Source organism: Macaca thibetana, chromosome 1 (assembly GCF_024542745.1).
Source record: "Macaca thibetana thibetana isolate TM-01 chromosome 1, ASM2454274v1, whole genome shotgun sequence".
NCBI classification, from domain to species: Eukaryota; Metazoa; Chordata; class Mammalia; order Primates; family Cercopithecidae; genus Macaca; species Macaca thibetana.
In genome coordinates, this window is record NC_065578.1 from 32,431,482 (window position 1) to 33,584,914 (window position 1,153,433).

General features: G+C 44.3%; 4 protein-coding genes, 1 long non-coding RNA gene and 1 pseudogene across 8 annotated transcripts; 4 read left to right on the plus strand and 2 right to left on the minus strand.

The window, feature by feature from the left end:
• The first annotated feature begins 38,851 nt into the window (after window positions 1-38,851).
• Window positions 38,852-62,612, plus strand: ZSCAN20 (zinc finger and SCAN domain containing 20). Of its 4 annotated transcripts, none has more exons than XM_050747408.1 (8): window positions 38,852-38,948; window positions 45,319-45,845; window positions 54,599-54,785; window positions 55,251-55,327; window positions 55,658-55,742; window positions 57,157-57,834; window positions 59,295-59,723; window positions 60,323-62,612. In XM_050747408.1, exons 2-8 carry the CDS (start codon window positions 45,429-45,431, stop codon window positions 61,579-61,581), a joined length of 3,132 nt encoding a protein of 1,043 aa, XP_050603365.1. In that variant the 5' UTR covers window positions 38,852-38,948; window positions 45,319-45,428; the 3' UTR covers window positions 61,582-62,612. The 4 variants fall into 4 exon arrangements, with proteins under 4 accessions (XP_050603365.1, XP_050603285.1, XP_050603464.1 ...); XM_050747328.1 differs by having other exon boundaries at window positions 38,876-38,952; XM_050747507.1 differs by having other exon boundaries at window positions 38,876-38,952; window positions 59,298-59,723.
• Window positions 62,613-83,272: 20,660 nt separating this feature from the next.
• On the minus strand, window positions 83,273-92,896 carry LOC126942863 (proteasome subunit alpha type-3-like; annotated as a pseudogene).
• CSMD2 (CUB and Sushi multiple domains 2) lies at window positions 91,500-744,985 on the minus strand. The gene is made up of 72 exons (XM_050747220.1): window positions 744,628-744,985; window positions 668,874-669,090; window positions 611,768-611,880; window positions 512,848-513,042; window positions 494,822-495,029; window positions 414,412-414,524; window positions 400,906-400,983; window positions 395,668-395,755; window positions 394,912-395,036; window positions 385,475-385,596; window positions 365,871-365,974; window positions 361,949-362,061; window positions 345,953-346,135; window positions 317,507-317,833; window positions 313,464-313,658; window positions 301,067-301,205; window positions 299,868-300,055; window positions 299,007-299,195; window positions 298,691-298,807; window positions 290,837-291,052; window positions 288,955-289,143; window positions 283,510-283,679; window positions 275,035-275,191; window positions 273,272-273,463; window positions 267,458-267,584; window positions 243,162-243,364; window positions 238,213-238,404; window positions 232,915-233,053; window positions 227,574-227,761; window positions 217,329-217,523; window positions 216,176-216,292; window positions 214,375-214,488; window positions 207,033-207,128; window positions 205,610-205,813; window positions 205,077-205,201; window positions 203,926-204,022; window positions 202,723-202,827; window positions 198,802-198,920; window positions 198,209-198,278; window positions 195,815-195,931; window positions 192,404-192,613; window positions 187,237-187,362; window positions 186,656-186,844; window positions 183,443-183,620; window positions 181,967-182,112; window positions 167,858-167,938; window positions 167,258-167,371; window positions 164,382-164,570; window positions 161,506-161,652; window positions 158,043-158,231; window positions 153,238-153,423; window positions 152,256-152,450; window positions 150,114-150,287; window positions 148,342-148,515; window positions 138,991-139,164; window positions 137,411-137,599; window positions 129,385-129,558; window positions 125,306-125,488; window positions 120,695-120,871; window positions 119,118-119,297; window positions 118,514-118,687; window positions 115,214-115,387; window positions 114,802-114,875; window positions 111,548-111,659; window positions 110,805-110,984; window positions 104,613-104,675; window positions 102,292-102,453; window positions 100,738-100,850; window positions 98,920-99,007; window positions 97,280-97,418; window positions 96,914-97,126; window positions 91,500-94,034 (listed from the first exon to the last, which is right to left on the minus strand). Exons 1-71 carry the CDS (start codon window positions 744,812-744,814, stop codon window positions 96,967-96,969), a joined length of 10,947 nt encoding a protein of 3,648 aa, XP_050603177.1. The 5' UTR covers window positions 744,815-744,985; the 3' UTR covers window positions 91,500-94,034; window positions 96,914-96,966.
• On the plus strand, window positions 430,393-432,327 carry HMGB4 (high mobility group box 4). The gene has a single exon (XM_050747706.1). The coding sequence runs from the start codon at window positions 431,713-431,715 to the stop codon at window positions 432,286-432,288; it is 576 nt and encodes a 191-aa protein (XP_050603663.1). The 5' UTR covers window positions 430,393-431,712; the 3' UTR covers window positions 432,289-432,327.
• LOC126930580 (uncharacterized) lies at window positions 433,961-436,636 on the plus strand. Its single transcript, XR_007717639.1, has 2 exons — window positions 433,961-434,285; window positions 435,701-436,636. It is a non-coding gene; the product is annotated as an uncharacterized LOC126930580 (long non-coding RNA).
• Window positions 744,986-757,067: 12,082 nt separating the features above from the next.
• C1H1orf94 (chromosome 1 C1orf94 homolog) lies at window positions 757,068-799,434 on the plus strand. Its single transcript, XM_050747934.1, is given in 8 exon segments — window positions 757,068-757,696; window positions 758,346-758,414; window positions 777,539-778,227; window positions 781,089-781,349; window positions 782,411-782,586; window positions 788,503-788,580; window positions 792,466-792,662; window positions 798,965-799,434. Coding segments are annotated over 8 exon segments (1,806 nt in total). The 5' UTR covers window positions 757,068-757,436; the 3' UTR covers window positions 799,041-799,434.
• The last annotated feature ends 353,999 nt before the right edge of the window (window positions 799,435-1,153,433 follow it).

Genomic DNA, 1,153,433 nt, shown 5'->3' on the forward strand with positions numbered 1-1,153,433 from the left:
GCACCAAAGGGTGGGGTGTGTGTGTGTGTGTGTGTGTGTGTGTGTGGTGGTGTTGATCCTCCCCAGTTCCCCACTATGTGCACACTCCAACAGCCAACCTATTCCCCCCTGACAAAAAGATACCGCAGAATAGAAGAGCATGGTTAAGAGCATTGTCTCTGGAACCAAAGAACCAGATTTGAATCCTACTTCCACTATTCTACAATCTGTGCGATGTTAGGAAACTTGCTTAACCTCTCTGCATATCAATTTCCACATCTGTAAAATGGAAATAATAACAGTGCCCATTTTATAGACTGTTGTTAGGATGAAATGAGTTACTAACATAAACTGCTTAGAACACCCCATGGTATACGCTAGAGAAGTATTTGCTAATTAAACAAGAATAAGTGTATAAATCCAGTACAAACAACATACTTTCTATAGAGGCCACTACAGCCTTAAGTGAAGTGCCCTAGGCCCTCTCCGATGTGCTGCTCTCCAACCCCTTTCTGATTGTCATATAAATGTTGCCCAGGAGCAGGAAGACACGTGCTTGGGAACTTTGGTTTGGGCCTGGCTCTGCCACATTCCTTGCTCTGTGAACTTGGCCAAGTTATTTCACATCTCTGAGCCATAGTTTTGTTATTTGTGAAATGAGACTAAATTCCTCCCAGAGTTGTTCTGAACATTCAATCAGATAGTGTCTGGCAAGAGGTGATGAGGGCCTGAACTGGATAGAGGTCATATATCATCAAAATCACCCTCTTCTTTACCTGAGTTGTTTCTGGTAAACATCGTTGCTCTACATTAATGAGAATTACTAACATTTATGGAGCACTTACCCTGGCCTTGTGCTATGTACATCATTTTATTTAATCCTCAAAATAAACCTAAGCCTCTGAGAGATTAAGTAACATGTTCAAGAAGATCACACTGTCAGTCAGTGGCTGAGCCAGGATCCAAGCCGGGACTATCTGATTCCCAAGTCCATGCTAATAACCCACCATGCTACATGCAGGCCTCCAACTCCAGCTTGGCTCATAGGACCCAGGGAATGTGTGTTATATTTCTTTAGCACCCTTCCCCCATCCATATATACACTCTGTCCAGTCACCCACCAGCACCAGGCATAGTAGGTGCTCCATACACATTTACTGAATGAGTGAAAATAAGTCACTATGACATCCTTTTATAGTGATAAAAGTCCATTTCTTCTTGAGCTGTCCCTGGTGGGAATAAAAGCAGCTGGTGACCCTCCTTCCCACCCCCTAGCATCCTTTCTGATAAATAATAATGTGGGATGCCTCCCTCCTTTCCCCATGGGAGAGTTAGGCTTCTTGGCATCAGAGATCCACAATAGACACAGTGATGACTCATCTTCAGTGTGCATTTGGAGCAATGTCAGGACCCCTGGAGCTTTTTAGGGCTCTGTTAATATGCATCAGTAGGGTGATTTCCAAATAATGGCGTTGGATAGATGTATTTGCTGCGGGTGCCCTAACAAAATACCACAAACTGGGTGGCTTAAAACAGCCCAAGTTTAATCTCTTACAGTTTAAGAGGCCGTAAGTCTGAAATCAAGATGTCATTAGGGTTGGTTCCTTCTTGGGGCATCAGGGGGAAAATCTGTTCCATGCCTCTCTCCCAGTTTCTGGTGGCTGCCAGCAATCCTTGGCACCCCTTGGTTTGTGGATGTGTCACTCCAATCTCTGCCTCTGTTGCCACATGGCGTTCTCTCTGTGTGTCTGTATCCCAATTTGCCTCTTCTTGTAAGGACACCAGTCATGGTATTAGGGCCCACACCAATCCAGTATGATTTTGTCTTAACTTGATTACATTTGCAAAGACCCTATTTCTGGATTAGGTCACAGTCACAGGGACTGGGGGCTAGTCTCTGTGAATATCCTTTGAACATATCCTTTTGGGGGACATAACTCACAATAATATGTTTGGGGTAGAGTGGAGAGGAGATGGAAAATGAAGGGAGGGAATGAAGAGAAAGGGAAGGTTGTTCATGAGGGGCAGATCACATGAACAGAATGAACTGTGACCAAGGGTTCCTCAAGAATGGGCCAGACTTTTTCTTCTAGGCCAATTCCATTCTTTCCCAAAGAAGTCTCCAGCTCACAGACTTACAATACCAGTGCTGGAAGGGACGTTGGGGAGTCATTCATTCACTCAACAAATAATTATCAAATATTCTTTGAGGAGCTGGGCAGAGAGAAAATACGTGGTCTGAAGAAACTGTGGCCCAGAAGGTGGATGTGAATTGTCTAAGATCACACATCAAGTTAGAATACAGCCAGGAACAGAACAAGGTATGTCAAACAGGGTATGTCAAACAAGGTATGTCAAAGTCCAGACCTGAGCCCTTTTGATGACTACTAGGAAGGTTATCAGTCCCTCTGGACCTGGACTTTTGGTGCGTAGACAGATCTAAGTTTTTAAAAGATGTTTGTGTTCTGAGGTGCATGACCAACTTCCCCGAGCTTCCATAGGTTGGTCCAGTATTTGAGGGTCGTTGGAGACTTGGACAAAGTTAGAAACACACCCTCTCTAAAAGTGCAATTCTTCTCATTGGTCTAATTAGTTGCCTAATCCTTGAAACATCATCTCTGGGTGCAACAGCAAAATTGGGTGTAATGGAACTCCTTGGGGCAGAGACAACATCTTGTTCATCTTTTCTGTCCCCAGTGCTAATACAGAAACCATGGTGGAATCAGCCCTCAATAACCATTTGTTCAATGAATGAAAGAGCATTGCTCCAGTTAGTACCAAGGGCTATTTATGTCTTACTGTTTCTATATCCCATGCTCAGTGGCAGTGCTGAGTTGGTTTAAGATACCTGAATTCCACTCTCAAAGTCACAGTTGTTTTGACGTGAATATTCCATTTACTGCTACATCATTAGAAGAGATGGTATTTTGATTCCATTATTGGCTGATACAAATATTATCCTGCCTCGAGCTGTCATGATGTGAGATATCAGTCTGGAGCAGTGAGCCTGAAAACTGGGGCAGGCCAGGGTCAGAGATGGGGTCAACCCAGCAGGAGTTGTCAGATCAGAGCAGGGGTGAGAAGGAGGTCAGACTGGAGATCAAAGTCCAGGAACTAGGGCAGGTACTGTCAGTCCTGACTCTCCCAAGGACGGGGGCCTGCTAGCCAGAGCCCCTTGGGAAAGCGGCTCATAAGCAGGTCCTCTGAGCAGGCTTTCTGTTTGAAGGTCCTCAGAGGGTTCTTTGTAATTGATCTGGGTTTGAGGTCCCCCCTCACAAGGGGGATATAATCAGTCAACATTATTCCGCAGACCTTATGTTCACATAATCAGATAAACTTTAAAAACCTGGAAACAACCTTGTTTATTCTGGCCATATGGCTCTGGGCTTACTGCTGATTTTTAGATGCACAGTTTTAGGTCTGATTCTGGCTGTGCATCAGAATCACCTGTGAAATTTGTTAAAATACAGATTTTCAGGTTCCACCCCCAGAGATTCTGATTCCCTAAATCTGGGACAGGCTGCTCACATCTTGAGAGGCAGTGATACAGTGGCTGAGTGTGGACACTCGGGCCCGGCTGCTTAGGTTTTTGATGTTTTTCTCACTAGACCAGTGAACTTGAATGAATTTCTTAATGCTTCTATGCCTCAGTATCTTATCTATTAAAGGGAATAATAATAATATTCAGCTCCTTGGTTTGATGTGAAGATTAATGATTTAATACCTGCAAAGTTTTGGAATACTAAGTGCTCAATAAATAATGCTTACTATTGTTATTTTTCTTTTTTACCAGGCTCTACAAATGACTTAGAAGCACAGTCCTTCCTTCACTCATTCATTCATTTGTTCTAGAACTAAATATTGAGTACTCCTACCTGCCAGGACCCAGGCTAGATATACATAATTCTCCCCAGCTTTTTGTTTCATTTTATTTTTGGAGACAAAGTCTTGCTCTGTCACCCAGGCTGGAGTGCAGTGGTGCAATCTCAGCCCACTGCAACCTCGACTTTCCGCGCTTAGATGATCCTCCTGCCTCAGCCTCCTGAGTAGCTGGGACTACAGGTGCACACCATCATGTCTGGCTCATGTTTTGTATTTTTAGTAGAGATGGGGTTTCACCATATTGCCCAGACTGGGCTTAAGCCACCTGCCTGTCTCAGCCTCCCAAAGTGCTGGGATTACTGGGTGAGCCACTATGTCCAGCCTTTCCCCAGTTTATGGCCTACCCGGGAAGTCAGTATTGGGAAGCACTGTTTTACTCATTACCTTTAGCTCTCCAAACCCTTATTGGATTCTGAGGCTCTGGGCTTCACCTCTGGTGTCCCTTAGGCACAATGACCTTCATTTTATAATCTTGAAATAGAGCAAAGTGGAAAAAACGTAAGAATCTATTGGACTTGGTGTTGCATTTTCTAGTTGCATGGCACTGAACAAATCACATGCAAAAGACCTTCTGTCTCCTGCCTTCCCTGAATCCCTGTTCTAGAAATGGCCTTGCTCCTCTTGTATCTAGAAGGCTGGGAGAACAGTCAAATATACCTGTGCTTCCACCCCTCACCCCAGGCCACAGATGATTGGTCAAAGTGGACACCTGACCCAAACTAAACCAATCATATCCCATCTCCAGGCCCCTGAAGCCATTCTGCCTGACTCTGGTTGCTCTCTGGAAAGGAGGTGGTATAAATGCAGGAGCCGTTGGCTGCAGACATTTTCCACCATGCATAGCAGAAAATAGAGCCAGTCAGTCTTCAGTGAGAAAGAAAAGTCAATGCTTGGGTTTTTCATGATGCTAAGGTTCCAGATTGCTTCCCTAACCCGGGGCCCAGCACCATCTCCAGCTTTGGATTCTGTGACTCGTCAATTGCCCTTATAGTAGTTCTTCTTTGTGCTTAAGTCTGATGTAGGGGGCATAACTTGTTTTTACCTGATGCCTGGAAGTCAGGCTTTATCCCCAACAGCTGGTCCTCCCATGCTCAAGATGTCTGTTTCCCAAGGGCTGCTTAAGGGAGAAGTAAATTCAGGGATCCTGGTCTGGAGTCTCGAGACCAAAAAACCCTAGCCCAGCTCTGGGCCTCTGTTGCTATTTTAATAAGCTTTTGGGCCAGGGATCTTTAAGCACAGAGAGGAGGAAAGGGCCTGCCTGAGGTCTTGAATACTAGTTGGGTGTCTGGCCAGGCTTTCATGGAGGGGATTCTTATTTCTAACATTCCCTGTCCAAAGAAGAATCTTGTGAAGAGCCATAGTCTCTTCTGCTGCCTGTCATGCCCAGGGCCTGTTCTGATTCTTCATACTCACAATTCCTCAGACACTGATACCCTTTCCAAATTGAGCTGGATTTCCCATACACACCTGGAATTGGTGCTTAGGACTTATCTATCTCTCTTGTGACTGGGGGCTAAGACGTGGAGCAGGAAGGTGAAGTGCAGCTGTTTCCATCCCACTATTAGGTAAGCTTCTGGTGTTTTCCTTATTTTAGGCCTACCTCTCCTAGCATGTCACGGAGCTGATTTACGTTATCTCCTCCAGCACCTCTTTTGATCAGTTACATATCAGTTCCTCCATTTTCCAGACAAGGCTGACATTTAGCTGGTTTGCACCAGTATAGCCTCAGGTGCTTGTGAGTAGCAAAATATTTTTCTATTGATTGCTGCTCTAAGCCCTCTAAGTGCCCAACTCCAACCTTCCTTGACACTCCCAGTTCCTCCCCCAGGATCCCTCAGACCTCTGCAGCTTCTAGCAACTAAAGAGTTAATAACTGGCACAGCAGGGACCTCCAGGGTCTCTACAACTTTGTCTTGGACACTTCGCCTGCTTTCTGATCCATTCCTGTCCTGCCTTACTTGTCAGATATTTTAAATATCCTTATTTACAGATAAGGTTTAGAGAAGTTAACTTAATTCATTCTTTCACATGGTCATTCATTCATTCAGCACATTTTTGTTGAGGGGCAGCTTTCTGCCAGCCCTGAGCTAAGTGTCGAGGATACAATGCTGAACCAAAGTGTCATGGAAGAGTCCAGCTTGGTGCAGAGACAGATGAAAAATTAGGAGCTAAGTAGACAAACATATACTAACAAACTGACTAGTGCTCCAAAGAGAAAGCATGGACAGAATCATGTAGAGACTCGCTTTTAGACAAGAGACCTTTGAAGGACTTTAGAAATTAACCAGACAAACAAAGGGCAGAGCTATTCGGGCACAGAGGGCACAGCAGATATGAAGAATATGGCATTAGGTGAACTTGCCCAAGATTACCCGGCAGAGAAGGGATAGGGCTTGGTTCTGGGTCCTGGTCTTCCTGGCTCTGAAGTCTCTGTTCTTTCTGTCCTCCTGGGTTGTTTTGCCTCTGCCCATTCAGCCCCCTTTCCTCAATCCTTGGGTGTGGACCTCAGATCTGCAAATCACTACTGTACTACCTATACCATAAAAAGTTACCCTTGGCCAGATGCAGTGGCTCACGCCTGTAATCCCAGCACTTTGGGAGGTTGAGGCAGGAGGATCATCTGAGGTCAGGAGTTTGAGACCAGCCTGACCAATATGGTGAAACCCCATCTCTACTAAAACTACAAAAATTAGCTAGGCATGGTGGTGCATGCCTGTAATCCCAGCTACTTGGGAGGCTGAGGCAGGAGAATCACTTGAACCTGGGAGGCGGAGGTTGCAGTGAGCCGAGATTGCACCACTGAACTCCAGCCTAGGTGACAAAGTTAGACTCTGTCAAACAAACAAACAAACAACAATAACAAAAACTACCATTGTAATATATAGCACAGCCGTGCCTCAGCCAGAGGCCTCCTGCTACCTCAGCAGGTACATATTTCACCTAATTGAGCCATCCAATCTCCAGAGGTACAAAAGAATGTTAGAAAAGTTACACAAGGACAGCTGTCTACAAAGCTAAACGCTGGTAGGGGTGGGAGAAGGCACTTTCACTCCCCCACATAGTGCCTGCTCTGGCACCAATTCTGCCCACAGCTCCTCTGAAGGCAGTTTTATGCATGATCCTGATCCACCTTCTCCACCCCTGGGAAGAGCTGAGTAGCCCAAGTGTGGGTACCAGGCCCCAGGGCAGGCAATCTACAGGCAAGGAAGAAGCAAGAACAGATGAGCTAACCTCACAAATTTGAACCAAAGGAAGACTGCTCGCAGAGCAGAAAGTGAGGACGTGGAGCAGGAGGGAGAGAAGGCAGCAGAGGCACCAAGGAAACATGGCCTGACTTTCGGCAGACACTGCTGATTGCCTCCCAGTATCTATTATCCTCAGTGCTGACAAGTGTTTAACAATGGGCTCTTGGTGTGTGGAGGGTGTGGCAGGGGCGGAGCCCAGATCTGTAGTGTTTGCCAATTTCTGTGGTGTAAGTATTCCTATCAAGGCTGATTTCAAGTCATGACAATGAATGCAGAAATGGGGGAAAAATGCATGCCATTGCCTTTCATGAGCCTATGACAGCCAGCTCCAGGACAGAAGACACCATTGAATTTCCTCCTCCTTCTCCTTCTCCTCTTCCTCCTTCTTCTCCTCCTCCTTTTCTTTCTTTCCTCCCCTTCTTCTTCCTCCTCCTCCCCTTCTTCCTCTTTCTCTTCCTTCTTCCTTCTCATTCCTCCTCCTTCCTCCTCTTTTTTCCTCTTTCTTCCTCTTCTGTTCTCCCCCGATCTTTCTCCTTCTTCTTCCTTCTTTCTTCTTTTTCTAATGGGAAGCCTTCTTCTAGTTTCATCAGGGCATGTGGCTACTTGGCTAGAAACTACATTTCCCAGCCTCCTTATATTATGTATGGCCATGTAAGTATGATTTGAGGAATGAGCTGTGAGCAGAAATGATATGGGCAACTTCTGTGTCACATCCTTCAAAGGATCACTGGGGGCCCTACTTACTTCCTTTCCCCCTTCCTGAGGGTGGAATGCAGACATGGCATAAGAGAGGACAGACCCAGAGGGGATAGCAGGAGCAATAAGTTAGAGAGAACCTAGGTTTTTGGACAACCTCATGGGGTAGAGCTTCCTAACAACCTCTGTACCATTTCATGAGAGAGAGGTATTTGTGTGCCTTACTAAGACTCGTATTAGATTGGTGCAAAAGTAATTGCGAGTTTTGCCATTGCAAGTAATGACAAAAACTGAGATGGCTTTTGCACCAACCTATTTTGGAGCCTCTTTATTATGGCAGCTTACCCTGAACACCAGCTAGTACTTAGCTCTAGAGCTACCTGGGGTTTGATGCATTTTAGGGATATCTTCACCACAAACCCCACCTTCTCTTTTAAAGTGTTCCAAATGATTCGTTTATATTATAACCAAGGGTTATTAGTCAGCATTTGCTAATCTGTGCTACAGAAACCACCCCAAAATCTCAATGACTGACAACCACAAAGATTTTCTTCCCACTTATGTTAATAACAACTGCAGATTATTTAAACTTCTGCTGTACGCATCCTCATATTCTAGGTCTCAGACTGAAGGAGCAGCTCCTATGTCAGTCTGAAGACAGCAGGAAAAATGCAATAATTGAATCTTGCAATGGCTCTTAAAGCTTCTTTGGGACCAGTGAAGTATATACCCTCCATAGAGAGACACCGCACATCTTATTGCAGTGGGCAGGGACGGGCAATCCCTTTTCTGAAAGTCCAATGAATAGTTGGGAATAATAATACTATCTACCACAAGAGTCTAAAATGAAACTCAGGCATCCCATGTTAGGGCAGGTGCTTTTATTATTGCCATTTTACAGATGAGGAAACTGAGGCTTAGAGAGGATAAGGACCACACAGTTATATAGTTTTATACTTGCTTTTAGAACAGGATGTTTCTGAGAGGTTCACCTCAGTTTTCTGCAATGGATCCAATTGTTATTTAAAAAAAAACCAAACAACCTTGTAGAGACTAGAATACCCTCTGCCTTCTAAAGTTTATGTTTGGGAGCCAAGCTCAGGGTTCTGTAAAGACCTTACTTCAGCTCAGCATGTAGAAAGAGAGGAAAAGGCCACAGAATATGAAGTTAGGGTCATTGGGGGCCGGTTCAGGGTCTCTGCCACTGTATCCCTCTTCAAACTCAGAAAGTTGTTTAACCTCTCTGATCTAAGTGTCTATACATGGAAAGGCTCAGAGCATGCAATTAGTAAGGTCTTTCCTGGCTCTAAGATGCTAATGTCTAATTTCACCATTCCGAGCGAATTCTTTATTTTAAAACTACCTTGAAAGATAATCGTGATAAACTGCCAATTTCTGGTCATCTGCTCATTCAATTTAGCTGTTCAACCAAAAGTTGATAGTGTGCTGTCTGTGCCAGGCTCTGCTCTAGGCACTGGGGGTAGAGGAATGAGTCAGACCTGGTCTTTTGCTTCCAGGAGTTCATAGTCTGTTGGAGGAGACAGACAAGTATATGGATAATGGTAAACCTGAGATATATATCTTAATTACAAAACAGAGTGATCAGAGCTATAAAGAAGATGTACAAGATGCTGTATCAAACTAGGAGGAAGTGGCTTCCTCAGGCTGGATGTGGTGCTAACCAGTGAGGGAAGATACAGGGAGAACAGCAGGTAGAGGGATGAAGATGATGAGTTCAGGCTGGGAACTGGGGGACATAAGGGAGGAGGTGCGTGGCAGGCCAGTGGATAGCTGAGACTGAGGTTGGAGGAAGGTGTAGGTTCAGGATGTGGATTGGGGTCATTTGCAAATAGGTGGTCACTGAAGTCACAATAGCACATGAGATTGTGATTTTCCTTCTGTACATTATCCCTGGATGTTGAGCTAAGAACAGGGTCCTGAACTCCCAGTGGCCTGACCTCACAAGGTGGCCACACATACCAGTATTTCCCAGGGAGGGCCCTGAAAGGGATTGACCTAAGCTGGGTACAACAGTGTACATGTTGGCCCTGAAGGAACAAACGTGCAGCACCAATTCTGTTTTATGGCCTTGTCTGATGCTGGAACACGTAGAGAGGGCACCAGGTCATCCTCGGTGCAACAGGGACATAAATCAGGCAGCGTCCTGCTTCCTGTGGCCCCAGCCAAGGAGGACAGGACCTACCCAGCCCTAACTGGGATCAATTACAGGCCATTCCTCGGCCAACCCGAGCTTACTTCCACAGAGCTATGCAGGCCTGGCCCCAGGAGGCCCTGTGGAGAAGCAGCTCTTAGACTGTGTCTGTGACAGGATGCAGAGCTCTAACTTGGGCAGGGCAAAGGAGACAGAGTTTTTGCCTAAGTGAAAAGGGTAAAAATGATAATCAAACAACGATGTCTCCTTCCATTGATGTGATGGGCCAGGTACGTGCCAAATACTTTACATTAATTTCATTTTAAACTCAATAACCTTCTAAAGTGGGTTTTATTGCTGAAATCATTTTACAGATGAATAAACAGGCTCAGTGAGATGGAGTGATTTGCCCAAAGCTACCCATTAGGAAGTGTTGGAGCCCCCAATTCATACCCGGGTCTGTCTGCCTCCAGAGACTGAGTTTAAAAAATGACAAAGAGACAGCAGGCCTAGGCAACCTGTTTTTTGGAGTCAAATAGGTTTGGATTCAAATCCCGACTTTGCCATTTTCTAACTTTGTGATCTGAAGCAAGTCAATGTCCTTCTGAAGCCTCAGTTTTTTTCTTCTATGAAGCAGGGAGAGCAGAACCTAGCTGGCAACATTATTATAAAGATTAAGAATAATGCATATAAGATGTATATGAATGCTTGATAAATGGTAATGTTACTATCACCATCACCATCCTTATTCTTGCCTGTTATCTTTGCTTACCATGTTCAAGTAGATGGCAGAGTGCATGCAAAGCTTGCAAGCATGAGAGAGGCAGCATTTTTGGAGAGCTGAATCCAGCCTTACTTGATTATGAGAAAGAGGGGTGCACTCTTGCAAGTCCAGGGAAAGGTGGTGTATTTTAGGGATAATTGTGGATCCTATCTTGTATGGTTTGGCTGTGTCCCCACCGAAATCTCACCTTGAATTGTAATAATCCCCATGTGTCAAAGGCAGGGCCAGGTGGAGATAATGGAATCATGGGGGTGGTTTCCCCCATACTGTTCTCGTGGCAGTGAATAAGTTTCACAAGACCTGATGGCTTTATAAATGAGAGTTCCCCTGCACAAGCTGTCTTGCCTGCTGCCGTGTAAGACATGACTTTGCTCCCCATTCACCTTTCACCATGATTGTGAGGTCTCCCCAGCCACGTGGAACTGTGAGTCAATTAAACTGCTTTCCTTTATAAATATTACCTAGTCTCAGGTATGTTTTTATTAGCATCGTGAGAACAGACTAATATGCTATCTATGGAAAGCCAAGAGCAGAGACTGGAGCCTGGAGGTGGCACTGGACCCATCGTGGTTCTGGGTCCTCCGCAGGCTGGATGCACGGTTCACCTCAGATGCAGTGAGCCTGCACATCACGTGCTGCTTCAGTCCTTCCTGCTGGAACCTGCAGGAAGTTTTGGTTTCCCTAGCACTTGGGCATGCATGTGGTCCATTGTAGCTTCATTAGCTCTCTCTACATTGTAAACTTCAGTCTTAGATCCTCTCGGTAAGTGGCTCATTATTTGTTACTTTAGTTCAGAATCTACGAGAGAGAACCTAATTGGTCTAAGCTCACCATTTTATGCAGCACGAATCTGAATGAAGGAGGCATTCATACCTGAATAAAATCAGGCTTCTGTGGGGTAAAAAGAAAGTAAGGGGTGGAGGATAGTTGCTGGGAAGGCAATCACCCGTGACCACTACGTTATACAAATCATTATTGAATCACAAATGGTGATAAGCACTTGGAAGAGGTACAGGGTGCTAAAAGAGAGGGTAACAGGAGGACCTAAATTATACTGGGTGTCAGGGAGGAGGTTTCATAAGGCCTATAGATTGCCTTCCTTATAGCCAATACTCTATTACTTAGAGTACAGGTCAAGCTGCTATAACAAAAAAGTCCCCAAAGTATAATAGCTTAAATGAGATATGAGTTTATTTTATAGTCCAAAGAGGAGCAGTCCATGGCTGCAGGGCCAGCTCTGCTCCAGGGTGTCTTCTGGGGACCTGGTTGGTGAGTTGATGCTACTACCCTTAACATGAGGCTCCCACCTCTGGCTCCACAGCACAAGGATGCTCACATCCTAGTGGCAAGAACTCAGGGTGTCATGCCCAGCTGCAGGGGAGGATGGGGAAGCTAGAGTACTACTGGACATCTGTATTCTCCAGTAAAACTCTGTGGGGGATGTTGAACAAAAGGAACGGATGGAGGCTCATTGAGGGCAATCCCAAGCCTCTGCTATGGGTATCCTGCCCTTCGGGGAGGAGATGAAGAGCTCAAGGGCTTTGAAATAGTTAGATGCAGTAGGGAGGCCCAGTAAGATGAGGACAAAGGGAGCCCACTGGGCTTGGCGTTTAAGAATTTCTATGGCCTCAAAGGGCAGGAGCCAGTCTGTAGGGTTGAGGGTGAGAAGTGAAGATATGGAGCTGGAAGAATTAGACAACTCTTTTGAGTCATTTGGAAGAGCAGGGAAGGAAAGAGAGACAGAAATAGCCAAATCTAGAGCAAAAGAACAAAGGAGGGCTTTCCAAAACCATTTGGGAGAACTTTGAGAATGTTTGCAGGCAAACAGAACTATTTTAGTAGAAAACAGTTTGAAGATGTGGGAAAGAGAGGAGTCAGTACCCCATCGAGGCAGCTCTCAGAGTAGGCAGGAGGGAATCAAGCACGAAGATGGAGAGAGAGAAACATTTCTTCTGAGATGAGAGGAAGGCAGTGAGGACAGATGGGGAAGTGGTTACATTTGTGGATATGGGGTGGGGAGGTGAGTCAAACAATCTCTGCCCTATAGCTCTTTTTTTCTGAGTAAACCAGGAGGGAGGGGATTCCTGGCATAGAAGGGGCAGAGGGTTAATCAGCAATGAAGAAATCTGTGCAGCCAGGCCTAGATTCAGTCGGGTTCAGGGTCATGTGACTTTGACTCACATATCCATAGTCTATCAAAGCCAGCTCAATCTAGCTTAGAGAAAAAGTATGAAGTTTTTTGTTTTTGTTTTTTGTGTTTGAGATGGAGTTTCACTCTTGTTGCCCAGGCTGAAGTGCAGCAGCGCAATCTCAGCTCACTGCAACCTCCTCCTCCTGGATTCAAGCAATTCTCCGGCCTCATCCTCCTGAGTAGCTGGGATTACAGGCATGCACCACCATGCCCAGCTAATTTTGTATTTTTAGTAGAGACGGGATTTCTCCATGTTGGTCAGGCTGGTCTCGAACTCCTGACCTCAGGTGATCCACCTGCCTCGGCCTCCCAAAGTGTTGGGATTACAGGCGTGAGCCATCGCACCCAGCCTGGAGTATCTTAATACCAAAGCCAGGAGGGCCTCTGGGCTTCAGGAAGAACCTGGATCCAAGGAACTGGATAGCTCCATGCTCTCAGTGGGGTTCCATGGCATATGGGACAAGGAGGAAATGTGAAGAGTAGCCAAGCTTGAGATACCCCTGGGGATGCAGGAGTTCTAGAACCTTGAAAGGGAACTGAGTTTCTGCCCTGATTCAGGTGTGGGGTTGAAATACCAACATCTGAATCTAAATTACAGTATAGTTTCATTTGTAGCCATAAGTTGGGGAAGCTTGGAGGACATCTAAATTACATTTTGGGGAGCGTAACAGTAAGGATTCCAGCAGATAACAGTTGACACCCTCACACTGGGTAACCTGAGAAAAGTTTAATGAAGAGTCTTTACAAATGTGTGAGCAGGATTTAGCAAAAGCACAAGAGACAGTGCAGAACCTAGGGCCGGTGACAGCAAAACTAGACCTGAAAGTGTGAGAGGAAAGATAAGTTGCTTGAACTCAGAGAGGCCTCTGTGGAAAGGGCCACCCGGCAGGAGCTGAGATCTTCCACTGAGGGATGCAGCAGCCCATGGCAGCCTCGCAGGGGCGTCAGAGGAGTCCATATCTCACCCCTATCCTCCTCCCGCCCTCCAATCTCCTGCCAGTGCTCTCACTGACTAAGCCCAGCAGGAAGCCAGAGGATAAGAGAGTTCACTGATGTGGTTGGTTCCTAGAGTTTATGTGCTTGGCATCCAAAGCAAGGTGGAAAAAGGCAGAGAGTGGGTCTAGAGGGGCAAATGGAAGAGCCCAGGAGGCTTATTAATGGTTGTGCTTTGCACACACACCATAGATGCATTATCCTTGTCTGAATGCCTGACTGTGGCTTGTGACACTAACAGGAAAGCTAGAGGCCTCACCTTTGAGGGTAAAGAGCTCTCCAATAAAAGAAGGGTTCTGGCCTGGATTTACAAGGTAGCAGAAAAGAAAGTTTCTGAGAAAGAACTTAAACTTTGTCCATGATTAGGGCTTAGTTATGAACAAGTATGTTGGGCCAACTGGGAGAGAAGGAGGCAGCGACAGAGGGCAAATTGGAAGAAAAACTGTGAGGTAGAATCCATTCAACTGGATATGTAGTGTGGTTGACAGAATAACGGCCCCCCAAAGATGCTCACTTCCTCATCCCTGAAACCCTTGAATACATGACTTTACACAGCAAAAGGGACTTTGCAGGTATAATTAACTTAGGATTTTTTAATGGAAAGATTACCCTGGATTATCCAGGTAGGCCCAGTGTGATCACAAGGGACCTTATAAGAAGAAGGCAGCAGCCTGGGTGACAGAGCAAGACTCTGTCTAAGAAAAAAAAGAAGAAGGCAGGAGGGATAGAGTCATAGAAAGCGATATGAGAACAAAAGTAGAGACTGAACAATAATGGTGACACAATCTATCAAATCCTCTGGGATACAGCAAAAGCAGTGCTAAGAAGAAAGTTAATAGTGTTAAATGCCTACATCAAAAAGTCTGAAAGAGTACAAATAGACAATTTAAGGTCACACCCCAAGGAACTAGAGAAATAAGAACAAACCAAACCCAAACCCAGCAGAACAGAAATAACCAAATGAAATTGAAACAACAAAAACAATACAAAAGATAAATGAAACAAAAGGTGCATTCCTTGAAAAGATAGATAAAATTGATAGACCATTAGCGAGATTAACAGAGAAAAGAGAAGATCCAAATAAGTTCAATTAGAAATGAAATGGGAGCTATTACAACCAATGCCACAGAAATACAAAAGCTCATTCAAGGCTGCTATGGACATCTTTATGAGCATAAACTAGGAAACCTAGAGAAGATGGATAAATTCCTGGAAATATACAATCGTCCTAGATTAAACCTGGAAGAAATAGAAACTCTGAAAGACCAATAACAAGCAGCAAGATTGGAATGGTAATTAAAATGTTACCAACAAAAAAAAGTCGAGGACCAGATGGATTCACAGCTGAATTTTATCAGGCATTCAAAGAAGAATTGGTACCAATCCTATTGACACTCTTCCAAAAGAGAGAAAGAGGGAATCCTCCCTAAATCATTCTATGAAGCCAGTATCACCCTAATACCAAAAGCAGGAATGAATATAACAAAAGAAGAAAACTACAGACAAATATCCCTGAGGAACATAGATGCAAAAATCCTCAATAAAATGCGAGCTAACCGAATCCAATAGCATATCAAAAAGATAATCCACTACGATCAAGTGGGTTTCATACCAGGGATGCAGGGATGCTTTAACATCCACAAGTCAATAAATGTGATACACCACATAAAGAGTAAACAGAATTAAAAACAAAAATCACGTGATCATCTCAATAGATGCAAAAAAGCATTTGACAAAATCCAGCATCTCTATAATTAAAACCCTCAGCAAAATTGTCATAGAAGGGACATACCTTAAGGTAATAAAAGCCATCTGTGACAAACTCACAGCCAACATTATACAAAATGGCGAAAAGTTGAAAGTATTCCCCCTGAGAACTGGAATAAGACAACGATGCCCACTTTCACTACTTCTATTCAACACAGTACTGGAAGTCCTAGCCAGAGCAATCAGACAAGAGAAAGAAATAAAGGGAATATAAATCTGTAAAGAGGAAGTCAAACTGTCGCTGTTCACTGTTGATATGATTGTATACCTAGAAAATCCTAAAGACTCATCCAAAAAGCTCCTAGAACTGATAAGTGAATTCAGCAAAGTTTCAGGATACAAAATTAATGTACACAAATCAGTAGCACTGCTATACACCAACGGTGACCAATCTGAAAATTAAATCAAGAACTCAGCTCCTTTTACAATAACTGCAAAATAAATGAATAAATAAATAAATAAATAAAATACTTACGAATATGACTAATCAAGGAAATGAAAGACCACTACAAGGAAAACTACCAAACACTGCTGAAAGAAATCATAGACAACACAAACAAATGGAAACACATCCCATGCACATGGATAAGTAGAATCAATATTGTGAAAATGACCATATTGCCAAAAGCAATCTACAAATTCAATGCAATTCACATAAAAATATCACCATAATTCTTCACAGAATTAGAAAAAACAACCCCCAAATTCATATAGAACCATAAAAAAGCCCACATAGCCAAAGGAAGACTAAGCAAAAAGAACAAATCTGGAGACATCACATTACTAAACTTCAAACTATATTATAAGGCCATAATCACCAAAACAGCATTGTACTGGTATAAAAATAGGCACAAAGACCAATGGAACAGAATAGAGAACCCAGAAATAAAGCCAAATACCTACAGCCAACTGATCTTTGACAAAACAAAAGCATAAAGTGGAGAAAGGACACCCTGTTCAACAAACGGTGCTGGGATAATTGGCAAGCCACATGTAGAAGAATGAAGCTGGATCCTCATCTCTCACCTTATACAAAAATCAACTCGAAGTGGATCAAAGACTTAAATCTAAGACCTGAAACCATAAAAGTTCTAGAAGATAACATCGGAGAAACCTTCTAGACATTTTGGCTTAGGCAAAGACTTCAGGACCAAGAACCCAAAAGCAAATGCAACAAAAACAAAGATAAATAGATGGGACTTAATTAAACTGAAAAGCTTCTGCACAGCAAAAGAAATAATCAGCAGAGTAAATAGACAACCCACAGAGTGAGAGAAAATCTTCGCAAATATGCATCTGACAAAAGACTAATATACAGAATCTACAAGAAACTCAAACAAATCAGCAAGAAAAAAAAAAAAACAATCCCATCAAAAAGTGGGCTTAGGACATGAATAGTCAATTCTCCAAATAAGATAAACAAATGGCCAACAAACATATGAAAAAATGCTCAGCATCACTAATGATCAGGGAAATGCAAATCAAAACCACTATGTGACACCACCTTACTCCTGCAAGAATGGCCATAATCAAAAAATAAAAAAAATAGTAGATGTTGCTGTGGATGTGGTGAAAAGGGAACACTTTTACACAGCTAGTGGGAATGTAAACTAGTACAACCACTGTGGAAAACAGTGTAGAGTTGCCTTAAAGAACTAAAAGTAGATCTACCATTTGATCCAGCAATCCTGCTACTGGGTTTCTACCCAGGGGAAAAGGAGCCATTATATGAAAAAAATACTTGCACACTGTACACCTGTACAGATACACTGTACTCAGTGTGCAGTCTTTTATCCTTCATCCCGCCACCCTTTCCCCTGAGTCCCCAAAGTCCATTGTATCATTTTTATGGCTTTGTGTCCTCATAGCTTAGCTCCCACTTATGAGTGAGAACATGCAATATTTGGTTTTCCATTTCTGAGTTACTTCACTTAGAATAATGGTCTCCAATTCCATCCAGGTTACTGCGAATGCCATTAGTTCATTCCCTTTTCACTACATCCATGCCAACACCTATTATTGTTATTTTTTTTTATTATGGTCATTCTTATAGCAGTAAAGTGGTATTACATTGCGGTCTTGATTTGTATTTCCCTGCTAATTAGTGATGCTGAGCATTTTTCATCTGGGTGATAGGTGCACTAAAATCTCAGAAATCACCACTGAAGAACTTAACCAAACACCATCTGTTCCCCAGAAACTGTTGAAATAAAAACAAATAAAATATAAAAGAAAATCAAGTTTCCCAAATTTTTTTCCCCAAAAAAATTTGGATTACAGAAAAGAAAGAAAAACCATAAACAACAAAAAAATAAAAATAAAAAGTTTCTGCATAGCAAAAGAAACCATCAACAAAGAGAAGAGACAAGCCAGAGACTGGCAGAAAATATTTGCGAACTACCCATCTGATAAGGGATTAATAACCAGAATATAGGAGGAGCTCAAACAACTTTATAAGAAAAAATCTAATAATCCAGTTAAAATATGGGCAAATTGTTTGGATAGACATTTCTCAAAAGAAGACATACAAATGGCAAACAGGCATATAAGAAGTGTCCAACGTCATTGATCATCAGAGGCATGCAAATCAAAACTACAATGAGATATTTCTCAGCCCAGTTAAAATGGCTTATATTCAAGGGACAAGCAGTAACAAATGCTGATGAGGATGTGGAGATAAAGGAACCCTCATACACTGTTGGTGGGAATGTAAATTAGTACAATCACTATGGAGAAACAGTTGGAGGTTCTTCAAAAAACTAAAAATTGAGCTACCATATGACTCAGCAATCCCACTGCTGGGTCTATACCCAAAAGAAAGGAAATCAGTGTATTGAAGAGATATCTGCATTCCTATGTTTGTTGCACTGTTCATAATAGCCAAGATTTGGAAGCAACTTAAGTGTCCATCAGCAAATGATTGAATAAAGAAAATGTGGTACTTATACACAATGGAGTGCCACTCAGCCATAAAATGGAATGAGATCCAGTCATTTGCAATGACACAGATGGAACTGGAGGTCATTATGCTAAATGAAATAAGCCAGGCACAGAAAGACAAACATTGCATGTTCACACTTACTTTTGAGGTCTAAAAATCAAACAATTGAACTCATGGGGAGAGAGAATAGAAGGACAGTTACCAGAGGCTAGGGCGGTTGTGGAGGAGGTTGGGATGGTTAGTTCATACAAAAAAATAGGAGGAATGAATAAGACCTAGTATTTGATAGCACAACAGGTGACTATAGTCAATAATAGTTTAATTGTATACTTTAAAATAACTAAAAGAGTATACTTGGCCAGGCGCAGTGGTTCATGCCTGTAATTCCAGCACTTGGGGAGGTTGAGGCAGGCAGATCACTTGAGGTCAGGAGTTTGAGACTAGCCTGGCCAACGTGGTGAAACCCTGTCTCTACTAAAAATACAAAAATTAGCCAGGCATGGTGGCAGGCACCTGTAATCCCAGTTACTTGGGAGACTGAGGCAGGAGAATTGCTTGAACCCAGGAGGCAGAGGGTACAGTGAGCCGAGATTGTACCACTGCACTCCAGTCTGGGTGACAGAGGGAGACTCTGTCTCAAAAACAAACAAACAAACAAACAAACAAACAACAAAAGAGTATACTTGGATTGTTTGTAACACAATGGATAAATACTTGAAGGGATGGATACCCCATTTTACAAGTTGTGATTACATATCACATGCCTGTATCAAAATATCTCATGTACCCCATAAATATATACACCTACTATGTACTCAAAAACATTAAAATAACAAAAAAAAAAAGAAAAAAAATAGAGGACAGAATGGGGCCACAAGCTGAGGAATATGAAGCCTCTAGAAGCTGAAAAAGCCAAGGAAGTGGATTCTCCCCTCAAGCCTCCAGAAGAATGCCCATTTTGGACTTTTGACCTCCAGGGCTGGGAGAGAATACATTTATATTGCCTTTAGCCATTACATTTGTGGTAATTTGTTATAGCAGCAATAGCAAACTAATACATCCAGTTATTATTAGGTCTCTCAAACATATTAGGGACTCAGTAAATAGTAGCTGAATGAATAAAGGAGTCTGGAATGAACAACAGAACTCAGCAGAGGATCTGAGGAATGGAGGTGGGTTGTGGCTCTGGGTCCAACATCTGTATGTATCTGTAGATGTGGGGAAAAATAGCCATCTTTCTTTTTTTTTTTTTTTTGAGACGGAGTCTCGCTCTGTCGCCCAGGCCGGAGTGCAGTGGCGCGATCTCGGCTCACTGCAAGCTCCGCCTCCCGGGCTCACGCCATTCTCCTGCCTCAGCCTCCCGAGTAGCTGGGACTACAGGCGCCTGCCACCACGCCCGGCTAATTTTTGTATTTTTAGTAGAGACGGGGTTTCACCGTGTTGGCCAGGATGGTCTCCATCTCCTGACCTTGTGATCCGCCCACCTCGGCCTCCTAAAGTGCTGGGATTACAGGCGTGAGCCACCGCACCCGGCCGCCATCTTTCTAGATAATGTACCACCTCAGGACTTAAGCAATTCTGCTGTGGTTCTCCTCTAAGGGGACGCAGATCAGTTTCTCTATCCTTTTTGGAATAAAAAGGCAAGGTCCAGGATCAGGGTCCCAGGCGTTGATTTGCGAGGGGTGGCAGGCAGCAGTCGTGCAGAACTTGAAGAAACAGCCTAGAGCAAGTGGTGCCACATGAGCATCCACCACGTGGAGCACCAGAGTGAAGTCAAAGGCCAGCGTGGAGGAGGTGGTGCGAGCAGTGGCCCTGCCTGGCTGAGACAGTGCAGGAATCCCAAAGACACTGACGGGCAAAGCAACCTTGTGATGGTTCTGAGTCCTGCAGTTACCTGGTTTGTGCATGTGGCAATACTGAGCTAGCACGATGTGTGTCCAAACGCTATTGTGGCCTTGTTCGAATGAACGAGGTCTGTGGCCTCAAGATCAACCCTGTAATACAAAGGGAAGGAGCATGTTATGGATCATATTGTGTTCCCCCAAAAAAGATGTGTTGGAGTCCTGACTCCAGCACCTCAAAATGTGACCTTATTTGGAGGTAGAGTCTTTGCAGAGGCAATTACTTTAAAATGAAGTCATTACGGTGGACCCTAATCCAATATGATCAGTGTCCTTATAAAAAAGGGTCAATTTGAACCCAAAGCTAGGCCACATGGAGGGAAGACAATGTGCAGAGACACACGGAGAAGATGAACATTGACAAGCTAAGGAAAGAGGCCTGGAACAGAGCCTTTCCGCACAGCCCCCAGAAGGAACCGACCCTTCTGACGCCCTGATCTCACACTTCCAGCCTTCTGAACTGTGAGAGAATACATTTCTGTTGTTTAAGCCACCCAGGGAGTGGAACTTTGTTACAGCAGCCCTGGAAAACAAATGCAGAGCCATTCTCCCCTGTTGTGCTTCCTGGCACTGCACATCATCCTGGGGGCTCAGAAAGCTGTGAGGCCTGGCAGGTGAAGCACCAGGCACCCCATGGAGCAGCAGGAAGTGGCAGCTGTGCATGCCCTGCCCAGCAGCAGAGTGGGAGCAGCACACTGCCTGGGGTCCCTGGCAGCATGGCTTCAGGCATCTGCAGAGAGCAGCTGTGTGAAATCAGGCTCAGAAGGGTGGATAAGCTCCGCAGAGGAGTGTGGAGAGACCCTGGGGGTCAGCAATGCAGCAGTGCTACTGTGGGAATGGACTTGCTTTTAGCACAAGTGAGACCTGCCCTGGGAACCCATAAAACTTGGTAAGGGCTGGGCGTGGTGACTCAAGCCTGTAATTCCAGCACTTTGGGAGACCGAGGCGGGCGGATCATTTGAGTTCAGGAGTTCGAGACCAGCCTGGCCAACATGGTGAAACCCTGTCTCTACTAAAAAAAAAAAAACACAAAGATTAGCCAGGCCTAGTGTCAGGTACCTGTAATCCCAGCCACTTGGGAGGCTGAGGCATGAGAATCACTTGAACCCAGGAGGCGGAGGTTGCAGTGAGCCAAGATCGCGCCGCTGCACTCCAGCCTGGGAGATAGAGCGAGACTCTGTCTCAAAAACAAAAAAACAAAAACACACAAAACACAAAAAACAAAACTTGGTTTGGACACTTTCCAGGGGGCTGGAGATGATCTGATTACTGAAAATTGTTTTCACAAACTCCCACAGATTGTCCCGACCCCTCCTCCCCTCTCCTCCTCTCCTCCTCTCCTCCCTCTCCATCAGCCGCTGGAGGTAGCACCTCTCCTCCTCCTTCTCCCATATTCTGGGACGTCAGTGCTCAAAGTCACCGTGCCCTGTATATTTCTGGGAGTGCTCTCCCCCTACCCCCAGATCTCAAGCCTTTAGGGAAGTGGAAAGAAACTCTTCCCACAAGAAGGTTTTGGATCCTGTTTTAGATGAGACTGGCTGAAGTGAGGCCCAGAGGAGAGGAAGGAGGTGCCTGGGAATTGAGGTTCTGGGGGGCCAGGGAGGAAAAAGTGGTTTAGACAGAAGGAACAGTATGAGAAAAGGCACGGGGTGGAGCTGGATGCCGCATATTGAAGTTCAATGCTGTGGTAGCAAGGGATGCATGTGAGGATCTGACAGAAGATGGGCAGGAGGAAATAAGGGGCCAGATATGACTGTAGTGCCACCTGGTGCTGGAAGGAGTCAGAGCCTGGCCTGAGATGACATTCTGCTCCGGAAGAATTAACTGGAGTCACTAGTGAGTAGCTCAGGATGCCTACCAACTAATGATCCATTTCTGTAGCTGGCTTTCCAGTGTACAAACTGCTTTCGCAATTTCCCAGTGTTCTAGCTCCCTACCTCTGTATAACACACCAACCCCAAACAGCAACATCCATTTGCTCTCAGACCTGTAACCTGGGCAGGGCTTGGCAGGAGCATTTCATGTCTGTTCCATTTGGCATTTGCTGGGACAACTGGAATCACCTGAGGGCTGTCACTCACAAGTCTGGCAGTGGATGCTGGAACCTTAGCTGGGGCTGTGAGACAGAACATCTCCATGTGGCCTCTCCTTGTGGCCTGGGCTTTTTCACAACATAGTGGCTGGGTTCCCAGGGCGAGTGTCCTCAGAGTGAGAGCCAGGAGGAAGTTTTCCTAAGTTGGCCTTTGAAGTCTTCTTGTACCACCTCTGCCGCATTCCACTCATTAGCAGCTGGTCACTAAGGCCTGCTTGTGTGCAAAGGGAGAGGAATTAGACATCACCGTTTTTTAAGGGGAAAATCAAAAAATTGTGGACATGTTTTAAAAGCACCATGCCCTGTGAAGTAGGCGCTGTTATCTCTGTATTCCAGAGAGGCTGGGTGACTCACCAAGATCACACAGCCACCAAGAGGCGGATGTAGTTCTAACCACAATATACATACATGCATGCACACATGCAATGTGCCACATAATGTATACACATACATACATGTGCACACAGGTATCAAGTGCCTCCTATGCCTAGCACTTTGCATCATTTGACGCAGTCACTTGGGTATATAATAGTCGTTTTGTTTTGTTTTGTTTATTTATTTTGAGACAAGGTCTTGCTCTGTCACCCAGGCTGGAGGGCAATGATGCAATCACAGCTCCCTGCAGCCTCTATCTCCTGGGCTCAAGTGATTCTCCCACCGCAGCCTCCTGAGTAGCTGGGACTACAGGCATGCACCACCACGCCCAGCAAATTTTTGTATTTTTTTTGTAGAGATAGGATTTCACCATGTTACTCAGGCTAGTCTCAAACTCCTGGGCTCAAGCAATTTACCTGCCTTGGCCTCACAAGATGCTGGGATTATAGGCATGAGGCACCACGCCTGGCCTATAACAGTCATTTTAAACTGAGTGCTTTAAAAGTTGAACTAATTCTTCTAAATCTGTTCTCCCACAGTCTTGGCATCATCCTTGGCTTCTCTTTCCTCACATCCCACGTCCAACTCATCAGCCAATGCTGTCAGTTCCATCTTCAAAATATATCCAGAATTTAACCATGTCTTAACCCCTTAATCCCAAGTCTATCACCAGGGTTCAAGCCCACATTATCTCACACCTGATTTATTCCAACAGCTCCTCAATTATCCCTCTGCTTCTGTCCTCATGCAACCACCACTATCCCCAGCAATTCTGCTCTTATCATAGCAGCCTGAATGATTCTTTGATAGTATAAACAGGCTTCTGTCACTCCTCTGATGAAAACCCTATAATGACCCCATTTCTCATACAGAATAAAAGCCAGAGTCCTGACAACAGTCTACAGGCCCCACCCTGAGTGGCTCTGACTTTATCTGCTATCCCTCTTCTGGCTCATTCCACTTTAGCTGCCCTGGCCTCCTGGCTTCCACCTCCCACCTTAGAGCCTTTGCACTTGCTGCTTCCTCTGCCAGAGAGCTGGGTGACTCCCTCTCCATTCTTCAAGCTTCTGTTCAAATGTCACCTCATTAGAGAGGTCTTCCTGGACACATTACTTAAAATTCTAACTTGATTCCTACCCTTGTTTCTCTCCATCCACCTTCATTGCTTTATTTTTCACCATATCACTCGTGATTATATTATATATTGTTTATTAACTTAAAAAATTGTCTGTTTTCTCCCATTAAAAGTAAGCTCCACAATCTCAGGGATTTTAGATGTTTTGTTCACTGCTTATTCCCCACCTAGCACAGTGCCTGGCACATTTGTTGGGTGAAATAAAAACTACAATTGTGCTTCTGTCACCTTCTCCTTATAGTTATAAAAGCTTTGATGTGTGTGTTTTGTTGCTCTAGTGATAGAGCTTTTATTATTTCCACATGATCCTCTTTAATCACTTAATGATTTGTCTTAAATTCTACTTTGTTTTCATATTATGGTTATTATTACCAAGTTATGTCTTTTTATTGTTGGAAAGACTTCAAAGAGTTTTGTTTTGTTTTAGGTTCAGAGTCATGTTATCTGCTAAGAAAATAGGGTGGGAGAACAGAGCCTCTTAATGGCCTGGGAGAATTGTTTTGTCTTAGGAAAAAGTTCCTAACGTGGTGACTCATATGTAAAACCATCGGTCTTGTAGCATTAACTCATGGTTAGTAAAAACAGACACACACACGCACACAAACAGACACATCTACAAACAACCAATCTTCCGGAATACAAAAAACAAAATCCCATCACAGGTGGGCAGAGCTTACCAGGGAAAGAGAACAGCTGTTGCAAAAGCCTTTAGGTGGAGGTGGGCGTGGCCCTTCTGATCAGCAGAGAGAAGGCCAAGTGTGTTGGGAAACAGAGAGAGAGAGAGATGGGGGCAGTTGCATGGTTATTACTCAATAACCATGAGATGGTGGGCAAGAACCGGCTCAGGGAAGGCATTGTAGGTCAGAGAAAAAAAATTATAAATGTGATGGGAAGCCATTGAAGGGCTTAAGCAAGAGAGTGCTGTGATATGGTTTATATTTTTATTTATTTATTTATTTATTTATTTATTTATTTATTTATTTATTGAGACAGAGTCTCGCTTTGTCACCCAGGCTGGAGTGCAATGGCGCGATCTTGGCTCACTTCAACGTCTGCCTCCCGGGTTCAAGTAATTCTTGTGTCTCAGCCTCCCATGTAGCTGGGATTACAGGTGCCTGCCAGCACGCCTGGCTAAATTTTTTTTTTTTTTGTATTTTTAGTAGAGACGGGGTTTTACCATGTTGGCCAGGCTGGTCTCAAACTCCTGACCTCAAGTGATCTTCCCACCTTGGCCTCCCAAAGTGCTGGGATTACAGGCGTGAACCACTGCGCCTGGCTACAGTATGTTTTTAAAAACTCACTCGAGATTCTGTGTGGAGGATGGGTTGCAGGGGGCAAGAATGAAAGCAGAGAAATTCAAGAGACCACTGCCATCATCCAGGCAAGAGATAATGGCCCTGTGTCCTAGGAGCCTAGCCATGGAGATGGGCAGATGTGGGCAGATTCAGGATAGGTCCTGATGTGGCATCAACAACAGGGCTAGCTGCTGGGGATGAGCAAAGAGAGGAATTGGGAATAAGTTTCAGGTTTGTGGATGGAGCAACTAAGTGGATGGTGTCATACTGTGTGCTGAAACTTCCCCTGATATGGAGACACTTGGCGGGGAGCAGGTTGGGATGGACACGGCAGGGCTGGAAATCAGGAGTTTACTTTGACTAAGTTAACTTTGAATTGCTTGTTTGACCTCTAAGTGAAGATGACAAATAGGTAGTTGGGTATGAGTCTGGAGCTCAGGGAAAAGTCAGTGCTGATGACAGTGACTTGTAAGTTATTGGCAAATAGATGGTATTTAAAAGCCATGAGACTGGATGAGATCACTTAGGGAGAGAATGAAGAGACGAGAAGGGAGCCTAGTGTTCCCTGGGAATATGCTCATGTTTGGGCAAAGTTGAATGAGAAGCAGCAGATGAGGGAATTAAGGTCCAGAGGCAGGCTCTGCCAGAGACCAGACCAGGGTCTAGTGGGGCAGACAGAGGTGACAAGTGACACCACAGTGAATTGGTGGAGCTTGTAATAATTCTTGGAGATCCCTGGGAATGGGAACATGGTAGGAGACCTGATTTCCTAAAGGTGGAGAGCTGAGATGATGGCTGCTTACACGTTAAAAGGAAGTGTGGCCTGCTGGCAGAGGAAACAAAAAGACATCTGAGTCATTGCTACTGCTCTTGTTATGGGTTTGTCATCCCCATCCACCAGGAGCAGGGACTCTGCCACCTTTGCCTGAGAAGTGCCCAGCTCAGAGTAGCTATGGCCTGAATGAGTGAACAGAGTGAATGTCTAACAGACCTTGTTCACATGATCTAAAGAGGGGACTCTAAATAATAAAATCTGCAGGTCAAAAGGACAAAAGATCCTGAGAAACCAGGACCAGGTGACTCCTGAGAGTCCAACCCACTAGCCCTTTTTGGGGATGGAAGAGTGGTGTGCTTTGCCGCTCCCTTGAGTAAGAGAATATTTTGCTTCTCTTCCCAGGACTGTCAATAACCCCGTCATTCCCAGGCAGAGCATCTCAGCAAGCTCACAGGATAGAGTAGGAATCACATGGAGAGAGATACCCCAGCTGGCTTCTCCTTCCCTCTGAGATCCCACAGTGGATCCCCTGGGGACTGGGAGTGGGGACAGCATCAACATGTGAAGGGAGGTAAGGCAGGTCTGGGGGGTGGTAGGGGGTGGGGGATGAGTAGGACTAGATCAGGAAGGAGAGGAGCTTCTGCACCCACCTCAGCTGGCTTTTGGCTTTAGTTCAGCCTGGTGTTCCCTTGTTGTTCCTCCTCAATGGAGAGAAGAGAAGGTTGAAGTGGAGATGAGACAGTGAAACTATGGCCTGGCTGCTGGCTCCACTCCCTGGTTTCAGTCCTTCTCCAGGCCCAGCTGAATTAGGGTCCCATGAACACCCACATACTCTCCCAACAAATTCTGCCTGGGTAGTCTGAATTTCTATTTCTGGACAGAAGAGGAACCCCAACTCAGACAATAGAGTAATCCGGTTACTCTCGGCCTGGCCTCTTTCACTTCCCCAAAAGGGCTGATGCTGCTGCCTCCCTGCAGGTCTATATATAGGGAAATCTCTGAAAGTTCTGCCTGGCTGCCCCTGGCTGCATTCCCATTTGTTCTGCGGATGAATAAAAATATCTCCTTGTTCTACAGCTTTTGTTGAGACTTCTCTGCCTATTCTCATGACGTTTGGAATAACAGGAAATGAGGACACCCTTTCCTCAAGGCTGTCTGGGAATTACACCTGAAAACACCAAAGTCACAAAGGCCATGACAACAAAGGAATTTGCAGTCAAATCCCAACTGTCCCCTGGATGCCCAAATGAGGAAGTCATAACTAAGATTTTCTCACTTTTTGCAGAGGAAGAAACTGTCTCGAGGACTTTGGCCAGTCACTGTCCTTCCTTGGGCTACAGTTCTTCATCTGGAGAACTGGGGTCAGGGGGAACATGCACACAGAAACTGGGTGGTTAGGATTAGGAGAGAACGTAGCGGGGCACGCAGTATCTTCTCAACAGATGCTATTTTTATTAGTAAAAGGAATTCTGGTTAGCCAAAAAAGGGATTCTGGGAAATAAAACATTTCTGGTTATGTTGTTTAAAGTGCTTATCGGAGTGGGCATGGTGGCTCACATCTGTATTCCCAGCATTTTGGGAGGTCAAGTGGGTGTATCACTTGAGGTCAAGAGTTCGAGACCAGCCTGGCCTACATGTTGAACATGTTGAAACCCCATCTCTACCAAAAAAATACAAAAATTAGCCAGACCTGGTGGTGCACACCTGTAGTCCCAGCTACTCGGGAGGCTGAGGCAGGAGAATCGCTTGAACCTGGGAGGCAGAGGCTGCAGTGAGCCAAGATCTCGCCCCTGCACTCCAGCCTGGGCAACAGAGTGAGACCCTGTTTCAAAATAAAAATAAAAATAAATACATAAAAAAGTGAATGGGAGGACGACATGCACGGATCACGAGGTCAGGAGATGGAGACCATCCTGGCTAACACGGTGAAACCCCGTCTCTACTAAAAATACAAAAAAAAATTAGCCAGGCGTGGTGGCAGGCGCCTGTAGTCCCAGCTACTTGGGAGACTGAGGAAGGAGAATGGTGTGAACCCAGGAGGCGGAGCTTGCAGTGAGCTGAGATTGCGCCACTGCACTCCAGCCTGGGTGACAGAGCGAGACTCCATCTCAAAAAAAAGAAAAAAAAGTGCTTTTCAGGCTGTCTGGCACATAGGAAGGTGCCAAAAATGGTAGTTTTATGAAAAATACTTAGTGGTGGGACAAGGACTGAAGTGAACTCAGGCCCGTGAAAACCATTTGAATTGGTGGTGGAGCTGTGGATGAACAGTTTCTTCTTTTTATTTAGAATCCTAATATGGTTATGCAATGACATTGCTAAACACTTGTTATGAGTAGGGATTCTGTTTGCTGACCAGTTAACCACTCCTAGCAAGTGTGGTCACTTGGGTTTGTCACAAGTCTGTCCTCCAGGAGGATAGGAGCGCCTAAGTGGGACTGGGGAGCACTGAGTGTGTGGAAAAGGGGGTGGCGGAGACAGAGGGTCAGGAGCGTGTGTGAGGAGAAAGGAGCCGCTGAGCATGGAGGGAGGGGAGACAGGTGGATGGAGACAGAAAAAGAAAGGCCCCTCCAGAAGGTGGCCCGGACCAAAGCGAAGATGTCTGTTTTCATTTCATTCAATTTATTATTTTGTTTATTTGCAATGCTGGTTTCTCAGTTCTCTTTCTTCCCAGAACAGTTCTCTCTGGGCAGCCCTGGCCGGACCGCAGCATGAGAATTGATCTGACGTCAGCCTCCTTCTGTAAACTTCTCACGCTAGCCTCAGGTGAGGATGGTGCAAACCTAGTCCTCTGGGTGTGTGTGGGGAGCGATGGGCGAGGGGGCTATGGGTGGGTCTTCTGGGCTCTGAGGGCTTCATTTTACTTCTTAAGTTTGAGAGTGGATCTGTTTGCTGCTACTGACATCCCATCCCCACCCAGCCTGAGCATGACCCTGGGTTCTTATCCCAGCTCTGCCACCTGCCTTCTGCTTGGCCCTGGAAAATCCCCTTCTTCTGTCTGGGCCTCAGTTTTCCCATATGCAAAGGAAGGTGTTGGACTAGATGAACTCAGAGGGTTTTTATGGCTCAGGCTGTCTGTAAGTCTCAGACCCCTGAAGGGTATGACTGGGCAAAGGAGAGAAACATGAACAGGAGTCCCAAAGGATTTCCCATCAAACACTGCATACCCCGACATCCCTCACTTGGGAAATTAGGGTAAAGCAAATCAATCTCCTGGCTACCATTACAAGGAGAATGAGGCAGTCCCATTCAAGTATTTCCTTCCTTTCTGCTTGACTGCAAATTCCACTCTTCTCACTTTAAAATAAGTAAAAGCCAGGCCGGGCATGGTAGCTCACTCCTGTAATCCCAGCACTTTGGGAGGCTGAGGTAGATGGATCATCTGAGGTCAGGAGTTCGAGACCAGCCTGGCCAACATGGTGAAAACCCGTCTCTAGTAAAAACGCAAAAATTAGCCAGGCATGGTGGTACAGGCCTGTAATCCCAGCTACTCTGGAGGCTGAGGCAGAAGGATGGCTTAAGCCCAGGAGTTTGAGGCTGCAGTGAGCCATGATTGCACTACTGCATTTCAGCAGAGCAAGACCCTGTCTCAAAAATAAAATAAAATAAAACAAAAGGTACTCCTAGAGGGAAAGGAGCTACATATGCCCATCTTCTCCCATAAACTCATCAAGAATATAAGTCCCACTTCCTCCCAGAGGAGTTGTGAAGGGATGAAGACAAGCCAGAGGGTTATACTAATGGATGTCCCTTCACATGGAAGAAAACATCAGAAGTGGGTAAGAAGCATTCTCCCCTAACCACACAGTTCTAGGCATGTATCATGAACTCAGTAAGTTTCATACAGACTAGTGGGTATTTACTGTCACTTTGGCTGCCCTGTATCTGCAGACTCCGTGAAATACTCCAAAATCCTTCTCATAAGTTCATTTTCTGCTTTCATCAGCTAGAATCAGTTTCTGTTACACATAACAAAACCCTGACTGATGTAGAAATTTATACAAGAAGTGGTTGTTGACAAGAGACCCTCGGGAAAAGAGGGGGAATCTGAGAACTGGTTATTTGGGCCTGTTGGGACTGAGGGCAGTGAAAATCCAGCATCAGACAGTGGGATTCTGACATATTGAGCACACACTGGTGAAAGAATCAGGTTAAAATTTCTAGTCACCTGGAATGACGTGCCCCGTGAAAGCAAGCCTCTAAGAGGCAGAGTGGCCATCGCTGTAAAGCAATCTGAGGCCCACAAAGATTTCAAGGGCCATGAGGCAGGATGGTTGCTTCTAGTTATAGTGTACAGGCTCATATCATAACTCCTCAGCTCAAGTGTTTACCTGAAAGCTAGGGAGCTTTTATAACTGTGGCCGAAGAATCTCAAGGTTTTTTTTTTTTTTCCACCCCTGGGAGGTGATTGAATTGTGGGGGCAGACCCCTCATGAATGGTTTAGCATCATCCCCTGGGTGATGAGTGAATTCTCGCTCTAGGTTGACTGAGATCTAGTTCTTTACAAGTGTGTGGCCATAGAGGGAAACAACAGACACTGGGGCTTACCTGAGAGTTGGTGGGTTGAGTCAGGGGTTGGTGGTGGGAGGAGGGAGAGGATCAGGAAAAATAACTAATGGGTACTAGGCTTAATACCTGGGGGATGAAATAATCTGTACATCAAACCCCCCATGACACCAGTTCGCCTACATGACAAACCCGCATATGGATTCCTGAACTTAAAAGTTTTAAAAAAAAAAGCATGTGGTGGCTCTCCCTTCTCTCTCTTGCTCCCACTGTTGCCACGTGATGCTCTTGCTTTCCCTTTGCCTGTTGCCATGAATGTAGCTTCCTGAGGCCTCACCGGAAGCTGAACAGATGCTGGTGCCTGCTTCTTATACAGCCTGCAGAGCGATGAGTCAATAAATCCTCTTTATAAACTACCCAGTCTTCGGTATTCCTTTATACCAATGCAAAGAATGGCCCAATACAGGGCCCTTCCTTCCTTGCTGCAGCCTGGAAGAGCAGGAATGGAGCCTTACAGTCTTCTGAAGTTTGGGCTTTTTGGAATCTTCCATTTGGAACACTGCAAGATATCCACGAGAGCAACATTTCGATGTATTATTTTGCTTATGAGACTTCTGCTTTTCAAAAAACCCTGATTTCTTCCTACTTTCTATTAGGAGTAAGGAGAGCAAGTAGTAATGAGGGATGATGAGGTGTGAAAGTCCATTCTGACTTCTATATGTTGTTTGCAGCGATCTTATGAAGCAGACAGTAGTATCTTTATTTTACAGCTAAGGAAACTGAAGTTTAGAGAGGTGAACCACCCTGCCCAGAATAATGACAGCGTGGGTTCCTAGACCTGTGATCCCAAATCTTGTGCTCAGAAACAGGGCTTGCTTCCTTTTTTTTTTTTTTTTTGAGATGGAGTTTCACTCTTGTTGCCCAGGTTGGAGTGCAGTGACATGGTCTCTGCTCACTGCAGCCTCCGCCTCCCGGGTTCAAGTGATTCTCCTGCCTCAGCCTCCCGAGTAGCTGGGACTACAGGAGGCTGCCACCACGCCTGACTAGTTTTTGTATTTTTAGTAGAGATGGGGTTTCACTATGTTGGCCAGGCTGGTCTCAAACTCCTCACCTCAGGTTATCTGCCCGTCTCGGCCTCCCAAAGTTCTGGGATTGCAGGCGTGAGCCACCTCACCCAGCCTGCTTGCTTCCTTAAAACAGAGAAGTGAGACCTGGACCCCATCTCACCATTAGTCTGCCTCTTTTTGTTCCTGACCGTTGGAGCCTCAGCTATAAGTATCTCCTTATCCCACTCTTCCATTCAGCTCCCTAGCAGTTCTACCGTTGGTCCTCTGACGGTGGTACACTGGGGGCTGAGTATCTTTTCACTGTTTTGAGCATTGTGTATGTGTATTTTGGAGGGGGAGGACAGGGTCTGGAAAAGGGAAGGGGATAGAGTGGGATTCTGATCCTGCTTCTCTGTGGACTAGATTTGGTGCTGAGATGGACAGGCACTTGCTGTTGCCTGGTCTGCTCCTGTCCCTTCCTCTGGCCGCAGGCTGGACCATCTCCAATAGCCTAGTGACTGAAGGCTCCCAGGCTGTCTCTCGTCTCCCGCTTCTTCCTGATTTGCCTCTTGGACTCCAGCCTGCCCTTTCTCACCACATGCCTCTCAGTGATCAACTTGGTGTGGGCCTTGAAAACTGTGCCACAGAATGTGGAGGGTCTCTGTCAATCTGGTTCCACTTCTGCTCTGCCTCAGGATGCCTAATCTGGCTTTCCTGGGCTCAAGGTCCTGGGGTTGAACCTGCCTCTCACCCGGCTCCTGACAGGAGCTCTCTGGGGATTGGGGCAGCTGCATCATCTCTTTCATAGCTCCCACCATGGGAGGATTCATCTTCCTTCCGCTGATGCCTTTGGTGACCTGAGATCCCTCCAGGACCTTGCTTTCTTGGGTCCCTTCCTGGATGGGAACTTGGGTGTCTGGTTGCCTCCCAGTCTGTGATGGCTGTTGATCAGGTACAATTTCCTTCAGAGTGTGGGGGTGCTGGCTGATTTCTTCCCAGATCTGGTGCATGGCCCCTCCTCTGGGGATTGCCTGGGTCTTGGACATGTTGGACCTGTCATTCAATAGTAGGCTGAAGCTGGCCAGTCCTGGAGCCCTCCAGGGCCCTAAGCTGGGGACTCTGAATCTGGACCACACAAAGATGAAGGCAGCTGCACTGGTGGGACTGGGGTTGCAGAGATTGGATGCCCTGTGACGCTCACTGACATGGATGAGCTGCGTGCCAAGACAGTTGCCCATTTTGAGCTGAAGGAGCTGAATTTGGGGATTAATCAGACAGGGCACGTAGCCCTGGAAGGCCTGGCTTCCTGTCACAGCCTGAAGAGCTTGGGTCTTCAGAGCAATGGCCTGATTGAGTTACCACGAGGTTTCCTGGCTGCCACGCCCAGGTTTCAGAGACTGAACCTGGCTAACAACCAACTGAGGAGCGCCATGTTGTGTATGAATGAGACAGGGTTTGTGTCAGGATTGTGGGCCCTGGATCTGTCCAAGAATAGGCTGTGTACCTTGTCCCCAGTCATCTTCTCCTGTTTGTCCCACCTGCGGGAGCTGCTACTTCAGGGGAACCAACTGGTTTGCTTGAAAGGCCAGTATTCCAGGGCCTACCGAGGCTACAGACCTTGAACTTGGGCAGTAATCCACTGGTAACCCTGGGTGAGGGCTGGCTGGCTCCTCTGCCTGCATGACCACCCTAAACCTGGTAGACACTCACATGGTGCAGAACCCAACCTGGGACTTCCGGGGCCCAGAAAGTCTGCACAGCTTGAGAATATAGTTCCCCTTTGGTCATGCTGGAGTAGCATTTTCCCTGCCCACGAGGCTGACTAGCTGGAGCTCCATGCAGTTTCAGGCATGAAGCATTGGAGGTTGTCTGCTAATGTCTTTCCAGTCTTGCAGATCCTGACTTTAAAGGGCTGGGGACTGCAGCTAGAGACCCAGAATTCTCCAAGATCTTCCCTGCCCTTCATCAACTCTCCCTGCTTGGTGGTAGCTTGGAGCCCCTCTGTCCCCAGGACACCTCCAACTTCTTCCTCTGGCAGCTACCCAGGCTCAAGTCCTTGAAGGTATGGGGAAATGGGCACAGCCCTAGACCCTCCTGCATCACGGGACTGCCCAGCCTACAGGAGCTGAAGCTGTAGGCACTGCAGTCTCAAGCACGCCCCCGCCCAGTGTGGCTTGAGGAGCTGGTGGGTGAGCTGCCCAGGCTTGACATGCTGCAGCTGTCCCAAACAGGATTGGAGACACTGTCTGCTGCTGCTTTCGGGGGCCTAGGCAGTCTCCAGGTCTTAGTACTAGACAGGGAGGAAGACCTTATGCTGGATGACAGCCTCCAGGAGCACAGTCCTCGGATGCCCCAGTACATCTATATTCTGACTTCATCCTTGGCCTGCCAGTGTGCCAATGCCTGGGTGGGGCCCTGGCTTTAGCAGTCCCCCAGAACATACATACATGTAGTATCACAGCAGCTGTGCCATGCAGAAGCTGGGGACCACTCAAAGAATCTCCTTTTCCCTTTTCTCTGGAGCCACTGCCCCAAGACTTCGGGGTTGGAGCTCTTTTTGGGCAGCTCTGCCCTGCTGCTTCTGCTGGTCTCCTTGCCCTTCCTAAAGGAGGCCAGGAACTCCTGGATTATCTATCTCCAGGTCTTGATCAGGGTTTGTTTCCAGAGTCTGAGGAGTTGGAAGGGTGAAGGCAAGAGGTTCCTTTATGATGTGTTTGTGTCCCACTGCAGGCAAGACCAGGGCTGGATGGTGCAGGAGCTGCTGCCTTTTCTAGAGGGCTGCTCTCCAGCTGGCCAGGGGCTGTGCCTCTGCCTCCCTAAGCATGATTTTGAGCCAGGCAAGGATATGGCTGGCAATGCGGTAGACAGCATGGTGGGCAGCCGGGTTACACTCTGTGTGCTGAGTCACTAGGCCCTGCACACCTCCTGCTGATGCCTGGAGCTCCGCCTGGCCACCTCCTTTCTGCCGGCTACCCCGCACCTGCCCCCCCAGGGCTACTGCTGGTCTTCCTGGAGCCCATCTTATGCCACCAGCTCCCCTGCTACCATAGATTGGCCTGATTGCTCTGCCAAAGAGACTATTGTATGTGGCCCAAGGAAGATGAAAGAAAGAATGACTTCTGGGCTTGGTTAGGGAGCAGGCTGGAGCAGCCTAGAATAGGGTAGAATGGGGTGCATGTGTGTTGGAAGGTGGGGGTAAGAAAAGCAAGCCAGCTTGGCAGGGAGATAGTGAGTATGTGTGGGCTGTGAGACTGAATTCAGTTTTCAGAGAAGGTGGGGCTACTGTGTGTGCAAGGGAGGATCAAATAGGAACACAGGCCTTGGGAAGGCTCTGGAGGCTGAATGAGAAAATCTGGGAGATGGCAGGTAGCCATGTGGTTTGCAATGTAATCTCAAGATCTCCAAATCCTCAATAAATGTACTAAATCCATGAAATGCTTGGCCTGATTGATTTTTTTTTTTTTTTTTTTTGAGACACAGTTTTGCTCTTGTTGCCCAGACTGGAGGCCAATGAGGCAGAAGGTGAAAGGGTTGGATTCACAGAAACTGTAGCCCAGAGGAAATAAGGTTGGAAATTCATGGAGAGAGAGGGCAAAGAGAGAGGCCTTTGGCCAGTCCTAAGCTGTGGAATGGGGTCCAGGCCAAGTTCAACCAGATCTTCAAGGGGCCAAGGGGCCCCTTTTGCCATGTGGGTTATAGAGGTATTGGCAGCTAAGGATCAAAAAGCTGGGATGCGGCCAGGCGCGGTGGGTCACGCCTGTAATCCCAACACTTTGGGAGGCTGAGGTGGGCTAGTCAGGAGTTCAAGACTAGCCTGGCCAAGATGGTGAAAACCCATCTCTACTAAAAATACAAAAAAATTAGCCGAGCATGGTGGCACGCACCTGTAATCCCAGCTACTCCAGATGCTGAGGCAGAGGATTGCTTAAACCTGGAGGGGCGGAGGTTGCAGCGAGCTGAGATCGCACCACTGCACTCCAGCTTGGGTGACAGAGCGAGAGTCCGTCTCAGGAAAAAAAAAAAAAAAAAAAAAAAAGGCTGGGATGCTGCCCAGGAGACAATAGACTGATTGCCTGTTCCCTCAATAAAAACCTGAAAGCCTGTTCCCATCTATCTCCAGTTAAGCCTCATAGCAACACTGGGAGGAGGAGCCTACCCCCTTGTCACTCTGTACTCTGACTATGCTAGACTACCTGTAGGTCCCAGGACACCATCACACCTTTTGCCTCTGGGCCTTTGCATATGCTGTTCCTGCACTGAAAAATACCTTTTCCCTGGAGAACTCCTAAGAATTATTTAAGATGCAGTTCAGCCATCATTTTCTTCAGAAGCCTTTCCTGATCTTCCAGCCTAGGTAGCAGTTGCCTCTGCGCTCCCACAATTTCCTGCCCCTCCTTTTCTCAAAGGACTAATCACAGGTCTGAAAGCAATAGAAGCGGTCTCCAAAGCTGAGTGCACGAGATAATCATACTAGGGTTGCAAAGAAACTGTTATACCTTCTATTTCTATTTTTTTTTTTAAATCTCACTTTATTCTGAAGCTAGACTGCCTGCTTTTCTAGCCATGTGCCTTTAGCATGTTATTTAACCTCTCTATACCATAGTTTCCTTTTCTGTAATATGGGATAGTATTAGACTCTCCCTCAAAGGGTTTTGGATGTATTAAATGAGTTAATACATATAAAGCACTGAGAGCAGGACCTAATAATGCATTGCAAATGTTCAAGGAAAGTTAGCTATTACAGGCACATCATTTATAAATAAATAAATACACATATGTTGGGAGTGTGTGCTCAACTTGAAAACTTGAAAAGGCTTCACTCATAGGAGCGCTCTATTGGGAAAGTTTAGAGATCAGGCCCTGGGCTGAGAGACGAGGTTTGCTTCATCTCTGCATCCTTAGGGCCTAGTGTCTGCCCAAACCAGAGAGAATGCTGGTAGACAAATGCAGACAGAATGCTTGCAAACCAAATCCTGATGGGTGCTGAACCAGAGAGAATTTGGAACAGGTTCAGGCTCTGTTGCTTATTTCTACATGGCACTAAAGGGCACTTGGCCCCTTGGGGCCTTCCTTAGTTTTCCTTCTGGAGAATGCCAGACTTTAATTAGACAAAGGCTAAGGGAAACCACAGAATAATTCGAGGCTGGATTTAAGGCGAGGTGCGCCCTCTTGTGTCCTAATGGTGTCCTCTCCTCTCTCTGCACACTGGCCTCTCTTCTTCCTCTTAGGGCAGATGATGCTGAAGTGGACACGTCCTCACCTGACCCTGCAAAGCTGCCTCCCCAGCTTCAGATCCTGACACTCTCTCAAATATTTCCGGTTCCCTTGACACCCCACACGGTTGCACTGTCCCTCCCCATCTCAAACCCTCTTACTTCCATATATGGTCTCTTCCTCATGCAGTGTAGGACCTTTGGAGTCACATGCCCACGGGGTGACAAATCCCAGCCTTGGTTCTTATTGGCTCTGTGATCTTGAGCAGGTCACTTCATTTCTCTAAGTCTCATTCCCTCTTTGTAAAGCGGAGCAAGCAATACCAATCTCATAGGGCTACTGTGAGACTTCAACACCAAGGGGTATTTACAGGTTGTTATTATGTTTACTGAGTAAAATCACATGAGTTATTACTACAAATAAGTTGGAACATGTTTCACAGAGAAGGAATTTAAACTAGGTCATTAAAACTAAGAATTCTCCTATTTTAATACTAGCCAACATGCATTGAGCCCTTACCAGATGCTAGGTATTGTCAATTTTCCCTAAGCCACATAGCAATTGATAATACAAATAATAGCTAATGATTAAGTATTTTATTGTATTTTCTATTTTTTAAAATAGAGACGAGGTGTCACTATGCTGCCCAGGCTGGTCTCGAACTCCTGGATTCAAGCGATCTTTCCGCCTCAGCCTCCCAGAGTGCTGGGATTACAGGCACAAGCCACCGTGCCTGGACTAGCTAATGATTATTAAACACTTTCTGTGTATCAGACATGTGTCACGCTCTTTACATACCCTCTCCCATTTATTCCTCTCAACAACCCTCTCAGGAAGAGGCAAGCATTATCATTCCCATTTTACAGATGGGAAAATGGAGGCACAAAGAAGCTAAGTAATTTGCCCAAGGTTTCACAACTAGCGAGTGGTAAGACCTGCATCCTTCATTTGAAAGTAAGAACTTTCAGACACAAGCAGCTTGACTTCAGAGACTTTTACCTAAATCGTCTCATTTAACCTTCACAACACCCTGTGATGTAAATTCTCTTACATTACTTGCATTTTATAGATGAAAATTCCAAAGACAACATAGATGCAGTAGTTTGTTCAAGGCCATATAGCTGGGAAGTAGTTGAGCTGGGATTTGGATCCGTGTCTGACTACAAAGCCCACATTCTCAACACCATATTAGATCGTTCATGCCCCAAAGTATTCACAGTGGTACAGAGCAAACGCATTTATATGAGGATTATTCTGTAATAATGATTAACATTCTTCCAACACCTACAAAGTGCCAAGCTCTGTACTAACTGATTTACATAATAATAGCTAACAATCGTTGTGCATTATTAGGAGCCAGGCCCTGAGCTAATCGTTTTAGGTGTATTAGCTCATTGAAGGTTCACAAAACCCTGTGACATGGATGTCATTACTACCCTCATTTTAAGGGTGAAGAGAACGAGGTTCAGAATTCTTCCAAAGGCACACAGCTTAGCTGTAAGCTGGAAATTGAAGCTACAACTGTCCAGTTCTCTCCTGCTTATCGGGCTGGTCACCTCTAGTCACTCTCTCTTCTTATTTCTTATTCTGTCTGCTTTGATCTCTCGGGGTCTGAGGCTCTCACTTCGACTCCTCAATAGAACCCGGCCCCCTTCTGCTCGAGTGCCCTCCCATTGGGCAGTGCTGTTATTTGGGAGCCTATGGAAAAGGCCGGGATCGCAACAGGTCCCGCCCCCATGTGTCGCGCCCATTCCGACTTGTTCCAGTGCCACGGTCCGTGAGAAGATGACATATCTATTGGCTGAAGACGTCTGAAAGGCAGCAAACGGAGGGGGCCGCCCACCGGCGCTCGCGCGGTTCCTTCTGGGAATTGTGGTCTCAGACGTTCCATTCCCGGGGTGGCGCCGCTCGGACTCCGCGTCCCAGCATTCCCTGCACCAGCCCGGGAGCACTTCCGCCCTGTTGTGAAGTGGGTGTCTCGGTGGGTGAGTCCGGGTGGCGGGGCGGGGGCAGCTGAGACGCAGGCTCTGGGCTGGAGACTTAGGAGGTGGTGGTGACACAGGGGACTGGGGAAGGTGAGAGTGGAGAAAGAAGCTTATATGTGGGGGTGGAGGGTGAGGGACGGTCAGAGGATGCAGCGGCCGGAGATGGGAAGGGTCATACAGGGGTCGGGGATGAGGAGGCGACAGAGGGCCCTGGGAATGAGGAGGGCCTTAGAAAGGTCTGAAGGTAGGGGGTTGAGGGAGGTTTTGGAGGTGGGAGAGCCATAGAAAGGTCTGGAGACCACAGAGGAAAGGATAGAGGTTCTGGGGCCCTGGCAAGAAGTGAAGAGGGCCTGAGCTTGAAGCCTGACCTTAAAAATAGTGTTTCAATCTCAACCTTCCCGTCTAGAACAAGCATATCTAATTTGTTACCTCCCTAATGATTGTTACCTCTGGAACCCAGTGGATGGGACTGGCTGTTGTGTTCTGCCCCAAACCTGCACTTCTTTCCTTATGCCTTATGGAAGTCACTGGCACCATCATCCCATTTACCTACCTACCTACCTACCTACCTACCTACCTACCTACCTACCTACCTACTTACCCTCTGATTCCTCTTGCATTCTTCCACGTCCAAGGATCTTCCGGTCTTTCAATTTCTTTAATTTATTTTCAGTCGACCTCTTGTAGGGTTTTTGCAGAAGCCTTTTCAGTTTCCCAGCATGAACACACACATTGCACCTAGTGTTATCTGTTTAACTTACAAATCTGATTATGCCTTCTGCTTGAAAACCTTCATTGCCTCCCATAACCTGTAAAGTCCAAACACATTGTCCTTCATAAACTCCTTTTGCAGCCTAATCTTCATGCACCTCACACTCCAGGGCTGTCAAGATTTTCCTCATTTCCTGGGTAGGCCATTTGGTTTTCTTATAAACGCTGTTCTCTCAGCTTAGAATATTGTCTCCTTGTCCCTCACCTTCTTTGCCAAGAGAACTACTTTAACTTAAAAAAAAAAAAATTCAACTCTTACTTTGCTCAATTTCCTTAAGCAAATTAAGTCACCCCCAACCCTCAGCTTCCATAAATTCTCCTATTACCACATTTGATCATAATTATCTGTGACTTGTGTGTCTCTTCCACTAGACTGTGAACATCTCCAGGACAGGAACAGTGTCTCAGTCACCTCTATTTCCCCATTGCCCAGTCTAGAGCAGTAAACACTTGATGTAAAGCAGTAAATACTTGATGTATGTGTGAATGAAGACCATGCAGGGTAAGCTTTGCTATGCCAGCCTTGAAGACTTCTGTTTCCAGTGGATTTCCAGGGCAGGAGCTTTAGTCTTCCCCTGCCTGGCAGGGCTATCTGCTGGAAGCTGAAGCTGATTCATTGCCAATGGGAGTTTAAGCCAGGGGTGACAAATACATGGAATGTGTGCTGCCAGTGCCCCTTCCTGTGTCCCTGGCAGTCATGGCTAATTGGTTGGTTCACAGCACATATTCACAGTACTCAGAGCCCTCAGCACACTACTCTAGGCAGCCACTTCCAGTTGATTGAAGTTTCTGCTTTAAATGAAACCTATTTGCTCTCCCGAACTTAAGCCCTTATGTATGAGGTCAGGTCAGCCTGCTTTAAGCCGTAGCTTGGACTGTCAGCCAGATGGGCCTGACAGCCTTTGAGAGTTCCCAGTTTTTTCTCTTTGGAGGTCGAAGACCAGTCTTGGCCTTTCCCATGGAACTGGAGAGCATCTTCTCTTCCCTTTTCACTGAGTGGGCTCCTCATGACACATTCATACTTACTACCCTAGGAGTCAAGATGCCCCTCAGCTTCCCTGTGTTTGTAAAGAGATCTTGATTTTGATGGCAGTCAGCACTTATCCCTCATCACCTGGGAGCCTCTGTACTCTTTCTAGGTCTTTGTGGATATTGAAAGAGAGCTTTGAGATCACTTAGCTGAAGCTAAGTAGCAAAGCGACAGCCCATGCTGAATGAAGTCCACCATCATGCTTTATTTAATCTCATAGTGTATGAAATAATTTTGAGTTGCTTGCCAACATTTAAAAATCCAGAGTGCTAGCTTGTTTTGGAAAAACTAGCAGGCCTAGGAATATTCTGGGCATATGTTCCCCTGGCACTCTATAGTTGGCTGTAGTGCCCACCCAGTTCACTTCAGTCATTGACTCATTTACATTGCTAGGTCCTTATACCCATTTAAACTTGTAGCCACTGACTGTAGTTTCCTTCCCCCTTGCTCTACCCCGTCATACTAATTAAGGAACCTAGGGCAGCTGGTGAGTAGGATCAGGCTGTAAGCTGCAGCCTAACTAGGCAGCCACAGGGGCTACATGACTTGTCCAAAGTAACACAGCTGATTAGTGGCAGGAGTGGAATTAGAACCCCAGTCTGCTCACACCTGCCTTAACGTTCTTTCCACTCTCATCTTAGGAGTTTGGATGACTAGCACATATAGAGGAGGCTATAGGACGTGGTTAAGAAAAATGATTAGAGAAAAGGGATCTGGGCTTAGACCCTAACTCTGCCACTTGCTAGTTGTGTAACCTTAAGTAAATCTTCATAAACACTCAGTTTCCCTTTAGATAATTGAGGATATAGTACAGTCATACCTTAACAGATATTTATATTCTAAGGGTGAAAATCACTTTAGCCAAAAATCACAGTTAGCTTGAAAATCCTTTGGCAAGGAGCCATTTCAGAAACTAACACGCTGCCTTTCAATAAATAAACTAATCAGCACAGCCGGGCTTCTTGTTTGAACATTAGATGAGAATTGGCTTGTGTTAGGGACTGTGTAATATGAAAGACACTTTATTCACCCTCAGTGGAAAGAGAGGCACGAGGGAATCAAGACCAACCTGGTGAATAGCAAAGTCCTTGGTGCCATCACCGCATGCTTATTCTTGAACAGATAGTGAACGGAACTGTCTGCACTATTTAAATTATGCTGTTTCTCTCTTTCTTTCTTTCTTTTTTTTTTTCTTTTTCCCGAGACGGAGTCTTGCTCTGTTGCCCAGGCTGGAGTGCAGTGGCTTGATCTCAGCTCATTGCAACCTCCGCCTCCTGGGTTTAAGCAGTTCTCTTGCCTCAGCCTCCCAAGTAGCTGGGATTACAGGTGCGAGCCACCATGCTCAGCTATTTTTTATTTTTTATTTTTTTTTATTTTAAGTAGGGATGGGGTTTCACCACATTGATCAGGCTGGTCTTGAACTCCTGACCTTGTGATCCACCTGCCTCAGCCTCCCAAAGTGCTGGGATTACAGGTGTGAGCCACCACGCCCAACCCTCTTTCTTTCTTTCTGATCTTTGTAGTGGAAGTTACAGGTCAGTGAAATGCAGCTCAACACCTAATGAGACTCCAGTTGCTGCCTGGAGGATTCAGTGAGATTATGAATGTGGAACACAGCGCTGTGCCTGGCACCTTGTGGGCACTCAGTAAAGGGGTACTCTTAGAAATTGGTGGTCCTAATGAGGCTCGATATTCCTGGTCATCTGGGAACCGAGGAATGCCCTGGTCCATTTTCCCTTGTTCACTTCTGTGTGAAGTCAACCGGCTGTTGGCCGACTCCGTTGGCCTCTCTCTCCCCACAATAGCCTGCTATCCATACTTCAGTCTAACTTCCTTAGACTGGAAAAGGTTATGGTGATATATGGTCCCTGGGGCTTTCCGATTTCTATTTGAAACAAACCTTTGGGAGTTTCAAGTCTTTCCAGGAGAAAATACCTATTATCTGAGACTCTGAGCTTTGGGCCTGGTATGACTGCTAATTGCCTATTTTGTTGTGGTGTCCTCTTTATGCAGGAATGCAATTGTCTTTGCTTGCTTATTGACTGTCTCACTAGACTGTAATTTTTTTGAAGGTAGGGACTGTCAGTCCCAGCTACTGTTAGATCTGTAGCTTCCAAACAGGGTTTAGCAGGTACTCTATAAATGATTGATGAATTACTCCTTGTGTGAGAGGGTGACAGAAATATGTTTGAACTCATGCATCAGTAAGGTTGTGGTTCAAAAAGAAATTTCATGAAAGGTGAATTCTTTAGTTTAATATAAATTATGGATCATCCGTATCCCATCAGGCTTTTGATATACCAGGTTTATTATTTTAATAAATAGTAATAAAACTTTTTAATGGCCCTGCTATTTATCAGATACTGGGTTGAGCACTGTGGATACAGCAATGAGTAACATACAATACTGGTTCTAGTAATATAGTCTAATGGGGCTGTCAGATGTAGCAACTGGTAACTACAATAGTGTAGGATAATACCTATATTAGAGGTATGTACCAATTGCTTTGGGGATATAGGATTAGGGAGGCAATTCTTGGAGAGCAGGACATGAAAAGGGCATGTCAAGGAACTCCTATCAAAGGAGGTGACACTTGAGCTGGTAGTTGAAGGATGAGTAGGAAGTTGCCAGGTAGTCATGAGTGGTGCTTTAGGCCTCTTCCTAAGTATATGGAGGCCTTTAGGGCAATACTTTAATTTTTATTACCCTTGCCTTGTTTCTCTTCAGTCCGGTCAGATTGCCCAAAATGAAAAATACCACCATCTCTCCATTCGCAATTCAGTTATGTCATTCCTACTTGGAAGCAGCTAATGATCTCCTTTGAGTGGGCATTTTTTTTTGTCACCCAGACTTGTTGGGACAACACAGTGAGCTCAGTTTTTCAGATAACCCAGCATGGGTGCCATCAGAGAGGCTGTAATCTCCTTGGGGACAACATAGATACACATATCCTTCTCATACAGTGTCTCATACAGTGTAGAAAGTGGTAAGTGTCACAGAGACATGGAAATAAAAGAGAAAGGAATTCCTTTTGGCATGAGCAGGACGGTCATTTATTTTTTATCTAGTGTGCACAGAAAGGGATTAATTGTAATTCTTGCTTAATGATACACCATCATCATTAGTCGATCATTCATGACTTTATCATTTATTCAGTACTCCCTATATGTGCTGAGCACTGTGCTAGGTCTCTTGGGAAGCTAATAATCTAGTGGGTAAGAAAATTACAGTAAAGGATGATCAGGGCTATGGTAGAGAACATGTAAGATGCTATGGGAGCTTGCGGTCGAGGACTGAATCTTGTTTCAGGTTGCAGGGAAGGCCTCATGGAAAAAGTGCAATTTAAGCTGAGACCTTGCTAGCTGAAGGAAGGGAGGAACCCATTCCCAAAGGAGACCTTCCCAAAGAGGGGAAGGTTCAGAGGGCAGCTTGGTGTAAGATCTGGAAGCTGTGCTTCTGGAGCACCATGACTAGTGGACCATGGTAAAGAGATGAGTTGGAGACTTGGGTAAGGCTTGCACTTTAAAACCTGAGGGAAATGGGAGATCACTGGAGGGTGTTTAGCAGGGAGGTGGTGTAGTCAGGCTTTGATCTAGTTTGGTTGTTGTGCCAAGAATAGAGCAGAGGTTGGGGTGAGGTGAGTGGAGGCAGGGACGTGTTAGGAGACTGATGAGGTGGAAGACATGATGATTCTCTGTACTGAAGTGGTAGCATTGGAGTTGGAGATGCCAAGTGGACACAGCGTGGTGATGAATTGATTTGGATCTTAGAGAATGATAATGACCAGGTTTCTGGTGTGGAGAACTTGATGGCAGTGCCTTCACTGAAGGGGGAGCTTCAGAAGGCAGACATGATTGCAGGAGAAAATAACGAATCCAGTTTTTGACTCATTGAGTTTGAGGTGCCTAAGGGACAGTCAAGTAGAAATGTCATGAAGGAGTTTGGATTTTGGGGTCTGGAGATCTGGAAACAGGTCCTTGCTGGAGTTTTAGGAGTCACGTATAGGGATGGTGAATAATGCCAAATGGGTGGGATGACCAGGGGATAGCATGGAGTTGTTGGATTTTGCAAGGAGAACATCAAGCTTTAAGATTCGGGAAGAAAGGCCTTATGGAGGGGGTGACATTTGGAACCCAATTTGAGGGAAGGTTGGACTTTGGACATTTGTAGGAGGGAGGAAGTCTATACTGGGCCAGATCATGGAGGTGTGGGATGCCAGGCTAAGGTGTTCAGTCATGACCTAGAGGATTGAATACTGTACTGTCTTCCTCCAAAGTGGGAGGCTCAAGTGAGATATTAATTGGTATTTTGTGAGCACTCACTGTGTGTCAGACACTGGTCTAAGCTTTTTATATATATCCCTCATCTAATCAGCCCAGCAATCAAGTAAGGTAGGTGCTACTGGCTTTGGTGCGGGATTGTGGCCTCACTTCCTGCCTATGGGAAAGGGGCATCTCTTAGCACTTCTGCCCCCATGCAAAGGTGACGGAAGGTATGGGGTAAGGGGGATAATGAAGCTTCTGCATCCTTTTGCTTACACTCTATCATTTATCTTTCTACCTTAGAGCTTTGGGGAGCAGTCCCTTTTCTAGGAGCCTCTTGAAGGACTCACCATAGGTGCAGGAAGACATTGGATGAGGACAGCACAGCTGAAGTGAGGCGTCTAAGGTAGACAATGGCTGTGGCCCTGGAATCGCAAGCCCAGGCGTCTCTGCAGCCAGAGCCTGAAGAACTCCTGATTGTGAAACTGGAAGAGGACTCTTGGGGATCAGAATCCAAACTCCGGGAGAAGGACCGCGACTCTGTCTCCGGCCCAGAGGCCTCCCGCCAGCGCTTCAGGCAATTCCAATACAGGGATGCAGCTGGACCCCATGAGGCCTTCAGCCAGCTCTGGGCTCTTTGCTGTCATTGGCTGAGGCCGGAGATCCGTCTCAAAGAGCAGATCCTGGAGCTGCTGGTGCTGGAGCAGTTCCTGACTATCTTGCCTAGGGAGGTCCAGACCTGGGTGCAGTCACGCCACCCTGAGAGTGGTGAGGAGGCTGTGGCCCTGGTGGAGGATTGGCACCGAGAGACCAGGACTGCAGGACAGCCGGTGAGACATTCTCTTCCAAGGAGTGGGTCAGGCAAGGCAGTGGGGTTGTGACTAGGTTAATAATTGCCAGATTCACAATAAAAATAACAATAGTTATTGAGAACTGACACTTATTGACCACTACTGTATACCAGGCAGTGTTCTAAGTGCTTTACATGTGTTAACCCACTTAGTCCTGTCAACAATTTAATGAGATAGGTACTGTTATCCTGATTTTACCAGTGAGAAGACGGAGACAGAGAAAAGATAGGTAAGTTGCCCGGGTCTGAACAGCTGCTAGATGGTAGAGTCAGGATTAGAACTTAGGCATTCTAACTCTAAAGCTTGTATGCCTAACCACTACTCCAGACTGCCTCCCACTACCATATTCACAATATGATTAACTTGTGTTTTATACCTAACAAAACCTTTTTACATATGTGATCTCTCTGAGTGCTTATAGCAGTAATGTAGATAGACAGAAATAGTACTGTTGCCCCCATTTTATAGATTAAACTAAGAACCAAGAAGTTGGCCAGGAGTGGTGGCTCACACCTGTAATCGTAGCACTTTGGGAGGCTGAGGCAGGTGGATTGCTTGAGCTCAGGAGTTCAAGACCAGCCTGGGCAACATGGCGAAACCCTGTCTCTACAAACAGTACAGATGAAACCAAACAAAATGCCAAGTGGCCCACAAAGGTCATCAGTGAGTAGACCAGAGCCTAAAGCCAAATCCTTAGGTTCCAAGGTCATTGTTCTTTCTACCGCATATCAGATGCCTCCTCTGCAAACCATGGGAATTAAAATACCTTTGAGCCATAAGGCTCAAATGAGATATTAATTGACATTTTGTGAGCACTCACTGTGTGTCAGATACTGGTCTAAGCTTTTTATATATGTCCCTCATCAACCCAGCAGTCCAGTAAGGTAGGTGCTATTATCATTGCCATTTGTCAAATGGGTAAACACAGATGGAGAGATCAGTAACTTATCTAACTTTATATAACTGTGTGATAGAGCTGAGGTAAGGGAAATGAAAGTATGGATTTAACATTTGCAGTTTCAACAATTTGCAAGTGACCACCGAAGGCCCATGATGTAATGCATAGTTTTGCTATGACACAAATTTTGAATCCTGCTTCAAAGCTGGTATACGTAGAACAGATCCTTTGGCTGGATCCAGAACCTTCATCTAAACATGACTGTTTTTCTCCACTTGTTATAGTTAGTAATTCTTGTGATATTTTACTTACCCACATTTTGCTGGGGGAAATTACAGGTTTGGGAACATATCCCTTGCAAATGGCAGGGGTTTTCTGTACATTTAAACTGTAAAGTTCTATACAGTGTGAGATTGGGGGAGCAAAGTTTAAGAACTGTGACTTTGCTCTTTGGATTCCTTTACAAACTGATTGAAGAGATAGGGAGAGTAATATATAAAGTTACAGAACTAAGTATAAGAGAGCGTGCCTTATTTTAGTATACCACCCCACCCCCCTATATTATTTCCTTTAAAGAAACCAGCTGTTTGTCTTAAGTGGCAGTGAAGAAACAAATGGGAGTTTTAGGGCTTCAGAGTTGGAAGATAAAGAACTTGAGACCCAGAGATGAAAACTGATTTAAATCAGGGTCTTTATAATTCTTCATCTGTAAAATGAGAGGGTTGGACTAGACCAAAGGTTCACAAATTATGGCCCTGTGAGCTGACCAAAAGTTGAACTGCTTCTAAAATTGAGAAGAAAATAAGGTAATGGAATCTTCTCTATTATGTATTTTTGTTTTTACTGTGACTTTTTTTTTTTTTTTTAAACTTTCCTACTTGCTCCTGAGTGCTCACAAATTTCAAAACAAATGGACAAGTAGCAGAGGAGCTTGTTTTTTTCAGGTGCAAATGTAGCTTATGATCTTACATTGCAAGATATATAACTTAGTTACATTCTCTGCAAGTAAAATTTTTCAAGTCTTAATAACGGGATGAAATATAGTTATAATATTCGTCACAGTGAACCACCACCTGAAAAAGGTTGGTGCCTACAGGACTAAATGTCCCCTAAGATAGTTTCCTAAAAGGGATATTTCAGCTCTGCTATTTTGTGATTGTTACCTTGTTTCTTCTGTCATCATCATCTTGTTGAATCCCCCTCTCCCTCAGATGCCCGCTCCATCAGGTGCACAGGGATTTTTAAAAAACAGGCTTTATTTTTTAGAGCAGTTTTAGGCTCACAGCAAAATTGAGGAGAAGGTACAGAGAGTTCACATCCCTCCCCGACAAACCTCCCTAACTATCAACATCCCTGCACCAGAGCAATGCATTAATTACCATTGATGAACCTACATCGATACATCAGTATCATCACTCAAAGTAGCGGTTTATGTTAGGGCTCTTAATGTTACTCATTCTGTATGTTTTGACAGAATGTATAACATTAAAAACCCTATTATAAACTGTATCTACCATTATAGTGACATAGTAACATGTGTCTACCACTGTAGTGACATACAGAGTAGCTTCACTGCTGTAAAAACCCTCTGTGTTCTACCTGTTTATTCCTCCTTTCCCCCAACCCCTGGCAACACTGATCTTTTTACTGTCTCCATAGTTTTGCCTTTTAAAAAATGTTACATAGCTGGAATCATACAGTATATAGCCTTTTCAGATTGGCTTCTTTTACTTAGTAGTATACATTTAAATTTCTTCCATGTCTTTTCATGGCTTGTTAGCTCATTTCTCTTTAATGCTTGATAATATTCCATTGTGTGGATGCACCACAGTTTATTTATTTACTCACCTACTGAAGGACCTCTTGGTTCCATCTAAGTTTTGGCAGTTATGTATGAAGGTGCTGCAAATATTCATATGCAGGTTTTTGTGTGGACATAGTTTTCAGTTCATTTGGGTAAATACTAAGGGACATGATTGCTGGATCATATAGTAAGAGTATGTTTACGTTTGTAAGAAATTGCCAAACTGTAGTCCAAAGTAGCTGTACCATTTTGCATTTTTACTAGCAATGAATGGGAGTTCTTGTTGCCCCACATCCTTGCTAGCATTTGGTGTTTCGGATTTTGGCCATTCTAGTGGTAGATAGTGGTATTTTATTGTTGTTCGAATTTGCAATTCACTAATAACCTACCATGTTATACATGTTTTCATATGTTTACTTGCCATCTGTATATTTTCTTTGGTGAGGTGACCATTCAAGTCTTGCCCATTTTTAAATTGGGTTGTTTGTCTTCTTACTGTTGAGTTTTAAGAGTTCTTTGTATGTTTGGGGTAACGGTCCTTTATCAGATGTGTGTTTTGCAAATATATTCTCCCAGTCTGTGGCTTGTCTTCTCATTCTCTTGACAGTATCTTTCATAGAGCAGAATTTTTTAATTTTAATGGAGTCCAGCTTATCAATTATTTCTTTCATGGATTGTGCCTTTGATTTTGTGTCTAAAAAGTCATTGCTATACCTAACATTATCTCATTTTTCTCCTATATTTTAGGAATTTTGTAGTTTTTCATTTAACATGAAGGTCTGTGATCCATTTTGAGTTGATTTTTGTGAAGGATATAAGCTTTTTTTTTTTTCATGTGATATCCAGTTTTAGTATCATTTTTTGAAAACATTATCTTTGATTCACTGTATTTCCTTTACTCCTTTATCAAAATTCAGTCGACTGTCTTTATGTGGAACTATTTCTGGGGTCTCTATTCTGTTCCATTGAGCACTTTATTCTTTTGCCAATACCACACTGTCTTGATTACTGTAGCTTTATGGTAAATCTTGAAGTCAGGTGTGTCAGTCCTTTGGTTTTTTTTCCTTCTCCTTCAATATTGAGTTGGTTATTCCAGGTCTTTGCTTCTTCATATAAACTGCACATGGCCAGGTGCAGTGGCTCACACCTGTAATCGCAGCACTTTGAGAGGACAAAGCAGGCGAATTGCCTGAGCCCAGGAGTTTGAGAACAGCCTAGGTAACACGATGAAACCCCATTGCTATTGAAAAAAAAAAAAAAGCAAATGAACAAAAAAGACTTTACAGTTTGTTGATATCCACAAGATAAACTTCTGTGATTTTGACTGGGCGTTAAATCTGTAGATCAAATTGGGAAAAGCTGACATCTTGATGACAGTGAGCCTTTCTATCTGTGAACATGGAATATCGTTCCATTTATTTAGTTCTTCTTTGACGCCTTTCTTTTTTTCCGCATGTAAATCTTCTACATATTTTCTTAGATTTATGCCTAAATACTTCATTTTTTTTTTGGAGGAGAATGTAAATGTTATTATGCCTTTAATTTCAAATTCTACTTGTTTCATTGTTGGTATATAGGAAGGCGATTTACTTTTGCATATTTGCATATTTGTACCCTGCAACCTTGCTATAACTGCTTATTAGTTCCCAGAGGTTTTTTTTGTTGATTCTTTCAGATTTTCTACATAGACAATCATGTCATTTGTTAACAAAGACAGTCTTTTTCATTCTTCCCAATCTACGTACCTTTTGTTTCCTTTCTTATCTTGTATTAGTCTGGACTTCCAGTATGAAGGAATAGTGAGAGAGAACATCCTTGCGTTTTTCCTGGTCTTAGTGCAAAAGCATTGTGTTTCTTACCATTAAGTAGGATGTTAGCTCTAGGTTTTCTGTAGATGTCCTTTATCAAGTTGAGGAAGTTCCCCCCTATTCCTAGTTTGCCAAGTTTTTATCATGTGTATTGGATTTTGTCAAATGCTTTTTCTGCATCTGTTGATATAATATATGATCATGTGATTTTTCATTTTTTGTCTGTTGATGTGATGGGTTACATTAACTGATTTTCAAATGTTGGACCAGGCTTGCATACCTGGGATAAATCCCACTTGGTTGTAGTGTGTAATTTCTTTTTTATACATTGTTGGATTTGATTTGCTAATATTTTGTTGAGGATTTTTGCATCGTTTTTTTTATTTGTTTGTTTTTGAGATGGCATCTCGTTGGTTCTGTCGCCCAGGCTGGAGTGTAGTGGCATGATCTCAGCTCACTGCAACCTCTGCCTCCCAGGTTCAAGTGAGTCTCCTGCCTCAGCCACACGAGTAGCAGGGACTACAGGCACCCGCAACCACACCTGGCTGATTTTTGTGTTTTTAGTAGAGATGGGGTTTCACCATGTTGGCCAGGCTGGTCTCGAACTCCTGACTTTGTGATCTGCCTGCCTCGGCCTCTCAAAGTGCTGGGATTATAGGTGTGAGCCAACGCACCTGGCCGATTTTTGCATCTTTGTTCATGAGGAATATTGGTTTGTAGCTTTCTTGTCTTGTAAGTAATTTCTTTGGTTTTGGTATTAGGGTAAATGCTGGCTTTATAGAATAAATAAGGAAATATTCCCTCTGCTTCTATCTTCTGGAGGAGATAGTAGAGAATTGTTATAATTTCTTCCTTAAATGTTTGGTAGAATTCACCAGTAGACCCATCTGAGCTTGGTGCTTTCTGTTTTGAAGGTTATTAATTATTCAGTCAATTTCCTTAATAGATATGGGCCTATTCAGATTGTTTATTTTTGTGTGAGTTTTGGCAGATTGGGTGGGTAAAGGAATTGGTCTTTTTCATCCAGGTTATCAAGTGTGTGGCCACAGATATTCCTTTATTAACCTTTATGTAGTTTATAATATTCTTTTATTATACTTTCATTGTCCATGGAATCTGTAGTGATATCTCTGTTTTCATTTCTGATATTAATAGTTTGTCTTCTGTCTTCTTTTCTTTTTTATTTTTGAGACAGATTCTTGCTCTGTGACTCCGGCTGGAGTGTAGTGGTGGGACCTTGGCTCACTGCACCCTCCGCCTCCTGGGCTTAAGCAATCCTCCTGCCTCAGCCTCCCATGTAGCTGGGACTACAGGACCACACCACCAGGCCCAGCTAATTTTTGTATATTTTTTGTTGTTGTTGAGATGAGATTTCACCATGTTGCCCAAGCTGGTCTTGAACTCCTGGGTTCAAATGATCCACTGCCTTGGCCTTCCAGAGTGCTGGGATTACATGTGTGAGCCATCGTGCCTGGACTGTCTTTTTTCTTAGTCTGACTAGAGGCTTATTGATGTTATTAATCTTTTCAAAGAACTAGCTTTTGGTTTTGTTGATTTTCTGTATTGATTTCCTGTTTTAAATATCATTATTTCTGCTTTAATTTTTATTTCTTTTCTTCTGCTTACTTTGGATTTAATTTGCTCTTCTTTTTTCTAGGTCTTATGTTGGTGTACCTGTGTCCCTGGACTCTGACCTTTGCCAGTGCTTCCCAATTTTTTCCCCATCTGAGGTGGCACAGGATGCCTAGAGGGGGCTGCATTGGGTATTTCTCATCTTCCATGTGGAAGAGTAGAGGGAGCTGGAATCGCATATTTCTCTTCCGACAGTTAGGTTAGGCTTTGGTAAAACAGTTTCTGCTGAGGACAGGCATTACTAAGAAGAGCAGCGTGCCCTGGCATATTTCAAAATGGTTCCTTTTTCCTGCCATCTGCCATAAGCAAGAAGAGATTTTTCTCTGATATTAACTGTGAGGATCTGGTTGAACTCCTGGAGATAAAACTTATGAAAATGTGCCCCTGCTCAGTAATTAAGTGCCCTGGAGTTTTTACCTCTCAGAGTTGTCCGCACTGTCCTTCCAGCAGTTCATCAATTACAGTTTAGGTTTTTCTCCCCGGCACTGGTTCCCATAGACGCTTCTGCTCCACTAAGTTGTGATTCTCTGATTCCACCTGTTTGTCTCTCCAATTTTGGGGAGAGTGGTTTGTGGCCTCACTTCTCTGACAGATCTAAGAAGAGTTGTTGATTTTTCAGTTTGTTCAGCTTTTTACTTGTTACTGTAGAGTCTAGAGTGGCAAATTCTAGACTCTACATACTTCTTGGAAACCAGAAGTTTGACCTACTAATTTTTTGCCTCCTGGTTGTCACTTGAATCTACTTCTTTCTGTGTCCAAAACTACTATCCATGGAATCAGAGTCTTTGCTTAGGGATGGTAATGGTTGGAGGAACTGGGGTTGAGAGTAAAGATTGTTGTTGAATTTAGTCACACAGTTCCTCTGTAGATTATAATGATAACAAAGTGAATTTTTTTTAACATGACCATATAAGAAGATTGATTGATAAGCAGATGTTTTCTCCCTGTGAAGTCACACAGGACACTGGTGGATCTTCTTATTTGGAATGGCCCTTGATGCTCGTGGCCCATTCCTATATGTCTTCTCAATGGTAAAAGTCCTTCTCTGTGAGTGGATTTGGATTTTCAGGCCAACCAAAAAAGTTTTACAGCTAAGTTTGGCAAACTCAGTAAGTTAATGAAGATAGTTGTTGTTATTTTGGTTCAAAAAAATAAGACTCAGAGCAGTATATCTAGTCATAAGTTTTTGTATACAAAAGAGGGAAGCTAAGAATACACATTTACATTTGCTTGTATCTAGAAAGAAACTCTAAAAGAATGAAGAACATGGATTTCCTGTGATGAGAAGAGGGGAAAAGAACAGGATCGACGGGATGGAGATGGATGGGGGTGGGGCATTTTCACTGAATATACCCCTGTATGTATTTTCTGTTTTTAAACCATGTGAGTCTATTATCTATTGAAAAAAAATTGAAATACATTTTTAAAAGTTAGGTGTTTTTATAAAGTATTGAGATTGTTATATTGTTGAGGTTTTACAGCCAGGATAACACCTTGACCTCTCTACCTCTGAACTTGGAACCAGCTGAGAAATAGAGATAAGAAATTAGCTGTATGATTGATGAAGTTGACTGGGTAATGCTATTTTAGTTGATTATTCCTTTTTGTTTTAAATATCTTCTCTATATCTCTGAGTACCTTTTTCTTTTTGCCTGAAATCCAACATTGAAATGAAAATTGCCACTTCCTTTTTCCTTTTGAGTTAGAGTGCCTTGTCTTTTGCGTGTCATTCTGGTTTAAGATTAACAACACGTACTTTTATCTTATTTTAAAATTCCAGCTAATTTCTTTTTTTGAGACAAGATCTCACTCTGTTGTCCAGGCTGGAGTGCAGTGGCATGATCATAGCTTACTGTTACTTCGAACTTCTGGGCTCAAGTGATCCTTCTGCCTCAGGCTCCTGAGTAGTTGGGGGTACAGGCATGTGCCACCATACCTGGTTAATTTTATTTATTTATTTATTATAGAGGTGAGGGTCTTGCTGTGTTGCCCAGGCTGGTCTTGAACCCTTGGTGTCAAGTGATTCCCCTGCCTCAGCCTCCCAAAATGCTAGAATTACAGGCATGAGCCACTGCACCCAGTCTCCATCTATAATTCTTTGCCCTTTTAAAAATTTTTATTTTAAAAATAGCTTTGTCTTTCAGCAGAGATATTTAGAGCAATTGCATTTGGTGTTATGATTTTATCTTTTTTTCCTGTTTTTATGCTTCCCTTTGCCTTTTAATATGCAACTTGGTAACTTTTCTCTCTCTTTGATCACTTAAAAACTAAGCAACCTATTTTTGATGCTTATGGGTTATTTTTTAATGTTACACAAATTTTACATAATTTATCTCTGTGGATCAAAAATGTTTTAAACAGTGGCACTCTCATTGAAACACTTGGATAGCCACCGTGTGTTCAACAGTTCTCATTTGGTGGTATAAATGCTGATCTACCTACCGAACTCACTCTGATGGCTTTCTCATCCTACTTCAAGTCATTTTGGATCTTAAAAGAGCCTGTTAGCCTCTGGACCACAGTTATACTCAAAATACCGAAGCGGGGCTTACTGAATTGATGAGTGGGAATTTTGGCTATTTGTGTGTAGGAACTGGAATTGTATACAGAAGAGACCAGGCCCTTAAAGACAGGGGAAGAATCTCAGAGCTTCCAGCCGCAGCCAATGGATCCCTGGCCTGAGGGACAGTCTCAGAAGAAGGGGGTGAAGAATACATGCCCTGACCTTCCCAATCATCTAAATGCCAAGATGGCACCACAGCCTTTGAAAGAGAGTGGTGAGTACAAGAATCTGAGAACATTAGGGAATGAGGCCTTCTGCAGGGGAGAGGAATGGGAGGTGAGGAAGGGTGCATGGGGAAGAAGGATGTGCAAAATTCAAGGCAAGGGATAGGCTGCAGTGTGGTGGGCACACTTACTGAGAAGTAAGCAAGCGTCGTAAAGAGGCTGTGGCTGTGGGTGATGCCAGCATGTCCCGCTGTAGCTGGAGTCCTGCAGCAGGTGCAGGCTGGGACAGGAGTGGGTGGTGACCACAGGAGGTCAGGGCTGGCCTGACACGTGGCACACCACTCACAGCAGCTTAGGAGCTACACACTCTAGAAGAGAAATAAAGGGGAAGTCTGCACTGGCCATAGGGATAGCCCCAGCTTGATCCAAGTGTGACTTTTGGAAAGCCAATCTCAGAGGGAGGTGATTTTTTGGGAATCAGAGCTTGGGTTTCAGAGACTTTTTCTTTTCCTCAGCTGTCCTCACTCCCCGAGTCCCTACTCTCCCAAAGATGGGGAGCGTTGGAGATTGGGAGGTGACAGCTGAGTCCCAGGTAAGCTGCTATTCGTTCTTCCTTTCCTGTCATTGCTGCTCCTGTGCTCTTGCCCACCCAGTGTTCCTCCTCTCTCTCCATGACCTCTACTCAGCAAAAGGGCATGAGGCCCAGGGTGTTAGCCTTTGCCCTTCACCCCCAGTCTGCTGCGCCCCAAACATCCCCAAACACATGTATGTACCAAACCAAACGGCCATCCTGCTCCTTATGATACCAGCTTCACACATGGTATCCCTCTGTTCCCATCATCTTTCCTGGGGCCTGCTAGGGTTCCTAGGCTGTTGTCAAAGGTCAGTGATGTTTGGGGTCCTTGTCTTGTGCATCTCGTAGGAAGCCCTGGGCCCTGGCAAACATGCTGAGAAGGAGCTCTGTAAAGAACCCCCAGGAGACGACTGTGGGAACAGCGTGTACCTGGGTAAGGAGATGTGCCCTCTGAAGGTGATGTTGTCATGCTTCTGATACACTCAGTTCCCAAAGAGGGTTTTGCCACTCCTTTAAGAATCATGGCTCTGCAGTCTCTGGAATTTCAGACATAGGAAGAAGACTTGCCCTTTGTAGCCAGCACTCTCATGGCAGGGATGGAGGCTGCCTGGAGATGGGGTGGCAGGATGGCTTCCAAGAGCCTGCCCTCTCTGGGCATATTAACTTCCTTACCTCAGTCCATTCACCACAGACCAGGGGCCAGGCCTGGCCTGCTGTCTCAGAAATCTGATTTTTTTCAGCATTGTAAATAGGATCTCTCTCTCAGGCAGACTTCAGTGAACTAAACCCATGAGACCAATGAATTAAACCCAGAAGGAATAAATGTCACAGAGTCCAAAATACCTGAAGCCCATATAACCAGCACAGACTCCTTTCTCTGTGGGCACTCCTATGTGGCAAGTCAAATAATAGGGAGCCGTTTCCCTGTGGAGCCCGGGATCACTGTGCGGGGAGTTAGACACGTGAATAGCTGAAATAGAAGAGACTCTGATAGGCGTGACTCATGGTAAGTTTAGATACCAGAAGCTTACTGGCTACTTGCTTGACAGTGGAACCCCTTTTTACACATGGTATCTGGGGGAGATAGTGTTCAAAGGAACAGACTTTGGGAAATGCTGAATTAGATTGTCCCTATGCCTTTCGAAACCCTTTTCATCTAGTTTTCTTCAAGTATTTATTTTAATTAGAGGCTTCCTATTTTGTTAGGGCTGGGAGCTGTTGGGATAGCAGTCCTTTAAACATAGCTAACTTTTAAAATTAAGGAAATTAATTTTCTCACATTATTAGAAGTCCTGAGGAGGACATGCTCCAACCACAGTACAAATTAGCTGAGCAATGTCCTAGTGGGTCTTTGTTCTTCTTTCTGTCTGCCATCCTCAGTGTTAGCTCCATATTAAAGCTGTTTTGTTTCATGGTCAAAAGATAGATGCTGGTGGTGGCAATGGATGCCTAGCAGGACAGAGACTCACTAACACACACACACACACAGACACACACACACACACACACCCCCCTTTCCTCCAGCTGTGGAGTTCAGTCTGATTGGGCCAGTTTAGGTCATGTGCCCATCTGTGGACCAATGAGTCACTCTTATATGATGTTTCATGTTTCATAACAACAACAACAACAAACAAATGAACCAAGCAAACAGGCCACTTAACATTTCTCATATGGTGGTCGTGTTACCTCTTCTCTCTCCCTATTCCTGCAGACATTTTATTGGATCAGCATGGGAATTTCTCGTCAGCCTCTTGCAAGGAAAATATAGAAGTTTCAGGGAGATTTTGGACAAACATGCTGCTCAGCAGACTGTTTCTACTCTGTCATTTCTCTTCTTCCTTTTGTAGGAGTTCCAGTTTCAAAACCAAGTATCACCTCTGAGAAAGAGCAAGGACCAGAGTTTTGGGGTCTAAGTCTTACAAATTCTGGGAAAAGGAGCACTGCAGCTTACAGCCTGGATAATGAGCCAGCTCAGGCATTGACCTGGAGGGATTCAAGAGCCTGGGAGGAACAATACCAGTGGGATGTGGAGGACATGAAGGTGTCAGGTGTTCACTGGGGCTATGAGGAGACCAAGACTTTCCTGGCAATTTTGAGCGAGTCTCCTTTCTCTGAAAAGCTCCGGACTTGTCACCAGAATCGCCAGGTATATCGGGCCATAGCAGAGCGGCTAAGGGCAAGGGGCTTCCTGCGGACACTGGAGCAATGTCGCTACAGGGTCAAAAACCTCCTACGGAATTACCGGAAAGCCAAGAGCAGCCACCCACCAGGTACCTGCCCCTTCTATGAGGAGCTGGAGGCCCTGGTCAGGGCTCGGACAGCCATCAGAGCCACAGATGGCCCAGGAGAGGCCGTGGCACTCCCCAGGCTCGGGGATAGTGATGCAGAGATGGATGAGCAGGAGGAAGGGGGCTGGGAGCCTGAAGAAATGGCAGAAGACTGTAACGGTGCTGGCCTGGTCACTGATGAGTCTACCCAGGGGCCCAGGATTGCAGGGGCCCCAGCCCTGTTCCAGAGCCGTATTGGTAAGAACATCGGGGTTTAGTCAGATTCAGATTCCAACCCTCCTACCAGCTAGACTGCTATTCCCTGAGGTCAGGGCACAGGCTGCAAGTCTGGACTGAAGCCATTAGAGGGAAGAGCTACGTTCTTTAGGTCATCCTCAAACTCCAACTCTCTTTTCCCGTGACCAAGTCTCTTTGCAAAAGTCTTCTTAGTTATAGAAGGAAACATTTTTAAAGCCTTAAGGGGCCTCAAAGAGTGAATCTGGTATTTCCAAAAGTGTGTCACTGGTAGTATGGGATGATCATCGACGTTACATGAATGAACTTGACATTCTTGTATTTATATATTTCTCTTAATTTGTATGAGTGCATCAACCTGTGATTTCACAGATAGCAAATTTGGGTAAAGAGTGATGGCGAGTGAAATATTGAACAGATAATGGCAGAAATCATGACAGCGTAGACTTGAATAATCAATGTCTGGGAAACACCCAGTCATTGTAAAGGTGCAAACATGGAAGTCCAAGAGATGAGGCGTCTTATAGACACACAGGTAGGAGCAGAGCCCGGATCAGAGCCCGTGGCTCCTGCCTGCCGGTTTTACATGGTTGCCTTCCTGGGCTACATCACTTTCCTGCGGAGGAGCTGAGACTAGACCACCTCTTTTTCATTCCTCTGCAAAGGAGGAAAGTGTGTCCTCATTTGGCCTTTCTTGCAGGACTATTTGAAATTCATTTATGTCTCTAATCTTTAAGAATTCTCAGTTTTCATGTTTTATTAAAAGGAGAATTTATGGCCAGGTGTTCACGCCTGTAATCCCAGCACTTTGGGAGGCTGAGGTGGGCGGATCATGAGGTCAGGAAATCAAGACTATCCTGGACAACATGGTGAAACCCCTTCTCTACTAAAAAAAAATACAAAAATTAGCTGGGTGTGGTGGCGCACGTCTCTAATCCCCAGCTACTCAGGAGGCTGAGGCAGGAGAATTGCTTGAACCCAGGAGGTGGAGATTGCAGTGAGCCGAGATTGCATCACTGCACTCTACCGTGGCGACAAAGTGAGACTCCATCTCAAAAAAAAAAAAAAAAAAAAAAAAAATTTATAAAATAAATAGAGGACAGGTATTGAGTGAATATGGGGAAAATCACATGCATCCCGGTTACAGGCTTTTCCCTGAACTAATCAGCAAAGCCAGGGGCATGGGATCACCTGATATAACTGATATAATATGACTACCTAAGTCCTCACCTTCAGCCAAGACTTGAAGTGTTAATAGAATCTCTTAGAAGAGAGTGAGGGTGGGAAGCTCTGGCTGACTGTCCTAGCATGCCCCTGAGAAGCAAAGGGATATTGCCCAGGTACCTGGATAGTTTCTGACATGCCTATGTTCTAGGTATTTCAAAGGGCAGGTGACTCTATTCTCTGATGACCTAGGCACATCTCATTAAGTCTCACAGTTCTCAACTCTTCACTCCTGACAGCAGGTGTGCACTGGGGCTATGAGGAGACCAAGGCCTTCCTGGCAATTCTCAGTGAGTCCCCATTCTCGGAAAAGCTTCGCACCTGTCACCAGAACAGCCAGGTGTACCGGGCCATCGCAGAGCGGCTGTGTGCTCTGGGCTTCCTGCGGACACTGGAGCAGTGTCGCTACAGATTCAAAAACCTCCTTCGAAGCTACCGGAAAGCCAAGAGCAGCCACCCACCAGGGACGTGTCCTTTCTATGAGGAACTGGACTCACTGATGAGGGCTCGGACTGCAGTCAGGTCCATGGGGACTGTCCGGGAGGCTGCAGGTCTCCCTAGGTGTGGGCAGAGCAGTGCTGAGACTGATGCCCAGGAGGCCTGGGGTGAGGTGGCCGATGAAGATGCTGTCAAACCTCCAACCTTGTGTCCTAAAGCCCCAGACATGGGTAAGCCTGGAGTAACTGGATGTTCTCAAAATCCGTGGGCATGTGGAGAGAGTGAGGAAGCCAGGCTCATTACCTTTTGTGTCTTAACTAAAAGAGAGAATGGTATTGAATAGGAAAAAGATACCAGATTATCCAGTCTTAAGCTTTGTGTGAATCAGTCAGTCAGTCAGTCAGTCAGTCAGTCAGTCATTCTATCTTTTACTAGGTATATCTGGGCAGTTAGAGACTTTATTCAATCCAGTATGACACAGGATATATGGAATGTACTAGAAGGAGGAGGTGTTCATGATTGAGTACTAAGATAGAGGAGTTTTCCAGGGAAACAGGTTGGCTATGGCTGCTGGGCTGAGCCCCATGGCTCACTTGGTGAGGTCACCATGTCCCAGAGTCCATTCCTCAGCTCTGCAGGACAGAAACATTTGTATGTACCAAAACTTGATCAATTTCATGTTAGTCACATTTATAAGATGTGAGATATAAGATATAAGAATCAAATTCATGTTAGCCAAATTCACAGATGTACGATACAGACACACACCCACACACACATATGCTAACTAATGAGTGAAGAAAAACTGCATTTCTGTCCATTTTTTCAGGTTTTGAAATGAGGCATGAGGATGAAGACCAGATTTCAGAGCAGGACATTTTTGAGGATTTGCCTGGAGCCTTATCAAAATGTCCTACAGAAGCTGTTTGCCAGCCTCTTGACTGGGGAGAAGACAGTGAAAATGAAAATGAAGATGAAGGGCAGTGGGGAAATCCCTCACAGGAACGGTGGCAAGAAAGTTCTTCTGAAGAGGACTTAGAAAAACTTATTGACCATCAAGGCCTGTACCTTGCGGAGAAATCCTACAAGTGTGACACATGCATGAAGAGCTTCAGTCGGAGCTCCCACTTCATCGCCCACCAGCGAATCCACACAGGTGAGAAGCCCTACAAATGCCTTGAATGTGGAAAAAACTTTAGTGACCGCTCTAACCTCAATACCCATCAGAGAATCCACACTGGAGAGAAGCCCTATAAATGCCTTGAATGTGGGAAAAGCTTTAGCGATCACTCTAATCTCATCACTCACCAGAGAATCCACACGGGGGAAAAGCCCTATAAATGTGGAGAATGTTGGAAAAGCTTCAACCAGAGCTCAAACCTTCTGAAACATCAGAGAATCCACTTGGGAGGAAATCCTGACCAGTGTAGTGAGCCCAGGGGAGACTTTGCCCAAAGCCCATCTTTTAGTGCTCACTGGAGGAATTCTACAGAGGAGACGTCTCCTGAACAACCTCAAAGTATCAGTAAGGACTTGAATTCTCCTGGAGCACACAGCACAAACTCAGGGGAGAAACTTTATCAGTGTTCTGAATGTGGAAGAAGCTTCTCTAAGAGCTCTGCCCTCATTAGTCACCAAAGAATCCATACAGGAGAGAAACCATATGAATGTGCTGAATGTGGGAAAAGCTTCAGTAAGAGCTCCACCCTGGCCAACCACCAGCGCACCCACACTGGAGAGAAGCCGTATAAATGTGTGGACTGTGGGAAGTGCTTCAGTGAGCGCTCCAAGCTCATTACACACCAGAGAGTACACACAGGAGAGAAGCCCTACAAATGCCTTGAGTGTGGAAAATTCTTCCGTGACCGTTCTAACCTCATTACTCACCAGAGGATTCATACGGGAGAGAAGCCGTATAAGTGCAGAGAGTGTGGGAAATGCTTTAACCAGAGCTCCAGTCTTATTATTCACCAGAGAATCCACACAGGGGAGAAACCCTACAAGTGCACAGAGTGTGGCAAAGACTTCAACAACAGTTCCCACTTCAGTGCTCACCGGAGAACCCATGCAGGAGGGAAGGCATCGTAGGGGACAGTTTTCCTAACAACAAAAGAGGACTCAGTGTGTATATCTTATATCATAAGATGTATGCTAGAGAGAAACTTTCCAATTTTTAAGCTTGGTGTGTACCCAGGGAAGTTATCTAGGTATAAACCAGGTAATTTGGAAGTGAATTACAAATACCAAGGATCCAGATTTGAAGGCACTTTGCTTAAGTGTAATTTGTTTTTCTTCTGTAAAGACCCACACGGAATCCTCAGACTGTCCTTGTATTTGCTGTCATGTAAGAACTATGTCAGTATTTGAGCCAAACTGGCAACTTAGGAGGTTAGAGTTAAATCAGTGGTCCTGAGCAGTGATTCTAAGTTCTCACTGTGCCTTCACACTGTCCATGTGTAATCCAGCCCATCAGCAGTGGTTCTCGTACTTTCTTAGTGGGGGCATATCCTCGGGAGAATGTTGAGATTCTGGTGAGAGAGGAGTTGGCCTAGAGCAGGCCACTGTGAGCTCAGCACAGAGTAGGAAGAACAGTGACATCATTACAGAATCATTAATAGCAGCAATGGCTGGTGATTATTGAGTTGTTGCTCTTTGGCAAGCTCTGTGCCAAGAACTTTGTATACATCATCTCATTTAATCTTCACAACAGCCCCAGGAGATAACTACTAACTTTCTCCCCATTTCCTAGAGGCTTGGGAAATTAAGTAACTTGCACTGGTCACACATCTGTAAGTGGGAGAGGCAGGATTCAACAGATCTGTCTGTCTTGAGTCTGTTGTGCTCTTATTGCTATAATGAATTCCCATTCATGTTAGGTAGCTTAGGGGCCAGAATCTCAATGCACTTTGTAGACACACTTCCTGTTATAAAATTTCTACATTTTGAATTTTTTAAACAAATACGGAAATTGAGAATCCCTAAGGATTAAAGGACTTGGGATATTCAGAATTGGTGAAATGATTTGAGCAAGGATGAGCTATTATCAAAATACTTGATGCAAGTTTCCATCTTCTCAATAATATGGGTGAGAGATATAGGTGGGTTGAGATTGGGAAAAATATGTGGCCTAAGTAATTTTTCTTCCAATAAGATACTGCTTTGGCTAAGGAAATGGGATCTAAGAGTTCTCTTTTTTCTCAGCGGTCAGTCCTCTTCTTGCCACGCTTGGCTGATCATAGGTTAACCCTAACAGAAGCCTGGGGTCCCTATATTTTTGCCCGTCTGGCCTTTCCTTTTGGCAAGCAGAAGCTTTGTTCTTGGTCCCCATGCCAGGACTGAGGTGGAAGGTGCTGGTATGTATGGTCATCTACTGAGAGGGCCTTGACCACTGTTCTGCGTTCCAGGTTCTTGGCACAATTTTACCCTGAGCCATCCTGTCCCAGCCCTGCCCAGGGCTTTCTGTATGTTGGCCCTTCACACTCACCTCCCACATGGACAGGCTAAGTAAGAAAGGTTCACATAGGATGGTTTTAGCATTTGCAGCACTTTGGCCTCCAGAGTTTCTCCTTAGAAGGGTTTAAAACTGTTGACCAAGGACTTCAGTTTCCACAGGACTTTAAAGGAAAATCCCCCTCCTGCCATCCTCTTATGACACTGGGATGTGTTCATAACCTGCTTGTTTCATGGACTGGGGAAGTACCTATCAGATAGTGGATGTGAAGCAGCCTTGAAGAACGGAGCTTTTATTAACACACGAGGAAGCCGGTGGAGAGATTTGCTACTCCCACAGAGTGAGATCCCTTCTTAACCCCTTCCCCTGCTTCAGAACCTCCCTTCCCAAGAACCAGCCCCACTAGGATCACCGTCAACTCCCTCCCAGTTTACCTTTTTCTGGCCCATGTTCTCTCTGCAAGGCAGGGGTCATGGGATGAACCCTGGGTAGAAGTTAGCAGATGTCAGTAACTGCAGTAATACAGTGATATTGTCTAATAATGTGAGCTGAGAGGAAGGATCCTGAGGTGAGGGAGAGGGAAGGAGTTCCAGGGAAAGGCACTGTTGTATGGAATAGCATGGATTCAGGGTGGGGGTGTATGATGGGAGGTTGGAAACAGGGAGCTGATATTAGAGGGGTGCTGGGGCAAGGTCACTGAGTACCTCACATATAAATGGAGTGTCAACACCAGGCCTGGGGCAGTGTTCAGATGTGCATGGTTGAAATCTGACTGCTGAATGGAACTTGGATATGCTGCAATTAGGATGGCCTGTTGGGACACTGTTGTGATATTTCAGCTAAAGGCTAGGGTCTGAACTAGAGCAGTGGTGACACTAAGGAGGAGGGAATGAATGGGAGAGGTCTCAGAGGCAGATGGGAGGACATCAGAGGAAAGCTAGAATGCCTTTGGTGACAGGGTGGAGCATGTCCTTATTCAGAATTGGGAGCACAAGGAGGAGAGGCTGATAGAGCAGGAGGGCAGAAGATGAGAAGTTTAGTTTTGGATGTCTAGAACTTGAGGTGTGTAAGGGAAATCATGGTGATGCTATGCATTTGGATGTCGGCTAGAAGCTAGGGGAGAGGCTAGGACTAGAGATCTGTGTATGCAGAGTAGTTAAACTAATGAGAAAGGAAGAATTTCAGATTCAAGTATTGGGCCTAGGACAGAGCTACTTGATAGTGCTGAATGGAGAGGAAGATGGCCCTCAAAGGAGATCTAGACCACTCCCTACTCCCACCCCCCACCATCATTTTTTGGATCCTGTCTTCCTTGTAACTGACCCCTGAATTCTTCATTGTAGCCCCGAGTTTTCTGGAGCGCTCACTGTGGAAGCCAGGCTGAGCTCTGTGTGGATGTGAGGTGATAATCCTCTCCACTTGGTTACCCTTTCCCCTGGACTTGGTAGTGTGTTAGTGTCTCATGTCTTTAGGGAAGAGTTTTGATGTTTATTATCTGCCATTCTTGTCTCATGAATCTTAGTTGAGGTTCAGTCATGAAAGCAAGGCCGGTGTGGGCCAGGAGAGAAAATGGCTCAGGTGGTCCCTTCCTCCTTGTCTTACCCGACTTCCTTTGGAAGAAGCACTCTTTCGGGGGGCCGCAGTGTTCCAGGCCTGACCCTCCAGTAGGTCTGTACTGCTCACATAAACTGACATCTGGTTTTACCCACCCTGAGCTTTGCTAGTGTGAGTCTGCTCTTGGGAGTCTGTATAATGGGTGGACAGTTTCTCAGCCTTCCTGGCCACAGGTCAGACCCTGGTTATGGAAAACCAAACCAGCAAATGCTGCCCTGGGAGGGTGTTACATCATGTGAGCTACTAAAGGAAGGATTGTCTCCCCAGATGGCTGCCTCCCCTTGATTTCTTCACCCTCCACCCCAAGAAGGGCATTGGCTCCTCTGAAGTGATCAAAAGGTACTTAAAAGACCTTAGGCCTTCCATTCCCCAGACTCCCAGGAGGCAGCAGACCCAAAGGTAGGGGCAGGGAAAGGAGGGGCCAAGACTTTTTCAGATACTCGGTTTTTTCTTAGGCCTTGACCTCAGCAGCTGAACTAATGGTCATGGCTGCCTCGGCCTTATTGTCCCCTGTGGCCGCCTCCCAGAAGCAGTGTAAAGCAGCTAGGCTCCCTCCATGCTAAATAGTATAGTCAGGAGCTCTGGCTAGTCCTTCCTGCCTCATCTTGTTCTGGGGCCCCCGGTGGGGTAGCTGTCTGCTTTCGGGCTGCAGAAAAGAATTGAGTCACTTTCTGAAGGGGAGTAACACCCTTTGGGGACAGGGGTGCAGTTTTGAAGTAATGAAGGCAGTGATGTCTGGAGTGGGTGTGGGCGTTGCAGGTGAACTTGCCTCACCCAGGCTATTCTGGGTCTTTGTACTCCAGAGTTCTGTCCTGGGTTTGCTTATTCATTCACTCTGTTTCCCTTTCTTTTCCTTTCTTTCTCTCTTTTCTTCTATGTAGATGCTAATGACTTCCAGATCTGTCTCCTGCTGTGGCCTCTCCTCTTAGGAGCCCAACTGTCTGCCAACCAGCTGTGCTTGGGTGACTCCTGGGCCTCTCAAAGCCCCCGTGTCTACCATCACCCATTGTGGGGCTCTTGGCCTACCCATCCAGCACATGCATTGATGTACACACTCAGTGGCTCCCACCCAGCCTCCCCTGCACATGCCTGGAGAGACCTACCCATTCAGACTCATCCTGGACTCAGTTCTGCCAATACTTTCTTCCTTCTAAGAGCATTTCCAGTTGGGCTGGGGTTACCCAGCTGCCTGAGAGGTCTCTTTCTGAATGGAGTCAATATCTAAAGTCAAAATTAATCATTCAAAATATTCCCTTACCTCATTTTTTTCTCTTTTTTTTTTTTTTTGGAGAGATGGGGGTCTTGTGTTGCCCAGGCTGATCTTGATCCTCCCAGCTCAGCCTCCCAAAGCTCCCCTGACCTCAGTTTTGATCCCATCCTCCATTTGGGCATCCCTCAGCTCCCCCACCTGTTAATAGCAAACACCAATCTCAAGCCCCTGCCCCAGTCTGCTACAAGGGGTTAGTGCTCCATGCAGCAGGAGCTCAGGGAAGGCTTTGCAGGAGAGGAGGGATTTGAAATGGGCCTGGAGGCCTGGGATGGTAGACACTGGAGCCTTTTGCCCCACAGCTCCTGGCTATTTCTTCACACTCCCAGCATCAGTATTACTACTACCATGTCTTTAGCATCATTTTGCCCTCCCTCTGACTTTCAGCAAGCCTGCACTTACCTCCAAATAAATGCCTGTTTTGGGGGGGCAAAGGCACGTTCCTTCCTTACCTTATTGTTGCTTCCCCCACCCCATGCTGCAGCTGAGCGGGTGACCTTTCTCCTCACCTCCGTGTGCTGCATCTCTCACCTGGTCTCTGTTAGGAACCCTACAGGAACCTGCACCCCGGTAACCCCATTTTATGCTGCTTGGAGAAAGAGACAGAGAGTTTGAGAGGTCCCAGTTCTTTTCGGTGTGTGTTTGGTTCCCCCACTCCTCAAAGCTGAGAGCTTCTTTGTTTTAAGAGCCACTTGGTTAAGTCAAGAGCATTAGATGAGTAAAAAGAAGAATCCAATTAGATAATTATACCTAAACATGCTATAGTCGACTAGGGATTCACATAGACATTGATTTTCTAATCAGGGCACTGTTGGTGATTCTTTCTGTGTGTAAAGATGCTTCTGATCATGCCTGCCATTACATGATACTTACTTCTAAAGTCACTTTTTTTTTTCCCCCCACATTTTCATTGTAGAAAAATATCCCATAATTGTGCCACCTTGAGGGTGAGGGCCACAGGATGGGGGATTAGGAAAACAAGAGTCACTCTCTAAGCTGGTCCTGGAGCAGCATTACGGATGTGTCGGAGCCCAAGCAGGAGAGGAGCCACAGGCCAAGGCTGGCAGAGCTGTAATCACTAGAATCTCAAGTCACTGGGGCTCACGGAGCCCTAACTTAGTGGCAGGTGACAAATGTGGAACAGAGGAGAAAGGAGTCTTCTTCTTCCACATAGAACACACTTGGCTTCAGTGCTTTGTGGGGATTCATGGACCACAGAGAAGCTTCCACATATTTATAGGCACTGGGGAGCAGCAGGAAGTGGTGGTGAGACACTTTGCAATCCTCCACTGCAGACTTCACCCAGGGGGCCAGAGCAGGAGAGAATCCCTCTGTGGACAGCACTTGAGAGGAAAGGGCTTGTTCATGACCGTGTATGGAGGTCACCAACCCAACCCTGTTCCTGAAGTTACCAGAAACAGATGGAGAGGTAAGTCCAGCTAGGCTGGAGCACCAGCATCAGTAGTAGGGGCAGGAGCTTGTGCTAAACCTGGCTGGTGTGTCCTAGAGAAACAGGAAGCACAGGTGTCATCTCGCAGGACTTTTCTCAACCAACTGATTTCTTATGGAAATGAGACATTTGTGATTGATTTTAATTTCCTCTTGGGGACTGTGAAATTAAAATGGATGAAATTTTGTCCACCAGGAGCCTCAGGGATTTAATATCCAATTCTAAAACCTGAACAGGCCCTTTTGTTTTGCAATTTGTGGACCAATCCCTGGCTTCATTTTATTTGGCTTTGCTTTCACTTCCCCATTTTCTGTTATTTTCTTTTTCTTGTGCTGTTATGTACATCTCTTAAAGCTGGTCAAATTGTATTTTGGGATGGAATGGCCTGATAAGTTAATAAATTTATTAAACTGCCAAAAAAGGAATGTGTTTTGGATTCTTCTGGCTTCTTCCTGGTTACACCAAAAGCATGGAGGAGAAAAGGAAGGGAAGTCACCGAGACACAGGCTGTCAGGGAGATTGGGGCCAAGGTCTCAAGCCCCTTGTTCTGGGCGGATGTCTTCTTTTCATTGTTCCTTGTGGTCGTTCAGGCATGGATGGCTCTTCAGGCATGTCCACAACCCCAGGAGCCATGGCCTCTTGCTCATACCAGTGGCATCTCGGTCTGCTGGTCCCTATGCATCTACTTTGATATGTCTCTCAGGATCCCTGTGCTAGGAAGACAGAGGTGTCTGAAATCCAAATACCACAAGGATGATTATGGATGAAAAGACAGGAAAGAGTTCCCAGAGGGCTGAAACTTACCTGATTTCTCTCATATGCTTCCTGGTTCAGGAACAGAACTGATCACTTTGTACTTGAGAAAGAGGAGAGAGCTGGAGGGTCTTTATATTCTTTCCTCGCCTTCCTCCACCCATTCTCCTCCTGACAACATTCAAAAGACTGTAGCTCAAGGTTGAAGTTTCCTAATACATGATCACTCTTTTGTCCTTATTGAACAGGATATAGGCAACTTTGCCTTTTGGGACCTTAATATGGTTTGGTTGTGTCCCCACCCAAATCTCATCTTGAATTGTAGTTCCCACAATCCCCATGTGTTATGGGAGGGACCTGGTGGGAGGTACCTGAATCATGGGGGCGGTTACCCCTATGGTGATCTTGTGATAGTGAGTGAGTTCTCATGAAATCTGATGGTTTTATAAGTGATTTTTCCCCATTTCGCTCTGCACTTCTTTCTCTTGCCACTATGTGATGAAGGACATGTTTGCTGCCCCTTCTGCCATGAATGTAAGTTTCCTGAGGCCTCCCCAGCCATGTGGAACTGTGAGTCAATTAAACCTCTTTCCTTTATAAATTACCCAGTCTCAGGCAGTTCTTTATAGCAGCGTGGAAGTTGACTAATACAGCTCTGTTATCACTGAATTTTGATTGTGATTTCGTTTTGCTCACAATCCACTGAGAACCTGTTTTTTTCTTGTAGGGGTCGGATCTCAAGTATAGGTGTTACTAGTGGTTGGCATGTACTAATATTCTGCATGTCTTGGGACAAAGATGAGATCTGGGAGGAAATGAGTCATGGTCTCCCTGAGGAGCAAGCTCTGGGTCTTGCTTACATGTTTTCATGTAACTTCTTTCTAGCAGTTACTCCAGGCTGACCAGACCCACAGGGCTTACCTTCCTGGAAGACAGGACAGAGATCACAGACTCCTTATACTCCATGCTGTTGCTGTTATCTGTAGTTTGACCACAAGTGCAGTAAGGCATACAGGTCAGTTACAAATGTCAGGGTCCACTCAGGCTGGCCAGCCAATTCAGGCAGGAACAAGAACTGTTATCTGAAGGGGTCCAATGTAGGTAGCCAGAGAGCTGGCCAAGGCCAGTACAACTGAGAATGTAATACTAGGAAAAAGCCCTACCTGAGGGAGACGCCTCATGGCTGGGGCTGGCCATCTGTTGGCCCCATGTCAAGAAGCTGCTGGGGCTAGGTGCAGTGACTCCCACCTGTAATCCCAGCACTTCTGGAGGTCTGAAGTGGATGGATCACTAGAAGCCAGGAGTTGGAGACCAGCCTGGGCAAGACAGTGAGACCTCATCTCTACTAAATAAATAAATAAGAAACCTGGCTTTCTCCAGAGGATCCCACCTCCCTGCAGCCCTTTCAGATGGAGGCTGCTTATTTGCATATAGCCCAAGTTCCTCCTGGTGGGAGGCGGGTTTGCTGTTCTTTCTCCTCACTCCTTGCAGCTGCCTCCAGATCAGTAATTGACAGCCAATAGCTATAAAGAGCCTAGGGGCCAGGCATGCTGCTAAGGACCTTGGGTGGATGATATCATTTCAGCCTCAGCACAACTCAATGAAATATTGTTGTTGCTATCCCCAGTTTACCACAGAGCCACAGAGGCTCAGGTTAATAACTTGCTACTTCATATATTGTCTCAAATATATGAATGGAACCAACCATATATGAAGTTCCTACTTCATATATTGTCTCAAAATTTTTAAGAAAAGCTTGTTTGAATCTGAATTCAGTTAATGTCATACATCACAACTGGATTTAAGATGAGGTCATTTTCACTGAGGAGTTTTCCAGAATCTGTATGTTGTCAATTACGTCATTATGGTATCATTGTACTTGTTTCTCTGTCATCTGTATTTCCTGTAAACTGGTATTTAGATCCAAGGGTTTAAACAGATTCAAATTTGATTTTTTTTTTTTGGCAAGAATACTTCCTAGGTGGTGGTTGTGTACTTCCATCAGAAGGCATATAATGTCTGGTTGCCTCGCTTTTTGTGATATTAGCAGTCATTTATGATCATTGCCAGGATTTATTTTAATAAAGGTTTCAAAATGGTGATAAATTCTATTCTTCATTTACTGGCTGCAATAGTTTTATAAAGAGACTCCCCTTTTTAATATTTAGTTACCCTGATATACATTGCATACAAAAAGCAGGATGAATGCTTGCTCCTCCCTCCTTTTACTTACTGGTTATCAAAATATAGCTGGTTTCTTAATATTTTCTGTAAGTGACTAATGAGTTTTTAAAAAAATGTTATTATTTGTGTTTATTTCAATAGATTTTGGGGTCCAAGTAGTTTTTGTTACATGAATGAACTATATAGAGGTGAATTCTGAGATTTCAGTGCACCTGTGTGAGTTAGTGTACGTTGTACCTAGTGTGTTGTTTTTATCTCTAGCCCCCTCCCAGCCTCCGCTTTCTGAGTCTCTGAAGTCCATTGTATCACTCTGTATGCCTTTGCATACTCATAGCTTAGCTCCCACTTATAAGTGAGAACATATCGTTTTTGGTTTTTCCACTCCTGTGTTACTTCACTTAGAATAAAGTCCTCCAGCTCCATCCAAGTTGCTGCAAAAGACATTATTTCATTGATTTTAATGGCTGAATAGTATTTCATGGTGTATGTATACCACATTTTCTTTGTCCACTCATTAGTTGATGGACACTTAGGTTGGTTCCACATCCTTGCAATTGTGAACTGTGCTGCTCTAAACATACATGCACAAGTGTCTTTTTCATATAATGACTTATTCTCCTTTGGGTAGATACCCAGTAGTGGGACTGATGGATCAAATGGCAGATGTACTTTTAGCTCTTTAAAGAATCTCTGTACTGCTTTCCATAGAGGTACTAATTTACATTCCCATCAGCAGCATCTAAGTGTTCTCATTTCCCCACATCCATGTCAACATCTATTGTTTTTTCACTTATCCATAATGGCGATTCTCGCAGGAGTAAGGTGGTATTTCATTGTGGGTTTTCTTTTCTTTTTTTTTTTTCTTTTTTGAGACAGAGTCTAGGCTGCAGTGCAGTGGTGTGATCTCGGCTCACCGCAACCTCTGCCTCCTGAGTTCAAGCGATTCTCTTGCCTCAGTCTCCCAAGTAGCTGAGATTACAGGCACCTGCCACCATGCCTGGCTAATTTTTGTATTTTTTAGTAGAGACAGGGTTTCACCATGTTAGTCAGGCTGGTCTCAAACTCCTGACCTCAGTTGATCCACCTGCCTCGGCCTCCCAAAGTGCCGGGATCACAGGCATGAGCCACTGGGTCTGGCCTCATTGTGGTTTTAATTTGCATTTCCCTCATGAATAGTGATGTTGAGCATTTTTTCATAGGTTTGTTGACTATCCATATATTTTCTTTTGAGAAATGTCTATTCATGCCTTTTACCCACTTTTAAATAGGATTATTTGTCTTAAAAATATTATTATGAACTCATAGATTCAAACACAGTTACTATGTTTCCATCCATTGCCTTTATTATTATTATTTTATTTTTCTAGATTTAGGGGTATGAGTGCAGTCATGTTACATGGATATAGTGTGTGGTGGTAGAGTCTGGGCTTTTAGTGTATTTGTTGCTCAAATAGTGTATATTGTCAAATTCTCCTCTGTGAGTTGGGCCAGCAGTGACAGTGCCGGTTTCTCCCACATTTTTGTCAACAGTGTGCTGTCTAGCTTTTGGATTTTTGCTGATCTAATAGGTAAGGAATAATGGAGTGAAAGTGAGTACTTTTTCATATATTTCAAGATTTTTGCATGTCTTTTCTTTCATAGTCTTTGAATGTTTGCTTATGGTACTTTCAGACTTATTTTTCTCAATTTTTAAGAGTTCTTTACATATAAGGGATATTTGCATGAATGTTCCATGTATGCTTCAAAAGAAAGCATATTCTCTAATATTGGATTACAGAGTCTGACATATATTCATATTCATAAAAACTTCCTTATGATTATTTTGGTTAGGTCTTCTACAGCCTTCCTTTTGTTTTTTTGATTTGTTATGGACTGAGAGTGGTGAGTTAAAACTGCTGTTATTGGCATGCTCAGATTTCTCTTTGCACCTCCTAGTTTCTGCTTTATGACACATGCATTTTCTTATTGGGTGCATAGTTATTGATATCTGTTATATCTTCATTGTGAATTGTCTCCTTTAGTGCTGTAAAGTGTACTTCCTTGTCCTATTTCATGCCTTTGGCCCTGAATTCTAACTTACCTGGTGTGAGGATGGTGATTCCTGTTTTCTTGTTTGCATATGCCTGTTATTCCTTTGTTTTGCTTTAGATTTCAATACATGGTATTTAAGCCATTTTAAATCACTTTGTTTATGCCTCTTGTGATAGCACAGAGTCGAGTTTTATTTTGTGAGATAATCTGAACATCTTTATAATTAAACCTAATTAAAGGTGGGATTCCAAGATGGCCAAATAGGAACAGCTCCAGTCTACAGCTCCCAGCATGAGCGATGCAGTAGATGGGTGATTTCTGCATTCCCAACTGAGGTACCGGGTTCATCTAACTGGGGCTTGTCAGACAGTGGGTGCAGCCCACGAAGTGTGAGCCAAAGCAGGGCAGGGCATTGCCTCACCCAGGTAGTGCAAGGGGTCAGGGAATTCCCTTTCCTAGCCAAGGGAAACCATGACAGACGGTACCTGGAAAATCGGGACACTCCCACCCTAATACTGCCCTTTTCCAATGGTCTTAGCAAATGGCACACCAGGAGATAATATCCCGCACCTGGCTCAGAAGGTCCCACACCCACAGAGCCTCACTCACTGCTAGCACAGCAGTCTGAGATCAAACTGCAAGGTGGCAGTGAGGCTGGGGGAGTGGTGTCTGCCATTGTTGAGGCTTGAGTAGGTAAACAAAGCAGCCAGGAAGCTCGAACTGGGTGGAGCCCTCCGCAGCTCAAGGAGGCCTACCTGCCTCTGTAGACTCTACCTCTGGAGGCAGGGCATAACTGAACAAAAGGCAGCCGAAACTTCTGCAGACTTAAACGTCCCTGTCTGACAGCTTTGAAGAGGGTAGTAGTTCTCCCAGCACGGAGTTTGAGATCTGAGAACAGACAGACTGCCTCCTCAAGTGGATCCCTGACCCCCGAGTAACCTAACTGGGAGACACCTCCCAGTAGGGGCCAACTGATACCTCATACAGCCAGGTGCCCCTCTGAGATGAAGCTTCCAAAGGAAGGAGCAGGCAGCAACATTTTCTGTGCAGCAATATTTGCTGTTCTGCAGCCTCTGCTGGTGATACCCAGGCAAACAGGGTCTGGAGTGGACCTCCAGCAAACTCCAACGGACCTGCAGCTGAGGGTCCTGACTATTAGAAGGAAAACTAACAAACAGAAAGGACATCCACACCAAAACCCCATCTGTATATCACCATCATCAAAGCCCAAAGGTAGATAAAAACCACAAAGATGGGGAGAAACTAGAGCAGAAAAGCTAACAATTCTAAAAATCGGAGTGCCTCTTCTCCTCCAAAGGAACACAGCTCCTTGCCAGGAATGGAACAAAGCTGGATGGAGAATGACTTTGACGAGTTGAGAGAAGGCGGCTTCGGACAATTGGTAATAACAAACTTCTCTGAGCTAAAGGAGAATGTTCGAACCCATTGCAAAGAAGCTAAAAACCTTGAAAAAAGATTAGACGAATGACTAATTAGAATAAACAGCATAGAGAAGACCTTAAGTGACCTCATGGAGCTGAAAACCATGGCACGAGAACTACGTGACACATGCACAAGCTTCAGTAGCCGATTTGATCAAGTGGAAGAAAGGGTATCAGTGATTGAAGATCAAGTGAATGAAATGAAGTGAGAAGAGAAGTTTAGAGAAAAAAGAGTAAAAAGAAATTAACAAAGCCTCCAAGAAATATGGGACTATATGAAAAGACCAAATCTGTGTCTGATTGGTGTACCTGAAAGTGATGGGGAGAATGGAACCAAGTTGGAAATCACTCTTCAGGATATTATCCAGGAGAACTTCCCCAACCTAGCAAGGCAGGCCAACATTCAAATTCAGGAAATACAGAGAACACCACAAAGATACTCCTCGAGAAGAGCAACTCCAAGACACATAATTGTCAGATTCACCAAAGTTGAAATGAAGGAAAAAATGTTAAGGGCAGCCAGAGAGAAAGGTCAGGTTACCCACAAAGGGAAGCCCATCAGACTAACAGCAGATCTCTCGGCAGAAACTCTACAAGCCAGAAGAGAGTGGGGGCCAATATTCAACATTCTTAAAGAAAAGAATTTTCAACTCAGAATTTCATATCCAGCCAAACTAAGCTTCGTAAGTGAAGGATAAATAAAATCCTTTACAGACAAGCAAATGCTGAGAGATTTTGTCACCACCAGGCCTGCTTTACAAGAGCTCCTGAAAGAAGCATTAAACATGGAAAGGAACAACCAGTACCAGCCATTGTAAAAACATGGCAAATTGTAAAGACCATTGATGCTAGAAAGAAACTGCATCAACTAATGAGCAAAATAACAAGCTAACATCATAATGACAGGATCAAATTCACGTGTAACAATATTAACCTTAAATGTAAATGGACTAAATGCTCCAATTAAAAGACACAGACTGGCACATTGGATAAAGAGTCAAGATCCATCAGTGTGCTGCATTCAGGAGACCCATCTCACATGCAGAGACACACACAGGCTCAAAATAAAGGGATGGAGGAAAATCTACCAAGCAAGTGGAAAACAAAACAAAACAAAAAAAAGCAGGGATTGCAATCTAGTCTCTGATAAAACAGACTTTAAACCAACAAAGATCAAAAGAGACAAGGCCATTACATAACGGTAAAGGGATCAATTCAACAAGAAGAGCTAACTATCCTAAATATATATGTACCCAATATAGGAGTACCCAGATTCATAAAGCAAGTCCTTAGAGACCTACAAAGACACTTAGATTCCCACACAATAATAATGGGAGACTTTAACACCCCACTGTCAACATTAGACAGATCAATTAGAGAATGCTAACAAGGATATCCAGGAATTTAACTCAGCTCTGCACCAAGCAGACCTATCTACAGATAGGTCTGTAGATGTCTATCTGCAGAACTCTCCACCCCAAATCAACAGAATATACATTTGCTGAGACCAGCTCGGTTGGGGAGACCCTAACCCAGTGGCACTAGAGGAATTAAAGATACACACACAGGAATGTAGAGGTGTGAAGTGGGGAATCAGGGGTCTCACAGCCTTCAGAGCTGAGAGCCCCGAACAGAGATTTACCCACATATTTATTAACAGCAAACCAGTCATTAACATTGTTTCTATAGATATTAAATTAACTAAAAGTATCCCTTATGGGAAACGAAGGGATGGGCTGAATTAACTGTAGCAGGAACACACCCTTGAGACACAGTTTGCTCATGCTAATTGTTTGTGGCTTAAGAATGCCTTTAAGTGGTTTTCCACCCTGGGTGGGCCAGGTGTTCCTTGCCCTCATTCCCATAAACCCACAACCTTCCAGCTTGGGCGTTAGGGCCATTAAGAAGATGTTATAGTGCTGCAGAGATTTTGTTTATGGCCAGTTTTGGGGCCAGTTTATGGCCAGATTTTGGGAGGCTTGCTCCCAACAACATTCTTCTCAGCACCACATAGCATTTATTCCAAAACTGACCACATAGTTGGAAGTAAAGCACTCCTCAGCAAATGTAAAATAATAGAAATTATAACAAACTGTGTCTCAGACTACAGTGCAATCAAACTAGAACTCAGGATTTAGAAACTCACTCAAAACCACTCAACTACATGGAAACTGAACAACCTGCTCCTGAATGACTACTGGGTACATAACAAAATGAAGGCAGAAATAAAGATGTTCTTTGAAACCAATGAGAACAATGACACAACATACCAGAATCTCTGGGACACATTTCAAGTAGTGTGTAGAGGGAAATTTATAGCACTAAATGCCCACAAGAGAAAGCAGGTAAGATCTAAAATTGACACCCTAACATCACAATTAAAAGAACTAGAGAAGCAAAAGCAAACACATTCTAAAGTTAGCAGAAGACAAGAAATAACTAAGATCAGAGCAGAACTGAAGGAGATAGAGACACAAAAAGCCCTTCAAAAAATCAATGAATCCAGGAGCTGGTTTTTTGAAAAGATCAACAAAATTGATAGACCACTAGCAAGACTAATAAAGAAGAAAAGAGAGAAGAATCAAATAGATGCAATAAAAAATGATAAAGGGGATATCACCACTGATCCCACAGAAATACAATCTACCATCAGAGAATACCATAAACACCTCTATGTGGCCAGGTGTGGTGTCCCACACCTGTAATCCCAGCACTTTGGGAGGCTGAGGCAGGTGGATCATGAGGTCAGGAGATCAAGACCATCCTGGCTAACATGGTGAAACCCTGTCTCTGCTAATAATGCAAAAAAAAAAAAAAAAAAAAAAAAAAAAATTGCCTGGGCATGGTGGCAGGTGCCTGTAGTCCCAGCTACTCAGGAGGCTGAGGCAGGAGAATGATGTGAAGCCAGAGGCGGAGCTTGCAGTGAGCTGAGATCGTGCCACTGCACTCCAGCCTGGGCGACAGAGTGAGACTCCGTTTCGATAAAACAAACGACAACAACAAAAAACAAACACCTCTATGCAAATAAACTAGAAAATCTAGAAGAAATGGATAAATTCCTGGACACATACACCCTCCCAAGACTAAACCAGGAAGAAGTTGAATCCCTGAATAGACCAATAACAGGCTCTGAAATTGAGGCAATAATTAATAGCCTACCAACCAAAAAAAGTTCAGGACCAGATGGAGTCACAGCCGAATTCTACCAGAGGTACAAAGAGCTGGTATTATTCCTTCTGAAACTATTCCAACCAATAGAAAAAGAGGGAATCCTCCCTAACTCATTTTATGAGGCCAACATCATTCTGATATCAAAGCCTGGCAGAGACACAACAAAAAAAAAGAATTTTAGACCAATATCCCCAATGAACAGCAATGCAAAAATCCTCAATAAAATACTGGCAAACTGAATCCAGCAGCACATCAAAAAGCTTATCCACCATGATCAAGTTGGTTTCATCCCTGGAATGCAAGGTTGGTTCAACATATGCAAATCAATAAACATAATCCACCATATAAACAGAACCAATGACAAAAACCACATGATTTTCTCAACAGATGCAGAAAAGGCCTTCCACAAAATTCAACAGCTCTTCATGCTAAAAACTCAATAAACTAAGTATTGATGGGACGTATCTCAAAATCATAAGAGCTATTTATGACAAACCCACAGCCAATATCATACTGAAAGGGCAAAAACTGGAAGCATTTCTTTTGGAAACTGGCACAAGACAGGGATGCCCTCTCTCACCACTTGTATTCAGCATCGTGTTGGAAGTTCTGGCCAGTGCAGTCAGGCAGGAGAAAGAAATAAAGGGTATTCAATTAGGAAAAGAGGAGGTCAAATTGTCCCTGTTTGCAGATGATATGATTGTATATTAAGAAAACCCCATCGTCTCAGCCCCAAATCTCCTTAAGCTGATAAGCAACTTCAGCAAAGCCTCAGGATACAAAATCAATGTGCAAAAATCACAAGCCTTCCCATACACCAGTAAGAGACAGCGAGCCAAATCATGAGTGAACTCCTATTCACAATTGCTTCAAAGAGAATAAAATACCTAGGAATCCAACTTACAAGGGATGTGAAGGACCTCTTCAAGGAGAACCACAAACCACTGTTCAATGAAATAGAAGAGGACACAAACAAATGGAAGAACATTCCATGCTCATGGATAGGAAGAATCAATATCGTGAAAATGGCCATACTGCCCAAGGTTATTTATAGATTCAATGCCATCCCCATCAAGTTACCAATGACTTTCTTCACAGAATTGGAAAAAACTACTTTAAATTCCATATGGAACCAAAAAAGAGCCCGCATAGCCAAGATAATCCTAAGCCAAAAGAACAAAGCTGGAGGCATCATGCTACCTGACTTCAAACTATACTACAAGGCTACAGTAACCAAAACAGCATGGTACTGGTACCAAAACAGAGATATAGATCAATGGAACAGAACAGAGCCCTCAGAAATAATACCACACATCTACAACCATCTGATCTTTGACAAACCTGACAAAAACAAGAAATGGGGAAAGGATTCCATATTTAATAAATGGTGCTGGGAAAACTGGCTAGCCATATGTAGAAAGCTGAAACTGGATCCCTTCCTTACACCTTATACAAAAATTAATTCAAGATGGATTAAAGACTTAAATGTTAGACCTAAAACCATAAAAACCCTAGAAGAAAACCTAGGCAATACCATTCGGGACATAGACATGGGCAAAACACCAAATGACTAAAACACCAAAAGCAATGGCAACAAAAGCCAAAATAGACAAATGGGGTCTATTTAAACTAAAGAACTTCTGCACAGCAAAATAAACTACTATCAGAATGGACAGGCAACCTACAGAATGGGAGAAAAGTTTTGCAATCTACCCATCTGACAAAGGGCTAATATCCAGAATCTACAAAGAACTTAAATAAATTTACAAGAAAAAAATCAAACAACCCCAACAAAAAGTGAGCAAAGGATATGAACAGACACTTCTCAAAAGAAGACATTTATGCAGCCAACAGACACGTGAAAAATGCTAATCATCATTGGCCATCAGTGAAATGCAAATCAAAACCACAATGAGATACCATCTCACACCAGTTAGAATGGCAATCATTAAAAAGTCAGGAAACAACAGATGCTGGAGAGGATGTGGAAAAATAGGAACACTTCTACACTGTTGGTGGGGCTGTAAACTAGTTCAACCATTGTGGAAGACAGTGTGGCGATTCCTCAAGGATCTAGAACTAGAATTACCATTTGATCCAGCCATCCCATTACTGGGTATATACCCAAAGGATTATAAATCATGCTTCTATAAAGACGCATGCAAACGTTTGTTTATTGCGGCACTATTCACAATAGCAAAGACTTGGAACCAACCCAAATGTCCATCAATGATAGACTGGATTAAGAAAATGTGGCACATATACACCATGGAATACTATGCATCCATAAAAAAGGATGAGTTCACGTGCTTTGTAGGGACATGGATGAAGCTGCAAACCATCATTCTGAGCTAACTATCGCAAGGACAGAAAACCAAACACCACATGTTCTCACTCATAGTTGGGAATTGAACAATGAGAACACTTGGATACAGGGTGGGGAACATCACACACTGGGGCCTGTTGTGAGGTGGGGGGAGAGGGGAGGGATAGTATTAGGAGATATACCTAATGTAAATGACAAGTTAAAGGATGCAGCACACCAACATGACACATGTGTACATAGGTAACAAACCTGCAAGTTGTGCCCATGTACCCTAGAACTTAAAGTATAAAAAAAATTAGACCTAATTATATTTAATGATATAGTGGCTACGTTTCTTTTCAGGTCTGTCATATTATTTTTGTGTTGTATTTACTTCATGCATTTGTCATATTCACTGGTTCTTTCACAGTGTGTTTTTTTGGAGTACTTAAAATATGTGTATTAGTATTTGGCAAAATTTATATTTTTATTCTAGTAATTAGTTTTATATTAATATATTTATATAATGTCGTTAGTCCTCTTTTTTCTATTTAGGTTCTTACTGTATTATTAACTGGTTCTCAACCAATGCATCTGTTGATCAATGACTTTCAACAGAGGTGGGAGGAGTGCATCCATTTTGTTCCCCAGAAGATAGTGGGCAATGTCTGGAAGCATTTTTGGTTGTGACAATTGGGGGAGGTGTGCATCTATTGGGCAGAGAGGCCAGGGATGCTGCTAAACATCCTATAATGCACGGGACAGCCAGGCTCTACAACAGAAAAATCATCTGGCCCAAAATGTCCATAGTGCCCAGTCTGAGAAACCTTTAGATGGTCTTTGATTCGCACCTGTTATCTGTGTGGCAAGCAATGGGCTCATTTTACTTTCCCCTTTCTCTCTTCTTTCTCTTCCCATTACAAAATCATGTTATCTCCACTTTGTCAGAACCTAGGACATTTACATACTATTCTTCGGTCTTTATTTTCATCTTTATTGTAGATTTCAATATGCAGTTTTCAATTCTTAACACCAGTCCTTTTGCTGAAATTCCTCAGCTATCACTTGGTTGGTTAAAACTTGTCCTCCCAGTAGTTTCTTCAGGAAGGGCTCCAGAGGAAAATATTCCTGAATTCTTGAATATTCATTACTGTGTTCTCATTGTCTGGATGCATAAAAATCACTGCAAATGAAATTCTTGGCTTGTACTTTCTTTCCTTCAGTTTTGCTTTGTGTGTGGCTATTAAGAAATCTGTTAACAACCTAATATAATCTGGAGGCTCAGAGAATGTTTTCTTTTTCTTTAAAATCTTATGGTTTTACTGGGGTTTGTCTTGGAGCTGAGTATTGCAGGATAATTTTCCCAGGAACCTGGTGGACCTTTCAATATATATGTTAAGTTTTTCTTTTAGTTCTAAATAGTTTTGCTAGAGTATAATTTTAAATATTAATTCTGTCTAATTTGTTTAGGTTTTCTTCTTTAGGGACTCCTATTGTACATAAATTGGCTTGCTTTGCCTGTCTTTTATCTCTTTTCTTTCTCTCCTTCCTTCCTTCCTTCCTTCCCTTTCCTTCCTTCCTTCCTTCTTTCCTTCTTTCTTTCTTTCTTTCTTTCTTTCTTTCTTTCTTTCTTTCTTTCTTTCTTTCTTTCTTTCTCTTTCTTTTCTTTTCTTTCTCTCTCTTTCTTCTTTCTTTCTTTTCTTTCTTTCTCCTTCCTTCTCTTCTCTTCTCTCTTCTCTTTTTCTTTTTTTCGAAATGGGGTTTCGCTTTGTTGCCTAGGCTGGAGTGCAGTGGCACGATCTCAGCTCACTGCAACCTCCACCTCTCGAGTTCAAGCGATTCTCCTGCCTCACTCTCCCAAGTAGCTGGGACTACAGGCACGTGCCACCATGCCTGGCTAATTTTTGTATTTTTTGGTAGAATCAAGGTTTCACCATGTTGGCCGGGCTGGTCTTGAACTCCTGGCCTCAAGTGATCCGCCTGCCTGCCTTGGCCTCCCAAAGTGCCCTTTTATCACTTTCAGTCTCATATTTCTTTTACTTCTTTACATAATTTCTGTTTTCTTAGATATTTAAGTTTTCTTCCCATATGCGCTTTATTATACTTTCTTTCTGTATGTTGCCCGTTAAACACTTTGCAGTTTGCTCTTCATTTCTGAGATATGCTTGTTCTTTTATTGTAAGCTGTCATTTATTTCTTCCTGTTTTATGTCTATTTGTATCCTGAGTTTTCACGCTTCTGGTTTGTATTAAACTTTAATATTTACAATTGCTTGATTATATTTAATTAATGTTGGGATGCTTTCCTTCATTTATTTTTTAGGGGAGTATTTTAATTAGTTACAATGTTTTCTTTTCTTTGCTTTTTTTTGTCTTTTCCACTCTTAGGTATATACCCAAGTTACAATGTCTTTACTACTCATTTTCTGTTTTATTCTTATGGAAACTTTGAAGATATGTCCATGAACCTTTTTTGTCCATGAGAAAATAAATATGTAGGATTTTCCTAGACCAGCAATAATGGGTGCTTCTACTGGAGTGAGGGAATGGAGTGGTGTTAGTGTTTATTTGATTTCTTAGTTCAGGGACACTGTTCTCTTGGTATAGGTAGATCTTGTGGGGTGCAGTTTGTCTCAAAGGCATCGTAGTTTGGGCTTGCCCCTTTATCTATGCCCTTCGGCTTATGAACACTTGTTCTGTTTGGAAGTCTTTCCCCACTCTGTGGTGTCCAGCAATTGTCTACTATTTTGTCTACTAAATTGTCTACTATTTTCTTCCTTTCTTTTTTCTCCTGTATTTTTAGTAGGGACAGGGTTTTGCCATATTGGCCAGGATGGTCTTGAACTCCTGGCCTCAAGTGATCCGCCAGCCTCAGTCTCCTAAAGTGCTGGGATTACAGGCATGAGCCCAGCCTGTCTGCTGTTTTCTTATGAAGTATTTGCATGTTTGTGTGCTGGTATGAACTTGTATTCTGAACTTAGACTTAATATTTGCTCCCTTGCTCTCTTGATTCCCAATCCAACAGGAACTTGTGTTGGACAACAGTCCAATTCCTGACCGTGAATCCCTGCCAAGCTACCTGAGGTTTCAGTGGGAGGGCTGCATCCACCCTGCTGATTCCCTGTGGCCGGGAGAGAAATACCAGGCAGTGTGTCCCAGATGGAATGCCTTTATTAATACTGGGGGCCAGGCATGGTGGCTCACACCTGTAATCCCAGCACTCTGGGAGGCCAAGGCAGGTGGATCACCTGAGGTTAGGAGTTCAAGACCAGCCTGGCAAACATGGTGAAACTCTGTCTCTACTGCAAATACAACAATTTGCCAGGCATGGTGGCATGTGCCTGTAATCCCAGCTACTCTGGTGGCTGAGGCAGGAGAATTGCTTGAACTGGGAGGCGGAGGTTGCAGTGGGCTGAGATTGCACCACTGCATTCTAGCCTGGGTGACAAAGTGAGACTGTGTCTCAAAACAAACAAACAAACAAACAAAAAAAAAAACCAAAAAACAAAAGACTGGGAATGTTGGTTTAAATGAGGTTATTGAGGTGACAAGGGGGGCAGTTGGAGCCGAGGTACAGTGCAAAAGTGAAGGGTAGTGGGAATCAGAAAACTGAAGGTAGTTTGGATGAATTTTCCACCTAAAATGATGACTGCTAACAAATGCATAGTACATTTAAGAAAGGATAGGCTCCTAGCTCTTGCCAGTTCTTTCTTCTTCTTCCTCACCACTCCTCTCATGACTGTCTTGCCTGGATGACCCTCCTTGATTTGGCCTTTCTCTGCTATGGAGTTTCTACTGCCTTAAGCCCACCTGTCCTTAGACTGTGGTCCTCAGATCCTGAGCTCCTCAGACCAGGCCAAACTCCAACCCTGAGGGGAGCAGCTTCTTTGTCCCCAGGTTCTAGGTCTGAGCTGATGTGGCCTCCACTATAAATAAAAAAAAGTTTATTGTGGTAAAATATATGTAACACAAAATTGATCATCTTAACCATTGTTAAGTGGCATTAAGTACATTAACTATATTCACATAATTGTGCAATCTCCCGAACTTTTCTTTCTCCTTTTTCACAATACAAAAATTTAATGAAAATTGATTAGTGAGCGTGTATAATCCACAGGGGGCTAAATGTTACCTGGGACTGCAGAAGAAACTTAGAATAGATGCTGGAGTAAATGTTATGTATTGTCATCATCTGATTCATCTTCCTTCAAAGATTCCTTGGCATGTTTCTCTACTTCCCTTATACCTTTTGGAATAATTTCATGTCTTCCTTTAGTTAATTCACCAACCCTGCTGAGTTCTAATTTAAAAGATTTATTCTTAACTTCATCATGTACTATGTAAATATTTTTGCAACTTCTTAACAATAACATGGCAGGTCATTTCTTTTACAGGAAGCTTTTCTATTTTCTATCTTTGCAGCATGCCTATCTTTGCCAAGGGCACAATCCCAATAACCGTATGAAATATCTTGCAGAATTGTGCCCTGCCATTCACTCTGTAAGAGCCTACTGTAAAACTATAGCCAAAAGCACTGCAGAATGTATATGCATGGCAACTGTGTCTACAAGATGTTTTTGTGGAATGTTATAGCCAAAGTTAGATCTAAAGTTGGAAGCTTCTTCTCTTGTTACCAAAGAAGGAGCATCTGTCAACAAACCTGCTACCACCATTCCAACATGCCAATCAATATTAAAAAGTCTTTTGTTGGAGCCTTCTTCATAAAGTTTAGGAAGACTCCCTTTTCTACCCCAAAGACACCACCATCTTTACCTCTGAGTCCAGTGGCTGTACTACTATTTTCCACAGCCTTCATAGCATATTCAACTAAAATCTCTTCCATCAGGAGATCATGTAGAGGCTGACAAGTCATACCTGGTGTCAGTTGAGCTCTTTGTTCTAAAACAAGAAGAACGTGTAGGGCTTCCAGGCCTCCAGAAACTTTTCATCTTATAAAACTGAAACTTTATACTAATTAAACAGTAATTCCCCATCCCTTCCTCCCGCTAGTCCCTGGCAACCACCATTCTACTTTCTGTATGAATTTGATGTCTCAAGGTAGCTTGTATCAATAGAATCACACAGTATCTGTTTTGTGTGTGTGTGTGTGTGTGTGACTGGCTTATTTCACTTAGCATAATATCCTCATCCATGTTGCAGTATGGGTCAGAGTTTTCTTCTTTTTTAAGGCCGAATAATATTTCATTGTACATATGTACCACATTTTGTTCATTCATCTGTTGATGGACATTTGGGTTCCTTCTACTTTTTGGCATTTGTGAATAAATGCCGCTATTAACATATCTTTTTGTGACTCTGCTTTTAACTGTTTTGGGTATATACTCAGAAGTGGAACTGCTAGACAATATAGTAATTCTATTTTTGGTGTTTTGAGAAATCACCATACTGTTTTCCATAGTGGCTGCACCATTTTACATTCCCACCAATGGGGCACAAGGGTTCCAATTTCTCCACATCCTCACCAGCACTTATTATTATTTCTCAATAGTAGCCATTCTAATGGGTATGCGGTGACATCTCATTATGGCTTTGATTATTTCCCTAATGATTAGTAATGTTGAGCATTTTTTCATATGCTTGTTGGCCATTTGTATATTTTCTTTGGAGAAATGACTGTTCAAATCTTTCATAAGAGTTCTTTATAGATGCTCAATATTAACCCCTTATCAGATATGTGATGTGCAAATATTTTCTCCCATTCTATAGTTTGCCTTTTCACTCTGTTGATTGTATCTTTTTTAAAAAATTTTTTAAAATTATTATTATACTTTAAGTTCTAGGGTACATGTGCATAACGTGCAGGTTTGTTACATATGTATACTTGTGCCATGTTGCTGCGCTGCACCCATCAACTCGTCAGCACCCATCAACTCGTCATTTACATCAGGTATAACTCCCAATGCAATCCCTCCCCCCTCCCCCCTCCCCATGATAGGCCCCGGTGTGTGATGTTCCCCTTCCCGAGTCCAAGTGATCTCATTGTTCAGTTCCCACCTATGAGTGAGAACATGCGGTGTTTGGTTTTCTGTTCTTGCGATAGTTTGCTAAGAATGATGGTTTCCAGCTGCATCCATGTCCCTACAAAGGACACAAACTCATCCTTTTTTATGGCTGCATAGTATTCCATGGTGTATATGTGCCACATTTTCTTAATCCAGTCTGCCACTGATGGACATTTGGGTTGATTCCAAGTCTTTGCTATTGTGAATAGTGCCGCAATAAACATACGTGTGCATGTGTCTTTATAGCAGCATGATTTATAATCCTTTGGGTATATACCCAGTAATGGGATGGCTGGGTCATATGGTACATCTAGTTCTAGATCCTTGAGGAATCGCCATACTGTTTTCCATAATGGTTGAACTAGTTTACAATCCCACCAACAGTGTAAAAGTGTTCCTATTTCTCCACATCCTCTCCAGCACCTGTTGTTTCCTGACTTTTTAATGATCGCCATTCTAACTGGTGTGAGATGGTATCTCATTGTGGTTTTGATTTGCATTTCTCTGATGGCCAGTGATGATGAGCATTTTTTCATGTGTCTGTTGGCTGTATGCATGTCTTCTTTTGAGAAATGTCTGTTCATATCCTTTGCCCACTTTTTGATGGGGTTGTTTTTTTCTTGTAAATTTGTTTGAGTTCTTTGTAGGTTCTGGATATTAGCCCTTTGTCAGATGAGTAGACTGCAAAAATTTTCTCCCATTCTGTAGGTTGCCTGTTCACTCTGATGGTAGTTTCTTTTGCTGTGCAGAAGCTCTTTAGTTTAATGAGATCCCATTTGTCAATTTTGGCTTTTGCTGCCATTGCTTTTGGTGTTTTAGACATGAAGTCTTTGCCCATGCCTATGTCCTGAATGGTACTACCTAGGTTTTCCTCTAGGGTTTTTATGGTGTTAGGTCTAACATTTAAGTCTCTAATCCATCTTGAATTAATTTTCGTATAAGGAGTAAGGAAAGGATCCAGTTTCAGCTTTCTACTTATGGCTAGCCAATTTTCCCAGCACCATTTATTAAATAGGGAATCCTTTCCCCATTTCTTGTTTCTCTCAGGTTTGTCAAAGATCAGATGGCTGTAGATGTGTGGTATTATTTCTGAGGACTCTGTTCTGTTCCATTGGTCTATCTCTCTGTTTTGGTACCAGTACCATGCTGTTTTGGTTACTGTAGCCTTGTAGTATAGTTTGAAGTCAGGTAGCATGATGCCTCCAGCTTTGTTCTTTTGACATAGGATTGTCTTGGAGATGCGGGGTCTTTTTTGGTTCCATATGAACTTTAAAGCAGTTTTTTCCAATTCTGTGAAGAAACTCATTGGTAGCTTGATGGGGATGGCATTGAATCTATAAATAACCTTGGGCAGTATGGCCATTTTCACGATATTGATTCTTCCTATCCATGAGCATGGTATGTTCTTCCATTTGTTTGTGTCCTCTTTTATTTCACTGAGCAGTGGTTTGTAGTTCTCCTTGAAGAGGTCCTTTACATCCCTTGTAAGTTGGATTCCTGGGTATTTTATTCTCTTTGAAGCAATTGTGAATGGAAGTTCATTCATGATTTGGCTCTCTGTTTGTCTGTTACTGGTGTATGGGAATGCTTGTGATTTCTGCACATTAATTTTGTATCCTGAGACTTTGCTGAAGTTGCTTATCAGCTTAAGGAGATTTTGGGCTGAGACAATGGGATTTTCTAAATATACAATCATGTCATCTGCAAACAGGGACAATTTGACTTCTTCTTTTCCTAACTGAATACCCTTGATTTCTTTCTCTTGCCTAATTGCCCTAGCCAGAACTTCCAACACTATGTTGAATAGGAGTGGTGAAAGAGGGCATCCCTGTCTTGTGCCAGTTTTCAAAGGGAATTTTTCCAGTTTTTGCCCATTCAGTATGATATTGGCTGTGGGTTTGTCACAAATAGCTCTTATTATTTTGAGGTACGTTCCATCAATACCGAATTTATTGAGAGTTTTTAGCATGAAGGGCTGTTGAATTTTGTCAAAAGCCTTTTCTGCATCTATTGAGATAATCATGTGGTTCTTGTCTTTGGTTCTGTTTATATGCTGGATTATGTTTATTGATTTGCGAAAGTTGAACCAGCCTTGCATCCCAGGGATGAAGCCCACTTGATCATGGTGGATAAGCTTTTTGATGTGCTGCTGAATCTGGTTTGCCAGTATTTTATTGAGGATTTTTGCATCGATGTTCATCAGGGATATTGGTCTAAAATTCTCTTTTTTTGTTGTGTCTCTGCCAGGCTTTGGTATCAGGATGATGTTGGCCTCATAAAATGAGTTAGGGAGGATTCCCTCTTTTTCTATTGATTGGAATAGTTTCAGAAGGAATGGTACCAGCTCCTCCTTGTACCTCTGGTAGAATTCAGCTGTGAATCCATCTGGTCCTGGACTTTTTTTGGTTGGTAGGCTGTTAATTATTGCCTCAATTTCAGAGCCTGCTATTGGTCTATTCAGGGATTCAACTTCTTCCTGGTTTAGTCTTGGAAGAGTGTAAGTGTCCAGGAAATTATCCATTTCTTCTAGATTTTCTAGTTTATTTGCGTAGAGGTGTTTATAGTATTCTCTGATGGTAGTTTGTATTTCTGTGGGGTCGGTGGTGATATCCCCTTTATCATTTTTTATTGCGTCTATTTGATTCTTCTCTCTTTTATTCTTTATTAGTCTTGCTAGTGGTCTGTCAATTTTGTCGATCTTTTCAAAAAACCAACTCCTGGATTCATTGATTTTTTTGGAGGGTTTTTTGTGTCTCTATCTCCTTCAGTTCTGCTCTGATCTTAGTGATTTCTTGCCTTCTGCTAGCTTTTGAATGCGTTTGCTCTTGCTTCTCTAGTTCTTTTAATTGTGATGTTAGAGTGTCAATTTTAGATCTTTCCTGCTTTCTCTTGTGGGCATTTAGTGCTATAAATTTCCCTCTACACACTGCTTTAAATGTGTCCCAGAGATTCTGGTATGTTGTATCTTTGTTCTCATTGGTTTCAAAGAACATCTTTATTTCTGCCTTCATTTTGTTATGTACCCAGTAGTCATTCAGGAGCAGGTTGTTCAGTTTCCATGTAGTTGAGCGGTTTTGATTGAGTTTCTTAGTCCTGAGTTCTAGTTTGATTGCACTGTGGTCTGAGAGACAGTTTGTTATAATTTCTGTTCTTGTACATTTGCTGAGGAGTGCTTTACTTCCAATTATGTGGTCAATATTGGAATAAGTGCGATGTAGTGCTGAGAAGAATGTATATTCTGTTGATTTGGGGTGGAGAGTTCTATAGATGTCTATTAGGTCTGCTTGCTACAGAGATGAGTTCAATTCCTGGATATCCTTGTTAACTTTCTGTCTCATTGATCTGTCTAATGTTGACAGTGGAGTGTTGAAGTCTCCCATTATTATTGTATGGGAGTCTAAGTCTCTTTGTAAGTCACTAAGGACTTGCTTTATGAATCTGGGTGCTCCTGTATTGGGTGCATATATATTTAGGATAGTTAGCTCTTCCTGTTGAATTGATCCTTTTACCATTATGTAATGGCCTTCTTTGTCTCTTTTGATCTTTGATGGTTTAAGGTCTGTTTTATCAGAGACTAGTATTGCAACCCCTGCTTTTTTTTTTGTTCTCCATTTCCTTGGTAAATCTTCCTCCATCCCTTTATTTTGAGCCTATGTATGTCTCTGCGTGTGAGATGGGTCTCCTGAATGCAGCAGACTGATGGGTCTTGACTCTTTATCCAGTTTGCCAGTCTGTGTCTTTTAATTGGAGCATTTAGTCCATTTACATTTAAGGTTAATATTGTTATGTGTGAACTTGATCCTGCCATTATGATATTAACTGGTTATTTTGCTCGTTAGTTGATGCAGTTTCTTCCTAGCCTGAATGGTCTTTACATTTTGGCATGTTTTTGCAATGGCTGGTACTGGTTGTTCCTTTCCATGTTTAGTGCTTCCTTCAGGGTCTCTTGTAAGGCAGGCCTAGTGGTGACAAAATCTCTAAGCATTTGCTTATCTGTAAAGGATTTTATTTATCCTTCACTTATGAAACTTAGTTTGGCTGGATATGAAATTCTGGGTTTAAAATTCTTTTCTTTAAGAATGTTGAATATTGGCCCCCACTCTCTTCTGGCTTGTAGAGTTTCTGCCGAGAGATCTGCTGTTAGTCTGATGGGCTTCCCTTTGTGGGTAACCCGACCTTTCTCTCTGGCTGCCCTTAAGATTTTTTCCTTCATTTCAACTTTGGTGAATCTGGCAATTATGTGTCTTGGAGTTGCTCTTCTCGAGGAGTATCTTTGTGGCATTCTCTGTATTTCCTGTATTTGAATGTTGGCCTGCCCTACTAGGTTGGGGAAGTTCTCCTGGATGATATCCTGAAGAGTGTTTTCCAACTTGGTTCCATTTTCCCCCTCACTTTCAGGCACCCCAATCAGACGTAGATTTGGTCTTTTTACATAATCCCATACTTCTTGCAGGCTTTGTTCATTTCTTTTTCTTCTTTTTTTCTTTTGGTTTCTCTTCTTGCTTCATTTCGTTCATTTGATCCTCAATCGCTGATACTCTTTCTTCCAGTTGATCGAGTCGGTTACTGAAGCTTGTGCATTTGTCACGTATTTCTCGTGTCATGGTTTTCATCTCTTTCATTTCATTTATGACCTTCTCTGCATTCATTACTCTAGCTATCAATTCTTCCACTTTTTTTTCAAGATTTTTAGTTTCTTTGAGCTGGGTACGTAATTCCTTCTTTAGCTCTGAGAAGTTTGATGGACTGAAGCCTTCTTCTCTCATCTCGTCAAAGCCATTCTCTGTCAAGCGTTGATCTGTTGCTGGCGATGAGCTGCGCTCCTTTGCCGGGGGAGATGCGCTCTTATTTTTTGAATTTCCAGCTTTTCTGCCCTGCTTTTTCCCCATCTTTGTGGTTTTATCTGCCTCTGGTCTTTGATGATGATGGTGACGTACTGATGGGGTTTTGGTGTAGATGTCCTTCCTGTTTGATAGTTTTCCTTCTAACAGTCAGGACCCTCAGCTGTAGGTCTGTTGGAGATTGCTTGAGGTCCACTTCAGACCCTGTTTGCCTGGGTGTCAGCAGCAGAGGCTGCAGAAGATAGAATATTGCTGAACAGCGAGTGTACCTGTCTGATTCTTGCTTTGGAGGCTTCCTCTCAGGGGTGTACTCCACCCTGTGAGGTGTGGGGTATCAGACTGCCCCTACTGGGGGATGTCTCCCAGTTAGGCTACTCAGGGGTCAGGGACCCACTTGAGCAGGCAGTCTGTCCCTTCTCAGATCTCAACCTCCGTGTTGGGAGATCCACTGCTCTCTTCAAAGCTGTCAGACAGAGTCGTTTGCGTCTGCAGAGGTTTCTGCTGCTTTTGTTGTTTTTTACTGTGCCCTGTCCCCAGAGGTGGAGTCTACAGAGACAGGCAGGTTTCCTTGAGCTGCTGTGAGCTCCACCCAGTTCGAGCTTCCCAGCGGCTTTGTTTACCTACTTAAGCCTCAGCAATGGCGGGCACCCCTCCCCCAGCCTCGCTGCTGCCTTGCCGTGAGATCGCAGACTGCTGTGCTAGCAGTGAGGGAGGCTCCGTGGGCGTGGGACCCTCCCGGCCAGGTGTGGGATATAATCTCCTGGTGTGCCTGTTTGCTTAAAGCGCAGTATTGGGGTGGGAGTTACCCGATTTTCCAGGTGTTGTGTGTCTCAGTTCCCCTGGCTAGGAAAAGGGATTCCCTTTCCCCTTGCGCTTCCCAGGTGAGGCGATGCCTCGCCCTGCTTCAGCTCTCGCTGGTCAGGCTGCAGCAGCTGACCAGCACTGATTGTCCGGCACTCCCTAGTGAGATGAACCCAGTACCTCAGTTGAAAATGCAGAAATCACTGGTCTTCTGTGTCGCTCGCGCTGGGAGTTAGAGACTGGAGCTGTTCCTATTCGGCCATCTTGCTCCACCCCGATTGTATCTTTTGGTATACGGAAGTTGTGAATTTTGATGTGGTCCAATTTATCTGTTTTTTCTTTTGTTGCCTATACTTTTGATGTCATATGCAGGAGATCACTGCCAAATCTAATGTCATGAAGCTTTCCACCTATGTTTTCTTGTAAGCATTTTATAATTCTAGGTCTTATGTTTAGGTCTTTGATCCATTTTGAGTTAACTTTTGTATGTGGGGTATGCACTATCATTTTTGCTCGGAGTTTCCAACACGTAGCAGTGTTAACACAATGCAGTTAAGAAATGGACTCCCATATTTCTACCTTGGATTGTAGGCTAAAATATGTCTTTCATCCCCTTTCCCAACAAACACTTGCCCCTAGTCATGAAAGAGGCCATAAAAATGTAAGAAAACCAATGCAAAAATTTATATTTTATTTGAATTCAAAAAATTTAAAATTGCTTTCAAATTCAGGAAAGTACCATAATGCAGGACCCCAGGGGGAAGCCTCATATACAGAGACAGATAAATTAAATGTATATACTGCAGACAAGCCAAGAAGGTGTGTAGATTACATATTTACAGCACTGGATGTTTTCTGAAAACCATATTTATACATTTTATTACATTTACAAAAAAGGCTTCCACTACCGTTTACCTACAATAATGAAAAAAAATTTACACCTTTTTTTTTTCTTTTTTGGTACTGTACAAACTTTGTATAATAAAAATATATCTCTGTACAAAAGATTTTTTTTGTTTTTGTTTTACTTTTTTTTTTTCCTCACGGGATGGTGATGGGTATATGGCGTAGATGGTGGGTGAAGGGCCTCACCTGCCCTGTTCCTTTCCAAGCCTCTGGAGGTGGAGAGAAATGCCAGGGGTGTGGAGGGTGATGCCCAGCAGAGTGCTGGGTGCCCCACCAGCAGGTGCTCCTCGAGCATCTCATGGAACTTTACAAGGAGACGCAGGGGAGGGATGGGTGGGCAGGAAGAGGCGTCCGCTGGGTGGTCTGAGAGGGGCATAAGAAGGGGGAAGGGAATAGTCAAAGGAGAGGAGCGTCGGGGGGAAGGGAGTGTAAGAAATCAGGAGGGGAGCTTCCTGCATTTGTTTCCAGCCAAGGAAAGAGATGAGAGTGTGAGTGTGTCTGGATTGGCCGTCTCCCTCCAAGCCCAGGGTGCCATGTCCCAGAGGTGGTGCGGCCAGGGGTAGGCTCCTGCCTCTGTCAGCCTCCATTGTGGCTGCTGGAAACGGACGCCTCTCACTTTACTCTTAACGTCAGTCAGATCTTCTAATTGTTCCAACCTAGAATTTGCTTAAGAACCAGGTGTCGCTGTCCCTCCGCTCCTGCACATTTCTATTTGTTATTTCAATATGTGATATGACCCTCTGAGGCCAGCATGTCACACATGTACAGAGGCTTAAGCTTGTGGGGGCCTTCCTGAGGACAGAGAAAGTGGCTCTAAATGCTATACTTTGATTCCTAAACTCTTGAACTTCCCAACAATGCTTATGGAATTCATGAATGACCCAAGCATAATATAGCTGTCAAAATAAATCAAATCCACTTGCAAGGAGCTGGAGAGTGTGACTTTCAGCCACTCCGTTGTTTTGATTCAGGACCTGCCAGGCCTTTTGCTGGCTATGGTCAGCGGCTGCTGGGAGCCAAGGAGCCAGCACCAACCACAGGAGGCCTGGGGAGCTGAGTCCTTGCCCCGAGGCTGCCTACGCGGAGACAGCAGAACGCAGATAGGACACACAGGTGTCTTGTCTGGCTTTCCAGACCTGGCCACGGTGCTACCGCAGAGACTCATCGGCTCCTCCCTTCTTAGGGGCCCCTTCTAGACCGGGGTTTCTGGCAGCTGGTGTAGTGGACTTTGGGGCGGACTGATCTGGGTCTGCATTCTGACTCCACACTTCCTAACTCTGTGGCCCACATGTCTTTACCTTTCCAGGCTTCTGTTTTCTCATCTGTCAAAGGGAAATAATAAATCCTACGTTTTGGTGTTATTGTGCAGACTAGAAATACTATAGGTAAAGTGTCAGGCACAGAGAATAAATGCAGTACATGATAGCCATTGTTTTTTGGGTACCAGGGCAGGCTTGCTCCCCTGTTCTCTCAAGAACCCTGCTGCTGTCCCCAGACCTGGCATCCTCTCTGGGCCGCAGACTTGTCTTCTCTTCTCTTTCTCAGTTGACAGCCAGACTTGACCTTGGGCTCCCAGCCAGACTCTTGCCCTATCCTCCCCGGTTCTCCCTTCTTTCCCAGTGCTTCCCAGGACCCAAACGGCTTTTTAATCCACTGGGTTTAGAACTCAATAAAATTGTGTTTGAAAAAAATAAACTGATTTTCAATCTATTTCCAAAGACTTTTTTCCTGCCCTTGGGGTAATCCTTGCTGCCACTGTGCAGTTGGGGCCGTCCATCAGCAGACAGCTGGTTTCTGCACGCTGACCACACCATGGGATGTGTCCTACTCTTACAGTCACTGAGTCACCGTGTCCTCACACATGGGATGGGCGGGGGGCATATTGGTTTGAAAGCTGACCATACCTCCCCGTCTTCATCTCTTCTCTGTGTGCAGGGAACAGGGCATGAAGCATCCTTCATGAGCACTTCTATTTTTGAAGCCTTTATGGTCTCTTCCGGAGGATGTGAATGGAGGAGCGATGTGTGTGTGTGTATGTAGTCAAGCCCATACACACACACACACACACACATCCACAAGTTGCTTTGCTATTTTAAATCCATAAACTTTCTTCCTCCATCTGCAACCCCTCTTCCTTTTCTGCCTTTTCAGGACACGGCAGGAGTCCTCTCCAGGGTGACGGGCATAGATGGCGGCAGGGCGAGGGTCCGAGTCCCAGCAGTAGCAGACACAGGCAGAGAGACGAACGAAGATGGGCACTGGGCACTGTGCTCAGGGGAGCCTACTTCCTGCCCCCTGGGGAACTGGGAACAAACAGATCACACCTGGGTTTGCAAAGGAAAAAGAGGCAGTGGGAGGGGAGGGGCTGGGAGCAGAGGAAGAAAAGCAAAGCAGCAAAGCAAAGAAGGAACAAGTGGGAAAGAGATGAATCACCTCGATCTTCACTTTGATTTTAATCTTCCCAGGTTGGGGGTGGGGGTAGGTAGGGAATGCGTGCAGCACAATATGAATTTTTCTGTCTTTTTCCCTTGCAGGGCCAACTTCGCCATTAGACCTGGAGGCCTGGTGCTTGGGGGCCACCATACTTTTAGGAGCCCAGGAAAACATTCTAATTTTAGTTCCTTTCAAAATCAGATGAAAAAAAAATGACTAGGATAATAATGGATCGGTAATAAAGAATCCAGGCTGGATTATATTCATTTTTGTAGTGACACAGTTGTGAAATCTCATTTTTAATACTTGTTTTTAACGGAGGAAGGGTCGGCACACATCATCACACAGCCCTGTTCCTCTGCCCTGTTACTCGCTGGCTGCACAGGCCTCGTTGCTTCCCTAGTAGGGTGTTTATTTTAATTTCTGCTTTTCTCCTTGGCATTATTTTTAAAAAGTTACCATCTAGTCACTCATTTGAAATATGTGGGTGTCTGTTCAGGGTGGCTCTTGCTTTCTTTGTGCTCCAGCTGTGGGCAGAAGTGGTCAGAGGGGCTGTGCTGGAGACCGCTGGGCTGGGCAGTGGGTTTGGAGCCTGCTGGCAAGGGGCCAATGCTGAGGGCTGCCCAGATGTGGAGCCGACCCGGAGGTGACAGCATGGCGCACACCAGCACCTGGAACCCAGCAGAGCCCAAGTGTGGAGCAAGAGTGCGTGTGCGGAGGTCAGGGGGCATTCTTGTTTCTTTCCTACACTGTTCAATAATTCATGCAGTGAATCAGATTCGTCACTGATCATCTCCAAGCCCCGATTTACATCGTCAGAGGGGATTTTTCTTTTTCTCTTTTGCCTTCTGTTGATAAGAGTTCTGAGTAGGACAAAGTGAAGATTGGGCACACAGATGAAACTTGAGGAGTAATTTTGGCAGGCTAAAACAATCCCACTGGAATAAGGGGGAACCCTTATCTAAATGTTTGTTTTGGAGAGACGTAAAAAGATGGGGAAGAGCTCTTTCCATAAATTGTTTGTATTCAGGAGCTGCAACTGCTGCATCCCTGACTCGCTCACCATCTGGGACTCAGGCTGAGGCTGTGAAATCCTCCTGGAGTTGTGAGGTGGAAAGGGAGTAAAGCACGTCAGGGGCTGGGCAGTGATAATGACCTTCGCTGCTCTTGTAACCCCCTCGGCAGGAACCGTCCCTAACATCCCCGTTGGTGGCCTTCTCAGGCCCCCTCATACAAGCCTGTTTCCTCGCTGCACTGCCATTTGTGTGTGCTGGGAATATCCACCACGTGAGCTGCCATGCACAGGAGTGTGGAGAAGGAGCACGGCACTAGCCCTGGGTTTGGCTGGTGGCCCACTTGGTGGATTTTCCACTGCCCTCACTGGAAATCCCTACCTGGCTGGCTCTGTGACTCTTCTCCCCAGAGCCCTTTAGCCCAGGACCTGAGAGAGGGCATCTGCCTATCCCCAGAAAGCAGGATGTGTGGGAGGACAGTTCTCAGAAGGGAGAAGCTTGGACATCGTGTTGGGGCAACTCCTGAAGGGTCCCAGGTCCCAGAGGTGAGGGTGTCATCGAAGGAGGACACAGTGAGGAAGAGGCAGTGCCTTTTAGATTCATCAGTTCCTTCCCAGTGGACCTGTCAGATGCATGCCTGCGTGCGTGTGTGCGTATGTGCGTGTGTGTGTGCATGACCGTGTACACATGCAGGTCTGTCTGCCCTTCTGTCCATATCTTGGGGGGCTCCTCCCCTCTGTTGTGTTCAATGTGATGGGGAATTTTGTAAGTCAACCTGCCTAGGCTCTGGTGCTCAGTTGACGGGTCAAACACCAATCTGGATATTGCTGTGAAGGTATCTTTTTAGATATGATTAACACTGAAATCAGTAGACTTTGAGTCTCCACAATGTGTGTGGGCCTCATTCAATCAGCTGAAGGCCTTAAGAAAAAGACTGAGGTGCTCCGAGGAGGAAGGAATTCCCTCTCTGACTGCCTTCGGACTCAAGATGACAGCATCAACTCCTGCTGGAATTTCTAGCCTGCTGGCCTGCCCTGTAGATTTCCACCTTGCCAGCCAGTTCCTTAGATGAGTTTCTCTCTCTAAATATATATATATATTTATATTTATATCTCTATATAACATATACATATAACTCTATGGAGATGCATATCTATATATAGATGGATAGGTATGGATATACATTGATACAGAGATGTATAGGTATATGTATTGCATTTATAGTGTATGAAAGTATATATACACACAATATACCTATATACACACATATATGTGCATCTCTGTATAGCTCTACAGATCTCCAGGGCTTGACTTCGACCCAGAGGATGTATATATCCAGTTGGTTCTGTTTCTCTGGAGAGAAACAGACTAATACACGTCGATGTTCTGCCAAGTCCAGGGGCAGGGAGCACAGTTTCTGCAGCCAGCCAGCCTGGGATGGGATTTTGAACCCACCCCTTCTGAGCTGTGTGATCTTGCTCAAGTTAATTTCTCTGCAGCTCAGGTTTCTCATCTGTAATGGGGCTCCCAGTAGCCTCTACCTCACAGGGGGTGCAGGGATTCAATATGTTAGATCCACAAAGGGCCTGGTTCAGTGCCAGATACACAATGATGCTCAGCGCACAGCTCTCCTCTCACTGGGTGTGTCTGTGTGGCGTGTTGGGTGGAGCCCCTGGCATGCACAGGTCCCTGTCTGTGCCTGTCATGACCTGTCTTCCTCCCACACCCTTGCTCACCGGCTGCTGGAGGCGGGGCTCTCGGTGGCGGTGGTGGCAGCCAGGCCGGGTGGCTATACCGCTGTACATACTGTGCTGACTGTGAACTCCGCCTCGCTGGCCATGATGTCTGTGGGCTGGATGTTGCGGTCATACATTGGGTTCTCAAACGTGGCCCGAACATTGGTGTTCTCGTGGCCAGCATAGCCATTGAAGGGAACTTTGGGTCTTCTCCTGGCAATAAAAGAGGAAGTGACCACAGCATGAAAAGAGTGACACAGAGAGGCTTAGGGGTCTGGTGCAGTGGTGCGGTGGGGGGGGGGGGGGGCTCCAGGGAGAGAGAGAGAGCCCGCCTGATGCCCGTCCTGCCTCCTTCCTGCGTGGTACCTGTGCTTGTAGAGATAGAGCACGAAGCCCGCAATGATGAGGGCGATGAAAGGCACCAGGATTGCGGCTGCCACCGAGCTGCTGTTGGAAGCAAAGTGGCGACCGATGGACTCGGGGTCTGACTCCAGCAGCCTGAGGTCTGTAAAGTCCCAAAGCAAAAAAATCAAGTCACAGAGACACAGTTTGAGGCTCTGTCGGCCGCCCTCCCTGACTACACACTCTTGGGGAGCAGGGCTGCCACTCAGGGTGCTCCTCACTCCTGCTCAGCACGGGAGGCAGGTGTGCCCAGGGCCGCCTGCCTGCCTCCACGTGCGCACTCAGTCCTTGGGGGCAGGGTCCTGCATGCATCTACCTTGTGCCGCTCAGATGGCACCCAGAGGACCACCCGCAGAGGAGGCTGAAACCATGGCTCAACGGAAACTCTTACAAGGGTGCAGAGTAAATCTCTAAAGTTCTTTTGGCTGTAGCAGCCTTTTATCAGATGAAACCTTACAGGGACACCAAAATATAAGATAGATGAAGGCATAACTGTTCTGGTTGAAGCTGAGGCACCTCCTTCTGGAAGGCATCCTCCTTCCTCGCCCTCCCCCTGCAGACTGGGAAGGCTCAGAATAACACAAGTAGACACTGTGGCCCCCGTTAGGCACCCTGCTAACTGAGGGGCTGGAGCTCTGAGGGGACAGGATGTCTGCTGTGGAGCCAGGACAAAAACTGTGATTTTCTAAGGCATTTGCAGCGTGCCTGGTCATCTTGGAGTAGGTGAAGGGTGCTGTGTGGAAGACAGTGGTCTCAGTCCATGCAGCTCACGAGGGCAGAGCTGGGGCAATTCCGGGGGAGGGGCAGTGTGGGTGGGAGAGGTGGGGGCAGACCGTGGCTCAGTCCAGAGAAGCTTTCCGGAGCTCGGAGCCAGAGGACGTGCAGTGGACTGCCTCGGCAGGCAGGGGCCCTGGGGACGGGAGGTGTCAGTGCCTGGGGTACAGAGAGGCTCTCATGTACCCATGGCTGCCTCCTGTTTCCCCCTCCCCTGCTTCTGAGAAACCAGACCCCTCCTGCTACCAGAGTCCGAGGCTGGGCACCTGGAGGCTCTAGGCCAGGACCAGGCTCCAAGGTGTGGATGTTTGACATGAATGACAGGAAGCATGCTAGGTAAAGAGGCCACGGAAGGACCAGGGAGGGAAGTGGCCTTGACTCTCAGTTTTCTCATCTGTACAATGGGCACAAAACCAGCCTTCTAGGACTGGGCTAGGACAGAAACGACATCACAGTAAAGGCACCCTGGGAGCCCTAAGACACTCCACAATGTTGCTCTTCATTGAGGCAGGGGTGACACCTGAGGGCTGGCTGGGGGTGTGGCTGGGGGCCGTATCTAAGACCCAGTGTCCCTGGAGTTGGGGGCTCTCCCCTCCAGGTCTGAGCAGGAAACTTTGTCAGAGGTTGAGTGGGTCATGCATATGTGTTTGCTTTTGGAGAGATATTCCATAGCTTTTGTCAGAATCTCAAAAGGCGTCCCTAATCCCAAAGAGGCCAAGCACCCCCGCCTCACACTGTTCAACTTCCCCAGTCCTCTACCTGCCTGCGGCACACACGGTTTCTCTCCCACCCACCCGGGCCCACACTTCCGGGGGACAAGCACTAGTTACCCAGTCTTTGAAAGCCAAACTGCCCAAAGCCTTGGCCCTTGACGGAGCCTTGGTAGATGAAGGTGCCTCCGGAGGACTCTGACGAGACCTGTGATGGAGGGGAGCACAGAGAGCAAGTGGGAGGCTGCTGGAAGGATCTAGAACTCCTCTCTCATCGTACATGCTGCCCAGCAGGTCAGAGTCACCCACTGACCTGCTGCTCCGACACACAGGGTTTGTTCTCTGCCCACAGCCAGGCAAGGGTGGGCGTGACCGGGGAGCCCGGGGTGGGGCAGGGGCACCAACTACATGTATGAGGTAGGAGGAAGATTTTATTTTCTACTGGTCAAATCACTTAATCTGTCTGTGCCTCAGCTTCTCATATGCAAAATGAGAATAGTAACAGTACCTATGTCATAGGGTGGCTGTAAGCATGAAATGAGTTAATAAAGATGAAACACTTCAGAATGCTTAATTTATAGGCCTTAGATGCATGGTAGCTGTTATTACTGTGATGAAAAACCACCTTTTGGAGCATTAGGAACATACAGAGCCATGGTGAAAATGTCCCTTGCAGATTAAAGGTATTGGAGAGTTCGTCACAGTTCTAAGAGCTATTAATTTTTTAGGGGGCATAGCGGGGGACCTAAACTCCTGCCACTGATGCTCATGTGACAGATGCAGACCCCCAAATGTGCAGTCTGGGGCCGCAGCAGCTGAGGGCATGCTGTGAGGATGCCTGCGCTCCTGGCTACTTCCAACCTATACTCCGTGGCTAGAAGCAGCCTCTGCCTGCCCTCCCCAGCTGTCCCCCAAAACACACCTCACTGGCTATCAAAAGGCTCCATGGTTGTTTGGCGTCCTAGGCAGTAGCTCCAGCTGTTCCTGGCCCTCTGGAGCCCCATCATCATCTTCCCCTGGCCTGCACTCCTAGCTCCATGTCCCAGCTTCGACCCTCCTGGATGGTGGAGTCTATTGTTCCTGCACAGCTTTTGGGCCACGATGATTGAAGCTGGCCCATACTTGGATTACGAAGGGGACCTACAGATACCCTTGGGCCTACCAAGGAACTACCCATATGTGCCAGTCCCTGGAGAAGCCACTTGGTTCTCCTGATGTGCTTATGAAGCAAAGTCAACGCTGCCGCAGCCCTCCACCAGCTGGTCCTGTCCATGAGAATGCACTGTGACTCCCTAGCTCTCTGCTATTCTGCTCTACCATGACCTCTCGCTTCATTCTATGCTTTCTCTTCTAGCTCCAGCAATCCAAGACAGAGAAATGGAGGACGTGGCAGGGGATGCTATGCTCAACTCCACTATGTGTGACATAGGAAGGTATGGCCAGAGAAGTGTCACTGGAGACCCAGCTTCCACCTCAAGAAAGCCCTAGAATAGAATGTCTTTTCCACAAGGGAATGCAAGAAAGTCCTATCCCTCTGCCATGTCCTGGTCTCTCAAAGCTCTGCTAAATCACTGACAATCTGCATCCTCAAGTGTTAGCAGAAGTTCAAGGTAGTCATGTGAGACCCACTGCCTTCTTCCAGCTCCCACCCACCACGTCAATACCTTCAACTAGCCTGAATTCCCTCTGCCCCCGATCTTCATCCCTTGCTTTCTGTTCAAACAACAGAACTTACTCCAACTCTCTGGCTTTTAAAATCTTTTCCTTTGCCTGTTTCATTAGCAGATGAGGACCCTCTTGCTGCTCCTAGGCAGGGCCTCACAGAAAACCTCCTCCCAAGTTTCCAGATTGATCCTAGGAGTTCACACACCCTTTTGTCCTCCTCTTCCCTGTCAGTGATCTGGGAATCAGGGGAGGAGGTGAGTTTGCTGAACTTACGTGTCCATCTAAAGCCCAGTGATCATCTCTGAACTGATTCACAAAGATCTCCACCGGCCCTGTAATCTGGTACACCTGGAGTAGGAGATGAAAATCTTCTTTCTTGTAAGTTCCTGGGAAATAAAGTTCTGGGGTTACACATGAAAGATCTGGGAAAATTTCAAAACTAAAATTTGTGGGTTGGTGGGTGTAAGTTTCTGGGTGGAATTTCATGTGTAGATGTTGATATAAACATTTCCCACATACCTTTAAGCTGTAAGTGTAGTGTTGAGTGTGGGTTTGTGTAGGCTGAATGTGGTTATATGCAAGAATTATTAAGATATGCATATGTATGTTAATAATTGGATTACTGGGTTGAGGTTGTGATCCTATTGACACAGGCATGTGTGAGAATATGATTTTGTGTGTTTTAATCTGTCCACTGATGTACAGATAGTTCAATGGGTGCAACAGTTCATGAGGGCATGGCCATGGGAGCATGTGAATGTGTCTATCATGTGTGAAATGAGCAAATGTTATCCCGCAGTTGCATAGGTGTGTAGATAGGATTGTATGTGGGGTTGTGCATTAACATGTTAATTCACTCACACATTGATTTATCTATCCACGTATTCAACAAACACTGTTTTCTAAGGTACTTTTTCTGATTATAGGAAGATTGAAAATTGGGAAAATTTTAGAAAATGCCAAGATGCATGAAGAAAAAATAATTTCTCCTGATCTCACTAAGAAATAACCACGTTACTGTAAATAATTCCAGTTTTCTTTCTTATGAATGTAATGTTTTCCTTTAAAAAACTGCAGTCATATTTTAAATATATTATAATGAATGCATTTCCCTTAACACTGGCATAATATTTCATCTAGTAGATCTACTATCATTAAAATACCCATTTCTCTATTTTAGGGAAATTTTCTAGTTCCAGTTTTTACATACCACAAATGGCCTTGTAATGGGAACAGCCTTTATTTAAAAATGTTTGACTCCCTCCATATCTTCTTACGACAAAAATTGTTAGAAATGTAATTAATGGGTCCAATCATTTTCAAGCATCTTGATACAAATCGCCAAATCGTTTTCCCAGAACTGTACCATTTTAGAATTTGGCCTTCATGGCTGAAACCGACCTGCACTAAGTGTTATCATTTAAAGACACTCTTGAGTTGATAGTGTAAGTGGAAAATGATGTTTTGTGTTTACTTTTTTTTTGATGATTGCTGAGAAATATTTTTTCCTTTGTTTGTTGACTGACTGTACTTTGGCTCCTGGGAAGTCTCTGCCCCTATTTTTGGTTCAGTTTAGGGATATCAGTCTTTTCCCTTTGTTTGTAGGAGTTCTTTATATATTCAAGTTATTAATATTTGCCATTTAAACATTTCCCTTTAGTCCATGGTGCTTTATTATGTAAAGATGAATAGACATTTCCTCTTCCCTGACTACCAGACAAGTCTGAGCCTTGCATGACAGTATGATGCAATGCCATTAGGCTCATCCTTGCTAAGGGTATGTGCCCATCCATCCTCCTGGCTTCCATAGAGAGGTCTGCTCCTTACCAGCCAAGTGCAGCTCCACGCCACTGTGGTCAATCATGGTGGCATTGACCTTGCTGTTGGCAACTTGGAAGCCAGTCACTCTGAGCATGGCTGGCTGCTTCTTCCCCTGGTATTCATAGGCCCCTTTCCACAGGGAATTCTTGGCAAAAACATCACCAGGAACTAGAGGAATTGAGAAATAGAGGTGAGGAGGACTTTGTGTATGCTGCCAGAATTGGGGTGACCTGATGACTGATCCCAGCCCACTCACTGGGATTGTTTCCTTTCCCCAACGTCTAACGTGGGGAGGGTGGTAGAACGCTCTGGCCTCTTCTCCTCTTGTGTCTCAGAGTGGATGGGTGGAGGGAACTGAAATAAATATCCACTCCCATGTTCATTGCAGCATCATTCGCAATGGCCAGGATAGGGAAACAACCCAAGTGTCCGTGAATGAATGAACAAATAAAGAAAAGGGTATATATACATACACTATGGAATACTAGACAACTTTTAAAAAGAAGGAAATTCTTTCATTTGCCTCAACATGTACGAACTGGAGGACCTTACGTTAAGTGGAATAAGCCAGGCACACAAAGACAAATATCATATGATCTCACTTACATATGGAATCTAAAAAAGTTGAACTCATTGGAGTAGAAAGTAGAATGATGGTTATAGAGGCTGGGGCAGAGTGGAGGGTGATGGGGAGATGGTCAAAGGGTACAAAGGTTCCATTAGACTGGAGGTATAAGTTTTGGTGATCTACTGCATGTCATGGTGACTATAGTTAATAAGAATGGATTGTACATTTCAAAATTGCTGAAAGAGTAGACTTTTTTGTTGACATGGAGTTTTGCTCTTGTTGCCCAGGTTGGAGTGCAGTGGTGTGATCTCAGCTCACTGTAACCTCTGCCTCCTGGGTTCAAGCAATTCTCCTGCCTTAGCCTCCCAAGTAGCTGGGATTACAGGCATGCATCACCATGCCAGGCTAATTCTGTATTTTTAGTAGAGATGAGGTTTCAACATGTTGGTCAGGCTGGTCTCAAACTCCTGACCTCAGGTGATCTGCCCACCTCGGCCTCCCAAAGTGCTGGGATTACAGGTGTGAACCACCATGCCCGGCCAAGAGAGTAGATTTTAAATGTTCTCATCACAAAAAAATAACTAAGTGAGATGATAGGTATGTTAATTAGCTTATTTATTCCATAATGTATATATATATATAGAATAATATCACATTGTACCCTATAAATATATGTCTATTATTTGTCAATTAAAATTAAATTATTTAAAAAGATATAGACAGGGAACTAGAAAATGAGGGAGAGAAGAAGGAAGAAGAAAAGAGAAAAGGAGAAGTGTTTAAGAGATGGAGAAAGGGAAGAGGGGAGAAGAGAGAGAAAACTGACATGTCAGTATAGCATGGTGAATCGGAACATGGGCAAGTGAAGTCAGACAGACCCAGAGTCTAATCTTGGCTCTGTCACTTATCAGTTCTCTGATCATGTGCAAAAGGCTTAACTTTCTCCCTGTAAAGGCTATGCCTGTATTCCTATAAATGGTGGCCATCCCGTCTACCTTATCGGGGTTATTGTAGGGGTTAAATGACTAATGTTGTAAATTGTATGTTATATGATATTGCATGTGTAAAAGCGCTTAATCGGTGATAGCTACTAAAATTGTCATTCATCCTTGTAATCATTCTCTATGGCAATTATTATGATCTCTATTTTACTGAAGCTTAAGAGGCGAAGCTCACTTGTCCAAGGACACAGCTGGTCAGTGACCAAAATGGCACTCAAATTGAGTTTCTGATGGCAAATCTAGCCTCGTTTCCTGCATAATACACATGCTAATGTGATAAATAAAAGTAGAAGGTTCATAAAAGGATGTGATAGTCTCTAAGAATCTGGCATTGGCCAGGCCACATCTGCAGTCTGTGTCCAGTTCTGGATGTGATACTTGGAAAGACCCCAGACCTATCTTAAACTGTAACCATTTCCAGGAAGCTCCCCAGGCATGACCTGGGTCGATGTGTTTGTATGACCACACACTGGCCAGTCCTATGCCAGGAGGGGCTGTAGTAATTAACAGTTCCAGAGCTTCCAGTTGGAAGGCACTAGCTCTTTCTTCCAGATGAAGTTTCTGCTTCCTTCAGGCTCACTTTCTTCTGAAGTCTGCCTGGGCTGGAGAGGTGGGTAGGGAAAGCCATCCAGATCTATAGATAGTTTTCATGGCCTTCCTCTAGGCACTCAGCAACTCTCAGCAACTCGTGTTTTCTGGCTAACTCTGTGAAAAAAGTAACACCAGTTTCTTGAGCCAATGATCTGGACCATACATACTCAAGGCTTGGGTGAGCGGTGGCTCCCGGGCAGTATTGATGGGTCTCCCACTGGGCCGGACCTCTGCTGGGGAAAAAGAGTGGAAGAAAACAGGTTCAGCTTTTGGTTCATACTCTGTTGGAAAAATAATGGCCACCTGTCTGACCTTAGGTCAATGGGTTCTTTGAGATCTTGCTTTGGACTTACTATTTTTTAGACCAGGAGGTGGACTACTTTGATGGTCTGATGATGCTGTGGATCCCTCTCAGAATAAAAACATATTAAGAGTTACAAAGGAAGTCCATTTTATTAGCTGGAGTTATTAAAATAGTAGACAAGACATTAGCATATAGTGGTATATGTGATACTTTATCACTATATTAAATAATGGGATCTAGCAGCGAGTCTAGAAATGACCATAATCTTGAAGTAGTCAGGAACATGAACAATATTTCATGATATTGGTAGCAACGGGAATGTAAACAAAAATCTCTTCAATTTCTATGGGTGACAAAGTCACAGGTGCTAACACTCCTAATGGTTGTTGTCTACGTTCAGAATTAAAGGAGCTGCTACATTCCAGTAAAAAGTAAAGGAAAATAAAGGTGTACATTTTCCCATTCAAGTGCACAGACTCCCTGAATGCCCTCATTGAAAACTTTGGGGAGGCTGAGGCGGGAGAATGGCGTAAACCCGGGAGGCGGAGCTTGCAGTGAGCTGAGATCCGGCCACTGCACTCCAGCCCGGGCGACAGAGCGAGACTCTGTCTCAAAAAAAAAAGAAAAGAAGTCCTGTCCTCGACTGTGCTTTCCTTCCAGATGCCTCGCATGAAGGAGGAACTTCTACCCATCAACAGTGAGCTCTGTGAGCCCTGGTGTGGGTTGCAAAGGAGTGCATTCCTCCCTTGGAATGATGAGATTAAGACCAAGAAGCCCTCACAGGCAAAGCAAAGGCAAAAGCTCTGGGCCTGAGCCAGACAGCCAAGGTTTACGTCCCAGCAGTGTCACTTAATGACTGTATGACCTTGACTAGTAACTTTACCACTCAGAGTCTTTGCCTCCTCATTTGAAACATGGAAAAAACTAAAACATACTTCACAGGTCTGTGCTGAATAAATGAGGTTATGAACAGAAAGTCATGGTCAGTAAATATTGATGTCTTTTCTTCTTTTTGCAGAGAAACAATAGAAAATCTGCCTTGTTGCCATTAAGGGTGGGCTTCCCACTGTCTGCCCTGGCGGGGAGCACAGCTTTAGCAAACCTCCTTCAACTCTGGAGGTCAGCCTATGGCTGAGTATACAGAGTGCCGTGGAGAAAGTTTCTGCAGTGACTCAAGGCAAGTGTACTTCTGAACAGAATGCTTTGTCGTCTTAGGTTTCGTAAGAGGAAGGGAGCAAAGAAGGAGAGAGCATCTTATGTGTGAGGTACTGTGACAGGCACTTCTTCATTTACTCTGCTCTCAAAACTCTGAAGTAGAGATTATTGTCCCCATGTTACAGCAGAGAAACTTGTTGAGAGGCAGAGAAATGAAAGGGCTTGCTCAAGATCATAGAGTAACGGGTTGAATTCAGCTGCATCTAAAACATTATATATTTTTAAATAAAAGTAGCTATAATAATAGATTAAAATATTTAAGAATAAGTGTAACCAAACAAATGCAAGACTTGTACACTGAAAAATATAAAACATCTAAATAAATGGAAGGACATCACATGTTCATTGATTGGAAACCTTAATACTGTTCAGATGGCAATACTCCCCAAATTGATCTACAGATTCAATGCAATTCCTGCCAAAATTCCAGCTCTCCAGTTTGCAGAATTTGACAAGCCAATCTTAAAATCTGTGTAGAAACAAAAGGCAAAACAATAGGCAAACAATCTTAAAAAAGAACAAAGTTGGATAATTGATACTTTCCAATTTTTTTCTTTTCTTTCATTTAAAAAAATATTTTTATTTAGAGACAAAATCTTGCTCTGTTATCCAGGCTGGAGTGCAGTGGTATAATCATAGCTCACTGTAACCTCCAAATCCTGAGCTCAAGTGATCCTCCCACCTCAGCCTTCTGAAGAGCTAAGACTACAGGCATACACCACCACTCCTGGCTAATTTCTTCACTTTTATTTTTTTGTAGACATGTAGTCTCCCTAGGTTGCCCAGACTGGGACACTTGCCAATTTGAAAACTTACTATAAAACTACAGTAATCAGGGCTGGGTGGTAATGGCATAAAGACAGTCATAGAGATCAATGGAATAGAATAGAGAATCCAGATATAAACTCATACATTTATGGTCAAATGGTTTTTGACAGGAGTGTCATGGCAATTCAATAGGGAAAGAATAGTCTTGCCAACAAGTGGTGCTGGAACAACTGGATGTCCACACACAAAAGAATGAGTTTGGACTGTAACCTAATATCATAAAAAATTAATTCAAAATGGATCAAAGACATAAATGTAAGAGGTAAAACTATAAATCTCTAAGAATAAAACATAGGCATAAATCTTTGTGACTTTGGATGTGTCAAAGTTTCTTAGATACGACATCAAAAGCATATGCAACCCCCAAAATAGATAAGTTGGATTTTATCAAAATTAAAAACACTGGTGCTTCAGAGAACATCAACAAGAGAGTGAAAAGAAACCCCACGAAATGGGAAACAATTTGCAAATCATGTACCTTATAAAGGCCTTGTATTTTAGATAGAGAAAGAACTCTTTCAACTCAACAGTAAAAAGATAAATCAGTAAAAAATGGACAAAGTATTTGAATAGACATTTCTCTAAGGAAGACATACACATAAAAAAGTGATGAGTTGCCGGGCGCGGTGGCTCAAGCCTGTAATCCCAGCACTTTGGGAGGCCGAGGCGGGTGGATCACGAGGTCAGGAGATCGAGACTATCCTGGCTAACATGGTGAAACCCCGTCTCTACTAAAAATACAAAAAACTAGCCGGGCGTGGTGGCGGGCGCCTGTAGTCTCAGCTACTTGGGAGGCTGAGGCGGGAGAATGGCGTGAACCCGGGAGGCGGAGCTTGCAGTGAGCCGAGATCACGCCACTGCACTCCAGCCTGGGAGACACAGCGAGACTCCGTCTCAAAAAAAAAAAAAAAAAAAAAAAAAAAAATGATGAGCACTATTAGCCATTAAGGAAATATAAATCATTTTTGCACAATGATATAGGCAACAAAAGCAAAAGTAGACAAATGAGATTACATCAAACTGAAAAGCTTCTGCACAGCAAAAAAAAAAAAAAAAACAAAAAACAAAAGAAACAACAACAACAAAAAAACCCAAAAAAACAAAAAACAACAGAGTGAAGAGGCAACCTATGGAATAGGAGAAATTGTTTGTAAACCATACATCTGATAAGAGATTAACATTTAAGGAACATATAGAAGGAACTAAAACAACTCAATAGCAAGAAAATAAACAATCTGATTTAAAAACAGGCAAAGGATCTGAATAGACATTTCTCGAAAGAAGACATAAAATGGCCAACAGGTATATGAAAAATGCTCAACATCACTAACCATCAGGGAAATGCAAATGAAACCCACAATGAGATATCACCTCCTACCTGTTAGGACTATTATAAATAAGATTAAAGATAACAAGTGTTGGTAAGGTGGTGGAGAAAAGGAAACTCTTGCACACTGTTAGTGGGAATTTAAGTTAATACAACCATTATGGAAAACAGTATGAGGGTTCCTCAAAAAATTAAAAATAGAACTACCATATGATCCAGCAATACCATTATGGAGTATACATCCAAAGGAAACAAAATCAGTAAGTCAAAGAGATATCTGCACTCTCAGGTTTATTGCAACATAATAACCAAGATGTGGAAACAACCTGAGTGCCCATCAGTGGATGGATGGATAAAGAGAATGTGGAATATATACACAATGGAATACTATGCAGCCTCAAAAAAGAAAGAAATCCTGCCATTTGTGACAACATGGATGAACCTGGAGGACATTATGTTAAGTGAAATAAGCCAGGTACAGAAAGACAAATACTGCACAATCTCACTTATCTGTGGAATCTAAAATAATTGAACTAATTAATAGAAGTAGAGAATGGTGGATACCAGGAGCTAGGGTGGGGTGGTACTGGGGGGTTGGAATTGGAAAGCTGATGGTCAAAGGGCACAGAATTTCCGTTAGATGGGGAATAAGTTCAAGATCTCTTGTACATCATGGTGACCACAGTTAACAACAATGCACTGTGTACTTGAAAATTACTGAGAGTAGATTTTGTGTTCTTCCCACAAAAAATGGCAAGTATATGAAGTTAATGGATATGTTGATTAACATGACTTTGCCACTCCACAATGTATACGTATATCAAAACATCATGCTGTACACTCTACATATATACAACTTTTATTTGTCAATTAAAAAATAATTAATTGGATGAAAATTCAAACAATAAAAAACACCACAATGAGATACCACTTTATACCCACTGATGATAGATACACTGAAACAGGGCAGACAACTGTTGGGAAGGATGTCAAGAAACTGGACCCCGAGCCTTTGCTGGTGGGAATAACATGGTGCAGGCACTTTGGAAAACTTTGGCAGTTCCTCAAAATATTACACATAGAGTTACTGTTCTCCTAGATATGTACCCAGGAGAACTGAAAACATACTAAAACAAAAACATGTGCATGTATGTTCACAGAAGCATTATTTGTAATAGCCAAAAAGTGTGAACAACCTAAAGAGCCATCAACAGGTGAATGGATAAACAAAAAGTGATGTCCGTATGATGAAATATGATTCATGCATAAGAAGGAAAGAAATTCTGACAGATGCCACAACATGGATAAATCTTGAAAACGTTATGCTAAGGGAAATAAGCCAGACACAAAAAAACAAATACTGTATGATTCCACTAACATGAGGTACTTAGAATAGGCAAATTCACAGAGGCAGAAAGTATGACAGCAGTTTCCATGGGCTAAGAGAAGGGGGAAATGGCAATTATTGTTTAATGGGTATGCAGTTTCTGTTCAAGATAGTGAAAAAATTCTGGAAATGGATAGTGGTGATGGCTGTGCAATATCATAAACATAACTGATGCCACTGAATTGTGCACTTAAAATTTTATATTATGTATATTCTATCACAATAAAAACTTAATAAACGTACTTCAATAAATGTACTTTATATTATTACCATATGTGGAAAACAAAAGAAATTTACAAGCGATACAATGAAAATAAAACACCGTTAGTAAGTTCCAGCTCTGATACAATCTCTGACCCTGAAGGCTTCCCTCTGAGTGGCAGGATAGCAAAATAGTCATAGATCCTAAAGTTAGACCATCAGGGTATGGATCTTCAGCTCTTAACCTTTCTCAGCTGGGGACCTTGGACACATTAATTAACTTCTCTGTGCCCTAGTTTCCTCATATATTAAATAGCCTCATAGGATCTTGTGAAGATTAAATGAGTTGAAACATACAAAGCACTTAGCACAATGCCTGGTATCTGGTAAGGTCAGTGCCTATCAGAGAGTTTAATGCTATTCCAGCACTGAACTAATCCTTTATCCTTAATCCTTTCTCTCAAGACTGGACTCAGACATCACCTTCTCCAGGAAGTCCTCCCTGACTTCTCCTTTCCCCCACTTTAGTGCCCTTCCTCCTCATTCCTACAGCATTTGGCACATCTCCATGTTCCTCCAGGCACTCCAGATATAAAATCTGATAATGTGTCTGTCTTCCACATGGCAGGGTTGTGTTTTTTCCCTCCGAATCCCTCATGCTTAGTGCAGGCATGGGGCCTCATGAACTCTCAATCAATAGAGAACGAGTGAATGAAGAAGAGGGGAAGGAGGTCTGGGACATCCTCGTAACCCCAAGGGACCTACAGGCGGGTGCCGTTTTATCAAGGGTGTAATATGCGTAATGCGTCACTCCAGGTTGGTGGAAGAAAGCACTTTCCTCTGTCCGATGATGAAGTGCGATCCTGTGAGTGTTTCAGCCGAGGCAAAGGGGGCAACCCTTGGGGTGGGTTGAGTATGCACCTTTTTAGACTGCTCTCTGGTTTGCTCTTCTAGACCCAAAACCTTAGAAAATCAGAAGCAGGATCCAGCTCCTGGAAATGCGATTCCTTCCTTCTCTTTTTCCCTCTTTCAGCTCAAGCTCAGCTGGCACCTTCAGCCTCCCACCCTGGAGAGCTTCCCCGAGCAGGCACACTCACCCAGGCAGATGGGCGGCTTGCCTGTCCAGCTGCCATCCGCCTTGCAGGTGCGGTGCTCGGAGCCACCCTTGAGGGAGAAGCCCTCCTGGCAGGAGTAGATGAGCGTGTAGCCCATGGAGGGCAAGTCCAGGGCCCCGACGTTGGCATGCATTGGCGTTTCTGGCTGCCTGCAGTGGTGGGCTGGATGAGAGGAAAGACCTCATTGGACCGGAGGAGATTAGGGGCTTCAGGGGCCCTTTTGACCATTCCTCTGTTCCTAGATAGAATATCCTCTTCCTTCCCCTTCTAGTCCCTTTCATGCCAAGCATCCCCGCTCCCTAATCCTCTACCCTAACCCCAAGCTCTGTGTCTAGAGGAATGGCCAAGATGGAGATCATGTGGATATCGGCTTGGTTGACTCTGGGCATGGGGAACCTAGCCTGCAGCACCTCCTGACGGGTAAAGGGGTAAAGGGTCAAAAGCTTGATCTCTCCACCCTGAGGCCTGGCCTTGTAGTTGTTAGTTTTTGCTGCCACTGGATAGTTTTTTCTTTGCTAAGGCATAGGGACTGCCTTCCAGTATCAGAAAGGCTTTTGTGTGGAAGTCCTCTGTGAGGCCCTAACGCGTAAGGACTACAAACAGACCGATGTCGGTTCACATGGGGAGTTGTGAGCTCCCTGTCATTCAGAGGATTCAAGCATGTCCCAGATGCCCAGCTGGGGCAAGAGGAATTTTTCTGGGATGTGGGTGAAGTCTGCACTCACGGACACAGTCAGGTGGGATTCCACTCCAGGTCAGGTTTGGGAGGCAGGTCCTGGTGGTGGAGCCCTGAAGCAGGTAGCCCTTTTGACAGCGGAAGAGGACTGTGCTTCCAACCTGCGGCAAGGACACAAAGTCCCATCGGCCCCTTCCTTCCAGCAGTGCTTCCTACATCTGTCCTTTGACCACTTTCCCACGGCCCAACTCCTCCCCTGCTGTGGCCTGCAAAACTCTTTTTCTGATTCTCTGCCTCGTTAAATTTTCTTCCTCCTTTGACGCAGTTGATATGATGCCTGCTCCACAAGGCCTCATCTAATACCCCGAACAAAGTTATAATATTACACTCTGTTGTGGACACAGTGCCTGATTCAGAGTCAGAAGACCCTGGATCCGAGTTCTGGCTTCTGCATTTACTCAGGACAGGCTGTGTGGAACTCTGTAAACCTTAGTCTTCCTAAGGATAAAGTGGGGATGACCATCCTTGCCACAATCACACTGGAATGTTGTGACACTCAAATGTGATGGCGGATTTGACAGTATTTTACAAAATGTGAAGAAGAGTGTAAATTAATTATCGTGTGTGTGTCCCTTTCCTCGATGAAACTATGAATTCTTTAAGGATGGGAGACTTGTCTTTACAGATATGGCCCCCATAGAATCTGCTGAATGAACTGCCACCCTCCCTCCCCTCTCCGCTCAGTTATGTTCCCCGTCTTAACCCCCCACCAGCCCCTCGCTGTACAACTCGACACTCCCGCAACTACAGTCTCCATCTCTCCCTACCCAATCCACTTGGTGTAATGTGGCTAGATCTGTTTCCTACACTGCAACTTGGATTATACTACTTCCCAGCTCAAACGCTCATGTGTCCCTATTACCTACTGGAACATGGGCAAATGCAACGTGTAACTCTTAATTTCCACTCCCTTCTTCCATGCTGAACACTTTTTATCTTGGATTTCATCATTTGACTTAACAAATGACACCTTTATCCATGCAGTTGTGCAAATAAAAATCCTCCAGTCATCTTTGATCCCTTTGACCCCACAATCCATCCCATCAATGAGTCCTCTTGGTTCTACCTACAAAACATATCCTGAACAAGCGTTCAGGATCACTTCTCACCTCCTCTTTCCCTGAAGTCATGACAACAGTGTCCTCCTTGTCTAAGTGCTTCTATTCTCAATTGCCTGAGTCATATTTCAAATGAAGAATCAGATTGTGTCACCTTCAAATGGCATTTTAGATAAAATCCAAAATACTTATCATGGCTTCAAGGCCCTGCAGGACCTGTCCCACGCTGCTGCCTTTGCAAAAATTATGTGATAGCTGACATACACAAAGTAATATATGGAACACATATAAAGTATAATAATAAAATGGACATTTTAGATTGAATCCACATGCAACTTAAGCGCTAGAACGTTACGGACATGGTTGTAATGTCCTAGGGCCTCTTTCCCTGCTCTGTTCCTCAACACTCCTCCTTAGTAAAGGCGGTCTGGAAATTTGTGTTAATTTCCTTGCCTTGTTAAAAAACGATCCTATCACATATGTGCATACATATCTCTAAACAATTTAATACGTTTTTGCTGGTTTTAATATTTATAAAAGTCATGTCATGCCACCTTTGCCACTTGATAGTATGTTTCTAAGATGCATCCATGTCATGCAGAGCTGTAGTTCATTCATTTTCTTTGCTGTATAATAATCCATCATGTGACTATATCCACAACCTTTCCTGTTTCTTGGTAACATGTGCAAGAGTGTCTCTGGGATATGTGTGCAGAGGTGGAACTTTTGGGTCATAGAGTGTGTGAACGTTTAACTTTACACACCAGGACCAAGCTGTTTTCCATCCTAGCCTCGCTCCGGACTACATTTCCTTCTCCTCTCTCACGGGGCTGAAGACTTGCTAGCTGGCCTGTTTTCCACTCCCTTCTTCCATGCTGAACACTTTTTTGTCTTGGATTTCATCCCAGGCTGCTAAACACTTCCCTCAGCACTCCTTTGCACCAGCCTTTCGTTCAGCCAGGAATGTCATCCTGCTCTGCACAGGGCTAGCCCTTCTCATCATGGAGGCCACAGTTCAAATGTCACCCTTCCCTAACTACCCTTCCTAAAATGGCAACCCACCCCGTTCACCCCCTTCATATCACACTGTGTAGCATCTAGTGCTCTCAGAAGCTAGCTCGTTTATTTATTTACCATCTTCAGCCAGGTAGTTCCCTTCAAACAGGCCCCCGGCCTGTCCTGTTCCCGCTGTATTCCTAGCACCTAGAACAGTTCAGTGCCATAATAAGCACGTGCCGAGTGAGTACAGACCGAGTGAATAAGTCACATTACTTGACTAGATCCCAGCCTGTCATGTCCAGGTTAGTCTGATATTTTCCTGGGCAAGTCTTGGACTCCAGCTAATTGTCCTGCCTTGAACGCACCCACACTTTCCTCTTCTTCCTTTTCTCTGTTCAATGTATCCCAACCCAGACTGTCCAGGTTCTCTCCTCCCAAAGCTCATCTAAGATGTGTCCGCAGGGCCTGCGTCCTGATGGGCCAGGCATGCCGACGGGCCTGCCTCATGTGTGACACATGTTCATTGCCACTGTGCATGAGCCCAGTGTCTGTGGGTGGGGTGGGCACCCTGAGAACAGAGGTCTGTCTGTCTCACTCATTTCCGTATTTCCACAACCACCCTGCCCGGGATTGGCGGGAAGTGTTCGTGGAACTCCACGCCACTGTCCTTTCTCATCAGTTTCTCTGATGGATGGTAGGGTCCTTCTGTTTCTGCAGGGTGCTCCCATGGAGCACTGTTCAAAGAGGCAGAGGGCTTTCTTTCTGCGCTTTCCAAGCTCTTGTCCTCCCCGAGTGCTGTCCTGAGGAAGGTCCCTGGGTCCCCTTTTTTTTTTGAGATGGAGTCTCGCTCTGTCACCCAGGCTGGAGTGCAGTGGCGCGCTCTCGGCTCACTGCAAGCTCCGCCTCCCAGGTTCACGCCATTCTCCTGCCTCAGCCTCCTGAGTAGCTGGGACTACAGGCACCCACCACCACACCAGGCTAATTTTTTGTATTTTTAGTAGAGACGGGGTTTCACCATGTTAGCAAGGATGGTCTCGATCTTCTGACCTCGTGATCCGCCCGTCTCAGCCTCCCAAAGTGCTGGGATTACAGGCTTGAGCCACCGTGCCTGGCCCCTGGGTCCTCTTATGGCAGTGACAGGAAGGGATAGGATGTAGGAAGGCCCTATCTTGGCTGACCTCCTTACCTGGTAGCCCTGAGAATTGTTCTGTATCCCAAACTGTGGCACGCCAGGGTCTGCACATGTGGTCAGGGTCGGATCTGGATGGCCAAAACAAAGACACAGATCACATGGTCATGGAAGCCTTCACTGCCTCGTCTCACTCTGGGAAATAGGTGTAGAAAAGAAAATGGGGCCACATTGTGACTTCCCTGCCCACTGAGATCCCCACCTGAGCCTTGGCCCTGGCTGCCTATTTGACTCCTCGAAGCACACTAGCTCTGGCTATTTTACATCCTGCTGCAGAAGCTCAGAGGAGGAGATGTTCCCTTTTGCAGATGAGACCACTGAAGACACGGAAGGAAAGTGATCATCTCAGGCCCCAAAGAAGGTCCCTCCTCCCCAGCCAGGATGCTCTCTGCCCCAGATGACCTCTCACCTATGCAGCTGGGCTGGGTGCCACTCCACGTCCCATCTGACTGGCAAAACCTGCGTGGAGAACCCACCAGCACCAGAGGGGGATGGCAGGAGAAGGAGACAGATGACCTGTAGGAGAAGCCTCGGTCCTCTCTCCTACCACGGGGTGGGACACCAGGATCCCCGCAGAACACAGCTGAGAAGACGAAGGGAGAAAGGCAGGTCTAAGTTGCTTTCTGGAACCCAATCTTCCAGTCCCACACCCCCACCTTTGCTCTTTGCACTGTTCCCTTCCTGGTTAGGCTTGAACTCTGGGAACCGGGGCAGCCCAGGTAGCTGCTTCCGCCCGCTGCGGTGCTGCGGGTGATGGGGGCTTCCTCTCCCTTCTACATTCAAAGTGCCTGTTAATAATGATCCTAGTAATGGAGTAACATTACAGGAAGTTTATAACATGAAAGGAAAATAAACGACAATCCCACTCTCCAGAACTTTTTTCCATTTTCACGCACGTTCTTTTCTAGTCTTTGTTCAGTTGTATGTAAACTTGTGAGGAGCGGCAAAGCCAAGTCCATGTGATCCGTAAATCTTGTTTCATTCACTTACCATTATCTTGTAAACATTCTCTATGTTTATGACATCATCATCGCTTATTGGCTACACAATTAGCAACAAGTGGTTGTGCCATAATAATATCATAACCCTTACATTGGGCATTTTCTATTAGACAGTTATATATAACTCTTCTTTCACATGTATTATTTTCTTTTTTGTTTTTTCTTTTCATGTGTATTACTTTCTTAGGAGAATTCTCTAGGAGTGAACTTATTCTTTCTAAACAGTTGAACATGTTCACAGCTCTTGATGTGTAGTGTCAAATGTCCTTCCCTAAAGGGTACACATTTACAGTGCGGTGGATAGTGTACGGGTATACCCATTTCATTCAGGCCATGTTAACATCAGGGAGTGTCACTAAAAATTGACTACCAAAGGCAAAACTCACCATTATATCACTTCAAGCATCGCTTTATGCTATGATGCAAATGTGTGTGTGTGTGTGTGTGTGTGTGTGTGTTTGTATGTGTACACAGAGTCATGAGGTACATAATCACATGCAAAATAAAATGAAGCTGGACCGGGGTAGTATATGGGTATACCCATTTCATTCAGGCCATGTTAACATCAGGGAGTGTCACTAAAAATTGACTACCAAAGGCAAAGCTCACCATGATATCACTTCAAGCATCGCTTTATGCTATGATGCAAATGTGTGTGTGTGTGTGTGTGTTTGTATGTGTACATAGAGTCATGAGGTACATAACCACATGCAAAATAAAATGAAGCTGGACCTGCGGCCTCTGCCCTGAAGGTTGGGGAGTCTATGCTGACCAATTAGAAGTCAGTTTAAAAATCGACTGATGGGAAGTTACTGTATCCAGAAGGAGGCAATAGAAAGAACCAGAAACACAAATGGCTGACAAGTGAAGAACAACTGGCGTGGCCTTTCTCATAAGCAACGTGATGCCAATTAAAGTAATGAGCTATCTTTTTAAGCTCCTCAGGCTGGTAAATATTTAAAAATACTGGCACAATCCATTGTTGATGAGGGTGTATCCAGAAACATTCTCATAAACTGCTGTGGGGAATGTAAATTGGGACACTTTCTAGAAGACAGTTTGACAACATATGTCAAGAAGGGAGGCGTGACTGCCTTTGGCCCAGCATTGTCATGCCTAGGGTTTTGCTGCAGGAGTAAAGAAAGGCTTTTTTTTTTTTTTTTTTTTTTTTTTTTTTTTTGAGACAGAGTCTCACTCTGTTGCCTAGGCTGGAGTGCAGTGGTACAATTTTGGTTCACTGCAAGCTCCGCCTCCCGGCTTCACACCATTTTCCTGCCTCAGCCTTCTGAGTAGCTGGGACTACAGGTGCCCGCCACCATGCCTGGCTAATTTTTGTATTTTTAGTACAGACAGCGTTTCACCTTGTTAGCTAGGATGGTCTCGATCTCCTGACCTCGTGATTCTCCCGCCTCGGCCTCCCAAAGTGATTACAGGCGTGAGCCACTGGGCCCGGCCAAGAAAAGCAATTTTCAGGAATACATATTGCAGAACTGCTTCTAACATGATTAAGTTGGAGATAATCTAAATTCATCACCAGTACGAAAAGATTAAACAACTTGTATCTACAAGGAAATTCTTTAAAGCCATTAAAAATGATGATTCATAGATCAGTAAATACTGACAAAGAAAGGTAGAAAGGTATTGATGAAAAGGTTTTGGCGGCCTATCAATTAATACAAGTTATGAAACAGTACGTACAGCATGAGCCAATACCAGTTCTCGAAAATGTATACATATCACTATCTATGCAAAAATGCACAGTGATTCATGTGGGACACCATCAAAAGCTGAACTGTGGTTATCATTGGAAAGTGCGAGTTCAGATGACTTTTACTTTCTTTTTTGTATTTTCTAATGGGTAAAATTTTTTTCATGATGACGTCATTCATTGTTAAAAGGCACTTCAGCTATTTCTCCAGAGGAAAAGCAAGGTTGCTGAGTCCAGACTTGACCCTGGTAGTATGTGAAGGTTGGAGAGGGTAACATTACACCAAACATCTGTGTCCAGTTTTGAGCTGCTGGCTCTAATCTCTGCGGAAATTCCCAGATGGAAGCAAATTTTCAGAGGAACCCAAAACAGTATCATGAGTATGTGGATAGTTTTCTGCAGAATTAGATAAATGGCAATTAGAAAAATACATCCTACTGTTTGTCCAAAGCACGGGCATGGAGAAACCTTCCAGAGCCCATTCATGGGGTGTGACAAGAATAAGTGACCCAGAACCTGCTTACTGGGGATCTCGGTAAGGAGTAAGCCCTGGAATAGACTTGGGGCTCCTCAGGATACAACTGGGCTAGGTGGATAAAAAATAAAGCAACTCACCAGAAAAGCACAGGTTTCCCAGAAGTCTTTTCTGTGCAGGCCATTTTTCATGAAAACAGACATGTATCTAGCACTGGGTACCCCCAGATCTTTGAGTACTATTCCATACAGTTAACAACCCTTCAGGTAAAAAACCACCCCCAATATCTCCAGCTTAATTTCCTTCTGTGACTCTAGACAGTGTCTGACACCAGGGCTCAATTAAGGGATCCTCATTTTCTTCCTTTCCACTTCCTTCCCTCTTTGATAGTGTCTTTGATGAGGCTCCTCCCTGGTTTTGGGGAGGGGACTACCGATTCCGGGCCTTCCAGCCACAAAGCTCCAAGGAGGCAAGAGGAAGGAGCTATCGAATAGGATGCACCAAAGGGCCTTGTGAGCAACTTACGGAAACACTGAGGTAGCTCTCCGGTCCAGGACCCATTTCCCTCACAGGTGAGCACCGCGGGCAGGGAGAGCTGGTACCCCTCCAGGCAGGCATAAGCCACACTTGAGCCCCACATGAAGTCAGACCCCACCACCTTCCCATTGGGGATGAGCGGAGGTGGCTTGCACATGAGAGCTGGAGGGAAACCAAAGAAGGCTGAGTTCTGATGCTGTCCTGGGAAACCAGCCCGCATCACCATCATTGATATCACCGACTACCCTGCACCCACCTGGAGCCTGGGCTAAGCAGGAAGAACCAGAATGGGGCCCTCTTACTGTGGGAGTTCTGATCTTTTTGTACCTTACAATGCCCTCTCTCAAGTGTGACAACCCAGTCCTCTGTTTGCGGGACCCTCCCCTCAATGTTCATGGCCCAGGCCTTATCTTGGAACTTCTGATTCGCTCCTGGCAGATGTTCAGGGGAGAGTTTTCTCACTTTGAACATTCCCTGATAAGATGTTAGGGTTGGCCTCTCACCCCTCTCCCCTCTAGATAGATGCTCAGGGCCTACATCTCACTTTCGTATCTTTTTGACCCTCTGTCCACATCTGCAGCCCCAGACACACCTTTGCAGACAGGCTTGGTTCCATTCCATGTCCGGTCCTTGGTGCAGCTTAGCACAGATACTCTATGTGACTCCATCATATAGCCAGGGACACACTGATATGTCACAGTTTTGTTGTACCTGAAGTCATTGCCCAGTCGAAGGCCATTGGCTGGAATCCCAGGGTCACCACAGTTTATGACTAGGATAAGAGAGATACAGCATTGTTCACTCCCAGCCGGGACCCCACTTCTCCAATACCATCCCTATCACTCCCTGCACGCATCCAAGAATGGAAACTGTCAGATTAGGGATGCCCTGTCTCCTCACAGGATCCCAGTTGGACATTACCCATTGTAAATTTCTTTTTTTTTTAAGTCAGGGTCTCACTCTGTCACCCAGGCTGGAGTGCAGAGGCACAGTCATGGCTCACTGCAGCCTCGAACTCCTGGGCTCATGCAATCCTCCCACCTCAGTCTTCTGAGTAGCTGGGACTACAGGCATGAGCCACCACACCAGCTTGCCCATTTTAAATTTTGTTTGGTCAAATCCCTGGCATTAGCCCTGTTCTTGCCCATACTGTCCTTAGGCACCACTGCAACTTGGGCTATGAAGGTTCACTTTATTCAAAGTGCCCCTTCTAAGAGGAAGTATCCAGAGGGCTTAGTTCCTAAAAGAGGCTGGGGCCCAGGGAAAGGGAGTTTTCTGTTTGAAGAGCCTCAGGTATATTAATGAACCACATAAGACAATTGATTTGTCTGTTGAGGGGTACATCTTATCACCTGCTGTTGTACCTATGAGGTCTCTGTAGGCCCAACAGCACCTACAGAGGACTCGTAGGGACAACAGCCCGGAAGCAGGGTCTTATGGCCCATGAAAGGGTTATGCCTATGTCATCATATAATTGAAGGTGGGGCTTGGTGAGCTCTGGTCTCAAAACCAAAGTGAACTTGACATGGGATTTTAGATGGAGCTGAAATTACAGACTAGGGCTTTGACGGAGAATCTTGTCACATTTCCTTATCCTATCTCTTCCCTCCATCTGGATCCCACAGTGACTCACTTTTCCTGGAAAAGGTCTGGGACAACCCTTGAGAAAAGCAAGAAATGGGAGCTGTGAGGCTACACTGTGCTCAGGAACCCCTACTGGGTGGGGTCGGGTACAAGGAGAGAACGAAGCAACAAAGATGGTGGATAGCCGCATCTTTGAAGTGAAAAGAGAATCAGGTTGAGTTATGGGGTTTGATCATAAGAGAGAAAAGGGAAAGCCCAAGGAATTGGCTAGAGCCTGAGAAATGGCCAATATACATTCTCTGCCTCTGTGAGCGTCAGCCATCTCATATACAAAATGGGGATAACAGTAGCTACTTCGTGGAGTTATGGTGAAGATCAAATGACATGTGCATATGAAACAAAGTACTTCGCTCAGTGGCTGCCACACAGCATATGCTCAACAGAGGCTATTCATATGATTCTCGTTCAGGCTCACGTCCCACCATCCCAACCATCCTAAACCATCTTCCATGGATAGCCTTCTTCTCTGGCATGCAGGATCTGGGCCACTGTTGGCCATGGAGCCCGTAGGGCCTGGGCTCTCACCAAGGCACTCAGGGTCACTGCCTGTCCAGGTACCATTGACTGAGCAGTGACGGCTGAGCAGGCCTGTGGCGTAGTATCCTTCCCGACACTCATAGACGATAGAGCTGGAGAAAACCAGGCCATCACTGAACACGACTCGGGCATTACTTGGAGTCCCAGGGTTCCCACAAGAGATCACTAGGAAGACAAAAATACACGTTATTCACCAGAACAATGGAGGTTATCATCCTGGGGGACTAAGAACCACCCAGTGGAAGCCACATGCTACCTCAGGACCCCGTGGATAGAAATGCCTCTCATGCTGCTTTTGTATCGAATTATCTCACCCCTAGACAGGAAGGAGAGACCCCTATGAATCTTTCAAATTTTCTCAACAAATTCTAGTTTTTTAAAGAAAAAAGATGATCTATGCTATTATCGTCCTTAAAATTTTGAACACAATTGCTTAATATCACCAAATATCCAATCAGTGCTTGATTTTCCTCAGTTGTCTTTCTCTTTTTTTAACACTTGATTTGTTTGAATCAGGATCAAAATAGGGTCCACACATGACATTTGGTTGACACGTCTCTTAAGACTTTAAACCCAGAGACGATTATTTCTGCTTCTATAATTTATTTGTTACAGAAACCAGAACATCTTTCCTGTAGAACGTCACACTTTCTGGATTTTGCTAACTGCATCAATGAGATATAGTTTAACATATTCCTCTATCCCTTGTAGTTCCTTCCTGTAATCAACTTCCACCTTTTGGCAATGGTATTCATAGGTGGTTTTGGGCCTTTCCTATTGCGTTGGATCAGGAAGCACAGAATATCTGGGTGTTTTCTTGTTCATGATGTTGAGGCTCATCAATGATTTCAGGCATGCCTGCCTAATGTGGCATTATGAGGTTTCCATTAGTTTTTCACTTAATAGTTTTAGCAGTCATTGACCAGATTCATTATTTCATTAGGGATTGGAAAGTGGTGATATTCTATCATTCTTTCTGCATTAGCTAGAGTTCTTTAAGAAAGAAATTTTCTATCATCAAATATTTGCTTATCCTGAAATACCGTTCATATAGGAAGGCAAGATAATGCTTGATTTTTTGTGTGTGGTTTTTATTTTAAATCAAATGTCAGAATAATGAGTTGGTTTCCTAGCAAACTCCAAAGGTGACCAATGTGTTTATTTAAGAATCATTTTGAACTCATGAATCTAAAGATATTTTTTATGTTCCCATCCATTGCCATTATTATTCTTATTGATGCTCAGATTCTCCATCTTTAGCCAATAGGAGCCTCTTCCAGTTGGCTCCCGAGTCCTGTTAACATGACCTCAGTTATCTTTGGTGGAACCCTTGCTGGATTGACAAGATGTTCCGTATTTGTCTTGTATATTTCCTGCATCAGCCTGGAAATTAGTCATTTCTCCAAAGAGTCTAGTTTCTTTTAATGGAGAACGGACCACAATCCAGGCACTAAGATTACTCATTGCCACTGACCTGGTCATTGATTCTAGACTTTTAGAGTTAGAGCTGGGAAAATAACTTCTTAAACTGAAAATACACTGGGATCATGTGGAGGTAGACAGTGGAAAAACAGATAATAGAGACTGGGAAGGGTGAGTCAGGAGGATGAAGAGAAGTGGGTTAAAGGGCATGAAAATGCAGTTAGAAAGAAGAAATAAGTTCAATGCTTGATATCAGAGTAGGGAGACTGTAGTCAAAAATGTATTGTACTTGGGTGATGGATACTCTAAATGCCCTGACTTGACCACTGTGCATTATATGTATGTATATAACAAAATTTCACATGTAACCCATACATTTGAACAAATAAAACATAATTAAAAAGAGAAAATGTATTATGAGTTTATACTGATATTATCAATCCAAATTTATGATTAAAGTTTTTTCCTTAACTTTTAAATTTTTATATTTTCTTTCTGTTATTCTGAAAATCTTCTTAATGACAATAAATTACTTATAACTTGTGCTTGTTTTATCCATATATATTATGGTATTGCATATACAATAGTTTCAGGATAGTAATATCAATATTATTGTTAACAATATGATTGCCGAAAACAGTTTAAGATTCCTTTGTAGTTTTCTTTGTCCTTAGGATACACACCGCAGTCAAATTCCATTTTTTCAAGTCAGTTGAAATAATTATTGGGGTTGTTAAGTCATCAACTTGATACATAGTTAGGTTCATTTGTTTCCATAAGGATTCTAATATTTAGAGATTGCATGTTTCTAATCTTTGATTTAATTTTCTAAATATGTACAACATTTATGTGGTCCCAAAATAAAATCTACAAAATGATTCCTATACAATTAGCACAACAGATAGGACTTGGCATTCATTCATTCAACAAACATTCGTGCTGCCTAGGTGCCCAGAATACAACAATGACCAGTCTATGTCCCCTGCCCTTGAGGAGCTTATTCTATTCTAAGAAACCTATCTATCAACAGATGAATTAAGGTATGACATATTAAGTGTTATAGTTGAAAAGAAAAAGCACTAAGAAGGAAGCGGCTTATTGGGGCTGGAGATAGGAGTTTGAGTAGAACCTTTAAGGACAGGTAGGAGTTTGTCAAGTCATCAGAGCTGTGTGCATATGTGTATTCTCTCTCTCTTTCATTTAACAAACATTCACTTCTGGGTCCAAACTCATAACCACAACCATCCACTTTCTGTCTCTGAACATTCAGGTAACTGACATGGTAATTGACTCCACGCTGGGATCTCAGTGGTATGGATGTGGATGTGGGTCACATTCATATGTGAGAATATACTAAATTCTCCCTTGCATTACACTCTCCCAATGCCACAAACCTCTCTTGCTATGCCTGCAAAATTCTATAGAAACTAACTTTGCAACTAGCACTCCCAGAAAAGGCAGGATTTTGGGGACACAAGTGGGAGAGGGCTCCGACTCCATTGTTTCGTTTCCTAGGCAGGAGTCCCCTGGTGGTGACGGGTTAGAGAAAACCTGTCCAACCTGCAACCCACAGGCTGCATGTGGCCCAGGGCGGCTTTGAATACGGCCCAACACAAATTCATATACTTTCTTAAAACATTATGAGACCTTCTTGTGATTTTTTTTCAGCTCATCAGCTATTGTTGGTGTTAGTGTATTTTATGCGTAGCCCTACATAATTCTTCTTCCAGTGGGGCCCAGGGAACCAAAAGATTGGATTCCCCTGGGCTAGCGCATCTTCCCTTGCTCTGCAGGACTACTCCACAATCTCAGTTTCCAGCAGCCTGCTCTCTAACCACTGCCTCTTGTCCCCTCAGCTCCCTCCCTCTGGAATTTGTTTTCTGGTGATTATTTCGTCCTATGGCGACCTGTAATCCATTGATCCTACCACTTTCTCACTGCCTTTTACTCCACTCAAACATCTGCTCCCTCCTTACCCAGCTTAAATGCCAAGATCCATCAAAATCTCTGCCTCACATTCACCCTCTTTTCCCTTGCCGCTTCTGCCAATGTCTTAGTTGCTTGGCAAATCTCCAGCTCTGTACCCAATGCACTATCTGCTCTGTGCCCACAACTAGGTAGCAAAATGAGCTTGAACAAAAACACGGTCCCATGCTGACTGCTCTCACTTTAAATTAATGATCCTCCACCTTAAGTGAGCGCTCAGTGCTGCCCGGCCATTACACACTTTCCAATTCCATTCCACTCGTATCTTGCTAGATGATTATTTCATATCATCTCCTTCCTCTTCCAGATCTTCTCACTCAACCTTACTCTCAGCTGTTAAACCTGCTTCCTGCCTAGGAGAGTACTATGCAGGCTGTATTTTAGAAAGAGAGAGACAGAGACATTTGGGGACCAGCTGCAAGAGGAGAGAGAGATTTAAAAAATATATTTTTTTCCCCAGAAACTTGGGAATATATGGAAAAATGATAATTTATCCCACTGGCACTACCTCAGGCAACATCACTGAGGGCCTAGATTACTTTGAGAGTTTTCTAAAATTGGATTTGTATATCTTTTGGCACACTGAATATTTGTTTCATGTAGCCTCTTCTCTTAGACTGTAAGCCCCAGGAGAGCAAGATGTGTGTTTCCGTCTGTTCAGACTTGGACATGGTGCCTTCTTGCTGTGTCCTCACATGGCACAAGGGAAAGGGAGCTTTCTAAGGTATTTTCTTTTCTCAATAAGATAACTAATCCCATTCCATGACCTAACAACTTCCCAAGACCCCGCCTGCTAATACTATCACTGGGTGACCAGGTTTCAACCTATGATTTTGGGAGGTCACAAACATCCAGACCATGGCAATGTCCGTCTTGGTCACCACTGTGTCCCCAGCACATTCCACAGCACTTGGCATATAGCTGCTGAATGAAACTATATGGGAAATGAAGGATATAGTGAGTCAAATTCAGTCTTTTTTTTATTTCTTCCCTTTTGAGGTGAGGGTGGGAATATGTTTGTCTTTTGATTATACTAATGAATATGCACATGAATTTTCTGTTGCAGTCCCTATCAGCCAGGCTGAGGGTTCAAATGGGGCCATGGTTTCCTCTGTGAGGGCATAAGAGCAGGAGCAGGGGCGAGCTTTGGGACTGGGCAAAGGGGAGAAGCAGAATGGTCACATACATTACCTCCACACTCAGGCTGCGAGCCGCTCCACGAGCCGTTGGCATGACAGGTGCGCTCTGATGATCCCCGCAGCACGTGGCCAGCTTCACAGCTGAAGCGCATCACACTGCCTGGATCAAAGCTGTCCCCCAAACGGATGCCATGAGCCGGGATCCCAGGGTCACCGCAAACTCCCATGCTAGTTCCTATGGACCAGAACCACACAAACCCCATTGTTTTTCAGGGAAGCAAAGGGAGTAGAGAAGCAGGTGAGAAAGATACTGGGATGTGACTAAGAGGAAGCAGTGGGTCCCATGAATGAGGCCTAGCACAAGTACCTGCACATACTCCTGTCTCCCTGTGCCATGATGGAAGAACACAAAGATCTGAGGCCATGGGTAAGTTCCCGGGAACCACACAGGGAGGGGAAGCAAGAAGGCAGAGGAAAGGCTCTGTGGCCCATGCCAGTCTGGAATTTCAGTGATCCAAACTGGCCACAGGTCCTCCTTCTCCCCTTTCCCTCTTCCCTACAAACACCTGCTGATTCTGTAGTCCCATCTCCTCTCCCGTGACATTGTCTTAGCTTAGACGTTCAACATTCTTTTGCCTGAACTTTTGCAAGAGCCTCCCAACTAATGTCCCCTCCTTGTAAACTCTCCCTCGAATCCATCTTCTACTTTTTCCTCTAATCTTAACAATCACTAACCAGCTGACCTTTTCTTTTTTTCAAAAATTTTTTTCCTGCAGAAACATCTCTACTGGCTCCCCAGTGCCCACAGGATAAAGTCCAAACTCCTTAGCATAGCTTCATTTCTCAACTGCCTAGCTTGAATCTTGATCTTGGGCCTTTATTTATTTATTTATTACTTTTTAAAAAGTTTCCTTTTATCTTTAATTGATAAATAATCATTGTATATATTTATGGGGTATGAGGTGATGTTTTCATGCATGTATTGTATATTTCCAAGTAGCTGTAGAAGAGAATTTTAAATGTTCTCACCACAAAGAAATGATAAATATTCAAGGTGATCGATGCTGGGCCTTTCATTGAGGATTCGCTACTCACAAATTATGCAATACAGGTGAGCTCTAGAATAAACATCTCAGACCCTCTTATTTCATTTTTGCTCCACCCCTTTCCTCTTGCTACATTCCTGCATTTCTCTGGCTTCTGGTATTGTGCAAACCCACTCAAGAGACCTCTAAGGACCCAAGGGGTGAAGAAGGGTAGAGAACAGGAGACAAAGCCACAAGATCTACGGTCCCCTGCAGGACCAACACATTTCATGATACAGAAATGTGTAGGAGATGTCCTTAGACCAGACCAGGCCATGGTAAACATGAGGAAAGAGGAGAAAAGTTACAGAATAAATGACAACTGCATGAAAAGATAAAGTTACAACTGTCATGGAATCTATCTCCTCATGTAACCATGTGTGGGCATCAAATGGTAACATCTGAGTGACCACATCTAGTTTGCTGGAGCCAATAAATATTTAAGTCATGTGTATCTCACCACTTGCCATTTATGTCTCTTCCACTTCTCAGCCTTGGGATTATTCCCTTTTCTAGTCTAGACTCAGATTGTAAGACACTACATAACCACATGTTCTCCATTCTGCTTCCCACCATGGAAGGGGGATTCATTTTCAACCTTCAATGTAAACATTAATAAAAAAGAGCTCATCACATTTGGCTAGGCTTTCTTATCTTTTGAAGATTTCCATGTAATTCACGCAACAGGCAGAACTGGGTTTCCCTGGAAACAATCTTGATGGTGAGCAGCTCTGACCCACACACTGGCTAGCTGACCTCAGCTGAAGCCGGTACTATTGTAAAATAGGCACAAGATGGTTAACTGATTTGGCTGTGTGTCCCCACTCAAACCACATGTTGAATTGTAATCCCCAAGTTGGGGAAGAGACTTAGTGAAAGGTGATTGGATCATGGGGTGGATTTCCCCCTTGCTGTTCTCGCAATAGTGAGTGAGTTCTCCTGAGATCTGGTTGTTTGAAACTGTGTTGCACTTTGCTCTCTCTCTCTCCTGCCAGCCATGTGAAGATGTGCCTGCTTCCCCTTCTGCCATGATTTTAAGTTTCCTGAGACCTTCTCAGAAGCAGAAGTCTGTACAGCCTGCAGAACCATGAGCTGATTAAACCTCTTTGCAAATTACCCAGTCTCAGGTATGTCTTTTGGTAGTATGAGAACAGACTAATACAATGGTGTTCAGTCCTACGGGCTTTTTCTGACAGAATGGCCCCCACTACAGTATTGGAGGCTTCTAGTTCAGTGGTAGAAGGGAGTCTGGACAGGATATTGCACCATGGGGGCACAGCAGATAGATGGCAACTATTTGCCAAAGAGGTAAACAGAATGACAATGTAGATGTAGGTGGGAAACTTCCTGAAGTAGGTCTCAAACTCCAGGAATCTCTCCATAGCCTTGGTGGCCCAGTGGTGTATGACTCAAGGACTTAGGAGGTTTTGTTGTGCAACAGTTGGGTCCACTGCTTGCACACAATGAGACTAAAAACTCTGACCTGGAATTCATGAATGTGTATTTCATAGGACTGGCAGGACATGTCACTGCAAAAGATGACATCTGTTTCAGAAAGGGAGGAACTATCTCTAGATCTGTGGTATATACCTAATGTTACTTCCTCATCGCCTATTCTTCTCATCCCTCACGTTCTCATCCAAGAGATTTAAGGTTCACTCATTGTCCAGCCTTCGTGTAGATTGAATCCCTTCTAATTCTGTTTTCAGAGAGCTCCAGGAGGCTGGAGAGGCAATGTACATGACCCTTGTCCTCTCATGCTGTATTGCCTATCACTTCCACCAGATGTCCAAACAGAAATAAGCCAGGGTGCAGTTAATAGGCCTTCCTCTAGCCCAGCTAAATGAGTCATCATGGCTTCTATATGGTCCTGCCCAGTTCCTTAATTAGGTGACTAATGAGATTAATAGGGGTGAGAGGCCAAAGTCCTGGGTGGTCATATAGAGTGATGTGTCTGGGATTTCCTGGGCAACCAACAGCCCTTTGAAATAGTGGCTTTGGGACTCTCTTCTTTCTGGAGAGATCTACTGAATATCTCGTTAAATATTCTGGCAGTGACCTAACTTTTGGGAGGCAGGCTTATCTGGGAATGTCAAACTTCAAGAACAGTGGCACATCTTATGGGTAAGGTCCCACATCGAGGAGAAGGCTTGATCCTAGGAGGAGGTCATGATCCTTTCCTCTGAAGGGATCTGGCGTGGGAAGGGCTAGGGGTTAATTTCAATGCCAAGGTGGGCCCTCTGAGGAGCATCAACTTCACAAGCAGCTGCCCTCTTGCAGGCAACATGGAATCCCTTCCTAGGGCCAGGCAGGCCTCCCTCAAAGAAGACAAAGCTGCCAGGTGCTAATATTTTAGCTTCGTGGTTTCTGCTATTAGCAGGACAATTCACTTGCAAAATTTTGTTCTGTTATATGACATTACACATTCATTTCTGGTTTGGATACTATGGCTATAGGACCTTTGGCAGTTCTCTACATTTGCTATTTTGATAGCATCTGTCAGTGTCCTCATTAGCAGTAAAATGAACTTAATAGGAAAAGTCTGGGGACTGGTGTTTCAAGGCAGTAGGGAAGAAAACTGCATCCCACTAGGTAGCCAGGACATAGGACAAGTTGAGGGGCAGTGATAAGAAAGGGAAGGAAGCTGGGGCCTATGAGTCTGAAACAGAGAAGTAAAGAGTACAGGAGTGGGCTTGGACCTGAGTTCATCAGAAAGACTTGAACTGTCCCCAGGAACTCATAAAACCAAGTATCTGGACAGGATTCTGGCCATAGGTTGACCTAAAAAGTTGTGCCCTTCCTAGTTTTGCAATCCCTGGGCATGGTCAGAGCTGACTGAGGGGATAAAGCTGGACTCAGCCCACCAGAGGATAAAGCTCCATTGGGACTTTGTCTCGCTGTGCTCTCTACCTGTGAGGGAAGATATAAGGGTTCCGAGGTCTGATTCCCTCACATCCATTAATCACTCTCACACCTTGGGGGCTCGTCCACCTCCCATCAGTCAAGCATTCCATTGGAGCCCTTTCCTCAATGCTATGCACTATACCTGAGCAGTGAGGGAGGGAGCCAGTCCAGTGTCCATCCAGCCCACACATGCGGGTGCTATTTCCCACCAGAGTTCGCTTGCCAGTACAGCTGTACCGCACCACTGCTCCCACAGTATAGCTGTCTCCGGACATCTGGGAGTGAGGCGGGGAGCTTGGATGGCCACAGGACACCACTGCGGGGGAAGAGCAAACATCTCAGTGACTCTGCACAGGGATGGATCACCATCACACAATCCATGCTAGGTTTCTTGAAGCAGGAGGCAGGGAAGAAGAGAAACCCAAGGGTATCTGTTGAAGCAAACTTCCTGCTGACACACCCACCTGGCATTGGCAGACAATGCCCATCCACTTCAGTGGACAGTTTCCATATCTAAGAAATGAGGAGTAATACCTGTTCAGCATGTAGCAGATACACAATAACATTAGATTTTTTTTCTTTCTTGTCTCTTGTGCTTACCTCTCCCTATTTCCTCATACTCAAGATATCTCTGGGCAGGAAGGTGGTACACAGACTATACACAAGACAAAAATGGGAGCTCTGTCACCCTTGGACTGTCTTCATTGGCCCCAGATTCCAGAACAGGAGCCAATTATAGTCCTTTTCCAGCTACATCGTACAATTGCCTCATCAGTTGTCCCCAACCTGTGCCCTACAGTATGCAAGTTCCCTTTACTAAAGTACTGAAGTATAACTGTGAAAACAAGTGACAAGATTAGAACACCAGAATTAAGATGTCTAGGCGAGGGCAGGGCAATGCTTTCAACATCACTGGGGTTGGCTTTCCCATTGATTTTGTCACAAGTTGATTCTAAGATTCTCCCGTTTACTCAACACACATTTATTGAGTGCCTGTCATGTGCTAGGCACTCTGCATGTTTGTGAGAACAAAGTCTTTGCTTATATTCTCATGGAGAAGAGAGATTACAAGTAAGAAAATGAGTAGGTAATTCCAGGGGGTGCTATCAATAAAAGTAAAGCTGTGTCAGGAAAAGGGTGTTCTGGGATGAGATGAAGGTGCTATTTTTGAACAGGGTCATCAGGGAAGATCAAGTGACTTTGAGAAGCGACTTGAATGATGTGAAGAAGCCAGCCATACAAAATCTTGGAGAAGAGTATCATGGGGGATGGAACATCAGGTATAAAGGGCCAGAGGCCAGAGTGAGTTTGCCGTGTTTGAGAGACAGCAAGGAAGCCAGGGATGTTGCACTGGAATGAGCCAGGACAGAATGGAAGAAGACAAGGGTGGAGAGGTCACTACAAGCCAGATCATGGCATGAAATTTGGATTTTATTATGAGCATCTTGGGAAGCCACTGGAGTTATATAATCTGATTTACATTTTAACAAGATTATACTGGTTACTGTGTAGAGAAAGGACCAGGTGGTACAAGAAAGAGGGAGCTGTTGCAGTAGTTCAAGGAGAGATGATAATGACTTGGACTAAATCTTGGAGTCTGGTAGGAGATCCCTGTAGACATGGTACCCCGAAAGGACACAGGGCATAGCATGGAGGCAGACCACAACAGGTGACCAAGTGGTAAAACCTGGGTTTCGCCAGTGCTGACCCTGATGATGAATTTTGGTTGGTACTGGGATGATAAGAATAGGTATCTTCACTTCTCAGTGTGGTCTTGATATGGGTCAAACATTGTTCTAAATGCTTATGGTAGATTATCTGCAGACTGCTGCTACTAACAATTCCTTCCATCAAGGAGTAGAGCCTGTTTTCCCTTTCCCCTCCCCTTGAATCAGGCTGGCCTTGTGACTTGCTTTGAATAACAAAACATGGTGGAAGTGATGTTGAGCCAAGTTACATCCTAAGAGGCTTGGCAGCTTCTACCTTCATTGTTTGGAGTACCATGCCACCATGTAAGGAAGTTTGGCAGAGACTACCAAATGACAAGAATTCAAATGAGGGGAGAGACCACGTGGAGAACAATCACAATGCCCCAGCTGACAGCCAGCGCCACGATGTGAGTGAGGCCATCTCGGATCTTCTAGGTCCACCTCAGCCACAACAGCCAATAACATGTGGAGCAGAGATGAGCTGTCTCCACTAAATCCTGCCAGAATTGCCAATCATAAGCAAGAAAATGGCTGTTGCATTAAGTCACTATGATCTGTTACATAGTAAACACATAAAAGATGCTTAATACCATTTGTCATTAGAGAAATGCAAATGTAAACTACAATGAGATAGCACTTCACATCCACTAGGACGGTCATAATAAAAATGGTGAACAATAACAAGCATAGGAAAGAATATGGAGAAATTGTAATCCTCACACACTGCTGGTAGAAATGGAAAATGGTGCAACCACTTTAGAAAACAGTTAGGCAGTTCCTCAAAAAGTTAAACATAGAATTCCTACATGACTTGGCAATTTCCCTCCGAGGTATATGCCCAAGAGAATTGACAATACGTGTTCACACAAAAACTTATACACAAATGTTCAAAGCAGCATAATTCATAATAGCTATAAAATGGAAACATAATAGTCCCAAAGTGGAAATGTTCACAATAGTCCCAGTTCATCTATCAATTGTTGAACGGATACACAAGATATGGTATATTTATATCATGAAACAGTATTTGGCCAAAAGGAATAAAGTATCGATGTATGCTAAAACATGGGTGAACTTTGAAAATTTTATGTTAAGTGGAAGTAGCCAGACACAAAAGACACACGTATAATTCCATTTATATGAAATGTCCAGAATAGGTAAATTGAGACAGAAAAGTACATTAGAGGTTGCCAGGAGCTGGGGTGGGGGTGGGCAATAGGGAGTGACTTTTAAGGGCTGCTTGGGAATGATGAAAAGTGTTCTAGAATTAGACAGTGATGATGCTTGTACAACCTTGTGAATACACTAAAATCACTGAATTGTACACATGAAAAGAATGAATTTATGGTGTGTGAATTATATTTCACTAAGAAAAAGAAAGAAAAAATGCAAATGGATTAAATCTTCCACCTGAAAGAAAAGATTGTCAGATAGGATTTGAAAATCACAATTACCTGCTTTTTACATGGAGAGCAGTTAAAAATAAAATGATTTAAAAATCATGCCAATACTAAAAGAAGGAAGCCGGTTATAAGTTACAGGTACACCTAGTTTTTTTTGTTTTTTTTTTTTTTTTGAGATGGAGTCTCACTCTGTCTCCCAGGCTGGAGTGCAGTGGCGCAATCTCCGCTCACTGCAAGCTCCGTCGCCTCCCGGGTTCATGCCATTCTCCTGCCTCAGCCTCCCGAGAAGCTGGGACTACAGGCGCCCGCCACCACGTCCGGCTAATTTTTTGTATTTTTAGTAGAGACGGGGTTTCACCGTGTTCGCCAGGATGGTCTCGATCTCCTGACCCCGTGATCCGCCTGCCTCGGCCTCCCAAAGTGCTGGGATTACAGGCGTGAGCCACCGCGCCTGGCCAGGTACACCTAGTTTTATTGTGCCTTGCTTTAGTGTGCTTTACAGATGTTGTGTTTATTACAAATGAAAGGTTTTTGGTAACCCTGTGTTGAGCAAGCCTAACAGCACCATTTTTCCAATAATACATGCTCACTTCATGTCTCTGCATCACCTTTGGGTAATTCTCACCATATTTCAAAGGTTTTCATTATTGTTACATCTGTTATGGTGATCTGTGATCAGTGATCTTTGATGTCACTATTGCAATTGTTTTGGGGCGCCATGAACCATGCACACATAAAAAGGAGAACTTCATCGATAAATGTTGTGTGTGTTCTGACTGCTACACCGACTGGCCATTCGTTGTCTATCTCCCTCTCCTTGAGTGCCCCTATTCCCTGAGACCCATCAATATCAAAATGAGGCCAATTAATAGCCCTATGATGTCCTATAAGTGTTCAAATGAAATGAAGAGTTGCGTCTCTCACTTTAAATCAAAAGCTAGGAATGATTAAAAGCTTAGTGAGGAAGGCATGTCGAAAGCTGAGACAGCCCTACAGCTAAGCCTCTTGAGCCAAACCATTAGCCAAATTGTGAATGCAAAGGAAAAGTTCCTGAAGGAAATTAGAAGGGCTGCTCCTGTGAATACATGAATAAGAAAATGAAACAGCCTTATGGCTGATATGGAGAAAGTTTGAGTAAGTCTTTATTGTAGGGGGCTGTCCTGTGCATTGTAGGATGTTTAGCGTTGTCCTTGGCATCCACCTACCATAGAAGGTAGGTAGATCTGGACAGCAGATCAAACCAGCCACAACATTACCTTAGGCCAAAGCCTAATCCAGAGCAAGGCCCTAACCCTCTTCAATTCTATGAAGGCTGAGAGAGTTGAGGAATCTGCAGAAGAAAAGTGCAAAGCAAGCAGAGGCTGGCTGATGAGGTTTAAGGAAAGAGGCCATTTCTATAACATAAAAGTGCAAGGTGAAGCAGCAAGTGCTGATGTGGCAGCTATAGTTAGTTACACAGAAGATCTAGCTAAGCTAATTGATGAAGGTGGCTACACTAAACAACAGATTTTAAAGGTAGAAAAAATAGCCTTTTTTTTTTTTTTTTTTTTTTTTTTTTTGAGACAGAGTCTTGCTCTGTCACCAGGCTGGAGTGCAGTGGCACCATCTCGGCTCACTGAAACCTCCTCTGCCTCCTGGGTTCAAGCAATTTCCCTGCCTCAGCCTCCCAAGTAGCTGGGACTACAGGTGCACGCCACCATGCCTGGCTAATTTTTTTTGTATTTTAGTAGAGACAGGGTTTCACCATGTTGGCCGGGATGGTCTGAATCTCCTGATCTCATGATCTATCCGCCTCAGCCTCCCAAAGTGCTGGTGTTACAAGCATGAGCCACTGACAGCCTTCTGTTTGAAGAAGATGCCATCTAGGACTTTCATAGCTAGAGAGAAGTCAATGCCTGGCATCAAAGTTTCAAAAGACTGAATGACTCTCTTGTTAGGGATGACTGCGACTGGTGATTTTAAGTGGAAGCCAATGCTTATTTACCATTCTGAAAATCCTAGGGCCCTTAAGAATTATTCTAAATCTACTCTGCTTGTGCTCTATAAATGGAACAACAAAGCCTAGATGACAGCACATCTGTTTATAGCATGGTTTACTGAACATTTTAAGCCCCCTGTTGAGACCTACTGCTCAGAAAAAAGAGATTCCTTTCAAAATAATACTGTTCATTGACAATGCACCTGGTCACCCAAGAGCTCTGATGGAGAGCTCCTGTACAACAGAACTGGAGATGTACAGGAATTGAATGTTGTTTTCATGCCTGCTAACACAACATCCATTCTGCAGCCCATGGATCAAGAAATAATTTTGACTTTCAAGTCTTATTATGTAAGAAACACATTTCATAAGGCTATAACTTCCATGGATAGTATATTCCTCTGATGGATCTGGGCCAAGTATATTGAAAACTTTCTGGAAAGGATTAACCATTCTAGATGCCATTAAGAAGATTTGTGATTCATGGGAGGAGGTCCAAATATCAACATTAACAGGAGTTTGGAAAAAGCTGATTCCAACTCTCACACATGACTTGGAGGGGTTCAAGACTTCAGTGGAGGAGGTCACTGTAGATGTGGTAAAAGTAGCAAGAGAACTAGAATTAGAAGTGGAGCCTGAAGGTGTGACTGAATTACTGAAATCTCATGATCAAACTCAAACAGATGAGAAGTTGCTTGTTGTAGATGAGCGAAGAAAGTGGTTTCCTAAGAAGAATCAGAAAACTATTTTTGGTGAAAATGCCATGAACATTGTTGAAACAACAACAAAGGATTTAGAACTTCACATGAAGTTAGTTGATGAAGTGGCAGCAGGATTTGAGAAGACTGACTGCAATTTTGAAAGGCATTATACTGTGTAGATAAAATGCTATCAAACAGCAGCATATGCTACAGAGAAACCTTTCATGAAAGGAAGAGTCAGTCCATGTGGCAGACTTCACTGTTGTCTTATTTCAAGAAATTGCCACAGCCACACCAGCCTTCACCATCCTGATCAGTCAGCAGTCATCAACATCGAGGCAAAGTCCTCCACCAGCAAAGAGTATGACTTGCTGAGGGCTCAGATGATTGTTAGTACTTTTTAGCAATATTTTTCATTAAGGTATGCATATATTTTTGACATGATGCTATTGCACACTTACACTATACTGGAAAACTAAAAAATTTGTGTGACTCATTTTATTGTGATATTTGCTTTATTGCAGTGATCTGGGACTGAACCTGCAATATCTCCAATGTATGCCTGTATATTAATATATATAACTATTAGTTATATCAACAGCAACATTAAAAGGAGTTTGGAGTAAGCTGATTCCAACCCTCATGCATGACTTTGATGGGTTCAAGACTTCAATGGAGGAGCTCACTCCTCCCCTGAAGCAGCATCAAGAGAACTAGAATTAGAGCAGCAAGAGAAACAGAGTTAGAAGAGGAGCCTGAATATGTGACTGAATTAACTTCAGATAAAACAAGCATTGGGACAAAAAGTTAATATGGATATGGTCACTTTATTATGATAAAAGCTGCATTTTACCAGAAGAAAAAACAATTTGAGCCCACTAGGCGCTCTTAATCTCAGCTGGCACCACTGTACACACATGGTGTCCATTTCTGACCCCAAACAATTTGCTGGTCATAAATGGGATTGGATGGCCAGGCCAGAGTTCTCAAGCAAGGAAACTACAAGCAGTGAGCAGCTATACCAGGCTCCTGTTAGACCTATAGGCATGAGGGCATAAAAAATGCAGTCGCCCAGACTGGAGGGCCTACAAAATGTATATAATCTGCCAAAGGTAGGTGGACTGCTGAATGGCCTTAATTGCATATCCATTACTCCCTCTTGAGTGCATCTTCACCTCTCTGCTTCTTGGAAGATGGGGGAGAGAGAAATCTGTGTGGATTCACCTTTAGGAACCAGAGGGGAGAGCAGGAAACCAAGGGGTTGTCTTCTCATAAGGACGTGTAAGGCCAGGGACCAGATGTCAGGTGATATGGTTTGGCTGTGTCCCCACCCAAACCACATCTTGAATTATAGTTCCCATAATCTCCTCGTGTTGTGGGAGAGACCTGGTGGGAGGTAATTGAATCATGGGGGCAGTTACCTTCATGCTGTTCTCATGATAGTGAGTGAGTTCTCACAAGATCTGATGGTTTTATAAGGGGCTTTTCCCCAACTTTGCCCATTCTTTTCTCTCCTGCCACCATGTGAAGAAGGACATGTTTGCTTCTCCTTCCACCATGATTGTAAGTTTCCTGGGGCCTCCCCAGCCTGTGGAACTGTGAGTCAATTAAACCTCTTTCCTTTATAAATTACCCAGTCTTGGGCAGTTCTTTATGGCAGTGGGAGAACAGACTAATACATTAGGATTCTGAGCACCTCCCAAACCCCTTTTAAAAAACATGTCCTCATATCTTTTCCTAACAATAATTAATGTGGTCATGGTTTAGTGAGTAGCTACTATGTACCAGACACTATCCTGGCACTTTTCATAGATTTTTTTCTTTAATCCTCTAATAACCCTATGGAATAGGTACTGGCATCATTTTTATAGATGAAGAAACTGAGGTTCTGAGAGGTTAGTGAACTTTTCCCCAAACCATACTACTTGTTCAGTAGCAAAGCCAGAATTCCAGTCTAAGTTGGTCTGCCTCCAGATTCTGGGGCCTTTCTGCTTCAGTCCTTTAAAGGGAAGGGGTTCATGTGCTATCTTTCTGTAAGGGCAAGGAAGGGGTAAAGCTGGGAGATGGTGTCCCACTAGGCAGCCAGTTCTGAGAAAAGGGAACTCTGTAAGCTAAAGAGGGTGGTAACTCTAGAGAGGAAAGGGACCAGGCCTCTAGCTAGGAAAGTGAGAACACAAAAATTGGTATGGCAAGTCACCCAACAGGGGCTCAAGAAGGAATCTGAAATCCCAGGAGTAGCCAGAGTGACTGTCACCGTAAGGCAACACATACATGTGCACACACACACACACACACACACGCACATGCACAGAGGGGAGGACTGCTCTTTGACATGGGCCACCCCATCAGTCATTTTGAGCAGGTGACATCTACTTACAGAGACACTGGGGGCGGGGACGGTCCCATGTGCCATCTCCCTGGCAGCTGAGCACTGGGGTGCCCAGGACGTAGAAGCCGTGGTTGCACTGGTAAGACACAGTGGTGCCGAAGCTGAACCTGTGTGGGCCGCTGGCGTGGACCTGACGAACACTGTTTTCTTGGTGTCCAGGATCTGTACAGTTGATGACTGCAATTGAACAGAAGTCCAAACAGGCATGGATTCCCAGTATAGCAAAATATTTAGAGCAAAACTAGGCAATGAAGCAGACCCTTTCTGAAGGGTGAGCTGGTCCTGAGGCTGGTGGACTTCTCCCCTCAGCTTGGTTACCTGGTCAGAAGAGTCATCCTTCCATGTCCAGCTAGACATCACCTCCTTAGAGAACCCTTCCCACTTCTTCCCAGACTGATTACTCCCTTTCTGGTACTCCCTTGCACGAATCGCTATTGCTGACTTTACCAGCCTGTGCTGTGACTTGTTTGAACACATGAGTCCCTTGAGGGCATGAATGTCTAGTCTGCATGTGTCTGATCCTAGCACAATGTGCCTCCCACAGCAAAGCTTGTCAATTGTAAAACTGATGCATTTCAACTGACTTGAACAGGGTTGGGCTCTTTTGAAAATGGTTTTAATCACTTTTATGAGTATTTCAGGGACACATTAATATCCTGGGGGATATATTTGACTTTAAAATCTTAAAAGTGTTTCCAAAGCAGTTTAACTCAAAATCAGGATAAGATTTTAGAATAATGACAATATTATTCATAACCCATGACTATATTTTTCTTTCCAAACATCTTCAAATCCATTATCTTACCTGAGTCTCAAACTCATCATATGAAGTGGGCAGGAAGGTATTTAAAAAAAATCTTTGATAAGCCTTTAAGGATTTTTACTCTTGATGAACCTCTCTGAGGCTTCACTGCCGTCAAAAGCCTCTAAAAATGTTAGAAGCTATTTCCTAAATACTCCAAATGGAGCCAGGACATTCTCTATACTGTCTGCTTTTTGAGTCTTTGGCTTCCTCTCTGTGTATTTTCCCCCAGCCCTCACCCCCTTTATCTCAACTCTTAGGCTCTCTGCTTTTTAATCCTCTACTTTTTCATCAAGAATGGGGATCTCTTAAGTGTGGTTCCAAGGGAGCCACAGCAGCCATTTTGCGACCACATGGAAAGACCAAGATATTGCTCCCGATCTCATGGAGCGGCATAGAAATAATAGAAAGTATAGAAATATCTATACTTCTAGATTTCCTGTTTATGTGAGAAAAATAAACCTCTGTTAAAAAATAATGGGGCTTTATATGATAATGATACATTATTTGTTCAATGAAATGTACAGAAGAAGACCTGAAAGATAAAACGAACTTTTGCTTTCCTTGTATAACCCATGATGATGAAATTTTATGTGGCTCTATCTAAAGGTTGAGAAAGTCCTCATTTATGACCCTTGTCTGCTCCATCTTCCCTATCTGGGTCAGCATGATGCCAGAACAAGTTCACCGGCTTCTTTTTCTGAGCTACAGAACCACATATGGCAGAGATGGTGGGGAGTAGAGTGGGAGAGAAAGGGTGACTCACTTCTGCAGGTGGGCAGCATGTCACTCCATTGCCCGCTGGACAGGCATTGGGACCGAGCAGCCCCTTCAGCCATATACCCAGGGTTGCAAACAAACTTGACCACATCATTGAGGTTAAACTGGTTGCCCTGAGTGAGGCCGTTGACAGGGTTGCCTGGGTGTCCACAAGTAATTGCTGCAACCAAAACAGAAGATATGTAAGCCCTCCTACGATTCCACACCCCTCAAAATTTATCCACCTCTCACCTGGCATCTCTTACGCACATCAGTGAAGTTCAGCCCTAAGTCTAACTTCACTCTCTTTTGCTGTAAAACCTTTATAAACTGAAATTGTCAGGGGAACATTCTGTCCTCCTTGAAGATATGTCTGTAGCTTGGACAACCTGAGATCAATCATTCTATGACTTCCCATAGCGTGTTAGGCCTGGACTGTGGTTCTCTGTGGTCTGAGTGGTCAGTGCTATCTTATTTTCCTTGCCTCTGATGCCTTCAGCCCCCCAGATCCATTCTTAATTGCTGAGTATACTGATGGCCAACCGTCAGCTGATTTAGGCCCATCCTCATTCCTGAGGCAACCTTGTAGAACCAGAGTGAATGCTAACCAAGCCTGGTGTAGAGTTCAGTCACCCTGTTAGACCAATGGCCCAGGTAAACTGGGGAAACAGAGCTGCTGTTTGGAGAGAACCCACTACCTCCCATTCCTTCCATGGGAAGGGAGTTCAGTCAGTGCACTTTGATCTGTGCAACTTGGGAAGAATGAGCTGGTATGTTTGACTCAGCATCCCTTCTTCTTCTAGGGACCTAGTTATCTGCAGGGAGCAATGTTCTCGGCTGCTCTCAGCTGTTGAGGAGGCAGGTTATCCCCAACATTGCAGGGCTGCATGCCCCACTGCAGTGTTACCTCTGTGGGGGGATGAATCCATCTCATTCTGGGTTCATATAGCAGCCTCCATATTACTCTCGCATTAAGCTCCATTTTCCAACTTAGCCTTTATTAGTGAGCGAGGTAATATTTGGGCCTCCACCTAACACTCTGTTTTGTTTAACATTTTGCTCAGACATGAGCAGGGAAGAGAAGAGGGATGTGGTATTCGCAGGTCACCACATTTATCCCCGTATCCCTCAGATTCCCCCTTCCTCCCAGTGGTACAGTTCACTCCACTCGGCTGCACTGGCCTCTTGGAGGTTTCATGAATATACAAAGCAAGTTCCTGCCCCAGGGCCTTTGCACTTGCTGTCTTCTCTGCCTAGGACACTGTTCCTGCAGATATCCCTTAACTCCTGCCCTCCTCTTCTCAGGTCTCTCCTCAAATTAACCATGTCAGTGAGGCCTTCCCTTAGTCCCCAGTGGGCCAGCATGGCCAGTACTTCCAGGTCCCTTGCTCTGCTCAACCTCTCTCCATAGCACTGTCACCAACCAACGCACCATAGCACTTCTGTATTTGTTTATTACTTATCAACCTTCAGCTGAATGCAAACTCCTTGAGGTCAGGGACTTTGTTTTGCTTATTCCTACACCCTTGGTGTATGTACCAGTGCCTGACATTCAGCAGGAGCGTGATAAATATCTGCTGAGTGATTCAGCAAATGAGTAAGCGCATGGATTGATGGATGCTTGGGTTTCTGCTTTGATCCTTAGCCCTTAGATCCATTTTGTCCCTGCCTGGCACCCTGGTCTCCTGGGGTTGAACTCCCGTCTGAGGCTTTTGCCAGGCCTCTCGCTTTGTTCTGGGTTTTAATTTGTGGGAAGATGAGGAACCATAAGGGATGTTCTCTTTGCCCAATACTTAAATCCATGAGGATCCCACCTAAGACCCAAATGGTGATAACTGGTGATGGGGGTGTAAGATGAGGAAGCACCAGTCTTTGCTGTGGCCAGATCTGGTGTTTTCTGGGCTAGTTCTCTTTTGTAAATCTCAGTAGTAGCAACCCTGACTCCAGTGGAGGGAGCCAGGAAGAACAGGGGACAGGCTGTTAGTGGACCACATGGGTTCAAAGCAGCCTGGCATGGTGAGATGAGAATGAGCTATGAAGGCCAGCAGACCAGGATTTCCAGCTCAGCTCTGCCCCTTCCTGACTTTGGGTCTAAGGATAACTCACTTTGAGGCTTGGTTTCTATAGCTGCAAAGTAAGAATTTTGATATGTATTTCACACGGTTGCTTTGAAAATAGATTCAATTCACATAATTATTTGTAATCAAATGTCTGCTGAGTGCCTTTTATGAGCTAGGTACTCTGCTATGGAGTGGAATATACAAAGAAGAACATGAAATGTTCTCTGACCTCAGGAAGCTCATTTCACAGACTTGCAGGTGGGCAGGCAGGGAAGTGGCTGTTAAACCCAGTGGGCTGGTGCTGAGATGGAGCCCAGTGTAGAGGAGTGTCTTTTACCCTCCTTTGGGGAGAGAATGGGTCAAAGAGGGTCCCACAGGGAGTGGCATGAGGTCTGATCTGGATCTCAGGGGTGAGTAGGGCTTCTTGTGATCACATCATCACAAGAAGGTTGTGGGAGAGCAGTGATAAGCATCGCAGCATCTGTGAACCCCTGAAATTATATGCAAGGCACTGGGTGTTTGCAGCCAGCTCGGGAGAGGGTCCATTACTTTCACCAGATTTGGAAAAGGTCGTGATGCCTCTTCTCTGAAGGTAGAAATAACTCATATAAAGAGAGAGAAGAGCATTGAGGATTAAACCCTTTGGGAATACCACTTTTTGAAGGGCAGATGTTAAAGAAAAAACCTATAGGAAACCAAGGAGGGATCAAAAAAGTAGTAAAGCAAAAAGCTCTACAGGAGGCGGCACTGTCATAGAGCCAAGAGCCTCAAGAATGGTCAGAGATCCCTGATAGATCAAATAAGATAAAGATGAAAAAGTGTCCATCGGATTCATCAATAGGACCATTGGTGACTTGCAAGTGTCCTCTGCCTGGTTCAGGCTCTTACCCACTGCTTCCCCCATATTCCCAAGCCATAGGCCCTACACCAGAATAAGCAGGAGAAGAAGCTGCTGCCACCAGGTGCCATCTCTGGTGCCCCTGTATAAGTTCTTCATGTTCTCTTTAGGTCCCAGGCTTTCTGGCTGCTTGAAAGTTTTGGCTGGCACTTCTCAGATTCCTGCTCTGCAGCTCTTGGGTAGCAGAGGCTCTGAGCACTCTAGAACATGGCATAGGACCAGAGGTCCTATTGACTGGGATGGAATTTCTTTCTGGATAGAGCAGAGAAGTGGTCTTTGCTGCTAATGAGGGGAGAGGTGGAGGCAATTAGTGTAGGCAACTCTCTCAAGCAGCATGGCCATGTGATGGTTAATTTCATGTGTCAGCTTGGTTAGGCTGTGATACCTAGACATATGGCCAAATGTTAGTACACATTATTCTAGATGTTTCTGTGAAGGCATGTTTTAGAGGAGATAACATTTCAATTAGGAGGCTTTGAGTGAAATAGATTATGAGGACCTCCATAATGTGGGTGGGCCTCATCCAAGCAGTTGAAGGACTCAAGAGAAAAGGCAGCCTGCCATCCCTGGAAGAAGAGGGAATTCGGTTAGCAGCCTGCCTTCAGACTTGAACTGTGATTCTTTCCTGGGTCTCCAGCCTGCCAGCCTATGCTGGTGATTTTGGACTTTCCAGCCTCCACAACTGTGTGAGTTAATTCCTTAAAATAAGTCGCACTCTCTCTCTAGACACACCTCCTATTGGTTTTGTTTCTCTGGAGGACCCTGAACTAATACAGGCTGCCATGGGCAGAAGAATAAGGCATCATTAGGAGGAAAGTAGAGGTCCTGATGAGGCTTGAGCACTTAATAGGCTTTTGAGCACATTTCGGGACAATTCGACCTAGTTTCTTAAGGGCAGAGATGATGTATGACACATTCAGTTCATACTAATCCTCAACACCTAACACAGGGTCTGGCATGTAGTAGGTGCTAAGAAAATCGTTATTGAATATGGTCTTAGAAGCTGAGGGAAACAGAAAGGGAAGGTCCATGGTAACACAGGAGAGGATTAAGAATAGATTAAGCTTGGCTGGGCGCGGTGGCTCACGCCTGTAATCCCAGCACTTTGGGAGGCTGAGGCAGATAGATCACGAGGTCAGGAGATCGAGACTATCCTGGCTAACACGGTGAAACCCCGTCTCTACTAAAAATACAAAAAATTAGCTGGGCGTGGTAGTGGGCACCTGTAGTTCCAGCTACTCAGGAGGCTGAGACAGGAAAATGGCGTGAACCCGGGATGTGGTGGTTGCAGTGAGCCGAGATCACACCACTGCACTCCAGCCTGGGCGACAGAGCAAGACTCCATCTCAAAAAAAAAAAAAAAAAAAAAAAAAAAAAGGGAATAGACTAAGTTCACTAAGGAAGGCAGGAGGGAAGCAGATACAGAGACTGGTGGAAGGATTAGCTGTGGGCTGGGAGAGAGATTCTTCTACTGAGGTGGGAGAGAAGGGGCAAGGATGGATGTACACACACAGTAGATGTGTGGGTGGGGAAGCTGAAAGTAGGAGAATCTATTGTCTGATGGCTTCTATCATCTCTGCAGAATAGAAAGTGACATTATATGATTAGCTAACAATTGTTGGGGCTTGCAGTCACTGTCTCACTTAATCCTCACAACCCTATGAGGTAGGGACCACCATTATACCCACAGAAAACAGAATTTCAGAGGACTCAAGAGATTTGTTCAAGGGTCACAGTTTCTAAATGGCTCATCTGAGTTTTGAACCCAGCTTCTCTGGTTCCAGGCCATCTTAACTATTTAACTTAGTTATTTGCTGAGAATGTAGGTAGCGGGGATGGAATATAAGTCTTCAGAAAGGAGGCAGAATTGTGAAACAGCTGTGTGGAGAAAGGACAAGGGAGCTGACTGAGGAAATGAAGAGAACAGCTGGAAAGTTTTGAGAGTCTGGTTGACATTGGAAACCTTGACTTTATAGGTACTGGCAGCTAACACAGTGCCTAGCGCAGAATAAACACTTACAAATATTTGTTCTTTTATTCTTGCTTTCCTCCTCCAGGTAATTCCCAAACCTCTGTGCTCCAAGAGAGAATGGGGCTTAGTGCAAGAGATCCTGGATTTTGTGACGTGATGGTGGCAGCATTACTACCACCGCTATCATCATCATCATCATCATCATCATCATCATCATCATCATCATCACACGACAACAGCAGCAGCAGCAGCAGCAGCAACTGCTGCTTAACATCTGGATCAGGCACTGGTCTAACCATCTTATGTGTATTAATTTATTTAATGCTCCCAGTAGTCTTTGAGGTGCCTGCTTTTTACAGGTGACAAGACTGAGACCTAGTGAGGTACACCGACCTACCTAGCGTTACATAGCCACAGGAGAGCCGGTGGTAGAGCTGAGATGTAAACCCAGGCAATCTGGGTCCACACCTGAGTGCCTAACTACTTCACTCACTGCCTTTGAATATGGTCCAATCTAACATTCAATGTCTTTAGGCCAGGCAGACATTCTCCATCCAGACCCCGACAGTCTATTATTTATTACCTAAATCTCTCTGTATACATTGTGCACCAATTTGCTGAGGGCATCTGCATGTTCTTCTTCTGGGTGAAACTAAATATGTTTTATTTAGACACATCTGAAAGAGTGACTGAATATAGATGAATTATAGATGAATCTTTATTTTTTATTTTATTTATTTATTTATTTTTGAGATGGAGTCTTGCTCTGTCGCCCAGGCTGGAGTGCAGTAGCGCTATCTCGGCTCACTGCAAGCTCCGCCTCCTGGGTTCATGCCATTCTGCTGCCTCAGCCTCCCAAGTAGCTGGGACTACAGGTGTCTACCACCACACGCAGCTAATTTTTCTGTATTTTTTTTTTTTTAATAGAGATGGGGTTTCACCGTGTTAGCCAGGATGGTCTCAATCTCTGACCTTGTGATCTGCCCACCTTGGTCTCCCAAAGTACTGGGATTACAGGCGTAAGCCACCGCGCCCGGCCTATTTTTTATTATTTTTGGGATGGGGTCTCATTATGTTGCCCAGGCTTGTTTCAAATTCCCGGGCTCAACTGATCCTCCAACCTCAGTCTCCTGAATAGCGGGGACCACAAGCACAAGCTACCATATCCGGCTTGGGTCTTGCTTTCTGTAAACCTTAAGAAGTTATTAAGACTAATTTCATGCACTGTTTTTTAAGAAGTTCTCTTTTTTTTTTTTTTTTTTTTTTTGAGACAGAGTCTGGCTCTGTCACCCAGGCTGGAGTGCAGTGGCGCGATCTCTGCTCACTGCAAGCTCCGCCTCCCGGGTTTACGCCATTCTCCTGCCTCAGCCTCCCAAGTAGCTGGGACTACAGGCGCCCGCCACCTCGCCCGGCTAGTTTTTTGTATTTTTTAGTAGAGACGGGGTTTCACCGTGTTAGCCAGGATGGTCTCGATCTCCTGACCTCGTGATCCGCCCGTCTCGGCCTCCCAAAGTGCTGGGATTACAGGCTTGAGCCACCGCGCCCGGCCAAGTTCTCATTATTTTATGGCCCTATCCCATATATAAAAAAACCAAAAGAAGAAAAATTAAAATTAAAAACCTGCCTTACAAAAATTAAGAAGGAAAACTTGCGCTTTACATAAGGGCTCACTTTAGGGAAATTCAAAAAGTGAAGAATTTTCCAAATTACTTCCAGGGAGCTGAGCATAACAATGGTTGCCTAAATCAAAAAAATGCAGATTAACCAGAAGAACAAATAATAGAAAACCCAGGCCTGCAGCCTAACTAGAAGCCAGAGAGTGCTACAAACTTTAAATTATATGTAAGTAGAGAAATACACGCTAAGCCCAGGCAGAGTTACTTCTCATGGTTCTGTTGCAAGCTTTTGTGGAGAGCAAGACTGGATGAGAAAGAGAAGAGAGGAGCAGGTGAAGGGCTTAACACTGATCTAAAATCACCTCCAGAAGGAGAAAATCCATCTTATGTATGAATATATAGAAAACAAATCTTTGCATGTCAATGTATAACCACAGAAAAGGGACATAAAAGTGTGTGTGATTCTCCCCCATTGCTTCTGGAAGAAAAGAAAGTGACATCCTCTGAGTGATAAAGGGAATAAGAAGCAATGATGGGAAAACCTGGGGTTCTGCAAGACAAAAGAAAAACACTCGAACAAAAATGAAGGACACACAACCTCTTCCTTACCACACACAAAGCCTTATATTAAAACAAACAAACAAACAAAAGGCAAATATCCAAGAGAATCAAAACGAGATAAAGAAGTAAAAATGATCAGAGAGGAAGACTTTGTAACACTGACAGAAGAGGGTACTACTAAACCACATTAAAGCCACAAAATGAATAGAAAACATCAACCTAAATGTATAGGAAGCTACTTTAAGAAACAAATAGGAAAGAATTTAAGCATTTCATCTGATGAAAACCTCCTCACCAAAAACAAAACATGTGAAGCATAAGAAAACTGTAGCAGCATTCTAAACTGAACTAAATATTCTCAAATAAGCATCTGGAGATATTTTAAAAAACACCATGAAAATCAGAAAATCAAAAACTAACAAGCACAAATGGACAAAAGGTGGAAGAAAATAAAAGATAACTGATGGTATGCTTTAAAGAGATAGAAGAAAAAGACAAAACCATCTGGGAAATGAAGACTAAATTATAAGAGGTCCAAGAAAGAATATTCTCAAATGATAATTTAATAAGAGTTACTGAAGAAAGTCAGGCAAAAACCAAGGGAATTAAAATGAGATAAAGAGGTGAAAATAATGAGAGAGAGGCTGAGAGAGAAGATAGGCAAAGAAAATTCAACATACACATAATCAGAGCTGATGAAGAAGAAAGAAAAATAGTGGGAAACAAAGCAATACCAGTGTTTAAAACCGTAATCCAAGAAAAGTCTTTGGAAATAAAGAAAGACCTGAATCTATATATTCAAAGACCCACAGAATATCTGGGGAAATTGTCTTGGAATAATTAACTCTGAAGCATGTCCTAGTAAAAATATTAGACTTTAGGATGTAGGGAAAAATAATCAGGAACCTCAAAAAATCACCAAATAACCTGCAAGAAAAGTAGAATTAAACTAATATTATAATTCCAAAAGTCAAATACATAGAAACAGAGAGTAGAATGGTGGTTACCAGGGGTGGAGAAGTGGGGGAAATGGGAAATGGCAAAATTAAGACCAAACATGTCAGTCATATTAATATATGTGAATGAGTTTAACTAACCAACTAAAAGAAAAAGATGGTTAAGTTAGCTCATAAGGCAATTTATGCTGCATACAAGAATCACACCTAAGAGAATCAGAAGGCTAAAATAAATGGTCAAAGGTGTATCAGGCAAAAGAATTAAAGCAGGGGTTGTAAGCCTAATATCAAGCAAAGTACAATTCAAGCTAACAAATATTAAAAGTGACAAAAAAAGTCATCTTTAAAGGCTAAAAACCACAATGTGCAATGGAGATATTAGTTATGAGTATCTATGCACCAAATAACACAGCAACCATCTTTATAGGACAGAAACTACAGGAAGTGCAAGGAAAAATAGAAACACACTAATAATAGAAAACTTTAAGCACATCTCTCAGAATAAAACAGATTGAGTGGGTGAAAAGTAAGAATGTAGAGGACATAGACAACATAATCAATCAGATATATCTCATGAATATATAAATAAAACATGACATCCTAATATCCTTTCTTCTCAAGTGCACATGGGACATTCATAACAATTGACCAACTATTAAGTTAGTAAGTTTTCACAAAGAAAGCTTCAGTAAATTCTGTGAAGTAGAAATATTATATACAATGCCATAAAATTAGAAATGAATAATATAATGAAAACAAAAAGGGCCTTCCACCTAGAAACAAATCCTTCTATTAAAAATTTTCTATGTAAAAGGAGAAATCAATACCAAAATTACAGAATTTCTAATAAATAATAAACATTTATTATTAGACTCTATAGGATACAATTAAAGCAGTGATGAGAGAAAATGTCATAGTCTTAAGCACTTATAGCAATAAAACTCAATAGAAATGAAAGAATGAAACTAAATGAATTAAATTTCCACTCAAAAGCTAGAAAATGAACAAAAATGTAAAACCAAAAGAAATCACAAGGAAGGAAATAATAAAGGTGAAAACAGTGATTAATCACGCAGAGAATGGAAAACATTAAATCAACAATGATTTCAGTTTTGAAAAAAAATTAGCAATTTTATATATATATATAATTATTTTATAATTATTATATAAAATAATTATATATATATATATATATATATATATATAAAACCCTCTAGCTAATCTAATTAAGAGAGAGGGAGAAAGTCATTTTGAATCTGAGCCCCATGACTAGGGAGAGTGGATGACATACTTACGCACACAGAAAGGGGTCTTGCCCGACCAGTGATGATCCTGCTGGCAGATGCGCACAGACATGCCGATCAGGCGGAAGCCAGCATTGCACTGGTACACCACACTGCCCCGGTAGCTGTAGTTCTCCCCATTGATGTGTCCGTTGACGATGGGCTCAGGAGTCCCACAGTGTCCAGCTTTGATGAGGGATGGGGAAGAGAGTACATCAAAGAGGAGCTTATAGAAAATGGAGTGGAGCTTGGTCTGGGTGGCGAGAGACAGGGAGGGTGGGGAAAAGGACCAACTATTCGGTAACTCCTCACTTTTCCCACCTCTCCCTGAGAGTAGCAATCTAGGGGTGACTTCAGGAACCCTCGACATGACAAAAATAGTGTTGAGGACTTGACACCCCAAATCCCAAGGTTGTATCCCAAATGGCCACTCACTTCTGAGCTTCAGTTTCTGTGTCTACACAGGTGTGTGCAAAATGATCACTGTTACCTCCCTGCCTCCAGGATCATCCCCCTCTTTTTCTTACTAACCAGATACAAAAAAGCCTTCTGTAAAAAACAAACAACCCCCCTCCAAAAACCCAAACTCAAGAGCATCTTTTTTTTTTTTTCTTTTTGAGACAGGGTCTTACTCTGTCTCCTAGGCTAGAGTGCAGTGGCTCGATCTTGGCTCACTGCAACCTCCACCTCCTAGGTTCAAGGGATTCTCCTGCCTTAGCCTCCCGAGTAGCTGGGACTACAGGCATGCATCACCACACCTAGAAGTTTTTGTATTTTTAGTAGAAACGGGGTTTCACCGTGATGGCCAGGATGGTTTCAAACTCCTGGCCTCAAGTGATCCACCCGCCTTGGCCTTCCAAAGTGCTGGGATTAAAGGCATGAGCCACCATACCCAGCCCAGGCATCTTGTTTTTCACTGAGCATCTACTGCATGGAGGGCACCACTGTCTACATCAAGGCAATCAAAACCCGGCTGTGTTGAAACAACTATGTAAAAACAGATGGTTTGGCTAAATTCATATTTCCTTCCTTCTCCTTAAGTAGCACCTAGATGAGTTCTTTTTATTATACGGGATTTGGGTAGAGTATATTCCTGGCATTTCCGCCAGCTTCCTTTGGCTCTCTGTGGAAATAACCTGTGACTGCTTTCTTAATGGGCCTGGGACAGTGGCAAGACCGCACTGTTCACCCCAGGACAGACCATCCAATCTATCCTATTAGGTTTATGTGGCTGGGGCCCTCTGTTAGACTCTAGGGGTCCAAGAAAGGCGTGAGAGGAGACAGAACCATAGAACCATGGGTGGATTAGCCATGGAGGAAATGATAACTTTGTCCTTTGGAAACCAGGTTGTTTTATGTTTCTGTCATTTGCTTAGTATATATGTATAGATCTATATGTTGTGTGTAAAATTTGCTAATAGATAATATAAAAGGTATTTTAGGTGTGTTACAGGAATATGTCTACAAGTTTTCAAAAAATGGAGACTAAGGCTTTACTCATTATTCAAAGGCCAATAGGAAGGAATTGCCTTTCTAACCAGAATGAGAACCCCTCAAAGGCTTGTCTCTTTAGATCTGAAGTTCTTCTCATTCTTTTGGGTGGCCCGGGATAAGCTATTCCAGGGTTTTAGTCATGCCTAATGCCCAATAGTTGGTGTTTGCATTAAGCATTTTATGTCAGTAGGTGAAATAATACTGTTCAAAGACTGGATCCCAGCTTTGGAAAGATCTAATCTATCTCGTGGAGAAAAACTGGGCAGGATAGGCCTGGAGAGGCCACTTACCAAGGCAGCGGACTTCAGAGCCACTCCAGAGCCCATTGGCCATGCACTCACGCACCCTGGAGCCCACCAGCGTGTATCCGGAATTGCAGGAGAAGATGGCTGTTGCCCCGTAGACAGACAGTGTTCCGATGCGGTGGCCATTGGGGGGAACCGGGAGCTCTCCACAGGAGATGACTAAAAGGATCACAAGATGCTCAGTAAGCCAGCCCCAAGAGGAGGGACATGGCTGCTTCTGCTTAGCAAAAACCGTGACAAAAATAAGACCTGTTCAACCTTACTCTGCTGGAATTTCTGACCAGAATATGGGTTGTGATGCTGACTTGTTTGATGTGGCACCTCAACTGGAGGTGTCTCCAGAAGGCTGTTTAAAATGCCTGGTTCCACTGCAGGTGCCTGACTCACCAGCTTTGGAGACAAGGCCCTGGCCTGTGTAATTTTTTAATCCTCCTCAGGTGGCTGAGATTAGGTTAGGAAGAGATGGCGATTCTGTGGTATGCTCCTTAGTGCCCTGGGCAGACATTGCTAACCAATTTCCTTGCCCTTCTTTTCTGAGCCCAGCAGCAGCCTCACACTCTTTGTCAACAGAGCACTGCTGAGAGCCTCTGGCTGAGGTATGAGGTGAGGCCTAATTGCCAAGGCTGCACTGAAATGTGAGTGACTGCATTGTAGTGAGGCTGTCAAACGTTTGGGACTACTCTGCCACACATGTGGTTACATCCCACTGTGTGGTCTGCACCACAGCGTGTAAAGACAACAGTGTCTTGAATCACAGACATTGGCTTTTTTTGTTTTTTTTTGAAATGGAGTCTTGTACTGTAGTCCAGGCAGTGGCACAGTCTCGGCTCCCTGCAACATCTGCCTCCTAGGTTCAAACAATTCTTTTGCCTCAGCCTCCCAAGTAGCTGGGATTACAGGTGGGCACCACCATGCTGGCTAATTTTTTTTTTTTTTTTAGTAGAGACAGGGTTTCACCATGCCAGTCAGGCTGGTCTCAAACTCCTGACCTCAAGTGATCCACCCACTTCAGCCTCTCAAATGCTGGGATCTATGCCCAACCTGGATCACAGGCATTGGAAGATACCATTCCTCCTTCCTCCCAGTCTCAAACTCCCACTTCTCACTGACCACTTCCTTCTACCTCTTTATAATCACTTGCTTCCTCTATGACATCTGCATTGGTCACATAAATATTATGAGCATGTCCCTGTTGTAGTGCATGCTGCGGTGAGCCACTCAGAGCCCCTTTTAGGACTGAGGGACTTATTTCCCCAGCTGCTGGCAAACAACCCTTGGCTGGCAGCCCTTTTCAGATTGCTGTGGTTGAAGAGTCCACCCACCTAGGAAGGTCATGTCCCTTTCCTAGGCCAGCCTGCATCCAGTGGCTGGTCAGTGTGGCAGTATAACAGTTCCCTTGCTCCAACTTGTGACAATTCTGAGGGGTCATCCCAGCTGCAGAGCTCCCTGGGGGGTGAGCTGAGGCTTTCACGAATACTGCATCAGAGCTCAATTCTCCTTCTGCCCAGTCCTGCTTCCTTCCCTCCTTTCCTTTCCCTTCTGTAGGTGGTGTTCTCAAGAGCACCCCCTAATAAGCCTGTCTCAGAGTGTCTTCCCATAGATTCTGACCTTTGAAACTGTATTAAAGGACCGAAGAAAAACAACTGACAATGGAGAAGGCAGGCAGGTTTAGGTGACCAGTCTCCTGTGTTACCCTCATTCCTCCTATATACACTCCCATTTGAGGTCTTATCACACCACATTATCATTGCTTCTTTATGTGTCTGCCTCTCCGGTAGAGTATAAAGTCCATGTGGGCAGAAACCAAAACCTTTTATCTTCATACCTCTACAGTGTCTGGCATATAGTAAGAGCCTAATGAATATTAAAGAAATGAATTAGTGGATGCTCATCTGGAGAAAGGCAGCTTTTGATAAGATGAGAAGATGCTAAGAAATACTTCCATAAAGGAGTAAAGGAGTAAGCATTTTCCCAGCTCCTGATTCTACTAGATGAGAGTCTAAAAAGCAGTACACTGCAATCCCTGGTGATACCCCCTTTTCCCCCACCCCAGTTCACCTCATGCATGAGACAGCTTAGGTAGGAGGGACTCTGCCAAACTTGCCCACCCTCTCTTCCTGGGCTTACTTCGGCAGGTGGGCGTAGAGTCCCCGAGACTCCATTTGCCATTGGCCTGACAGCGGATGACCCTTTGGCCAGTATAGTAGTAGCCAGGGTCACAGATGAGCATCAGCTGGGCCTGGAACTGATACTGTGTCTCAAAGATAAGCCTCCATCGGCCATGCTCCACGCTGATGCTACTGACATCAGGACAGGTCACAGCTGGGGGAAATGAGGAACAAAGAGGAGGATTAATTACTTGATTAATTGTGGAAGACCTTGCAAGACCCCAGATCAAAGGACTTGGAGACCTTAATGCAATAATGAAGAATCCAGGAATCTTCAGTTCTCAGGCAGGTTTGGTAAATGAACAGAGTGGGTTGAGTGGGGGATGTGGCTAACTGGGAAGTACAGTTCTGCCAAAAAATTAAAAATTAAAAAACAGAAATAGTACTCAGTCATGGTTGATTATTGAATGTTCGAGTTACATTTGGTTAGATTTTCATTTTTCAAGAGAAGACAGAAATCTGGATTTTAATGAAAATTTCTTGATTTTAAAAGATCGTGGAGTAATTCAAAATCTGTTTAAAAGCACTGTGTAGGCCAAAAAACCAAACAAAACAAAAACCTCTGTCTTTGGACCAGACATAGCTGAGGAGGTCACCATTTTGTGATCTGGCCTAAAAGTTGTTGTTTTAGAGCTTTGGGATCAAGGGACACTCATGCAAACTTTCTGACAGGTTTTCCATCTAAAAGGGAGTGCACCAGGCCATTCCTAAGTTCCATGGTGGTTTGTGGAAACATCTTAGGGCACAATGGTCATCAATGCTGAGAGCAGTTTCAGCAACTGCCTCCTCTTCTGAAATCCCCCAGCCTCCATGCCCATGTTTTTTTTTTTTTTTTTTTTCTTTTTCCTCATTATTGTGCTTTTAGCTTGCTCCTTGTAGGAATCTTTCCAGCTGCCCATCTAGCCCTTCCTTACACCCGCCTCCATTGCCCAAGGACTCACGGATACACTGTGGGGGGACATTGTGGTTGCTCCATAGGCCTGTGTCCAGACACTCTGCAGCGGCCTCAGCGCCTGCCTGGAGGTGGTAGCCTTCACTGCAGCTGTACACGGCTTTGGTTCCCACTGTGTACTCCTTGCCAAACACCAGTCCATTCTTGGGGGCCTCAGGAAGCCCACAGGAAAGAGCTAGCAAAAGGAAAACAATGTCATGAGCATTTCTGGTTTAAGATGGTGTTCTAAAAAACTATTTTTATCCTTCCTCCCCTCTCAAGGTCCCAATAAAACTGTAGTAAAAACTAATAAAAAGGTAAAGTCTCATAATAAAAAAGAAAATGGGAGGATCATCATCAGAGGAGTGGTTTTTTGTTGTTGTTGTTTTGTTCATTTGTTTGGAAGAAAGGAATAAAGATAGAAGTGCAAAGAAGCTGTAGCTCAAAATATATGGGAGGGAGCCTCAGGGTGAAACCAGTTCTCCGCCATCTGTTCCCACAAACATGGTGTAGAGACATTCAAGTATTTACTCTCCAAACAAAAGAGAGAATTTTCTTTTCCACTGAAGGGGAACTCCCTTAGAATGAATTAGGGCTGCTATGGTGGGAGTTGGCATCCCCGAGGAAAGCTCTTTTAATTATAGGATTTATGGTCTTTTGGCCTAAAGGCTGTCCCATTGCCTACTCAGGTCTGCCACATACTCAACTTCTCATTGATAGGAGAGACTTAGTGGACCAAGATATCTGTATATAAAAACAACAAAGGTAATCCACATCTCCTATCTGAAAAAATCAACCTGGCCCTTATTTTTAAAATACAATCAAGGATCATATATATGAAGAAAATCAGCAGTGTGAACAAGACAAACCAAGATAAGGTTTAAAATAAACGTCCCCTTAGGAAACAGAGTTAATTCAGGAAACGGAAGATATATAATCTTTAAACTTTTGATCAGTAGTATCCTGATAAAGTCAAGGTGACATGTGGTACTCATAAAATAAAATCAGTGTGCTCTGAAGGAAAAAACAAAACAAAACAAAACAAAACAAAAAACAAGGAAAAGTTCTTTGAAATGAAAAATGTGATTGCCCAAATAAGCATTAAAGGATTGGAGATTAAAAGTAAATTTCTCAGAATATATTAAAAAAAGAGACCAAAAATGAGATAAAAGGACTGAAAACACAGAAGATCAATCCTCAATATAGGAGGTCCAGCATCCAACTGTTCAGAGCTCCAAAAAGAGAGATCACAAAAAGTGGAAGGGACGGAATTATCATAGATGAAAATTTCTCAGAGCTGAAGAGAGACACAAGTCTTCAGATGGAAAGGGAGCCAAAGGAATGCAAAAAGAATCACTCATAGATTCACCATCATGGAATTTTGTGTATCTAAGAAGTCCAGAGACACACAGGCATTCCTCCAAGTTCCTAGAAAGAGAGGAAAAAAAGACATAACTGTGAAGGAATGAGAATCAAACTGGCATAAGACTTCCCATCAACAACACTGAGTGTTCAAAGATAATGGAACAAAGCTTTAAACTTCTGAAGAAAATGATTTGTAAACTAGAATTTTACCTAGTCAACTGACCAAGCATGTGTGAAGGCAAAAAGATAGACACTTTCAGACGTGTAAAGTCTCAGAAAGTGTACCCCTCATGAACCCTTTCTTAAGAATTTACTTAAGGATATATATACCCCATGAAAAAGAGGGTGAAAACCAAGAAAGGACAAGATATGGGATATAAAAAATGACAGAACTAACTCACGAATACAAAGAAAAGGAATCTCAAAGGGACAACTCAGGGGAGAAATGTCTGCAGCAACATGGCCAGGGTTATTATTTTATAAGGAGTAGGGTCGACATTATGTTTATAGGAGGAATAGGAATTACTTAGGCAAGAGTAGACTGTTTGGTCTTTGAAAGAAAGTAATACTTATAAATCATCCTTGCCCTTTGATAGCTCAGGGGGTATTACAGGTGGAAAGATTGATCTACCAAAGTACCCACTACTGCCTCCATCCACTATCCCCTCTGACAACTAGTCTAGAGCTCAGAACTTTTTTGTTCAGAGCCAGAATAAGCTTGGGCAGAGTCCCATTGAGATCGCCTAACAAGATGCTTGATGCTATAACAATTTCCAGAACCAATAGGAGGCATCAGGCTGGGGCTCCATTATGAATGGGGGAGGATAGACTGTTCAGAGGGAGAGAAGTTGGAATACCAAGATGGAAGAAGGGTCTAGGCGTGGGACTCTCCAGAAGAGGAGGATCAGGAACACAGAAGGAATGAGAAATGAGAGAGTGTTTAAACATGACACTCTTAATGACTAAACAGAAAGGCTGTGAGCTCCTTCAGTGGAACTAGGTTAGCCAAGCTGTCATATCTGATCAACTACCTGCCCAGCTTCCTTGAATCCTTTGGGAAGAAATACTTGGATCTCCACTGGTGTCTTGTATGGAGAGTCAACCCAGGGAGGGCAGTGAAGGAAGTGGGCAGCAGCCACTTCTCACGGTCCCTGGCTTGGCCTTGCTCTTGTAGATAACTAAGGGGACAGAAGATAATACTCCAGCCTGAGATACTAAAAGCCTGTGTCTCATGATCTCCATGCCAAAATGCAGTCCCCCAAACCAGGTGGTAAGAGGGACATTTCCTGTGAGTAGGAGGGGAGGGGATATAATCACAAAGTATTTGAGGCTTGTGGTGGAATGAGATCTCTGAGGGAGAGAGACACGGAGTGAGAGAATGGGCTGGAGAAGGAGAGAGAAGGCATTAGGAGGCATAGAGTCTCTAAAGGAGGAGTGAAAAAATCATGGGTTGGAAGCAGCAGTAGAGAAGTGGAAGAATGCCAGGCCCTTCCTGGCGCAGAATTCTGAGGGAAGTAGGAGGTGGGTGGAGGCGGATTAACACTCCACTTGAAAGGGCCACAGTATACGTGCTCTCAGAGGACAGCCATGGTCTCCATGGAGGGAGGAAGTGAAGACAGCCAGCTGGGTAGGGACAGAGCATGTATGCTTGCTGGCCATGGAACTAGGATTCCAGAGAACGCAGTGGGAGGCTCAGAGGAAGGGCGTCAGTGGGAGGCACAGGGTGGAGACAGGAGAAGACATGCACAGTAGTATGGGGATGGGTCAGCTGAAGCCTGGGGGAGGCCTAATTTTGGGTGGTGATGTAAGGTAACAGAAATGAGAGACTTGGTAGGTTCCGACTGGTGCTCTGGAAAAAAGACTTGTCCATGTTAATGCAGTCAGAGATGCAGAGACCAAAGCCAAATGCCATTTGCCATTTGTGGACAGCCAGTTCACTGTGACCTTTGCTTAGGAGTAGATTATTAATAGCACATTGTTTTTGTTATTTGAGGAAACACAGGCACAGGCGAGAAGGTTGTGAGGATTAGAGATGAGAGATGTCATTAAAAAGCACTTCACCACTACTGGGAACCAAAGGAAAAATCAAGTAGCAATGCGATTTCCTGTTTTCATCTATGTAGTTGGCAATGTTTTCTTCTTTTTTTAAATGCAGTGCATAACATTGAGACCGTGGGAGAAAAGACAGCTCTTACATGCTGCTATACATGAGGACAAATTTTCAGAAAACAAATTTTCTGCTGCGATACAGCAGTCAGTATCGACAGCTGTCAATTGCATACACAGTGATGCAACAATCTCATTTCTGGGAATTTGCTTTAAGGAAATATGTAATATTCATAAAGATGGAATTCTAAGTTTATAGTCACAAAGAATATAGAAATCCAAATGACCAACAACAGAATGATACTTAAATGAATGACAGTTTTCTCATAATGCTGTGCAACTATTGAAAATAATGATGAGGAAGTACAATGTTAACAATAGAGGCCAGGCGCGGTGGCTCACGCCTGTAATCACCGCACTCTGGGAGGCCGAGGCAGGTGGATCACCTGAGGTCAGGAGTTTGAGACCAGCCTGATCAATATAGTGAAACCCCGTCTCTACTAAAAATACAAAAATTAGCCAGGTATGGTGGCGGGTGCTTGTAATCCCAGCTACTCGGGAGGCTGAAACAGGAGAATTGCTTGAACATGGGATGCAGAGATTGCAGTGAGCTGAGATCATGCCACTGGACTCCAGCCTGGGTGACAGAGCAAGATTCCATCTCAAAAAGTAGTATATAGTTAAATATACTTCCTCACCATGATTTTCAATGGTTGTGCAGCATTATGGGAAACAAAATCTGTAAGAGCTTTGTACATGGATGATCCTATTTTTATAATCAATACATAAAAGACAAAAGGAAATGCGCTGAAATGTTAACAGTGGTGATCTCAGGTTTATCATTCATTTTCACTTTTTTCTTTTGCATTATCTACCGTTTTTTTTTTTTCTTCTTCAGATTTTTAGTTTAAATGTATATGACTTTAAAGGAAAAAACTCATAAATCATAAAAGGTAATGCATGCAAACTGACTGACACATTTCAAGTGTTTGATCAACCACTTGCTCTAGGAACCTGAGTCCAAGCATCCCCTCTGCTGGGAACCCTCCCCAGCTGGCCAGGAGAAAGCAGATCCTCTGGGCTCCCACAACACTGATTATGCTCCTGACACAACACTTCCTTCCTCTGCCACTTTGCATTGATGTGCTCACATACGCATCTCCCCCATGGATCTCAAAATACTGAGATTGCTGTGCACTACAGATCTTCAGTAAATGCTAGTGGAAAGAATGAAATAATTATCAAAGAGGAAACCCACATTTGGAAATGACTAGTCCTGGGACAAACCCAAGATGTGAGTTGGATCTGAGCTACCTTGTGACCCGCTTTCCACCTGCTTCTCACCTTGACAGAGAGGGATGGCTTCGCTCCACAGGTGGTAGCCCTGGGGGTGCCGGGTACAGATGGCCATGCTGTGTCCCACCAGGCGGTAGCCGGCATTGCAGCCAAAGTGGATGGAGCCCCCGGGCTGGGTGCTGGTCTGGCCCAGGATGAAGCCATGGAGTGGAGCCCTGGGCAGGCTGCAGTAAGGGGCTGAACAACAAGATGAGGTTCAGGGAACTGGTACCAGCAGGAAGACAGACATGGTCTTTTATGCAGGCCCCTTTCCCTTTCTTCTTCCCCATCCCCTTGTCTTTGCCATTGCCACATCCTCTGCTACTGAGGAAGGTCTGAATGGTGGATATTGAAAAACACCCAGTCAGGTTGGTAAAGCCGAAACAAAATTTAAAAAACAAAACAAAACAAAACAAAACAAAAAAACAGCTTCATGAAGCACTGGGTCCCTTTTGCGGTCCAAAGGTAGATCTGGTTGTATGGCTAAGTTCAGGCTCTCAAATCCCTTCAGCTTCCAAACAGACTTAGAAAGTAGAGCCCAGCGGGGTTGGTTCCAGAAAGCTGCCGACTGCAGGGGTGTGGACTTTGACCTTAGTCAGGCCTGGGCCCCAGTCCCATTTCTGGTCTGACCAGTTTCTGTAACGTGGGACAAATCATTTCGGCTCTAATTTCCTCACCTGTAAATTGGGACTGGTAATACCTACCTCACAGACTTTTGGTCAGTTTAAACTGTAAATATAGACTGTGTACATAAAGCCCTCAGCACAGCATGGGGCACTCACTGTTCAATGCTCAATAAATGGTCATTGTCCTTCTTCGTGTTGTGTGGGGGAATGCGCTGAGACGGACCTGTGGCAACCCGGGACACACATTTCCCTACAGTGCTCATTTCCCCTCCACATAGGACTTCAACTTGTTTCATTCATTTATTCAACAAATAGATACCAAGTATCTATTATCTTCCAGGTGTTGGTCTAAGTGCTTGCAATACAACAATGAAGAAAACAGACCAAAATCCCAGCCTGGGCCGGGCGCAGTGGCTCACGCCAGTAATCCTTGGCCTTGGGAGGCCAAGGCCAGTGGATCACTTGAGGCCAGGAGTTCAAGACCAACCTGGCCAAAATGGTGAAACCTCATCTCTAATAACAATACAAAATTGGCCAGGAGTGGTGGTGCATGCCTGTAGTCCCAGCAACTCGGGAGGCTGAGGCAGGAGAATCGCTTGAACCCAGGAGGTGGAGGCTGCAGGGAGACGAGCTCATGCCACTGCATTCCAGCCTGGGTGACAGAGTGAGACTCCGTCTCAAAAAACAAACAAACAAACATAAAAGCAAAACAAAAAATCCCAGCCTGAAAGGACTCACATTATAAAGCCTGCCAGGGATCCTCAGGGGGAGTTCTGTGAGGCCAGCAAAGAGGGATGACCAAAGGAGCAGGCAGATAATTCTCTTTGTTTGCCCTAGGAGTCCCTGGTGGGGTCTTCCAGGCAGAGATGGATAAGGCAGGATTTGGGTGTAGGGCCCTTACAGCCTCTTTTTTGGTGATCACATCCCTCTACCAGTTAAATTGGTGTTTTAAATAGCTGCCTTCCAAGCTGGATTTGTTTCCCTACTCCTGCTTTGACCCCTGTGTCCTATGTGCGCCATATCCACATGGTTACCTCCCTCAGGAACAAGAATCTCGGTTGTAAAATATACTTAGTCACAGTGACAGACACAGGTGCAAATTACACTCATCTACTCTATCTGAATTATTAAGTACTAATTGTTGCGCCATGTAATTAATTCACTTTCTACGTGGCATATGTATTGTTATTACAACTGACTCATTATCCCCAAACATGTTAGTCTTTAGAACATCAAGGAAAGGGTAACTCCTTAATAGCGTTCAGTTCTTAATTAGCAACCGGTAGAGTGAAATGCTACCAAACTGCTGTATTTCCTGTTTGAGTGAGCAGCTGCCAGGAACTCAGCCTGAGTCACCCCTAAGAGGTACCTTAAAGTGTCTTTTTCAACATGTGGACACTGAGGCCTGAAGTGCCTTGCTTAATAATCTCACAGCTAGTGGGTGAGAGAGCTGGTCACTGACATTGGGGCACTCAGTCATTGCAGCCTCCCAGACCCTCCCTTCCTCTGTGTGCACCAGGGAAAGGAGAGGTTGGATGGACTTTGCAGAGGATGTAGGCTCTGAGACAGTCAAGACCCACCTCCTCCCAGGAGCCCTCAGCTTCCTCTGGTTGGCTCTTCCCTGAAAGCTACACCCAGGGATTCTTTAAGACTGTTCACCCGCTGAGTATGGGCTGGTCTTGCAAGTAGGAGACCCATGAGAAGAGATGGACTGTGGCAAGTGGGACTTCAGGTACTGAATTTGACATTCCTTCCAACCAAGATTTTTTTTTTTTTTTTTTGAGACAGAGTTTCACTGTTGTTGCCCAGGCTGGAGTACAGTAGCACGATCTTGGCTCACTGCAACCTCCACCGCCCAGGTTCAAGCGATTCTCCTGCCTCAGCCTCCCAAGTAGCTGAAATTACAGTTGCACGCCACCACGCCTGGCTAATTTTTGTATTTTTAGTAGAGACAGGGTTTCACTATGTTGGTCAGGCTGGTCTCAAACTCCTGACCTCAGGTGATCCTCCCATCTTGGCATCCCAAAGTGCTGAGATTACAGGTGTGAGCCACCGCACCTGGCCCCCAACCAATATTCGTTAGAAATTTGTCCATCATTTGCCTGGAATGTAGGCCAAAGGTAGCCAGGGGAAAGAGTGCTGAAAGGGAACTGGTGCATGATGGAACCCCGCATGGTCTTAAGTAATTCATTTCTGCCTCCAAGCTTGTAGAGCCCAGTCAGCAGTTCACTGAACCCACCTGCCTTCAAAGTGGCCATCAAGCAGCTTGTGAAGTTTTCTTCTAACCACAGACAGTAATTCTCATGATGTGAGATCAGATAAATTCAAATTTCTCCATCTCATTATATTCCCAGGAATATTTTTTTTGGTCCTTATAGATTGTTGCCTGGGTCAGTCTTTGGCCTTTTGATCTGACTCTGTTTATAAGATACGGCTTCCTGAGCAGAAGAAAGGCACCTGGCCTTGAAATATAGCCCATCCTTTGCTGCCTGCTTAACATCTGCCCGTCAGAGATCCATGCCTTAGGGCTTTTTAGTTTTAAGAAACTTTTATTAGCATTTCCTAACTTTCTTAAAGGGACAGGATCACTGTTAGGTACTATCAGATCATATAAAATAGTTAAACTTATCCTGAAGACACAGCCTGGCTGTATGAGAAGAAAAGAGGGAAGAGGTTCAAAGAGGGGAATGGAATAGAAAAATAGGAGGTAGGGGAATGGCAAAGACCACTTAGCTTCAGGTAAGGCAGATTTAGAGGAGGGGAATGGCTGCCCAGTCTCCACAGAGGAGCTTGCGGCTTCGATGAGGAGAGGGCCTGTGGCTTATTTGTATGTTTTTTTAACTCACCTGAATAGCGAATCTTAAAGCCCTTCCGATTGTAGGCGTGATCAGATGACCAGCGCAGGTACACAGAGTTGCTTGAGCTGGTGACAATCAGGGGAGCTGAGTAATTCCCACTGAGGGCTTTCAGCAGAGGACTCTGTCCTGATGGACCTGGGGTGAGAAGGACACAGGATTACAGACCATGGGAGTCATCACAGGGAGCCTCCAGGGAAGACCTCAGGGCTCAGAGGGTGGAGTGACTTGTTCAGAGTCAGCAAAATCATTTGTACTTGCACTCCTCTCTCTGCACCCACAGGCATTGCTCAAGGTGCTCTTTTCTCCTGAGCCCAGCTCTAAAGCAGTACTCTAGGAAGTCCCTGCCTACCTATAGGAGCTGGCAGGTAAGAAGAAATTGATTTGCATTTTGAGATTTGACCAAGGTCAACTAGCTGGTTAGTGGAAGAGCTGGTTTTCAAACTGGGAACTTTTCCACTTGGCCACCCTACTTCTCTTGTGCATATTTAAGCGCATGCCTGTAATCCCAGCACTTTGGGAAGCTGAGGCAGGTGGATCACTTGAGCCCAGGAATTTGAGACCAGCTTAGGCAACATAGCAAGACCCCATCTCTACTTTAAAAAAATACAAAAATTATCTGGTCATGGTGGTGCGTACCTGTAGTCCCAGCTACTGGGGAGGCTAAGGCACAAGAATCGTTCGAACCCAGGTGGCGGTGAGCCAAGATCGCACCACTGCACTCCAGCCTGGGTGACAGAGCAAGACTCAGTCTCAAAACAAAAACAAAAACAAAAACAAAACAAAACAAAAAAGCTCAGTGCCTGCCATATAGAAAAAAATATTTATGGAATGCATACATAGTAATAAAGCTAGAGGAAAATGTCATATCTCGGGGTCGTAAGTAACAGAGCTCCCTAATACTGCTTTTGAAAGCTCTTTGAGAAAGACCTCCCTCTTCTTTTGTTCTACCTTAAGTGCCTGAGATTGCATCCCGAGGGGGCTGGTTGAAGGGGCACAGAATATAAAGCTGGATAATCCATGACACAGGATTTATCACTCTGGAAAAGGCCCTGAGTGATGGCTCTACGATGCCACTAAGACAGCCCTTAGAAGCTTGGAAAAAGTAATGGATCATATTAAACAAAGTAGAGTCACCAGAACTGCCATGCAAACTGTGAAGGGAAAAGCTCAGAGAAGTGGCATGCTGGGCTAGGTCTGCTGTGTAAAAGCTGACCATAGTTCTCAGGAAGACCTGGCAGACACTCCATTTACGAACGCAATCAGGAGGTGAGGAGCTCCAGCCTTCCTGGAGGGGGTGAGCACCAGCATTGCTGAAAACCTGAGTAACTAATGGCTATCCTCTGTGGGTGAAAACTGATGGGAAGAGACACTGGGCTCCCTAGCAGTAATGGGGATGAGAAGGTCCTAGAATACAGAAGCCAGGTGGAATTACTTAACGGTCAGCAGCAACGTTGGCGTAATTACTAAAATGGGAAGCAAGGCTGAAATGGCAGCTGGGAGAGCCTGGCCTACGGGATCTACAAAGATGGCTCATAGAACATGATGTTCCTAAGGGCAAAGTAAATAGGAAGCCAAGAAGAGCAGCCAAAACAAGTATGACTAGATGAACAAAATAGATCGTGAGTAGATCTATGAGCAGGGTGAGAAAAGCTGCCCCCAGCGGAAAGGTGCAATCCTCTGCCCAGTTTGCAGACTTGAGCCAGGTTTCATTTCCCAAGAGGCTGGGTCCCTATGAAAAAAGACCCTCCACAATGACAGTAATTGTATATAGCAGTTGTTCCTACAGTTCTTCCCCCCAAACACCTACTACTGTGTACTCAGAAAACAGAATATTATAGACAAGGGAATGTTCAGATATATCAAAGACTTCTGGATACAGGATGTTAGTTGATGCTGATACCTGGGGGTCCAAAGCATTATCACAGCTACTCTGTCAGAGGAGGGGTATATGAAGGTTGTTTTGAGAATAAATGGAGTCCTGGACCAGGTCTGTCTCACAGTACACACTTAATAAAGTAGGAGCCTCAACTGTAGCAGCTGTGAGGTGCATATCTTTATTAGAACAGATTAACACAGCCTTGGTTACATAGAATGTAGCTATTGATCTGGCCATGTAGTCTTTTTCATACCCTTCAGAAAGGAGGATCAGAAGCAGTTTGCATTCACATGAGGTAGACAACAGTATACATTCATGGTTTCCCCCAGAGCTATGTTATTTCTCCTGCTCTCTGTCATAATAGAGTATAAAGGGATGTGGACCATCTGGACATCTTGCAGAATATAACATATTGGTTCACTCTATTGAGGACCTGATATTAATCGGATCTGAGGAGTGAGAAGGGACAATTAGTGCTTTGGCAAGATGCCTTTGCAAGATGCATGTGCTCCAGAGGGTAAGAGATAAATCCTACAAAGTTCTGCTGTGGAATTTTTAGGGTCCAGTGGTCTGAAGCATGCTGAGACATGCCCTCCAAATTAAAGGGCAAATTATTGCACGTTTTCCCTCTTAAAGCCAAAGCAGCAGCAGTTTGGTAGATCTCTGGGTTTTGGAGGAAGCACACTCTTCACTTGGGAATACTGGTATGACGCATTTATCTGTTGACATTAACAGGAACAGCTTTGAATGGGAGCTAGAGTTAAGAAAAGGTTCGGTAACAGATTCAAGTTGCAGTACAAGCAGCTCTGCTGCTTGGGCCATGCCACCCCTCAGGTCCCACGGCCTTGGGGTTGCTGTGGTTAGGGAAAGACATCCTGTGGAGCTTCTGGCAGGCCCTGATAGGAAAACTGCAGCACAGACTCCTTGGGTTCTGGAGCAAGTCCATGTCTTTTGCAGCAGAGAACTATGCAGCATGTGACCGACTTACCATCAAAAATCTCAAACTCATCATACTGCTTCTCGCTGAGGAAGTACTCCACTGTGAGGGAGATGTTATAGTCGGGCTCCACTCTCACCAGCCAAGAGCAGGTCTGGAACTGGGGATAGCTTCCAGGGTAACTCTGGCTCAGGATCACGCCTGTGGAGTCTGTCAGAAGCTCATTTGTTGGGCAGTGCACTTGGAGAAAGAAAGAGAAACACCAAGTATGTGGGGGTGGAGATGGAACTACGGCCAACACATTTGCTTTTCCCAATACAAAAGACAACCATTAGAAAATCAGCATTTGAGCACATTCAAGTCAGATCCCACATCCATCACTGTGCTGCTCCATGACATGAGGTGGCCTGAGATCCTGTGTCAATATTGCAGTCTTTCTGGGACTTGGGCTTCGCCAGTTGGTTGGAATCACTTCCTAGTTAAGTTGTGGGTTCTACTACCTGGTTTTGAGTAGGGGAGGATGGAATATACATACAGACAGCAGTAATGCTTCCCCAGATCCAAAGGAGATAATCTATAAAATAGGTTTTATTTGAACAAAGACGGTGCTGTATAGGGCAGAGGTAAGTACATGGGATTTTGAGTCAAATACACCTGGATTTATAGCCCATCTCTGCCGCTTACTACTGGTGTGGTCTTGAACAAGTTATCTCCTCTCTGTGTGATGGCTTCTCCATCTCCAACACAGAGATAACACAGAGCTTACAGGGCTGTTGTGAGCATTATATAAAACATTATATGCTGGGTGCAGAGGCTCACGCCTGTAGTCCCAGCACTTTGGGAGGCTGGGGCGGGTGGATCATGAGGTCAAGAAATCGAGACCATCCTGGCCAACATGGTGAAACCCCATCTCTACTAAAAATACAAAAATTATCTGGACGTGGTGGTGCGTGCCTATAGTCCCAGCTACTCGGGAGGCTGAGGCAGGAGAACTGCTTCCCGGGAGGCGGAGGTTGCAGTGAGCCGAGATTGTGCCACTGCACTCCAGCCTGGACAGAGCGAGACTCCATCTCAAAAACAAAAAACAAACAAACAAAAACAAACAAACAAAAAATATATATAATATGAAATAATATATGTAAAGCATGCAACATAGTGCTGCAATAAATTGTAGAGGGAATGATGATAACTGCATCTTGGACAGAAAGGTCCCAGAACTTGGCTGTGGCCTAATTAGTAGGATTAATATAGCTAAAGAAAAAAATGTCATTCTAAGGAAGACATTGAGCTTGGAACTTAGAAAAGGAGGAGCTGGAGGAGCAGGATTGGTTTTTTTGTCATCACCATGAATGGGTGGGAAGCTGCTGGTTCAGAGAGGCCCTTCTCCAGCACTGAGGAGGTGCTCTGTCCTGGAGCACAGGCAAGCATCACAGCATGAAAGCAATTTCAGGACCATCCACCGCCATTTGCTTGGGTTGCGGACACCAAAGCAAAGTTCTGAGGACTAAATTGGCTTCTTCATTACATTGTTCTTTCAGTACAAAGGTGTGCATTGACAATAGTTGTAAGTATTCCGATCACTGCACACAGAGAAATCAGTATTTTGCAGTAGATGTGCCTTTAGACAGGCTTCCTGGGTATGCTGGATTCTGGGACACTGGTAAAAGGGAGTTTCTGGAACTGCAAGGCCAAAATTTAATCCCTGGATTACAATCTCAGGTAATGCTATTTTGGGTAGAAGACTTTGCTACGGGCTGTCCACCCATCTCACCTCTGCCTTCAGAGAAGTGAGGCTTGGTAATCAGCACTGGGACTGGGCTCCTAGACAGAGTATTGCTGTGGCCCAGAATTTCACAGGACTCATCCGGGCTTCTGCCTGAGTAGCTTTGAAAGGTACTCACTGACTTTTCCCAATAGAGCTTCCTTTTTAATTTTAAGGGGAGAAGGAAAACAAATGTCTTCTAGGAGGAAACTCACTTAGCTTTGACATGCTCCTGATTTCACTAATCCGATGACCAGCACAGGGCACTGAGATGTGGTGATACTTAAGTTCTCTTAGGCCTCGTGGTCCCCTCCTGCCTCTACCGGGTCTGCTATTCCTCACTGACAGTCCATATTGCAGGTTCTTCCTACTCTTGCTTTCCCAGAAGTGAGGGAAAGGCTGACTTGTTTCCCATAGGCTACTGAATATTTGCAGGTAGCAGTAGTTCTAGAAACAGTAGTTGCACTAGTGATAATATTCACAGCAGACATGGAGCAATTACTGCATGCCAGGCATCATCCTAAACTGGTTTATGTTATTAACCCATTTAATACCCCCATGGCATAAGTACTATCATTATCCTCAGTTTATAGAAGGGAAGACTGAGGGCAGGACAATCAGGTACCTTGCCTTAAGTCAGATGCCTGATGAGTGGAGACTATTTTTTGATCTTAGTTGGGGTGACTAGCTGAAGAGAATTCATTTCTGTCAAGGCATAGTACACTGGAATAAAGACTGCTGTGGTCTCTCAGTTGCCTGGTTTGGCACACAGCGCCTTGAGTGCATCCATGCATCAGTAAAGCAGGGATGGTGTGTGAGCCTACCCTTCCCTAAGGGCCCAGGGAGGGACTTCCTCCTTCCAGTACTCAGTATGCAATTCCAAGAAATTTCCAGGAAAGGAAAAAAAAAGCAGATGGAAATAGATGTGGCCACTGTGGCCAATTCACAGGTTCAGACATCAGAAGAGGGCAGAGAACCTATCTAGAGTGATCACTCATTCATTCCTCATGCACTCATTCATTCATCAGACAACATTTACCAAGGGAACTTTCATGTTATGGGGCAGTAACTGAGCTAAGAACTGGGAATAGAAAGAGGAACAAAACAAGGGCTTTGTTTAGGAGGAACTTCTAGGCCCCATACAGATGCGGATCCATGCAATTACCTTCACATATTGGGGGTGGGCCTTCAAACTGCAGGTAGGTTCCAAGTTTGCAGGTCAGAATTTCATTCCCCACTAAGGTAAAGCCAGGGAGGCATCTGTAGCGTACGATGTCACCTGTCAAAGAAAGACCAACATGTAGACTCTCTTAAGAAGTCTGGTCAGGGCTGATGGGCACCCATTAGTACCTTGAACCCACTTCCAGGTGAGATAATCAGAGGAGGATCATGTTCTGTTCAGACTTAAATAACTAGCTCGGCTCCCATCAAATGACCCAGACAACTGCTCCCCTCTCACAGCTCAGCCTTGCCTGAGCCTCGGAATGTTTCACATTTCAGGACATTTTATACTGTCTTGCATGGATTTATTTCTCAAAAAGATGCTGACTTGAATCACAGAAGAAAACTGTTTTCCTGGCTCCCCTTTTGATTTTATTTTGGGTGCAAACTCAGTAGACAGAACCTGCTGGCACAGGGCCTACTGTTTCTCTCTCCATAGACAGGAGCAGGGAGTAATGTCCACTGGCCCAACATCTCCCACCGCCACCTTCCCTTCCTTCCCCAGTCCTGGGCTCGCAGTTCTTGCTGGCTTGGGAGGTGGTACCTATGTTAAATTCTTCATTCTCTGTGACGACTTCGGCATTGGGGAGGATGGTGGGAGGAGGGCATTTGGTGAGTGGATAAGCTGAAAAGATAAAAGCAGGCAAGTCAGGGTAAGATCATCACTCTCCAGGTATGCTGTCATTCATTTGTTCAATTCATCACTTTCTCATCCCTCATTTATTCACACACAGATATTCATGAGTACTCATCTGCAAACAGGGCAAGTTTAGCCAAGTCCTTTTTGCTTATCTTCTGTCATCCTCATTGAAATCAATAATAACAAAGGAGGGGAGATCTAAGAAGTCAGTGACATCATCACCAGCACTGAAGGGTGGGAGAGGAGCATTTTCTGAGTGCCTCGTGGATATTAGGTGTTTTATAGGCTGCCACTCAAACCCTCACAACATCTGACTGCGCCGTGAGGTGCTCTTACTCTACTCATGAGCAAGTGAGATTCAGAAAGGTGAAGTAAGTTCCTCAAGGTCACACAGGAATTAGGTGGCACAGGCAGGATTTGAATCCAGGTCTGGCGGCCCCCAAACCCTGTATTCTTCCCACCACTGAGCATCTACATGCTGTACGTGGCTTCTGCGATTACCCACTGAAGTCAGCTAACAAGCTGACCCTTCTGATCTTTGACCAGATACTTCTGGCTTCACAAATTTTCTAGACTGGAATTCATCCCTATGGGCAGAGACTGGATGATGCTAGAGGCAGGATGCTCTTTACTGAGGCAAAGTTCAGTGTGGGTTCATAATCTGGCTTTTATTACTGGCACAGAGTCAAGTGCTATACAAGTGTTAGCTGCTCTTGCTGCCGCTGCTATTGTTATTATCGTTACTATTTCCAATCACCCCAATCCGTGCTATATTAAAAAAGTGTTCTTTTTTTTTTTTTTTTTTTTGAGACGGAGTCTCGCTCTGTCACCCAGGCTGGAGTGCAGTGGCCGGATCTCGGCTCACTGCAAGCTCTGCCTCCCGGGCTCACGCCATTCTCCTGCCTCAGCCTCCCGAGTAGCTGGGACTACAGGCGGCCGCCACCTCGCCCGGCTAGTTTTTTGTATTTTTTTTTAGTAGAGACGAGGTTTCACTGTGTTAGCCAGGATGGTCTCGATCTCCTGACCTCGTGATCCGCCCATCTTGGCCTCCCAAAGTGCTAGGATTACAGGCTTGAGCCACCGCGCCCAGCCTAAAAAAGTGTTCTTTAATAATACAAATATAATCATTATCATTGAAGAAAATTTGAGTTATTCTATGGAACAGTAGGAAGAAATCAAACTCATCCATTGCCCTCTCAGAGATAGTGACTGTTAACCAATTACAGTACGTTCTTGGAGTGTTTATTCTCTGCATATATAAATATTTTTGTTTTACACAACTTGCATTATATGTTATATATTTTGCATTGATCTTTGCATACTTACTATTATATTGCAAGAATTTCCCATATAATTAAATTTCTTCAAAAATGTGATTGAAATAACTTCATAGGATTTAATCATACAGATTTACTAGAATGTATTTAACAGATACTCTGTTAACCATTTAGGTTTCCAAAAGTTTTGCAATTTAAAATAAAGCTGCAATGAAATCTTTTTTTTATAAATGCATCTTTTATGGTTTTTTTCTTTTTCTTTTTTGACTAGAAAGGATTCAAGTACATAACCCTTTTGAAAGTACAGATGTCTCCTGCTGAATGTCAGTAATCCTTTCCTGGAAATCATATGTTCTGTGTAAAGATATTAACTAGGAGTCTATATCCCATCATTTTAAGTGGGAAAAAATTATACTGTGTTGTACTTCAACCCAAAATCCAAAAAGTAATTAAGACAAAATAAAATACCTAAATATATGCAACAAACCATTATGTTAGTAGTTAAATACTTAAAACATCACGATCACCCAACAACATGGCGTGACAAAACAGTGCCTCTGTGCATTGCATACTGTACCATCAACATCCAGTGCACCGTGAAGTCTTGCAGCTTGAGACATTATAAAACTCTAGGCAGAAAGAAGGTCTAGCTATGAAAGGCTTGGTGGGAATGCATTCAGGACTGGCGCTAGGTGGTAGAGTACAGTTCACAATGAACAGCGTGGAGTGACAGCTCAGAGCCAGCAGCCTCTGAGACACACATCCCCGCCATGGAATTGGAGCCCCTTTCCAAAAGTCCGCATGAGATTCTGACATTTTACCAACTGTAGTTGGAATGCAACTTGAGATTTCCCTGCATATAGATTTATTTAAAATGGTGTATTATGTTTTGGGGGATCTAAATGTAAATGTTTTCTGTAGATGCATTCGCTGAAATGTATTGTATTGAGAGATATGTAAGCTCTCTGAAATGTGGGTGCTAAAACTAAGAGGCACTCTTGAGGTAACCAAATGGGTTTACCTTTGATTTAACATAAACCAGGGCCACATCCGCGCTTGCTGCATGCTTCCATTTTGCCCTCCAGGAAAACGGTTCCCACTGATACTGTGAACAGAGTGACAGTTCCTCCAGCACTGGGCGCCATCATTCTTCTTTTACCCAGTTCGTGTAATGATTGTCTATGGAGGGCTCACCCTGGGTCAGGCACTGTGTCCGGTGTTGAGGATACAAGAACAACCAAAACAAATACATCCCTTTCCCTCACAGAACTTAGGGCCAGCTGGGAGAGACAGTCGTCTGTTTTAATCTTTGTTAAATTGCTAAACAAAAAAGCAGCATTTATTTTATTTTAATTGGCATTTGATAACTAATTAGGCTAAGCATTTTTCACATGTTAATGGCCTATTTGCATCTCTCTTTTTAACTGTCTATTAAAAGAGTTGTGATAAACCAGTATGTTAGAAGTTTAAATACTTAAAACATCACTTCATGATCACCCAAAAATATGGCGTGACAAAACAGTACCTCTGTGCACTGCATACTGTGTCATCAACATCCAGTGCACCGTGAAACCTTGCAGCTTGAGACATTATAAAACTCTAGACAGAAAGAAGGTCTAGCTATGAAAGACCTTCTTTGTCCCTATTTTTCTTATAAATTTGAAGAACTCTGAATATTCAAGGTTGACCTTAGCTGGTTAATTATATTTTCCCAGTTTATCATTTGCTTGGTTTTATTTATGGCACTTTTGATTTGTCGAAGTATTAAGTTTTTATGTAGCCAATTATACTTTTTCTTAATAAGTTAAAAAAAATTGGTGCCTTCCATTCCCAGCGTCATAGTTATCTTCGCAAATTCTAAGGCATACTAAACTTTTCCAGGAAAAAAATGAATAAAAACAAATCTCCACTTAAATACAGCCTGGGTACTTTATATTTTGTGATAACTGTTTTGACTGGGGTCATTTTCCATTACATTTTAAAACTACTTTTTTTTTTTTTTTTTTAGCAGGGTCTTGCTCTGTCACCCAGACTGGAGTACAGTGGCACAATCACAGCTCACTGCAGCCTTGACCTCCTGAGTGTAAACTATCTTCTCACCTCTGCCTCCCAAGTAGCTGGAACTACAGGCTCATGCCACCACACCTGGCTAATTACAATTTTTTTTTTTTGATAGAGATAGGATTTCATGATATTGCCCGGGCTGGTCTCAAACTCCTGGGCTCAAGTGATCCTCCCACCTTGGCCTCCCAAAGTGCCAGGATTACAGGTGTGAGTCACTGTGCCTGGCCATAAAATTACGAATGTCTGTTTAATGGAGGAAGCTTATGGGATACTAAAAAGCAGCAAAACAAAAATTTCCCAACTCTCACTATCTAGGCATAAGTATTGTAAAGATTTTGCTGTAGGATCTTGGGTCTTTTACAGACATGCCCTCCCTGTTTCCCATCACACACACACACACACTCTCTTACCACGTTGATGGTATCCCACTGTATCTACCATGTTATTGCTACAGAACTCTGGGGCAGGGGACATCCAAGGCTGACTCCCCATTTCATTTTGTGAATACCCTCCTTCTTCCCCTGGGGGGAAGAGGGTGAGGTGCTGAGAGAGCGTAGCCAGATTCTGGTGTGTGTGAACATGTGAACTGCTGGGCAGTGGGCAGCTGCTTTATTAATGTTAGGCAGCAGTGGGCTCAGCAGCAGCCATTGTGAGCAATGGTCCCTCTCGTCTTCCTGGGAACATTATTCCTCAAGCTGCTGGGTGTGCTGGATTGGCCTTTCATTTGAAGCTTTTATTTATCTATTTTTTTTTGAAACGGAGTTTCGCTCTTGTTGCCCAGGCTGGATCCCAATGGTGTGATCTCGGCTCACAGCAACCTCCGCCTCCTGGTTTCAAGCGATTCTCCTGCTTCACCCTCCCGAGTAGCTGGGATTATAGGCATGCACCACCACGTCCGGCTAATTTTGTATTTTTAGTAGAGATGGGGTTTCTCCATGTTGGTCAGGCTGGTCTTGAACTCCTAACCTCACGTGATCCACCCACTTTGGCCTCCCAAAGTGCTGGGATTACAGGCATAAGCCACCACACTCAGCCTCATTTGAAACCTTTAAAACCAAATTAGCTTAGAAAAAAAAAACGTGAGCTCACATAGTTCATTTGAGCTTACCCAAGGACTGAGGCTCTGCTTTTGAATCTGGAGTCCATGCCCAGCTAATATTGAAATGCCTTCCTTCACCTTTGTTTCTTGCTTGTATCTCTTTTTCAGAACATCACAAGGAGTGGTGAGTGTGGTCTAGGGAGGGAGTCCATAATCACTGTATTTTCTTGTGATACCATCACCTGAGTTTTTAAAATCACCTGCTTTTTGCACTGAACAATATAAAATAAACATTTCCCTAAATCAATGAATTGTATTCTACACGAATGATTCTTTTTCTTTTCTTTTTCGAGACTGGTTCTCATTCTGTCACACAGGCTGGAGTGCAGTGGCACAATCATAGCTCTCACTGTAACCTCAAACTCTTGGGCTCAAGTGATCTTCCCACAGTAATCTCCTGAGTATCTGGGACTGTAGGCATGCACCACCACACCCAGCTAATTTTTTTTTTTTTTTTTTGGTAGAGGCAGAGTCTCACTATGTTGCCCAGGTTTGTACATGAATGATTTGTAATGACTGTATCTTTCCCTATCTCTCTCTCTCTGAGGATATATTTTAAATCTCTCTCTCTCTGAGGATATATTTTAAATTTATAATACCTAATGTCTTACTATTTTTACATTTAGATTATTTCTAATTTCCCTGTTATAACATACCAAGCAATATCTTCATGCAAATATCTTTGCGTAATTCCCAGAAGTAGGATTACCGGGTCCTAGGTTGTATTCATTGGGAACCTTTGGATGTAAATAAATCAATTCAGGCTAGAATAAGCAAAAAGCCTCTCAGAGAAGAGAACCGAAGGGTGGATTTGCAGCCAGACTTCACAAAGGTAGAGGACAAGGAACCGAAGGGCCATCAGAAACCAAGGAAATTTTCCCATGTCTCAATCATTCTCTTTCTGCACACAGGATTCTTCTACTTTTTGGTCCACATGGAAAGTAGAAGAGCAGCAATTCATTGCACTTGGATTTTTATCTTCTCTTTTCAGGAGATGGGTCCAGGCAAAAGTAGAATCTCTTGGGTCCTATTTCAAGTTCCCAAGAGAGAACATCTGACTGCCCCTGCTGCAGTCAGCTCAGGTGTCCACCTCTGGTCCAAGCTTCTGTGGTTGAGGGGCAGGTGTGTGCGTGGAGGGGTGTCACAATGTAGAAACAGCTGCCAAGTGCCCACGGGAGAGGGGCAGTTAAAGAGAACATTATGAGTGGCACAAGCACCACAACGTGATTTGAATGTGTAGCTAACCATATTGTGCTAAGGTTTTGATATGCAATTCTCAAACCACCTATCACTAAGTGGGCATCTTCCTGCAACCTTCCTAAATGGATAATCACTTAAAAAATTATCATGACATATGTGTACACTCATGCTCTTAGCAGCGTTATTCACAAAAGCTAAAAGGTAGAAGCAACCCAACTGTCCATAGAAGGATGAACAGATGAACAAAATGTGGTCTATACTAACGTTATTAATAAATATAGACCACATGTGTGGAATGCTATTCTGCCTTAAAAAGGAAGGAAATTCTGACACATGTTATAACATGGATGAACCCTGAAGATATTATGAATTCTGCATTTTTCTTTGATTGTTACTGCTGTTGTTTACATTTGCCCAATACAATCTCTGGCCATCCTTTTATCTTTAAACTGTGTCACAGTGTCTTAGTCATGTTCCTGGTATAGCAAATATAGTTGAATATTATTTACATTAATCTAAGTGTATTAGTCCATTTTCATGCTGCTGATAAAAACACACCTGAGACTGGGGAATTTACAAAAGAAAGAGGTTTATTGGACTTGCAGTTCCACGTGGCTGGGGAGGCTTCATAATCATGGTGGAAGGTGAAAGGCATGTTTCACATGGAGCCAGACAAGACAAGACAGAGCTTGTGCAGGGAAACTCCCATTGTTTAAAACCATCAGATCTTGTGAGACTTATTCACTATCACAAGAATAGCACGGGAAAGGCCCGCCCCCATAATTCAATTACCTCCCATCAGGTTCCTTCCACAACATATGGGAATTGTGGGAGTTACAATTCAAGATGAGATTTGGGTGGGGACACAGCCAAACCAGATCACTAAGAATCTTTGTTTGTTAACAGGAAATTGAACTTTAATAAATTTACATTTTTCATTATAATTGAATGATTTTATTCCACCGCTTTATCTTATTTTGTGCTTGCTGTATCTTTGTCCTTGAATAGTTTGCTTTGTTTTCTGCCTTTTATATTTGGATTATCTTTTACATGTTTTTTTCTTTTAGTGATTTAGAAGTATTCTATTTTAAATATATTAGTGACTAAAATATATACTCAAAATCTTTATTTCTGTAGTGATCAAAGTCAGCAATTGGATAATAGATATTGATTCCACTTTCACAAAAGATAAGGACATTCTCTTATCCCTTTCCACCTTCTTGCACATTTATTAATATAAAATAATTATTTTTAGTCTTTTAAGAATTATTGTATTTGCACTGCTTTGAATTCATGTTTCCATTATTATTTAGCTTTAAGTTTGTGCTTAGCTAGTATCAACACTTCCCATTTTTATCTTTTATTTTATACATCTTGTCTATTTTGAGTTATTGGTTCATCTGGAGTTCATCCGGAGTTACAGTCACCTGGAGTTACAGTCCAGCTTCAGATAGAGTGGCACTAATTGTAAAATCTTGAATCCCTGCAAATAACAATTTCCTGCATTCACACGTGAAGCCCCCAACTTTTTCTCCCCCTTCAACATCACCTCCTTCATTTTCTGTAATCTAATGTCAAAAATTAGCCTGAGAGTTGTCTGATTTCGGTTCCCTTGAGCTCACTTGCTCAGCCTGGATTCTCGTAGATTTCCCCTACTCCTCATCCTTATAAATTGAAAAAATTGCCAGCTTCTTTTTTATTTCTCTTGGTATACAGAGAGCTCCTTTATATACATAGGTTTTCTTTCATCTCAGAAAAGTTTTTTCATTTCCATTTTGTTCCTTTCTTCCTGAATGCTTGTTATCAGTGTCTTGGCTCTTTGTCCACTGGGTCTCCTTATTTCTCATCTTCTATCTTCTCTCTACCACTTTCACGCCTCTGCCCTTCTCCGTATTTGTGTTGAGATTTTCAGGTTTGTCCTCCCCATCTTTGCATTGGTTTTCTACAGTGTTGCTTCTTCTCTCTGCTGATTCTTGTGCTGATGAAAATTATGCTATTCTGTTTCTTTTCAGTCTTACTATTTTTTAGTATCTAGTTTCCCTTGGAAATAAAAGTCTTAATTTGGAGCAGCCACAAAGGTATGGGAGAAGTTGGAAGTATAGTACAAAAATCTTTTTCCATGAACCATTTGCTAGTAAGTCACGAGCATGATGCCCTATAACCCCAGAATATCTTAGTGTATTTCCTACAAACAAGCACATTCTCCCACATAACCACAAAACAACCATCAACATTGGGAAATTAACACTGACACATTACTGCCATTGAATCTTCACATCTCATTCAAGTTTCACCTGTTTTTCCGATAAATTCCTTGAAAATTTATTGATCCAGTTTCGAATCACATGTTGCATTTCATTATCATGTCTCTTTGGTCTCCTTTAGTCTGGAATGGTTCCCATGTCTTTACTTGACCTTCAGGACTTTTACACTTTTGAAGATTGCCTGTCGGGGAGTTGACACTATGTCCTTCAAGTTAGGTTTGCCTGGTGTTTCCTCCTGATTACGTTCTGCTTATGCTTCTGCGACTGGATAATCACAGAACTGATGCTAGCTTCTTCTCACTGAGTGCTCTCAGCCAGGGTATGATTTCAATTTGTCCCATTATCGATGAGGTGGGTGTGTCTTCCAGTCTTCTCCACTTTTTTTTCCCTTTGTTATTACTGTGTGTGTGTGTGTGTGTGGTGATGGGTAGTCTGAAGTTATGTAAATATCCCATTCCTTAAAATAACTTGTAATTGGCCGGGCGTGGTAGCTCATGTCTGTAATCCCAGCACTTTGGGAGGCCGAGGCAGGCAGATCACGAGGTCAGGAGATGGAGACCATCCTGGCTAACACGGTCAAACCCCGTCTCTACTAAAAATACAAAAAAATTAGCTGGGCATGGTAGCGGGCGCCTGTAGTCCCAGCTACTCAGGAGGCTGAGGCAGGAGAATGGTGTGAACCCAGGAGGCGGAGCTTGCAGTGTGCTGAGATCGCACCACTGCACTCCAGCCTGTGCAACAAAGTGAGACTCCATCTCAAAAAAAAAAAAAAAAAAAGTTGTAATTAATGTCTGTGTGGATATACATAGTATTCTGCTTGATTCAATAGGTTACCACCATTTCTTGCTATTTTAAAAGACTTTGATTCTCAAATTATTCCCAATATGGTCAGTGAGAACCCCTCCAAGCCAGCTTCTATGTCCCTTTGGCATGTCTCCATCATGCCTTGGGCATTTCCTTACTTTCTGCCATAAGATATTCCTGGTTTGTTTTCTACTTTCTCTGCCCCAGGCTTGGGATCAGCCATTTCTTCAAGAAACCCTGGACCATTTTAGCAGAAAATGTTGTTTAGGAACCAATGCCTAGATTCAGTAACAAATGAGCTAGATGTGCTCATTACTACTGAAGAATCACCGCTCTGAAGCCTTCTCAGTAGAAAGAGCTAAGAAATGTATGTGCATACGCACATGTACTCATACATGCCCCACCCACACACTCATATTTTCTTCCATTTCTCTACACATTGAAAACCATAAGCTCACACTGATACATCCAATTCAAATTTAACACCATTGGGTATATTATAATTTTTGCTCTCTATATAGTTCTAACCCTCTTCTCTGACAGTGAGACACCTGCCTTCTATTGTCCTTAAGGTATTAACTTATTTGATCAATAACCCATCTGGAACCAAGGTCTCATTTCTGCTGACCCCTCCCTCCTCACTCTACTTGGGCTCTGACTTCCTTTGCTGGGCTGATCTTTCTCTGTGTGGATGCCCGACTTCCTCTGCTTGGGCTCCAATACCCTACATAGGTGTCTGCTCATCCTGCACAGAGCTCTGACACCTTGTGCCAGCTCCATCCCTGTACAGATACCTAAACTCCAGTTGCCCGTGCCAGGCAGCCCATCAGTGTGGCTCCCCCTGACACCCCAGCCTGGGCTACAGTGGTTCACACTCCCTCTTGCCTGACAAGTATGGATGCTGTATTAGTCTGTTCTCACACTGCTAATAAAGACATACCTGAGATTGGGTAATTCATAAAGGAAAGAGGTTTAATTGACTCACAGTTCAGCATGGCTGGGGAGGCCTCAGGGAACTTACAATCATGGGAGAAGGGGAAGCAAACATGTCTTTCTTCACATGGCAGCAGGAAGGAGAAGAATGAGAGCCCAGCGAAGGGGGGAAGCCCCTTATAAAACCACCAGATCTTGTGAGAACTAACTCACTATCATGAGAACAGGATGGGGGAAACTGGCCCCCATGATTCAATTATCTCCACCTGGTCCCTCCCACGACATATGGGGATTATGGGAACTACAGTTCAAGATGAGATTTGGGTGGGGACACAACCAAACCATATTAGATATCTTTGCTTTGTCCCAACTCACAGCTTTAGGACTGAATTGTTCAAGGGGGGAAGGGAAGAGATTTAGCTTTTCTTTTATTCATCTCTTGGCCAGACCTTTCTTTTCATTTGTGTGCTGTCTGAACATTTCACCTGTTATTTGGAGTCTATGTTATCTAGATTTATACTAGAAGAAGATGCTTCCCCAAATTTATTTCTATTACTTCTAGTTCCTAAACCATGTTTTCTTCAAGGGCATTTTTCTCTGTAATTCAAATTTCATGTTCTAATTTTTAATGTTATAAAATCTTTCACAGGTCTCCTTAAGGTGTTTTTCCTTTTTCTTATTGATCCTCATATGAAAAGAAAGTTCCTTAGGGCTGTTTGCCTGGAGAAAGGCAAAAATTCTTTCCCCAACCCCACTTTCAGTGTCCACTTTTTGCAAGTCTAGCTCCTTTTTTTCTTTAGTTCTTATCTTGAATATCCACTCTTAGGTTTTCCACAATTACTTTGCATGGAATTCTCCAGGTTTTTGTTTACTATCTTATCCTTTTATGTCTTTTGTAGCATTGGTTATGATTCACAAAAATTTTGTCCTCTTAGTTGCTCATTCTCTCTCTCTCCTTGGAGCAGGAAAGCTGTCTGGGGAGCAGACATTTCACAGAGCAGGAAGCATGAACACTCAGTAACACAGGAAAGCATGCTCTGCCTCATCACAAGCACACAAGTGAAATGACATTTCATGCATCTTCCAGATTGGTAGAAATGTAAAGTCTGCTAAAACCCCGTGTTTTCAAGGATGTAGAGCAATAGGAACTCTATTTCAGTTGCTGGGAAGAGTGTAAATGGTTATAACTGCTTCTAAGATAAATTGGGCATTACCTAGTGAAACTAAATATGTGGATATTTACAATCTCACAACTCCACACAGACATGTACTGAAGAGAAACCCTTGTAGGTGTTCACAATAAGGAATAAGCAACAATGTTCATATTGCTTGAAATGAAACAACTTAAGTGTTAACAGTAGACTAAATACATGGTTATATTTTCATGCAATGAAATCATACAGCATTGAAAAATGAGTTAAGTACAGTCACATGCACCAACATGAATTTCAAAAACTCAATTTTGAGTGAGAAAAGCAGGTTGCAGAAGAACATTTATAGAATGATTGTCTTTACATAACAGAAATAACATGCAAAATTAAAGAACATATTTTTGGAGACACAGATATGGAGTAAAATAAAAAGAAAAGCAATGAATGATTAACCAAAAGTACAGGATCATGGTTAACTCTCAGGGTAGGGTAGGGGAATGTGTTGAGGAAGGAACAGAGCTTCAAAGGCTTAGGTGTTCTTTGTCTTAGGCTCAATGATGGTGTTCATTTTATTACTTTTTAAACTGCACATACGTGTTACATATACTTTTTATATGTAGGATAAATTCCACAACTTACCAAAAGTTCTATGAGGCATGGAATGTGCCTCTCTTGCTCACTCATCCCCTAGTCCAGTGCCTCTCCCACTTGAACCTGCTGATCTGGGCACAGCAGTTCCTCCTCTCTTGCCCCAGACCCTTGCCTGCTCCTGTGGTCAATGAAGCCTTGGGCTATGGTCTAAGCTGGGAACGAATGGCTGTTTTAATCCATTCAGGCTGCTATAACAAATTACCATAGACTGGGTGACTTCTAAACAACAGAAATTTAGTCATCACAGTTCTAGAGGCTGGGAAGTCCAAGTTGAAGGGACTGGCAATTTTGATGTCTGGTAAGGGCCTGCTTACTGGTTCATGGACAGCTGTCTTTATGCTGTGTCCTCATGTGGTGAAAGGGGCAAATGAGTTTCCTGTGTTTCTTTTCTTTTCTTTATTTTCATTTTATTTTTTTGAGATGGAGTTTTGTTCTTGTTGCCCAGGCTGGAGTGCAATGGCATGCTCTTGGCTCACTGCAGCCTCTGCCTCCTGGGTTCAAGCGATTCTTCTGCCTCAGCCTCTTGAGTAGCTAGGATTACAGGCATGTGCCACCACACCTGTCTAATGTTGTATGTTTAGTAGAGATGGGGTTTCTCCATGTTGGTCAGGCTGGTCTTGAACTCCTCACCTTGGGTGGTCCACCCGCCTGGGCCTCTGTGTTTCCTAGCTCTTTCCACTGAGAAGGCTTCAGAGCAGTGATTCTGTAGGTCTCTGATAAAGGCAATAATCCCATTCATGAGGGCTCTGTTGTCTGACCTAATCGCCTCCCAAAGGCCCCACCTCCTAATACCATCACCTTGGGGGTTAGGATTTCAGCATATGAATTCTGGGGGGACCTAAGCATTTACACCATAGCAAGGGCCTTATGTCTCATCTGAGAGACAGAAGGAGCACTATGCCCTTAGGCAAGCACTCTCACTGAAAGACCTTACTTAGAAGAACTTGGAAATAAGGATGGCCTGGGGCTGTGCTGAGCCTCCTTTACCTGGTTCTGGTACAGGTGAGGGCTCAGGAATAGGAACAAGAGACCTGGCCTAGCATCAAGGTAACTTCACACCAAGACTGTCAATATCTAAATATAATACAAATAATCATGACAATGATGGCTATTAGAACTATAATTTACTGATCATCTTTTGTACTCTGTGCCTAGAGCTAAGGATTTCCAAGCATTGTTTCATTTAACTCTAAGAAGTTAAGTACTTATATTATTCCTATTTTGTGCATAATAACACTGAGGCTCAGAAAGGTGAAACAACAGACAAGGTTACATAGCTTATATGTGTCAGAGCCAAGGTTTGAACCTGTCTGTGACTCTGAAGTCCATACTCTATCACTCTATAGGAAAGTCACAAGTCAAAATGACAGAGTCTTAAAGCCTGGATCTCATTAGTGGAGCGACAAGTGTGCCCAACAAGAGGGGCATGGGAACTGAGCAGATGGAGGGGGCAGAGTCTCATTCCCACATTGCACTCACCCTGGATGATAGCTCCTGGGAATGGCAGTCACAGCTGCTTAGGCTCTTTACATCCTTATTTCTTTCTGTCAGTTTCTGTTTCTTTCACTGCCTCTTTCACAGTCTTAGTGTGTTTCTGCGAGTGCATGCAGGATGTAGTAACACTGTATAGTCACACCAGAGCAGATACTGTAACAGATACTGCAGGGGCTGGGTTCTGTTTCCAGTTCTATCTACATGGTTTTGGGCAAGTACTTGAGCCTTCCTTTGCCCCATTTCTTCATTTGTAAAATGAGGGTTAGGATATTTGCCTTACTACCTCACAGAATTCTTACAGGTCACAAACTCCAAACCTGTAATTCTACAGGTGAAGAAACTGAGGTCTCAAGTGGGGAAGGGACCTGTGCAAGGTTTCACACAGCTGGCCCCAGGTGGAGCTGGGAATAAAATCCAGCTTTCCTGATTTCTGGTTAAAATATCTGCAGTGATCTGTAAATTGCAAATATGTGCATCATTCCATAGAAGGGCACAAGTCCACAGAGAACATTCTATAAGTTTCTCTAGGCAATTCCACTATAGTAAAAATGAGGAAATATCCAGATCCCTAACTTGGGACTCATAGAAGAAAACAGGCTGCCAATAAAGACATACCTACCCTGAATTGTTCATACTCTTCCTACTCGAAATCACAATGCCTTCATTTGTGCACAAAAACACAGTGCTCCTTGAGAGGTCAGCAGAGGCCCTAGATCCCTTTGGAGAGGGAGATCGTGCTAGAAAATGCTAAGGGACAAGCTGGGGCACAGGTATAGGGACGACTCAGCCAGTGAGTTGATGTGAATGAGTGGACTTGGCACCAAGGATTGGGCTTCTGTGCCTCTCTGCCCTGGCAGTGTGGAATAGGAGGAAAACTTGCATTTACAGAACCCTGCGCTGAGAGCTCTCACATAGGCTAATACATTTAATTCTCATAACTCTGAAGACACTGAGGCTCCAAGAGGTTATTCAACTCACTCAAGGTCACTTGATCTGCAAATGGTGGAGCTGGAAGTCAAGCTCAGCCTTGACTTGAAAGCCTGGCCCTTCCCACCAGGCCAGGTTTCCATACTGACCGGAGAAAGCTATGGCGAAGATTCCCCCTGTGGCTGCATCGCGGTGGAACTTGAGCAGGACCTGGTTGGATGAGCTGTGCACTGTTTTCTTGGCCATGCTCCGGGTGAAGACACCGAGCCGTGGTGCTGTTTGCTGTGGCCCATCCCTGTACATAGGAAACAAAGTCCTGGCATGTCACTAGTCACCACAGCTGCCTGTTCCACTTGGTGCCATCGGTGGCATTAGGACAGACCTGGAGTGGGAAGCTATGATTCTTTTTGTACCAAACTTCCCCACACCATGCCCTAGATACCTCTCCCAACCATTCCCAACTTGGTCTGCCAACATAGTTGATAGAATCAGTGAAGCTCACACTGATTCCTCATTCACCTGATTCTTCACCAGCCCAATGGGCTCCTGGGGGAAATTCAGGCTCCATGGAGCAAGGGTGTGGGTCTTACCACAGGTCCTCTCAGTCTGGGGCAGCACTAGGACAGGGCTGAGGAGCTGGTGTAGGAACCTGCTGCTATGCACACCGGCTCCATTTCCTTGTCTTCCAAGCAAAGAGTATACCCACAATGCCTTCTGGGGCAAAGGATTTCTTCCCTGAAACCTTATCTAACCCCTCCTATCTGTTCCTAGCCATTGCTTGGAAATCATGCTGGAACTTAACCCGGGGCAGTCTGGGAATTTTGGAAGAGAATTCCCCTAACCCCTGATGATTCCCAGAATGGCAGTAACCACCAAACGAAGGAATTTTAAAATTATGTGCTCTTCCAAAGATCCAGTGGTTTGGGAAGAAACTGTCCAGGAAACTGCACATATCAAATGCTAATTTGTATTCCCAATTTAAAATTAACCCTTGTTATATATAACTACATAACTCAGAGCTGAGCTGTCCAATTCAGCCACTGCCAGCCACACATGGCTATTTACATTTAAATTATCAAGATTAAATAACAGTTAAAAATCAGATCCTCAGTCATATCCAAATGCTCTGTAGCCAGTGGCTACCATATTGGCCAGCATACACATAGAACATTTCCATCACTGCAGAAAGTTCTGCTGAAAAGTGCTGGCTCAGCACCAGATGACCAATGGGACATCACAAAATTTCACTTCAAATCTCTTCAATTAGTCTGGGTGGCTTAGCCCAGGTACATGTAGAATGTTGGTTTGAACTCCGGAAATACTAAGAAAAGCCTGTGTACTCACACCTATTCCCATTAACACACCTGTTGGTACTTTCCCTGGCCCTGGCAGGGCTGCAGGCTGGGAGCCACTGCCCTCCCATTCCTCTCCCTTCAAGGAGCCATAATGGCCCATTGCAGCTGAGTCCCATTCCACTATGTTTATTTGAAACCCAGGAGGCTGACAGCCTTTAAAACCACTCAGCTCTTGGTTTTTCTAAACCAATAGGTAACTGACTGGCAATCCAGTGTAGAACCCCACTAATGCTCTTATCTAATTGGCTGTTGACATGGCACCTGGCCTACCAGATGGTGATGAAATCTCCAGAGGGCTCTGTCTGCAGCAGGCTGAGGTTGAGGCGGACGCCATGGCCAATGGGCACGGTGATCAGCCAGACACAGTCCTGGGAGCTGGAGTACGGGCTAGGGAACCCCGGGGAGTACACAGTGCCGTTGGAAGAAGTGATGTTCCCGCCACAAGGGACTGCCAAGAAGGGAACACAAACGTAAGTGCAGGGCCTCAGTACCCACCTAAGAATTCAGATGGCTTCATGAGGAACTAACTCCCAGCTCCTAGAACTAATCATCCTGTCAGGGAGGTCAGGTGGGATGTGGGAGGGGAGGCCAAGCTGACGATGGCCACACCTGTTTCTACCCACCAGTCCCCACACAGAACACCCTGGCTAGCTCTCAACTGTCACCGCAGGCCCCTCTGTGTGTCTGCCTCAGCCTCCCTCTTTCTCTTTCTTATGAAGAGAACTGCCAAGAAGAAAGGATGCACTGAAGCTGTCCCCTTTCCCTTCCCAGCAATGGGAGGAAGCAGATGTTAGGGTCAGAGCTGCAGTGCTTTTGCTGGGAAGAGCTAAGAAATTGGGAAAATCTTTCTTTCTTTGATCTGCTCTTTCTAGAATGGTACTAGTGGTCTAGACTTTGAGTTGAGGGTTCCTGGGGTGAGGCTAAGGTTGGGTTCAAATCATAGCCGAACCATTTATTGAGCAGATACTCTTAGATAAGTAATTCAGCCTCTCTGAGTCTCCATTTCCTCGCCTGTAAAATGGGACTAAGAATACCTCCCCCATAGGATTGTGGTGGTGATGAGGTGAAACAATGCAGGCAAAATGTTCAGCCCAGGTGCCGGAAGAGGAGGCATTTGCTATGTAGATAAGATCCTCTCTCCTTATCTTCCTGTTCCCCAAAAGCAACACCCAATTTTAGTCTCACTGATTTAGGCCTCAGGCAGGGGGATGAAGAGACTTTGACATCTTCATGGTATTCAGAGTCAGTCACCAGGGAGGAAAACAGACAGGGATGGTGGACAAAAATCCCCAAACACCATGGTCCAGAATAATGAGTGTTGTAGCTGACACGAGGCATCGAGCAGACATCTGGACGGGGCAGACCAGACTGAGAGAGAATCCCAATAGACTCCAAGCAGAGGCCAGGGGTCCTGTGAATGCACATACATCCCGAAAGTGGTGCACAGGTACACGCCATCCCTGCTACATAAGCTGAATATCTCCTGGGTGCCAGGCACTGCCTGGGAGACAGTGGGGAGCAAGGTACTCTAGTTCTGTCCCAGGCACGCACACTACTGGGACACAGCCAAACACACCAGCATCTGTAGCACAGGCTGGACCATGTCATCATTGTGAATGCCACAGGGGTGTTTGGGGAGCCCTGCATCTGGTTTTGTAAGGATTTTTTTTGTTTTTGTTTTTGTTTTTGAGATGGAGTCTCGGTCTGTCGCCCAAGCTGGGGTGCGGTGGCGCGATCTCGGCTCACTGCAAGCTCCGCCTCCCAGGTTCATGCCATTCTTCTGCCTCAGCCTCCCGAGTAGCTGGAACTACAGGCGCCCGCCACCACGCCTGGCTAATTTTTTGTATTTTTAGCAGAGACGGGGTTTCACCGTGTTAGCCAGGATAGTCTTGATCTCCTGACCTCGTGATCCACCCGCCTCAGCCTCCCAAAGTCCTGGGATTACAGGCGTGAGCCACTGCGCCTGGCCTTGGATTCTTGGTATAATTCACATTTATACTCAGACCTAAGGGATGACTAAGGCTAAGTAGGCAAGGTAAGAGAGAGGAATGCTGTATGGGAAAGGAACAACATATGCTAAGACCCAGAGGCAAGAAAACATGGCACACTGGAAAACAAAGTATTTCAGCTTAGCTGGAACATAAAATCTGTAAGAGTGGAGAATATGGGAGGTCAGCAGGGACTATGCCCTAACCTAAGGGTCATGTGTGCTATATTAAGCGGCTTAAAATTTGCCCTAAGGGACATGGGAGAAAGCAAGAGAGTATGGTGTTAGAGAAGCCAAGGAAAGAAGCCAAGGGAAGAAGGGAAGAAGAGGAGCTTCTGGCTCAAGCCAGCAGACTGAGAAAGCGCTGCTCTTTTCTCTCTCCCGTGATGCCATAAAGAGACAAACAAGGCATGAAAAGGGAAGAAAGCCCACGATGAGGCTTGTTGCACAGCACGTGATGGGCCAACAATTGTGGAATGACCCACTGGTTACGCACAGCAGAGCTCTGAAAATCTGAAAAATGAACTGAGGCTATAATAGTTTTAGAAATCACGGTTTTACATTCCAACACCAGAACGGCTCAGTTTCGCAAACAAGGTCCCTCTTTCCATCGAGAGTTAAACTGAGAGTCTGAGTCTGAGAGTGAGCCATCTGTGAAATCCTTCAGCTCTTGTGAAATATAAATGAGAAGTTCCATTTTACTGAGGAAGAACCTGAAGCTCAGAGAGGCAAAGGGGTTTGAGTTGGAGCCTGGGGTAATCTGATCCCAGACCTGGGGCACTCTTTCCTGGGTTATTGCCCTTGCTAAGGCTTCCTTTTTCAAGACAAAGTCCTGCCTCTCCTCCAGGAAAATGCTGGGCTGCCAGAATGAAGAGGGAAGGCAAATGGAACTGAAGTGTGCAGATGAGGGTGGAGGCAGCACAAGCTCTTGGTCACCTTCCATCCAGGTTCTGGGTAAGGAAGAAGACCCAAGGAAGTGCCACCTCCAGCTCCCTGATAGATCAACTCAGGTCTCTCCAGTCCCGTGTAGAAGGAGAGTATAATGGAGCAGGGAGGGGGAAGATGAAGAGGGGAGCAAGAGAGTTCTTAGAAAGAGGCTTCATCCTCTTTTCCCTTTGGGCAGGTGCCTGGATTAACTCTACCTCTCCAGCCCTCAGCATACATTGGGCTCCCACTCCCTCACGTGGAACCTTCCCTTCCCATGGGGGTCCTCCAGCCTGTCAGGGTGGATCTTCCCCAGGGCTAGGTATGTCTTCCTCTTGGCTGTGGCCTACATCTCCTCCAGGTCCTCCCTAGTGCTGGCCCGGAGCCCTGTCACCAGGACCCTCTCCGTGGAGACGCTGGACCACACCATGTGAAAACAGGATGGACCATGGTTTGCCTGGACCTCCAGCCCTGGAGATCCCATGGAGCAGGCAGGTGGAACAGGGGATTGCTCTGGACCAGTCTCTACGAGCACCTGAGGAAGAACTGCTGGGGATGAGGGAGGGACATACCTTCACACTTGGGCAGGGGGTGGTCCCAGTTCCGGTTGGTGCCATGTTGACATGTGAGGACAGGATGTCCAGTCAATTGATACCCTGGGAGGCACTCAAAGGTCACTGATTGTCCCACGTTGTAGCCAGCTCCCCTCACAATGCCATTGGCAAAGGGCTCTGGGTCTGGGCACTCTTGAAGTTCATAGGCTGGAAAAGATTGGAAGAAAAAGTTGCTTTATTCTCTCCGACCAGAAAATAGGAGTGGCAGAGAGCATAGTGGTAAAGCCTCACGACTTGGACTCAGATGGACCTTTGTCATGTATGAGTCGTTGGCTTTGGGTAAGTAATTTAACTTCTGTACGCTTCAGTTTTCCTGTGTATAGAATGATTATTTTGAGGACTACGTAGGATAACACATGCATAGCTCTTTCCACAGTACTGGCACATGGTGAAAGCTCAGTAAATAGTATCTATTATTAATAATTCCATAGGAAAAGAAGACTCAAGGAAGACATTGCTCAACTGGACCTCTATTCACTGAACACCACTGGGGGCCAGGCGCTGGCCTAACTCCTTTCATGTTGCTTATCTCATTGAACCTTCACAACCAGGATCAAGTTCCCAGACATAGGAAGCGGCGACGGGAGGAGTTGAATTGGTTCTTTCCAACTCCGAGAGATCAAAACCTCTCAGGAAGGAAGAAATCTGGTGGGAGTAAGTCAAATCTGTGGCAAGGTGAGAAGCTTTTCAGAGGGAGTAGCTGGGCTGTGGGACGTGTGACTATCATAAAGCAAGTCCCTTCAAAGAGCAGGGAAGCTGCTTCCATGAGAGTGGGTGGCCTGATTCTATAGGAGATGCCTCCGTGGAAGCAGCTGAGGTCAGTCCATCGGGGAGAGGCCAGTGAGAGATTCCTGAGCAAGGCCTTTGATGAATTGGGTCCACAGGACACAGAACAGCCTTTGTGGCAGTAATTGGGCCCACTCCACTCAGGAAATTGGCAGTGGGAGGGGAAAGAATGTTCCTACAGTGGGAATCCTCAGTGGAAGTAGTTGGGACCGGCTGGATGCTCCTTGGAAATAGATGTGTTTCTTATACGTAATAACAACGTCAATAACGCGGATCTCGAAGCTAACATTTCCTAAGCACTCACGTGATAATGGTGGCTGTGTTTCCATTCAGTACCTCAGAGGGCAGTCTCAGGGGAGGAATTGGGCAGGTTTCCCTGGGAAATCATCGAGGTAATTGGGTGTGCCAAAAACTGTGCAGCCACACGGTGGGGGCGGCTGCTCAGCCCCAGGACAGGCCTGGCCCTGCGGCACCGGGGTTTGGACCATTTGGCAATGAAAGTCTTAGCGAAAGCAGGGAGCCTTTTGCCCAGGGAGGCAACCCAATGGGATGGGTTGGGTCTTTGCAGAAAGGCTCAGGGTAACCATGTGGACCTAGAGATGGGGACGGAATGAAGGGAGTGGCTGTGTGTGAGAAGCCAGGAGCAGCCTTGATGAGAGCAGCTGGGCCTCTCCTACAGGAATCATCTCCAGTGGAAGGATCTAGGCTCTTCAAAAAGACAGAAACTTCAGTGAGAGTACCATGACACTGAGAGAAACCTCAGGGCCTGTTCCCCTGGAAGAAGAGGGCCATATAAGGCAGAAATAAACCCTAAGAGGAGGAAGCATGAACTTCCCCAAAGAAGGACTCCTCACGGGGGCAGGTGGGTTTGTTCTAAAGGGACACAAGTGGTGACAATGGGAACACACTTCCAAATAGTGCCATAATCAGGTAGACACCATTTCAACCAAAATGACATTATTTTAAGACATTAATAATGATGATGCCTAGCATTTGGGGACAGTTGTACGTCTTAGCTATTTCCCCAAGTTCTTTATAAACAGAACCCTCCTGAGAAATTGTCACGGAACACATTAAGCATGTAGGACCAGGAGGCCTGGCTAGGAGTTCTTTATGCTGCCACTAAGAACTTAATGGGAATCTTTACTCGAAGAAGAGAAAAGAAGACCCTAGCATGGGAAGTGCAGAGTGTCAATTGGAGGAATTTTGAGAAAGAGTAAAGAGTTGGACTTCTAAGGAAAGTCGAGGGGCCATAGAGAGCTGGGTCTGTCTGCCAGAAATAGCCTCAGTGAGGATAATGACTCGTTTATGAAGCTGGGTCCTTCCCCAGAGAAAAAACCTGGGGAGAGTGGTCAGAGCTTGCTTACAAGGTGCAGCTCCATATGGCAGAGGAAGGTGTAAACAGAGAGTGTGGGCTTATGGTCAGGGAGAATTATTTGGGCCTATCACAAACGATGAGGTCTCTGTGGGAGTACTTAGGCCTCTGGCCCTAGAGACAACGTAGGCCGAGAGGTTGGGATCACCCCAAATGAGAAGCCTTAATGGGGGTGTAGCCCAAGTCTGAGGGGGGCAGGTACCCCGGCGCCATGTGTGGCTCCACAGGAGTCCTTGGGACTGTGGCAGACAGGTGAACGCTGAGGGAGTAGCTGGGCCTGGGACTGAAGGCGAACATCCAGGCGAGTCCTGAAGGTCACACACTTGTGGGAGGAGGGGGCCCATTACAGGGTGGAAGCCCCGTTGGACGTTGCTGTGCCTCTCACATGTTGGGCCAACTCCTGGTGGAGGAGCTGGGTGTCTGAAGGCAACTCGCTGCCCCCTGGCCTCCCTACACAGGCAAAGTCTTCAGAGGAGGACTGGGCCTCTGGAGGCTGCAAACCTCAGCAGCAGAGACAGGCCCATCCCAGGGAGGGACACTAGCCCCGAATGTTGGCTTGTCGTCCAGGAAACCTCAGGGGGACAGAGGGGCCCCTTGTGCAGGGTGGCCATTGTGGGAGCATTTCCCAAGGTGCGGGCTGGGGAAGCAGGGGCGAGTGAGCCCAAGGCCAGGGCTCTGTGGGGGTAGTTAGGCCTCTTCTGTTGGGGGAGTCAATGGAGAATCTGAAGTGGCCACATAGGGACAATTTTTACAAGGACAAGTGGGCTCATCACACGTGGAGCACAGTGAGTGGCCGGTCCCATCACAGGGATTCAGTGGCACAACTGTGCCTGTTGTCTAGGGTTAAGGCACAGTGCACGGGGTGGGCCCAAGGCAGCTGTCCCTGGCACAATGGTGGCACCACCATTCCTTATATTTATCAGACGGGGAAGGTCTCAGGGAGAGAGCACTTGGGCCTGGCAGGTGCTCAAGTGCTGAGCTGAAATGTGTCTCCCGAAACTCATATGCTCATGACTTCACTCCTTGTGAATATGACCTTACGGGAAATAGATAGGATCTTTACCAAACTTATGGATATTAAAATGAGGTCACTAGGTTGGGCTCTGATCCAATATGACTGGTATCTTTATAGAAGGTGGGAATTTGGAGACAGAGGCACATGAAGAGCACCAAGTGAAGATGAAGCCAGAGGTCGGGGTGATACTTCTAAGAGCTGAGAATCCAAGATTGTCACGAACTACCAGAAGCCAAGGGAGGGGCCTAGACAGAGTCTCCCTCATGGCCCTCAGAAGGAACCAACTCTGCTGACACCTTGGTCTTGAACATCCAGGCCCAGAGCCACTGGACAGTAAGTTTCTGTTGTTTAAGCCACCCAGTTTGTGGTACTTTCTTATAGTAGCCCTAACAAACTAAGACACAGGGAACGCCTTGGGGAAGGCACTGCATCTGACTCTGAGAGGACATATTTGGGACCAAGTCCCTCCTGTGACATCACAGCCATCCGAAGCATCATGACCTGTTTGACAGGTACACACCTCCCAGATAATAGGAACAGACATCCTCGGGCAAGGCTGGCCTCTGTGATGAGCCTGCACACACCTTCCCTGGGTGTGGCAGCTGTACTAACACCAGTGAAGTGGCTCTGTCTGGGTGTAAGGCCCAGCTTCTCCTGAGGCTCCCTCTAGGTGACAAGCCCAGCCACACTCACCGTTCCGAGACGGACCCCGGAACCCTGAAGTCTCCTGTAGAACAGATTCAGTTGCACCTACCTCGTGGGATGCCCTTTAAGGCTTTCCCTAAATGACAAGCCCAGTCCCCGCTCAGTATTCTTCTCTGGCAAGGGAGGAGCTCCATCCACTCCACGTTATTTCCAGAATAAAGAAGTCAAGTCTCAGAAAGCTGCATATAGGATGGTACTCTTTATATAGAAAACATGCTCAAAAAATTTTATAAGATGTTACATAGTTTTCACAGGTACATGTAGCATACATGTATCCAGGCCTGGAAAGGTCACACCTAAACAACAGCTGTTTCTGGAGAATAATCCTGGGTTTGGAGGCTGCAGACAAAGAGAGCTTTGGCCTAACTTGTAAGGTTTTAATTTCTTTCTTGTATTTTTCTTTTTTAAAACAAGATAAATATGTTTGTAAATTGTTTAATTAAAAATTAACTTTAAAAAACAAAATTGCAAAACTATAATACAATCCAATTTTGGCTAAAAATATAGCTACAGCAATATATATACTGAAAAAAGGGGGGAATATATATTGAATTGTTGAAAGTGTATATCTCTGCATAGGGTAATGATGGGGTGGGATTATGGGAGGATTTTGACTTTCTGTGATGGGTATTAGGGCCTGAATATTTCTGTCCCCTCAAATTCCTATGTTGAAACCTAATCCCCCATGTGAGGGTATTTGGAGGCAGGGCCTTTGGTGGCCTACCCTCATAAATGGGATTAGTTCCTTTATAAAAGAGATCTGAGAGAGTTCTTTTGCCCCTTCCACCATGTGAGGATGCAGTGAGAAGGTACTGTCTATGAACTAGAAGGTGGGTCTTCACCAGACATGGAATCTGTTGGCACTGTGATCTTGGACTTCCCAGCCCTCAGAACTGTGATAAATAAATTTCTGTTGTTTATAAGCCATTTGGCTTATGGCATTTTGTTACAGCAGCCTGAGCTAACACAATGTGCTCACAAAATTATCTACAGTGTTTAAATATTTTTTCTTTACAAACATGAATTAGTATTGGAAAAAAAAATCTAAAAATATTTTAAAAAATTCAGTGGAAGAATCTGAGAAAGGTGTTAGAACAAATGCTTCAGTCAGTCACAATAAGGGAAGCATCCAAGTGGGATGTTGGGCTTACTCAGGACCACCATGTACAGTTGCACAGGTTGGGCACAATCTCCACATCCACAGGTGATGGATGGTCCACAACACAGGGGAACCTGAGTGTAGATGGGGCTCTTTCCAGGGAATGTCCGGGAAGGAGTGAGGCCTGTCACGGGATCCCACCTCAGGGAGGTAGAGCTGTGGTGAGTGTGGTTGGGCCTCACAGGAAAACCTGCTCCTTGTGCAAGGCTTAGAGGTGCCCTTGGGACTGTTACTAGAATCCTCCATCCTATCATAGGAAGAGCTTTGCTGAGAGTAATTGGGCTTGATGTGCAGGGAAGGACCCTGGGGAAGTAATTCAGTTCATCAAGCCCGAGGGGAAGTGACTGGCTGGACACTTGGGGATACCTGAGAAGGCACAGATGGGACACTTGCCCAGGGATAACTACAGATTGGGAGCCTCAGAGGGTGCTGCTGGGCCTGCCACTCTTGAAAAGGCTGTGGGAGAACTTAAGCTGCCAAATGGGGTTAGATGGCCGTGGGGGCCGGAGTGATCTGCCACCAAAAGGAAGCTTCCCTGGCTGGACCTGCCACTGCAACCCACCCCTTCTGGTGTTCTGTCTTCCCCATGGAAGGCTGAGAAGGTGGGTGGTTGGGGTAAGAGATGGGGATAGACAGAGAAGCAAAGGCGGTGCTCCTTGTCCTTACCCTGATACTCCAGCTTGAATCCTGGCCGGTTCTGGGAGTGGTCGCTGTGGAAATACACGGTGGTCTCGTGGGACGTGGAGAGGAGGGAGCTCGGAAGCTCGTTTCCGCTGAATCTTCCCATCATGCGGCTAGTCTCATAGGGGCCATTCCGGATTTCGATGTAGTCGTGGTTGGGCTCAGTGGAGAAGTTCAGGAACTGGATGTGAGCTCCTGGGAGCAAGACAGAGGCAGACAGTGCCCAAAGCAACACAGTCCTGCCTCAAGTGTGCTGCCTCCTGGAAGCAGCTCCTGCCGGAGCCATGAGTCCCTACTATTGATTTCCCACCCAGCCTAGGCTCTTAGAACAGGCTTTGGAAATTGCCAGTCCAGTCAAGCCTCTTGTCTTTGACAGGGCTGAACTTAAGAGTGTATTATTCATTCAAAAATAAAGGCATCAGTCATTTCAGAGCTCCACTGGAGTTCATTTTATTTTGTTGAAAACAAAGTTCAGGGTCAACACTTGTTTTAATTTTTGATTCATATGTCCAATATCAGCATAAAGATAGTTTTGCTAGAATAAACTTTCCATTTAAAAATAACACCCCCCATATTTAATCAAAAGACATGACCTTCAATACTGCTGTTTTCTAGAGCCCTTATGATAATTCAGAAACATAGGGCTTAGAAGTATACTTTGTCCCCTCTGTTCCATAAAGAAGCCAAACAAAGTTTACACTTTGGGATCTTAGTGAGTTAATCAAGACCTTCTAGCAACCTGACAGGTTAAATAAATCTAATTAAGTTCTTAATGTACATATTAATATACTGTTTCAAGAACAAAGGTGGGAACATTAATGTTTGTTTACTGATAAGATTTTTCAAAATTAGATCACTATGGAAAATGTTATTGAAGAAATATATTTACTGAGCATAGGAAAAAGCCCATACTGCATTGCTAATTGTAAAAATCAGAGGACAAAATAGTATGCTGTATACAATTCTAATTTTTGTATTATAAAACATGGAAGAATATTAATTCACTTGCTAAGAATATTTGCTGGGCATTTGCTGTACATCAGGGCTGTGCTAGGCATTGTACAGAATGAGCAAGATCAAGCAGGTCCTTGTCTTCATGAGACTTACATGCTAACGGTGGGGGACTAAGTCATTAGTGATTATCACTGCATGATGAGATTATAGATGGATTTTCATTTTGAAAATTGGCTTATCTGTACTATCTAATGAGCTCTGAATAAGCGCATGAGTGTAATTTTTTTTTGTATCTGATCATTTAAAGAACAAAATAAAGACTTGACACTTAATGTTGAAGACCTTTCATCTCCTGCCCTGTTCCATTCCCCTCCTGCCCTCCACAGAAGCAATCACATGAATTTGGAAGATATCCTTCCAGTTCATGGTTTTGAATTCTTAAATATGTATCTGGGTTTATGCGTTTTCAACATTTACATAAATATTATACTGTGCATACTTTTTTTTTTTTACATAATATTGTGTTTTTCAAGGTCTATCCATGTTAATATACAAAAAGATAGTTCATTCATTTTAACTGCATGTTAATTCCATTTTATGAATTATCCAGCCACACAGTTCACTCCCCAATTCATGAACATGCAGATTGTTCCCAAGTTGCAGATAATTTTGCGATTTTTTTTTTTTTTTTTTTGAGACGGCGTCTTGCTCTGTTGCCCAGGCTGGAGTGCAGTGGCGCCATCTCGGCTCACTACAAGCTCCGCCTCCCGGGTTCATGCCATTCTCCTGCCTCAGCCTCCCGAGTAGCTGGGACTACAGGCGTCTGCCACCAAGCGCAGCTAATTTTTAGTAGAGACGGGGTTTCACCGTGTTAGCCTGTGATGAGCATCTTTGTACACATTATCGAAGGAGCCTCTACTTTTCATTCCACCGCCCAGGCATCGTCCCCTTATACAGGAGCACTGAAGGCTGCATGCTCACCAAAGGGGTTCTTTAAGGATGGCGGAATTTCTGACTTGAGCTCCGCGGAAAGAACTGGACTGTGACCGCCATCTAGTGGAGCAGCATGTAGCTGCAGCAGCTCTTTACAAGCTGAGACCAGGTGCCAAGTTAGGGACCTCGGCAGAATCCAACATTAACTTGAAAGCAAGGGATCCGGGGCCTCTGCGACTGGACCCAGCAGTAGCTTATTCCCTGAAGCCTGAATTAGCACCCAGAACTTAGAGATGAAAATGGTGGCTGAACATAAGGACTTCCAAGGAAAGCCACCTCATTCACACTTCTGTTTGCCTTTGGATGTTGCCCTCCCCACCTTCTATCATCTTGGTTCTGTCCCAAGACTGGATGCAGAGGTATAGGGTCTCCCAGATCCTCTTAATGTCTCAAAGTCTGGAGTCTCCTAAGGCTGCCGAGGGTGTCATCGCTTCACACCCAGTTTCCTTCAGAAGATGGTAATGAACAGAAAATAACATCTTTCAGAGGGCCACCAAGCTCTCTCCTCCCCTCCAACCGGATTTAGAGAAGGCCAGTTAGACTGCTTTTTCCCAAAAGCCCCTTCTCTAATATCTAATCACACTCCAGGCTGAATAATGAAGGGTAAAATGGGAGATCTTCATTTCTGGGGCTCACAGACTGGCATTTAGGGCTGTGCGGGCATAATCCCCTTGGGACATTTCATTCCTAGAAGCAGTGCAATGGCTGGGGCAAGATGACCCATGTGAAAAGCCCATCGGTTCCATGTAAGCACAAAGCCCTCGTCCCTTCAACAGAGACATTTGGGGTTAAATGATATTCCCAGTGCATAATCCGTGGATTACCAGCAATTAAATTTTGTACCCACACTGATGTCCTCCACACCCTGACAACCTCCCATTGCCTGGCATACTCGAGCTCCAAAAACAAAACAAAAAACAAAAATAACCCCCCCCCAAAAAAAAACAACCTTCCCAATCTCTAGGCCATCTGGAATGTGCATACGAAGAAGAATGCAAACTCAATTTCACATTGATTTGGCTCAATTTAATTAGGATGATAAATCAGACATTGGAGTTAAAAGTACAACTTGGGGTCCAATCTCTGTACGACAGATTTCCTCCCCTTTTTAAAAAAAATCCCTGAGTAATTAATTTTTAATTTTTAATATCAAGTGATACAGTGTTAGGTATAACCCAAGTACTTTCTCATTCCACATTCCTGGATTTTAGTTTATGGCTCAAATAATAATAATGGCAACCCCTAAGATTTTTCTCCCCCTGTATGTTAATCTCTGCCATTCTTAATTGGTCTTCACAATTGCACAAGAGGTCAATAGATGAAAAAACAGAGAGGCAGAGTGCTAAACAGGCTTGGCCCAAGGTTGTGCTAAGAGATTTTGGCGGACAGTGGTTTTAAGCTCAGGGGTCTGGGCATGAAGCCTGTCTCCTCTGGGGGTTGGAGACTTACCAAAGCCCACGGGCAATGCTATTTTCCAGGAGCAGTCCATGTTACTGGGGTAGTTGCCTGGGAAGCCGGGGCTCAGGATCACCCCCTCCATCTCCTCCACTGTTCCCCCACACTGTGCTGTGACAATGAGATGAGACAGAGGGTCAGGACAACATCAAGGGGTGTACAGCGCCCTGCCAATGTTTGGAAGCTCCCTTCAAGCAGCAGTTTTTAAGCTTTCATGAGTCATAAAGCCCCTTGAGAATCCAAAGGAATCTTCTTAAAAGACTATGCCCATGGGCAACATTCAGTATGTACATTCAGGAAGGGAAGTGCATTCTAGGACAGCCTAAAAGTCCACAAGCCCAAGTTATGGACCCTTGACCTTGAACATGCCCTTCACAGGTCAGTTCCCTGGTGAGGATGTGCAAGAAAAGTGAAGTTCTGTGCCAAAAGAAGTCCGATCATTTCTTACCCTATCCCCCAAATCTCCCTCTCCTCACTGCCCAATCCACTCTTCCAAGACTGCAGATAAAGGATAAAAAAGGCCCAGTCCCCATTCTGTGCCCGGCACCATGCCAGGCTCTTCTCAAATATGCATTTCAGGGGGCAGGGTGACCGGCAGGGGAGGCTCACCATGAGCCCATCCTCAGAAAAGTGACTGTGATCAGCGTTTCACAGGAGCCAACCATCAGGCTGTCTGAGTGACCCAAGGGCTTAGGGACATCTGATATGCCAATCAAGGTGAGTTCAGAGTCATCTGAGGATGCAGGGCTGGGGTGCTCCTGCAGTCCGGTTAGTTGACATCAGTTCTTTTCTTTTGCATCTTATTAGGAAAAGGTTGCGTGAACAGAAAGGGGCTAGCCAGTCTTAGAGACCCAGGGAAAGGATCGTAGAACAGGGATTGGCAGGTCCAGGCAAGTGTTTTCTGGGGAGAGGGCAGCTTGGCAAACAGACCCGAAAACAGTGCAGAGTAGGCTCCAGCCTCGACTGCCTGGGTCACCATCCCACCTTCACTTCCGATGGGATCATGGGCAAGTTCAAAACCCTCCAGAACTTAGTTTCCCACAACTGTAAAATGGAACTAGTGACAGCACCTATTTAACAGGGTTGTTATGAGGCCACATCAGAAAGGACTGCCTTTTACTTGGGACAAGGCTGGCATATGTTGTAAACCCCCAAAGAACAGCAGCTGCTGTTAAATGGATGGTTTCCATGGCAAGGTCTTTGTAGTCTCTAATGGGGGAAAGTGCCTTGGGCTGACCATTCACATTTCTGGCCTGCTCCACAGATGCCCATGACCTACGCCGTGGTGAAACCACAGAGGAGAAATGCTGTCGTGCTTGAGTGTCACTCCCTTACCTCCCTGCACTTCCTACCCCAAGGTCAGCCTTGAAGGGCACCTCACAGTCGACTGGGCACCAGAGAACCTTAGGTTTCCGTTCCTGACTCTGCCACTTCCTTTTTAATCCTAAAAGACTGAGATTTCTTGTTTGCAAATTGAGGGTAATGGTACCTCCCCTGAAGGGCTGATATGAGGAAATATGAAGCTCCATGCCTAGCATATAATAGATATTAAATAAACGTGCCTTTCTTCCTTGCCTAGCTGGCCCAGAAGCTTCTGAAGGGGAGATGCTGTCTTTTCTTATGTCTACTGATCTGCTCATCACTGCTGTAGCACAGGGTAAGGGACGAAGCCAAGTCCTTGTTTCACACGTAACCCTCAGCATTTCTTTTTCTTTTTTCTTTTCTTATTTTTTTTTTGAGATGGAGTTTTGCTTTGTCACCCAGGCTGGAGTACAGTGGTACAATCTTGGCTCACTGCAAGCTCCACCTCCCGGGTTCAAGTGATTCTCCTGCCTCAGCCCCCTGAGTAGCTAAGATTACAAGTGTGTGCTACCACATCTGCCTAATTTTTGTATTTTTAGTAGAGATGGGGTTTCACCATGTTGGCCAGGCTGGTCTCGAACCCCTGACCTCAAGTGATCCATCCGACTCGGCCTCCCAAAGTGCTGGGATTACAGGCGTGAGCCACTGCGCCTGGCCACCCTCAGCATTTCTTTATTAGATTTGTCTGTCTGTCCCACAAGAAGTTATGGGGGAAGCCCAAAGTGCCTAGAAATTTCATCTGGGATCTGATTGATTAACTGGAGCCAGAACGGTCATCATCATGTTTTCAAATGGGCAGACCTCCTGTAACTTTTCATTTGGTGGGGCAGAGGATTCCAAAAGTCATGACTGTGTTAAACGGGAGTTACAGATTATAAAAACATCAGTTTAAAATGACTGACTTGGAACAAATCCAGAATATCAGACTTTCTTCTGATTTGAACTTGAACTCAATGATACACTACTGAGCTAAGATCCCTGAGAGAAAATGGGTTGGAATGAATTGTAAAGTCTGGGCTCTCTTACCAATACAGAGTGGAGGAGGGTAGTTCCATCGCCGCACGGTTCCGGGCATGCAGGAGATGTGGGCGTGGCCCTGGAGGAATCAGGAACAGGGATGGGCTAGCTGTCCCCGTGGGCACAATTGTATGTACAACCAGGGGCTGTACAGGGGTCTGGTTCAGGGGCCTCATGTTAAGGAACAAGATACACAAAGACACACAGATCCACTGTGGGATGGGAGTAAGGCAGAGGGAGAGAGAATTTGGGGAAGGACAATTATTAACAACCATTACTAAAGAATTCTCATTATTAGAGGTTTCCTTGTGAGATTCCTTTAATTACTAAATTCCCTGATGGCCTTCAAAGGGAAATTAAATTTCCCTAAAGCCGAATGAAACCCAACTTTGCAGGAACACATTGGAGGTTGGCTTGTGCCAAATTGTTAAAGTCAGCAGAGTTTATCTTTCGCATGAACAGCTCCAGGAGAGGATAATGGTACCCAGGGGACCTGGGGGCTGCTCCCTGTTCTTTGGTGACTGTAGCTCTGCTGGTACAAGGCTGGCCAACCACGTCTCAGGGGACACCTGTTTCCTGCTCTAGGGTGTCAGGGGAGGTACCTGGAGGGCATATCCCGGCTCACACTGGAAAGACACTACATCATTCACCAAGTAGCGCTCGCCAGTCTTCACCCCATTACTGGGCACAGCAGGTTCCGGACAACTGCTCAGGCCCACCGCTAGACAAGACAGAGACAGAAGGAAAGGAGAATGGACTAGCCCAGCAGGTCAGCACGGCGGTAGGCTGGGGTGATGCTGGCGGCAGGGAGAAGGGGTGCCTCTAATTTGTGCTTTCTCTCATCTTGTAGGCTAGTTCTTCCCAACTGTCTTCACCTTGCAGCACACAGAGAAAAACAGAATATTTACATGGCATGGAGGCTCAACAGACCAAAGCTCCTTGGGGAAGGTGGGTGTGATCCCAGGGGATGCTGGCTGTCCTGTCCACCCACTGAGCTCTTAGAGAGGGGGCTTAGCTAGGGAGACTTCTCTGCATGCTCTCTTCCCACATCCCTCCTGCTTCCTACTCTTAACTCCCCTCTGTCTTCCTTATCCTAAGAAGACAGATCCTGTGGACTAAGACAGAGCGGGGGAGAGGGAGAGAGAGAGAGAGAGGAGAGAGAGAGAGAGAGAGAGAAAAGAAAGTCAAGAAGGAAGGAGAGCAGGGAGGGACGTATCAGCGATGCTCAGGGGCTCAGTTAGAGTCAGTTAGAGTCAGACCAAACCCAGTCTGACCCCAGGTCTGCCAAGTGGAGGCCAAGACCTGAGGCCACATGAGCTCATGTCTGACCCTGTCCCCTGCTCTCCCTGCCTCCCCTCCTAAAATGGTCCTCATCCTGCTTTGAATCCCTCCCTGGCTGCCTCTCACACAGCAAATGGGAGTGTAGCATTTCCAGACAGGGGGCTTCCTGCCTCTTCTGTGCTTTGCAGGAGTCCATGTACAGGTGCAGGCACTTCAGATGCACTAAAAAGTTTCTGTGCCTTGCTGGACTGGACTTGGAGGGCACTTCTCCAGGGGCAAGGGCTAGAAGACTCATAAGGAGGCGGAGAGGTAGCTGTAAACTCTAAAGTGGTCTTCTTCATCAAGGAGGCAGAAAGGGGTGGATGGCGAACTATGTACCCGGGTGGCATGGCCCAGAGAGTGTGGGAGATGGCAGCCTCGGCCCTTCTGGAGGCTCCCTTGGGGGATACAGGCTCCCTGAGGAGTCCACCTGTATCCAGTGCCCACAGGCAGCTAGGGGCTCATGGAAAAGAAACAGGGAAGGATCAATCAGCCTAGACCACCAGCCACCAACCCATCTTCCCAGGCAGCAGCAGATGAGTCCTCATGCCACATTCAGAGATGAGACTCTGATAACTACATGTGCTTTTTTTCCTTCTGAGGGAAACTCACATATAACAAAATGCACAAATTGTGCATGAACGTGGTAATAATCAAGTAAACATCATAATCTTGAGTGTACCTGTGCTGAGTTTTGACAAATGCCTGTACCTTTGTAACCCAAACACCTGTCAAAACCACAGAACGTTGCTATCACTCTGGAAATTCCTTCACACTCTTCGCAGGCAATTCCTGTCCCACATGTGTTTTTAAGATGTGAGTGTGATATTTGGAAATGAAAGCTCTCTGAGCCTTGTCCAAAACTCTCAGCAGCTGAGACAAAAGACCCCAAGGACAAGCATTAAAAAAATCATCAAACTGAGTTTCAAGTGATTCATTTGTCATCTTGTCTATTTCTCCCCCTTCCTCTCCATACTCCAAGTAGAACAAAACTCACTATTTAGTGCAGTGGTTGCAACTAAGTAGACTGACTTATTGGAAAGACCTACTTACTGTCCAGTGATGGACAGAAAAGTGAATGAGAACAAAAAAGCGTGGTAGGAAGAAAAATGGAATGGGAGAAAGGTGAGGCTGAAGAGAAAAATGGAGGGAGATAGAGAAAAGTCCATTCTAACTTATCTTACGCTACACAGATTGATTTTATTTAAGCCATGCTTACAGCAAAGGAAAATTTTTTTAATCATATGTAATGTATTACTTTTGAAAGCATATTGCTCCATTTCCATTTAAATTAAATAAACATTAATTATGAATCATAGCAGTGGATGTGACTTTTCAGTACCCTTCGAAACCATTTGCCTCTACAATAGCAGTTAATTCTCTATCGTCTGTGAGCTCTTTGTAGATTATCCTACAAAATAAAGTATAACTACAGGGCCCTGGCTCCTAGGAATTCCAGTCTCCAAATACAGTGGGAAGCTCTGTTTCTCCCTCCTAGCTCTTCCCATCATGAGGGGACAACATATGAAATGTCAGCTACTGAGAAAACTGCCACTCCCCTTGGACAAATAAAATTGAGAAGAGGTGGATTTTTTCCTGGGAATGAGGCAGTAGAATGGTAAAGTGATTTAGGAAGAAAATGTGTCTTTGGAAGAAGAAAGAACAGAGAGGATTCTAGGGAACATTTAAGAACTCAAAATATTGGATAGAGAAACAAAACTGGAGAGAACAGAGAAGAAGGGGTAAAAGGAAAAAATGTGATTTAGTCAAGAAACCCAGGATATTTCACTGCACCAGGGGAGTGAAGCCTTACACATCTGCTGGGAGGAGTCTCAGAGGTCCCTGTCCTACCCTCTGCCCTGCAGGGTCTGCTTCTAGCTGTCCTGAGCTGGGTCTTTTTTATTTTTTCCAGGTGCATGCTTCAGTTCTTTCAGGTGACGAGCATCCTGGGATCTATGTAATTCTTTCCGAAGCAGGTGGATGAAGTTCATTTGTTTCACAGACCCAGGTAGGCATGTGTGTAACATATAGTTCTGACCCAATCAGGCATCTAGCACCAAGTGGGCCTTCTTTCTGCTCAGGCCCATGCTGTCACAGATGGTCAAGCCAACCATGCCTTCCTACATTTTTCTCTTCCTGTTGCAAACCTAACAACTCAGGTATCCACTTCTGCAAGGCCTAGCTTTAGCTCCTTTCCTTTGTACTTTCTTAGCACCTCAGGTTTCACTAAAATGACTGTGTCCATGTCCATCTCTCCCTCTAGATTTTGTGCTTTTGAAGGCAGGGGCCTTGTCTTATTCACCTTTGTTCTGTGGAGACCTAACACAGGGCGTGGCACATTGCAGGTGCTCAATGTTTCTTCACGACATTTGCTTCTTCACCTGCCCACAACCATTCTCTCCCTTGAACCACTTCTCTACCATCTAGAGTCATCCAAGAGAGCACCTGTAATGCTGTCATGCACCTCTCCGTATCTACCTCTCTCTAGTGGACTTTGACTGACCCATCTTAATTGTTCCCAATCCGAGCACAGTGCCTGGCATGTTGTAAATGCTCAATAAGTATACGCTGAATAAAAGTGCAAAAAATGCTGCTGCCTACCTATTCTTCCCTGTACCCAGTGGAGAAAGGGGGTGGGGCAGGCAGTCCCAGTATGCAAGCAGTTTCCCTAGAAACCTCTTTCTTTGATCCCCAGAAGGCACATCCACAAATCTTTTTCTGTGAAGAGTATTTAGTAGTGACCACTGAGGGATGCCAGAAGCCAGGATATAAGGGTTTGAGCCTGCAGTGAGAAATCTGGTAGAAGATGAGTGAGGTATCCAATGAGAGGAGGAACTTCAAAAATAATCGCATCACAGAACTAGGGGTTAGAGAGGCCAGGTTTTAGAACTGGGGGAGGAAGGCACAATATTCTTACATCCCAATTATATACTGGGACCTTGGCCAATGCAAGTCCCCTTTCCATACCTGGTGTGGATACTGAGCAGGCATACAGGTTTTCGAGTAACAGACACTTGGACGAGAACTCAGCCTTGAGGAGGTTTCAGACCTTCTCCAGGCTTTAGCATCCTCACCTAGGCTTGTGGGAAGGCTTACGTGGGATGGACAACATGCAGCTCCAATATAACCCTTGCTCAGAAGGGGCTCAGTAACTGCTAGGTCCCACCCTGAACCCTGTACCAGCCAAGACCCCGGATTCTTACTTTTGTATTCCAAGTGGAAGCCAGCTGCAGATACGCTGATATCTGAGTAGAAATGAAGGTAGAGCTGGTTGGAGGTGCTGTTCAGAAGGGCAGGCACAGTTGTTCCTAGGGCAAGGATACCAGGGGTCATTTAAGTTTGGCTCCTCCAGGCCCTTGCATTCCTTCCCATTCTTCTGGATTTTGCTACCTGCTGACATTCTGCTCCCAAGGCCCCCAGATGTCCCCAGTTATGAAACTCACTAAATGACAAATTAGCACTCCTCAGAGGGCTAGGTGTCCAATGGCTGAGGGAGGGGAAACTCTAATCTGCTTGCTGTAAAATGAGCAGCGGCAGGGCCATGTGTCCACAGGAGGGTGAGGTATGAGTTCGGTCTCCTCTTAGCCATCTTCAGGATAGCTTTGACCCGTATTATTCTCTGGGCAGTCCTGCAGGGTGGACAGTTTATCTGGAGCATGTGACTCCTCTTTATCTCCTGGCCATCTAGAGTTCTGGGCCTAAAAGATTCAGATAATTGCCCTGGCCACTGGGCACAGCTATACACCACACTCAGTCAGAATTCCATCACTAGAATGGCAAAATGGTGTTGCCACTTTGGAAAACAGTTAGGAAGTTCCTCCAAAAGTTAAACATAGAGTTCCCCCATGATCCAGCAATTCCACTCCTAGGTGTATACTCAAGAGAAGTGACAACATGTGTTCACACCAAGACTTGTGCATGAGCATTATTCATAACAGCACACAAGTGGAAACAAGCCATTGACTGATGAACGGACACACAAAATATGCTCTGTCCTTACAATGACGTGCTGAACCATACTGTGACTTGGTGAACTTTGGAGACATCATGTTAAGTGAAAGAAGCCAAACACAGAAGGCTTCCATTTATATGAAATGCCCAGAATAGGCAAATGCATAGAGATAGAAAGTAGATTGCTGGTAACTAGAGGTTAGGTGTGGGCTGGGGAGGGGAGTGCAAATGGGTACCTGGTTTGTTTTGGGGTGGTCAAAATGCTCTGGGACTAGATAGTAGTGATGGTTGTAGGACCTTTTGAATCTACTGAAAACCACTGCTGTGTCCACTTGAAAATGGTGAATTTCATGGAATATAAATTATATCTCAATAATAATAATGATAATAGCAATGTTCATGATGATGAGTTCTAGCACCACCCTCCAAACTGAAGTCCCTGGAAACCAGCTTACCTGAGAAACTCCCCAGCATGGTTACAGTGTTATCTGCACCATCAAATACTTCCAGGGAGTCCCAGTTCTGCTCTGTGACAAAACTGATGACTTGGATCTGGGAAGGCAGAGGATTGAATTGTTGGTTAGACAGCCTACGTCCCTCCCTCCTTCTCTGCTTTCCCTTTCTGCCCTTCCCATAGTTAATTCAAATTTGTTGAGCATCTACTCTGGGCCTAACACTATGCTAGTCCCTTCCAATAAAAGTAAGATGCAGCCCCAACTCCAAGGAGCTCGTTGTCCAGTGGGGAAGACAGATGTGGAAAAAAATGATTAGAAGACAGTGGGATATTTTGCAAAGTAGAGAATGGGGAAAAGAAATTCCAGGAAGTGGGAAGATAGTCTCACTGACTGTCTCCTCATCTCTGGAACATTCCTCGGGTTTCTCCACTTTCCTGCCTTGATTGCATCAGATGTCCTGCAGCAATGAGCCCATAACCCACTCCTGCCCGGATCTGTCTGCTGGAGTCCCAGTTTGCTGCCTCTCTTTTGGCCTTGCAGGCTCCTGACCCTCTTCCATGCCTTGGCACCAATGCTGGGGACTCCCTTTGCCTGGCTCTTACCCCTGGGTACCAGTTATGCCCCCAGTTCAGCTTCTACAGCTCAGGCTGTGCGAGGTTCCCTAGGTGTGTGCCTGGCAGTTCTCTGTGCTTCAGCTGTGCTGGGTGCTTTGCTCTTTCTTCTCATCAGCACTGCCTCCCTTCTAACCCTCAAAATCTTAAGAAAATCTTTAGCCATTTGAGAAACAACTTCTATGAATCCTTCCCACACTTCAGATTCCAGCTCCAGGCCCATTCCTTCTTTTAGCCTCCCCTCCTGGCCAGGGCCAAGTGATGTCCACCTCTCCTCCTTCCTGGATTACCCAACTCCCACCGCATGCCCCTGAAGCTCTTGGGGTCTGGAACCTACTGTGTTTTCTGCTTGGGGGCCACATCTCCACATTTGGACTGAGTCTCCTTAGCCACAGGGCCAGGTGCAGGGCTGATATGTCTCTTCCTGGCTTACCCTGACTCAGGCCTTGGCACCAGCCAGCATGTGCGGTCGGCCACCTGTGAGCAGTTACCTGTGAGCAGACGGCCACCTGCCCGACCGAGGCGCCTCCTTGCCCCTACCTGGATGCCAGCGCCTTCGGGGACCACGATCTTCCACACACAGTTGAGGCTGTTGAGGTATGGCTCTGGGAAGCCGGGGGACAGGATGGTGCCCCTGCGCTCCGTGAGGTTGCCTCCACACGGCACTGGGAGGAGAGGCCGTCGGGTCAGAGGCTTTGTGGCCTCCCGTGGGAGCCTCCCCAAGCAGACTCCTCCCTCAGGGCCCCCAGCCTCTGTTTGTCCTCCTCCCCATGGGAGCGTCTCCCTAATGTCCCCAGTCCTGCCTTCTCCATGGCCTCTCCCCATGCAACTCTCTTTGGGGCCCTGGGCTCCGCTCCTCTCTCCACGTGTGCCCCCTTCCCAGTACCCGGGCTGTCTTCCACACAGCCCACAGCGCCGGGGACTGGAGCTGACTGGAACACCCCACCTCAGCTATGCGGTGGGAAGCGGCCGCTGTGTGCCGTGGGCCATCGCTGGGGCTGACTGCCTCCCCTAGAGGGTAAGGACTACGTACCGCCCCCCGCACCCCCAACGCCCGGGTCCTGGTTACTCACCCACACACGTGGGTGCTGAGACGTTCCACTGGGCCAAGGCCCCAGGCACAGGGAGGCACTCAATCTCTGGCGACCCCTGCAGGGCATAGCCGGAGTTGCATTCGAAGCGGACGATGGCCCCCACCGAGAAGTCACTGCCCAGCCTCTTGCCATAGCGGGGTTCCGGCACAGAGCTGCACTGCGTGGCGCTGGTTCGGGGAACCGCTGCGGGGGACAAGGGCACTGAGGGGAGGACTCACCCCCTAGAAACTGGCCCAGGGACAGACATACAACGGGTCTGGAACAAAGACCGTCTGGATGAAACCCTGAGAGGCTCTGGAAGCTCTCCCGTAGGGAAGGACTCGAGGGCTAACTAGAAAGATGCCTGTTACACTGAAGCATAGTTGGACACACAGTGCTACAGCACAGCTCCTGGAAAGCATGGGAGGTAGAGCCGTGGACCTCCCACAGACCTTAGGCCCAGTTTTGTTCTTTGCCTTCCCAATGACGCCCCTCACTCAACAGGGTCCCACTTTCCCTAGCAAAGAGAATGGGCCTTCCTCCTCCACCTTCTCAGGGCCTTCACCCTGCCTCTGTCCTGTTTTCCCCGTGTGCCTTAAGATCCTGCCTGGGGCCCTGCCCTCCATGACCCCCGTCCTCTCTCCCTCCTGCCGCCCACAATGGCTGATGGGCCCGGGATGGCCTCCCCTGTGGCAGGATCACCCCTGCAGAGAAACACAGCTCATCCTGGGCAGAGTCGAATGAACAGGACCATGCTTAGAACCTGGGCCCTACAGAAGTGGATGTTCTCCTGGGCAAGTGGAGGTTGGGGCCTGGGGGTGAAAGCCGGGGCGCTCCAAACTGCCTTTCTGGGCCGGTAAGGAAGGGGACTAACAACGACTGGCTAGCTGGTACCAGCTACTTCCCGAAGCCTCTTTGCATCCTATCAGTGAGGCATTGCGATTGCCCTCTTCTCACAGGTGAGCAAACAGGCTCTGAGGCCTGGCGTAGCTGGAGCCCAGCTCCAAGGTGGGGAGGTGGGATTCAAATCCATGTCCACGGCACTTCAAAGCCTGTGTTTTCCCTGCACCTTTACTGTGCCTGGCAGACAAAGCCAAGCTCCAGGGGAGTCTAGGTAAGTCACCTGAGCTGGTCTCTTCAGTGCCATCTGGACCATGCCAGACAATGGGTGGGGTGGGGAAGGGGAAAAAATTAGCTTCCCTTGTCTGCTTTCCTTCCTCATTTAACACAGAACTTGTCTAAGAAATGTCTGCTGAGTAAGTGAATGTATAAAATTCAACTGAATTTCAAGGAATTGCCCTACAAACTAGTAACTGCCCCCAAACACCCTGAGACTAGAGGTCAAAGATCCCTGTTCCTTCGATCACGAGTCCCTTAAGAACCGAGATCACCTTCCTACCTCCGGCGTCCATGTCCTCCATACCTTGGTAGACAAAGTGGAAGCCTCTGGCTGGTGCGAGGCCTTTGGCACTGAACTTAATGAGAACTTGATTGGAGGTGGCCAAGGGCAATGATTCTCCTGCCGAGATAAGGGGCAAGGAGGAGAGAACAGTGAGTCCAGCAGGTGGGTCCAGAAGATAAAATCCAGGCCAGGAAGGATTTTATGCAGCAATTCCTAGCAATTCCTTCCAGTACCCCATGCAGCAATTCCTTCCACATTCCAGGCCTTCCTGAAATGAAATCTTACATTTTTTACTGCACTTTACAATTTAAAGTTTCTAGAAAGCTTTTCATCCACAGTCTTAACTTGACCTGTGGTCATGGTGAGGTTGGCATGACAGAGTTGAGTACACTCATTTAATAAAGAAAGAAAGAGAGGCCCAGAAAGATTAAATGACCTGTGCCGGAAAGCAGAAGGCTGCTAAGGATGTGTGGAGCGAGAGGGATGGAGAGAGTGGCTGTTACTAAGCCGACTGACTGGTGGTTTACTTGGAAAACTGACATCAATCTGCATTTTTAAAAATAGTATTGGCTTCTGGGAAGGAGGATGATGTGATCATCTGGGAGCAACTGGTCTTTCCCAGACACTCTCCCACCACCCTGTCGATAACCAGAGTGATGGTGTAATTTATTGCTCATACTAGAAAACTTCTAAGAGTCAAAGAAAGCGCTATCAATAGTTACGGTGGGACTGTCCCAGGCAAACCAGGATGTACTATTACCGGCCAATAACACACAAACTGGGGGGAAGCTGCATGGCCACAGGAAACCAGGGTAGGCTGACAGCCTTTGTAGCAGAGGACAAAGGTGCATCTTCTGCTTGGTGTGGTACAGATAGGCCAGGGGAGAGACAGCACCAACGAGACCTGTAGCCAATTAGTGTAGTCGCCGTCCTGGGGAAGCCCAGGGAGAACATGGGTGGAGGCAGTAGCATGGCCACTCTGCCTGCTGGCCCCCTGCAGACTTAGGGACCCCTGGGAAGGGCTGCTGACCCCAGACCCCATTCTCAGGAGGGAAACAGTGATTACAGAGAACCAGGCTATATCTCCACTACAGTGAGGGCTAGAGTTAGGACCCACAAGGGAGCTACTGGGAGGTCCACCTGTACTTCCAGGAAGCTGAAGTGATGCCACCAACATGGGAGCAGAGAGCCTTTCGCAAAACAGGCTTAGATGTACATGTGACCCAGAGGACTGAGCCTGGCTAGGAGTCATTGCCCCAGCTAACAGTTATTGCCCCAGCTAACAGTCATTGCCCCAGCTAACAGTCATTGCCCCAGCTAACAGTCATTGCCCCAGCTAACAGTTATTGCCCCAGCTAACATGTAGCTGGCAAAGCAGAAACTCATGAAGACAAAGCTTCCCTTTGTTATCACTGCCACCTCCAACTCCTCCTCCAGATGGATGTGAGCAGAGTGAAACTCAGCTTTTCTATTTGGCCTGACAGATGTGGATAAGGACCCTAGTGAGCTCTCACAGAACCCATGTCAACTTCAGCCCTGAAGGCACATGGGCCTCCATCTTCGAGAGAGAGCAAATGGTAAAATCACTGGACATAAGAAAAAATGTTAAAATTTTGAGGAAGGAGATCACTCTGAGAGGTCAAAGCAAATACTTTATTTGAACCACAATAAAGAACAGGCAAAACTCTCAGCAGATGTTCAGTCATGGTTGTCATGAGATTAAATCTAGCATTGCATCTGTGAAGTCAGAGGATGAAGGATCTGAGATCAATAGAGATGAGAATGCTAGTGCAAGCAGCTGGATTCCACAGAAACTGAACAGTGAAGTGGAGATGAAATTTTGGAAATTCTCTCAGAATCCACAGAAAAAGTATAAAGAGATTAAAATAATGAGAGAAATGACAAGTGACATGAAAGATGAAAAAAAAAATCCATATGCATATATCAGGAATTCCAGAAAGAGAAGACAGAGAAATTGAAGGAGAAAAAAAGTCACTTAAGGCAGGGTGCGGTAGCTCACATCTGTAATCCCAGCACTTTGGGAGGCCGAGGTGGACGGATCACCTGAGGTCAGGAGTTTGTGACCAGCCTGACCGACGTGGTGAAAATCCATCTCTATTAAACATATAAAAATTAGCCGGGTGTGGTGTAGCACAACTGGAGTCTCAGCTACTTGGAAGGCTGAGGCAGGAGAATCGCTTGAGCCTGGGAGGCAGAGGTTACAGTGAGCTGAGATCGCACCACTGCACTCCAGCCTGGGCGACAGAGTGAGACTCTGTCTCCCCCGCACACACACAAAAATCATTTAAGAAAGAAGACACTTTTCCTAAGATGTGAGGTTCAGACTGAAGTATTTGCCAAGTGCAAGATAGAATTAGTGAGAAGAGACTTCCACCACAACACATCCTAGTGGGCTTTTTCATTAACAACAAAAAAGAAAATCATATAGACAGAAAAGCACAGGTTATGTACAAGGACAAAGAATCACGCTGGACTCCAATTTGTCTGTAACAGTAAATGGTGGAATAATTACTGCAGTTTTGAAAGATAAAGTTTGACCCATAATTTGATTTGCAATCAAGTTGTTATTTATATCTATGTCAAAAGGAAAGCATTCTCATATATGCATGGTGACAGAAAGTACTGCAGTTATAAGCCCTACTGAAAACAAAAAAAAAAAAAAAACGAAAAAACGAAAAAACAAATCCAAAACTAAAGTAGGGAATTCAGGAACCAGCAGGGATAAATACAACCAGAAAAGTATAATGAGCTAACAAAACAAAATGAGCTAACAAAACAAAATGCAAATGCAAAAATTTGCTCTTGGGGAAGAAGTCCACAATTTAAAAAATAACCACTATAACATTAATATAAAAGTCCAAATATATCAAGAAGAACTTGAAAATTTAGAGATGGGTCAGGTATGTATGGAAAAGCGAGGAAGCAAAATAAAAACAACACAAACAAAAGCACAGAAAGAATAATACAAGATGACAGATGTCAGACCAAGTAATTCACTTGTAAAATAAATGAGTCAACTTCCTCTTAAAAGAAAAAGAGTTGGAGAAAATGAGAGAAGATATGTCGGGAAAACAGATGCAAAAATTGCTAGAAATACAAGAAGACAACAAAATATCATAATTGTAATGGGAAATACTTTCATGCAACATTCACAATCATTGATACATCAAATAGAAAAACAAAATGAAGACTGTTGAGTAGCAGTCCTTTAGCTTTTTCTCCCCCAGCACAACTCAGGGACAGGGACTTAGTGCACTCCCATCAGTACCAATGGCTCATTACAGTGTTTCTCCGAATGAGGAATAAGGGACTCTCTGAATACACTGAAATTGACACCTACAGGTTTTTTTTTTCTTTTTCTTTTGAGATGGAGTCTCGCTCTGTTGCCCAGGCTGGAGTGCAATGGCGCAATCTTGGCTCACTGCTACCTCTGCCTCCCGGGTTCAAGTGATTTTCCTGCCTCAGCCTCCCCAGTGGCTGGGATTACAGGCACCCACCACCATGCCCAGTGAATTTTTGTAGTTTTAGTAGAGATGGGGTTTCACTGTAATCCCAGCACTTTGGGAGGCTGAGGCAGGTGGATCACTTGAAGTCAGGAGTTTGATATCTACAGGTCTTATACATCTCTCTCTCTCTCTCTCTTTCTCTCACTCTCTCTTCTTCCTCCCCCAACCTTTTTTTTTTTTTTTTTTTTTGAGACGGAGTCTCGCTCTGTCACCCAGGCTGGAGTGCAGTGGCCGGATCTCAGCTCACTGCAAACTCCGCTTCCCGGGTTTATGCCATTCTCCTGCCTCAGCTTCCCGAGTAGCTGGGACTACAGGCGCCCGCCACCTCGCCTGGCTAGTTTTTTGTATTTTTTTAGTAGAGACGGGGTTTCACCGTGTTAGCCAGGATGGTCTCAATCTCCTGACCTCGTGATCCGCTCGTCTTGGCCTCTCAAAGTGCTAGGATTCTCCCCTACCTTCTCCTTCCTTCTTTCCCTTCCCTTCCCTTCCTGTTTCTATTGGTCCTATACACTTATATCTATATCCATATTTATATCTATGGGTCTTAAATGTAGACCTCTCTATCTCTCTTTACTTGATCCTTACTATACCTCTAAATCTATAGCTATACATCTATCTATCTATCTATCTATCTATCTATCTATCTATCTATCTATCATCTATCTGTTTTGAAAAGGCATCCTACTCCAGGAGTTCCTGATTTACACTCTTGGTTGGGTGTGTATGTGTGAGGTGGTGGTTACAAAAAAATCATTTGGTTGAGAATCACTGATACAATAGATTTGAATAACAAAATTGAGTAAGACTGATTTAATGGCAATTACAAATCTCATTTACTCCTAACACTATAGGAAGTAGGATTCTTTCTCTTTGCATTTTACAGAGGAGGAAACTGAAGCTCAGAGAGGTCAAGTATTGTGCCCTAAGTCATCTAGAAAGCAAACAGGAGAGCTAAGAAAAGAGTGTGATTGTACAGCCTCAGCTCATTCGTCCTGCTTCTCTACCTTACAGAGAATACACATCCTTCTTAGATATTTAGAAAACTAAAAAAAAAAAAAAAAAAGGTCCTTGGCTACTGAGAGGACCTCAATTAATCCTCAAAGAAGAAATGGTACAGGCCACATTCTCTCACTACATGGAAATAAAAATATAAATTAACACAAAAGTTTAATTCATCAAGAACAAAATCCATATTCTTAGGGGAAAAGGAAAGACATTCTTAGCCAACTCTTGGGCAAAAAGAGTAAACAACACCATGATGAGCTATTTAAAAAGTAATTATGATGAACACAGTACATAACAAAATTTACAGCATGAAGCCAAAACTATGCTTGGAGGTGAATACATCGCTGTAAACATGTTCCTTATTACGCAGAGAAGATATTGAACAGAACTCTCAATTCAAGCAGTTAGAACAAGAACAAAATAATCAGAAGAAAAATATGAGGAAGGACATGATGAAATAAAGGCAGAGATTAATCAAAAAATAACAACAAACTCTGCAGAATAATTGATAAATTGCAGCAATAAAGATTAAAAAAAAAAAAAACAAAAAACACAAAATACCTGGTACAGCCAAGGAAAAAGGGGATGATGAATGCCCGATGCAGCATAACAAAGGCAGGAATATCACCGCTAATACAAAGCAGGGTAAACATCACCGTAATACATTATATAAATTGTGGTACTAAATGTAAAGGAAATTATGAAATTGATTTTTTTACTAAAAGCTAAAATATCAACATTGATATTAGAGTAATATACCTGAATAGACCAATAACTGTGAAAAAATAAAATAAAAGAAAAGCCACTGAAAAGGAGGAGATAAAATAATGAGACAAATTTATTTGCAGATGATATTACTTCTTGCCTAGAGGAGCCAGGAGAATTAGTTGGCAGTGAAAGCAGTATTATGAAGAGTCCAATGACTTTACGAAACAAATATGCCAAAAACGCCAGTCTTTGAATATACTAGCAAAGACCAGCTAGAAAACATAACGGGGGAAAAAAGACCCATTTACAACAGCAACAAAAATCTCCATGAAATGTCTAGGAATAAAGTTAACAAAAAATGAATACTGCCTAAATAAAAATTATAGCATCGTTCCAAGGGCTACAGAAGATAAACAAATGGAGAGACATGTTGTATTCCTGGATGGGAAGAAGAGTTAATATTATAAACATGTGAGTTCACCCTAATTTAACGTGTAAGTTTTATTAAATCTCAGTCAAGATTTTGATGCAATGTTTTAAACTTGACAAAATATTTCTAAATTTAATTTGGAGGCAAAAGTAAGCAACAACAGCCAATAAAAATTCAAAAAAAAGGATGACTCTGGGGACTTATAATACCATGTGTTTAAAATTATTATATAGTAAACACTATTATAGTGTTACAATAATTAAAACTGAAAAAGGAATAAATAGACATTTAGAAGAAATGGATAAAAAGTCTAGGAACAGACACTTCATAAATATTTAGTATATGTAAATTTGGCATTTTGAAAATTCTGCTAGGACAACTGATTAACTATATTTGAAAGAATATGGTTAGATTCCCTATATCGAATAATAAATCAAAATAAATTCCAAAGGTATTAAAGCAGTGTGATGAAACTAAGAAGTGAAAGAAAACACAGAGGAATATTTATTTGACCAGCATAAAAGCAAAGGAGAAAACTATAAAAGAAAATATTGATAGATTTGATAGCATGAGAAATTTACATATTCTGACATTAAAGCACCCTGATGAAAATTATATAGTAAAAGACAAGCTGGAGAGGAGGGCTTTTCATAGCATATTATGTATATATTTATATAGGTTAAAATATGGAGCTCTGCTCAATAAATAAGAAAATAAGTGCTTATAGAAAAATCGACACAAATTCACAATAAATTCACAAATAAAAAATGCACAGGCCAATAAACACATATAAAAATTTAACCTAACTAGTAATAAAACAAGGCAAATTAGAAAATGAGATACCATTTTTCACTTTTCAAACTGATGACGCTTTTGCTTTTTTAATTACCTGGTTTTTGTAAGAATAAAACATGCCCTCTTATTGTTGGTGATCAAACTGACAAGATCTTTCTAGAGGGATATTTGATAATCTGCACAAAAAGCCTTAAAGATCTCACATATCCTTTACACTGACAATTCCACTTCTAGATATTCTAAAGTGACAGAAATGTATATAAAGATGTATGTACAATACATTGCATTACTATTCATAAGCACAAAACGTTACAATCTAAATGTTCAATAATACGGAATTCGTTACATAAATTTTAACTAACTGTATGAGAGATTACTATGTGGCACTTAAAAATCCTAGCCTAGAAGGAAAAAATGACAGAGAAAAGCTCCCAGTGAATATTTCAATAAAATATGTATATTGGTTGAATAAAATATGTAAACATCGAAGTAGATACAAAGACCGGAAGGAAATCCACTATATCTTGTCAGTGGCTCTTTCGGGGTAGTCTTTATTTTGATTCTGTATGCAATTATTTTGTTTTGTCACTGTTTTCTATGATGAAAATGCAATACATTAATAATAAGAAAAAAGTTGCATTTGAATACGAACCAACAGAAGGCTACACCACAAGGGGGCGTTGCAGACACAGCCTGGGGGAGGGCAGCTGCTGAAGGCCCCGCTAGTTGGAGCTCTCAGGAGCTGGCCGCTGCGTTGTAGACAGCACCAGAGCACCACACGCATGCAGAGCCCTAGGGTTCCACCTGCGGCCATGGGGTGCTTCTAGAACCTCCTTCCTTTAGCCGGCCGTGACGCCCCCAGCCCATAACCGTCCCCACCCTGGCCGAGCCCGGATACCTGTGTGGGAGCCCGAGAGGGAGCTGAGGAGCCGCGAGTGCTGGCTGTGGCCGTCGTGAACCTCCACCACATCGTTGAGGGCCGTGTGAAAGAAGGCGAACTGGCCAAACACCACTGTGGAGGAGACGCGGTGTGGGGACTGGGCAGGCGCGCTGGGGGCAGGAGAGGGGATCTCGGGGTCTAGGGGTCCAAGCCAGGAGGAGGGCAGCCCTGGGGAAGTTGTTGGTTCCTGGGCTGTGGCTTGCTGCACTGGTTAGTGCAGCCGCACAGTCTGGCAGTGGCCAGACACCCGGCACAGGGAGGGCACACGGAGGGCACAGGGAGGCGGGGAGCTGGGAAGGCCGGGCTGCGTTTCACAAGGGTCAAGACAACACCCGCTGCACTCAAAGGTCAGGCGGGTGGAGGCGAAACGGAACCAAGTTTGTTCCTTTCCCAGATAGCAGCTGCAGCAGCTACTGGAGGCCTCAGAGGGCTTTTGGTACCATCCCTCATTCTCCATGTGATGTCAGGACTCCACATTCAGGCGTCCCAAGGCCAGTGAGTCAGTGTCATTGAGTTGAAAACTGTATACAGAGATCTGTAGTGAGTGCTGTGAACTCCTTATTACTGGGGGGATTCAAGCACAAACTGCGTGCCCACCTATCAAGGATTCTGCTCTGGGTAGCAGATCAGATTGGACAGCCTTTCAGGACTTTTCTAACTGTGATCCTGCAGGTCTGAGGCTCCTGCCACCTCAGTGTATTGGGGAGTGTGTGTACATGTACATAAGTGTCCTGGTTCTGGGGAAGGAGTGGGTGTACTGATGGCTGGAGCTATGCGTAGAGATGAGACTGGGAATTTATAGAAGACAGAGAACATGTCTTTCTCACCTCTGCAACTCCAGGACCCAGCAGAGTGCATGGCCCCTAGTGGGTGCTTACTAAATGTTTGGTGAATGCCTCAAGCATCAGGCCTTGCTCTGTGCTTGCCCCTCCTGTCTTGGGGAATAAGGAGTTAGCTCTCTGCAGGCTGCTCCCTCCCTCCTGCTTCTCCCCTAGATGGTTGGGACGTGTTGATGTCCTTTGCCACCACACCCAACATCAATCGTGTTTAGACATGGTTGTTAGTCCTCCTACAAAGAGGAGATCCAGGAAGAAAGAAGCCAGCCTGGTCACCTGGTTGCTCTTCATCTTTCTGAATGCCTCCAGGGCTGGCGGGATTCTTGAATGTCCCCACTGTAAACAGGGTAATGAGCTTGGTTTTTTCTGCCCACATCTCTTGGAATCTGGTAGTTTCTCTGTCTTCCCAGGGCACTGGCCTGTTTTTCACTTTTTTCTTGCTTGTCCTACCTATAGCTTCCGGACTAGGCTTTGGTTCTCAGATGGGACACCAGAATGATGTGGCTCCTGGTCTCCCTCACCTGCACTTTCAAGCCCAGCTCCATCCCATTCCTTTCCTCCCTCCTGCTCCTTGGCCACTCACCCTGGGTTCCTAACAGGTCTAGATCTGCGGCACCTCCCTTAGGACTTGGGCCATACTGGGTAGCTCCCTGGGGCACCTTGCCTTCCCTCTGTCTTGGCCAGTTTCTCACCAACCCTGTCCCCTTGGTTCTGGCGGGGCTCACTTATGCCCTTCTGCCCTCTGTGTCAGGAATGTATTCTACAGCCCGGTTTAGAACGTCAACACTCAGCTGTCCTTTCTGGGAGACTGTTCTGCAGTTCCCACAATGGGGCTGCATAATTGGGAGGAGTCTGATGAATTGTCCATTCTGGAATGAGGGTGAGTAGTCAGAAAACATATGAACAACAACCCAAACCCATACCATAGTCCTTGGGCACAGTAACAAAATACAAGCAGATCTGTCCATTGGTGTAGTTCTGGGGGTAGTTGGGGGACAAGACCACTCCATCCGAACCCACATACTGTCCCCCACAGGGGGCTGAAAGAGAAAGAAATAGAGAGTCAGGTGACCTTGTGGGCCTCTTACCAGTGACCATCCTTTGTTCTGCTCCAGCCTGAGCTTCTGACCCCAGTAGGGCTGCCCTGAGGTGGGCGGCCCCTAGCTTGGAGAAGGGAAGTCCTGTGGACCCTGCCCTGCCCAAGGACATGCACCCCTGGCCTGGCATGTGGCCTGAAACTTGCCCTGGAGCTACCGAGGGCCCTCTTGGGCAGGTGTCAGTTCTTGCCCTCTACCTATTAACCCTGGCATTAGTCCCTGAAGTCACAGCCTTAGGAGCATATTAGGAACTTCCTCTGCTTACACGTGGGGCCTAGAAATGATCTGCTGCCCCTGGCTGACATCTGACCTGGAGAGTGAGTGTCAGCATGAGCAGGCAGCTGAAGCTTCCCTGGACTAACCCCATGGGGAGCGGCCAGGCCATATGACCCAGCCACCTTCTGTTCCCCTCCACCATGCCCAATTTCCACAAGGGGCGGGTCTGAGCCTGCCTCTCTTACCATGACAAAGGGGTACCCTTTGCTTTTCAATGGGTGGTCACCAAGCTTTTAAAGCCCTGCTACTCATTCCTATCCCTCTTGTCAGGACCCCCATGGTTCACCCAGACCCACCTGGAATCAGTGCACTCTGCTGGCCTTACTTCGATATAACCGATATAACTGATCTCTCAGTGATTTTCCCTAGGCCTAGGAACTAGTCCAGGGGCCACCTTTAAACTTCTCCCTGGTGTGAGCCCCCTGATGTGGCATGTCTGGAGGCCTCTGTTGAGGGCATTAGCAACTATGTGAATGGGGGTGGGGACACCATGTGATCTGAGATGACACCTTGACAGGAACTGCACACCTAGTGAATTATAAGCCACTTCTGTACACATCCACAGCAAACCCAGGTGTGCCAGGCTTGGAGGAGCCAGACTTGAGGACCATGCCCCCTTCCTTTCCCTAGCCCACAGCGCCTTCTGCCCCTGGCATGCCCTCAGTTCCTCATCCCCGGGCTGCCATCCCCGGGCTCCCACCACCTGTGCAGACTGGCCGGGGATTGTTCCACACGGGCTTCCCATCAGGCCCCAGGATGCAGCTCAGGGTCGAGGCGCCCTCAACTTCGTAGCCTGCGTGGCAGTAGTAGGTGACAGAGGAGCCCAGCTTCAGGTCGGACCCCACCCGCGTGCCGTTCTTGATGGAACCAGGATCAAAACATGACTCCCGCGGGTTTTCTGGGAAAAAGAAACACAAACACGTGCACACACACAGAGGGCTCATGAGGAGGCTATCCTTGGGCTGCAGGGCCCATGAGGAGAACCCAACTTTAATTAGCCACAGAGCGCAAAGGGATGCGCGACTGTGGCTCCTATTCTCCTCAGGTGTAGAAACGTCTCTAAATTTGGGTAGAAATTGAAGGATGGAAATCACATTGAAGAGGGCAATTTCCCCGCCTCTCCCCATATTCTTGCCTTGACCCGCAGAGGAAGGAGCCCCAGCAAAATCCCTGAGGCCCTCTCTCATCCCCTGCTCGCTCCTCCCAAAGGGAAGCATGTGTTTCTCTGACTGGTGGGAGCTGACGGTCCCTGGCCCACATCTCGGCTGCCAGCAGAGTCATTGTGGTAAAGGTCAGTGTTTAGGCACGGCCCACCCCTTTGCTCATCTTTGACCCCTCACACTCAGCAGCCTCCTAGCCTTTTGTGTTCCCCTAAGAAGCAAGGCAGACAGTCTGCTTTTGGAGATGCTCTTTCTCTTCCTCTCTCTTCTGCCCCATCTGTACCACTGGCTGGGGAGTGGAGCTGGCATCCGTTCTGCAGGCCCAGTCACACCCATCTGTTGCAGGTACTTCTGAGTGCATGGATACCAATACTTAGATTCAGGGAGGAAGTACAAAACCCACTTCCACCTCTGGGTTGGGTTACCCGACCGGCGGGATAAGTTGATGTCTCCAGTGCAGTTTTCCAGGGCTTTGTATTGGGTATTGGGTGCTTGCCAGTTTATGAAAACGACAGTATTTTTTCATGTGGCTATTGATCCTTATATGTCTTCTTCCCTATCAGTCATACAGTGACGTGAGTAACAGTCCTCTACTCTGTCCCTCTGCACCAGACAAGACAGCTCTTGACATTGCCTGTGGCTTGGGAGTACTAGTCCAGGTCCCGAATCTCTGTAGGACACTCTCCAGCATCCCTCACCATCAGCTGGAAATCCCGAGCAGCTCCTGGGAGCCCATGCTCATGCTTCTATGCATGATTGCCTTTCCTCATTTGTTCCTGTTCCTTAGAACAGATTTCCTGTTCTAAGATAACTGATGGTCAAGAGGGTTGTCACCAGGGCTGGGAAGTAATAGGACACAGCTGAGGCCAGTCAATACCAGGGATATGCAACTGAGTATCAGGTTGATTGATGAGCATTTTGGAGGATACATTATTGGGGGGCAACAGAGAGGTCTAGAGATGGGGACTCACAAAAGGGTACTGACAGTCCTTGCAGAAGGACTCAGAAATTCAAAGAGTGGAGCTGAGGAGGGAAGAACCAGAATAGAAGGGATCAGAGTTCATTCATCAGAGATGAATGGCTCAGGAGGAATTTTGCTGAGAGTGGTCCTTGTCACCTGGGTACCTTCTAGATTACCTACACAGGAGGCAGTGCTGCTTGAGGCTGTCACTCAGCTGCCAATCATCTGGTTGACTGATGGGATGGGACTCTGAGAGTCTCACTCTTGCATGGGAGCATATGAGACCATCCTGCACCTTAAGTCGTTGTCCACAGCTGAGAGTGCAGCAGCTCTGGATGCACTACTGCATTTAAACCCAAGTGGGACCCAGAACGTGGCCACTCATTGCAGGGAACTCCTCAGCGGTTTCCCCATGTGCCCCGTGATGCATTGCCTTGACCTCCTTTATCAAATCTGTCTTCTCCATATGCCTAGTGGCTCCGGCCAGAATAGAGCTGGCCACTGGCTGACCCATATGTGAGTCATAGAGATCCAGGGATCTGTCATCATGTCTTTTGTTTCTTCTATCCTTTTTATAAATTCAAAGTGGGTTAAACCTTAAAGTTCAGAAAAATTAAGTAACTTGGAATCAAAGTTCACACAGCTCATAAGAGGCAAAACTAGCTGTAGTCCCCAATAACCACTTTCCCCACCTTCATCCTTCAATAACAGAACTCTGATTTTATCCGGAACTTCAAGGCATCAGTCAAAGTCTACATCTCCCAGCCTCCTGGGCAGCTAGGTCTGGACAAAGAGATGTAAACACGAGTTAGATCATGTCTGCTGAAAACAATCCAATAGCCTCCTGTCTCACTCGGGGTAAAACCAAAATCCTAACAGGCCTTCAAGACCCTGCACATGTGGCTCCAGTAGTCCCCTCTGTGACCTCAGCTCCTGTCGTCTCTATGCTAGCTTTGCTGCAGCCACACTGGCCTCTGGTCTTTGTGGCTCCCTCTCTTACCTCTTTCAGGACTTAGCTCAATTTCGCCTTCAGTGACACTCTTTGAGCAGCTACTTAAAATTGCAGTACTCCTCTCCCCAATGCCCCCAACACTCTCCTCTGCTATATTTCTCTCCACTGCAGTTAATACTCTCATCGACTCTATATTCACCTTATTTTTTTCTGTCTTCCTCCACTAGAATATAGATTTCAGAAGGGCAGCTGTTCAGTTTTGTTCACGGCTGTATTCCAGTGTCTGTCACATGGTGGGCACTTAATAAATATCTTCAGTGGATTATTGTGGAACTTCTAAAAAGGCTGCTTAAGGGAAGTTGACTCAACTGAGGGAAATGCCTATTGGCCTTTCCTTCTTTCCATCTTTCCTCCTTCTCTCAGTCTAGAACTCAGACATGATGGCTGGAACCTCAGTTGCCATCTTGGATCTGAAATAACCTTGAAATGGGATCCATGGACTAGTATGGTAGAGTAGGGAGACATAAGGAGCCAAGGTGGAGTTCTCTTATCAATCCTGGGCTCTGTCCTCCAGATTTCTTTTATAGGAAGGCTGATCAACGTCTACTTCGTTTAAGCAACTGTGTTTTTGGGTAACTGCTGCACCAGCATTGGACCCTAGCTGGGTATGACTGGCCCAGAATTTTACAGATGTCAGAACGTCCTTTCTTTCCTTATTTGTGTGGCAAACTCCTACACTTTTAATGCCACCTTCTCTCTGGCAGAATTCTGTTTTTCTTTCCCTGGTTATAACACGTATCACACTATTTTGGTAGCTTTGGTAAGGGTATTTCTTTCTAGTAGGTTCTGAACTCCTGGAGGAGAGGGTTCATCACTTAGTCTTCTCATAACCCTGGCAACTAGCACAGAACTTGGCACCAAGGCTGGCCCTATTTGACACATAACAGAGGCTTAATAAATGGCTGCTGAATTGTTTGGCTGAATACTTTGAGGCTTGGAAAATCAACAACCACATCAATGATTCCAACTACAGACTCTATTCTATATTTACTCACACGTAAGAGAAAGATGAGCTCATCATCCCAAGCATTACCACATTAATAATAATGACAAGGATAATGATAGTGATGATAGCCCCTTACATAGGAATGTCACTTCATAATTTTCAAGGCACTTTCCAAACCGTTATCTCATTTGTGTCTCACAATACCCTCTGCAGAAGGCAGGGCCAGTTACGCTCATATTCAGTTTATAGATGAGCAATATGGCGATCAGAGAGGCTAAATGAGTCTTCCAAGCCTTTCAGCTATTTAGAGGTAGAATTAAGACCAAAATCAGGTCTTTAGTCAGCCAAACCAAAGCTCAGCTGTGATTGATAACACTCAATGACTAAAACATCATGGTGATTATAATAAATAAAACCAAAGCCCTTCAAAATGGGAAAATGAGAAGAGCCAGCTTCTCTCTGGTCCTAATAGATGAGGCTTACTTCCAAACCTTAAAACTGCAAAACTCTGAAAACAACCCAAACATTCAACCAGTAAGGAACTGGTTACAAAGGGTGGATTAGGGCCATCTACTGAAACACTAGCAGCTTTTTAAAAGAATAGCACTATTCTTTGAATACTGATATGGGAAGGAGTCCAAGATCTATTCTTGGGCTCACATACAAAAAAATCAGATTACAGATGAGTACATATGGTGCAATCTCATTCATATAGAACAGGGATCAGCAAACTACAGCCCACAGGTCGGTGGCTGCCTGGTTTTGTAAATAAAGTTTTGCTGGAACACAGCCATTTGTTTACATATTGTCTGTGGCTGCCTTTAGCATTACGAAGCAGAGCTGAGCAGTGGCAACAGAGACCATCTGGAGTAAAAATACTTACTCTCTGGCCCTTTCCAGAAAAAGTTTGCCAACTCCTGGTGCAGACTTTACATTACTTTATGTTTATAGAAAATATCCAAAATGAGATACCAAGCTGTTAATAATGGTATTGCACGGGATGATGGTATTTGGGGGCATGCTAAGTCTTTAAGAGTATATTGTATATGCTTTTATATTGTTTTATTTTTCCAACAAACATGCCTTCCTTTAAAAGGAGGCAGAATGGAAGATAGTTCTATTTTGCATTTAAGAAGAATGACCCCTAACAGCAGCAGGTGGTGGGAATAGGGGTGGTAGCCAGTGTGGCTGTAGCTTCTAGGCCTACAGTGTTACTTCCAAGGGCTTGAAAGAGAAAATACATGCTTTTTAGGACCTTCCATTAAGAATCGATTCACTTTGGTCTTTCCTGTGTTATTTCAGATTCTCTAATACACACTTCAAACTCTTCCCTCTGAAACGCCCCTGGCCCCCTCTGGCACGGAGGGCTTCTACTTAACCTTTAGGGCTCTGTCTAAATGGACTCTGCTCAGAGAAGCCTTCACTAACGACCCTTCTGATTTCTTTCTCAGAGAAGCCTGTTGTTTTCTTTCCTAACTTCTTATGCTTCTTACTTCTTGCTGTTTCCCTCACTCACCTGTAAGTTACATTAGGGTAGGGACCATGATTACTTTGCTCCCTGCTGTATTCTCAACACCAGCACAGTGCATGGCATGAAGTGGGAGTCACCAAGCATTTGTTGAATGAATGAATATGTCTCGCATGTGCGTGGATGTTTCAGCACGTTCCTACCTAGGAAAAGCCTGCCACACAAGCTGGTATATGAGAATAAAGGGCCTTCCCCCCACTGGTTCTGTTGATATCCGTGGCCTGGAGAAAGACACACACCTCCCTGTGACTCTATTTTAGTAACTGTGTCCAAAAGACAGGATCCCTGCTGTTCTCTGTTTCCTTTTAGCAAAGGGTAAAGCCACCTAGGAGGATGAATTCAGAATAGAAGTGCCTCTGATCAATGGTGTAACAGAAATCCACAGATGACATGACTGCATTCAGAATCATCTCCTAGAAAGTCTGCCCAGAGATGACTAAGACACTACAATCACCCTTCAGAAGCAACAGAGACATACATCTAAAGCCCCACCCCTCTTTGCCTTAGAACCAGGTGGGCTTCCAACATCTACCAAAGGGTCCATCAGTCTAGTTGTCACGAGGATGTGAATTCCGTGGAGGCAGAGACTTTGTTTGGTTTCCTGGTCTGTTCTAAGAAGGTCTGGCACGTGGTAGCTGCTCAATTCGTATTTACTGAATGAATAAACAAAAATGCCTGATCTGCTCTTGCCCCTTCTGCAAAAGCCTAATCCCATGATGCTGCTCAGTGGACACTTGAATTAAGCCTGGTCCCTCAGATGATCCTTTGGGATCTGAAACTGGAATATAAATTGGGAAGTGATTCGAAGCCAAGAGTGATCCAGGTACGGTGGCTCACACCTGTAATCCCAACACTTTGGGAGGCCAAGGTGGGCAGATCACTTGAGGTCGGGAGTTCGAAACTAGCCTGGCCAACATGGCGAAACCCCATCTCTACTAAAAACACAAAAACTAGCCAGGTGTGGCGATGTACACCTGTAATCCCAGCTACTCAGGAGGCTGAGGCAGGCGAATCACTTGAATCTGGGAGGTGGAGGTTGCAGTGAGCCGAGATTGCGCCACTGCACTCCAGCCTGGGTGACAGAGTGACGCTCCGTCTCAAAGAAAAAAAAAATGTCAAGAGTGAGACAGCCACACTTATCCCAGGAGAATGGAAAAGCAAGGACAATTGATCTGCAGGGAGGGGAGAATGTAGCAAGTGCTTAGAAGGAGGCAGGGAGGAGAGAGAACGATCCTGGAGTGTGGGTGATGGTCTCAGTCTGTGCCTCTGCCATCCTGATTCCAGTCCTTTGGGAGTTGATGCTTTCTGCCCTTGGGCTCTTGTATTCTAAAAATATTTTGCTTTTTTGTGTCAGAGTTGTTGTTATCTGTATTGTTAAAATATAGAAATCTTTTAGCTGAAGTGACTTAGGTTGTTAGTTGTTTTCTTATAATAATGTCTCCTTTTTGTGTCAGATTGTTTTGAGTGGGTTTCTGTTTCTTGTGTTTTTATGATAAGTTACCCCTTTGTTTGCTTAAATTGCTCTGAGTGGTTTTTTGATTTGGAACTAGATATTTCCTAAGATTCTACCTACCAAACTGTTTCTGCTTCTCACTTGGGAAGCTGGGTGTGGAGAAAGTCTCCTGGTCTCTCTGCCTTGGGTCAGAGGAAGGGTTAATCTCAGAGAGTAATTTCCACTGTGCTAAGCCCAACTAAGTCCAGCAACATCTCTCTATGTGGGGCTCTGGTAAGCCCCTTTCACCTCCCTAAGCAAGACCCCTGAAGCCACAGCTCCCAGGATGCTCAGACTCTCAGAGTTAGCAGAGCCCCAGATCTCTCTAAAAGACATGGACACTGATGCCTCCTGGATGCAGAGGCCAATTCTGCTTTTCCTGAGGACCCAGCCCTGCCTCCATGTGGAGGTCCTCAGTGGGCTGCTTCTCCATCTATGGTTCCCTCCAGACTCACAGGGTGTGGAATGTCTAAGTTCTTTGCCATGGACTGGTAAAGCATATGGGACACATACATCTATCACAAATATTCATATTATAAATATCCCACACTTATTACATGTGCAAAACATTATGCTCACACTTTATATCTTCAGAAAACAGAAAAGAATATGTACTGTGTTCCCCTGGGTTAGCCCCATTCTCCCTTCCAAACAAAGGCACAGCAAATGCAATACCAATGACATAGTAGGAAAAAGGAGGTGGGATGAAAGTGGGTGGATCAAAGTACATGTCAAGTACTTATTGGCACTGGGCACTCTGCTTGGTGCTGTGTCTATTTGCTAACCCTCACAACAACTCCTTCATTTAGTGTCACTGTCCCTTTTTTGTGGATGAGGAAGCAATGCTCAGAGAAGTTAGGCAACTTGTTTCAGGCCATACAGTTATGAAGTGATGGAGCCTGCCCTATAAAGAAAGATATTGTGCATGGGAGAATATCATCAAAGCCATGGGACCTGATAGCAAAGTAGACCCATTCCAGGAAACCAAGAATCCTGGCATAGGCAGAAGCAGACCAGAGGGTAAGGCAGGGGTCCCTGGGTTCCACCAAATGGGCTACTAGACCAGAGGCCCAGGGAGATAGTAGAGGGTGACTAATATTAGGTGGTGTGTAGTCTGGGAAGAAAAGAAGGAAGGAAGGAAGGAAGAAAGGAAGGAAGGAACTAATGAAGGATGCTTGAGGTTTTCAATAGGCACCCCCCACCCCTCAAACACACATAGTTAGCTTTATCTTGGTACTTGCACTACAGAGCCTCATAGGGTGATGCGGGATGCGTCTGTAGGCTGTGCCTCTCTTCTCCCCTCTCTCCAGTAATTGGCTGCTTGGCTGACTCAGATGGCAGCTGGGGAGGTCTTATTCCCTGGGTTATGGTTTAGATCTAAAGACTCCTCTAGATACCACCTTGGATCAACAGGCAAAAGTGGAAAGAGGATTTGAAAGTATGGCTCTCAGACCATGAATTTCCCTGGAGAAGATCTGGGGGAGAGACGGCCATAGTCAGGTAGCCATGAACAAGGTGACTGGAGAGGAAGCTGAGGGGGTTTCTACCCAGTAGCTTACTGTATCCAGGGAAGCTGAAATGAAATCATCTTATAAAAAATGAGGCTGACAGGGGTGACATTTGGGGTGAAGTTTGGAATCTCTGCCAAGAAGAACTCAGTTGGGTCAAGTCAGAGGCTTCTCTGGTAGTTGCTAAGACTTGGCTGGGGGAAACGACATCACCTGTAGTGACTCTAAGTATCATGTTTGTGCAGCTTCGTCTGGGTGTCCTCAGCCGTGTGGGTGTGGGTTCAACAAAGGGTACAGTTTTGCAAGGTGTATGCACTTGGAGGACTAGGGGGCAGGCAATTGAGGGTACTGATGAGAATATGAAGGAAGAGATGAATAATAAGAAATGGTGATGACATGGGAGTGGGGGTGGTGGTGATGGGAGCAATGGAGGTCCCAGACTGGGTCTAAGTCATGGCTTCTGTTAGAATTCCAAAGTGTCTGACTGTGCTGATACCAGTGTGTGGAAGAGGGTTTGGGCCCAGGAGGTTTACCAAATGGCAGGTGCCTGCAGGCAGAGAGGATGGCAGAATATCCATTCCCTAGGCCAGCCCCATGAAGCAAGAAGACTACAAGTAAAACATTCTCCATTTTGCGCACCAGTCTTCTAGAACTGTACCTGGCAAACAGGAGATAATCGAGAACTATGAGGAGTTCAATGAGTTGATGGATATGGAGCACTTAGGATGGTGCTGGCAGCGGGCAAACACTAAGTCTGCCATTGTTCTAATTAGTGTTATGTGAGCTTATGTGAGATATTCCCAGGGGTGGCTGGAAATATTTAATTAGGGGACACTTTAAAAGGTATCTGAGGTCCTATGTTATGCAAGTGGGGAACATGAGCCAGAAAATTTTTAATTTTAACTGGTAATGTGACCCCATTTGTATGCTCAGGCTGACGAGGCCTGGGTGAACCTGGGTTATAGTTACAATAACAAAATCTATCATTCCCAGAGCATCTGTAGAGTGTTTAGTATATATGGAGCATTATACATATATATATACACACACACACACACACATATATATTATATATATATAAAATATGCATGTATAAAATAGCTTTTAATCTTAACCTCCTGCAACATAATTATTACTAGCAACACTTTGTAGATGACGTTCCAAGAGATAATAACTTGCCCAGCTCACAAATCAAGCAAGGAAGGGAGCTGGGATTTAGATAATGGGATTTGAGATAATTAGGGAAGACTAAAAGGTCAAAAAGAGATAATAGCGTAGAAGACAGTGGAGTGCTCGAGAGCCTGGAACTCCTCTTACTACACGAATAATATTTGAACATTACAGAATGCGTGATATGTGCCAGGAACTGTACCACGGACTTTCATGCATGCACTCACTGATCTTTCCATCACTATGAAGCAGGAATTTTCCTACCATGGTTTTATAAAAGAAGAAATGCCCGAGGCTTCAAGAGGTTCAATACTTTATCCAAGGTCACGCACATGTTAAGTCGTAAACATGAACTTTCAATCCAATTAATTTGACAGTCAATGCTCTTAACCGGGCAGGGACAGCCTGTTTTTGTAAGTGAATTTTTCTTAGAATGCAGCCACGCTCATTTGTTTATGTCTGTGGCTGCTTTAGCACTACAGTAGTAGGGCTGAGTAGTTGTGATAGGTAAACCTACAATATTTACTATTTTTAAGAGAAAAATTTCTGATTCTTACTTTCGACCACACTACTGAACGTGCCTTAATTAGCACAGCTGGAAGGATGAACAAATGTGATCAGGAGGTATCAGAAAGTGACCAATCTATGACGAGGTGTCAGAGTATGGCCAAGGAGTGTCCTTGGGACACAGGTCTAAGCACCGTGACCCTAGGATTAGATGGGCTGTCCATAGGGATGTTGAAGTTACCCAGGATGGTGAAAAGCTCTGGGTGGAGAGGAAGATTGAGCCTCATATCAGAACCCTCTTTAGTGAAGTGCAGTACCCAGGAAGATATCAGCTGATGGCTATGAAGTGAGGGTATGAGGCTGAAGTAGACTTAGGAATGACCCTCATTAAAAAAGAGGAGAAGAAGAGTAGTGGTTGGAAATAGATGGGGTGCAAAAAGAATGCTGGTCCCCTTTTTTCCCACCCCTGGAGAATACAGGCGTGAAAGACTAAGCCATCTGGGGGGCCTCAGGAAAGGCAGGTTTTTTGCAGGCGGCAGCAGTGCTAGGGTTGGTGTGGGTTTGCCGTGGTCCAGCCCAGGCTCTCCTCACTATGCTACACTACTTGCCGTCTGCCATGTTGGCTGGACCTATCCTCAGTACTCTCTGGCACCAGGGCCCTTACCTGTATAGTCAATGACGAAGCCAGCATTGCTCACAGATGCATCGCTGCGGAAGGCGAGGAAGAGGCTGTTGCTGCTGCTTTCAATGCGGCCTGGGAGCTGGGAGCCATAGAAGCTTCCTATGAGAGGGCTGAGAGAGTCCCGTCCGTCGTAGATATGGAGGAAGTCATAGCCAGGTTCCAAGTTAAAGCTGGGGAACAAAAACATCCCACCCCCACCCCACTAAGGTCAAATAAAGGCTTTTGCTGGGGTCTTAGGCTCAACCAAAGCATGGGGCCTCCCGGGGAGCAAGCCCACCATCCCACTGGTACCCAACCCCTGAAGACTGGCTGGTGGGAAGGGAGAAGATGAGGCCCTGATGTCCTCAGTCAGGTGAGAAGATGGAAGAGGCAGGCTCAGGGGCAGAGGAGCCAGATTCCAGTCAGTGTCCAAAAATCTGGAGCTGAAAACCTAACGTCCTCCTTATACAGAAGGGAAAATGAGTTGCCAACTCTAGACACCAAGTTGTCAACCAAAGTAGGTCCAAAACCCAGGTCTCTTACCTGACACTAATGTCCTTATACTGTGCTGTTCTGAACCTCATTTTCTAAGAGAGAATGAACCAATTAGGGAGCCATTCTCAGGGAGGAAGGGGCCTGTTACCATGAAGGACCCTAGCTTCATGCCTTCATCCCAAGCCAGTACTCCAGCTCTCCTCAGGGTCTGCTATTGCCCCACTCCTAGGACCCACAAATGTCCTCACCCTTAGCTATTCTGACCCTGGTGTGAGGGAAAAATCCATTTTAAAAACTTAGATGAGCAAATTGAATATTTGAGTTCATGAATGTAATTTATCCCACTGGAATGGCTCAAGTGAAAATGATGGAAAATGCATATTACGAAAAAATTATGCATGGAGTTCAAAAGTTTTCTGTATCAAAATCAACTCACACTAACTTGTTAACATGTCTGCACAGGATCTAACGTGAGGCATTAAAAAGGACAAGATATCAGCTTAAAAAAAGCCTCTATCAGAGCAACATGAATTCTGCTAAAATTGAAGCAAGAAAAAACATCAAATTTATGGTGATGCTTGGGTAGAAGGACGGTGACGTCGCTGATGCTTTACAAAAGGTTTATGAGGACAATGCCCCAAAGAAATCAGCAGTTTACAAATGGATAACTTGTTTCAAGTAGGGAGGGGATGATAATGAAGATGAAGCCTGCCAAGGCGGATCTCCACATCAATTGGAGAGGAAAACAATCTTGTTTGTGTCCTAATTGAATAGGACCAATAATTAATGGCACAAATGAGAGCCAACACCATAGACATCTTGACTGGTTCAGATTACACAATTTTGACGAAAAAATTAAAGTTGACCAAATTTCTACTTGATGGGTGTCAAAACCATTGTGCCTAGGTCAGCTACAGACGAAGGCAGAGCTTTCAATGGAAATTTTAAAAATGTGGGATCAAGATCCTGAAACATTTCTCCCAAGAACAGGAGATGGAACATGGATTTACCAGTACAATCTTGAAGACAAAGCACAATCAAAGCAATGGCTACCAGGGAATGGAAGTGTCCAGTCGAAGCGAAAGTGGAGCAAAGGTCAAGGTAATTTTTTTTTTTTTTTGATGCTTCAGGCATTTTGCAGTTGATTTTCTGAAGGGCCAAAGAATGATAACATCTGCTTCTTAGGAGTTTGTTTTGAGAAAGTTAGCTAAAGCTTTAGCAGAAAAATGCTTCAGGAGAGAGTCCTTCTCCCTGACAACAATGCTCCTGATCATTTCTCTCATCAAACAAGGGTAATTTTTCAAGAGTTTCAATGGGAAATCATTAGGCATCCACTTTACAGTCCTGATTTGGCTCCTTCTTATTGCTTTTTGTTTCCTAATCTTAAAACGTCTTTAAAGGGCACCCATTTTTTCTTCGGTTAACAAAGTAAAAAAGACTACACTGACATAGTTAAATTACCAGGACCCTCAGTTCTTCAGGGATGGACAAAATTACTGGTATTGTTGTTTACAAAAGTGTCCTGAACTTGGTGGAGTTTATGTTGAGTAATAAAGTTTATATTTTTTATTTTTATCTTAAATTCAATTTTTCCACAAACTTTTTGAAGTCCTCCGTATGCTTGCGCTCTGGTGCAGCAATTCCACTCTTAAGTATATATCTAACAAAGGCAATTGATACCAATCAAGTGTGCAAAGATGAAAACAACAGAAAAGTAAATGAGCTTGCAGAGAATAGATTTCAGATGCAAATTTGCTCATGCCCAGTCACGGACTGGGATACTCAGATACAGCAAGTCCTTAGCATTGTCCACAGGCTCTCAGAAACCATGACTTTAAGTGAAATGACATAAAACAAAACCAACTGTTTGTTTCTCATCAACACACAGGCTGGGCATGGTGGCTCATGTCTGTAATCCCAGCATTTTGGGAGGCCAAGGTGGGCAGATCACTTGAGGCCAGGAGTTCGAGACCAGCCTGGCCAAAATGGCGAAACCCTGTCTCTACTAAAAATACAAAAATTAGCTGGGTGTGGTGGCATGCACCTGTAATCCCAGCTACTCGGGAGGCTGAGGCATGAGAACTGCTTGAACTCGGGAGGGAGAGGTTGTGTGAGCCAAGATTATGCCACTGTACTCCAGCCTGGGTAACAGAATGAAACTCTGTCTCAGAAACCAAACCAAACCAAACCAAACAAAACAATATAATGAAATGACATTGAAGGAAACATTTGAGGACCTGCTGTACTTTGTTTTACTTAAAGTCACAGTTTCCAAGAACCTGTTGATGACATTGAGGACTTACTGTATTCTATTTGAGATTGAGAGTAAAATGACTGCTCTACCTTTGGCTAAGATATATAGCAGGGGGAGGAGGCCATGCATCTCTAGGACAAAGGAGATAAGGCAGGCTAAGAGACAGGATGGAGGAATGGGAGGCAGGGGGCGCAGAGCCAGATGTGCACTGGCCTCCTTCCCACCTGGCACCCTGTCACACTGGTGTCAGTTGCGGGCTCACCACATCACTGCTGGGTGACATGGTCTTCTTGCCCCTGTAATTCAGCTTCTTGACATCTGCTTTTATGAAAGTCACCAGTGAAGGGTTTTGGAGGGAGTCAGTCTTGGTCACAAATGATGGCATCACCACTTCCTAACTAACTGCCTTCTTTCTGTCCCTCTCTTCCTTCCATCATCAAATTTTGAGCACCCTCAATATTCCACGCACTGTGCAAGGTGCCAAGGACATGGGGACATGTCAGACACCACTTCTGCCTTCAAAAATTGATGGTGCTGTAGGAAGTGACAGACATGTCAACAACAAAATAATGTATAAAGTCAGCCCGAGACAGAGCAGAAACACAAAGCAAGGTTCCTTGGGGAGGATGAAAAATCAAACGTTTATGGAGGAAATCAAGCCTGAACTGAGTCTTGGGAGATGAGAAGACCCTTAGAGATAGGACAAGGAGAGAACAGGAAGTTGCTGTGAAGGCAGAAACAGAGGCAAAGTCATAAGGGCATGAAAGAATCCAAGAGGCCCTGGAACTGCAAGGAGTTCCATCTGGCTGGAGCTCAGGGCTTAGGATGGGGTGGGCTTAGGATGGGGTCGGGGGGCTGACTGGAGAGTTAGGCAGAGACCAGATTGTTTGGAATGAAACTCCAAAGTTTGGGCCTTTATTTATAAGCAATAGAGGACCATGTTAGGATTTAAAAATAAAGGATCTGTTTCTTTGTTTTTGAATTGAGGTATGATTTACACCGTGTGAAATGATCAGCTCTAAGGTGTGCCACTCTATCAGTTTTGACACATGCATATCAAGATCCAGAACTGTCCCACCACCCCAGAGAGTTCCAAGTGCCCCTTCCCATTCAACCTTCCCTACCCTCAGATGCCAGCACTGATCAGAATTCTTCACCAGGGATTAGTTTTGCTGATCCTACAATTTTATACGAGTTGAATCATACATTATGTACTTTTTTATGTCTGTCTTCTTTCACTCAGCATAATATTTTTGGGACTCATCCACGTTGTTGCATGTATCAGTAGTTCATTCTTTTTTATTGCTGAGCACTGTCATTAGAGGATGTTAAAATGGAAAGTAGGGTGGTTATTTCAGCATTTTTGAGTGACACGATCACTCTGACAGCTAGCTAGGGGAGAGATTGGCATGGGAGGCAAGATGGGGCAGAGGAACCAGCTAGGCGATGAGGGCAGTAATTTAGATGGGAGATGATAGGACTCAAACCAGGACAGGAGCTGGGAGGATGGAGAAGAGGAAAATACATGAGGAGAGTGAAGGCGGTAGAGGCTGCACGCCTCGGTTGCTGCTAGTGGAAGAAGCCGTGAGAGCAGGTGTCAACGCCAGCCCCAAGGCTCAGAACAGAGCTCTTCTGGGGGAGAAAAATATGCTTGATTTTGTACATGCTCATTGGCAGTGTCTGCAGGCCGCAGACAGAGATGTCCAACAGCTGGAGAGCGAGGCTGACGCTCAGAATAAAGCCAGGGTGGGCGGCAGAATGGAGTCTTCCATTTATAAGAGGAGAGTGGAGACACAGGAATGAATGAACTTGTCCAGGAAAGGGGTGTAGGGTAAGAAGAGGAGGTCTGACAAAGCCCGGCAAAGGAAGATGGGTTAACAAGAGCTCCACGTGACGTCATAGAAGAGCTTGGAGAACTGGAAAGAGTAACTTCATGCAAACCAAGTGAAAAAGCAGCCTAAGGATGGAAAGGGTGACCAAGAGGTGGAGTGGGATAAAACATGGAAAGGCCTTTTGTTTGGAACCAGGAGTTTGTGGGTGGCTTTTATCAGAGGAGTTTCCAGTAGAACCGTGGAGGCAGAAACCAGGTTCCAGTGGGTTGAGAGTGAATGGGAGGTGAGGAAGTAGACGAAGGCAGAGCAGTTCTTTTGAAGAGCTTTCCTGTAGCAGGAATGGGAGAGCAAGTGCAGGTACTAGATGCAGAGGTGCCTGGGACCCAAGCCCGCTCGTTTACACCTCTGGGGTGGGGTGGAAGGGGCCAGGGAAGCAGACTGGGAATGCAGAGGGCAGGGCAAGGGCGTCCAACAAAGGCCTCCTTTCCGAGTCCCAGTATCTTCAGAGGTAAAGAGGAAATAATAATTGCTTCCTCACAGATTACTACAAGGATTAGATGTGATGATATGCATGAGACCACTGAGCGCGGTGCCTGGCACATAGATGTTCAATAAATGCTAGTTTCTCTCTCTCGGCTTTTTCACCTCCCATGGAGCTGAGAACTCTGCTCACACACCTGTGAATACTCACCTGGAGACCCAGGTCCCAGAGCCCCTAGCTGCTCTGAACCCTTCGTCTCCCACCCGGGGGAAAGGTACATACATGTTAAATACCAGGGCGATGACGTAGTCTGGTGAGACGGTCACTTTCCAGTCACACTCCTTCCCTGGTGGGTAGGGTTCTGGGTAATTTGGTGAGAGGATGACTCCAGATGGTCCTGTCAGGTCTCCCCCGCAGGGAGCTGAGGAGAGAAGAAGACGAGGGTGAGGCTGCCTCTTCACCCTGGGCCCATTTTCATGGGCGTTGCTAATACACTATCGAGAGAGGAGGGGCTGAAGCTGACAGGCTGAAGTTAAACCTGGCTTAGGGACTCAGGGGAAGGTGAAATGATGGAGTTCTACTTTGGAGGGGTGGGAATGTTTTGGAGATAGTGGTGGTGGTGCACAACATTTCGGAAGTACCAGATGCCACTGAACTGTTCATTGAAAAACGGGTAATTTTATGTTAGGTGCATTTCACCTCAATAAATTATTTTTTAAAATACCTGGCCCTGTTGCTTCCTAGCAACAGAGTTCCTGTGAACTTAGGGAACTCGTCTAGCCTCTCTAGCCCTTGATGTCTTTCCTGTCATAAAAAGAGACAATATGTTCTTTGTGGGGTGGTTGTAAAGATTATGGGAGATGTCTGCTAAAGCATTTGGTAGAGAGTGAATGCTTGATAGATGGAGCCGGCACTGTCTGCGCACCTATGAAGTACATGGCCTTCCTTCACTGCCTCACATCGGCTTCCAGGCGAGCTTTGTGGGTACTGACTGTGAGTTCCTGTGCACTGGATGTCAGGAGGAGTGGGAAACAGGCTCATGTTCGCCTGCCAAGCGCAGCTGGTCTCCTACGCTACCAGTGCTCCTGGCATCTGCTCGCGGCTGCAGATACTTTCCAGCTTTCCAAAAGGCCTTGTCCAAGAGTATGTGTGTACCTCAGTTGTATGGAGCTATTATTAATCCCCAATCAGTCTACATGGTCGCCCTCCCCTGAGATGACAGGTCTCTCAAGCAGGTGGGGAGGGAGAAAGTGGCCAGGTAACACAGCAACCTATTTACCTCGGGACCTTCTGGGCAGCTTCCCCAGAGCCTGGCTCAGGTCTCTTCCTCCATGGCTGGGGCTGCTGTACCGTGGCTTGAGGACTGGATAGAGTAAAAGCTGGGAAGTGTGTGAGGTCATTAGCAGGATGGCCAAGACTATAGGTGTGGTTTGGTCTGGAAACCACAGGGCACCATCAGAGGTTGTAAACACTAAGCCCATAGGAACACAGAGAGCCATTTAGGGGCTGGCTAGAAAATCCAAGATGAGTCTTTGTGGGGAGAGCAAAAGGGTATACCTGACTCCAAAGTTGGGAGCAGCCATCGGCTTGTCATAGAGCTGAGCACTGCTGCTTTGGCTGTGTCGTGGAGCCACCTCCGGCTGTGGGTTTTACTCAGGGTGAGGCTTAAAGGGCTGGGTCAATCCCTAACAGGGTCTCAAACAAATGGTAGATCTTCAGGTCAGGCCACAAGAGCCCTAATGTGGCTGAACATAAAATTGGAGTGGTTGTGAGTAGTCTGCTTTTTGTTCCATGGGAAAATATATCCCAAGAACCATCCTGAATTTCAGAAACACTCAAATAGGCATCTATTACGTATCAGACTTAACAAATCACATTTTAGATGCACCATCTCATTTATGTCTCATTAACAACTCAACGAGCAATGGATTATGCTTCCTGATTTATAAAGGAGGAAAGTGAGTCTCAGAAAGCCTAAGTAACTTGCCCAGAGTCACTCTGAGACTCAGACTCACACAGGACTGGCTCCAAAGTCTGTTGTTTTCCCCTCTTCTACTTCCATATGGTTGGTGGCAGTAACCAGAGTAGAAGAGGAGTGCTTCTCCCCACAGGCCAGCAGGGGAGAGCACAGCTGTTGCAGGAGCTTCTGAGCGAGGATGGTGCCTTAAGTTGGGTTTGCTTATGTCTCACTTGTGTCTCCACCACTGAATCCTTTGGGAGCAGAGGGCGAGATGAATAGGGCCAACCAGAGGCCAGTACAATCAGGCTAGACCCTGGAGCTTAACAAAGCAAGACTGTAATGTCCAGTCCATGGAGTGTGGCCTTGCCCAGGCCAGCCTAGAAACAGAGCCTGATACGGCCAGTGAGAGTGGAAAGTGAGTGTCGTTATCAGAAGTCCCAACTCTGGGGAAATCTTCCCAAGGGGCACAACAAGGCTTCCATTCTGGGTTCCCAGCCTCCACCTCCCTCTGCCAGCTCAGGGGCTTCTTCCCTTAAGTTTGCCACAGATGGGGTGAGTCTCTGCATTTCTGAAACTGCGCCTGTTACTCTCCCACCAACCCCCAAAGTACTGTCAGTGTCTCTGGGTTCTAGGCTGCTGTCTGAGCACAGCTCTCTTCTAGATGGCTCCATGTCATCGGGCATGTGCTTCCCACTCAGAACCCCAGCATGGGCTTCACTGGCTGCTGCCAGTTGTGCCCCAAGGCCTTGCATGGATCCCTGGGCTGCCTCACCAACAGGAAGGCTCCCACTGCTCAGGGTTAGTTGTGGGGTCCTGTTGAGCTTACTAAAACATGGTTGCCCAGATGGGAGTGGGTGCAAGCTGCAGATCCTTCTAGACAGCCAAGAAGTGGGCAGGTTGGACTGAGGGCAAGAGTTGTGGAAAGGGCATTGATTTGGAAGTCATACAATCCTGGGCTCAAATTCTGACAATGCCACTCATTGGCTGTGTGAGTTTGGGCTAACTGTCCACCCCTCTGAGCCTCTACTTCCTCATCTCGAAAGTAAAAGAATAATGATAATAATGGCTTCTAATATACACAGTGCTAACTATGAGCCACGTACAGTTCTTATTGCTTTATAGTATTTTCTTTTTTAATTCTCAAAACAATGCTAGAAGGTAAGTACTATCATTTTCTCTATTTTACTGGCAAGGAAATGAAGGCACAGGGAAGTTGAGCAATTTGTCTAAGGCCACACAGCTTGCTGTGGTGAAGCCAGACCTGAGCCAGGGAGTGGAATCCCGAGCTCTAACCTCACCACAGAGTGATTTCAGCTGCAATAATGCAGCTAAAATGTTTAGCTTGGTGCCGATCACGGGGACAGCATCCAATGAGTATTTGTTTTCTTCCTTTGCTTCCTCCCTGTAATGAAGGGTTATCAAGGCCAGCTAGACCCGCTCATGGCAGAACGCCCAGGGAGCTGGAAATTAGAAGCATGTCACTGGGATTTCCAGTTCGTTTGAGAGAAGAGGCAAAGGCATTTATTTTGTTGCCTGAGAAACATTTCCCAAAGCCGAGTGTAGAAGAACGGGTGATGAAAACTGAATTAACCTCTCCACCCTGCCCACTGCACATTTATTGCTCTCCTCAGCTTAGCACAATCCTCCTCCTCCACTTGGGACAATCTCATCTCAGGACCTGCTTTTCTGTAAAATGAGTCTAAGGAATCACAGCCTTGTAGAAGGCTGAATTTGGAAGGAGCCTCAGAGGTTCCCAGATTCTCTCCTGGGCCTCAGCGGAATTCCCTTAGCAGATGGAATCTTGGCTTAGGGAAGGGAAGTGAGTCTGAAGATTTGAAAGAAGGATTCAAAGAAGCGAAAGATGAAAAGAAGGAAGGAAGATAGAAAGGAAGGAAATTAGTATTTCTTGAGATTGGGGTTAGGCGTGTCCTCACCCGACAATGCCATAAGGGAAGTGTATTTACCCTCACAGATGAGGAAACCCAGGCTCAGAGAGTTGAAGCAATTTCCCAAGGTCATCAAAGTAGTAAATGGCAGAACTAGAAACTAAATCTGATTGTGTCTACTTCAATATCCCACACTGTTCCCTACACAGCAGAATATGTAGTGAAGAACTCAGCTGGATCTGAAACTGGGGTCTCAACCTCCTGCCCCACGCACCTATGTGGCTCCTAATTCCCACTGAGGAGCAGGATTTAGTGTCTCACCTTCAGGGCCAGGCCTCAGAGCCAGGCCTGGAATAGGCCAGTCCTCAGATGCCTGGACAGTGCACTGCTTCCCATTAAGCCTGTGGGTGCAGGCCAGGGCAGACGCTCCTGCAGGAGCTGTCTCAGGAAGTCCCTCGCACCTATCTCCAGCAGGGGAGGCGGTGTGGGAGGTAGGAAAATGAGAGGCTTTGCATTCAGACTGGCGTGGGTGTAAATCTTGGCTCTGCTATATCCTAGCTCTGTGATTTGGGACAAGATATCCAAATTTGTCTAAGTTTCAGTTTCAAGTGTAAATGAGGAAATGGTGCTAATTTCAGAGAGCTGCCGGGAAAGTTAAATGAGGTTATCTAAGTAAATGTCCAGTATGGGGCAAGTACACAGTAAGGACTCAGTGACCATGGGTTCTCTTCTCTTGTAACAGCCAGCATTGACAGGGGAGATAAACACTCATTATTTCACCTGAGCAAAATAGCCATGTGGAAGTGGGCACCTGGAGTGTTTGTTTCTATTTACCTTTCTTTCCCATCCCAGCCTCCCTTCAAGTTCCCTTCTCCTCTCAGTCTCAAGTAGTTAGAGGTAGGATTTTTCAGGCCCCACCCCTTTTAAGTGATGGGACCTTAGACAAGTCTCAGGTCCTTTATGTCTTCATCTCTCATACAGGAAAGTTTTAAGTCCGAAGAAAGAAAACCCTGTAATCCCAGCATTTGGGAGGCCAAGGTAGGAGGATCACTTGAGCCCAGGAATTCGAGACCAGCCTAGGCAACATAGTGAGACTCCATCTCAACAACAACAACAAAAATACAAAAATTTGCTGGGTGTGGTGGCGCAGGCCTGCAGGCCCAGCTACTTGGGAGGCTGAGGTGGGAGGATCACTTGAGCCCAGGAGGTCAAGGCGGCAGTGAGTTGTGACAGTGCCACTTGCACTCCAGTGAGACCTTGTCTCTAAGACCGAAAAGAACCAAAAGCCAGGTAACCAATAATTTCCTTGAGAACAGGAAAAGCAAGGTTCTTTTCTTTACATTCTGAGCCTGTGGGTGCCCTTCTATTGCTTCAGGTAATAGAAGGGTCATTTTGGAACCTGTTAGCCTTTACTACCCAAGATGACCCATTCCTCCTTCTGACCTGTACAGCCTGGGCCAGAGAGAAAGGGACAGACCTGTCTGACTTGGAAATCTCTGGGACCATTTTAGCAAGTGAGGAATTTGTAGTGCTTTGTGTGTAGAGTGTGAATGTGAGTGAGTGCGTGTGGGGACACATGCATGCAAAGCAGGGTAGATGATGGGCTTTCTGCAACTTTCATCTGTTTCAATTCTCTTGGCCCCAGGCCCAAGATGCAGCTGCAGAGCATGGAAGGTTCTGGAGCACACAACTGTGAGCCCCAAGGGCAGAGTGCACCCTGCAGCTGCTTTGTACCGATGCATGTTGGCGGGCTGGGCTGCCAGAAGAACCTGTTCTCGATCTTCACACAGCTGATCTCTGCACTTCCCTGCAGCGCGTAACCAGGGTCACACTGGAACACCGTGGAGTCGCCGGCTTCCCAACTGTCACCACTCCGGCTCCCATTCTGCGGGATCCCAGGGTCATTGCAGGACGTTGCTGTGGACACTGGGGCAAGGAAATAGAAGAGAGGGTAAGGTTGCCTGGGTGTCTGCCACTCAGGAGGCTCCCAGCTCATCACCCTCCCTGACTGCCCCATTCGTGCACTGCCACAACCAGCATCACCTCCCCACCATCAGCAGCAGCTGTGGCCACAGTGCCACTATTCTCACTCTTGTTACTATCACTGCCTCTACCACCACTTGTGATCACATTTGTCACTCTCACTGATATCACCACCACCATTCTTCCAGTACTTCACCATTACTGTCATCTGCCTGTCATGAGATGCTATGAGTTAAGCATGATTGTACTGTTATAATTATAGATCTGAATTCAGCTTAAGAATACAAGCATTGTTACACAAACAAAGCATTGCAAGTTTGTATAATGTAACTAACATGATCAGAAGGAGGAAGTGACAAGATAATCAAGTCTAAACTCCATGTGGCTCACGGTTGTAATCCTAGCACTTTGGGAAGTCAAGGCAGGAGGGTCACTTGAGGTCAGGAGCTGGAGACCAGCCTGAGCAACACAGCAAGACCCTGACTCTACAAAAAAAATAAAAAAATTAGCTGGGTGTGGTGGTGGTTGCCTGTTGTCCTAGCTACTCTGGAGGCTGAGGTGGGAGGATCCTTTAAGCCCAGGAGTTTAAGGCTGCAGTGAGCTATGATCATGTCACTGCACTCAAGTGTGGGCGACAGAGTAAGATCTCATCTCACAAACAAATGAACAAACAAACACATAAACTCCATATATTCAATTGGAAGGGTTTGCAAAGGACTTTGGGAGTTGGCCTGCCTAAATGCTGAGCAGCGCTTGTGAGGTTACAGGAAGTTACTGAAGTTAGGTCAAGATCATGCTCTCTCTTGCAATGGCAGACAACCAAGGATCCATCAGACTGAAACCATATTTGAAGAAAAGTCAGATATTTGTAGCAAGTGGGCAGAGAAGAGTTCAAAAATAGCTGAGATATATTAAAAATCCAAAATACTCAGGAATTTGGGAGATCTTCGTATCTAGTATCTAACCTAGTTTAACATAGAGCAGGTGTTTTATAAGTGAATACTGAATGAATGCTAGATGGAAAGAATACATAAATAGAAGAATGAGTGGGTGAATGAATGAACAAATGTGGCATGAGAAAACACACCAGAGGAACAGGTGCAAGAGTTAGTCCAGAAAAAGGAATCTCAAGAGTTGGAACAACCCTGGCTGCCTCCACGGCCCAGAGCTAACAGCGGGGCCTGGTCCCAGTCCCCAGCTATGTCATCCCTCATAGACTGTGCTCAGCAGACTCTAGGGCAAGGAGGTTCTTGAAACCACAAGATAAATAATACTCATTTGATTGGAATGTCAGTTTTCTCAACATTTTAAGGAAAAACTACTTTTATACCAAAACAAAAGAATTTATTCTGGATTACAAGGTAAAATTCACATTAGTTTTTAAGCAAAAATGTGAAGCCTTAAAGATATTTTGTGCTTGCTACACCCTCCAGACCTCCTGGGGATACACACCCATCCTCTTCTGCTATCAGGAGGACGTCAATGGAAAAGTTTGAGAAGCAGCAGCCTAGGGCAACTGTATACACTGATATCACTAATTATAACCTCTAGGATTGTATACGAGTCTTGAGTTACACAATCTGATACCTTCTATTCAATAACACGTAAAGAAGCATACAGCAAACTATGGCCCACAGCCATATCTGGGCCTATGCCTATTTTTGTAAATAAAGTTTTACTGGAACACAGGCACACTCATTTGTTTACATATCAACATCTGACAGCTACTGAACTTATTTATAAAGTCAAACATGCATCAATCTTTTTCCTTCCCAGTTAAAATCAGACTTAGCTTTCATCTCTAGCTTTATAGTGCACTGTACACATGTAAATAATCCCCTAGAAGAAAAATAGCTCATTGTTCTGGCCATACTTGGAAGGATTATTTATATGGGAGGGAATAGAGTACAATGATTAAGAGCTTAGGCTTAAGACTCACACACATGGGTTTTGCTATTAACTGGATGACCTTGTATGAGAAGCCTCAGAGCCCACATCTGCAACATGGAGTAATAATGGTGCCCATACTGTAAGGGTCTTGTGAAAATTATAAGAGTTGATGTAGTGGAGAGCTTAATGTGGCACCTACTCAATAGATGGCTGTGATTATGCTTCCCGCTCACCTTTTTTTTCTGTTCTCACTTTCTCTCTTTAATGCTCCTGAATTGGAGCTGCTTGGCGAAGCACCTGGGGAAAGGCTGGATCCACGTGGTACAGACAGGATGTTAGATGTTACACAGTCATGTTTACTTAATAAAGCCAAGCCTGCACTAATCGTCCCTGGCATTTCTGTACAATCCCCTGTCAAATACACACTATAAAGTTAACATGGGGTGAGCCGTTCTCTCTTCCCTAGAGTAGTCCTGGTATTTGCTAACTGATGACAGCAACAGGGAAGGTGACCTTTCCCAAACCTTGGTTATGTCCATAACACTGGGCCATGCTGTCATGACCTTCTGGAGCCCAAGCTAGGTAGCTTTGACCATGCTACTCTGCCTAAGCAATGCTAAGGGCAGCTTGCCCAAGGAAACTCTTATATTAGAGAAAACCATCCATTCATGTGTTCGTATCTTCATGTGCCCATTTGCTTACTAAGCAGTGAGTGGGCACCTATTGTATACATACACTATGAGAGAGTCGGGAGGCATGGCATGACCTTGTCTTCTAAGAGCTTTTAGTGGGATGTCAAATACGTGCCCAGCTTCAAGACGAGACAGAATGCCTGGTATTGACAATGCGCTGAATAAATAGAAGTAAAGTGCCGGGGTGCCGTGGGCTACAGCAATTTTACTCTGAATGGGGAGATTAGGAGGCAGTGGCATCTGAGATGAACCTTGAAGGATGAATAGGACTTCTATGAGCTGGGCAGTGCATGGGAAAGCAGCCTGCATACAGCATAGGAGAGCACCCAGGGACTCTGTCCCGCGTGGCTACACTGAGGACGCAGTGGAGGTCAGATAATGCAAATCTGTGAGGGAATTTGTCAGCACAATTATGGACTTTTTTTTTTTTTTTAAGCCATACCCATCAGCTTGGGCACAGTTGGAGAAAATATGTCTGGTTTTAATTATGCATAATACTCCTTTCCCCAGAGAGTGGATTGAGCCATCTCTTTAGCATTCTACCCTCCTTACTGCTAGGAGATCCTTCCATTGCTTATCCCAGCAATTTCCCAAGTTTGTTCCACGAAACGTTAGTCTCTTGAGATGGCCTTGAAAAAAGTCATCCATGATGGAATATGTTTGGAAATTGTGACCTACCAGACATCTTTTGAATTTAAGTGCATTAGTATAGCAAACGTTCTCAGAGGTCCCATATTGCAGAACATTTCCTTAGGTCTGCATCAGCCTGAGCACCTCCCCAGCATCACTTGATCATGCAAACTTCTTTTTCCTTGCAATATCAATTAGCATTCCATGGAACTCTTAGGAATAGACAGAAAATGCTAGACTGGAAGCATGCATGAGTGTTAAATGAACAAATTAATAAGTATTAAGCAACGTGATGCCGGAGACTCTCATCTGCTCCCCACGCTGCTAAATGCTCATTTTCACGGAGATGACAGACGTAGAAGAAAAGAGCTAGAAGCAGGATTTGCAACTCTGTAACAATCTCAGTGGTGCCAGGGATATACCCCAACCACCCTTAGCTGATACACCAACTGGGAAAGAGCTCGGGGGCAAAGCCGTGGCACAGGTGCCACAAGAAATCGCTCTGGAATCACCATGGAAACTCCCCCCTCCCTCCCACCACACACACGGTGGAGTAAGGAGATGGTAATGAAGACAGCTGCTGTATAATAAACACGAGCAGAAACCGAGGCAGAGTCACTTGTTCAGGGAGAGGAATGATGGAAGAGGCACTTCAGAGGAGATGAGATGATGCATTCCAGGGAGAGGCAGGACCAGTCATATAAATTATCTCATACTGGGATTTGGATGTTTGAGCATTGGCCATTTTGGGTAGCTCTTTGTCATGCTCCTCCATAACTGGCTATTGCAGTGCCTAATTAATAAAACGTAGATGACTTATGTTGGCTTCCAGTCTTTGCTGAAACCTGCACTCAACTAAGAACCCGAGCGTGCAGCATGTCCCATCAGCTCATTCATAACCGTGCCCCAAGCCACCATCTACTTGTACCTCCCACATCCCTCCTCATTCCCTGTGCTTCAGTCACATGGGGTAGCCCTCCACTTCCGGAACCCACATTCCTGCATCTACACTTGTTCATGTGTTCTTTGCACCTAAGATGCCATTTTCTCTGTTTTCCATGTAATAGGGATGCACAAGTCCTCCAAAGTCCATTTCAGTGGCACCCTTCCTTGTCATAGATGACTACTTGCTCCTTGAAACACTTTCTTTTCTTGAGTAACTTCTGCTTGTCCTTCGGGTCTGAGCTTGGACATCATCTTTTCTGGAACATCTTCCTTGATGCTCCAAGGTGACCATTATAGTCCGTATGTCTCCATCCAGATGCTTATCTATTTGCATGTAAGTGTCTATTAACCCACCTGTCTTCCCTACCAGAGTGAGCTCAGCACAGACATTTGAACAGGTGCTAACTATGTACCAGGCACATAGCAGATGCTCAATAACTATCCTTACATGGACTGAGGGGTGAAGGAAAGCGAGGGCCAGAGGGAGGTGGGTGCCATGTGTCAGGATATGTGGAGTGGGGCTGGCAGAGGGCACGCACAGACCTGAGAATTGAATGGCAAAGCCCTGCTTGCTGGTGAAGAAGTCAGTGCTGAACTGCAGGACGACCGAGTTGAAGGTGCTGTGCAGGTCCTTGGGCAGGGCTGGGCCACTCAGCTCCTTCAGCAGAACCCCGCTCTCCACAGGCCCATCCCAGATGCGCAGCACGTCGTGAACCTCCTCTGTGTCAAACACCAGGAAGTGTAGCCTGCATGGAGAGAAGAGGCAGCGGTCATCTGGGCTCAGCCCCTTCTTTCCAGGGGCTTCTGGTCAGAAGGTTGTAAACCTACGAAGCCTGGCCCTAAACCTACAAAGCCCTAAACCTACAAAGCCCTAAACCTATGAAGCCCCAGCAGGAAGGGAGAGAAGGCAGCGTCTGGCAGCATCCTTATGATTTCACCAGGCCAGCTCCTCCCAATGGGGCCTCCAGCAATGGGTGCAAGAGTGAGAAGTGTAGCTTCTGTGCATCCTTTTCTTATTATGAGCTCCATGTTGCCATTGTCAGACTGCATCCCTCTCCTCAACCTTACATAGCCCACAGACCTCTCCCTGAGCCCATATTGTTACCATTCTAGGTTGGGAGGGGAATACTGAGAAGGCAGGATCTGGCTTGGACAAAGGATATAGGTAAAATAAATAATAATTGGGGCTAGAAGGCAGGGGGAACTGTGGAGTCTCTGAGAAGCTGGCCCAGCCACGGTGCAGGTAGGGGTGACCTCATACCTCGGTTTCCCAGAGCAGAACTCTGGGGATATTAGCTATATATAGGCCTGTCTTAGATAATCTCTGCAGACCTCAGGAGGCCAGATAGGGGTCTCCCTGTGTGGGGGTCTGCAGGACACAGACAGAGCTCTCAGATCAAGGGAGCTCAAGTAGTAACCTGAATTTTTCTGGAACCAAAGATTCCAACAGCCAAAGATATCTTGGCTACAAGCCTGTGTGATTCTCTCTCTTAATCCATTTTTTATTATTGTGGAACAATTTTAGACTTACAGAAAAGTTGCAAAGATAGTGCAGTGTTCCCATAGACCCTTCACCGTGTCTTCTATTGCTAACATCTTACATTTCCATGGTGCATTTGTCACGACTAAGAAAGCAATGTTGGCACACTTACTATGAACTACACTCCAGACTTTATTTGAATTTCACCAGTTTCTCCACTGATGTCTTTTTTTGTGTTTCAGGATCCAATCCATTTATCACTATCTCTTTTTAAAAACATCTTTTTAAATTTTAAAAATAAGACATACTCGAGGCAGAGAAAAGGCAAACAATATACAGATGTACTGAATTTAAAAAAAGTCTCTCTTTCACACAGCCAACCTGTTCTCCAGAGCTATTCAATTAATAGTAGGTTTGGTACATATGCTTGCAGAGCTTTTTCAGTGAGCGCACATATACATTGTTCCCTCAAAATGAGACATATTTTATATAGTTTTCTATAACTTTCTTTCTTCATTTAATACTACATCATGGACAAAACATCACCCTCATTTTTTTTTTCCTGCAGAAACAGACATTGTTATATAACACAATTTCACATGAAATTGCAAGGAACATTCCCATATTTACGTAGCTTTCTGCATTTCTGTGGATATTTCAGTTGACTTGCCAAAGTAATTCTGGGGGGAGAAGGGCATCTATTTAAAAATTTTAAAATAAATCCTGCTAAATAATCCTCTCAAGTGATTGTTTAAATTTATATTCTCACTAATCAGTATTGATGTTACTATTCTCTCTAAACTTCACCTCATCAACATTAGATATTATAATGTTGTAAATATATTCTTTATGAAAATGCTCCCCCATCTGCTAGGCCACAGTGGAATCTTGCTGGCAGTTTTGAGTTTAGATGATTTAGTAAGGTTGGGTATCTTTGCACATATTTACTGGGCACTTGTATCTTTCAAATTCTTTATCCATCTTAATTGACGGGTGCAAACTTTTAAAATTCTACTTATATATTATGACTTTTATTTATCTTATATATTTTGATTTCTCTTTTATATGATATAGTTGTTGCTAATCTTTTCTCCTAGTGTCTGGTGACTTTTTCTCATTTAACTTTGGTTTGTGGTATCCATTTTGGTATAGAAGTGATTCATTTTATGTAATCAAATATGTTAATATTTTCCTTTAAGGATACTGGATGTCATGTTATGCTTGGGCAAACCTCTCCCCCACCCAATGACTCAAAAACAAACAAAACTTTAATCAAAACTTTAATACTTTCCTGGGACTTGTATAGTTTCTTTCTTTTTCTTTTCTTTTTTCTTTTGTTCTTTTTTTTTTTTTTTTTTGAGACAGGGTATGTCTGTTACCCAGGTTGGAGTTCAGTGGTGCAATCATAGCTCACTACAACCTTCTGAGTAGCTGAGACCACAGGCACATGCCGCCATGTTTGACTAATTTTATTTTTTGTAGGGATGGGGTTTTTCTATGTTGCTCAGGTTGCTCTTGAATGCTGGGATTCAAGCAATCCTCCTGCCTCAGCCTCCAAAAGTCCTGGGATTACAGGTGTGAGCCACTGCGCCTGGCTAGTTTCATTTTTTGAGGCTAATAAGTTCATTGTTCTTCCAAATTGACACTCAATTGTCCCAACACCTATCTAAAGTAGCCTTTTCCACACTTTGCCTACCAAAACATCTGTTTACTCCCTCCGTAGCATCTACCAGTCTATCTTTAGTGTACTTATTTGTAGACCATGCTTCTCCCTAACTAGATCATAATTTTCATGAGTGTGGAACCAGGCCTTGCTTGCCTAGGATGTGTCTGACATTTTGGATGGTGCCCATGATGCCCATGGATGATGACACGCTCATAGCTGAAGAATCCTGATTCTTCCTACTGGTTTGAAATGTCCCCTTGGTTGTGGGCTGTTTCTGGACTCTTCTCTCAATTCCAGTGGTCTCTCCTTTCCCTATACTAGAATCTACTTGTGGTACCAGGAATACAGCTACTCAGCTTACTTGGGTTTCCATATTCTCAAATTTTGATTTTTTTACCTAAAACTTACTAATTCCCCAAATTTACTCTTTTAGATGAACTTTATGGTTACCAAGTCCCAAAAAATGTGATTGAGATTTTGATTGGAATTATACACACATTGATTAATTTGGAGATAATTGATATCTTTGTGTTACTAATTTTCCCCTGACAGGAACATTGTAGATAACTTAGTTTACGTACTTTGCAAAGTTTTATGTTTTTCATCTTTGTTATGGTTTTCTTCTTTGCACACCTCTTGTTACATTTCCTCTTTGACAGTCCATAAGTTTATGGTTTTGGTTCTATTGTGAATGAGATTTAATGTTTAGTTACATTTTCTAGTTATTTATTGTCAGATATATATGTGTATATATATATATGTGTGTGTGTGTGTGTGTGTTTCTTACTTTCAGTCACTAGTTAGTACTCTTAGAAACCAAGAGAATCTCTTGGATTTCCTAGGTGGAATCTTTTATAGATATAGGAAAGGATTCCTCAAAACCCGGACCTGTGTGAGGCTAGGGCCCCACATTTGATAGAAAAGAGGGAGAAGGAGATCCCTAGGACAGAGCACAAACATGCATACTCACTGCTGTGCCAGGCTGCCCCCTGCCTTCTCTGCTTTCTCTGCAGTGATCAATGCACTGTGAAATCGGCAGCCAAGAGGAGACCAAGTGCCAGCCGTGTGGTGTGGCTGTACGTGCTCTCAGAAAAGAGGTTGCTGTGCGCCACACTCATCAGGGAAGGCAAAAGGAAATGAGACCTGAAGTTTGGGTGGCGTGAAAGGAGAGTGCTTTCTTTGGATTTAATAACATGAGATAAGATCCGGAGGCAGACAGAAGGTGAAGCTGTCCGGGAAGAAAGGCAACTCCATACTTGAGTTCAGGTGGTATCAGGATGCCATAGAGAATACAGCTGGATTGTGAGAGGGAAGAGAACGAGAGTCTCAAAATTAGCTATGGGAGTTTGGGCTTTATCGTGCTCTAGTTAGAGACTGACTCTAGAGGCCATGTGAAATCCTGAGGGTGAACAACTGAATGAATGAGTGAGTGAATCAATGAATGAATAAATGAAACCCCAGTCTGACAGGAAGCTGAGAAAAGCAAGAATATGGGGACTAAATAGACATGAAAGAAAATGTGTTTCCATAACAACCACTGTGTATAAGGCACTTTCACATTAGCCCATGGAGTCCATGCAAGCATCTTTATTTTGTAGGTAGGACTAGTCTCATCTTTAACAACGAGAATACTAAGGCTCTGAGAGGGTAGGTAACTTGCCCAAGGTCATGGGCTGGTTAGACAGTAAGCTGGAATTGCTATTATTTAATACTAATCCAGGTCAGACCTTAGTGCTTCTACTCTTTCTCCTGATTATGCTGCCCACATCTCTAGGAGGAAGAGGTTGTGGTTGAGAGCTAGGCAGGGGCTGGAGAGGCTCTATCAGTCATCAACAGTTTACATGTGAGTCATACATAAGCTGATATGAATTAAAAATGCCAGTTCATTGCATTCGGCTTAGCTGATCTGATAAACAGACAAAGTGAAAGGCTTGGCACTGATGTTGTGGAGAGGAGTGCAGAAGAGGGGAGGAGGAGGCGGGGTTCTCTGTGTGCACAAACAATACAAGTTGGCAACGGAAAGGACAGAGGCTCAAGTTCAAGCCCCTTTCGGCACTCGTTCACTTAAGCTCCTCCCATATGCGGGGTGCTGCAGTATAACAGTGAAGATGACAGACAGGGTGCCATTCCCCGGGAGCTTCTGGAGATGGGCAATAACCCCCCAGATACAAACTCACTCAAAAATTATCAGCTGTGTCCAGCACAGGGCAGGACATGGCAGAGTGCTGAGGCAGAGTATCCACTTCAGACAGAGTGGCCGGAGAAGACCTTCTAAGGAGGTGGCATTTAAGCAAGATGCCAAGCCATGTGGACAGCAGGCAGGGCGAGAGGTGGGAGGAAGCCTGTGGTGAATAAAGGACAGTATGTGCAAAGGCCCCAATGGAAAGGCCATGGAGGCTGACGCTGGGCCAGGAGAGGCAGGCAGGGTCAGGGCTGGCGGGACTCTGTGGTGGGGGGAAGATGTTCGGCGTGCACTATAGGAGCTGAGGGAAGTCACTGGTATATTTTAAGCTGAGATCTGACAGGTTCCGATTTACATTTTAAGATCACTCTTGGTGCCTGGGTAAGAAAAGATTGACAAGGGCAAGAGTGGATGCAGGGAAATTAGCTAGGGGCTGCCACAGGGGGCCAGTGACCCCTTTTATTATAAACCTCTGATGGTCGCCAGTAAAGACTTGGTTTGCCAAACCCAACAACATTTATTAAGACTCTTATTGAATACTTTTCTCATCTTATAGAAATCAGAGTCTATAAATGCTAATGAGCAGTTCTGATCAATAGAGAGAATTCCAGGCCATACCAGACATTGGGGTTTGTGTGAGCAGCTCCCCCGTAGGTGAACACTGGGTCTTCTTCTGACTTTTGATATCCTGAAAAAAGTTTTCGGCCCCCTCCCCCTTGCACTGTGCCCCCAGGTAGGAGAAACTGAAGTGGGGGAAAGAGGTGAAAAGATCTGCCTTCCTATTGATGACCTGCTTGTCTGCATGCGCGTTTCTTTGGGCCACAAACACAAAACAGGCCATTTCCAGGGAAGAGGAATGAAGCACGTTGCATGTCAAGTTCTGTGTTGAGAGCTGCAGAAATGTGCAAGGCTCCGCGTTTGTCCTGGAGGAAACTTATTGAAGGAGACACCCAAAACATAATAATATATGCCATAGGTGCTAAAGAGTGGGATAAATAAGATGCCATCAAAATAACCGGAGGAGAAAAAGAGCTAAATGTTTGTAGAAAATCTCCTATGTGCCAACTGCTTTATGTACATTGCCGAGTATCCTCATAACACCTTGCAGTTGAGAGTGAATTCTCACTATTTTGCTGTGGAAGAACTGAAGTTCCAAGGGATTAACAGAGGCAACTAGCAAGGGTCACAGCCGGTATTCAAACCATGTCTGGCACCAAAGGACTTTCTTTTACACCATCTTCTTCTTTTAATTTGAAGAGGCAAGGAAAGCTTCAAGGAGGCAGTGTCTTTGAAAGAGTTTTGAAGAAAGGAAAGTGTGGAGAAACTGAGGGAGAAGAAGATGGCAAAAGAGGGAAAAGCATATTCAGAGGCATTGAAAGTGTAACTGGCCTTCCGGGATCCAGTTTCCCTCCCATTCTTTCAATCCACCTTTTCCATCAGGACCAGGGTGATCCTTCTGAACCGCTCCTCTGACCCAGTCTCTCCTCCTTGTCTATAGGATAAAGTCAGACTTCCGAGGGGACACACCAAGTCCCTCCTGGGCTGCCCCAGTTGCCTTCTCCCGTTCTTCTCACCCTTTACTGATTTCCTTCTTATTCTCTTGCTTCAGAGCCTTCTCTCTGCCTGGAAGTTCCCCTTGCACATGCCCCCATGCCACCTGTAGTGGGTTGACTTGTGTCCCCCAAAAGGATATGCTCAAGTCCTTACCCCTGGTACCTGTGACTTTGATCTTATTTGGAAATATAATCAGATGTGATCAAGTTATGACAAGAAGGGCATACTGGATTACGGTGGGCCCTAAATCCAATGACTGATATCATGATAAGAGAAAAGAGAGGGAGATTTGGATATAGAGACATGAGGGAGACACAGGGAAGGAGATCATGTGATGGAGGCACAGATAGAAGTAATGTGTCTGCAAGACAAGGAATGCCAAGGGTTCCTGGCAACCACCAGAAGCTACGAGAGACATGAGACAGATTCTTCCCCAGCATTTCCAGAGGGACCTTGGCCCACTGAGAACATGATTTTGGACTTCTAGCCTCTAGAACTGTGAACAAAACACATTTCTGTTATCTTAAGCTATTCAGTTTGTTGCAGCAGCCCTAGTAAATTCTTCTACCCCCTGACTGATGTGTACTGGTAGGTGCCTCACATCTAGTGGGCAGCTTTTCCACAGGCTTCTCCTCATCCTCCCCATCCCTGCAGTCTGGAGAGATGCTCCCTCTACAGGCTCCTGCTCTATCAGAGTCATCTGTTGACTTCCCTGTCTTGCTGAATCCCTTAACTCTTGTGCCAGTGTCACATTCACTTCTATATCTCCGGTACCCAGCATGCGGCCTGACCTGTACTAGCCCCTTGGTGAATGTTGTCTGATTGAATTGATGAATGAAAGAATGGCTCACCAGCTTTCAGGGACCCCTGTGGTTCATCCAAACTCACCCACTGTCCTTGCCAAGCATCTGTCACTCTACAAGAGGCAACTCAAACAAATCCTATATACTAAGGAAGATACTTCCTATTTCTCTGGAAGTTTTGAGCTCTTCCTTCACCACTCACATCCAGCCCCTTGGATCTTACAGCTGTATCTTTGGTGCTCTACACTACCAAAGACATAGAATCTAGCCACACAGAACCTGGGCCAGAGCTCGCTGCTGAGTCTAAACCTGGGAGAAACTGGGATACTGCAACCACAGTCTCACACTTTTTAAATTCAGCCCTGTAGGTTCCCTGAGCCTATAGTGATACTGATAGTCATACTTTAAATCTATAAATAGTAAGTACAAGGCACTGGTGATTCAGATAGGAATATGGCATGCTTCCACCCCCTGCCTGTGGTACAATCTACAGTAAAGGTATTTACAGAGAAGGTCCCTAACTTAGGTCAGGGAGATGAGACCAGGCCTCCTGGGACAGGTAACTACTGAGCTGAGTCTGATATCTTTATAAGAGAAAAGAGAGATGAGAGATTAACAGGATGAGTCCAGATGAAGGGAGTGGGTGAGGAGGGTGAGAAGGGGACAGAATGTGGGCAGAGAAAAGAGGGTATGCAAAGATACAGATGGGATGTAGAGGTTGGCCCACCCAGGAAATGACAAGCTCTTCAGGAAGACAAAGCATGAGGTGCGGGTGGCTGAGAGCTGAAGCGGTGGCTCAGGGAATGGTGATAATGTCCAAGCTGCAGAGAAGCACGGAAGTCATAGTCCCCATTCTCCTAGTGAGAGCAGTTTCCCTGGTGCTGGGGCAGTGCTGAGGGCAGCGAGCAAGGGGTTCCACCAAAGAAGGGCTTTTGAGTTGGTCTCCTAAGTCTGGTATCTGGTTTGCCTGGGTTGCATCTTGGGCACTCATGATAATCTGCAGTCTAACTCCAGCAAGTATGCCAGCTCAGGTAGCTGGGTCTCACTGGGCCCCTGGTTCTCCCTCCCATTCTTTGGTGGGGCTGCCCTGAAGTTCTGCTTGCCCTGCGGGGGCTGGATATTGACTTCATTGCTGATTGCAGGGACATCCTGGGATGTGCAGATATTCCTGTTCAAATCTGAGATCTCCACATGCCTTTCCTCATGGTGTTTTCAGAGTTCCACCTCCCACTGCAACACCCACCCTCCCCCCCACCAACTAACAGCAGGCCCTAGCTAAGGGTGCACCCACCTGGCCCTCACTCCCTTACCTCTTCCCACCAGCCCCCTCTGAGACTCCACTGTGCTTTGTTGAGGCTAGTGTAAGGTTCATGACACTCAGCTTCAGCAACAGGAGATTTTCTACCAGAGCCTAGATCTGAGAAGTTGGGAGGACAGTAGATTCTCACTGCAGGGGCCTGTCCCTCTCAAGTGCTGTCCACAGGCAAAACTTGCTTCTGGGATTATGGTCCTCAGTTCTTTTAGTCTGAAGGAAACTTGGATACACTAGGTATTAAAAAAAAAAAAAAAAGGTTCCCACCTCCCTGCTTATAGGCAGTTTATCTCTATCCCATTGCAAATTGGAAAGGCATGCAAAAATGAGAAAAGAAAAAAAATTCATGGCACCTTGACATGTTGATTTTACTTGCCTTCTGACTGGGCCCCAGAATATGAAAGGGCTTTGGATGCTCCTAACCAACAGCCACCACCGCAGGAACACAATAAACCCTTCACTGATGTGAGTCACGATGGTGGATCTTTACATTAGGGGAAAATGGCACGTGAATGAACAGCTGCTGCAGGGGAAAGGGGGTCAGAAATCACTCCTGTCCCCACATGAGATTATCCTTGGTGACATTGGAAAGGGCAATAAGAAAATAATACTTGTTTTATCAAATGCCCCCCTCTAAGCTGCCTGAGCTGCAAACTAACAATTAAACCATGATCATAACAGCAGACAATAATAATTAAGTACCATGCTATCCAAAGAGCAAAAACTGAGAAGACAGCCCAAAGCCCAAATCCAGCATTGGTGTCTAGAGCAAAATAAAAGGCTTTTCTCTTCAGGGACCAGCTGGCATTCAAAAGAAATAAAAGATTCTTTGGTTATTTTCTAAAGTGGAAAAATAAAACTGGGCTTCAGGTCACTGAAAATGCCGCAGAATGTTCCAGGGTAATGACTGGTGTCTTGGACTTAGGCTGTGACCTTGTGCTTCCCTCTAACGTGCTGGGCGACCTCCGGCCAGCTGCCCTCTCTTCCTCATCACCCTGTAGCCAGAGGCTCTGAGACTGCCTATCACTAGACAGAGTCCAGAGTCTGCCCTGTCGGTGTCAGGGATTCTGTGAGGGGCCAATGTATCTTTGTCCTTGGAAGAAATGTTTCCATAAAGTAAAAACACTGGTTGTGGGGCCAAAGACCTGGGTTCAAATTGTAGTTCTTTTTTTTTTTTCCCTTGCTCTGTCGCCAGGTTGGAGTGCAGTGGTGCCATCTCGGCTCACTGCAATCTCCGCCTCTTGGGTTCAAGCTATTCTCCTGCCTCAGCCTCCCGAGTAGCTGGGATTACAGGTGCATGCCACCTCACCCAGCTAATTTTTGTATTTTTAGTAGAGACGGGGTTTCACCATGTTGGCCAGGATGGTCTCAATCTCCTGACCTTGTGATTCGCCTGCCTCGGCCTCCCAAAGTGTTGGGATTACAGGCGTGAGCCACTGCGCCGGCCTCAAATACTAGTTCTGAGAGAGCTAATTTGGTGACCCGGCAGAGCCTCAGTTTACCCCATGTAAAATGGCTGTAATTTCAATCTATCAAGCAGCATTGCTAAGAGTATTATCATAAATGAAATCACATATAAAGCATCTAGCACATAGTATTAAAAATCATCAAATAGTAAAATCACCTAAAATAATTCCATTTTTGTTCAATTTATTATATTTTTTACTTGACTAAGAGAGATGTGCTAAAGTTTCCTATAAGGATTGTCAATTTCTCCTCATATTTCTGACAGATTTTGCTTTATGTTTTCTCATTAGGTTACTTAGTGCAGAAAGATTCACGACTGTTAGCATTATTGTGGACCATGCATTTGATCATATGAAAGCATTCCCTGTGTCTCTTTTAATGTTACTTAACCTTGAATTTTATCTTTTTTTTTTTAAAGAAAAGCAATATCGTGATCCCTGCTTTTTACTTCCATGTGTTCTCATGCTATTCTTTTGTCCCAACCTTTTATTTTTGAAATTTTGTTGTTCTTCTGTTTAGCAGCATTCTTTTAAATTTTATCCAACCCAAGAATCTTTGCCTTGCAATATGAATGTTTCCCAGCTCATAGCTCCTTACAACTCCTGCTTTCCCTGCCACAGGTCAGTCAGTAGTTGCTCTACACGTTACCGTATTGGCTTCCTTTCCCTGTGCACCATCATCTTGGGGCCTCTCTCTGGGAGCCTGTGTTTGCTCCCTCTGCAGACCCTTTGCTCAGCATCTGAGTTTTGCACTCTGCTCAGGCACCTGACCTTAGTTCTTTGCCGATCCTTCAGAGAAGCCTCAGATGATAGCACTTTTGTGCTCTGGGCCTTATATCCGGTCACCCTCCCAGTCTCCTGCCCATCCTGAGCTCCTGTAACCTTGATCTGCTCCAGAGGCTGCCTCCACTCCCCGCATTCTCTTTTCTCTACATGAGGCCTGGAGCCTTGAATTACTTTGTGGGATAGATACCTCCAGCCCCACCCAGGACCCTGTTCCCACTGCAGAGTGGCACTGGACTGTGAAGTGTGTGAAAAATTAACCTTTATTGTGAGATTTGGGGATTATCTGTTATATCAGTTAGCCATTACTGTTGGTAATAATACGAGCTTATTTCCACCATCCTGTTTTATGCTTTTTTGTTTTGTTTTGTTTTGAGACAGAATCTCACTCTGGCACCCAGGCTGGAGTGCAGTGGCGTCATCTCAGCCCACAATAAGCTCCGCCTCCCATGTTCAAGTGATTCTCGGGCCTCAGCCTCCTGAGTAGCGGGGACTACAGGTGCGTGCCACCATGCCCGGCTAATTTTTCTATTTTTAGTAGAGATGGGGTTTAAGCTGGGTTGACCACACTGGTCTCGAACTCCTGGCCTTAAGTGATTCACCTCCCTCAGCCTCCCAAAGTGCCGGGATTACAGGCATGAGACACCATGCCTGGCTGTGTTTTATGCTTTTGTTTATTATATTTTCTTGCTTTTTTGGGTTATATTTCTTAGTTTTTAAGTTTTCTTTATTGATTTGCAAAGTACACATTTTGTTTTAAATTCTATGGGTGGTTGTCTTTAAGCATTTTCAAAAGTACTCCTAAACTTGTATTTTCCCTAATCATCAATTTAAGAAAAATAATATATTATACCATTTTACTTCTTCTTATGTAAGACAGTAAATCTTAAAAAGGTTTTACTTTTCCCTATGCCCTCCCCCAACCATCAAACCATTGACAATATAAGTAGGGACTACAGGCCCAAGTTATGCACAGTCTTTCATGGTCACCAATTCTTAGTACCAAGTAGTTTTTCTAAACATCTCAGTAGGCTAAAAATTATATGTCTGTATTAGCTTCCTATGGATGCTGTAACATATTACAACAAACTTGGTGGCTTAAAACAACAGAAATTTGGCCGGGCATGGTGGCTCATGCCTGTAATCCCAGCACTTTGGGAGGCCTGGGCAGGTGGATCACCTGAGGTCAGGAGTTCTAGACCAGCCTGACAAACATGGTGAAACCCCGTCTCTACTAAAAGTACAAAAATTAGCCGGGTGTGGTGGTGGGTGCCTTTAACCCCAGGTACTCGGGAGGTTGAGGCAGGAGAATCACTTGAACCCAGGAGGTGGAGGTTGCAGTGAGCCGAGATCACGCCACTGTACTCCAGCCTGGGCAACAGAGCGAGAATCCAAATCAATCAATCAAACTAACAAACAAAAATAAACAAAACCAGAAATTTATTCTTTCATAGTTCTGGAGGCCAGACATCTGAAATCAGTATTGCTGTGCTTCAGTCAATGTGTCAGTAGGGCCATGCCCCCTCTGGAAGCTCCAGAATAGACTCTATTCCTGCCTCTTCCAACTTCTGATGCTGTTGGCATTCCTTAGCTTATGGCTATATCACTCTAACCTCTACTGCTGTCTTTGAATCACCTTCTCCTTTACGTGTACAAAACCTCTGTCTTTCTCTTACAAAGTTGCATGTGGTTGCATCTAGGGCTCACCCAGATAATCCAGGATAGCCCCTTCATTTCAAAATCCTTAATCACAGCTGCAGAGATCCTTGATCCAAAGAAGGCAATATTTCCAGGTTCCATGCATTAGAACCTGACATCTTTGGGGGGCCACTGTTCAGCCTGCTACAATGTTTTTGTAAGTTCCTCAGGAAGCCTATGAGAGCCAATTTTATGTGGCTTTTGTGCATATCTGAGAATAATATGTCACCTTTGTAAGTGAATTATATTTCCTGGCTGAATCAACACTTCTTGGGACCAATAACACCACTGGCTTTGGACTTTGGTATTATGTTAAAGAAAAGGAGTCTTAGGAGGGTTGGATTAGTTGTAGTGGTTTTGTAAATGAATATTTTATAGAATGAGGGATGACTGTGTACTTGCTTGTGTGAGCTGGTTTTGCCAAATGCTCGTAGGGATTTTTTATGATCCATCCTGAGCTCCTATACCCTTGATCTGCTCCAGAGGTTGCCTCTGCCTCCTGCTTTCCCTTCTACCTCACCCAAGGCCTAGAGCCCTGAATTACTTTGTGGAGTAAGCACTCTCACCCCTTGCAATGATTTCATTTTTCATCACGTTGTATCTACTTTAATTTTTGCCTGGAAATTCAATGAATCCTTTCACTTCACTGAGAACATTTTAGCCCTGGTCACCCCACTCCCCACCTTTTCCCCAGGGGAGATGGTAGCCTTTTGTATTTTATTATTCCTTCTGCTCCGTTTCATTGCTGTTCTGCATTTGTGCTTCCTGGATTGGCACTCTGTCTTCCATGTTTGTCTACTTTTCATTACTTAGAGTCTAGCTTGTCTACTACTTCAATGCTTTTATTTCTTACAAGGCAAATGCTGCTGTCGTGGATTTTAGTTGTTACTGTGTGTTTAATTTCTTCGCATCCTTTGTCACCTTCATCACTGTCTGTCTATCTCAGAATCTGTCCTCCCGCATTCTATCATCTATCTTCTATTGATCATCCATATTTCTTATATTCAAATGAGATTATTATGTCTATACCCATTTACATTTTCTTGTCTATTATAGTAAAACATTTTTAGAAAAAAAATTTTGTATTTTTTCAGGGACATGTTTCTCTTTTAATGAATGGTATGTGTTAAGTGGCATCACACAAGTTTATTTTATGTATTTTTTGCTTATTTCTTTACTTATTTTTGGAAAGGGAGAGATCTATACTGGTTCAGTATGGTCAACCCACAGGGAATGTGCATTTCTTTGGTTGAACAGTTTATTCAACTAAGAGATGTTGGAATTCAGTTTTAGGATCTTAAACTGGTAGTCAAGTTGATGCATGCTGGCCAATTCAACTACTCAGTGTAGCTCGGTTGGATTATTGTATAAGGATAATTTGAAGTAGTTTGAGTTTCTTTCTCTAGAGGTATTCCACGAAAAGCTGAATGGCCAGAGAGTGCCACCATTCTCAAAGCTACATTTATACCTACCACGCTATCCACATCCCCTCCTTCAAAAAATGTTTACATTCCTTTTGGCTATTCCCTGATTTGCTGAAGCCTTAAATCTGACAAAGGAATACCCCACTGTGTGTTTGCTTCTCTGTTCAGTTCCTTTAGGAGGTCAGCTCTTGCAGTGTAAGTACATGGACCTTCTCTGTTTAAGGTTTAACTTGCTGTAGTTGCTCAGAAATAAACCCTCTGGAAGCTACTGAACCTGCGGCCATAATTCCTGGCAAGAGCTGTGAATGCAAGCTTCACTTCTGGTGCCTTCTGCCTCCTCTGGGCCAGCTGCCCACTTGCTGGCTGGAGGGAGGCAACACTGACCACAGTGGGGAATTGCTGCCCTGTGACTGATCTGAAATGACAGCAAGGGAATCCAGGTTTCGGGCACAACCAGATGTTTTTCTAGCCCAGCATCCTCCCAGGAAGACAAGTTCCACTGGGCAGGGGTCCTGGTTAATCAAAACCATGCCCCCCAATGCCTGCTGCATGGTGACCAAAATCCAAGAATGGAGTTTTCAGTTTTCCCTATATGTGAATCATTAGGAAGTATCCATAAAGTTAAAAAACAAGGACTATTAGCCAAATATGAGCTTTATGGGCATCAGGAGCAGAAATCCGAGTGTCCAGAGTGAGAAGTTCTCCACCTTCCATGGGTCCCAGACCTCTGTAGGGAAAGCACGTCAGCAGAGGACTGTCTCCTCTCCCTTCCTCCTTCCCCCTCCATGAAGCCAGTCAACAATAGCTTCAACCCTAACCACATTTGCACATACAAAATGACTCAGTTCTTTTGAATATAACCAGGATCCCTCAAACAGTGCTCCTAGGCTCCTCCCTGGCTTCCCAGCCAATTTATCCTCTGCACTGCTGCCACGGATCTTCCTGAAGTCCTCATATCCCCCCTAGACAATGAGCTCTTCCAGAAGCAGCTGTGTATATTCCTATCTTCCTCCCTTTCACATGCCTGGGAGGGCCTCACCTCCACCCTGCATGGGGAGCTCCTACGATTCTTTAAAGTGTAAAAGTGCTTCCTCTCTGTAGTCCACTCCCAACTGCCATACAGAATTATGATCTGTCCTTGCAGACACTTTTCTATTGTGTTTCGTGCATACTTCTACTATAGCAGTTATCACATTATCTTAGAATCTATAGCAGAAACTGTGGGTTGGATGATCTGTGCTTCATTTCCAAACTTCTCATTTCTCTTTACTATTGAGGTTCTAAAAGCAAAGCAAAATTGATTTCCCATTTTCCCCTGCCAGGCGTGGCAAGTTCTGACTAATGAGATATAGGACAACATCTCTAAGGATAGTGGTCCTTCCCAAATACACAAGCAAACTTTCATTAGGAGAGAGCTCCGTGCCCTTTCCTCTTCCCTCTTCTTTTAGACTGGAACACAGACATAATGTCTGGAGCTGCGGCAGCCAAGTAGGTAGCCATGAGGATGAAAATCTCGGGATGGCAGAGCAAGAAGAAAGGTTATGGCTTCCTGAGCAGCGGTACCAGGTCTGGATGGGACCTTCAGGTTCTTGTTCCAGGAGAAAAATGAACCCCCATCTGTTGAAGCCAGCTTTAGTCCGTTTTTCTATTTTCATTCCTAACTGATATAATTTCTATCTATAATACTGAGACCTTCAAGGGGAAAAGCTGTTTCTTATTTATATTTATACCCCTGTGCCTGGCAGCATGCCCAGCACTGAGTAAATGCTCCAAGTTTTTAAATTGAACTGAACGTTGTTACTGTCTTTAAAATGTTCCAACAGCTCCTTATTATGCTGAGAAATCCATTCAGAGTTCTCGTCTTGGCCTTCAGTGTGTAAAGACTCCTCTTTACCCACACAGCCTTATTTGCCCACATGCATGCAGCTCCAGCCACGTCAAGTGAGTGCCCTTTCGTGGTCAGATCCTATATTTTCCCCTATGCTCATGCTTTTGCTCTCCTACCCCTACCTGGAAAGACTGCCTCTACAGTCCCTCTCTCTCTTCTCTGTTACTGAACTCCATTGCTTGGCTTGCACTTATAGCATTTATTTTATCTTGGAAGTAGCTGTCTGTTTGACTATTTCCCCACTAGAATGTGAACTCTTGGCAGACAAGGCTTGGCCTTGGTCTGGTCTTTGTGTTTCCAACTGCACAGCATCACACAGTCTCTGGCACAGAGCAGGTATTCAATGCATATTTTGTTAGATGGAATCAGACCACAGCCTGAATGGCAGACTGGAAAGAGCAAAGACTGACGTTAGACAGAACATGTTCAAAATCCACAATCCGGGGTGATTGTGAGATCTCAAGGAAGGTCATTTATCCTTTCTGGGCCTCGATGATCTGATCTATAAAATGGGGACAGTAATAACTGATTCAGAACCTGGTGTGCTATAGGTATTTAATAAATGTTAGATAGAGGCGCAGGACCAAGAGCAAAAGGCTTTCCCTCCCTTTCTTATCCAAGTTTTATCTGAGCTGGCCCACTGATTATTAAAAACCAAACCAAACCAAAACAAAACAAAACCCTCCAGCTCAACACTAGAAGCTGAGAAGAGGTTCCACTCCTACAGGATGAAACTTCTGTGTTCTATGTACGGATGACACAGGCAAGGGTGACAGGGAGAGAGCAGCTCATGGGTCTGCCCTCCTGCTGTCAGCTGCCAGGCCTGGATGGAGTGCAATGGCCCATCCACCCCATTCTTCCATTCCACTCTTGTCACACACATCCAAGCAGGACCCATGTTCCAGCTTGGACCACACCCAAGGGTAAGCCTGACCATAGATTCCTGTAGCCAACCACTTCGCCTCTTGGGCACTCCTGGGAAGGGACCATCCTTGCCCAGCTTGCTGGAGCAAACCTGGCTACAAATCCCTCTGGTCACCCCCAGTGCTTGATCAGGGCTGAAGCAGGGTAGGGAGATGCGCCTGAAAGGCTTCTCCTGTCCGTGCCCCTGGAAATAACCTCATGGGCTAGCCTGCTGCCTAGCCCATGTCCCTTCCCATCTGGCACACCTGCTCCCACCTACAGTATAGCACCCACCACCTGAGATCCTTTAGGGGTGACTTACAGCCTGCTGTGCTTAGGAATACTCTGTTTGGGTAAAATTGACAATCCACCTAGCTCCAGGTGGGAGTTCTCATCATTTGGGAATTACATGCCAGTCATGTTCTAGGTGCTTTATATATGCTCACTCAATCCTCATAGCAACCTTAAGGAGGGTACCCTCTTTACTTATCATCTTAAAGATAAGAGAACTGAGGAACAGAGGGCTTAAAGAGCTCCCTGAGCAACATAGCAAATAAGAGTGGCAGGTAGGCTGGTACCAGAGTCCAGCTCTTAGTTATGACTTGATAGTAAATAAACAATAAAACTTATGGGACATAAAGAATCCAGCTGAATAATCAAACCAAATGGCTCAAGTGCAAAATGCAGTTGACGCAGGAAAAAACAGACAACATTGTAAAACAAAACACAAATAGTATTCTCAGAGATACAAGATGATAACATATTGATAAAAACAAAAGTAGGCTGTCAAGAGTGGTCTAGAAACGGAAAAAGTAGTTTCCTCAAAATAAAAACAAAAGCAAGATTTCCAAAATAAAAAGAGGGTAAAGAACAGGATAATTACTGTTGAGAACTGAATTAATGAAAACACAAGATCACTGGCAGAATAAAAACGGGATATAGAACTTTGAAATCACTAGAACAAAAAGCCAATTACAACAGATCAGCTAACAACAGGAAGAGTTAACAATAAAAAAAAGCAATACAGAAGCATAATGTATTTTGTTTGAAAGAAAGCATAATACATTTTATGTAAAAGAAATATAGCCCCTTGTACTCCTTTCATATTCTTCAATGCCCATGGAACATAAATAAAAGAAAAACATTCAAAAAGTAAAAAAAAGGCACAACGCAGTCAAAATAAAAATAATGAAAACCATACAAAATCTATAAACCACTTAGTAACTGAAAAAATTCTTAAATATTCTTGGATTTAAGAGAAATCTAAATGAGTTATAGACTCATTTAGAAATTAGAAATGAGCCCAGTTGAACACTCTATAGGAAAAAGACAAATTGTCCAAACAAAAAACACACAAAGAACCAGAAGCAGCAAAGACAATTAAATATCCTATTGTCCATCTAAGCGGTGAAGACTAAAAAGTATTGACAATGTCTAGTGATACTGTGTGGGGTAGCAGGCCTTCTCATAGACTTCTGGTGGACTCGTAAATTGCTACAATATCTAGAGGAAATTTTGAGGTCACGTATCAAAATTTGCCTCCTAAAAATATATCCTAAGGAAATAAAGGGACAACTGTTCGAAGATTCAGGAATAAGAATGTTGGAGTGAAAAGCTGAAAAGATTCACTTATTCAGCAGATGAATGGTTAAATAAATTATGGTGATGCATACAATATAATTCTCTGTACCCATCAAACAGGATGAGGTAGATCTATATACATTGACATGATGAGATGGTGACATATGATCAAGTGGTAAAACAAAAAACAAGTTACTGAGCCACGCATGTGGATGAACTTGGTTTAGAAACACGTGTATTACATTTGCTTTACGCACATATTGGCACACAAAATATCCAAAAGAATAAGTAGAGCAAACAGCCATTAATAGTTATTTTATGTGGGATGTGAGGAGGGGTAAGATTACAGAGTAAGACTGTAGAAACGTTTCATTTCAAGTTTATACATTTCTTTGTTTAAATTTTGAATTTTAAAAAAATGATTATCTGGCTGGGTGCAGTGGCTCACACCTATAATCCCAGCACTTTGGGAGGTCGAGGCAGGAGAATCACTTGAGGCCAGGAGTTCGAGACCAGCCTGGCCAACACGGTGAAACCCTGTCTCTACAAAAATTAGCCAGGTGTGATGTCGCTCGCCTATAATCCCAGCTGAAGCATGAGAATTGCTGGAGCCTGGGAGGTGGAGGTTGCAGTGAGCTGAGACAGTGCCACTGTATTCCACCCTGGGCGATAGAACAAGACTGTCCAACCCCCTCCCAAAAAAGAGTACCTAATTTGCATATAGAAAAATTCTATAAAGATATTTCCAATAAAAAAGACAATAACCAAATAAGGACTCAAACACAAAGGGGCTTTTTGTGTTTGTCTAATTATGAATGTGAGTTATCCTAACTTTGCTGCTGGTTATTCAAGACAGGTGTGTGTGTGTGTGTGTGTGTGTGTGTGTGTGTGTGTGTGTGTGTTGGGGGTTGAGGGAGAGGGAGGGAGAGGAGAAAGAGACAGAGGGAGGGTAGGAGAGGGAGAGAGGGAGAGGGAAAGAAGGAGGGAAGGGGAGGGAAAGGGGGAGGACTGAGTAAGCACACAAGTACTGCTGTACATGTGCACACTATGCACACTAGTTGGGATGGCAGGCTGGGGTGGGGGAATGAGGAAGGGATGGTGTCTTGCCACTCTATCTCCATCTTTCTGCAGTTCTCAATGAAACTGGGAAGACCTTACTTCACATTAGCTCCTTTGAGGTTGCTGTGGCTCCAAGAAGCCATCCAGACTAAGGACTGATATTATCTTTACCTTCTTCGGACTATTTCCCATTTTGGGATCCTCAGCATTCCCCCCATTGTGGGCAGCAAGCCACCCAGGTGCCAAGGCAAGAGACAGAGGGCACAAGCTGTTCCAGTATAATAAAATATATAAAATAAGAATAGTTATACTAGATATAGATCATAGATGTGATTATATATGAATATCATTAATCATTAGTTTGTAGCAATTACTCTTTATTCCAATATTATAATAATCCTTGCTCTTACAATCATAACCTAGGAAAAACCAGGTCATGCAGAGATAGGAGCTGAGGGGACATAGTGAGAAGTGACCAGAAGACAGGAGTGCGAGCCTTCTGTTATGCCCGGGCAGGGCCACCAGAGGGCTCCTTGGTCTAGCGGTAACGCCAGCGTCTGGGAAGATGCCCGTTGCCAAGCAGATCATGGTCTAGCGGTAGCATCAGTGTCAAGGAAAAACACCCACTAAGTACTTAGCAGATGGGAAAAGGGTGTCTCCCTTTCCCCGGGGGAGTTTGGAGAAGACTCTGCTCCACCACCTCCTGTGGAGGGCCTGACTAATGTCAGGCCCACCCCCAGTTATCCAGAGGCCTAACCGTCTCCTTGTGATGCTGTGCTTCAGTGGTCATGCTCCTAGTCTGCCTTCATGTTCCATCCTGTACACCTGGCTCTGCCTTCTATATAGCAGTAGCAAATTAGTGAAAGTACTAAAAGTCTTTGATATGCAGAAATAATTGGTGTAAGCTGTTTCTCTCTCTCTCCTTCTGTCTCTCTGCCTTGGCTGCCAGGCAGGGAAGGGCCCCCTGCCCAATGGACATGTGACCCACATGACCTTATCTATCATTGAAGATGGCTCACACTCCTTACCCTGCCCCTTTGTCATGTATCCAATAAATATTAGCGCAGCCCCACATTCGGGGCCACTACCGGTCTCCGCGTCTTGGTGGTGGTGGTCCCCCGGGGCCCAACTGCCTTTTCTTTTTTTTTTGAGACGGAGTCTCGCTCTGTCGCCCAGGCTGGAGTGCAGTGGCGCGATCTCGGCTCACTGCAAGCTCCACCTCCTGGGTTCACGCCATTCTCCTGCCTCAGCCTCCCGAGCAGCTGGGACTACAGGCACCCACCACCACGCCCGACTAATTTTTTGTATTTTTAGTAGAGACGGGGTTTCACCGTGTCAGCCAGGATGGTCTCGATCTCCTGACCTCGTGATCCGCCCGCCTTGGCCTCCCAAAGTGCTGGGATTACAGGCGTGAGCCACCGCGCCTGGCCTGCCTTTTCTTTTATCTCTTTGTCTTGTGTCTTTATTTCTACAATCTCTTGTCTCTGCATACGGGGAGAAAAACCCATCGACCCTATGGGGCTGGACCCTACACCCCATGACTTCATATTTCTTGCTGTGTTACTCTGGACAGGACGTTTCCTGTATGTGTTTTGATCTTGTCTTCCTGAGGGCTAGAAAGGGCATCTCCTGTCTCCCCTCCACCCCCACAGCCACCATTCTCATCAGTGAAAACGGTCCTCACTACTGCCCAGAAATCCATTCATCAACTTCTTGTAATTTCCTTGTGTCAGCCACACCTAGATCTGCTCTGCTCTCCTTAATTCCCAGAGGCTGTGCCTTTTAGGTAGGTTACGGCTGCTATGCCATGGATGAACACATCCTTCTCTTTAGAGGATGTGTGCCAAAGCACCTAGAAATGAAGTATGATGATGTTGACGGTGTACTTTTCAGTGGCTCAGCAAAAAGGAAAACAAAAGGATGGAAAGAGAAGAACAAAGAAAGCACATAAGCATATATGGCAAAATAGGAACGCCATTTGGGTGTAGGTAGTAGGTACGCATGTACTTGGTGTGCTGTTGTCACAAACAGTAGTTGAGAAAAGTTGGTGTGATCACTTGAATTTTCCCTGAATTTTCTCTTCTTCTCCATCTCCACTGCCACTGCCCGGCTTCCGGCCTCCTCGTCTGTCCCCAGCCACACTCTGGAGACAGCCTCCTCACTGTGCTTACAGGCCCAGCCTGTCCCACTCCGCCCATTCTCCACAAAACTGCCAGGAGCTGTCCAAACGCAGCATCACAGCCCCAAGGCCCTCTGTGCTCCCTACAGCCTCGGCCACCAGCTTCATCTCTCATGAAAGCTGCCACCCACCAAATCGCAGGTGATCATCCAGCTGCGGGAACCATTTCCAGCTCCTTGAGGCTGACCACACTGCTTCACTCTCTGCCTAGAAGCTCATTACCCTCCCACCCACCTTCCTCGTTGGCTACCTGGCAACCTCCTCTCCCTCCTTCAGGACTCAGCTCTAGGGTCACCTTTTCCAGAATGACTCCTCCCATCTCCTCCTGTCCTGCTTTTCCGTTCCCCTTCCTCCTTGTGCCACCACCTTGTTCTGGACCGACATGTGTGTCTGCTCTTTGTGAACCATGGCCACATCTCATTCATTTATATAATGCCAGCACCTGGCACAGGCACAGCCAGGTAGCAAACAAACAGATATTTGTGAATATGAGGGAATGAATGCATCAATGAATGATGCTCCGAGTGAAGAAAGTGAGAAAACCTCTTGATTTGCATACGTATATACTAAAGTGAAGTAGTCATTATGTTCTTGATCCACTCATTGTTCAATCACTAGTCACTGAAGAACTATCACAGATCCACTAGGCATAAAACTACCTTTATACTTGGGTCTTGCTTCATTCATTCTTTCATTCATCAAACACTTGACACCTGTTGAGCCAGGGGCACTGGGCTAAGAGCTGGGAGACCTGCAAAGATGAATCAGGCAGGGACCACAGCTCCAGGAGGGGAGGTAACGCATGAGCATAAATAAAGGTGAAAAGTGGTCAGTGTCATCAGGAAAATAGAGGCAACAGGCAACGGAAGTTCAGAAGAGGCAGAAAGGACTCCTAGGAGCCCTGTAAGAGAGGGGGTGAGGGATGACCTCCTGGGCGAGCTGACATTTGCACTTGACTTTTGAGGGATGGAGAATTTTAGATGTAAGCCTTTGGAGGGAGGAGGGCATTCCAGAGGAAGGGCAGAGTAGAAACAAAGGCCCTGACCTAGGCCCTGAGCTAGGCCACGTACAGGGGTCACCAATAATTTTGCCTTGTCAGAATGTCATTGAACAGAAGTGGTGGAAAATGAGGTTGGGAAGGGAGGTTGAAGTTGCTGTAGCCTCAAAGGCCAGAACAAAATGGTTAGCTTTTATTCTGTAAGTGTGGGGTGGCCACGGAAGGTTTCTAATCAGAGGGTGAACTGATCTGGTATGCTTCCAGAAGGTTATCCCAGCAGTGCTGTGCAGGATGAATGTGTATATTTAACTTGTCCCCCTAATAATGCAAAGTCCCTATGTACGCTGCTGACCTTATTTTGCTCAGAGTTTAGCTAAAAAATCTGTACATAGTAAACACTTAATACATTTCTTTAACATTAATTGAACTGTGTACATCAGTGAATATCTACATTTCTTGCAGCAACACACCCATTCAGCCAGTTCTCCTTAATTGGAAACTCTTACATGCAGGACTCTTCTCCTAGCTACACTTCTGTTCCTTTTCTTGGCTCCTCACTGTTCCAAATCCTTAGCACTTACTTCCTGGATCATTGTAACAGACTCCTGATGGTGCCTCCCCATGAACTCTCTACACTGCAAATAACCCTGGTGGACCGACCCTGCTCAAGAAACTTCCATGGCTCCCTGTTAGTTATTGGCATTTAAGATGCTCCATAACCAGGCCATACGTTAACCCTATCTATCTCCCATTCTTTATCCATGTGTTTCCCCTACTGCAGCCAGACTGTTTCCTCTCCAATTCCCGTATTCTATCCTCCTTTCATACCTCTGCTCATACTGCTACCCCAACCTGCTCTTTTCCTCCTAACTCACCTGAGCCACGGCTCAAGGCCCCGTTTTGCCAGCAGTGCAATAGTGTGAAGATTCAGAAAGACCTGGGTTCAGATGTCAGAGTTTTGATTCCCTGTGCAAACTTAGTAGTGCTATACATCCTTTTGGAATCTGAGTTTTCTCATCTACAAAATGGGAAGTACAATAATGTCTATTTGTTATTAAGGCTTATTATTATCATTATCAATAGGGCTATTGTGGGGAGTTAATAGTGCAGGCTCTGTGCTCTGTAAACGGTGATGGTTCTTTCTCCTCTGACTCCTTGAAATTCCAGTAAGGAATTCCTGGAAGGAAGTTACATTTTGATGGCATACCTATTTTGAAGGAAGTTATCTTTTGAAGAAGTACATACCGCTGCTGGTCTTTTGCTATTTACTTCCTCCACAACTCAAAAATACAAGCATTTCTGTCCTCATTTTAAAGATGAGGAAACAGCCTGAAAAAGGGAAGCAATCTGCCAGGGGCCATACAGCTAAAGCTGAGTTAGCACTTGCTAACTGTCAGAAATAACCACAGCAGCTGTTATTAAACATTCACTATGTTCCAAGTACTACACTGAGCATATTACATGCAATATCTCATTCAAGTGCTTTATCTTGAGATCCATACTCTACAGAAGAGGACAATGAGATGCAGAGAGGATAAGGAACTTTTCCAAAGTCCTGCAAATAGTACATGGAAGGGTTGGATTCAAATGGGGGTCTGCATGCCTTCAATCCATGCCCTTGGCTACGCTGCTGTAACTGTGCTATCTGGGCCAGTGAGGTGTATGGACTTGGCATGAAGCCCTGAGAGGCTGAGACTGACCTTTCCAGATTTTTTGAGGCATCCAGCATAGCAACCACCATTGATCACAAGGTTCTCCAGGTGAGGCAGGTGGGTCAGGCACTAGCTGGATGGCCTGGTGATGATGCCGATGATGCCTCCCCTGAACAACTCACGATGGTTACTTTGCCAGCCCTGACACTTACCCAATGGTGCAGCCGGCCTCTGCTTCGATGGTCCAGATGCAGTTGAGGTTGTGTTCATAGGGAGCTGGATACCCAGGTGACAGCACCTGCCCCGACACCTCTCCTTTTACTGTCCCTCCACACTCGGCTGAAAGAAATCCCAAAAGAGTGAGCTTCACAGGGTGGCCTGAGCTGCCAGCAGTCACTCAGCGGCTCCTTTTGCCTGTTTGCTCCTGAGTCCCTCTCATTCATTCCAAGTGACTGAGCACAGCATATTAAAAAGTCCCTGGATGAGACTTATATCCAGAACCTATAAAGAACCCCTACAAATCAACAACAAAAAGATGAATAACCCAATTTTAAAAAGGCAAAGGATTTGAACAAACATTTCTCCAAAGAAGATATATAAATAGCCAATACATACATGAAAACATGTTTAACATTGTTAGTAATTAGGGAAATACAAATCAAACCCACAATAAGATATCACTTCACATCCACTGGGATGTCTATGGTCAGAAAGACTATACAAGTGTAGGTGGGGATGTGGAGAAACTGGAACTCTCATCGTTACTGATGGAAATGTAAAATGGTACAGCTGCTTTCAAAAACAAGTTGGTGGTTCCTCAAAATGTTAAACATAGTCACCATATGACCTAGCAATTCTGCTCTTAGGCATATACCCAAGATAAATGAAAACATGTTCACATAAAAACTTGAACATGAATGTTCATAACAACGTTATTCATAGTTATCAAAAAGTGTAAACAACCCAAATGTCTATCAACTGATGAATGAATAAACAAAATGTGGCATAACCATGCAATGGAATAGTATTCAACCACAAAAAGGAATCAAGGCAGCCGGACACGGTGGCTCACACTTGTAATCCCAGCATTCTGGGAGGCCGAGGTAGGTGGATTACCTGCAGTTGGGAGTTTCAGACCAGCCTGACCAACATGGAGAAACCCCATCTCTACTAAAAACACAAAGAATTAGCCAGGATGGTGGCACGTGCCTGTAATCCCAGTTACTCAGGAGGCTTAGGTAGGAGAATCGCTTGAACCCGGGAGGCAGAGGTTGTGGTGAGCCGAGATCGCACCATTGCACTCCAGCCTGGGCAACAAATGCGAAACTCCGTCTCAAAATAACAACAACAACAACAACAACAACAACAACAACAAGGAATCCAGGCTTGATACCTGCTACAATATAGATGAACTCTGAAAACATTAGTTAAGTGAAGGAAGTCAGACACATTGTGCGATTCCACTTATATGAAATACCTAGAATAGGCAAATCTTGGAGACAGAAGGTACATTAGTGGTTGCCAGGGCCTGGGGGAGGGGACAACTGGGAGTGGCTGTTAATAGGCATGGGTTTTCTTTTGTGGGGGACAAAATGTTCAAAAATTAGATTGTGGTGATGGCTGTACAACCCTGTGCATATACTACTCACATGGTTAGGCTTTGTGTCCCTACCCAAATTTCGCCTTGAATTGTAATCCCCAGGAGTTGAGGGAGGAACCTGGTGGGAGGTGACTGGATCATGGGGGCAGTTTCCCCCATACTGTTCTCATGATAGTGAGTGAGCTCTCACGAGATATGATGGTTTTATAAGTGTTTGACAAGTTCCTCCTTCTCTCACTTTTCTCTCTCCTGCCGCCTTGTAAAAAAGGTGCCTGCTTCCCCTTCCACCATGATTGTATGTTTCCTGAGGCTTCCCCAGCCCTGAGGAACTGTGAGTCAGTTAAACCTCTTTCCTTTACAAATTACCTCGTCTCAGGTAGTATCTTTATAGCGGTGTGAGAACAGAGTAATATAATTACAAACAACTGAATTGTACACTGGTAAACAAAAACAGTCCCTGAATGGAGGGCTGATTGCCTATTCTGTGACCAACCTCCTCAAAGCCTCCTAGGGAGGAACATGCAAGTACTTCAACCTGCTTCTTGATAGCAACAGGACCTCTGCTAGCTGCCAGGACAGCAGAGATCAGCAGGATACTGCCCTCCTCTGGAAGAGTTTACCATCTAGCAGAGAAGACAGCCACACTGTGTGCTATGTGTCCTAATAGCAAGTGGTAGCAGAAGTGACCAATCTCCCTGAGCAAAGGACAGCAAGAGCCAGGGAGGGTGCTGGTCTCAAAAGAACCTTGAAGGAGAAGCAAGAGTTGACCAGGTCGGGTGGGTAGCAAGGGTAGGATGGGAAGGAGGGCACTGCAGAGAGACAGAGAAGAGTAACTGCAAAGTTCCTGGAAGCGAGGAAGAGCATGGCAGGCTGGAGGCCAGGGTATGAGATAGGGCGAGGTGGGAGACGGGACTGGAAAGGTGAGGAAGCATCACAGGTTGAAGGACCTTGGATACCAGGCTGTCATATATTTACTGTTCCAGGAAAGAACTGCAGTGTTTATATGCGTGAGTTAATTGACTGCGTGACACATCAGTGAACTTTGCGTGTTAGAAGAAGTCACTGTGGTGGCAGCATGAGGGGGTACAGCAGGGGTGAAACTGGGGGCAGGGAGGCAAGTGAAGAGGTCTACATTCCCCATCGGAGCAATCACTGAAGTCAGAAGCTGGGGGTTCTTCCTGGCCTTCTCCTCCTTTCTCCCCGACATCTAATCTCACTCTGAGACCCAGTTGTTAAACCTGTGTGATTATTATTCATGTTTGACTCTACTCCCCCTACATTGCTGGAATCTTGACTCAGGCCCTCACCATCTCTAGGCTGGCACTGCTGCCCACACTCTAGGCAGTGCTATCAACAGATCTTTATCAAATGCAAACAAGTGACTGCTTGCATTCACTCCCCAAATGAAGTCTAAGCTTTTCAGTAGAGCCCACTGAGCCCACCAGAGTGGCTCCCTTTGGCCTCTCTGAACTCTTTGGTCCAGCCTGATGAAGTCCACAAGCTCTATTTGGATGGAGGACCTGAATAAACATCCTTGCTATGACACCTTTTGTGGCATACCTCCCCTCCCCAGGTAGAACTGACACTGCCCTCCTTTGTGTCTCCATTACAATGTGAATAGATTTCTATTGTAGCATGTGTAACATGTTATTAAAATCATGTCTATTTCCTCCACAAGACTATGAGCTCCTTGGCAGCAGGGAGCTTGTCTTATATCTGCATATCAAGTACCTACTATACTGTTTGGCACATTATAGATGCTTAATGTTTATTGAATGAATGGATGGTTGGACAATCAAATGAATGGAAGTAGATTATTGCTTTCCATGCAAATTACTATAAGCGTCTGAATCAAGGGAGAATGAGTATAAATGAAGAGGAGGATATTCATCGCAGAGCTATTTAGGAAAAGGAATAGTTGATTAGGCAAGATGCTAGAAATAGAAGAAGGGATCAGGGTCACAGATGGAAGACTGACCCCTACCTGTTGCTAAGGACTCATCCAACATTTCATGGACCCCTTGGTTTCACACAGGACCACTAACGAAGGGTTGCAGAAGGCCCTCTACCAGACCCTCTGCTCAAGCTTTACTGTGAGCCCTCTCTCCAAGGTGCTGTTAGGGTGGGAGGTGTGAACCTGATTGAAAGATGCCAGGCTGAATGGGGCCATGGCAGGGAGTAGGGTGCTGGTGAGAGGATGGACTACAATTGTGAGGAGGAGGCTTGACTGGTCCACAAATAGAGGAAGTAGCTAGAAAGGTGGGAGGGCATTATCCATGTCCTTGGTTCAAGCTTTCTTCCATATTCCAGACAGAGAAGGACTTCCTGCTTCCTGGGAAGTGAGGGTTTGGAGGCAGCAGCACTGGGAGCATGTCATCATGGACAACTAGATACCCTACCTGGGGTCTGGCAGGTGGGCAGGAGGGGGCTGAGTGGGCCAGCATGTAGCAGATTCAACAACACTGAGAACATATAACTCTACTCTTTCTGGTCTTCTCCCTTCTTCCCAACCTAGAGCCTTGGCGGCTTTGTTTGGGCTGCAGAGTCCAGTCACTGAAGGATAAAACATTTGGATGTTTTAAGCTACCGCAGTCATTTGTGGTAGACCATGATGAAGTCGACCACAACATGACATATACAAAAATATGCACATAATCTCAAATACACAGCCTCACTTCTCTAGCAGGCTAGAGGCAGTCACAATGGGGAAGACCTCCAAGGTTCTAGTGTAATTCTAAGTTTAAATGCTCTTATACTGCTTGAGTGAATCCAATAAGTCCAGTCCAACTGGCATATTTGATATTCAAAGTAATCTTACAGTGAATCCTTTCCGCAAAGCAAATAATTATCTTGTAATGCGAGTCATCATCCCTCCTTTTCATTTTGCGTGCTCTGGCTTGCTTGTCTGTGGCATTATACTGTTGTGTGTTTATGCAAGCATCACCCTTCCTGGCCTGAGATCTACTCTTCTCTGTATTCCTAGTGCCTAGCATAGGGCCTGGCACATGAATGAGGGGAAATATAAAAAGAGAGATAGAGGGTGAAAGGGAAGATATGCTTGAAGACCAGGTCAAAGGCAAAGGGAGAAGAAGACCCTGGAGGCTCCATAAAGGCTGCTGTTTTGGTCTGTCCACTTGCAGAGGGTCCACTTAGACCCTCCGTTGTATAAGAGTGTTAAAGATCCTATGAAAATGTAGTCATCTAGGGGAAAAGAAGCATCTGTGCCCATTAACACTTCCCACCATGCCGGTTCACACTTTCACCCGTGCACGTGCTCAGTCTAGAATGTCCATCTCGCCTCCTCTCTCTCCTATTGGTGAATTCTAACCCATTCTTCCAAGTCTCAATTGAAATATCACCTCCCAGGCAAAACATTCTCATATCCTCCCAACATCTTGCACTTAACTCTTTCTACAGTGCTTCTCTTATATTATACTTACCTGTTTATGTGTCTGTTCTTCATGTTAGAGTATGGGCCCCCACAAGGGCAGTGAACAGATTTTATTCTTCATTTATTTCTCTGCCTCCACAAATACCCAGACATACATGTGCACCAGTTCTCACATGTGGGGCTTGGTAGGCATGTACATATTTTTCCAGTGGAGGTTTTGTTCTTACAAGATTAGCCAGTGCTGGCACAGACACATTGAGGTTGTGGCACATGAGAAAGGGGGTGGAGAGAGAGAAAGGTCTGATTTTGGAAAGGTAGGAGGCAGGACAAAGCAGTATGGGGGAATTCACATTAGCAGGGAGATGGGTGGTAAGAGATGAAAAGGCCAAACAGAATGACCATTTTTGCCTATTTTGCACTTCTGCCTCAGATGACTGTCTCTTGTCCTGTGACACGTGTAAAGATTCTAGAGAACCTCTGATGACATTCGGGAAGAACCACAGGTTTAAAGATGCAAGTTCATTATTGCATTCTTTATCAGTGAGAGCAATGGTTGTTCTTTATCTTACTCTTTCTTTTGACATTCCTCCAGAAAAGGGAGAATGAGTCCCATTTTACCTACAGGGAAACTGAGACCCAGAGTGGGTGGGAGACTCATCTGAGTCTTGGTGTTACAATAAGCCCTGGAACTCAGGCAAAAGCCCCATCTCTCGCTTTCTAATGGACTCTCCCACCTCGTCACTATCACCCGCGTTACAATTTTGAGGGCATGACTTGGCTGTGGTCCCACTTGCTAAATGTACGACAAAGCAAGCTACCCGCCTGAATGCACTGCTGCATGGGTGTAATGAGGTGTGAGAGTGAGGAAGTGGAGAAGGGGTGCAGGCGAGCCATGATATCTGTTAACAAGAGGATTCAGTCCAAGTAGATGGCCCCCAGGCCCTGGAGCATGGGGTCTAACTAGAATGAGACCAGGGCTAGACCTTGGTATTATGGGAGACCCAAGGGTTCCCTGCAGAGGAAGAGCCCTCCTACCAACACAGGTGGGCAGAGGCCGGTCCCAGGTCCGGCGCTCTCCACTCAGACACAGCAGCTCCTCACTACCCCGCAGGCTGTATCCAGGGTCACAGCTGAAGGACACGGAGCTCCCTGCAAAATGACCTTCATCATGAACCTTGTAGCCAAACTGCGGGGTTCCTGGGTCCTCACATTTGATGAGTTCGAAACCTGGTGAGGAGAGAAGAGGTAGAGTGAGTAAGACCTATTGTGGCAGAAACCATGCTTCCTCTCTTCCCTCGAAGCCCATGTCCTCAAGGAAGCTGTCTCAGCCACAGCCCGTGGGTTCTGATGGATTTACCAGTCAGCATTTCCTCATTTCAATGCTCAGTTGAGGGTGTATTAAGGAACATCCATTTCTCTGTTGCTAAATGTAAATGATTTCTGCTTTTAATAGTTTTCAGGCCTAAGGTCTGCATTTTCTATTTCTTTTGTTTGACCCCATAGCATTTTTGCTAGCAGGAGCGTTCTTTTCATTTTGCTCATTGAGACATTCTGATAACATGGGGTAATATGGAGAAGTCACCTTAAATGTATGTTTAAAAGCTTAGTTATGACCTGCTTAAACATATGCTGTTGAAACGGGCTGGAAAAGGAAACAGATTTATGCAGAGCTCCCACTCTATGGCGCTATACATGTGTTCTCTCTCATTTGTTATTCACAGGAGTCTTACAGGTGGGTATAATTATCTGCATTTTACAACTGAGAGCATTGATTTGGGAAGGTTAAACAAACTGTTCCAAACTTACACAATTTTCACATGATAGAAATGGAATTCAAACGTATCTCTAATCCTCTTCCACTGAACCTCCTGCTGTAACAGGCAAGGATCCTCTGCCAGGCAGCCTCGAGCCCAGGCGAGGGGAAGCCTGACTCTACTCTGTGGATTATTTTCCCCAATAGCTTTCTTTATTGAGATACAATTCACATACCATACATTCTCCCATCTAATGTGTACAATCCAATGTCTTTTAGTAGATTCACAGAGTTGTACAGCTATTGCCATAATCAGCTCTACAACATTTTTATCACCTCAAAAAGAAGTTCCATAGACATTTTCCCCTAACTCCCCCAGCTTAGGCAACTGCCCTTTACTTTCTGGCTCTATGGATTTGCCTGTTCTGGACAGTTCCTACAAAGAGACTCAAACAATATGTGGCCTTTGAGACTGGATTCTTTCACTTAGTGCAATATTTTCAAGGGCCATCCACATTGATGCACCTATCAGTACTTCACTCATTTATTTTTTTTTAAAGACAGAGTCTTGCTCTGTCACCCAGGCTACAGTGCAGTGGTGCAATCTCAGCTCACTGCAACCTCTGCCTTCTGGGTTCAAGTGATTCTCCTGCCTCAGCCTCCCGAGTAGCTGGGATTACAGGTGCCCGCCACCACGCCCAGCTAATTTTTGTAGTTTTAGTACAGAGGGGGTTTCACCATCTTGGCCAGGCTGGTCTTGAACTCCTGACCTCGTGATCCACCTGCCTTGGCCTCCCAGTGCTGGGATTACAGGCATAAGCCACTGTGCCCTGCCACTTCACTCCTTCTTATGGCCAAATGCTATTCCATTGTATGAACATATCACATTTTGTTTACCCATGCATCCACTGATGGATACACATTGGATTTTAAAACAGTCTTAAGAGCACATTCTTTGTATCTTGTGGGCAAGCAGAAGCTCAAGTAAATGAATAAAATGGGAAAGCCTGACTTCCTTGACCACACGGATGCAAGAAAGACTTACTGGAAAACTGCAGTTCAAAGCCCTTGCTGGTGTTTTCAGCATCAGTGATGAAATCAAGCCACAGACTGCTGGATGTGCTGTTCAAAGTCACCCCCATCATCTCAGAACGGCTGAATACTCCCAGCAAACGGGCGGAGTTGTTGTTGCCGTCATAAACCTGGACACAGGAGAGACCCCCAACCCAATGTCGTCAGCATGGCCTTATGTTGAACAACACCTTCTTACCCCACAACCCACACTCCTGGAGTTTAGCACTGGTAACAACTATCAGAGGCACATCGAGTTGTCAGATGCAAGGAAGATGGCAGAGGGAAGCTATCAACTGAGCAAGTTATCTCGTTTTCCCTTGATGTCAGTTCTATGCTCAGCCCATCTTTACTGTGAATCTGGTCTTTGGGAACTGGTTGCTATTCCAACCTTTCCAGTGGAGATCTGCTCTTGTTCCCTCAACCCCCATATAGCACCAGCTTATTCTTTAGCAGCCTGGGGAGGCCAGGTTTGGGTTGCCTGCTTCTCAAACCATCTGTTTCCTCAGATAGACAGGCTGAAAGCATTCATCTCTACATTGCTAAACCCGCAATCCTGTCCTTCCAATACATGAGACAGCCATCCTCTCACATGATCCCACCCCACTGTGGCAGTAGCCTGTCTTGACCACTCTGCTGGATGTCATCCCTGGGAATCAGATGGGATGGAGTTAAAATGACCAGCGTGTCATGGTGACTTTTTCTTCCCCAAGCTCAGCCTCTGCCCCTTCCCTGCTAAAATGAGGGCTCCAGCTAGGGCCTGCTGGGCTTGCCCAGGGTGGAATCGTACAGGCATCTGGCTTCCCTTGCTCCCATCTGTCCCCTGAACTTCTTAGTACCAGCAAAGACAACAATCATCAGAATAATGAACTGGCTCCCCAGGTTTCGAGGTTGCTGCTCCTTTCCAGATAATTGTACAAATAACAACAGAAGTTGTGATTGAGTGAAAGACCCCCTGGTGCTTTTGTAAATATCAAAGATGGGATCTATGAGTGGGTGATGAATATTTGTGCATGGCACACAATGTGATGCCAGCTGCCAGCAAATTGGAACAATATTTCCAGTGTACTATTTATGAAGCAAAGCTTTCTAAAAGAAGCCATCCTTCAAGCTAACAGTGTTGTATATTATAGAGATTTGTTTAGGCTCCTGGGAGCCTGAAGTCTGTTACCAGATCCTTGTGTAATTGCTGTATATCACTGATAGACTGAGTGAATTCCAGGGTTCCAACAGACATCAAGATAATACAAGTTCAAAGAGTTTAGCCTAAATTGTTACAAAAATATTTTTAACTACCAAAACATATGGAAATCAATGGACCAAGGCATTTATCATCAATGGAATAAGAATCATCAATTGCAATAAGAAATAATAATCATCAATTGCAGTAAGGAAGACAATCAGACAACATGTGTTTCTTTAATAAAAGATATACCATGACCCTTGGAGTTACCTTGCCAAAAAAATCAGACCTGATCAGATCAAGCCACTGGATCTAATTTCCAACTTATGGGCAATAAATACCGAGGACAGAGGAACATACAAAATGATACGTTGTGAGGGCATTCAGCAAAATCCAGAGTGGAAAGTTCCACTGAACAAATGATCTGATTTCCTCAACAAATAAGTTACAAGGGGGAAAAGAAAAAAGATGGAAGGAGAAACCTGTAGATTAAAAAACACATGAGACAATGACTCTAATGTGTGGACCTTATTGAATCCTGATTCAAATAAACTATAAATTTAAAAAATGTTATGACATCTATGAGATAATTGGAAATTTAAACACTCACTGGATATATGATGTTATTCAGAAACGATGGCTAATTAATAAAAAGTATGATGGGAACAGGATGTTTTCCTTAATTTCCAAGCATAATTCATCCTAATTCATCAAGAACAAAAATGTTACTTGTATCATTACAATAAAATATTAATTGCCGAAAAACTTATAAAACAGAAATGTGCAAATAACTTTCAGGACTTACAACATGTTGGTAAGTATCTTTCTAGGCTTTATTCTATGCATTTATTTCCTTGTATAAATTTATGTTTTTATAATTTTTTATAACAATAAGATCAAATTATAGATACTATAGGGCAACCTGCTCTTTCACTTAATATAATGTATATATTTTTAAAGTCATTAAATATTTTTTCCATAACAGCATTTAAATGGCAGCAGGAATTTCTATAATAAAAATTAACCCAATCTGCAATATAATTATTTACACATCAGTGTCCAAAATATGTGCTCTGGTACTTAAGCTTCACTCAGTAAATGTACGATAAATAAACCAGTATTTTCCTCTAGAATTCATGTCCTTAAATCTACCTGAAATTTATTTTGGGATATGATATACAATTCTACCTTAACTCCCTGATAGATTAGTCATTTAACCAAACTCTGTAAATATTCCACACACTACCAATTTTAAATCCATCTTTATCACATATATAATTAACATATAATTATATACATTTGGTTTTGTTTGTCAGCTTTCTATTCTATTGCATTTGCCTATTTGTTTACTCCTATGAATGATCCACAGTTTCAGTTACTGTAGCTTTACAATATATTTAAATAATTAGTAGGAAAAGTCTTCATTTGTCTTAACTTAAAAAAAATTCTCCCAGATGTACTCTTCTAAACTCAAGAAGAATTTTCCTGAATTATAAAAAGTAAAACAAAAACCTCCAAAACAAAACTTGTGTAAGTCTGATTGAGCTACATTAAACGTATGGATGGACTTGAGAAAAATGTATCTATGTGATATTGAGTCTTCCAATCCATATACATGGTGTCTAGCTCCATTTAATCAGGTTGTCTTTTATGTCTCTCACTAACATTCTGTTCTTATTCCTGGGTATTTTTATATTTTTGACTGCTATTGGGAATTGGGCCTTTGTATACATTTACTTCCTAACAGGATATTGCTTGATGGTCCAATTCATCATTATGCGCAGGTGATGGAAATGCCTCCCTGAGAAATCCAAGAGAATCTATGCACATCCATTACATCCAATAAAGTAGGTCAGCAAGATGGCTGGTTTCAAAATGAATATGCTAAGCAGAAAGCTTTCTATACACAATTACAAACAATGTAAGCATAATTTCAGAATATTCCTTCATGTCCGCTTGCACACGTGTGCTTGAGTTTCTCTGGAGCACACATCTAGCATGGAAAAACTGGTTGCAGGGATGGCACATCTTCAATTTGGTTAGATATTACTAGATTGCTCTTTGAAAAGGAATACCAATTTGCTCTTTCACCAGCAACGTCTGACAGCTTTCATTGCTTTATATCCTTGCTGATACTTGGTATTTTAGAGTATTATGATGTTTTCCAATTTGATGAGTGTAAAATGGTATCTCATTTTAATATGTAAATCCTTGATCGTCATTGAAGTTGAGCATCTTTTTATATGTTTATCAACAGTTCTTACTTCCTCTGTGAATTGGCTGCCTGTTCATACCCTCTGTGCATCCATGAGCATGAAATCTCCCGGCATTTATTTTAGTTACATCAATATCAAAATAAAATTTTATCTTCTCTCATTTAAGATTATGCACATTTTGGAGGGCTTATTTCTAGGTGTCTTATAGTTTTTGTTTCTATTATAAATGAGACTTTCCCTCCTGATTGCAAGTTTTATTTGGTTATAGAAACACCAGAAGCTTTGTTAATTTTCTTATTGATTTTGAGTTTATTAGTTGGTTCTTTTGTATTTTTGAAACAAAAGTCACAATTTTCTATATTCCCTTCTAATTTTTATAGTTCCTTTTTTTTTTCTTTTTCTGGTATAAATGTAATGGTTTGTCTCTTCAGCACAATGCTGCGTTCTATTGGTGATAGTAGAACTACTGATCTTGTTCTTGACTTTACTGAAAATTTTTAGGAAGTTTTGCCATTAAGTATAATGTTTGCTGTAGGCATTTGGTAGAAATATTTTTATTAAATTAGGAAAGTTCTACGTGTAGTTTTATGAGATATTTTTAAAAATCATGAGTGGGTGTTGAATTTAATCACATGATGTTTTGGGGTGTATTAGCAGGATAATGTCTTTTTCTTTGCTAATCTGTTTATAGGATATTAGGTTGAGCCATGAAATTGCCAATATTTTAACAGTTTTGACCTACAAAAATAGCAATTTCATATGGTTTGTCTAACAAATAACATTATGAGCTTTTCTAATTTTGACACATCTTCACATTCCTGGAATCAAACCTACTTGGTCATCTTTGTTTTTTTTTTTTTTTTTTTTTTTTTTTTTTGAGATGGAATCTTGCTCTGTCATCCAGGCTGGGGTGCAGTGGCTGCAATCTCGGCTCACTGCAAGCTCTGTCTCCCGGGGTCACGCCATTCTCCTGCCTCAGCTTCCCAAGTTGCTGAGACTATAGGCGCCCACCACCACACCCTGCTAATTTTTTTTTTTTTTTTGTATTCTCAGTAGAGACGGGGTTTCACTGTATTAGCCAGGATGGTCTCATCTTTGTTTTAATACACAGTCAAATTCAATCTGATTTATACTCAGAATTTTTAGATCTATGATCAAAAGTGAGATGCCCTAATAGTTTCTGATTTCTGTTCTTTTTAAAATTTTTATTTTAAATTATAAACTGATAAATTATAGCTGCATATATTCATGGGGTAGGAAGTAATGTTATGATTTATGAATACAATGTGGAATTAGTAAATCAAACTAACATAACCATCACCTCAATCACCTCAAATACTTATCTTTTTTTGTTGCAAGAACATTTGAAATTTACTTTTAGTGATTTTGAAATGTATGGTACATTATTATTTGCTATATTCACTGTAACGTGCAATACATCTCAAAGGAAAAAAAACACCCTTAATTCTTCTGTCTAATTGATGCTTTCTATACTTTGACCATTATCTCCCCATTCCGTCAATCCCCTGGTAACCATCATTTTACTCTTTGATACCAAAGTTTCTACTTGCCTCATTAACAAAAATGAGTTGGGAGATGGATCTTTATTTTTCTCTCTTCTGAACAGTTTATTGCAGGGATGAATTGCTTCTTGAAGTTTTGGTAAAGCTTACCTGTAAAATAGTTAAGGCCTGGGGCTTTTGAGAGAGGATATGGGGGAATTATAATTTTTTAATGATTATTGGTTTTTTCAGATTTTTTTCATATTAGTACTTTTTATCTATAAAAATTTCCATTTCATCTGAGCTTTCAGATTTCTTGGCTTAAGTTGTTTCTAAACATTTTCCTTCTTTTTTTTGAAAAAGGGTCTCACTCTGTCACCCAGACTGGAGAGCAGTGGCGTGATCCCTAAACATTTTCTTATTTCCATTATCTCTCCTATATCTTTGATTATGTCCCTTTTCAATTCCTAATATTACATATTTGTGGCTTCTTTATTCCTCGATCAGTTCTGCCAGTTTTATCTACTTTATTATTTTTCAAAAAACCAGTTGGTTTTGTTGACAATTGCTCTTGTTTTTTAGTTTTGTTTCTCTAGTCATTTCTGCCTTTATGTTTAAAGTATCTTTCTCCTACTTTCTTCTGATTTATTCTGTTACATCATCCAAGTTACCCAAATCCTTATTTATCTTTAACTTAGGTGATATATCACAGACTTACAGAGGTATATTAAAATCTTCCATGATGACTGTAACTTTATTAAATTTTTTTACATTTCCAGCAGTTTTTATTTAATTTATTTGTGCTGTGTTATTTGGCACATAAAGTTTTACTGTGGATTGATTATCCATTTTATTAATATAAAATAATCCTCTTTTTCATTTCCTTATGAGATGTGGGAGAAGTTCTCAAATTTATCTTTTAATAAACTGATTTCATTTTTCTGTGGTTTACCATCTTCCGTTCATTGCCTCCATTCCATTTTTTAATTGGGTGATCATGTTTTTCATCTCTATTTAATCTCTCCTCATCTCAGATTGCTCTGTTTTCATTATTGCCTAGTTTTGTGTCATAAATATACTATTCTCTCAAATTCTCTTAAGAATACAAATCAGGAGCTTTTAAAGTATGTTTCTGTTCTTTGTTGCCTACAGAGGGGCAATTAGCTCTGATTCCTCAGACATGTCTCCGTCTTCTGATCTACTGAATATTTACACATATCCGGTTAATTTTCTGGTTGGTACACCGTTACAGAGGGAAAATGGAAATGGGGAATGGAAACATTCAGCAGTCTCTAAGGGAGAGCAGACGAGCTAAACTCAAAGAGGTCGTAGCAGGAGCATTTCTTACCCTGGTGCTAAAGAGTGTGTGCGTGCATGTGTGTGTACGTGTGTGTGCATGTGTTTGTGTGTACATGTGTGTGTGTGTGTGTGTGCACTACCTGGGCTCCCGCATCCTCTGTTAGTCCTCCCTGAACTCTGACCTAGGTTTTATGCCCCATGTCCCTCCTGCTTTTTTACCCTGAACACTTCAGAAAGACTCTCTCTGCTTATCTACTAAGCTGCCCACCTGACCCTGAAGCCAGAACCCTGACGGTGCCGTTGAGTGTGCACACCTGCTGACTATGTCTTAGGTGCTATTCTGAGTCTAGACTCCCTTAGTGAGGAAGCATGGCACTGGCCATACTCCATGTGACCTCCAGCAACCTAGGAGCCATTTGTGCTGGCTCTATCAGGTCACTTGCACAGAACCGCTGCTTATACTCCCTTCAAAACCTGAAAATTGTAAACTATGCCTCAATGCTGGCTTTTTGTGCTAATGGCCTTCATCCAAGAAAGCCTCTGCATTGCCCAGCTCACATCGCTCCATCTGTACTTCTACAGAGAGGAGGTCCCTCTGGCACTGCTGGACTGATTGCAGCCTCTGAGACTCAAATGGATGGAGAGAAGCGAAGGTCAAGGGTGATGCCTAAAGACATGGTTATTAGAAGGGCATAAAACCCTTGTCTTGTGTTCTCTTGTTGGGAGACACACACTGTTTTTATGTGGGGTTGGAAAGCAGAGCTTAAGAAGCCAATGGGATTGTTCTATCCCATTTCAGGCACATCCAGTTCCAGCCAGTGATCTCATGAGTGCATCTTCTTGGGTTCAAAAAGGATTAGGTAAGAGTGAGAAATGCATTTCAAACACACACACACATACACACACACACAAACACACACACACACTATACACCCTAGAGGACATATGCCCCAGGGGGTTGGCCAGGAGTATCCATATACTGTATATAAAAAGGACAGCACGTTTATCACATCTGGAGATAATCTGAAAGCATGGAAATTTAATGGTTTCTCTTTGGATTTTCCAGAGTAGTGGGCTCTGGTTCAACTTTTTCTAATGTAAGGACTTCTCTGGCTACAAGGAATAAAACTATATTAGAAAAAGCTAAAAAAATTCCTTGGTCTAGGATGAAAATGAACATGCTTTGTATGAGGCTTTCCTTGTCATTCATTTTATTAAGGCAGCTCTTTAATAAATTCTCCATGCTCAACTCTTTGATTACACAGACACACACCACACATTATTGGAGGTACTCAATCCATATTCTTTGTATTTATGCAAAGAAATACAAGACATATATGATGAGTGTCTTAACAAATCCTCTCTATGACCCTCTCTGTAATCCAAGTCTTACCATTTCTTTCTCTTAGATATGTCTTGAACTCACTTTCTTTAACCCCACTGCCACACCAGGCCATCATCGTGGTACACTGAAGCTACTGCAATAGCCTGTCATTCAACCAAAACATATGCAATGCACAAGTGCACATACACACAATATACTGACACAGGTGTGCACAGACACAGATCCCCAAAACCAAATAAATACATGGGAACTGATTCACACACATGTGGAAACATATTTTAAAAAGCATCCATAGCCATAAACACATAGCTACACAAATGAACACACACATGCATATATACACATGTTCTATGAGCTCTTCATTATCCATGTTGACAGTCAGGGTTCAAAATGGAAAACTGGATCCATTGGCTGCTCCAACCTTATTATTATTTTGAGACAGGGTCTGACTCTGTCACCTAGTCTGGAGTGCAGTGGCATGATCATGGCTCACTGTAACCTCAACCTCACTGGTTCAAGTGATCCTCCCATCTCAGCCTCCCCAGTAGCTGGGACTACTGGCATGCACCACCACACCCAGCTAATTTTTGTATTTTTTGTAGAGACGGGGTTTTGCCGTGTTCCCTGAGCTGAATTATTATCTTTTATTATGCAGTCAACCCATACTCAATTACACACACATTTGATAGCAGGCAGCTTCCAAACAAACTCTAAAGCCATATTCTTAGATACCCATATACCTCTCTCTTTTGGTCCTCTCTTTCTCCTAGATGAGTGAGGACAGTATCTTGGGACTCAGGAAAGAAGGAGAAAGTTTGGATCATTCACACAGAGACAAAGGAGTGAGTATTGACAAGACTGTTGCATAGTGTAACATACATACTCTGAAACTGATCAATTTTACCTTGAGGACATCTCCTTCGGAGAGTTCGAATGCCCTGGCTTTCAGCTGAATCCCCTTCCCTGGCTGCGTCTGGATGGAGTAGATGCATTCGTGATTGTTATTGTAGTTCACAGGAAAGTTGGGGGACAGCAAAGTACCCTGAGTGCCTGTGACTGAATTCCCACACTCAGCTGGAAAGAGAATCACAATAACCATAGATTAACCCCCATCAGCTGCATCCAGAAAGCAACTCACAGCTCTGGAGAACCTGACAAAGATGACAAGTTCATTTGCCTGTCTACCTGCCAAGATGCCTGTGTGTCTGTCCAGTTGTTGGACTGTTTACAGAAATGCCTCTCAAACTTAAAAAAAAATACTTCTCTACCTATGGTGCTGCCTGGTTTGCTTCTGTCTCTTGTTCTGTCTGTCTCTCTTCTACAGAAACAGAAGCTAACCCACCGGGCACCCTTTACAATTTCACAGTTCTATAAAGCAGCCGTGCCATGTACCTATTCATATAGTAGCGTAGCAACAGAAATGACCAAGGAGGAGGTCAGGGGAAGAGGGGGGCAGTTAAGTGAGGAGAGATGAAACCTTTCAGTATCACAGAATAGAAAGTAAGAGGGGGCAAGATCACATCATAATCGCTAACCCTTATGTGCAAAACAGCATGATTGACACTTTACAAGAACCATTTCAGTCATTAGTCACAACAGCCAGTCCCATAAGTAGGCACAATTATCATTTCTGGTTTAAAGATAAGGAACCAGGTACTCAGCCACTGAGACCAAGTCTCTCTGTGGATTCACGAGGAGGAGGGGACCCTCCTAGGTCCTGGGGAAAGTTTTTAGCATAGTCTCATTGCAGCCTGTTTCATTCAACAGCTAATGAAATCACACCCTCCTCTGGAAACCTGCTTCTCCTCCTCCAGAATTAGTCATTCTTTCCCCATTGTTCTCATACCTTTATTTATAGCAGTCATCCCATTTTATTTGACTTATTTGTTAACATTTCTATGTCCTCTACTGCACTGTGGATCCTCTGGGGCTTGGTCATGTTACTGTCTCCTTAACACCCACTCAGTGCGTGGGCACGGCAGGCTCAGGGCATGCATGCAGGAATGGGATCTTTAATAATTGGAGGGCCCCTCCCTGTTCTTCCCTGTATCTGAGCACTTCCCATATTGCACCTTGACTGCTTGCTGCCTGTCTGTGTCCCCCACCTAAACTGTCAGTAACTTGAGGGCTAGGGTCATGCTGGATGAACCTATGAATTTCCAAGGCTTAGCCTGGATTGTCTGTAAAATAAATATTTACTGAATGAATGAATGAATAAATGAATGGATATGGAGTACACTGACCTCAGAAGATGTACGGTTCTAAAAATAATAATTAGGTTCCGGAAAGATGTAAATACAAGTCCAGATGGCAGGCCTGTTATTCGTGTGGACATATGGGGAATTTGGAGCATGCCTTGAATCTTTCAGGCAGCTGGTAGCAAGTCTGCTTTCTCTAAACCATCCCCAGTATCCTTTAGTCTAGGCACAGTCTGTGGCTGGAAAAGCCTTGGGGTTGACCAAAGGACCATTGCTTGGACCTTATAGTTAACCCTAATTACCCTAAGCCAGGAGCATACTAGACTGAGGCAGCATAGATGGAGCACATGGAAACCTTCAGAGCTGAACTGCTCATGGGCTTAGTTATATGTCTTGTGTTTTCTCTTGTCCCCAAGGCTGCTCCTTAGTCCTCTGAAGTTGGGGGCCATATGTCCCACCACCAAGTCCCGGCTTTTCTCAATGGACCCTCCTCCCTGCATTCTGCTCAATTCAGGACCAGCTTCAGTTTCCTAAGGCTTTATATAAGGCCTCATTTGTTTCTCTCGGAGAAGAAATCTGACTTTACAGTACTTTTAAACTTAGTCTGTTTGCAAAACTTCCAAATATGATGAATGTGCTGCGATGGCTCATAAAACTCAAGGGACAGCGGTGGACAGGCTCCCTGGGGGCAGTGGCTGCTGATAATTTACACAGACGTTTCCAGCATGTGTACATTTCTTTGATGATCTCAGATGAGGGTGGGGATTTGTGCAGGGGAGGGAGAGTTGCTTAGGGCCATGCATATGTAAACATTTATTACTCAGTCATATCACATGGGCAGCCTTCTGAAGCATCTCTCCATTTTCTCTGAGATACTACCTTTCCCTTCCATCCAGGCAGAGGCCTGTGGTGCAGTGGGATGATCGTGGACTTTGGAGTTAGACACATTGTGTAAACTCTCTGAACTTTAGTCTCTTCATCTGCCTTCATCTGGACAATAATAGCATTCTCATAAGACTGTAGAATCAATGCGTGAGATTTTATATATGAGATAGGTAAACATAGGGGAATGGTTAGCACAGAGTAGCCTCTCCACCAATGTCCCAGGTTAATCTACATGGCTTACCTGCTTCCATTTGGGGCCCTAACTGCCTGCATTCTGGGACTAGCAGAAAGCTTGAGAAGCTTATGGGAAGCGTGCGTTAGCTGCCCGAGGCTCACAGCAACCTCACGGTTCCTGATGCCTCTTGCCCTCTGCCTAATTCTCGACAGCTGGCTTCCCTTAAACATGGGCTTTGGTGTGTTTTTGGACCTCCTTCCTGGCCCTGCCTCCTGCATAAGAGCTATATGCCCCATCTCTGCCCCAGCACGAGCCCGTCCTCTTTCCCACACGCCTGACACCTTTACAAGGAGGGGCTGATAGCTTTAGATGTGGCCAGTCCTTGGCCAATCCCCAGGTCCTGACTCCCTGTCAGGCCTTTGTCCTGGGCACCAGGGAGGGGACAGGAGGGACAGAGGGATGCGGCGCTTGTTTCCGGGAGAGTTTCCAGAGTAACAGGGGAGGTGAACAGATGCACTGAGAAGCCAAACACAGGCACAAACGGAAACAAATAAATGCTCCAGAGAAACAAACAGTCACATCCGCAGGAAAGTGCTGCGGCTGATTCTGGCATCTATGACTTCTGTTGCCCCCATCAGAAGGGGTCTCGTGAAGGGCAGAGGCTATACCTTATCCATCAGCCTGGGGCTTCTGAGGCAGAGGGTTAGGTCTTCTCCATCACACCGGGATTCCCAAGGACAGGGCCATGTCTCCTGCTGCAGACTGGGGTCCCCTGCGGTCAGGACTGTCTCTTCGACATCAAATTCAGGGGCCCCTGATGTCAGGGGCTATGTCACCTCCCTCCCTGCCACCCACGTCACACTATGAATTAAAGCCCAGGGCTGTTCATCTCCTTCTCGGCTGGGAATGTTCCTGGTAGCACTATGTGGACTAAATCATCCAATTTGCATGGCGACTGGGAGCAGCCCCCGGTGGGCATTGCCGAGATGCCTCCAACCTGAGCCTCGGCAGCCGGGCTGGTAGTAATTAGAGGTGATTATAATTACTGTGCATTATTAATAACATGTGAAACAGAAGACAAATGTAATAATGAAAATATTGTGAGGTGTCATGAACAAACAGTAATTGGAATAATAAGTTAAAGAATGAGTTTATGTAATGAGATCAATGAGGCAAGAGCTTAAGGGCTGTGTGCATCTGTGGTCCTGGTTAATCCCATTCAAGAAGAATTTCCCCCAGAACCATTTAGCTGAGGATGTTTTCCCAGAGACTAAAGGAGCTGCTAGCAGCCAGACATGAACTGAACCTTCCTGGGGTGGGCGGTGGGGTTCTATGTGTTTCTGAGCGTGTGTGGCCAGATCAGGGTGGGTGGATGCCTTTGGGGATGGTTATAGGAGACGGAGTAAACTCTGGGGTTATTTAATTGCTCAGAAACAGAATTCTGCCGCGCTTTGTTTTAATGTTTCCTTTCTGAGATTGTAAAAGGTTATTGGCAGAATAACAATAATTGGTTATTGATAAATACAGATTAAAAGGTTATTGGCAAAATGATAATTATATGCCACCTCTTGGTTTATGTAAATGATGTCATCTAACGTAGAGTAAAGCCTGTGAGTTGGATGCTGTTATCTCTGTTTTATAAATGAGGAAGCTGAGGCTGAGGGGGTTTGCTGGCCTGCCTGAGATCTAAGCGTTGGTAAGTGGCAGAGCCGTGACCCCACCTTGGCCTGCATGAGTGCACAGCCTGGGCCCGGCCCATCTTGCCAGCCTGTCTAAGCTGTCCTCGGCATAGCCTGCGGGCTCCATGGACTTGTCTCAGGCACAGCTGACCTCACCAGCATTTGAGATGCTGGTCCCCGTTTCAGTCAGTGCAGTGCTGCTTTGATCTGTTTTGTATATTTTTATGGGGTTTTATATAATATTTCACTTTACGTGAGGTCCATGGCTAACAGTGAGCATGGAAAATACTCCATGAATGCAGCTAGTGTTTTATCCAGCCCTACATTATAAGGATTGAGCAAACAGGTACCCAGGAGCCTCATACATTAGGGACAGACAGCAATCACTCTGCCCCGGGGACAATACTTGCTTCCCCTACTCCCTGGGCACAGCGCTCTAAACACAGTTCTTTAAAGCTCTTGCAAGGAGGCAGGCAGGGCCCGGTTCCAACCTCCAACAGCTGCCTCTAACCTCCACATCTCCTGTTCTCCCTGCCGCTTGCTCCAGCCTGGCCTCTGAGCTGTTCCCCAAATGCTGAGCATCCTCATGGTTTGGGTCTCGGTCCTCTATTCTCTCTTCTCCCAGATATCCATCTCTGGCCAAATGTCAACTCATCAGAGAGGCCTTTTCTGACCACTATAAAAGAGCAACCCTAGCTCCAGCACTTTCTAAGCTGACTTAATTTTTCTCTGTATGCCCGAACACTGCCTGTCACATCACACATCTACATAGTCACAGCCTGTGTCCCCACCACCAGAATGTGGGCCACGAGTGGAGAATGTCTCTGTTTCGTCCACTTTTGTATCTTCAGAACCTAGCAGATGCCTGACATGTAGTGGGTCCTCTATACATGACCCCGCCCTGTTCCTTTTGTCCTCCCCTGCTGAATGGATGAAGTCTTCCTAAGGTGTCTATAAGAGTGAGCACCGCCATTGGATTAGTAAAAGCAGCTATCTACTCCACCAGATGGGGACTCCCCCTGGGCAAACGTCACACTCCCTCCTACAGGCTCACCTGGTGCCCATCCAGATTCCTCGGCAAGAGGCATCCTTAAGCCATGGGTCTGTGTGCTGAGGGTGGGGAGGTGAGAGTACTGAAGTCAACTTCATGTGAGTGCCCACTGTGGGCCTACTTTGGAAAGGTCACTTTAGTTTATACAGAACTGCCTGATGAAGCAGGGATTGCCATCCCTATTTTACAGATAAGGAGGCTGGAGCGGAAGGAGGTTAGGTCCCCTGCCCCGGGTCCCACCGCAGCTAAGTGTGGGCTAAGTCAGCCTCTTGGACTGTGTGCCATCCACCACCTCACATCAATTGACTATAATCTGTCCCACCCCATTAGTGAAGCAAAATGAAAGCACGTGACCACCTACCAACACACCTTGGCAGAGGCGAGCTCCACAGGCGCCGTCTGCCCCCCAGGCACGTGATGCGGGCGGTGCCCTCCAGACGGTACCCGGGGAAGCAGGAGAAGGTCAAGGTGTCGCCCACACCAAACTGCAAGCCCTTCCGGATGCTGTAGGCTGGGACCTCAGGCTCCTCACAGGGCTCCAAGTCATACTCTGGAAAGGCAGCAGGAGATCTGGGCTCAGAGACATTGTGGGGAGATGGGAACGCACGGGCAAAACGCCAGGGGGAAAGGGCCAGGGACAACGAAAGACAGAGAAGAGGGCATGCGCACACTGGCCCACAAAAGGTGACACTGGCCCACAAAAGAGAAGTGAGACCCCGAGGGGAGCAGAGGCAGAGAGAAGCATCGGGGAGCATAGGGAGGCAGAGAGAAGCATGGGGAAGCATAGGGAGGCAGAGAGAAGGGGGAAGCGTAGGGAGGCAGAGAGAAGCATCGGGGAGCATAGGGAGGCAGAGAGAAGCATGGGGAAGCATAGGGAGGCAGAGAGAAGCATCGGGGAGCATAGGGAGGCAGAGAGAAGCATGGGGAAGCATAGGGAGGCAGAGAGAAGCACGGGGAAGCATAGGGAGGCAGAGAGAAGCATGGGGAGGTCAGGGTGGGCGGTCTGCACCCACTCCTGTGAGCAGTGGGAAAGGGCACAGTGTTTCCTAGACAGGCTTCCCAGGAGGATTTCTGAGGATCCTCAGCACTCAGCTCTTCTCTGTGCTGTCCCTTCATCTCTGTTTTAAACCTGTGCCTTGGGGCTCACAGGCTCTCCTGCTTCCTTCTCTCTGGGCACCAAACTAGATAAATTCAACCAGCGGATTCTAGAAGGTCAGAGTACATGACCCAGCCTCAGGCAACTCCCACTGGGGAAGACACTCCAAATGCCTGACTAGAAGCCATGTCTCGGCTATGTTGGCACTTAGCAGACGGCAAGCATGACCGGTGGCATTTATGGGCCAAAGCCCTGCCTAGGGCCTCTAGTGACAGCATAGACGTGACTAGTCCCTTGTCTGCAAGGGCTTCTCCCTTCAGGATGCAGTCCTCCAGGGCTGTGTGATAAGAAGGAGGGTCTCTCTCATAAGGGTTGAGTCTCACTGGCTGGATATGTCCCATTGGCCAAGCAAACCCAGGGATGTGACAGGTGACTTCTGCATTGGAGGGCTGACAGGGGACTAAGCTGGGCCACACCCTAGTTCCTAGAAGCTGAATACCTCTTGTCCATTCCAGGAGGCATCCATGTGATACCCCTGGCCGTGGGTGAGAAAGGTGGAGGGAGGTACTCTGGGGTACTATGGGATAAGAATGGCGAAGGGCTCGGTACGAGAGGAGCCAAGGGTCCTCTTTCCTCCCTGAATGCCAAATAAAAGCGTTTTCTTTTCCAAATCCCTAAACACAGAGATAACTATCTATTACTATAAAATTAACATTGATGAAAAAGATCCCAAACGAGACTAAATCACTCCAATATGTTAATTTCAAACCCCCTTTTTTTTCATATTGCTGGGGTTGGGAATATGGAAGTGGAATCAGAAGAAAAATCTGGAATAACTAAGGTAGGAGGGGTCTTTTGTGAAGTCCTCTAGTTCATCCAGTTAGGTGGGCCATGTACAGAGCAAATCCTAAACACCTTTATAGAAGGAGAATCCTCAATGATCATGCTAACTCCTTCCAAGACCATTATAGGGAAGTTCTTACTTGGGTCCAACCCAAGCATCTTTTGCTGAAGCACTGAGGTCAATTTCCCAGGGACTGGAGAGTGGAGTAATACCCATCTGCTAGGAAAACCAGAGACTGGCAGCAGAAGGAGAGAGTGAATAGCTCCATGGTCTCTTCCCCTCAGGGACCCTCACACTCTTTACCTGAGAAAGTGATGTTGAATCCTTCATATGACATGGAGAAATCGGAAATGAAGCGGACCTGGGCAGTGAAGTTGCCATAGAGCCCAGCGCTGATGGGAGCTGGCAGCCGAGAGCCAGTCAGCTGCCTCAGGGGCTGGGTGAAGCTGCCGTTCTCAGTGATGAGGAGGTAGTCGTGGCCACTTTCCAGGTGGAAGGTGTGGAAAGTAAAGAACACACCTGCCAAGAAACCAGAAGGTCAGGTTGGTGATGGCGAGATGGCTGGAGCACCTTAGCTGCTAGACAGGATCTACACAAACATTTCCAGTTTGCAAATGTCTATCTGTGTGTATGACTACAAGCACGCATCGATAAACCATACAGGTGAATCTGAATGAAGGAACCTGAACACACAAGTGCCCAAAGATTCAGGGAGAAGAACACCTTTTTACAGTTGTCAAAATTTAAAAGAGAGATTTATGGCTCCACCTATGAGAATGCTTTAGAGACATTCATTAATTAATTCAACAAGCATTTGTGTATTTGTTGAGTCTTTACTATGGGCTAGGATCCAGGGTTAGGTGCAAGGGGATATACCAGGCATTAAACAAATAGCTGCAATACAGAGTGCTGAGTGCTGGAATGAATGTAGCTCAGCATGCCATGGGGGGCAGAACAGAAAGCAGTTGACAGCAGGAAGAGGCAGGTGGAGGATGGCTTCACCAAGGAGTAAACATTTGACATGGATCTTAAAAGGATGCATAGGAATTAACCAGGTAAGGGGAGAAAGAGTGTCGTAGGCAGGAGACCCATATATGTAAAGGGACTGTTGATTCCAGGTTTGTTGAACAGCAGCTGGGTGTGGCTAGTCCTGGAATTGAAGTTGGATAGGTAGATGGGGGCCAGACCCAAGATTTTTCTGGATGCAATGAGAAGGCTTCCTATCCAGAGTGGACCAGATCTCAGTTTTAGCAAGATGTTGGTGGCTGTAAAGAGGATGAAGTGGAGGGAGAGGAGGTAGGGAGATCAGTTATATTGGTGGCTGCTCTGCACTGGGAGAGGATGGGGCTTGGCAGAAAGAGCAAAAGCAGGAGATGGCCATGAGTCCTCAGGGGTCGGGGCAGGGTGGTCAAGACAGCAGGCATTTCATGCAAAGGGGAAATGACATGACATCTGGTGGCACATCCATCTGGAGGATGGTGATGTCTTCTGTTACCTGGGGAAGGGCAGATAGGAGGGAGGTGTGGGTTGTAGAAGTGTAATGGACTTAGCCTTTTCTGCATGCAAGCAGTGAGAGCTAGTGGGCCACTGGAAGGACAGATTTGGAAGTTCAGGATTAAGTGGGGACTACAGAGGTAGATCTGGAAGTCACCAGCAAATCGTTGATATCTGAAGCCACAAGCATGGAGAAGAGGGCTAGGAGAGAGAGGGCAGAGTGAGAATCGGAGAAGGGGTGAATGGAAGCATGGGCAGAAGTGACAGGGAATAGGAGACTGGGCAAAGGAGGAGTGATGGGGGAGATGGTCCAAGAGCAGTCAGAGAGCTGGAAAGAAGGAGGAGGGAGCTTCAGTAATGGGAAAGGTTAAGAGCATAAAATAAAATCAAAGTAATGATATTCATTAACATTTCAAGCACTAAATATTTAGTGTCGCTGTCCTAACTGCTTTTACTTGCACTATAGCCAGCTCTTGTCCCTTGGAAGGGAGATAGGAAAACTCATTTAATTCTACCAGGAACACTCTGGCATGGGTACATTATTATAATCTCCAGTTTACACCCAAGAAAATGGAAGCACAAAGAGATGAAGTCATCTGTCCAAGGTCACCCAGCTAGTATGTGGTAGAGCTGGGATGTGAACTAAGGCAATCTGACTGCAGAGGCCATGCTCCCAGCTACTCCAGGGTGCGGCCTCTCAGGCTACAGAAAGAGAGCAGGTAGTAAGAATAGCCAGGAAGGGTAAGGGATCAGGGAGTGAGGGAAGTTGTAGAGCAGTATGGTCTTAACACCCAAAGCAATTCTAGAACTTGTCCAGGTGGCAGTTGTGTTTGGTGGGGCATGTGTGTAAGTGCGTGGTCACGCACATGGGCATGCCTCATGTTGGAGCTTGAATCCAGATTTGATGTGACAGATGCACATACAAATATTTAACTTGAATGAACCATGCAGAATCAACCAAGTGAGTAGCCTATGAGACTATGTGTTGTGGATGGTGCCAGGACAGGAACATGTTAGACTAGGACCCACCTGCCACTCCAAGTGTGATCCCACTTTCTACTCAAAGTATGGTCCATGAACCAGCAGTATGGTCAGCACCAGGAGGACTTACTAGAATTGCAGAGTCTTTGGCCTCCACTGAAGACCTACTGAATCAGAATCTGCATGCTCTTTAGATCCCAAATGATTTATAGGCACTTAAAATTTGATAAATACTTCTCTAGATAATTACTGCTACATTTTTTATAAATGATGGTTGGGGCCAAGCCTCTAATGCTAAAGCATTTTAAAGGTTTTTATATCCTTGACTCCCTGTTGATAGAAGCTGGTGATCCTGGAGGATTTGGGCTTCTGTAGATGGAGATGGAGGAGACAGAACCCAACAGAAGTGATGGGACCAGAGATGCAGCTTGTAAATACCCTGTTTCCAGGCAACTGAGATGCATCAAGTCCTAAGCACCTACCAAGTGCCAGGCCTTGTGCTAAGCACTGAGAAAGATCTCCCAGTTTAGTGGAGAAGACAGACAAATCACTACTAGTGAGAATCCAGAGTGGGACACGGAGGAAAAGTGGGGAACTATGCCTCAAGGGTTGGGAAGGCTTCATGGGGGTCAAGATCCTTGATGTGAAAAGGCTTGTGGGTGCATGTGCCCACATGCATGCTATACTCCTGACACATAAACACGTCTGCAAATGAGAAAACTGCTCTCAGTCTATACAGGTTAGGAAATATATGTCCTTTCCCTCCTACCTAGGACATGGAGTTGGGTGGAGAGTGGGTGAGACCCAGTCACAGGTGGAAACAAGTTGATTAAGCACCACACTTTGCACTCTATTCTAGCATGCAAATAGACCCCTTCCAAAGGGGTACACATTTGGCTGGGATTCTAAGGATGAGCAAATATCTGAGATGAAACCTCTGGGTTTCCCAGCTGTGCTGATTGCCTGGGGCTTTTTGGGCCATTGTGTGAAAATGAAGACATTGTCCGCAGAAATACAGAGGCCCCATGTTGGAGTTTGAATCCAGATTTGATGTGACAGATGGACCTACAAACAAATACTTCACTTGAATGAACCATGCAGAATCATACCAATGACATCAACACCACATAGGAGTGGAAAGAGCAGGGCAGTGGAAAAGTCATGCACTTGGGGGTAAGACACACCTGGATCAAAAGGTCTTGGCTAAGGTTGCTTAACACCCCAAGTTCCAGGTTCTTCAACTATAATATGTAGGCGATAATATCTCTCTTACAGGTGACATTTACCCCTGAAGTGAGGCATAACTGGGAAAGCATGTGCAGAGCACGCAGCACAGTGGCTGGCACACAGTAGGGGTGCAACAGAAGGTGTTCCCTTTGCTCAACTCATCTAACTCTTGGACAGCCTCATGGGTTAAAAGGTGTCAGCTCTAGGGTTTCAGCAAGGGCACATTCTCAGGATTCCTGAATTGGCTGTTCCCTTGGACTGGGCAGGTGGCAAGTTGAATGATTTCACATTTCACAGAGTTTTGAGTTTCCTGAGCCATAGTGCTGCCTCTTAGGGAGCAATCACAGAGAGCAGCTTAATAGGTCTGTTAACCCGAGATACTCTTACAAACAGAGAACGAAGAATGCCCTCTGGAGAAGGGCCTGGGCTCAGTTCAATTCGATTCATATCACCAAATGCTTCTTGAGTTCCTTATGTGCCAGGCATACAGCCAGAAGCCAGGGAAACTGCAGGAAACAAGACAGACCGATCTCTCACAGAACTCCTCGTCTGTCAGGGAGACTGATGATGAAAATGCAAGTTCTCTATAGTGGAGCAAAGTCTGAAATCGTGGAGGTACAGAATGCTTGCTATGGGAGCCCAGGGGAGAAGAGCCCAATCCAGATGCAGAGCTGGGGAGACGGGGTCAGGGAAGGCTTATTAGAGGAAGGGGGTTCAGAAGGATGAAGGGATGGCCAGGCAAGGGCGATGGTAGAGATTCCCATTCCCCTTGCTTGGGGAGAGGAAGTGCTCCAGAGAGAAGAACATTGTAAAAATGTGCAAAGCTCTAGAGGAGAAGGGAAGCCTGGCAAGTTCTAGAAACTGAAGGAAGTTCTGTGTAGCTAGAACTTAGTTTAGAGGCTCAGAATGAGGCTGAGAAAGGTAAGGACTATGAGGCTGTGCTAGCTATTTTATTTTATTTTTTAGTTTTTGAGATGGAATTTTGCTCTTGTTGCCCAGGCTGGAGTGCAATGGCGTGATCTCGGCTCACCACAACCTCCGCCTCTTGGGTTCAAGCAATTCTCCTGCCTCAGCCTCCGGAGTAGCTGGGATTACAGGCATGTGCCATCACGCCTGGCTAATTCTTTTGGTATTTTCAGTAGAGACAGGGTTTCTCCATGTTGGTCAGGCTGGCCTCGAACTCCCAACCTCAGGTGATCCACCCGCCTTGGCCACTCAAAGTGCTGGGATTACAGGTGTGAGCCACCGTGCCTGGCCTAGCGATTTTATAATTTGGGGATCTATGCTAAGAATTCGGTGATGGCTTTAAGTGGTTCTAAGGAAGAGGTGATCTGGTCATTCATCCATGATTTCTTGTTGATTCTCTGCTGAGCACCTTTCAACATGGCTACGTATTGTTCGTCTTTGAAGACCAGCTGAAGTCTCAACTCCAGGACACCTTCCTAAGCCCTGGGTTGGGCTCGGGAAGTTTTCACACCTCTCTCTGCTCTATCACACATTGGTCATGCTATACTGAGATCTTGGTTTAGGCTGTCTACTACCACTAAAGCATAAACTTCCTGAAGGCAGGCAATGGCACAGTGGCTTGTTCAGCTGTTTTCCTAGCAATTTGCGTAGTGCAAGTATCAAATAAGCATTTGCTAAATAGTTGGTGAGCTTGATTGACTTCCAGACAAAAACACACACATAGAAACTCATAGAAAAACATACACCTTTATAATCACAGATGCCCAGACACAGAGAAAACCATAATGACAGGGGTTGTTTCTCTAGGGATTGTGACGGGCTGCTTTTCTTTCCAATGGTCTCTGCTGACCAGGCTTGGTGGAAACAGCTCTTCAGGGTGAACAAGGACACTGTCCCATCCCTCCCCTCCTTAGGAACAATGTTGTGGGAAGAAGGGGACAATCCTGGGCCTCAGCCTGACCACCCAGCTAGTCTTGCCTTGATGCAGTAAGCTCCAGGCCATCCTATCCCTGGCTAGGGCAGCCCTAGTAAAGGCCAAGTGACACACTTAAGTACATGTGGTGGGACTATAAATGACTTTTCTTTCAAATTTTCTTTGTTATACAAATAGTATATTTTAGATGTAATGTGTTTATTGCTCAAAATTAGGAAGAAGCCAAAAGATGAAAATAAGAGAAACATCTTGGGGTATATTTTTTCAGGCTGTTTTCTATGCAAACAAGGATGTCTTTTAAACTAAATATATTCTTGTGGCAAACTTATTTTTTTTACTTAACAAAGTATTGCAACCACCCCTGTAGGTCTTTAAATATTCTTTCACGTTATTCCTTTTAGCAGCTGCCTAGTATTTTATTCTATGGCCATACCCTATCTTTATTTAACATTTCTTTATTGATGGACATTTTAATAGTTCCTAATTTTTCAGTATAATACGTAAGGTTTCAGGGGAAATCTTTGCAGCTAAATCTTGATGTAGAGTTTTACTTATTTTCTTCAGATAAATTCCAGAAAGTGGAATTGCTGGGTGCAAAGGCAGGTACAGTTGTCCCTCTGTATCTGCAGGGGATTAGTTCCAGGACCACCCTTGGATACCAAAATCTGCAGATTCCTAAGTCCCTTACAATATATTTTCAAGGCTTTTGATTCACATCACCAAGTCACCCTCTGGAATGCTTGAACCATTTCACACAGTGTCAGCAGTCAATAGTATTCCAGGGTCCACATTATCCCCCAGACTGTTACAGTTTTCTTTGATGACTTCAAAAGGGAAATGCTATTTCCCTTTTAAAATTACACTTGTTTCATTATCAATGAGGTCAATGATTTTTCATTTGTATTTCCTCTGTTACGAAGTGTTACTTTATAGCTTTGCTCATTTTGCAGGTTGGTTTGGCTAGGCATATGTATCTTGAAACTTTTTAAGAACTCTGTGTGTGTCTGGTAGCTAATCCTTAGTCAATCATATGTTGCAAATATTTTTTTTTCTATGTAGTATTTGACTTTGAATTTTTATGGAGTTTTCTTTTTCTTTTTTTTTTTACCTAAATCCTTTGAAAGTTTTTTTTTTTTAATAGCAGTCTTTGCCTTTATGGATTCTACCTTTGTTGTTACTCTTTAAAGTACATGTCCACCTGAGGTTAGAGATTCACGTTCCTCTAGTGCTGGAGTTTATGTGATTAAATGCTCGAAAATGCTTGAGGTATAGATGTTTTTTTTTCTTTTGTTCCAAATGGTTCAACTCACTGTTTTAACACCATTTATTACATAATCCATCCTTTCTTCAATGGATCTGAAATGACACTTTACTCATATACTAAAGTCTCTCTCACACATACATGGGCATGTGTGTGCACACATGGAGGGATCTATTTCGGGACAACTATTCTCCACGTCTTATTTGTAGGTACACTCTTGTACTCATACCACATTGTTAACATTAATTTAGCTCATAATGACGTTTTAATATCCGGAAGGATTAATCTTCCTTTGAAATTTGTTTCTTGGCTCTTCTGCATGTTAATTCTTCTAGATCAGAGGTTCTTAATTAAAAGCGTGCATCAAAATTACTGGCAAAGTGTTCTGAAAACATAGATGCCTGGTTTCCACCGCCAACATAGAAAATCAAAACCTCTAGCCTTGGGCCTAAACATTAGTGTATTTGCCAAACTGCAAGAACCATGACTCTGGATGAACTTGGCAATAAGCTTCTGAGGCTAGAAGCCAAATCTGCCTGGTTACTGCCGATGCCCAGCCCCAGTGTCAGCCCCATGGGTGGCACTGAATACATATTTGTTGAGAAAAGAGTATTAATATGTTCATTAATATTTATTTATAACCAGCACCTTTACTTTGAACTTGGACTCCCAAAGGTCACTCATGTTAGGGGAGCTGAGGCAGCAGTGCAGGCTGGTGACCCATATGAAAGATGGCATCAGAGGAGGAGCTGAGTTATGCAAGAAGGGGATCGCTGTGTTCAATATCTGAAGGGTGAATGTGAGGAAGAGGGAGCAGGTGTATCTGATGCTCCTCCAGGATGCAATACAAGAAAAACATTTTCAGAGACACCTAATAGACTATTAGGAGAAGAAAGCATCTGTGCAAAAATGATAGTAGGTGACCATTTGTTGAATGGGTTGGTGGCCTCCCCACACCAGGCATGTTGAGGCAAAGGGTGAGCTGAGCTGGTGTGTTGCCATCTTGTGGGGAGTGATTTAGAGAAGGTTCCTGTACTGAGTGATATTGGATAGCTGGTAACCTCCAAGATCTCTTCCAGCAGGGAGATTTTAGAATCTCAACAATACTTATTGAACAAGTTCTACCATTCAAAGAGATGAAAAGACTCTGGAGGTTTTCTTGTTGGTGAGAAAAGTTCAGACGAAGCCCAGAGGTCACTATCTAGGGAGATGCCCATTGAGGTCAACTTGACCTGAGGAACTTGGGTCCCTGACCACTCACATCCCAATGCCTGCTATGGGCCGAAACACTCACCCTTGCCATGAGATGTTTCGATGATCCAGGTGCAGTTCAAGTTGTTAGGGTAGAAGTCAGGGAACCCTGGCGACAAGATGGTCCCACTGGAGCCTTGAATGAAGCCACCACAGAGAGCTATAGAAGGAGTGAAGAGGGCAGTGAAAGACCAGAGGGCCTCAGGGAGCACCCCTGTCATCCTCCTGGGACCCCATCCCCCATCTCTCGAAACCCCAACCCTCGTATGGGGTAGGGAGTCAGGGGCCTTTTGAGCACCTGTGTTTCTGTGGCAGGAGAGGAGTCTGCTACTTTAGCGCCCCCTCATGGTGTGCCTCACCTTCACAACTGGGCAGGGCCCGGCTCCACTGGAAGTTGGGCTCGCACTCCAGAGGTTCCCCGTCACTTAATGTGTAGCCTGAGTCACAGCTGAAGGTCACCAGCGCGCCCACATAGAAGTCATTCCCATGACGTTGTCCATTTACTGGGATTCCTGGATCCAGACAGTGGTCTGACTGCAGTGTTATAGCTGAAAGAGAGAGGCCACAGCTGGGACAGACAGCTCACTGTCACCACAGAGGGACCCCAGTTGACTCCAAAGAGGGGGTAGAGAGCCCTGGTTTATTAAAGGCAGAAGTTGCCAATTACTGACTCATGAAATGTGGCCATCAGTATTTGCTGAGAGTGGGGTAGGTGCTATGGTAAGGCTTTGGGATACAACAGGAGTAAGAAAATGACCTTGTCCTCATGGTGCTCACAGCCCCAGCTTTCTATATTGGTCTACAGAGAACTGAAGTGACAATGATGCTTTCAATTGAGGGGATGAATGTGGAAGATGACGAGGAAGGGCAAGTGTGGGTGTGAGATGCCATCTTGGGTTAACTTCATGGTCAGTCAAATGTTCTGACCCCAGAGTGCCCAGCGTGGCGACATCCAATCACCTGCACACAGAAGAGGCCATGAGGTCTGCACACAAGGGCCTGGTATGAAGGTCGTGAACAACTCTAAGCCCCCATGACCTGAGGGATGCTGAGAGCAACAGAGTGCCTTCTGCAGGGCCTTCTGAAGGGCACAGAGTAGCCAAGAACACCATGGGGATGGGGCCAAGCAGGGGCCTGTGGTGCAGCATAGTCCTGAGGCCTTTGACCCAACTGAGCTGACCTTGTCATCCCTTTTCCTGAGCCCACCCACTGAGACTCACTCTCATAGCGGAGCTGGAAGCCGATGTCTGAGTGACTCTTGTCGGTAGAGAAGAGGAGGTAGAGGTAGTTGCTGGTGCTGATGAGGAACTGGGGAACCTGGGTCCCATGGTAAACCCCGATCAAGGGCGCTGAGTAAGTCCGCCCATCACGTACTTCCAGGGTGTCATAGTTGACCTCGGTTTTGAATCTGCCAAATGACAGAAATGAAGCCTTCTTGAGAAATCCAACCTTATTAATTTGCAAACGACAAAAACCCTGCCTGACCCAGGGCTTCACAATAACCAGATTTTGGCAGGCTGGGATCTTTTAATATAATTTGCACACATTCACTAGCGATGCAGAAGGACCTTCTCCACTCTATTTAACATCCCTCCTCCTCCTTCCATGGTCGGAAGCTGCTCTCATCCTCTCTGTGGCCTGATCTGTGAGCTAGCTTAAGACCTAGAGGCACAATGACTAGCCTCACGGAGATCAGAACATTCTAGGCCATGGGTCAGCACACACATTCTAGGCCTCAGGGCCAGATCTGGTCTATAGCCTGGAGAGCTAAGGATGGTTTTTACATTTGTAAAGAGATGCTAAAAAAAAAAAAGGCAAAGCAGAACATGCATCAGAGATATGCAAGTAGGCAAGTGGCCCACAAAGCCTAAAATATTTACCATCTGGCTCTTCACACAAAAGTTTGCAGACTGCTATTCCAGGCCAGGAACACTTTGTCCGGAAGAAGTTTGTTTTCACATTTAGGTGGCTATGTTCTCCACCCAAGGGGCATAGCCAGGGTGGGAGCTAGAAGCGGGGCACATGAGCGGGATTTGGGGCAGAGGTCGGGGGCTGCCTTCTCACACTGGACATTTCCAGGAGAATGCTAGTCAGATGTCAGTGTCGTGCTTTAACATCTGATGGTGTCTGTTTGCCCACTCTCCCTCGTTGGGGGCTGGGGAGGGGGGCTCTAACATCCCAAATGGTACCCAAGCCTTCTCTTCACCCCTCCTGCCATAGTCATCTAAACAGCACAAACCAAGCCCAAGGGCAGAGCCAGTGAGGTCTGCCCCACCCAGGGCAGTCTGGTCCAGTGTTCTCCAACCTTGCTGACATTTCAGCATTGGTACTGGTCCTCTATCCACCCTGGATTCCCTCCCACATGGCTCTGTAAAAATCTCCCCCTTGCCCTCTCCCCCAAGGCTGTGGTCACAAGCACCTGTCGAAGGTGATTTTGATGGGGTAGCCTGGCTGGGCCTCAATCACCCAGGCACAGCTCAAGGCATCCTTGTAGAAGCCAGGCCAGCCCGGAGAGAGGATGGTGCCGCTGGGCGAAGTCAGGTGACCACCGCAGGGAGCTGGGGGGACAGAAGGAAGAGAAGCAGCTTTCCTCGGGGATAAATGAGTAAACAAACAGCAAATCTCTCTATAAAATGTGTCAGGCAACAAGTATTGTTTTTGTTTTTATGGAAAATTACATAAACTGTAAACTGTGAGTTTTGTCTACTGGGATCTTTATGGGTAGGTCCAGTTATATCATGTGGAGTGTTATTAAAGGCCAGAGGGGAGAAATGAAAAGAATCCCTTAAGCAGAGTCCCTTTGTCATTCTAGAAGGGCTGAAGTACAGCTAATATTTGGGCCACACTGTGCTTTTCCTTTGTTCCTCACTCAACTGTCAGGCCTGAGGCAGGGGCATAGATCCAGCCAACCTCCTCACATCTGGCCCTGGAAAGGGTCAGAACCCCAGGACCCTACAATTCAGATGCTCAGCTCAGGGCGCCGGTACTTCCTGCATCACTGTAAACTCCAGGAGGGCATGGGATGTGTTAATTGTGTTATACAACTGGGTATCCCCAGCATTTAGCATGGTGCTTGGCATGCAGTTCTTCCTCAATGATTACTGGTTGGATGAATAAATGAGTTAATGACAGGATGAATGAATACAGTCCAAGGCAGGGAATGCCACAGGACACTGGGAGGCCTAGGCACAGCTGCTGGCTGTCTCTGGTCTGGCAAATCCTGTTATTTATGCCTCTGCCCACGTGTCCCATCCTGGGCTTCCCCACTCTCAGCTGCCTCTTTCCTACCACCCCTGTCTCTTCCTGCAACCAGACCCTCAGCCCCTAAGGTAGTCATTAGAGCTATTCCTCTTTCAAGGGCACGTGATTGGATTTCATTGCCCACCCCTTTTGAAGTTATGCAAGGCCATGTGACTGCTGTGACCAATAAAATGAGAGCAGAAGTGCTGTACATCATGTCTCTGTGGAAACTTTACAAGCCTGTGTGCTTTCCTCTATTTCTCTGGTGGACACGTGAGACCTTGGAGGTGGGGAGGGATGTGCCTACTGCTACATCCCATTGTTACAATACAGGTTTGCATCTCAGCAGTGAGGAGGGACTCTTTCTTGGCTCCATCTCAGCACAGGCCCAGCCTCTCTGCTTGTGTGACTTGCACAGTTTCCTTTTCCTGCGTTGGTAATTGTGGAAGCAAGTGTCAAGAGGGAAGTCCCATCTATCTAGGCCCCTAAGTGACTCTAAGGAGCAGACATCCCTGATGACCCATGTTAAATATGTAGCTTCAGTGGTCTGTGTCAGATATAAGCTCCTGATTTTTAAGCTGCTGGGATGTGGAGGTTGGAAGTTAACACCATGTGGCCTAGCCCACTCAGACTAGCACACCTCCCTAAGGCTGATGATGAGGATGATGATGACATCCACTACTACTGCTTCTGTCACTGCCATCACCACTGCCATTGACTGGGGGCTGACTCCACATCAGGCACTGAGCTTACATTCGTAATCATGTTCACTCTTTGCAAAACAAAATCCCCTGTGAGGCTGGTGCTATTATTACCTCCTAGGAAAGCTGAGGCTTATGGAGGTTGAGTAACTAGCCTTGGGTTAGCAAGTTGCAGAGCTCGGATTCAGACCTAGGCAAGACAGCGTAAATCCAGAGATCTTAAGCTAAGCCGCCTCCCATGTCAAAGGAACCTCTGCTCCTTTGTACTCTCTTACTATGGAGCTATCAGATGCCAAAAATTCCCCAAACAAGACTGGGGAGGAATAAAGAGCTACACAGCACTTCTCTCTCTGCAAAGTTTTGTAGATTTCTACAGGTAATCAGTTTCATAAAGATAGTCTAATATACCCCATCTTCTTTTTTTAATGCTATAATCTTCGAGAATTATCTAAAATAGTTGTCAAGTATTCTTAATAGAAACTTATATTAGGAAGTTTAATTAACAAAGAAGATTATAATAAGGGTAGTAGTAGTCAACTCTTACTGATGACTTACTATGCTAATTGCTACATGTGTTATCTCATTTAAATGCATACATTTATGAAGTTATTATCCCTATTTTATAGAGAAGAAAACTAAGGCCAAGTAGGTTAAGAGACTAGATCAAGGACACAGAGCTAATGAAATTAGAGCTGAGATTGAATCTCAAGACTTCTGTCTCTAAATCCCCCTGTGACACATAATAGTGCTACAACCACAGCCGACAGTAATAAGCTCATGTGTACCGATAACTTACTACGTGTCAGGGCTTAATGTGGATTATTCTTGTGACAACAGCCACGCTAAATGGCACATAGTATTATTAACCTCATTTTATAGGCGGGGATTATTACCCCATTTTCAGTAAATTGAGGCTTAGAGAAACCAAATAATTACATAGAGCTATATCAAACATTGGGAGAGTAAATTGTGTATGTGTATTGTCACTTTCTGGGTAACCCGTTTTCAAAACCCATCCATCCATCTCACTGCAACTACTAATGCTTTCCTCTACTTCTCTGGTGGACAGGTGAGACCTTGGAGGTGGGGAGGGATGTGCCTATTGCTACATCCCATTGTTACAATACAGGTTTGCATCTCAGCAGTGAGAAGGGACTCTTTCTTGGCTCCATCTCAGCACAGGCCCAGCCTCTCTGGTTGTTGGACTGTGATCTCCTCATTTACTTCCTGGGGAGCTATAGATCATGCAGTCTCCATTGCCTGTCTAGGCCACTCTCTACTCAGTGCATACACATCAATGAAACCCCATCTGCAATCTCCAGAGAGGGAAATTCAATCCCTTCCTTTGGCGGTCACCACTTTGTTTTCTTTCTCTGCTGTGTTGCTTCATTGGTTTGGCTATTTAATCTCTTCCTGTGCACCTGTGATTGTCCAGTGACCTCTCTATTCATTCTGTCCTTCACTTTCTCTGTTGTTCATCTTCATATTGCAGAGTGGTAGTTGCCTGGAAGGGATTTGGAGGGGAGGATTCTTAAATGCAATGTCTCTTTCACATTTGAAAAGATGATCAACCTCACTCTTAAAAAGAAAAATACATATTAAAAGCACAGTGAGATATTATTTCTCATCCATCAGATAGGCAAAATCCAAAGTTTAATGACAAATGAGGCCGTGAGAAACCAAGGATTCTAGTACCTTGCTGGTGAATGTGCAATACGGTACAACTGCTATGCAGAGGAATTTGATAATACCCAACAAAATGCATATGCATGTACTCTCTGACCCAGCAATTCTATTTCTAGAACTCTCTCAAAGATACACTGGCAAAAATATGAAATGACATATGTGTACAAGGTTATGCAAGGTGGCACTATTTGTGATAGCAAATGCATGGAAACAGCCCAAATGTTCAGTGGTACAGATCTAACTGAATAAACTAGGGTAATCAACAAAATGGACTATTTATGCAGCTATAAAACAAGAATGAGGGATATTCTATATAATGTCATGGAGTGGTTCCCAGACTATGTTGTTAAGTGAATAAAAGCATGGTAGAGAATAATAGGCATAGTAAGATTCTCTTTATCTAAGAAAGAGGTAGAGGCATACACACATATTCACTCATTAACAATCAATGAAAGGGTAAACCGAAAACTAAAAAGATTATTCACAGAAGGATGGAGGGAACAGGGTAGAGAAGATAGGGATAGAAGCTAGGCTTTCTCAGAATATACTTTTTTATATATTTAACTTTAGAACTATAAATATTTTAAATAATTAAAATGAAAGACTAAGCAAATCAATAAACTGATAAGCAATTTCTAAAATCTCAGAAGCAGAGTAAATACATGAATGCAATACTAGGTTAGTTGGTGGCATAATCCCACATGAAGAAACTAGTAAAAGAGATTTTAAAACACAGTCATTTGATAGCCTACCTTAGTAGGATACAGAAAGAAATGAAAAAAAAAAAAACCCTTAAACTATTTTCAGTAATTATATGATTGTTGGTAGTTACTGGTATTACTACTTTGCGACTCTTAGGCATGTGCTATAAATTGGGAAATTATATTAATGGTGTTGGGGACTGGGATTTTCAGCAAGAGTGAAAGGAGATATGGATATGATATTAAAGAAGCATTGGGAGTTATACCTGATGTAAATGACGAGTTAATGGGTGCTGACGAGTTGATGGGTGCAGCACACCAACATGGCACAAGTATACATATGTAACAAACCTGCACGTTATGCACATGTACCCTAGAACTTAAAGTATAATAATAATAAATAAATTAAAAAAAAAAGAAGTTAAGTAAAAAAGAAAAAGTGTTTTTACATTGGAAATGAAATAAACCCATGATGAATTTTCTTTTAAAAAGTACTTTCTAGCTGTGTTCATTGAAAAGGCTTAGAAACAGGAACCAAGTCAATAATAAAAAGTACCCCTACTGCCCACATTTTAAATATCAGTTTCCACTAAAAGGAACCAGGGCTTCTAGGAGAAATAACTGATTCTAGGTCAGAGACAGAAAACGTCCAAGATGATGTTAGGCCAACTTCAAAAGGCTCCCACTAGCGAGTGACACAATTTGAGCATTAATTAGAACAAACTGCAGTGGATTTAAATACATAAAATATGTTTGGATTGTAATGATATTTAAAAATGTGCAACTTTGGAAGGTGTTAGGGAATCAACTCATTAATATGAAAACAGGTAAATGCAAATAATTATTTCCTTGCTTTTCCTTTACAAACTATATCTCAGAGTAACCAAATAGTTGATGAAGACAAGTTTTCTTTAAGTATAGCATTTCAGCTTATGAAAAAATAAATGATAGCATGTTACCATTTTGTAATCCCTAGGCTCTGATCATTAATTGTTCCTAAAGACCCCAACAGAGAGATACCCAAATATTATATGATTCTGTTGGAGACATTGCCTACAAGATATTCTGGCTATAAAAATGGAAGCTCAATCTGATTAAGTTTCTAGATCTTACTGCCAATTAAAGGAAACATAAAAGAGAGACAATCATGTTAAACAACCTCCCAGGGAAGCAAGTGGCAAAATTCCGAATGCAGGAGACTTCTCATTCTGAATAATTCTCATTTATCTCTGGATAAAAGACCCAACTTCTGCAACAACAACAAAAATCTCAAGGGGGTGGGGAGTAGACATCTATAGATTAGAAAAGACTTGAGACATATCAGCCAATTATAATGTATGAAGCTAACAAGGATACTGACTTAAAAATACTATCAAAGAACGTATTAGCCAATCATGAAAATTTGACTGTATTAAGTAATTGTTTTTAGTTTTTCAAAATGATAGCAATGTGGTTACGTTTTCAAGAGTTAGTTTGATCTGTTGGAAACACATTACTAAAATGTTACAGATGAAGTGTGATGCCTGAAATTTGCTGCGAAATAATCCCAGAACCAGCAGGGTGGTGGTGGGGGAATGGGTGGGGGTCTAAATGGAAACAAAATAGGCAATGAGTTTATAATTGTTGAGGTTGACTGATAGGTACATGGGGGTTCATTATACTATTCTCTCTGTTTTGGTATGGGTTTGAAGTTTTTCATTTAAACAAGGTGAAGGCAAAAACAGGGAAACACACACACACGCCTGTGTGCGTGCACATGCATACACACACATACAAAGAAAAGAAGGAAAAAGGGGGGATCCTCCCTTGAATAGGGAGAGGAGCTCAGCAATAAGACAAAAGAGGGACTCTGTGCCTGTCCCAGCACCTGGTACTCACTAGATGCTCCATATTTGTTGATGGAATGAAATACTGGTTGATAGGTAGGGATACTGGGTGTCATGGATGGAATTGTGTCCTCCCCAAATGCATAGGTTGAAACCCTAGCCACCAATGTGACTGCATTTGGAGAGAGAGCCTTTCAGGAGGTAAATAAGGTTAAATGAGGTCACGAGGATAGAGCCCTAGTCCAGTAGGACTGCTGTCCTCATTATAAGAGGACGACACCCTGGGTGCATGTGCACAGGAAACAGGCCACGTGAGAACACAGAGAGGAAATGGGCATCTGCAAGCCAAGGAGATGCTTCAGGAGAAACCAACCCTTCCAGTACCTTGATCTTGAACTTCCAGCTTTCAGAGCTGTGAGAAAATAAATTTCTGTTGTTTAAGGCAGCCAGTCTATGGCACTGTGTTACGGCAGCCCAGGCTGACTGATACACTGAGCTTCTAACAAGGGGTTGCTGTCCCCTGTGAGGGATGAGCCACTTCTCCTGACCTTGATGCTAAAGTTGTGCAAGGCAAAGAGGAATAGGGAATGGTGACAGAATAGAATACAAAGAACAAATACTCATTGAGCATTGAGCTCTATAACATGCCAGACGCTGACCTTCATGTATGCTTTCACTTTCCCTGTGTGTTAGTCTTCACAGCCACCTATAAGGCGGGCACAGACATTAGCCTCATTTCATAGCTGAGGGAACATACCTGAGGTACAAAGAGCTTAGGTGACTGGCCAGGAACACACACTAGGAAGTCGCAGGGTCAGGATTTAAACCTGGGCGGTCCAGCTCCGCAGCCTGCATTTTTAACCACTATGGGTGGACGTGGGAATGCCCACCTCAACCACTGCTTCTGTAACGGAATGTAGGCTGCTGCTAAAGGGGTTTTTACCCTTTAATGGGTAAAAACTGGACAACACTAGTTGTCCAGTGTGAGTGACCAGAAGTAGTTGGAAGTCCTTTCCTCTGACCAAAGTGACTCTGGAGTTACTCAGCCCTGCAGCTGTAAGTGTGACCTCCTACTCTCCAGCCCTGCCCCCCCACTGCCCACCTGTGCCCCTCACCACCTGTCTTCCACTGTTTTGTGGTAGAATACAAGCAGAATGAACTTGGACTCAGACCTCACTTGGAGGTTAAAAGTGATAATTCTGGAATCAGAATATCTGGATTTGAACCTCACTTAGCTGTGGTCTTAAGCAAGTTATGTAACCATTTTGAGCTACAGTTTCTTCATTTGTGAAGTGAGGATAACAATACTGCTTTCATGAGGTTGTCATGAAGATTCAGTGGGGCAGTGGATGTTGATATGGTTAGGCTGTGTGTCCCCACTCAAGTCTCACCTTGAATTGTAATTCCCATAATCCCTGCATGTCAAGGGCGGGACCAGGTGGAGGTAATCGGATCATAGGGGCAATTTCCCCCATGCTGCTCTCATGATAGCGAGTCACAGGAGATTTGATGGTTTTATAAGCATCTGGCATTTCCCCTGCTTGCACTCCCTCTGTCCTGATGCCCTGTGAAGAAGGTGCCTATTTCTCTTTTTGCTTTTCACCATGATTGTAAGTTTCCTGAGGCCTCCCCAGCAATGTGAAACTGTGAGTCAATTAAACCTCTTTCCTTTATAAATTACCCAGTCTTGGGTATTTCTTCATAGCAATGTGAGAATGGACTAATATAGATGTAAAGCAATTGGCCTGGTATTTGGCGCATAGTACGTGCTCAGTGATTACTAGCTGGGTGATTTTGGGAAAGTCAACTCACCTCATTGTTTTTCTGGATTCTCATGGATAAAGCATAATTACATCTTTCTGACAAAAGCGGCATGAAGTTTAAATGAGAGATTGCTAGAAACCCAATAACTGCCCTTACAGTTCTTCCTTAGATGCCTAAATGAGCTACCACCACCACTTAGATTTCTTTGTGGTCATGAGGAGAACTGACCTTCTTTCTTTATTACAGGACTTGCTTTTTTCCTGATTTTAAAAGTAACACATTTGGTATAGATAGAGAATAAATGTGGATGTGTTTATACCAAACTGTTAAACCATTTTCCTCTGGGGAGTGGGATTGGGAAGTGAGCATTTTTACTTTGAGCTGTATTGCACTTGTGCATCATTTGAAATTTTTACAACCACCAAGTATTCCTTTATTTATTTATTTGACAGAGTCTAGCTCTGTCGCCCAGGCTGGAGTGCAGTGGTACAGTCATAGCCCACTACAGCCTCTAATTCCCAGGCTCAAGCAATCCTCCAAGTATTTCTTTAAAAATTAAAAAACGAAAATACAGGGGCCAGGTGTGGTGGCTCAGGCCTGTAATACCCACCCTTTGGGAGGCCGAGGCTGGCAAATCATGAGGTCAGGAGTTTGAGACCAGTCTGGCCAACATAGCGAAACCCCATCTCTATTAAGAATACAAAAAATTAGCCGGGCATGGTGGCATACACCTGTAGTCCTAGCTACTCAGGAGGCTGAGGTAGGAGAATCACTTGAACGCAGGAGGTGGAGGCTGCAGTGAGCTGAGATCACGCCACTGCACTCCAGCCTGGACGACAGAGCAAGACTCCATCTCAAAATAAATAAATAAATAAATAAATAAAATAAAGAAGAAAATGCACACTCACTGTAGATAATTTATCTTTTTCTGTGTGTATTTCTTGTAAGCAGAATATTCTTAAAGCTCAGCTCTTTGTCTTTTAATAGGGAGTTTAATTACCTTTATTATCATAACTGATATGTTTGTCTTACTGCTGTCATTTTGTTTCATGCTGCCAATTTCCAACATTTCCACGTGATGTCCTGTCTTCTTTGTCTTATGCATTAGGCAATATGCTTCCTTTTAATTTTCTATGGGGATGTGGAAAGTAGAAATCCTGCTTTTCATTCTATTTGGAGATGCTTTTAAGTCTTTCATAGATGTGTTGGAAACCATATTCTCTCCAGTGATATAATTCAAGAAAAATACAGTAACAGGGTAGCCAAGAGTCTGGATTTGAATTCTGGCTCCGTCACTTACAACCTGGGAAGATCCTAGGCAGGTGACTTAACCTCTCTGTGCCCCAGGAGGGACAATAACGACATCTATTTCCTAGACTGGTGCAAGGTTGAAATGAGGCGACTCTGTCAGACACTTATCCTAGTGGGGTCTGATTATTTTTCCTTAAAAGAGTCAAGGAAGAGGTAAGTGTAGGGGAGAGAAAGGCAGGCGGGTACTCCGGTGTAGCTGCCTTCACTACCCAGAAGTCTTTCTTGGGAAATTTCTGATTTTAAACATAAGGGACTCCTATGTCCTGTGAACTCAAGATCACAGACTTGGTCACTCCAGCCCGTTCGCTTCCGTATTGTCTAAGGCTGCTGTTGCATTAGGACAGCAGAGTTAGAGCCCACACAGTCGAAAATACTTCCTATCTGGCCCTTTAAGAAAAAGTTTGCCGACCCCTGCTTTAGATCCTCCAGATAATCATCCTTCTTTCTAAATTTAGGAGAAGCCATCATCTCTCTTGTCCTATTATAGCCTCTCAAAAGCTAAGTGGCTCTTAGCATATATTAAAAGATTTTCTAAAAGACCATTAGCTTCTGCATTTAATTGTCCACAAGGTGGGGATACTTAATCAAAAACAAAACTAGAAAAAAACCAGAAAAGACAAAGATGCTGATTGCAAAGCAGAGCTCTACCAAGGCTCAGACAAAAGGAGGGAGAGGAGCCAAGAAGGGAAAGGTTCCCAGGGGCTTCTTTAGCCAGTTTGTCTAAGGTTTTAAGGCTGGGATTCAGCCACCCTAAGTGGCATCAGGCTGTCACACTCTGGCTGACGTGCTACACCCCAGATCCTCGAAAACCATGCTGGCATCAAATGCCCATCACTCTGAGAAAACTGAGCAGGCTCTCCCTGGGGTCAGGGTGTCCAATAGACTGTCCCTTACTTCTGGGGTCTACTGCCCCAACCCTACAGCCTTTCCCCCTCCAGGGACAGAATGAACAAGACCTTTTTAACTTTAAAATGAAGACCTTGCTTATGAAATAGTGAGCCACTTGAAGATACATTAACAAAGGTCAAATTATCTCACGTGTTCATACACGGTCTTGAGAGTTTCAATGCATCGCAGAGCTAAAGTCTAGGAGCACTTGATTCAGGAGGGTGGGGGGTGGAGAGGAGGATTGTGCAGTTACTAAGTCCTGAGGGTTCCTCAGAGGGGTCAACTCATTTGGGACTAAGTCCCTGCAGGTTCAGGGGCAATGGGAATCTGGCCTTCTGCCCTGAGACTGCTCACAATCTTGGTAGGGAGACAGAACCAAGGCCTGTGGAACTGGTAAATGTAATAACGGTAAGAACCAGTATCCAACAGAGTGGTCCAGTGGTGGTGGCCCATGAAAAATAATAGAAATTAGGAGAACGAAGAGATCAGGTGAGCCAGAGACAGCAGGGAAGATCTCAGAGAGATGAACCAACACAATGAAAACTAAAGAAATTATAAGTGGTCAATGAGTGCGAGGGAAAACGAGGGGGCTGGTCTGTAGGAAGGTGAAAGACCACCGACTGACAACCCTCCAGACTGGGTTCTGCATGGATGCTTTGTACAGTGACCTGTTGCCAATGAGGAACCTGAGGTCTAGGCCTAGTTACTTAACCTAAGCCTGTTAGCTCTACAGCTGGGAAGCATGGCAACTGAGTTTCGTGTTGTTTCTCTAACTCCACAGCTTCTGTTCTTTCCAAAAGTGCTGATTGCACTGGGGAAGAATGGCAGATGAGGTTGTATAGACCACACTGTGGGAAGCTTGGAAGTCAGAAAGAAATGTCTATTCATGTCACGGTTGGGGCAAGTTCCTGGGAGGATGGAAATGCACCACTTGATCCCCCAAAGTGGAGCAAATACTGATCTGATTGGTCCAATGAAGAAATAGTTAAAATCAAGTTAACGCTGATCGTCAACACTTATTGAGTGCTACCTCTCACCAGGCACTGCTCCAAGAACTGCGCATGCTCAAGACAACTCTGCAAGGGGGTTCCCATTATCGACCTGCATTTTACAGTGGGGCAACTGAGGCACAGAGAGGTCAAGTCACTTCCCCAGGGTGGCTTGGATGATATGTTGCAGGGTGGAGACAGCAGGCAGTCTGGTGAGAGTCGGGGCTCTGGAGGCATTTCATTTATATGCTTCTCATTAGGGAGACTCTAGCCTAGTTAAAAGGCCATTCATTCATTCATTCATTCATTCGGTGATTCGTCAACCAGTATTGATTGAGTATCTACCAAGTGTCAAACAACACGCCAGCTGTGGGAATATGAGGCCAAGGAAGACTCCCTAACCTCATGGAGCGTACATGACCGTGAGGGCGCAGCTTATGAGGACTTACTTTATACCAGGACTGCCTACTCCATACACATCTGATAATTATCATTATCCCTCTTTGTTTTCCAGCTGGAAAATGCAAAGGCTCAAGGGGGAAAAGTGAATTGCCAGGATCCCAGCCTGGGCCCCTCTCACTCAAATGTCCACCTGGACCCCTTGCCACCTCCAGTGTTCTCGGTGGTCCTTCGTCTCCCACCCACCCATCTATAAGCTCTGGGTAATACTCTCTCTCAGGCATACTCCCTTCTTCATTCTCCTGTCCTTCCTGTTCATGGCCATGATGCCCAGATTTGAGTTTAGGAATTGGGTAAGCCAAGAGGTCTCTTAAGTCTCTATCCTCTTTCTATTACATGAAATGTGAGGACGAAGGTTTCTGCCTCCTAAAAGGAGAGAATCACATCCTTCGTCTCCTTGGACACTGTCAGTTTCCCCAAGGGGCCCTTGGGATACTCACTATTCATCCATTATTCACAAATATTTATGAAGTACCTATTCTGTGCCAGCCACCATGGTTGGTACACAATGCTTGGCACACAAATTTGCCTGGTGCACAAATGCTTGGTACACCATGCTTGGTACATAAATTTAACCTGACTCCTGTCTCAAGAAGCTTTATCTGTATTTTAAATGTTTGTAGTTTGGTGGAACAGATGGCTGGTCTTGCAAATTGAGTCAAAAACTGTCTTGTGTGGCAAGGCAGGACTGAGGAGCTGCCATCATAAGCCGTGTGCTTGCTGCAAGCTGTGTTTCTTCTGGCTGGTTGGCACTGAGTCTCCTGGAGATTGACCACGAGGATATCAAGTCAGCATTTAACAGGGCACAAAGGCCGAGACTGGGAGACATCCCAGGGAATTGGGGAAAATTAACATGTGGAGAAGGGAAGAGTGGTAGGCACCTTGAAAGACCCGAAAACTCGCAGTACTGCCAATGCTACTTCGGGCTGCTGGAGCTCCCCTGGGCAGGAGCTGGAAACAGGGCTCTTAACGGCCGTGATATTGAGAGAGGTCTCATTTGAAAGAAGAGGTGCTTTTGATGCCTGATGTCCAGAGCTCTTTCTCTAATCTCTGTTTATAATTTAAATTCCTGTGCACAGTGTCTTCATGAAGCCGCTGCTATTCCATCATGAGGGTGAGAGAGTGGCCTCAGTCCCAGGAGAAGAGCAAGGACAAATACAGAAAGGAACCACCATGGCCTGGGCTTCTTGCTCCCCCTCCCCAGCCTCTCTGGCTGACAACAGCTGCTGCCCCCAGCCTGCAGGCACATACCTTCACACCGCAGCACAGCGCTGTTCCAGACCACACTGCCCTCCTTCAGGACACAGGTGATGGTCTCTGAGCCCTGAGTCCCAAGGAAGCCTTCATCACAGAGGAAGGAGATGGAGCTGCCCAGCTGGAGGCTGTCCCCAAACCGTTTGCCATTTACTGGAACGCCAGGATCCGGGCACTCATTGTGTCGGAAGGCTGTGTAGATGGAGTTCAAGGACAAGATCAGACACTGCTGGAGTAGAGAAGAATCCTCAAAGAAAACAAGCTTCCTTGGGATGGTAAACCCTAGAACTCCACCTCCTCCCCAAGAACTTGCCACGTTGGAGAGCTAGACATCCTAGGACCTGGCCATCAAGCAGGTGCTCATTAAACTTGATTTCCTGCCTTCCCGAACACCTAATCCCACCACTGCATTCTAATAGACATTTATAGATCAGGCAGTAAGCTAAGTGTTTCTGCTGTTAGCTCACTTACACCATATAATGATTCTATGAAGTGGATCTTGTTACCCTACTTTACAAATGAAGAAACTGAGGCTCAGTGTGGTTAATGAGCTGATCTGTCTCCTCAATGTCAAATCCATTCCACATTTCCCTAACTTCAGACAGTTATGGGATCATTTCTGCCTGAGGTGAGCCGGACTCTCAATCCTGTGATGCTAATAGACTCTAAGCATCATAAAGGAGGTGCCCTAGAATTAACCCTGTCTGAAGCTATTTCCTTTATTTCCTTGCCTGTTGACAGGGCTGCCTCTCACTCTACCCAGGCAATTGATAATGCAAAGAGTGGAGAGAGGACAGAGTCAGAACGCTGCAGATTTAATCGTGCTTTGCCTCTTATTCGTTACATGGTCCTGGACAACTTATGCAATCCTGATGAGCCTTAGTTTCCTGACTGATAATATGGAGACCATCCTTCACCTGCAGGGTCATTCTGAGATAGAAATAAAATGGGGGTTGATGTGAATATGAGAGTGGCGAGTGTTTGGTGCAGCACGTGACAGATTGTAAGTGCTAATTGAAGATGAGTTCCCTTCCTTCTTCCCTCCCTGCATGGGAAGATACTCTTTCCTGCTCGGTCTCTACCAAGCACGTTCCCTGCCTTCCTCCAGTAGCGGTGCCACAGTTCTCTCACTAAATGTCTCTGAAGCCAGGCTCTATTTGCACCCCTATTGTTCTGAGGATGGCAACTTTCCAGTGGAGACCAGGATCTAAGGCTGCATGGGTATAGGCCACTTGAAAAAAAATTTCTAGGCCTCTGAAATTCCCTAGTGATAGAAACACTTGCACATTCAGAAACAGCAGTGACCCTGGAGACTGTTGGATCTTGCTAGAGGCAAGAAACCTGCAAACCTGACCCTTCCCATTGCAGATGGAGTCTCTGATGTGGAAATGACTGTGATGATCCCATGCAGGCCTTCAGCTGAGTGCCCAATACCCTTCCATTTGAACACCTAGGTCAGCCCAGACTTGAGTCTCCCAACCTTTCTTTGTTGAAAACTATGACCATGAAGTCACCCTGACATTTAGAAATATGGTGTGGGAAAAAAAAAGTGATGCCTGGGGCCTAGAAGTCCAGGCATTTTTCTTTCAAACCCATCAGTCATACACACGTAGGCACAGATACACACATCCACATATGAACACACACGCACGTACACACATACACACATAAATGCACAAAGCAGGAATATGGAGCTATTTCCAACATCTGGGAGCAAAAGCTCTGAGTCAAGGACCCACTTCTCCCTGTGTTCCTTTCCAGACCTCAGTTTTCTGGCATGTGAAAGGGGTAGATCTTGCTTTATGGAGCTTTTGCTGTGAGGCTTCCAGTGATGACTGTTGAGTGCTCAGCACCAGGTTCAGCCCATAGTAGGCGCTCAATAAATGGCAGCTACTGTCATCGTTGTTCATCATGTTCCATGTGGAAGAAGAATTAGCCTTGTTCCCAGGAGTTCTGGGGGTGGAGGTAGGATCACTGATCCTTGTTACAGCGACACAGATGTGCCTGCTAGCTATGGAGAGAGCTGTCTGAGGCGGCAAGCTCCCTGACACTGGGCAAATTCAAGCTCAGCCTCAGTGATCATCAGTCAGGATGTAGGAGGAGATTAAAGTCCTGTGGGAGAGACTACACTAATTCCCTGACACTTGGCCATAGATGATTGTTTCACTGACTGCATCCAGATTGCCTCAGAAGCCTACCAAAAATGTAGATTCTGGGGGCCCATCCCTTTAGTGATTCTAATTCGGCAGGTCTAGGATGCGACCCAGATTCTTAAAAATCATTTCTATCAATCCATCCAACTGTCTATTTGTATAAATGCATGAAAACTATCTGATATCTGTAATAGCATCCATCAATTGTTAGCAAGGATCATTTCTGGCTAGGGGGGTTTTGGGTGGTGGTTAACATCTCTCCTTTGACCTGTCCCGTTTTTTGAATATTTACATATTGGGTATGTATCATTTTTACAATGGTAGAGAAACCTTGGAAAGAAATATGAGTAAGACCTATCCTCAGATTAGTCTGCTGCTCTCAAGATGAAGCTCAGCCCCTGGGCCACCAGCTGCCTCCTCTCCCAAGTTCCCGCTCAATTTCCACACCTGCTGCAAACCTAGAGTTCTCGGCCCTCACCATCCTGGATACGTGTGCTCCCCAGGATACCTCTTATCCCTGTTCTTCTCACTCCGCCAGGGCAAGAAAAAGCATTTACTCATTCATGGATCCCTCCATTCTGTAAACATTTGTTGATCCTTAGCACACACCAGGCCCTGTGCTGGGCCGAGGGATATAAAGATAAGGAATGCATCCTCGCCCCTTTCTAGTATGAAGCAGCATGGTCAGTGCTAGATTAGGAAGGTTAGGAAAGACAGAACTAGGCTCTTACCCTGCTTCTTCCTGCCCACAGGGGATGAAACAGGAATCCCCTGGAGGTGACATGCCCTGAGAAGGTTCATTGTGTCCTAAAGAAGAGTAGTGAGGGGAATGGAATGGGCTTTACCTGGCTGCGGATCCCAAACGGCCCACCAGGTAGCACCTAATGTCTTCATTCCAACTGGACTCCAGAGATAGGTGGAAAACAGAGGCAAGGCCTTTATGCCAAGGGTGGGAATGGGGGTTGGGAGATCAGTATGTGTTTGTGGGCATGGGGCACAGCTTGCACTGGGGACTTGCCCTTCATAAGCAGCCTCTGGGAAAGGATCTAGTTAATTGCTCAGATGGACCCACCTCCAGCCACACTTGACTGTCATCAGCCAAGTCCATTGGATTTATAGCTTCTTATGACCTGATAACCACTTCTTGCTATCTTTGGTGGCTTGCTATTTCTAGTCTCCAAGCTTCTGCACCCCCCTCAACCCCCTCTGTAACCACGAGATACAGAAATAAAAATAATCACTGCAGAGTTTAGGTTGCTTCTAGGGAAGGGGCCCAGGATTGAAACTGGAGGTGGCAACTTTCAGATGATGGCCCTGAGAGGGGCTATGAGGAAAGTCCCTAAGAGTTGTCCCCAATAAGTCTGGGAGCCCAACAGAAGTGTTGCTCCAAAGCTGTGATTCTGATTTGACTATGGGAATGGGAACTGGGCAAAGCAAAGTGAGCAGCCCTGCCAGGAACGCAGAGGTCAGCAGCAGGCGGGCATTCAGGGTTTTGGGAGAGCACCTCAGAGAGGGCATCAGGAATGAATGAGAATGATAGAGGCTTTCTTTCTCTTGGACTCTCCCTAGTTCTGGCTGGGTCTTGTAGGATGGGGAAGGTTGGGGCAAAAATAAGGTTCCAGGCTCCTTTTACATTATATATCACAACTATGGGAGATAAATGCCCTTCAGAGAGGGACTTCCAGAAAAGAGCACCCTGCCTGGTAGCCAGTGCTTTATGCCCTTTCTTGGTCATGCTGGGAGCTCCATGCCTGGGCACTGCAGCCCTGCAATGCTCTGGGAACTACCCCATCCACATCCCCTCCTCCCTCCATGGGAACACCTTCAATCATCTTCGGAGGCAGACATTCAGAGGGAGGGCCAGCTGGTGACAGAGGGAGGACTCACTGGTAAAGGTGATGTTGAAGCCCCGCTTCCCTGTGGAGTGGTCAGTTTGGAACTCGAGACGGGCCACGTGGCCACTGCTTGTGATGGAGGAGGGAAGCTGGTTTCCTGAGAAGGTGCCCAGGACGGGCGCCTCGGCGGTGGCCCCATCCTTGATGACCAGGAAATCAAACTGAGGCTCCACGTCAATGTCGTTGAAGGCCAGGTGGATGCGGCTCTCAGGCCTGGCCAGGATGAGCCAGACGCAGTGGAGGTGGTTGCCATAGTCCTCTGGGTAGTTGGGAGACAGGACAATCCCAGATGGGCTGGTGAAGTTGAAGAAGCAGGAGACTGCAAGAGAAGAGCAGTGGAGGTCACTAAGCGTCCCCAACATTCTGCCTAAGCCACTGAGGGCTGGCAGGGGGAACATCTTAGTCTAAAAAGCAATAGAAAGAAAGAGTGGCACAAGGGTTGGGCTGGACTGGCTGGGCTCTGAGCTCCAGGCGAGGAGACATGCTGGGCTCCATGCTGGACTTAGCAATGGACAGGGCCCCTTTGGCAAAAGGCAGACATGGCAGAACTGGTCTTCTCTTGGCCCCTCTCCCCTGGTCAGTACGCTCACCTAGGCAGTGTCCTCGTGCTTTGGGTCCCTTGGGTGGGACAAAGCCGTAACTCAAGCCTAGGTGTAGAGTCACAGTCCCTGACCTCTTTCAGCTGGGTTTGCAGCAGAAGGAAAGGACACTGCTTAATGACACAGCGATGCTAATTTCCCAGGCGGTAACCGAGTAGAGACAGTCCAGGACCATTTGTCTCCTTCAAACATTTTTGATGGGAAAATGATAGGTGTGCCATGGGATTCTGACAACCCCAAGATACCACACTATGCTGACGAGATGCCAGGAGCACCATCTTTCAGAGACCAAAGCTTCTGAAGAAACTGGGGAGGGAGGTGACAGTGTCCATTATGATCCCCATCCACGTCCTGTTCTCTCTCCCCTATTTCACCCTAAGGGTCCACCCTTCTAAAAACCCTTATTTTAAGCCATTTTCATGCCAACTACTAGCAGACCCTGGAATAAGAATAGGCAAAGAAAGTGCTATAAATGAGAAAACAAACAAATACTAACACAAAATTATAAAAGAAAATAATAAAATGGAAAAAAAAATTGCAATGCCTATGACACAGGAAAAAATATCAATATTGAATTAGAATCTTTATCTAAGAACATCACCAAGATGAGTAAAGAGAGTGCTTAGAGGATTCATATGAAAGAAAATAGAATTAATATGACAACACAGTCCATTTCAATAGAAAAAAATATATAATCCAGTATTGTTGAGGCTTCACGGAATTTCATACATGCATTTACTGCCAATTGCAGAGCAAAACTGATATGATCCTTTTTGAAGGGAGTACATAAGTTCTTAACCAGAGCCACAAAACTACTCAAAGACTGACTCAGTAATCTCTAGGAATTAATTCAAAAGAAAAAGAGCAACCTAGCCAAAGATGTTTACAATGACATAATTTTATTATAGAGGAAAAATGCGAACAAACTATATGTCAGCCCAATAATGTGAGGTAAATTATAGCCTTTAATGTGATGCAGTTTGAGTGCAATCATTAAAGTGATAAATATGACCCTGTAGAAAGAATGTTAAACATAATTTTAAATAACGCAGTAGATCATAAAATTATATGCATGCTTTTGATTATAGCTATTAAATATTTGTTTATATATGGATAAAGACTGGACATGAGTCCCCAAATAAAAACTGTATCAGGGTCATAGGCATTCAAAATGAAACAACATTTAATTTTGCTGATTGCAAAAATGCTGTAGGTTCATTCTAAACATCTTTTAATATATACAAGTAAGAAGAAGGTAATTCCATATATGGATAAACATTTAAGTCCATTTATAACATTTATATAGATGTTTGGTGTTAATTAAATTGATATGTAAGTGAGTAAAATATTAGACTTACTAAATGTAATGATGCTAAGATGAAAAATAATAAAATCATGTTTGCCAAAGGGGGAAAAAAACATCAAACAAAAAATTGGTGATTCCTTGTGATGAGTTTAGTCCTGATTCTCCCTGACTCTGCCCAGCTCCCCCTTTTTTTCTGCATGAAGTATTTCTTTTCCAGTCTGCAGCTGTAAAAGCCTTCGTATGCAATTCAGCAAAGTAAGCCTAGTTCCTAAGACACATTCAGTCTCATCCCTGTAATCCATGTACATTTTAAGTATAGAAAGAATTCGAGCCAAGGGGAGAGAAGGACATGAAAAAGCTTTTAGGTAACGCAAGATCTAGTTAATGGCAATTATTATTATAGATTATTGAGGGTTTACTAAGAGTAGACACCATTCTAAGCACTTTCATCAATTAATCAATGTAACTGTCACTATAACGCTATGAGGTAGGTATTGTTATTAACCCCATTTAAAGATGAAGACACTGAGGCACACAGAGGTTAAGTAATGCAGGACCAGTAAATGGTAGCGCCAAGGCCAAATCAATGAGCCTGATTCTAGAGACCAAGTTCTTACTAACTCCCCAGTGCTGTCTCTCAGTATGATAATAACACTTCCCACTGGGCCTATGTGACCGTGGAGTCTTAGAAGGTGTTCCTCGAATCTGCTGAAGATTCATCTATCAACTTGAAATATTACATTAGCACTGAATTGGGGGTCTCTAGGCTGGACATGGATGCCCCCATACAGCCATCTTATCTCCAGCTTTGTGGGAGTTCAGTTGGGAACATAATGCAAATAATGAGGGATCAAAACTGAAAGGCAAAGACCTTGAAGACAGAGGGGGCAAATCACAGGGCCTGCTGAGCAAGTCCAAGGCAGATGAAGACAAAGAAAGGTGCTACAGTTTCAGAGAGAAGATGGTCAGGGGTACTGTGAGTATGTGAGCAAATAAATTCGCTGCAGAGGAGTATTTAATTAATAAGGCCTGAGCCCCTCTCCCCCTCTCCATCACTCTATCAGTGTATTATTTTTTCTCTAGAACGTTTTTACCAGGATTGTCATGTTGCAAAGCTCCAGGGATACCATTTTGGAATTTGAGCAGCTATATATGATAGCTCTGCTTATCATTCTCTAAAATTATCTTGTTTACATGTTTAGCTGTTGATGATCAGTCCCTCCCTCTCCCCAACGCATACACAGATCTTTATTGAGAGCAGAAATCTCATCTGATTCTGCTGACTCCCTAATGGCTCCCACAATGCCTGGCACATCATAGGTGCTCAACCAATATTTGCTGAATGAATCAATGAGTACCTAATGGTTGAAACCATTCTGAAAGAAGGTGACATGAACATGTGGCCTCATAACCCCATCCCACTCCAAACCTCAACCAACAGATTGACCAAAGTCTGTACAAATATTAATAGATGGATACCTGTGTCAACTCTGGAAAACAGAGAAAAATACTGTGCTGTAATCCTTCATGTATTTATCTTAGACATAGTACAGATGTGCCCCGGAATAATTTACAGTGGAAAAGGGTATGAATGAGCCAAGCTGTTAAACAGCAGAGGCAACAGAAAGCTGCTCTTAAATATCAAAGGCTTCAAAAAAGTCCTATTTACATCCACTCAAAGACGTCTCCTATCCAACCTAGAGATGAATTTAAACAACAAACTCAAGTAGGATAAAGTTGTGGTTAACAAAAAGCATAAACAAAGATTGACAATGAGCAAATAAAGCAATATGGTGATGAATTTAAATAATTTCTGTAAACATAGTTATAAAATGAAATGCAAGTGTAACAAATATTCCTTGAAACAGAAAATATAAGACATTATTCCTGCCTAACCTCAGGGTAGAATATTCCAGATTATACTGACACAAAGAGTAAAGTTGGAGCAAGGAGATATGCTAATTTGCTTATCTTGCGAGAAATCCTGTTTTGTAGTTTCTGTAGTTAATTAGAGAAATATAGGTTGGAGCATGCTTTTAAAGATGTTAGGTGTAATTAGTAATAGAATATGAAATAGCTTATCTTCAAAATTACCAAAGGGGAAAAAGCAAAGCAGTCAGTTTAGGGAGGAAAAAAGAAATTCAAAGGAAACAACAAGGAAGCATGCGGTAGGGGGGTTGTAACATAAGATGCTTTAAAAAAGATAAAACATCATTTATGACAATAAATGTATACAGGTTAATCTCCTAGTAGCACCACATAACCCTCTCTTTGGGACAAAACACACAGCTAAGAGACAGTGACTCTGAATACTCAAAAGTAAAGGAATAGGCCAAGATAGCTCAGGCTTTACATTAGAAGAGTGTTGTAATTTATCAATACAAGTCTCAAATATTCCTATTTAATTGGTGGACTGGGCTCAGGGCATCACCGATTTTAAAAAGTTCCCCAGGTGACCCCAAATTGCAGTCAGGGTTTGAGAACTACTGGTGGAGGCAAATGTGAACAACAGAAAAGGAATTTTAATATTAATATCAGATCCTTGGATATTATATTACACCTGACTCTTGGATGATCCTTTTCTTATGCCAAGAGTTTTCTGGACAGCTACCAAGAGACATTTCTTATTATACCTGGAAGGAGACAGGGCTGATAAACTGACACTCTTAGAACAAGAATGTGGCCTTATAAAGCTGTCTTCCATCTCAAGAGAGTACTCAGACCTGTTACCACAAGGGCAGGAAGAGGAAGTGTGCATTGTTCTACAAAGATCTAATCTTTGTTGCTCTGGAAAATTATGTATGCATGTTGTATTGTAATATTTCTGTAAGAGAATAGGAAGAGCCTGCTTCTCAGTGTCTCAAATGAGGGATTTTAAAAAAAGTTGTAATTGGATCTCATCACCATCAATCACCCAGGTTAAAAGAGGGAGATCAGGTACCTTCCTCCTTCAGAGTAGTGACCAGGCTGTGCTCATGGATCTTGACCTTGACTAAACTTTTAAGTTAGAAGCTTCAGATTGTTGACAAATAATAAAGGTGGGAAACTTATTAACAAGTAGATGTGTAATTACTGTGCATAATGTTAGGTTATTTTTAACATGAGCTTGAGTAGAAAATAAAAGGGGCTTGTTGAAGACCCCTCTTTTATTGTGTTTTTCTTTTGGTGTTGTCACCAAACAAAGAGAGTTTTCAATAGTCCTGATAGAGACCTAAAATAAAAAACAAATATCATATTTAAAACATGGATAATGAGTCCATTCCGAAATAAAGATATGACAGTTATAATACTTTATTCTCAAAGCATGAAAAGAGACAAAATAAAATACACTAACCTGAAATCAAGATCAAGACAAAAAGGATCTGAAAATATTATGAGTGTGTATATTATATGAAACTGTGTAGTCTTCAAACAAGGACTGCAACCTTCTTTACAGGTGCCCATGGACTATTACAAAATTGACCTTACATTAGGCTATAAGAAAATCCCCATAAATTCTACCACAATACAAAAACTGTTGGGCCACATTTTCTGTTCACAGTACAGATAAACTAGACATCAATAAGAAAAGAACAAGGAAAAATCCATAATCACTTTAAAATTCTTAAAACTCTTTCCAAATAAGTTCCTGAGTTCAATGAGGAAACAAAGCTGTCAATACACACTTCTTATAATGATGATGATACTAGACCAAAGCTGTAGTAAGGAGAAAATTCATAGCTTTATTCATGATTAAACAATAAAGAAATAAAATAAGTGCAATTAGTGTTTATACTTAAAAAGTTACCAAAAGACTAACTAAACATGATTGAGAAGAGATAATAAACTTAGAAAAGATGAAAACAGAAAAAAAACTGGCTTCTGAAGAGATCATTACAAATTTCTGATTGGTCTGCTCAATAAGTAGAAATAGAAAAGATAAATGTACATAGAGATAGGAGGCTATAATAACACTAAGGTGATAATCCAACTATAAAAGAATACTAAACATAACATATGAAATACAGATAAGATGGAGAATTTCCTAGAGAAATTTGAATTACAAAAATTAGCATGAAGGGAAAAACATGAGGAAACTGGAAAATACTTAGTGGGTAGGTAGTTTCATGGCCAGTGCTTCAAAACTGTAAACAAACTTGTAACAGCCATGCTATTTAAATTGATTTTGATATAATACTCCCATAACAATGATATGTATGATACATACACAATCATATCCACCAACACAATGACACACCTACAGTATAAAAAATCCTTCATGCAAAGTGCTAGAAAATCAAATTCAGCCCTACAACAATGAGCCAACATGACCAATATAACAAAAACAACAAAACTGTACTGATAGGCAGAAAAATATTTTTTTAATGGAGAGACAAACTATGTTCCTGGGTGAAAAATTCATATTACTAAGATGAAAAGTGTCCTAAATCATGGTACAAATTTAACACAATTCCAGGCAAGATCTTTTTTTTTCTGGAACTTAAAACCATTGCAAGATACATCCGTTGGTAAACAGGTGAAAACAGCCAAGCTCTCCTTGAGACAGATAAGGAATAATAGCATATAAGGTGCTAGTTGGCATTCTGAGAGCTTCCTGTATCTTAACTCATTAACTCTCACAGCAACCCTCTGAGATGGGTACTATTATTAACCTACTTCACAGAGACAGACACTGAGCCCAAACGTTAAATTAACCTGCCCATAGTCATACAATCACTGTAGATAGAGCCGGGAAGATGAACCAGTCAGGCCAGTACCAGAGCCCAAGCTCTCAACCATGACACCTACTTCCTCCCAGTGGAGGAAGAGCTTGCCAACCCAGATATTAAATACTAAAACATATTATAAAGCTGTAATAATATAATTTATACCATATTGACTTCAAAAGAGAGATCAACAGAGCTGTAAAAGAAAGTCCAGAAAAGGAAATAAAAATACATGATGAAGGGGGCTTTTCAGATTAGCAGAGAGAGGGTTGATTGATCAATGCATGATGCTAGAACAAATGGCTAGCCAGTTACTGACAAGATTAGATCCACACTTCATTCCATGTACTAGAGAAGTCCTAGAAGAAAATATAAGGAATATTTGTACAATGTTGGAGGTAAGGAAAGACTTTATTATTATTACACTAAAATTAGAAATTGTAAGGGAAATGTTAAACTACAGAAATGGAAGGTTTTAGATTTCAAAAATCACCATAAACAAAAGCTGAATAATGAGAGATGAATGGAGAGAAAATATGTGCAAGTTACTACATTTAAATATTTACTATGCTTCCTTGATAAATAATTGGAATTTGATAGAAAGATGTACACTCAACTTAGAAATATTGGCCAAGGAAGTTAAGAGGCAACCAACAAAGAATAAATAAAGAGGTGAGAAATTGGCTAATAAAGAGGTGAGAAAACATATAATGTTATTAGAAAACAAAAACTTAAAACAACAGAGCTATTGAGTTGGCAAAACAAAAAAAGATGGCGTGGAACTTTTTGAGAGAAAGGAGACAAGCTGGCAGGGCAGATAGGGACCAAGCAGTCAAGAGGTAGGAGGAAACACAGGAGAGTGGTGTCATACAGACAAAGAAAGAGGGTTTCCAGAAGGAGGAAGGGCCATCTGTTTTGACAGCCTGCTGAGTGCCATGTATCATCTTGGCTGAAAATGATCCACTGGGTCTCAGCAACACGAGACTCATTGGTGAGTTTGGTGAGAGCAATTTCAGAGATGTAGTGGACTCAGAAGTCAGAATGGAGGGGGGTAACAGGGTACTGGGAGGTGAGAAATGAACATAGCAAAGGTACATGGACATCCTGCTACAGAAGTTTGGGTATGAAAGAGACTTAGAGAACCTGCAAGGAGATGAGGGTGTGAAGAAAGATGCTTTTTATTATTATTACTGAGACAGAGTCTCACTTTGTTGCCATGCTGGAGTGCAGTGGCACAACCTTGGCTCACTGTAACTTCCGCCTCCTGGGTTCAAGCGATTCTCCTGTCTCAGCCTCCTGAGTAGCTGGGACTACAGGTGTGCGCTACCACGCCCAGCTAATTTTTTTTTTTTTTTGTATTTTTAGTAGAGATGGGGTTTCACCATGTTGGCCAGGATGGTCTTGATCTTTTGACCTTGTGATCTGCCTGCCTTGGCCTCCCAAAGTGCTGGGATTACAGGCCTGAGCCACTGCGCCCAGCCAATATGTTTTTTTGTTTTTGTTTTTGTTTTTAGATGAGAGCATCCTGAGAAAATTTCAATGTTGATGGAATGCAACTTGCAGAAGGAAAGTGGCTGAAGAGTTAGCAGGAGGAAGAATATGAAGCATAAGGTTCTTGAAAAGGTGAAAGGTGAGGAAGAATTTATAGCTAAATGTATTAAACAGTGGATTGCAACCCATTATTAGCTGGTCATAAATTTCATGTTAAGAAACAAAACAAACAAAAAACAACAACAAAAAATATAGTTTGGTTTTTTGTCTCCTCCAAATCTCAGGTTGAAATGTAATCCCCAATGTTCGAGGTGGGGCCTGGTGGGACTCATGGGGGCAGATCCCTCTTGAATGGCTTAGTGCCATCCCCTTGGTTATAAATGAATTTCTGTGCTGGTAGTTCACATGAAATCTGGTTTCTTAAGAGTGTGGTGCCCCCACCCTACCTCGCTCCGCCTTTCACCATATGATATACTGACTTCCTTTTGCCTTCTACCATGAGTGTAAGCCTCCTGAGACCCTCACCAGGAGCTGAGCAGATATGGTGCCATGCCTGTACAGCCTGCAGAACCATGAGCCAAATCAAACCTCTTTTCTTTATAAATTACCTAGCCTCAAGTATTTATAGAAATACAAGAAACGGCTAACACAGAAAATTGGTACAAGGGGTGTGGGACGTTACTATAAGATACCTGATGATGTGGAAGCAGCTTTGGAACTGGGTAACAAGGATAGGTTGAAAGAGTTTGAAGGTCTCAGAAGAAGACAAGAAAATGAGGGAAAGTTTGTGATTTCTTAGAGACTGTTTAAATGGTTGTCACCAAAATGCTGATAGAAATATGGACAGTGAAGACCACGCTAACAGGTCTCAGATGGAAAGGAGAAACTTATTGGGAATTGGTGTAAAGGTCACCCTTGCTACTCTCTAGCAAATAACTTGGCTGCATTAAGTCCATATCCTAGGGCTTTTTGCAAGTTTGAACTTAAGAGTTATGACCTAGGGTATCTGATGGAAAAAATTTCTAAGCAGTGAAGCATTCAAGAATTAGCATGGCGCCAGGTGCGGTGGCTCAAGCCTGTAATCCCAGCAGTTTGGGAGGCAGAGATGGGCGGATCACGAGGTCAGGAGATTGAGACCATCCTGGCTAACCCGGTGAAACCCTGTCTCTACTAAAAAAATACAAAAAACTAGCCTGGCGAGGTGGCGGGCACCTGTAGTCCCAGCTACTTGGGAGGCTGAGGCAGGAGAATGGTGTGAACCCGGGAGGCAGAGCTTGCAGTGAGCTGAGATCCGGCCACTGCACTCCAGCCTGGGTGACAGAGCGAGACTCCGTCTCAAAAAAAAAAAAAAAAAAAAAAAAAAAAAAAAAGAATTAGCATTGTTGCTTCTAACAGCCCATGATCAGACACAGGAGCAAAGGGATGACTTAAAGTTGGAACTTATATTTGGAAGAGAAGAAAAACATAAAAATTTGGAAAATTTGCAGCCTGGCCCTGTGGTAAAGAAAGAATCTAAGCAGTCTGTAAAGCAACTACTTGCTAGAGAGATTAGCATTACTGAAAGGGAGCCACGTGCTAATGTCCATGACAATGGAAAAAAGGCCTTGAAGGCATTTCAGAAATCTTTGCAGCAGCCTCTCCCATCATAGGCCCAGAGGCCCAGGAGGAAAGAATGATTTCAGACACTAGGCCTAGGGCACCGCTGTCCTGTGCAGCCTCAGAACATCACTCCCTGCATCCTAGCTGCTCCAGCTGCAACCACAGCTCAAAGGGCTCCAGATACAGCTTGGGCTGCTGCTCTGGAGAGTGTAAGCTTCCATAAGCCTTGGCAGCTTCCATGTGGTGTTAAGCCTGTAGGTGCACAGCATGCAAGCATGAAGAAGGCTTGGCAATTTCTCCATAGATTTCAGAGGATGTATGAGAAAGTCTGGGTACCCAGGCAGATGCCTGCTGCAGGGGCTAAGCCTTAAAAGAGAACTTCTACTAGGGCAGTGTGGAGCGGCAATGTGGGGTTGGAACCCCTACAAAGAGTCCCATCAGCAAAGTACCTGGTGGAGCTATGGGAAGGGGACTGACATCCTCCAGACTCCAAAATGGTAGAGTCATGGCAAGCTTGCATCCTGAGCCTGGAAAAGCAGCAGGTATTCAAGTCCAACTCAAGGACTGCACTCTGCAAAGCTACAGAGACAGAGCTGCCCAAGGCCTTGGGAGCTCACCCCATGCACCAGAGTGCCCAGGATGTGGGATATGGGGTCCAGGATTATGTTGGATCTTTAAGATTTAATCTCTGCCCTGCTGGGTTTTAGAATTGTGTGGGGCCTGTTACCCCTTTCTTTTGGCCAATTTCTCCCTTTTGGAATGATAATGTTTGCCAAATGCCTGTACACCATTGTATCCAGGAAGTAAACAACTTGCTTTTGATCTCACCAGCTTATAGGTGGAAGGAATTCATCTTCAGATGAGACTTTAGACTTAGGACTTCTGGGTTAATGCTGGAATAAGTTAAGACTTTGGGGGACTATTGGGAAGGGATAATTGTATTTTACAAGGTGAAAAGGACATGAGATTTGGGGAGCCAGGGGCAGAATGATACGGTTTGGATATTTGTCCCCTCTGAATAGCACATTAAAATGTAATCCTCAATGTTGGACATGGGGCCTGGTGGGAGGTATTTAGATAAAGGGGTTAGATTCTTCATGAGTGGCTTAGCATCATCCAGTTGGTTATAAGTGAATCCTCGCTCTGGTAGTTCATGCAAGATCTGGTTGTTTAAAAGAATGCGGTACCTACCACCCACCCCTCCCCCATCTTGCTCCCACTCTTTCCATGTGATACACTGGCTCTCTTTTGCCTTCTGCCATAATTGTAAGCTTCCTGAGGCCCTCATCAGGAGTTGAGCAGATCTTGGTGCCATGCCTGTACAACCTGCAGAACTGTGAGCCAAATTAAACCTCTTTTCTTTATAAATTACCTAGCCTCAGGAATTTCTTTATAACAATGAAGAATGGGCTAATAAAGGAAGAGAATAGGAAATATCTGAGTCCAATGCAGGTCAAGGTAAGTACTGTTTGTGAAATGTATGTTTCAATTATGTGCAAGTGCATACAAAGTCACAAGGTAAAAATACATTTCTCACTGTTCTGTTAAAAGTTTTTAAAGGTTCCTTATCTAAAGCATAAATGGAGTTATGCTAAAAATTTAAAGGGAAATAGTTTTTTGATGGGAGAAAGGATTGATCATCTATTATAAAAGGTAGGAAGAATAGAGGAAGGGTGAGGATGGGTGTTGGTCTGTAGGCTTGGTGTCTTTAGTATTTGAAAATTGAGAGTGTTGCTTATGAGGTGGAGTAAAGTGAGGAGAAGGGGCTGTTTATAGGTTCAAGGAGGGTAGCGAATGTTTGGGGTAGTTTCCATGGAGAAATGGAGAAGAGAATGACTTGAGAAACACAGATGGATTGCCAGGCACTGTTGTAAGCCTGACTGAGATTGGTGTTTATGAATTTATAGCAGTGCCAATTTGCCTGGCTGGGCAATTTTCTCCAGCAATGCTCACCCAAGCAGAAGTGGCCCAATCGGATTGTTCTTGCTTCAGTGTATGTATCTAGATCTGTAAACTGAGGCAGCTCTACTGATGAAGCTATTGTTGAGCTGGAAACAGAGGCTTCACAAACCCAACCTTAAATTTCTTTCACCTCTTTCTGCTCAGAAGCTCCGTGTATGTAAAGTTGTGTCTCAGTCATCTTAATGTCATATCTGGCACTGGAGCTTGGTGAAAGTTATCATTTAACTGTGTTAGTTCCAAAGACACTGTGCGAGTTTCTCAAGGTCACCTGCATCAGGGCGAAGCTAGTTACTGGGTAGGGCTTATCCTTATCATAAACAAGATTAAGTTAACTGTAGGCTCCATTCTCTCTAAGGAGAGTACTGAGGATGCAGTCTAGAAACTCACACACATTCCAAAAGGAGTATGAAGGATAAATGGGCAATACTGGCTGTGCATTTCCTGAGCACATGTGTGCCCTCCTAGATTCGTATTTGATATAATCCAGTCCAAAAGCCATACATTGTGCCCAAGTTATTTATTTTTTCTTTAAAAAATATTTTAGAGATGGGGGTCTCACTATCTTAGGCTGCAGTGCAGTGGTGCAATCCTAGCTCACTGTAGTACTGAACTCCTGGGCTAAAAGTGATCCTCCCACCTCAGCTTCCCAAGTCGCTGGGACTATAGGTATGTGCCACAATGCCTGGCTAATTATTTTTATTTTTTTTAGAGATGTGTGTGTGCAGGAGGGGGAGGGGGTCTCACTATGTTGCTCATTCTGGTCTTAGACACCTGGCTTGTACTCAAGTTTTGTGTTTCTTTTTTTTCTGCCCAGTTTCTACCTCTTGGACAGGTAGAATTTGAGCATAGGTGTTCTGAGACAAATTAGAAGGGCATTCCTAAGACACTTTGGTTCTTCCATAACACCTTCTCCAGGTTTTCCACCTCTAGCTCTGACCATCCCTTGGCAGTCATTTGAAAGCTTTCCCCTCTACCTGACTTTTACCTTTTGAAACATGAACAGATCCATTTCAGGGTCATCTTCTCACTTGCTTGTCCTCTTTAGGGCACCTCATCCCCACATAACTCCTAAATGCATGCCTGCAGGAAAGACATTTCTTCTGAATGCCAGACCTGTGTATCCAGTGGTCTTTGAAATGTCTTCACCTAGCTCAAGTATTGATGGAGTGATGGAGCACCTGCTGTGTGCCTGTCACTATTCTAGGTATGGGATCAGCAGCCACCAAGATGGATAAGCAAGTCCTTTGACCCTCTGAAGTTTACATTCTAAGAGGTGATGAAAAAAAGAATGAATGGCATAGGGGTGGGTTGCTTTTAATAAGGCAGCAGGAATGGCCTGTCTGAGGAGGTGGCCTTTGAACTGTGGCCTGATGATAAGGAACCAATCATTCTAAGGGAGGTTCACCACAGGGGGAAAGAATTACAAGGGCAAAGGCCCTGGGGTGGGAATGAGCTTGGTGCATGTGAAGGACAGAAGGGAGAGCAGCATGGTAGGTAGAAGCAGGGTGACAGATGGAGTAAGGAACACAAGATGAACTGAAGAGGATGACAAAGTCTTTTAAAAATCATGAGAGTCAGTTTGGATTTTATCACAGCAACTTAAACAAAACATGTCTACAACTGAACTTTTTGTCTTCTTCCCCAAACTTGGTTCTCAGGGGCCAACGTTCCCCAAACTTGGTTCTCAAGGGAACCAAGGTTCTCTGGGACCTGGAATGTTCCCTGACATTAACAAATGACTCAGCCCTTCCATCACCCAGGTATGGGTTTGCCCTAGGCGCTCCTCTCACTCCCCACTTTTGCTTCCTTTATGCCACTGCCTCCAAAATAAATTCTAGTAACCCAAAGCCTCCTACCACACTCCAGACTTGATGCAAAACTGTCTGATGTACATCCCTCCTGGAGATCCTACTGACACCTCAAATGCATGCCCAAAATTGAACTCTTTATCTATTTTCTTAAGCCTCCTTCATTCCTTATCTCCATGAATGACAATACCCAGTTGCCTAGGCAAAATATATCAACTCCTTCTCCCTCGCTCTCATATTCAATCAGCAACTAACTTTTGTTGATTCTATCTCTTCAGTATCTCTTGTACTTGTCACATCCTCATCACATTCCTATTAAGTGGAGGCCCTCTTCCTACTGCCATAGTCTACCTCGTGTCCTATTTTAAATTTCACTCATTTTGAATCCATCCTCCATATCGGCTCCAGGGTCAATTTTGAAAATCACATTCTTTTGCTGTTACATCCTTGCTTGGGACTTCTTAAAGACTCCCTGCTGCACAGAAGATAAAGTCTAAACTCCTCATAGGGGCACAAAAGACTCTCAGTGACCTAAGGCCCTTGCCAATCTTTTTTATTTTTATTTTTCCACTCTCCCCACCCTCCCCCATTGCACCCTACACTCCAGTCAGATTAAACTACTTGCAGCTCTCCAAATGTGCAAGGCTAATCCATGTTTGTATTTGTACCCCAGTGATTTTTTCTAGAATGCTCTCTCCTCCCCCACTTATCCTTCCTAGCTGCAGTGATAGGGTCTATATGACAGGCTCATTGCACTCAGGGCCTCAGCCACTCTTGGCTATAACTACACTAGCTTGAGGGCTGTGGAATAAAATCCTGCTGCCATAGACCCTGGGTGGCCAAGCATCTTCCAAACCAAATGCTCTTTCACTCCAGCTGTGTTGGCTTTGTTTATATAACAGCAGCAATATAACGCTGCTACTAATAACTATAACAAAAATAGGAAAATAATACAAAGAATTTGCCGTATGATTGGTACAACAATGAATCAGACATATAGAGGTCTGCCCTCAGGGAGTTTATAGTCTAGTGAGGGTGCCAGGTAATCCACAAATAAAATAAGCATCACTTATTATGGTAGATCATACTAACTGTTCACAATCATTTGTTCTCTCCTTGCCCTTGCTATACATCTCTTGAGGTGGTGCTTTCTTCCCTATTCCCACTGACTTTGGGCTTAGTCTTGCAATTTACTTTAGCCCACGGAATTGTCAGTGGACATGACATAGCCATTTCCAAGCAGAGGCTTTAAAGGTACTTGGGTAGTTTGGTTCTGTTCCCTGAAGCTTTTGCCTTCTGGCATGAGAACAACATGCTCTAGGCACAACGTGGTCCTTCAGCCTGTGTTCCAGAATGAGATGTTATGTGGAGCCCAGGAGAGCCCTGCAGAGCTGCAGCTGACTTACAGCCCTCTTGAGATAAGAGTAATAAATATTTATTGTTGCAAGTCATTGAGAGTTTTGGGCTGTTGATGTCACAGCAAAAGTTGACTAACACACTTATAAAAAAGGGTATGACGGAAATAAAAACTGAAAGATTGCTCTTCTGGATAAGGTGGTTAGAGATGGTCTCTCTGGGAATGTGACAGTTAAGGAATGATGAGCTGGAGCCAGTCTTGTGAAGGACATTCCAACATGGTGAACTGTAAGTGGAAAGGCATTGAGGTAGGCAAGAGTTTTGATGGAAGAGTGGCATGGGATGAGGGGGAGAGAGGTAGGGAGGGGTTAATCATATAGAGCTTGAGCTCCTTTTTTTTTTTTTTTTTTTGAGACAGTTTCTCTCTGTCGCCCAGACTAGAGTGCAGTGGCATGATCTCTGCTCTCTGCAAGCTCCGCCTCCCGGGTTCACGCCATTCTCCTGCCTCATCCTCCCAAGTAGCTGGGACTACAGGTGCCCACCACCATGCCCGGCTAATTTTTTCTGTATTTTTAGTAAAGACGGAGTTTCACTGAGTTAGCCAGGATGGTCTTGATCTCCTGACCTCATGATCCGCCCGCCTCGGCCTCCCAAAGTGCTGGGATTACAGGCGTGAGCCACCACGCCCGACCCAGAGCTTGAGTTTCAAGTCAGTGACAAGTAAGAAAAAAAAAAAAAATAAACCACTACATATAGTCTCATAGATCTTTGACTCAGAGATCCCTCTTGGCATTCAAATCATTCACTGAGGCCCAATTCCTTTCTTGGCATGAAGTCTTTGGCATATCTGGGTGCCCACATAACATAGTGCCCAAACTAGTTTTGAGAATGAAAGGTGGCACTATGAATAATTACCTAGAACAAAAGATGTAAACTGGGATTGTCCCAAGCGAATAGCGATATATTGTCACCCTACTCATGGTAGCAACTACTCATGAAACTAGCTTTGCTTTAAATTCCTCATTCATAACGCAGTCCCCTCTGGAACTGGAATCCTAAACTGAAGCTCATTGGTAGGGGTCTGATGATTGCTAAGTTCTTGCCCTCTATGGCTGAACCCTGTTACCTGTATCCTATAGAGGTTGGCTAGGTTCTTGGTATAAATTACATGACTGTTTATCAGCATAACCTCTGGAAATTACCCACTGCCTGGAGTTACCCTGTGACGATGACTGATTCTTGCCACACCTCTGGAATAATGCAATGCCCCCACCAACCATTCCAGGTGCTTACCCTGGCCTTAAGGCCCTCTTCATTGAGATGTTTAGAGGTCTTTCCCAAGGCCAGGCTCTGCACTGGGATTTTCATGCATTCCTCAATGGCTGGCTGAGAAACTCATGTTCCCAACTCACAGGAAAGATTCTGATACCTTATGGAACAAAGCACGAAAAAGATCCCCTGCCTATGCTACTGGGAAGTAGCTGAGTCCACACTCCTGGGCCTCAGCTTTTACCTTGAAAACAGACCATAAGTTCTTTGGAAAATATATATAGCCAGACCAAGCCACCATGCCAAAGTTGGAGCAAATATGAATCCTTCTAAAAATTGGGGGTTTGCATGTATTTTTCACTTATTAGTTGTACACATTTGGGAGGGAGGAAGAGGGCAGTTACTTTATATCATTGAGTCCTTTCCCTCATGTATAAAAATGGGATTAATAACTTCTAAATTACAGCTTTGTTGTGAAGACTCAATGCAATGAAGTTTGTGAAGGCATGGAGCACAGCACCGTGCTGGGCTCAGGGAAGGTATACATTCAATTTTGGCTGAATTTGAAACAAGAGAGACATCCCCACTCTGCTGCTGATAGGTGTTTCCATGCATGTTTCTGCTTGGTGTATCTCCTAGTCTTAACCAGCCTACTAAGGCAGCAAAAGTGGTGTCTCCCCACTTCTCCCATATCACACCCTCAATCCAGCAAGACCCCAGGCCAAAAGGTTTGCTCTTTGATCATCAGTCCCTCCTCTCCTCAAGGAATGAACGGGTAAGTCCAAGTCCAGAAGATTCTGACAAAACTCTCCATTTGCAGGAGTGACTGACTGCTCGGCTGCCAACTGTGACCTGGTGAGGCACCTTCTGTGAGCAGATCTGTCAGCAGATCACTTAGAAAGGAGAGGCACTATCAGCTGCACGGGGGTACCTGGTACTGAACAGCTCTTCACTTGAGTGTTGGATATTCTGTCAGTCCTGAGTCTCATTGTGAGATTCTGAGGAACTGTGACATGTTGGGAAAACAGAGAGAAGTCCAGATGACCCAGTCTTTCCATGTCCCAAGCAAAGGCTACTCAAAAGTGCTTATCTCCTGTGAGATCCCACAGCTGCCTGCACCCAGCCCCCAGGATCCTATGAGTGATACTCATAGGGTCTTATCCTTGCTACAGGGGTAGATCCCAGCTGGTTTCTATACCCAGCTAAGGTTAGCTTCAGCTGCTCTTATTAACCTGGTCAGCCAGGCACAGTTATTAGCTAGGAAAAAAGTATCTTGGCATGATGAAATCCAAGAGCTCAAGCCTTCCCATTAGCCCAGAGGAATTCAAGAAAGGGTGTGGACCACATCTTCAACAACTCAGGGGATGTTCTCAGGACTATAGGCCCAGGTCCCTTGGTCTTTGAGGCACCCAGGGCCTGTCCTCTTCACCTGAGCCCCTGAGCTCTGTTAGAGACCTTCATCATGCATTCTAAGCCTGTTCATCAGAGCATCCTCACTCAGGGAGTCTAGAACTGCCATAGTCCATTCATGCCCCAGACCACGACCCACTGAAGACTGGAAAAGAATACATGCTGGTTGTTCTCCATGAACACAAGGAAGTACATTTGGATTTTCCTTCAGGGGAAATACAATAATCCAAGGGAGTTTACAGGTAGCCTGGGAGAGCTCCCTGCAAGACCATGGGGAGTCTGATCTGAGTCCCAGAGCAAGATGAGAGTTGATCAGGTAGCCTAGGGCCAGGAACCTTTTCTCTGAACCCACCTCCCCTGAGTCCCCCAAAAGATTGCTCTTGTACATAAGGCCTAGAGGAAGGGCCAATCAACACAAGAGGGGTAACCCAAGGCTCTCTTAGAAAGCCAAACCCTAGAAAACGTATGTAGTGCCTTCCCCAAGGACCACAGAGTCTGAGGACACCCACGTCACTGAGGGCTGATAGTAATGCACATATGTTCAAGGAAGATGACAAATTCACCAAGAGGCTCAAAGAACAGGGTTGGGGTATTGATAGAACTTCATGCTCCAGCTTTTGAGCCAGCTGCTGTGAAAACAGACACTGGTTGGGAAAACTCTGTGTTGGCCTCCATAGCTCTCTGAGTCAGGCATGGCAGAGAACAGTGGAGAACACATACACAAGCTTTGCACATTTTACAGAGAAAACAGAGCCTGTTGGCTTGATCCCAAAGGTGGAAGCTGAAGTAAGAATGACAGAGATACCCCATTCCCCTATAAGTAGAGGTCACAGCCCAGGATTAGGCTCCTAAAGCTTGGCCAGTTTTCCTAGTCCCTATTCCACACAGGTAGCTGTGGTCCTAATATACCTTGGACCAGGACTCTTAGTTGTAGGAATAAGGCCTTTGAACTGGGCCTTGGATTAAGCTGTGTTCACAGTTTGGTTTTGGACAGATTCCTGGGTTGGATTGGACTGAAATTTTGCCTGTGCTACAATCTTCCAAGAAGACTTCTGAAATTCTGCCAGTTGGAATGATTTTTTCTTCCTCTACATTCTGGTAGCACTTTGTGACCACAACTATGACTGCAATAATTCAGAGACTGCTTTAAAATAAAAGTACATGCTTATCTTACTCACTAGACTATGAGCTCTTGGAGGGCAAGAACCATGTTTGAATCATCTTCATCACTTACCCAGTGCTGAGTGTAATGGTCAGTACATAGTACCCACTCCCTTCCACATTTTGCTGCATTTAAATTAAATGAAAAACATCAAGTTGTAATGTCAGAGTACTGGACCATGCATCTCATTCCCTGATGGGATACCAACATGGAGGTCAACATCCCATGGACCCTAGGAGACTACAATCATCCTAACAACTGAGTTACGGCAGCTCAGCCTGGCCAACTTAATAGCAACAGCATATGAACACAACATATCACCACATGCATCACAACCCCATGTATCTTGGCATGACACAAGTATTAGCTAGGAAAAAAGTGTCTTGGCATGATGTAATCCAAGAGCTCAAGCCTTCCTGTTAGCCCAGAGGAATTCAAGAAAGGAACTCAAGAGAGGAATTCAAGGGATCAAACCTCACAGAAATGACACAAAACTTCCCCCAAGGAACTGGCATACAGTATGCGTTCCATACTAGTTGTTCAGAAATATGACCTAATGTCTAGATCATCTAGGAGTTTTTTAGAACTACAATTCCTAGGCCCCATTTTGGACCTACTGAATTGGAATTTTGGGGGACAAGGTCAAGAATTCTGTATTTTAAAAGGCCTATGAGTGATTCTAATGGTTAGCTGGGTTTGGGTCTACTTTAGACTAGGCAGGGCCACCAAAGACACTTCCTTCTCCTATAAAGTACCTGACTATTTAGACATAAAGGAAACAAGTGATGTGACTCACACTGGCCTGGCAGGGAAAGTGTTGACTACTTCCTTGGACATCCTGATAGGAAATGCTGGGAGCCTCCTTTGTGAGCCATCCCTTCAGTCTGCGTGATCTCACCCTGGCCAGGTACACTGAAGACCTGGATCCCGTGGGCTCGGTTCTTACAGCCAGATTCTGAGCCAAGCCCAGCTAAGCATGATGGTACATTGGGAAGGTCCATTCCCACAAACTGGTGGGGTAAGGTGTGTGTGGCTGCACAGGGCCGGTCACTGGTGGGCTTGTGAGAAGCCCAGCATACCCATAGGTTCACTCAGTTTTAGGATCTCCCTCTCCTGCTAACCCTTCTTCAATATGTATGCCCCAGCCCAGGGACTGGGCTTCTATTCTGGTTCATGGTTTCCTCTCTAGTCTCTGATGTGAGACTGAAGTCTCTTTTTGGAGACTGAAGCTGCTGACTGGGTCAGGGATATACTCAGCCGGGATAGACCCTATTCCCTTGGGTAAGGACCTGATTCAATCCAGAAGCTTCCTTCTCCCATAAAGTATCTGCCTATTTGAAAACAAAGGTAACAAGCAATGATGTGACCTACACTGGCCTGGTAGCACAAGAAGGGACTCCACCTCCTTGTACATTCTGAGAGGCAACACCAGCAGCCTCCTTTGTGACCCATTCCTTCATCCAGGGTCAGCTCTTTCAGCCCTGGACTCCCTCAACTCTGGCATACCCTTCTCAGGCTGCCCCATGGCCCTGGGATGCTTGACTAGCTATGACTAGTGCCCATTCTCCAGTACAGTAGCAGACACAGACCCTCCCCCATCCTGCTACCACCCCTGTCTTTCCACTCAAGGCGACGTCCCCTTCATATCACTGGGAGCACTCCATAGAGCGGGCACCCCCCGCTCTGCCCACCACTAGCAAAGGGAGAACACAGGTCTTCAGTGTTCAGGCTCTTGAGGGTTGGATAACAGAGGGAGGAAGCCCTGGGTCTCCCTAAGTTCCCTGCTTATTTTCTGGGGCCATCTGTAGGTCAATGAAACCTTGAAGGAAGTCTAGGGAAATGAGGAGAATGTTACATTAAGCAGAGGAAGCTCACACTGATCACCGTCCCTAGCCTGATCACAAACAGTTCCCAGGAATATTATCCCCCATGCTGAGGCTGATGCATTTAAACCTTTGCTGATCCCAACTCTGGCTCTGATCATTTGAAAAAGGCAATTTCCAAGGACTCTAGCTATTGTGATCATATTTTGTGGGCCAAGGGAAATGATGTTTGAAATTACATTTGTCCTGGAAAATCTGGGATTGTATGTTTACAGGAAACACTAGGTTTCAGCCATAGAGAGGAGGGAAAATAGAGCATGCTTCACCTGTGCATGTGGCATTGAGGTCAGGGTGGGAGGAGAAGTGAAAAAAGGACCTGCTTATTTAAGAATAAAGGTAACAAGCAATGTATGTGAAGCAATGTATGTGACCTATATGAAGAAAACCATGGAGCTGTTATATTTAGAAAAACGAAAGTAGGCGAACAAAAACATGTGTCTGGATTTGAGGGCTGTGTATTATAAAAATGCCTATTTTCTTCAAGTTAATTTATATTTTAACAGGAGTGCACATACAAAATCCCAATAGGAATTTTTTTTTACTCTGACAAAATGATTCTAAAATTAATCTTGAACAACAAACAGATGAGAATAACAATGAATATTCTGAAAGAGAAAATAATTAAGGGAGGAAGGAGTTGTTTCTAGCTCTGCCAGATATTAGAACACATTATAAAACAACAATTAAAATTATTCAATACCAGTGCTAAGATAGAAATAGAGCAGCAGAACAAAGTGGTGACTCAAGAAATAGACTTAACTACATTTGAGGATTCAGTATGTAATAAAACAATTCATTTCCCTCAAATCAAAAGGGAAATGAATTACTTAATAAATTCTGTTGGAAAACTGCATAATAGTTTGGACAATATTATACATTCATCTAAGTAAACTCCAGATAAACAAATTATATTTTAAAAAATCAAGTTACTGACAAATAACCAAAAATAAAATGAACTGTTTCTCAGATCCATGGCAGAATAACTTTGTCAGCTTTGCAAAGAAATCACAAATACTGAGAGATTTGTTTATACAGAAATGTAAGACAACTATACAGTGAAAAATAGAAAACAAAAAGGGAAAATGAGATTGGGAAAACACATATATCAAATACTACAAAGAATTTCTATAGACAGTTTAGAAAGAATGCCTTCAAATGGGAAGGAAAATACCAACACCCCAGTAGCCACATGTCAGTACCAATAGTCGCTATACAGGGATTGGAAACAGCAAATGTCCCATGTCCCTCCTAGACAGGGCTGGACCCAGGTGGGCTGAAGAAAGGCCAAGACTGAAGTCTCCATCCAGTGTCCTGCAATGGCAATCTTGGCAGTCCTCCAGACACCTCTTTTATACCTCTTACCCCAGGAGGGACATGTCTCTGGCCCATGGCTACCCAGCAGTCTGTCTCCAGACTGTGCTTCCATAAACCCACCTCCCTTCTTCACTCACATCCATTAGGCAGCAGCCAACCCCTATAGGAACTATTGCAAACCCAAGTACCCAGTCCTGCAGTGTGGGCGTGCGTGTGTACATGGGTGTTTATGTGTGCGTCAATGTATCTATGGAACGTGTCCCTTTTGCATAGGACCAAACCCTATGGCTTCTCCCAGAACCCGCTGCTGCCTCTTGGATGTCTCCTTTTCGAGCAGGGCCTCTCATCTTTCGGGCCCAACCATTCTAACAGAGATGATGTCAAGTCTATGCCCCATGAGAAGAGGGGCTGTTGCTCTTCTGTTCAGTACCGACTATGATGCCTGCCACATTGCAGGCACTCAATAAATACGTGTTAAATAAAAGAATGAACCTAATATTCACAGCACCAATGTTTTCTCATTGAAAAACTAAATTATAAGCCACAAGGGCCCGCTTCATTTACATAATGGTGTCTATCACCACATGAAGAGAGCTCCTTGAGGACATGGACTGTGCTCAATTCATCTCTGAACTCGCGGCACTAAACCTTGGGCTCTTTACAGTAGTCAACAAAGGTGTGCTACAGAATTAGATTCAACTTCTAGCTATTAGCAGCTTTTAAAAGGCCACACAAATATTTGGAATTTAGTGAAGCTAACAAAGTTTGCAAGCAATATATATGTGACCTAAATGAAGAAAACCACAAAGTTGTTATCTTTAGAAAAGTGAAAGCAGATACACATGAAAGAGAGGCATGCCATGTTTCTAGATGGAAAGATCACACATTTTATGAATCTTGTTCTTAATCTTACAGCTTTTGCTACGGCATTATGAACCGACACAATATATGGGGGGAACCATACAATAGTATGCATCAAGAGTCATAAAAATATTCATGCCCTGATCCGATAATGTCACTCCTAGAAATTTATTCTAAGGAAATAATTCAAGAGAAGAAAAAGCCATAGGCCTGAAGATGTTCATTATAGCCTTATATAAAATAATTGAATATAATTGGTTGAATAAGTCATGGTTTACTCACTTGACAGAAGAACCCATAGATTTTTAAGAATGATAACTATGAAATACATGTAGCAACATGGTAAGATTCACAACAGAATATGGGCTTTAAAACATAGAATGCAAAATGGTATGCCCACTCTGATGAAGACCACAGAACATATGTGTATAGATGGGTAAGAATAAAAAAAGACTGGTCAAATTTGAAGTCAGTTTGGTTTAACGGAGAGAGAATACGAATATTTTCTTTATTTAAACTTTTAGATTTATTTAAACCATTAAATTAGCTTAAACTTTAAAGATATGAGAACATACCAAAAGTCTACGTCAAGTATTGGCCCTTGAGCTCCAGATACGTCTAGAGATAGAGTTACAGCACATTATATAGAACATGGCACCATGAGATTGTCTTTTTAACCTGAGGAGGATCATCCCCAAAGGCCCTTCAGTTTAGAATTTGACCAGAAACAGCCATACCCTCTTATGCAGCTGACTTTGTACATAGCAGGTACTCAATAAATCAAGATGGATAAATAAATGAATGGGTAGAAGGAACGGAGAAAAAGTAAAGATTAAGAAGAGGTTCCAACCCCAGTATATTGTATGTTGGGGGTATACAATATTGACAGAGTTCCAATAAGGGTCACAAATCTATCTTTCTTGGATTTAGAACTAACTCTTGTCAACCTTTGTTACTTCATGAAGGTAACTCAGCCAGCAGTTTGCTTCTGTACTCTGGCCTAGAATTTTGCCCTAAGGCTTCCTTGGCCTTACTTTTCAGATGATCCCTAAACTTCTAGAAATCTAGCGCAATGGAGAGTGCAGGACTTGCAGCAAGAACCTGGGTGCAAATTGCTGCTCTGTCAATTAATAGCTCAAATTCCAGCCTATTATTTAGTGGTTCTATGGCCATTGTGTTAGTTACATTTCTTTGAACCTTGTTTTAATCCATAAATTGAGAGAATAAATACTCCATAACATAGTAGGGAGGACTCATATCTTCCCAATAATGTAGAACATTTAATAAAATTTGCATCCTCCTCTAACCCATGCCTTCCCATTGTCATAATGCTACAGACTTTAATCATAGCCTCACTTAAAACACAAATCCATAGGATTCTTCATATTTGGAATTTGACAAAACTAAGTTATCCTAGACTAGTGGTTCTTCATCTGTGATTTTTTCCCCCCAAGGAATATTTGGCAATGTATAGAGATATTTTTGGCTGCCACAACTGGTGTGTGGGGCGGGTGCTACTGGTATTTAGTGGGCAGAGGACAGAGATATGTTAAATATCCTATAATACACAAGACTGCTCCACACAAAAATTATTATCTGGGCCAAAATAGCAATAGTGCTAAGTTTGAGCAACTCGACCCTAGAGTAATGGTCCACGGGAGAGACCAGCTTCTTGCAGATCCCATTACCCAATTCATTCCAGCATGTGTGTGTGTGTGTGTGTGTGTGTGTGTGTGTTACCAGAACAGAAGGTGGGAGAAGTAAGAGGAAGTCAGGGTAAAGGACTGGAAGATACCAGCAGAGGGCTGTTTCCCACAGCATCTCTGTTTAGAAAATCCTACTTTCCCTTCCAACTCTCCAAAAGCCCAGCTCAAGTCTTGTATTTTCTGGGACATTTTCCCTGAGCACCCAAGGATTCAATTTTCCCTCCCTTGACCTCTCAAGATTAGATTGCTGATTTGTAACTTAAATCGTATACATCCAAGAAGTCCCTGCCTTCACATTTCACACATATACTATACACATTAAGAACTGAGCAATTAGGATTCACATCTTCTTAAGGTGGTTTACAAAATGGCAAAGGAAAGTGTGCATTCATGCATTCATGGCATATCTCTGGTGAAGGCTGTTTTGAAGCTTCTTTTGAAAGTGGCTGCTAATGGATTGATAATTGGTTCCCTGGCTTCCTTAAGAAGTGTGAAGCATTCTGCCAGCCTGTCAACAAAGCATGAAGTATTGTGCAAACCACTATCAGTTATTTGTATCTTCCTTCCCATTGTATCTCTTGTGGTGGAAGAATAACTGGACAAGATTGTATGGGAAATGCTCTCTATTCTTTTGTAAGGAAGGAGGTAAAATGGGCAAAGCTTCTGGAAGGTAAAGAATATGTGCAGCCTGGCCAAAGTTTTCCCACCATGATAGCCAGGATGAGCAAATTTCCTAGGCAGAGAATGAACAACTCTGAATCCAATGCATGGTGCTCAGCACAGGGAAGACAGGCGGTCAATAGCTTGAATGGATGGAAAGTGGTATTACTTCCCATTGATTTTGAGCATGGGTCCCTGAAGATGTGAATTAACTAAGGACCAGAGAGTAAGAGCAAAGAAGCTGGTTCCATCTTTTCTTTCAAAACGTTTTTCACTGTGAGATAAATCATCTTCTTAAAAACCTAAATTAACAAAAGACTATCTATTGAGCATCTACTACTGTGAGGGCAGCTCGAAAGCCAACAAAATGATTCTGAAGTCTCTGCTTGCTACAGAATATGTTTTGGAACATGAAGGAAGAGTGTATTTGTGTATTCTTGGCAAGGTAATTCCCTAGTAAAGAGTTGTTTTGAAGAAAATATTTCAAGAGAAGAACAATATAATACTTTGCATCTATTCAGGCAACTTCTCAAAGAAATTTGAGCCATTGAACTAATATCCCCAATCCCCTTCTAGCTCTCAATAAGGAAAGGGCAATGTTGTTTGCCAAGTATTGTATTAATATTTATTGTGACTAATGTATTGTAAAATTTAGGGCACTTATGCTGACTTTTGCCAGAGGAGCTTTTGTATGTACATTTATAAGCACTTTATAAAACACAGAGACCAACCTTATATTTTATATTTTTATAGACGTTTATAGGTATTGTCCCTTTTCTATTGATAACACTATAATATATTTGATCTAGAGTTAACAGCAGAACACCAAAGTTTAACACTGTCCCCCAACCAAAGTATGACCTGCTCTATAACGATCCACTTTCAAAGTAGCTTCCAGGTACTTATTGTGGAAAATGTGAGGACTATTCATGTCGTAGTGATCTTTTTCTATAAATATGATCATAGAGGTTTAGAATTTTTGGAGCCAGAATGGAGTGCTACCCTATTGGATAGGTCAGTACATGAAAATCCAGAGAGAAGATGCCTGGCTTTAGTCACAAAGCTGAGCTAGAACTAAGAATCTGGTCTTCAGATTTTGACACCAAAGTCATCTCAGTGCACCAGGCCTTTCTTATCACCATACTTTCTTATCAGCACTTGAACTATGAGCTCTCTGAGGGCAAAGCCCAGGACCTATAAAAGCATCAGCTTCCCTGCTGTGTACTCCATAGAGAGTGGGCAGATGGAAGTCCCTCACTTTGTTGAAATGCAAGTGTGACCTGGCTATATGCTGCAAAGGCATGGGGCCAGTTCGTTCCCTCTGGCTTCCTCCATGGAAGCCAGCATCCCTGAGATTCAAGCTGTGTCCTGTTACTCTCCAATGTCCAGACACACTTGCGTGATGGAAGTGCCTGGGGATGTCATCCTGCTCTAAACCAGAATTGTCTAGAAGAAGAAATGCCATGTCGTCTCCCCAGAGTACCTGCTTAGCTTTCATCCATAAGCCTCAGGCCCCTCATCCTTGTTTTAAACCACAGGGAGCACTGACACGTACTTGTCGAGACAGCCCTATCCTCTTTCCTTCTCAGCTGTTTGCAAGCAGTGCCCAGCTCACTGGAGGCTGCCAGCCCTGCTTGTGAACACCAAGGGCCTGCTGGGCAGCACTTCAAGGTCTTCTGCCCTTGGTAAAGGTTTTACAAGGATGTTCTAAACCTGCTCCTAAGAGCCAAAGAGCCAAGTAAACTCTTGGAGGGGTCAAGCAACAGTTCCTCAGCTGGCATTCTGCTACCTGCCTCTTTCAGCTTGAGGGACAGTGAACCTTATCCTGGTCCTAAGAGGCTGGCTGGTTTTGCTTCCCATGTCAATCCTCCCAGCTCTTTGTCGCAGAAGCTAGATCCTCCTCCATTTCTCCCTGCCTTGTTTTATCTAGATGGATTGAAGAGATTAAGCCCCCATGGCACCTGGGGCTCCCACTGTGTGTACCTTTATCTTCTCAGGCCCTGCCTCTACAGAGCCCTGCCCCGTGCACCCGTCCCTGGGCTTGGTCTCTGCAATGGACAGAGCCTTTGTGTTTGCCTGCCCTGAGCTGCTCCCTGCTCCTCCAGGTCCTTGTGGCTCCCAGCATGCTACGCGGCTAATGCTGTTGGGCTCTATATTCTAACCACAGTGGGGAGCAGAGATGGGCAGATATCATTCAATTTTTTTTTTTTTCAATAAGGGTGATTTGTTCAATGTGTATTTAAGGGTGATTTGATCTTTAAACCTCTCAAGACTTTTTACATAAATAAACTCAAAAGTCATCAAAATGCTTTGTCAGACAAAGTGATTTTTGTTTCATTTAGAAAGTATAATCACCATGGTACATCCCAACTCATCAACTCATACACCAAGCTCTCAGTCATCACAGAGACCCTGACAGTCTCCCAGGCTATTCCTCTCCCAGCCCCGAGGGATAACCGATCTCTAGTGTGCAGAACTCAAGACCCCAAGTAACACACTGAGCCGGGGGAAGGATCTGAGGATCAGGATGCCTGTCTTTCCCTGAGAGAAGCACATGGAAAGAGATGGAGAAGGTGGAGTGACAAGGGATGGGAGAAGACGTGACAGCCCAGAGAAGCTGGAAATTTTGATTTCCCAACAGAGACCATGCCTGGGCCTCCCTTGGCTATACACAGCCCCTCATCCTTGCCAATCCCGCTGCGACTGAAAATTTAAGATGTCATTTGTGCTGCAAAGTATGGTCAGGTCATCCAAGAGGAAGAAAGAAGGGCTTCTTTGTTATCTCTACAGAACAGACAACTCAACACCAACCCCTTCCCCAAAAGATCAACAGTCCAAAGATAGCTTGATCTCTTATCCCTCCCTAAATCCAATATGAGATGAAGCAATTTTAGGAAACTGTTTATATCCTGGCAAGGCCAGTTTCCCACAGCACTGAAGGTTGGTGGTGTCTACAGTCTTACAAACTTGCCAGTCCCTTCCACCTTGCTTGATTAGATGGTGCCAGTGGTGGCAATGAGGGTGAGTAGGAAATGTCTGGGTCTGAGCCTGGTGGGCTAAGCCCCAGTGGTATCTCCTTGCTCTTAAGGATCACCAAGAAGGGTAAGATGGCATTGAAGAACATCACCAAATGTCAAGAGCACTTGTTCTCAGTGCTATAGTCGACTTTGCCTGCCAGAAATGAGGACCCCACCAGCAACGTTCCGAGGAGTAGAATAAACCAACCAGAGTGCAGCTTTTGTTACAACCTGCAAGGTTCCCAGGGACGGGGCCCCTGGACTAGCTAGGAAATGGGCCCCTGCCTCTCGGTGAAGACCCTGGCGTGGCCTCCTCCCTGCTCACTTACACACGCAGCCTGGCTTCTTAGCCGACCATTGGTTATTCTTTTGGCATGTGATTGCCTTCTGTCCCACCAGCTCGAAGGCGGGCTGGCACTCAAACTTGAGTGTGTCACCGTGGCGAAACCGGGAGCCTTCCCTCCGGCCATACGCAGGTATGCCAGGGTCACCGCAACTGCCCTGCTCGATCTCTGAAAGACAGGAAGATGAGAAAACAGAGACAAAAGGTGACTTTATACCTCTCTTGGAGCTGAAGGTCCACATGACATGCTCTGCTGCTCTTCTGCCATAAGTCAGTGTTCAGAGTGACACAGGTAGGATTCAATGTTCTTATAAGGAATGAGGTTTGTGAGAAATCCTGCAATGTCCTGTTTCATTGCAGCATCCTAGGATGAATGGGCTTCCAGCTATCAAGTGCCTGAGACTCTGTGTCCACATAAAGTGTTCTAGATGCTTGGATGTTTTGACCCCTTACCTCTCCCTAAATCCAATATGAGATGAAGCAATTTTAGGGAGAAGGTGGGTCTACATTCTTCACAGGTTACCTGTCCCAGGAGCAACAAGTTCCACAGCATTAGAAGTCTTTGGAGACTTCCTCACTGAACCTGATCTTGCATCTGAACTGCTAATGTCACATGACAGATCTCAAGTACAGTCCATTTCTGAGCAGCAAAGGCAAGTGCAAGACGACACAGCAGTTGAGGCTTTGCTCCCTGTCTTTTTCTCAAACCAGAGATTAATTGAGAATAAATGTTCACTGCCTGCTGACGTGGAAGCACCTTCATGGAGATGTTTCCTTAATTCAATTTGAGATGGTAGCAGGTAAAATGAAGCAAATGACTCACTGAGTATGCTTTGAAAGTTCACTTGAGTTAACAGTGGTGAGTCAGACATGGAGTGGGTTCTCTGAGACAGCTCTGGGGGTCCTGAACCCAGTGGGCATGATGGGCTAGCTACCTCACTGGAGAGGCAGTCAGGACTCAGACGCTTCTGGAAAGGAGTATGTCCCGGCCAAGCCTCTGGAGCTTCCTCTGGAGTCACCCCCACTTCCACTCATGCTGTGCTTAATGCTGTGAGAGATGGACAAGGAGGGGGTGGTGGAAGGGAGGAGGAAGAAGAGGGAAGGAGAGAAGCTCTGTTTCTGAGGGAGGAGCTCTGTTTCCGGGGAGAAGGGCGTCCTGCAGGACAGACAGGAAGTCATGAAGCCAGTGCTAGACAGTGAGGTGAGGACTGTATGAGTCCTGCGATTTGGGAGAGAGGGGCCCAGAGTCATCAGGGGAGTTTTTTGGACACCTACCCAGGATTCTCAGGACAAAGGGACCCTGCCTGTTCTGTAGACACCATCATGGGATGTCAGGCACCGCAGTCCCTGAAGTTGGTGTGTGTGATCCTGACAGGGATGATTCTGCAAAGGCTTTCCTACCACACTGTGGGGCTTCTGTGGGCTGGTCAGAGTTGCCATCAGCTCCAGGCACTGCCTTTTATGGACGGGCTCTTGACTGTTGCATTCATGTTACTGCAAAATGAAGGCTGCCAGCTTTGTGCTGAGAGCAGGCAGGACAAGGTATTCTATGGCTGGGGTTGTATGTGTGTTAGTGTGCGTGCGTGTGTGTGTGTGTGTGTGATCATCTAAGTCGAGCAACAAGGGTCCCCTCCTTTGTGCAGGGGAGTTTGTGTGACCATGTGCCAGGTGTGAGGCATCTCAAATGTAAGTCAGCCTACTTGCCTCTCACCTCACATGTGCCCCAGCCTCACCCTCTACAAGTACGCCTGCTGAAAACATAGCTGAACCCCCTCTGAAGCTGGCTTTGCTCAGGCTCAGGGATGGGGGAGGGGATACACTGAGGCATTCCAGGAACATGGTCCCTTTGCTCCAGGTCCCAGAGCTCCAGGGCATCTGAAGGAAAGAATAAGGGGCCCCTGTGATAAGTCAATGTGGAGAAGCAAGCAGCAGAACCCACCTGCCTCCAGATGTCCCCAGATATGCTTTCTGGGATATAGCCTGGGGTGTGAGGGCTGTCACTGCAGGCATTTTGAGACCTGGTGAAAGTTACACAGCATTTGAAGCCAGAGCTGGATCCTTCCTGCTGCCAGGGGCAGAACCCAGATATAAGGTTTCCTAGCGAGGCCCTACCATTGCTGTAGGAGATATGCATGTGGGGTACGTGTGCCTGTGTTCCTGCCCACAGCAGCTAGTCTGTGACTGGCTTAAGAGAAAGGGAATACTAAGGGGGATGAAGGAATCTGCCCAGCCTTCCCATTGTGCAGGCACAGCCCTGCGCACATGCCCACATCCACCCACCCATCACTTTCTCCTACCATCATTCAATCACGGGCACCCACTTAAGCACAATGCAATGAGCACCTATTGTGTGCCAGTTGCTTTGCTAGATCCTTGACATCTGGACATGGTCTCTGCCCTCAAGAAATGAACAGACAAAGAAACAGGTATTTATGATACAGGGGATTTGTGCTGTGGATGCACATAGGAGAAGCACCTAACTCAAACCTGGAGGATCAGTCTGGAAATAGGGTGTGGAGAGTGGAAGTACTAACCTCATCTCCAAAATTTCGAGGGGCACCAAAATCTCAGTTATCATGACAAATAATATCTTAGTGCAATATTTTTTTTAGAAAATCACAATTAATGCCATAAATCCAGTTCACAATGAAGAAAAATACCAACATTTAAAATAAAGCCTGGATCCAACCCTATGCTCAGATGACTCACCTCACTGGTCTCACCATAGTCCCAGCACTGTCAGAGACTGTCTTTGATTCAAATGTAGATGTGTTTTAACATGGACATTTCACATTAATATTATTTTTTAAAACAATTTGCATTAAGTGTTATATATCTTAATTGTTGCGTTTTTTTCCCCCCATCACTTAAATTTCGTGCCCATGAGTGCCCTGCTCACCTGACCCTAGTCTCAGTCCTGGGTCAGGAAAGGCTTCTTGCAGGATGTGGTGTCCAAGCTGAGGCCCTAAGGCTGTGGTGGAACCAGGAAGGTTAAAAGGAACAGCAGGAGAGAAGGAAGGGCCTTAGATGGAGGGAAGAACCCTTGCCCAGTTCCAGAGGTAAGACTGTTTGTAGGACTGTGATATAGGAGTGACAGTAATTACCCAATAGTTATTGTCACAGCTAATGTTTAGTTATATAACTAAGTGCCTGGTCTTGGCACTTGGGTGTACCCTCACTGAGACAAGAATGCAAGAAGAGGTATAGATAGGTCTGAATGGAATCGTCAGTAGGAGATGCTGAGTTTTAAGGTACTAGTGGGACCTCCAAGTAGAAATATCTAGTAGGAAGTAGCTACATGGGTCTTAAGTTCAAGAGAGAAGTCTGATCTAGAAATTCAGCTCGTAGATTGTAAAAGAAGCCATGAGAAGGATGAAACGACCCAAGGAGAGTGAGAAGGGATGTTGGGCCAGGACAGGACAGTTAGGGACAATGTAGGGACCAGCAGAATGCTAGACTGGGAGAGTGGGGTCACAGGAGCTTAGAGAAGAATGAGTTTCAAGAAGATCAAAAGCCTTGAATTCTGCAGGCAAGTTTATATAGGATTGTAAAACAGGTTAGCAAAAAGAGGTCACATTGATACTGTCAGGATTGTGTGTACTGATGAGGCCAACACCCAACAGGAGAAGAGAAGGTGATACCACTCTATCCAGAGAAATTAGGTAGCAGCTCATGAGGCATATGGCCTGGGTGGGAGTGGTTAAAGTAGTTTAGTACAGGGGAAACTTGACCATATTGAAATGCTAGAGAAGAATAAAGGGGTGGGAGGAAAGATGTATTGAATGGTTAGCTGACGATTTGGAGGAGAAGGGGGTCCCTACAGGGGCTCCAGAGGAGAGAGGCATGGGACTGAGAGCACACATTAGAGACCACAAGGGATGCTCCTTCCCTCAAGACCGCAGTCAAGAGGGAAGAAGTGGTGGCAGTGAGTTTTCAGGTAGGATGGCAGGAGACCAAGGGAGATCCTGTGATGACACAGGCTCTATTTTCTAAGTGGAGGAGGTCACAGTCTTTGCTGAAGGTGAGGGACAAGTCATGGGAAAACAACTTGAGGAGAATGTCTGAAGCTGTCAGAGGAAGAGGAAATCATGCCTAGATGGATTAAAATGCACCTCTGGGGCCCACTGAGGGTGCAGATGACTCATTTATAGGGATACCATCAAGCGGGGCTATATGACTTGTCCCAACAGCCTTTGACCACTCGATTCCTGTAGAAGTAGAGGAAGGGGTAGGAGGATTGACTGAGTGAGGGGGGATTGGGCTTAGAGAAATGGAAGACAGTGGGGCAAAGGAGCTGAAGACGTTGTTCAAAAGAATGGCCAAAGTGTTATCCAAGGGGCTTAGGATGAAGAAGGAAAGAGGTGAAGGGACCAGGGGGCGATAGGGGAAATAGGGGTTGGGAAGGGATGATGGGCAGGAGTAGAGGGAGTGTCATGTGAAAAAGCTGAAGTATGTGGAGTTGAGATTTCAGAGGTGCTTGATGATGAGGTCCAGCTGCAGCCAGGGTGAAGTACACTGAAAGAAAGTGAGAAGGTCAAGGCCTGAGAGGCAAGGTGATGGCAAATAGGGAGGAGGAGACCAGTGACAGTGATGAGGAGGGGTAGAAAGTGTCAGAGCTGGAGACAGCATAAGGTCAAAGGGGAAGGGGTTTACACGTGGGTGGAACGGCATTGGCGAGCGAGCATACGAGCCCCTCTCAAGGTGAAGTTCATTCGGCGTGGGGAAGTGAGCTTCTAGCACTGCAGAGGGCTACAGGGTCATGGTGACCTCATGGGAACTCAGGTTAAAGGGAGCATTTGGCAAAGAGTTCCAAGGCATAGGGGGATGTGTTGCCCAGAGAACCAAGATTGGGTAGAAGGAAGAGGAAGAACAGAGCAGGGTGGGGTGAGAGTTTGGGAGCTCCTTCCAGGAAGGCAGACGGGGCTGCTGGCTGGCTTCTGTACCTTTGACGCCTCCTGTCCTGGCCTAAGCCTTCTCTCCAAGCTCAGAGTCAACTCCTGCTGGAAACACAGGGACCAAGGTCTCTGTCTTTCTGTAAAGGGCTCCCTGTGCTCTACTGGCCTGCCTGAAAGGTGTTTGATCTGACACTTCTGGTCAGGTGCTGACCAAGTCTGACGTCAGGACCCAGAATTGCAAATAGATAAATGGATTTTGACTTCAGAAAAATCACACGTGCAATTTCCTGTTATCTGGTTTAATATAATTCCGTTTTATGAACGTTGCTCCTGTCTCTCCCCTTTTGCCTACCAAAAGCAAACTGGAAAACATGAGATGATTGCTTCTAAGATGCCTCAGAAGTCCATCATGACTGAGCTCTGCCACTCAGCATATTTGCTTTCCCCTTTCTCGGCTGTTTTATCCCCATCATCTGTGATCAACCTCACTCTTCTCCCCAGGTTTTTCCATTTCTAATACCAAATTGGAATCATCTTTTATGAAAATGTCTGTACAGAATGGACTGTATCATGTGGTTCTATAAATTCACTATTTGATGTGCTCCAAGAGGGGAGGCACTGCTTGGAGGAAGATGAGGATTTGCTGCCTTTCACATGAGGCTGGGAGGCTTCACTGGCTCCTTCACTAACTCATTGTTCCCCTAGCCTGAGCTTCCTCTCCTCTTCCGTTGGCATGACTAATGCCTTGCATTAACAGACTTTGGTTTAAAATGTTACCTCCTCCAAGACATTTTCCTTGACCATACATCTTCGATCTTAGACGTTTCCCTTTTACTTTTCTTTCTTTGCACCCCATTCTTTTTATTTTTTCTTTTGAGACAGGGTCTTGCTCCGTTGCCCAGACTGGAGTGCAGTGGTGCTATCACAGCTTACCGCAGCCTCAAACTCCTGGGCTCAAGCAACCCTCCCATTTTTGGCACCCTATTTTTTCCCTTTATAGCAATGATGCCCCTTGTAACTACCCATCTGTTCATTCAACAAGTATTTTATTGGTTACTGTTCTAGACATTGGGGGTATAACAGTGAATAAAAGGATGAAAATTTGTTCTTCTGGAGCTCTGGCTGGGCATTGGGCACAAGATGATTCACCACCTAGCCTCCCTCACTCCCACCCCATAGAATGTAAGCCCCATGAAGGTAGGCATCCATTATGTATCTTTGATCACGGTGTACCTAGCACTTAGCACAGTCCCTGGAACACACAGAATACTCTGTTTAACGTATGAGCTCAGCTAACATTTTGCATGGAAACTTTGCCAAATGCCACACTAAGCACTAAAGGTACAGCGTTGCCTGCCCCACAGCCCCTGCCCCTGGAGAACTCATAGTCAGGTGGGTAATTCCAATACAAATGACAAGGACAATGGAGAGGATGTAGACCTGACCACATGACTTGGGTGACAGCAGAAGGGGTAGCTCAGGCCTCTGGCTGAGAGCACTGGACAGGTTTCTTAGAGGTTGTTCAAATCTGGGAGTCAGCCTGGATTCTGCCTTGTCCTTCTCCCTCAGCTCTCCTTAGTCCCCTCCTGTTGACTCCTCCTCCCACATACCCAGAACCCGCGTGCTCTCCACCCCGTCTCTCCCTGCCTGAGTTCAGCCCTTGCAGCTCCTCATCTGGGTGCCAGTAGCAGCCTATGGTTCCCCTGGCTCTTCCTTCTATTTCATACTCTACAAAGCAGCACAAGAAAGAAAAATCTGATGATTACTATCCCCTGCTCATTGATCCTTTCACAGCTTCCCCAAGTCCACAGACTAAAACCCTAACTCCTCAGCATGGCAGGGCCCTGGCCTACCCCTCCCACCCAGCCTGCTCTTTGGCCATTGGCGACCTTGAGATGCACACGGCACGGTACTGGGTGATCTGTACGGAGGTGGAATAGTGCAGTGGCGAGAGCTCTGGCATCACAAAGCCTAGGATCTAAATCCTGGCTCCGATACTAAGGAACAGACCTTGGGCATGTGACTTATTTTCTCTGAGCCTTAGTTTTGTCATCCGTAAAATGGAAAGGGTAATAATAACAAGGTTGTTGTGAGGATTAAATGAGCTTCTGTACACAAGATAATTGTCAAAATGTCCAGCATGCAGTGTGTAACCAGTGACTAGCCGTATTTCCTCAGTGTTATTGTCGCTGATGTTTGCAGAGCCCAAATGCCCTTCACACGGCTCTAACGTGGCACCTGCCATCCTCTCTTCCTGAAATGAACACCCTTTGCTTGTCTACCAGACAAAGAATTGTCTTTCAGCGTTGGTGCAAGTGTGTTCCCATCTGGGACCTTCTTTCGAATCGCCCAGGCAGCCTTAGGAGCTCTTTCTCTCTCGCTCCCAGCCCCCTTGGACATTTTTGTTGTTATAGCAACGGGTGCTGCAGTTTTGGGTGTGTGTTTCCCACTGTTAATTGGTAAGTTTCTTGAAGACTGAGCCAATGTTTTTTGAAATGTCTATATCCCAGCTTTTCTAGTGAAGTGCAGGGCACAGAGAGGGGATTCAATAAACTTTTGAGGAATGATGAGGGGAGGATGGAGGAGAGGATGGAAGGAAAACAGGAGGAAAGGAGAAACGGAGGACAAGACTGTAGAGTTTACAGAAGAGCTAAAAGCTCAGTGTGGTGGGAAGCTCAAGTGATGGAGAGAAGAGGCCAGAGAAATGGTTGGAGGGAGACCCTGAAGGACCTGGTTTGATGAACAATAAGTCATTTAAGCTCCATCCTGTGGGTTGTCAGCTCCTCAGAGCCAGGGTCACATCCCCTCCACTCTTTGTATCTCCAGAACCAAGCCCAGTGTCTTATGCCTACTAAGTGCTCAGACCCGTTGTTGAATCAGCACAAACCCCTAGTGAGTGACCAGGACATCTTTGGTGCGTTAGGATCACCCTGTGGGCATGCCCAGATCGCCTGGATTGCCTCATAACCACACTCCACTCTGCTTTTCTACTTCTGATGATGCGAAGGGCACCAGGAGGTGAGAGACCCCACATCTATACGTGTACCTATGGGGACTGATGTGTTCTTCCGCACACGATTTCCACAAGTGGAATGGAGGTATGGCTGGATGAAGTGGGTGACATTCTTCCCTCCCCATCTCCTTCCTCCATAACACTGTCATAGGTCTGTCACCAGCCAAAGGAGGCTGGAAACAATGGACATGGAGGTAGCCTCCAAGCTGTCTGCGTTGGCCCCAAACTGAAGCTTACCATTTGCAAAAGCTATGTATTTAGAGAGTACATCTCATTGACAAATTACTTCCTGCCAAATTTTAATGTGGTAACATCCTCTGCTGTTTGCCAGCCCAGTCTCCAGGGGCTAGAACAGGCTGGATCCCACTGGGACTTTTTGAGAAGAGGCAGCTGCTGCTTGTATCCAGCTCAACTTTGGCTCCCGGTGCCTGAAAAACTTTTAGAGGTATCATGGAAACTCAGCGAGCGTCTTAGGAACATGTTAGTGATATTTTTGGCCAAAGTTGGAATGTTTGGGCCTTCCAGTTTATGTGGAAAAGACAAGAAGTAGAGGTGTACCGAAAATAACAGACGAGAGGCTGAAAATAGCCATGTGCTTGGCATCTGACAAGAGGAAGGGCGGTATCCTAGAGGGAGTGGTCAGTGATGCTGGTCAGCTGCCCTTGGCCTCCTTTGAAGTCTGCCTCCAACACCACCTCTTCCAGGGGCTCAGCAGTGCCCACCACTGGAGTGAAGTTCTGAAGAAGGGGATTTGGCACTGCCTGCAGAGAGCAAGTCCTGGCCCTCTTCTCCCCAACTTGCTCTCAGACTTTATTTTTACTGAGGTTTTAGCTTCAATCTTATCTGCATGTCACCTTTCTAAGCCTACCTATTCCCTCTCTCAAGGATGTCTGACAAACTCCTTTTCATCCTTCAAGCAAGTCTCAGTTTCAAACATCACTTCCTCCAGGGAGACTCCCCTGATGCCCTTGAGCAAGATTCGCTGCCCCTCCTTTGTATTTCCTTGTCTTCTAACACTTGTTCTATGCTACTGAAAATGGACTATGAATTAGGTGAAGGCAGAGATTGTCTTGCTGTCCTTATAGCCTCAGTGTTCTAAACATTGTCTGCAACACATCATAGGGCCTTAGAAAATGTTGAACGAACAGATGAGCTCATTTCTAACATAAGTGCCCTGGACTGTTGGGCACCCCCTCTGCATAATCTCTACTGCCCTGCTCCTTCATGTCTGCAGGGTCCAGGTCCCAGCTTCTTCCTCCCCTGGGCCAGCCTCCCAGATTCAGCATTAAGCTGCCAGATTCCAGACTCCAGCAAGGAAGCAAGGAGACTTCCAGATTGATGCTAAAACTTGTTAGCAAGTTGTATGTAATTTTATAATGTTTCTGGTAAGTGCTAATTGCCTGTTCCTTAAATATTTCTTGTTCTACTGGGAAGCAAAGAAATTGCAACTATGAATGCATTTCCCACAGCTGGTCGCCCCCATGGAGGGAGACTGGCTCAGAGTGCTCAGATATTGACAGATCAGGAGTCCCCTCCCCCACCCCAAGACCTGGGATTGTGACAAGCAGAACTGGAGAAATTTCTGGGAAGCAAATGCCCCAAATTTCCCACCAGGCTAATACTTTCAACAAGGAAGAAAGGATGATACTGGAGTGCCACCTGCCTGCCCCTAAGGTTGTATCTCTCTGCTCAAATTGGGACAGAGTGGGTATTGATGATGATGATGCAGCCAGGTGTGCCTAAGGAATGGGTGGAAATGATGGATATGGGAGGCCTCTGCCCTTGGATGCCTTATGCCATCCTATGGGAAACCTGCATCCCAGCTACGCGCCCCCCACCCCCGCCCATTCCTGAGTCGAGATGTCTATCCTGTGTGGAACTCCCCAGGAGTTGGAATAACAGGGGGCTAAAAAGGAGGAAGAGGTAATTCTGAAGCTTCAGGCAATGACGTAGGTTGGAAGAAGAGCTGCAGGCCTTGGAAAGCAGAGAAGGGAGTAAGCTTCCAACTGAGCATTTACTAAATGCCAGGCCCTATGCTGGGTGCTTCACTATACTGAGTCCTCATGAGACCCTGGAGAGATAACCATTCATGAGCCCCTCTTCACAGATTAGGAAATTCAGGCTCATTGATGAGGAGAGACTGGCACACAGGGAGTCAAAGGAAGATCCTGATTATAAGTTGGGTTTGCCCAACCACAAATCCTACAGGACAATAGAGAATGCATGGGCTCTTGGCATCTGTGCACTAGGTCGGTGGTAAAGTGGACCAAAAGGGAATCGAGAGGGTGCTGGGGAGGGTACCTGATTGTGACTGAGTAGATCCTCATTGCAATTTAATTCTACAAGCTTTTCTGAGCATGTGTTCTGTGCCAGGCGCTGAATTAGGCCCTATACGACTGGAGAGATTTTTATCTTGAATGGATTCATAGAAACCAGAACTTGGTGGAATTATTATTATGGAGAACTTTGGATGTCATGTAGAAAATGTTATACTTTATCCTAAAATCAATGAGAACTTGTCATATTTTTTTAACTAGGAGAGAATTGTGCCAGATTTGGATTCTGGGAAGATCACTGCTCCATGTGGCAGATGGGAGCGAGAGGACTAGAGCCAGAGATGCTGGTTAGGAAGACTCTGCTGTTATTCAAGTGAGAGGGGATGAGGGAGGGACTCAACTCAGCAGTGAAAGAGAAGTGGGACGTGGAAAACTGACAGAATCTGGGAATGGAGTCAGAGGTGGGAAGAGGGAAAAGGAGGAGGCAGAGATGAGGCCTAGGGATGGGATGGATGGTGGTGCTGTTCGTGAAGATGGGGTATACAGGTGTAGGTCATGAGCATGGGGGCAGAGATGGTGAGCTTGGTTTTGGATGGTGTTACAGACTGAACTTGTGTGTTCCCCCAACTCTCCCAAATTCCTGTATTGAGGCTCTTAACCCCTAGTGTGACTGTATTTGAAGATGGGGCCTCTAAGGAAGTAACTAAGGTTAAAGAGATCATAAGGACAGGGCCCCGATCTGAGAGGATAGATGTCTTTCTAAGAAGAAACACCACAAGGCTCATGCGCTCTCTCTCTCTCTCTCTCTCTCTCTCTCTCTCTCTCTCTCTCTCTCTCTCTCTCCTGTGTATGCATGCACCAGGAAAGCCCATGCAAGGCCATGGTGAGAAGGTGGCTGTCTGCAAGCCAGGAAGAAAGCCCTCATCAAAAACCAAATTGGCCAAATCCTTAACCTTGGACTTCTAGCCCCTAGAACTGGGAGGAAACTGGGTGCTGTTCTGCCTTCTCTAGACACATGACCTCTTATTCTTAAAACAGTACAACCGTTATTTTTACCCCAGGGGACATCGTGGTATGACAGTGGTCATGTAGGAAAGATGGGCCGGCCTCCTGTTATGGGGTGAACCGTGTCCCCCAAAAAGACTTGTTGAAGTTCTGACTCTGGTACCTATACATGTGATCTTATTTGAAAACAGAGTTGTTGCAAATGTAAACCACCCAGTCTTGGCATTTTGTTGTCAGCAGACTACACAGGTGGGTAGGTTTGAGACGGCTGAGAGGGAAGCCATATCAAAATGTGTAACAGGAAGACCGAAATGCAAGTAGAGAACAGATGTGGAAGTCACCAGAGTTTGGGTTGAGGCTGAAACCATGGAAGTACACATGATCAACTGTGGAATGTTCTAGAATAAGAGGACCGAAGGCTAAGGATAGACTCTGACGGGCAGTGAGGAGCCATGGAGCAGCTGTGAAGGAGCAGCCAGAGAGGTAAAAGAAAACCAGGAGGTGGAGGTGAGAGGAACCCAGGGAGCAGGATGGACAAGGACAGGGAATCACATCGGGGTGCCGGGGGCTCAACCCACCCACCTTTTCATAGTAGAGGGGGCTCCTCACCAGGAGAGTGTGAGAACGATGGGCTTCACCCCTCAAACAAAAAGTCAAAGGTGGAAGGGGCAAAAACAAAAAACGTGGTCCACCCAATTTAGCCCCTTGAATTTTCACTGGGCCAGGTTCCAACGCACTGTGAGGCCTCCAGGCTCCTGCGAGCCTGATTCTGCCTCCTGCCACTTCTGGCTCCACGCCCTGCACTGAGGCCTTAGAGAGCCACCTCACTTCTCTGCCAGTCTGGGGAGGGAGGGCCCTAGGGAGTACTGGTGTAAGGCAGCGACCTAAACCCAGGGCCTGTCAGAGCACCTGGTGGCAGACCCAGGTGCCTGGCCTGGAGGACAGGAAATGTGGAAGATTTGGCTGGAGAGAAACTTTGGTGACATCCCCAGGGGAAGGCACTATCTCTATGCCAGACAATGTGCAAGGAACTTTGAGATCTCATTTCACTCTCTTAACAATGCTCTAAGATTGGCATTATTATTTCCATTGTACAAGTCGGGGAACTGAGGCTCAGAGAGATCACAAGACTCAAGGTTACACAGCTGGGACCACACTGAGATTTACTAGGTCTGGTGCAATTTTGGAGTCTGTGCCATTTTCTAGAATCCACTGCCTCTATGCACAGAACCTGACATAGTCCCTGTGGGTTTGCTATGTCTCTAAACACCCAGACTCCCCTTCCTAATTTGTCACGGCTCCAAGGAGAAGTCCTGTTGACACCTAGTCCGTGACCAGCATTCACATAGCATATGCTTTATACCACATCGAGGCTGCTAGCTATTATAATCACAGCACCCAGCAAAGTGTTGGTCACACAACAAAAGCTTAGCCAGTACTGGCTGAGTGAAATGGACAAATGAACTTGTGAACAAAATTCCCAACCTCTGGTGACATGGAATCCAGGTTCATGATACACGGCCTGTTGGATTGGGGCAAAGCTTTGGCTTTTATAAAGATTTTATAAAGAATTGAAATTATGTAACCTTGGGAGGCTTCTGGGGCAAGGGGAAAATCCATGGGCTTCTGAAGTCAGGGAGACATGGGCTCAAATCCCAGCTCTGCTACTTTCCACACTTCTGTGTGACCTCAGGCAGATTACTTCACCCCTCTGAATCTCAGATTCCTCATCTATAAAATAGCAGCCATTGTATCCTTGTAAGCAATGAATGAGATGAAGTAATGTCTTTCAAGCCAGTGGTTAGCTATGAATCCTGTCTTAAAACAAGGCTTACAAAGAACAAAAGAGAAGAAAAGAGAAGAAATAGAGGCAGGATGGTCAGAACCCTCCATCCTGGGCATGCCCTATCCTACCATAGAGGTCCCTGGAGGGTACCCCAGGTCTTTGCAGGGTAAAAATCTGTGAAAACCCCGAGATAATGAACACAAAGCTCTGGCACATAGCAGGGTTTCAACAAGTGTTACGTCCCTTTCTTTTCCAACAAAATCACACCAAACGCATCTAATTCCTCTTTCCCACATGAAAGCCCTTCAAATATCCGGACACAGCTCTCAAATCTCCCGAGTCCACTTCCTCCCCTGAATAAACATTCGGGGGCCATCATCATTTCTTACAGGAATTGCCTTAAATCCTCTCCTTATCTATCCAAGCTGAGGTCCCACATCTAAGCTCAATTATCTGGTGCCTGCTCAGGGCACGATAAAACACAACTAACTTCCTGGGATAAATTCCAGCAGCTAATTTTTTTAAGTCTTAAACCATGACTTGATATTTATTCCCATTTTATCTTTTCCTACTAATTTAGTCAACGACTCTACCCAACCCAGATCTTTCTGCACTCTGTTTGCTGACTGATATTGTCGTCCCTTTCAAGTTCACGCTGTTTACAGCTTATCCAAACCATTGGCAAAATATGGACAGATTAAGGGCATGGGGATGACATGGAATCGTTCCTCCCTGCTTTGGGGAACATTCACTGCTGAACATCCATAGAATTTCTGAAATGGGGGAAAACTTAGAAACTTTGCATCCATCTCCACTCCCCTTTTCAAAGTAGTGAGTGACAGGGCTTGGTCCTGAATCAAGGTCTCCTGATAGTTTTGTCTGGCCCCACAGCTGCTGATGTATAATTTTATGCACTAGAACAGCCCACTCATTGAACTACCTGTGTATTGGCTCATTAGTCACTCACTAATTGCTTTGCAATTTGCAACATTTCTTATGTTCACATTTCTTAATCTAACCATCTTCACAGGACCTCTGTGACCCAGGTTGTATTATTATCTGTATTTCACAGATGAAGAAACAGATCTTGAGAAAGGCTCCATGATCTGCCATGGAGCTAGAAAGTGACAGAACCAGGATCTGCACACAGAGTCTAAGTATTTTCTGTCTGCTGTTCTGCCTTCCCTAGACACATAGCCTCCTATTCTTAAAAAATCTCAGTATAGCTGTCATCTTTACCCCAGGAGACATCACTGTATGACAGTGTAGGATGGGCTAGCCTCCTGTGATGGGGTGAGCTGTGTTCCCCAATAAGACATGCTGAAGTTCTGACTTCTAGTACTTATAAATGCGACCTTATTTGGAAACAGAGTTGCTGCAAATGTAATCAAGTTAAGATGAGACCATACTGGAGTAGGGAGGGCCCTTAGTCTAATATGTTGGTGTCCTTATAAGAAGAGGACAGAGAGACACACAGGAAGGTATGTGATGACAAAAGCAGAGATTGGAGTGATGCAGCTACAGCCAAGGAACAGCAAGGACTCACAGCCACCACCAGAAGCTAGGAAGAAGCAGGGGAGGATTCTACCCAGAGTCGGGGCATGGCCCTGCTGAGCCTTGATGTCAGACTTCCAGGCTCCAGACTGTGAGAGAATAAATGTCCATTGTGTGAAGTCAGCCAGCCCAAGAACACGAATACACCTCCTGTGTACTTGTACCCAGTTTGGAAACAGAGTACAGGTCCTGGAGCAGGAGGAACCTATGGTACACTGGGGGTATGGTGTGTGAGCCACACTGAAGGGACACCTTCTCCCCGCTCCCTGGGCCCCTGTCTCCCTAGTAGCCACCTAGTCATTTTGAGGACTTTAGGCTCACTTTTGTGACAAAACCCTTTCCTGATCCCCTTTCAGACGTTCCTGAAAAGATGTCTGCTGCCTTCTCTGTGCTCCCACTGGCACTGTCCAGGCAGCTCTTCTGCATGCCACTTCGTTTGCTTTCCCGTCCATCTCACCACTAGAGCACAAGTCCCTTGAGGCAACGCCTAGACTTGATGGGTCTGTCCCTGTTGCGCTGGTCTAGTGTCTGGTACCTAAGAGGGGCTTAACAGTAACTTGTGGATGGCTTCTCCTTCCATCTTTGCAGGGACTGGCATTAGCTGTTACCAGCCAAAGGGGGTTTGGAAGTGTTCAGAAGGATGATGTTGAGGGTATCTTCTGGGCCCCAGGTTTTGCAGTTCCCTTAATGCCTATTCTAAGCAAGAGATAAAGACTCTTGTCTGCATCTTTCTCAGGCCACCAACAGTGGTGTTTATCTGTTCCTAGCCCTATGCACAGAGTCACTCACTCATCACATGCTACCCAAATAGGGTAGCTTGGGAAGCTACTGTCCTCTCTAAAGATTTTAAAAATAAGTGACACCTCTTAAAAGTCTCCATGAACCAGGTATGAACTGGGGATGGAACTGAGGTGTGCATCTGATGCTGCGTGCCTAGTATTTTAAGTGTTTTATCCCAGATCATCCTCAAAACAACCAGAAGGGCCTCAGAACAAAGAGAGGACTGGGGCTCAGAGAAGTGGAATAACATGCCTAAGGGGGAGGAAGCTAGTGCAGGGGAGAACCAGGATCCTAGGGCTGGGAGCGGTGGCTCACGCCTGCAATCCCAGCACTTTGGGAGGCTGAGGCAGGTGGGTCATTTGACGTTAGGACTTCGAGACCAGCTTGGCCAACATGGTGAGCCCCCGTCTCTACTAAAAATACAAAAATTAGCCGGGCATGTTGGTGTGCACCTGTAGTCCCAGCTACTCGGGAGGCTGAGGCAGGAGAATCACTTGAACCTGGGAGGCAGAGGTTGCAGTGAGCTGAGATCGTGCCACGGCACTGCAGCCTGGGCAACAGAGTGAGCTCCATCTCAAGAAAAAAAAAAAAAAGAAAAATTCTGACTCCAAATCCAGACCCCAAGTCTCTGACTCCCAGGACACAGTTCATCTGGCTTGCCAAAAGCAGTTACCTTCATAAGAAGCCTTGAATCCCAGGGAGCTGCCACTGCCATCAGTCTGGAAGAGGAGCCACATTTGATGATTGGTGCTGACAATGAGATCCGGGACCGATGTACCTGTCAGGCTGGCAGGAGAGAGATATTTAGAGGTATGCTCTCCACCATGACACCCGAATAGAATGACTGCCTGACTGATGATATCTAAAGGACTATCCAGGATCCAGGCTCACTTGGGCAAATTCTGGGCCCCACTGTGTTTCCGACATTGGAGCCCAGCAGCATGCTCTCCATGTGCTGGGAAGACTCATCCTGTCTCTCCCTCGGCCATGGGTAGAATCTCATGGGTTGAATCTCAACTTTTACTCCCTAGCCCAGACCCTTGGGTTCACAAGGGAGATATGTGTCCTTACTTGCTCAGGGGACAGGGATAGTTAGAGCTAAATCCAATCAAGGGGGTATCTACATTCTTGCAACTTTTGATCTTTTGTGTGACCTGTATTGCAGAAAAGACCTCCCCTACCCCCACCTCCTTGCTGTCTTTATGTGGGTTTCCCCTCACAGAAACCCATTTCCCCAGTTGGAACCCAAGTCATTCTTTCAATGAACCATCTCCTTCCACTCTAGGATCAGGAAAAAGGCTTAAAGTACAGTCATTATCTGAGGGCCACATTCTTTTTGAAGAAGAGGGTTTAAGCATGGGTGCGGGGGAAGGGGGATTCAATTCAGAATCCCAACCCCAAGCACCTACCCATGTAAGATACTGTGCTTATCAATTTCCTACCCATTATCTCATTTAATGGCCCCGCTGCCAGGAAGGTAGGGGTTGTCAGTCCATAGTACAGATGAGAATACGGAAGTGCAGAATGGGCAGTGGCTTCCCCAAGGTCAACCTGATACAGTGGCAGAACTAGGAGTCCCCTGTGCAGGTTGGGATTTCCAGAAGAAATCCAACCTCATCATTTTGTTGAGATCAGATAAATTACCAGCACAGATGGAGGCAGGGGGTTGTGGAGTGGGCAATTGAACTAATGAGTCCTAATCTCTGCTTCACCCAGGGTCTCAGAGCTTGGGAGGCTGTCAAGTCGGCTGCAAAGAGGTCATCACACCATGGGGGATATGGAAGTAGAGCTGGGATAGAGCACCTGGGATCCAACAGCTTGGCCTGTGTGATGTCCCTGAGCCTGGGCTCTGACAAGCTGAGTAAGGATTGTGGCCAGGCCAGTGCTGGCTCCTGACTCTGGGGTGCTGATGAGCAAGGGAAAAGGCTGGGACCCCTGCTTTTCCTCTGTTTGACCCAATTACAACACCAGGCTCTGAGTCTGCCATTCATTTGCTGTGGGACCTTGGGCAAGCAGTTGAGCCTCTCTGGGCTTTTTCACTCTATGTTAAATGAGGGGATTGTATGGTATGATCCTCAATAGCCTTTTCAAAAGCTCTGCTATTCCAAGGTTTTCTCTATGTCAAAGCACACTGGGATTGTGGAAGAAAGAGAGCTAGGATCCTAGTCTCTTGGGCACAAAGAGCTGAGGCACCATATGGGTCAGTAAACTAGGGCAGAAAATGAGAGATGGGGACGCACCAAGTGAGGGGGAAAGGTAAGTGTGATGGTGAATTGCATGTGTTAACTTGACTAGGCCACAGGGTACCCAGATACTTGGTCAAACATTATTCTGGGTGTTTCTGTGAGAATGCATTTGAATGAGATGAACATTGCAATCAACAGACTGAGTAAAGCAGATCGCCCTCTCCAAGGTGAATGGACCTCATCCAATCAGTTGAAGGGCCAAACAGAACAAAAAGACGGACCCTCCTCTGAATAAGAGAATTCCTCCTGTCCAATTGGCTTTAAACTGAGACATCAGCTTATTTCTGGTTTTGAACTTGAACTGTAACATCAGCTCTTCCTGGATCTTGAACCTACTGGCATTTGGACTGTGACTACATTATTGACTATCCTGGGTCTCTAGCTTCTTAACTCACTTGGAAGATCCTGGGATCTGTCAGTCTCCCAAAATCACATGAGACAATTCCTTACAACAAATTATCTGTCCGCCCATCTAATTGCTATTTGTTAGTCTGTCTGTCTGTCTGTCTATCTATCTATCTACCTATCTATCTACCATCTATCTATCATCTACTTATCATCTATCTGTGTATCATCTATCTATCATCTATCAATCAATCATCTATCATCTATTTTCTATCTATCATTATCATCTATCATCTATCAATCATCTACTTATCATCTATCTGTATATCATCTATCATCTATCAATCAATCGATCAATCAATCATCTATCATCTATTTTCTATCTATCTATCTATCTATCTATCTATCTATCTATCATAATCTCTCTCTCTCTCTCTCTCTATCTCCTATTGTTCTGTTTCTCTGGAGAACCCTCACTAATACAGTGAATTAGGCATGGGGCAGAATGCCCTGTGGGCTCACGTTCCATTCCTTTGTCTGGAGAAATCCCAGGTCCCAGCCATGTCACCTGATTCACTGGGTACCATTGGATAAGATGAGTCATGTAACTGCCTGTATAGCATCATCTCCAGGTAGGTGCAGGGAAGTTGCGAGAAATACCCAGAAAAGAACAGCCTCTGGTCAAGCCAGCTGTTACTAAATGGCCATTTCTCATTCAGCATTAGAACCGGAAAGAGATATCCTGGAGCTAGCCTTGTTGGGAGTGTGGCATGGGACATTGTCCTTTGCTGAAATCAAAAGAATGAACTTGAGTGCTGGTTCTGCTATCAACCTTCTCTGAAACCTTTGGGCCTCAGTCTCCCCATCTGTTAAACAAGAATAATAACACCGGGGCTTGAGTGAGATAACTGATGCAAAAGTTTCCATCCCAGTGCCTGGGAGCATGGTAGGTGTTTAATGTTGGTGACCCTCCACCTCCTTCCTGGAAAGGAGGTGGATGTGGTCAGGCCTGTTTGTCTCTGAAGCTGAGCCACATGCCCTGAACAGAAGCATTTCCTGACTTTTTTTTTTTTTTTTTTTCTGTTTTTAGACAGGATCTCACTCTGTCACCCAGGCTAGAGTGTAATGCAATGCTCTCAGCTCACTGCAGCCTCAACCACCCAGGCTTAAGCTATCCTCCTGCCTCAGCCTCCTGAGTAGCTGGGACTACAGGCGTGCACCCTCACATCCAGCTAATTTTTGTATTTTTTGTAGAGATGGGTTTTCACCATGTTGCCTAGGCTGATTTCGACCTCCTGAGCTCAAGCAATCTGTTCACCTTGGCCTCCCAAAGTGCTGGGATTACATCAGTGCACCATTACGCTTGGCCTTTTTCCTGGTTTTCAAGTCAGGCTATTGGTGGTGGGCAAAAGAGAAGCTAAATGGTCCCAAAGAGCACAGGCTCAACATAGTGGAATCTCATGACAGCTTGATATTCTCCTCTCCCTTGTCTGTAACATGTCATACTGGTCTTTTTCAGCTCAGGAAGTGTGGCCACTATGTCTATATGGTCCTGATTCTCTGAAACCATCCATTTCCCAGGGAGTTCTGAGCACACAGAAAGATTAGCAACTCATTTGCATTATCTCTGTCTGGGGTCAGGCTGCCATGGCTGGATGTGGCCTGGAGTAAAAACTGTCAGGGTGGCAGTATCAGGGTCTGCATGGAAGCAGCCAGCCAGTGGAAGGCTCCAGGTTCATCCACAAAACCTCCATCTCCCCTGCCCCCTGACAGACTGCTCATTCTGTTCACATTTCATACGAATTCAGTGAGAAGGTGCCCAGTGCTCTTTTCCCCTTGGTCAGAATAGAGAGAGGTGGAGGGATTATTGCTGAAACTACGAACACTGCAGGATACTGTCTTTGCTGTAGCATGGTCTAGGGACCAGGCAGGACTCCACAAACCCCACCTCACCAACCCCAGCCACCATTCCACCTTCCAAACAACACGCCCCACTGCACTTACATGTAGAGAACTGTCTTCTGGTCCCCATCCTGACCACCATCCCCGACCGTCAGGGTGTCATAGCCCCTCTCCAAATCAAACTCCTCAAAGGCAAGCTTGATCACCTGGGGAGGGAGCACAGGGTTAGGAGCGGGTAGGGGTTGTGAGGAAGGCTTCCAAAGCTTTGAGGGGAGGAAGGATTTTCTGTGTTATGTCCCAATGCTCAGAGTCACTGGTGACACCATCCTACACAAACTGACCATTTCTGTGCCACTTGAATGAGTGAACTATTCTCTCTAGGCCATGAGGTCTCCAGGGCCCCCTGATGTTTCTGAAGATGTTCATGGCACATCTGGCCAATTCCGATGGCTGTCACAGCAACCAGGCACATCTGGCCAACAGCGAGATGATTAGACTCTTTCTTCACGCCTTAATGCATAGAAATCCCCACTGGCTTGTTGGCAATTTTTCAGGCCACATGTGGAATCTCAGCTCTCTTGCCCCCAGGGACCTGCAGAAGTTTCTCTCATCTTCTCCTCTGCCTGCTTTTCTCCATCCTTTTCATTTGTTTATTTGTTGAATAAATGAATGTTCTCAGAAAGAGATTTCAACAAGATTCCTCCCTCTTGTTTTAATCCTGCCTTCCACAAATATTTACTAAGCACTCGCCATATGCCAGGCTGGGCAGTGGGTTTCCACAGTGAGCACGACATGGTCCCTGCCCTTGGTAAGAAGGGGAGATAGAAATGCAAACTGATAACCACAGCACTGGGGTGCGATGGATGCTACAGGGGGCTGGGGGAGCGAAGAGGAGCCTATGGCTCACCCAGCTGGAGTCAGGGGCAGGCACTACTGGACATGGGGGTGTCTGAGGAAATTCTGAAGGCTACTGATGACCCTGTCAGGCCAAAGGGGGATGCTTGGAAAGGGAGGGAGGGGGATGCTCTAGGAAGGAGTCAGGTGCACAAGGCCTGAGTTATGGCAGAGATGGAACATTCCAGAACAAATTATTCAGTGTCTGTTGCTAACAGATCTGCAAACTGAACATACCTGCTAGCTGCCTGGCTCTGGGGGATAATGTGACCGGGCCTTCAGTGCAAGGAGGTGACTTGGGAAGGTCTAGAATTTGAAAAGTTTCCCTGGAGCTTGGTTCAAAAAGTCTCATACATCTACCCTCCAAAATTAGAATTTATCCCGGGGAGGAGCAGTAGAGTTTTAAATAGTGGGTGACAGGGACACATAGGTGTTCGAGAAAATGTCAGTGTGGCAGTATATGTGGAACTGATTCAGGAGTGAGGCTGGTGGTGAAGATGGTTGCAGGCTTTTGTGGTAGTGCAGGTGAACGATGGAAGAGTAGCAGTGTGGACGGAGAAGAGGGCAGTTCCTCGTGATATTTAGGGCTTTGCGACAGGATGCATGTGGCGCTGAGGGGAGGGAAAGATCTAGGATAAGTTGCAGGTTTCTGGCTTGTGCAATTGGATGGGTGGGGGATGGTGCCATTCATAAGGACAGGACACACACAGGCACCCACTCCTGATGTCTCATCTGTATCTCTTTTTGTCTGTTTCAGTCTGGTTTCAATCTGATGATGATCTTCATTCCCCCAACAGGGAGAATGAAGTTGCTCCTTTGCTTTCTGTTCTACAACTCAAGGAGTATATAATTTCCGTGGATATTTTTTCCTAGTTGTGGCTGACACCTTCTGCAGGTTTCCTCCATCCAAACCAAACAGTCCAGCACCCACGTCCTGCCAGGGACCCTGCAAAGCGTTACTGCAAGGTGCTTTCTCAGGTATCCCAGAGGCAAATTGACACTGCCCTCATTCATAAGCCTGGGTAGTGTCTATGCAGGGCTCCTCTGAAGTGCCTGAGAGTCACAGAAAGATGCATCTCTGGATAATAGTATCTGAGCACATCAGTGGGTCTACAGATAGACACAGAACAGGAAGGAAGTGATTGCTTTTGACTGGGAGAAAGGTTAAAGGCGGCTTCCTGGAGGAAATGAAACCCAGGCTGAGTTTGGAAGATGAACTGGAATTCAACCAATGGATATGGAAGGGAAAGCAACCCAGGCAGAGGGAAGGGCAGGGGCGTGGAACAGGGTGATTTGACCAGAGAGGTCTAACTACTGTGTAGTTGTTTAAGTGCGGGGGAGGTGAAGCGTGGCGATATGAGAGAAATAGGAGGAGTCAGATTATGAGAGGCTGCTGGTAATGCTGAGAATTTTGGGCTTTGTCCTAAAGTCAACGGGGAGTTATGGAAGCATTGGCAGCAAAGGCATGACATGAGATTTTCGATCTAGGAACAGGAGCATTGAGGAAGAGTTGAAAGCCAGGAGGCCAATTTGTAGCAAGGTCTAGGTGAGGTGGGATGTGGGACTGTAGTAAGGTCTAGGTGAGGTGGGATGTGAGCCTGTAGCAAGGTCTAGGTGAGGCGGGATGTGAACCCGTAGGGAGTTCTAGGTGAGGCGGGATGTGAGCCCGTAGCAAGGTCTAGGTGAGGCGGGATGTGAGCCCGTAGCAAGGTCTAGATGAGGCGGGATGTGAGCCCGTAGCAAGGTCTAGGTGAGGCGGGATGTGGGTTCGTAGCAAGGTCTAGGTGAGGCGGGATGTGGGCCCGTAGCAAGGTCTAGGTGAGGCGGGATGTGGGCCCGTAGCAAGGTCTAGGTGAGGCGGGATGTGGGCCCCGTAGCAAGGTCTAGGTGAGGCGGGATGTGGGCCCGTAGCAAGGTCTAGGTGAGGCGGGATGTGAGCCTGTAGCAAGGTCTAGGTGAGGTGGGATGTGGACCTGTAGCAAGGTCTAGGTGAGGTTGGATGTGAGCCTATAGTAAGGTCTAGGTGAGGCGGGATGTGGGCCCGTAGCAAGGTCTAGGTGAGGCGGGATGTGGGCCCGTAGCAAGGTCTAGGTGAGGCAGGATGTGAGCCTGTAGCAAGGTCTAGGTGAGGTGGGATGTGAGCCTGTAGCAAGGTCTAGGTGAGGCGGGATGTGGGCCCGTAGCAAGGTCTAGGTGAGGCGGGATGTGAGCCCGTAGCAAGGTCTAGGTGAGGCGGGATGTGGGCCCGTAGCAAGGTCTAGGTGAGGCGGGATGTGGGCCCGTAGCAAGGTCTAGGTGAGGCGGGATGTGGGCCCGTAGCAAGGTCTAGGTGAGGCGGGATGTGAGCCTGTAGCAAGGTCTAGGTGAGGTGGGATGTGGACCTGTAGCAAGGTCTAGGTGAGGTTGGATGTGAGCCTATAGTAAGGTCTAGGTGAGGCGGGATGTGGGCCTGTAGCAAGGTCTAGGTGAGGCGGGATGTGGGCCCGTAGCAAGGTCTAGGTGAGGCGGGATGTGAGCCTGTAGCAAGGTCTAGGTGAGGTGGGATGTGGACCTGTAGCAAGGTCTAGGTGAGGTTGGATGTGAGCTTATAGTAAGGTCTAGGCGAGGTGGGATGTGGACCTGTAGCAAGATCTCAGTGAAGCAGGATGTGAGCCTGTAGCAAGGTCTAGGTGAGGCGGGACGTGGCCCTATAGCAAAGTCTAGGTGAGGCGGGATGTGGCCCTGTAGCAAGGTCTAGGTGAGGCAGGATGTGAACCTGTAGGGAGTTCCAGGTGAGATGGGATATGAGCCTGTAGCAAGGTCTAGGTGAGGCGGGATGTGGGCCTGTAGGAAGTTCTAGGTGAGGTGGGATGTGGCCCTGTAGCAAGGTCTAGGTGAGGTGGGATGTGAGCCCATAGCAAGGTCTAGGTGAGGTGGGATGTGAGCCTGTAGGAAGTTCTAGGTGAGATGGGATGTGAGCCTGTAGCAAGCAGCATTTGGAGTGAGTTAGTAAATAGGAGATGAGATTTGTTAATAGTGAGTGGGGATTACTTGCCCTTTCTGGGTTTCCTATCCAGAATGTTCCCTGTTGGCTAATGGCATCGTCACGGGATCATTTGCTCAGGCTGGGATCTCCTACCCATCTCTCACACTCCACACTCCTGCTTTACAGAACATTTCTTGGAGTCTCATTTCCTAGCATGAAACACAAGGAGGGCATCTCTGCACCTGCTGCCTGCTGACTGCCCTCCACTGCACAGCCTGTGTGGCCACTTGAGGCCCTGGGCATTCACACCAGGGCAGTCTATTCATGACCCTGACTTATGCAGGCTCTTCCTGCTCCCTGTCACTGCCCTAGCATATTTCTCCTCATCTGTGAGCCTGACTTGTCTCAGTTCTCTCTGACTAACCTTGACAAGGGGAGCAGCCCCTGCTCAGTCCCTTCCTCTCATCTGTTTTAGCACTTACCTGCTGGACTGTGATGGGTCTGTTCACTTATTCCTCCACTACACCATGAACTCCTGGAGGGCAGGGGTCAGGCCTCACTGCCTCTGTATCAGTTTCTGTCGGTGGGCCAGGCCCATGCCAGGGGCTGACAAAATGTTGACTGGGAGAACATTTTCCAAACTTTTCCCACTTCTCTAGCATGGATGGATTGCTAGGCTTTCAGACCCTTCACAGTTGTTACCTTCTAGAACAAAGGTTGGCAAACTTTTTCTGTAAAGGGCCAGATAGTAAATATTTCCCCCTTTGTGTGTCATGTGATCTGTGTCACAGATATTCAACTCTGTTGATGTAGCATGAACATAGCCATACATGATGTGTACATGAATGGGTGTGGCTGTGTTCCAATAAAACTTTATTTAAAAAAAAAAGCAAAGAGCTGTATTTGGCCTGTAGGCTGTAATTTGCTGATCCCTGGTCTAGGAGATTCTTCAAGACAATCATAGTCTTTGATCATCTTCTCTTATGAGATTTCATCACTCTAAGAGCTGGTACCTACAATGTGCTCAATTCTGTTCTGAACACTTTACACATATCGTCTCATGAGAAATGCAGTACTATTGCAGGAAGTCAGGGACCCCGAATGGAGGGATTGGCTGGAGCCGCAGCAGAGCAACATAAATTGTAAATATTTCATTTTAATATGGACATATATCAGTACCCAAATAATACTTTTATAATTTCTTATGCCTGTCTTTACTTCAATCTCTGAATGTAAATTGTGAAGATTTCATTTTAATATGGACATTTGTTAGTTCCCCAAATTAATACTTTTATAATTTCTTATGCCTGTCTTTACTTTAATCTCTTAATCCTGTTATCTTTGTAAGCTGAGAATGTATGTCACCTCAGGACCACTATTGTGTTAAATGTACAAATTGATTGTAAAACATGTGTGTTTGAACAATATGAAATCAGAGAACCTTGAAAAAGAACAGAGTAACAGCGATTTTCAGGGAACAACGGAAGACAACCATAAGGTCTGACTGTCTGCAGGGTCGGGCAGAATACAGCCATATATTTCTTCTTGCAGAGAGCCTATAAATGAACATGCAAGTAGGGAAGATATCACTAAATTCTTTTCCTAACAAAGAATATTAATAATTAAGACCCTGGGAAAGGAATGCATTCCTTGGGGGAGGTCTATAAATGACTGCTCTGGGAGTGTCTGTCTTATGCAGTTGAGAAGATAAGGACTGAAATATGACCTGGTTTCCTGCAGTACCCTCAGGCTTATTAGGGTGGGGAAAAAACCCCACCCTGGTAAATTTGAGGTCAGACCAGTTATCTGCTCTCGACCCTGTTTTCTATTGTTTAAGATGTTTATCAAGACAATACGTGCACCACTGAACATAGACCCTTATCAGTAGTTCTGAATTTGCCTTTGTCTTGTTTCCTCAGAAGCAGGTGATCTTTGTTCTCCTTTTTGCCCTTTGAAGCATGTGATCTTGTGACCTAACTCCCGGTTCTTGCACCCCCTCCCCTTTTGAAATCCTTAATAAAACTTGCAGGCTTTAAGGTTCAGGTAGGCATCATGGTCCTACTGATATGTGATGTCACCCCCGGAGGCCCAGCTGTAAAATTCCTCTCTTTGTACTCTTTCTCTTTATTTCTCAGCTGGCTGACACTTATGGAAAATAGAAAGAACCTACACTGAAATATTGGGGGCGGGTTCCCCCAATACAGCACAATAGCTACTTTGAGTACCTCCATTTCACAAATGGGACAGGCTAAGCACAGAATTTAGGCAATTTTCCTGGGGTCACACAGGTAAGTGGAAGAGCCATGACTCCCACCAGGCAGTCAGAGGCCAGGCTCTTTGTCACTCTGCTCTACCGCCTCATGGTGTTCCAACAAGGTCACAGGCCCACAAGGTAGGAAGCATGACTTAAGCCTCTGTTTTCTCTCAAACTTTCCTGGAGTTCTTTTTTCTGGGTCCCAGCAGGGGGTCAGGAAACAGTTGCTGCATATAAAACACCACAAGGCAGGTAGTGTCTTCTGCTGGAGGAAGGGCCTGGGCTCTGCAGGGACTGAGGGGCCTGGCTGCACATTCTCACCATATCAGCCCCTTCCAGCCAGCCCTGGGGCAGAGAACACTGCTCACCCAGCCACCTCCAAAAAGGGAGTGTATGATTATTAGGCCTATAATGGGAAAATATTGCTTTGAAGGCCAGAACCCAGAGCTATAAAATGATTCACATCACTGGTTAGAGCTGCCATTGATGTGAACCACATTTCAGAGTGCCGACCCTGATGCAGGAGCTAATTACACAAGAAGACTGTTCAACATACACAATGCTGCAGTTTCGGGACGAGCCTCTAGTGCACAATGTACTAGCGCTCTCTTTTTTTCTTTTCTTTTTTTCCTTCTCTGCTTTGGCTTTTGTTTAAAGACAGGCTCCTATAATGACTCATTAACTAACATGCAGATCAATCAAGCTCACAAAGCGCCTTTCGGAGGCAGGAGAAATGGCAGCACATGAAATAGGCATGATCACAGAGGCACATTTGTATACAGCTCAGACACCCAATTTAAACCCATTAGATAAATGAATAAACAAACCCATCATCTAGGACATAATTACTGAGCACCTGCCATGTGCCAAGCCCAGAGCTAGCTGCTTCCCATAAGTTATCTTGCCTGCCTGAAAATTTAGAGCAGAATCTAAATGCCGAGGACATGGTGCCGGTGGTGAGTGTTGGAGGAGTGCAAAGAGGAGAGAGACGGAGGGAGTCCATGGAGGAGGTGGGTCTGGGCCTGGCGGGATGGAGAAGGGTGTGTGTGGGCTCAGCCCAGGCTACATTGTGAGCAGTGAAGGGCCAAGGAGGGTGGGACAGGAAGAAGAGCCTGGCTGAGTCTGCAGGTGATTTTACCTGTAGCCAGAGCAGGCAGTCTGGACTTCAGGGTCAAGTTGATGGCAAGCTATAATTCAGTGTGAAGAGAGGACTAGAGGCAGAGAGACCAGGGGGAGGCTGATGCAGGGTCCAAGAGCATGAGGAGAAATTAGGGGGTGTCATAGCCACCTTGTCCTAAGAATCATGGGGGATGGAGTGGGACCCTGGAGGACACCCACTAGAGGCCCTGGAGAACATTCTCCCCTTGCCACATGCTGTCCAGGATCAGCCAAAAGACAGGACTCTGGGTGCTGCCAGCCTGTGCCCAATGCCTGTACAAGGCTGCAGAGGATCTGCCAGCTCAGGGGAGTTTTGTGGGAAGCTAGAGTCCCGGGAGATGTAGACTGAGGCTGTTTTGTTTAAGGACTGTTTTGCTACAACACTCTCCTAACTGGGCTGTCTGTCTCTGCTGCCTATCCTTCACTCTGTACTGAATACTCTTAGCACCTCCCTATCTCCTACAGCAGGGGTTGGAAAACTAGCTCTCAGACCAAATCTGTCCTATAGCCTATTTTTACATGGCCCTTCGAGTTAAGAATAATTTTTTTACCCTTTCCATGAGTGAAAAAACAACACCTACAACATAGAAGAATATGCAACAGAGACCTTACATGGACTTTAAAGCTCAAAATATTTATTGTCTAGCTCTTTACAGAAAAAGTTTGCTGACGGCTTCCCTTGAGCAATTATTTTCAAACTGGGCTCCCAGGTACCCCAGAGTTCCATAAAGGTACTCCAGGGCCAACCCGCAAGGATGGAAGAGGAGCCAGAGGAGGGAAGCCTCTACTTAAACCAAAACAGTTCCATTTTGATCTAGTTCCTATTTTGGGATGCTGTGAACAACATGGATAGTGGGTTACTTAATGTCCCTTCCTCCATTTGTTTCTCCCTAACAGAACCCTAACTGTATTGGGAGTATGGCAATGTATCTAGCCAACCTCAGAGCTAAAGGTGGCTATGTGACAGAGCTCTGGGCAATGAAACATGGGTTGAGGAGTCCTCAGACCATTTCTTCATCCTTCTCCTTGCTTTTCCTGGAATACAGATGTGAGGACAGAGAGGGAGCAGCCTTCTTGTGATCATGAGGATGAGAGCCATATAGAAAACAGCAGAGGGAAAAATATAAGGAGCATGAGACCCGGAGGGAACCACCAAGCCAGCCCTGGACTTTCTGCCTCTGGACCTTCGATATGTGGAGAAAATAAACGGTGTGTTGTTTAAGCTTCTGCAGATGAATTTTCTGCACCTCCCAGTCAATAACAACCTAATGGCTATAGGTTCTGAAGACAGGTGTTCGTCACCACAGAAGAGTTTGCCAATTCCTGAAACTGCAGGATAGAGTTCAGCATCTTGGAAACTACAGACTTTGCAAGGCCTGCCCCTGCCACTTCCTGGTTAGCTAGAGGCCCTGCCATAATGCTGTGCTCCAGCCCCTTACCTCCCATATTCCTCCTCAGAGCACTCCTTTAAGCTCCTGAGGCTGACCTTGGCCCACCCAGCCTCAGTTTACAATGTTGCTGCCAGTGTAACTATTAGTTCCATGAAAGGAAGGGAACTCACTTTTCCTGGGCACTGCTTGAACCATGATTCCTTCCAGGGCCTTGCTGAGGCCCTAGGGAAGAGCTAGAGAATTAGCTCCTGGGGTGAGGAGGAGGGGAGGCCAGTGGGAAGGCTGAAGACCTGAGCTCCCAGGAGTTCAAGAACAGAGGCCTCCAGCAGGGGCTGAGAAGGGTCAGAGGTTCTGGAACTTTGGTCACTACCTGAGGTTTCATTTTGGTGGTTCGAGAGCAGTAAGTCCTTTTACTCATTCACTGACTCATTCACTCATTGATTGACTGATTCATTTATTCACCGATTCATTCAACAGTTACACACTTGCCAAGTGCTGGGCTTTGGAGGGGCATTGGCAGGCAAGATAACATGGCCACTGCCCGAAGAGACCTCAAAGTTTCTAGAAAGCTTCACAGCAGACCCTGAGTACATAGACTACAATACAGTGTGATGAGGGCTCAAACCAGGGAAGCTTGGATGGGAGACAGGAGGGGTACAAAATCCTGGCTAGCAAGGGGGCAGGGCTTGTCTTCAGCAACAGAGAAGGTGCGTGGGGATACCGCACGGCCACAGCCAGATCTGGGGGAGGGGAAATGCCAGCACATGATGTGAAGTGGAGGCAGCTGCATAAGGGAAAGGAATGAGGCTTTGGACTTGAGGAGGTTATTAAATGGTCTCCCAGACATGAGGAGGGGCTGTGGAAGTACACGAGAAACCTCTGATCGCAGGCGTCTTGCACGGGGTCTGGCACAGAGAGGGTGTGAGTAAATGTTTGCTGAATGAATAAGTGAGTGAACAAATGGGCCAACGAGTATGTCCCTGACATTTGCACTAGCTGCTGATCACTTGCCTGGAGAATTATTTCTCAATTCTTCAGGTCTACAAAGGGAAGAGTGACAGTCATAATCCCCAAGGACTGAATAATCAAAACGCTGTTATCTTTGGCTTTGAAGTTCATGAAATGAGCTTTCCTTTCCCTCTTCTTTCCCTGCTCCCTCCCTCTCCCACCCATCCTCATTCTCTATCTCTGTCCTGTCTCGCTTTTCATTCTTTTCTAGCAAAGGTGGTTAACTTTCCTGATCAAATCAAGTGAGGTTCATGTGCAAATCGGATCACATGTTTTGTGTTCATACTGAGAAGCTGCAAAAGAAAGACAGATGTGTGTAGGTAGGGGGCATCGAGGCAGGTCTGGGTTTCAGTCCTGTCTACGTCTTTGTTTTTCCACGAGGCTGAGCTGAAGGGTCCTAACAAGAGGAGGCCCTGGAGGAAGAAGGCCTGAATCTCAAGCCCAATATGGGTGGAACCATCCCAGAGGAGCTCCTCCTCCAACAATCACTCATATGTTCAAACATCACTGAGCTGCTTCTCTGTGCCCAGCACTGTGCTAACTGTGGAAGAAATAAACAAAGTGCTATTCCTGCTTTCGGGGTGCTCAGGAGCTATGGGGGAAATAGATTCTAAATGCAAGAAAACAAAAAGTGCTGTAGGAACAGGAAGGAGCAACACGTGATGAAGTTAGGAAGGCTTCTCAGAACAGGGGTTGTTTGGACTGTGTCTCGAAGGAGGATAGGAATTTGCCTGGAGGAGAAGGGAAGGCACACTGGAACCAGATGTGCCTAGACAGATCTTAAAGGGCCAGGCATGTCTTTGAACCTGAGTTCAGTGTGGCTGAAGCTGGAGTTGCCCAAAGGCAGAGATGGGGCGGGGGGGCCACTGTGTGCTTTGCTGGGAGAAGGAGTTGCATTGTTGACAGAAGTTTAGCTGGTCAGAACCACCAGGGTGCTCTTTAAAAATAAGTTCTGGTACCTACCCTAGACTCACTGACTCAGATCTTTGGGGAAAAGAGCTTTCGAATCTGTGGTTTTAAAGTGTCTCCAAGGCATTTCTGATGAAATTTGGGAAAAATTATTGTAGGTAGATGTTAATTAATGTTAGATTAATATTTTAAGGACTGAGATAACCCAAATGTCCAAGGCAAGGTTAGCATTGTCCAAGACATCCCAGTCGAAGGGAGGGCATGGAGACTGCACATGGAGCAGACCTGCATCACTTGCTCTGAGCCTTCTTTCCTCCGTTCCTTGAATCTAGGAAGTTTCCAGGAGGATGGATTGGGGTGTCTTTATTTGTCTTACTCCCAGTTTATTGAGTACAGACATATCCTTAACTTGCCTCTCCAATAAGACTGTAAGTTCTGTTCCCACAGTGCAGAGGTGCACAGTCCATAGATGCTCAGTTAATGCTGGTGTCTTGATGTAGGTTCTTGGCCATTCCCACACCACAGCATCCCTGCTTCTCTCTTTGGGCCTTCTCATTGCCCTTGGAGGGCCCCAGTCCCTGGGACATTCCTAGCTTCTTACCATGCCCAGGTAGCAGAGGTCCTACAAGGGAGATGGAATTATAGGAAGGATCCTCCTGTGCAGGCGCCAGGGATGCATCATAATCATTCCATGACTACGAGGAGACCAAAGGGACACATGTCCCTCTTACAGTCCCACAAGCAAACCTTTCAGCCCCTTCTCACAACAGCATCTTTCTCCCCCTGCTCCTTGTAAAGGGAGCCCTGCATCCTTAATCCCATGGCCCTCTCACTCCAGAATCTCCCTTCTGTCACCATCCCTCTTCTCCTATACCTTCACTCTCTCCCTCTTTGCTTATTTTTTCCTAAGCCTGCGAACATACTCCAGTTCCAATATTTTAAACACATGCCCCAAAGTAACTCCAAACTTTCTCTCTATCCTACGTCCCTCGCAGGCTACTGCCCATCCTGGCCTCCACAGTCTCACCTCCCATCCCTTTGCTTCCCACCCCACTGCTGTCTGTTGCTGACCCTAGAGCTTCACTGCAAAGTCTTCTTCCAAGGCCAAAGCCAATGTCTCCTTCTAGCACTTTTCCAGCAAGACATTTGTCATCGTTGCCATGATCAGACATGCCCTAGTTGGAAACTCTTCCTGTGTTTGCATCCCGATTCTCCTCCCGCCTCTCAGATTGCTCCTTCTCTGTTCTTTCACTGGATTTTGCTCTTTCTCCTGTCACGATGGTATTCTCAGCTCCAATCTGAATTTTCTTATTCTCTTCAGTCTTTCCAAGAAATGTCGTCCATTCCTTAGGCTTTTATTCTCATCATGTGCTGAGATAACACCCAAACCTCTCTCTTAAGCCCAGATTTATCCAGAGTTTCCTGCCAGTATATCCAAATGACACTGAATGAACCACAGACATTCCAAATGCACTGTTTCCCTCCTGACCCCTGCAAAGCATCTTCCTCCATTTGTATTTCCTTTTTAACTCTCCCACTGGACCAAGTCAGAAAGCACCAAGTCACCATTCATCTGTTCATGGAATAAATATAGACCGAGTACCTACTATGTGCCTGGAACCATGTTGGTCACTTGGGATACAATAGTGAATAAGACCTCTCTTCCTCCCTCAGCTCCCACATCCAATCAGCTACCAAGTCCCACTCTATCTCCTAAATCTCTCTCATCTGTTTTCCCCTCCACACTACCAAAGCCTTGATGGATGCCCCCATTTTTCCTACTTGGGTAACTGCTTCATCCTCCTAACTGGTCTTGCTCCTTCCAGTATCCACCTCTAAACTTCTCCATTGCTGCTACAGTAATTTTCCAAAAACTCAGATCTTCCTGCTATTGCTTTAATGCAGGAGATAGAATGACCCTCGTCCTTCCACGCTCATTCCACTGAGGTCAAGTCCAGCACCTTTCATCTACTCTGAGACCTTGTTCCATCTAGCAGCACAGCCCAGCTATGTAAGTGCATGGGCTTTGGATCTAGAAAGACGAGGTTTAAATCCCAGTTCTGCCACTTACTGGCTCTGTACTGCAGCTGTTTCCTAACCTTTAACCTTTCCATGATTCAGTTTCTTTATCTATCGAATAGTTCCATTAAAATCGAATTCATTGTCCTATTAAGAGAATGAAATAAAATAATTCATATAGACAGCTGAGCTTAGTGCTTGTCATGGGACAAGCATACAATAAGAGCTATTATTGTTGTTAACAACAGCCTAACACTGCTAGCCTTAGCAATCTGTGTTTTGAGATAAAACCCAAACTTCTGGGCCAAGCATGTGGGCTCACCATGATCTGAATTCTGCTTACCTTTCTGTCCTTACCTGCATCCAGGCAAGTTGAATTACTTCTAAGGGGCTGTTCCAAACCTCAGTGCCTTTGCACATGTGTCCTCCCTGAGATTCTGATTTCCAAGCCTTCAAGACCCTGCTGACATGTCATTTCCTTTGTGAAAACTTCTCTTATCTCCCAGTTAGCAGCTCTTCCTTGAGTTTTCCCATAGCGCTCTGGACACGCCTCCATCAGCACTTATCTGCACTCTAGTTTTTATTTTTATTTTTATTTACAGACTTGTTCTTCACTCTTTAATGCACATTCCTCAAGGGCAGAGGCCATGTCTACAGTCAATGAATGAATGAATGCTCATCTCATAAGACATACTGTGAGCTTAGAGACTGTGCTTTTTGCTGAAGGAGACATCTGAAGGTGAGTGGATAGGCAGTCCTTGGACACGCCTGCATCTCACCTGTAGGCCAGTTCCACGAACAAGGTTAGGAACACAGCATCCATTGTCCTTGCTGTTTCCCAGAAGACAGCTTCTATTCTTCAGTCTTAGACTTTGAGTTTCCACACTTAGACCCTCCTTGTTCTCCTTGTTGCAATTTATGTTCCCTGGTTCTCTTCCTACCTGGATCAGGATAGGGTTCCCTTCAGCCTTTCTGGACTCCCTCAACACTACCTGAAGCCCACCAAGGCCCTACAGAGATATTGTGAACACCGCTCTGCACACTCTAAGGGGGTGCTCTGCAGAGGTACTATCTTTAGAAACCTAGGCTGGTGGGATCTCTTGCAAGGCATGTAGGGGAGTGACAATATGGAGGTCACCAGTCTCCACACACTGACCAAGGCTAGGCCTTCTGGGGGTGAATCTAATTGTTTCTTAGAAAATTCTCAGACGTCACTTAGACTTCCCCTGACACCTCACCTTCAGGTTCAAAAGATACTAGAGACAAGAATTGCAACAGTGCCCAAGAAAGAGCCCTCTAGTCAACAACTTAATATGATTTTATGGTATTAAGCCCTTCTGGTCTAGCCTCCACCCTCACCCCATGTGGCTGAAGTGTCCTTTCCCATTAACTAGGTACATCATGAAATAATTTAATTAAATGTGAATTTTTCTTTGTAAAATGTAATGCAGAGGAAATCTGCTTCCAGTGTTCCTAGCACTATGGCTCCAGGCACCTGGACCAAACAATTTTAAAGTGTTGGGTAAAATTTTAAAAGGACAAAAAAAAAAAAAAAAAAAAAAAAAAGTCAACTTTTTCCAAGTTAGTGTTAAGGATTGAATTATATAATATATCCCCCTGAATTCATATGTTGAATCCCCAATGTCAATATATTTGAAGATGGGGCTTTTAGGGAGGTAATTAAGGTTAAATAAGGTCATAAGGGTGGGGCTGTAATCCAATGGTAGTGGTGTCCTACTACCACCAGGAGGAGGAGCCGTTGAAGAGCACTCTCTTGGCATGTGCACAGAGGAACAGCCACGTGAGGACACAGTGAGAAGGTGGCCATCTACGAGCTAGGATGACAGCACTCACCAGAAACCGAATTTAGTTGCATGTTGATCATGGACTTCTAGCCTCCAGAATGGTGAGGAAACAAATGTCCGTGGTCTAGGCTATCTAGTTGGCAGTATTTTGTTACAGTAGTTTGAGTAGACTACACTAGCATAATAAGGAATACTCAACACAATGAATGTAGGGACCCAAAATGTGATTCAGAACATGAAGCTGGCTTTGGTCTTGAGTACCTTTTAAAAATTTCGTCGATATAGCTTCGGTTTTCAGCAACTCATAGAAAAGAGGGAACAGGAGACAAAATTCAGGGCCCAGCATGATGGCGACTGTAATATGATACTTCTGATAGAGCAGGGCTAGTTAAATGTGCACCCACAGTGTGAGGGTGAATTAGAAATGAGCCTATCTTCCTCCTCACCTGTCACTACCACCCTCTGGGTGGATCTGGAGGTTGACTGTTTATCTTAGACCTTGATGCTGAGTACACAAGAAACAATATTTCCGCTGAGAATTCATAACCATAAGTCAGTTTTCACATGGGTTTCCAGCCTTCATACTACTTGGGTGTTTTGAAACCTCCATACTGAGAATTTTGTGTGAAGAGGTTTCTGGCTGGTAATGCCCCCAGCACTAGGCAGAAGCAGATGCAAACCCTCTCTGGAAGAAATCACCTTCTACCCAGGTCTCAAAGAATTACCAGAGAGAAAATTTACCCTTCTAACCACATAATCAAACAATATAAAACAAAGAAGGAAACATGGTTCTGGGAGCAAGAGGTGAGAAACAACAGAATCAAATTTTCAAAAACTTCAGATATTGACACTAACAGACACAAAGTGTAAAATAAGCATGTTTAATTATTGAAAGAATTCAAGAATGATCTAAACATATGAGTAAGGAGCAAGAGATTACAAAACATGACAATATGACGAAGAACGTTTGAAAAAGAATCAAATAGGGCTTCATAAAGTACAAACCATATTTGAAATTAAAATAAATCTTCAGTGAATAAATCTAACAGAGGCTAGACACAGCTGAACAGAGAATTAATGAACAGAATGAGAGAGAGAAAGTATGAGAGAGGTTAAGAAACACAGATGATGGAGTGAGAAAGATGAACATATCTTGTCAGGCTTCTAGAAGACGAAAAAAGAAAATAAAAGAGGTAACATTTGAAAAGATAATGGCTAAACATTTTCCCAAGCTGATGAAAGACATAATCCATAGATTCAAAAAACTTAATTAAACAGGTTGAATACAAAAAATATCCACACCAGCCGGGTGCGGTGGCTCACGCCTGTAATCCCAGCACTTTGGGAGGCTGAGGCGGGCGGATCACGAGGTTGGGAGATTGAGATCATCCTGGCTAACACGGTGAAACCCCGTCTGTATTAAAAACACAAAAAATCAGCCGGATGCGGTGGCAGGCACCTGTAGTCCCAGCTACTCGGGAGGCTGAGGCAGGAGAATGGCGTGAACCCGGGAGGTGGAGTTTGCAGTGAGCCAACATTGCACCACTGCACTCCAGCCTGGGCGACAGAGCGTGACTCCATCTCAAAAAAAAAAAAAAAAAAAAAAAAAAAAAAAAAAAAAAAAAAAAAAAAAATCACACCTAGACACATAAGGGTGAAACTACGTAACACTAAAGAACAGTAAAAGACAGTAAGAGCAGCCAAAAGGATGTCATACAAAGCAAGGACAATAAACTGACAGTGAAACCCAGAAGACACCGGAATATTTCTATGTGCAGAGAGAATGGAACTATCAACTGATAATCAAATGTCTGATGAATACCAGCATTCTTTCAAGAATGAGGGTAAGCAGACATTTTAAGACAAAGAAAAAATTACACATTAGGTTCTATGCTCACAAACTGGGTGACAGGATCCATACCCCAACCTCAGCATCATGGAATATACCCATGTAACAAACCTGCACATGTACCCCCTGAATCTAAAATAAAAGCTGAAATTGTTTTTTAAAAGGACAAACAAGAACTAATAGAGTTTTTTATCGACAAGAAAATAAATTTTAAAGCATGTATTTGCACTGAAAGATATTCCAAAGAAAAGGACTGATGTACAAGAAGGAGTGGTAAAAAAGGAGCGGTAAATATATGAGTAAATCTAAGTGGACAGTGGCTTTATTAAACAATAACAATAATAACTTGAGAAAAGTTAAGGTAACATAATACACACACACCATAGAGTATGAATCGGAAGGAATGATTAAAGTCATAGTGTCCTAAGATCCTTGGTTTTTCAGGAACACAGAATTATTGTTTAATGCTAGGCTTTATTAAGTAGGCATATTGCTATTTCTAGAGTATTTCAGGACAAATTTCAAAGAATAAAAATGATTGTATAACTCACAAGGTCTAAATTCTTTAGTTAAAAGACAAATGGTCAGAGGGGATTTTGAAAATCCACAAAACACATATAAAGCACAAGGAAGTAGAAAAGTTAACAGTAAGAGAATAGGAAATATTTATTAGACAAAGACCAAGAGAAAACCGATGCAATGGATGGAGGGAAAAAGCCTTTGAGGTTAAAAACATTACTACAGATATAAAGAGTTACTACATAATTATTTTTGAAACAGTTCAATTTACCAGGAAGATATATAATTCTGAGTTTCAACTTTCATGCTCCAATAACACAGTCTCGAAATACATGAAGCAAAAATTGACAGAACTTTAAAGAATAATAGGCAAACCCACCATCATAATGGAAGACTTTAATATTCCTCCATCTGCCATCGATTGATCAAGAAGACAAGAAAAATCAATGAAGATATAAAAGATACAAACACAATGAACAAACTTGATGTAATGGGCATACTAGAAAACAAAAACTGCAAAATGCAGGGTTTTGTTTTTCAAGCCTACACAGAATCTATGTGAAAAATGACCATTTCTGGTCCTAAAAGCACAAATTTCAACTGATTCAAATAAAGATCAATGTTCTCTGACCACAAGATTTAGAAACAGTAGGAAAGAGACAGCTAGAAAAATCCTTTGAAAATTAAAAATACTTCTAAATAGTTCATGGTTAAAAGATGAAACAATAATGTAAATTAAAAAATATTCAGAACTAAACTATAACAGAAAATAAATAACTATAAAAATCTGTAGGTATGTAGCCAAAGTAGTCCTTAGAGGGAAATTTGTAGCCTTTGATGCTGAAATCAGATTGAAAAATAATGAACAAAGCATCAAAATTAAGATGCTAGAAAAAGAACAACAGAATAAACCCAAGTGCATTAGAAGGAAGAAAGTAATAAAGATGAGAGAAGAAACTGATAAATTAGCAAATAAATATATTAAAAGGAATAGTAACAAAACAAAAATTCATCTTCTGAAAGACTAACAAATGTTAAACTTCTGCTAATACCAATTTAAAAAATGATATATATTAGAAATGAAAAAGGAAATTGAAACACAACAATGGCAGGTATCATAACTATAATAAGAGATAGTATATATAACTTTATATCTGATAAATTTTAATATTTACTAAAATGGAGTCAAGAAAAAAAACATATGACCAAAATAATTCTTTAGTCATTACGTGTATTAAGTCTATAGTCTAAAATCTTCAAACAAAGGAGACACCAGATGCAGATAGTTTTGCTGAAAAATTTCACCAAACTTTCAAGGCAAAAGTTATGCCAATCTTCCACTAATAACCCCAAAAGATAGAAATAGAGGAAATACTCTTCAAATCATTTTCTGAAGCTAGCAACATATTGACACAAAAATTGGCAAAGGCAATATGAAAAAAAATAACAGGCCAAGCTCACTAACAAAATAGAAACAAATTACTAAACAAAATCAAATATAGGCATGTATAAAAATGACAATACTAAATGACCAAATTATGTTAATCTTAAGAATGCAAGGTTGGTTCCACATGAGAAAAGGCAATATTTGCTATACTAAGATAATCAAGGAGAAAAATTATATGATTGTATCAATAGATATAGGAAGATGCTTCATAAAATTCAATATCCATTCTTGATAAAAGCCCTTAGCAAAGTAGGATTAGAAAGTAAATTCCCCTATTCTATTATAAAAGGAGTACCTACAAATGAAAAATAAACTTCAGCAAACATCATACTTGATGGTGAAGAAATAAAAACATTCTATTAAATATCAAACAATGACCATAGGGGTCATCATCATAATAATGACTTGATGTTATACTGGGAGGTTCCAGCCAGAACAGGCAAGAAAATAAAAAAGAAAAGGTATAAGGATTGGAAAGTAAAAACAAAACCAACATTTTTTGCAGATGATGACTATCCATGTAGAAAACCCCAAAGAATCAAGATACATTTTAACAAGATAGTTGCTAATATAAAAATCAAAGTACAAAATCAATCGCATTTCTAAACACCAGCAAGAAACAGGTAGAAAGTGTAATTTTAAAGGTTTTGATTTATATTAGCAACAATAAATATAAGATATTTACGAGTGAATATATTAAGAAATGCATAAAATATGTAATGGAAAAAATTATACAAATTTATTGCAAGCCATTAAAGAAACCCTAAACAGAGATATACCATACTCATGGACTGGAAGACTCAGCATCAAAAATCTATCAGTTCTTCTCCAATTAATCTGTAGTTTTGATAAAATTAAAATAAAGATTTCAACAGGTTATTTTGTGGATCTTGGCAACACACTTGTAAAATTTATAAGAGAGAACAAAGGGTGCAGGAAAAAAAAACTAAACAGGAAATAAATATGAAAAAATGTATGTAGAAGTACAAAACTACATACAATAACTTAGATAAATCTTAGGAACATAATTTTTAGTGAGGTTGATTAAGAATACATACATGATTACATTTATATGAAGTTCAAATGTTAGCATACTAAGCAATGTATTTTTAGGGATACACACTTAAGTGCTAAGTATAAAGAAAAGCAAAGGAATAATAAACACACAATTGAGGTAATGGTTACCTCTGAGGGTGTAGGGAATGAAACAGGATTGGTGAGGAACCTGCATCACTAAGGTAACTGATTTTCTTTTCCCCTTAAGCTGGACGATGGCTGCACAGGTGTTTGTTGTATTGTTGTTCCTTATATTTTGCTTATATTTTATATTCTGCTTTTTATCCACTCGATATTAATTTTAAAAACTTAAAAGAACTGTCTGCAGAGAATCTACCACCAGTAAGTTCTGAGTTTGAAAAACCTTGTAGGCCTACTGTTCCCAACCTAGCCCTGCCCACAGAACACCACCCCGCTCCCCAAGAGCCTTACCTTGGCGGGGTTCAGTGCTGTGATGATCCACACACAGTGTGCATTGTTGTCATACTGAATGGGGAAATTGGGGGAGGTGATGATGCCCGAGGGGCCTCGAAGGTGGGCATCACACATGCGGGCTGCAGAGGAGACGAAAGACAAGCCTTTGAGTTAAGACTAGGCCCAGTTCCCCTTCTTGCCTCCCACTCCCAGCCCAGAAGACACTGCATCTGTACAGTTCCCAGCCTGGACATAACCTTCTGCTTCCTGGGTCCTTCCCCTACAGTTCTTGGGAGGCTTGAAGGGAAGCCGCAGTGCCTGGAGCACTGTGACTGCTGTTCTGTAGGCAATGATGAACTTCCAAGGCAGGCTAAGCGACCCCTCTGCATGCCCCACTTATCCCCACACCCAACTCCACTGTGATCATGCAATTCCTCTTTGTCAAGAGGGTGTGGGACAGAACCTGTCGGGTGACACAAAGCCAGGTGGATCCCAGGTACCTGTGGATACCTAAGCAGCCCACGCCTTACTCTGCTGACCTGTTTCCCAATTTGTACTCCAATTCTCCAAACCAGCTGAGTGCTGGTGTGGATCTAACGCGGCTTAACTAGGAGTATGACCTCATTTCAGGTTCTTCCTGCCCCTCAGTTCCTTCCTCCGTGACCCCCTCAGTCCTCCTGAAGAGGAATTTTAGGATATCCTTGTCAAGGCCACTCCATTAGGTCACAGAATGTCTGTGCCCAAGAGCTCTGCCAAGGACCCTGACTCGGCTCAGTGCCAGGCACCCAGAGTGATTTCAGTGCTTCCCAAATCTGTCTCCAAACTCAGCTTATCCCTGAAACCAGCTTTTGACTGGAAGCATAAAGATTCAAGGTGAATTAGAAGTACTCTACTCAAGTAGATATAAAGTGTTATCAACCACAGCTTAATCTAATTAAGCTCTTTAAAATAGCTTCTAAACTAATTAGATTAAGTAGTGATTGATAACAGTTAAGGTACTACATTGTACCTAGGTATTTGCTTTCTTTAAAAATGTGTGTTTAGTTCTAGCCACTTCATTCTTTAACGTTAGTGTTCAGCTATTTTAATAAAAGGTTCTAAGAGCCTGTTCTCATGCTGCCCACATGGCAATTTATCCTAATTGTAGACAAAGTGCCTAACAGTAAAGAAATAGTGAGCAAACTCATCAAGCCTAACTATATAAAATGAAAGTGGTGTCAAACCTGGTTTCCTCTGACGGGGCCAAATATCCTAGAGTTCCTTGCCATGTGTGGAAAGGGCCATGAAAAACCTTTCCCAGGGCGCCCTTCCTAGGAGGGTCTGGGAAGCAGGTTCTGCAGCTCCCAGACATAATGAATCTCTTCTCATTTCATGCACTCATCCCTGCGCTCAGCTCATTTATTCTAACGTTTATTGAGTGCCTATTATGGGTCAGGAAAAGTCTGGGGAGAAAAAAGTGTCTGACACAGCCCCTCCTCTCTGAAGGGCCACGGCAAGTGGAGGGAGCAGGTGGAAAAACATTCACCATCAAGCAGAGCAGGTGTTGTCAGAGGGTTATTTGCAAGGGGCTTTTGGGTCAGGTCTGTTACCTCCTCTTTGTTAGCTCATCACCTCCTGGGAGGAGATGTCTTCTCACTCTAGTCCTGCACTGAAAGGATCTGCTCCTCCCTCATCCTGAGCTCAAGAATCTGTTGAATCAAGTTTGAACAAGTCCCAGGGGAATCCCCACTCCATTTCCCCATGTATATCTGATTGCCCCTTTCGTTCTGTACTGAGAAACAGATTCCTAGATTGCACTTGATACAACTGGGCCCTATGGCAATGTGGCATGGTTAAAGCGAGATCAGGCTTTAAAATTTATGAACTTAGCCTTCTGGATATAAATTCATTTGCTGGTTGTTTAAGTCCGGATGAGTTAGAAAATCTCTCTGATTTTGTTTCTTCATCTGTAAAATGGGACAAATGATACCACCTCATTGAGATATGGTGAGGATGAAATTATACGAGATGATGGATGTGAAGGTTCAGCCCAGGGCCTGGGATGTGGTCAATATTCAACCATTGGGACCAGAGATAATCAGACTCCCAACGCCATGTCTATTCTGTTTCTCTATGCCCAGGATTTCTCTCAAGGCTAAGGATCCTTTTTCTGCCTTTCCGGAAGTTTCTTGACACATTTTTTTTTTTTTTCCCTCCACAAGTACACTTGAGACTGACAATATTACTAAACAAATTAGAATAAGATAATCAAAGCCCTGATTTCATCCCACCTTTGCAAAGAGGACCTGTGGACTCAGAACTCTAGCCCTGCAGAGAATCCTTACAAAGCTCCACCAGCACCATCTTACACCTCTTCCAGAAAGTCAGATTTTGCTGCCAAAAGCCCTCATCTTCAGACTCAATTTATCTTGTATTTGTTTCCAAGAATTAGATGGTATATTTGCAGTCTGTTGAAACATGCTGAAGGTAATGAGAGAGAACAGGCCAAAAAGGCATTTCCCACTTTAAGGGCTTAGAGGGGTTTAATTAAAATATTACAGTCTGCAGATAGCATAGAACACCTTAAACTAGGTTCAAAATGAAGCATTAGCTACTTTTTTCCTCTGCTATCTGGGCAAAGTCAGGGGTTCTGTGGACAGACAGACTGACATCATCCTGAGCAGCCAGCTCCATGGGATCCCACCAACAGATAGAAAGCTCATCACAGTGACCCAGATGGGCAGGCAAAATGGTAGGTGCTCAATGTCTTACTAAATGAATGAACATATCATTTTGTTTCTCTGCCTTTTTCCCTTAAATGTTCTTCTGGATTGCTTTCAGGAGAGACTTCTCTGAGATCTTCCATGCCTGAGCTCTGCAGCCACTCCCATTTTTCCTCTGGACATTACCATATAATAGGAACAGTATCCCGAGGGACCATAGGGAGCTACCACCTGGATCCACGGCCAATTCTGACACTGAAACAACATGGTGCTAAAGAAGGGAACTGCTCCAGGTGCAAGTGCCTCTGGTCTCATATCTTCTCTCCAAATCTGATTCTTATCCTGTTCCATGCTGCCTTCCCTTGCTTCTCCAATTGACCTTCCTCCCAGTCCTTTCCACAGTCCTCTGGAACCACCTCCCACTACCAATGCTCAGGAAAACAAATCCTACTTGTAGCTGCAACATCTTTTGGAACCTCCTGCTCCCACCACTGCCTTGACTGAAGCCCATCTTCCCCTCTTACGCTACTGCCTCCTATGCAGCCTTCTGTAGTTAAGATCTTGCTCCCACTCTCAAGTATTTCTTTCACAGTTGTTTTCCGAACCTCCAGTAGAATTCATCTTTCCCTACTGAGACCTCCACTCTGTTGACAGCAATATCTCCTCTCTACCCATCAGCTCCTTCTGTCTTTTCTTCTGTCCTTACGCAACTTTGATCCCATGGGCCACCATTAGGCTCATTTTCTTGCTTGTCCCAAGTCCCTTTCTTCTTCCTCTTTTAGTCAGTTGCTTAGAAGACATCAGTTTGGAATGAATCCCTCTACCTGCTTTCTCCATACCTGTCACCATAGAGTTGAGTTTTGCTGTGAAAAAAATCACGAGTAAGAAGATGAATGTCTATTATAAACTCATTACTCATCTCAAAAAAATCCTAGCTATTGCCCAGTGACCCTACCATTTAGCTCTATTAGCTCACTCTCTCATTCTGCTCAAAGACTTTTTCATGTGTTCTAGACATCCCTTGAACATCTTCCTCTTCCTCTTATCTCCCCTTACTCTTAGCTGATGACTTTGGCTCTCTGTTTGGAGGGAACAGAAGCCATCTAGCAGGCGGGTCCTTTGTCCTACTCTCCAAAAATGCAGTCCTATCTGCATATGTACTCAATTCCTTTTTCCCTCCTGTTTCAATGGAGAGATGCCTCTTCTTTTGGAGGCCAGTGCCTTCTTATGAGATCTGACACCCTGCTCTTCCTCCAACTCATGATCAACCACGTTTATAGCCACACCCAGGGCCCTGCTATCCTGGGAGCCAGGGAAGTCCAACTCACAGATTTTAAACCCAGTCATTCCATTCCTTCCCCCACTACCTGTGTTCCCAGCAGAATGACTTTGGTCTCAATGCACCATTGTCCTACATCATAGGCCTCTCTAGCCTTCTGGCTCCCACATTTCATCCCATCTATTGATCCTCGCCTGACCCCTCTTCCCTCACTACCCAGTCTGGACCTCAAGACCACTCACCAATACCTTCATCTTCTTCAACGCTCTCATATCTGCTTGGTGAAATGCCTGCTTTCCATCAATTCTACCACTCACCTTTTCTCTCTCTAATCCTGGGGGCTGGGGGGCTACCAGGAGAACTGTGGTATCACCACAGATTCATGGTTTGCCATCACAATAGAAACTTTAGCCCAAGTCTATCATTTCCCTTGTCTTCTTTCACCAGTTCCTTGCAGAAACAAGTTCAAACATTCAACACTTGGTTGAGTCACTAACCCCAATGTTTACTTTTCAATTGTGATTATACTTCACCTCTCTGGAGTATCTGACACTACTGATCTTTCTCTCTTTGTGAAACTCATATTCTTTGGCTTCAGTGATGCTTTTTGGCTTTTCTCCTACCTTTCTGACCGAATTTCTTCTTAGCTTTCTTCTTCTCCACTAACTTTTAAAAAGTAGTTGTTTAAATCTAGGGTACATGGGAGCTTTTTGCACATTAATTGCAACTTTTCTGTAAGTTTAAAATTATATCAAAATAAAAAGTTACCCAAAAAAAGTGGGGAGTGGAGGGGGAGTTGTTCTGCATGGTTCCATCCAATATATTGACTCCGAAGGATGTCCAGGTACAATTTTCAAGTAGAAGTAAGATTCAGCCTTTGGAGTCAGGGTTTGAAATTCAGCTCAACAGATGTAGCTTTGTGCCCTTGGGCAAGTTGGCTGCCCACTCTAAGCTTCAGCTAAACATAAAATATGGTTATTGCCACTTTACTCATAAAGAAGTTATGAAAAATGCCTAGTGCAATGCTATATACAAGTATACATAATTTAATAAATAAGAGCTTTATCATTAGCACATATAGGTAAGGGACTCAGGGACATTCTCAGGGCAGGAATAATGGGGGCATGTACTCTAGTACAATCAGTGTGTGTCATCCAGGGGAATAAGTGGAGGGGAGAAGAGAGGAGAGAGGAAAGAAGAGAAGAGATTTGAAAATAGAACTCTGGATAACAATTATGTTTAAGGAGTAAAACCAGAAAGCTGATCTAATGAAATCCACCAAGAAGACAGCCACCTGTAATTATCATGGCATTGAATTCACCCTGGCTTGTGCCATATTTCCCCTGTTTCACTCCCCTTTTACAGATGAGGATAAAGATTCATAGTGTTTCAGTGATTTTCCCTGTGCCACATGGTTAATAACAAAGTTGGAAATTTAACTTAGGTCTCTAAGTCCCAAGCTTGGTATTCTAGCCACCCAGAGGCATATATGTGTGTGTGCGTGTGTGTGTGTGTGTACATATACATATATAAAATATGTATATGAGTATATACATATATGCATATATGTATGTGTATACACACACATATATGTATGTGTATATGTACACATATGTATGTGTATATATATGAATTTAGCCACAAAGGAAAAATAATATATAATTTTCTGTTAATTATTTACTTTGTGAATCAGTAACTGTAAGAGTTTCATCTGGGCCTGGTACTCAGTCCCTAAACTCCATCAACACCAATTTGTGATCAGAAGAAATCAGAGCTGGTTGTTAATTTGGTCCTCTCACTATACCGGTGGTTTACAGTGTTCCCTGGAACCCCAGGGGTACCAGGACTCAAAGGCTACTGAAAATGGTGGTGGAGGGGAGACTAGAAATCCCCTGACCCAACTTTAATCAGAGAAGCTCCACTTGTTTCTGTTTTATTTATTAGGGTTCTGCAAAAACTTATTTTTAAATATTGGGCTCCATATGTAAAATAAGTCTGAAAAGCTCTATATCTGTGGACTCTGTCTGTATCTGGGGCTGAACAGAATTAGTTTAACAGTGTTTCACATTGCCCTCAATCTCCTTTGTGTGATGAAAATTTTCTAGGAGTCAAATCAGAAGCTTACTTCTTCTGATGGGAGGGAAAGAAAAGAAAGGCCTGTGAATGCCTGATTTCATATCTCAAAATGAGGGCACAGTCCCATATTGTTCATTCGTTTCAATCACTGATTCATTCAGGTGGTCTTCAAACATTAGCTGAGAACCTATTATTTGCCAGGCCCTGTGTTTTAGTAGAATTAATTGTGTGGGAAAATGAGTATTTCTAATCAAATCATATTTTAACTGCATTAAAGAAAAAATAATACCATTATTATGGTAAAATCCTTTTTAGAATGTGATCTTTTGGTAACCTGCTTGTTAGTGGAACTTCTTGGAATGGAAAGAGTTTTGTTTGTTTTTATTCTTAAGGTGGGGTTCACCTAAACTCTCCCAAAAATCACAGAATAGTAATTGCAATTAATTAAAAACAAAAGATTTTAAAATAAAAACCTTAAAAATTGCCAAAATAAAGAGAGCCTTAACTCTAATAATCTGTCTCAGCCCTGGGCCATCAGGGAAGCCCAGGACAGATCATCCAAGTTCAAACCCAGGAGACTCAGCAGTCTCTCTTTCTCCTTCACAATGGTCTATAGGAGGGGGGCAAAAAGAGAGAAGAAGGCAGGAACGTTAACCCATGTTGAGAATGTACCCTCCACCACTGTCAGGGCTGGTCACTTTCTAGAAAATGCCTTGCTTAAATTTCATCATCAGTAGGCGGGGAAGATTTTGTTTTCCTTGTTCACAAATGAGGGCCCTGTGGCTAAAAAAGATGAAGGAACCCGCCCAGGGCCAGCAAGCTAAAAGGTGTCAGAGTTGTGATCTAGATCAAAGTCCATGTGACTCCCAAACTGTAGGATTGCAATAGGATTAGACAAGACAGCTTCTAAAAGAGCCCGCAGCAACCAGAGGTTGAGGTTTGCTCCAGCGCTAGAGGAAGCTTATGCGGACAGCGCCCAGCAGGTTAAGCTGAACATGTGTGCACGTAAGCCTCACAGACGTACTAGCATCACTTTTTTTTTTTTTTAATACTTTATGTTCTAGGGTACATGTGCACAAAAGTGCAGGTTTGTTACATATGTATACACGTGCCATGTTGGTGTGCTGCACCCATTAACTCATCGTTTACATTAGGTATATCTCCTAAGGCTATCCCTCTCCCCTCCGCACTACTCCCACCCCACAACAGGCCCCAGTGTGTGATGTTCCCCTTCCTGTGTCCAAGTGTTCTCATTGTTCAATTCCTACCTATGAGTGAGAACATGCGGTGTTTGGTTTTCTGTTCTCGCGATACTTTGCTGAGAATGATGGTTTCCAGCTGCATCACTTCTAAACAAGGACTGCTTCATCTAGCCCTCAAAGTAACCCCACAAAGTAATGTTCTATTATCACCACTTTTTGGTAGGAAAAAAAGAGATTCAGAGAGGTGAAGAAACTGGCCCAAGGGCCCCAGCTAAAAATGATGATGGTTGGATTTGTACCATGATTTCCTCTTGTTTTACAGTAGCAGGTGATGGAATGAGATGACCATGTGAAAAAGCCCAGCTCAAGGCTTAATGACAATGCAGCAGAGAATTCAGACTTCAGTGGGTCCAAATCACTGGAGAAAACGATGAACACACTTTTTCAGCCACAAATTTCCTTCAGGCCAAAACACCAGCCCTTCTCCACCCTTGGCATGTTCATGTAAACAATCATCATCTTTTGAGAATTAAGAGAACAACCTTACTCTACTAAAAAGGTCTTGAGAAGAGACCAGATCCCACCACTGCCTAAAAGCATTGTCATCCTGCCTTCTCAAAAGCAATTCTGAAACCACAGATGGGCAGGGGTCCCTTGGTCCTCAGACTTGATAATTCTATGCCTCTCTGCACAGCTGGTGTCTGGGCTCCCTGGCATTGGAGTGGTATGCTATTTAATGAGTCATTCATTCCATCATCCACTCAACATCTGTTACTGAGTACCTACTACGTGCCACACCCCGTTTTAGGCAGTGAACAAAACAGAAGTCCTTGCCCTGTAGAGCTCATATTCTACTGGCACGAGGATATTTTTTTTTTCTTCTAGCGCTTTTCAATTCATAAAGTGTTTACACATTCACAACTCCATTAAATCTCCACATTAAACAGAAGAAGGGTAGGGTACGTACTATTAGCAACATTTAGAGGTAAGAAAGGCTTAGGGAAAATGGGTGATTTGCCCAATTGCTGAGAGTTATGACAAGAATTCTTTTTTGTTGTTTGATTTTTTAAAAACATAGTAGATATGTAGAATCCTTGAGATAATATAGCTAAAATCAGTGAAAATGCAAAGAACATTATAAACTGTGGAACATGGCTACCTCAAAGTTGAATGAGGATGTAAGGCTTATTTGAAAGATGGTATGGTGACACTCCTCTAGATTACTTATAGACTCAGTTTAACAACAGGGTATGGGTTTCAGCTCCAACTCTGTCCCTTTCTCAGTATAATAAGGAGATATTATTTTTCCTAGATCCTCTTACTCTGCATGAATTTCATCTTGATGCATATGCCAAAGAGAGGCAAAGAATCTCTTTCTTAGATCAGAAGGATCCAGAATGTAACTTTGTGGTGGGCAACATATCTTCTCTTCTAAAGGGGCACTCAAAAGAGCACCTGTTGGCTTTTAAAGACCGTCTAACAGCCTAGTGCACAGGGGCGCCCTCTGCTGGTTCCCTGGGGGATGAGGTCAGGGGCTTCTCTACCACAGAAGGAGCAGCAGCAGCCCTGCCTCAAAGCAGGAATATGCTTGGCTCTGTTATTTTAAGATTATTCGGGGGGTAGGGGCTAGGCCAGCCCAGGCTTGGCTCATTTGATACCTGGGGATGTAGTGGCAGGGCCCTGGGGAACAAAACACCCAGGTGGGGTGTTAGAAGCATGTCATTACTACACAGGTAAAAACACTCTTGCAGAAGTGACAAGTCTGTGTGTTGCAATATGGGAAAAGAAACAAGGGCATGGGATAGAGGTTTCAAGATGTGTGTGTGTTATAATAGAGGGATTCGAGGTGACTGTATAAAAGGTGACTGACTTCCTTTCCTATCTAGGTGTGGTTCAGTATCTGTTCAATGAGATAGCAAGCTGTTTCTTACGTGCCTCCTCCATTAGACTGTGAGGTGCATACAGGGCAAGCACCACGATGCTTATCTTCCCCACCTCTGTATCTCCTGATCCTAGAACAGGCCTTGATACTGAGAAAGGGCTAGATAAGTATGCTTATTGGTAAATAAATGCAGGGAGGGAGGGAGGGAAGCCAGTCTGCTTGAGAGCCTAGGCCTCAGGTGCTGGGAGCTGGGCTTCATTCTGCATGCCCAGCCAAACTCTCTGGCCAGCCTCCCTTCCCCAGGGCACCCTCACCTCGGCAGACTGGCCTGTGGTCGCTCCAGGCTGCAAACATGTCGCTCACTTTCATACAGGTGATCCGCTTGGACCCTTGCAGGTCATAGCCCTCGTTGCAGGTGAACTGGACGCTGGATCCTAACCTGGGAGACAAGTTGTGTCTGTGAGCTCCATCCCTGGGCCTGCCAAGCCCCACTCTGAGTCCTTCCTGGTTCCATAAAGAAGCCCCACTTGTTATTTTTCCTTCGGGCCCTTAATCTCTGCTCCACTGTTTTATCACTAAAAATCTCCATTGGAAGGAACATCTGCTCTTCATCTTCTTTTTTTAGACCGTTTAATGGTTTTAGGATTGAGTTAAAAGGTGACTTTGGGAGCAAAACAGAGATCCTCAGAGATAAGCACCAGTTAGGGCAGCTAAGAGTGGGTGGATGATAGCCATAAACTTTAAGGAAAATGGTCTCCTAGATTATTGCAGGTGCGAGTTGCCTGCTGGCGTATCACTGCTGAGACGGCGGCCCTTTGTACCCTGGGTGCATAGGTTTTCTGGATAACATGGGCAGTCTAACGTTCCCTCTCCCCACTAAAGCATGAGCACTGTGCCAAGGACTGAACCAGGAGGGAATGTCAAAGCCATAGCTCTTCTCCAGAAACTGTCTGTTCCTACATCAATGCCATCCTCTCCATTTCCACCTGCAGGAAGGCCAGCCCCTGTCTTCCTCCCAGCCAGGCCACCCCACCCTTCTTGCAATCAGAAAATTCCCAAATAGATCTTACCTGAAATCCGAGCCTAGTCTTTTGCCCCTTTCGGGTATGCCAGGGTCTGGACACATATTATGTCCTTGGGACACACCAACCTGAGTTACTATAAGGCAAAAACAAAAAACAAAAAACAGCACACACAGAGATGGACAGTCACAGGGAGGCACCAGTTGGGGCAATGTCTCAGGGTGGGAGGTGGAGGCAGAGACAGAATGAGGCCCTGCTTTGTTGGGGCTGTGTGGGGTGGCCAGAGTCTACTGGCCTGGGGTTTCTTGAATGTGCAAGAAAGGAAGCTGCTTTTGACAAAGTCCTTTGTGAGCAAAGTCATCATGAGTGTGTGGGCTCAGAGACAGGCCCTCCATGCCAGCCACCACCTGCTTCCCTCGTCCCACACGAGCAGCCAGAGGTGGACCGTCCACAGACCCTGGTGACCTCCCACCCACGCCTATGCTTCAGATCTGGGGTGGAGACTCTAGATGAAATGAACCCCCCACCTCAGCCCCAGATGGAGAAATGACCCAAAGAAAGTTAAATAAAAGGTGGTTGCATGATCAGAAACGGTAAAGAATGTAAGAGAAGGCTGCAGTCAAAGTTCAAAGCTGGGACTTTAGCTCAAACACAGACATTTCTTTTGAGAAGCCTCTTCTCATCAGATACTTCTCGAGCCAGAGTAAGCAGTCACCAGAGCATCCCCTACCCAATGCCACCTATCAAGGGCACCGGGCAGAGATGGTACCTGTGATGGTTCTGGTAGGTGGTGCAATGCTCTGACACTTGCCAGCGCCAGAGTCCTATTTACAAAAACCATATGCACAGTTGTCTTGGCTAGAGGAGAAGTTTGGTCAGGGCAGCAGATACACATACAGTAGGGAGGGTAGGCAACCCTTTGGCCCCTGCCTGTTCCTTTTTGTCGGGATGCTGGTACTGAAGAGGCTGGATTCCTGGCTTTGAGGATGACCAGGAGCTGGGGCCAGGCACACAGCCTGGTTGGAGGAGTTCCACTCAAAGCCTCACCAATCCCACGATCCCAACAGCAACCTCTAGATGGGTTCCAGGGCATCTGGTCAGCATTCGGCATTCTCCGACTTTGCGTATGTCCCCCCATCCCATTCAATGTCCCATAAGGTGAACAAAGCACTCCATTACTCACCCACCCACTCGCTCACATAGGTACACAACAAGCATTCATTGAGCACCTACTGTGTACAAGGCTTTATTTGAATACCATGAGAAATGTGAAAGGTAGTCAGATAAGACCACTGTCCTCAAGGAGTTTCCAGTTGAGTGAGGACATAAACCATGGAAGCAGACTGTGGGACCACAGTGGGGAGGGATGAAGGATGCACCCGCGTGTGAGGCTGCCTGGAAGAGGTGGCATCGAACGTGGGCCTTCTGAGCTAATAGGATTTAGACACATGGCAACAGAGATGACAAAGATAGACAGGCACGAGGAGTGATGTGGAAACCTGGAAAGAGAATGAGTGTTACGCAATGTGACCAGAGTAGGAGGGAGGGTGAAGAGTGACAAGGAAGAGTGGATGGTGAGGTTTCAGAGATCAGACTTTTACGGGGTTCGAGTCTGATCCTGAAAATGAGGGGGAGCTGCTGGAGAGTTCTGGTGGGGAGAAGGCGTGGTGAGACCCGCTGGCTCAAGGGTGGGCCAGTTACCTAGAGATGAGTTGGAAAGTTTTATGATCATTCAGGCTGAGGACAAGAGCCTGGAGTAAGGCTAGACATGAGACAGCAGGAATGGATGTGGCAAAGAAAAAAAATGCCTGGGACTCACAGGGGACCTAGGGCATGAGGAGAGGGAGCAGGGCATTTCCAGGTCCTGGGTACCTGTGAGGATGCAGGTAGTCTCATAGAAGTAAGGAAGGTGGGGAGCTCATTTCAGACTCACTGAGGGAGTCTACAGTTAGAGGCCTGGAGTAGACCGTGTTTAAACCTCCAGGTAGCCCAGGCTATGGCTGGCCATGGAACCTGAGGATTTGGACAGACTGCATGCTCAAGCCAGACACAGGCAACCTCTTGGTTGTGTGCAGTGAGCAGAGCCTTTTGGGTAGCTTCCCTTTGCCTGACATTCTACACGGCACGTTCAAGCCAGTTACCCCTACCCCTACTTGTCTCTTACCCCCATCCCCTTCCTTGCCAAGCCTCTACCTCCAAAGCTTTCATGTCCTGAACCATTCCCACCAGTCCAGACACCTCAGGCTGGGAAAGTAAGACGGAAGTGCCATTCCCAAAGCAGAGCAAGCTCCTGCTTCCTGGAAGCCTCGGTGTTTTGCAAGTAATGGAACGGAGATAACTAGGGGGTCCTCTAAGGCACCCAGAGGGTGGGAAGGAGGAGGAAGCCTCAGCTTCCTTATCTGCTAAGCCAGTTCCGCCTACAGCTTCACAACTATCCATCCCTACTGCAGACTTCCCAGCTAAGCATCCACCTTCTTTAGATCCTGTCTAGTCAATCCTGTGGCCCGCGAGTCACACCCATCCCAAAGTTTCTGCTGACCACTTCACGGGAACCACACAGCTCCCTCGCAGCATGTGAAGAACATATAGCAGTTCCCTGTCCCCTTCTCTTGCCCTCTCATTCAGTATTGACATCACCCAGGAAGCAGAACGAACAGAAGGCTGCCCCAGATGGGGCTGGATTCAAGAGGCGAGACCATGGCAAAGCCCACCCACCAAGCCATAAGCCCCCGACAGACAGAGCAGAACCTACCACCTCCCCTTTCCTCAGCCAGCCCCAAATGAAACCCAGGCACCATCCAGAAAGTCACAAACCCAATGGTGATGCGGCTCACACCCAGCCAGTGCCCCCTTCCAGGGAGGACTGAGCAGGTAACAGTGGTCCCACGAGGATCTTCAAGCTTCTCCAGGAAACAAGCAAACTTAAATTTCAGCGATCAGTTTACTGTCTGGATTATGGAGGCAAGAGGTGTTTCTCCCTTTCTTTTTTTTTTAATTCCAGCCTTCCCTGCCTACTCAAAACCAACTGCTTGTGTTTATAGCATTGCTTTCCCGTTGGCTACTGAGGGACAGGAACGGGGAGTAATCCTTACTCTACTCTGGGAGGGCCACTATGGTGAGGGAGAAGCTGCAACATGCTCAGGAAGGCAACGCCTTCTACCCAATGCAGGGAGTCACAGGTGGGTGGGTGCTCAGAACCAATGGCAAAGGTAAAGGTAGAGAGTTGGGTCCACTCTCCCTGTGAACTTCACGACAGCTGTCCACAGGGAATTTGGGCAGAACACAGAGGGCCAGCCACCTGCAGACACGTGGCTACCTGGGTCTGAGGCAGCTGGAGTCACACACCCATTCTTTCTGAGGAACTCTTAGAATGGAGGCTAATATCTTCTTGATAGAGATATGTATATTTATTTTTCAAAGAGCATTTGCACTCTTTCATTAGAACAGGGTTTCTCTTTATCTTCCTGAGGGAGTTTTTGGCATCTTCATTAGTCTGCTTAATGAAAACCCAGAACCCTGTCTCCAGAAAAATTCACCCCACAGCATCACGTGTACTTTTTTGGCTAGTCTGTGGGCCTCCTGAAGTCCTAGGTCAACAAGGCCCATCTTAGATCCGGCAACACTCTTGGGAGGAAGGCAGGGCAGGGTTTTGCATCCCCATTCTACAGATGTGAAAACTGAAACATTGGTATCTGGGGTAACATGCTACCTGAGGACACAATTGGGATAAACATTTGATCTCCTAAGTCAGGGCCATTTCCTTAAGTTTGCCTGTGGCTCCAGGGCAAACTGTGAAATTAAACCGTGCCTGCCTCAGTTCATTGGGTCTCCTGTGGCTACAGAAAGAAAAAGCCTGTGAGGGTCAGGGACATGGCTTGAGCCCTCTGCAGATTCCTGGCCTGACCCTGGGCTCTCCCAGCACCCTGTCCTTTCCCCTAAACCTCTAGTCAAGCACAGAAGAAGGGTCTTCCGGTGCCCTCTGCCATCCAGTCTCTCAGGGTGGGTGACTGGAGATGCCGGTTCCTAGCTGTACCCAACAGCCCGTGGCAACTGTCTCCACTCAGACAACTCGAAAGACCACAAACAATCCCCGACCCAGGCTCAGTTCAGTCGGAGCCTCTTGCCCTGATGTTCTCCCGGCCACACACATCGGCACAGAGCTCGGAAACCACCGGTGCCACTCTGCGTCCTTCTCTCCTCAATAAGTACTTCTAGCATCTCCAGGAAAGTGAGCACATGGAGGTGAGATGGAAGGGAAGGAACGGGGAGGGTGGGAGGAGCAAGTCAGGCACAGGACGAGAAGCAGGGAGAGAAGAGGGGGGAGCAGAAGGATGAGAAGAATGATGGAGCAAAAAGTGGCAAGAGGAGAAAAAGTGGAGGGAGAGAGGACCGGAGATGCAGGAGAAGGGCAAAAGGAGGGAAGGAGAAGGAAAACCAGGTCAGTCATTTGGAGGACCAAGGAAAGCTCCCTACCACTCGGCCCAGAAGGAAAGTGGAAGGTTTCTGGAAAAACCTCCCCTGCTTTCAAGCCCAGTCTTGTGGAGGTACCCAGAACCTTCCCCAGCCCTTCCTGGGCTTTAGCTCAAAAGCCCCTTAGCACAGGCCCTGATCAGGTGTTTTTGGGACCCACATTCCAGACCATTCCCCAGAACTAGAGCCCTAATAACCTTCCCAACACTGGTAGCAGGAACATGTTCTCAAAGATGTCATCCTCCCCTTGCCCAAGAAGAGAGCCCCCAGTGCTTCCCCATGGGCCCAAGGCAGGAACACTCCCCCGACCCCCGCCACTTCCCCAGTCCTCTCTCTGCCCAGCTAGGTCCAGGGGCCCTTGGAGGAGGTTGCTCGTCATTCCCCTGCCTCCATTTCCCAATCTGGCCTTGGGAGCTGGAACTGGGGCCCTGCAGCCCCCAAGATCCCAGCCCAAGGTTATTGACTCCTAAAAGAGGAGCCGAACGAGGACTGTCTTAGCAGGTGGAAGTGATTCAAAAGGAAAATAAAGAGAGAAATGTAGCAGTAATGACTCCCTGGACTGCAGTTCGAATGGGAAGTGAGGGAGAAAGAGGAAAAAGGAGGAAAATGGGAAGAGGAGGAGGAGAAGGCAAAGGACAGGCCCTAGGGCTGCTCTTTGGCCGCTGGGTCAGTGTGTCCAAGCCCAGAGCCCAGGATGGAGGAAGCAGGGTTGAAGGGAAGTCATTCCAGCATCATCTGGCTTCCCCATGGTTTAGTGCCTGGGTGTCTGACCTCGAGCAAGAGGCCCGGCAGGCGGGCTGGCGGGCGGACACTTACACACAGATGTCTTCTGGCTGCTATCTTTGCTGGGCATCAGCTTCACACCTCGAGACTTCAACTCAATTTGCTTCTTGACTAGAAAGGAGGTAAGAGGAAAAACAATGTGAGTTGTTGCCTGTGACCAGCAATAAGGGTCCCTCCAGAAGGATCCCCTCGTGTGCCTTGGAAAATTCCATGATGGGTCAAAGCCAGGAACTTCTCTGGGTTGGGACATTCCAAGGGTGGCAGTCAAGTGCAATAGGACCTCAGACATGAAGGAAAAGTTACTATCAAGGCTGGCCCCCTAGGGGAGGCAAAAAATGTGGTTTCCCACCGGGTGGGCTTTGAGGGGCTCTGCGACTCCCCCGGTAGCCTCTCACAGATGTCTGAGATTTCACTAGAACTACCGAATTCAACCTGCTCCTCAGCAAACTTTTCACGAATATTGACGTGTGCAGTCTTGCAGCCCACCTCTGCTTCTCTGCAGCTTCTTTCCTACCTCAATTCTGAGCCAGCCCTGACAGGGTATGGTAGATCAGATTATGGGCCCAGATTGTTGCTGCTCCTTGTATTCTCACCATTTGCAATATGATTTTTAGCTCCCCCCATTATAGAGGTGGAGTACATTCCCCCACTCGTTGACTCTGGGTTTGGCCTTGTGACTTGCTTTGGCCATGGGAAATTTGGAGGCCTTGATGTGTTCAAAGGCTTAAAAGCACCTGCCAGATTAGACTTGGCCTCTTGCATGTCTGCCATCATTGTGAGACAACGTAGCTGCTCCCAGGAGGATAAGAGACACATGGGGGAAGAGCGAACTAGCCAAGTCAAGCCCAGTCTACATAAGCCAACCTCTTATGGGCAGGGGAAGCTGAGTCCTGGAGGTCACTGGGAGATGGTGCCTGACTCAAGTGGGTGCCTGATGGATCAGATCTGGCTTTGACCGTGTCACTAAGTCCAGCCTAGTCCTCAGTTCATCAGAACTTTGTCAAATAGCACACAAAAGGTGCCAGAGCCAGAATTCCATAATTCCAAAGGCCATTCCTCTGTACCCATTAGCCTCCTTTGGTCTGACGACCCCCATTACCCAAGGCATTCTCTTGGCCTCTAACAGCTTCTCCTTGTCTCTGGTTATGTGCCATGGAGCAGCTGTTCAATCCCAGCTCCCCGCTGTGCCATCTTCCAGCCGGCCTCGCCTGCTGACTTAGTCCTGCTCAGATTGATACCCAGCAGTGGTGACAATAACTGTAACTGGGCACTTCCTATATGCCAGGTCCAGGGTACTTTACAAGTTCTTTACTTAAAGCGGCGTCCTTGACTCCTCTTTCTCAAACCCATGCACAATCCATCAGCAAATCCTTCCAAATATATCCCAAAGGGAACCACTTCTCACAATTTCCATTGTCTATCATCCTGATCCAAGTCTGCGATACCTTTCCCTTCATGACTATGGCCTCCCATTTTCCACCCTTGTCCCTATATAGTCTGTTGTTAGCATAAGAACCAGAGGGATCCTATTAAAATGTAAATAAAACCGTATTATATCTCTGCTCAAAACTCATCCGTGGCAACTGATCTTTTCTAGAGTAAAAGTCCTTAAGACGGCCTGCAAGACCAATTTGTTCTCCCCATGACCTCTCTGACCCTGTATTTGGCCTCGATCACTCATCTGCAGCCTCATGGGCATCCCTGATGTGCCTACAATATGCCAGGCATGCTTCTGCTTCAGCCTGCCAATTCCCCAAAAGGCTTTCCCCCAGGTATCTCTACAACTTGCTCCCCTTTTCCCTTAAGTGTTTGTGCAAACACCACTTCTTCACTGAGGCCTTCCCTGACCACTCCATTAAAATGACACCTGCAACCCCAGCTCTCCCTGTCTCCTTCCCAACTTTATCTTCCCAACTTTCTAACGTACTATACCATTTATGTAGTTATTTTTGTCACTCCACATTGCAATGTAAGCTCTACAAAGGCAGGAATTTTTATTCATGGGTGTATCCTCAATGCCTAGAATCATTTCATTTGGTCCTTATACTTTCAACAACCTTGACTGGTAGTTATTATACCTACTCGATAGATAATCAAATCAGGGTTCAGAGTAGTTTAAGTGACTTGCTATAAGTCACACAACCAGGAAGCAGCTGTGTTCTTCACTGAACTTCAGCCTCTTTTCTTGTGATCTGCACCCAAAGCAATCCCAAGGAAACTGTCAACATTCTCCAGGATCTGCTCCCAAGCTCAGGCTCTGAAAACTCAGGTATTTGCTCTGGACTAAGGTAACATGCCAATCCCCAAATCAAAGCTCACAGTAATCAGATATGCAAGGAAGGCTGCCTCCCAGTCCCCCAACTCTGGCTACATGAAAAAGTTCCCCAAGGGTTTGTTCCCTGGCAGGCAACTCACTGTCTAATCTGAATGCCTGATAAAATTCAGTTATTACCACAGAGTCATAGCCTCCCAACATGCATTCAAACTGTTATTATGAATGTGCATTACTCTCCGTGTGTATCCAGCAGGAAAATTTCCAATGAACACTAACGTGGACACATGATCAAACAGAGGGCATTAGTAGGGAAACATACATTATTCAAGCCTAGCTAATACAGTGCGGCAGGGGGATAGCCCTCTGATTCACCATCCCTGGGAGAACAGGAGCAGTTTCAGCACCGCGACAATTTGAACCTGAAACCCCTAGTGCCCCAGCATCAGGGCAGCAGTGGGTGAGGGGTCTCTATGACCCAGTGCGGCCCATTTGTGGTCAGGTCTGTGGAGATGGTTCAGGGCACCTGGTCGAGTAGGAGGTGAAGAAAGAGTCTTCGTTGTCTCCTTGTCTCTGGCTCTAGTGTCACTAGAGGATAGGGAATGAGGAAGGGGATCAGCACCACAGAGGCCATTCCCAGGGGCAAGGCTGCTTGGCTTTTCCTTGTAGGGGCTGATGTGGGGACTGTGAGATATGCATGGCCATGAGGGGAGGCGATGCTAAGAGGGAGCCTCCCCTTCCTCTCTTCTCACGGTTGCATTGAGGAAAAGTCTCCTGCTCCTTGCCTCTCTCAAGGGCCCAGAAGGAATCCTTCTGATTTCTGTGTCCACCATCTTCACTTGTTCCTCCCCAGGGAAAGACTGCCTTACCTAGTAGATCTGTGCTTAATATTCACTGGGCTGCTTCTAGTAATGGATGATGTCATTATGCATCCCAAGCTTGAGCTAACTTCTGTTCTTCCTCCTTTACTTCCTGCTACTTAGCATAGGATGGCATTTGTCGAGGTGAGAACCAAGTGAGAAGGAGCCTGAAAAGCTGCAGGGAGCTCCATAATGTACATATGAATTTGGTGATTACCACTTTGAGCTGGATTTGAGAGGTTGCATCACCAGGGTTGCCTGTAGCCACCACATGGTCGTCGGATGCACATTAGAATCCACAGATAGAGTCTTTGTCCTCATGATGTTAGCCCAGGGAAATACAGGAGTCACAGCTCTTTGGGCAAGGGTTCTGCATACCAACAACACAAACTCTACAAGATACATATTCAGGCCCAGCTGACCGGGGCCCAGGCGCTGGGGTGGTAGAACCTACAGTTGGCACATACCATATGGGAGCTGATTCACGGGTCATGTAAGTTCCTTCAGTGAGGGGTAAGCTCTAGGCAAGATCCACATCACCAGGAACATTAGCATTAAGACATCACCTCCAGATGCTGGGGTCTCAGTTTTTGAGCAATCCCAGGGAGTTATATTTAGCCATCCTGTTTTTGTAACAGTCTGCCCAGGTGGGTGGGGTGATGAGTGATCATGGAATGTGCAGCACCATGGGAAATCAGCCATGAAATAAGCTCATTGAAGAGCCAACTCAACAGACTGGGAAAGACCAGGTTGTGAAGGGTCAGAGAACAAGGGCAGGTCTCCAGAACTCCAGAGTGTACTACCAGCAGACCCAGTAAGAAAAGAAGGTCAAAACAATAAGATGAACAAAATAGAAAGAACCTAGAGAATTTCTGGGATGTACTCATTCATGATGTTTGTACATGGATTTTTTTCATGGAGCACCCACTAGCCTTGTGCCAATGATATTATACTGAACCACTTGTCTGTGAAAAGAAGATTCTGTAACTATCAACGCAATGGAGGTAAAATGGAACCTGGGGCTGGCTCCATGGTCTGGCTACAATTGAATGCACACCCCCTGATAGTATGCTTAATATTCACTGGGCTGCTTCTTGTACTGTGCACTTACCCATGTATACATGCACATTTCTCCTACAACAAGCACACTCACAAGTACATATTCATGCACATGTAAACACATGGATACAAATATTCACATACAAAAAAGAAGTCATACACGTCATACACATACACTGTGCACGGTTTTTACTGTATGTGAACAAAGTCAGGACTCCCAAGGGAAGAGCGCTGACTGTAACTGGTTGATGGAAATCTTACTAGGTACATTCATCTCCTCCGAATGATAATGACTACAGGAGACTGCCAGGCTGCTCCATTCATCCTTTATATTCTGGTTAATTACAAGACATTTTCCCGCTGTTGTAAAGGTTAGCGGGACACATGGTACACATTTAGCTAGAAGAATCTGGCAATACAAATGCCTCTCTAGTCTGCAGCATGAGTTATTGGGCTGAGCTAGTGGGAGACAAGGACCCGTTAGGGGAGGAGAGAGCAAAGGGAGGCCTAACCTGTCTCCAAGGCTCTGGGAGTCAAGAAGTGGAGGGAATCTGCATCTTCTTTTCTTCCCAATGGATTCAGACTTCTCTTTATGAGGGTGAGCCCCTCCACTAAACTTGGTCATTCCCCTTGCCCTGCCACTTGGCAGTCTTGCTCGCTGAACTATCTTTTCCTTTCCTGCCACTACTCCTTCACCAAATCCAATTTGCTCAGCCTTATACAATTTCTCCAATGTGTATCCTTCTTTCAATGTTCTAAGACACTCCCCTACCTATACTCATCCTCTTTTGCTAGAGTTTTCTTTGCAGATTCATCCCTTCTAGCCCATCTTTTAAAAAGTCACAGGGGGTGATCTTTCAAAAACTGAAATCTGACCTTGCCTTTTTCCTACTTGAAAAATTGTTGGGTGTGCATCCTTCATTCTGTCCCTCCCTTATAGCTGAGGCTGCCTCGTCATTTAGCCACCTGTCCTGCAGAAATGCTTTCATTACCCACACTCCTTTGCCAGATGAAGCCAGGGTTTGGCACACTGGTTCCTCATCTCACTCAGAGTTATCCCAAAGATGGAAAATCCAGTGCACATGCTTGAGACCTAATGCTTCAAGGTACAGACCTTCTAGCAGGTGCTGTAGCCATTACTATGATGTCAAAGGGAAGAACAGTGGTTCCTGAACAGAGATAGGGAAGCCTCAAAGTAACAAAGGATGATGTGTCTGCTGCAGGTCAATTGACTTACAAGATAAATATTGGCACCAGATTTGATCAGGATGTTGCCAACACACAAATGAAGAGGCTGGGGTGGTACCACCACTGCTGCTGTACTGGCATGCTCTGTTACTATGCAAGGCTTGGTAGAGATTAGCAAAAGTGTTAATCCAGTGGAAACCAGGAAAGGAGTGATGTTGTGTGTTGATACTATAATTACCAAACTTAAGAAGCAGCCTAAACCCGTGACAACTCCTGAAGAGATTTCTCCATTTACACAATGTCTGCAAATGGAGACAAAGAAATCAGCAACATCATTTCTGATGTAATCACAAAGGTTGGAAGGGTGTCATCACAGTAAAGGACAGAAAAACACTGAATGAATTAGACAACAGAGATTGACCAAGATTACGTCTCTCCCTACTTGAATAACATATCAAAAGTCCAGAAAGGAGAATTCTAGGATGCTTGGGATTTCCGGTAAGCAGTCAATTATATCCACCCTTAAAATTGCCAATGTCCATTGAAAGTCTTTGGTCATAATTGCTGAAGATGCTCTCAGTACGATCATTTAAAATAGGATAAAAGTTGGCATTTGGGCTACGGTAGTCAAAGCTCCAGGCTTTGGTGACATAGAAAGACCAAACAAAGCTATTGCTATGATGGTATGGTGTTTGGAAAAGAGAGCTTGACCTTAAAGCTTGAAGATGTTCAGTTTCATGACTTAGGAAAAGTTGGAGCAGTCACTGTGACCAAAGATGATGCCATGTTCTTCAAAGGAAAAGGTGACAAGACTCAAACTGAGAAAAATATGCAAGAAATAATTCAGCAGTTAGTTACTATTAGTGTCTATGAAAAAGGAAAACTAGAAGAACATCTGGCAAAATTTTGGATGCAGTAGCTGTGCTGAGGGTTGATGGGAAAAATGATGTCGAAGACAATGAAAAAAAAATAGAGTCAGATACACTGAATGCTATAGGAGTTACTGTTGAAAAAGGTATCATTTGGGTGCTTTGGCTTGGTACATTTCATCCTTAGATTCACTGCTCCAGCTAACGAAGAGTAAGTTAGTATAAAAATAATTAAAAGAACACTCAAAATTCTGGCAATAGCTGTTGCTAAGAATTCAGGTGTTGAGGGATCATCCACCGACAGCTGAGAAAATTATGCAAAGCTCCCCAGAAGCCGGTTATGCACTATGCTCAGAGATTTTCTGAAAACGGTAGAAAAAATGGCCATCAACTCAACTAAGGTTGTAAAAAGTGCTTTGTTGGATGCTGCTTCGGTGGTTTCTCGGTTAACCACACCAAAACTGAGACCACTGGAATTCCTAAGGAAGAGAAGGATCTGGCATGGTAAATAGGAAGTGGTGTTGGGAGTAGCATGTTCTAGTTCCCAGAATAGTGCTTTGCCATTATTAATAAGCCATGTGGGGTTATTCACTAACTTCGGTGAATTCAGCTGGAGACAATGATGAGAGAAAGGAGAGATGTTTAAGAAATCACTCTAGCCATTGGTTCTTGGTTTTGATACCCTATGCGGCCTAAGCAATACTGTTTTCTCTACCTGGAACATTCTTTCCTCCCCTTCTCTGCCTGGCTACCTCTTACTTGTAGGTCCCCAGGACCTCACTCAAATGTTATTGCCTCCCTATGGGTGTCTACATCTCTCAGGTAGAAGTCACTGCCCTCCTCAAGACTTCCTTCAGACCTCTGTTGAAACCCCATTGCACTGCAAAATCATGTCCTGTTCTTCTAGCTGTTGCCCCATGAGCTTGTGCATCTATATTCTGTGATGACACTGAGCCAGGCACACAGAAGTTTCCCAATAACAGTTTGATGACTGAGTGAATGAATGACTGTTATAAGAATATGTGCTTTAAATTCATTTCCTGTCAAAAGGAGTGGGTTACACTAGAAACCTGGTGAGTTCACGGTGTTCATGCATCAGTAACAGGCTTCCTCTGGACTGAACTCACAAGCTCAGTTTTGTGGACCCTGGGCTCCTGAGCCAAGTAGCAACAAGCCTGCAATTTTTGCAGAGACCATTGGAGGTGCAGAACCTGGACATTAGGCTGGAAAGTTTGGCAGATCAGCAGGCCAAGAAGAAGAGGACAAAAGAATCAGATCATGGATCACGGGATGCCTGAAGCCCTTTCATTTTGGCCTGAGATTGAAGATAAGTCACAGGCAAGAACCCAACATGTTCAATGGAAAACAGAAGCTTCAGCTTGCTATTATAAAAAGCCTCAACCATCTCAGTCAATGCAAACATTTTCAAATGAATAAGTTTATTCTGCAGATAACTGAAACTCAGTGCAGGACTTCCAGAAGGCAGAGAAGCCAATGGTTTTCACTGTGGAATATCTTCCATCTCTCAGTCAGCAGGGTTGACTTGGCAAGAGAGGCAGTGACAGGTATAGGAAAGGCAGGCTGGGATCTGACTGAAGGGAGGGGCCAAATGATGATCATTAGGTCGGAGTGGAAGGCAAAGAGCAGGTGTCTAAGGAAGAGCCAGAGGAGCCAGCTCTTTCTCACTGTGCAAGGGTTTCATCATTTAACAAGCGAGTCAAAGTGATTGATGAGTATGAGGACTGAGGGTTCCATTTCCTCAGAATCTACCAAGTGCCAGGTATTTTATACCGGGATCTTCTTTCATTTCCAATAGCCCTGTAGGGTTAATAAGAGCCCCTCTCTACAGATAAGGAGGGAGATAATGAGGGTGCTGTCCTCCCAGCAAGGGAAGCCCCTCACCAGTCGTGATTAGCAGCCATTGAGTACATTAAGAAAGGCTCTTCTCACCATCATTTCCATAGACGTGCAACATTCCTGGCCGGGAAGCAGACAGATTGATTACACAACCTCAATAGGCCCGCCCACCAGAACTGAAAAAAAAACTCTTAAGGAACTTTAAAGTCCTGTGGTTGCCAAACACTTTAGCTACAGGAACTTATCATTTTAACATACTCTTAGGTAAATACCCACTACATAAAATACTTCAAAGAGAAACTGCTCAGGTTGAAGTAGGGGTGGAAACCTGAAGTCCCACCCACTCAGCCCCTATCAAACCATGCTGGAAGACCTGTTAGTCTCCAAGGAACCCATTTTGAAAACCACTTTTTTGGTCCTATCTTCTCACGTTATACGTGGGGAGGGGAATGGTGGTCTCAGCCTCTACTTTGGTTTGAACTTTTCACATCATTATCTCTAGCCCAGACCCTTCTTCCCTGAGCTACAGACCCAAAGAATAGTCAACTGCTCGCTAGTCTCCCAATCCCTGACATCCCAACATTACCCAGAATCAATGTGTCCCAAGCAAACTTCATTCCCCATCTGTCTCTGCCCCAGACCATCTTTGTTAATATCATTTTTTTAAACCACTTAAGCTAGATTCATCCCTGACTCCTTCATCTTCTTCAACCCCATCCCCTCCCACTCCCACCAAATCTAACTAGTCATGAGTCCAGTGAGGTTTACCAGAAATAGGTTTGGTCTGTCCCTTCCTTTTCTTCTTCACTCCTGTTTAAATTCTGGCTCTTGTTACCAGTTCCCCAAGATTCTTAACCATTTTCTCAGTTTGGATTCTAGGGCAAAGATCTTCCTAAAATGAAAAGGGGATCATGTCTCCCCTCTCATTAACAACTTCTGATCACTTCTTATCTATGACTCATGGAATCAAGCCCAACTCTACTGAGGCTTTCACAGTACTGACCACTCTACTGACCATTACCACACTTCCTAGCCTCAGTGCTTGCTACCTCTCCTGCTTGCTTTTCTCTAGGTGGCAGACTTACCTCTAGGTTGGCAAACTTTTTCTGTAAAGGGCCTGGTAGTAAATATATTAGGCCTGTGAGCCACTTGTCTCAGTCATAAACTGCTCAGCTCTGCCCTAGTAGTGCTAAAGCAGCCGTAGACCAGGTGTAAATGAATGAACGTTGCTGTGTTTCAATAAACCTTTATGGACACCGAAATGTGAATTTCATGCAATTTTCATGTGCCATGAAATATTATTTTTTTCAATTTCTTTTCTTTAACTGTTAAAAAATGTAAAACCCATTCTTTGATGGAGGGCTATACAAAGGCAGGTGGAGGGCTGGATTTGGTCTGTGACCGCTGCTTTAGATGCATGGAAATAGTTGTGGTTCATTAGACGTGGTAGTTTCATGCTTTCTTGCCTTTGCTTGACCTGGAACACGTCTTCCCATGGTCTGTCTGGCATCTTTCTGAGACCCACATTTAAGTCACTGCCTCTTTTTTGGCTTTCCTTAAATCCTTCTGGCAAAACTAATTGCCCTTTTATCTCTAGCCCTGGAACTCTTAATCAGGCCTCAGTTACAGCTCTTATGCTGTACAGAAGTTATAGATTTATGTCTGTGCCTCTCTTTAACCTGTTCTCCTTAAGAGCAGAGATTGGCCTAGTAGCATTCATCTTTTTTGCTGTCACATAGTAATGTCACTCCAAAATGCTTGTTAAATTGAACACAGTTGCCTACCTCCTGATAACCAGTCTGAAGCAGAGCCCGACTAGAACTCAGGCCTTCTAATACCCTGTGGTATTAGGTAAAATTGTGTTTGGCCACAAACATCCTAAATTCTGATTGGACTGAGACAAGAAAATAATGTACTATGTTGTAGGTTATCTTTTACTTTAAGTTTACTTCTTTTTGTTTATCTGGGAAAAAATATCTGTCAATACCATTAGAAGTTGGTAATCATTAGCTCTGAAGTGCCATAAATCACTTAGGAATCTAGTGCCACAAAGCTGACTGTGGGTGAAACTGATCCAATGCCAATGATTCTTCCCCTGCCCTTCCAGGTCCATTGTTTAAACCTCTCTGCCCTGCTCTGTGCCCCAGAAAGCTGACCTCTGTGGACTGCTGGAGAGCAAGGGAACCTGGTGGTAATGCCAGCCAGGATCCCAGGGCACGGAGCAGGACAGAGCAGGGCCTCTGTTCCCTTGCTCCTGGCTTCCTGTTGGATTGGCAGATGGGAAGCACAGTGGATGGGAGGGAGAGAGGAGACAGGTCAAGCTACTGATCCCCTAATCCCCTCCTTGTGCACTGGCTACTATGGATCCCTGTGGTCTCCTCCTCCTGCACTGTGGGTGGGGAATAGCTTTTCAGGTCTGCCAAGGGGCAGCACTCTCTTCTGTGGTTCCAGCTCTCGCCATCTTCTTCCCTGGTCCCTCTGCACACCTAGTGGTGGTGTAGGTCACCTGCTGTTTAGTCCTCAGGGGCCTCACCATCTCTTGTGGGCTCCTTTAGCTCCACCCTCACCTCTCTACATGGTGCCTTCACTAAACCCTCTACCGTTAAAGCTGTGCAGTATTCCTTCTGTCTCCTGCTCGACTCCTGACTGAAATCTATTTCTGCCACTGTTTTAGGATGTATTTGCAATAATAAAGCTTAGCTTGGTCTTTACTGGCTCCAAAGTTTTTATTCCTTTAGAGTAGTAGTTGTCAACTGGAGGTGCTTATACACATAGGGACATTTGGCAATGTCTGGAGACTTTTTTGGTTGTCATGACTGTGTGTGTGTGGGAGGGGCTGCTATTGGCTGCTGGTTCCTGTGGCTCCCTCCTACTGCACTGTCTAGCATCTAATGGGCAGAGGCCAAGCATGCTGCTAAACATCCTGCTATGCACAGGACACTTCCTCACAACAAAGAATTATCCAGCTCACAATGTCAATAGTGCTGAGGCTGAGAAACATTGCTTCAGGCAGGCACCAGTGGAGTTACTAAACGATCACTGTATATCCTTGCACTATGCAGCCTCGGTCAGGAAAACACTAGAAAAAGCAGGTTTCAAGGAAGAATCATTTATTAACAGAATCACAATAATTGAGCATGCCAGACCCTAATTAACACTGCTGGGCTTCAAATCCTGGCTGCTACATACTATTAATGAGACCTCAGCCAGCTAATTACCTTATGACTCTCTTTCCTCAACTGTAAAATGGGACGAGTAGTAGGATCTCCTTCACACAGTTGCTGTTAGGGTTGAACAAAGTAATAAATGCCAAGTGCCTAAAAATCTAGCAAGTCCTCTTTATACACTGGCACACACTAACATGCAAAACTTCATTCTGGGATATGCTAAGGATGAGAGAGAGAACAGAGGAGAGGGCCTGCTTTCAAGAAATTTGCAACTAAAACAGTGCTTTTTAGATCGTGAGTTGTTCCCTGCAGCATGTAAAATTAATTTAGAGGCTGCAACTAGCATTTAAAAATATAAATGACATTTTCAGAGCACATTGTACATAGTAAATACCACTTGGTCATATTTTCCTTTTAGTTCTACAGATGTATGCTTATACTGGGTTGTGATTTTTTTTTTTTTTTTTTTACAGTGGGGTGAGATGAACAAAACAAAGTTTGAAAGCTACTGGTTAATAGGAAAGGGAAGACACCCAAAGCACCATAAGAGGAGGCCCTGTAATTCTGCAAATACTCACAGAGGTCTGTGAATGAATTAGAGCTTTACGGCTCATGGGCTGTGTGATCTTGAGCTAGTTACACGACCTCTCTGAACTCCAGCTTCCTCAGCTGGAGGAAAGAAAAAAAAAACAGAAATAAAAACAAAAGTATCACTGTACTGTGGGGAGTACTGAGTGGGGCAATGCACGTACAGTGCCTAGCACGGGGCCTGGCGTGCACAGATGCGGAATCGATGTGTGATCTGGAGACTGCCTGGCTTGGGTTCTTACTGCCCATTGCTGGCATCAAACCTTAACCTTAAAAACTGACAAATGGGCCCTCAGTAACTTGAGATATTAGAAACACCCAGCACTTACTTAATCAGATAAAATTATAACATTCATCTCCGCTTTTGTTTTTTGAACAACACAGCAGGAAGATACAGACAGCTGTTCCACTCACACAAAGACCCAGCCTCAGCAGTAGAAAAACATCTCCAAGAAAGATCTCGGCGTAAGGCTCTGTTACGCTACTGAACCAAGTTGGTTTCTTGTTTACTTTCTAGATATTTCAAATGTGTATACCCAAGGCTAAGTAAATTAAGCCGTTCCTAAAAGGTTCAGATTTTGAAGGTAACGCTTCTTCCTTCGGGGCTGCTTTCATCCCAGTTTCCAGCCAGAAAGCCTGGCCCCAGGGGCCTTGTGGAGGGAGCTCTACTCTGCCCTATGCTACCTCAAGGGTGGGCCAGCAGGCATTTGGCTTCAGAGCCCAGGGTTCACACAGGTCCTTATACTTAATAGGTGCACAATATAAGCTTGCTGTCTATTCTGTTAAAACCAATAACAATCTGAGAATGGTAATAGTTAAAGGCTTAATGAGCATGTTATGAGGCCAACCTTTGGTGTTTATCTCTATAAATGCTGCGTACTTTGAATACACTCAATGTCGAAAAGGAATGTGCTGGTCCGCTCCCATCTATCAGCTGGATTTTTGGATCTCCTCCAGTTACAGACAGCTCCTTGCTTCTGGGTTAACCCATTCCTTTTTATAGGCAGTTCTTGGGTTAGGAAATTCTTCATTACTGCAGGAGAAATCTGCTTAGCTGCGATCTCCACCTGCCATTCCTGGTCTGATCTGTTGCCACTAGACAGTTCGTCACAGATTTGAGCATCAAAGCTAGCATGCTCCCTAAAGTGATTCTGGAATATATTCGTGTTCTAGATAAAATGAAAAAGAGTAGAAATGTAGGCTGCAGAGGTCGGCAAAAGCTGGTGATTAAGAGGGTGGGCTCTGGACTCAAAAGGCAGGAGTTCGGAGGGCCTTGGGAAATTGGCTTAACCACTCTGAGCCTTAGCTTCCTTGTCCATAAAGTGAGGTGATGACCGTGTTTCCTTTGCAGGGTAATGATGAAGATAAAAGGAGATGGTGCTCGTCAAGTGCCTAGCACTGTGCCTGGCTCTTAGCAGGCACCTGGTATTCACTATTATGATTAGCCTGGCCTGTGAGGGGCAGCTCCAGCTACATAATTTGGGAAACATCCCTGTCTGGGGCAAAAGACAAGGGCAGATGCAGAAATGTAAATGTGCAGACCTCTAGTCTGCAAATAGAAACGTACAAAGAAGCCAAGGAAGCCTGAAGCCACACCCCAGTATGGGGAGGCGATGAGCCCTCCAGGTGTCATCTCCGCTGCCCGCTGAGGAAGTCGGACGGTCCTGGGACCTGCCTACCTTGGTACTGGGCACTGAATCCGCGCTGCCGGTGGTTGCCATCCGATGTGAAGTGCAGTCGCAGCCAGTTCTTGCTGCTGATAACGGGGGCTGGGAGGCTGGCTCCGGTGAACCTGTGGGAACAGGAAGCAGATGGGCTCAGGGACCAGAGCTGGGCAGTAGAGTTATATGAGCATTCAGGAGTTCCCCCACTTCCCTTGAGGGCCAGGGCCTCAGCCCAGCTCTGAAGCAGGAAGGGAAGGTGGTGTTACCCCAGGCTCCTCCAGTACCCTAGGCCTGAGCACCGTGAGATGGCTCCTCCGGGGGCTCATCACACTGCTGGCTTTCCCTCAGCTGCTGGGAGGAGGCAACTGATCCCTCAGACTACAGCACCTCCTGCTTAAACTCCCTAAGCATTCCATCCTTTTTCCTTTTTCTAGTTCTTTGCCTTTTCTGCTTGGAATATATTCACCTGTGACCCTTTCTCCTGCCCATCCATGTCCCCCAAGATGACTTTGGGAAGCCCCTTAAGTATCACATCTGCAGTAAAGCGTTCCCTGCTCTCCTTGACTTTGAAGCACAGATTTGGGTTCTTATCCGGGTTTCACCAGTGTGACCTTGGACCTCAGAAAATGCTCTGAGAATGGGAGTAATACCAGCCCTAAGAGTTTGTGGGAATAAATAAGAAATCGTATGCACAAAGAATCGAGGTCAGTCCCTGGCACATATTAGTTTAATAATTATAATTTTCCTTTGTCTTCCTCTGTGATGCCACCACATTTAATTCAAATTATAATTCAGTTATAGAAGTGTGTGGTTTCCTCAAGATAACTCCTCAGAGCGGGCAGTGTGGCCTAGTGGTGAAGAAACGAGCTCTGGAGGGATCAGCTGTGTGATCTCAGGAAAACTACAGAAACCCTCTGAGACTCAGTGACCTTATCCACAACATGGGGATCATAACGACCCCTCCCTTAAAAGACTGCAAGGATTAAATGAGAAAATACACACAAAAAAGCTCTAAGCACAGTCCCTGGCCATAACAAGCTGTCAGTGATGGCAGCTGCTGTTCCATTCTTCATCTTGATTTCCAGCATCTAACACAATACTGGACACAAAGTAGGCATGTCACAGTTCCAGCAGAAAACACGTGTCACAGTCATATAAGAAGAGTCCCAGGAGCTTGATGAATGACTTTTTTGCATAGGTCCTTATACCCTTTCTCTACACTCTTTCACATAGGTCCTTATACCCTGTGTGAAACAGTCATTCATCACACTCTTGGAACTATAAAGGTGAGGGCTGACTATGGGGGAACCACCAGGGAGGGGCAGTATCCTGGGGCTGGCAACTGGGGGACTTGTTACCACTCCCAATCCTGGAGCAGAGAGAAAATAGTTATCTCCAAACAGGGAGCTGCATGTAAGAAGACACCATATAGGACCCAGATCTTCTTTCACAATCTGGGGCTATAGCCAATTCGTGAAAAGCCCATCAAGAGGAGACAAAGAATGAATACCCATAACTCACTGTCCTCCTTCCCCTCCTCCAATCTCCTACTGATTCTCCTGTTGATCTAGCCCAACTGGAAGCCAGAGAGCAAGAGAGCATACTGATGCAGTCCCTTGGGTAAGTCTTCTCAGGCATGGAGCAAGGAGAAGGCAAGGGAGAGGATCTGGAGGTACAAATGGAAGACATACAGCATAGTGGGTCTTCATAAATATGCATTAAACAAAAGAACTAACCAAGGAGCTTCACGTACTGCAAAACTGAATTCTTACTATAATGAAAATGCTGACACACACCAAACTTCAGGAATATAACCCATACTGCTATGCTAAAAACTATTATAAAAACCAATTACTGTATTTCACCAGATCCCATTTAAAATAGTTTATTACAGACTGAGTCATTTAAGTTTTCTAAGGAGCCACAAACGTATTGTGGGTTTTTTTTTTCTCCAGGCCAAATTCAATTCTATCTCAGTGACAAAGCTTGGAGGCTATTTATATAAGGGAAGCAGAAGTAGGGAGAATTTACCTGAATAATTCAGGACCAAAAGCTCTTTATTGCAAAATGGAATGAGGGGAGGGTGCTGAGGTCTCAAGAGCAGGATGAGATTAATGATCAAGACTGTAGCAGGAAGTCAGTGAGACTTCCCTGGCCTGTGAGATCAGGAGAAGCCCTAAGAGGCATCTCCCACCTCCCATTTCTCCCACACCTTTACCCACTCCTAGAAATCCTGTTAATCGTTAATTTCCAAGGCTTAAACTCTCAGGGCCCTGTGTTGCCCATGCATCTTTACCCTGTTCTGCTCCTGCCTCCCTGGACATAAATGTTGGGCAGTTGAGAGTTTTCTTGGCATCTATCAAAGAACTGGGGGCTTACATGGCAGAATCATCACATCAGACTCTGCCATTGAGATGGTGTCGTGCCTTGCTAGAAACTCTCCAATGAAATGAACCAACTCCCAATACGTGCAACTTGGATGACTCTTAAAAGCATTATGTTGGGCCATCAGAGAGGATATACTGAGAGTATATACTGAGTGACTCATTCATATGAAACTCTGCAAAAGAGTTTAGTGAGAGAAAACAGATTAGTGGTTGTCAGAGGTGGGGGTGAGAGATAAAGGCTGGGGATTGTCTGGCTGGGAAAGAGTACAAGGGAACATTTTGGGGTGATGGTAATATCTTACGTATTGAATGAGATGTTGATTAGATGAGACGTACACGTTGGTCAAAGCTCCAAGGAACTGTACATTTAAAATAGGTAATTTACAGCCAGTCACAGTGGCTCATGCCTGTATTCCCAGGGTTTTGAGAAGCCAGGTTGGGAGGACTGCTTGAGGCTAGCAGTTAGAGGCCAGCCTGGGCAAGACAATAAGACCCCGTTTTCTTTACCTATTTATTATATTTTGGACAGCATCTCCAAAATATAAATAGGTAAATAAATTAAATGGTAATTTTATTTTATGTAAACTATATTACAATGGAGTTAGTGAAAAACAAATCAAAACAAAACTAATATTCAATGGCTCTAATCCTCAGGACAAAAGACCTTACTATAGCCTACAAGGCCTTGAAAAAGCCACTGTGCCTTTACTTTTTCTGCCTCCTCCTCTTTATCCTTTATGCTCCAGCCACAGATGTCTCCTCGCTGTTCAAAACTGGCCAGGCCTGCTCCTGCCTCAGAGTCTTTGCAGTTGACATGCCCTCTGCCTGCTACACCTGGCACTTCTCCCAGAACTCCACCTGGCTCAGCCCCTTGCTTCCTCCAAGGCTTTGAACAAATGTCACCTTCTCAGGGAAGCCTTCCTGGTCTGACGCCTGCCTGCCTTTCACCCTGAGTGTGCGTGCACGCGCGCGCGCGCGCGCACACACACACACACTGTTCTCCAGTCAAACAGAAGAGTTCATGTATTCAGGAATACACATTTTCTTGTGTGCTTCTCTGCCTTTGCCCTTGATGCTCTTTATGCCTTTTCTCACTGCACCACCTGGCTGCACAGAGAGGGAAAGAAACTTGTTCATGGTCACACAGCTATTAAGTGGCAGAGGTGGGATTTAAATCCACCCATCCCATCCAGAGCCTATGCACTCAGCCACTACATTACACTGACATGTACATGCAAGCATGAAGGAAGGCAGTGGAACAGTTTAGGCTGAATTCCATTCTGTTCCTGTTCTCCCCCTCCTGACATCCCCCAGGATCCTCTTTAATTTTGCTCCCTTTTAGAATCATAATTAAAGGAGAGAAACACAAAGAGAGATTCTCCCCTTCAAACCTTTCTGTCCACATTAACTTCACTACAGGGGGCTTGGGGAATTCCAAGTTCGCCCAGAAAATTGCTATTGCAGTGCAACATAAAATGTATTTAAGCAATTACATTCAATTTTTTTTTTTCTTTTTGGTAAATTGACTTCTGTTAAATGGGGCTTCATTAATGGAATCTGGCTTGGGGAGAATTTAAAAAAAAATCACTCCCTTTAATGCATGTAGTTGATTATAGAAAAGTGGCTTTGAGCTCCTCTGCAGAAAGCTCGGAGCCCTTCTCTTCATAAAGGAGAGCTCAGAGCCGATTTTGTGGGAAGCATTTCTTCTTAAGAAGCTTCTCATGTGCAGTCGGGATGTTGGGGAGCTGAGAGATCCCCACCAAGATGACAACAGTGACTGTGCAAGGAATTGCTGCCTAATTGTAAGTCGAGGGGGAGGAGTGTTAGGAGATAATGGTTTAAATCTTAGCATCCCTGAAAACTGACATCTTCAGGAGAACATTCATTCATGCAATCACCAAGCACATCTCGTGTACAAGGCACTGTGCTTGCAAGTGAGGGCCACTCCCACTGTGGTTCCCTAGATATAGGGAGTCCCTGAAAAGCCTGTAATGTCTATGATTCAGCTGCAATGTCTTCTTTTCTGTTCAGTCTCCATTCCTCCATCAATAGCATCTGGCTTCTGTCCTCCCAGAGCATCTTCTGTGGGCATTAACTGTTAAGTAAGCTATGTGCATGGCCCTGGTCTGATTCAGAGTTGAAGCACTTCTGCATTCCCGTACTAAGCATAAAACATCCTTCCCCATCCCCAAGGCTGGCCTAGGAGAATGTGAAATATAGGAGGTCCTCACCACCTCATCCCTACTCCCAAGCCCTCTTCCCTTCCCACCTGTCACCTGCTTTACTCCCTAATAAATGGAGAGGACACCAGGATACAATCAGAGAAACCCTTTTGAAAATGTCTTGGTCAGTGGTGGGCAAATAGTCCCAAGACCCTTGTTTGAGGCTGATCCCTCATCTGCCAAACCTAAGCCACCTCTCATTCCTTAAGCAAACCTTTAATGACTCAGCCTTGACACCCATTCTCATCAAAATGCTTTCCAAAATCAGTTTTCCTTTAGCTAAATTCCTAGGACTTGCTATGTCAAGATAAATTCTTTCCCCAAGACAATCCCATGATGTTATATATTTTCCAGGAACTGAGTGAATGCCTGGGACAAATGGAAGTTTCTTTTGAATATGAGTCGCTGGGCCTTATCTTTGAAAAGATCCCCCTCTGCCTCCCAAGACTTTCTTTCCCAGCAGTGCCTGCCCACCCTGGTTGTATGGACAGCTCTGAAAGATCTGAGCCAGCCTTTAAAGATTCAATTCCCGGCTGCCTAGTAAGTGTTTGGGAGTGGTTACTATGCTCTGAACAAATCAAAGCTTTCCCCCAGTCATTCCTGCTCCTTAGTGCGACTGCTCCCCGTAATCCACACCATCCTCCTGGTCACCTAGCCCAGGCAGCATCCTCAACTCCCCCGTCTCCTTCACCCCTATCGCCAGTCGTGGCCAAGTCTTCTCCATTTCATGTCCTCATCGTTTCTCACCTGGACTACAGAGATGGGCTTCTGATTTGCCCTCTGCCTCTGTTCCATCTTCCATACTTTGTGGGGAGATTTGATCAAATGCCTGCACTGCTGGAAAGCCAGCAGCAATGGTTGAACCCACTGGCTCCAGAATAAAGTCCAAGTTTTTTAATGTCTTTCCTCTTCAATGACACACACTTTGAGATCCAGCTACACAGAATGGCTTGTACACCTGGAATGTGACTAATACTTTCATGTCTTCATGCCTTTGCACGTGCTATTCCCTCTATTTGGAATGCCCTTTTCCTGTTGCCCCACCTGGCTACTTGGGAAAATATAACCCTAACTAATATAAAATATAAACCTACTTGATCCTATAGACCTAACTAAATATTTCCTTTCCTCCATCTCTCCCTCTTGCTGCCCCCAATAGACATGACCCTGCCATGGTCCTGGGCATACCAAATTGTACTCATCTTTTGAGTTGACCATCTCTCCAACTAGCAGGCAAACTCCATGGGAGCTGGAATAAAATCTTCTTTTTGTCTCAGTATCTCCAGTGCACAGCACAGTGCCTGGCACAGAGAACAAATAAATTTCATAGAACAGGGGCTGGCAAACTATAGCTTGCTGCCTGTATTTGTAAATATAGTTTTACCAGATCACAACCATGCCCATTCGTTCTTTTACATATTGTCTGTGGCTGCTTCCATATTGCAACGACAGGGTTAAGGAGCTGTGCAAGACGACGGCTTGCAAAGCCCAAAATATTTATTTTCTGGCTTCTTACAGAAAAAAAAAGTTTGCTAATTCCTACCATAGAAGCCTCACAGATGATGTAGTTGGTTGGTAAATAAAAATTTCATTTCTAAGTAGGAAATCATAAAAAAAGGACACAGATGTAGCTTCAACATTTAATTATAATGTACAACACTTAAACATACATTTATTTGCCAATGAGTTTAATGTAGGACTAAGGCCCTTCCTTTGATCATGAGTTTGTTCTCCACATTGTTTATCTTATATAAACTACAACCATAATGCATCATTCACCATTTCCAATGTTGCTACAGATCGTCCAGTCAACAAATATTTCTTGAGCAACTTCTATGTGCCAGGCATTGACACCCATTCTCATCAAGGTGCAAAGGATGCTTTGTCCCAACCCCCTCCCCTCATGTAATGTACCCAGTGGGGTACAGTTGTCTCATTCACTCACACCTAATATCTAGTAAGCAATTCTTTTAAGAGACTCTCCCCTTTGTGGAATCATTCCAAAGCATTCAGTTTAGTTTCCATAGATGCAACTGTATTTCCTTTCACACTCATATTTCATCAGTTTATGTGATGTTTAATTTAAATCACATAATTACAATAACAAGTATGACTGGCACTGAGAGACTTGGCAACAAACCCAACTGAATCTCAGAAAGTGCAAGACTCAGCTGATGGGAGCAGAAGTGCACAGGCATTGAGGGTGGGGGTGGGAGATGGCCTGTAGGCAGCAGGTGCTGGGGGTGCCATGGGCACCCGTCAGGAAGATCTACTGAGGCCATGGGAGTGCTGGGTAGTCCAAGTGGCTTCTTTGAGGGAGGGGAGTGGGTTAAGAACACTTTTATTAGACATGCTTTGTGAATGAATGAATAAATGAACAAACAGCAGTGGCTTGCTTTCAGTGGTGGGATATCAAATTACATCCCCTCTGCTATCAGGAGAGTGGGAACCAGCTAATCTTAAAATCTGAGATTTGAGAAGGACTTCAGAGGTCTTCTAGGTCTAATGCCCAGCGATATAGGAATCTCAACCACAGCATTCTTGAAAAATGGTCAGTTTTGATCTATTTTGAATGTTCCCAACAATTAAGAATTTACCTTCTTGCCAAATTCTCTCTCCCAATCTTGATCCATCCCCACTCTTTTCCTAGTTACTTCCTACTCATCCTGCAGGTGTATCAGCCCCTGGCTCAGGAAACCTGTCATTGTTGCTGAGTCTGGTTTACTTCTCCTTTGTTCCTTCTGGGCACCTGGCACTTTCTCTACCACAGTGCTTGTCTCACCATGCATTGCTGAACTATGAGCTCCCTGAAGACAGGAGCTGTTTCTTTCTTGTTCACAGTCCTTTCCTTGGTACCTTGGAGAGTGCCTGACACAAAGAAAGGGCTCAGTAAATATCACTCAGTGGAAGAAGGGATGATTGGCCAAATGAATGAATGAATGAGATCCTGCTGGTGAAAGCAGAGGTTACATGTGGGGAAAAGCAGAGAAAGAGGCAGTGAGCAGGTGAGTCAGGGAATAGGAGGGAGGGCCTCCAGTGCCATGTGGGCTTCACCTGGGTTTCCCGGGTTTCCCATGGCACTGCCCACTCCTGTCAAGACATGCTTCCCCACTCCTAGTTCCTCAGCCCTGGCTGTGCCCCACTACCTGCTTCACTTAGCAGCTGCTGGTACCTTCCTGGGGATTCTTGTCATGCTGACCTATCCCCAAAGCAGCAACAGTGGGGTCTGCTAATCAATGTGGGCAAATGTTCCCCTTTCCCCAGAAGCAACTCAATAAACTCAACAAATTATCAGAGCTCTTTCCTGCTCAGCTAATTGTTAGCTCTAGGGAACCCACACAAACCACATCAGGTAAATGTTTTTTCTCCAGATGCACAGCTCTCTGGAGGACATATATCTGGGGCTGGGAGTGCTGAGGGACAGGGAGCCTGGCTGTGTTTGTTGTCGGGATGAGGGCTTCCTCACCAACGTGCTGGGCCTTGTGCATTGGGTGGTGGCATATTGTGAAGGTCTAGGGGGTGGCTTGGTGTGTCAGTTTCCTTCCATTGCTAGTTCAGCTGCTCAGCCGGCAGAGCTGATGGGTAAGGTGTTTTCTGCCTCCATAGAGAGGATCTTCCCATCGTGCCAAAGTGACAGAACAGGGTTGGGTCTGAAGATCAGAATTGGTGCCAATGCCAAGCTCTGGGTGAGGAGGCTTGATCCCCAGCAGCTTTTCTGAGTTGCCCACTCTATCCTGTACTGTCTCCAGGTCTAAATCAGGCAGTTCTACTTTCTTATGAGGTCTAGAAGCCTTTGAAGACCAGTCTCCTTCCCTCAACCCACAGCTCCTGAAAGGGGCAGCCATGTACATCATATGACTCATAGGCTACAGGTGATTGGATCCTGGTGGTCATGTGTCCCAAGCTAGGCCAATCAGCTGATGGAACTTCTATCAGGAAGGTAGGTCCCTATGGCCCCCATTTGAAGTTTGGATGGAGAGAAGGGCTGCGTACTCACTTCAATGAGGAAAAGATTCCACAGGCGTGGCTTTCCCAGGGGAGATTTGGGAAATGGTGTCCTAGCATCATTTCTTCCATGTCTGTTGCTGCCTCCCCAACTTGCCCTTATTACTCTTATATGATGTTCTGAACCTTGTACATTTATCCTCCAGGTCCTGAGCCAGTCTGACTGGACAGAATCTAAGAACAGTCTCCACTCCGACCAGCTGCTGAGCCTTTAGCTGGCTGTCCCCTGTCCCCAGCCCAAGTCTCTATTACACATTAGATCTGAGACCCGGGATGGCAGCGCCGAGGACTGGCAGCCTCCATGCTCTAGGATGTTAAAGCCTATCCCCGTCAGGCTTGGCCCAGAAACAGGGTGCAGCCCTCAAGAGTGTGGTGACTATAGCACATTCACACTCAACTCTACTCAACCCTCTTCTTCCTGGCTCGAGTATCTGTCTAAGTGAAGATGACACCTATCTGGCTCATCACCTGTCTTGTTCCCCACAGAGGTAATAGGTTTAAAAAGGTTAAGGGTTAAGGGCCAGGCCTTTGAAACCAGACAGTGCTATATTTGAATCTGGGTTCCACTGTTGCCTAGTGTGAACATAGGCATGTGACATAACTTCTCTGAGCCTCAGTTTCCTCATCTGTGCAATGGGATTCCTCTGAGCAGCAGTGTTCATGTGTGTAATGTGACCAAGTCTGTGCCTAGCATACAGTAGGTGCCTCACAAACGTGAGCTATTTTCCCCCTGCCTTGCTGGGGTTTGAGAAGAGGGGGTGGGATCTTACCAGGGCCTTGAACCCTTCCCTTCAGAGCAGACCTCAGAGCAGCCTGGCTTAGTTTTCTCCAGGGAAATGAGGCACCTGCATCTACTCTGGTGATAGAGCAGTGCAGGGGTAGAAGGACAGGGCACTCTGTTGTACCCAGACCAGCCAGTACACCTGGCCATCACCTTCCCTCTTTTTCTGGGGAACCCCAGCCTGGCCTCCACAGCCTTGCCCGCTTTCCACCTGTCACTGGCAGACATGACTTGGAGAAGGAACCTGCTTCCTGCCATAGAGGGTGGTACCGCTTGCCTTGCAGAAGCCTCCACTGCTTGTAATTAGTACTATTTCTCACCCAGAGGGACTGCTGTAAACGGCTTCTTGAGGAGCTGCCCACATCAGTGTGTACCTGCCACTCAACTGCCACTCTGAGTTTAAGCATCATGGATGTTCCTTCCCCTGTCAGGAGGCAGCTAGTGGGCCCTGCCAGAGATCAGCAGCTCTGATGCCCAGAAGAATGAGTGAGCTGCCCAACAGCTGGAGAATGGGTGGGTTAAACATCTCACACACACCAAGGCTAGCGAGCAAGTGGTCCTAGAGTCCCATGGAGCTGAGTTCTAATCCTGCCTTCATCATCTGCTGGCCATGTGACCTTGGAGAGGTGGCTTCACTTCTCTGAGCCCCTCTTTCCCCAGTTTATATCTCATAGTGCGATTGTGAGTGATGCTCACAAAGTTCCCTCTAAGGCCTCAAGACACGACATCTATAATTCTTGGCCCTGCCATATCTCTGTACAGCAAGGTAGACTCGTAGGCAAAGGGAATAAGATTTACTGAATAGAAAGCAATTTGGGGTGGAGACTTCGCACATGGGCCCTAGAAGGAGACTGCCTGGATTCAAGTATCATCAGCTCTAAACATACTGTCTCACTTTGGGCAAGTAACTGACCTGCTTTGGGCCTCGTTTCCCCATCTATATAGTAAGGATAATAACAGCACCCACTTCATTGAGCTGTTAAAAGGTTTAAGTGAGGTGATGCACATAAAAGGTGCCTGGCACATAGCATGTGCCCAAAAAGCATCAAAAATGGGGGAGAGGAGAATTCCTCTCTTCTTGTATTGCTTGCTGCCATCCATCTGGATTAATGCCTTATACTTTGGCTTTCAGATAGGAGAAATCCAGATCACATCCACCTACAGAAGAAATGATTGGCTGCTATGGATTGTAGCTAAACCATAGGAAGAGTAGAGTTGTAGCTGGCCTCGGGGATGGCCAGAACCAGGAACTCTGATGCTACAAAGCCTCTCTCTCTGTGCCCCATCTACGTTGTGGTCTGCCCGCTGGCATCATTCTTTCTGTTGCAAATGGTGGCTGCTTGAGGCTGGGACCATGACCACCCTTAGTAGCTCTGTGATTCACTCTCTCACCTTCACCACTAGAGAGAAGATGATGATCTCTCCCCATGATTCTAATTAGAAAAAGCCCATCAGAGGCCTCTGATTAGTTTAGCTGGGGAATGTGCCCATTCCTGGGGCCAAGGAGGTGGCCCCCACTAGAACCCCATGACTAGTTTGGGGACAATTCTCCAAAAGAAGGAATGTGCTCAAAAGAAGGGAGGAACACTAGGCAGACAAAACAAAAGATGTCTACTGTGGATGAAGGAGAAGTAGGTGGACTGAATGATCAGGGTCACTCTCCTATTCTGTGGTATAAAGGAGTAGGTTTTTAAAGACCTGTGAGGAGTGTCCATAGATCACTGTGTGAGGTATCAACCCAGAGTTGATCTTGTTCTAGGTCTGTCCCGTATCCTTTCATAGGTAGCCAGGCATCCCCCCACCATGCTGATCCCATTCTGTGTCTAATCATCTGACCACTGCCTGCCCACCTGTCCACTAGTCCATTGGTCTGGGTGCTGACACCTCACCTGGCTTTGGCAAGCCTCTGCCCTTGGGAGGAGATGCAGGCTCCATGCTTATCTTCAGATGCTGGTTCTATAGGTCATCCAGGTCAGTTGACCTCCTGGACTTGGAATATCCCGTGACCTAGAGATAAGTTGACTAGATCCATCCGGAATGAGGATCAACCCAGATTAGAAAAGACTCACCTGAATCTTTTTAAACGTTGAGATTTAGACAACTTTTTCTCCTTTCTTCTTCCCTCCTCATGAAATTCTTGGCCTTATTCCTTCCCGGTTGCTTCCTTACCCTAGCCCCAACCAAGGGAGATCCTAGACTACCCATAGAGGCTAAACATATGAGTCAAAGGGTCAAACAAGCTTGAGTTCGAAGCCTGGCTCTGCCACTTATTGCTCTGTGGCCTTGGATAAATTAATCTCTCTTTTCATGCTTCCAGGCTTCCAGAGATGATGTACCCAAAGTATGATCATCATATTTATTAAAATATTGTGCTCACATCTGATTAACAGCTCCTGGCAAGAGGTCAGTGCCAAAGAGTCTTGGACTGACTGCTTATGGCCTGGCCTCCCTATCTTCTTATTATGTAGCGATCCAGGTGAATTCAGATGATTCCCTGGACTACCACCCTCCTTCCTGAGACACAACCATCCCTCAAACACTGTTCATCACTGACCATCAAAGCAGCAGCCACACTGCTCCAGCAGCTCAACAGCTATTTATTGAGACAGGTGTGTGAGTACATGAGTGAGTGAATGAACTGAAAGAACATAAGAGTGAATTAATTGGTAAGTGAATGAGTGAATTAGTGACTTAATGAATCAGCAAGTGAGTGAAGAGTGTGCAGGATTGAATATATCATGTTCTCCTCCCTCAACAAATCGAATATGCGGTGATGTAAAACTTTCACCTTAAAATGTGTCTTCTGCATTAACACAAGCAGGGGTTAAGATTGGCAGAGGAGAAGTTACAGACAAGAAGCTGGAGGAGAAAGATACTGTGCTAGTTTCCTATTGCTGCCTTAACAAATAATGGCACATTTAGGGGCTTAAAGAACACAAATGTATTGTGTTATAATTCTGGAGGTCAGAAGTCCAAAATGGGTTTCAGCAGGCCAAGATCAAGGTGTGGGGAGGGCTGAGCCCCTCTGGTGGCACCAGGGGATAATCCTTTTGCTTGCCTTTTCTAGCTGCTAGTAGCCACCTGCATTTCTTGGCTTGTGGCCTCTTTCCCTTGTTTTCAATACTAGCAGTGTAGCATATTCAAATCTCTCTCCACGTCTGATCCTCTGCTTCTCTCATCACATCTCCTCTGACTGTGACTCTCCTGCCTTCCTCTTACAAAGGCCATGTGATTCTATCAGGCCCACCTGGATAATCCAGGATCATCTCCCTATCTCTAAATCCTTAGAGTAATCTTAGCTACAAAGTCCCTTTTGCCAAGTAAGGAACAAATTCACAGGTTTCAGGGCTTAGGACGCCGGCATCTTTGGAGAGGCATTCTTCTGCCACTTGCAGATGCCTTGCTCAGAGGGTCAATGCAACCAGTGAGTCCCACTCCACAGAGGAAGGGGCAGGAGAGGGATGAAGGAAGTTTCAACGCATTTGACAAACACATGCCTATGCCAGGTATTTTTGCTATTGTTGCTGTGGCCTGAGTACGGAGGGCTTTGAAAAGCTTACGTGATTCCATCATGCTCCAAAATTTGAGAGATACTTTGACAGAGATATGCTAAGACCATATGCTGCTGTAATTGAGGGTAAAATCTGGCCCTGTGATTCCTGGAGGTGATGGATCAAGAGCAGGGTGTCTTTACCCTGGGTGCACATTGCTATCAACAGGGAAGATTTTTTTTTTCAAAAAATGTTATTTTGAAATAAGAAACGAGTGCAAAGATCGTACAGAAATGTCCTGTATATCCTTCACCCAGATTCCCTAATGTTGGCATCTCACATAACCCTGGGACATGCGTAAAAACTAAGAAATCAGCAATGGTACAGTACTATTAACTAAATGAAACATTTTATTCAGATCTTCCCAGATTTCCACCAGTGCCCCACTTTTTTTTTCTGTCCCAGGGTTCAGTCTAGCATCTCTTATTGCATTTGTCCTGTCTTCTTGGTTTCTTCCAATCTGCATTAGTTTCTTAGTCTTGCCTTGGTTTTTTTAAGATCTTGACATTATTGAAGGGTACTGATCAGGTGTTTGGTAGAATGTTCTTTATTTCAGTTTGTCTAATGGTTTTTCATAGACCTTGGCTATGGATTTTTGGGAAGAATATCATGGGGGTGAGATGCTCTTATTATGGCATCACAGAAGGGGGTTCTGTGATCTCAGCATGACCCGTTACTGATGATGCTTACTTTGATCACTTGGTTAAAGTGGTGTCTGCCAGATTTCCCCACTGTTAAGTTACTGTTTGTCCTTTTCCATGTTCTATTCAATAGGAGTGGGTGGCTAAGTCCAGCCCACACTGTAGGAGATGGGGAGTGCCAGCTGTTTTTATTCCTATCATTTCAATTTGTTTCATCCTCATGGCTTTATTATCACCTCACTACTTCTTAGAGATATGGTTGTAATGAGCTAGACTTGCCCAAAGTTACTCAGCTATAAATGGTAAAGCTAGAATTTGAACTTATATCTGTCTGGCTTCAAAGGCCACGTTCTTTCCACTTCATGTTATTGTCACCAAGTAAAGAGGATCTCACAGTCTCCAAGGTGGAAGCTCCCTCTCAGCTTGTCTGGATGGTGTTTTTCAAATCCATCCTTGGAATGTGACCCATCAGTGGGTCATGAGGTCAGTCTGTGGGTGGCATTTTAAATAACAACATAAAGTAGAAGTGACTAGAACAGAGTAGAAAATAAGAGTACGTCATACAAGTAGAACATTTTTATCTCTATATCTTCTCTGTGCTTTGCTACCTTTATCCTTGTATGGAGATAAAAATAGCCCTCCCATAGGCTTGTTATGAGGATTGAATGGAATGATACACATAAAGTGCTTAGAAGAGAGGCTGGCTCATATTAAGTATTATATAAATATTAAGTATGTATGTATGTAAATGAGTCATGATGTAAAATGTATTTCTTATTGCAGACTGCAATCAAGATGTCTGAAAACACTGAACTCACATCTGTGGACGACGAGTTGGCAGATTTATGACCCCCAGCTTGTAGCCTATTTTTTAAAAATAAGGTTTTATTGGAACACTGCCACACTCATTGGCTTAGGTATTTTCTATGGTTACTTTCGGGGTATAGTGGCAGAGCTGGGTACTTGCAACAGAAACCCTGTGGTTCACCAAGCCTATCATATTTACTATCTGGCCCTCTAGACCAATGCTCCTGCCTGGAGGTCATCTCATAATCTAGGGAATATTGGACACCTCTTCCTGGGCATGTGGTCTGGTCATGCCACTGTCCTTGTAGGCATGGTTGCTCTGCAGACCACTCCAGGCTATGTGACTGCCGGGCCCTTGGATCTCCAGAAGCTCATTACTCTTCTCTATTAAACTGATGCCTACATGGTGAAAGGCTAAAAACATGGTACTTTGGTTAGGGTCCCAGCAGGAAACAGATGGCCACTCAAAATTAAAATAATTGGTGAGGGCAGAGTGTGGGAAAGTAGCAGAGACCTCAGAGGCTCATAAAAGTCAAGATTTTACCACCCTAGGCATAAGGAGATAACGAGAGGGGGCAAGGCCTATACTGGAAGGAGAGAGTCACTTAGAGAGAACATCTTATGAGGACCAGTGACCTTTAGTCCAGGGACACAGAACCAGCTACAGCTGACCCTGGGGTGGGGATCCAGGAGAATAAATACCTTGACCTAATTTTCCTCCATCTCTGATCTCCTATGGGGGGACCCCATTGACCAAAGTGAGATGGAAACCAGAGAGTATGGGATCCATTGATGTGGCTCATACAGAACAGCTTCCCAGGCCAGAGAAGGCTGAAAAGAGAAGGTTGGAGAAGGCTGGAAAGGGGATCTGGAATGGCAAATCTTAGATACCCAGCACATAGCATTGATTTAGGAAGCCAGATTTATTTACCTTTCCTAAGCTCCCCTAAACAAGGACTTTAGGGGAGATTGACATAGCTTTTCCCTTTTACTGCCTTTTCTTCTTAAATTTGTTAGCTTCCCAATAGCTATTGTGGGTTAATCTTCCTGGATCTTATCATCATGAGAGGGATGGAAGGTTATGAACAGAGACACAGATAAGCTACTGTGTGTGTGTGTGTGTGTGTGTGTGTGTGTGTCTGAGCCTGAGCAGAGTCTGATTAATATGTGGATTTTCATTAAAGTTCTTCCTCATGTCCCATCTTTTGATCTCAGAAAGGAGTTGTGTCCCATTCTTCTATGCAGTCCTGCTCATGTCCAGCAAATGTGTGAGTCGACCTCCAGCCCCTTGGGAGAAAGAGCCAGGGGAAAAAAGGCTACCTAGGCCGAGAAGTGTCCCCAGAGTAATCTGTTCCTTTGCCAGACCCCCTGCTAGCCCAGACTTCCTTGACTGGCACTTGATATCTTATAGGCCCCCAAATCCTGCCACACAACTACAGCTTGTCCCCTGGAGGGGCTTTTCTGACCAGTCCAGAATGCTCAATTTATGAAAGATCATAAGCTCACACAGGGGAAGGGGCTGGCTTGGGCCACCACCTTGCAGCAGAGCTGGGGCAGAATTCAGGATTGGAGACTCTTATTAGTTTCCATCTTTCTTTTACAGAAGATGAACGTTGAAATCTTGGAACCCTGGGAATGAACCTGGAAAAATTCAAAATATGGTCGTCTTAGGCAAGTTTCCTTGTCCAGCTCAGCTGCTGAGACCACACATCTGGACCCTCAGTGCCCCGGCAGCAGCTCTGTGCAGGCAGGATGAAGTACAGGCTTAGGTCAAGCAATCAGCAGTCAAAATCCACACTCCCACCCATGAGTGGCTGTTCAACCTTGAACATGTTACTTTTTATGTTAATGAAACCTGGTTTTCTAGTCCTATAAATTTGGGGCTATCATCAACCATTAAGTTATATTAAACCCAATGCCACACAGGCAAGTACCTAGCAGTGTCCAAAGGCCCAAAAAATGACACTTTTTCATCTTTTCTCTTCCCTCCAATTAAAAGACTAGTGGAATATCCGCAACTACTTTGACCAAAAGCCAGAAGCCAGCCAGTTTGAGCGTAGCTGTTACAGCTTTGTGTTCTAAACCTAAGAAATGGGGACCCCTCACACGAGAGTGGGGAGGCTTCTGGATGTGCTACAAATTCCATCTCATTTTCATGGACTCAAGTGTTAATTAATAAAATCTCAAGGTTCTCCTCCCTCTTTCCCCTCACATTTCTTCAGAGAAACGAAGAGTTCAAACTCACAGCTCAAGCACTCAGTTTTTAAATTAGACAACTTTGTCCTGACAGGAACCAAGTCACAGCTGTCATACCTGATTACTTTTAGAGTTACTACTAAACCCTTTGTATGGCATGAGCTGCCACTGTTCAAGGCAAACAGAAATACTTCACATTTTATCATGACAGCCCTGGAGCTATCCACCTCCCTATGTTCATTATTCTCAGCCTGTCTTTGGAAGGGATGATGTGGCATCCTGACAATCGTATAGTGAAGAAAGCAGACCCCATGGCCTGTCACTACAGCCTAGGGATTTTAAGCCCCCAAAGTGCAGCAAAACCCACTGCCTCCAGAAAGCCAAGGAAAATTATTTCTGGGGGACATAGCTGCCTCATAGCCTTCTATGAATGAACCATCATCTTTCATGAGAGGCAACCATTGACCCTCAAGTAACCAACCAATAAGAACACCCGTACACAAATGCCCACAGGTGTTGGCTGGGATTGGCTGGCTTGTGGATGATGTCACAGTTTCCCTCCTCTGACTCAACAATGCCATCACCACTGAAAAGGCTGAGCCCTGACTGCAGCTCTTGCAGACAGAAAAATTCACCGCAAGCAGAGCACCTTCTAGATTGCTCCTGGAGTGTGGGGACAACAGTCTCTCCTGTTCAAGTTACTGAATCCAGAAAAAAGATGAACTTATGAACATGGGAAAAGAAATCCAGCTAAAGCCTAAGGCAAATGTCTCTTCTTACATCCACTTTTTGCTGAATTACAGAAACAAATTCAAGGAGCAGCAGCCAAATACCTACGTTGGCTTTAAAGAGTTCTCTAGAAAGTGTTCGGAAAAATGGAGATCCATCTCAAAGCATGAAAAGGCCAAATATGAAGCCCTGGCCAAACTCGACAAAGCCCGATACCAGGAAGAAATGATGAATTACGTTGGCAAGAGGAAGAAACGGAGAAAGCGGGATCCCCAGGCACCCAGACGGCCTCCATCATCCTTCCTACTCTTCTGCCAAGACCACTATGCTCAGCTGAAGAGGGAGAACCCGAGCTGGTCGGTGGTGCAGGTGGCCAAGGCCACAGGGAAGATGTGGTCAGCAACGACAGACCTGGAGAAGCACCCTTATGAGCAGAGAGCGGCTCTCCTGAGAGCTAAGTACTTCGAGGAACTTGAACTCTACCGTAAACAACAGAAACAATGTAATGCCAGAAAGAAGTACCGAATGTCAGCTAGAAAGCGGTGCAGAGGGAAAAGAGTCAGGCAGAGCTGATGGATCCAGTTTGAAAAAATAAAATGCCATTCAATCATATTTCCTGTTCCTGGTCTCATGTGTGGCATTAGAGTAGCTGTGACTGACGCTTTGTGGAGGAGGGAGTGGCTTGGTAGAGAGAGATTGGGGCAGGGAAACTGATCCTGAGGAGAGGAAGGGAGAGGAGGGGAAGGGAGAGGAGGGGAAGGGAAAGAAGGGGAAGGGAGGAGAATGGAAGGGAGGGGGAAGGAGTGGGATGGAGGGAGAGAAGGGAGAAGAGGGGGAGGGAGAGGATGGGGAGAGAAGAGAGAGGAGGGGGAGGGAGAGGATGGGGAGAGAGGGGAGAGGAGGGGGAGGGAGAGAAGGGGGAGAGAGAAGGAGAGGAGGGGAAGGAGAGGAAGAGGGAGAGGAGGGGGAGGGAGAGGATGGGGAGAGAGAAGGAGAGGAGGGGAAGAAGAGGAAGAGGGAGAGGAGGGGGAGGGAAGAGAAAGGAGGGGAATGGAGGGGAGGGAAAGGGAGGGAAGGCTAGCTTGGAGAGAAGTGTCAGCAGTAAACAAAAGGTGTGACTTGGACCACTGGGTGGGAGTCTCCAGGTGTAAAGTAGCAGCAGTCACGGAGGTAGAAGCACCCTGGTTCTGAGTGGTGATCCAGGTTAGATCCAGTCTTTTAGAACTGCATGAGCCTTTAGGGGATGAAAGGTAATACAGTGATTTAGAAATTCAGGGTCTGGAAGCAAACAGGTCATTTGCGGAGGATTTTCATGTGCCAAGCCCTGTGCTGGGTATGGAGAGGCACATTACGCACTACTGTTAAGTTCCCGCCCTATAAAAACTTTCCTTCTGACAAGAGAGATGGACTTGGGCGTAAATTGCAGCACTGCAAAGCAAGATGATGAAAGTGAATATGGAAAGTAATAGGGGAGGGACTGGGGACCACCCACCAAGCCTATGCTGCAGTCTTCATGAAGGAAGCAGCCTTATTCCACTTGACAACTTTGTAGGCATGCTGGCAAAATTCCCGTTCCCCATTCCCCACAGCTGCTATTCCAACTTGGCTCTGCTTCCCTTCCAGCCCAACCTCCACCCTCTCAGGAGACACCCTCATTTTCTGCTTCATTGAGAAAATAGAGATCCTCAGATATAAGTGCTCTCAGCTTCCTTCATTCTGGAAATGTAATCCATACTCATCCTTTCCTCTTGGTCTCACCCCTCATGGAGAGCTAACCCCCTCCTGCTCTTGCTGCCTCCTCCTCGCCTCCCTGGGGCCCTTGCTCCTTACTGTAAGGGTGCTGGCCCTCCAGCCTGTACACTCATACAAGTTCACCTGATGCTATGATATGGTGGTCCCCATCTTAATGTTGGCAGGACTTAGGGCAAGTTCTCATTCCTCTGAGCCTCATGTTCTTATCTGTGCAAGGAGGATAATGCCTGCCTTACAGGCTGTTTTAGCAATTAACTGAGGTAATACATGTAACAAGTATTTGGCATAGTCCTAAACCTAATAGGTAATGTAGCTGATATACTCTAGGGTGGTTGTTCCATAATCCTTTCCCCCTTTCCTGGTGTTCACACCCTTGTATAATCCCCTCCTATTAAGTGTGGGCTGGACATGTGACTTTCTTCTAACCAATAGAATGTAGCAAAGGAGATGGAATGTCACTTCTGTGATTATGTAATGATAATATTACATATTGCTAGCCACTGTTCTAGGGATTCTCCTTGCTGCTTGATGAAATAAGTGGTCAAGTTTGAGAAGCCCATGTAGCAAGGAATGACAAGGAACTGTGGGAAATGTCTAGAAGCTGAGGGTGGCCTCAGACCATCAGCCAGTGAGAAACAGAAGTTCTCAGTCCACCAACCACAAGGAACTTAATACTGCAGCAGCCACACAAGTGGGGAGGTGAATCCTTCCCCAGTCAAGCCACCAGATGAGAACTTGGCCTTGGCTGACCAAGGTCTCAAGCAATGCACCCAGCTAAGCTGTTACTGAACTCCTGACCCCACAGAAACTGTACAAATGTAAGTTTAAAACTATAAATGTTTAAACCATATGAGTGTATTTTGTTTTAAGCCACTAAGTCTGTGGTAATTTGTTACACAGCAATAGAGAATACATTACTCAATAAATGCCCTCTTCCTTATAATTCTAGAAGAGATTGTCTTTAATCTTGTTTCTATCTCCAGCCTCTACCTTCCCCATTTAATTTCCTTTCCTTTGTTACCAATATCTTGAAGGTGGAGGGCCACCTCCTACCCTCCAGTGCTAATTAGATCCTGACTTGTATTACCCTGTAGTGGTTCCAGTTGGGTTGTCTTGTTTCCAACCTGAAATGTGGGCTCTTGGTGGGCAGCAGCTGTGTGTTGTACCACACTCCTCTCTGGGAAGAGGGCCCCAACACAGCTAGGCTCCAGCCCTCATGCCACCCCTTTCTGATTTCCTGTGTGATTAATTATGTGAATGTGGGTGGCCAAGTCAGAGTTGACAACAGTTTGCAGTTCCCCTGCTGAAAACTAACTCCATTAACAGTCCTTTATGAAAAAGACAACAGGAGGGTCTGAATCTGCTGGTTTCTAATGACTGTAATGTAGTGACAGTGGAAAGAGAGGGAGGGAAGGAGGAGGAGAAGTTGGGGGAGCCTGGACCTAAGATAACGGGTAAGAGAAAAAGTAGGCAGACAATCTGGTGTGGTGCCAGCATTCCAGGCCCACTCAACTGGCCTCAGGTGCTCCTGTCCTTGAGAAGAGGAACGCAGGCCCATCACCATCTCGATGACTGAATCACTCGACTCTGATCCTTCTCTCCTCAACCCTTTTCCTGTGTTCATGTAGTCATTAATTTACTTACTCATTAATTCAACAGATGTTTATGTAAATCTTATGCCTGCAATATAACAGCAACTATTCTGGTGCTGGGAATACAACAAGGTCCCTCATGTCTCACATTCTGGTGAGGAGAGACAGAGAATTAAAAAAACAACAAATAGGCCAGGCGCAGTGGCTCACACCTATAATCCCAGCACTTTGGGAGGCCGAGGTGGGCGGATCATGAGGTCAGGAGTTCGAGACCAGCCTGATCAACATGGTGAAACCCCATGTCTACTAAAAATATAATAATTAGCCAGGTATGGTGGCATGTGCCTGTAATCTCAGCTACTCAGGAGGCTGAGGCAGGAGAATTGCTTGAACCCAGGGGGCAGAGGTTGCAGTGAGCCGAGATCGTATGATTGCACTCTGGCCTGGACGACAGAGTGAGACTTCATCTTAACAAACAAACAACACAAATAAATATATCAGATCAGTTTTTGATAGTGTCAAGTACTCACTAGAAAACAAATGTGGGTAATGAGATAAATGATGATGTATAGGGTAGAGGGCACTTGAAATGGGTGGCCAGAAGTTTTCTGTGGAGCTGGCATTTGGTTTTGGATTTACAGGGCAAGAAGGAGCCATACAAGCCAAGGTGTGCGAGAAGAGTCCTCCAAGCAACAGGGAAGCAAGTGCAAAGGTCCTTGCAGAAGGGAGCTTGCCATATTAGAGGGACAGACGGAGGCCAGAGCGACTGGAGGTGTGAACAAATGGGCGAGACATGGTTGGAAGGGTGAAGGCCTTGGCAAGGGGTTTTTGTGGAAATCTAAGTGTAACTGAGAGCCACAGAGAGATTTCAGTAGTGGAGAGCCACATGCTTCCATCTTTGACTTTGTGTTGCTGATCATTCTAGAGTCTTCAGAGACTACCAAGTGCCAACAAAGGGATTAACCCCTTGCCCCTCTAAAGGACTGCAAGAAGGAAGACACTAAATCCATGGCATTTTTTTCCTTAGGAAAGAAGGGAGATAACGAGAAGCCTCCACTTGGTATTCCTTGGAGCAGCTGGAAGCTAAAAACCAAACGTGGGAACTGTGAATCCTCTCTCTGGGATATGTTTTCTTAGGAAGTGGAGGAAATGGGTGGGCATGAGTGGCAAAATATTCCAGGGGAATACTTCTTCCTGGGCTTTGTGGGGTACAATTCCCAACAGGCCAGTGGTTCTCAGCTTTAAGCCTGTGTTAGAATCATCTGCAGGGCTTATTAAAACACAGAGTGCCGGGCCTCGCCCCCGAGTTTGATTTAGCATTTCTGGTAGTTGGATCTATAATTTGCATTTCTGAAAGTTCCCAGGTGATACTGATGCTCCTGGACCCAGGACCACAGACAAATTCTCCTTCTTGTAGCCCCTTATTCAGTCTGCGTAAGAGGCATGGCTCATCTGGTGGGTTTGGGAGGAGGAGCGGACCATGCTCAGTTAGCCCTCCCCATCTCCCTAGCTGCAGAGCATATTCAGACAGCTCTCCAATCAGTTCATCAGTAATAAAGGTGACATGCTGATCCTCATCTGTTTTTCTCTTGCAGCTGTCAATTGATTCTGCACTTGAAGGGGGAATAAGTATATTTATTTATTGGGTTTCCCTCAAATTCCAACAGAGAAGGTTGATATCAGTTGCAAAACAATCAACTGGCATCTGGGCCACATAGCAGCATAGGAATCTTGGTTTCAGCCTCCACTAAAACATCAATTATTTGGGGGCAAAAAATGTCCAGTTCCTGGGCCTTTAAGATAGGAAATCAGGTCTGTGGATGGGGTGAGGTCACCAGGATGAGGTCACAAAGGCATTGATGCCCCTTTGTCCTATCATGTGACCACCTGTCACACTTCCACCAAACAGTATCTGCCCCACAGGTGTGCTAGGGACTAAATGAAATGCCTGGGATATCATCATAAGTGGTGTCTGATGCTAAGGAGTGCCCTAGGAATGGGGGTACCTGCCCGGTCTCTAAAGGATGGGTTCAAAAGGCAAGAGCAACACACAAAAAGATAGTTTCAAGCAGGAGAAACAGCTTGGCAAAAGGCCCAAAGGGGATACGACCCTTCAGGCTGGCCTTGGTCTCTGGGTTGGATCACCAATGACACAATGAACATTTCGTTATGAGGCCATCCCTTAAAGTAATTGCGTTGCAACAGCCCTCCCTACCCAGTGCTCCATTTCTAATGCTTTCTCTGCTCTGGCTGCTGGGTGACATTTCTATTTCTCCTCTTCAACGGTGAAATATTTCAGTGGTTGTCCATCACTTATGGGAGTCTGACATGGCATCATCAGGCCACTGGGGCCTTGCTAGTTGTGCTGTCCCTGATACTCACTGTGGAAGGCAGTTTCTGAAATGGCTCCCAGTGATCCCCAACTCCTGAAATTCATACTCTGTGTAATCCCCTCCCTTTGAGTGTGGGCTAGACCTGGTGGCCAAAGTGATAGGATTTCACTTCTGATGTTAGGCTGTGAAAGGCTGTGACTGTTGTCTCTTGGCTCTTCTGTCTCACTTGAAGCAAACTGACATGCTGAAAGCTGCCCTGTGGAGAGGCTCATGTGGCAAGGAACGGAGGGTGGCTTCTGGCCAACACCCAGTAAGGAACTCAGGCCCTCAGTCAAACAGCCTGCAAGGAACTGAACCCTGCCGATAACCATGAGTAAGCCTGGAAGTGGACCACTCCTCTGCTGAATTTTGAGATGCCTGCAGCACCAGTGGACACCTTATCTGTAGCCTTGTCACAGACTCAGCTAAACTATACCTGATTCTTGACCCACAGAAACTAATAGGTGTTTCATGGCACTAAGGCTTCTGATAATTTGTTACAAACTGAAATGATGAGTACAGATTTTGGCATCAAGAGAAGGATAGTGTCGTGACATATACCTAAAAATGTGAGATAGCTTTGGAACCAGGCAGTGGGCAGAGGTGAGGAGTATTATGAGGAGCTTGTTAGAGAAATCTTCAATTGCCTCAAAGACAACTGAAGACACTATAGAAATCTGGACTTTGAGGATACAGCTGGTGGAGGCTTAAAAGAAGTGATGAACAGATTATTGGAAACTGGAATGTCTTTGTCCATTTTCTATTGTCTGTAACAGAATATCTGAAGCTGGGTAATTTGTAAAGAAAAGAAATTTATTTCTGACAGTTACCAGTTACAGAGGCTGAGGAGTCCAAGGTCAAAGGGCTGCATCTGGTGAGAGCCTTCTTATTGGTGAGGACTGCCTACAGAGAGGACTGCGCATGTTGATGTGCCTGCTCAGGTCTCTCTTCTTCCTTTTTTTTTGTTTTTGAGATGGAGTCTCACTCTGTTGCCCAGGCTAGAATATAGAAGCGTGATCTCAGCTCACTACAGCCTTTACCTCCTGGGTTCAAGTGATTCTCCTGCTCAGCCTCACAAGTAGCTGAGACTACAGGCATGTGCCACCACACCTGGCTAATTTTTGTATTTTTCATAGAGATGGGGTTTCACCATGTTGGCCAGGCTGGGCTCGAACTCCCAACCTCCAGTGATCCACCCACCTTGGCCTCCCAAATTGCTGGGATTACGGCACGAACCACCATGCCTGACCTCTTCCTGTTCTTATAAAGCCACCAGTTCCACTCCTGTGATAACCCATAAATCCATGAATGGATTAACCCATTCATGAAGACAGGGGTCTCACGATCCAATCACCTCTTTAAGTCCCCACCTTTCAACACTACCACACTGGGGATTAATTTTCCAGCACATGACATTTGGGGGACCCATGCAAACCGTATTATGGAGGAAAGACATCCTTGTTAGGTAGTGGTAGAAAGCTTAGTGCCACTATTGTCTGCAGTTACATGGAAAGCAAAATATGTACCTAATAAACCTAATGATTTAGCTATGGAGATGTCCAGGCAAAGTGCTGAAAATAATTTCTTCTTACTGCTTATGTGAGAAGAGAGAGGAAAAAAAGTTAAAGTGAGCCAGGACCTGATAGTTTTGAAAATTCTCAGTATCCCAAGTCAGCAAAACGTATTAAATTAAGAAATGGCTTTTGAGCAGCACTGTCAAGAAAAGGTGTGGCTGTGGAGCCTTTGGTTAAGACCTCAGAAAGATCAAAAGATCATGGTATTATTCAGTCATACAAAGGCCCTTTAAAGAGATTAGGGTAGGCCTCACAGATCCTCCAGATCAAATAATAGGGACTCTAGGAAGCGAAACGGCTGTCCCTTGGCCATCTTTTCAAGAGGCTCAGGTTGAAAAGTGGTTAGTCCTCAAAGAAATTTGTGGGTTTGGCTTTTGTGTAATAGAGGGAATCTCAGTGCAATTTATAGAAGAACCAAAAAGTTTTTGAGAAAACCTGTAAGAAGAAACATAGCTGGGACAGAAACGAACAGAGACATAACAAAATAAAATGAGACCATTGGACCCCTAAAATTCGCAGCAGGAAACAGACTGAGAAAACAAGTCAGCTTTAAACACAGGTTTCCGTTGATGAAAAAGGAAGGATTATTCAGAAGGAAGAACTAAGAGCTTAGAAGGTGGAGCTAAGAGTCATGGAGAATTATCCCCAGGCTTTGAAACCTAACCAAGAAACTTCCAGTCTTTTCCTGGCTGGATTTCAAAATTGTTACGGACCAGTGACGCCTTCGTACCTCACATTTTCTTCCCTTTGAGTAGCAGTGTTTATAGCCATTGCTCTATGCCTAATCTGCCATTGTATGTTGGGCATATAGGGGGCAGATAATTTATCTCGTTAGCTTTTCAAATCACCAAATCTGTAACAACAGTATTCTAGAACTTGTACTTAAGGAATTATACCCAAGAGCCTCATCCACACCTGCACCTGATTTAGATGATGAGATCCTGGACTTTCAGTTGGTGCTCTCATGGGAGGAGATGTTTAGAGACCTTGAGAAGGAATGATTATGTTTTGTGTGTGGAAGGGACATGTACTTTGCATGTGGAAGGGACAGAAATCATTGGAGAGCCAGAGGGTAGACTGTGATAGGCAGCTTCAGAAATGACTCTAAGTGTTCTTTCTCTTCTGGTATTCATGTCCTTGGTGCAATCCCCTCCCTTTGTGTGTGGGCTGGACCTAGTGATTTGCCTCTAAAGAATAGAATACAGAAAAAGTGATGGAATGCCACTTCTCATATCAGGTTATAAAAGATTGTCACTTCTGTCTTATCCTCTCTCTCTGGCTCTACTCTCTGATGAAGCAGCTGTGTTGAAAGCTTCCCTTTGGAGAGGAACTGAGGGCCGTCTCTGGCCAATAGCATGGAGGAATCCAGCAAACAATTATGTGAAGAAACTTGGAAGCATGTCCTCCCCTCCAGTTTGAGCTTTGAGATGACTGCCACCCTAGTGGACACCTTGATTGAAGCCTTATGAGAAACCCTAAGCCAGAGAACCCAATTAAGCCACACTTACATTCCTAACACACAGAAAATATGAGCTAATAAATGTTGTTTCAAGCCACTAAGCTTTGGAGTAATATGTGACACAGCAATAGACACCTAATGCACCTGCCCTAAGGTCCTGCTACACTGCATTTTCCCCAGAAACACTACACTCTCTCCCTCTCCCCAGGGCCTTTGCACATACTTCTCATGGCTGGGATCATCTCTCCTACCTTTCAGGTCTGGTAGACTTCAACCTGTTCTACAGGACTTACGTCAGGTATCCCTTCCTCTAGGAAGCTGTCTTTGATGCTCCAACTCCCTTTTGTGTTCCCATAATAGCTTATGTAAGTCCATACAATGCTATCCCAATGCACAACACATTATAGCAACTGTCCCCCCAACTGGTAGAGAACGGAAGGGATCGTGCCTTATTTATCCCAGTGCTCTAAAATTTAACACAATGCTTCACATGGAGTAGAATGATAATAGCACACTTTTATTGAGTGCCTACATCATACCTGGTAAGAAATAATTCAATGCAGGATTTGGGCTTGTGTTAGATGATTTGGGTACTGTTTGAAGTCATTTAATGCAATTACTTTACTCAAGAAAAACATTCAGTGAGAGCAGTACTTTAAACACCCCATTTTACAGACAACTTGAAGAGCAGGTTAGGTGCTCAGTTCATGCTTGATCGAAAATGAACAACTGAATCATGAGAAGCATGTTGTTTCTTCTGTCCTGTGTCTCCCTTCTATCAGGAACTCTATGCAAATACCAGAGTTGGGCCAGAAGGCCTCCTGGGCATCTGGATATCCACTTTGTGCTTGACTGGTTATGCTACGTAGTTTGCTGTTTCCAGATAAATACCTGGAGGTATCCCTGGGTGTCTCAAAGGGAGGGCTTGGTTAGCACCCAGAGAGTTTGATGGGCACCAGAAACCACATCTCCAGCTCTTTGCCCACAGCTGTGCCTCTGGCTCCCAGACAGAATCAGCATTTTCCTCTCCCCACACCCTGTCATTATAAACCATGTAAATTCCTCGATACCCATGTTACAATGAACAGATGCGGCTCTGTATTTTTAATGTATTATCTGCAATTAGCAGCAGTGGGCATAGAAGAACTCTGTGGTCCCTGGGGCTGTCCCTCACAGATGCAGCTGCGAGTACATTTGCGATAAAGAATCTGGCCAGGCTCCTCTGGCCTGCACAGCCCTGGCAAGTGGGTAAGGGAACTTCCATGTGCAAAGTACCTACTCTGCCAGGAAGTGGGAAAGGGCCGCCAAGGCCTGATCATCAGTCCACTGCTCATCTAGCCCCGCCTCCCACCCATCTATGCTGTCGAAATACCCAGAGAGGATGTCCTTCATTGGGATCCCAAAGACAGGGCAGACAACAGCCTCCAATGTCATGGGCAAAACAGATTTTTCTAGGTTTGAGGTCTGCAGTGTAAAGATCTGTGAAATGCAAAAAGAGAATGCTTCAGTGCCCAGGGCAAACATAAGGGGATGGCGGGGAATGCATGGACTTTAGAAAAGAAGGGGGCTGCTTAGTGAGAGCGAACGTATGCTCCTTAGCTCTGTCCAAAGAGGAAGGGCATTTCTTACAATAAACATCATGCTCATGACTGACATGTATTGGGTGTTTACTATGGACTAGGCCCTATTTCTAAGTGTTTTCCAGGCATCATCACATATAATTCTAGAGGCAGTGTCAGCCCCCGGCCAATGACTACCATGGACCTCCCTGTAGCTGAACAAAGTTGGGCTTGCTGATTGGTGGCAGTGAGGGAGAATGCACACCACAGGGAGCTGTGCAGTGTCTCAGTAAGAAGGTAAGAAATAATTCACTGTAGGATTCGGGCTTATGTTAGTTATCTGGGGGGAGGGTTCAAGGAAGCAGAGCTTTGCCCTGGATTGGAGACTGTCTGGAGGTAGGTATAATTCTCTGATTGGGTACTTCATAAATTTTATTTACAAGGCAGGAGGAATGAAGGAAGATGAGAGTTGTAATTGGTAAAGAAGCAGCCATCACTCACACCAGTCAAGAGGTGGAGGGAGAAGGGCTGTTAGGTCATCTTTGCATTTTGAATAATGTTCTTGTTTTTGTCTGAGTTCATGTTGCTGAAATGGTCTTGTTTTTGTCTTAATATATCAGGGTCCTAGAGTGGCCTTGTCCGGCACTGACATTCGATAGAATTGTTTATGGTCAACAGGAGAACCCCAAGGTCTAGGTGTGGGTGCCAGGCCAGCTCTCGGCAGCACAAGGCCTTACTGATAGTGCCAGGCCAGCTTCCAGCCATCAGGGGCTGCTGTTCTCCTTCTCAGCAGGCTCTGTTACTATGCCAGTTTACAGAAATAAAGAAATTGAGGCAAAGACAGATTAACTGGTCTTAGTTGTCTCACAGCTGGGTAGTAGCAGAGATCCCAGAGTCCCTGAAAGTCAAGTGAGCATCAAAAGACAACAGAGGGAACGAAAGGAGAGAGTTTGTAATTACAGGAAGCCAGGCTGACCATGAGGGGAACTGGTCAAGAGATAAAACACAGGGTTTGTAGTCAGAGATGTCCACCTTGGGAATCTGTCATTGCCACCTACTAGCCACGTGGCCCTGGGCAATTTGTCGAACATGAGAAATTCACTTTATTCTTACATATAATGGCAACACCAAAAGCTGTTTCTCAGGGTCATATGGGAATAGAATGAGAAGACATGGCGTAAAGCACTTATGTACCACTTGGGACATAGATGCTACCCTGAGCATTTACTGCACGCCAGACACTTTTCTACGTCCCTTGCATATATTTACTCGTCTATTACAGCAACCCTTTATAACCTGTGGCTTGCAGGTGAGAAATTGGAGACACAGAGAGGTTAGGCAACTTGCTGGAAGTCACACAACTATCAAGTAGCAGCACTCAGGCATCCTGGCTGCAGCACCCTCACTCTACCATGTGTCATAGTAGCTGTGGGGTCACTGCTCCTTCTCCTCTCTCAGTGCTCCAGATCATGAGCTTCAAGACCCTAGTTATATTCTGATGGTGATTTAATGCCCTGGAACTCTCAAGGCCCCAGACTTTTGCTTGTGAATGGGTCTAAGCTGCTTGCTTGGCTCTGGTCCAGAGAGCATTCATTTCCTTTTAGAAGGTCAAAACATTCTTGGCATGACAGATAATATAGATTCAGGTTGCTGCAGTCCATAGATCAAATAAAACATAGTATTGCCTTATTAGTATTTCTACACTCTTCAGTAAGTAGTAGAGTCAGAGAAAACCCTGAGAAATGAGTATAAACTAAAGAGGGTAGAAGAATGACTCAATGCTGCAGCACAAGCCCTCTTTTGGCAAGATTGATGTGTGGGCAGAAGGCAAATGGCTGCTGAGAGGAAATGGGCCAGACTTGGCCGGTCTTCTTCTATCCTGTAATGGCAGAAAGCTGTTCAGGATGGCTATGGCGCACAGCCCAGGGCTGACTCAGCATTGCCTCTTCCTAACCTGTTGAGTGGGTTTATAGATTGTGTCACAAGTTCTGGGAGAATGAGAGGCCAGGATTCCTGGGCCCAGTGTTTCTGATAACAGAGGTCCTGTGTGCCATGACCCCCTCCAGTCCTTGTCCCACTGGACTTGTCCCCCTTGTCGCATTGGGGGAGATGAGGGCCTGGAACTCACAGCAAAATTCTCTCTGTGGCTTGATGCAATCCCAGATCCTCACCATCAACCTTTGTAAGGCTCATCTGTTCTTAATTATATCTCCAAATCCCAAGGCATTTACAACTCTGAGAATTTGGGAAATTTAGCTGCTTAGAGGATTCGTAATAATCACAAAATCCCTGGTATTTACAGAGCTCCCTTGTGCAGACTGTGAAAGGCAGATAGACAATACTGTAGTGGTGAAGACACCCTGAAATTGCTCTCAAGTTCTCTTCACTGAATGCCAGGCCCTTAGTCTGTATTATTTTGTGTAGCTCAAGGGGGCAAATCGCAAAGAATACTTTTCCCCATTACTTTCTGAGAGAGACCAGAGAAAAGAGAGAGGTTAACTTAATGCAGAAAATACACTGAGGGTTGCTGCCAAGCCCCTGCCCTCTTCTCAGGATTGCGCTGCTGAAGGGAGGGGTTCCTGCAGCTATACTGGTACGAGCTGAGCTTGCCCTTTTCTAGCTGCAGCTGACTGGACAAGGAGTGGACACTTGACTGATGGGCAGAGCCAGTCAGACTCTCTCTCTTGATAGTTTGAATTAAGAGATGTGGAAACTGGGAGTCGGGTTCCTGGATTTGATGGTCAGGCAGACTCAGGGGCTTGAGTGACCATTTGGGACCAAGCAGAGAGAAGGGGGAATAGACCATGTAATATCTGAGAGTTGCTTTTCAGCACTTTCTGCCCCATGTATTTGTTCAGCAAACTCTCTGATTCCTAAGCCAGGAGCCATCCCGTGAGGCCATTACTGCAAACAAGCTGAAAATCCTGCTTTGTGTTTTTTGGACACAGCATGCTTTCCTTCAGCTTCAGTAGACGATGAGGCCAGCACCACATGGGCTAGATGTACATGAGACGTGAGCAACCACACTTCCCCTCTGATGGGGACAGACAGCCTCACAGGTGAATGGGAGACCTGCATGTGGTCCATTCCAGACACCCCTGCTGCTTTTATTAGAAGCCAACATGGGCCTCCCTTGAGCTGCCAGGTGTTGGGCGCAGCTGCCCCGACCTCCCTAGCTTACAGGAGAAGGACTGAACAAAGTCTCTTCAAAGAAGCCATTATTGTGACACAGCACAGCTGTCTGCTCCCCCCACTGATCTGACAGTGGCAGCAGAGGCTGAAAGTAGCAGTAGAGGCCCAGGAGCACAATTCAATGAACAGCCCTCATTGATCCGTTTACCTGCTTGATGGCTGGCCAAACTCTCTGTGTCCGAGAGACACCCATGGAAGGTTAAAGCTGGAAGGACGCCTTAGGGAGTCCTGAGGACAGTCCAAGATTGTCACAAATGGGAAAAGCAAGCCCTAAAGATACTATTGAGATATGACCTTTCCAATTTCAATCAAGGGAACTCAGATAACTCCCACCGTTTATGGGACAGCCCTGGGGAGGGGGATGGGGTGCTGTTGTGCTTTGTAGTCCTATTTGCCACAGGGAGTAAAGCAAAGAGAATATTTATGTGAATCCATAGGATTGAATCATAAGCTCTTGAACGAAAAGAAAAAGCACATTCTTCTCACCGAGGTAACAATGTGTGGTCACTAGTTCAGAGCTCCCACTGTCCCTAAGCCACAGGATGCAGACCAACACAATCAAAGAGTTCTCTCAGCTGGAGGTTCCAACTGGAGTGTGTGAGTTGGTGGCTTCTACGGTGCCAGCTTTTGCTCAGCCTTTGCTTGGTCACATATTCAGGGTCGAACTATCCTGTCCCAGTGACAATTGTCTCCAGCAGGAAATTCATCATGATCCCCTTTTCCACTTGTCAAGTGGATTCTGGAAATAGTCTGCTATCCTCCCCACCACCTCCCACTAAGATTCCAGGAGCCAGGGATTTAGTCCCTGGAATCCCTGCAGCCTTGATCATTAACCACTCTACCTAAGTGTGGCCCACCTGTCTGGTTGGTCTGCTTCAATCTCTGGTCCCATTTCTTGCTCCCCCATGGGGTAGCAGTTGTATGAAACTGTTTCTGGATGGATGGACTTTGGGCCTACTCTCCCAAGGGTTGGGATTTATCTGGCCCATATCTATTAACCCACAAATGTCCCTGACCTGAAAGTCACACAAATACCTGAATCATGTGACTACCTCATTCCCGAAAATGCCAGTCCTGATGAGGGTAGGAGATTTTGTCTTACAATATTGGGTGGCTGATAGCAAGCACTGGTGTCTGTGCCCAATTCCTGCTCCAATCACCAGCACTATAATCATGAGCATTGGTTTTAGACAAAGAAAGAACTGACTTTGAATGCTGTTCCCACTACTAACTGTATGAACTTGGCAAGTTAGCAAACCACATTCTTCTGAGCCTCCTTCTTGTTGTCTGTGTAAAGGGTGAATTAAATCCTACTCAAGGTGACAGGTGTAGAGCAAATGAGAGAACAAATGAGACCATGAATATAAAGAACTTAGCATAGTGCATCACACCTCATACTAATATGTAACACTCATTGAGAGTTTATCATATGTTAAGTTCTACGCAAAGTGCTTTGTAAACATTATCTTATTTATTCTGCACAGTAATCTACTAAGATCCTCTTATCCAAATTTTTAAAATGAAAAACCTGAAGCTTGAAAGGTTAAGTAAATTGCTCAAAGTTAACAGCTAGTCAGTTAATGAGCAAACACTGATTGTGACCTCATGGAGACCAAAGATGATGATTTATCTAATTTAATGTGATTGTATAATGCCTGTTATATACCAGGCACCCAAAAAATGTATGTTGAATGAGTGTGTGCCTCCCAAGTCAGTGCCCCTTTGCATAGCTGGGTTGAGAGTTCACCTCTGCCAACTTACTGCTTCTCTCTCTCTCTCTCTCTTTTTGAGGGGGGGCATAAAGCTGTTTTTATTTCTGCCAGCATTTGTGTTCTTATCCCTAGTATGGCTGTTACTGGATCTTTTAATACATTCAAACTTTCTATCTGAATGGATACATTTCCATACCACCTACTCTTTAATCAGAGATTAAGAGATCTTAACTCAGAGATTCAGCACTTGGACAGAGCTAGGATTTTTGAGCTAATGTGTAGTTGGTATGGGATTTGCATTTAAAAACTATTTACATTAAAGTGTGACCCACATATAAGAAAATACTTCGCTCTTCACTTCTAGCTCAGTGGTTCTGGATCTCTCTTTCTTCTTATAGTCTATGAGATGAGAAAAAGATTTCCATAAAGATTTTATGAGTCCAAGAGAAACATTACTCAAACAGGATTTATTTCAAAGGCATCATTCTTGTGGCATGCTGTTTGAAGGGGAAGCAAAGCTCATATTGGTACAATTCTTATACTCAAAGTACAAATTTTGCAGAATATCCTCTTAAGGCCTACCAAGGGAACAACTTCTTCAATTTGGTTCAAATTAGCAAAATATAAAGCATTTTCAGCATCTCTGGGCTCATACTTGAAACCAGTGATAAGCGACAACAAGAATATGATTTTTCCCCATTCATCCTGAGGCAAGGAGAAAGGTAATTACTGTATTGTTATTTTCAGACCTTCATACTCTGGGACAAAAATATATTTATGATGTCCAGTACGTGCCGGGCAATGTGCTGAACACCGCAAGGCAAACAAGGCACATTTTCTGCTCTTAATGACCTCGCTGGTAGGGGAGAGACATGTACCCATAAGCAACACACTACACAGTGAGAAAAGAGTTACGAGAGAAATAGATACAAGCTGGGAACTCACTCTGGAATTCTGTCGGGGCATTTACTGTCTTTTGTTTAGTGGACAAACTCCTATTCATTTTCCTGCAACCCTCCTCTGTGAATCCTTTCCTGATTCTCTGAGACAGAGTCAGTCTTCTCTCCTTGGGGTTCCCACAAATGTTGAAGAAAGGTAAAATGAGAATGACAGCTACTAAATAAGTAATTATTAAGTATATAAAAACTGTTCTGTACGAGAAAGGGGCAGGAAATAATTCACTGTCAAGGAAGAAGTGGTGATGCCTGAACTAGTTCTTGAAAAATGTGGGGAAGGTCGTTTTGGCTAGGGAAAGCAGGAAGCATGAAGGCATGGCAGTATGCATAGTTATGATGTGTTTATAGAATGCCAAGCAGCTTGGGGTAGCTAAAGCAAGGTGCAAGGGAGGGAATGGTGTGGGGAACTGGAGATGATGGGGATGAAGTGACAGAAAATGAGGGATCTGAGTTGGGATGGAGTCCGATTATAAAATCTTCTGTTAGAAAGTTTGTTCCTAATCCTATAGGTGGTGGGAGCTCTACAAATACATTTTAACTTGTACTGTGTATTTAAACTATATATTCAGTTTCGTATATTGATTTTTTACTTAATATCCTATATTAAGCATTTTCAAATTTATTTGAATATTTTTTGAAATTATAATTTTAATTGCCACGTGTTGTATCAGTCACAGGTGCCACAGTTTATGGAACCATTAATATTGGACATATACTATTTCCTTTTCCCCATTATAATAAATAACGCTGCAGTGAACATCCTTGCACATATCATTTTGCACTAGCCTCTCACTGTTCCCTAGTTCCTTGGTATAAATCCCTAAAAGTGGTATCCACATTTCACGTTTTAATGCCTACTGTGAAAAGTACCTTCCAAAAAAGTTGTGCCATTTATAATCCCACCAACAGGACATGAGGCTCTAAGAGGTTCAGAGACTTGCCTAAGATTAAACAGCTGTGAATGGAGAACTGGAGTCAAATGAGAATACTGGTATCCACGGGGCTATGGCAGAACTTCTGTGGGGAGATGGGAGTGGGGTGGCCAGAGGTAATTGAGTCTGGAGGACTGAAAGTGACTTAAGTGAAGATTGATGGTCTAATGAGACAGCTTCAAAGGACAGGCCGTCAATGGACAACACTTGTAATTTCATACTTTCTCTAAAACTGCCTATGTCACCACTCTTCCCACTTGAGAATGTTCAGACCAAAGAGAAATGAAACATATCTACCTTTCTATTGACTGTTAATCCTTTGTAGAATCAGGCATTAGACTGGCATTAGTGATAAGAGCACATGTGAAAACTTGTCTGCTCCTCTAAAATTTGGTTCAAGGAGGATTCCCCATTAATGCCCTGAGTTCACTGCAGAGGTCAACACTGAGCATACACTTCAATCATCCATAAAGGAAAATGGAGGTACGTATCTCTTTGAGGTCACAGCATATGCTTTCTCAGTTGTTTCTTAATTAAGAAATGACTCAATAAAAAATGAAAGATTCAGGATCCAGAGTTCTCTCAATCCTCATACCTTGAATTTACTAGCTAACTTCCCCCTTTGCTTTCTTTCTTCCATTCTTCTTTCCCTCCTTTCTCTTCCTCCTTTTCTCTCATTCGTGGCTACAGATGCTGTCTAGGGCCAACAGGAGTACCAAATTCAGGGAATCAAGTTATCAAAGCTCCATATCTTAGACATCACAGGCTTGAAAGGGATTCAGAGTCATGTACTGCAGCCTACTTCATAAATTCTCTTTACTACACCTCCCGCTGGTGCTTGTCCAGCCCCTCCTTGACTCTTCCAGTGGTCTTGCCAAGGAAGCTATAACCAATTTACTACAAAGGCCTTTGCACTGAGTCAAAGTTTGACTCCTGCAACTACCCATTGGTTCAGTTTCTGCCAGTTATTCAAACTTTCTTCCATAGAATACACATTTAGCTACCCCCAAACAGGTGCCATTTTCCTCTCAGTAGGTGATATATTGGAATATGTCTTAGGCTTTGGAGTGAAAAAGACCTGGGCTTCCAATATTGAATCTGCCACCAACCAGCTATGTGCAGTTGGGCAAGTTGCTAAGTATCTCCGAGCCTTAGATTATTTCCTCGACAATACATGATGACACATTTCCCTCACCTCATTGACTAAATGAAATGTCAATTGTATGGCAAATTGTGGATGGCTGTTAGATGCTGGGTCCCCTCACAGTTGCCTTTTTTTTTTATTATTATACTTTAAGTTCTAGGGTACATGTGCACAACGTGCAGGATTGTTACATATGTATACATGTGCCATGTTGGTGTGCTGCACACATTAACTCATCATTTACATTAGATATATCTCCTAGTGCTATCCCTCCCCACTCCCCCTATCCCACGTTAGGCCCCAGTGTGTGATGTTCCCCTTCCTGTGTCCAAGTGTTCTCGTTGTTCAATTCCCACCTACGAGTGAGAGCATGCAGTGCTTGTTTTTTTTGTCCTTGCGATAGTTTACTGAGAATGATGGTTTCCAGCTGCACCCATGTCCCTACAAAGGACATGAACTCATCCTTTTTTGTGGCTGCATAGTATTCCACGGTGTATATGTGCCACATTTTCTTAATCCCATCTATCATTGATGGACATTTGGGTTGGTTCCAAGTCTTTGCTATTGTGAATAGTGCTGCAATAAACATACATCCTCTCCAGCACCTGTTGTTTCCTGACTTTTTAATGATAGCCATTCTAACTGGTGTGAGATGGTATCTCATTGTGGTTTTGATTCACATATCTCTGATGGTCAGTGATGATGAGCATTTTTTCATGTGCCTGTTGGCTGCATAAATGTCTTCTTTTGAGAAGTGTCTGTTCATATGCCTTGCCCACTTTTTGATGTGTTTGTTTTTTTCTTGTAAATTTATTTGAATTCTTCGTAGATTCTGGATATTAGTGCTTTGTCAGATGACTAGATTGTAAAAATTTTCTCCCATTCTATAGGTTGCCTGTTCACTCTGATGGTAGTTTCTTTTGCTGTGCAAAAGCTCTTTAGTTTAATTAGATTCCATTTGTCAATTTTGGCTTTTGTTGCCATTGCTTTTGGTGTTTTAGAGATGAAGTCCTTGCCCATGCCTATGTCCTGAATGGTAGTACCTAGGTTTTCTTCTAGGGTTTTTATGGTTTTAGGTCTAACGTTTAAGTCTTTAATCCATCTTGAATTAATTTTTGTATAAGGTGTAAGGAAGGGATCCAGTTTCAGAATTCTACATATTTCCCAGCACCATTTATTAAATACAGAATCCTTTCCCAGAACCATTTTTTCCCAGCGCCATTTACTAAATAGGGAATCCTTTTCCCCATTTCTTGTTTTTGTCAGGTTTGTCAAAGATCAGATGGTGGTAGATGTGTGGTATTATTTCTGAGGGCTCTGTTCTGTTCCATTGGTCTATATCTCTGTTTTGGTACCAATACCATGCTGTTTTGGTTACTGTAGCCTTGTAGTATAGTTTGAAGTCAGGTAGCGTGATGCCTCCAGCTTTGTTCTTTTGGCTTAGAATTGTCTTGGATCTTTTTTGGTTCCATATGAACTTTAAAGCAGTTTTTTTTCTAATTCTGTGAAGAAAGTCATTGGTAGCTTGATGTGGATGGCACTGAATCTATAAATTACCTTAGGCAGTATGGCCATTTTCATGATATTGATTCTTCCTATCCATGAGCATGGAATGTTCTTCCATTTGTTTGTGTCCTCTTTTATTTCGTCGAGCAGTGGTTTGTAGTTCTCCTTGAAGAGGTCCTTCACATCCCTTGTAAGTTGGATTCCTAGGTATTTTATTCTCTTTGAAGCAATTGTGAATGGGAGTTCACTCATGATTTAGCTCTCTGTTTGTCTGTTATTGGTGTATAAGAATGCTTGGGATTTTTGCACATTCATTTTGTATCCTGAAACGTTGCTGAAGTTGCTTATCAGCTTAAGGAGATTTTGGGCTGAGATGATGGGGTTTTCTAAATATACAATCATGTCATCTACAAACAGGGACAATTTGACTTCTTCTTTTCCTAACTGAAATACCCTTTATTTCTTTCTCTTGCCTGATTGCCCTGGCCAGAACTTCCAACATTATGTTGAATAGGAGTGGTGAGAGAGGGCATCCCTGTCTTGTGCCAGTTTTCAAAGGGAATGCTTCCAGTTTTTGCCCATTCAGTACGATATTGGCTGTGGGTTTGTCATAAATAGCTCTTATTATTTTGAGATACATTCCATCAATACCGAATTTACTGAGCGTTTTTAGCATGAAGGGCTGTTGAATTTTGTCAAAGGCCTTTTCTGCATCTCTTGAGATAATCATGTGGTTTTTGTCTTTGGTTCTGTTTATATGCTGGATTACGTTTATTGATTTGTGTATGTTGAACCAGCCTTGCATCCCAGGGATGAAGCCAACTTGATCATGGTGGATAAGCTTTTTGATGTGCTGCTGGATTCGGTTTGCCAGTATTTTATTGAGAATTTTTGCATCAATGTTCATTGGGGATATTGGTCTAAAATTCTCTTTTTTTGTTGTGTCTCTGCCAGGCTTGGGTATCAGGATGATGTTGGCCTCATAAAATGAGTTACGGAGGATTCCCTCTTTTTCTATTGATTGGAATAGTTTCAGAAGGAATGGTACCAGCTCCTCCTTGTACCTCCGGCAGAATTCAGCTGTGAATCCATCTGGTCCTGGACTCTTTTTGGTTGGTAGGCTATTAATTATTGCCTCAATTTCAGAGCCTATTATTGGTCTATTCAGGGATTCAACTTCTTCCTGGTTTAGTCTTGGGAAGGTGTATGTGTGCAGGAATTTATCCATTTCTTCTAGATATTCTAGTTTATTTGCACAGAGGTGTTTATAGTATTCTCTGACGGTAGTTTGTATTTTTGTGGGATCAGTGGTGATATCCCCTTTATCATTTTTTATTGCATCTATTTGATTCTTCTCTCTTTTCTTCTTTATTAGTCTTGCTACCAGTCTATCAATTTTGTTGATCTTTTACAAAAAACCAGCTCCTGGATTCATTGATCTTTTGAAGGGTTTTTTGTGTCTCTATCTTCTTCGGTTCTGCTCTGATCTTAGTTATTTCTTGCCTTCTGTTAGCTTTGGAATGTGTTTGCTCTTGCTTCTCTAGTTCTTTTAATTGTGATGTTAGGGTGTCAATTTTAGATCTTTCCTGCTTTCTCTTGTGGGCATTTAGTGCTATAAATTTCCCTCTACACACTGCTTTAAATGTGTCCCAGAGATTCTGGTATGTTGTATCTTTGTTCTCATTGGTTTCAAAGAACATCTTTATTTCTGCCTTCATTTTGTTATGTAACCAGTTGTCATTCAGGAGCGGGTTGTTCAGTTTCCATGTAGTTGAGTGGTTTTCAGTGAGTTTCTTAATCCTCAGTTCTAGTTTGATTGCCCTGTGGTCTGAGAGACAGTTTGTTATAATTTCTGTTCTTGTACATTTGCTGAGGAGTGCTTTACTTCCAACTATGTGGTCAATTGTGGAGTAAGTGTGATGTGGTACTAAGAAGAATGTATATTCTGTTGATTTGGGGTGGAGAGTTCTGTAGATGTCTATTAGGTCAGCTTGGTGCAGAGATGAGTTCAATTCCTGGATATCCTTTTTAACTTTCTGTCTTGTTGATCTGTCTAATGTTGACAGTGGGGTGTTAAAGTCTCCCATTATTATTGTGTGGGAGTCTAAGTTTCTTTGTCGGTCTCTAAGGACTTGCTTTATGAATCTGGGTGCCCCTGTATTGGGTGCATATATATTTAGGACAGTTAGTTCTTCTTGTTGAATTGATCCCTTTACCATTATGTAATGGCCTTCTTTGTCTCTTTTGATCTTTGATGGTTTAAAGTCTGTTTTATCAGAGACTAGAATTGCAACCCCCGAATTTTTTTGTTTTCCCTTTGCTTGGTAGATCTTCCTCCATCCCTTTATTTTGAGCCTATATGTGTCTCTGCATGTGAGATGGGCCTCCTGAATACAGCACACTGATGGGTCTTGACTCTTTATCCAATTGCCAGTCTGTGTCTTTTAATTGGAGCATTTAGCACATTTACATTTAAGGTTAATATTGTTATGTGTGAACTTGATCCTGTCATTATGATGTTATCTGGTTATTTTGCTCGTTAGTTGATGCAGTTTCTTCCTAGCATTGATGGGCTTTACAATTTGGCATGTTTTTGCAGCAGCTAGTACAAGTTATTCTTATCCATGTTTAGTCCTTCCTTCAGGATCTCTTGTAGGGCAGGCCTGGTGGTGACAAAATCTCTCAGCATTTGCTTGTCTGTAAAGGATTTTATTTCTCCTTCACTTATGAAGCGTAGTTTGGCTGGATATGAAATTCTGGGTTGAAAATTCTTTTCTTTAAGAATGTTGAAGATTGACCTCCACTCTCTTCTGGCTTGTAGAGTTTCTGCTGAGAGATCTACTGTTAAGTTTGATGGGCTTCCCTTTGTGGGTAACCCGACCTTTCTCTCTGGCTGCCCTTAACATTTTTTCCTTCATTTCAACTTTGGTGAATCTGACAATCATGTGGTCTTGGAGTTGCTCTTCTCGAGGAGTATCTTTGTAGCATTCTCTGTATTTCCTGAATTTGAATGTTGGCCTGCCTTGCTAGGTTGGGGAAGCTCTCCTGCATAATATCCTGCAGAGTGTTTTCCAACTTGGTTCCATTTTCCCCATCACTTTCAGGTACACCAGTCAGATGTAGATTTGGTCTTTTCACATAGTCCCATACTTCTTGGAGGCTTTGTTCACTTCTTTTTACTCTTTTTTCTCTAAACTTCTCTTCTCACTTCATTTCATTCATTTGATCTTCAATCACTGATACCCTTTCTTCCAGTTGATCAAATCGGCTACTGAAGCTTATGCATTTGTCACGTAGTTCTCTTGCCATGGTTTTCAGCTCCATCAGGTCATTTAAGGACTTCTCTACACTGGTTATTCTAGTTAGCCATTCGTCTAATCTTTTTTCAAGGTTTTTAGCTTCTTTGTGATGGGTTCGAACTTTCTCCTTTAGCTCAGAGAAGTTTGATCATCTGAAGCCTTCTTCTCTCAACTTGTCAAAGTCATTCTCCTTCCAACTTTGTTCCGCTGATGGTGAGGAGCAGCATTCCTTTGGAGGGGGATAGGTGCTCTGATTTTTAGAATTTTCAGCTCTTCTGCTCTGCTTTCCCCCCCATCTTTGTGGTTTTATCTACCTTTGGTCTTTGATGATGGTGATGTACAGATGGGGTTTTGGTGTGGATGTCCTTTCTGTTTGTTAGTTTTCCTTCTAACAGTCAGGATCCTCAGTTGCAGGTCTGTTGGAGTTTGCTGGAGGTCCACTCCAGATCCTGTTTGCCTGGGTATCAGCAGCGGAGGCTGCAGAACAGCGAATATTGCTGAACAGCAAATGTTGCTACCTGATCTTTCCTCTGGAAGTTTCGTCTCAGAGGGGCACCCAGTTGTGTGAGGTGTCAGTCTGCCCCTACTTGGGGGTGCCTCCCAGTTAGGATACTCAGGGGTCAGGGACCCACTTGAGGAGGCAATCTGTCTGTTCTCAGGTCTCAAATTCCATGCTGGGAGAACCACTACTCTCTTCAAAGCTGTCAGACAGGGACAATTAAGTCTGCAGAGGTTTCTGCTGCCTTTTATTCTTCTACACCCTGCCCCCAGAGGTGGAGTCTACAGAGGCAGGTAGGCAGGCCTCCTTGAGCTGAGGTAGGCTCCACCCAGTTTGAGCTTCCCAGCTGCTTTGTTTACCTAATCAAGCCTCAGCAATGGCGGGCGCCCCTCCCCCAGTCTCGCTGCCACCTTGCAGTTAGATCTCAGACTGCTGTGCCAGCAATGAGCGAGGCTCCGTGGGTATGGGACCCTCCGAGCCAGGTGTGGGATATAATCTTCTGGTGTGCCGTTTGCTAAGACCATTGGAAAAGTGCAGTATTAGGGTGGGAATGACCCAATTTTCCAGATGCCATCTGTCGCAGCTTCCCTTGACTAGGAAAGGGAATTCCCTGACCCCTTGCGCTTCCCGGGTGAGGCGATGCCTCGCCCTGCTTTGGCTCATGCTCGGTGGGCTGCACTCACTGTCTGACAAGCCCCAGTGAGATGAACCCGGTACCTCAGTTGGCAAGGCAGAAATCAGCTGTCTTCTGAGTTGCTCATGCTGGGAGCTATAGACTGGAGCTGTTCCTATTTGGCCATCTTGGAACAGCCACCACCTTTTTTTTTTTTAAGTCAGTATTTCTCTAAGGTGGTCTCTGACTAGTTGTATTGAGATAGCCTAGGGTGAGTACTGAAAATGTAGATTTCTGAATCAACTCCTAATCAATTGAGTTATAGTCTGTGAGTATGAAATCTAGACATTTTCATTTGTTTAGTTCAGAGAAGTCGCCATGGAGCCAAGAAGTTAGAAGGCCTTAACACATATGGGAACTCTCCAAGCCTTCTCAGGGAGTCTACAATCTAGGACCCATATGATCCCCGGGACACATGACTTGAATTGGGAAACAAGGCCCCACTTTCAAGGTGTCACTTTTGCTCACTCTCAGATAGAAGCCTTCTCTCTTATTATGGAATTTGGAGTGTGGAACTTGGAAGAGATTGGGAAAGGCCAATGAAGACCAGGGCTCTTCAATATAACTCAAAGGAGAGGGTCAGCCCTGGAAGGGGGAGAAGCTGGGCAGGGCAGGGCTGGGGTTCATGGGCCAGTGCAACAGATTGGAATTCAGGGGACTCTCTAGGCCAGGCAGGAAGCTAGAGGGCCTCCCATGACCACAGAAGACACACAGTGGACACCCAGTGGAATTCCTAGGCCTTTCCCTGACATGCTGGATGTCAGCGCAATCAACTCCATGTCCACCCTCTCTAGTGGATGAGTCTAGGCTCCCAGGAAGTCCTAACACTCTAATTTATTCTGCTTGTCCTCTTGTCCTCTCATCCTCCCTCTTTCTCTGTTGTGTCCCAGTTGTAATTAGGTGTCCTCACACCTAATTTTATGCTGATGTCTCCCAAACATCTATTTTCCACCTTTACTCCTCCCCAAAACTTTAGATCCTTACATCCATCTACCTCTTGTGTCCTGGGGCACCTCAAACTTAAGATGCCATCACCCTCTTTGCCAATTCCTGCCATCCCACACACTGGCCACTCAAACCAAGGGCTGACAGCCATCTTATTCCTCCTCCCACTTTGTCCCTCAGGTTAATTGCATTGCTAACCAAATTATGCTGTTTTTAAGTCTGTTAAATCCCTCCCTTCTCTCAGTCTCCACTAATACTGTCTGTGTTAATTCAGGCCTCATCATTTCACCTGGGCAACTGCAACAATGAGCAGCTTGTGTCTGTGCCTGTATCCATCCTTCCATCCTGCTCTCCAGCAGCAGCCAGGGTGGTCTTTCAAAAATGCGAAGCTGATCACGTTACTCCCTGCTGTAAACCTTCCAGTGGCTCCTATTGCCTTCAGAATAAAATACTAATTGTCTGGCCTCCGTCTATCTCCAGGCTCATCCTCTCTCAATTTTCCATATCCTCCAGCTACTTTCTCAGGCATAGAAGCTAAGAACTCCCCCGTCCTCCAGAGCCCTAGGCTGACCAACCCCCACTGAAGACCATGCTTTCTGATTTCTGCCTGTCACTTCCTTATTGTCCCTGCTCTCAATCCAGCTCACTGTTCAATTCAGCATGGACAGGAGAGACAGGGAAAGAAAAACAACTGTTATAATTATTGCCAAAAGCTGTGTTCCGTTACTATGCATTGTGCATAGTAAGAGTTCACATTACATTTCTCATTTTAATTCTCACAGTATCCTGATGGGACAGACAGATGAAGAACCAGAGACCCAGAGAGGTTAAGTAGCTTGCCCAAGGTCATGCAGCAGTGTAAGCAGTACAGATGATTCTTAAGCCCACATTGTTTGACTTCCGAGACATATCAGAAAACTACATCAAAGAACACGTACAACTCAGAACTATTTCCAGTGGCCTATGCAGAAGAGCTACCCTGCTTGAATGGAAACCTCTTAAGATATACTATTCTCAGAAACCTAAGCGCTTAGCCTGGCTTATGGAGGAAGCAATGCAATCTACCACAAGATGATTAAGACAACAATGAACTTAAATCCCAGCCACTGCTGGAGAATATCTGCCTGTGAATTCAATTTGGTTCAATTCAATCCGATTTAATTCAGTGCAGTTATCGAGTGCCCACCATGCACCCCATAGGGCTGGTCCAGAGAGAAAGGCAGGTGCCCACATGGGCACCACATGAGGAAGCAGGAATGGGGGTTCTGGGATCTGGGGTTCAAGGCAAGAACTGTGGTCAGCCCTGGAGCACTTAGGAGAAGAATTTGCCAAATTCCTATGCCAGTGTCTGGTTGGCAGCAAGCTTTGTAATTTTTAATTAGTACGAATTCTATGCCCATATTTCTTACAAAATATGTGTATGGAGAAAGATGTCACCAGTTTAATAGATATTCTCAGGCCTAATATATATGAAAGAAATTGGGATTGATGAGTGGTTAAGAGCATGGGCTTGGGAGACAAAGTCTTGGCTCTATTACTTCCTAGCTGAGCCGTCTTGGGCAGGCCACGTTAACTTTCTGGGCTCAATTTCCTCACGTGTCAAAGGGGAATGAAAATAAAACCAGCCTCATAGGGTTACTAAAAGGGTTAAGAGAGATTATGCATATCAAGTGCTTAGGCTGGCCCCAAAGTGCCTAGAAAAAGTGCAAAACGTGTTAGTGAATACAATTCTTATTCTGCACTGGTTAGCTCGAAACAGATAATAATTACAATTCCAATACCTAGTCTGGTCACTGATACTTAATAAATGTCTCCTGAATAAAAGAATACATGAGTGGAATGTACAACTTAGGAGAGACAGACAGCTAGAGGATACTGGATGCTGAGCTAAGGCTCTGGACTCTATTTCATGGGTGACAGGAGCCATCGAAGGGTTTTCAGCAAGGAAACAGCACGGCCAGATTTGGTTGAGAAAGGTCACACTGGACCAGGACACAGGATGGGCAGGAGGGAGAAATTCTGGAGACAAGCAGGAGGCTGCTTCAGTGTTCCAAGTGTGAGAGCACCTGAGCAAAGTCGGGGGTACTGGTGTTGCAGAGAAAGGGAAAAATTGGAAAGATACTCAGGAGGCAGAACTGGCAGGACTTGGCAACCAAGAGATGGGAGCAGATGACAACCACCCTGCTCTGTGCAATGTCAAAAAAGAAGAATCCAGTTAGGGAATCAGAGGAGAAGCTGAGGGCCTCTCTGGAAGCCCCCGGCCACTGTTTTCACTGGGAATGCTGAGTGCTGCTCGTTCCTCTGCCCCACCACAGAGCAGAGGTTCATGAGTGGCCTGCCACAGCGTGGGGCACAGTGGGCAGCCAATGGTAAATTCTCCTGCATAACAGATCTCAGAGCTTACAGCTGGGGCCAGCAGCCAGCCGCAGGAAAGGGTTTCCCCTTGGCAGACAGGCCTCGGCTAAGGGACAGAAGTCATTCCTAATTGCAGCATGTTTTTCAGGGGAAGTCTCCAAAGCTGTTTAGAAAATAAAACCTCTGAAAACAGTCCAAATACAGGGAAAGTGGCTCCCATATTTGTTTAGAGCTACTTTGTGCTGAGCGCCATCACCAGTTTGTTCTCACTCAGCCTTCAGCATGACTGCAGAAGAATTAGCTGCACATTTTACAGAAGAGGACACTGAGACTCAGAGTTTTTTTTCTTAAATTTATATAAATATGAACATTTTTCAGTGGAGGAATCAGAATTCAAACCCATCTCTTTGATTGCAAAGTGCATTCTCTTTCTTCTATGAGAATGGACTTTGGATTATAAAACATACTTTATAATCCTTAATTTTAAAAGGTCTGTTTCCTTAGACATTCACATACTGTGGCAGTGTAAAATGATCAAATGCTTTTAGAAAATAATTTGGCAATAAGAATCAAGTGTCTTAAGAAACATTCATTCTGGGAATTGTTCCTAAAGAAATAATAATAAATTCTGAAAAAAAAAAAAGCTTTGCACATAAAAATATTCCTTGCAGCAATATTTATAACATAAACAACTAGGAACAGTCTAAATGTTCACGGAAAGAGGAATGGTTAAGTAAGCTGTGATATATCCACTTAATGGAATATTTTGAGGTCAAGGGTTTATAATAACAGAGAAAATGCTAATGTTATAAGTGCAGAATAATCAGGATACAAAATTGTATTTAGCCTCATCAAGCGATGGTGTTACAGAGCCACTGGGGTTTCCATTTAGAGCACTTTCCTCTCCAACCTCCATTCAGCTCCTTCCAAATCACTCCAGATTAAAAAAAAAAATAACACTACTTAATAAGAACATATAATTTCTCAATGTTATATAATGTGAGAAAAAAACCTCTAGAACTAATTTTACTGTTTTTATTGATCTGTAATATAGAATTTAGTAAAAACTATGCTTGCCTTTAATTTCCTCTTATTCAGAAATCCTAGAGTTGGAAACCTATCACTCCTCTTTAATATAATATAATTCTGGAGGCAGTAGCCATAGAAGAAGCCAAAAAAAAAAAAAAAAAAAAAAAGCATCCATGTGGGAAAGAAGAAATAAAATTACATTACTTGCAGCTAATATGATTGTCTAATCTAGAAAATCTAAAATAATCAACTTTAAAACTATTAGGGTTCATGAGAGAGTTCAGTAAGATGGCTGGTTACAGAAGAAATGTACAGAAATCAATAGCTTTCTTATTTACCAGCAATGAGCAACTAGAAAAAAAATGCAATGACAAAATGGCCCTATTCACTATAACAATAAAAACTATAAAAGGACCTAGGAAAAAAATCTAACAAGAAATTTACTAGACTTATGTGATGAAAACTATAAAATTTCATTCAAGATCATTAAAAAAGGCCTGAAAAATAAGAGGCATACCATGGTCCAGGATAGGAATATTCACTACTGTAAAAATGTTAATTCTTTCCAAATCAATCTACAAATTCAGTGAAATTCCAACAAAAGTCACAATGAAATTTCTTTGGGGGAAATCTGAAAAACTTACTCTAAAATTCCTCTGGAAAAGTAAACGCATAAGAATCGCCCACAAATATTTTCAAAGTAATAATAATGAAGGAGGTCTTTTCCAGTTAGAAAACAAAAATTATTATAAAGCTATGGTAAAATTCAAATGGTACAATTATGACACAGAAATAGAGTAACAGAGAAATAAAATACAAGAGAAAGTCCAGACGTAGAACTATGAATAGAGCTGAACTCAGTTTATGATGAAAGGACTATTTCAAATCAGAAAGGACAGGTTTGGAGTTAATTCATTATTCATTTATAACTAAAATAAAGCTAGATCTATAGCTCACACCTGGTACAAAAATATAATCCACACAGATTAAATAGCTAAATGTAAAATATAAAAATTCTGAGAGTTCCAGAATAAACAGAGAAGACTATTTTTACAATCTCCAAGCAGGAAGGTATTCCTAACCAAGATACAAAACTGAGAAGTTTTATGGGATCAAATCAGGAAATCAACTGATTTGAACACACACACACAAAATAAAATTTATGCTGTGAGAGACAATCAAGTAAGGCTAAAAGACAAGCCACTGATTGATAAAACTTTTTTACAACATATATTGATGTTAATATTAATGTTAAAAATATACAAAGGGCTCCTATAAATGAATAGGAAAAACAAACATGACCTGATAGAAAAATAGGTAAAGAATATGAACAGGCAATCCAGAAAATAAAAGTGACCATGGACATATGAAGAGATTATTAACTACACTAACAATTGCAGAAATGTTTTTCACCCATTGAGAGGGATAAAAACAAAACTTTAATTTGGGAAGGAGTTAGGGAAACAGCCACTCTTATACATAGTTAATGGAAACATTAAATTGGCACAGTCTTTCTGGAGTACACTTTAGCAGAGTCTAAATTTAAAAATAATGTATACTTTGACCCAGAAATTCTATTTTAAAGAAAGCTATCCTATTAATGCTCCAATGTGCACTGAGATATATGCATGATGATGTTAACTGTAACATTATTCAAAATAGTGAAAAATGCAATTATTAGGGAAATTGTTAAAAAACGAGGCTGATATACATACTGACATTGAAAAATATTTAACGTAGACATTTAAGAGAATAAAAACAAGCTGTAGAATAGTATGTTTATGTTTCACCTCCTATCCTGCGTGTGTGTTTGTGTGTGTGCATGGGTGTGCACACGCATGTGGGCACGTGTGTGTGTGTAATACCTAGGCTAATAGACCAACTTAATAATGCTTAGGGAAGACAGTGGAATTAGGGTAGGGATTTAACATATAGACGACTTTAACATTTTATTCTGTACTCTCAGGTATGTTTTGAGTTTTTCACGAAGAGTATAAATTGCTCTTATAATAAAAAATGGATATATATTTAAACACACACACACACACACACTATGAACACAGCTCTTTAAAAACAAAACAAAGCCATACCTATAAAAAGAAAGAAATGAATCAAAATGTTCATGCATAGAACTTCTTTATTCAGTTTTTCTGTTTTCTAAATTTTCTTTAATGCCCATGCTTTATGTTTACAATGGAAATAAAAATATAATACTCATTTGCTTTTGTGGGGACCTAAATATATATATATATATATATATTTTTTTTTTTTTTTTTTTTTTTGAGACAGAGTCTCACTCTGTCGCCCAGACTGGAGTGCAGTGGTGCAATCTCAGCTCACTGCAAGCTCCGCCTCCTGGGTTCACGCCATTCTCCTGCCTCAGCCTCCGAAGTAGCTGGGACTACAGGCGCCTGCCGCCACACCCGGCTAATTTTTTGTATTTTTAGTAGAGACGGGGTTTCACCGTGTTAGCCAGTATGGTCTCGATCTCCTGTCCTCGTGATCTGCCCGCCTCGGCCTTCCAAAGTGCTGGGATTACAGGCATAAGCCACTGTGCCCAGCCTATTCTTTTAAAATTAAAAATTTTTATTGATTGATTTATTTTTCATCTCAATAGTTTTTGGGTGTACAGGTTTTTGGTTACATGGACACGTTCTTTAGTGGTGATTTCTGAGATTTTAGTGCACCCATCACCTGAGCAGTGTATACTGTACCCGATATGTACTCTTTTATCCCTTAACCCCCTCTCAATCTTCTCCTCCGAGTCCCCAAAGTCCATTATATCATTCTTATGCCTTTGCATCCTCATAGCTTAGCTCCCACTTATAAGGTATTCGGTTTTCCACTCCTGAGCTACTTCTCTTAGAATAATGGTCTCCAGCTCCATCTAAGTTGCTGCAAAAGACACTATGTCATTCCTTTTTATGGCTGAGTAGTATTCCATGGTGTATATATACCATGTTTTCTTTATCCACTTGTTGGTTGATGGGCACTTAGGTTGGTTTCTTATTTTTGCAATTGCAAATTGTGCTACTAATACTCTTTATTCTTTTAAAGTTCTGCTTACTTTTTGCTGTAAGCAAATGCAGTAAAATAATTTCTCTTTCCCTCTGAGTCTGGTTGGGTGATTTTGAAGCAGAAAGTGAGGCTGGGCATCCCTGGGCCCTCAGCACCGACTCGAGTGCATTTGTAGGAGGTGAATGACCAAATGCAGACAGGCTCAAGAGCAAACAGGTCTGGCGAAAGGGTTCATGTTATCCTATCAAAAATGATTAATGGGATTTTCCTAGCATAATAGTATATGTATAATAAATTGATGATGCTTGATTATGATTGTGAATGGATCATCATGCTTTCCATCCATCCGATTCCCACATCAGGAGAAACATCTGGGTCACAGCTCTGCCTGGTACAATCTGAATGGCAGAGGAGGGGAAAGAAATTAAAACAGAGAGGGAGCTAAAATTACTTATAAGAAAGGAGGGGGAGTGGCTATTATGGAGCACTCACTCTGTGCTACTTATCTCATAAGAACCATTTTTGGCACTATTCTACCTATTTTGCAGCTGGGAGCACTGAAAGATTAGTCCACTTGCCTAAGATTGCCCAGTGGAACTTGGTTTATCTGAGTCCAGATCCTGGCCTCTTCCCACAGGCCTCCCAGGCAGAAGATGGGAGAGGAGAAAGGATGGGGAAGTGAGCACAAAGCAGCTTTCACCTACATACTCTAGAGAAGAATGTATCTGAACTCTGAGCCCTTTTCTTCCTCCCCAGGCTGAGCTCTGAAACTTCTCCTGGCGGTTCCAGAGAGCGATGGAGGGAATGCTGGGGCACATCTAAATAAAGCCCCTAAGTGGGCGTTCCTGCTCAGCTATGCATGAGCTCTTTGTGACTTCATCCTCCAGCCTACAACTTGTGAAATAAGCACGACTTCACTCAGAGAACAGCCAGAAACATACAAACTTTCCAAAAATATTTGAATGTTGACAGCAGACTCTCTTGCATTCCAGTGAATAATTGGTTTGTATGAGTGTATGTGTGACCTAAATCCACAGAATTTACCATTCTGTGACTATACAAAATAAGTTTCATAGCCCTGATTTTCCAAATCTCAATGGCTAATTGCCAAGCTAGCAGGCAGCCATGCCTTTTCCCAGGATGCTGGGGTGGGTGATACTGGGCTTTAAGGCAGTCCTCTTGCTCACTGGCTGCAGCCTGCTAGAAGGGCAGGAGATCAAACATATCCTGATGTGGGGTCTACAGCCGTTGTCTGACAGTGGTGACGGGGACAGGAGGATTACTGTTAATGGGGCTACCTGGATAATGAATTCTTCTTTTTCTCTGTGCCTGCTTGCTAGGACCACTGCCTACTCCACAGGTTTCTGTGGATTTGCCCAAATTTCAGTGGCTCCCCAAGGCCGAAGGGAAGGTGGTCCTTCCAAGGTCACTTTTAGTGAGCTGGGTCTCACCCCAGGGCTGCCTAGGCCCCCAGTGTTACAGCTCTGTCAGTAACACTGCCCTTTCATACATGTACACCTGTAGCAGGTGCTGCCAGTGTCCTGCCTGTAATACTTCATCTTTCAGAGTGGGCCAGCTGACTGCAAGCTCCCCGTGTCTGTATCCCTGTGCTCAAAGGATTTTTTTCCCCCAATGCTAGGCCACTTTGCCCATGTGCACAGCAGGCTGGAAGGGCTAGGGAATTAATAACCCCTCAGGAGCAGTCCTCATTCAATGTCATTCAGGAATTGGTGTATAAATACCTCAGCTCCCTCGTTCCTTGTGTGGGATAATTCTAAGATCTGGGTTCTGCAGACCTGAGTTTCCCAGAGTGTCCCTGTGGGATTATGGCCCAGGCCCCCACTGTGGTAGCTGGTATGACCACCCTTTATTAGCTACTGTCTTTTCTCTGTATTATGTCCCTCTTATCTGCTAGTGTCACCTGTACTTCCTAATAGAACACTTGTGCTTGAACCCTTATCTGAGGCCTGCTTTTGGGGAACCGAAACTTAGACAATACCCTGGTTCCAGAGGGGCAAGAACTCAGGCATCAGACACATAATATGCCTAGGAGCAGCCCTCTTCTGGGACCTCTGTCTTGTTGTGGCATCTGGGTCACTGACTGGGTCCCCATCTCCTGCAGGGCAAGTCTCCTCTCAGGTATCCTGTCTTCCACAGGGTCCCAAATCCTCTTCCCCCAAGATGCCCCAGGTACTTCTGTGGAGAAGAGGTGCTGCCTTGCTCCCCTCAACCACATCCAACCCCAACATCTTTGAGCTTCCACTTCCACATCAGAAAAATGGAAGTCATTCTTGCCCACCTCAGTCAGTGGCCATAAGGATGAATATCAATAATCGCTACATTATTGAGTGTTACCTATATGTTGTATGTTAGATTCTCCGCTTAATGCTAATTTGAAATTGACAGCAGCCCTAAGAAATAAAAATTATTATTCCTGATAGCGTTGTTTTAAAGCTAAAGAAACCGAGGATCAGAGAGGTTAAATAGCTTTCCCAAATCCTGAGCAGAGCTTTGAATTCACATCGGACCCTAGAGCCCTCTAGGCAAACAGCTTCTCATGACACAGGCACAGAGCACCTGGTGGGAATGCCTGTGTGGTCTATGGGTTTGTGGGTCAGCGGTGAAAGAGGCAGGGATTGGCCCTACATGGGGGTACTAGGAAATGGTCTGAGTCCAAGGAGATGTGGGCCAAAATTGGTAGTAGAGGGGTGGGGATGTATGGAGGATGAAGTGACAGAGGTTTGGGAGGCTGTATCTTATACTGAGGGAATCATGGATAAGACAAGAGGTTAACAGCAGCAGGGTCACCCCAGGGGTGGTGGCTGGGGAAGGGAGGCTTGAGGCTTTCCTGCAGAGCTTGAGCCCGCCCTCTGGAGAGGCAGGGGGACTTGGTGCAGGGATGTGGCTTAGGTGGCCTCAGCAGAGAGGTGGCAGGCCACACTGGCCGTCCTCCAGAAAGGCTTAGAGGGGGATGCTACATCTCGTCCAGGTTCCTAGGCATGGGATGCAGGCTGTTCCCAGCCCCCACGAGTTTGCGGGGTTGTGAATGTTGAACAACTTTGTAGCCAGGTCTTTCTGGGTTATGGGATGAGGGGTCTGAAGCTGCAGTGCTCAGGTATCCCAGGGCCTGGTCCTGAGCAACCAACTCCCCTCTCCACTGTAGCACCTGCTGGCACCTTGACCCAGTCCTTGATGAGATGCTGTCGTTTCCCCTAAGACAGAGGCAGTGGCATCTCTCCACACTTCCCAGAACCCCAGAGTCTGGGAGCCATGCAGGCCCCTAAATCTAAGCTGATTTTTCTTTTGTTAAGTCACAGGATAAAGCACTTTACATATTAATCAGGTTAGGAATATGAGAGCACATATCAGGGGATTGAAATATGTAGATTTTGATGATGAATTCATGCTCATCAGAAAACCAATGAATCATCCTAACTTCATTATCAGGAATTATTTGATGGGGGAATTGGCAGAGGGGGTAGGAGGGTAAGGAGGGGAGTAGTGAGGGGGAGAGGATTTCTTGGTTCTCAGCATAGGCTGAGTTCTCTTCCAGCAAGACATTTTTGCAATAGGACCATTTGTTTCTGTGACATGGGTCTTACACATGGCCACATATTGGAGGCCTCAGTGAAGCTTGAGGACATCACCTGGTGAGGTCACACCAAGATCCAGGGCAAACCAGGGAGAGAGATATAAATAACCCCACAAGTACAACTATTTTTACCATTGTTTTTAGATTACCCCAGCAGTCACTCCTGTGACACGAACTCTCTGGGTGACTTAGGCAAGTCACATGCCACCTCCCTGTGCCTCAGTTTCTTCATCTGGCGAAGGAGAATGATGGCTGTCGAGCAACAGAGCTTTCAGGACTGGAGCCAAGAAGAGGGGTTGAATTACCAAGTTCCATGCTCCCTGTGAGCTAGGCACACTTTGAGGTGTGAAGATCCAGGCTGAGAAGGAGCAGACATGGGCAGACACTCTACTGACTGGGAGGAGGCACCTGCCATTTTAAATAGGTGGTTGGGGAAGGCCTCACTGAGAATGTGATCTTAAAGGTGGCACCTGAAAGAGGGGAGAGAGTGAAATATGTGGATATCTCGGGGGGAGAGCATTCCAAGTGGAGGGGAAAGCATGTGCAAAGGCCCTGAGGCGGGAAGAGCATGCGTGGCGTCTAAGGAACAGCAAGGAAGTCATTGTGGCTGGGGAAGTGAATTAGAGGGAGGGTAGGAGGAGGAAAGGTCAGAGAGGCCATGGTGGAGGGGGCAGGGTTACAGGGGGCAGGGCCTGTAAAAGAGGATATTCAGGCCAAAACAATATTGTGGAAAGGTGAGAAGATGAACCGGAAGCTAAAATGGCTCCTCTGTGGGGTAAACTGAGGCACTGAGGCACAAGCATTGAGGAGCTAGGAAAGGCAGACAGGTGAGGAACACCACGTGAAATCCGGTTTATGTGGATTCAGATCCTGCTGGAGCCAAGTGCTGCTATGACCTTCTCATGTGAAGTCTACAAACGCCGGCTCAGTGCTAGGTGGCCAGGAAACATTGAAGGTGGTGGAAACAGATATGGATCAGACATGGAGAGCTTGGATTCTGCCCTGGCTCTGCCACATGTTTGCTGAGTGATGCTAGGGCTGTTTCCTCATCTGTGGAATCCGGCAATTGGACAAAACACTTTCTATTGAACTGTCTGGAAGTCAGATTTTTTTTTTCTCCAGGGCTTCTCTTTCCTGTGCTAAACAAGCTGCTGCTGCTGTCTTTAACAATGCAAGTAAAAACTTGTGGGTTCATGCTGTGTATGTCCACATCATGACTGAGGTCAAGAGGTCACCCCTCCTAGAGCCAGTACTGCTTCCATAGGGAGCCACTCAGGACACAGCCGGGTGACACAGAGCCAGGAGTCTCAGCCTCACTGTGCTGTGGAATCACCCAGGCACCACCAGGGACAAAATGAGCTCCATTCACCCGAGGTGGGGAGCGGTAACAGCTCACTCCAGGGAACCTCACTGAGCTTCTTTGAGGGAAATACAAAATGAGTTGATTCACGTCTGGTAAACAGGTATCAAGGGCCCTCCATGGGCAAGGTGGTTCCACAAATGTTCTCTCTCTCAGTCCTCCCAGAGACCCGATGGAGGAGGTATTTCCCTCCCATTTTGCAGATGAGGAAACCAAGGTTCAGAAGTCTACATGGCTTGTGAGTGTGGGTGTAAGATGGTCTCAGTCAAGAGCCTGGGTTCCTAGTCACTTTGTAATATTGCCCCAGTTAAATCCTTACCCTGATCCTTGGAGTTAGATTGAAAGAGGAGAACGTTGAGGTTCAGAGAGATGAAGCAACTTGCCTAAGGTCACACAGACATTACATGGCAGAGATGGCATTTCCTGCCGGCCCATGGAGTCAGGTTGCTAAAAAATGCTATTACTATTTCTCTTGCTAACCAAACATCCCACTCCCCAAACAATCCATCCAAAGTGCGGTTCTTGTTGAAGGGATATCGTGGAGTCATTACCAGACTCCGAAAAGATAAAGCATTGCAAATTGAATGAGAAAATCTATTTTCACATCCTGATGAAGACATAGCTGACAATGAAAGAGTGAATTGTTTTAGACAAAACCACAACCCCCTGCTTTTTCCTTTTTTAAAAAAACTTAGAGTTATAGCTTTAGAAAAATAGGAGCAGCTGACTATCACAGATAAAAATGCCCTTTTGCCTAATTGGATCTTTAATAAGGAATCCTAATTAATCCCCCTGAATAGGGAACTTTTACACTGGTGTTATCTCAGCCCCTGTGCTGATGGGGCTGGTTATTTCCAGATACAGAATAATGAATCTTTTCCAGCCGGGGCTAGGAGTCGCCAGAGACTTGTCAACTTCCCTGTGAAGGTAATTACTTGCTAAGGCACCAGGGGGACGTGGGGCTGGGGAAACGGCTTGGGGGAGGGTAATTACAAGAAGAGGGATTGGGGGGATTGAGGGGAGAGCTTAGGAGGGCACTGTTGAGCCAGGGCTGAAGGAAGCTTGGCAACTGTGAAGGAAACTGCTGGTGGAAAGAGGGAGGCCACGTCAGCATCCAGGATGTCATTTCCAGCTCAGAGTGAGGCTTAAAGGACACTTGCCCTCATGTAAAAAATGTCACTTGATGGAGCTTGACAGATTCCAATAATTGTGGGGGCCGAACAGACAGCAAACAGAAGTCAGGAAGCAGGCCTGCCTGTGACTCTTCCTGGTTGGGGCAAAGGCTGGGCTGTCATTGCCTGGGGACCTCTGTGGCATCCATAAAGACAACACTAAATGAAAAGGGTTATCTGGACAGCCCAGGCCACAGACCAGCAATGAGAAGGACGCGACGGATGTGGCTAAATGACACGGGCCATTTATCTGCATTGACAGGGCTCTCTTGAAAGGGGAAGGCTGATGGCAGTCTGTCCTATGCTCACCAGGGCTGGCATCTAGGGAGCTGGCAGGATGTGGGAGCCAAGGCCTTGATGAGCCTAGCTATCTGTGAAGCCAGCCCACAGTTTCAAGCAACCACAGCCCATGGGATAAAAGCAGCCCCAGGGGGAAGAAGTTGAAGCCAATGGCATAGGCCCAGGGCCATCTTTTCAGGATACAAGGTCTCTTCCCAACCTCCCAAATCCAGAGGGGCAGAAAGAGCAGAGGTTGGGAGGCAAAGGGCCCTGGCTTCAGGCTGCAACTTCCTAGCTCTGTGACCTTGGGTAAATGACCTCACTGAGTCTCGGGTTCTCAGAGTTGCTTAAAGGCGCAAAGGAAATAATCAGTGTAGATTCCTGGCATGTCGTTGGTACCCTACACATAGTAATTGTATTTTCTTCCTTAAAACCCTCTCAGTTCCAGAAAAATCACCTTTGGAGGCAGATCCCACTGGAAGCGAACCTGTGGGGCTGGATTTATATGTGAAAAATTAGGAAGTCTCTGTGTACCAAGCTGCATGTTTCCAGCAGGTTACAGTGGAGGTGGTGAGGACCCATCACCTGCCTTATAAAACCAGGGCAACTGAAGTTCAGAAAGCTAAGTGACTTGCTATAAGACAAGAGTAAAAGCCATTATTGTTCAACCCCAACTTTCCCCATGTGCCCTTCAGGGTACTGCCAAATGGCCCTGGGACCTCAGAGCTGCCTGGCCCAAGGAGACACGACAGCCTCTTGCTGTGGCCTCCACCTCGGTCAGCCTGAAGCTGCCTCCCTGACTTATCAACTGCAGAGGCCAAGACCCACAGGACTTTGAATCTCTGAAAGAAGCTGTGTGCAGCTGTCTGCACGGAGCACATGCTGGGAGGCTCTGGGAGTGGGGTGAAAGAGGGGCAGGGGAGGAGGGGAGGAAGGCCCTTCCAGGTGCTGTAACCATGCAAGGTCAGAGGAAGGACACAAGCCGGATTTACAATCTGGGAATCTGGGGTTGTTCAAAGTCTTCTGTGCCCAATTATTTCTTATAACTCTATGTAAGGCCTTGAGAGGGTCAGAAAGTTAACTGAGGTCACATGATTAGTTGGTAGCAGAATTGGTATTTGAACCCAACGTTGACTCCAAGTGCTATCTATGCTCCATGCTGCCCTCCTTGGTGTCAGGAAAGAAAATGAATTAGAGTCTGGAAGAGCAGAAGAGAAGGAGGGGTAGATCAGGATTTAGAGTCCAGAGGATGGGGGTCTAATTTCTGGCTCAGACACTTAACAGCTATATTACATCAGGTTTCTTAATCTCTTTATGATAATATTATTATTTTACAAGAGTTTTGTGGCTGGGCGCAGTGGCTCATGCCTATAATCCCAACACTTTGGGAGGCCATGGTGGGTGGTTCACCTGAGGTTAGGAGTTTGAGACCAGCCTGGCCAACATGGTGAAACCTCATCTCTACTAAAAATACAAAAAAATTAGCCAGGCGTGGTGGCAGGTGCTTGCAATCCCAGCTACTGGGGAGGCTGAGGTGAGGAGAATTGCTTGAACCCGGGAGGCAGAGGTTGCAGTGAGCTAAGATCACGCCATTGTACTCCAGCCTGGGCAACAAGAGCAAAACTCTGTCTCCAAAAAAAAAAAAAAAAAGTTTTGTAAGCATTAAATGAGACAATACACATACCTTAGTACAGTGCCTGACACATGGTAGCTCTTAGAGTGATTATACTGTGGAAGGTATATTAAGGCAGGAGGAAGGCAGATAGAGACTCAAAGGGGACAGATTGTATCAGAGCCTGCTCTAAGGGTGAGAAATGATCCCAGGAGTGGCTGGCCTAGGATCTGCAGAGGGAACAAAATGGGAAAACCCAGCTGGGAAGGACCACATGTAGGTGAGGAGGAAGCTAAGTCTCCGAGGCTCAGTTTCTTCATCTGCAAGATGGGTATGCCACTACCTAACTCAAACATGGGGGTGAAGACCCAGTGTGACAAGATGGCATTCCATACATGTGATGGCCTCAATTCAATCATAGAGGCAAACAATGACTATCTGCCTGTTTGTTTATCTTGACATTGGTCCTGTTGCCAAAGGGCTCTGACACCAGGCAAGGTGAGCCAAGTGCCATATGCTTTTCCCTTTGATGCTGGTGAGATGCGGCTGGCTGTAAGGAAGGTGCTGAGACTCTAAGATCTCAGAGGCTATATTTATTCAACAAATTGTCAGAAAATCTTTACACCTGTCTGTGCCAGGACTCTACTGAGCCCTGAGGATTCAGAGATGATGGGCCAAGTCCATTCTCTGAAAGAGTTCATGTTGGGAGGAGGATTCTGTATTCTAGAAAAGTCTGGCTTGTGCCAGTGGCATAGGAGCCTGGGGTGGCCCAGTGTGGGTGGGGCTGAGGGAGGGCAGAGGTACCAATGCATCTAAAGGTTTCAGGAGGGAGACCCCTTGAACAGGCAGACAAGGAGGTGAGACTAGACTTCAAGACTAAACTTTAGCAGCTCCTTGAAAGATTGAGACTTCCTAGTTCAGCATCATAATCACAAGGCTTATCACAGAAACTGGCACAGAGTAGGCAAGCAAAAATGTTCGTGAAATAAATTAATATAGTTTATTAGGAGTCAATGTGCTTCATTTGATGGAATAGATGTGCTTGCCCAAACTCACGCATAAGCTGTAACCAAACCTATACGTCAAACATAACTGGGAAGAAATTCAATAATGAATCCATTCATTAAAAGATAAAACATTTCATAATGGACAAAATCCACTTCCTTTATGTTATCACTCTGGAAAGTATTCTATTTAGGCCCAGGGTAGCTCTTAAACTTAAGTCTATTTCAGAACACCCAGGAGAAGGTTAAAAATACTCAATTACTTGAGTTCCATCCTCAAGAATCCATGATTTTACAGAGGTGGGGACCAGGAATCTGCATTCTTCCAAAGAGCATTCAAGCAAGTCTTCTGAAACAGGGAGCTGGTCAGTGCAACCCAGTTTGAGAGACATGGGATAAGTCCTAGAGAGCATTTTTTTTTTTAAGGGAAATGCAGGGTATCTTTTTTAAAGTGGGGGGTATAACTGAGATGGATCAGAAACTGCAGGGCTCCTGGAAGCCGCCCCATCTGGCCGCCTCTTCTCCTCTCACCCTGCCTGACACAACATAGAGAGATGTCTCTCTATTTCCAGAAAGACAATCAACTCCTGAAAAGCCCATTTTCTACTTCACTCTTTGATGTCCTTCATAATCTCTTTCCCAAAAGCCTCTCTTGCTCCATCACATCAAGTTTCTCCGCTTTGGTGCACACGAATCCACGGGGAGCTGTAAAACTCACGGATGCCTGGGTCCCTCCCTGGGCATGCTGACTTATTTGGTCTGGGGCATCACCTTGTCACCCTGCTGGTTCTAATCAGGATCCGGGTTGCATGGACTGCACTAAACCCTTTATCCCTTCACCTTTTTTCTGGCCCAGAGATCAATGTCCACAGACCCCTCAGCTTTCACGGAGTATCCCCCTCAGCCATCTCCAGTGACCAGAAGAGGTATCTAGAGAAGAAAGATAAAGCCACATGCAGGACTGGCTCTGGAGGCTGGAGGCTACAGACAAGGCTTAAGAGGGGTCCCTGGTGGCCCCAAGTTCACTCCTGAGTAGGAAGCCTATTTATCACCCTCCAATTGCCTTTCCTCCTGTCTCCCTGGGGTTTGTAGGCAAGAGACAAAGAGCACTATAAAGACTCCTGGTGGGACAGGTGGCTGGCAAATTGACTTCACCCCCAACCCCAGGGTGGGCAAGCAGACAGTACCCATCAAATCTCTCACCTGCTTCCTGCCAGACACAGTGCACTGCAGCTCAGAGGAAGTGAGTGAATAGCTGAAACTGACGTGGCTGCAGAAATTGACATCAAGTGCCAGACAGGCATTTGCTTAGCAAATTGGCTAATTTTAACCTCTGCCTCCCAGACCAGAACTCTTTTGAAGGAAAGAAACAAAAAGAAAGTGATATTTAACACAATTCTATTTCTGTGCTACACAGTCTCTCTCTGAGGTTGCAAGTTTGAGCCTAATTGATTTCTTAGTCAAAAGAAAAAAAAAAAACAAGCCAGAAAGGAAAAACAAACAACTGAGAGACCTCACTCACATTGCAATCAAACCTCTCCAGTTCTGTTGTCAACTGCTGAGCTTTTTTTTTGCTTTTTTTTTAAGACTGGCCAAGTGACTTGCATAATTTAAGATCCTTTCTAGCACTGATCAGCCCGCTCTGGCCAAGCAGTTTGCTGATTAATTATTAATCAGACTGAGTTTAGGATGAGTAATCAGCAAGAGTCAGTGCTAATTTGCAAATGTCCCCCAGGAAGGTTATTACTTAAAATACTTGGTGGAGAGGCTCCATGTTAACCTTTGCAATTAGCCACAGGACATTGTAACTGGCAAGGCAGAAGCAGGTCTCTCCTCCAAACAAATCAACCTTCGATACCTACTAAGTGCCAAGACGCACATTAGGGGCTTGTGACGGTTCTGCTGGCAATGGCAGGGGAGGGAAAGGGCACAGAAGAAAGATAAATACATAAGTCAGCAAGAAAATATCAGGTATTGATGAATGTTTAAAATAAAACAAGATAGAGAGCAAGGGCTACTTTAGGCTGCATGGATGGGAAAGGCTTTTCTAAAGATAGGAAATTTACATTGAACTCTATATTTCAAAAAAGCCAGTTTTTTTTTTTTTTTAAACTTGGAAGGAAGATTTGAACACTGCGAAGGAGGAGGATCCTAAGCCCTGGGGACAGCTAGTGCAGAGGTCTGAGGAGGGAACCTGCTTAGCCCACCCTAGGGACAGGATGAAGGGCACAGAGAATGCGTGTGAATGAGGGATAGGAGGGAAGTCAGACAGATAGGCAGTGGATAGACAATATAGGGTCTTGTACGATTTTATTCTAAATGTGATGGTAAGCCATCAGGAGGCTTTAAACAGGGGAGACATGATTTGATTAATAAACCCAAGTCACTCTGGGTACCATCTGGAGAATGGATTACAGAGGGGTAAAAGCAGGGAGATAAGGCCCCCGAGTAGCCCAAAGGTGCTGGCAGCACCAAATGGGCAGAAGCAGCTTCCTCTTAGGAAAACATAAATGTGGCAGGTTGTGGGGAAGGCTAGGAGAAGAACAGATTATGAATGGGGAGGGGATGAGAAGTCCGAATTAGATGGAAACAACCCAAATGTCCATCAATAGATCAATGGATAAACAAAATGTGGTTTAGACATACAAGGGAATATTACTCAGCCTTAAAAAGAAATGATGGCCCATCTCCTGGTCACTACTTTTCCATTTTCTGTCTATAAATCTGGCTATTCTGGGTATTCTTCTTTAATGGCCATGGAGTTCCATTTGGGAAGGCAAAAACGGTACTAGAGATAGATAGTGGTGTTATCCACTGCTAAATAGCCAAAGTGCTGAATGCTACTAAATTGTACACTTAAAAAATGGAATGATAGGGTTTTTTTGTTTTTGCTTTTGTTTTTTTTGAGACCGAGTCTCGCTCTGTCACCCAGGCTGGAGTGCAGTAGCACGATCTCACTACAAGCTCCACCTCCTGGGTTCACACCATTCTCCTGCCTCAGCCTCCTGAGTAGCCGGGACTACAGTCGCCCACTACCACGCCCAGCTAATATTTTGTATTTTTAGTAGAGATGGGGTTTCACCGTGTTAGCCAGGATGGTCTCAATCTTCTCACCTCATGATCCACCTGCCTTGGCCTCCCAAAGTGCTGGGATTACAGGCATGAGCCACTGTGCCCGGCCGATAGGTTTTATGTTATATATATTTTTCCATTTTTTTTTTAAGAGACAGGGTCTCGCTATGTTGCTCAGGCTGGTCTTGAACTCCTGAGCTCACGCAAAATCCTCCCACCTCAGTCTCCCAAGTAGCTGAAACTAGAGGCACATGCCACCGTGCCTGGCGATATGTTCATTTTAATATTCCTGTTAATATACATGAAACCCAGAAGACCCTTCAGGGCTGAAAATTTAAATCAAGAGCCACTGGCATCTGGATGACATTGAAAGCCCATGTATGATTGGTTGGGGCTAGCTGAGAAAGAGAATAAAAAAGAGGAGAGTCCCAGGACCCTCTGGGCAGTCCAAGCATAAAGGCTGGACAGCAAAACAGACTAAGAAGGAATGGCCATAGGGTGACCAGCTACATGGTTTCATAGGAGCCAAGAGAAGGAAATAGTCCAAGAAGGACAGGAGCCAAGAGAAAGAAATAGTCCAAGAAGGACAGGTGACCAGTGTCATGTGTTGCAAGAGGCTGAGTCAGATAAAGATGGAGAAACGACACTGGAATGGGCAACTTGGAAGTTGCTGTCAATTTTAGCAAGGTCAGTTTTAGTGACAAAGCAGGACAGAAACTGAGAAAGAACTGTCTCAGCAATTGGCAGTGGCTGAGCCATTCCATGGTAGCTGAGTGGGATGGAGTAATAGGGGTCTAATGAGTGCTGTTTTTGATTTTAGGTGGTAGATATTAGAACAAACATGCCTTTATGGTGTTAGAAGTGCTCAATAGAGAGAACAATGGTGGAATGCAATAAAAAGGAGATACATATAGTAGGGAAGTTTTGGAGGAAGATAAGCTCTGGAGCACAGGAGAGGGCTGGCCTTTGACAGGAACCAGGGCATCTTGTCTACAGAAGCACGAGGTGTGGCAGACAACTCAGCTCACCAAGCACTCATCTGCTCATCGACATTTCCTGGCTCCCTCGCAGCAAAGTTGGACCGTGTGACTGTTTGTGGCCAATGAAATATAAGTTGGAAATTATGTATAGCATATCTGGGCTAGGGTGGTGGAAAGCCATGCTGGATTCTCCACTCATTTTCCCTGTCATGGTATTAGAGAAGGCCACATATTCCAGATGGTATGGTTAGAATATGGTGCAACCTGGTCCAGGGAGCAAGATGGCCGAATAGGAACAGCTCCAGTCTCCAACTCCCAGCACAAGCGACACAGAAGATGGGTGATTTCTGCATTTTCAACTGAGGTACTGGGTTCATCTCACTAGGGAGTGCCGGACAATCAGTGCTGGTCAGCTGCTGCAGCCTGACCAGTGAAAGCTGAAGCAGGGCGAGGCATCGCCTCACCTGGGAAGCTCAAGGGGGAAGAGAATCCCTTTTCCTAGCCAGGGGAACTGAGACACACAACACCTGGAAAATCTGGTAACTCTCACCCCAATACTGCGCTTTACCAAGGGTCTTAGCAAACGGCACATCAGGAGATTATATCCCACACATGGCCAGGAGGGTCCCATCCCCACGGAGCCTCCCTCATTGCTAGCACAGCAGTCTGCGATCTAACCGCAAGGCAGCAGCGAGGCTGGGGGAGGGGTGCCCACCATGGCTGAGGCTTAAGTAGGTAAACAAAGCCGCTTGGAAGCTCGAACTGGGTGGAGCCCACAGCAGCTCAGGGAGGCCTGCCTGTCTCTGTAGACTCCACCTCTGGGGACAGGGCACAGCTAAACAAACAAACAAAAAAAAGCAGCAGAAACCTCTGCAGACACTAATGACCCTGTCTGACAGATTTGAAGAGAGCAGTGGATCTCCCAACACAGAGGTTGAGATCTGAGAATGGGCAGACTGCCTGCTCAAGTGGGTCCCTGACCCCTGAGTAGAATAACTGGGAGACATTTCCCACTAGGGGCAGACCGACACCCCACACCTCACACCACAGGGTACACCCCTGAGACAAAGCTTCCAAAGCAAGAATCAGACAGGTACATTCGCTATTTAGCAATATTCTATCTTCTGCAGCCTCTGCTGCTGATACCCAGGCAAACAGGGTCTGGAGTGGACCTCAAGCAATCTCCAAAAGACCTACAGCTGAGGGTCCTGACTGTTAGAAGGAAAACTATCAAACAGGAAGGACACCCACACCAAAACCCCATCAGTACGTCACCATCATCAAAGACCAAAGGTAGATAAAACCACAAAGATGGGGAAAAAGCAGGGCAGAAAAGCTGGAAATACAAAAAATAAGAGCACATCTCCCCCTCCAAAGGAACGCAGCTCATCGCCAGCAATGGATCAAAGCTGGATGGAGAATGACTTTGACGAGATGAGAGAAGAAGGCTTCAGTCCATCAAACTTCTCAGAGCTACAGGAGGAATTACGTACCCAGAGCAAAGAAACTAAAAATCTTGAAAAAAGAATGGAAGAATGGATAACTAGAATAATCAATGCAGAGAAGGCCATAAACGAACTGACAGAGATAAAAACCATGACACGAGAAATACGTGACAAATGCACAAGCTTCAGTAACCAACTCGATCAACTGGAAGAAAGAGTATCAGCGATTGAGGATCAAATGAATGAAATGAAGCGAGAAGTCTAAAGAAAAAAGAGTAAAAAGAAATGAACAAAGCCTTCAAGAAGTAGGGGATTATGTGAAAAGACCAAATCTACATCTGATTGGGGTGCCTGAAAGTGAGGGAGAAAATGGAACCAAGTTGGAAAACACTCTTCAGGATATCATCCAGGAGAACTTCCCCAACCTAGTAAGGCAGGACAACATTCAAATTCAGGAAATACAGAGAACGCCACAAAGATACTCCTCGAGAAGAGCAACTCCAAGACACATAATTGTCAGATTCACCAAAGTTGAAATGAAGGAAAACTGTTAAGGGCAGTCAGAGAGAAAGGTCGGGTTACCCACAAAGGGAAGCCCATCAGACTAACAGCAGATCTCTCGGCAGAAACTCTCCAAGCCAGAAAGGAGTGGGGGCCAATCTTCAACATTCTTAAAGAAGAGAATTTTAAACCCAGAATTTATCCAGCCAGACTAAGTTTCATAAGTGAAGGAGAAATAAAATCCTTTACAGATAAGCAAATGCTTAGAGATTTTGTCACCACCAGGCCTGCCTTACAAAAGACCCTGAAGGAAGCACTAAACATGGAAAGGAACAATCAGTACCAGCCATTGCAAAAACATGCCAAAATGTAAAGACCATCGAGGCTAGGAAAAAACTGCATCAACTAACGAGCAAAATAATCAGTTAATATCATAATGACAGGATCAAGATCACACATAACAATATTAACCTTAAATGTAAATGGACTAAATGGTCCAATTAAAAGACACAGACTAGTAAACTGGATAAAGACTCAAGACCCATCAGTTTGCTATATTCAGGAGACCCATCTCACATGCAGAGACACACATAGGCTCAAAATAAAGGGATGGAGGAAGATCTACCAAGCAAATGGAGAACAAAAAAAAGCAGGGGTTGCAATACTAGTCTCTGATAAAACAGACTTTAAACCATCAAAGATCAAAAGAGACAAAGAAGGCCATTACATAATGGTAAAGGGATCAATTCAACAGAAAGAGATAACTATCCTAAATATATATGCACCCAATACAGGAGCACCCAGATTCATAAAGCAAGTCCTTAGAGACTTACAAAGAGACTTAGACTCCCATACAATAATAATGGGAGACTTCAACACCCCACTGTCAACATTAGACAGATCAATGAGACAGAAAGTTAACAACGATATCCAGGAATTGAACTCATCTCTGCACCAAGTGGACCTAATAGACATCTACAGAACTCTCCACCCCAAATCAACTGATTATACATTCTTCTCTGCACCACATCACACTTATTCCAAAACTGATCACATAATTGGAAGTAAAGCACTCTTCAGCAAATGTGCAAGAACAGAAATTATAACAAACTGTCTCTCAGACCACAGTGCAATCAAACTAGAACTCAGGACTAAGAAACTCAATCAAAACCGCTCAACTACATGGCAACTGAACAACCTGCTCCTGAATGACTACTGGGTACATAACGAAATGAAGGCAGAAATAAAGATGTTCTTCGAAACCAATGAGAACAAAGATACAACATACCAGAATCTCTGGGACACATTTAAAGCAGTGTGTAGAGGGAAATTTATAGCACTAAATGCCCACAAGAGAAAGCAGGAAAGATCTAAAATTGACACTCTAACATCACAATTAAAAGAACTAGAGAAGCAAGAGCAAACACATTCAAAAGCTAGCAGCAGGCAAGAAATAACTAAGATCAGAGCGGAACTGAAGAAGTTAAGAGACACAAAAAACCCTTCAAAAAATCAATGAATCCAGGAGCTGGTTTTTTTAAAAGATCAAAAAAATTGATAGACCACTAGCAAGATTAATAAGGAAGAAAAGAGAGAAGAATCAAATAGACGCAATAAAAAATGATAAAGGGGATATCACCACCAACCCCATAGAAATACAAACTACCATCAGAGAATACTATAAACACCTCTATGCAAATAAACTAGAAAATCTAGAAGAAATGGATAATTTCCTGGACACTTACACTCTCCCAAGACTAAACCAGGAAGAAGTTGAATCCCTGAATAGATCAATAGCAGACTCTGAAATTGAGGTAATAATTAATAGCCTACCAACCAAAAAAAGTCCAGGACCAGATGGATTCACAGCTGAATTCTACCAGAGGTACAAGGAGGAGCTGGTACCATTCCTTCTGAAACTATTCCAATCAATAGAAAAAGAGGGAATCCTCCCTAACTCATTTTATGAGGCCAACATCATCCTGATACCAAAGCCTGGCAGAGACACAACAAAAAAAGAGAATTTTAGACCAATATCCCTGATGAACATCAATGCAAAAATTCTCAATAAAATACTGGCAAACCGAATCCAGCAGCACATCAAAAAGCTTATCCACCATGATCAAGTGGGCTTCATCCCTGGGATGCAAGGCTGGTTCAACGTATGCAAATCAATAAACGTAATCCAGCATATAAACAGAATCAAGGACAAAAACCACATGATTATCTCAATAGATGCAGAAAAGGCCTTTGACAAAATTCAACAGCCCTTCATGCTAAAAACTCTCAATAAATTTGGTATTGATGGAACGTATCTCAAAATAATAAGAGCTATTTAAGACAAACCCACAGCCAATATCATACTGAATGGGCAAAAACTGGAAGCATTCCCTTTGAAAACTGGCACAAGACAGGGATGCCCTCTCTCACCACTCCTATTCAGCATAGTGTTGGAAGTTCCGGCTAGGGCAATCAGGCAAGAGAAAAAATCAAGGGTATTCAGTTAGGAAAAGAAGAAGTCAAATTGTCCCTGTTTGCAGATGACATGATTGTATATTTAGGAAACCCCATCATCTCAGCCCAAAATCTCCTTAAGCTGATAAGCAACTTCACCAAAGTCTCAGGATACAAAATTAATGTGCAAAAACCACAAGCATTCTTATACACCAGTAACAGACAAACAGAGAGCCAAATCATGAGTGAACTCCCATTCACAATTGTTTCAAAGAGAATAAAATACCTAGGAATCCAACTGACAAGGGATGTGAAGGACCTCTTCAAGGAGAACTACAAACCACTGCTCAGTGAAATAAAAGAGGACACAAACAAATGGAAGAACATACCATGCTCATGGATAGGAAGAATGAAGAATCAATATTGTGAAAATGGCCATACTGCCCAAGGTAATTTATAGATTCAATGCCATCCCCATTAAGCTACCAATGACTTTCTTCACAGAATTGGAAAAAACTGCTTTAAAGTTCATATGGAACCAAAAAAGAGCCCACATTGCCAAGACAATCCTAAACCAAAAGAACAAAGCTGGAGGCATCATGCTACCTGACTTCAAACTATACTACAAGGCTACAGTAACCAAAACAGCATGGTACTGGTACCAAAACAGAGATATAGACCAATGGAACAGAACAGAGTCCTCAGAAATAATACCACACATCTACAGCCATCTGATCTTTGACAAACCTGACAAAAACAAGAAATGGGGAAAGGATTCCCTATTTAATAAATGGTGCTGGGAAAATTGGCTACCCATAAGTAGAAAGCTGAAACTGGATTCTTTCCTTACTCCTTATATGGAAATTAATTCAAGATGGATTAGAGACTTAAATGTTAGACCTAATACCATAAAAACCCTAGAAGAAAACCTAGGTAATACCATTCAGGACATAGACATGGGCAAGGACTTCATGTCTAAAACACCAAAAGCAATAGCAACAAAAGCCAAAATTGACAAATGGGATCTAATTAAACTAACGAGCTTCTGCACAGCAAAAGAAACTACCATCAGAGTGAACAGGCAACCTACAGAATGGGAGAAAATTTCTGCAATCTACTCATCTGACAAAGGGCTAATATCCAGAACCTACAAAGAACTCAAACAAATTTACAAGAAAAAAACAAACAACCCCATCAAAAAGTGGGCAAAGGATATGAACAGACATTTCTCAAAAGAAGACTCGCATACAGCCAACAGACACATGAAAAAATGCTCGTCATCACTGGCCATCAGAGAAATGCAAATCAAAACTACAATGAGATACCATCTCACACCAGTTAGAATGGCTATCATTAAAAAGTCAGGAAACAACAGGTGCTGGAGAGGATGTGGAGAAACAGGAACACTTTTACACTGTTAGTGGGATTGTAAACTAGTTCAACCATTATGGAAAACAGTATGGCGATTCCTCAAGGATCTAGAACTAGAAGTACCATATGACCCAGCCATCCTATTACTGGGTATATACCCAAAGGATTATAAATCATGCTGCTATAAAGACACATGCACACATATGTTCACTGCGGCACTATTCACAATAGGGAAGACTTGGAACCAACCCAAATGTCCATCAGTGACAGACTGGATTAAGAAAATGTGGCACATATACACCATGGAATACTATGCAGCCATAAAAAAGGATGAGTTTGTGTCCTTTGTAGGGACATGGATGCAGCTGGAAACCATCATTCTCAGCAAACTATCGCAAGAACAGAAAACCAAACACCGCATGTTCTCACTCAGGTGCGAACTGAACAATGAGATCACTTGGTTTCGGGAAGGGGAACATCACACACCAGGGCCTATTATGAGGAGGGGGGAGCGGGGAGGGATTGCATTGGGAGTTATATCTGATGTAAATGACGAGTTGATGGGTGCAGCACACCAACATGGCACAAGTATACATATGTAACAAACCTGCACGTTATGCACATGTACCCTAGAACTTAAAGTATATATATATAAAAAAAAAAAAGAATATGGTGCAACCCCCTCCAGCCTGAGTACCCACATGTGTGACGATGTGGATCAGAGCCACTCCCATTGGCTTATCACAAATGTGTACCATGAGCAAGAAAGAAATCTTTGTGATATTATACCACTGAGTTTTAGGGTTAATGAAATTTAAAGAAGGAAGTGGCAAGATGTGAGGCTGGGGCAATTACTTTAGGCAATGGTTAGATCCAGATGGGCCTTGTGTGCCCTATCAAGGGATTGAATTTTATTCTGTAGACAACAGAAGATGATTGAAAGCTTTTGCCTGGGGCGTAGCATGTCAGATCTGCATTTTAATTAAGCCATTCTGGTAGGAGTGAGGAGAATGACTTGGACAGTGCCAGGATGCTGGGAGATCACTAAGAAGCCTATTACCTCCCTCAAAGAAGAAAACATGATGGGCTGAATTCAGGAAGTGGTAGAAATGATGGAAAGGATATGGTATATTGGGAGAACTTAGCAATTAATTGAATGTGGCTGGTGAGAGTGAGGGATTAAATAGGGATATTCCCAGATTTCTGGATAACTAGGTAGCTAATGGTACCATAAACTAAGAAAGGATACAGACTGATGATTTTGTGGGTCAATTATGAGCAAAGTTGAGACAACTTAAGTTCAGATATTGGTGGTCCACCAAAGTGGAGATGTCCATCAGGTAGCTGGCTCTACAGTTTGACTGGCTCAGTGGGTAGGCTGGGCTAGGGAGCCATATTTGGGAGGAAATAGGTGGTATCTGAAACCTTGAGAGCAGGTAAGACTACCCTGGGAGATGCGTGGAGTGAGCAGAGCAGCACAGCAAGAAGGAATGGACATCAAAGGAGACACAGAAGGAAAGAGTGGCATGAAGGCAAGGAGAAAGCAGAGCCCCCAGGGGAGAAAATGACTGACAGTGTAAAGTAATGCAGAAATGTCCAGAAGGTGAGACCTGAAAAACGCCTTCTGGCATTGGTAATTGGAAATGGTAGTCTTTGGAATGGGGTAGGGGTGGGGATGGTTATTTGATGATTATCTTTTTTTTTTTTTTTTTTGAGACAGAGTGTTGTTCTGTCGCCCAGGCTGGAGTGTAGTGGCGTGATCTCGGCTCACTGCAAGCCCCGCCTCCCGGGTTTGCCCCACTCTCCTGCCTCAGCCTCCTGAGTAGCTGGGACTACAGGCACCTGCCACCACGTCCGGCTAATTTTTTTTTTTTTTTGTAGTTTTAGTAGAGACGGGGTTTCACCGTGTTAGCCAGGATGGTCTCGATCTTTTGACCTCGTGATCTGCCCGCCTCAGTCTCCCAAAGTGCTGGGATTACAGGTGTGAGTCAGCACGCCCAGCCCTTTGATGATTATCTTAATGTGAATGATTTCAGGTGGAGGCTGGAGGGTTGAAGAGTGGGAGTGAAGTAGGTAAGGAATGAATGGGGAGAGAAGACTTGAAGGTAGCCAATGTAGACCACTCTTCAAGAAGCTTGGCTGAGAAATTCCCAGGGATGCTAGAGATCTACCTCCTCCATGAAGCCACCTCATTTTGTTCAAAGAAACTTTGCCCTCTCCCTCCCCAAATGACCCAAACTGTTGAGATCCACCATATGTGAATTTGAACTGTTGAAGTTTCACCATGCGTGAAATGGTGATTTTGCCATTTCACCGGACTGTCATTGCTAGTTTTCTGTGTGAATCCTGCCTCTCTGGTGAGTCTATGGATGTCACTCATCAGCCACTGGATAAAGAGAAACTAGGATGAAAAGAAGTACAGACTGGGCTGGCGTGGTGGCTCACCTGAGGTCAGGAGTTCGAGACCAGCCTGACCAATATGGTCTCTACTAAACCCCGTCTCTACTAAAAATACAAAAATTAGCTGGGGGTGGTGGCACGTGCCTGAAGTCCTAGCTACTTGGGAGGCTGAGACAGGAGAATCACTTGAACCCAGGAGGCGGAGGTTGAAGTGAGCTGAGATCATGCCATTGCACTCCAGCCTGAGTGACAGAGCAAGACTCCAGCTCAAAAAAAAAAAAAAAAAAAAAAAAAAAAAAAAAAAAAAAAAAAAAAAAAAAAAAAAGGGGGGGAAAGAAAGAAAAGAAAAAAAAGAACAGACTAAGGGATAGAACCAAAGACTTAATTCAGTCTTGGGAACCTGGGAAGTGGCTGCAACAGCAGGAGAGAGGTAAACCAACGTGAAATGCCGCGTAGGTTAAGCTGAGTGAGTGAGTGGAACAAACATTCGGGGCCAAACATGAAAACAAAGACCAGGAGGGGGTCTTGAACATTCGGAATGAACCAACATCATTCCAGAAGACAGGTCTTGCCAGAACGAGGGGCTCCGGAGGGCCCAGAACAACTCCTTCCATCTGTCTTAGCGGCACCATCAGGCATCTGGCAGCGCCTCAAGAGAGGTCGAGGACAGCATCTTGTTGTCTGGTGCCCTTCGCAGTCCTGGCACAGGCCTCCTCGCAGACGAGGCACTTAGTACAAACCTGTTGCATGCAGTCAGACCCGTGGGGGGCAGGCCAGCTGCCCGACCTCAGCTTCCCATGCACAGAACTTTGCCAAGTCACAAGCTTTAGCAGAGCCGCTGTGCCTACTGCGACACCACCGGCTCACTTCCTGCTCCTCCCAGCTGTGGCTTTTGTTCTCTTTTTGAGAGCAAGTTCTCACTAGTGGAAGCAAGGAAGTCACACTGATACTCCATAGAGAGTGCTGGAGCCTTGGCCTTCACCCCTCTGGACACATTTGTGCCAGCAGCATGCTAAGGCACTAATCCTTTCCTACTGCTCTGCTGCAGAGCTTGTATCCAAGAGATACGGGAGATGAGATTTTAAAGGGCTGGTTATTTATGGCCTGGCTCCTGATGGGATACAGCAGATGCAATTTCATGGGCTCCATCAAAAAAGGACAGTTACTTACTGTGACTTAAAGAGTTGCGATGTGTCAAGGAAGGAGAGAGAAGCAAGGGCGTCACAAGCCCACAGGAAGGCAGGAGGTCTGAGGCTCGGTTAGAATGGGCCTTATTTGCTTACCAGCTCAGCCAACAAGGGTTCAGCATCCTTAGTCATGCACCATCTGAGCTGTTTTCTGAGTGTCTCTGCTAGCTTGAGACCTTGACTCTGCCTTGCTCCTGACATTCAAAGAGGAAATCTCGGAGGACAGGTACCAGATCTATGCTACTTCCATGGACGAAGTTCAGGAGCAAATAGGACATTGAAATGAGAAGTCTTTACATATGCAGTTCCCTCTGCCTGGAAGGCTGCTGCCTGAATTCTTCCCCGTGACTCCTTCTCAAAAGTTAGGTCTCAGCTTAAATCCTACCCTCCTCAGAGAGGTCAGATTCAGAATAGGGTCCCCACTGCTGTTATTCTCCATCCTGTTCATTTCCTTTGTGACATGTGTCATACGTTTTACATTTATGTTTGAATCTTTTACTAACTTCAGTCTCCCCCAAATAGACCATAAGTTCCACAAAGGCAGAGGCCTTGTCTTCTCCACCGTTGCGTTCCCAGTGCCAAGCTCAATGTCAAGCAGGAGAAGGGCCTGAGTAGCTTGTTTGAATGACTGAATGATGATAGAGAGATGCTGGTAATGAAGATGAAACGGTGAGATGACAGTGACCATAATGAAGGAGATTTTCCTGATGAAAGATGATGCTGGTGCTCACTGTGAAGATGACTGCTCATGGTCCTGCCAGGGTACTGAACACCAAGCTTTCAGGTGTAGCTGTTGATTTCTTCTGACCACCCTCACCAGTCTTATCCCAATGACTGTGAATTAGTTACCAAGGGCAGTTGTGTCCCTGCACGTCCAGCCTTATCTTCTTCCTTCTTGCAGCCTTGACTTCCCTATTAGTGCTCATTTTGTGCTGGACAGACCAATGGGCATTGCCATTCCCCACTCCACCCCAGCCCAATTCTTCTCTTGCGTTCCTCTGTTCAGTACATGGCCCCACCACAGTCATTCAGCCAGAAACTTGGTAATCATCAGCCCCTCCTCCTCTCTACCCCTTCACAGCTGCCTCAGTTCAAGGCTGGATTCTCTTGCCTGCAGAGTTACACAAAAAGTTTTATAGCTGATTTCTGGGCCTTCCTGTTTAACCCACTTAAAATTCAGAATGATTATTTTACCTCCCTGCTTAAAGTCTCTTAATAGCTTTCCATAGCTTATGGAATCCTCTCTGGCTTATGAACAAGGGGCAGGGTTCTTGCTCCTGGTCCATGCTCCTCCTGTGTTCACTTTGGGTCTCGTGTCCTGCTCTTCCTCCCTTGCTCCTGCACCTGACTTGCAATGCCCCAAACACACCCGGGCTCTTTTTGGCTCCATGCCAATGGCAAAATCTTACCCCTCAGTTCAAATCAAAAATCATCCTGTGGGACTAATTTTTCTGAGCCCTTCCAGCATCACCACCCTCTTACAGGAAGGCTGATGACTTGTTTGAAAGACAGTCTTAGTTTCGGTCTTGCCAGGGCTGCCACTCCCAGCCTGAGTTTTGGGGAGGGCGGACAGTCACATGATCTGAGATCAATGAGGACATCCCTTGGCTACACTGGTGTTGAGGGGTGGGCACATGACTCAGGCTGGTCCACCAAGGTTTATCTGAGGGCTTTTGTAGGACCCATTAGGAAAGATATGCTCCCTTTCTGCTGGGATTGCCAAGACAGGTAGGTTATAGGGAGCTGAGGGCGGTCACCTTTGCCATCTCTTGGGAAAGCCTGCCTGAGAATGAAACTAACACACAAAAGAGCAAAACCTCAGGACAGGGAGAAACATTATTTGCATGCCTCGGTCCAGCGCCGCCTGAAGTCAAGTTCTGGACTTTTCAGTTACAGAGGCCAGCACATTCCCTTTGTAGCTTGAGTTAGCTGGAGGTGAGTTTCTATTTCTTAAACCCAAAGAATCCTGGCCATTAGATTTCTCCTTATTTCCTAGGGGAACTTCTTTATACCTCTTAGAAAAGCACCTAACACATGATATTGCAAAGCATTTAATTATATTCTGCCTCTTTGCCCCAACTGTGAGCTTCAGGGTCCAGCACGGTGCTTGGCTATTACATAAACATTTGTGGAAGGAATAAATAACTCCTCAGGAACCCAGACTGTGGCTTTGTCCCTCTGGCACCTAGGAGAGCCTCGTTCATAGAAGAGTCTCAACAAATGATTACAGAAAATAAATAGGGGAAAACTAACAAAGAACGTGAATGAGCTAAACCAATGGTTTGATAAAGTATATGTGAATAAATAAATAAGTGGATAGTTATTATTAACAAATCTCCACTGGCGTGCAATTCTCGTTCTAACTCTATCTGGATCTAAAGGATCTTAAATGAAATATCTAGTTAAAAGTTGCTGAGATCAAATGGTTCTAGTTGGCTCAACTTCCATGTGTAAAATGCCTAATAACTAAAGCAAGATCGTTCAAGAGGAGAAAGAGTGTTGCTAGCACAATTTTCAAAGTGAACATCTGCAGAATAGACAGGAGTTTTTGTATCGCCACCTACAAAAACAAAAGCAAACGAATGAAGGGAACAGAGTGAAGCAAATCCATCAAAGCTCTAAGGACATGAAAAGGAGGGATGAAATTAAGGAAATTTAATGATGAAACTCAAAGGGGTTAGTTGCTAGACCTACAGAGTAGGTTGAGCCTGGTTTCCAGGGAAATTCTCTTTCCAAAAACAGCCAAAGTCTACCCAGTGGCCACAGGGCCAGGATCTGGGAAGTCCAGACAGATAGAGCAGGCATTCTATTCCTCTGCAGGTGGAGGGAGATGCCTAGGCTCAAAGGTAGACGCTAGAGCCCCGGGGTGGGTGCACGGTGGAGAGCATCTTCCTTAGAGAATTTCTGGGACCATTTCTTCTTGGACTGCCTCCCAGGGATCAAGGAACTCCCACATTTTGGCCAGGAGGACTAGGCAGAAGCCCTAGAAGAATGCCCTTCCCAACACCTCATCTCCTATATTAAAATGGTATGCATCCTTCTCAACCTGTCTCAAGTGCGGCCTCTGCCTTGAGGCCTTGGTCTCCTGCCCCAGGACAGTGTTCTCCTCTGACCCCTGGGAGGTGCTCTCCTCTCTTTTCCTACTTTGAATGGTGGTGGAGTTTGTTGGCACACAAGTCTGTGGGGACTGGGCCTGGGAGTGTGGGGACATAGAGAACGGGCAGGCAGAGCCCATTCAGGGTGATCAGAGTGAAACAGATATAAAGGAAAATCAATGTACAGTGGCCAGGGCGAGGAAGAGTGGGAACCACTGGCCAAAACTGACCCACAGAGTCACAGCCAAGGAAATTGGAGGGGCAGAGGTTTGTTCCAGGATCTACACAGAAATCCCACAGGTGAGAAGGAGCTTTGGATGTCCCCCAAACCATACACACCCCACAAACATTCCTGAGGCTGGCACTTCCACTGGCCCCCAAGACAAGGGTGGCTTCAATTCTGAGCACAAGTCAGACTCTGCCTGCCTGCCTGCCTTCCCTGTTGTAGGAAGAAATTGCCCCTTGGGGAGGGGCAGAGGAAAGAAGGAGAGAAGAAGGCCCAGTAGAACCCTCCAATCACATGGTCCAGAGAGAGCGAGGGGGGCCAGGAAGAGATGCCCCTCCCATCTCTGGTAGTTGTCTCCTGAATGCCTTCTCCATACTTATGGTCCCCATCCCCCTACTCCGTGAGCACCCCCGTGTAGGGGCTGTGCCTGACTCACTGTGGAGTGTGTCTGCTTTCCTAGTCCTGCACAGAGCTCTTAGTGGTAGCTGCATTGGTAGAATCCCCTCCCCTCCCCTCCCCTCCCCTCCCATCTCCTTTCCTTCTTTCTTTCTTGACAGAGTCTTACTCTGTCTCCTGGGCTGGAGTACAGTGGCACAATCTCAGCTCACTGCAGCCTCTACCTCCAGGGCTCAGGTGATTCTCCCACCTCAGCCTCCTGAGTAGCAGCTACTACAGGTGTATGCCACCACATCCACCTAATTTTTGTATTTTTTATAGAGATGGGTTTATGCATGTTGCCCAGGCTCATCTTGGACTCCTAGACTCAAGTGATCCACCCACCTCAGCCTCCCAAAGTGTTGGGATTATAGGTGTGAGTCACTGTATCTGGCCCTCTTCTGCTCTTCTAACAAAGCAGCTAACTGGCCAGTCTGGGGCTAGATCTAGGCACAGAAGTGATGCTATCCATAACGTGCTTGCCAAGTGCAGCTCTGGGAAGATAGTTCCAACAGAATCACTGTCCCCTCTTCTGACTTTTGCAAGGACATCTTCCAGTCTCACCCAGAGATTCTCCTCACATTAACCTTCTTTGAGTTTCCAGGCAATTCCCCTGGAAGCTAATAGAACCAGGGCAGCCAGGCTGTGCCTTTCTGCTGGTGAGATGCCACTGGGCTAGAAAGCTCATATGTTGACTTCAGTGGGACCACCAAAAATGAGGTCAACAAGGCTATGAATTGCTGCGGTTGCCTCATCTTACTCTTTTCTTCTCAAAGCCTCATCCCAGGAGTATTGTACCTATGGTGAGCCAGGCAGCAGTTGCCACATTGTGCATTCTCAAGATGCTTTGTAGGTTGGTATACGGAGACCCATTTTTCAGATGCGGAAACAGACTCAGAAAAGCTGGTAAATATCCTAAGATGACACAACTACTGAGAGGTAGCGGGTTTTGAGCCCAAGTCTATCTGCTGACTCCGAAGCCTGCCCCCTTCCCAGGTGGATGCCATGGTGCAGGCTCGATATCTAATTCCAGAGAAACTGCACAAACTTCCTCTCCCGTATTCTAGGAGAGGATGTCTGGCTTTCCCTCCTTTCTTTTAGTCTGGGGAGGGTTCTGGAGAGATTCAGATGGAGAGCGTTGGGTATGAGGCAGAGGAAGGAGGAGACAGATTCTGGATCTAGTGGCTTCTCAGGGGTCTTCACTTTGCTGATTTTCTCCACCAACGGAGAGGCCAGTTCTGTGATGGGCTGGAGACCACTTGTACTCAGTATAACGTGATCCTGATATCCTCCAGGGACCTACATCCCCATATTGTTAAAAGGGTCTTCTGTATTGACAGTCCCAGTCCTTCAAAAAAGTCCTGGGGCTTCAGGAGGAAGCTTAGCAAAGGTGAGAGTGTTTCCTTAGAACGTGATGGAAAGGAATGGAGCTCCATGATGGTCAGCGCCAAGTGACTGGGTCAGAGCAGAGCAGAGAAGGAAGAACCACCACCTCCACCCTCCAGCAGGGTCAGTAAGAGAAAATCTGGCTCCTATATTGAACTGGAAATGGAACTGTGTGTAAGGAGGGGCAGGTGTGTACATGTGCTTAAGGTGGTCTGGAGGCAGGGGATGACTTGGTGATGTGAATTTGGCAGCGACTTGGAAAGGTATGTGTCAGAGATGATTTGCCAGTGTGTGTGTGTGTTTGTGTGTGTGTTGGGGTGAGGGTTGCACACATGTATGTGTAGTCAGGGTGTAATACCAATTCTTCTCTGTGGGTTGTAACCCTCAGTCAGTCCAAGCCCAGCTTTTGCTCATGGTCACACATACAAAAATGCAATTAACTTTTAGGGGGAGTAAGTCTAAAATACTAGCGAATCTCTCAACATGTCAGAGCTACAGGGTCCAGTGCTCACCATAGTAACAGCTTTTTCCTGTTCAAAACATGTATTGTTGGATTCCCAAAGGCTGGTCCAGGACCAGCAGAACAGGGAGAATTGGTCCACTGATTGCTGCATATATACTGTTGGACACTCCGGTGATGGGCACACACTGTTATTTATGTGTGCTCCCCCCACCTTATCTTTCATGATGTCAGCACACTTCCAATTGATTACTTCCTGCCACAGTTTTGGCTTTGAATTGTCCTTTGTTTTATGAATAATATTCTGAGGAGTTGGCAGGTTTTCTTCTAACATCCTTACTTGGCAAAATAAAAAATGACCAATCCCATGTTTCGCCAATTGTTTGGAAATTCTACTAGTCCAGAAGCCCTAATTTAAACTCTCCTGTTGCTATCCCATTTAGGGGGAGGAGAAGAGTAGGGAAATGGAGTCAGGGAGATTGCATGCCACTCGCCCTTCTGAATCAGTGGGAACTTGTTATCTGGTAACGGAGGTAGTGGATGCTTTTTCCTTCAAAGGAATTCCTGTCTTCTTGATAGGTGAAGGGGATGCCCAGTTGTCCAAATCCATCTTTGCTAATGGGATCTGTTGTTTTTATATGCCTTGGCACAGAATGCAAGAGAACAGCCTGAAATCTTAATGTATGCTTACAAAAGCGGTATACTCATAAACCAGCAGCATCAAACCTTTACAGGAATCCAGGGATCCATAAAGGAGAGGGGCAAGGGAGAGAGCTGATTCTTCCCACACATACATCCTGAGCCTCCAAGTTTGTTTATCCATAATTGCTATGCAAGTATAAATTAGAACAACAAATGCATCCTGCCTGGCAGTGGTGACACCAACCCTGTAAATAATTATAATTTAATCTTATAGCAAAGAGTTCTGAATGACTCCCCTAACAATTTCCTCTGCTTAATTCCTTCCTCACTGAGTGACTTAATAGGAAAAGGAACTCTTTCAGATTTGTTTCACTCCAAAAGTTTGGACAATGTGTAGACTCACACCTGGAGGGCAGAAGCTATAGGAGACCATTTGGCCCGCGGATGAACAAGTGAGTGGAAAAGGCCTTAGGACTGGAAGAGAGGGAACTGGCAAGGATATTCATCTTGGCACCTGTTTATAGAAGTGAAAACCTGGGAACCACCTAACAAGAGGTCTGATGAGTAAACTATGCTACAGACGTACAAGGGAATGCTACATAGCTTGGAAAACCCATGACAGATATCGCATGTTAATAGCATAATAGTATGCTGTCATGGCTTGGAAGACAGGCTTTAGTATCAAACTAACCTGGGGTTGAATCCCAGCTCTGCTCCTTACTCACCAGTGTGATCTCAAGCTGGTAGTATAAACTCTCTGGGCCTCATTTTCCTCTTCTGTAAAAGGAGGAAAACTATGCTACATATTCATAGAATTTTTATAAAGATGAAATGAAATTACAGCTCTAAAGAACTTATAACCTGTCTGGCACATATTGGTAGTAAAGGGTCAACAAATGATATTACTATCAGACCTTGTATATTTTGGAGGCATCTGTGATGGTACAGGAAAAAATTTCATGACACAATGATTAGCTAAAAATATATAACTACAGATATTTTTTGATCCTAATTTGGTAACATTAAAATATATATAAATAGCCAGCTAGCTTGACCTAGGCCAAGAAAAAAGGTCAAGGGGGAGTACATCAAAATTTTAATAATTTGAATTTTTCCATACCTTTGTCGATTTTCCATGTTTTCTACAAGGAGCATATGCACTACATTTACAATCAGTAAACAGGTATTTTACAAAAAGAGGCAGAGGTCCAAGGGTCTTCACACTGGGTAGGTCATCAGGATTCCAGTTGAGTGAAGACTCACCTAAACCTTCAACCCAACTCCTAGCTTAAAATCACCAGCTTTTGCTCTTGGACTAGTTTATAGACTGTCACCCCCCACAGAGCAGGTTGTCCTCATTTACCTGTGCTTCTCTCAGCCCTCTGACCAGGGTAGGAAATGACCTGGCCAGTTTCCTGTGACAAGCTAGCGGTGACACCAGGGTCTTCTGAATCCCATGTTGGCTCACCTTCCACTGCACCAGGAAACTTGAGTTTTCTGGTTACACTAGTTCCCAAATCTGAGCCTATATTTGGGAAGAATCCATTCCCCCTTTATCCCTCTTAAATATTTAATAGTCACACTTGGCTCCTACCATGGTTTGTCTGATTTTCTTACCTAATAGACAATGAGCTCCTTAAAAAACCATGTCTCACTCAACTGGTGTTCCTACCACCATGAAACCTGGCACAGGGAAGGTGTGCAATAAATGTGCCCCATTCCCCTCCTTTCCTCCTCTCCCTCCCATCTTCCTCCTCCCTACTCCCACTGACTGCCACGTCTCTGTCTTCTCTGACTCTTGCAGACACCCACTTTCTGCTCCGCTCAGAATCCTCAGTGACACCTCCTCCCACCCACTCCTATCCCCTCCGTCCACCCACTCTTGGAGCGTGGCCCCACCAGCCTCGGCCTGGCCCAGCCCCGCACCCAGGGCCTCCACCAGAACTGCTATTCCCACCAAGGCGCCCCCTGGGAGCCAATGCCGCGATGCCCGCCTGACGCCAGGAAGTGGAATCCCCACCTTCAGCTGACACCATGCAGCAACTAAGGCTCCAATGATGCCCCATCCTTGTCTGAAGTACACCTGGACATATCCTTCTATTGGCTCCTGATGTGCTAACAAAAGTCCTCCTGATAACACAGCCACAATGACAATACAAGAGAGTGTTCCAAATGCCACAACACCACTTGTGATGCTTGTCACCCAAACAGGAAGCCAGATACTTCCTTAAGCCATGCTCAGTTTGAGCACATCCTGCGAGCCCAAGTCTGGGAGATAAGACACGATGGCTGTAAATCTTCAATAACTCATATCCTCCCTAACCCATCAACAACCAAGACTCTCCACGGAGCACACTACAGAAGAGCCTGCACTTTTTAGCCCTTCAGACACCAAGACATAATGCCTTTCTGATGTCTCAGGACCCCTGGAGTGGGAAGAATTAAGGCTAAAAATGTTCTTGTGTCAGCAATGGTCACTTATGGTTCTAGTCCCTTTTTGGATGCTATGCATATGTCTTCCAGAAATGGAACAATATTTCAAATCATTTTACTAGACCCTGTCCACATCCTGAGACCAGAACATTTTTAGTGTTAATGCAAGTTATTCAACCAAGACCCATCATAAAATTCTTCAGCAAGAACATGTTTCAAATCAGATATTGAAATCGCTATAAAAATTATCCCAGCTCTAAAAATATGTAGTGCTTTTTCATTAGGATGAGATGAAAGGACTGTAACAGTAGGTATACGGAAGAGGCTAAGAGGCCTCTGGCTGTGAGTCCAGGCGCTGAGGAGACTGTAAGCATCCTAGTAATTCACAGTTGCAGAGAATAGGGTAGGAAATGAAGGGGATGTTGTGCTTACCAGAGGGAGGAGCCTTCCGTCCCAGTGACTTCCAGAAAGTCGTAACCATCCTCCAGCTGGAAGTCAATAAAGACCAAGGCGATGGTGTCTCCCAGCTCAGCCAGGATGGTCCATGTGCAGTCGGCATTGTTATGGTACTCCGAGGGGAAGTGGGGGCTGGAGATGATGCCACTCTGGCCCCGCAGGGTCCCACCACAGGCATCATCAGCTGTGGGCACAGAGACAAGAGGCTCACATGAGTAGTCTGGTTTTCAAGCCCCTAGCACTCACCATGGGCTTTACCTGCAGTACATCCTTCTGTCTCCCAAGAGTACAATTCACAGTTTGTGGACATAGATAAAGCAGCAAATGACTTTGTTTGGATGAGTCCATCTGAGAAGCCTTAACAGAGGAAGTGTCATTAGAGCTGGGTTTTGATGAATGAGTAGGAGTTCACTAGATAGAGAAGAAAGGGAAGGACATTTCAGGGAAGAAGGAACTAAATGGTCATAAGCAGAGAAATATGAATGTGCAAGGCATGTCTAAGATAAACAGCTCTAGATGGCTCATCACAGGGTAAAAAAGAGGAATAATACAAGATAGTAATGGCATGTAGGAGAAGTCACAAGGCAGAGAGCACTGAGCCAAAAAGATTTGGAGACAGGGGAGTGCATTGGAAAGGAAATGGATTTTAGGGTAAGAAAGGTCTAGATTTGAATTTAGGCTCCACAATTTCCCAGTCATCTGCATAACTTTGGGAAATTTATTTTTTTAAGCCTCAGTTTGCTTCTCTGTTGTGATAACTGAATTAGATAGTTAATGTGACAGTAACTAGTATTAGCCAGTGACTGACATGTGGTAGATGCTAATGCAAAGTTCTCCTTTTTCCTTCCATTTCATCTTAAGGATCAAAGGCAGTGAAGAAATATGATTAAACTTGCATTTTAGAAAGAACATTCGCTATGGTATAAAGGAGGTCTGAGTCAGGGAAGCACATGGGATGCTCTTGGTATCACCAAAGTCACCGAAGTCCAGGTGAGGCTGGATGAGATCGAGCTAAGGTCGTGTGGAGGGTGGGAAAGGATTTATTTGAGAGATATTTAGGAAGGAGAATCTCCAGGAATCAGCAACTAGGAGGTATAAAATCCATGTTGCTGGTATAAACATCTGGATGGATGAAAGGTGCTATTTCTTGAGGCAGAAAACCCAGGAAGGGAGCTCCTTGTGGTATGGAAGGCAACCAGGAGTTCAGTTTTGGACACGTAGAAGTGGGTATGTCTGTGAGGCCTCCAATGGTGAGATCAGATTAACAGATCTATAGGAGCCATCTGGGCTAGAGATAAAAGTGATCTTGTTTAGCAGTTCTGAACTACTCTTATTAATGTTCTTTACAGGGTCAAGACAATCATGAGCCAACTCATAGCATTTCTCACTGCTAACTTCTAAGTTTGTATGAGTGCAGAAATGTAAGAAATACACCTACTCTCCCAGAGTGGGTGCTTATGAAGGTTTCCCTCCTACACCCATTAACTGAGCACCTACTGTGGGCCAAATACTGGGTAGGGCCAGCACTACAATGTGAAAAGCTTGATTTCTTCTCTGCTCTCAAGTTCTTCTGAGAGAGGAGGTGGGCAGGCAAGCCAGCAATGGCAACACAGAATAGTTATGACAGGGATGCTCAAGGCGCAGTGATAGCACATGGGTAGGAAGGGCTTTATGGTAGAGACAGAATTTGTATTAATATTCATTCACTCATTCATTCACTCAACAAATGCTAACTGAGCACCTACTATGTGTCAGCCACTGTTCTAGGTGCTGGGGATTCAGCTGTGAATAAAACAAAAATTCCTATCCTCCCAGAGCTTACATTCTGATCAGAAGGATAAAGACAACTCCAAGATAAATAATTAACTCTATGGTAAATGAAGTGGTAAGTGCAGAGGAAAATGGGGTGTCTGGTGTTGGAAGTGGGGGTATGGACATTTCAGAAAGGGTGGTCAGGAAAGACCCCACTGAGAAGTTGACATTTGAACCAAGACTTGAAGGAATGAGAGAGGGAGTCACATGGTTATCTGGGGGAAGAGCATTCACAGCAGATGGAACAGCAAATGCAAAGGCCACAGGGTGCAGAGGCCTGGCACCATTGAAGAGCATCAAGAGACCGAAGGGCTGGGTGCGGTGGTTCACGCCTGTAATCCCAGCATTTTGGGAGGCCGAAGCGGGTGGATCAACTGAGGTCAGGAGTTTGAGACCAGCTAGGCCAACATGATGAAACCCTATCTCTACTAAAAATACAAAAAAAAAAAAAAAAAAAATTAGCTGGGCATGGTGGCGTGCACCTGTAGTCCCAGCTACTCAGGAGGCTGAGGCAGAAGAATCATTTGAACCCAGAAGGTGGAGGTTGCAGTGAGCCGAGATTGTGCCATTGCACTTCAGCCTGGGGAATAAGAGAGAAACTCCATCTAAAAAGAGATATATATATATATATATATATATAGAGAGAGAGAGAGAGAGAGAGAGAGAGAGAGACCCAAGGGGCTGGAATGCAGGAAGAAGAAGGAAAGTGGCAGGGGATGAGGTTAGTAGAGGCAGGGCTTCCGAGCTAAGAGGCAGGGCGACCTGAGAGGCCAGTGTAAGGATGTGGACTTTTACTCAGAATGAGTTGAGAAGCCAGTGGAGGGTTCTGGGCTAAGGATGATATGATGTCATTTGTGTATTAACAGGATCCCTTGGGATGCCAGGTAGATAGCAGACCAAAGAGGGCAAAGGAAGAAGCTGGGGGCCTCTTGAAGCTACCACGATAATCCAGTGAGAGGCGATGGTGGCTTAGACCAGGTGGTAACAGTGAGACATAGTCAGAGTCTGGCTTCGTTTCCAACACTGAGCTGGCAGCATACATCAGCTGAGGGCTGCCTGCCTGGTAAACCTCAGGGGAGAGGGTGTTTTAGGCAGAAAAACAGCAAGGACAGTTGAAGTTGGGGATCGTGGCATGTTTAGGGACTTATTAGGCAGGGCCATCCGAACGGAAAGGGACATGCAGAGATGACAGAGCTGGGCTGGGCAGGACGGCAAGAGCTGGACTGTGAAGGTCCTTGAATGCCAAGTAGAGGAGCTGAGGTTCTATTCTCCTCCCCTCTTCCTGCTTTGCTAACCCCAACCCAGCTGCCCAGGCCCCAGGAAGCAGGAAGGGGGAGAAGGTAGGCAAGATTGGCCTTGCTTGGCTTTAAATCCAGTTTAGTGGTGCTGTTGATTCGTTTTATCAAGTTGCACAGTATTTCTGCCTTGAGTATCTCTCTGGCAGGAGGCTATGATGTCTGACATCTGAGGCAGAGTTTGTCTCCTTCTGATGTAAATAAATTCACCGTGAACATTACCAGGGAGATAAGCCACAGGAGCCAGCCAACAAACGAGAGATTTGTCAATGTTGTTCCCAGCAAGCATTGGGCCCACTGGTTCCCGACAGTCCTGTCACTGGCGCTCACTACACCAGGTGGAACTGTCTTCAGCCCTGGGCACAATGGCTGAGTCTTGACTGTACTGGGGAAAGGGATCATGGTGAAGGAAGGGCCTTTTACCCCGAACCTTCAAAAAGGTGTAGGAGTGTGCTCAAAGGGAAGAAATAGAGGGGTTCCAGGCAGAGCAAACAGGCCCTCAGAGGCAAGAAGGCCTGGAAGGGCACGCTGCTTGGGTGAAGGCCTTGATGGGGCTGCCGAGGTGTTTGGACTTTCCTCTGCAGGTGCAGGGGAGTCACGGTAGGTGTGGAGAAGAGGGTTTTCAGCAAGAAGTACAAGTCCAGACCTATTTTAGAAAGATGATTTGGTCCCGTAGTAATGGATGAATGATATAGTTTGGTGTCCGAGGAAGGTGGCCGGTGGGGAGACCAGAGACAGAGAACGAAGAAGAGGTTGTTCCCATCATCAAAGCTGCAACTAGGGAGGAAGGAAAGAGAAGCAGCAGGAAGCGATTTAGGAGGCAGGCTGTGGAGGAATGAGAGGGTGAGGTCTCCAACAGAAAATGGATGGTGAAGGAGAGAGCGGAGACAGGGACGCTAGAGGAGACGCAGCTCTGCAGGAAGAGTGATGGCCCTTCCTCCCCTGCTCTTCCCTACTCCCATGTTGAGTGTGAGATCCTGGGGAATAAACAGATGGGAATACCTATGGGTCTGAGATCCCAGAGACTGTGAGGCAGGGAATCAGCAGGACAAAGAGGGAACCTCCCACCACAGGAGTGGAGAAGGCTGGGGACTGAACAGACATGTACGGAGCAGGCAGAAGCAAAGATACCTGAAAGAAGAGAAGGTGGGAAGGGAGGGGCACTCAGGTGGAAAGTGAGCAGGGACCAAAGAGAAACATTAGAGGGAGGGAGTGGCTCAGGAGCTGCAGAGCAGGCGCAGCCACTCTGTGTGGCCAAGTCTCTAATCAGGCCCTTGGTCCACATGGTCTCATTTAATCTGGACTGCACAACCAGGTGGACAACAAAGAATTCCAGAAGAAACGCAGGTCTTGGGGGAAAGACAGTGACTCCAGAGCCTTCTGCCTACCTCCAGTCTTAGAAACCCAACTAGATATTCCACATTGCTCTCAAACCCAACCCAACCAAAATCAGTCTCATCCTTTCCTCCCAGAAGCCTAGCCTTCTTCCAGACTTTCCCATCTTGGAGTGTCAGCACTATTCACCCATTTCCTCATGGCAGAGGCTCAGGGGACATCCTCAACTCCTCCCGCACCCCCACATCCAGCCAGAGACTCACCTGGCAGTCATCTAAGTGGCTCTCAATTCTGTCCCCCGCCATCACTGCCATTGCTCTACCCCAAGCCATGTCACACTCCAAGTTAACCAGAGCCATGAAGCCCCCTCCTGGTCTCCAAGCCTCCTTCCTCCTCCAGCCCATCCATCTTTTGGTTTTGCAGTTTCTAAAATTTTATTTTTAATTGACAATAGTTGTATGTCCTTATGGAATACACTGTGATGTTTTGATATATGTATGTATTGTGGAATGAGTAAATCAAGCTAATTAACATATCAATCACTTCACACACTTTTTTTTTTGCATTGAGAACATTATCTTGGAGCACTCCTTTAAAAAGCTTTATTGCTATAAAATATTCACTTTTATGGGGTATATGTGTTATTTTTTGACATGTACAGTAGGTGATGTAATTTGAATGTCCCTCCCAAGTCTCATGTTGAAATGTAATCTCTAGTACTGGAGGTGGGACCTGGTGGGAGGTGTGTGGGTCATGGGGAGGGATGCCTCATGGCTTGGTGCTGTCCTTGTGATAGTGAGTGAGTCATCTCGAGATCTGATTGTTTAAAATTGTGTGACACCTCTCCCTCACTCCCTCTCTTGCTCTTGCTCTGGTCATGTGAAGTGCCTGCTCCCACTTCACCTTCCGTCATGAGTAAAAGCTCCCTGAGGCCTCCCCAGAAGCTGAGCAGATGCTGATGCCATGCTTCCTGTACAGCCTGCAGAACTATGAGCCAATTAAACCTCCTTTCTTTATAAATTACCCAGTCTCCAGCATTTCTTTACAGCAATGCAAGAAAAGCCTAACACGGTAGGTATAATGATCCAGTCAGGGTATTTAGGACATCCATCACCTCAAGAGTTTATCATTTTTATGTGTTGGAACATTTCAAGTTCTCTCTTCTAGCTATTTTGAAATATACAATACATCGTTGTTTTAACTATAGTCACCCTAGTCTGCTATTGGACATTAGAACTTATTCTTCTTTCTACCTAACTCAGGGGTCCCCAACCCCTGGGCCGTGGACTGGGACCTGTTAGAACCTGGGCTGCACAGCAGGAGGGAGTGTTGAGCAAGTTATTTAATGCCTGATGATCTGAGGTGGAAGTTTCATCTTGAAACCATCCCCCACCTCCTGTCCACGGAAACATTGTCTTCCATGAAACTGGTCCCTGGTGCCAAAAAGGTTGGGGACCACTGACCTAACTGTGTGTTTGCACCTGTTAACCAACCTCTCTTCATCCCCTACATCCTCCAATCCTGGACACACACAGCCTTCCCAGCCTCTGGAACTATCAATCATTCTACTCTCAACCTCCATGAGATCCACTTTTTTAACTCCTTGTATGAGTGTCAGGTGATATTTGTCTTTCTGTGCCTGGCTTATTTTACTTAGCATAATGACCTCCAGTTCCACCAATGTTCCTGCAAATGACAGGATTTCACTCTTCTAAAAAAAAGAAATAGAGATAGAGTTGTGCTGGACATTGCCCAGGCTGGACTTGAACTCCTGGGCTCAAGAGATCCCTCGCCTCAGCCTCTCAAGTAACTGGGTCTATGGGCGCATGCCACTGCACCTAGCTAAGTTCATTTTTTAACATCTGAGTGGTACTCCACCATGTATGTGTGTGTATATATGTATATCACATTTTCTTTATACATTTATCCAATGATGTGCACTTGTGTTGATTCCATATCTTTGCTGTATGAATTATGTTTCAGTAAACACGGGGGTGTAAGTATCCCTTTGATATATTGATTTCCTTTCCTTTGGATAAATACTCGGTAGTGGAATGGCTTGATCATATGGTAGTTCTATTTTTAGTCTTCTGAGAAATCTCCATACTGGTTTCTATAGTGGCTGTACTAATTTATATTCCTACCAACAAAGTATAAGGGCTCCCTTTTCTCCATATCCTTGCCAACATCTGTTGTTTTTTGCTTTTTTAATAATGGCCATTCTAACTAGGGTAAAATGATATCTCATTGTGATTTTGACTTATACTTCCCTGATGATTAGAGATGTTGAACATTTTTTCATATGCCTGTTTGCCATTTTTATGACTTCTTTTGAAAAAACATCTATTCATGTCCTTAGCTCACTTTTTAATGGGATGATTATTACTATTATTATTTTGCCGTTGAGTTGTTAGAGTTACTTGCACATTCTGGACATTAGTCCCCTGTCAGATGAATAGTTTGCAAATATTTTCTCATCTTTAACAGGTTGTCTTTTCACTTTGTTGATGGTTTCTTTTTCTTTGTAGAAGCTTTTTAGTTTAATATAGTCCCATTTGTCTATTTTTGTTTTTGTTGCCTGTGCTTTTGAGGTCTTAGCCATAAAATCTTTGCCTAGACCAATATCCTGTAATAACTCCCCTATGTTTTCTTCCAGTAGTTTTATAGTTTCAGTTCTTAAGTTTAGGTCTCTAATTCATTTTAGGTTGATTTTTGTATATGGTGAGAGACAGGAGTTTAGTTTCATTTTTCTGCATATGGTTATCCAGTTTTCCCAGCACTATTGAAGCAAGTGTCCTTCCCCTAATGCATGTTCGTAGTGCCTTTGTTGAAAATCAGTTGGTTATAAGTATGTGAATTTATTTCTGGACTCTATTCTGTTCCATTGGTCTATGCGTCTGTTTTTATACCAACACCATCCTATTTTGGTTATTATAGCCTTGTAATATATTTTGAAGCCAGGTAGCATGATGCTTCCAGCTTTGTTCTTTTTGCTCAAGATTGCTTTGGCTATTCAGGCTTTTTTTGTTGTTCCATATGAATTTTAGGATTGTTTTTTCTATTTCTGTGAAAAATGACACTGGTATTTTGATACAGATTACATTGAATCTGTGGATTGCTTTGCAGCCTCTATCCATTCTTCACAGAGGCCAGAGTAATACTGGAAAGCATGGGCCTGATTACACCACTCTCTCTGCTGGAACCGTCAATAACCCCCATTGTCACTCAGGATAAAGTGGAATACCCGATGACTCACAAGGACCTTACAGGGCCTTGCCTCATGCCAGTCTCTCCTTCCCTATTATCTGCAGCCACCCTGGCCTCCTCGCAGCTCTTCTGATTCACTAAGCATTGCCTTGCTCCAGGGTCTCTGAAAGTGTTATTTTCTCTTTCTGGAAACATCCTCCCTATCTCGTTGGGCCTGACTGCCCCCTGCCCTCTGCCTTTAGGTCCCAATCCAAGTGCTGCTTCCTCAAGGATCTTTATAGAAACAGAATAACCCCTCCCCCATCATATACTTTCTGATTACCACATATTTTGCCATCATTAATGATTTTCCATAATTAATTGATCAATTATGTCATTACTTAGTTAACATGTAGATAGTAAACTCCATGAGAACAGAAGCCATGTCTGTTCTGTCCCGAGCACCTAGGAGATTTCCTGGCATATAGCAGGCACTTGACTAATATCTGCTGAACAAATAAATGTAACAGGAAACTGAAGCTCAGAGAGATTAAGTAGCTTTCCCAAGATCACATAGGAAGTGGCTGAGTCAAGATTTCAGTTGAGTCTCTCTGGTACCAGGATGGTGGTCTCCTCTGCTATAAGGCACATCCCTGCTTGACAGTGGTTTGGTAAGCCATCCCAAGATTTTCAAACTTCCCAACTGTAGGCAACGATTTCTGGACTGTGCTAGAACTGAGGACTTGAGAACTTGAGATCCTCTGGCCAGAGCTACCAGTCTCCCCTTAAGGTGGCACCTTTACCATTTTAGCCAACCCTGCCTCTTGGGCTCATCTGACACCCTGGCCCTGGCATCATCCTGTTTTGATTGAAGATCCTGCAAAAGCTGTTTGGAGGTTTTCTCACACTTTAAACAAGGCATCATATTCCATGGTTACAACTCCAGAGTCATAAAATACAACCTTCAGCTGACACTATAGTCCTAAAATATTCATTTACACTCTTTCTCCTTCTCTGGCAATGGGCATTTTGCACCACCATTAAGTCATGCATATTCTGAGGTGCAGGTGTGTTATGCTGAGAGTTGCCTTTCCAAGTTTATGACTTTATTTACGATCGACTTAAGGTCTACGGAAATCTCTTCAATTAACCATAATTTTAGAGAACTATCCCTCAATCCTCTTTGATACCTGTTAACTCTACAATGACTGACAAATTTCAGGTGGGAAACGGAGAAAACAGGACATTATCCTCTCCATTTCAGGCCAGCTCTAGGGTACCATCTTGCATGCCTAGAAGATTTGGGGTTCTTGGAATTAGTTTCTGTTCATATCATCTTCCCCAGGACCCCTCAGCCTCTGTGGAAATGAAGATGCCAACAGGCCCCAAAGGAGAAGCCACCATCTTGCAATTCCAGTGCAAGACTGACAGCACCAGGGCAGGAGTGCCCCAAAGCTGCAGCCCGCCCCCTTTTCTTGTGGTGAATCGTTCCGTGTGCCTATCCATGCTGGGGCCCCCATAACTTGCTCAACTTCTTCAGTCCCCTCTTCCCAGGGACTTTGGACTCTGCCCATTTATCCTTGGCTTTATCAGTGACACTCCTTAAAATGAAGAAATGACCAATTCCGAGAACATCACTATTGCCCCCAGACTCCTACAGTTACAGCCACCTGAGGTATCCTTCTGAGGGGAAGAATGTAGACAGGACATGGTATTTGATTACATGACATTTCTTATTTAGCTTTCATTATGGGCCAGGCATTGTGCAAAATGCTTCACCTGCATTTTCTCCTTTAATCCTCAAACCTGCGAGAGCACAGGTATTATCATGCACATTTTACAGATGAGGAAACAGACTCAGTGAGTTTTTAAGACTTCTTGTGGCCACATAGCTACTAAATGTTGGAGCTAGGGTTTGAACCCAAGACCTTGTGACTCCAGGCCCACACCATTACCCACCTATTTCTCTGCCTCCTGGGCCTCAGTCACTGTAATCCTGTTCCTGACATGGGCTAGGAGCAGGCTCCTGGAAGCAACAGGCCGTGGAGATGGGGTTTTCCAGGCATGAGACGCTTCCTCCTGCTCCTTTCTCTTCTGCCTAGGGGCCTTTGTGCTGCCTCAAAAGCGTTAGCTCAGCTACTGGTGCTCAAGTGGAGGTTGGTGAACCTTGGGTCTGGCTTTCTTCATAGGATGGAAAAGTAGTTCCCAACCCCCACCCTGAAGCAGCATCTGCCCAGCAGAATAACCTCAGGCCCTTTGCCAGAGGTGTCTCTCCTGAGGAGTTCATGGAACAAGTTAAAGTGGAAGGTCAAGGGGAAATCACAAGACACTGCCAGTCCCTGACTGGTGGAGCCATGCAGTGAATGCATGCACCTGCAGGCCAAGCTCTCAGGCCCTGAACCACCAGGCTGGAGAAGCTCTGGAAATCACAGCGTCATTGTGAGTCTCCTGCTGTGGGCCAGAGGCCACCATCCTTGCCTGCAGTGGAGGGTGGTGGTCAAGATCATGGCTGTTAGGCACATGGACTTGGGCTGAATCCTGGCTCCACCACTCTCAAGCTATGTAATCACAGGCAAAGCACTGCACCTCTCTGGGCCTCAGTTCCCTCATTTGTAATAGGAGGTGACAATACCTTAACCTCCTTCAGATTTGTGAGGATTAAAACAGGTAATGCAGGACCTGGCACTTAGTTAGGGCTCAATAAATGGTGGCCAGTGAGGCTGTGGCAGTGAGAATGGCAATGATTGATACCCCTCACTGGGTCATAACCATGAATAGGCCCTCTGCTATGTGCTTAGCATTTATTAATGTGAACCTCACTGCCAACTTATGAGTTAAGTACCATTATTATTCCCATTTACAAATGAGAAAACTGGGGCATAGAGAGGTTGAGTAACTTGTCCAAAGCCACTCAGCCAGTGGGTGTAAGTGGCAAGGCCAGGATTTGAATCCAGGTGACTGGCCTCCAGAGCCCATGTTGTGAAATGTTCTGGTATAGTAACAGTAATTGCAAAGGTGATGGAAGGCTAGTGATCCCAGCAGTAGTAGAGGTATCCTATAGTAAAGAGTGGCCTTGGGTAGCTGTGGTCCCTGCTAAGGCCCCAGTGCTCAGAATCACTCAAGGTGCATAGTGTTTAGTGTCTTCTCCATGTTGTTAAATTTGATCAACACAATGGTGTCCAGCATGGAGTGCCCAGACCCTCTTTGCTATCTACAGTGTTGCCCTTTTTTTTTTTTTTTTTTTTTTTTTTTGAGATGGCGTCTTGCTCTGTCACCCAGGCTGGAATGCAGTGGTGTGATCTCGGCTCACTGCAAGCTCCACCTCCCGGGTTCACACCATTCTCCTGCCTCAGCCTCCTGAGTAGCTGTGACTACAGGCACCTGCCACCACACCCAGATAATTTTTTGTATTTTTAGTAGAGACGGGGTTTCACCGTGTTAGCCAGAATGGTCTCGATCTCCTGACTTCGTGATCCGCCCGCCTCAGCCTCCCAAAGTCCTGGGATTACAGGCGTGAGCCACCATGCCCGGCCCAGTGTTGCCCTCTTATGCCTCTCCCAGATACCTTTCTAGCATAGGACTCCTCCCAGATGCAGAATTAATGCCCCCATTTGGATGTCTCACAGGCATCTCAAACTTTACCCGGACAAAGTGAGCTGTCTTGCTTCCCTTTAGGGCACACACTTCCTGCCCTCTGTGCCAGTCATCTCCATCTTGGTCATTGGCATCCCCACCCACCAGCCCTCCAGAAAAAGCCTCGGAGTCAACTTTGATCCTTTATTCTATCAGCCATCCAATCCATCCCTAAGGTCTGTTGGCTGTACCCCCAAAGCACAGCCCCAATCTATGCATGTCCCTCCACCTCTACTCCAGCCACCCTCAACCAAGATGCAGCATCTCCAGCCTGGTTGCCCATAATAGCTGCTGCCTAACTGGTCTTCTTATTGTGCCTCTTGCTCAGCTAGTATCCAGCATGATCTTTTTAAAAAATTAAGTTAAATTGAACTAGACCTCTGCTTCAAATTCTCCCCTGGTTGCCCCCTGGACTTAGAACCAAGCCTATACTTTTTTTTTTTTTTTTTGAGGGATGGAGTCTCATTCTGTTGCAGTGGTATGATCTCAGCTCACTGCAACCTCCACCTCCTGGGTTCAAGAGAGTCTCCTGCCTCAGCCTCCTGAGTAGCTGGGATTACAGGCACATGCCACCATGCCCAGCTAATTTTTAAATTTTTAGTAGAGACGGGGTTTCACGATGTTGGTCAGGCTGGTCTCAAACTCCTGATCTCATGATCCGCCCGCCTCGGCTTCTACCTTCTCACCCTGCTTCACCCCATCCCTGCCCTCTCCGCCCACCCCTCACTCTACTTTTGCCACAGGGGCCTGTTTTCTGTTCCTCTAGCATGTCCAGTACTTTCCACCACCTCAGAGCCTTTGCACTTGCTGCTGCCTTTGCCAGGAATGCCATTTTCCAGGTTTTCATACAACAGGCTCCTTCTTGTCATTCAGGACTCATTTCAGAGGCCACCTCCCCAGAGAGGCCTCTCCTGACTGCTCCGTCTAAAGTTGCCTTCCTCATCACTGGCTAAGACTTTATTTCCTCATAGCTCCTACCACCACCTGAAATTTGTTTATTTGGTTTGTGTATCTGTTTTCTGCCTCCTGGTTGCTAGGAGATCCAAGAGATTATGGAATTTGGTCTGACTTGTTCATCATTGTAATTCTGAGCCTAGAACAATATTTTGTACTTAATAGGCAGTCAATAAATGATAATTGAATTAATGACTGGCTGGCTCATAACAGGCACTCAAGAGAAAGTTGTTGAGTAGCCAAGTGAATGAATGAGGATGCAATCATCCCTGTAAGGCTGCTACTTGTGTCCCACCTTTAAAACTCAGAGGGGTTTAGCAGCACCCTGGCAACCACACAGCTAGGGGCTGGCTTAGCTAGGGCTGAACCCAGGCCAGTCTGTCTCTATGTACTGTCCATACCTGACACCGCTGCTTCTGTTTCACATTCTGCAGGCTTCTTCCCCTGGGGCCAGAAAATTTGGAATACAGCTCAGCACTTGCAGTCCAAGCTTCTGCAGACCATATTCCCTCTTCCCCAGGTATGGCTGCAGCCTGCCATGTTTGGCTTGAACCTCAGAGGCCAAGCACTTCTTGCTCTGGCTAGCTTTCTCCCTACCACCTGCCTCTCAGTCCCCAGCGCATATGAACTCCGTTGCTTCCCCATACAGCCTTCTTTGATCCAGGGCCAATGGCCTTCACAAGTCAGAGGCCTGTTGCTGAAATTCACATGGTCTTCCTTCTTGTGGATCAAAGAGATGACACAAAGCTCAGCCCCTCCCAGGGACCTCTGCCTTTGAAAATGTGCCCGGTGTGACACAAAGTGAAGGGAGGTCACAGGCCCCACCTTCCCTCTGTCAGCTGGACCGAGTCCTGATGGGTCAGGATCTTTGGGATGGGCCTCCTTGGGGGTTGGCCTCACACCTGCTCCCTTCTATTCCCAGCTGTTCCTTATTCCCCCAACTCCTAGTCTGTGCTGTGTCCCCAGACCAAGTCCACCCTCCAGCTGGGCACATGACATTTCCTAGATAAAACAGACACATACGACTCTCCAGTCTGCTCTAGGAAGCTTTGGACTTAAAGAGATTGTCATTCAGAGCTACTGGGCAGGTGGGGTAACCCAGGCTAGTAATTTCCCTTTTGGGCTTGTATGCCAGCACGATTCTGATGGTGAATTAGACCCATCCAGACAGCCTTTCATTCAGCAAATATTTACGGACCACTGCCCAGTGGATGAGGTTTATCCGCTCGCAGATGCCAGCTCTTGAGAGTTCTACATGAGAGGAAGAAAGGCCAAAAGGCTTTTAATGCTTCCCAAGTATGAACCCGTTCACTCTGGCATGACCACCGCTGCTGGCACAGGATGGGTGTATGGTGGGTACTCTTTGTTCCTGTTTAGCTTGGCCTCCTAAGGAAGAAGGGTTTGGGAAATCACTTTCGTAAAACCACTGACATTATTGAGGATGTTTCTTAGGATATTCTTGTAGCCTGTGGGAATTAGAATAGAGAGATGAACCTGAAAGTAGGGAGGTGGCTGGGGGTGGGGGGAGGCCCTAGGGTGTCTGAGAGTAGGAGAGCCATTTTATTCTCTCCCAGCCTTTGAGCAGAACCACATCTCAGTCCCCTCAGGCAGCAGGGGGCTGGAAGCCCTTCTGGAAGCAGGACTTGACATCCTCAGCTGGCTTCCCTAGGGCGTTTGGAAGGGAGCATTCTCTGGTGTGGCTAAAGCGGAAGCTACTTAAAATAAGTCTAAGAGACAGACTAGAAAGATTGGGGTGGGACTCTTTCTGGAAGAGCCTTGTGCTCCATGCTAAGGAATCTGAACTAGACCCTGTCAGTGATGAAGAGCTACTAAGAGACTGAGCCGCTTAGTTTTGTCAGATCTGTGCCTTAGAAAGTTCTCCCTAGCAATACAGGTAGGAATGGGCTGGTGTGAGCAGGAGAGAACAGGGGCACACCTGCCTACAGAGGGCCAACCTTCAGTGAGGCAAGTGAGAGACAAGAGGGCCTGGACCACCATCTGAAGAGCAACAGAGATGTGGAGGGAGTGGGCTGGTGCAGAGGGACATGGGGGCCAATGAAGGGATGTGAACAGCAAGAAAAGCAAGAGTGTAAGATGCCCTGAGGGGTCCGGCTTGGCCACTGTTGGTGGGGACACTTCACTGAGCTGGAGAAGACACAGCAAAAAGAGCAGGTTTGGGGAAAGCAGGAAGAGAGAGGTTTTCATGGGCCAAGTTTGAAACACAAGCTGAGGAGAACTTCAGCACAGTTCACTATCCACGCGGGCCTGAAGCTCAGGACAGAGAATGGGGTTAGAGGTGGGGATTGGAGAGTTGCCCCCTAGTAACAATTACAGCAACATAGTAGATGAGAAATTCCAAGAGATGGAAGAAGTCCCCAGAGAAGAGGCCACGCTTGGCCCTCCCGTATTTAAGGGGAAGGAGGGTGGAAAGTCAGTGAAAGAGAAGGAGGGAAAGAATCATCATCATTTCAGAAGACGAAAAAAGAACTGGAAGACTTCAGAGAGTCGTGCCACCAAAAGACATGCCACCTCCGCCCAGGCCCATGAATTTCTGTGTGGTGTGAATGCTAGAAGAGTGGTATCTCTCCACCCTGCTCCTTCCCACAGAAAGGCCAGCCCTTGCTGCCTGCTGGGCCTGGACACAAGGACACCGGGTTGTGAGCCTTGGTCAGACCTAGAAGACCCCCAAGAGGTAGAAGACCGCCATGAGGTGTAGAAGACCCCTCATCATCACTTATCTCTGGCTGATGGGGTAACAAAAAGATATGTTAACATCCAGCCCCAGAGTTTCTTATAGAATGAGAGTTCTCTTTGTTCAGGAAAATACTACCCTATACCTAAATAGCTTGGATGAGGAGGGGAGACATTAGACTGCAAGGAGATGACAAAACCAAGAGGAAATCAGGCTCTTGTGCCTAAGAGGATGACGGAAATTCTGAAATGGGCTCAAGGTGCAGGTGGCACCAAGGTGGAAGAGTCTGGAGAAAGAAGAGAGGGTACAATGCACATTACAGGGAACCTGGAGTCTGCCAAGACAGAAGCCAGGGAGAAGCTTCCCGGGAGGAGGGGCCAAAAGACTGTGAGGCTCCTGGTTGCTCATACTTTCATTTTAAGTCATCTGCATTGCTAAGATGTAAGCTCCTTGCATTGCCACACCTTCCATAAAGCCTGAACTACATGCAGACGCCTTCATTGGTGTTTTTGGTTGTTGGCTTGTATTTTGTCTTTTGGAGAAGTGGGGGATCCAAGAAAAATGGACCCAGTTCCCAACCTAAGTTGGCAGAGCAGAACCAGGGGAAGGGAGACATGGTAGTGAATTCAAGGTTCAGAGGAAGCTAAAGCTGACAGATTCCTGGAGATATTAGGAGGGTTAGTGGATTTCCACCATATTAGCATGGGATATTGCTGCAACTTATACTTCACTAAGCAGAGTGATAGCCTCACTGCATCCGATAATTAGATTACATTTGTTTTTGGATTTTATCTTGAACAAAATAGCATGACATTTACAGTGCTGCAAAAAGAAAAAGAACTGCAGTTTATATTTCCTAACTTAGACACTTGATTTTATGATTTTATTTACTATCATATGTCAGTTCTATCGTCATTTCACAACTCTGACACCCTCCTTGGAAGATCAGAATGTTAACTGTAACTTCCTCAAGGCGGGGGTGGGTAAGGATGGTATAAGAAAGGGCAGATACAGCAGCTTTCAGGCTGTGGTTAGGCCACACACCTGTGTGTAGGGGCCAAGGTCTCACCTGATTGGTTTGGTAATTCCTGAAGTCAATCATGGAAAGAGGCAGGCCCTGAGTTAGGAATGGAGCCTGGGAAGGTGGGACTTAGGAAATCAGGAAAGGGAACTCTAGTTCCCTTGCCCTCCACCAAGAAGGCTCAACATGGCCAAGGCCCATTCTATTGGTTGAGGAGAGGTAAACAAAGGTGAAGTCAAGTGGCGACTCAGATTGATTGGCTGTGGCTTGCCTATTGGGAGGGAATTCACAGCTGTGTCTGGACTCAAGCAGAAAGGGTGCAATGACCAATTATGTCCGCCATGGGAGTGGGAAGAAGGGAAATAGGTATACACGCCATGTAATTTTTATCCTTGGTGTCAATAACAAAAAGTGTGTGCATGTGGCAGGAAGAGGGAGTTGCTTATCCCTGGAGCTAGGCTATTATAGTAATTACAGAAAACCTTCCTCCAAAAGAAAAGTAAAACTTGAACTAAGGAGGACCTACTTATTCCAATGACTTCTCAACTCCTGGAAATGTTCCTCCTAGACTGATATATGGATGTTCAGGATCCATGGAATTTAGAGATGAGCGTTACTAGAAGAAAAGAGTGGTCAATAGTGCAAAGGTTTCTTAAGAGGTCAAGAAATATAAGAGCCAAAACAATTCCCATCTGATTTGGCAAAATGATGCAAATACTGAGGGCAAAGGCCAGTCTGCAGAGGAGCAAATGAGAAGGGAAAAGGAGGGACAGGGCTGGGTGGAGCTTCCAAGATGCTGAGCTATGTAGATGGCATGGGAAATCTTACAGTGTGATGTGATTGTTTTTCAAAGGTGGCTAAAAATTGTCTGCATGCATCATAATCTCAATTTACGTACATATTTGTAACATATGCTTATGTGCAATATGTATGGAAGAAGATGGAAATGAAATACATTAAAATCATGGTTAAAATAGGTAAATTTTCTTTCTTCTTTATTTCCTTCTGTATTTCCTAAGCATTTAAAAATGATCACGTGCCAGGTATGGTGGCTTATGCCTATAATCTCAGCACTTTGGGATGCCAAGGCCTGAGGATTATTTGAGCTCAGGAGTTCAAGACCAGCCTGGGCAACATAGAGAGACTCTGTCTCCATGAAAACAACAACAACAACAACAACAACAAAAATTAGCCGGGCATGGTAATACATGCCTGTGGTCCCCGCAACTCCAGAGGCTAAGGCAGGAGGATCGCTTGATCCCAGGAGTTTGAGGCGGCAGTGAGCCATGATTATGTCACTGCACTCCAGCACGGAGGACAGAGGAAGATCCTGTTTCAAATAAAAAAAAAAAAAAGAAAGAAAGAAAAGAAAAAGAAAAAAGAAAAAAGAAAAGAAAAGGAAGAGGAAAAAAAAAAAGATTGTGTAAGGAATAGGCTGGGAGTAGGGTGGCAAATGTCTCTGTTGCCCGAAACTGAGAGGGTTTCCAGGATGCGGAACTTTCAGGACTGAAAGTCGGAAGGTCCTACGCAAATATGGACAAGTTGGTCATCCTAGCTGGGAGGCTGAGGCATAGAAGAGTGGTGTTTTTCTAGGGGAGGGGGTTCTTGGAGAAAAGAGATTTTGAGCATATTTGGAAGCTGAGAGGAAGAAACTATTAGATAGGGAGAGAGGCTGAATTTATAGGAAAGAGAAAAGAATAATTCCTACAGTGAGGTCAGTACGAAAGCTGTTGGGAAAGTGATCTGGCTTCCACAAGAGGAGAGAGGGTCTGCAATAGGAAGAGAAATGATGTTTCTTCTGAGACAGGAGGGCTAGAGGTGAGGGAAGACTGGCTACATATAATTTTGTTGATGCAGGAGAAAAAATGAGGGAGTGCACACCTGAGGGTAAGGAGGTCAGGTGAGGCTGAAACACCCCTAGAACACCTGGGGCCCCTGAAGACCCTCTGTGCTGTCCAGACTTGGGCACCTCCCTCCCTGCTGGGGTGTAGCTTTCCCCTTCGAGACTGGATGTCACTGGAAGCTCCAGCATCCCCTTCCAGCCACCGCCCCAGACCCCTCTCTGGCCACCTACCTCTGCAGGAAGGCAAGGGGAAGTCCCATGTGGCGCTGTTCTCAGAGCCAGCGTGGCAGGTGAGCACGGCGTGGCCCTCCAGGAAGAAGCCAGGGTTGCAGCTGTAGCGGACCTTGTCACCGAGGTTGAAGGTTGAGCCCTGCTGGATGCCATTGGGCAGCCTCCCTGGGTTCCCACATGTGTGGCTGGGGAGAACTGTGAGGAGAGACAGAGAAAGAGACAGGTAGCCTGTGAGTTGGGCTGGAGACCTGCCGGGTTTTCTAGTAGCATCTCCCTAGGTCACTTGGGCTTCCTGGAACTCATTTCTTCTGTGAACAGCATTGCCCACTGCTGATCTGCCCGCTTCTCAAGGCTGTGGATTCCCTGAGAATGGGTTACTCAGAAGAAAGAGGGGTTACTCAAAATCTCACACATGAGATTTACAACTGGACGTCCAGGTTTCTTGCCTTTTCTAATGTGCAGCCATGGATGTGAATTATGTCCATCCTGATCACTAGAGATGCAATCCCAGGAATATCACTTTAATCTCTTGGGCATGGCTGGCCTGATTTCAGACTCCACACTCCTTCTCACTAAATACCATAGAAGGGACATAAGGCATGGCATAAGAGTAGGTGCTCATTAAATCCAGTGTCCTTTCTTTCATGCGTGATCCACCCTGGCAGCCAGAGGGGCACTTTGGCCCCGCAGGTTCAGGGGAGTTGAAAGGGTTGGATTAGGCAGAATAGGCAGTGAAGTGGGAAGACAAGAGCCTGGGTTCTCATCAGCCTGACTGGTTTAAAGGGGGAAAATTGGGAGCCAGGGAACACCATGCACAGTGTGTGGCCAGAGTCAAGCAATCATGGTCACCTGCAAGTGTGCTCTCATGAGGCAGAGGAAATAGTCTTGGGGAGGATGCAAGAGCACCACAACCTGGCAATAAGGAGGGAGGAGGATACAGCTTCTCTGTGCCCATAAGTCAGTCACCTGTCCCACCTGACCCAGCTCCCCCTGCCCTCTGCCTTGTCCCCCAGAGTTGGAACTGCCTGTGCCTTAAAGGTCAACAGTTCCTATCATTCTAGGATACCCCCATGGGGTGAGGAGTAGGGGTCTTAGTCATGCCCAGACTACCGTTTAAGTACCTCTCCATTAATCCACCTGGCAATGATTTATTGAGGCTCTCTCTGAGAGGCCATGCAGCCAGATGGTGGAAAGTGCAGACTTGGAAGCCACTGTGCTTGGGTTCACTTCCCAGCCTGACATCTTACCACCCGTGGGACCGTGAGCAAGTCTTTTAACCTTTTTGCACTTCGGTTTCCTTATTTGTAAGATAGGGAGCTCAACAGCACCTTCCTTATATCAAATTAATTGTTGCAAGAATTAAGCCAGTTAAGGTATGCAAAGTGCTTAGGACAGAGCCTGATGTACAGTGAGTACAACACAAATGAATCTAAGTCTCAGTCCGGCGGGTGATGTGCACAATTAATGGCATACTAAGTGTTATGATGGGACAGGGACAGGTAGGGAACTAAACCCAGCTGGGGGAGAGGTCAGAGATCACTTCCTGGAGGAAGTGACAACTCTGCAGAACCCTGGGAGATTAGTAAGACTTAGCTAAACAAAAAAGAGTAAACAGCATGTGCAAAGGCCCTGAGGCCAGAGATAACCCAGGAGCTGAGGGAGCCTGGAGTAAAAGAGTGGGGTGGCAGTGATGGGGAAGTGGAAGTGGGCAGGTCTGGACTCTAAATGGCTCCCCTAGTCCTTGCAATACCCCCTTCCTGCCAATGTTGCTGTTAGTATCTTCTTTCCAGAACTCTCTCTACCAGCCCTGATGATCTCAGAACCCTCTGAAAAAAGGTATTCCCTCCCCGTTCCTCTCTCCCTCTTCTGAGAGGAAACAGTTCAGTGTAGAGGGTAACGGTAGACTTTGGAACCAGCCTGATCTGGGTGTGAAACCAGGTGCCATCGTGTCTTATTCTGTGTGACTTTGAGCCACATGAACTCTCTGAGCCTTAGTTTCTTCAACTGAGAAAGGAGTGAGGCCAAAAATATTTAGCGGTTGAGGGGGTTACCAATATAAATGCCACACGCTTGGCACAATGCCCAGAACATAGTAGGTGCTCACAAAATGGCAGATGTTCTCATTCCATTGGGCCACAGGGCCATGAGGGCATGGGCCTAGTCTGGTTCACAGGTATATCCTGGGAGACTAGCACAGTGCCTGGCACTTGTAGGGACATATGTGCATGTTCATTAATTAGTTATTTGGGGAGTTACTCATTCACATATTAATTCCTTCATGTAACAAAATTCATCATGGGCTTTCTGTGCTTGGCACAGTGGGGTCAGCCCTCAGAGGCTTATACTTTTGTGGGAGTGAATCTTAAAGACTGAGAGCTCTCCCTTGCCCATTCTTTACCTGTGACAAGCGAGATGACCTAGATGAAAAGATTTATCTCTATTGCCCTGTCCATTGGCCCAGCTTAGCATTTCCCATGATCCCACACTGCTAGTTTATTTAGCATTTCCCATGATCCTGTGTTGCTGGCTTACTTAGCATTTATCATATTCCCTTGCTGCTGGCTTGCTTGGTGTTTCCCATGATCCTGTATTGCTGCTGGCTTACTTGGCATTTCCCATGATCCCATGTTGCTGGCTTACTTGGTATTTCCCATGATCTCACACTGCTGGCTTACTTGGCATTTCCCATGATCCCCTGCTGCTGGTTTACTTGGCATTCCCTATGATCCCTTGTTGCTGGTTTACTTGGCATTTCCCATGATCCCATGTTCCTGGCTTACTTGGCATTTCCCATGATCCCCTGCTGTTGGCTTACTTGGTACTTCCCATGATCTCCTGCTGCTGACTTACCTGGTGTTTCCCATGATCCTGTACTGCTGCTGGATTACTTGATATTTCCCATGATCCCACAGTGCTGGCTTACTTGGCATTTCACATGATCCCCTGCTGCTGGCTTACTTCGCATTTCCCATGATCCCACAGTGCTGGCTTACTTGGCATTTCTCATGATCCCCTGCAGCTGGCTTACTTGGTGTATCCCATGATCCCATGCTCCTGGCTTATTTAGCATATTCTATGATCAGTCCCCTGCTGCTGGTTCACTTGGCATTTCCCATGATGCCCTGCTGCTGGTTCACTTGGCGTTTCCCATAATCCCATGCAGCTGGCTTACAGTAGAGGCAATAACTGTGATGTGTGCATGTTTATGAGTGTTGGGGGTGGGAAGGACAGGTCAGGTAAACATTTGGAGAAAAAAGCAAGCTAAGGTGAGGGGAGGGAGCCAACTAGGGGAAATGAGCTGAGAACTGGTGTAGAACTAACGTTTCATTTTCCACAATGAGATGCAAAGACCCAATTTAATTAAATTACTAATGTCAAATTTTTAATGAACCTGCTTCTGCTTTGGGCTTTCTTCCTTCAAAATTAATGACTGGAACGTCACTATAAATAAAAGTCGATTCTTCTTAAAAAGTCACTCTCAAATGCTCACTGCTCTTTACTTAATGAGCTGTTCATAATCAGACCATTCTGACCTGATGCTTCCATTGGGACCTGGGTGTAATGAATGGGGCTCATTTCCAACCCCACCTACTTTTTTATGCCAAGCTCCACTCCTGAGAGGTCCCACAGTGAATGGAGAAAGGGCAGACTTTAGGCTCAGAGAGACCTGGGTTCAAATCCCAGATCTGGCTGTGCAATCTTGAGCCATAAACTTTCACTGGCCTTCAATTCTCCTGAAAATGGGGATACTTTTTCATCATGTAAGGGTGTTTTTGTTTGCTAGGACTGCTGTAACAAAGCACCACAAACTAGGTGGCCGAAAACAACAGAAACTTATTTTCTCAGTTATGAAGGCTAGAAGTTTAAAATCAAGGTGTTAGCAGAGCCATGATCTCTTTGAAACCTGTAGGGAATCCTTCCTTTTCTCTTCCCAGCTTCTGGTGGTTTGCTGGCAACTTTTGCTGTTCCTTGGCTTGCAGATGCATCATTCCAATCCTCTGTCTTCACATGGTGCTCTCTTGCTTTGTTTCTGTGTCTGAATGTCCCCTTTTTATAAGGACACCACTCATATTGGATAGGGTACATCCTAATGACCTCATCCTAACTTAATCATCTGCAAAGACCCTGTTCCAAATGAGGTCATATTCATAGGTACTGGGGGTTAAGTCTTCAACATAGCTTTTAGGGAGACACAATTCAGCTCATCACAGGGCTGTTGTGCAGATTAAAATTCACCTTATAATACCTACCTCTGAGTGCCTAGTATGTTTCAGGTCCTGGACTAAAAGTAAAATAAACTTTTAGTCCAGGACCTGAAACATACTTGGCACTTTATCTTGTGGGATACGTAGTATCCTCATTTTACAGGTGGAAAAAAAAAAACAAAAACCAAAAAAACAGGCACAGAGAGCTTCATTCACTTGCTTGCCCAAGGCCACACAACTAGAAAATCACAGAGCTAGGTTGAGGACATTGGTCTTTCTTGTTCAGCCTCCATTGTTCAGCACTCTGGAATATGAGATTGCTTCTGACAGAGGCAAAGCATCCAAGCACATAGTGGGTGCTTAATAAACAAGAGTCCTCTTACTCCCTTCATCATTCTAGGCACTGCAATAAGATGAAGAGAGATTACCTGCCTGTCCAGATTTAACAGTCTGATTTTTTTTCTCAGTCTGATTTGCCAATCCTGTACTTTTTAATAATGTCAAGGGCAACATTTAAAGTGTGGTCTTTTGTTATGTGTCTAATGTGCAACTTGCTGGACAGACATAGGAGATTGGAGATAAGCTACAAAGCCAATCCTTTCTAAGGTACCGTGTTCTTTGATTTTTTTTTTAGAATGTCCGTGTATTTTTTAGCACAGACACTATAACCGTTCATGCTCTCCCATCTATAAAGCTTCCCTTTGATTGCTTACAAAATGAAGAGGGAGATATTTACATCCAGCGCAGCCCAGAACAATATTATTAAAGCAGTGCCTGACATTGAACAATTCCATTGTAGATTAGCTGTGGGGAATTTTTGTCCCTTCTACAAAGCCTGACTCTTGCCAATCAACATAATATTCTCAGTAACTGTATGACAATGAATCTCCTCTGTGGTTGAAGTGCAGCAAAAGCTACACCATGCCTTCTTTTATTTTTAATTTGAGACTTTGGTTCCCATATTATAATGAAGAGTCATTTACACTCTCTGGACAAGCACCCTCCATATGTTTTGATTTCTTATCTTCCATCAAGTAACTTGTTTCATCTCCATGGCCATATGATTGATACCAAGTGGTAGGCTAGTTGGGAAGAATAATTCGGGGAGAAGGATTTAGTCTTCCCACAATCCTCAGCATGGAAAGAAGAGAAGGTGATGCCTGTGTACGTGTGTCCATATGTGTGTGATCTGGGGGCAGTGGGCAGGATCGGGGAGGGAGGAATAGGAACTACTCTTTTTTGAGTTCCGGATCTGTGCTAGGCACTTCTACATCATATATTAGCTTATTTAATCTTTATAACTCCCTTATTTTTAGCGGTTTGGCCTTTTAAACATAATTCATTGCATACTTACTCTGTGCTACCCTTAATGTCAAGTGCTTTTCATGTATTTCCATCCCCAAAGAGTTTTCTATACTTGCTGTCTCCATTTCCTCTCCACTCAACTGATATATATTTATATTTTATTATACATGAGATATATAATTATACATTTTATATATGTCATATATAAAGTTAATATACATCATATACTACATATGATATATATTTTTGCTTGATACATCCATTTGTTTACTATTTGTCTCACCTTGCGACAGTGTCAGCTCCATAAGGACAGGCATTTTTTGGTCTTTTTTGTTCAATGCTGTTTCTCAGTTCCCAGAACAGTGCCTGATGTATAATAATACCTTCATAAAAGTTTACTGAGAGATTTAGTGATCTTATTCAATCCTCCCAACAACGTATCGAGAGAGGTGCTATTATCATCCCTTGTTGAGATAAGCATGGTTGCCAGAGATGTTGGAGCATTTATCCAAGGCCACACAGCTCACTCCAGGGACAGAGGCGGGTTTTCACATCACAGCCTGGGATTCCACATTTCTGCCTGCACTAGGCCATTCTTGCACTGACCATTCCACAGGAAGTCCATGGTGACTAGTGTACCTTGAAACATTCTCACAAGGAATTCACATGTATTCTCCTCAGGGAGAGGATTTGGGGTGACAACCAGGCAAGTTGACCTCTAGGTTGGTCCTGTATATTTCCTGCTACCTGTCAATCAAACAGAGGCAAGGGTACCAGGGCATCAGATAGAGGATGCTACCCACAACTAGTCAGCGGGCCCCGCCCTGCTGGGCTTTGCCCTAATCCTTGTCAGGCGGAAGCCCTCCGCCATAAGCCTATTCATTCTCTCTACTCACGTTTGTGATTTTGCAACCTTCAGCATCATGGTCATGTGGAAAGTTTCATAAAGATACTGATGCTTAGACCCTATCCCTAAACCTACTGAATCATAATATGAGAAATAGAGCCTGGACTGCTCCAGGAGAATGAAAAGCTGAGATTGAGAATAACTCCCAGTGATCTATTCGTGTAAGTTATTCCACTGGCCCAGCTGGGTTTACCTCTCTGAGCTTTAACTGCTCAATCTCCAGGGCCTTTCTTGTTTTTAGGTTTTTACTTCTGAGAGCAACAAACCTGGCCTCTCTCCTGGAGTTTCCTGTCCTCCATAAACCACACTAGCCCTACAACTTCCTTCTCATCTGAAGACCCTCATGTCTCTTCCCTGGACTTCTGTACCCAACTCTGATCTTCTCACCGCTGGCCTTGCCCTCTCCAATGCATTGTACCCAGCAATGCTGAAGCCAGCATTGTAGAATGACAAATTCACCATGGTACTGCCCTATTGACCCTGCCAGGAGCCCACATTATAAAAGTAAGTTCCGCCGGGCGCAGTGGCTCAAGCCTATAATCCCAGCACTTTGGGAGGCCAAGACGGGCAGATCACGAGGTCAGGAGATCGAGACCATCCTGGCTAACACGGTGAAACCCCGTCTCTACTAAAAAATACAAAAAAAACTAGCCGGGCGAGGTGGCGGGCGCCTGTAGTCCCAGCTACTCGGGAGGCTGAGGCACGAGAATGGCATCAACCCGGGAGGCAGAGCTTGCAGTGAGCCGACATCTGGCCACTGCATTCCAGCCTGGGCAACAGAGGGAGACTTCATTTCAAAAAAAAAAAGTAAGTTCCTTACCACCAAGGCACAGGCAAACACAGAACCTCTGGTCTTCTGGGTGACTCTCATGAGAATATGTACTGATTTGAAAGATTAATTTAAAAAAAGGAAATAAAAAGAAAACCTTAAGAACCTCTCTGTTGCCATCAGCATAAATTAAAGCTTAGGCCTAGGCAGCCCCCATCCTTGTGATCTGACTGTTGCTGATGTTTTGTGCCTTCTCTCATGTAGTCCTCTCTACCATTGCTACTCTAAACCACAGGCTCCCCAAGCACTCCTTCGTTTTCTCTCAAATTCTTCATCTGGCAAACTCCATCAAAGCCACACTTAAATGTCACCTCCTCCGTAAAGCCCTCCTTGATACCCTTGGTGTCTTGTATAACCCATAAGATCCCACAAGAACACATCTTGATTGAATATAAATACTGTCACAGTGTCATTGGAGATTGGCTCTTAGAATCCTGAATCTCCTGGCCCACGAAATACGCAGGCTCCCTCTGCTCATTTTGTTAATGTTGCAATCTCACAATCCCACATTTTACAAGATTGGGTTTTTTTGGACCCCACCTAAGGAGTTATGTGGGGGTTTCCTTGCGCTTCAATTCCTGCACTTTGTTGTGTGTTGTAATTCATTCATTCATCCATTTATAACACCCTGGCTTCCAAACAGGAGCTGAGCCTACTTGTAATTGTTTCTTTAGGTGTCTATTTTCATCTCTGGACTCCTTGAGGGGCAGGAACGGTACTGTATTCTTTATATATCTAGCATTGATTTCATGTCTGGCAGGAAGAGAGTGCTCAGTTGAAGCCGGAATGTGTTGAGTGAATGAAATCTATATGTATACATAATATATATTATATATTAATCAGAATTACACCCACACACACACGAAGCAGTAAACTAGTGTAAGAATTGGCAAACATTTTCCATACAGGGCCAGACAGAAAATTTTTTTGACCTTGTAGACTATACGATCTCTGTCACAGGGACCTGATGTTTTCCATGCAGTGTGAAAGTAGCCACAGGCAATATGTGTTCCAACCAAACTTCAGTTATAAAAACAGCCAGCTGACCCACAGACCACGGTTTCCTGACCCTGAACTAGTGTTTATTCAGTTATGTACTTATGTGAGGCACATGATTCATATCTCAGGAGCCACCCCTCTCCTGTGATAAAGGCGAGTGAGGAAAGGTCAGTTTTGATGGGAGTCAAGGATGGGAAGGGACTGTGGGGCAAGTGGGCTGCACCAGGGAGGGTGCTGGACAGAGGTGACTGGCAGGAACTGGAAGGGACAGGCAGGTGGCACTTGAATATTGAGACCTACATCAAATTTCCTTTTCCCTTCCATGTGGCCCTGGGGACAGGTGGGCATTGTGCTGGCTGCAGGGAAGGGCTTGTGTATTTATAGCTTCCACCCTTCCCCATTAAAATGGGATTCATTTTTAATCTTTATAGCTAATCCTTAGGTTGGTAATGATGACCTTATTTTACCAAAGAGACAGCTGAATTTAGAGACCTGAAGGGTCACACAGGTAATAGAAGTAGTGAAAGTAATAACAGTCACGGCTTGAGTGTTTACTATGAGCTGGGCACATTGCTCAGTCATCTTCTATTTCATCTTACCTGGATGGAGGCACAAATGTCTCCTTTTTACAGGGAGGAAACTGAGGAACAGCTGGGCTAACTCTGAACGAGGGCTACACTGCAGGTTGGGATCAAAGCTGGGGTTGAAACCCAAGCTGCTTTGCCATGTTGTAATTTGATCTCCCAGAATTGAAGACCTTTGTTTGTTTCACTGCTTGCCCAGCGTGAAGTCCATGCTCTTGGTACCTTCAGAGTTCCTCTCCTTGCCAGGCCTAGAGCATGCCCAACCCACACCCAGTCAGAGCTCTCCTTGGCCCCTTTCCTCCAACCTGGACTAGCTGGGGCTGCAAATACGTCCATCATGGCACCAGAGGGGCCACGGAGAGGCTGTCAGAACAGAACTCTCCTTGCTGCTTCCTAACCACAGAACCCATGGCTTCCTTTCTTCCACCTGGGATTCTTTTAAAGAAGCACTACCAAGAAGCAAACATCATAGGCCCCAGAATAGAGCTGCCAAGTAAAACACAGGACTCCCATTTCGAGGTGAAGTTCAGAGAAACACAAACCCTTCTATAGTATAAGCATATCCCTTGGAATATTTGGAATATACTTTTACTAAAAAGACTTTGTTATTTGAAATTCAAATTTAACTGGGTTTCTTGTATTTTCATTTGCCAATTTGGGCAATCCTGACCCAGAGGGAAGAGGTATCTCTTCTGCATCGAAGACTTCAACCTCTTAAAAGGTTGGGGCCATTTCTCTGGGGAAATGGGGTAGAGGAAAAAGGGACGAGCTAGAGACCCTGCCTTTAAGGAATTAATATTGAACTAGAAGAGTGGATGTAGAGGGGGACATTTCAGGGCCTCCTAGGGTAGGACCTGAGAAGGTTTGGGATACAGCAAGATTGTAGGGGAGCAGTGAGCCACAGTGCCTCCTTCTTTCTCCTGTCACTCTCTGAGGGAAGTTCACTTTTTCCAAACCAATAACATGTGCTGCCCCTGTTTCAGAAGACTATGGCAAGCCTTGGTTCCTTGGAGGAAGAGCACTAGGCTGGCACCAGGTCCTTTATCCTATGTCCTATGTGATCCTCTCCAGCACCTGCCTCTCTGCCCCCTGCTCAGCTCGACATGCCCCCACGGCACCCTAGCACAGGGATAATCAAACGTATCTAGACAGAAAAACACATGGAAAATCAGTGATACCCTATGGTGAAACAAGGCAAAATACTGTTAATATTAGGCTTAGAATAGCTAAATATGCAATTTGGGGCTAAATTTGATTAATTGCATAGCGGGGTCGAAAAATGTCTTCCAGTGTGTTCCATGATACACTGGCTGAGAAATAAATGTAATGAGAAAAACGTTCAGTGTATCAGGTAATTTTTAAAAATACCACAGAAACTCCCTCCTTGTGAAGAAACCAGTGCTTACAAGTTGATCTGAGTTTCTGCAGGAAAAACCTGCTTAACCTTGCTTAATCCAGAATTTCCCAAAATTTGACTATATATATAATCACTGCCCTGACTTTGGAACTTTTCTCTCAGTAATGCCTAATAACATCTGAATTGTTCTGTGAAACACATTTTGGGAGATATTGGATTCCGGGATAAGATAAACCTGAGTTGCTTTACTTTCTGTATTAGTCATCATGAAAATAAAACAACAATAGCCAGGGTAGTTGACATTTACATAGAACTTTCCAGGTTACTATGAAAATGTTTTTCTTGACAAACATGTCTCCCACTGGAACATGCAAAGGACTGTTTGTTCTGGGGGCAGGGCTGGCCTAAGGTCTTCTGTGACCCATTGGCTAGTAACTTGTGGTGGTAAAATCAATTCTTACCAAAGAGGTAAACTAATCGCTTTCAGATGAACGTAGCATGTTAAGGAAGGACAAAGAGGACAAACAAAAAGAAAGAAAACCTTCTTTCTTTTCATCTGAGAACTTTTTTTTTTTGAGACAGAGTCTTACTCTGTGGCTAAGGGTGGAGTGCAGTGGCATAATCTTGGCCCACTGCAACCTCCACCTCCCGGGTTCAAGCAAGTCTCCTGCCTCAGCCTCCCGAGTAACTGGGATTACAGGCGCGCACTACCATGCCCAGCTAATTTTTTTTTTTTTTTTTTTTTTTTTTTTTGTATTTTTAGTAGAGATGGGGATTTACCAAGTGAGCTAGGCTGGTCTCGAACTCCTGACCTCAAGTGATCCACCCGCCTCAGCCTCCCAAAGTGCTGGGATTATAGGCATGAGCCACCGCACCTGGCTGCCTGACAACTTTTATAGCAGGATATGTTTTCTGTTTGTCTGGGGCAGAATGACCCTCAGGCTTTGGGAAGTTTATGGCCAGGGCTGCCATGTTTGGCCCACATCCCTGTCCAGCTGCAAACAGAATGTCATCTTCTATGGCCTCAGCCTGGAACCAATCCTGGCAAAGGAGCTCAAAGAAGAGGAGGCTCTGAACCCAGCTGGAGTGACCTGCCTTGAGGCTGGGGGTTATAACTATCGGTGAGGCTGCCCACCTGGGAAGTCACTCTATCACTTCCCAGGGCTGTCCCAACAGACTGCATAACTAGCCCTGTTATCTCCTTAACCTCCCCCAGGGTGGGAGCCCTGCTCTGGGTCAGGCTCTGCTGCCCCTGCCCAAGGCTGAGTCTTAGTCCCCTATATCTTGCTGACTGGTAGGGAAGTATTGCCTTGAGGACCAGCATTACTTGGGATGCCCATAGCAATGTCCCACACATCAACTAATCCCCTAGACAACAGAACTCCAGAGCCCCTATTTCCTCCACTTGGCTCCCTGTCCAGGGCCCTGAAGCCCCAGCACACCTCACAGCCATCTCTCTTCTTAAGGCAAGAGACAGGTGAACTCGTATTCTACTGGAAGAAGCACAATGTTCCCAAGGCTCCAGACCCATGGCCTCTCTCCTTCCAAGAAAAGTTAGACAGGGGGCCCAAAGAGGAACTGAGGAAGTGGTGTCTGACCGCCATCATCTATCTGATTCTTGTACCTTCTGCAAAGGATGGTGAACAGGGCGACTACAAAAGACAGGGACTCAACGTGTGGTACACCTGAGTTCCTGTAGAGTGTCCTGTGAATCCTCGTCCTCCTCGCTTCCTCCTTCAGCATCAGCACCATCGCTTACGGACCACTTCTATGACAAACTTCACACTTAATCCTGTCTCATTTAATGCTCATAACAGCCCTGAGGTGGATACTGTGCCCATTGGACAGGAGAGGAAACTGAGGCTCAGAGAGGGTGAGTCACTTGCTCATATTCACACAGCATGGTACCAGGTGAGCTGGGATGTACACCTAGTCAGCCTGACCTTGGCACCTTCTTTCTTAGCTGCTGTAGAAGCGGAGGAAGAGTTGGTGAGTCACAAGACTATCTTGCTGGCTACGGAGTCTGCTTTGAGGCTTTGTTTTCTACAGGTCCCTCTAACTGGACCAAAGATGGTGCTTGGTGAACATTTTGCAGTTTGAGGATCAGGAACAGTGGGAAAGGAGAGCCCCTGCCTCATCCATTCACTTTCACTCATCTCTGGAGTCCAACTACTCTCCAAAAGCTTCATGGAGGCCGCTGGGCAGGGGGAGGCCATCTGTTCAGTCCTCTGACATCACAGAAGCAAGTGGTAGAATGGGCTCTGCCTTCTGCCCTGGACAAGCTCCTTACTTAGAAGACCCAAAAATGTCTTACACAGAAACACAAGCATACTAACACACTCTCACACTCAACATGCACAAATCCATCCATGCACATACTCCCCTTTACAAGAGACATGCACACACATACATTCTCATACACATAAACATGCACGTATAAAAAGACAAATTCAGGATGCATCTGAACACAGCTCTTACATTCACACACATGACAACAGATACAACACACTTACTCTCCCACATATTTGAATAAACCACTCATGTTTATGTACAACCTGTGTCCATCTCAAGATACCGATCCATTTCCATGTAGCCTCTCTGGATTAATAAACTTTTGCACAGACGTCTCTTTATACAACCAGAACAGCCCTCAGAAGCCAGTGTTATATCACACACTCATGGGGCCTGCCTGACACTTGTGTTTAAGCTCCTGTTTTACCAGACACAGTACAGAATGCAGGGATAGAGGCGTGGAGGTAGTTCTAACCCTAGAGATGTCTCAAGCATCTGCTGGCTCAGTCTGTGATCTCAGAGGCAGGGATCAAGGGCTGTCAGGGTCAGGGAGACACAGGGTGTCATGGTCCAGAAAATGTCTCCGGCGTCCCATAGACCTGGGTTTGAATTCCATCTGTGCCTCTCCTCACTGTGGGTTACTGGTTATATAACAGGTATGGATTAGGAGAGTGGACTCTGGAGGTGGACTCTGGACTCATAATCAATTCCCAGCACTGTTACTTAAATAGCAAGCTACTTCACCTTCCTGCATCTCAGCTTCCTCACCAATAAAATGGGGGTAATAATCGCACCCAGCTTAGAGAGCTGTTGAGAGGATTAAGTCTGATAAACCAGGCAAAGTGCTTATCTCAGTGTCTGGCACACAGGAAGTGCTCAATAAGTTTAGGATGTGATTACATATAAGCCCCTGGAGTTCCCTGGGAGAAGATGCCAGGGCAGTGTGGGAGAGGCTGGAGCTGAAATAGAGAGAAGCCAGGCACAGTGGCTGGGGAGAGCAGATGGCCCCAGGAGCCAGAACATGGGATGCACCCTGGCTCTGCCAGGCAGGCAGCATCCCTTAGACCTACACTGCTCCTGTTGAGCCAGGGAGCGGTCTGCTGCTTTGAATTCTAAAGACCTCCCTTACAGCCTAATAAGAATCACTCATGAATAGTCCTACCCAGCTGCAAACTGAAATGCAAGAGGAGACCCTATGTATCACTGGATTCAGACCTGGTCCCCTCTCTGACCCTCTCCTCAGCTGCCCTGTGCTGCCCTGGCCCACCAGCCAGTGGCTCACAGCTTCAGGGATGAGGGGAAGGAATAATTTAGAGAAGTTTCCTGGAAGAGGCATTTGGTACGGTCTTGATAGAAGGAAGGATGTTCCAGAGACAGGAAGTGGCACATGGCCACGAGCACAGAAGCCCCTACTGCTTGCTTTCCAGGCTCTTATTCCCAGGGTTAGTGACTCTTAACTTCCTGTCTGCAGTCCAAGTCCCAGTCCAGACCTTCCTCCTGACTCTAGACTCCAAGTCTTGCTACTTTCAGGTTTCACTAAGTGAAAATCTCAGAGATGCCTCCAACTGCACATGACCCAAAGCACTCTCCTGCCCTTACCCCAAACCCATCTCTCCCCTGGGTTCCTTGCACCTGGGACTAGCCCATCATCCAGTCAGCCATCCAAGCCGAGACCTCATCTGGTCTCACACCCAGTCTCTTGAATTCGCTTTCTTCCATCTCTTATATCTGCCTCCACCCCATTGCTCAGGCTCCAGGACCAGCCCCTACCCTATCTCAGTTTCTTCTCTTGGACTTGGAGATAGCCTCCTCATTGTTCTGTCTTCAGACTTGCCCCAGTCCAACCCATTCTCTAAACAACTAGTAGGATCATGGCTATTCCCTCCTAAAAGCTCTTCAGTTGGTGTCAAGTTCTATAATGTCACTCAAGGTCCTCCATGAGCTAGCCCCACCCATGTCTCCAACTGTACGTACCCCTGTCTCCTCCTCACACCCAATGTTCCAGCAACAACGGCTCTCCTTATATCTCCTCCAGCAGACAGAGAGAGAGAGAGAGAGACAGAGAGAGAGAGAGACAGAGAGAGGAGAGTGTCTATAGTCATGCTGGTGTGTTGGTGTTACACGAGCATGTGTGTGTCTATATATGCATGTAAGCTGCATATGTATGAAATGTGTGGGTATGTGGGTATGTTCAGGGACATGACATGTGGCATGTGGGTATTTAGGTAGGAGAGCCTGTTGAGGATGGACATTGAGGGAAACGTGGTTGAGAAGCCAGCAGTTGGCACAGCTGGGCAAGATGACATTTACAGCAAAGGCTAGGCTACTGACAGGCCCAGGAAATCAAGGCCTGGGAGCCAGGTGTTTACCAGGCCCTGAATATCCCCAGGTGAAATCAAGGGAGCTGCACTCCCCACTTTCCAGACCTGGCCTGCAACTGTCCTGGGGCACAGGTCATATGCACAGAAGAAGCCTTATGCCATCTTGGGTATCTTGTCTCCCTCCTTCCTATTCAGCCAAGGACTGGGATGAGAGGCCTCCAAACAGCCTGCATCTGTCTTCATGTCTCTGAAGAGCCACTGTTGACCTGATCATCCCACCATGGTGATTGTTCACCAAAGACAGAAAGCTGTTAATTCCAGCTCCTAACTGATTACTGCATTGAGTCAGGCCTTATTCAGAACCTTGGGTGTTTTTCTAGACACCTGAGAACCCCAATTTATCTTTCCCCTTGGTCCTCTATCTGACAATCTGACCTACAGTCATTCCTGACTGACATTGGCCAAGTCTCTAACCCTCCACTCTCTTTTCCCAGGCCAGTCTGTTAGCACACATCTCCAGGGCAGGAGGGAGGCTTCAGAAGCCAGCCTAGTTCTCTCTTTCCTCCCTTGAGCAAAAAGACAAGAATTTGTCTAAATTTTAGGGACACTGCATTCCATTCTGTCATCTGTTCAAGAGGCACATGGCTTACTAGAGCTGCTTATTCATTCACTCATTCAACCAATGTCTTCACACACCAGTGGTGTGCTGGGAACTGATGATGAGTGTCCTCCCTGCCCTCATCATGCTTACACTCTACAAAAAGTGCTCTTGTGTTTAAAAAAATATCAGAGCCCATCCCAGGCTGCAATCCCTAAGAAGAGGTGAGGCCAAATGACCTTCAAGGATCTGCTCTGTGCCAAGCAATTATACTAGCCATTTACATCATTGATTGCCAAGAAAAATCAATCTCTTCCCTGCCTTTCTCCCATCTACCCACCCATCCTCCACTTCAGGTTCCCTGCCAGGCTCACCTCCTTCTCCAGTCCTCCTGCTCTGACACTCACCTGCCTATAAAACAAACCCAGGCACCATCCTTAAGCTTCTTGTGACTCTTTGATGCTGGCAGAATAAATCGTCTACTTCTTAGCAAGACATTTAAGGTCCTACATGATCTGGACTCGGCCATCTGTCCAGGTTTTCCTCCCTCTACTTCCATCCTTACCACACCCTCAACCACGCACATTCCTGCTCCTTTGGAATTATCACCTCTCCTTCCATGACCTCTCCTTTGTGCCCTTTCATGCTTCTTGGCCTCTGTAGTTGCTGGCCCCACCTCTGAAGTAATCTTCTGCTTTTCCTCATCTGGCACATCCTTCTCCACCTTTTGAGACTCAGTTCAAAAGTCACCTCTGGGAAGACATCCCCTTCTCCTCCGTGGAGCCCAGTGGTCCAGTGTGCTTTGTACACAGCTCCGATGACACTCAGCATGGTGGGGAGACCACAGGAGCCAAGGCAGAGAGAACGAGAAGAGCAGTTAAGGGCTGAGTCCTAGGAAACTCTGACCAAGAGTTTCCTTGACGCCCACAAGCATGTTAAGAATGACAACTTGGCTGGAAATGTATGAAATGCCACCAAGAGAGCTGAAGCCAGAAGATGACTGAACAGAGCTGTTGAATTTGATGGTCCAGTTATAGAACCAGTGGTATTAAACAGAGGAAAAGTAATAGAGCAAAGAGGTAGAGGTCTGAATAAGGATAACGGTAGTGATGGTGGATAATCTTTAAGTACATGAAGTTCTTCTCTGCCCCAGGGCCTTTACACAATATTCCCTGGCCCAGAACTGCTCTGTCTTCCACTCTGCATTGCTCTCTCATGATCATCTTTCAGCACTCAGCTCAGATGTCACCTCCTCAGAGAAGCCTACCCTGACATTTAATCCAACCTCAGCTATTCTGCCTCACCACCCTTTATTATACCTTCAGAGTATTTACAGTCATGAGCAATCATTTTATGTGGCTCTTGTTTTTGTTGTTACACACACACACACACACACACACACATACACAGGCACACACACAGTAACATGTAAGCTCCATGCAAACAGAGACCTTGTCTGACTTTTTTCACTTTTGTATTCCGGCATATAGCACAGCGGCCAGCACACAGTAGACACTCAAAAACTATTTGTTGAATCAATGACTCTATGAATGTATGGATGCACAAATGAGTGGATGGATGACAACCTCAATGTACTTAGCTTTCTTGAAATTGTTGGCCGTATGTTTACTGAACTCACGTCAGGGGGCTTCTGTTCCTTAAACATTCCCTAAGGCATTGGGCACCAGCAAATGTTTGTTGGATGGCCGCATGTGGCAAAAAAGTCTAGCTCCACCAAAATTCCATCTTCCCTTCTTGGGGCACACAGCTAGACAACCTTTCCTAGACCTCCCTGCAGTTAGGTGGACCATAGGCAAAAGTGATACAGGCCATGGCCAGGCTTGGCCCATAAAAACCTCCATGCAGCCTCCTGCATGTTCTTCCTACATTGGCTGGATGTTGTTGATCAGACCCAAGGGACGTGGGTCTCCAAGGTGGAAGGAGGATTTATTCCCGAATTTCTGGGTGGAGTAGAGCTCCCCACCACATTAAACACCTGCCCAGGACAGATATACGAGCAGTAAATAAATTTAAATTTGCAGAGTCGTAGAAATGTGGTGTCTTGTGGTCACCATGGCCTACCCATTCTCTGCTACACAGCCAGGACCAGCTTCTCTCACATGCCCCGGAATCCTCACACAGTCTGTCTGTCCTGCAACCTCAAGCTGTGCCAACTCGCCACATTTCCATGATGTCTACAGTCCAGCTGACCCAGGAACCTCCCCTCTCTAAGTTTTCAGTAGAACCCAATCTCTGTTGCTCATAGTCCTTTTAGAGTCTGTAGCTTTTTCTGAGATCCATGGGCTAGAATCAAAAGGGTCTTTACTACTTTGGAGTCAGGGATCTTTTGAGAAAAGATAAAACACATGTACCCTCCTCCCAGGAAGACAGGAGCCACAGGCCCCCGAGGTCAGGCATGGTTTCCTAGTGCTTTTGCCCAGCATGGCTCACCTGACAGCCCCATTCCAAGCTTAAAATGTCCCCGCCAGAAAAGAGCCTTGCCTGTTCAAGCTGACCCTGCTCCCTGAGAGATATGGATTGATTTTATTGACTAAGGAGCCAGCCATGACCATGTCAAAAATTTATCAGACTAGCCTTCATTTGCAAGGCAGTTCCCACGGATAAGGGTACAAGCCCAGTGCTCAGAATCCCAGTACCACTGCCCAGTGATGCTGGTTCCCTGCCACGCTCACTCCCTTCTCCAATCCCCCACGCTACCATGAGACCTCGAACAAGTCCTTTCCCTCTCCAAGACTCAGTTTCCTCATCTATAAATAGGATAATACTATAACTATCTCTTAGGGTTGTTGTGTGGATCCAGGCAGATAATCCATGCAAGGCACCTGGCACAGCACAATTCCTGGCACAGACCTAGGGCTAGTATGATCTCCTTCAACCCCCTCCCCTGAGAGTCGAAGTAGGTAGAGTACTATCATGATCTTGTTTCTACAAATGAGGAAACAAGACCAGAGAAATGAACTAACTTGCCCTAGGTTGTAAACCTTGTAAGTAACAAGCCTGGACTCAAACCCCTAAACTTGACTGCCTTCCACAGCTGATTGGTACTGGGTTGCTATGGAAACCTGCAGGGCCCAGGGTAAGATCTAGTGGAGGCCAAGTGAGGGGTGTGCGGGTGGCAGTTCGGTTGGTGGCAGGGAAGGGAATGCTGACTTAACTCTGGTCATCCGAATACCCACAATTATACAATTGAAGGTAGCCAGGGTTAAGTCAGTATTAACTTGCCCAAGCCTGCAGTAAAGGAGAAGGAGGTATGTTCATAGCAGCACTATTCACAACAGCCAAGTGGGAGAAGCAACTCCAGTGTCCATGATGGGTGAATGGCTAAACAAAACATAGTACATCCGAACGATGGAATGTTATTCACCCTGACAAAAGAAGGGAATTCTGACACATACTACAACATGGATGAACCATGAGAACATCATGGTAAGTGAAATGAGCCAGTCACAAAAACAACAAATACTGTATGATTCCACTTAAATGAGATACCTAGAGTAGTCAAACTCATTGAGAAAGAAAGCAGAATAGAGGTTACCAGCGGCTGGGGGAGAGGGAAAAGAGGAGTTACTACAGAGTCTAGGGTCAGAGCTTCAGCCTGGGAAAATGAAAAGATTCTGGAGATGGATGGCAGGGATGGTTATACAACAGTGTGAATGTACTTCAGATACTTAATGCCAATGAACTCACTCCACACTTAAAAATGGTTAAGATAATGAGTGGTGTTATGTGTATTTCACCACGGTTGAAAATAATGATTCTTTTAAAAGGAGGAGGAGGTCAAGGTGTTTATTCGTCACCCGTGGACCCTGTCTCGCCATCCCAAGGAAGAAGAGAGGACGATCCCAACTAGAACGGGCTGCTGGGCCACACTGCCCGGATCCCCATTTGCCTTTCTCCTGCCTCATTTCCAGTTCCAGAATTATTTATCATCAAGGAGCTGCCGGAGATGGAATGTGAATTAGGAGCTCAGCTTGATTTTGTTTTATCTTATTTTCCCCCATGAAGCGCCGCCTGAGTGGGGCGGGGTGGGAGTGTGCAGAGCTTTGTTGTGACTTGTCGCCAAGCAAATGCGGTGTCAGCTTCTGCGCAGGAGGCTGAGTGTGGAGCATCCTGGGGCCTGTGCAGAGGATGCTCATTCTAGGAAATAATTACCCGGGTGTCCCTTCAAGTTGGCCCAAAAAATAGAACACTCAGGAGTGAGTGCTGTTATACCTTCTTAATTACTTTCCTCATTTAACCGGGTCATCTCTAGAAAGGCATTCAGGCTCTGGAGACAGACCACATTTTGATTTTCCACTCCCGCTTACTCATGGGTAACCTTAATGAAAGTCACTCAGCCTCAGTCTTCTCATCTGAAGAATGAAATGTAGAATAATGAAAGTACCTACATTGTACGGTTGTGGTGAGGATTGATAAAATGTCATGTATGAAGGGCTTGGCACCAATATGCCCGTGTGTGGAAGCTGACTTTGTGTCACCCTGATCATCACCACCACCATCATCATCATCACTATCATCATTTCTATCGGGCTACTTTGTATATGCTGACACTATTACACAAAATAAAGTGGGGGTGTTCAGTCTACTTTCTATTGTTCATCTCTCCAGTCAAACATCCCACTTGCAGGTGCCAAACCAGCCACACCCGGGGATTGGTGTCCTCCTATGGTGGCCACACCAGTGTATGATGTGGGCTGATCTCTACCTCGACACTGGTACCATGAGGGAGCTCTCATCCAGGCTGGGGCCCATGTTCCTGGAAGCAGGGTGACGCGGCAATTAACACCCCAGATCTGAGTTCAAATGTGGCTTGGCCTTTTACCAACTATGAGATCCTAGCTCTGTTCTTTTTAATTACAGTAAAATATACATAACATAAAATTTAGCATCTTAACCATTTTTAAGTGTAGTTTAGTGGCATTAAGAATATTCACATTGTTGTACAACCATCACCACTATCCATCCACAAAACTGTTTTCATTTTGCAAAACTGAAACTGTACCCACTCTGCAATAACGCTCCATTTCCCCCTCCTCCCAGGCCCTAGCAACCACCATTCTACCTTCTGTCTCTGTGAGTTTGACTAGTCCAAGCACTGCATGTAAGTGGAGTCATATCGTATTATCCTTTTGTGACTGGCTTCCTTCACTTCGCATGTCCTTGAGAGTCATCCATGCTGTAGCAGGTGACAGGCCATTGTGGGTCTGCTTTTTAAGTTATGCAGTGCAGAAAACATGACATCTTAGAGTTGCTCTGAAGATGGAATCTCTATCTACCCTCTTGCTCAGACCAAAATCTTAGGAATATTCCAGAATCCTCTCTTTTCTCCACCCCCACATCCATACCATCAGTCAGCCCTGCTGACCATACCTTAATCCAAGCACTCCTCTTTGGCTCCTGTGTTACCTCCGTGGCCCAAGCCCCAGTATCCTTCACCCGGTGTCTGCAAAGGTCTAACTAATCTCCCTGATTCCATTCTTGCCCCCACAGCAGCCAGAGGGATCTGTTAAAACACAAATTAGAGCATGTCTCTCCCCTGCTTAACACCCCCCAAAGTCTTCTCATCTCCCTTCAAATAAAACCCACCCTCCTGTCCTAGACCTGCAGTCTCCATGGCCAACCTCTGCTGGTGCCCTTGATTCCTTCCTCACCATGCTCCAGCCACTATGGCCCCTCTTTCTGGTCCTTAGGCTTACCAAGTTCCTACCTCAGGGCTCTTGCATTCACCTATCACCTCCTCCGAGAGGCCTCCCCTCACCACACAAATCAAAGAGGCAGAAGCCCACTGGTCCTGTCTCCAAGTCTATCCTATTTTAAGTCTCTGCATGGCACTTATCACAACTGGCTGTCTTTCCCCTCTTTGTTTACTGTCTGTCTTCCCTACCAGAAGGTACACTCCATGCAAGCAGGGAGCCTGTCTAACCCATTCATTAGTATAGACCCAGAACCTGGCAGAGAGCCATTGCTCAATAAATACTTGTTGAATGAACTGACAAATGAGCAATGAAACTATATATACAAAGCACTTTGCATGGGGCTTGGCAAGACGTTGTACTAGATGGCAGTATTATTATTATCATCATTGTCATCATAATGATTAACCTGGGCCTCCTGCCTCATTGATCTGCAAGGCTAGACCTTGCTTGAAGATTTGGGACAAGATCAATAAGTGTCCAGGACTTTCTGTGCCATCATGGGAGCTGGAATTCATCCAAGGGGCTGTGAGTGAACAAGTTTCATGCCTTTTAGGTTTGTGTGTCCAGGCTTAACGTTCATGAGTTCTACACAGTCCTATCCCACTCCCAGGTTGGGCAAAGACATTAAGATTGCTGACATGAGAAGATCCAAGAAGGCAAGCAGGGCTGGAGCTGGAAGGATAGGCCAGTGGGAGGAGACAGAGGGGGCAGCTGAGAGTCTCTCTGGACCCACAGTGACTGAAGACTGACAGCACCATGACCATTGGGACCTGAAAGGTTCCTAGATCTGGGTTCCCTGCAATAGAGACACCGACCAGAACCCTGATCCTGTCAATAAGCAATTCTTTTATCAATAGACCTTAGAGATCTCCTGCCAGGTGCCTGCACTAGACCCATTAACTCAGTCACTGTGTGTGTGTGTGTGTGCGTGTGCGTGTGCGCGTGTGTGTGTCAGTACTGCTGCTAGGTGACTGCAGATGCCACCCTGAAAAAATAATCAAACAGCTCTTTAAGTGATGCTTCATGCAGGGTTTCCATGGCAACGCTTTATGAAACAGCAAGGCGAACTTTGGTAGGCTCCCCCCACCCCCACGCCTCTTTCCCTGACTGCCACAGGGATCCTCGTTCCATGAGGCTGTGTTTTCTCAAAGCACTGGGTCCTCTTGGCTGTGGGACCTTGACTTGATTACTTAACCCCTCTCTGCCTCAGTTTCCTCACTTGTAAATGAGGACAACGATAGTATCTATCACATAGGATTGTTCTGAGAATGAAATGAGTTGGTAAGTGTGAAGCACCTCTTCCATGGTTAGTGTGGTAAGCAGAATTCTGAAATGCCCTTCAGCATCCCATCCCTTGGTCCCATCTCCACAATACCCTCCCTTTGGGTGTGAATAGGACCCATAGAGATGATGGGCTGTCACCCCCATGACTAGGTAAAGTTATATGGCAAAGATGAAGGGATTTTTTTTTTGCAGATGTAATTGAGGTCCCTGATGAGTTGACTTTGAGTTAATCCAAAAAGAAATTCTCCTGGGTCAGCCTGGTCAAATCAGGTGAGCCCTGAGGGCTTGGAGGTTAGAGACTTGAAGCAGTAGAGACTTCTGCTGACCGTGAAGAAGGAAGCCGTCCTGATTTTACAGCTGTAAGGAAACCATTTTGCCACCAATTACATGAACTTGAGAGAGGCCCTGGGGTCTCTGATAAAACCCCAGCCTCAGCCGCACCTGGATGACAGCTTTTGAGACCCTTAGTAGAGAACTTAGCTCAGCCATGCCTGGACTTCTGACCCATGGAAACTGTGTGGTAATAAATGTGGTTTAAGCTGCTATATGTGTGGTGATTTTTTTATGCAGCAGTAGAAAGCTGAAACACTACTGAAGAGATGTTCACGCTTGCGGATATGATACCCCTCCGCCCGCACAAGGCCCTCGCCATGCTGTGTTGTAGCTGCCCATTTATCTTGACTCCCTGCTGACCTGTGACCTTCCCACACAGATGCCCAGTAAAGGTGAGCCCCTGCTCAATTTTCCAGATCAGATAACATGTGCTTCCCTCGTGGTCACAATGAGATGATATCTGGAAATAGCGACCTGCTCATCTAGGTGGAGAGGAAAAGCGTCTGCTCTGAAGACTATGGATGCTTCTCTTTGTTTACTCTGAGCCTAGATAAAAAATGCCACAGAGAAGGCGTGTGGTGACACGTGTGACACCGCTGGCTTAATTGCCAATGTGAGAACACACAAAAGCCTGAAACTCCGCCAAGGCAGGGATCGTGTATGCCTCATCCTTATCAACGGCCCAGCACAATGCCAGACACACACAGATATTTGTTAAGTCAGAAATGAGTTATTGCCTCCCATTTCCATTAAATGTAGAATAAAACCCAAAGTCCTCCCTGTGACCTCAGAGGTGAGCCTGCGTGTTCTGGCCCGAACAGCCTCTCTGTCCTCGGGCCCTACCTCTAGGTGACCAATTTAGTCCCAGTTTGCCTGGGACGTATCCAGGTTAAGTACTGAAAGTCCTGTGTCCTGGAAAACCCTCTGTCAAAGCAAAGCAACACAATTGCTCACCCTGCCCCCTCCCCCTCCTGCTGCCCTCGACTCCTTCCATAGGGGCCTTCAGGTGGCTCCTCACACCGGCCAAACTCAAAGCCCTTTGCAGTGTCTGCAAAAACTCCTGGCTTCACATCTTTCAGGTCTCTTCTCAAGGGTCAGCTCCTCCAGGAAGCCCTCACAGACTGCCCTGTCCCATGTAATGCAGCTCACCACTCTCTTCCCCGACCCTGCTTTTGTTCTGCATGCCGTTTATCCCAATCTGAAATTAGATTATTTTTTGGTTGGCTTGTTCCCTGGCTGTCTCTCCACTAGAAGTCAACCTCTACAAGGGCAGCGGCTTTTCTTGCATTCCTGCTGGATCCTAGCAGCGTGGGCATAGGTCAAATGAATGAATGAATAAAGCTTTGTCTGGCAACTTGACTTGCAGCCCCTTTTCAAATCCTGATCCCCATGTGACAGAAGCCCTCTGGGTCTCAGGAGGTCACACTGGTTCACAGTGAGGACCCTACCCTGCTCCTGCCCCCAGCCCACTCTTGCCATCCCTGGTGCCTCCAGGGCTGTGCTGACTGTCATCTTTCAACTCAAGCTGGCCTCTTGCCCCACCCTATCCTCGTCCTCAAGCGGACCTCCTGGGAATCCCCAGAGGCCCAGCTCCCTGGAATGGGTCTCGGCCTCAGACCACCTCCTCTGTGCTGGAAACTGTCTTTCATTTGTCAGAGGTTTGAGCAATCTCACATCTGCTCTGCCTTTGGCATACCTCACTCAATTATTCAACACACAAAATCCACGGGAGGTGGATTCGCTCACACAGACATTATCAGACCACTGACTTGGAACCTTGATGCTCTCTGGAAGCAGTTTCTTCCTAATTATTCAATAATTTATTTTATAACTCTGTGGAGCAGTCTGGGCCAGCCATCGGGGACAGGGACATTGATCAGACATAGGTCCTGCATGGTGTTGTGGGAGAGACAGATGTGCAGCCAAATAATTACAGAGAGATAAGGGGTGCTGCAGTGGAAGCTTGTGCCAGGCACCACGGGAGCCCAGGGGCACTGCACGCATTTCCCATGGAAACAGAGACTCTCATTTGCCAACCTTTCTGAGCTTGGGAATCAGACGCCTCCTCTCTCAGCTAACAGGATCTCTCTGGAGGATGATAATTTTGCATTTCAGTCTCAGTATATGTGTATGTATATGATGTCTTTAGAAAGCGCCCACTGATTAGGGACATATCTGGTTTGAGGGCGACTCTGGAATTAGTGAGTTATTGGAAGGCAGTAATTCAGGAAGCATGTCCATGGCAGGTGGGGTCTCACGTGGGCCACATCTCCCATCCTTTTCCTGATCCCTGTGTGGGCATAGACAACCCCAGGCCACAATTTCTGACTCCATCTCCTGCCCTTCTCTATTGTTTCTGGTTTACTGGTCCTTAAACGAAATTCAGACCATCAATGCACTAGAGGGCATCAGCCCCCTCCCCTGCCAATCCCCTACTTGCCAGCTGTAGTCACACTTTCCAAGGAGGAGCACCCACAACTCATGGCTTGGCAGCCTCCCTGCCTGGTCTCACCATCACCCCAGAGCCCCCTGCAGGTGCATCAGTGGGTGTCAAAGGCTTTGTAGTTGATGTCACTGGGCATCCTCACAAGGACCTGTGCTTCCCCCAGTTCAAGACCAGCCTGATCCCAAACCCTACCTCTTTCTCACAGCCTGCCTCTGCCTTTGACATTCCATTAGGCCTGTGTAAGACTGGGGAGCTGTGCTCACTGGGACAGGAGTCTCCTGGCCTGCGTGCCCTGTCCTGCTTGGAAGGCAAAGGACGCAGTGTCTCAGTGACATCTGAGAGGGAGTGGCAATGTCATGGTGTGGTTCCGAGCATGGTTCTGGAATCAGATAGGCCTGGGTATCTACCTTAGCTGTGTGACTTTGAGAACTACACCATACCTCTCTGATCTCCAGGGGCCTCATCAGTGAGCTGAGAGTGAGATGCTTTGAATGTGAGCCTAGTGAGAGGTGTTTGGGTCATGGGGGTGGATCTCTCATGAAAGCTTTGGTGCTGTCCTGGCAGTAATGAGTGAGTGAGTGAGTTCTCACTCCATGAGTTCACACAGTTGATCGTTTAAAGGAGCCTGAAATCCCCTCTCTTTCTCTCTTGCTCCCTTTCTTGCCATAGGACACGCTGGCTCCCCTTCACCTTCCTCCATGACTGTAAACTTCCTGAGGCCTCACCAGAAGCAGATGCTGGCACTATGCTTCATGTACAGCCTACAGAACCGTGAATCAAATCAACCTCTTTTATTTATGAATTGCCCAGCCTCACACATTCCTTTATAGCAACACAAATGGACAAATACAGGGAGTTATTAAGACTCAGGGATGTTCAGAGGATTAAATGAGATAGATCATGTGAAAAACACATGTCACAGACACTGGCACCTAGTAAGGACTCAATAAATGGTACACGAGCTGTTCGGGCTGGAGGGAATGGAAAACATTCCAGCAAATTCATGCAGTTTGGGCAAGAGAGAGGATGCTCAGGCTCCTTTGCTCAGGACTTGTACTGCAGAGCCAGCAGCCTCACTCACAGTTGACGTCTTCCTTGCATGCTTCCCTCCTCTATGCAGGCTTCATCCACTTTTAATGATGAGGAGCAGGTCTGCCTGAAAGCGGCCCCTGGGGAGGGGGTGCGGGTTCTGTATGTGGGCAGTGTTGCTATTTAGGCGGCTTGCTCTCTTACCCAAAAGAGTTTGGGGTTCAGGGGGCCACAGAAAGACTTCATTTGAGTAAAGCATGTGCAGCGTCTGTGCAAACACTCATGCTCTGTGGAATCCAGCCGCTTTCAAGCAAGGTCAGCCTGGGTTCTCACAGGGGATTTGAAGCAGGATTCACTTGACAAACATCTGATTTACAAGGAACCTTGAGGGAACAAATTTATTACGGCTTCTCTACTCCAATGCCCCAACAGCTTCCCCTCTTACTCAGAGGAAATGCCAGGTCCTTGCAGTGGCCTGCAGGGCCCCAGGTGAGTTGCTTCTTCTCTGCCTTCCTCTCTACCCCTCCCTTGCTGCTGCCTCTGGGCCTTTGCACTTGCAGCTCCCTCTGCCTGGAATAATCTTCCTCCCCCAAATCAGCAAGATTCACTCCCTCATTTCCTTCAGGTGTTTCCACAAATGTCTGCTTCTCAGAGAGATCCTCTTTAAAACTGCATCCAGACCCATCTCTCTCCACTTCTATTCCCTGTTTCCTTTTTATTCGTAGTATCTGATATATCATATAGAACCTGTAATCACATGTTTATTTTCTCTGGAATGCAAGCTCGTGAAGGAAGAGGTTTCTGTCTGTTTCCTTTATTTTTGTCTTTAGAGCTTAGAGCAATGTCTGGCATGTAGTTGGCCCTCAGTAAATATCTATGAATGAATGAATAAGGGAAAGGAAGAATGAAGAGCAGGTGTCACCTGCCTGAAAGTGCAGATCTTGCTGTCAAAAGGTTGAGAGTCTAGAACCTGTCTTCCTCACCCTGGATCCAACAGCAGTGTCTTAAATGCAACCCCGGCCACATCATTCTCCTCTCAAAACCCCTTATGGGGCCCCTCACCTAATCTGAGTACCTACCCCCGGCTTACGCACCTGGCTCCCCACCACATCTGCCCTTCTGCACCTTGACAACCCATTGGAATCTCTGAGGAACTTTAAAATACAGATGTCTGGGTTCTACTCCCAAAGATTTCGGTTTATTTGGTCTGGGATGAGGTCTCAGCAAGGGCTTTCTTACAGCCTTTTTGAGGTTATAATTGGCATATATTTAAAGTGTACACACTTTATTTTAACTACAAATACTTAAAGTGTACACTTTGATATATTTTAAAGTAGGTATACTCCTCTTAAACCATCACCACAATCAGGATAATGAAGGTATCAATCATCCCCGAGATTTTCCTTGGGACCCACCCCATGCAGTCCCTCTCTCTTCTCCTCTCTATCCTCTTTCCCCAGGCAACCACTGATCTGCTTTCCCTCACTCTCAATTAGTTTAAAATGTGCAGAATTTCATATAAATGCAATCATACAGGACTCATTTTGGTCTGACTTATTCCACTCAGGATAGTTCACTTGATATTCATCCATGCTATTGCTTGTATCAGTTCCTTCTTGTTTATTGCTGTGTAGTAGTCCATTGAAGGGATATACCACCATTTAGTTATTCATTCATCTGTTGATGGACATTTGCATTATTTCTAGTTTTCTGTTCTTACAAATAAAACTGCTATAAACATTTGGGTACAAGTCTTTGTGTGGACATATGTGTTTATTTTCCTTGGGGTAATGCCTGGGAGTAGAATGGCTGTGTCAGATGGCAGATGTGTCTTTAACTTTTCAAGAAACTGCCAAGCTGCCAGGCTTTTTGTCTAAAGTGGTTGTGCCATTTTGTCTTCTCACCTACAGTGTATGAGAGTTTCCATGAGTGTGCAGATTTTTAAAAGATCTTTGGATGGTTCTAACGTGGGGTTCGGGATTAGAATAACAGCTCTAAACAGTAAGATCTTTGAGATTGAAGTGGTTCCATGAAGTGATGGAGAGAGAAGGCTCTGCAGCAAGACTGTCCGGGTTCAAATCCTGGTTCTACCACTTCCTAGATGTGGGATGTATCCTCTCTATGTCTCAATGTGTTCAGCTAAAACATGGAGATGATAATAACAGTGCCTGCCTCACAGGACTATTGTGAAGAAAGAAGTACATAGAATGTACTTAAACCAGGCCCTGGCACATGATCAGCACCTCATCCACATCTGTAATTCTCTTTGAATCTCTGCACTCCTAGTCCCCAGTAAAATTTGCTTGGCACATGTTAGGCTCCTTGGAGGTAATTGCTGGATGAATGAAGAAATAAGCAACTGGAAGAGGACAAGGGCAGAGGTTCTAGAAGCCTTAAGGTTTCTATATTCCAGGTTTCTCCCTTGTTTTGAGATAATTTTAGGACTCATCCTCCCACTCCCACCAAGACTTCTACTTTTCTGTTTTTATTTCTGAGGATGGGGACCCCAAGCCTCTTCTCTCCTTCTGATCTGTCCTAGCAGATAGATGCACAACCCCTCTCATCATATGAAAGCCCCTGCTCCCAGACCACTGAAGCGGGGCCTTCCTGGCCCTAGATGGTTGAGGGGTGGGGTGCTGCAGCACTGGGAGTTCAGGTTACAGAACCAGGTGTATCTGGCTTTATATTCTGGCTCTCCCCTTAACTATGAGCTGAGTGACTGGGGACACATCACTGGACTTCTCTGTGCTCAGTGTCCTCATTGATGAAATGGCTTCTCTGTGCTCAGTGTCCTCACTGATGAAATGGTAGTGCTCATAACACCTCTGTAGCAAGACTGTGGAGGATCAGATGAGAACTTGCATTTAGCACTGCGACAAGTAGCACATGGAAAGCACTCAGGAAACATTTACTATTCTTCTTTACACCTCAAAGGTGCAGAGGCAGAGGGCTGCTTGGCCCAGGCACCTGGACTGACTCTGCCCCTCTGGGTTGCCTCGAATTAGTAAGCTTCCCCTTGGTAAACCTCATGGAGCTTGAATCAAAATCACCCAGGATGGGGTTAGAATTCTTCTCTCCACTCATCCTCTTCCCCTCGACCGTGGAGTGAAGGCCCTCCTGCTTCCCACTTTCCACAGAGGGCCTCTTGGGCGAAGGCCTGATAAAGAGCTTATGGTGATGTGTCTTCCCTGATTTGCAAGGCCTCATCATTTTTGTCACTCCTAGCTTTATAATTTCACTGTCTGGCTCTGAAATTATGCAAGAGAACAAACGCATGTCACACTTAGTGCCAAAACACACAACCTCCAGGTTCTTGTTGAAGAGTCCTCTTGGGTGCTGGTGACCCTCTCCATACCTTCAACTTGCTCCAACCATGGCCATGGGATAAGTATGATGGTGACGGATGACCCCTTGTGCCTCAGCTGATGCTGGGTGCTGTCAGAAAGTGCTCCATAACTGGGGTCCTTGCCTTCAGGGATTCTCATCTAATGCTACATTGACATTAGACATCTAGGCACAATAACCCTCTAAAAATACTTCCTGTCTACCAGTTTATTAAATGCAGGTAAGAATGGCTACCTAATTTTCAGGGCGCAGTGCTGGATGAAAATGCAGGGCCTCTTGTTCAAAAAATGGTTCCTAATTTCAAGATGGTAGTAGCAGAGCATAATACCATGCATAGGGTCCTCAGTGCCCTGTGTGACCGCACAGTTCGTGAACCCATGAAGCTGGCCCTGAATGCGGATAGCCACATTAGGGGTACATCCTTTCCATAAGCCATATGACTGGCAACGGAATGAATAAGCAGGCAAGGAGTCCCTCCTCAGGGAATCACAACCTAATGCAGGATGCAGAGAGGAGAGAAACCAGCAGTAAGCACAGCACAGGGTATAAGTCCAATGGTCAAGGAATGAGGTGGAATGGCATGAGCTTAGTGGAAGTAGCTCACCCGCTCTGGGGAGACAAGGGAGGGGTCAGAGATGGCTTCCAGGAAGAAATGATGCAAGACCTGAATCTTACAGGACAGGAAACCTACATGGCTCCCTGAACTTCCATGGAGTTTCCTAATCCAAGGAGTCCAGCCTTGAGCCTCTCTGGTCTTGACTCCAGATTCTGCCAGCCCACCAGCAGTGAAGCCTTCTTGACTGCAATTCTAGGCCAACCTTGATCTCACCTGCACATCTCTAGCAGCAACCATGGAAATTTTCTGCCCTGATGGTTGCAAGTCCTCGAAGGCCTGGTCTACATAAAGTAGACTTTTGGTCCAGGACATAATTCCCAATTATACTGAGGCTTAAATGTGAATCACATGTGCCAGGAGGCTGGCATGTGAGGGAGACACTCAGCTAGTGAAGAAACCTTATTGACCCCTCAGGATCTTGGGTTCTAGGGGGTTTGTTGTTGGGGTTTATGTGGCAACTCTGTAAAGTGATAAGAATCTTTATTTTATTGTGAAAAATCATTTCACAAAATAGAGCCAACTGCCCAGGGTGGTAATGAAAGTGAAAAGTAAGCGAGGGAGTCTAAGGAAGTAATAGTTTCTAGCAAGAAAATAGAAGCTGCAGGTGAATTAAGGAGTGGATGTTGAATTTGATGGTGGCTCTGATTTGCGAGTGTTTGAAAACAAGAAAAAGATGATTTATGAAATCATTTCAGCAAGTGCTTCAGCCAGGGCAAAAATTGCTCATTGAGTGGGAATGAATACTTTTGTGACAGCTAAAAAGGCGGTTGAGAGTGTTGTGAGTATATGCCCAGGAATCCCACGACTCTCTGTGGAAATGCGCTCAGACTACAGCTGGGAGCCACGTCAACATTTCCATAAAGCACCAGGTGGTGGAGGCAGTCCTGTGGCTGCTGAGCTGACCTTTAAGCTTGAGGAAAGGTTTAAACGTTTTGCAAAGCCTTTTCCCTTGCCTCAGGAGAAGTTAATAGGGGCGTGGCATTATTATTCATCATGATTCTATTTCGTCTTAGAAGCCTTAGTTCAACTCCATGTGAATGTGTTGGTCATAATGATGTGGGGCGATGTAGAGGAGAGTATATTTTAGTGGAGAATTGATTTTAATATTTTATAAATGGCTTTGATCTCATATTTATGGAATCATTAAAGGTCTGAAGAGGTCACCGAAACATTTTTTCTTAAGTACACACTTTACAGATTTTTTTTTAGTAGCGGGGGTAGTCTATAAAAGATATTTGAGGATCTGGGAATGTCAGGTTCTCAGGATAGGCCTGGCTTGAATTCCAAGGCTCTACACATACAGGTAGACATCCACACCCCAGTGTGAACAAATACTCCTGTTTCATCACCCAGCACACCTGCACCCACAGGTGAACCCAGGCTCAAATGTGCATACCCTCCTTCCCTACACCATTAAGGTATCTCTATTGATTTCTTTCTCTCCATAGTGATCCACATCCCCCTCTGCACTCCCCAAGTCAAATCCCAGCCAAACATCCATGATGGTCACCCAACAGGTGTTCCAGAGGTATTATGAAAAACAATATATTAACTCCTTGTAACCAGGAAGTCAGGGCTTCCATCTTGGAGGGAATGCCTCAGGGGGCCTTCCCAATGAGATTAGGGCCAATAGGTTTGGGGTGCCCCAGTGCCAATGCCTCACTTGGGGCAATGGGTCTCTGAGAAGATCTCAGGTCACATTCTTTGTTTCAGTTTTATTTTCACTTTGTGACCTCCAGTCTGTGAAGAAGAACCTCCATGGGGCAGGATAAACCTTGAGATGAAGGAAGGAGGGCTGGTCTGAAGAGCCCCATCCTCTAGGATAACAGAGACTCAGAAGGATGCCACGTCTTCCTTAGACAGTTTTCTGCAAGGTGGTCAAAAACCACAGATGAGATCCCATCACTGCAGGAGTATTCTCAGATGCTAAAGCATAGAAGCTGCCCATCTCTGCGACTATTTTCAACCCCTGGCTAACTATCACAAGCAAGGAAAATTTGATGGGTCATGGTCTTAGTGTGCCTATGTTGACCTGACCCTAGACGCTTTCCAGCTACTAATTTATTGGTCTTTGTTAAACTTTCCCTGATACTGACATAAAAAATAAGAGCCCATGTGAGAGAGAGGTTGAATTCTCTCTTTATTCTGTGACCAGCAAAATATAGAGTCGGAAGAGAACTAGCTGGGAACTGGGGCACTTGGATTCAAGGTCCCACCCCACAACCTGACAGCAAGGCCACGTGACAGCCTGAGCTTCAGATTTCCCGCTTCTAAACTCCTGCTGCGACTGCTGCTGGTATGCAGACCCAATGGGTCAGCAGACACAAAAGCATTCAGCAGCCTATAAATTCCCGTGCATGGGTGAGGGGTTATTGATTGCCTAGCAGTGGACCTGGCACTTCTTCCTACTCCAACATAGTTGAAAATTCCCTTTATGCGTGTTGAGGGAAGTCCTTATCTCCCATCCATCCAGGAGAGGACACTTCTGGTTTCTTTTTCTCCTCCCTGTCCCTGCCCTTATTTGTTCCTCAAGAAAAAGAGTAGCAACTAGTTATCAAGAACCTGCTATCTATCAAGTGCTTTTTATTAGGAACAGGGTCACTACAGCAATAGTAAAAGGGGCTGACTCTTGCATTTTGTTCTGACTGAATCTGCCTTCTAGGGGGGAAAATACACCATCCCTTCCTTTGGCCCACCTTTTCCCTGTGTGGCCAGCTGGGTCAATCTGGTCAGCCTTGCCCCATGAGTTTAACGGTCTCCTCTTTAGGAGGAAGATGAGAAGCCCCACCCATTTTCCATCCTGGCCTTGTCATAGTCCCACACTTCTGGGAGCCTGTCTAGAAATGAATCAAGCTGGTTCTTTGAGTTCTATTGGGTGAGTTATCTTTGCATCTCATCCTTCCTTGATTTAGAACTCACATGGGAGCTGGGGTGAGTCTTAAGCCCCCTAACCTCTTGCTGTCCATCTTTAGAGGTTTTTTACAAATTCCAGGTAGCAGATGGCCCCCAAGGTGACTCCCAACAATCCTCTAGCATCTGGTGTTCATGCCTTTGTGTATTCCCATCACCTTTGGTATGAGTGAGGCCTGTGATTTGCCTCTCACCAACAGAACATGAAAAAGGGGATGGGATGTCACAACCATGATTATGCTACATTGTGTAAGACTCCGTCTTAGCAGATTAGAGATACGTTCTGCTGGCAGGCTTGAGGAAGGAAGGGGCCATGTTGGAGAAGCCATGTGTAAAGGAATTGAAATTGGCCTCTGGGATGAAACACCTGCCTCTAGAATCTGAGGGTGGCCTCCACCTGACATCCACCTACCAGACACCTGAATGAGCTTGGAATTGATCCCCCTCCAGATGAGAATGCAGCCCGCCATCACTTGACAGCAGCTTTTTGAAACCCTGCACAGGGGACCCACAAGGCCATACCCAGACTCCCAACCCACAGAAACTGAGAAAGTACAGGTGTGTTATTTTAGGCTACTGAGTTGGTGACAATTTTATAATTGTGATTAACTATAACTGTGATTGTTGGTAATTTTGATAATTTATCTGGAACAATAGGAAACTCATGCACCCAGCTTGTTCTGGGACTTTACCACCTTGATGCTACTTCTTCAGGCCTCTGCTAGCCTTCAACCTTGTCGGTCACATGTCCCCCTTGGCATGTTCTGGATACATCCTGTCTGTTCTCTAGCTCTCTAGAGCAGGGCCTGTAAGTCACTCCCAACGTTGTTCACTTAGAGGTGATAATTGAAACGGTGGGAGTCAGTGAGATCACAGGAGAAAGAACATGATCAGAGAAGAACAAAACAAGGATCAAACCCTGGAGAATGGCCACACTGTTCAAGGCAGCTGGTCTGAATTGAAATGTGCTTTAAGCATAATACACGCACCCAATTTCAAAGACAGTATGAAAGTAACAATGTAAAATATCGCATTTTACATTGGTTACACTTTTAAATAGTAATATATTGAACAGATGGGGTTAAATAAAGTATACTACTGGATTTGATTCACCTGTTTCTTAGTCTTTTAACATGGCTACTAGAAATTTAAAATTATAGGCATGGCTCACATTTGAGATTTAGATCACATTTCTACTAGACAGTGCAATGGATGGATGGATGGATAGATAGAGAGAGAGAGATAGATAGATTGATTGATTTTGAAATTATTTATTGAGTAGTTACACATGCCATGCACTATGCTAAGTGATTTACAATACTACCTCATTGGACCCTACCTTCAACCTTGTGAATTAGGCATTATTATTTCCATTTTACACATGTGAAAGTCAAGGTTTTGAGAGGTAAGTGACTTTCCTGAGATCACACTAAGAATTCATGAAAAGGCAGAAATTCAAAGCCAGGTCCATCTGACTCCAAAGCCTGTGCTCTTAGCCACTGTGCTGGCTGGCTCCTTGGATGAATGAATGAATGAGTGTGTATGCTTCAGATTGTAAGTGACTTTCCTGAGATCACACTAAGAATCCATGAAAAGGCAGAAATTCAAAGCCAGTCCCATCTGATTCCAAAGCCTGTGCTCTTAGCCACCGTGCTGGCTGGCTCCTTGGATGAATGAATGAATGACTGAATGAATGAATGAGTGTGTATGCTTCAGATTGTAAGTGACTTTCCTGAGATCACACTAAGAATCCATGAAAAGGCAGAAATTCAAAGCCAGTCCCAACTGACTCCAAAGCCTGTGCTCTTAGCCACCGTGCTAGCTGGCTCCTTGGATGAATGAATGAATGACTGACTGAATGAATGAGTGTGTATGCTTCAGATTGTAAGTGACTTTCCTGAGATCACACTAAGAATTCATGAAAAGGTAGAAATTCAAAGCTTGGTCCATCTGACTCCAAAGCCTGTGCTCTTAGCCACTATGCTGGCTGGCTCATTAGATGAATGAATACATGAGTGAGTAAGTGTGTATGCTCCAGATGGTGAAGAAAGGTGGAACAGTTTCAGCTCTTACACACCAGACCTCTAGGCAACAGTAGGCCCCGTGTGGTGATGGTGCCCAAGACTCAATCCCCTCCCTGTTTTTCTCCCTCCCTCAGGAATCCCTGTGTCTGCAATCACTAATCCCATCCTCATTTCAGATCTTGCCCATTGTTTCTGTTCCCGTAAAGTAAGGCCAGCTTGTGGGATCTCATAGTGACATCCAATGGCACCCAAGACTGAGCTCAGGCCTGGGCACCCAGGAGCAGATGATACTACAGGTGCTCTCCTGGCACATCCCTGCCCCCTGCCCTTCCTGGCAGGAAAGATCAGATGCCCACTCAACAGGGCAGCTCTCCTTCCCAGCCCATTCCATCCTCAGAAGGAAGATGGCTTCCTCTGAGGCTCATCCCCAGCCTTCAGGGCCTACCTGAGTCCAGGTGTGTGCAGGGACAGGGATGGGCCCCCGGGGAGGGGCCCCTATGTCCATATGTATCCACTTGCTCCCTCCTGCTTCCCTGAGCCTCAGGGCAGGCAGGTGCTTTTCCAGGTCACTTAACCGGTAAGTGGCAAACTCTGGATTTGAATCCAGTTCTGTGTAACTCCCGAATGTGTGCTCTGTTTACCATAACCTATGCTGCCTCTCTCATCAACCAACCATCTGCATTGTTGCTTAATTCCCTCTGCCTCAGTTTCCTCATCAGTAAAATCAGGATGATAACAATCAGGTTGCTGGGAGGATTAATTGGGGTAGTGCATATAAAGAGCTTAGCACAGTGCCTGGCACAACATAAACACTCGGCAAATGAGAGCAATGATCATTACCAGAACCATTATCATTATCATTATGGCAGCCCTTGTGGTGTCTGCTGGGACTGGTGGGAAGTCACTGGCAGTTAAGAGGATCTCCTTCAATGCTTCTGGCACGGCCAAGGACACCTTCCTGGAGAGCAAGACTCGCGACTAACATGCGGTGGATGAACACCAGCCTTTGTCCTCCCTCGAGGCCCCACCTGGGCCACATTAGCTGTGACCTCCAGACTCCCTGAGGCCGGCAGAAGTGTCTCACGTGCATGGGTGAGCCAGTGTGGTGGCTTCATGGAAATCAACGCCCGTGACCAATCTTCCTCCAGCCTCACGGGTGGGGCAGCCACTGGGTCCAGCCCTGACACTGCTCACAGGCTGGGACATCTGCATGGCCTCGGGAAACATCGTGCCTGGCTCAGGTCTATCCCCTGATCCTGGTTGCTTCAGCTTTTGTGCAAAGCCAGACACATTCCAATGTCTTTTCTGCACTGTGTGTGGGTGAGAGCAGAGCCACCAGCTTCTGAGCAGCTCTGGGAGTCACATCCTCGTGAAAGGACAGAGCTGGGTTTTCCCCGTGGAGCACAGTGGCAAGCAGCTGATTACTTCTTGGCCTTTTCTGCAAGCTTGGGAAGGTCACGTGGGATTAGTTCAAGTGCCTTCGGCAGGTTGGGCAGGTGCCTGTTTTGGGAGGTGGGTGAGAGGGAGTGCCTCCAAGGAGCCCAAACTCTACCTGACTTCACCCTCTCAGCTTGGTTCCTCAGAGTGCCCTGGGAACCATGGAGAGTTGATGAGATCTATTCCTCTAAGTCTTCCAAAGAGGCAAAGGAGAATTTGGGTGGTCAGAGAGAGGCAACACAACTAACTAAATCACAGCTGGATCCTTCTTCCGGCCCAGGAGACAAATACTTATAATATTGATATTTTCATCACTGGTACTCCCTAGGGAAGCTAGTCCTCACAGGACTGCTGCTTAGGAGGTGAAAGCATTGCTAACGTTCACGACAGCCACCCCTTAAGGATGTCCCAGCCTGGGGCAGGGACCGTGGGAGTGGGTGGCGGGTGGCTACAGAAAGGGACTCCCTGGGGACTTCCGGACAGCAGAGCGGGCAGTGGGATGAACAGGGCTTGAGAGAACGGAGAAAAGAAAGAGGGGAATGTGGCCCAGCCCTTGCTGTCCCCGAGGCTAAGCCAGGTCCCTGTGATGCTTTCACAACACAGTGCTGCTTTGTGGCTAGCACCATTAGAGTTCATAGTAATTCATTTATTTGATGATTATTTGATTCATAGTTTTAGATTCGACCACACTGGCAGGCTTAATAATACTCCTCACCCCTACCCAGAGATGTGCATGCCCTGATTTCCAGAACATGGAAATATGTTGCCTTACATGGCAAAAGAGACTTTACAGATATCATTGAGTTAAGGATGAGATGGAGAGGTCATCCTGGATTATCCTGATGTGTCCAGTGTAATCACAAGGGTCCTTATAAGAGGGGGGGCAGGAGGACTGGAGTCAGTAATAGGAGCTATGACCGTGGAAGTGGGAGATCAGAGTGATGGAAGGATGGGGCCATAAGCCAAGCAGGTGGCCTCTCCGAAGCTGGGAAAGGGAAGGAAACATAGCCTCCCCTAGAGCCTCCAGAAGGCATCGGCCCTGCCAACATTTGACTTTAGCTCAGTGAGACTGATTGTGGACTTCTGGCCTCTGGAACTGTAACAGAATAAATCTGTGCTGTCTTAAACCATTATGCTTGTAGAGATTTGTTACAGCGGCCATAGGAAACCAACACACAGACCATGACCTGCACAAGCGCAACTGACTCATCTACTGATGTTTCTCCAAGGCTCAGCACAGGACCCGAAGCAGCAGGATGAGCCTCACAGTTAAAAGACTGAGTCTCCATTCAGGCATCTCCCTTGCAGACTGAGAGACGGCTGAGGTTCAGAGAGTGTAAGCCATCCATCCAAGGTTGCCCAGTTGCAAGTAGGTCTCAGCCTCTGACCCCAAGAGTCCCAGCCACCCCTCCTGACCCAGGCCCTGTCTTTCTTTAACCCTCTACTCAACCAGATCCCAGGCCTAGCCCTGCCAGAATCCAGCCCTGCTAGGATCTTCCCCTGCCCACACTATCTGCCTTAGGATGTGCCGGGCCTGTTGCCCAGCACGCTGGCATGTCCCCAAGCTGTGTTGACAGTAGGAAGAACACTCAATGCCAGTAAGCAGACTCAGAGGAGGAGGCAGTGCAGACAGCTGAGAGGGGACATTGCCACCCACTAGGGAAGCCAAGGGGGCTTCCTGCACAGGAGATGGGGTCTGAAATGGCATAGGGGAAGGGTCAGCATAGAAGCTAAAGCTGGGTTTCATTATTCACTCATTCATTCAGATATTCATTTACTCCATGAACTGTCCCAGGCTCTGCAGACCCTGAGGGGGTCCTGGGTTGAACCAGACAAGCTTCCTGCCCCAGGGGACTCCCAGGTCAGGGTATAAGATAGCTGGGTGTGATAACTGCAGTGAGAAGGTGAAGTGCACCTGGGGAGATGATTCTCCTCTTCTCTTTCTTGCCTGCCTGTTAGTGCAGGAAAATGCACTTGAGGGTAGAAGGAGCCTAAGAGGATTGGTCAGGCACCCTGCCCTTTAGCATGTAAGATCTGACTGGGGAGACAGGACTCCCACATGAGAAAGGAAGAGCCCCCAGGGTGCCTGAGCTGGGACGGGCTCTCTAGGCAGATGCACTCAGGAGAAGATGCCTTCTAGTTTGGGGAACGGGGAGTGACCAGGACAGAGCTCAGGTAAAAGGCTTGGTCTTTATAGGAAAGACGTCAACAAGCTGAGAGGAGCAGGAAGAGTCAAGGGATGTCTGAATCAGAATAATGGGCTGCTGCAGTTTGAGCACAGAACTGCCCTCTGCTCGGCCACGTGGATGTGCTGGCCACTTCCCTTCTTCTGCTTCAGCCCCTGCAAGGAGTCTGCAGAGCTGACAGCCCTGAGCAATGGCTTGGATGCTGTAAACACACATCATTCATTTGCCTACCTTAAGGGCAGCTTGTAAGTCTTTCTTTGTGTGTGTTTTCATCAAGAAGTAATCTTTACAACCACGAAAAATGTCCAATAACATTTCTCTCCCTTGGCAAACATCCCCAGTATATCAAAGGCTCAAATACACAATGCAGCGGCTCATAGGGACAGGTGTTGGCGATAGCTTTATAGCAGCCTGCAAGAACTGTCTGTTGGTCACGTGGGTTCGCACAAATCTCACATGGTTCCGGAAACTGATAACCCAGCAGCATACAGAGGAGATTCCTCCCACTGCTTGCTCATTCTGCCTTTCTTCTGGAAATGCTCCTCTGAGCCAGGCATGGGGCCAAGCACCAGGGACACGGACGTGAGCCAGTCAGGCTGTCCGCAAGGAGCAAGTTTTACTGAATGCTGTGTTAAGTGCTTTATATGTTGCAAAAGTCCCAGAAGGTACTCCAACTATCCCCATTTTACAGATGAGGAAACTGAGACCTAGAGAAAGTTAAGTAACTTGCTTGATGTCCCGGGGCTAGTCAGTGGCAGAGGTGCTTTGCTTGCACAGAACTGTGAGTGTCCCAAGGTCAGAGGCTGAGAGTTATTCATCTCAGCACAGGGCTCGACACAAAGCACACCTCAGGAGAACACTGGCAAGTGTTTGAGCATGAGCTTGAAAGCCAGGTAAGGCCCATCTCAGGATCCAATTCCTACATTGCACATTAAAGCCTCCAAGTCCCACAGAGTGGAAGGAGTATCTCCAAGGAATGATCTTCTTAGGATTGGAGCTTCCTGGCCCCTTCTACAAGAGCGCACTCAGATGACTGCACACTTTCCATCTTTGAGTGTCCCTAATAAGGCATATGAAGAGGGTACTCTATGGACGGAACAGCCACCCTGAGCCAGGCATGATGCCAGATGCTTGATGCGTCCACCCAGTTCACCTCACAACACTCTGAAGCCAGGTACTTCCCACTGCACAAAGCTCGGCTCAGACTGCCCCTGGCTGGGCAAGTCCCACCCTTTCCTTCAGGAGGCTGGCCTCAGGCTAGGTGTAGGAACGAGGACTGGGAGGAGTCACTGTGTCTTTTTCCAGGGTCCATGCCCAGCACCAGAGGGCCTGGCCTCTGAGGGTATCCAGCCTGCACTCAGACCTCCTCTGCAAGGTGCAATGGATCCAGGCGTACCCCTCACATAGACTGGAATCCACTTACTGTAATCAAAGGGCTCCTGACAGCTTTAGAGTCATGTATTTATTTTCTGTCTCCTGGGTTAGAGTACAAACAGTCTTTGTCTTGTTCACTGCTATATCCCCAGTGCCTGGAACAGTATCAGGGACATAATACATGGTATTATTTTAAATAAATGAATAGATCCCTTTCAGAATTAGAAGACATTCAGTAGATCCCTCTCCCAAGTGTACACACACACACACACACACACACACACACACACACACGAGTGCACAAATTTCCCAAGTCCACAGGTTAGGGAATCTCACACAAAGTCTGGCCATCCACCCGGATTCCTTCTGTAATAAGATTCCTGACAGCCAAAACATGGTTTATTCCAAGCAGAGATGATGCTACACAGGTGCCATCGAAAGGAACCACCTGGGGGGCCTCCCCTCTGTAGCAGGTGAAGGGCATCTGGAAGCTAGTGCAGCCTGGCAGGACTCCTCTGATGCTCCAGTGGCCTCTGTGGATGCTCTCTCTGTGCACGGCTGTGGGCCTGCTTTGGGGATGTTGAACTGAATCTGAGCTCTGCTTCCCTCTTGACAGGGAGAACCCAGCAGGTGGAACCAATGTAATTCCCTGCTCCCTCCACCGTTGCCTCTAAGCATGGCTAATGAGTATACTTGACCTCACACGCTCACCCCAGCAGCTCCACAAATGTCACTCAAGATCCCTCCTGACATCCAAATGCAGGGGGCACCACATTTTACGTTAAAAGTTATATCCTCACACATTTCATTTCTCTATTCTCAAAGGCAACTTGACGATCATTCCCAACCCTTTGATGCTGAGCCAAGGAACCTGGGCTGCTGTCTAACCTGAGTAGAATGTGCTGATTCGACTTTCAGAGGAAGCTCGGGACGGCTGCAGGTCTCCATTTGCCATGGTGAGACCCAGAAGGGGAGCTCATCTGTCTTGGCTAAGGGCTATGACCAGGGCCAGAGACATGCACAGGGTCAGTGGCAGGAGATGATTGAGGACTTGGTAAAATGGGTTTAAACAAAGGCTGATGGATCCAAAAGGGGGTGGTTGAGGATGAGGAAACAAAATCTCAGAACGCCCCTGGAGATTCTCAGCCTAGGGTGTAACTTTAGCCCTGGGGATCTGGCCTCTGGCCTCATTTCTTCCCTGGCTCCAACCCCACCATTGCAGCACTAACTCGGCAGGATGCGGGATGCTCTCTCTGCCTTCCTGGTGCACCATCTGACCCAGGGATGTTCATGGAATCTACTCCAGCTCAGAGCAGGGCTGTGGCTCAGAAATCCCTGACCCAAGGCAGAAGCAATGGAGGCAACACCACCAGGGCATGATGCGAGTAGTCCAGGAAGGTCTCCTTATTCCAAATCTTTCCCGCTGCCCCATCCAAATGCCTGAGGTTCCACCGCTAGAGAACCATTCTTTTGATGAGGCCTCTGGCTCTGCCACAATGTGACACTGGGCAACTTTGAACTGCTCATTGAACTCCTCATTGATAAGGTGGGACGCTAATACATTCCTCCTTGGGCTGTTTTAAAAGGTAAATGAAGGAATCCATATAGAGTTCCCAGCATAGTTCTTGGCATATGAAAGGTGTTCGACTGATATTGGTTCTTTACCCCCTCCCTTTAGGTTCCTCAAGTGTTGCAGAGTTCAGAGCTTTTCCAGAAAAGAAGTGGCAGTTTATGGGATATGGGGGAGGGTGTAGGGGAAACAGAGGACAGAAATTGATTCACAGCCCACGCTGTTATTCAAGCAAAGAGGCAGAGAGGGACAAAAGTAGAAACGAAAGTTAAAGTTAGGAGGAGAAGGGTTAGGAAGTTAGCAAGAAAGGATGGAGGGAAACACTTCCACTTACTCTGAGCCAGATGCTGTCCAGGGTGCTGGAGGTAAAGAGCTGGCAGGGAATGACCCCCTTCCCATAGAACTCCCAGCCTGGCAGTTGGGCTGGGTGGGGAGTGGGCAGATGGGCAAACAGGCCCAGTGGGTGTGGGTGGTGAGGGAGGTGAGTGGGCAAGAATAGGACCCTGTAGGAACAGGAGATTCAACCCCATGAATGTTCAGATACCCTCCCTATTACCCAGCAAACTCTCCTCCGTCCATTCCTCCATCAGGGCAGAACAGGACTCTGTGGGAGCAGGAGATTCAACCCCATGAATGTTCAGATACCTTCCTTATTACCCAGCAAATCTCCTCTGTCCATCCCTCCATCAGGGCAGTCTCTCTTAGGTCTCACCTGCTCAAAGCCTTCAGTGGTGCTCTGTTGCCTGCAGCCTAGATTCCAAGCAACTCCCAGGGACCCTCAGGGCACCCCATGACCAATCCCCTGCCAACCCCTCACTGTACCTCCCCATCCTTTGCTGCAGCAGGAGCACTGAGCTGTACTCTTGCCAGCTCCTGTTCCTGCTGCTGCCTCTGCCTAAGATGCCCTGCCCTGACCCAACCCTTCCACATGCTGACCTACAATGGTGGGACTGGAAGCCTCAACTCAGATGTCCCCTCTCCCCAGCCTTCCTCCTGGGCCATTTGTTTTTGGTCAGGACATAAAAGGATATAAATATTAAATTAGAAAAACATTGCAACGGCTTCTATAACCTACTGAAAGAGTCAGCAGAAGCAGGCAGGAGGCCCGGTCGGGGCAGACACAATTCACAATGTGGGAAGGGCAGGCATGAGGTGGAGCATCACCTCTAAGGCAGACTAAGGCTTGCTGAGAGCTCATCTGGGCCAGCTCTGTCTAAAAACTTTTAAGTGTGTTGTTTACCCTTGCAGCAACTCAGCAAGGTGGAGACTTTATTATTCCCATTATATGGATGAGGAACTTGAGGAAGAAAAAGGTTAAGCAATTTTCCCAAGGTCATGCAGGTACTGGGGAAGGAGATGAGATTACAACACAGGAAGTCTGACTCCAGAGCCTGTACTCTTGGCCCCACTACATTCAGCATCTCATTATGTCTGGTGCTTCAAATTTTGTCTTTGAGAAGCAGCTGGGTGTAATGGGACAATATTCTATTATCCAACATAAGAGTCATTATTTCATTCATTCTCAATATATTATTTAGCACCCACTGTGTTCCAGGCTCTGTGAATCTCTGGTGATTTGGTGCTGAGCACGACACACCATAGAGGGCAGACAGGTAGACCCACAACCCACTCCAGGGCGAGAAAGGTCATGCTGAGCTGTATAGACAGCCGTGGGAACTCTGAGAGAAGGCATTTCAGCCAGACCTACAGGGTCAGGGTCAGGAAGGGCTTCCTGGGCAGAGTGAGGTCTAAGTTTGACACCTGAAGGATACACAGGAGTTAATCCAGAGAAGAGAAGGAAGAGTGCTCTAGGCGGAGAGAACAGCAGATGCAAAGGCCAGGAGAGGACACCGTATCTAAGAACTATAGAAACTCAGAGTGGCTGGGGTGATGCAAGAATGCTTAAGAGCCACCTAGCCCTGGCACAGACTCTTCTGTCTCTCCTGAGCCTGCTGCATCTTCAGCATCTTCATTGTTTCCAGGAATGAGAGCTAACATTTATTGCATGTCTATGATATTCCAGGCATCATACTAAGCTCTTTGCAAAATTATCTCATTAAATCCACTTAACAACTCTAAGAAGTGAGTACTAGCCGGGCGTGGTGACAGGCGCCTGTAGTCCCAGCTACTCAGGAGGCTAAGGCAGGAGAATGGCGAGAACCCGGGAGGCAGAGCTTGCAGTGAGCAGAGATCGTGCCACTGCACTCCAGCCTGGGCAACAGAGCAAGACTCCGTCTCAAAAAAAAAAAAAAAAAAGTGAGTACTATTGCCATCTCTATTTTACAGAAGAGGAAACTGACACATAGAGAGTTAAGTAACTTGTCCAAAGCCACATATTCAATAAGAATCAGAGTCAGGATCAACCACAGCCATCTCCACCCTCCCATCATTGCAGGTACATATACCTTTCCGGAAGATCCTGGACTTGAACTCCACATTTCTGTTGCTCTGCTTGCCCATCTGACATGCTCCTGTCTCTCCTGCTGGTTTACTTTGCCCTTCTCAGTCTTTCTGAGGTTCTCCTTGTCCACCCCTTGCCAGATCCCCTGCCAGTGAGATGCCCAGGGTGGCTGTGCCCAGTAGGACCTGGCCCCATCACAGCTGCCCGGGTTCCCTTCCTCGTTGTGTCTGAAGCAGGGCGGAGTAGGGGTGGTTGTCAGTGCAGAGAGCCAGACAAGCCTATTTTGTGTTTTCCTAACAGGTTTCCTACGGCATCTTTGAATTTAACGGGACAGAGATAAAGGAGGCATTTCGGCTACCATCCAAAGCAGTCGTCAACCTGCTGAGAAATAGCCCTGCCCTTCCTCCTACTGTGGGTACCAGTATCCAAGGGCACTGCAGGCTCAGTGCTTCCCAAGCCTTATTTCCAGCCTGGCTGGCAGAGCAACTGTGAACGCCAACCCATTTGAGAGAGAAACCGACTGGTAACAAGAGACCCTTTCTGGCTTTGTGCGGAGTTCTTATCCCACAGAGCCTAAATCACTGCAAGAGAAGGGAGACAGCAGCCATTTTGTTGCCTTCACTGGAAAAGTTTGTGTGTGTTTTATGTGTGTGTGTACTTTTGTGAGCCTGTGTGTCTGGTGGTGAGTGTGACAGGGTGTCTCAGACTATGATGCAGAGGTTAAGAGCAAGGACTCCAGAGCCCATCTGCCTGGGTCCAAAGCCCAGCTCTGACTTACTAGCTATGTGACCTTGGGCAAGTTCTTTAACCTCTCTGAGCTTCAGTTTAGAGCAATGCTAGGCATCTAGCCAGTGATTTATAAAGATTAACTATTGTTGTTTTGGGGGGTTTCTTAGTGGGTTTCTGTGTCTGTGTGAGTCTTGGTTCTGTGCCTGCTTCAGAGATCTGTGAGATTCATGTAGGCAACTTGGTAGATAGAACAAGTGACATGGAGCCAGGGGAGAACCTTCACTGTGGACCCTTTCCTGGCCAAGGCAGTGGGTACCAGTGGCCAGAACCTTCGACTCTGGTTGGGGCTGGGACTCTGGAACCTGACCAGCTCCAAAATAAAGATATAAGAAACCTTCTGAGAAGTTTCACAGACTCAGACTATCCCACCTGGCATGGTCCTTAGGGATCATCTTAGAACCCAAATCCCTCTCTTATAAATGGGTAAACTGGAGCCTCAGGGCCACTGGCTCCTTCCTTGCTGTTGTCTGAGGTAGGCTGCAGGAAGGGTAGCTGTCAGTGCAAAGCACTGGCAGGAACATTTTGTCTTTTCCTAACAGGTTTCCTAGTAGGTCAGGTCTCACAGTGAAACACTGGCTGAACAAAGGAAAGAATCCAGATCTTCTGACTTCCTGGAGAGATGAAGAATGATTCATTCATATACATCCCAAGCATTAACAAGAAAGGGATGACTTGTTCCAGGGCCAGGTACACAGTAGGCACTCAATTAAGACAGCTGCTTTATTTTCTTTGCTTGTGCCTTTGAGGAACTCTCTGTCCACTCGACCATTGCTCCAGTTCCTCCATTCACCCTTCCATCCATCTCACATTTATGAGCAGCTACTACGTGTCAGGCCCTGAACTAGGTGCTAAGCCCTGCTCTCTAGAAGATTAGAGTCTAGTAAGGGTGGTAGGCAGTCATCAGAAAGCTCAACAAGTATATGCAAATGCTAATCATTGTTCTCACTGAAGATGATGAAATGAAGGAAGATAGAGAAGGATAATCTGACCTTGTCTCTCTGATAAAGTGGTATTGGAACTAAGATCTGAAGGATGGGGTGGGGAACTTCCAGAAGGAGGGCCTGGCATGTGCAAAGCTCAGGTAGTGGAATGCAAACCTATCTGAAGAACTGAGAGAAGGTGACATGGTGGAGCATGGGAGGGGAGGGAAAAAGTTACTTAGGTGATCAGAATAGAACAGGTGAACCAGTCTTGTTTGTGGGCTCATGAGAGATCCCCCCGGGATCTCTTGGGCACACTTCGTTGGGAGAGAGGAGAAAGTGCAGGGACCCAGTACTGCAGAGGCAGTGGGTGATGTGAGCGCTCTGAGGCTCTTCTGCTCCCCAGATGCAGCCTCTGCTCCGGTTGTTTTGCAGTCCTTACTTCCAGTTGTTTGCAGTTCAACAGTCCAGCTATTTGCACCACTTCCCACTTACTTTCAGGCCTTATCCTCAGGAATGTGCAGTCACAACCCCAGCTGTTCATAATCAACTTCCCAGCTGTTTGCAGCTTCCACCCTCAGCTCTGTATAGTCCCTTCCAGCTGTGTGCAGTTGCCATCCTCGTTATTTGCAATTTTCATCCCCCTTTGGGCATCAGGTAAGGCTTGCTCAAGAGTGGTTCTAACAACAAGACTCATTACTATTAGCTTATAATTGAGTACCTGATTTATGCTAGGGGCTGTTTTGAGTACTTTTACCTATACTTTCTGATTTGATCGTCATAACAACCCCTTCATTTGTTCATCACATATTTCTGTCCTACTCTATATCTGGCCCTGGGCCATGCACTGAGTATACACTAGAGACCAGAACTAGATATGCTGCCACTCTCCTGGAGCTTTCAGTCTCATGAAGGAGACAGGTTCTCATACAGCAATGACACTGCCAAGTATGTAATCATAGAGCCAGACAGGCCCATAAGGGAAGCAAAGGCATTTGGGCTGGACAGGCCATCAGAGGGGAACCCCTAGGACAATGAATCTGGAGCTGAGAGCTGAGGAATGGGCACAGTGAGATTCCGCTGGGGTGGGGCTGGAGGATGAGAAGCACCCCCAGGCAGAGGGGGTCCCCTATGCAGATGCTTCGGAGGGAGGGCTGAGAAGGGGCAGGGAGGGCAGTATGGGAGGCCTGTGGAAGTCAGGCTGGGTGCCCTGATCAGGCTGGCTGTGAGTCTGTCGATTTGTGCTGAGGGCAGGGGTGAAGGCAGAGAAGGCAATTTAGAGCTACCGCAGCTGTCCAGGAGACACAAGATGGAACCTCAGGCTAGTGGGTGACAGGGGACGGTGAAGAAAGTGGAAAGTGGACAGAGTCAGAGACATTCAGGAGGCAAGCAGAACTGGGTAATGGAAAGATCAGTGGCCAAAATGACTCCCACTTTTTTGGGGGGGCTACTTGATGAACAGAGGTTCCATCCTCTGAGCTGGGAGCACCAGAGGAGAACCAGGGTGGGAGGAAGGAGGAGCAGGAGCACAGGAGACATTGAGAAACAGACCTTTGCAAAGGGGCTGCACAATGGCATAGAGCCCAAGCCCTGGGCTCTGGAGCCAGACTCTGTGCTCCAGTCCTGACCCTCTATCTTCTAGTAGTTTGTCCTTGAGAAAGCCATTTAACCACACCGTGCTTCAGTTTCCTCATTAGCAAACTGTGGAAGGGAGGGGAGAGGTTATCCTGAAGCTTCTTGGTCTGGGAGTATTTTAAATTAAGAGTTGATGAATCTATCGTAGGCACTGTATGTCCCCAGACTCTAGGTTAGTACGTGGCACATGGTAGGAACTCACTCAATTCTTGTTGAATGACTGAATGAATGATGGACCCATGAAGACACTGCTGGGATAGGTTATAGGAGACCTGCCAGTGGGTGGAGGAAAGGATATCCCTGGCAGAGGGAGCAGCAGGTACACAGGCAGAGACGCCCACAAGGGCATGGCACCCTCAAGGCTCTGGACCTACTGTGGCCTTGGTGGAGCATAGGGCGCAGGGGTGGCTGGCAAAGATGTGGGTGAAGGGGCAGGCAGAACCTAGCTCTAGCTCATGAAGGCTTTGTACATCCAAGGCATTTGGACCAGACCCTGGGAGTCCAAGGAGTCTTGAGGGACTCAGAACAAGGGATGGCAGGGCTAGCGGCCCAAGAAGGATGAATTAAAGGGGAGTGAGATGAGGAGGGTAACACTTCTAAGAAGGCAACATGTGAGCAGAAACCTGCAGGAGCGGGGAAGTGGGGACCCAGCTCTCTGCAGTTGGGCTGTTATGGGAAGAGCCTGATCGTCAGAGACTCCCATTGCCAGCCCAGCTTCTCAGACACTCTCTTAGGGTTCTACAGTTGTACCCTCTGCAGAGGGAGACTGGAGGCAGGGAGCTGCTTAGAAGGCATTGCAACAATCCAGGTGGGAGATAGCTCTTTAAAAAAAAAAATCAATGATTATTTTTTGAGCACTTAGCAGATGGCAAGAACTTATTCAAGGCCTCATGCTCCAGGATGTGGGCAATCCAGCTGGTCTAATCACCTGCCTCTCCCTTCCTTGCCACCTTTCTTGGGACATCTCTCTACTTGGAAACATTTTTCCCTGTGGGAAGGTCTAGTGGGCAAGAAGGGAGTAAAGAACTGGCATCAAATCCTTGGGGACTGGTTATGTAGAGAGTAATTTCAAAGAGTCTGCAGGAAAATGTGCAGATCTGGTCTGTAATCTGCAAGACTGCCTCTTCTTGGGGACAGACCTGGTTCTCACAGAACGTCTTCTGTCTTAGTCTATCTCTCCCTGTAGCAGAAGGATGTCTCAGTGGTCAAGGCTAAAGTGAGAACTTGTCTCTCTGATAAAGTGGTATCGGAACTAAGCTGCAGGTCACAGGCATGCTTTCTCCCCAGCCTATCACCCATCCCACTACCCCTAAGGTCAGGGACATCAGAGGACAGGATCTCCAGAAAGGAGAGAAAGATGTTTTGAAGAAGCTTGTTTCTGCGCATTTATTTGGCAGCCTGCCTCCCTGAAGCTGCTACCAGAGAGTGAACATTAACATCTCAGGGCAGACGAAAGACTTGCCCCATAACCAGGAGTGCTATGAAAAATGGACATAGGCTGGGTGTGGTGGCTCATGCCTGTAATCCCAGCACTAAGGGAGGCCAAGGCAGGTGGATCACCTGAGGTCGGGAGTTCAAGATCAGTCTGAACAACGTGGTGAAACCCCATCTCTACTAAAAATACAAAGAATTAGATGGGCGTGGTGATGCATGCCTATACTCCCAGCTTCTAGGGAGTTGAGGCAGGAAAACTGTTTGAACCTGGGAGGCAGAGGTTGCAGTGAGCCGAGATCGCACCATTGTACTCCAGCCTGGGCAACGAGAGTGAAACTCCATCTCAAAAAAAAAAAAAAAAAAAAAAAAAAAAGAGACAAAATTGACATAGCTTGGGCCTTCCCCTGCTCCTGAGTCAGAATCTCATGGAGCAAGCCAGGGAATCTGCATTTTGACAAGCTCCTCAGTGATCCTGATTTAGACTAAGGCAGTGCTTCTCAAACACTGTAGAGATCACTTGAGGATCTTGTAAAGTGCAACAGACTCTGATTCACTCAGTGTGGGGTGGGGGCTGAATTCCGCATTTCTAACAAGCTCTCAGGGGTGCCCATGCAGCTGCTTCTCAGATCACACTCAAAGCAGCAAGGCACTCAAGTGTGAAGCTCTGGTTTCCAAACTTGCTTTTTAAGAAAACAAATCCCTTCCAAAAGAAATCTTGGTCTGAGTGCAATGGCTCAAGCCTGTGCTTTGGGAGGTGGAGGAAGAAGGATTGCAGGAGTTCCAGACCAGCCTGGGCAACACAGCGAGACTCTGTCTTTACAAAAAGTAAAAACATTAACCAGGTGTGGTGGCATGCACCTTTAGTCCCAACTACTCAGGAGGTTGAGGTGAGAGGATCCCTTGGGTCCCGAAGTTGAAGGCTGCAGTGAGCCGAGATTTCTCCACTGCATTCAAACTTGGGTGACAGAGTGAGATCCTGTCAAAAGAAAAAGGAAAGGAAAGGGAAAAGGGGAAGGAAGGAAGGAAGGAAGGAAGGAAGGAAGGAAGGAAGGAAGGACGGACGGACGGACGGAAGGAAGGAAGGAAGGAAGGAAGGAAGGAAGGAAGGAAGGAAGGAAGGAAGGAAGTCTCACACAGAACCCCAGAGTATAAAAGAGGTGATGCTAATATAAAAGTATTGCACAAATGGGTAATGATTGCTTAACCTGTCAGTGAAAACAAGGCAGCTTTGATGAAGACAGAGGCGTGGTGTTAAAGGTTCCCATTGCTATTGTACGTGGACCTCAGAATCTATCATATTCAAGCCAAGTGTGTGCAGTAATGCAACACCACAGCTTCAAGGCTGCACCAGCAGGTCGATGGAGGGGAGGCTGTCCTGGAGGGATGGAGCCCTGGGCTGTCTCCCTTTCACTATGGAGACTCAAAGCTCAGGACTTAGCCTTCCTTCCCCATCTACTCCACCCCTCCCTGGGAAGCAGTCACAGCTAAATTTAGCTGGGAGCTAGGCTTTCTAGGGGAGGCGAGAGTGAGAGGGAAGCTGTGAGGAACAATTGTTAGTGCACACTGCAGTCCACAATGCCAGGCACACTAATTAGTGGTTTGGCAGCTGGGGAGGACAGGAGGGACCGCGGTGGGCCAGGCCCTGAGGCTGCCCAGGCTCCTCTGGAGGAAGGCAGGATGTAGCCACGTCTGCAGGGCCTGGCAGAGAGGTGGAAGTGGCCCATCTGTTGGGAAGGCATGGGGCTGGCAGGAGTGTGCTTGTAGGAAAGATCAAGCCAGTGGAGTCGAAACGTGCCCGAGTGTGAATCCTGGTGCTGCCACTTGCTCACTGTGTGTCTCTAGGTAAGTTGTTTAACCTCTCTTGGCTTTGGATAAAAAAGGGACACTCAGTACTTTAAGGAGGTTAAGTGGGATAATGTATGTGAAAGTCCCTGCTCCCCAGTAGATCTTGTGCCTTTGTTTTTCCTGGCTGGAGGTCAAGGTCCTCGGTGCACTGCCAAGCTTAGTCCTGCTGGTACAAACCTGTGCTCCCTTTCAAGCCTCCAGTCTTGAAAGAGCAGAGGCCAGGAACCTCTTTGATCGCCCCACCCTTAGAGGAATGCATGGGGCCTCAGTCCACTCACAGGCTGCCAGGGCACAGCGACTCATGCTCATTTGGAAGCAGCAGTCACTCTCTGCTCTAAGCTGTTTCCCTTGTCCAACCCTTGGGCATCAATTAGCACCCTGGATGGAGACGCTCCATTAATAAGTCTCCATTAATAAGACTGGCCCAACCCAGGGAGCTCCTTAGGGCAGAGGTGGCACCTCATTCACCTTGGCACTACCCCAGTCCAGCCCAATGCCTGCCACAGAGCTGGCACCAGCCAGGATTACTAGAATGACAGCAGCCAGTTCCTTTCCTCTTTACATATTTACACCCAATAATCCCCTCACCTTGAAGCTCTCCACTCAGCTCCGGCTTCTGGGGATACAAGGCTCATGCCCTTGCAGCAACACTGTCCTCCTTCACTTTCTCAATCCATGTCCTTCTGTACCTTCCCAGTGCTGCTGAAAGCTTGCCTTCTGCAGGAAATCCTCCCTCCTTGGGTAGCCAGGGGCAAGGGAAGGGAAACTAACATGTAACGTCCTTAGCATAGCAAGGAGTCTTCACATCACCCCCAGAAGGGATGTATGCTTGCCATGCCCATTTTACAGCTGAAGAAACTGAGGCCCAGAGAAGCACAACATCTTGTGACAGAGAGGGTAGGTACAGCCAGGCATCCAGCCCAGGCCTGCTTGTTCTCAGTGCCCTCCCCAGAGCTGGCTGCCTTCCTGCTTCCCTGCCGGGCCATGACTCAGCCTGTTCCCTAACCCCAGTTCCTCTCAGAACTTCTGGCCTCTCTCTGCGCCGTATTTGCTAATAGCTTAAAGTCCTTCCAAGTCTGCTCTCCTGGCTTCAACCCCAAGCTGCCACAGTCTCTCAGACAGGGCTCCTGACTAACTCTTTTCTCCAAATGGAACACCTGGAGCATAATGCAGGACATTGGGCATGATGGGAAACAGACTTTCGTCAGCTTGGACTCCAGGGCTCCTTTCTTCCTGTTCTGGGGCCAAGGCAGGGACATGCAGCCCCTGACTCCAACGTGGCACAGTAGGTGCAAGCATCTGGAGGAGGTGAGAAAGGCAGCATCCTTCTCGTGTGGGTGTAAGGCTTGCAGGAGGGGCTGCAGGGGTTGCTGGCTCCAGGTTGCAGGTAGAAGATACTGGCCATGGCCGATGGCACAGCAGGGATGGGGGCTCAGCCAGGCACTGGAATCCCTCTGCTCAGAGGGGCTGTTCATCAAGTAGCAATGAATGCACAGACCTTTTCCCACAATAGAAGACAGCCTTGAATGGTAGACTCTGGAGACACATAGGCCTGCATTCAAGTCCTTGTTCTTCCACTACCTTATTCCATAACCTTGGACAATTCCCTTATCTGTAAAACAAGTAATGATACCCCCTATGCTATAGGTGTGTTGTGAGAATTAAAGGATACTAGAACCAACTAACATTTACCAGTTACATGGTATTACACTATTCTATGTGTTATACACATAGTAGATAATTTAATCCTCATAATACCCCAAAAGGTAAGTTTATTTATTTTTTTTTACAAAAACTCAACACTTTTATTTCTTACACATACAGTTTGTTATTAATGTCAATTTATATCTATTAATATCATGTATCTATTAACAAATTATCATAGCTTTAGTTATTGTTAATACTTTTGTCTATTATCTTTTTATACTAGAGTTAGAAGTGATGTACACACTGCCAATTACAGGATTAGAGTATTCTGAATTTTACTATAGACTTATCTTTACCAGTAAGTTACACATTTTCATGTTTTCATGTTACTAATTAGCATCTTTCATTTCAACATGAAGAATGCACTTTACTTTTCTTATAAGGCAGGTCTAATGGTGATGAACTGGATGCAGCTGGAAACCATCATTCTCAGCAAACTATCTCAAGAACAGGTAAATTTATTACTATCAACATTTAGCAGAGGAATATAGAGTTGAAGTGACGTGCCCAAGTTCATCCTGCTCGTAAGTGCTAGTGCTAAAGTTTTAACCCGGGAAGTTGGTCATCAGAACCCAATGTCCTAACCAGTATATTAAACATTTAGTAGCACGCTAGGCAAAAGTCTGACACAGAGCAAGTATTTGTTTAGATACGTCCCAGGAGTATCTCTTCCATCTCTGTTGTCAACTGTAATTCCTCTGTGGATAAATTGCAAGGCTTGACCTCCCACCCAGATCTCCTTCATGAGCTTCAGACCATCAAGTGCAATTAAGTCCTAGACATTTCTACCAGGAGCACCTCACCCTTGCTATGCCTCCAAACAGACTCTTCATCACTTTACCCATGAACTCACCTATTCCAGACCTGTTCTTCCTCCTGTGTCCCCTAAAATCAGTAGCACCACCATGTCCCTATGTTCAAGTTAGAAACCTGGAGTGTCCAATATTCTTTCTCCCATCCCCCGGCATCTCCACTGCTTTAATTCACACCTGCATCATATCTTACCTGACCTATTGCAACCATCCTCTAGGCTAAACTCTGCTTGTCTCTCATTCCTCACTCCCCCAAATCCAGTAGCTTTAACCATTCACGGAGCTCTTCTGTCTGCAGGGCAAAAACTTCATGTACCAAGTGCATTTAAGACTTTTCTTGAGCTGGCTCCTGCTGAAGCAGTAACTTGGGCCCATTCATTTGTTCATCTCTGCCTCCCCAGAGTCTAGCACAGTGCCAAGCACACTTACTGGGCTTAATACATACCTTTGAATTAAAGAAATAAATGAAGGAATGAAATCTGCTAAAGTCACTCCCTGCTGTCAGATGCAGCTTCATGAGCAGTGGCTGGAGTAGCCAGGACATGGAGGAGACCCGACTGACATCTGATGGTACACGAGCTCTGCAGAGGGCCCTTGTCACAACTGTAGACCCCTAAGGGAGTGTCTGAGAAGGTGGGCCGGGAATGGGAGGCTCTGGCAATCAGGGTCTCCACTTAACAGCCCATCTGCAGAGAGCCAGGCCCTCACATCCCCCATCCTACAGGCCTCTGCTCAAACGTTGCCTTCTTAGAAATGTCGCCCTCTCTGTTTCACTCCAGAATGTCCTGCCACTCTCTGTTTCCTAATCCTATTTTAGTTATCTTCCTAGGGCCAGGTCTACTATTATTATTTTGGGTTAAGTTGTTGATTGTCTCCTGTGGCTAAGCCACAGTCTCCATGAGAGCAGGGACTTGTTCCACTTTATTCAGGACTGATGCCCAGCAATTAAAACAACACCTGACATGTCACAGAAAATCAACAAATACTTGTTGATGGAAAAAAATACTAAAACAAGGAGGGGCTGCTGATAGGGAATCAATCATGTTGTATCTGCATCTTATTCAAAATATGATCTGCCTTGTCAACTAATGGTGCTAGAACAATTGGATATTCACACGGGGAAAAAAATGAACCTCAGCTCTCACTTCACCCCATACACAAATATTAACACAAAAGGAATCAGACATCTAAGTGTATATACAAGCTAAAACTATAAAACTTGCGGAAGAAAACAAGAGAAAACCTTCATGGCTTTGGGACAGATAAAAGTCTCCCTCTCCCTCCATACATATGGATGCATAAACAAATTATAGTATATTAATATACATGAATTATATATAAATAAAACACACATACATATAATCTTATAACTCACTAATAAGACAAACAATTCAATTTAAATGGGCAGAAGCTTGAACAGATGATTTCCAAATGGTCAATAAACAGGTTAAAAAAATGTTTATCCTCATTAGCCATCAGGGAAATGCAAATTAAAACCACAATGAGATACCACCACACACCCATTAGAATGGGCTACAATTTAAAAGAGTAAAGGTACCAAGTTTCAACAAGGGCATGTCCACCATACATGGCTGATGGGAGTGTAAAATGGTATAACTACTTTGGAAAACAGTTGAGCAGTATTTTATGTAAACAAACACTTACCACACAACCTGGTAATTTCATTCCTAAGAATTGACCCCGAGGAAATGAAACATATAATCACACAGAGACTTATATTATATGAATGCTCATTCACAGCAGGTTTACTTATAATGACCCCAAACCAACAACCCAAATTTTCACCAAAAGGATATTCGGATGGATATAGAAATTATGGTATATTAATAAAACGGAATAGTTTTCAGCAGTAAAAAAATGAATGAACTCCTGATACACACAACAAATGAATGAATCTCATCATCATCAAACTGAAAAAAGTCAGACACAAAAGAGTATATATTGTATGATTACACTGTACAATTCCGCTATGTGAAACTCTAGGAGAGACAAACCTAATCTGATGTGACAGAAAGCAGATCAGTTACTGCAGTCAGGGATGGGAGGAGAATGACTAAGAACCAGCACAAATAAACTTTTTAGGGTAATGGAGATGTTTATGTCTTGATTGTGGTGGTAGCTAGACGGATGCATGAAGTTGTCAAAATGCACCAAACTGTACACTCCAAAACGGTGTATTTTATTGTATACTAATTACATATCAATAAGAGTGATTTAAAAATTTAGACTTTGGGAGGCTGAGGCTGGCAGATTACCTGAGGTCTGGCATTCGAGACCAGCCTGGCTAACATGGTGAAACCCCGTCTCTACTAAAAATACAAAAAAATTAGCCAGGTGTGGTGGCATGCACCTGTAATCCCAACTACTCAGGAGGCTGAGGCAGGAGAATCACTTGAACCTGGGAGGTGGAGGTTGCAGTGAGCTGAGATTGTGCCATTGCACTCCAGGCTGGACAAGAGCAAAACTCCATCACAAAAAAAAAAAGAAAAAAAGAAAAAAAAAATTTAGACTAAGTATCAAAAAAAGTGATAGGATGTAGTAGTAATGTAAGATATGTAGTAGTCAGAAGTCCAAAGATCCATTCATGGGCTGTGAGCTCACTCCTGGAAATGGAGTTAGAACCAATTAAACAGTTATTTAATTTGAATTAATGAGGATTCACCCCATTTAAGGTGATGAGAGTGTTGCAGGAAACACATTACTTTCCCTTCACCCCACACTTTCTGCACATGGGAAGCCCGATTCTGATAGGCCTATTTCCTCACACTCTTTGCTGCTCTGGGGCTGTCTCTTCCACACCCTGGGGAGAGGCTATGAAGAGGAGAATCAGTCACCCCAAACTCAAGGGACTTGGGAAAACCAAGGCTCTTCAATCATACATATCTTGATCCAAACTTCAGCTCTGCCTAGTCACTTGATCTCCTCGTACCTTACATTCTTAAATCTAAAAATCTAAGACATTTAACAGTGCCAGCCTTAGACTGAGGCCAGGGGTGAGCCTAGTGAGCTTACTCAGTTACCTCCTACCCTTTCCTGTCTCCTCCAGATAAGGGTTGCCAGATAAAATACACAACCCCAGCTAAATCTGATTTCAGATAAAAATGAATAATGTTTTAGTATAAGTAAATATTGCATTGGTCATACTTATTTATACTAGAATATTGTATGGGACATATTTATGGTAAAATAGTATTTGCTATTTATGTGAAAATCAAACTTAACTGGGTGTTTTGGGGTTTTTTTTTTCCTCTTTTTTAAAGACAGGGCCTCTGTTTCTTGCCCACACTGGAGTACAGAGGCATAATCTTAGCTCACTGCAGCCTAGAACTCCTGGGCTTAAGTGATCCTCCCAAGTAGCTACGACTACAGGCACTCGCCACCATGTCTGGCTGATATTTTTCATTTTTTGTAGAGACAGGATCTTGCTATGTTGTCCCGGCTGGCATGGAACTCCTGGCCTCAAGCAATCCTCCTCCCTCAGACTCCCAAAGTGCTGGGATTACAGGCATCAGCCACCACCCCTGGCTGTGTCCTGTATTTCTAATTGGAACATCTGGCAACCTTATTCCAGGTGGCTCCTGATACACCATCTTTGAACCTTTAAGGTTCCAGAGAACACAAACCTTTTAGTTTACTGCTGCACATCCTATGGGAACCTGAAGTGTGGGCTAGAAAATCTTGGAAATTCTTCCATCAAAATTGAGAAGAGAAATGGAATAGGTGGAGTAGAACCCAGCAACAGCCACAGTCATGGGTCTCCCTGTCTCAGCCAACTTTGCAACAGGATCAAACTCAGCTTACTCCAGGAGTGCATGTTAAAAAAACTAGTTCAACCATTGTGGAAGACAGTGTGGCGATTCCTCAAGGATCTAGAACCAGAAATACCATTTGACCCAGCCATCCCATTACTGGGTATATACCCAAAGGATTATAAATCATGCTGCTATAAAGACACATGCACATGTATGTTTACTGCAGCACTATTCACAATAGCAAAGACTTGGAACCAACCCAAATGTCCATCAGTGACAGACTGGATTAAGAAAATGTGGCACATAAACACCACGGAATACTATGCAGCCATAAAAAGGATGAGTTCATGTCCTTTGTAGGGACATGGATGCAGCTGGAATCCATCATTCTCAGCAAACTATCGCAAGAACAGAAAACCAAACACTGCACGTTCTCACTCATAGGTGGGAATTGAACAATGAGAACACTTGGACACAGGGCGGAGAACGTCACACACCAGGGCCTGTTGTGGGGTGGGGTGAGCAGGGAGGGATAGCATTAGGAGATATACCTAATGTAAATGATGAGTTAATGGGTGCAGCACACCAACATGGCACATGTACACATATGTAACAAACCTGTACATTGTGCACATGTACCTTAGAACATAAAGTATAATTTTTTAAAAAATTTAATTTAATTTAAAAAATCCCCCTGAACAGGAGCCAGAGGAAGACATGGTCTTGCTGTTCTGCAGAGGATACTGGATCTGGTGAAACACCACTAGGAGTCAGAAAACAGCTCTAGGCAGAGGGACCTTGGGTAAGTCATTTAAGCTGTCTGTCTCTGACTCAATAAAATGGGCCTCAAAACAAAGTTAAAATACAAATTACAGAGTAGGAAAAGAAAGCCATAACACATATAATGGACAACATAGTGATACTTAGAATATATTAAGTGCTCCAAGTCAATAAATAAAGGCAAATAACTCAACAGAAAAAAAAAAAAAAAGGGCAGGAGATATGAACAGGTAATCCACTTGAAAAAAAATCACAAAAACAAATGGAGGATAAGTATACAAAAAGAGGCACCGAGTTGCTAATCAGGAAAATGTAAATCAAAACAACAATGAGATAGCATTATCTGACAATCAGATTGGCAGAAATGAAAAAGCCTGATAAAATCTAGTGTTGGGAGAGGGTGGGGGAATCAACCCAGGTGGTTAGTGGGAGTGTAAACAAGCTTTGGGGAAGACAATCTCACAATAACAAAATTACAGCCCACATAGTCTCTGACTCAAAAATTCCACTCCTCACTTTCCATCTGATAGACATTCTTATATAAGCTCATAAACGTGCACTGATGATGGTACTCATGACAGTACGGCTCACTGAAGCCTCGACCTCCCACCTTAGCCTCCCGGGTAGCTGGGACCGTAGGCATGCGCCACCATGTTCACCATGCTCACCATGCCCAGCTAATTTTTTGTATTTTTAGTAGAGATGGGGTTTTGCCATGTTGCCCAGGCTGTTCTTGAACTCCTGGGCTCAAGCAATGCACCCAGCTCAGCGCCTCAGCCTCCCCAAGTGTTGGGATTACAGGCATGAGTCACCGTACCCAGCCCTAGCATGGCTTTTTAAACAGAGATCACCGGAAGCAACTTCAATGTCCATCAATAAAATGTTAGATAACTCGGCCGGGCACAGTGGCTCATGCCTGTAATCCCAGCACTTTGGGAGGCCAAGGCGGGCGGATCATGAGAACAGGAGATCGAGACCATCCTGGCTAGCACGGTGAAACTCTGTCTCTACTAAAAATACAAAAAAAATCAGCTGGGCGTAGTGGCGGGAGCCTGGGGTCCCGGCTGCTTGGGAGGCTGATGCAGGAGAATGGTGTGAACCTGGGAGGCGGAGCTTGCAGTGAGCTGAGATTGTGCCATAGCACTCCAGCCTGGGCGACAGAGCCAGACTCCATCTCAAAAAAAAAAAAAAAAAAAAAAAACTTAAACAACTCATGGCACAGAGATGCATATATCCACCAGGAAGATGAATATGAATAGAGAAAGAGCTCTAAAGACATATGACATGAAAAAAAGCAAGTTTCAGAATAGTACATCTTGTATTGTCCCACTTATGTAAAAAGTATGACTATGTCTGCATATGTATATGTGTATTGTGTGCACATGTATGTGTCTCTACATATGTATATGTCTGTGTCTATGTATATATCCCTATCTAGATATATTTACAGTGGTGTGAATGTATAGAAAAGAACCTGGAGGGTTACACATCAATCCATGAACCCTATAAACCTCTGAGAGGGGAGGGCAGGAGAGGGCTGGTGAAGGTGGACCTTCAGTTTGTAGTTTGCATTGTTTGAAAATTTTATAGCAAAATATACTATTAACATTTATTTTTATTATTCAAAAACTTGGTTTACAGAACCACAACAGGTCACACTGGCTCCCTCCCTCACCTTGCTTCTGTCCATCTCATTCCACCAATGCTACTGATTTCCACTTGCCTCTTCTCTCAAGAAGGGCTTCTCTCTTTGGGAGTCCTTGGGCTTGTGTTCTCGACCCCATCTCAGCCGCCTCTGCCCACTCTGTGTCTGCTGGGCCCTTCTCTATCAGCAAGTCCACACTTCTACACCCTCAGGCCGCCTCTCCCTCTCTCTCGTCACTTCTTTTTTCCTTTGCTACTTCTGCCTCCAGCCACCTTCTTGCTTTGCTCTTCTTATGACCAATAATATTGAAAAAGAAATGCATTCCTTTGCCTATGTCTCTCATGATTCATAACTCTATACTATCTAGTTTCTATCTATTCGTATCACATTAAGGAAACACTTCCTTGGAAGTCCCCCTCCTGGCTGCCCCACCCAGTTGCTTTCTCTCAAAACTCACACTCCTAGACCCCTTTGGAAATATTCACCACTACTCTTTTGCTTGTTTGCAGTAGCCTCCCCTGCCCGCCCCTTATATCCATATTTTATCCTTTCTCCTTTGTACCGCTCAAAGGCTGCCCCTTCCAAGAAATCTAGCCCTTTCTTTCTAGTAAGTCCAATGTCCTCCTTAGTGTCTGACTTATAACCACATTTCAATGTGAATGGGTTAAATGAAAAAGGTCACGTTCTGTTAAGAAGGCTTTTGCCCATGGGTGGAGACAATTCTTTGACTCCAGGATGTGTGAATAGTGAAGGGAGACACTGGAGGGCAATATGACAGTGAAGATACCCTTAAAGGAATCTGGGGGAGAGATAAAAAGATAATTGAGGCACAGCCAGTAGGGGGATCTGAAAAGGGGGGTAAAATTTGAGGGATTTTTCAGAGGTAGAATAAATAGGACATAATAATCCATTGGATCCAGGGGGGTATGCTATGGGTTATGGGAGTGGGGTAGGTCAGTGAGAGGAAGAAGAGAGAATGAGTGACAGGCAGGCAAACTTCACTGAGCTGGGAAGGCCTGTCTTCCCCCGATGAATCCCCTCTTCCTCCAGAGCCGGCTCAGTGACCACTGCCTCCCACTAGGCCAGCGCTCCCAATCCCATGCTCATAGCACCATGAATGACTGTTTTCAGAGTTGTCTTTTACATATGTTTAGGGGCTCTTTGATTAATGTCTGTCTCCTACTCTCTCCTTTAAGATCCATGAAAGGAAGGATTGTACCTATTTTTGTTTTTCATTATATGTCCAGAGCCCAACTCAGTACCCAACACATGGTAGATATTCCATAAATATTCATCTTTTTAAAAAAGGAATTTAGTTAATTCTTAGTTAAAATGCCCTTCACCCTAGAACCACTTCCCTAAACCCACTTCTACTTCTCGAACACTGATGGGCCCAGGAATCTAATCTCACTGGCCTCATTCATAAATCAGTTGGTTTACATAGTTAAGGCATATTTCCACTGGGTGCGGTGGCTCACGCCTGTAATCCCAGCACTCAGGGAGGCCAAGGCAGGTGGATCATGAGGTCAGATCGAGACCACTCTGGTCAACATGGTGAAACCCTGTCTCTACTAAAAATACAAAAATTAGCTGGGCATGGTGGTGCGTGCCCGTAATCTCAGCTACTCAGGAGACGGAGGCAGGAGAATCGCTTGAACCAGGGAGTCGGAGGTTGCAGTGAGCCAAAATCGCCCCACTGCACTCTAGCCTGGTGACAGAGCAAGACTCCGTCTCAAAAAAAATAAATAAATAAAAAATAAGTGTTTCCATGAGCTCTCATCAGTCCCGAACACAATGGGTTCTTCGTAAATGTTTCCAGTGATGAAGAGAAAGAGAAGAAAGGTTCTGCAAGAGTATAAATTCTCCACAAGTGGATCCAGCAAGACTCCTGCAAAGGCCACACTTGGACGACTCTGCTGTCCTCACGTCTCACAGAATGAAAAGCCCCAGTTATACATGCACGTGGGGTCTTTGGCTTTACCAAAGCTGGACTCAGCCAAGTTAAGCCCTCAGCTGCAGGATGACTACACTGTCACCATCAGAGGCTGCCAAGTAGATGATTCAGCCGGGCCTGGTGGCTTCAGGGCTATACTCTGGGACATTGGACCTTGTCTCTTTGGACTCCACTTGTTACCAGCCCAGCAATCTAGGACCAAAAGCCAGTCTGGCCTCCTACTTGTGGGATATGGTCTCTGCAATCGGCCTCCAGGTCGAGACCCAGGGCCTGTGCAAAACTTCGATTCCTCCAAAGGTCTGAGATCCTGCTCAGCTCTCAGGAGACAGAAAAACATGGCAGCTATCTCTCCAGTCCCCACTTCTGAACCACCCCCTCATGATTTTGTTCAAATTCAGCTTCCAGCTACAGCACAGCTATGAGAGTTTACCATGTCTCTGCTCTCTTTCACCCAGGAAAGAAATGGACTTGTTGCAAATAGGAAAAGCAATGCTTTTAAAATTCTGCAGTCCAGTTGTGTTCATATTCAGTAACCAGGAGCAGAGGTTCATCTAGATTTTTCTGTTGATATGCACCTGATGGAAATGATTCCCAGGTGTGACTCCAGCTATCTTTACTGATAATGCACACCCTGGTGCTGATGCATCCCTCACTGAGGTCAGTTTGTGGAAAATACAATTGACAAGGTAGGGACAAGCAGCCAACTAAAAGAAAATGTGCACAACAGACATAACAAACAAATAACAAATGTCCTAATATTATTCATAGCTCCTGCAAATTACTGAAAAAGGAAAAGAAATTCAAACGACCTAATGAAACAGGCAAAGGATATGGACAGAAATTCACAGCAAAGGAAATGCAAATGGCCAATAAACATGAAAAGATGCTCAACCTCACTGGTAATCAGAGCAATATGCAATCACCATGCCCTCTGGCTGGATCTGCCACCCTTTTCTTCTGCCCCAATCCCGGACACACAGTGTCCACCAAAATAAAACTCAGAGAGGGATGAAAAAGTGTCAGAGGATGATGAAAAGCCACACTTGGTCAAGCTTTGAATCCCTACGCCCTGGCTTTTCCACGAAAACCTCTTTGCCTACAGGCCTTGGCACAGGTGTATGGATTCTGCATATATCAGCTGTCAGGGCACAACATGCAGGGAACAAACAGAATGTCTTGGCAGCAAGTCCTACTCATCCTGGAGCTACTGAGAGATGGGCAGACAAGAGGACTGAGCCAAGCCCTGAGGAAGGAGACCCAGGAGCATGCACATACTGGAAGGAAAGGGTTGCTCACTCAAGGGGCCACCCCTCTAGGCAGGCAGCTGGGGTATCCAAAGGACACCACCATCTCTGGACTTGTGTGCCTCTCCTGGAAGATCAAATTAGATAAATCACGGAATCAGTTCTATGAATCAACTTATAGAAAACTGGAACCAATTCTATGATGCAGAAAAGAGAAAGGAAGGAAGGGAGGAAAGGAAGGAGAAAAGGATGGGAGGAAGAGGAAGGGGAAGGAGGAAGAGGGGAAAGCAGAGAGAAAGGCAGGAAGGTAGGCAGAAAGGAGAAAAAAGGGACCGGAAGAAGAAAGACAATAATAGATAATATTTATTGCATCTGGCACAGTTCTTTGCACATATTATCTCATTTAACCTGCAGAACAATCCTTTGAGAGAATTATTCTGCACAGGCAGAAACTGAAGTTCAAGTCACTTTCTCAAGGTCATACAATGGGTAAGGACCATGTCAGTTCATCACACACTGGGTTTTGTGTTCTCAATCCTCAGGCCACACTGGATCTTTCTGACACCTAGCCTCTGTGCAGGGCTCAGACCTAGGCACCAAGCGGGCTGTGAAGAAACCAGAGTCGGTTTCCCTGCTCATCGGTGCCTTGGAAGCTGCCTGGGCAGGCTGGGCCCAACAGGAAGGGCTTGGAGAGCTGCAGAGGCTGGGATCATGTGGCAGATCTGGCCCCCGTGGAATGGCTTAGTGAGAGAAGCCAGGTCATGACTCGGCGTCCAAATATGATTCTCAGTCCAGGTATGGCTCCTGCGGGTCCCTGCGGGTGCCTGCAAGTCCTTAGTAACGGCATTATTATTCTCCTCTTTCTGCGTCTGGTCTGATTAATCTAATTTGCACATGTGAATGAGAAGCTGCTCTGATCCATTTAATATGTTGGGACCGCATCCCAGCTTATTTGCATGGTGGGCCTGGCCAACAGAGGTAGCTCCTGTTCCCTGTCGTCCTCCCCTCTCTCAGGCCCGCCCTCCCACCAGGCAAATTCTTGCTGAGCAGGCAAATGGTGATCCATGCTGTTGCTTTTAGGTCTTAAAACCCATTAGGAGTGTATTAGCAGACGTGCTGAGAGCTCATTTGAGTAATAAAGATCTTTTTTGTGTGTGCAGCTAATAAAACAGAAGAAAGAAAAGAGAGAAAGAGAGAATTGGAGGGGGAGAAAGAAGGAGGCCATCTTCCAGCCACGGTTAGCTAGGATGAAATGCGAGGCTCTGTCTGCACAATTATTGGAACTGGACTCCTTTGCTTCAGTGATGCGACTAGTGATGGGAGAAAAATGTAGTGGCAATCTAAGGAATGCCTTCTTTTCTCGAAGCCTCTGTCATCAGGCTGCAGTCCAGCAAGCTAGGATGGGTACCTCCTCTGCCCCTGAGGTACAGAACGAGGACCCTGTCATGATTTTAAAAATTTGTTCCCTTTATAATTCATGCTGAAATTTAATCCCCAATGTGGCAGTATTGAGAGGTGGGGCCTTGAAGAGGCGATTAGGTCATGAGGCTCTGTCCTCATAAATGGATTAATCCCTTCATGGATTAATGGGCTAATGGGTTAATGGATTAATAGGCAAGCATGGGAAAGGAACTGCTGGCTCTATAAGAAAATGAAGAGAGGCCTCAGCTGGTACATCAGAATGCTCAGCACTCTTGCTGTGTGCTGCATGGTGCCCCGCACCTCCTCTGGACTCTGCAGAGTCTCCACCAGCAAAAAGGCCCTCATCAGATGTGGCCCCTAGTCCTTGGACTTCTCAGCCTCCATCACCCAGCCTCCATTCCTTTTTAAATAAATTTCCCAGTTTCAGGTACTCTGTTATAAACAACAGAAAACAGACTAAGATCTCCAGCTCATGTACATGCAAAATGACTAGTCTGTAGTAGGGTCAGTTGTGGCTACAGGCCCAGAGAACAGTCACCTTGTCCAGGTGTCCTTCTGCCTGCCCAGCTTCGTTAACTTTGCTGCTATTCTCATGCAAGGCTGCTCAGACTGCAGCCTGCGGATCTGTAGACTCCCAGCCTGGCAGCCCTCAGATCCAGTTCTCTGCTTCTCCCTATGGCAGCCTCAGCTGGCACAGGTAAAAGAGCCTGGTGTTGTGTCTGGCACATGGAGGACCAGCGACATAATCACCATCTAGTATACAATGAAAAGGCAGGGACCCTGCTTCAAATATGATCATTAATTTCAAGAGGTCAACAGAAGAGCATTAAACCAAGCTCAGGGTTCTTCCCTAAGCAGGCCCTGTTTGACTGCATAGGTCAGATGCCTATGAAGCTGGCTCTGGCTACCTGTTAGATACTTAATTATCTGTAGTTGATGTGTGAATGCCCCCAAAGAGTTGATCCTCAACTTAGGAAGTCCAAATATCTGGGTTGCATAAACAGCCCAGGCTCCTGGATTCTGTCCTTAATAAGGAATTGAAGAAGAGGCTTCGGAAGGCCCTTCCCAGGCATGGCCAGCCTCTCTAATGCCTCCCTCTGGTTTGAGCGGCCCCAGATGTTCCACGTTCCCCTAATAGCCCATTAAGGCCCCATAAGCCAAGACTTATCTAAGTCCTTTTGTGTGAATCCAGGAGAAAAGCTGCACAGAAATCCTCTTACAGTTAATCCCTTTGAGAACAGGGGCTAAATCTACAAGACTGCAAAGCCAGAGGAGGAGGCAATAAAATTAGAGAGGACGGGCCTTGGGAAGGGTCTTGCCTGAGATGAACAGAGAGCCAGGGCTGTGGCAGGCTGGACAGCTCTGAAATGGGCGTGTCAAGGTTGAGCTTGCATCCAGGTCTATGGCAACTAGATTCTTTCTAAAAATTAAAAAAAAAAAAATTGTTTTGAGATAGGGTCTCATTCTGCCACCCAGGCTGAAGTGCGGTAGTGAGATCATAGCTCACTCACTGCAGCCTTTAACTCCTGGGCTTAAGGGATCCTCTTGCTTCAGCCTCTTGAGTAGTGTGCACCACCTCACCCAGCTAATTTTTTTTGTGTGTGTGTGTGTGTGCACAAAAAAAAGTAATAAAGATCTTTTTTGTGTGTGCAGCTAATAAAACAGAAGAAAGAAAAGAGAGAAAGAGAGAATTGGAGGGGGAGAAAGAAGGAGGCCATCTTCCATGTGTGCACCACCTCACCCAGCTAATTTTTTTTTTTTTTTTTTTTTTTGTAGAGAAAGGGTCTCGTTATGTTGTCCAGTCTGGCCTCAAACTCCTGGACCCAAGTGATCATCTTGCCTCAGTTATTCAAAGTGCTAGGTTACAGATGTAAGCTGCCATCCCTAACCAGAAACTAGATTCTTGGCCCTGAGCAAACCCTTGAACCTCTCTAAGACTTTCCCCCAGTTCTTTAAACTACGATGAGGATAACTGGACAATACCCAAGGATATTCATCATAGCCTTGTTTATACTCAAAAACAAAAAAGACGAAGAAGAAAAGGAAACAGCATTAATGTCCTTCAAGAGAGAATTTTAGTAAATGTTACTATATTTGCATAGTGGAATTCTGTATAACCATTAAACAACATTGATAAGGGAGATTTCTTTATAAAGATGTCCAGTGAAGGCATTTACATTTTTTAATCTCTCTTGAAATTCACTGACAACAACAAAAATATAGAGAAACTGTATCTTCAGTGAAACAAGGAAATTGGTCCTGACCACAAACCATTAGGCACGTTTGCCAAATACTGAGAAACGTGAACCTAAACAAGAAGTGTTGACAGTCTACACAGAAATCCTCAGACCTTCAGCAAAATTTTCTTAAAACAAAGTATCTCAGCCCTCAAAAGGACTTCAATAAACTTTTCGATGAAAGTGACAAGATGTGGGAATGTGGACCAGCCATGGGAGTGTCCAGCAGAAACCTCTTCAGCACTTCAAGCAGGAAGGAATGTGAGGAGGCTGAAGGAGAGACTATGTGCCTTTCCACCTGAATGACGGATGGCCCTGCCTCTGTCCGAGGCAGTCTGAAGAGTAAGGCAGTGGACAAATGAGGTGTCCACCCCCAAACCACCACACACAGCAGCTTTGGCACAGAGCAAAGAGAAATGCCGGATTTGGTGAGAGAGAGGACAAATGGACCACAAAACCTTACCGGCAATGCGGAACTACTCAGTTCATAATCCCCTTTCCCAGGCCCCAGAGTTCTGCACACTATTCTTTGGCAAATATTTGGTCCAACTCCAAAAAAGACAGAGATAATTAGTAGGGAACTAACCACAGAAGTGTCAGTAGAAATTACAAAATAAACAAACAAAACAAGAAAGAAATGAATAAAGTAAAAGGCTACGGAAAACATAGACCTCAGAGGGAATTGTCAAAGGAAGCAAGATGAATTCAGAAAACCATTGTTGTCTAATCTCAAAGAAATTACGGAGTTTTTAAAAAGGAATTCAAAGAAGAGTTTCAAGGACCTAAAAGAAAAATTATAAGATAAGCAAAAACCATGAAAGATGAGCTCGGAAAGAAAAAGGAGTACCATACTGAAAACAGCTAAAACAGGAAGAGAAGAGGGAGGATGTAGAAGGGGAGGTGGAGGAGGAAACGGAGTAGAAAGAGGAGGAGGAAGGAGGGGAGAAGGAGAAAGGGGAAGGAGGAAGAAGGGGAGGAGGGAAGAGAGGATCGAGGGGAGGAGGAGGAAGAGGAGGAAGAGGAGGGAGAGAAAAGAGGAGGAAAAGGAGGAGGAGGAATGAATTAAATGTATCTGAAAACCCAACTCAGGAACTTGGCAAACAAGCTTGAGAAAATTAAATAAATACATGGAAAAGATCAAATATATAAACATGATTATAGGGAAGATCACAGACAGGGAATATCGACAAAAGAAATTCAATGTATCCATAGAGAAAAACATACAAAGATATAATGGACAAAAACATCCCCGAAATAGTGAAAGTTGAATTTCAAAATCAAAAGAGCACATGAGGTCTCCAAAAATTTTATGTATAGCAATCACCTTCAAGATGTATTCTGGTGAAGCTACTACATTTCAAGAGAAAAGAATGAATCATATGGACATCTAGGCAGGAACACCAAGCTAAACGAGAGAGAAATAAGTCTAGTTGGCTTCCAGCCTCCAGTCAAGCCATTCAAGCTCCAAGGAGAATTGCAGCTTAAGAGGTGTATACTCATTGAAGTTGTCATTTACCTATTTAGACAACAGGTGGACATTCACGAGTATGAATTCGGGGAATACAACACCCATGAACCTTTCTTGTAAAAAGTATTTGACAGTGGACTCTGGCAAATGAAGAAATCAATCAAAATACAACACTTCGGAATGTAAAATGTATGGCAAGAAAATTGGTGGTGAATGTTAAATCCTATTAAATATGGAACTAAGATTACACAACCCTGAGGATTGTACAGAACAGAATATAAATGTTATAGATCTTGCCAAATTAAAAAAATATATATACCAGGAAAGGAAGTTTATGGAAATAAGAACAAATATACATGCGCCAACCTCTTCATCTTCAGTGCAGGAGTGGTTAATAAATGCTGCAAAAATAATAATTAAAAAAGGATAATAATGACTGCAACTTCTTAACGTGCTATTTGAACTTTGTTCTTAGCTTCAGAGGCATATTTGAGGCGCTAACGTCTAATGATCTGGAGTTTAATGATTCCTTCAACCTTTCCTTGTTTTTTTTTTCATCTGTCGAATTTAAGTAAAATTTTCAAAAGTAAAAATGAAATGGAGAGTATGTAGCAATCTCATTTTGTTTTCTTGAAAATTTTTTCTTTCCAGCATTAGCATTAGTTTGTTATCTCTCCAGATAGCTAGATGTCAAGGGTGATGCCCTGAAAACCTGGACAATGCTCTACTTCTAGAATGTTGAATTGCGAGTGATTATAAAATGTCTCATATTTATATTCTTACTGTATTGTTTGAATGCTTATAACAGACATGGGTCATGTTAAAAGACTAAATCATAATTCCTGTTTACAAGCTGATGAGGTGGCTTCTACCAAGATGCCTTGTCTGGTGGTAGTGGCAGGGCCTGGTTCTAAAGTTCTGGGTTCAACACTCCCCCAGACTATTACTCTCCTGGTGCCTCAATTTCTCACCTGTAAAATGGGCACATAATAGTTAATAACAACTACCTCCGAGGATAGTTGTGGGGAATAAACAACATAATTATTGTGAGGGGTTGGGGCAACTGAAGTGCTTAATCAATGTTAATATTCAGGGTGGCCACAAAGGCTTGTGGCATGCTAATTAGAAGTGATTTGTACACTGCCTCCTATTCACCACATAAATTTTAAATTTTCCCATGTTCTTTGGGGGAGCCATTGCTGATTGTTGTCAGGCTGAGCTGTTATTAAACAAATAATTAACAAAAGGCCTAAGCCCACACATGGGGATTTAGTGGCCACCCTGAATTGTTGTATAAGCATTGCCACATAAATATACTCTTGCTACATCTGTTAATGGAAAAGATAAAATTTAAAAAAAAAATTAAAGTGGTTTGCAACAGTATTTGTAATTAAATGGCAATAGGTAATGGGCCCAAGTTTTGTAAAATGAGCCCCGGGTCTGCAGTAGGCCGGGTGAGGAAGCTGAAAGCAGGTACAGCTGTAGGGAGTGGTCAAAGTGGGTCAGCCTCTTTCACTGGATAGCAACCGACTTGCATAAACAGTACCTCTGGGGGCGTTGCCCTGAACCAGTAGAGAAGGCCGGGCAAGGCCTAAGTGAGCTCCAAGGGGACTCTCCTGCCTCTTCACACCAACTCCCTGCTTCCTTCTCCAGCTCCCATTCCCTGCCCTCCCTCCCGTCCATGCCCAAGTCCCAGGTACTTAGGAGCTGGAGGAGTATTATCCCAAAAGCAGTGCTGAAATCTGTGGGAATTACATCTCCTCCTTCCCCTTGAGGTCTTAACAGTGGAATTGGATTAATCTCTGAGAACAAGTGCTCTTGTTTCTTAGTGGAAAAACAGAGAAGCTTTTGATTTCCATGAGATAAGATCCCTCTGTGGTAACACAGTTCTGCGCCTTTCTGTCATTGCTTTTTACAAGGTGACTAATAAATAATCCCCATTACACAAGCACAGCCTGCATCCATCATGCCCAGACTGCAGGCGCTGAGGGATGATCCCTAATGGGTAATAATAATAGCTACCATTTATTGATTGGGCGCCGGGTGCCAGGCACTGGGCTAAGCATTCCCATGCATTATCTTCACAGGAGGATGCAGTCTCTCTCTGGCTTCTTCCTTCTTTGCCGGCATGGATTAGGCTGCTCTAAGCCTCTCTGGCTGTTTTGCTTCTTCTCATATCCCCTTGGTGGGGACATGTCCAGAGGCAGCCAACACCCTGGAGGGACTCTACTGCACCATCCAGGCACCACACCCTGCCTCTTCCTTTCCTTGTCCTCTGTCACTCCAATGGTCTAGTCTAGACCGGCCTTTCCTCAAACAGAAGTGGTAAGAGTCAAGTCTCAGAATGAGCTTTAGATGGAAGAAGTCTTGGTCCAAGGCCCTTCACGCTGATCCAAGAGTGGACAGCTATTGCTTTTGTCTAGCATTTCTCTTCCCATTGGAGAACCGCCCTACCCCCATTCCATGTGGCTCTGGGCAGACTCTCAATCAAATCACAATGCCTACCTGCCCTCTAGCCCCAGGAGACCAGCCAATATGACATCCCATCCCTCAGTCCGCTGGGATTTCTCTTGAGGTGAGGCACATAACCTGAGCATGACCAATAACAGTTCTTCCATGACTTTAGATCTGCGGATGTCAGGGGAAATATAATCTCTCTCTTTCTCTAGGATCATGTGAATCCAAAGCTCCCAGAAGCCATCTTGTTGCCACATAAAAGAGATAAAGCAGGACTGAGAGGTGAATGAGGTCCCAGTGACACTGGATCCAGCTGTTCCTGAGGCCACACCCGCCACCTTTTGGATTTCCCTGGAACTTAAACCAATAGATTTCCTTTCGTGTTAAAATTTGAGTAGGCCTTCTCTAGTACACAAAAATCATGGAAGTAGGGTAAAGACATTCTCATTGGAATCTAGCCAGCTTGCTAGAGCATTTGGAGCCACAACTTTATCTAGTAATCAAGGGCTTTTTTTTTTTTTTTGTCAGTGCCATTCTTTGTACATATACTATATTTTCTTGATTCAAGCATGACATCAATAATGACATGTGCTGTCAATTTAATTAGGGCTTTTTGGGAAACGGAGAGAAAGAAAAACACAGCACAAACTGCATTTGTTGATAGTAAGATGTGTTTTGATTTCCAAAAGATTAAACTATTGATTAGGGTGTAGGAGGGGAGGGAGTACATCTTGGAATTGAGGATATATGAAATCTCCCTGGGGGGCTTTTTAGAAAGAGATGACCTGAGGTAGGGTCCAAGTATTCCTATGGCCTGGTCAAATAGCATCTTAATTCCACTGAATCTATTATTTCCAACTCTCTCCTACGTCTAGGAGCTTGATGTTGTTCTGAGAGTGTTCCCCATCCGGCTCTGGACTTGCCACTTCTCACTCTCTCTCCTTCTTCCCCAGCAATTACCTCTCCTCCATCCTTTCTGGGCTGGGCTGAGCCCTGATCTGTTGGTCATTTGTCAATTACCCCTGAAGACAATGGGCATGGATGCTTCAGCAGCTATATAATCCCCCACCACTTTCCATCAATGGCTCTTCATGCTGAAAGGGAAACCCATGAACAGAGTTCCCATTTAAAGAAAGTGATCTCTCAATAGGAAAGCTAATCAGATCTGAGAGACAGAAATCTTCCCAGAGTAATAGAAAGTGCCCAGACCAAAGCACATTCAGCTAGGGAGACCCTCCCTGCCTTGGCCAAGAGACAGAGGGGGAGTGAGAGATCTACTTCCTGGGCAATGACAGGTCATGTGCTCATTTCTGGCTTAGGCATTTTATGGGGCCATCTCTGATAGTGAAAATACAGACAGTGCTTAGGCTACAGGAAAGGATTAGGTGTGGGGAGAAAAGAGAACTTTTAAATGCTCCTCATATCTCAGTTGCCAGGAATCCTCCACTTCCCCTTTGTAGAACCAATCTGTGATATATTTATGGTTAGGTATAACCCATGTGGCTACTGTAGGCTCTACCATGCCCAGGCCTTGAATTTGGTCCTGACTAGGGCAACGACCTTATTAGAAGGTGGAGTCCAAATTAGCCATGTGGCCACAGGCCAAATATTATGAGTCAAGAGGAACCCATCAAGCTTGAACCTTCCTTGCACTCACCGGTTTGGTCTAGTGTCTATGACTGAGTTTCTGCCTCAGTTTCCTTGACTCATGCTATAGCTCCCCTCGCAATGGAAGCTTGTCAGATTCTGGTCACCAAGGTTTGGGACCCTGCTGAGCTCAAGAGTCTGTCTTCCATGGATGGCTCCTACTCCTCTGATACCTCAGATTTGTATTCTAGCAGAGCCTACGCAGCCCACTTCCCAGGGATAAGCATCAATCATGCATACTGTCATGATGCTGTCCTCTCTGCCATCCAGCAATATGCTCTGTGATGCTTGAGGTCAGAAATGACACAAATAGCATATGTGCCACTATTTTGCTCATCCACCCCCATGCAGACATCACTAACTGATCTCTGCCCTCTTCTCAGTGAATCTAGATGTGGCCTCAACACATGGTTCCTGTCAACCACAACCAATTGACTGATAGTGGCAATACAAGATAAAGTCCATTTGCTCTCACTACCATATCCTTCTAACAGTATACACTTGGCCCTCTGTTCCTTAGAACTCCAACCCATCTTGGTTCATCACTCACTCCATCCTGAATCGCAGCCAAATACAAAGCCAAGGTGCCTCAGTCTAGAGAACCTTCGAGACAGTCCTCCCAGACCTCACCAGAGTCCCTTAGTCCTAAACTCAGAGGCTAATCTCTTGCCTGGAGGATGGGGATGCTGCATGTTACACCTGGAGAATTCTGTGGCCCCAAGACCCCACCTACACCTGCTTCTATTATTCCAGGAGCTTCAACCTAGAGCCACCAATAGACCAACTGCTCGTATTCCACCCCAGCCCACCCCAGATCTCATTACCTGACCCTCTCACCACCAGTTCACCTCCACACTGTTTCCAGAGGAATTTTTCTAGAGTATAAATAACAGATAAAGATAGGTGAGTAGCCTGGGTTTCCAGAGCCTCAGAAAGAAATTATTCTAGGGCTTATCGAACGCTTCACTGTTTTGCAATTGCTGGTTGATGGGTTTGTCTGTCTTACTTAATTGTGAGTTCCTGCAAGTCACCAAAAGTCCTGTTTATCTTCATTTTTTTACCCCCTAATAACTAGCACGATGCAAGGTGGGATGAATAAGCAAATGAGCCACAGTTCATTCTTGGGTACTAGGCTCAGGAAGTTCATGCTCTCTGCCTTCTCATCTCCTATAAGCCACCAGCCATGTCCAGGGTGCAGTCATAACTACCCCAAGGTTCCCCAGGTCCATGAGAGTAAAACCCCCTAAGGAGTATGCAAGTGCTGGTGAGGAAGGTGAGCATCCCCCAGGGGGTCCACTGCCAGACTCTCTCAGGCATGGAAACTTTGACATGCTCCCATCTAGGCATAAAACATGTCCTCTCCCAGAGCAGAATGCTAGCTCACTGCCTCTGGAGATTCTGCATCTAGTCTGTAAAGAGGCATGCCCTGTGAATGACCAGAGCATCCTGGTGCCCAGTTCTGGTGGAGCCTAAAAAAGGACCTTTATTTAAGTCGAAGTCCAGAATTGCATCTAAGATGATAAGCGAGGACTGGCCTGCCTTGACCTGAAGCTCCCTCTCTCTCTCCAGGACTCAGACACCCTTGAGCATCACACCTGACCTCAGCCTCATGGAAGTGCCCACTCTGGGGCAAGCATACAGACAGCACTTACTCGGTCCTCTGTGGATGGGAAGCAGGTCAGAGCCTGGCCACGGAATAAGCTTCTGAGAAACAGGAGCTCTGCTAAGAGTCCTACAGCTGCTGGGATATGGGCAATCCCTCAAGATTGGCCTCCTCTGACCCCTGTTGTTGAGCCATCTGTTACCCATCCAATTTTAAACTAATTGGTTTAAAAGTGTTGATATTCAGTGTTGGGGAGGGAGTGAAGAAATGGGTATGCATTACTGGTAAGAACATAAATCTCTCTGGAAAGCAATTTGAAACCACATACCAAAACTCTTTGAAATGACCATGCCCTTATAGATTTATTCTAAGGAAATAATCAGATGCAACCCAATGATTTATCCATAGGAATTTTTCACGACAGCATTATCTGTCATAGGGGAAGAGTAGAAACAATCTAAATTTAAACACAGGAGATTGGCTGAATAATTACCGCAATATAAATAGCATAAATATATATATTTTTAATTTTATGCACTAATATGCACATATATGCCTGGAAGAATAAATTACATATTAATTGTGGTTATATCTAGGGGGTCTGATAACAGTTGATTTTAATTTTCTTCTTTGTGCTCTTGTGAATGTCTCCCATTTTCTTCCATGAACATGTAACATAATCTGTAAAAGCAAGACATGTGGTCTTGAAAAAAGATGAGCATATCCAAGGCTGGCAGACAAAATGCAGTTTGAGTATAAATTGTTTGACTCTTTCAAAAAGCCTGGAGATCTTACTTAAACCAACAAATGATTATGCTTGATAGAGTGCGCAAAACCAAATCAGAATTCTGAAATTTGCTATCAGTTCTCTGCACTCATCCATCAGGGGCTCCAACTCAAAGTGGGCACAGGTAAAAAATAAAACCACAGACGTGCTCCATACTTTACGTTCACCGCCCATCTCCCCACAGGTTCCCTCATTTCACCTTCCCAAGCACCCTATGAAGAAGGCAGAGCAGGTGTCAGGATTCCGCCTATTTTGATGCAGGAAGAAATGAAGGCCCTGAAAGGCTAAATGTCTCATTCATACTTGTCCCCCTAGTAAGCAGCATCGCTGGTACTTTAATCTCGGGCTTTCTAACCCCAAATCCCAACTCTTTTAGTTGTACCATGTTGTTTTTTTTCTCATCCAAATTACTGTGGATGGGCAGAAGCTTCTGTGAGTCAATACGGAGAACTGCTAGGTCTGAGTACTAACAAAAAGATGTAGGTTAAGTTAGTAGACTTGTGCCCATCTGAAGGTGGTCTCCAGTGGTCTGCCTCAGGGCTCTATCATGATTCTGTTCTGTTCAACAGAACTAAGCAGAACAGGTTCAGATTCAAAAACTCTTTCTCATCTAAACACGCAGATAGGCAACTTCTAATAAAGTTGAAGCTTGGTAGGAATATAAGTGAGGTCTTGCAATATTCATTTATTCCTTAATATCTTTGTATTTATTTGTGTGGTTGTTTAACATCTCTTCCCCTACTAGGCTGTAAGTTCCATGAGGACAGGGTGTGTGTTGTTCATGACTATATTACCAGTGCCTCTCAAATGCTTTGCATACAGTGGGTGCACCATAACTATTTGCTGAATGAATGAATAAATGAATGGTGATTTGGCATCTTCACAACCCTTCTCTCTTCAGCCTGTTATGGAGGAAATTGAGGATATTTGGGAATGAGCTCCCTCAGTTTTCTTTGCCTACCCCATCCACCCTCCGACACACACACAACACAACATACAACACAACACACAAACTCATCGGTATCCTTCCCCATCCTTAACAACTTGGAGCCAGCTGCAGTGAATAAGGGGATCTTCCTCCTTCTCAGGACCCTCCTTCTCTCAGGACTTAGTGATCCTTTTCTCTCTTTTCCAGCAAGCTCCTTCTTCTTGGTTTTTAAACTCACCCCTGTCTCTCTTATGAGAAAAACAAAGCCAAACAAACCTGGCCCCGCATCTCCCCTTATCATTTTAATGTCTTATAAGAGGTGACCAGACACCTTCCTCTACTTGCTCACCTCCAATTCTTGCCCCAGCTCCCTGAATTGAGGGTCGGGCGGGGAAGGGTAGAAGGGCCTTCCACAGTGAACTCTGCATACTCCAGGGTAGCATCTGAGAGGCGAAGCCAGGAGACACTGTGCAGCCCCCATCTTTCTGGGCCTTCACCCTGCTGACACTGCTCCTGGAGGATCTGACCCCAATATCTGCTCAATCTACTCCCAACTCTCCTGGGACCTCAGTGATGGTCCCTCAATGTAAGCCTCTCCCTCTGCCTGCCCTGGGTCTCTCTCAAGCCTCCCTCACTAACCACTGCACTCCCCACTGAAACTGCCTCTCCCTGAGTGATTTCACACCCTCTTGTACGGTTAACCAGCATATAGTAGTGCTTAACTCCTAAATCCATTAGGAGTTTCTTTCCTAAAACTGCTGACTTCCTGGACATTCTGCACATTCCTTTGCCTTATTGCTTCCTCCTACCCCCACTCCCCCACATTTAATAAAATATTAACTCCTGCTGATTTCACTCCTATGTGACTCAACCCTAGTCTCTCCTCTACATCCCATTCCCATGGCCATTATCCTAGCTCAGGTCTCATCATCTCTCATCTGGGCCAAGGCAATGTTTTCCTAAGCAGGCTCCCAGCCTCCAGTCTTGCATCCTTGCAATCCATTCCCCCTTCAGAGTGATCTTTTGAAATGTGTAATCATGTCACCTCCTTGTTTCTGAGAGCCTTTCAGTGGCTCTCCATTGTCTACAGGACAGTGTTCAGATCCTTAATATTTATACAGGTCTGACCACTGTAGAGCCTTCCTTGCCTTCTGATATTATTCCCAGAGATGGACTGATATGTAACTTTCCACCTCTCCATGTGGGCCTTGGCCTCCAGTCTTTGCTCAGTCTTTCCTCTTTCTGTCTGGAATCCCTTCCTCTCCACTTCTTCATCCTTCCCTTGGTTCACTGACCCTTTTCCTGTAAGACTCAGCCACAGTGGTGCCACCTCCAGGAAGCAGGACCTGGGCAGGCAGTTATCATCCACAACCCTCTATCATATTGAATTATAAGGATAATCCATTGTCTATGAGCATTTAAAATGTGCCATGTAGTTTACCTGCATTCTCCTGTTATATCCTTATAAGAGTAACTCTGTAAGGTAAGTTCTATTGTTAGTCTCATTTTATAAACATGGAAGCTGAGACGTAGAGAGGTTCAGTGACTGGCCCAAGGTCACAAAGGGTGTAATCAATGGAGCTGGGCCTGAATCCAGGTTTATTGTCAGCAGAGCCTGCCACCCTGACTCTCTTGGTGAAAATTTTTTTTTTTTTTTTTTTTTTTTTTTTTTTTTTTTGAGACGGAGTCTCGTTCTGTGACCTAGGCTGGAGTGCAGTGGCCGGATCTCAGCTCACTGCAAGTTCCGCCTCCCGGGTTCACGCCATTCTCCTGCCTCAGCCTCCCAAGTAGCTGGGACTACAGGAGCCCGCCACCACGTCCGGGTCATTTTTTGTATTTTTAGTAGAGACGGGGTTTCACGGGGTTAGCCAGGACGGTCTCGATCTCCTGACCTCGTGATCCACCTGCCTTGGCCTTCCAAAGTGCTGGGATTACAGGCGTGAGCCACCACGCCCAGCCAGTGATTTGTTTTTGAGCTTCCTCTGCCTTGGGAAGGCCTAGCCACCTTCTTTTCATCCTTTAGGCCTTTACTTCCTCTAGGAGGCTTTCCCTAACCCAAGCACCTTAAGTCTGGCTTGGATGCCCTTCCATTTCACTCCCATGGTCCCCTGTCAACCCCTGTCACAGCCTTGGTCACTGTGCTTTGACTACTGGTCTAGCCCCAAGCTGGGCTGGGGGCTCCAGGAGGTCTCAGGGAGAGGCTGCCTGTGCTCATGAGTGAATCCCCACTGCCTGGCACTGTGCTAGTAATTCCTGATCAGACTACTACAGGCTTCCCTTCTTTTTCCCACTAGAGGCTGAGCCCCAGGCTAATAACTCTTTCTAATAACTTCTAGGTATAAAGGTGGGTTGGGGTGGACTGATATTAAAACTGTCCAAAGTCGAGAAATCAGTTTGGTAAACTGGCAAAGAAGTCCCATTTCCATTTGCTCTGAGGTAAGGTAAACGTTGCAGTGTTTCCATCAAGATGGGAAACAGAAACAAAGACAGGCTAAGAGCACGTGCCTATGAGAGCCCATTCTCTCCCCACCCTAGTTCCAGGGGCCTCTCCACCAGTTTTGTTTCTAGCTCATGTCCAATAGTGAGTGAAAAGCCTATGGGTGTGGTTTTTTTTTAATTTTTAATTTTTATGAGTACATAGGTGTATATATTTATGGGGTACATGAGACATTTTGATACAGGCATGCAATGGGTGATAATCACATCATGGAGAATCCATCTCCTCAGGCATGTATCCTTTGTGTTACAAACAATCCAGTTACACTGTTTCACTTATTTTAAAGCATAAATTAAATTATTATTGACTATAGTTACCCTGTTGGGGTATCAAATTGTAGGTCTTATTCATTATAATGATTTTTTCTACCCATTAATCGTTCTCACCTCCTCCTTCCCCACTCACAACCCTTCCTAACCTCTGGTAACCCATAAGCACATTCTGAGTGACTAGATGAGTTAAATGAAAAGGAGTAATTTGGACGTCAAGGCACTCAAGTAATACAACCAGGTCTGCTACTGACAGTAAGACTATGGACAAATTGCTTTGCATGGCTAGCGGCAGTTTCCTCATCTGAAAAACTGGGAATTTGGGCTGAGTGGTTCAGTTTTCTTCCAGTTTTAGAACAGTCTATCAGGAACTACGTCATGTGGCCCCATGACCTCTCTGATTCCACCACCTATGCCTCTCTCCCCGCCCTCAAGGTCTTCCCCAACTGCCCATCGAAAATGATCATCTCTCTGCCCCAGATCCATCTTATCCTCCTCTGTTTCTTAATTTGCTTTGCACATCAACATGTATATAATACACAAGTTTCTCGTTTAACTTGTCTATTTTTTTTTCTTTTTTGAGAGAGTCTTGCTTTGTCACCCAGGCTGGAGTACAGTGGCGTGATCTTGGCTCGCTGCAACCTCCGCCTCCCAGGTTCAAGCGATTCTCTTGCCTCAGCCTCCTGAGTAGCTGTGACTACAGGCACGCACCACCATGCCCAGCTAATGTTTATATTTTTTGTTAGAGACAGGGTTTCACCATGTAGCTTGTCTATTATCTGCTCCACACACTAGAATGTAAGTTCCATAAGGACAGAGAATTTTTATGTTTTATTCACTTCTCTGAGCCTAGAATTTCAAATTGTGTCTGGCACACAGTAGTAAGTACATAAGAAATATATGTTGAATGAATAAAAGATTCTCCTTCAAACACACACAGTCACATAAACAAAGCCAGTGAAATATAACCAAGCCCCATACAGCTTCCTTCATCATAGCTGCCAGAGCCTGGGCACAACGGGGATACATTTGCCTCTCCAGGCTTTTCCGCATTTTGTTTTCCTGTGGTTCCCATCTGCAATGGGCCGCCAAAGTTTCATTTTTGTGAACCAACGATTAGCCTTTAGGAAGAAGCCAAACACCAAGCCCAAGCCACAAATTGATTAATTGTTCTCTAGGTGTGAATGCCAGCAAGCTGGCTGAGCGTTATGGCCATCGACAAAGGCACTGAGATGGGAGCCGAGGGCAGTTCAGCATTCTGGGGAGGGCTGCTTTGAAAGCAGACATTGCGGTTTCGTTTCAAGTATTACCAGTCATCATCGTGCCGTTATGGATTTTTCAATCCATCGTTCCCTTGGCAATAGGTGCCTGCCAGGCAGAGATGAGCTTCTGTGCGCCGTGCTGCGGGCGAGACTTTGCGCTGCCATCTGCTCCCTGGTACCCATGCACACACATGACCTGCCTCTCTCCCTCAGAGGGGCATCCTCTCGACAACAGTCCTTCTTGCTTCTCTCAGGACCATGGGGTAGAACCCACCAGCTCTCCTGAGACCCCACATCCCTCCGCTCAGCCAACATGTGCTGAGCTCCTGCTGGGGGCTGGGCACCTGCTTCAGGGAGATAAGTAGGGAGCTGGGAAGCCCTTCAGGACAGGGGCCGGGTCTCCTTTGCCAGGGGTGGTACTATCCTTGGTTCCCAGCTCTCTGTAGCCTGATCTGCCCCTTCTTAGACCTCTGGAAGGAGCTGACACTACAACTGCTGCAAGAACCAGAAACAGACATAACTGTTTTCCAGGTCCACACCTGGGGAAAAAAAGGGGCAAAGGGCACTCTCTGAATACCACAGGCAAAAGCAGCCTTGGGGAGTAAAGAGAATCTCTCTTTTCTATCTCTACTCCCTTGCAAGGTCATCTCATCTGACCTCATGGCTTTCAATACAATCTACACGCTAAGGATGCTCCCAACCAACATATATAGATAGGCTCTCTCCATCCATGCTGCCTACCCACCAGTTCCTCCCATATTCCTGGCAGGCATCTCACACCTAACAGTCTGAACTGAGCTCCTGATCTCCGTACCCCAAACCTGCTCTTGCTATGGGCTTTGCCACCTCAGTTAGGGGCAGCTCCATGCTGCCCGTTGATCCCCCAAACCTGGGAGCTAACCTTGGCTCCTCTCCAGCACCCACTTCTAATCTGCCAGCCAGTTCTACTAGCTCCACCTTCGAACTCTGTCTGAAAGAGGCCCACTTCTCTCCGCCTTCACTGCTATGGCTCTCACCCTGAGCTCCCCCTGGCCTCTCGCCTGCATTGCTGCATTAGACTCCGGGCCAGTCTCCCTGTTCCCACTCTGCACTCCTTTAGCATATTCTCAGCACAGCAGCTGGTTAAAGGTAGGTCAGACCAGGTCAGCTTCTGCTCAGAACCTGCCCATGGGCCCTGATAAACTCAGAGTAGAAGCCAAGTTCTTCCCATAATGTAAAGGCTGTGTGTGACCTGGTCCCTTGTCTCCAACTTTATCACTGCGTACCACTCGTCTCCCTCACTCTGCTCCAGGAGCACTGGTTGTATCTCTGTTCTCCAGATATGCCAGGGAAACTCTCACCTTGAGAGGTCAGAAGTGCTGCTGGCTCAGAGCCTGGGAATTCCCCACTAGGCCGTGGTGCGGAATCCACAGTTGCTCCAGTGTGCTCTTTTCCTGGAGCCTAGGCAAGCAACCACTGTGCCCTAAGTGCTTAGCTCTCCAGCAGTTGTCACAGTTGTCTGATTTTTTATCTGTCTCCTCCACTAGACCATGATTGCCCAAGGGCCAGGGCTGGTGCTACCCATGTGAGTTTTTCCAGGCCTTGTTCAGAAGAGGTATTCAAGGCATATGAAGGGATGGATGAGTAGGTTAACAACAGCAACAACAAAACACCTAGGTTTGCATCACCTTTATAGTGTTTGAGGGCATTTCCTCCTGTTTGTGCTTGGTTGGACAATGAGAAACAAAGATACTCTCTGTACCAGGAAGCCTCAGCCAGACGCCAACCAGTCCATGTGCTGCCTCTAAGCAGAGTCTGTGCTTTTCCCCAAGGCAGCTGGGAGTGCAGCACAGGAAAGAAAATATGTATTCTCCCTGGCTCGTGAAGCGGGGAGCTGCTAAAACTATAGTCCTCCCCACATATTTCTCAAGAAAGGAGGGAAGTCCTCCTGCATCTTACCCCTCATTTTAGATGGACACAGAAGCTTTAGGAGAAGAATCCCATGACCATACTAGCTGGAGCCCCCAGAACCCAGGCACATGCACCCACATTCTTTTCCTGCTGGAAATTCTCTTCCTTCCCAGGACAAAATGGGATCTTGGAGGGGGAGCACACTCAACCTCACTGGGCATGGCTGTATGTGAGCTCCACTGTTATCTCATTATGCTCACACCCTGTTGTACAGTGGAGAAAACTGAGCCTCAGAGATATTACAGAGCATTCCACAGTGACTGGCAGATTAACCCAAGAACTCTATGATTCCAAAGTGTAAGCTCATCCTATCATCCCAGCGGCGTCCTGTCTTCTCCCTGCCTCCAGAAGCAGGTGGGAAACTAGCTAGGTGAGAGGCATGAGGAGCCACTATGGCACTGGGTCTAGGCTTACTTGGGCCTGGGAAAAGCTAATGCCTGGGTGAAGCGTCCATCCCTTCCCAGGCCCTCTGCAGATTCCTGGATCACAAAGGGCTGTAGTGGTTCCAGAGATGCTGGGGCTATGGGACAATAGGAGGGCCATGGGTCTGGATCCCTGCAGTCTTATTGTTGACAGCACCTGAAAGGCAGGGTCTAGACCAATACCAGGAATTAGAAAGCACTTTGGAATCAAAGTCAATGGAATGAGTGGATAAGGAGTTGCTGATTTAAAGTATTATAGATCCATTGGATTAGTGACTCCTAGATTTGTCATGGATTTTAGAAGGCATCTAGAGCAAGCCCCTATGCAGTTCAGCCAAGCTTCTTACATGAATAAATCTTCAGCAGGAAAAGAATGTGGGTACATGCACCTGGGACATGGGACTCAAGATAGTATGGCCAGCCACCAGAAGGATATCTCTGAAGTCTCCTCCTCTATCTTTTGAAAGATGCCCATTTACACTGGACTCCTCCCTCTGTGTGTGTATGTGTGTACGTATGTGTGTATTTAGTCTATATGCAAGAATATTTTATTTATATGCATATATTTAGTTAAGATTTATAGTTTACTATTTTATTTATATAGAAACATACATGTTTTTAATTTTACTTTAAGTTCTGGGATACATGTGCTGAATATGCAGGTTTCTTACATAGGTATACATGTGCCGTGGTGCTTTGCTGCACCTATCATTCTGTCATCTAGGTTTTAAGCCCCACATGCATCAGGTATTTGTCCTAATGCTCTCCCTCCCCTTTCCCCCAACCCCCCAATAGGCCCCATAGTGTGATGTTCCCTTCCCTGTGTCCATGTGTTCTCATTGTTCAACTCCCACTTAAGAGTGAGAACATGCAGTGTTTGGTTTTCTGTTCCTGTGTTAGTTTGCTGAGGATGACGGTTTCCAGTTTCGTCCATGTCCCTGCAAAGGACATGAGCTCATTCTTTTTCAAGGCTGCATAGTATTCCATGGTGTACATGTGGAAGACAGTGTGGCAATTCCTCAAGGATCTAGAACCAGAAACACCATTTGACCCAGCAATCCCATTACTGGGTACATACCCAAAGGATTACAAATCATTCTCCTATAAAGATACATGCACACATATGTTTACTGCAGCACTATTTACAACAGCAAAGACTTGAAACCAACCCAAATGCCTATCAATGATAGACTGCATAAAGAAACACATTTTTAAAATACATATTTTGTTGAAATATATGTATGTACTTTAGTATTTGATATAGATAGATAGATAGAATGATTTCATATATATTTGCTTTATGATAAGATTAGAAAATGTGCCACATTTAGCTTGTAGGCTTGGGTGTTCCCATAGTGCAACCCTCCGGGCTATATAGTATTTCATAGATTTTTTTTCACATATAAGCAATTCAGAAATTAGAATGAGTATTACAAGAAAGGGTATGTGATCGTTTAATTGGCACTTTTTCTTTCTCAGTGGTGCATAAAATAATGGTGCATCTTACAGTCAACAGAATGTCAACTTTGATAAAATCCAGTATATACACCAGTTTGGAAAGTATCTTAACAGAATCCTTGGCAGAGCTTGATCAATCAAAGCCTTGCTTGATCACCTCCAGAAATGAGAAACTCACTACCTCACAAGGCAGCCTACTCTAATTTAGGGTAATTAAAGCTATATAAAACAATTTCTTGATTCTTGGCTGAAATTCACCTACTTTTAACATCTTTCCATTGGAGGTTGTTCTACTCCCTGCAGCAATGTAGAATGAATCCTTATTTGTCTTATGTGAGACAAACTCTCATCATTTCCAGATCTTCTCTTTAACTATTCTTTGTGTCATAGTTACTTGTCTCATTAATTTCTCCCAAATACCTACTTAGTTTTGGGTCTTGTGCTAGAGATACAATCCATGACCCTCAAAAACACCTTGTGGGCAGGCACAGTGGCTCATGCCTGCAATCCCAGCATTTTGGGAGGCTGAGATGGAAGGATCATTTGAACCCGGGAGTTCGAGACCAGCCTGAGCAACATAGCAAGATGCCATCTCTACAGAAATTTAGCCGAGTGTAGTGGTGCTCACCTATAGTTCCAGCGACTTAGTAGGCTGAAGCAGGAGGATTACTTAAACCCAGGAGGTCAAGGTTACAGTGAGCCATGATCACACCATAGCACTCTAGCCTGGGCGACAGAGTAAGGCCTTATCTCAATAAAACAAAACAAAACAAAACAAAACACCTTGCTACTGATCAATGCTTTATTACATGAATTTCCTTCTTCTGAATGCATCCATCCCCCAAGATCCAGAGTCTATATTTTGATTAATAGAGCCATGTGACATTTGATTCATGTTATGTTCATAGCCAACTGACACCCACACGTAGCTTTCACACAAGTCAGCACTTCACTGATGTTGGTTTGAGTTTTAGTTTACTCTGATTTTGTTTTTTCTCCCATTTGCTATTTATCACACAAACAACACTAGAGTAGCCATAAAGAAGAACTTAAAAAAAATTCACTCACATCTCACTGCCCGCCCATGTCAATAGTTTCTCTTTTTATTTCCATCCAGTCCCTGTTCATATAAGACCTACTTTACATGTTTGTAATAAATATGAAGAATCAATTTTGCATTCTGTTTTTTTCCTGGAAAATAATATCATAAACATCTTTCTGTATTGCCAAATAATGCTATTATACTTTTAAATGGCTGCATAAATCTATTAGGTAGATCTACCATAATTTGCCTGGCCATGCCCCTATTGTTGGACATTTTTACAGTTTCCAATTTTTCATCATTATAAATAATGCTGAAATCAACACTTTGATGCATATAACTTTCTTCTTCTGTTGAATTATTTCCTTAGGATATATTCCCAGGAGGGGAATTACTGGGTCAAATGACATGAGCATTTTATGACTCTTGATACACATTGTCAAGCTGGATTCCCAAAGGACTAATTTACATCAACACCAGCCATGTGCGAGTGTGTCTGTGTCTCTGCCCCGACTCCAGCACTGTATCATACCCACCGAAGTTCTTCAGCCTAACTGAATAGGGATAAAGTGCCATTTCATTGTCTTAATTGACATTACATTGGTAACTATCAGGACCAGGTAGTGCTGCTGTGTATTTATTTGCTACTCTATTTCTTCTGGTGTGAACTCCTTGATACCTTTTTTACCACTTTGTATGGGTTCATGATACAATGCAGAGGTTAACCCTTTGCTGCCACATTTGGTAGAATATTATTCAAGTCAGTTGTTTCTCTTCCTATTTTACATGATTTTTACTGTGCAGAACTTTTACATTTGAATATGGTCTGATCACTAAACTTTTCCTTTTGTTAGATTCTTTAAAGTACAAAGCTTGACACTGCTCCCTATTATAGTGGAATATTTAATTTGGATCCAATAGTTGCAACTATGTGAAATTATTTTATTCCTTTTTGTAGGCTGAAGTCAAACTGTCTGGGTTCAAACCCACACTTTACCTCTTACTAGCTCTGTGACCTCAAGCAAGTTACTTAACCTTTCAGTGCCTCATCTGTAAAATGGAGATAATAATAGTGCCTACCTCAAAGGACTGCTTAAGAATTAAATGTTAAAATGTAAGGCACTTAGAAGAGTGCCTGGCACCTGGTAAGAGCCCCAGCAATGCTAGCTTTCATTATCATCCTGACAATCATCATCACCCAAAGCATTTGCTATGTCTCCCTGCCCTGACTCCTCTGCATAATTTTGAAGTATGATCTCTAGGGCTCTATCCACATCACTCACAACTGGAGACCCCAGCACTTGAACATTCCTCTATTCAGCAGGACTCTTCAGGTGAGCTTGTTCAGTTACAGTCACATCATGAATGTCAGCAGAACAGACAGAAATATCACAAACATTCTGTGTAAGCAATTGTGAAGGCTAAGCTGCTCCATGTAGAGGGCATTCCTTCTGTTCCAGCAGTGTAAATGTCCATCCATAAAGGCAAGGTGGGGAGTGAGCCCTGGGCTTGGTCTCCCCTTGTCCTGGCACCATCCTCAGTGCTGGTGAAGGTTCAGAAACATTCTATGCTGGACAGTGGTCCCTGGTTCACCTCCTGTGACTGGTTTCCTTCCCCCCAGTCTGCCCCTGCCCTCCCCAATATCTCTAAAGCATAAATCTCACTATGCCACTTACCTGCCTAAGACCCTTCAGCGATTGTCCCCTTCTTGTGAGTAAAGCCCAAACTCCTTCCCATGGCCTCCTAGGTCCTGCGTGAGCTGTTCCCTGTCCCTCAAGCCAGTTCAGCTCCTGCCACTCCCCTGGCTTCATACTCTACAACTGCCCTTCTTGCAGTTGCTCAAATGCCTCTGCTCTTTCTTCTGGTCTTTGATTCCATTCATTCACCAAATATTTACTGAGTACTTAACATATGACAGGACCTATCCTAGGAGCTGAGGAATCAGCAGAGAACAATAGCAATGCAAAACAATACAAAGCCCCTGACCCCAGGAAGCTCACATTCTGGCAGAGAAGGACAATAAGCAAACAATCATACCATATATCAGGAAGTGATAGGGAGTGATGGGTAACAGGGTCTGTGTTACACAGTGTGGTCAGAAAAGGCCTCTCAATAAGAAGACACACGAGCACAGAGCTGAATGGAGCCAGGGAAAGGGCTTTGGGGCCACCAGACACAGGCAAGGGGAACAGAATGCATGGAGGCCCTGAGGCTCAAATGTGCTTCACTTGCCCTAACCTTCCAATTCCCAAGACTAGCTCCTGGTCAAGTAATTCATTACCAAGCCCAGTCTGTTTTACTCTGCAAATACAGCTGGATAAAGGTCTTGAGGGAAAACAGGAAGCAGAGAGCTGGAAGGAAGGATGACACAGCTGGGAAGCAAAGCCACTGTCCATGAGATGGGTCTCAGGCAGCAACAATGCCCTGAGCAAGGCCAGGGCTGGGGACCACAGGCCCAGGGAGATGCCCTAGCACCATGCTGCTGGTCCACCCAACTCTCCCAGGCCCCTCCTTCTGTGGGGTAGGGATAGGCGAGTGGGGCAGGCCTAGAGAACTGTGTGGGCCTTATTTTCAGAGGGAACATAGTGGAGAGAGTGTGGGCTTTGGAACCAGACTGATTTTTAAACTGTGCATGACCCTTAGGTCCTGGTTCACCTCAGGCAAGGTAACTCACCTCTCTAGGCCTCAACTTCCTTATCTGTAAAATGGGGATCCTAAGGCCTTGCTCATGAGGCGGTGATGTGTCGCTTGTCTATAAAGGTCCGCTTGCATCGCTGAGCAGGTCGAAGGTGCTCGACGAGTGTCAGTTCCTTTGTTTTCTTCATCTCATAGGCCCTGAGCTATGGACCCTGCAGCTTGTATGAGGATCAAGGACTATGAAACAAACTCCCATCATGCAATGGCATCCACAGGGGAAAGACAGGGATGCCATCTGTCCACCGCCAAATCTCCAAATCAGAATCTCCTACCTAATGCGGTAACTACTTTTCTCTCCTGCCGTTAAAATGAAATGTCAGTGGGTTCAACTCTCAATTATTCACATGAATGAAGGAAAAGGTAGAAAGAAGAATCCCAAACAGTGGTTAATCACTCGCGAGTTATTCATTAATGGCAAGAAGTGGGACTCTAATATTCAATTTGACACTTCTGTTGGGAAGCGTTCTCTCCCCACTGATGCTGGGCTCATGGGTTGGGAAGTAAGTCACCCCAAGGAAGAGGTGGCAGAAACGCACGTACTCCCTAAACCTCTAGGGCTAGGGTCAGTGGAAGAAGCTCCAATAGGGTCACCTGACCCAAGGGCACAGGAAGGAGACAGATATACATGTCCAGCTACAGTCCCTATCAGAGCAACGGTTAAAGGACAGCCCTCTCCCCTTCTATCCACACAGGAGAAATCACATCCAGGTCCACACTCAGTGGTTCTTCGGTACCAAGGGGTCCATCCTAGGAGGGGCTGGGAATGGGCTGCCAGTGGTCCTGAGATAGCCATGTCTGGGGGTCTCTGGGCCCTCCTGCATTGAGCACGGTTATGGGAGGCAGGGTCAAGCTTGGGGCACCCTGCCGCTTCCCATGAAAAGGGCGTTTATCAGCTAAAGACCTGTGCTAATAAGTGTTAAATAGAGTTCAATGCAGAAAATTGAGAAGTAATGAGACTTGGAGCCGAGAGAATAAATTAACAGGTGATCACATGGTTAAGAGCCTCCACCTGAATGCAGAAAAGGAGGCGTCCTGACCATCAGAGAGCTCTGGGTCAGAGAAGAGGTCAGAATGCTAAGTACATCTCAACTGAGGCTAAGGGGTGGTTAGGAGCAATTAAGCAGTTACCATATTTCATCGGTTCTAGGGTGCAAGCTTTTCCATATTTTAATATCTCTGAAATTGGGATGTGTCTTATAGTCAATGACATGTCACACTTTAATTGGCAGCATTTTTTTCTTTCTTAATGGTACATCAACTAAAGCTGGATCTTACGACTGGGGGCATCTTAGAGTCAATGAAATATGGTATCAGACGCCTTGAGCCTAAATCTCTTTCCTTGTCTGGGCCTTTCATATGGGGCAAGACAATCATTTATCCATTCACTTGTTTAATCGATATTTGTTGAGCACCTACTATGTGTCTGACCCTGGGCTAGGCACCTGTGAAGAGTGATCGTAATAGCTTACACGTCCACTTACTGTTTATTCTATGCCAGGCATTATTAGGAGCACTTGATGTGTTGTCCCATTTCTTCCCGACAACAATCCCACGGAGTAGGGTTTATTATTCTTATTGTCCTCCTATGATGAGAGGTCAGAGGAGGTTAAGTGACTTGCTCAAAGTCACATGCTGGCTACTACCTGGACGAGTTGGGAGTCGTCTTCCTTCAGACCCTGAGCTCTGACTTCAGTGCTCCATTGAGTGTTCTTCCTATCCAGAAGCACACACAAGAGTAGAGAAGGTAAACAAGGAACAGGAAATACACGAGTGATGCATGTGATAGAAGGAGAAGTGCAGGGAGCCGAGAGATAATAGAATAGGGCTGTTGTGCACAGAGGCAGCCTCTTGGATTTAGTTTAGGCAGAGGACAGAAAGGAAGAATTGGGTGGTAGTGGTGAGGTGGTTCAGGAGAGGGGACTCAGTGTGTTTGAAAGATAAGTGGGAAGACAGAGTATGGTGCATCTGAGAACTGGAAGGGGGTGGAAGTAGGCCTGATGCTGGAGGTTTTGAGGGCCAGGCAAGGAGTCTGTACTCCATCATGGAAGCAATTAAATGGTTGGGGTTTTTTTTGTTTGTTTGGTTGGTTGGTTGGTTTGGTTTGTTTGTTTGAGACAGAATCTTGTTCTGTTGCCCAGGCTGGAGTGCAGTGGCGCAATCACAGCTCACTCCGGCCTCAACCCCCTGGACTCTAGTGATCCTCCTGCCTTAGCCTCCTGAGCAGGTAGGGCTACGAGTGCATGCCACCATGCCTAACTAATTTTCTTTTTAATATTTTGTAGAGATGGAGTCTTGCTATGTTGCCCAGGCTGGTCTCAAACTACTGTCCTCAACTGATCCTCTGGCCTTGGCCTCTCAAAGTGCTAGGATTACAGATGTAAGCCACCATACTCGAAAGATTTAAAGGGCTAAACCCTTTAACCCAATTAAAGGGTTTCAAGTGAAAGCTCTCTGAGATCTTTGCTCCCAAGCATCCAATGAATCTCTGAATCTTTTGTCGGATAGTGAAGGACCACAGACTCCCAAGAGGAGGGTTCTGGAGAAAAGCTGAAGAACCTTCAAGTTGTTCAAGTTGAGTACTGCAAAAGTATGCCCAGGCAGAGGGGTGATGAGGATTAAAACCCAGCCTATATGCCATCCACTGCGCTGTATGCTCACAGGATAGTGTCTTCTCAGAGTAGCCACTTGTGTTAATTCGCACAAAAGCCCTATATAGACCAGCAGGGATCCAGGTCAGGAGATGCAAGCAATAGCTACCATTGCAGCGCTCCTACTGTGTGGCAGGCTCTGGACTGAGGTATCATGGTAGCAGAGAAAACAAAAAAAATAAGTGATCGTTCTTGCCCTTGGAGACCCACAAGATTTGACCAAAGGTTTTGTCAGGGGAATTAATTTTTTTTCACCCCCATAAAACCCACCATGTCTTGTTGTATTAGCTTCCTTTTACTGAGTGCCTACTATGTGCCAAATGTCACCCTAGGTTCTTTCTAGACCTTGTCACTCATGCTCACAGTCCTCTTGAAATGGAGAGAAAATTTAGGAGGAGTCTGAGAGGTTGTAGTTCCTTATCTAAGGGCATACAGTGGGGATGTGGCAGAGCTCAAACTTGATCTCGAGAGACCTAACTGGGCATGAGAGCAATTTTCTCCATGTTGTAGAGGAATTAGTTGTTACTGAATAGCAACTCTGTGCCAGGCACTTTTCATGCACCGACTCCTTTAATCCTCATTATAACCTATTAAAGTGGGCATTATAGTTTCTGTTTTTCAAAAACATCATTTCAGGGAGGATGGGAGACTTGCCCAAGGTCTCACAGCCACCCTGAGGGAAAGCCAGGGTTTGGATCCACATCTCCTGTCTCCTGGGCTTATGTCCTTACTTCTCTCCCAACATTTTTAGGTTTTAGAGAGCTCTTTGAATGTAGGGGCCACTTCTTATTCATTCTTGTATCCTCAAAGACTACTTTGGGACTGATAATATAGCAGGCATTCAGTAAATATTTGTTGAATGAATGAATGAAGAATGAATGAATGGGGACAGAGAAGTGAAGCAGAGGTACACTGTATCTGCAAGCAGGCAGCTGCCTGAGAATGCTCCTTCCTCCTCATCACTGTTTCTTCTGACACCCTGACAGGAAGAGGGTCAGGGCACTAGAGTTTGGCATAATATCATCTTAAAGCTATGTTAATACTCTTCCCCAAAGGGGTAAAATATTACTATGCATGATGAACTATTTGTGGGATTATTGAGGACGTGATATGAAAATCATCCTGATTCTCCACTTATTGAGAAGTGCTGCCCAATTTGTCTCAAATGTCACATCTCTATGTATTAATTTGCTACTCCACAGTACTGATTAAAATGAATGTTCTCCAACTCCCAAGGCAGAGCCATCGGAAATGGAACAGGTTCACTCAGGAAGCACACACCATCCCTCCTGAGTGGAGGAAATGGACATCTATCACCTCCGTCCCTGAAGGAGGCATTGGCCTGCTGTTCTGCTGTTCTGGCCTGGAGTGGCTTAAATGTTGCAAATTGCATATTCAGTGTATGTCTATCTATATATCTATGTGATCAAATGGCTTCCATTAGCCCAATTTTGAGATGTCTGCATAATGTCCCAGAATTGGGGAACTCTTTTGGAATAAGGAAATTGTCTGAGAGGCTGAGGCCGAGAGAGAGAATCAGCAGGTCTAATTACAGGAAAAAATAAAACCAGGAAAGGTCCATTTCTCCCATGCACTTGGTTCCAATTCCATCTCTGGACCCCAATTTATCTGTGTGCACAGTGGCATGATCACATCCAACCCTACTGCCACCTCTAAACATCACAGAAGCACATTTTGTTCTGAAGCTTGCTCCTAACCTGCTTCTCCTGGTACAGCAAAACAGGCAGCTCCGGCTCCATCTGTCCATTCCTCACAGATGAGTCTGTCTGACCCTGTTGCAACATGCTGTGGTCCTTATGCAGAGATGATATTACTGATCTTCCATTGGTAGCAAAAGCATACCAGGGTTTTTGGTTTTTTTTTTTCCCAGAAGTGACACTAAGTGGAGCATTTCTTCTTTCCCCCTGCTCCCCTTTGGGAGGGGAGATAGACTAGGGAGAGAGCACAAATTGTGACAATGAAAATGAAGCTTGGATGAAAGTCGAGGACTGCACACAATAGGTGCCCAATAAATATTAGCTCAATGAATGAAGAAATCTCTACCATCAACTTAATGTGTGAGGTCAACCTCCCCGGGCTCAGTTTTTTTAGGTGAACTAGGGGATCAGGGGTGGCCACAGGGCATCTGTGAACTCCCTGTGAATCTTATGGAAAAGAGTCGTATTTGTGTGAGTATGTGCACACGTACGTGTGTGTCAAATCCATGACCTCAAAAGCCTAGGGCCCACTTGACTTGTTACTAGGACCCTTAGCTCTAAAGCCAACATCTCTGATACAAAGAGAAGAGGCCATGAACAGACTAAGTTCCGGGCTTGGCCTCATTAACTCCCATCCACCAGGGGACAAAGCCTGAGACTTCATCCCTATCCAATGGACACAGGCTCAAGCAGTGCTGGAGGCTCATGAATGTGAAGAACATTCTGCTTCTTCCCTCCAAAAGCCACGGTCTAGCTGTAAAACTAGACACACCACGAACGGCTGGATTAAGAATTCTATGCAAACTCTGGAGCCAGGGTACTGGGGTGGGGCTGGGATTGTGAGCTATGAAGTTGACATATTCCTTCCATCCCTGAAATAATCCCAGTCAACTAAGGTTAGGATGAGAGTGACTTAATTAATTAGCTGACATTTATCAAGCGCTGACAATTTGCCAAGTCCCATACTGAGCACATCTTGTGACTTGTGCATTCTCTTCCTTAATCCTCACAACAGCTCTATGAAGTTAAGTATTATTCTTATCCTGATTTTACAGGCACAGAGGCTGGAGCTCAATGAAACGACATAACTTGCCCAAGGTCACCCAGCAAGTGAATGGCAAGATAGGATTTGATTCCAGGTGTCTGAATTCAGAACCTGAGATCTTAATTCTTGTACTATGCCACCTCTCCCCTTATGGTTACCAAGGAGTCCACAAAAATAATAGAAAATAAGGGTACGTCATCTTTCTAAGATTCTTTATAGAGATAATTAGTGGAACAGAAGAGGTATGATTTTTAAGGAAGCCTATAGTTTGATAATGAGATGCCCAGATCACAGTTAGACTTAGCTAAACAAAGAAATACCTGTTTTGAGAGCCAGAGTATTAAGTAGATCTAATAGACTGAGACCTAACACTCAGAGACGGGCTCTCCTTCACAAAAGTGTCAGAGTGCACAAGATCCATGCTGCTAAAATGCAGAGGCGCAACAAGGATTAAGCACCAAATACCTGCAGAGACTCTTCCCAAATTGGCATTTCTGATCTGCCCATCATGCTCGCTTACCTGGTGATCAGTCTGGAATAGTCAGAAACAATCCCATGCAAGAGTCGGGAGCTGTGTGTGAGGAAGGTGGGAAGTCTGGGGCTAGGGTGAGAAAAAATGTCCAAAGGGCAGGAAGACTGGAAACATCAGATAGACACACACTGGAGGTAAAGTGGGGAAGATGCAGGCTTCCGTGAACTCAGACAGAGTGACACATGGCGAGCATCAGACAGCCAAAGACAGAAAGGGAGTCACAGAAACCAAGACCAACACAACTAGGTTCCAGGAAGACTTAAAAATAAACAGTAAAGGCCAGGCACGGCGGATCACGCCTGAATCCCAGCACTTTGGGAGGCTGAGGCGGGCGGATCATGAGGTCAGGAGATCGAGACCATCCTGGCTAACACAGTGAAACCCCATCTCTACTAAAAATATGAAAAATTAGCCAGCTGTGGTGGTGGGCTCCTGTGGTCCCAGCTGCTCAGGAGGCTGAGGCAGGAGAATGGCGTGAACCCGGGAGGCGGAGCTTGCAGTGAGCCGAGATCACACCACTGCACTCTAGCCTGGGCAACAGAGCGAGACTCGGTCTCAAAATTAAATAAATAAACAAATAAACAGTAAAATAAAACGAAAAGAATAAGGTGAGCCTTTAAATGAACATTTATCTAATCTTCACACAGAAAAAGCCTTTCCAAGCATGGCACCAAAAGTAGAGAGCATAAAAGAAAAATTAAAAAATTAAAATGTAAAATGAGTGGCATAAAAATGAAAACTGATGCACCTCAAAAGGAAACCCATCACATTAATATCCTTAATATGCAAAAAGCACTTACAAAGAAGATAAGAAAAATTCTAACACCCCCATGGAAGAGTAGACAGAGACCAAGAGAGAGGATTTATACAATTATCAATAAGTGATGACAGGTGCTTCACCTTACCTATAATCAAAGAGATGCAAATTATCACAACAAATGGGATGTCATTTTCTACCCTTTTAAATCCATGACACTGACTTAAAACTCACCAACATGTAACCCTGGCAAGGTGGGAGGAATGGGCTCAGGCCTGCTTGTGAACTGTTGGTAGAAGTATATGTTCGTATAACCTTTCTGAAGACATGATGGAATTTTGTATAAAATGGAAAATCTACATACTCTTTGACCCAGCAATTGCACTTCCAAGAATTTATTCTAAGAAGAGAATTAGATGAGGGCTTAAATTGTATGTACAAGGATGTTCTTCACCTAAACATCCACAGAAGATGACTGGTTAGATAACTATGGTATATGCAAACCACAATGGCTCCCTCAGTGATGTTCATTAGAAAGACAAATCAGGGCTACTTTTATTAACACAGAAAAACGTTGGCCTCATTAACCAGATTATAGAATTGCACAGATAGCATAATCCCAAGTGCCCACAGATCCACACCTGTGTGCCTATGTGTGTGTGCAGAGAGATGTCTAAATGTATATTCATTGGAATGGCAGAACTGAGGCTAGACCTGGGCAGACAGCCCTACCTGGGCAGAGCAGGACATGGGCAGCCCTGGGAGTCAGCAGGAGGAGGAGGAGGAGGTGAGTGGGGAGAGGGCTCCTGGGGCCTATTTTCAGACTCCATGCTGAAAATGGGATTGTCAGATCTAGCAACTGAAAATGCAGGATGCTCAGTTATATTTAAATTTCAGGCCCAGTGTGGTAGCTCACGCTTATAATCCTAGCACTTTGGGAGGTCAAGGCAGGCAGATCACTCCAGCTCAGGAATTCGAGACCAGCCTGGGAAACATGGTGAAACTCTGTCTTTACCAAAAATACAAAGAAATTAGCCGGCTGTGGTGGCGTGTGCCTGTAGTCCCAGCTACTTCGGGGGCTGAGGCAGGGGGCTGAACCCAGGAGGTCGAGGCTGCAGTGAGCCGAGATCGTGCCACTGGACTAAAGCCTGGGGGACAAAGTGAGGCCCTATCTCAAAAGAAAAAAAAAACATAAAATAAGTATAGTTGGGGTATACTTACACTAAACATGATTCCCATTTCAAGAATCTGAATAATTTAAAATTCAAATTAACTGAGTGCCCTGTATTTTATCTGGTGACCCTAGCTGAGAAGCTCAGGAACACATCTCTTGTTGCCTCCATGGATGACCCACGCCAGCCTGGAAGTTCCCACATCCTCCCCTGCCTCTGCTTTAGCTCCAGTTTACCTGCCCATGAAATGGAGTCACTAGCCTCTGCCTTACTCAAAGAGTTTTGCAGAAAAGCCACATTAAAATTCCTGGCCATCAAGCCCTAAACGGCACACAAAACCTCCCTGAGGCCCAGCATGTACTTCTGTAAGATGGACAGCAACGTCTGTCCACAGGGTTGTGGTGGGGGATTAAATGAGATAACGTATGTAAAGTGCCTGGCATACAGTCAGTGCTTAATACAGGTTGATCCCCTTTCCTCCCGTCCAGCTGCTGCAGCCCATGCTCTTGCTCCCAGGGATTACAAACCAAGCACCTTCTGTCATCTCAGGGTTTGACTACCGGCCTTTTTGATCTTTTCCTTGCAGCGGCAGCAGCCGTGGGCTGACACTCATCACCTGACTTCACCTTTCTCCAAAATCCCTAGCAGCAGTTCGGTTCCTTATCTACACTTTTCACATTCTGGATGAGGGTGGAGGAGGATCAAACTCGCTTTGATAGCAGACATTCGGAGATGTCAGCCAAGGGGAGCTACCAGGAGCAGCGCCCTGATGCCATTTTGAAATGGACACAACAACATGATGAATAGAAAATTTAAGGAAACCATCCCGACTTGGGGCAGCCTAGGCTGGAAGTGGGGGCCTCTCCTTTGAAGCCTGTCTGTCATTCTCCCTGCTTGCCACCTAGCACAAATGTCCAAGGGGACTCTGCAATGGAGGAAGGGGGCTGAGCCCCTTCCCTGAGAGCCAAATCTTCACAAATTCCTTTTGACTATTGAATCTCCCCTCCTCCACTCCACAATGAGGCTCAGAGAGCTTAAAAATCTGCCCAAGGTCACCCAGTGAGTCAGGTGTGGGTTCAACACAATTCAGTTGCCTGTTGAATAAGCTCAGAGATAAAGAGATCCCAGGGCATATGTCAGATGAGTATGCTCACAGCAGGGGCTGCCCCTACTCATGCCTCCCACCTTCCATCCTTGTCCGTCCACTTTGGGTGTTCCAGAAGTGAGTGCAACTCACATTTGTCCAAATGCATGAATTGCCACATAGCCCAGTCCCAAGTCAAATTAATGAGCTTCAGTGATAGCCACAGCCTTGGCTTATGGGTGCCTGACTCCTTTGTTAGCACAGATACCTGTGACCCACTTTACCATGCAGTACAAAACAGCCAGCCACACATCCTGCAAAGTCTGCAGAAACCCTGCAACAGGTGACTGCATAGAGACTCGCTCGGCTACAGCAATCTGTTAGCATTGGTCTAACATTTGCAGGGGCCTTGCCTACAAGGCTTTATTTTCTTAGTGCCTATGACTTAGAGACCTGACATCATCATGTGGCTGAGGTGAAACAGGTTGTTCCTTCTGCCCTGTGAGTCTTGCTGTGGAATGTTGAACGTTCTCATGCCTGGATGGCCTCACCTGTACCAGGCAGGTGAGAGGAGGGATCCACTGGCCTCTAATTTATCCCTAATGTTTTGCAATCTCTTTAGAATCACAGGCCTCTTTGTGAATCTGATGGAAGCTCCAGCTCAGCTCTGTCCAGCAGAATTTTCTGCAATGATGGAAATGTTCTGTATCTGGGTATCTGGGCTGTTCGACATGGTAGACAAGCCACATGTTTATTGAACATTTGACACAAGGCTAGTGTGACTAAGAAACTGAATTTTAAATTCTACTCAATTTTAGTTAATTTAAATGTAAATAGCCATATGTGGCTAATGGCTACTGTATTGGACAATACAGCTGTAGACCAGGGGTAAGCAAATTTTTTTCCGTAAAGGGTCAAAAAGTAAGTATCTCATTGGCTTTGCATAGGGTCTCTGTCACAATAGCTCAACTCTGCAGTTGTAGTGCATGAAAACAGCCACCAAACAGACGTCAACAATTGGGCATGGCTGTGTTCCAATAAAACTTTATTTACAAAAACAAGCTGCTGGCTAGAGTTGGCCAAGGCGATCTGAGTTTTCTAATGCCTGCTGTATATTCTCCTTAGAAAAAGATACACCCACCCTCAGAATTTTTGTCTCTAATGTCATGGAGTTTACAAACCTCTCGTTGCCCAACTACAGACCCTGCTCATGATTTCCAGGCTACAGTGTGTTTTCACGGGACTCTGAATGTGCCCTCAGATCTGCTCTGCTTAATGAGAAGTGCTTGTGCCCCTAACAGGGCAGTGTGTTCAGGGACACCTTTTTCCTCAAGCCTCAGGGAAGCCAGGGCCTCAAAGATCGACCAGGACTGAGAAATGAGGGCACCATGAGACTCTAGGGCTCGGCCAGGTCTCCCATGTGTCAGTCACTCCCAGCATCTCTGCTGGCACCTCTTCTAGTGTCCCTCACCCAGTCTCCCTTTCCCTGTCCCTGGGCCCCAAATGTAGTCAATTTCCCCAAGGCCAACCTATAGTGGAAGGAGCTAATGGCCAGAGAGACTTTAGGAAGCTTCTGAAGAGGCCTCTCTTCGTGAGGAGCTTGTTGCTCAAACTTGGAGAAAATTACTTTGGATTCAGGGCCAGGGTGAAGGTATAAATAGGATGACAAAAATCACAGGCTTGATATTAGGAGGAACTTTTTTTTTTTTTTTTTTTTTTTTTGAGACATAGTCTCGCTCTGTCACCCAGGCTGGAGTGCAGTGGGGTGATATCCATCTCCCAGGTTCAAGCGGTTTTCGTGCCTCAACCTCCCAAGTAGCTGGGATTACAGGTGTGCACCACCATGCCCAGCTAATTTCTGTATTTTCAGTAGAGATGGGATTTTGTCATGTTGCCCAGGATGGTCTCGAACTCCTGGCCTCAAGTGATTCACTCGCCTCGTCCTCCCAAAGTGCTGGGATTACAAGTGTTAGCCACCACAGCCGGCTGAGATCTGATCATTTTTAAAAAAGAAATAGGCTATTTCAGGAATCCTCACTTTAAGGACAGGTCAGTCTTTGTCAGGAGCCCTCAGTTAAGGTGAAACGGAGTTATGTCAGAAGCCCTCAGCAAAAGGCAGGTGGAACTTTCTCAGGAGCCTTCTGAGCAACCTTTAGTTAAAAATAATTGAGGCCTTCCCAGGAGCCCCCAGTTGCTCAGGTTAAAGCATCAAACCATCTCCCCTATGCCCCTGCCACCAGGGGTGGTTTTTTGCTAAGGAGGCAGAACTTGTCCTCTTTATGCCTTACACCCCTGGCCAAGACAGGGAGTATCTGTTTCTATATTGCTATAGCTTCATTCACGAAAGCATCGCTTACTCTTTAAGTTCTTAAACAAAGGCAAAGGCAAAAAAAAAAAAAATAGCTTTTGGATATCTGGTATGCTTTACTAGGGTATTATGTCATTACTGTTATTAATTATCATTAATAGTCTTAAAATACGCCTATTAATGATCTTAACACAAAATAACAGTGCAGGTCTTAGCCAAGAGCGGCATAATTACCTATTAATGAGATGTAAATTTCCCAGGGAAATGACAGAGATCTAGAAGTACCACCTTCTGAACTAACATAATAAAGTTAATAATAATAATAGTGTATAATCTGAAGATATTAGTGTTAATTTGAATTCTAACACCATATTTAAACAGACTGAGAGAAGTACAAATTATTTGCATAGCGCGAACCAAAAGCCCCTAATCCATGCTATTAAGGAAAAATCGATTGTTCTTCTCTGAATGATATAAAACTAACTCTTGGCAGTCACTGTATGGTGTTTTCAGCTGCTTATTTTATTTCTTTTACTTAGGGTTTATATGTCTCTTATTTTCAAAAACAACCTGAGGTACCTTATACAATGAAGCCCAATATAAAATGGAATTAAAAAAATAAAAACACAACAAAACCCAGTTAAAGGGGACAGAGAATTAGATGTTACCAGGCCCTCAGGATAAACTACTGCACACGAGTTTTGATATCCATTCCCAGTTTCCTGGGAACCAAGAGGGACAATTTAAGTAACTGAGTTACTGGTTAGTAACCAGCCTTGTTAGGACAGGTGCAAGCTCTGGGTCTGAAGAACACTTCCCTGCATCTGTGAGTGATGCAGTCCTGCTTGTGGCTATTAGGACATCACATCTTGGGCTCCTGTGGCCGATGAGGGAGGCACCTACCTTCATAGGTGGCATGGAAGCCTTGGGCACTGACTGCATAGTCACTGATGAGGCGCAGAGAGAGGGTGGTGGCTGCACTAACAATGGTGGCTGGCAGCTGAAAGCCTGTGAGCCTGAAAGACAAAGAAGTGGATTAGGGAGAATGACCCCCTTGGGAAACTACACATCCATGAAGCATTTATTGAGTGCCTGCTGGAAAACAGTGCTGATCTAGGCACACAGAGGGTGTTCAAAGACAAAGTGATTCTCAGCAGAGGTGATGAAAACTAGCAGGTTTCTGCCCCAGAAACATGAGGAAGTGACTCCCCCAAAGCCATGGTCTAATCCCCCACCTGGAGGCTTGCCTGCCTCCTTTGTGTTTCCTCTTTTCTCCTTTTCTGATTTCTTTTCCTGTCTCCTCTCTTTCTGGCTGAGGGCCTGTGAGGCTCTGGGTATAATTCCCCATGAGTTTACAACTAACAATTGCCAGTAGACAATATTTATTCACATAGTAAGGGAAATAGAGCCAACTCTAAGTAGAAGAATGAGGATGCTTCTTACCATAGACTTTATTCTTTCAAAGGAATGTCTACTGCTTTTGTAGAAATAAGTGCCTATTAGTTTTTAAAGAAAGCAAAAAATAAGAAACCAACACAATCTGGAAATAATTATTCCTGACAGTTGACATACAAAGAGATGGTGGGATCAATAGACGGAATCATATTCAATGAAATAATTTCATACAATGGGATCAAACTGTGTGTGCTATTAAAATTAAAATGTTTAAACTTTCTTTCTGGAACTTAACTGAATAAAAGGAAACAGGTGTGAAGCTAAAGGAATTGTTGAACCTGAAATAATATACTTTTAGCACAAGATTATCATTTTTAAAGATTCCTCTAAGAAAAAGATACCACTGAACACTTGGGAATACATTTAGGAAAGACCTTGTCCACCGCTGGGTGTCCATGCATGGTGACTCTCACAGGGACCCGATTGTGCACACAAGTCGTAGTGAGGTGGCCAGTCTCCTATATACCTTTGTCCTTAACCCCCTCTAAGCCTCAGCCTACCTTACCACATCCAGGTAGGAATCTAGGAGGAATTTCAAGGTTTAACTCTGTGCCCATTTTCAGGTAATTTGAAATATCCGTGGTTCTCCTGGATGCCGCTGTATACCTCCCACTGCTATACAATATCTTGACGCCCAGGATATCCACTGAAGGGCATGAGTATTGGGTTCAGACGAGTTAAATCAGATATTTGTAAACAGACACTGTGAAAACCCTTATGCTAGATGAAGCCCTTGCCCTTCCCACCATCCTAACCTTGTGGGATTCATGTTAACTCAGAATAGACTCAAGAAAAAGCAAAGAAAAAAATGATCAAATTATGCAGCAGGTAACCAAATAGTTTCAAGGGCCTCTTCTCTTCAAATATAAACACATCCAGCAAAAGATCCCTACCTCACCCCATATTCATATACTCTCTCTCATAAAAAATATATACATAAAACAATGAAATCATACATATTATAAGGAAACAAACTTTGTTTAATCATCTTATGCTGGGGAAAGGCCTTCTAAGCAAGACATGCAGAGGACTCCCTTTGCACCTACTTGCCTATCAATCTTCCATGGGAGCCGTCCATGGCATGGATTTCTGACAGGTACTCCACCTGCCCACTAGCCACAGAGCTGGGTAAATGATCAATCACGACATACTATCCCTCATTTTTATTAACTGGTTCAGGGTATGGGGAAGAGGGAAGAGACCATACCACCCAAGCAGAGTCATTCTGAGTCCTTCTATGGGATATAATATACAGACTCTGAAAGCCTTTTATTTTTGGACCTTAAACTACTACAATGTAAGCTTGAGACTCCCAGCAGCCTTTTTATCATCACACAGAGACTATCTGCTTTAGAGAAAATGATATCGCCAGATATATATAAATAAAAGCTAAGCAAGAGAAGAGAAACAGAACCCTGATGATGTATTTTTCAGATCCTTAATCCACGCAGTGAGATCTATCTCTTCAATGCTCAGTTACATAAGCCAACATTCTTTCTTTCTTTTTTTCTTAAACTAGCTTGACTTGGTTTTCTATCTCTTGAAATTGAGTACTAATGGATACAACATGAAACCCCAGAGGCCTTAAAGGAAAATACTGATTAATAACTACATGAAAATTAAAAGCATGTATGTGTGACAAAAAACTGTAAAAGGTAATGAGAAAAGTGCAAACTGAAAGGTTATGAATATGTGACAGGAGGATTTGTATTTACAACCTAGAAAAAGTACTTACAAATCAGTAAGAAAATGGAAAACAGCTAGGAGGAAAAGAGCAAAAGATACAATACAAATTAACGATCCACCTAATTAATATAAAAATGTGAAAACTGAAACCCCAAGACTCATTTTTCACCTATCTAGAGTTGGCAAGGGCTAAGGAAAACAGATCCTGCACTTAACAACAGGATAACAAGGAAATACTACAAATTATACACATGCATTTGACACATTAAATGAAATGGGCACAAACTTGAGAAGCCCAAACTACCATAAGTTTCCCAATATGAAACAGATCATTTGAATAGACCTATAACTATTGAGGAAATTGAATTAGTAATTTTAAAACTCCCAAAAAAGAAATATCTAGGCCTAGATGATTTCACTAGAGAATTCTACCAAACATGTAAAGAAGAATTAACACCAATTCTACTCTAATCTCTTCCAGAAAAGAAGAACGAACACTTCCAAACTCATATTATGAAACCAGTATTACCCTGATGCCAAGCCAAAGACAGTACAAATAAAGAAAAATGAAGATCAATATTTCACATGAATACAAGCACAAAAACCTTAACAAAATATTGGCAAGGAGGATTCGGCAATATATAAAAATATTTATAAACCATAACCAAGTGGGGTTGATTCTAAAGATGCAAGGCTAGTTCAACATTTGAAAAATCAATCAGTGTGATCTACCATATTAACAGGTTAAAGGCAGAAACATCACATGACCACATCAACTGATGCAGAAAAAGTATTTGACACATTTCAACACCCATTTGCAATTAAACAAAAAAAAAATTCAGAAACCTACAAATACAGCGTTAGTTTCTGAACTTGATAAAGAACATCTACAAACAAAACAAAACAAAACAAAACAAAACAGTAGCTGACATCACACTTCATGGTGAAAGACTGAATGCTTTTCCCTTAAGATTGAGAACAAGGCAAGGATTCAACAACTCAGTTAGAAAATCAGCAAAGACATGGAAGAGACATTTCACCAAACAAGATATATGTATGGCAAATAAGCACAAGAAAAGATGTTCAACATCACTAGCCTTTAAGGAAATACAGGTTAAGACCATGAAGAAATATTACTACATACCCACTGGAACAGCTAAAATAAAACACTGTAGTCACGATATTCAATGCTGGTGATGATACAGGAAAACTGGATTCCTCATGCAATGCTGGTAGAAATGCAAAAACATGCAGCCACTCTGGAAAATAGTTTGGCAGTTTCTTTAAGAAAAAAAAAAAAACCACATACACTAACTATACAACTCAGCAATTTACTCCAGAGAAACGGAAACTTATATCCATTATGCAAAAAAATCTATGCATAATTGTTCATAGCAGCTTTATTCCTAATAGCCCAAACTGGAAACAACCAAAATGTCCTACAATAATAGGTGAATGACTAAACAAACTGGGGTACAGCCATACCATAGAATACTACTCAGCAATAAAAAGGAATGGACTATGAATACATGTAGCAACTTGGGTGGACCTCAAGGTCATTAAGCCAAGTAGGAAAAAAGAGCTAATCTCAAAAGATCACATGCCATATGATTCACTTTATATAACATTCTAGAGATGGTAAAATTAAAGAGATGGAAAACAGATTAGTGCTTGCCAGAGATTAGGGATCGTAAGAGGAAGGGAAATGGGTATGACCATAAAGAGGTAGTATGAGGGAGATCTTTGGGTGATGGAATCATTCTGTGTCTTGATTGCAGTGATGGTTATGGGAATCTGCATGTGATAAAATGACATAGAAGTACACACACATATTGCACCAATGGCAGTTTCCTGGTTTTTAGAGTGTGCTATAGTTATATAAGATGTAACTATTTGGAGGAAACTGGGAGAAGGGTACATGGAACCTCTTCTGTGAATCTATTATTATTTCAAAATAAAAAGTTTTATGAATGCAAATCTACCATATTGACTTCTGATTAGCCCCAGTCTTGAGAATGCCTCCTGATTCCTATTTTATTTACTGTTCCTAGCATAAGAACACGTCAATCTTGATGTTATCATACAAATTATAGGCTATGACACATACAGTCCCCTTGCCTGTTCTGGAGGCTGCTTTTCATTTCCTTGCTGGACACATACACCCTTTCCCTACGGTCCATAAGCCCTGGCTCCAGGGAGTAAGATTGCAGAGATCTATCTGCCTTGTGGCTACCCAAGACCATGCTTCTCTCTGTGAATTTCCCCAATGAAACACCCTTTACCAACAAAAAATTTAGTTTAATTTAAAATTTTAAAAAATTGTATCTATCGCTTATATTATATTGCTATTGGACAGTACCCCAGTCCTCCACTAGACCAGACATACAGTCAGTCTCCCTGGATTGGGCTTTGAGCTTTGTCTTTTCCAGGTCCCTCACTCCAGCCGCCTCTTGTCCATTCCAGCCTGTATTGCACCCTCCCTGCCCCCACCAGCAGCATTTGACTGTAGCCTTGCTGACTACCAGTACCAGAACTCAGGCCACAGGGTCCCCGTTAGCCTATTCCTTGGCTTCCTGTTGACTTGCCCATGCACCAGTTGCCCTTTCCTTCCTCCGAAATACTCATATCTTCAGTGACAGACTGACATCATCCCTTTGGACCCTAAGGATTAAAATAGTAAATTGTCCCCAGCGAGGCCAGACCTATATCTGGCTCCCCAGGCCCCATCCTAGCAAGCTCTGGTTGCCTCTATCTCCAAGTGGGCCCAATTCACAGCAGGTGCAACTTGTCTCTCACCCATGTCTACCAGAATTACGCCCTTGGGTGCCCTTCCCAGACACTCAGCCTAGGGACCATCCTTTCCTTCAATTACATAGAGCCTCATGGAGGAATCTCAAATCTCACCACGGCTTCTCATATGAAGTCCTCTCTGAGAATGGCATTCCCCTCACTAAGCAGAAATGGTTGATTTTTATTCCCCCAACTTAGTTCCAGGATATTTTTGCATTGCTATTAAAAATTCCTAGACCCTAGTTTCTTGGTACTATATTGATGCAAGCTGTGAATAGCTAATGTACACTGTCAACAAACAATTACAGTTTTATCACTTACAATATATGGAATTGCAGCTTGCTAGGCATTTTCTCTAATCAGATATTTACCACTGCTCTGCTCTTTCCCAGGGTTGGTAGATAAATTCTAGCACGGAGGATTCCTCAAAGGCGCTAGCTAACGCTGGGGGAGGGGATGGGAAATTGAATCTCCCCAGCTAGCTACCTGAATCATCACTCCCCCACCCACTCATCTTTGAGATCTATTTTAGACACGCGGATGACCCCGCAGTTAGGAGGAGCTATGGTGTTGCGTGACGGAAGGAGCAAATAAAACTTTCAGACTTTCCCATCTTTTATTTGACAAGATTAAATATCATATTGAAAGGAGTGAGGTATCCTTTAATAGTGAAATCCAGAATTAGTAAAGAAATGTAGTAAAATGATGGCAAGGCAGGTGAGAGGCCCCTGTTGCTATCAGTTATCCTCTTTGCAGACTCTAAAATGCACAGAGAACAGCATTTTGCAAACAGGTGGCATAGCCTAACATGTAAAACAATACTCATCTTCTGCTTTACATCAGCCTTATTGTCTTCCCATTTTCTCCAGTGCCTTTTCTTTGTTTTTGCCTTCCTGCCAAAAGTAACCCAGAGTCTTGAAAACGGTATGGCCAGGACCCCATATACTCCTCATTTCTCAGCTCAGAATCTATCCACAGCCTCCCACTGTTCTTAGGATTAAAGCCAGAATCCCTTACGAGGTTCACGAAGCCTGCATGGCTTGGCCATGATAGATTCTCTGCTCTGTCTCCTGCCTGGCTCCAGCCCCCCAGTCTTCTTTGGTCAAGGCCATCCCAAGGGCAAAGGAAGTGGTCAGCCCGAAGTGCAGGCAATGAGGGCATGAATTTCCTGTTGGGAATTTGAAATCAATAATAAAATGGACTTTAAAAGTTCACTTCTTATTACCATGCATCCATATTCTAAATAATGTCCGTGATTAAATACTCTTCCCCCACTTTTCTCCCGCTCCCTTCCTTCGTACACCTCTGGCTTCAGTTCCTTCAATTTGCCATGCCCCGTCTTCAGGGTCTTTGCACACACTGTCTCCTATTTAGAACACTTTCTAACTCTTGGGATTTGTCTAATTAACTCTTTCTCACCATTCAAATCTTATCACGAGTGTCTCAACATTACTTCTAGAAAGGTGCATTCCTGACATCCCAGACCAGCCTATGCTGCATGCTCAGAGGTCCCAGTGGAAGTCACTGGTACAGTTCACCTTGTATTTCCAGCTTTCCTTCTAGACACAGAGTGGAACAGCACCTCCCATCCCTGCTGAGGTCAGGCCTGGCCAAGACACCGACTTGGCCAGGGAGATGTAGGTAGCAGTGAAGGTTGCTGTTGCCAGGAGGGAGGCTTGAACAGCCCGTGTACCTTGTGCTGAATTCCCTTCCCCTTATCCAAGGTCAGTGATCCTTGGCCTCTGTCAGTCATGGTCTCTGAGCAACTCCCCTAAGCAGACAGCCCCTACAAACCTTTTCTGAATCTGCAGCATGAGCAAGAAATAAACTTTTGGTGAGTTAAGCCATTTCAATTCGAGTGTTGTTTGCTACCACCATATTTTCAATTGTAGGTTTTGTTATTACCACTCAGGTATGGTGAGGCCAACAGATCAGAAGACATTGCCGCTGAAAAGATAACACACGGTTTCCTAGAGGAAGGGGCATACTACGCCAAGCAGAGCCACAAGCATGTGGGAAGCTTCAGGGTCAGTGACAAGGCAGAAGGAGCCTGGGAGAACGTGGGCAAGAGCCTTTATTGTGGTTTTCCCAAGAAGGAATGGGCCAGATCAGGTAAGCAGCTGAGCAGGTTTAGGATTGCCTAGTTTAAATAATTTCAGAGGGTACCAGGGTATGTGCACCAGCCTTAGTTGTCTAAATCCTGGCCCTGGGTAACTAGGGCAGAAGGATAGTAGATAAACAATGAGATCTCAATAAAGGAGGTAGAGGCCAGGCACGGTGGCTCACACCTGTAATCCCAGCACTTTGGGAGGCCGAGGTGGGAGGATCACTTCAGCTCAGGAGTTCCAGATCAGCCTGAGCAACATGGTGAAACTCCATCTCTACAAAGAATTATAAAAAAAAAAAATTGTCTGAATGTGTTGATTACTCAGCTAAACTTGTGGTCCCAGCTAGGCAGGGGGCTGAAGTGGTCCCAGCTACTCAGGAGGCTGAAGTGGGAGGATCACTTGATCCTAGGAGTTCGAGGCTGCAGTGACCCATGATCGTACCACTGTGCTCCAGCCTGGGCAAAAAAGTGAGATCCTGACTCAAAAAAAAAAAAGAAAAATTAAACTGAAATTTAAAAAAATAACAATAAAAGACTTAGTTGTGCTCTACCCAATTGGGATAATCAGTTTGCATACGAAAGGCACACTTCGGGGACAGCTGTTTGCTATTTTAGGTCAACAAAGTCCCAAGATGTCAAAGTATCAGAAAATACAATTTAAAAACCATTAGTACACAGAGTGTAACCTGACCTATCCTAACTGATATCCCTTGTCTTTTCTTTACTAGCACTAACCGTAATTCCTAATTAGATGTTTATTGGGGTAAATGGTTTTCATTAAGGTCTCCCTGACTAGATGAAAGCACCACAAGAGCCATGGCTGAGTGTGTTGCTCACCTTGCATGTGTGTTTCTAAATGAATGGATGAATGAATGACTGGCAGGCTATTCGGTGTTTCTAGGAGCAGCCACACAAACTAAGAAGCCTAAGATGTGTGGCTTCTTAGTTGCGTAAGAAGCCACACATCTTAGGTAACGCTGATGCTGGCAGTATGGACAACAGGAGGGAGAGACATCCAGACTTGGGCTAAGTAACACTTATTGATGTGGCAAATCCCCTTCATACCCAGGAAATGAGGTGAGATATAAGGAAAAAGCAGACTGCTTTGAACACCTCCATTTCTTCCTAATCATCCCAGGAAAAATAAAAAGGTGGGAGCTTTTATTTTAAAGAGGGTATTAGGCTGCGTGCAGTAGCTTGTGCCTGTAATCCCAACATTTTGAGAGGACGAGGTGGGAGGATCACTTGAGGCCAGGAGTTCGAGACCACACTAGTCAATATAGTGAGATCCTGTCTTTCCAAAAACTTTCAAGAATAGTTGGGCACGGTAGTGCATGCCTGTAGTCCCAGCTACTCAGGAGTCTGAGGCAGAAGGATTGCTTGATCCCAGGAGTTTGAGGCTGCAGTGAGCTATGATCATGTCACTGCATTCCAGTCTGGGTGACAGAATGAGACCTTGTCTCAAAAATAAATAAATGGGGCATTTATTTATTTAAATAAGGAAGAGGGGACAGAAGAAAGTGCTGGACTGTACACAAAAGGACTCTCATTCTAAGCAGAAGGACTTGAACTCCTCCACCAGAATTTGGCTCGGATACAACTGAGTTTCCTGCCTTCAGGTGTCACTGAGGCCTTGAGCACATCAAGTGGACTGAGACCTGAGGGTCTTCCTGGAATGCGGGGTCTATGTAAGACCTTGCTTGGGAGAATCCCAACAGTGGCTGAAGTGAAATTCTTCCCGTTTATGCATGGGACTCAAAGTCGAATTGTTTTTAATGCAGGAATATGACATTTCTTCCACCCAAGTGAAGTGTCTGCAAATTTCTACCCATGGAAATAAAAGCTCATTTTCTTACTCCAGGAGTTAGTGCCCACGTTTGAGAACTTCAAGGCTCTCAAGTTGACCAACTACTCACTTCCTTGGGCTGGTGTCTCTTGGCTTTGATATGCCAGGCTTGCAGCAAGGAGACCCTAAAAGACCCCTCACCCTGTGGGATGAGGAACAGTTGAAGAAAGTGGGTACGTATAGTCTGGGGTCCAACAGAGTTGGCAAGGGGGAGGATGAGAACTGTCTCCACATCCCTGAGGGTCATGCTTGACACACCAATGTCTTCATGAAATGCTTGACAAGGAAGCAGGACCACAGGTCAGAGGCTCCAGAGAGACACACTTGGGCTCCATGCACAGAAGAACGCTGGCATTCACATCTGCCAGAGGTATGAGTGTGCCACCTCTCAAGTTCAATCCAATTTTAATCCCTCAAATATTTACTGAGTGGCAACAGGTCTCAGATGCTGATCCTCAGGAAGGAGGAGGAACATACCAGGTTGAATCTTGGGGCAAGCTCATCAGAGACATGGCTTTGCTTTTGCCAGTCAGAGACCCAATGAGAAAGGCCATAATGAAATTCTGATCTCAACAAACTCCAACCTGGAATTATGGAGTCTATTAGTACATTGGGTTGACCTCATTACTGGAGTAAATGTAAGTCTTGATTCCTGCTTGATAGAAAAACATAGAAGACCAGGAAAGATGGAAGAATTAGGTTTTGTCCAAATGTCTTCCAGGCACATGGAACTTTCTGGAACTGTCTGGAGTAGGGCAGCTGGCAAATCAAAACACTATCTGCCAAGCCTGTCAGTGTGACAAATGTTGCTTACACTTACTCTTTTATTCCCAAGGTCAAATTGGCTTGTCTTTTTTCATATCACTGTTTGACATGCTAACAGCTTTAAATGAGAAACATTCAATAAAAGCCCAATTTGCTACATTACTGTTTATTCCTGGGTAATTCTATATTAGTTGGGCTCTTTAAGATTGTCTCTGTGCTGCCCCAAGATCTGGAGAACCATGTGATAACCCCCCACTTTTCATAACTTTCTGAGGATGGAGGCAGAGCCCTGAGTCGTCCCTGAGTGAGTGTTGCTGGGGCTGGTTCCCTAGGCCTCAAGGGAAATAAGAGATCTGGATCAGTAAGAAGGACATAATGATCAGGAATGACAGAGATGGATGGCTCTCTGGGTGACATGGCCCAAGGCTTTGCCTTGCAAGACCTGGCCTGCCTTTCTTTCTACCTCAGTTCATGGCTCTCTCCCCTTTGGTCTTTCCCCCTCCACCCACACTGGCTGCTGCTGCTGCTTTTTTTTTTTTTTTAAGATGGAGTCTCGCTCTGTCACCCAGGCTGGGGTGCAGTGGCGTGATCTCGGCTCACTGCAAGCTCTGCCTCTGGGGGTCACGCTATTCTCCTGCCTCAGCCTCCCAAGTAGCTGGGACTACAGGTGCCCACCACCACGCCTGGCTAATTTTTTTAATATTTTTAGTAGAGATGGGGTTTCACCGTGTTAGCCAGGATGCTCTCTATCTCCTGACCTTGTGATCCGCCCGCCTCAGCCTCCCTAAGTGCTGGGATTACAGGTGTGAGCTGGCTTTTTATACTGTCCTTGAAGGTGCCACATCTCTTCCCATCTCAGGGCCTTTGCAGATGCTGTCCCTAGGACTCTGTGCCCAGATGTCTCCCTTAGCTATCCAGGCTGCCTCCATCTTACCTTTCCCCCAACCCTGCATTAGCTTTTCAGGGCTCACTTTCAGCATCAGTTCCTCTGGGAAAGAGTTTAGGGATCCCTGATGAATGTCCTCAGAGAACAGAGTACTTCTACTTTGTAACATTCATCCCGATGATCATGAATCGATTTTCTTATTGAATTGTTATATATCTGTCTTTCGTTCTTGATGGTAAGTCTCTTGGAGGCAAAGACTATCTATAACCTTTTCACTATATCACTAGTGCACAGCACATATTAGATGCAATATAGAGTGAATAAATGAAGGCTTTACTATGAGAAAGCAGACAGAAAAGGCCTGACTGCTATCCTTTGAAAGGCCCGCTTACAAGTATAATCCCTGTCTGGCATCTGGGAACCGGGGATTTCAGGAGGGTTCCCTCCATTTCCAGTACTTTCAGGAGAGGTCTAAACAATTTGTACAAACATTATGGTTTATGCTGAACACCTGCTTTCCACCTGGGAGCCTAGAATTTTGGTATGTGTCAGGAAGAGGGGTCTAGGTAATCATCTCTGTGGGAAGACGCTGGGCAATGAGTCTCTGCTGAGCTTTCCTGGTTGGCAATATTTCATATGTGTTGTCACAATTAGTTGTCGGGGGTTTGAAGCACGACCTGTGTGACTTTGCCAGAAGAGAACTCTTGGAAGCTTGTGCCTGGCTTCTCCCAGCCATCGCCCCAGGATGCACCTTTTCCCCTTGCTGACTTTGCTCTGTATCCTTTCACCATAATAAATCATAGCCATGGGTACAAATATATCCTGAATCCTGTGAGTCCTAATAAATCATGAGGGTGGTGATGAGGACCCCCCAATACAGAGGGTGACAAATTATTACAACCAGATTTTTCTGGAAAGTACCAAAACTAGGTTATTTTTCAAAGCATGTTTCTAGAGTGTTCACCAGTTAAATAGAATTGGGAGATGCTGGGGTTAAACAAAGCAAGAATTTTTCAGAAAACAAATAAAAAATAAAATGCACAGGAAGACTTTTAACAAGCGAAGTCAGTGTAAACCTTCAAGGTTGGAATAGATTATGTAACAGATCCCAAACCCATTATATTATAGCCCCTTTGATTCTTAAAGCATCCTGTGGGCTAGGGTTCTGTGGAACCCTCTCTGGGAAACAGTATGCCCAGAGAAGGCAGGTTGTGGAGCTGAGGCTGTTGCTGCAACAATCATGAGGCTGTTGCTATGTCAGCCATGATGCTGCTGACACCACCTGTCTTGAAAGTTCTGAAACCCAGAGTGACCAAAGGTCTGAAATGCGGTTCTGCATTGCCCCAAGATCTAGAGAACCATGTGCTACGCCTCCACTTCCGAGGGTGATCTACGCATGTCTCTTCTTTGCAATATTAAAGAGCCCAATATAGAATTACCCAGGAATAAATAGTAATATAGCAAATTGGGCCTTTAATGAATGGTTCTCATTTAAGGCTGTTAGCACGTCAAACAGTGATATGAAAAAAGACATACCAATTGACCTTGGGAATAAAAGAGTAAATGTAAGCAACATTTGTCATACTGACAGGCTTGGCAAATAGTGTTTTGATTTGCCAGCAGCCCTACTCCAGACAGCAGCCACTGGTTAGATACATAAACCATTAAGCTAAAAACAGAACTATCATTACAGGCATCATCTAGTAATTTGCAGGTAATTGACGGACATTAGTCATAATCACACACCACATCACACACACAGACACACACACACACCTACAAACACATGTTTTCACTGGTAATTCCCCTTTGCATTTCATCAAGAGCCTCTAAAACTGGGAAACTTGGAAAATCTAGGCTTTTTGTGCCTTTCTATATATACATCATAGACCCCTTTATTCTTAAAGCAACTTGTCGGCTGGGGTTCTGTGGAACTCTCTGGGAAAGGATATGCCCAGAGAAGGTAGATCATGGAGCTGAGGCTGTAGCTACATTAGCTATGAGACCACTGACACTCTCAGTCTTCAACACCCTGAAACCTAGAATGAGAGGAAGTCTAAAGAGATGATTCTTGTGCTGTCTTGAGATCTGGAGATCCTTGTAATAAACTCCCATTTCTGAGGGTGATCTTGCATTAGCTAGATATCTGCTGAAAAAACCCAACTTACATCCAAAGGATCTTGTCTAAAATGTCCCTGCCTCTCCAGAAAACATCTACTGGCTCTGCAAACCTCTGCTTTCAGCTGCACATGTGCGTTTATTTTTGGAGGCTGGGATACCTGTCTTAAGTATGACTGGATGGGAGAAAAGCTAGGCCTCCAAATCTCCATATACAGTACACTTTCTAGGATGTGGACTCTCTTTAGGAGCAAGATCTGGAGTCACAGCAGACCCACCTGCTGAGGTCTAAAAATAGGGAAGAAGCACTACGTTTAGAATGCAAATCCTCTAAGCACACTCGCTCGGTCAAAACCCAGGGGTGTTTCCCATTGGACTGCAGCTTCTTTTGCAGCAGGGAGCCCTCTTGATGTGCTCTACTCCAAAAGTTCCCAAATAATGTTGCACAGAATACTATCCAGTGTGATGTTAGTAGGTTTGCCTGAAAAAAAAATAAGTAATTTTGGGAAATGTACCATGGTTCCCAAACAGTGCACCATGGTGCCCCAGGGCATTGCAGTGAGTTTACAAGGGTAACCATGGAATATTTTAAACTTTCAAAGGAAATAGTGGCACTTAATATCTGCTGGACACACAAACTATTAGCTCAAGGTGGTTCATAGCTTCAATGTAAAGCTACCTTGCATTAGATGACATCATATCTTTGCAAAGCTTTGGTGGTTGGTGTGATGGGAAGTAGGAACCGTGTGTGAATCAGTGTGGAACAGGATATGAAGGTGGTAGTGTCCAATCTCAGCCCAAGGTTTGAGAATCTTTGCAATGATCAACAAGGAAACACATACCATTAGCAATCAATTGTTATTTAACAATTATTTAAGGATGAAATAAAAATGTTTTTCTTTCAATTTATATTATCTTTTCAAACAGATACAGAGTTGTTGGGATATAAATACTTATTCAGTTATTTGGACCTAAACTGCTTAATAAGTGGAGCTAATAGGTATTTCTTTTACCCATGGTGCACCGTGGAAACGTTACTGAGACACTAATGGCACCTAAGAAACTTTGGGAGCCTTTGCATTACTGTATGAAAAGCTTTGGAAAGTCCTGACAGACAGTTGGATCCAGCAGGCCCCACACTTCTTGGTTCAGTACATGCATGAATAGCTTTATTTATGATATCAGTTGAGAAACTAAAATAGATGTTACCCATGATTTTTCTCTATGATCTGGTAGGTTCACAAAAGAGATTAAAGGCTGGCATATTCCCACCGGTAACAATTACAAATTTTTCTCATCAATCATTCATTCAACAAATATTAATTGTATGCCCTATTAAAAGCTATGTACTATGCTTGGTTCTTGGGATAAAAATTCATAAGACATGGACTTGCTCTCGAGAGATTTACCCTCAAATGGAGGCATTTACATTAATTTATCTAGAAATCCAGCCAGTTCTCACCACCTTCATTACTACCATCCTGGAACAAGACACCACCATCTCTTGCCTCAATTACTGCAATAACCTCCTAACCAGTCTTCTTACTTTCCTCCTAGTCCACCTAGAGATCCTCCTTAACACAGCAGCCTGTGTGATCATCTTAAGTAGGATCATGTCACTTCTCTGCTCGAAACCCTTTCAAAAGGCATCTCACTCAATTTGGCGTAAAAGCCAAATACAGCAATTAGGGGGCGCCCAAGATGGCCGAATAGGAACAGCTCCAGCCTCCAGCTCCCAGGGTGAGTGACACAGGAGACGGGTGATTTCTGCATTTTCAACTGAGGTACCGGGTTCATCTCACTGGGGTGTGTTGAACAGTCAGTGCTGGTCAGTGGGTGCAGCCCAACCAGTGAGAGTTGAAGCAGGGCGAGCATTGCCTCACCTGGGAAGTGCAACGGGGAAGGGAATTCCTTTTCCTAGCCAAGGAAAACTGAGACACGCAACACCTGGAAAATCAGGTAACTCCCACCCTAATACTGCGCTTTACCAAGAGTCTTAGCAAACGGCACATCAGGAGATTGTATCCCATGCCTGGCCCAGAGGGTCCCACGCCCACGGAGCCTCCCTCATTGCTAGCACAGTAGTCTGAGATCTAACTGCAAGGTGGCAGCAAGGCTGGGGGAGGGGTCCCCGCAATTGCTGAGGCTTAAGTAGGTAAACAAAGCCACCTGGAAGCTTGAACTGGGTGGATCCCACCGCAGCTCAAGAAGGCCTGCCTGCCTCTGTAGACTCCACCTCTGGGGACAGGGCACAGCTAAACAAAAAGCAGCAGAAACATCTGCAGATGTAAATATCCCTGTCTGAGAGCTTTGGAGAGAGCAGTGGTTCTCCCAGCACAGAGGTTGAGATCTGAGAACAGAGGTTGAGATCTGAGAATGGACAGACTGCCTGCTCAAGTGGGTCCCTGACCCACGAGTAACCTAATTGGGAGACATCCCCCACTAGCTGCAGACTGACACCTCACACCTCGCACGGCTGGGTACACCTCTGAGACAAAGCTTCCAGAGCAAGAATCAGACAGCAAAACTCGCTGTTCAGCAATATTTTATCTTCTGCAGCCTCTGCTGCTGATACCCAGGCAAACAGGGTCTGGAGTGGACCTCCAGCAAACTCCAACAGACCTGCAGCTGAGGGTCCTGACTGTTAGAAGGAAAACTAACAAACAGAAAGGACACCCACACCAAAACCCCATCAGTACATCACCATCATCAAAGATGGAAGGCAGATAAAACCACAAAGATGGGAGAAAAGCAGTGCAGAAAAGCTGGAAATTCAAAAAGTCAGAGGGCCTCTCCCCCTCCAAAGGAATGCAGCTCATCACCAGCAACAGAACAAAGCTGGATGGAGAATGACTTTGATGACTTGAGAGAAGAAGGCTTCAGTCTATCAAACCTCTCAGAGCTAAAGGAAGAACTATGTACCCAGCACAAAAGAAACTAAAAACCTTGAAAAAAGAAAGGAAGAATGGATAACTAGAGTAACAAATGCAGAGAAGTCCATAAACGAACTGACAGAGATGAAAACCATGACACGAGAACTACGTGACAAATGCAAAAGTTTCAGTAACTGACTCAATCAACTGGAAGGAAGATTATCAGTGATCGAAGATCAAATGAATGGAATGAAGTGAGAAGAGAAGTACAGAGAAAAAGGAGTAAAAAGAAATGAACAAAGCCTCTAAGAAATATGGGATTATGTGAAAAGACCAAATCTACATCTGATTGCTGTGCCTGAAAGTGACGGGAAGAATGGAACCAAGTTGGAAAACACTCTGCAGGATATTATGCAGGAGAACTTCCCCAACCTAGCAAGGCAAGCCAACATTCAAATTCAGGAAATACAGAGAATGCCACAAAGATACTCCTGGAGAAGAGCAACTCCAAGACACATAATTGTCAGATTCACCAAAGTTGAAATGAAGGAAAAACTGTTAAGGGCAGTCAGAGAGAAAGATCGGGTTACCCACAAAGGGAAGCCCATCAGACTAATAGCAGATCTCTTGGCAGAAACTCTCCAAGCCAGAAGAGAGTGGGGGCCAATATTCAACATTCTTAAAGAAAAGAATTTTCAACCCAGAATTTCATATCCAGCCAAACTACGCTTCATAAGTGAAGGAGAAATAAAATCCTTTATAGACAAGCAAATGCTGAGAGATTTTGTTACCATCAGGCCTGCCCTACAAGAGATCCTGAAGGAAGCACTAACCATGGAAAGGAACAACGAGTACCAGCCACTGCAAAAACATGCCAAAATGTAAAGACCATCGATGCTAGGAAGAAACTGCACCAGCTAACGAGCAAAATAACCAGTTAATATCATAATGACAGGATCAAGTTCACACATAACAATATTAACCTTAAATGTAAATAGAATAAATGGTCCAATTAAAAGACACAGACTGGCAAATTGGATAAAGAGTCAAGACCCATCAGTGTGCTGTATTCAGGAGACCTATCTCACATGCAGAGACACACATAGGCTCAAAATAAAGGGATGGAGGAAGATCTACCAAGCAAATGGAAAACAAAAAAAAGGCAGGGGTTGCGATCCTAGTCTCTGATTAAACAGACTTTAAACCATCAAAGATCAAAAGAGACAAAGAAGGCCATTACATAATGGTAAAGGGATCAATTCAACAAGAAGAGCTAACTATCCTAAATATATATGCACCCAATACAGGAGCACCCAGATTCATAAAGCAAGTCCTTAGAGACTTACAAAGAGACTTAGACTCCCATACAAAAATAATAGGAGACTTTAACATCCCCCTGTCAACATTAGACAGATCAATGAGACAGGAAGTTAACAAGGATATCCAGGAATTGAACTCAGCTCTGCACCAAGCTGACCTAATAGACATCTACAGAACTCTCCACCCCAAATCAACAGAATATACATTCTTCTCTGCACCACATCACACTTATTCCAAAACTGACCACATAGTTGGAAGTAAAACACTCCTCAGCAAATGTAAAAGAACAGAAATGATAACAAACTGTCTCTCAGAACATAGGGCAATCAAACTAGAACTCGGGACTAAGAAACTCAGTCAAAACCGCTCAACTACATGGAAACTGAATAACCTGCTCCTGAATGACTACTGGGTAAATAACGAAATGAAGGCAGAAATAAAGATGTTCTTTGAAACCAATGAGAATAAAGATACAACATACCAGAATCTCTGGTACACATTTAAAGCAGTGTGTAAAGGGAAATTTATAGCACTAAATGCCCACAAGAGAAAGCAGGAAAGATCTAAAATTGACACCCTAACATCACAGTTAAAAGAACTAGAGAAGCAAGAGCAAACACATTCAAAAGCTAGCAGAAGGTAAGAAATAACTAAGATCAGAGCAGAACTGAAGGAGATAGAGACAGAAAAAACCCTCCAAAAAATCAATGAATCCAGGAGCTGGTTTTTTGAAGAGATCAACAAAAATGATAGACTGGTAGCAAGACTAATAAAGAAGAAAAGAGAGAAGAATCAAATAGACGCAATAAAAAATGATAAAGGGGATATCACCACTGATCCCACAGAAATACAAACTACCATCAGAGAACACTATAAACACCTCTACGCAAAAAAACTAGAAAATCTAGAAGAAATGGATAAATTCCTGGACACATACACTCTCCAAAGACTAAACCACGAAGAAGTTGAATCCCTGAATAGACCAATAACAGGCTCTGAAATTAATAGCCTACCAACCAAAAAGAGTCCAGGACCAGGTGGAATCACAGCCAAATTCTACCAGAGGTATAAGGAGGAGCTGGTACCATTCCTTCTGAAACTATTCCAATCAATAGAAAAAGAGGGAATCCTCCCTAACTCATTTTATGAGGCTAACATCATCCTGATACCAAAGCCTGGCAGAGACACAACAAAAAAAGAGAATTTTAGACCAATATCCCTGAGGAACATCGACGCAAAAATCCTCAATAAAATACTGGCAAACCAAATTCAGCAGCACATCAAAAAGCTTATCCACCATGATGAAGTGGGCTTCATCCCTGAGATGCAAGGCTGGTTCAACATATGCAAATCAATAAACGTAATCCAGCATATAAACAGAACCAAAGACAAAAACCACATTATCTCAATAGATGCAGAAAAGGCCTTTGACAAAATTCAACAGCCCTTCATGCTAAAAACGCTCAATAAATTCGGTATTGATGGAATGTATCTCAAAATAATAAGAGCTATTTATGACAAACCCACAGCCAATATCATACTGAATGGGCAAAAACTGGAAGCATTCCCTTTGAAAACTGGCACAAGACAGGGATGTCCTTTCTCACCACTCCTATTCAACATAGCGTTGGAAGTTCTGGCCAGGGCAATCAGGCAAGAGAAAGAAATAAAGGGTATTCAATTAGGAAAAGAAGAAGTCAAACTGTCTCTGTTTGCAGATGACATGATTGTACATTTAGAAAACCCCATCATCTCAGCCCAAAATCTCCTTAAGCTGATAAGCAACTTCAGCAAAGTCTCAGGATACAAAATCAATGTGCGAAAATCACAAGCATTCTTATACACCAATAACAGACAAACAGAGAGCCAAATCATGAGTGAAGTCCCATTCACAATTGCTTCAAAGAGAATAAAATACCTAGGAATCTAACTTACAAGGGATGTGAAGGACCTCTTCAAGGAGAACTACAAACCACTGCTCAGTGAAATAAAAGAGGACACAAACAAATGGAAGAACATTCCATGCTCATGGATAGGAAGAATCAATATCGTTAAAATGGCCATACTGCCCAAGGTAATTTATAGATTCAATGCCAACCCCATTAAGCTACCAATGACTTTCTTCACAGAATTAGAAAAAAACTGCTTTAAAGTTCATATGGAACCAAAAAAGAGCCCACATTGCCAAGACAATCCTAAGCCAAAAGAACAAAGCTGGAGGCATCATGCTACCTGACTTCAAACTATACTACAAGGCTACAGTAACCAAAACAGCATGGTACTGGTACCAAAACAGAGATATAGACCAATGGAACAGAACAGAGCCCACAGAAATAATACCACAAATCTACAGCCATCTGATCTTTGACAAACCTGACAAAAACAAGAAATGGGGAAAGGATTCCCTATTTAATAAATGGTGCTGGGAAAATTGGCTATCCATGAGTAGAAAGCTGAAACTGGATCCTTTCCTTACTCCTTCTATGGAAAATTAATTCAAGATGGATTAGAGACTTAAATGTTAGAACTAAAACCATAAAAACCCTAGAAGAAAACCTAGGTAATACCATTCAGGACATAGGCATGGGCAAGGACTTCATGTCTAAAACACCAAAAGCAATGGCAACAAAAGCCAAAATTGACAAATGGGATCTAATTAAACTAAAGAGTTTCTGCACAGCAAAAGAAACTACCATCAGAGTGAACAGGTAGCCTACAGAATGGGAGAAAATTTTTGCAATCTACTCATGTGACAAAGGGCTAATATCCAGAATCTACAAAGAACTCAAACAAATTTACAACAAAAAACAACCCCATCAAAAACTGGGCAAAGGATATGAACAGACACTTTTCAAAAGAAGACATTTAGAAAGCCAACAGACACATGAAAAAATGCTCATCATCACTCACCATCAGGGAAATGCAAATCAAAATCACAATGAGATACCATCTTACACCAGTTAGAATGGTAATCATTAAAAAGTCAGGAAACAGGTGCTGGAGAGGATGGGGAGAAATAGGAACACTTTTATACTGTTGGTGGGACTGTAAACTAGTTCAACCATTATGGAAAACAGGGTGGCGATTCCTCAAGGATCTAGAACTGGAAATACCATTTGACCCACCCCTCCCATTACTGGGTATATACCCAAAGGATTATAAATCATGCTGCTATAAAGACACATGCACATGTATGTTTATTGCAGCACTATTCACAATAGCAAAGACTTGGAATCAACCCAAATGTCCACGGATTAAGAAAATGTGGCACATATACACTATGGAATACTATGTAGCCATAAGAAAGGACGAGTTCGTGTCCTTCGTAGAGACATGGATGCAGCTGGAAACCATCATTTTCAGCAAACTATCACAAGAACAGAAAACCAAACACCGCATGTTCTCACTCATAGGTGGGAATTGAACAATGAGATCGCCTGGACATAGGAAGGGGAACATCACACATTGGGCCTACTGTGGGGAGAGGGGAGGGATAGCATTAGGAGATACATCTAATGTAAATGATGAGTTAATGGGTGCAGCACACCAACATGGCACATTTATACATATGTAAAACCTGCGGTACATGTTGTGCACATGTACCCTAGAACTTAAAAGTATAATAAAAAATAAAAATTTAAAATAAATAAACACAGCAATTAAAAAAAAATAGCCAAAGTCTTCATAATGGTCTAAAGTCCCTGGGGAATCCTCTGCTGCCACTACCTGTTCCCACTCCATCACCACCCTCCTTATCACCAACTACCTCCCCCTGCTCACTCACTATAACCATAACGGCCACTTGCTGTTCCTAAAACACACCTAGCAAGTTCTGCCTCAGGGCCTTTACACCTACTCTTCTCTCAGTTTCCTCCAGCTACCTCATCTCTTCCCCCAGATGTGTATGGCTTGTTCCTTCATCTTCTGCAGGTCTTTGTTCACATATCCTTTACACAGAGGCTTTGATGACTACTCTATTTAAAATTGCAACCCTCCTCCCCTCCTGTCCCATTTCCTGATTCCTGATTCCCCTTGTCCTGCATTTCTCCTAACACTTACCATAATCTGACTTCCTATATATTTGATCACTCCTTATTTATTAAGTCTACTTTTTCCCACCACTGTGTGAATTCCATGAGGGCAGGGATTTCTTCTATCCATTTAGTTCACTTATCTAACCCTAGCATTGAGAACAGTGCCAGATACACCATAGGAGGTAATTAATTTTATTATTATTGAACACAGTTACAATGCAAAATAGTAAGTGCAGTGATAAGGATGCATCCAGGGAATCTGATGCACCAGTCTGAGCTGATCTAAAAAGATAAATTGTTAGCCAGTCATCCAAAGGGCATGGCGGTCTGTGGTAGGATACTGAGGTCATCTTAAACAAAGAGGATGGTACAAGCAGAGGAAAGACAAAACACAACTTTACATGTAATTTATAGAATCGTTCCCCAACTAATGACAGGAGAACAAATGGATACAAACAGATGTTCCTCCTCCACTTGTTTGCCATGACTGCTTAATTACCAGGCTCCCCAAGAGAGGGGATTTTTCTGGAGGCTGCCCAACCTTCTAGCAGATGCAGACTTCATTTACTTCCACAGAAGCCTGAAAACCCCTGAGCCAGCTTGGTCTTCCATGACAGAGACTGAAGCATCCAACACCATGTGTCAGGAGGTTGGCAAGGATGGAAATGGGGAAGGAAGCTTTGAGGAAGAGAGGTCGTCATGTTCCAGAAGCCTGCCTCCCACTTCATGGCCAACGCCTTCTGGCGGTGGCTGTGCAGCAGCTGATAATAATGATGATGTTTGTTATTAACCCGTGCACAGGTGCTACCTTCCATATCTACCTCCCCTAAATCAGGCTTAGTGACATCACCCATTTAGGAATGGAAACTGCTCTCTGTCAAGGCAGTCCTTAAAGTTCGGACCACCCCAGGAGGTTTGATGGAACAGCTGAGATTTACCCAGGCCCTCAGATGATGCCAGGCTAGGACTGGCATCATCTGGAAGATCTCTGCATTTTTTGTTCCTCGTGTATCAGAGAGACACAGACAACAACAATTGTAAAAATATCAGTGAATGGCCAGCAGATTCTCCATCGTGAGGGCTTTGTGCCCACCTACCCCCTTAAACAGCTGCTGGGGCCAACCTGGGGAGGGAGCAGGTGGAGCCTCTGAGAATTCTAAGAAGGCTCAAGATGCTGAACATGCCTGCAAGAGGATGGAGAAGACAGGCAGAGAGAATGGGAGTCCTCTCCTTACCTGCTCTGTACCACAATGCCCTTCCTGTTGGCCCCCAGAGCCGGTTTTGAGCACTGCACCTGGTTTGAAAGATTACGTCTCCATTTAAAGACAGCATTTTACCGAGTGCTACAGGCAGCACCTGTGCACACGTTAATACCAAACATCATCATTATTATCAGCTGCTGCACAGCCACCACCAGAAGGTGTTCACCATGAAATGGGAGAATATCAGGCCCTGTCTTTGTGAACTAGATAGAAATGCTTGTTGGCCCACTTGGAGGGCAGGGTCAGGCACCAGGACACCATGCCCATTGTTTCCAATACTCCAGGGAACCAGGATAAACAGGAGCTTCCAGAACCATGGTCCCCAGAACCATGGTTCCTTCTCCAGAAGGAACTGTGGAGAGACACTTCTCAGCAAGAGGGGTTCCGGGGGTTTTGCTCAGGCTAGGATTGCAGGGTATGCTGAGCCCACAGCTGTGCAGTGTGAAACGTGATTACCCAAGCCCAGGTCACAGGTTGTGAACAGCGGAGGGTCAACCTGAATTATATCCAAACCATTGATATTTGCAGCTAATAGTAAAGAGGCTTTGCCTGTGGGCCTCATCTGTAAATAAGAGAGGGAGGAGCCACAGGGGCAGTAAGAGAGCTTGGTCACTGGAGAGTTTTTGCAGGTGGTTCAGGGACTTTCTCAGGCCCTGCTTCCCAGCGTCTGATGTGAACCTGTAACTCTGCTTCAGCTTCTAGGATTTTTCAGGGTCACTATGTTGCACATCTTTCAGGAGCATCGTTCATATTACGGTAGATGACCCTGGATTCTGAACTGTTGCCTTATCCCTGAATTCTGCTTTTCTGCCTGGACCCTTAGGATAATTTTCAGCTGGAATTTGGAACTGGGTTTTGCCCCCCCAACCCCAGATGCCATCTTTTGAATCCCTTTTAGTGACACACTCTGTAAAACAGGGACTTGCTCACCCGTAAGATCCAATCCAAGTGTATAGAGAGTGAGGTGCCACAAAAGAAGACACAAAACCCTGAAGACAGTGGCGAGATTTAAGGGACTGACATGTGAAAACAATTGAGGTATCACTTCCCAATCAGGTTCCATTGATTGCACCTCGTCATACTCTGCCAGTTGCTCTGCTTTATTTTTCTCATAACATTTACCACTACCTGAATGGCTTATGTAATGGACTCAGTGCTTGTGTGCTCCCAAAGTTTATATGTTGAAGCCCTGAACCTCAATGTATTGGTATTTGGAGGTGGGATCTTCGGGAGGTAATTAGGATTAGATGAGGTCATGAGGATGGGACTTCCACCATGAGAGTAGTGCCCTTATGAGAAGGGACACCTTTGTCTGCCTCTCTTGCCAACTCTCTCTGCAATGTGAAGATGCAGTGAGAATGCAGCCATCTGCAAGCCAGAATAAAACTTCTCACAAGAATCATGCCATTTTGGCACCCTGATCTTGCATTTTAGCCTTCAGGACAGTTAGAAAATAAATTTCTATTACTTAAGCCACCCAGTCTATGAGTATTTTGTGATGGCAACCCAAAGAGACCAAAACAGATTTTGGTACCAGAAGCGGGGTTCCCAATATGGTACCCTTCCCTGGGGTGATAAGCCAAGTACCCTGGTGGCAGTTTGATAACACTGGGCTGCTTCCATTGCAGAAAGGAAGTGTTTTGTTCTTATTGTAATAGACAGTTGTTTTGGATATGAATTTGCCTTCCCTGTATGCAATGCTTCTGCCAAAACTACCATCCTTGGACTTACATAATGCCTTATCCACTGTCATGGTATTCCACACTGTGCTGCTTCTGACTAATAAACTCACTTTATAGCCAAAGAAGTGTGGCAGTGGGCTCATGCTCATGGGATTCACTGGTCCTACCATGTAAGCCCTCCATCCTGAAGCAGCTGGCTTGGTAAAACAGTGAAATGGCCTTTTGAAGACTCAATTACAATGCCAGCTAGGTGGCAATACCTTGCAGGGCTGGGGCAAGGTTCTCCAGAAGGTTGCATATGCTCTGAATCAGCATCCATATATAGTGCTCTTTCTCCCATAGCCAGGATTCACAAGGCTAGAAATTAACGGATGGAAATAGCAGTAGCTCCACTCACTATCATCTCTAGTGACAGACTAACAAAATGTCTGCTTCCTGTTCTATGACCTTATGCTATGCTAGCCCAGAGGTCTTAGTTCCAAAGGGAGGAATATGCCTCCACCAGCTGTCACAACAATGATCCTACTGAGCTGAAAGTTAATGCTATGCTAGCCCAGAGGTCTTAGTTCCAGGTGTTACAACAATGATCCTACTGTGCTGAAAGTTAAGACTGCTACCTGGCCACTTTGTACTCCTCATACCTCTCATACCTCTGAATCAACAGGCAAGGAAAAGAGTAACTATGCTAGCCAGGGTGATTGATTGTGACTCCCAAACGGAAATGGGACTGCTACTCCACAATGGAGGTAAGGAAGAGTATGTCTGGAATAAAGAAGATCCCTTAGGGCATCTCTTAGTATTATCATGGCCTATGATTAAGGTCAATGAAAAAATCAGAACAACTCAATCAGGGCAGCACTATTAATGGCTCAGGCACTTTAAGTTTAGGTCACCCTACGTGGGAAAGAACCATGATCAGCTGTGATGCTTGCTGAAGACAAAAGGAATACAGAATGGGTAGTGAAAGAGTTAGTTATAAATACCAGCTGTGACCACATGGCCAGTTACAGAAATAAAGACTGTCATTGTTATGAGTATCCCTCTTTATTTTGTTATGAGTGTGTGCGTATGTATATAAGGATATATCTATTCATATATGTGTATATAAATATACATAAATATATGAATATATACACACATACATACATATTAAGTAATACATATTTGTTTTCTTATTCCCTTTTCATATAACATAAGATATAATTTTATGTTATGGTATTTAAGTATTGTTATTTTTACACCATAGTATTTAAGTTGCGGGATATCGAGAAGAGTAAACATCATTTCAAGATTTTGTCTCCTCCTCTGGGTGAGGGGTTAATGCCTTTTCAATAGTATGCAGGATAGTCATATCATGTTAGGCGAAATTGTAAGTTTGTTATTGTCTTTAGCAATTAAGTGTGTTTTAAGATGTATATAGTGCTGAGTTGACAAGGGGTGGATTTGTGATGGTTAATATCAGATGCCAACTTTACAGGGTACAGGATGCCCAGATATTTGGTTAAACATTATTCTGGGTGTGTCTGTGAGGGAGGTTCTGGTTCAGATTAACATTTGAATCAGTAGACTGCCCTCACTAATGGGGGTGGGGATCATCCAATCCATTAAGGGCCGAAATAGAACAAAAATCTGAGTAAGGGAGAAGGTACTCTCTCTGACTGTCTTCAGCCAGGGATGTTGGTCTTCTCTCCTGTCTTCTGATGGGAACTCAGACTGAAACTTACATTATCAGCTTTCCTGGGTCTCCAGCTTGCAACTGCAGATCTCAGTCTTCATAACCATGTGGGCCAATTCCTTATAATAAAGTATATGTAAACACACACACACACACCACATACACACAGTAGCGTTCCACATCTGCAGAGTCAACCAACCATACATTGAAAATATTAAACAATAATAAATAATATTAATAAAAATAATAAAAACTTTAAAACAATGCAGTACAATTACTACATGGTATTTACATTGTATTAGGTATTGTCAGTAATCTAGAGATGATTTAAAGGATATGGGAGGATGGGAGGTTATATGCAAATACTACACCATTTTATATAAGGGACTTGAGCATCTGCAGATTTTTATATCCATGGGGGGTCCAGAAGTCAATCCCCTAAGGGACAACTGTGTCTGTGTGTGTGTATATGTGTGTGTGTGTGTGTGTGTGTGTGTGTGTGTAAGAAAGAGAGAGAGAGTATCCTATAGGATCTACTGAGTATCCTGTAGGTTCTATTTCTCTGGAGAACCCAGACTAACACAGCTCATTTATATGTGTGTACTTGTTAATTGCCTATCTTCCTCTATCTGAATGCAAACGCCATTTAGAACAAGAAGGACTGTGTCCATCATGCTTACTCTAGTATGCTCAGTCCCTGGCTCGGTGCCTGGTGCACAGTGGATGCTCAGTAAATATACACAAGATTGAATGAATGAATGAATGAATGAATGAGGAATTGGTGGTATAAGTGTTTCGAGAAGAATTAGGTCATTGGCAGCAAACACTTTTGAGGGGCTTGATAAGAGACAACCAAGAGGGTCTGTGGATTTGGCAATGAGGACAGTGGTGATGACCTGCTCGGGAGTAGTGTCAGTGGCAAGGCTGAAACTGGGGGACAAAGGGCAAGCTGGTGATGGGAAGGAAGCCCGTAAGACAAGGAGTTTGGAGAGCTCTCTCAAGAAGTGGCTTTGGAAGGAAGAGGTCAACAGCAAACTACTTTTAAACAAAAGCTTCTTTTAACCCCTAATCAGAACATGCTCATTTCTACCTCTCTCTCCTGTCCATCCCTTCCTGTGCCTTCTCTTGGGGCACACACCATCAATCATCTCTCATTACTTTATTTTTTAATAGAATAAGCAAGTTCACGGGCATTTGTTTCAGTCTCATATTCATTCTCTTGATAGGATAATAATTGATACTGTAAATGACCTCATTAATCAGCAGGGACAATTAGAATGATGTAAGTGGAGGACAATTTGCCATGTAGCCTGTCTGGGAAAGACTGAAAGGTCACCAGATCTTGAAGTCAAAATGGGATGCTTCCATTGGTGACTGGCTCTTCTTTAGTCCACCTTCTTGGGTCCCTCCTAGCAAAGTGGACACAAGAAAGCTCCAAGAAAGGTTAACATGTAATGGCATGTGTAGGTCCAATACGGGTCCATTATGATTGCGGTGCTCTACTACCCTAGAATCCCTCTTTCTCCCTTTGTTTCTTCAGCAAAACAAGTCTGCATTGCTTCAGAGTCTGAAAAGGCATATGAACATGCAACTTTAGTAGATACATTTCTTAAAATGTGGTAAGAAACCATGCTATTTCCAGGCATCCTCTGGCAAATCTTTTGATCAAGTTGAGTTTCTCTGCAAAGTGCATTATTATCATCTTTATTTCCTTTTGAAAAGAGTTACTGGGTGGGAAAGCAGGAAAATACAACAGATATGGAATATACTAGCTTCAACAAGGCACTTATAAATGCACAAGAAAGGGAAAGATGAGCTAGAGTTTATCACAATAAGACCCACTGATTACTGGCTCAACAACTCTACACAGTCGTCAACTGGGAATAGGGTTCTAGTGGCCTGCGACAAAGCTAAATCCTTAGCCCTGCCCAACCCACCTGAATTTTTAAATAGACTCCTAATTTTGAAATAATTTCAGATTTATAGAAAAGCTGCAAAGATGGCACAGAAAGTTCCTATATACTCTTTATCCAATTTTTCCTAAATGTCAACAGCTTAAATAACCATGGCACATTTGTCAAGACTAAGAGATTAACATAGGTATTTTACTATTAACTAAGCTGTAGACTTTATCGGATTTTGCCTGGTTTTCCACAAATGTCCTTCTTCTCTTCCGAGATCCAATCCAGGATACTACATTGCATTTGCCCTGTAATTTTTAATATCTTATTTGGGAACAGAGGTGGCATACTGATCAACTTATGACTAGTACAAAGCCAGCAGGAACGTCCTAGATAACTAAGACCAGAATCCTAAAAGTTTCCTCAGGCTTAATCTAGAGAACTTGCACTAAAGACAGACATGAGTGAACTTTTGTCCTTGGGTCTGAGATCCAAACTATAAAAGCGGTTTCCAACCAGGCCACTGTCTAACATTCTTGGAGTTGGTGATTGTCTCTGATCGTGTGAGTTTATGCAAAGAAAGCTTGAGACTTTAGGGCACCTTCCCAGAACTACGTCTCTGTAAGGAGCGGTGATGATTTCAGTCTATCCTTTGGGTTTGTTTACCTCCTAAATGCTTCTATTTTCTCTACATCATTTTCAAAAATAAGAATCTTTCAGAGACACAAGGATGAAGAATCATATAATAAGCACCTGTATATACAACACCCACAAAGGAAATAAAACATTGTAAACACAGTTGGAGCTCTGGGTAGCTTTGCCTCCCCCTGGCATGGTGACAAGACCCTTTGTAATCTGGCCTCTGATGCTTCTCCCAGCAGTCATCCACTCTCTCCCCAAACAACAATAACAATAAACAAGCAAATAGTCAGCCTACTCCCAACTTTTCAGCTGTAGGAAAACAAACTGTTTTTCCTCTGCTCTCACTCCATGACAATCAACACAGAATACCTCTGTAACCAAAAGGAGGTGGGATGGGGTTCCCCACACAGCAAACAAGCAATCATTTCTACAGTGGAGGCAGGCTGGATGTCCTACAATACAATTCAACTCTGACATCTACCTGGAGTTAGCATCAGGTCCTGTAGGTTAAGGGCTCAGTCTCACAAGACTGCCTCCCACTGCAGATGTCAATCACAAGACCCAGGTTGTTTTACCTTTACTTCTGACCAACTGACTCTAAAGCAAGATTCCCAGAACCCCCTCCCCAGATTTGATTAATTTGCTAATGTGGTTCATAGGACTCAGGGAAACACTTACTTACATTTACTGGTTTATTATAAAGAATATTGCAGAAGATACCAATGACCACCAGATGAAGAGATGGACAGGACAAGGTATGCAGGAAGGGGCATGGAGCTTCCACATCTTCTTTGAGCATGTCACTCTCCAAGAACCTCCACGTGTTCCACTATCTGGAAGCTCCTTGAGCCCAGTCTTTCTGAGTTTTTATAGAATCTTCACTACATAGGCATGATTAATTAAATCACAGGCCAGGGGTGAATCAACTCAACCTTCAGCCCCTCTCTCCTTCTGAGGTTTCAGGTTGACAGTGAAAATCCCAACTCTTTAATCATGGCTTGGTCTTCCCAGTAATCAACCCCCATCTTGAAGATATTTAGGGATGGCAAGCCAACAGTCAACCCACTAGCATTCATAAGATGTGTATCACTTTGGAGATTCCAAGGATTTCAGCGCCGTATTCAGGACAAGAGACAAAGACCAAATATATATTTCACAATATCACACCAGCCATATAGAATGGCATGCAATTCCCTGAATATCACCATGGTACACTCACTTCAGCTCCTTTATACCACTGTTCCCCTGCCTGGACTATTCTTCCCACCCCATTTATCCCCTGCTATCTCCCAACTCCCATTTCTTCTTTAAGACTTGTGTTCAAGTGACATCTCCTTAGTGACACCTTCCCAGATTCCTAGTGCTCTACCTCTAAATTCGCCCAGCTCTGGACACACCCCTCGACGCTGCACTGGCTTGTCTATTTCCTTCATGTTTCTGCCTCAAGACTTTGAGCTCTCCAAGGTCAGGGCCCATATCTGCTTAATCTGTGGATCCCAATGCTAAGCATAAGGCCTGGAATGAAGAGGCCTTTGGAGAATATCTGAAAGGCCTGCAATTTAGTGTAATAATTAGGAAAATAGTCTCTAAAGCTAGTAGTGTTTTGTTTTGCATCCTGGCTCGGCTGTGTGACTTGGGTAAGTTCCTTAACATATCTGTGCTCCATTTTCCCCTTCGTCAAATGTACAGTTAACAATGGTATCTACCTTATAGACTGTTGAGAGATTTCAATAACTTAATACAGGCAAAATGTTTTGAATGGTGCCTAGCACAGAATAAGTGCTCATAGTTATCACAATTATTTCTATCAAAATGTTCAGCACCTGTTAGCTATATCATCTGAGTTGGATTTCCACTTAAAACAGGACCTGTGTTAAAGATTTGGCTATGAGTGAGCTTATCTGGGAGTTGACCCCAAGAGCACAGTGAGGGGAGGGATATGAAACAGGAAAGAGAAGGCAGTTGAGAAAGGGGACCTAGTCATATAAGGTACCACTGGGAGTCAATGGAGCTAAATCCTATCGGGGAACACTGGGAGTAGGCATAGAACACACAACTCAGAGTCATCCTATTACAGGGAGAGGAGGCTGGGGTATCAATCCACTAACTCCCTCCTTTTGGGTTGCTGGTTGCTCTCGGGGTCATTAGCTCCAACCAGTGAACTATGGATGTGGCATCTACTAGATCTGCTGTGTCTCCCCTCCACTCCCAGTGATACCTGAGCCGAGCAGAGAGCGGAAGCGAAAGCCCAGCAGCTCTGCTGACTCTGCCCTGTGGCTACTTGGAGTCTTGATCTCCTCAAGTCCCTTGAGCACCACAGCCTCTGCCCTGGTCTCTCTGCTTGATTCCAACCTGATCACAATCTCCCAAGGGCTGGAACCACAGAAATGCAACAGCGCTGAAAACTAATTCAGGTGCACACCCAGGATGCCATGCCAACCTCAGCACAGGCTGATGGCTGGCAGGAAGCTTCCCTTCTTCCTTCTCCTAGACCCCCTAGGCCCTGAGCCTCTCGCTGTTTCTATGCTGTTTCCTGCAGCTTTAGAGTGGGAGGCTCCTGGTGAAGGCGATGCCCTGGCAAACTGACAGGACCCCTCTCCTCCCAGCAACACTACAGCCCCTTACACTGATTGGTGTCTCAGTCCCCGCCCCCTCCCGGCAGGCAGCTCAAAGGCTGAGCCAGAGAGAGGTGGGCAGAGACGGTCCAGCTGCCACACTCAGTCCTCCAGCCCCTTGCCTCCGCCTCTTGGCCACTGCTTCCCGTTACTCCCTTTCACAAGCCCCCTCGCTTGTTCGTCCCCAGTGCCTGATAATTAGGCTGTGTTTGTTAAACCATGGGCTCCAGCTCTGCTCACCCAGACTCTGCCTACTGTAGATTTTCCTGCAAGGACTGCAGAGATCATAAAAACAACTACCCACCTTGTCTTTCTGGCTTATTTACTAACTTGGCCATACATAATCAGGGCAATTTGCATATTACTACTTGGCTTTTTATAGCACCACACATCTGAGCACTGGCAGGCAAGCTGGGGGTTGGGGTGAGGAGGTGAGCCATGCTCTGGGCTGGCAGTGACATTGGCCAGAGCTACTTCTGGTGGGCTTGGCTTCTCCTGGCCTGAAAGAGAAAACTAGCCTGGGAGTAGTGGTGTGGGAGGAGGGAAAGCCAATCATAGTCACCTAGTTGGGACAGCTGTAGTGGGGTGATAACTCCATTTGCCAAGGATGGCTTTTGAGCTGGGAGAAACAGGGTCCCATTCCCAGGTTCCTGCATCACACAGGAGCTGGGTAGAGCATGGGTGCACCTCAGTCAGACTCCAGCTCTGCCATTTACTTGCTGTGTTACCCCGGGTAGGTCACTTCCCCTCTCTCATCCTTGTTTCTGCACCTGCAAAATGGAGATAATGACAGTACCTATCCCAGATGATCTTTGTGATGATTCAGCAGGGTGGTATAGGGAAGGCACTTAGCACGATGCCTGACCTACAGCAAGGGCTTGAAATGATGGTGATGATGATATAAAAACAAATCCTCTACATTCCTATAGCTATCAAACAAAATTTATGAAGATAAATAAACCAAGACCTACCCTAAGGAGAGGGAAGTTGTTGAGCCACAGCGTGCAAGGTTGTGGAATCAGAATGAAATATGTGAAGGGCCCACAGTAGCAGAGGAAGTCTATATCCACCAAGGCAGACGAGACAGGGAGAAGGCAGGGTTTAGAGATGGAATCACCACCTATGCCTGCTGTCTGGGGATCTGGGTTTGGAGTGGGTCTGAGTGACTCTGAGGGTCTGAGTGCCCAGTGGGCTGCCCACCCTGGTTGCAACCACATACCTGGCCTTCAGCACTGTTCACCCTACTTTATTAGGGCTGGTCAGCCCTGGTCCCCAGAAGCCTGGACCCTGCTCCCCACACCCCAGCCCTGAATTACATGATTGCTCTACCACCTGCCAGACATAAAGCTGTTTTACAAGCTGGAACCCATGGATACTATATTTTTAGATCTCAACTAGCCTTGAACCTTGGGTGGGGCCCTCGTCTAAACCAAACTTTAGGACCCGCTGCTTCTTAGGTGGTGATCAGTGAATGTCCCAGGCAATGAAACCCAGCCCTGGTCCCCATTTGCAAATCTAGAGACTGGGCCACTTGCTGTGTCTCATAGGACAGAAGCATGAGGGGTCATGGCAGAACACAAGTAAGTGAGCAATGACAATAATATCCCTAAGGCCCTGCTAGGCTCAAGGGTTCCCCAAGTCATAGCTCAAGTATTTGTTGACATTGTGACCCTAAGGTCACTGCTACACATGCAAAAGGATGAAGCTATCAGTATCATCAGAAGTCAAGATGCTTCCAGTGACCAACAAAAGCTACACTCCAAGGGCTGAGATGGGTGGAGCAGAGACCCATGGGCCCTTCTGTGCCTCAAAAGGCCACCGCCTTCCTGGCTCACAGCTTTTTGCTAGATGTGCCTCCATCTGACACTCTCTTCCATCAGCCCCCTCATCCTAAGTGGGTCCTTCCAGAATATTCAAGCCACCCAAGTAGGTCCCCCAGGCCATATCAATTCTAGCACCCTATTTCTTTCCTTCAGAAGCTTATCAAGTCTGTAATCATTCTGTCTGTTTCCTAGTTTATTTACTAATCTCCCTTACTAGAGACTAAGTTTGGGAGAGATGGGAATCTGTGTGTTTTGTTCCCCTACTGTTTTTGCAATGTCTGTTCAACCCTGCAGGGTGACCACACGGCCCAGTATAATTAACACATTATATGGTCTCCCTCAGTGCCTGGCCCCTAACAGGTGCTCAGTAACTATGTGGGGAATGAATACATGAATGAATGAATGAATGAATGAATGAATGAATGAATGAATGAATGAACACAAGTAGTAAAAGTCGACATTGTCGGTATTGTAGCACACCCTGGATCCTGATGGGTAATTGCTTTCCTAATTCCCCTGCCTAGATCCCTCTGGGCTGAATCCCTGTCAACCACCACTCCCTTGGACTCTTGCCTGGCTGGTCCCATCTCATCTGTGTTCATTCAAAGGTCCCTCTCACCCCCACCATGCTGGACCATCAGGTCATCATAGGGCCGCCTCTGGCCTGATGGAAGCCACAGCCATGGCCGTGATTGGCTCGTTGGATTTCATCACATTTGTGAGCTCTAGAAGAGAGGGAAAGAAGAATGCCAGGAAGGCACAGGGTGCCAGGAGCTGAGGGTGAGGACCAGGACGGAAAAGGTCAACAGGATTGATGCCACAGAGGAAAAGGAGGACCAGCCAAGAACAGGCCCCTAAGGACCAGCCAAGAACAGGCCCCTGGGTCAGGGGAATGAACATCCTAAGAAGTGGATCTGCAGGCGAGGGAGGCTCTGAAACATGACTGCAGGCAGCTAAGGAACAGACAGTAGGATTCAGTTTGGGTAAAATCAATGCATAAGTGTGTGAGGGTGTGTTATCAGTGGCTCTTTCTGGGTGCCAACACGACAGCTGACTTTTAAAAATTCTTTTTTATGACAGTCTTCATTTTCCAAGTTTTCTATAATTAGAATGTATTTATATACTGAAAACATATATATCAAAGGATGGGAAGGAGAAAGACCAGGAGGCGGAGGATGCAGGGACCCTGGGGGAGGACATGCAACCGCGGCAGCCTTGGGGGAGCTCTGAGGCTGCCTTGCCCTCCCCAGCGTACCTCGCCCCCAGGCATCCTGGAATTCCTTCTCATCTGGAGCCAGGATTGCTCAGCTCCCAGGCAACAAATGCAGGATTTGTGCAAGTCATGGGGCTCCCTGTTTCTTTTTTTTTTTTTTTCTTCTCTCTTCCACTTTGTATTTTTTAAGAATCTAATTTTACATTCTCCAAATGCCATATTTTTGATCTTTTCAATTGATTCTTTGCAGAAATGGAGTAACAGAAGTGTCATGAATCCCTTTAATGGAAAAGGATAAAAAGGCTGTGAAGGCTTGGAAAGCGGTCACTGTCCAGTCCCCCTCTCAGTCAGGCCTCATCTTCATGGTCCCCATTCCTCCCCCAGCCATGCTTCTGCCTGGTTGTTGAGATGCACAAAGGCCCTACCCACCTGTATCCCCAGGTCAGAAAAGTCGGCTTTCTGTCACAACTGGAGACAGCTATTCCATAAGAGACCATAACCTGTAGCCGTGGAAGAGTCTTTGGCAGAAAGGGAAGCTCACACTTCCCAATCCCCGCAACAAGCTTGCTTCACCCCCACCCTGCCTGGGACATTGGCCAATGTCTGAGGACATTTTTCTTCTCTGCAATGGGGAGGGGGTGGCTACTGGCAGGCCAGGGATGCTGCTAAATATCCTACAAGGTGGAGGACCGCTCCTTACAACGAAGAAACTCCATAGTCCTGAATGTCAAGGGTGCCGTGGTGAGAAGCCTGCTGGACAGTGTGCCAGGCTCCATGCTAGGCCCTCGTGTGCCACATCTCACTCTGACCTCAAGGCAGACAGCACTCTGATGGCTGTCCATCCTTGGCTGATCCAGATGTTGGATTGGCCCCATTTAGCAATGGCTGGAGCAGCCGGGACACAGGGCACCAAGGCTGCCTCACCATGGAAGACCATGCCCCGGCTCTTCTTTAGCACCCAGGGCCACCACTCACTGCTTTTCTGCTATCTGTGTTCTGAGAGGGGCTCAGGGGCTCAACTACCTGACTCACGGGCCTCAAATCCCAGCACTACCACTTACAAGTCACTCAATCTCCCTGAGCCTCAGCTTCCTCATCTGTAGAATGGCAACACCTATTTCATAGGGTTCTTGTAAGACTTAAAAGGGTTAATATATGCAAAGTGTTTAGAGCAGTGCCTGGTACATAGTAAGTGCTCAATAACAGTAGCCATTAATATTATTAATATTGTTACTCAGATGAGTGAAAGACATTGCTGGGCACCATAGCTCACTGTAACCACAGTGCATCCCCACCATCACACACAAAGGCACACGCTTCAGTGCTGGCTCCTACAAGACCTCCTGGAGGCCTTATAACCTGGCACTATTATTGTCATCTATGTGCATGGCCCTAGAGGTGAAAGCATTCAGGTCATCATGATGAGATAAGATCCCAATGTCACGAGTGTGCTGGCTTCCCCTCTGATGGGAAGTCCAGCAAGATAGATGTGGCTCTTTGGACTCTTAACTTCTTTGTGAACTTGGTGAATCTAAAATCAGCAAGAGCACATCTTACCATAGCCCTTGACCTTGCTGGGACCCAGGTGCTGGCAATAGCTCAAAGAAAAACCAGGCAAGCACCCACCAGGCCCTCCGAGACTCTGCAGAGGCATTTTGAGGTAGCATTTGGACCCAACCTAAAAATAAACCCTTAAGCCTTTAACTATTTTTATTACCAAGTAACACATGTCATTGACATCCATCAGGGGTGTCCATGGTACACATGACTGGTAACAAAAGAGTAGCTTATACATTCTGACAGTCACTTTAATGTGGATGCTTTAAAGTGGCCAAGCCAGGAAGTCCCACTGTGGCCATGTTTCAGGACATGCATTCGAGCTGGCAGTGAAGACAGGGGGTACAGGAAGGACATGGCGGACAGAGAAGGTGGTGAAGAGGGCAGAGGGAGGGCCTCTGGGGGTAAGATCATGAGCAAGAGATCCCAAGGTGAGTGTCCATCCCAAGGGCGGGACAGCCAGACAAGGGAGGACAGGATGGCCAAGGGCAGCCTCCAATATCTGTGGCTGAACCTGGCTCTGCTTTGGCCTGTTCTGCTGAAAGGCCTCCGGCCACACCCTCACTTCTGCTGGTGTTTGAGACTCTGTTCTCTGATGCCACCACTGACAGTCCCTGGAGAAGCAAAGCAACAAAACTGGCTATAGAAACCTATGGCCAAACCCTTATGGGCAAGAGGAGTGTATTAGTCTGTTTTCACACTGCTGATAAAGACATACCCTAGACTGGGAAGAAAAAGTGGTTTAATTGGACTTACAGTTCCACATGCCTGGGAAGGCCTCAGAATCATGGTGGGAGGTGAAAAGGCACTTACATGGTAGCAACAAGAGAAAAATGAGAAAAATGCAAAAGCAGAAACCCTTGATAAAACCATCAGATCTCATGAGACTTATTCACTACCACAAGAACAGTATGGGGAAACCGCCCCCATGATTCAAATTACCTCCCACCGGCTCCTTCCCACAACATGTAGGAATTATGGGAGTAAATTTCAAGTTGAGATTTGGGTGGGTAAACAGCCAAACAATATCATTCCGCCCCTGGCCCCTCCAAATCTCATGTCCTCATATTTCAAAACCTATCATGCCTTCCCAACAGTCCCCCAAAGTCTTAACTCAGTTCAGCATTAACACGAAAGTCCACAGCTCCAACTCTCATCTGAGATAAGGCAAGTCCCTTCCTACAGGCCTATGAGCCTGTAAAATCAAAAGCAAGCTAGTTATTTCCTAGATACAATGGCAGTACAGGTATTGAGTAAATACAGCCATTTCAAATGTGAGAAATTGGCCAAAACCAAGGGGTTACAGGGCCCATGCAAGTCCGAAATCCAGATGGGGCAGTCAAATTTTAAAGCTCCAAAATGATCTCCTTTGACTCCATGTCTTGCATCCAGGTCATGCTGATGCAAGAGGTAGGTTCCCATAGTCTTGGGCAGCTCTGGCCTGTGGCTTTGCAGGGTATAGTCCCACTCTTGGCTGCTTTCATGGGCTGGCATTGAGGGCTGCTTTTCCAGGCACACACTGCAAGCTGTAGGTGGATCTACCATTCTGGGGTCTGGAATATGGTGGCCCTCTTCTCACAGCTCCAGTAGGCGTGCCCCAGCAGGGACTCTGTGTGGGTGCTCTGATCCCACATTTCCCTTCTGCACTGCCCTTGCACTGCCCTAGCAGAGGTCCTCCATGAGGGCCCCGCCGCTACAGCATACTTTTGCCTGGGCATCCAGGCATTTGGATACATCTGAATTCTAGGTGGAGGTTGCCAAAGCTCAATTCTTGACTTCTGAGCAACTGCAGACTCAACACCACATGGAAGCTGCCAAGACTTGGGGCTTCCACCCTCTGAAGCCACAGCATGAGCTCTATGTTGGCCCCTTTCAGCCATGGCTGGAGCGTCTGGGACACAGGGCACCAAGTCCTAGGCTGCACACAGCATGGGGATCCTGGGTCCGGCCCACAAAACCACTTATTCCTCCTGGGCCTCTGGGGGTGTGATAGGAGGGGCTGCTTTTGAAGGTCTCTGACATGGCCTAGAGACATTTTTCCATTGTCTTGGGGATTAACATTTGGTTCCTTGTTACTTATGCAAATTTTTGCAGCCTGTTTGAATTTCTCCTCAAAAAATGGGTTTTTCATTTCTACTGCATCATCAGGCTGCAAATTTTCTGAACTTTTATACTCTGTTTCTCTTTTACAATGGAATGTTTTTAACAGCACCCCAAGTCACCTCTTGAATGCTTTGCTGCTTAGAAATTTCTTCTGACAGATACCCTAAATCATCTCTCTCAAGTTCAAAGTTCCACAAATCTCTAGGGCAGGGGCAAAATGTCACCAGTCTCTTTGCTAAAACATAACAATAGTCACCTCTGCTCCAGTTTCCAACAAGTTCCTCCTCTCCATCCGAGACCATCTCAGCCTGGACCTTATTGTTCATATCACCATCAGCATTTTTGTCAAGGGCATTCAACAAAACTCTACGAGGTTCCAAAGTTTCAAACTTTCACAGATTTTCTTGTCTTCTTCTGAGCCCTCCAAACTATTTCAGCCTCTTCCTGTTACCCAGTTCCAAAGTCACTTCCACATTTTCGGGTATCTTTTCAGCAACACCTCACTTTACTGGTACCAATTTACTGTATTAGTCCATTTTCATGCTGCTGATAAAGACATACCCGAGACTGGGAAGAAAAAGAGGTTTAATTGGACTTACGATTCCACATGGCTGGGGAGGCCTCAGAATCATGGTGGCAGGCAAAAGCACTTCTTACATGGTGGCAACAAGAGAAAAATGAGGAAGATGCAAAAGCGGAAAATTCGAATAAAACCATCAGATCTCGTGAGACTTATTCACTACCACGAGAATAATATAGGGGAAACCACCCCCATGATTCGAATTACCTTCCACCAGATCCCTCCCACAACATGTGGGAATTATGGGAGTATAATTCAAGATGAAATTTGGGTGGAGACACAGAGCCAAACCATATCAAGGAGGCTTCCTGAAACCTCTTCCTCCCCCTAGGCCTTCCTTTGCTGCCCTCCCCCAACCCCACCTCCTGCTGGTCTCTTAACTCTGAGAGTGTCTTACAGACAGCTTGAAACAGACTTCCTTTTCTCTCCCATGTCCAGCTCTGCCTTTGGATGCACCAGCACTTTCCTTCTTCGCTCCACTCTGTCTTTCTGCTCTGCAAAATAGGGCCGAATTGTTGGGTATGCACAGAATTCCTTATGCCAAACAGCAGACTCCATCAGACATGGGCTGGGGTCCAAATCTCCAAAGGTTTAGGCAGTAAAACAGTCCAGAAGCATACATTCTAAACCATCCCCAAAACTGCCCCTTCTCTCCCTCAGGCCTATGTCTACAAGGGCACCACCAGCCCTAAGCAGGGCTGGCTGCATAGTGCACAGAGCACTGACTTTGGAACCAGCAGAGCTGGGTTTTAGTTCATCTCTGGTGCTTACTAGCTGCTTGAGCTTGAGACAATGACTTGACCTCTTTAACCTCAGTTTTCTTATCTGTGCAATGTGGGTGAATGGAAATATTATGGAAATGTTGTAAGCAAGATAATTCATGGAAAGCCTTTAGCACTGTACCCAGAACACAGTAAATGCTCAAAAAAAAAAGTGTAAATTCCTATTAACATTATTGCCATTTATATGCACAACTTCTAAAGCACGAGTTGTTACCCTGGGGCTCAAAGATGAGTTTCAAGTAGTTTGTGAGTCCACCCATAGAAATTAAATGCAAAATTTTAGTTCAGGGTATGTATATTATGGGAGAGAGTCCCTGGATGTCATCAGAAGTTCAGAGGGATCCATATCTCCACCCTGCCCAAGTTAGGAACTTGAGACAGTATTACAGAATGGTCAAGACATAATGGTCAACTCTGAAGTCTGATCACCTGGATCAGCCAGCTGTGTGACCTTGGGAAGTCACTTCATCCCTCCTCTTCCTTCAGTTTCTATCCATAATACAGGGCTAATGATAATACACTCCCCATAGGGCTGCTGAGAACACTCAATGAGACGTTGCATTTCAAGCTGAGAAGTGTGCTGGGCACAAAGATGTGTTATATGTACGAATGTTTTTTATGCAGACACATACACACAGCACACTTAATAATATATACACTGCATATACTGTATAAGTGCTCATTTTTATGATCAGGAAGCACCATTCCAAAGCCTGCAGTTGATTCATCCCACCCTACTCCTTGCTCATTCCCTCCTGCATCCCCCTCTCCGCCTTGGAATTTCCTCTCCCTCAGCATTCCCTGATCCTTGGCATCTTGAAACACCAACAAAGTCAGCAGAAATAATGGGCAGAGAAAGGAAGAGGGGAAAGAATCAACGTTTGGGGCTCAGAAACCAGCCTAGTAGATAGGGGATGCCATGAAGCTCGAGGTGCAAGTCTTCGGAGCTGCTAAGGCCCTGGGGGCTGGCTCTGACATGGAGTTAGAAGTCAGGGTCTGAGTCCAGGTGCGGAGGGAAGTGGGCTCAAGAGAGGCAGGTGGAGTCTGGCCCTAACCTAGGGAGGCAAGGGTCTGGCGGGCTTGGGCACAGCAGGGTACGGACCAGCCAGGGGCTTGGATACACTGCAGCACAGTAGGCATCTGCATGTCCTAGTCCTAGAATGCTCAGCCCTGTGCCACCCTCTGGGAAGGATGGGGCTTCTCCACAGTCAGGATGGGCTTGGGGTCTGCAGGACAGACAGCACTATCTACAGCTGAGCAGGGATGGGGAGAGCGATACTCAATCATCAAATCAGAAACATCACAAATTCCTGGAAATGATAGTGAAGCAATTCTGCTTGGAAGGGGACAGGATCGATGGCATTGGCAGGCCTGTCATGCCCTCGCAGACTCATGGAGAAAGTTGTGGTGGCTCCCTCAGCCTGCAGGGAAGGCACAGGCGAAGATGAACGCCCGCACGAAGGCTGTAACAGGCAGCCAGAGAAGGCTGGCACTGAGGGACGGACTCCAGATACAAGCTCCCTCATACATGAGTTATCCCAATGACTCACAGCCCTGGGTAGTGATTAGAGGGAAAGCTATTGAGAAATATGTATTTACTCCAATTCTACACTTGAGAATGAAACACACATCATTAGCCATAAAAGTAGGATTAAGACAACAAAGCATTATTTGCAAATGATAAACCGACATGGGCACAGATTTAAACATGTACAAAAGATGTAAATCTGAGCAGTGAATGCTTAGTTATATTGCTTCTGAAGATAGTTCTTATTTGCTGCCTGGATTAGGTGGTGGGTACATTCTTACATGGTTACTCTCCATTCAACAAACTCTACAAAGGAAATGACTTGTACATGAGAAACCAATATTCTGCCATTCTAGGGAGCCAGGGGCCCCAGGGGCTGCCAAGAAGAGCCTCAGGGATGATTCTGAGTAGTCCATGAGCCAGTACCACCAGCATCGCCTGTGAGCTCCTTGGAAATGTGTCTCAGACTGAATCTGATTGTGCACATTCACAAATTCCCAGCTGATTTGCATGCATGTGAAAGTTTGAGAAGCACCTTTCCAGAGCAGTTTGTCAACCTTTTAAAATCAGGAACCCCTTATGAAGATTCACAAAAAATGATTGCCTCCTCCTTCAGTGTGGTTTAAAATTCAAAATAAAATGAATAAAAACAAGTCAAAGCAAAGGTCATTCTGAAGATGCTTTTTCAAACCGCACATATACCTCCCTTCTGGCTCCCACTTACAATATATTATGCAAAAACTACTCTCCATGACTCCAGGAAGTCAGGATTGGGGAGGCATGTCCCCAGGTAAAGAATGACTGACAGAGAGCTACAGCCCCGCTGTGCAGATGGCATGTCTGTAGCCCAGAGAGGGGCTGCCCAAGAAGCCCCAATTTCTGCTTTGGTGCTTCCCGAGGCAGGGAGCCTCAGTTCTAGGCAGATACGAGTGCTAGAAATGACTTTAAGTTTGCTCCTCTGGAATGTACATTTCATAGCCTGCCTGCCACTATCTGATGTCAGCTTTTGACAACAGTCCTCATTTCCCCTAAGAGTCTCCTTCCTTCAAGTGAACAGCCTGAAGTCCTTCAAGATTCATCTTGCAACATAAAGTCCTTCCTCATCCTGGTCATTCTCCTGTGGTCCCACTTGAGTTTGTCAATGTCCCTCTTTGGGTATGGGTAGCAAGGGATATACTTAAACTTTTCTCTTTTCTTTTACATTTAACCTTACATTAATCAAAACATGCATTCTTATTGTAAAAATAACATAACTATGTTACAAAAACTTTTCAATACAAAAGATTAAAATATCTTTCATAATCAAGCCATCCTCATACCCATATTATTATTAGCATGTTGCTATATTTCCTTCTAGTCTTATTCACCTGCATATACATCCTTACGTGGCAATGTACATAATAAACAGATAATTCTGTAGCCTGTTTTGTTATTTTTTAACTTAAACATAATTTATGCTGCAGCAGTCTTGACAATCATTGGCTTCCCACTCCAGTGTGTAACTGAGAACTGAACTCAGTCCCCCAAGATGTTGAAAATGGTTTGAATGTGTCCCCACCCAAATCTCATCTTGAATTCCCACTTCTTGTGGGAGGAACCCAGTGGGAGGTAATTGAATCATGGGGGCAGGTCTTTCCCCTGCTGTTCTCATAATAGTGAATGAGTCTTGTGAGATCTGATAGTTTTTAAAAGGGGAGTTCCCTTGCACAAGCTCGCTCTTTGCCTGCTGCCATCCATGTAAGACGTAACTTGCTCCTTCTTGCCATCTGCCATGATTGTGAGGCCTCCTCAGCCATGTGGAACTGTAAGTCCATTAAACCTCTTTCTTTTGTAAATTGCCCAGTCTTGGGTATGTCTTTATCAGCAGCATGAAAATGAACTAACACAGATGGTTTGACCAGTTCAGAGGAAAAAGAGAAGAGTTTCTCCACCAATGCTTTCATATGGCAGCCTGCATGGCATTGTTCATCTTGCACCCCCTAGCGTCTCATAAATGTGGCAGCTCTTTGGAGCCCCTTCTTTTATTCTGTACTGATGTCATCTACTTTTAGTGAGGCCTAAATATACAGGACATTCAACCATGTATTCATTCATTGGGCAAGAATTTGCTGAGACCCACCATGTACAAAGCAGTATGCTGGGGTCTCTGTCTGCAGTGGTGAACAAGACAGCTCTGGTCCCATGAGTTCACAGAACTTTTATGGTGGTGACCTCAGCAAAGCAACAGAGCACAGGAAGGGGAAGAGACAGAAATCCAGTAAGAACCCATCACAGGCTAACCATGGGTGCTTGACTTGCATACATCAGCTCACAGAATCCTCACAACTCTTTTGCATTGCAGATGAGGAAAAAGCAGTTCAAGGATACTTGTCCAAAGTCAAAGAGGTAGTAAATGGTAAAGGCAGAATTCAACCCCAGGAGTGCCTGACTTTAAAGCTCTTTCTGAATTCCCTAAATTTACATGGAGATTATAAGATGCTCTTTCTCTCCTGACCCTCCAGTAAGCTCTAGAAATTTTAGAAGGCCATTATGAGACACTCCCAACAATGTGCTTCAATTATTTCATAAAAGAAAGACAAAAATAACAGAATACTGCCTGGTCTCAGAGGTGTGATTATATTTGGAGAAAGGAGGGGAAAAGGGGACCTTTTCTACAGAAGCACATCCACCAGGAGCATGATTTAGACAAAAGTGTAATTTAGATACCTTATTTTTCATTTGACCAGCCAACAAACATTTGTGCAATTTAAATCTTTTCAGAATCACTCTGACAAACAAGTATCCATGAGTTGACTCAGTCTGCTTCTTATCACTATCAGACTTTGAAAACTCCACCTCCCCCTTCATAATTACTCCAGGCAATCAGCACCAACTGATCAATCAAACAAAGAAAATTGCAGGTTTGAAGCTTTAATTAAATCTATCCGGCACTATCTAATTAAAGAAAATCTTTACTCTTCTACATACTCCAAAATAGAAGAAGCCCACTCCTTCGGGGTTCTACAAATAATTTGCCACGTTGAGGCCTTCACCTAGCTTACACTGGAGGAACAGTGCATTGGAGAAAAGACAGCCATTCCCTCTTCCTTTCCTTCTTGCCTAAGTGCAGGCAAATTCCAAACATCAAGGGAGACAGGGCTGTAGAATCGTGTCTCTGGCAGATTTCCTCTCATCCAGCACTGTCCTTTAGGGTAGATGGGTCCTTATTCTGGCTGACTGTTGCCCAGGACCTTTCTCCTGCCCTCCACAGGCCCATGTGGCTGGAGGGCACTGGCTCAGAGCAGGGAGAAAATGCTAAGAACTCAGCCACACCTTGTTAGCATAGGGCTTATGAGCCATTCTGAAGCTCAGCTTTCTCCTCTGCAAAATGGGATTAATAGGACACTTCAATTGGATTATTGAGAGAAGTCAATAACATAATGCGCCTGAGAAGTCACAACAATCAAACGGAATTGAGAGGAGCAACACTGGGCACTTACAAGGGTGGAGCTTTGCGGTAGTGGATACAAATCTGCCTCTGTCTGCAAGAACTCTTTGTGTCTGCATTCCCCGACCCTTGCAGACCAAGGCAGGTTTGAAAATATCCACTACTGCAAGGCTTCTTGCAGAACTAGAAAGCTTCTTTATTGTCCAGATTTCTTTATCTCTGGACTGTGAGGAATTCCTCTTATAACTGAAATCCAGCTAAACTATCAGAGCTGAGATCCGTCCCTGTTCCTCTTTGCTTTGTAGGGTTTATGTAAGTTTAAGATTTGCCTTGTCTTTGATATGTAGCTGTGGAACTTTGGAGAAGGGAGAAGTTTTATGCAGCTCTACCAGCTGACCAGGGCATCACAAAAGCCCCCACATCTCTAGTTAAGAGCTCTTTGGGATAAAATAATCAAATTGGGAAGGTGGAGTCAATTGTTCAGGCTTCCTTCCTTATGAGGCTTGATAAGGCAGCCACTGCTTATGGAGGGACAAAGGTGGCAGTGATGATGGGAGAGACTGAACTGGCACAGTGAAGGACTGCCAGGTGCAGATGAGCTAGCCACTGTAAAATTCATGAAAACATTTTCTCCTCCAGGCAGGATTAAAGACACTGCATTGCCAGTCCGCAAGATGGTAGGGGCATCACGTGGTCAGAAACTGCTTCCATGAATTCAACAGCCAGGCTAGTAGCCTATACCGTCTATAGTCTTTACCATGTCACCTAGGCAACCCCAGTCAGCTGCAGCTCCTGGGGCAACGGGTGCAGTAATACGTGAGCTCTAAGTTTACATGAAAGTTTATTTCTCACTTACGTAAAATTCAATCAATCAGTAGCAGATAGGGGAGGGGGTGGGTTCTGCTCCATGCAGTCATCCAGGCATCTAGGCTTCTCTATCTCCTATTTCCAGGGAAAGATAGAAAGACAGGATTGCAGAGGAGGCTTTCTGCCCAGACCTGGAAGGGGCACACATCATTTCCATCTACCTTCCCTAAGTCATATGACTCCATCTAGATGCAAGGAGGTCTGGGAAAATATTGTCCCTAGCTAGGCAGCTGCTTCCCACTAACACCTACACTGAGGAAAAGGAGCAAGATTGATGGTGGGCAATTAGTCTTCTCTGCCACACTGCTTAACGTGCCATTGGAAAATAAACTGTTTGCCAAAGACAAATGCTGGAATTGTTGAAACAGCCAAGAGCAATACCTACATAGAGTAGAAAGAATCCCAGAAGGTCAGGGATATTTTTTAGTCCTTCTACATGCATCTCCAGCATCATTCAATCACACAATTTCAGAGCTGGAAGAAGCTTTGGAGTTCCTCTAGATTTAAATCCTCATATTGTAAGTCAGGAAAATGCAGCTGGCCCTGAGAAGGAATAGGACTTTGTGAAGATCACAAGCAAACCAGTGGCCAAGCTGGGACAGAACCCAGGTCTCCACGCCCCTGGCCTGGCTCTTGGCACCACATCTGGTGACAGAGTAGACCCACTTATGGGTACAATAATTTGGCTCTTTTGTCACTGAAAAGTCGAGAATTGATTTAGTTTTAGATTTACTTTAACTCCAAGAGAATGAGGTACTCAATATTTGGGAGGTGTTTATTTGGGTACCAGGTCTGCTGAAAAAGAAACAGAGGGAAGACTAGAATGACCAGTCCAAACCTGCCTCCACCCTGCAGACAATATCCCCATGTCACTAGGGTCCCTTGAAGAGCAAATTCTGTGGCCCCAAAAGTTCAGGGAATAAGAGTTGAGGATAAAGAAGGGGGAAACTTCCTATCTCAGCAACAGTGCTGTCAGCAGCCACTTGGAAGAGAGGGGCCGATGAGGGTCTAGAGGTGGGCACCTCTGCTCTAGCGGAACATTGCATCTTTGGCCAATATCTCATGATGCTGCAAGCAGGACCAATTGTGAGAAGTGATGCAGGCAGCACAGCCTTTCGGACTGAGCCTCTGGCTCCAGGGGGTTTTAAATTTTGGCTGCTATTAAACAGCAGACTTGGTGAATGAGCAAGGTGAGGCTTTGTCACAAATATTGATTTTGACCTTGAACCACAGGGTCCTACTGTGAGTGGAGAGATTGCTCAGGACCCCGACACTGCTGCCCACCTGGCTTTGTGTATCACCTGCTGCCAACCCCTCCCCCACCACGTCTGCCCAGACCCTCCCTTTGGCATTAGGGATGGAGCACATGGCTGCCCCCATGGGGTCACTGCAATTGGTTTCCAAAGCCTCATCCCTGGCAGACCCCACTCCTCCCCTTCCATAACCCCCTTCAGTGCTGGTCAGGTGGTGCTGACCTGTGTGAACTTGGGAGTCAAGCAGACATCAGGGTCCCAGGTATCCAGCCTTCCACTCCAAAGCCTACCTGGTAAAGGATTGTGAAGGAAGCAGACTGCAGTAACCCCACAAAACAGGCCACTTCCCTGTCCCAAGAAGCCCTCCTAGCAATAACCAGCGGGTTTTGTCTTCTGCAGCCCACTTCCTCTGCCTCCTTATTAACCATAGCTAACTTTCCTAATTAACTACACAGCTCCTACCAACAAGTTTGCCTCTGGATGGCAAATTTGCCAGCATTTAGGGTGAATCAAACATATTTACTTTTCAGATGTTAGGGGTTTGATAAAATCCATAATGCCTTTGGCCTCAAACCCTCTTCCTATTAATTATTAAACCCCTGTGTGTTTCAAGGGTAATTGAATCCATGTTTCTAATTAGTTTACACTTAATTCATCAGAACAATTTTTAAAGGTCTGACGGATGTCCCAATAAGCCTCATGGGCAGTTTAATGAATCTTTATTTAAAAAAAAATTGGACACACACCAAACTGTTAACAGTGGTTACCTCTAGGGAGCAAGGCTGGGACAAGGGCCTGGGAAAGGAGGCAGGTGCATTTTTCTCACTCTATAGACTGCTGACCTTCTTAAAGCAGAAAATACCTAATACATTCACTATTTTAGAGAAACTGCTTAAAAAGGAAAAAGGAATGGATTTTTAAAAAGGAAATTGAATGAATGAATGCAAAGAAATCCCAAGTAGTGAAAAGGCATTTTGGTGTAGTGGGGAAAAGCCTTGTTTCTGGCTCTAGGAGATCCCTTACCCACCCCTCTTTAGCCTCTGCATTAGTCCATTCTTGCATTGCTGTAAAGAAATACCTGAGACTGGGAAATTTATAAAGAAAAGTGGTTTAATTGGCTCACAGTCCCACTGGCTGTACAGGAAGCACGATGCTGGCATTTGCCCGGCTCCTGGGGAGGCCTCAGGAAACTTACAACCACGGCATAAGGCAAAGGGGGAACAAGCACATCACATGGCAAAAGCAGGAGCAAGAGAGATGGGGGAGGTGCCCCACACTTAAATGACCAGATCTCGTGAGAACTCACTCACTATCGTGAGAACAGGACCAAGAGGATGGTGATAACCATTCATGAGAAATCCACCCCTATGATCGAATTACTTCCCACCAGGCCCCACCTCCAACATTGGAGATTACAATCCAGCATGAGATTTGGGCAGGGATACAGATCCAAACTATATCAGCTATTTGACAGCTTAGAGGCCTTACATGCTTGCTTAACTTCTGCAAAGGGAATTAATACCACCCACCTCCTAAGGGTATTGTTGAATTATTAGATAACATGTACAATGTCTATTTAAAACCTTTCAGCATGAACCATCTTTTTTAGATATGTATTGAGTTCCTCAGCAGGGCATACAGGGTCCCTGGTGGAGCTGGCCTGGGCCACTGCTCCACCTTCCCACTATAATCCAGCCAAAGTGAACCTACCCATTGTCATTCTGCACCTCACCTTTCTCTTACTTTTGCCTAGACCTATGCACATACTATTTCTTGGCTCAAAACACTCCCATCCCTCCTTCCACTCTCTATTAGGGATCTCTTCCTCCAGAGAGCATTGATTCACTCACTCCATAAGTATTCGTTTAGCACCTACTATATGCCAGGCTCTCTGTTAGGCCCTGAAGAGCTACAATGAAAAATAAAGAGTAAAGAGATACAGTTCTTGTCATCAAGGAGCTTACAGCCTTGTGTGGTAGATGGGCATAAATGAAGTAGACACACACACACACACACGTAAAACCACAAAGGGTGAATGCACAGTGATCTGAGCAGGTATCACAGGAGGGTTTGACCAGGTTGTGAGGAAAGGGTGTCCCTGGGCAAGGAAGGGACAACTGAATTATTTGAGGAATAAGTAAGGGATAACTAAGCAAAGGGGCAGATGAAGGGGGTTCATCCCAGACCTCCAGATGAGCATCCACAAAGATCTCCCCCAAGGCTAGATCAGGTTCCCCAGTCATAGCACTTATAGCCTGATTATTTAACTGTCTCCCTAAAGATATCTTGAGTTCCTTGAAGGCAGAAGCTGTCTTGTTAACTGCCGTATCTCCGACACCTGGCATTCCTGGTAGGCATTCAATAAATATAGAATAAATTTCCATGAGAGCATGAACACATGTGTCCAGCATGGTGGCTGGAACATAGTAGCTGTTCGGTGTCCTCGTTCCTCTGTTCTCCTTTCCAGTGTCCTCACTCTGTTTCAATCCTAAACAAAGACTTTTCCCTCATCCTCATAGGTCCTCCCAGCCTCCTCCTGCCCACAAGAGCACATTCCCAGAGGGGTTCTGGGGAACGGACCCTTCAAGGACATCCCTATTGATGTGCAAGGCACACCTTTTAAGAAATCCAACAAACAGGTCCTTTGGGGGCCTCTGCTGTGATACATATTCATAAGAAGACAGTAAATCTGGCAAATTTGTGGATTTTTACAACTTCCAAACAGGTGTCTAACGCCAGTTGAGTGAAATCTGCAACTAGCTCCAAATGACTAAAACTACATTGCACCTTAGGCTGATGACAGCATGTGTATTGCCAGTAATTGAGGGAACGAGTTGTAGTGTTTCCCATAACTTGAGCCCAAATGTCTAAATTAAGAGATGCTTAGCTGTGCTTAACTGGTGCAGTCATCACCAGTACCCTATAAATCCTCCAATATACGGGATGCAGTTTATTAGCAGCATCTTCATAGATTACGTTTGCTCGTGTCCCATTAGAAAACTTCATTCCACATTAAACTGCAATGCAATAGGATGTTTGCCAGCATGGAGAGGCCATCTAATTGTGCAAAAGCAGAGACGTGGGGACTGTTTCAGTACTTCATCCAGACAGGGCTGACGCTGCATTATCTGGAAGGTTCTTTTTCTTTCCTTGCTAATTTCCAAACTCCTACATGCTCCCGGCCTTCAGGACCAGCTCCTACTCCCGTTCCCCACCCTGATCCATTAGAAGAAGAGTCTGATCAGCTTCTATTGTAAATTTAATTTGAAGCAGCCAGACGCTGCCTTCTGGCACCCTGGGATGTGGCTGCTTGTGAATAGCTCCAGATGAAATGTGAGATGCTTTCAAGGAGATGGCTATGAACTCCTGGTAGAGAAAGGGAGTCACCGGGAGATGAATAGCGTCTGCATATAGAACAAGCTGTGCGCAGTGTGTCTATTGGCACCTTTTCATCAATGATGCCAGGTGCAGCCGCCAGTACATAGCATCAGTGAGAAGTTCCCATTTTGCTGAGGAGGAAACTGAGGCTTGAATGGGTTGACTCACTTGCCCAAGTTCACAGACATAGAAAGAGGATGAAAACCCAGGTATGTCTTATGCTAAAGGTGTGAACCTCTCAAATCAATCCACCTCGAGGTTTTTCAACCTCAGCTTTACTGGCATTTGGGGTCAGATAATTCTTTACCGTAGACAGCTGTGCTGTGCATTGTGGGATGATGTTTAGCGGAATCCCTGGCCTCAACCTAGTAGATGTCATCAGTACCTCTCCACTTGCAGTTGGGACAACCACAAATTTCTCCAGATGTGGCCAAATGTCCCCTGGGGGACAAAGGTGCCTTCAGTTGAGAACCACTGCTCTACTTCATGACTCACAAATGTATTATTTTGTCTTTTTGCTAAATTGTACTTTCTAATTTTTCCTACAAATGTACAAGTATTCCTTTTGTTTCTATCTCATCATAATTAAAGCAGTTTACTTACTGTTTTAATTTAATCTTGATCAACCAACCTATAAGGCAGATCTTGATATACTCCCTTTATCAATTAGGACACTGTGGCTAAGAGTGAAAGTGACTTGCCAATGCTATGCAGCTAGGGAGGAGCTAGAGATCAAACTCATGTCGTCTACTGGCAAGACTGGTGTATATTCCACGGTGTGGCTCTGTTACAGCAAAGCAAAAAAAAAAAAAAAAAAAAGAAGGCTTGACTCCCAGCCTTAAGGAGCTTAGAATCTAATAGGAGGAAAGCTCATTGCTCACAACACAATCCAGGAGGAGGCAGCTGGAGAAAGGAGAGGTTAAAGCGGGCTGGGATTGGGGTAGGTGGGTAACATTTCAGCCTTTTGTTGGAATGCATCCATAAAGAAAGGAGACCAGAGTGTTGGAGAGAAGAGGAGAAAAGAGAGATGCCTTAAAAACGCAATGAGGAGACTCCAAAAGGGAGGAGTCTGGGAGGGAGTGAGGGTTGAAAAACTGCCTATTGTGCACAGTGCTCACTATTTGGGTGATGGGTACAACTAGAAGTCCAAACCCCTCCATTATGCAATGTATCCACGTAAAGAACCAGCACATGTAACCTCCTAATCTAAAAAAAAAAAAATTTTTTAATGTAGTGAAAACAGTAATTGTGAAACTTGTACTCATGAAATTTTTTTATTTTTATTTTTCTGAGATTAGGTTTTACTGTGTTGCCCATGCTAGTCTTGAATTCCTGGGCTCAAACAATTCTCTTGCCCCAGCCTCCCAAGTAGTAGCTGGGACTACAGGTGGATGCCACTGTGCCCAGCTCATTAAGTTTTAGACAATAAACATGGAAATCCCCCAGGTAATGCAAGCAGAGAAAAATCTGCTGCAGGCCTCTTGGTGGTCTGGCCCCACTGTCTGTGTGGGAAGGGAGAGGAGAGGAGAGGAGGCTATCATGGGATCAGTAATGCTATGATACATACACGTTGCATACATACACATGATACATACATGCACAATTAATGACTGTTCCTGAGCTCAGTGCCTCCTTCTGTGTCTTTCTACCACATCTGGTATCCCAAGTCTAAAAAGTCTGATGAGTTGGCCACAGATGAAGTTTCATCACAGGCACTAGAACTCTCTGGAAAGGTCTGAGTTACTGGGTCCTAAGAACAGAAGGGCAGGAAAGGACGTAAACAATGTTTCCGGACCACGTAAGCATCTATAGCTTGTGGCTCACATACAACAACCCTGTAAGGAGGGTAAATGTCACCTCCGTTTTATAGATGAGGCTCAGAGAAGCCAAACCTTGCATGAGGTCATAGCATTAATAAATGTAGAGCCTACCTAGGTATAAATCTAGGTCTGTCCCCACTGTACCCTTCTGTCTCACAGGAAAACACTGAGAGAGGAGGTGACCTACCAGCTCTATCTACCAGACAAGTGAAGAAAAAATGTCAGTGCAGCAAATATCCTGCTAGGCCCAAGAACACATTTTACTGGAGACTGGAATTCACTGCAGACTGATCTGGTTTGTTTTCTGTTTCCAAGGCAGACACTGCGGAGTCATCCTCCATTTCTTTCTTTTTCTTATTCCCACTCCACTGTCCCTATACATCCACTACTAATTCTGGGGACAGCTCTTTCCCATAGCATCATACACATCCACACCATCTTTACCCTTCATTGCTTTAGTCTAGGCTACTGCTGTCTCTTTCCTTGCCCCACGGTCACCAGTCTGCCCTCCACCCCAGTGCATTTTCCACACTGCCACCAAATCACGCCGAAATCCTCTGCTTAAAAACTTTTATTAGAAGGGTATCCGCAAAAAACCTACAGATAACATCATACTTAATGCTAAAAGATGAAATGTTTTTCCCTTAACATCAGGAATAAGTCAAGGCTAGCCACTCTGACCACTTCTATTCAATATTATACTGGAGGTTCTAGATAGTGCAATCAGGGAAAAAAGGAAATGAGAGGTATCCCGATTGGAAAGGAAGAATTAAAACTTTTATTCACAGATGTAAAAGAACTGAACTAACAACAAATTCAGCAAGGTCACAAGATACAAGATCAATTTACAAAAATCAATTGTATTTCTATATATTAACAATGGCTAGTCCAAAACCAAAATTTTTTAAAAACCCATTCTCAATAGCATCAAAAAGAATAAAACTTTTATTTTAAAAATTTCCTTGTCAAGATGAAGAGGAAAGATAACATGTTAAACTCTGCCTTGCCTGACCCCCTACATTCTCACGAAAATGATCTAAAGTATATAAAGAGATGGAATATCTACAATTAACTTTGGAAACTAAGAAAAAGAGATAGATACCTACATCCTGCAAACACAAAGAAATTTTTACAAGATAGTCAGTAAGACCTAACTAAGACAAAAGCTAGCTAGGCAGGATGTTGACAGAAAAATATAGCTTAAAACATGTTGTAAAGAAGCAACTTTGAGCACTAATAGAATAAAAATCACAGAAAAAAAAAAACAAAACAAAGAAATCTTGCACTAGAAGACAGATAAAAGGAAGCAACAGTAAGGAAGCTTAAAAATAATAGAAAGCATTAAGTATAATAGAAGAGCAAACATATCAGTTGTTACCAAAAAATATGAGTGAACTAAACTTTGCTGTTAAAGGATAGTGATTCTCAGCCACGATTTTTAAAAAATTCAATGACTATGTATATTGTGCTAAGAGCTATTCCTAAAAGAATAATATAGACATATTAAAAACAGTGAAATTGGCAAAGGTGGACCCAATCAATGCATATCTGAAAGAAAAAAAGGGTGTAATATTGGTACAAAGTAGAATGTAAAGCAAAAAAGAAAAAAAGAAAAAAACAGTAAAGAATAGGGAATAACTACAATTTTTATATGGAAATATATATATAATTCACTCTGAAGATCTAACATTTGAAAATATGAATATGCTGAAGAGTATAGAATCACAGTTTATAAAATAAAAACTCAGGAATAAAAAGAGAAATTGATATAAACTACAGTAAGAATGTGAGAGCAATATATTGCCTATCTTGGCAAATATCAATTAGGCAATAGATACGAAATTAGAAAAACTGAATGATATTAATAACTTAATTTTTTCACCCTTCATACACAGAATATCTTTCTTCATAGAATACTGACAAAAATGATCTTATACAGAGGGAAACAAGTCAACAAATTCTCCAAAGTAGAAATCATAATCTAATCATAATGAAATAAAGCTAGATAATAATTTCTAAAGTATAAACAAATATTACTTGAAAATTTAAGGGGAAAACCCTAGAGTCAAAGAAAGAACAAAACTGCAATCAGAAACTCTTTCTAAACTAACAACTAGCCATAAAAATTTATGGAATATGGTCAAAGCTGTACTTAGGGGAAAATGCCTCTTAATGTTTTTATTATCAAACAAGAAATAATAAAACCAATTTAATTTACAAAATTGGCAAAAGAGCAATATTAGCCTAAGGAAAGTGAGAGAAAAGAATGGATAAAGATAAAAGCAGAAATCAATAATTTAGATAAAAGAGAATAAAATGGATTGCCCTAGCATTGGAACTTTAAAAAGACCAATAAAATAGGCAAACTTCTGGCAAGACTAACTGAGTGGAAAAAAAAGAAAGAAAGAAAGAAATGCGCAGGAGCAGATGTGAGAAAGGGATGTGACCCAGACACCATGGAAAAAGAAAGGTTGAGTGGGAAAACTATGTACAACCCTAGGATGATAGACTTGACACTCTCAATAAAATAGGTGATTTTATTGGTGATTCCCTGGACTAACACACAGACAAAAACTGATTCGTGAATAAAAAAAATTTGAGTGGACTAAAAACCATGCAAGAACATTAAAAAAAAAATTCACAAAGACCCAAGGGTCCCCACCAAGCATGCTTGCTGCTGCCTCTCCACACCCCCAGAGCAGCACCATTCCAGTATTAAGGACAGCATCTTCCAATGTTACTTGGACTGTCCTCTAAGGTCATTTCCCCTCCTATTGTCCTCCGGGGTGTGAACTCCTCTGGTTCCAGGTCAATAAAAGGCAGTGGTCTCCTTCTAGCCCTTCCCCTTTGCTAAGCCTGTGTGACCTTGTGAAATGAATTAGAATAAGCAGATCACAAAGATGACAGAGATCAGGAGCACAAACAGGGACAACCTAATGAAGGTTCAACCCCAGAGCTTCATGCTCATGGCTGGTTGGCCAGGAACGCTGTGCTGTGGCTGGGGACACATCTGATTCTTCTGCATCCTTAGGACAAGAGGAAGCCTCCCTGCCAGAACCACTTCACCAGGTCATGGAAACTTCCACCCTTCCATGCTAGAACACCGGCCAGGCCAGTCTCCACTCTGCTGAGTCTTCCATACTTCCCCTCAGAGTCAGAAAACCCAAGTGTCAGAAAACAAAGACTCCACTACATATGCGGGGACCCTGCCTTAAGAGCAGGACAAGCTTAAATAACTCTAGCAGGCAGAATTGGAGAATTTGCCTCTAGCTGTCCACACCTCAATCAGTGCCCCATTGATCTGATCTGACATTCTATCTTTCAAACATGCATTCAACATCATGAGCTCAAAATCCGATGGAGAAGACTGGCTCCCTTGTGACCACATCCAGTCTTATGTTTTAGGTACCATCCAGTCCTAGTCTCCCAAATTTGTATCTCTAGCCCTGACACCCTTGAACTCAAAACCCACATATTCAAGTGCATGTTCAATGCCTTCTCCATCTGGATATCTAATAGACATCTAAAATTTTATACGGCCAAACTGAATCTTAACTTCCAGCTCCTCCTCTCAGGAAACAGCTACTTCTTCCTATAATCATTAAAGCCAAGGAGACTGGAATCATCCTCATCTCCTTACTCCCACAGCCCACACCCAACGCAACAACAAATCCTGTCTGCTCTGTGTTTGGAATACAGCACAGATCTGACCATTTGTCATCATGTCCCCACTTCCAGGAGACCCAAGCCTCCTTCTTCTCTGCCCTGAGCAGCAGCCTCCAGCCTCACCCCTTTCACTCCATTTTCCCTACAATGGCAAAGGCCTGTCACAGCAGGTCCCTCTTCTGCTCAGAACCCTCCAAGGGTTTCCTGTGCCTCGGGATCAAGGCCAAAGTCCCTGTGTGACCCATGAGGCCCTGCAGGATCTACCACCTTCTGCCACCTCCCAGCCTCACCTTTTCCCTTCCATAACTCCTACCCACTGGCTTGCTCTAGCCTGTAACCACTGGCCTCCTGCATACCCTCCTTTGCTTGTGAGAGGAATTCAAACTAGCACAGCATAAAGACAACACCTGGGATGATCTAGAATGAGGATTCCAAAACTGCAGGTCTTCCTAGTCAACATGGTTGGCTTGGCCTGAGTGGACTGTGCCACAGCAAGACCATCCTCCAAAGGTTGGCCCTGTACCCTTTACATTTCCTGTGCCCTTGGCCTAGAAGCTTTCCCTAGATACCTATACGGGATACCCACCATACATGATATTCCATGATTCAGCTCTCTGCTCATAGCTCTCTTTCTGCTCGGAAAAACCATCCCTGACCACCCTATAAAAACCAGCAATCACAGCCATAAAAAAAGGATGAGTTCATGTCCTTTGCAGGGACATGGATGAAGCTGGAAACCATCATTCTCAGCAAACTTACACAGGAACAGAAAACCAAACACAGCATGTTCTCACTCACAAGTGGGAGTTGAACAATGAGAACACATGGACACAGGGAGGGGAACATCACACGCCAGGGCCTGTCGGGGGGTTGGGGGTTAGGGGAGGGATATTAGGAGAAATACCTAATGTAGATGACTGGTTGATGGGTGCAGAAAACCACCATGGCACTTGTACACTTATGTAACAAACCTGTATGTTCTGCACATGTACCCCAGAACTTAAAGTATAACAAAAATAATAATAACAATAATAAAGCCAGCACTCCTGCCATCACTTTCTTACCCTGTGTGCTTTGTCTTCACAGAACCAGACATGTTATGTATTTCCATATCTCCCTCCCCATTAGCATGTAGCCACTGCATGAAGGCAGTGGCTTTGTTTTTCTCACTGCTATTCCCCAGCCTCCAGGCCAGTGTCAAGACATAATAGGTACCCATGAAATATTTGTGGAATGAATGAATGAAGAGGACTCTAGCCCTTTACCAATGTTTTACAGAACCCTGCTGAACCTCAAGGGAAGATGATTAGCCCAGTCTTTTCTGGGAGAAACTGCAGGAGGGGTGCAGGGGGGCCCCAGATGCCCCCCACCTCTGCTGTAGGCTTCCCAGACTCACTTCTGCCCTGAGGAGAAAGAGAAGAGGGCTGAAGACTGTGCAGTAAATGTGTGTGTGAGACCCTGCTGCAGGAGCTTGGAAGCCAAGGGCTGAGATGCATCTTAAACAAAGCTTTGAGGTTAAGCATTTGGCTGGGAACCACTCATTAGTGCATCATGTCATTAGAAGCAATTAGCACCTCTGGCTCCCCAGGGCTTGGCTGGTAAGCCATTAACCCTTTGGCTTCCTGAGGAGACGGGAAGCCACGCTGACCTGACCTGGACAAGGCTTGTGACACAGGCTGGCTGGCCTCCGGGTCACCTAGAGAGTTATGACGCTGGGGTCTTCACCTGTGCCCCAGAAAAGTCTGCCTTTTCTGTAGAGGGTGGAAGCCTTCCTCCCGACTCCCTCCTGTGAGCTCTTCTCCTTGAGAGGCCTCAGGGGTACAGGAAGCCATCTTACTCACTTCATGGGGTTCTCTTCCATCACAGGGATGGGGATTAAGAGGGTGGGAACTCCCCCAAATTCCAGAGTCTACACTCACAACCAAGGCCTTGCAAATGCAAAGCAAATTCCAGAAAAGTGTTGATGGTTTCAAATACTATGATGCAAGACATATTCATTGCATCACTATCAGCCTTCAACACCCAAATCTGTTGGTTCCAACTTATATTTCTGTGTATACAAATAATACACCCTGTGCATGAAAAATCAGTTTCAATAGAAAGAGCTGAATTTGTCTAGAACCCTCTTGTGTTTTCTCTCTAGTCTTCCCAAATGTCCTACTAATCAATCCTCCCAACTGGAAACCTCTAAGCAAGAGACATGAATTGGGAAACCAGAGGGGTTGAGGGAGGGCATCATGAAAACAGTGGTCTTTGTTGATGACCATAAACTTTTCACTCAAGAAAGTTCTTCCTCCTAGTGAGCCTGGCTCAGAGCCCAACTGTTTGCTACAGGGAAGGTAGGCAGCATGGTACCTCGTACGCAGATTCTCCGGCTGGGGTGGACCATCAAACACTGACAGGACATCAAAGTCCTCTTCCAGGGCAAAGGACTGGAACACAAGCTGGATCCTGTGCTGCTCTTCCGCGGTGATGGTCCACGTGCAGTTGGCGTAATTGGGGTAGCCATAAGGGAACCCTGGGCTCTCAACTGTCCCATTGGGACCGTGCAGTTGGAACGTGCAGTTCTGGCCTGGGAAAGAGAAACAGAGCAGTTCAGAATAGCCAGAATAACTCCTAGAAGCTTCTAGAGTCAGGAGTAATGTGTTAGCCAATCATGAACCCACTTTTCCAAGCGCTTCCCATGAGCCAGCCCTGTGCTTGGCACTGAGGGAGGTACAAAGGGTGACTGACGTTGACTGTGGGCTTGCTGTGTGCTGTGTACTGACCAGGTGATACAGTGTGTGTCATTTAATCAAGGCTTACAGCAACTCTATGCAGTAGAAAATTAAGGTTTTGAGAGTCAGAACTACAAAGTCACCAATACCAGGCTGAACTCAGACTTCCCCTCTACAACATGGAATGTCAGAACGACAATTTCAAATCTTCTCCACTGTCTACAACCTCCCAGCTCTCAGCTAACTCCTCTCCCTCACTCTCCATAGGAAATAAAAGCCATTCCTAAGGATTCCCTTGCCTTCCCCATTCCAAACCCTTCTAGCCTATCCCATGCTATCTTCATTCCCGCTACAGAGGAGCCACCTCTTCCTCCACCTAAAAGGAGGAAGGGTTTCCCTACTCCATTCCCTACTCTTCAAGAACAGTATACGATCCTTTTTCTCTCTAACGTGTGTTCAGTCATTTCCTCTCCACTAGTACCTTCTCATTTTAAATGTGCTCAAGACTATCGTTAAGAAAACAATTCCCCACCCCACTTCTCATCTCCCTCCAGCCTTGTCTCTCTCTCTTCTTCTTCACAGCCAAATTTATAGAAAACACAATCTGTCTATACTTTCTGTCTCCATTTCCTTACTTCCCACTCACTCTCCAACCCTGTCAATTCTGCCTTCTGGTCCCATCGATCCACCCAAACAGGTCTACTACCCATGGGCTCGGTGGCTATTTTTCCATCTTCTGGTTAATTGACTGCTCAGTACCTCTGACTGCTGTTGCTCACCCTCCTTTCCAAAACACTCCTCCGGGCCAGAGCATCTCAGACCTCACTGTGCACACGCATCACCTGGGGATCTGTCTCAAGTGGAGATTCAGCTCGACACTGCGGTGGGACTGGAGAGAATGCCTTTCCACCTTGCTCCCTGGTGATGTGATGATGCCCTGTATGGGACCATATTTTGAGCAGCAGTGCCCTGAGCTTCCTCCCACAATACCATACTCCTTTCCTGCTCCCGCTCTTTCTCTGCCTCCTTTCAGTCTCTGTGCCAAGGCTTCTCCTCTTCCCTCCAATTTGGGGGACTTCCCACTTATGCATTGGTTACTCACAATGTTGTGATCCAGGCCAGTCATCCCTCTGTGCACCAGGCCCGTCACCCCTTTGGGATGCTCTCGATGTCCCCCCACCCACTCTCTCCTCTTCTGTTGCCTCCCCCACAACTCAATGAATGGAATCGTGCCTCCATCTCTTTATCTAAGTAAGGCTCACCTAAAAGCTTCCTCTTCTTCACAACCCCATGGCTAATCTACCACTCTATCTCTATGTCCATCTGTCCCCACCCCACGCCAAACTCATTCCTAAACTGCCATATTCACTCCTAACTGGTCAGCCACATTTGCTCTGGTCCTTGCCAATCTGTTCTTCACACTGCAGGCAGAATATGGTGAGGTCATCCCAACCTCCCATCTGCCCCAAACGTTCAATGGCTCCTCCTTGCTCTTCAATAAAGAAAAAAGCATTTGAAGTATACAAGGGTCTCTACATGGCCTGGCCCTTAGTGACCTCCCAGCTTCATATCCACCAGTTTTCCAGTCAAATCCTGCCTGTTTATGTCCTTTGTACTTGCCACACCCTCGTACTGCAGAGCCACAGGACCTTTGCATGTGTGGTTCTCTTTGCCTACAACACTTCTAGCATACCCATCTTTCAGATCTCAGCCTAGTGTCCTTCCTTGGTCAGATCAAGCCCACTACGATACACTGTCATGATATCGTAACTTCTCCTTAGTGGCACTTATTATAGATCTCCATGCTTCCATATGATTGTTTCACAAGTATCTGTCTTCTCACCAGGCCGAATGCTTCATGAGAGCAGACACCATATGTGAATTTCCCATCTTTGAATCCATGTCCCAAGCTCAGTATCAGGTATGTGGTAAATTCTCAATAATTTAATATATTGTTTGTATTTATTTGGTGTTTGGCTAGACGATCTCCTAAAAACTACCTATATTGACTTGTCTAATCCTCACAACAGCCCTGTACGTAGATACCATTACTATCATCTCCATTTTACAGACAACGAACTAAGGCAGAAAGAAATTAAGGAATGGGGCCCAAGTCACTGTTACACAAAGGTAGGACTCAAACATAAGCAGTCCACTTCAAATCCATTTTCTTCACCATGATGCTGATAAATTGACTCGACACTAATTTTTTTAAAGCCCATTTTAGGGATTAACCAACAAAGGACAGTTAATCTCTAAAGGACTTTAATATTAAGAAATCTCTTAACACGAAGTATCCCATTAAATGACCAAAAAAAAAAAAAAAAAATGTTAAGGTCTTCTGAATAAATCCTAAACAAGCATTTCATAAAATTAGGCATGTAACCCTGATTAAAATAAGCATTCAAAACCAGGAAAAAGAATATTTCCTTACCATGATAAAACTTCAATTTTAGAACAATACTCTACCTTGTACTTATAGTGAAACACCTGATTAAGATCGGGAACAAGACAGAGATGCCACCATCACCTCTGGGATTTCATGGCTTATTGGAAGAGTTAACCCATGTGACACAAGAAAAAGAAATGAGAAAAGAGGAAGAAAAATTATGGTTTGCAGATGATACATTAATATACCTAGAAAACCCAGGAGAATTCATAATAAAGCTATTAGAGATAATATGAAATTTTAATAAACTAGCCAAATGCAAAACAATACACAAAAATCAGTAACATTCCTATATGTCAATGGCAGATAAAAATATAAAGAAAAAATATCCTGTTTATGGTAACTACAAAATGCATATAGTACATATAAATAAACTTAACAAGAAAGGTGCAGGCACCATATGAAAATGACTTTTACAGAGGGATAAAAAATTTGAATAACTGGAGAGACATAGCATAATCTTGAGTGGATACAGAAAGGTTAATTTATGATATTAACCTCTTGAAAAGTTATAGAAAAGTTAATTTATAAGTTTAATGCAATCCAGATGAAAAGCCCAATGACCTGTTTTAAATTTGGCAAAATGATACCTAAGTTTAACTGGAAAAATAGATTGTCACAATGCATTTTTAAAGAAAATATAGTAAATTTAGCAGTCTCATTCCACAAGATACTAAACAGCATCATAAATGACTCTTATGAAATAGTGTGGGGGTGGTCCAGGAGTAAACAGGTAGGACATGAAATGGCATTACATGAATATCTTTAATGCACATAAAAATGGAAATATGTATCAGGCAATATTAAAAAAACAATGAGAAAAGAAAAAGACTTTTGCTGGGTCAACTAATACACTGTTTGGGAAAATAATTATCTCCTCGAATCACACCATATACCAAAATAACTTCCAGACGGAGCAAAGAGTTACATGTTAAAAAATAAAGTCATAAAATAATTAGAAAAAAACCTAGGTAATTATCTGACTGATTTTTTAGCATAATAACTGAGGCGGATACTACAAGATTGATATGAAAAGTATGCATATGTCAACAATAGAAACAATATCAGAAAGCCTACAAAAATGTGAAGAGAAAAGTAATATCATGAATACAGAAAGAACTATTACTAATACCTAGGGCGGAAAGTACTATTAGTAATAATTGGGCAGGATATGAACAAATTAGTTCACAAAAGAAGACATAAATGGCCCAGAAGCCAGAAAAATATCCAACCACAGTGATAATGAAATAAAGCCTCTAACTCCACAACTTTCAGAGGAGCCCAGAGTACACTTCCTTGAACTTTCCCTCACTGGTACAGGTACCAGATTTACTTCGCTCCTGTCCCTAAAACCTGCCTGGTAATGTCATTGCATCATGCCATTCATCCCTTCCTTCATTCATTCATTCCTCTAGGATAGATCCTGTGATAAGCCAAGGGGGCCTGGATCATAGACTAGAAATAAGTAAATCCAGTCATTGGACAATAACATGCTGGAGGGGTACACATGCTAGAGTGGTTCTGAAGTATAGATGCCACAGGGGCCACATCTTAAGGGCCTCCCCCATTCGTGTTGTGGGCAACCAAGGAAATATCAACATTCACCACCATCACCAGCATCCTAGACCTCTGCCTTGGCTCAGACCTGCCAAGGACTGGAGATTCTGATTAAGAATCTGGCCGCGAATGGCATCTTCTGCTATAGAGAAAGAAGTGAAGGAGTTCAGAACAAAGCCTCCGGGAACATCTCCCAGGCAAGGGGACAGAAAAGGGAAGAAAAGGGGACAGAGTGGGGAACAGGTAGAATAGTAGGAGAGGATCCAGAGGGCAGTTCCATGCAGGAGAGGGCGACTCGATGTGGTGAACAGCACAGAAAGACTAAGATGAGGGTCTTGAATGAGGTCACTCTGTCTGGTGTCTAAATAGTCCCTCTGGAAGCAATGCCAAGAGCCGGAGCCTTGACCTGGTCCCTGCTGTATCCCTACTGCCTAGAATTCAATAAGTATTCGCTGAATGGATAGATCAATTTCAGCAAAGGCAGGTGAGAGGATGGCAAGGTGGAAAGAGGGCAGATTGTAATAGGCAAGACTGGCTGATGAGAAGTTGGAAGGCCATTGTGTTCTAAACAATAACTTTTACATTGTAAAAACTTTGTAAAATATAGGCAAGATTTAAAAAGAGAAAACTGGCCGGGCACGGTGGCTCACACCTGTAATCCCAGCACTTTGGGAGGCCGAGGTGGGTGGATCACGAGGTCAGGAGATCGATACTATCCTGGCTAACACAGTAAAACCCCGTCTTTACTAAAAATACAAGAAAAAAAAAATAGCCGGACGTGGTGGCGGGCGCCTGTAGTCCCAGGTACTCGAGAGGCTGAGGCAGGAGAATGGCGTGAAACCGGGAGGCGGAGTTTGCAGTGAGCCGAGATCGCTCCACTGCACTCCAGCCTGGGCGACAGAGCGAGACTCCATCTCAAAAAACATAAAATAAAATTAAAAAATAAAAATAAAAAAGAGAAAACTGATTATAATCTCTTCCTTCCAGAGGCAACTGCTGTTAATATTTTCATTTTTTTGAAATTTTTTCCATGCATATTTCACATTTCACATTGTTGAGATAACACCATATATATAATTTTGTGTGCTACTTTTTCAGTAAGTTATTCTTCAATCTTCAATTTAAAAAGGCAATGTGGACTTGTAATATGCATAGATATGCACATATGCAATGCAAGTATAAAAAATATATATCCAGTCTCCTTCCTCCCCACCCAATCCAAAATTACCGAAGTTAACAGCCAGGTATGTGTCCCTCCCTCACCTTCTTCTCTCTCATGCAAACCATATGGACACATTCTGGGAGAATTTTTATTATTTCGTTTAAAAAATAAAACTGTAGTTTAGTTCATTTTTCTGCAACTTGCTTTTTCACATAACAATATGCCGGGGACACCTTCCAGGTCAGTAGATACAGATCTAACTTATTTTTTATATGAATGTGTAATATTCCATGCCATGGATGTATCTCAATTTATTCAACCACTCCCCTGTTGATGGCCATTCAGGTCATTTCTCGGTTTTCTTTTGTAACAATTCAGTAAATGTTATAACATGAGCGTTCCCTAAGATACTGAATCTGTTCATAAACAGCATTTTAAATGGATGCACAACGTTTCAATGTACGGTTATACTAGAATTTAGTTAGCCATTCTCCTACTGTCAAACATTTAAATTGCTTCTGGATTTTTTGTTCCATTGTAAATAAAACCTGGACCCTTAGTTAGATCTGGTGACAGGATGCTGGTCAATGCAGTGGAAAATGCCTTTCCACGGCCAGAATCCCAGAACGAATGTTCCCCTATGCAGTAACTGCCTCCAGCTTTGGTTTCAGGTGGAGTCAGGTAAGGTACTGTCCACATTAGGCTGGCTGACCTCTGTCAGGGATGGCTAGAAAGGGTTAGGAGCGTGACTCATTTGGAAACCTCCCTGAAACCAGTGTATGTTAGTAAGCTGAGGAAGTTATAACCCAGAGCAGCCACTCCAGATTGAAATGTGAATGGAATGGGAGCTCATGTCAAAATGGCTTTGTCCCTTCACGCCCGTGAAATGTTGAATTTCTTTCAAGAAAAAGGCTACCTTTTCTTCACTTCTAGTGACTGATGTTCTGCCCTGTAGATAGGAATGCTGCTACTGACCTTCATTTTGATGGCACCTTGCATTTCTCTCTAGCCAGGATGGTCTGCCTTCTCCCACCCATGCCTTGAGACTCTGTTCAATGCAGCTACCCCCATCAGGCTCCAGAACAATCCCAGAGAACTAGACTCCTCAGGTCATTGCTTATTCATTTGTTTTGGATTATTTCCCCAGGACAGACTTCCAATAGCAGATGACTGGGTCAAAGGGTATGAACATTTCTGAGGCTTTGGCTCTGGGTTAACAATATCCTTTCTAGGAAATGTGCACCCATTAAACTCTCAATAGTCATGTCTAGGAATGCCTATCTCACAGCACCTTTGCCAACATTGGGTATCGTCTTATTTGGAAATTTTTTAGTTAGTGATGTTTTATGACTCAGATTCAACATCTTTTTCACTTTTTCTAATAATTTTTTTTTATTATTATTGTACTTTAAGTTCTAGGGTACATGTGCATAACGTGCAGGTTTGTTACATATGTATACTTGTGCCATGTTGCTGTGCTGCACCCATCAATTCGTCAGCACCCATCAACTCGTCATTTACATCAGGTATAACTCCCAGTGCAATCCCTCCCCCCTCTCCCCTCCCCATGATAGGCCCCGGTGTGTGATGTTCCCCTTCCCGAGTCCAAGTGATCTCATTGTTCAGTTCCCACCTATGAGTGAGAACATGAGGTGTTTGGTTTTCTGTTCTTGTGATAGTTTGCTAAGAATGATGGTTTCCAGCTGCATCCATGTCCCTACAAAGGACACAAACTCATCCTTTTTTATTAAAAAAAAAAAACAAAAAACAAATACCACAATGAAAAATGAGCTGAGGACTTAATCACATAGTTCCAAAAAGAAGGAATTAAAATTATTAGACGTACCAAAACCCCATCAGTACGTCTAATAATTTTAATTCCTTCTTTTTGGAACTATCTGATTAAGTCCTCAGCTCATTTTTCATTGTGGTATTTGTTTTTTTTTTTCCTGATTTCTTACCTATTTATCTATTTTATATATGTGTAATATATTAAACCTTTATGCATAGCATTGCTACATACATGTTTTGTAGTTGTTCGGCCTTTTAATTTTATCATGTTTGACATTCTGAAGTTTCTAAATGTTATATACTTAAATCTTCTATTAGGTCTTACTATTTTTCTTGTCAGTTTGTACTAACTCTTTATAGAGTTAGAATTTTAATCTTTTGTCATATTTGTTGCAAATATTGTTTTCCACCTGGTTGTGTGCTTTTTGTTTTGTTTAGATTTCCCATATAGATTAAAATGTCACTTTTTACAGGCAGTCACATTTATCTCTTTTTTTCTTGGTAATATTTTTCCCTTGTTCGCATTGAGAAAGACTTCTCTCAACTAAAGATTGGTTGGCTTCTCATCTCACTCAACATAAAAGCCAAAGTCCTCACAATAGTCCTCTAAGCTTTAAAGGAATGGGTACCCAGATGCCTGTCCACCTTCTCTCCTATCTCTTGTCCCCTCATCCCTGTGATCCAACCATATCCCTGTGATCCATCCATATCCCTATAATCCGGCCATGCTGGACCTTTGCATTTGCTGAGGCTTCAGCCTGGAAAATGTTTCCCCAGTAGCCATGGGACCCTCACTTATTTCCGGTGTCTAGTCAAATATCACCTCCTCGGAGACCACCCTAAGTACAATTCAGACCTGCCTCTCAAGTCAGGTGTTCCAGGTGCCTGCTTTATTTCTGTTCACAGCACTTAGCACCTCTGACATATATTTTCCTCTTGTTTATTTTCTGATGCACCCCCTCAAGTAACATGCAATCTCCATGAGAATGGGGTGCCATTTTGTTCTCTGCTCTATCTCCAGCTCCCAGACCTGAATCTGGCACACAGTAGATGCTCACAGAATAGTTGTTGGTTGAATGAATGAATAAATGAATATTAATTGCCCACCTGGCATTCTGTGCTTGGATTGTTCCTTCACTCGGCTAACTCCAGGCATTTTCAAACTCATTACCTTCTCCAGAAAGCCTTCTGGGAACCCTCAAGACACCATCAAGTATTTGTCCACTCCTTGTTCATCATTCATGATGAATGTCATTGCCTTCACCAATGGTGATATAATGATATGTTTACATGGCTGTCTCTACCAGCAAACTCCTTGAGCTTTTCTTCAATTTTATTTCCATCACCTAGCCCAGTACTTGCCCATAGCAGACACTCAGTACATTTTTTTAAATGAATGAGTGAGTGAAATGAATTAATCTTTTGTAGTAGGTTGGTGCAAAGGTAATTGCGGTTTTTGCCATTAACAGTAATGGCAAAAAAAAATTACTTTTGCACTAATCTAATATTCAAAAAATACTCACCAACTTCACTTATCTGTGTATTTATGGTTTATTTTGGAAGTGGCCTAGTGGAAAGGTTAAAAGCATGAGTTTTTGGAAACAAAAGCTTTGGGTTCAAATTTCAGATTTGCCACTTAATATTGTGTGTGGGCAACTTATTTAAACTCTTTAAGCCTTAATTTTGACATATTTAAAATTAACACCCACTTCTAGGATGGTTGTACAGATTAATGTGATATCTGCTGAGTTGCTAAATGTTCAGTACAGAACCTGGCACAACAAACACCACCTAATCTTCCAGTAAAGAGCTATGCTTTTCTTGATGTAAGTCCCAGTCACATCTTGTTAAGGTTATTCACAGACATTTTATGCACTTTTTGCTGCACTAGTGAATGCCATTTTTTCTCATTATTTTTTTCTAACTGGTTTTTATGATATACAGAAAACCTATTGATTTTTATACATTCATCTCACATCCAGCTAGGTTTCTGAACACTTATTAATTCTAAAAATTTATCAGTTGGTTCCCTTGGGTGTTTTAGGTACACAATCATGTTGTCTACAAATAATGATAATTTTAAGGAGATAACTCTTTTGAGAAGTTTGGCAGGAAAATCCAATTCAATTCTGCAAATATTTATTGACTGATAAGGTCAATTTTGGACAAATTTAGTTGGAGATGCCAGTGGGACATCCAGACGGAGATGGCCAGAAGGCAATTAGGGCTGTAGACTGGTGTTTGGGAGTGCAATCTGGACTGGAGATATGGATTTGTTGAAGCCATGCAATTAATGAAACTGCCCTAAGAGGAAACACAGGGGGGAGCTGCAGATGCTGGATAAATCATTGTGCCTGCTGAAGGTGTCTCACCTGCCACACGGAGTGCCAGCTGGACACCTCAAGTCTACAGTCAGCCTCTGGCCCATCACTATGCATGCCTTCTGGCAGGGGCACCTTGTCTGCTGATGAAAGAGGCAGGGGTCGAACAGTATCTTTGGCTCTCTGCAATGACCCTTTAGGAAAGGACCAAGAACTAGGTCATTGGGGATGCTGGCACTGAGCCTCATTTTAGCCCCTCTCCCCTGCACAGCATGTGCCTCAGTCACACCACTAATTTGTCACATGTAGTGCTTGGCCCTTTGCCTTGTATGCCCTTCCACTGCAGCCTTCTCAACCTAGCAAATCTAACTCATTGTCCCAGGCTCAGTTCATCTCCTCTAAGGAGCCTCCTCTAGTCTGCAGGCAGTTACTCTTCTCTCTCCGCCACCCCCATCTCCCTATTTCGTGCATTAAGTGTTGGGTGAGACAGTTATCACAGATGTTTCTAATGAAGATGTGCATTATTTTTTTTACTACAGATCTTAACAATCAGAGAGATTTCTGTGAATGTGTAATAGCCTAATCCAGGGTTTCTCAACCTCGACACTATCAGTATTTTGGGTGGGATAATTCTTCATTGTGGGAGGCTGTCCTGTACACATAGGATGTTTAGCAGCATCCCTGGCCTCTACCCAGTGGATGCCAGTAGCACCTCCCAATGTGACAACCAAAATTTCTCCAGACATTGCCAAATGTCCTCTAGGGGGAAAATCACCCCTAGTTGAGAACGACTAGTCTAATTCTTAGCCATATTGAAGTTCCTAATGAAGGTTAGAAATACTCCCTCTAGAATCACATACATAGGAAACTAACCTCCCACCGTTTTCATTCATTTCAGGGCATTAGCAGGCCAAAGGAGCCTATCGCTGGACGCCCGCCCCCCCCCCATGACCTGAAGTCTTTCATCTTTGTTGTGCCATGCCTTCCTTGGAGCCTGGTGACACCATCTCAAATGATATCTTTAAATATGTAAAACAAAACACATAGAATTGCAAAGGAAATCAGTTATATCAAAATATAGTTTTTAAAATATATTGAAAATTGATCATATACTAATAAGTGCTCCTTTATTAATGCATTATTAATAAGATCTAGCAGTGGGCCTGATACATATTGTAGTTTGAAGCATAAATGCTACTTCAAGATAATTGTACCAACTGTAATGTTCTATGGAAATATTGGTGATCTTACCAGTGACAAATTCACAGGTACTGGTAATACCACTTCGGTGTTTGTTGCCTATCTTCACGATTGGTAGAAACGTTGTTTCAGTAGGAGATTAGTGAAAATAATGCAATTGTCTTCATCCAAGTTAGGGACCCCATGGATTCTATCAAGAACCCCAAATTCAGTCTTTCATTCAGCAAATCTGGGGAATGGTTGGCTTCGTTCCAGGGTGTATAGGTGGGGGTGTTAATGGGCAGTAGGGAGTTGGTGGAGATGGGAGGAGCAGATTGCTTACAGTGTGGTCCATGCCTTCAAGGAGTTCACAGTGGATTGTAGGAGACAGACATGGCCCATCTTACTAGCCATCTCCATGTAACAATTAGTTCAGGGAAACCACGTTGTTCAATCTTAGAGGAACAGAAAGGAGCACAGACAAACCTAAAAGGACTGGTGCTTTCATGCAAGTCTGAGAAGGGACCAACATTTTTGTGCTTCGCTAACATTATCTCTCTAACATTTGCAATGACCCTTTTGAAATGGCTGCTACAGCCCCACCCCCATCATATTACAGGTGAAGAAACTAAGGCTCTTCAAGGCTTAAAAACATGTTCAAGGTCAAACAAATAGCAATGGAAAAGCTGAGATTCCAACCCAGATCTGTACAAAAGCAAAACTCAGGCTCTCAACCCTACCATCCTTCCCTCTGCCAGGCTGCAAATATTTCACACACCATCTCGGGACATACTCCCAAAGCTATAGTCCTGGTTCCACTCTGCACCCAGCGCCAGGGGTCAGAGCCTGGGATTTACTGAAAAGAGCTTAGCACAGCTGCTGTGCCTCAGGGACCTGGATACAAAACAGGGTCTCCTGTTTCCTCTCAAGCTGGGGATGCATGCAACAAAGGCACAAAACAATGCATAGCAGGTGGAGTGAAGCAGCAAGCCTGTCCCTGTACCATATCCAATTGCTCTGTGAGAATAATCCCATGCCACTCAGCTTCCTAATTCTAACTCCAGGCTTTCTGATTCTCCTGGACATGTTTAACACAGAAGCCACCACTGTGGACCAAACATGATTTCCCCTGCATGGCGATACAGATGCAGTTCATTTCCCATCATCCTGAGCCAACACTAGTCAGGGGTTGTTTATTATTTTGACAGGGAATCCTGGACTAGCAGAAGCAACTCTGCTTTACTGATTCTCATTATGCCACATCCCTGGATCAGCAGCAAGAGAAAGGACCAGGTATCTCTGGGGCCAGGAGCCTCTGCCAGGCTGGTTCTACTCCTGTCTGGGTCTTTCAGAGTGAAAACGAGGAACTATCATTGAATTCTCCCCAGCTGAGAAGATGCTTGAGCTACGGTTTTGGTCCACGGGACAATGGCTAAGCACAGGAACAGATTCATGAAAGTTGAGGGCTTAGCAAATGCTTGATTAATTCATTTACTTATTTTGAAAATCGTATTAAGCACCCACTGTGTCCCAGGCATTATTCCTGCCCTCATGGAGCTTACGGTCTAATAAAAATATATTATTAAACATTTTTTTCTGTGCCAAGTACTGTCTTATGCATTGTACATATGATAATTCATTCCATTCTCACAACTGTATGATATAGGTGCTATTACTCTCCCCATTTCATAGGTAGGGAAACTGAGGTCTAGGAAGGTTAAGTAATCTGCCCAAGGTCAGACAGCTGATAAATAGTGGAAATAAGAATCAACCCCAGGCAATCTGGTACCACATCCTATCTTCTTAACCACTACTCTATCATAGATGATGGATGGATAGATGGGTGGGTGGATGGATGAGGGGCGGACAACATAGTAAGCTAAACCCCTTTCTAGAGCACTCTCATACAGCAAAGAACTTCACCTTAGGTAGCCCTTTCCTCAAGTATCAGACATGTCAGTTAGAACTCCTAGGCTTCTGCCCCTTTGCCTGACATTTGGGGAATGAGTACACTATGGTGAGGTTCAGCACAGCGGCAGAAAGGGGACCACATGGGGACATCTCTGCACATTGAACTTCCCAGAAGAAAAAGAATCATCATAACTCGGGAAATAGGAGTGAATTGTCAAAATATGTGAAACCAAGCCTATGCTGCTGTTTCTGTCATCATGAGAACCTCATGATGGCAGGACCACACCTGACTCACTGTTAAATCCGAACACAAGGTTTGGCATTTCATAGACACTCCATTAATATTTGTCAAATAAATGGATTAATTGTCTGCTTGTCAACTGTGTCTTGTTTTTTTCTTTTCATTTGTTTCTTTATCCATTAAAAACACATGGCTCCTGTTTTATCTGGTGGAGCTGGCCTCATCCCTAAAGAAAATAAGTAACTTTAAGCCCTGTGCCCGTATGAGACACATATTTGAAAGTTAATTTTAAAAATGAGAGAGAGAAAAAGAAAACAAAACCCTAATGAGAGAGAGAAAAAAGAAAAACAAAACCCTAACATAGTGCCATGGAATGAGAAAGCCTGGGTTCTTAACTCTGCTTTGCCACTTGCTACCAAGGAATATGGTCAAGTCCCTTAGTCAGTTAAGGCTCCTGCCCCTCTATGGAATGGGGTTCTCAAGACCACATTCACAGAGATGCTCTGAGGCAGCTAGCCCAAGTGAGTGGTTGGTGCCTGACAGGAGCAAGAGGAGCCCTGTCCATGGTCCTGAACCGTGAATGTCCTCAGGGGAGGTTGTTTCTCTTGATCCTAAGCCACTGGGGACGCCTGTCCAACCTCTCCCATAATTTCTGCACCAGAAGAAAAAGGAACTACAATGATAAGAAAATAATAGAACTGGTGAGATAAAGAAACAGAGGGATAGAAAGAGGGAAAGAGGCTGAAGAGGGAAAGGGGTGAAGGTAGAAAAGAGAGAGCACTGCAGCTCCATTCAGAATCCTGAGTGCCCGAGACTCTGTCTTCCCACCTTGGGCCAGATGGAACCACAGTAGAGATTATTTGACACAGGAGTCCTGGGATAGGGAGGGCAAACCTTCCAAGGTGTACTCCTGAGATGTCCCTGGCACTTATTCTTCAGCAGCCAATGACATGGAAGAGATGCCTCTAGATGCCTCTAGAGATGAGGGGTGGGAAGACTTGAAATCAGAAAGCATGAGGGACAGCATCAAAGAGGGCATGACATGTGGTCACCAGCTGTTGCACGCATCCTCTTCTTTCTCCATAGCAGCCCAACGCCCTCATTCCTCTGACAGCTTCAGACTGGACATCCACTGGGAATCCAGAAGGTTCATTCATGAAGACAGTGGCAGCAGATCCAGGGCAAGCTCAATCCAGATCATTCTTTAAATTAAGGCATTCAAAGGTCATCTGCAATTTCACTTTGTTTTCCCAATCTTCAGCAGACGTGTTTCTCATTTTACATACAAAGGAAAGGGTTTTGTGTTTTGATGACCCCAACTGCACATTTGAATTGTATGAGCACTGATGGTGTTTTGAAAATTGTTCCTATCAAAAGGGAGAGCTCAAATCAGCTCCCACTGCTCAAGCAAATGAGTGATGGGGTCAGTATGGACCTGGTTCAGCTCAGACCAGTCTAGATGCCAACAGGGACTCATCCTTCAATGAACATTCGGCATCTTCATCATGAAATTTTTGCCAACCCAGAATGGTATTGCCTACGTTGTCCCTCAGAGTTTTTACAGTTTTGGGTTTTACATTTAAGTCTTTTAGAGCTTCTGCACAGCAAAAGAAACTATCAACAGAGTAAACAGACAACCTAAAGAAGGGGAGAAAATATTTGCAAACTATGCATCTGACAAAGGTGTAATATTCAGCATCTATAAGGAACTTAAACAAATTTATAAGAAAAAAATAAACAACCCCATTAAAAAGTGGGCAAAGGACAGGAACAAATACTTTCCAAAAGAAGACATATATAAGACTGACAAGCATATTTTAAAAAGCTCGATATCACTGATCATTAGAGAAATGCAAATCAAAATCACAATGAGATCCCATCTTACAACACTCAGAATGGCTACTATTAAAAAACAACAGATGCTGGCAAGGTGGTGGAGAAAAGAGAATGCTTTTACACTGTTGGTGAGAGTGTAAAATTAGTTCAACCATTGTAGAAAGCAGTTTGGTGATTCCTCAAAGACCTAGAAACAGAACTATCATTTAACCCAGCAATCCCATAACTGGGTACATACACAAAGGAACATAAATCATTCCACCATAAAGACGCATCCACGTGTATGTTCATTGAAGCACTATTCACAATAGCAAAAACATAGAATCAATCTAAATGTCCATCAATAGTAAACTGGATAAAGAAAATATGGTACATATACACCATGGAATACTATCCAGCCATAAAAAAAAACAAGATCATGTCTCTTGCAGGAACATGAATGGAGCGTATATATTAAGATCTCCATCTTAAGCTAGAGGCCATCATCCTTAGCAAACCAACACAGGAATAGAAAACCAAGCACCACATATTCTTACTTATAAGTGGGAGCTAATATAAGAACACATGGACACAAAGAGGCGAGCCACATACACCAGGGACTACCCGAGGGTGGAGAATAGGAGGAGGGAAAGGATCCAAAAAATAACTATCAGTTACTAAGCTTAATATCTAGGTGACAAAATAATCTACTCAACAAACCCCCATGACATGAATTTACCTGTATAACAAACTTGCACATGTACCCCAAATCTAAAATAAAAGTTAAAAAATAAAATAAAATGAAATAAAATATTAACTAACCCCTACTTCCATCCCTGGCACCTCCAATCTCCCTTACCCGCTCTATGTTTTCTTACTTTAATAGCATGTATCACTCTATAGCACCCTGAGTAATTTACTTATATATTGTACTTACTGTTTGTTGTTTATTTCCTCCTGCTAGAATATTTACTTCACAAGAGAAAGGTCTTTGTTTTACTGACTGATACATCCCAAGTGCCTAGAACAGTGACTGGCACATAGTCAGCACTCAGTTAATATTGGTTGAATGAATGAATAAACTGCAATCCAGAGCTTTTACAAAAATACAACTTACAGGGACCCAACTCCCTAAAGGCCTAGGAAACCAAACCAGTTGGTGTGGCTCTGTCTGGTAGCACACAGACCCAGAAACCCAGCCCACAAAGAAAATCTGGGAAGGAAGGATCCTGAATGCCACTTGCCCATGACTTCCATCACCATCTCCCTACCAGACTGAGTTCCTTGGGGACAGAGAGCATGGTCTGCCTTTTTTACCACTACATCATTGAGGACCCAGCACAGAGCTGCCACAGGATGCATGTGTCAGTAAGCAGGAAGTTGAAGGAATTTCAGTCATCATTTATCAGGCACTGACTGTGTGTGCCCCACACAATGATGACGTCAGTCCTTGTGTTATTTCTGTTAAAATTTCCAATATCCCAAAGAAGCAGATATTATTCTTCACCCCATGTAAGAAATGAGGATCAGGGTAAGAAGATTGCCCAAGTTCACACATACAATAACATCTGGCAAAGCTGGGGTTAAAATACAGGATTCTCTGACTCCTGAGACTGAGATCTTAACATATAGGCTCTACCACCTCATTGGTATGAAAGAGGAAGGGAGGGAGAGAGAAAAAGACTTGGGCTGGTCATATGCCAGACATAGCATGGAGGCCTAAAAGAGCTGACCAGAGCTAAGAAGCTTTTCTCAACTAGACACGACTCCATTACAGCCCTGTCTCTGTCTCCCTGCCCCCAGAAGAAGGACAGACGTGGCAGTCTTGGTTGAAAGGGAACTTATTTCAATAAATTATTTCAAACTCTCTCTCTCTCTCTCTCTCTCTCTCTCTCTCTCTCTCTCTCTCTCTCTCTCAGTTTGAATGAACTGAGGGAAAAATATATCTGAGTGGGTAGACAGATAATCTAAAAATTGTGTCAGGGAGTAGAGAAATGTACTTCCTCTTACAGTCTCTATAAAAGGAAACCCTAACAAGCCCATTGTTGCCCCTTGCCCATAAACATGCAAACCAAGGTGAAAAGCATGATCAGGCTGGGCACGTGGAGACATTGGGTTCAGAACCCACCCCAGTGACCTCAGACTTCTGGTTAGAAGACATTGCTATGGCCATTTCCCCTTATGCCCAGTTCTACCCTTAACGGCCTTTGCTCATCCTGGGATTCCCCAACCTTGTCAGCTTCAGCCCCAGCCTATATAACTACCTGCTGTCCAACCGCCTCCACACTGCAGCAGACAGCTTTATCTATAGGCACTGCAGCCATGAGGTAAGTCAAAGGGTTTCCCAGTGGACTGCTCTGCAGAGTTCCATGAATGAAGGTCCTGAAGACCCTTCAAAGCCTCCAGAAATACTTCCAATGCTAGCCTTCTTCTCCTGTGGGCATACTATGCTTTGTCATCATGCCAGAGCCAGAGGCACGAATTTCCAGGGTCATACAGGCGGCCTTGAGAAAAATCAAAAGTATATGTTGAATGAATGAATGTGCCTTCCAATAAGATAATCTATAAAAAGTAAAATCTAATATAGGCCTCTAGAATCTAGTTTGTCCAATGCTAGAGATTTCTGGCAAGAAATGCACTGGCTTGGGAGTAGCATGGGGATATAGAAAGAAAAGGATTCAAGCCAATTCAATGGATTTTTACCAGGGCCTCCTAAAAGAGAGTCTGACCCTTCCCTGACAATGCTCGTGGCTGAGGGGCAGCTGGTGTGTGGGTGTGTAACATAGGAAAGCAAGGAATTTAAAGAAAGGAGGAAAAGAGGGAAATGGATGGGAAAGTAGGACCCAGCTTCAACCCCACCATTGTGAGCTAAGCTCTACTCCTGGCTGAGTTACTCATGGCTCAGACCTCTTAACTTAGGTTTGGAAATGGTTGTGTCTCTGAGCTTCCTCATACACTCCTTGTGACACTTCCCAGCTGAATTCTTAGGATCAAGAGGTATTTATCTCCCCATGTCCCCCAAGAGAAAGTGTGGGTCTTGCAGTGCATGAGTTGAGAGAGCCAGAGGTGTCACATGGGGGTGGCAGAACAGGGACCCAGGACCTCTGACTCCTGACATGTCACAGATGCAACATCCTCTCAAAACATGTCTAACCTTGAAACAGCTAGGAGCATATATTCACCCATAGCACGAATAATATGCAAGATGCACATGGGTGAACAAAGCAAGAACACGCTTACATTCGACCATCACATGCCCCATGGTCACCTGCTGGTTGACAGGGACTTTATTATGGCCCAACAAGACCTTTACAAGTGAAAATCCCTGGCGCCCCCTCATGGCCCTTACAGTCCTGTGGCTTCTGCTGAGGGACAGTGGGGGAAAGGTCCCTGGACGAGGTGCCAGGGGCTTGGGAATGACATCAGCTAGATGGCAGCACAGGAAGCCCCAGACATTACTTTCCACAGAAACACTGACTTAACAACAATACACAGTGCAAAGAAGCCCTTATGAGAACTCTAGAAACCCGTTAAGAAGTTACAATACCCCAGGCAAGCTCAAAGTGAAAAACCACCATACTGAAATGCGTAAGAAAAATTGTTTCATGTCAACCATAAAAACCCTTCAGTGAGACTGAAGGAAAAAGTTCAACTTGCAGCTTCCCCCTTGGAAAGGAAAGAGAAGAAGAGCATGACATACATTCAATGTTCCCACTTTTCAGTGGGCTGCAGACGGACTGGTTTCTATCTCACCTGACTCAGAGTGCTGATGGGGAACCAGCATACTTTCGATGCTTGGGGGCCACTGAGAACAAAAGACAGTTCACTGGCTTTTTGCAACACCAGAGAACCTGAGTACCATAATCAGACACAAGAGGGAGCAAGAAATTACAAGCCCTTTAAGGAAAAACAAACAAGACCCAGCAAACCTCTTTAATTAAGAAAGTACACACGCAAGCTCAGAGAATCTATATCCCCAGGAAAACCCCCAGAACCTCTAGCTGCTGAAGACCTTCACTTGTGTAAAACTACTCTGTAAAGTCTGGGAGAACTTGTTTGTTGTTGTCATTGTTTTTCAAATGCAGAAATCACTCAAAAAATAACAAAGCACACTAAAAAAAAAACAAAACAAAAACAAACAAACAAAAAAGGCAACATGACTCAACTAAAGGAAGAAAATAGGCTAAGCACAGTGGTTCACATCTGTCATCCCAGTGCTTTGGAAGGCCAAAGCAACAGGATAATTTGAGGCCAGGTGTTCCAGACCAGCCTGGGCAAGACAGCAAGACCCCCATCTCTAAAAACAATTTTTTAAAAAATAGCTGGGCATAATGGTACACATATAGTCCTAACTACTCAGGAGGCTGAAGTGGGAGGATCACTTAAGCCCAGAAGTTGAGGTTACAATGAGGTATTATCACACCACTGCATTCCAGCCTGGGAAACAGGATGAGACCCTGTCTCAAAAAAAAAAAAAAAAAAAAAGGAAGGGTGGTGTACACAAGAAATCTTCAGAAACCAATCCTAAAGTAATGGAGATCTATTAATTATTTGACAAAGAATTCAAAATAATTGTCTTTAAGAAGCTCAATACACTACAAGAGGACACAAATAGACAAACTAAATAAAATCAGGAAAATGATGCATGAACAAAATGATAATATCAACAGAAAGTTAGAAACTATAATACAAGATCAAACAGAAATTCTAGAGCTGAAGACTATAATAACTGAATTTAAAATTTTACTAGAGGGGTTCAATAACAGACTTAATCAAGCAGAAAAAAGAATCAGTGAACTCAAAAACAGGTCATTTGAAAGTATTAAGTCAGAGAAACAAATAGAAAAAAGAATGAACAAAAGTGAATGAAGCCTAAGGGACTTAGAGGACCCCATAAAATTGACCAATATGTGTATTATGAAAGTCTTAGAAGGAGAAAAGAGAAAAAAAGGAACAGAAAGCTTATTTGAAAAAATAATGACTGAAAGCTTCCTAACTCTAAAGAAGAATATCAATATCCAAAGTAAAGAAGCTTAAAAGACTCCAACTACGATGACCCCAAAGAAGTCAATATTGAGACAAGAAAAAGTTAAAGACAAGGAAGGAAAGAATCTTGAAAGCAGCAAGGAAACAAGACTCGTCACCTACAAAAGATCTCCCATAAGATTATCAGCAGATTTCTCAGCATAAACAGTACAGGCCCAGAGGCCAAAGAAGTGATATATTCATAGTGCTGAAAGGGAAAAGAAATCATGTCAACCAATAATCCTTTATCTGGCAAGATTGTCTTTCAAAAATGAAGGAGAAATAAAGACCTTCCCAGGTAAACAAGGTGAGGGAGTTCATCACCATTAGATCTGCCTTACAAGAATTGTAATTAAAGGACACACCAGACAGCAACATGAAAGCATACAAAAATATACAACTCTTTAGTAAAAATAAATATATAGACAAATAGAATCCTGTAATACTATAACAGTGATGCCTAAATCATTTTAATTCTAGTATAAAACTTAAAAGATAAAAGTATAAAAATGTAAGTATAAAACTATGTTAATGAATACAAAATTGTAAAAGGTGAAATTTGTGATATTGCTAATACCAAGTGTGTGGGGAGAAAGGAGGTATAATAAAGTGAAGTTTTTATACGCAACTGAAACTTGTTATCAGTCTAAGATAGATTATTATAATTGTAAAATGTTTTATGTAATCCCCATTGCAACCACAAAGAAAATACCTATAGAAGATGCACCAAAGAAAATAAGAAAGGAATCAAAGAATGTCACTACAAATCAACAAAACACAAAGGAATGTAGCAAGAGAGGAAAAAGGAACAAAGTAAATAAGATATACAGAAAACAGTAAGAAAATGGTAATAGTAAGTCCTCTATCAGTAATTACTTTCAATGTAAATGGATTAAAGTCAGCATCAAAAGACATAAAGTGGTCAAACTGACTTATAAAAACAAGATCTAACTATATGCTGTCTACAAGAGACTCGTTTTATACATAAGGACGTACATTTAAACTAAAAGTAAAAGAATGGACAAAGATATTCCATGCAATAGGCTAAAAGTGAAAGAATAGAAAAAGATTTTTCATGGAAATGGTAACCAAAGAGAGCAAGGTGGCTATATAATTATATTAGAAAAAATATACATTAAATCAAAAACTGTCACAAGAGAGACAGTATATAATGAAAAAAGGGTCAATTCAACAAGGAAGATATAATAATTATAAACATATATGCACCTAACAGAAGAGCACCCAAATGTATGAAGCAAACATTGACAGAATTAAAGAGAAAAATAGACAGTAACATGATAAGGAGAAAAGATTTCCATACCCCACTTTCAATAATGGATAATTAATCAAACAGAAAATCAATAAGGAAACAGAAAACCTGAACAACACTATAGACCAATTGAACCAAACAGACATATCTAGAATACCCTATCCAACAACAGAATATACATTCTTCTCAAGTGCATATGAAACATTCTTCAAGACACATCACATGCTAGGCCATAAAACAAGTCTTAATAAATTTGAGAAGATTAAAATCATACCAATTACATTTTTCAACTATAAAGGAATACAACTACAAATCAGTAGCAAAAGGAAAACTGGAAATTCACAAATATATGAAAATTAAACACCATACTCTTGAACAACCAATGGGTCAAAGAAAAAATCACAGGGCAATTAGAAAATATCTTGAGATGAATGAAAATAAAGATAAAGCATGCCAAAAACTTACAGGATGCAGCAAGTGTTACTAAGACAGAAATTTACAGCAGCACATTGCACATATATTTAAAAAAAGAATGATCTCAAATCAATAACCTAACTTTACATGTAAAAGAACTAGAGAAAGAACAAATGAAACTTAAAGTTATCAAACGGAACAAAGTCATAAAGATTAGAGCAAAAACATAGGAAATAAATAATTTTTAAAATAGGGGAAAAATAAGCAATATTAAGAGTTGATTTTTTCTTAGACTAGCTTAGAAAAAGTAAAGAAGCTCAAATAAAAATCAGAAATGAAAGAGAAGACTTACAATTGATGACACATAAGTATAAAGGATTATAAAAGACTACAATGAACAACTATGTGCCAACAAATTGGATAACCTAGAAGAAACTGATACATTTTTAGAAACATATAACCTACCAGGATTGAATTATGAAGAAATAAAAACTCTAAACAGAATTAGAGCTAGTGAGGAGACTGAATCAGTAATCAAAAACCTATCTACAAAGAAAAGTCCAGGACCACATGGATTCACTGGAGAATTCTACAAAACATTTAAAGAAGAGCTAACATCAATCCGTTTTAAACTTTCCCCCTAAAATTGAAGAGGACAGAACACTTTCAAAATCATTTTATGAGCCCAGCATTACCCTAATACCAAAATCAAAGATACTACAAAAAAAAACAAAAAAACAAACAAAAAAGAAAACAAACAAAAACTATAGGCCAATATACCTGATGAATACAGGTGCAAAAATCCTCAACAAAATACTAGCAAATGAAAGTCAACATTATATAAAATGACTGTACAGCATGACCAAATGGAATTTATGTTTGAAATGCGAAAATTTTATTCAGCGTATGAAAATCAGTCAACATAATATCCCATGTTAACCATATGATCATCTCAATGAAGAAAAAGCATTTGAAAAATTCAGCACCCTTTCATGATTAAAAGAAAAAAACACTCGGCCAGGCATGGTGGCTCATGCCTATAATTCCAGCACTTCAGGAAGCCAAGGCAGGTGGATCACCTGAAGTCAGGGGTTCAAGACCAGCCTGATCAACTTGGTGAAACCCCATCTTTACTAAAAATAAAAATTTTTTAAAAATTAGCTGGGCGAGGTGGTGGGCCCCTGTAATCCCAGCTACTTGGGAGGCTGAGGCAAGAGAATCACTTGAACCCAGGAGGCAAAGGTTGCAGTGAGCCAAGATCATGCCATTGAACTTCAGCCCAGTCGACAGAGTGAGACTGTGTCTCAAAACAAAAAAGAAGAAACACTTGACAAACTAGGAATAGAAAGAAATTACCTCAACATAGTAAAGACCATATATAAAAGGCCCATAGCTAACATTATGCTGAATGGTGAAAAACTGAAAACTTTCCCTCCAAGATCAGGAACAAGGTATGCATGCCCTCTCTCACCAGTCTATTCAGTATAATACTGGAAGTCCTTGCCATAGGACAAGGGAAAGAAACAAAAGGGATCCAAACTAACATTATTTCTGTTTGCAGACAACCTGATCTTGTATGTAGAAAACCCTAAAGATTCCACACATATATACAAAACTGTTAGAACTAATAAAGAATTTCAGCAAAGTTGCTGGATATAAAATTAGCACACAAAAATCAGTTGCATTTCTATACATCAACAATGAACAATCTAAAAAGGAGATTTGTTTTGTTTTTTATCTTTCTCCTCATCTCGTCTTTCATTTGCAATGGCATCAAAAGGAATAAACTACTTAGAAATAAGCTTAACTGAGGAAGCAAAAGACTTGTACACTGAAAACTATAGAACACTGCTTACAGAAATTAAAGAAAACACAAATAAATGGAAAGACATCCCTTGTCCATGAGTTGGAAGACTTAATGTTGTTAATGCTCATGTTTTCCCAAAGTGATCTTCAGATTCAATGCAATCCCTATCAAAATCCCAATGGCACATTTTGCAGAAATAGAAAAAGAGCAAACACATTCGAAAGCTAGCAGAAGGCTAGAAATAACTAAGATCAGAGCAGAACTGAAGGAGATAGAGACACAAAAACCTCTCCAAAAAATCAATGAATCCAGGAGTTGGTTTTTTGAAAAGATCAACAAAATTGACAGACCACTAGCAAGACTAATAAAGAAGAAAAGAGAGAAGAATCAAATCGACGCAATTAAAAATGATAAAGGGGATATCACCACCGACCCCACAGAAATACAAACTACCATCAGAGAATACTATAAACACCTCTATGCAAATAAACTGGAAAATCTAGAAGAAATGGATAATTTCCTGGACACTTACACTCTTCCAAGACTAAACCAGGAAGAAGTTGAATCCCTGAATAGACCAATAGCAGGCTCTGAAATTGAGGCAATAATTAATAGCCTACCAACCAAAAATGTCCAGGACCAGATGGATTCACAGCTGAATTCTACCAGAGGTACAAGGAGGAGTTGGTACCATTCCTTCTGAAACTATTCCAATCAATAGAAAAAGAGGGAATCCTCCCTAACTCATTTTATGAGGCCAACATCATCCTGATACCAAAGCCTGGCAGAGACACAACAAAAAAAGAGAATTTTAGACCAATATCCCTGATGAACATCGATGCAAAAATCCTCAATAAAATACTGGCAAACCGGATTCAGCAACACATCAAAAAGCTTATCCACCATGATCAAGTGGGCTTCATCCCTGGGATGCAAGGCTGGTTCAACATTCGCAAATCAATAAACATAATCCAGCATATAAACAGAACCAAAGACAAGAACCACATGATTATCTCAATAGATGCAGAAAAGGCTTTTGACAAAATTCAACAGCCCTTCATGCTAAAAACGCTCAATAAATTCGGTATTGATGGAACGTACCTCAAAATAATAACAGCTATTTATGACAAACCCACAGCCAATATCATACTGAATGGGCAAAAACTGGAAAAATTCCCTTTGAAAACTGGCACAAGACAGGGATGCCCTCTCTCACCACTCCTATTCAACATAGTGTTGGAAGTTCTGGCTAGGGCAATTAGGCAAGAGAGAAAGAAATCAAGGGTATTCAGTTAGGAAAAGAAGAAGTCAAACTGTCCCTGTTTGCAGATGACATGATTGTATATTTAGAAAACCCCATTGTCTCAGCCCAAAATCTCCTTAAGCTGATAAGCAACTTCAGCAAAGTCTCAGGATACAAAATTAATGTGCAAAAATCACAAGCATTCTTATACACCAGTAACAGACAAACAGAGAGCCAAATCAGGAATGAACTCCCATTCACAATTGCTTCAAAGAGAATCAAATACCTAGGAATCCAACTTACAAGGGATGTAAAGGACCTCTTCAAGGAGAACTACAAACCACTGCTCAGTGAAATAAAAGAGGACACAAACAAATGGAAGAACATACCATACTCATGGATAGGAAGAATCAATATCGTGAAAATGGCCATACTGCCCAAGGTAATTTATAGATTCAATGCCATCCCCATCAAGCTACCAATGAGTTTCTTCACAGAATTGGAAAAAACTGCTTTAAAGTTCATATGGAACCAAAAAAGAGCCCGCATCTCCAAGACAATCCTAAGTCAAAAGAACAAAGCTGGAGGCATCACGCTACCTGACTTCAAACTATACTACAAGGCTACAGTAACCAAAACAGCATGGTACTGGTACCAAAACAGAGATATAGACCAATGGAACAGAACAGAGTCCTCAGAAATAATACCACACATCTACAGCCATCTGATCTTTGACAAACCTGAGAGAAACAAGAAATGGGGAAAGGATTCCCTATTTAATAAATGGTGCTGGGAAAATTGGCTAGCCATAAGTAGAAAGCTGAAACTGGATCCTTTCCTTACTCCTTATACGAAAATTAATTCAAGATGGATTAGAGACTTAAATGTTAGACCTAATACCATAAAAATCCTAGAGGAAAACCTAGGTAGTACCATTCAGGACATAGGCATGGGCAAAGACTTCATGTCTAAAACACCAAAAGCAACGGCAGCAAAAGCCAAAATTGACAAATGGGATCTCATTAAACTAAAGAGCTTCTGCACAGCAAAAGAAACTACCATCAGAGTGAACAGGCAACCTACAGATTGGGAGAAAATTTTTGCAATCTACTCATCTGACAAAGGGCTAATATCCAGAACCTACAAAGAACTCAAACAAATTTACAAGAAAAAAACAAACAACCCCATCAAAAAGTGGGCAAAGGATATGAACAGACATTTCTCAAAAGAAGACATGCATACAGCCAACAGACACATGAAAAAATGCTCATCATCACTGGCCATCAGAGAAATGCAAATCAAAACCACAATGAGATACCATCTCACACCAGTTAGAATGGCGATCATTAAAAAGTCAGGAAACAACAGGTGCTGGCGAGGATGTGGAGAAATAGGAACACTTTTACACTGTTGGTGGGATTGTAAACTAGTTCAACCATTATGGAAAACAGTATGGCGATTCCTCAAGGATCTAGAACTAGATGTACCATATGACCCAGCCATCCCATTACTGGGCATATACCCAAAGGATTATAAATTATGCTGCTATAAAGACACATGCACTCGTATGTTTATTGTAGCACTATTCACAATAGCAAAGACTTGGAATCAACCCAAATGTCCATCAGTGACAGATTGGATTAAGAAAATGTGGCACATATACACCATGGAATACTATGCAGCCATCAAAAAGGATGAGTTTGTGTCCTCTGTAGGGACATGGATGCAGCTGGAAACCATCATTCTTAGCAATCTATCACAAGAACAGAAAACCAAACACCGCATGTTCTCACTCATAGGTGGGAACTGAACAATGAGATCACTTGGACTCAGGAAGGGGAACATCACACACAGGGGCCTGTCATGGGGAGGGGGGAGGGGGGAGGGATTGCATTGGGAGTTATACCTGATGTAAATGACAAGTTGATGGGTGCAGCACAGCAACATGGCACAAGTATACATATGTAACAAACCTGCACGTTATGCACATGTACCCTACAACTTAAAGTATAATAATAATAAATAAATTAAAAAAAAAAAGAAATACCTTCTTTCTTTATATAAACAAAAAAAAAAGAAAAAAGAAAAAGCCATTCTAATATATATATGGAATCTCAAAGGACCCCGAATAGCCAAAACAAATCTGAGAAAGAAAAACAAAGCTGGAGGCCCCACACTTTCTAATTTCAAAACACATTGCAAAGCTACAGTAATCGAAACAGTACAGCACCGGACTAAAGAAAGACAAATAGAGCAGTGAAACAGAATAGAAACCTCAGAAATAAATATATTGTCAAATGGTCTTTGACAAGGGTGTCAAAGCTACAAAACGGGGAAAGAATGGTCTCTTTAACAAATGTTGTTGGGAAAACTGTATATCTACATGCAGAAGAATAAAGTTGGACCCTTACCATATATATACATAAAAATTAACTCAAAATGGAATAAGATCTAAAAGCAAGACCTGAAACTATAAAATTCCTAGAAGAAAACATAAAATGAAAGCTTTATGACATTGCATTTGACAAAGATATCTTGGATATGGCAACACAAGCACAGGCAACAAAAGCAAAAATAGACAAATGAAACTACATCAAACTTAAGAACTTCTGTGCAGCAAAGGAAATAGTCAACTGAATGGAAAGCCAACCTAAAAAAATGAGAGAAAATATTTGCAAACCATATATCTGGTGAGCGGCTTTACAGAATATATACAGAACTCCTCCAACTCAACAGTAACTGAATGAATAATCTGATTTTAAAATGAGCAAAGGACTTTAATAGACATTTCCCCAAAGAAGATAGACAAATGGCTGACAAACATATGAAATAATGTGCAACATCATTTCAACAACCATTAGGGAAATGAAATTTAAGCCACCATGAGATATCACCTCGCACCTGTTACAATAGCCACCATCCACAAAACTGAAAATGGCAAGTGTTGGTGAGGATGTGGAGAAACTGGTACCCTTGTGCATTGTTGATGGGATTTAAAATGGTACGCCTTCTGCAAAAAACAGCATGGAAGATCCTCAAAAACATAAAAATAGAATTACTATCTGATTCAACAACCTATTTCTGGGTCTATATCCAAAAGAAATTGAAAACAGTACCTCCAAGATATTTGTACACCAATGTTCATTGCAGCAATTATTCACAATGGACAAGAGGTAGAAGCACCCTAAATGTACCTACATGGATGAGTGGATAAAGAGTATGTGGTATATACATACAATTGAATATTACTCCGCCTTTAAAACAAGAAGGAAATCTTTTCATATGCTATGACATGAATGAAACTTGAAGACATATAAATGAAGTGCAATAAACCAACAGTAAGTCATTACGCCTAAAAATAAGTCACAAAAAGACATTACTGCATGATTCCATTTATATGAGATATTTAAAATAGACTCTCAGACTCTCTAACAGAGACTCTCAGAAACAGAAATTAAGATGGTGATTGTCATGGGCTGGGGGAAAGGAGAGTTGTTGCTCAACACGTGTAGTGTTGTTGCAGTTTTGCAAAATGAAAAAGTTCTAGAGTTCTATGTGCACAATAAGTCACATATAGTTAACACTACTGTACTGTATAGTTAGTGGTTAAGACAGTAAATTTTATATTATGTGTTCCTTACGACAGTGAAGAAACGAGGGACATGGGAGATTGTGTAAGCTTTATACAGAGCAATATGAGGTGTATAGTAGGACAACAATTAATTGGTAACTTGAATTTCTTTTTTCGAGATGGAGTTTTGCTCTTGTTGCCCAGGCTCGAGTGCAATGGCACTATCTCAGCTCACCACAACCTCCACCTCCCAGGTTCAAGCGATTCTCCTGCCTCAGCCTCCCGAATAGCTGGGATTACAGGTGCCTGCCACCATGCCCGGCCAATTTTTGTATTTTTAGAAGAGATGGTGTTTCACCATGTTGGCCAGCCTGGTCTCGAACTCCTGATCTCAGGTGATCTGCCCGCCTCAGCCTCCCAAAGTGCTGGGATTACAGGCATGAGGCACCACGCCCGGCCTGGTAACTTTAGTTTCATACCTTTCCATTAGAAGAAAATAAAACATGTCCCCCTCCTGCCATATGCCCAGCGAGACGTTTCCAACCCCTCATTCTCTGCCTTATTTTTTTTCAGAGCACTTACTACCCAACATGTTACATATTTACTAATGGATTTGTTTATTATATGTGAATAATCAGACATGCAAACTCCCAGAAGACAGGAATTTATTACTTTCTTGTGTATTACTGAATCCTCAGAATCTAGAAGAGTGTGTGCCTACAAGAGATGCACAGTGAATAGTCGCTGAATGAATGAGTGAATGTGGAAGTCAGGAGAGCCAAAGGGCATCTGAAGTCGGGGATTTTCTCCTATGTTCTTCAATCTACTTGGGGAAGACAGAAAAGAGGAGAGGGAGGAAGACATGTAACAGACTAGGAAGGACAGATGTCTTTTCACTGGGTTTGTGGGGGCAGCCAGATCAGCTTGAGAAGTACGAAGGATGAGGAATATCTGTCTACTATACAATCCCTGTCCTGAGTCTCTTCTGGTTCAGCAAAAGATGGAGGCTATGACCACTAGATCTTGCCAGTTTGGTGTAGCTGTTACCGAATCAGCAGACTCTAACTGTTAGAATAAAAAGTCCTCATTGTTCCCACTTTTTATATCCTAGGTCAGTGCTTCTCAAACTTTAATGTGCATACAAATCACCTTAGTGTTCAGTAGGTCTGGGTGGGGCTTGAGAACCTGCATTTCTAATAAGCTTCCAGGTGATACTGATATAAATTCTTGCTTACAGTGGCTGGTTCTCAACCATGTGGCACCTGGGAAGCTTTGTAAAATCACAGTGTCCCAATTAAATTAAATTAATTAAAATTAGCCCTCTGGGAGTGGGACCCTGGCTATGGTATGGCTCAGGTTGAGAACCAGTAATCCAGGGGCTCTTCCAAGGGCACTAACCCTAATGGAAGCAGAGCCATTGTTTTGGGCCCTGTAGTCCTTCTTTCCAGCTTTTGTCCCCTTTCTCCACAAACTCAGGACTGCTGAGACTTCACTATTGCTGCTGAGCGTCTGCTGAGAGCCATGGGTGAACACAGGCACACCTTGATCTTGGATATACAACAGGGTTAGTCAACACTCTTAGGCAGCTGGAAGGAACTTTTCTGTTTTTTTTTTTCTACCTCCTGACTTCCACTTTTCACCTCTCTTTCCAGCTAGTAGGGAAATATCCTCTTCTAGTCAAGTGGAACAACGGTTCTAAATTTGGGGGCGATTTTGTTCTCAGGGGATATCTGGCAATGTCTGGCGATATTTTTAATTATCACAACTCAGAGTAGGGGGCTGCTACTGGCAGCTGGTGGGTGGAGGCTGAAGAGGCTGCTAAACTTCCCATGATGCACAGGACAGTGCTCCAGAACAGTGTCCAGCCCAAAATGCCCAAGGCTGAGACCCCATGCAGGAGATGGGAGACCCACAGCTGAGCCTTTGGGGCACATCTTTCATCTTTACCAAGCTACCCTCTCCTCCAGGCACCGAGGTCCGGGATCTGCAGGGGACAAAATGGGAAGGGCTGGGTCCAAGAGTAGCCTCTTGCTGTATCCAGAACCTCTGTCTTCTCTTACCCTCAAGCAGCAGGGCCCTCCCTGTCCAGCCCACTCCACTAATCTTCCTCAACCAAAGTGGGTGAATTTCCTCTCTGGTGCTACTTTACCTCCCCCAGTGTTTTAATTTTCATAGAGCCTCCTCCCACCCATTATACATATCTACCTATTTCCTTTCTGGTGTTACTTTATCTCCCCCAGAGTTTTAATTTTCGTAGAGCCTCCTCCCACCCATTATACAGGTCTACCTATTTCTATACCCCATCTGTGCTCAGGATTCAAGTTCCTTCTCATGAAATTCCTATACCCATGCAAACCAGGGCTGGGACCAGTCACCCTGAAAGTTCTTTGAGAGTTGAAGGGCGTCTGACCAGGGGACAGAGAAGCCCACTAGAGGGAGAATAGCCTGATCCCCAAATGCCTTCCTAATCCCATCTTGGTGGCAACTCAGGCAAGACACCCTGTCATATATGTCCTGGGCACTTGCTAGGTGAAAGCCCTGCTTTAAGTGCTTTGCCTCATGAAATTCTCCCAAGAGTCCTCGCAGGTAGGTACTAAGGTCATCCCCATGTATAATGAGCACACTGAGGTTAAGTGGTGCTATTTTTGTCTGTAGTTCCTGGCTCATAACACCTAAAATCCTTGGGATCTCCAAAGTGCTGTCTTTCTTTTGTGTGATAGGTTCAAAGTGGGGCTGATTACTGGAAAGAATAAGGCAGGATTAGAGGGTTGGGACTTACAGCTCCACTCCTGAAAGGGACGGGGCTGAAGGTCAAGTCGATCACCAATGGCCAATGGTTTCATTAATCATGCCTACGTAATGAAGCTTCCCTAAAAACCCAACAGGACAAGGTTCAGAGAGCTTCCAGAGAGCGGAACACATGGAGATTACTGGAGTGTGGTGTGCCTCCCCCTACACCTTGCCCTACACACCTCTTCATCTAACGTTCATCTGTATCCTTTGTATATCCTTTATAACAAGCTGGTAAACGTATGTGTTTCCCTGACTTCTGTGGGCTACTCCAACAAAGTAATCGAACTTAAAGGAGGGGGGGTTGTGGAAACCCCAACTTGAAGCCAATTGGTCAGAAGTTCTGGAGGTTTGGACATGTGACTGGTGTCTGAAGCAGTGGGGAAGTCTCGGGGACTGAGCCCCCAACCCATGGGATGTGACTCTATCATCAGGTAGATAGGGTAGGAGTTGAACTGGAGGATGCCTAGCTGGTGTCCACCGCTAAATGTATGGAGAAAAAAAACCCCACCTTTGGTCACAGAAGTCTTCCTCTGTATTGATGACTGTGATGGTGGTGGTGGTAATGTGAGAGCAGAAAAAAAAATGTGGCTTGAGAGAGCTTTTCCCTAAACAGTAAGAGACTAAGTAAGTTGTCCATGGTCATACAACTAGGAAGTAGTAGAGTAAGGTTGTGAACACAGGCAGTTTAGGTCCAGAGCCCATGGATTTAACCACTGTACTATACAGTCCCTTATGTGCTTGACATTGACAATAACCCAGGCAGGCTTGGATTCTGCTGTTGGTTTTGAAGATGGAATCCAGTTTCTCAAAGGCAAAATAATCTTCCAAAATGACTCAGCTAATAAGTCGTGGTCCTGGGATTCAAATCCAAAACAGAAATTCCATGCTCAGGCCAAGGAAGGAAATTATAAGCTTTAGAAGGTGGCACCATTCACCCATTCATTCATTCATTCATTCATTCATCCATCAGGCACTCAGCACACATATATTGATGCTTCCTGCCAGTGAGGCTTGTTCTGTGTGCTGAGGATCCAGAGAAAATTCAACCATGATCCCTCTGCTTGGGAGCTCACATAAATTTTGGGGAACATGCCACATGCTGGTGGGTGGACTAGGGAGAAAGGGAATGGCATAGGAGCGCAGAGGAGTCCATTTACACTTGTCTTCTGGGAGACTGGACAGGCATGGGGAGAGGGTCTGGAGAAATCCAAGTGTCCACTGCTCATGCCATCGGCTGGTCACCTGGGTTGGATGATCCAGGTGACACCCTGCCTCCTGGCGCACACCTGCACACTTCCATGTTTCCTTATTTTTTCCCCATTTGTCTTCTCACTGGCTTGCTCAGAACTTCCCATTCACAAGCACAGCATGGGGAGAAACAAGAGGGGGTCTGTGCTCCCCCAGTGGATCAATGCAAGGTTGGCATCCCAACTTATCATCCCGAGGTCCCAGAGAGAAACCAAATTGTAACTGTCAGGAACACGACAGAACTGTCAAAAGCAGACAAAATCAGCCACATAAATTGTGAAACCAAAGTCACAGATCTATTTGTTCTGTAAGAGTGAACATCTCACATTTTTTGTAAAGATGGAAAATAAAAACAAAGACCAACTAGGGGCATTGCAAGCATTTCGTCTCTGTGGAGAAAGCCACCACCAGAAAATCTCAGTTTCCAACAATGCCCCCTCCCCATAAATCTATATCCACTTCCATCACTTTGATTCAGCAAATACTCAGGGAGTCTTTCAATGGGAATGAGTGTGTCAAACATCAGAAGTGATTATGACCCAATCCCTGCCCTTGACTATCATATATCCAGCTAAAATAATTAGAATATAGAGTCAGACCAGACCAAATAAAGGATACCAACTCGGGGAGTGACAAGTACCTCTATAGTGGAATCAGGGACGGCTTCCTGGCAGAGGTAACATCTGCATTGGGTCTTGAAAGATGAATAAAATTTCACAGGTAGAAAAGGAAGGGAAGGAAACTTCAGAGGCAGGGGAAGACAGATATAAATGCACAGAAGCTGGGGCAGGTAGAGAGAGAGGGACATGGTATAAGAGGTATTTTGGAAGTCAAATCTCCATTCTGTGCAACAACCAGGCTGGGAAGGTTAGCCCTTGCCAGGGAAGCTTGACCTGCCATTAGGCATTTGGGGCTTCCTCATTTGGACGGCGGGTACGGCACTCACATGTGCTCCAGGGCACACACAGGTAGGCCGCGCACAGATGGTGCAAGCACACTTCCCATCAACCTTGGCTGTGTGTGTGTGTGTGTGTGTGTGTGTGTGTGTGTGTGTGTGTGTGTGTGTGTGGGCAGCAATCTGGCAGGCCGTTCTGCAGATGCCCTGCAGCACGGTGGTTGCTCACCAAAATAGCATCGAGCAATTTAGGTCAGGAAGTAAGGACTGTGTTATTATTACTAGTTACTGGTGAAGTTATTTAATAAGAATGTCACATCCAATTGAGACCATGGTGGGAACTGTCAGCAGGAAGAATGTAATTACACTAACTGGAGGCGCTCCACAGATCCACACAGAGGTGGGCTCTCCCCTAGCCCCACTGTTGTCTGGAAGGAATTTCCTTAGGTGGGGCCATCATGCCAGGCCCCAGAATAGCCAGGCATGCTGCTCCAGTCCAGGCCCCAGGAGGGCTTTTGAGGGGGAGATCTCCAGGACCCAGGGGGGGGGTCTGTTCAGTGACACCATCCATGACCTGATATCCTAGTGATATTCAGAAGGGAGAGGACTGCAAAGCCCTAACCCCACTTCTTCAGCTCCAAATAAAATCCAATAAACGTCACTGTAGGGCATGGGAAGGCCAAGAGTCCATTCCACCCATGTCCTGATCCAGACCCACTCCAGTCGCCCACAGCAGTAGCTGGGTTAGAGACAAACCCTTTACTGATGACTCTCCCTTATCATTCCTCAACTGGTATTTCTTTGACCACCTCCAATTTAAAATACTTACACTTAATCCTTGTCTCAGGTCTGCCTCCAGGGAGCTCAACCTAAGGCACTTCCCTTGCTCAAAGTCTTCCAGCAGCTCCCAATCCATTCCCTAGAAAATAAAGCCGAGCTCTTCCCCACAGGCCTGGATTCTGGTTGAGCCCACCTAGCACATACTTCCTGCTCCTGGTTGAGCCCTGAACTAAACCACCTTCCTAATGGGGCTAGGCAGAACCCAAGGATCCTTGCCCATGAGTGCAGGCTCTGTAATCCTCTAAGGCCACGGTTATGGGAGGTGGCACAGCTGTAGCGTTTCATGGGGGGCCCAGCCTGCAGCCACTGCCCATCCCCCAAGTATTATCTGTGGAACACAAAAGGTGCTGTGCTCATTTTGTTTCAAAATCTACACCCTTTGGGGTTTCTAAGAGTCCTGTGCCCTTGCTCCCTTGCAGCAGCAGTTAGACACCCAGACAAGGGAGATGGGGAGAGCTGGGAGGCTACGACACCGCAGGAGGGAGTGGAGTGGGAAAGAATGCTGATTCCCGCTGTCAGGGGCATCACAGCCAGCAAGGCAGGCTGTCCTTGTGGCCAGCAGGAAGGAAAAGGAGGCAATGAGAGACTCAAGGAGAGAGAGAGAGACATAGATGGGGAGAGAGATGGGCAGGAGAGGGAGTAGGGACACAGAGACAGGACCCGCAGAGACAGCCAGGTAGAAAGAAAGAGAGCAGAGAAAATCAGGGACTCCAAGAAAAGAACAGGCAGTAAGAGAGATGGGCAGATAGAAAAAGACACAACGACAGAGAGTGAGACTGCAAGCCAGGGAGGAGACGGAAGAGGAAAGAAAAAGAAACAGAGAGACAGAAAAGTGACAGAGACACAGGAAAGAGGCAGACAGGCACAGAGAGACCAGACACGGACAGTGGAAGGCAACAAGGGCATGACCTAGAGTGAGATGCCGAGAAGCCATGCACAGCTTAACAACAAAGGCTCTGTCAGCGGCATCCAACCCCCAGATCCCCACGGGAGCTAACTAGAAGAACCAGAGACTGAGTATGGACTATTTGGGGAACTTAGCTTTAAATGGCAAAGAACAGGGTGGCAGACAGAGAGGAGTTCAGGGCTCAGAAAGCTTCTTCTACCTTCTATTTTGAACCTGTTTTAAATTCAAGGAGTGAAGTCAGTGGAGAAGAAAAATAAAATGGGAGGGAAGAGGGGAGAGAAGGGACATATCACAAAGAAGAGAGATGGAAGAAAGGGGTCCTGGGCTCTGGGAACTGGGGACTGTAGGAGAGACCCCACCTCTTCCTCGAGGAGTTGGGGGAGGAGGAGTGGCTGCAAAGACAGGTAACCACAGGTAGGAGGAGGACGTGGAAGTCCATTCTGATGGTCTGCCTGTTCTCAGTGAGGTGCCAGGGTAGTCATCCTGTGATAGAACCAGGGATTTGTGTCTCAGAAGGGCCACTCTTAGGATTAAGACAGGAAGCTGACCAGGTGGCCGACAGAAAGATAGTTAAGGGGTGCTGGGCTTAGGTTAGAGACGTGAGTTCGCAGTGGCAGCAGGATTCATAGTCCAGGTGGCAGGCCCAGAGCTGAGGTGCAGGACTGACCCAGGGCTGGAGCATGTAGAGACTGAGGGTCCTAGTGGAACAGTGGTTCAAGGGATGCACAGTGGAGACTGGCTGGCCTTCGTACCGAGGAAAGGGGCTGCTCCGAGAGGAGTTGTTGAGGGGGTCAGGGTCTCCAGCTTTTGAAGGGGCCTTGCATGGCTGGGCACCACCACACCCATCGTCCCACCCTCTTCTCAGGCCAGCAAGACCTCCACTTGCCCCTTGGCTGCAGTGCTTGATTTCTTCCTTGTGGGAAGTGGCCTCTTCTACCTTCTCAGCAATCAGCCTCACCTGCTCCCTGACCTCACTTCTGCTCCATGCCCAAGACCAGGGGTGTCCGTCCTCCCACATTCCCTCTGGACCCTGAGTTCAGTCTGGACCTTGTTTGAGGGCGTCTCTCCAAGCAAAACCCAGGCAGCTGACCCCTGCCTGCTCCACTTAGACCCCAGCATTGGAAGCTTCTGAGGCTCCTCCCCAGAGGACTTGAAGGACTGAGTGCAGAGACTGAGGTGGAAAATCTCTCCGGTCCAACTCAGTGGTGGCTCTTGGTAGAAATTTGAGGGAATCCCATGTCCTTCAAAGACTGTACCCACAGGAAGGGATGCTGTGCTCGGGTCTGAGGGTGTGTCTCCCACCTTCCTTCTCCCCTAGAAAGCACAGACAGACGGTGAGGGTTCCAAGCCAGCACGTTGTCAAAGTGGTGGCAGCTCCACCAAAAGAGAAGACCCGGGTGTTCAAAGAAGCCTGAAGTTCAGGCAGAGGCACAAACCTGTTTCACTGAGCACAGAGCACCAGGCCCCTACCTCCCTGAAGGACGCACACAGCCTGGCAGGCTCTGTGCAGCTGCCGGCCTTGTTGAGCCCTGGCTGTTGCCAGGCGTGGTTGTCAACTGCAAACTCACATCCTGGGGAGTGAGTAGACCGGCTTTTGTTCCCAGGAAAGCCACTCCACACAGAGCCTGAAGTGTAGTCGAGAGGGGCATCGTCCCTAAACTCTGCCAGCTCAGAAGGACAGTGACTAGGGACGGGGGAGGTTCAAGGTCAAAGCCTGACCTACCCTTGGGGCTGGAGAGCTGGGAGCTGGAACCCAGGCTGAGCAAGAAGCTCACGATTGCCCAAGTCCTGGCATGCAGAATTCACACATGCACACACACACATCAACAGCTACAGAAACAGACGTCCATGCCCACAACATACATGTGTACCCCACACACACACAGATACATTTTGCACACACAGTTCTCATGCACATAGCTCTTCAGTACGTGGCTGCACGCCCACCCTCCCATCCCGGATGGAGGTTTCATGAGTCCTGCTGCCACCCCCTCCCTCCACTAGGATATCAGTGCCCTTCTGGAAGAATCCGTGTAAAAGTCTGGGTGTCCCTTCCACCTGGTGTTGTGTTTGTGAGTGGTGAAGCAGTGTACCTGTCTTGTGAAACTGTGTGTGTGAACACATGTTGTGTGTAGAAGGATGTGTGTGTGCACATGTGCTTACATGTATCAGTTACAATACATGGAAGGATATGTGTAAATAGGGAGGAATTTAAAAGAGCCCATGATAGCTGGGATTGCGTCCTCACCACCACCCACTACTGCAGACATGCACACGTGCCAGGGCATCCGCCGCTCTGGCTGGCTCAGTGCTCCCTGCACACACAGAGCATCCGGCAGCACTACAGGAAGGAACAAGCCGGGCCTGCAGAGTCAGACAAAACTGAATTCACAGTACCACTTGCTGGCTGTGTGACCTGGGGTGCCCTGCTCACCCTCTCTGAGTCTCAGCTCCCTCATCTATAAGGAAAGCATAATATTAATAATACCTCCCTCACAGCCATGCTGGGAAAATTAAATAAGATTATGAACATGAGACTCCAGGCTCTGGGGAGCTCAAGAAACATTAATTACCGCTCATTCTCTCCCTTCCACCCCACCCTGTGCCTTTCATTCATGCAATTGATAAATATTTATCAAGTGCTAACTGTGTGTGGCACTGGGGGTACAGAGTCCCTGTCGTCATCCTCATGCTGCTTGTTGTCTAGTAGGTAAGACAGACAGTAAACAAGTAAACAACAACAGATCATATAATGAGCATGATCAGAGCTATGAAAAAGGTAACGTGGTGGTGCTTCATCTACAGTGGTCACCTCTGACAATGCCGTCCCTGAGCAGGGATCTGCAGGGTAAGAGTGAACGAACTGTGTGAAGGTGGGAGGGAGAGCATTCCGGGCAGAAAAAAACAGCAGGAAGAAATGTCGGGAGGCAAAAAGAAAAAAAGTTTGTTGTTTTCCAGTAAAAGCAAAAAGGCAAGTACACCTGGGGTATGGAGAAGCGTACAGGAGTGGCGGGAGGGGAAGCGTGGGTAGACTGGCAGTCAAGGCCAGATCAAATCAGGATGGTTTCAACTCTGTGTATGCAGTGGGAGGGGTGACCGAATCAGATCTGCATGTTTTAGGATTTCACCAGCTGCTGTGTGAAGAAGGAACCACAGGTGAGAACAGCGGAAGCAGGTGGACCAGCCAGGGATCGACTGTCCCAGGGCGAGACAGAGAAGGCTTTAAAGACTCACCCTGCTCAGCCCTGCCCTCAATGCCTTCCCTGCCCCCCACCAATCCTCAGGCTCCTCTCTCAGGATGTCTTTCTTCTCTGATGACTCCTGACTATAGCATCTATTTTGCAACTCTTAGAGCATGTTTTCAAGGGCCTCCTTCCCAGAAACCCCTCCCAGGTCCCCATCTCTGCATATCCACAACTTGGTTCCTGGTTTAAAGGACAAACCCAGACCATCCTACCCAGGAATCAAGAAAAAATAAGGCATCTGATTCTCCTTTACGTATCTCCCCACCAGATAGAGCATATAGTAGGTGTTCAATAAATGCTGGCATTCAACGTGGTACCCGCTCCTTTCTGCCTAGGGTTCCATACCCCTCCCTGCTCCTTTTCTCCACCTCCCACCTCACCAAGCAATGCTTCTTTTGTTTTGTTTGTTTCTTTGTTTTTTTGAGACGGAGTCTTCCTCTGTCGCCCAGGCTGGAGTGCAGTGGCCAATCTCAGCTCACTGCAAGCTCCGCCTCCCAGGTTTACGCCATTCTCCTTTCTCAGCCTCCCGAGTAGCTGGGACTACAGGTTCCCGCCACCTTGCCCGGCTAGTTTTTTGTATTTTTTAGTAGAGACGGGGTTTCACCGTGTTAGCCAGGATGGTCTCGATCTCCTGACCTCATGATCCGCCCGTCTCGGCCTCCCAAAGTGCTGGGATTACAGGCTTGAGCCACCCAGCCCGGCCATGCTTCGTTTTTGTTAAACATTATTAAGTACCTGCCATGCACTGGGTCCCTGCGAGTGCATGCTCTCATTTCTCCTTCCCGACTATCCCATGAGGCAGGGGCTATTATAACCCCCCTTTACAGATGAGGACACTGAGGTGAAGAGAGTTTGGCAGAGCCAGCCAATAGTGAAAGTACTAGACAAGAATGAATTATACTTGACCCAAAGTCCAAGTTCTGTCTGCTCTATTGGGAGGTGAAGGAGAGGGGACTCTTAATTTTTCTTTTCAATAAACAAACAGGGAAATGTATCTTGCAAGTTATTTACACAGGCCAGCCTGCCTGGGGAGGTCTCTGTCCTACACTCTCTAGGAGAGGGTGTAGACCGGACCCTGCCCACTGACTTGGCCCTGGTATCATATCAATCTCGGCATCCTGCACCTTCTTCCCGAACTCCGCTCCAGGGACCTAGCTTGAGGGCGGCTTACTCATCGTCAGGAACTGCAGGAAGTGGAAATTAGGTTGAAGCCACAGACTCATGCTGACCCCCACCTACAGCCTCTAGGCCCAGGCCTCCCTCTGAGGCAGCACAGAGTGGGGATCCCTGAGGCCACCATCACCAAGCTGCTCATTCCTGATCAGGCATAAGATTTCCTTCTCGTTTTCAAATGAGCCCAGGCCAGAGTCTCCAGTTAGGAGGTTCTTCTGCCTCCCATCCAGTGGCACAGCTCTGTCTTTGCACAAGCTCACCTCTCGGCTCACACACCCTTTCCCACTGCGATGCAAGGGTCAGGATCCCCTGAAAATACTTCTGAGTGCTCACTCGGGGTTGCCTAAATCATGAGCTGGCTGGGGCCAGGGGCATCCAAATTCAGCTTCCCAGGAGACAAGGGGGACTCCAACCTCTCATGGGCCACAAATTCCCCCAAGTATGGGACAGCTAACCTTATAGACAATTCCTAAAAACAGCACACACCCAAGCAGCTTGCACGTCCCTTCACTGATGAGGTGATTCACACACTTGATCTGTAAGGAGGAAAAGCAAGAGAGAGGGAGGACTCACCTCTGGAACAGACTCGAGATGCATGTCAGGCCATGGTGCTGGACACTACCGCCCCAGCACACCCCTCCATGGACGTAAGGGAGAATGGGAGACCCGTGGCGCCTCATCCTGCTGACCCTGACTTAGTCAGCTTTCCCTTCCCCTAATAAAGCCCCAATTCACTCTTGCCATGTGACATTGTGGAATTCATCCCAGGCCCAGGTGGGTAACAGGTGGCACCACGGAAAACCATCTTGATTATGACCCACGTCTCTATCACCCCTCTTCTTCTGATTAAGACCCAAATATCCCCTCCTCTGACACCTCCTCCAGGTGTAGTTACTTGCTCCCTCCCCTCTGTTCCTGTGATGGTTAACTTTATGTGTCAACTTGACTGGGCTAAAGGATGCCCAGATAGCTGGGAAAACATTATTTCTGGATGTGTTTGGGAAGGTGTTCAGGAAAATATTGGCATTGGAATCAGTAGACTAAATAAAACAGATCAGCCCTCACCAATGTGGGTGGGCCCATCAAATCCACTGAAGTCCCCAAAAGAAGAAATAGAAAGAGGAGAGGCAAATTCTCTCTCCTTGAGCTGGGATATTCCCCTGCCCTAAGACGTCAGAGCTCCTAATTTTAGGGCCTTCACAATCTGGGACTTACACCAGGGTTCATCCTCACTATCCCACATCCCTTTTCTCAGGCCTTCAGATTCAGACTGAATTACATCATCAGCTTTCCTGGGTCTGCAGATTACAGGTGGCAGATTGTGGGGCTTTTCAGCCTTCATAATTGCATGAGCCAATTCTCATATGTACACACACACAAACACACCCTTTTTTTGTTGTCGTTGTTCTATTTCTCTGGTGAACCTTGACTAATACAGCTTTCAAATTAATTCATTCAATCACCAAACATTGATTGGGCACCTCAGTGTCAGGCCTCATGCTTCATCCTAGGACAGAATGACAGATAAGGCATAGTCCCTGTCCTTGTAAAGTCTAGCACCTTCTATTACCACCTCTCTCCCTCTTTTGCAATACTGCTTGTTTCTGTATTTAGTTGTCCACTAGACTGCCAGTTCCTGCCAAGCCAGTACAGTGACTTGTGAATGATATTGTCCCAGTATGGAGCACTGAACTCTGCACTTGAAGTTGTCTGAACAACAGAAAAGCAAGCCTTGCAAATAATGATGCTTCCATTAATTCATTCAGCCCAGGCTGGGTGTGGTGGCTCACGCCTAAACCCCAGCACTCTGGGAGACTCAGGTGGGTGGATCACCTGAGGTCAGGAGTTCGAGACCAGCCTGGCCAACATGGCAAAACCCTGTCTCTACTAAAATTACAAAAATTAGCCAGGTGTGGTGGTGGGTGCCTGTAATCCCTGCTACTCTGGAGTCTGAGGCAGGAGAATCATTTGAACCCGGGAGGTGGAGAGGTAGAGGTTGCAGTGAGCCAATATTGTACCACTGCACTCCAGCCTGAGTGATAGAGCAAGACCTTGTTAAAAAAAAAAAAAAAAAAAAAAAAAAAAAAAAAAAAAAAACAGCCCATAGTTACAGGTTACGCAAAAGACTATGTTTCACACTTTCCTATCCCTTATATTCCTTTCCCATGGTACATCTTGCTACTTAGTCAAAGAGAGCATGCCCAGGGGTAGAGAGTGTGAATATAAAACCCAAGCAGGCTGGGTGCGGTGGCTCACGCCTGTAATCCCAGCACTTTGGGAGGCTGAGGCATCACGAGGTCAGGAGATCGAGACCATCCTGGCCAACACGGTGAAATCCTGTCTCTACTGAAAATACAAAAATTAGCCGGGTGTGGTGGTGCGCACCTATAGTACCAGCTACTCAGGAGGCTGAGGCAGGAGAATCCCTTGAACCTGGGAGGTGGAGATTGTACCACTACACTCCAGCCTGGGTGACACAGTGAGACTGTCTCAAAAAAAAAAAAAAAAAAAAAAGAAAAAAAAAAAAAATGAGCAGCTCTGGCAGCCAAACAGGCAGAAAGAGGAGGGAGCATTTGTGTGCTGTGCTTCCAACATAGTGTTGGAAGTTCTGGCCAGGGCAATCAGGTAGGATAAAGAAATAAAGGGTATTCAATGAGGAAAAGAGGAAGTCAAATTGTCCCTGTTTGCAGATGACATGATTGTATATTTAGAAAACCCCATCGTCTCAGCCCCAAATCTCCTTACGCTGATAAGCAACTTCAGCAAAGTCTCAGGACACAAAATCAATGTGCGAAAATCACAAGCATTCTTATACACCAATAACAGACTAACAGAGAGCCAAATCATGAGTGAAGTCCCATTCACAATTGCTTCAAAAAGAATAAAATACCTAGGAATACAATTTACAAGGGATGTGAAGGCCTCTTCAAGGAGAACTATAAACCACTGCTCAACAAAATAAAAGAGGACACAAACAAATGGAAGAACATTCCATGCTCATGGATAGGAAGAATCAATATCGTTAAAATGGCCATACTGCCAAAGGTAATTTATAGATTTAATGCCATCCCCATCAAGCTACCAATGACTTTCTTCACAGAATTGGAAAAAACTAGTTTAAAGTTCATATGGAACCAAAAAATAGCCCACATTGTCAAGACAATCCTAAGCCAAAAGAACAAAGCTGGAGGCATCATGCTACTTGACTTCAAACTATGTTACAAGGCTACAGTAACCAAAACAGCATGGTACTGGTATCAAAACAGAGATATAGACCAATGGAACAGAACAGAGCCCACAGAAATAATACCACAAATCTACAGCCATCTGATCTTTGACAAACCTGACAAAAACAAGAAATGGAGAAAGGATTCCCTATTTAATAAATGGTGCTGGGAAAACTGGCTAGCCATATGTAGAAAGCTGAAACTGGATCCCTTCCTTACACCTTATACAAAAATTAATTCAAGATGGATTATGGATTAAAGACTTAAATGTTAGACCTAAAACCATAAAAACCCTATAAGAAAACCTAGGCAATACCATTCAGGACATAGGCATGGGCACGGACTTCATGTCTAAAACACCAAAAGCAATAGCAACAAAAGCCAAAATTGACAAAAGGGATCTAATTAAACTAAAGAGCTTCTGCACAGCAAAAGAAACTACCATCAGGGTGAACAGACAACCTACAGATTGGGAGAAAATTTTTGCAATCTACTCATCTGACAAAGGGCTAATATCCAGAACCTACAAAGAACTCTAACAACTTTACAAGAAGAAAACAAACAACCCCATCAAAAACAGACACTTCTCAAAAAAAGACATTTACACAGCCAACAGACACATGAAAAAATGCTCCTCATCACTGGCCATCAGAGAAATGCAAATCAAAACCACAATGAGATACCAGCTCATACCAGTTAGAATGGCGATCGTTAAAAAGTCAGGAAACAACAGGTGCTGGCGAGGATGTGAACAAATAGGAACACTTTTACAATGTTGGTGGGACTGTAAACTAGTTCAACCATTGTGGAAGATAGTGTGGCAATTCCTCAAGGATCTAGAACTAGAAATACCATTTGACCCACCCATCCCATTACTGGGTATATACCCAAAGGATTATAAATCATGCTGCTATAAAGACACATGCACACGTATGTTCTTTGCAGCACTATTCACAATAGCAAAGACTTGGAACCAACCCAAATGTCCATCAGTGACAGACTGGATTAAGAAAATGTGGCACATATACACCATGGAATACTATGCAGCCATAAAAAAGGATGAGTTTGTATCCTTTGTAGGGACATGGATGAGGCTGGAAACCATCATTCTCAGGAAACTATCGCAAGGACAAAAAGCCAAACACCACATGTTCTCACTCATAGGTGGGAATTGAACAATGAGAACACTTGGACACAAGAAGGGGAACATCACACACCGGGGCCTATTGTGGGGTTAGGGGAGGGGGGAGGGATAGCACTGGGAGATATACCTAATGTAAATAACGAGTTGATGGGTGCAGCACACCAACATGGCACATGTATATGTATGTAACAAACCTGCACGTTGTGCACATGTACCCTAGAACTTAAAGTATAAAATAAAGAAATAAAAAATAAAATAAAATAAAGGAGCAGCTCTGGCAGCCAAACAGGCAGAAAGAGGAGGGAGCATTTGTGTGCTGTGCTGCCTCATGCTTATGGTCTCCATGGTTCTCTTGGTGCCTCCATCACTTTAGAAACATCTGTTTGCTTGACAACAGCCAACACTCTTTGCCCTCGATCTTCAGACTCTTCTTTAAATCTCAACTCATTACAGTAATAGCCAGGAGAGGGGAAAGCTATAAAATGGGAGTTTCTTTTCTCTCTGATAGACCCAGGGGATAAAGAGGCTGCAAAGATCCCTTTAGGTTAATTCAGAAATGTGAAAACTTCATATTTTCATTTCTAAATAAGTAGTCACTACATTACCATAGTAACATTTGCTGCCCCACTTTAGATTAGAAATTATTATAAAAGAAAGCATCAAGACACATTCATTGTTAAATTTTATATAATCTTAAAAAGAAAAAGGTCTTTCTCTAAGTATGACATAAAACCAGAAGCCAAAACACAGACAAATGTAAGTGCATAAATATGTAGAACCTCTCTATGTAAAAAATAAAACACAGATACCACAGAGTGTAAACACAGGTCCAAACTGCAGAAAAGATTTGCCATGCTACTACAGATTAAAGAGCCAGTGTCTTTTATATGCAAAGAGTTCTTACAAATCAATAAGAAAAACAGAAACAATGCCATAGAAAACGAGCAAGGTGCATAAACAGATAGTTTTCAGGAGAAGAGATACAGCTGACTAAGAAACATGAAAAGATGCTTAGCTTCAGTTATAATTAAAGGAATGCAATAACGAGCTACTTTTCTGATTTCCATCAGATTTGCAAGTTTTTAAAAAGTTGTTGGGAAAGGATGGAGCAGTGGTTCCTTCACCAGTACATCAGCATCACCAGAGAACTTGTTAGAAATGCAAATACTCCGATCTCATCCCAAATCTACTCTATTGCAGACCTATTTGATCACAGATTCACTTAATCAGAAACTCCTGGGCCCAGCAATCTGTATTTTAACAAGCTCTCCAGGTGATTCTGATGTACTCTAAAGTGTAGGGTTACAAAGAACTTTCAAATAGTATTGGCAGTATTTAAATTAATGCAAATTGGCAAGTTTATCAGCATAAATACATATATCCTTTGAGGCAACAAATCCATTCTATAGATACCTTCCTTCATTTTGAAATCACACACACACACACACACACACACACACACACACACACACACACACAATATTTTGTTGTGATATTGTTTAGGGTAGCCCAAAACTAGAAAAAACCTAAATAATAAAGAACTGATTGACTCTTGTAATCCCAGCACTTTGGGAGGCCAAGGTGGTTGGATCACTAGGTCAAGAGATCGAGACCATCCTGACCAACATGGTGAAACCCCGTATCTACTAAAAATACAAAAATTAGCTGGTGTGGTGGTGCGTACCTATAGTCCCAGCTACTCAGGAGGCTAAGGCAGGAGAATTGCCTAAACCCAGGAGGTGGAGGTTGCAGTGAGACGAGATCACGCCACTACACTCCAGCCTGGCAACAGAGCAAGATTCCATCTCAAAAAAAAAAAAAAAAAAAAAAAAGAACTGATTGACTAATTTACAGTAACTTATGAAATATCATGTAGCCACTAAGAGGAATGAGATAAATCTATGTACACCTACCCAGAAATAGGTATAAGAGACATTTCTAAGAGAAAAAAGCATGTTACAGAGTAATGTATATGATATATCTACAATAATCCCATTTTTGTGAAATATAATTTGTGTTCCATTTACATTTTCTTATATGTTTTGAAAATGTCTGGAGTAATTCAGAAGAAACTGTTGATAAGTGGGACTGAGCTCTGCAGTGGGGAGAAGGGCTTTTTTCACCATATGCTCTTCTATGCCATTTCAATTTTTGCCCTGAGCATGTATTACTTCTATAGTAATTAAAAAGTAGTTGTAACTAATTAAACTTAAAGGGAAGAGAAAGAGCAAGCGGGAGAGAGAGGCATGGCTAGAAGGGGAGAAAAATTAGGTCATTTGGGTAACTGCATCCTGGAGACTATCCAAGCCCTGACTGAGAAACTCGCAGATCTCGTCTGTACTTTATCTTCAGTCACACAGGTTGCTCTGGTAAAGAAAACTTAAAAACTAGTTCACTGAACTTTCAAAATAAATTCACTGACTTTCAAAATTAATTACTTATTTAACTAAGAAAAAAACTCACACCTATTAAACAGGCAACCTCTGAGCCACCTGATTTTCCTTCCTGTGGGTTCAGCCCACTCAGTTGAATGTGCTGTGGATGTTAGCCATTGAGTTTCTTTTGGTTCCAAAAAGAGTGTGAACAAGTGGTCTCCATAAAATATTACATGTGAGTGTGAATGCCAGTGTGGACATATCCCGTATGTGCAGATCAGAGATCATAAAGACAGTGTTTGTGCATGAGAACAGACACAGTCTTTCACAGAGCTATATGAACATGGTCTGTGCTGGGATTCCAGGCCTGATGCATCATGATTTTTCATTAAGGGCACTTGTTAGACAAAATTCCTTGGGATAGGAGTCTGGACTCCTCTCTGCATCATTCGCTCATCAATTCCCATGATGCCTTTAATAAAATTATCCAGTTCAGCCTTTATCACTATTTTTGTCCAGCCAGTCCCCAAATGAGTTTGCTTAAACAATAAATTATGAAAACTGTGATCCATCCATTATCCAATCATCCTTCTATCTACCATCCATGGGTCTTTCCTCTTGTACACTCATCTGTCTATATGTCTACTCATCCCATGAATCTACTTGTTGTCCATTCCATTGTTTCATTCAGCCATCTCATTTCATTGCTATAATCTCTCTCAAGCCAATCCTGTCATCCATCCATTCACCCTTCCACTAATCTTTCCATTTACTCATCCATTCCATCCATTGATCCCATCTAGCCCAACTATTCTTCCACTTTACCCACTCATCAATCAACCACATCCTTCCATCCTAGTCATCCATGCATTTATCCATCCCCCCATCTAATACCCCATCCACTTATTCATTCATCGCAAATATCTATCAATGCTCTCTAGCAATCCATCCCATCTACCTATCCAGTCTTCCATCACCCACTATCTCTATCCATCCCATCCATCCATCCACCCACCCATTCAGCAATTGCACCTCTTCATCCCACCCCATAGCCTGGACTTACTTATATCTCTGGAGGCGAAGAGACTGGGGCAAGCAAGGCCCAATGAATATAAGAAAAAAAAAGTGATTGAAACGTTATTACTTTTTCGACAAGGCCCACTAAGCTCTTTTCACCAGAACATCTTTGAGCACTCTTAACAGCAAGTCTTTATCCACATTTACATCCCTCCTCTTCCTCTCATGCCCAGATTCTCCTGCTGGTCTCCGACCAGCTGGGACTTCTAGCTACCAACAAGAGTAAACACATCAGGCTCAAAACTACCCTGTAACCTCCTGTGTCCATTCTGGGTCCAGCTAACTATATGCTCCCTTCCCTCCTTCACCCTCTTCCCTTTGAACTCTAGCCTGGAGTGAAGCCCTAGCCATGATGCCAGTGCCCCTGGCCCAGTGTACACCCTGTCCCAGCCTGTCCCAACCTGGCCCAACCTGGTTAAAACAACTCACAATCCAGTGCTTCAACTGAAGAATGTGCTTTCCAATTGGGAAGGCAAGCAACCTAACATGTAATAGATACCTTCTACAAGACAGCATAACATGTAATAGACGCCTTCTACGAGACAGCCTAACATGTAATAGACGCCTTCTACGAGACAGCCGAACATGTAATAGACGCCTTCTACGAGACAGCCGAACATGTAATAGACGCCTTCTACGAGACAGCCTAACATGTAATAGACGCCTTCTACGAGACAGCCTAACATGTAATAGATGCCTTCTACAAATAGGAACACTTTTACACTGTTGGTGGGATTGTAAGCTAGTTCAACCATTATGGAAAACAGTATGGCGATTCCTCAAGGATCTAGAACTAGATGTACCATATGACCCAGCCATCCCATTACGGGTATATACCCAAAGGATTATAAATTATGCTGCTATAAAGACACATGCAACGTATGTTTATTGCAGCACTATTCACAATAGCAAAGACTTGGAATCAACCCAAATTCCATAGTGACAGATTGGATTAAGAAAATGTGGCACATATACACCATGGAATACTATGCAGCCATAAAAAAGGATGAGTTTGAGTCCTTTGTAGGGACTTGGATGCAGCTGGAAACCATCATTCTTAGCAAACTATCACAAGAACAGAAAACCAAACACCGCATGTTCTCACTCATAGGTGGGAACTGAACAATGAGATCACTCGGACTCAGGAAGGGGAACATCACACACCGGGGCCTATCATGGGGAGGGGGGAGGGGGGAGGGATTGCATTGGGAGTTATACCTGATGTAAATGACGAGTTGATGGGTGCAGCACAGCAACATGGCACAAGTATACATATGTAACAAACCTGCATGTTATGCACATGTACCCTACAACTTAAAGTATAATAATAATAAATAAATTAAAAAAAAAAAAAAAAAACAGGGACTTATCAGGTGCTTTCTATTTGACAACTAATTTCATCTTCCCTGCAATTCTCTGAGTCAGGCAAAGGGGCTCAGAGGAGAAACTGCAGCTCACAGAGGTTAAGTAATTTGTCTAAAATCACACAGCTGCTGAGAAGCAGTATCAGAATTCAAACCCCGGTCTGACTCTAAAGCTTTGGCCTTGCCACTCCAACAAGCTGCTATCAAGAGGACCATTTCCAAGCTAAACCAAGTAGGGGAAATCAGAATGATAAGCAAGAAAACATCCCATTTTCTGAACTGATTCTCTAACCAAGAAAACACGATCATGTGAATCATAAGTTGTAGTATTTACTAAGTGGTAAGTCTATGTCAGGTGCTGGCTAAACAAACTTTACAATTTATTTAAAAGAAAGTGAAGTCCCTTTGATGATCCTTCTGGGGCGCCTCCACATACTATGGTTAAGCAGATCCCAGATCAAGGTTTTAAGGGTACATTGTACTTTGGAGCTATACGATTTCCTCCAGGAGAGGAATTTGAATGACAGATGTGACAAGCTTGTCACTAAGGTAAGGATTCTCATGTGTTTGCAAATATGTAGAAGTTCAAATCCTGCTCCACCACTTGCTGTATTACTGCAGCCAACCTCCTTCACCTCCCTGAGCCTCTGTTTTCTCCTTCTGTAAAATGGAGGTGGTAAGAGTAACCATACCTACAGGACTGTCAGGAGACTTCAATTAAGATTTTGATGTAAGAGCTGAGCTTTTCTCTTATGGTTGGCTGCTTATTTCACTTTCATCTTTTCCCTCTATTGTAAGTAATGCTATGCATCTTATACATAAATGGTTGACTACATGTCTGATTATTTCTTTAGGGTAAATTCTTTGAAATGAAATATCGAATCCAAATGTATAATATTTTAAAGGCTGTTGACAATATAGTACCAAGTTCCTTTCCAGCAAGTTTGTAACAATTTACACCCCTACAGGCAACTTACGAAAGTGCCCGGAGCCCTGCACCCTTGCCAGCATATACTACTTTTTTGAAACAATTTGTATATATTTTTACATACACATTCATATAGAACCTTGCATGAATGCACAAATATGATCTTCGCATGTATCATATTGGGATTTCAGTGAAATTTTATTTTTACTTTTCCTTTTCACACTTGGCTTCCTCTCCATCACCCTCCACCCTTAACCAATACTCACTCCTAGGCAACCCATATTAAAATCTAGTTTTCATCTTCCCAATTCTTTATGCTTTCTTATAAAACCACATGCATACTACTACCATTTGAATGTTTGTCCCATCCAAACCTTGTGCTGAAACTTAATCCCCAAAGTGGCAGTATTGAGAGGCAGGGCCTTTAAAAGGTGAGGGCCTCTGCCCTCAGGAGTGATTAATCCATTCATAGATTAATGGGGTAATGGTTAATGCATTAATGGGTTATCATGGGAGTGGAAGTAGTGGCTTTGTAAGAAGAAGAAGAGAGAACTCCTGGACTGGCACACCCAGCCCCCTTCACCATGTGATCCCCTGTGCCACTGTGGGACTCTGCAGAGAGTCTCATCAGCAAGAAGACCCACACCACATGCAGCCCCTCGACCTTGGACTTCTCAGCCTCCAGAACTGTAAGAGACAAATTCCTTTTACAGGAGGTCAGGAGTTCGAGACCAACCTCAACATGGAAAAACCCTGTCTCTACTAAAAATACAAAATTAGCCGGCCATGGTGGTGCATGCCTGTAATTCCAGCTACTCGGGAGGCTGAGGCAGGAGAATTGCTTGAACCTGGGAGGTAGAGGTTGCGGTGAGCCGAGATCGCGCCATTGCACTCCAGCCGGGGCAACAAGAGCGAAACTGTCTCAAAAAAAAAAAAAAAAAAAAAAAAAAATTCCTTTTCTTTATAAATTATCCATCTTCAGGTAATTTTGTTCTTTAGAATTTTGTGGTTATTCTATTATAAGCAACAGATAGTTTGTGGCAATTTTGTTATAGGCTTCAGATTTTTGTAGTAATTCTTTTATAAGCTACAGAAAGCAGACAGAGTCACAAACATAAACTGACATGCCCACATATACACATTTACATATACAGTAGGGGTTTGCCATTGTTTATTTCCTTAAAATTGTACCACATTATACAAACTTCTCAGCATCTTTCTTTTCTCTCAGTAATAATGATGTTTCCATTAAGTGAAGGAATAATGTCTACAGAGTACTTAGCACAGCGGCTGGAGCACTGAGTACATCTTATTCATTGTTGTTGTTGTTATAAATTAAAAAGACAAACTGGCATCCCTCCTAAAGCTGTGAGGTTCATGGGTAAAGTGGCTCCCAGTCCTCCCAGTCTTGTGTGGGAAGGAACAGGCAAAGGCAGCATTACTAGAGTTGTGCATGTCATTTCCATGTGCCTAAATAACTAAGGACCTACTATTTGCCAGGGACCATCCGTGGTCCAGAGGTAGGATAATAAGCAAAGCCAGGCAAAGTCCCTAACCTCCTAAAGCTTCCAGTCTAGAGAGCAAGCTTGATAATAATAAATGAATGGCTTTGATCAATGTATCATGATCAACTGAGATAAGTTATCCAAGGGCAAGACACACAATTCTATGAGAATGATTTAGACTGGGTGCAGGGGGCCTTCTCTGAGGAAGTGAAACTTGAGCCATGGTTAATGCAGTGAAAGGGGAAGAGAATACTCCAGACAGAGGAATTCGCACGTGAAAAAAAAAAAAAAAAAACAACCCAGCGGCAGAAGACAGCATGGCCCTCTGTGAGCTTGAAGGGGACAGCAGGCTGAAATGCAGGCTCTCTGAGCAAAGGCACCGCCACTTGCAAACAAGGCCTGGCAAATGTCTAGAGAACACCTGCGGCCCCACCGAGAGCTTAAAGGCAAGTGTTCTCCCAATGCCTCGGATCACACTGTGTTCAGCAGGCCCCATCACCTTGGCAACCATGAGGGAGTACCAGGCCAGGCCTAAGTAAATGCATCATGTATATCATCTCATTGCATTGTTACAAAGGCTCTGTGAATGAGGCACTACTGTTCCTGTTTTAGAGATGGGGGACTGAGGCCTAAAGAGATTACTATGCCCCTTACACAGGCTAGTACCAAGCAGGGCCAGGATTTAAGCCTCGGTCTCTCCCAATCTCCAATCTATGCCTCTGAGAATATAGAACAGAGAACAACACTTTTCTCTGAGGTCCTAAGCAAAGATTTCATAGCCACCTCCAAGGGTGACTTATACGTTTTTGACATGGGGCTGGGATTTGAACCCAGCTGGGCTGGCTGCAGAGACCAGGCTCATAATCACCTACCACTGAACAGCCACACCCTTTCCCTCCTCTACAACCTGTCCCCTCTCCAGCCTCACTTCCTGCAGCCCCAGCCACCACACACACACAAGGAGCACTCGAACACACAGAACTTCTCATTTCCTCCTGTGAATATAGGGCCCTTTGAGGTTTGGAGGCTCTTCCTGGGATACATCCCACTCCTTTCTTCCCCTGAAAATGGCCTGCTCCACCTTTTAAGTCCCATCTCAAATGTCACATCACCCAACAGTGAACCCACCTGTACCCCCCACCCACCCCCATACACTGGAGTTATTAACTCCATCTACTGGATTTTCATGTCTTGGTTCTCCCTCTGTATTCATTCATTCAACATCCCATAAATATTCATTGAGCCCCTACTATGTGTAAGACACTGTTCTAGGAGTTGGGTATACCACAGAGAACAAGATAGACAAGCTCCTTGATCTCAAGGGATTTGCTTGAGAAGTCAGTAAATGTTTTAAAATGCATATATCCTATGTTGGGTGGTTCTAAGGACTATGAAGGAAGTCAGAGCAGGGTAAGCGAAGGAAGGGATTACTGTGGATGAGGGGGTTGAGGAAACCTCTCCAAGGAGGTGATGTTGGAACAAGAATTTATTGAAGTGATGGCTGGGCCTTGTGGCTACCCAGGGGATGGCAAGCCCCAAATCTATTTGCATGCATGCCCCACCACCCAGTGTGTCTGAGGAACAGCAGAGAAGCCGCTGGCCGGAGCAGAGTAAGCAGGAGCAAGTCTTAGGGGGATGCGATCAGGAAGAAAATGAGGGATGAGCACAAGGAAAGGACCTTGACTTATTTCTGAATGATGGCAGGGGAATGAATGATCTACCTAACCATGTTCAAAGCTCTCCAGCTGCCAGGTTGGAGGAAAATGGAAAGAGATGAGAATGCAAGGAGGGAAACCAGGGAAGGGTCCAGGCAAAAGAAGAAGATGACTCAGACCCCGGGGTGTGATGGGGGTGGCACCAGGGGCTGGGATCCTGGATTTATTTTGAAGGTGGAGCCAACAGGATTTGCTCATGGCTTGATGTGGGGAGAGAAGGAAAGGGAGAAAGAAGTATTAAGGGTGACCACCAGGTTTCTGGGCACCACGTTGCACGGTGACTGCTGTGATGTGCCCCCCTCATAGAAATGTGAGCCCCTTAAGGCAGGGATGCTGTCTTCCCTCTTTGTGACACTGTACAGGGCCCACCCCATACATGTTTGCTGAGTGTGTGAGTCATGAAGTGTCCCTAAGCAGCTTCTCTGAGCCATTCTTTTGCTGCCATGGCCTTTGGGGAAGAGGTGGGTCATCCTGTCCTGGCAGCCCCCTCAGCCTCCAAATAGGTTATCTTTACACATCTAATAACTACATGCAAATGGGGATACACTCATCCAGAGATGAAGGGTCTGCAGGATCAAATCAGACAACTTGTCCTTGGAGCCGAGGCCCAAGATCGGCTCTTCTCTGCTCGCTCAGTCTCCTTTCAGAAGCCACCTGGTGCCCCAGGAGACACAAGTCCTGAAATTCAGCTGCAAGCATCTTACAGGCCCAGCGGAAGTGGCCTTTGCAAAGCCCTGGTGATCCCGTCACCATCTTTGTTCGAGGCAGGCAGAAGGCTGTCTCCTTTACAGAGATGAGAAAACGAAGGTCTGGAAAGTGGCAGGGGGTGATGGAAGAGGAGAATGGCCCCCTCACTCCATCTTCTCGTGTGAAATTGTATCAGGAATGAAATAGTCTTCTGCCCAGCAGTGTGGGCTTTGGAATCATGCAGCCCTGGATGTAACTCCAACATTTACGAACCATGTGTGACTTTGTGTGACATGACTTCACATGACTGAGCCTTGGTCTGCCCATCTGCAAGATGAGGATAACAATGGCATCTATCTTACGGGCCTGTTTTAAGGCTTATTTTAGATGGTGTATATAAAATGCTTGGCACAGAGGCTCACAGTAGGCACTCCATACATGAAGATGATATTATCAGTACTTTACTATTGAAATGGTTTGTGATTTGTGCCACTGCTGGACTCTATCTAGGGCTGCCACATTGTGTGCTGTGTGGAAACAGCTGTAAAAACACGATTAAGAAATTCCATGTGGATGCTGCTATGTGGTAACAACAGTCCCAGCTCCATCCTTGACCTGCTGTGTGATCTTCGGGCAAGCCATCTTATTCCACCAAATCTCAGACTACGTCTATAAAATGAGAATCACTATACTACCCACCTTCAGTGGGGTCTGGAGCCCACGGAATATGATAATCATATAAAAATCTAGCACAGTGCCTGGGTACAGCAACGTGTTCAACATAATCAGAGTCAGAATCACACTGGCACCTCATGGGTCCCAGTGCCTGTCCACCCAGAGCAGCAGCCTCCCAGGGCGTTAACAATAATAGCTTTACCAGGTGAAAAAGCTACGACTGACTCTTTTCGGTCTTTTCTACACTAACTGTCCCCTGGACCTCCAAGTCTCGTTTAACATTGCCTCCTTCAGGAAGTCATCCCTGATAGCTGCTGGCTGGATGCCTGACCTTTCTCTGTGCTCCCATAACCCCTCTCCTTGCCCCATTTAAACTCTATTGTGATGTTCACCACATTGCATTTAAATTATCTGTGTAATTATCTGTCTACTCCGCAGGTATATATTAGAAAGACTGAAAGTTTAGGGGGATGGGGGCCAAAGGATAGATCCCACGCATGACATCAAACTCTATATCCCAGAACCTAGCATAGTATCTGGCATAAGGTGGTAGCTCAATACAACTTGGTTAAACAGATACACGGATGGAAGAAAAAAAGAAGGAAGGAAGGAGGGGGAAAGTCTTGGTGTTGCTACTGCCTTACGCCAGTAACTGTCTCTGTCATCTCCGGCCTGTCTCTCTTGCCTCGGACCTGTTATTCCAGTCAATTTTGGTCCCTCGTATGCAAAGCAAATGTGTGATGCCTGGCCCTAATCTGACATCAGTTTCTATCAAGGAGTTAACCAAGGAGAATCAGGTCTGACTCCAGAGCTGATGCATTTTAAACCGTGGTCCCATTTCCTAACAATTCACCTAGTTGAAATATATTCTCCATTTACTCTTCCAGGGGACAATGAAGGGTAAAGAAAAATGAACAATTTATTTCCTTATTTAAATACGCCACAGAGATAAACGGGCCAGATGATCGATGTCTTAGTCAACATTTCCTCTCATTCTGGATAACAGCTTTGAGACACCTCCAAGGCTGTCTGGTATTTACAGCTGAGTCCAAGGTGGGTGGGGCTCCTACCATTCCTCTTGACTGGGTGGGACAGGTTCCGCCTGCCCCAGTCATCCCCAGCTGCAGGCGGTGCCAACCAGCTCAGGTCCAGATTCACTGGGCAGTGTTAGGAGAGAACATGTTCATCCTACTCTTGTCTCCACAGAGGGGAAAGAATTCTCAGTCCATGCTCCAGAGGACCAAGTACCAGTGACAAACATTTTTCCAGTCTCTCTCTGACCCCTAACTCTCTCCCTATCCTGGAGGAAGAGTGACTTGTCCAAAGCGCATTTGTAGGGAAATAACTTGGCATACTTAGCTCAGCCCTAACCCACCTTTGCACCTCCTTAACTTATCCAGCAGGCCTTGCCCCTGTGAGGGAAGCCTGAGGCTATTTCCTTTGCTGGTGAATGAGTGGGTAACTTCTTCAGTTCAAGAGTGATGTATTAACAAGACAATTTTGCCACATATCCAAAGCCGCATCCTCCAATCAACTTTATCGGTAAGGTAATGAAGCTAACATTTTGATCTCTCCATTTGACTCCTCTTGTGTTTTTTACCCAGTTTGTTCCAAACTTGAGAAGGGAAGAAAGGAAGGGGGTGTTGAGGGTGTAGAGGAGAAACTGGGCAAGAATGGTCTTCCCTGCCTGGGGTTCCCAGACCCCTGTGGGTCTTCAAAGGCAGCAATCAGAGTTTGTGAGCTATTTTCAATATCTCAAAGAGCCTAACGGAAACCGCATTTATCCGCCATCAAAATGCACAAGCCAAATAAATGCCAAGTCTGCTTTGGGCTGGAACTACTCCCAGTCAGTGAGGTCACACTGCCCTTTGTGCACTCTGATTGGTAAGACCGAGCTATGGCCCTTGGGGGACCCCAGAGGCTTGCCAGTTAAGGGATGGTGGTTCCCCAACCCCTCTGCTTGACTGCATGAGAAACTTTAGCCCCTTGGCAAGGATGCCTGCTCCTTTGAAAGAGGAAATTGAAATGAGGTGCATTTGGGGGATGAATGAGGGTTGCCTCAATCTTAGACAAAGAGAATAAGAACAAGGTCCTAAGAAGATGCCTTTTCCCAGGGCCAAAGAACCCAAGTTAGGAAAGTGTATAACTCATGGCCTCAACTCAGATCACATATGGGGGATAAAGGAAAGTCGAGGCCGTACGAAGTTGGGAGGGGCTGAGGTTCTGTACCAGCACAGCAGAAAGGTAGGAGGGCTGCATGCCTGCTTCTTTGAGTGGCGCCTCCTCACTTGGCCATGGCTTTACCCTCTTGCTGCCTGGAGGGGTGGCTCTGAATGTAGCTGAGAATGCTAATGAACCTCCTCCCTGCCCCTTGGCAGCATCTCCCAGTGTAATTTTTGTAGGGTAGGTGGGATCTGGGGAGAGCTGATCTGTGCCAGCAGACCTGAAAACACAGGAATAGAAATGGGGAAATGAATCCATGTCCTTCTTAATGAGTGCAGCCTGGTAGAAATAGTGCCTTGAAACACAAGACTCTTAGCAGAAACTCGGAGAATGGGAGAACATCCCTCGCCATAACAATGTTAGGTTGTGTCAAGAGAGGGGGAGGCATTTAGGAGTCCTGTCACCTTCCCATGGCAGTCTCAGCACACAGAGGAGAGGGGACGTCCTTTCTACCCAGGCTAGAGAGGACTCCCAAGGCACCAGACGCCCCCTGTTCTACCTGAAACTGATGAGTAGAACAAGCCCTCTGTCATTCTCGTGCTGAGAGCTGGCTGGGAAAGTGGACACTGAGGCTTCTTGAGAGGCACAATCCCAGCCCTAACTCTGCAGATGTCCTGAGTGCTCCATTCTCAAGATTTAGATTCATGGTGAAAGGAGGTGGAAAGCCCCATTCACCCTCAGCAGGTCAAGCCATGTTCTCCAACATGACACACCAAAGACCAATGATTTGTGTTTGTTTAGAGTCAGGGTCTCACTCTGTCACCCACGCTGGAGTGCAATGGCATGATCACTCCTGGGCTCAAGTGAATCTCCCACCCCAGCCTCTCGAGTCACAGGATTACAGGAATGTACCACCAGAGCCCAGCTCAGGACCTGTGTCTTGAGGGGTATCTGGCACATACCTGGCTATTATTAATAAATGAATCAGTACTTTTCCCTTTGACCATTATTCTAGGTCCTTACCCTACTCATCAGAGCCCCAGCAGGGAGCAGGTGTTAGTGGCATATCAGTTTAAGCACCTTCCAAAGTCACTCTTAACCCAAAACTTCAAACTCTTTGCCAGTTATTCAAGAGGTACCAACTTCTCATTGACCTTTGTCTTGCCCCTCCTCTTCCATTCTAGAGAGTAAACTCATTCCCTTTGTCTGACATAAGCATGAACCACCTATGGGAAGAAGCGAGGACAGATGTGGGAGGCCAATAGCCCTGCCACTGCAGTTGCAAGAGTGCTATGTTCCAACTGTTCAGGAGAAAAGGGGTGAGTTTCAAGCCACCAGCAAAGATGCAGAAAAATGCTTGAGAATTATTTGAGAAGTAAAATCCGTAAGATGTGGTTAGTGAAAGGGAGCAGAGAGGGGTGGAATCCCAGGATGAGTCCCAGGTTTCTGGCTTAGGAAGACGCATGACTGTGAAGATGCATGAAGCAATTCATAGAGGTGGGCCACAAAAGTTTGGGATGGTAAAGTTTCTGGGGGTGGGAAAGAGTCATATAGGGGACAGCAGGAATGAAGAATTCAGTGTGCAGAATGGGGGGTTATGCGGGTCCAGAGTTCAGGAGCAAGGTCTTCATCAGAGACCTAAGTATGGAGATTCTCAGCATTTCGACAGTGGCATGAAAACCATAGGAGCGAATGAAATAAAGAATAAGGCCAGGTGCGGTCGCTCATGCCTGTAATCCCCTCACTTTGGGAGGCCGAGGTGGGCGGATCACGAGGTCAGAAGATCGAGACCATCCTGGCTAACATGGTGAAACCCCATGTCTACTAAAAATACAAAAAAAAATTAGCCGGGCGTGGTGGCAGGTGCCTGTAGTCCCAGCTACTCAGGAGGCTGAGGCAGAAGAATGGCGTCAATCCAGGAAGTGGAGCTTGCAGTGAGCCAAGATCGTGCCACTGCACTCCAGCCTAGGCAACAGAGCGAGACTCTGTCTCAAAAAAAAAAAAAAAAAAAAGAAATAAAGAATAAAAAGAGAAGGTCAAGGCCAAATACTGGAAGCTCCAATATTAAAGCAAATGTAGTGATGAAGGAGTGATGAGCAGTGTCAGACGCTGAAGATGGGGAGGGGAGGGAGGAGGATGGTCAGAAGGTCAAGAAGCTTGGCTGTGGCCAGACTGTGGAAGGTCTAGGAGCCAGGAGAGATGCTTGCATTTAGTAAACAGGAAGTCATGTGGTGCCCTGGGCTGGAGCACTTCCCCTGGATTGAGGAAAGTGTAAGCCAGGTAACAGGCACTGAGAAATGAGTTGGCAGACATCATCTCAGGAAGCATGGCTGGGGAGGAAAGGAGAGAGACGGGGTGACAGCCAAAAGCGGGTGCACAGTCAGGGAGGGGCTGTTTTTTAGTGTATTATTAACACACAAAGAAAGTGTGTGCATGGGCTAATGGGAAAGAAACAGAGGGGAGGGAGAAGTTAGAGAAATGGGGCACAGGGATGCCAATTATGGCAGTGACGTCCCTGCATAACACAGGGTATGGTGTCCTCAGCGCTTCCCTGCACAAATTCAGCAGCAAGTCTCACACAGCTGTTTCCTTTAGTGTCAACTTTTCTGTGAAGTAGGACACAAGGTTGTTCAAGAGAGTGAGCGGGTGAGGCTGCCACAGAGATGAGAATGGCCCCAGGACAGAGCCTGTGGTCCAGAGCCAGAGGCAGGACACTCTAGGGACTGAGTTGAGAGGGAGGGGCCCACAAGGGCTGGAACAAGAGTAAAGAGAGGCACAGCATTGGGTAAGACGAACTTCTAGGTTCAAAATCTCACTGAGGCCCAGGGACACTGGGAGGGTCCAGATCCACAGAGGTCTACCCCCTTACCACCTTACCTGATCCTGCTCTTTCTGGACGAATTGGCTTATTCTTACTAAGGTGTTAATGGCTAACATTTCCTAAAATTTTAACAACGGCTTTCAAGCTAAAGATTTCAATAACAACAGAATTTTCCTGAAACACAGGCAGACACAGAGAAACTATCTCATTGCTCTGCATCAAAAACCTCTACCAGTCCCTTGCTCAGCCTCTCAGCAATCCTTCACTCTGAAAAATCTAACGTAATTTGGTGCAGCGGCAGAAAATAAAAAGGAAAATTGCATCTTTGCTGCTCTCAAAAGCAGTCTCCAGGATGTTCAGTTTGATTTGACAACCACTTGATGAGCATTCATTCATTCATTCATTCACAATATTTACTGAGCATCCACCATGCTGCAGGTACTGTGCCACATGCTGTGGACACAGCAGAGAACAAAAGGGCCAAACCCCGCCTTCAGTGGGGCATAGACTCATCAGGACAAAGGGGTAGGAGAGCTGCATGCTCTGAGCCAGGCACGCTGCAAGCATGGACCTTTACAAGCATGACTTTGAAGTCAGGATTTTTGCCCCATTTTACTAATGTGACGACTGAGGCCAAGAATGAACTAGGACCAGGATTTGCCCAGGGTCGGCCTTATTCTAATGTTTGTGCTCAGAGAATGCACTACCTAGTTCTTCTCAGACTCTCACAGGCACAGGAATTGACCTGGGGATCTTGTTAAAATGTAGGTTCAGTAGGTGGGGGATGGGATCCAAGAGGCTACATTTCTAAAAAGCTTCCTGGCAAGGCCTTGAACCATACCTCAGAAGCCAAGGGTCTAGTGTTTCCCACGCTCATCTGGTCACGAAACCTTTGCCCTCCTCCAGCGTTTATTTAGTAGTCCCTACTTCACTTCCTGAAACCCAAGGAATGAATGAAACCCCAGAAATGGCTGAATAAATGAATCAATGCCATCTCTGGGCCTCCCAGTGTTACTGTGCTTCCCACCTTCACGGTCCTATTTGCATAACTGGCCATTTGCCTCAGTTTCCCTGCTGATCCCCTTGGGTCCTCACTGGGACCACAGACTCTCTACATACCCGTTCACCGAGCTAAGGCTATTCTACCCTGCTTGCTCCCTCCCCTGGGTCCGAGGTCCTGTTCCAACCAGGGACAAAGCGAAGGCTGGACCTTGGCCTCCTCAACCCCACCCTCTGTAGCTTCCTCATCTCCTGACTGGCTGACCTCACCTCAGCCTGCCTGCCATGCCTCATCCTGAAATGCCAGCTGCTCCCCACCAACAGGCCCGAAGAAAATGGCATTTCAATGCTGCGTGTCTGCTCTTCAGAGAGTATTAAATCTAGAATAATGGGAATTAGTACACGGAAGAAGTTGAGGATAAGACTCCCCTGAGTGTCCTGATTTCTCACCTAACAAATCCAGGGCTGGAGGAAAGACTTAGTGATTCAGGAGCTCCAAGCTGTCAGGCCAACCCTCACCAACAGGCCTTTTGTGAAGTGTATTAAGCAGTTTAGGAATGCTAATGCGTGCCTTTGGGGCTGGTGCCTTCCCAGGCTCTTCCAGGGGGCTGCCTAATCTCATCAACACAAATCTGGTCACCCTGGTGACCACCTCTGGGCTGCCACACTCCCTGGGAACAGGTCCTGACGCCATCAGCGCCAGGGCTAATTATAAAGGAGGGACAGAAGGAGGGGAAGGTGGTGCTGCAAAGACAGCCCAGGTGTGGGCTGACTTGTGGAGGCAGAGCCTTTGCTCAAAGTCACCCAAGACCTGAGCCCTTCTTCTAGTCATTCCTGAGTGGGGTTAAGACCAGGGTCATCAGAAGGTGAGCAGGAAGAACTCACTAAAGACGCAGATCCCTGCACCCTGCTCTCAGATCCTCTGATTCAGAAAATCAGAGGAAGACCTGGAAACTTACTTTTTTTTTTTTTTTTTTTTTTTGAGACAGGGTCTTGCTCTGTCACCCAGGCTAGAGTGCAGTGGTGCAATCATGGCTCACTGCAGCCTTAACCTCCTGGGCTCAAGCAATCCACTTGCCTCAGCCTCTCGACTTGCTGGGACTACAGGCGTGTGCTGCCACCACACCCAGCTAATATTTTTATTTTTTGTAGAGACAGGGTATTACTATGCTGCCCAGGTTGGTCTTGAACTACTGGCCTCAAGCAAGCCTCCCACTTCAGCCTCTCAAAGTGCTGGGATTACAGACGTGAGCCACTGCACCTGGCCAGAATCTACATTTTTAACTGGGAAACCTGTACAGTGGTTAAGCCTATGGGCTGTAGAATCAGACTAGGTTTAAATCCAGGCTCTCCCCCGTCCTAGTTGTGTAGTCTTAGCAAGTAATTTAATTTCTTAAACCTCAGTTTCCTCAACTGCAAAATGATAGAATTCTTAGGAGTTTTGTAAGGCGTAAGGGAGGAATGAGCAGCTCTCACTAAGTATAGGGCCTGAGTGTTCAACAAGGGACAGCCAGCCAGGGACTGCAGCTCACGCTTGTAATCCTGGCATTTTGGGAGGCTGAACGGGGAAGATTACTTGAGGTCAGGAGTGCAAGACTAGCCTGGGCAACATAGCAAGACCCCCATCTCTACAAAAAAATTTAGAAAAAAAAAAAAAATAGCCAAGTGTGGTGGCATGTGCCTATAGCCCCAGCTACTCAGGAGGATGAAGCGGGAGGATCACTTGAGCCCATGAGGTCGAGGTTACATTGAGCCATGATCACACCACTGCACTCCAGCCTGGGTGACAGATCAAGACTCTGCCTATGAAAAAGATAAAAATAAAAACTAAGGGACAGCTTCCACAAAGAAGACTATGATGCTGATAAAGGGGGGACGCAAACTTGACACCTCCCAAGCACAGCCTGCTGCGTTAAGCCTTTGTCTAGCTGCTCCCTCTAAGATATTCAACCTGCAAATTGCCCTCCTTCAACTGAATGCCTGCTCACTCTTGAAGAGCCTGCTGGCACCTTCTGAATGAAGTCTTCCTTCTTCCCCTCTCCCCCTCCGCTGTGCTTGGAGCTCCTTTGGCCTTTAGTAGCTTATAACGGTCCTTGGGGGGAGGAACTTGGTTTTAAAAGGTATTTGTGCCCATGACCCCCAACCCAGGGCCACTGTACTAGGTACTCAGTGAGTGTTCCACAACCCAGCCCCAAGCTCCTGGGCAGACAGGAGCAGCCAAAGGCCTTAAAAAGCCACCTTGTTGACAGAGGTACAGGGTTGAAGCCTGGCTAAAGAAAAGGCCACAGAGGGGAGGGTCCTGGATGGGGTGAGGGTGGTGGCAGCAAGGTCAAAGGTCAGGAATAGGCTCTCACAGATGGCAAGGCTGAGGATCGGGAGGAGGATGACTCACAATGAGGAGGAGTCCTGGTTTCCTGGGAAGTAGCAGCACTGGGGAAGAGGATGGACAGGAAAGGAAACGAAAAGACATAAGTGGAGGAGATTGGCAGAGAAGGGAGAGAAAAGGAGAGAGGCAGAAGGAACAAAAAGTTGACAGGCACACATGGCCTGGACAAGGTAGAATATGGCAGGTCTCCCCACAGACAGCACCTGGAAAGGACTTGCTAACTCAGCCCAAGCAGGTAGACTTTCTATTTTCCTTTTATTTCTCCTTTCTTCCCTCCCTTCCTTCCTTCCCCCCTCCCTCCCCCCACCTTTCTCTCTTCCTTTCTTTCAGTCACGTTTTTAAGAGAGACAGGGTCTTCTAATTCTGTCACCCAGGCTGGAGTATAGTGGCACAATCATAGCTCACTGCAGCCTCCAAGTCCTGGGCTCAAGCCATCCCCCGGCCTCAGCCTCTCGAGTAGCTAGGACTACAGACACATGCCACTATACCCAGCTAATTATTTATTTATTTATTTATTTATTTATTTATTTATTTATTTATTTATATACAGAAGAGGTCTCACTTTTTGTCACTTAGGCGGGTCTCAAACTCCTGGCCTCAAACAATCCTCCCACCTCAGCCTTCCAAACTGCTGGGATGAGAGGCGTGAGCCACCACACTTGGCCTATTTTCTTTCTGGATGGAAGTTTTGTGATATTCTCACGGAGGCACGATGAACACAACCTTAACTTATGATCCATGATTCATGGAATGGGTTTCATGTACTTTTGGCTGTTCACTTAGCTGTTTACCCTCCCTGGGAGGCTGGGGCACCGGGTAGAGGACTCGTGGAAGAAAAAGGATCCCCTCAGCCCCTCCTTGCTGATATGGGGCTCCAGGCACCCTCACCAAGACCGGCCTTCCCCAGTAGCATCCTACCCTCATTGTGTTTTTTCAGAGACCTGTGGCTGCCAGCCAAGCCATCTGGCCACCCTCGTTCTCCAAACCTTCCAGACTTCTCAGTGCCTTTCTTTGGTGAGCAGACCTTCTTCTAGACCTGGAACAACCCACTCTCACTCAACCAGGAGCCCATGCAGATGAACCTGCACTGTCGCAAGCCGTTTCCTGCTCCTCTCTTCACCTGCTCACTCCTGTTGATCCGGCAGGTCTCAGCTTGAACATCCTTCTCTGGGAGCTTTCCTTGACCCTTTGTGTCTAAAGAGCTGTCCCTCTTTTTTAAAAAAAAATTGTGGTAAAATACATATAACATAAGATGTGCTATCTTAACCATTTAGAAGTATATAATGTAGTGGCATTAAGTCCATTCATGCTGTTGTGCTAACATCACCACCATCCATCCACAGAACTCTCTCCATCTTGCAAAACTGAAAGTCACTGCCCATTAAATGATTAAGTCCCCATCTCTCCCTCCCCAGCCCCTGGCAACAAACATTCTATTTTCTGTCTCTATGAATTTGTCTGCACTAAATACCTCACACATCAGTAGAAGCATATGGTAGGTATTTATTTGCCCTTTTGTAACTGGCTCCTTTCTTTTTTCTTTTTTCTTTTTTTGGAGACAGACGCTCGCTCTGTCACCCAGGCTGGAATGCAGTGGCGCGATCTCGGCTCACTGCAACCTCCACCCCCCCGGTTCAAGTGATTCTTGTGACTCAGCCTCCTCAGTAGCTGGGACTACAGGCATGCACCAGTATGCCCGGCTGATTTTTGTATTTTTAGTAGACACAGGGTTACACCATGTTGGCCAGGCTGGTCTTGAACTCCTGGCCTGAAGCGATCTACCTGCCTAGGCCTCCCAAAGTGCTGGGATTATAGGTATGAGCCAGTGCACCTGGCCTGTAACTGGTTTCTTTCACTTAGCATGATGTCCTCAAGGTTCAGCCATGCTGTAGCAGGTGTCAGAATTTCCTTCCTTTTTAAAGCTGAGAGATACTCCATCATATGGATATACCACATTTTGTTTATCCACTCATCTGCACATGGACACATGGGTTGCTTCCGCCATTTGGCTGTTGTGAGTAATGCTGCTCTGAGCCTGTGTGTTGCTGTCTCTCTTATGCACACTCAGCGCTGAAACTTGCCCATGTCCCCAAGGCAGCTGAGAGCTCAGGCACACAGAGGCACTCAATAAATGCCTGTTGAAGGACTGAGTAATCCTCCTACCCAATCTAGGTATAGCATCCATCCATTAAATTGTACTTTAACTGGGGCCTTCAGGAAACACAGGGCCTTGAGCCAGAAGAGAAACCTCCTGTAGAATGTGGGGGCCCAGGATGGACAGGAAGATTCGAGGACTCCTCAGAGTCCTCCACACAGACAGCAGGTCCCATGGGACCCCACCCTGCCCTCTAGCTCATCAGTGCCCTCATATCTCAATCTCTACCTCCCCCAAAACACTGATGGATCTGACTATATCAAAACGAAGCATTCGTGTCCAAAGAAAGCTGGCATATGCCAAATAGATGGATAAAAGACTAGAAGAAGCTAGTTGTAACTTCTAAAATTAACAAAGGGCAACACCTAGACTATAAACAAAACTTCTACAAATCAACCAAAAGATTTCTAAGATAAGAAATCCAATTTTTAAATGGGCAAAGAATATAAATAGGTAATTCAGAAAAAGAGAAGTTCAAACAGCTAACAAGCCTGTAAGAGAGGTTCAGACTTACTAGTAATCAAAGTGTAAATTAATACAATGAGATGGCACTTTACATTCCTAAAAATGGCAAAATTGGACAGGTGGCTAATATTAGGTACTCATGAGGACGTGGGAAGACAGAAACTCTTGGGCACTCTTAGTGGAAATGTGACTTGGCACACCATTTCCATGGTGCTCTGGAAAACACCATGGCAGAACATGAAAAATTAACACATTAACCCAGGTACCAAATCCTCCTTCATATAGTCCAGAACTATTCTCACACAGGGTCCCAAGAGGGAATGTACAAGGATGTTCTTCAGAACTTTGAGTGGTGGAGTACGGGGGAGTTGCTGATAAGCTAGAGGGCTAGCCTCAGGGGAACAGATACGTAAAATGTGATGGATGTATAACTCGTAATGCAATGCAGCAGTTAGAAACCACTGACTAGGTACACTCAATGAGTATGGTGAGATATGCAAAATATGTTATTGAGTAAATAAAGAAAGCAGATGAAATTTATACTTCAATATGACTTATAGAAATAAAAAACACATATACATACAAACAACCCTATATATTTTATAAGGATCCATGCTTTTTTTATGTTATTTTATTTTATTTTATTTTTGAGACGGAGTTTTGTTCTGTCGCCCAGGCTGGAGTGCAGTGGTGCAATCTTGGCTCACTGCAACCTCCACTCCTGGGTTCAAGTGATTCTCCTGCCTCAGCCTCCTAAGTAGCTGGGATTACAGGTGCACACCACCACGCCCGGCAAATTTTTATATTTTTAGTACAGATGGGGTTTCACCATTTTGATCAGGCTGGTCTCAAACTCCTGACCTCGTGATCCGCCTGTCTCAGCCTCCCAAAGTGCTGGGATTACAGGTATGAGCCACTGCGCCCTGCCTGGATCCATGCATATTTGAAGACATACATCAAACACATCAGAATGAGTACTTACTGGGATTGGAATAGCTTTAGGATTGGGGATGAAGGGAAGCAAACTTTGCGAATAAGAGAGGAGCTTCGCACAGATAGGTGATCATAAAGTGCTTGTGGACTGAGGGTAGGATTAATTCAAATGTTATGCACCTGAGACTTGGTGGGGGTGCAGAAAACAGAAAACGTCAACTGTGCCTTCCACGTAACTCAGGAAAACTGTCCCTGTAACATTGTCTTCTTTCCATGTTCCTTAGAACAAAGTATTGTAGGAGATGTGCGTCCCAGTGGTTCTCGAATACGGGGAATTTTCCTCTTGCTATAGTTAAAGGCCTCATTCAGATCTCATACCCTGGATGAATGTGTCAGTGAGAGCGAAGCCCAAGCCGTCAACTCTCCGAGACTGAACTCAGAGTGCTGCTGCCCAGGGGTGGGTGGTGGTTGGGGAAAAGGCTGCATCCAGGATGTCTGATGGGCTCTGGATGGAGATGGCTTGTTTCTTCCCTTTTGAGTTCTCAGGAGCAGTCCCACAGGCCACTGGAGGGCAAGAATGGATTGAGGCCAAGAAGCTCAGCAAGCCCACCCTCCTTCACCTATCACCCCTGAGACCTGAAAAATAGCCTGGCAAGCTGTCTGCAGAGGTCGTGAGTTCCCCATCTCTCGAAAGCCAAGAAGCCCAAGCCCTGGGCAGGATCTCCCACTGGATGGGCTTAAACTAGATACTTTTTTGGTCTTATTCTAATATCTCTGGCTTCTTTTTATTTTGTTGATTAAAGAACTTCCAAATCCATCATTGCATAGACACACTGTGTATTATTATCCCCATTTTATAGGTGGGAAAATAGAGGCCTAGGAAGATGAAATGATTGGCTTCTGGTCACATAGATGGTTAGGGGCACAGCCAGGTCTGGAAGGCTGAATTCCTGACTCCCAGGCTGAACAAGGCCTTTCTCCCAGCTGAGGATCTGCTATGGGTCAACCCTTCTAGGAATGCACATATGATAAAGCCAGGAGGATAGGGCCACATAGGTCCCTGGCAGGAGGGGATGCCAACATTGAGATGTCTGTTTTTATGCTAGGAACATTTTAGCATGAACTGAAAATAAACTATTAAACTGTCATCTCCTTCTTACTGCCAAGTCCACACACATCACCAAGTCCCAGCCAATCACTGAACTCCCTCCATTCCTGAAACGGCAATGCAGGAAGCAATGAAGGTCGGTAGGTAGAGAGATTGAGGCTGGGGTAGGGAAAGGGGTGGGGTCAGGCAGCAACTGAAGACAAATCTCCCGAGGCCTGAGTCGACTCTACCACACTTACTCATCTCAGAAAGGGCCATCAATCATTCTGCACAAAATGTCTGCACATTCTCTCATAATATACTTGTATCTCAAATTTCAAAGTCTCTGCTTTTTCCCTTTACAGTTACATCCGTCACACTCGCTTACTTTCAATCAATAAATAGATGGAGCTACTTAATAATAGAACTTATTCTGTTTTCTATTTGAAAACCTTGAAGATGGACACATAATTTTTTGAGGTTTCTGGATTATAATTGCACTTAATTGGTATAAATTAGACATTGGCAGGTAGGAAGGCTATTTGTGTTGCAATATAAGCCCTTATTTTCTGTGTTAGATGGCACAGGAGATTCTCAAGTAAATTTCTAAGAGTAATTTGGTGCTCTCAGTAATTTAACTATACATACATTATTTTTAGCATCATAAAAGTTCCTTACAATAATGATTTTTCAAGGGTGGGACTGACATCCCTTGAAAGACAAATTCAGTTTAAAATTTTCCAATGCAGACACGAAAAGGTGGAAAGTAAAAGAGTCTCTAGGAAAGAGACTCCCCCAGCAGCGGGGGCCATGGAGGTAAACCCCTACTCCATCCTCGGCTTTCCTTTCTGTGAGTGGAGCCACTGTACTAGCTCTAGGGTAGGCACAATGTCTTTCTCTGATGGTGGACTTGATAGGAGATGCCCTGGTGCTCCTGGTTTATGCCAAGCACAGTTTTCTGATGGATTCCTGGTGGTGGCCACATGGCACTCCCAGCGTCTCTCTGAAGAATGATCCCTTACGGCAGAAAAAGGGAGCCTCCAGCATTTTAGGATTCATGCTATATGGGACCAAAGGCTAATGGAGACTTTATGTCTGCTGGAAATTTCACAATTCAGGTGAGAAACAAACTGACCAACGTTCAAGAAGTCCTGCTCAGGAAGATGAAGATGCTACAATACTGTGAGGCGGGCCCAGCTATTTCCAGTGCCCTTCCTCACTTCCCATTTCCTCATGCCCACTCAATTGGTGCCCATTCAATTGGTTATATAATAACTCCATCTTATCTCCCAGTCTCTTGTTCCAACTCAACCAACCCAAACCATCCCAATAAATCTGATTCACCTCTATCTCATTCCATTCTATCACAATACATCTCACCTCCACTCCATCATATCCCAATTGTTCCATTCCACTCCATCCCAACTCCACCCACCCCATCTTATCCCACCCCACCCCAGTGTCTTCTAACACATTCCCTCCCCACCTCACCCTGCATCCCAGTCAATCCCCTGAATACTGCACACCCCACCCTCTCAATCCCATCCCCAACATCACATCTCGCTCAATCCTATCCCATTCCATTCCATCACCTATCTCACTCTATCTATCCTGTGCCAATACAGCCCAACCTACCTTTGATCTTACTCAGTTTACGTCTTCCTACTTGAGCTCAGTCTACCTCAAATTATGCTATGTCTCCAATCCCACCTCATCATGTTCCACTCCATCTCCTCCCCTCTCATCCGCTGTTTGGCTAAAGTTCACATTTGTGGGTGTATAGTGGGTCATGACTATCTTTCATGTGACATTAAGCTACCTGAGAAGGCCAAAGGGGTCTCACCTTCTCCCAAAGCTCTAAGAACTAAGTGTGTGTTTCGGTGGGAGAAAAGAAAAGAAGATAGAGAATCTCATTTTTAGAAGAGGAGTATGAAAAGACAGTCCAGGAGGTTGAGTTCTCTAGAGTCCAGGGAAAACATAAATATGAGTTTCCTTTGTTTCTCTTAACTTACAAGAGTAAGGAAAGAGCTCTGAGAGCCACGCCATCATTTTCAAGTTGAGAAACTCTCATGTTGCATAGCCCACTCTTTGCTTTCTGTGGGTCCAAGGGAAAACCAAGTCCTTCTCAAAGCGAGTGAACCCTGAGACAGAGTCTTTGTAAGGATAAACACTCTGAAATAATCCTCCATTTTCAGGTTCACCCCGATGTTCCCCTGTTGTTGGGGAAGCTCTCACGACACTGCAGCAGACGGAGAGGAAGGGTGAGAGGCCATGTGCTACCCAATGAGAGAAACCCAGGGAGGGCAATGCAGTGCATTCTCGAGGTACAGGGTTCTCCCTCCCTACCCTCCTGGATGAAGAGCATAGAGCTGGGTTGATGGGTTGGGTGAGGGGACCAGGTTCTAAGGCGTGTGCTTTCAGCCAGAGGAGCAAAAAGAAAAGACCCTCCCCACTGCATAGAGTGGTGCCTGAGAGTGGCAGTGTGTGAATTGTTTCTCTTATATTTCTAGGAAGCTGGTGCAGAAAGCAAGTAGACTGTAGTTGCAGTAATAGTAATAGTAATAGTATGTAACATACATTGAATACTAACAATGGGCCCAGCACTGTAACAAGTGGTTTCCATAAAGATGGGCCCTAGGGTCAGGTAAACTTGAGGTTTAATCCTGCTTTCTTTACCTACCTGCTCTACAGCCTTGGCCCACTTTCTGAGCCTCAGTATCTTCAAATATAAGATTACAGTGATAATTAAATGGTAATGTCTATAAAGCATTTAACTAGCATTCGGTAAAGGAGAGCTATTATTATTGTGCAGATGGGCCTGGGGCTGCCTCCCACTTCAAGATGCCCCTTAACCCATTTCCAGTCTTCCCAGCTCCCAGTTGCCCTGGGAATGCCCAAGAGGGTGGTCTGAGGGAAAGGAAGTCCTGGGTTCCAAACAACTTGCCTCTGATTGTCTCATCATCTCTGACTGTCTCATCAGCACACTCAATGAGTGTCCACTATGTGCTCTGAGCTGGGCTAAACTGCCCTGCCTGAGTTCACAGTCCTTTAGGGAAATGAGACAGATACCACCTCATTAAGCAAGAAATTTCAATATGTCCTGATGAGTCTGACAACAGAGGAAACTTGAGGAGTTGTAAGAACCCACAGTAGAGTTCCACCTAGATGGGTGTTTGGGGATAGAAACCAAGAATGACTTTACAGCCTCCCCTCCAGGAGCTTGTGGTGGAAAGGAATGGACAATAGCTGCTTGAGGATTAAAAGTGTAGGATTCAGGCCTCAAAAGCAGCACAGCATAACTGACGAGGATAGCCCAGTGGGAAGAGCAAGGCCAAAGAAGGCAGCCTGGGCAGAAGCTTCCAGGGATGTGGTACCAGCTGAGTCCCCAAGAAGTTGAATAGCAATAGGGTTATGAGTAAAAGATTTGGCATCAGCCAGGCCTGCATCCAAACTGTGGCTTGGCTATTAGTGTGTAGATAAGTTATGTGTCCTCTCTGAACCTGTTTCTTCATCTATGAAATGGGAATAATAATACTGCAGGCTTCACTGGGTTGCTGAGAGGATTGAGTTAATACACACAAGTGCTTAAGACAGTGCCGGTGAGTACTCAGTGAACATGAGCTGTTAGTGTAACTCCCCTGGGTGCCCAGAACAGCATTCTGAGCATGGTAGGTGGGGCAGGACATGGTGAGGGCACACAGACTTACTGGCTGATTCCTTCGGCCACAGCTTCTATTTCATAGGCACATTCGATGAAGTATGGCACTGGACTGGTTGCATCTCTGGTTTCTAATCCTTCCAAAAACTCAGGAATTACTTGTCCTTTTTACAGCAAGGAGCCTGAGCCCTAGAGAGGCCTGAAGATCAGCTGGGTCTCCAACAAGGCTCTGCGGAGCAATCAGATTCCCTTAATCCTGCTAGCGTGATGATGAGGGTGAAACAGGCAAGTCAGGGACATGAATGAGGGTGAAGGGGGTGCTGCTGAAGCTGCCTGCTGGGCTCTGCCGGAGAAACCCAAACCAGGCAGTGTCCAAGACCCTGCAATTTGGTCCTCCAGTCCCTGGTGCATGATTCTAATCTCACCTTCAACAAAGCCACACACTCACCAGCCCTAGATACGGTGGGCACTCTCTGCTGCAGTCAGCTTATTTTTTAAAAACCATGAACCCTCAGCTTGATTGCAAATGGAAATTCAAATTCATACACACACTGGTGACTGAGTAGTGAAATGCCTTTCCTTGGCTCAGGGTTGGAGAAGAGTGGTATGCCAACGGCTTATTGTTGCATTGGTTCTAGGATCTAGGGAGCTGTCACCAAATGGTGATACTTAGTTGTGGGGAAAAGGAACAGGGGACCAGGTGTCTATGTCATCTTATTACCTCTGCAAACCAGCTGGCTTCCTTGACCCCTGATTTAGTCTTATCAGTCCCTGGAAAACTGTCCAAGGTAAAGAAAACTGTACAAATCATCTGACTGAACAGCCATACATCAAGCACCAATTCTATGCCAGAACCTGGGCTGGATAGGGGGATACCAAGAGAAATAAAGCACCGTCCCTGCCTTCAGTAAGCTCACAGTTTAATATAAAGCAGACAAATAAATGCTTTTTAATACAACTCAGTTTGCACTATAATAGAATATTGAGTACAGTCAGTGCTCTAGTCTACAAGAGGCTGACTAAAAGCAAGCACTCAGCAACATACAAAGCAGGGGAAATTTTTTTAATTTGGCATTTGATTTTTTTTTTAAGCCATGACGTGGTTGGCATGGGAAAAATCAGAACTTTGTCAGAATTCCGTCTACTTATAGTTTAATATTGCTTTTTTAAAATTACTTAGTAAGGGAGTGGAAGGCAAGATAGCTTTTTCAATGTTCAGAGCTTCTCAAGGAAAGTAGCTAGGTTTGAGAATGATTGAGGATATGAAACTGACAGAATTTCATGGCCACACGATAACGAAGGAGTTGAGGATAATCCTAAGGTTTCCGGGCTCCATAACTGGGAGGCTACAGGAACCACCAGCTCACACAGGAAATACTGGAGGCTTAAGAAAGAAGCTAATAAGATTGCTTTGGAAGAGAAACACCTAAGTGAAGAGGTCCAAGAATCAGCTGGATATATGGGTTACCTAGACCCAGAGTTCCCGTGGACCAGGAAGTCAATAGATGAATATCAGGAGAGACGTCTTGGCAGAAGAGATCTGTCTGGAAGCTTCAGAGTGTGGTAGTGGAAGGGCTGGGCAAGGATGAGCTCACCCAGGCAGTGGTGAAAAGGAATGGGAAAAAGTACAAAGAATTAGATGCTGCAGGACACCATACTTCAGGGAGGGGAATAAGTGAGTGTTAGAGACTGAGAAGGAACACACAAGAGACAGGAGAAAAAATCAGTAAGACACAGTGTCCCAGAAGCCCAAGGAAGAGAAATCCATCCAAAGTGGCCACAGCCACAGAGAGATAAAGGAAAATAAAGACAAAGTACAATGTATTTGGCAATTGAGGTGGTCACTGGTGCTCTCTTCTAGAGTGTTCCAGTGTCATCCTGGAGACAGAGGCTGAAGTAAGGAGTGACTGGTAGTAAAGAAAAGTGACATGAAGACCCCTTTGAAGAGAAGTGACTGTAAAAGACAAAGAGAGATGGGACAGTGGCTTAGACAGGTCAATAGGGCCAAGAAGTCTTCTTGGTTTGTTTTATGTTAAAGATGAGCCTGTTTACAGGTCAAAGGGAAATGTGTTTTAAGAAGGGAGGGTGGCCAGGTGCGGTGGCTCACACCTGTAATCCCAGCATTTTGGTGGGCAGATCATGAGGTGAAGAGTTCAAGACCAGCCTGACCAACATGAAGAAACCCCCGTCTCTACTAAGAATACAAAATTAGCTGGGCGTGGTAGCTTGCACCTGTAATCACAGCTACTCCAGAGGCTGAGGCAGGAGAATCACTTGAACCTGGGAGGCAGAGGTTACGGCGAGCCAAGATTGCACCATTGCACTCCAGCCTGGGCGACAAGAGTGAAAGTCCCTCTCAAAAAAGAAAGAAAGAAAGAAAGAAAAAAAAAAAAAAAAAAAAGGAGGGCGATTGATGGGGAGAGCAGGTAACTGGTGGGAAGTCTCCAGGGAGGCTGGGGGAGGGGGAGTACAAGGCAGGACAGGGACTAAAGGGGTTGAAAGGAGAAGGTATGGGTGGGTAAGGAGACTCCCCTTTTTCAAATCGTTTAATTTATACGGTGATCTGTATACATAGTGGGTAAGAAGACTCCCCTTTTCAAATCATTTTATTTATACAGTGATATTTATCCAGTGATCACTGAGCCGAGGAAGGGAGACGGTTCAGTCCTGAGCATCTTTTAAATTCAACAGTGTGAACTGAACACAAAATGAATGTGTTTCCCCTTCTAATGTACCAAATCCTGCCGATCTCCTGTCACCAAGTTCATTTCACCAAGTACATCTCTGCTGCCTGCAAGGCCAAACAGCCCATCTAAATGCGGGAAAAGCTTAAAAAGAAATGTACTGGGCTGGGCGCGGTGGCTCACATCTGTAATCCCAGCACTTTGGGAGGCTGAGGCAGGCAGATCACCTGAGGTCAGGAGCTCGAGACCAGCCTGGCCAACATGGTGAAACCCCGTCTCTCCTAAAAATACGAAAGTTAACCGGGCGTGGTGATGGTCACCTGTAATCCCACCTACTCGGGAGACTGAGGCAGGAGAATCGCTTGAACCCAGGAGGCGGAGGTTGCAGTGAGCTGAGATCGCGCCATTGCACTCCAGCCTGGGCGACAAGAGCAAAACTCCGTCTTAAAAAATAAAAATAAAAAAAGAAAGAGAAGAAAAGAAATGTGCTGGAAGCTTGCCAGCCAGAGCAGGGTCTGCCAGAGAGGAACTACTCCAAGCCATGAACACAAGGTCCCCTCCCCTCAACTTCTCTACTGACCAAGGAGCTGCGAGCAAATGGATCTCTATAGGGCAGGATTCCAGCACCGCTGAGCAGTGCAAGCGCCGGTGAGTCGGCCTTTTTCTCTCCCCTAGGGGCAGGATATGCCCAAGGGGCAGGGACAAATCTAGCCAGAAAAACGATTCAGTCCGATGCCGAGACATTCTCCAATCAGCTAAGCCAGACACCGGCCTCGCCTCGACAAACGTCCGGGAGGCCTGGCGGGAGGTAGCAGCAATCCCCCCACCGCCCATGTGGCAAGTCTGGGTGACCAGCAGCGTCGGTATGGACAGCCTCCCAGTGGGTGTGGGTGTGCGAGAGGCCAGAGCTCCCAGGCGCGCGCACCGCGGGCGCCCCTCTCTGGGTGTCGGTGGCTATGACTCTTAGCAGAACCTGAGAAAGTCCCGTCAGCTAGGAATGAGAGAGCCAGAGCTGGCTCGGGGCGCCCTCCCTGACCAAGAACCCCAACACGCCGCGGTTAAGCGGTGGGCGACACGGTCTGTGAGGACAGACTCACAAGATGCTGGAGGCCAGAGTGGGCCAGAAAGCTCGCCACTCACTGACCTGCCAGAGGAGAGGCGCACTTCCCCGAGAAGGGGAACTGGGGTGGTCCAGGCCAAACCTTCAGAGGTTCAATCGGTGGTTTCAAAACAAAACAAAACAAAACAAAAACAAAAACAAAAGAAAACACGGCTGCAGGTCGAAGGTGCCCTAGGTCCAGGCCTCGGCAGCAGGTGTTTCGGTTTCTCCCCCAGTGGGTATCAGCCTCCAGGGCTAAATGAAAATGCGGTTCCAGGCATCCCGGTTTGGACCCGTCTCCACCCGGGCACACGGAACTTTCTAGGTTGTGGCTAGAACTGAGCTTCGGAGGGGTACTGTGGGTAAAGTGGAAGAGGACCAGTCACGGCCAGTAGCCTCCACAGGGGACCCGGTTCCCTAGAAGGTTCGCGTACCTCCCCCGCGCGCTGCAAGCTGCAGCCAGACACCCGCGAAGTTCCGGGACTCTCCGCACCCGCTAGGTCTGCCCCCTCCCGGACTCGGTTGTCGGGAGCTGGTCCCGCTGCCCGCGCCGCCGCTGCCGCTGCCGCAGCCCAGGCGCTCGGCTGCAGCAGGGCGCGGGAAAGGGCACTTTGGCGCGGAGTGAGAACCGAGGGGAATGTGGCAGCGCGAAGCCTGGCGGCGACACTCCCTCCCCCGCCCCCGGCTACAACCCCCACCCCCTCCTTCCAGTCCCTCAACACCCTCCAGCCCCCACCTGAGCCATCCTGCAAGGAATGCGCCGGACCCCCACCGTGGGCACGCGCCCACCGGAACCCCCTCCTAGCTCCGAGCGCCGAGGGAGGGGTAGCATTTGGGGAGGGGGGTGGCGGCCGCAGTCTCCAGGCGGCTCTAGAGGGGGCACCGGTTTCAATTGGAGAAAATGGGCGGGGGCAGGGAAGGGCAGACCTTGCAGACGCGGAAATGGGGAGGGGGTGCACGGTTCCTCTGCAGCCCCCTGGACCAGCGTGCCTGGCAGAATCGGGAGCCGGGGGAGTAGGGCTCCGGGAAAGTTTATCGGAAAAAAGCCTAGCACCTTGGGGGCTGGGAGGCTGGAGAAACTGAAGCCACAGACCAGGTGCCCCGCAACCCCAGGCGGGGATGTCTGTCTCCCAGGCCCCCACACCGGCCGCATCGGCCAAGTTGCGGCTGGGGCTGGGGCAGCAATGAGGGTGAGGGTGGAGGTGAGGACGTGGCTGAGGGTGGGGTGGGAGACTGAAGCAGGAGATGAGAGTAGGCAATTGGGAGGGTGGGAGATTCTGGCAGGGATAGAGGCCGGGGGAGGGACTGGGACCGGGTCAGGATGGGTGGGCTCGGGGCTCGGGTGGGGCGCGCGGCGGCCGCTGGCTCCTCCGCGCGGCTGGACTCACCCGCGGCGGCCGAGACGCTGAGCAGCCCCCAGCCCAGCAGCAGCAGCAGAGGCGGCGGCGTTGGCGGCGGCGTGCGGCCCCAGCGGCTCCTGGCGCCCGGCACGAGCGCCGAAATCCCGGCTTCGCCGCGAGCCCTCCCCGCGGGGCAGCCGCAGCGCCCCAGCTCCAGTCCCCGCGAGCGCGGCATGGCGCGGCCGGCAGCGCCGAGGGAGAGGCTCCGCTCGCCGCCGAGGAGAAAGGAGGTCAGGAGAGCTCTGGAGCTTTTTTCTGCTCGGAAAAAATCCCGGTACGCGGGAGCCCTGAGCTTCTGCGGCTGGAATGAACCAAGTGTCCGCCCGGCCGGGGAGAGGCGCGCTGCGCTCTCGGAAATGACTCGCTCCAATCCCGCTTCGCGGGGTTCGCGCCGGGGGGCGGGGGGGTGAATTATCCCCGGATTAATCACTCCGGAGCCGCTTCTCAGCCGCTCCAAATGCTGGGGGTGGAGGCGCAGCTAAGGAAAAAATATTGGGGGGCGGGGGTTCCTCTTCAGCGCCACCTCCACCTCCAGATAAACCACAAATTACATCTAAAGGGTTGTTTATCCCTGTTTGTTTTGCAATTGACCAGTTTCTTTTAAGTTCAATCCTCCCGTTTTCATTTATAAGATCACCCATTAATACATCCCACACTCCACACACACACACACACACACAGTGACATAGACACACGCACTCACACACACAGGCACATACACACACGCCTCTTCCACGTTTGGAAATTGGAATCCTGTCTGGGAAAAGGTAACCAAAGAAGGACGCGGTTCCCCAAGTCTTGGTTCTTAAGAGCTGCTCTTGGCTGGTGGCTTTGAACTTGCAATCTGGGGCCGGGGGCGATGCTTATGAGCCTCATTCACAATAGCCTTCTACCCCATCCCAGGAGAGGTGCGTGTGTGCGTAGACAGACGCAGGTTAAGAATTGGAGGGCGGTGGAGCGGGGTTGTGTGGGGGGGGGAGAGAGGGGACCTGTTCATTTGACCCAGTGCGGTCCCACTCCTACCCTAAGACAAAAATCTCAGGATGGCAGAGGCAGTCCCTGTGTGCACGGGAGTTGGGGGTGGGGAGTGAGATTGGTGGAAGGACGGTGCAAGAGTTACTAGTACAATTTATCCCCAAATTTAAATAATCGGACCCTATTTATTCCTCTCCCCCTCCTCCTCCCAGCCAAGGCCCCTTGGGAAGAGAGTTCTTCCCAAGGGCGTGAGCCGCTCCCCAACCCTCCCCAGTAGCGGCGGCTTCCAGGCCCCAAGGGCTCAGCGTCGGTCCCCACCCCATCCCCCACCCGACTCGGTCGCCGTCTCTGTCTGTCTACTCCAGGCTTCTCCGCCAGTCACGATGGCTCTTTCGCTGTCTACGCCAAACTCTCGGCGAGAGGGAAGAGACGCTTCATGGAGGGAGGCTGGAGGAAACTGGGAGGGGCAAGACCCGGAGAGGAGGCTCCTGCTGGCGCGTGCAGTGGAAAGGCACCTGCGATGGGCGCCCCCACCCGCTTTGTCGACGCACCCCAGAGAAGCTGTGCTCCGGGCTTAGGAGCAGCCCGTTTTGGCCAAAACGGAGCTTTGGCATCTGTGTGGCCAAGGGGGCAGTGGCCGGCGGGCGGTGGGGCCTGAGAATTTCCGGGGAAGCGTGTGGAGAGGGACTATAGGGATGGCGACCCAGGCTGGGGGTGGTTGGCGACCCAAGTTCGCCGGCTGTCAGCGTGGCCAGGAATTTCCATCCAAGGAAGGGTGTGAAGAGGGGCTGTGGAGTTGATATGAATTGGCGGGAGGGGGCAGGGCTGGAGGAGTGGAGGCTTGTCCCTACTCCCCATGAAAAACTTCCTCCCCAGAGCCACGCTTTCGCAGCCTCCTAGATGCCACTCTTCCTCCCTCCCCCCTACCCCAAGTTGTTCCGGTTTCCCTGCATGAGCTCATCCCACAGCTGGGGAGCCAGCCCGGTGGCCCTGGGCGGGCGAACCTCCTCAGAATCGCCAGCCCGGTCCCCACCCCCAACACGCTTGCTTGCCCGCCCCTCCTGACGCCGCCTTGCTGGGTGCCAAGAACCAACCGAAGCAGCCAGAACTCCTCAGTGAAAGGCCTGCTTTATGTCCCTGGGGCAGCGGGGAGGGGGCTTCTCCCTTCCCATTGTCCAGACTCAGCCCCCGAAAGAGAGGGCTCAGCCTTCCCACCAGCCCTGGAGAGGAGGAAGGGACTGACTACGCTGGGAGTGAGTGGTGGTGGTGGCCTTGGGGGCTGTTAGCTGCGCTTGCCTGGGGGTGGGCTCCTGGCTTCTAAACTCCGACTTTACCCCTCTCTTGGAGGCGGGGTTCTCCTCCAGAGAAAGGAACTGGCAGAGATGCCCAGGCCTCCTGTGAAGCCCACAGCTGGGCAGAAGAGAGTCTGGGCTGCTCTGTAATTCTAGGGCTGCAGGCCAATGGGCTTTCTCTTACCCTCTTCTCAGCTCCAGAACTTTGCTCTGTGGCTACAACAGGCAGATGAGATTTACCCCCAAAACCTTCCCGGGCAAAAGGAGTGTTTGTCATCCTTCTCCCTAGGTGCTGTGGAGGGCAGGAGCACCTATTTTATCCCTGTAAAAGGCCCAGTTACTCACATTCTCCGCCATTCCTGCTCTGTGATCTATTTGGGTCCACGTGCATTTACCTCCGGTGCTCTGGGGCCCTGAGCCAGGCTGTGCTGTGGGCCATGCAGAGATGCACAGCGTGTGGTCCTGCTTTGGGAGGATGCAGGCCAGAGGTGGAAACCCACACATAACTGATGTAACTGATACCATCAGACAGCGATAATCACCATGACTGAAGAACTGGCATGCTACCGAGAGGCATGTCAAGACAGTGAGCTTTTCTTGGACTTGGGAGATCAGAAGGCTAATTTAAGAAGGAAAGTAGGATTTGGGCTGGAACCTGAGACATGGATAAAGACCTTAAAAAGGTGAAGATTCATTTACTCAACAAATATTTATTGAGCATCATTATGTGTCCAGGTGCTGTGCTAGACAATGAGTATACACCTAGTGAACAGTCCCTGACTTAATGAATGCAGGAAATATGTACACAAATACACATAAAGTTACTAATTAAGGATGCTACAAAAGGAAAGTTTATGGTGCTAGAAGAAACAATACAGGGACATGCTTTAAAGAGACGGTCTCGGAAGGCCTCTCTGAGATGGCAACGGTGGAAGATGGGATCTAAAATTAAGCAAGATGCTCCGGAAGCTGAAGCCAGAGGATCATTTGAGCCCAGCTGTTCAAGGCTGCGGTGAGCCATGATCGCACCACTGCACTCCAGCCTGGGTGTCAGAGCCAGACACTGTCTATTAATTAATTAATTAATGTAATAATAGAATTAAGCAAGACAGCCATGCAAAGTTGGGGAAAGAGCTTTTGGTATAGTGAGCACAGGCAAGGCTGTAAAAAGGGAAGCAGGCCAGGAGGAGGAGGATGGGGCTGGATCAAGGTAAGCAATGGGAGATGGGGAGTGGGGCAGATCACATAGGGTCTATTAGTGGATGGCGAGGAGTTTGCATTTTATTCTTAGCCAGTGAGAAATAGAAGGTGTATTAATTTGCTAGGGCTGCTGCCACAACAAAGTACCATAGACCCTGTGACTTAAACAACAGAAATGTATTGCCTCACAATTCTGGAGGCTGGAAGTCCAAGATCAAGGTGTCGACACGGTTGGTTCCCTCTGAGGCTTCTATCTCTGGCTTGTAGATGTCTGCCTTCTTCTCCCTGTGTGCTCACATGTGTTCCCACGGTACATATCTGTGTCCAAACTTCTAATAAGGACACCAGTCATACTGGATTCAGGCCCAACCCAATGACTTCATTTTAACTTAATTGACTTTTTAAAGACTCTAACTCCAAATAAGGTCACATCCTGAAGTACTAGGGGTTAGGACTTCAACCCATGAATTTGGTGGGGGGCACACAATTCATCCTATAACAGGAGGAGATGACTTTTCAGATGGAGGAAGGAGAGAGATGCTTGGCAGTCAGAAAATATATGTAAAGAGATATCTGTTTACATTTATTTTCTGTGTACAGCATGGCTCCTGTAGCGAAAAGTAGACAGCTCTGAATACGAAAGACAGGTTTTCATTTCTGGGAAAGAGAAGCCAAGTGATGTGGCCTGACATATACTCTAGCTTCTCTGTGAGGAAAGGGTAAGAAGGGAAAGGGTACCACTTGGAAGACTACTATGATGGTCTGAGCGAGGAAACATGGGGGCAAAGGCAGAGATGGGGACCCTGGAAACATCTGCAGGGCAATGGAGAGACAGGAGTCAGACACAACAGCCCACCCCCATCTAGCCTAGGAGAGTGTTGGTCTCAGCCCAGCCCCGGGTGCTGGCTCCCTGCCTCCCCCTCCCATTCTCCCTATGAACAACAGGCAGCCGTGGGTTGAGGTGTCTTTACAGTATCACATTGCAAAAAAGCCCAATGCAGTCTAGTGACTAGCCAAGATAAGCCTAATATCCAGATAAAATCAGAGTTTGATTTAGAAAGAATACAAGGCCTGATGCTCTGGAGAACTCTGCCTCATTCAAGGAGGAGCGGTAGACCTGATGCCCCGAAATTTTCATTCTGACCCAGGAAAAGATCAAAAAAGCCTTCTGAAGCCAAAGGAGAGAGAGTGAGCAAATGGGAGATTCTAGCAATGTGAGGGCAGAAACAGAGGCCAAGGGGCAGGCAGGGCTGCAGAGAAGGGCTACAGGACAAAGATGGGCTCAGAGGAAAAGCTTGGGATCCCAATTGGGGCACAATTTTAAAATCATGAGCGAGTATCTCCCAAGGGTGAGGCTATCGCCATAGAGGTGGCAGTGATCTGCTGCCCAAGGAGTGGCAACAGAGGGGCTTCATGAGGAAAAAGCCCAGACCACACCAAGGTGAGGCTATGGGCTTCTGAAACGAGGAGGGAGAAGTGAGAAGGGACCCACAGCCTAGGCCGTTCCTATAGTGCTACCACATGCTGCGGTCACCAAATTCTGACATTCTTGGAGAAAATTCTTCGCTTGTGTATAAGGAAAAACAGCTCATGCCAGTGACAAAACAGTGTTAAGCCATTGAAATATTGGAATTTGTTCCAGCAGCTAGCAATACTCTTATACAGGCTTCCTCGTTTTTTGCATAGCATCCTGTGTAGTCATTCACTTACTCTTCACTTACTCTTTCATTCGTTTGCTCATGCCACACTGAGCTACATGTCAGAGTCTGTGCTAGGTGCTGAGGAAACAAACATAAAGAAGAATAAGACATTCCCATGGCCCCTGTCCTCAGGGGGTTGATAGTTTATTGAGAAGAGAGTTAAATAGCAAAGCATGATTGATGACTCCAGAAGAGATATAGCGTGTGATGGAAACAAGAAGGGCTCCTAGCTCAGCCTACTGGAGGGGCAGGTGAGAACCAGCACTTTCCAGGAAGAAAGCACAGAGTGGGCCAGCTCAGGGAGGGAAGACACAGTGTGTAAATCTGCAGCACTCACAGGGTACCAAGGAAGGGCGTGGGGGTGGAAATAGACCTCTCTTCTGACTCAACAGTCTCTCCATAATTGCTGGTTTTCTTATTTGTCCCGGCTGATGGGTGGGCAAATCCTAGGATGGAAACCTCTTTTCTCCCAAGTCCCAGGGTCTGTATTGTATCTGATATTCTCTCTCCTCAGATGTCTCATAGGAGCCCCACCCCACTACTTCCTCCACAGCCTGCTCAGACCTGGGCTTATTCAATTCTAATTCTCCACCCAGCCTGCCTCTCTGCACAGCTCCCCAATTCAGGAAACAGTTTCCACATTCACCCAGATCCTGAGCCAGAAACCTATTTATCCTGGACTCCCATCTTGCCCAGTCCCCACATCAAGCCATCACGGAGCCCTCCAGATTCTGCCTCCTAGACACCTCCCAGATTCTAACCAGAGTCCACAATGGCTGTGTTTCAGGTTACTTACAACAACTGAGTAACAGATGCCCATCTCTGCTCTAGCCCTATTCAATGCGTCTTCCTCTCTGCCACCAGCTATCTTTTTAAAACACTCACCTGATTTCACAGCTCCTCTGTCTTCTCTGGACTTTCCCCCATGGCCTGCAGAGTAAAATCCAAGCTCCCTGCTAGACCCTCCTACAAGAGCCTCCATCACCTGTCCCTGCCAACTCCTCTAGCCTCAGATCTCCCTCCTCCCAAATCCCCAAGCTCTAGCCATTCTGACACCCTTGCACTCTTGAAATCAGCCATGCTTTCTCTCTCCTTTCCCCTGAGTCCTTCTGTGTTTTGTTCTCTTTGCCTAGAAAGCTCCCCTCCTCCTTCTGTGACTAGCCTTCTCCTATTTGCCCTTCAAAATTCAGTCCAGGTGACAGTTCTTACAAGCAGTATTTGTCAGTGCCATTCAGAGTGCCTGGTACATGGTGGACATTCGGGGAATTTTTGCTGAATGAATAGATAAAGAGATGGATGGGTGGATGGATGAATGGATGGTTAAGTAGGTGCTCAGTAATGTTTGTGGAATGGACCCAAAGGTGTCTCTTCTAGACTTCATTATTTGAGTTCCTTAAAGAAATGCCTTCACTGAGTTATGATTTAATGTTATGCTGTCTTCAGAGAACCCTGATGTGAGAAACTGACGAACCTAACAGCATCTCTGTCTTTTATGAAAACAGAATTGTGTATATTGCCCACTATGTCACTCAGTGTCCTTTATACAAGGACTCATGATAAATTCATGCTTGGGGTTATTTCCTGGAAACATTTTGTCTCTGCAGAGGAAGATGTGTATTTTCTGCTGTCAGAAAATAAAAACTCTGCCACCCGACGTGTTTCCATTTTTGCTTTAGCTGACAAATAAGGATACCCAGTTTTATTGCCTTATTACCTCCATGCGGCCAGACCAATTCAGGTGCTGGAAAGTAGCAACTCTTTCTGCTTTTCTTTAGATGGAGTCAGTTCTTCCTTTATTCTTTGATGGTGTAGTTTGTACTTTTTAATCTGAAAGGCTGCCTCAAATCATCTCAGCAGTAAGGTAGAAGAAGTCTTAAGTGAATGCATTTTAGTGACCAATGTCCCGACATGGAAGCTATGGAAGGAAGGGCACAATACAAAGCTTCTAGCTGAAGGGTTTCCCATAAAGGGCCTCGCCAGGAATTCTTGGTGTACGTATCACCACTGGGGTCTGGCAGAAAGACCAAAGCAGGAGGAAAGCCAGCTGAATTCTGACTTTGTTGCTACCTCACTGCACCACTATTGCCACCACCATATTCTTTTCTTCTGTCATCTATGACCTTCTTTTTCCCTAACTTTAAGTGCAGATCTCATAGGCTGCCATTTTTACATTGCTAGGCTGTCAATAATAATAGTTAGTGATAATCATAATTATACATTTCTTTTTATTAAGAGCTTACCATAAGCCAGGCACCGTGTTGAGAAGTTCACATGCATTTCCATATTTAAACCTTCTCCCTACCCCAAACCTATTGTTTTTACCACTTTGCAGATGAAGATATGTCAGAGAAGTTAAGCATATCCAAAGCCACCTTTATCAAGTAGTAGAGCAGGAATTCCAATTCAAGTGTGTCAGCTGCCACCACCCAAGCTCTTAACTGCCTCCTCTCCTATGGGCCAGGAATGAGGCAATAATAAGGGATACACCCCCAAGAAATGGCAGAGATCACTGATGGTGTTGCCAGGAGAGAGAAGCCACAGAGTCACAGCTTTGCTTGCAGAATATTCAAGATTCCTTTTCAAAGTCCTAGAAATGGCTGGCTGCTCTGCAGCCCTGTCCTGTTGCTGAGACAACATGAGGGGGAGGCCCACTCCCATGAAACATGGCTGCAACCTCCCCTTCCTTTAGCTCTGATGGTTAAATCCCCAAGATATTTGCCTGGGATACCCCTATGCATGGATCCTGCCTCTGGCAGTTTGACCCATTGAACCTTATTCGCATGGGAATGGGGGTCACTCTGGATTTTAGGGGACCTACAAAAACCTTTGAGTCCTAAACATTTTATGATTAGTCCCACAATATAAAGAAGAAAACTGCCACATGGAAATCAGTAAATATTTAATTAAATGCAGAGTATAACATTATGTCAACTTCATTAACTGTTGGATTTAGTAGTCATAAAAACTTCATTGCATTTGGTAACAATTTGTAGGTTGGAGTTTTCTCACTGCACAAGATTTCTCGAGTAGGCACTAAGATTGGTGAGAAATCACAGCCCATCACAAATTAAATAAATTACTCATGGCCAAAAACTTTCAAAAGCAAAATGGCAAAAATCCTTTCAATTTTCTTCTATAGCCAAAAAGTTATTTTTACGGTGAGAGGTGGGTGTGTTTAAAATATGTTAGATGAGGAACCTAAAAGGACCTACAAGAGTAAGCAGCTTTAGGGGCTATATGATGATTGTAAAATAGCCTAGGACATTCCCATGTTCCTGAGTTTTCCAGCCCAGCCATGTTTGTGTCAGAGATGAAAGCCAGGTGACAAGAGGCTTTGACTGGATGGGAGGTAAGGAGAATTGCCTCTTCCTTAGGCCTTCCTGGTTCCACAGAGAAAAGTTAAGAATCCCAGAATTCTAAATAATGATAGCCAACATTCATTGGATACATACATTAGCCAAGCTATTATAAGCACTTTACATGTATTATTTCATTATCATAAAACAAGTCTATGAGGTCGATATTTTACTGTCTCTGTTTCATAGATGAGCAAATGGAGACATTGAGGTTAAAGCAACCTGCCCAGGGTAATGTAGGTAGTCAGGGGGAGTTCAAGAAGTTTTCCAAGCTAAAAATAATTCACAGATGAAATGGTGTCCATGACCATTAAATGCTTCACTTCAAACTCTAAAAAAGACAGAGACCAAGCTCGTCTTCTTCATTACCCTATCTTCAGCACCTCAAACAGTGCTGGGCATAGATACATGTGTTGGAGGAACATAACTCCATGTTGGATGGAAACTGGAATAAGTCAGTTTATATCACACTGCTCTGCACCAGGCACTTATGGAATGCTTTACCCCTGCCTCCTTCTCTAGGTGATTCTGTCTAGGTAGACATCTTTTTCATCATCTCTAATCCCTGTGTCTTGCACAATTTTGACCCACGATGGGTGCTAAAAACTGAACAAAGCCTGGAAAGGAGTAAGTGATTATGTGAATTCATCTCTCCATCACAGAACAACTTCCCCAGGACAACAAAATTCTCCCTCCCTACACAAAACACCAAATCTGCTATTCAGAAACTCCAAAGGCATGCATTTCAGTGTAATCAACAAGCAAATGACTATACACGTTTATCTGCCAGTTGTTGTTCGAGGGACTTTCCATGTGTTAAGCAACTGGTGAGTAATAGAATATCTATAGTAATGCTACAAAGCAAGTATTCTTTATTATCATCCCATTTTACAGACTAGGAAATCAAGTGTTATGGGCTGAATTATATACTGCAATCCTAAACCCAAATACCTCAGATTGTGACTATATTTGGCGATGAGTCCTTTAAAGAGGTAGTTAAGATTAAAACAAAAACAAAAACAAAAAAAACCATTAGGGTGTGTCCTAATCTAATGTGACTGGTGTCTTTTAAAGGAGCCATTAGGATGGGGACAGATATACAGGGAAGACCATGTGAGGACATAAGGAGAAGACAGTCAAGTGCAAGCCAGGGAGAGAGACCTCAGAATGAAACTAACCATGCCAACATCTTGATCTTGGCCTTCTAGCATCTAGAATGGCAAGGAAATAAAGTTCTGTTGCTTAAGCCACACAGTCTGTGGACTTCATTATGGCAGCCCTCCCAAACGAATACACTAAGGCACAGAGGAACTTGCCTAAGCCTACATTGCCAGAAAACGTGAACTCAGAATCTGAACCCAGGGACTCTGGTTCCTGAGTATATGTATTTAATGATAGGAAATGTTCTCTGTGCTGTCCAATATGGTAGCCACTAGCCGTATGTGGCTCCTGAGCATATAATATGTGGCTAATGCAAATGAGGAGTTGAGTTTTTCATTTAATTTACATTAAAATAAAATTAAAATTAAAACAACCCCATGTGGCTAGTGGCTACCATATGGACATAGCTTTATACTATTTCTAAGTACATCACTTACGATTTTTGCAGAATTTTCTAGAAATCTCATCTGTGCACGCTAAAAACATGCTCTATCTTTGTTCCCTATCCCTGCTGTATTTGATTTTTTTTTTTTTTTTTTTTTCAGTTCTTTCTGATTTAGCCCCTGTTGCCTGGTCTCCTGCTGAGGGGGAGAGGGAACAGGAAGAGAGAGTGAGCTGGCTAACTTTCCAGAATCCTGGGGCCTGGGCAGTGCAGGGTCGTTGGTGTTCTGCTCTAAGCTTAGGTGTTAGCCAACCAAATGCCAAGCAGCACAAACACTGAGTGACATTTTCAGAACTATTAATATTTCATCAGAAATGATCACTTTTCCTTTAAATACACTATTTTAAAAGGTTTTCTACATTCTTAACTATAATTTTATTCAGTCGAGGCCCGCGGAATTTTCCCCAAAGGAACACATCTTCAATTTTGTAATGAAAATCAAAGGAGAATGAAGCTCAGATTTCAAAATTTAGAGTCAACATTTCCAGGAACTCAGCCCCTCTGTAAAGAGCAAGGTTGTGTATTGGGCACCTACTATATAACAGGCACTTTACATACAGTATACCATTAATTCATCCAACACATTTTTTGGGTGCTTACTATGTGCCAGAAACATGATCCTCATAATTTATGAACACCATTTTACAGAAAAGGAATTCCTCTCATCCTTCTCAAATTTACCTCCTCAAAGAGGTGAGCCTGGACCACCACGGAATGTTGCCTCCCCTATTCTCCCCAATGCCTCACTTTGTTATTGGGTTGTTGCAAAAGTAATCGTAGTTTTTGCCATTGCAGGTGATGGCAAAAACCACAGTTACTTTTGCACCAACCTAATAGTTATTTTCCATCAGAGCCCCATTGCATCTGTAATTATTGCTGCTTTACTCGCTTGGCTAGTTTGCATCGATCTCCCCTCACTAGTATACAGGCTCCATGAGAGCAGGGACCATGCCACTTTTGCCCACCCTTATGCTTCTTCAGTGCCCAGCAACTCATCGGGCACAAAGGAGGGGTTGCATCAGTACTGGGGGAATTATGAATGGGGATAGGAGAAGTTCAGAAAGTTCTTAGGGTCACACAGTGGGGAAGTGTCAGGATTCAACCCAGCCCTGCATTTATAGACTGCCATCTTCTTCTATTTGTGTCCATTCTTCTTTCTTCCTTCTCCACCCTCTTGCTCTTCCTTTCCAGGAGTATTATTAAAGAAACAACGCCCTGACTCTTGGGACCAGAAAGTCTCCCTCAGAGGAGGTACTGTGTCAGTGCCCAGTTGAATGAAGCCGCTTCAGTGAGGGTAGGGGCCTGTTGATCAGTAAACAGCTAACTTAGCCCTTCTCCCAGCACCTCGGACCTCCTACCCCTGCTCCTGCCCACCTACTGAAGCAGTCTCAGTGCTCAAGGGCTAGATCAGGCCTAGAGTGCTGGGGTCTGAATCTCAGCTCCCCTTTTCTTAGTGGGCCTTGGACACTATCATTTATGACTTTGAGATTCGTTTTCCTCCCATTTAGAACGATAATAAAAAGTGGTACTAATTTCACGAGCTTTGATAGGATTGAATGTGAGCCCAGCGCTTGGCACAGGGCAAGCGCCCCATAAAATGGCAGTTAGGATTAAACTCGAGGATGAGGGGGCCCCCCAGGCAGGAGCTGAGGTTTGTGTGGAGCGGTGAAGTGGGGTGGCGGCGCGTTTGGCTTTGACTTCTGATCCGCCGAAGCGCTCTGGGGTCCTTTGGGCCCCACCCCCACCCACCCCACCGGCGGGTCTTGGGCTCCGAACCCAGGGCGTCCCGCGCACCGAGCCGTTGCGTTTGAAACCCACAGAAAGAATTCCCCCGCTCGACGACTGCGAGGGTGTGGGAGCCATTGGCAGGGCAAATTGGTGGGAGCCGCCCGGCCCAGCCTGCCTTGCCGAGTCAGCGCGCTCTTGAGCTGCTGGGCCCTTCCCGGTGCCCATCCCGCAGCGCGGCGCGGCCAGGGCAGGGGTCTGCTGGGGGCCGGGACTGAGGGCTGTGGGCCCATCCACACACGCCTCGTCCCTTCTTTCCCGGGGCGGCAGAGCAGCAGCGGGAGACCAGGAGCAGGTGGGGTAGGGCGAGAGTAAAGCAAGAACTGGGCCGGCGGCGGGGACCGGGCCGTTGGCGCTCGCTCTGCGAGGGGCTCCCTGGGAACGCCCAGGCGAGCGTTTCCTGCGGGGCCCCGCCCCCCGGGTGCCTACCATGGTGTCAGGCCCGCACCCAGTTCTCCGCGTGTCCTAGCGGGCCAGCATGGGCTGAGCCCAGGCGCCGCAAGGTGTCACGGCGGCGTCGCAAGGGGGCAGTGCCAGGGACTGTGGGGAGAGCCAGCCCTCCCCCTCCAGCTGTTCCCAGATGTCATTCTGCCCGCCCAGGCGCCTGGTTCCTGAGCTCCGGGGCATTCCACTGTTCCTAAGCTACTGGTTTTTGTTGACTTTTAAATATTTTCTTCTGAGGGAGAGGGGGAGGGCGGCAAAAGTTAGGAAAGAGGAAATAAAAACAAATCAAAATAAGCCCTCCCCTCCCCAAAAGAAAACTGTCCTCCACCCACCCCTCCCACACAAATCGAAGGCCTCTGAACCTAACCACCTTGTGGGAGCGACAGCCAGACAGAACTGACCCACTTCTGCCAAGACCCATCCTCATCTCCCTTTCTGGTGAATGAGGAGTGGTGGTGGATGTCTTCTAGCCCTGGGTGGACAGAGGGGCTTCCAGAAAGAGCGGAGGAGGATGGCAAGTGGGAATGGGCTTCCTTCATCCTCGGCCCTGGTGGCCAAGCGCCCCTGCGCCCTGGGCCCATTCCCCAGATACATCTGGATCCACCAGGACACACCCCAAGACAGCCTAGACAAGACTTGCCATGAAATCTGGAAGAGAGTTCAAGGCCTGCCTGAAGCCTCACAGCCCTGGACCTCCATGGAGCGCCCAGGACCATCCATGTCCCCGTGCGGCTGGGAACTCTAAGCCCAACACCAACCCCCTCACCCCCCCCCCCCCCCCCCAAAACACACACAAACACTCCCCCCCCCCCCCCCCCCCCCCCCCCCCCCCCCCCCCCCCCCCCCCCCCCCCCCCCCCCCCCCCCCCCCCCCCCCCCCCCCCCCCCCCCCCCCCCCCCCCCCCCCCCCCCCCCCCCCCCCCCCCCCCCCCCCCCCCCCCCCCCCCCCCCCCCCCCCCCCCCCCCCCCCCCGCACGGCCTCCCCACAGAAAACTGTCCATGGAGCAGAGGGGCTGGGCCCAGAAGAGCGGCACCAGAAGGAGGACTGCATAGTGGGTATGGGCTTACGTCATCACTCGGTCCTCCTGGTGGCACATGCGCCCTGCGACCTGGGCCATTCCACCAGGTATTCTGGATCCACCAGGACTATCTACCCTAGTACTGCCTAGCCCGACTATGAATTGCATGAATTCTGGCCTCCAATCCCGTGACCGTCCATTTTTCGTTTATCGTATATACTTTGAGAGTACAAGATACTTTGGAGGGGCACCAAAAATATATTTTCAATACTACTTGGATAACCACATCTTTATTAGCCTCCACAGCAGCCCTGGAACCTTCCCCTGGACAAGACAATTCTAGCAGCTGTCTGTCCCCGTGGCTGGAACTCTAAGAGGCAATGAGCTCAGCTTTCAAGAAGAGTGAGTACCCCCCTATTCCGTTGGCAGAAAGGGAGGAGGGAGGAGATGAAGTCTGACCTTCTAGGGGAATGTTCTGGCCCACCCTTGAGGCTGCTGAAACCCTAAAGGCTGTATATTGCCCCTTCCATGGTCCTTTGTCCAAGCGTTATAGAAGAGCTGACCAAGGTTCTGATGTTTCGTGGGTGAAGAGCCAGATTAGGGCTATATTCCAGGCTGCCTCTTCACTAGCCCACTAAGCAGACATCTCTCATCCTAAACGCATGTGAATCTGAGGTCCTTGAAAAACCACCCTAGCCAAGGCTAAGGGTTACATGGCTCGTGACTTTCCCCAGAAGCAACTAGAAGATCCTTCCCCTCTCCCACCTAAAGGCTAGGCATTCACATGGATGAGACTGATGGTTTTAAATCACATCTGGAATTCCCTAATACAGGGAGCAGCTGTCCCATTCAGCCTCCACAGAAGCTGCTGCAAGAGCACACATCAAAATATTTACTGGGAAGGCACTGACATATTCAGAGGACATAATAGAAAATTAAAGTGCGGGAAGATGGCTGTAAATAGCCCGTTTCCTGGATGGGAAATCCTGTGTCTGGGAAACACAGAGCTAAGTGTTTCTCCATCAGGGCAAAGTTGGGCAGATATTGTTGGGGATGGATATTCGAAAGGAAAGGAAGGAGCAGAGAGGAAAAAGGGACCTCATTAGGAAAAGAAGGTAAATCTGCTGTGGTTATTAATACCACTGTTGAGCACTTATTTCACATTTTGCATCTTCAAAGTGGACTGTAAACTTAATTAATGCTCCCAGAGTCCCTATGAGGCAGGTATTAGTGTCCCCATTTTACAGATGGATTAAGTGTTAATAATTAAGAGCTAATTAAAGACTAACCGATAATTAAGTGTTGCCTGCTCCAACACATGCTACAGCTCAGTTCAGAGATGCTCTGGAGTTGGGGGGCCATTCAGGCATTTATCAGCTGCCTCAGGTTTCAGGGATGCCAAAGCAAGAGCTAAGAAGAAATGCAAAGTGTAACGGACACCCACCTCTGCACTACCTGCTGTCCCTCTGTGGGCTCATTTACTTACTGCAGATGAAGGTGGAAGGTACTTTGGCTAGTCCTGCCTCCCTGCCCTGTGCTCAGCACGACATGGCTCAGATAGGAATGGCCTATCTACAGCCAAAACCCTGCTGTCAGGCCCTTCAGTGGCATTGAGCCCTTCTTCCCTGCTCATTGCCATCTGCTCCGGGACAGGGCCTTGGCAGGAGTGCTGTGCTCAGCTCTCAGTGGCCAAGGAGCTGATTGTCCACTTCGTGGACCAAGGGTCAGTAGCAATTTCCAGTAGATGGCACCCTCTTTGCCAGGTCACATGGAGTTAATGGAGACAGACTCTACTTCCAGTCTGCACTTGGCTGAAAATTGAACTGGTGCACCTTTGGCCAGCTGCTTAACTCCATTTGGCCTTTATTTCCTCATTTGCAAATTGAGGATGATATGCACTGCCTTGTCCACCTCAGAGTTGATAATGAGGATCCGATGTGATGGGAGACAGTGAAATGAAAGATGCATTATACAAATCAGGCTGCCCTTAACTTGTACATCTTCAGGTTGGGATTTGTTGTTGTTGTTGTTGTTGTTGGCGGCTTCAATCTGGGATTTCACACTATGCTCCATATACCTCAAGGTGCTTCAGGGGTACCGTGGAGTCAAGTGGGCTGGTTGCTGGGCCCCAAAATCCATTTCAGCCAGAGCTGTTTAGCTTTTATCAGTTTTACTTACTAGAGTTCTGAGAAGGGCTGAATTTGAAAAGTATGTTTCTGCTATTGAGAAAAGAGATAGGAAACCACTGACTTAGATGAATAAACAATATCCTAATTGTCAACAAAATAGAACACAATGAGCTATTCTTAAAATAAAGGCAGTGTGCTGGTGGAGTCAGATAACTCTGGTTTCAGATTCCATTTCAGCCCCATGACATTTGAAGAATTTGTTACGGTTTAATTTATCTAAACTTTGGTTTCCTCATCTGCCAAATGGAGATTAATACTACACATTTTGTAGGGTTGTTGGAATGATTAAATGGGATATTTAAACATCTATGGTAATAATTCAGATTTGTAAAAATTCCCTGCAATTCAGATGTAATCATTTCTTTAAGCTCTACAATTATTGTATGAGGTAGGTACTCTTTTGAACTTTCCATCTCTTTTTACTTTTTATTATGCAGATTTTCAAACACGTAGAATAATATGGTGAATATCTATGTGTCTACACTGAGTTTTGATAATTATCACATTGTGCCATTCTGGCTTCAATTGCTACCTCCACCCCTCCATTTATAAGTGAAATTCCTTTTACAGATAATGTGGCTGAGGTTTGGAGGGTTTAATTTCTTTGCCCAAGGTCCCACAGTTAGGAAGTGGTAGAGTTTCAGAAATGAAACCCAAGACCGCCTTGGCCCTGAGGCAATAATGTTGGCTATCCTCTCTTAGAATCTGAGGCATCTTTGAATAGTCAAAATATTTGGGAGTCCCATGTTCTGAATGATCACACACAGAGTGAAAAGCCAGAAAGCTGTTCTTATGGTTTCTAGAATGCCTTCAGGTGCACAAGACACCTCTCAGCTAGTGTTTCTGCTGCTTAATTTGTAGACCCGGTTTTGGTGGTGTTTTCTTTTATTGGGGTAGATAGGTAAGTGCATTCTAGAACTCTTTTTGGCCAGAATTTATTTTTCTTAACTCTGTACCTATATATCATAGGAACCCAGACATTTCAAATTTGAAAGAGATTTTTGAGGCCATCTTCTGCTGCTTGAATCCCCTCCTTAATGTCTCTGCCAAATGGTGCACTTGTACCACTTGTACAGTTTCTCAGACGGGAAGCTTACCATTTCCCTTTGCTGCCCCTTCCCTTGCTATGAATCCCCTAAAAGACCATTTGCTTTCTATCACTGAAATATGTCTCTATCAAACTAATTCCCATTGATCTGGATTCTGCCCTTAGTACTCCAAGCCAAAGCTATTTCCTTTTTCTTTCAGTACTCCTTTAGATAGTGAAAGACAGCAAGACAGCAACAACATTCCTTCCAGAATGTTTTTGTCTCTATAAGCTAATCACCTCTGGTTTTCTATGTTTCTCCACACGTGCCAACTTGGTTAGTTTCCTGTCCACACAGTTGGTCCTTGTGGCAGTGTAACTTGGAGAGTCAAGTACAGTAATCCGGGGTGGTCCAATCCATGTAGATTGGATCCTCCCTGTCTGCATTCTGCTTCCTGTTAATGACGACCAATACTACACTCACTTTTTTTCCCCAAGCCGACTTTCACTCTATGGACACATTTTGAATGTATTAATTAATTCACTCAGTTATTGAGTTAACAAATATTTGTTAAACTTCTACTATATGCTAGAACTGTATGAAAAACTAGGGGGAATGGAGCTGTGAACTCCATTAATCTCTGTCTTCCTAGAGCTCACATTCCAGTACAGGAGAAAAAAGAAGCATGTAAATACAAAAACTGATAACTTCGGAATGTGAAGAGAATGGTATTCCAGGTGGAGGAAACCCATAAGAAACACATAAAAATAAAAAAGATAATTTCGGTGACAAGTGTGATGATGGAAATAGAGCAGAGTGAAGTGATAGGAAGAGCTCCTTTAGGCCAGGTGTCAAGGAAGGCTTCTCTGAGGAGATGTGATTATCAGGGCTGAGACCTGGGTTCTAAGAAGGAGCCAGTCAAAGGAAGTTCTGGAAAGAATGTCTGGACAAAATGAAGAGCAATGGTCAGGTGTGGTGGCTAAGGCCTGCAATTCCAACACTTTGGGAGGCTGAGGCTGGCAGAACGCTTGAGACCGGGAGTTCGAGACCAGCCTGGGCAATGTGGCAAGACCTCATCTCTACAAAAAATACAAAAATTAGCTGGGCATGGTGGCACACATTAGTTCTAGCTACTCGGGAGGGTGAGGCGGGAGGAACACTTGAGCTCAGGGAGGTCAAGGCTGCAATGAGCCAAGATTGCACTACTGCACTCCAGCCTGAGTGACAGAGTGAGACCCTGTCTCAAAACAAAGACAAAAGGAAGAGCAAATGCAAAGACTGTGAGGTGGGAGTGAGCCTAGAGAGGGACAGTGAGACTGGAGTCAGGAGGGGTGGGGACATGGCCACAGTGTAAGTATTACAGAGACAGGCAAGGCCTCGGGAGGCCTGGAGGATCACTGTGGGGAGTTTGGATTTTATTCCACATGTTATGGAACACTTTTGCAGGTTTTTAGGAAGGGCTGTAACAAGAACATATTCACTAATGTTTGAATCTCTGTCCAACTTCTGTGTGGAGATGGTTTGTAAGTATGTGAAAGACGAAGTGGGAGGCCTCTGGGAAGATACTGTCAGAGTCCAGGGGAGGCCTAATGGTGGCAGTGGCTGGGTAGGGGTGACTGCAGTAGGGATGGAAAAAGTGGAGGATTCAATGTGTGTTTTAAGATGAGCCAATGGACCTACTGAGGATTTGGGTACACAAACAGAGACATTGAGGCCACGCTCTGTTTCATGTGCTAGTTCACCCTACAAACAAGGATGGCGGCATGCATCAGTATCAATGTGACTGGGATGTTGAGACCCAACACTGGGAAACTCAAGGTGGGGAGTGTAGGGCTTCAGTGGAAAGGATTCCAACCTGTGGCCCATGGGGTCTCTGAAATCATTCCCCAAATGCTGAGAGATGTGAGGATGTCTTTCAGGCAAAAGGGTGTACAGAAGCTTTCCTCAGATTTTCAAAGAGGTGTTGACCCCTCCAAGAGGAGAAAACACTAGCTGAGAGTATTAGACTCCAAAGATCTCCAGAGCTAGTTTCTAGTCTAAGACATCAGCCTGAGTTCCATGTCTGAGTCTTGTCTTTATTACTCCCGTCACCAAGTTTCAAGCTTTTAAAATAATAATGACAATAAAAGAGGCTATGTATTCCAAGTTTAAGACCCTGGTTGGACAGTGTGCCATTTACAAAGGTGGGGAAGAAATGGGGAGTGACAGGTTTTGGGGGAGAAATCAATAGTTCTGTCTAGTGCTGATTTAACTCCAAAATCTAATTAGTCTTAAGTTTGGGCTTAGAGAATTGTGGCAAGCCACTTACTCAAGGATTACTTATTCATTCATTCCCCTAATCTCTAAAACTTCAAAGCCTCAGAATGAGGTCTTTGGATTTGCTGTTGACTCCATTGCCCTAACTACAGAATGACATTTGTTCATTCTTCATTCATGAATTCATTCAACAAACACAATTGCCTTCTCAGTACCAGGCCGTATGATGGGTCCCAGGGATGCAGAGATAAGTAGAACAGAAGCCCTTTCCTCAAAGAGCTCCCAGTCTAGTGGGTGGGATGAACACAGATACATCTGACGACAATGACATTCAACAAATATTGCTGGGTGTGGTGGCTCATGCCTGTAATCCCAGCACTTTGGGAGGCCGAGGTGGGTGGATTACTTGAGGTCAGGAGTTTGAGACCAGCCTAGCCAACATGGTAAAACCCTGTCTCTACTAAAAATACAAAAATTAGCTGGGCATGTTGGCAGGTGCCTGTAATCCCAGCTACTCAGAAGGCTAAGGCAGGAGAATTGATTGAACCCAGGAGGCGGAGGTTGCAGTGAGCCGAGAACGTGCCATTGCACTCCAGTCTGGGTAACAAGAGCAAAACCCCGTCTCAAAAAAAAAAAAGAAAAAATTAGTATGCACCTATTACTGAAATGTTTAAAAAAATATATAATGGTGGAAAAGCTGGGGACAGTCTCTGACCTCCTTTATGAACCTTCAACATCTTGCAAAAGGTAGATCGCAACACATATAGTAAGTGTTCTGACGATGAATTGCCAGTGCCATGGAAGCACACTGAGACGCACATGACTGAACATGGTACTTGACCACTGGAACGGGCTTGGTACTTAGGGAAGTCTTCCTCTCAGGGAAGCAAGCTGAAGCAGCAACAGATGAGACCCCTGCACTGTGTGATGAAAGATGCGGGTATAATCTCCTGGGAGCAGGAATGTCATGATTAATAACTGCAAAGGTTTCCATAGGTGTGTCCCTTAGCTAGGTCTTGAGAAGAGAGAAAGAACCGCCTACAAGAAAGAGCCCAGCAGCAGGTGCAGGGAAAGATGAGAAGTTCCATGGGAGTGAAGTGTAGCCTGTGTTAGTGACCAGGGGAAGGTGGCTCGAGCTTGCTGGGTGTGGTTGGCTTCCCTGGATGCTTCCAGGCCCTCTGTCAGCACCCAAGACTTTCCCATTTATCCATCATAACAAACCTGGTCTGCAGAGTGGAAAGGCTTTGGTGGGCATTATTCCAAGACAGACTCAGGTAGGGAGATAAATCTACTGAAATAAAAGAAATCTGTTTAAGCATTTTAAAAAAAATAGAAGTGGTTTATTGATTGGCAGCTTTCTGGGGCTATTTGTTGCAAGAAGGAAGAAGGCTTTTTTGCACTTATTTTAGTAAACTTTCACTGTTGGCTTCCATTGGCCTGTTCTCCATGCTGGTGAGCAAGTGATATTTGGGAACCCACTGGGCTTCCTTGCTTGAATTGCTCTCCCAACAAACAACTCTTTGTGCTACTGTTATTTAAACAATTGGATAAACCCAACTTCTCTGGAAAAGTTGCTTGGAATACATAGCCTTTTTTTTTTTTTTTTTTTTTTTTTTTTTTTTTTTGCATTGTTCTTTAAAAAGCTTGAAACCTGGTGATGGGAGTGATAAAGACAAGACTCAGACATGAAAACTCAGGCTGATGTCTCAGACTAGAAGCCAGCTCTGAAGATCTTTGGAGTCTAATCCTGGCTAGTGTTTTCTCCTCTTGGAGGGGTCAATACCTCTTTGAAAATCTGAAAAAAGCTTCTGTGCAGCCTTTTGTCTGAAACACATCCTCACATCTCTCAGTATTTGGGAATGATTTCAGAGACCCCGTGGGCCACAAGTTGGAACCCTTTGCTCTGAGACCCAACCCTTAAGCAAATGTCTCCCTCTCTCCTTATTTTATTTTATTTTTTAATTTATTTTTATTTTTTAGATAGAGTCTTGCTCTGTCACCCAGGCTGGAGTGCAGTGGCGTGATCTTGGCTCACTGCAACCTCCATCTCCCAGGTTCAAGCAATCCTCCTGCCTCAGCCTCCCAAGTAGCGGGATTATAGGCATGCATCTCCATGTCTGGCTAATTTTTGTATTTTTAGTAGAGACAGGGTTTCACCATATTCGTCAGGCTGGTCTTGGACTCCTGATCTCCGGGGATCCATCTGCCTTGGCCTCTCAAAGTGCTGGGATACAGGCGTGAGCCACTGCACCCAGCCTTTCCCTCTCTTGAGCTTCCCAATGCTGGGTCTCAGCACCCCAGTCCCATTGACACTGATGCACACCCGTTCTTGTTTGTCAAGTGAACTAGTGCTGGCAGACACTGGCCCTTCCCTCCTCCAGCCCGCCACATGTCCTAGCAGTCCCCCTTCATGATGGCCTTTGGCGCCTTGCCTCCCTGCTCGTATCTCCTCTGCCACCCTCACCACATCTCTTCTCACTGCATTTGGTGCCTTTCCCTCCAGGATGCCCTCCAGCCTTTGCCAATTTCATCTTCTGAAGCAGGTCAGCAGCACTGCTCAGATATCTCTCATGGCTCCCCCTGTCCTCTGGCCCCTTGGGCCTGGTTTTCAGGGGTCTCTGTAGTGGCCCTGCCTCCATCTCTAGATGCATATCTTGCCGGTCTCCTGCACATGCTCTATAAACCAACAGGAGCTACCAGCAGGTGCATGTCACCTTGCCTTTGCTCATGTTATTCCTCTACCAGGAATGTCCTTCTGCCATATATCTCTGTCTATCTAAATCTTAGCCGTCCTTAAGGACCTAGAATAAGTATGTCGTCCTCTGAATTATTTGTTGCTCACATCATTCAACATTTTTCTTTCTCTTTTTTCAATGGTCCTCTTTTTAATTGAAATAAACAACTATATTCCACCTCTTTCCTAAGTGATTTAAGGTGGCCCAGATAACAAAAAATAAGGAGACAGGTGGATTAGAGTTACAGCACCCTTTCTAGCTGTAACCGAGTTCCCCAAACTTTCTGAGCCCTATTTTCCTCATCTGAAAAACTGGGAAAAGTCAGAATGACTATTTCAAGGGATTACTATAGAAGCAAATGAAATGATATATATAAAGCTCATACAGCACTGGGAATAAGAGAAGGACTTGATGTTCATCATCATCATCACCATTCCACCGTCATCAATGTCATTATCATGGATAAAATGACAGGACACGATTGATATGAGACAAGGAGATTTATATGCCAGGAAACTTAGGCTGAAGGGAAACTACTCAACTGATGACAGCATCTGGTTTGAGATTCTTGGCAGCCAGGGCATAAAGGGAGATCATAGCATTCGGTTTTCATAACTCATGTTGTCTTCTAGGAGAAAGCAGAAGGGGTCATCATGAGAGACAAATGCTTCCTTAGCACTGAGAACTACATGGGATGGATCTTTTGAGGATGATAGAATGGAAGAGTCAGTTTAAAATCAGCTCTATTCTTGACCATTGGCCAGAGGGAAGGACACAGCCCCTTACTCAGGGCTATCAGCCCAGTTCCAGTGTGGGATTCTGATGAGGTGGTGGGCACCTGGCACATATCGTGTGCTGCCTTGTGGCAACAATTCCTCTTCTGCTACTGCACTATGGGCTTCTTAAGGGCAAGGTTTGTGTCTTACTCATCTTTGTCTCCCCAGTGCCCAGCTGAGTTCCTGGCACCTGGTGGCTATGCAGTGGGTATGAATAAATAAGGAAGGGAATGGTGAATGAGCCATAAAACTGCCACCACCCAGAGGTAGCCAGCATCCAAGCAAGGGGTCACGGTTATCAGAGGAAGCACAGAATATCAATAACTCAAAACATCGCAGGTTTTTTCCTCCTTCTGCCTTAGTCTGCAGAAAACAGAACTAACATTTTCTTGAGCACCTTATATGTGCCAGGCTCTATATTTTAATTTTCCTCTTTATTTCACTTTCTTAGCAACCCTTCCCAGTAAATGGTTAATATTACTCCCATTTTACAGATGAAAAAGGTGAGGCTCAGAGAGGTTAAGCAACTTGCCCGGGGTCATCCAACTCAGAGGAAGCAGAGCAGGGATAAGAGTCTGATGTGGCTTCAAGGCTTGAGTTCTACCAGAAACCTTGGGCCCTTCTGAATAGCCCTTCCATGTCTGCTTAGCACCAGGAGCCATGAGTGGTGAAGAAAGATGAATCATGATTAACGTCCCACTTCCCGTGTCCCCCTTTGTAATTTAATTTTATGGTTTCAGGAGCTGTGTCGCAGGTTGTGGGAGCCTGCAGAGATGGGCCACCAGTGGTTTGGTTTAATCCCCTTTTTAATATCTTTGTTGCAACGTTATTTCCAATTCAGTTCCCAAGTCACAATAAAAAAAAAAAAACACCTCTTCCTTAGGGTAAGCCTTCCCTTATTAAACAGATTCAAATGAAAAGTTTTAAAGATAATTTGAACAATAAGAATTACTCTGTAGCTCCCAGTCGAAGCTCCTTTATTGCTGTATTTATTCCCTGGTATTTCCTGTCTCATTCCCCAGTTCACTGAATCCCCCCGCCCCCCCAACCAACACTTCTAGTTCTTGCCCAACTCACCTGGTCCCTGGAGGGAGAATCAGGTGGAGGACATTGTGGGGAGCAGGGTGTCTCACTTCCACCTGACAATATGCCTTCTAAGGCTGTCTCACCTGCCCTAATGAGCAGGAAATTATTGCAAAGCATCTAGAGGGAAATTCTCACCGGGTAGATGTCAGCAAGTGCACGATTGCATCAAAACCAGGGTGGAGAAGTGATATGCGAGACTGGGGGGAAAATGGGGATGCCACAAGTGGAGGAAGAATACTTGCTCAAAATGCAGATACCTGGGCCCCATTCTAGATCAGTTGAATTGCTATTTCTCCAAGGGTGCTCAGGAATCTGTATTTGAAACCAGCACTACAGGTGACTCATGCATGTATATGAAAGGTTCTCTGATACTTTGGAAGGGGGTCAAAGATGATGAAACCTTAGGCTTGAAAGAGAACTGTCTGGCACATCTTTGAGAAGGAGGTGTTTCAGAGCAAAGTGTGGAAAGAAGGAAGGAGACTGACCTTTATTGAGTTCTAAGTGTATGCCAGGGACATTTAAAAAAAGTTGAGTCTACTATGTGTGAAGACCTTTGGTAAGAAATTAGATGAAATGAAGTCCAGGCTTGGCATTAAGGGAGCTGAGATTTCACAGTGTTGCCTCCTTTAACTTTGGGTATCACCATCCCCACTTTGCAGATGAAGAGACCGAGGTCTCCGTGATTTCCCCAATTTTATACCTTTAGTAACCCAGGCTCCTGGCTGTGAATCAGGGCCAGCGGGACTCCAAAGCCTGCAGCCAGTCTTGGCTCTCCCACACCAGGCTGTCTCAGTCAGAGCTGCTAACATTTGCATAGCACTCCTTACAATTTACCGAGTGCTTTCACATTCATCATCTCACTTAATCCTCACTGCAGCCTGGAGGGTGGAGGAGGGCTGGGGATGGGGAGGCCAAAGCTTTCTCCAGCCCTCCGCTCAGTCCCCTGCCTCCTATCAGGAAAGTCCCAGGAGACAGAGCTTAAGGAGTTTCCATGTACCTTTGGGACATGGGTTCACAAGCCCTGGCACAGCAACTGAATGAATCTGCAGTTTCTCTCAATTGTTCCTTACCCCTAAGCTGAAAGAAGTCAGCCTAGACCCCCCCAGATGGTGAGAGAGGTAGAATCCACCTTCCTTCCCTGTTTTCTTTCCTTCCTGCTGGTTTTCCAAGCAGGAAGGCTATGGTTGTTTGTGTGTTTGTGTGTGTATGTGCATGGGTGTGGTGTGTATGTGTACATGGGTGTGTGCATAGGTGTGCATGTGTATGCATGGATGTGTGTGTGTGTATGAGTGTGTGTCCATGTGTGCAGGATGTGTGCAGATGGATGTGTGTGCATGACTGTGTGTACATGTGTACGTGTGTATATATGTGCATGGGTGTTTGTACATGGCTGTGGTATATTTGTGTGCATGGCTGTGATATGTGGGCATGGCTGTGGTACGTGTGTGCATGTGTGAATGGGTGTATGTGTGTATAGTGTGTGTGCATGACTGGTGTGTGGTGCATGGGTGTATATGTGCCTGAGTGTGTGTGTGCATGTGTGTGTTTGTGTGTGTGTGTGTGTGTGTGTGGCTATGGTGTGTATGTGGGGAGAGGGTACCTGGGCAATTCAGTGAATCCTGGATCTGGAGGAGGAGGAAAATGAAGGAAGACACAGGCAGCTTGGCAGAAGTGGCCACCTCCCTTACCTCCACACTGGGCAGGAGCCACACTGGGTGTTGTGACATGCACCAGAGAAATAGGTCTCTGTCAGAGAACATGGGTCTCTGATCCCTATGCAGACAGGTAGACTCAGAAGTGCCCGCCGGCCTTGGCCTGAGCCAGGGTGGAGCTCCACTGGGGAAGATGCTAGGTTGAACATCAGAACCACTGCTTACAGGATAAGGGGCCTCTCCTAGCCTGGGACCTTTGGTGCCCTCCCCATGCTGGACACCTGCCTGTCCACTGAGTTCTGCCTTCTGCTGCCTCATCCTCCTGGCTCTTGGCTGGCTCCTGGCTGGCTCCTGGCCTCTGGCCCTGCCTGAAACTGAGGCTCAGAGAAGGGAAGTGAATTGTAGAAGGTCACCCTTCAGAAAGGACAGAGTTGGGCTTTGAATCCAGGTCTCCTGACTGCAAAGCCCTTGCTCTTTCTCCTTCTTCCACTGTTAGGGGAAGTGGAGGGCAGGGGTAAGAGGGGAGATTTGGAAGTCACAAGGACCTGGGGCCCAATTCCACCCCAACACTTATTCTCTAGGGTCAACTTGAATACATCATTTAACCTTCCTGAGCCTCAATTTCCTCTTTCTCAATTGGGAAGGAAGGTGCTCTGTATCCCTCATGGTTGTGGTGGCGACAAGTGCCACCTGTAAAACCCAGTACCTAGCAAACTCCTCGCAAATACTGGTTCAGGCCCCAGTCCCCTCCTGTCACTCCTCTAGATTGTCTTGGGAGAAATAACCCTCACCCATGGAAACCAGAGCCTAACATCTCCCTGCCTAAATCTCTCCAGTGGTTTCCCTGTACCTTTAGAACAAAATTCCTTAGCATCACCTCCAAGGCCTGGCAGATTCTAACTCCTGCTTTACCTCTAACTTCTCCCCTCCACCTCCATTCATGTGCCCCACCCACTTGAACATCATTCCCAACGATGCAGCAAGCTCTTTCCCTCCTTATGGTCTTTGCACATGCTGTTCCCTGTGTCTGACAAGCTCTTCCTTGCATTCGTTATCTGGCTAAGTCCTTATTCTCCTTTAGGCTGCAGCTTAAAAGACAAATGTGCAAAGAAGCCTATTCTGCTCTCCTAACTTAGGTACCTATTACTAGTATTCTCACACACAGCATTTCACTGTTGGTTTTCAGAGCAACATAGCTAGTGGTTAAGAGAGCGGCATCAGAGCAAGATTGCCTCAGACCACTGGCTTTGTCCCTTAGTAAGTCCGTGACCACAGGAAAATTACTTAACTTCTCTGTCCTTTGGCTTCTTCGTTTTGAAAATTGAGATGACTGTACCTATCTGTGACAGGAAGCTTTTGATATATAACAAACCACCCCAAAGCTCAGTGGTTGAAAACTATTACTTATTTAGCTCTCATTTCTATAGTTTGGCAATTTGGGTTGGGTTCAGCTGGGGGGTTCTTCCCCTGTGGGCTGGACTTGGCTGAACTTGGCTCATGCTCACTCATGCATCTGCACTTAGTTAGGTCTGGGTTGGCTGATGTAACTTGGAGTTTTGCTCTGTGTGACGTGTTATCCTGGGCTCGTTTCACATGGAGGTTCCAAGTCCCAAGAGAAATAAGAATCTAAGCCCTAATTCCCAAACACTTTTCAGGTATCTATGTCTTACAAATTAGGATGAGAGGGAACTACCAAAGAGTAAGCATACAGGAGGTTGTGATAAAATGGGGGCCATTACTATAATTAGTCTACTACACTACCCCACTGGGCCTGTTGGGGGGAATAAAATGAGAGTTTTGCTTGTAAGGTGCTTAGCACAGTGCCTGGCTTGTTAGTTAGTACTAAATAAATAATTAACCCTTCTTATTATTTTGTGAAATAGGACTTGAGGCTTTGACATATTAGGTAGCTTCCTTTAGGACAGCCCTCCCCTCCACCCCCATTAAACGGTGGGGATTTGAATCTAGTTTCCACCTCCCTCCGGGGACTGACCTCTTAACTAGTATGCTGTGCTGCTCCACCCACACAGACACATAATGGCAGAAACTCACCCAAAGCCATGAGGTCAGTCTGCAGATGGACCACAATTCAAGCCCAGGTCTGTGCCTGACCCCAGAGTCCTCCACTTCACTCTAATCAGCCAGGTTGCCTTGGGTACTGTGTTTGTCATTAGTCTAAAATTTCATAGCTGGAAGAAAATATTTGTTTTGGTATCCTCCTCCAGCAGTAACAATTTTCTGCTTGCATTTTTCTGTTGTTTGGCTCAGATGAATAGCAGTTTTCATCTTTGCTCTGTGTTATCATGTACACAGAACTGCTGTTGAGGAGCTAACAGCATGCTTGCTTAGTCATTATTCTGGGAAGGGGTGCCAACCAGTCAATAGCCTTTATTTTTGTATGACTCTGTACACTGCAAATGCAGAAATAATGCACAGCATCCAAATATGGAGCTACCATTGGACAACTATCATTTCTGGAGGTGGGCAAAGCAGAGGTGGCACCGCGTGGAGCTGGAGCCGCAGAACTGATTCTGACTTGCTTTCTTTGTCAGGAGCCCAGGAGCTGGGTTAACCTCCCTGAATGATTCACTGTGATAGAGTCTGTGATAGATTCGGTGGCTTTTACCCACCCCAAAGAGAAAGCAAACAGCACGGGAGAGATGCCAGGACTAGCAAAACTTGGGGGAAAAAAGGTAGATTGCAGGGAATGGGGGTGAGCAGGTCTAACCGTGAACCTAGCAAAGCGGTGGGGTGCCCACAAAATCTTTCTGTGAGCCCCAAGGTGATTACTCAAGGTCAGTGCGGGTTCTATGTGGGGTCTGCCATGGGACCGCCTTGCGGAGTTTGGGAGGTCTTAGGACCAGGTCAAACAGGATGGTTAGTGCCATCTGATCAGTTCACAGGGATGCCAGGCCAGAGATGGGATGTGAGATGGAAGGCCAGCAAATGGAACCAAAGCCAGACAGGTTACAATCAGCTCTTAGAGGTCTTGGCATGGGTAAAGGCAAGTGAGCTAGTTCAGTCCTTTGTTCAACAAACCCCGACTGAGCTGGAGTTATGTGCCAAACACTATTCTAGGTTTGGAGGCCTCTGTGGTGAACAAGATAAAGTCCCTGCCCTTGTGGAGTAAAGACACAAAAAAGATACTATTAAAATAGATGATGGTAATCAATGCCGTGAAGAAAATAAACAGATTGACCGAGTAAGGCTGGGGAGGGGCCCTTTCAAATAACAGTCAGGAAAGGCTACTTTGAGACTGGAACTGAGGCCTGAATGATGAGGAGGAGCTAGTCAAGGGACCCTGGGGGGTTGCAGGGAGAAGCATTCCAAAGGAAGTGCAAAGGCCCTCGGGCTGGACTGAACTTAGCATTTCAAGGGGTAGATAAAAGCCCAACATGCCTGGAAGAGGGAGGAGATGTGGCCAATTTGTGTAGTGCTCTGGGCATCATAAAGGAGTTTGGATTTTATCCTGTGTGTAACGAGAATCCACAGGAGGATTTTCAGCAGGGGAATGGTTTGATCTGAGTTCTGAGAATGTCCTAGCTCTGCAGGCACCCAGTTTTCTAGAATAAATAAGAACAAGCAGATCTTGTTTTCTTGAAGTGGAGGGGCGTGGTGGGAGAAGACCCTGAATCAGGGACTTTTAACTAGATGGTGAATCTCGATGGCAGCGAAGGGTTTGATAAAGGCTCTTGGGAGGGAATGGAGATGGTATGACAGTGATGGGCTTGATTTATTCCCCCAAAATGTTGATCCAGGATTACTGTCAGGCTGGGAGGAGACTCTCCCGTAGTGTCCCTGAGGCTCTGCCCCAGACTCTCTCCTGTTCAACATTTCTATTTGTAAATTGGCAGAAGACTCAGAAGATGTGCTCATCAGACATGCAGCTGACATGGAGCTGTCAGGGACAGCTAATACCACGGATGACAGGCTCAAGATTCACTGTGATGATCCTCCACAGGCTGGAGTGATGGGACGAAACCAGCAATATTCCTGATTACATTCAGATTGGGGAAGAAAGCCCAGCCAGGGATCAGGGAGACCTTGCTAGATAACAATCTCCTGAAAGGAAGCCCAGGCTGGGGGTGGGGAGGAATTAGTGGAGGCAGCTGGACCCAGCCAAGTCCCTACATCACTTTCTTGCCTCCTAGTGGAAAGGCCCTTAGCCTTTCAGGGTCATTCTTCCCATCTGTAAAGTGGGGATGATTCTGGCTACTGCCCAGGCATGTGGGGAGGATTAAATATGAACACATGTGGATGACTGGCTTCCTGTCTGGCCCGTAGTAGGCTCACGACAAATGCAAGGGAAATATGAATTTGGTTGGCAAGAGAAGAATGGATCTCCTATGGCAACCTTTCAAGGGCACGTGGCAGGGCTTGCAGCCGGGGTGGGCATCTATGTTCTCGGCACACCAATGCCAGCTTTCTAAGAGTCTCATTGGTTTCTGCGGTATGTAGAGGAGAATGGCCTGGAGGGGTCAGGTCTGGAAGCCATATCGCCTGAAAGCCACTGTGAGTTCAGAATGGAGAGAAGAAGGTGGTTGCAGCTAGGGTGGGGGGGCGGGGGGGGAACATGAATGTTTCCTTAAACACCACAAAGGCTGCAGTGTGGGAACGAATGGGGAAGATGCTTTCTTCGTTGCTCTGGATGCCTGTGAGGAGAAGTTGTGCAGAGGCACATATGGATGCGTCATAACTAAGATCTAAACATTGATAATTACATTATAATAATTATGCTGTGAGCGTTTCTCGAGGGCCCACTATGTACCCGACTTGTGCTAAGTGTTTCGTACAACTTATAGAATGCTCACAGTCTAATCTTGACAGATGAGGAATACAAGGTGTAGAAGGCAGCTCTTGAGAGGCAGAGCAGGGATTCACACTCAGCCCCTGCTAGTTCCTGTCTGCTCAGGTTGGGGAGGGCAGGAGTGATCTCCCAGGTGCTGAGAAGGGACTATCATGGGGTGTTTTTTGGTACAGGGATCTCAGGGCCCTGTGGGGCTTCTAGAAGCTACTTTGAGTATGTATGTGTAATATTTGTATACAGTAAAGCAGAAAGCAAATACAAATAGAATGACTAGTGTGTTACGATCCTATGTAACCATTACCCGGCTTTAGCAATGATCAACATATGGCCAATCTTGTTTCATCTATTACTTTTTCCTCCTTCTGCTAGATTAATTTTAAAGGCAGTCCCAGGCATCATTTTCTCTGTAAATACTATGTATTTCTAAGAGATAAGGACTCTTTGTTGTTGTTAGGTATAACCACAATACCATTATCACAATTTTAAAAAATTAACATAATTGTACTGTGTCTTTCTAATTCAGTGAAGCTATTGATGTGTGGCTTGCTTTGCAAAGTATTTGGGGAGGGGAGTCAAAAACTAGTCCTTCAAATGTCTGACTTCTGTGACTTGAGACACCTGTTCCTTTTGAGGCGGATGGTGAAGAGGAGGAAGAGGAGGGGGATCTAAAACTTGAGACCTCGGATTGGCAGCCCCTTTATTCTGATTGTTCTCAGGGGGACACAGCCGGGGAAGTGAGGCCTATTTATAGGCCTAAGTCTAGACATGGGAAGGAGGCAGAGGAAGGGAATAGGTGACAAGTCAGGGAAAGGGGACAGAAGAGAGAGTGGAGGGAAAGAGAAAATAATAGAGAGTGACATTGCTGCACACACAGCTCCAGTGGCCCTCCAGGAGCCGGCCAGGACCAGCTCACACTAGCTAATGCTCACAGCCGACACTGACTGAATGTTTCCTGTGCACGGCACTGTGCTGAGCTCACATACGAGTGACCTCACTGAATGCCCCCAACCATCCCATGAGGCAGGTGATGTTAGGTGCCACACCCGTTTTACAGGGGAAGACACTGAGGTTCCAGGGTCTGACATGAAAAGAGCAGTGGTGCCTGGATTCAAACCCAGGTCTGTTTGTCTGGAGTCTGCTTTTTGCAGGCATTACTCTCTGCCTCCAAGCCTGGTAAGGTTCCATGTGGGGGTAGAGAGGCTAATGTTCAAGAAGTACGACTGTCTTGGCTGCTGGACTATTGGTACATTCCCATGTCTTTAGTACATAGCTCTTCCCCAAGCTCCCCAAGCACTGTGAACCGCCAAGTCTTTGCCTCAGGACTCATCAGGACCCAGCGACTAAAGGTTTCCTGTCTGGCACAGCAGGAAGCCTCTAAGACTGTAGACTGTGTCCACTCTGATTGACTGTTAAATGCAGTGACTACTCCCCTGGGTCTGTGTTTGGTGACATGTGAATTGTGTGCCTGCCTGTTTCTGTTTGTGTGTATGTGTGTGTGTGTGCTTGTACACAATGAGCATTACCAGGAAGGCATGGACCCTGCTGGAAGCATTCCATGGTCACCGTTTTGGAGACTCATCATGCCCTCTGAGAGGCTGGCCAGAGCTGGATCGTGTGCTGGGCCTCCAGACTGCAAAGCCTAAGCCACAGCAGCTGAGCTCCCCTATGGGGCTCCTCGATTTTTTCTCTTGGGTCTTCTTCATCATCTTCTCCTTCAGCGCTCCCATGATAGAAGGCCGAGCCGTTTCCAGAATACTTGGTGTGGGCCACATCATCCACCTCTCATAGGAGCCCCTTGAGTGAGGACAGCAGATGGTTCTAGGTTGGTGGCTCTTGACCTCCTGGGAGCACTAGGAAGGAAGGTGCCTGTGCGGGGCCTTCAGCCAGGCCAGTAGGATTGCAATCCTTTCTACACCTGGAGAGAAGTGGCAATGAGGAGCCTAGGATCCAGGAGACCATCAGGTGCTATCAAGGACCACCAGCCAGGCCAGTAGGATTGCAATCCTTTCTACACCTGGAGAGAAGTGGCAATGAGGAGCCTAGGATCCAGGAGACCATCAGGTGCTATCAGACAGGTGCTGACCAGCAAGGGTGTAGTGGAGGACCCAGGGTCCAAGGTGCAGGTTGAGGCCAATATTTAGTTTCAGGAAGACCCCAGTGAATCAGTGCAGGGATCTCCCAACTGCTGGTGCTGCCCATGAAGTGAGACCCAGTCCACAGGCTGTGATTGGGTCAGAGGCCATGCCAGAGTGAACATGAGTATCCAAGACACTACTGTATGAGATCCAGGGGCGGGGACCAACCAAGGTTGACAGTGGTGTAAACATGACAGCTGACCTTTGAATCGCCCTTACTCTATGCCAGACACCATTCAAAGTGCTTTGCACCTCTATGATACTCCTAGTAATGAGAGGAGGAGACAGAATACCAAGATGCTGAACAATCTCCCCAGGGTCATACCGATGGGAAGTGACTGGGTCAGGGTGTAAGCTCAGGCTATCCACTCCACCATTCTGCAGTGAGGTGATGGGGGCTGCGCTACGCTCCTGTGGGCTTCCCGGGGCTCAGCCCCAGCACCCTAGACTCTGCACTTAGAGCTGTTTTCTTGCTCCTGACACCTTGGCTGCTGGGTAAAATTTCCCAGTGAACCCCTTCTCTGGTCTTTCATTGCTTCAGGTCCTGAGCTTGAAGAACAAGGAGGAATGGACTAGAATTAAGGCTCAGTGAGGCTGTGACTTGCCCCAGCTCACTCAGCAAGGTTGTTGGGAGAGGATCCAGGTTTCCCCATTTTTCAAAACCATGCTCTCAGTACTGCATCCCACCACTGTGGTATAGGACCCTCTAGGGGTCCACTGTGTGCGCTGGGTTCTCTTACCTGGAAGTGTGTTTTTGTCATGTTATGCATCCATCTCCGTTTTCTGGGGCCTATGTCCTTCTGCAGAGCCATGCCTTGGTGAGCTGGCACTAACACCGTCTGTCTCTCTGACCCATTTCCAGAGCTCTGGAGCTCAGCAGTGGCAAAGATGAGATCTCCTTGTTGGTGGAACAGGAGTTCCTGAGCCTCACTAAAGAGCACTCGATCTTGGTCGAAGAGAGTTCTGGGGAGCTGGAGGCACCAGGCAGCTCTCCTGAGGGGACCAGAGAGCTGGCTTCCTGCATTCTTACCCCTCCTCTAGTGGCAGGCAGTAATGAGCGCCCCAGAGCCTCCATGATTGTCGGAGACAAGCTTCTGAAGCAGAAGGTGGCCATGCCCATTATCAGCAGCAGGCAGGACTGTGATTCTGCCACGTCTACTGTCACAGACATTCTGCGTGCCGCCAAGGTCAAGAGCAGCAAGGGGACAGAGGACAGGGGCCACATCCTGGGTGACTCCAACTTGGAGGTCAGCAAGCTTCTGTCCCAGTTCCCACTGAAGTCCATTGAGACATCCAAGGCCCCCGACAACAAGAGGGTGCTGAACGAGACAAGAGTCACCAAGGACTTCCTACAGGACAACCTGTTCGGAGGCCCTGAAGCCAAGGAGCCCACAGGGCTGAGCCCATTTCTGCTGCTGCCTCCCCCACCTCCTCCTGCACCCCCTGACAAGCTCCCTGAGCTCCCTGCTCAGAAGAGGCAGCTCCCAGTGTTTGCCAAGATCTGTTCCAAGCCCGAGGCTGACCCTGCTGTGGAGAGGCACCACTTGATGGGTAAGTGGAGCTGGAACTGGGGTAGAGTGGGCCTGCAAGGAGGAGGTCCTTCCCAGGAAGCCAATCAGGGCTGCAGCATGTACATAAAGCATCTTTGTGCAAAGCAGGACAAAGCAGCCTCTCTGGTGGGCACAGCCCCGAGGGAGAGGCTGTTTCCAACCTCCACAGGCTTCTTTTGCTGGGTGCCCCTGTGCAGGGCACAGCTTTTGTAAGCAAACCCAGAGTCCCTGATCTCAACATACTTTGAGAAGAGAAATAGGCACCATGTAGTAACTGGCTTAACTTTGGAATCAAACAGGTATCCAGAATACACTGAAGGAAGTGTTCACCCCAGCTGGGTTCAGGGCAAAACTGAAGCATGGGGATGCCAAGATGTATAGAAGAGAAATTTGATTAGTAGCTGGGGTCATTTGGCATCTATCTCATGGAGGCACCTTTTCTGGACATGAGGCCTGGTCCTCCCTCTCTGGGGTAGGGGGGATATGTGTAAATTATCCAGACACAGTGCAGACTGTTGACTCTGGGATCTGTTTCCTGGGACTTACTTTACTGAGGAGCTCACATTCTTCCCAGGAAAGCCAGCCACCTCCCAATCTTCTCCTACTTTATGCCCAGGATTCTGTGTGTTGTTCTAATCTAACCAGTCAGACTATATGGTTCCAAGAAGGTAGGCTGATGGCCATGGCCATTGCCTAGAGTCAGCAGTCACTAAGAGAGTGATCATACTCATGTTAGCCAAAAGAACAATTCCTTCTGGGCTATGAGCATGGATGGATAACTGAGATACACCTGTATCGGGAGGGTCCAAATTCATCTACCTGAGAAAATAAGAGCAAAGTCATCCTGAACATTCTGTGTCCTGGAGCACTGCAGGAAGGCCAAGGAATCAGAGCTGTGGATAGCAAGCTGAACTCTGGGTCCTGGACAGGTTTCTAGGAGCCAGAGGGCTTTAGGATGAGGAGCTGTAGGAGAGAGATGGTTGAGCTCTTCCCAGAGGGGAGACCTTCCTCCTACCTATTCTCCAGGAGGGACCCATAGATACCTCCCTGTTGGATGGGGCTGCTGGATTGGAGGTAGTTCTGTCCCACCCACCCCACCCACCACTTGCGCATGTCTGTGTGTACGAATGTGTGGGCAAAAGTATGCCAAAAGGAGTTTTGAAGGTTTGAGTGTATTTCTTAGAGAAAATGCAGGAGTGGTGTATCTAAGCATGTCTGTGTACACATTTGTGCATGTGTCTGTCACGTGTGTAGTTGTGTACATGTCACTAAGTCAAAGGAACAACAGATAGGAATGTGTATGTGTCTGTGGGTCCAGACCTTGGAAGAGGGAGCTTTGTAGATGTCTAAGGCACCTGTAAATATGAGTGGGAAGCTGCAGGTGTGTATGTCTCTGGGGAAAGGGCTATTACTAGTGGGTACTGTTATTTCAGCTCACTGGCTAGGGGCTGAATTCAGCAACCGGGGGAACTCCTGGAAAAGACTCTAGGAATGTTTTGCTAAAAATGTTGTTTCCTCCTAAATTGGCTCAGGCTAGAGCAGCTCTTTCCTTTGCTGGAATGGGGCTAGGAAGACAGCCTTCACCCCCAAGCTCAGCCCCCAAGCTTCTGGGCTAGGGGGCCAAAAGCTGGTGGGATCAGGTCTATTATTATCAACAGGTAACACTAAGGCACAGGTCCTTTCTGGCATCCAGAGAGATCCCGGTGCCTGCTGTTGGGCAGTGCAGTGCATAGCCATCCAGTGGGTGGCCAGGTTTCCCACCACTGCTGTGGAGGATCCTGTGATGGTCCCCTAAGTATGTCTGCATTGGGAGAATAAATGCTCAGTCTCTTTAGTGAGAGACCTGGGTCTGCCACCAATCTTGTCCCTGCTCCACACTCCAGCCATATCCAATGACTCACAATGTCTCCTTGATGCTTCCAGGCCTTTGCCCACAGTTATCCATGCCTGTCATGCCTTCCTCCCCAGTACCCCTGGATATAAGGCCTTGCTGCAACCTTACTTCCTTCTGGAAGGAACCTTCTCAGACAGAAGCAGTCTCAGCCACCCTGTTCTCCATTTCTTCCCTCTGCCACCTCGTGGTGTTCATCTGCCTTGTCCTGGGGCTATTTCTGGGAATGTGTCTCTTTTTTTCCTTGTTATGAGCTCCTGCAGGGCACAGTCTGGCTCTGACTCACAACTGTGTCCCCAGCACTCAGGTCAAGGCCTGGCACTGAGAAGTGAGCTGAATCACCTGTGAGTAATAAAACGAAAGTAGAATTCAGGATGAGAGACCAAAGTGTGTGGCTCAGACCACATGTTTTGTAGGAATGTGTGACTCCCTCACTAAGCCATGTGCTCACTGAAAGCAGGAACTGTGTCCACAATATCCTTGTATTCTCAGCCTGGCACTATGGATGGTTGGAGTGAAGGAAGGGTGGAAGGAAGGAAGGGTGGAAGGAGAGGAAAGAAAAGAAAGGTAATTCAAATAAAGGAATGATAGAAGGAAGGATAAAGGAGTGGATGGATGGAAGGAAGGTAGGAAGATAAAGATGGATAGACAGTCAAATGGATGGACAGATGGTGGATGAATAAGTAGATGGATAGAAGGAAGAAAGGCAAAGATGATGGACAGATGGGTGGATGAATGAACAGATGGATGGATTGATGGATGCATGAGATTGGGGGATCAGAATGGGCGGGGGCCAGGGAGGGTTTCAGGGAGAGATTGGGATTGTATTTGGCCGAAACAGAGTCCCCCAGAGTGGTCCAAGCCTTAGGTGTGTGCTCCAGAGGATTCATCATTTAGTCCACAGAAAGGTGCTTCTGGCATCCAGCACTTGGCCTTCCAGAGGCATTGACTCAGTTTCTCTCCTGCTATAGAATGGAGCCCTGGCACCAAGGAGTCAACAAAGGGTCAAGAGAGCCTCTTTCTCAGTCAGTGGCCCCAGAGCCAGAAGGACACCTGTGGTGAGGAGGGTTGCTGTGACCCAGTGGGCACCGCATCACTGACCCTGCTGCCCAAGAAACCTGCATGTCCAGCCGAGAAGAACTTGCTCTATGAGTTCCTTGGGGCCACCAAGAACCCAAGTGGGCAGCCGAGACTTCGAAACAAAGTAGAAGTGGATGGGCCAGAGCTGAAACGTGAGCTGACCTACCCAGGGAGGGACTGGAGGGGAGGGGGGGTTGCAGCAACCCTCACAGGCTTCAGGGTGGCTCTGTCACCAAGTGGCTGTCTTATCTATAGGCAATTTACGGCCTTTCTAGAGGTGTCAGTTTTTAAACCCATAAAATGGGGGCAGTAACTTTCTCCCTATATCCCTTGTTGGGAATACAGTTGCTAGAGAAATGTGGTTGGCTTTCGAGGGTCACATCAGCATTATTAATGGTCACTTCTGAATATAGCCCTGACCCAGCATGTATTATATCCTCTCAAATTGCCCAAGCCAAAACAAAAAATCCTTGCTGTAGATTACTTCTGCATTGAGATTATGTTCCTGCTTTCTCTTCCTATAAGTGTTCTCGTCAAACCTCTTTTCCCAAAAGGATGCCAATAAGGGGGAAACTGAGGACCCATTGGTTTTATAACCCCCTACAACATCTTGTAGAAAGGAAGAAGCCAGGATTCTTATCTTGAAACAACTCAGCCTAACTTCATTCATTTAAACCAATTTTGATTCACTGCATGCTGAATTATTTAATGTTTTGAAATATATATTTTTTAATTCCCATATAGATACAACAACCTGTGAAAGTTTCTTAGTGTTGCCAAATATATGTCCTTAGGGAGGGCTGCTTTAATCATTTGATAAGGATGAATTCCAATGGCATAGCAGTGGTTCACATAAAGTTGGATTTTTCCAAAGCAGTTGAAAGAATTTCATTTTGTAAGTAGGTGAAATATAGCCCTAGCAATCTGGCTTATTGTATTCCCTTGCTAAACTGCCTTCTTTACTACTGAATGATGGAAAGAAAAGCTCCAAGCCAGACCTTCTGGGATTTTCATCCCTTCCAAATTGGCAAGGTGTGAACTAATGATGTTTACCTATAGTTGGAAATGTACTAGGACTTTGAAGAACCCTCTTGGAGCTTAAAGGACCTGACCTGTGAGACTGTGAATCCCCAGGGAAGTTGTGATGCTGAAGATGTCCTGGCCTTTCCCTGCCTCCATTACTGACCCACTTTACCTCTCCTGTGACTTGCAGTTAACGCACCTGTGACGGTTGCTGACAAGAACAACCCGAAGTACACAGGGAATGTTTTCACTCCACACTTTGCTACAGCCTTGACCTCAGCAACCCTGAACCAGCCACTCTGGCTCAACCTGAACTATCCACCTCCACCAGTGTTCACGAATCACTCTACCTTCCTGCAGTATCAGGTCAGTGAACGGGCCTGGCTCTCCTGTGGACATCCACAGGGGTTTTGGCCACAGAGGAGGTGTGGCTGGCAGGGAGTCTATTTCACAAAGAGTCTTTAGACTCTTCTGAATCCCTTCCCTACATGCAAGAGGCTTCGCTGGGGCTATGGAAGGGCACTGTCAACTTGTCATCTTGTTGGTTATTTTTTTCATTGTGGTCACATCAGATCTACCCCTTGGTTCATGTGCATGCGTATGCACACCTCCACAAACACATATATGTATGTTTAGTCCTAACTTTCCGCTGTCTGAATTCCAGTTCACACTGTGCTCTTTATTGCAGAGTCTCTTTGCTAGTAGTGGCTGGTTAAGTGCTTGGGCTCCCAGGAGAAGATGATGTCACAGTCCTTGTTTCCCACCTCCTTCCTGTGACTTCCTTTGAAGTTGGATGACATATATCCTAGATTATTTGGGACAGTCCCAATTTAGGTCTTCTGTTTCAGAATAATATTAATGGCATCTCTTTTCACTCTCAAGTGTCCTGGTTTGGACAACAAATTACAGTCAGCCCTCTGTATCCACGGGTTCCACATCCACAGGTTCAACCAGCTTGGATGGAAAATACTTGAAGAAGGAAACAATTAAAAAAAATACAACAACAAAAAATAATGCGAATAAAAGATAATATAGTATAATAACTATTTACATAGTACATTATTAGACATTGTTAGTAATCTAGAGATTAAAGGATACAGAAGCATATGCATAAGCTGCGTGCAAATACTATGCCATTTTATATCAGGGACTTGAGCATCCTCATATCCCTTTTTATATCAGGGACTTGAACATCTTTATATGTCATTGTGTATCAGGGACTAGAGCATCCTCATATGCCATTTTATTTTATTAGAGACAGAGTCTCACTTTATTGCCCAGGGTGGAGTGCAGTGGCATGATCTTGGCTCACTGCAATCTCTGCCTCCTAGGTTCAAGTGTTTCTCCTACCTCAGCCTCCCAAGTAGCTGGGATTACTGGTATGTGTGCCACCACACCTGGTTAATTTTTGTATTTTTAGTAGAGACAGGGTTTCACCATGTTGGCCAGGCTGGTCTCGAACTCCCCAACTCGTGTGATCCACCCGTTTCCATTTCCCAAAGAGCTGGGAGTACAGGCGTAAGCCACTGCACCCAGCCCTCAAATACCATTTTATATCAGAGAGTTGAGCATCTTTATATGTCATTTTATATCGGGGACTTGAGCATCCTCAGATTTTGGTATCCACAGGGCAGGGGAGGGAGGGTGGCCTTGGAACCAATCCTCTGAGGATACCATGGGATGAGTGTATATGGCCACCTTACTTACACTACACCCAAGCAGTCTTAGCTTGTATCAACGAAGGTGGTTTGGCACACATTCTTGTTCTTGGGCTCGTAGCTAAAGGAGAAAATCAGTGGCCAGACACAAAGGGACAGTGAAGCACCTGTAGCAGGGCTGGAAATTCTACTCACAGAACTTATTTATGCAGGGAAAATGTAGTTTCTTTATTTTGTCAATTTAACTTAATATCCCTTAAGAGCTTCCACCCACTGGGTAGAAGGAGGGAAAAATTAAATAAATGTCCACTCTGGTTTAAGCCTTAGCCCAATCCAATAACTTAAATAGTCCCTTTAGGTAGAACTCAATTTTTTCAGGAAAGACTCTCCATGCCTAAGATTTCTGTCTTCTGTTCCCCTCACTGGCTTCTCTCTAGAATTGTATGTCATTGTATGGGGAAGGGCAGGAACTCAAATTTGTGCATCCAGGACCTTGGCAAGTTGCTGCTGCAGCCTGGCCCAGCACAGCCTGAAGTAAGAAAGCAGAGAAGGGAATGTTTCCAACTTGGTTTGTCCTGTTGCTATGTCCCTTCCCCCCTCTCCATCCCCAGGAACCCTATGCCGTTCTTTCCCTTTCAACACAGCACAAGCCTTATGTCCTACGGGGAAAGGGGATTGGCTCTTCTCTATATAAAGACTCTTCAATCTGCCCCACCAGGCTTAGCTTCTGAATCTTAAAGGAACTTAGCAAAGTCTCTCTCTGTTTTGTTTGCAAGCTTTTTGCTTGTGTGTGAGTTTGCTAAAGAGAACAAGTACCCATCCCCTCCCCAGGGAAGGAAAGCTCACACCCCACTGTGGAGGTGAGAGGTTGTGATGAAAGGTGACCTAAGAAGGAAGCTGAAGTGGACTAGCTTCACATTAGTAGTTTATTGTCGTGGACCAGTTTCATATTAGTAGTCTATTGTCCTTACACAGGTCTTGAAATGTTCTGTTCATTGATTCACTGACTCCTTTACCAATATGCTTCTACCCTTTCATTTTTGTGTGCTTATTCACTATTCATTTACTCACCTACTCATGATTTACTCATTTCTATGTATTTATTTGCTCATTAATTTAAGTAATTTTGAAAACCTTTTCTCCCTACACCTACTATAGGCTGAGCATTGTTCTAGGTGGAGAGATTCAAAGATGACTAAAGTCAGGTGTGGCGGCGTGTGCCTGGAGCCCCAGCCTACACCGGAGGCTGAGACAGGAGAATTGCCTGAGCTCAGGAGTTCAGGGCTAGCCTGGACAAGATAGCGAAACCCTGTCTCTTAAAAAAAAAGTGACTAAGAAAGAATCTTGGAGTATAATACAAGTTCAGGAATAAACCAGAGATCAGCTCTATGCATCTCCATCTCTAAAGGGGAAACAACTGCATAATTCATTTAGTATAAGCCAATTCACTCTAAAATGCCCTCACAGAGCTCACCATGTAAAACTAATTTGCAATGGTTTGCTTTATTAAGTGGGGATAGCATCTCTTTGCTATGTTAATTTCTTCTGACTTTTTGGAGTGGGTGAGATTTGGACATACCATTTTCTGAGCATGAAGGTCCTCTGTCTTTAGCATCGTAGGGCTGTCTATGAGTTTCCTGCCCTTCTGAACTGAAGCAGCAGAAGGACGCTGGCTGGTAAGGCCTGCTGGGTTCTATGAGACAGTTTAAGCACTGAATGGGCCCAGCTGAAGTTGGCTGTGGAAGGCATTGGTCCTCCCAGGTGGTAAGGGAGGACAGCATAATTTACCTTCTCCCAGCTTCTGTGATCTCACAATGCTGTCCAGCTTCAAGATAGCTGAACAAGGGGCCTGAGATAATAGCAGGCAGGTTTTGAAATCAGCAGACTTGGCTTTAAAGGTTCTGCTGCTTCCAAGTTAGGCCTTAGGCTGGTTAGCTGCTCAGAGTCACGGTTTCCTCACTTGTGAAATGGGTTCATAATAATTACAGCAGCAGCAGCAGCAGCAGCAGCAGCAGCAGCAGCAGCAGCAGCAGCAGCAGCTACTGGTATGGTTGTAAGGATTAATTGAGTCCATGGAAGGGTAAAGGCTCTTTAAAATTTAAGCTGTTACACAGATGTTGGTTTTTATTATTATTCAGCCTCAATCTTCCAAGGAAATGGGGTCAGAGAGCTTCACAGACCTTGAGGGGACAGAGAGGAGAAATGGGGAATGGTCTAGCCTAGTCTCTTCCCTCCTTAGTACTGGGAATAAAGATGAGGTCCCAAATCCAATTTACTCAGAGCTCTGTGGTGGGAGGACTCAGAGATGTGGAAGACAAAGTCCCCAACACTGAGGAGCTTCAGAGGCTCCTGGGCTACTTGGCATAAAGGAACTCTGCTCCCAATTAAGAAGGGAGGGTGCATGGGAAGAAGCCACGGCTTAAGAAAAGAAGAGTGAATGTTTATTTACCCTTCCCTGTGATTTTACAAACTTGCAATTCTAATAACTAGAAATATTGCTGAAGTCATGCAGTGTTTTCTAACTCATGAGTGTGGCACCATCTCCTGAGAATCCGCCCTGGGACTGAGCAGCGGTGGGCAGCTGTTTGCCATCCACAGAACCTAGGGCAGCCTGGCACAAGCAGGTGTGGGATGGTGGTGGCTGGGAAAGTTGGCTGTAGAAAGCAACGGGCACCTTCCTCCCTGGTGCTGCCAGGAGGACCAGGGCCACCAGCTTAAGTGCTCTGCTGTCCCTACTGGATGGGCTCCTGTGAGGGGTGGATGGCGTGGCCCATGCTGGGCATTCTGAAGACTGCTCAGTGCTATACCTGAGGGAGAAGATGATGAAAAAGAGGCAGAGGGAAGAGGAAAGAGTCCCATAAGGAAGCTCAGCTGCGCAACTTAGGCTCTGCAGTCTGGCAGCATAGCTCTGGCCACCCTCTGAGAGGGCACAATGAGCCTCGAAAATGATGACATAGAATGCTCCCAGCAGAGATCTTTGTGGATGATGCTGTGCACACACACACATGCACACAAACAATATATATGCGTGTCTGATGTACACACATAGAAACAGGCAGGTGCACAACTGCCTGTAGAAAGCAGAGATGAGTGCTCACGGGGTTCAGAGGAGGAGGTGAAACAGAGGAGGGACACTTAGCAACCTGCCTAGTGGCCTTGGAACTCACAGAGGGCTGGGAACAGGTAAGGCAATCCCATCAGTCTGACTGCTCTGTCCAGGTTCAGGCAGAGGCTGGCGTTGCAGGGACTGGGCAGTGGTCATAATGAGAGAGAGAGGGTGCCCCAGGCTGTAGGGCTTGGAGTAAAGGGCAGCAGGTGAGTGGTTTCACGTGAAGGTGTGGGCAGAAGTGGGAGAAGCCTGAGCACGGGAATGTCAGGAGTGTCCCCTGCATGGGAGCAGAGAGCAAGGAGGGCTCTGAGAGGATGTGCACTCTTGGGGACCTGGAAGATGGAGCAGGAGGAGAACAGGGAGGCCTGCTCACAGACTCCATATCAGAAAGTCCACAGGCCATGAGGAAATCCTCAAGGGTGTAGGATCAGCCATCATCAATACTTTGGTCACTGGCACAAGCTGAGCCCAGAATGAAGGCAGCCTCTCGGGCAGCGGATCTTCTGAGATGTCCTGGGCTGAGAGGTGCTTTGGGTTTTGAGCCTCATCTTAAGGGAAAACTGGATTTGCAGGTGGAGGCAGAGTCTGGGACTAGAAATGACCACTGCCACAGCAGCAGTTCTGCGGGTGTGTGTATATGTGTGTGTGTGTGTGTGTCTTATGTCTGTGTGTGAACACATGAGCACCCCAAGACAGAATTGTGAGTAAAATATCAATTTCCCATCTGGCTGAACTGCCAGAAAGCTGTTTAAGAGAGGAGGCAGTGAGGGATGACAAACACACCGAACATTGAGTCCTTAGTATGTGCTGGGCACTATTGTAAGCTCTTTAAATGTGTTAACACATTCATCCTCACGCTGCCCCTCTCCGTACGCTACAGACACAGCTATATGCATGGGCACATAGATACACAGCAACACTAACACGCCTGGGTTCACAGTTGTATATTTGTACACAGAAATACACAGCTGCATAGACACAAGTGCAAACACACATGCAGGTGTACTTAAACATGGATGCAAACCAACACTCACACGTAGAGATGTGCATGGACACCTTGTGTCTTCAGGGGGCAGGTATGGGATTAGGGGAAGGCATTTAGAAAAGTTGTGTGGACAGCAACAAAGATAATGTGGCTACCTTCACAGGCTTTGCGGGCCTGAGCACATGTAATTTTTTAGAGAAGGAAAAAGAGGCTCAGAGATGTGAAGTGATTTGCCTAAGGTCACACAGCCACTAAGAGAGAGATCTGGGACCCAGGAAGCAGTCAGGCTCCTGAAGCTCCTATCTCCCACACTCACTGGAAAGGCTGTGAAGGCTGCCTAAGAGGGGCTTCCTGTGTGGTGTGAGTCCTGCTTCTCCTGGTCTGATTCCAGCTGGCCTCAGACAGCCCATGGGTGTGGCCGGCGATGTGATGGGACAAACTCGACCCTGTCTGGGGACTGAGCTGAGAAGCTGCTGCCTTCTGGCAGGGAGCCCCCTGCCTGGCCATACTGAGCCTCTCTTTCTCCCCAGGGCCTGTATCCACAGCAGGCAGCAAGGATGCCCTATCAGCAGGCTTTGCATCCCCAGCTGGGATGTTACTCCCAACAGGTGAGTAGACGTTCTCTCCTCCTCTGTCCCGGCTTCATGAAGGCCTTTGGGTCACAGGGTGCATCTGCTCCCTCCTCTTGGTCCAGCTGGTGACCAGCCACCTGGCCTACCATTGGCTCCGGAGTACAGACTCACATGCTGGCATGCATGTGGAAATCACAAACTGATGTCCCTGTGTGACAACACAGGGCACCTAAGGGAGCCCCTCGTGCATGCTGGGCCTGTCCGTAAGCACTGTGTCTGCACTAACTAATTTAGCCTTCAAAATTACTCTGTGAGGTAGGTTATAGATGAGGAAACCCAAGCGCAGAGAGATTAAGTAACTTGCTCAAAGTCATAAAGTGAACATACAAATTAGGTGTTGCTGTGGCAATACCAATACATCGCCCCCACATCTCGGGGACTTTCAACAATGAATATTAATTTCTTGCTCGGGTCTACGGGCTGGCTGAGCTGGGCTGTGGATCAGGTTTACGTGGGTTCCATGTGCCTCTCCTGGGCCTGTGCTGAAGATTCAGTACCTGTTGCTCTTTCCACGGTGGATGGCAAGAGCCCAACAGGGCAAGAAGAAACACGTGATCCCTCTGAAATCCTCAGCTCAGACCTGTCCATGGGAACTTCCACCCACCTTCCACTGGCCAATGCAAACGACATGGCTTTGCTCAGCGTCAGTGGGACTGAGGAGTCATATTCTTCCCGTGTAGGGTTGCCAGTTAAAATCCAGGACACCCAATTAAATTTGAATTTCAGATAAACAAGGAAAAAATGTGTAGTGTAAGTTATGTCCCAAATATTTCACATGATATACTTATGCTAAAAATATGTATTTATCTGAAATTTGAGTTTAACTGGGTGTCCTGTATTTTTATTTGCTAAATCTGGCAACACTACTTTCATGGGTAGGTCGGGATAAATATCTGTGGGACAGTAATTGAGGTTTGACCTCTGGCAGGCTGGCGTGCCAATGACCATGCTTTACTACGTCTTGTATGTAGATGCACAAAAATACAGCCTGAAAATAAAGCAGCAGAAAGAGAAATGCACACACACACACACACACACAGATAGAAACACAGGTATAGTTGTACACATGCCACCAAGCTGCGGGGGTCTGTGTGCAGGCACAGGCACACAAATGGATACAGAAGCACATTGAGGGGTATTGAGTCTTGGGGCAGGGATGGGGGTATGAGGAAAGGAGCTTAGACTGGAGGAGCAGAGGGCACCAACACCCAGCCTGCCATAGCCCCAGGCTGGCCTTGCTCCTCCATACGAAGGTGGACACTCCCACACTCCAACTCATACAGCCTCTGCCTCTCCTGTCTCCACAGGGAGCCCCACCCTCTGTGCAAACTGCACCTCTGACCTGAAATGTGTTAGAATGTTCGGGAGGGTAGGGAAGAGCCCGTAGGTGTAGGCAGCTTTGTTACCTGGGCCAGCACTGATTTCTCAGCAGCAGGAACCCTTGCATCCTGAGACGAAGCTGGGATGAGAGATGATCTGGGTCAGGAAACCTCGGCCCCATTGCCTCCACCCCTTGAACAGGAATATCATTGACCTGGCTCCAGGGAGAATATTTTTAGACAATTACGTGTATGTGTACGCACACATGCATGTGTATGTATTTGAAAAAAGTAATATAAAAACATGGTAAAAAATTTTAAAACTTGGAGGCAATCACTGTTTAATGGGTTTTTTTTACATATTTTTCCGGCGATATCTATTTATATAAACATTTTTATATAAATGCAGCATTCTGGGCACACTGTTCCATTGCTTTTGTCAGTGAGGATTATATTTGGAGACGGCTCCAGAGCAGGCTACAAAGCTCTACTTTATAGTGTCATCAGATACATGGAATCAGGGGCACATTTTTGATAACATCGTGTGAGCCCTAGGACCTGCCTCCTCCATTTTGATCCCCTCCCAGGGCCAGGCAGTTCCTCCCCCATGAGGACAGGGGTACTTTCTGCCATACTGACCCACAGGGTCATGACTCCCATCTGTCCTGGAAGGTACTCTTGGTGTGTTCTGACCTTTAGCTCATCACCTTGGGATTTGGTACCTGTGCCCAGCATCACCAGGCCTCACATCTCCACTGGAGAACACTGGGGAGAACCAGGAGGGAGGACTCAGGTTTCCAGAGAGGACACAGCATAGAGAGGCTGGTGTGAAACAAAGTATGAGCTCTGGGCTTACCCTTCCGGGGTTCTGACCACAACTCAGATGCTGGAAACACTGAGAAAGTTGCTTCACTTCTCTGAACCTCAGATTTCCTGTTTCCAATAATAATGGTCCTACCTCACAGGGCTTTCTGGAGTTTTAATGACAGCATCCATGTGAAGGGCTGGGCACATTTTAAGCACTCAATGAGTGCTAGCCTTTGTGGATTTTTTTTTTTTTTTTTTTTTTTTTTTTTTAGACGGAGTCTCGCTCTGTTGCCCAATCTGGAGTGCAGCGGCATGATCTTAACTCACTGCAACCTTCGCCTCCTATGTTCAAGCGATTTCTCCTGCCTCAGCCTCCTGAGTAGCTGGGGCTACAGGCATGCACCACCACGCCCGACTAATTGTTGTATTTTTAGTGGAAACGGGGTTTCACCATATTGGCCAGGCTGGTCTCGAACTCCTGACCTTGTGATCCACCCGCCTTGGCCTCCCAAAGTGCTGGGATTACAGGCATGAGCCATCACACCCAGCCATCACACACACCCCTTTGTGGATTTTTTTTTAGATAAGGGCATATGGGGTGAGAGAGGGCTGTCAGAGTGCCCGATTCCTGAGCACTTGGACCCCAGACTTGCTATTAAAATGGAAATCCAGAAGTTTCTTCAAGTTCTGACTGATACTCCCCTCAGCACAGAAGAGGATAGACGTCAGCTCCGTATGAGAAAAGGTTTTCTGATATTTGGAGCTGTCAGTAGTGGAATGTAGTGCTCATAAGGTAATGAGCCCTGCATCATTTAGGTATTCAAGAAGATGCCTTAGTGGTCTTTTCTTTCCTCCCTCCTTCCTTCTGCCCCTCTTCGCTTTCCTCTCTCTCCCTTTCTTGCATTCATTCATTTAACATATGTTTGTTAAGCAGCGACTGTGTCCCAGGCACTGTCATAGGGCTGGGAAGAGAGTGGTCAACAAGATGGATGAGGTCTCCGCCTTGTCGCGGCAAGATGGTGGGAGCCCCAGCTCTTGGTTGGAGTTCATCACGGGCAATCTCGGAAGCCCCACTGAATTCCTGTATTTCCCTAGAGTTTGTACTCAACCCCATTGCCCTTTTTTGCCCTTCCTCCTAGACTCACACTGTTCACGATGGCAGCCACCAGCTATGTGTGGCTATTTAAATTTAAATTAGCTGAAATTAAGTATAATTCAAAACTCAGTTCCTCATGCCCATGAGCCACATTTCAAATGCTCAATTGTCGTGTGTGGCTGGTGGCTTCCACGTCACATGGCACAGATGTAGGATATTGCTGCCATCGCAGGACTTTCCACTGGGCAGGGCTTGGAATCTGTTGAAAGGATCTCAGGAGAGATAGAAGCCAGAGCTGTGTAAATCACAACAGCTTTCTGGGGATAATGAAAGCCTTAAAAATAAACAAGGGGCTTTTGAGATGATTATTGACAGAGGGAAAAGCTAGGGAAACAGGGAAGAGAATGGAAATAATATTGATTTGCTATGTGCTATATGCCTGTAGAAGACATATAGGCTCAACTTCTGTAGAACTCACTACAGAAGTTGAGCCCTAGGTTTTCTCCATTCCAACATGTTGCCTTCTATGTACCCAACAGTGACTGAGGGGCACAGGAGCTGAGGCTGGGGGCGGGTGGCTGGGCTTAGAGTTGGGCTAGGGAATGGTGACGTCACCCCTCTCTTCTCTATGGCCTGCAGGTGACGCCATACAACCCACAGCAGATGGGACAGCAGATCTTCCGCTCTTCCTACACCCCACTACTGAGCTACATCCCTTTTGTCCAACCCAATTATCCCTACCCTCAGAGGACACCTCCAAAGATGTCTGCCAACCCCCGAGACCCTCCCCCAATGGCAGGAGATGGACCGCAGTACCTCTTTCCCCAAGCATATGGGTGAGTTAGCCCATACTGGAGGCCTAAGGGTATCCAGAAAGCTGGTGGGAGTGGGAGCAAGTTGAGTGGGCTTGCCAATGCTCTCTTGGTACCTGTGTTCCATGGCTGTGGGGTGGGATGGGCCCTGTACCCATAGGCCAGTGGTTGTGTGGGTCCTGGAGGGACTTGGTGCAGCGATGAAGAGGGTCTGGGCCCTGGTGGGCCCCTTTTGTAGGTGCATTTCAGGTCTGGTTGCAGAAATGCAACTATGTGGTTCATAACATATGGATACCCCTCTCCACAGGCAGGGGCATTTGGTGCAGTGATACATTTGCCTTTACCCATGTGCTTGGTTACAACAGGACATGGCCAGCTAATCTCCTTAGAGCTCTCACCTCCCACTGTCCGCACCCTGAGCTCCTTGCCAGACTAATCTCCCGAACATCCCATTGACTTTGTGATGGGCCCTGCTGAAGAGCCTTCGACTGCTTATCAAGGCTACCCACACTTTTCCACCAAGTTCCCCAAACTGCAGAGGCAAGGAGCTCCTATTTCCTGGGACGGTCTGAGGGCTTAACATTCTGGCTCAACAACAAACTCAACATTCTGGCTGAAAATTCTACTCAAATTGTACTTGCTGTTGAGTCATAAATTTGTGTTTGTTTTAATATAATAATACATAGCCATTCATTCCCACCCACCAAACCTTCCACTAATATGGATGCTCCAAGCGTCAGGTGGTGCTGTGTCATTCCTGGGAATCCCAGTCTCCCGGGCACACCCTGGGGAATGGGTGCCCGGGTTTGAGAAACTCACTTTATAGGATGAAGGCCAAACTTCCCAGCCTGACAGAGATTCCTATCCTTCCACCTCCCCATCACAGAACCTTCCCTGCTGTGCCGATCCGTGTCCCCAAACTCTCATCCTTTCAATCAGTATTTTCTCCAAATAGCTTGTTAAAAGGCATAAATGCAGAAAGTGGTTTCAGTAGTCAGATCTGTTTGGGAAAAGCTGTGGGAAACAGAGATAAACAGATTTCTTAACTGTTGGAATTCTCAGATCATTTAATTTCCTAGGGTGCATGGAGAATGTTCAAGAAGGTGGTCAATAGTATTATTTAAACATGAAATCCACGCCCTTTTTAATTTTATTATTATTTTTTTGAGATGGAGTTTCACTCTTGTTGCTCAGGCTGGAGTGCAATGGTGCGATCTCGGCTCACTGCAACCTCCACCTCCCAGGTTCAAGCAATTATCTTGCCTCAGCCTCCCAAGTAGCTGGGATTACAGGCGTCCACCACCACACCCAGCTAATTTTTGTATTTTTAGTAGAGACGGGGTTTCACCATGTTGGCCAGGCTGGTCTCAAACTCCTGACCTCAGGTGATCTGCCTGCCTTGGCCTCCCAAAGTGCTGGGATGACAGCCATGAGCCACTGCGCCCAGCATCCACACCCTTTTAAAAAAATATTTCCTCCCTTCCCTTCCCTTCCCTTCCCTTCCCTTCCCTTCCCTTCCCTTCCCTTCCCTTCCCTTCCTCCCTCCCTCCCTCTTTTCCTCTCTCCCTCCCTCTCTTTTCCTTTCTCTTGCAGAGTATAGCATGGTGTGTTCCACCTAACACACCCTGGGAAACGCTGTGTTAACACATGTAGTTAATTTGAATTTAGCCTGCAGGGGACCCATAGATGAATAGCATATGCTTCTTCCCTTCAGAGAACTGAGAGCGGATGAAATGTGGGTACAACAATGTTAGTGCCCTGGCAAAGTGAAAGCCATCAAAGTGGCCCGAGGACAGAGGCAGGATCCCTGCAGCGGGGGAGGTTCCTGTGAGCAGTGCTGGGAGGAGGGCATTCCAGGCAGGAGGAGCAAGGCCCTCAGATGGGAAGGCATGCGGCAAGCTGGAGGCCTGGGGAATAAAGGCATCTGGCTGAAGCATTAGATTTGTCTCTGAAAAAGGTGGAAAACAGGATTGGAAAAGGGAGGTTGGGACTGGATTATGAAAGGCTTTGGACTGCTAGGCCTGGGGATCCAGGGAAGATTTATGCACATCGGAGTGAATTGATGGGCTGGAAGTAAGAGAAACAGGAAGCAGGATAGGGTGTGGTCTGGAGGTGGCTCTAGGGGCCTATGGGAGAGATTATCATCCCCTAGAGGTGAGAATAGAGACCCAGATAAGCTGCCTGCAGGCTGGCCAACTTCCCACATTCTGTGCGGTGACTCTGGTTTCTGGGAAGATAGACTTGCCGAAGGAGATAGCCCTGGCTGTGTCTGGGAGAAAGAGTGGTCTTAATGTCTCCTCAGTCAGCTTTCGGGAACCACCGATCGGGAGCTGTGAGACCAGAAGGTTGAGACCTGGTCTCCACAGGTCTGCAGAGGTTGGAGGAGTGGGAAGGTAACCCGAGGAAGGAGCAGCCTGAGAAGTGGGAGACAGCCTGGGGAGAGCCAGAGACAGCGGAGGCAAAGAGGAGGGTGAGGAGAAGGAGCGGGGTGGATTGGCGTTCTGAGAGGCTGAGGAAACCAGGATCACGAGGTCAGAAAAATAATGTAAAGGTTGCAAGCCTGAGTACCCAGAGGGGATGATCTGTTCATTCAAAAAACATTGATCCAGCACCTTGTATGTGCCTGGCACTGTTGTAGGCACCAGGGATAATGGAGTGAACGAGACAAAAGTTTTCCTTCTCTTAAGGAACTTTCATTCTAGGAGGAGAAATGGACAATAAGGAGATAAACAAACAAGTATGCAAAGTCAGGTCCTTGGGATATGGGTTAGGATGGGGAGAAGAATCAAGGGTAGCCTCTTGAACCAAGATCTAAATGAAATGAGAGAATGAACCATGCATCTATGTTGGGGATGAGCCTCTGGGCAGAAAGAATAGAAAGTGCAAAGGCTCTGAGGTGGGAACCTGTGGCTGCAGCACAAACAGTGAGGGACGGAGTGCGTGGAATTAAAATCAGAAGTAGCCAAGGCCAGACTAGACAAGGCCTGGTAGACATGACTAGAAATCTTGTTTCAGGAGCAGTGGAAAACCATGTAGGCTTTTACATTGATGAGGACGTGTTCTAATTTTCTATATAAAACAGATCACATTGGCCAATGTCTGAAGAATGGACTATGAGGGTAAGAGCTGAGGCAGGGGAGTAGGCTAGGCGCTCTATATTGAGCAAGAGGCATTGGTGGCATGGATGAAGGCAGTGGCCCTGGGAAAGGGGGCAGGTGAAAAGATCTGTGATGTGTTCTTTTCTTGGTAGAATTGGTGGGACTTGATGATGGTTGAACGTGTAATGAGGGAAGGGAAAAGTCAAGCAAATTCCTTGGTTTTTGATTTGTGCAACTGGAGCAGTAGCAATGCCAAAATACTAAGGTCATTGGGCCGGGCGCAGTGGCTCACGCCTGTAATCCCAGCACTTTGGGAGGCCAAGGTGGGTGGATCACTTGAGGTCAGGAGTTCGAGACCAGTCTGGCCAAGATGGTAAAACCCCGTCTCTACTAAAAATACAAAAATTAGCTGGGCATGGTGGTGAGTGCCTGTAATCCCAGCTACTCGGGCAGCTGAGGCAGGAGAATCACTTGAGCCTGGGAAACGGAGGTTGCTGTGAGCTGAGATCATGCCGTTGTACTTCAGCCTGGGCGACAGAGCAAGACTCCATCTCAAAAACAAAACAAAACAAAGCAAAATAAACAAACAACAACAAAAAACAAAAAACAACCAAGGTCATGACGACTAGAACGAGGATCTGTTTACCAAGAGTCAGTCTTGGACATGTGAAAATTGTGAGTGTCATTAGACAGATGGGTGGAGCTTTGGATAGGTAGGTGCATATAGGAGTCCGGAACTCAGGGGAGAGATTGGGGCTGGTAATACATTTGGGAGCCATTTGCATATACATGATATTTCAAGGAATGGGATGGGATGGAATGAGATCGCCCAAAATACACAAGTATAGAGAAGAGAAGAGGTCCAAGGGCTGAGCCTTGAGACTTCCAGCATGTAGAGGCTGCAGAGATGTGGAGGAACCAACAAAGACTCTATCAATAAATAGGACTGTCTAGTGAGGTGGGGAAAAAATGGGAAAGTGGAGTGCAGGAAGCCAAGTGAAGACAGTGTTTCCTGAACAAAGTGCTGGTTTTGGGGTGGTGATGTGAGGTGCTGGATGGAACAAGATCAAGGTGAGGCTGCACCTGGCTGGGGAAGACGCATGGGCCTAAGCAGAAAGTTTAGTGTGGAAGACAACGAGGGTCAGCAGAAAAGGTGGAATCAAGAGAAAAAACTGTGTAAAGGGGAGAGGAAGGAGAGAGGGGCTTCCATGTCCTCAGGGAAGGAGAAGTAGAGCCCTCCCCTCTGCCAAGTCTATTTGTATACATTCATCAGGGTGGGATAAACATACAATTTATCTTCTGAGCAATAATAAATTTGAGAGTTAAAAGGAGTACAGATAATAATATACCAGGCCAGATGCAGTGGCTCACACCTGTAATTCCAGCACTTTGGGAGGCCAAAGCAGGCGGATCACCTGAGGTCAGGAGTTTGAGACCATCCTGGCCAACATGGTGAAACCCCGTCTCTACTAAAAATACAAAAAATTAGCCGGGTGTGATGATGCACACGTGTAGTCTCAACTACTTGGGAGACTGAGGCACAAGAATCGCTTGGACCTGGGAGGCAGAGATTGCAGTGAGTAGAGATTGTGCCACTGCACTCCAGCCTGAGTGACAGAGTAAGACTCTGTTTCAAATAAAAAACTATAAAATAATTATACCAGAAATGCCAACATAGAGGCTGGCCCAGGCAAACCAAGACATATGTTCATCATACTCAACAGGCTACTCAAGCTCCTCCTCCTCCAGGAAGCATTCCTTGTTAACTCTTGTCCACACAGATTGCTCCTCTTCCTGACCCTGTAGTGTACATACTGTCTTGATCATGCCAGTGGCCATTGATCTGATCAGAAGTTCTCAACCTGGAGGAGCTAGCTGCGTGTGTGGCAATCAGATATGAGCTGTGTCATGATCATTGTTGATTACTGATAATTGTTAAATACTGAAGTATGGGTTACAGCCTTTATTTTGTAAGTAGAAGGCAGGGTATCCCTGTAATAATATCATTACAATTTCTGAATGATCTTTTAATATGATTTCTGAAAGAGAGAAATAGAGGTTGGGTTACCGCGGGCATGGATTGCTTATGAGGCACCCACATTGTGTCAGGTCCTGGGCACTGGATATGAAATAGGTAAAGTCTCTGCTCTCTTGGGACTTATTTTAGTGAGAAGGGAGTGAGATGACCCAGCCTAACTTGCCTATGGACCCTCAGTGAGCAACAGACACAGTTAGCTGCTGAGGCACTACAAATGAATGCTGTGGTCTATTTCCATTGCTTCTTCCCTCCTCCAATTGAGGAATTGTTTCATCAGTTCATAGGAGGGTACCACGGACATGAATCTCTTGTATAATACGCATCTGGCCAGCTGAAAAGTGATTGAGAATCCCAGGATTAGATTAAATCTAGCCATTTGCTCTACTGTAATTTGTATTGAGTTCTGTTCCCATTCATTCAAAATATCTGAGCAGATGGGTGAAGAAATTACAGTAGGATTCCAGAAGTGTGAGTAAATGATTCCATCTGGAGAGGTCAGGGAAGTCTTCACAGAGGAGATGGCTTTTGAACTCTATTTTGAAGTATGGATAGGAGTGTGCCAGGGAGAAAAGGAGAAGCGTGTGCATTTCTGCTCTTAGAGGGTGAGGCACACGTCTTAACTCTTCCTTCCCTGAGGGTCTAGCAAAGACCTAGGCACTCAGTGATGTCTCAACGCTTACTTCTCAGTCAGGGTTGGAGTGAAGGGCCTGATTTAGCTTGGTGCTGGTAAGGGGAGGAGGGACTCTAGGATTGTCCAGCCTCGAAGATCTTATGCTGGACTTGCCTCTAAGTTCTCTGATGTTGTAGATTTTCCTGAGGGACACATCTGGTCCTCTAAGGCAGGTAGAGTGGTCACAGGAATACAGGTAAGATGCTTAGGTCCAGAGAGGGTCCCTGTTCTATGGGTCTTGGGCAGGGACAGAGTGTAGGCTTCATTGAAACAATATTTGCTGGCTCCCAGGGGCTTCCTGATCCAAGTAAGCATAAGGAGAAGTGCTTAATTGTCCTCTAATTGTATTATTTTAATATTTCACTTTCCCAAGGCCAAAGCTTTTTTCTTATGGCAAAGCCTTTACCTTCTAAGCCTGTCATGGTCTTCACTGTTTCAAAAATTAATATATTATTTTTTTCTAATCCTTTCCGATAACGTTAGGAATCTCATCATGGCGTTTACCCTCCCTCTCTTCCAGGTTCGGCTCGACATCCGGAGGGCCCTTGATGCACAGCCCCTATTTTTCCTCCAGTGGGAATGGCATAAACTTTTAGATCTCCTTCTCTTCCCCCTTTTCCTCCCTTAGCCCTCAGATCAGGGCTAAGGGCTTTTTGAATTGTTGGATTCTGCAAAAGCTTGGTATGAAGTTTGGAAAGGCAAGGTTCTGACCAGGTCACAGACAGAAAACAGCAAGACCAGATTCATCTATTGGCCAACACTGACACACAAACAGCCCCCCTCACACATGGCACAAGCTACACACACACACACACACACACACACACACACACACGCTCCTCATATTCATACTTGCTTGCTCAACCACTTATGCATCTGTATTTAGCTAACATGAGTGATTTTTGTTTTTGTTGTTGTTGGTAAAATAGAAGTAAGACACTTAATTTTAGAAAGTTTGTATTTTATGATAAAAGTATGAGCTGCTTGAAATGGAGTGCGCCTGTTTATTTTTGTTGTGTTCTGCGTAATCTTTACTGCTCATTTTCCCCACGAGACTCAGTGTTTACTCAGGACATGAAAGGAGACCACAAGCTGGAGTCCTCAGAGTGCTGCTGTCTAAATATGGGACCTAAGGGATCATAAGCGAGAGGGCTTATCTCTTTTCCCCTGTGATCCACTCACCTCTCAACATCTCAGTGTATGCATCTCAGGAAAGGACATCATAAAGGGAATGCACTCTCTCCTATCCCAAGTGGAAGTTTTCCATAAAAAGTCCCTTTTGGACAAACAATTGGAAAATGTAGCCTGGAAAACAATTTCAAAAGTAACGCTAAATATGACAGACTATATCCAATGATTGTACATCAGTACCATGATAGAGGTCAGTGTCAAAACTGCACCTAATGGCAGCATCCCTAGACCTATCTTGTCAAACGCTTACCAATGATTCGAATAAGGACGTTGAGAGCAACTTAATCACATTGACGGAGGACATGAGTCTGGGAAGAGGAGACAGCCTGACTTTGTGACAGCACGCATTCCCTTTCTTTTTTTTTTTTTTTTTTGAGACGGAGTCTCTCCCTGTCACCCAGGCTGGAATGCAGTGGTGCGATCTCAGCTCACTGCAAGCTCCGCCTCCCGGGTTCACACCATTCTTCTGCCTCAGCCTCCTGAGTAGCTGGGACTACAGGTGCCCATCACCATGCCTGGCTACTTTTTTGTATTTTTAGTAGAGACGGGGTTTCACCGTGTTAGCCAGAATGGTCTCGATCTCCTGACCTCATAATCTGCCCGCCTCGGCCTCCCAAAGCGCTGGGATTACAGGCGTGAGCCACTGTGCCCGACCAACAGCGTACATTCTTTAACTCTTCTATTGTACCCCCTTGGCAGACATCGCTAATCAGCTATGTCATTCTATCCCCATAAGCTTGGACAAAGCCACAGAGTCATTCTCCCTGTGGTGCTCCAGGCAGCTGTCACTGATCAGAGTTGGTCTGTGAAATGAAACCCATGTGCCATGTGTAAACAGGAATTAGTGTAAGGATATTCTTTGGTCTAAAAACTGAACTACGCACATCCAGATTGGACCAGCATTCTCAGTTCTCACCTGCTCTATTACCAACCCGGTTATTCACCTGGAAGTTGAACTCCACTGTGAATGAGGCCATTGAGAGACAGTCTGGGGAACATTAGGAGTCCTAATCAAGACAGCAATGGGAGGCTGGGGGTCTGGAGGTCACCAGTGTTTCAGGATGGACCTAAGTCCAGTGCCCACAGGAGCATTTCTTTTGCTCTCACAGTGTAACCCCAGTGGCCTCACTGGTCTTTCTTTCTGGGTCCCTGGAAACCAATTTCTCTCCCAAGTTCCCTCAAGACTTATGCCTTCTTACTTTCTTCATGGCCTAAGTCTAGGATTCCCTGGAAGTCCTCCAACTCCCTTCCCCAATGCTCGACCCTACTTTGGGCATTTCTTGTTTCTTCTTGATAGCCTTGGTTAACAGTCTGTCCCAAAGGTCTTTCTTATATTGTACTTCTAGGTATTGATCCAGGCTAGACTATAGTTTGCCACCCTCCCTTGATCTCAGCATGTTGGGAAACAGGAGACAGTAAAAGAAAAATCATGGGTTTGCCTTTGGCCAGACCTGGTTTCTTAGCTGCTTTCCAACTATGACTTGGGGCAGAGAACTTAACTTCTCTGAACCTCTTTTCTGTGAGTGACCATATTAAGAGTTGTGAGGATTAAAAGATAATGTAGACTTAACATCAACTTTGTCTATTTAACATAGACTTGTGGCTTTAAGATGGTGGAGTAAAGATGTTTCTTTTCCTCTTCTCTTGAAACTTACCCCCAAATAACAAGGAGAACAAGTAAACCTGTACGAACTCTATCCTCAATGAAACTCGGAGAAGTTGGTAATCTCATCCCATATACAAAGGCAGAAATGGGATGGAGGAAAGGTAAATGCCTTAGCAGAACAGAGGAAGATCACATGGAAATGCCTGCCAAAGGAAATATCAACAAGAAGCTAGCCATTTCTCCTGCAGAGCCCCGATAGTCCTAGGAACTGGAGGTGCCAGGTGCTAGACTCCATGGAAGGTGGGGCTAGGAAGAGGTGAAAGCAACCTGGCCCCACAAAGCCAAAAGCCACGGCCGGTTCTGAAGGAGACAGGAGGCATTTTCTTCAGAGAAATGTACAGACCATGCATAAGGACTGTGGAGATGGCCCAGATGGAAAATGGGGATCAAGTGAAATACACATACACTCCTCAATGCCAGCAGCTAGGCTTTAACCAAGAAGCAGTGGTATGGAAGGTCCTCTAGAGAAGCTGAATTGCCTCAAGGCATTTGGAGGTACCAGGGAAAATTACCCTATGATTAATGCCCTTTTACAAAGACCTTCCAATCAACTCTTTAGAACAATCTCCAACAAGAAGGAAATAGATCAAAGCAAAGGTAAGAAGGAACTAAGGAGAGACCGACTACAGTATTATAAGGGAGATAAGGTAGTACATTTTAAAAATAAGGACGATATGCCATATGCTTATTGTTTTAAATCAGAATAAGAAAGTGTTTTTGGAAATTAAAACAGTGATAGTTGATGTAATTTTTTAAGTGAAAGGGCTGGAAGTTAACATCAGAGAGATCTCATGAAAGAAGAATAAAAAAATACATAAGGGTGGGTTATAGGAGATAAAAGATAAGCAAATGAGAGGACCAGTACAGGAGACCCAATATCTGGCTAAGGGACATTCTAGGCAACAGAGTGAAAATGGAGGGGATGGAAATACTAATGAAAAAAATAAAAGAAAATCCCCCAGATTGAAAAGCCCAAACAAGTGCTCAGCAAAGTGAAAGAATAAGATACACATCGAAGAATATCCCTATGAAATTTCAGGAGAGCAAGGATAAAGACAAGATTCTAAAATTTCCCAAAAAACCAACTCACATACAAATGCTCAGAACCAAAATGGCAGCAGAGTTCTCAACAGTAACACTGGTACCTAGAACATCCTGAAATAAAGGCGAAAGAACTTCAAGTGGAAATAATTTTCAACCAAGAATTCTAAATCCAAACTCTGCCTTGTGAAGGCAGAATAAGATGTTTTCAGATATACAAAGTCTCAAAAAATTTACCTCCCTGCACATTTGTCAGGAAGCTAAGGGGAGGTGTACTCCGATAAGACAAGTGGGTAAACAAAGAAAGGAGACATGGAATCCAGGAATCAGATATTCCATGTGGAGGGAGGCTAAGGAGATTCCTGGGGTGATGGAAAAGGGATGTCTTCACTCAGGAGACATGAAACAGAGCCTCTGAGAGCCACCGCCACCAGTCCAGATTGGAGTAGGAAGTTGGTGAGCTCCAGAAGACAGGCATGCCAGTGGGGGTTGGGCAACGGCTGGAGAAAAAAAAATGATAGATTATTCTGATGGAGCTGATTCTGTGGAAAATTGTATTAGGAGTTGTTTTATAGCAGTTGGTGGGGGTGGGAAGCTTTAACTATAAATTCAAATTAAAAAAGGAACAATTGTTATTAACTCAGCAGTGAACAATATTTACCTGGTCACAACAATAAAAAGTTCAAATATAGATTTAACAAAAAATGGTGATAAATTATAACCATGGTGGGAGGATGAAGGTGGAGAGAAGGTGTGAATAGAGCTAAAATCCTCATTTATCATAATAGGAAGGCAGGAGGTAATATCTAAAATGGATGATACCAGAGATAGTGGAATTCACATAATTATCTAGAAATCTGGAGATAAACACCAAGATAAAGAGCCAAGAGAGTTAGGGGCATTGATTTGTGGGGGAAGACGGTACAGGGATCACTGCCTTGTTTATGAGACTTTTTAGCACTATTTGGCTTTTAAACCATGCATATGCATTACTTTAATAAAAATAAGGATTTATTTAAAAGAGAGAGAAGTTGCATGTAGAACACTAGTATGATGCTTGGCACACGGTAGGTATCAAAAATGCTTGTTGAATTGTATCAAGCTGCCTTCTGACACAGCTAGAGCCCACTGCCCCAGCTGTCATCCCAGAATGTTTGAGAATCAGATTCTCAGAAGTCCTTAGAAACTTTTTTTCTCAAGAAATTCTTATGAAGAGAATTTAGGTGAAGAGGGGCCTGGAGCCAATGGCCAATGCTTTTCCAACACATTGCACCCCCGACTCTGCTCACCTCTCAGGGAATTCCAGAAATAGTTGAAGAATAATGGGAACAGGGACCCTGAGTGCTTTTCCTGATCCAGCATCATGAAGTCTGGATGGGACTGAAAACTCCCAGCTCTTCCCAGCTCTTCTATGGGTTCCTTCAAACCCACCTTCCCCCCACCCCATTCATTCAGCACGCAGTCACTGAAAACGCATCCTTAGGGATACATCAGTGGGCAAGACAGACACAGTGCCTGGCCTTGTGAATTTTTAAGCCAGATATTCTATCATAGTTACTGTGAAAGGTGCTGAGGTTACCAAAGGCACACACTGGGAGCTATGAGAGCACATACCAGGATCACCTAATCCAGTTCAGAGGGTCAGATAAGTGATGTCTGCTCTTTTTTTTTCTTTTTCTTTCTTTCTTTTCTTTTTTTCTTTCTTTTTTTCTTCTTCTTTTTCTTTTTCTTTTTTTTTTTTGAGACAGAGTCTCACTCTGTTGCCAGGCTGGAGTGCAGTGGTGCGATCTTGGCTCACTGCAACCTTTGCCTCCTGGGTTCGGGTTCAAGTGATTCTCCTGCCTCAGCCTTTCAAGTAGCTGGGACTACAGGCATGCGCCACCACGCCTGGCTAATTTTTGTATTTTTAGTAGAGACGGGTTTTCACCATGGTGGCCAGGATAGTCGCGATCTCTTGACCTTGTGATCTGCCTGCCTCAGCCTCCCAAAGTGCTGGGATTATCGACCTGAGCCACTGTGCCCGGCCAAGTGATGCCTGCTCTTTTAACATTCCTGGTCTTTGCAGTGAATTCCCATGTGACATGTTTTCGAGTTGTAAGCCTCCAGTTTTCTTCCTGGACACACTCTATTTGTGAATTTCTCTCTCTTCTCTCTCTCTCTCTTTATTTTAGAAGGAGTCTCGCTCTGTCCCCCACACTGGAGTGCAGTGGCATGATCTCAGCTCACTGCAACCTCCACCTCCCGTGTTCAAGCAATTTTCTTGCCTCAGCCTCCCAAGTAGCTGGGACTATAGGCACACACCACCATGCCTGGTTAATTTTTGTATTTTCAGTAGAGACAGGTTTTCACCATATTGGTTAGACTGGTCTCAAACTCCTGACCTCAGGTGATCCACCCACCTCGGCCTCCTGAAGTGCTGGGATTATAGGCCTAAGCCACCGAGCCCAGCCTATTTGTGAACCTTAACACAAACAGTAGTCTTTATGTAGTTTAAGTGAGTTGAGGAGTAGCATTTTGTGGGAGTTCTAGAAATACTTCATAGAGTAATACCAGCTACTAATCATCAAGCACTTACAATGGAACAGGCGCAGTGCTATATACATCACCTTTATTATCTAATGTTCATAATAACCCTGTGAGATATATATATTTATTACAGATGCAGAAACTAAGGTTCACAGTGAGTAAGTATCTTGTTTCAGGTCACGCAGTGAGCCAGTATTCTTACCAACTTTTCCTAGTCCTTCCCTGTTTCTCGTAACACAGCCTGCAGTGAATGAACTTTGTTGGAACTTATACCATATGGTTCATGGCTATTACATTTTCAGACAACTAAGACTTCTGAGACATTTTCCGGTATGAGCCGGTGTCATAAGAAAGTAGGAGGCAGGGGCTGAGGAGGTCAGGGAAGCAGCAGTGGATTCTCCATAAGAAAGGGAGAGATCACCTGAAGCAGGGAAATTGGCTCTCAGCCTTCAAACTCCTCCTCCAGGGCTTCAAATCCTTCTTCCAGCCTCCCTCTTTTGGGAGAACTTCCTCAGTTCTGTGTTATACGTTCCTCCATATGACAGGGATTGTTGATTGGGACCAAATATGCATTCCCTCTTTCTCCTTAGTAAAGGAACCCCACTTTCAGAGCGACACATGGCCATCCAGAATATGTGACTTACTTATGGTCAAATGGGATGTAGGCAGAAATATTCTGTATGGTTTCTAGAGGTGGAGGCCTCATGATGAGGTTGGTAGAGCAATCAACCTCAAGAAGGAACTGGGCCTCTTAGTACCTTAGAGATTGTGGAATGGTCAAACCAACCCTCCCACAAAGGAGTGCCTATCCCTGGGTTTTGTTTACATGATTGGAAAGTGAATGCTTTTCAAAAGCAACTGTAATTTTGGGTTTCTTTCACACATAATCCCAATAGACTTTTTTTTATTTTTATTTTTGAGATGGAGTCTCATTCTGTCACCAGGCTGGAGTGCGGTGGCGCAATCTCTGCTTATGGCAATTTCCGCCTCCCTGGTTCAAGTGATTCTCCTGCCTCAGTCTCCCAAGTAACTGGGATTACAGGCATGCGCCACCACACCCAGCTAATTTTTGTATTTTTAGTAGAGATGGGGTTTCACCATGTTGGCCAGGATGGTCTCGATTGCCTGATCTCGTGACGCACCCCCCTTGGCCTCCCAAAGTGCTGGGATTATAGGCGTGAGGCACCGCGCCCGACCCCTAATTGACATTTTAAAATGAAGTAACACTATTCCTTCAAGAACACCTTCCTCTTTTCACTACCAGATGTTCTTCATATTAGGTAATGTTCATCCATCCATTTATCCATCCATTCTTCCATTCACCCATCTTTGTATTTATTCATCCAATTATTTAGTAGATATTTACTGAATGCCTCCCTTGTACCAGGCACTGGGCTAGGTGCTGAGTTACGTAGGTAAACAATCATATGCTCTGACCTCACAGAGTTAACTATCTTGCAAGAAAGAAGGAAGACTTTTCAACAAAGAAAGCTTTCCTTGCCACAAACATGTTGTCCAGACGTTACCAAATGGAGGAAGAGATAATTGACTTGGTGGGGTCAAGCTCATAAATGAAACATATTTGTCATTTGCTTCACTTTACAAGGAGATAAACAGTCCTAGAGAATGCAAAGGTGGCCTATCTATATTTTCCAGCATTGCATCTTTTTGTACAATAAATGGGGCTAAGTCCCCACTATCAGTCAGGGCCCAGGCATGAGACAGAAGTGACTTCAATTATTTCAATAGAAAGAATTCAATATATATAATGGTTAAGTCTGTACTGAAAAACTGAAAAGGCATAAAAAGAATTCCAAGGGTATCGCAGAAGTAGCAACTGCAGGAAGCAGCTGTTGCCCAAAGGGAAGAGGGTGTAATGATTAAAACGTAAAAGGCTGGAGAAGGAGCCTTGAGGAGCTGATGTCTGGATCTGGGAAGCAGGGGCTGTTTAGCTGATGTTAGTGTCTCTGGGCACACAGGAGGGCTTTATGGAGTAGGGACCCATTCTCTGAGGGGGAGGTGCATTGAGGCTGGTTTTGCAAGTTTGCAAGTGTTGGGAAAATAGTAAACTGGATGCAACTATTGCTATTGGAAAAAAAAATTGCCGTTGCTAGGTTGATGTTGACCAACATAGGAGCCAAATGGGACCAAATAATCCCTTCTTCCTCCTCCAGCCTCTAGTGCCCCTTATTGGCAGAGTCTGACAGGGAACTAGAAGGCAAAGCAGAAATATGGCTTACAGAGTTTCAGGAGCATTGGGAATGGGTTTGAAGCCAAGTAACTGGCCTAATAACTAGAAAACCCTCAGTTATAGACTGAAGGTTTGTGTCCTCCGAAAATTCATGTGTTGAAGTCCTCACCCACAGTGTGATGGTTTCTAGAGATGGGACCCGTGGAGGTAATTAGTATTGGATGAAGTCCTATTAGGTCCTATTAGATTAGGTGAGTTTAGTGTCCTTACAGGAAGAGCCAACAGAAAGCTTACTCTCTCTCCAAAGAAGAGGTCATGTGAGCACAGAGCGAGATGGAAGCTACCTGCATGCCAAGAAAGGAGGCCTCAGAATAAAACCTACTTGCTGACACCTTGATCTTGGTCTTCCCAGCCTTCAGAACTGTGAGAAATAAATTCCTGTCGCTTAAGCCACCCTGTCTATACTATTTTGTTATGGCAGCCCGAGCAAACTAAGATATTCTCCAATAACCTTGACATGGGAACTTTTGAATGTTTGTGGAATGCTCTGAAGTTATCAAATGTGGAAGTGAATTCTCTCCAAGAGTTATCTTCTGAGACTCATCTCCACCAGTTCACAAGCATGCCAAGCCTTAGAGAAGAGTGGAGTGTGTGTATGTTCCTGGATGTTAACTTTCCCTGGACAAAACATTTTTGTACAATGTTTCTCCAAATCCTCTTCATTCTTCAGAAATTGCCTGTTGTCCTTCAGGAATCACCCCAGGAAGCAGGGGGGTTGGGTGGGGGGCGATCAAAAACTATTAATCAACAGAAAAATCCTCTTCTTGCTGCATCATAAAGTCTTAAGGCTTAGCTTCAGCAGTTTATTAAATTACCAGAACGCCAAGAAAAATAGCTTTAATAACACATTTGTGCCTATCTATTATTTTTTTTTATAACCCAGAGTGGAGAATTAAAAGGCTCCCTACCATTTAAAATAGCACTTTTAAAATTAAAATGAACATGTTAGAGGGATTTTTTTTTTTAACTCAAAAAACAAGCCACTGATTCAGGATGTGATTACTCTGAGCCGAAATTTTATGGCTAAATCTTTGTGTGGTGTAAAGAAAGGAGGAGAAATGGTTTTCCTTGAAAGGTTTAGAAGTATATTCATTAGAACAGGTGGACGGGCAGGTCACTTTGTCCTCTCATGTGGTTTAGTGTTACAAATACTATTTTCAAAAATTATGATGTTGAAGTACCTGAGATAGAGATATTGTCTAGAGACTAGCTGGCCACCCAAATGGGGCTTTGAGGGGAGCAGAGCCACAGTAAAGTGCTCTCAGTTTAGGTTCTGTTTCTGAGCTTTGCAAATTCAAAAACTGTATCAGAGCCTCAGAACTGACCTAATTCACTGGTTAATGCATAAACCCAACTGTAATTTATTTCTAATGAGAGACTCCTCAATAATTTTTTTTTTTTTTTGAGATGGAGTCTCGCTCTGTTACCTAGGCTGGAGTGGAGTGGTGTGATCTTGGCTCACTGCAACCCCCACCTCCCAGGTTCAAGCAATTCTCCTGTCTCAGCCTCCTGAGTAGCTGGAACTACAGGTGCACACCACCACACCTGGATAATTTTTGTATTTTTATTAGAGACGGGGTTTGACCATATTGGCCAGGCTGGTCTCTAACTCCTGACCTCATGATCCACCTGTCTCGGTCTCCCAAAGTGCTAGGATTACAGGAGTGAGCCACTGTGCCCGGCCCTCAATAATTTTTAACAAGCATTTGTTGAACTCTAACTATGAAATAGGCATTAACCATAGATTAAATGGTAAACACATCATAGACTGTGCCCACAAAGTTTATAGTGTGAGTGATGGGGAGGGTGAGAGATACGAATATACTATGAAATGTTTCTACTATCATGGTTCTCCAGGTGCCACGGAGATGCAGAGGGTTGTAGTGTTAGTTATCTACTGCTTGGTGTAACAAATTACTCCAAGACATATCGGTGTAAAACAATAACACTTATGATCTCACATTTTCTTGTGCATGGCTTATCTGGCTCCTCTGCCTTAGGGTCTCTCACAGGATGCAATCCAAGGGTTTTCTAGGGCTGCAGTCTTATTAGAAGGCTTGACTGGAGAGGATCTGCTTCTAAAGTGAGTACTCTTGTGTTTGTTGGCAGGAATCAGTTCTTTTCACGCTATTGGCTAGAGGCCTCACCTGGTTCCTTGTTGCTCTCCAGAGAGCATCTTACAACATAGCCGCAGGAAGGCAAGAAAACGTGCCAGCAAGAGTCTACTAGTAAGATGAAAGGCGCAATCTTTTTTTGTGGATAACTATATTTTTTTTGTAGATAACTATATATTTTTGTAAATAATCTAATCATGGAAGAGGCACACCACCATTTTTCTCAAATTTTATTTGCTGTAAGTGAGTTACAAGGTCCAGCCCAAGGAGAGGAACACACAAAGGCATGAATCCAGGAGGTGAGAGTTACTGGGAGACACATCAGAAGCTGACTACCACAGTGGTCTTGTCTTGAATTGGGAAAAGCCGGGGGTTGCCTGGAAAAGCAGCCCCAGTAGAGCACAGTAGTTAGTAGTTCTAGAATCATTTTTCTTGTATTCAAAGTCTGATTCTACCACCTACTGTTCTTCCTAAGCTTACCCTTCTCTAACATCTAGATGTTTCATTCAACACATATTTATTGAGTGCCTACTTTGTACCAGGTACTGTTGAAGACACTGAGGAATCAGCAGTGAACAAAACAAAGTCTGCTCCCATGAAGTTTGCAGCCTAGTCAAGGAAGAAATTAACGTTGCTGCTATTGTCAATGGTATTTCAGTGGAGTCCAGAAAGACCTTAGGGAATTACATCACATACCTGGGGAGGACAGCCTTTCAGACAAAAGGAGTTGTAAAAGCAAAGAACAATAATAGTACCTAATTTATATGGTTGCTGTGAAAGTTAAATAAAACATATGCTATAGCCAGCAGAGAAGGGGCCCTGCAGAAAAGTAAAGCAGGTTAAGGGATGGAGAGTGGGATGCTAATCTTATTATATTTTCTTTTGGTAAATTTTATTTTTAAATAATTTCAAATACACATACAGAAAAGTTGCAAGAATAATACAAAGATCTCCTATATACCATTCACTCAGGTTCTCTATTATTGTTTTGCCATGTTTGCTTTGTCATTCTTTCTTTTATGTTGTTATTTTCTGAAATATTTGACAGTAAGTTACTGATATAATATCCCTTTACCTCTAAATACTTTAATGTATATTTTCTAAGAGCAAAGATGTTTTCTTTACACAGTCATAATATAATTACAAAAATTGGGAAATTAACATTGATACTATTATCTCATCAACAGACTTTATTAAAATTTTAACACTTGCACTTTTTTTTTTCTAGTCTAGGATTCACTTCAGGATCACATGTCCCATTTAATTGTCATGTCTCCTTAATTTCCATTAATTAATGGTTGCTCAGCTTTTCTTTTCCTTTTATAACCTTGAAATTTTTGAAAAGTACAGACTAGTTATTTTGCAGAGTAACCCCTCAATTTGGGCATATCTGATATGGCGGGAAAACCCTGGAAGTGAGATGTCCTTCTCAACACTTCATCTTAGGGAGCATATGGGACAGCTTTATCCCATTACTGGTGACATTAACTCTGATAATTTAGTTAAAGTGATGTTTGCCAGCTTTCTTCAACATAAAGACACCACTTTTTCCTTTAAAAATATCTAAAAATATTTTAGGGAGATACTTTGAGCTTATATAATTATCCTGTTTCCCATCAAACTTTTACTCACTGGTTTTAACATCCATTAATGATTCTTGCCTGAATCAATTACTAGCACAATGGTTGCCAAGAGGTGATTTTCTAACTCCATCATCATTCCTTCTGCATGTATTAGTTGGCATTCTACTACAAGCTATTTTAAGATAGATTCATCAGGGAAGATTATATAGGGGAAGAGTGGTAGGCAGAGGGAACTCTAAGTGCAAAAATAAAAATAATATTTACTTCATGTGGCTGCCACGAAAAGTAAATACAATACTATATGTAAAGCATGGGGCACAGCTTTTAAAAATAACTGAATGAAAGTAAACTACTATTGCTATTAAATAGTGACATAAAAGCCAAGATCTATTATAAAAGGCAAGAAGAATGGGGTAATGAAGTTGAAGAGGAGTGGGGGAGTCCAAGTGTCAGAGGCAAAAATGCTAAGATGATCCCTAAGGATCCATAGCCTTGTTAATTCCCTACATCAGGAGGTGAAGGAGCCTGTGAATATAACAGGATATCACTTCCATGGTTAGGTTATGTTATGTGGCATATTACATGACCTAATCATGAGTCCTTGAAAGGGACAAGTTCCTTCCTGGAGAAAGAGATTCAAAGCATGAGGAGGATTTGATGTATGAGAAATTCTCCACTTCAGCCTTTGAACATGGACTAGCCCATGTGACAAGGACAAGCGAACCGCCTCTCAGAGCTGTGTGCAACCCCCCAAGTACAGCCAGCAAGAAACTGAATTTTGCCAACAACCTGAATAAGCTTGGAAGAGGACCCTGAGCTGCAGATGAGAATGAAGTCTGCTGAAGTCTCGATTTCAGACTTGCAAGACCGTGAGCAGAGAACCCAGCCACACTGTGCCTAGACTTCTGACCTACAGAAATCATGAGATGATCAACAGATGTTGTTTTAAGCTGCCATGTTTGTAGCAGTTTGTAACACATCAATAGAAGACAAACACACCAGGGAACAACATTAAGAAAGATCTCCAAGTGAAAGAAAGCATGAGAACATTCAGCATGGCTGAAGCACAGGGGTGGGTCAAGGAGTGAGAGTATGAGAAACTAGAGTGTAGGGGTAGGCAGGGTGTCCAACCGACAAGGGGGTTCAGACTGACACAATTCAACAGACATTTAGGGAGGACCTTGGTGCCAGGCCTTGTGCTCTGACAGGCTGGAGTCCCAGAGATAAATAAGACCCATTTTCTGCTCACATTCTGGTGGAAAAAAACTCAATGGAATTAGTAAATCACAATTGCAGCTCCATGAGAGAAGTCCTCTTTGCTTTCTTCATCTATATCCCAAGTGCCTAGAACAGTGTCTTGCATATAGGAGATAATGATATTTGTTGAGTTGAATAAATATAAGTGATATTTCATCTGGGTCAGTGATTTTCAACCAGGGGCAATATTGTCACCCTGGGGCAACATCTTCAGACATTTTGGGAATGTCTTCAGACAACGGGGAAGGGGATACCAGCATGTGGTAGGTGGAGGTAAGGCATGCTGCTAAACATCCTGCAATGTACAGGGCAGAGCCTCACTACAAAGAATTATTTGGTCCCAAATAGTGCCAAGATTGAGAAACCATGATGTAGGCAATGGTGAGACCCAATGAAACCTTTGTTCTCCCCAAAACAACCACAAAAACAGCTCTTTAATGCCTGTTACTCCCAGTCTCCCTGTGTCTCCCATCTGGTCAGGGCTGCATAAGCAATGAAATCCCCCTTTGTCAGATCCTCTTAGGGCTTCATGAAGTCCAGCTTCCTTTCACTGGCATTCTTCCTGCAAAACTATTACTGTCATTCATTAGAATCCAGCATCCTCTTATGATCAGTCCCCTGCTTTGGTGTGGGAGATACCAAGCAATGTGCAGGTTAATATTTGACAGCCAGCTTTCGAAAAATTATGCATCTATTGAACTTATGTACGTAAGTTTGTTAAAATTTAACTGATACAAAGGATGTGTAGCATACCATTTCATAAAATCATAAAATAAGCAAACAACAACACTTTATTTTAAATTCCATGTAGCCAATCAGTTCTCATAGAACACTTTAATTGATTTTTGCTGAGCTCTTGTGTCTATAGCCAATCTAGGGAAGCAACTGGGAAATGAGCGTAGTTCTGACATGAATGTCGGCTGATATTTTCTTTTACATTAACGAGTAAGATGAAAGTGAAGCAACAAGGGCATGCCAGAACTCCATTCGTTCATCAATGAGATGAGCGACTGCTTTGCTGAACCAGATAACAATTTTCAAATACTGGAAGAATATTTCCTCAATTTTTATGCCATTTGCCATGTGACATTTCCAGACATGACAGGCTTTTAAGTTTAATCTGCATTATTACCATTTTCTCCATCACTTTCTTAAGTCTAAACAATCAAAAAAACAATAAAGCAAGCCCTGATTTGTAGCATTTTTTTTTTTTAATTTCCATGGTATAAATATACCCACCTTGTCTGACTTCAGGCTACCAATGTGATGTTACTGAACCTGAGTTGGGCAGAGCTGTGCAGTAGCACACCATGATGTAATATTTCCACCATACAGAGATAATAGATGCAAATAATCCCCAGAGTACAGATAGTAGTAAAATGATGTGCAATAATTTGTAAATGAATTCTCAGTATTTATTACCTTTGTTTTTAATACAATTTATTTAATTACAGATTTAGAAAATTTAACTTTCAATAATGTTTGTGCTTTACAACTGGTTCACAAAATTCTGCAAATTTAACCATGGACTCCTGCAAGCCAGTATGAGCTAGCTCTAGCACATCGCTGGTTTATGCAGTGAGGCCTTGTGCTGATGGTCAAATGTACTCTCTAGTTGACAATTTGGACAAATTCACTCTCAAGGAGTTGTCTTATTTTGAAGTTCTGGGAATTGTCTATGAACTACACACGCAAAGTATGTATGTGTTGATCCCCTGAGAGTTTGTCCTGTCTATGCAACGTGTCTCCGACCCCACTGGCCTTACTAGTATTATCGGATGAAGGCACCTGATTTTTACCATCTGGTGGAGACTCTTGACTTCCTTAACCTGCTCCCCTTCTCTTTCAAGCAGCAGTAGTGGTGAGCAGGACGGGGAGGAAATATGGATTCAGAAACCTGTAATTGATTTACACTGGCTGCCACATGCTTGCAGGAGAAACATGCAGTAAGGTAACTTGGTCAAGACATTCTCAAGCACACAGTCTCAGTGTATTCTTCTATAATCAATCGCTCCTCAGTGTCATCCCCACATGATGTCACAGTTTAGCCTTTTCTCAAACCCCTCCTGTTTACATCCAACTTCTCTCTGAATTGGAGCTAGCTTGACTCCCTTTTGTACTAGCCCCGTTTGCAGGTGGGTTTTCCATTTCTGGCATAATTAATGGGAAGAGAGACAAGTGGAGGGGCGGCCACATAGGTTAGCCTTTGCAGGGTCCTCTTTTATGGACATGGAATACAGCCATATCCATTGCTCACCTCACATCCTGTGGTCTCATGGAGGTGAACACTCACACCCTCTGAATTATTTTGCCTGTTTCTTCCGATGATGCAATGAACTCTTTATGTTTTCTTGAATTCCCCAACTTAACAGATTTTTATTTCCACCAACTATGCATAAACACAAATCACTCTTAAACATATTTAAGCCACATAATTATACCTTATCCACTATCAAACTTCTTACTAAATACACTTAATGCTTAACCTACAAATTCTCTTCAAATGCAATGTGTTTCCCTCTAAGCCAGTTTTAGACCTTAAGGACATTATTTGCTTTACGCTTTTTAACAAAGATGAATGAGTGTCCATTCTGGGCTAATGGTGGGGGGTAGATCAGTGAATAAGAAAGACCGACATAGCCCCTTCTCTCAAAGAGCTTTTTATCTGATTGGGGAGAATGACATTAAGCAAACACACACACAAATATAAAGTTTGAATGATGAAAAGCACAATACAGGCAAGGAATGGGGGTCCTATGATGAGGGGATGTACTGGGAGCCAGGGAAGGCATTACTGAAAGAGTGACATTTGAAATGAAGAATGAGAAGGACTGAGCCAGAGGAGGAGTAGGGGCAGAGTGTCAGGGAAGAGGGCTCCAGGGGCAGGGAGTCACTCATTCCAGGACTCCAATAAGAGTAATGAGAGGTCTCTCTCCAATACAGGAATGGAGGAGGTGGGTGGTATGAGGTTAGGAGTCAGACTGAGGTAAGTCCAGATGACAGTCAGGTAGACCTAGCAATAGCTTTTATTCTAACCTCAACGAAACATTGAAGTCTTCACAGAGGGGGGTGAGTGTTTCAATTCATTTTCTAGACAGATCACTCTGGATGGAAGTTGGAAAGTGGATTGGGGAATTGGAGAAAAAGGGGAAGCAGAATGATAGGAGGCAGCTGTAGTAGTCTGGAAGAGACCAAATGGTGGTGTGAACTATGATGATTGCAATGGAGAGGAACAGAAACAGACAGATTAGAGAAAATAGGAGATAGAAATGACTGAATACACCAGGAAAATTACAGTGAAGGGGATGAGAGAAAAGAAGGTGTCAAGGATGGAGCTCAGGTTTACAGCTGGGTGGAAGGAGGGGTCATTCCCTGGGAAGACAGTGCAGGCACCAGCTTAGAAGGACAGGGTATGACGTAGGGGACTGGCAGTTCCACAGGAAGGCAGGGTGAGAAACAAGATGACTTGAGCTAGTGCCTTTCACCTCTCACCAGAGGTGAGGAACAGTTCGACAAAGTGGTAATTTTCTATTGATAAAATGTACTGGCTGTTTTGCTCTCTTCCTCTCTAATAACCAGCTAGTCCTCAGTCTCACTGTCTTTGGCCATGCATTTAACAATTCTGACCAAGTTCAAACACTCCAAGACAGTGTTCTTTGAGGTGTTGGGCAGGTAGCACTAGTGGTCTACCAGATGATTGCAAGTGGCATAGAAAATGACTTTTCAATGCTGTATGGATATGGCATCACATCACATTGAATCACACAGTGAGAAAGTAATTTCCTTTTCAATTCTTTCTTGGGCCTTCTGATTACATCAGGGAGAAAGGCTCAGTTTGGTGTTAGTATGTCTTTACACCTCTGTAACACTTGATAATCTCTCTTCTTAACAAAGAAAGAACAAGGCCACAGTCTCGGAGCATTTTTAGCAGGCCACAGTCTCTAGCTGGAATTTAATAATATGGTTTTGTTTTCAATGTAAAAAAAAAAAAAATTAACATTACCTCCAATTCGTGGCAAGTGATATTGGTTTTTCATTTACAGCAGTGAAATAAATAAATAAATCTATTTTAAAATGAAGCTCCAAGTACAAAAAGAGAGTTGTGAAAAACACTAATTAAATAATAGTACACTTGGCACAGGAATATGGCAAGTATGACAGAGGAGGTCCTATGGTTAAAATCTGGAAAACATAGCATGACACTGAAGTGGTCGTTTGTTATTCATGCATCCACTCTTCCTTCTTGGGGCAACGTTTCCTTATCTTCTTGGATGAATCATCTCTCCCCAGCTTTCAGCCCACAGGCTCCCAATACAGTTGATTTCCCTCCGGCGCCCTAGGGGATAGCACTGGAAGCTTGGCTAAGCTGATCAGCATATGCCTTCACGCCAGCCAGTGATTGGCTTATCCATGGGCTCCTGAACCAAATTAGGCCAATCAGGTGCAGAGCCCAGTCAGTTGGCTTTAGAGGCCATGAATCAAATCACTGTGTTCCTCTGCCTCCTGTATGCTATATCCTTTGAGGTGAGATCTAAAGGATGAATGTTAAATTAGTAGATGATGATGCCATGAGGCTGCAGTTGTGGTCAGGGCCCCGACCATATAGTGAGGTAGGAGAATAGGGTCTGGAGGCAAGGAACCTAAGGCCATTTCACGCTGACTTCCTAGAACTAAATTGAAAGGAAAACCCTAACTCTCCACATCTAAGTAACAAATGGACCAGAGGCTACTCCCTTTGCAAACTCCCACCTTTTCTGCCCGGCAGATAGGAAATTGAAGGTACCTCTGATTGGTTGCATGGGAGTGTAACTTTGTAACTTCTCTCCCCTCAGACTGATTGTGGGCCAAGTCTTCGTTTGCATAGAAGTGCAACTTTGCAACTGCACATTAGCTTCTGATTGGTTGCTTTTCTGCAGCCAATCAGATGTTCACACAGGAGTGTGATCTTTGTAACTCCACTTCAGCCTCTGATTTGGGGCCACCAGTTCATTTACACGAACCAAGTGGCCAATGGGAAACCTCTAGAGGGTATTTGGACAGGAGAAGATTCTGTATCCGGGCCCTTGAGCCGCTGCTCTGGCTGGCTCCCACACTGTGGAGTGTACTTCCATTTTCAATAATCCCTGCTTTCATTTTTTTGTTGCTTCATTGTTTCCTTGCTTTGCTGTACATTTTGTCCAATTCTTTGTTTAAAACACTAAGAACCTGGACAACTCGAAGTCAAGAAAGACCCTCTATGGATAACAATAGGACCTTGTAGACCATGGTAAGAACTCCACTTGGAATTCTATCCCAACAGCAAATGGGAAGCCTTTAAATGGTTTGTTAGCAGGAAGATGACAGGCCTAGATTCTTATTTTTAAAGATCACCGTGGTATATAAAGCACTTAACATGGAGTCCAGCACCTGGTAAATGTATTAAGTTGGAGACTGCCCAGTGTCGGCAGGATACATAATTGGGGTTCAGTAAACGGACATCCGCATCCCCCTTCTCTTCTGCTTGTTCCTGAGGTTACTTCTATCAGAAGAAGCCTCTCAGAGCCTCTGGGAAAGTAGTCTTAAGTAGGACGTTGCCTTGCCCAAGGGCACTGAAGTTTAGCTGGAGCCTGCGATCTAAGGGGAAAGGCAGGAAGCAAAGGTTAGTGCTCTTGGAACTTTTAAACTTTGGTATCACTGAATTTCTACAGTTAAAAAAAAGTAGACTCTGGAGTGAACAGTTAATGAGGCAAATGGAATTAAAAAAAAATAAATAAGCAAAACCAATGTTAAGGGAGAAGGTCTGAATTAATATGAGTTTCTAGAGTCAGAAGGGCACTCTTTTTCTGGGTCATGGCCAATGGGCAGACAACATGTTTAGCCTACAGGAAACAAGGTTCGCTTACCGTCCCCGTTTGCACGTGGGAAGGAATGCACAGCTACAGGAGGAAGATGAGAGTGTAATTTGGAGATAGAAGTAGTCGAAGGAATTCAACTGAGAAATAACATCCTGGCACAAACTTAAGACATAAAAATAAAATCAGTTTCACAAGACCCAGAAAGCCTGATTCTTCTTGTGAAGTGTCCCTGTAGAATCTCAACAAGCTTCAGCACCCCCGGTCTTCCAGCCCCTCCCACCACCATGCCTTTGCTCTAGCCTCAATGGATTTTTGCAGTCCCTCAATCTCTCACCTATCTCTGTCCAGAGCGGGGTACAGCTGTCAATCCTCCTGCTGCCCCCACTCTTTCCTAGGCTTTCTGGATCCAGAGGCTCACCCGGACCCACCTTACTGTGCAAATGCACCTCCTGCATGACACCCACAGTCCCTGGCCTGTCACTGCCCTGAGCTTGGACTGGCTTTACCACCTCCCTTTGTACATGGACTCCCTCCCGTGTCAGCGTAGCATGGCTCAGTAATTAAGTGCAATCATTCTCAGGCTGAACAGCCAGACCTGGGGTATTGAGTAGTGGCTAAAGGAGCAGACTTTGGTGCGAGGTTGCTGGCTAATTTCTGGCATCCCTACTTACTAGGTATGCTAAGTTATATTGGTTATTTAATCTCTGTCAGCCTCAGTTTTCTCACCTGCAAAATGGGGATGATAATACTACTTGCCTCACAGAGCCAAGAGGTTTATTAAATAAATTCATACATATTATGAACTGAGAGCAACTTGTGACACCTAGTAAGCACTCCATAAGTGTTAGATATTATTACCCTTTCCCTACCATTTACCAGCTGTGAAACTGTGTGAGTGACTTAATCTAAGCTGGAGCTTCAAAACTACCCTCACAGTCCCCCTGTAGTAGCATATCCATTCCCATAAGCAAGTAGGAATGCTTAGCAGACAAGTTTTGTGATCTCTAGGCTCAAAATGTTTTCTCCTTTTTTGGCCATAACCCAGATAATGACTATGCACCTGCATTTAGTAACCTGTGCCATTCAATCACCTCTCTTCCTTGGAGATTCATCCATGGATGCACCTCTTTACTTCATTCCTTCTGCCTCCTTATCCCTCAAACACGGGGGTTTCAAGACTTTTCTCTTTAAGTGCAGAACTTACTGACTTCTGAATATAAAGGCTCAGGCCATCTCCAGAAAGGAGTTAATTGCAGGACACACCACACAGGATGGCTGTGGGGATGACAGAGGGTAATGTAGACAGCCTTAATGAACAGTGATATGGTTTGGCTGTGTCCCCACTCAAATCTCATTTTGAATTGTAGTTCCCATAATTCCCAGGTGTTGTGGGAGGGACCCTGTGGGAGGTAATTGAATCATGGGGGCAGGTCTTTCCTGTACTGTCCTCATGGTGAATAAGTCTCATGAGGTCTGACGGTTTTATGAATGGGGTCCCCTGCACAAGCTCTTTTGCCTGCCGTCATGTAAGGCATGCCTTTGCTCTTCCTTCGTCTTTGGCCATGATTGTGAGCCTCCCCAGCCATGTGGAATTGTGAGTGCAGTAAACCACTTTCCTTTATAAATTACCCAGTCTCAGGTATGTCTTTATTAGCAGCGTGAGAACTGACTAATACAAATGGTCTCAGCTACCATCAGAGCAAGAAACCTGATGTTGTCCTGAATCCTTCATCTCCTTCACCTCCTACATCCACATGATCACCAAGTTCCACCAATTCTTCTTTTCCACTGCCTCCTGAACTTGCCTCTCTCTCCACTTCTGATTCAGGACACCTTTATCTCTCATTTCCATCACTGCCAGAGTCCCTGGACTGCTGGGGTATCACTTCTGTGACCCATCCTGCCCCACTGGTGGCCAGTAGGACCTTCCCAAAACAGAAACCTGACAATGTTCTGCCCCTTCTTAATACTGTTCCATGTTTTCTCATAGCCCTAGACAATGCCCAGACTTCACTTAAGATGACCATCACCCCCACCTTTAACATCAAAAATGTTCATAGACACTTCCTCAAACCTCAACCCGTGACAGTAGCTGTACTTCTAGTAACTGTCAGTGGGGAAAATGCATAATGCCAACAAATGCTCTGACTTTTAAATATATTTTAATTTGAAAAATTATTGCAATATTTATTTACATTTTAAATTATATATATATATATTTGCAGCATTTATTCATTCAGTGGAAAATGCTCAGTGCACATAAGAATTTGAGGAATCCTTGCAAGTAACTTCATGGCCCTATGAAGGTCTTTGGGGGCTTACGAGTTGGAAATAATTGGCCTAGAACTTAAACTCTAAGCTTCTTGTTCCTCCAAGCACTTGTAAAGAGCCTCTGCGAACACTACCCTCCCACATATATTCAATTTCCAGCTGTGGAGATAACTTTTTTGTTTCTCCAGAGAGCACCAGAAGCTTCTACACCTTCAGAGGGTCTCTGCTGCCATCTTTCTCTCTGGTGAATTCCTACCCTTTTTTGAGCCTCTTCTCAAATGTCACCTCCTCTGATGAACCCAGCAGTTTACTACTTTTTCTGAGAAACCTAGAAGTTTGCCACTTTTTCCTCTGGAACAAAACTCAACTAGCACCAAAATTAATGTGTTGCAATTCTATGTCTATATTTTTTCTCCCTTTAAAAGCTCCTTCTGGAATGATACATTGACTGCCTCATCATCTTCGTGCCTCACCCACTACGACAACTTCTGCCATTAGTAGTTGCTTAATAAATGTTGAGTCTAATGAGCAGATAAAGGAACAACCCCTAGAGAGATTTGATCTCACCAGTATAGGTGTGCTAATGGGAGGGGGCCAACTGACTGTCCAAAGTAAAGAATGTGTATTTACTTTAATATCATCTTGGGGGAGTAACAAATGGTGGGTCCTTCATGTCCACCAGCAGGGTGGGTGGCATGGAGACAGTCTTTTCCAGGGAGGCTTGCAAGCCTCCCCTTTGTATCAGAGGTAGATATCCACTCTGTCTGTGGTTAGGGAAGGAAGCCCCGCAGGTGGCTCCTCTGCTAATGGAGGGCTTAAGCTTGTGCTCCCAACTGCTTCAGGATAGAATGAACACAGGCGGGTAGCCAGCATACTCACTGTCTATGATTCTCACTAGGAAGGAGAAAATCTCCCTTTGTGGTGGAGATCTAACCTGTGTAGGGTCTAATCTGCTGTCCAATGTCCTAGTACTAAGAGGAGATATTCGATGGAGAGAAGAGGCAGCTGATGTCCACTAGATCCATGGATGAGAGAGCCCCCAGAATGAATGCTGTCTCCCCAGCCAGCTGCTGCACTGCCTGTGTCCCCAAACATTCAACTTCTACCTGGAGGCACCACCATAAAGTCTGCTTCTCCCCCTGTGCTCAGAGTTTGTAGACTCCGGAGTCTTGGAGGTCAAGAGAGTTTAGTTCAAGTTCCAGCTCCACCATTGAAATGCTATGTGATTAAAAATGTTTACATATAAGTATAACATTCATACAAAAGAATGATTAGAATGTGTGTTTATCAAGAGGAACGGAAACCTATGTTACCATGATTCAACATAAGAGATGGAACATTGCCAACACACGTACTCGTCCTGTGTGACCCACGGCAAACTATACTCCATCCTAACCCTCCCAGAGGTAACCACTATCCTACGTTTTATGTTTGTCATTCTTTTGCTTCTCTTTATAGTTATCTTACATATATAAACTCATAAACAAAATATGTTTATGAACTTTATATATGGACTCCAACCTGTGTGTGTTCTTCTGTGACTTATTTTTTCAATCAGATTACATATATGAGATTCATTCATTTTGATGTATTCAATAGTTATTCATTCATTTTCACTACTGTATAATATCCCATTATATGTATATGCTGCAATTTTCCTGAATTTGGATATTTGGGCTGTTCCTAATTAATGGCTAATATGAATAATGCTGCTATGAACATTTAAGTACAAGTTTTTGTTTTTGTTGGAGACAGAGTCTTGCTCTATTGCTCAGGCTGGAGTGCAGTGGCACGATCTTGACTCACTGCAACCTCTGCCTCCCAGTTTCAAGTGATTCTCATGCCTCAGTCTACTGAGTAGCTGGGACTACAGGTGTGTACCATCACATCCTGCTAATTTTTGTATTTTTAGTAGAGATGGGGTTTTGCCATGTTGCCCAGGCTGATCTTGAACTCCTGACCTCAAGTGATCTGCCCGCCTTGGCCTCTCAAAGTCCTGGGATTACAGGCGTGAGTCACCACACCTGACCTCTTTTGCTCATTTTTAATTGAATTTTTGTCTTCCCATTATTGAGGGACAAACATTCTTTATATATTCTGGATACAAATTCTTTGTCAGATACACGCATGTGACTATTTTCTCTGAGACTTACCTTTTTATTCTTTAAATAGAATCTTTCAAAGATCAAAGTTTTTCATGTTGATGTAGACCAATTTACCAGATTTTTTCTTTATAGATTTTACCTTTTGTGTCCTAAGGTATCTTGTCTCCTAATACCGCTTTCAGGTCATGAAGATTTTCTTTGAGAAGTTTTATGGTTTTATGTTTAGATATATGATCCTTTTCAAGATAATTTTGTGGGTGGGATAAAGTAACAGTCAAGATCTCTTTATTTTTTCCATACGGATATCCAATGTTGCTGGCACCATTTGTTGAAAAGACTACCCTTTCCTTATGGAATGACTTTGATGCCTGTTCCAGGCAGCATAGTGTCCCTCTCTGCCCAATGATGTCCATGTCCCCAAACTTAACATATGAATATATTAAATGACATAACAAAGGGGAACTAAGGTTACAGATGAAATTTGTGTTGCTGATATTCTGACCTTAAAATAGGGAGTTTATCCTGAATGGTCTGCATCAACCCAAGGTAATCATAAAGGTCCTTAAAAAATGGAAGAGGGAAGCAGAGGTTGGTGTGAGGCAGTGTGAAAGGACTTGATCTGCTATCACTGAACTGAAATAGAGGAAGGGGCCATGAGCCAAGGACTGTGGGCAACCCCTAGAAGCTGGGAAAGGCAAAGAAACAGACACTCCCCTAGGAGGAGCACAGCCTTCCTGACACATTGACTTTGAGTCCTGTGAGACTTGTGTTGGACTTCTACCTTACAGAACTGTAAAATAAAACATTTGTATTGTTTTAAACCAGTAAGTTGGTAGTAATTTGTTACAGCAGCAATAGAAGAATAATACAGCACCTTTCCCTGTAATCCCAGCACTTTGGGAGGCCGAGGCGGGCAGATCACAAGGTCAGGAGATCGAGATCATCCTGGCTAACATGGTAAAACCTCGTCTCTACTACAAATACAAAAAAAAAAAAAAAAATTAGCCAGGCATGGTGGCAGGAGCCTGTAGTCCCAGCTACTCGGGAGGCTGAGGCAGGAGAATGGCATAAACCTGGGAGGTGGAGCTTGCAGTGAGCTGAGATCGCACCACGTCACTCCAGTCTGGATGACAGAGTGAGACTCCCTCTCAATAAATAAATAAATAAATAAATAAATAAAGTAAAAAAATCAATTGACCATACATATGTGGATCTATTTTCATACTGTTCCATTGATCTATATATTTGTCTGTGTGCCAATGCCACATTGTGTTGTTACTGTACCTTTAAAAGGAGCTTCATCATAAATCCTTAAATCAGATGGGCTAAGTCCCCTAGTTTGTTCTTTTTAAAAATAGTATGTGTTGTTCCGGTCCCCTTGCATTTCCATATTAATTTTTGAATCACTTTTCCAACTTCTGTTTTTCATTAGGATTGCATTGAATCTATGGATTGTTTTGGGAACAATTGACAGACATCATAATAATATTGTGCTCTGATCCATGAACATGATATATCACTCCATTTTTTAGTTCTTCACTTTTTATTTTTGTAGTTTTTAGTGTGCAGATCTATAACATATGTCATTAAATTTATCCCTAAGTATTTCATGTTTTGTGATGCTACTCTAAATGGCACAATTTTCTTATTCCCATTGAATATTGGTAGTTTTTACAACTACAATCTATTTTGTATACTGACCTTACTAAACTCACTAGTAAAAGTAGCTCTTTTGTACACTGCATAGGATTTTCTATTTAGAGATCATATCAATTTAGTTTTTTTGTAACTTTTTCCTGTCATTTTATACTGGCTAGGACCTTCAGTACAAAGTTGGTTAGAAGCGGTGAGAACAGACATCTTTATCCTGTTCCGAATTTATGGGGCAAAGCATTTAGTCTTTCACCACCAAGTATGATGCTGTCGGCAGATATTTTTTGTAAACATCTGTTATCATATTAAGAAAGTTTCTTTTTCTTCCTAGTTTGCTGAGCGATTATGTCATGAATAGGTCTGAAAATTTTCAAATGCTTTTTCTCTGTCTACTAAGGTAATCACAGTTTTTAAAAAATCTTTTTATTCTCCTAATATGCTAAATTATGTTGATTAATTTTATATTTTAAACCAATATTGTCTTCCCAATCTTTGTGTAGTTTTGTTATCATGTTCATTCTGGTCTCATGTTATCATTTGGGAAGTGTTTTCTCCATATCTATTTCTGAAATATTTTGTATAAAACTGTAGTACTATTATTTTTCCATAAATGTCTTCTAGAGCTCATCAGCAAAGCCATCTACACCATATGCTTTCTTTATGGGAAGGTGTTTGATTAAAAATTCACATTTATTAATTGATATAGGACTATTCAGATTCCTTGTTTCTTTTTAAGTAAACTACAGTAGATTTTGTCTTTCAAGGAATTTGCCCATTTGTTGCATAAAGTTGTTCATAATACACACTACAAAATATGTCACGATGGTCCTTCTTTCGTTCCTGATATTGGTAATTTGTGTCTTCTCTCTTTATTTCTTGATCAAGCCCACTCACTGTAGGTTTATCAATTAAGTTGTGTTTTTTTTAAAAAAAAGATTTTTTAATTTTATTAATTTTCCCATTTTTATCCATTTTTTATTAATTCCTGCTCTTTATTACATATTTTTTCCACTTATTTTGGTATTACATATTCTTCTTTTTCTATCTTCTTAAGAATCTTAGATAACTGACTTTAGACCTTTCTTCTTTCTTAACATGAATATATAAAGCTCTACATTTTCCTCAAAGCATTCCTTTAGCTTCATCCCAGAGATTTGAATATGTCTTGCTTGTGTTTTTATTTAATTCAAAATATTTTCTCATTTGCCTTGTGATTTATTTCTTTGATATGAGTTAGAAATGTTTGGTTCAGTTTCTAAATCTCTAGAGATTTTCCAGGTGGATTTTTGTTATTTCTAATTTAATTCCCTTATATTCACAGAACATACTCTATATGATCCCAATTCTTTTAAATTTGTGAACATTTATTTTATGATCCCATATGTGGTTTGTCTTACATGTTCACTTGAAAAGAATGTGTAGTTTGTTGTTGTTGGAGGAGTGTCCTATAAATGTCAATTATTTCCAGTTTTTTTTGATAGATCAAGTATTCTATACCCTTACTGATTTTCTATTTGTTGCGTCAATTACTTAGAAAGAATCATTGCAATCTCCCACTCTAATCATACATTTGTCTATTTCTCTTCTCTGCTCTATCAGTTTTTATTTCACATATTTTGAAATTCTGTTGTGTGTACACATTTAAGATTGAGATATCTCTTTGAAGAATGAACCCTTTATTGTTGTAAAATGAATCTGTTTTTTCCTGGTAATTTTTTTTGCATTGAGGCCTACTTTGGTATCTGTATAATTACACCAGGATTTCTATAATTAGTGTTTGCATAGTATACCTTTTTCTGTCATTTTACTTTAATTTACCTGCGTCTTTATATTTAAAATGTGTTTCTTACAGGCAACACATAGTTGGGCCTTGCTTTATAAATCCAATATGACAATCCCTTTAATTGGAGTGCTTAGAATTTTTTATTTACACTTAATGTAATTATCAATATGGTGGGGTTTAAATTTACAACTTTGTAATTTGTTTTCTGTTTGTCCCATCTGCTCTTTATTTCTTTTTCTTCTTTCCTTGCCTTCTTTTTTTCAGTACTCAATTTTTATTTCCATGTTATCTTATTAACTATACATTTATATTGAAAATTTTTTTTAGTGTATGCCTTGGGATTTACAATATGCTTTTCATATATTTTTTTAAATTTCCAACTTTCATTTTAAGTTCAGGGGTACATGTGCAGGTTGTGCAGGTTTGTTACATAGGTAAACGTGTGCCATGGTGGTTTACTGCACAGATCATCCCATCACCCAGGTATTAAGCCCAGCATCCATTAGCTAGTCTTCTTGATGTTCTCCCTCCTCCCACCCCCTACTGTTTTTTTAAATTTATTAAGCGTGTTTCGAATAATGTTTAATGTATGACCCTCCTAGCAGTGTTGTAGACTGAATTGAAGCCTATGCCTTGAAGAAGCTGTTGGTGGTGTAAACTAGAAGTAAAATCATAAGCCTCCCAACCATGAAAAGGATCTTCTCTTGTCCAAGGGGACCCCAGAGAAACCTTAAAAACTGAGTTCTTGGCTATGGCGGGAAAGAAGGTCAGACACACCTTGTTATATTCCCTCCCTTTTGTGATGTAGACACAACAACGGACAAGTATTAATGTTAAAATAGAGATCATAAGACTGACAGAACAGATTCGGTGGCAGTCAGATACTGAATTATAAATGGGACCTAAGGCATGCAAGCAAGGGTTAAGTCATGCACCCCTCTACTTAAAGTAGAAGCTATGCTCTAATTGCCATAAGATTTTTCTTCTTCTCCAGTAGCTACACAAACACTGGATTCGAATCAGGAATACTAAAACAGTTTAAAGCTCATCTATCACCAAACATTCACCCTCGAGCCCTCTGTTCCATGAGCCATGACTATAGCTTTGATTGGACAAGAGACTGATTTCAGTAGCTTTATCCTGATAAGAGATCACCAAGCAGGGACTAGTTCTGGCAAGTTTACAGAGGCTGCACTTGAGTGCCTTTGTGTCCTTGCTTCACCTTTTGATGTACAGGGCCTAACTGTAATACCCTGAACTGTTAAGTCTCCACCCCAAAGTGAACATGGGATCACATGTAACATACATGTTTATTCAGGACCCAAGTGTTAGGACCACCTTCATGAATATACATAGCTCTTCCAATAGCCTGTTGAATATGTATGTTTAGCCAATCCATTCATCATAAAGCCCCTGCTCCACCTTGTCCTCCTTAGAAGTGCCTGTTTCTCTCTTCTGCTGAAGGGGGTGCTTCCCAGCCTGTGAGGATGGCCACCTCATAGGCTACAACTCTTTATAAGGAATGAAGTCTCCCTCCTAAATATAGAAATTGTGTGGTTTTTAAGTTAGCAGTAGAAATATGGACACAAAAGGACATTCTGGTGATGTCTCTGAAAGAAAAGAGAGTTGTAGAGAAAGCTTCTGTCATCTTAGAGAATACATGGATCATCCGGAACAGAATGCTGCTAGAAATATAAATATTAAAGGTGCTTCTAGTGAGATTTCAGGTAGAAATGAGAGACATTTTGGAAACTGGAGCAGATTTGTTATAATGTGGTGGAGGATTTGGCTGAATTGTGTTCTGTTGGATGGGAAGTAGAACGCTTACAAGCGCTGAACCTGGATGTTTAACTGAAGAGCTTTCTCAGCAAAGTGTTGAGGCTGATGTCTCCTTGCTGGGAAGGGAGAAAAGTAAATTGAGGAAGGAATTGCTAAGCCAAAATAAATCAGCAATTGATGATTTGGAGAATTCTCATCCTATCTAAATACTGTGGTCTGGACAAGGGTGGGACTGGACAACTATTTGCAAAAGAGATTAGGTATGTGACTCATGGATCCAATCAACCACATCAGCAGAAGTCAGATAGAGAGATGTGGTGAACCAGAACACTGCGGCTCATATCTTGTTTCATTGTTCTTTGCTTTATTGTGCTTTGCAGATATTACATTTTTTACAAATTGAAGGTTTGTGGCAACCCTGTGTCAAACAAGTGCATTGGTGCCATTTTTTCCAGTAGCATGTGCTTATTTCATGTCTCTATGCCACATTTTGGTAATTCTTGCAATTTTGTTTGTTTGTTTGTTTTTGTTTTGTTTTAGGCAGAATTATACTCTTGTCACCAAGGCTAGAGTGCAGTGGCACCATCTTGGCTCACTGCAACCTCCGCCTCCCGGGTTCAAGTGATTCTCCTGCCTTAGCCTCCTGAGTAGCTGGGATTACAGGCTCTTGCCATCACACCCGGTAATTTTTGTACTTTTAGTAGAGATGGGGTTTCACCATGTTGGCCAGGCTGATCTAGAACTCCTGACACCTCAGGCGATCTGCCCGCCTTGGCCTTCCAAAGTGCTGGGATTAAAGATGTGAGCCACCACACTCAGCCTCTTGCAATGTTTTAAACTGTGTGTGTTTGTGTGTGTGTGTGTGAGAGAGAGAGAGAGAGAGAGAGAGAGAGAGAGAGAGTCTCACTGTGTCACTTAGGCTGCAGTGGTGTGATCATGACTCACTGCAGCCTTGACCTCCCAGGCTCAAGCAGTCCTCCCACCTCAGCCTCCCAAGTAGCTGGGACTACAAGTGCACACCACCAGGCCCAGCTAATTTTTGTATTTTTTGTAGAGATGGGGTTTTGCCATGTTTTTCAGGCTGATATCAAACTCCTGAGCTCAAGTAATCCCAAAGTGCTGGGATTATAGGTGTGAGTCATGGTGCTGGCTGATATGTTAAACTTTTATTATTATCGCTATTATTATATCTGTATAGTAATCTGTAGTCATTGATCTTCGATGTTACTATTGTAATTATTTCAGGATGTCATGAACTGTGCCTCTCTATGATATGGCAATTATTTTGATCTTTTTAAAGTATTTACTTTTGACTTTGCAGATTCTGTGTATCACACATATTCCTAATTTTAATAACTTTGCTCCTATTCTTATTTTTTCCTTTTATTCCTTATTCCATTGTTATCCATTTCTAATTAAAGTTGGAATAAGCTTAGTTCATTAATTTGCAATTTTCATTATAAAATAAGGATTTCTCTCTATAAATTTCCCTATAAGAATCATCTTAGCTTCATCCCACAATTTTATGTATTTCAATATTGTTTAGTTTTAAGTATTTTCTAATTTCCATTAAATTCTCCTTTTGACATAAGAGTTACTTAGATGTGTGATTTTTAATTTTCAAACAAAATTTTAAGTTAGTCATTTGTGATTATCAGCTGATTTTTTTGCTTTATGGTCATTAAACATAGTCTGTGTAATGCAAACTATGTGGAATTTGTTTAGCCTTTGTTTAATGTTTCTTATTTACATGGGAAAAATTGTTATTCTCCAACTGCTGCTACAGAATTCAATTAAATCAAGATTTTAATTTTGCATTCAGATCTTCTATATCTCTACTGACTTTTTTTCTTGCTTATGTATTTATTATTGCACTGTGAAAATGCTTTAAAATCTCCCTTTATGGAGGCAGATTAATCAGTTTCTTTTGTGGTTCTATGTGTTCTTGTTTTATTTATTTTGAAGCAATATCACTATGTGCATGCAAACTTAGAATTGTTAAATTTTCCTAGTGAATTGAACTTTTATCAATGTGTACTAACTCTTCTTATCTCTGGTAATAATTTTTGCTTTAAAATCTATTTAATCAGATAATAATGATAGAGAGATATCAGCTTTCTTTTGTTTGGTATCTAACTGACACATTTTTTCCCGTCTTTATGCTATAATCTTTTTGTATACTTTTGATTACTTTCTGTCTTATATATCGTATAGAAGTGAATCGGCTTTTTAAAATTCTGGTAACCTTTTAATTTTACCTGGAGAATTTAGTCACTTTATATTTATTGAGATCACTGGTGGAGTGGCACTGTATTCTACCATTTTATTTTGTGCTTTCTATTGGTGCTGCCCTTTTATTTTTTCCCCTTTCTGTTCTACTTTCTTTTGTCTTCTTTTGGATTGAATTTTCCTCCTAAACTTATTCATTATCCATCAAATAATATGGAAATTACATATCATGTTTTTGTCCTTTTAGTGTTACCTTAGAAATTGCATTAGATATATTTAAAAGAATAAATAAAATGGTTATGCTTTCCACCCAGCCAATTGAAGGAATTTAGGACTTTAGCTACGATTATCCTCTTTTTGACTAAAGGCTGTTCTTGTTCATTATTTTTTAATATTGTAAATTAGACAATATTATTATCATCATGTGTACAGCCAATATTTATTTGGACTTGCCCTCATATTAATATTATCCTTTATCAATTCTGGGAAATTCCAAGTTACCCTCTCTTTGAATATTCCCATTCCTCCACTCTATCTATTATGAAGACTGGCCAGAGGGCAGGAAAAATCCCCTGGAAGCAGGTGAAGTATCTAATGTAGGGTCCTCCACCTGGCATCTTATTCCCAGCAGCAGGACAAGCACTTCCGACTCCAGGAGAGAATCTCAACCTTAGGGTATGGAAAACTGAGAGTTAGTGGTTAGCTCTAAGTTCAAAGGACAGGCGATAGAGTCAGGCTGGTGGCCATATTAGGCCAATCGAAAGCCTGGTAATCAGAGAGAAGAAGAGATGAGAGACTGTGAGGGTGTCGAGAGAAAAAGCAGCCTGGGCTCCGACTTACCAATTTCTGTCTCTGCAAGGCTCAGTTGCCCTCGGGCTCCAGACCTTGCATGTTCACTAGATTGCCCAACCAAAGATAGCCTGAGTGGCTTTCAACTTTTGCAACCAAGAATCCTGACCAGAATACCTGGGACTTACTTTCTGTATCTGTAAGATGGGCCATCTGCCTAACCAAATTCATAAAGCAAAATGCAATGGTAAGAAATGAAAGTACAAATAGTAAGTAAGAAAACACCTTCCTAGCCCCAAACAGAGATAGCCTGTCCACAGGAAGCCTTGTCATGGGACATGGCATTAATGGACAATAGCATATTTCTTTCCTAAAACAAAGGGAGCTTTCTGGCCTTCCATTGTCCCTTTGAGAGAATATTCATATTCTCTCCCACTCATATGTGTTAGTTAACTTTCTGTCTGTGTAATTATTGCCTGTATCAAGTATTCATATTTTGTGAGACTGTAAGTGAATGGGATTTTGAAAGAGAGATAACACATTGAATATTTTACAATGTGTGGTCTGCTTTTTATATACATGTCCTCACTTACTCTATCCACATTACAATAAAATATGGAATTAACTCAGGCTCAGAGCATTGATATGAATGAATTGAATTGAAGCTGGAATTTGAGCGCATGCCAATTTGACCAAAAGCTCATCTTCTTTCAATCTTATCACCATCTTAGAGGTGAACAATGAGAGCTGACATGAACATATCATTAGGGAGTGATCCAGAGAGAATGATGTCAATGGCCTAACCAAAGTCATTCACTAGGCCTTAGGGGCTACCTGCAACCCTGGGCCCAAAGTCATTATGGGTCTCTCTCAACAGATCACTGAATCAAGTAGGAGGTTTAGAAAGGAAGGGACAGTCTTTTACACTGATCTTGGAGAAGGTATCTAAATAAGGAGAACAATAGCTTCAGAATACAGTAAGCACTTAATAAATAAAGAGTTGAAAACAGCAGATACCCTAAGGAACCAGATGATACCATAAATGAGTGAAGCAGGCTAGATGTAGGTGCACATTCAGACCCTAGTGGTGGTTGGGTTCATCCAGAGACCAGAGTCTGTGTCCCAGTTGGCAGAGGCAGTCCTCACGTAGCTCCACACCCTCAGCTCTAGCCAAATTTTTGCATGTGGGAAAGCAGACTAACCTTGCTTCATCTTCCAAATTTTCTAGGGCCTGGAAATCTGGATTTTTGAGTAACATCTCAAGATTATTTTCATGTTTCCGATCTAGTTTGCAAATAGGCATTAGTCCTATTCTGACTATCTTCTTCTTCCCAGCTCCTAGGGGAGTCAAACGTGGGCCACCAACAGGCAGAGCATTAAGGAAGGAGGGAAAGCCAGGCCTGTGTTCCTGAGGGGACTTGTCATTTCTCAATAGGGGTCATTGTCATAATCTGGACTTGAGTTGAAGGTGCTGGCTCGGTACAGTGCTTTCTTACATCACCTAATATTTCGTGGCTCACAAATGTAGGCTTGGGAGAGGATTTACCTTATGTTGTATGTGTTTCCTATGATTATTTCTATAGGCATTGTATTTTGAGGACATGGTTCCCTCATGAAAAAGAAAATTTATGATTCCTTGAAACGCGATAAGACTGCCAAAAATGCATGGAATCAGTTATGGAAGTTTCAAAAGTTAAGTCATGGCTCTACTTGTGCTGTGATGCTGTAAACATTGCAAATTTTTCATCAAGATGGAAAATAAACACAGCATTTTTAGGAAGGGGGCCCAGTGATTCTTCACCATCAGCCTTGCTCTTTATATCTGGACCTTATCGTCTCTCTTATCTCCTGAGGTTCAAGCCCTATTCAAGCCCTAAGGAGGGAGCTTCTCTTTTTTATTTATTTATTTTTTGAGACAGAGTCTGGCTCTGTTGCCCAGGCTAGAGTGCAGTGGCGTGATCTCAATCTCAGCTCACTGCATCTCCACCTCTTGGGTTCAAGCGATTCTTCTGCCTCAGCCTCCCGAGTAGCTGGGATTACAGGTGCCCGCCACCAGGCCCAGCTAATTTTTGTATTTTTAGTAGAGATGGGGTTTCACCAGGTTGGCCAGGCTGGTCTTGAACTCCTGATCTTAGGTGATCTGCCCACCTCGTCCTCCCAAAGTGCTGGGATTACAGGCATGAGCCACCATACACTGCCAGGAGGGAGCTTCTAAGCTAGAAACCAGGTGCAAAGGAAAGATGGGCAACTTTGGAGTCACACAAACTGCTGTGGTAGATGGCTTAGTTCTTCTTAAATGATCTGTGAAGAATGAGTGTATGTCCCTGCTCCACTGACTTTTTGCTTTGCTACCTTACTACCTTTGGCCAATGGAACATGAGTGGACTTGATATACACCGTGTCTGGGCAGAAGCTTTAAAAGTGTGTTCTGTGTTTGCCAGTGAAGAGTTCTTCCCCTCTTCTCTGAGAATGGACATATTCTACATAGGGGAATGCTTCTTCCACCTGGGTCCTAGAATAAGAAGTTACATGGTGTAGAGACACATGCCACATGAGGACAAAGTAAGGGCATGTTGCTTTAAGCTTTGAGACTTGGGAGTTGTTTATTATACTTCAAAGCTGACTAATATACCTGGATTTGTCACTCCTGGGCTGTGTGATAGTCAGAAAGTTGCTTCATTTATTTAATGCCAGCATTCACTGATGCTTACTATGTGATAAGTTCTGTTTAGACAGTGGTGATCAAAGAGGAATAAGACAGATATCTTCCCTGGGGGAGCTCTCAGCATAATGCAGTTGGAGAGACAGTGAGTTAAGGGCTGTGTTAGGAGCCAGTGCAAGGTCAGAAAGAAGGACTCTTGATTCAGTCAGCGAGATCAGAGAAGGTTTCCTAGAAGTCGTTAGCATTGGTCCTTCCAGGAAATACCCATGCTAAATCTTGAGGGACAAGCCAGGGGAAAAAAACAAGGGGGAACATTTTTCTTGCATAGGAAATAGCTAGAGTGGAAGCTCAGATGACATTCAAACTGAGGGCTGCTTAGGACAGGGCTGGGACAAGATAGCATGTGAGATGCTGCTTCCTCCCTCCTCAATTCCATCCACACTCTGAGCCTAGCCAAGAAGCTCAGACTCACATCCTAAGTGGGTAGTAGTCACACACAAATGACTGTAAATTGTTTTGCCTTGGGAAATGGCCTAGCAGGGAATTGGCAGCTTTCGAGACGAAACAATTTTGGATGGGCCCTGCTAGCATCAGTCCCAGGCACCAGGGCCAGGACCAAGAGAGGCTCAAGCCCAGGCTGCTGCCTCCTCCCCACATCTGACAAAGAATGACTGATTCTGAGTGAATAATTTACTTGTGTTTCCACATCCATCAGACCAAACGAAGAGTTTCCTCAACTGAACAGAATGGATTGCCCGAGTTAATCCCAGAGTCTGTCTGGGGTAAGTGAAGCATGGTAGAAAAGTAATATGGAAGGCTGGCTGCTGGGAAATATATTGAGTCCAAACAGGAAAGAGATGAGAAAGGGATAAAATAACAGCCCTGAAGAACAAGGTTCCCAGGTGCTAAATCCGTTATTTAACTCCCAAACAGGCTTGAGATATTTAATTACAGTCCTGACCATACCCACTTACTCTTTCTTTTCATTTGTTTATTTATTTATTTAATTTTGAGACAGTTTCTTGCTCTGTTGCCCAGGCTGGAATGCAGTGGCGCGATCTCAGCTCACTGCAACCTCCACCTCCCGGGTTCAAGCAATTTTCATGCCTCAGCCTTCCAAACAGCTGTGATTACAGGTGTGCACCACCATGACTGGATAATTTTTTGTGTTTTTCGTATAAATGGGGTTTTGCTATGTTGGCAGGCTGGTCTTGAACTCCTGGCCTCAAGTGATCCACCCTCCTTGGCCTCCCAAAATGCTGGAATTACAGGTGTGAGCCACCGCGCCTGGCCTTTATTTTTATTTTTAAAGTTATAACTAAGAGCTTCTGGGTCTTGTTATACTCCTTCTGCTCTGGGCTGGGAGGGAAGCCTATAGGGCCTCCAGCAGACTTCAAGATCCCCTCTTAAATTCCACCATATGAGACAACATGAACTCTGAGAACATTATGCTAGTGAAATAAACCAATCACAGAAGGACAAATGCCACATGCTTCCATTTATTTGAGGTATTTAAAATAGTCAAATTCATAGAAGCAAAGTAGAATGGTGGTTGGTTGGTAGGAGCTGCAGGAAATGGGGAATGGGGAGTTTGCTGTTCAACTGGTCTAGTGTCAGGTATGCAAGATGAATAAGTCCTACAGGTCTGGCATAAAATATTGTGCTCATAATTAACACTACCGTACTTTACTCTTAAAAATTTGTGAACAGGGTAGATGTCATGTGATCTGTTCTTACAATAAGAATAATAATAAAAGGGCTCCTTCTTTTCTCCTGTGGGCTGGAAATGTGGACCAAGTATCCTGAGTGACTGGGGAGAAGAAGGAGAAGGAGAAAGGAAAGAGGTAGGGCCACTGGATTTTTTCCTGATATGTTGCAGGATGAGGTTACACACTCACTCAATCAACAAGTATTTACTGAACACAGACTCTGTGCCAGGCACTCTTCTAGGCATTGGGAAGCAAAAGTAGATTAGGCAGACAAGATTTAAGTACTCATATTTATTAGATTCCAGTAGAAGGGACAACTATAAACAAATAAACAAGCATTCCCCTCTCTCTCTTCAAAAAATTAGTTTAGACTAAGCCAAGGGCTCTGAAGCAAACAGGTGGGTATTTTGATAGTACTTTGGGGCCAGGCTGTAGATACTGTGGCCTCTATGAGATGATTGCATTTGAACTGAGACCTGAGGTATGAGAATAAGCCAATCCTGCAGAGGACTTGGGGGAGCCCCCAGGCAGAGAGAACAGCAAGCACAAATTCCTGGAGACTTTGTTGTATTTGAAGAGGAGAAAGGAGACCTGCACGGAAGTATTATGAACAAGGAGAGTGTTCTAGCAAAGGGTTGGGAAGTGGGCAGGAGTCAGGTTATTCCAGGCCTTGAATGCCACATAAGCATCTTGGGCTTTATTCTAAGAGCTATGGGAAGCTAAGGAAGGATTTTAAGCAGGAGATTGAAGGATGAAACATGAGCCCACCCAGTCTTTCTGCTTTAAAAATGATCACTTCAGCTGATCAATGATCAATGGAGAATAGAATGCAGAGTGCAGAAGAACAAAAAAAAAAAAACAAAAAAAAGGACTTTGGAAGCTATTGTGAGAGATGATGATCAGGCTTGTGCTACAGAAGTGGCAGTGGGGGTGAAGGCAGGACAAAAGACTTGAGATACATTGGGAGGTGAAACTGATCAGACTAGACAATGGATTAGACATGTAAGGTATGAGAGACAAGGATTTCTTGAACTTCTGAGCAGTTGAATATTTGAAGGTGACATTTTGGTGACATGGAATAGCTGGGGCAAGAACAGATCTAAGCCCCATGAGGAGTGGAAATTAGGAAATACCAATCAAGAAACATTGACTGGACACCCAAGTGGTGACACTTGTCTATCTATACCTGGAGCTCAGAGTAGAGGCTTCACAATCAGGCAGTGTGGCACGTCTGGGAGAAATGACAGACACCAAAGTGGCTGGGTGTTGTTAAGAATCCAAGCAAGGGCTGGGCGCGGTGGCTCACGCCTGTAATCCCAGCACTTTGGGAGGCCGAGGCGGGCAGATCACGAGGTCAGGAGATTGAGACCATCCTGGCTAACATAGTGAAACCCTGTCTCTACTAAAAATACAAAAAAATTAGCCAGGTGTGGTGGCGGGCGCCTGTAGTCCCAGCTACTCAGGAGGCTGAGGCAGGAGAATGGTGTGAACCTGGGAGGTGGAGCTTGCAGTGAGCCGAGATCGCGCCACTGCACTCCAGCCTGGGTGACAGGGCGAGACTCTGTCTCAAAAAAAAAAAAAAAAAAAAAAAAGAATCTGAGCAAAGACATTTGTTTAGGGATGGGCGGAGTCAAGAAAGAAGTTTCTTGTGTTTTTTTTTGCAGATGGTGTCTTTTCTTGAAATAATCAACATCTTCCCACACCTTTGGAAGTTGTTTTTCCCCAGAAGGCAGAGGAATTGTGAGAGGCAGGGCTCTGGATCCTCTCTCCTCATTTTCAGGCAGTCCCCAAAATCCAGGAGCTGTAAGACCTCTAGGCCGCATAGTGGCAGAAAGTGACATTAGCTAGCAATTATGCCATGTCTTCCCTATGCGCCATCCCTCCACTACCATTATCAGCTGCTCATGCGTAGGAGGATCATCCAATTAGCTCTAGGAACATCACCCCTGAGATGCATGTGGACACTCACCATCAGGCCCACCTCAGGGACCAGCACACCACAGCCTAAGGACCGAAGCCACATGTTTTTGTAAGTGAAGTGTCTGGTCCGCAGCCATGCCGATTCATTTACACTTCGCCTATGACTGCTTTCAAGCCACAACATGAGGGTGGAGTCATTATGATAGGAACTGTTTGGCCCTCAAAGCTGAAAAGGGGTTATGTGGCAGGAAAAAAGTTTGCCAACTCCTGATCCATCCAATTAGAGCTAGAAGTGTGCCTGCAGAGCTTGTCACTTCCCTTCATTGCTGTTTTGCATCTGTGTCACAGACCTGCTCCCTGGGCAAAGCTTCTTGTCCTTCTAGCACACTGCGGGTTTTAGGAACGACCCTAAGGAAACAACCCCAAACAAGGCATCCTCAGAACAGTCCCACAGCCAGGTGACCTCGACACCGGAAGATAGCTTAGGAACTGAAAGACCCTCCAGGGCTTAACACTGCTTAACTGCCAAGTCATTTCAGTACCAATCCTCCACCCCAGGAAGAAAAAGTGTCCAGTCCTCTGCCATGATGGTGACCAGGACACATTCTCATCTTAGTTTCTTCCTCTGTGTCTTTCTGCTTCTGTTCTTGCTACTTACTGCACAGACTCTGCCTCATATTAGTACTCCCACTAGAGAGAGTTTGGTGGTCTTGTGAGATAACATTGTCACTTTGAGTAGAGCTTCCTGGCTAGACCACGTCAGAGACCACTGGCAAGCCTGTAGCTTCCTGCCCGTTGGCTCAGGTGTTCTGCTGTGGTCCCTCAGCTGGGGTCATGATGGGGGTAGCTGCACTGACCTGATAGTGTCTCCTTCAGGTAGGTTGAAACAGTCTTCAGTGCTTCTCATATTCAGAGGTGGAGGTCAGTGAGTCCTGGTTAGACAGTACCTGCCCTGTAAGCCCCAACATCTGTCCTCAGCTAAATGACCTCATGTGGTCCCCAGTGACCATATTTCTTACCAGGACCTGAGGTAGAGGTGGCCAGTCAGGGCAGTATCTTGCACTCAATTTGCTAGGGAGACTGTGTTCTCTCCCTCCCATACTTTTCTTCCTTAGGGCATTGCTCTCTGCAGCATCTTTGCCTAACTTGGCTTCTCTGCGAAGTTCACAAGTTATTCAGAGAGATCTGTCCTCCCCACTCCCCAGAATCTTCAGTGAGGCATGAAAAATTCAGTCATTTGGCTCATTCAGACTTTCCAGATGTCTGATGTTGGGCAAGAGATGCATGCTGCTGACGGATGGCACATTTTTACCTTCCACCCATGTGTTTGACATTGTGCAGATGTAGGCATGTGGAAAGGAAGACTGATTTGTTTTATTAATGAACAAGTGATGAAATAACACTGGAGAAACTTGATGAGTCACACGTAATCCTACTCTTCTCATACAACAATCATTTCTACTCTTGCATAGTTTTTCTTGTTTTGTTCATCTTAGATATATAGAAATATAATTGCAAACACAATATTGCCATCACTTGGTAATTGACTTCTTTCATCATATGTACCCTCCATCATTATCTTTAAAATTATTGATCTTAATGATTTCCTAGTAGGCCTTGGGAATAGATATACCATTTCCTTAATGTAGTGATTAAGAACATGGTCTTGGGGTTAGCCAGCCTCATTGAAAACCTAATAGCTCTGGGAACTTGGGCAAGTTAATAATTTAATCTCCCTGATTCTCAGTGTCTACATCTATAAAATGGAATTAATAGTAATAACTCATAGAGATGTCAGGGTTAAAATGAGATATTACACAGTTGACCCTTGAACAGCACAGGTTTGAACTATGGGGATCTACTTAGACTCAGATTTTCTTCCATCTAGCCACCCCTGAGACAGCAAGACAACCCCCTCTTTTTCTTCCTCTTCTTCCTCTTCCTCTTCTTCCTCAGCTGACTCAATGAGAAGACAATGAGGATGAAGACCTTTGTGATAATCCATTCCCATTTAATGAATAGTAAATACACTTTCTCTTCCTTGTGATTGGCCTAATAATGTTTTTTTTTCTCTAGCTTACTCTATTGTAGGAACACAGTAATAATAGTAATAATACATATAATGTATAAAATATGTGTTATCAACTGTTTATGTTATTGGCAAGGCTTCTGGTCAACAGTAAGCTGTTAAGTTTTGGAGGAATCAAAGGTAATGCTGGGATTTTTACTTCCTGGGGATTCAGTGCCCTAACCCCTGTGTTGTTTAAGGGTCAATGGCATATAAGTCTGTGTATCAGTGTGTGCATCAACTGTGTATCAGCCAAGATAGGCTGTTATGCTGTGGTAACAAACAACCCACAAGTCTCAGTGGCTTAAAAAAATAACAAGGTTTTTCCTTCCTTTGGTTGCACACACATCTTGGGTTGACTGGTGGTGGGGAGAGGGTGGCAGTAGAGAGAGGGTGGCAGTGGGGAGAAGGTGGGAATGGGGAGAGGGTGCTGCTATTCTACTCATTGTAGTTGCTTAGGGACTCTGGCTGACAAAGCAAACATGGGTCACTTCCGTTTACAACTCACTTGACAGAATTACGTGGCCCCACCCACCAGCAAGGGGGAACAGAAGTACAATTTTGCCTTGTGTTCTGGAAAGGGAAAACTAAAACTATTTGATAATTTCCACAGCAAAGAAGTATGAAACTATATGCTATTATAATTATTTCTACAACATATAAGCAAAATGAAATAATGCATGTAAATTTCTTAGCTCAGCTTCCCAGGAATATAGGCAGCACTCAGTAAAGGGCAGACACTAGCATCATTACTATTATTTTCATTACTGTGCTTTTTCAACTTTTTTGCTATTATAGGTAGCACCTTGCCAAATATCCTCATGCAGATGTTTCTGTTTTTTGCTGCTTTTGAATTGTTCCCTAAGGATGAATCCTCAAGAGTACTATTAAGTGCCTAAGCTTTGGGGTGAGGAAGAGGAAGACTCCAATTCTTACTTAACAGAAAAAACAAATTTACTGGATGAGGAACCAAGGCCAGAAGTTGTGCTTGCTGTGGTTAAAAATTTCTAGTTTATATTTTTAGGTGCTAAGCAGAGGTAATGAATTTTTACTTTTTTATATCAGGCTACACCCCCTACAACTACAGTTGAATTTCAGCTTTGTTACACTCCTGTAGGCATTACTCTGTGTCCGACTGGTGTGCAGTCTTGGCCCTGCTGAATTCTCATTGGTTGAATGCACTTCAGGTGTGTCACATGGTGCTGTCATTCACAAGAGGTGAAGCGGAGTTCGAGTAACTACATTTGTTGTGACAGTAATGGTGTGCACATTTGATACAGCATGTAGTGTAATGGTCTAGATTCAGACCCAAGGTCTAGCCTGAGGCCCCAGGATAGAATTTGTGTAGTTCTCCCTCCAACAGCCTTGCTTCTGGCTCTGGACAGGTACTTAAGTTTCATGTTTTCATTTATTCCTTGATAAAATAGATACAGTAGTATCTTGGCATCCAATAGGTATAACATAATCTTGTTATCTCTTCTCTTGCACAGAGGCAAAATATCCTTATGGCTTCTGCTAAGCACAGTCATATTGGAAAGAGAATGTTTGCGGATTTGTCTATTAAATATTTAGATCAGTGGTTCGCATCTCTCAATGTGCACCCGAGTCACCCAGGGGAACTTAAACACACTGAAGTCTGAATCCCACCCTGAGGATTCTGATTTAATTGGGCTGGAGTGTAGCCTGGCCATTGGGAGTTTTAAAAGCTCCCCAGGTGATTCAAATATTCAGCAAAGTTTGAGAACTGTTGACTAAACCGGTGGTTCTCAAACCTGCGTGTGTTGCAGAATTCCCTGGAGGGCTTGTTAAAACCCAGCATGCTGTAACCCACCTCCAGAGTTTCTGAATCAGTGTTCAGTAGTTGTGGGGTGGAGCCTGCTAGCAAATTGCATTCCTGACAAGTTCCCTGGTGGTGCTACTGTCGCTAGTGCAGGATCCACACGCTGAGAGCCACTGATGGAAGGCACCATTCACTCTGTGCATCCTGCCTCCCGGGAAGGGTTTTGCAAGGGGGAAATGGGAGCAAGCCTTGTGGAGGCAGGAGGATGGATAGAATATCCTCTCAGGATCTTCCTCAGACCTGAGAACCGCGGAGCTCTTTCCTGAGATGCTGTCACTGTCGGCAGAGTCTCAGAAGGACAGCTTGCTCCATAGCTCCTTTTCTTAAGGAGCTGGCAGCCAGCTGAAGCACTCAGATGGGGCTCGGCTCGGCTGAGCAAGCCTGTGCCACCAGCCCTCCTGTGAACTGCAGACATCAGTCTCCCTCCTTCCATTACCTCCATTAGCATGGTTATTTGTGGCAATTCCTCTTCCTGGCTGCTTGGGATACAAAGTGCTGACTGCGAAGCTACACGTGATGTCTGAAACTTCCAGGACAGAAGGAGGGATCTGATGGTCTCTGACCCAGGTGACCAGAGCAGCACCAGGCAGGGGTGGGGGACCATGATGTAGTAGCAGCTGGGGAGGGGGAGGGTGTGGGCAGAAGAGGAGGCTGGCCAGAGTCACTCTGAGCCAAAATATCCAAATGAAGCCAACTGGCCTTAAGATACCTGAGCAATTTGAGGACAAAGCAGGAATTTTTTTTCTCTATTATTATCTGGATAAATGTGGTTATGAGGAGGTGGTGTGTGTAGGGGGTGGGGAACTGTGGGGAAAGGATAGGGATAGAAATATAATATTTTTGCATATCATCTGAATGACTGGCGTATACATTCTATGGCATGGAAAGGGGATAATTTAATCATCCTGAGTTTACAGAGGGAAAACGCTCAGTCCTACAGACCTTCTGCTTCAGCAGATAAAAGCTTCTCAGAATTAACAACAACAAAAGCAATAGTAATAGCTAACACGATGTAGCACTGACTCGGTGCCAGGCACTTTACGAAGCACATCATTTACATTAACTCATTTCATCCTCACATCAACCCTATGAGGTAAGGACTATTATTATTCCCATTGTACAGTCGCGTAAAGTGAGGCTTAGAGTAGTTAAGTGACTTACTCAAGGTCATACAGCTAATAAGGATTTGAACTCAGGCACTTTGGTACCAGGGGCCGTGTTTTTAGTCCTGGAGGGGCTGCTTGTGAGAGATTCTGGCACCAGCACGGAACCTGAGTTCATTCCACATCTGTGGTTAGGTTCTGTGGGCTGGGAGCAGGGGCGTGGCTGCTTCCCAGCCCAATCATTATGAGGACAAGTGTGTTGCTTGAATATCACTCTCTCTAGGGTTGTTTCTCTCCCTGAAGGCTCCTCATGCAAAGCGATTCCTGGTCTACTTTAGGGAAGAGAGCAGACCTTCCACATGAGAAGGCAGAGTTAACTTCACGATCTTCCCTTTTTGGGTCCAGTCTCTCCACCCTCTGGATGCCTTCATGATGCCCTAAGCTCCCCCATCATTATGTCTATCTAGACATGCCTCTCTCTCCCTCCTTTCCAGTCTTACAGGAGGTGTCCCATAACCACCCTCAAATAAATCTAATGGACATATCACTAAAGGGAGAAAACCGTATGTTGTAGTTGCAGTTTTCCCAAACATCCAACCACCTCAAGCACAAATTCATTCTCCCTTCTGCTCATCACTCTTTTCTTCTCTCTTCTCACTAATCATCACCTGGGAGATACACGAGAAAAAACAAGTGGACCAAGAGCTGGTCAAGCCAAAGTTTGGTCCAACTCTGACATTTACTAACCATGAACCCGTCCACAAATCCCGCAGTATTGTTAGTGGTTATGAGCAATGATCTATGGCATCAGGCAGACATGGGCTCAAATCCTAGCACTGCCATTTTTGGACATAAGGCAAGTGACTGTATCTGGTCCCTGATGTGTAAATGGGGAAAATCATTCTGATCCAGTAGGGTTACTGAGAGAACCAAATGACTACAAGCCAGGAAAATGCTCAGCACAATATCTGGCACAGAGTACAAGAATTCAATTAATGGTAATTAGGATAGCTGTTATTATGATTGCTCTCCTCTCTGACTCAGTTTCCTTGGGGGTTGGACTGCTTGATTTCCGAGGGCCCTCCCAGCTCCAGCATCCTCTGACTCATTGGCATCCTTCTTGTTTCAGGTTTTTTATTAGATTTCCACGACTGACTCATCTTTCTCCATCTCTCTCCTTATCATCACCCTCCATGAAAAATGCACCCTCCTTCCCTTTGTATTCAGGTCATTGCCCCATCATCTCTGCCACGGGGGGTCGAATAATCCAAGCCAGCCAGACCCCTGCATGCCACTGCCACTCGGAGTCAGATTCCATTGGATTTATGAGGCACCAGAGGAGTAGGTAGTCGATATGAATAACCATTACATTGGGGAGGGTTTTTTCTTCTCCCTCTGACTGATGACAGCTAAATTACAGCTAAATATAGGCCCTGAATTTGCATGAATCTGCAGCTTGCCACAGCCAGGCTGGGGGTTTTATTGACAGCTGAGGCACTGGAGGCAGGCAGGCACCTGCTCCAGTACACCTCTTCCAGAGGAAGCTTGGAGTCAGGGAGAGTGCACCCCTCCCTCACCCCTCTCCAAGAGATGCTGTCTTCTCTCCAAGCCTCCAGCCTTGTTGGTTCCAAAGAAAGAGCTTAGGCATGGGTTTGAATCCCAGATCTGCCATCTAGTTGTGTGATCCTAAGCAAATTACTTAACCACTCCCTATCCCTTCCCCTGCCTCCGTTTCCCCATTGCTACAACGGGGCTAATAATAGTTCACTGTTATCTCACATAAAGTTCTGACATAGGCTCCTCCAAGTTTTGATCTTGTCATACCAGTATATATATATATATATATATATATATATATATATATATATATATAGTCCTTGGGTTATGGCTTCAAAATCCCAAAATGACAGCTTCAGGCATCAAATCATATCGCAATCAAATTCAAGGAAGGAAGAAGGAGGCAGCTTTCTATGTCACCTCCCTTTTAATCAAGGAGCATAATTTTGCATAGAAGCAACAAGGAGACTTCCCCTTTATGGTCCATAGAAATAACAACAACAGTAGCATTTATCGAGTACTTACTACATGACGGCACCTTTTCATATACTTTCCATGCATTAACTTAATACAACAATCCCAAGAAAGAGGTGCCATTTCTAAGATGTAGAGAGGTTAAAACAACTTGCCCAAAGCTGCTCAACAGGTAACTGTCAGAGCTGAGATTTGGACCCAGATAGCTTGGCTATAGAGCTCAGGTTCTGTAACTGGAATTTAAATGATGGTTGTATGTTCACTTGTTCAGCCTTAGAGCATTACTGGTAAAAGATGGACCCCAGGGCCAATGAAGCAACCTACTTTCCTGAGCACATTAGACTTAGCTAATAAGAAAATCAATTGGGGGTCTACAAACTAAGGCAGAAGGGGAAATGGTTTGGGGTAGAAACCAGAGTTGTCTACCCCACTACTTCCCACGTTGCTAGAAGGAGAAAAGACAGAATGCCCATCTTCCTCTGTTTAGGTTGCATGACAAAATACCAAATAGGGGCTTATACAACAGAAATTAATTTATTAAGGGCTGGGAAGTCCAAGATCAAGATATTGGCAGGGTAGGCAAAAGACCTCTTCTTTTGGCCGGTAGATGGGCAGCATCTAGCAGTGGGCTCACACGACCACTTCTTTGTGTGGGGAGGAGAGAGGAAGAGAGACACTCTCTGGTGTCTCTTCTTATAAGGACACCAATGCCATCGCAGGGCCTTCACCCTGATGACCTCATCTAACCCTAAGTACCTCCCAAGGGCCCCATCTCAAAATACGATCACATTGGGGGTTAGGGCTTCCACATATGAATTTGGGAGAGGGTCACAATTCGGTCATAGCAAACCCTAAGTGCCTTTTTCAAAGTAGATGCTCAGTAAACGAAAGTTCCCCTCTCCTCCTACAATTATTGTTTTGATTCGTTATTCGGACATGTAGAGCAAGATGAACCTTAAGACTCTACAACCTAGTTGGAGAGAGAAGACAAGAACCAGTTAAGTCATGACTCACCATGACATTTGTTTAAGGGCCAAATGCCTGGACTTATTCAGAGATTGCCAGATGGGACTTCTCCTGTCAATCATGATGGCCAATTTGCTGAACTTCCAGATCCACCCTGGACTGAAATACAACAGAGCAGATCCCAGCTACCTTAGAGACAGGCTTTTGGATCTCTTGGCTTAGAACATTTGAGGATAAAAAAATCTCAGTTGGCAGGATCTGTTTTGGAGAAAGATTATTTTCTGTAGCTGGGGAAAGCTGGACTAAATGCGGATGAAACTCAGGCTTAAAGTCTGTGACATCATCAGAAGATACTAAGGGAGACATCATAGTAAGGGAGAAACAAAGCACATGGTATCAGGTTCAGCCAGCCTGCCTACAGTGTCTCACTGGGCAGAGCTATGAGTGGGCTGATATTTGAGTGAGAAGTGGGCAGAGAGATAACACCATTGCAAAGTTTGGGGAAAATATCAACCAAGGAGAAGCATTAGCATTAGAAATCAAGGGCTTGGAGGTACCAGCTGCCACATGGATTATGCCAGAGTGAATGTGGAAATATGTGCCTGCTGCATGGAGTTAATGCAGCCATCGGAGGAAGAAAGCCAGAGAGATGCCAACCAGAGCTGAGTCCAGGTCTTCCTCAAGGAGTGCAGTTGGTGTGGTTATCAAAATGCCGTATGAAAGGCCATAAAACGAGAAGCTCCTGTGATGTCACTGGAGGAGCCAAGTCAGGACAGGTGACAAGGGGGCGGGGATGTTCAATGATGCAGCTTCCAAACTGGCCTGGGTCTAAATTCCATCTCTACCATTACTACCTGGTGATCTCGGACAATTACTGAAATTCTCCAGATCTCTCTCTCTCTCTCCCTCTCTCTGTCTCTCTCTGTACTTGACTTCTGAAGACAATGATGGTCCTTGAGGATAACAGGAAATGTGTATGCAAAGTGACCAGAAGTGTCTGGTACACAGTAGCAGGGAGATTGTGAGCACTATCGTTTTTAAGTTAATTGAAAAGTGAATGGAGACAGGCTGCCTCTGTCCTATGGGCCTTCCTGCCAACCAGAGCAGGTACCCAAGGCTTTGGGGATGAAAGACCAGAGTTGGGAAAAATGTCACCCTGGGATAAGCTCTTTGAACCTCTCCTTGATGGAAGATGAATCAATGGTCAGCCTCATTTCTGAAATGAGGCAAGTCCTCTAATCCCAACTTTTCATCTCATTTTCAGCATTTCCAAGGCCTCCTCATGGAGGTCCCCGCCCCTTTGTTTTCCAGGATTAACCCAGAGAGAGGCTTGCTTTGAGGCCCTATCCCCACTCCCTAGATGACCTGGATTGGCCGTGGGGCTTGGATTCTAGTGGTCTTTTTGAGGGTTCTTGGCAGTGCTCACCCATTCAAAGTTCCATCCCCTGGGCACTCCTGGTCTGTGGCCAGCCCTAACCTCCTTCAGAGCTTAATAGCAAGAGGCTTTTGTCCTGGAAACAGCAGCGGGTTAGAATAGTCTGCTCTTTGCAGAACAAAAGCAGAGAAATCCTTGTTGGAGACTGGGGTGGCTCCCTGGCATTTTCCTCACCAGATCCCTTGGCTATGTCATGTTTTCTACCCACAGCTTCCCACATCTAATCCTCCAAGGTGCTCAGGGTACCATGTTTTCTGCCTGGGTCCTCAGTTTGGCCACTCTTCTCACCCCTAAATGAGCTCAGTTTGGTTTCCCTTCTGGAATGCCAGAAAAGACCTGGCTTTGGGTCTCACTCTTCCCCCAGTCATTACTCTGCCCTTCAGAAATATCCTTCTCTGCTCATCCTGCCAGCAGCACTGATTCCTCTCGGACCATGAACTGATGGAGTAGGTCTGCCTCTGCCCTCTTAGAGCTTGGAATCTGTCACCATGGCTGGCTTCCCTTGACACTTGTTCTGTTTGCAGTTGCCCTGCATCCCTGCTAGCTCCATCGTCATGTCCCTGTATGTGTCTGCCATCTCCCAGAATGGCTGGCAGCTAGCCAGTCTCTGCTCAGTTGTGCAGGCATGGGAGCTAATAGCTTGGAAGCATGAACTTTAGGATATCATCTCTCATTCCCCTGCAAACTTTAAATTTGGATATAAAATATTATACAGGTATGCATGTCCAATGCTTTCTTCAAGTGGTCCTTGAGCTACAAGAATGTTACAGTCCTGTGGAGGAGAGTCCTTCTCAATACTCTTGATCATACGTTAACCTTTATGGTCAAAGGCAGGCCCGTGTCTTGTTCACCTTTGTATGAGTTGTTCTTAGCCCAGTGTCTGACACATCATAGGCACTCATTAAATATTCATTGTGTGAATAACTGATCAATGAATGAATGGACTAAGAGATGGTACATCTAGTGGGAAAGGAAAGAACTTCCTCTCCAAGGCCCCTGGAAGACAAACATGCACCTCTGCACAGATATTGCCAGTCACAGGAAGGTCCTTTGTTTGTAAGACAACTTATTACACTGTTTTATTGCTATATAGAGCTGAGTTCTGTCCTTCTTCCACTTCCACCCTCTGGCTCAAGTATTGGCCTGGGAGCTGCCTGGGATTCACTCCGTCTCTTGGGCCCTTCAAAGGGCCACCCACATCAGAGGTGCAGCATCACCTTCTCAGCCTCTGCCAACACAAATACCATTGCTGTCCCCAGTCAGATACACCCAAGACAAGTTAGGGGAGTAGTCCCCACCCTCTGGGAAGTGTCATCCTTAGACAGATCAACTCATTATAAGTTTCTGTTCCCAGAGTGGACCATAGTTCTCTTGACACAACAAAGAGTATCAGAACAAAAGAGCCTTACAGCTGATATAAACAGATCACCCTAATTTACGGACAAGAAGACTGATGCCCAGAAAGGGAAAAGGTGCTCTGCAGGTCATGTGTCTGGAACTGGAGCCCAACTCCTCTGGCTCCCAGCTGGGTGCCCCTCTCGCTGTGCTCTGTGGCTCCCTTCCTGCAGTTCTCAGCATCACACTTGGGGGTGACCGAAGTCCTGTACCTCCTGATAGTCTCCACCTATGTGTCCCTTTGGAGCTGACAGTGGCTCGGGCTCCTCCCTGCTTTGCTGAAGCGTAGAAGGGCCTGGAGGTCAACCCTGAACCCTCAGTGTGTGGGATCTGGCTTGGCAATTTGTCAGGTATGCCAATTCATCACGCAGTTTGGGGTAGTGTTGAAGAGCATGGCCTCTGGAGCCAGGCTGTGTATGGTTCAAATCCTGGTTCTGCCACTCCCTAACTGTGTGGTCTTGGGCAGATTTCTTGTCTGTGCCTCAGCTTCATAATCTTCACAATGAGATAAAAATAATATCTAAATCATAGGGCTGCTTGAGGCTCAAATGAAGGCAAAGTGTTTAACTCAGAACTAGGTAAGTCTTAGCTCTTATGAGTGCTGGCTCCCATCCTGATTTCCCTACACTGGCTGGAGCCGGCTCACCTGGACCAACAACCACCCCTGTGGCAACCCTATCCCAGGTAACCTTCTGTGCTACAAGACATTGTACCTGCTGTACGTGAAGCAGAGCTCAGCAGGATCCCCTGTTTCTGAAGACACCTGCTGTCCTATGATGCTTCTAACGAAACCATCTGAGGAGGCTTCTGGTGCTGGGCAGTGTAGCATAGTGATTAGAGTCAAAATGGGCTCTGAGCCTGATCCCCTAGGTTCCCATCTCAGCTCCACCACTCTCTAGATGTAAAGTTACCTTGTCTTTCTTTGACTTGGTTTCCTTATGAGCAAAGGAGGGATGAGAGTACCTGCCCTGGGCATTGTATGAAAATTGAATAACACTTATAAAGGACAATGTTTGATGTTCAGTATATCATTGTTAGTAGTGATGTTAGTTTATATTTATTTAGCTCTTAGTGTGTGCCAGGCACAGTTTCAAGTGCTTTTAAATATATTAATTCACTTAATCTTCACAATAACCCTATGAAATAGATTCAACTTTTATCCTCTGTTGTCAGTGAAAAAAACTAAGGCTTGGAGAAATTGAGCAACTTGCCTGTGATTAAGATTTGCAGCCCGATGCTCATACCCTTATTCACACCCAGCACCATGGGATTGTCACACACAATAGCAGTGGGATTGTCACACATAATAGCAGTGGCTGCAAAATCTTTTGGATTGGTATTAGAACTTGTGATGTATTTCAAGCAGGTATGAGACTGCCTGGAGCCATCTTTCTTCAGAAAGACTGAGCCAGCACTGGAGATACAGATCAGCATGGAGAAAGAGTGAGAGAGAAAGTAACCCCTGGCAGAGAGAGAGACTGCTAAATTTACCATGTACTAACCACTGACCATGCACCCAGGCTTGCAGCCCAGGGGCAAAACACTGCTGATACCTCTCCTACTGAGTGCCTGGCAGAAGGAATCTGATATTGAGACCTGGAGAGGTTTAATTATAACTGTGGCCTAAACTGGTGTTGGTGGAAGGAGTGCAGGGCCCAAGACAGAAGAATGTAGATGGAGTCTTGGGTACTGTGGTATAGCCTCGGCTCCCCTGGTCTAGCCTCTGACCCATGGAACACACCCATGGAGTTATCAGCATTCACAACCAATCTCAGATCTTCTGGCCTTTCCTAAAATGAAGTCAATCTATCTTTCTAGCCCTCGGCTTTCTGGGAGCTTGGCCAACCACGATCTATATGCTGACTGCTAAACTCACTCTGAGCAGCTCAGAAAACTGCCAGATCACCCTGTGTATGTCTGAGCAAGACCTGGAGCAAGGAAGCAGGTCCTGTCCTTCTCTATTACTACCAATCCTATGAGACTACCACTATACCCAGCACACAGTAGGTATCAAGGTACGAGCCTCCCCAGCATATAGTAGGTATGAAGGTACCAACATGCCCAGCACACAGTAGATGTCAAGGCTATCACTATACACAACACACAGTAGGTATCAAGATACCAACATGCCCAGCACACAGTAGGTGTCAAGTCTACCACTATACCCAGCACACAGTAGGTATCAAGGTACGAACATGCCCAGCATACAGTAGCTGTCAAGGCTACCACTATACTTAACACACAGTAGGTATCAAGGTACCAGCATGCCCAGCACACAGTAGATGTCAAGGTTACCACCATGTCCAGCATAAAGTAGATATTCAATAAATATGTTACTACTGTTGTAGGGCAGATTTATCTTGGGGAAGATGCTGAACAGGAGGTCATATAGGCAGGAAGAAAAATATAATCCTGGCTTGAGACAGCATTCAACAACATGTGACTCATGAGAAAGTGGTGCTGGTGGTGGTGGAGAGGTGTCCTTCTCTTCAGCCAGGTATAGAATCACAACTCTGTGAGAGTGCTCAAAACTCTCAGCACACTCAACCCCACAGTCCAGGCATATAGCAGTCGGCACTCACAGGCCCTGCTCAGTTCCCCGGCAGGCAGCAAGTGCTCAGGATTGAAGTGCTCTGAACTCCAGGCAATCAGGGCTCTGTACTCCAGATAGAGGGCCATCTACACTCCAGGCAGAGCACAGGACTCCTGGAAGCTGTGTCTGATACTCCAGGCGTGGTTCTCAATACTCCATTAAATAGTGCTCATGAAGTCATGAAGGAGGTACAACTCAGGACTGCAGGAAATGGCACTGGATATTCCACACAGACTGCTCCACAGCTCAGGAGCATTGCTGATTGGTAAGGAAGACACACATAATGGGAATGGGTTTCTGGCCTCAGTGTGTGAGTCCATACGCAGCTGTTAGGAGCCTGGCCAGAACAGAGAACCCCTATCCCAACCTTGGTGGGGGCCTAGTTAGTCAAGCAGATTTTGGAGGACAACCCTGAACAAGAACCCAGATCTACGATTGGGCTGCTGGGCTGGGAGAAAGGCCATACCTGAAGACCCTAACATTTCAGATAAGGGATCTTCCCTCCTTTGAGTTATAGTGGCATTGGTCTACAGTGAGATGGACAGATCCTGTTACTGTACACCTTTTGCACGGATGATTTTTCTTCTAGAAATATTCTAGGCACATATAATCCTTTTTATGCATCAATGATGGAACATTCAGTACCTTGCTTTTAAAAAAATAATATATCTTGGATGTGTCTATATCAGCTGTCTCATCTTTTTTCACGGCTGCCTAATTTTCCATTGTATCATGGCCTATAATTTATCTAACTAGTTTTCTATTGATTGACATTTAAATTACTTTGTGTTTTCTACTCTTACTACAGATCCTGTAATTGTGTGTGTCTTTGGCACAAGCATGAGCATATCTGAAAGATAAGTTCCTAGAGACAGACTGCCAGGTTAAAATGTATGTGCTGTTTTAATATTTATTTGACAGAGGTCACAAGATTTCTTTATGGCAAGAATGGTGGGCATATATAAAGAAGATGTGGGGGATGTTTTGACACAGCTTTTGGAAAAGTTACAGATATCTCCAGGATGCATGTGCTGCCTCGGGAAGCTACCTCATGATTTTGAGGAAGCTAGCCTGAGCTTAGCTCTCAAAGGCACTGTCTCTTAGGACATACTTGTCTAAAAGCTATCCACCATGCCATACTCCTGGGGCCCTATCTTCCTTAGGTTGGCTTCATGGCCACTCCATTCTTTGATGGATTACTTGTACTCATTCAGGTAATGGGTCTCAGAGAATTCTCAAAGCAGGGGTCATTTGTGTCGGCAGCCAGTGCGCACAATTTTAATAATGACCAACTCGCACTCTCGCTCAAGTGGAATGCAGACTTCACTACATTCAACCACTTCTCATTTGCCATGGACTACTTTCTTGGTGTTCTGAAGGAAGATTGGCCACCCCATAGGTTCTGCAGCTTCAATGGGGTCTCAGTATGTTCTATCTCTTAATGGGATTTGAGAAGAAGACATTTGGCAGAGTTATTCAGAGCCGTGTCATCCCAAACAAAGTGGTAAGCCGTAGAGAGTTGATGCAGGAGACACGTGGTTCCGGGGTGATCTGGGGTTGAGGGAGATCTCTGGCACTGGAGGTAGTTCAAGGGGTATACAGGATCCTGACAGGTGGCTGAGGAGAGGTGGACTTGAGGCTCTAGGGGCTTGGCAAGGGTGAACACTGGTTCAGCCTAAGCACTACTGAAGCAAGAACTGTATCCACTGAGCATCTGGTCCACTCTTTCCATTTTGACAAACGTCACCAAATTCCCCAACAAAGGGCCTGCACCAATTTATGGTTCCATGAACAGTAGGCAAGAGTGTCTTTCTCTACCCTTGTGCTACCACTGTACTATGTCCTATCAAATTTTTGAATTTTGCCAGTCTAATAGCTGAAAATCATGTCTCATTTAAAATGTGCATTTCTTTAATTACAAAAGGAAGTTTAGGTCAAAGAATACATAATTGCAGTTAGATAGGAGGAATAAATTTCAAGAGTTCTATTGTCACAGCAAGGTGACTATAGTTAATAAAATATATTCCTGAAAAATTTAAAAAGAGTGAATGTTAAGTACTCTCACCACAAAATGATAATTATGAGGTGATGCATTTGCTAATTAGATAGATTTAAGTATTTCACAATGTATATATACCTCAAAACATCATGTTATACATGATAAAAGCATGCAATGCTATCAATTTAAAAAAATGAAAAATATATTAGTAGCCATTTGCAAGTCTTTTTCTCTGAGTTGTCAGGTTATAATTTTGTTGTTTTTTTGTTCATTTATTTTTCCTGATAGATTGTCATTTTCTTATCAATCTGTAAAAGCTTTTAACATATTAAGTAAACCAGACCTTTGTCATATGTGGTGCAGATTTTTTTCCCAGTTGGTTAGTTGACTTTTGAGTTCATTTACTGTACTTTTTGAAGTTTAGAACATTCAATTTTTCTACTGAAATGAATCAGTTCTTTACTTCTTCAGTTTAGGGTTTACGTCTTGCTTAGAAAGGCTGTCTCTGCTCCATAGCCATGAAAAAAAAAAAAATTCCTCCATGTTTCTTTCTAGTACTTTTATGGGCTTATTTTTTATGTTTAAATCCTTGCTCCATCTGGAATTTGCTTTGGTGTGAGAAGCAAAGACCAGATTCAGATTTACTTTTTTCCAGATGGCAAGGCGGTTGTCTCAACACCCCTTCTTGAATAATCCTTTTTGCCTAACTGATGCGAAATACCATATAATTCCTATACTAAATTCCTGTGTGTTCTTGGATTTCTATCTGAATTCTCTTCCTTTACCGGCTTGTTCTAGTACCAAACAGTTTTAAGTATTGTCAATTTTTATTATTTTTATGTATCTGGCAAGGGTTGTCATTTTCCTTTATCCATTTTTTTTTTTTAATTTTAGAATTTTCCTGGCTAGTATCACATGCCTATTTTTCCAAGTAGACTTTAAATCATCTCACCTGTTTCTCCTCACCCCCCAGACCGCACAGGTGTGTTCATTGGGATTGCATGGCCTCATAAGCATCTATCTTTCCTAGAGAGAGAGAGCAGAGTCTCTTTGGGCCAAAGAGCGTTTCAGATAGAGGTCTGTGCTCAAGCTTGGAAAACAGCACAGACAGATCAACTTCTTGATGAGGCCCCTTACCTTTCCCCGAATCTGATCTTCTATGGTGCTGTAGAGGAAAGAGTTTGGTAAACAAGTTTGGGACACCTTGGGCTTAAACAAAGTTCATTTTTTTCTTGATCATTCATTCAGCAGATATCAATGGGCGCCCACCATGCACCAAGGGTTGTGCAAAAGGCTGGGAATCCCGTGGGGGAGGAGATCAGATGCTGCCCTGGATTGTGGAGCTTGGGGTCCAGCTGGAGAGAAAAACATTAGACCAAAACAAATTCCAGATATGCATTTACTCAGCCTCGTGATTTTTAAGTGCCAAGGAGGGAAGCTTAGGGAAGGTGTTAGAGGAAAAACAGCCGACGTAAGGACCTACCCTTCTCCAGGGCAAGGGAAGGTCTTGTTGACCTTTTACTATGCACATTAGCTGTAGAAAACTTCGAGGTATAGCATTTCCCACACTTTCTGGCAATGGGACTCTTTTCAGGGGGCCTTTATGGGCTCGTTTCTGAAGGATGCTCATTGAAAGATGCCAACAGTTGGCTCCCACTGCAAAGTCTGTAACCCAGATCGGTCTCAGATGACTCAGGTATCTTCAGATAGGTGGCTCGATTTCTCTGAACCTCATTTTTCTCATCTATGAAATGATGTATTAATTTTCTAGGGTTACCATAACAAATTGCCACAAACCGGGTAGCCTTAAACAACAGAAATGTACTCTGTCACAATTCTGGAGGCTAGAAGTCTGAAGTCAAGGCGGTGGGAGGGCCACACTCTGGCTGAAGGCAGTAGGGGAGAATCCCTCTTTGCCTCCTCCCACTTGTGTTGGCCATTCCTTGGGTTGTAGTTGCATCACAACCAAGGTTGTGATGGAGGCAGAGATTGGGTTGTGACTCCAATCTCTGCCTCCATCTTCATACGGCCTCTCCTCTTCTCTCCCTGTATCTTCTCCTTTTCTGTCTTTTAGCGAGGACACTTACTTGTCTTTGGATTTAGGGCCCACAGAGATAACCCAGGATGATCTCATCTTGAGATCCTTAAGTACATCTGCAAATATCCTTTTTTTCAAAATAACATCGCATTGGCAGTTTCCCAGACATACTTTTTTAGGGGATGAGGTTGTGGGACAATTCAATTTACTACAGATGAAAATCACATAACTTGTTTCAGAGAGTTGTCGTGAGAGGTCCCTGAAACAAGGTGTGGGAGGCAGCCTGCCCCAGAGTGGGTAGGTGTTAAATGCTAGTTTTCTCCTCTACTTCTCCCTCTGTCCTCGAAAGGGTTTAGCACTACTAACTCACAATGAAGTGGCTGGGATCAAAGGATTTCTTCTCCCACCCTACCTCCACTGGAGAGAATTTCATTTTAAATGAAGAGTCAGAAGAGGGATATTACTCCTTTCCTTTTTCTGAAGGCTTCCCCCTTCTGAGTCCTAGGTCTCTATAGGAGTTGTTTCTTATCTTTTCTCAGAGGATCCCAGCCAGCTGCGTCATCTCCAGCCTGGGTCTGTCCTTAGCAAGTCATCAGTTCAGATGTTTCTTGGACTTGAGGGGGGTAGGGGGAGCCCGCAAACCCTGCCTGAGCCATTTTCCACTTCTCTGACAGCTCTCAGGGGACTCCCATCTTCAAAGAGTGCCTCAGTGCTTTTCCTCATCATCTCCTGGGTTTTCGCTGCAAAACAAAGACAACCTCTCCGACCTCTTCCCTTTTCTGCCTTTCCTTGTTGAGATGTGCTTGTCAAGCAGATGTTGAGGGGCCATGAGCTAGATATTGTTCAGGGAGAAAGAAACAAGCATACCAGGAAGTGGCTTAAAGTCCCCCATGCCTTTGGGGTGTTTTCGTGGCCTTGTCTTCTATCCTGACTTCCCCAAGCTCGGACCTCCACAAAGGCAGGCCCCATGCCTCAGACCCCATCCCCGTGCCTCTTGGTCCCTGGGCCCTTTTGCAACACTGTCTCTCATCTCCATGCTCTTCCTCCATGGCTCCCCATAACCCCCTGCTAATGACAAATCGATGGTAATTACTTACGTGCAGCTGTTCAATCCTAGGACTGTTGAGAGAGAACTTAATGTCCAAAGAAGTCCCCAAGGAGCCACATGCTGCTTGAATTATGTAAAGGTGAGCAGAGAAGGGTAAATTTCATATGCAGAAATCCTTTATGGCATTAAAGTTTCATGGGAAAAACTGAACCCTTGGACTCATATTTCTGGTCAAAGCTTATCTTCTTTCATTTAGCACACACTTATTAAACTCTTATTACGTACGAGACCATGGTGTAGGTGCTACAGGGTGAAAAATAGATGAATTAATGAGCCTCAGACCTTTCTTGTGGGCTCCTCTATCCCCACATGTATACACCCTAGAATAACAAGCTACTCTGAGATAAAATTATACCCAGATGGACATCATATCAGCTATCCATCCCAGTGCTCCCCCAGTAAGTATTTATCAAGTGCCTGGCATAAGCCAGGTTCTGTGACAGATACCAGAAACACTAAGTTAGGTGCAGGGCGAGACATCTGTTGAAAGGAGGAAGTGATCAAGTCTTTTTAAAAGTCACTATTAAAACTGATACATAATAGTTGTTCATATTCTGGGAGTACATGTGCTATTTTGATACCTGTATACAATGCATGATAATCAAATCAGGGTAATTGGGCTATCTATCACCTCAAACATGTATATTTTCTTTGTGATGGGAACATTATAATTATCATCTTCTAGCTATTTTGAAATATACAATAAATTATTGTTAACTATAATTTGCCTATGGTACTGTCAAATACTAGAGCTTATTTCTTCTATTTAACTGTATATCTAACTGTATTTTTGTATTCTTTAACCAGCTTATCATCACCCTACCTGACCTGGCTTCCTAGCCTCTGATAACCACCAATCTGCCCTCTTCCTCTATTTGATCCATTTGATCCAACTTTTTAGCTCCCACATGTGAGAACATATGACATTTGTCTATCCGTGACTGGCTTATCTCGTTTAACACAATGAGCTCTTGTTCCATCCATGTTGCTGTGAATGACAGGATTTCATTCTTTTTTATGGTTGAATAATATTCCATTGTGTGTATTTACCACAGTTTCTATCCATTCATCTGTTGATGGACATAGGTTGATTCTGTATCTTGGCTATTTTGAATAGTACCACAATAAACATAGCAGTGCAGCTACCTTTTCAATACAATGATTTTCCCTTTTGGATGTGTACTAGGCAATGGGATTGCTGTATTATTTTTAGTTTTTTGAGGAATCTTCATACTGTTTTCCATAATAGCTATACTACTTCACATTCCCACCAACAGAGTATAAGCAATTCTTTTTCTCTGCATCCTTACTGGCACTTTTTATTTTCTGTTTCTTTTTATAATATCCATTCTACCTGGGGTAAGATGATAGCTCATTGTGGTTTTGACTTGTATTTCCTGATGATCAGTGAGGTTGAGCAATTTTTCATTCACCTGTTGGCCATTTGTGGTCTTCTCTTGAGAAATGTCTATTCAAGTCTTTGCCCATTGTAAAAATCAGATCGTTTGTTTTTTTGCTATTGAGTTGAGTTCTTTATATATTGTGGTCATTAATTCCTTGTTGGATGAATGATTTGAAATATTTCCATTCTGTAGGCTGTCTCTTCACTTGTTGATTGTTTCCTTTGCTGTGAAGAAGTTTTTCAGCTTGATGTAATCCCATTTGTCTATTTTTGTTTTTGTGCCTCTTATGTGCATGTAAGATACAAACAAAGTTAAGCTTCCCATCCCACTTTCTATTTTTTCCAGAATTTACATACATTCTGAGGGCAAATGCTCAGCCTCACAAGCTTTTCCTTCCTGGAGCTATCCTTTCTGTCTGCTTTATATCCACCTCTTGTTCTAGACTTCCACAAGAGCCACCAACACAGAGCATTTGTGTGAGAGTAGCAGCAGATCCTTCTGCCCTTGCTGGCTTGCTTCACCCTTCCCAAACATGCGTATCTAAAGAGAGGGAGGCTCAGTTATGCAGTGCCCATCCCACTCTCATCCTCATGTGGGTCTCAGCAAGGATAAGAGTGCAGTGTGAAGATTCGTCTTCCTGTTGATGGGAATATAAGCCCCACAATGGTGGGGAATTTGCATGTCTTACTCACTGGTATATTTCCAAGACCTAGAAAAGGCCCAGAACAGTGCCTGGCACACATGGTAGGGGACTCAAGAAATATTTGTTGAATTTGTTAAATGAATTGTGTCACACTCCTACCCCCATAAAACACTTAAACCGGAGACAAAGGTTGGGGGCATCACAAAGCGGCAGCAATGGCCAGGGTGCATAGCTCCAGCGTTATCCCTCACATTTAGAATGAAACACAAAGTTCTCCCCATGGTCGAGATGCGTCTTTTGACACATGCAGCCCCAGCCACACTGGCCTTCTCTGGGCTCCTTTGCTATGCCAAGAAAAATTCAGTCCTCTTTGAAAAGTCATGCCAGGCACACTGCTGCTCCAGGACCTTTGGCCCTTCCTCTGCTGCTTTTGCTCTTTGGCCCTTCCTCTGCCAAAACTGTGCTTGCCCACCACGTTCTCCACCCTCCCACAGCTCACTCCCTCACCTTCCTCAGGTCCCTGCCCAAATGTCATCTCCTGACCACCTTCCTTATTTTTCTCATTATACATAAGGAATATTGCCTGCCATTATCATAAACATGATTTATGTATTTTCTCTTCCCTTTGAGAATGGTAGCTCCATAAGGGTGGGGGCTTTGTCTTGTGTGTTTACTACTGACTGTATTCTCAATGCTTGGAACTGTGCCCAGCACATAGAGGCCACCCCGTAAATATTTTCTGTTGAATGGATGAATGGAAATGAATGGACATGGGCCCTACTGCAAGCTCTTGATGGAGATAGGACACAGAAGAGGTCTGGAGGACACGGAAGAGGTCTGGAGGACACAGAAGAGGTCTGGAGATGAGGAGGTTGGATCTGTCTCTCAGGGCACTCTCAACTCTGATTCTGTGGCTCTGCCTCTGTGACTGTCATCTTCCAGGATGACTTTGTTTGCATGAAGTGGTAAAGAGAGCTCTACAGAAGAGGCCATTACCAGAACAGCTCTCAGAAACAAGTGGCATGAGGGAGGAGACAAAGGACAGATATCTATTTAACGATATCAAACCCTATAGAGGTGGATCAATTAGACCATGAGTAGCTGTCAAGGAGGGCAGGAAGGTATACAAGACCTCTGCTTGTCCATGTGGTGCCCTTGTATCAGTGAAAGAAATGGTGCTCCTTTCTCTAGGTGCAGGGGTGCTGCATGGTGAATGGAGTGAGAGCTGGAGTTTAGGGGACACTCATCCCCCACAGGCAGGTGCCTTTGTGCAGTGTACACCTTGCATAACATTATGTGGCAGTTTCAGGGTGTAGCTCAATCAGAGTCTTGTCTGAAAGTTCACCATGGCATTTCTCTGTCGCATAGTTTAGGAAAAAATAACCACCCTGACTTTCAGCTTGTCCATGAGACCAGCTCAAAGTCACAAGGCTCCTAAAGGGCAGAACTCCATCCAATGGGACAACGTGGTGAGCAGACTTGTATCATCCCCTTGCTATTTAAAGTGTGGCCTATGGCCAGCTATATTGCCATCAGCTGGGAGTTTTCATGAAATGCAGAATTTTAGGCCTTGCCTCACACCTGCAGATTCTGAATCTGCATGTTGACAAGATCCCCTGGTGACTTCTGTACACACTGAAGTTTGAGAAATATGACACTGTCCTACCCCTGGGTTTCATGTTGTTCTATTACTTTTCTACTCAACTTGGAGTGCTGTTACTTCTACTTTGTTCACATGGCCTGTCACCAAATGTCCACAGGGCCAGCCAGCATATGGTTCCAGAAAGATCACTGGACACTGAATTGTGCTTCAATGGTTGTGTGATGTTGAACAAAATCTTTCACTCCAAAGAGTGTAGGCTTCCTAATCTAGGGGAGAAAAAAAGGAATAATGGCCCAGCACTTTTGTGGGGCTCAAATAACATGATGGGTGGGAAAGTGTCTTGTTTGTCAATTGTAAAAATCTACCCAAGCACAAAAGGTTATTGCTCCCACATAGTGTAATATGAAGATCCCCGACAGAGAGCACTTCTGCCTAGAATGCTACTTCAACAAATTAGGAGAAGGTGGAAGATGAATGGCCTGGGGTCAGTGGACTCCAATTAGCAGATTGGAGTAGGCGCAGGAATCCACAGACTCCTTTAGCATACAGGGATGACTGAGAGTTTCAGATGGGGCTTTGATGGTGGTGTTAGCTCCAGTCTGGAGGAGTCATGAAGAGAAGAGGTGGGTAGAGGTGAGGTGGGCATTTTCCAGGAAGGGAGGATTATGGGAGGTGCCACATGGGATGAGCGAGTGGGAGGAGAGGAAGGCTCCCGCAGATAAACTGCCTGCTCCCAAGTGTGGCAAAGGGACACCTTCTCACCTCCTTGACTGCTATTGTATTTCTCTTCTTACATCCAGAGGTTGTGTGCCCTGTGGAAGTGGTCAATACCATTGGAGCCACTTGGCTGGTCATGATCTTGAGGAATGCCATTTATTAGGAAAAAGTAGCTCAGAACACCATGGTGACGTTGGATTTAGCAGAGATTCCTAAGAAAGATGGGTGGTTGGGTCCTACTGACATCATAGCCTACTGCCATTAAAAGACTGGACACAGAAAATGTTCAATAAATTCCCAAGGAATGGATAGGTGAAGGAATGGATGGAGACCTTTGCCTTTAGAAAGTTTCTTATGTCAGTACAACCTACCCTAATCACACTGTTTTAAATTTAAGCTCTCTCATCTCTGGGACTCCCAACCTCCTGTATCCTGCTCTCTCTCTCTCGTTCTCCTGTCCATAGCACTTATCCTCTTTTAACATACTATATAAAGTATTTATTGTGCACTATCTGTTCCCCACCCCTCAGAATGGAAGCCTACTAGATGGATCTCTATTTGTTTTAATCTATGGACACAACCCTAAAACAGTGCTTGGCCCATAGAGGATGCTCCACAAGTGTTTGTTGAATCAACTTAAATGAATTAGAGGGAGTTGTAGGGTCAGACAAATTCTTGTCTGATTTTGCCACCAAATCATCATGTGACCAGGGTGATAGTCTTTGCCGTTCTGTACCTCAGTTTCTCCATGGGTACAATGAGGAGGTTGGATCTATCTCTAAGGGCACTTTCATCTCTAATTCTGTGGTTTTGCCTCTGTGACTGTCATCTTCCAGGATGGCTTTGGAAGACTGCACGAAATGGCAAAGAGAGACCTAAGAAGGAAATGAACAGACATGAGCAGGGAGGGGTCTTTGCTCTGACACTTCTTAAGTACTGAGACTTTGGTGAGACATTTGTCTTCTATTCCATGTATGATGTTCCTAGCCCAGTGCCTGGTATGCCTTAGGAACTGACTAAACATTATCTTCTCCCTCTTCTCCCCATCTGGACTTGCACGCTTTGTACCAGATGAGCCTCAGCTCCCACAGTCACATAGCAATGATCTGAAAGAAATTTGAAAACAGTAATGTATTCCCCAAATGTAAAGGGTTAGTACGATTACATGCATGCCCAACCTTTAGCCTCCCTGCACACAGATGACACTGAAACCATAATAGCTATTTATACCAAAACCATCTCATGATTCACAGCCTTCCTTCTCATCAGAAATGTTGCACCTGACGAGACCAAATTCACATTGGGTTTATCAAAGTCTAATTAAAACTCGATCATCATGTCTAACATGTTGCCTTATTATTTGCGCTTAATTAGAGTGATGAGGGGGGGCTGAAAGCAGCAGCAATTCCAGCAGTGCAGTGATGCAACATCTGGAGAGAAGCAGGGCTCAGCCAGATGAGCAATTAAGTTGAACGACACATAAAGCCAGGATCTTTGCATCTGACAGCTGTCTGGCCAGCCCCACCTCCATTCAGCTTGTGAAAGCCTGACCTATAAGCTCCCTTCTCCACCTCCCAAAGTAGTGGGAACTGGTCAGACCCCTCAAAGAAGAGCATAGCAAAGCCACCACTATGGGGAACATCCTGCTGTCATGGGTTTTAGTCACTGGGTGAAAGGAAGTAGGAGCATTTGGTAGCAAGAGAAAATGAATTCTCCATTGGGTCTTGGATTTATGGTCGGTCAGCTGTGGTCATGATGCTTCTATGGATCATGCCAGAAAAACTCAGTCCTCTTTGAAATGCCGCCTCTCATTTCTTCATTTACAAATAACCTGAAATTGGGCATTTCTGCCTCTGCTCCCAGGGAGAGGCAGGATGCACGGGGCTAACATTCAAACAACCTTCAAAAATGCTCACCAATACCAAAGCTGCAACCTGATCCATTAGGCTTGTTATGATAGTGAGGGTAGGATAGCTGTTGCAGCAAATACAGCCTGTGGCTACCAAGGATCCCTGTCCCCTGGCTCTCATACTCTTGTACAATTCTCCTTTTTCACTCCTGTGTAAAAGCCCTTAAGGTACAGGCTGGACCTCATTCCTTATTTCTAGTGAATTGATGTGGCACAAAGAAGGGATGCCATTTCTGAGACGAGGTTACTCAAGATGGCGAGTTCGGCCTCATTCACTCCCTCATGCTGGCTCTTCTCGCTTGGTGGCAGCAGTCACGTTGAGAGCAGCCCTGTGGAGAGACCCACATGGCCTGGAACTGAGGGTTGCCTCTGCCCAGTGGCCCGTGAGGAACCAAATCTTGCCAATGATCACGTGAGTGAGCCTGGAGACAGACACTTTCTTCCCTAGTCAAGGCTAGGATAACTGTGCCCTGGCTGACGCTCTGATTACTATCTCCAGGGACCTTGAAGTAGAGGACCCAGCTAAGCCACACCTGGATTCCTGACCCACAGAAACTCTGAGACGATAAATGTTGTTGTTTTAAGCCAGTAAGATTTGGGGCAATTTGTTATACGGCAATAGGTAATTAACGCAAACTCCAATAAGTTCTAATGGCCCAAATACAATGGAAATTTATTTCACGTAACCAAATTACCCATAACCATGCTTACAGAGACTCTGTTATTTTCAACATTTTCAGTGGCTTCCAAGATTGCCCTGAAATTGTCTCCATATCAGCCAGTTGAAAGGGAGTAAAACAATGATGAAACATGTATAGAAACTTTTAAAATTTATTTTTAAATTGTAATAAAATATACATAAGATACAATTTGCCGTTTTAACCATTTTAAAGGGTATAGTCCAGTGGCATTAAGTACACTCACATTGGTGCACACCCATCACCACCATCCATCTCTAGAACCTTTTCCATCTTGCAAACATGAGGTATGGGGATTTTGAAGGGCCAAGCCTAGAAGTGGTACAAACCACTTTCTGTCACATTTTAATGATGAGAACTTAGTCTTATGGTCACACCTAACTTCAAGGGAGACTGGAAAATGTAGCCTGACTGTGTACTCAAGAAGAAGAGTTAAAGATACATTTTTGGTGAGAAGCATTAGTCTTTGCCACACTTCTGTACAACAGTGTCTACATTCCAAAATTATGCTAGGCCATAATTACAATGCAAACACCACTAACCCAAGGACAAACGAACCTACAGTACCCTATGATCGTGCGGGCTTCACAGCCCCTCATTGGTGTGCTCTTCGTTTTAGAATCCAGGGCTTTTAAAAGAAATCTCTTAAAAGGTAGATGGCTAAAGATTCCCTGATGTTTCACTGAGAAACTTTGCAAAATGTGTTCTGGACATGTAATATCACCATATCAGTGTTTGCTCCCTACACACTTTATAATGGTTTTTTTAATTGCTTGGGACATTCGCTAGAACCCAGGATGTTGTTCTCTAAATACTCTCCTCTCCTGATGGCAGCTTCCTTCATCACTGTCTCATCATATCAAAGATGGCTGAAGTGGAACTGATGGCCCCGTGCTGCATGACACCTTTCTTTCCCTAGCGGATAACAGCAGTTTTTAAGACTGGGGACTCTAGGGAAGCCCCACCCATCCTAGAGAGGGATGGCTTTCATTGTCAAAGACAAAATGACTTTTGGGGGCCATTTGAATCTTATAGCCAGGGTGACCTGTTCCATTTCTTAAATCTTTCATTTCTAACACGTTTTAGAGTCTATTTTTGTGAGAAACTGTCTATTGATGAAATAAGGAAGAAAGAGCAGGAACCCCGTGATCTCTTGCAGTTTCTCTTCTAGCTCACGTATTTGCGTTTAGGGTGAGTGGTTTTGCAAATTCTCCACCTGTGAAAAGTTCATTTGAAGATCCACTGCCTTAGAAATTGCCAAATGAATTGAAATTTCCATTCTATATGAGTAGCTGGTATTTTGAGCAGTTTTAGGTACTTGGGCTCTACTTGTCTGACCTTGGGCTGTACCATGATGATATCTGAGCAACGATTCCTTTGGTGTATATTGGCTTATGGTGCCTGGCTGGGTGAAGTGAATGTAGCACCCACTGGTAATATTCCTGAGGTCAGAGTTCCTGTCCCCAAGGGGCTCACAGTCTAGGAGCAGAGACATAACGTCAGTATGATGCTGTGAGAGTAGGGTGGAAGTGTGCAGGAGATGTTATAGTGACAGACAGGAGGGTTCTCTAATCCATTCCCATGGAAAGAAGGAAAGGCTGAAAAACTTCTTAAAGAGACGTATTCAAGTAAAGTAGGAGTTAGCCAGAAAAAGCAGAAGCATAGGATGCTTAAGGAATAAAAGTCAGCGTGAGTGAAGTTAGAGACATGAGAATGTATTATGTACTTGGAACTGCAAGTGGTTGGGGAAAGCACTATAATGGTGACAAAATAGGCTTTGAAGTTTTACTGAGGCTGGCTGGTCTCAGACAGCCTCACTCAGCAGCAGCTTGCTTGATTATCGGCTGGAGTGACTAGACCATAGGGCTGTCATCATCCAAAAGGCTAGCACAGGCTTGCTCACATGGCAGTGAGTCCCAGGCTGGGGACTGCCACAATGTTGCTTTGCCAGCTTCTCTTAGCCAAAGTTGGTCAAGGCCAGTCTAGATTCAAGAGGCAGATAAATAGACTCCACCTGCGGATGGGAAGAATTGCAAAGTTACATTACTGGTAGTAGCCAGTTAGGGGTAAAGGAAAGAATACGTTCTGTTTTTCTTTTTTGAGATGAGGCTATCTGAGCAAGTTTTCATGCAGTTGGGAAGGAGCTGGTAGAGAAATGGATGAACAATATAGGGAAGAAAGGAATTCATTAGAGGAATATTCCAAAAAGGTGGAAAGGAATAAGATCCAGGCTGAAGTACCACTTTTAAACAGAAGAAGAGACATGTAACTGGTGAGAGGTCAGAAAAGATAGTTTCAGACTTTGGTAAGTTTATATGTTGATGGAGGAAAGCTCAGGTAGTTCACCTTTCCAATGGCTTCTGTTTTCTCTGTGAATTGGAGTGAATTCATATCCTCAGGGAGAGAAGGGGAAGTGGGCTTGAAGAGAGGGTTAAAATTCACAATAGCCATTGTGGAGAATGAGAGAGAAAGCTGACAAGGGAAATACAGAAGGATTGCTAAGCAGCACTGAGGGGCCATTTGAAGTCAGAGACCATAAATTTAGAGTGGCACCAATGATTTATAGTGACACCAGTGTGTGTGGATTTCCAGCAGTGCTTAGCAACCAGAGATGAGTGATAATTGGACTCATCCAAAGTTGGTGTTTTTCCAGAAGTGGGATTGGGGGAGCAATGGGGCAAGGGTATTGGTGAGAGAGAGGTTGAAATGATAAGAAATGACATCTGAGCTGGATAGGGAAGGAAGTGAAGACAGGAGGGAGCTGAGATACAGAGGAAAATGAGTGCTGGGTATCATGGACCAGCAAGCTAACATCTCAAGCTAATCTCTTAGGGGTGAATTTGCATCATGCTTTATATAGACCATGCACTTCAATCTTCTCCACACTTTGATATCTTCCACAGTTTACTTCCTATCAAGAGCTCCACAGCCCCATGACCCTAACAACTCACAGGCCACAAAGAGCTGGGAACAGCAGGTAATCAGTAGAGATAGGACAGTGAGCCTGTACTATCCGTATAGCTGTCCCTCCCACAAACTTCCTTTTTTAAAAAACGTTTAAGTTCAGGGATACATGTGCAGGTTTGTTATATAGATAAACTGTGTCATGGGGGTTTGTTGTAAAGATTATTTCATCACCCAGGTATTAAGCCTAGTGCCCATTAGGTATTTTTCCTGATTCTCTCCCTCTTCCCACCCTCCACCCTCTGATGGACCCCAGTGTATGTTGTTCCTTTCTTTGTGTTCATGTGTTCTCATCATTTAGCTCCCACTTATAAGTAAGAACATGTGGTATTTGACTTTCTGTTCCTGCTTTAGTTTGCTAAGGATAATGGCCTCCAGCTGCATCCATGTTCCTGAAAAGGACATGATTTCATTGTTTTCTTATGGCTGCATAGTATTCCATGGTGTATCTGTACCACATTTTCTTTATCCGGTCTACCATATATGGGCACCTAGGTTGCTTCCATGTCTTTGCTATTGTGAATAGTGCTGCAACGAACATACATGTGCATGTATCTTTATGATAGAATGATTTATATTCCTTTGGATATATACCCAGTAATGGGATTGCTGCATCGAACGGTAGTTCTCCTTTTAGGTATTTGAGGAATTGCCACACTGTTTTCCCTCAAAGCTCGAACAAATTTACACTCCCACCAACAATGTATAAGCTTGCTTTTTTCTCTGCAACCTCACCGGCACCTTTTATTACAGATTTTCAGTGAAACCAACACCCACTCCGTTGTTCAGGCCAGAATCTTGGGGGTCATTTTCAGTTTCTCCGTTTGTCTCCCTCTCCTTCACCAAATCCATTACCAAATATAAGGAGACCTCAGTGGTCTCCTTGCTTTATCCTCCACTCCCACAAATCCACTCTTCACACAGTAGCCAGGATGCTTTTCTAGGAATATGGATTAACTCAGATATAGTCACTACTCTGCTTAAAGTCCTTTAGAGTTCCCACTGCTTTTAAAATAAAGTAAAATTCCTGAGTTTAGGTCAAAAAATCATGTAAAAGGGTCCTTGGATAGGAGGGAGAGACCAAATACGACGTCCTAGAAGGCTGGTGTGGGTTAGTTAGTGAAGCATGAGGGGATGTGGGGTGTTCAGCGAGGAGGAGGAGTCAGGCAGGGCCCAGATTATCCAGGACTTTCGGGGAATCATGGTGAGGAGTCTGGGAGAGTCACGTTTTGAAAGGACCACTCTGGTTGCAGTGCGAAGACCAGACAGATAGGAGGCAAGAGTGACTATAGTTAGGCCAGCAATTAAAGTCATTGTAATAGTTCAGGCAGGAGTGGATTGCAGTTTGGATTATTTGGTGTTGGAGATGGAGGGAAGCAAATGGATTTGGGAGATATTTTAGGAAGTAAAATGAAAGGCTTGGAACACCCTTTCTATCCCCTGATCCTATATTTATTGGTTAGTACCGCCTTATATTCTGAGGTCAATTTCTGTCTTTTCAGGGACTCTTTCCCTGACATTCCAGACTGTGTTATACAGAAGCCCAATAAATGTTTGTGGAACTGACATGACAGAGAATGTTCTTGTAAAGATGGAAGAGATTTGAGTGTGGATATGGACTAAGGAAAAAGTTCTAGCGGAGAGGTGAAGATTGAAGATGTTAACGAGAGGAGGTAATCGACAGAGTGAGGTTCTCAAAGAGGAAACGGGCATGGTAACAGAGGTGGAGGGGTCAGCCTTGGATCAGAGGAAGCTGTATTTCTGCTGGATTACACTGGGGAACAGTAACCTCATGCTGGTGGCTAGATGAGCGGTTACCAGATTCTCTTAGTCTGAAGTTCCCTTTTTGACGTCAAAATATTTCTCAAACTCCCAGATACAGCTATACTTTTTTTTAACCTTTATTTTAAGTTCAGGGGTACAAGTGCAGGTTTGTTACATAGGTAAACTTGTGTCTTGGGCGTTTGTTGTACAGGCCATTTCGTCACCCAGGTATCAAGCCTAGTACCCATCAGTTATTTTTCCCGATCCTCTCCCTCCACCCAACCTCCACCCTCCAAAAGGCCCCTGTGTATGTTGTTTCCCTCTATGTGCCCATGTGTTCTCAACATTTTGCTCCAGAGAACATGCAGTATTTGGTTTTAATATCCATCGATTGATAAAATATATGATGGTAAGAAGCTCTATGAATTCAGGAAAACTTTCAAATAAATTTCCCTTATGTTAATCACAACTTTATCCACTTTCCTTTAAAAAGGTACATATATGTATAAAACTTTTTTTTCCTCTAGAAAATACCCAGTACAGTAAAACTTTGCAAATCTACATGCCCTTTGTCCCAGGCTCCTGAGTCTACTGATTGGGACTCATGATCTAGTCCAGACCATCTTCTAATGGGAGTTGATCTTATCTATGACTATCTGCCTTCCCCTAGACTGAGAGATCTTTAGGGAAAGGAGTCCTGCCTTTTCATATGCCTAGCACCCAGCATAGGACACAAAACAAAATGGGTTTTTAAGAATTCTGGTTGAATGGATGAAAATACATAATCATTTTATTATTATTTAACTTGAGATGGTATCCAAATCATCTTATATATTCAGTTTCTGCTGGGTAGATACCCAAAAGAATATAAATCTTTCTACCAAAAAGACACATGCAATTGTACGTTCATTACAGCACTATTCACAATAATGAAGACATGGATTCAACCTAGATGGCCATGCACGGTGGGTTGGATAAAGAAAACATGGTACATGTCTACCATGGAATACTACAAAAAAGAACAAGTACATGTTCTGTGCAACAGCATGGGTGATACTGGAGGTCATTATCCTAAGCAAATTAATACAGGAACAGCAAGTCAAATACCTCGTGTTCTCACTTATGAGTGGGAGCTAAACATTGAGTACACATGGTCATAAAGATGGGAACAATAAACACTGGGGACTACTAGACAGGGGAGGTAGGAAGAGGGGAAGAGTTGAAAAACTACCTATGGGGTACTATGCTCATTACTTGAGTGATGGGTTCAATCCTACCCCAAACCTCAGCACCGCATAATATACTCATGTAACAAACCTGCATATATACCCTGGATCCTAAAATAAAAGAAAAAAATAAATAAAAATTTAAAAGTTAATAAAATCCTGATTTTCTTTCTCCCTACTGATGAAGATAATCAAAGTTCAGCCCATTTCCTTCAGGTGCTCCTCTATTTAAGCTGAGAAAGCCTTCCCTGGCTCGGGTTTATTTTCCTGCTTCTAGATAGTCTTTAGCAATGCATCATCTTCCTAAAGTGCCTGGCTCAGTCCACGGAGTAAAATGTACTAAACGAGTAGGCACACCCTGTCCTTCAGATGTTCCAGCTTGAAACTCAAATTTCTGCACTTGCACATGCTTATTTGGCTAAATGTGTCTTGTAGGATTAGCTTAAGCCACTGCACACAGCTGATTTTTTGTTTTGAACATTAAGGTATAAATCTGAAAGGAGGAATCACCTGGCATTATGTGAATAAAATAAAGAGGCATTTCAACTCTTGTCACTTTAATTGAATCCTTTTGATGGTAGAGGCCAGCAGAGACACCAAAGCCCAGGATGTGATTCCTTAACTTTAGCTTGTCCTTGGACGCATGGAGAGAAAGCTGGCCCTGAGCTCTTGGGGGCACTGCTCACCAGGAACAAAATGACACATGGATTTGGAAGTTCAATTGGCGAGTTGGCTGCTATTTCACAGGCATCCCCTTTTGCCCCTGAGCGTGGTTCTTCCAGCCACCAATTTAAAGTGGAGGGAGAGGGACAAAAACTACCTACCAGGTGTTATGCATGTTACCTGGGTGTCAAAATAATCCACATGCCAAACTCCTGTGACAAGCAATTTACCTATATAACAAACCTGCACACGTACCCCTGAACTGAAGATAAAAGTCAAAAACTAAATAACAATAAAGTGGTAAAAATGTCCCACATGGGCAGTAGACATTGACAGTTATTGCTCTGGAGGTGGGAAAGGCTGAATAGTGGCTTTGAAATAGACGGGACATGGAATACACACACAGGCGAGCACTCACGCTGCAGGGCGGGGGACCAGACACCTCTCGTGTGGACTCCTGCTAACTGGCGAATTCCCCTGTGTCTTCAGCCTCTTCCTTACACCCCACTCCCCCGCTGCCTTTTTGGAAACATGGCTATTGCCTGAGGACAGCCCTGCTCTGGCAGCGGTCTCATGTGGAGCCTGTGTTTTCAAGATCGTATTTCCAAATTCCTCATGACCAAGGAGGGAAGCTGATTGTTCCCCTTACTCCTTGTGGCTGCATCCAGACCACCTCTGTCCTCTTTCTGAAAGCAACCACTTTGTTGAGACCTGGGTCTCCACACACCCTCCCCCGACCAGGCTCACAGGACTGTTGGTGCTACCGCTGACCTGGGCACTCCCCTGCATTCACTGAAGACTTAGTTCCTTGTTCTTTATCTTCTCCTTTGTCTAGTTACTGCTCATCCCAAAGTCCACACAAATGACTCTTCTAATACCCTGTTGTTATGGGTTGAATCATGCCCTCTTCTGACCGAATTCATATGTTGACCTACTAACCCCTGTACCCCAGAATGTGACTGCATTTGGAGACAGGGCATTTAAAGAGGCAATTAAGGTAAAATAAAGTTATATCCAATATGACTAATGCCCCGATAAGAAGAGGAGATTAGGACATACAAACACATAGACTGAGGGACAAGCTTATGAGGACACAGTAAGAATATGGCCAATTGCAAGCCTGGGAGAGAGATCTCAGAAGAAACCGAACCTGCCAACGGCTTGACCTTGGACTTCTAGCCTCTAGAATGCTGAGAAAATACATTTTTACTGTTTAAGCCACCCAGTCTGTGGTACTTTGTTACAGCAGCCCTAGCAAAGGAACACACCATCTGATACGGTCTGGCTGTGTCCCCACCCAAATCTCATTTGAATTGTAGTTCCCATAATCCCCATGTATAGTGGGAGGGACCCAGTGGGAGGCAATATAATCACGGAGGTGGCTACATTTATGCTGTTCTTGTGATAGTGAGTGAGTTCTTAAAGGATTGATGGTTTTATAAGGGACTTTCTCAACTTTTGCTTGGCCTTTTTCTTTGTTGCTGGCATGTGAAGAAGAGGTGTTTGCTTCCCCTTCTGCCAAGATTGTAAGTTTCCTGAGGCCTCCTGAGCCATGCTGAACTGTGGGTCAATTAAACCTCTTTACTTTATAAATTAGCCAGTCTCAGATATGTCTTTATTAGTAGCATGAGAACGAACTAATACACCATCCTTTGGGTTTTCATAGCTCCTCATTCTCAAAGGACACCATCTTCTACTTCACCACTGATGCCCAAAGTTTCCCCTTCAACTCTAAATTATTACCCCAAATGGTACCACTATTTCCAAAATGAAAATTCCAGCACCCTGGCCTCTGATTACAACCTATCCTTACATTAATTTCTCAAGTGACCCCCGAAATTCAATTATTGATTTCATCCCCCAGCCCCAACACACACACACACACACACACACACACACACACACACACACAGGTTTCCACTTGCCCTCAGCTCCCCTTTGTGTTTGCTTCTCTTCTTTCACCAGTGAGATTTTGTGGTCTGTTACCATAATTACCCCCTTGCAAAGAATCTCAACTCCCTTGTGCATCTCTTCATTTTTTATACTCTGTTGAAAAACTCCAACTATGAAGGAACCCAATCATTTTTCTTCTACATGGCTATATCCAAGCAGGTTAAATATATCACACATTCAAGGTGACCAGCTTTGCTAGTGTTACATTTTAATTTGACCCCTTTCTTCACTGAGACTTACATTAAGAAATATCATACTGGTGCCACCCAAACCTGTCTTTAGGAGGACTCTTATCAGTGGCCAGCAATCCCAGCATCCAGATTTCCCACTCACTCAGAGGCCTATTTCATGCTTTCTCTCTTGCAAACCTCCTATACCACAATTTTCATGGCTCCCTTCATAGTAAATGCTCCTTTACTTGGTGCGGTATGGATTCAGCTACTGCTGCTCCAACTGCGAATGATTTTGCCAAGATCCTTGTTATTACATTCTGTAGACACTGTACTTTTACTGACCCTTTCAGCTTCTTCAACACAGCTGATACTTCCCTCCTCAAAATGCTCTCCATGACATCGGTGTCTTCTCTTTTTCATCTATCCTCTGGCCACTTCTCTGTCTTCTTCGTGGTTTCATCAACTTTCTTCTGTGTGTTCCCCAGGACTTACCTGGGGCCTTGGCTCTCTCTGAACTCTCCTCTCACTCTCATCCATTTCCAGAGGTTCTGACAGTTCTGCTGTCAGAGGCTGATGACTCTCTAATTTATATTCCCAGACCAAACTCTCCTCTGATGTCCACACTTGTATATCCAGAGACGTCACAGACTTCTCCACTTAGTCCTCAGACTTCATATCCAAATGTCCCTGGGCTCCTCCTTCCGGCCACACCCAACTCTCCCAGTCTTTCCTACCTTTGCAAATGAAACAACATCACCCTTTGCTCAATTTCTCCAGTCAGAAACCTGGATGCCATCCTTGTTTCTCTCTCTCTTCCAATTCCTTCCCCTACATCCACCTATTATTAAATTCAGTTCTTCTCATCTCCTAAATATGTCTTGAAATGGTCAATTTTCTTCTCTCTGCTGCTGCCACCTAGTAGTTCTGATCGTTTTTATTTCTTATCAAGACAACTGCACTGGTTTCTTCTCTAGTTTCCCTGATTTGGCTCTTGGCTTCTCCAATTTCTTTCCTACACAGCTGCTAGAGTAATCTTTTGAAAAACTCAAATTGGATCATGGTGTTTCCCTTCTTAAAACTCTCCAGTGGCTTTCCATTATACTTTTTTTAAAAAAGTGAACACTCCTTTTCCTGACTTAACTAGGCCTATGTGATCTGGCTGAACTAGGCCTATGGACCATGTCTAACTCAATGGTTTTCCATTCCATTCTCTTTTCCATCAACTCTATGCCAGCCCTATTGACTTTTACCTTCTAAAACAACAAGCATTTTCCTGTAATCAAGCTTTACAGATCCTGTTTCATCTGTCTTTAACCATCTCCCTTTTGTGTACATGGCTGGCCCTTTCTTATTGTTTATCTTATTTATATTTTTAAAAATAATTTTATTTTTTGAAATAAAATTCAAATATGTATTGAAATGCACAATATAAGCTGTACAGTTTTGATGAATGGATACATCTGTATAACTTACACTCCTATCAAGAAAGTCCTTTCATGTCCTCTCCCAGTCAATTCTCACCCCCAGCCCATAGGCAAACCACCCTGTTTTGATTTTTTCACCATTTTTTAAAAATGTTTTAGAACTTTATATACATGGGTTAATATAGTATGACAAATTTTGTGTCTGGTTTCTTTTGCTCAGTACAATATTTGTGATATTTATCCATGTTGTTGCATGTATCCATAACATACTTTTTTACTGTTGATTGGTATTTTCATTTTATGAATACATCACAATTTTTAAACCCATTCTCATACTGATGTACATTTGGGTTATTTCTGGTTTTGGTTATTAGGAATAAATTTGCCATGAACAAGTTATTGAAAGAGTATTTTCTTTTATCTCTCTTTGATAAATACCTGGAACTGGAATTATGCAGTCGCAGGGCAATTCTAGGCTTAACTTTATAAGAAACTGCCAAAACTGTTTCCAAAGTAGATGTACCATTTTATGTCCTCCCTAGCAATATATGAGAATTCTGGTTGCTCACATCCTTAGTAATATTTTGTTTTCAATCTTTTAAATGTTTGCTATTCTAATGAGTATGTAGTGCAACTCATTGTGATTTTAATTTGCATTTCTCTGACAATGAATGAGGCTGAAAACATTTCCATTTGCTTTCCAATTATTAGTGTATTTTTCATTGTCTCTCCTTGAGACTCTTGAGACACTTCGAGACTCTCCTCAAGTCCTTTGACTATATTTATTGGGTTGTTTGTCCTTTTTATTTTGGAGTTGTAGTTCTTTATATATTCTAGATACAAGTCCTTTGTAAGATATATGTATTGTGAATGCTTTTGCCTAGGCTGTGTATTGCCCATTCATTTTCTTAATGGTGTCTTTTCATGAGCAGAACATTTAAATTCTGATGAAGTCTAATTTATCAATTTCTTATTTTACAGTCATTGTTTTCTGTGCCTTGCCTGATAGATCTCTGATGACCCCAGATCACAGTAGTATTTTGTCATTTTTTTTCCTGAAAGCTTTACAGTTTCAGGTTTTACATTTAGGTCTGTGTCTATGCATCTTGAAATAATTTGTGTATACAATGTGAGACAGAATTTGAAGTTTATTTTTTTCATGTGGGTCATCCACTTGTTCCAGCAACAATTTTTGAAAGACTTTCTTTTTTATTGTGATAAAATAAATATAACATAAAATTGGCCATTTTAGCCATTTTCAAGTGTACAATTCAGTGGCATTAGTTACATTTATGATGTTGTGCAACCATCTGTGCTATCTATTTCCAAAACTTTTTGGTTACCACAAATAGAAACTTTGTTATCATTAAGCAATAATTTCTCATCCCTCCACCTGCTCACTTAGGCCCTGGTAACTTTTAATCTACTTTATGGTTTTATGAATTTGCTTATTGTGGATATTTCTAATAATGAATCATACATTTGTCTTTTGTGTCTGATTTGTTTCATTTAGCATAATATTGTCAAGATTTGTTCATTTTGCAGCATGTATCAGAACTTCATTCCTTTTTATGGATGAATAATATTTCGTTGTACATATATCCCACATTTTGTTTATCCATTTACCTGTTGATAGACACTTTGATAGCTTCTACCTTTTGGCTATTGTGAATAATTCTGCAATAAATATTGACATACATGCATCTGTATTCTTTTATAATCCCTGCCTTTGCTGCATTCCACAGGTTTTAGTAAGTTGTATTTTTATTTACCTTCACGTCTTTTTTTTCTAATTTCTCTTGTGACTTCTTTTAAACCCATTGGTTAAGAGAGTGTGGTCTTATTTCCACAGATTTGCAGATTTTTCAGTTTTCTTTCTGTTATTGATTGAAGTTTCATTCCATTGTGATCAGAAAATACACTTTGTATGATTGTAATATTTTTAAGTTTGTTAAGACTTCTTTTGTGGCCTAACATACAATCTGTCCTGGAGAATATTTCATGTATACTTGAGAAGAGTATATTCTGCTATTGTTGAGTGGAAGTGTTCCATATATGTCTGTTAGGTCTAGTTGATTTATAGTGTTTTTCAAGTCCTCTATTTCCTTATTTATCTTCTGTCTAGATATTCCATCTGTTGTTGAAAATAGAATACCAAAGTCTACAACGATTGTAGAACTATCTATTTCTCTCTTCCATTTTTTCAGTGTTTGCTTTATATATTTTGGGGTTCTGTTTCGTATATTTTGGGGTTTCATATATTTTGGTGCGTATTTGTTCACAATTGTTATATTTTCTTAATGAATTGGCCCATTTATCAATATATAATGTTTTTCTTTGTCTCTTATAACAGTTTTTCACTTAAACTCTATTTTGCATCATTGTATTAGAGCCACTTTGGCTCTCTTGTTGTTACTATTTGCTTGAAATTTCTTTGTCCATCCTTTCACTTTCAACTTATTTTGTGTCTTTGGATCTAAAGTGATCTTCTGTAGCCAGTCTGTAGCTAGATCATGCTTGAAAAAAAATCAATTCTGGCAATCTCTGCCTTTTGATTGGAGAATTTAATCCATTTACATTTGACATGATTATTGATAAGGAAGGACATACTTCTGCCATTTTGCTAGGCATTTTCTGTATGACTTATGAATTCTTTTATCTCTAATTTCTTCTATTTCTGCCTTCTTTTTTGTATTGATGATTTTTTGCTAGTGAACTGTTTGATGCTCTTCTCATTTATTTTTGTGTATGTTCCTTAAATATTTTATTTATGGCTACTATGGGAATTATACATAACATCCTAAGTTTATAACAATCTAATCTGAATTGCTATCCAATTCGGTACAGAAACTAAGCTCCCACTTATGTTATTGTCACAAATTGTATTTTATACATTGTGTGCTTGATAACAAACTTATCATTTAATAACTCAATTTGTCTTTTAAGTCATATATGAGAAAGAGGGGAGATACAAACTATAAACACAATTATACTGGCTTTCACATTTTTCAGGTATTTACTTTGCCAGAGGTCTTCTTCATATGGTTTTGAGTTACTATCTAGTGTCCTTTCATTTCAACCTGAAGTACTCTCTTTAGCATTTCTTGTGAGATAGGTCAAATGGTAACAGACTTTCTCAGTTTTTATTTATCTGGAAATGTCTTAATTTCTCTTTTATTCTTTAAGTATAGTTTTTTAGGATATAGAATTCTTCATTGGCATTTTTTTCTTTCAGTACTTTATGTCATCCCACTGCCTTCTGGTCACCATAATTTCAGATGAGAAATTGGCTTCTAATTGCATTGAGGATCCCTTGTCAAGTAGCCTCTCCCTTGCTGTTTTCAAGATTCTTTCTTTGGCTTTGGCTTTTGACAATTTGATTATAATGTGTCTTGCTGTGGGTCTTTTAAATTTTATTATACTTGGAATTTGTTGACTTCTGGGATTTGAAGATTTATGTCTTTCATCAAATTTGGGAAGTTTTTAGCTATTATTTTTTCAAATATTATTTTTCTCTCTATTATCCTTCTGAAACTCTCATGATGCATATGTTGGTTTGCTTGACAGTGTCTGACAGTTCCTTCAGGCTCTGTTCACTTTTCTTCATTCTTTTTTCTTTCAGCTTCTCAAATTCTATAATTTCAACTACACTCCTTCAATTTTACCAATTCTTTCTTCTGCCTGCTCAAATCTGCTATTGAACCTCTAGTGAACTATTCATTTCAGTTTTCCAGAGTACTGGCAAAATCGATTCTGATTATTTCCTTAGTTTTCAATGTTTCTGTGGAAAAATGAGAACTTAGAGCTGTCTACTCTGCCATTTTGCTTATGTCACCTCTCTGGAAAAACTTTCTTTCCTACCTTTAATTGCTTTGGCATCATTATTGGAAAAAAAAATCAATTAACACAAATTTCAATCTTTTGCATTTTTGTCATAATTCATTGTGAACTAGATTCTAATTTCCCTTTATGATTTCATCTTGGATACATGAATAATATTGAGGAGTATTATTTAATTTATAAATATTTATGACTTTTGTAAATATTTTTATTATCTATTTCTAATTTTGGTTAGAAAATATACTTAATAACATTTTAATATTTTAAGTTTTATAGAGACCATTTTTTTGGCCCAACATATTATCTTGGTGAGTATTATATGTGCCCTTGCAAAACATGTGTTTTCTGTCACATTAGGTTAAAAAATATATATATATATGTACATATATATTTTTTAAATTCTGGTAATTCTACTGACTACTGTGAAAGAAATATGATTACGTGTTTTCTGTTTCTTCCCTTAATTCTATCAGTTTTATTTCCTGTGTTTTAAGCTTTATTATTAAGTGCATATGTATTTATATTCCTTACCTGTTTTTCAAGTAGTAATATTTTAGTCCTATGAATTAAAAAAAAATCTGTGGTAATACTCCTTGTTTTAAAGTCTGTTTTATCTGATATTTAAACTATTATTTCAGCTTTTAAAGATTGGCTGGACACAATGGCTTACTCCTGTAATCCCGGCACTTTGGGAGGCCAAGGCAGGCAGATCACCTGAGGTCAGGAGTTTGAGACCAGCCTGGCCAACATAGTGAAACCCTGTCTCTACTAAAAGTACAAAGAATTAGCTTGGTGTGGTGTTGTGTGCCTGTAGTTTCAGCTACTCAGGAGGCTGAAGTGGGAGAATCGCTTGAATCCGGTAGGCAGAGGTTGCAGTGAGCTGAGATCACACTGCTGCACTCCGGTCTGGGCAACAGAGTGAGACCCTGTCTCAAAAAAATAAAAAATTAAAAAAAAGGCGTATGAATGGGAAATTGTTTGCCTTTTTAGAGGAAAGTGTTATTTAAAAAATACTTTAAAACTATTTGTGTCTTTGTATTTAAAGTGTGTATCTTGTAGATATCATATACTTAGGCCAGGATTTTTTTCCATTCTGAAAATATCTTCCTAATAACTGAAATCTATATATATTTAGCACAATCGTTGATAAAGTTGGGTTTATGTGTGTCATTTGTTAATTGATTCCTAATACAATTCTTATTGAGATAATATAGATTAACCTGCAGTTGTAAGGGGTAAAAGTTTAGTTATGTAAGAAAAATAAGTTCTAGAGATCTACTATACAACATAGTCCCTATGGCTAACAGTACTTTATTGCATACTTAAAATTTCCTAAGAGCATATATCTTATTTCAAGTGTCCTTTCCACCAATAATAATAAAGGAGGCAGGATGAAACTTTGAGAGGTGATGAATATGTTTATGGCATTGATGGTTGTAATGGTTTCATTATTCCCAAACTTAGCAAGTTGTATATATTAAATATGTGTAGCTTTTGATATATCAATCATACCTCAATAGAGCATTTTTTTTAAATGCTAAGAAAAATTCCTCGGACTTTTCCTCCAGGTTTCCTCAGTGGAACATTTTGCAAAAGTAAAGTATAATATCAAAATTAGGACAGTGATATTAATACAATCCATCAATATTAATTAATATTGGGTACTTTTCCTACTTTATTCTTTGCCAAGATTATTTTAGCTATACCAGAGCCTGTATTTTTCCATATAAATTTTATAATAAGTCTTTATGTTTCCAAAATCCCTCTCAGAAAATTTTATAGGCATTCCACTAAACCTATAGATCAATTTGGGGATAATTAATACATCGAGTTTTCCAATCCATGAACGTGGTTGGTCTCTCCATTTATTTTGGTTTTTTATTTTTTTGATCAGCATTTTGTAATTTTCAACATACAGATTCCATACGTGTTTTATTAATTGTATACCTAGGTACTTTATTTGGAGTTATTGTAAAAAGAAATTGTGTTTTTAGTTTTGGTTTCTACATATGCATAGACATGTATGTTAGTAATAAAACACAATTGCTCATTGTGTATTCATCTTATATCTTGCAACCTTGTTGAATTCACTAGTTAATTCTAGGAGTTTTCTTTTGTAGTTTCTTTTTTTAAAAATTTTCTATGTGTTTACTGATGTCATCTGCAAATAGAGTTGTTTTAGTTCTTTGTTTCCAATCTGTATGCCTGATATGCCTTTTTCTTGCCTCATTGCAGTAAGCAGGAATTCCAGTTCTGTTCAGTAAGAGTAGTGAGTAGAGGAGCCAAGATGGCTGGTTAGACACAGCCAGGAAAAGCTTCTTCCACTGAGAAACCAGACCATCATGTAGACTAACAAACTCTGAACATATCTCTGGGAAGAAGGCATTGAGAGTGGATGCAGAGAGGATGCAGACTCGGGTTAAAGAGAAGGAAGCTGGGAATCCTGTATAGGGTTGCCAAGCACTAGGATGTGTTCCTGGCCCTGAGTGGCTCCTAGAGAAGGGGTGAGTGAAATCAGTGTGGAGTGGCACACTCTTGTTACAGACCTCCAGGATCCTAGCTGTGGGAGACCCCATGACCCTCACAGGCATTTGAGTTGGCAGGGAAAATTCCCTTGAGAGTTGGGAGAGACATAACTCTAGTCTGTGAGGAGTTCAGAGGATTTGGCATGGGAATGGGTGCACTGGAGCACAGCCATGAGCACCCATCCCCCAAGGCTTGCCATACTCCTCTAGGTAACTGTAGCCTTTGTTATCTGCTGGACCCGGAGAGAGCAGGGCTCTCTTGTCCATGGGATGTGGCCAGTCTGATCAGCATGCCACCCTGTCTGCCAGCCTCTCCCAGGGTCCCTGTCTGGCAGCACTCACTTGCAGTACAGCTTGAGCTGCCCCGCTGAAATGCTTCTCAGTGGCTACTGCCATACCTTTTTTGCCAGCAGCCCCCATCTTCCTATAGGAGCACTTTTGCAGGCAGATCCCCACCAGCGTGTATCTGCCTGCAGCCTTCCTCGACCAATGTGCATTCACCCACAGCATCCCTCCGCCACTCCGCCAATGAACATACATATAGGGATCCACCACTACCCCACCAGCACCCACGCACATGAGGACCCACCACTGCCCTGCTGGCATACATGCACCCACAGCCCTCTCACTACCCCACTGGTGTGCACTCACCTGCAGTCCTCCCACCACAGTGCAATCTCCTATGGCACCCCCACTACTCCACTGTGCTTTTGTCGGCAGCCCCCATTGAAGTGTTGTTGACAACAAACTAGGAACACCTCAACTCCTCCAGTGCAGCAAGTGCTTGACCTTGAGGGGCCAGGGAACAAAGCTACAGGCCTAGTTCCAGCCCTCCAGAGTTAGAGTTCACAGTCCAGAAGTGCTGAACTGAGCCTCAGCCATCTGAAAGCATCCATAAACAAAGCCAATAAACCAAACCCAATTTATACCACAATCAAATCCTCCAGGGAATCAAAGACTATAAAAGCAAGAAGCCTGATTCAAAAGACAGCAACTTCAAAGATTATTAGATAAGCCACACAAATGAGAAAGAATTAGTGCAAGAATTCTGGCAACTCTAAAAACCAGAGTGTCTTCTTACCTCCAAATGACTGCACTAGATCCCCAGCAATGGTTCTTAACTGGATTGAAATGACATAGAATTCAGAACGTGTATGGCAAAGAAGCTCAATTTTCCCTGAGATACAGGAGAAGGTTGAAATCCCTTTCAAGGAAAGCAGTAAAATGATCCAAGAGTTAAAAGATGACATAACCATTTTCAGAAATAATCAAATTGAACTTGTGAAAAATAAAAAATTGACGACAGAACTTTTATCATGCAATTGGATGCATTAATAACAGGATATATCAAACTGAGGAAAGAATCTCAGAGCTTGAAGATCACTCCTTCAAGTCAATGCAGGTAGAGAAAAATGAAAAAATGAAAAAACCTCTGAGTAACATGAAATTATGTAAAGAGAACAAACTTATAACTCATTGGAATCTGTGAAAGAAAGGGAGAAAAATCAAGAAACTTGGAAAATGTATTTGAGGATATTGTCCAACCTCACTAGAGAGGACAATATGCAAATTCAAGATGTTCAGAGAACCTCTGTGAGATACTGTACAAGATGATCATCCCCAAGACATATAGTCATCAGACTCTCCAAGTTCATCATAAAAGAAAAAAATCTTAAAGACAGCTAGAAAGAAAGGGTGGGTCACATACAAAGGAAGCTAACAGAGGATCTTTCAGCAGAAAACTTAGGAGCCAAAAAATATAGGGGGCCTATATACAGCATTTTTAAAGAAGAGAAATTCCAACCAATAATTTCGCATCCAGCCAAGCTAAGTTTCACAGGTGAAGGAGAAATACAATCTTTTTTTAGACAAGTAAATGGTAAGGGAATTCATTACCACTAGAACTACCTTACGAGAGATGTTTAATAGAATGCTAAACATGGAAATAAAAGCCCAATACCTGCCACCACAAAAAGACAGTTAAGTATGTAGTTCATTAACACTATAAAGCAAATACACAATCAAATATACATAACAACCAGCTAACAACATGATGACAAGATCAAACCCTCATATGTCAATATTAATCTTGGATGTAGAGTGGCCTAAATGTCTCACTGAAAAGGCACAGAGTGGCAAGTTGGATAAACAAGCATGACCCAACTGTGTGCTATTTTCAAGCGACCCATCTCACATTCAATGATACCTATAGGTTCAAAGTAAAGGAATGGAGAAAAATCTATCAAGTAAAATGAAGGCAAAAAAGAGAAAGTTGCTATTCTTCAGACAAAACAAACTTTAAGCCAACAATGATCAAAAAGGGCAAGGAAGGGCATTATTACATAATAATAAAGGGTTCAATTCAATAAGAAGACTTAACTATCCTAAATATATATGCACCCAGCACTGGACCACCCAGATTCATAAATGAAGTTCTTAGAGACCCACAAAGAGACTTAGATAGCCACACAATAATAGTAGGAGACTTCAACATCAACATCCCATTGATAGTGTTAGGCAGATCACTGAGTCAGCAAACTAAAAAAATATTCAGGACCTAAACTAGACACTTAACCAAATGGACCTGACAGATAAATACAGAATATTCCACTCAACAATAGAGTATACATTCTTCTCATCTGCACACAGCACATATGCGAAGATCAACCACACACTTACCCGAAAGCAATTCTCAACAAATTAAAAAAAAAAACCTGAAATCATACCAAACACACACTGAGCACACAGCATAATAAAAATAGAAATCAATACCAAGGAGATCTCTCAAAACCATACAATTACATGGAAATTAAACAACCTGCTCCTGAATGACTTTTGGATAAAGAATGAAATTAGGGCAGAAATCAATGAATTATTTGAAACTAACAAAAGCAAAAATACAGCATACCAGAATCTCTGGGGTACAGCTAAAGCAATGTTAAGAGGAAATTTTATTGGACTAAATGCCTGCATAAAAATTTAGAAAGATCTCAAATTAACAACCTAATATTATACCTAAAGGAACAGAAAAGCAAGATCAAACCAACCCAAAAACTAGCAGAAAAAAAAAAAATTACCAAAATTGGAGGCGTGCTGAATGAAATTGAGATGTAAAAATCCATACAAAAGATCAATGAAACAAAAAGATCGTTTTTGAAAGAATAAAAAAGATTGATAGACCATTAGCTATATTCATAAAGAAAAAAAGAGAGAAGATCCAAATAAATACAATCAGAAATGACAAAAGTGACATTACCACCGACTCCTATATAAATACATAAAACCCTCAGAGACTGTTATGAACACCTCTATGCACATTAACTTGAAAACCTAGAAGAAATGGATAAATTCCTGGAAACACACAACTTCCCAAGATAGAACCAGAAAGAAACGTGCACAGACCAATAATGACTTGCAAAATTGAGTCAGTAATAAAAAGCCTGTCAAACACAAAAAGCCCTGGACCAGATGGATTCATAGCCAAATTCTACCAGACATACAAAGAAGAGCTGGTACCAATTCTACTGAGATTATTCCAAAAATTGAGGAGGAGGGACTCTTCCCTAACTCATTCTCTGAGGCCAACATTATTCTGATACCAAAACCTGGCAGAGACACAGTGAAAAAGGAAAATGTCAGGCTAATACCCCCCATGAACATAGATGCAAAAATCCTCAACATAATACTAGCAAACCAAATCTGGCAGCACATCAAAATCTAATCCACCATGATCAAGTAGGCTTTATTCCTGGGATGCAACCATATGTTGGTTCAACATATGCAAATCAATAAATGTAATTCTTGCATAAACAGAACCAAAAACAAAACTACAGGACCATCTCAATAGATGCAGAAAAAGCTTTTGATAAAATTTAACATCTCTTCATGTTAAAAACCCTCAACAAAGTAGGTATTGAAGGAATGTACCTCAAAATAATGAGAGCCATCTTTGACAAAGCCACAGCAACATCCATACTGAACAGGCAAAAGCTGGAAGCATTCCCCTTGAGAACTGGAACAAGACAAGGATGCCCACTCTCCTCACTCCTCCTCAACATAGTACTAGAAATCCTAGCCACAGCCATCAGGCAAGAGAAAGAAATAAAAGTCATCCAAATAGGAAGACAAGAAGTCAAACTATCTCTCTTCACAGATGATATGATTCTATACCTAGAAAACCCCCATAGTCTCTGCCCAAGGCTCCCAGAACTGATAAACAACTTCAGTAAAATTTCAGGATAGAAAATCAATGTACAAAAATCAGTAGCATTTCTATACACCAATAATGCCCAAGCTGAGAACCAAATCAAGAAAACAATCACATTAACAATAGCCACACACACAAAAATAAAATACATAGGAATACAACTAACCAGGGAAGTGAAAGATCACTTTGACAGGAATTATAAAACACTGCTGAAAGAAATCAGAGACATCACAAACAAATGGAAAAACATTCCATGTTCATGTACAGAAGAATCAATATTATTAAAATGGCCATAGAACCCAAAACAACTTACAGATTCAGTGATATTTCTATCAGACTACCAATGCATTTTTCACAGAATTAGAAAAACTTATTCTAAAATTCATATGGAATCCAAAAAGAGCCCAAATAGCCAAAAGCATCTTAAGCAAAAAGAACAGAGCCGGAGGCATCACACTACCCAACTTCAATCTGTACTACAAGGCTACAGTAACCAAAACAGGATGGTACTGGTACAAAAGATGACCCTTATACTAATGGAACAGTTTAAAGAACCCAGAAATGAAGCTGCACTCTTAAAAACCATCTGATCTTTGACAAAGTCAACAATAACAAGCAACGGGGAAAGGAGTCCCAATTTATTAAATGATGCTGGGATAACGGGCTTTTCACATGCAGAAGATTGAAACTGGACCCCTTCCTTTCACCACATACAAAAATCAACTCAAAATAGATGGAAGACATAAATATAAGTCCTAAAATAATTGTTTTAAATTCTAGAAGAAAATCTAAGAAATACCATTTTGGACATGGGCTTTGGCAAGTATTTAATGATGAAGTCTCCAAAAGCAATTACAACAAAAATAAAAAATAGACTGGTGAGACCTAACTAAACTAAAGAGCTCTGTACAGCAAAAGACACTATCAACAGGGTAAACAGACAACCTACAGAATGGGGGAACATATTCACAAACTACGTATCCCACAAAGGTTCTAATATCCAGAATCTGTAAGGAACTTAAATCAATAAGCCAAAAGTAACCCCTTTAAAAATGTGAAAAGGACATGGACAGACACTTCTCAAAAGAAGATATATATGTGACCAACAAGCATATGAAAAAATGCTCAATATCACTAATCATTAAAGAAATACAAATCAGCATTTCCACAAACCACAGTAAGATACCACCTCAAACCAGTCAGAAAGGCTGTTACTAAGAAATCAAAAAATAATAGATGTTGGTGAGGTTGCAGACAAAAGGGAATGCTTATACATTGCTGGTGAGAGTGTAAAGTTCAGCCACTGTGGAAAGCAGTTTGGCTATTTCTCAAAGAACTTAAAACAGAACTACCGTTAGACCCAGTAATCCCATTGCTGGGTATATACCCAAAGGAATATAAATCATTCTACCAAAAAGACACTTGCCTTTGTATGTTCATCATAGCACTATTCAAAATAGCAAAGACATGGAATCAACTTATATACCCATCAATGATGGACTGGATAAATAATATGTGGTACTTATACACCATAGAATATTACACAGCCATAAAAAAGAATTAAATCATGTCCTTTGCAACAAAATAGATGCAGCTGGAGGTCATTATCCTAACCAAATTAACAAAGGAACAGAAAACCAAATACCACACGTTCTTATTTGTAAGTGGGAGCTAAACATTAAGTACATATGGTTATAAAGATGGAAACAACAGACACTGGGGAATACTTGAGAGTGTAGGGCGGAGGAGGGGAGGGTTGAAAAACTACCTATTGGGTACTATGCTTACTACCTGGGTGATGAAATCATTTGCACACCAAACCCCAGCAACATGCAATTTACCCATGTAACAAACCTGCACGTGTACCCCCTGAACCTAAAATAAAAGTTGGGAAAAGAAAGAAAAAAGAGTAACAAGAGTGTACATCTGCATGTTGTTCCTGATCTTAGTCTTTTACCATTAGATGTGATGTCAACTGTCGTTTTTTTTCGAAGATGCTTTTTTATCAAGTTGAGATAATTTCCATCTATTTATATTTTTCTGAAAGTTTTTGTGATGAATAGGTATTGAATTTTGTGAAATAAAATCATATGATCATATGATTTCTCATTTTTTAGCTTTATGATGGATTACACTGATTGAGTTTTGAATATTGAACCAGTTTGGTATACCCCAAATGTCTGATTGGGTCATGGTATGATTGGTGATATAATTGGCATATAATTACTTTCATATTTTGTGAGATTCAGCTTGTTAATATCTTTTGATGATTTTTGTGTTAAAATTAATGAGAGATATTGATCTGTTGTTTTATTTATTTTTTACTGTCCTTGTCTGGTTGTGGTATTAGAGTAATACTGACCTCACAAAATTAAGTGGGCAGTGTTCTTTTCTTGTATTAGTCTATTTCTATTAGTTTCCTATTTCTATGGTAACAAATTACTACAAATTTAGTGGCTTAAAACAACACAACGCAAATATATTACCTTACAGTTCTGGAGTTGGTTTATTTGGTACCATTGGGGCTCCTGCTGCTCTCAGCTGTTGTTGCTTGAGGAGAAGAAAAGGATTTCCCTGGGTAACATGGCTGGGTGTCATGGTGACACCCACCATACAGTTGTCCCCCTACTACTTGGTTTCTATGAGAAGATGAAGAGAATTTTAGGCCTGTGAGGACAATGAGACTTCCTGGACCATGCCATCTGCCATGACTGGGTCTCTTTCTCTAGTGCCACCTGCACACCTAGAGGAGTCTCCAACCCGTGGGTTCGACAAGGTTGTACCCTGTACTTAGCTTGTATTTTGGTCTCTACCCAGTGACCTTATTATTTCAGTGAAAAGGGCAAATCTCAGTCTCAGTAGGGAAGGAGAGTACCTTCTCTAGTCAATCTATCTTCCTTATAGATGCTGGGCTCACTTGATCTCATTTGAGAGACTTACATTAAACCCATGGAGGAATGAACATACTTAGGCTTTCTTCTATTGTTAGACTGAGGGTCAGAAAATGCCAGACTGAGTGGGCTTCCTCTGTTGGGTGAGAAGACACAAGATACTGTGCTATTCCTCCAGTCCTGGGTTGGCACACCAGTTCACCTTCTTCTTATTACCTTACTATTTTCTTACTAGAGTTCTCCTTTGGTTGTCTCTTGCACTATTTTCAGGGTTTAGAGTTCTACTTACCAGGTAGAAGTAGGGAAAAATGGGTCTACACCACCTTGTGTAGACTAAAAGTCCTAATATTGTTTCTTGTTTGTCTTATCTGTTTTTATTTTTATTCTTTTGTGACTGTTACTCTTTTGTCTTCTTTTAGGTTAGTTGAATAACCTTAATATTCGATTTTGATTACTCTCTTGGCTTTTCAATCTACGTCTCTTTTCAGTATTTTTTAATTGTTGCCCTGGAGATTACAACATACATTTTTTACTTGTCTCAATCTTCTATGTTATCTTCTAGGAAATTTATAGTTTTAAATTTTACATTTAGATCTGTGAACCATTTTGCATTAATTTTTGTGAAAGCTGCAAGGTCTATGTCTAGCTTTATTTATTTATTTATTTGCATGTGGATGTTCAATTGTTCCAGCACCATTTTTTGAAGAAACTATCTTTTCCCCATTGCATTGCCTTTGCGCCTTTATCAAAGATCAGTTGACTCTGTTTGTGTCAGCCATATCTAGACTCTTTATTCTGTTCCACTGATATGTTCATCTCTTCTTTCATCACTACCATGCTGTCTTGATTTTTGTAGATTTAAAGTAAATCTTGAAGTTGGGTAGTGTCAGTACCCAACTTTGTTCTTCTCCCTCAATATTGTGTTGACTCTTCTGGGTATTTTGCATTTACATGTAAACTTTAAAATCACTTTGTCTGTATACACAAGATACCATGCTGAGATTTTGATTGAGATTGTGTTGAATCTATAGATCAAATTGGGAAGAACAGACACCTTCACAATATTGAGTCTTCCTACCCATGTACATGGAATACATTTCCATTTAGTTAGATCTTTCATGGCATTTCTTTTCTTTTCCAGAGTTTTGTAGTTTTCTTTACATAGATTTTATAAATACTTTGTAACATTTATCTAAATATTTCATTTTTTGATGCTAATGTAAGTGGAATTGTGTTTTAATTCCAAATTTCAAATGTCCATTACTAATATATAAGAAATCAATTGACTTTTACATATTAACCTTGTATCCTGCAACCTTGCTATTAGTTATTACTTATTAGGTTACAGGAGGTTTTTGTTGTTTCTTTGAAATTTTTTACATAGACAATCAAGTTATCTGCAAGGTTTTATTTATTGATTTATTTTTACAAATCTGTATATATTTTTTTCCTTCTTTTGTTGCAACATCCTGAGTGTGTTCCCTTCAGGGTTAATGTGTTGAAACTTAATGAACATTGTGATAGTATTAAGAGACTGAACCTTTAGGAAGTGTTTAAGCCATGAGAGCCATGCCCTAATGAACGGATTAGTGTCCCTACAAAAAAGACTTCAGAGAGAGAGCTCGCCTCTTTTTGCCCTTTTCATCCCTTTCATCATGTGAGGACACAGCATTCCTCCCCTCAAAAGGGTGCAGCAACTGAGAAAAGGCTAGTTCCTTCTACCTATGAGCCTGTACAATTAAAAACAAGTTAGTTACTTCCAAGATACAATGGGAATATAGGCACTGGGTAAGCACTCCCTTTATGAAAGGGAGTACAGATGGGGCTATCCTCAGACACTGAACCTGCTCGTTCCTTGATCTTGGATTCCCAGCTTCGAGAACTGTGATAAATAAATATATGCTCTTTACAAATTACCCATTATCAAGTATTTTGTTATAGCAGCACAGAGTAAGACACTTATCTTGCTGCATTAGGTGAGACTTCCAATACTATGTTAAGTAGAAGTGGTGAGAGGTTCATCCTTCCCTTGTTACTGATACTACCAGGAAAGTATTTAGTTTCTAACCATTAAGTATAATGTTAGCTGTAAGTTTTTGTAGATATTCTACCTATTAGGGTAGTTCATTTCTATTCATAGTTTGCTGGAGAGTTTTATTACAAACGGGGCTGGATTTTGTCAAATGCTTTTTTTGCATCTATTGATATGATGATTTCTGTTTTTTAATCTGCTGATGTGATGAATTACATTAATTGATTTTCATATGGCTAGTTTTTAATAGCATTTACCACTATTGTGCATTCATACACACACACACACACACACACACACATCTGTTTACTTTTTTCATTCTCTGTCATCTCCACTAGACTGTAAACTCAAGCTCCCAGTATATTATTTACTCATAAATATTTGTCAAATGAATGAGCTATCCCCCTTGATATGGTTTGGGTTTCTGTCCCCACCCAAATGAAAAATTGATACTGGGAAGTGGGACATTGCTATAAAGATACCTGAAAATGTGAAAGCAGTTTTTGAACTGGGTAATGGGAAGAGGTTGTAACAGTTTGGAATGCTCAGAAGAAGTCAGGAAGGTGAGGGAAAATTTGGAACTTTCTAGAGACTTGTTAAATTATTGTGACCAAAATGCTAATAGTGTTATGGACAATGAAGTCTAGACTGAGGTGGTCTCAGATGGAGATGAGGAACTTACTGAGAACTGGAGCAAAAGTCACTTTGGTATGTGTTAGCAAAGTGGTTGGAGGCATTATGCCCCTGCCCTAGGGATCTGTGGACCACTGAATTTGAGAGTGACAATTTAGGATATCTGACAGAAGAAATTTCTAAGCAGCAAAGCATTCAGCATGTGGCCTGGTTGCTTCTAGTAGCCTATGCTCACGTTTGTGAGCAAAGAAATAATATAAAACTAGAATTTATATTTCAAAGGGAAGTAGAGTGTAAAAGTTTGGAAAATTTGCTGCATGACCATGTAGTAGGAAAGAAAAACCCATTTTCAGGAGAGGAATTCAAGCTGACTGCTGAAATTTGCATAAAAAAGGAAGGCAAGTACTAATGTCAAAGACAACAGGAAAAAGGCATTTCAGAGACCTTTGAGGAAGCTCCTCCCATCACAGGCCTGGAGGCCTAGGAGGGAAGAATGGTATTGTGGGACAGCCTCAAGGCCCCACTACCTTGTGCAGGCTTGGAACACCGCTCCTTTCATGCTGGCTACTATAGCTCCAGCCATGGCTCAAAGGAGCCTAGGTACTCAGACTGCAGCTTCAGAGGGTGCAAACCATAAGCCTTGGTAGCTTCCACATGCTGTGGAAGCCTGTGGATGTACAGAATGCAAGAGAGCCTCTGCTTAGATTTCAGAAGATGTGTAGAAAAGCTGGGATGTCCAGGCAAAAGTTTGCTGCAGAGGCAGAGTCCCAATGGAGAAACTCTACTAGGGCAGTGCAGAGGGGAAATGAGAGGTTGGAGCCCCCACACAGAGTGCCCCCTGGGACACTGCCTAGTGGAGCTGTGAGAAGAAGGCCACTGTCCTTTAGACCCTAGAAAGGTAGATACACTGACAGTTTGCACCACATGCTTGAAAAAGCCATAGGCACTCAATGCCAGCCCTTGAGAGCAGCTGTGGGGGCTGAGCTGTGTAAAGCCACAGGGATGGAGATGCCCAAAGCCTTTGGAGCCCACCCCTTACATCAGTGTGCCCTGGATGTGAGACATGGAGTCAAAGGAGATTATTTTGGAGCTTTAAAATTTAATGACTGCCTTGCTGGGTTTTGGACTTGCACAAGGCCTGTAGCCCCTTTCTTTTGGCAAATTTCTTCCTTTGGAAAGAAAGTGGTTACCCAATGTCCATATCCTGATTGTATCTTTCAAATAACTAGCTTGTTTTTTATTTTACAGGCTCATAGATGGAAAGGACTGGCCTTGTCTCAGATGAGACTTTGGACTTTTGAGTTAATGCTGGAATGACGGAAGACTTTGGGATACTCTTGTGGAGGGTATGATTGTATTTTGAAAAGTGTGAAGGACATGAGATTTGAGAGGAGCCAGAAGCAGAATGATATGGTTTGGCTCTGTGTCACCACTTAAATCTCATGTCAAATTGTAATCCCCAGTGTTGGAGGTGGGGCCTGGTGGAAGGTGATTGGATCATGGGAGGGACAGATTTGCTCCTTGGTGCTGCTCTCATGATAGTGAGTAAGTGCTCCTGAGATATGATTGTTTAAAAGTGTGAGGCACCTCTTCCTCTCTCTCTTCTACCTACTCCAGCCATGTAAGACATGCCTGCTTCTCCTTCACCTTCTGCCATGACTGTAAGTTTCCTGAGGCTTCCCAAGCCATGCTTCCTGTACAGCTTGCAGAACTGTGGGCCAATTAAATCTCTTTTCTCCATTAATTACCCAGTCTCAGGTATTTCTTTATAGCAGTGTTAGAAGGGACTAATATACCCCACTTATATTTATTTTTATCTGTTGAAAAGCTATGGAAGGAGGATAGCAGTTTATTGGAGTCTAGCTACTGGATAGAGATGGAAGAGACTTGGAAGAAAGATGGCATGATGTATGTTCCTCTTTGGTTACAGACAGTAGGTTTAAGCTTCGCTGGTGAGAGGGCTAAAGTGAGCGAGTGATTGAATTTTTTTGCTGTGAGATATGGACTTGAAGAACAAGCAGAGTTGCTTTGGGCCTAGGTGACAGAGTGTGACACAGTTGTAGAGAAGACTGTAATCCTATTTTATATATGTTACAATCCAGCAGGTGGGAGCTCGGAGCTATGGTAATTTGAGCATTAAATGTGACCTCCTTTGCATCTGCAGTCTGCATTTGAGGTATATACAAAATACAAATGAAACAGAGCCCTGCTTGATATGTCTTAAAATGTCTAGGTTTTTAAAAAAAATCTGACTTGTTTCTTTCAGGGCAGCTTATCTTTACCCTGAGTCCTAGTCCTGGGAAATATCAGTTCCATTTGATCAGTTTCATAGTTCCAGATGTATTCTCTAATGGTATCCAAAACTGGGCTGGCAAATCCTTCTGGATCCTATGTCCAGAATATCTGAAATGCTGTAATGCCAGAGCCTTCCAGTCCAGAAGGAGCTCTCCAAGAAGCCTGTTTCCTTCATCTCTAGCCATGATTTAACTTATTTTTACTAACATTCATTGTCTAGACTTCTGCCAGCTTGCAACAACTTTTACTCTTTACTTTCAGAAAATCTTAGCCTTTCATGCTGGAAGTCTTCTAATTCTTGTTCCATATTTCTATCCCTAGCTGCCTACAGTGAACATCTGTGGTTTTTTTTCAAGCATTCATTGACCCATTTCTTTATTTAAAGAAAGAATCTTGAGTTTCCTTTGGGGAGCTATTCTTTCTCCACTTTAAGTTCCTGCCGTATGGGTGGGGTTGATCTCTGCCAGCTCTCAGGGCAGGCCCTTATTATCCTAAGCTTATCAATGCATGGCATAACTTTAAGCACTAGGATTGATTCAAGTGTGATTATTCAGCCCCATTGGGCCACAAAGAGTCAGACCCAGAACTTCTTGTGAACTATTAGAGAGAGATGGAGAGACAGAGAGAGAGAGAGAAAGAGAGAGAGAGAGAGAGAGAGAGAATATGAGTCTCTGCTGTTTCTAGATTGTAGATGATAAAATATCTGATGAAGTCTTTCTATGGCCACAAATGAGGCACCTGTGAAAGCCAACATATCTGGGAGAATGAGGCTGAACAGGGCTTAAAGAGACAGAGAAAACTGAGTTCTGCTGACATTGTTCAATCCCTGTATCAAACCATACATGGAAACAATCCAACCCCCTGAACTTTTCAGTTTTGTAATCTACTAAATTTCTTCCTGATTAAGTCATTTTGGGTTGGATTTTCTGTGATTTGCAGCCAAAAAATTCTGAACAATACACTGTTCGTCTGGTCTTTAAATACTTCCAGCCAAAGGTTCTCCACTTGCTTTACTCTCTGTTGTGTGCTGGCGTTGGTGCTGACTGCAGTGCATGGTCCTTGACCTTGGTTTCCCCCTGGACTTTGAATTGACAGCTCTTGACTGGGCTTGACTTTGGTATCTCCTCATGGGAATGCCTGATCTTGATCCCTCAATCCCATAGTCTACCTGCAATGCTGAATCCTCAGTCACCAACACCATCTCAAGCCAGAGTCCAGCTTTTGTTTTCTAACTGGGCACTCCAGTCAAGTTATTAAAACTTATTCAGAAGTGTCCACAGGAAGAGCTTTTCCTCATTCACCATCTATGCTGATCTGCGTGTGGTCAGAATGAAGCAAAGAGCTCCAAGCAATCTTATCTTCTAACCATGGTATGCACGTGTTTGTACTCATCCTGGACTTCTTTGGGCCTGGGACACTCAATGTCACCTCATACATCAAGTTTTATTAATCTCAAGAGGGAACCCAAGAGAAAAAGAAGGAGGGCCAGGGTATGTATTCAAATAGGGTGCTTGCACTTCCTTTGGGAGATAAGATGGGGCCTGCCTTGGAGTCGCATTAATCAGTTTCATCTCAACTTCTAGTATTAGCTGAAAATCTGTGCATTCACATATGTTGATAAAACCCAGTGAATTATCCCAAATCCAGTAATTCAGGGTGTCTGTTTCTGCTGCATAGAATGCATATTCTTAAAAGTGTGAGTAGCAGTGAAGGTGCCACTGAGGAAATAGCACTTCATCCTTTTGGATGATCCTGCAAGACAGAAAGAATCATGGATTATCCTTTCTTGTTTTATAAGTGAAAGTGGCAGAGACTGAGAATCACAGAACCACAAAATATGCTGCAGAGCCTGAAGGGCCTAAAATTAGCTAAACTTGCTCTTTCAATATACAGATAAAGGGATCAAGGTCCAGAGATGTCAAGTGACTTGCCCGAGGTCACACAGTCAGCTGGTGGCAAAGTCGAAATAAAGATCTAGGTATATTTGTTTGCAAAGCAGCACTCCTTGACCATATATCCCCTGAGGCTTAATTGTCATGAGTGGAATTGCTTTTCCTGAAAGTAATATGTCCTTAAAAGTCAGACATCCCTGACTTTTAGTAAAACAGGGATGTTTGACTTTTAAGGACATATTACTTTCAGGAAAAGTTTGGATTTAGTCCTTCATGTAGGGAAATGAACGTGTTAGCTCTTTTAAAGCACCCCAAACATAGTGACTTTAAACAACAGCCATTCACGATGACCCACAAGCCCATGGACTGGCTAGGCAGTTCTGGTCTGGGAGGGGTGAGAGTGCTTCCAGCAGTGCCCCCGCCATGTGTCTGCCGTCTGATGGGAACTGATTTGTCTAGAAAGGGCCAAGCTAGGATGGCTTATCTCTGCCTTATGTGGTCTTTCATCTTCTAGTAGGGTAGCTTGAGCTTGTTCACATAGCTACTTGGCAAGTTTCCAAGAGAGGGTTCAGGGTTTCTTGAAAGGTAGGCCTGGGACTAGCACATCTTCATTTATGTCACATTTTGGTGATCAAAGCAAGTCACAAGGCCAGCCCAGATTTGAGGGGTGAGGAAATAGACTCCACTTCTACATGGGAGGAGGTACAAAGGCACATTGTAAGAGGCATGGACACAGAGAGGGAAATAATTGTAGATATTTTTGCAAACAATCTACTTCAGGCGATGCAATCCCTCTTATTTCCAAAAAGAGCCTACACTATCATAGTTTCGGCACAAATATGATAGAAGGTTAATGCATATGTTTCCAATGAATTTTGCCATCTCGCCCTTCATGAGAGTACACGTGAATGAGTTGATAATGCGTGTGTGTGTTGTACAGGAGTGTGTGTGTGTGTGTCTATGCATTACATGTGAATTTGTGTACTCTTAAGTCTTTTGAGATGCAGGCTTCTTTCTGCAAGGACACTTTGTAAAGCCAGGGCATTTTAGGACCAAGAAGATCAACTTGACCTAAAAGAGCAGATGATGCCAGGCCCCGGCAGACCCCATCTCAAGTGGCAGATCATAAATTAGAGTCTATTTCTTGGTAGCAATAGCACATTGGGCAATCGAGTTTTGTTTTCTAACATCAGAAAACACATAAATTTGTCTGCACAGGAAAAGTATTTCCTGGAAAACTATCTCAAAAGGAGTACACTAGAGAAGAGACATCAGCTTCAAATACAGCCATTTTTCCAGAGTATTCACCACAAGGAACAAAAATCCTTCAGCTCCCAATCCACAGGGTCTCACCTGAGGGGTCAAGGCCACCACCACTGCTAAGATGCAAGTACATTTTCACTTACCCTAACTTTGTGACCTCAGAGAGGACAATATCTATACCCCTTAACTCATCCATAATAAGATTATAGACTTTCTCACAACTAACATTTACTGAATAGCTGCTGAGTACCAGTCACTTGTCTAGGTGCTAGGTTTACAGAGCAAAACTAACAGTCATGGCCCTGCCCTTATATAGCCCACATTCTAGTGGGAAAAGGGAACAGTAAACAAAGAGATAGTCTAATACACAAATACAAAAAAAGTGATCAATGATATCAAGGAAATTACAGGGTGTTTTTAAAAAGAGAATAAGAAGGGAATCCAGTTTAGTTTAGATGATTGGGAAAATCCTCACTGAAGAGGTGATGTCTTAGCTGACATCTGAAGGAAAAGGGGTCTAGGCAGGCAAGGGGAAGAGGAGGGGACCATTCTAAGTGGAGCCAAAGTCCTGGGGCAAGAACAAGTTTAGTGCTTTGGGATTTGGAGGAAGCTCAGTGGAACTAAACTCAGTGGAACTAAGCTCAGTAGGAGAGTTCAAGATGAGAGTTCAAGATGAGAGTGTAGAAATAGCAGAGACCAAATTATGCATGGTCTTGTGGGCTATGTTACAGAGTTTGCATTCTACTTTCAGAGTAATAGTAAAACAGAGAAGTGTTTTCTCAGACTTTCTCAGGAAATCCAGATATTCTTCACACACTCTTGTGAATTCTTGGGTTAGGAAGTGTTCTAGGAAACTAAGGTGGAAACACCTGCAGCTCCATCCTCCTATCTCCTGAAATGAACAGGTTTGTGAGCCAATGTCCTTGTCCTCAAGAACCAGCCCAGACACAAGTCCAAAGCTATCCAGTCTTAGTGGATTGAGCTGTACAACCTTGAACTGCACGTGGGTCCCCCTTGCCAGGCCAGGTGGGCTCTTTCTCCCTCTCAAGACTTGTCTTCTCTTCTTCTTGTACAATAGGAACCCAGTATGTGCTGCTCTCACCTGGAGTCTCAGCCTCTATCAGTCTTGTCTTCATTCTCACTTCTTCCTTCCTGGCTCCTGGATTGCACCTTCTCTTACTAAAAGCTTCAGGCCCTTCAGCCAGCACAAAACTGATAATCCACTCCTTTACTCTCCCAGAGGTCCTGACATTTTCTCTCCACTAGGGCCCATTTATTCATTAAATCGTCAAGTGATTCTGCTCTTTGTGGAAAGCTTGTCCTCTTTGCCATTGACGTGATCCAATGCTGCCAACATTTCACCACCAATCACTCCATTTATTCTTTCCTCACCTCTTTCCACCATTTTGCTATGTTGAAATACATCTCTCAAACATGTCACATCTAATAACAATAGCTAACTTTTATCAAGCACTTTCTATATGCAAAGCATTGTCTTAAGTGCTTTCCATGCAATGTTTTGTTTAATTCATGTACTATAGCATCATGCAAGGGTGGCAGACTGTATTTTTCAAAGATGTCCTCAACAGTATCACCAGCTTCACATGCCCTTCTAGAACCTCTCCACTTGCCCCAACTCCCATTAAGAGGCATAATTTAATTATCTTCCCTGTGAACGTGGCTTCTATATAAGTTGATCATAATCAATAGAGTACATAATCAATAGAGTACTGAGGCTTGGTCATAAAAAGTGATAGAGCTTCCCCTTGCTAGAAGAGACACTCTCTTGTGTAAGCTGCTTTGAGTGCCCAAGCATAGGATTGAGCCGCCTTGGGTATCCAGGCATGGCAGTGAATCACCTTGTGTGTCTAGGCATAGGAGTGGGCCATTTTGGATATCCAGGCACAGGAGTGAGCTTCCTTGAGTGTCCAGGCACGGAAGTGAGTTGCCTTGGGTGTCTAGACACAGGAGTGAGCCGCCTTGGGTGTCCAGGCATGGGAATGGGCTGCTTTGGATGTCTAGGCATAGGAGTGAGCCACCTTGGGTGTCCAAGCATGGGAGTGAGCTGCCTTGGGTGTCTAGGTATGGGAGTGAACCTCCTTGAATGTCCGGGCATGGGAATGAGCTGCCTTGGATATCTGGGCATGGGACTGAGCCGCCTTAGGTGTCCAGGCATGGGAGTGAGTCACCTTGGGTGTCCAGATATGGGAGTGAGCTGCCTTACATGTCTAGGCATGGGACTGAGCCGCCTTGGGTGTCCAGGCACAAGAGTGAGCCACCTTGGATGTCCAAGCACAGGAGTGAGCCGCCTTGGATGTCCAGTTCAGTTGAGTCTTCAGAGGCAGCAGCCCCAGATGACATTAAACTGCAATCATATGGGAATCCCTATGGCAGATCTGCCCAGCCCCTAGCCTTTCCAAAATTCCTGACCCCCACAGTCATGAGCAGTTGTTTTAAACTGCTAACTTTTGGAGTAATTTGTTACAAAGCAATAGTTATCAGAAAGATAGGCATTCTCTTGGGTCTTGCTTTATAGACAAGTGTTCTAAGACTCAAACGAAGTAAATTCCTTCCCCAAAGTCACAGAGCTCTTAAGTGATGGAATTAGAATCTTAGAATCTTCGGTCTTTCTTTCTCTCTTTCTTTCTTTCCTTCCTTCCTTCCTTCCTTCCTTCCTTCCTTCCTTCCTTCCTTCCTTCCTTCCTCCCTTCCTCCTTTCCTCCCTTCCTTCTTTCTCTTTCTTTCTTTCTTTCTTTTTTCTTTCTTTCTTCCTTTCTTTCTTTCTTCCTTCCTTTCTTCCTTTCTTCCTTCCTTCCTTCCTTCATTCCTTCCTTCCTTCCTTCCTTCTTTCCTTCCCTCCTTTCCTTCTTTCCTTCTTTCCTCCTTCCTTCCTTCCTTCCTTCCTTCCTTCCTTCCTTCCTTCCTTCCTTCCTTCCTTCCTTCTTTGACAGAGTCTTGCTTTGTCACCAGACTGGAGTACAGTGGCGTGATCTTGGCTCACTGCAACCTCCGCCCCTGGGGTTCCAGCAATTCTTCTGCCTCAGCCTCCTGAGTAGCTGGGATTACAGGTGTGTGCCACCACACTCAGCTAAGTTTTGTATTTTTAGTAGAGATGGGGTTTCACCATGTTGGCCAGGATGGTCTCGATCTCTTGACCTTGGGATCTGCCCACCTCGGCCTCCCAAAGTGCTGGGACAACAGGCGTGAGCCACTGCGTCTGGCCGAATCTTTGGTCTTTCATTCTGCATGGCCTGTGCTATCACTGTCCACCTATTAAACAACAGTCTGTGCAACCTAGTTATGGGTTTGGTATAGGTCTGTAAGTCATGGACCCCCATTCATAGACGGAAGTGCCTGTTCTAGGCTCATTTGGGGGATTAGCCTCAGGAGCTACCTCCAAGGAGAATTCACATATCATAGCATGGACGGTCTATGTGCCATAACCACCCTCTCCTGCAACTAGCAGGGGTGTTTTCTTCAACTTCAGAAGGCAGCACAAACTGTGAGTTAAGAACACAGGGACGGGGCTTTGCCATTTAACAGCTCTATGACCTTAGAGCAATCAGTTACTCCACTTCTCGGAGCCACAGGTTTCTCAGATAGAAAGTTGATGATGGCAGCAGAACATAATTCATAGGGTTGTTCGGGGTATTAAGTGAAATAATGTATGAAAAGTACTGATTACATTTCCTGGCAGTTAGCATGCTCCTTCTTAATTAGTTACTATTGTTAATACAGGTGAAAGTCAGATACGCACTGAGCCCTGTGAAAAAAAAAACACGTTCTTTTCCCCACTCCTACTACTCCATAGAACCCCTTTAACTGTACTTAATTCACCTGGTTGTCCTCACAAAAGCCATGATTAAAGGTAGAACACCTCAGGTAAGTAACAAAGCTCATGCTGAGTAAAAAGAGGCTGTCCTGACGCATTGTCCCCGTTCCCTATTTTTTCACCTGAAGGCAGGACTGCCTCAGCACAATGATTTAGAATTTGAATACCTGACTTCTCTGGCTTTCGGTGTCCTCATATGAAAAGTAGAAATGGTATTGATTACCTCATGGTGGCTGTGAACAGTCGACGAGATGATGAATGTCTGGCACTGGAAAACAGTGCTTGGGGAAGACTAACAGTTCTTCTTCCTGGCTGCTCTTTTCTGGGCCATTCTCCAAAGGGTGCTAAGTATTACACTTCTTCCTCCTCCCTCCTCTCACTGTTATCGGAAACCTCTGGGCTTGTAGCAAGGGATTTCAAGGTGCTAAATTCCTTCTATGGAAATTCAAGCAAAGCTGAGGCACTGCCCTGATCCATCCTTCTTGTGGAAATGAAAAACCCCCTTCCACTCTTGAGGGACAAGGAGATCAGATTTATGGGGCTTCCTGGTATCACAATCACATAGGCTTTGGGAAGCCCGTGAAGAAATAAAAGAATGGTAGAATGTGGATTGGAAAGAGCACTGGATTTGAGGGGCAGGAAACCTGAGTATCAGACTCATGGCTCTTTCCCTTTTGAGCTCTCTCTCCTTGGCAATGGCATTGAGCCTCAGTTTCTCTGTCTTTAAAAATGGGGGCAATAGTTATACCTGTCTTACTTGGATTACAAGCTTATTGTGAAGTTTGAAAAGAACAAGAGGGTATGATAGAGTCTCTGCAGATGTCCTTTATTGCTCTAAGTCTTGGGCAGGAATCTAGTCTACTTACACAAAACTAAGACAGCATTAGCAGGAGTCCTCAGAGAGAAGCAAGGAGCAGAATCTTAGTTCTGTGCACTGGAAACCACTTCCATTCTCCTGAAAGGGAGTAAACTTACTTTATTTTTATAATATTCTCCTATTTCTTACTCCTGAGAATGGCATTATCCTAGGCAGCCCTGTAGAAGCAAGTCTAGACTCACCCTCTAGCTCACTGTCCACACGCAATCATCAAGTCTAATGGAATAAATAAGAATAATTAGTAATTATAGAGTATATGCAATGTACCAAGGATAGTTCTAAGTGCTTTACATGGTTCATCTCATTTCATTCACAGAATAACTACTATCAGCTAGTTGCTTTTATTACCCGTCATTCACAGATGAAGAAAGTCAAGTGCAGAGAGGTTAAGTAACTTGCTCAAGGTCACACAGCGCTGGTAAGGGATCCAAGCAGACTTTGAACTCTGGAGGCTGACTTCAGAGCTTTTGCAAATAACCACTACCCTGATCCTCTCCCACCATGCTGTCTCCAGCATCTCTTGCTGACATTCCTATGGTATCTCCTAGCTGGCATAAGTGCCCTGGTCTTACTCTTCTATAAACCATCCCCTGCACAGCTACCAGAGAACTCTTCCTAAAAGACAGCTCTGATCAAGTCACTCTCTGTTTGAAAATTTTCGAGGACTCCCCAGTTTCCACAGGATAAAGTCCAAGCTCCTCAAATCGGCCCATAAATCCTTGGGTGGTCTGGCCCCTGTGAGCCTCTCTCCCGCCTGCTTCCCACTGGACTGTGTGCGTTGTATACTCAGGGTCACTGGATTGTTCTATGCTTCTTCATTCTGCTACATTTTGATGTATTAATATTTAATTCCTTATTCCTCCTGATAGCCTCTTCATCAGCTGGAAACTCCTATTCATCCAAGTCAACTACAAACCCTTCCCTGCCCCACCCCGGCCCTTCCCCTAGGTTCCTTGAGCATCCTGGGCTTACTCCCATTACAGTGTCTATCACCTCAGAATGCAACAATTTGTCTGCAGGCCTATCTGCCAATAGACTACAAGTTCCTGCAAGCAGAATCCTCTTTAGCACTTGACACCTTCCATAAGTCCAGTACGATAGGGCATTCATAAACACTGCCAAAAGTACTTTTAGGTGTGGAAAATTATTCCTATTTGCATGATGGCACAATACCAGGTAACAACGCTCTTGGATCCCAACCTATCATCCTGGCTTTCTCACAAGAAGGAAGCCTCAACAACTCTGCCTAGTCCCTGCTCTACCAAAACCCAGAAATGCATGGGTTTCAGCATCCACACACCCTCTCCTCGCATCTCCCTCCATCATCTCTCTCTTCTCACTATCTCAGCTCCTGAGGCTCCTTCCCATCCATGCGAGAGTAGACTGCTCACTGCTTCCATCACTAGCCCTGACCAGACAGGGTCTACTCCTGGTCCACTTTTCAGACCACCTACTTTCTCACCTAGGTTTAGCTGAGACAAGGCACACATTTTTCAAGACAACATGGTGAAACTCCATCTCTACTAAAAAATACAAAAATTAGCCAGGTGGGTTGGTAGGTGCCAACACAGCTACTTGGGAGGCTGAGGCAGGAGAATCACTTTTACCCAGGAGGCAGAGGTTGCAGTGAGCCAAGATTGTGGCATTGCACTCCAGCCTGGGTGACAACAGTGAAACTCCGTCTCAAAGAAAAAAAAAATTCAAGAGGCACATTTATTGAGTGACCAGGGGAAGCAAAGAAGAAAGAGGTGGCTAATAAATGTGGGATTTTATGGATCCCAGGCTCCTACTTGTTTCTGCCTTCCACACTAGGCTGTAAGCCTCACAGGGACATCTCAGATGCAGCACAGTGCCTACGCTGGGAATGTTTGTGAAATGAATGAATGAGTAAGTGACATGTTGGCAGATTATTTGGCTCAATTCTTTCATCAGGACATTGCTAAGAACACGCAGTAGGGTCACCTGTGTAAGGACTACTAGGAAACATACTTTGCACAACATTCCTGGTGGAGGGTGTGAAAAAGTGTTGTTTCTTCAGGACTTCCCAGGGCACAGGATGCCTCAGGGCTGAACTCTAGTCAGGGGGAGCAGAAGCTGGAGAAGAAGCAACATTTCCCTGTGGCTCGAGACTGGAATTCCAGTTCTCCACTTGAAAGGGAGAACATCATCTAACTTATCTCTGCTTCAGGGTAGACCTGCGAGAGGCTGCCCGGGAATCTGCCAGGTGTTTCATTTTTCCGCCTTGGTGTGTAAATGACAACTAGCTGCCTTTCTGGCCAGGGGGAGGTTTCTGCTTAATTCAGGCTCTGGAGAGATGTCTCTGCAACCTGCGCCTCCAGCGGAGAGATTTATCTAATTGCACATGCAGGTCCACCTCCCTGTTCTGCTTCAGGAGGCTTTGCTGTTTATTGCATGCCCTGCCATGCATGAGCTGTCACCTCTTCTGTGAAGCCTTCCTAGCCACGTGGCTCACAATCCCCACCAAAGCCCCCTCTCTCCCAGACTGCATCACCCATATATAACCCAACCTGGCAGCAGTCTACTCATTTGCTTTTGCTACGCAACCTCCATGCTACAACTTGTAGGCTTAAAACAATAAGCATTTACAAGCTCACAATTCAGTGGGTGGTTCTGCTGGTCTAGGCTGGGTTCCCTCTGGCAGCTTCAGTCACCTGTCAGTCAGCTAGTTTCTGCCAGCCTGGTGAGCCACACATCTCTTATCCTCCAGGAGGTTAACCTGAGCTTGTACGCATGGCTGTGCAGGATTTCAAGGTGAGTACAGAAGCTAAGGGGTCTCTTAAGGCCTAAACTCTGAATAGGCACAACATCCCATCTGCCCCATTCTGTCATTTAAAGCAAGTCACAAAGGCCAGCATTGATTTCAGTATCTGGAAAACAGGCTTCACTCTCCAAGGAAGGAGATTTGAACCCATGGTGCATAGAGGCATGCATGTAGGAAGAGAAAGAACTTGCAGCCATTTGACCATCCGCAAGTGGTCTGTTATACTGGCTCATTATCTAAACCTGGACCTGATAAGGATTAGGTCTGAGGCTAAAATCCAGGAACATGAATTCCAAGCAACTGTCATGATAAAGTCTAGCATTTAGCCTATAGCTTGGGCTTTGGAGTCTTCAGACCTAGGTGTAAATTCTCTCTCTGCTGCTTATTCATTGTGTGACTTTGGGTAAGTCGCTTCCTTCTTTTGAGCTTCCATTTTCTCTTCTGCAAAATAGGAATACTAATATTAACAGCTTTGCAGGATATCTGTAAGGACCAAGTGGCATTTGAGCATAAAGCTCTTAGCACAGTGCTTGGCACAAGGTAAATGCTTAATTAAAGTGACTTTTATTATTTATGATTTTTCTTAAAAATAACGGATGTTTTCTCATCTACCATAAACTAAAACAATGGAATCCCCTCTCTCATATTCTTATACTGTGAGTTCCTCAAGGGCACAGTCTATATGTACAAACATATTCACTATAGCTTTGTTTATTATAGAAAAAAATTGAAAGAAGCATAAATATCCAACAGTAGGGGGTTGGTTAAATGAATTTTACTCTATTGACCCAAAGGATTGCAATGTAGTCATCAAGAATGATGTAGAGCTGTGTGTGCTGACATTGAAAACCGAACATGATGTATTGTCAAGTGGAAAGGAAGGTTGCAAAATAGTACATATAGTACAAAGCCATCTGTGTAAAATATATTTATGTGTAAATGCACACATAGAGGTCTTGGTGGAAATATGTAAAAAATGTAAAGATGGGAAACTGTCTATCTTCATGTTGTAAGATTATAGGATTTTCCCCCCTTTTATCTTAGCTTTCCTAACTTCTCTTCAATGAAATGTATTAGTTAAGTAAGTTTTTTTAAAAGTTGCAATGGGAGAGCCACTGTGGGGCACCATAAAGGCAAGACTTCAGAACCACTGCTATGTGCCAGGCCTTGAAGGTGGCACTAGGAATTTTTGAGCCTCTTAATGCCAGGCTCTGTGCTAGATGCCTCCTCCCCAAGGCTCTGGGGTATGTTTTCACAGAAGCTACAACAGTTCACTCCTGACCCTCACTGTGGGATCGCTTTTCCCTGAGGGCACCAACAGCTGCTTCTTTTCTCTGCTCTTGGAAACATTCCAATAGTTCCCAGGAAGCCAGTGTTGGAGGGAGTGGTAGGGTATCTGCTCTCAGGGGCTGTTCCATCCCCTTTCCAATCAGCTTGGGAGATGGAGGCACAAGAACCAAACCCAGGTGTCCAGGCTTGCAGCTCAGGCCAGGGCAGTGGATGAGGGCTTGAAGACCAAGAACATTCAGGGTGTAGGACCGGGGACTCTACTGCCCTCACTGGTGCAACCAGAAAGGAAGGTACAAGTCAATGGCAGCACCAGAGGTACAGAGACCTTACTTAGAGGGGCTGAGCTACTTAAAAATCAGGAACGTCCACTAGCCATGATGCAGACACACATCATCTTACCCAGGAGACCCCTCAGGCCCTCAGAGAAATAGATATCCCACCCCAGGCCACACTGTGTTTCCCCAGCTCACCTAGATCCCCAGCTGAGTTTGCTCCAGGGACTGTGCACTTTCATGGGTCCTGAAGCATCTCTGTTAGGTCCTTCCCTTACTGACTGACCTAGTTTCTCCTGTAGGGGCCCTGGGTCAGTGTATCCCCTTAAGGGTTTGCCAAAAGCAAAATGACCAACCCCAGCCACTTCAGCAAGAGGAGATTTAATGCTTCTCACCAAAAGGGCATTTGCCACATCAGGAACTAGCATATCACAGTAAGACTGGGTTATGTTGATGATGCAGCTGTGGCCGGATTCTCGCAGCTGGGCAAGTTTGGGTGTAATTGTTGATACCGCACAGTGACCGGGAGCTTTTGGGGCAAGGGAACTGGAAGATTAAGATAACTGAGGAAAACAGGGTTTGGGGAACAACACAGTGATTTTTAAAATATTTGGCTGAGGCATTTCCCTAATAACACTTTGGATAGATCAATGAGGCCATTTCCCTGGTTAACCTCAGAGAAGCATGGTGGATATGGCTTCCACCCTTGTCATGCCAAAATGCAAACATTTGTGGGCGTGTGTGGATGTGATGTTAGTCACAATATTGTTAATTATGAGGAAGTTTAGAAATTGAGGCAAACTTTCTCCCACCCCCATTTGCCGACAAATTAAGGCAAGCTGGCTGTGAATTACCAGCCATCATTCTTCCCTTTTCCAACTCCCCGTAATTGGGTTAGAATACCTCTGTTAGACTATGATGCCTCCAGAACTTGAGCTAAGTTAGAGCCTTTTATAAATTAGGCTATAAATGGGAATATGTTTTCCCATCTGGTATCTAAATTTAGAAAATCTGCCATTTTGCATGAGGCGCTGAGATAAACAGCAAAGCCCAGGGTTCTGTGGTATTTGTGTGTGCTTGAGAGGCAGCATGTATGCATAGTAGTGGTGGAATCCCTGGGCTTTACAGGAACTGCTGAGATGCCACTTCTGACTCTACTACTTATTACGCTGTGGGCTTGAACAAGTATCTTACTCTCTCTGTGTCTCAGTGTTTCCACCAGCAAAATGGGGAAATGAGAGCACCAGCCTCACAAGGTTACCATGGAGTCTTTGTAAAGTGCTTAGAATGCCTTTTACAAGGCACAGTCCCTGGAGCGAACTCAGCTGGGGATCTAGGTGAGCTGGGGAAACACAATGTGGCCTGGGGTGGGATATCTACTTCTCTGAGGGCCTGAGGGGTCTCCTGGGTGAGATGATGCATGTCTGCATCATGGCTAGTGGACATTCTTGATTTTTAAGTAGCTCAGTCCCTCTAAGTAGGGTCTGTATACCTCTGGTGCTGCCATTGACTTGTACCTTCTTTCTTGCCACACCAATGAGGGTAGCACGGTCCCTGGTCCTACACCCTGAATGTTCTCAGTCCTTTAGCCCCGTCCGCTGCCTTGGCCTGACCTGCAAGCCTAGACACCTGGGTCTAGTCCTTGTCCCTCCATCTCCCAAGCTGCTTAGAAAGGGGATGGAGCTGCCCCTGAGTTCCATATGAGAGGAACCGAGTAAACCTTAACAAACACTGTTCCTAGGCTTAAACTGCATAAAATTCCAAGCGTACAAAGGCATCCTAGTACAAGAGATCTTCTGGAGCGACACAAGGTGAATGTGGCATTGGTGTGCTGTCTTTTCTGAGAAGGTGGCCTTCACTGTCACATTTGTCTTCCCTAACTCAGCTGGAGTTACACCCAACTCCCTGCCTGCCTTCACCACTGCATCCTTACAGCCAGATGTGGCTGGAGGGAAACCTCTAAGGGCTCTCCTCTTCAGTGTATGTCCACCCAGGTCAAAGAGACCCTTAACACAACCTAACAATTAGGCTCCACACCCTGGCTCCTGCTCTCTCTCCATCTCCTGAATAACTATTTCACACCTCCTTCTGGCTTCTCCTCCTCCTCACTCTTAGCACTAGCCTTCCTTCCTAGTTCCCTGAGAACATGGACAGGCTCAGAGGATAACTTTCACAACTTTTCAGAGCCTCGATATCTGCATCTTTGCCCATAGTGCTGCCATCCCTCCTGTTGAGCTGTGCACGTTCCTGTTCTAGGTCACTCTCAATCTATGCACCAGATTTCATCCCTTCTTATCTCAGAAGGACATCCATCAATCCTGACAATATCTCCTCTGTTTCCCTCATATCAATTCTCCTTTGCTGTGGCATCATTCCCATAATCATGCAAACATTGTTAAAACAACAACAGTCTTTATGACACCTCTCCCACCCCAAATCCTGCCAAATCTCTCCACACCTCCTTACAAAACTGTTTTGGAAGCATTGCCTATACGTATGCTATCCACATCCTCTCCTCCCATTTCCTCGAACCTGTTCAACTTGCTTTTTATTCCTACAGCTCTGCAAGGTCACTAGCAACTTCTTGTTGCCTAATCCAGCGTCAGCCCTCAGTGCTTACCCTCCTCAGCCTCTCAGCAGCAGCTGACACAGCCACTTGCCCCCTCCTGCCTAAAACACTTTCTTCTCTTAGTTTCTTATCTACCTCTTGCCTTATTGGGCAATTTCAACCTACTTAGAGGTTGGTTCCCTCTCGTCTCTCTTGCCTTTCAATGTTGATGTGCAGTTTCTCTCAGTCTCAAACTTTTTCTCTTCTCTATCTGAACTAGGTTGTCCTATCTGGTCTCATGACTTTAAACTCCATGTTTAGGCAGAGGACACCCAAATGTGTGACTTCAACCCATATATCTCCCCTGAATAGCCACATATCTGGTTATTTACTGAGCGTCTCCACTTGAATAACTAATGAACATCTCTAACCTAAAGTATCCAAAACTGAACTTCTCACAGCTATCACCACACTAGCTCCACTTGGAGTCTTTCCTATCTCAGAAAATGGCAATGTTGTTCTTCCAGTTGTTCAGGGCTCAAATCTTGGAATTATCTCAACTCCTCTCCTTCCTCCCCCATATCCAATCTGTCAGCAAATCCAGCTGGCTCTTCTTTCAAAATTAAGCCAGAATAAGGCTTCTTCTCACCGCCGCTGATATTACCACCCTGGCCAAAGACATGATCATCTCTCACCTGGATTATTTCAGTCTTCTTCCAATTGATTCTCCTGCACTCCTACATCTATTCTCAATGTAGAACCTGGGTGAGATTTTGATCCTTTAAAAATACACATCCTGTCATGTCACTCCTCAGCTGCAAACCCTCCCTTAGCTTTCCTTTTCACCTCGAGAAAAAGCCAAAGGCCTTGCAGTGGCCTACAAGGGCCAGAGGCCCCCACTGCCTTCTGGACATCAGCTCATGCAGCTTTTGCTGACACTGACCCTGCTCAAACCACACTAGCATCCTTGTTGTTCTTTCAGGGTATCAAGCAAGCACTGACCTCAGGCCCATTGTATGAGTATTCTCTCTCTAAAGATCTCTCCTCCGGAGATCTGAATGATTCACCTAATTCAAACCTTGCTCGAGTGTCACTGCCTCAGAGAGAGTTCCAATCCCTTCACCTCCGTTGCTCCCAAACTCCTTCCTCTGCTTTATTTTCCTCCATATTTCTTCTCCAATAGCAGAGCTCCTCATTTGTTTTGTTCACTGCTATAGGGCCAGAACTTAGTACACTTAGTAGTTCTCAATGAACTTTTGTTTAATGAATGGATAAGTAAATGTACTCTCTCCAACTCCTTGTCATGGGAACGTGGAAGGTATAGTGTTGGGATGACAGCGTGACGGGATCAGTGGGAAGGATCTGGGAGGTAGATACAATTTCGTAACTTGGAAATTATTTAAAAGCCCTCTCTCACTGAGTAAGGTTTGGCCTGGGGCATGAAGGCAATCGAGTCTTCTAAGGTTCTGCAATTCTGACATCTCTGTCTTAATTTACATAATTCCAAGAGCTACCACTGCTAAGGTATAAGGAGATCCATGAATGGTGTATGTATCATGCATTTGCCACAGATTTCCATGGGTATATTATGTCTTCCTTAAAAACCTCTGATGGGCAACGAGGGGTCTTTGATGTTTTCTGTATCCTTTGGAAATCTCATGGTTGTAACATGAGTTGCGTACTTACTAAAGGTTGATTGATTGATTGATTGATTGATTGCACAAAATGTAAGAGGAGCCATGAAGGCTGGGAGATGTTCTGCAATGAGTTTTACCATCTGACTCTATAACTAGAGATTTAACTAATTGATTGCCCTTTGCAGTTACAACGAACTTTCCTACCTGTATTCTCTTCCCAGTAGAGCTATTAGACAATACAGGCAATAATCCCCAAATTCCAGCGGCTTAAAAAAATACAAGTTCATTTCTCACCCATGAAAAGCCCAGTGAGGTGTTTGGAGGGTGCTCTACCAGGAAGGAATTCTGGGACCCAGGTTTAACCATTTTTTGGCTCCAGCACCCCTAAGGGTCTGGGAGTCCTCTGTTAGAACCCCTGCTAACAGATGTGGAAAGAGAGGAGATATCCTGAGTGGGAGGATTGTGTGGTCAACTTGCCCACTCTCATTCCCTTGGTCAGAATTCAGTCACATGGTCACACCTAGCTGCAAGGGAGGTTGAGAGACATCATCAGGCGAGCCATGTGCCTAGGGGGGAAAAGAAATGGTTTTGGTGGATAGCAATTTACTCCCTACCATGGCAGAGAAACTGAAGGTCAACATTAGCCTACCCCAGACCACATAATGACAAATTCTGTTTCTCAGGTAACCTTGGGTAAGTTAAAATCACCATGTCTCAGTTTTCTCTCTCCAAAAATCCTCTTCCTCAATCCCCTTTTCTCCTGATCCTATTAACTTTCTATGAGGGTGAAACATTTATGATTTATTTATCCATGACTTAGCTACTTTTTCTAGGTTTTACTGACTGGTCTATCTCATAATTCATGCTGAGATCCAAGATCTACCACACCAGAAGCTTAGCAAAAGCTTCCATCTTTTTACACTGTTATTACTAGTTATTGAGAATGTCCCAGGAATAGGCAATAGCACATGCAAAGGCCTCAAGGCAAGAAGGAGTTCAAGGGAGCTGGGAAACATCTATGGCCTGGAGGCTTGGTGTGAGGTGCTTGGTATTAGGCAACTCCAATCTACACTGCCAACTGTGTGAGCTTAGACAAGTTGTATAATATCCAGGGCTGTATTCATTTTGGTTTAATAGGGATAATAGAGGCATTGATCTTATAAGTATATTGTGACGATTGAATGAGATAACATATCTGGAATACTCAGAACTGTGTCTGACTTGTTAATTGTTATTATTGTTACTATATCACCATAATTATGTTAAAATGATCAGCCAACCTTTGCCTGGGTCCTTGTTTCAGAAAACTTTTCCCTCTAGGCAGCCTCTGCCTTTCTAATCCAGCATCCACATGGCACAACCACAGCCTCCCAAGGCAGATTATGTGTTTGTTGTAGCTACTATGGCTCCATTGAAACCCAGGCTCCGGCTCTGTGGCCCTGCTTCTCAGATGACGTGTGCCCTTAGCACATGAACCTTGATCAGCATCAGATCCATCTGTCCACTCTTGCCCTGCTTTTCTATAATTGCGTTTGTTTTGTGCCACATAGGTCAGAGTTACGTTCATTGGACTGGTCATTCTGGAAATCCCTACTCTGCCAGGAGTTTCATATTTATCCATGCTGCAACTGTCTGTGAATTTTAGCTCAGATCCACAGCCGGAAGACTCTCTGACACCTGTCAGAATGAAACTTGTGAATGAGAAGACAGCTTGGCCTGGCTTTCTGATGCTCCTGGCTCCCTGTTGGACCCCTTCCCTCAGGCAGAGAGGGAGCCCTCCCTGCTCCCCAGGGATTTGCTCTAGACATCCAGGGGTCAATGGGAGGTCCAGAAATCTGCCAGGTGAGGCCTTCTGCAAACAAGAAATCCCTGTACAACCAAGAGAATCTCTAGTCCCTCATCTCATGGCCTTTCATTCCAAGCAACAGGCAGTGGCAGGACAAAGCAACGCTGACAGCTTGGTGGAGCTCATTGTGGCGGAGGTGTGAGCTGAATGGAGCTGGCTTGCTGCTGATGTGCCCTGTGTGTTTACCTACACACCACAGAGAAAGCAGGTTTAACCCTTCATGGAGGCTTTCTCCAATTTAGCTCTGATTGTTCATTTATTCATTCGTTTGTTTAATCAGTTGCTCAAGAAGAATTTAAAAATACTTCTTATGTGACAGGCACTAAGATTAGTACTGGGAACACCAGTATAAATAAGACTTCTTCTCTCCTTGAGAAACTCATGTTCTAAATACACAGCAGATTACAAAACAGGGTACAAAATGCTGCAGTAAAAGTGAGCATTGGTCAGGCTCAGTGGTTCATACCTATAATCCCAGCACTTTGGGAGGCCAAGGTGGGTGGATCACTTGAGACCAGCCTGGGCAACCCCATCTATATAAAAAATACAAAAATTAGCTGGGCATGTGGTATGCACCTATAGTCAGTCCCAGCTACTTGGGAGGCTGAGGTGGGAGGATCGCTTGAGCCCAGGGGGCAGACGTTGCAATGAGTGAGATCATGCCACTGCACTCCAGCCATGGTAACAGAATGAGACCTTGTCCCCCCCACCAAAAAAAGTGAGCATTAAGCATTATGAGAACACAGAGTAGGAAAGGGGCAATTTTGCCTGATAGGGGATAGTAGGTCAGAGAGGCTTCCCTAAAAAAAGAACATAATAATCTTGAAGAAATGGGCAGAGAATCTGGAGTGTGTTGAATAAAGTTGTTTTGGTTTCAACTAACAGAAAGTGACTGGTTGGTTAAAACAGAAGAGAGTTATTGGGAGGGTCCTTGTTGTTTCAAGGAATCCAAGGAAGAGATGAGCAAGTACATCTCAAGAGCTGCAAGAAGCCAAGTGCTCTATAGAACTTGCATTGAGTTTGCATCTTCACTAAATCCTCCTAGTCTCTGGGTCTTTTTCAGGTCCAAAATTCCAGATTCTTACAAGAACTTGATTGGCCCAGCTTGGTTCAGAGGTCCATTCTTGGCTTATTTATCTGGACCTGAAGACACAATTCAGGTAGTTTAGACTCAACCACTGAATCCATGGCCTCTGGAGAAGAGGGCTTCAGAGAAGACAGGTCACCATGGGCTTAGTGCTTACCCCAAGAGATGGCTTTTGCAAAAAGACAAGGCATTCTGGTTGGAGAAAGCAGTGTGGGCAAACACATTGAGACATGAAGCCTAAAAGGTCCGTGGTGTGATTGTGGCAATACAGCAAATTTGGGGTTACTTCCGTTGTGCAGTCTCTGTAACATTGCATGTAAATTGAATATCCATTAATCATGTCATATTTTCTATGCACGAAGGGAACCTGATATTTACAGTCATTTTAGTTAAGCTTTCTTGACTAATTTAAGCCAAAAGGGCATTTATTGGAAACTTCTAGGGGGTGGGCACAAAACTGAAAAGGAGTGAGAAAAATCATGTTTCTAATTGGCAGAATCTGGACACGTCCTGCAAATTGTGGTGGCAGACACCTCTCTGCCTTACTCAAGTCACCACTGCTGGAATGAATAGAGTTGACCTGTGTGCAGCAGGATGCCTCCACAGACACACAAGCCAGACATGAGGTGAAGGCAGGATTCACTGGTTCCCAGGAACCTTGTCCCACAATTAAACAGTGAGAGTGCCAATAGGTAGGAGGATTCCGACTTCTTCAGGTGAACAGCTTGCCTCGTCTTGGCTTGGGCACACTTTAGAGGAACAATTGTTTTGTAGAGGGGTGGCTGTTCTAGAGACCAAGTCTAATGGCTAGTGTGGATGTGGAGAGTCAGGAATCAGCCATTGCTCAGGGACTGTGGAAGAGGGTCCAAGATCTCTGTGGAGTCTGAAGAGTGTGCAGGTGAACTGAAGACAAAGCCAGGACTGTGCATCTTTCTTCCTTTCCTCTCCCTACATTTTACCTCCCTAGAGCATTTCCACACCTACTGATGCTTTGCACCATGGAGATTAAATCCACGGACACTGGAGTCAGACAGGCTGGGTGTGCCTTCAGGCTCTGACCATTTCTAATTAAGTGAGCTTAGATGAATTATCTCACCTCTCTGAACCTCAGTGTTGTCATGAAAAGCATGGATACACTTGTAATCATGTCATTGGGTGGGTGGTTGTGCAAATGAGATAATGAATATGAATCACCAAGCCTATAGTGGATGCTCAATAAATGGCAGTTGCATTTATGGTTGTATTTTTAAATCGGTATTATTGTCGTCACTCAGAAATGTATATGCTGGCTCTCAGCCTATGGGCCTAAAAACAAACACCCATAAAAGGATTTCTCTCACTCTATTCTCCTGGGAATCTTTCCAAGTTTTGTTTCCTAATTCTGCTGGTCCACCTTGCCTGTTCCTCATTTATGACTGATCATCATAGATTTGCATTTCTATGATCCACCAAGACTAGGAAGGAGATGGGCCCAGATGGAACCAGAATTGAGCAGGAGGCTCTACTCCGGCACTGGACTCCCACAAGGGTTGCCATCCATCCTTTATGCTGTGCTCAAAGGGGCATGGAGAACTCAGACTGGACCACTGTCATCTCCTGTGTTGCTTAGGAATGCATTTGGCTGCAAGTAACAGAAAACTTGGTTGAAAGTGGTTTAAACAAATAGGGATTTATTTTTCTTGCATCCGAGGTACCTGGAGGCAAAAGGCTTCTGGAAATAGCTCGGCATCTGGATAATGTCAGGGGTGGCGTCTCTGAGACTCTCCTGGCCTTTGCATCTCCATTTTGCTTCATGATCACAGATGGTTGCTACAGCTGTGGACAGGGCACCTGTGTTCAAGGCAGGAAGAGGAGAAGGAGAAGAAAGAGAGAGAGCTTCAGCCCTGCCTTTCCCCCTTCATCAAGGAAGTAGAAATCTTCCTAGAACCACTCAGAAGACTTCCAGATGCCATTGGCAAAAAAAAAAAAAAAAAAAAAAAAAAAAGTTCAAAAGCCAACCCTACTTGCTGGGAAAGCAAAGCCTGGTATTGTTATGTTCAGATTAGGGACAAATCTGCCTCATCCACAAGGACTAGGCACATCATTGCTATGAACAAAATCAGGTTCAGTGGGCAAGGAAGAAAGAGGGAATGAATGCTGAGTGGGCAAGAAACAGATCTTGCATAGTTTCACCCCCAGGAATTTAATCTTTGGGAGTGTGGACCACAGCTGGAGAGCTATGGCCAATGAGGGACTGCACCCAAAGTGGGTGTGTGAGGCACATGCCATTGGGACTCCTCCAGGGCATCAGTAGGTGTGGAGATGCTCTAGGGAGGTGAATGTAGAGGGACACAAGAAAGGATGTGCACAGTCCTGGCCTTGTCTAGAGTTCACCTGCACACTCTCCACAGAGACCTTGGACTCCCTTCCACAGGCCCTGAAGCAGTGGCTGATTCCTGATGCTCCACACCAGCACCAGCCATTCACTTTGGTTCTCAGGACAGCCACCTCACTATAAAACAATTGTTCCTTCCAAAGTGTGCCTGAGCCAGGACTAGGCAAGCTGTTCATCTGAAGAAGGCAGGATTCTTCCACCCCACTGTCATTCTTGCTATTCCACTGTAGGGCAAGTTTCCTGGGAACTAGTGAATCCTGCCTCCACCCCATGTCTGGCTTGCACATCTCCAGAGGCCTCCTAATTAGATTGCTCCAAGTATCTGTTTGATCCATGTTGTAGATACTGTTTGGGCCTTTTCTAAGTCCCTTTACCTGTTCACACATTTCCACCTGTGCTGCTGCTGCTGCTGCTGCTGCTGCTGCTGCTGCTGCTGCTGCTGCTGCTGCTGCTGCTGCTGCTGCTGTGGCTGTTGGCTTATGACTAGGACCTCCTCTGAAAATTTACCCTGGGAGTGTAGGAAACTCCTGGCCTGGAGAATTCTGGGAGGTTACACTCAATGACCGGTTGGTATGAGCAGATAAACACTTGGCCTTTTTGTCTCACTGAATCATCGCTCTGTAGTAATTTACACTCCAAAGCATACCCTTGGGTTGGGCAAAGCTAGACTGTGTAGTCCACAGTCTTGCTTGGTTCTTTTTCCTTCTGTTTCCTGCTTCCTTCTGTCCCTTATGGGTTTTCTTGAGGAGCTCTTCCTCAACAAATCTTAACTATTTCAGGCTCTCTTTCTAAAGAATGAAACCTAAGACAAACCCTGTGCCAAGATTGTGCTTTACAAGTGTCATCAAGCCTTGGGTACCATTCCAGGACTATCACCCCAGATCCAGTTGACCCTGATAGCAGGAATCCTCCAGCCTCACTCCCTTGTCATCTACCATTTTTTACCTCACACATGGAAGACCCTCCTCCATGCCCAGCTTCTATATTCTCCTGCCTTCTCATCCCAACACTGCTCTCTGCCCCCTCAGCTCTGATCCAACCTAACACTCCCATCCCTCCAAGTCCTCCTCATCCTGTGGCAAACAGACTTCCCTACAAGCTCAAACTCTTCCCAGAACACTCCTTTCACCTCCCACCTTAACCGAGAATGAGAACTCCCCAGAGGACACCGCTGCCTCCTCGGTCTTCTCAAGCTGACGCTTCTCATTCTGCCGAGGTACAAAATCTCAGGTCAGCATTCTCCTCGCTCCTCATGACCACTTACAAGCCATTACGCCTCCGCCCTCATATTAAAACACATCTCCTTTGTTTCTCATGCCATCTGGCCATATCATTAAAATCAACCAATGGCATTTCCCTTCACACAGCAATTCCCCTTCATATAAAAATATTAGTGCAAACTGAGAGGATGTAGGTGAGAACATTTATGATAATATTGCTTGTGACAGTGACGAAAAGAAATTGGAAATAATTAAATATCCATCAACAAGAAGTTGACAAAAAAATTGTAGTGTAGCTGTACAGTGGAAGTGAAGTGGTAAGTCTTTTGTACTGACATAGGAGATGTGTGTGATACATAAAAGTGAATTGAGCAGCAAATCTGAATGTAGACAAATGTGGTATAATCTCATTTTGTTAAAGGAAAAGAGAAAACATGTATATGTTTATAAGATTAGGAGGATTATCCCAGGCCTAGGCTGAATGTCCCTTCGTTAGCAATATTCCAGCAGATGCTGCTATGGTTTTGGCCAAGGAACTGCTCAGAAGCACCACACAATCTTCAGAGTGCATAAAATTAGAACAGACATATCTATGTAGCTCTTGGTGCAGTGTACTGATGCTTGATTTGTCCTCCTGGCAGGAGTCTAATAGGTGGTACTAAGATTCAAAGGCTCTGAAAACCCCATTCATAGAGCTCTTTTAATATACATCTCAAAATTGTGCATATAACAGAGTCCCCATCACATCCCTCCAGATAGGAGAGATCCAAGCAGGAAGTCTGCCTGCAGTGCCAACAAGTTGTCTTAAAATTCTAGCTTTATTGCTTCTCTTCCCATATCAATCCCCCTTCCTCCTGCAAATAGCAATCAAGTCAATCCAGCATTATCTCTTCCTTTCCTATGTCTTGTCAGCAAGAAAACTGACAAGTGTGGAAATGTGTGGGGCAGAGACACCCACAGGGCTAAATGTGAGGATAGGAATGGGGGGAGGGGGCCTTTGAATGCACATTGATTGCTTTTGTAACCTTTGAGTTTGATGCTAGAATCATATATTATCTTTGTAATTGCAAAGAAAGATTAAAAATGAATTTTAAAAAATACCACTTGACCCATTATGACACAGTATACTTACCCGAAGAGAAGACCCTGATATAAAGGGTCCTATTGAATGTAGTGGTTAAGAACAGGAATCCTGGCCATATGTTACCTGAGTTCTAAGCCCACCGCTTATTAGCTTTGAGACATTGGTAAGTCACTTAACCTCTTTGCAGACTGACTGCACTGTCTGTGCCCTACACAACTCTAGGGGGCACCACTGACACAGACTACCCTTGGAGCTTTGTGGTGCAGTGGCACAGGGAAGCCCTGCCTCTCTGCTCTTTGTTTTCTTATTTGTAGAATCACTATAATAATAGTACCCACCTCCTAGGCCTCTTCTGCTTATTCAGTAAATTAACACAAATGAAATGCATAAAGCTGTACCTGAAACTTAATAAGTATACAATGAATATTAGCTATCACCATTATTACTATCACCATCACCACCACCATAATCATTATCAGCAGCAGCAGAATCAAGATAAGTCCAGGAAGAAGACCTGTGTCCTTAGGTCTCAATCCATCTGATCTCTTGAACACAAACTCCGAACTAAGCTCCAATTCTACTCAGAGAAAAGATATTCACCTTTACTCAGAGATGAAGGTTTCATTATCTAATGAGGGTCTCCTAGAGAACTCTTCTCCAGAGATGCAGGTGGCTTGAAGGCAATGGTGCCTGCAGGAGATGGAGCAGATCTAGAAATCTCTCTGAAATTACTATAAGCCAGGAAGGAACTCTCCATAGTCCTGGTGTTATGAAGTCCAAACTGACTTTGCACTGTCTCTTCTACAGAGTTCTGATCATTGGCTTTGCCACAGGCAATCTCATCAAGAAGCTCCCTGTTAAGACTTTGCCTACACTATGATAATGTTTTACCTTTCCTTGAAAGATTTACACATTAAAGGATTGTGAATTCAAGTTAAGATTTTTTAAATCTCCAACAGTGGAATTTATCAGATGCCTATCTCTAGCTAACCCTAAGGAGAATGCACCCTTGTTTTCTTGCAAAGGTCTTCATTATGGTCCCATAAATATGTTTCCTTAAGTCAAATATTTATATGCAGAGAGAATGGAGATGTGTCACATACAGCAGAACCTGTGCAAAGAAGCTGATGGTAACAGGGTAACACTCCAGTGTGTTCTGTCATTAGGGCAGGACTGGAGTGCTGTGCATGAGAGTTACAGGCAGGGTTCTAACCCTGCACCCAGGAATGATACAGAGGGCAGGAGTGGCAGGTTGTGGGAAGACTTGGAGTTGCCACACACAAGGCTTATCTCTGGCACACTGACTTCTGGATCTGATTGGTTGCAAAGGAAACTTAAGGGAAACACAAGAAGCCAAAGATGCAGGCAGTCCTTACAACTGGATCTGAACTTTGGATCATCTTGGACTTGGTTAGTGGTGGTGGAGATATGGGACAGGGAAAGAGCTGTCCTGTACTCATACCCAGTTCTAGCCCTGTGACAGACTCAGGTGGCAGTCCTGTAGGGTCTGAGATTGATATCTCTGGGAAAAATCTCACAGGCTTCATCTTACCTTCTTCTCCTTCATTCCCTTCCTCATTTCCCCATCCTCCTCCATTGCTTATGAGTTCACTCAACACAATTCTTCTATCCCAAACTCCAGCTGTCTAACCCCTGATTCACCACCCACCCACCTGACATACATTCCCAGTACAGGCAGCAATTAAATGGTTATACCCTGGTTGTGCTCTGGCGACTTCCCTATTATCTCCTGTAACATCGCTGTGCCTAGAATAATCCCATGCCCTTTATAATCTGTCTCCAATCTTCACAACAAGTTGGTCAAACTTCTTGTTGTGCCCATTTTAAAGTGAAGGAAATTGAGGTTCAATTTTCTTCATTTATAACATGGGGGAGAATAAGACCTACCTTGTTCAACTACCTTCTTCCTCCTTGTTCAAATGTTATCTTCGACATTTGAAGATAATGTTTATGATCGGCACAGAAGCTTTGGAGTTAGGGCATGCCATTCTGATGGCTAATTCTGATCAAGATTATGAGCAGAAATAATGTGTGTCACTTTGGAGAAAATGCAGTCATAAGTTCTCAGATGACTGTCCTGTCCAGCTATCTCCACTAACATGGGAAACCATGTGTTGAGATATCAGAGTCAAAGACGGAAGCCCACCAGACTTCTAAGGTGCTGATTAGAAGGGAACTGCCCTGGAGAGCCACTGAGCTCACTGCAAACTTTGCATGGGTAATAAACAAATCTTTACTGTATTAGGCTACTGATATTTTTCAGGGTTATTTGTGTACTGAGGACAAGGCACTCAATACACATTGTCATCGCTATTATATCCAACTCCATTGCTAGATGCTATGCTCCTCAAGGTCAGAAGTGATGCATTTCATAGCTTCAAACTCACACTATTTAAAGAAGATTTTGCTCTGAAAGAGGGTTCTCTAACATGCTGATGACGTGGATCAACAATTCACAGAACAAGTATCTTTGGAGATACTGCCTTGTTATGGTCTATCGCTTCAATGTGCTAACTTATTGGAGTAGAATAATAATCATAATGATCATAATGATCATTATTATTATTTATTAAGCATCAGCTATAGGCCTGGGACTGGGCTGAGCATTATGTAAGTATGACGATATTTAATTTAAGCAATGTTGGAGCCAGTCCAAGTTTGAAGTTGCAGAATTTAAAAAGGAGGTTATATCTCCATATCCCTAACCTCTTCCTTATACTCAGAGATTTATTGACCCCTACCTCCAGGTCCTATTACTCTTGAGGTGCATGCCTGAAATATCCTTACCATCCTGGCTTTCTTAGCAGCTTAATTGCCCAGAACTCATTTGGAGCCTGCAGAAAACTCAGATCCCTAAGTACTTCTGCTTCCCCCTCCCTCTTCTCTTGGCATCTTAACATTGAGATAGTGAAATACACTATCAAACCCTTGATTAGATATTGACTTCTAGAAATCTATAGTAATACTAATAGCAGCTACTGTTTATTGAGCCCTTACTAACACATTAGCTTGTTTGGCATTATAACCACCTTGAATTAGTACTATTACAATTCCCATTTTACAGATGTGCAAATTGGAGGTTAAGTCATTTAACCAAGGTCACCCAAATAATTAATGTCAGAGTTGAGAGTTGAACTTATGTGAGCTTCACTTCAAAAACTAAGCTCTTAACTACTGTACTTGAGCCATTCTACCTTTATTGTATGTCTCAACTTTGTTGTCCCAACAAGAAGAGCAGAAATGTTTTTAGGACATGGGCTTTTCCAACAGAAGTGATTTAATGTAGAGGAAAAAATGTGAGATTTTTTACAAAATATACAGTCATGAGCTTGAATCACAGCTTACCAGTTACTAAGAAGTATGTCATCGAGGACAGAGACATGGGCTATGAATTGATCATAGAAACAGGGATGAGAAATGAGAAACTGGGCTATGATGAGTTGAAAGTTTAAGGCCCCCGATAAGAATGTCTGTAAAAAGGCAGAATATATAAATAAAAATAAATAAATAAACAAATGTTCAGAGGCTGGACAAACTGTGATAAACATGGGTAGAACTCATAAATATCTAGCTCTTTTCTTCCCGGTCATGCCATGTGACTAATTCTGATCAAGATTATAAGCAGAAATTGTGTGTGTCACTTTTGGGAAAATGTAGTCATAAGCTCTCAGATGACTGTCCTGCTCCGTCTGCTAACATGGGAAACCATGTGTTAAGATATCAGAGTCAAGGATGGAAGCCCACCAGACCTCTAAGGTGCTTATTAGAAGGGAATTGCCCTGGAGAGTCACTGAGCTTGCTGTAAACTTTGCACGGGTAATAAAATTTTTTGCTGTGTTAAGCCACTGATATTTGGGGGAGGTTATTTGTTATTGCAGCATAACCTGTGTATCTTGACTAACGCCCTTGTATACCCTGTACACTTTACCCAGCCTGATGAATAAAGAGTTCGGGGGGGCGGTGGGGGGTGGGGAGAATGGCCAGGTGAAGGCTAGTAACTGGCAATGGGTAAACTGGAATGATGAAGTGTTGTCACATACCAAGAATGGAGACTGAGCAGTTTCAAATGCCTCTTGAGCAAGTAGTGAACATTCCGGAGTGAATACCAGACACGGGTGTCAGGTTTACCCAAAGGGCCAAAGCTAGAGGCAGATCACAAAGGAAAAGGGTTGATTTTGCATGCACCCTCACCACACCCCAAAGACCTATATAAGCAGGTACAATTGTTGTAGCATCTGGTCCCCCCGTTGTTCCTGACACTGAATCTCCATGGAGTCAGATGTCATTTCAGGTGGCTAACCCCTCCTCCAGGTTTATCCTCCACAGGGGTTTTCGAAATGCTGGGCACTGAGAAGATGCAATAGGGCTGTCAAGGTTAGATGAAGTCTTCAAGACCCTATTCAAATGCTGCCTCTTCAGGGAAGTCTTCCTACATTGCACATACCAGATTCATCTCGGCCTTCCCAATTTCTCCTAGCACTCAGACTATACTTTTATGATAACATCTACCCCTGCCTGCCTCAATCCAGAGTTCCATGTGCCTGGTTCTGGCTATCCTCTATGTAGTGAGCTCCCAGGAGATAAACACCAAGTCTTGTCCAGATTGGAGGCTTGCTTCCCCAGTACTTTGCTCCCTTCTTTGTATACCTTCAGTGAGTGGAACTGAAAAGAAAGCTTGCTGAAATGACAAAGGGAAAGGTGAGGCTTGCTACAACCAAGCCTGCTTTCCAACCTGAACTGTCAGAGTTGGTTGCAGCAAGCTTTTCCTGTGGCTCTCAACGTTGACCTAGACATTTCCATAGCACAAATTACATAACAATAAAGTTATTCAATTAATATCTGTCCACCCTACTCACACTTAACTTTGTGAAGGCAGGGTCTGTGTCCATTTGGGTCACGATGAATATTTTTAGATCCTACCATGGGGTTTGGTCCATGGTAGGTGCTCAATAAAGGTGTGGAATGAATGAACTCCTGATCTGTGAACTCAAGGTGAAATATCTCCTCTTCTTGCCAACGGTCTCTGTCTCCCGAGACTTTCTTTTCCAACTTTGTTCTTAGCCAGCTCTTCAAAAGAGGTAATCAAATTCTGACCCTCTTTGTCCTCAGTCTGCTGGCCTCACCGATTTCTGAAGAGAGCTCTTCATTTGAAACTTCTTTGGCTTTTCAGGACAGGGACAGAGAGAAATGGGCCCTTCATTTAGCTGATTGAACTAACAAAAGAGAAGTTTGAGACAGAAAATGAATATAGATCCAGCTGGAGCAATTAGAGGGGAAATCGATAGAACATCATCAACAGCATCAGACCCGTGTAAGTCGGTGTCTCCAGGGATGAGTCGGCAGCATGGTGTTCATTTCATTTTTGTTTTCCTAACTTAATCCCTAGCAAGTGAAGATGGATAGTTGTTGTGGGTGGGGAGGCGGTGATAGGAGAGTAGGGAGGAGGAGACAAGGCAGAGGCAGGATGGGTTGGAAAGGGGAGCACAGGGTCCCTTTCCTACATCACCTCCCCTGCCCGTGGTGGCCAAGGCCATGGGGGGAGCAAATCGCATCCCTCTCCCAGCACCAGTTTGGGAGTCACATGGGGTTGGCTTGGGTTTGAATCTCTGGACCGCTATAGACTAGTATGTGATTATGGGAAGTTTACTGAGCCTCACCGAGCCTCCCTCTTCTCATCCGTAAAATAGAGATTGTGAGGCCTACTCCACTCACGAGGAGGAAATGAAAGAGCTTAGGCAAGCCTGGACAGCAGAATGCAGCTACAATACCACAGTCCCGGAGTCCAGGCTGACTTCTTTAATGCTCCCTTGCTCTGCATTTGACCCAGTGAAGGTTCTTTTCTACTTTTCAAGCTTCTCTTTATGTGAACGCTCTCAGCCTTTATTGGGTCACACATGTTTCTGAGATTTTAATAATAAAAGTAGAGGTTCAAAGCATAGATGTGGGATTCACAAAGATCTGGGCTGAAATACTGGTTCTACTTTTTATTTTATTTTATTTTTTATTTTGAGAAGGAGTCTCACTCTGTCACCGAGGCTGGAGTGCAGTGGCGAGATCTCAGCTCACTGCAAGCTCTGCCTCCCGGGTTCACACCATTCTCCTGCTGCAGCCTCCCGAGTAGCTGGGACTACGGGTGCCCGCCACCAAACCCGGCTAATTTTTTTGTATTTTTAGTAGAGATGGGGTTTCACCATGTTAGCCAGGATGATCTCGATCTTCTGACCTCGTGATCCACCTGCCTTAAAGTTACTGGCTGTGTGATCTTGGCCATATTACTCAATTTCCCTGTGCCTTACTTTCTTCAAGAATAAAGTGAGGATAACAATAGTCTCTATCTCATAGGGTGTGATGTGAATTGAATGAGTTAATATATGTAAATGCATCAGTGCTTAGAGCAGTGCCTGGCACAGAGTAAGTTCTGAGTAAATGCTGTTATTAATAAAATCGATGGAAACGCCTCTAGTAAAATGCACACAGGCACACACATGCATGCAACCTCATGAAATTGATCCCTAACTCTTGCTTAGTGATTCTTGCAGGTAAGAGGCCAGGCTCTAGCCTAGCATTTATTCCTGGGCATTGTCTGGCTCTCGTCTACAGAATCAGTTCTGTAGGTTTATGGAGCCCCTACCTACCCTCCTGCAAAAGACATCCCCCAACTCTCTCGTGTAACATCAATCCCACACATTTACCTCGGTCCACTTTAAGCCCAAATGAGGACTCTGCCAGGCAGTGATTTAGGGCAGAGACTCTACTTGGGCCTAAGAGATGGGCCAGCCAGCCAAACTAGGCTCACGGAACCTTGCACACTTCATCTGATCTGGGCGTGGGTTGACACCAAAAAAGGTGACCTGGTGCAGGGAGGGGCATTCCTGGTTATATCAGGCTGAGAATGTATTAAATGGGCCTGAGGGACCCAGACAGTGGCTGAAAACAGGGAATCAGAGCCAGCCTGGAGAGAAGCATGGAGGATCTCAGGGAATGGGAGGTGAGGCCTCAGCCAAGAAAGCTGCAGTATTCAGGACTTAGGAGGCCCTGGAAAACCAGCGGCTGAGTCAGAAGCCTGTCGGTGGGTACAGAGCACACACTCATGAGGGGGAGGCTGTGCCTTGGGAATTCTGAGGCTATCTCCAGCTCATGGGGCAAGCATGACTCCCTCTTTCGCTAGAGGGACAGGATCCCTCACCATTGCCAGGTTGGTGTCCCGTGAGTCCTGGGACTGAGGCTGCAGTGGGAGAGTTTAACTTTGCGTCTCAGAGAAGGGAGTTGGCTGCCAGGAACTGACCCCAAAGGTCTGACTCTTCCTCTCCAGAAGTGCTGCTTCTCCTCTGAGCCAGAGAGAGTTGGGAAAGGATGTGGCAGCTGGTAGGGTCAGAAGGACAAGCAGAACGGAGCTGGCCTTTCAGATGCGTCTGTGTAAGCTGCTAATGCGTAGGGAAAGTCAGACTCAGCCGATGGAGCTGCCATCCTCCACCCCTGTGATGAGCAGGCCAACCAGCTGCTGGGATGGGTCTTCCATGGATTTCTTTAGCCTGGATTTTCTATGTTGAAGGATGTGATGAAGAAGTGGGCAATGCTAACGTTGTCCTCCTCCAGAGGGGACCTCAGTGCTATAATTCCTGCACATGGCATGAGTCATGCACCTCATGAACCACAACTCTTAACCCCTTGCTGTAAAGACAGAGGAGTACAAAAAAGGAAAGGATTTGAACATCAGTTAAGCCTAAGTTGGAATCCCAGCTTAGCTATTTGTTAGCTGTATGACTTTAGACAAGCGACTTAACATCTATGGGCCTCAGCTTTTAAATCTGTAACACGGAGAAAAATCATACCAACTTTAACAAGGACCTCAGCTTGAGTCTAAATGAAATTCAGCTATATATGGAGTGGGCTCATCAGAAACTAGTTGGTATAAGAACTGATGAAGCGTTCTATCTAGACTTCCACACACCTATCCATTCAACGATCCAACTAACCGACCATTTGACATATATTTATTGAATGCCTACTCTCAGCCAGTTAGAAGAAATTCTCCCAAGGAATCAGATGTAAAGGTCTTGACCTGGTAAAACAGTCTAGGACTGAATTTGAGGGGTGGGGCGGTATGAAAAGAGGGAAAGAGAAAAAGAAAGGGGAGGACAGGGAGCCGTGATTCTTGAGTATAGCATGGTTTCTCACACTTGTGTTTGTCTCCCAGCCTAGTCCCCACTAGTGTCATGCCACTGTCCAGTGGTAAGTGTAGGGGGGAGGTGAGAGTGGGGGCATTGATGGAGCCATTTCAGCAACTGCATAATACACCATGACACAAGCAGAACTGCATCAGGGCCTCACTAACAGATATGGCATAGTGATACGCAGAATGGCAGAGTGGAGGCTCCAGTGCAGTGGCAGAGAATGCAGTGTCTGGTGGTTCCACTGTAGGAACATGGGTGCTGGTGAACAGCAGCAGTAGAGACCCTGGAGCCTGGCAGAACAAGGGGAAAAGGCAAGGAAAAACAACTATGAGCCAAGATGACATAAGCCCTGGGAACCCACAAAAATATTTGTAAGAGGCTAGAGTTATGCCCCAGTTTCTGGGGACAACAAATCTGTGAAATCTGAGTAGTTATTAGTAATATGGCCCCATTTGTACCTACAGGGAGGCAAAGCCTGTAGTGGTCCCTGTTACACTACTTTGCAAGGTTATTGTACGGACATGTGGTGATATGTTTAAAGAGCTTGGTCCATTGTAGGTCCTTAAAATAAGAGTTATAATAAGAATACTGTTACTGTTGCTACTGAGGTAATTATCATGGTACAGATTTAGGCAGGTATGTTGGTGGCCACCAGTTCTGGCTGGTTGGGCAAAAAGCATGCTGGGAGGAAGAGAGAGAAACCCAAATCCTAGTTTTCTAAGTTTGCATCAATTTCACACATTTCCGACCCAGTGCTCTGGAATGAGGAGGGTGGTCTGGCCTGCTGACAGCTGCCCGTAGCTGTAGCATGACAGGCTGAGGACTGGCAGGAAGGCAGCAAAGGAAATAGAGGGAGCTGAGGGATAAGCCACATGGACACAGAGCCCTGGCTGAGCCGCATGAAGTCCTCGAGGGCTTCTGTGACAAGCTCACCCTATGTTTTCTATTGGAATGGGGTTGTGGAAGTAACATGTATCAATGCTGATTGTGTGCCAGGTGGTAGGAGCTCGTATTGAAGAGGACATGGTCTGCTAGAGGCATCTGTTCCTTGTGCCACTCAGCATCCTCACTCCTCTTCTGGTTGCTTCTCTCTGGACGACCATCCCCTTAACTAGTCTAAACTTAAATCAATCACTGTGGCTTTCTACTGGCCACGGTGATTGAATCTGGGAGGAGCATAAGGTCTGATCAGAACCTGTAGGTACAATGAATCTTTCTTGGGGAATCTGAGATGTTTCCTTGGCTAGGCTAGAAGCAAAGAGGGTGTGACTGCTAGAACTGCTACAACCCTCTTCCTACTACAAGGGGCATTCCAGTCTGAGAAAAGAGCCAACCTTGAAGACAAAAGTACAGAGATAGAAAAAGAAACCAGGACATGCATGGTGAAATTTCTTGAGCCTCTGCACCAAACTGCACCTGAGGCAAGTCCTATTTCCTGGAACTTAAGAGTTATAAGAGCTACAGATTTCCTTCCACTCCATCCAGTTTGGATTGGGCTTTCTTTAACCTGCAATTGAAGGAAAACTGACTGAAACCAAATCACTGCCTTCAGGGGACCTTACTGTCTAGGTGGGGAGAGAAATAAGAAAATAGGCAGTTTGCTAGCTTCTCCATGCAATAAACATGGGCTGTGGGAGCCACCAGGGCTATGTATGAGCGGGGTGTCCCTCAGTCCTGAAGAAAAGGATGGGCCGACATGTGGGAGTTGGGTGGTTGGTGGGAGCGAGTAATAGCAGAGAATACCTTTGTTCTTACTGGTCAACATTCTCAGTCACTTCCAGCCCTTTCCTACTTCCAGTTTCTAGTGCTTTCTAGTACCTGTTCTAGCCCCTGCTTTTAGATAACTTACCTAATATCCACCCATCTATCCATCCATCCATCCATCCATCCACCCAAGCTTAACTACAGTGTTGCCATCTCTTCCAGCAGGAAAGCTAAATAAGCATGGTCTATGTTTAAGGTCCTAGGAGTTCCATACAGTTGTGCCTTGGGCGCAAGATAATTCAAAACATCATCATGTAGGGCAGCCAACCATCTCTACCTTGAAGTTGACAGAAAGTTTTTGGAGGGAAAATTTAGCAAGATCCAGAGGGAGGGACAGATAGGAGGGAGAAAACTGAGGTGGAAGGTTTTCTTTGTAGGACCACAGTCTCTGCTCTGAGTCAGGTGTTCTGGATGACAAGAACATCCTGCTGACTCTTCCGGGAGCAAGGAGTGGGGCTCTTCTTTTCCCGTGCAGTAAGTTTTGCATGAGAGACATGAGGTTAAAAGGCACACTTACTAATTATGCTGCTCATTCATACCTTCATTCAGCTCATTGCCTGTCCTGTGCTAATTGCAGAGATGCCCGGGACTCATCCCTGTCCTCAAACAACAGATGGTCTCATACTAACAATTACTTCACACTGGGAGTCTTCTGTGGTACTCAGGTGAGTTTCTCTCTGGCTATCAGTCCTCAGCTTCAAACGTGAGATGGATCCAAGTCTGGCTCCTCTTGGAGTTGAGGGTCTAGTCCTGATGTGAATAATACTAATAATTACATTATTTTTGCTAATTCTGCCAAATCCCATTATTTCGGCACTTTACTTTCTAAATACAAAGTAAATCTTGGTTAATTTAGAAAATTTGGACTGCACACAGGAAAACACAAAGGAAATAAAAATCAGTAACCCACTGCCAAGTGAAAAATCAAGTTAACATTTGGAAAATGCATTTCTAGGTATATACACACACACATTCATAGTGTCATCTATATTGTTTTATAGCCTGTCTTTTTTCACTCAGCCATACGTTATATTCTCTTATGTCAGTAAATATTCTTCTACAACTTCGTTTTAATTATTCCATAGTATTCCATATTATGGATATTCCATAATTTATTTAGCCAACTGCCTGTGCTTGGATATGCAGGTTATTTTTAGTTTTCATTAACATGAATAATGCTTTATTGAATATACTTATACATACATAATTGCACATATATTCCTCTTGATCATTAAGACAAACTCCTAAAAGTAAAATTGCTGAGTCAAGGGTATGGATACACATTTTTAAGGCTTTTGATAGATATTGCCAAATTGCCCTCTGAAAAAGTTATACCGATTTAAGCTCCCACCAGCAGTGTACAAGAATGTCCAATTCCCTATACTTATTGTTGATTTAATTTGCATATCTTTGTTTCCAGTGAGATTAAATTTTTTCTCATATGTGTATTGTCTATCTGTAATTTTTCTTTCGTGAATTGCCTATTGATGTCAATCGCCTATTTTTTATGGGGGTGCTTATCTTTTCCTTTTTGACTTCTGAGAACTCTTCTTGTACGTCAACCTTTTGTCTATAACATATGTTTATTAAATTTTCCCCAGTGCCTCATTTGCCTTTTAATTTTGCTTGTGGTGTTTTTAAACCCAGTGAGGATTTTGTTTTTAAGTAATCAAATTCATCAATCTTTTCCTTTATTGTTTTTGCTTAGAAATGCTTGAATGCTTAGTAATGTGTAGAAAGGCCTAACCACCCCAAGTTGATATAAACATTCTCCTAGAATGTTCTGCTCATTCTTTTATGGTTTAAGTTCCTTTTTATTTAACCCTTTAACCACCTGAAATTATTATGTTGCTTGTTCTGCAGTAAAGCTGTAATGGCTATAACTTTAATTACTTTCCGAAATAGTTAAGAAACTTTCCCAATGCTGTATCACCCTTTCTCCCCTGGTTTGAAGCCAATCTATGGGTGTAAACAATACCTGCTAGTTCTAGAGATAACAGTGATTTATCTGAACGGAGTTGTAAACTGAAGACGGGGTGGGGATATCTTTGCCTTAGTTGGGTCCCTGGAGTCCATGGCTATTTATCCAATAATATTTACAAAGTGCCTACAATGTGCATTCTGGGAGTTGCTGGGAAAAGAAGGGAGTAAGACAGCCTTGCTGCTCAGTCTTTCCGATGTCTGTACCAGACATGTAGGAGACACTGTGGTGTACCATGCAGAACCCTCTACAGGACACGGCCAAGGCACTTAATTCCCAAGTGGTCAAGAATGTTAACTGCTGACAGCTTACATTTCCCTCCCTAGAATTTCCCTTCTTCCCCCAAAGGGTACTGCCTGGCCCAGGTTATTTACGTTCCCTGGGGACAGCCCACATCCTACAACTGGTCTATGAGTAGAATCAAAAGCCCACCCCGCTTACCTTAATCCAGGACAACTCTGAAGGGCCACCCAGCTCCAGCGCACCCTGTGGAATCTTCTGAGGTCTCCATTACAACTACTACATCCCAACTCAACCTCTCTCTCTGCCCAGTCCTGTTTCCCTCATTTGTCCCCTTCCAGATGTTCTTGAAACCACTCCCTCTCCCCATACTCTGCACAATAAAGGCCCTGTATGCAAATTTCCATCTCAGAGTCTGTTTCCCTGAGAACCCCACCTGAGACAAGGTGCAAGGTTGTGGCTTTTGCAAGGCTGAAGAGGGGTGGATGAGAGGGTTACCCCTGGACAACAGCAGGTTGGCCTGGGCAAGGCTCAACCCAGCAGGCTTGGCTCCATCATCTTCATATTCACAAGAACTATATACATCAGGCTTTATCTCTTGAATTATATAATAGGCTCTGAATAGAAGAAGGACCATTTAGCATTAAAATGAGGAGTTTTAGTTTTAGCAACAGAATTATGGTTTCAGAAGTCCTCTCCTGGACAAACTTGCAACTATTAGGCCATGTGCTCAAGGACAAGATACTAATAAATGTCACAATTTAATTGGCTTGTTCTCATCCAGTCCCACCTGGTGGTGCTTCATTTCCCTGACCTGAACAAAACTGGGCCCTTGTACTTTAAGCTTGAAACATAGCTAGGTTCTTCTCTTAGGAATATTCACATAATTGCTTCCATTTCTTGGTGGCTGTTGACATGCATGTGTGTGCGTGTTCATGAAGCATGTGTGTCCATGAAGCATGTGTGTGTGTTTACAGGAGGCTAAAGCCTCAGACTGAAGACTAGGTTCCTCTTTAGTTCAATCACCACAAAGGAGACAGAAACATCCCAGCTCCTCCTGAGACCGTCTACATGTAATCACACATTTTGCTTTTTCTTTTTTAGCTGCAGCAAACCCAACTTTACAACCCCAGACAATAAGATTTATTACCTCATATTACAATCAGGCCAGAGGCAGGGAAGCTCTGGGGTTGATTAATTCAAAAGCCCACAGATGGCATCGAGGAGGACCCAGGCTCTTTTTGTATTTTCTCTCTGCCATCCATGATATCTTGGCTTCGTCTGAAGTCTGATTTTCCCCAGAGTCCTACAGCCATTTCCAATCATCATATCTAGACTTATTGACACTGAGAAAAAGGCAACACCATCTCTTATTTGGGTGTCCTTTTAAGAGTGGGTAGATCTCTCCTAGAAGCAATCCTGCAGATGTTCTTCCCAGGTTACTGCCCAGAGTTGATGGGGATAGGATTAGTTTAGACTCATCAGGATGCATCACTCAGGGTTGTGTCCACTTCCTCGAAGGCACATGGGCAAGTTGGGGAAGGTGGATATCCAACAAAATGGGGGCTCCACTGAAAAGGAGGGAAGCGGGGTGGGAATGGATATTGAGGGTTGGCAATCACCCTGTCTGCCACCCTTACCAGCTCACATGGACAAAGGCTGAGCAAGAATGGTTTGCTTCAAGGCAGTGCAGGGGATACCTGCAGAACAGGATGGGAAGGTAAGAGGAAAGGAGGACTCTCACACTTCACAAGTGAATCCCCTTGTGTTCAGCTGCTCTCCCCTGCTGTCTGCCCCTCACTAGCTGGGATCCAAGCCCTGATCTGTTTGTCCTGAAATCTTGATCACATCCCATTTTGCTCCATTCTTAAAGATCTGTAGTTGAGTGATCACAGGAGGAATGGCTGGCTGGGAGTAAGACAAAGAAATTCCTGAAGAGTGGGGGTCTCTCTGAGCTGCCCATAGATCTTCTAAGGCTTTGAGGTGATTACAAACAGCCTCTAATATCTTTGGGCAGATCTTTAGCATAATCTTTAGACTGTGCTGGTTGGAATAAAGATTGGTAGGGATAAAAGACATCCAAAAGGGGAGGAAGAGGGTGCCACAATCAAACACTGAGCTACCCTGTTTGTCCCTTGCCCATTGGCCCAGACAAGCCACATACTAGGGTAATTAAAACACTCGCAAAGGTGGTTATGCAGCCACAGTTTGTTCATATTTAAGGAATCATGCAAGTCTGGTAGTGACTGGAAGTCTGGGAACAGGTAAATGTCATTCACATTTTCAATCATCACAAGGGGCAAGTTCTATACACCATTGTCTCAACCCAGAAAAGGGTATCCAGTGTCTGTAGGGACTGGACTGTGAGTGCCCAGCCAAGGATGCGAGGCTCACTATTGGTCTGCCTGGGTGCATTTAGAATAAGTCATGTCAGACTGACCTGATTTCCTTCTTTGCCAGGGCCACTTGAGAGCAGGGACATGTGGTAGACACAAGGTCCGTTCCTGCGTGACCTAGCTCTACCCCGCTGCACACTACTGAAAGTCTCGTCTCTTGAGTCAGTCTTGCTCAATGTTGGCAGTGAATTCGGTGCTGCAGAGGTGGTTGTCTGGTCCACCCATTTTGCCTCCTGCTGGGATATGCTGGCGCTATTCACCAAGGACCTGAAACCAGGACACTGGGCTTCTGAGCCCGCTGTCATGCACTCACTCATTCACCTGTTCAGTTTCTTATGCATCCATCTACTACCAAGCATTTACAAATGCTCCCTGTGTGATAGGAATGAAGCCCAATACTGAGGACACAGTGGGGAATGAAACAGACACCGTCCCTGCCTGTGCGGCTCATGCAGTCCAGTGGGGGCAGAAAGGGAAGGTCACCACATCCATTCCCCTGCGTTTGGATGACAAGAGCACTTTTCGAACTTTAGTGTGCACAGAAATCGCCTGGGGCCCTTATTAAAATGCAGATTTTGATTAAACAGACCTGGGACAGACCTGAGGCTCTGCGTGTTGGAGAAACTTCCAGAGGAAACTCATGTCCTTCATCCTTGGACCACACTTTGAGTAGCAAGAGACTACAGCACCTTGTGGGGTGGAGGGTGCTAATTCTCTGTCCTGAGATGGCAAAGCCCCAGCCATCTTGGCAACAGTCTGGTGTCAGATAACTGCTCATGAGTGACACCCTCCAATATGTCTAGAATATCTATCCATCATCAACCTCAGCAGGGAAATTACTCACTCTGGCCAGCTTAGTACTGGTTCTCTGGAGGCTCTTTTGCACATGTGTAGAATCTCTGAGCTCCAAGAACAATGTGGAGAAGATGGTACAGAGCTTATCAATTCAATCAATTTACATATTTCTTTGCCTTCTGTATCTGCTTATCCTCCTCCTCCTCATCAATCATCCTCATTGTAGCTAACACTTAACCTCACACTTCCCACAAACCAGGCGTGTTCTTAGCATATTACTATAGGCATTAACACATTTAAGTGCCACAGTCAAGCCTATGAGGGAAGTACTGCTAATAGGTAGGTATATATTAGTACTCCCATTTTGTTAGCTGGGGAATCTAGGCACTGAGAGGTTAAATAACTTACCCAGATTCACACAGCTAGTAAAAATCTGGGCTTCCTGGCTCCAAAGCCCACACTGTCAACCATTAGCCTCTACATTTTATCGGAGACTATAAAAAGACTTTGCATTCTTCCATTAAGAATTCCAATGAAACGAGCCAAAGCTAAACAGGGGAGAACCTCTGACTCCTCTCTGACAGGTCTTTGCTGTGGCACAGCTTGGGAGGAGGAAGAAGAAGAGGAGGCCGTGGACAGGCAGAGAAAAGCAGAGCTGGGATGCATTGACTGGATGACTTTGAAATCTTGGTGAGATTAGATCTGCCTATTAAATTGCCTGTAACTTGTGAGTGGATTTGGGGAGCTAAGTGGAGGTGGAGGTGTGGAGGTAGAATATGGTTGCTCTTGCATAAAGAACAGGCACCAAAGGAGACAAACGCCCTGGCTCTCCTTGCAGATGCTGAAAATTGATACAGTCTAGGCGTGCAAGATGGTGGGCACCCAGTGGTCCCGAGTCCAAATGGGTAATTACCTTTTTTACTCAGTGTGGGTAAGCCCAGAGGTAGGGAGGTAGTTTAGAGAGCACAAGTCTAATTCCACAATTCTATGGAAAGCGCCTGTTATCCAGGTCATGGCACACAACAGCCAAGTGTGCTGCTACCTTTCCCATGACCATCTCAAGCAGCCCAGGTGCTCACTAAGTAAGCTGTAGGGCCCCCTGTGGGTAGATCTGACTGAAGAGGCACCCTGGGGAAGCCAGCCAGAATATCACTTTCGTCTCCACTCTAGCCTCTGCTTCCCAGACATTTTCTCAGTGTGGGATTGATGCCCCGGAGGCAGAGGAGGAACAGGAAATGAAAACCCCATGAAAAATGCAATGACTTCATTTTAAATGTATTAAAGAGCCTGCTCGTTTCTATTACTGTTGTCCCCAAACAATTTTATAAGCTTAACCTGACTTAAGTTGTGCCTTGGGTTTCCCAAACCAACTTTGATTTGTGGGGATAATTCACAACTACATGGAAACAAACTTTGCTCTAAATGTACTATCCCTAGCTGAATCCTCACAAGGATCAGGCTGTGAGGAAAGGCCCATCAGATCACCCAGGCCTCAGAGGCTGGTACTGGGGCCGGGTGAGTGCAGTGGTGTGGGCCATCTGACCCTGGATGTTGCTGCTTTGTGTGACATGAAGTGAGCCCAAATGCAGCACAATCCCCCAGCTTCCTCTGACATTAGCATCCAGCCCTTTCTTACCCTGTAGGTGCCTGCAGCCCTTGCTTACCCTTACACATCAGGGAAGAAGGTAATTTCAGGGACAAATGAGCCACAATTTTCCCCTTTCCTTCTAATGTTCCATGTGACCCAAAGTTTGTAACTGTATGTCTCTGGAATTATCTTTTCTGCTTCTGAAAAGTGGAAGAAAACTTTGGCTTTTGAGTAACATGAAAAGAAACTTGATTTATCAAGAGACAGAGGCTCCTCTACGTAAGCCTTTCTAAGCTTTGGGAACTTGGGTCACTCATGTCCCCTCTCTGGGCCCTAGAGTCCTAGTCTGTAAAACAAGAGGATTGGGCTAGATGGGTTTCAAAAACACTCACCTTCATTGAATTAGTGAGCATGTCAGTGAATGGGAACTTCAGGTGGGGGTGGCAGAAAATGGGGCTGGAGAGACAATGAGGGAGCAGATGGTGGTAGAGTTCGGGCTGGTGGGGTGTGGACTGGCGCAGTGACATTGCAGAGAAAACTCAGGATGCCCTATGAACCCGCAATCCCACATGGAAATTCTCACACCAATCCAAAGGGGACATGTACAATAATATGCATGGCATGTGCTATTTGTCAGGGAGAGAGCTGGAGGTGAGTTTAGTGTCCTTGCAAGGCAGTGGAAGTGATGGAACTAAGTGTATGTGCACCAACAGGGACAGAAGTTAACACGGTGAATGAAAAAATAAGAAACACGTCAAGGTCTTAACACAGTATTGCTTATGCAGATGAAAACAATTCTTATTTTCCAAAGTTTCGTACAAACTCAAGGATACCCATACAACACATGTGTGTGGCTGCCTATAATAGGGAGAAGAATAGTGACAAAAGAGGATACACATCAATCAGAAAGATCCTGACATTAGTCCCCCACAGACCAAGGAGTATTTGACCCTGATTAACTTGACCCTTTGTATACCAGATTCACAAAAAGAACTCCAAACAAACAAAACAAAAATCCCACACTAACAAAAAGCATTCCTGTATAGGTGATGGGAGACAAAAGAAAAATATTTTTGTTCTTTGTTTCTGTTTCTGTAAGCGGGAGAGCGATAAAATTTTACTTATGTTTTAGACTTCTCAGGTGCTTATGAAAAGAATGGACTCGGGAGAGGGAGGGTCTGGCATTGGGGAGGGCTGTGAGGAGGGCTGCAGCCAAGTCTAGGGGTCAGTGGTAAGGCTTGAATGAAGGTCATGGCCAGGTGGGGTTGGGATAGGGAGGGGCAGGTAAACCACCACCATTAGGCCATTTGAGAAGGGTACAGGCTTGTGAGCTTCTGAGTCACCTGATGAGTCACAGAGGAGGCCAGATCTGGTGTAAGGGACAATAGTATGGACCTGTTCAGACTTGGGCAGGGGCAGTAAGGAAGTAGAACCTGGGTGGGCTACTCCCCAGTAGCTCAGTCCCTTTGGGAGGGCACACAAGACCCCAGGGCCAGGAGGGCATCCCCAGAGGCTGAGCTGAGAGGTGCCCACAGACAAGGCACCTAGGGCTAGGAAACAGGGTTAGGTGCTGCTTGCAGGTCCTGTGTGGACAGGGAAGAGGAACCAGATCGTATTATTTTGTCCTTCGCCTGATTCATATTCTCCTTCTGACTCAGCCCATTCATCAAGCCCTGAGTGGCAGGGCTTTCCATCCATTACCACATGTAATCCTCACGCCATCCTTACAAGGTTAGAGCTACAGAGGTCGGCCGGGCGCGGTGGCTCAAGCCTGTAATCCCAGCACTTTGGGAGGTCGAGACGGGCGGATCACGAGGTCAGGAGATCGAGACCATCCTGGCTAACATGGTGAAACCCCGTCTCTACTAAAAAAAAAATACAAAAAACTAGCCGGGCGAGGTGGCTGGCGCCTGTAGTCCCAGCTACTCGGGAGGCTGAGGCAGGAGAATGGCGTAAACCCGGGAGGCGGAGCTTGCAGTGAGCTGAGATCCAGCCATTGCGCTCCAGCCTGGGCGACAGAGCGAGACTCCGTCTCAAAAAAAAAAAAAAAAAGAGCTACAGAGGTCAACCTTGACCCTGGGCTTTTAAACAGATTTGGACGCTGCACCATGTAGGTGCCTTCCCCAGCTCCTAGCAAGCACTGCAGACCTTTCTATCTTGTCCACTCTTTCCTCATGCCGTGCCTGGCTCCACTACTCTTACCTTGCTTGTTTCTTGAACTCCACCCTGGAAAACATTGGCTAACCAGCTCCCCAAAGACACACCTTATTCCTATCATCTGGCTCCTCCCCATCCTGTCCATTTATCTCTGACCATCAAGACTCTGAAGCTTTTCTAGCAATTGTCAGTCAGGAAGGTGAATCGACTCTCGCAAGACCACACAGTCGGGGCAGCTGGGTTGAACTCAAGGGCAGTGACTCCAGATGCAGCACTCTGGACACTCTCTGGGCTATGGGGAAAGAGAGTCAGGGTGGCCCTGAGGTCAAGCTGCTGATTTCCAGAGACCCTGGTGTTTGCTCCCTGCCTGGATTCTGAGAATTATTGGAAATAGAGGAAATGTCTTTCCGTGGCAGATGAGACTCACAGTCGATTTCCCAGGAGGAGCCCAACAAGGCCCTTGAAACGTGGACATCAAGGAGGAAAATCAATCGTCTTTTAAGTTTTCACCTTGATGATTGATCTGCTGCTTCTAGGCCCTTTTTTTTCTCTCTCAAGTCTTCAGACGTGGCCTCTCTCCCTTCGCCTTTTTTCCCGTCTCGTCTTTAAAGTGTAGGGTTTTCTGATTCTGATCTGAAACCAAAATACACCGCCTTATGCAAACTGACCAGATATTGGTCACATGATTCCAAACTTTTTATTTTCTCTGAAGGAGGCCCTAGTTAGCCCATAGCGGGGACTCACATTTGCCGAGTCCCTGCTTGTGCCAGGTCTTTTTGCAAGCATAGCATCACCTCATAGCTAATTCTCCCCCAAAGCCTGTCCAGATGGATTTTATTGACTCCAGATCTCAGATAAGGACACCAGAATTCAGGGGAGAGAAGCAACCTGCCTGATACCATACACACGGTTTGCAGGTGGTAAGACAGAACTGAAACAGAAACTGTGCTTGTCTGCCTCTTTTCTCAGGACCAGGACTGAGCACCCCAAGTGGAATGGGCACTTCAGCTGGGCAGTGTTAGAATCTCTCTTGACCTTGACCACAAAGAGGTTGAGTTCTTTAGGAAACCAGCTCCTAAATAACAGAGGGGCTGTAGGGGGCTGTGTATTCATTCAGTATTTACTAAATGCCACCTCTTTCCCCAGGCACTCTGCAGGGCACCGAGGGCAGAGACACGAGCAATATAGAGATTCCTTTCTCTGCAAGCATTACAGTCTAGTAGGAAAGCTCACTAAGAAAACATGACCAAGTGACATAAGAGCTGCAGCAGGGGAAGTACAAGGCATTTGGGAGCATACACCAAGGACATCCAGTCTCATCCAAGGAACGATTGGATGAGGAGTCCCAAAGAAGAGACTGATAATCTGAGATCACCACTTTGCTATAGAATGGGTGAGAGTTAATCTGGCCAAGTGGGGCAGTGGGACTGGGGTGGGTGTGCCCGTCGGAGTGGGCAACAGCAATCACAGTGAAACTTCAACATCTTCCACCATGAGCCAGGTAAGTCCCTTAGGACAGGGACTGTTCTAAGCATCTGACATGTGTTAAGTCATTTAACCCTCACAGAAGTGCCATGGTAAAAAGCCCAGAGGAAGAAAGAGGTTTAGTAGGTCTGAGGCAGATGCTTAGGGAGAGAGGATGCTGCAGAAAAAAAGCAGGAACATAGACAAAGTAAACAGGGTTGCCAGATAAAATTTGAGATGCTCAGTTTGAATTTCATATAAACAACAAGTTTATTTTTAGTATATCTCAAATATTGCATGAGTTATACTTATGCTAAAAGAATTGAGGTTTATCTAAAATTCAAATATAAATGGGTGTCCTAGATTTCTATTTGTTAAATATGGCAACCTTTGTTTGTAAGCCACATTGAAGGCTTCAGCCACTGGCCTCAGAGCAGTGAGGGCTCTTGGAAGGTTTTTAAGGAGAGTGGCATGGCCAGCTCTGTGCAGTAGAAAATCGCTTTGGCTGCATTATGGAGAGAAGCCCAGAGGTAGGGAGGCAGTTTAGAGAGGCCAAGTCTAATTCCACAATTCTATGGAAAGCACCTGTTATCCAGGTCACAGCACACAACAGCCAAGTGTGCTGCTTCCTTTCCCATGCCCATCTCAAGCAGCCCAGGTGCTCACTAAGTAAGCATTGAACACCTGCAACGTGCCAGGTGCTGTCTGGGGAATGACAGAGCACATGATTGGTTACTTGCCCTCCTGGAGATCCCAGAACGGCTCTTGAACCTGGTTAGACCAGTGCAGCGATAATGTGATAGGACCCTGAAGAGCCCAGTAACGGGCTTCTAAATCAGGCCTTGGGCAGTGAGCCACAGAGCAAACCAAAGAAGGCTTTAGGGAGGCTCGAGCTGGGTTTTGAAGGATGCATTAGGAATTCAGTTCTCTCTGCTACAGCTGCTAAACTGTATCCTAACTAACACTGTCTTGGACTGTGCCTGTTTCTGTACCCCTGGCTCTGTGAATCGGTCTGTGCATAGTTAGTTGTATCTTCTACTTTATATTAAAGGAACGTGTTTCCTTTTCCTGTGGTTGTTGGCATCTTTCCATCAATCACATCACTGTCACCTTGAGATAGTCACACCCCAGTGAATAAGGGAACAGCATTCAAGCCATGGAAATGGCTTATGCACCAGTGTGGAGACAGAGAGCAGAATGATGCCTTCTGGAAAGTGTGAGGAGCTCTCTGGAATTGGAGGGGCCAGTGAAGTGAGGGGGACAATAGTAAGAGCTGGCAAGACCAAGCTGGCAAGACCTAACAGTAGTAAGAGCTGGCAAGACCTGGAATTGGAGGGGCCGGTGGGTGAGGGGAACAGTAGTAAGAGCTGGCAAGATCTAGATCATGAAGAGCCCTGTGCCTTAAGACATGGAAACTTTCACTAAATACTTGTGGAGAGACACTGGAGGGTTGCAAGCACGGGACTGACATGATCAGATAGGAGGTTCTCAGGAAACACTCAGAAGACATCTCTGGCTGCATTTTGGAGGGTGGTTTGAAAATAATCTACCGCTGGTGAGAGAACATGGGACACTGGGTCTTGGAAGGAGACAGCAGCAAATCAGAGGGAAGAGACTCTTCTCTGGGTGGGTTTTGGAGCCACCCCTCTTCTCATTCAGGAAAGAGAGAAACCAAGAGACAGAGAATGCCAGAGAGTGGCCAGGGCCTGGTCTGTCCTTATTTATAGGTCTGAATTCACATCCAGTGGATTTTGAAGGTCTCTTTCCACCCAAGGACTTGAGAGCTGCTATAAGGCATAAGAGAGACTTCTCACTGTATTGGCTAAGCTTTTCCTGAAATCTTGCTACATCCAAACCCCCACAAATGTAGTAGCTGAAAACAGGAGTCACTGGTTGGTATAACTGGTGGAACTAGAGCCATTGTAAGGGAGGAGTATATATTTATTACTTTTATTTGGAGTTGCACCTATTTTCAAGCTGCGGATCTGTAGGTTAGTTGGAGTGCCCTTGCTTCAGACCCTAGGTCTGCAGGTCAACTGAAGAAATTCTGCCCCATGTATCTTATTCTGGAGCTCAGAATGTTCTCACCATGTAAGTTGAATGTTCCCAGAGAGCCAAGCAGAAAAGTGTTAAGGCATCTCATCTTAACACTTGGACCTCATTCATTGCTACCCAGATTCTGTTGGTCAAACAAGTCCCATCGTCAAGGGGGTGGGAGGCTATATTCCTCTCACAAAGATGGAGGAGAAATTACATGTTGAGCAAATATTAACTATCACAGTTACTACCGAGGAGCACTTACTAACCCAAGGTCTGATCACAACAGGAGAAAGTGACACACATGCGGTCATACCCTTCATTATGACGTGAGTGCTCTATGTCCTGGGATTCCAACTGAAGACCAGCATGCCTGCAAGAAGTCTAACCCTCTCCTGGTCTTTCCAAGAAGGCATCTTGAATGAGGGCCAGAAATTAGGTAGGATTTGCATGTATTTTACAGGGGAAAGAGTACAGCAAAACTTGCAGCTTTATAACGAATAGTATTCACCCCAAAATTAAAGCATAGTCGAATGAATACTGAGACTGGTTCACTAGAGATCTATTTTGATGGGAGACAGAGGAGCCTATTGGGAAGTGAGTCACCCCAAGGAAAGAATGGGTGAGATGCATAAAGTGGTGAGTGGTCCACAGGGCGATATGAGAAGGGGGAGCTCCTAGCAGAGTGACTCATCTATTGCTCAGTGCCATTCAACTTCATGAACCCCTGTCTGGGTACAGGGTGAAAGGACTTTCATGGAGAGTGAACAACTTCACAGTGCTTTTGCTGTATGGTTTCTAGAAGCTTTGGAACCAGGACTTTTTACAGCAACAAGTATGTATCAGTATAAGGTTCAACTACATATAAAGACCCAAAATGAAAGTGGCTTAAACAAACTTGTGTGGTGGTTCCATGGTGTCATTATGGAGCAAGACCCTGTCATTCTCAGTAGGTGACTTCCATTCTCAAGGCCATCTCATGGTCTAGGAGGGCTGCTGGAGCTCCAACCATCACACCTGCATTCCAGACAAAGTAAGAAGGAGGGGAAAAGGAAGTGAAAGGGTGTATCTTCATTGTTTTAAGATGTCTTTGAAGTTTCACATTGCATTTCTACTTCAATTCTATTGGTCAGAACTTACTTTCAAAGCTACTTGTAGCTGCAAGGACTACTGGGAAGTAGGATCTTTTCACTGGATGGCAATATGTCTAACTAAAAGTTGAAGATTTTTAATAAGAAAAAAAATGATAATGGAAGACCACAGCATTCTCTCCCACAGGGAGAAAACACCAACGTAGATACCCTTGATGTTGGGTGGCATTAACTTGATCTAGAGTTGGCAGTTCTTCTGATTGAAGCACTGGTATCTTCAGTATTGCTGCAAGAACTGACTAGTTTGCTATTGTGAGTATCAGAAGTCATCCCATAGTGACCTAGAGTGGAGAGGAGAAACAGGAAGGACATTGATGGTTGCCAAGAAAAATAATATGTAGGCACAAGTGGACCCTAGCAGGAGGCTCCCGGAGAGCCCCACAGAGTCTGTTAGGATTAAACTAGGGAAATACTGTATGTGCCTGAAATTGTGAGCTCCTTCCTATCCCAGATGGGATAATCCAGGAGCCAAAAGTTATAAACCTTAGTCTAGACCCATTGCTGTGTTTCCTCGGTCACACAGCATCCCACACCCTCCACCTCCCTGCGCCCCGTGACTCTGCCCTGGATTCTTCACTGTCTGTGTTACTGAGCTATGGAAATTGTGTTCTGATCCACAGGGACTTCTTAAAGCTAAGAGCTTCTTGTGGGACCTGAAATTGTCCTCACAGTGATTTCATTCAAAGTAATAACAGCATCAGGTGCTATAGAAATCTCATCCTCATGATCATAAGCATTTATAATAGCCCATCATTGAGCAAGTGCTTACATTGGAGAGGAATTTCCATGGAGAAAGTCAGTCTTTCCAAAAATGTTAATTTTTTGTGTGAGGAAATTAAATGAGATGCCAAATTGTCTCTGTCATTATGTTGCCCTTCCCTCCTGAGCATTTTCTGCTCTGATCAGTATGACATTTTCACATGCAGCAATGCAGATGGGGAAATTTGCCTCCTGATGGAGACCCCTCATTTGCCCATTACCAGCTCTGCATAAGCAATCAATCGCCTGCTCCAATTTTAGGGCAGTCAGAGCATCAGAGCAGAGTTAGAGACCTCCAGACCCTGAAGATTTGGCCACTTTTTGAGAGGTGAACAAGGGAAACTCTCCCTGTAACAACAAATAAAATCAAGCCTCTGAGAGACAACAGTCTTGGAATATGTGCATGAGGAATTTGAGGACACCCAAGTCCTGACTTATCTTGTTCCTTCATGAAAGACCAATCCCGGGTGATGTCCCTTAGTCTCCTTAGCTGTGGCCAGCTTCTCTTTATGATCCATTCCAGTTTCACACCCTGATCTGCTGCCTCAAGCTACATTGGGAAACACCCTTGGGGACCCTGGGGAGCCAGTCCTGAGCACACCCCAGCTCTCTTACCTACTCACCTCAAGAGTAAACCCAGGCATCCAGAAAGGGGTCGTGTGCACAGAGCTATTGCACCCCTTGGGTACTCTAGTCATCTCCTCTAGGGATTACAAGCTTCTCAAAGTCCTAAGAAAAGTATGAGGCATGAAAAAGGAAACTATTGACTTCAAAATGCAAAAAGAAAGCAGCAAAATCAAAATTAATGTGTTTATGTAAATGCCTATGAAGTATAGCATTATGTCACCTTCATTAATTGTTAAATTTAATATTCATAAAAATGTCATTACACTTAAAAGCTATTTGCAGGTTAAATAGTTACTCAGAGCCAAATTATTTTAAAAGCAAAATCATAAAAATCCCTTCAATTTTTACAGCAAAAATTTATATTTGATGTGGGATGTGGGTATATTTAAATATGTTTGATGTGGTGTAGGGTAGAAACTCCAGAAATGAGCACTTAGGGCCTTTGAAAGTCATAAAATGCCTGCGAGTATGTGGTCTTGAAAGAATGTAATTAAATATTAAAGAATCTGTTAGATTGTACACCAAGGCACCTAAATGCCACTATGGCAGTGGTTACACAGATGATAGCAAACAATGGATTAGCATGCAACCATTAAAAAGAATGAAGTGAACCTGTATGTGCTAATAGAAGAAGATATCCAAGATACAGTGTTACGTGAACAAAGCAAGTTGTAGAACAACATCTACAGTGTGATTTATTCTGTGTCAAAATACTTTGTGTGTGTGTGGACACAAATAATTATGTAAATGTATACTGTTATATAGGTGAAAAAAGTGTTAAAGGATCCACAGAAAGCAGTAATTTACCTCTGAAGATCAGAAATGAAGGGTTAGGAGATAGGGGACATCTATTTTCATGTTTACAATATTCTATAATATTCATCTAAATTGCAAGAAAAAAATGATAGGTGCATATATTACATCTATAATTTTGAAACAACAACAAAATTGCAGAAGGGAGTGATATGCAGGAAGACTTGAAAGGGAGAAGTTTGTCCATGGGCTACACCTCCGAGCACGGCTGACGTGGCTACAGAGGTGAGCAGAAACGGGCGTCCATGGATGATTCAGCTGACTCAGCAGAGCCTGGAGGACACAGCCCTGCACATTTTTGTCCTTCCTTTGCTCAAATTCCACATGCATTAAGCAACCTTCTGATTCGATGTAGTTTCATGATGCAACCAACATTTATTGAGCATTAATTGTAGTAGTTTTCTGCGACTTCTTTAACAAATTGACACGCATTTAGTGTATTTTCTTATAGTTCTGGAGGTCGGAAGTTCTAAATGAGTCTCCCTGAGCTAAAATTAAGGGGTTAGCAGGGCTGCATTTCTTTCTGGAGAGTATAAAGGAGAATCCATTTTCTTGTCTTTTGCAGCATCTAGAGGCTGCATTCCTTGGCTGGTGGCCTCTTTCCATCTTCAAAGCCAGCAGCGCTGCGTCTTCAAATTTCTCTCTGACTGATCTTCCGCCCCCGTCTTCTACATATAAGGACCCTAATGATTACATTGGGCACCCTCTGAAAAAATCCAGGATATTCTCCCCTTCTCAAGGTCAGAGGGTTAGCAACTTTAATTCCACCTGCAAATTTAATTCCCCTTTGCCATATCACCTAACATATTCACAGGTTCCGAGTATTAGGACATTTTGTGGGCCATTATGTTGCGACCATACCAATTAAATGTTAAGTGCAGCTCAAGAATCTGAGAATACAGTAGTGAGCCAAATAAATCCTTGCCCTCAGGACCTCTCACTCTAGAGGGGAGGCAGGCAGTATGCTGGACCCTCCAGGTAGACCTGCAGGTGGGAAGGGGTGGCCAAAACCCTTCCCACCTCCACCTTGAGATGGAGGGTAAGAATTTTAGCTCACCCTCCATCTCAAAGATATAAAGGGTCACATTTGAATGTGCGAGGATGGGGGGGGGTGATTTATCAAAGAGAGCTGTCTGTGAACTGTGTGCCCACCACCACCCCATGGGGAAGGGAGGTACACCCCCCTCACCTTAAGCCAAGAGGAGAAGAAGGCTTTGAGGGGACCTCTTGGAGAGCTTTGTATGTGTGCCTTGGAAATAGGGGGAACAATGTTCTGGTTTCTGACACTCATTTAAGGCAAAAGCTCAAGGCTCAGCTGATGGGGTGAAGGAGGCTGCACTGGGGATACCAACAGAGCAGAGTGAAGTGGAGGCCAGGTTGCCCAGAGGTCAGGTGGACTCATGGAGACAACTAGTCTGGAGTCATCTTCAAAAGGAATTTTCCCAAGAAGGGTCCTTGAGTTAGCACTGTACATTACTCAAGCCCAGAGAGAATCCCAATCACTGCCAGTCGAGTAAGGCCTGACCTTTCTCTCTCTCCCTCTTCCTGTTATCCCTGAGGAGTCACTGACAGCCTGGTGAGGGGTAAAGGTGGAGGGAAGGATGGGCAAAGAGAGGAATGGAGAAGCAACCTTGCACCCTCCTGCCTCTGCCTCCACTCCCGCAAAGCAGGCTCAAGCTCAGGAGAGGGAAGAACTGTCACTTTAAATACAGCTTTGAGATTTAACTACTACACTGCACTGGATATATTAACTACTGAAACAAGACAATTTGGGGCCTGAAAGTGACCACAAGACTTTATTATAAAGGTGTGACCAGCCCACATTTGGAGATCAGCCAAAGATTTCACCCAAGAGGTAGGGAAGTGGAAATTAAAAGGACAAGTTTAAGCAAAGGGTATTCTTTGCTTTCACCCCAGCATCCCGCTCATTCAGTGGAAGCATTGCAGGTGCTTTGCTTCTCCTCTGAGGCCAAAGTCCATGCTGAACTCCAGGCCGCTTGGCTGGGGCCCTGGCATCCAGTCCTCTTCTTGCCAAAGCCTCCCTCTAGGGTTGCTGATCCCCATCCTAGATTTTCTACTTCTTGATTGGTGCTCACCCACTGACTGGCTCCTAATGGCCAAAATCCATCCTGCCCTCAGGTTTCCAGGTTTCCTTCAGTAGCCAGGTTCTAATCCCACCCAATTTCTCCGCTCTCACCCCACCATGCCTCCAGGCTCTCCTTCAGATGCACCAGAGTCTGTCCAGTTTGGACAAATCCATCTGTGCTTTCTCTCTCAGGCCCTCGTGACCAAGGCAAGGGGATCTGTGGTTGTTCCGGTGGTCTCTGGAGTAGACTGAGCCTGCTGAGTGGTCACAGCAGGGAAAAGCTGGACTCCCACTCTGAGGGGCTTCCTTCCAGGGGTCCAGGACAAGGGCACACGTAAGCCTCCTCTTAACTACACCTCTGGCCTGCTTGTGAAAATACATCCAGGGGAGAGAAGGGTTGAAATCCTCAATGGATTCACTGTTCCACTGTCTAACGCTGGTTTGCCTTTGCAGTCTTACATCTGACCACACATATACCTGCAGCCTCACTGAGTCCACACTGGGCAGCTGTCCAAAGACAATGTCGATGACAACAACAGCTAATACATTTATAGAGCTTACTGTGTGCTAGATACTCTTCTGAGTTCTTTATGTGTATTAACTTTTAAAATCTCCACTCCTATCCTATCCAGTTGGTACTATCATTATTGTTTTGTTTAGGGGTGAAGAAGCTGCAGCACAGAGAGGTTAACATGCCCAGCGTGGCACAGCTAGTAAGGGGCGGAGTCTGATTCCAGTCTTCACACTCTGGCTCAAGTTCTTCTGCTTCATGCTCTGCTATTTGCCTTTGCTCATACTGTTCCCTGTGCCTAAGGCACTCTTTCCCTTCTTGTTCTCTCCTCAAAGTCCTACTCATCCTTTAAGGTCCAGCTCAGAGGTGTCCTTCTGTCTTCAATTCCCTGGTCCCTGCCCCCATCCCCTGAGGAAGACTCCTCAGCCTGTCTGGGATGTCAGTGCACTTGCTACTTTCTTCAGTTAGAGGAGTGCATTGAACTGCCTGAATTGTTGGTCCCCAGGTCTGTCTTCTCATATAGATGGTAGCTCTAGAGGCAGACACAATTTCTTTGTAGCCTCAGGACTTATTGCAGAAGTGTTGATGAGCTGAAGTGAATTTTCCCTGGGTCTCACACCTATGATTGTAGGTCTCTATTCATAGGTCTCACACCTATGAATCAGGGTCTCTCCCTGATTCACGCAAGGTGATTGCAAAGATGTGGGCTACTGGGCTCTTTGACATGGCTGGGGCACCTTGAGAAAAGCTCAGAGTCTGGATCAAGAGCTGAGGTCAGTGCAGTGTTTAATGCTGAAGGGCTGCATGGAGCCTGATGGACTCCTTTCATCTCCTCCCCTGGGGAGCTGTGTGCTTCAGTTTGCTTTGTTCTCACCACCTCAGTCAAAGCCTGGCTAGACTGGCAGGCTCAGGGGACTGTTAGGCACTAACATGTCTGTGCATGTTGAAAATGTCAACTGGAGCCAGGAGCAGTGGCTCACGCCTATAATCTCAGCACTTTGGGAGGCCAAGGTGGGTGGATCACTTGAGGTCAGGAGTTCGAGACCAGCCTGGCCAACATGGTGAAATCCCATCTCTACTAAAAATACAAAAATTAGCCGGGCAGAGTGGCACATGCCTGTAGTCCCAGGTACTCGGGAGGCTGAGGCATGAGAATCACTTAAACCTGGGAGGCGGAGGTTGCTGTGAGCTGAGATTATACCACTGCACTCCAGCCTGGGTGACAGAATGAGATTCTTTCTCAGGATAGATAGATAGATAGATGCATAGATAGATAGATAGATAGATAGATAGATAGATAGATAGATAGATAGAAAATGTCAACTGGGCTCTTTACCCCTGCCCACACTGCTGCCTCTATTACTCAGGATCCTTGGGAATGAGACCATTGTCTAAAAGGCCAACTCTTGGCCAAGTATCCAACTGTAGAAAAATCCCTAGTCTAGGCTGACTAGGAGAAAGGGATGGAGCTGAGGCTGAAAGCTATTGCATCAGTTGGCAGTAGGGGAGTTCTAGAATGTTCTTTTCCAGGGCCCTCTATAGGCATCCCTGGATACCTTCTCAGGCTTCTCACTTGCATGCTGAAAGCAGAATCACTCACTATTGCCATTCGTGTATTTCATAGAGCCTCAGAATAAGAATCAGGCTGCAGGCAAGGCAGTGTCCGGCTGTCAACTCCTCATTCATACTGGATGTTCAAAGGATGAGGCATGTGTGGGAGAGTCAGGTTAATCAACCCTGTAAGCAGCTGCATACAGGGATCTGGGCCAAGACCAGGGAAGAACTGGAACCCTTCCGCTATATGTTATACACAGGATGCACTGCTAGCTTATCCATGGGCCCTGGAGTCTAGCGGAAGGGTAGAGCATGCACATACATTGCACATACACACATGCCCACACACATGCACACATCACTGGAAGAACTGTCTGGTGGCACAGCCTGGGAGCTCTGAGAAGGAGGCAATAGTATGTGCTGGGAATGCCAGGGAAGATTCCTGGAATAGTGGGCTTGGTGGGTAGGTGGAGCCAGGCTAAGGAGAATAAAGAAGCTGAGTGCCATTTAGAGCTGCTTCTCCTGCTCATTCATGTTTCAGCTCAACTGTCACCTGGTATGGCCTTCCACTGCCTCCCTAAAAAACAACCCCCCCTGTCACTTCCCATCTCATTACTCTGTTTTATTCTCTTCTGAGGACTTACCCCATCTGAAATTATCTATTTTTATTTGCTTGTTGACTTGTTTGTTTATATGTTTGCACGTTTATTGTAAATCTAATTCCATCAGGGTGTAAACCTCCATTCAGGCAGGGACTTTACTGTTATGTTCATCCCTGTATTCCCAGTGCCTGGTACATTTCAAGTGTTTAATAGTTTTTGAGTGAATAAATGAATGAATGAGCTCATGAGTAGAAAGATCAAGTAGAAACATGCACAACTATACTGCCAGCAGGAGACTTTTCTGTGCTCCCTTTGCTTTATTTGTGAGAGAGGCAGCATTTAATTTTGCTGATCTGAAAACCCCAATTGAGATTTATGAAGCCCCACCCTCTGCCTGTGGGCCCTGGCCTTAGGAATAGCTGTGACAGATCCACCTGTGGTCATCATTGTGGCTGCATGCCCCAAACCAGCCAGCCTAGACAGACACCCTAACACCCACTTCTACTTTTAGGTCTCCTCTGTACAGCCCAAATCACCTGCTGCAATGACCTGATCAGGAACTCGGGGGGTTTTATTTCCTATTAGTGAAAATATTAATTTGTGGAAGTTCTGGAGACAATGCCATGCATTTGTCACTTTTATCCTGGCTCGAGTGGAGCTGGAGGCATTCAGACATATCAATATGCAACCATGAATATCAGGACATATATATTTAGCTGGGAAAATGCACAGGGGCTCCAGCCTCGGAATAAAACCCTTAGCTAGAGGGAGGACTTAGTGATCTGAAGAATGTCTTTTAAGCCTGAGTCTCTCTGGACCAAAGGGTGGAATTATTCCAAGGTAAATAAATCAGTCTTGTTCCTCTTCTAGGATCAGGTAGCTTTGAGAACTTTAGTGACCCCAGAAACCTTGGATAAACCATTAGAGCTTGACTGTAAATCTGAAAGCAATCCTTCTTCTCTTTTAAAAAGAAAACCTTTGAAAATGATGTCAGTCATCCCCCCCAAAATAAAATTTTATTTTATTCTAAAAGTGCATGTTCGTTGAAGAAAATTTGAAGACAAAGGATGATAAAAAGAAAGAAATTATCATCATTCCGTAACATAAATAGAGAAAACCTCTATCAGCAGCTTTCTTTCTTCCTCTCTTTCTCTCTCTGCTTCTTTCTTTCTCCCTTTATCTTTTTTTCCTAGGGAAATACACTTATATTATATATGCTTTTCGCCAAAATCATATGGCCATATGTTTGGTACCCTGTTCACACACACACTTACAAATGTACTGTGAACATTTAGTGATGCCTCTCTGTATTCTTTGAGAAATGTGGTTTTAAATGGCTTTACTACATTCATATTATTTTTGTTCCATGATATGTATAACCATCCTCTTTTGTTGGGCATTTGAGTTGTTTTAATCCCCTATCTTCTCATCTGTAAAATAGAGATAATAATGGGATGTACCTCACATGGCTGTTTGAGGATAAAACGAGATAATGCATGTGAAAGGCTTGGCAGAGTGCCTGGCCATTTTACATGCTCAATAAATAAATATTAGATTTGCCTAGTATCCCTCATTTTGACCCACCTTAAAAATGCTGTAAAGATCACTCTGGTAGCTAAATTTTAATGTAAATTTCTAAATGTTCCCTTAGAATAAATTCCTAGAGAAAGAATATCTACACCCAAGGTTATAAATATTTTTAAGGGTTTTGATATAGGAGTACCTATTTCTTGTACCTTCTCCAGCACTCAGTAATATATGCACTTTAATCTTTTTCAATTTGATAGACATGTTATTTGAATTTGAATATCTTTGTCTACTAGTGAAGTGGAACCTTTTTTCATATGTTGATTGGCCACTTGTGTTTCTTTATTTGTAATTCATCAGTTTGGGTGTTTTGTCAAGTTTTTTCCTGCTGGGTGCTTACTTTTGTCCTAACTGATATTAATTTCTATATAGTCAGGACATTAACCTGTGTGTGTGTGCATGCATGTGTGTTTGATATCATTTTCCAGTCTCGTTTGTTCTCCTTTAAACTTGATTTAAGAACTTCTTGACAAAGAGAACTTGTTGTCTAATATTCATGTAGTCAAGTCCTACATTTTCTTGAATTGTATTTTTTTCTTCCTTTGGTTTTTGGTTTAGAAATCCCCTCTTCACCCAAAGATCAAGCAAAAATTTATCCTGGTTTCACTATTATTTTATTTTAGTTACTTTGTACTTTTATATTTTACATTTAACATTTAATCCATTTGATCTTCATCTAGGTAGTGGCTATGATGTAGTGATCAATTTTATTAATTTCCAATAATTAGCAAATTACTTCAGCACGATAATCATCTATTCTTTACCCAATGTCATGAAATGCTACCTTACTTATGTAGGTCTATTCTGGGGGTTTCTAGTATGTCGCAGTGATATTTTCCTTCTTTCACCTATACCATATTCTCTTAATTAATACACCTTTAAAACATCTTTAATATCAAAAAATAAGTGCCTCCTCTATTCTACTGCTTCAATTTTTATTTGGATTTTTCCCATATTTACTTTTTCAGAACAACTTAAAATTCATTTTGTCATGTTTTAAAAGATTCTATTTGAATGTTTATTAGAATTTTGTTTTATTTATGAATTAATTAGAAATAAATCGAATCTTTAAAAAGTTGAGACTTCTTATCAAGGAACATGGTATATTTTGACATTAGTTCACTTCCTTTTATGTCCTACAGCAGGGTTTTACCTCTTCTGTGATATAAATTTGGACAGATTTCAATTCATCATTTAATTGGAAGTCTTTTAATTTTAACAAGAGAGCTTAGCACATTTATATCTGTTGTCACAATAAAAAAAGGTGTCTTTGTTATTTTAAGCTTTTGTTTTCATGCTTACTACTTTACTTTTTCTTTTTTTTGGGGGGGGGGTTGCTTTATGGAAATACATTTTCTGTGTATTTGCCTTTCCTTTTGCCTCAGGAATTTGGAGTTCATATCCTGTTTTTGTCCTAAAAAGTTGTTTTTAAATTTAAAAATGACTATTCTCTCTACTTCATGTCAGAAACCTTTATCAATACTTATGAAAGAGAAGAAGAAATCTAGGAAACTTCTGCTTCCCTCCTATTACTTCCATTTCTCATTTAAAAGAAAAAAATATGTAGGCTATTAGACCCGGGTTAGCATTAACTTATTTTAAGGTTTTTTTCTAAAAAAAAATTGCAAATTATGAAACTGCATTAAAGATCGTCCTTTTGCCTTGACTCCATTGCATAGTTTATTCTACGGTTCTTTAAATGATGGCTTCTGCAGTGTTAAATTCTATCTATAATTCGTTTCTTAAGCATTAGGCTATATCTTCAAGTGATTCTTTTTATTGCAGCCCCATGGGAAGAGTACTCTGAGCCCTTTCATGTATGAGAAAACCTCCCTGCTGCCCTCACAGGAATGATAATCTGGAATGACAATGAGAATTCTCCATCATACTTTCCCTCTCGTATTGCTGCTTCTTGTCTCGTGTTTGCTTTTGTGGAGAGATCCAAAGTTGGTCTGATTTTCTTCCTTTGTAATAAACTTCCTTTATTTTCTTTTACGTTTGGCAAACCATTTTCCTTATCTCTGAAATTCAATATTTTCCCTGAGATGTTTTTAGTTGTCAGTCTGTTTTCCTTTCCTGTGGTGTAGTAAGTCCTTTTAACCCGCAGAAACAGCAGAAAATGTGTTCCAATTTTTTTAAAAAAAAGACTAATTAATTCCTTTTCATTTGCTCTAGTTTCACCTACTCAACTTCCTATATCTGTCTTGAATTTACTGGCCCTGTGATTTATGCCTCTTCTTTTCAAGCCTCAATATTTTCACCTTTTATTTCTTTTCTTTTGAAATGAGGGAGAATTTCCCCCAACTTGCCTCCCACTTTGCTGTTGGTTTCCTCAAGAATCTAACTTGCTGTTCTTTGCCTTCATCGTAATTGTTAATTAAGCAGTTGTGTTCCATTTTCATGAACTTTCTCAAAACGAATAATGTGCATTGGGTGCTTCTTGCGTGCCTGACATTGTGCCAAGTGCTGTTCACACATTGTTATCTTGTTTAAGCTTTGCAACGCTCCATGAAGAAGGTGCTATTTTAAATCCCCTATTTATGGGAGATTGATGGGCTCTAGAACTTGTCCAAGACCACAGAGCCAACGAGTGTGGAGCCAAAATTCAGCCCAGGCTCCTCCCCCTCACCCTGTGTCATCTCCTAGTCTAGTCTGTCCTAATTTGTCCTCTCTTCATACCTTTGTGGATGAGCCTCTGCTTTAGATTCATAGACGCAATGACATTTGGAATCTCGTTGAGAGGACAATTAAAATTTGTCTAAAATTATCTCTTGCTTCTTTCAGTAACTTTAGTATTTAGGGAGACATGTTATCCAATGTCTCAGATGGTCCTCTTCTTTTGAACTTCAGTTTCCTTCTTCATGTCTGGTGATTTTCTGTCCCTTCACCCTGACAGGGGAAAGTTCTGGCTGAGACTGTCAGGGTGGCCCTTGTTCAAATATGTCAGGTTCAGACACAAGGGAGAAGAGGGAAGATTAGGTTCACTGGAAAAGTAATGGATGGTCCATACTCAGACTCAGCAGTCTGGGGTAGGAAGGAAGCAGATGCTGTGAGGTCCTTTGCCTAAGAGAGGTGGCCTGGCTGTTTCTGGTGAGGAAGGAGGCAGTGGTTCTTTCTTCCCCTATCCCTGTTGGGTACTGGGGTCACTACAGCTCCCAGCTCAGTGAGACCCTGTGCCCTGGGGCGCTTCCCCCTAAACCCTGGCTGGATCCATCCATGCCCCTGGACATGCCCACACCATCTTTGTCTCTGGGATTTCCTTCTGAGATGTTGGGAGGCAGGGGTGATAATAATGGAGTTCTGCCAGGATCTCTTTCTTTAAGTTCACGGGAGCCCCCAAATCCATTTTCTATAGACTGGGTGCATGTCAGGCCACCCCCATCTCAGAACCTCTCTGGAATGTTCTTCCCCTTGCCCTTCTCAGCACTGGCTCCTTCCTGACATGCAGGTACTAGTTCAAAACTCACCTCACATGGAAATCTTTCCAAACCGTCCTGGAGTAGCCTGCCTACCCATGTGCGTTTCCCATCACATCTCACAGCACTGCTCATTCTGAACTATCTTGTTTATGTACTTGTGTGTTAGTTTTCTGCCTGTCTCTCCAAACTGGAATAAAATCTCATGAGAACAGGAATCTTGTCCTTCCTATTCCCTTCTGTGGATCCCCAGTACTGGGAGCAGTGCTTGGCACATAGGCAGTGTTCAGTAAAGAGTGGCTGGATGAACAAATAGATGTAGCCCATTCTCTTGCAAACAGTCTGCCCTCCTTCCCTCTGAACTAGTCTGCGTCCATCTTTCAAAAATCCCCTAACATTCCTATCAGCTTTGCCCACGTTACAGCACCGGTGTATACCCTCCCCTGTTCTTATATTCCACCGGTAGTTTTAACCTGACTAGGGAGGAGGGCTGGACGTGAGGCAGGTGGAATCTGTAATGAGAGCTCTGGCTTTCCTGGAAGTTCAAACTGAATTTAAATCAAACCCTTCCTCTCTATGTCTGGCCTCACAGGTCATGTTCAAGAAGTCAGTGAGATCACTGGGGAGATAGATGAAGCACAGTTCTGCCTGGAGTGACATCTGATGGGCCAGGTGACTTCTAAGAAAGCCCTCCATACTCAGGCTCCCTGTTACTACTCTCCAGTCGGGAGGGTCCCAGTGGCTTTGAGGAAACCAACCGTCACCACAGTGTGACATCTCATCAGATGCACCCATGAGAAGTTGATGACCCCCTCTGCTCTGCACCCTCCCCGAGTTAGAACCTACCCTCCACTCCCTGAAGTCATCTGAGTTAGGGTCCTTTGAGCAAGTATGCCAGGGAGGCTCAAGCTCCACCTGGCATGTACAGAGTGGAGTTGGGCATACATCTGTGTAGCCCGAATAACAAATTCACAGATCAACAAACTCTGAGCTGGAGGGACCTTGCCCATCTTGCCCAGGTTCCTCACTTTATAGATGAGGCAGCTCCAGCCGAGAAGGGTAAAGAGACTTCCCCTAAGGTCATATGATGAGCAAACGGCAGAACCTCCACTACATCTTTAGAGTCCAGATTCCAGTCTAGGACATTCTCGCTCAATTGTGCCTCGGTTTTCCCAAGGATGCAGGATTCTAAGCTAAGTAGAATGGAAAGCAGTAATTGTCTGTCATCTCTACCCCTCCAGCCTTGCTGACCAGAAAATTCATTCCCCAGGAAGCAGGTGGGTCATATTAACCCTATGCTGCCCTGCTCTAAGAAGGCAGAATCCCTTGCAAGGAGGGGGAGAAGCCTGCCTTGACACTACGGGATGCTATGGGGGAGGAGACGTTGGTTATCTCTTAAAGCCTGCTGTTCCGGAGTGGCCTCTCCTCTGAGGGGCTGACTCACCAATGCGGGGAGGTTTGGACTCGGTCTGGGCAAAGCATGATTAGCTCAGTGTTCTGACTCATGCAATGATGTCAGGACCATTGCAGGGCACATAATCAGGCACTCCAGAGAAGAAAAATGGCCATAATTACCAGTTGGAGAGGAATATTTCAAACACCTTAAGTCAATAAGGCTTAAAATTGGGGGCTGTTTCTCCTCCTTTCTCAAGGCAGAAACTGTCATGGAAAACCCCAGTGCTATAAAGTGCATCCTCTTATAGGAGCAAGTCCAATAGGATCTCAGGAGATGAACCCTGGGAGGAGCTCCCGGTTAGGAAGCTTTGCATTTTAAGCGGGGCCTGACTTCACAGCCCACGGCTGGCAAGGCCCATCTGAGGAGAGCAAGTTACCCATTAGTCTCTATCACAACATTTCATTTGAGGGTGTGCTAAGGAAAACCACCTGATTGGCAAATAGTAAACTCACTTAATAGCCTCTCTCCCTGCCAGACATAGATTAAAAGTGAGATTTTTTTTGCCTAAATTACATTTTATTTTCTCACCAGCTGCTAACTCTCTGAGACAGATTGGGAGATAAATTATCACAGCAGTGAATGAATCTAATTTTTCAATATAATTCACGGTAATTCTATATTTTCCACACAAGATGGAAATAGCACTGGCTCTTTGCCAAGAGCCAAACTTTCAAAAAAACACAATATCCTGGACTCCCAGAAGTCTATGAGTTTGGAAGGTACAGAATGAGGAGCTGACGGAGAGAAATCTTGTTGGCTGGAGCAAGGGAGAGGGGACAGGAATGAGGAAAGGGGTTAGAGGGAGGAGGAGGAAAGACGGCAGAAGGAGCAGGGCTGGGAGACAGAATGTACTCAGATGCCACCACCCCTTCCTTGGCTTACAGTAATTCAGCTCCATGGGCTTCTCTTTGCCTCCAACATTCCTGGCTTGTCCCTTCTTTCTGGAATGTTCTTCCCCTGGCTCTTCACATAGTTCATTCCTGTTCTTCATTCAAGTTATGACTCAGATGTTCCCTCCTCAGAGAGGTCAATCTTGACCACTCAGTAGGAAATAGCTCCCTCACAGTCAGTTCCTCTCCTGTGACCCCATTTTGTGTCCACTGAGATGCTGAGTTTATTTTTCTTTGTGTGGGTCTGTGCCCCTCCAAAGAATGTCAGCCTTACGTGAGGAGGGGGCCTTCTTGGTCTTGTTCAGTGTCTGGCACAAAGCAGGTACTCCATAAATATTTATGGACTCTGTGAAATATGAACAGGAAAGGAAAGGAGAGGAGTCCAATTTACTGCAAACACCTCGTCAGGTGCTTAGTCCCAATAGAACGTTGAGGGTGCCATGTAGCAATTTGTTATTGTTAGTGGGTTATTGATGGGAATTTGGGCAGGGGAATGGATAGAACAGCCCGTGATAAGGCAACCTGGCTTGGCCGTGAGCATGACTGCGCCTTGTGTCAGTGAATAATCTCTCAAGGCTCATTTTTCTTCTACAGAGCCTTCCCCTGTCAATATTTCAGGAGAAATTAAAAATGGTAACTGTGATGAAGGTTGTTTTCTAAAGAGTCTTTCCCAACTGGAATCAGATCAAACACAGCTGGTGCTGCTTGACCTGTCTTCCAGTTGCCCCCAGTGACCCCAGGAATGGGCCTGCACAGAGTGTCTGACTGGGCAGCCCGGGCCCCAGCAACTCATCCAAATGAGCTTAAATAATTGAAAGAAGTGGCATCTGCCATACAGGAAGAATGTGGCCGCGCTGTTTGCTTTAAAGAGGCTGAGACCAGATCTGGCTTGGATCTGCAGGGAATATAAATGATGCAATTAATTCCCTATAATTTACAAGTCGTCATTTGCACGGAGCTCTGCGAGAAAGGATTTGGAAACAGTATATTGAATGCTGTGGGCTCATGTGAGAGAATCCTCTTTCTCTTTACCTCTGGAAAACCAGCTCAGTGTGGAGGGCTCAGCCTGAGTGTGACTTTGCAAAGCTTTCCTTGAATGAGCCACCTGCACCACAGTTTATTTTGTCTCTCCAGGCTATTTTACCTGCATTTAGTCCTCACTTCATTTCTGCTTTTAATTATGGTTGTTCCCACCTCTTTCAAATATTGAGAACTCACTAAGGAGTGAAACCACGTGTAAAACCTCTGGATATCCTCCTCCTTCCCCTCCAGCACCACTGTTGTTTCTTGCCCATTGTGTACAATCAATAAATATGTACTGTATGGCATTGCATTGATGACAAGGCCGGCTACCCATTCTCTGCCAATGCCAGCCAAGGACCATACATATAAGAAAAAGAGTCCTAGATGGATTTAGTGAGCCTGATTAGGTGGAGAGAAAGAGGGAAGGTTTTTTCATTTTTGTTTTTGATTTTTGCTGTTGTAGCGGTTGTTGTTTAGATGAAGTCTTGCTCTGTCTTGCCCAGGCTGGAGTGCAGTGGTGTGATCTTGACTCACTGCAGCCTCTGCCTCCCGGGTTCAAGCGATTCTCCTGTCTCAGCCTCCCGAGTAGCTGGGACTATGAGCTTGTGCCACCATGCCCGGTGAATTTTTGTAATTTTAGTAGACACGGGGTTTCACCATTTTGGCCAGGCAGGTCTCAAACTCCTGACCTCAGGTGATCCACCCACCTCGGCCTCCCAAAGTGCTGGGATTACAGGCATGAACCACCATGCCTGGCCGAGAAGGTTTATTTGCTTTCTTTGTGGTAGAAGTTTTGCATTTCTGCCCCACATAGATAATAATATCTCAATGTTCATCTGAGGCTCTCCCACTTCCCTCCTCTCAGTCCATCTGTTTCAGATGAGGCTGACTCTACCCGCAGTCCTAAGGGCAGAATACATGACTAGAGGAGTCAATCGATGTAGTCAAGGAAATGTTCAACCGCACATATAACAAAAGAATAAAAAATTAAAACAATGAGATAACATTGTTTCTCTATCAGCCTAGCAAAGATTAAACACAAAGATAGTACTCTGTGGCGAGCAGATAGTTCTTAATATGGGTGCTGTGGGGTATTCATAAACTGCTGGTAGGAGGATAATTTGAAGAATGATTAATAAATGCCTATTAAAATCCTTAAGAACATGCAAATCTTTCATATGCATCTAGGAAAGTGTTCTTAACAAATTGCATTGATGACAAGGCCGGTTATAAATAGTCTTATTTATTTAAGTAAGACTGTGTACATCTAGCTAATAGAATAAACATTGCAGTAAGTGTTCATAAAACAATGAAAAATTGAAAATAACTTAAATGTCCAGTAGAAGCGAATGGGTTAAGTAAATTTTGGTGTATCCCATAATCCAATATTATGTATTTATTAAAATTGTTTTAGAATAAAATTTATCTAAATAGAAAAATGTTTACAATAAGTGATAAAACAGGCTAGCAAATAAATATTTCATATATATTAAAATTGAGAAATACATACAACTGGTAATAAGAGTTTTCATTCTGAATGAAGAGATTATAGTATGTTGAAATTTTCTTCTTTTGTATTTTGCTCAATTGATTCATCTTTCTAAATTGTCATATATTTGATGCTACTCCCCACCCCTCATGGCTACCAGCTTGGTTTTTGCTGCCACATATCCAGGAACACCAACCAGAATAAATACCAAAAAATATACACCTAGGCATATTATATTTAAACTCAGAAAACCAAAGACATAGAGAAAATCTTGAAAGAAGCTGGGGGAAGAGAGTGTGAGGGGAGGAACATCTTAACTATAGAGGAAATAGGATAAGAATTACATAGGATTTCTTTTCAAAAACCATGCAAGTAAGAAGCACATGGAATGAAATATTTAAAGCATTGAAAAGATAAGAAGAAGAAAAAAAGAAACCCACCAACCTAGAATTCTGTATCCAGCAAAAATGTCCTTGAAAAGTGAAGGAGAAATAGACTTTCTCAGATAAACATAAACTGAAAGAATTTGTTGCCAATAGACTTGCATTGCAAGAAATGTTAGAAGGTCTTCAGAAAGGAGGAAAATTATATAGGTTGAAAATTTATAGCTACCTAAAGAAAAGAGTGATGCAGAAGGAATAAATGAAGGCAACATAAAATCTGTTATTTTCCCTATTCTTAACTAATCTAATAACTCCTTGCTCAAAACAATGATAGCAACAATGTGTTGGGTGATTATGATAGCTTGTGAATAAGTAAAAGAATTACAACAATGTTATAAGGGACAGGAAGGAGGAATCAGGAATAATCTGTTATAAGCACCTGTACTACCCATAAAGTTGTATAGTGTTATTTGAAAGTGGACTTAGATATACTGCAACTCTAGGACAATCACTAGATAAATTTTAAAAAGAAGCATTATTGATATGGTGAGAGAGGAGAGAAAATGGAATCATATAAAATCCCCAATTACAACCAGAGTATTGAGCTGGTCATAATAAAAGAGAGACAGATTTTTTTAAACAAACAAAGAACAAGCACAATGAATAGAAAACAGAAACAAATATGGTTGGTATTGATTAAACTGTCTCAATAATCCTGTTGTCTTTTTAAAAACTTACTTTAAATATAAAGACACAGATAGATTAAAAGTAAAGGGATAGACTTCTGATTTCCAGTCCAGCATGTAAGGAGCTTGGAAGTCACCATTCCTGTCCTCACAACAAGAGAAAAGCTGAACAAACAGAAAATCAGAAACTCTTCATAGATCTGTCAGAGAATTGAGGTCACAGAGAAAACTGTTGCCCCCAAAATTGGAGATGCAGGCAAATAGAAAAAATCACAGCTTACTGGAGCAGAAGTTCAGGGACAGAAGCCTGTGCTGGACCCAGAAGTAGGGTAGGAGAGCTTACGCTGTAATTGATAAATTGCTGAAGCGTCAGTGTGCACAAGCTTGAGAGATAAAAATTCCAGGGAGGCCAGTCTTAGGGAGGCTCCCACATCTACATGAGTTTTATCTCCAGCAGTCCCAACAGATAGATTCTCAGGGAGGTAACCTGAGAAAAATCTCCTGCTTATGTCCCAGCTACTCGGCAGGCTGAGGCAGGAGAATGGCGTGAACCTGGCAGGCGGAGCTTGCAGTGAGATCAGACAGAGCAAGACTCCATCTCAAAAAAAAAAAAGACTGACACCTAATCACAGGACTATTGAATACTTCCCCTACCCCTCAATATACTCCCAGGGGATTACAACAGGAAGAACTACATTGTCTCAGTCCTTATTAAAGAAAAAGTCTCCAGGGAAAGCCCAATATAACAAGAGAGACAAAAACAAGTACCAAAGGAAATTTTAGCCTCTGACACCTACAGCTACAACAAAGAATAAACAGCCTAACTCTTGCCCAGATAAACACAAAACCGCACACCAAAGGCCCATTTGCCTCATTTCCCTTTTATGTAGTACATCACGTCTGCTTTCAACAAAAAATTACAAGGCATACTAAGAAGCAAAAATCAAAGTCTGAAAAGACAGAGCAAGTGTCAAAACCAGACTCAAATAAGGCAGAGGTTTTGGAATAATCACGCTAGCAATTTAAAATAATGAAAATAAATATGCTAAAGGCTCTGATGGAAAAAGTGGACATCCCACAAGAACGGATGAGTAATATAAGCAAAGAAATGGCAACTCTAAGAAATAATCCACAGGAAATGCCAAAAAACAAAAAACAAAACAAAACAAACAAACAAACAAAAAAAAAAACTAACAAAAATGAAGAAGGACTTCCATGGGCTCATCAATAGCTGGACACAGCTGAAAAAAAATGAATGAGCTTGAAGAAAGGTCAATAGAAACTACTACTCATACAAATATGCAAAGAGAAAAAAAAGAATTAAATAGATGGAACAGAACACCCCAAGAACTGTGAAACAGTTGCAAAGATGTAAAATACATGCAATGGAAATATGAGAAGGAGAAGAAAGGGAAAAAGGAACAGAAGAAATATTTGAAGTAATAATGACTGAAATTTTTTTAAATGAATGACAGATATTGACAGATCCATGGAATGACAACCACCAGAGACACAAGGAGCACAGAGAAGAGCAAACAGGATAAATACTCCCCCAAATCTGTACCTAGGCGTATCATGTTCAAACTGCAAAACATCAAAGACAGAGACAATTTCAAAAGAAGCCACAGAAAAATTAATAAAAGATTAATAAAAATAGAAACTATACTAACACAAATCAAAAGAAAGCTGGGGTAACTGTATTAATTTCAGACAAAGCTGACTTCAGAAGGAAAATTGTCAAAGGCATTACTAAATGATCAGAGCTCTATCCTCCAAGAAGACATAACAATCCTTAATGTGGATATGCCTAACAAGAGAGCGTCAGAATACAGAGACAAAAACTAGTAGAAATGCAAGGAGAAATAAACAATGCCAGTATTATAGTTGGAGACTTCAGCACACCTTTATCAATAATTGACAGATCTCGCAGGCAGAAAATCAGTAAAAATAGTTTAACTGAACAGAACCATCAGTAAACTGTTTTAGTTGATGTTTACAGAATACTTCAGCAAACAACAGCAGAATATGTATTATTCTTAAGCTCATATGGAACAGTCATCATGACAGACAATATGCTGGACTATTAAACATATCTCAACAAATTTAAAGGACTAAAAATGACACAAAATATGCCCAAGGACACGTGAAATTAAACTAGAAATCAGTACCAAGAAGATAGCTGGAAAATCCCAATGTATTTAGAGATTGAACAACGTAATTCTGAATAACACATGACTCAAAGAAGAAAACTTAAAGATATTGTGAAGTATGCTGGGCACAGTGGCTCATGCCTGTAATCCCAGCACATTGTGGGGGCTGAGGCAGGAGGATCACTTGAGCCCAGGGGTTTAAGTCCAACCCAGGCCATATAGTAAGACCTGTCTCTTAAAAAAATAAAAATAAAAATTAGCTGGGCCTGGCAGCGGTGCCTGTAGTCCTAGCTACTTGGCCGTTCTCAGACAGAAGGATTGCTTGCGCCTGGGAGGCTGCAATGAGCCATGATTACACCACCGCACTCCAGTCTAGATGACAGAGTGAAACTCTGTCTCAAAAAAAAAAAAGATATTGCAAACTAAATTAAACTAAAAATATAGGTTATCAAAATTTGTGACTTACAGTGAAAACCATGTTTAAAGGAAAATTTATTACATCACATGCATATATTAGAAAAGAAGAAATATCTAAAATCAATAATCTAAGCTTCCAGCTTCCACCTTAGGAAATTAGAGAAAGAAAAGCAATACAAAGCTAAAGCAAGCAGAAGACAAACAATAAAAATTAAAGCAGATACCAATGAAATTGAAAACAGAACACACTCTATTTTGTGGAAAGAGAAAATCAACAGGACCAAAAGCTGGTTTATTGAAAATTAATAAACCTCTACCCAAGCTTACTAAGAATAAAAAAGAGAAAAGACATAAATTCCTGAATTAGAAATGACAGAGGGGCCATCATTACTGATGCAATGGACATTAAAATGGTAATAAAGGAATACTATAAACAACTCCATGCCCATAAATTTGATAACTTAGATAAAATGGAACAATTCTTTGAAAGACTTAATTTACTAAAACTGAAAAAACAATAAGTAAATAATCTTGATAGTCTTAATAGACGTATTGAAGAAATTTAATCCATAATTAATAACCTTCAGAAAAGAAAACACCAGGCCCAGATGGCTTCACTGGTGAATTCTACCAAATATTTAAGGAAGAACTGCTACCAATCCCTACAACCTCTTCCAGAAAATACAAGCAGAGGGTACAGTCCCTGACTTGTTTTATGTGGAAAATATTATCCTAATACCAAAACCAGATGGAGGCATTACGAGAAACAAAAAACATAGACCAATGTCTCTCATGAACATAGATGCAAAAATCCTAACCAAATATTAGCAAATCAAATCCAACAATGTATCAAAAGAACTGCATATCACAACCAAGTGGGATTTATTTCAGATGTGCAAGACTTGTTCAAAACATAATAAATATAAATAATCACATTAATGGGTTAAAGAAGAAAAGTCATGTGATTAAATAAATAAATGCCAAAAAGTATTTGACAAAATCCAACATTCATTCATGATAAAAACTCAGCAACCTAGGAATAAGAAGAAACTTCACTTTGATAAAGAACATCTGCAAAAAACCTAGAGTTAACAACATATTTAATGGTGAGAAACTAAATGCTTTGCCTTTAAGATAAGAAATAAGGTAAGAATTTCCTCTCTTACTACCCTGATTCAACACCATACTGAAAGTCCTAGCTAATGAAATAAGACAATAAAATGAAAAACATGCTTACAGATTGGGAAGGAAGAAAGAAAACTGCCTTTGTTCACAGATAGTATGATTGTCTATGTAGACAATCCCAAAGAATCAACAACAACAAAAACTCTTGGAACTAACAAGTTATTACAGCAAGGTTTCATAAAAGGTTAATATACAATGTCAAATTAGTTTAATGTATACCAGCAAAAAGCTATTGGATTTTGAAATGTAAAACAACACTATTTACAGTAGCCCCTCCACACATTAAATACTTAATAGATCTAACAAAATAGGTACAAGATCTATATGAGCAAAACTATAAAACTCTGATACTGTTGACCAGGCACAGTGGCTCACGCCTGTAATCCCAGCACTTTGGGAGGCCAAGGAGGGCAGATCACCTGAGGTCGGGAGTTTGAGACCAGCCTGACCAACATGGAGAAATCCCATCTTTACTGAAAACACAAAACTAGCCGGGCGTGGTGGCACATGCCTGTAATCCCAGCTACTAGGGAGGCTGAGGCAGGAGAATCACTTGAACCCAGGAGGCAGAGGTTGCGGTGAGCCAAGATCGCACCATTGCACTCCAGCCTAGGCAGCAAGAGTGAAACTCCGTCTCAAAAACAAAACAAAACAAAACAAAACTCTGATACTGTTGAATTCTATTTGCTAATATTTTATTAAAGACTTTTGTGTCTATATTCATGAGGGATGTTGGTCTGTGGTTTTCTCTTTTTAATTTTTTTTTCTAGAGACAGGGTCTCCCTATGTTGCCCCAACTGGAGTGCCATGGTACAATCTTGAGCTTACTGCAGCCTCAAACTCCTGGACTCAATCCTCCCACTTTAGCTTCCCTAAAAAATCTAGCTATTTATTAGTATTATTATTTATAGAGACAGACTCTTACTATGTTGTCCAGGATGATCTCAAACTCCCATGCTGGCCTCTCAAAGTGCTGGGATTGCAGGAATGAGCCTCCACCCCTAGTCCAGTTTTCTTTTTTATGTTTTTCTCTAGTTTTGGTATCAAGGTAACACCAGCTTCATGAAATGAATTGAAAAGTGTTATCTCTTCTTTTGTTTTCTGCAAGAAATTGTGTAGAATTGGTGTTATTCTTTGAATATTTGGCAAAATTTCCAATGAAACTATCTAGGCCTAGCAATATTTTTGGCAGCTTTAGAATTAATTATTTAGCTATAGGCCTATTCAAGTTATGCACCTCACCTTGAGTGAGTTATGGTAGTTTGTGTTTTTCAAGAAATTGGTCCATTTTATCTAAATTGTCAAATGTTTATGAATAATATTCACAGTACTGTTCATAGTGTTTTTATTTTTCTTTTGATGTCTGCAGAGTCTATAGTGACATTCCCTCTCTTGCTCCTGATATCAGTACTCTGTGTCTTGGCTTCCTTTCCTTATCAGTTTTGTTAGTGATCTGTCAATTTTATTGATATTTTCAAAAAAACAGCCTTTTCTTCCATGGATTTTCTGTATTCTTTTTCTCTTTTTGACTTTATTAATTTCTGTTCTTTATTATGTTCTTCCTTCTTCTTGCTTTGGGTTCATTTTGCATTTTTCCCCTGGGTTGTTGAAGAAAGAACTTAGATTACTGATTTAAAACTTTTCCTCTTTTCTAATGTGTACATTTAGTACTATAAATCTCCCTCTCATCACTGCTTTATCTGTGACCTGCAAATTTTTATATACTGTATTTTCATTTCTGCTTAGTTTAATGTTTTCAATTATTTTCCTTGAGATTTCATTTTTGACATATGAATTATTAGTAGTATATTGTTTGGCTTCCAATGTTTGGATATTTTTCTGTTGTCTTTCTGTTAATGATTTACAACTTGAGTCTATTATGGTTGGAAAACACACTGTATAGTTTCAATTGTTTTAAATTTGTTGAACTTTGTTTTATGACCCAGGATATGGTGTGTCTTGTTATCTGTGGACATTTTAAAAGAATGTGTATTGTGCTGTTGTTGGATGGAGTGTTCTATAAATAATTAGATTCTATGGTTTGATAATATTATTGAGTTATTCTATATTCTAGTTGATTTTCTGTCTAGTTGTCCTATCAGCTATTAAGAGAAGGGTGTTGAAGATCCAGCCATAGTTATCAATTTGTCTATTTTCCATTTCAGTTATATTAGCTTTTCCTTCACATATCTTTTCAGTTCTCTTGTTTTGTGCCTGTGTATTTATGATTTGTTATGTCTCCTTAGTGGATGACTCTTTTATCATTCTATAATGTCCATTTTCAACTCTGGTAATTTTATTTGCTCTGAATCTACTCTATATGATATTAATATAACCACTCTTGCTTTGCTTTAATGTTTGCATAATAGATCATTTTCTATTTCTTTTTCTTTCAACCTGCCTATATTGTTATATTTGAAATGAGTTTCCTGTAGACAGCATATAATTAGATCACATTTTTTAATCCACTCTGCCAATTTTCTCTTTTAATTGGTAAATTCAGAACATTTACGTTTAATATAATTATTGATACATCAGAGCCTAGGTCTGTGATTTTATTTTTTGTTTTGTGCTGTTCTATTTTTTGTTCTTTTTCTTTTTCTTTTTTTCTGCCTTCCAATTGGCTACTTGAATGTTTTTAGAATTATATTTTATTTCTGTTGTTTTTGTTTACTTATGTGTCACTCTTTGTAGAGGCTTTTAAATTGTCACTCTAGGTATTACATTGTATATACATAACTTACCATATTCTACTGGTGTCATCATTTTATCAGTTTAAGTGAAATATAGGAGACTTACTTCCCTTTATGGCCCTTGACCCTCTCTCATTTGTAATACACATCATCTTAAATATTTCTTCTATATGCATTTAAAGCCACATCAGACACTGTTATAATTTTTTGCTTCAACTGTCAAATATAATTTTAGAAACTCGAGAAGAGAAGAAACATCTATTGAACTTGCCCATTTTTTGTACTACATTCTTGCTTCCTTCTGGATGTTCCAAATTTCCTTCTTTTATCAGTTCCTTTCTGTTTAGAGAACCTCCTTAAACAATTATTTTAAGACATGTCTGCTGGTGACATATTGTCATAGTTTTCCTTCATCTGAATATTTCTTAATTTCTCTTCTATTCCCAAAAGACATTTTCACTGTCGATTCTGGGTTGACAGTTCTTTTCTTTCAGCACTTGAAAAATGCTGTGCCGCTTTCTTCTGGCCTCCCTTGTTTCTGCAGAGAAACCTGTAGTCATTTGAATTTTTTTTTCTCTTACAGATAAGGTATCATTTCTCTTCAATGTTTTCAATTTTTATTTTTAGAACTTTGACTACGATGTCTTAGTGTGAGATTCTCTGGGTTTATTTTGTTTGGGGTTTGCTCAACTTCTTGAATCTGATGTTTATGGTTTCTGCCAAATTTGGGAAGTTTTCAACCATTATTTCTTTTAGTACTTTTTCACTCCCACCTTCTCTCACCTCTCCTTCCAATATTCCTATGACATGAATATTATAGTTGCACAGGTCCCTGAGGCTCTGCCTATTTAATTGTAATCTACTTTCTTTCTGTTGTTCAGATTGAGTAATTTTTGTTATCATCTTTCAGGTCACTGATTCCTTCCTTTTTCTCCACTTCATTCTGTTGTTGAGCCCATTAATAAGTTTTTAATTTTAGTTATTCTGTGTTTTAGTACAATTTGGTTCTACTTTATATCCTCCATTTCTTAGCTGAGAATTTCTATTTTCCATTTGCTTGAAATGCATACATGATCACTCTTTGGAGCATTTTTTAGGATGGCTGCTTTAACATTTTTGTCAGATGATTCTAACCTTTCTGTCATTTCAGTATTAGCATGTATTGATTGTCGTTTTTTATTCAGTTTGAACTTTTCCTGGTTTGGAGTATGACAAGTAATTTCCTCTTGAAACATTTTGGGTATTATACTATGAATCTTATTTAAATCTCTTTTAGCTGGCTTCTTCTGATACTTGGCTGCCAGGGAAAAGGGGTTGGGGCCACCTTGTTACTGCCAGATGGGGATAGAAGTTCAGGTTCCCAATCCAGCCTCCATGAGGGTATGTCCCTCATTACTACTGGAAGATTGGGAGTCCTGGCTCCCCACTAGGTCTTCACTCATACCTTCCTGGCTCAGAAGGGAGGGGGTGCCTTGTTACTGTCCCCCAAATGACCTCCACTGACACCGAAGAGGAAGTGGTGGCCTTCTTACTTCTAGGCAGTGGTGAAAGTCCTGTATCTCCACTAGGCTTCCTCTTGACACCACTTCAATGGGGAAGGGGAAAGGTATCTAGTTACTGCCAGGTGGGGGTGGATGTACAGGTTATCCAACTGGTTTCCATTCACACTGCAGGGGGTCAGGGGCTTGTTACCATCTGTCATGATGAAAGTCCCAGCTCCCTATTTGGCCTTCTCTACACTTCCCCCACAAGGGTGTCGTGGTCCTCACTATAGACAGTAAAGGATAAAAGTCTAGGCTCCCTACTTAGCTTTTGCTGGCATGGGTGTGGGTGACCCACAGCTTTTTTGTGGTGTTTGGCTAGAGTAGAGCAGTTATTGTCTAAAGGTTTTTTGTCATGCTAGCCAGCCTCTTTCCTGGTTCTTTGGCGAGAGAGTAAGTTTTGTTTGGTCTTTCTGTTTGTTTGTGGCCTTTTTTTTTTTTTTTTTTTTTTTTTTTTTTTTTGATGTTTCGTTTTTCATCAGTGCCGTTTTCTGAGTTTCTGGCTTCTTCAGCTCCAAGTCTGGGATATATGAGGCAAAAATTTAAAATTTATGGAAACAGTAAGAAACTCACCATTGATGAGGTCCTAAGGTCCTGAGGTCCCCATCCAGTCTGCTTCTTTCTCTCTACCTTTAGGAGTGTTCTTACATTCGTTTATGTATAACATCCAGGGTTATTAGTTGTACTTAGTGACAGAAACAGGGAAAAGTACTTGTATTTCATCTGCCCAGAATGGAAGTCCTCAAGTTATCTTTTCAATATATAAAACAAATCACATTACTTCCCTGATTAAAATACTCCAATGGGTTCTCATCAAACCTAAAAATCACATCCCTTCCTCTGATCTGCACGTTCATGAACTGCCCTGTACTCACCTCTCCGGCCTTATCTCCTACTGCACTTTCTCTTGTCCACTCGACTCTAGCCACACCGACCTTCCTTGTCTTTCTCAATATCCACACTTGTTCTACATTAGGACCTTCACACTAGTGCCCCTGCTGCCTGGAGTGATTTCCTCCATATTTTCAGATTGCGTTGTAAATATGGCCACTGCAAAGACACCTTCCTGAAAACCCCATCACTATCATACTCCACGTAAACTTGTTTTACTGGGTAGCTCTTATTTCCATACATTGCACAGTAACTTGCTTGCTTAACTTTCTCGTTAGAATATCAACTCCATAGAAACAGGGGTTTTGTCTGTCTTGTTAACTTCCGTATCCCATCCTCAGACCCTAGAGCAGTACCAACGTGCTGTAAGCCTTACACAAATAATTGTTAAAAGCAATGAATGAACAAATTTGCCCACGTCAAGCACTTATGTTCTACCTATGCCTAATGAAGACAGATCAGAACCAGTTAAAAGAGTAGATGCAGAAGAGCCAATAACAGGGTTGTGATCCAATTTTCCCTCAAGTCTAGTGGTCAGGTAAAAAAAAAATGCTGTATTAGTAATATAAGTTAAAATAGATAAAACATGTTTAAAGCTTGTAAATTAAAAAAAATCTTCTGCAGAATTACATTTGGGCCAAATAATAGCAAATGCGGAAATCAATGAAAACAAAACCACTCTACATAAAAACCTCTGTTTTACAGCAAAGTCAGACTTAGAAATTAATTGTTCATTTTTTAGTCTCATATAATTTTGTTTATCTGATTACAAAATAATGCACTCTCATTGTTTGCAGAAAACAGAGAAGCACAAACAAAATAAAAACTGTGAATAAGCACTGGTAAGACTTTGGTCTATTTTCTTCCTCTTTTTTTTCTCTATGGAGACATAGATATATACTCACAGAAATAGGGATTTTATTTTTACCTAATTTGTGTTTGTAATTCAGAGAAAGAATGAGATGAGAGTCTGGTACCTTATCTACTTGGGAAACCATTAAGACAACCATTGAGAATAAATTGTGTCCTGGTGTTGGGTGCTAAGAATAGGTAAAAAAAATGGACAAATCAAAGATTATTAAAGAATCAGAGGGTCTGGATGCTTTTGAGTAATTAATGAGAGAAATAATAAATTGTCATCCACTTCAGCGTCTTAGTTACTTTAAATTATTCAATTATTTAAAAATCAAGTAAATGAAGTGAGCCTTAAGTTTTAAAAAATAAGAAAATATCTTAAGACATGCTTGATACCATTAAACAGGGACTCTAGCCCAAGGGTAAAATAAGAGTTATATAAAAATAGAGAGAGATCCTCATGGAAATACGTGGTGGGAAAGTATAGTCAGACCTCATGGAAACCAGAGGAATAAAACGTGGCTCTACTGTCCACCTTCAGCTCCCCAAGATTACATGGCTCTTGGTTCATGCTTCTCTGCACGCATGTGTCTTTCTTTCTACCAGTTTTCACAGCTCAAGCTGACATCCTTCTTTCCCTTGATTTCAGCTTGCATGGGGCTTTGCTGGCGACAATATTGGTCCACATATACTCTGACCTTGCTTATTGGCTCCTTACAGTTAACATCACAGTCTTTGGGGTTCTTTTTATTATTTACTATTATTATTATTATTATTTGAGACGGAGTCTCACTCTGTTGCCCAGGCAGGAGTGCAGTGGCGAGATCTCAGCTCACTGCAAGCTCCGCCTCCCGGGTTCACGCCATTCTCCGGCTTCAGCCTCCCGAGTAGCTGGGACTACAGGCGCCCACCACCACACCCGGCTAATTTTTTGTACTTTTAGTAGAGACGGGGTTTCACCGTGTTAGCCAAGACGGGCTCGATCTCCTGACCTCGTGATCCACCCACCTCGGCCTCCCAAAGTGCTGGGATTACAGGCTTGAGCCACTGCGCCCGGCCGTCTTTGGGGTTCTTAATTGCACTTCGAATGAGTAAGACTCTAATGATGAATCCTACCTTTTGGAAGACCTTTGCCTGCCTCAGCCAATTATCTCTGACTAGGAAAGGGATCAGTTACATGGACAAGGGACACTACTGGCAAGGATAACAGCAATAGAAACCCTAAGGAAATAAGAAGGAAAAATATAAATGACAAAATAAGAACACCTAAACTAGTAAAGCTAATCAAAAACAAATTCAAATTAACAAAATTAAAATCAGAAAGCTAATAAAACAACTGACATAAAATAATTTTAAAAATTATAAAAGCATATTATCCTGAATTGTCAGATAATTTGAAACCTCAATAAAGTAGAAAAAAAATGTCCTTAAAGACATGGTATTCTAAACCTGATGCCAAAAAAAAAAAAAAAAAAAAAAGGAAAACAGTGTTAGACTTAACCTGGAGATTATTTACAAAGGCCATAAAGATGTGCTGCTAATTATTCCTCATACAAATGATTTGTGTGTGCTATAAACTGTTCCAAAGCAAGAAAAAATTTTAGGGTGACCATATTAGTCTGTGAGGTCAGTATGATACACAGTCTGAAATCTGATAAAGATATAGCCACAAAGCAAAATCTATGCCAACGTCATATTTGAATACAGATAGAAAATATTGAAAAAAAATATCAATAAGCAAAATCAGCCTTGCATTAAAAGAAGAATGTGCCAGGAGCATATATGATTTATTCCTGCAAAATGAAGGTAGTTTATAGTGAAGAAATGTATTCACATCAGCCATACTTGGTAATAACATATGCTGTTCTAAAAGCTCTTAACAGTTATTAATATTGCCTGTTCTACTTATTTATGCACGCATTACTTGTAAACACAATTAACAATCATATTCCTACCAGAAAAAACACTTAATGAGTTCTGAAAAAAATTTTGAGTCATGCAGTGTTGCCTGTGACTACATACACGTTTCCAAGGATACAAGTAGATCTGTCAAATGTCTGCTCGTGTGACAGTCACAGAATCATATACAAGAAATCCTTTTAAGTTCAAAATAGGTAAACTATTTAACACTACACATTGTAGAAATGCTAAGATTAATTTTCAAATATTAAACAAATAAATACTCAAATGCATTAAGTTATTTTAACTAACACTTGTTGCTAGCCATCTATCATGTCAGTTTAGAAGTTAATAGAAGTGGTTTTCACTTCATCACTTGGTTCTTGTCCATTTACTGGCTGGAGGACTCACATAACCTCCAGGCCCAGATAAACTCTGTCTAAACTTTCTTGCTGGGATGGTTACTTTGATGTGTCAACTTGACTGAACTAAGGGATATCCAGATAGCTGGTAAAACATTATTTCTGGGTATGTCTGTGAGGCTGTTTCTGGAAGATATTCACATTTGAATAAAGAAGATCACCCTCATCAATGTGGTGGGCATCATCCAATCCACTAAGAGCCCAAATAGAGCAAAAAGGCAGAGGAAGGGGAAATGTGCTCTTTGCTTGAGCTGTGTTATCCACTTTCTCCTCCTTTGTTCTTGCTAGTTCTCAGGCCTTTGAGCTTGGAATGGAACTATACCATTGGCCTTCCAGACTGCAAATAGCAGATTGTGGTATTTACTGGCCTCCAAAATTACATAAGCCAATTCTTATGTTAAATCTCCTCTTATATACCCTATTGGTTCTCTTTCTATAGAGAACTCTGACTAAGATACCTGCCACTTACCTTATGTGTAGAGATTACAGGCAGAGCAGGAAAGGACAACAAGAACAAAGATCCAAAGGAAATCAAAAGGAATGATTAGATAATGCACAATCATTTCAATAGTTAAGCAAGAAACAACATAATCATTTCAATGAGTGATACAAAGCATTTAATACAATCTAACATCTATTCCTTATGTCAAGAATTTTAAAGAAAGGGACAGAAATATCCATTTTTATGTAAAAAATAATACCCATTGTACACAAAAATCCAATTAATGGCAATTATAAAAACATATCAACTTTAAAATAAGCAACAGAACAAGTATTCCAGATAACTTTTAATAATTTATTATTGTGGGAATTTTAGATAAAGCAATAAGACATGAAATTTAATTACTTGAAAGGATTGATTCTCAGACTTTGGTAAAGACCCAGTGTATTGGAGAGTAATAAAAATAAGGATGATGACAATGACAATAACACATGTAGGACTTAACTTATTTAATTCTCATGACAAACCTATGGGTTAGAAATTACTATCATCCCCATTTTATAGCTGAGGAAAATGGCACACAGAGAGTAAGTAACTTCCAAAATATAGCTAGATAGAGGCGAAGCTGGGATTCCAAGCCAGGAAGTCTATGTCCAAACACCATGCTCTCTACCAATCCTGTAGTATGTTAGGTACTGAGCTAAGCACCACATATCTTTATAATTCCCTTAACAACTCAGAGAAGTAGATATTATTCTCTCCATTATGAACTCTGCCATCTGCAGAGTAAAATATAATACATAAATTCAATAGCTTTTATTCAACTGTTACAATTATAATTACAAAGGTGTAACTACATGGAAAGAATTCAACAATAAAATTTTAAATAAAAAGGTATGTTTGGTATAATTACAAATAGGGAAAATATATTCATTTGTACAAAAACTAAAAGGGATTCTGCTAAAATGAAGATAGTTGCTGAGGCAGGGTGATCGGAGTATGAATATTTTTGTCTTTACCAAATGCCCACAGTGAACATTTAACAAATAATCTGAGTTTGCAAAAATGATATATAAATGACCAATAACGAAAAATACTGCAAGGATTCATGTTGAAACAATTCTTAAAGCATTAAACAAGAGTAAGAAGATTTTTAGATATAAATCAGTATATACTTAAGGTAGATGTTGGAGAGGATGGGAAGAGAGACAGAAACAATTACCCATGCAAGCAACTGTATCCTCTGCCACTCTGGGGGCTTCTTGCCTTTGCCCAAAGCAATCTCATTAAATCACGGTGTCCAGCTCCCTAACCCAAGGCAAGACTGCACCTGAAGCAAACCAGATGGATTGGGAGCTCTCTGGCCTCCAGCATTCAGAGTCCACTTCTTTCCTGGCAGCCAAGCTGTTGACCACCAGTGTTTATACTGAATTGCTTCATACACATGTTAAACCTAGGTGAATCCGATTATATCCAAGAGACAAGAAGAAAAGATTGAGGGAGAGTGGAAAGAAATAAGCATGTCTTAAAACATATTTTTCATAGACTAAGGTCCTTAAATCGCAATGCTCAACAAGAGCATGACCAAAGAAACAGACATCTTTCAAAGCTGGAGAAAATGCTGACTGCACTGGATTTACTGAGAGTCCATTAATATTTCTAATATTAACAGTTCTTACCTTATGCCCTAACTATAGAAACTAACCCCAATTTAAGAGGCAATTCCACTGCATAGTCAAAAATGAAGTAGAGATGGGGGTGGATGATCCAGTTTGTAATCCATCTGGTCAAAAAAAAAAACAAGGCATATGCCCAAAAAATGATGTAATCCTTTCTGCACATATAAAGCCTGGGTAATTGCTCTCTTGATGCTTCGTAGAATGTAGTTACATTAATTAGGGTAAAACTACTCAACTGCTGTAACAAAAATACCCCACAACAGAGTGGCTTACATAAAGTAGAAGTTTATTTCCCACTGGTGTAACAATCCAGACAGCCTAGATGATGGGCAGCTTTGCTTCATGAAGTCTGTCGGAAACCTCAGTTCAGGAAGGGTAAAATAGAGCCACATCCAGGAAAGTTGGCTTGTCTTCTGTCGGGAATGACCCTGAAGTTATACGTATCACTTCTGCTCACATTTTATTGCCCTATGCCTAGTCATGTGATCACACCTACCTGCAACTTGGCAAACTGAGTTTTCATTTAAGCAACTTTCTAAGCAGAGATGGGATATTTTTCAGGCCCATAAAACTGACATTGCCAGGAAAATGGCCACTAAAGCCTCCTCATTCATGCACAGCTGTACTCCTATCTCCAAACTTCATGAATAGATCAAAGACTGCAATGGCCTTCTAGGCTTGAGACCTTTGGCCTAAGCCAGGCATCCTAAAGGGACTTATACAGCAGTCTAGTAGTCACCTGTGTGCGTGTGTGTAAGCACAAACACACACACAGGCATATTAGGAACATGCTGGTAGCAACCCATCACAGTTTCCTTGCAGATGCCCTCTGATGGCTGCCTCAGATAGGAGAGGGAGCAAGCCAGAAGGTTATCATCAGCAGATGGAGGAAGAACTGTTTGCAGAGGAATTAGAACTGAGGAAGAGTTGCCCAATGCTCTGCAGTCACTAAACGCAGAACACAGATATCTCTGGCAATGAGGAAGTGGGATTCACTGTGGACATAGGGTATTGACAGGAGGGAGGAGAAGAGAACTATGGTTGTGTGCTGTGAAGGGAAGGATTGGCTGGAACTCTCTTTACAACTATTTTCTCAGGAAATTGTCATAGAAGAAGCAAAAACTTTGAGATCACATGGATTTGCATTACAAACCTTTTCTCCATGACATACTAGCTTTGCGGTCTTGGAAAAATCACTTAGCCTCACTTGATTTCTTCATCAATAAAAAGGAGACAACCATGCCTAGCTATACTGTTCAACTGATCACTTGCATGGAGCCTAGAATCAAAAACACATCTCAATAATAAGTATCTATGATTGTTGATATTATTATTATTACCTCCTTGGGTTGCTGTGAGGCTCAAATGAGATACCATGTGAAGGCACCTCGGGCAGTGCCTAACATAAGAATGTGGTTTTCTTTTGTTGGAGCTTCTAAGGGATCTCCTAGATGTTCTGACATTAAAACCTGTATTAGGAGATTTCCTCTTTACTAGGACCTTCAGGGCAGCCTGAGGGGTCAGCACTTGGGACTGATTGAACAGGGAGGAAAAGAGAAGGGGCTAAACCTTTGTTAAACGCCCATGCCATGGTCTGAATTTTTATATTTCTCCCCATATTTATATATGGAAATCCTAACCCCCAAGATGATGGTATTAGGAGATGGGGCCTTTGGAAGGTGATTAAGTCTCATAGATGGGACTAGTGTCCTTACAAATGAGGCCCCAGTGAGCTTCCTTGTTCCTTCCCATGTAAGGAGGGCGCAGCACTATCTGTGAGAAAGTGGATCCTCACCAGACACAGAGGCATCTTGCTGCTGCACCTTGATCCTGGACTTCCCAGCCTCTAGTATTATGAGAAATACATTTCTGTTTATTATAAGCCACTCAGTTTATGATATTGTTACTGCAACCCAAACAGACTAAGACAACCAACTTGTCAGGCATGGTACTGGGCATGTGGGCACACCAGAGACCAGCTTTGCCTTCTTAATTTTTGCTCTTAATTGGCCTTGCTTCTTGTATGTTTCCTCTTGCTGCTGTAACAAATTACCACACACTTGAAACAACATACGTTTAATATCTTACACTTCTGGAGATCAGGATCCCAAAGTGGGTCAACAGGCTGCATTCATTCTAATACCTTTAAGGGGACAATCTATTTCCTTATCTTTTCCAGCTTCTAGAGAGCCTCCTGCATTCCTTGGCTCATGTGCCACTCTTCCCTTCACTCTGATCTCTGCTGCCTTCATCACATTGACTTCTCTCACTCTGACCCCTCTGCCTCTCTCTTATAAGGACCTTGTGATTACATTGGGCCCAGGGTAACCCTGAATAATGTTCCCATCTCAAGATCCTTAATTTAATCACATCTACAAAGGCCTTTTGCCGTGGAATTTAATGTATTCATAGGTTCCAGAGAATAGGAGTGGACATCTTTGGGAAGGCCATTATTCTTTCTATTGTACTTATTCACATAGTATTTACACACAAAGATCCAAAAAAATCTCAGGAGTGACTGAGATGGATTAGGACCAAGAACAATATTTGTGTCCTCTAACACATCTGTACAACATATATAGCATGAGTAAATTCCAGGTGACCTTCGAGACCAATTTGGCAACAGCTAGTAGGATGTGAAAGTGCACACACTACAACTCAACACTCACTTCTAGGTGAATGCAATAGAAGTTTGTGTACATGTGCTCTATTATTTTATAATAGAAGTTTGTGTACACAGGCTCATTAATCTCCACAGAGGCATGTTTTTACTTGTGGAAAAATTGGGCTGGGCTTCACCATGAGGATAGATATCTAAATTCACACAAGGAAACATCACATAGACCAGAAGAACCCAAAGCTACCTAAAGCAGTCTAGGGGATTCTGAGACACATTACAAAGAAAAGAAGTCATGAGAATACATACCACATGATATCACTTATATAAATATATATAAAAGATTCAAAGAAATATATTATTTAGTAATACATGAAGAGAAGCTACTATACAAAAAATAAGCATGAGAAGATAAGCATCAAATTTAGGAAACTGTTTTCTCTTGAGGAGGGAGAGAAAAGTGCTATTAGGAAAGGGGATGTATTTCTTAAGCTGGATGATGAGCACTTATTTTGGAGGTCTGAAACAGTTCATACTAAAATGTTTAAATTGTGATCTTGAAACTTTTAGGCAAAATTGTAAAAGGTTTCATCCAAGTATCTTTAAGACTTGAGGAGATGGGATTTTTTATGGGGATTCATGGATTGGAGGACACTATTTCTAAAAAGTGTCTACCAAGGAGGCAGAAAGAGTGACTATGTCAAGAAGGGCGATTCCTGGGAGGGGACTGCAGGCCTTAGGTGAGGCTCTGAGGAGGGAATTTGGGAATGGGAAGGTGTCCTGTTTTAGGAACTGTCAGTCAGGATTCTTTCAACTGCAAATCATAGGAAAACCAACCAAACATTAAAACAAATAAAAGAAACACATTGGCTCATATAATTGAAAAGTCCAGATATAGTTTTGGTGTTAGAGCATGGTTTTTTAACTTCATTGCTACTGACATTTTGGACTGGATGATTCTTTGTTGTGGGAGCTGTCCTGTGTACTGTCCTGTGTACAGCATCCTTGATCTCTACCCACTAGATGTCAGTAGCACCTCCCCCACCTCCCAAGTTATGACAATCAAAAATGCCTCCAGATATTGCCAAATGTCCCCTTGGGGAGAAGGAGCAAAATCACCCCCTGTTGAAAACTAGTTTTAGGAAACCTGACCTGGTAACTCACATGATGTTACCAGGACCTGATTTCTCATGACCAAGGCACAGAGCCTTCTGTGGTCTTGGCTCATCCTCAGGGTCCACATGGTGGACCTTGGTAGCTCCACACTCTCCCCTTGTGTCAGTAAAATGGCCATCAAAACTGCAGACCTCACAGCCTCCTACCTGACTGTCTAGGGGAAGAGAAATGGTCCTTTTTTGGTCATTCCCACAGAACAGAGACTGCATTGCATCTTCCCATGCAAAATCCTCAGCATGTTTCCTCGCCTCTCTCTGTGCTGATTGTTTGGGTGCTGTCCTAGTGCACTTGGTACTTCCAAAACATAATACCTGAGACTGGGTAATTTATAATGAATAGAAATTTATTGGCTCATGGTTCTGGAGCCTGGGAAGTCCAAAATTGAGGGGTCAGCATCTTTCAAGGGCCTTGCTGCCGCATCATCCATGGCAGAAGAGCAAAGAGAGGACAAGAGAGAACAATAGATTGAACTTGCAGCCTCAATCCCTTTTATACTTCATAACTAGCATTAATCTATTTATGAGGGTGGAGCCCTCATGACCTAAACACCTCCCATTAGGCCCCACCTCTCAACACTGTTACATTGAGGATTAAGTTTCCAATATATGCTTTTGGGGGATATATTCAAACCATATCATTTCACATCTGGCCCCCAAGATTTATGTCCTTCTTACATATAAAATATATTCATTCCATCCCATAGCCCCAGAAGTTTTGATTCATTCCAACATCAACTCAAACGTCCAAAGTCAGAGTCTTATCTAAATCAGATACAGGTAAGACTCAAGGCAGGATTCATCTTAAGGCAAATTTCCTTCCAACTGTGAGCTTGTGAAACCAAGAGAGTTATCTACTTCCAAAACAATGGTGAGACAAGCACAGAATAGACATTCCCATTCCAAAAGGGGGAAATAGGCAAGAAGACAACCAGTCCCAAGTAAGTCCAAAACCCAACAGGACAAATAACATTAAATCTTAAGGCTCCAGAATAATCTTCCTTGATTCCATGTTCCACCTCTGGGCATACTGAGGTGGGTTTTGGGCCCACAAGGACTCCAACAGCCCTGCCCCTATAGCTTTACCAAGATCAGCCCATATAGCCACTCTCACTGGCTAAAGTCAGGTATCTGCCACTCTCCCAGGCTGGTGTTGCATGCTGGTAGGTCTACAGTTCTGGAGTTTTGGGGGTGATCCCATCCTCATGGCTCCACTAAGCATTGCCCTCATGGGACTCCCTGCAGTGACTCCACCCCCGGAATGAGTCTCTGCCTGAGAACCCAGGCTGCCTGAGATATCCTTTGAAATCTACGTGGAAGAAGCTGTGCTTCCACAGCTTTTATATTTGCACACCTGCAGACTTAACACCACATGGATGCTACCCAAGATTTACTGTTTGCCCCTTTTGAAACTGTGGCCCGAGCAACACCTGACCCCCCTTGACCCACACCTGGAGTGACCTAGGAGCATTTTGCCAAAATTCTGGGAGCAGAGACTTGAGGCAGCTCTGGGCAGTGAGCCTCAAGGTCCCCAGGGTGCCTTAGGACTCTTTTTTGGCATATAGTCATGCATCACTTAATTCCGGGCTAAGTTCTGAGAAATGTGTTATTAGGCAATTTTGTCATTGTGTGAACGTCATAGAGTGTACTTGCACAGACCTAGATGGTCTAGCTACTACACACCTAGGCTATACGGTATAGCTTATTTCTCTGCTATGACCAGTAGTCATTTGACTTTGGCATTCTGGGCCTCTGGTAGGAAGAACAGCACTGGTAATCTCCAAAGTACCTTAGGTTTTGTTCTTCTATTGTCTTGAAGAATAGCCTCTGGCTTCATTTTATGCATACTAATCTTGTTAACAGTCAGTGGCTTGGCCACAGCCTTGGTTTTCTCTCCTGAAAATGCTCCTTCATTCTCTATCACATGACCAAACTGAGCATCCTTCAAATCCCTAAGTTCTGTTTCCTTTTAATTATAAATTCTCTCTTTAAATCATCTCTCTCATTTTACTCCATGCAGTTAAAAGAAGCCATGCAGCTTCTTAAATATTTTGCTTAGAAATTTTTTCCACCAGATACTCTAGTTCATCGCTCTTAAATTCTGCCTTCCATAAAGCCCTAGGGCATAGACGCAATTCAGCCAAGTTCTTTGCCGCTTCATAACAAGGATGGCCTTTACTCCAATTTCCAGTAAGATATTCCTCTTTTCTATCTGAGATCTCATCAGAATGGCCTTTGCTGTTCATATTTCTACCAACATTCTGATCATGGCCACTTAAGTAATCTCTAAGAAGTTCCTGACTTTTCCTATAGTTCTTCTTTTTTCTGAGTCCTTACCAGAATCACCCTCACTGCTCCATTCACTGCAATACAGGCTTTTTCTAACCTGCTCCTCCAAACTCTCCCAGTCTCTGCCCATTATCCAGCTCCAAAGCCATGTTCACATTTTCAGGTATTTATCATAGCAACACCCACTTCTCCAGTACCAATTTTTTGCCTAGGTCCACCTTGTGCTGCTATAACATAATACCAGAGGCTAGGTAATTTATAATGAATAGAAATGTATTGGCTCATGATTCTAGGGGCTGGGAAGTCCAAGATTGAGGGGCCAGCATCTGGCAAAGGACTTGCTGCTGCATCATCCTATGGCAGAAAGGCAAAGAGAGGGCAAGAGATAACAAGAGATTGAACTCTCAATCTCAAGCTCTTTTATAGTTTGTAATCAGCATTAATCCATTCATGAGAGTAGAGCCCTTATTACCTTAATACCTCCCATTAGGCCTTACCTCCCAACACTGTTGCATTGGGGAGTAAATTTCCAACACATGCTTCTGAGGGAACACATTCAAGTCATAGGAGGTGCCCATGGCTGAGTCAATCCCTGTGGTTAGAGGGAGAGAATATGTTGATTGGCCTACATCCATCAGGACCCACTGCTGGAGCTGGGATGGGGCCACCTCTCTGTCAAGCCACATGGCTAAGGAGGGAGGTAGAGCAGCTTCCCAAACCTGTCCAAGCACCATTCCCAGAAGGAGAGAGTGCAGCCACTGGGCATCCAATGAGTGTCATTACAGGATGTTAAAAAGGCAATTTCAACACAATTGATGCTACATACCAAAGTGAAGAGGCTGAGAACAAATTTCACAATCCTTAGACGTCTCAGCAGGACCTCTGACCAAGATTAAAATACGTAAGAGAGAGTTAAAGAGTGACTGGAGTTGACAAACAAAAAGCTGAGGGTGGTGGGGTCTATTACCTCTTTCACCTGCAGCTATAGAAGGGCCCTTAATGGGATCCACAGAGGCCCCATGAGGTGGCCCCTGAAGTGGTGGGAACACTTAAACTGATGCCTGACCCACACACAAACTACTGTGGAATCTCCAGTGAGAGGCAGGGCCTGTCAGCCTGAGAAAGCAAAACAGAAGGAGCAGTGTAGGCAGAGATGGGAAGTCCCTACCTGAGCAGGACAGATCTGAGCCCCACTTCCTCAGCATGGAGAGTGCACTGTCCTGCATCCACCCAGATTTTCTAAGAAACAATCTAAACCTGGACACAGGGACTCCAGTGAGTTGATTCTGCTGTGTGGCAGATAGTGCTGCAAAACTGGAGGTTAAGGGGTCTTCATGAAGCTGGAAGAAGGTGTCCAGAGAGGAAGCCTCAGCCTACAGACCCACGTCTGCTTCCTGGAGACACTCCCTCTTCCTCCCACCCCACCTTCCACCAGTCAAACCCTGAAAGGGTCAGAAACCTCGGAAACTCCCAGGTCAGCTGGCAGAGAAGGAAAAACACTGGGCTGGGAAGCCAAAGACTCTGCCCCTTCTCCACTGTAAAGGACCCCTTCAGCTGACATTAAAACAAGTCCAAAATTTTTATTATCTAGGAATAGACCATTTTAATTACTGAATTGAGACAGTATTTGTGGTTTAAAGTGACTAGAGATCTTTTTATTACCTTAAAGCCATGAGAAAATTATGGGGCCTGCCTGACACAGACATTTCATCCTCAGGCAAGGGAAAAACCGTCCTCACCAAATAAATTTTAAAAGGAGAATGGGAGCAAAAATAAAACTGTTCTTTGGTCGTATCCTCAGGTTGTGCTCACTCAATGAGCAGGCTCCATGTCCTTTAATGGAGCCCACGGAAGAGACTCCAGCAGGACTGTGTGCACAGATGACAGACTCGGGGGCAACCCAACTGCTTCCCACCCAGGGAGGCTGAGTCTGATTCAAGGGCTGCAGAAATTCCTGCAGCAGCAATCAGAGCAGGACTGGGGTTCAGGGAACAACCCCCAGTGCAAGGTCAGGTAGAGCAGGGGTAGAGGCCCAGCAGGCAGCAGCAATTGCAGACAAATGTCCCCTGGCAGAGAATAGTGCCCCTGCAGAATAATTTAAAGACCACCCTGGAACATGCCTAGGGAACTCTAATTTCCCATCTCCCCACAGGGCCTCATCTAGATTACCAGTTAATTGACATTAAACTGATTGTTTAATGTCTGCCCTGATTTTCTTGGCGTCTGTCCCAAAGCACTGCGTCCCAGGAAGCAAAAGTTACAAAAGGTGCTGGTAGACCAGAGGCTGAAGGATCCTTGCTGAGGCCCTCATTTCCCCTTTCTCCAGACAAAATCACACGCAGGTACCTGATTCCTCTCTCGCCTCCATGAAGACCCTCAAGGGCCATGGCATGCTGCTCCTAAACGCTCTCCACTGCCTTCCTGTTTATTGTTCTGCTTTCGCCATTAATGGGGCAAACAACAAATGAAACTGTAAGAATCAGTACAGTCTTAATAAAACTAAGGCAATAAAGGGCTCACAGAGCCATCTCCCATTCTGACAAGTGTATGCTAATTGCATTCTGTCTCCTTGCAAATTACAGCTGTTCCTTGGGTTTTTAAAAATTTGACATTTCATTTTGATTGCAGTGGCTTCATGTTTTCTCCAGCACTGGTAAAGGGGAGGGGGCTGGTAGGGCTGAGCACAGATTCTGACCTCATAAGGGGACTGCAGATGCTGCTATAGGCTCAAGGCCTTTGGGAAGAGTTATATTTTTGAACTTACAGCAACAAGTTTGAACCTAGATGATACATAGGGCCTTTCTGCTTCTGGCAGATTTAGACAAAGTGGATCAAATCCTCAAATTTCATACCTCACATGGATCCAGGGCCCTTTCTGTGATTTCCCCAAATTCCTGACTGTACTTCTCTCTGGAGCCCTCTAGTTTTGTGCCTCGGGCTGAGTGAATCATTCTGACTTGTTTACACATTAACTGGTACACATAGCTCAAGAAATCCAATCGCACTTGTCATCACATGAGGTCACCGCCTTGTCTGAGGTCTTGAAGACTTACAGCAGGATTTCCGTCAGGTGTAACATTCTGCCACTTCTGTAGTTCAGAAGTTCTCACAGGGTAGGCCAGGGAGTATCCAGGTGTCTGAGAGATCTAAACTGTTTTCATAACCGCACCAAATGTGGTTTGCATTTTCCACTCTCATGCTCTGTCAAGTGCACAGAGAAGTTCTCCAGCATCTACCTGATGCCTGATGATGTCACTGATGGGAGGGCCAATGAAGTGTGTGCTTGTGCATTCTGCTTTAAATGGGGTTAAAAAATGGGTTTAAAAAAACATAAAAGTGTTTGGAGTCTTCCACAGTTTTGTTTTGTTTTTTTTTTTTTGAGAAGGAGTCTCGCTCTATCACCAGGCTGGAGAGCAGTGGCGTGATCTCGGTTCACTGCAGCCTCCGCCTCCCAGGTTCAAGCGATTCTCCTGCCTCATCCTACCGAGTAGCTGGGACTATGGGCATGTGCCACCATGCCCAGCTAATTTTTGTATTTTTAATAGAGACAGGGTTTCATCATGTTGGCCAGGATGATCTCGATCTCTTGACCTCATTATCCACCCACCTTGGCCTCCCAAAGTGCTGGGATTACAGGCAAGAGCCACTGCGCCTGGCCAGGGTCTTCTGTAATTTTTAAGGGACCAAAGACTGCACACTGCTGTTCTAGTGCACTCCCGCAAGCCCTGCTTTCATTCAAACCTCTGGCTCCTGCCAAGAGATCTTGACCCAAACATGCAGCCCCACAGGTAGAGACGGTCCAGTTAGCCCTGCTCCAATTGCCTCTCGAATCAAGAGCCCTGTGAGGCTGCTCTGCCTTCCACAGTCTTCCTGGAAGTCTGGCAAATTAACTATTTCTCCATCTCAGTGTTAAGCTGTCTCAAATCTTGCAAAACAACTTACCAAGACTCGTGACATTCTTGGGAAGGAATGCACCACATTCTTGAGATCATGCCTAAATCCTTCTTCGTGGCAGAGTTTAGCGTGAAGGGCAAGTTTGTTACTGCCCATTTTACAGAGGCAAAATTGAGACTCTGAAGACAGATGGTAGAGATTCTTTTAGAACCCTCGAATTTGTGATTGCTGAACATCCATGCCACAGAGCCTCTTGAAGTCAGCTTTGAAACATTCTCTCTCCCTTCCCCCATGCTTTTGCTTTTTTTCCGATCTCCTCTTCTCTCTTCTCCTTCCTTTCTTCTTGCCCCCTCTCCTTCTTCCCTTTTGTTCTCTTTCCCTCATTACCTTCCTCTAAACTGGTTAAGGTGCTACCATTTGTATCTTTGTCATGCTTTCCCTGGAAATAAGAGTTAATTTCAATAAATGCAAATGGCAGAGAAATCTGGACAATGGTGCTTGGACAGAATCAGGGGGCCAACCCTGTCAACATCATTGCATGGCTGACTCTGGGAAGAACCATAGTCCTGATATGAATTCCTCAGCTCCATAAGTCCCCAGCTGTCAGTGGAAATGTAAACTGCCACTCTCCAATCTCCACTCAGCCGGCAGCCATGAGGCTTATCTGCCCCCCACTAATCCCCTTAACTTTTCCCACTGGCCCTATTTCCACCTCGTGCCTGAGCAGAGGTTTCCCACTAATGTTGCAGGTCACTCACCCTTTCATTGATTCCTCTGAGTTGGGATCTGAGGAAAGAAAGGTAAGTAAGATCCAATCTCTGCCTGAAAGGAATGCACAGGCCAGTGAAGAGCCAGAGACACCATCAGATACAGATGGTGCGGTGGGATCCATGAGGGAATAGAAGCCTGGATCGATGGTCACAAGACAGTGGACTCGGCACTTCAGTTTTTTGTTGCTGTTGTTGTTGTTGTTGTTGTTGTTTTGATTCTGTGTCTGCTGGAGGACTGATGGAAGGGATGAGAGAGTAAGACAGGTGAACAGAAGATTAGGAATTAACTGAGGAATTAACTAGGTTGCTTGAGGGGACTCAGGGGCCCAAATTGCAAAGTTAAGGTTACCACAAACTCCAAACTACAGTAATATCGCAGGTGCCTGAAAGTGTTTTGTGTGTGTGTGTGTGTGTGTGTGTGTAGGAGGGGCAGGTGGCAGAGTGAAATAGAGACAGGAATATCTAGGTTGTTTTGTGGATGCAATATGGGGTCATGGCTAAGGACATTGGCCATGGAGTTAGATGAACCTGGATTTATAAACATAGTTCTGTCACTTACCAATCTGTATGACTTTGGACAAGTCCTTTAAGCTCAGTTGTACAATGGGAACAAGGATAGTACCTACTCATAGAGTTTTGATGGTTACATAAATTAATATATACCACGTTCTTAGGAAAGTGGTTAAAATGTAAGAGGCAGTAAATATATAAATGTTAGCTGAAATGATTCATGTACAGCACTTAGCATAGTGCCTAAAGCATGGTGGCTCACCCATTGGAGGAAAGGAGAGTCAGCTCAGTCCAAGGGCTCAGGTCCTCAGGGACAACAGACACCAGATGTGATGGGTGGGACCAGGTTTCCAGACCCCCTTCATCCCACTCACCAAACAGAAGGGGGCTGTAAATACACTAACAGGCGGGACTGTAGGATTTGGAGATGGCGGTTGGAGGTGCATGCTAGGTGGTGACAGCTGAGGTAGGCTGCGTGTGGCTAGGTCTGTCTCTGGACATCCATCATCAGTGGTCACCCTGTGATGAGGCCCATAACCAGGCCTGGGAACATTAGGGCAGCCTTCACCAAGGACGCAACATTTCGGTTACATGTGAGAAGATAAGTAGGCGTTCTCCAAGATTATGTATGAAACAAGTCACATAAATGTCATTCCTACCACACTTCTTGAAATAGCTTCACATAACTTTCTAAAATACTGATTCATGCTTTTTAAAGTTGAGCTTTGTTATTACGTTGTTGGAAGCTAGTTTATTAACACTGCTATAGCTGATTGGTAATTAGTGAGGAACGCTAGTCTTACCAGTGCAGACATTTAGACTTGGAGGCTGATACATATAAATTATTTCATAGTCTCTATCAGAAACTCAGATACATATGTATAGCTACAGTTTACAAGTCATTTCTGGCTCATTTAATCCTCACAAACACCCTCTGAAGTGGGTATCAGTATCCTCATGTTACACCTGTGGCAACAGGGAGCCCAGTTCTTTGTCGCTTCTGCCTTTGGCCATGAAATTCTTCTATGGACTTTTGGGCAAATGGATAACAAGCCACCCATGCTGCCTCAGTTGGCTCCTTGCTACTTTAGGTAGTGACTGACGACCAGCCAGCTGGAGCTTTTTATGCTATTGTGGCCCACATCAAGGCATAGCCAAAGAGCCTCTCTATAAGTCTTATTCTAAATTATCATGGTCTCTGCTATACGGCGAATGAACAAAGCCCTTTGGAGTGGTCATTTTTTGAATCAACTTGGCTAGGCTGCCATCCCCAGTTACTCCATCAAGCACAAATCTAGGTGGATATTTTGTAGATGTGTAGTCCATAATCAGTGGCCTCAGAGTAAGGTAAATCACCCTAGATATTGGTGTAGGCCTGATTTGATCAGTTGAAAGGCCTTGAGAGCAGAGTTGAGGCTTCCCTGAGGAAGACAAATGTCCACCTGTGGGCAGCAGCTCCACCCCACACCTAGGAGTTCCAGCCTGTCCTTTCCAATGGTCTGCCCTGCAGGTTTTGAGCTTCCCTAGCCAGCCCCCCACAGTCATGTCTGTCAATTCTTTGCAATAAATCTCTTACATACATCTTCTACCTGTTCTGTTTTTCTCTTCGAGCCCTGACTGATGCACACCTTTTCCCAGGCATCATCTCTGACTTGGATTTTACATAGTCTTCTAACTGGGCCCCTTGCTTTCAACCCTGCTCCTCAAACCATCCTTCAACCCTGCTCCTCCAAACCATCCTGAGTAGGTACTATCCTTGTTCCCATTGTACAACTGAGCTTAAAGGACTTGTCCAAAGTCATACAGATTGATAAGTGACAAAGCTGGTTTATAAATCCAGGTTCATCTATTTGGTTCATTCTATTCGAGTTTTTTGTTTGCTTGTTGTTTATTTGTTTTGTTTTAATGTTTTTGCTTTTTTGAGGGGGACAGGGTCTCATTCTATTGCCCAGGATGGAGTGCAGTGGTATGATCTCAGCTTGTTGTAGCTTTTATCTCCTGGGCTCAAGGGATCCTCCCACCTCAGCCTCCCAAATGGGTGGGACCACAGGCATACATCATTACACCCAGCTAATTTTTGTAGTTTTTGTCGAGATGAGGTCTTGCCATGTTGTCCAGGCTGGTCTCAAACTCTTGGGCTCCAGCGATCTGCCCACTTTGGCCTCATAAAGTGCTGAATTACAGGCTACCATATCCAGCCAAGAGGGTTCATTCCAAAACACAAATCTGATGTTTTCTGTTTCCTGTCCTGGGACTCCCTTGACTCTTAACCTAATCATGGTCGGGGTTACAAGGCCAATATAGGGAAGACAGAAACCCTACGGCTTGCTGGCCTTGAGAACTTGTTAATGCTGCATGCTGGTAGTTAAAAGTGCTGATTACTAACCCTTCCTCCCTCTGAAAAGGGACACAAATTGCCAAATGGGGAGCCAATTATTAGCTTCCTTGTGGGCTCTCTAGTAGTAGCTACATTGAAGAAGGTGGCTTGGACCTGAGGCCAAAATGATATGTCTTAGTCCTTATCCTGTGAATTGAAGATAGCCAGGTTCACATCACAGGACCGGCTCCAGAAAGGAAGATGGCATTCTTTGAGGTCAAGATCTGCCCTGGTGAGCTAACAGCATGGAGGAAGAAGAGAGGGGGCCTGGCTCTTCTCATCTCTCTTTGAGGTAGGCTGTGTCTGTGTGAGAGATCATGGCATGAAAGAGAGACCAGCACTGCTGTGTGATCCTGCTCCCTAGAACCCTGGCCAACAGTGTCAAACTCACCAACGGAAAGGATATAGATCCCAGAGTAAGTGAGCACAGTAATGGAGGCAAGAGGGAGGTCAACAGTGTTTTCTCCAACATGTATCCCTCTTGGGAATCAGAACTGAAGTCTTCTTTCATCTGTTCAAGCAGGAGAGAGAGTGCTAAGGGTTCTCCCCAGTGGAGGCACCATCTGTGAAAACTCCTCTGTAGCAGTGCAATGTTTCAAACATGGTTCCAAGGATTCAACTTTGACAAAGGAATTTTAAGCTAAGCCCTTCCCACATTGCAACTCCTTCCACAGCTCCCTCCCTGCCCAGCCTCCTCTCTTTATGTTGACGAGGGAATTATCTAGAGAGATGGGAGATGGGAACTTGAAAACGCAGCTGTACACCCTCTTCAGAGACATTTGTCCTCAGAAGTCTCATCACAAAATCATATTGCCCTCCTTCGGTCTTGTGGCGACTTGTGATGTACAGCCCTAATGAGGGCTCTAAGAACGACCTCTGATACATCCGGGAGCTGCCAAGCTCTCAGCGCCAATGATATCATTTATATATGTTGTCTCCACAGTCCAACAAAAAACATGATTTCATTCACCCAAACTGCCCCAGTCACAACAGCAGGTTTTTAAAATCTTTAAAATAAGAGCAAGTGCTGGATATTGCAGAGTTATAAAAAGCATTATCCAGGGAAACAAAGACAATGAAGGCTGAGGCCAGCTGACTGCAGCCCTCTGCTTGGGAAGCTGAGTGCCCGATATAGCTCTCCCCAAATCCTCCCGGGCATTTCCCTTTTAAGCATCCTCGGCACTGTGCTGCTCAGAGATGCCTGCTGCCTGCACATTGCTGAGGATAAACTCCAAATCACCAAGCAAGGCTTACAAGAAGCTTCACACTGAGGCCACTCCTTGCCTCTCTCCCTCCACCACCCACCGCCCTTAGGCTTCCTGGAACTCACCTTACATTTTTATGTCTCCGTAGAGCCTTTGAGCCTGGAAGGTCCTTCCCTTCTCTGCCTCATTGTCTACTTCTTCATTAAACCGCATCCCAAAATTCTTCTCCTCTCGGAAGCATCTCCAACATTCTGTGGCATCCCTGAGTGCTACTCACCAGATTTTTCATTTTCCACACATACGGGGCACACTATAGGATTGCATGTCCAAGCCCTGATGTAAGTCATGGGTGAGAGTGACACTTGTCAGTTCTGGGCCTGAGCATTTGCTCGCCCATGTGAGGCTCTCTAGAATCCTCTTTCCCCTGGCATGGTGACCAGAAACAGCCAGATGCCAGCTGCTCTTTTAACCTGGGTCCCAGAGTAAGAATGATAGTGTGGGATAGAGTCCCCTGCTAACCCACAATGGAGAAGGAAACCTTGGTTTTAAACCTTAAAAGTTGAGGTGGTTTGTTGCTGCGGTGGAATCTAGCCCATGTTAGGACTCCCTATGTGGACCCCTTGCCCGAGCTGCCTGGTCTGCCTTCTGCAGGCTCAAACAGCACTCTGTCTTTCATCCCATCTCAGCATGCTGTATTTATGGTTCTGTATGTGTATCCCCTGCCCTCAACCAGACTAGCACCAGTTCCAGGACATGCACTTGTGCATCCCATTGTTCAGCCCAGTGTCTGCCACATGGCAGGCATTGATGCACAATCACTGTGTTGTTATTGGCTTGTTTTTTTCTCCTCTTCCCTGTTGTGCAGGTGAGAAAATGGCCTTGATGGTTTCTCGTTACTCTTGCCTGCTTTCTCCTGCTGCTCAGGTTACCAGAATTGATTTCACTTTTCCTGTTGCCAGTTCAATGGGGGGTCAAGGTGTCAAACTTGTTCTGGTTCATACATTCTCATCACCCATAAAACTCCCAAAGATCTGGCTCCTGAACAGTTTTTGTAAGTGAGGGATAGGGCCACTGGGGCTACCCATAACTCTGCAGTGGCAGTGGCAGGCAGTGAGGGCAGCCCAGACGGTTCCCACTCTCCAAGAAGGAGGGAGGAAGGGAAAGAAGTAGAGGAAGCTCTTGCCTGGATGCCCAGGCTTCTGTAATACCTACCTGCCTCAGCCTCATTGAAGTACAATGAGAAAATACACACACACACACACAAGTGCACATGCACACACACACATATACACACACACGCATGAAGTCTCCATCCCATGGCCATGGGCCAATTGAACTTGGGTCTGAAGCTGACTCCCAGCTTCATCAGCTGGATTCTAACCCCTGGCTCCACTTCATGCCAGTCCTTTCTTCCTCCTAGAGGGTGGTGCGGTATTGGCAGGCAAGGCTAACAGGGTGTGGCCCTGTTGCACAGAGCCTGAGCTGTGGGTCTTGGAGAAGAGGTTGACAGAGTGCATCCTGGTACAGTGTAGGCTCTGTCTTCAGAAAAGCAGCCAACAGTGTAGTCTGCTGCAGCCTAAGCTCACAAAAGGTCTGTCAAACTCTTAGGTTTCCATGTATTGTGAAGTCCACTGGTTCAGGTCAGTAACTCATATATGGCGTCTGATAAGATGTGATGTAACAATCCCAAAGGCAGAGGGAGTTCACTCCAAGCTCTCATCATAGCAGCACATATATCATTCATGTAGCAAACCATATAAGTGTTTGGAATCGTTTTGAAGCTACACAACACCACAGCTTTGGAAAGTGCATGCACGATTAGGCTTGTCATCTTGCACTTTGCCACTCCCATGAGAACAGCATGCCTGGGTTGGCCCATTAGTCCCAAGAGGAAAATGCAAGATGTGTGGAGCTGAGTTGCTACCAACAGAGTCCAGCCTAGATCAGTCAGTCCCCAGCCAGCTACAGATGCAAGAGTAAGCCTGGATGAAAGCAGCAGAACCAACTGGCTAAGCCCATCCTATATCAGCCAATCCCAGTTAGCCAGTAGATGCACAGGCTACATAAATACTTGTCATATGACACTGAGATTGTCTGGGTATTTGTTATGCAGTGTTTTTGTGACAATGGTAAGGTGATACTATTGTCAAGCAGTGATTCTCCCCATTTCTGTTTGTTTTCAAGTTCCTCATGACCTTCCATTTCTGCTTTGCTCTGCTCTTCCACCTCATCCTTGTCTCTAAACATCAGCGTCTTTGCTTTCTCTTCCATTTACCCATTGCCTCATGGATGCTATATGTAAACTGATTTTTAGGACTCTACTGTCAGCCCAAGAGTGTCTCCCAGCCTTGGACCAGTTTCTTTGTCAAGTTCTGGAACACAGAGGACTTCTTCCACCTCTCTCTTCCACAGTGGAGTAGCCAGTCATAAAGAAACCCAATCTTAGACATACAAAGGAGAATTTTCCCCTTCCCAACAGATAGGGAAATTTAGGGAAATGTCTTTCTACAATACTGAAAAGCTAAAAATAAGTTCTCTGCAGGTTACTCTGCTAGTTATGCAAATAGTCATCCATCCTAGGGAGGACAGCATGCTGGGATTTCCACTTAGGTCAGATGGTGTATATGAGGCAGGGAGGAGGAAAAAGTAGCTGAGACTGAGAGGACTGGGAAAACTGAGGCCCTGAAGGGCTGGCACTGGAGACGAGAAAGAAGCACAGCTATCTTTGGAGTCCATTAAGCAAGGTCTGGGAAGAATATTGATACAGTGAGTACATCCTCAGACACAAGAACACCAAACCACACAACCAATTCTGAGTTCTACCTGATGCTGTTGGGTGGCTCTGATTAAACAGAGCAAGACAAGTCAAGACAAACAGAGAAAGAGGGAGATTCACACATGGCACAGGGCAGGGCATGGAAGGTGTGTGAATAGCTCTCAATGCCAGCAGCCACGGAGGCTCTGTTATCCTGGGATAGGTGACAGACTCGGCCCTGTGATCTTGTAGCTCCCCTCCTTTGGGTACCAATCAATCGCACCATTAAAGAAGTAGCTGAAACTACGTGTTGGAAGAAAAATGGAGAGATGGGAACCGTTGCTACTAACAAAATAAATGTCCAGAGTCATTCTGAAAATACTGTGGAAATATTTAGTGAAATTAAGTTTGTATAAAGTCTATGACCCAGAAATATTCTCCTGGGAAGAGAGTCCAGAGGGCATTTCCTGAACAGATTCATAAGGGACATGTTTCAGAATGATCACCCAGGCACTGTTCCCGGTTGGCTGAAGCCTGGGAGAATGGAAAGGGAAGAGATGGGGGAAGTGGTTGAAGCTATGGACTAGCAGTATAAAGAGCAACAGGGATAAATCTTAAAAACCAAGTGCAGAGTAGGAAAAAAAAAGTAAGAAACAGGACAAGATTTATAACACGGCACCATTAGTGTAAATTAAAAACACATACACACCACGAAACAACATTAGATTTTAACAAGGATCCATGAGTATGTAGGACCATATATCAAATACCCTATGGTGAGTACCTAGGGGAGGAAAGGGAATTGGAGTGAGGACTGTGGATAAAGTGGGAAAGGAGCCCATAAAACAATGGAAGGCTTTGCACAGACTTTTCAGGATAATGAGCTATGAGACAAGGAGTATGGTTAACATAAATTCTGTACCAGAGATGTTTTTCTAAATCTCATTGAGCCTGTCTGTGGCGTTGATCTGGGGATGGGAGCATCCCATGCTGACTGATGAGGTCATGAGGGGACGTAGTGCAACAGAGATTCCTGATGGAGCAGTCCACGTGCACAGTCAGGTGCTGGGAGACAGGAAGTGGAGGGATCATCAGCACAGGCTTTAAAATCACACAGACCTGGCTTTGCATCTTGACTTTGCCGCATACTAGTCATATAACCTTGGGCAAGTTGTGTGACTGTGGACACGTCACTTAACTCTCTGTGCTTCCATCGCCTCATCTGTAAAACAGGGAGAGTGATACTCAGGGGATTGTGGAGATCAAATGAGATGATGCATGCAATTCTCTTTGCACAGTGCCTGGCTTCATAAATAACAACTCCAATTATCCTGGTTTTTTGTTTTTTTTCCTCCCAGGATTCCAAAACCTCTCTAATTCTCAGAGTTTAAAATGTAACTTCATTTCCATGTTTCTTGGTCAGCTGCTTTCTGCTGGGAAAGGTGCTGGATCAGCAGCTGGGGTTGGGGGAGAGGGTTCGTGGAACAGGGAGGGAGTGCCTGTGATCAGGTTGGGAGGCCTGTAGGAGCACCTCAGGAGCTAGGCAGACCTGGAGGCTGTAGTCCAGGGACAGGCAAGTCAGGCCAGCCTGGGGTGGGACATGGGGAAAGGGACAGAACAACCATCAATCCAGAGCATTAGGTGAGGTAGGTGGAGGAGAAGGGAGATAGGCAGGTGTTGTGAACTCAAAAGACCAGAAGAAGATCATATGGGATGGAGACCCAGAGCTCCTTCTGCCTATCGCATGCCCCAATCCCCTCCAATCCCTACCCTCCCATGCGGCGTTCCCACATTTCAACCCAATCTTACAGGTAGGTCCTGAACTGGGTTTTTTGTCTTTTAAACTTGCTTCATCCAAATAGTGTCATAATTTGTGGCTGCTCCGTGTTGGTGGAAACCTGACTACAGCTTTCTTTGAAGAACAACAGGCCCCTCGCCCTCTGGGCGTTTGGCTCCACACTGTGTAAATGCCGTGAGCATTTCACATCAAAGCCCAAAACATCTTTGTACATGCTTTATGTAGGGGGCTTCCTCCTTGGCATAAGCTCCCCTGAGAGGTGTGATCTGTCCTCTCTGGGAATCCCCTGGGCCAGAGGCCTGCCTGAAACCCCTGAGTCTATGGACTAGCAGTGTCTCCCCACATCCCTTCAATCATATGGTCTTGTTGATTCCACTACGTAAGTATCTCCCCAGCCCATTCTCTTCTTTCCACTTCCTATGCCCTGACCATAGTCTAAAACAACATCTTCTTTACCTTGGACCATAACACAGGACTTCTCACCTGTCTCCCTGTCCCCAAGTGCCCCCTCCCATAAATTCTCCTTATAGCCACAAGAGTGATGTTTCTATAGTACAAATATGACTGTGTCAGTCTCTTCCATAAAGGTTTTCAGTGGTTTCCCATTGCCCTGAGGATAGAATCCAAGTCCCTTAACATACAGCATGGGGTACCGTTAAGCCCTTGTTCTACCCTGTATCACTCCTACTGCCAATCAATGCCAGATTGCAGGTTACCTTTATCATCTGAAATGCTCCAAGCCCTCTCTTGCCCCGGACTTATCACATTTTCCCCTCTTCGTTTTTTACCTGGCTAACCCTTATTCCCTCTCATAGGTTAATTTCACTTCCTCACTTCCTCTAGGTAGCCTACCCTGATGATCCAAGTCCAGGTGAAGGGCCCTATTGTAGGTTGATTTGTGAACCCCCAAAAGATATGTTCAAGTCCTAAAATCCCAACTACCTGTGAATGTGACCTCATCTGTAAATTGGGTCTTTGCAAATGTAATCAAGTTAAAACGCAGTCATCCTGGATTGGTGTGGGCCCTAATCTCATGACTGGTGTCCTTATAAGAAGAGGGATATTTGGACACAGACACACAGGGAGGATGCCATGTGCCTAGGAAGACAGAGATGCAGCTGCCAGCCAAGGAATGCCAAGGGTCATCCGCAAGAAAGACACAAGAAGTGTCCTTCCCTAGAGCCTCTCCAGGGAGCAGGGCCCGGCCAACACCTTGGTTTTCGATTTCCTGTCTGCAGGACTATGAGACAACACACTTCTGTTGTTTTAAACTAAAATTGTGTTAATTTGTTACAGCAGCCTTAGGAAACCGATGCAGGCCCCAACTCGGTGTTCCCATAGCACCCCTTACTTCCATATATGAGGTAGAGTATAGGGTATATGCCCTTTACGTTTTTATTGTTGCTTTACTCGTCATTGACTGTTTCAGTTAGTCAATGAGCTCTGCAAGGGCAGGAGTCTTGTTTGTTCCCTCTTGCAGTTCCAGCACGTTGTTAGAATCTTGCAGTTCCAGCACGTTGTTAGAATTCATTCATTGTTGAGTGAATGAATAATGAAAGAACTGGCGGGAGGGAGCTAGGGCTTGAGCAACATACCTATGGACATGGTGGGAAACACAGAGTGGGAGACAAGTCAGGAAGTCCTCATAGATCCCCAGGGAATTCGGGACCTATCTGGGGCCTGCAGGAGGCCAGCAAGGTCTTTATGTTTCCTGCAGACAAGAGGGCAGGGCCAGATGCTATGGCATCTCGGGCTGCTACACGCTAGGCCTATCACGTGGTCCCTGATGCAGGAGAAAAAGCTTCTCCCACAAGACCTGCAGGGCTGTCTCCCTCTGGTGCCCTTCAGAGGCAAAAGCTTAAGCCAAGGGAGGATGAGGCAGGGCCACATTTCAGCCTTTAACAGGGGTTTGCAAGAGAAAGGGAAGTGAGGTCCACTTGGAATGAAGGAGCTCAGCCGTTGCACTGGAGACCACGTGCCCTAGCACAGCTGCTGGCTTAAGAAAGCTCTTGGCAGCCAGACCACAGCAAGCCCTGCTCCAGGGGAGGCAAAGAAAGGCGACCTTGCTTGAGATGAGGCAGCTGCTCTCAACCTCTGCCTGATCTGGTTTCCTCCCTGCTGCATCTACCCACAGGGCTGCTGCTCAACAAACCCAGACTGAGAGTTCATTTAGTGTCTTCCCTTCCCCAGCCCCAAGTCCTTCCACCCTTATCTGTATGACTCCTGCAGGGGCCAAGGGAAAACTTCCCTTTCGCCCTCTGAAGTTTCATTGAAAAATTCGCTCACAAAAGGCAGATTAATTGGAGAAAAGGCACACAAATTTTTAACACGTGCACCTTCAGTGGGGTGCAGAACCTTATACACCATTTTGAGATTACAGAAAGAATAGGGGTCAGAGCCTGGCCCAAACCAGGTTATGGTGGTGATCAGGTTATTGGAGGGAAGAGAAGAGGAGGCCTGGCTAGCAAAGGTGGTCTTGCTCTGTAGATGGAACCTCAAAGGTAGCAGCCCTCAGAGGGAATAGATGGTAAATGTTTCTTTCGGACCTTTAAAGATGTCAGATTCTCAGTTAATCTTTCCTAGATCCGGACAAGGGAAGACCTGGCTGCATCAATGCACATTCTCTACAGATGCAAATCCCTCCGACAAAAGACAGCTTTGCAGGGCTACTTCTGCTGGCTAGTTCTTTGAACAGCTACTTCAAAATATATCAAATAAATACATTTTAGGGTAAAATATGTTGATGTTTTCACCTCATTTCCTGGCTTGTCCCCTCCCCAGCACTATAAGGTGAAAGTTTTCAAGGGGAAGTACAGGGGACATTGAGGCAAACGGAAACGGAGGCTTCCGAGGTTTGCTGCACCTTCCTAACAGGCACCCAGGACCCGACTCTGCCTCCAAGCAGGTGGGAATTGGTGGAGGGTCATGGGGTCAGACTGAGGAGCTAAATGGGGTCCCACAACAGCTGCTCAGGGCTCAGGGAACCTTTCGAGTCAGGACTGGGTGTTTTAGAGTGGTAGAAATGTCTGTGATTTTTCTAATTAAGTTTTCAGGGACATGAAGCAAGCCCAAATTCAGCTTCGACGTTTAAGGATTTTGGTCCAAAGGGGATGGGATGTGGAGGGGTGAGTAGTGGCCCCCCAGAGTTCCAAACAGTGTTTGGGCTCATCCTAGCATAGGATATTATTAGAGCCTGAATTGTGTCTCCCCAAAATTCCTATGTTGAAGCCCCAACCCCAACATGACTGTATTTGGAGCTAGGGCCTTTATGGGGGTAATTAAGGTTACATGTGGTCATGAAGGTGGGTCCTTCTAATAGGACCCCCAGTCCAATAGGACCCCCATCCAATAAGACCCCCATCTGATAAGACAGAGGTCCTTATTAGAAGTAGAAGAGACACCAGAGCATGCTCTCTCTCTCCCCACATGCACTCACAGAGAATAGGCCACATAAGGTCACAGGTAGAAGGTCTGCAAGTCAGAAAGAGAGACTTCGCCAGTAACCATTCCTGCCCTTGATCTCAGACTTCTGGCCTCCAGAACAGTGAGGACATACATTTCTATTGTTAAGCCACCCAGTCTGTGGCATTTTGTTACAACAGCCTGATCAGCCCATTCTCGAGACTAACTTCACTCTGCTAAGTGTGTCCTGGGTGAGTAAAGGAAGGGCCCTAAAACAGAGTCTGGCTCCAGCAAAGGGGGCCACTAGGATCTGGAGGAAGGCCAGCATCCCAGTCTTCTTTGGGAAAGGGACGGCAGAAGGGAGGTGCAGAGACCCATTCTTTTGGGGAGGGTGGTTTATCAGAAGGGCTGACAGGCAGATGGGCCAGTGGCTTATCAGCTGATGGATTCATCCATAGATACTTGGGTGTTTCAAAGCCTGCTTTCTAGAGGGGAGTAAGCTTCAACTATTTCCTCAGGTGGGCTGGACAAGGCTGTCTGGTTATGACAAGCAGTGGGGGCTGTGCAGTAGATGTAGACATCCATAGCCACCCAGACGTGGGGGCAGAGTCAGTCCAATTGCCAATAGGCCCCAATTGCCAGGCTAAGGTTGCTGCTTCTACATGGCCTGCCTCAATCTCCCACTGTTGCCCCCATGGGAAGAGGAAGCTTGGTCAGTTACTGCTGATGTGAGCCAGATTTAACATCTCAGCAAGTAAGAGCTTTTCTAGGTTCCAGTGGAAGGAGCCCAGGAGGTTATTCTGAAAGGCATTGAGAGAATCTTGAGTTTGAGAGACGATTTCCAAACTCAGGTCATAAAATGGGAGCATGGGGAATGGGGACAGTTATGGCAAAAGCAATCATTTCCAGTGCCAGGGTGTAGGAACCTCCCCTAGTAAGAGGTTTTGGGTAATCCATCACATCTCCGGTATCTAGGGATGGGCATGTATCATTTAAGAGCTGCCTTAATCTGTGCAGCCCAGGTCCAGCCCCAGGCAGGGCCAGGAGTGACAGAAAAAGGTGCATTGGATGCATCCGGAGTGTGTTTATTTATCCCACTAGGGCCTCAAGTCCATTTTCATCAGGAAGCTACCTGAATTCTGCATAATTCTTGCCTAGGGCCAGAGAACAGACAGCCTAGGGATGAGATTTTGGTTAAGTTCCTGACACAGGAAGCAGCATCAAAGGTTTACTGTTGGTCAATTCTGGTACATCACAGGTGCTCAGTAAATATTAGTGAAATGCACTGCTCTCTTTCTGAAGACATTCACCAGCTCTGGCATCTTGGCCTTGAATAGACCCATATAGGTAATCGGTATTGAAATAAATGTTTGGGAAGGGGTAGAGTTGTTTTTATATTTAGCAAACTGTCCAATTGCAAGACTGCCCTAATCTGCTCTGCTATGCTTACCCCCTTGTTAGGCACCCATGTGGTTGATAACTGTCAGTGACTTGCAAATAACAGATAGGAAGTGGCTCTCACAAGATAGCTGAGAACACAGAGCAGGGGAGCTAGGAGCTGGGACAGAACCTTGTGAGTTTCCTCCAGAGCTAGGGCAGGAGGACTTGCACTCTCTATTAATTCCTTCTTCTCTTCCTCAAAATTGGAGTATGTTAAAACTAGAAGCTTAATTTAAAACACAAAGAGATACTCTTTTCCCAAATTTTTAGAACTACCTATGGCTTGAATCTGCTTAATTTTGACCATGAGTTTGTGATTCTAGGAAGATGCCCCCAAAGAAGAACAATTTAGAGGAGATATGGGATTTCCTTTTATTTTCTTTTTTCTTGCAATGGCCTTGTATTGTTGGCACACTTGTCCCAGAAAGTCACCCTAAGCCTCACTCTAACTATGCCTTCCCTGCCTGACCTACATGCCCTCCCTGGGGCAGTGCAGAGCAGTGGATGCCTCCTAGGTTTGGTTGTTCAAAAGAGTTGGAAGCAGGGCTACACCATTTCCTGGTTGTGTTCATTGTGAGAAGGGCCTGAATCCTGGGGGAGCACAGTGAGACCCCAGCTAAGTCTACATCTGAGTCTCTGAGCTTCAGTTTCCTTATCTGTAAAGTGAGAACAATAATAATACTGACCCTCCAGGATTCCTGTGAACATTAAATGAAGAAAAAGCAAAATATGTGTTGGGGCACAGTGGCTCATGCCTATAATCCCAGCTACTCAGAAGGCTGAGGCACAGGAATTGTTTGAACCTGGGAGGCAAAGATTGCAGTGAGCCAGGATCTTGCCACTGCCCTCCATCCAGCCTGGGCAACATAGTGAGACTCTGTCTAAAAGAAAAGAAAAGAAAAGAACATAATGTACCTGGCACAGCACCTGGCCTATAATAGGTCCTACTATCTCCACTGTTCTCTAGATGGGAAACCAAACTTTAATGAATGACTTCCTTTTCAATCACTGCTGACAAGAACCAACTAAAACTAGCTTTAGCAAAATAGATAATTTGTTGACTGTAACTGGAAGTCTGAGGACTCCAGGCCTCAACCAATGACATTGTCATCATCATTGTTGCTGTCTTCCTCATCATCCCATTCTCTCAACCTCTCTCCCTCCCTTCTTGTCTCCCCACTCTTTTCTGAACATTTACAGCACTGTTTCCTAAAGCAGATGAGCTTTTGTGATAGGTGGCTTAGAGGAGCTCTCTGGCTACAGACATCTTCAGGCTCATGTCATCCCAGCCACCTAGCTCCCAAATAAAGAATGAAGTATGTCTCTCCTTTTGCCCATATATTAGATCTCAAGGAGGGAGTCTTGGTGACCCAACTTTGGTCATGGTGCCTATTCATGGGCCAACTGCCAAGATGGGGCTTGTAGCAGGGAGAGTCGGAACAAGGAACTTTGATTGTCTAGGTGTGGACCAATTGTCCATCTCTGTGAACAGGGGTCTAGAGCTCTGACTGGCAGTTTTCCAAAGTTAGTTATGGTAGACTAAAAAGCCTAAACTTTTTTGGCATGCCTTGCATCGAGAGGTGGAATGTGTTTCTCCCCCTCTTGAATCTGGGCTAGTTTGCGACTTGTTTTGGTTGGTAGAATGTAGTAGATGTGGTGCTATTTCATTACCAAAGCTGTACTTAAGAAGTCTGCAACTTGCTTCCATTCACTTGGAATGCTCTCTCCTCAAACTCAACCACCACACTGTGAGAAGCCTAAACCACATAGAGTAGCCATATGGAGAAGAACTGAGGTGCTCAGGTCAATAGCCACAGCTGACTTCCAGCTGACAGCCAGTCCCAGCTACTATCATACGAGGGACAACACTGGACATTCCAGCCTAGTCAAGCCTCAGGTAACTGCAACCCAGTTGATATAAGGAGGAGTAGAATAACCACACAGCTTAGCCCAGTAAATCCACAGAATCATAAAGGATAAAATGGTTGTTTCAAGCCACTAAATTTATTTCAATTACGTGTTCATCATTGAAACAGAAGATGTGGCTGTACAAGAAAGGAAAAGGAAAGTTGAATAGCCAAAAGCAAGAGATGTCTGTTACATCTGGTAAAGAAAACTGAGGATCTACCCTTCCTAGCCCCATGACTCACCAAAATTAATAGTAAAACAGTTGGTCATCTGTTTAGGCACAAAATTTCTCAGTACCCACAGCACACAGGATACTGTGCCAGGTACTCAAGGCAATAACGGGGTGTAGCCAGGCTGTAAAGTCAGGTTTATTAAACTCCTGAGCTGGAGCTTTCTCTGTCTCTATAGCAGGCCAGAAAAGCCATATACGGAGATAACTATGAGGTCCACTGGCAGCTCTGTTTTGGGAAGCATCCAAGCAGCTCTTATCTTGCAGTGAATGCAAGGAAATGATGGAGTTTCTTCCCTGATACTCCACAGAACATCAAAACCAAAAGAATGTACAATGAGAACAAAGAAAAGCTGAATTCTGAAACACAGAGAGATGGGAGGAGCCACCAAACTGCCGGGCCCAGAGCAGGTATGAGTGCAGGGAACAGGAGACCAGAATCTGAGATGGAGAGGCTGAAAGCCCAGGGGAAGGGGTTCAGGTGGCCCAATGCCCAGTGGCTCTCCGACCTCTCTAGCATGTGGACAGCATCTTCTCGTCACTGTGCTGACACAGCATCCTCCCTATGTATCTTCTGCTGGACATGCCAGTAGGAAGGTCATGCAGGAGTTACATGCATGCATACAAGCAGAGCATTCAACCCAGAACACACAGCATGCTTTCAAATCAAATGCTTATGAGACCTCGTAAGTTATAGAGACGCAGCCCTTGCATCAAGCTTGTGATTGTCATATTGAGTTAAATTTGATCACACTAGTAAAAGGATTTGTATTTTTGTACTAGAAAATGGACACCTCCAGAATTAGCAAACAAAAGGATTATTGGACATAAATTCAACCAACGCAGTCTGTTCTAAGCAGGAAGAAGTCTGGGATGACTCCTCCATACCTTGAGGATATGACATGAGGTAAGTGTTGGCAGACACTGGGATGGGAGGAGTTGCTGACACTGGCTGAAGTCCTGATTGTGATCCTCAGGGTCACGCTTGTGTGATCAGTAGGCAGAGTGTGCTAACTGTCTCCTCCCCTGCCTGCCACCTTCATGGTTATCTTTAGATTCAGATGACTGCCTGTCTACCCACATAGACTCTGAGCTCATTCTGCCCTATCGCAGCCTGGGTGAGAACCCTACAAGCAGACAGATCCAGGCCTAGACATGCTGCCAGCAGTCCAGGCTCCTGAATGCTTAGGGTGGATTTCGAAGCCCAGAGCCCCTGCTTCCTGGTTGGAATGTGATGATCAACGCTCTGTTTGGGCTTGACATGGGTGAAGAGGAGTCACCCGATAATGGATGTCTCTTCATCACCTCCCACCAAAAAAACTACTTGTGCTGGGCACCATTCTACAAACACATTGGGCCATGCAAACAATACTACCAAGACTCAAGGCAGAGGCCAGTTGTGTAAGCTGGGCACACAGGAGGAGGGTCAGGGGAGGGTGCAGTTCCATGGGCACATGGGCACATGCTACATTCCAGAACCAGGAAGACACAGTCCAGGTCCAGTTGGTGGGACTCACCCAGGACCTGGATGGGCCAGCTTGGACTCAGTCTACTGGGGAGAGGTCATCAGAATTTGCCAATGGTCAGAAAAGGGAGGAGCAGGGACTGACAAGAAGTTCTGGTCCCAGATGGATAACTCACTGGTTCCCAGAGGAGACTTCAGCAGTTTCAGCAACTCCTCTCTTCCAGGTGTTTGCTGACACCCTGTGCTCTGCCATAACTGAGACTCCTTTCCTTCTGATTGGATTGATTAGGTTTTTTATCCAGTAATCGTCTCATGTGTTCTTTCCAATACTGTTTATTGTGTGGCACAAAGATGGAAATCTATTTACTAATCTGTTCAATTTTAACTCAATGCTACAATCATCCTGGGAGGAGCTGGGAAGGCTGCGGCCGATGTGAATCCTGGGGGAGCACAATGAGTTCCCAGCTGAGTCTACATCTAAAGACACTTCAACACAATAGGGTTTTTGTTTGTTTGTTTGTTTTTGTTTTTTTTTTTTTTTAAAGCAACTGAAGTAGAGAATGTCGGATTTTAAAAAGAAGGTGCCACTTGCATTTTCCCTAGCTCAATGGCCACTTTGTGGGGACTTTTGCCTGAAAAATCTGGGTAATTGCTTCAGTTCTCTGCTTTGCTCAAGCTAAGTAAGGAGGGGCCTCCTGCTGAGTCCCCAAGTAACCAAAGGAGAACATTCTTAACTTGTCAGGACTCCGATCGGTAGACAAATGATAGGTCTCCCAACAGTTACCTGCTTACAAGTCTCTTGCAGTAGACCTTCCCAAGCCCGCCAGCTGTGTGGGTGTCTGTCAGAACATACTGCCTGCCCCAGCTGGCAAGAGACATCAGATCATCTGGGTTCCCGCGCTGGCAGCCTATGACTAGAAGGTGAGGGATCTCCGGAGGTGGACCCCCTCCAGGAGCTGGAGCATACTGAGTGCTGCCCAGGCCCAGAGAAGACCCCTGAGCTTCCTAAGGTCACCCAGGTCTTCACCAGGGCCCACGGTCTACCACGGGCATGGTGACCTGCCTTTGCCCTCCTGCTGCCACCTCGGCCAGAGCCACCTGAGTAGCCTCACCTCCAGGATGAATCCTGATCACCATCAGAAGGCCCAGGAGTTCAGGGGTCTCCACCTCCAGCCTGTGTGGCCACCATGTCCACTCTGACCCATGTCCAAGCTAGTGGTTGAACATTTGTTCCTCTTACTGTCCAGTGCAGGCAGGAGCTAGGACTGAGCAGAGCTCCTGGTACATTGCCTGTTCTTCCTTATTTCAGCTTCTTACCTCTGCTCCTGACACCACCTCCAGCTTGCTTGCTTGATGGCTCATTTTGGACATTTGTTGCTAGCTTTGGCCCCTCCTCCTGGCAACATGATTCTGGCACTTGCTCCCAAGTGCTGCAGGTGTGCATGAGAAGCACTCCTCCTTCCAGTCTGTTTGAAGGACTACATGGCTGCACCTCTTCTCTCTCTCCTTACCCATTGGAAAGAGGGAACTACCTTCTTTCCAAATAAACAGTCCCTCAGGCCCTCCAGGTTGACCAGGAGCACCACCACAGTTTCTTGCATCAAGACAATAAAGTCCACTGCCTTGGCTGGGAGTCCCACTGGTGCCATCAACATCATTCTTACGGACATCCAAAAAAATTACCAAGAGAGTGTCCTGACCACCCTACTCTTTGCTCTGTGAAGGTAGTGAGTTTCCCACTCACTGAGATCAGGCTGTCATCCTAAGTGTGGCAGAGGTAGCAGAGATGAGGAGGCGCTTGACTCCTCCAGCTTTCTGAAACAACCTCTGTGTTTCCCCAAGCCTCCTGCTGGCCTTAGAGGAGAGGCAGGAGGGGCCTGCCTGATACTGGAAGTGCAGTGTGGTTGGCACTGAGATACACACAATACACAGGTGTGTGTGTGTGTGTGCTGCGCCATCCATATACAAAGCGTTCAGATGCCCTGTGTAGAAATGTTCCTTATTTCAATCACAGATCGTATCAACATCAGATAAAACGGGCTTGCTAAATTGGGTTCCCTGCACCATCCTGATGTGTGCCCTGGCATATAAAATCCATTGCTTAAAGGCAAATCAATGAGCCAAATGAAGTCTGCAGTCTCAGGAATTAGGCTCACTGCCTGTGCCTCGATTTTACAGATTCCAATTCAACTAACATTTATTGAGCAACTATATTTGCCAGGCAATGAGCTCAGTGCTTTCACATATGCTGCTTTATGAACAGTTGCAAAAACACTGCCAGGAGGTAATATTATGTCCAGAGTAAAGATGAGGAGGGCAAGTGAAGGCCTCATGGTCACCCAGCTCTCAGTGGCAGAGCTGTGGGTAGAGCCAGAACTTTTCCATTATTTTATTCCTACTCAACACCAGTTTAAGGGATGGAGTACCGGCTCTTCATCAAATCCTGGGGCTTCTGCCGATACAACAACTCTGGAGTGAAAATTGCATCGAGAAATTCAGCTCCTAAGGCCAACCTGTCCACACCCACTGGGGAGCTGAGTCTTCAGATGACAGATGCATGACCATCAGTGGGGCCCTGGCTCCATGGGACGAACGAAACTTTGGAGGCAGACCGAGGCACTAAACTGCAGCTACTAGTCACGACTCAACTTCTCTGTTTCAGTTTTTTCACATTGAGAATGGAGGTTTCATAGGTACCTCACCAGGGTTGGAGGATCAAAGTGAAAACCGTCAAACCCATTATAATGTGAGCTTCATGAGAACAGAGAATCTTCTTTGTGTTATGTTCATTGCTATCGCCCTAGAACAGAGGCTGGCACATAGTAGATGCTCAGTAAATATTTGTGGTGTGAATGAACACAGTAATGCTGGTTGCCTTCCATTCGCCTCCACATTGTGAATAGGTATGCTCTACAACCCTTTGGAATGTCCTCAGTGCCCAAGACACAAGAGGCTTAGGCTAAGGCTCTCAGATTTTTAAATTCACCACTGAGAACAGCTACTGCCCGCAGCAGCCCGTGCCACCTCGTCTCCTTTCTTTGACCATTACCCTTCATGCAAAACCACAGAAACCCAGAGCTCTTCACCCTCCAAATCAGAACTTAAATATAGGGAAACTTATGACCCTTTTTTCCCCTTTGTAAGCATTTTTTTTCTTTTTTTCTTTTGGACAGGGTTTCCCTCCATTGCCCAGGCTGGGGTGCTGTGGCATGATCATGGCTCACTGCAGCTTCAAATTCCTGGGCTCAAGTGATCATCCTGCCTCAGTCTCCCAACTAACTGAGACTACAGGCCCATGCCACCCACACCTGGCTAATTTATTTATTTATTTATTTATAGAGACGGAGTCTTCTCATGTTGCCCAAGCTGGTCTCAAACTCCTAGGCCCATACAGCCCTCCTGCCTTGGCCTCCGAAAGTTCTGGGATTATAAGTATGAGCCACCACATTCAGCTCCAGGATGGTTTTTTTAAACCTACTAGTGCTATTATTTCATGAAAGAAAGGACATTTTAATAGCAGAAACCAGGAGGGCATACTATCAGAGTAAAGGACAATCCTTTCCAAAAACAAACAGCTGGTAAACTTAGGTGAATATATCCATCCCCCAACAAGAAAGGATGGGCTTTAAACTTTCTTTGAATGCAGAAAAATGACAATGTAGAATTTTATTTTATGATATTACATGGTGAGTTTTTTCTTGATATAAATTTGTCACCTTGAGGACCTATATTCAAAACACAGTGATAATAATAACGATAGAAAAGACTCAGTGAGTTCTCGCTGTGGGCCTTGTGCTCAGCAACTTGCAAACCTTACCTCCTTAAGATATAACCTGGGAGGTGGAAACATGGCCCCAAGAGGCTCCTGCCTTCTCCCTGATGGGGGCTGCCTGAACCTGGGGGCCAGTGAGGGTTGTCCCACCCAGTGCATCCTGGAGCCTGGATCAGCCTCCTGGATCAGCCAACCCACAGCAGTCAGGAACATATGAGGGAAAAACACCACCGCCAGGCGAGGCTGCATCACAGTCCAACAAAAGTCCACAGACAGGACTTGGAACCTTCTACTCTAAGTAACCATCCACCAGCAAAGCAAGGAATCCAACAGCATTTTCCAGGGCCCCCAGACAAGGTGCGTCAAGACCCAAGTCCCCCAAGGCATCCAAATATCATTCTGAGGTATTCTGAGGTAAAAGCTAATATTTATTACGGAAAATTGGATCTAATCTCAAGTGAAGGTATCACAATGGACATATTGATTTTTTTTAAAGAAAAGTCACCCATTTGGTGTGGGGGAGGGAGACAAGAAAAAAGAAAAGTTACATTTTGAAAAGAAAAATACCAATTTCACAAGCAACCTCCAACCAGATTCCAGGCCCTTAGGATAGCTCACAGCAAGTCCGATATATATATATGTGTGTGTGTATATATATATATATGTGTGTGTATAATATATATGTGTATATATATATGTGTGTGTGTGTGTGTGTATATATATGAAGAAAGAAAAAAAGAAAAATCTTGAAAAAGGGAGGTTTTCAAATAGAGACATCCAGGAAAGTAAATAAAATCAATTGAAAATACTAACAGAGAGCCATTCATTTTAAGTGTTATAAAAATGCCAAAAAGTGCATCCTTATTTTCAGGTTTTAGGACTCTGGATATTCCTTTTTCTGAAAACTGACATCTATAAAGAGGAAAATATAAATAAGGAGAAAAATAATCAATGTGTTTTTTTGAAGGCCCTGAACCATCATGGAATGAAAAAGATGTAACCTTATTAACTATGCAATTTTCATTCCATTTCAGGCGCTGGGGCACAGCGGGTGTGACCTCTTTGTAGAGAATCTTTTGGAAGAAAGAGGATCCTCACAGGGACTCAAGGCTGAGTCCTGTAACTAAGATCCTCAATCAGTCAAAGGTCCTGGGATCTGTGTCCCAGTCAGGGTCCCAGCAGAAAATACGTGGCACCTTCCACTACAGGCCCATGCCACCCACTTCTGGCTGATTAATTTAGTTTTTTTGGTAGAGATGGAGTATTGCCATATTCCAAACATAGTGATAATAAAAATGATAGAAAACATTCAATGAGTATTCACTGTGGGCCTTGTGCTCAGCAACTTGCAAACCTTACCTCCTTAAGATATAACCTGGGAGGTGGAAAATGGCCCCAAGAGGCTCCTGCTTTCTTCCTGATGGGAGTTGCCTGGGCATATGGCCCAATGAGGGTTGCAGGAAGGGGCCCTCCAGTGCTTGAAAATATTTTGGAAGCCCCTTTCCCACCCATGATACAGAGATTGGAATCACTCTTAATGTCTTAATCCTGCGGCACAAAGATTCTGGGAGACTCCCGCCTCACTAAGTCAGGTCCTCACCTAGGGTCAGTGAGGAGCGTTTGTAGATGCACCACTCATAAAGGAGAGGGCAGAGCATAGGGAAGCCCCAGGGGGTGGTGTAGGACCCTAGGAACAAGAAATCTGGAGACAGAAAGAGCTCTGGTTTTCCATCAAGGGTGTCAGCCAGCTTACAATGATCTCATAAGCAGAGAAGCAGGGGAAGATGTACCCATCCTCACTCACCTCCTTCCTGGGATCATCTGCTGGTATCCTCCATTGGCCAAACACAGTGAGAAGTGAGAAGGCAGAAATCCAGGCACAGAGCTGGGCATCTTGAAACCAAATATCTCTATTCACTGAGGGTGATCTATACAAGTGTTCAACGAGCCAGATATTGACTGGACCTGGAAATAAATATTTCCAAATAGATGTGTAGTTTTTATTTAAGTAGGAAGTCATTTAAAATTTAGCTGTCTCTGGTTAAACTTGAAGAAGAGGGTCAGAGGGTACTTTGGGATCTAGTGTAGCACCACACAGACTGCCCTGAAACACAGCCCTGCATGGATTTTCCCAAGTTCCTAAAGAAAAGGGACAATCTGGACCTGCAAGCTCAAGTCCAGTTGAAGTGTTGGAACATAAGGGGACCCTGAGAAGCTGAGAGTCGTGAGAGCCTCTCCCCGGCACTGACAGCAAGATGGGCGTTTCTCCAGCAGATAGATGGATCAAGGTCATGATGGGTCCAATATCAGTTAAATCCAAAGGGTGCAGTGGGACCAGCTCTATGGCCATTAAGCAGAATGTGTGAACCACCAGGGACTCTGTGGAGGACATAAGAAACATGGGTGACCCTGAAGCATGAGGGATCTGTGGGTGACTTTAAAATACTCTGCCATTCACTAACTATAGGGAAGTCTAACTGCAGGCACAGAACTTTGAAAGAACATTTGTCTTAATTTCACAGGCCCTTCTTTTACTCCTTATACCCACCCAATCCCAGCTGACCCTGAACTCCCATGGTGACTTCCAACATAAACTGACAACCTTGTCCAGCCATGCCCCAAACAACCAAACGCACACACCATGTGCCAGATACTTCCATACATTCATATCACAAAATGCTCTCAGTGGGTTGATCTTTCCACGTTTAAGACACGAAAACTGAGGCTCGCAGCAATTAAGCAAACCTGATCCAATTCTAATTCCCTCTTTATCATTCCGCAGTTCCTGTTAAAATCAGAAGAGGAAGACCGACTCTATATCCTTTAGGTTTTGTCAGTTTGAGCTCCCAGTCAAATTAGAGAGACAGCACACCATTCCCAAATTGCTGAATGGCCGAGCAAACCTTTTGCACCCTCATCTTCACACATCTTTCACGGACCACCTCAATCAGATGTGAACTGATATTCCTAAGAGACAAGTGAGGAAGGGGACGCTTCTGCATCTGTCTTTTGAGGAGCAAAGCAGCAGATCTCTCTGACAGCATAATGTTCTGTCATTCCTTTCAACTCAGGAACTGAACTGACAGCTCCCCAGAAACTGTGCCTCCTCCATCTTTTCTCACCCCCAGAAAGCGCTCCTGGAAACAAAGAGGCCAACTATAATGGGTGTGACCCAAGAAATCCTAATGGGCACGCCAAATGAAGAGCAGACGGATGAGGCAGAATCAGATCTGAGACAAGGATTTGAGTGCAAGTAGTTTATAGGAGAGCTGATTCCAGGTAAGAGAGTGCAGAGTGAAATGCAGGGCAGGGAAGGAACTCAGTTGCAGGTTTTCAATATGGGCAACTGGGACTCAGCCCCACAAGGAACCTCTGGGAGACTGGAACATGCTCACATTTGTCACTCCCAAGGGCAAAGAAGCTGGATATTTATGTTCCGATCTTTCCCTGGCTGAGAGCTGTTCCCAGGGGTGCTAACTCCCTGGCAGTCCTACCCTCTGGTTGAGCATGCTTCAAGTAGGGAAGACCTCTAGGCAGAGGGATCAGGTGCTTGCAGAAGAAAACCATTAGCAGGGAAGGGAATGGTAAGTGCAGAAAGGCTAAGTTTAGAGACACCAACTGTGTCTGCCACCCCCAGGTGATTCTATTCCATCATCATTTGATCCCAGGTCTGAGGAAGTAAAAGAGAAGCATGAAGAGAGAGAAAGGAGAGAGAGACAGAGGAGAAGGTAGAGGGCACCATGAGGAACATGGTAGTCTATTCATGGGCAGTCACTTTGAAATTATCTTCTTTGCCATCTATGCAACCTGTTTTCTCATCTGTTGAATGAGAATAATAACATTCTGTATCCCATGAGGTGTGATTACATGAGTTAATATGTGTGAAGCACTTAGAACAGTGTCTGGTACATAGTAAATTCTCAACTATTGACTCAGCTTTGCCTGGTTCATAGGCTTGAGAATATACTAGAAGCCCCTTTCCCACCCATGATGTAGAGATTGGAATCACTCTTAATGTCTCAATCTGAGGCACAAAGATTTTGGGAGACTTCTGCCATACTAAGTCAGATCCTCAAGCTCTTGGATGGGCCTCACCTCCTAGACAATTCCTTTCCCATGATTACCATCCTATTGAGCAGTCTATAGGACTAGCCTCTGCTTTGGAGTCCTGCCCAGTGTCCATGACCCCACCAAAGGTGGAGCCTTGCCCTGCATCCCTGTCCCAGTTGGCAAGAACCCTGTGCTCTACTAGTCCCTCCACTAGGGATGAACATTAATCCATACCTCAGGTTGTGCTGTGGTCTTGCCCTAATGAGATAGCCCTACGTACCTTCTAGGGTCACCTTCTGCTGAATTGCTCATCTGTTCCTACCACTACACCACAGTCCCTCTTGCTTGGGACCCAAAAGGTGTGGGACAACAGATGGACTGAATTTAGGTGCAAGGAGAATTAACAAGGATCCACAATAGCTCCTACCCTTGAGCCCCAAACCGAGTGCACACAAACAGGATGGGAGAAAGATCAGCAATGGCCTGAGGCTTGGCGAAGACAAGGTGGGATGGTATGGTGAGCCCATGGTGAGGAAACTGGCAGACACAATACCGTGTGGACCCCACCCAATTGAGTTCTGCCCACCTCACACAGAGCCGAGAGGAGTAGGAGAAACTGCCAGGCTTATTCTGTCCAGACCTCTCTGGAAACCAGAACTGGGCTGGGAAGCTGCCCTCAGCTACCCTCTGCAGAAGTGAGACCCCAAGGGATCAAGCATCCTGAAGCACTGGGTGACAGGGCTGGGGTGCACCTTCCTGAACCACTGGAAAGGGGGTAAGAGAGGGGGACCTAGCATGAGCATCTGATCACTTTCAGACTTGTCCTCAGATCTCACTGCCAAAGTCCCCATTTGTCAACTACACAGAAGCCACCTGGGCTCTGTTGGTTTTTTTCTTTTCTTTTCTTTTCCTTTTGTGTGTGTGTGTGTGTGTGTGTGTGTGTGTGTGTGTGTGTGTGTGTGTGTTTGAGACAGAGTCTCACTGTTACCGAGGCTAGAGTGCAGTGGCACAATCTCGGCTCACTGCTACCTCCACCTCCCAGGTTCAAGCGATTCTCCTGCCTCAGCTTCCCGAGTTGCTGGGATTATAGGTGTACCTGTACGCCCAGCTAATTTTTGTATTTAGTAGAGACGGGGTTTCACCATGTTGGCCGGGCTAGTGTTGGTTTGTGATGCTCACATGCCACAAGCCCTTTCATAGCCCTGGACTGTGCCTCCCTCAGACACTCCTGACACAGCCCTCTCTGTTGCTGGTGCGCTGGCCATCTCTGCTTGGCTTCCCAAGTGTCCCTATCCTTGGGGCTGCCTGGAGTTGGGCTTCTCTGGGGTTGTTCCTCTCCTTCGGGCTTGGTGGCCACTATTAGAGGCTTTTCCCAGGATGGGGATGGCAGGAAGGCAAGGAGGCAACCTGGGGCACTGCTGCAGAGTACTGTTTCCATTTCTATGGCCCTTGTCCTGCTCAGATTTTAGAATAAATGTTTGCTGATGCTAGTCTTTTTTGAAAATCCATCCACATTTGCTGGGACATCATAATGGACTGAAATTAGCTGCAGAGTTGACGGTTGGGGAAATCTAAAGCATGATGAATTCTCTTAGGGGCACAAGGCCAACAAGCGGCAGTACCCACACCCAGAGCATTTAGCGTCTTTATTAAGGATCTGGTTGAAGGAACATGAACAGTGTGCCTCATCATTTTTCTAACTCTAAAACATGTTTTTACAAATAATACATGTTTATTATAGATAAAAGCAGATAGGCCAAAGGAAAATTAAGAAAAATCACTCTTCATCCCACTACTCTGAAATAGCCACCTCTTTTTAACATTTTTGTGCAAACTTTCCATACCTAAATACATACATAAATAAATGTCCAGCTGCAATTCTAGACCTAATGTGTTTTGGTTGTGGGTTTTTGTTTGTTTGTTTTTGTTTTTTTAACCTTCATGGTTAAAGCTTTGATATAAACAGTTTTTGTCCTGAAAGGACTGACTTTGACCTTAGGAGTAGACTATTTATTTTGGGAAAACCCTTTAAATGGGCTTTTGGTTACAAAACATTGAGCGAATAACTCCCTCCCACAGCCCTGGAGGAATGAACTGATATTGAGCTACTGTACTCAATGCCGTTGACTGCTTAGAGGCCATTAGACAGGCCTGCCCAGTCCGCTGAATGAGAAATGAGCATTTGTAGCATCAGCAACTGTCAGAGAAGAAAAGATCCCAGGAAAGCAAGCCAGGCCTGGGCAGGTACGCCTGAGAGGAGGCACTAAGGAAGACTTGCCTTACTCTTCCAGGTCCCAGGGCTATTGGGCCTGACCTTGGGAGCACAGATGTCTCAGAACACTCCTTGTGCTGGGGGGCGGGGGGTGGCCTCCTACTCAGTAAGACAATGTGAGCAGGCAGTGCTCTGGAACACCCTCAGAAATGACTGGATGACCCTTTGAGGGAGGCTCTGTTCCTGCAGCCAAGCCACACTGGGAGCCTTTGTAATTTATGCTATTAGTTGAAAGACATTCCCACAGGCTGATGACGTCTGAGACATCCTAGTTACAAACAGATAGTTGACAAAAGTAGAACAAGACTGCTTCTTAGATATCTGCTTCCCCACTAGCACCTCATCACTGTATCCCGTGCATCTTTGATCTCAGTAGTCATAGACATTGTCACTTTAATAGATGAATCATATTTCTCTTTACACATGCATAACCACAATTTATTTAAACAGTCACTTTTGTTGGAGCAACCTGAAAGCATTGTGGTTTTGAGATAAGCAAGGCAGGGGTGAGAAGAAAAGGGAGCATTGGCCTTTAAGTGTAGTAACTTGTGACCCTGGGGAAACAGCCCATTTGGCTTGGTCTCAGAATCATGCCCATGTACTCAGGTGCTCACTCTCAGCTGTACCCTTCCCTTGTTCTGATCCTGACCCTGCTGGTCTATGGCTCAGCCATGTGACACTCTGCTTGACTTCTTCTTATGGGACAGGTATTGGCACACAAGTCAGCTGCAACTGATTGCCCTGTGTGCATGGCAAACCCTCTCACTCCAGGCAGTTAGGCACTCAATTTTAAGTATATCATCTCTTCTGCTCATGGAATACTGCACACTTCCCTCAAGGCAAGCTGCAGGCCACCTGTTCTGGTTCTCTCTGTCTCTGTCTCTTTCTCTCAGTATGTGTGTATCTCTCTCTGTCTCCTCCCAAGACACACACATACATACACACACATACACACATAGACACACTTTTTTCCACATCTCCTTTTTGTTTTGATCATAAGGAAGCAGTGTGGCATGGTGTCTACACCAACATCATGCGTGTTGAATTCTTTCAGTTAAAGATAGTGCATTGGTCACATGTGTTGATTTTCTCTACTTCCCCAGACACCACAAAAATGATAGCAATGAATTTTTTTTTAGAGGACAAAAAGTACAGGAAGAAAAAACACAACAAGTGAAAGGTTTCAACAATTTTTTAAAATGCACAGCAAATGGAGGTGTAGTAATTTTTATCAAGGAGAAGGAAATTGCACCAGAAAGTCCTTCCAGAGGCAAATATGCATGAGAGTAAAGAGAAGAGAGATGATTTGCTCTGCACAAGGGTCCTTGGAGAGTTCATGACTTGAAGGCCCTAGACAGGGTGTAGGGCAGTGGGGGAAACTCAGGGCTACAAAACAGATTAGTTGAAAGTCTCTACATTTAGTGGTCAAACTCTCCTGTGGATTGTACAGATGGTTCACTGAAATTTCCGTTTCACTAACTTCCTCCTTCCTAGCAGATCCCTGCTTTTGTTAGACTGTCAATCCCTCTTCCATGAAGCATATGCTTCAAGGGAAGAGGCGATCCTCAGATCTAAGGGATGGATTTTGATTGTCTAAGTCAGTAAGCACATGACAGTTCAAATGGGCTCCAATAGGGTAGGGTGGGGGAGGATCATATCTTGGGTTAGTCCAATCACATAGAAAATATGTACTAGGAGAGAGACTTTTCTCTAGTTATCTTCAGTTGAATGCAAACATGAAAGTATATAGCCCAGTGCTTCTCAAACTTTCGTGTGCACTTGAATCACCTGATTATCTCATTAAAATGCAGGTTATTCTCAGTATGCCTGAGACAGGGATTGAGATTCTGCATATATGACAAGCTTTTGGGTGATGCCAATGCTGCTGGTTCAAGGACCACATTTGAGTGACAGAGGCACAGCTCAAGTCCTAATGGCACAATTTTATGGTTGAAAAAGGAATCAGCTCATTCGAATCATATGCTAAAGAGAGCAAAGCAAAGAGCCTGAAAAACCACTAGTGCTAGATGCCATCACTGAGCCACTGATCCACATCACACCAGGAGCACTTGCTACCTTTGAACTTCCAACTACGTGGGATATTTTTGCTGAAGACAGTGAAACTTAGGTCTCTGTCAATTACAGCTAGACTCTTGGGAAGGAGGGAGTTATTCTCTGGAGAAGGAAAACAGAAGAGGACCAGGATTCAGAGATGGCAGGTATGGGGAAGCTGGGAGCCAAGTACAAGACTGAAAACAGGAATCAATTAAAAGTCTGCACACAGGCCAGGCATGGTGGCTCACGCCTGTAATCCTAGCACTCTGGGAGGCTGAGGTGGGTGGATCACGAGGTCAGGAGTTCTAGACCAGCCTGACCAACACAGTGAAACCCCTGTCTCTACTAAAAATACAAAAATTAGCCAGGCGTGCTGGTGCATGCCTGTAATCCCAGCTACTCAGGAGGCTGAGGCAGGAGAATTGCTAGAACCTGGGAGGCAGGGGTTGCAGTGAGCCGAGATCATGCCACTGCACTCCAGCCTGTGCAGTGAGAGACTCTGAGACTCTGTCTCAAAAAAAAAAAAAAAAAAAAAAAAAGTCTGCACACAAATGAGGCATGAAGGAATTTTCAGGGTAGTCGAAATATAAACATTTATCTAATGTACAATGAATATTTTTCATTTATATTTACTATACATAAATTATATCCCAATAAAAAATGTTTTAACAGCCTACACATGGAATGGTGATAGCTCCTGGGTGGGGGCTTGCCCATACCTTGCCCCATGTCTAGTTCTTTAGAAGCTAAAACTCTACCAGCCAGGCAAAAGATAAAAGGATTCTTCTTCAGGTTAAATGGAATGGGTCCAAAGAAAAGACTTTACATATTGTCATTTGAGAATTTCCAAATGAAACATCAGCTTGGTGTCTGATCACCTTAAAGTACATCCCACTAGCTGATAATCCCCCCCACTCAGTCCCATACACAGAGATTTCAATCATCTATTTAGTGCTTATTACCTTAATGGACAATAAAGGACACTTAAGAAAAGACTAAAACAAAAAATAGAATAAAATAAACAAAATAACACCAATATCAAAACAGGAAAAAAAAAGCTGAAGAAAATAGAGATAATATAGGACTCAGAAAAAAACCTTAAAGATAATATAGAATTAGTATACTCAGAGCCATAGGAGAAGATATTGATGCATTATAAACAGGGTTTATAAAAGAAGCAACAATAAGGAGACAGGAAAGTACTATTAGAAATTAAGAATAGGGGGGCGGAGCAAGATGGCCGAATAGGAACAGCTCCAGCCTCCAACTCCCAGCGTGAGTGATACAGAAGAGGGGTGATTTCTGCATTTCCAACTGAGGTACTGGGTTCATTTCACTGGGGTGTGTCAGACAGGGGGTTCAGGACAGTGGGTACAGCCCAACAAGCGAGAGCCAAAGCAGGGTGAGGCATCGCCTCACCTGGGAAGCGCAAGGTGGAATTCCCTTTCCTAGCCAAGGGAAACTGTGACACACAACACCTGGAAAATTGGGTCACTCCCACCCTAATACTGCATTTTACCAAGGGTCTTAGCAAACGGCACACCAGGAGATTATATCCTGCACCTGGCTCAGAGGGTCCCACACCCACGAAGCCGTCCTCATTGCTAGCACAGCAGTCTGAGATCTAACTGCAAGGTGGCAGTGAGGCTGGGGGAGGGGTGTCCACCATTGCTGAGGCTTAAGTAGGTAAACAAAGCTGCTGGGAAGCTTGAACTGGATGGAGCCCACCGCAGTTCAAGGAGGCATGCCTGCCTCTGTAGACTCCACCTCTGGGGACAGAGCATAGCCAAACAAAAGGCAGCAGAAACCTCTGCAGATGTAAATGTCCCTGTCTGACAGCTTTGAAGAGAGCAGTGGTTCTCCCAGCACAGAGTTTGAGATCTGAAAATAGACAGACTGCCTGCTCAAGTGGGTCCCTGACTCCCGAGTAGCCTAACTGGGAGACATCCCCCACTAGGGGCAGACTGACACCTCACACCTCACACGGCCGGGTACACCTCTGAGATGAAGCTTCCAGAGGAATGATCAGACAGCAACATTTGCTGTTCAGCAATATTCACTCCTCTGCAGCCTCTGCTGCTGATACCCAGGCAAACAGGGTCTGGAGTGGACCTTGACTCCAGCAGACCTGCAGCTGAGGGTCCTGACTGTTAGAAGGAAAAATAACAAATGGAAAAGACATCCACACCAAAACCCCATCTGTATGTCACCATCACCAAAGACCAAAGGTAGATAAAACCACAAAGATGGGGAAAAAGCAGTGCAGAAAAGCTGGAAATTCTAAAAATCAGAGGACCTCTCCCCCTCCAAAGGAACACAGCTCCTCACCAGCAATGGAACAAAGCTGGATGGAGAATGACTTTGATGAGTTGAGAGAAGGCTTCAGACAATCAAACTTCTCCGAGCTAAAGGAGGAATTATGAACCCAGCACAAAAGAAACTAAAAACCCTGAAAAAAGATTTGACAAATGGCTAACTAGAATAACCAATGTAGAGAAGTCCTTAAATGACCTGATAGAGATGAAAACCATGACATGAGAACTACATGACAAATACACAAGCTTCAGTAACTGACTCGATCAACTGGAAGAAAGAGTATCAGTGATTGAAGATCAAATGAATGAAATGAAGTGAGAAGAGAAGTTTAGAGAAAAAAGAGTAAAAAGAAATGAACCAAGCCTCCAAGAAATATGGGACTATGTGAAAAGACCAAATCTATGTCTGATTGGTGTACCTGAAAGTGACGGGGAGAATGGAACCAAGTTGGAAAACACTCTGCAGGATATTATCCAGGAGAACTTCCCCAACCTAGCAAGGCAGGCCCACATTCAAATTCAGAAAATACAGAGAATGCAACAAAGATACTCCTTGAGAAGAGCAACTCCAAGACACATAATTGTCAGATTCACCAAAGTTGAAATGAACAAAAAAATGTTAAGGGCAGCCAGAGAGAAAGGTCAGGTTACTCACAAAGGGAAGCCCATCAGACTAACAGTGGATCTCTCAGCAGAAACTCTCCAAGCCAGAAGAGAGTGGGGGCCAATATTCAACATTCTTAAAGAAAAGAATTTTCAACCCAGAATTTCATATCCAGCCAAACTAAATTTCATAAGTGAAGGAATTCCAAAATTGACCACATAGTTGGAAGTAAAACACTCCCCAGCAAATGTAACAGAACAGAAATTATAACAAACTGTCTCTCAGATCACAGTGCAATCAAACTAGAACTCAGGATTAAGAAACTCAATCAAAACCGCTCAACTACATGGATACTGAACAACCTGCTCCTGAATGACTACTGGGTACATAATGAAATGAAGGCAGAAATAAAGATGTTCTTTGAAACCAATGAGAACAAAGATACAACATACCAGAATCTCTGGGACACATTTAAAGCAGTGTGTAGCAGGAAATTTATAGCACTAAATGCTGACAAGAGAAAGCAGGAAAGATCTAAAATTGACACCTGAACATCACAATCAAAACAACTAGAGAAGCAAGAGCAAACACATTTAAAAGCTAGCAGAAGGCAAGAAATAACTAAGATCAGAGCAGAACTGACAGAGATAGAGACACAAAAAACCCTCCAAAAAATCAATGAATCCAGGAGCTGGTTTTTTGAAAAGATCAACAAAATTGATAAACTGCTAGCAAGACTAATAAAGAAGAAAAGAGAGAAGAATCAAATAGACACAATAAAAAATGATAAAGGGGATATCACCACTGACCCCACAGAAATACAAACTACCATCAGAGAATACTATAAACACCTCTATGCAAATAAACTAGAAAACCTAGAAGAAATGGATAAATTCCTGGACACATACACTCTCTCAAGAATAAACCAGGAGGAAGTTGAATCCCTGAATACACCGATAACAGGCTCTGAAATTGAGGCAATAATTAACAGCCTACCAACCAAAAAATGTCCAGGACCAGATGGATTCGCAGCCAAATTTTACCAGAAGTACAAGGAGGAGCTGGTACCATTCCTTCTGAAATTATTTCAATCAATAGAAAAAGAGGGAATCCTCCCTAACTCATTTTATGAGGCCAATTATGGTATCATCTTGATACCAAAGACTGGCAGAGACACAACAAATAAAGAGAATTTTAGACCAACATCCCTGATGAACATCGATGCAAAAATCCTCAATAAAATACTGGCAAACCGAATCCAGCAGCACATCAAAAAGCTTATCCACCATGATCAAGTGGGCTTCATCCCTGGGATGCAAGGCTGGTTCAACATACACAAATCAATAAACGTAATTCAGCATATAAACAGAACCAAAAACAAAAACCACATGATTATCTCAATAGATGCAGAAAAGGCCTTTGACAAAATTCAACAGCCCTTCATGCTAAAAACTCTCAATAAATTCGGTATTGATGGAACGTATCTCAAAATAATAAGAGCTATTTATGACAAATGTACAGTCAATATTGTACTGAATGGGCAAAAACTGGAAGCATTCCCCTTGAAAACTGGCACAAGACAGGGATGCCCTTTCTCACCACTCCTATTCAACATAGTGATGGATGTTCTGGCCAGGGCAATTAGGCAAGAGAAAGAAATAAAAGGTATTCAATTAGGAAAAGAAGTCAAATTGTCCCTGTTTGCAGATGACATGATTGTATATTTAGAAAACCCCATTGTCTCAGCCCAAAATCTCCTTAAGCTGATAAGCAACTTAGCAAAGTCTCAGGATACAAAATCAATGTGCGAAAATCACAACCATTCCTATACACCAATAAAAGACTAACAGAGAGCCAAATCATGAATGAACTCCCATTCACAATTGCTTCAAAGAGAATAAAATGCCTAGGAATCCAACTTAAAAGGGATGTGAAGGACCTCTTCAAGGAGAACTACAAACCATTGCTCAATGGAATAAAAGAGGACACAAACAAGTGGAAGAACATTCCATGCTCATGCATAGGAAGAATCAATATCGTGAAAATGGCCATACTGCCCAAGGTAATTTATAGATTCAATGCCATCCCCATTAAGCTACCAATGACTTTCTTCACAAAATTGGAAAAATCCTGAGTTCCAGTTTGATTGCACTGTGATCTGAGAGATGATTTGTTATAATTTCTGTTCTGTTTACCAATTCTGTGAAGTGTTTATTGCGGCACTATTCACAATAGCAAAGACTTGGAATCAAATGTCCATCAGTGACAGACTGGATTAAGAAAATGTGGCACATATACACCATGGAATACTATGCAGCCATTAAAAAGGATGAGTTCGTGTCCTTTGTAGGGACATGGATGAAGCTGGAAACCATCATTCTCAGCAAACTATCGCAAAAACAGAAAACCAAACACTGCATGCTCTCACTCACAGGTGGGAATTGAACAATGAGAACACTTGGACACAGGAAGGGGAACATCACACACTGGGGCCTGTTGTGGGGTCGGGGGAAGTGGGAGGGATAGCATTAGGAGATATACCTAATGTAAATGATGAGTTAATGGGTGCAGCACACCAACATGGCACATGCATACATATGTAACAAACCTGCACATTGTGCGCATGTACCCTAGGACATAAAGTATAATAAAAAAATTTTAAAAAGAAATTAAGAATAGGAGAAAAAAACAAAACACTTAAATAAAAGGTACAGATAGTAAAGATAATAAAATCTATTAGGAAGAAGAAGAAAAAGATGGTGATGGAAAATATTAAAAACCACGTAAGAGCTTTTAGAAAACCAATCCAACAATTCAATATCTGACTAATGGGGGAAATATAAAATGAGAACAGAGAAAAAGGGAGAGGAAGAAATTGCCACAAAATTGATTTGATATGAATAATATTTCCTGGAACTAGGCTGCATCTTCTACTTTGGGGCTTATATAAAATTTCAGAACACCAGGAAGAAAGAATAGATCCCAAAAGATTCCAAAGAGAAAAAAAGCTATATGCAAAATAATAATCAGAATGGCATTTAACTTCCTAAGAAAAAAACTGGAAACTAGATGCCATCACATTTTTAAATAAAATATTATTTTCAGTCTTAAGTTTTACATTCAGCCACATTAGAAATTGTGTGCAGATAAAATAATATTTGAAGACTTAAAAGACTCAGAAAAAAATAACTTTTATGCACCCTTTCTTTATAAACTGCTGAAGGATGTGCTCCAGTACATTTAGGGAGGAATCTAAGAAGGAGGAAGACAAAGGATCACGAAATGGTGGATCCAATCCAGGATAAAGGCAAACGAAGTCCATGGAGGATAACTGTGCAAAAGCCCTGTTGATTAACTGGTACAACTGAAAATAAGAGGAAGAAATTCTTTACAATGAAGATCTCCAGCAATTTTTTTAATGGGGGAATATCACAAAATATGTGATATGATGGAATTTTTGTAAAATGTAATAATAGGTAGATTGTAACCTGACTAATTTTGAAAACTTTAAAGACATACGTGAAAAAATAAGCAAGTGAAATAGGCAACTATTAACGCTAAAGAAAATCAAAATCTGTTCAAGAAGGGAAATACAGTAAACGCTGATCACTTATTTTAGGGAAAACAATAACAGGACTATATTAGGATGCTGGGGTTGGGGTGAAGTAGGGTGTGGGGAGACAGTGAATTTCTCCCTCCCATAAATCAAGAAATAGAAGTCCTGTATAGGCATAAACACGGAGATGCAGATGTAAAGTTAATGCCAGGAAAAACACCCCAAAATAGTTTAAAATGATTAGGTCAGGGACTGCTCTTTTTCATTATAAACTTTTTTATATTATTTGACTTGTTTTTAACCATGTACATTGTTTTAAAACACTTATAGCAGCATAATTTATAATCCTTTGGGTATATAACCAGTAATGGGATGGCTGGGTCATATGGTACATCTAGTTCTAGATCCTTGAGGAATCGCCATACTGTTTTCCATAATGGTTGAACTAGTTTACAATCCCACCAACAGTGTAAAAGTGTTCCTATTTCTCCACATCCTCTCCAGCACCTGTTGTTTCCTGACTTTTTAATGATTGCCATTCTAACTGGTGTGAGATGGTATCTCATTGTGGTTTTGATTTGCATTTCTCTGATGGCCAGTGATGATGAGCATTTTTTCATGTGTCTGTTGGCTGTATGAATGTCTTCTTTTGAGAAATGTCTGTTCATATCCTTTGCCCACTTTTTGATGCTGCTATAAAGACACATGCACACGTATGTTTATTGCAGCACTATTCACAATAGCAAAGACTTGGAATCAACCCAAATGTCCATCAGTGACGGATTGGATTAAGAAAATGTGGCACATATACACCATGGAATACTATGCAGCCATAAAAAAGGATGAGTTTGAGTCCTTTGTAGGGACTTGGATGCAGCTGGAATCCATCATTCTTAGCAAACTATCACAAGAACAGAAAACCAAACACCGCATGTTCTCACTCATAGGTGGGAACTGAACAATGAGATCACTCGGACTCAGGAAGGGGAACATCACACACTGGGGCCTATCAGGGGGAGGGGGGAGGGGGGAGGGATTGCATTGGGAGTTATACCTGATGTAAATGACGAGTTGATGGGTGCAGCACAGCAACATGGCACAAGTATACATATGTAACAAACCTGCACGTTATGCACATGTACCCTACAACTTAAAGTATAATAATAATAAATAAATTTAAAAAATAAATAAATAAATAAAAAATAAAACACTTATAAAAGTTAAGATTTTTAAAATAGTTATTTTTTAAAGTTGCTGCATAAATAAATAAATGAGAATATCATCAGGCCATAAGCCACAGATCTGGGGTCTCTTCTGGTCTCCCCACTCATGAGCTGAATGGCTATCAACAGGGCATTGGATCTCTCTAGGTTTCTGTCCAAGACCATCCATCCTCTCTGGGTTTCCTTGTTTCTCAATCACCTGCAGACCCACAGGAGTCAGACAAGCCTGAACTCCAGATATGATCCCATTACTGTGTCACCTTGAACAAATTACCCCTTTCCCTTCTCTCAGCTTCTGTTTCTGTAAAATGGGGGTAATGATACCACTTTCAAAGAGGGCATTAGGGGGATGACATGAGGCTGTGCCCACCATGGGGCTTTTAGATGCTCAGTGGATATCAATAACATGAACCACAAGGGCTGGAGGGAAATCAGATCAAAACAGCAACACAGGGTCAAGCTTCAGGAAACCAGGATGGCAGGAGAGGGGCCTGATGGCACGGCATCCCCTTAGGCAGGACATACTCCTCTCCCCTGCTGTACAGGCCCCTGCACCACTGAAACTGAGATGAAATTTCCTCCCCACCCTCCTTCATTTTCATATTCAGTTATTTGCTTAACAGGGAGAGAAGGATTTTTCTTTCTGAAAGTTCAGTCTGTGACTTCTGTGCCCCCAGTGGCCTCTGGAATCCCGTTCTGCTCAGGCGAGAGCGCTCTTTTCAAGCTGTCAGTAGGGGGAAGATGACAAGGCTTTAATGAAGTCAAGTCATCATTTTTTCATGGCGCACAAGACTGCAGGCCGGAAGCTCTGCTGGGGAGGGAAGATGGAGATGATTTCTTTTGCCTTGGTCTCCTCCCTGATGCCCCTACATCCTGTCCCCGACCCTCAGAGCTGCTTCACATAAACAAGCCCAAGGCTGTGGGAGTTCCCTAAGGCCACTGGCTGGACCGCTAAAGAGGGCACTAAAGTCTAATGCCATTAATCACCCAGACGCAGCACTGGCGGATTCTTGGCTCAGCTGGGAGCTCCCTCTCCTCCCTGCCCCCAAGAGAATGAATCTGTCGATTTTCTCCCTGTGATTCAACCAGCAGCTAATATTAACATGCCTTAAATCATAGAGACTCCCAGAAGTCAGGTTTTTGCTGGTTTTCCTACAAATGAGCCACCAAATTTAGCCAGAAATGCTTTCTATTTAAATAAAGACTATGCATCCATTTGGAAAAAATATATTTCAAGGTCTAGTTAATATATCTGATTCCCTGAACTCCTCCCACAGTCCTGTATAATTCAAAAGCCCCAGTGAAAGGAGATACTCATCTGCTGATAGGAATTCACATCCCTGAAAGCAGAAAAATAAAAAGCCTCCTTTTGTGCACAGGATTGCCTTGGATACAGCTGTGAACGTCTTTGAAAAATCTGCCACCAGCATGGCTTGGGTTGGGCGGAAGAAAATACAAAGAATCAGTCCATGATCCCAGTCTTCCCAGGGCTACCCCATGATCTCCTAGGTGGTGGTCTAGGTTCTTAAGCTTTATCAGGTAGCAGAATCACCTAGAGGGCTTATTAAAACACAAATGGATGGGCCTCCGTCCGAGTTTCTGATTCAGTGCGTGTGGAGTGGGGCCCAGGAATTTGCATGTGTGACAAATTCCCGAGTGATGCTGATGCTGCTGGTCTGGGACCATACTTTGAGAACCAGTGCCCCAGACCTTCCTGAATGGTCATGCCTGGGAGATCCATCCGAGGGGACTCTGCTGCCAGCCTGCCTTCTCCTCCCCACCCTCCTGCCCCACTCAATTGCAGCATCCTCCTCTGCGCTGGTGCTGAGCACAGCTGGGAGCCCACGAGGAAGCCCAGCCCCAGCCCCTCACTTGCAGGCCGAACTTGCTGCTGAGTTTAGCCCAGCATAGGAGGAGTCTGGTGGCCTGGGACAGGGCCTGGCCATCTGCATGCCCAGTGAAGCACACGCTGTCCCAGCCTCTGCAGAGTGGGTTCAACCCAAGTAACTGAGTTCTGCCTCGGTTTCCTGAACGAGCACCTGTCTCCTTGGGACCGGAGCCCTGTCCCCAAATCCATAACACTAAAAGGAGGCCCTAACGCCCCACTGGCCCTTGTCAGCTCTACCCCATACCAAGGGTGGACCTGGTGTTCTGCCTCATTCATCCCTCAGGCAGCACCTGGGCAATACACTCTGGATGGGAAGCACTGTGCCCATCTGACTTGAGGGGCTGCAGTCACACACAACTCCCAGCCCCTCCTAGCATGGGTTCTCTGGGAAATAACACCTTTAACACTGGCTCAGTCATACAGAGGTGCCCACAGAGATTGTGATGCTCACCACCAATTTCTGGATCAGCACCTCCACCCCATTCTCATCCTTCTTGGTACCTCAATTACCTCTATTTCCCCATGGCTGAGCTCCCCCATGTCCATCCCAGAACCTAACTTCCATGCACTTCCCCTCCCTGCAACATCTTGATTGTAACACCTGTAGCTGCGTCTCCTCCTTCTCTTCAGGGGGCTTCCCTCGTGACAGTGTCCGTGCCCAAGGACACTCCATGAAGTAGTCTCGATCTTGACTCCATGATTCCTTGGCCCAGCCTTGCAGAGACTGCCCAACCTCTTTGCCGTCTTCTCCATGGCTAATACTGAGCTGTGGTTGCAAGGCATATAGCCTTATGGTGAAGGACATGAGATCCAGAGACAGACAGGCCTGAGTTTGATTTTCTCCTCTTCCACTAGCTAGCACTGTTGACCTCAAGCAGCCACTTGGCCCCTCTGAACCGCAGTTTCCTCATGTGTACATGGAAGTCATAATAGTGCCTAGTTCACAGGATGGATGAGGAGTCAATGAGCCAAGGTATATATGTGTTTGGTTTCTTATTGCTGCTGTTGCTAATTACCCCGAACTTAGTAGCTTAAAGCAACAGAAATTTATTCCCTGACAGTCATGGAGGCCAGAAGTCTGAAATGAGTCTTGCACGGCTAAGATCAAGGTGTCAGCAGGCTGGTTCCTTCTGGAGGCTTCAAGGAAGAATCTACTCCTTTCCTCTTCTAGTTTCTGGTGGCTGTGGCATTCCTTGGCAGTTGGCCACATCCCTCCACTCTCTGCTTCCATTGTCATATTTCCTTTTCCCCTCTATGCCAAATCTCCCTCTGCCTTCCTCTAATATGGATACTTATCATTGCTTTTAGGGCCCACCCAGATAATCTAGGATAATCTCCCCATTTCAAAATCCTTAACCTAATTGCATCTGCAAAGTTCCTTTTGCCACATAGGGTAACATTCACAGGTTCCAGGGATTAGGACCTGGATATTTTAGGGGGTATTATTCAGCCTACTGCAGGTGCTAAGCAGAGTGCCTAGCATATAGAAGCTCCACAAATTACTGCTACTATTCTTATTACAGTTATTATGATTACAATGGTTAGCCCCTAATTCTGCACTAGCATTATTCCTGTGATTGCCACACAGTCAACAAAGGGTTGGGTTTCTATAGGTCCAAAGAGCACAATTATGTGAGGCTTGAATAACTAACACTCAGACATTTAGCCATTTATACCATCTATAAAATTCTTCCTTCCCAATATGCACTCCTAGCAGGAGGTAGGAATTCTCAGTGGGATGCAATAAAAGCCCCTCCAGGTGAACTTTTAACTAACAACTTATCAGAGCAAGATGATGGTCTAATGAGTCCTCTGAGCTCTCCAGATGCATCCCTGCACACGGCTTCCTCTGGCCATTACATCTGCTATTCCTTTCAAGGATGTGGCTGGGCTCTGCTCTCTTCCCAGCTGACAAGAGCTGAGCAAAGCCCCTGAGGCTCTTACTCCAGGGGACCGCTATGCATCAACAGTCACTGCCCTCACATCTGTCCACAGCTGTCCAGAGAGAGATTCCACAGGCTTATTGGATGGAACTTTGCCTCAGTCCCTCTTGGAGCTCCCAAAGCTGGTTGTCTCCTCTGGGCACTGAACACGGATGGGAGGAAGTTCCAATGGCAATGACTGTACTGAGTCACAGCATAGGTAGGTCAGGCCCTGCCTAGAAGTGGCCAATTCTGAACCAGGTTGAGTTTATCATTCCAGAAAGTCATGGAGCTACCAAGGCCAAGGAGATGAGCCACCAGAGATAGAGACCAAAGGGTGCACCAGTCAAGTCCAGGAGCCAGAAATCAGCCACTGGAGAAAGAGCCAAGACAGAAAGAGACTGAGGCGAGACCTGGGAGAGGGAGTCTGTGATCATCTGACTAATTCTGAATCTTTCTTACTGTACCCTATTCTGAAGAGTCAGCTCTTACCCAGAAGATTTTAAAAACCATGAATACTTTAGACTCGGTTTGCTCAAGCATGCGGAGTCTCTAAATGCCTGGGACTCTTCTCATCAGGAAGCCTATGTCTGGGTGGCTCCCTGAGGCTGGAGGAGACCAGTAGTCAAATGTGCCAAGACAAATACCCTCTCTGTGCCACCACCCATGTTGCCCTCAGGGACACATTTTTGGAGGTCTCTCCACTGAGTTAATGGCTTCTTAAACCTCACAAGGTCTCTTCTCTGTGCAAAGTTCCTTTTGTTCATTGGATGCTCTCAAAGCTAACATGGGGTCCCCAGGAAACTAATCAGCTCCCAGAGTCTGAGATCTAGGACTGCCTGGGCTGTATTCTTGATCACCCAGCTCAGGCCCAGGGGCATCAACTCTGCTGAGCTCTCTGCTGAGGACTTTGAAGGAAACTTCAAGCTGAAATAATCAGGGCAACTTCAACTGGGTCTGCCTCACAGCCCACCCTTTGTTTTGTCCCTTGCCCTTGCTCACGCTTCGTAGGGAGGGTTCTCCCTATCCCCTCTACCCTCCGGAAGTCTGCTACCTCCACTTCCCACTACATCACTACATCACTCCACCCCACATCCATCTCCAGTAGATTCTCTAACCTCCATATTCATGGAAGCATCAAAGCCACTGCGTGGGTACACCCCACCTCTGCTCCCATCTTTACACCATGCTCCCTTTTTAAAAGAAGAGGTCAGTGGAGCATGGAATAAGTGTTGGGATCTAAAGTCAGTCCATCAGAGTCAAGAGCAAAGTCTGCCTCTTACTAGCTGTGTGACCTTAGGCAAGTCACATCATGTGTAAAATAGGGACAGCAGTGGTGTCTTCCACCTCATGGAGCTGCTGAGGAGCAAATGAGTTAGCACACATAAAACACAGTGTCTAGCACAGGGTATGAGGTGAATAATGTGAGCATTGATTATTGTTCTTATGCAAGAAGCTTAACACTTAAGCAAATATAACACAGTGGGAACGTGAACTCTGAAGTCCTGGCTGTGTCACTTTTTAGCTCTGGGACCTTGAGGAAGTCACTTAACCTCCTTGGCCTTTGGGTTTTTCATCTGGAAAATGAGGACATGACGGTGCCCATCTGAGGCATGAAAGGACACCATCCATGTGAAGTTCTCAGCATGGTGTCTGCAGTGCAGTGAGCCTTCTATACGTATGGCTTCTCGGCTGGGCGTGGTGGCTCACGCCTGTAATCCCAGCACTTTGGGAGGCCGAGGTGGGTGGATCACAAGGTCAGGAGATCAAGACCATCCTTCCTAACAGGGTGAAACCCCACCTCTACTAAAAATACAAAAAATTAACCAGGCACGGTGGTGTGCACCTGTAATCCCAGCAACTCAGGAGGCTGAGGCAGGAGAATCGCTTGAACCTGGAAGGTGGAGGTTGCAGTTAGCCAAGATCGCACCACTGCACTCCAGCCTGGTGACAGAGCAAGACTCCATCTCAAAACAATTAAATAAATAAATAAATAAATAAATAAATAAAGATAAATTAAATAAATATGGCTTCTTATTAGACTGGTGGCCTTTTTCCCCTTCCCCTCTCCAGAGATGACCTCTAGGACATGCACCCTGTGTCCTATTTCCCATCCATCAATCACACACACACACTCACACTCATGCACACACACTCACACTCACGCACACACACATGCACACACTCATGTATCTTCTACTTTTCCCTTTCCTCTGCATCCTTCTCCTCAATCTCCAGGCAAGCTCAAGTCTCCCCACACAAAGAAAATCTTCTTTCAATTATTTTTCAACTACCACCCTATTCTCCTCCTCTTTCCACTAGGGAACTTCTAGAAAGGGTGGTCTACCTTCAACTGCAAGCTTCATTTGCTGACAATGGAGCCATTGTCAACTTTTACTGTTTTCTACCAGATGTCTGGTATCTCTTAGGGACATCTCAGAATAATGAAGTCCTTGCATGTTTGTGAGTTCTCTGTTGAGATGTTTGTTTTCTGTCTGCTGAGTTTATTTGGATGGTCTAACATCCTGCACCTTCTGTGTAAATGGAGGTAGCAATCTACCACTGGCAGTTAAGACAGCTTTGCTTGGGGCCTGGAATCAGCCCCAAGATAGAGTTAACTCTCCAAGCCTTTCCAAGGAGCCCTCTGAAGATAGACTGGCCTGTTAAAAGAATTAAGGGGTGGAGGTGGCACAGGGGTGACAGAAGTGGGCTGACTCAAGAGAGCAGAAAAAATTGCCAGGAAAAGGTAAACGCTGAGAAGCAATCTGACTTAAATCATGAACAAAATGGAGAGGCAAGCAGTCATCGTAGTTTTTCCATGAAACTCTGAGAAAAAATAAAAGGCCTCTAATGCCGGAAGCTTCAAAAAAGAAGCTGAGGAGCAAATAAAAGAAAGCCCCTTTCAAAGTGTTTTGTCTAGGAGGGTGAGTGCAGGGGTTGCCGAGCAGGGAGAGGAAACATTTGTGTCCCTTGGAAGAAAATCTTGGATAGGAAATCAGCCCCATCCTGTAATGGCAAATGCTCCCACACCAGAGATCCACTGACCTGGAAAGCTCCAGTCTACACAAGCCCATATGTGGCACCAACATCTTGGTGAGACTGTCCCCCTGGGCCCTTGCCAGTCAATGATGCTCCATTGTTTGAGGCATGATGACATGTTGAGATCATGACTTCCGGAGCCCTGGGGATGGTGCTTCGTAAGTCCATGGCTGAGAGGAGCTTCCCTGTCCAGCCTGATCTCCTGTCACAAGACCCAGGGATCTCTTTACCTTCTACACTGCCTCAAGGACAGAGTGGAACTGACACACTGACACCTCCCAACCCACCCCCATGCAGCACCACTATGTGCAACCCTCCAGCTGGGGCTGTGCCATCCTCAGTCCTCCTGTCCCCTTCACTTCACTCTTCTATGCCCACACTCACTCCTTGGCATGGGGTAAGCCTGGGTCTGCTTCCCTTCATGCTGGAGCTCCAGAGCGTATCTCATGCATCCTTGACTGCTCTATAGGACCTGACACATGGTAGGTTCTCAATAACTGTACTTTGCATAGATGAATAAACAGCTCTTTGATCACAATCAGCACACATACCAGAATACCTCACATTTATAAAGTGCTTATTATGCATATTCTCTCAAAAGCCCTAAGAGCAGTTACCATTATTACCCCCATTTTACGAATGGGGAAGTCAATCCCCAGAGAGATTCACTAGCTTGCCTTTGGCTATATAACTAGAAAGTGGCAGAGCCAGGATTTGAACCCTAGCAGTCTGACACCAGAAATGGGGCAGTTAACTGACACATTGACTGCTTCTTAAATATTTAAAGTATTTTTTTTTCTCATTGGGATTGCCAAAAGCACCTGTGAGCAGATTAGCACGAATACATTCGATGTTGGGAAGACCAGATTTTTGTTTGAAATGGCTTACTGTGCCCAGAAGGCACAGGGGTCTGCTTGGAAGCTGCAGTGAGAAGGAGAGAAATCGAGGAGATCATTTACAGTGTCAGATTGAGAGAATGTCAGGGTAGTGGGCAAAGGGCTTGGCCCAGAGTGAGTAGAAAGGGGAAAGAAGACACCCATCAAACCTTCCTTGGCCCAGAGGGAGAATCATGAAAGTGACTAAAGATGAGAAACTGGGATAGTTTGACCTGCGTAGGCTCTATAATCACAGAGGCTTACGTGTCAGTGGGTCACTGAGAAAAGAAAAGTTGAACCCATTGACTGTATCTTGGGTGCCTAACTTGGCAGAAAAAGAGGGACCATGTCCCAGTGCTGAGGTATGAAGAGATACAGCAGCTCTAGCCCAGAGGTGCTTATGGATCCAATGTGTACAGGGAGGTAAGTGGCAGGAGCCTGGGGGCATTGTGATTCCGATGGTCCCACCAGCCACCTGCTGGAATTACAGAAGCAGGGTTCAGCCTCTAAGATAAAGAGCTGAAAAGATCCAGGTAAGTCTGGCCATGGTGGCTAACACCTGTAGTCCCAGCATTTCGGAAGGCCAAGGTGGGCAGATCACTTGGGGCTAGGCCAACGTAGCGAAAACCCCCGTCTCTACCAAAAATACAAAAATTAGCCTGGCATGGTGTCACATGCCTGTGGTTCTAGCTACTTGAGAGGCTGAGGCAGGAGAACCTCTTGAACCTGGGAGGTGGAGGTTGAAGCAAGCTAAGATCGCACCACTACACTATAGCCTGGGCAACAGAGCATTCTGTCTCAAAAAAAAAAAAAAAAGGGTCCAGTAGGCTGGTAGGGTTCTAGAAAAGCAGGTGACTTCAAGGCAAGCTCTTAGTCCCTGCAGGGGACTGGTGAGCAACTGGGAAACTGAGGCAGCATGCAATCATACTGAGATGGTTAAGCTGGGAGGAGGAGGTTCAGCAGATAATGAGGGGAGCAGCACTCGGGGCTCATGGGGACTCAGGACCAGGCACTCCCTCTGCCTCCAGATACCACACTGAGAGCCACAGAACTAATCCCAGATCCTACTGCTGGTGTGGCTGGGCTCCTCGCAGGCAGTCAAACTGTCATAACGTTGAACCTGCATGTTGGAGGTTGTTAGTGTCTGCAGCTGAGCAGCCCCAGGGGCAGCAGGGACTGGCAAGGGGGCAGGGAGTATCTCATTCATTCATTCACTCTCGCATCCATCCATCCATCTAACATTTATTGAAATCTAAGTGTCAGGCACTCTGCTGTGCACTGCAGAAATTAAGATTTTTTAAGATCCATTCAGTGCTTTCACAGAGCCCCCGAGTAGCAGACTTCTGACGTTCAGCTAAATTGGCAACGCTCAGTAAGCTCGAGGACATATATTGATAAGTGATGGAGAGAGCTAGAAGGCGGTCATGATGGTGTGTGTAGCCAATGGACAGTTTAGCACTCCATCTGCATGGGTATTCAATATGAGTTGTATAAAGATTAGGCTGATGGCTGCTTTCTAAAATAAGCTACATGGCAGGCCCCTCACCTGCTCACCCTGTGAATGAGTTCAGTGAAGCAGCTCAATAAGCCATTTCTGTTTATACTATGAATATCAGATGATCTTTGCCCAGACTGAGCCATATTGCCAAGACCGGGGCTGCAATTTACCAAAGGACAAAGTATCTCTTAGTCTGGAGAGAACCCAGCGGCTCTCTGACCGGGATGGAGTTGTGTTGAGATGGGGGCTGATAACTGCTGACCCCAAGGCTGGGCTTGACCCAGGTGCTGCCCATCAACCTCACCTGGGAGAGTCCAGGGGCAGTTGAAGATCACACCGACTACGCCACCCCAGAGGATCCTCCCAAAGCCCTGACCTCACTGCGAGTCAAGTCCTCCCTCATCGTGAATCACAAAGGAACAATTGATTAAAATTCATGTGCGTTTTAAAAATACACGAGTTATTGTCTCCTCCTCCTCTTGAATTTAAGCTTCCTGAGAGCAGCCATCTGCGCTGCCTTGTTCATTGCTGCATCATTAGGACGTAGAACAGTGCCGGTAATATAGAAGATGTTTAAGAAATTTTTGTCAAATACATTCATTATGTATATACAAATGAATGAATGAGTATTTTAAGACTATAACTGGCTTGGGTTCCAGTCCCAGCTCAGCTACCTCTTAACTCTTGGAATCAAATACCTAAACTCAGTCTCCTCATTCATAAAATGAGGGAAATAGTAGTGCCTTCCTTATAGAGCAACTGGGAGAATTCTGTAAGATAATGCATATTAAGCACTCAGCATGGTGCCTGGCTTATAGTAAGGAGTCAATAGAGGGAACTTGATCATGATCCCTTTTGTTGAAGTTACCTAGGTGCCTCCCTCCTGGATCCTCAGATGACAGGACACACACACACACAGACAGACAGACAGACAGACACACACACACACACACCCCCCAAGCAGGCCAGAGGAGAAGTAGCCTCAAGCAGTGGTTCTTAAAGTGTGATCCCTGGACCAGCAGTATCAGCATCACCTGGGAACTCGTCAGAAATACAAATAAATTATCAGGCCCACCCCAGACCTACTGACTCAGAAACCCTAGAAGTGAGACCCACCAATCTGTGTTCTAATGAGCCTTCTAGGTAATTCAAATACATGCAAGTTTGAGAATTATGGGCCTAGAGCAAGGGGCAGATGAAGAAAACCAGATTCCTGGTCAGAATTCCAGTGGCTCCCTCCAATGCATAGAGAAAGGCAGAGAAGGATCTGGACAGCTCCAGGTTCAAGGTCAGTGAACCTCACCATTTTGCAGCCATCAGCCTGGCCTTGCTTCTCTGTTGCTGGCGGAGGAGTTTGGCCTCCATCCATCACAAGGAAAGTGCCTTTGGCTATGGGATGAACAGAATTTGCCGAGCCACTATCACTGGGGCCAGTTCTCCACTCAGTGTCCTCTGCACCTGCACTGCCAGGGGCCAGCCAAGCAGAGATGCAACGGAAGCTAGACTGAAAGCAAGAGGCAAAATACCATGTCGACCTAAGCATCCGTACGTGTTGGGGATCCGAGGCAGGAGTGAGGGACTTCTTTTTGAAGAGTGATGAGACAGCCCCCATGGTCCATCAGAAGAGTTAGAAGAGTCAGAAAAGCAGCAGCCACAGGCAATTGCCTACTTAGAGCACAGCCCTCAGCTGCTACTAGAATCCCCAGAATGTCTGTAGGAGAGAAATTTGGAGCTGTAGCTGGAAGTAAGTGATGTCTGAGGGAGGTCTGTGACACACAGATTAGGCCCCCAATCACCAACACTCTTTTGCTCCTCATGGAGTGTTGAGGAGTAGGGAAGCTGCCTGTTAGAATCGCCTGGGGAGCTTTAAAATTGACCACTACCCAGGCCCTGACCCAGTAGATTCTGAATCAGTTTGTCTGGGGTAGGCCCCAGACATCAGTACCTATTTGTAACTCTTCCCAGGTGATTCTAACACCCAGCCAGGCTCATGAACTGCTCTTCTAACCACCCTCCCTCCACTCAGGAGAGCAAATGTACCGCCTCTTCTATTTCTCTGCTGTGTCTTTGAATGTCTGTCCATGTTTTTGTTTTTCCTCAAAGTGGGAATATTTGGTGTTGGGATGGGGGAATCCCAAGTTTGACACCAACTGAGAAATAAGGCCCCAGAGACAGAGGTGAAGATCAGAATATTAGCCCTATTACTGAGTACAGTCAAGTAAAGAATGTGGCTTTGGATATGTAGCCAAATGGTTCTGCAAATTCTTCCCCAATGAATTAGATAGACGTAGCCCTCGGCACTGGTCACACCAGGCAACTCCCCAGAGGGGCCAAACCAACCCTGAGAGGCCACCCAGTACCAGAGGATTGATGAGAATATTGTTTCCCCTCTGCAGGAAGGCAGGGTAGAAGACAGAGAAGCCCTAGGGGAGGCTAGACTGAGCATGTTCTGTTCCTCCCCCAAACTCACCATCTCTCCTCTGGGAAGAAATGGGTGAGGGAATGGACAAGGGTAATAAGCATTCCTTCCATACTTTTCCCTCCTGCATGGTGCAATGGAAAAGCCCTCCCCTCCCTGGAAACATGAGTTGTGGGGTTTTAATGTTCCTCCCTACCATCTGGGCATTTATTTGAGCATTTGTGTCTTTCTCACTGAATATCTGAGTGTGTCATTCTGTAGGTTTGTCTATGAGTGTTGCTGTGTGTCTGGGAGTTTATGGGTCTTAATGCAGGTGCCTGCGTGTTTCCATGTATCTGTCGATTCTTTGAGTGTCTGTGTGGTGAAGCTTGAATCTGCTCCCATTGTGCTTCTCACCACTGCAGATATCAGGGACTGTGCCACCTGCCTCTCTGCACGCTCCCTGTGTCTGTTGCCTATACACCCTGAAGAATCTTGTAGATGTTCCCAGCAGTTACTGTGCTAAGAGGACATGTTGTTCCTGATGGTGATAATTGCCCTCCAATCAGTTAAGTTGACTCATCATCACTGTCGATAGCATGATAGGATAGCAACAAAAATGGCTTTTGCTCAGATGAGACTCCTCTGAATGGGGCTTATCTCAGGCTCCTGGTTCATGAGCTCCCAGAGGGAATGAGAGAAAGAGTCTCAGTCTGTTTTGTGTTGCTATAACACAATATCAGAGGCATGGTAACTGGTAAGGCATTTGTTTATCACAGTTCTGGAGACTGTGAAGTCCAATGTAGTCTAATATTAAGGTGCCAGCAATCATGAGATGATTCTTACATCATCCCATGGCTCACAGAAGGGCAAGACAGCATTGTGGGAGAGAGCAAGAGAATGAACTCACAGACTCAAGCCCTTTTATAATCAGCATTAATCCATTCTTAAGGATAAATGAATGCCCTAAACACCTCCCATTAGGCCCCACTTCCCAACACTGTTGCATTGGGAATTAAGTTTCCAACACATGCTTTCTGGGGGACACATGGAAACTATAGTGGAGGGCAAAGACAGACCAGAGCTCCATTCCTCAGTCCACAGCATCGTACAAACTCTTGGAACAGACTCAGCCATGCGTTGGTTCTCCTATGTGCTGGAAGGCCTAGCCCCTAGCAAAGGTTGGGTGCAGGAGCTAGTCCTCCTACCCATATAGACTCCCTGAAGGGCTGACCATGGCTCTCCCCAGCCCTAGGCCTGGACCTCTGAAGCCTTAAGGGATCATTCACCTATCTAAGGCATCCCATGGAAATCTGCCTTCTGTTTTTCTACAGATCCTGCTTAGGCACCTCAAGGAGCTGAGTCTTCCAAACAGTGATGCTTTGAGAGCACTGACTTTGAAGTCAGATAGAATAAAGGCAGAGCCCCTACTCTGCTGCATATTAACTGTCTAACTCTGGGCAAGTCACTCTGAGCTTCATTTGTCTCATCTGTGAAACTGAGATATTAATAATAAAGACAGTCAATATCTATTGAAGGTTTACTATCCACTGGGTGGTATCTTAAGAGTTGTTAATGTATTGTATTAGTTATCTATCGCTGTCTAACAAATTACCCTAAAATTTAGTGGCTTTACACCACAAGTATTTATTCAATATTATCTCAAAGTGTCTTTGGGTCAGGAATATGGACATGGCTTAGCTGGATCCCCTGTTTCAGAGTCTCACACAGACCACAGTTAAGGTGTCAGGTGGGGCAGCAGTCATTTCAAGGCACTACTGGGGGAAGATCTGCTTCTAAGCTCATGTGTGTGGTTTTTGGCAGGATTCAGTTCCTTATGGGCTATTAGATGAAGGCCTTATTCCTAGCTGGCTATTGACCAGAGGAGGCCATCCACAGTTTCCTGTAGTGTGGGTTTCTCCACTGGGCAACACATAACATGCTGTTGGCTTCCATTGGAATAAGAGAGAGAGTAAGAGAAAGTAAGCAAGAGGGAGTTCACAGTCTCTTGTAACCTGATCTCGGAAGGGACAGCCTATCAATTTTGCCATATTCTCTTCGCCATATCCAAGCAAGGGCATGGATACCTGGAGATGGGGATCACTGAGAGCCATCCTCACAGCTGCCCATCACATCTATTAAATCATTTTATCCTCCCAGCACTACTATGTGGTAGTTACTCTTAATATCCTCCTCTACCAACATTCTACAGATGAGGAAACTGAGGCACAGGGACTTGCCAAGGTCACACAACTGGTATGTGAACAATCCTGAAAGCCGTGCTCTTACCCACTAATTTCAAGAGCCTAGAGATGTGATCATTGGAAGGATCAGGTGTGACACTGTAAATAATGACACCATGGGCCTCCTTGAATACAAGCTCCTTTCTCCAAGGTCCCCCTCCAGCACCCTCTCACTCAGTGTGTTGGCCTTGAGGAAAGAGTGTAAGCCATCCGCCAGGTTTGCAGCTTTTCATAAGCTCTGAAAAGTGACTCTCAGCCCAACCACACCCTCTCTCATCTCTTATTGGTCACCATGCTTTATTTCTAACTTCTGCAGAATTGACTGCAGAACAAATTGGCCTCTGAGAGGAGGGAGAAAAGTGTGAGAGAGAATCTGGTTCTACACAATGAGTTCAAGTGTTCTGACCTGTGGGGACTCCATCCCAGGAGATGGCAAGAACACACAGGTGAAGTCAACACACTCAGGTGGCTTGGCTCAGTGGGAAATGAGTGAAGATGGGTTGGGACTGGAGATGAAGTGGAGTGGAGTTAGGTGTTCTCCATCTGGACTTGGAGACAAGAACAAGTTGCTCCAGGGCACACTAGGAGTGGCCTGATGGCTCATTTCTAGCAAGTGCATAAAGAAGCCCACACCAACCTCGAAGATGGCCGAATAGGAGCAGCTCTAGCCTCCAGCTCCCAGCACGAGTGACACAGAGGATGGGTGATTTCTGCATTTTCAACTGAGGTACCAGATTCATCTCACTGGGGAGTGCCGGACAATTGGTACTGGTCAGCTGGTGCAGCCCGACCAGCAACAGCTGAAGCAGGATGAGTCATTGCCTCACCTGGGAAGCGCAGGGGAAAGGGAATCCCTTTTCCTAGCCAAGGGAAACTGAGACACACAACACCTGGAAAATCGGGTGACTCCCACCCTAATACTGCACTTTACCAAGGGTCTTAGCAAATGGCACACCAGGAGATTATATCCCACACCTGGATGGGAGAGTCCCATGCCCACAGAGCCTCCCTCGTTGCTAGCACAGCAATCTGAGATCTAACTGCAAGGCAGCAGTGAGGCTGGGGGAGGGGTGCCTGCCATTGCTGGGGCTTAAGTAGGTAAACAAAGCCACCAGGAAGTTCAAACTGGGTGGAGCCCACTGCAGCTCAAGGGGGCCTGCCTGTCTCTGTAGATTCCATCTCTGGAGACAGGGCATAGCTAAACAAAAAGCAGCAGAAACCTTAGCAGAGGTAAATGACCCTGTCTGATAGCTCTGAAGAGAGTAGTGGATCTCCCAGCATGGAGGTTGAGACCTGAGAATGGACAGACTGCCTGCTCAAGTGGGTCCCTGACCCCTGAGTAGCCTAACGGGGAGACATTGTCCACTAGGTGTAGACCGACACCTCATACCTCACACAGCGGGGTACACCCCTGAGACAAAGCTTCCAGAGCAAGAATCAGACAGCAACACTCACTGTTCAGCAATATTCTATCTTCTGCAGCCTCCGCTGCTGATACCCAGTTAAACAGGGTCTGGAGTGGACCTCAAGCAATCTCCAACAGACCTACAGCTGAGGGTCCTGACTGTTAGAAGGAAAACTAACAAACAGAAAAGATACCCACACCAAAATCCCATCAGTTCGTCACCATCATCAAAGACCAAAGGCTGATAAAACCACAAAGATGGGGATAAAGCAAGGCAGAAGAGCTGGAAATTCAAAAAATCAGAGCACATCTCCCCCTCCAAAGGAACACAGCTCATTGCCAGCAACAGATCAAAGCTGGATGGAGAATGACTTTGACGAGTTGAGAGAAGAAGGCTTCAGTGGATCAAACTTCTCAGAGCTAAAGGAGGAACTAGGTAACCAGCGCAAAGAAACTAAAAATCTTGAAAAAAGAATGGAAGAATGGATAACTAGAATAATCAATGCAGAGAAGGCCATAAACGAACTGACAGAGACAAAAACCATGACACGAGAAATACGTGACAAATGCACAAGCTTCAGTACCTGACTCGATCAACTGGAAGAAAGAGTATCAATGATTGAAGATCAAATGAATGAAACGAAGCGAGAAGAGAAGTCTAGAGAAAAAAGAGGAAAAAGAAATGAACAAAGCCTCCAAGAAATATGGGATTATGTGAAAAGACCAAAACTACATCTGATTGGTGTGCCTGAAAGTGAGGGGGAAAATGGAACCAAGTTGGAAAACACTCTTCAGGATATCATCCAGGAGAACTTCTCCAACCTAGTAAGGCAGGCCAACATTCAAATTCAGGAAATACAGAGAACACCACAAAGACACTCCTTGAGAAGAGCAACTCCAAGACACATAATTGTCAGATTCATCAAAGTTGAAATGAAGGAAAAAATGTTAAGGGCAGCCAGAGAGAAAGATCAGGTTACCCACAAAGGGAAGCCCATCAGACTAACAGCAGATTTCTCAGCAGAAACTCTCCAAGCCAGAAGAGAGTGGGGGCCAATATTCAACATTCTTAAAGAAAAGAATTTTCAACCCAGAATTTCGTATCCAACCAAACTAAGTTTCATAAGTGAAGGAGAAATAAAATCCTTTATAGACAAGCAAATGCTTAGAGATTTTGTCACCACCAGGCCTGCCCTACAAGAGACCCTGAAGGAAGCACTAAACATGGAAAGGAACAACCGGTACAGGCATTGCAAAAACATGCCAAAATGTAAAGACCATCGATGCTAGGAAAAAACTGCATCAACTAATGAGCAAAATAACCAGCTAATATCACAAAGACAGGATCAAGTTCACACATAACAATATTAACCTTAAATGTAAATGGACTAAATGGTCCAATTAAAAGACACAGACTGGCAAATTGGATAAAGAGTCAAGACCCCTGGCCGGGCACGGTGGCTCAAGCCTGTAATCCCAGCACTTTGGGAGGCCGAGATGGGCGGATCACGAGGTCAGGAGATCGAGACCATGCTGGCTAACACGGTGAAACCCCGTCTCTACTAAAAAATACAAAAAGTTAGCCGGGCGAGGTGGCGGGCGCCTGTAGTCCCAGCTACTCGGGAGGCTGAGGCAGGAGAATGGCGTGAACCCAGGAGGCGGAGCTTGCAGTGAGCTGAGATCCGGCCACTGTGCTCCAGCCTGGGCGACAGAGCGAAACTCCATCTCAAAAAAAAAAAAAAGAGTCAAGACCCATCAGTGTCCTGTATTCAGGAGACCCATCTCATGTGCAGAGACACACATAGGCTCGAAATAAAGGGATGGAGGAAGATCTACCAAGCAAATGGAGAACAAAAAAAAGCAGGGATTGCAATCCTAGTCTCTGATAAAACAGACTTTAAACCATCAAAGATCAAAAGAGACAAAGAAGGCCATTACATAATGGTAAAGGGATCAATTCAACAGGAAGAGCTAAGTATCCTAAATATATATGCACCCAATACAGGAGCACCCAGATTCATAAAGCAAGTCCTTAGAGATTTACAAAGAGATTTGACTCCCATACAATAATAATGGGAGACTTCAACACCCCACTGTCAACATTAGACAGATCAACGAGACAGAAAGTTAACAAGGATATCCAGGAATTGAACTCAACTCTGCACCAAGCGGACCTAATAGACATCTACAGAACTCTCCACCCCAAATAAACAGAATAGACATTCTTCTCAGCACCACATCACACTTATTCCAAAATTGACCACATACTTGGAAGTAAAGCACTCCTCAGCAAATGTAACAGATCAGAAATTATAACAAACTGTCTCTCAGACCACAGTGCAATCAAACTAGAACTCAGGACTAAGAAACTCAATCAAAACCGCTCAACTACATGGAAACTGAACAACCTGCTCCTGAATGACTACTGGGTACATAACGAAATGAAGGCAGAAATAAAGATGTTCTTTGAAACCAATGAGAACAAAGATACAACATACCAGAATCTCTGGGACACATTTAAAGCAGTGTGTAGAGGGAAATTTATAGCACTACATGCCCACAAGAGAAAGCTGGAAAGATCTAAAATTGACACCCTAACATCACGATTAAAAGAACTAGAGAAGCAAGAGCAAACACATTCAAAAGCTAGCAGAAGGCAAGAAGAACTGAAGGAGATAGAGACACAAAAAACCCTCCAAAAAATCAATGAATCCAGGAGCTGGTTTTTTGAAAAGATCAACAAAATTGATAGACTGCTAGCAAGACTAATAAAGAAGAAAAGAGAGAAGAATCAAATAGACACAATAAAAAATGATAAAGGGGATATCACCACTGACCCCACAGAAATACAAACTACCATCAGAGAATACTATAAACACCTCTATGCAAATAAACTAGAAAACCTAGAAGAAATGGATAATTTCCTGGACGCTTACCCTCTCCCAAGACTAAACCAGGAAGAAGTTGAATCCCTTAATAGACCAATAACAGGCTCTGAAATTGAGGCAATAATGAATAGCCTGCCAACCAAAAAAAGTCCAGGACCAGACGGATTCACAGCTGAATTCTACTAGAGGTACAAGGAGGAGCTGGTACCATTCCTTCTGAAACTATTCCAATCAACAGAAAAAGAGGGAATCATCCGTAACTCATTTTATGAGGCCAACATCATCCTGATACCAAAACCTGGCAGAGACACAACAAAAAAAGAGAATTTTAGACCAATATCCCTGATGAACATCGATGCAAAAATCCTCAGTAAAATACTGGCAAACCGAATCCAGCAGCACATCAAAAAGCTTATCCACCATGATCAAGTGGGCTTCATCCCTGGGATGCAAGGCTGGTTCAACATACGTAAATCAAGAAACGTAATCCAGCATATAAACAAAACCAAAGGCAAAAACCACATGATTATCTCAATAGATGCAGAAAAGGCCTTTGACAAAATTCAACAGCCCTTCATGCTAAAAACTCTCAATAAATTCGGTATTAACGTATCTCAAAATAATAAGAGCTATTTATGACAAACCCACAGCCAATATCGTACTGAATGGGCAAAACTGGAAGCATTCCCTTTGAAAACTGGCACAAGACAGGGATGCCCTCTCTCACCACTCCTGTTCAACACAGTGTTGGAAGTTCTGACTAGGGCAATCAGGCAAGAGAAAGAAATAAAGGGTATTCAGTCAGGAAAAGAAGAAGTCAAATTGTCCCTGTTTGCAGATGACATGATTGTATATTTAGAAAACCCCATCATCTCAGTCCAAAATCTCCTTAGGCTGATAAGAAACTTCAGCAAAGTCTCAGGATACAAAATTAATGTGCAAAAATCACAAGCATTCTTATACACCAGTAACAGACAAACAGAGAGCCAAATCATGAATGAACTTCCATTCACAACTGCTTCAAAGAGAATAAAATACCTAGGAATCCAACTCACAAAGGATGTAAAGGACCTCTTCAAGGAGAACTACAAACCACTGCTTAGTGAAATAAAAGAGGACACAAACAAATGGAAGACCACACAATGCTCATGGATAGGAAAAATCAATATCGTGAAAATGGCCATACTACCCAAGGTAATTTATAGATTCAATGCTATCCCCATCAAGCTACCAATGACTTTCTTCACAGAATTGGAAAAAACTGCTTTAAAGTTCACATGGAGCCAAAAAAGAGCCCGCATTGCCAAGACAATCCTAAGCCAAAAGAACAAAGCTGGAGACATCATGCTACCTAACTTCAAACTACAGTACAAGGCTACAGTAACCAAAACAGCATGGTACTGGTACCAAAACAGAGATATAGACCAATGGAACAGAACAGAGCCCACAGAAATAATACCACAAATCTACAGCCATCTGATCTTTGACAAACCTGAGAAAAACAAGAAATGGGGAAAGGATTCCCTATTTAATAAATGGTGCTGGGAAAATTGGCTAGCCATAAGTAGAAAGCTGAAACTGGATCCTTTCCTTACTCCTTATACGAAAATTAATTCAAGATGGATTAGAGACTTAAATGTTAGACCTAATACCATAAAAACCCTAGAAGAAAACCTAGGTAATACCATTCAGGACATAGGCATGGGTATGGACTTCATATCTAAAACACCAAAGGCAATGGCAACAAAAGCCAAAATTGACAAATGGGATCTAATTAAACTAAAGAGCTTCTGCACAGCAAAAGAAACTACCATCAGAGTGAACAGGCAACCTACAGAATGGGAGAAAATTTTTGCAATCTACTCATCTGACAAAGGGCTAATATCCAGAACCTACAAAGAACTCAAACAAATTTCAAGAAAAAAACAAACAACCCCATCAAAAAGTGGGCAAAGGATATGAACAGACATTTCTCAAAAGAAGACATTTATACAGCCAACAGACATGTGAAAAAATGCACATCATCACTGGCCATCAGAGAAATGCAAATCAAAACGACAGTGAGATACCATCTCACACCAGTTAGAATGGCAATCATTAAAAAGTCAGGAAACAACAGGTGCTGGAGAGGATGTGGAGAAATAGGAACACTTTTACACTGTTGGTGGGATTGTAAACTGGTTCAACCATTGTGGAAAACAGTATGGCGATTCCTCAAGGATCTAGAACTAGAAATATCATATGACCCAGCCATCGCATTACTGGGTATATACCCAAAGGATTATGAATCATGCTGCTATAAAGACACATGCGCACATATGTTTATTGCAGCACTATTCACAATAGCAAAGACTTGGAATCAACCCAAATGCCCATCAGTGACAGACTGGATTAAGAAAATGTGGCACATATACACCATGGAATACTATGCAGCCATAAAAAAGGATGAGTTCATGTCCTCTGCAGGGACATGGGTGCAGCTGGAAACCATCATTCTCAGCAAACTTTCACAAGAACAGAAAACCAAACACTGCATATTCTCACTCATAGGTGGGAATTGAACAATGAGATCATTTGGACATGGGAAGGGGAACATTACACACCAGGTTATAACTGATGTAAATGATGAGTTGATGGGTGCTGACGAGTTGATGGGTGCAGCACACCAACATGGCACATGTATACATATGTAACAAACCCACACGTTGTGCACATGTACCCTAGAATTTAAAGTATAATAATAAAAAAAAAGAAGCCCACACCCTCTGACGCAGCAATGGCAGCCTTCTAAATAGCATCAGTCCCATTTTCTAGATCACCAGGGTCATTCTTCTTTCCTCCTCACCTCATGCTGGTCCCTACAACATACAGCTTCCATCCCAGATGAGATGGGGAGGAGAGAGTTCCATCTTTCCTTTTACACTTAGCTCTTCTCTCCTTCATTTGTGTGGAGGAGAAATTGGCCTAACTGTTGAAATGGCAAGAGACTGACGCCCATTGGTCTATGTTTTTCATGTGTAAATGTCCCTGTCAGGTGTGGCCTCTCTCCTGGCCACAATTTTTCATGCATCTGGCTAAAAGTTCACTATGAAGACCCACAACTACCCTCAGGTGGACTATAGGATCCAGATGAAAAGTATCAAGGAAACCACTTCAGCTTCAAGTCCAAGCTGTTCTCAAATTCATTTTTACCAGTTATAAAGTCCATATTTTCCTCCCCATCAAACTCCCATGTATAATTTTTAGTTGGTTCAGAACTTTGAGGAGAGGGAAGTGTGATTCTTTGTGACTCTTACAAACTCCAACACTGGGAGGCAATCAAGGGCTGGCTAGGGGCACCCTCCTCGAAGAACTAGGATGCATGACTCCCTAGGCTGCCTATGCACTTCACATGTTACTACATTTCTTCCTTCAGTGCTACTGTGGGTGGTGAAGAGAAGGCATCACAGAGGTGTTTGAGGAAACTTTCATTTATTTATTTATTTATTTATTTTGAGACGGAGTCTCACTCTGTTGCCCAGGCTGGAGTGCAGTGGCGCAATCTCGGCTCACTGCAAGCTCCACCTCCCTGGTTCACGCCATTCTCCTGCCTCAGCCTCCCGAGTAGCTGGGACTACAGGTGCCCGCCACCACGCCTGGCTAATTTTTTGTATTTTTAGTAGAGACGGGGTTTCACTGTGTTAGCCAGGATGGTCTCGATCTCCTGACCTCGTGATTCGCCTGCCTCAGCCTCCCAAAGTGCTGGGATTGCAGGCGTGAGCCACCGTGCCCGGCCTGAAAGGCTCAATTCCAATGTTACCACCTCTGACAGACAGAGAGACACAATTCCTAAGAGCACAGAGATACCCCACCAAGTGTTTAAATCAGGCACATGACTACAAATGCTCTGTGGTACATCATGGTGCTCATTAAATATTGACTCCCTCCCCTTCAAAATGCATTTCTCTACTCCACAGATCTTGGACTTCGTCATGAAATTGGCTTTGGCCAACAGGACGTGGGTGGCAGTAAAGGTGTATGAGTCAAAACCCAGGTCTTAAGAGGCATCCCATCCTGAATATCAGGCCCATGGTGGCCTCCTGACACCTGAAGAATGAGAGACATGTGAGGCCGACCTAGACCAAATCTAACCTAGAGCAAAACCCAGCCTAGATCAGCCACCTCCCAGCCGGCCTGCAGACATGAAAACAAAAAATGAATGTTAATTGTTATTGGCCATTGAGTTTTTGGTTTTGTTATGCAGCATGATTGTGATTATAGCTTATGGATACACTCTCTAAGATGATCATAGAAGATAAAACTTGATGATGCCTAGGTTGTCAAGGAAGACTTCAGAGAGAAATGACTGCAGTGAGTCCAAAAGGGTATGTTGGACTCACAGTTAGGGGCCTTAAAAGTGGACCTCTATGGGTCACACTGTGGATGTGTCAGTGGGACATGCACAAACATGTTTGTGCTAAAGCGAACCACATGCAGTTTCACATGCCACTGTTGAGGACAGTGTCGTCCAGAAGAAATCCCCTTCTACACATTCTAAGTGTTGACTTCTCTTTAAGCCATGAGCATTTTTCCTCTATTTTTCCCCAATGAATTAATCTTCTGTATTATTATGATGTTAGATTTATCTTGAGTGAAACGTGGATGTGAATTTTATCTATAGCTTAAGACATAATTGCAGGATGGAAAATTCAGCACCCAAGGAAAACGTTGCTATCAGCATCGCCTTGCTGGGAGGTGAAGCGGTACCTACATGCACGACACGCAACACTTCCTCCAGCATCTTCTCCTCCTGTGCCTTTATCACTTTGGCCATTCAGACGAGTTATTTACCCAGTTTAGGAAATCATTACAAATAGGCTAAGTGGGACTTTTCCGTCACTAAGCTTTTACAGCATACTCACTTGGCCACAGGGCAAGAAGGAACACAGTGGACGTACTCCAGGCCAGATTTCCACAGAAGGTTCCCCATGTGTTCAGTGCAATATTACTGCCTCAGAATGTTAAAAAGTGTCACTTTAAAAACAAACAAACTCCTCACTAGTCAAATAAACGTGGGCAACACTGGATTCAAGAAAGTCAAACAAGCATTCTTTTCCCAGGACTTCTTAGAATAGTTATCAGGCTAGGGTGTGTTGTGAATCTTCAAGAGAGACTATTGGATGCAACTTGCCAAACTATTTACTTAGGCCAGCCGCGGTGGCTCAGGCCTGTAATCCCAGCACTTTGGGAGGCCGAGGTGGGTGGATCACCTGAGGTCAGGAGTTCAAGACCAGCCTGACCAACATGCAGAAACCCCATCTCTGCTAAAAATACAAAATTAGCCAGGCATGGGTGGCACGTGCCTGTAATCCCAGCAGCCACTCGGGAGGCTGAGGCAGGAGAATCACTTGAATCCAGGAGGCGGAGGTTGCAGTGAGCTGAGATGGCGCCATTGCACTCCAGCCTGGGCAACAACAGCAAAACTCCGTCTCAAAACAACAACAACAAATTCAGAATTTCCCCACCCCCACCCCCATACTATGTTTTGGGGGGATATAGAGGCTCTGCGGCTCACTAGCACACATTTTTGTGTTGAAAGTTATTCAGTAATATCCCTGGATTCCATGGGAACCTGCTTTCACTGTTGGAGAGTTGTCACAGCGAGTTCATGTCCACCTGCTCACGGCTCCTCCCTCCCCCGGAGCTCTGCTACAAGACTGTTCTTTCCACCCATGACTGACTTTCAGGCATTCGAATGCAGGGGTTCTGCCCTCTCAAGTCAGGCTTCTACTATTTTAATTCCTAGTCTACAATTTAAGTAGTGTCATTAGTGGAGTAAATGAGAGAAATGGAAAAAAATGCATTCATTTGACTCCAACACATACTGAGTTGTTTGATCTTTAGCCAGTTGCTTAACTTGTCTAAGCCTTAGTTTCTGTAAACTGGGGACAAGAGGTAATGCATGTTACGGGCCTAGCTTAGAGGCTGGCACATGGAGGCTCTCATGAAATGGTAACTACTGTGGTTATCACTCTGGAATCTCTGCCTTCCAGTCCCTGTCATTAACCCTCAATTTAGCCCACAGCAGTTTCCAAGAAGTATCCCCTCTTCTCAGGGCTGCAGATCCTTGCAAAATTCAATCCACATCAACATTTACTAACACTGACTAGATGTCAGGCTCCATCCAAGACTCTGGGAGCACAGCAACAAATAAGATAGGATAATTATCCTCAAAGTCCTCACAGCCAGGTAGGGGACAGAGCAAGGAACCTTCAGCTCAAAGTTCTTGGGAAAACCAGTGTCTCAGGTTAAGAGAAGCAGAGGGTCTGTCTGAGCTTGCTTGAACCATTGAAGAACACAGACACCTGTGCAGACAGGGCTTCAGCCACCAGAAGATGCTTTTGGTAACCCTCTGCAGCCATGTTTTGTCTGGAAGTAATGTACCTCAAATACCCACCATCATTCCCAGTATACTGTGTACTGTGTCCCTGGAGGCTGGGCACAGAATCAGAAATCTGCACTCCAACCACTTCGAGAAAGGACGTAGAAGCCAAGGCCTCGGTATGGAGATCCTCTCATTTCTTCCTCCAGCCATCGACCCTGGATGAAAAAGAATAAAATTTTGAAAGCACAATGTCTTGTTCAAGAGCAAGAGGACACTTTCCTGCTGGATGGAAATGTTGCCCCTTACATGTAAATAAGCGACATTTGTTTTACCCAGATTGTGCTTACTTGACTCTAAAGGTCTGCCTCCCTAAACCATAATCACCATATTTTTTTTTAAGTCCTGTTTCTTCCTTGACCTGGCCCCAAAGACGGAGGTCACCATGGCTTTCTCCATTCAGCAGGTTATTTTTCAGAGGACATTGAGAGTCTGCTCTCAATCACTCATCTTCCCTGGGGAATTCAAGTCACACAACAGAAACAGAGTTCAGTGTTCAATATTGGAAAAAGCCTTGCCGATGTCAAGGGTGTGAAAAACATTAATGTGCACCCAGCTAAAGTCATTTATTTATTCAATAAATGTTTGTGGAGCATCTACTGGGTGCCTGGCACTGGGCTGGGTACTAGGGATACAATGACAACAGTAACACAACAACAGCAATAACAATAGAAGGTGCCAACTCTGACCGAATACTCAGCACCTGCCTGGTGCTCATTTAATCCTTTAATCTTTACAACAACCCTGTGAGATAGAGACTATTATTTTGCACTTTTTATGCAGGAAGAAACTGAGGCATAGCAAGTGGCCAACTGTCATCATAATATCTGGTGGCAAAAAAAAAAAAAAAAAAAAAAAAAGATTTGCTGCCCCCAGCCCTGGAGCCCTCCATCACCTACTGTTAGAAACAGGATCTTATTGGAGATGCCAATCCACCCCAGACCTACTGAATCAGAATCTGCATTTTCAGCAAGATTCCCAAGTGACTATGTGGACATAATGAAATTTGGAGAAGCATCTTCAAAGGAAGGTTAGAACACATATACGAGGTCGCACACAGCTGGTAAGTGGCAGAGCCAGGACTGGGGCCTGGCTGTCTCACTTCACCACGACACTCTGCCATCTCTCCACAGTGACTGAGACAGATGTTGCCCTCAAGTTGCCCACAGGCCAGTAAGAGAGACAAGTAAACAGGCAGTGACATGAGAGTGGGGTAAATGTCACCGAGTGGGTGCTATGGGGGGTTCGTAGCAGTGTGGCATTTCATAGAGAGTGCTGGCAACTGGCGTGTCCTTTCCAAGTTGTCCAACAAGACCCCATTTCTAATAGTCAGTGATAGAAGACTCCAGGGCAGGGGGAGGAAAACCGTTTTTGCTACTAGACATTGTGATGAGGACAGCTGGCCACTCCCTTTCTGATGCAGAGCCCAGATAACCTCTTAGTTAATGACGTCACGGCTGCTGTCACACCTACCAATCTCCTATGATACCAAGCATGATGTTAGGAGATTACTAACCTAGCTAACCTCAGGCAGGGCTTGCTATAAGCCGGACATTATTCTAAGTGTTTCACGGACATTTAGCCCTCACAAGGACCCAAGGAGGCAGTTACAGTTGTCATCAGATGAGGAAACTGAGGCCCAGAGGTTGTGACTTATGACTTGCCCAAGGACATACCACCACTAGGTGGCAGAACGGGGCTCTGAACTCCTGCCGGTCTTTGAACATGACTGCCCAGGGCCCTTCTGCCAACTTGCCTCCTGGTTCTTAGTTAACCCTCCACATTCCTAATAAAGAGGCCCAGGGTCAGAGAAGTTAAGTCATCTGTGCAAGGTCATGCAGCTAATGAGGGACAGAGTCAGGATGCAGACAGAGGTGGGCCTGAGCCCAGGCTCCTTCTTTTTAACGGCGCTACAGAAAAGTAAGAATTTGAGTTTCTGCTCACATCCCCAAGTGGTTGGCTTTCCAGCTGTAACAAGACTTAGAACCTTTTTGTGGCTACCAAAAATAACAAAGAAAAGAAAAGCAAATGGACCTACTGAGGACTGGGGCCATAATCTAGGCTCCAAGCTCCCGAACGGAAGCGTGCTCTTTTCACCCGGGAGCTCTTCCATTTCTAATGCCTTCACAGGATTTTGTGGTCTCTGATCAAAATGTGTCCATTCACCTTTACCCTTCCTAGGCAAAAGGAACAAGGAATCATTCTAGAAATATCACCCTGCTGCAGACTTTGGAGGAAACTGAGTCCCCATTAAGGCCATGACTGCCCGAGACTCAGGGGGCTGGGACAGGGGTCAGGAGAAACGGGCTGTGGATAGAAGGCAGCCCCTCTATCCCCACTCTGCTCACCTAGAGCCCTGCAGAGCTTCCTGACTTGGCAGCCCCACAGGATCTGCTCCCTTCAGCCTGTTGGAATAACAGTCCTCCTTCTCCTTTCAGCCAACTCTCTGCCTGAGAGCCAACCACTTCGACTCACCACCGAGTCTCTTGCCGTCAGCACTCCAGTCAGAGCACTGATTGCTAATAAAAGCAGTACAATTGTTGATTGAGGATAAGAAATAAAAATAAAGCACTTGAGCTGACCAGCCACTGTGCCAGGCCCTGTTTCAAGCTTGTCCGTCTTAAAGCCAGGGAAACAGGAAAATTGCTGCCAGCTTAGACCAGCACAACCCAGCTCCTCGAACTAGCATCCATCACCTCCTTTCAAAGTGTTTCTCGCTCTTGTACCAGCCTATGTTCTCACCTGGGGATACCTGAACCCACCCCTATCTCAGTGTGTCCTCGGCAGGTTATACCTGTCACCATCACCCATCACCATGAGGACACATGCTCATTTATCTACAGTGAGATACTGCAAGGCCAGAGGTGGGGCGGGGGAGCCCAGGACCATAGGTGTCAGGAATATAGAAACACTGGGACGTAGCAGTTCAGAAATGGGGGAGGATAGAAAATACAGCAACATAGGGCATAGCAGTGTCCAGTCCTGGTTCAAGCCTCAGGGTTGTCCCAGGAGCAGTGGGCAAGGTTTCCTGATATCCAAGCAGGCATCCTCCATCAGCAGGAAGGTCACTCCATATGCAGCAGGTGCCTGGTACAGTTCAGGGTCAGGGTCTTAGGCAAGGCCCAGCCTGAGTCCCCTCAGGGTCTTGGGAACTGGAAGAATCCCTGGGAACTTATTTCAAGAGGGCTGAAAGCTAAAGGTCAGTTGTACCTTGTGGTGGTGGTGCCAGGGGTGGGGGGGAGTTATTAACAATGGCAGGGACCTTGGGGTCTCAAGAGGAAGTAACCTGTGACTCTGGTAACATTTCAAGGGCTCTGGGTCAGCTCTGGGTCCCTGAGTCACACTGGAAGGTGATCTGAGAGTGATAAGAGTGATCATTACTCCCCACCCCTAACCCCTCACACCTGGGAGTGAAGAGGAGCTGAGGATTCTTAAATAGTTCTTGTGTTCAGCTCAGGCTGGCCTGGGATCTTTGGGAGAGATGGGACTGCACATTTAGTTTGGCTCAGCTGTAAGGAGGGCGAGAGGGCAGAGGAAGAGACATAGAGGGATGAGGGGAAAGACCCCTCCTTCCTATCCAACTCATAGGACCCATATTATTTCCTCATGGTTTTGTGGTCTCCCATTCGGGTAAAAATGGTGTCACAAATGTTTTCCAGATCTTTCCTTTGGAGATTTTATTACATACCTGGAGATATATAATATTCACAACTATTAAAAAGAGGAGATTTTGAACAAAGTCCTGGGATTTTTCTCTAACCGGACCAATTTGGGTCACAAGGACATCCCTGAGAACCGTGCCTGGAAGAATGTGATGTGCAGGTGGGAGAGATCACGTCATTCATGTTCAGCCAATCAGGGCCCACCCCTGAGTTGGAAGTGGTTACATCCACGGACAAATGGAAGATTTGGGATCCCTCTGTAAAGAAGGAGGGGGGAAATAGATGCTAGGGAGGAAGGCAGCCATGGACTACTAAAGCTGCCAGAGATTGAGGACTTGCTATGAGTCAAGGACTGTGTCCTTTAGATGAACTCTCTCACTGAGTTATAAGATTTAAAATGGACTTTAGAGATGTTTTGGCCCAGTGATTCTCACCAAGTTAGTATTCCACTTTAGGGGGAGATACCAGAATCTCTGGGGGGGGAAGTGTGAGATTTCCACATCTAACCAAAAGGGCAGTGGGTTTTTGAAGACTGGGAAATACTGCTCAGTTACATCATGAGTAACCTTCCAAAACTCTGACGCAGCAATCTAGCACAGCGTTAAAGTGTTTAAGTCTCTGAGGTTAGACAGACTTGAGTTTGAAGAATCCTGCTTGTGTAACTTATAGCTTTCTGCCCTTGGACTCTTGTTTACCAGCCTCGGACTTCTCATCTGTAAAATAGAAACAATAACAGAACTCTCAGAAGCTTTCTGTAACCATTGAATGAGATCGGGAGCAAAGTGTACTCAGCACATGTCTTGAACAAAGGAGGTTCCCAGCAATTGGTAGCCTCTGGCACCACGTAAGTCTGGAGAACTGGCATCTTGTGTACCACTGAGAACATATGCTGGGAAACAAAAACCCAGCCCAGTACCCTCCTTTTGTAGATAAGAAAAATGAAGCCCAAATTGGAGAATATTGTGCCTAGGGCTCCACAATGAGAGGGTAGTTGATCCAGAAAAAGAGCTTGTTCCAATTCAAGGGAAGGCATGACTCTTGGTCTTTGGTTCAGGGCCTCCTATCAGGCTGCATCTTGTCCTTTGATCTCATCCACCCCTGTTCTCCCCACTGCAGAATCCAGCATATGTCTGGCACAAACAGAAGTCCACAGTCTGCCTGAGTCTCTGCATGGCTGGAGGCAGGGAAGTGAGCTTACGTCTTACCAAAGAACTTTCCAGGAAATGGACTTCAAAGAATTCAGCATCAACATCTGACCACCTTCTGTTCATGCTCCTCAGCTAGGTTCTGTTCCCAATTATCATTATTGATCTGGGAGGGAGGAAAACTGCTGAAGTATCACTCGGCTTCTTAAAGCAGCTGCTGCTGCAGCAACAGCAGATAAGGACTGGTTCTCTCTGTGCTGGCTAACTGGCTTCAATTGGGTGATCTCGTTACCAGGAGATGGGGCTCCCTTAATGAGCATCCTTCTGTGGGTATCTTTCTGGTGGTGCTATCAGACACATGGCAGGTACATTTTTGAAGGCCTCTGCATCTGCCACTGCCTCTCCATGCAAATACATATATGCAACACAAAGCATACACACACAGACACACACACACACACACACACACACACACACACACACGCCCCACAGCTTCCTTGCATGTTTCCTTTCACGGAGATTTACATAGCCTAATAGGTAGACAATGACTCCCTGCTGTACCCCCACAAGGTCTAGATGGTGCTCAGTTAACACAAGTCCCTGCTAAGCTGGCCTTACAGACACCTCTATGCTATACTTCAGATCTTCCTGGCCTTATCTGTCTCCAAATCACAGCCTCTGCTGCTGTGACCAGGTAGGCACAGGCTTTGGCCAGCTTTATGCAGGTACAAAGTGACAGCTCCTGGCTCAAGCCACACTGTGCACCTCTCGGCTATCTCCCTTGAGTATCTCTCCGATCTCTTGGTGTGTGATACCGTGGGAAACTTTCCCAGCACCCCACACGTGCACAACCGGGAGGTGCAGTGGAATCGACATCGTTGAGGCAATGCCGTGACCCATGGGTGACAGCAATTGGTAGATAAATGTCCCTCTTATGCCTCTAAGTGTGTTGGCTGAGACACATTTCAGAGGACTTTTCAGATGGTCTTGTGGGTTTGAACGACCAGTTGCTTATGACCGTAGCCAGGTTAATGCATGTTTGCACTGGCTTGCTTTCCTGCCTGGCTCCACTCTCTTGTCCTTCACTTCTGCTACCTGGGATCATAGTCCCAAAAATGTGCTTGTACACAAGTTTTGTCTCAGGCTCTGCTTTCAGGGGGGCCAGCCTTAGATGGTTGTTTCCCACAGTGGCCTGGAACTCAGCCCCCCAGGGTGGGATCTTAGTGCTTGATCACTCGCCAGTCAATGGCAATAAGGACCCTAGCATCAGTGGGAAGTAGAGGGGTGATAACCCCTGACACCCAGTGACATCCTGATAACTAAGACTTCCACCTGAGGCTGATGGAGATGAAGAGGTGGTTGGAAGGTGAGGTGTGGGTTACGGTGCTTACAGTACTTGAATGTGCAGAGACAATAATAATTATACAGATTAGAGTGGGGTGGCCATTTGTTAACTGCACTGAACACCTTGAAATGAGAGAACAAAAGGCACAAGATCTCCAACTGTAGATTCAGGCTATGCTGTGAAAACCAGAAGGCCTTTATGGAAGCTTTGAAGTGACTTTCATTTCCTATAACCATGAGGCAGAGTGGGCCAAAACCTGGCCAGGATCTCACTGAAAGAGTGACAGGTGTTACAAAGGAAATCGAATGTACAGCTTTAATAGGTCTTCTACAGCAAAATCAAGGCCCTGACGGAAAAGGCGTGAAATCTTGCAATGTGGGGTGGGAGCTTTTGAATGGAAAAACCTGGAACTCTTAAACCTCCAGATTTGCCTTAACTCTCTAAGCTGGCAGAGGTCTCCCTCTTCCCTTGCCTCAGGAGAACAGTTTCTCCAGTCTGGAGGTCCTGCAATAGCCTCCCCTGAGGCAGGCACTTGCAAAACACAGCTTGTCCTTCTAAATATCTGTCCCTTCCACCCCTCATTAGCTTCAGACCAATTATGAGGGTCGGGTCTCAGCAGAACCTCTGTAAGCGCAGACCTGCTCCTGGAGAAAATATCAAGGGGCCGGGTGTGGTGGCTCACACCTGTAATCCTGGCACTTTAGGAGGCCAAGGCAGGAGGATCATCTGAGGTCAGGAGTTCGAGACCAGTCTGGCCAACGTGGTGAAACCCCATCTCTACTAAAAATACAAAAATTAGCTGGGTGTGCTAGTGCATGCCTGTAGTCCCAACTACTCAGGAGGCTGAAGCAGGAGAATCACTTGAACCTGGGAGGCGGAGGTTGCAGTGAGCTGAGATTGTGCCATTGCACTCCAGCCTGAGTGACAAGAGCAAAAAACTCCATCTCAGGAAAAAAAAAAAAAAGGAAAAGCAAAGAAAAGAAAATATCAGGGCCCAGATTATATGTGTAAGCAGGAATTTGGGGAACACTTGTAGAATTGGATCTCAAGGGTATTAGACTAGAGCAGGTGTTAGAATATAAGGTGGAATAGCGGAGAATTTGTTGACATGGGGGAACTTAGCTATAGCTTGGGGTTCAATATTCTGAAAGGACTGGTGGAGCCCCTCCTAACAATCTCCTGGAATGACTACTTGGAGCTTGGAAATCACCACAGCCTGTAATAAATGAGACAAAAATTCTGGGATTGCCTTGGCATAGTATCAAGGAAGGGTTCAGAAGGCTCAGGGACATTTTTCCTCTATAGCCTATAAACTGTCATTACTGTAATAAGGACCAACTGGAAGCCCCTAAATTTATACAAATGAAGCCATACTTGGTTATCTCTCTATCTATCTTGCCCATAAAAAAAAACCTTGATATATAACTCCAGTATCCCAATACAGTAGTAAATCAGATGCTCTCCTGCACCCTTGGAGGAATCGCAGAGATCAATGCCACCACAAAAATGTAAAGATGTTCTCCTCTGCAATTCTACTTTCTCAAGAAAATGGATCCTGGCAGATCAACGTGAACTGCCTTACACTTAATAAGGTGGGAGTCCCAGTCCCAGCTGCCATGCAGTATCTTTATTGAGCAGATCAACATATTATCTAGTATTTGTATGTGATTATTAATTTGTCAAATACATTATTCTGGATATTGATCAGTTAGGATGATCAAAAGAGTTTATCTTTACATGGGAAGGACAACAGCACGCTTTTGCTTGTGCTGGGATGATGCTGACCTTCCAGTTGTCTGTCGCAGGGTGGTCCACAGACGAGATTTCATTTAGCTCAACATCCCACAGAACCCCACTCAGCTTTACACAGAGCAACTTAAGAGTGCCTTACCCTAAGCCTGTACTGTACACTTTTTGCCTCCCATCCTGAGGTTCTCTGCTGATGCTGCAGTGTAGGCTACTGTGGAAATGCATTCAGTACCTAGGCAGGTGCAACCTAGAAGTGTGGCAGAGTTAATGCCCCGTGAGGCAAACTTTTGAGCAAAGAGTAACAAGAAGATAATGTATAAATACTTCTCTCTTTCTATCCCTAGTCGGATGGTCTTAATCATATTTCATATGGCTTGGTGATGGTCTTGGGGGAATCAACCAACTAGTCAACCATAGTAGTGGTCATCCTAATAATGCACCTTTATATTGACTCTCTTTTCCCTGCCTCCTTTCCCCTATCCTTCACTTCTCTTCTCTGGTATCATATCCCTCACTAAAATACTCATATACATATGCCCATGTCTCAAGCTCTGCTTTTGGGAAAACCCAGACTGGGACAGACTTCCCTGGAACAGAGAATGAGAAGGGAGACAATCTTCTCTGTTCCTTGACCTTAGTTCTGTTATTCTGGGATGAAAGCAAGGGAATCCTGGAGTTAGGAGATCCAGTGCTATGAAAGGATTCAAAAAGTGACCAGCTCACTTTGTCAGAGAGAAAGGATGTAAAGCTACCTCTCTTTAGGAGGGAGGAAGCAATTTTTACTTTGAAGGCTCTGTGAGAGGCAGGGCTAGTTACAAATGAAAAGGAGTACACTCCTTGGGAGGTTGATACGCAGATTTGTTTGATCTACAAATGATCATCTCTATCATATAATTTTTAGGGAGCAGAAAGCTCCCTTTCCATAAAACATTTTCTCTTTAGGTGCTTGAAATAACCGCTTAGTAGTTTTCTTTCTTGTATTAAGCATTGCCACTTTCAAAATGCACACCCTCAGAAAGCAGTCATCACTAGCTAAAATGCCTGATCAGGCCAGGCAAGTAACTCGAATGAAGAGTGCTAGGTTGCAGGGAGGCATGCATGCCCAGTTAAAAGGGGCAGCAGATCGCCAACTGCAGCTAACGCTGCCATATAGAAATATGAACCCGGTGTTGCCTGCTCCTCTGATTTTTTTTAAAGAAGCTGGAAATTCAGATATTAATATGCAACATTCTAAATTTTTAGGGTTGGCAGCTAATTAAAAAGTTTTGAGAGCAACATGAAGGCAAAGAAAAAGTGTCCATGGGCCCAGTAGAACAACTCTGTTTTGAAAAATTTGATCTCAGAAATTTCCAACCTCTCTTTACTTCCTCAACATCCAGTCAGTCTTGTCAAATTCTGCATTGTTCTTTCAGAGGTATTGACAAAGTTCCTACCATGAATCAGAAACAAAAGTCAGGCACTAACTAGCTCTCTGCTTCTGGTGCACAGAGTAGCAGGCAGACAAGTAAAGAAACAATTACAAAACAGTGTGATGAAAGGGACACTGTAAAAAACACAGGTGCTGTTGGAGCCCAAAGGAGAGGCACCCACACCAGCCTGGGAAATTAGGGAAGGCTTCCTGGTGTAGATGACAAGGCATGAGATGTTGGATGAAGAGAATGTGACAGGCAGGTGCAGCAGATGGAGAGTTGTTCCTAAGTGGCTTCTCCCTTCCCACTTGTTCAACCTTAATGCAGACCCTCATCACATGGCACCAGAGTTATCAACACACCCTTTTCATTGGTCTCCTTGATTCCAATCATTCTCCACACTGTTGCAAAACTCACCTCTCTAAGAGAAAAGTATGTCCTGTCACTCCCATATGTTAATTTCCTTTAGGGTGACCCCATTGAGGATGGGAGAAGTTTCCCAGTTTCATGATCAACATCCCATTCATCAAAACTTTTTGAGAATTCACCTTCAACATAAACATGTCTGCTTATTTATTTATTTATAAATTAGATACCTGTAATGTGCTAAGTAGCATGGAAATTTTGCACAAAGAGTAGAAAATTTTAAGGGAGAAGATACATATGGTTGAAAATTATAAAACATATTTATATTTATATATATAATTTTCAACCATTAAATAAAATAATGAGAGCTGTGTAATTGGTCATCATAAATGCTTTGATACTTTAAAAAAATCTTAGCTTAACACTTTTTGATATAATCATTTGAAGGTCAAGTTGAAAGTATGTTTATTTAGTACCTGGTTTTCATGACTTAGGCTGAAAGGCATGCAAAAGACATGGAGACCACAGTGGAAGACATACTTATTGGCTGCACTTTGTACGTGTTAGACCCATTTTCAGTCCCATCTACCAATTATACAGACGATGTGAACATTTGCCTACTAGATCTCCATATTCCACGTATCAATTGTTCATTTCTGCTAATGAATTGGAAGATGCAGCATTTATATATTTTGAACAAATGTGTACAAAGTCCTCCAGGATTTTTTATGTAGGAGATTTTTTAACACTTTAGAAAATTTTGTTTCCAAGTTTTTATAGAACACAGATATAACAGTTTTTATAAGTGACACCCTGACAAAATTTTAGGCAATAGGATCATGTAATGGTGGAAACACTTCAAACATCCATTTTAAAATGTTCTATCCTTTGTGCACACAAACCTGTTTCAAAAAACAGTTCCTTTCTCACTCATTGTTAAAAAATATCGCCTTTACCTTGAAAGGGCAGATTACAGATGTTTACTTTTTCAAAAATATCTAATAGCAACAGCTACCTGTCATCACTGGAAAGGTCAGCAAATTTGGAAAACTTGTCTTTTTGTAAAAGAAAATTGTATCTCTCATCTTTAAGTTCAATGAATTAGCCAGAGGCCCTCTGGATAGCACAAGATCAAGCACATAAGCTTGGTGATCAAGATTTTTCTTGCCTTCCAAAGCATCTTTTGCTGAATGTATCCAGAATCCATTTTTAATTGCTTAAATGAATAAAGCAAACTTCACCAATCCACTGAGCTCCTGGAGCATTTCTTCCCACACCTCTATCACAGTATTTATCAGCTTGCACTGTGATCTTTTGTTTGTTTGCATACCGAGTACCCTAGGCAGGTGTGGGTGCATACCTTGAATGTCCAGCCTTCTTTCACATCTCTAAGCTTCCAGGGCCCAGCACTCCCTGTGACCCAGAGCAGATGCCAGCAAACACTTGCTGAGTACATATACAGATGAATGAGTTTCCCCAGGATGAGACAGACACATTTGGGTGCCTTCTTTGGTAGTGATCCATTCTCTATATGCTGACGTTCATAGCCAGAGCCATGAAAGTAGTATTTCTGAAAAGAAAGTCCAGGTTGGAATTCTTAAAATCATTTCTAAAAGACCTTTACTGTTGAAAGCATAATCAATTAATAATGTGTTTTATGCTAAAGAGATAATGGGAACCTCCCACAGGGGGGTTAAAGAATGACTGGAATTTAGGGCCAATACTCCTCCAAAATTGCTTCATGCCTCTGAGATACAAACAGCAGGAAACACACCAGCCCTCCCCGGGCTGGCAGGAGGAGCCCCAGACAGAGGGGAGGACTTAAGCCAGAGAAGAGGTAACATCCAGGAAAGTCCACTAACCATCTTCTTTATGACGGCCCTGCAGGATGCTCCAGCTGGTCTCCCTGTGCTCTGACCAGCAATCAGGAATTTTCTGGTCTCTGGCCATGGACAGTGCTGCCTTTATTGGTAAAAGCAGGAGTTGTGGGGGTGGTGGTGGGAGTGGAGCTGGCTCTAGAATTGGGGGTTGTGCCTCTGCAGAACATAGCCGATATACCAGCCCCAGACACAGCTAAGTTCCCAACTCTCTCCCAATGACTGAAGGAAGCTCTGTCATTCCTGATTCATGAAGTCACTGAGTCTTCAGGTTGGAGAGACCTTAAAGGCCATCTTATGCTTGAGCACCTTTTGTGACAGGAGATTTACTACCTCCAGAGGCAGGCCAGTCCATCTTGGGAAGCTCTGGCAGTTGGAACACTCTCCCCTATGTTGAGCCCCAGCTAAGCTCTGCTTTTCATCAGGGTCGCCCCTTTAATCAGAGCACATCAAGGGTGGCTTCGATTAGCAGTCCCCCCAAGTGCAGAAAATAGAGGGAACGTTTTTTGTAGAGAATGTGAAAACAATAATAAAACAGGCTACAAGCCAGTCTGCTTTTTATTATTGCCACCATTCTCTGGCAGCTCTAAACAATGTTAGTGATAAAATACTCCTCTTTAACAAAAGCTGTTGTTGGTCAAGTACTAAGTAATTGTTATGGTTACTGTTGCATTTTAATAATAATAATAATAGATGTAATAAGCTTCCATTTGGCACATTTTTATTACTTTTCCTTTAATGACATAGTATTCTACATGGGCACTAATTTGGAGAAGCCCCAGTTATACAACTGGCCCCAACACATGCAAACTCAGCTATAAATGCTCATTCAAGAGTAAATTCTTAAGATTTGAATGTATTCCAGTTTGTTTCAAGCACAGTTCATGTCTCCACCTCCTGTGGTACTTACATATCCCTGAGTTTAAATGGTAAATTTGAACTAAGTATCACAATGGTGAAGACAAAAAAAAAAAAAAAAAAAAAAAAAAAAAAAAAAAAAAAAAAAACAGAAAATGAGTTACTTCAATTCTGACATTCTATGTGAGCCCTTGAAATTTTTATTTATTTTTTTAATTTAAAGCAGTGAAACAGTGAGAACTGCACGGTACAATTATTTTTTGTTCTGTAAGTGTGATTTTTAGTTTATCTGTATTGAATTTGAATAATATCTTTAAAGCTGAAATTCATCATTCTTTTTGAAGTGCCAATTGTTTTTTAACTGAAGAGTTAATCAGGAAAATAAAACTGTAATTGTTATTATTTATTACTGCAACAGAATGTAGATATGTTTTCCCTTTTCTCAAAAGCTATACTAACATAATAAAAATATTAATCCATTAGTTTTTTCTCCTGTATTCTGTAATATTTGTTGTATTTTTTACTGGCATGATTATATATGTTAAGTTTAACAAAAGAAAATTTTCTCTGCCTGCTTTTCCTTTGTGGCCATTGGCATTTGTTTCATTTTGCGTTTATTACTGAAAAAAAGCCTTGTTGGACAGAGGAAGGGGTTGTTAAAAGTGATCCTCTCTAGATGTCAAATACACCAGGCGCTCCATCATTTCTAATCCCTTTCTCTAAGCACAGTCCCAGTGTTTGAAAATCCCCATCACGTCCCCCCTAGACTTTTCTAGGTTGATCATCCCTGTCCTCCCAAACATTTCTAATAAAAATGGTTTTGAGTCTTTCTGCCACCCTCACCATAATGGCTATCATTTGTCAAGCACTTACCAAGTGCCAGATAATGTACATGTTCTCATCTGATCTACAACCTTCTGAAGCAGACATTGTTCTTCCCATTTTATGTCTGGGACTACCGAGGCTCAAAGGGATGAATTAACTTCCCCAAATCCTATAGCTGGTGTGCAACAGAGCTGAGATGGAAAGTTAGGTATGTGTGACAGCAAACCTGTGAAATCCTGCCCCCACTCTCCACTCCCCAATATCCTCACCATGTGCGCTGGGCTTGTCTGTCTTGCTCTTCCTTTGGTGGCTTCCAAGACTAAATACCACACACCCGCCACAAGCACAAAGGCTCAGCTTGGAGAGAGTCACCTCCTTCATTCCAGAAGCTGTACTTGTACTAATGCGGCCTCTGAGCTCACTGGTTTCATGGGCAGCCACAGCAGATAGAATGGATCCCAGGAGGAGGTTGACTTGAGCCACAGGGGATGAGCATATGACATTTGGGACCCATCAGGTCTGAAAGGAAGGTGGTGGGTGGGGAGAGCAAACACTAAGATGGAAGAGGGGTTCCTCTAGGCTATCCTGGTGAAAGGTCAAAAATTCCCAAGTCCCAGGGACAGGATCATGCACAAACCCCCACCTGTAGAAATGTTCAGGGTCTCAAGAGCCCTGGTCCAGGAAGTGGAATTGGGGGCAGAGCAGAGGTGACCAGCAAAGCAGGAGCAGAGCCCCGCCTTGGTAGGCAAGTCTATGTGAATCAAGGGAGGATGGCCTGGGAAAAGGATGGGTGACCCAGAGGGGATAGACATATCCCTGCTGGTCTGGGAACAGTGGCTGGGCTTTCATCACTGGACTAGAGGACTAGGCTGAAGGATTCCAGATGCCCATCCCAGGCCCCGTCTACCCAGCCCTTGCAGAAGGCTGGAGGAGAGTCACCCAATGCTGCCACCGCCCTATGGGCCCTGTGGCTTCCTTAAAACCTCACTTCTATATAAAAACAGAAGCAAGCATCTTCCCGAGGCCATTTGCTAGATGGCAGAGAGGTCTGGACAGCCTGCTATGCATTTTCTGCTCCCATTATTCCTGTGTGAGGTGGGCAGACTGGGACAAGCAGATCCTTTCTAAGCAGCTGGATGGACTCAAGTCTGAATCAGCTTGTTCTCTCATCCTGGGCTTGTGCTCACCTCCAATCTTACCTCTGCCTTTCAACTCTGAGCCCTAATCGTGAGCATCCGGGCTCAGAACAGGCCTGACATGAATTCTTATTCAAGTTCACTTCATTCAGCCCAGCCATGGATCCAGATAGTTGGGACTTTTGGGGTCCCACATAAGTGGTGTGCACGTACTCAGTCAGTGGGGCCCTGGGAATCAGTTGGATTTTCCAGCTTCAGGCAACACCAAAATGTGAACAGATGCTGTCCCGTCAGGGCAAAACTTCATCCACTGGGGCCATCACCCAGGGAAAGGAACTAGCAGAACCAGCTAGGGGATAGGGTCCTTGACGACCAGCCGGTGAATCAAAGGCATGTAGGAGCTCCAGCCCTTAAAGAGGATTCAAATGTTGGCCAAGTCTCCAGACAGAAGTCAATCCTATAACATGTTCCAGTAAGTGGAGATGAGGGGGGTAGTTCATGGGCAGGGAATAACTTGAGGATTTGTGAACAACCAGGCCCTGCCTCCACACCCACTGGGGCCAGGCTTAGGGCCATGAGACTAGACTAGATTCACACTAGTGGAGATGGTCTTCTAACGTGCAGACCTGGGCAGGGTCTGGAGGGGCTGAACCTAGGGGTAGGCATCCTTGGGGATTCTGGTTGATCAGGATGAGGAAGGCATTGACAGGTTTGAGCACTCCCAAACACTATTCAATTAAAGAAATTGCATCTCAGCCAGACTTGGTGGCTCACACCTGTAATTCCAGCATTTTGGGAAGCTGAGGTGGAAAGATAGCTTGAGTCCAGAAGTTCAAGGCCAGCCCTGGTGATAGTGAGACCCTGTCTCTACCGAGAAAAAAAAAAAAAAAAAAAAAGAAGAAGAAAAGAAATTGCATCTTGTCATCTATGGAGCCTGGCATAATGAATAAGCCAAGCATGGACTTTCCAGGCCTGACCTTGCATCTTGCTGGCAATGTCCCTCCCATCTCCTTTAGATTAAATGTGGGGAAATGAGAGTATAATGAAAAACACTGATTAGCTGTAGCCGTAGCAGGGGAGGTAAGTTTCTCTTGCTGTATTACTCTTCCTTCCTCCCTTCCCCCTCTCTCTCTTTTTCTCCCTCTCTCTCCCTCTCTGAAGAAGCACTGCTCTTTGTCCTAACCTATGGAATGGTGGGTTAATTGGCTTATAGAGCTGCTGAATATGGAACAGAGCCCTAATGGAGATTTAATCAAAGGAGACAGTTATGTCGAGTGAGGTGTAAAAGCCATTGAAGATGAATGGAGACGGATACAATTTTCCCCCCAGAGTTATTCAGAGCAATTTTAATAAAGTGCAAGTTTAACTATGGAATGGATTGTATGACCAAGTGTCATTTTTGCTGCAGGGCACAGCAGGGCAGGCAAGGGAAGGAGAACTTTGAAAGTTGTTTGAAAAAGGTGGAGCCTTTCTGTGCCTCACACAATGGGCATGGTGTCAAAGTTCAATGCTCCCCCCAAGTCTACCTTTTGCCCAATGGCCCCACTATATGACTCATTTCAGTGATGCTTCCTGAAGCTTCTGTAGCTTGATCTTGGTGGTTAGACCTGAAGGCTCTCCACACCTAGGTCATAGCTATTCTTGGAGCCCATAGACCCCACCATTTACTAGGATCTCTGCATCTTTCCCTGACCACCTCTCAATTGTTCTACAGTTCTCAGCTTAGCTGTCACTCTGTTTGGGAAGAGTTCCTTGAATCACTCTTTCTTTTTCTCTAATGACCTGTATGCCATGTAATTCCACAATTGTCTTTTTTGTATGTGCCTGCCATCACTGCTAGATTGTGGCTTCCCTGAGTGCATGTGTATGTGTGCAAATACATGTATATGTATACATACTTCCCCCTCCCCGCTACACATATATGACATTTGTTTACTGGGACTGTCTTAGACAAACTATTGTACAAATTGCTTCTTTACTCAGCAGTGTGGTGTGGACATATTAATGCATGTTGCTTTACTCATGCATTATGCAGCAAGCTCTTTAACAGCTATACTGTATTGCTGTATATGCATATAACATATCTAACAAATCCTATACATTTTTCTGCTATCAAAACATTACTGAAGGAGCATTCTTTTGCCTGTATATTTTTGCAAATTTGTTTAATTAACTGCTTGATAAATTCCTGGAAGAAAAATTGTCAAGGTAAAAATTTTGATACATATTTTCAAGCTGCCCTCCAAAGGAGTAAAAAGGTGTGCTAATGTACACTCTCACGAACGCTGTCTGAGAGTGTCTGTTTTCCTGTACCCTTTCTATCCATTGCTAATCATGTTCATTTTTGCCAGTCTGATGGGAAAGACCTGATGTTTCATTCTTGTTAACTCTGACAATTTAATAATCCAAGAAAGGCCCCATATCAGGAAATGATATAACCGCATGTCTTGGCAGGGCCGTGAGATTCCAAAAGCCTGTGTTGGGGGAAGAAGAGCTTGCTGAGACTCTTCTCAGAGAAATCACCTAGGACAAGACAGCTGTCTCCCTGGAGGAAGAGGCTGGCAGCCCAAACCATTAAATCCAAGAGCTGGAGTCAAGTGGAGTCTGATTCATTTAATATCACATTCTAGGGGTCTGGGTGGGCTTTCTAGATGACTGCACTTTTTGGCATCTGATAAGTGTCTAAGTCATAGATTTGAAAGGGGACTCTAAGTTAGTGGGAGGGCTAGCAGAAGCAATATGCAGGTCAAGGAGATGGTATATCCTGTATGTACAATGCAAGGCATATAAGAAAGAGATTCAAGGGGCTTGAATAATGAGGCTGACTTCTACAACTAGACAAGAAGCCCTGGGGCAAAATTAGGAACAAAGGAGCTGAACAGAGGGCAGTTAGACTCGAGATGGAAGCTACTGAGGTGGCAGCCTGATGCCTCCCTGGGTACCCCGGGGCTAAATACCCCTGTGCACTGGGCACACTGGATGTAAGGGCAACTGATTATTTGAAGACCCGACTGAGCTATGGGCAAGGAATTCCTGATGGCCTTTAAGGCTAGGCCCTTATTGGCTCAAGGACTGGGCAGGTGACACAGCAGGAGCAGGCATGGACTCTACTCTTGACAACCGGATCTACCAAGTAGGAAGAAAACACCTTCTGCCAGAAAACATCTAGATGATTCCTTCCAATCAAGTCCTTTTCTAGTCTTGAGGTGGGAGTGAAAGTGGGCACAGCAACGCTCGAAGGAATGACATTGAGCTAATGCTATTTCTACATTGACTGGCATGAAGTCCAGGCCCTGTTTCCCACATTACCAGTGACCAAAGGAGACCTCAGTGAAATCCAAGGACAATGACTGAGTCAGAGTAGAGCAGTGTTTGGCCCCCACGAGGCTCAAGCCAGCCCAGGGGTTCTGGCAAAGCAGGCTGATACTTGGGGCTAGATCCTGAAGGTGACTCCAAAACCACACTCATCAATCAAATCAAAGAAAGCCCAAACAGTCCTTACATTTAAGGGGTAAATGTGGTTTTGGATTTTTTTTTTTTTTTTGAGACGGAGTTTAGCTCTTGTTGCCCAGGTTGGAGTGCAATGGCGCAGTCTCAGCTCACCACAAACTCTGTCTCCCGGGTTCAAGCGATTCTCCTGCCCCAGCCTCCTGAGTAGCTGGGATTACAGGCATGTGCCATCACGCCCGGCTAATTTTGTATTTTTAGTAGAGATGGTGTTTCTCCATGTTGGTCAGGCTGGTCTCGAACTCCCGACCTCAGGTGATCCACCCGCCTCAGCCTCCCAAAGTGCTGGGATTACAGGCATGAGCCACCATGCCCAGCCCTGGTTTTGGATCTTGAAGTTAAAAAAAGCATGTGAAGAGACCAGGCACAGTGGCTGTGGGTGGATAACCTGAGGTGAGGAGTTTGAGACCAGCCTGGCCAATAGACCCCATCTCTACTAAAAATACAAAAATTAGCTAGATGTAGTGGTGCGCACCGGTAGTCCCAGCTATTCGGGAGGATGAAGCAGGAGAATCTCTTGAACTCCAAAGGCGAGGTTTACAGGGAGCCGAGATGGCACCACTGCACTCTGGCCTGGCTGACACAGCGAGACCCTGTCTCAAAAAACAAAACTAAAAACAAACAAAAAAAAATGTGAGGAGCTGAGCAAACAAAGATGCAGAGCAAAAGGCAAGAAATAGTGAGTTGATGCTAGCAGGTTAAGGATTTCTGCTGTCAACAAGACCAGGATGCCCAGAGCACCCCTGTTAAAGATCCCGTGGGTGTGAGAGTGTGGGCTGGCCTCATTTAAAGGCCCAGTCTCAGGCAGACGTTTGCAGCCGTTTTTATCCTCAGTTGCTAGGGCTGCAAGTTGGCGGTCAGCTCTTGGCGTAACAGGAGAAGATGATGAGTAAGTTCACTGGCTATAGCACCATTTGCAGTGTTATCAGCCCTCCCCTTTGCTGCAGATGTCACAGCGACTGTGGGTCTGTTGGGATGAAAATGTTTTCATCTGCCTTGGGAAAGGGCAGTGAAGATGCTCCCCAGAGAAATGTCCATCCTACTGCCTTATGTGCAGAAATGGACAGAGTAGTCACAGTATTGTCAGACACTGGAATCTCAAAGATCTGCCTCCCAAAGGGCAGCTGACCTAGCTGGAGAGCAAGGCCTGCAGCCTTTGAATGGAAGAAAAAGAGTCACCCTCCACTCCAGAAAACCCACCTCACTCTCCCACACACATACCTAGAATCACGTTCCATGCTAAATGACTAGGGGCTGGCCCATAGATTCTCAATCTTGCCCTTGCCTCCAGGGGTTCCTTCATTTCATGTCCAAGTAGGTATTAAATCCAGGTCACTCACCAGACTTTCTTTCCGCCCAAAAAACCAGGCTTAAGCATCATAGCCACAGTCACATAGCTCTTCACCATCCCTGTCTAAACACTGACTACTAAAGCTCAGAGTCCCCATAGCACAATGGCTAAGAACATGAGCTTTTAGCTGAGCTACTTGGGTTCAAATCCTGGCTCTGCTTCTAGGAAGCTATATGGCCATGAATAAGCCACTTAACCTCCTTCTGTGTTCTTCTGGGCTCAGTTCCATAATCAGTAATATGTGGATAAGAGTTGCAGTATTTCATAGGCTTGTGAGGATTCAGTAAGTTAGAATATGTAAAGCCTTTAAATAGTATCTCACACACAGCAAGTGCCATTTAACCGTTAACATTGCTATTATTGTTCCCTCACATCACCGGCCAATTATTATGACCTAGATTGCATAAGTAGAAAAATCAGGAGACAGCAAAGCTACACCTTACTTATTTACTTTGACCAAAATAATTTATTCATTTTAATATACTAACAGGGTTAATAACTGCGACTTGCTCAGTGCCTACTATGTGCCTAGCACCATGTGATCCCTATAGCAACCATGTGAAATCTTTGTTAGTATTGCCACTTTACAGATGCAGAAACTGAGACTCAGAGAGGGTAACTCCCCATCCTGAAGCCACATAGCTAGAAAACTGAAAAACTCAGATTTCAACCCATGTCTTGCTGACTGCAAACTTGCACACACTGTTGTTCTTTCAGATAACAGTTCAAAAGTGAAATGAGAAGAGTCCTAGGAAAAGGCTCACTCCTGTCTGGGATTGTCTAGGCATTGTAGCAGCTTCTATTCTTTGTTGGTAATTATCTGTTCCCTGGCTTCCCTGTAAGCCGCCCTACTTCCTGCTCCTTTGATGTTGGGCTGAGCCATGTGACTTGCTTTGCCCAGTGGTGTCCCAGCAGCTAGGACTCACTCCACATCTGAATAGAGCCTTTCAACGTGCTTTCTGGTTGAGCTCTTTCTCCCTTGAGCTTCTGCCCTCTGCCACAAGAACAGCATGCTGCATATGTGGGCTGCCCCTTCAGCTGGGGTCCTGGAATAAGAGAAGACCTGTGGCACTGAGCCAGGCCCAGCAGATCCCAGAAGAACCAAGGACAGCTCCTGCTGACCAGCAACCCTCACATAATGGGAGCAGGAAATAAAGGCTTGCTGTTGTAAGGCATTGAGATTTGGCAGGAGTGGGTGGAGGTTGTTGCCACAGGAAACGCTGGCTAATGCAGACATGATCCCAGAGGCAGGGGATAGACCAGGCCTTCTCCACTCCGATGGAACAGAAACAGAAAAGGATAATACGAGCTTGCTGCATTGCAAAGTAGTAATGCATTTGGCTGTAAAGGTAGGCTTTATACTGCCCAATGCACTTTTATACATAATTGGTGATCAATATATATTCTCTAAATTGAAATCAGAATAATGAAGCCACAGAGGACTCAGGAGTGAAAGGAAGGAGAAAGTGGCCAAGGTATTTTGAGTTTTTCTTCCCTGTTGGGTGGTTCCAGCAGATGCACAGAACACACTGAAGACAAAAGTGCTTTTCCCTGGAGTAGAATGAGTGTGTAGACAGGGATTTCCTGAAAGGAGAAAAGAGGGAGAAGCCACCAGCACCCATGCAGTCCTATAGATTTGGCTCCCGTGGTGTCCTGAAGGGTTGTAGGGTAAATGGGACCTCTCCAAGTGACAGACAAGTGTGAAGCTCCCAGTTACCCAGCAAGAGCAGAAGCCAAATGCAGGTCCCCTGAAGTCTGGCTGGGACCCCTTTCACCAAGACAAAGTGACCAGCAAATACAGCATTTGGTTAAAACTTGACATTTAGCAGGGGAAGGGGTGGCACAAATCAGCCTTATGGAGACCTCTATGTGCATTGGGTGCTGGAGTGATTCTTTTTACGCTGTATTGTGCACACGGTGCTCAGCAGAGTCTTTTGAGATTGAGCTGGTGGTGCCAAGGAAGGTGACTGGTGCTCAATCTCATGCCCGAGGCCACCCCAGAGCTCTCCACAACCCCATATGTTTCTGCCCTTCACACTTCCAGGGATAGGCAGCTCCAGCCTTCAGAGAGTGTGGTCTCTGAGAGGGAGAGGAGAGGAAGAAAATGCTGGGGCCACTTCATTAGGCTTCTCGTATTGGTCTTTGGCCAGCCAAGATCCAGGAAAAGGCTGCAACACTGGCTGAGGTGTTTCCATGGCAACAGCAGGCAGCACGCTCTTCAGGCATCATTTAGTGCAGGCAGAGGGGAGAAGGGGTTGGGGGGATGGGAGAGGCGATGCAAGAGGAGGAGGGGTTGGGGAGAAATCCAGAGGGGAGAAAGAAAGGAAAGATGAAAGGGAGAGAGAAAAAGAAGGAAAGGGAGAGGAAAAGTCAGTGGAAGGGGAGGGGGCAAAAAAGGACGAGGGGGAGGAAAGCGGAAGGCAGAGGAGGGGGAGAAGGAAGGCAGGAGGAGGGAAAGAGATGAGAGAGGAATTGGAGGAGGCATGTGGAGAGGAAGAAAAGGAAGGAAGGGAGCAAGAGGAATAAGGAAGGAGGAAGGCAAGAGGAGAATCACTTGTATTCCCTACTTCACGCTCCAGAGGCAAGAGTGCCCATGCCTAGCTGACCGCAAACTTGGACACACTGTTGTTCTTTCAGCTAATAGTTCATTTCAGATAATAGTCCCTTGCCTGGGACACCATGAGTCACCCTCCCACCCCTGTTCCTCCACCTCCTAACACACACTGCTCCACCAGCAGCCCCAGAAGAAAGACCCGGGCTCCAGCCAAGCTTTGCCCTTTAGGAGCTCTGAGGTGGGATAGCAAGAAGTTTCAAGAACAAGTTTTGGTATCTGACAAATTCTGCCTCTAGCCACCTGAGCTTGGGCAAATTAACTTCTCCAAACTTTAGTTTTCTCATCTAAAAATAAATGAACCCAGGGATGCAGCTTTATTTCAGGGTTCTCTAAACTGTTCCATTAGTCTGTGTCTGTTTTTGTACCAGTATCACGCTGTGTTGGTTACCATAGCCTAGCAGTATAGTTTGAAGTTGGGTTATGTGATGCCTCTGACTTTGTTCTTTTTGCTTAGGATTGCTTTGGCTATTCAAGCCCTTTTTTGGTTCCATATGAATTTTAGAATAGTGTAAAAATGACATTGCTATAATAGCTTAATAGGAATATCACCAAATCTGTAGATTGCTTTGGGCAATATGGACATTTTTAACAATATTGATTCTTCCAATCCATGAACATGGATTGTTTTTCCATTTGTTTGTGTGATCTGTGATTTCTTTCAGTAGTGTTTTGTGGTTCTCCTTGTAGAGATCATCACAGCACTATTTACAACAGCAAAGACATGAAATCAACCTAGGTGCCCACTAACAGTGGGTTGGATAAGGAAAATGTGGTAAATATACACCATGGAATACCACACAGTCACAAAAAAGAATGCAGTCATGTCCTCTGCAGCAACATGGATGGAGCTGGAGGCCATTATCTTGAGTGGATTAATGCAGAAACAGGAAACCAAATACCAACACCTCATGTTCTTATTTATAAGTGGGAGCTAAACATTAGATACACAGGGTCATAAACATGGGAACAACTGACACTGGAGACTACAGGATGGGGGTGGGAGAGAGGGTGAAAGGGGTTGAAAAACTAATTATCGGGTATGATGCTCACTACCTGGGCAATGTTGAGTTGTACCCCAAACCTAAACATCCCGTGATATACCCTTGCAGCAAGCCTGAACGTGTACCCCTGAATCTAAAATAAAAGTTGAAATTAATAAAAATAAATAAATATATAGATTTTAAAATGGAAAAAATAACTATCTCATGCAATTGTGTAACTAAATGAGATAATAAATGTAAGGGCCTTAGTGTGATGTCTGTCACATGGTAAGCATTTAATTTAAAATTTTTATTTCTTTTTATTGTGTGATTTGGTCATCATGTACCATCTCCAAACTTCCATTTCCTCATCTGTAAAACACAGATATCCCCACCCCAGATAATTTTTTAAATTATTATTGTAAGTATTCAATAACTGCTAGCTATAAAAAATTTACCTCAATAATAAGAATAAACTTTATTTAGTAAATGATACTCTTTTCAAAGCACATTCTCCATCCTCACTTCATTTGACCCCTAAAGCAATTGTGTGCAGCAGACAGGGAAGTATGATTTTTCCTACTATACCTGTGGTTTAGCTTTCAGCCCTGTGCTGAGAGCTTCGCATCCATTTACCTCATCAAGTTCTGAAAACAACCTTCAACCTAGGTTTCATCCTCATTCCACAGCTGAGAAAGCCCAGGCACCAAGAGGTGAGGGATCTGCTTGCGACTTGCTAGTAGGTGCTGGAACTTGGATGCAGGATGGGAGGAAAAAAATGATTCAACTCATTGTTTCCCTCAAACCAACACTTCTGACTTGTGCTGTGACTTGCTCAGAATAAAGCAAAGAAGCCTTGAACCTTTGGGGAACCTCAAACACGTGAGACAACGCCCAGGACAGGCATGGCCAACCCTAGCCACTGGGAGACTTCTTGGGGTTGCCTGACTCAGGGATCCCCAACAATTCAGTCCAGAGCCCAGAAGAGAGTGAGCATGCTGAAAGGAAAAATCACAGACTGAAATAGCCAGTTCAGGTCAGACAAGCAAGAGCAAATCTTTTTCTATGGGTCTGCAAAGGGCCTCACCCAGGGCCACAGAAAGGGGAAGCCAGGCAAGCTAGATTTGTTTTCCTGTTTCGTTTTTCAAGGAGGCAGACTGAAGATACTCCACTCCTCTTCTGATGAAACTTAAAATACCTTTGTGTTTGTTTTAAGAAATTATGTACGTGTGTATGTGTGTGATTTTGAGAGACAGAAAGAGAGAGAGAGTGAAACCTCTCAGGTGCAGAGAGAGAGAAAAGGAATGAGGAGGATGAAGAACAGAAATAGAGAGACACACCATAGAAAGAAAGAAAGCAGATGCCAAAAGACATGAAAAGGGAAGAACACGATGCCAGAGGACCAGGGAAAGAGAAAAAAGATGCAGAAGAGGAGCAGTGGGCAGATGAATAGATGGACAGAAAAGCTTCAGAGACATAAGGGCAGGGAAGCAGGGATGCACAGAGGTAAAAGGCAAAGACAACAGAAAGCAAGAGATGGAACCATCCTTTCTCTGTTGTCAAAGAGAAATAACAAGTGAACTCCATGAGTGAGGAGATACACATGGCTATGAAAACGCAACGTTGGCATTTGCAACGCTAGAAAAAGAAATTTCTCTCTCTCTCTCTCTCTCTCTCTCTCTCTCTCTCTCCCCCCCTCCCTCTCTCCCTCTCCCTCTCTCTCTCTCTTTCTCCCTCTCTCCCTCTCTCCCTCTCTCTCTCTCTCTCCCTCTCTTCCTCTCTCTCTCTTTCCCTCTCTCCCTCTCTCCCTTTCTCTCTCTCTCTCTCTCTCTCTCTCTCTCTCTCTCTCTCTCTCTCCCCCTCTCTCCCTCTCTCTCTCTTTCCACCTTTCCTCTCTTCTACTCCTTTTGGGGAGGGAGGGCTGAATCAGCTCTCTACAGTCTAAAAAGACTATGCTCAGCCAGCATTATTTGTGATAAAGGTGTTTTAAATCAGAGCTAAAATTTGGCAGCACAAATGTTCTAGAAATCCTCATCTCATTGTGAAAGTAAAGAAACCTTAATTTTATATTCTGAGAATTGGAATCATCCCATCTCATCTCTCAAGGAAAAGAGTTTTTTATTTTCACAAATGACTCCTATGCTACTAACCTTTTAAAATATCAGTGTATTTTTACCACGATGGCCCCGCTTCTGTTGTGACCTCAGTTGGTGGAGGATTCAGTGTTTATTCAATAGGCATTAATTAGAAACCTCCCAGGTGCAGGACCTGGACTGAGCTGAGTGGAATGCTCTGTGGAAACAGTAGGCCTTATGTTGGCTACATGTTGTGTAACCATATCCCAGGCAAGGGTTGGATTAATATCCCACCTCTCTCCAGAGAATTCGCACCAACGCAGCCTTGCTTGTGTTCTCTAATTGTCCCTAAGGTCAGCCTGAGAGGTGAGCTCCCTCAGGGTAAAATGGGGCCTGGACCCAGGGCAAGCCTGTCCACTTGTCCTGATTCTTCAGTCAGTGGTGAAAGCAGGCATACTCTGAGGCCCTGGCACGAGCTCTGTCACTGTGCCCAGTTCTGCTGGGGTCAAAGTGGCTGTAGCAGATAGGGGGAGGGAAGAACAACTTCTGGAAGGAGCCTTAATCTGCACTGACACTGCACAGAGTGCTTTAACTTTGCAGAGGTCATCAAAGGTGCCCCTCCTACCCTGGAGGTCCTCTGCATTCAGTGCCCTTATACACAGCTCTGGCTTCCTGAACCTTTCTGCCCAAACACATGCTCTGGAGACTGGAGAGAGAATGCCTGGGAGAGAGACCCCCCCAAGCAATGAAACACAGAAGTGGTTGAATAAATAACTCAGCTTCATCAACCCTCACTTGGAAAATTCCAGAGTAGGTTCTACATAGTTTCTCAGAGAGTGCCCAGTAAGACAGAGCTCTGTTCCCCACAGTGTAACCTCCTCCTCAAGGCACCACCCTTTGTGGCTTTTGCTTCTTCCATGGTCTCTCTCTTTCACTTCTTCACCATTCTGATTGGTATCAAAACAAAATAAAATTGTTGTACCTAAATCCTTGTTTTAGAAGGAGCCCAAACCAAGGCACCCTTACCTTAGCTCATTTAGCCCTCACAGCAGCCCTGTAGAGGTAAGCTTCATCACTCGCATTCTCAACGAATGAGAATTCATTCATTAAACACCTACTCTGTGAAGGCCTGGGCACTGGGAATACATCCATGGCCCCTTCCATAAGGAAGAGCTTGTATTCTAGACTGAAGAAAGATACTAAACAATAATCACATAAATAAATAATAAAGTTGTTATTGTGGCAATTGCTGTAAGTGACAGGTACCTGCGGCTCTCAGTATGTAAAACAGGTCAATATGACCCCGTCGAGGGGGTCAGGAAAATGACTTCAGTTTAGATCAGAAGAAAGAGTGGAATCTAACTATGGAAGATGGAAAGGAAAAATATTTAGCAATAAGAACAATTTGAATAATGATGAAACTAAGGCAAACAGAGGTTAAGGTTAGACACATACTAAGTGGTTGAAAGAGGGTTTGATTTCAGATTTACCTGACTCCAGTGTCCAGGCTCTTTATGTTATACTCAACAGTTGGAATGGAGATGGGTGTGTAAGAGTAGAGGGTGACTTGTTACTCTCTTTATTCATGGTATGAAAGGATTAACGACAAGATTCCTTTAAAAAGAAAACTCCCATAGGTCATTTAACAACTAAGTCAGTCACAAAAGAAATTACAAATAGCAAATTCTGTAAAATTTGCGAATTTATATAAATACATCTATTGGGTATGAAAAGGGAGTAGATGAAAGTGTGCAAAGTGGATGTTCTGAAGTCACTGAGAGGTTAGACATCTTCCCAAGCCCATTTCATGGCATCTAGCAAGAAGGTAGCATCAGTCTTTGCATGAAGATCTGGGCAGAAGAGTGGTGTTTTCCTACATAACTGATACATAGGAAGTGAGTGGTCTCTGGGCGTCCAGGGTCATAGGCCTTCCTTCCATCTCTAAGCAGAGACTCAAAAAGGGAAGATAATACTTTGCAATGAGGAGAGAGGGACAATCATTTTTTCATTCTGGTTAGTATGTAAAAGACCTATATTCCCATGACAACAAGAAAAAAAAAAAAAAACTAACAAATTATGCAAATATCAAAGAGCAGTAGATACAAGGAAGTCTTGATAAACTGAATTCCGGAGAGGAATAAGTCCTTTATAGGTGAGCAGAAAGTGATAGTGGCTTCCATACCTGAAGGCAAAGACCACATCTTGATGAAAGTGGATGGAGCCGGCACAGTGGCTCACAACTGTAATCTCAGCAACTCACATGGCTTAGGCAGGTGAATCTCTCTAGCCTAGGAGTTAGAAGGTGCACTGAGCTATGATTGAGCCACTGTACTCCAGCCTGGTTGACAGCAAGATCTTAATCTATTTTTAAAAAAAGAAAGAAAGTGGATGGAGAATCAGGTCTGCCATAGACAGAAAGAATTTTTAAGAATAGGAGAAACCAGCCAAGATTCAAATGTCAACGTGATAAGGCAGGAAATATTGGAATCTAGAGGAGTCCCAAACACAAAGATAAATCACTTGGCTCCATTCTGAAATTTTGCTGAATAGTTAGCAGAGGAAATGCAGCTGGAAAGTAGAGAAGTTTGTGAAGACTTGTGATTTTTGAACTTTGGGGCCATGCTGGAGGTAAATCCCAAAGTGATCGAATCTCTTTGAAGCTGCAGCCCAACTTGCTCCCAGGTCAGGTCGTCAAGTATCAAAGAGATCACTCCCTTGGAAGGTAATGAATTCAGATAAAAGGCAAAGAGACATTCTTGGTCCTATTTGAAACCAGAAGTGAACTCAATATAATCAAAGCTGTGTCCTGGCTTCAGCTCAATTTAATTCTTAATGAAATATGAATTTCACCTGACAGAGAAAAAGACTTGTGCCCTCTGCAAAATTAATTATTTAATTAATTTAATGAATCAATCCATTTAAAAACCCATAAAAATTATACTTAAACAGTAAAAAACTACAAAACATGAAAAATGTGATCAACAATCAAGAGAAAAACAACCAATAGAAGGAAACTCACAGAAAATCAATATACCACAGCTGTCAATCAAGGACTTTAAAATAACTATTATGAACCCATCAGAAAATTTGCAGAAAAAAAGATGAATAGAATTCATGAAGTGAAATAAAATAACAAGAAAGAAATAAAAATTATCATTATTATTTTGAGACAGGATCTCACTTTGTTGCCTGGGCTGGAGTCCAGTGACAGTTTCATGGCTGACTGCAGCCTTGACCTCCTCAGGCTCAGGTGATCCTCCCACCTCAGCTTCCCAAGTAGCTGGGACTACAGGCATGTGCCATCATGCCCACTATTTTGTGTGTGCGTGTGTGTGTGTGTGTGTGTGTGTGTATGTGTGTGTGTCTTTTGTAGAGACAGGGTTTTGCTGTGTTGCCCAGGCTGGGTAAATTATTTAAAAATTTTAAAAAACCAAATGAAAATTGGATATCTGAAAATTTACTTATTTGAAATTTAAAAGTTAATTTACAGGCTTAACATCAGATTGAACACAATGAAGAAAGGAATAGTAAACTTAAAATCAAGTCAATTGAGATTATCCAAACTGAAACACGGAAAGAAAATGGCTGAACAGAACATCAATTACATGTAAGATAATATAAAATAATCTAACACACACCTAAGTGTAGTCTCAGAAGGGGAGATGAAAAAGAACAGTTATTTTTTTAAAGGTATGAAAAGATATAATGTCTAAATTTTTTCAAATGTGATTTTAAAAAATTAACCCAGAGATCCAAGAAGCTCAGCAAATCCCAGACAGGATGAATATAATAAAAACTACACCTAAGTACATCACAGTGAAAAGAAAAAGAAAATATTTAAAGCAGCTAGAGAACACACACACACACACACACACACACACACACAATTTTTGCTGACTTTTCATCAGAAACAATGAAATCTAGAAGAAAATGGAATGACCTCTTTTAGTTGCTACACAGGAAAAAAAAGCAACAACAACCTGTCAGACTAGAATAGTTTGTAGAGATAATATCCTCCAAAACTAAAGGTGAAATAAAGATATTTTTGAGAGCAATTATAACAGATAGAAATTTAAAACTAGGAGTTTAGGAAAAACAAAATATGTGGATAAAGTTAAAATCCTGTTTTTTATTGTATTAATTTCTTTAAGCATTAACACAGGAGCTCTCTCTTCTGCCCATCCTTCATAGATGCTGAGCCACCTAAAAATATGACCAAGTTATTTTCCTATTTTAAACTCTTCTGTGGTTCACTATCATCTACAAAATGAAGTCTTAAAGTCCTAAATTTCTACCATGAATTCAAAACTCATCATTCTGAGCTTCACTTTATTTTTTCATATTCATCGCTGGCCACCACCTCTGGTAAACACACACATACACAAACACACACACACACACACACACACATACACAGAACTTTCACCCTAGACAGACTAAAATATTTGAAATTACCTATCTGTATCAGGTTCCCCAGGCCACCAAGCCCTTGAATATGCTGTTCTCTATGTTTAGCATGTCCTATCAAAATCTTTTAATTTGACACACTCCTAAACTTTCTGCTAAACAAAGCCAAATGGTCACACTATAATGGGGATTTGTTGTTATTTGGGCTGATTAGATCTTTGAACATCTGTGCTATGTTTGGAGAGTTACTCATCTTCTAAATCCTTTAATAGAAGCCAGATTTTCCCCAGCCTCTCTTGCAGCTAAGACACTAAGATGTCACTGAGGCTTCAACAATACATCCAACTAGGCTTTGAATAAGAAGCTTGTGACTTGTAGAATAAAGCATTGTGTAGAATTTAGTGACAGCAACTAAATTCAATTGCAAAAGACATCAGCAGCAAGAAGCCTAATGGCAGTGTCTAATGCTTGGCATCAGCAGAGTTGGTCATGAACGACTGCATCTGCAACCAGTTGGACATCCATGTGACTCGACAGAACTAGCTCTACAGCACAATTTTGGGTGTTGCTTCTGAATGCATAGTCTCTAGGCCCTCCTAGAGTTTCTTCATGCTTTCTAATACATCTCCTAAATTCTTCTTCTGTTTAACTAGCTGAGACTGATTTATGTTTTTTGTGATTACAAGCTCTGACTGATACACCCTCCCTGCCCTGAAATCTTTCCACATCTCCACCTTCCTGCCATCTTCCACCAATCATCCCTTCTATACACACATATGCAAAATATTCATTCCCAATTATTGAATTGCATAGCATGCTGTGCTGCCTCATCTTCCAGGGACATCACGGTCAACTGTGGTTGTTTATGTGTCTCCTAATTAGATTGTGAACTAGTTGAGGGCAAGGTTATAGTCTCATTCATTACTGTCCCTTCACAAAGTGCTTAGCAGGGTACCTGAGCTTGCACAGAAGAGATGCTCTGGAGGTACTAATTGATTACATGTACACTGAAAGCAATGCTTCCATATAACTGCAGTGGGAAAAAAATGTAAAACCACTTTTTCTCAAAATTCACCTTAGGAATGAGTCCACAGGACCTGAACTCAGCTCTGGATCAAGTGGATCTGTTAGATATCTACAGAACTCTCCATCCAAATTCAACAGGGCATACATTCTTCTCATCATCACACGGCAGTTACTCTAAAATTGAACACATATTTGGGAATTAAACACACCTCAGCAAATGAAAAAGAACTGAAATCATAACAAGCAGTCTCTGACACTACAGTGCAATCAGATTAAAACTCGAGCTTAAGAAATTCACTCAAAACCACACAACTACATGGAAAATGAACAACCTGCTTCTGAATGACTTTTGAGTAAATAAAGAAATTAAGACAGAAATAAAGAACTTCTTTGAAACTAATGAGAACAAAGGACAACACAAAAGAATCTCCGGGATGCAGCTAAAGCAGTGTTAAAAGGGAAATTTATAGCACTAAAATGCCCGTATCAAAAAGCTAGAAAGAACTCAAGTTAACAACCTAACATCTCAACTAAAAGAACTAGAGAACCAAGAGCAAACAAACTCAAAAGCTAGCAGAAGATGAGAAGTAACCAAGATCAGAGCTGAACTGAAGGAGATAGAGACACAAAAAACACTTCAAAAAATAAAAGAATCCAGGAGGTGTTTTTTTGAAAAAAAAATATATAATAGACCACTGGCTAAATTAATAAAGAAGAAAAGAGAGAAGATTCAAATAAACACAATCAGAAGTGATAAGGAGTATATCACCACTAACCCCACAGAAATACAAACTACCATGAGAGAATACTATAAACACCTCTATGCACATAAACTAGAAAATCTATAAGAAATGGATAAATTCCTGGACATATACACCCTCCCAAAGCTGAACCAGGAAGAAACTAAATCCCTGAATAGACCGATAACAAGTTCTGAAATTGAGGCAGTAATAAATAGCCTACAAACCAAAAAAAAAAAAAAAAAAAAAAAAGCCCGGGACCAGACAGATTCACTGCTGAATTCTACCAGAGGTACAAAAAAGAGTTGATACCATTTCTGCTGAAACTATTCCAAAAAAATTGAAAAGGAGGGACTTCTCCCTAACTCATTCCATGAGGCCAGCATCATCCTGATATCAAACCCTGGCAGAGATACCAAAACAAAACAAAACAAAACAAAACAAAAAAACCTGAGGCAAATATCTTTGATGAATATCAGTGCAAAAAATCCTCAGTAAAATACTGGCAAACCAAATTCAGCAGCGTGTCAAAAAACTTACCCACCACGATCAAGTCAGCTTCATCCCTGGGATACAAGGTTGGTTCAACATATGCAAATCAATAAATGTGATTAATCACATAAACAAAATTAAAGACAAAAACCACATGGTTATCTCAATAGATGCAGAAAAGCCCTTTGAGAAAAATCCAACACCCCTTCATATTAAAAACTCTCAATAAATTAGGTATTGAAGGAACATACGTCAAAATAATAAGAGACATCTATGACAAACCCACAGCCAGTATCATACTGAATGGGCAAAAGCTGGAAGCATTCCCCTTGAAAACAAGGCAAGGATTCTTCTCTCACTACTCCTATTCAACCTAGGAAGTTCTGGCCAGGGCAATCAGGCAAGAAAAAGAAATAAAGCATGTTCAAATAGGAAGAGAGGAAGTCAAATTATCTTTGTTTACAGATGACATGATCCTATATCTAGAAACACCATCATCTCAGCCCAAAAGCTTTTTAAGCTGATAAGCAATGTAAGCAAAGTCTCAGGACATAAAATCAATATGCAGAAATCACTAACATTCCTAGACACTGCAAAACAGGAATGCAGAGAGCCAAATCATGAATCAACTGCCATTCACAATTGCTACAAAAAGAATAAAACACCTAGAAATACAGCTAACAAGGGAAGTGAAAGACCTCTTCAAGGAGAGCAACAAACCACTGCTCAAAGAAATCAGAGAGGACACAAACAAATAGAAAAACATTTCATGCTCATGGATAGGAAGAATCAATGCTGTGAAAATGGCCATACTGCCCAATGTAATTTACAGAGTCAATGCTATTCCTATTAAACTACGATTGATAATCTTTACAGAATTAGGAAAACTATTCTAAAATTCATATGCAACCAAAAAGGAGCCTGAATAGCCAAGAAAATCCTAAGTAAAAATAACAAAGCTGGAGGCATCATGCTACCTGACTTCAAATTATACTACAGGGCTACAGTAAGCAAAACAGCATGATACTGGTACAAGAACAGACATATAGAACAATGAAACAGAAGAGAGAACTTGGAAATAAGACCCCACACCTATAACCGTCTGATCTGCGACAAACTTGACAAAAACAAGCAATGGGGAAAGCGATTCCTGTTTATTAAATAATAAATGGTGCTGGGAGTGCTGGCTAACCATATGCAGAAAATTGAAACTGGACCCCTTCCTTACACCTATACAAAAATTAACTCAAGATGGATTATAGACTTAAATGTAAAATGCAAATCTATAAAAACCCTAGAAGAAAATCTAAGCAATATCATTCAGGACATAGGCACAGGCAGATTTCATGACAAAAACACCAAAAGCAATTGCAACAAAAGTGTGAATTGATGAATGGGATCTAGTTAAACTAAAGTGCTTCCACATAGCAAAAGAAACTATCATCAAAGTGAATAGACAACCTACAAAATGGGAGGAAAAATTTGCAATCAATCCATCTGACAAAGGTCTAATATCCAGAGTCTACAAGGAACTTAAACAAATTTACAAGAAAAAAAACAAACAACCCCATTAAAAAGTGGGCAAAGGACATGAACAGACACTTCTCAAAAGACATACATACAGCCAACAAACATATGAAAACAAGCTCAACCTCACTGATCATTAGAGAAATGCAAATCAAAACCACAATGAGATACCATCTCATGCCAGTCAGAATGACTATCATTAAAAAGTCAAAAAAACAACAGATGCTGGCAAGTTTGCAGGAAAACAAAGAATGCTTTTACACTGTTGGTGAGAGTGTAAATTCGTTAAACAATTGTGGAAGACGGTGTGGCAATTCCTCAAAGACCTAGAGGCAGAAATACCCATTTGACCCAGGAATTCCATTACTGGGTATATACCCAAAGGAATAGAAATAATTGTATTATAAACACATATGCATGTGTATGTTGATTGCAACACAATTCACAATAGCAAAGACATGGAATCAACCTAAATACCCATCAGTGATAGACTGGATAAAGAAAATGTGATACATATACACCATGGAATACTATGCATCCACAAAAAGGGGCAAGATCATATTCTTTGCAGGGACATGAATGGAGTTGGAAGCCATTATTCTCAGCAGACTAACACAGGAACAGAAAACCAAACACCACATGTTCTCACTTATAAGTGGGAGCTGACTGATGAGAACACATAGGCACATGCAGGGGGGACAACACACACTGGATTCTGTTGGTAATGGGGGCAGGGAGAGCATGAGGAAGAATAGCTAATGGATGCTGGGCTTAATACATAGGTAATGGGATGATCTGTGCAGCAAACCACCATGGCACATGTTTACCTATGTAACAAACCTGCACATCCTGCACATGTACCCCTGAACTTAAAAGTTAATGATAAAAGAATGAGTCCAACAGAATCAATCTCTTCTCTCTTTCTAATAGGATCATGAGGCTGGTACAACAAAGGAGCGTGTAAACAGTTGTAACTCAACAAGGCATGTGACAAGGTCACTGATGCTATCCTTAAGTGCAGGTTTACCTAAGGATAGTGCATCAGTAAGTAGCTGTGTTAATGTAAGGATCTTCCTACTGCACTCAATGTAGTCCTGTCCTGCCCAGAACTTTTGGATGGCCCAGAAGGCATTATGAATCTACGCATGCAAGACAGAAATTAGGACCACTATTTTATGGATAATGGTGCAGTGGTATACTGGTAAATGCTTAACAGCTGGCTTTTCAGAAGGAGAAAAGCTCGTATTTGAAGTATTTGCCAATTTCCATGTTGTGTTGTACATATCCCTACCATAACTCATTTCAAGATGCCAGTGTAACAGCTCTGAATGTGGAGTTGGGAAGAGACTGGCACAACATTATGTAGAATTTTTACCATACAGATACAATAGACATAAATAAATAACTACAAGCGCATAGATGATAGTAAAACATGCTAAAATAATCAGATATTGAGTTTTGAGTATTTGTTACTTTTGTTTACAAATATAATTATTATAAACTTATATAATTAATTTTTAGATGTCTGTCTTTAATAATCAACCTGTGGGATTCCTAAAAAATTAATGGTAGACTTGAGAGAGCTAGCATGAGCTGGCTTAGTGTACCACTAATTCTGTGCCAACTCTGTGATCTCATCCAGTCTTTACAGCCTGGGTCTGATGCATTAGGAAAAGTACAAAAGAAAGAAAACCAGAAGATTGTCAGTAGATGAGACTTGTCTAAGATCATGTGGCTAATCTCTGGTGACACTGGGACAAATATAATAGTGAAAATTTGGGGGTGCCTACCACATGTCAGGCACTGTGATAAGCATTTTGCAAAACTCATTTAATTCTCACTATGGAATAGGTTCTATAATTATTCCCCCTTTTTAGATTAAAATAAGAAATAAATAACTGGAAAGAAGCTAAGTAATTTGCCCAGTGGCACACAGCCAGGAGTACTGGAGCCAAGACTCAAACCCAGGCAGTCTGGTATCCAATGCTTGCACTCATATCCATTATCTCTAGTGCCTCGGGTTTTCTGACTTTGCACGACACCATCACCCACTTCATTTCTGAATGGGGACTAAAGAACCCACTTACTTCCACAATGCTTAACTTCACACTGTGCGTATTGGATCATTCCATGTCTTTTGCTAAAATCTCGAGGACCAGGCTTTGTAAGTTAGTTTTACAATGGAGAGGAGATATTCTCCCCAGCCACCGTAATCCCTTAGCAACCAATGGCCTTTGCTTTCAAAGGGATCAGAACTGGGAACCAGAATGGAATCTAGAGCCATGAGATAAGTTCCTTGCTTCATGGAACTGAACTTTATAACACATGATATTTATTCATTATCTGATGTCCTTAGTTAATTTATTCTGCCATCAAATATTTGAATGAAAGACTCACTGTGTGCCAGGTAATGTGTGAAGTTTTAAGGGTCACCTATTCTATCAGACAACATTAAAACAGTTCCTAGGATTCATGGGCTTTTCAAGTGTTCACAAGAATATTTGAGACCTGAAAATAATCATCTCCAAAATACAAAGACTGCAAAATTAAATCAACAAACATCTACTTGAATGTCTACAAAGTACAACCTTATGTCAGCCAGTTAAATACCTTTCAACACAACTCTTACAGGGTTACATATATAAATTACAGTCTTTCCTTGGTATCTGTGGGGAATTAGTTCCAGCACCTCCCCGGGATACCAGAATCTGAAGATACTCAAGTCCCTTATATAAAATGTTGTGGTATCTGCACATAACCTACATATATCCTCCTGTACACTTTAAATCATCTCTAGATTACTTATAATATCTAATGCAATGTAGATGCTCTGTAAATGGTTTATACTTCATTGTTCAGGGAATAATAATAGGAAAAAAAGTCTGTACATGTTCAGTACAGACACAACCATCTAGTTTAAAAAAAATGTTTTAAATCTTTGGTTGGTTGAATCCAGAAATGCAACACCCATGGATATGGAGGCCTGACTGTATATTTAGTATGGCAGTGGTATTATAGTGTGTTTTATTTTTTAATAAGACAGGCCTCTAAAACTGAGTACCTAAGGCCTATGAAGGTCATGAAACAACCTAGGGAAACAAAGATGCATAAGACATAATTTCTGGCTTCAAGGGAGCCTAATCTTCTGTTTTGTTTGTTTACTTATCTATTTTTATGTTGTAATCATGAGCTCCTGGAAGGCAAGGATTTGTCCTGTGTTTTCTTGTTAAACTTCATATTCCCTGCACCTGGAGCAGGGTTGTGTTCAGAATAGTATCTAACGTGTTGGCTAGACAAACACAATCAGATTAGTGCTGTGATCTACACTCTAAATTTTGAGCAATCCACAAAAACACAGAAGTCAATTTCTTGTATCCTCTCGTATGCACACGCCCCACATACACACCTCCTCCATTCCTTACCCACTAAATTTCAAAATGGATGGAAGGAAACAAGAAAATCAACACTGGCAACAGTAGCTACAAAGCACCAGCCACTGTGCTGGGTTCTCCTCATACATCAGCTCTGCACCATGTAGATATTCCACTACATTGCAGTGGGCATTGCAGATAACCAGGAATTTGCAGTCATTTTATTTTCTTGAACTGCCCATTTTTTCCCAGCTTCTGTTTGTGATCCCTTTTGCATAGCCTCTTGCGTGCCAAGTGTAAGATGCCTGGTTATGAAGAGGAGTGACAATTTCAGGCAGATTATAAAGCAAGCAGGAAACAGTCACCACAAGAGGGGCTAAATTTCTTGAAATTCATCCTGCTGCTCACTTAAATGAAATGTTTATCTCTCCCACACTTATCAGTTCATTTGGATTCCTGGACCATTCTTGTCACTTTAGGCAGCTTTAATGGTTTTTATTTATGCGAGCTCAACACTGCCACTTCTGAACTGGTTGTCCACCACCAAGCCTTACCCTTTCTCATTCTCACAAAGCTAAAACATTTCTATGCTCCAGAGAAATTGCACTGTTGGGGAGTTGCATTACTCTCATGTCAGCATTCCATGTTCTAAAAGTGATTATTTCTGAGGGATGGACTTAAAGCAGCTCAAAGCTCAGGAGAAGATAGAGAGGCGTGTGCAGGTGTCAGAGACATGCAAATATAGTCTGAAGACTTGATTCTATCTGCAGCCTTCCAGATTTGACCCACATAACATTACAGGATTAGTTCAGAATGTGGTTTTTAGGAACCGTTGCTTAGCATTAAATAAACATGAATTTTAGGTATATACAGTATTGAGGCTTTTTCCTCCCTTGACTCAACGGTTTTGGTTTTTTTGGTTTTTGTTTTGTTTTGTTTACTTTAGCGTTCCCTGAGCACAGATTACATTGCCAGGCACTGTGTGAAGAGATTTCTGTTTATTATCTCAGTTGAATCCATCCACAAATCCACGAGGTAAGTATGAAAATTCCCATTAAAAATTAGGAAACCAAGGCTCAGGAAAGTGAATAGACTTACCCAAGGTCACACGTCTTGTAAATATCTCAAGCTGGATGAGAGCCTAGTTCGTCTTTCTCCAAAGGCTTGCTTTTAGCACTTAAATATTATTAAAGACCTTAGTAGTGCCAGAGGGAAAAACAGACATATACATTCATAAGTTCCACACAGTGTGCTAAACTGCTGTAAAAGAGATTCATGAACAGGATTCCAGAGGAGAACCAGAGGCTAGGAGTTGGTAGCCACAAATTTCTTCTGGAGGGAAGGCACAGGGAGGTTGCACAGGAGCGGTGGCAGTTAAGCTGGCCTTTAACACAGGAGTTTTCATTTGTCGGAAAAGGGCCCGGGTGTGGTGGCTCACCCCCTGTAATTCCAGCACTTTGGGAGGCTGAGGCAGGCAGATCACAAGGTCAAGAGATCAAGACCATCCTGGCTAACACGGTGAAACCCCATCTGTACTAAAAATACAAAAAAATTAGCTGCATGTAGTGGCACACATCTGTAGTCCCAGCTACTCAGGAGGCTGAGGAAGGAGAATCGCTTGAACCCGGGAGGCGGAGGTTGCAGTGAGTCGAGATAGCACCACTGCACTCCAGCCTGGGTGACAGAGGGAGAGTCCGTCTCAAAAATAAATAAATAAATAAAATATAAGGGGAATGATGTCTGGTGCAGAGGGAAGGTTATGTACAGCAGAGTAGATCTGGGGAAACAACCCGAAATGTTTAGAGAATGGATGAGAAAGACGTCTGGAAAGGCTGGGAGCCAGGATGGGTTAGGAGGCTGGAGAGCTAAGTCTAAGGTAGAATGTCCGGGCTATCAGCATGAGCAGATGTGGCGGAGGAAAGGACTGTGGCTGGCAGAGAAGAAATTGAGGTGAGAAGACCAGCAACGAGGCATTTGGAAGTGCCCAGGTGAGAAATGGTGAGTCCTGAACAAAGGCAGTAACTATGGGAAATGGAAAGAACGAAAGAGCTTTGGGAAGTGGTTCTTAAATGTCAGTGTACATTTTTTAAAATTGCCTGGGAAATGATCTAAAATTGCAGAGTCTGAGAACCACCCCAAGATACTGAAATTCACTACATTTGAAATAGGACCCTAAAACCTGCATTTCACAGGCCTCCAGGTGATTCTGATGCAAGTGCTGTGCAGACAACTCCTTGGGAGGTACTTCTAGGATAGACACTCCCGGTGATGGATTGGGTATGAGGATGAGGGAAAGGAAGAATTGAGTTTATGTTCCCTCCCCACCCCGGCATTGTTCCCTAGTTCTCCTGATAACTGCTTGATTTTCTTCTTGGAAGCTCCCTTTCCCCACTCTTAGCCCATCTGGTTTATGGAAAGCCCCCCATGACCAGCCCAAGCTAATCAGGTCGTCACACCCTACTCTTTCAGGGATGGGCAGGAGACACACTCACAGCCAATTCTGAGACTGCTGGGAAGAGAAGCAAGTGATGTTCCTTGTTGGCTTTAAACTGGCAGGAAAAAGATGCTGCAGCTGCTTCATTCAGGTAGCACCTGAGAACAAAGCCAAGCAAAGGCAGATCTGAGAGATGGAATAAAAAACAAAATCCTACGTCATTGTTTGGGTCCTGAATATAGCCCTGTCTAAAGCCAGTGTATCCCTACACCTTTTCACTGTGTGAGCCCGTAATTTGCTATTTTTGCTGTTGTTGTTGTTGTTGTTGTTGTTTTACTTACACTATTTTGTGTTGGGTTTCCTACCAACGAAATGAAGACTCTGCTGATCTCAAGAAAATCTGATACATAAAAATCTTACCTTACAAATCAGATAAATGAAGAGCTGATTACTTCTATTAAAAAGGGATTCACTCACAGTTTCCTTTGAAGAGAGAGCCTCCCCAAGGTATGAAGTGTGGAATTTGATTTATTAAATTTGATTTACACATGACCTCTTCAGGAGGACAATCTTAAATGCAAAGTAAGAGCTGTTTTACCAAGAGGATTACTCTCAAAGCCACCGCACTGTGACTTTCAAGGGGTCATGTGGAGTGGTTCCCCAAGAACAAGCCTCCTTGTCCTACTTTGGGAGTATAAATTTGATCTTACTGAACCCTAGTCCCCACAACTGTACAATGCAATCCACATCCAGCAAGACCTGATATAACCATTACACAAGTTTGATCAGATGTACAAGTTGTCCTCAACTATAAGTTGGTGGGATTTGCATAGCTCTTCTTCAACTCCTAGTAGAAAACAAACTCAAATTGTGTTTCCTTAATATATTAACTTATGTATTAATTATTCTTTATCAGTAATACAGGTGAAAAGGCTTTCTGCTAAGGTATGTGTTTTTCTGGGTTTACAGTGAATAGATCACTGGGGTTTCTATTCTATAGGTATAGGACCACCTGCTGCTAGCGAGAGAAGAAATTCTGCACAGCCCCAGCTCAGTGTTCAGGCAAATTGAAGGATGCTTCAATATCCATATCTGCCTTGTCTGAAGCAAGGGACAAGCCTCACCCTTCTCTGTACGCCCATTGCCTAGGACATGGCAGGCCTGTAGCATCAATCTTAGTGGAATGACTCAACGATTGGATCAGTACCCGGAGAAGTCTACAAAGAGGCCCTAGTTATGGGTCAGTCTATCGGGGGAGGATATTTCACTTCTGGAAACTTCCTTTTTCTGAAACTTAGGCACACCCAGAATGTTAGGAGGAACAGAGCCTTTCTCCCACCTGGGTGAGCAGCAACATCCTTTAGTCTTTAACATAAAACAACTTTCTAGGCCTAGAAATGCAATTTCTCCACTCCAACCTTTAAATTGCTCCCCCTCTGTCTCAGGGCTTTTGTGAATACCTTTATTTCTAACTTGGCAAGACTTTTTCATTTCCTTTCCCAATCCCTTACAGGGAGCAATAAAGCTAGATTTTTCTTTGCAGCCCAGGGCAGGTTCCTGGTTCTCTTTCCTGTTCCCAAGGTCTCATTTTTCTTCCTAGAGTCTCCTGTTCCCACTTGTAAACCAGTCCAAGCTCCCTCTTTCTGCTTCACTCTTTCTCCCTTTCCCCCTTTGGAAGGGGCAGAGAGCTAAACTAATCATACTTCTTGGTTCACAGCAGATATCATCAGCAACTGCCTATTTAAGGTTCTGCTCTTGATAGACTTTGTTTCAATATTTTTCCTTCATCCCCACTCCCCAGGCCTATTTACCATAAGCACTTACTATATTGTGTTTGGTAAATGCCCTTGGATATGAGTGTATCCATGAAAAATCTGTAATATTGCTTTGTGAACAAATTTGTTTTAAATGTACATAAGTGGCAGTGTGCTTCTGATTTCAAGCTGTTTCCTTTTTTATCACTCTATTTTACAGTTCTAGTTATGTTGCTGTGTATATACCCATTTTGTTGCTCTCACTTCTATACTGTATTCCATAAAAATATCATCTACATTTTGCTTATTAATTTTTTAGTGACAGGTTCCTGGGTTGCCTAAAGCTCCCTGCCATCACCTACAATGCTGCTCTGAACATCTTTCTTCGTGTTCTGATGGACCTGTGCCTGGAATGTTCCGAGGTATGGACACCATAAGATTGCCAGGTCACTGAATTCTGGTACAGGCCATGTACACATTTAATTTCATTAAATGAGTTCTTGAATGACTGCACCAGAATTCAGGGTCTTTCTTTTGTTTCTCCAGGTTCTTCCAACCATATATGAATGCTAATTATTTTTATTTGAAATTTTCAACTTTCACATTATTTAATTTTGTGATAAACTTGTCGAGACAAATAGGGCAGATTTTTGAAATAAAGATATCCCTACTCTACATTTGGGGAAGATGAGGCTGCATTGCTGAGTTTGGCAACGCCTATGCTGGAAATCAATAAGTTAGAAACTGGGTTCAGTCGGTGTCCCAAAAGAATCATAGGTAAGAAGTTGAGATTAACACCAGGGAGACATTAGAGGATAAAAAACGTTCATCTCTAGACCAGTGGTTCTCAACCTTGGTTGCAACGTTACTGTGACCTGGGGATCATTTAAGAAATACTGGTGCTTGTGCCTCTCCCAGGATAAAGACAAATTAAATTATATTATGTGGGGACGGGGTTGCATAGACATTTTAAGAGCTCTTGAGGTGATTTTAATATGCAGCCAGTGCTGAGAATTTTACCCTAGACTGAGGCTGGGCTTAGAAAGAGCAGCACCTGGTATTTATCACCGGGCACACCAGTGTGAAAATTTAAAGACCTGATGGCAAAGAGGACGTCCTGGAGGTAAAATACATAAAGAAATAACAAGGAAGGTGACTGCAACTGCCATCATCCGCCATTCACTAGAAGGATAACCCGACAGAACCAGACACCACTAGTTCAAGGCCTGAGGGAGCTGAATTATAGAGGATATTTTAATTTTTGCCTAATAATTAGAAACTCAAAACTTTCAAATGATTGAATAATTACAGAAATACATGAAACCCTAAGGCCATTAACAAGACTGCCACGGATCATTACCCAGGCCTAGTGAGCGCCCAGCTGACGAGCCTGGACCTCTGGGTAGCTGTCCACGGTGCTGACACCCGCCGTGCTTATTGCTGGCTGCCCTCTGCCAGCAGGAAACGGGTTTCCAGGGCCACCCGGTGTTGAATGAGTGGTCCCCTGCAGAGTCCATTTCCCTCTGCAGTTTGTAAGTAAGCCTATTACTAGGCTGATGTTCTCCAATCATTGAGAAAGTTTAATTTCCAAATTGGCAGCAATGAAGCTGACTCTGAAAATGACTCCCTTTCCAAGCCTAGCTCTTTGTTTTCCTTTCTGATACATTTCAGACCAATCCATAATATGCAATAGTAAAATGGCCTCCATTACAGAAAGAAGACATCAGAAGGGAGGTTATTAACATTAGTTGAGCATCTACTATGAGTCAAAGTGCTAAGCATTTTACACTTTTTATTTTGATTAAAGTTTACAAAAGCCCCGATAATCCCTATTTTATGTATGCCATAGCAGAGGCTCAGAGAGATTAAGTGACTCATTTAGAGCAGATTACCTTAAAAAGAGGCAGAAAATTATTCCAACCATGTTCTCTCTGATTTCAGAACTCTGTGTGCATTGAGGAAAATCTAACTTGTTTTCAGTTATTGCCCAGACGAGAGATGTAATATCTTCTCTTAAGCCCTGTGGGTATTTAGCAGCTTTCATTATCAGAAGATTCTCTTGGTACCTAATCTAAATCCTCCCGAGGATAATCTAACATCTTGGGAAGATGGAGATTATCTGATTAGCATTACATCTATGAATTGGCCCATTCAGTTGAGATGGAAAATTTCCATAGATGAATCATAATGTCAAATTCTACTGTTACAGGCTATAAAGACCCATTGTCTGAAGACAAGCATCACTAGGAAAAGTGTCTTGTTATATGCCAAGGTAAAGCTCTGAGTCCTACCATGAGCCCAAAAAAAATGTAATTATTCTCAGTGGCCCCGTGTGGGCCCCATGCTGCTGCTTGCTTCTTGTTAATGAAGAGAGGTCAGGAAAAGACTCATACGTGGTTCTCTAAAGCAGTGGTTTATCAAGTGGGGTCCTTGGACCAGCAGCATCAGTATCATCTGGGAACTTGTTAACTATGCAAATTCCCAGTGCCACCACCTCAAGCCTACTGAATCAAAACCTCTGAGGGTGGGTTCCATTAATAATCCATACTTTAACAGATCATACACAGAGAGGGTGGGGAAGGAGAGAGAGAGAGAGAGAGAGAGAGAGAGAGAAGAGTTTAAAGCTTCTGCTGGTCAATAAAAAAAACAGCAAGCGCCAAAGTGTACATCTGCTTTGGCTATGAGAATCCAGGAAAGCAGTCACCTGGACTGATTAGCACCATCTAAAGACAAATAGAAAACATACTACCATTGTGTTACATCTCTGCTTAAAAAACTGCAAAGGCTTACCTATTGTCTGCTGTACTTAGCCTGAATGTCTTGGCCTTATTTTCCAGGCTACTTCTGCCAGGCTGCACCTCATCCACTCCATCCATCCAACTTTAACCCCTTCTCCTCTTCTCCTTCCCCTCAGGCACTGTGTGCTCTAGGTTAAGATGTGAAGATTTGGGTGAGAAGGCGGTTGATGGAGAAGAGTAAAACCATCATTTTTCTGAAGTTTTTTTGTCAAGAAATAATACATCCCCCCACAAATTTTTTTGCTTCTTTATAAGCTCTTACATCCCTAAATATACAAAACATGATCATTTTCTAGCCAACCAAGTCATGCATAATGCATTTTTATTGGCACCTTGAATAAAGATATGGCAGACATGAATATGAAATGTGCAGATGAAAGTGCTGAGAGGAGAACTCACAATGGGTGAACAGGGAGCAAGAGAGCACCTGGCTGCTCTTGCAAAGCCAAAAAAGATTCCGCTAGAAGAATTTCACCCCACAGTCCTGGGGAGACTTGCAGATGCAGTCACTAAGCCACTCTTGGATTTCTATGAGGTATCAGGGAAAATGGGTGAGATGCTGATGGCTGCAGATGGAGAAAGGTCATTAACATAGAAAAGAAGGAAAAGGTGGATTCTCAAACTATTAACTAATGAAAAGTTTTTTGAATACTTTAGAGATACAGCGTGGAGCCTGGAAATTGGTGTGGATTTACCAGACAGCTTTAGTTAAGGAACCAGGAATGTTTGGCTTGAAATGGAAGAGCATATATATATTTTCCATATATATATATATGGAAAAAAGTATGCTGTGTAGTATTGAAGATAAGTGATCTCAGAGATCATCAAGCCTTTTCCTTCACTCGTAGGTGAACATCAAAGCTGAGAGAGGTAATGTGGCTTCAAAGCTGAGATTAGTGCTCCTGGTTCACAATGCATTTCCATCACACTGAGCAACTCATAAAGAAAAGGTCATGAAAGATGAAACTCATTTCCTATTTTGCCAGAATCCCTAAACTGGTAGAAAGCTCTATAACCTGTAAAGTTCTATATAGATGTAAGTTGCTATTATTATCATTCAAAATACCAGATTCTATTCTTGACCCTTTCCCACTCAATAGCCTTATGAAATGTCTGAAGAAGGGCATTGATTTTCCAATAATAAGCATTTGGGGCAGACAGTGAGTATATTTGGATGGATTAAAAAATGAGGCAAATCTAACGTGATGAAATCTAACCAGACTGATGTTAAGTCAGGCACTTAATGCACAAAGCCAATGGACTATTAGCAAAACCTTTGAGAGAGTACTTTAAACTCTCTTGGAAGTCAATCTTAGTCAATAGCTAGAGCATGAGTCCTCAGTTGTATTTATTATAAAAATAGTATCTATAGAATAAGTAAAGTAATAGTCCTACTTCTCTGGCCAGCACCCATCCTGCTTCACTGTGGTGTTAGGTTCCACTCTACTCATTACTCTTTTAAAAAGGCCTCCCTCTGATGGACATCTCTGCTCTGAGGAGGAGCAGTTGAAAAGAGAATAACTTTTTACTTGAATAAGAGAAGTTTTCAAAGAGCTTTCACTGTTCCCTGAGGTGTACAAAGACTATGCATTCATCAGCTCAAGCTGCCTTAACCAGATAACACGGACTAGGTGGCTTCAACAGCAGAAATTTGTTTTCTTATAGTTCTGGAGGCTGGAAGTACAAGATCAAGGTGCCAGCAGGTTTGATTTATCTGGAGGCCCCTCTCCTTGGCTTGCAGATCGTCACCTTCTTACTGTGTCCTCATATGGCCTTTCTTCAGTACACATGCCCATGGAATCTCTTCCTCTTCTTATAAGGCCACCAGTCCTATCAGATTAGGGCCCCATCCTTGTGACTTTATTTATCCTTAATTACCTACTTAAAGGCCCTCTCTCCAAATGTAGTCACATATCTAGGTCAGTCCTGAGGTCAGGACTTCAACATATGAATTGGGGCAAGGTAGAAGAGATATACAATTCAGTCTGCAACAGACTGTTGGGTGGGAAAGAGTTTTAGGCTCACTCTGTGATGCTCCAGAGACCAAAACAAAGATCATTATACAGCCAATTCAGGGAAACATATGTTCAATACAAGGAATCTATTTTTTAAAAAACAAATGTATAAATTGTCAAGCATGGTGGCTCATGCCTGTAATCCCAGCACTTTGGAAAGCCGAGGTGGGTGGATCACTTGAGGTCAGGAGTTCGAGACTGGCCTGACCAACATGGTGAAACCCCATCTCTACTAAAAACACAAAATTAGCCAAGCGTAGTGGTGCATGCCTGTAATCCCAGCTGCTCAGGAGGCTGAGGCAGAACTGCTTGAACCCCAGAGGCAGAGGTTGCAGTGAGCTGAGATCACGCCATTGCACTCCAGCTTGGGCAATAAGAGTGAAACTCCATCTCAAAAAAAAAAAAAAAAAAAAAAAAAAAAAGTATAAATTTAAGGGGTACAAGTGCAATTGTGTTACAGAGATACATTGTATAGTGGTGAAGTCTGGGCTTTTTGTGTATCTATCACCCAAATAAAGTACATTGTACCCATTAAGTAATTTATCAGCATCCACCCCACCAACCCTTACCCTTCCAAGTCTCCGTTGTCTATCAGTCCACACTCAATGTCTGTGTGTACGTGTTATTTAGCTCCCACCATAAGTGAAACATGCAGCATTTGTCTTTCTGTTTCTGAGTTGTTTCACTTAACTTCCCAGTTCCATCCATGTTGCTGCAAAGGATATGATTTCATTCTTTTTTATGGCTAAATAGTATTTCATTGTGTATCTATACCTCATTTTCTTTGCCCAATCATCTGTTGATGGACACTTGGATTGATTCCACATCTTCACTCTCGTGAAGAGCACTGCAATAAACATGCAAGTGCAGGTATCTTTCTGATATAATTTCTTTTTTTTTTTTTTTTTTTGGTGGGATATATACTCGGTAGTGGGATTACTGGATCAAATGGTAGTTCTATTTTTCATTCTTTGAGAAATTTTTTTCATGGAGGTTGTATTAATTTATAATCCCACCAACAGCATATAAGTGTTTTCTTTTCTCCACATCCTTAACAACATCTGGTTTTGGTGGTTTATTTTGGAGGGCGTGTCTTTTTAATAATAGCCATTCTGACTGATGTAAGATGATATCTCACTGTGGTTTTAATTTAAATTTCTATGCTGAGCATTTTTTTCCACATGCTTCTTGGCCATTTGCATGTCTTCTTTAAAAAAAAAAAAAGTCTAATCATGGCCTTTGCCCACTTTTTAATAGGGTTATTTGGTTTTTGGTTGTTGAGTTGAGATCTTTCTGGATATCCGTCACCTGTCAGAAACATAGTTTACAAATATTATCTCCCATTTTGCAGATGTCTGTTCACTCTGTCGATTCTTTCTTTTGCTATGCTTTTTAGTTTAAGTCCCATTTGTCTATTTTTTGTTTTGTTGCATTTGCATTTGCGGTTGTCATAAATTCTTTGCCTAGACCCATCTCCAGAAGAGTTTTATCTAGTTTTCTTCTAGTAATTTTCATAGTTTCATGTCTTACATTTAAGTCTTTAATAATATAAGGAAGATATTTCTATGAGTCAGCCTTCTACAATTTAGTTGGGCTTCCTTATGTGGAAGTGCATTCTCTAGTATTCAGTATTTTAGAAGCCAAATGGCCACCTTTTAGCTCCATGGTACAGGACAGCCTTGCCTAAGGTAAGAAGGCTAATGAAATAGAATCCTGGGTCCCCTGGGCCTATCAAATTTTGTGATGCCTTAAATCATAAAATTGTTTTAGATTTTTAGATAGTGTTCAAAGAAATGAGTATTGAACATGGCCCAATAACACTCTACATTCCCCAATTCCACACCCTATAATTTTTAAATTTGATTTAGTGTTTCTGGGTATTTCAGAAGTCTTCTTACTCCCCCACAAAAATGCTCTACTTTTTCCATTGCCACATTTTTGTCAGCACTCTTCAGTCATCTACTTATACTAATCCTAGCATGGCTCAGCTGTAGTCCCTGAAAACTACAAGCCAGGCTAATATTCCCTTCTCTGACCCATCCACTGTCCCTCCAATACTGCTAGGTTTGCTAATTCTAACAAAGGTGAGCGCAGTAGAGGAAGTAGTTAGGGCTTGGAATGGGAAGGCAGGGAACCAGGAGCTCTAAACGTTGTTGACTCTACCAAATGTTAATTTAAATGAAGTTCTACGTTTTTCCTGAGCCCCAAGCCTTCCACCAGACACCTTGTGCTGCCATAACTTGATGAGGGAGGCAAAAAAAGGACAGGGGTCATCAAAATCGTGGTCATTATTAAAGGCTCTAAACCTCACTGTGATCTGATGAGTTCAGCTAGACCAAGGGTTACTATTAAAAGCACCTTGCCTAGATAGAGACAGATTTGGACAACATATACTAAAACAAATGAGCGGTCTGACTTCAGAGTCGGGGAGGTACTTGTTGAACACTGACTGTATGCCATAAGGGATTCTAAGTAATGAATTCATACAGAGAATAAGAGAGATACTGTCTCTACTCTCAAACTTACGATCTAGTGGGGAAAAGAACAGAGACAGAAAAAATAACTAGATTGACATCAGATAGTAAAAAGATGCAACGAAGAGAGGTAAAATAGGGTGATGTGATAGAAACCAGATGGCTAATTTATATGGAGGAATCTCTCTAAGTTATTGACATTTAGACTAAGAGAGGTAAGGAAGATGGAGCCTGTCATTATACAATTAGAGGGAAATTGTTCCAAGTAGAGGGAACAAGCTAGTACAAATGACACAAAGTGGGAACAAGTTTGGCAAGTTTGAGAACCAGAAAACAGACCAGGACAGTGAGAGCACAGGGAAAAGAGGAGAGTGGCATGAGATATACTCAGAAAGGTAAAAGCAGTCCAAATCACATGAAATTTTGGAAACCTGGATAAAAAGCGTCAAATGTTTTTCTCATGTTATGGGAAGATGTAGGAACATTTTTAAAAGAGGGTTTGACATGAATCAAATCTGAGATTTACAGATCTAATTCTGGTATAACCACATTGTTGCAAATGACAGGATTTCCTTATTTTTTAAAGCAGAATAGTATTCCATTGTGCCACATGGATAAACTGGAGGACATTACGTTTAGTGAAATTAGCCAGGCACAGGAAGACGAGCATTGCATGTTCTCACTTACAGGTAGAATCAAAAAAAAGAAAAGCAAACTCATTGAAGAGTAGAATAGTGGTTACCAAGGACTGCACTGGGGTGGGGAGTGGAGATGGAGAGACATAACATGGAGAGATGTTGGTCAGAAGGTACAACATTTCAACTAGACAGGAAGAAGAAGTTCTGGAGATCTATTATACAGCTCGATGGCTATAGCTAGTAATCTATTCCATACTTGAAAATTGCTAAGGGAATAGATTTTAGATATTCTCATCACAAAAAAATGATAAAGCTATGAGGTGATGGATATGTTAATTAGCTTGATATTCTATCATGTATACATATATCAAAACATTACATTGTGCACCATAACATACAGTTCGCTCTTGGTAGTGACAGGAGATTGGATCCAGGACCCACTCAGATACCAGAATCCACAGATGCTCAAGTACTATGTATAAAATAAGGTAGCATTTGCATATAAACCTACACACATACTCTCATATATGTCAAATCATCTCTAGATCATTTATAATATCTAATATAATGTAAATTCTATGTAAATAGTGCTAAACTACATTGTATGATTTTTGTTGCTGTATTTTTTATTTTTCAAATATTTTGATTCACAGCAGTTTGAATCCACAGATATGGAACTCACAAATATGGAAGACCAACTGAAGGAAATTTTTTATTTGTTAATTTTTAAAAATCTAATTCTGGCTACCAAGAAAATCAGTTATGATATAATTGCAGTCAGTAGTCAGGCAAGAAATGAAAAAGGTTTGAACTGTGGGGGAGATGCTGCAGACTGGGTGGTGGAGTCTGTGAAACTTGCTTACTAGTTGAATTTGAGAGGTGAGAGAAAGGAGTTAAGGATAACATGAACAACTAGGAGATGTGCTATTTGCTGAGATGATGAAAATGAGGAGAGATTTGAGAAACAAGAGTTGTATTTGCAACACTCTCCGTTTGAAATACCATTATTAGACATCCATTTGGATGTGTACACAATTAGATAGAGCAGCCTGGATTTCCAGAGAAAGGACAGGGCTACCACTAAAGATTAGAGTCTTCGGCATATAGGTAAAATTTAAATCTATGCAACTAGATAATGTCACCTAGACAGTGTGTAAATAGAGAATGACAAGGCTTAGCCCTGGAATGTTCCAGCATTTAAATGCAAGATAGAGAATGAGGAACAAACAAAGGAGGCTAAAAAAAAAAAAAGCTATTGAGGTAGGAGGGAAACCAGGAAAATGTGGTCCCATGGAAGACAGCAAAAGAAAGTGATTCAAGGAGGAGAGAGGATCAATTGTGTTAAATGTTGCTTAGACAACAAGTTAGAAAGAACAAGAAGTGATCATTGGATTTCACTGGTGACTTTGACAAGGACCATTGCAATTGAGTGTGGTTGGGGCAGAATGCTGGCTGAAATGAAGGGCATTTTGACGATATGGAGGAAGTAATCAGAATCAACTCCTTCAAGAAGATTTTTGCAAAAGAAAGTAGAGAAAGAGAACAGTAACTGGAGGGACATCTGGGGTCAAAGGATAGTTTTGTAAATAGGATATATGAAATAGGAAAAAGCAGATCATTCAGGGAAGGGATGTACTCCTAAAATAATCTCACATTCCATATTTGGACCCCAATCCTGAGCGTAGTCCTCACAGTCTTAACATTCATATGGACCAAGAAAAAGAAAGCTTTCTCTCCAAGTCCTGGAACACACAGTCTCTAGAAGTCAGACAATGATTTGTCATCTTACATTGTTGACATTCATTCACTTAAATACTCTTTGGGAGTTCAATAAATGCCAGTTACTGTACAATGGGCTGCTGATACTGCTATGAATAAGAGAAACAACTCTCTGAACATCCAATGCATCTGTCAGTCTGTTGGAGAATGGGACCTGGAAATAAATAAGTATACAAATGTCTACTATAATTCAGATAAACTATAGGAACAAGGACCAGGTGTTTTTAAGAGTGTATCATAGTTGAAAAAACTAAACGTGGGGATTAGAAAAAGATTGACAAATAACGAGATATGGTTGTATGGTACTGGACAACTTACAAAGGACTTTCTCATTTATATAATTATTAAACTTAAGTAAAAAAAACAGAGAGATGAATAACATATCCCAACTTTGCAAATAGAAAAACTAAGTTCCAAAGAGATTAAATAAAAAATTAATGTCTCTGATATGGTTTGGATAGTTGTCCCCCCTAAATATCATGTTGAAATGTAATCGCCAGTGTTGAATGTGGGGCCTGCTGGGAGGTGATTGGATCATGGAGGCAGATCCCTCATGTTTAGCACTATCTCCTGGAAGATAAGTGAGTTTTTGTTCAGTTTGTTCACAAGAGATCTGGGTGTTTAAAAGAGTCTGGGACTCTGGAAAAGTCTTAATTTCTTCCTGCTCCCTCTCTTGCCATGTGGTGTGCCTGTCCCACCTTTGCCCTCTGCCTTGAGTAACAGTTCTCTGAGGCCTCATCAAAAGCCAAGCAGATGTCAAAGCCATGCTTCCTGTACAGCCTGCAGGACTGTGAGCCAATTAAACCTCTCTTCTTTCCAAAGTATTCAGCCTCAGGTGTTCCCTTATAGTGACACAAAAACCAGACTAACACAATCTCCATGTTATTGAATGTATGTTTCCCTCCATCTCTTGACTGGCTCTCTCAGTCAGGACTCTAAATTACAGAAACAGAAGCCCAACTCCAAACTGATGCACGTAACTGACATGATCATGCATTTTTCCCTTCCTCTACAGTAACTCAATTTAACTGGGCACAAGGCCTAACCAGACTTCATTATTCAGGCTACCTACTTACAACTAGGTGTTGTTGAATAACTAAAATCTTATAATCCAATATTAGTGGAGGTAAAGTGGGAGACTTCTGAGTCTTTCCTGCAAAAGCTTGACCCTGGAAGACTTGTGCTTCTGACCATGAAGGATTAAATGCTACAGAAATTGCCATCTCACCATAAACAACAAGAAAAACATACAACATACATTTTTTAAAACTTTTACAAAACACTGGGCAACAGATGCATTAGGACTGTGATCCCTGAGAGAAGGGGAATAAGCAGAGACAGCACAGTGATGACTCTTGCTTACTGCCCAGAGGCAGTTTCCATGATACAGTATAGGAAGCAGCAGTCAAAGCAGAGCCTGGTGGTCTTTCTGAGTTGAGGAGACAGAGCAGAGATTGGGAAAGCTGAGGAAGCTAGCTTCTGTAGGGTAGACTACCAGAAAGGAGGAAGCTGCACTCAGAGAGAGTTCCAGAGATCTACAAAGGGTTTCTTTTAAGTCTTTGGCTGAGTACCAATCTGTGAATCCTGGGGTGAGACTCCTCAAGGCCAGAGAAAGAACTTCCAGTAATCACTAGGCAATAAAAATGCTCAGATCTCATACGGAGCTGGGAATAGTCCACATTCCCAAAAGCCAGAGTGGAGAGAAATTATGGGTAGAACCCTCAGAAAGTTCAGGCCTTCACCATAAGCTTAAATTAGTTTTAGAGTAAAGGTTTCTCTGGACTTTCACTAACAAAGCTTAATATAATCCTCAAAATGTTTAAACTGATCCTCAATAACTTAAATTTGTATCAGAAAAAGTCCAAAACTTTTGAAGGAAAGAAAAATTTAACATTCAAAAGTGTAATATACTCAATATCCAGAATCCAGTCAAAAATTACCAGGCATGTAAGTGTAACTCATAACCAGGAGAAAAACCAGTAAGTGAGAAAAGACCCAGAAATGAAGATATTATGGGATTAAGAAAAGAATGTTAAAATTGCTATTATAAATTTTATAAATATGCTGAGATATTTAGAGGAAAAATACATATAGAAAGAGAAATAGAAGATATTTTCAAAAACTCAAATGAAACTTCTATAAATAAAAAGTATAAAATAGAAAGTAAACTGGACAAAATTACCAAATTAATTTTGCTAATTTTGTTAATTTGCTAATTAGCAAAATTAGCAAACTCAACAATGAAAAAAATAAAATTTGTTAACTTGAAGATATACCAATCAAAACTATATCTCAAATAAAGCACAGAAAGGTAAAAATACTGAAAAAAGTAACAGAACTTAGTGAACTGCGAGACTATAGTAAACAGCCCAGCAATCCAGACTTACCAAAAATGATGGGGGTGGAGCAGGGCAAAAAAAAGAAAAAAGAAAAGTCTATTTTTTTCTAAATTTGTTGAAAAATCCACAGATCAGGAAGCTTATGAATACCAAGAAATGTGAAAAAAAAAAAAAAAAAAACTATACCAAAGAGCATAATCATCAAATTGATTAAAATCAGTGTGAAAGAGAAAATCTTTAAATTGACCATAGTGGGAGAAAAGGCACTATGAAAATAGAAACAAAGATAAGAATGACAGCAGACTTCTCAACAGAAAAAAATGCACGCTATGAAACAGTGCAACAGTGTCTTTAACATACTGGAAGAAATAATGTCACTGTACCCAGTGAAAATATCTTCCAAAAAATAAAAATAAAATAGATATTTTTCAGGCATATAATAGCATAAAAAATTTATCACCAACACGAGGACTGTGAGAAATAATACAGAAAGCCCTTCAGGCAGAAGAAAAATTACAGAAATAAATCTCGATCTATATAAAGAGCCCCATAAACGGTAAATATAGATAAACATTTAAAAATTCTTATTTTTAAAGTCACTTTAAAAGAAAATTGACTGTTTAAAACACAAACAATAATGACAAATTTCTGGTTTCTATCACACATAGAAGTAAACTATATGACAATTGCAGATCAAAGGCAAGTAGTTCTTACATTAATATGAAGTAATATATTACTTAAAGGTAGCCTATGATAGGTAAATGTGTACACCCTTAAAAAAATCAGTAAAACAAAACATAGATATGTAGCTAATAAGTCAAGTCTGAAATGAAAATAGAATCATAAAAATTATTTGATCTAAAAATAGGCACAAAAAAATGAGAGGAACAAAGAACATATGAAACATACAAACAGAAATAGAGAAATGGGAGATTTAAATCTTGTCTTAATGAATTGACCCTGTTAACCACATTGACAATTATATTACATCAAATGACCTGAACACTCCAATTAAAAAGCAGAGATTGTCATCTTAAATAAAAAGACCAAGACTCAATGATATGCTGCCTAAAACAAATCCACTTTAATTATAAAGACACAGATAGGTTAGAAACTGAAAGATGGAAAAAGAATAGACCATGGAAACTCTGATCAAATGAAAAGTTGGGTGGCTATACTAATATCAGATAAAGAATACTTGGTGGCAAAGAATATTCCAAATATCTCTTCTAAAATGTGACAATCCATAGTGATAAAAGGGTCAATTCATTAAGACAATATAACAATATTGAACATGCATGCACCTATTGGTTGTGCTTCAAAATAAACTAAGTAAAACCTGATATAACTGAAAGAAAAAATAGACAAATCAATAATTATAACACACTAAGCTGAGTAATTGCAAGAACACATAAATCACAAAAAGGACAGTATAACTTGAACTTGACTATCAAAAATTTGACTTAATTGACATTTATTAAACATTCCACTTGACATCAACATATACATTCCTTTCAAGTGAACAAATGATATCCATAAACATAGACCATCTTTTAGGACATAAAATAATCAATAATAAATTTAAAAGTGTAACAATCTCTGACCATACTGAAGTTAGACTAAAAATCAATAACAGAAAGACATCTGTAAAACCTTAACTACTTGGAAATTAAATATCACATTTAAATAAAATATGAGTCAGAAGAAATCACAGGGATATTGAAATTTATTTTGAACTTAATGAAACTGAAAACATAACATATCAAAATATGTGAAATGCAGATAAAGTAGTGCATAGAAGAAAATTATATTTAAAATGCTTGTATTAAAACAGAAGAAAGGTCTAAAATCAACAGTCTAATCCCCTACCTTAAGATACAAGAAAAAGAACAAAAAAGATAAGAACTAAAACCAATTAAAAAGAACACAGGAGAAAAAGGAAAAATAAAAAAAAAAAAAAACAAAATTTGTTCAGTCAAAAGATCAAGAGAATTGATAAATTCTGACAATAATAATCAAGAAAATAGTAAATACATAAATTACCAATGTCAAGAAAGAAAGACATTACTACAGACACTAGAGATGTTAAAAGCACAGTAAGAGAGTATTATGAAAAACTTTATGTCTATATATCAACAATTTAGATAAAATGGACAAATTTTTTGAAAGATGCTAACTACAAAACCCCCTCAAAAGAAAATATGTGTTCTGAAAATTCTTATATCTATTTTTAAATTTAGATTTGCACTTTAAAACCTCACTACAAAGAGAATTCCAGAACCAGACGCCTTCATTGCTGAATTCTACTGAACACTTTAATGAATGAATAATACCAATCTTAAGAAACAATATTGTTAAAATGGCCATACTGCCCAAAGCAATTTATAGATTCAATGCTATTCCTATCAAACTATCAATGATATTCTTCACAGAATTAGAAAAAAAAAAAAAAACTATTTTACAATTCACATGAAACCAAAAAAGAGCCTAAATAGCCAAAGCAATCCTAAGCAAAAAGAATGGAGCTGGATCATCACATTACCCAAATTCAAACTATACAACAAGGCTAGAGTAACCAATACAGCATAGTATGAGTACAAAAACAGACACATAGACCAGATTATGGATATACAAATTATCCATGTAGAAAATCCCAAAGAATTTACAAAAACCTAATAGAACTAATAAACAAGTTTAGCTAGGTCACAGGATACAAGGTCTCCTAGTCTGTTTGCTTTGCTATAAAAGAATACCTGAGGCTGGGTAACTTATTTTTAAAAGAGGTTTTTTTGGCTCATGGTTCTGCGGGCTGTATAAGAAGCATGGCTCCAACATCTGCTTCTCATGAGGGCTTCAGGAAGCTTCCACTCATGGTAGAAGGCCAATGGGAGCAGGCATCATATGGAAAGACAGGAAGGAAGACAGAGAAGGAGTTGCCAGCATCTTTTCAACAATCAGGCCTCATGGGAACTAAAAAGCAAAAACTCACTCACTCTTGAGAGAATGGCGTCAACTCATTCATGAGGGATCCACTTGCAAGATCTAAACATGTCCCACCAAGCCCCACCTCCAACAATGAGGGTCAAATTTCAAGATAAGGCTTGGTGGGGTCAAACAAATCATATCCACACTATAGGACAAGGAAAATATGCAAAAAATCCCCTTATTTCTATATGCTAGTAATGAATGGTGGAAATTATAGTTTTAAAAATACCATTTACAATAGCATCATAAAATCTAAAATATTTATATATATAAATCTCACTAAATATGTGCCAAATTTGCATGCCGAAAGCTACACAACACTGGTTAAAAAAAAATGAAGACCTAAGTAAATGGAGATATGTATCATGTGTATTAATTAGAAGACTCAATATTATTAAGATGTTAGTCCTCTCAAATTGTTTTATAAATTAAACACTGTTCTAACCACAATCCCAGCATAATATTTGTAGAAATTCAGAAGCTGTTTTCAAAATTTACATGGAAAAATGAAGCAGACAGAATAGCCAAAGCAATATTGAAAAGGAAAATGAAGTTGCAGTACTCACACTACCTGATTTCAAGACTTACTATAAAGCTACTTTAATAAAGAATTGTGATATGTAAATGGCACATAGGCCAAGGAAACATAGTAGAATCCAGAAATGGATCTTCCATATATGGCCAATTTATTTTCAATGAAAGTGCCAAATAACTCCAGTGGAGACAGGGTAGTCTTTTTAATAATAATAATAATAATAATAAAGTGGTACTGGAATAACTAAAAGCCCATTTGATCCATTTTTTCATTTTTATATATGATGTGAAGTATGAATGAAGCTTATTTTTTGCATATGGTAGAAGATTGGAAGACCAAAAACATATGGATGTAAAATAAGCACATAAAAAGATGCTGAATATATTTAGTTTTAGGTACATGAAAGTTAAAACCACCATTAGATACCATTACATACCTATTAATTATTATAATAATATTTAAAAACTAAAAATACCAAGAGGACAAATATGTGGAAGAGCAAACTGAACTTCCATACATCAATGACGGGAATGCAAAGTTGCACAGCGGGTTTGGAAAACAATAAGGCAGTATCCTACAAAGCTAAACATACACTTAACTATGGCCAGGCAATGTTATTCCTAGATACATATTTATCCAAGGGAAATGAAAGCATATATTCACACAAAGACTTGTACACAAGTGTTCATAACAGCTTTATTCATAACAGTCAGAAAATGGAAAAGACCTCAATGAATATCAACTGGTGAATGGAAAAAAACTTATGGCATATCCATAAAGTGGAATATTTCTCAGCAATGAAAAGGAACAATGACTGATACATGCAACAGTGTGGCTGAATTTCTTTTTTTTCTAACTTTTATTTTAGGTTCCGGGGTACATGTGCAGGTTTGTTATACAGGTAAATTTGTGTCATGGGGGTTTGTAGTACAGATTATTTCATCACCCAGGTACTAGTGCCCAATAGCTATTTTTTCTGATCCTCTCCCTCCTCCCACCCCCCACCCTCAAGTAGGTCCCAGTGTCTATTTTTCCCTTCTTTATTTCCATGTGTTCTCATCATTTACCTCCCACTTATAAGTGAGAACATATGATATGTGCTTTTCTGTTCTGCTTGAGTTTGCTAAGGATATGGCCTCCAGCTCCATCCACTTTCCTGCGAAGGACAAGGTCTCATTCTTTTTTATGGCTGTATAGTATTCCATGGTGTGTCAGCAAACTAACACAGGAACAGAAAACCAAACACTGCATGTTCTCACTCAAAAGTGGGAGTTGAACACTGAGAACACATGGAGACGGAGAGGGGAAACAACACACAGCAGGGCCTGTTCGGGGGTTGGGGGTCAGGGTGAGGGGAGGGAACTTAGAGAACAGGTGAATAGGGGCAGCAAACCACTGTGGCACACGTATACCTATGTAACAAACCTGCACATTCTGTATGTGTATCCGGGTTATTTTTAGAAAAAAAAATTTTTTTAAAGAAAATAGGCTGGTGTTTCTTGGGGATGGGGTTTAGGTAGGAAATTGACTGTAAAGAGTGGAAATGTTCTATTATCTTGATTATAGTGAGTGTTACATGATATTACGTACTTGTCAAAAATCATAGCACCATACACCTCAATAGGTTAATTTTATTAGATGTAAATTATACCTCAATAAAGCTGATGAACGATGGTGGAAAAAAACTTCCCTTGCTCCCTTTCTTCCTCCCACTAGGGAGAAGACAAGTTCTAGAGTAGCCACCTTGGACCTAGGAACAGAAACTATGAACTGAAGATGGCAGAGCTGTTTTATTATCTCTGGACCACATATCTCTGGGCTATTACCTGAGAATGAAATGTATTTTGTTTACATCATTGCATATGTCAATTTCTTCATTATAGCAGCTTGGTCTGCACACTAATTAATATGCCAGCTCCAGGCATAACTGGTTTCAGAAGTTCAAGCAATGTCATCAGTTCTTGAGCTCTGCCTTCAGCCTGACTCTGCCCCTTGCCATGCCTTGGCTCCATGCTCAGGCTCCAGGTGGGGACACACTCCCTATGGGGCCCAACCTCTCATAGTCCCTGTCCAGTCAGGAAGAAAATACCTGCCTCCCAGCTGTTCCAGTCAAAGCCTCCTTACACCTCACTGGCTCTGCCTGAGTTTTATGCCCATCCCTGAGCCAGTCACTGTGGCCAAGGGAGTACAACGTTATGATGAGCCATGCCTGAGTCAAACACTCTATCCAGAGTATCAGGGGAAAAAGCACCACCAAGCACACCATATGGTGAGGGAGGAGAGATTCTCCTGAGGAAATCTGGGCTATAGTTAGGAGAGGTAGGCAGGGTGGTCACTGGAGAGCCAAAATAACAGATGGTCCTGTCAGGGAGTGAGTAAATGAACAAATGACTTACCCACTGTCACCCAGCAAGGAAGTGACAGGTGCTTGAGGCTAGCCTCCTGAGCAGATCACAGCAAAGGACACATTGCGGTTTCTCCTTCTATAACACTCATAATACCTGGCACAGAGCAGGCCCACAGCAGCTATCCATCAATAGCTCCCGACTTGACTTTTTGTCTTGATTTGTTTGCCCTCTATCGGAGTCAGAAGCACCATGATGAAGGAGAGACTGCCAAGGAAAACATGAGAGAAAAAAACAGGACTTGAGTAGGGATGTGTCAGTGGAGTGAAAGCACGACGATATGACCTGTCCTAAGGCTGGGGCTCTTGCTTGAACATATGAGGGATGCACAATCTTATCTCCCAAACTCCAATGCAGCTCTAGCAGTTGACAGCTCTGTGACCTTGAACAAGTCACTTAACGTCTCTGAGTCTCAGATTCATCACCCATAAAATGTGAACCATACTTCCCAGGATTGTTGTGAGAGCAAAATGTGGTGCTGTGTGTGAAAGCGCTTTATAAACTACAACCACAGCTTGAGGAGCAATCACTTTCAGCTGTTCCCGTGGGCATACACCACTTGTCCTTTTCCACCACTTCCTCCTACGCCATACTCCCTATGTGGGATCCCTCTCAGCTTCAATCTCCAGCTCTCCATCACAGCTACGGAATGGAGAATATCTCTCATTCGGAAAATGTGTGACCTGTTTGTTGTGCCCACCCTGTTGGCAACATACTAAGATGGTTTAGTATGTTGCAAACAGTTGCAGAGCAAGACAGCCATGATGGAGGAACCAGACCCCCATCTCCACCTCTGGTGATCCCATGGTTGCTGTAAGGCACCAGGTGAAATGGAATACCCTTCGTGGATCTGGTATGCACAGTGGCATCTCAGGCCAAAAGGCCCTGGGGGAGGGCTGCTCATAGTATTATGGCCAAAGGAAGAGTTTAAATCAGCTGCACAACCATGGGGTTGGGATACAGGGAACTTGTGGTCCATCTGTCAGGATCTTTTGCTGAATAGCCTCGTGGTTTGGGCATCATATAAATTGTGCCTGGGAGGCTCAGTCATAAAACACCAGCAAGCTCTGAAAACAGGAGCTAGAGAGGCAACCCTAAGTCTGTTTTGCCAGGAGAATTCACTGAGATGCAGAAGCATGTACATGCCTTAACATTGACACCATTCATACGCACATGTAAGCTCATACTCAGGCACATATGGTCACATAAACCCTCTCAGCATTCGCATAGTGCTCTAATACCCAGATACACCTACCTTTACTCCACTTTAGTATTCACACAAGATACGTACTCACCTGCATTCAGAAAATATGGTAAGCGGACATTCAAATGCATACCCACGCAGACACACCCTGCAACAATCCACCCACCAACAGGTTCGCAATTAGCCTCAGACTTTACACACCCCACAATACACAAGTGATCATGCAATCACATATGACTACATACTCAGACACATTCCAACATACACTGTCAAGCATACACTGCACACTCTCACACACACATACACACACACACTGGAAGTCTACATTCGAAGGCTAATGACTCTTCTGTGCCTGTTACAGCCTTCATTTCTTTGCTGACTTATGTTTTCACTCAAAATCTTGGTTCAAAATGGGTCCCCACTGAGCACGTTATCTGAGGGTTTTCAGCCATATGCTTGCTACAAAAATTCTGCCTATGTGTCAGATTCTGGCATGAATGAAATGCAGCCCACACACGTGTATACATTGCAAACAAGAGCCAGAATGTAGATCTCACTGCGGGATAGATGGAAACCTTAGAGAGAGCCCTGGAATCTCGCCAGAAAGGGCATTCTGGTTGGGTATAGTTTTCAGACAGCTCTCCCAAGGCTAGTCTCTGTGGCCCACCCAGCTCCAAGGTCCAGTGTCATAGCACTGGAGTTCCTTCCTGGGGTTCCTTCCACTGCATGCAAGAAGGGCACAACTGGAACCTCTGAGAGCTGAGTCCAGCATCTGGGAAAGACCCCATAGCTAAGGTTCCTCCAGGTTGGAAAGAAGATTAGAAAGAGACACAGGGCTGCTCAGAGGAGGTCAAAGCTTTAGCTTAGACAGTTTTGCCCCAGAATCAGTCAAAGCTTTGCTGCAAAAATAAAATAACTACAAGGAAGCATTGAAGCTCTGCTCAGAATAGAAGGAGGGCAGGCAGGTGGAATGTGTAGAGGCAAGCCTGGGAGGACAAACATCGAATCCACCACACGAGACAAGCTTGCAGCCAGGTGACTTGCTAGCTGTATGTCCTCAGGCAAGTAACTACACCTCTCTGGCCTGAGTTCCCTCACCTGTAAAAAGGGTCTAATGACATTATTCACATGACAGAGCTGTTGTGGGGATGAAATGAGTTATTAATAATAATAGAGAACTCATTTTGTCTTTCATATAGCTAAGGCAATTAGAACAGAGCCTGGCATATAGCAAAGACTTACATTTACTTTCCAACTGCTACTGTAGAAAATTATCCTAAACTTCGTGGCTTAAAACAACAGAAATGTATTCTCTCACAGTTCTGGAGGTTAGAAGTATAAAGTGAGTTTTACAGGACGAAAATCAAGGTGTTAGCAGGACTAATTCCTTCTGGAGGCTCCAGGGGAAAATTCGTTCCTTTCTTCATCCAGCTTCCAGCATCTGCCTGTGTTTCCTGCCTCACGGCCACATCGCTCTTCTCTCTTTCTGCTGTCACATCATCTTCTTCTCTCTTTGGTCCTCCTGCCTTCCTCTAATAAGGACACCAGTAGTTAAATTGGGCCCACCCAGTTAACCTCCCCATCCCAGGATCCTTAACTCAATTTCATCTACAAGTGCCTTTCGCCGAATAAGGTAACTTATTCACAGGACATGGGTATCCTTGGTGGTGGGGCATTAGTCAGCCTTCCACAGGCTCAGTAAATGTCAGTAATGTTATTATAAAGTCCTCACAGCTACCTTGCCCAGAGCCACATAGATGGTAAGTACCAGGGCTGTGAGCTCAGCTCTCTATGATCTCATGGCCCTTTTCCCTTTCCACGAAGCCACTGGGCTTCAACCTTGGGGAGCATCAGAATCACCCAGAAGGCTTGTTAAAGCACAGGTCCCTGGGTCCACCTACAAAAGTCCTGATTCTGATTCTGGGGTAGAACCCAAGGATTTGCATTTCTAACAAGATTTCAGGTGATCTTGAAGCTGCTGTTCTGGATGTCATGCTTTGAAAAACCCTATCCTACAATATGCTGCCCATGGAAAGGAGTGAGTTCCCTGTCTTTGCAGGAGTTCAAGCAGAAGTTGAATGACTGTTGGTCACAGAGGTAAGAGGAGGGAGGATTCAACCAAATGCTCTTTGCCTTCCAACCAAGAGGCTCTCAGAGTCTGGGCACTCAGTAGGAAGGGTGTCCCAGATCTTGTGGGGACAGATGGGTTCAGTTCAGCCTATTAACTGAATGCCTGTTAAAGCTCCAGTCTCTTTATCCCCATTAGAGGCAATCTGGAGCCGTCAAAAGAGCCTGGGCTCTGGATTCTGACGGGATTGGGTTTCAGATCCCTCACTCACCCCTTACTCCATACTCACTCACAGCATGGCCTGGGGCAGGCAAATCACTCAACTCTTCAGAACCCAAGTTATTTTCCTCTGTAGGATGGAGAGCTAAATACCTGCCTCCCAGGGCTGTTCTATGGATTAGAAAAAAAATAGTAACATAACATGACTTACACAGCAAATGTAAGGTCCCAAAAATGTCAGTTCACCTCCCCTTGAAAGGAAGAAGAGTAGTCATCTTTGTAGATCTCACATTATCATTACCAAGGCCCTGCACACAGTAGGTCAGGGGATACAGAACACAGACAGGAGAAAGACAGGGTATGATGAGAATAGCAGAAGGGATGCCGGCAGTAAACAAAGGCTCCAGGCTGGGAGAGCAGGGGTATTCCGAAAGCGGAGAGGAAGGAATTTGGATGGGAGGGATTACACCAGCGTTTGGTGGCAGCTTCAGAATCTTTTTTCAGTGGGCAAGTTTAAGGGACCGGATCAAACCCAAATGACTTTCCTTTGAGATTCTCTTCCTTACTCTGCTGAAAAAAGCATTACTGGTTCCATCTCTGGCTTTGGAATGGGAGGAAAGTGTGGAACTATTATTTATAGAGGGTCTACTATGTGCCAGGCTCTGTACTAGATGCTTGACATATGCTATCTAATGCAAGCTGCCCAAACATTTTTGAGGCAGGCATGCTCATCCTGTTGTACAGATAGGGCAACTGAGGCTCAGAGAGCCTCATCTCCCTTCCGTCTCTGTTCCAGATGTGATGTCACCCGCTCATCCTAGCAGCTGCTTTCACCTCCCAGTTGCTGGACCCCTGAGAAAATCTTCTCAACTTCCCTCTTTTGTACCAGTATCTGTGCTGTGCTTGTCGGTGGAATTCTTGCAAGGTTGCAGGGAAGTTGGGTGTATGTGGATGGCGGTGGTGGTGGTGGAGAGACGTTATGGAGTCAATAGCTATTCATCAACCACCTTCAAAAAGCTGTCTCCCCTTGTGCTGTTTATTATTATTATTATTTTCCAGGCTATATTGCCCACAATGGTTATTGCCTCCAACTCCAGAGGGCCACATCAGCTGCCACTGACTTTTATTCCTGCAAATAAAAATGTAAGCTCCACAATGAGAAAACCACAAGCTAAAGAGACAAAGCCCATAAACTTGAATTTTAAATGTGGAAAGATGATGCCAGTAACTCTCAGGGTGCTACCTCCCACATCCCCTCTGCACCCATCCACACTGTATGACTCTCCTTAAGGATGAGAAGGGCCCCAAGTAAATAGGTGGGATGGGTGACAAATTAGGGAGAATTAGGTTAAGCTTGAAGTGGTTTGTGCTGCCCCCTATCCCCAGTACACACAGACTTAGGCTAACTCCTAACCAAAAAAAAATAAAAACAAGTTTAAAACCATCATGTTCTCTGGATACTATGTCTTTGACTGTTTTCTGTGTATGTAAACATTTTCAACTCCTATGTATTACATTTCCTATGTATTGGCCTCAGTGGAAAGTCTGGTCCCTCCTTAAAGCAGGCTGAACTTTTCTGGCAGCCAGAGGCAGGAGGAGCAGCTGTCAGGCTGAAGAAGCAGAGACGTCTTCCAGGCAGGATGCATAGGCTGGCAGCCATGAAATAGTCTTTTCTTCAATAGCCAAGTGGGAGCTTCCGTCTCCCACTGCAGGGCAATGGGTAGGGGGGAGGGCACCAGCTAGACTTGGAAGCTGTGGCAGGCCAGGTCCCTGGAGATGCTCTGGAGGAACTGAAGACCAGTAGGAATGACATATGGAGAAACAGATGAAGTACAACCCAGGTACTATCATGGGGGGTCATACTCAGGAAAGGCTGAGGAGGGAGGAAGAACAGAGGAGTGTGCAGAGCCCTGGAGAGGTCAAGACTGGCTTCCCAGAAGCAGCTCTTGAAGATGATCAGGAAGAGGAAGCAGATTGTACAGACTGCCCCAACCTGAGCCATTACCTCTTCTCTTTCTCCCCACAAAGTCTTGAGGGTGCCTCTGCCATGTCCTCACCATGCTGTTCTATAATAATTATTTACCCCAGAAAATGAGCTCTTTAGGTCCAGGGCCATCTTATTTTTTTCTCTATGTTTTCTGCTCCCAATACAGTATATGGTAGGCACCCAAAAATGTGTTGGACGGAGCATAGAACTTGGGAGGCTCCCTTAGATCTGGCTATGCTATCGAATACTTAGGGAGAATGAGAGACAATGGGGTGGTGAGGAGAGCAGGGACCAGATCTTACGGGATGTCAGTGACATGAAGGACCTTGGACTCTATCCTGCTGGAAATGTGTCCAAGGCCCCAGGACAGCTTTGGAATTATCCCTGTTGAGTTACAGAGCTGGCTTCAGAGTCTGAGTAGCAGCCATTAGCCCTGATTACTGATGACCAGTGTTGGGGTGGTGGCACCATGAGCCAAAGCCTATCTCTCACTTCCCCACATCTCATCCTCCTCCACCCCAGGAACCCCTATTTTGGTAATGCTACCACCATGGACCCTGTTGCTCAGGCCCCAAGCCATAGATTCATTTTTCATTCTTCTCTTTCTCTTCTCTCCACTTAATCCATGAAGATCTGTGGCTTTCTCTCTAAAATATAGCCCAGTCTACTTTTGCCCATCTCTCCCTCTACCTCCCTAGTCCAGGCAGCCATCTCTTCCCTCCTGGGTTGTTGCCATGGCCTTTTACCCAGCACTTGGGCTCCATCCTCACCTTTCTTCCCCATCCACTGTCTGGCCACCCTCCAGGCAAACACGGTCTTGTAAAAATGCATCACTGATCATATCATCTCCATATTCAAGTCCTAATTCCTTTGCATGGCCTTCCCAACTCTGCATTGTTTTATCCCCATATCTCTGACCTCACTTCACACCACCCTTCTCCTACTCACTAGCTTCTGCCAGTCTGGCCTCTTTCTGTTCTGCAAACAAACCAAATCTGCCTCTCCTTGTGGCCTTTGCACTTGCAGTCGAGGTCCTTGTTTCTTACTTAGAATGTTTTTTTTTTTCCATCTCTTTACAGGATTCTCCTCTTCCTGCAGGTCTCAGTTAAAACCCTTTCTCTACAGGGACTTCCCTGAACACCTTTGTAAATGACATTCCTCTGCATCCCTAATCCCCATCCCATTTCCTCTCATTACCCAATTTATTCTCGTCACAGCGATTATTAAGATGAAAGTGTCTTTACCTGCTAGTGTTTATCTCTTCTGCTGGAATATGAGCTCCATGAGAGCAGAAACCTTGTGTGACTTGTTTACCTTGATGTTCCTAGCACATAACAGGCACTCTATGCATGCTGCTATTGTTATTATTGTATGTTTGTTACTCTAATTATTACATACAGAGTGTCCCTAGCACCTAGAACACTGCATGGCCTAGAGCAGGTAGGCTGTAATAACAATAGATAATAATAACAGTAAAAGATATTGTTTGAACAATTAAATAAACAGAGAAATAAGGCCCCCCGAGGCTCGGGCGGAGGATGAGATTGAACACAGAATGAGCCCCAGGTGACCCGGGGAGGAGGGGCTCACTGACTCCATCCGATCTCCTTTAGGAATGAGAGGACCCCTGCCCCTCATAAAATCTCATCGCTAAGCCAGACAGTCTCAGTGACTTGCGAATCAGAGGACCTGTAAGTCTTAGAAAGCCAAACCTCCCCCCGGACTACCACCCCTCCAGAGTGGTGTAAATCATATCTGCCCATCTCTGCAAGCCTGCTTCACAGGATGGGGAGAGCGGACGTAGTCCTCTGTCACTCAGAACGGCCCAGCTAGACTGCTGGTGCAGAACTAGTCTATGTACAGCCCTAATTCTGATGCTGAAGCCTGGATGAGCCCCAAGGATGCAGAGATGACATTAGCTGCCCTGGAATTTCTGGCAATGCTCTAAGACCCACCCCACCCCACCCATGAAGCTGACAACCCTAGAAGCAGCCTTCCTGTGCTTCTTTTGGCCAGGTTAAGTATTTCCAATCGCTACCTTTTTCCCCATATGACCCAGTATTGAGTCTTCTCACCACTCTAGTTATAACCCTGTGAACACATACCAGTCTTTCAGTGCTCCTTTAAAAACACCCTGTCCAGATTGAAGACTATTACCACAGACAGGGTCTGCCTACAGAGCAGAAACATGAACTCCCTTTCTCTATCTACTAAGCTTCTATTAATGTAGCCCTGAGAGTAATTAAAAATCACTGAAAGTGAGTGCTGAGATGAAGACAGAAAGAAGGCAGCACTTTGGGAAAATCTTGTAACTATGGGATGGGCTAAAGAAGAAAACCCAGAGAAGGAAACCGAGAAGGAACAGTCCAAGAGGTTGGTGGAAAGCACATTTCCCAGGTACAAGTAGGACAGTCTCTTACTGTCCCACAGCTACAGGCAGCTAATAGCCGTACAAATACACAGAGAGTCCAAGAGAATAAGATGAGACCATGCGCTGTGTCTAATGATTCCTCTGGTCAGATCCTTCCAGGGAGATTTTCTATGGCACGGTGGGGCAGAAGTCAGACTGCAAAGGGCAGAGGAGAGAGGGATGAGGGCCCAGGGAGTGTAGACAACACTTTTAAGATTTAAGGGCAGGACTTAGGTGCTGGGAAGTTGGAGCAGCAGAGGCAGAAGGCAGGAACTCAGGCACTGTGGTGGACATCCACGGTTGGTGCGCCCTTCCTTCTTCTGGAAACCACACTCGCACTTCTTTGGGGATCATTTCCCTCTCTCAACCCCAACTGTTTCATTTCAGTGAGACCAGAAGAGAGCATGAGTCCGAGCTAGGGCAATCGGAATCCCCCCTGGGATTTCTCCAATTAAAACCAAGGAAATAGAGTATTTGCCTCTCTAGTGATGAATCCTAGGATTTGTCAGGAGTAGCCAATGGAGGAAGCCCACCTGGCAGAATTCAGTTGACATTCCAGAGAGACAGAGGTCATTGGAGTGTCTGAGCCCCTGCCAGGTCTGAGATTTGGTAACTTTGGCATTTACCAAATAGGTTACAAGAGCCACTAGTAACCTAAACGAAATCAAATTGGGTTTCTGTCACTGGCAATCAGAATAATTCTAATATCAGAATTGAAGTCCAAAGGATGAGTTCACAATGAGTCTGGTATCTAAGATGGTTTGATGCTAAGGCCACTCACATGCAAGGCCAGGGCCGCCCTCGTGGGTCTTATCCTTCTTGAGTCTGATGTCCCCAGTCTGGTGACCAAAGCCAATTGCACCTTGCATCTGCCCCTGCTATGATAACACAGCTGGACTGGCTGCCTTATGGAGAAGGTTATTTATTTGTTTCATAAGCAGAAAGGCTAGAGGCATATCATGGCAGAGCCCAAGCTTGCCTTTCTTTCCTATTTCACATTATATTTCACCCTGGCAAGAGTGATTCTTCTTGGCCAGAAAATTGATTTTAAATCTCCCTTCTTCTGACAACCCCACACAATCCTCCCTTCCTGGGGCCTTTGCCCTCTCTCTCTCTCTGTAAAGCCCTCCTTCCACTCCCATCTTTCTGAGTGCCCCTAGACACACACTTCTGCGCTTGCAAGCATGCACACACACACACACACACACACACACACACTCTCACAAGCTCTTCTCTGTGCCGGGGATTTTCTCTTTCCCCAATTCCTTTCATTTTATTTTATTTTATTTTATTTTATTTTATTTTATTTTATTTGGAGATGGAGTCTTGCTCTGTCTCCCAGGCTGGAGTGCGGTGGTGAGATCTCGGCTCGCTGCGACCTCTGCCTCCCAAGTTCAAGTGATTCTCCTGCCTCAGCCTCCCGAGTAGCTGCGACTACAGGCATCTGCCACCATGCCCAGGTAATTTCTGTATTTTAGAGATGGTGTTTCACCATGTTGACCAGGCTGGTCGTGAACTCCTGACCTCAGGTGATCTGCCCGCCTCGACCACCCAAAGTGCTGGCATTACAGGCATGAGCACTGCACCCAGCCCCCAATTCCATTTATTGATGCACTTTTATAACCAACTCCATCTGTGGCTCTCCGGCATGGAGTGATGGAACCCAGAGCAGGGAGTAGGCTGGAGGAGATCTGGACTTCGATTCTTGGCACCTGCCTAGAGGGAGTGAGCTGGCACCAGGCAAAAGGAGGCTGCCCAGCTGTTCTAGGAGGAACTGGGCTTAACAAGAGGATGGAGACTGTGACGCAGAGGCCCATGAGTGCTGCAGACCAACAGCCTCAGCTAAGACATCAGACGCTGAGTAGGATGGGGACAACACAGAGAGGTGGGTAGGGAAGAAGGAGGAACACAGCTGATGGAGCTCAAGGTATGTATGCTCCTTGTTCCCACTTTCCATATTCCTGTGGCTACTGTGTGTAACCTGTGCCAGCACCTGGCTACAGGGAGATGCCTTGGAAATTGGTGTGCAGCATTTGGAAGTTCTGGAATCTGCAGCCTGAAAGATTTCTGTCCCCATCCCAGCTCAGCCATTTACTAAGTATATGGGGTTGTCTGACAGGGGTCTACAAAGCTTTTCTTAGAGGGCCAAATAGTACATATTTTAAGCTTTGCAGGCCATAAGTTCTCTGTCACCATTCAGCTCTGCCATTGTAGCACCAGAGCAGCCACAGACAATGTGTAAATGAACAGATGTAGTTGTGTCCCATTGAAACTTTATCTACAAAAGCAGGTGGTCCGTGCTTAGGGCATAACTTGCCAATCTGGAAGGCCTTCCTGTTCAGGTGCAACTCTAGAAATTCTGATTACAGCTCCAGGAGCTCAGCCCAGCTGCTCAAAGGAAAACTACGTGACTGTGAGAAAGCAATCCTCTCTGCTAGTCACTTAACATGCATGGTACAGCCTAGTGGTCAAGAGCATGGGCTAAGCTCAAACCTGGCTTTGTCACATACAAGTTCTGAAACCTTGGGGAAGTCACTGAACTGCTTTATCCGTTAGAGTCATCATCTGTAAAATGAAGATGCTAAACAGAAGATGGGTATGAGCATTCAATTAGTCAGCTCATATGCTAGAATAGCGCCCTGACGAATCTTATTATTAAGGAGTCCGATGAGATTGCAAGATGGATGATGTCAGGAGGTTTCCTTGTGACAGCAGAGGAAGACCTCTTTAAGTTAGCCTTAGAAGTGCTTCCTAGAAGAAGTAACGCTGCAGCTGAAGCTCTAACGATAAATAGGAACATGTTTGAGCACCTATTGAAAGCAACAAAAAGCAAGTCTTATTTAGGGACTCATAGGGAGGTCCAGCCGTCTCAGAGGTTAGAGTTCCTGAAGATCAGTGAGAGACAAAGCTGGAGAGATAAGCAGGGGCCTGGTCATGCAAGACCATGTACACCAAGCAGTCGAAAGTGGATTTTGTCTTTGTGACAACGGGAGCCATAGAAAGGTTTTAACTGGGGGAGATGGGTACTGAGGCAAGTGCTTGCTCCGGCTGTTTGTAGAATGTAAATTAGAGAAAATGGGAGTGGAGACGGGAGACCACCAGAAAGTCCTGACATCAATTCAGGCAGAGAGGAGGGGGATGCCCTAATGCGAGGGCCCTGGGAAGAGAGAGGCACAAGCAGGAGGTGTTAAAGAGATTGAATTGTTAAGATAGGGAATCCTATGGGACATAGGAAATGGGAAGGAAGGAAGAGTCAAGGGTGACTCCCAGGTTTTGACCCACCACTTCCCTTTATAGTTCTAAAATGGCAAAGCTTTATCACTGACTGATTCTGGGCCAGAACTCCAAACCCGTCTTGCGATCCAAATCTGCGACAGGAAGGAGCCTGTCAGAGGTCATCTCATGCATCCCTCTGCCTCTGGGCCAGTCTGCATTCAACCCATCTAAGCAGTCAGCTGCAGGGGCAGCAAAGGGCAGGCATGCCCTGAGCACACAGGTTGGCTCTGCTATCCACAAGGAAGCAGCGCCAGTGTGGAGGTGAAGGCCCTGAGGCCCTAGAGAGTCGGGGCCTTGAGCTGTTAAGAGGAATGGACCCCTGCTTCCTTTTATCTTTTCAAAATTAGCCAGCAGGGTCCCCCTCCTTGCTGGAAAGGGAGGAGGGTCTGGCAGCTAGCCACCCCAACTACATCACAGCTAGAGCTCCACGGCCCCAGCCACGACAGATGTGATTTATCTACAGCCCAGGAAAAGCGGGAAAGGAATGCCTTTCTTCCCTTCCTTGCTGTTTGGGGTCATTCATCACCTTCGTTATTTTTATAGTCGTGTGGGAGTAGTCGGCTCTCTTCACCACCCCCCAGGAAATGTGAACAAATAAGGAATCAGTACACATGCTCTCAGGAAGGTATCAAGGCACTGAGGGGTGATTAAGAATGGGATGTCAAGTTTCCACCCCCCTGCCCTCTCTACTTCTTACTTTAACACCCTCCCATCCCCCAGAATTCCCCAGATAGGACCTGAGGCTGTATCTGAGTTATAGATGAGAATGGAAGAGTTGCTCTAAAACAACTGGAACATCAGTAGACTTTAAAAAGGGGGATTATTGTAAAGCTGTTGCCAAGTGACCTCTGATTTAAGCTGGTAGAGTAAACAAAACAGTGACTCTGTGAGGTCAGTGTGAGGCCAGTAGGACTGAAAGGTTTGCTGGAAAGATGGAAAGGTGGAGAAAGGAAATAGAACCCACTCTCGCATGGGTAAAGGTTTGTATGTTGCTCAACTCAAAGCAGAAGTGAAAGCTTTAATTCCTGGAGAGACTTTATTTGCCCTTCCACAGTGGGGATGGCATGTTGTACAGTGGAGCTTTGTTCTTATTTGAACCTAGATTTGAATCTTGACTTCTCCATTACCTCAAGAATTTATTAACTGAGGATAATAATATCTATTCATGGGGTTGTAAAAAGTTTAAAATTTTAACGTATATGTTTATTATCTGGCTGAAAGTCCGATACCAACATTAGTATTTTGCTTCTCAAGTTATTTCAGCTTCAGCCATTAGGAGTTCCATCAGGTTGGCTCCTGTGTTGTTTTGACAAGCCTCCAGATATTCTAGGCGCGTCTTGTATTTTCCATTCTCAGCCCTGGAATCAGCTATTTCCCCTAGGAACCCTGGTTCTGTTTAATGGAGAACGTTGTCTAGAGACCAAGATTGGGGTGCTGGACATGCTTATTGCTACTGAGGTGTCATTGCTTGTAGCCTCATTGCTTTCATCAGACAGAGCTAGGAAATAAATGTATGTACACCAACCATGTGTTTTTGTAAGATGAAAGTAAGGTAAGAAATACACAGAAATGCTTTATCTTATTTTTGCAACTTTCCTATTCTTTCAAAATTAAGTTTTTATTTGAAGTATATAAAGCACCTAGAGCAGGGGTGTCCAATCTTTTGGCTTCCCTGGGCTACATTGAAAGAAGAATTGTCTTGGGCCGCCATAAAATACACCAACACTAATGATAGCTGATGATCTAAAAAAAAAAAAAAAAAAATGCAAAACAACTCATGATGTTCGAAGAAAGTTTATGAATTTACGTTGGGCCACATTCAAAGCCGTCTAGGGCTGCAGGTTGGATAAGCTTGATCTAGATTATAATACTTGTGTAATGGCTGTGAATTGCTTTTCCATCCCTCCACTTCCTAAACTTCACTCCTCTATTAACCTCAAGAATTTATAAATGGGATAATAATATCCAATCCATAGGATATTACGGACATAATAGGTAAAACACACAGGATGTGTTTCAGGCTGTGAACCATAAATGTACCCTACAGCAGCAAATTAGCAGTGGGAACCACTCTGGTCAAGCTCTTTGGGTCAGAGCAATTAGTTGACTCTATCTAAAGTTTGAAGTAGAGATTTTATAATATGGAGGGGGATATAGTTTAGATTCCCCCAGAAGTCAACCCTGAGACAGAATTTAAGTACTAATAATTTATTTTGAGAGGCCCCAGAAACACCAGTAGAGGAATGAGAAAGTGACACAGGAAAAGGCAAGCAACCAACATTTGTGTGTTATTAAGCCAGCTCCCACAGTGAGGGACCGCCGCATAATCCCATGAGGAAACTCTGGAAAATGCTGTAAAACACATGACTCAGAACGATTCACAGGTACACATACCCAGCAGAGATGCTGGGGTGTTTTATATACAAGCCCCAACAATCATTGGTTGAAGGCTATTCCCAGGGGTTGTTGCTCTTCCAGCACAGGCAAAGTGGCCTCCCGCAGTTCTGGGGAAAGTCCCAGGAACAGAGTTGCAGGTATCGGCAGCTGTAAGCCATAAGCAGCACCCTCAACTACAGAAAGTCTCAGAGAGAAGGGCACAGACCTATCTTAACACTTTGCCCCAGCCACCCATGACCACACCAAGTCCCCGTTCAGGCTGCTTGACTCCACTTCCTGAGCTTCTCCAGCTCTTCTGAGCTGCCTTGAGGGTGCCATGTAAAGAGAAAAGAATTATGGCATCTCCTGAGCTTTTGGCTTCAGAGGAGGAAATTTGTCAAGGAAGAGCCAGTTTCATCTAACCAAATATTCATTAACCTGTGACAAGGTAGCCAGGTCTACAAATTTCCTCAAAGTGATATTAAAATGTATTTATATATAGAGCTAGGCGGTATTTCTATATACATGAATATGCAAATTTCTAGGTTTGTAAGTATCGGTGGTTGAGAATGAGAATGAGGCAGTGAGTACAGAGCCATGAATTCATAAAATGTTTAAAAGGAGCTCTCTCCAACCTTTTGGTGTGTTATATTATTAAGGTACAGTAGACTTGCTAAGTGTGTTGTAAATTTAAAAGTTTAATGCATCATTTGCTGAAGTTTTTCACTGAGTTTATTCTAGGAAAGGGCAATGAGGAGAAAGGGATGTCACCTCAACCTTTCCCCTTGAGAACAGTGGCATGAATGGCTGCTCCAGTCAGAGCCAGTGTCCCACCCTCCTTCCTGGGCAACCAGAGGTCCTTGCACGGGCACAGTCACCACATGTGGACATGCGGATTGTGCCCAGCACAAGTGTGCCTAGTCTGGGGGCAAGGGAGCACTGGAATCTAGCCCATGCTTACCTCACCAAGTCAAGCATACCAGTGTAAGACTGCAGCCACCTGGGAGAAGGGCATCTTTTTAAAATTTACACAAAAGCACCACATGTGTTAGCAGCAGCCATATGTGCAACATTCATCATGATATCCATTATGTGCACACACCATACCAATGAGGTACCATCACTATACACACTGCAAGACCAGAGCACATAGAGGGTAAAGACTTGTCCAGGGTATCATAGTTTGCTGGGCTGCCATAACAGTACATAGGATGAGTCGCTCAAATGATAGAAATTTATTTTCTCACAATTCTGGAGGCCAGAAGTCCAAGATCAAGGTGTTGGCAGGATTGGTTTCTACTGAGTCCACCCCTTCTTGGCTTCCAGATGACTGTCTTCTCCCTGTGTCCTCACAAAGTCTTCCCTCCATAGGTGTCTGCATCCTAATCTCCTCTTCACAGGGAAACCAGTGATATGGGATTAGGACCCACTCTAATGACCTCATTTTACCTTATTGTCTCTCTAAAGACCTTGTCTCCAAATACAGTCACATTCTGAGACACTGCGGTTAAGACTTCAACATATGAATCCTGGGGGTACCCATTTCATCCCGTCACACAGAGCAATAGAGCAAGTCATTGATGGTTACAGAAATATAACTTGGTATTCTCTGGCTTCCCATCTCTGGCTTGATATTCTCTGGGGCTTCATTCCAGCATCATCGTGTCTCTGTCAACTCTTTTTGACAGAAGTGTAAATGGAACTGCAGACGCTAAAAAAGAAAAACAGCAGCTCTGCCTTACTATTCCTCCTTAGCGAGTCATGTCACCATCCCCAAGTGCAGCCAGATTTCCTGTGACACTCCCATAATACTCACCTCCATTGGCTCCTTCAGCAGAAGAGAGGAGCATCACACCAGAGCCAAGAGTTCACAGATGCCAGTTAGACTCCCTCACTGAGTGGCCACCTCCCACCTGATCGAGACAGAGAATGGGCCCCACAAACCCAGCTTCCAGAAACATCTGGGTCATTTCTGTATGAAGAAGAAGCATCTATAGTGAAGCCCCTTCCACGTCAAACTTCTGCCGAGAAGATGCTGTGCTTGCCTTCACTCAGGGTACCTAATATATTATCTGTAAATGGAACCTTCTAAAATAGTGTAATGCACAGCTAGCACAATTGTCTGGGGCAACCCTGCCACAGCCTCCACACCCCTTACTCCATGAATTCTTGTAATTTATTCCCTCCCTTTCCCCTTCTCTCTACCTCTTGCCTCTTCCCAGTTATTTGCTCCATATTAAAACTGCTCCTACCTCATGGCCAATCAACCCAGGAGTCAGTTTCCAAGACTGCCTCCCACCAGAGATGACTACGACCTCCTGGAATTCACACCCTTCTGCAGACACCTCCCACATTGTACCAGGTGACTGATAGAATACTGCAGAAATGATGGTATGTCACTACTAAGATCAAGCTATAAAAGACACTGTCTTCTGTCTTGGTTGCTTCCCCTCTCTCTCCCTTGGATCACTCCATCTGGAGGAAGTCATGTCATCGGAAACCCTAGGGTAAGACCCACATAGCAAGAACTAAAACTTTCTGCCAACTGACACATGAATGAGCTTGGAAATAAATCCTCCAGACTTAGGCAGTGTTCAGATGACTGCAGCCCTGGCTGACCCGCAGCTAAGCTGCTCCTGGATTTCTGACCCACAGAAACTATGAGATAATAAATGTCTCTTGTTTTAAGTCGATAAGTTGGGAGCCATTTGTTACACAGCAATAGATAACTAATACAGGCAGACTACCTGTTGGACCATATTAAGGTCAGCCCCTCAAAGAACCACCTCCACTAAACTGTGTTTGGACATTCTGCCCCAACTTTTATCAGCAGTGGTGATAAGAAACAGCCATATAAAATGTGCCACCAATTTTGCTGTACACCTGCTGTTAAGCATATTGATATTGTTTACTGATTTTTTTTTTTTTTTTTTTTTTTGGGAAATGGAGTCGTGCTCTGTTGCCTAGGCTGGAGTGCAGTAATGCAATCTCAGCACACTGCAACCTCCACCTCCTGGGTTCAAGCAATTCCCCTGCCTCAGCCTCCCAAATAGCTGGGACTACAGGCACGTGCCACCACGCGTGGTTAATGTTTGTATTTTTAGTAGAGATGGGGGTTTCACCATGTTGGCTAGGCTATCTCAAACTCCTGACCTCAAGATCCACCCTCCTCGGCCTCCCAAAGTGCTGAGATTACAGGTGTGAGCCACTGCTCCCAGCCTGTTTACTGCTTCTTTACCCTGGTGGTCATCTTTGTAAGGAGCCATGTGACAAACACTTTAAGAGTTTAGGACAGGGGTTGCTCTTACTTAGGCATTCATTACCTGAACCCCTGCCATGACTAGGTCACCTAGGGCAGCAGAGGTCTCCACTTGGGACATGAGTCCTCAGTCTTTCACATCCCTCCCACACTCCCACTAGGGTCTATTCCTTCCTGTCCCATCAACGTCTTCATTGCTCAGCCTCTCACTCGTTGACAGATGATCAATATCCCAGGAATACAGTGCAAGTTGATTGCAAAAGTATAATTGAAAATATTGCAAAAAAAAGGGAGCAGGATTTCATAAAGTCTACAAAAGTGAAGGGGAAGGACTGCTGGCATCATATGCAAAGGCTTTCACAAATCAGTATTTGGAAGAGTTCAAGCAGTTAACAACTCGAGAGGAGAAAACAGCAAGGGCGATGATACTATGAAGACTTTGAAAGAGAATGGTTTGAATATCAAAGGAATAAGAGAAGCTCTTGAGAAAATTGATAGAGTGTTCAAAGAGTTTTGGGGGAAAAAAACACGCTTTTTATGATTATGCTGCCAAAGTCAAACATGAATTTGAGAATGTTATTTTATTCTATTATATACTTTTGTTGGAAAAATTCTACCAAAAAAAATTCAGCAGTTGGTTCACCCTACTTATTCAAAGAGTGGGCAGATAGTTACATATACAACTTCAATTTTAAGTGTAAAATAAAATAAACTTATTTTAATAATATTTTATTTTTTAAGATGCATTCTAACTTTGATCCCTTTTTGGAGGAGTTCCCTTTTTTAAGGGCAATTTAAACTACCCTTTTCTACTTTCAAGCATCCTGAAGTATCAAAGGCCAACTCTAGATGGGGAAAAAATCTTATCTTGAGGGACAGGCTTGTGGCTTTCTTTCTAATTATCTGAGCTTTATAACTTCTGTATTTCACTTTTTGCCTGGAATTCCAAGATTCTAAGCTAAACTTTGTTATGCTCGTGTTTTATTAATAGTTCCTCTTTTATCCTTGGTGCCAATTTTTCCTTGGGATCTATCCTTTACTAAACCAATTGAATAATATATTTTATGTATTATATTGTATATATAAATTATCTGTGGATATATATAAAACATATATAAAATATATAAATTATGTGTGGATAAAATAGATCAATCCTCCGGTAGAAAGAGGTGAATTATTGACAAACTCTGAAGCTGCCCTCTGGAAGATCACTGGGGGCTTTCTACTTGCTTCATTAGGTGACCTTTCCCTGCTTCTCATCGTGCTCAGCCTCTTTAAAGCCTTTCTCTACCCTCTTCCCTTGGCTTTTTCTAGCACATAATACTCTGGCTAGTTTTTCTCCTACTTTTCTGTCCTCCCCTTCTCAGCCTCCTTTTCCCAATATAGAAATCTCCCTGCCTGAAATGTTTGTTTTCTTTCCAGATGTTTCCAGATGATGTCTACAAAACTAGAGTGGCCCAAGAGCCAAGTGTCAAGTCAGCAGAGCTGGCATTAAGGCCATGCTAGGGTTATGTATTCTGATGTCCACTCTCCTTACCCCACCCTGGGATATACTCATTTTGGTTTTTTAGTTTATTGTGAAATATTTGAGGTATACCAAAAAGGTATAAAGAATAATGCAATGAATACCTGTGTGCCCTACCCATCTTAAACAATAAAACATTACTACAGAGGTGAAGTCTTCCATCTCCAGCTCATTTTCAATTATTACAAAAAGCTGGCAAAAGGGATTGTATTTGAGGGCTGGCTGGGGGTATTATAAACAATAACAAGCATACGGGCCATAATTCTTGGCTTACATGTGCTTCCACATTCATTTACTCCCACCTACAGTCTAAGGAGGTATCTATTGTTCTTCCTACCTAAGGATGAGAAAATAGATTCCTAGACATCTGATGTGATAGTGTGCATGGGTTAAGACATGGACGGCAAAGCCAGATTACCTGGACCTGAACTCTGGCTCCAATACATGCTGATACTGACATGTTTTCTGTGTCTAGATTTCTCATCTCTAAAATGGGGGTGATGCTAGATTTACTTTTTGTAAAGATTAAATATTTGTCAAGAAGAGAGACTGGCACATTGTAAGTGCTATATAAGTGTGTGCTGCTGCAGACACTACCACCATTACTATCATGATTATTATTATCTGAGTTGTCCAGTAAAGAGAGCTGCATTCTTCTATATAATTCTCTTCCACTAAGGGTCTCGAATGCCTATAGCTATAGCTAATCAGCTATCACTTCAAGCTCCAGACCCAGTCATTAGGTACTTGGAGAAGTTAAGATTCCTGTAGCTTACTGTTCATGATTCATCCTTGCCAGCCTGGTGCTGGGTCCTATTCTGACTTTGTGCCCCATCAACAATGGGATCTGGCTCATGCCTCAGTCTCCGTTCTCCTAGGGCTTTGAAGAATGGGAAATAGCTAGATGTCCCAGGCGCTGACCACATGCCAAGACTACTCATCACTCTCCTCTCCCAGCATCTCCAGCAGCTCCTTGCCTGGCTGGTGGGATGCCTTTGGCCTTCTAATAATATACCACCATTTAAATACCTTTGCCCAGTAAGCACGTCTAACCTCTGGATCTGAGACCTCCCCAGTCTACATCAGCTCACCACTACATCTTCTGACAAGCATCACCCAGTTTGAGAATGGCATTTCTTTATTTATTTCTACCAAGTTCTACTGTCCCTTTTAACTACATAATTATTATTCAAAAAAAATCTATGGTCTCCTGCTAATCAGACTCTTGCCTTGGCATTTGCCCACAGAGCTCATAAGCAATCCAAAACACTGAGCTGCATTAGGCCTTCACACAAATGCAATTGTGCTTTTATTGCTGCTGTAATTTTGAGTTGCTGAGTAATGAGATTGATCTCTCAGAGAAGTGAAAGGCAAATATGTGGCCACTCAGCAGCCAAATCTTATTTCTTTAAAATTTGGTACTGCCAAGGTCTATGTCTTGTTTTTCCTCATTTCTGGAAATGGCAACCTCAACAGTCAGGAGTTTTAAGTGGTATTCAAACTAAACAGACTCTACCTAGTCCTATTTATTCTTTTAAAAATTTGTCATGGAGGGCTGAACTTTCAGAGAGGCAGGGTAAAAATCGTGGCAGACTATCTCCCAAAGAAACAAAAATTTGGTGAAAAATGTATTTTAGAAATAATCTGGAAATTGCCCTAACAGTATAAGGCAAAGGGGGAAACAGTCGTTCAGGAAAATCTACCTAATCTTCGTAAGAACAGTGAGAGTCTATGGTATCTGAGCCAAAACCGATCCCCTTCCCCGCTCCCCCACAACCTCATACCCAACTCCATATTACAGAAACTCTACCTCAAACTGGTGTGGCCGAGAAGAAGGCTCCCACTCCCCTCAGCTGCCAGTCTGGGACTAGGATTCCACCCTGGCAGGGGCTGACCACTGGCCTTTCTAATCTCTCTCCCCAGCCCCATGTTGCAGAATTTCTATTATGGTTGACACTGCAGATAAGACCAGCCTCCCTTCCCCCACCCAGACCCATCATAGGAGAGAAGCTCTATACTAACCACAGCACGCCAAGAATACTGGAGCCCCAGCCCCAGCCCTAGCTTACTTGTAGAAAAAAGTTTCCATGTTACTAAAGAAGAACATTTTATATTGGCAAGAGTCTCTCCATCTGGGAGATATAACAATTATAAATATGTATGCATCTAACAACAGAGACCCATCTGAAATACATAAAGTAAAAACTGACAGAATTGAAACAGGCAATTCAGTAATAATAGTTGGAAACTTCAATACTCTCAACTTTCAATAATGGATAGAACGACTAGGCAAAAGAGCTAGAAGGAAATAGAAGACTTGAACAACACTATAAGCCAACTAGACCTAAAAGACATCTATAGAACACTCCACATTATGGCAGCAGAATACACATTCTTCTCGAGCACACATGGAACCTAATTTAGGATATATCTTAAAGTAAGCCAAAAAATAAGCCTCAATAAATTTAAAAGGTTTGGAATTATGCAAAGTAAAATACATTTTCTGACCACAGGGGAGTCAAATTAGAAATCAATAATAGAAGAAAATTTGGGAGCTTCACCAATATGTGGAAATTAAACAACACACCACAAAATCACCCATGGACAAAGAAGAAATCATAAGGAATATTAAAAAATTCTTCAAGATAAATAAAAACAAATACACAACATACTAAAACTTATAAAATGCAGCTAAAGTAGTGGTCAGAGGAAAATCTATGGCTGAAAATGCCTATATTTAAAAAATATGAAAGATCTCAAATCGATAAACTTCCACCTCAAGAAACCAGAAAATAAAGAACAAACTAAACCCAAAACAAGCAGAAAGAAGGAAGCAAGAAAGATTAGATCAGAAAAAAATGAAATAAAGAATAGAAAACAATAAAGAAAAAAGTTAGTTCTTTGGAAAGATCAACAAAATTGATAAACCTTTAGCTAATGTTATCAAAAAAATGGGGGGAAGGAAGGAAGCTCAAATTATGAAAATCAGGAATGAAAGAGAGGACATCACTACCAACCTTACAGAAATAAAAAATATATATAAAAGAATCCTATAAACAATTAAATGCCAACGAATTAAATAAATTAGGTGAAATGTGTAGAAAGACATCAATTATCAAAAGTTATACAAGAAGAAATAGAAAATATGAAAATACCTATAACAAGTAAAGAAACTGAATTAATAGTTTTAAAACCTTTCATGAAGAAAAGCCCAGTCATAAAAGATTTCACTGGTGAATTCTACCAAACGTTCAAAGAAGAAGCAATACCAATCCTTCCTAAAATCATCCCAAAAATAGAAGAGGACTGCTTCCCAACTCATTCTGTGAAGCCAGTATTACCCTGATATTAAAAATTTAAAAATCACATAAAAGAAAACTACAGACTAGTATCTCTTACTCATATACTTACATAAATCCTTAACAAAATATTAATAAACTAACTGATTGCACCAGCATATGAAAAGGATTATACACCATGATTGAATGGGATTTATTCCAAGAATGCAAGTTGGTTTAATATTTGAAAATCAATTCAGGTAATATACGATATTAACAGAAAAAAAATGACAAAAATTATCATTTCAAAAAATGCAGAAAAAGCATTTGAAAGAATTCAATGTCCTTTCAAATTAAAAATACTCAACAAATTATGAGAAGAAAACGTCCACAACATGATAAAAGACATGTGAGAAAAAAACCACAGTTCACAGTATATTTAATGGTGAAAACCCAAGTATTTTTTCCGTAATATCAGGAATAAAACAAGGGTATCTACTTTTGCCATTTTTATTCAACATTGTTCTGGTGTTCTAAAGTTTTAGCCACAGTAAATAGGCAAGAAAATTGGGAGAAAAGGTATGTACATTGGAAAGAGAGAAGTCAAGCTATCTCTACTTCAGATGACACAGTCTTGTAGATAGAAAATCCTGAAGAATTCACTAAAAAGCATTAGAATTAAATAAGTTCAGCAAAGATACAGGAACAATATTTAAAAATAAGTTTTCTTTCCATACACAGGCAATAAACATCCTGAAAATAAAGCTAAGAAAACACACTCATTTACAATAGCATCAAAAAGTACTTAGGAATGAATTTAACAAAAGAATTGCATGATTTGTACACTGAAAACGATAAAATAGTGTTGAAAGAAATTAAAGAATATCTAAACAAATTGAAAGACATCCATGTTCATGGATTGAAAAGCCTGATATTGTTCAGATGGCAATACTCCCAGATTGATCTACAGGGTTAACACAGTCCCTGTCAAAATACCAACTTGTCTTTTTTGCAAAAGTGGAAAAGCCAATCTTCAAATCATATGGAAATTCAAGAGACCTAAAATAGCTAAAACAATCTTTAAAAAGAACAAAGTTGGAAGACTCACATTCCCAGATTTCAAAACTTGCTACAAAATTACAGTGCAATTAAAGCAGTGTGGTATTGGCATAAGGACAGACATAAAGATCAATAGAATTGAATTGAAAGTACAGAAATAAATCCCTACATTTGTGGTCAATTGATTTTCAACAAGAGTGCCAAGACAATTCAAGGGAGAAAGAACAATCATTCAACAAATAGAAATAAAACAACTGGATATTCACATGCAAATGAATAAATTTGGACTCCTACCTCAAAAAACACACACACAAAAACCCCAAAAAGGATCATAGACATAAATGTAAGTGTTAAAACCCTTAGACAAAAACTAGGAGTAAATCCTAGGAAACTTTGATTAGATAATGTTTCCTTCTTTCTTCTTATTTCGGGTTTAATTTGCTTTTGTTTTTCTACTTTCTTAAGGTAATAGTTTTTATATACTATACCAAAAGCACAAGCAGTAAGAGAAAAAAAAAAACCTAGCAAATTGGACTACATCAATATTAAAAACTTTTATGCTATGAAAAATGTCATCAAGAAAGTGAAACAATAACCCACAGAATGAAAGAAAATATTTATAAATTATCTATCTCATAGAGAACTTTTAGCCAGCATGTATTTTTAAAACCTCTTATGAATCAATAATAAAAATACAAATAACCCAATTTTAAAATGGACAAAGGATCCAAATAGGCATTTTTCAAAGACAGATATACAAATGACCAAGAAGCACATGAAAAGATGTTCGACATCATTAGTAATTAGGCAAATACAAATCAAAATCACAATGAGATACCACCTTACAACCATTAGGATGGCTATAATTTAAAAAGACAAGCAATAACGAGTGCTGGTGAGGATGTCGAGAAATTGGAATCCTCATACCTTGCCAATATGATTTGTAAAATAGTGCAATCACTTTGGAAAACAATATAACAGTTCCTCAAAATGTTACACATAAGTTACTCAGAAATTTCACTCCTATGCATATACCTAAGAGAAATGAAAACATACATTCATACAAACACTTGTACAAATATGTTCATAGTAGCATTATTTATAATAACCAAAAAGTAGAAACAATACAAATGTTCATCAACTGGTGAATGGATAAATAAAATATGGTATTTCTGTACGGTAAAATATTATTTTAATAAAAAAGAAACATTGTACTAATATGTGCCACAATATGGATGAACCTTGAACACATACTGATGTTTCAAAAAAAGAAAGAAGAAAGTCACAAAGACCATATATTGTGTTTATATAAAATGTTCATTTATATAAAATGTCCAGAAATGTCCAGAATAGGAAAATCGATAGACACAGAAAACATGTTAGTGGTTACCTAAGACTGGAGTCAGAGGCAGGGACATGTAAGGAGAGACTACTAAAGTGCATGGAGTTTATTCGGGGAGACAAATATGTTCTAAAATTAGATAGTGGTGATGGTTGTGCAAACTTATCAGCATTCTTCATTCATTGTTTAAGAAACATTGAATTCTATAACCTAAATGGGTTAATTTTATAGTATATGAATTATGTCTCCATAAAGCTATTAAAATTATCATGGTTCATGGGTAAGAAGACTCAATATTGTTAAAGTGTCAGCTTTTCCCAACTTAATCTATAGATTCAACACAACCGCAATCAAAACTCCAGCAAGTTATTTTGCAGATATCAATGGACTGATTCTAAAGGGAGTCAAAAGACACAAGATAACCAAAACAATATTGAAGGAGAAAAATAAAGCAGAGGACTAACACTACCTCACTTAAAGACTTACTATAAAGCAATAGTGATCAAGACAATGTGGCGTTGGTGAATGACTAGACAGACTAATGGAACAGAACGGATAGCCCACAGACAGATCACCTAAACACAGTCAACTGATCTTTAACAAAGAAGCAAAGGCAACTCAATGGAGAAAAGACAGTCTTCTCAACAATTGGTGCTTGAACTACTAGATATCCACATGCAAAAAGCTGAATTTTGACACAGATCTTATACCTTTCACAAAAGTTAACTCAAAATGAAACACAGACCTAAATGTAAAAGGCAAAACTATAAAACACCTAGAAAATAACAGAGGAGAAAGACTAGATTACCTTGGGCTTGACAATGACCTTTTAGATACAACAGAACAGTATAATCAATGAAAGAAAAAAAAATCAGTTGGACTTACCAAAGTTAAAAACTTCTAATTGACAAAAGACACTGCTAAGAGACTGAAAAGATAAGCCACAGACTGGGTGAAAACATTTGCAAAACACATATCTGATAAAGCAATTGTGTGTAAAATATACAAAGAACATTTAAAACTCAACAATAAGGAAAAAACTTCCCCAATTAAAAATTGGGCAAACAATCTGAATAGACACCTCACCAAAGAAGATATACAAGTGATAAATAAGCTGTTCATTATCAATATCATTGGGGAATTGCAAATTAAAACAAGGACATGAAATATCAAATGTTGACAAGGATGAGGAGCAACAGGAACTCTCATTTATTGCTGGTGGGAACGCAAAATAATAAAACCACTTTGGAAAACAGTTTGGCAGTTTATTACAAAACTAACTATATCTTTACCGTATGACCCAGCAGTCATGTCCCTTGGTATTCATCCACATTAGTTGAAAACATGTCTACACAAAAACCTGCACAAACAAATGTTTATAGCACATTATTCATAATTCCAAAAACTTAGAGACAACCAAGATATCTTTCAATACCTGAATGGATAAGCAAACTGTGCCATAGCCTTACAATGGAATACTTTTCAGTGATTAAAAATAAATGAGCTACAAAGCCATGTAAAGATATGGACAAATCTTAAGTGCATATTAATAAGTGAAAGAAGCCAGCCTGAAAATGTCTCCACAATGTATGATTCCAACTACCGTATACAATATTCTGGAAAAGGCAAAACTATGGAGACAGTAAAAATATCAGTGGTTTCCTGGAGTTTGGGAGGAGTGAGGAATGAACAGGTGGAGCATAAAGAATTTTAAAGCAGGGAAACTATTTTGTATTGTACTATAATGGCAGACATATGCCATTAAACATTTATCAAGATTAATAGAATGCACAACATAAAGAGTGAACCCTAATGTAAATTACAGTCTTAGCTATTAATAATGTGTAAATATTGGCTCGCCAATTGTAACAAATGTACCACACTAATGCAAGATGCTAATAATAGGAAAAACTGGGAGTGGGAAGAGGGGATACGAGAATTCTTTGTACTTTCTACCCAGTTTTTCTATAAACCTTGACCTACTCTAAAAAATAAAATCTATTTTTTTAAATGTTCCCCAGTTATTTCTTATATGCAGTCCTGTTGCATATCACCAATCTAAACACACAAATATTCTTGATTCTTCAGAGTTAGCATTTGTTCTTGTCACTTTTCACAAATAAAATAAGCAAATAATGTTTTTAAATTATCATACAATATTGGGCGCATCCAAAAGATTTCACGTAACCTACATGTGAATTATATAGCATGATAATAAAGTGACTATCCATTTAAAAACTAGAATACCATCAGTATTGTTGCATTCACCTGTACGCTCCTCTTATATCCCATCTTCTTCTTTCCCTCAGAGGGAATAACCATATTCCTGAATTCTGCGTTTGTCATTCTCATGCTTGTTGGCATTAGGAGGGCAGGTCTGGAGCCTCACTGTCTAGATCATTGCTCCTGTTGTAGGCAGCTTCTAAAATGGCCTCCAGTGATCCCAGCCACCTGGTATTCATGCTTTTATGTAATCCCCTCCCCTTGAATGTGGGTTGGACCTAAGGACTTTCTTCTAATGAAAAGAATATAGCAACTATGATGGGATGTCACTCCCAATATTGAGCTGCAGAAAGATGTCTTAGCAGCCATCTTGCTCTCTCTTCCTTACTTGCTCTCTTGTTCACTGTAGTGGAAACCAACTGCCATGTCCCACAGAAAGGCTGACATGGCAAAAAACAGAGAGACCCTCTGACAAAAAAGCCCAAGGAACTGAATCCTACCGATTGCCAGTAAATGAGCTTGGAAATAGATGCTTCTCCAATCGAGCCTTAAAATGAGTGCAGCTCTGAAGACACTTTGCAGCTTTGTGAAAAACCTGAGTTAGAGAACCCAGCGAAGCCACACCTAGATTTCTGACCAGCAGAGACTGGATACATTGTGTTATTTTAAATTGCTAAGTTTGAGGGTAACTTATTATGTAGCAATAGATAACTAATAGGGGCACATATCAGCTATGTGGTCTTGGGCAAATTACTTATAAATTCTGTGTGTCAATTTCATAGATATAAAATAGGTAAAATAATGGTATTTTACCTATTTGGTATTATTACCAAATTTGGTATTATTTGGTATTATATTACCTTGTGGTTAAAAAAAAAAAAAAAAAAAAACCACCTGCCTTGTGGGTTTTAGAGAGGATAAAGTAAGTGTATCATAAAAAAGCTTGCTATAGTTTGTATGTGTTTCCCAAATTTCATGTGTTGGAAACTTAATATTTGAATTCATATGTTGATGGCATTTGGAGGTGAGGCCTTGGAAAGGTAATTAGAATCGGATAAGGTCATCACAGTAGGGCCCCCATGATTGAACCCGAGGCTTTATAAGAAGAGAAAGAGGGATCTGGGCTAGCATGCTCTGCCACCTCACCATGTAATGTCCTGAGCTGCCTTGGGACTCTACAGAGAGTCCTGACTAGCAAGAAGGTCCACACTCATGCATCCCCTAGACCTTGGATTTTCCAGCCTCTAGCGCTATAAGAAATAATTCTTTTATTTATAAATTACCTAGTCTCAGGTACTCAGTTATAGCAACAGAAAATTGACTAAGACAAGCCTTAAGATAGTTTGTGGTGCATAGTAAGTGCTCAGTTCATGTTAGCTATCCAGTTTTGGTTATATGATATATGTGTAGATTCTTCACTAAATATGTATCCAAGACCCACCCTCTCCTTACATAAAAGCATAAGCACACACTGCTGATGTTGGGATTTTGGTCCACATTTGTCATGCCTATTTATAGGAGCTCTTATTTTATTAAGATAGGGGGACTAGTTTCAGGAACTGAACCCCCACTGATAAGATGGGATTTATTAAAATGTGTCTAAACTAGCTGTTTGATGTTCAGGGGATCCCTCATGTCAGGGATGTGGTAAGCCTCCTCAGAAGACATTCACACTGCACAGGAGAGATCCCACTCCTTCTCAGCCTTTGGTTTTCTGACTGACAAATGCAGACCTTTGTGACTTCTTCATATGGTTACATGTACCATTCCTCTGAGGCCTCTCTAGATCATCTTATACCAGATGTGACAGAAGCAAGGCACAGGGATCTGAGTGTGCCTAACATGTGAAAGTTAAACAAGATACTGAGATGTATATTTCTAAAACTCAGTGATTTGCTCACTCTCCAACACTGATATGTTCATGGGACTCCAGTTAGGACTTCAGAGTTTATACAAAGCTCTCACGAAAGTATAGGGACTGGAGTCCTGTCTGCCTGAGTTTGCCATCCTTCCCTTTCTTCCCCCAGGATTGGGTTCTGATATTCCATCTTCCTGCATTTCCTTCTCTTAAGTAGGGAGTCCTGGAAACCCACCCCCGCTTTGAATAGTGTTTCCAGACTTGCTTGATCGTATGAGTCATGTAGGTGCTTGCTAGGTACAGATTTAAAGACCTCACTCCAGACCTCTTGGATTCGAATCTCCTAGAAAAGAATCTGGAATCTATTTTTAAGAAGTACCTCTGGGTAATTCTTATCATAAGCCAAGTTAGGGAAACACTGTCTTAGAACATTTTACTTTCATCTTTCCCCTGGTTCTGGGATAGTGAATAACTGCCAATGGCAGACATCATTAATTGATCACAGGACTCTCTCACTCTGAGCCTGGTGAAGGCCTCAGAACCCACAACAACCACTTGAGGCAGCCATCAGTCATCAGGTGGAGCTACAATGGAGATGAAATATAATTGCCATCCCTGCTCTAGTGAATATGTATTCTTGCGGTGTTGACCTTTTCTTGATATGTTGATGGATATACAAGAAGTCTGAATGTAAAGACTCTGGGATAACCCAAGTCCATCTGCGACTTTCTGCTGACCTGTTGATACCTCTACAGACAGATGTTTTCAGAGACAGGTCAAAGGTCTCCTCTTTGACCCCTCTAGTGGGCATTTCCTCCTGTTTTTCCAGAGAATAGGTCCACACAGGTCATGGGGCATGATAGATAGTGATAAGAGTATATCTGCTGACCATACTGAGAAGAGACTAGGAGAGTGTGGAGTGAGGAAAGGTTTGTGGGGTGTTAAAACTTTAGAGTCTTGGTCAAAATGTAGCACTTCGAGTGGGGCTTAGATGTCTGTGATGATGGTAGATCCATAAAAATTCCTTGATTTCTTCCAAGGTGTCTCTTTTCTCTCTGTATTACCCCAAGATGCTAAAGTATCATCACTGTAAAGGAATGGGCCAGACCAGGCCCAGATAATAGAATAAGAGAGCTCCTTGAAAGGCTTGAAGGTTAGTGTGGGAGACAAGCAGGAAATCGTGCTATTGCAGAGTGTGATTCCCATGGAGAGCCACCAGGTGCTGTGAGGACCTACAACAAGGAGAGGCTGACTCTGCTTTGGGATTGGGAGTGGAGGAACAAGTGTGGAGGCAAAAGAAGTGATTGCAACACAGCCCTGTTAGGTAAGTAAGAGCTGAAAAGAGAGAAAAGGCATTCCTGGCAAATATCCACACAGAAGTTTGCAGCTGCTCACTTCCAGGGGTCAAGCAGGAGTGGGAGCATGGCTGGAGGGCAGCCTGTGTACTTGGGTAGGGGAAGGGGCAGGGAGGGCAGGGTATGGCTGGCCTTGGGGATGGAGAGGGCAGCAACTGACCAATCTAAGAGAAGAGACCTTAGAGACTCCTACTTGAACAGCGTGGTCCTGTTTGATCATCCTATAGAAATTCGCCCGTCCATAAGCCTGCACACATGGAGCTCCCATTGAGCATTTCAGTGCCTCATTCTGAAATATGAAAGGTAATCAGTGTCTGCCAGATGTTTGAAGAACCACAGTATCATGGAAAGAAAGCAGAAAAAAAATCAGAGGAAATAGAAGCAACGTAAAAAGGAAAAAAACACCAAATAATTCTCAGAGATACAGAGGGAAATATTATATCCTTAAACAAGAATACATAATTATTTAAAAATAAATATTAACAGAAAGCTCTTAAGAATTGAAAATATTATAACAGAAATAAACAACTCAATAAGATGACTGTAAAAATAGGTTAAGAAGGTCTTCAGAGAAAAGCTCACAACTCAAAGGGATGGAAAATGGAAGAAAGTGTAAGATTATATATAACACCAGTATAAAAAGCCAGTATTTATTTGAATAGCAGAAGCTCCAGAAAGAGAGAAATCAAGGGGGGAAGTTATTGAAGTAATAAACCATGACATGAGTTTCTAGATTGAAAGGGCCACCAAGTGCCAGAACAATGGATGGAAAATGTCCCCTACTCACTGATATTCAAAGAATCAGGGATCAGAAAAGCATCAGAATTCTCAGCATCAACATTGAAAGGAAGAAGCAATAAAGGAATACTTTCAAAGTCCTGAGGGGAATGGGGGATGATTTCCATTTTACAATTTTATATTCAGTCAAACTATTAATCAATTGTGAGAAATAGAAAAGAAAATCATCTCACATGTACAAGATCTCAAAATATGGCTTCCTGTGAATCCTTATGCAGAAAGCTACTGAAGGATATTCCCCGCCAAGATAAGAGAGTAAATTAAGAAAGTTGGTGTCCAGAATCCAGGAAACAGGAATTTAATACAGGAGAGGGCCAAGGGAATTCCTGATTTAATGATGAAGAGAAGTTCCAGGATGACAGATGAATGGCAGACCAGGTTAAAGCAGGAGAACCAAGGAAAGAATTAAACCAATACATAATTTGATACATGTCAACATATTTGAAAGAAAATTATAATTCTTGCAGAGAGCTCAGGTGTGAAATAGCAATAGATACATAGAAAACCAAGTAAGTGACAAATCAGGGCAATGAAAAAACCCAAGGAAAGCAACAAAGTTGTACAGTAGAGGAAATATTAATATAATCATGGCACACCAAGTAACTCAATTTGAAAATAATATAATCATAATAATTTAAATACTGAATACTAATATTGCCCCCAAAATAATGATATAATCATATTGAGAGGATAGGAGGATATGTGTTTGTAAGGGATAAGAGAGCTATAATCCTCTTCTTACATAGAAGGACATTAATAAATGATAAGTAATTTTAAAAACAGTAGAATAAACATGTTTCTTAAAAATATGGAGTTAATACTGGAAGAAACAGCCAGAAAATTAGAAAATGGTTGCTTTGGGGAAGAAGGAACGAGGAGAAAGGAGAATGCTGTCTTCCCTTCAAAGCCTTCTGTAAATATTTATTATTCTAAACTAGGTAGGGAGAGGGGGCCAGACGGCTGAGTAGATGCAGCCAGGATGAGTGTCTCCCACTTAGGGACAGGGTATTGGGAATATTGGCACACTCCTAGCAGGTCTTCAGAGGGAAGACACTGAGAGCAAACGGAGGGCGGATGCAGATACTTGGCTGGAGCGGGAGGAAACCCCTGCATGGGGCTACTATGCACCAGGACTCATTTCTGGCTCCTGGTGACTCCTGGGGAAGGTGGGAGCTGAACAGACAAGGAGCAACTCGCTCTCGCCACGGGCTTCTGGAATCCCAGCAGGAGAGCCCTTGACCACCACGGACATTTGAACTGGCAGGGGGAGCTGCTCAGAGAAGTGGTAGGGGCAGAACTCCAGCCAGAGCAGAAACCGAGTGTTTGGTGTGGGAGCATCTGTAGTGGAGCACAGCCATGGTCGCCCATCCCACTAGGTTCAACTCACTTCCATAGGAGACTTTAGCCCTAGGGGAACTATAGGACCTGAACTCTGCAGGATGGTCTTGCCCATGAGAGAGGGCTAATCCAATCTGAGCACCTGTCAATCTGCTGACCTCTCCCAGGCACCCCAGCCTGGCTGCACCTGCTTGCAATGTGGCCCCAAGTCACCTCCTGGAAGCCCACATCATAGTTCCTGTGCTGGTGGACTGGGTCTGATGGGCAGAGTACTCCAGCAGAGCTATTTCAGTTGACAGGCACCAGCTCACCCCCAACTGCAGCCTGCCCTCATGCCCCTTTGCCCACATGCACTCACCCATAACTACCCCATAAATTACTCTGTGGGTAGGTGTGTGTGCAGGCATACTTTGCCTTTCCTCCCGCTCCAGCATGCATGGAGGGGCACCCTGCCATGCCACTGCTGCCTGTGTATGTGCTGAACCACCACTGTAGTTGGAGCATTGTCGGGCATAGAGCCCACCAGCCCCCCTCCTGCCAGGGCCCACTCCTGTGCTGAAACTATCACCAGCATGAAACTAGACATGAAGAAAAGCAGACCTACCCCTTCCCTGAGTGGCCACTCCTGCCCATGGGAAGACACATAGAGTGTGCACACAGTCCTGCACCAACCAGTGCCCTACCCCTGCACTAACATCACTGCTGGTTCACACACCCACAGTTAATGGGGGAGGGGCATTTTCCCAAGCCAGTGCTGTCAATGCCAGTCACTGCTGTAAACACCCAAACGGAGGCTGGCACCCCAGAACCCACTAGCACCCTGCTGCAGTGGACAAGCATACAACCCAGAGTGCTGCAGCTGCTGTTACTAATGACATGAGTGAACATGGACAGATACCACTGCCACCACCCACAAAGGAGGGTGTAGGTTTGGCTGGCACTACCCATCGGAGTATTGTGACCAGTGGTCCAGGAGCACCTCATCCCTTCCAGCACAGCAGCTTCCTAACCTCAAGGAGCCAGAAAACAAAGTAGGGGTCTGATACTAGTTCCCCAGTTCAGTCCAGGAGTCCCAAACTGAGCCTTGCCCCACTGAAATCTTTCAAACATGAAGCCAGTCAACTGAACCCACCTTATACCACAGTCAAACCCCCTGGGTCACCAAATGGGATAAAAGAAAAAAAATCCAAAAAACAGAAAATGTAAAGACTGAAGGAGCATCACCCTCACAAAGATGAGAAAGAACCAGTGCAATTCAAAAATTCAATTCAAAAAAGTCAAAGTGCCTTTTTTCCTCCAAATGACAATTCAAAAAAGTCAAAGTGCCTTTTTTCCTCCAAATGATTGCACTAGTTCTCCAGGAAGAGTTCTTAACCAGGATGAGATGGCTGAAATGATACAAATAGAATTCAGAATATGAATAGGAATGAAGATCACTGAGATCCAAGAGAATGTTGAAACTCATCTAAGGAAGCTAAAAGTCACAATAAAAAGACGTGGAGCTGACAAAATAGTATAGAAAAGAACATAATTGACTTGATGGAGCTGAAAAACACACTATGAGAATTTCATAATGAAATTGCAAGCATTAATAGTAGAATAAACCAAGCTGAGGAAAGAATCTCAGGGTTTGAAGACTGACTTTCTGAAATAAGACAAGAAAAAAGACAAGAAAAAAGAATGAAAAGAAACAACAAAACCTCAGTGAAATAGGGAAATATATAAAGATACTAAATCTATGACTCATTTGACATCCCTGAAAGAGATGGGGAAAATGGAAGCAACTTGGAAAACATAGTTTAGGATACCATCCATGAGAACTTCCCCAATCTAGCTAGAGAAGCTGGCACTGAAATTCAAGAAAAACAGAGAACTCCTACGAAATACTTCACAAAATATTGTCCCAAAACACATAATCATCAAATTCTCCAAGGTCAAAATGAAAGAAAAAAACCTTAAAGGTAGTTAGGGAGAAAGAACAGGTCACCTACAAAAGGAAGTCCATCAGAGTAACAGCAGACCTCTCAGCAGAAATCCTACAAGACAGAAGAGATTGGGGCCTATATTCAACATTCTTAAAGAAAAGAATTCCAACCAAGAATTTTCTATCCAGCCAAATTAAGCTACATAAGTGAAGGAGAAATAAGATCCTTTCAGACAAGCAAATGGTGAGGGAATTTATTACAAGACCTGCCTTACAAGAGCTCCTGAAAGAAGCACTAAGGATGGAAAGATAATTATCATCCACTACAAAAACACACTTAAGTACACAGACCAGTGACACTATAAAGCAATCACACAAGGAAGTCAGCATAATAACGAGTTAACAACACGATGATAGGATCAAATCCACACATATCAATACTAACCTTGAATGTATTATAAATGGGCTAAATGTCCCAATTAAAATACACAAAAAGGCAAGCTGAATAAGGAAGCAAGACCCAATGACATGCTATCTTCAAGAGACCCATCTCACATGCAATGATACCCGTAGGCTCAAAATAAAAGGATGGAGAAAAATCTATCAAGTAAATGAAAACAGAAAACACAGGGACTGCAATCCTAATTTCAGACAAAACTGACTTTAAACCAACAAAAATTTAAAAAGACAAAGAAGGGCATTACATAATGTTAAAGGGTTCAATTCAACAAGAAGACCTAACTACCCTAAATATATACGCACCCAACACAGGAGCACCCCGATTCATAAAGCATGTTTTTAAAGACCTTCAAAGAGATTTAGACTTAGACTCCCACAAAATAATAGTGGGAGACCTCAACACCCCACGGTCAATATTAGATCATTAAGGCAGAAAACTGACAAAGATATTCCAGAGCTGAATTCAACACTGGACCAAATGAACCTAATAGATATCTACCAAACTTTACACCCCAAAACAACAGAATATACACTCTTCTCATTGCCACATGGTATATACTGTAAAGTGGATCACACAATTGGACATAAAACAATCCTCAGCAAATGCAAAAGAACCAAAATCATGCCAACCACTCTCAGACTCCAAATGGTATGAACAATATAATTGGAAATTGAGATTAAGAAAATTGTTCAGCCAGGCTAGGTGGCTCACACCTGTAATCCCAGCACTTTGGGAGGGTTAGTCAGGCGAATCACCTGAGGTCAGGAGTTTGAGACCAGCCTGACCAACATGGAGAAACTCCATCTCTACTGAAAATACAAAATGAGCCAGGCATGGTGGCACATGCCTGTAATCTCAGCTACTCAGGAGTCTGAGGCAGGAGAATTTCTTGAACCCAGGAGGCAGAAGTTGCAGTGAGCCAAGATGATGCCATTGCACTCCAGCCTGGACAACAAGAGTGAAACTCCATTAAAAAAATCATTCAAAACCATACAATTACATGGAAACTAAACAACCTGCTCCTGGATGACTTTTGGGTAAATAATGAAATAAAGGCAGTATTCAAGAAATTCTTTGAAACTAATGAGAACAAAAATACAACATACCAGAATTTCTGAGGCATGGCTAACGCAGTGTTAAGAGGGAAATTTATAGCACTAACAGTCACATTAAAAAGTTAGAAAGATCTCAAATTAACAACCTAACATCACAAATAAAAGAACTAGAGAAACAAGAACAAACCCACCCCAAAGCTACAGAAGATGAGAAATAACCAAAATCAGAGCTGAACTGAAGGAGACTGACACAAGAAAACCCATCAAAAGATCAAAGAATCCAGGAGCCAGTATTCTGAAAAAATTAAGACAGATAGACAAATAGCTAGACTAATAAAGAAAAAAAGAGAGAAGATCCAAATAAACACAATTAGAAACAATAAAGGGGATATTATGATTGACCCACAGAAATACAAATAACCATCAGAGAATACTGTGAACACCTCAATGCACACAAACTAGAAAATCTAGAAGAAATGGATAAATTCCTGGACACACACATCCTTCCAAGACTGAAGCAGGAAGAAACTGAATCCCTGAACAGACCAATAATGAGCTCCAAAATGGAATCAGTAATTTTTAAAAACCTATCAACCAAAAAAATCCTAGGACCAGATGGATTCACAGAATTCTACCAGATGTACAAAGAAGAGCTGGTTCCACTCCTACTGAGACTATTCCAAAAATTGAGGAGTAAAGACTCCTCCCCAACTCATTCTATGAGTCTAGCATCATCCTGATGCCAAAACCTGGCAGAGACCCAGCAAAAAAAAAAAAAAAAAAAAAAAAAAAAAAAAAGAAAAGAAAAAGAAAAAGAAAAGAAAACTTCAGGCAAATATCTTTGATGAACATTGATGCAAAAATTCTCAGCAAAATAATCACAAACTGAATCCATCAACACATCAAAAAGCTTATCCATCATGATCAAGTAGGCTTTATCCCTGGGATGCAAAGCTGGTTCAACATATGCAAATTAATAAACATGATTCATCACATAGACAAAAGTAAAGACAAAAACCATATGATTATCTCAATAGATGCAGAAAAGGCTTTCAATAAAATTCAACATTCATTCATGTTAAAAACTCTCAACAAACTAGGTATTGAAGGAATGTACCTCAAAATAACATGAGCCATCTATGACAAACCCACAGCCAACATCATACTAAATAGGCCAAAGCTGGAATGGAAGCATTCTGCTTGAAAATTGGCACAAGATAAGGATGCCCTCTCTCACCACTCCAATTCAACATAGTATTGGAAGTCTTGGCCAGAGCAATCAGGCAAGAGAAATAAAGAGTTTCCAAATAGAAAGATAGAAAGTCGAAGCATCCATGTTTGCCGATTACATGATTTTATACCTAGAAAATCCTATAGTCTCTGCCCAAAAGCTCCTTGGGCTGATAAGTAACTTTAGCAAAGTTTCGAGATACAAAATCAATGTACAAAAATCACTAGTAGTCCTATACCAACAACAGCCAAGCCAAGAGACAAATCAGGAATACAATCCCATTCACAACTGCCACAGAAAGAATAAAATACCTAGGAATATAGTTAGCCAGGGAAGTGAAAGATCTCTACAATGAGAATTACAAAACACTGTTCAAAGAAATCAGAGATGACACAAACAAATGGAAAGACATTCCATGCTCCTGGATAAGAATAATTAATATCATTAAAATGGCCATACTGCCCAAAGCAATTTACAGATTCAATGCTATTGCTATCAAACTACCAATGACAGTCTTCACGTAACTAGGAAAAAAAAAACTATTTTAAAAATCATATGAAACAAAAAAAGATGTTGATTAGCCAAGTGAATTATAAGCAAAAAGAATAAAGCAGAAAGCATCATGCTACCTAATTTCATACTATGCTACAGGGCTACCAAAACAGCATGGTACTGATACAAAAACAGACATATAGACCAATGGAACAGAATAAAGAGATCAGAAATAAAGCTGCATACCTACAACCGCCTGATCTTTGATAAAGCTGATAAAAATAAGCAATGGGGAAACGGCTCCCTATTCAACAAATGATGCTGGGATAACTGGCTAACCATATGCAGAAGATAGAAACTGGACCCCTTCCTAATACCTAATACAAAAAAACAACTCAAGATGTATTAAAGACTTAAATGTAAAACCCAAAACTATAAAAACCCTGGAAAACAACCTGGTCAATACTATTCTGGACATAAGACCTGGCAAAGATTTCATGACAAAGATGCCAAAAGCAATTGCAGCAAAAGCAAAAATTGACAAATAGGATCAAATCAAACTTAAGAACTTCTACACAGCAAAAGAAACTATATCAACAGAGTAAATAGACAACCTACAGAATGGGAGAAAATATTTGCAAATTACACATCTGACAAAGGTCTAATATCCAGCGTCTATTAAGACACAAATTTACAAGAGAAAACAAACAACCACGTTAACAAGTAGGTAAAGGGCACAAACAGACGCTTTTCAAAAGGAGACATGCATGTGGCCAACAAACATGAAAAAAGAAGCTCAATATCACTGATCATTAGAGAAATGCAAATCAAAACCACAATGAGATATCATTTCACACCAGTCAGAATGGCTATAATTAAAAATTCAAAAAATAATAGATGTTGGTGAGGTTGCAGAGAAAAGGGAATGTTTATACACTGTTGGTGGGAGTGTAAATTGGTTCAACCATTGTGGAAAACAGTGTGGCAATTCTTCAAAGAGCTGAAAACAGAAGGGCTATTCGACCCAGCAAACCCATTACTGAGTATATACCCAAAGGAAAGGAATATACATCATTCTCTCATAAAGACATATGCACGTGTATGTTCATCACAACACTATTCTTAACAGCCAAGACATGGAATCAACCTAAATGCCCATCAGTGGTAAGCTGGATTAAGAAAATGTGGTACACATTGCTGAAGGAAATGAGAGGACACAAACAAATGGAAAAATATTCCATGCTCATGGATAGGAATAATCAATAGCATGAAATTGGCTATATGGTCCAAAGTAATTTATATATTCAATGCTATTCCCATCAAGCTACCATTGACTTTCTTCACAGAATTAGAAAAAACTACTTTAAATTTCATATGGAACCAAAAAAGAGCCCGTACAGGCAAGACAATCCTAAGCAAAAAGAATAAAGCTGGAGGCGTGATGCTACTTGACTTCAAACTATACTACAAGGCTACAGTAACCAAAACAGCATGGTACTGGTACCAAAACAGATACATAGACCAATAGAACAGAACAGAGGCCTCAGAAATAACACCACACATCTACAACCATCTGATCTTTGACAAACCTGACAAAAACAAGCAATGGGGAAAGGATTTCCTATTTAATAAGTGATGTTGGGAAAACTGGCTAGACATATGCAGAAAACTGAAACTGAACCCCTTCCTTACATCTTATACAAAAATTAACTCAAGATGGATTAAAGACTTAAATGTAAGACTAAAGCCATAAAAACCCTAGAAGAAAACCTAGGGAATACCATTCAGGACATAGGCATGGGCAAAAGCTTCATGACTAAAACACCAAAAACAAGTGCAACAAAAGCCAAAATTGAAAAATGGGATCTAATTAAACTAAAGAGCTTCTGCACAGCAAAAGAAGCTATCATCAGAGTGAACAGGCAACCTACAGAATGGGAGCAAATTTTTGCAATCTATCCATCTGACAAAGGTCTAATGTCTAGAATCTACAAGGAACTTGAACAAATTTACAAGAAAAAAACAAACAACTCCATCAGAAAGTGGGCGAAGGGTACAAACAGACACTTCTCAAAAGAACACATTTATGCAGCTGACAAACATATTAAAAAAAAGCTTATCATCACTGGTCATTAGAGAAATGCAAATCAAAACCACAATGAGATACCATCTCACACCAGTTAGAATGGTGATCATTAAAAAGGCAAAAAACAACAGATGCTGGTGAGGATGTGGAGAAATAGGAACACTTTTACACTGTTGGTGGGAGTGTAAATTAGTTCAACCATTGTGAAAGACACTGTGGTGATTCCTCAAGGATCTAGAACCAGAAATACCATTTGACCCAGCAATCCCATTACTGGGTATGTACCCAAAAGATTACAAATCATTCTACTATAAAGACATGCACACATATGTTTATTGAAGCACTATTTACAATAGCAAAGACTTGGAACCAACCCAAGTGCCCATCAATGATAGACTGGATAAAGAAAATGTGGCATATATACACCATGGAATACTATACAGCCATAAAAAAGAATGAGTTCATGTCCTTTGCAGGGACATGGATGAAGCTAGAAACCATCATTCTCAGCAAACTAACACAGGAACAGAAAACCAAACACCACATGTTCTCACTTATAAGTGGGAGTTGAACAATGAAAACACATGGACACAGGGAAGGCAACATCACACACTGGGGCCTGTCAGGGGGTGGGGGAGCAAGGGGAGGGATAGCATTAGGAGAAATACCTAATGTATATGGGGCTTAAAACCTAAATGACAGGTTGATGGGTGCAGCAAACCATCATGGCACATGTATACCTATGTAACAAACCTGCATGTTCTGCACATGTATCCCAGAACTTAAAGTATAATAAAAAATGGTACATATACAGCATGGAATACTATGCAGCCAAAAAAAAAATGAGGTCATGTCCTTTGCAGGAACATGGATGGAGCTGGAGGCCATTATCTTTAGCAAACAAATGCACGAACAAAAAACCAAAGACCACATGTTCTCCCTTATAAGCAGGAGCTAAACAACAAGAACACATGGACACAAAGAGGGGAACAACAGACACTGCGGCCTAATAGAGGGTGGAGGGTAGGAGTAGGGAAAGGAAAAGAAAAAATAACTATTGGGTACTAGGCTTAGCACCTGGGTCACAAAATAATCTGTACAATCCCCATGACATGAGTTTACATATATAACAAACCAGCACATGAACACTTGAACATAAAATAAAAGTTTTAGAAAAATAAAAATAAACTAAGTAAATGAAATTTAAACATAGGCTACACATTAGATGATAGCGATAAATTAATGTTAAATTTCTTAGTTTTGATCATGGTATTATGATTATATAGGAGAATGTCTTTCATTCTTAGGAGATACATGATAAAATGTTTAGGGATAAAGTAATACAATGCAATATAATTTTAAATCATTCATCAAAAATAGGTAAGTAGATAGATGAGAAAATAAAGCAAATGTGATAAAATGGTAACTGGAAAATCTAAATAAATGATATATAGATGTTCATTGCACCTTTCTTTTAACTTTTCTGTCAACTTTTTAAATTTTATTTTTTTCTTTCCTACTTTTATTCGGGGTACATGTGCACATTTGTTACATGAGTAAATTACGTGTTGCAGGTGTTTGGTGTACAGATTTTATCACCCAGGTAATGAACACAGCACCTGATAGGCAGTTTTTCGATCCTCACCGTCCTCCCACCCTTCACCCTCATGAAGGCCCCAGTGTATATTATTTACTTGTTTGTGTCCATAGGTACTCAATGTTTAGCTCCCATTTATAACTCGGAACATGCAGTATTTGGTTTTCAGTTCCTGTGCTCGTTTGCTTAGGATAATGGCCTCCATTGCCATCCATGTTGCTGCAAAGGACTTCATCTCCTTTTTTATGGCTGCATAGTATCCCATGGTGTATATATACCACATTTTCTTTAACCAGCCTACCATTGATGAGCATTTAGGTTGATCCCACGTCTTGGCTATTGTGAATAGTGCTGTGATGAACATACAAGTGGATATGTCTTTATGGTAAAATGTTTTACATTTATTTGTGTATATATCCAATAATTGAATTCTGAGTCAAATGGTAGTTCTGTTTTAAGTTCTTTGAGAAATCTCCTAGCTGCTTTCCACAGGGGCTGAACTAACTTACATTTCCACCAGCAGTGTATATGTGTTCCCTTTTCTCCACAACCTCACTAACATTTGTTATTTTTTTACTTTTTAATAACAGCTATTCTGACTGGTATAAGGTGGCATCTCATTGTAGTTTTAATTTGCATTTCAAAATAAAACATTTAGGGGGAAACTAGGTACATGTATTACTCTGCTAAAATTAAAATTTAAAAATAAAACACTTGACCCAACGCCTAGAGTATACATCACTTAAAAATGTTTGCTATCATTATTATTTGTGTTATCATCATTATTTATATTTTGATTTTTATTATCATCACCATAATCATTATTTCTCAACACATATTTCAGTTGAATGGAAAAGATAGTGATAGATCACTGGTTGTTACTCCTAGATCATGACAGGAAAAGATATCAACCAAAGACAATTTTCTTCTGTCATTCTACTCACCCAGGGCCTAGAGCTTATGTAGAGCACTGGAAACATAAGCAAAAGTGTTCCTCCCTCTTAGATAATGCTCATGGGCCACAGCTGGGTGACAGACCAAGTCACCTCTGACTTGAGATGGCCGGAGAATGGCCAATGGTCTGGATAAAGAGATACAAAGGAAGTAGAATCACAAATTAGTTGAGGGTAAATCTCAGGTATCCAACTTGGTAGATCTGGGTGGGTGATAGGATGCTGCCTAGACCAAGACCAGCCACCTTGATCTTTACAGCACATCACACCAGAGTTGTTTAAGAATCTACATTGACTCCCATGTCCAGGACCATCCCAAGGCCTGGAACCTGTTATAACTTTTCCTTTCTAAATGTGATACATTCACAACAGGCCCTACTTCAGTGTTTTCTGACTGAGAAGACGTGAAACGTCTTCCCAGAGTGAATCCTGAATCCTAAACAACTTAATATTGCAGGTCCCAACAAGCTCCATAGAACTGCAGATTTAAACACTTCAATGTGCACTGCCCCTATGATCCAGGGTCACTTATAGATGCTTAAAGAAATGCAGTATAGAGACCATCTCAGGTGAACTCATGTTCCCATGTCTCTGTTTTGAAGTGCCAGGTCACTTTGAATTGGTGTTTTCTGCCTCTGGGTGGAGTTTCTAGCCTCAGAGTAATAATACTCTAGTATAATATGCTGGTATAAGGACATATATATATATATATATATATACACACACACACACACACACACATATGTCCAGTCTATCCTCATTATTCACAGACTCCATGTTTGTGAATTTGCTTACATGCTAAAATTTATTTGTAACCTCAAAATCAATTTCAATATTCACAGTGCTTTCACAGTCATTTGTGGACATGTGCCAAGGAGGAAAAATTTCAAGTCACCCAGTGTACACTCATTCCTAGCTAAGGTCAGACAGGTGACTTTCTGCCTTCTTGTTTTAGCTCTCACACTGTAAACAAGTGTCCTTTTCACAGTCGGTTTAGTGTCACTTTTTTTTTGCATTTTTATGCTCTTTCTTGGTGATTTCTCCATTTAAAATGGCCTCCAAGAATAGCACTAGAATGCTCTTTAGTGTTCCTAAGTATAAGAAGGCTGTGATGTGCCTTTCAGAGAAATTAACATGTGTTAGTTAAGCTTCTTTCAGGCATGAGTTATAGTGCTATTGGCCATGAGTTCAATATTAGTGAATCAACAATATATATTAAATAAGCTATCTTTAAAGAGAAATCCACATAAAATAAGGTTACGTATTAATCAGTAGACAGAAATGTTGCAACTGCAAGCTTACAGAAACCTAACCTTGTATTTCTCCTAGGAGCAATGATTCATTACTTGCTAATTCGGTAGTTGTGGCAACTTTGTAGAACATAATTTCCATGAATAACAAATGTGAGCAGTATATTAGTCTGTTCTCACCCTGGTATAAGGACATACCTGAGACTAGGTAATTTACAAAGGAAAGAGGTTTAATTGACTCACAGTTCTTCATGGCTGGGGAAGCCTCAGGAAACTTACAATCATTGTGGAACCGGAAGCAAATACGTCCTTCTTCACATGGTGGCAGCAAGGAGAAGTGTCAAGCAAAAAGGAGAAAAGTCCCTTATAAAACCATCAGATCTCACTCACTATCACAAGAACAGCATGAGGGTAACCGACCCCATGATTCAATTACATCCCACTTGACCCCTCCTATAATACATGCGGATTATGAGAACTACGATTCAAGGTGAGATTTGAGTGGGGACGCAGCCAAACCATATCCAGCAGTATATGTATGTTTGTGTGTGTGTGGTATGTATATGGATACATGCACATGTATATATCTTTCCTATGCCTTTTTGAAGGGTAATATGAAGTAGTCCTCCTTCATTCATTTATTTTTTCAAAACAACCATCAAATGTACTACTTCCAAAGTAACAGAGTAAAATTCCAGGATGTGGCTGAAAGAGAGAGGAATGATATAGAGTAAGTATGGAAATAATAATCAAGCTAGTTAGCTAGATAAGCCAGGGAATTGTCTCCCATTGCAGAACTGTTCAGGTCTTCTCAGCTCCTTCCTACATCTCTTGCCCTTGTCACAATCAGCACCACCCAGTATCCCATGGCATGCAATTGCTGCCTCTATTGTGATCTTTCATGGCTCCTCCTGAATGGACCCAGTTCTAATGGCTGGGCCCTGATAAATTAAGGGTGAAGATTTTTTCCCAGAAGAAAAAAAAGGATAAATGTAAGACCCTCCCCACCCCTTCTGGCCTCAGCCAGGGAATCCTCCCTTGTAGAATGTAACAAATATCAAAATCTCTCCAGGTACTTTATCTTGGCCCCTAGTCCCCTATTTTAAGTGGGATAATTTATACAATGTCTAGCCATGTAGTAGGCGTTCAACAAATTTCAACATAGTAGGTGTTCACCATATTTGTTGAACAAATAAGCATCTTGACATAAATATTCTTTCTCTTGCAAATGTGATTCTGAAAGATCTGACCCATTCCTAATGATGCTTTTATTATTCTTAAAAATATTCTCCTTTCTACCCATCCAAGAAACACATTTTCAATTCTGCAACAAAAGTCTCTGGGTAAAGTCGACTTGATTCAGTGACCTTGATTTAATGAAATTGCTTGTGCCATAAACAGAAGCACATGCAGTAAGCCAGCAGCTGAGAGGAGTTCAGCCTCAACTTGGCCCATGCTGGCACCCCTATTCTCACAGCTGGCACCCTAGCCTACACAACTAGAATCCAGTTTACATCTCTGGCTGGTATCCAGTCCACACAGCTGGCACCCAGTCCCAACACCTGGCTGGCACCCCAGTGCACACAGCTGGCACTGCAGCCCACAGATGGTGGCCCAGTTCACACAGCTGGTTGGAATCCAGGTCCTCACAGCCAGCACCCACTCCACACAGCTGGCACCCCAGAATGGTTGCTGTACCAGCTGGAAGCTACTCACTGCTCTCTGCTGTGTATACAGCAGTCTGCACTGGCCTCTGAACACAACCCCAGTCACTCTTCTGTTCTCACCACACAAAACAAGGCTAAATTACACTGGGAGGGAACAAGGCAAGATGCCTAGGAGAGCTGCCTAGCCATAAGAGGTTCAGATACTCCCACAACAAACCTCTTCCTTTAAGATTCTCAGAAAAGAAAGTACTAACAGATTTCTCAGAGTGTGTGAGTGTGGTTCTACTCAGAGACTTTTTGGAGCAACTTTGACCTTCAAGATGCCAGTGCTGACCCAGGCACAGCAAGGTCAAAAGCATGCCTAGGCCTACCTCAAGAGCAAGGGCCCTGTGAAGGTCAGGCTGTGATCCTCGTGAAGGTGTAGTGACAGTGGTGAGGAGACTCCACATTCCCAAAGCCCCTCCAGACAAACCCAGGCAAATATGAACACTGGAGTCAGAGCAGGTGGAGAGAAGCATCAGAGGAGTTAAAGATGCTGGACCAGACAGCCCACAGAGGATCCAGCAAAATGTCAGGAACAGTGTCCTGCTGAGATGGAACAGACTTTGAGGGACACACATGCATTCATACCTAAGTCTTCATGATCTTTAAACTCTTCTGGTGATTTTTAAAGAGACACCTGAATGTAGCACTTGTTGAAACACCTGGGAGAGATGTGGCAGGTGCACCCCTAAGCCCAGGCCAGGAATATTCCTGAGAGAACAACCCAAGGAGGACAGCTCCCTTGAGCTCATGGCTCTTGGTCATTTAAGACTCAGTGGCAGCTGGGCTCAATAACTCATGCCTGTAATTCCAGCACTTTGGGAGGCAGGGGTGGGAGGATCGCTTGAGCCTAGGAGTTTGAGGCCAGCCTCGGCAGCATAGACCCCCATTTCTCAAAAAAAAAAAAAAAAAAAAAAAAGCTCAGAGGCATTGCCATTGGTTCTCTGTGCTACCTTGGGCATGCATGTTTCCCTCTGTCAGCCTCCATTTGCTCTTCTTAAAAATGAGGATGGTGCTTAGCCTCCTGCTGCTGCTGCCTCAGTCTGAGCTGGTCCAGCTAGATTCTCTCTCTAGGGCATTTGAAAGTATAACGGGCCAGGTACATGGCTCATGCCTGTAATCCCAGCACTTTGAGAGGTTGAGGCAGGTGGATTGCTTGAGTCCAGGAGTTTGAGTCCAGCCAGGGCAACATGGTAAAACCTCATCTCAACAAAAAATACAAAAATTAGCCAGGCTTGGTGGTGGGCGTCTGTAGTCCCAGCTACTCGAGAGGCTGAGATGGGAGCCCTGGAGGTTGAGGCTACACTGAGCCATGATTGCTCTACTGCACTCCAGCCTGAGTGACAAAGCAAGACCCTGTCTCAAAAAAAAAGTAGGATGGAGAGATCACATAAGGGAGCTATGGATATTGTCCACTTGGCCCTCCACTTCCACTTCCACCCTCCATCCTTTGCTGCCCTGCTCTGTGTTCTGGGATGCTGACCTCTGTCTGTGGGTTCATCATTTGGCCTCCCTGACCTTCTGGATTCAAGTCAGATTTGGCCAACACAAGGCACCAGGAGGACATGGATGAGTGGAAGGAGAGACAAGAAGAGGAATTTATTCCTACAGCTCCCTCCCTTCCAGGCCATGGTGTGGCAGTGGCTGAGTTCCTCTACCTGAAGCCATGACTTCTCCCATCCATACAGCCATTGCTAGGTTCAGTAATGCCACTCCCTCTGCCTCACTCCTCCAGGTCTCCAGGAGATGGGTTTTCCACGTTGCCAGCCCCAGGATGCTGTAGCATCTCTTGCAGATTTCCCTGAACCTTGCAGTGGTTAAATCATCCCTTCTCTAAGTTCTCTTTGACCACACTTTTGAGCAGGACATTTGTGTCATGCTGGACCCCTGACAATACAGGGAGCCAAACTGGAAAGGCTCATAGATTTCATGGCTTGAGTCCACAATTTGGGGGCAGTTATAATGGCCCTTGTAGAATAAGGACCATATGACCCCAGAAAAAGTCCAAAAGGCAGAATAGCTGCCTGAAGACTTTCTAGGATGACAAGGCCTGGCCATGCAACCCACACTTAGAGTCTGTGAGTTCCCTTACAACAACCCCCTGTGGTTGAGCTGACTTGAGCGGCTTCTGATTATTTCATTCATTGGCCCTCTGATAGAAACATAGGGCTGTCTTCATCCCATTCTAGGAAGGCAGCTGACTGCCATTTCCTGCAAGAACTGGAATTTCTACTGGTGAAAATGTCCACACCCCCTTAGAAAGCAAGCACTGAGTGGACAGGTTCTATATCTGGTCTTGCGCGCATGGTGTTCTCAGTACTCAACCTAGCACCTAGCAGAGTAGTCGCTCAATACATGGTATTGAAAGAATTAAAATACTTTCCAAGTGAATGCATTTGTTGGTTTCACAGGCACAAGATCATTACAGAGAAGATGCTCAGTTGAGAAAGACACTGGGCATTTTCTCTTTAACTGAATACACACCAGAGTCCAATTTTCTCTCCCACCCAAACCGCCTTTGATTTATCAATGTTCTAAGAAGCCTGTTGCTCATGGCTGACCAGGAATTCCTTCCCGGGCTTGAAAGGACACTAGAGGAGAAGGAACTTGCCTCTGAGTACATAAGACTTGAGCACTTGCTTTCCAGTTTTCAAATGTGAAGACGGGAGAGCAACAAAAAAAAAGGTTGGAAAAAGAAACTGGCTGGATATAGATGATAAATATTCTTAGAACTATAGATTCTCAGAATTGGAAGGAATGTTCAAAGTTGGCAAATCCAGTTTCCTAGAAATGGTAAAATAGCCCACTGAGGCTGAAGACTCCTCTTGATCAGCTCAGAGTGGCTCAGTTCCCCCTCAGAGTCCTCTGTCTCTCAGCAAAGGCCTACCACCCCAAAGAAGACAGGGAGGTAGGTGTGCAAGGCTCACCTGTAGATGTAGAAAATGGGGTGATGTTGTGCCCATGGCAGGTTTGACAGGACATGTGGCAACACAGGCAGCCAGTGGAAGTGGCAGACACAGAGTCAGGAGTGGGACGCCATGGGTACCCACATCACCCATGGCAGCGTCCTCCTCACATAGCCCAGTGCTTCTTAAACACTGCCACATCTCTGTTTCATGGCCTACCATTGGCAAGTACAGCCCAGGAACCTGGGCTGGAGATGCTGCTGCTATCAAGAATGTGCCACCTCCACCAGCTTGGCCCACGGGGTTGAGCCTACAGTCCTAGGTCCATCTCACAAAAGGCTACTAATGATCGGAACAGCTCTATCAGAAGCATGTTACATTATATTATATTAGACTCGTTTTATGCATGAAGAAACTGAGGCCTGGAGGAGTTAAGCCACTTGTCAGCGGCCAAGAAGAGGTGAAGCAAGGACATGAATCACAGTTGGACTCAGAAGCTCACGCTCATTCAAGAGTGGCAGGTGTCTAGTGGAGTGTGAAGGGGGAGCAGGTGGAGCGTGGAGGGAAAGATCAAAAGAGTAAGGAGGGGCTTTGAGGAAAGCACAGGCAGAGGCGTCAAGGTTAAGCAGGGATTCTCCTGGTCACCAGAGAAAGGGCATTCCAGCCAGGGGCAAAAGAGAGCACCAGCTCCGAGATGCCAGGCATCCTGCTGAGTCAGGAACACTGCCATCTCTCTATAAATGCTGGTATATTACATAGTAGGTAGGATTCAGCTCTAAACTCATTCAACAAATGCCTCCGAGGTGCCAGACTGTTCTAGAAGCTGGGAAGACAGGCTTCAACAAGATAGACAGAATTCCTTTCCTTAGGGAGCTTACATGCTGGTGAGAAAGACAGACAGTAAAAAAATAGATAACTAACTCTATAGTGTGTTAGGTGATAAATGCTGTGCAGACAAATAAAGCAGAAAAGGGAATTAAGCAGAGAGTTCTGGAAGAAAAAGATGGTCAGGGAAGATATATTTGAGCCTTTACTCAACAATATTGAAGGATACTTGAGCAAAGACTTGAACGGGTGAGAGAGCAAGAGATTCAGATATTTAGGGAACAGCACCTGCAAAGGCCCTGAGGCAGAGGCATTCTGGGTGTTTGAGGAGCATTAAGCATCCAGTGAAGGAAGTGAGAAAAGGGCAACTGGACTGATTGGGGCATCTTCCTATACCTCTGTCTCCTCACCTATATAAAGGGTGCAACTTTCCCAGGTGCCTGGGGACCAGGATACTTCATGCCTATTTTCCACTGCCCTCTCCCGTGGGGTCTGAGTTTTGTTCTGTCTGAGTAAAACAGATCTCACGTAAAAGCCAAGGGGCAATGTACTGGGAAGCCAAGGCAGGGGCTCACAGGATAGAGGACAGAGCAGGCAGGGGAGTGAGAGGGTAGGGTGCAGTCTGGGGAAAGAGAAGCAAGGGACCATTCTCATGTTCTCTGGACATGACTTGTGGGCCAGGAGGAAGAAGGGAAGAAGAGTATAGGGAGGAGGCCAAGTCAGCTTCCTCACTCCCCAGGGCTGCCATATTGGTTAGGGAAGGAAGAGACTGGATGAGGAAGTCAGTGAGGAGAAGGAGTCTCACCCCTCAAAAGTGGGCACTTGTCCCTCCTCACCCCAACAGAAGAGGGGAGCCTGGATCCCTCAAAGACAGGGCTGCAAAAGGTGTCTCTCAAACTCCAACTAAGCACCCAACTCTGAAATTGCACTATGGCTTTCTTCTGCCCATGTCTACCCAGATCCCTCCACTGCCTGCCCACCGGGGCCAAGGCGTCTACAAACTTCCAACCCCACCCCCACTCCCAAGGTGGGACCTGGTCAGCTGGGCCCAGGCACGGCCAGCCCTGGGCTGGAGAAATGGCTGTCATTTCCTGGGGCTTGACCCTCAGGGTACAGCAAACCTCTGGCTTTTAGAGACACCCCAAGGGAGGGACTAAGAGGAGAAGGGTGTCCCAACAGAAGGTGGGCAAGCACTGAGAATCATCTTGGCTCTGTTCCCCTCACTCCTCTTAGTTCTCTAATAGAGAATCTAAGAGACTGGGTTGTGTACAGAGGGGCCAAGACATAGAAAGAGACAGGAGCAATGGACAAGTGATATGAGAATCAAAGGGAGAGAGGGAAGGAGAGACAGTAAGGTGGGGAAGGAAACAGCTGGAATAGGAAGAGAGCCCAAGACAGAGAGAGAGAGGCAGAAAAATAGACAGATACAGAGGCAGAGGGTGATACAGAAAGGCAGAGAGGGAGTGACAGGCAGAGAGAGGAAGAGAGAAGGACAGGAAAAAGTGTTGAGTGAAGTAATGAGAAGGGGACAGAGAACAGAGAGACACAGACAGGAATTCTGGTCCCCAAAAGGGCTGTCGGCTGGGCATGGTGGCTCACACCTGGAATCCCAGCATTTGGGGAGGCTGATGTGGGCAGATCGTTTCAGCCCAGGAGTTCAAGACCAGCTTGGGCAACATGGCAAAACTCCATCTCTACAAAAAAAAAAAAAAGAAAGAAAAAGAGAAAAGAAAAAAAAACCATAGCCATGCACAGTGCTGCACGCCTGTAGTCCCAGTTACTCAGGAGGCTGAGGTGGGAGGATCAATTGAGCCAAAGAGGTCGACGATGCAGTGAGCCAAGATCACTCCACTGCACTCCAGCCTGGGCGACAGAGCAAGACCCTGTCTCAAAACAAAAACAGAGTGCTGTGTCTCTCTGCCATGGCACCCTCTCACCTGCTTGCAGAGGCCACAAAAGACATAGGACTTAGGTCCTCCTCCACCAGTCTCCCAGCAAGGCCTCTTGGAGAAGACCTCCCACCCCAAACATCATTTGCCAACCCACAGCCCATCCAGGAGGATCCCATCAGCTGCCCTCTCCCAGACCTCATCCCCACCATGCCTGCCCTGGACTTGCTCCCCAACCAGTGGGTGCCAGGGGAAGGGGGTGTACCCTGGGAGGCAGGCAATAGGGGGTGTATTGTCTGCAGAGATTCTTAACACAGTAACAAAATGGAGTCTCTTGGATTTTTAACTCATAGATAACATTGCATGTTTTTATCATGTACACCATGATGTTTTAAAGAACATATACATTGTGGAATGGTTTATTCCAGCTAATTAATAAACCCCACTCAGTCATCATTTTGTAGTGACAGCACTTAACATCCACTCTACATTTTTCAAGAATACAACACATCGTTATTAACTACAGTCACTCCACTGTACAATAGATCTCTTGAAATGTATTCTTCCTATCTAACCGTAATTATGTATCCTTTTACCCACATTTCCCCATCCTCCCTCTCTCTAACTGCTCAAGCCTGGTAAGCACCAGCCTCTTTTTATGATCACCAGGTACTGGCAATTCTAAACATTGTCAGTGATTAAAATACTCTTCCCCAAAAATATTCTTTTGTTGGTAAAATGCTTACAAGTGCAGTGATTAGATTACTGTTGAGTTTTAATACATATTTAATATATGTGTATAGAATATATTTTCAAATCAGCCCTTTTTGGTTTCTTATCCCTTAATGAACATTGAATTCTCCCAGGAGGTTAATACTGAGCCCTTTCGGTTGTACAGGGGGCCCCTACACATGGGGACTCAGCTACGTGTTCATTTCCAGAGTGTTCCAACATTCAGAATCATTCAAGCTCACTTCAGGACTGGTTTATGTCTCCAACTCCCGAGACACCACATATTCCTGTGTTTAAAGAGGAGCTTCTAAATAAACAATGAGAGCACAGTGATGGTAAAGCAAAGAAATAGAACTTGAGTTCCTTCAATTTTGTCATTCTATGGGGCCACATGGAATGTTTATTTGTGTATAAATTTTTAAAACAGTAACGCAGAATGCAAACTGCAAGGTGAACCATCTTTCGTTTGGAAGTGCCAGTTTTAGATCACACATGAACTATTTCACTGGACATGAATCGTATCTTTAACATTAAAATTAATTACGTTTTTAATTGTTGCTTGTTTTAAAATGAAAGAAGGAATCAAGGAAACAGAAACTGCAATGTTACCATTTGTTATTGTGACAGACAAGTAAGTAGGTATATGCTTTCCCCTTTTCAAAACATATGTTGCTGTAATTACAAACTGTTAATCCATTACTTTCTAAATTTTGTATTATAATACTTTATTTTTATTTATATTACTGGCATGGTTTATATAGGCAGTTCAATAAAAAATAACATTTTACTGAGTTTCTTTTCTGGTCATTATGATTACTGGCTTCATTTCATGATTAGTACTGAAAATAATTGTGTCAAATAGAAGAGGAAGACTGTTTAAAAGTTGGTCCACTCCGTGCAAAGACATAAAAACGACACAATGGACTTTGAGGATTCAGGGGGAATGGGTAGAAAATGGGTGAGGGATAAAAGACTATAAATTGAGTACAGTGTGCACCGCTTAGGTGATGGGTGCACCAAAATCTCACAAATCACCACTAAAGAACTCACTCATGTAACCAAACACTACCTGTTCCCCAATAACCTATGGACATTTTTTTAA

Bases quoted from the DNA above. Each gene is read 5' to 3' on its own strand.
- CSMD2 (XM_050747220.1), bottom strand. From the start codon at position 744,814: ATGCCGCGCTCGCGGGGACTGGAGCTGGGGCGCTGCGGCTGCCCCGCG. The intron at 301,206-313,463 runs GTATGTGCCTGC...CTGTCCCCCCAG, and splicing joins CGCTGTGCTGCGGTGTGAAG to CTCCCTGCGGTGGTCACCTG. The intron at 148,516-150,113 runs GTAAGTGGCCTC...CCCTCATCAAAG, and splicing joins CTCTGAAGTCCGCTGCCTTG to CTGGACACTGTGGGACTCCT.
- HMGB4 (XM_050747706.1), top strand. From the start codon at position 431,713: ATGAACATGGGAAAAGAAATCCAGCTAAAGCCTAAGGCAAATGTCTCT.
- ZSCAN20 (XM_050747408.1), top strand. From the start codon at position 45,429: ATGGCTGTGGCCCTGGAATCGCAAGCCCAGGCGTCTCTGCAGCCAGAG. The intron at 55,328-55,657 runs GTAAGCTGCTAT...TGCATCTCGTAG, and splicing joins AGGTGACAGCTGAGTCCCAG to GAAGCCCTGGGCCCTGGCAA. The intron at 55,743-57,156 runs GTAAGGAGATGT...TTCCTTTTGTAG, and splicing joins TGGGAACAGCGTGTACCTGG to GAGTTCCAGTTTCAAAACCA.